We start from the raw sequence: 1,065,115 nt of genomic DNA, 5'->3' as shown, positions 1-1,065,115 counted from the left end.
GTGAACAGCCTCTCTAGCCCTGCAGTCTCGCCTGCTCTCGGCACCGCGCAGCCTCCAGGATGGAAAGTCAGGAGTACTAGTGTGACCGCATCTTGCTCTTATCTTCGCTTTCCAGTTTTATTATCCCGGGGAAAAGAATGTTCTATTACAAGTTACATTGCCTAACTTGAAAACCACCCTACAATTTTCTTCCATAAATTCGTAAGTATTCTACAGGCGTCACACTAAACCCTCTTTGCCCCGTATCACTGGGTTTGTGCCATAGATAACGCCAAACTAGAGGTTTCATTTTTAAACGTGGTAAATAAACACTGTATCATAGTTTCTCAAGTTAATTGAAATCATTATCTTTGGCAAGTACACAATTGCCTTTATTTCTATCCATTCTCTCAGTCTTGAAAGCTTACCTATTTCTACAATTAACACATATGTGGAAAGCATTTAACAACACATTTTATTTCAGTACCATTATTGAAAAACCCTAACATTCAGTGACTACTATTGTTGCTTAAGTCAAATTGCCCTTCATGCTCTGTAAATGTTATGGCTATCTTAATTTTCTTTGGTGATTTTGAGACAAGTTCTCTAATATAATTGGCATTGACATTAATTCCACAAATAGAACTATCATGTAAAGCAGATGAAATCCTAACATAATTTTGAGACCATTTTATTAGATCCTGTAAAACAAGCATATGGTTCTACAGAAAGCAGTAGGTTGGATTTCAGCAAAAATTTAGAGTAAATATGACATTTCCTGATGGATGTATTTTAAAATTTAAGTTATAGAAGTTATAATGTGTCCTTTTATAGGAATGTTTAAAACTTTCCTTTTCTTTAGTATATAGTTGTGGGCGCACCCAAGTGACATCCTTCAAAGTCCAACGACCCCCATTTCTGGGCTGTCAGATGTCTGTCTGTGATCCCGCAACACATAAAGTACATTCTTTACTGGATGTGTTTCCCCTAACAAACTAATAGCCGTAGGTAATGCCTAATCTCACAATAGCTCAGGCTGGTTTGTTTCAGCTCACCTTATGAGAGTCTTAAACCCCACTGCCCTTCACAGACCCTAAATTTCTTACCGTACATACAACCAATCAGAGACTTGTGCACAAGCCGATCAGGCACCTTGTGACCCGACCTTATGAAATATCCCAACAACTGGCCCTCAGGGCTTACACAGGCACCTCTTGTCCGTGTGGCCCACAGTTGTCTATGGCAGCATACTCTAATAAGACCCTTTTTTATTGTCATACTTTATCACTGGTAAATACTTTTACCAACCCAAGTGTTGCTGGCTCACCGACCAGCCACCCGGTTGTGTTCCCCAACAACAGTCGTCTACATAGAGTGAACTGTGGACAGTATTTACAGAAATGTACCCCCAAAGCAGGCTAGCCCTCAGCCAATGCATGATCCCACCACTATTTGTACTTAGAGTAAACATATTTTGGTCTTTTTCCTCAGTTCCTAACACAGACTTTCTAAAGTCCTTAGAATTTCCTGAGTGATGGAGTAAAGGGAACATCTTTTGTGATTCATAACAAGCCCCTTTCAACTATACCTTAGTGTATGGTAATGAAGTGACTCTTGGGAGGTGGTGGTTGGGGCTAGATAGCTTCTGGATGGGGGGTGGTTGCCAGAGGAACCAATCATGTGACTAGAGGATTGGAATTTACAGCCCTACCCTCAGATCTCTGGGAAAGGGGCTGGAGATTGGGTTTAATCACCAATAGCCAATGGTTTAATCAATCATTGCTATGTAATGGAAGCACTGTAAAAACTCCTAAATGATAGCATTCAGAGAACCACCAAGTCAGTGAACACATCTAGAGATTGGGAAGGTGTTGTGTCTAGAAACAGCACGGAAGCTTTAACTTCCTTAGGGGAAGTCCCTCCTCCCCATGGGAATCTTCCCCTATAACTTGCCCAATGCATCTCTACCATTTGGCTGTGAAACCAAGTCTCCCTAAAACCGAGTTCCCCTGATGAGTTTATGATTAACCTTTCTATCCAAAATTTTATTCCCTTTTTTGTCCCACCTCTGTTTCCCTCAGGATTAAGGAATATCAAAGAAAGGGGAGATTGAAACCAAGCAGGACACTGCAGGGCCCTCCCACTTACAAAAGCCCCTCCATATCCCCTGTTTCTGTTGGTAGAAAAAGGCTTCAGTCTTCTAGGCCTTCCCTGAGCTCCAAAGAGCAGACTCAAGAAGTCATTAATTAGGGAAGCGAGGGAAAACTGAAACAAAAGAAAAGCAGTCAAGCAAGAAAAGCTTAAACAATGGCTCAGTGACAAAACAGAGTCCTAGTTCCTCCTCAAGGGATATACATAATAATCCGACGGTATCTGTGAGTTGTTCTGTAGAACCTAAGACCCCCATCCAGGTGGAGGATGGTGACTCCATGCTAGACCACAAGCATGTAGACTTCAGACTGGTTTGAACCAGAAGGTTGATGATTAAGATCCCCAAAACATTACCCTGTTACCTCACCATCAACCAATCAGAAAAAAGTCCACAAGCTGCACCCCTCACCCCAAATGTTGTCTTTTAAAAGCCTTCCCTGAAAGCCACCAGGCAGTTCCACTCTTCTGAGCATGAACTGTTAGTTCTCCTTGTGTAGCACCCTGAAATAAACATTATCTTTCCTTCACTACAATAGGGTGTCAGGAGATTGACTGCTGCAGATGGGAGAGTGGACCAGAGTTTGGTTTGGTAACAGCTGTTTCTGAGTTGTATCCTTTATAATTAACCAGTAATAGAAAGTAAACTGTTTTCCTGAGTTCTGTGAGCCATTCTAGCAAATTATTGAATTCAGGGAAGGGGGTGTGGGTGTGGGTGTGGAAACCCTGATTAGCATCTAAGTTGGACAAAGTGTGGGTAACCTGGGGACCCAATAGTTGTGACTGGCATCTAAAGTGAGGATATTCTTGTGGTCTGAGGATTTAGTATCAGAATTGATTTGAATTGTAGCACATAATCAGTGTCCAGAGAATCCAAGAATTGTTCATTGGTGTTGGAAAATACCATAGAACACTATAAACATATTTTGAAGACATATATCATGTAAAGGGGTTGAAGTATCATTATAGGCATTGTAGTCTAGGCCAACCTGGTCTAGGCCACCATCACCTCACCTCTCAACACAGCTTTCTCAACCGTCTCTTCTCCTCAGAGCAGCAAACATGATCATTTAAAATAATAAATCATCTACTCAAAATCCTCTTCCCATGATACTAAGAATACAATGAACGCCTTACCATGACATAAAAGATCGGATATTCCCTACCTCTTTAAGTGCTTTTCTTTAACACCTTTCCTCTTTCCTCCTCTTGGACTCTTGTTTTTCCCCGACAAATTCCTCTTCAGGGTCTTCATATTTATTGTTCCTTCAGCCAGATTGACTCCCTCATCATGTCCTTCAGGACTTTACTCAAATATCACATCAGAGAGCCCCTTCCTGATCACTGCTGTGAAAACAATACCCCTCCACCAATATAACTCCTCTTCTTATTTCTCTTCATAATGAAGATACAAGGTACAAGACAATCTCTACCTCGCCTCCAACAAGGACACAAGCTCTATGCTTGCAGGCACTTTGTTTGGTCCCCGACCATACCTCCAGCTCCTAGACAGAACCCATTAACACACCTGAGTGAGTGAATAAATTCGGCAATGATATTAGGCAACAGTAAAGATAGACTGTTTCATTGCTCCTTTTTCATACATTCAGACCTACCAGAGGTTACAGGTATAAAGACAATGTATTACAAAACATAAGTCAGCGTTTCTCACTGGGGAGCAACTATGCAGCACCTGCATTTGTTACTGTTAAGATCAAACTCTAGGCTCTACTCCAGGCAGAATAAACAGAACTTCTGAAAATGAGACCTGAGAAACTTCATTTTAACAAACTTCATAAAAACTGAATAAACAGAAACATCAATTAAATAGAGCTGGGAGGTCAGCAGGGGTTCTCTCACACCCTGCAAAGATTGGAGAGCCCAACAGAAAGAGAGACCCCTCTTCTTTGCTGGCAATGACTCAGCCAATGAAAAGCCATGAACTCTGTTGCCTGTAGCTCTCCCAACTCCCTAGTCCTCTCTATAAAAGTGCTCTCCTTTCCTTGCCTGCAGGGACTTGCAGGTGGCTGGCCACAGTTGCACATTCCAAACTGCAATTCTCTGCTGGTCCCAAATAAATCTATCTTTTCTGGAGAAATATCTGGCAGTCGATCTGTTTCAGGTCAACACTTCCTTAGAGATTACTTGAAACTGTTGCATTGGAGAATGAGTTTTAAAAGTAAGGCTTTTCAAGGCTCACCATGACCTAATCTGAAGTCCCATCTCCACTGTCTTCACTCAGGGCATACTCTTTGCGAAGTTGCTACAAAACCAACTCCGTGATTTTTCCTGAACAAATCCTACCACACACTCTTCACTTAGCTCTTTCGTTCCTTTCAGAATTTATTCCTTAAAAATTTTTCAGACCCCATAAATGCCTACTAAAATTCAGTTCATCTTTAGAAAGCCAGATCAAACAGCCTCTTCTCCACACCAGGGTGGGGGGGATTCTTCAGTGCTCTCATAACACTTCTGCGGTCAGTATTGTATAAAAGTTATTTATGTAAAGATCCAGCTCCTTGATGTCTCTAGAGAGTAGGGACAGCTTCATTAACTGATTCATCATTTTGTTTTTATTGCTTTTTTAACAATAAATTCTGCACAGTAAAGATTCATTCAATAAATACTTGCTGAGTTAAAATGTATCTAGGCTATTCTTTTAGGTTTCTTAAGATTTTTACTAGCATAATCCTGATATGAGCTAATATGAAACAAATATGGGAAAATGTGATGTTGCGAGTCAGGTGATCTAGACTATAAATTCCTTTCTATGCCTGAGTAGATATCCTTCCTTTGGCAAGTCATTTAAGTTTTCTGTGCCATAGCTTAATCATTTAGAGATAGTAGTTCCTGACCATTTCATAGTAATCTTCTTAGGATAAAATTAAAGAAGTATGTATAAGTGCTTCAAAAATACCTTTAGAGGGCTGTACAAATGAAAGTTATTACTACTCTGGTTAACTTCACCTGCATTTAAAATAATAATAATCCCTGATGATGGAAGGTAATAGGCTCCTTGATTGCAAATATCTGAAATCCACTCTAATTAAACAGAAAACCAATTTACCAAAAGGATAGTAGATAGTTCACAGAAACACTGGAAAGATGTAAAGGAGGAGAAGAAATAAAGGAAACCAGAGTGCAGCCAAGATAGCACATAGGAGCAGTATGGATGGATACCATCATCTCTGACACTCATCCATCTAGCAGTGGACTCTGTTGCACTTGAAAACCCACTAGGACAACTCCATGAGTGAACTCAACTCCCTTTGTCTTTGAATGAGTCCCTTAATATTGAATGTTCCATTTGTAATGTCCACTTAGCCAGGCTCTGATACTTGCCTACACTTTAGCTTCCAGGAAGTCAAAGAATTATCTACCCCTTTCACTTCTGTAGTGAGAGGCAGGGCCCACTTACCACTACTGTTAGGGTTATCCCATCATAAGAAAGATGGTTGGATCCTTGGATATTGAGCAGCCAAAAACAACATATGCTTACCATAAGACTCATTTTGCCTATAGGAATATTTAAAATCTTGTTAAATGTTCTGTTTTCCTTGAAATAATTAGAACTCATTGTTGAACTTTACTAAGTACCTATCAGGTACCCAAAAAATTTACTTGAATGAAAATAATGGAAACATGTTTCAAAATAAAAGAGTAAATAAATCTAAAAGATCTGATTACAATAGTATGACAGACAAAGTTATTACACAGATTAATAGCCAGGACTATGTAGAGAAGTGATTTTAAATAACATAAAATCTGGAAATGTATAATGAATAACCCCCAACTGTATCAGAAATCAAATTTAAAACTTTTTTTTTTCCTCACAATTTGAAGCTTGGTTTAAATCTCTGTACCAATCTGGGTATTTTATGTATCTTAAATGTAAGAGGGAGAAAATTAAAGAAGAAATTAGCAATATTAAAAGACTATATCAGCATAAAATTATTTATGTCTTCTTGCAAATTTATGTATTACCTATGCTATAGAGCAAGACATTCAATTTTCTGTATTTTTGTATGAGAACCCAAATGATTTAAATGGCTTTATATGGATCTGGAAAAAATGCTTTATTAACTATGGGCACAGCCTAGATTTTTTTCCCAGAGTCTTAGAAACTATGGAAAAGTGTAAGTTGTCATGTCTTCATTGAGGTACTGAGGCACAGTTTCAGCATTTGTAAATACAAGAATAGGAAAGATGCCATATGACCCAACACTGGGCTACCAAGTAAGCTCAGACACACAGATACCCAAGAATTTGCATCTTCTTCAAAATAATTTCTCCCTTTTTAAGTTCTCCCTGTGAAAAGTGAAACTTTTTTCCAGTTCAGATGACTCAGGTTTGCTTGCCTTCAAATGAGCAAAAAGTGAAACTATTCAGTCTTTGAAAAAAAATTCTGCTAACTCAAACCATTGGAAAGTTTAATAAGTATTATCACTCTCACTTTTCCCTGAAGAGATTCAACACAATTATTGCTAGAATTTGCCCTAGATTTTTAGTCAGCTGCAGCAGGAGAATAATAATACTGCCAAAGGAGTTCATTAAAGCTTGTGTTAATAAACTACAACAAAATGAAACAAAAAATGGCCAACAGTTTTCAACTATTTCTCATTGGCAGTAATTACATTTATTTTTAAACATACGTCACCCCAAGTGACATTGTCCATAATTTTCACATTGGGTTCTCTTTCCAAGACAGTTAACTGACTTCCTGATGTTTCACAGTATGTCAATCCAGACAGCCTATGAAGGTGAGCTTTCTATGTTAGGGCTTAATAATGCCTCACTGTTCTGGAGGCCCCATGTTCAAGATCAAGGCATCATCAGGGTTGGTTTCTGGTGAGTCTTGGCTTGCAGACAGACAACTTCTCACTGTGTCCTCACACAGCCTGTCTCCTTTGTGCAAGAGGAGACAGAGAGTGAGCGCTGGTGTCACTTCTTCTTCTTCTAAGGGCACTGAACCCTATCAGATTAGGGTCCCATCCTTATAACCTCATTTAGCCTTAATCACCTCCTCAAAGGCCCTGTCTCCAAATACAGTCACATTCAGGGTTAGGGCTTCATTCAACATAAGAACTTTGAAGGGACACAAATCAATCCCTCACACTTACTTATTAGGTTTAGTTGAAACTCTACAAATAAGTTTTCCACATATTAAGAACTTCAAACAAGTTATATCTCAGCTTAAAAGTATTCCTCTTATGAACCTTAAGAGTCTTCAGCAGAAACCCAATAAAAGCACGCAATTGTAATGTTATTTATCATAAATCAGAATATGAGAATTTTAAGTTAAAAAGTTACTTCCCAATTCTTGAGGCCATTTATAAGATCATCATTTCAGTACACTGAGTTCTCTGCATTCAGAGTTCGCTTTCCCTAATATTGGAAAAGAGAACAACTTTAATATTAGGCAGCTCCTAATATTCATAGTAGAAAGACAAGAAAATAATATTTAATACGTTCCCCAGGTATCTACAAAATTATAGTCAAATCACTGAGCCCAAATTCAAGACCACAATTTTTATGTGTGCAGCCTCACCTCCCACCCAAGGAGTCGGGGTCAGACTTTCCAGGTTCAAATTCCAAGCCCATTTATTTTTAGCAGAACGACCTTGTACTAATTACCTGACTTCCAAGTCTTCTTGCTCCCAGCTGGTATTTCTCCTACCTCAGCCTCTCTCATTTCCAGTCATGCCAGCACACACCTAATTCCTCACCTCTGCTCCTGTCCCTTCCGTACCCAGAGAGCTTCCTCCTCCTTCCCTGCTTGACCAGACTGTCATTCTCAAAGCACCAGCTAGAGCTACTCCACAGTCCTTGATTACCCCCAATTTTCTTCAATCTCTAAGTATTCATTACATATTTGCCATAAATCCAGCTCTCTGATGTCCTCTCATCAGATTCTACTCACTTATTTTGGTTCCTACCAGTCTGTGTTTCATGTGTGTGAATGCACCATCCCCCCACCCCCATTCGTTCACAGACTCCACTTATTTTGTTTTTTTAATCACCCAGAGCACCTAGCAGAGTATATATTACAAGGTAGATACTCAGTAAATATTTCATTGTTCTGTATTGTGTTCAGCTTATGAATCCAAGTTATTTATGAATATTTTGACTAGCCTCGCCTCCCAGCTCTCAGCTTTCAGAAAACATGAATATGCTATTTTTGGATTATCTAGCATAGTGCCTTGGAAATAGCAAACACTCAAGAAAAAATGTGGAATGAAGATTTGTTCTCATTGTCAGAACTTTAAGTGGCCGGCTGAGGCGACCAGGGAAAATAAGAAAAGCGGATCAGGGAGTGGTGCCTTGTCCACATTAACATGTGTACTGATTATGGCTCAGTACAGAAAGTAGCATTTCCTATGTTTAGAAGACAGAAAAGAAAGTTAACTGTTCAGTTGCAAAAAAAAAAATCTGAGAACAGAATTGAAAATCATCCATTTAAATGATACTTTGTGAATAAAGACTTTCTCATCAATAGGACCAAGCCTATTGTATTTTATGTTACAATTTTAAAATACATTTTTTATTCTTATGTTACGTGTCTCAAATGTATTAACTGATTTCTGGAACTTTCCATTATGTCCACGTGGCTCTAAGAGGTCTAAAAGAATCATGATTCCCCACCTTTAAGTATAATTAGTCAATTGCCAAGTCAGCTGAAATGTGAATGTTCTAGGCATTGTATGTACCACTGTCCCATGAATGGCAAATTCAAGCACTTAGAAGGATCTCCTCAAGCATAATTTCTTTTTAGTGTGCCCAAGTTCTATGTAGGGGAAAAATGACCACAGTCATCCCAGTCTAGCACCAAGTTAGCAACTACTCCCAGCTATCTATGAGGCACAAATATTTAAATAATAGCCATAGCTATAGTGACAAAGTTGATAGCCAGCTTTAAGTGTAAGCAGTGTGAAAAGGCCAGAGTACACACATATAAAATGGTCTTCACAGCTGGCTTGTAAGTTCTCCAGCCTCTCAGCCCATTCCTCTCCATTCCCACCAATTTTATGATACGTTTTCCTTCTTCCATCTGGTGTCCTCTAGTTCTCTTTACTTTTCTTTGATCCATCCAAAACTGCTCTTGGGAAAAGATTATTTTTATACCTTAGTAGGAACTTGAATCAAAATGTCCCCTGCCCCAGAGACATTTCTATTTAATTCTCTTTTCTCAATATAGAAGAAAAAGTTTTCCCATATGAATTTAATTTCTGCACCGGGGATGAGGTGGCAGTGTTTTCTTCATATTAAGTAAGTAAATATGTATGTTAAGGCTTCAGAAGAAAATGAACATCCTTTCAAACACCATCTGCTATGAAAATATATATCTCCAGCCTCTTCCTCAGTGAAATCCTTCTAGAGAGCTTCAGTCTGCCAAGGTCTCTTGGTGCACAAATATTTAGGGGGGACTCTGAAAGGACAGAGTACTTTTAATAAAAATGGAAAGTGTAATCCCTGGGTCTGGTCTCCATTTCTCTGGGTCAGTGAACCTCCCGAGAATCAGGGGCTTTGCTGAAACACTAACACCAGCAGGAAAAGTTAAGAAACCTTCTCAGATCACTAAAACTTTAAGGAGGCCTGGAGGCATTTTTGATCTCATCTCTGAGACTACAGTAAAGTCTCGTTTCTTAAATACAGACTTCAAAATGCAAAGAAAACGTGGCATATATAAAATTCCCTTTGCAGTGTATCACTGGACTGTTAGGTGTCACAGACTGACTGGCTGTCTCATTTTTCAGTATGATGATCATTGCATAGAAAACACACAATTAGGTTTCATAACCTCTTAGATAGAGGATATAAAGGAGACTGACCAAAAAAAAAGAAAAATTTGTTTTCCCTTAGTTTATTTTGGTATATTTTTCAGTCAATATCAAGATCAAACTATACCCTGGAAAGAAAAAAAAAAAGAGGCATATTAAATGTTTACCTAGTCCTCAAGGATAAGAAATTTATGACTAAGCTTGGTTTAGAACCTAAAGAGTTAAGTGTTGTGTGTTGGGCCCACTGACGTCCTTCAAAGTCCAGCGACCCCCATTCCTGGGCTCTCAGATAAAGTACATTCTTTACTGGAAGTGTTTCCCCTAACAAACTAACAGCCCCAGGTAATGCCTACCTTACCAGAGGCAAACCCCACGGCCCTTCACAGACCCCAAACGTATTACCTCACCTACAGACAGAGATTTGTGCACAAGCTGATCAGGTACCTTGCGACCTGACCTTATAAAAGACCCCAATAACCAGCCCTCAGCGCTCACACAGGTGCCCCTCCCCTGTGTGGCCTGCTGTTGTCTATGACAGTGGTCCCCTACTAAACTCCTTTCTATTCTTATACTTGTCAACTGAAATAAATGCGCAGCCTAAAAGTTGAGAGTTATGTTTTGTTTGGCGGGAGGACTTGAGCCAGGATGACACCCCCTCAGATGGCTCTGAGGGACTGCTCTGAAGAGGTAGGGGAGGAGCTAGGATATACAGGAGCTTTGCAACAAAGACCAGGTAGTTGGAACAATAAAAGATTATTTGTTATCTAAAGAAAACCAGGCATCTCAAGTTAAAGAATTTAGTGCTTTTCTATGTATGGGAGGAAGCAAACGTGGGCTCATTGAATTCATTCCTTTGACAAGCATCTAGCTATCTAGGGCCAGTATCCTGTCCTTTCTTATTCTGAGTCCCCTTCATAGTGCACCATTGTGAGTGTCTGCAGAGGCTGGGCTGCAGGCCTGTCCTCACTGGGGGGTGGCGGCAGCCGCTGATGACTTGGTTTCAGCATTCTTTGTTTACTGATATGGTTGCAGTATTTTCGTTCACATACTTAACCTCTGGTAAATTCTTTTACCAACCCGCGTGTCACTGGCTCACTGACCGGCCACCCCATTGTGTCACACAACATTGTGAACATCAGTTTAAACCATTGCATTTTTATCATTTCTTCACTTTGTACAAGGATTCCTCATGCCTCTCCAGCCTCAATCACAAGTTCAACTGTGAAAAGAAAAACACAAATCCAGAAGCTGATGACTAATAAGGTAAGACAGCACTTAACGTTAACATTTCTGTAGCAACATGCAAACATCTGCATCTTCTTGAATGTACACGCTGGTGCTTGCAAACACACACAAAAATGTTTATAAACAGTGCTATGTAAAGTCATAATAATAAGACTTTCATAAACAAAAAGACACATGGAAAAATGCATTCTTCGTCTCTCTAAGTACCTGAAGAGCATATAAGACATTAAACAAACCTGGCTTTCCTCCTTGCACATTTTACAAATGTAGTTGTTGTTTTGGTGTGTAAACGAAAAATACTGCGAGCCATATCAGTAAACAAGGAATGCTGAAGCCATCAAGTCATCAATGGCTGCCACCACCCACCAGTGAAGACAAGCCTGCCACCCAGCCTCTGTAACCACTTGCAATGATGCACCCTGAGGGGACTCAGAATAAGAAAGGACAGGATACTGGCACTAGATAGCTAGATGCTTGTCAAAGGAATGAATTCAATGAACTCAAATGTTTGCTTCCCCCCATACACAGAAAAGCACTAAATTCTGTAACTTGAGATGCCTGGTTTTCTTTAGTTAACAAGTAATCTTTTAATGTTCCAACTACCTAGTCTTTGTTGTAAAACTCCTATATATCCTGGCTCCTCCCCAACCTCTTCGGTGGAGCAGTCCCTCAGAGCGATCTGAGAGGCTGTCATCCCGGGCTCGAAGGGGTTTGAGTCCTCAGAAATGCCGCCAAATAAAACATAACTCTCAACTTTTAGGCTGTGCATTTCAGTCGACACGGTGCTAAACATTTAAAAAGTCAGTTCAGAGTAAGGATCTCTGTATCCTGAAGATAAGAATATAAATCATCTCTTAGAAAACAGTACAGTCCACTCAAATCTGTCAAGCTTATAGCACATAAAGTTGTGCAAATGTGATTACCCTCCAGTTTCTCCACCTGAGAAATGCCTAGAGGTGTACTGGCTTATAATTTCAGACTCGTGAATGGTGTCATCTACTTCTAACATAGGAATATAGTTTCTGTAAGAATATAGTCACTATACAGAAGAAAAAGACTGTCAACACTTGGAGTCTGATGGGGTTTTTTTGTTTTTTTCCAGGTAGTTTCACAGTAACTTAAATTCCAAAGCATAAATGATGTTTAAAGTGAAATGTTACATAACATAAATAATATTATTTAAAAAATATATATATATAACTTTATGTTTATGAAAACATTTTTCCAAAGACACTTTGGGTTTAAAAAAACTCTATAAATTCTAAATTCTAAACCACATTTCTCTCATGAAATAAAGTTTCTTATTCTTACCATCTAACTTAAGTCACTATTTAAATGTATAGTTCTGTTAGAGCAGGCAGATAGCTAGAGAAAGGGGAACACAGACCAAATGGCAGGAATTGGGCAGAAAGGGGGGGCACAGGCCAAATGCAGGAAACCATACATCATGTAAGCAGCAGGGATCCTTGGGTAGAGAAAGAAAAGCAGGAACCTTGGGGCTGATAAGGGATTATGCCTTTTGGGATGACAAGTGGCCTGGAGAAGAACAAAGAAAGGTGAGAAAGGCAGGAATTTCTAGTGTCTGAATGTAACCTTTTGCTCATTATGCCCTCATTTCAATAAAATTAGCCTTACAGATCAGACGTACCCATCATGCACCGAAGGCATGACACTTCCGATCCAGACTAAATAAGGACAAAAATCCCTCCTCCCTTTGGGAAGGTGGAGTTGGGATGATAATCAGGGAATATGACCCCAAACCCTTCCCTCCCCAATGAATATTCCGCCCGTTCATTTTTACAGCCTACGTAACTAACTTGCCAAAGAAACTCAGGGCAGCCGCTCACCTGAGCCTGCCCGCTCTCCCCTGAGAGTGTACTATCCATCCTTTAATAAATCTTCACTTTACCTTTTTTTAACCTCTAATTCTTGTCTCTGAATTCTTTCTGGGACGAGACAAGAACCTGGAACACCGGTTGCATCTATCGGTAACAGTTCCCTACAGCCATTTCATATCACTGCTATAGACTAACTGAGAGGAATGTGGTTTAGAATTTAGAATTTATGGAGTTTTTTTTTTAACCCAAAGTTGTCTTTGGAAAAATGCATACCAAGAATGAACTCAGATTTAAAAGTAAATTTATTTACAACATAGAAGTCATATAAGCTATGTGCAAACAGTCATCCTCATAATCAGAGTAGACTATTTTGTAATAGTACCCATTTGAGTGGTAGCAGATTGTCTTCTCCAGCAAAAATATGTCCCCTATGTCTCATATATTCATTCACTTGTATTCATTCAACTTAACATTTAATTTATCTCAATAATTATGCTAGGTTTCTACTAGAGGAAAAGCGACATAATAACCAAATATAATTTGATGAATTTGAAAAGATAATGGCAAAATGTGTGAGATGTTTTGGAGAAAAGAGAGAATGATTTAACCTGTCCAGGTTGGGAATAGAGGGAACAGAGAAAAAACTTTAGGGAGGCTTTTAAGATGGATTATGAAAGATTAGTAAGCATTACCCTATTAGAAAAGTAAAAGAAAGCATTATAGGTATAGACAACAGCATATGCAAAGACCAAAAGCACAGGAAACTGGAAAGAGCAATATTGTGAATGTGAATACACTGATTACAAAGGCAAGAGATAAGGTTGGAAAGATAGTATCAGACTGGGAAGCTCTTTGCATATCATGCTAAGGAGGGGACCTGTCAGGAGCTTGCTTATAGATGAATAGTGATAAGACCTTTATTTAAATGTCACAGCCTGGACAGCAATGATATTGCAGTCAGAAGGACCAGGTCATTGTGATTACCTGACTGAATAGCACCAGAACCATAAACAAAGCAGAAGAGATTACTGAGTGGGATAAAATACTGCCTACAATTTGTAACCTATAGTATTTATGGTATTCCTGAAAGGACTTTGAGGCATTTGGATAAACCAGTCCACAGGAAGGGGTCACAAATTTAACAGATTTACTTATTTTCTCGCAGGCAAGCTGAGCTAATGGGGAGCCCTGGCTGATGGAGAGTCAATGGGTGAGGAAGGATATCGAATCCTCAATGAATGTTACCAACAGGGAAGGTGAAAGCCCTAAAGACGTAATTAACCATCACTGCAATTCTTGCACACACACAAAAACTTTACATGAATTTTTATACTGCCTGTATTCATAATAAGATAAAACTGGAAACTATCCAAATGTCCTTGGAGTGATGAATGAACGAATAAACTGTAATACAACTAACTGTTGCAGAAAGATCGGCCCCGGTACCTGACAAGCCAAATAACCCAGAGACAAGGTCTTAGAGCTTAGAAGAAAAGAGGCAATTTTATTGCTTTGCTAGTCAAAGGGGACTCACAGCACGCTAGTACCTTCAAAACTGTGAATCCACCTTGGATATGGGGTGGGGTGGTTATATAGCCATAGCTCAAACAATAAAGCATTCATAAGAAGCAACAGAATCATTTTCTCATCAGAAGACTTAGAATGGCAACATGATGTCTCCAGGAGACCAATTCTTCTGAGGCCAGCGGTTAGATCTCTTTATCTCGTAAGCACTCAAGGTGTCATCTTCTTGGTAATTCAGGCTATTTTGTAAGGTTACAGTCCTGTGACTCCTTGGAGAAGGACTCAGAGACCAAGCTTGATTATTAATTTCAATTACTGGAATAAAGTAGAATCAATAAGATCAATAGCTTTAGTTTTAACAATAGGCCTGGAACTGTGAGAGCAACCAGTCAGTCAGGTCAGTTGACCCTTTTAAGGGCAAGCATAAGAATAAGCAGTCTGTTAGCCTAAGTGCAGCTTTTTATTAATCCTCCTTCACAACCATACAATGAATACTATTCAGCAATAAAATGGAACGAGATCCTGATATAAGCAACAATATGGATGATTCTCAAATACTTTGTGTGAAGTGAAACAAGCCAAATTCAAAGGGCTAAATGTTATATGGTTCCACTTAAATGAGATACTGGAAAAGTCAAAACTATAGAGGTAGAAGTGGTTGCCAGAAGGGGATTTGGGAAAAAGAGTTGACTAGCAACGGTCAGCACAAGGGAATTTTTGGCAGTGATCAAGCTGTTCTTCGACTATGGTTGTTACATAACTATGCATTTGTAAATTATATCTCCATAAAAATGTGGAAAATAAAGTTTTAGATTTAAAAAAATTGTCATACCTTTACTCAAAAGGATCTATTGTCAGTATGTTGGAAAATTTTGTTTCATAGAAAAAGGGTTTCCCTATGTTATTAAAAAAATTATTAACGTAATTTTGAAGGACTCTTTGATGACTATAATATAAATCATTTAATGATATCTGCAGACTTCCATTTCTTTCATATTAAGAGTACCTTAAATTTTTAAATGAATGTTTACTGAGTAACAGCACTTCCTGAAGATATGCTCTCTTCTTCAAATTGTGTCCATGAACATTACAAGAAAATGCTCCATACAAATGTGACAAGCATGTGGCAAGCGTAAAAATGTTTTCTAAAGACTATGGAGGGTGATTACCATTTTAAAGGTTCAGAAATCAAACTCATTTTTAAAATTTTAATTTGTAAGTACTTTTAAAAATAAAAAGTTACAAAAATAACAAAAAATGTGTGTGTGTGTGTGTGTGTGTGTGTGCGCGTGAATGACTGCATTTGCTCAAATATTTACATCATTCAGGGCCAGAGTACAATAATAATAACCAAGGAAATTATATTAGTAAAATACTATTACCAAATCTGAAGACCTCTTTCTAATTTTGCCAATTAATAACTAATATGCTTTTCCTCTTCCAAAATGATTCAGGAAGATATGTATTTGTCATATCTTGTTAGTCTACTTTAATCTGAACTAATTCTTCATTCTTTCTTTGTCTTTCATGACCTTGATACATTTAAGGAGTACTGACCAATTATTTTGCAGAATGTCCCTCAATTTGGGTTTGTCTACTATTTTCTCATTATTGAACTTAGTTTACACATATTTTGTACAAGTATCAGGAAAGTGATGTGTGTCCTTCTCAGTGAATCATATTAGGAGACACATGATGTCAATTTATTTATCACTGGTAGTGTCCTCCATCGTTCTCCACTGTAAAGTAACAACTTTCCCACTGTATCTTATGGGAAGATACTTCGAGATTGTAAATATTCTCTCTCATTACTAATTTTAGCATTAATTGATGATTCTTGCCTGAAAACATCCTATAGTGGTTTTCTATTTCTATCATTCCTTCTATGCTTATTTGGATTAAATAATAATGAAGATCTTTATCTTCCATTTATTTATCCATCTATTTATTCAATTATTTATGTATAATAATAAGTGTCATCAATTCTTATTTTATTGTATGGATTACAATTCAGCCACTGAGAGTCACTTCAAGTTGGCTCCGGTGTCTTCTTGATACAACTCAATCATTTTCTGAGCATTTCCTTACTTTCTGGCCCCACACTATGTTCCAGTCTCATCACACAATCTCTCTGTTCCAGCCACAGAATCAGTCATTTTTCCAAGGATCTCATTTCTTTTGTTGGAGATCAATATTTAGAAACCAAGATGTGGTTGAGAGGTGTGCTCATTTGTGCTTTTGTGCCATTGCTTCTAGACCCTTTCAGGGACAGAGCTAAGAAATATATACTGGGGCATATAAATCATGAGTTCATCTGATTCCTCCAATTCTGATCTACTGATAATTGCCCAGCACTCAGAGCTAGGCCACGTTACTCTCCTGTTGAACATAAGCCATCTCACAGAATACCAGTATTGGAAAAGGTTACTCTGAGACCATGACAAAGTGAAACAAAACAAGACCACTTCATAATATTTTTCCTAACAGAGACAAAAACAAGGTCCCTGTGCCGCCCACCAAATACCAAATCTCTCCTAGCTGACAGAAGCGGCTGCTACTTCTTTTCCAATCACAGATTTATCCTCACTGTAGTCTGCCTTCCCTATAAATACAATTAATAAGGTACCCAAAGATGGAAAGGGAGGAAAGCCTCCCTTTCTGACAGCATCCAATCTAGAGTGAACCCCCACTTCCTCTGACGTTCACTCAGTTCATCTCCAACAAATGCCCAAATCCTATGATAGTTCTTTCCAATATTCTCTGAGACACCCTATGGTTCCCTAAAGCATGTTCTCCCTCACTGCAAGGAAAAAGAAACCAAACTAGTCAATTATAGAAATGTTCCTGGTGGTCTTTGGCTGAAGGGCTCTGAGAGCAACAAGATTTATTCCAGCTCCTTCCTCCTCTCCTTAACTCTAACTTCTTTCTTGGATAGTGAGAAATCTGGCTTTTATTATGCACAATGTATTTATTTATTTGCTTAACTCTAGAATACACACAAAAGAGCTTCAGAATTGCTTACCTATACACTTATGAAAAACAATTCTACGAACTGGAGTTCAATATTTGTATACAGTTCTTTTTATCTTTAGCCGTAAGAGTATATTCGTCAAAATGCTATTGTTCGAAGTCACTTGGGTTAATTCTTCTCTTTCTCTCCCTCACTGTGGTGATGCTATTTACTGCAATATATATAGTTCCATTTGGTTCTGGGTTTTTTCCCTTGTTGAGTTCCTTGTATCCAAGTTAATTTTAATCTTTTTTTTTTTTGAGTGTATGATAAACTGATAGGTTTCAAAAGGTCAGAAGTGAAGCAAAAGGTATGTTCAGAGAAGTGTTGGCGTCATCCCTCTACACTGTTTTAATTGTCCCTTTCTTTCCTTGTCACTTTCACCTACCTTCTATAAGATCTACATCATTAGTGTTTGTTTTATGTCTTCAGTGTTTCTTCTTGCTCAAGTGAATAAATACATGTATATATATGTATATTTTCTTATTTTCCTTTCTTACATGAATGATAGCCTACTAATTTGTATAGATACCAATTTTAACTTAATAATGTATCTTGGAAGGGATATTTGTTCTGTTTTTTTTTTTAATTTGATAATATATCCTACAAATTGCTACATAGCAGTTTTAGAGAGCTGTCTCATTTTTTTCTTTTTACAGGTACATTACACTCCATTGTGCCAATGTATCATGGTTCATTTAACCAATTTCTAATGTTTTCAAAGTTTGCAATTCCAAACAATACTGAATAACTTTGTGCATGGTTATCTTTATATTATTGGAGGTGTATCTTCAAGGAAAAGTCTTATAAGTGAAATTAATTGAGTCCAAAGGTAGATGAATATATAGTTTTGTTAGATGTTGCCAAATTCCCATCCTGTAGAGTTATATTCATCTGCATTCCCACCAGCAATATATGAGAGTGCTGGCTGACTCACAGCCTTGCCAACAGAATCTGGTCATATTTTTTAATTTTCACCAATTGGAAAAGGTGATCATTGGTATCACAGTGTAATTTTAAGTTTTCTAATTATGCCTGAAGCTGAATGTCTTTTATGTTTTTGTTTGTTTTGTTCTGCTTTATTGTTTTTCAAACAAGTTTACTGAGGTATAACTGAGGTACAAAAAACTGTTTAGATTTAATGTATACAATTTGATGAGTTTAGACATTTGCATACACCCATGAAACCATCACCACAATTAAAGTAATAGTCATATCCATCATCTCCAAAAATTTCTCTGTGTCCCTTTGGGTTTTTTGGTTCTGTTTTGTTCTGTGTTTTATGCTAAGAACACTTAAAAACTTGTTAAGAGAGTAGATCTTTTATTAAGCGCACATTACAGTATTGTTGACCACAGGTACTATGCTGAATAGCAGATCTCTAGAACTAATTCATATTACATAAGTGAAAATTCATACTCTTTGAACAACTGCCCATTTCTCTCTCCCTCAGCCCCTGGTAACCGTTTTATTCTCTGCTTCTATGAATTTGACTATTTTAGGTTCCTCATATAAGTAAATTATGCAGTATTTTTCCTACTGTGACTGATTTATTTCACTTGTCATAATCTCCTCCAGGCTCATTGCTACAACTCAATAGTAATACTGATGATAATAATAACAATAATAATTTTAAAATAAACAAAGAACTTGAATAGACATTTCTCCAAAAAAGACATATAAATGAATATATGTATGTGAAAAGATACTCAATGTTATTAATCATTAGGGAAATGCAAATCGAAACCACAATGATATCATCTCACAGCAGTTAACATGGCTATTATCAAAACAATAAAAGGTAAATGTTGGCAAAGATGTGGAGAAATTGGAAACTTTTTATGTTTAAAAGCTATTTTTATTGTGAATTATTTGTTATACTTTCTTCCTAATTTCTACAAGGTTTTCTTCCCCTTCTAATTTCACAAGTTTTATCATGTATTGGGGATATTAACCCTTTATATGTGATATATCTTGAAAATATTTTCTCCAAATTTATCAAATGTCTTGGATTTTGCTTATGATTTTTTCATGCATTTGAAAAACTTTTGTATAGTCAAATTTATCAAATTTTTTTTCTAATTGCCTCTGATTTTACAATTGTTGGACCCCTAGTAGCTACTCTCTTGGACAGAAGTCCGGGTACTTGACAGTTTGACCAAAATTCTGAGATAGAGAAGGAGCAGATACCCAAATGGAAATATATTGGGCAGACAACAGCAGCAAATATCGATTCAGAAACATCCCAGACTGAAGAGCTCCAGTTCTTCTCCTCCTTTCCTAACCCACACCCACTCTGTCCCCTGTGCTGATTCCATTCTTCACAAGTGAAGATTTCTAAGACCAAGCTCCCATTTGTGCCAAATGGCCACACAGTACTCACACAGCTATGCAAAGAGATCCATCAGTCCCTAGAGCAAAACTTCAGTGGGGAACAAAACCAACCCAGAATTTATGTTGATGCTTTTATTACCTGCAGTGTTACAAAAACAGCCAGTGAAATCAGCACTTTGATTCTTTCTCACTGCCCATGAACTGAAAATGCTCTCAATTCTGAATTAACCAGGCCCCATTTTCATGTCCTTTGCATACTTTCATGATCTTAAAAATTGCCTTCAGAAGAGAAAATAGCACATCAATCTGATATCTGAAAGTCAAAAGAGATACCGAACAGTGAAATAGTGTATGTGTGTGAATACCCTGACCTTTCAACATTTAGACTTATTGGCATTTATCTTCTCTTTTCATCTCTAGATAATAAGGCCATAAACAAACAAACAAACAAAAGATGAAGGATGAGTGTGTAATAAAGCAAGGCAGATAAGGAGATATTTAATAGAAAATTCAAAGTTTATAATCAACAATATTCCCATTATAGTAAACGGAAAGTAGAAGTAGATTGGTTATATTCTTGCATCTTTTTAAACCTCATAAAAAGAAAAAATAGGTTGCAGCATGAATTTTTTAGTACAAAATTTGGATAGGATGATATTTTTCCTTTGTTCATATAGTTTTTTCATTTTGCCATAACTTAAATTCAAAATTATTCATGAAAGCTCAATATTCTTTATTTAATCTAATGGAATTTTACATCACTTTTATCCTTTTTTTTTTTTTTTTTTTTTTTTACTGTTAATGCCAACCAGCATGTCTCCACTTCACATTCAAAAAGGAAAAAATGAGTTCAGGAATAAAAATGAATTAAATGAATACAACTTTTCAAAAGAAAGGACAACCAGCAATTATTAAGTACCTGGTCCATGCCTGACATGTGTGTGTATGTTTAGGTTTGTGCATGTTGTATAACTCTTCCAATAATCCCATCAGGTAAATAAGTTTATCTCTATTGTACAGATTACAATACTGATGTATGTGCAAGAATAATAACTAGCTTCCTCAAAGTCCAACAGCAAATAAGCAGTAAAACTAAGACTATAACTCAATTTCTCTGATTCCAAAGTGATGTGTCTAATTTGAAAGCCTGGAAAGTTTCTTTTCAACTTATATTTATAATTGTTTTGTCTTACAGATAAATAAATGATAGTGTGAGCCAGTATATTTACATACAGCAAGTACTATTTTAAGGGAAGATAATGTAATCCCATATTCATTACTAACTACCAACAGCCAAATTACACCAGTTCCCAGCTGTATTACACACTAATAGGTCCTTCACGCCCCTCCCACCCCCCTGATTTCTACATGGCTTTAGTGGACAGTTTCATGCACAGTGCCTGAGTCCTACCTCAAACACAAACTGCAGCATCTCAAATTTTCCTGGTTCAGGGAGAAACTGAGAACACAGCTTAAACTGTGCATAAGCATAGCACAGAATTATGGGAAGTTAATTTTCCCAAGGTCAACTCTCAACTAAGGTTAGTGGGAGTCAAGGAAATCAGACTGACTCTAGATAGAGGAAACCCCTTTGCCCATGGAGGTAACTAACCGTTTTTAGCTTTTCTCCCTTTTCTGCTTCATTGTCCTCACCCTCTCATTTCTGCTTCCCACGATCTTCTCCCAAGCCACTTGCATCCAAGTCCTTATTTCAGGATGTGCTTTAAAAGAAACTCAAACTAAGACATAAATGATGCTATTGTTCTATAATAAAAAATACCAAATCGGACAACACAGTAAGTCCTTTATGTAGCAATCTTAAAACTTTGTGAGTCAATAAGATGTAAGCCTCTTTTCCTCATGTGACAAACCTAGGGAAGGTGGGCCATGCAAAAGCAAACCTGGACACTTTACATTGTCTGGGTAATAATATTTTTGATTTGACACCAAAAGCAAAGGTAACAAAAGCAAAAAATAAACTAGGGTGACTACATCAAACTAAAAAGCATCTGCATAGCCAAGGACACTATGAACAAAATGAAAAGGAAACCTACTGAATGGGAGCAAATACCTGCTGGTAAGGTGTTAATATCCAAAATATATAAAGAACTCATACAACTCAATAGCAAAAGGCAAACAATCTGATTTAAAAATGAGCAGAGGAGCTGAATAGACATTTTTCCAAAGAAGACATACAGATGGCCAACAGGTACATGAAAAGAGGCTCAACATCACTAATCATCAAGGAAATGCAAATAAAAACAATGAGCTATCACCTCACATCTTTTAGAATGGCTATTATCAAAAGACAAGAGATAACAAGTGTTGGTGAAGACATGCAGAGGAAAGGGAAACTTTGTGCACTACTGGTGGGAATGTAAATTGGTACAGCCACTGTGGAAAACAGTATAGTCGTTCCTCAAAAAATTTAAAATAGAGAACTACCATATGATCCAGCAATTCAACTTCTGGATATATACCCAAGGGAAATAAAATCACTATCTTGAAAAAGTATTCCCCACCATGTTCATTGAAGCATTGCTCACAACAGCCAAGACATGGAAACAACTGAAGTGTCCATCAATGGATGAATGGATAAAGAAAATGTGATATATACATATATACAATGGAGTATTTTTCAGACACAAAAGAGAAGGAAATTCTGCCATTTGTGACAATATTAATGGGCCTTATGCATAAAGGAAGGCATTATGGTAAGCGAAATAAGTCAAACAGAAAAAGACAAATACTCATCTAGTCTAATTACTTGAAATACCATCTCACTTACTGTAAAATCTAAAAAAAAAAAAACAACTCACAGAGGTAGGTGGTGGGAGGTGAACAATATGGGTGAAGGTGCTTAAAAGGTACCATCTAGTTATGAGAGAATAATAAGTTCCAGGGGTATAATGTACAGCATGATGACTATAATTAACAATATTATACTGTACATTTGGAAGTTGCTACAAGAGTAGATCTTAAAAGTACTCATCTCGAGAAGAAAAATTTGTGACCACGTGAGATGATGGATGTGAACTGAACTTATTGTGGTAATCACTTTGCAATATATACATTCACCAAACGGTTGTATTACACACCTAAAACTAATACAGTATTATATAGCAATTATATCTCAATAAAACTGAAGGGAAAAAAAGTAAACACTCTCTCTCAATAAGCATGACAACAAGTTGGGGTGGAATTGAACCTGGTCATAATTGGAGGCAGTTGTTGTCAATAGAGTCTACATGTTTAGATGGATCCTTGAGACCTGAATCAATGTCTGGAATGCACCAGAATAGACATCTTTGATGAGAAAACACCAGCTGGAAATAACCATCATCATATATACAGCCAGCTAGATCCCACCGAAAGGAGGATTTCCACACTTTCCGGCCTCAAATCCCAACTCTTCCAAAACTAGTTGTATGACAGAAAACATGCACTTTCATTCTCTGAGCCTCAGTTTTCTCATCTAAATAATACTGAAAACAGTTAATGCCTCCTAATTTTTTCATGAGAATGAAACGACACACTTTCATCAGACCATTTTGATTTACCTTATACTCTGTTGTTCACTCCTTTTCAAATCTGTAGTGCTTCCAACTCCAGTCTAATCCCTCAGTATTTGATTGCCCCATGGTTGTATTTTCTATTCTTCTCTTATTACTCCTTTGACAATTTCATCCAGCCTAATTACTTGAAATACCATCTAGATCATCTCTGTACATTATAACGTTCTTCTCTAGTGGAAATATTCTATGTGTGCACTATCTAACATAATAACTATTAACCACATGAGTCTGTGGAGCACTTTAAATGTACTAGTGCATGTGGGGAATGGCTATGGTATTGGACAATACCGATCTACACAATGACTCCCAATTTATTACTCCAGATCATAGATCTGCCTACATGTGATTTCCAATTGGAGATATCAATTACACATTTCAAATTCTGCATGTCCAAAACCAAACTGATCTCCCCTGACTCCATCTGAGGTGATACAAGCCCACATTACCAACAGTCCAAGACACAAACCTTGAAGTCATCTCTTACTCTTCCTGATCTCTCATACCCCAAATTGTACCTAGGCTCTGACCAATTTGCACCACCTTCTCTGATATCACCAGGGTTAGAGTCACCATCATTTTTCCAAGAAAACTACTATGATCATCCCCAACTGGGTCTCCTCCCTTCAATCCCTCACCCCGCCTGAAGCTATTCTTAACTAGGTATCCAAGCTATCCTGTTAAAATACGTCAAATCGTGTCACTCCTTCATTCAACACTATGCCGTGACTCCCAGTATCAGAGTAAAAGCCAAATTATTTACAATGACTTTCAATTCCTGCATGGTCTCTGATCTTCTACTATTACAAGCCAACGCACTCACTATGCTCCAGTCCCGCTGTCTTCTGTTGCTTCTTCAACATAATAGGATACACCAGCACCTTCTTAGCACCTTTCTTATAGTTGCTCCATCAGCATGAAATGATCCTAAGCCAGATATTCATTTGAATAATGCTTTCAACTCTTACCCTTCTAGGTTTTGTTTAAAATTCACATTTTTAATGAAACCCAAATAACCATCCTATTTAATACAGCAAATTATCCTCTCCCTTTTGACAATCCTTACCATGCTCTATTTTTTTTTTCTCTCTTTTAACCTGGTACTTATCACTTAACACCAGTCAAAGCTGATAGAAAACAAATGGTATGCTCAAATGGGGGGAAGGGAGTGAAGGGGCTGTTGGGCAAATAAAAGGGAAGTTAACTATGAATGTTGAAATACATCAAGCTAGAAATAACAAGACTCTAGTGCCACTCTTGGCTAAAACGGTGAGGAAGGAAGAGGTAGTTTGTTGGAACCTTGAGAAACCTGTAGGAGAGAGCATCTTACAGGAGCTGAGCCTGTTGCTAGATAAGCCCAGCCGTTATCAACATTTAGACCAGTGGGCCAAAAGAACAGCTCTCATTCTCCTCTCAGGCTCTGATTTCCTTTTGTTGCCTCTCCTTGGTTGAACTTCATTGGAGGTCTGAAGGCAAAAGAGCCCATTGATTCATCTGTAAAACTCAGAGTTCCAGAGCTCTGAGCAGGAAGAGGAAAAGATGTAATAAACCTAGAGAAGAAAACTGAGAATATCAATCACATGGACTTCTAATGTACTATATACCTATGTACCACTGTTATTTTTTTTTTTTTTTGCCTGTTTATCATCTGTATTTGTCTCTAAAATGTAAAATACACAAGGGCATGAATCTTTGCTTTGTCCACTAATAGATCCCAAGCCCATAGAACAGTGTTGGGCTCACAGCAGGTGCTCAAGAAAATTTTTTGAATGATTGAACCTATGAAAATATCTAGAAATTTCCTGAAATATGGTAAAAGCTTAAAATGTGAGTTTTCTTCCTTCCCTCATTATCTAAAACCTCAGCCTCCAAACAGCCCTGCCTAATATTGACAGTTATGAAAACATATAAATTTTACCTCTGTAGTAACTCTTACATCCATCTCCTCTTTTCTATTCCCACGGCTCCTCCCATTATTCCAGACCCTCAAGACGTCATCCTTGTATCATAATAGCTTCCTAGCCGGACTCCCTACCTTGAGCCTTTCAATCCCTCTTAATTAACCTGTCTAGACTTCAATGCAAAAGAAAAAAAATAAAAAAGGAAAAACATCACCATTCAACTGTTTTAAAATTGTTGAATTCATGATATAATTGAAAATTTTAAAATACAAAAAGGTACTAGGAAGAATGAATGACCATTGACTTAAAAATCTTTAGTTCTTTCCCGAGTCTGCAAACACATAAAACTCGATGTGCCCAAAGCTCCTTTCACTTCCTATCTGAAGTATCAACATTAATATAGGTTTCTCTACCTCCAACAATTTGTCATTCTCAAATATCTCCTCCTTAAGGCTGACAAAAAGATCTTTCTAACATAGAAATCATGTTATATCTCTTCTCTACTTACAGCCATCACTGTGAGGAACACCATCACTGCCTGCATGACAGTATCCAGTTCCTAAGCTGGGCACACAAGGCTCTCCATCCTCCCTGTCCCACCTTAACCCTGGAGCTAAGCCTTGTTCCTAACAACTGAAGTTTCCAGAACTTACTAGACTTCCATGCCCTTACACAAATACTCTTCCTTGTGTCTGGAATTCCCTCTGCTTTCATACACCTAGCTAAAATCAACACATTTTCAAGACTTGGTAACAGCATCACTTCCTTTATACATTGAGAAAAAAACATTCTGACCCAACAGGAATACCCCATTGTCATTCTCTCATTGTTTGAAGCTGCTATAGCAACTGTTACCCAACTTGTTTTATTTCAAGTCAATCACCACTAAAATGTAAATCTTTTTAGGCAAGAGAGCATCTCTATGTTGTGCTGCTTTTAAAAGAAGGAAAAAATTACCTGTGTTAAATTATTCATTTCAGTGATTTTAATCATAGAAGAACTTGGAAACTCTCGAAATAAGTATCAAACAATAGAGAAAGTCTTAAAATATAACATATCTACTGAAAGAATATAACCACTAATATGATGACTTATGAAAATCATTTAACATGGAAAGTATACATAATATTGAACAAAATGAAAGACATAATTCTGTCTACAGCTTGATTAATACTATGTAGTATTTGTATAAACACAGAATCTATAAAGAAAAACTGAAAAATTAAGACATTTTCTATAATTGAGTGGTAATATTTCCTTCTTTGTTTTTTATGTCTGGTTTGTTATTTTGTGCTATTTGCATGATAAAATAAAAAGAAGAAAAAAGGATGAGAAAAGCACAACAAAAACACTTCATGGGGATGGAGCAGGGAGTGGGGGAATTGCAAAATGTCCTTCTGTCTGTAAAGATACAATCTTCTTTATATGGCAGTTCTGAAAATATTTGTCAGATCCCTAAAAGTCAGTGAGCCCAGGAAAATTACTTACTGCTCTCCAAAGTCACACACTCAATGATAGATTGACTTGTCAATATCCAAAAAAAAAAAAAAAAATCCGTAATGTCTTGAAATCACCTCCCCACAATTATCCAAGAACAGGAAAACAAGATAAATCAGTTTTGAAACTTCTGGTGTAAACTAGGTCCAGTCTAGAGCACACTTGGGCATCTATTTCATACTAATAAGTCACTCTTTTAAAAATATCCTTCCTTCCTTCATGACTGTGCAAAGACATTAACACAGGAAATATTTCTGAGGTGTGAGCAAGAAGATATTGACTGAGTCAGGCTGGCCCCAGGTCTATGTCTCACGTTTCTGCTGCCACAGCCATCCCAGCTTCTGCCCAGGCTACCAGGACAAACAGAGCAGGGAAAATTGTATCTTTGGCAGCCATCCCATGGGGTGAAATCCAATACACTGTCTAGAGAGTAGAGGAAGCCAAAATTTACTCCATGCCACTGACTTGTCATTGCTTCTCACCAACTCATTGAGAGAAATAAAGCTCTCTACTGTACCAAAGAACAGCCTCTGTTCAGCAAATATTTGTCAAGAACCCACTGTGTGCAGGGCCTTATGTTAAGCACTGATTATTCAATTTAGTTGAAATAAAAGGGCATGAGTCAATGATGTTGAGTATCACGTACGTTGCCAAACTACTTCTTAATATGCAGGCAGAGAGCCCTTCCTAGAACATCAGCGCTGAAGCACTCTCATGAAGCCATTCTCTGCCGTAAGGTAAATTTATTCTGGCCAAATTATGATCTGCCTCAGTGCTTCTCACTCAGGCTGTGCTCTGCACAACTCAGGGATCCCACAAGCTAGTTGGATTCTAAGTCCAGCCCCAATTTCACCTGACTTATATAATGGGCTTTCTTCCTTGCATTTGAACAGAAGGTGTACAACACACACACACACAGAGGCACACATACACAAGTGAATATCTAGGGTTTTTTTTAATATCTCTCAAAAATATAGATTCATCTTTTTCCCCAGAAATATTTTCCTACATTTAACATCAGGGAATTTTTTATATCTCACCCAAATCTTCATGGTACAACTAAAACATGTTTGTTCTTTTGATGTCTTCAATCAGTAGTGTCGGTCATCACAATTCTTGCTGTAAATGCTGTTTATACCCTTAAATGCAGCTAGCTATGAAGTCTCCCATATTTTTGTCTACATCAAACACTTACAAATTCCAGAGTGGGTCTAATTCTCAGTCTTTTAGTTCTCTCTGGACTCATTCTGCTTTAGGTTCTTCCCATACCCAACAAGGTAGAGTAAAACACATCAGACTGAGAGTCCAGAAAAGCCAGGTTCTGATATGAGTTTTGATACACATTTAATGTGAGGCATTTGGCAATTCAAAACGTCTGTGGCCTCAGCTTTTCCAGCAAATGGAACAGAGCAAGACTCCTAAGATTCCATTCACTCAAGCTTCTGATTAGCTGATTATTCATCAGTGAGGCTATGCACCCACCCTTAAACAGTAGATTCTAAGACCAATAATTTAGCCATCTCCTAATTAACACCAAATTCTCTTAGTAAAATCCAGTACCTTTACACTCATGTAAGACTTCAGAGTTATTATCCCTGGAAGAGAAAGAGGTAAAATTGGCTTCAATTCACATTTGAGAATATATGGTTTATTGCAACTCCTTCCCTAAAAGCATCTGAGAAAGCAACTAGACCATTGGAGGACTAGGATAGTACTGAGTACATTACAGATACTCAAAAAATATCTGCTCTATGAATAGTGAACCCAAAAGAGGGACAGAGACAGGGAGTGATGGCAAAAAGTGAAAAAAAGTTTATGAGGAAGCTGACACAACAAAAATCTCTGTTCACTGATGTATCTCAATGACTAGAAGGGGCCCTACTGAATGAATAAGAAAAGAAATATAAAGCTAAAGGATTTAAATAGGAAGTTCTAGAACTTTCCAATTTTGTTAAGGGTAGACCCTGCTCCTACTAATCCTTTTCATGCCCCAGAACTAGAGCCACAAAAGTTCCAAATAAATAGATTTCTATAAAAAAAAACTAATTACCTGATCTACACAACTTACAGTAACAAATACATACTGCCTAGATGAGGGCCCCACTTTAGACTGCCAGATAACTAAATAAAAATAGATCTTCAGAAGCTTGAAAGATAAGACATCAAATTATCTCCTCAAAATAGTACAATACAAAACAATACCACTAATACGGAGAGGGGTAAGAAATCATCACAGAGCAATGTGTTTGTATAAAAGATCTTGCTTTAATTGAGTACAAGGTAAACCAAACTTTTCAGTCCCCATAATAAAAAGAGACCCATTTCTAGCTTTTAAACATGAAGCAAGGTTTGCAAATTCTTTGAAGGAAGTTTAATCCCTGGTTGAGGTTGTCAAAAATAATTTATACAAAACTCCCCAGGAATGAAGGTCTACTGACATAAGAAGTCGTAGGTATTTTCACTTCTTGGCTTCAATTGGAATAGTGAAAAATCCTAGTGCTGTTTAAAGGGTTAAAAGTGTGTCTTTCTTTGAAACAATCATATCATATTTGTCTTTGTAAATATCAAACCAGGATCATTTGGGGATGCTTTATATTTTTCTGGTTTCTTACAATCCTATGGTCAGGTAAAAACAAGTGCACAGCAGGACAAGCCTTTACTAACTGGTAATTACAGAATTGCTCCAGGGCTCAGACAGGATCCCATGATGAAGTTAGACAGCTTAATTTTTATATGAGAGAGGTCCACTACATGTTGAAAATGTTATGGCAAGGACAATACAAACAGCTGTGTAAGCCTAGAAATTGGAAACAGAACTTTTCTTTAGTATCCTGGTTTGACCAGTATGCAAGGCACTATGAACAGAATTTCTTAAAAACGTCATTCCTTTCCACCACCTAGAATACTTTCGATTTACTTTTTCCAATGACATTAAAGTAAGTCTGTCTCAATGACTGTGAGGCATGGAGCTCTTACACACTGTTCTCCATGCACGGAATCACTGAACCATCATCGTTGGGCCGTGCTTTGATAGGCATGAACAGTCTCATGTCCATAGGTCTGGTCCATGGCTCCATTATGGCCAGTACCCCCAGCATGCTGGCCTGCTTTAGTTATCCTGGTGGCTACACAGGACCTATGGATTCTTTTCACGCCCTTGCTCCAGTTTAGTATATCTGCACGACAATGTGTTAGGGAAAAGCACAAGAATAGAAGAGGAATATAATGGAAAAGACAAGAAAATAGGTTATAAGTCTATATAGAAATGCAATTACCACTGAGACTTATGTGACCTTGTCAAAACAAAAGGCAGACTTCAGGTACTTACCAAAGGGGCTAACTGCCCCTTGGGTGTGATCACATTGGTCACATTTCAGTGGAGATGGGAAAGGAGAACTTCGAAGACCAACATCAATCCCTCAAAAGCACAATATTCTGTAATTAGGATTACAAAAACAAGATATCCAGAGGCCACAGAGCTTCTCTTTGTTTTCCTTTCAGTTTTTTTCCAAGATGACCATGGAGTTTAGAAGAGCTCTGTAGAAATATGTAGAAACCCTCTGACACTCCCTTCCTTCTACACACTTTGGCTGAAACACATCATGGTACCACATGTACTCCCCACCTGCCCATACATCCTCTTACCTGTCTGCTATGCCAGTTTCTACTTAGTTAAACAGAAATTCATATCCATTTAGATGTAAAACTTGCAACCAAGCTCTAACAAAGCCATACTCAGTATCAGGGCCCTAGAGCCAGAATGCCAGGGTTTGAATCCTAGCTCTATCACTTACTCAGCTATGTAAACTTGAGTAAATTATTCAAATGTCTTTAAGCTTCAGGTTTCCTATTCTATACAGCCCTCCCTCTGTACAGGGTTCAGTAGAGTATTCAGGATGCAGTAGACTCCTAAGTGTTAACTATCGCTGTTACTAATGAAAGGTTCTCATGTACGCAGATCTTATTTTTCCAAGACTTTGAAAAGCAATTAAATCAAAGCCGAGAAGGATTCAGATATAATCGGCTTCACTTACATTGTGAAAATGAGACTAAATATAATTTAGTATTTTTAAACTTGTATCTATGTAGAGCTAGGATTAAAAAAGAGAGAGAGAAAGAGAAACTAGAGAACTTCAGAGGCAGGTAAATAGTGACTAACAGTGACTCTCCTGCACTAAGGGGAAAAATGTGAAGCCAGAAGCCAAGTTCATGTCACTCAGTGATAACCACACTTTCAGACTGTCTTCAGCAAATCATTTGAATTATCTAGAACACTGAAGCCATTTGAAAGCAAAAATATCTCCATATTCACCTTAAAGAGATGTTATGAGAACAAAATGAAGTATATGACATTTATCAGAACGAACAGTGTTTTAAAAAGTCATGGTAGAAATATTATGAAAGTCATTCACTGATGATTAAACAAATGAAAAAAAAACAAACAAACTAAAGCAAGTGATTTCAGAAGGGAAGATGCATAAATTTGCTGGTCACCTAAGAGACCCTGCTGGTTTTCTGTAGCTTGTCATTTGCAAGTCATTTTGGATTATAATACCTTCTATTCTGTTGAGCCACACGGAAGCATCACTTTGGCATTAACACTATGCAAATACCATCTCAGCAAGGTGTGCCACACTAATTGCCACAGTTGTAGGCTTTTGGTGTCTTGGACAAAATGATTATTGCTTTGCTTGCTTCCGTAATTATATGTTTTCCATATTGTAATTTCAGAGTTTATTGAGTAAAACTGTAATAAAAACAAACCTAGTGCATTCATCATTCAAGAAAAACAGAACGAGTGAGAACAACAAAGGGCTCAGAAGATTTCAATGTACCCCCTCAGGTGGTAACAAGAGAATCCAAAGCAAAACAGTTTTGCCTTTTAGTAAATGACTAACCTGGCACAGTGATTCTGACTCTGGTGTCCTGGAAACTGAATGAAGCTTTGCAGGTTTCTCATCTACTCTCAGTGCTTACTTGTGAATATACACTGGCCGTGGTGCTCTCCGGTTGGAGGGACAGTGGAAGATGAGAGGAATAACAATGCCAGGAAATAAGTCAGAAGGAATCAATAAACAATCTGGGAATAGCTTTAGGTTATTTGAGACTATCAAATCATTTGATTATAATACTTCAACCTCCTAGTCGAGACTCATAATATTAGGATTCTAGTTCATCTTAAAAAATGAAAAAAAATGTATAATAGAAAATGAAATTCTATGCTGAGCCAAATCAATGAGCCATCCTGCTATATATGCTAACTAGTGTACATGTTTAGCTACATTAATTATAATATTTTGTTAGGGGGCTGAGTATTCATCACAGACAGTCAGTAAACTCAGTGACCCCATTATATACTCTTTTTATTAAATATTTTCTGCAAGCACATTATTCCCCTTTAATAAGTGATTACGGTATTGCAATATTTCTTGGATCACTGTCATTTTTTTATTCTTCTCATAAAAACTTCTGGACGCTAATACAGTGGGTAAATTTTTTTTATTTCCTACCCACTAGATAAAAAAGCTATGTTAGTGCAATTTGAGGCAGGCAGGATTTATAGGTTGTTTGCCGGCTGTTAAGGTTGCCTACCGCTGGCTCTGGCAGATGTTTGGGCTTCCCTGGCTCAGTTAGTACCACCCAAAACCCAAATCCTCACTGCCTCAGTGTGAATTCCAAGAGGTGACACAGAATCTGTACCAGCCAAGTGTGCAGTCATTACCACAGCCAGGGCTTCTGTTCTAAAGCCTCACCTGCTCCCTACCCATCAAGGCTGAACAGTCTAGAATTCAAAGGGCCCTGAGACAGTCAAGCAGCCTTCTTGCTTCCTTCCATCCCACCCTCACCCCTACTCCCAAGGCCCAGGTTAGCCTTCAATTAAGCCCTGTCTGGCAAAAGACACACTCAGACTTTTAATGACCACTGCTACCAAAAGAGAGGTCAAAAAAGTCCAAGCAAGCAGTCTTTTCTCATCTTCTCCCAAAGACTCTGCCCTCTACAATGGTGGCCCCTAGCATGTGTCCTTCCTGGAACTCTTTCTGCTGATGTAATTTGCAGGTGACTCAGTCCCTCTGCTCTATGGCACTGACTTTAATCTCACAGATAGTGCAGGCATTCAGGTTTGAGTCTATGAAGATTCCACGCTTATCCTTCTTGCTTCCTTCCCACAGAGGTCTCACCTTTGGGCTTTGCTGCTTTACAGTCTCTGTTGTAATGATTCATCTCTGTCTCCGCAGCACAAAAGCAGCCATGGACAATACATACTCAAAGAGATTCATAGAGCTGTGTGGCAATAAAACTTTATTTAAAAAAAAAAAAAAGAATGGGCAGGATTTGGCCTGCAGACCATAGTATGTCAACTTCTAGTCTCGAAGGAAGACACACACAATTACAAAACAAAGTTATGGCTACAATGCAGGTGTGCACAGGTCTCAATGAGCGTTAAGGGAAAGGATACCTCATTTAGCTTCTGTCATTAGTTATTTGTGCCACTGGTTTGTGCTTCCTACAAGGCAGCAGAAAGAATGAGAAGTTTGCAAAAAATCTAAAATTAATGGATAGATAGATTCAATGACTGTGTCAATTTTTTGAGCCTCTTTTGCCTTATAGCACCCTTGGTTCCAAATAGTTAAGCTGAAACAAAATCTTTATCATCATGTCATTTCATTCACCTAGAAATGTATAACCTGCAAAAAACCGAAGACAAATATCATGAAAGATTCTATTTGCCATGATTCCCAAAATCTAGTCTGTTCCTGGTGGATCAAGACAACAAGCTCTCAAGAACTAACTATAATAGAGCATTTTGACACTGAAGACCTGAGTTTTGGCTATAGTAGAATCTAACTTTGGAATCAAAATATGTTCAGGAAGAAATATGGTAATGCTACTAGATAGTATAAAAACATTTTTGAAGTTGCTTACATGCAAAACCTTGTCTTTTTTTAAGTGAGCATCTTTGGCTCATTAAAATGAGTATCTCAGAGAGAATAAGATTTGGAACACAATTCACAATGGTATATACAACTGCTGACTGTTTGGCTTTGTATAATTATACTGGAAAAATAGTTTGTCCCAGCAGCTGTCAGAATTGTCTGAAGTGTGGGCATACGAGACTTTCGCATAATGCTGTGTACACGCGAGCCAGATGCTTCTTCCTACTCCCAAGCTGCATGTACCCCCAGCCCTCCAGTCCTGAGCCTAAGCAGCACAGTAACAACAATCAAGACCGTCTCAACTGCAATAAAAACAATATGTGGTATTTATCCCTTATTATGTATTTTCCCCTGCTCTCCAGATAAAACTTCAGCTTCTCCCAGAAAGACAGAACCAATGCCTATCACCTAGAGGAGGTCTGACCAGTCTCAGGAAGAAACTAGCCATTTGCTTTTCTTCTTTCTCCTTCCATCCCTCAGCCAGAGGCCTGGTCAATTCATTGCTAGTTAATGCCCGTTACTTAAGTGGAGACAAGGGAAATGAAATAAAATTAAGCCAGAATCGGTCTCATTTCAGCAACTTGCTTAGCCCTCTAATAAATGTTGCTAATAGATAAGACAGAAATGACTGCCTAAATGAACATGCTTAATGCTCCCGGACTTCACTGCCTATGTTAGCTTAGTATGTGAGTAATATAATCATAAATTGGACATAAATCTTGAACACTGCAGAACTCTCAGGAGCCGGATGGAAGCTTAGAGGATCACTCGATGCTTCTTGGTAAACAGATACCTTAAGGTTTTTGAGAGTCTATGCGTGTAATACCATGCTACCTAGCAGGACTCAAAAATACCCATTGCTGAGGGGTAAGAATTCATTAAAACCTTCTCAAATGAAGGTTAAGCAAAACAAACAAACAAATACACACACGTGCAAAAACTTCATTTTTTTTATGTTTCAACACCTCAGAAAGAGGTTAGCATGGCTTTAAAAAAAAAAAGTAAGGATTTAAATAAGCCATTTCCTAGATGTAAAATGGTGTCTCTTATTTTGTCTTCTGCTGCCAATTTCCTTCAGACCCATCATAACTCTAGGAAGAATTATGAGAATCAGTTATAAAGCTGGTAAAAATTGTAGCCATTGTGCTAACTCTGCTTCTTTAAGGATTAAAGTGATTTTCAAGGCGTACCATAGAGAAGGTAGAGCAAAAACACGATTGGTTAGGGACGTAGGAATACTTTCGCAGGAAGATAAACTAGAAAACCTATCAAGTTTACCCAATTCTTTCTCCTGGGATTGTTTCCTTTCCTAAATACGATGTCATATTTTCTGCTTCCTTCTGCTTTGCTTCCACCATCAAATCTAACAGATAATAACATCCTTCTTGCTAGCAGGAGAAAAAAAAAATTTAAGTTAGGAACCAAAGAAATATCAAATCTGTTGATAGAAATTCTCCTGCTAAATAATGATGCCAATAACTACTCATTGAATCTAAGCCCAGAGAACTCCTAGGAGTGAATTTTTTTTCTATGCTAATGCTGCAGAGTATCTTGACAGATATTTAATTCCTTGTGCTAAAACAATCGCTCATTCACACCTCTATAGCACCAACACTGAGAATGAAATACCAGTTCCCAGCTCACTGCAGCTGTCCCCATATGCATCTTTACGGCTTTACTCCCACAGCTGGGAGACCTCCTGGCAAGACCCTAGCTGGAAATCAGATCCTGCCATCCATCTGAAGACAACCATCAGCCAACGGAGCACAGGGGGAAAAAAAGCACTCCCTAAGCAGGAGGTGCTTTGCTTATTCATAGGAAACCAGGAATTCAATTTCAGGTTTGTTGCTATTGGGAAGATTCAATAGACAAAACACAACATAAAACAGAATCTAAACAAATACCCATATGAGATTCTAATTCACATTTTCATCTATCTACTTGTGGAAAGAAGGAGAACTGAAGATGAGAAAGAACACTTAAAGCCAAAGAATGAGACTGTAATGACTCCAACCAGGGTCTGCATTGGGACAGAGGGAACAGCATGTGCAAAGGACTAGAGACACCAGAGAACTAGAGGACACAGAGCTTGAAAGAATGCAGGGTAGCTGGGGCTGGGAGAAAGAAGAAGGGTGTGGCAAGTGACAAAGTATGAAAAGAAGTAGACAGCTGTTCTATTTTAAGAGGTTAATGGTTACCCTAATGGCAATGGGATGCCATGGAAGTGTGAAGCAGGGAAGTGATATGATTGAACCTACCTTTCAGAAGACTTGTGCTGACTACAAAGGGAAGAGAATACTGAACAGGGGAAAAACAGGAGGCAAGCAGAACCATGAACAGAATACTGAAGTCACACCACCTTCCCTCATCCTCTGAATACGAGACAGGAAGATTTGGATAGTATAGGAATACGGAAAAGTTATGCCAGGAGAAGCACTCAATGCTGATGAAAGAAAAGTGTATTTGTCTAGTTTATGGTCTGAAGCACCTGAAATACCTGAAAATTTCTCCATCCATGACACAGTAAGGATCTACAGTCAATCGTAATAGGGGAGAACATATCTGACTCCATATTGGATCTGTTTCTTTTACTTTAACCTTTGTATTCTATTGCTTCTGCTACAAGTTAATCATTAAAGGAATGTTGCCTATAAGCTTAAATTATACATAATGGCCCATCCCGGGAACTGTGCCTACGAGGTAATCAGTGTTTAGCTAAAATACCTTTGTTTAGCTCACAGGAAACATCCTGACCAGGCCCATCTGTGAATGACTGCAGGAAGGAGGAAATTAATACATCCATCCCCTCTGGAGGCTGATGGGAAACAGGAAATGTTTGACTTTACTCCCTCCCCTTTTAGTATAAAAGAAGCTGGAATTCTTACTCAGGCAAGATGGTTCTCTGGGAAACTGGTCCACCATCTTCTTGGTCTGTTGATTTTCCAAATAAAGTCACTGTTCCTTGCCCCAACAACACATCCCTCGATTTATTGGCCTTTCATGTGGTAAGCAGTACAAGCTTGCACTTGGTAACAACTCAGAATAGAAACAGGTGCCATTATCAGAACCTCAAGAAATTTAAGGCACTTGAGTTGAAGGTGCTGGAGAAGAGCCAAAGAGATGGCTGGAAAAGTAAAGAAGAGAAGAGGAAATCACAGATGGAAGAGATTCTCAAATTTCCATCTGAAGCCAACTCTATGGGAAAGGTGATCATAAGAGAAACATGAAGAAATGCTGTGGCTCATTCTGTGGGGACTTGCTTATTCCAGTTTGGCTAACATTGAGACTTTCTTCCTAAAAATGACTGTATCTGTCCTCTCTTCCAAATTTTGCATGCTTAAGTGAGGAGCTAATCTAGGGATAAATGTTGAGACTCAGATTAGGGTATTAGCAGAGGAAAGGAGAGATGTGAATATGTTTTAAAATGTTTCCTAGTTCAATTTCATAAAACTTGGTGATTAGTCAAACGTATGGATTTTGAGAGAAAGAAGAGTTAACTGTGCCCTCCTGTTTCCAGTTTATGATATGAATTGGATTTTAATGCCATTCCGTAAAAAATGCAAAACAGGTGAGAGTCAAATTTGTGAGAGAAGATGATGAATTTTTCCTTGGTTACACTGTAAGAGAAGTACCTAGGAGACAACCAAGTCAAACTATTCAAGGGGGAATTTGATATGTGGAATAGTGTCCAGATGTGAGATTCTGATGAAAGCATGAATTTAAGAACAATCAGATGTATAAGGAGCTGTATTGTAGATATGGGATTAGGGATTGCAGAGCCATTGGAATGGCTCTGATTACTCAGGGAGGTTGAATAGGATGAGGAGAGAGAGGAGGGGAGGGAGGAAAAAGGAGAGGAGGAAGCCTAGAGAAGAATCCTGAAAAATACCAACATTTTAGGGATTGGCAGAGAAAGGAAAAACATGCTAAGGATCAAAACAGAGGCACCAGAGAAAGGTAGTAGAAAAGCCAGGTAGCATGGTATGTTAGAAGCCAGGGAAGAGGCTTTTCAAGAAGGTAAGGAATGCTGCTGAGAGGTCAAATATGGTAAGGACTGACTGTCTACTGAATTTATCAACAAAGAGGTCATCACTGACCTTGCCAAGAAAAATTTCAACCAACTTGTAGGAGCAGAAGTCATATTGCAGGACGTTGAGGACTGAATGAGAGAGAAGGAGACAGCCAAGTACCAGGAACTACTTCTTGAGGCTCTTGGTAGGTTCTTGGGTGCCTAATACATATACAAGCACACGCTGAATGATCAATAAATACTCAACCTAAAGTTATATTGTGCTTCAAGTTATTACATGTGTGTCTAATAATTTATATTTATAGCAAATATAGCTCAGATGAAAGACCTCAAAAGAAAAGACAGATTGCCTGTCCAACAACTGGTTAATCATAACCCTGGATAAATTAATTTTTTAAATAAGCAATCACATTTCCAAAGTTCCCAGAAGTCTACAGAAGTAGAAGAGGAGAGGAAGAAAAAGGAGGGACTGAGAAGGCTTACGTGTTCCTCCCTTTAGACAAATATTAGGGTTTTGTTCCCCTCACTGCATTGGGATATAAATGAGCCCAAATCCCCCAAGCATCCCATCCTGCTCTGGAAGCTGGATGCACTGATTAAAGCCTCAAGTCAGTTTTCTTACTCATTGGTGTCACATTCTGAGGGGTTTCCAGTCTTGTCATTCTCATGCTATGAAAAAAAGCAAGGATCTATGAAAAGAAGCAAGGATCTATGGGTTCCTCCTTTAGTAATTGCGGTGATTTACATGCCTTCTGGAGAGACCACAGTTTGAAAAAGCATACGATGAAATAAGTACAGACGCACCAACTTGGCAAGGTTCATGGAATACTCTATTTTAAAAGGCTCCCCTCTGATTATCTGCAACAGAATGGAAGACTGTTTATCCTGTCATCATTTATATCCCTACTGTCTTTATGGCTGCCCTGCTGGTATAATAGGCTGCCTAAGACTCACATTTATTATGAGAGTACAGAGAGAGACATTTACATTCAAACATACAGGACTGGAATTATGTATAATTCTGTTCTCCTGTCTATATGGATTTTTTTTTTTCTCTCTCCATCATCAACTTGCAATTTTGTCCACACAAGGCCAGGCGTCTCGGTGATGAATGGGAGAGTCAGTCAACCACTCAGCGGCTTTGTTTACACTGAGTATCAGCAAGCATCTGGACCATCAGCTGAAATCTGCCCTTCTCCATCTTTTGCTGGTTGCTATGCAGGCACAGCCCCTGTTTGTTTTGAAACAAAACTAACGAGTTGCATTTTCCTTATTTTTCTGTAAAATGTGTATGATCATGACAATAAGCAGATTGGGACACAGTTTGAAAGAGGGGGAAAAAGGGTTTTTGTTTTGTTCTTTTCTCTAGTTCTCCCCATTGTTCTCTTATCCCTAGACACGGTATCTCTATAAAACTATCCCTTCCATATTAGTAGAGTGTCTGTGTGTTTCACAATAACTGTATGAAGGAGCAGGGCAGAGATCATGCACTGACTAATATAAAACCTTAAGGTCAAAAAAAAACCAAAAAGTGACTAGCCTAGAACATTACAGAGCTGTAAGTGGCAGAATTAAAATAAGAACACAAGAAAAGTCGAAAATACCCAGCTGAAATTTCTTTTCCCCAAAACAAACCCCAGGATTTCAAAAAAGGAACACTGAAAGGTTCTCTCCAGTAAAGATTTGGCTAGTTGATCAGATTGGATTTTCTTCACACTGGAAGGAGCAGTAACTCAACTTGAGTGGAATCAGCATACTTTGCAAGTGTGGGTTTGCCTTTCCTGACTACAGGACCTATCTCTCCTCACTCCACCAAGAGCTTACGCAGTGTTTGATCCACTGACACAGGATCCCACGTACTTTGTAACGATCAGGTGACCAGGCAATCCACCGGTGCTATCACTTACTGGGCCATCTGGAAGATGCTGACCTCGTAGAGCAATGGAATGGCCCAGCTCAAGCACAGCTCAAGCACCAGCTTGTACATATCACCCCAGGAAAATGGGGGCTCTTCCTCCAGAATGTTATATAATACCCAAAATCAATGCCCTATTAATGGGGCTGTCTTTCCCATAGGTAGAAACATGGATCCAGGAAACAAAGGGTGGAAACAGGAGGGGCCCAGCTTACTCTCACTCTCAGTGACCCACCCACCTGAGGAATATGTGCTTCCCTTCCCCTCAATGCAGTGCTCTGCAGGTTTAAAACTTCTGATTCCCAGATAGGAATGCTTCCACCATGGGACACAGCAAGACTGCCATTGAACATTAAGCTAGGGATGCTGCCCATTCACTTCATGTTTCTTGTATTAACAGACCATTTGGCAAAGAAAGGAGTTATATCCTGGCAGGGGTAACTGGCTTAATCATTAGGAAGAAGTACGACTGCTGTCATAGAACGAAGGTATGGAAGAACGTGCCGGCACGCAGATGAACTTAATCAGTGTCTATCTGGCACCGTTTTGATTGTAAATGGGCAAATTCACAGCCACATACTGTGAAGAACATACTATCCGAGGCCCAGAACCCACAGAGATTAGAGTCTGAGTCATCCCCGCAAGTAAGCCATTTGGATGAAGAGGTGCTAGCCAAACCTAAGTGGAATCTAGAATGATTCGTAGAAAAGAGAAACGGTAAATTGTAGCCTTGAGACCAGCTGAAGCAGCTAGAGCTATAGCTCATCCCACTAATCTTCTCTTGTCATTTTTCTAGGAAAAGCCCAGGAGAATACAGGGGGAGCTTTCCCAGAGCACGTTATATGAAAGTTACAGCAACACGAACGGTGCGCTATTGTGGGTGCTGTGCTGTCCTGTCTAGATCAACCTCAGGACTCAACTGACCACCCATTCCCCACCTCCTGCAAGTGTTGGCAGCTGATGGCTTTCAGCTGAGTTTATCTTTGAGCCTCACCGTGGGCCGAAGAGGGCTATCTAAGCTAAAGAGAGCCTCTATCCTAAGTCACACCTCCACCCTCCAGTATCTGGAGGAAACTCACATCCAAACATGTGAGTATACAGGCCTAGCTCTCCTGTTTCTAATTTTTCCCTCAGAGAATTCCCGTCATCCTCTCACAGGTCTGGTTCCCTAGAACACTCTCAATAAACTCCCAAAGTAATCTCATTCTGAATATTTTCCCAGGGAATCCAACCTGACACATGGAATATTAGATTAGAAAGATATAAATTAAAAAAATTAAAAATATGCTGCTATATCTATTTGTCCTCTCTATGCAAAATATCCTCACCCAGGATATTTCAAGCCCCAAGGCCACTTCAGCGTAGCATATTGAGAAGAGAGCTTGGGCAAGGTAAGCTGGTTTAAGATGAATGAACGTCTTCTGAATCAGATGCAAAAAGCCAAGAGAATCAATCACCTCAAGATTTGAAAGCAGTGAAGATCAAATCAAAGAAAAATGAAGATAATCTATGAAATATGCATGACAGTGTGTTTAATTAAAGAATTACTTTGTTCACGCTGAGTAGAACTTTATTGGACAATAACCTCTTGGCTTCATAAGGCTCTGTGAAGCTAAGAACGAGCAGGGAGGGGACACATGAGAATAAGCTCACCAGTGGAGGGTGGGTAGGCAGGTAGCTGAGTAAGCAGGGACTGACATAGGCAGATGTATTCTCTTTGAATTCCTGCCTTCTATTTCTTCAAAACAACTTGCATTTTGTAGACTTTCAACTTTTTACATCCTTAATACTTTTTAAATTTTTTTTTTCAGATTGCAAATAAATTACAGTAGTTTCATGTGTTAACAAGCTAATGCTGATCTTTACTGAAGTGTGATTGTTTTGCACATTTTAATTTGATTTGTGGCACTAAATCTTTATAACAAGCACTGATGGTTTAGAGTATTCTAAGGGAAACATTTTCTTTTTATTTGAGGTGGGGTAAATCCGTACAAAGATGCACCGAGGGCAGTGTGAGGTGCTGGGAAAGCACGGGGCTGGGGCTCAAAGATTTGTGTTCCTGTCTAGTTCTGATGCCCTCAAGAAGGCACTTCACCTCTCTAGACCTCGGCCTCTTCATCTTTGAACCAAATGAATAGGACTGGATGATTTCAAAGGTTCCTTCCCCTAAGGTACTATGAGTCTGATGTTATAAAGTCACTAAAATGTCCTGCTAGAAAACTTACAACCCTAGTTTGTGTATATCCAGCCCTAAATGATTTTCTTTTGAGGAGAAACGATCATTGCAAATAAAATGAATTAACATGACACATGGGATGTGGAACATTTAAACTGAAAATGAGGGAGCTAAAATTCTGATGCCATCCATAGACACCTGCAAGTTCAAAAGGCTCAAGCTTGGGAAAGAACAGCATGGGTTTCCGCCGACCTCCTCTCAGAAAGACCTGGTGGTAAGTAGCACACCAGTGTTCTTGATAAAGGCTGAATGGCGGCAGGCACCATGGGGTTGGAGCACAAGAATCCCAGCCCCCTCCAAAAAAATAAGCCTCACAGATTCAAAGTCCTCAGTTTCCACCACTTCCAGCCTCCTTCTCTCAGCCTACCTCCCCTAGAACACACAGCCCTGAAATTCAGTGACGAGGGGCAGAGACTTTAAGTGGGAAGCCAAGGGAAGAGCCTCTGGATGAGAGAAAAGATCTCAGCTTCAAAGAATCCAAAACCCAAGCCCCTCAGACAACTCAGGAAAACTGGGTTCAGACTTTCAGCCCAGCTTCCAGTAAAAATAAGCCCAAGATCCAAGAGCGGTGCTTAGCAGTGTATTAGCCAGTGTATTTCTCATACCCTATCCCCAAATTTAAAGTGTTCCTGACTAAAAAGTGACAACGTAGGAGCCATCTGCTCTTCAGTGTACCCACATTAGCAGTATTGGCCATGTTTTCCTTTTCAGGAGACTTAAGTGAGATATGCAGAGCTGGCACTTAACAAAGTGGAACTGTTTGGGTCTGGTGTCCCCAGCCCCTCTCTTCCATAGCCTCCTCACTGTTCCTGACATTAGGTGTCCCCAGTCCTCCTGCAGTCTCTTCCGTTTCTTCCCCTACTCAATCTTCCTCTTAAATCAATTTGCTTGAAATCCTTAAATGTATATGTTTGCATATCTATCCTGTGCACGTTTTAACATTGATCAAACGGCTTAGAACAAACAGATGAAACCCCATTACATAGAACAGACTGTTTACAGACTTTTTTTAGTGTTGTGAGATCCCTGAAATTCCATCACATAGACAGTCACCGACTAAACTTACAGACTTGCTTTAGATCGTTTATATCCCTTCTGTTTATTTGAATCATAATGGGAATTCTGTTCCTCTTCATATCAAAGATGTTTTTAGAATCTAGGAAATGTTACAAATAGGAACCAACCTCCCATTTGCTGTATATAAGACACAGCTAAGAGTGAAGTTTTCTGGAGACATATATTGAAAGTGGTAGATCATAGAAATTGAGATGACAACACGGTGGAATTATCTTTTGAGTAAAATAATAAAATACTGGTAGAGAATCTATCATTTAGACATTAAATTTAACAGATATGTATAAAAAGCAGAAAACTAAGCTGCCAAATGACAGAATAACCCAACTGCCTGAGAGTCTTCACAATGTTAAGCTGACTTTAAATATGTGGGAGGAAAAAAATAGAAAAGATTTAAAAAAAATTTCTCTCAAATAAGCATTAAATAAATGGGCTATTTAAGGAAAACCTCAGGCCCGAAGAACAGTGACAGTTTAAACTCCCTAACAATACCAGGAGCAGTGACAAAGGAGCTTAGGGCTTCAAATTTATTACAGGTATCATCGTACTTGTAGAGAGCCTTCTGAGAGTGAATAGCACGTAGTATTCACATATGAAAATGCCTAAATCTCTCTCTCTCTTTTTTTCCATCTGCTCACTGCATAGCCAAAATAATCACTGCCTGTGGGTGGGCAGATTGCATGACTTCTAGAGCCAGCGGTCACATCCAGACTGCCTCCATAGCTGAAATTTTGGACAGAGCCTACAGACCATAACAAGGCTCAGCCATTGTGCTCAGCACTTTTAATGATTAGCAAAGCTCTCATCAAAGAAATGCAGAACAGCAACTTGGCCAACAGAGTCCTTGACAGAAGCACCTCCAAGCTGTAATGATTCTATCAGTTAGTTGTGAAGCCTCTAACTAAAATCATAAAATACGTTATTCTTATTCCAATAAAAGGTGATAATGTAGATTAACTTTCTAAAGTATAAATTTATTTTACAGGAGATTTTGCTGTAAGTCAAATTATTAAGGTAGTTCTTTTTTTTTTTAATGATGGAAGGTATGCTCATCAGTATTACCCAAATTTGTTCTACTGAACAGATGTTCCACAGAGGAAAACATAGTTCCCATGGTCAAATAAGTCTGGGATATATTTTCATCTGGGACATTCACCATACTAATTAGAATATAAATTAGCTATAGGAAAGATTTTTAGTAAAAAAAAACAAAGCATAACTGTTCAATTTTTTTTTTAACTCTGATATTGGCAAACTAATTTCTCCCACCAAGTTGTTTCACATAGCCTTTGAACATCTGGAGACACTTGTTTACAGATGCATGTTCTTTGGAAAACTTGGCAATAGAGAATCAGTCACAGCTTTCAAAAAAAGATTTTTTTTCTCAAGTAACTACATTCACTTTATTTCATTAAAATTTTTTATTCAATTTCCAAGATTTCTGTAATTGAAATAAAGAATTGTGATAGATTTAAGTTGGAGGCATCTGTGCTAATCTGAAACCAGAGAGAAAACTGGGAGAACTGAAGGGATCCCAGCATCCACCCTGCTGAACTGATTCACCTGCACTGATTCACCTCAGAGTGGTAACTTCTGAACTGGGTTCCCATTTCTTTAGGTAGAAAATGGAAGGATAGCGCCATCCTACCTAGCTATAATAAGCCGATTCCAAAAAACTTGTAGAAAAACAGAAGCCACTTAAAATGGTTGAAACTGCCTAAGGCTTTGCTGTTAGTAACAGAATCAGAATAATAATTTCTTTTGTGAAACTACTTGCTTATTAAACTATGGCTATATAAAACTGATCTGAGAAAAAAAAAGGTGGGGGAAGGATAAAAAGCTTGGTGCTGAATTAATTTTCAAGGTCTTAGTAAACTATTGTTAATTCAATGGTATTATTAATTCAGTGGTTGAATACATTTTATTTCTCTGGTTTATGTTTGATTTGTATTTGAAGGCAGAGTATTTTTAAAAAATATTTCTACAAAGAAGGAAGGAGTGAGAATTATTTATATCTTTTTAAAATTTTGAAAACAAAGATGGATAGTGGCAAGGTATCAAAAGAAAAAGTTTTTTTCTCTAGAGACCTTCAGAAATTAAAATTTCAGAAATTCAAAAAGTATACTATATATTTTTCTTCTTATAATGAAATAGGTGCAACTATGGAGTGATTTAAGATAACTATTCTTTTATTCTACAAGAAGAACAGCTATAGAAAATTTATCATGAAGCTAAAAAAAACACAGTAAGTTGAAAAGGTCACTGTTTTTAAATTAAAGATGTTTCTTTATACTTAGAATATGGCATTGGAATCCAATGGAATAGTAAACTGAATAATTTAGCTTTTACAGGTTTTATATGAGTCTATTAGAAAGTTACACAATGAATTCCATTATTTCAAAACACCTGTCTTCAAAACAAAATGTTAAATTCACATAATACTCTTAAAAACTAACACAAAATCAGTTTTATAGGAAATCAATGTAATGTATTTAATTATGTACACTGCAGTCTTTATAGCCCCCTTTCTTTTCTCTTTAAATTCTATTTAATTTGATGACTTTTGAAATAATCAACTATTATAGAATAGACCCATTACACTTTGCATTAAGTGAGCATTACTGCAAATGGTGCTAATAGAGTTATCCTGCTAGAAATTCCCTGCTTTTTCCCAAGTAAAATAAATTTGTGCATACTTGTGAATAGGTCCCTTATTCACATGACAATGTAGTTTGGATATCTGTCCATATTTGTTAAAAAATCTACCTCACTTTTTGATACAAATGAATTTATTTACAAAACAGACTCACATAGAAAACAAACTTATGGTTACCAAAGGGGAAAGGTGAGGTGGCAGGGAGAATAAATTAGGAGTTTGGAATTAATAGATACACACTGCTATGTGTAAAATAGATAAATAACAAGGATCCATTGTATAGCACAAGGAACTATGTTCAATGCCTTGTAACAACAACCTATAATGGAAAAGAAGCCGAAAAAGAAACTCTCTCTACATATTCATATACATATCTGAGTCACTTTGCTGTATACCTGAAACTAACACATTTTAAATCAAATATACTTCAACAAAAAAGAAAAACACCTATCTCATTTTTAAATAAAATTTTTGCAATATTGCTCTATTATTTGTGTGAATCATAACTGATAGATATTTAGATTATTGCCAGATTTCTTGTGCATGTATTTGTTACAAATGTGTTGTGATGGTCATCCTAGTAAATTACCTCTTTATGTTTTTGTTCATATTTCTATAGGGCTGAGCTACCTTTTCTTATTAATTTATGAATATTTTACTAAAAATAAAATTAGTCCTTTCTCATATGCTTTCCCAATTACTTTTTTCCATGGTTGTCATTCATGCTTTGACTTCAGTACTTTGTTTTACTGAAGGATTTAATCTTTATGTCCTTAAATTTATCAGTCTCCCTTCATGACCTCCAAATTTTGTATCATGCTTAGAAGCCCTTTACTTTACTACAGCAATATTCGAATGTTTTACTCCATTGCTTTCATGGTTTTATTTTTTATGTCATGTTTGATTTATCTGAAACTCATTTTAGTTTAAGAAGTGAGTAGTGATCTTACTTTAGGTCTCCAAATGTTATGTCAATTTACTGAACATCATTTATTAAATAATCAATTCCCCCCTCCATTTATTTGAATCCTACCTTTATCATATATTAACTCTATTTCATATAGTTTTTACTTTTACTTCCATACTCTTCAGTCCTTTCTTAAATCAGTAATAAACTCTTACAAGTTCTCTAGATTTATACTTTATGTTAATATCCAGTAGGGCTTATTTTTCCACATTACTCTTCTCATTTACAATCCTTCATTTTAACCTTACTCTTTATCATTCCAGATGAAATCTAGTACCATTTTGCAAATTTTCTTGAAAGCAATCTTGCTGGCATGCTGAAAGATTTGTGAAAATATACATTTTAAACATATATTGTTCTTATCCAAAGTATTTCTCTTAATTTAATTCTTCTTTACTATCTTTAAAAAAGATTGTTTTTCTCACGTAAGTTCTACAAATTGGTAATTATTTGCAGACGCTGTATATTAAATATCTTATTCCATTATGTTTTTATTTTTTAATTTCAATATTTTATTCAACCCAATATGTCTAAATATCATTTCATATGTATTTAACATAAAACATGATTAATGAGAGTTAAAAAATTTTTTACAGTAAGTCTTCAAAATCCAGCATGTATTTTTCACTCACAGCATGGCTCAGTTTGAACTAGCCACATTTCCAGAGCTCAACAGCCATTTATAGTTAGTGGCTATCATACTGGACAGCACAATGCAGACAATTCTCATTTATAGTTCAGCGTGGAATGTTGCTCTACAGAAGTCTGAGGTCTGTCTGAATTTTTTCTCTTTTGGAAGTGATTAGCTTTTTCTGGTGCCTGAACAATTATGTCTTCATTCCTGAAACTCATTAACTTAACAGGGACATATATCCATGTAAGGAATTCTATACCAAATTTTCATGTCCATTCCCCACATAGATGTAGTTCTTCATTTCAGGAATCTCTTCTCGTGAGATTTCTTTGTAGTACTGCTTTTCTTATTCCACTTGTTATAGAGAACATATAGAAACTGTGTGTTTCTAAAATGATAGTTTTGTATATAGAAAACTTTTTGGTTATTTATCTTCACTCTGTTACTTCTAGAACAGCTTTTAGTTGATTATTTTAGGGCTTTCAGGTTCATACTGCTATCATTTGCAAAATTAAAATTAGCCCATACTTCCCAATATTTATACATCTAAATTTAATTTTTGTCTGATGAATCTAGTAGCTGTACTTCCAGAGAAATAATAAATGATAACAAAGTAAAAGAGTATCTTTGTATTTCTCCTGAATGTAACAGGAATATCTTAGTGCTTTCAATATTAAGCCTGATGCTTGCTTTTGAATTAACACATGTATTTATCACATGCTAATGAAGATTCCATTTCCATATTAAAGAGTTTTAAAAGTTTTAATTTGAAATACATATTGCTTTAAAAAAATTGCATTTTTATCATCTATTAAATTGATCGTATTTTTTACTCCATCTTTTAATTTGGTAAATGTTATCACTAGTTTTCCAAATATTAAGGCATTCTCCATATAACTCTAATCTATTTGCCAATAATTTGTTTTGCATTTTTGTGTCCATGGGTTAATAAAGTTGTTCATTTTTGTTTTTCCCTTTCTGTTATCATTAGTCAAATTTTGTATCAATTTAAACTTTTTTATATGAGAGAAAATATTTAACAGTATTAGAATTATTTCCTTCTAAACTCTATAAAGTATTTGGAAGAGTTTATCTGTAATGTCTTCTGAGAATGATGTTTCTGGAGAATAAAAAATAATTTTCTCAATTATCACTTTGGATTTTGGGACTGTTTAGTTTCCCTACATCTTTTTAAGTTAATTTTAGTATTTATGAGGTTTTTTAATTGGAAAAAAATATCATTTTGTCTAGGTTTTCAAATAGAATTAGAGAAAATATGTAGGATACTCATAACAAATTTAGTTTTTTTCTCTATGTGCATCTTTTTCAACAACTTGATTTGAATAATTAATTCACTTTGTTAATCTTTCTTATTTAGGAGTTTAAGATTATGGGAACTGTGCTATACAGAACTGTAAGTATATCCCATTGGTTCTGAAACTTATTGTTTTTATTTTCATTATTTTATAAACATTGCACAATCAAGGTTTTGATTTTCTTTTTGATCAGTGAGTTATTAAATGTAAAGATTTCATGAATTGTTATCAAAGACATTTGTTATATTTTGTTGGTTTGATTTTATATTTCAAGTTGGTTGTGCTGGAGTTCAATTTCAGTATCTCAAATATTCAAATCAAACTTTTGTTGAACCAATACTGAATTTCAGATAGCCATTCACAAAGCCTGGAAGTGTAAGATTTCTATTCTACAAAATGAAAATAATAATACTTATCTCATTGGTATTCTCTGTAGACCTTATTTAAAACTAAAGCCCCACGGATAGCATTCCATATTCACTTACTGTGCCTAATTTTTCTGGACAACACTCCTCACTACCTAAAAATTATACATGTATTTTACTTATACATCTGCTTACATTTGTGTCTCTCCCAACTATAATATCAGCTCTACTGGATTTGAGAACAAAGTCACATATTTAAGCTTTCTGCTTAAATTTAATATCATTTTGTCAGGTGTCTCAAAATGTTGCTATTTTATGAGGACTGCATTAATTATATAGCTTAATTTAGGATTTGCAATCTTGGAAATCTGGATTACACATAGCAAATACTCAGTATATATTTATGTCTATGTTTGTGTTTCTATAATAAATAAACTTGGATTATATGAGAAATCACAGAGAAACCTATTGTGAAAGCATAGCATGGTGCTCACTTACTCTCACATATAGAAGGCCTATCGGCACACAATTTGGTCCTATCTGTTCATCTCACATACCATTTGGCGAAGAGCAGTTGCTCAGTATATGTTGGTTTCCTTTCTATCAAAGGAACAGAATTGGCCTCAAGAGGCACCTATCTCTTAAACAGAGTTTTATGTCTCTATGCTCATTATAAGACTCAAGCGGGGATAAACAATTTTTTCAAAAAGATAGTTCATCTAACTAGTCAAATTTTATTTTGACCTTGAGCAAGTCTCTTATAGAGCCTCAAATGTACATACAAAAATTAACCACCAAACCAATCAAATCAACCAGATCAAGTTTTATTACCTGGTCATTTCACTTAAGAAAATGGAAAGTCAATGAGATTACTAAATCTTACAATGAATGAAGTAAAGGTATCCATATCTATTTATTGGAAATTTGCTTCCAATTATTATTAATGCCATTATGTATCTGAACTCAAGCTAAATTTCTTTGGATTCATTTGATTTGAAATGAATAGTACCGTACAAGGCTCCTGTAAAATTAGTGTGTTTATAAACACTCTGAACTAGAATACATAAGAGATCTGAAAGATGCCCATTGGCTACTCAGACATGTCTTTAAGCTGAGATTTCTTGATCCAGCTCTCAATTTTATCAGTCTCTCAGAAGGTGGTCAGATTCTGTGGAGTAAACTCACATTAACCAAACTCAGAAACCAACTCTGATAACAGAGGAAAATATATTCACTTTGGATAAAACTTAACTATCTGAAAACCATGATGGCTGCAAACCAAAAACATTCACGCTCTTCGGTATTATCTTCTTGGTTCAAGCAACTGGTTCTTTAAACATCCATATGCATGTTTTACACTTATTGTTCATATACTGTTGATTAGATTGAGAAACATCATGCTTTCTCATTGGATTTAGGAGACATCTCTGCAGTACACAGTGACAAAATATTTCTTAAAGTGATCCACTCCATATTTACTCATTCATTCATTTATTTTTCACTTGTTCATTCTCTTATTAAATATTAAATATCTGCTACATGACAGAACTTAATCCAGGCACTGATGAAATAGCAGTAAAACACAATCCCTGATTTAAGAAGGTCACAGTCTGGAGTGGAAGACAGACATATTAAAAGATAAGTTACAATATGGTGTGACAAATGCTTTGACAGGGTGCTACAAAGCATACTGTAGCTGTCTCATCTAATTAGGTTTTTGTTAATTGCGCTTGTTTCAATTTCAGAGGCTTTTGGGGGGAAGGATGAGGAGTAAGGGTCAAACTATTTAAATACTAACTCTACCCTGAACTATAAAATGTACTTTTGGGGCAAGGAGAACTGTTACTCACACACACTTTACATTCAGCAACAGTAATCATTCTTCATCTTGGCAAAAAAATAACCCAAAGGTAAAAGTAGACTTTATAGCAAACAAGCTCATATTCAATGGGCCATATCTCCAGGTCCCTGTAACCCAGCTGGAGGTCACCACCATCTCTAATAGCTCTTACTTGGAACCAAGATTCACACCTTAATGATGAAAGCAACATTACCTTGTGGAATTAGAACCATGAATTGTCCAGCCCAGCTATCTTTAACAGCAATCCACTAAGACCTCAATGCCAAAGACTGAAGAGCTACCCCAGTTCTCCATGATTTTTCTTATATACTATACGGCAACTAGAAAGATGTAAGAATAAGAGAATAAAGAAGTGGTGATTAAAAGGCCAACACTTGTGCATCACACTTGGAAGCTGATTTTAACCAACCATGAGGCCAATGTTATAACTCGTCCAGGCAAAGCAAGCATCCAAATAGTAGAGTAAGGACTCCAAAGGCAAGGTACACTAAAATAGCACAACACATTTTACATCTGAGAATGTACCTGGGCTGAAAACTAAACTCCTGTATATCTTTTTGACCTAGACATAAATGAACAGGCTCACTTGAAAAGGTGTTGTTCTACCAAGTTTCATACCAGGGTCAGCATTTTGAAATTGCCCTCCAAAGAGAGCAAGAGTGATATATTGTAGAACACAAACATTTTAAAATTCCTATTGGATGTAACCTTTTTTTCCTTCAGTGTAGTTGGGAATTATGTTCCATTATTGTTCAGCAACTACTAAAAAGAACAGAGCAGCAATAATTCTTTTGAATTTCAGAGCTTCAAAGTAAAATTTCTTGCTATTATCATTAGAGATACGCACTTACTCATCAGCAGACTGTGTCCTCATTCTAAAATATCGCCTTTGTAAGCACAAGAGGTCCCAAAGGAGAGAATCAATGGTTATTGACTTCAAACCACTGACGCAGCAAATGACATTCATCTGTTAGGAAGGAAAGGTTGAGAGACTGACACAAGGTCAGTTTCTCTCCAAAACTCACGTGTGCACCCTTTCCTGTCAATTCACTTCCATTTATCCCAAGAGATTGACTAGCAGTCTTTCTCATAAGATCTCAGTAATAATTGGGAAACTAAATTATTTCCCAATTTGTATCATTTTAAGACTTCTTGATGATGTTGAATTTCAAGAAATGAACATGACTTTTATGCAAAAGATAGAAAAGTATTGTTCCTAGTTATTTAAACTTAGCTGTACCACTCAAGTTTAAATAAACCTTACTATTCTTTGAAGGATGGAAATGCTAAATAAACGTGAAAATGCTAATTATAAAATGTTGCATTAAGTGGAAATTATTTATCTTCAAAAGGCTAATTTTAAAATTATTTTAATGAATTCTAGGAAGATTAAAGCATAGTTTTCTCTGCAGCTGCATTAACTCTTCCTAGACACTTGATCTCATCAAAGTTATTCATCTGAATAGCTATCTATGCCTGAAATCTAGATATTTTGAACCAAAAAAAAAGAAATAATGATTATTGCATATACTTTTTAAAAATTCCTCATTTATTAAAAAGATACCTTTTTTCTTTTCAAAATAGCCATCTCTTTGATAAGCTAGATTCATGAACATTCTCCAAAATGAAATGTTTAAAAGGAAACAATGATCTGAAAATTCTAGAATCCAACACTATTAGTTCCTTGAGGGCAGGAATCTTATCTTAGTTGCCTTGTAGTCCTTAATCTAGCACAGTTCCTGGAAAACAGCTGGACTCATAATAAATGTTAAGTCAGTCAGTCAAAAGAATGTTCTTTTTGTCCATTGTTTTTGGCATAGTTAATAATAACAGCCAATGGTTATTAAGTGCTTTTATTTACCAGGCACTGTGACCACTTGATATATATTAACTGTTTTAATTTTCACAGCAATCCTATGACATCTGAACTACTACTATCCCCATTTTACAGATGGGGAAACTGAAGTACCGAGAGGTTAGGTAACTTGCCCAAGATACCCATGTACTATATAGTAGAACCAGGATTCAAATCTGGTAAGCTACCCCAAGTCCTCTTACATAGTCATGACACTACACTCTCCTACCTTTCTGAATTATAAGATATCAAAAATTGAAGCAGCTTCCAAATATTTTCCATAGGGGCTAGTTACCTATTTAAAAGATTTCATGGGGGTCTAGATTGTTCTAGCAATCTTAATTTTAAAATAAGATATTGTATATCCTTGGAGCTGGTTTAAAATAAATAAAATACTAAATCAGTCAAAAATAGTTATTCTAAGATTAAAACATTTGAATAGTTTTTAAAAATTTATTTACCATATTTGTTCCTTTTATTTCAAAAATAATTAAGTTATTCTGCTTAACTAAATTATTTTTAAATACCATTTTCTGAAGGCAAAAAAAACAAAAAACAAAAACCCAGAACCCACTGAGGATTAACAAAACAAAATAAACTGAAGTATTTATACAAGTGCAAAGAGGTTTTAACTTGAATTACATGAATTCAGTACACTAACTCAATATACATGGACAACTAAAACTAAGATAAGTTATGGGTAGAAAATATAATGGAGAAAAGGGTTCCTTCCAATGTGCAGAGTTCATGACAGACACGAGGGGGAGGTCACTGAAGTTGTCACAGGCTGGACCGGATCTCAGTGCTGACCCTAATCTCCACTCAGGCTTCAGGTCCTACTGACTGATTTTCATGAAGTGAAGAAAGCCTGCCAAAAGGTAAATTTTGATGCCCAAGAGTCTGGAGGAGAGATGAGCAATAGAAGAGACCTTGACCCCAACCAGCTCCAAGGATAGCACTGGAGCCAAATGTGAGCAGGAGTTTTCTCTCCATTTCTGTGATGAATACACAATGGCACTGATTCTTCTGACGGCCTCTGGATTTGCAGATTTCAAGAATCATGTATTTAGTACTCAGGGCAAGAACCTTAAAACAGAGAAGCAGCAGCAGAAGCTACTGTGGGTAACAGAAGGGATTAATGTTTATGGAGCACTTAACACATGCCAGATGCTCTCCAGCCACTCCAAATGCATCACCTCAATCTTAAAACAATCTCCACTTCCCAGATAACAAACTGAAGTTCAGAGAAGGTGAGCAACTTGCCTAAGAACACACAGCTAAATGGTTGCACCAGTATTCAAACTCAGATAGTTTCGGCTTCAGATGTCTATCTCTTAAAACTGAGAAATCTGGTAGAAGAATGGATTTTGGGGGGACATAACTTTATTAACCTGCAGGAGAATATTCCCTAGGGATTCCCAAGAATGCTTTTACAGGGGGTATAGTGGTAGTAGTAAGGGGATTTTCTGAGATGCTGAGTTCCTGCTTGAGCAGGTAGGACAGTGTCTAAATAGAAATTCTAACATGAACTCATTATTTTCACAGACTGGTGAGCCCTAAGGCTATTTGGACATTTTGCATATTTTATATTTGGGGAGGGAAAGTATGTGGGCATTAGCAGAAATTAGTCAATACTGTTGTATATGTATTAAATTCCAATACTGAAGTAATGAGCTAGCTAAAAAACTGAACAGTAAGATTCATCTAGACTAAGGATTGGGCTTGAAAAAAGGGGATCAAATGCTTATTCAATAAAGCATTTGCACAAACATAATAAGAAAATCTAACAGAATTCCCAGTGAAATTCAGCTAGCCATTGACATGAAAAAGAATTTAAGGCTGTTTCCTGTGAGTCTAACCAGATTGTGCTAAAAAATTCCACCTGCAAATCATTCTTCACTTGGGACGGAGGTCCCTTTGAGAAAATATCAAAAATGGTGATTGGACATTGGGCAGCCCATCTACAGAAATCTATTTAACTTACAAAATACCTGAAATACTGTTTCAGGAGCACTTTGAAGCTCACTGCCATGTACAACAATCTTTCTTTTCCACCTTAAATTATTTTGGGAACAAGACAGAACTTAAGTAAGTGCAAACAAGGAAAAGATTTCTGTGAGAAAATGCATTTGGAAATCCAACTCATCATGTCCCAAACACACTTCCTCCCCATCTTTTAAGCAGCGAGTGTGGAGATTTTCCTGCTCACAGGGGAGGGTAGATGAGCTTGTAGGGCAGTGACTGAGGGAAAAGTGAATTATTTTCCCTCTGTGTGTTCAATAGGAGAAAGCACCCTGCTTAGTCAAATTTTAAGACTATTGTAATAAGACTATAGAGATATCTGAAATGACAGAATATGAGCACTTGGATCAAACTGGCCTGAAGCCATATACTCCTGGACCTTTAGTTCTGTGACAGTAAATTAAATACCCAGCACTATTTATCAGTTTGCTTTAAGGTGTTTTTAATTTGCAAATTTAACGGTTCCCAACTAATTAATACAGCAGGCTCTCAGAGTGTTAAGAAACTGGGTGGGAGCTTATGATGGGGTGAAGAACAGGAATGGTTCAGGGAGGGAGAGCCATATAATGGGTGATAATCCAGCCTTCAGATGGCATATAGAGGCAAGTAAGAGGAGGAACAGGAGCTCAGAAAAGTTATGCCTAGTGGCACATGGACAGTATCTCCCTGTCATACAGTCTTCACTTTCCCCTTTTCTACCAATGCAGTTTTCTGGGAAAAATCGGCACTGGAAGTGAGGGAGAACAGGAGTAGTTCAAGAGTCAGGATGCTGCAGGGAGGACTAATAGGGTTTCTCCAAACACTGAGCCAAAGTTTGTAGCTGCAGCAGTGAAGTGGATGAGGGGCTAGTAAGAAAAGTTCCCTTTGCAGCTATATTCTTTGCAGATATTTGTATTACAGGGATGGACAGATATTGATTATTTGAAAGGTAAAAATGGAGCTTTTTGGCCAAGATGACTTAAATATCTAAAGAAGACAATTGGATCTCGAGATCTGATTTGCAAGATTTTCGGAATTTTAACTAGATAACCACATTGTGTGTCACTGACACAGCCCCAGAGTCCTCAGAAAGCATTTGAACTTCACAGAGGAGAGCCCTTAACTTTCCAAAACTCAAGAAAGAAAATTAAAATGTAGTTATAAATTTATTACAATCCAGCACAAAGTCATTAACTATAAGCATGGAAGAAAGTATGTCAACAGCAGAGATTAATTAAATTTATAGCAGTAGGAACAGCCCTACATCAGTCATTTGGGAAGCATTTTCCAGCTACAACAAAGCAGCCTGGGGATGGGCAGGGAAGATACTGTGTAATGTAGACTTAAACATATCTAGCAAAGAGCAGACACTTAAGGAAGAATGGAAAATCCTCAAGGACTTCTATAATGACAGCTCAAGTTAAAATAGTACTTAGAGGCAAGTGACAAAGGAGTAATCTAATCAGAGGAGCCTTCATGTTATAGTAACTTCTGAAGGAATTTTCCAAAACCAGAGAAAGAGTTAAATACCCAAAAGGAGAACCTATAAACATTTTTTTTAATGCATACAGAAGAAGAGGGGAGAAAGCAAACAAAAAAGGGTAGTTACATGGATTGAATTTAATAGACTTACCAAATTTACTGAATTTACTAATAGGGTTTTACTTTTCTAGTAAGAATGGGAATCTCCTGCATTTACAAATTAAATCTCCTCAGTATGGGACACTGCAGCTTTTTTTCCCCCAGCATTTTTTAAAGGAGACTTGTGATATATCTAAAGATGAGAAGTTCATGTGCCTCTATGTTTAAGTGCTAATTTGATTTGGGAAACTTATGCACTTAATAATTGCCCCCTTTCTCCTTGTTAATTGGTTCCCTACCTCCACCAGCACCTCCCAGCAGAGGAGTAAAATGAATTTCTTTAGCACTATGTTTAGAATTGTTAACACCTCCTATGAAATTCTACTGTCCTTCACAATAGGAGCAGCGGGAGGAAGACATAACTCTGGCACTCTTTGGGTGATGAAGAAGACTCCCTGGCTTAAAAGGCAAATATCACTCTATTAAATTTCAGGCATGGTTTTGGATTACATCAAATTTAACTGCTAAACTTAATAAACAAATAACTAAAATATCAGGAAGAGGGTAAAATCCATGTTACCTGAAAAGAAAGTAAGAAACCTGAACACAGGGTCCAAGACCATATTTTCACCACCTTAGAGACTGATAATCAAAATATTTAAAAACTGGTATAGATGATGTCAGCAAGATGGCAGAAGAGTTTTATATTTTCATCTCCCCAGAGTGCACCAATTTTGACAACCATCCCCAAATGAGAGCATATTTGTAGGAGTCCAGAAGCACAGCAGAGAAGTTTCAGCACATCACTAGAGCAAAAAAAAACATCAAAGAACAGACTCACTGAAGAAGGTAAAAAGAAGTTTTACTTTGCCTGTGTCACTCCTCCCCCAAGGTGGCATGGCTCAGTGCCAAGAGAGACCCCCTCAGCCCTCAACCAGCCCCACTGAGGGAATGTGAGAGCACAGTGACTGAATGCCCAGTTTCCCCAGTTGTGTGGGACACTTCCGAAGTGACCCACCTCCTTTTCACCCCACCCAGCATGCTGAGAGCAGGCAGGACTTACAGCAACCAGTGCTTGGAACCACAAAGGGCCATGTGTCCTATTAACTGCATTGCAGACTCCATCAAGAAACCAGCCCATGAGCCACTGGGGATGACTCACTTGTGGACCTGTAAACTGTCCCACTGGTACCTCTAATGCTCTGTGCCATATCTCACCTCCCACCCTCTCCCACTTCCCATAGCCAGCCCCCTGAGTGTTCTGCAGATAGCAAGTATGAGCCTTTGCAGATGGCTACTGAGCATGTGCAGAAAGCCAGCCTGACTGCAGGACTGGGAGGAGACACACAGACGTGAGCATTTCAGAGCACTGCTCCAGGAAAAACAAATACGAGGCTCTAAGCACTCAGCCTGGGATTGCAGGATCAAGAGAAGGCATATGATCTTAAAAATCCTCCCCATCCCCAGCAGAAAGAACAAGAGGGGTGTAGCAAGGACTGTTGTGATTACACTGAACTCACTCAGATAAGCCAGGATAACTTCCCACCCTCAAGATCCTCAACTCTGGCTATGTAAAGTAACATATTCATAGGTTCCAGGGATTTGGACATGGATATCACTTGGCGTCATTATTTTACTTACCACAAATAACAAATTATTAAAGGAACTGAAATGTTACACTAGAAAATATTCACTTAATACAAAAGAAGACAGTAAAGGAGGAACAGAGGTAATAAAAAGATGAAGTATATAGAAAGCACAAGCTTAAATAATAATGGGTTAAAGAAGTCACAGGGAAATTAGAAAAAAAATAAATGAATTAAAATGAAACGCAACATATCAAACTTATGAGATGCAACTCAAGCAATCCTCAGAAGGAAATTTATAGTTGTAAACACCTGTATTACAAAAAGAAGAAAGATTTCAATCAATAAACTAAATATCCATCTGAAGAACTAGGGAAAAAAAGCAAAATAAACCTAAACAAATGAGAAGGAAATAACAAAGATTAGAGCACAAATAAAACACAAATAAGATGAAATAGAAAAACAATTTAGAAAATCAATGACACAAAAAGTTGGATTTTTAAGAAGATCCATAAAAACTGATGAACGTTTACCTAAGCTGATCAGGGGAAAAAAAGAGAGAGAGAGAAGACCCACATTACTAGTCAGGAATGAAACAGAAACACCATTATTGATCTTGCAGAAATAATCTTTGATTTTTAGAAAGGAATAATTTACTGGTCTTTAGAAAGGAATAATGCAAAGAATTATATACCAACAAATTTGATGACTTATATGAAATGGAAAAATTCCTTGAAAGCCCAAAACCACCAAACTATCTCAAAATGAAATAAAAAACCTGAATGGACCTATAACAAATAAAGAGATTAAATGTGTAATTTAAGAATTTACTACAAAGAAATACCCAGATCCAAAAGTCTTCACTAGTGAATTCTAGCAAATATGTAAAGAAGAATTAATGCTACTACTTCACAAACTCTTCCAAAAAATAGAAAAGGAGGAAACACTTTCCAATGCATTATAAAAGGACAGAATTCAAAAACACAGAATTAAAAAAAAAAAAGACTAATAACTCATGAAAATAGATGCAAAAATCTTCAACAAACTACTAGTAAACTGAATCTAGCAACATATAAAAAGGATTATACACCATAACCAAATGAGTTTTATCCCAGGAATGTGAAGTTGATTCAACATACAAAAATCAATTAGTGTAATACAATATATTAATAGAACAAAAGACAAAACCACATACTCATATCGATAGATGCAGAAAAAAATTTGACAAAAATCCAGCATCTTTTTATTTAAAAAACAAAAATAGAAACTTCTTCAACCTAATAAAGGATGTCTACAAAATAACCACAGTTAACATCATCCTTCATGGTGAAAGATTAAGAGCTTTTCCCTTAAAATCAGGAACAAGATGTCCACTCTTGCTACTTCCATATAACATTGTACTAGAGTTTCTAAAAAGGGCAATTAGGCAGGGAAAAGAAATAAAAGTAATCACTATTGGAAAGGAAGAAATAAAACTATCTCTATTTGCAGATGACACGATCTCATATATAAAAAATTACAAGACATGCACATAAATATTATAACTAATAAAATAGTTCAGCAAATACCAGAATACAAAAATCAGTGTGCAAATACAACTGTATTTCTATACACTAGCAATGAACAATCTGACAATACTATTAAGAAATTGATTTCATTTATAGTAACATCAAAAAGAATAAAATTTTTAGGAATAAATTTAACAAAAGAAATATAAGATATATACTGAAAAGTATAAAATATCATGCAAAGAAACTACGGAAGACTGAATTACATGGAAAGACATCCAATGTTCATGGATTGTATGACTTAGTATTAAGTTGAAAATACTTCCCAAATTGATCTGTAAATTCAATGCAATCTGTCAAAATCTTGCTTTTTTTTAAGAACTGACAAACTGATCCTAATATTTATGTGAAATTTCAAGAGACCTAGAATAGTCTAAATAATATTAAAAATGAAAAAAAGTTGGAGAATTCATACTTCCTGATTTCAAAACTTACTACAAAGCTGTTATAATCAAGACTATGTGGCACTGGCTGAGCATAGACATATAAATCAATGAAATACAACTGGGAGCCCAGAAATAAACCCTTACATTTATGTTCAATTGATTTCCTACAAAGATGCCAAGAAAATTCAAATAGGCATGATGAATCTTTTCAATAAAGTTAATAAAAGTATTCTAAAATTTTGAGGATGTTTGAAAAACTGTAACATTACTAAAAATCACTGAATTGCACACATAAAGTAGGTGAATATTTTGGTATGCAAATTGTTACTCAATAAAGATGTTTAAAATCCACTGATTGACTTCAAATATAAAAATATTCCTTTTAGATTAAAAAGACAACACATAAAATAACGTGATTTTTAAGACTGGAGAAAAGAGGGATGATTAGGCATTTCAAACTTTTGATAGTTAAAATCCTATATTTAAATGTGTGTCTCATTTTGCAGGTTGAGAAATTGAGGAAGTTTCTGGATGAATTCCTTGTGCACCAACAAGTTCAAGTGAGATTTTGGTTAGTGCCAGCATTACATGACAGAGAAAGCCAAGAAAGAATCACTCAAGTCGATGTCAGAAGGAAAAGGCAAAGATTAGAAGCAGGCATTCTAGGTTTGTTTCAGATCAGCACACATTTGGATGCTTTTAATACTGAACATTTATTAAATGCAAGCAGCTCACTGGGCCAGAGAGAACCTTGAGCTATTTGTGGCCTCCAGCTCCCTGGTCTGAAAAATTGGAGTGGATATCTGTTCATTCTACTTGAGGTTTGAGAACTTCTCTGAATTTATGAAATTGGAAACAGATATTTGAGTCACTTGGAACCATTCTTCATTCATAGCACGGTCATAAGTGTTTTCAGTATATTCTCCCTTGGAGTTGAGCAATATAAAAGTAAATCCCGGGCATATTCTAGAGAGATTCACCCTTTTTTGAATGAAATATGTTTTGAGAGTTTGTTTCGGCTACCTTATCTCTGGATCCCATGAACTCTGAGCTTTGTGTAAGAGTAGCAGCATCATGTTACCAGATCCTGAAATCACGCTTTTCTGGGATGTTCTGATGGCAGAGAGTACAAAGAAACGACTTCTCTGGAATCGTTCCAAGACAGCATGCTGCCAAGGCAATCTGAGGATAATATGCACAGTCCAGTGAAGGCTGCATAATTGCCCATGTGCTATTTTTAACTTACTCTCAGGAGTTACATCACTGGCACTGATAAGCTATTACAATGTGCTCAGATACACATTCAAAATGATTAACTAAGTGTCATGGACTTAGTGACATAATACCGTATATTAAATTTTGAAGGTTGAGCCCTGCTTCCAGGGCTTTTGCCTACAGTGCTGTTTGTTCCTTCTCATATCACCCCATTATTTGGAGAGATGACAGAAGAAGGAATGCAGAGGGGAACTGAGTCACTTAGACCACTGCTAGATGCTGAGGTCAGTGCAAGGCAACTGACTGCTAAGGGTTCTCTAGACTCACTCTGATAAAAATGAAAGTGCCTACTCTAATCAGTTCGCTGATCGATGCTTCTCTTGCACTTACAATAGGCATGGTAATATTTATTTTCTTCAAAGGCTTTCCTCCTATGACTACTAAAGCAGGGCTCACTTCAAAATCAATATAAGTTCATTATCCGAACGATAAATTGTCAATGCATGAAATCATGAACAAGCAAAACTGTTAATACGTTACACTCCTGTTCTCGCAGCCTCTCTAATGTCCTCATTCTGACTTTCCCTCAACCCGAGAACCTCTTCCCCTCCTATCCTCATCTTCTCCCTTCAAGCTAGAGGAATTTCAGATATGAGCCAAGTAGATGAGCCTTTTATTTTAAGCACATGTGTATTTTCAGCTTCCCTGAAACAATTCATGCCTCTGGATAGAAGGAGATGGGTAATAAAACGCTCAAATGATGTTAGAAGGAAAAAAGTAAGTGTCGTGGACAGGCCTGAAGATTTCTGTCATGACCTAGAGTCTACTTTCTAGCTTCTTAGCAGGTCTTCAAATCCAGGACTGACTTGAGTGGTCAACGCCAGCGTAGACTTTTACACTGACCCATGCTTCTCTTCATCAAGCTTTCACCAGGCTTTATAAGACTCTTTAAAGTACCATTTTTAAACTGCTTAGAAGAATTAAACCATCTGAAGTTGTGAAAATTAGGATATCCCTGCAACATTGTGATTCTGGGCTAAAATGAGCCTCTTTAAGATACGTGCTCTTCTAGGATAGGTTAATTTCAAGGCCTAATTGGTCTTGAGTCCAACTCCAGCCTAACATGTGGAGTTTCCCATGTGCTCTGAAGGCATCTTCTTTGACTCAAATGTATGGAGCTCTGAATGGGGAGCCAGGACACCTCTTGGTGCTGGCCTCGTGCCCACAGGTCTGCACCGAGGACCCAGCATGATTAGCTCAGTCCACATGGCATTAGTCAGCTAGGTATAAATACTTTGACCTGGAGTAAAAGGAAGTCAACTCAGATATTTGGATTTCTAAGAAAGAAAACTCCACAATATTTGCAAAGGCAGTAAAAGACGACTACCAACCCTGAGATCGTGCTCCCAGATTCAGTCCTAGCTCCCTGACTTTGTGACCCTGAGAAGATGTCTAACATTTCAACACCTCAGTCTGTGCTATAAAACTGTAAATAATAATACTCTTCTTCATAGAGTTATTTTGATAATTAAAGGAGATTGTGCATGTAAAATGCATATCCCAGAGTCTGGCACATAATAATTTCTCAGCAAATTCTTGTATGTATTAGTGTCAGTGTGAATATTTGTGTCATTTATGTTATTTGGTGATGGTTTAAAGCATGAGATTCAAAAAAATACATTAACAGTTTTTCAGAAGAGTCTATATGGCCTGCATCTAAAACAAAGCCTGTCTACACCACTGGGAAATAAATTCTGTTGTCATGCAGCCTGGGGCTGGACTGTCCTCTGAGAACAGCTTCTGACCTGCAGCTCTCACTAGCCAGTCCCCTGCAGCCCTTCAGGGAGAAGTCTTGAGATGCATTTGTTCACCTAGAATATTCCAAATTGAGTAAAACAGCACAAAAGTGGTATTTCTTAGCCACAACATGGAAATAACCTGTGTCCATTGATGGATGAATGGATAAAGAAGATGTGGCATACATACATATACATATATATATATGGAATTATTTAGAATATTATTTAGTAATAAGGAAATCAGTCATTTGTGACAACAGGGATAAAATCTGAAGGCATTTTGATAAGTAAAATAAGTCAGACAGAGAAAGACAAATACTGTTATGATCTCATATGTGGAATCTAAAAAAACTGAATTCATAGAAACTGAGAGTAGAGTGGTGATTGACAGGGGCAAGGGGTAGGAGTGGGTGGGGAAAATAGTTGAAAGTGGTCAAAGGGTCCAGTTATAAGATGAATAAGTTCTGGGGATCTAATGTGCAGTATGGTGACTACAGTTAATACTGTATTGTATATTTGAAATATAAGAGTGTAAATTTTAAAAGTCCTCATAAAACATAGAAAAATTTGTAACTATGTGAGCTGATGGATGTGTTAACTAACTTGTGATAATCGTTTTGCAATATGTACATGTATCAAACCATTACATTGTACACCTTTTTTATTGGGATATAATTGATACATAACATTGTGTAAGTTTAAGGTATACAACATGTTGATTTGGTACATGAATATATTACAGTATGATTACCACTGGAGCATTAACTAACACCTCCATCATGTCACATAATTATCATTTCTCTTTTTGTGGTGAGAACATTTAAGATCTAGTCTCTTAGCAACTCTGAAGTATATAACACTAAGAATTGTTAACTGTAATCACAATGCTGTGCATTCGATCTCCAAAACATATTCATCTTCTAACTGCAGTATGTAACTTTTGATCAACATCTCCCCAAATGCCCCCATCCCCCATACTCTGGTAACCACCAATCCACTCCGTGTTTCTATGAGTTCAGCTTTTTTAGATTACACATATGAGTGATACAGTACAGTATTTGTCTTTCTCTGTTTGACTCATCTCACTTAGCATAATGCCCTAGAGTTTCATCCATATTGTCGCAAATGACTGGATTTCCTTCCTTCTCGTGGTTGAATAATATTCCATTCTGTGTACGCATACCACTTCTTCTTTATCTATTAATCCATTGAATGGAATCAGTTAAGGTTGGCTCTTGTGAATAATGCTGCAATTAACATGAGAGTACAGGTATGTTTTCATTTCCTTCGAATATACACCACAAGTGGGAATGCTTGGTCATATGGTAATTCTATTTTTAATTTTTTGAGGACCCTCCATACTGTTTTCCATAGTGGCTGTACCAATTTACATTCCCACCAATAGTGCACAAGGATTCTCTTTTCTCCACATCCTCATCAACACATGCTGTCTCTTGTCTTTTTGATGATAGCCATTCTAACAAGTTTGAGTTTATATCTCATTGTGGCTTTGATTTGTAGTTCCCTGATGATTAGTTATATTAAGTACCTTTTTATGTACCTGTTGGTCATTTGTATGTATTCCTTGGAAAAATATCTATTCAGTTCCTCTGCCTTGTTTTTAATTGAATTGTTTGAAGGGTTTTGTTGTTGTTGCTATTGTCATTGAGTTGTGTATATTCTTGATATATTTTGGATACTAACCTCTTATTAGATACATGGTTCGAAAATATTTTCCTCCCATTCAGTAGGTTGTCTTTTAATTTTGTTCACTGTTTCTTTTGCTGTGCAGAAACTTTTTAATATGATATGGTACCAATTGTTGATTTTTGCTTTTGTTTCTTATGCTTTTGGTATTCTATTAAAAAAAATCATTTCCAAGACCAATGTCTTTCCTTATATTTTCTACTAGGAGTTTTATGGTTTCAGATCTTACATTTAGGTCCTTAACTCATTTGAGTTAATTTTTGTGAGTGGTGTAAGATAGGGATAAAATTTTACTCTTTTGCGTGTGAATATCCAGTTTTCCTAATATCATTTATTGAAGAGACTATCCTTTTCTCATTGAGTATTATAGGCATCATTGTCAAATATTAGTTGACTATATATACAGGGGGTTATTTCTGGGCATCTATTCTGCTCCATTGTTCTATGTATCTATTTTTATGCTAATGTCATACTGTTTTGATTACTACATCTTCATAGTGTAGTCTGAAATCAATAAATGCGATTCCTTCAGCTATGTTCTTCTTTCTTATGGTTTGTTTTTGTTTTTTGTGTTTGGCTATTTGGGGTCTTTTGTTGTTCCAAATGAATTTTGGGATTATTTTTTCTATTTCTGTGAAAAATGCCATTGGAATTTTGATAGGAATTGTATTGAATCTACAGACGGCTTTGGGTAGTATAGACATTTTAACAATATTAATTCTTCTGATGTATGAACACAAGATATCTTTCCACTTGTTTATGTCTTCTTCAATTTATTTCATCAAAATTTTATAGTTTTCATTGTACAGATCTTTCACTTCTTTGGTTAAATTTATTCTTAAATGTTTATTGTTTTTAATGCTTTATGAATCAGATTGTTTTCTTTATTTCTTATTCACATAGTCCATTGTTAGTATATAGAGATGCAGCTGATTTCTGTGTGTTTATTTTACAAACAGGAATTTTTAAAATATATTTTCTATATACAAGATCCTATCTTTTCCAAATAAAGATAATTTTATTTCTTCCATATCAGGATAATGCTGCCCTAGTAAAATGAGTTTGGGAGTATGCCCTCCTCTTCAATTTTTTCTGAAGAGTGTGAGAAGGATTAACATTAATGCTTCTTTAAATATTTGATAGAATTCACCAGTCCTGGCCAGTATCAGGGTTTTAAAACCTCCCTAGGCGTTGCAAATATGCAGCCAGGATGGAGAGGACCACTGTCTGAGAGACTTCATATCTCTACCCAGAACGTGACAGTGGTGCCCCTCCACTTCCTCCTTTACCCAACTGCTAGAATAATCTTTCTAAAATATTAATCTGTTTGTGACATTCTTTTAATTTTACTATGTCCCTGGGGCTCTCCATCACTGACATCCCAAACATGAACATCCTTCATTATCTGTCTCTGCAGCTCTACGTTTGCCACCTCCCCATCAAGCTCCCATTCTTGGTAGCCATACTGACCTTAGTAGGAGTTTTTGAGATAAGCCATTCTCCCTCACACTTCCATGCCCAATATATCTCATTTCCGTAGCCTATAATACTTGCTTCCACTGGTGTATTTGATTAACTCTAACTTGTCCTTCCAGACTCAGTTTCCTCTACATAGAGAAAAGATCGAGAATGAGAAGGGGGAACTGGTCTGTAATTGTATCTGATGGGTTCTGTTTCATTTATATTTTAATGAAATCTTAACAAAGATCCAACTTAGTCACTATGTCTATTGGCCCCCTCTTTTGTAGAACCTAAGCACAGTGTAAATAATTCTATCAGTAAATGAATCATGCTGCTTGGTAATAGTTTATCTATCCTAACCTTGTGAGGTTAGGATCAGTATCTAGTTAATATTTTAATCTCTAACATTTATCAGAATCTAAGGTATACAGTGGCAATGGAAAAGTATAACTTTGAATATCAAATGAATGAATGAAACCAGCACAGAAATATTAAAGCAAACCTCCAAAGGAGTCATTTCTCTCCTTGCAAAATCTTTTCCCATCCAGGGTTTGCTTCTGTGGTATGACACTATACCCAGCTTTAGACCAGGAGTTTGAATGCATTTTGGGTATCAGAATCGCTGTGGGGAGAGGAATAGGGTCCTCAAATCTAGAGGTCTCAATCTGTCTATGATAGTTAAGGGCAAAGTAAGCCAAGGGTCCAGGTGTCTTCACAAAAGCCTTACCTAGTAGGTCTGGGTAGGACTGTAAACCCACCTTGGAAGGAAATACAGAGATATGTTTAAAGTTCCTCACTTTCCTCTTGGAATTATACACTTGCCACGTGGTATTTCATGCCATTTTCTGCCTGCCTTTTTATAATCAGCTTGAACTTAGAGAGATTATTGCACTCCAATCAGACAGTAAAGCCCATATCCAGATAGTGTGATCACAGCCAGTCCCCTCAGGAGTAATATGTACATGATAGGAAATTAATCAGACCAGTGGCCATATTCAGACCACATCTGTATTTTTTCTCTCCTGAGTGAATAGCTCCTCTGGGAGTTTGAAGCACAGTTAGAAGTTACCCATGTTAGGCAGAGAAGTTTCTTTTAAAATGAAAATGTAAAAAAAAGCATGACCAGTTTCCTTCTCAGTGAATAAGAATGTTCAACAAATATTTCATCCTAAACACTAAGAGTCAAAGCCTGAAACACACCAGCCCTTAAGAGAAAAGCAACAGACAAATCACTGGACAAAGTCTGATATTTTAACGATGATAATTTCACATTATAAATTTTGTTCCTTTCTTCTTTAACCCCACATTCCAAAACATCTTTGTTTTCAGTCCATTGTTTCCAATCAAGTTAAAGTCAAATGTCTCAGCCTCAACCTCAAATTCTTTGAATTGAACAGAACCTTTCTTCAAAGGACGTTTCTGGTCCATGATTTGTTAAACTCTAATCTATGCCCCAAATTCTCTTACCCTCGCATGAATCCTTCCCCCAAGAAAATCAACAGACACTAAAATCTCAAGACCACAGGGCCAAAGAGCTTAGTCTTCAAAACACCTTATACTGTTAGAAAGGTGAGAGACGGAGGCGGGGAGCCATGTGACCAGGCTCAAAGCTCCAGGCTGAGCCTCTGCCTCTGGAGCTCCGTATCTTCCCTGGATTAGAAACCACAGTTAATGATGTCATCTCTTATCTTCACGTCATCCACGTCTAAAAGCAAGGACCCTCCGGGAATTAGTGTTCTGCATAAAGACACAGTCCAGCAAAGTTAGAATGTGTGGAAGCGACATGAGGAGACTCCCATCAAGAGAGAAAACAGAGCAGTGGCTCACTGCCGGGTTCAGGTTCCCAGGGCTACTCTTGACGCTTTCGGGACAATTCGGCCCACGAACAACAGCTCAACCTGCCAGAGCTGCTCAAGGGCGAGAAAAGGACCTACAGCCACCACCTGCTGACCTGAATGCATAAAAAAGTGACATCCAACTTGATTCAGTCCAGTGCCGAGCAGGAGACAGAGCATGGACTTTGGAGCACACGGTCCTAGGTCCAAACCCTAGTTTTGCTTTCTATTGCCTTTAATTTTCGGTACATTTATTAATCTTTCTAGGTCTACTTTACCACTTTGTAAAATTAGTTCTAAATGAAGTAGTATACATAGATGGTCAAGGATATATCATGGGCACACATCACTGTAAGCACCCTCACTCCACACTCAAGACTCTCTCCCACTCCTAGCACAAGCACAGCACAACTCTGTATCCATCTGTAAACACGAGTATTTTCACACATACCCAAATATATCAACCTCAGATTTTCCTCTTAAGCTCTACAGATCACAAATCGTAAGAACAAGCCCACGAGATGTGGAACAGCGAAGTTTACATTCTCTTTATACACAAACACAACCACAGTTCATAAAAATACCAGGCCCGGAAGGACTAGAGACCAGTGACACATGCTTTACTTGTAGGCCATTGATGGAGCTCTTAAAACACATAGTATTCTCTTATTAAACATTAAAAGACAAGAACAAAACTTCAGGCTGAGTTCAGCCCATTCCCTGAATCACCCCTCTGGGTTCTTCATCATCTGAGATCCTGGTCAAGTGGCGTTTCACGCGGGAAAGCCCTGTGCTGCAGGGTCACAGGGGAAGCTTGGCTGTTCCAGCTACAAAGAGATGCCAGTGGCAATGGCAAAGGCCCACCTGGACAGAGCCCCCGGGTCGCTGGCCAAATACTATTCATATCCGTGAATGGTGCGCCTGCCCAGATCCTTGAATGGGAACTGTTATGGACTGTGTTTGTGTGTTCGTAGTCTGCTCGTATGTGTGGACTTAGGTTGTTTGGCTGTCAGTAGCCTCACTAGAATCTTTCTCAAACACCCAAATCATATACCAAATAAACATATGACTCATAGAGGCTAAAGAGCACAGTTCCAGACACGTACCAGCAGACTTTCATAAGGTTTCGGCTGGGGTGCAGAGGGGTGGTAAAGATTACCACACCACGCGACATCTGAACAGGCTGTGTTTACTACTGGTACGTTTCTTACTGTTTTTGCATATTCCTTAAAAGGAATTGTGGTCGGCAGGCGTTTCTTCACTCTCCCATGAAATAAGGCAGTGGAGAAGGCCAGACATCTCCCACCCCAGGAGCTTGTGTCAGAAGACAGCTCTGCCTTTGTCTCAGGTGCGTCTTCCTGAGTAGAGCTGACACCACTCAAGATGCTGGTGCTTGTTCTGGCCTCTTCCCTGGAGCTCTGTGATTGGTTGAGCTGACCTCACCCCTGAGGAGGCTATGCTTCCATCCTCAGTCTGATGCTATTCCAGAATTCTGCCTCGTGTTTCTCTGTAACAGATTATGATTCTGGTTGTTTGACCCTAGCCTGAACCGAGGATGGTTTAAGTCTCCTAGAAATAGATGATGCAAACCAACATGTCCCAACACTTGATCCCGGGGGTGTTATATATATATATTTTTTTTATCATAGAAAGAAGGCTTTCTGTGAACAGCATTTGAGGAAATATTAGGTTAAATTGTTTTCTTTAGTGCAGGACTTCTGACAGGCTCCAGCACGTTATGAATCTATGGAAAGGAGAACCAGTATTGAGTGCTTCTCAAGAACGTTGGACCAAAATGCTTCTCATGTGCCCTAAGGAATATACTTTGGGGAACTCTCATGTAGTCTGACAGGAAAAATGAGATAATAGCCCCTATCAACAGTAGACCTCTCATCCTTCAGCATCAAATTACTTTCCAATAAAGAAGACTGACACAGACTTTACCTCCATTCACTGTCTCCCTTGAGGCACTGTCTGAGTGCCCCTACTCTTCAAAACCTTCTCCCATCCCCTCTCTACTGAAATAACTGTCACAAAGACAAATTTATAATAGAGGTTTTAATTTCATATTTGAAATCAGACTTAGAATGAAAATCCTCAGGGGGAGAGATGAATTAAGAGTTTTGGATTAGCGGATACAAACTACTGGACATAAACTAGAAAAACAACAAGGTCTTAATGTATAACACAGGGAACTACATTCAATAACTTGTAATAATAGAGAGAGATATGTTCTGAGGAAGAAGATGAAGACTAGTGCTCGTGCAGTAGTTGGTGATTGTGCAGCTTTGCTGAGACCAGACGTTGGGCATGCTGGCATTTCCTGGGCAAGTGGGAGGGTTGTTGGGAGATCTAGTTAGAAACCACCTCATGAGTTCCTTTCAGACTCAAGAGAGCCGTTAGCAATGATCCCTAATCCCAGTTTCCAGATGGGACATAATATCAGAATCTCTTTAAATGCTTTGAGGGATTTATCTCTCTGTGCTCTTTTCATGCATAAATGGAGAAAAGGTGCCTGGGAGATTGGCAGCTCAAGTAGCCCAAAACCTGTCTGCAAATGGATCAAAGACAATAGATATAGGAAGGCCAGTTCTTCCCCAAAAGTAAGACACTAAGCCTGGGCAGCTGAGCAGACAGAGGGGTAGCCTGGCATGCAGGGCATCCATCACAAAGGAAGGCAGGAGGAGGGAGTTTTCAATCCTGCAACCGGGATCCCTGCTGCAAAAAGCCGGAGCAGCTTTGTTTTTGCTTTTGTCTTTAACTGTAAAAGCGGGCCAAGTGGGAGATGCTAGCCAGGATCAAAATGAAGAATCAGTTTGCCTTGGCAAAGTTTTCCCCCAGTACTCAATAGCCCTTCCTAAAAAGTGAGTGCAGAGGTATCTAAGATAGGGAGGGAGGAAGGGGAAAAAAAGGAAAGCTAAAAGAGAAAAGGAAGAAGATGAGGAGTTGGGTGAAGCTTCTTCATTAGGAAGTGCTGTTTAAAGTGTCACTTACCTACTAGTCATGATGGAAGAAAACAGCCTTCTATTTAAGCTTCTATTTAATCTCACTTCTAGTTTCTTTTCATTCTAACAGTATGTTGTCACTTTCGAGAAAGAATTCTCATTTCTGTTTATGAAAATGCATTGCTGGGTACAAGTTCAACACAGAAATCCTAACCTAAGCTTTGAGAACTGAGGTTGCATGGGGTCCCAGCATGGGTTCCTTTATGAGGTCTGGGAGGGCCATTTTTACAGCCATCTATGTCATATTAATGCCTCTGTCTTACATGAATCCCCTGAGAAGCAAAAAAGCTGAGAAAGGAATAAAATCTGGTGGTTGTTGACTTAATGGGCAGCCAGGGAACTTGGCTCTCGATCCATTTTCACGAGCTTTAGTACAGTTGTAACAAAGAAGTGGGAAGAAAACAGGAGAGCTCATTGTGCCTCTCAGAGTAGGCATCACTAGGTCCGCAAACAACAAACGTGGTATCAATCTCATATCTACGTGGAACTTTACAGTGCACAAAGAGCATCACATGTGTGTGTATGTACATGTATATATCCTTACGTGCGTATCCATGTGTGTATACATATATCTTTGTGTGTATGTGTGGGTGTGTGTGTATATATATTTACACATATGTATATGTGTGTGTGTGTGTCCTGCATTTAATCCTCATAAAAACAATAAAAACTGTGGAATGTAGTGCTCCTTATTCCTTTACATACAGATAAGAAAGGTGGGGCTCAAAGAGATAAGGTGATTTGTCCAACACCAGGGAGATAGTAAGGGGTAAAGCTGAGATAGGAGCACGGATCCTATGACTTCAAGTCTGATGCGCTTTGCATGGGCATTATACAGGGAAACTGAGGCATGGAAAGAGATTTGGTGATTTATCCAGGAACACCTGGCTGGTTGGAAGCAGAACCCAAACTAAACAGACAACTCAGCGGTGATGGAACCATCGTAGGGAGGGAGAAGGGGACTGATTGGCAAGGTTTGGTGGAATTCCCCCTATGACCCCACGACATGGTCATTCTTTTGGAAGTTGAAAGGAACACAGAAGAGGCCTTAGAAGAGGAGAAAAAGAGAAAAGGCAATTGCTCACTCATCCTCTCCCCACAGTTTCTTCAAAAGACCTTGAGGAATGCTCTTCCCAGGATTTTTAACATCTCATAGGTAAGGTGCATAAACACAGTCAGGAGGTTCAGGGTGAAACTGAGCTTCCCCCCAGGACAGTCTCGAAGCCTGTTCTTCCTCACCAGCACTGGCAAGGGGGTGGGAGGCCTCAGCCACCACAGACAGGGAGGGTCCCAGGACGCCCACAGCCTCACCCCATGCAGGTGTAGCCGCTGTAACACACACGCTCCCAATTCAGCTACTAGATTTAAACTGTGTATGTGTGTGTGTGTGCGTGTGTGTGTGTAGGGGGTGGGGCTGGAAGGCTTCCATTTAATTTATGAGCTTTCGTGGAGAGCCACACTCATAACTAAGGTGCTATTTCCGGGACTGGACAAATTTAATTTTGTGCTTGCCAAGTTTCCTTCATTTTTAGGAAAAGTAGTTACAGCCCTATTTGGAGTTTCCAAATTTAAACCTGAGTCCAAGTTTTTACTCTATCCTTATGCTATAAATGGACTCTTAATCATTTTGAGGGCCAAGGGGAAAGTATGTAAGCACAAGTCTCATCTTTTTAATACATTTTTATTTCCCCTCTATAAAATAGGAGCAGTGGTACCCACTGTAACGACCTGGGGGAAGGTGGGGGGTGGGTCTGAATGTCACTAAATCTTGGCCTGAGATCAGCCGCCGGAAAAGAATCCCAGACCCCTGGCCTGGAAGCTGGAAGACTTCCATGAGACAAATGGCCTAGTGGTACAAACCCCTGTGCGGGCTTTTCTCTTTCAGTTTCTCTGCCTGGATAACTGGAGTGATAGTATCTTCCTCATAGAATTCTTGAGAAGATTACTTTAAATTATTTATGTTAATTCCAGAGGTCCTTAAACATGGTAAGTGTCCAATAAAGTTTAGCTATTGTTAATGTTATTAATATCACTATTATGTGGCTCCAGTGAGGAGGAGACAAGAAGACTTTACATTCATAAGAAAAATTGATTGTGATGTTCTGATACATGAAAAATAGAAGCAACTGCTCATCTAGAGGATATGTGAGGGGACTGCCATAATTTGATTGTAGTAAACTGAAAATATATATTTTCTATAATTCAGCTCCTTCTCAGCAAAGTCAGACAACCAGTAGGTTGTGAGGTCAGGAGTCCATGGCAAGTACTCTGATTATAGAACCTGTTGAGTCAACTGCTACTTGGATTTTTGAGATATAGCTTGTGGTTTTGTCTTTTTCAAATAGAAAAATATGAGGAAAGTAAAGTTCTAGTGTCATCTTACAGAAGAAAGGGGGAAATGAGCAATTATCCTGCTGTGAATCTGGGGTGCCCTCATGATGAAGGAGTTGGCAGAATAACTAGACAATGACTTGTAGGACCCCTGAGGGATGCTTCTCTCAGTAGGCTGTGGAAGAATCCCATCAGAAGGAGGCTGGGAATGTGGTGTCATTATGAAGTTTGGTCTCTTCAGCTCAAAGAGCTTCCTGAGGACAGATGGCTATATTGGGAGTTTTATAGTATTAAGCTGTAAGCAAAAGCTTGAACTAATCCCAGAGTGTGGAGTTAGACCGCTGTGCCCAGCACTGTGTGGTCTCCCAATAGTGACCACATGGCTGACTAACAAAGAAAGTCTATTGTTATTCACATCATTTGCTATAACATCACTTCATCAAAGTGAAGGGAACTTTGTTTCCCTAAAAAAATTACTCATGAGAAACACACTATCTTGGTTGCTTATTTCTGGTGGGAAGTTATCCTAGAATTATTACACTTTCCCTGCAAGTTCCATTCTTCCTCCCCCCGGAGGCAAAAGAGTAGCTTTTTCAACACAAAGTAGCCATGGAAAAATTTTCAGTGATTTCCTGTCTTACTTTCTGATGCAGAAGAGCAAAAGAATGTATAAGACAGTATTGATCAAAATCAAGCAAGAAGGTATACAGCAAAACTTTAATCACCATTTTCAAAACTGTCAAAATCAAAGCCTCTTGGTAAATGTATTTAATTGAGTTCAGAAAACCTCGACATTCCCTCCCACTAAAGTAACTGAAACGCGTATTCTCCATCCCCTATGCCAGGGAGGGCACGTGTCTGACAAGGATAAAATGAATCACCTTGCACTTTCTCCCTCTGAGAATAGGAAAGAGAGGTATCAGGCACAGCACAGTGGGAGCTGGGTGGCTGTGACATCCCTCTCTGCCCCAGGGCTGCATCCATGGACCAGGCCACAGTCTAGAGGTTCTCCAAATTACGGAGCATCAGTCAGTGCAGGTGGGTAAATGTGCTCCGCATTTCCAGAGCCCTTGGAGGGATTCCATGCCATCCTTTGATGGGTTTATGTACAAGGACAGCGTTACATCCCTCTAGAGACTTACATTTCAGGGCATGGCCTTCCCATGCCACAAATACCTGTGCAGTATTTACCCACTGGATGGGGAACTTCTGAGGGTCTCAGAATGCTGGCCTCTTAGCCCTGACATCTCCTAACCTAAAGAATACCCTTGGTTACATTAGATTTCTCTTTGCTCTCTGCCATATGCCAAGCATAAGTAGCTGCTTCTGGTTTTTCCTGACAAGTCTGCACCCATAAACAGAGCCTCATCATCCCCCCCTAAAATTCCATCTCCTCAGGAACAAAGCAATTCCTCTTTATAAATATTAGTGCTGCTTCCTGAAATATAGATTGTTTCACTGTGAAAGGGAGTCTCACATCACATCCCATAGACTCTTGGGTTCTCCTGGAATCTCAAGAGCATTTTATGAACGAACAGATTCTAGTTTGTGTTGCAGTATTTCATTCAGCACTTAAATCTGCCTCTTGCCTTCACAGCCATGTACTGCTTTACAATCTAATTTCACACTTTCGTACTTTCATAGCCCTTCATCTCCAGTCACTCAGTTATTTATTTAACCCTGAAACAACCCTCACGAGTCGGGCTAGCACTGTGCTCCTTTTCAAGGCAGGAAAATGGAGTGGTGAGGATGCATCTGTCCAAGAACCAGGGACTAGTATATAAATAATTAAGACTAATTATCAATGTAGAGGTGGAGCAAGAGAGAAATACCATCATAAACAAAGATAGCTTTAGTGACATCATCTGTGTCAGTGAGGATCCCAGAAGGAAACAAAATCAAATTCAGACAACACAAGAACTTTAATAAAAGGAATATTCATAGACATACAGGCACCACTAAAAAAAGGGGGGTGTTGAGGCACCCAGAGCCCATCAATAGCTGGAAGCCATTACCAACCCAGGCCTGAAGAAGTAAAAGGATAAAACAGTGCTACAGAAGCTCAGTGGAATTAGTCCCTTCCTGATAGGATAGGAGCTGTACTGATGAAGTGATATAACTACTTCTAGAAACTCAGCACAAAGCAATCACTCAAACCCAACCTCTCTTTCCTCTTGCCTGTCTACTTGCATCAGGTGAACTCAACAAATCAACAAGGGAGCCTAGGTGATGCAGACTTGGAAAATCAGCCTCCTGGTGACAGAGAACTGAGGTATGGGAGATGAGGGGTCAAATGCAGAGTCACCAGAACATCATCTAAAATATCAAATCATCAGCGATGAATGGAGAACAAAACTGACTCCAACTGGGTCAAGAACTGATTAAAGAAAGAAAAAGCAAAGGCTGGAGAGAGTTCTCAAGGAACCAGGTGCATCAGTGGGGAGAAGTGGTTGGGCAGGACTGGCATTTGACCTCTGACCAGACCAGATATTATTAACCATCACTGACATGAACACAGAGTCTGCACTCCAGCCTGACTGACTTTCCTTCTCAAATTCTCTTCTCATAATTCTCAAAGGGGGCCTTTTACATGATATCCCCTCTGCCTGCATATATGGCAACCCTGTCACTCTTCTTTCAAACTCAATTAACTACCTCAGGGAAATCTTGACCTTCCTGATGAGATCATCTTCACCCTAACCCATGCTCTTATAAAACCATATACTTTCCCTTCACCACACTTTCCACATTTGCAATTTTATATTTAGTTGTGCGGTTATTTAATTATTTTTTCCCTCATACAATAAATCCTGTGAGAACAGGAAACATGTCTATCTTTGCTCACTATTGCAGGTACAGTGCTTAGTAATGGTAGGAACCCGGTAGATATTTTTTGAGCAAGTAATTTCTTTAATCAGAAATAAATATCCCTAACTCATAGCAGTTGGGTGGCTTAGCCAAGGGCCGTTTCCGTAAGTTAACAAATAATATCTGAGGTGTGCCTTTTTTATATTATGCAAAAGGAAATGTGACATTCCAGGTGCACCATGTGAAAAGAAAAATTCCATCTGACGCTTGTTTAAAAAGACAAGACAGGTTTTATTCGAGCTACTTCAATAGGAGAGAGATATTTCAGTACAGAATCCAGCTAAACTTGAAGTTAAAGGAAGGCAAGGAACACTTTTTATTCAAGAATATTGCTGTTGTGGTAAGGATCATTTCAACGGGGAAAAGAGATTCACTCAACTCTGTTAAAACAAAAAAGCTTTTAAGTAGTGGTGTTAGCTAGAGGGAAAGTACTGCAGGGTGTTGAGGGGAGAATGGTCAACAAGATTGGCCCTCAGTGTTTGCTAACTGTCACTAATCAAAGTTAGACTCACCCTCCCTCAGAAACTGGGAGATAGGGCCATTGTCTTTCTTGATTGTGTTTCAAAGGAATGACTCCCAGATCCTCGAGGAAGGTATTCCAGGGCTGCAGAAGATTTACATCTCTAAGAGGCAGAGAAAGAACTTCCAATTTCAAGTTTTTAAAAGTAAATACTCCAAGAAAAGTGAGGTCAGAGGCCTACAGTCAGGAAGACACCTGTCTAAAATTTAGCCGAGCTGAAGGGAATGTTGGTGCCATCGTGGTTAACCATGTTTCCCTCCTTTTGCAGTTTTTAAGCAATATAACCTATAGGCAGAAAGAATCTTAGCACTTGTTCTTATTCAGCATGGGAAGTACACGGTTACGAGTAGGGGGGAGCAAAAGATTCTGTGATGATAGCAAAATGCCTCTTAAAGAAAGAGAAAATAATCTGCCTCTGTGGTTTCCAATTACACCCTCTCAGCTATTGCACTGAAAATAGAATCATGCTTGGTAATTATGGAAGAGATATCTTGGAAGCAGGAGGTATTTACACTAAATGCCAACTCAGCAAGCAATAGCACAGGAAAATTATTCCACCCCCTTGTGCTGACTTCTGCCCCAGAGTCTGACATGCTGACTGCACACCTTCCTGCTCCCCAGCCTGGGAATCCCAAGGACTGCAGGAGGTCAGCAGCAAGCCTGCAATTCACTGCAGAACAGAACAAGAAAACATCAAATCAGGGGAAGCTTTCAAGGAACCAAGTGCGACTGACAATGTAGGTCATCCATCAGCTGCTCAGACGCTGGTGCAACAATGGCTGCAGTTAGTTTCCTCTAAAAACTAACCGATGGGATAAATAAAGTAGCCTATCTGGGACTGGCACGGAGATGCAAAACTGGTGTGGGTGATGTGCATTGAGTCTGCACTACTGCACCAGTCATCTAGAAAGTTCACTCAGGTACGTGGCCCCCAAGTTTCCCGTGTCCCTCAGGTGCACCACCACGCCTCCCGAGCCAGGCAACCGCATCTCCTCAGCTCTTCTGCAGCTGTTTCCAAGATTCCTGCTTTCCACTTGGAGGGAGCAAGTCTGTTCATTAGTCCCGGTGCTCTGAGCTTCTGCTTACTGAGACTAATTAGCTCCCTGCCTCTGGTGAGAAAAGGCCGTAAGGACCAAGCTCACTCCTCTCATCTTCTCACTCCTTTTTTTTTTCCTTTGGAAAATGAACATCTAAATTTCTTTTCTTTTCTTCCCCTTTATATTTCACAGACTTGCAGAGATTGATATGGCTGACAATTCAGCAATTTTGATGTCCTGGAAAATGTAATGAAGGAGAGAGGAGACAATAACCAGTCATTAAGGTGACTTCAGCCTCTGTAAAATTGAGGGTCTGTGATGCAGGGTTGGTTTCATTGCTTAAATAGCCAGCCAGCCCCAGAGCAGAGGTGGTGTTCTTGAGTGTCTCTGTCTCCCTCACCTCTCCGTGTGGCTTTGCCTCCCACCTCCTCTTCCTATAACAGACAGCGAGTTTTTCCCCATCTCCCTGTTAGCCCTCCATTCTTCCAGCTCTGGAGGAAGCCCATTAACTCCTCTGACTCCTAGGTAGGCCATTCAGCAAGTTAATGATTAAGGGAACCCTGGTTGCCTCAAACCTCACCTCCACTGACAGCGAGGTGTTGGGGGGGCAGGCCTTAGCACACGATTAATCCTCCGTTCCAAAATGGACAGTTCATCTTTATGCTTTAGAACTTTCAAAGATTTTAAAGAGACTGCATCAGCATCTCCTAAAATCCCCTTTGTTTCACTGACAGCTTTAAAAGATCGTCTTCCCTGGCTGCAAAATTGCAGACGTCATTTTTAATGATCGATGTTATTTGTCATCCCAGAGGATGATCTAGGGTGAGAATTACAAAAATGCCTTTATGAGACAGGGCCAGAAGCCCAGGGTAAATCAGCGGATGGTTTTATGGCGATCCAAGTGACAGAGCTGAAGTAATCGCGTGGAAAGTGACACCAGACTCTAAATAACACTCCCTTTCACATCACCTCTGACCTACGGCTCATTTGTTCGCGTTGCCTCTAACCCTACATGCCTTCTGTCCAGAGCATGGGAGAACGCTCAGTGAATCACTGCCTGATGGACAATGGCCTTCAGCCTCTGCTGTATCGGTAACCAGTGGTATGACTTACTCCGCATCACTTAACTTCTCTGAGCCTCAGTTTCCACAACTGTGAAGTGACCTCTGCTCCAGCTGCAAAGGTTCTGTGATGCTGTGCTTTGTCCTTGACGAGAAACATCTTATGGTCCACTAACTACATCCTTCATTACCACAATTGAAAGCTGGCTGAACACCACAGATGCTAAAAATCTTCAATGTCAGAAACTATACAGTAACACCCTCTGGAAAACATTATCCTGGGATCAGTTTAAGCAACAATGCCCTGCCTAGTTAAGGAAGCCTGACAAACACTAATTATCCCCATTAAGTTAATTTGGTTTCCCAGACCATCACTGACATCCAGAAATCAAAGGCTAACACCCTAGGCTGGAGTCTTTTTGGAGGAAACCCACAAATAAAGTTTCTGGAGCCTAATTAAACATAGCTACCAAAAGAATGGTTTTTGACTTTCCTTTTATATGATGAGAATGTACAGTTGGATATCAGGAAGTGGGTCAGACCCATCATAACCCTGTGCCAGCCTGCCCAGGTCACCTGTGGAGCCTGGAACAGAGTATAAATGAAGGTCCACCGACCATTATTAATAGTGTTTGTGCTCGTCAGGGACCTTTAAAGCTTGGGGCTCATAGCTGGGGCTTCTAAAAGGGGCCCTCTGTCACCCCTCTTTGGAGAAGACATGGGTTCCAAATCACAGTCTACCCCCCTACCCACTGTGATGTATCATCTGTGCCTTTGTGAAAATAAAAACCCTCCAATGGGTATTGTACGAGGTTTCTATTATTGCCAAAACAACTTACCACAAACTTACAAACTTAAAACAACCCCCACTTAATATCTCCCAGTTTCTGTGGTTGCCTGCATTGGTCTCACAAGGCCAGCATCAAGGTGTCAGACAAGCTGCACTCTAAACTAGAGGCCACAGGAAGAACCCACTTCCAGCCTTGTTTAGATCATTGGCTGAATGTAGTTCCTTGCCATTGTAAAGTTGAGGTCCCTACTCCCTTGCTAGCCATCAGTCGAGAATTGCTTTTAGCTCCTAAAAGCCACTTGCATTCCTTAGCACATGGTCCCCCATCTTCAAAGCCAGAATTGTGCATCAAATCTCCCTCATACTTCAAACCTCTGACTTCCCCTTCTACTGCCAGTCAGAGAAAACCCTCTACTTTTAAAGGGTTTATGTAATGAGATTAGACCCAACCCGATAATCCAGAATAATAACCCTAAAGTCAGTTAATCAGTATTTTGATTATATCTTCAAAGTCTCTTGACAGATAACAACATTTTCATGGGTGTGATATATTCACAGTCACAGGGTTGAGGGCAGAAAATCTTGGGTGGGGTGCATTTTTAGAATTATACCTACAAAAATAGGTATCTAGAGCTAAACATCCTCCAAACTATCTTCCTGTGATAAAAACCTTACAAATATAACTCTTAAAAAAGAGGAGAGAACATTAGGCACTTGGAGGTTTATCCACATGCCTGTCAAGGTGATGGATAGGGGCTGCTCCAGGAAGCAGATGCCCCAAAGAGGATGGGAATCCCCATCAACTCCATCATTCCGTGGGACAGATCTGGGGGCGTCAATAAAACCACTCCACAAGTCACTCTGCTAAGCAGAGGAAAATGCGGGAGAAAGGATGTGGGATTACACTTTCAAGACTGCAACTTCAGGGGAATGTAAAGGAGCCAGTCAGTTTTAACAAATAAGGAAAAATTGTGACAATTCAGTAATATGGAAAACAGTGCAGTGCCAGCATATCTCTACAGCACTGACAGACAGCACACAGACACAAAAGAAAGACGCCAAAGATGGAGCAGATTCAAATGCAAACTACTTATATACAAATGAAAGGCAATCCACTGTCATAAAGTAAATTTATGGATTTAAGAGCTAAATAGTAGGGGGAAATATATCTAATAAAATAACATAAAATATAAGTGATGTATATCTTCTCTCAAGCTGACAAAAGGCTTTTTAAGATTAAAAGCAGAGCAGGAAATCGAAGAAGAAGTATGATATTTTTACTACATACATTTTAAAACTTATGTACAGCTAAAAACAACCATAAAGAAAAGAAAAATGTAATGAGAATTTAGGAGAAATAAAATATATGTATTTTATTATGAGAGATGAAACAAACAGGGGCTAGTAAGTTTAACATATAAAAGCTCATAGAGGTTAATAATTAAGTTAATGAAACAATAGGAAAGTGATCAGAGGAACCAGACTAGGAATATATAAAAGAAGAAATACAAATGACTGATAATCATATGAAAAAAATCTAACTTACCAGTAACCAAAGTAAATATAAAAATAGTATAAGCAGTAAAATTCCATTTACTGCCTATTAAACTGATAATTAAAATAATACATATACTCATACATAGTAAAATATATATAACATATAGTAAAATAGTATGTACTGAATAATGAATATATATGATAATAAATACACATAAGTTACATATATATATATAAACACTGGTACCATGTGCATGTTAATAAGGGTGTGGAAGGGTAACAAAGTGTGTGAAGAAGCAAATGCTCTTATCTTATGCTATAGGGAATGTACATTGGATTCAATCTTCCTATAAAACACTTCTGAAATAAAACCTCAAATGTGTATGTATCCTTTCTTCCAAAACATTTACTTACAGAAATATTTTATAAGGAAATAATCAAGGATGTGCACAAATATCTATCTGTAAAAATCTTCATCCAAGCATTAGTCATTATAGTGCTTCCTTGTCTATCTTTGACCCTGGAAGCCCCGTGCCAGCCTCTGGAATGAAACAAAGTCTCATCGGGCATTCGTCCTCAGGGTATCTGGCCTCCGTGGTCTCACCTGATAATGTCAGGGAGAACCAGGTATCCCGACGTGGGCTCCCTCTTAAGTCTTTCTCTTCTTCCTTTCATCTCTCTGGGGATGTCTGGGTTCCTCAGAGCTACTGGAAGGCAAAGCTCTGGCCCTGCAGCTGCCCCTGCCGCCCATGCCTCCACCAGACCCACAATTTCTTGGTGTTCCTCAGGTTGAAAACCTTCCATGTGGTAAACCACGCTGCCTTCCCTTCAAACCTTATCAGGCTGAATCATGTTGTGTTTTGCATAAACATGGAAGAAAATGTTCTCTTGTTAGGGTTCAGAAGTGGATTTCAGCTAGGACCTTTCTCACTATTTCTTTAGAGATTAAGGTATACCATTACGTAGATTAAAAAAAACATCTGGAGGGAAGGTCTGCAGTTCAAGTGTCAAATTCTTGCCAACAATGAAAAGTAAAGACCAAAAGAGTCTTAGTTTACTTCACCAGCGCCACCTGATTTCACTGTGGGCATTTTTCATTTTAGTAGCCATCTCACTTCTTATTTCACTCACTTTCATTGACATTTATTTTATATTCAAAGGTGTTATTAGAAAGGTAAAGACTCTGTGGGAAGGGCATTATATAAATGTGAATTCATCTATCTGACTCTTTTAAGCAGTAGGTGGCACTGAAAATGGTACTATAATTGAATTTTAATCATTAAAATATTTCCCCCTAATGCTCTGTCCCCTTTTACAACTGAAGAGCAAATGTAATTTGTGCTCAAGAGATATCAAGTGTCTTTAATTCTGAATCCACTCAATTGGTGAGTTAGGGATTTCAAAACACATCCCGGAGCATTTGAAATTCTAAGAAAAACTAAGAAAATCAAAACCATCCTGGAATCTCCAGAATATTGATCTAGCTCAGGGGTAAGAAATGATGACCTACAGGCCAAATTGGGTCCACTGCCTATTTTTGTATAACCCACAAGCTAAGAGTAATTTTTACATTTTTAAATAGGGGGAAAAAAGAAGATTGTTATAAGACACATGAAAATTTATAAAAATTCAAATTCTGGTGTCAATAAAGTTTTACTGGAACATGGAAAGGATCATTCATTTGTATATTATCTGTGAAAGTTTTCACATTAGAGCAGCAGAATTGAATAGCTGTTACAGAGACATATGGTCCACAAAGCAGTGAAATATTTACTATCTGGCTCTTTACAGAAAAATTTGCCAATCCCTGATTTGTTTAATTATTTCTGACATTTGTAATTTGACATAAAGAAACAGAAAATAAAAACATGTGGATAAAATACCCTCAAAATATCTCAGCTTGGAAAAGAAGTGAAAAGAGTCTATATATAAATATATTTAGTATACCACTTACACGGATAACCATTAAGTTCTAAATTTTTAGAAAACTTTGGCAGATAGAAACAAGTAAAAATATATAGTAATATTGGAAAGAGTGTCAAGTTTAGATGATGACAAAAACTGGGATAAAATCTAGCTTTAGTGCTTACCAGCTGTGCAACCTTAAATGCATTGCTTAGCTTCTCTGAGTCTGATTTCTTAACTGTGAAAAGGAAATGAAAAAACTCAGCTCATTAAAGTCAGAGTGAGGATTATAAATAAGTAAAATACCCTGGTTTCATGACTGAAATCTACCCACCTTTTAGTGAATGATATCAATAGTGTGGTGGTTTTGGTCAGTCTCAAGAATGGAAGTCTCAAGAATGACTCCATGTGTGAGGGAGTGGGCTCCCCTGCCATTTTCTGAAATGTGGAAGACGGTTTTGAGGGCGAAATTAAAGAGTGCTGTTCTGGACATGTTCCTAAAGTTCACCAACAGGTTGAGGTTGGGTGGAGGAAGATCTCATCCTCACCAGCAAAAGTGGCTGACATAGAAGGAAATTCCAGTTAAGTGTGAAACTAAGAAGTCAAAAAATGAAGAGGAGAAGACTTTAAGAAGAAGATAGTGGTAAGTTGTATTAAAAAAAAAAAAAAACCCTGCCATTATCATTATTCTTACCATGAAAAAACATTTCTATGGGGGCTCACGTGTCCCCTCCTCTAAGTGGTCATCTCTGACTATCACAATTTGCCACCGTCGATTGGTCTCTAAGACATCACTATAGTCATTTTATTCAAAGAACTTACCACAGTTGCTAACTTCCTTATTTAATTGTTTACAGTATGGATCTCATATTTAGAAAGTTTCACAAAATCAGGGACCCTGTCTCTTTCAGTCCTCACTGTATGCTCAGTGACTAGAGGAGTTCTTAGCATATAATAAATGTTCAATTAATACCTGCCAAGTGAATGAATGAGTGACTGAATGTCTGGTAGCTTTCTATTCTTTCCATCCATCAGGAACTCCTCCTTTCCTCTCTCATCTCTTTTCTTTCCTTGATGGTGTCTTTTAAAGTCTCTTGTCAAGCTCATTTAATAATACATTATACTCAAATGGATAGTTTAAAACATTTATATAATTTGACCTCCCTTCACCTTTGGAGAATGGTAAGAGAAACATCCCATCTCTGTTTTATAGAAACAGCAACAAAAGAAAACTGGACCTGGACCCAGGAATCCTGACTTCACATACAGGTTTATACTCTTATTATCTCTGTCATTCTAAGCAACTTTCTAAGTTTTTCTAAACCTCAATTTTCTCATCTGCAAAATAGGGATAATACTACGACTTCAACTTCAAAAGTTTACTCTAAGGATAAACAGCACAGTGCAGGCATGTGCCCAATAGCAGTAGTAATAGCAGTAGTAAGTGTATTATTTAAATACAATTTAAAGCAAATTCACATTCAGGTGAAAGAAAAATCTGAGCCTTGAAGCTGGTATATTGGCCAAATCCTTCAGCAACAAACACTATTAAAAATGAAAATCCCCATAAAATGAAAATCTCCTCAAGCCTCAATCAGCCACTTGCTTATTATCTGAATTTTGCTTATCACAATAGAGCTATAGTACTACAAGAGGCTTTGAATACTACCTGGAAATCTACTTGACTCAACTCCATGAATTACAGAGTCACAGGATCTGTCATTTTATTAGGAAATCGAGCCATATTTGGAGTAGACAATGTTTTTATTGAACTATCATGAGGATCAAAATATGTTACCGCACAATTTAATTAAAAATGTTTTCTTTCAAAGAAGAACTTGCTACAGCACTCAAAATTCTTAGAGCAAGCTCATGAAGGAAGTTTCCAGATCTTGAGGCCCGACTTACACTAGAGAGAGCAGCACTCACTTCATGGAATTTCTAGGCTCAAGAGACCTGAGCCACGGTTCTGAAATTATGCCCATGGGCACCACCTGGTTGCAAGAATATTATCAAGTGCATGCTAAATTTAATAATGTGACATGCTCTAACGTTTCCTTCTTTTAGGGCACTTCTCTGCCTCCGTCCCTATAAAGGAAGAGTAAATCTTTACTCACCTTGCACATGCTCCCTTGGTTTGGTCACACCTAACAATCTGGCCCTTGAACACTGTATCAGGGAAGTACTTTGGCTTCCTATGGTCTTCTGAGAGGTCATGGTGGGGGTTATTTTGTTCTGCAAACCTGAATCTGGCTTCTGCATCTAGAGGATTCTAAGCTTCTTGAGGTCAGGAACTCTAGATCAGTTTGCTCTCACTGCATAATAAACCACATAAGAACTCAGTAGCTTAAAAATCACAGCCTGTTACTCTAGAAGCCACTGGACAATTCTTCTGATCCCTGCTGATCCCTTAGGGATCTGCAGTCAGCAGCTCTGCTCTGGAAGTTCACTGGCTACGGGCCGGGATCCCTTGTTTCTCTCCATGTGCTCTCTCATCCCCCAGCACAAAACGCCCAGGCAGGATTACAAGAGAACAAGGGGTGGGTGCAGGACTCCTTGAAGCCTAGGTTTGAGAGTAACTACACATCGTCACTTTTGCTGCATTTTGTTGGCCTAAGCCCATCCCAAGGCCAAGTTAGATTCAAGGGGTGGAAAAATATTCTTGAGTTCAGGAAGAGGGCAGCTGCAAGATCCCATTGCAAAAGGTGTGGATACAGGGAGGAGTGGAAATGGAATCAATTTAGCAATTAGTCTACCACAAGCTACTATGTGTTTGTGACTCAAGCTCCAGTGCCAAACCTACCCTGCTTCTGGCCCACAGGATGTGCTCAATAAATAATTACTGAAGGAGCGATGGAATGTTGTCCTTGGCCTTGAGCCCTGGGCCTTCTCTTATTTCTCACTACCATCCCTGATCAAATCACAGATTTAAGCCGCTTTGATCTTCTCTTCCTTTCTTCCCATAGATGTACTCTGGTCTTAGCCTAGTCTGGATGGCAGCCAGAAAACTGCCAACATCACCAGGACAATACTGAGTCATCATTATCATTACCAAAGAAAAAACCTAATGAAAATATTTTCATTCTGGGCAGATTTGAACACTTAAACTGCTTCCTTACTTTGCATTTGAAAATGGGTGAGAGAATTAAACTTCCCACAAACTGATGTTTTACAAGAATGGGGAAAAAAATACTGTGTCACACACACATACCAAACCCATCTCTAGGTTCTTTAAGCATCTTTTTGTTATTATTATTTTGTTTAAGCATCACAATATTACCCCACTGGAAAGATTTAGAGGGGCAAAATAACATCCCCCCAAACACCCAGACAGTAAGTGACAGAATTGACTCCAGGTCACACATTTTCTTCTACAGCATGTGTCCTCTCGGGGCTATGAAAAGTCAAGCCATAAGTTCGAATCTTCAAGCAGCCTAAATCAGGGAAGGTCATGAAACCTAGAATGAGGGTGCTAGGGTTATTAATTAGTATCCTCGAGGCAAGCCAACCTCAGATCCCTTTAGTGGTCAGAGCCCCTAAGAGTTCTGCAGCAAAAGGCAGAGGAAGACAGCTTTACCTCTGCATCCTCTGTATCTGGGACAAGAGAAGGGCTGATGAAAGACAGGCCCCGCGAGCTCCAACTGGCTGGCAAAAAGTTAAGGTGTGGCCTGAACAGATGCCGGAATCCCAGGGAGAGGCCAGTCATACAGCCTTTACGGATGAAAAACACTTGTCTCTGGCCACAGAGTAACTGTTTTGTTCAGGAAATTGATGAAATTTTCTTTGCATTAAATCTAGCCCCAAATAACAATTTAAAAATTCTCTGTTCTAGACCTTCTATTATAACAACCTCCAAAGGCCCATTCAAATTCCTTGATGAACCAGAATGTTTTTTTCATCAAATCTTCTTGAAGTAAAGCAGAAATTGTATGACAACATGACATGAATACTGAACTGGGAGGTCAGGAGGCCTGGTTCTAATACCAAATCTTGCATAACTTTGAGCAAAATCCTTCATATCTCTGGGTACCATTCTCTTCATAGAGCAAATCAAAACTCACAAAACTGTCATTATTCCAGACCTATACCCCGAGTACCCACCAACTCAAAACATTTCTTCAGACAGATTAGCTCGTTCATTTTCATATACAGATTTCCATGCTTTAGATCATAAGACCACAGCTTTTTGCACCAAGACCAACCCCTGACCCAAAAAGCAGCCATCTATAGGCTGGCTGGTGACCTCTGCCCAACAAGAAGAGGCTATCCTACATGGTGTCCTTGGCCATATGCCTTCTCTGCTAACTTGAAACCAACTGAAGTCACTCCTACACCACATTGTGAATATCAACTATTCTTTTTTAAATAAATTTCTCCAAAATACATGCAACAACTCAACGACAAAAATGCAAACCAATTACAAAATAGGCAAAGGACTTGTACAGACATTTCTCCAAACAAAGATACACAAATGACCAACAAGCACGTGAAATGATGCTCAACATTATCTGTCATTAGAGAAGTGCAAATCAAAACCACACTGAGCTGCCACTTTATCCCCACTAGGATGGCTAAAATCAAAAAGATACACCAAAAAAGTGTCAGGAATGTGGAGAAATTAGAACCTTCCTAGATTGCTGGTGGGAATGTAAGAAGGTGCAGCTGCTTCGGAAATTGGTTTTCAGTTGCATGGAAGGTTAAATATAGTTACCATATGACCCACTAATTCCACTCCTAGTTAGAATTCCGAAAGAATAGAAAACATATGTTCACACAAAAATTTGTACACAAATGCTTACAGCAGCATTATTCATAATAGCCCAAAACTGAAAATAATACAAATGTCCTTCAACTGATGACTATATAAACAAAATGTGGTACATCCATTCTGTGGATTTTTATTCAGCTTTAAAAAAGGAATGAATTACTGATAACGTTCTATAATATCAATGAACCTTGAAAATATTATACTAAGTGAAAGAAGCCAGACACCAAAGGCCACATACTGTATGATTATGGTCACATGAAATGTCCAAAACAGGGAAATCTATAGAGACATAAAGTAGATTAGTTGTTTCCAGGGAAGGGGACCCATTAGCCCCTGAAAATGGGTACAGGGTTTCCTTTGGTGTGATGAAAATGTACTTGAATTAGCTAGTGGTGATACTTTTCAGTATACTAAAAACAAATGAATTGTACATTTTAGAAAGGTAAATTAATGGCATGTGACTTATCTCAATTTTTTAAAGTTTAAAGAAAATCCTTGCGACATAAATATTAGTATTATCTTTTTGTATACTTATGAATAAACTAAGATTATAAAGTTTAAATGATTTACTCTAGGTCTCATAGTACATGCACAGGTGGTTACTCAGATTTTATGCCTCCAAAGTATGTACACAAAATAATATATATGCATGCACGTATGTAAATATCCTTATATTTATATATAAAAATGCATGTATGTTTTGCAGAAGGAGTGACATATCATTCCATTCATTTCCTTTCAATTAACAGCAACGTATCCAGTTTAGTCTGTGCTAGGCACCAAAGATATAGGAAGAAAGAAAAAGTGGCCCTTGCCCGCAATTACTTTACTGAATGACTCTAGTGAATTACTTTAGCTCGTTAACTGTGCATGAAACAATGAAAGTCTACTCCAGACCTTTAAATAAACTCAACCTCCCCACATAAGACCAATCCAACACAGACAACTCACTGCTATCATGAGACCTCTGTGTTCCTGACCTGCACTCCCTTAACACTTTCTTCCTTTAACTACAAACTCTCTCTTGGTCCTGACATTGATCCTATCTCTGACTCTCTGTAAAGGGAATCTCTCTGTCCTTGAGCTCCCCACATCTCCCAGGTGTCACCAATAGCTTCAGCTCAGTTTCTCTACTGCAGCATAATTAACATTTAGGACCAGGTCATTTGGGGGACTGTCCCGTGAATTATAGGATGCTTAGTTCATCTCTGGCCTCTACCTACTGATGGCAGTAGCAACCTCCTCCCTGGCTGTGACAAACAAAATCTGTTTAGACATGGCATATGCCCAGTAGGTTAAGCACCACTTCTTAGCCTGACATTTACTCTAAGGCTTTTCTGGGACAGAACTTGGAAAACTCCCCCTTCTAAACCATGCCTCTCTAAATCAATCCCCAGGAGCCGTGCACAACCACTGTAGCACCAGGAAGCTGGTGAAGTGGTGGGTTAAATTCCTTTAAAACCTGTTTTCAGTGCTCTTCCTCATTAGCTCTTTCTATCTCTGTCCAACCACAATATCTATAGTATGTCTCCTTCTGAAGAGCTCTCTCTACCCCCAGAGAAATGCCCCTGTTGGATTATTTAAGTTCCTGGATCCAGCATCAGCACTGGGTTCCCCTGAAGAGGACGTAAAACAGGCTGGGAAGGCGCCTGCTCACTAGATGCACTGACTGGTCCATTCCTGATCTGCTCTCCTGCACCTTCCATACAAGCACCAGCTACAGGGCAGCATTTCAGTGAGGGAGCTGCCGCAGCTAAGAATGAGTGGGTAGGAAAAGGTCTCTGTCAGGCCCTGAGGTGAGGTGTTCTGGGTCTAAATCCGGAATGCAACGAGGAGCTTTCAATCCACCAGACGCAGGACAAATGTGAAGAGTAGGCCACAGAAAACTGCCCACAAAGCAAATAGTTCTAGATGAACCATCTGCTCCTGGACTTTTCTGTTAGGAAAGGCAGCCTATTCAAGATAATTCTGAGGAAAAAATTCTATTGTTAACTGCCCTGTGGAGGGCCAGTTCTTGTCAAAATTGTGAAATGGACTGTTCTGAAACTTTCTGTGATGGAAACTCTATTCATCTAACTTGGCCTAAAAAGGGAAGTGACGGCTCACGTTGCTGGGAAGAAGCGGTGGGCCAGGTTTAGAACCACAGGAATTCTCAGGGCTCTCCCTCCCTCTCTCATCTCTTTACTCCCATGTCTGTTTCCTTGTAAGGCATACTCTCTCCTTGTGGTGACACAGAGTCATCGTCGGCATCTGGTTGTGATTGTTTGTATCAATTGCCAAAATGACTCTGATAGGCTCTCCCTGAGTCACATCTGGACCTCCAGACCTATCACTGGATCAACAGTCAGGCATGGGGACAGGCCCACTAACACTATTTGATTTGGATGTCAGAAGAGGGGAAGGGCTGCTGGGAAGATAAGAACGAGAGAGCCACTCATCAGCTGTGAAGCGGCTTTATGGTTTCCCCCTAGTCCTGCTCCATCCTGTCCCCACAAGGCAATTACCGTCTTCTCACTGCCCACACACTATCCAACACTCACCTCGCTCTCCTTGTGCCCATAAATACCCTATGTCCCTCCACTCTGTACTGTGCAGCCTTCAAATCCCACCCCTCAATGAGGATTCAGTGCATAAACTCGGAGCCTGCGACAGGAATGTTTAGAGCCTCCTGTAGAAATAGCAGAAGGTCAGAGCCCATCCAAGTACATCACGTACACAGCTATCTTACCTGAGTGAGCCAAAACGTTATCACTTCATTTATCAGAACTCACGTCAGAGTTTCAGGATCCTCTCCAAGGTGAGCTCTTGAAAAGAATGGCTGCCAAGTCTTAGTTTCTAGAGAAGTCTGGCATTTGTCTTATCCATTCAGACAAACTGTGGCTTAAAACTGTTACGATCACAGCAGTGGAGGTCTGAGCCTGGAAACAGAGCTTTCCCCAAGGTAATGGCTGCCAAAGTGGCCCCTCACGGCCCTCACTGGAGGGAAAGTCCCCAAGAATCAAGCCAACATTGCTGGGCCTGTTCTGTGCTCCGAGTTGGACCAGAGGACCAATAAACAGTGAAAAACCATACTAGACCACCAAGAGGCCCCAACCCATCATCCCTCACACTCAGGAAAATGTCACCTTCCTTATATAACTCACAGCTTTGCTAGATTATTTTTTGTTGTGCTGTGTTTTTTAATAGTAACTGGACCAGAAGGATCATTAAAAAATCCTCTCAAAACCAGAGATCATAAAACTCAGAACAGTATGTTGGCCTCTACAGGCTAAAATAGACTCTCCAACATGTATTCTTTTCTTGCTACTGCATAATAGGTTTTTAGGGGTTTCTTGCTTGTTTGTTTTGAGTTTGATGTGGGCCATTCTTTCAACATGGAAGTGCTGACAGTGTCTGGGAAAGCCCAGATCCCTGCCTGTGCCCAAGGAGCTCCTGGTCTAGCAGGGCAGGCAGACCCACAAACAAACGCAGGGTGTCCTCTGTAGTCAGTATCGTCATCTGAGCATCTCCATCCACTGGCTTCTGGTCACCACAATCCCTGGTGGGACTAACGTCCCAGCGCATGACCCAGATGGGCTCTTTGGGCTTTTCGGCGGTGTAAGGCGAACGGATGGTCCCGGTTTTCACCTCGTCGAGGGCCTCCTTGATGTCCTTAATGGCCAGCAAGATGGCATCCCTCTTCTCCTTGCTGTACTGACTGCGCCGCCTCACCCGCCGCAGTGCCCGCCACCCGCTGCTGCCTCACCAGCGCCTGAAGCCCGGAACTGTCCGACCAGGGTGGGGGCGTGCTCTAGGTTACGCTTGGCCTCCGGCATGTCCTTGGCCACCTTGTCAAGCCCTGTGAGCACATAACTCTCCTTGACCTCGGCGACGATCTGGTCGATGTCCTCCTCCTGCTCTTAGCCATCCAAGCGCGGATTTGGCGCGAACTCGGCCTCCTCAGGGTTGTCGGATTCGCAGTCGGAGCTCTGGTCACAGTGGTGCAGCCGCGCGCCCAGAGTCCCCTGACGGTCCAAGACCTCGTCGCATTCCTCCTCGAGCACCCACAGACCTTTAACCGTCCAGCTTGGGCACATCCCGACCCTCCTCTTACAGCGCTCCTGGAGACCCCCCAGCCGCCCGCATAAGCCTCTGCGCATTCACGGCTCCTCCTGCTCCAGCGAGTGGAGGTGATTGGTCAGTGCTCGGCGGGGCGTGGCCTCTGCGTGCTCGGCCTCCGCGTGCTCCTCTGGCGCCTGCTCCATGCACTTCTCAGCGTCAGGGCCGTACGTGAGAGACATGATTCGTCCGCGGGGTCCCGTGCGCGCTTTGCGTCGTAGCCGTCACGGGCCGCGGCAGTCACGTTTCCGTGTGGTTGTGGAAGCCGGTCTCTGTGCTGGCCAAGCACGCCAAGCATTCCCGGCTCTGCTCCTCCTCCTGCTGCTGCTCTCCGGGCTGGGCGCGGAGGTCCTCAACGGTGCTGCCCGCACGGGGCCGGCCCACACGGAGTGCTGCTGCTTCTCCTCCTCCACCTCTGGATTCTCCAGGTAGGCCTCAGCCGACTTGTTCGCTTCCTCACCGGCCGCCTTGACAGTCACCTCCGCCCACCGCGGCCCCCTCCAAGTGGTTCATGGTGGGTGTTGGGGACGGCTGGGCGAGAATCTGGGCCGGCTCATTGTGCTCTCACCTTGCTCCACTCGGCTAAACAAGAAGGCGGAGGGGTTGGGGGATGTTTGGGGAGGCGGGGTGGCGGCTGGTGGTTCAGGCTCTGGGGCTCCAGCCAGGGGTGTAGACTAACACTGTAGTGATTACCAAAGGTCTCTCTCCTGCGTGTTTGGGGAAGTCATCAGCTGTACTGACCGTGTCTTAGTAGTCATATGTACATGAGAAGCCAAAAGAATCGTCTCCTCTCTGATTTCTCTATTCCTCTGGTAAATACCAGAGGCTCTCAACCATTACCACACACATAGAATCACCTGGGAAGCTTTCAGACTAGACCTCGGCCCTGACTCCATCCTGAGAAGTACTGACTTAATTAGTCTCAGGTGGAGCACAGACATTGCCGTGTAATAAAAACTTCCCAGGTGATTCTACTGCACAGCAAGTTTTGAGAATCTCTGGTGTATACAAACGTGTTTTATTTATTGAGATCTTGCTAGGTGCTGAGCATTGCTCTAAGTTACTTCCAAGCATAATCTCATTCAAGTTTCAAAACAACTCTACTTGATAGTTACTACTATTATACCCATTTTATAGATGAAGCAATTAAACTTAGAGTGGTTCGTCATTTAAATAGCCATTAAGTTTCAGAAACAGGAATCTCTATCTGGTCTTTATGGCCAGAGTCCACATGTTTAGCAATTATGTTATGCTGTTTCCCACTATATTCTGCTACCTTCTGAATACATAAGATTGTGATAACCACATCCAAACAGGAACAAAATACTATGTATGTTATCAAGTGGGAATAGGGAAATAAAAGATCAAATAGGTAAGGAGGATTTGCTAAATGTAAAACAAATAGATTTTGTTGCCCTGTCAGCTGTGAGGTCACTTTCTTGACCTCTTAAGCACCATACAGTTTCTTTTGGGGGGAAGAAAATGATGATGACAAGAATGACATGGCAATAATGTAAGAATATTAGGGTGCTCACTCTTTCTTTTAGATAGAAAAATTCATAAAGGTACACTCACATACATATGACAGAATTTAAAAGAATCTTAAAATAGTCGACACCAATCTTTGAACTTTACGTATGAGGAAACCAGGACTCAGAAAAGTGAAGTGACTTTTTCAACGTCACGCATATTTGAAGAACCTGAGAGTAAGTCTCCTGACTCCTACTTCGGGTCACTTTTCCATATCCAGCGATGAAGAGCTCCTCAGGAAGTTGAATCAGTACCAGAAAATACACAACATGCTATAATTGCATTCCTCCAGCCTACTGCCATGATATTCCCAATTGAGCCACACTCTTGTGCTTATTCTGAGAGTCAGAAGATAGTTTGCAGGGAAATAGCCTTCTTGGGATAGCCCTAGAGCTATGTCCTCCATTATCTATACCTGAAAAAAAAAAAAAAAAAAGTATCTTTTCCAGAATGAGTGCCTAAACCATGTGAAATGAGACCAGCGAAGCCATAAGCATTTACGCTTTGCTTTCTCAGTGTTTTCCAAACCGATTCTAGACTGTCAGGTCAGAATTACTCAGGGTACTTATACCAAAATAGAGATTTGTGGGCCACAAACCAGAGCTGCCAGATCAGAATTTCTGGAGGTGAAGCCCATTTTGAAAAACTACTCAGGTGATTCTTCTGCACGTGAACATTAAAGAATCCCTAATTTTCGGCAGCAACCTTTCCTGCTGCAAGTGGGTTCCCAGAAGAACCAGAATAAAATCAGCAACATCACAACCAAAAAAAGCTTTCTGCTTTTTCAGTTCTGATCCTTAACTCAAGCTGAGAACCATGATATTCCACTAGGAAATCCTCAAGGCTAGATATACCGTAAGCCAGGCTGGAAGGCCTAGATAAACATTCTCTGACTCCCCTGCCTTTTGATCTTAGGTGTTGGAAGCAACAGAGAATGGCGACTTGTGTGCTCTGGGTCTCCACTCTTGATGCCTTATCTGCTGCCAAGAGGACAATCTGAAGAGGTAGGTGGCAGACACGGTGGCTCAGCTCCTGCCCTGCTCTGCATTACTTCCCTCAACCAGTGGCTTTCCAGAGAGTGACACTCTCACACCCCTGCAGTCACTTGCCATGGTTATACTTATTGTCTCTGGGGTATTCAGCCTTTCGATCTAGGCTAGCATTGGAAGTACGAGTGGAGCTCTCTGATGAACATAAAAAGGTCTTACATCTTCTCATAATATTTAACCAAAAAAGCAAAACTGTAAGAACATCAGGCACTTGCTCTTTGAAAGGAAGGCAACCCTCCAGAGAAAAAGCATGTTTCTTTTTATTCGAAGACTGATTTCTCAAGGCATAGGTGTGCCTTCTGTGACTTTATAGCCTCTTAGTACCAGGCCTGTCTGATCAGGAATGTGACACATCCTGACAATTTGATGTCATGTATCTGTGATGCAGGTAGAGGCCAGAGAACAAGGAAGGACCAATGGGAGTTGTTTCTAACCATCTCTATTGAAAGTCCCCATCCAGCTATTTGAATTAAACTGAACCATGTGGTATTATCATGGACCATTATATGTTACCTATCAAAATCTTTAGTGAATCTCTTCAAACAGAATCAAACCCATATATAATAGGTAAATTTACTAAAATAGAAGAAAACTGGAAAATCCTTGTTTTCCAATCTCCTGAATAAACAAAATCTGAAACTTAATCTGATTTATATCTCTAGTCCAAATCCAGTCCAGTGTGCTCAGAATTTCTACACCATAGTATCAAAATATATTACAGGGAAACCTATTTTGGACAAACTGTTAAACCAAAATCCAATCATCAGTTAGGGCATTCAGTTCTAGAGGGAGATGTGGTAACAAAAGTGGGAAGTCTAAGCAAAAATGTGACCCTGTGGAACAGGTCCTAAGGCATGCCCCTGTATAATGAAACTCTGGACCTGACTACTGCAGAGACACATGACTGGAGTGGTTATGGCTGGGCCCAAGTAGGATAGGACATTGAGTTTTACTTTTCTTTTTTTTTTTTTTTTGTGCAACCAAGCACATTGTCTTGTATTAAGATTTAAATACCAAGTTCTGATGCTGTGGGAGGGACATAAAGTATTAAAATATTAATAAGTGTATTTCCTTCCTCAGTTAGGAACTGGGATTGAGCTCATCTGTGGGTTTGTCTGTAGAGACAGCTGTGAGGATCTGGGAGTGACTAATGTATAGACTAAGAAGTTGATGGTAACAAAGGAGGCAACTTAGAGGTTGCAATCATATATAGCATGCTGGTGGAAACAGTCCGGTGGAAGAAAGTCTCCCAGTTCATTCCAACTGGAAAATAGTTTTCTTCCTTAATCACAGGGTTGTCATTTTACTCTGAGCCAACTCTCTGCAGTCAGCGTTTCTCAGAATGGAGGGTGCAGTGGAATTCTGTGGCTAGGGTGAGACACCTGCCACTGGCACCAGCACAAGGATGTTTAATGCTTGGCCTGAAGTGTGCCCATTAAACAGTTGAATATGGAAACCAGGACCATCCAGCTGGAAAGCTTCATCTCCTTCCATGTCTCTTAAACACAGAGACACCTGGGCTCCCCAATAATGCTGACATTTAAAGGAGATCTATCTTTAAAAGGCAGTGACTTAACTACCAACATGATCTCATTCACTTTTGTTCTAGAAATATTTTGACACTTATTAATATTTAATACATGTCCCTCCCACAGCATCAGAACTTGGTATTATTTAAATCTTAATATAAGACAATGTGCTTGCTTGATTGCTTGCAAAAAAAAAAAAGAGTAAAACTCAATGTTTGCTCTAAATGTGTTTACAATCTACTATTAATAATATTTTATGCATACAAAATGGTAAAGTAACCAGGAACCTAATCTAGGAGAATCTGAGTTTGTTAAAGGCAGGTAGAGCCTGAATATGTCTTTCTAAATACCTTTTTCCTCATTTTTCAGAGTTTTTTTTTTTTTTTTCTGCTTAATGTCAGAGGTTTGGAAAGTTTTGTAGGTACAAGGGGACATTTTCTATCTGGATTCAGTTTTCAGCTGTTACTTCCTGCCTTTTGAGTATTATTGAGGATGTGTAAGAGGCAGGGAAGAGATATAAGGGCTGATTCAGTCAATCAGTCCATCAATATATTTTTAGGTACTTATTTTTAATCTGAAGCATGAACTTTAACATCTATTCTAAGTGTGTATTTTTCCATGTGTTTCCAACATTCTTCACAACCACCCTATGAGATACGTATACTTCTTAGATCCATTTTATAACTTAGACTTCGATATGCTATGTAACTTGCCCAAGGCTAGTCAGTTAGAAAGTGGTAGAGTTGGGAGTTAAGTCCAGTTCTGCCTATCCTCAAAGCAATACTCCTAAAACATCATCAGATATCATCTCCTGCTGTAACTAGCTGCCTGCCAAATAATTTGGACATGGTGTTAGCGGTGGAGGTAGAAGTGGAGAATCATTTCAGTTTAGACCAAAATTTGTAGAATTCAGAGAATTCCCAGCATGTCAGCAAAACTGATGGGATGGACAAACTAGCCATATTTTCTTGAGGTGACAGAAAGCTAATTTGTTATGATTATTGACCTTTGAGGGATTTTGAAATACCCCAAGATAAGTTCATATACCCACAAAATGTTTGTACGAATTCACAAGGCTGGTATAACCACTTGCAGTCCATTCAGAACTAGTCAGGGCCCATGGACTCAGGTGAAGGGCATCATTTCTAAGGGAAGAAGGAAAGCTTGACACATGAACCAGGTCTTAAGCGTAGTGTAGTGTCTCCTCTCCTTTGCCTGCTGCCTCAGCTGCCGTCCACTCTAATCCTATGGTTATGACAGTTGAGGGGGGAGAGTAGAGGAAAGATCAAATTCTTAGGAGGAATTGAACTTCAATGCAAGCTGCTTTTGTGTAACAGAGAGGCCAAAAACAAGAGAGAGTGCCAAATTCTACCTCACGTTTGTGATTTAGTCCTTAACGGTACATTGGGTGACAGGCTTGAGAAGTATCAGTGGGATCTGTCATCATGGAGTAATTGATGTGTTCTGCTAGGGACCTCCAGAACAACACACACACACACACACACACACACACACACACACACACCCCAGAAATAATAACAATAATTAGGATTGAAAAGTGATCAGAAGGCTTGACCTACCAGTGAAAACAGAAATGGTTCACTCCCAGCGAGAAGACTGGAATGTAACGAAATGGAGTCCCCAGTGTGATCCACCAGCAAAAGCATCACTGTAAAATGAAGTGGCTTTTATATCTTCTAATAACCCCCTTTATTTCTAAGTAGTGGCCCCACTGAATTCTACTGAAGCTATACAAAATGCATTTCTCAACTGATAAGTTCTCCAAAACCATAAACGTAGTGTGTCAAGAGCCTCCTATTACTTATTATTATTCAAATAACTGTCAAAATAAAATGTTAGTTGCTTCTCCAGTCAGAAGAGTCCCTTTAGACCATGAAAGAAATGGTAATTAGAGAGAATCCCTACTGGATGCCATTGATCTTTCACTCAGGATTGAAGTCTTTCTGCAGGAAATCAGAACTGACATAATAAGTTAATACGTGCATATAAAGTGTCAGTATGCCTTGGGTATTTAATTTCAGATGCTGATTGGAAGATACTAGACTGCTATGTATTTTTTAAAGCATTAGTACTTAATAATTTCTACTTACTTTGCTATAAATTGCTTGATTTTAAAAATGAGAATAATTTATAGCTTCATAGGCTCTGCTTTCTTATTTGTACTCATATCAATTATATGCATGTTATAATGTTTTGTTTATTTCTTATGTTTTTCCATGGCTCGGTGGGGAAGGTGTTTCTGGTGTTTTTATGGGTTCATGTCTTAAGCTAGAAATTGGACATACTGCCATGAAACTCACTTTCTGTAGAAGAGTTTACAACAATAGTTGTGATAAAACAGACCGTGGCAGCATGGGGTGGATTCTTGTTGTCCTTTGTTCTTGACATTTATTGGTTTTATGAGATTTTGTTTTTGTTGTTGTTTATCGGTTTAGTTTCTTTGCTTTTGGATGATGGAGAGGTTTTATCTAATTTCAGTCCCAATGACCCTTTTTTTTAGGCATAGCTTGCTTCTCCGTCTGCCATGTTAAAGAACTTGAACTGTTATGTTGCAGTTGAGATTTTCAAAAGGCACTTGAGATCAGTTGCAATTATGTAGGTGAGGGTAGCACAGACCAGAAAAGTAGCTGTGGAGATGATAAGTAGTGGGTTAATAGAAATATTTGAAAGGTAATACCATGGGATTTGCTGATGGAGGGAGGGAGAGAGAAAGGGTTTGACATAAGCAACTAGAAGGCTGGACATGTCCCTGCTCAGAAAACCTGTAGCCAGAAATTAGACTTAAATAGATCAAACTCTGATTAAAAAGTGGGGTTTGGACTTCTGCTTTCTTGTCTGGCATGTAAGAAGCTTAGAAGTCATTGCTCCACTCCAACAAGTAAAAAGCTGAACAGACTAAAAAGTCAACAACTCATCTTAGATCCACCAGAGAACTGAGATCACAGGGCAAACTACTGCCCTCCCAAATTGGGGAGACAGACAGGCAAATATACAGAATCACAACTTACTAGAGAAGAAACCTACGAGCAGTAACCTCCATGCGAGCCAGCGCAGGGTAGGAGCACCTGACCTGTAATTGATGAATTGCTGGAGGCTCAGCGTGGCCAAATGTGAGAATTTAAAAGCCCACGGGGGCCCAGTCATGGGGGTGCCCAACACTTTTGTAGGTTTTACCTCCAGGAGCTCTACAGGTCCTCACAGTGAATGTCAGAGAAAAATCTCTTCATGCTTCCCACAGGAGAGGGCAAAAGAAAGCCAGAGAATTCTGGTATTCTTAACAAGGCCTGCCCTCAGGTGAAACTATTTTACCAGAGTCCAGCCTATCTGCGGGAAGGGAAATACACAATTGCAATCCCCTCCAGCCATCCTGTCTCATGCAAGGGAAGAAAAAAAATGAAAAGCACTGGTAAAATTCACAGTCTAGGGGTGCAGGCTCATTATAAGACTTACACCTAATTATAGGACTCATAAGCATCATAGAATGCTTCCCCTCCCCCCACACCTTACCACTACATTACTAAAGGCCTTTTATCCAGTGCATCATGTCCACCTTTCAAAAAAAAAATTTACAAGACATACCAATAGGAAAACACAAACCCACAGAGTTCAAAGAGACTGAACAAACATTTGGGCCAGAGTCAAAAATGTCAGCTATGATAGGGTGGGGTATACTTAATGTTAGATGCAAATGATCAGAGCAAGACAAGGGTGCAACACTGATGGAAAGTGTTCATGTTATGCCCAGATCCTCCTTCGACCCCTTCATTTTTTCTATCTGCCCTGCTCCCAGCATTTATGCAATTTTGCCTCCCATGGGCTACACCTGTCATTCTACTGTGACCTACTGTCCTCAGGCTACCAGAGCCACTTTCTACCAGTACAGAAAGCTGGAAGTATCTGTAATTTACATTCTTACCAACACCACGCCCACACCCTTCCTCTGCATCCAGTCCTTTACAGGTGACAGGCGGTGTGTCAGGATGACAGCTCAGCTTTCTTGCCTTGACTCAGGACGTTTACATTCCATAGTTCCCTTGCAGCATCAGGCTAAGTTACCCTCCATAAATTGGCCCTTGCTTGGCTTATCCGCCCTTCTTTTTACTCTCCCCCCATTTCTTTCCTGGTTTCTCCAGAGAGCATTTTCCAAACACAAGAATCTTTGTCCCAGAGTCTTCTTGTGGGAAACTCAACCTAAAACATTTTATTGTAAACTTTCACAGCACCTTGTACTTTCTACTCAATTCATGGACAATTACTGTTCAAAATCTATTTTCCCCAGTAGTGTATCAACTGCCTAAGTGGAAGGACTGGATTGCCCACACCGCTGCATCCCTAGTGTCTAACCTAATTAGTGACTCATAGATTCAAATACATGTTGGATTTTAAATGAATGAATGAACAAACCAAGAGGGTCAAGATTAATTAGTGAATTAGTGACATGTTTTTAATTTTTTAAAAGGGCACAGTGTTTTATTGACTTTAAGTAGATTTAGTGAATTAACCTAAGATAGACAAGCAAGCCTTACTGCTGAAAAACAGAAGCCCTTAGGAATGTGCTTGTCAATTTTCAGCCTTCTGGGCCTTTATATTTTCAACTCTGACCATTTTCCTTAAAAGAAAAGATAGAATAAAGAAAGGCACTACGTAGGTACCACTTGCACTGGGTACATGGTTATCCTAGTCATTCTTGCCCTTAAGTTCCATCCTCATAATTATGATGAATTGAACAATGTTCAAAGTATCAGATTCTTTGCATGTCATCAGCAAGATACAGCACCTGGTTCAAGGCCCAGTCACCCCGTTGCTGCTCGTGTCTGCTAAGCAAGGCCTCAGCAAATGGTTCAGGTCACTAGAGCAGTCAGTCCAGGAGAGAAAATGTGTGCACTAATCCACATCTTCATCAAAACAAAAAGAAACTGACTGATTCTCTCACTGAGAGCTGTCAGTCACTTGAGACACCAAGTTGCAGCAAGTAGATTTCCTGAATAATTTTAAGGCAAAGAATATGGAGGAAAAGGACACAGGAAAAAATCAAGAGTCAGTTCTCTCTGCTATTCTGCCTAGAATTTTAACTACCAAGCCAAACTAATTTGAATTCTTTGTTTTTTTAATCTTTTTTCAAGTTGTCTTTTTCCTCTGCAATCTGAATACACTACATTCAATATAAATGTCAATTTTGAGTTGTAACATGAAAAAAGATGTGTTCATTATCATGAGACCTTGGCCCCAACTTGCACCATCTTCCCTTGGGGAGCTAAGGAAATTGCTCAAGATGAAAGAAATGAGGGTTCTGCTGTGAGTTGGAGACAGCCCTGGGGAGGAAAAAGTCAATGTACATTGTCTGCAAAGATATCTTTTTTATAAAAGCCTCATGCTAACATTTTAGAAATAGTCATGCCATCTGAGAAAAGAATGAGAACTATGTTTGACTTGACTCACTAAAGGAAGAGGTAATTCAGGTGATTTTGAACTCAGTCACTTCTCTGTTCTGCCATAAATGCAAATTAACTGAATTAAAATATGTATAATTATTCCAATTTTTAGATGAAAGATACATTCACATAGTAAATTAAAAGTAAAGGTAAAAGAGAGATAAGATTCCTTAGTTCATGGCAGGGTTATTCTATTTTTGATTTGTTTTTATTGTAGTTGATTTAGAATTTCCTTAATGCTGTTCCTGTGGCCTGATAGACATTTGATAAAGCCTGATGGTTACATTTTTAAGTTCCTGGATTTATACTACTGTTCTTTCAAAAATAGGCAATAAGCTTACAAAAAGAAGACACTAGAATGGTTAATGGAGATGAATAAATCAGAAACGGAAAATAAGGACTGAGAAAACAGTAGGAATTTAAAGATGCAAGTTGTGGTTAGTGCTGTTTATATGACTGAATTTCTAAATGTGGCTCTGGACTTCGTGACAGCCAGCCAAAAGGCCAAACCTGGTAAGTCTAAACACACCAAAGAAGAGATGGAAAAGACCTCATTACTTCATTATATGAGACAAATATTTCCCAGTTATAAATTTTAGACTTAATTTTTTACTTAGGATTGTCTATGAGAGATCCTGTTTGTTCAATGGACATTATACCTGGTAATATTTTTACAGTAAACATATGATCATTTCGTGAAATGGTACTTCGTTAAATGTTTAATACAATTGAGTGAAGATGATTCTGTGAGCCAAGCTTATGTGGCAAACTCTGGTGATCTGATTCTTTTTAATGACAATTTTAAATTACCAAAAATAGAGAGTACTTTACTTTTCCTAAATGGAACTTTTCTCAGGCTTTTATTAAGAGCTAGATGGTAGAAAAATTAGATGACACTCTCCAGCCAGGATATGAGAAGCAAATTTCTGTGTGTTGAAGAAAGCTCCACATACTTTGGAAGCCGAATAGGCAGGTAAATAGACTGATCTATTCTCATGACGGTGAACGATCTACCACTTTCCTTTGACTTAAATGATGATCCATCTATGCCTACAGGTGAGCATTTGTTAGAAAGCCATGAGTGTTTTTAGGGAAAGATTTCAAATGTGATCCAGCACTTAAATAAGCCATAGAATTTATACCCTTACGTGGCAAAAAACAGTTTTGGCTTAGCAGCACTTTTTCTTTTGGAAAAAAATGCAAGGATGCCAGTGATCCCAGGTTCCACTTCTACGCAATACTTCAGCTGCTTTTGTCGTAACAATGACAAAAATAATAGTAATGATAATAGTATTATTTATTGCAAGCTTATTTATGTGTAAAGCACTGTTTCCAGTGACTTACACATAATAACATGTAATCATCACAAAAATATGTAAATTAGATATTATCTCCATTATACAGATGAGAATACTGAAATATGAAGCTCATTAAGATTACATGTCACACAGCTACAATGAGTCAGAGCCCAGGCAGTCTAATTTCAAAGACTGAGCTCTTAATCACTATGCTAAAAGTGAACAACTATAAGAATTATAATTGGAGAAACAAACTTATCACTAGATAATCACATAATTGTCTACATTGGAGATTCAACAGGATATACAAATTAACCATTCTCAGGTTTACTTGATAAAACATCAACAAAAGAAAATAAGAAGTTCTCATACCTCTGTAATAAACCAAATAGGAAAAAAAAGTAATAGGAAAAAAGACCCCATTCACAAAATCAACAAAAACTATAGAGCATCTAGGAATAAATGTAACAGAAGATATGTAAGACCTCCATGAATGAAACTGCAAAGCATTATAAAAGGATATGAATAAATTAAAGATTAATGGATAGAAAAACTCAATATTCTAGATGGATGGATAGATAGACCCAGTTCACTTCCCATCAAACTTTGAAGCAGGACTTTTATGAAAATTCATAAATTAATCTCTAAAACCAATATGGACGATAAAGATAGTCAAGACTAAAGAAGAACAAGATATCAAGACACAAAAGACATAGTAATTAGGTAATTAAAACAGCGATGGAGGAGGACGTGGGGAGGGTGTGACCATTAATCCAGGAGCTGGACTCAGGCAATCAGAAGCAGCCCCGCCCCTCCTTCCCTCCCCTATCCTTGGAATATACCTTTGGCCCACAATTCCCACAGCTGAAACCATTTTCAAGGACACAGTCTTGAGAGAGTAATGTGTTATTGAAATCATCTGGGCCTCATACATGATTGAACCTCAGTTAAGTCCTTTAAATAAACTCAAGATGCTGGTGGTGGGTATAGAGATCTACTCGTCTTCCGGCCACCCAGGGCAAGCTTCATAAGTAAGTTCCCTTGCTTTTTAAACCTGCCACCTACCAGGCTGGCGTGGTCTGCCTCTTTCTCCCTTCTCTCCATGCCCTCTGTGTACAGGAGCCAGTTTGTGAGCTAACAGTTGTCAGGTCAGCCAGGAGATGGGAGAATTAGGTCTTGGGAAAGAGGCATCCATAGAGGAAATCCTGAGTTGGCCTTTGACCTCTGTGTGGGAAGGGGTGGCCTGTATTTAAATGCCTGTGGACTGCTTTGTGAGTCCAGGGACTTCCTGAAAACACCAGCTGGTCTAACACGCTTGTTTGAGGAAATTCACAGAGCGCACTGCGGCAAAGAGGGGCGACACGTGGCTGCAGAGAGGGCTGGGCTCTGCTGTGGGCAGTTCTGTGGTCACTGGTGCTCAGCTAGAGGCTGGAGTTGGAGGTGGAAGAAGAGCTGTGGTTAGAGAAGGACGTGGGGTTGTCCACTATTCTGGAGGTCGAGGCTGACAGACACTGTAGGAGAGCAAGATAAGTTGGAGACATTCGTGTGCCCTCTTTAAAAGCTAGGTTGGCACAAGCTGCAGCAGATTAAGGTCTGAATGCTTGTGACAAAACCTGATAGGGATGCCAGGAGGTGAAATTTCTGGGAAAGTGAGCAGAGCCAAGAGGAGGGTGTTGTGTTTGACAAAAATGGTGAAATGCCCTGTGCTAGTGGACCGCTAGTAGAAAGGAGAGCCAAAGCACAGAACAGCCACCCCAGCCAGCAGGGCTGCCCCCAAAGCCGGAAACGTTCGTGATGAGAGAATATACTCCCAGTGAGCTTACTGATGTAACTGCCAAGGCCCAGCAAAAAGCCAGGGAAAGTATCTGGGCATGGTTAATGCAGCTGTGGGATGCCCAGTAGGAGACAGAGAAAATGGGCAACATCACCAATTACCCTGCCCCCAGCAGGGGTTGGTGGTGGGGTGGGGCAGTTCAAGATATTCACCCCTTCATAGACTGGATTATTCCAGCCTGCAGGGCGGCTTGACCCAGTGAGGGGATCTCCTTGGGCATGTGGGACCTTGGAAATCTATTAAGGAGGTACAACGAATTCTTAGGAGTTGAGAATGACACAGCAGCACAGATGGCCCTGTCTTTGAAAGCCCTGATCCGACTGGGCCACATTCACTGCAGGAATGACAGCCTAGCATGGAAAACCCATATCCATGCTGAGCTCAGTCATGGGCAGGACACTGATGACTTTAGGCAATCTATTGCTTATCTGGGGGAAACTGACAAATCCTGTGAACGAGTACAGACTGTGGGGAAGACCCAAGACAGGGAGCTCAAAAGCCAAAAGACTATCCCATCTGCTGTAGGGGACTCTAAAAGTAACTTGGAAGCAAATGTGGTTTGACCTCATTGCTGCAGGACCTCACCTGAAAAGGTAAACTGGCAACCCAACGCTGTGTTGGTCAGCCTATGGAAAGCCTTAAAACCTGAACAACAATTCAGACCTGCCCCACCTGACCCTGCTATCCCTGATGCCTCACCTGCTCCAGCCCAGGCTTCAGAAACCCATCCTATTCAGAGTGGGTGCCTCCCACATCCCACTATGGATATAGGATGCAAGCCAAGATTGCCCCAAGGTGAGGGCCATTGGAGGCAATTGAAAACCTCATGTTGAGCTTAAATGGTAGAGCGCATGCTTAGTGAGCATGCATAAGGTTCTGGGTTCAATCCCCAGTACCTCTACTTAAAAAAAAAAAAACCCTAATTACCCCCCCCCCCAAAAAAAGCTTGTATAGTAACTCAGAATATTTCTAGTCCCATCATTGCCATTTACGCTTACAGAGGGCAAAAGGTTATTGTCAGGAAGGTCCCTTTGACACTGCAAATTGGGTGTTCTCCCCCATGAGTATACAACTTTTTATCTCTCCAATACCAGAGGACATACTGGGCATTAAAACCCCACAAGGTCAAACTCTGCAAACCTCTACAGGTGCATTTCTTGTGTGGGGTAGAATATTTAAACCAATACTGAGGGAAAATTCTAACAGGGAACCGGTAAATTCTACTGACCTCATGAAAAATCTGAACTGTCAAACAATAAACATTGTCTGAGGGACATAAGGAAATAGGAGAAACTACCCAAGAACTGCACCAAGTAGGCAGGTATTGCACACCCTATCCAGAGTGCTTTCAGCAACCTGGTATGGCTGGCCAAGAAGTCAGATGGCTCATGACAGGTGACCTTGGACGACCTAGAACTGAACAAGGTAGTGCTCCCGTACACGGAGCTGTGCCTAACATTGCCACCGTCTTAGATATGTTGGCCATGATACTAGGAGTGTACCATGCTGTATTGAACTTAGCAAAAGCTTATTTCAGTCTGTCCCTGGTGGCTGTGTCACAAGATCAATTTGCCTTCATAAGGGACAGGCAACAATGGACCTTTCTGGTGCTTCCCCAAGGCTGCCTGCACAGCCCCACAACATGCCTTGGATGGCAGCCCAAAATTTGTCCTTGTTCTCCTTCCCCATGTCAGTAAAATGGCCCATTACATTGATACAAGGTTAACATGTGAAGGCTTGCCTCTGCTACAGGCTGCTCTGCATACTTTGCTGGAACAGCTGTAAGGGAGAGAGTGGATGGTGAACCCATGGAAAATTCAAGGCACAGTCAGCACCATCAAGTTTTGGGTTGAATCATTGAGTTGGATAAGATGTACATTATCTCAGAAGTTGTGATTGATAATGTGCAAGCCTATCCAAATCCTAAGAATTAAAAGAGGATAAGCCTCTGTAGCAATTTGGAGGTTTTGGAGGACTTTTATTCGCTACTGGCACAGTGCCTTAATCCCTTGTACCTCCTGGTAAAAAAAAAAGGGGGGGGCATGTGTAGGACTAGGGGATAGAACAGCAAATTGCCTTTGATAAGGCAGAAATTCTAAACAGACAGATTAACGCTCTGGGCCTCTCCCAAGCAGGACTACCCTTTGAGTTAGAAGTATCTGTGACTCCAGAAGGTATGGATTGGCAGAGACAAGAGAAGGAGAGCATCCCTTAGCATTTTGGTCCCAGTTCTGGAAGAGGGCAGAAACTGATACACCCTATAGAGCAATAAGTCCTAGCCATGTACACAGCACTCCTGCCAGTAGAGCCTCTCAGGAAGGAAAAGCATATCATGGTAAGAACTTCCCTTCTAAAGGTGTAGGTTGAGAATGTGTTCCATTGACCCACCTCTGCCATGGCGAAACTTCCACGCTGACGAAGTGGCATTCCCGTTTTATAGCAGAGGAGCACTCTACACCAGCCCACCATCTCTAGAAATGGTGCTACTAGTCCCTGCAGAGTAGAGCCCCCAAATGTCCCTGCCCCTATTCCTGTGGCAGCCCCTGCAGCCCATTGAAAGGGAGTAGGGGAAATTTCCACTGATGCCCCATATACAGATGGGTCTAGGTGAGGCAAACTGCCCACCTGGACTGCAGTCGCTATACTGCCCATTGCTGACCCTACCTGGATTGAAACAGGAATGAACCACAGCAGCCAATAGGCTGAACTCAGAGCAGTTTGGCTGATGATCACTCAGGAGCACAGGCCATTAATGCATTGTACTGACAGTGGACTTTGAGTTTTTATTTATTTATTTATTTAAGAGTATAGTCAGTTTATAATGTGTCAATTTCTGGTGTACAACATAATGTTTCAGTCATACATGAGCATGCATAGATTTGTTTTCATATTCTTCTTAACCATAAGTCACTACTAGATACTGAATATAATTCCCTGTGCTATACAGTATGAACTTGTTGTTTATCTATTTTATATATATTAGTATCTGCAAATCTTGAACTCCCAGTTTATCCCATCCCACCCCCTTCCCCTCCTGCTAACCATAAGTTTGTTTTTGATGTCTGAGTCTGTTTCTGTTTTGTAAATAAGTTCGTCTTTTTTTGTTGTTTTTTTTTAGATTCCACATATAAGTGATATCATACGGTATTTTTCTCTCTTTCTGGCTTACTTCACTTAGAATGACAAACTCCAGGTCCATCCATGGTGCTGCAAATGGCATTATTTTATTCTCCTTTAGGGTTGAGTAGTATTTCATTGTACAAATATACCATTACTTCCTTATCTAGTCATCTGTTGTTTGTTTCCATGTCTTAGCTATTGTAAATAGTGCTGCTGTGAACATTGGGGTGCATGTATCTTTTTGAATTAAGATTCTCTCTGGATATATGCCCAAGAGTGGGATTGCTGGATCATACAGTAAGTCTATTTTCAGTCTTTTGAGGAACCTCCATACTGTTTTCCATAATGGCTGCAGCAAACTACATTCCCACAAGCAGGTAGGAGGGTTTTCTCCACATCCTCTCCAGCATTTATCATTTGTAGATTTCTGAATGATGGCCATTCTGACTGGTGTAAGGTGATACCTTATTGTAGTTCTGATTTGCATTTCTCTGATAATTAGTGATGTTGGGCATTTTTTTCATCTGCCTATTAGCCATTTGTATATATTCATTAGAGAATTGTTTGTTTAGGTCTTCTGCCTTTTTTTGGATTGGGTTGTTTTTTTCTTGTTAAGTTGTATGCACTGTTTATATATTCTGAAAATTAAGCCCTTGTCAATCTCCTCTTTTGTAAATATTTTCTCCCATTCTTTAGATTGTCTTTTTGTTTTGTTAATGGTTTCCTTTGCTGTACAGAAGCTTATAAGTTTAATTAGGTCCTATTTGGTTTTTTTTTGTTTTTATTTCAATTGCCTGGGTAGATTGCCCTAGGAGAACATTGCTAAGATTTATGTCAGAGAATGTTTTGCCTGTGTTTTCTTCTAAGAAGTTTACAGTGTCTTGTCTTATGTTTACGTCTTTAAGTCATTTTGAGTTTATTTTTGTGCATGCAGTGAGGGAATGTTTCTAACTTGATTGACTTACATGCTGTTGTCCAATTTTCCCAACACCATTTGCTGAAGAGACTGTCTTTGCTCTGTTGTATTTCTTGCCTCCTTTGTCAAAGATTAGTTGACCAAAAGTCTGTGGGTTTATTTCTGGGCTTTTTATTCTGTTCCATTGATCCATGTGTCTGTTTTTGTGCCAAAACCATGCTGTTTTGATTACTGTAGCTCTGTAATATTGTCTGAAGTCTGGGAGGGTAATTCCTCCAGCTTTGTTCTTTTTCTTCAGTATTGCCTTGGGAATTCTGGGTCTTTTGTGATTCCATATAAATTTTAAGATTATTTGTTCTAGTTCTATGAAGAATGTCCTGGGTAATTTGTTAGGGATCACATTAAATCTGTAGGTTGCTTTGGGTAATGTGGCCATTTTAACAATATTAATTCTTCCAATCCAAGAGCATGGAATATCTTTCCATTTCTCTAAGTCATCTTTAATTTCCTTAGTCAATATTTTGTAGTTCTCCAAGTATAAGTCTTTCACTTCCTTGGTCAGATTTACTCCTAAGTGTTTTTTTGTTTTTTGTTTTTTGGTTTTTTTGGCTATGATTTTAAAAGGGACTGTTTCTTTACTTTCCTTTTCTGATATTTCATTGTTAGTGTAAAGAAATGCAACTGATTTCTGTATGTTAATCTTTACCCTGCTACCTCACAAAATTCTTTTATCAGCTAAGGTAGTTTTTGTGTGGAGTCTTTAGGATTTTCTATATATAGTATCATGTCATCAGCATATAATGACAATTTTACCTCTTTATCTTCCAATTTGGATCTCTTTTATTTCTTTTTCCATCTAATTGCTATGGCTAGGACTTCTAATACTATATTAAATAGAAGTGGTGAGTGTAGGCATCCTTGTCTTGTTCCACATTTTAGTGGAAAGGCTTTCAACTTTTCAACATTGAGTATTATACTGGCTATAGGTTTGTCATAAATAGCTTTTATTATGTTGAGATGTGTTCCCTCTATACTCACTTTGATTAGAGTTCTTATCATAAATGGGTGTTGAATTTTATCAAATGCTTTTCCTGTATCTATTGAGAAGTGATTTTTCTCTTGTTGATGTGGTGTTGATTGATTTGCATATGTTGAACCATCCTTGTGTCCCTGGGATGAATCCAAATTGATCATGGTGTATGACCTTTTTTATATGTTGTAGGATTCTGTTTGCTAATGTTTTGTTGAGGATTTTTGCCTCTATTTTCATCAATAATATTGACCTATAGCTTTCTTTTTTGGCAGTGTCTTTGGCTTTGTTGTCAGGGTGATGGTGGTTTCACAGAATGAGTTTGGGAGTATTCCCTCCTTTTTAATCTTTAGGAAGAGTTTGAGAAGGATTGGTATGAGCTCTTTGTATGATCCCCAGTGAAGTCATCTGGTCCTGGACTTTTGTTTTTGGGGAGGTTTTTAATTGCTGATTCTGCTTCATTTCTAGTAATTGGTATGTTCAAATGATCTATTTCTTCTTGATTCAATTTTAATAGGACTCTATGTTTCTAGAAACTTGTCCGTTTCTTGTACATTTTCCAATTTATTGCCATTTAGTTGTTCATAGTATTCTCTCATGACTTTTTAATATTTCTGTAGTATTGGTTGTAATTTCTCCATTTTCATTTCTTATTTTGTTTGTGTCCTCTCTTTATTCTTCTTGGTGAGCCTGACCAGAAGCTTGTCAATTTTGTTTACTCTTCCAAAAAACCAGCTCTTGGTTTGATTGATTTTTTTCTATTTTTTTTTAATCTCTATTTTATTTGTTTCCTCCTTGGTCTTTATTATTTCTTTCCTTATGCTAATTTTAGGTTTTGTTTGTTCTTCTTTTCCTAATTCTTGTTAGGGTGTTTATTTGAAATTGTTCTTGTTTTTTTTTTTGAGGAAGGACTGCATCTTTATGAACTTCCCTCGTAGGATTGCTTTTGCTGCATCCCATTGATTTTGTGTGGTTGTGTTTTCATTGTTGTTGTCTCAAGGTATTTTTTAATTTCTTCTTTGATTTCATCATTGACTCATTGATTTTTTAGTAGCATGTTGTTTAATCTCTATGCTGTCATTTTTTTCTCAATTGTTTCTCTGTGGTTGATTTCTAGTTTCATGCTATTGTGGTCAGAGAAGATGCTTGAAATTATTTCTGTCCCCTTAAATTTGTTAAGGCTTCTTTTGTGCCCAAGTATGTGGTCTATCCTCGAGAATGTTCCCATGAGCACTTGAAAAGAATGTACATTCTATTTTGGGGGATGTAAAGTCCTAAAAATATCAACCAAGTCCAACTATTCTATTGTTTCATTTGTATCTCAGTTGCCTTACTGACTTTTTGTCTGGAAGATTGTCCAATGATGTTACTGGGATGTTAAAATCTCCTACTATTATTTTATTCCCATTAATTTCTCCCTTTATGTCTGTTAATACTTGTTTTATAGATTTAGGTGCTCCTATATTGAGTGCATATGTGTTAACAAGTATAATATTCTCATGTATTGCTCCTTTGATCATTATATAGTGTCCTACTTTATCTTTCTTTATGCCTTTGTTTTCAAGTCTATTTCATCTGATATGAGTATTGCTACTCCCACTTTCTTGTTTCCATTTGCATGAAATATCTTTTTCAGTCCTCACTTTAAATCTCTGTGTGTCCTTCACTCTTGTAGGCAGCATATTGTAGGCTTTTGTTTTATTATCCAACCTGCCACTCTTTGTCTTTTGATTGGAACATTTAGTCCATTAATATTTATAGTAATTATTGATAGATGTGTGTTTGTTGCCATTTTGAACTTTGTTTTCCAGATGATTTGATATTTCTTCTTTGTTCCTTTCTTCTCCTTTTAGTTTTTCTTTTTGTGGTTTGATAATTTTCTTTTGTGTTAGCTTTGTTTCTTTTGGGTTTTTGGACTATTTTATGCTTTTGATTTGTGGTTACCCTGTTTTTTTTAAGTATGTTAGCCCATTATTATTATCTGTTTGCTTTAGACTGGTAGTCATGTATGCTCAAACACATCCTAAAAAGAATGAAGGAAATAAAAAGAAGAAAGAGAAAAAATATATTTTCTTGCTCCTCTCTCCCACTTTTTATGATTTTCATGTCTTTTTTTTTTTTTTTTTTTTTTTTAACATCCCATGTTTATTCTCTTGCAACTCATTGTAGTTACCACATTTCCAGTTATGGTCTTCTCATTTCTATAGCTTCCTGCTTCTTTTCTATTTAGAGTAGACCTTTCAGTATTTCTCTTAGGATAGATTTAGTATTGCTGAATTTGTTTAATTTTTGCGTGTCTGTGAAGTTCTTTATCTCTCCCTCTATTCTAAAGGATAATCTTGCTGGGTAGAATATACTAGGTTGCAGCTTTTTCTCATTCAGGACTTTGAATATATTTTGCTACTCCCTTCTGGCCAACAGTGTTTGTGTAGAGAAATCAGCTGAAAGCCTTATGAGGGTTCCCTTGTAACTGACTCTTTCTTTTTCTCTTGCAACCTTTGGAATCATTTCTTTATCTTTACCTTTGGCCATCTTAATTGTAATATGTCTTGATGTAGGTCTTTTTTGGTTCTTGTTTGAGACCCTCTTTGCTTCCTGTACTTGGATATCTGTTTCCTTTTTTAGGTTTGGAAAGTCTTCAGTCATGATTTTTTCAAATACCTTTTCAATCCCCTTTTCTCTTTCTTCTCCTTCTAGGACCCTTATTATGCATAGGTTGGCAAGGTTTATATTATCCCATAGGTCCCTTATATTGGTTTAACTGATTTCTACTTATTTTTCTGTCTGTTGTTCTGATTGGATGACTTCTGTTATCCTGTTTTCTAAGTCACTTACTCATTCCTCTGCTCTATCTAGTCTGCTTTTGACTGCCTTTAGCTCAGCTCTTATCTCAGCCATTGAGCTTTTTGTTTTTAATTGACTCCTTTTTATACTTTTTATTTCCTTTTCATAGTATTCTGTCTCTATTCATAATCTCTCTTATTTCCTTCAGTGCTTTTATCACCCCTTTTTTTGAAGTCAGAATCTAGCAGACTGTTGAGGTCTATCTCATTGTTCACTCTTTCAGGGGACTTCTCTTGTTCTTTTAATTGGGAGTGGTTCCTCTGCTTCTTCATTTTACTTATATTTCTCTGGCTCTATGGATTTAGGAGTACCAGTTATCTACTATGGCCTTGTAGGGCTGTTTTATTTTTTGTTTTTTTTAATTTAGTGTGAGATTTCCTGTGTAGATTGTGTGCATCTAATAGTTTTGTTGCAAGCGCTGTGCTTAGTATAGATGGTTGCCACATCTTTCTGTGTTGGCTGTTATCCCTTTGATTGGGGGTGTGGTTGGTGCTGTGGTGATCAGAGTCTGCTCTGATTGTTGTTGTTGAGCGGGGCCTCCTTTTTGTTTTATGGTTGTCACAGCCTTGACAGGGGCCAAGTCTGCTCCCCTGTTGCTGGAATAGAGGCTTCTAGACCCATTTCTGAGCTATGGTGTGTGGTAGGCAGGATTGGAGTGCTTCAGCTGGGAAGAAGAGTTGCCGAATATACGTCCACAGAAGATGTCCACTGGGAAGTGCCCTCTGTGGTGTTGTCTGTCATTTGTTATGCAAGCTTACAAAGTGCTGCCTTTGTCCCCACCTTAGCTGTGGGAATGTCAGCCACTCACTCTTGTGTCCCCCAGGTTCTGGGTTCCCAGAACCTCAGTGCAGATCTGACAGTGTCAGACTAGGACCTGCCATAGCAAGTGTGTAGTCACACACCTGAATCTGTGGTGCACCACAAGGTCAGTGCAGACCCCAATCCTGCATCTGCATACAGTATGGTAAGGTGGCCTGTTGTAAATATGCATACTGGCCTCCACAGTGTGCCAGAACTCTGTTCACTGCCTTTTTGTCCCAGTGGCACCAGCAGAGCAAATCCACCCTCTCTGCTTGGGGCTATAAACAAATCTCAGTCCCTGTGAATTTGCAGGGCCCTAGGTATGGATTCAGCTTTCAGCCCTGCCTCCCTGCAGCAGCAATGGCTATGACAAAGCTTCACCTCTCTTCTTGGGAGAACGCACCAACAGTGGAGCCAAGTGGAGACAGGGGCTGTGGTGTGGCTGCGTTGTGCCCCCCCTCCCCACATCAGCAGTAGTGCTTTTTCATGAGGGTTCCAGGCTGTTCTGTTCTGTGCACACCCCCAACCAGAGCTCACACCACCCTCCAGTCCCCTGAAGCTGCCTCTGTGCAGTGGGCCCCAGTCCGTCTCCCCAGGCTCACTGCCAATTTCCAGCAGCCAGTCCCGGCTCATCCCTGCTGGCTCACACCTAGGGCTGGGGATCGCAGGGACCCTCTGTGGCAGTTTCTATTAGTTCTGTCTGTCCAGTGGCTGCTACCTTCTCCTCCTAGCCTCAGAAGCTCCTCTTCTGTCCCCGCTAACCTCCAAGCTGGAGAGGATGCATCCCAGTGTGAGGGTGCTTTTCTTCCTTTGCCGCTCCCTCCCCACAGGACGGGTCCCACACCAATTTTCTTTTTTTTTTCTTACTGGATTTTGTGAGAATCCTCCTGTATATCAAAGAAGAGACATTCTGCCAGAGTTCAGTAGGTGTTCTGTGCAATTCAGTGGGTTTGTTGATGTAATTCTCAGTGTATTTGTGGTAGACGGTGGGCTGTGGTAGACTCTTCCATCTTGTCACCTCTTGATATTGGACTATTTTAAAGGGTTTGTACAATGGGAAGCTTAGGGGTGAATAATCATAAATAAGTCCTTGTGGGTTCAAGACATTGGTGGAAAGACATTTGGTCAAGAGCCTGAGGCAGTCCTGAGTGTCTTACACATCCCAGCTCAGAAGGCACTGACACTCCCTGGCAATCAAGAAACATGCCCTAGGCTGGATATGAGCTCTAGCATCTGACCCTTCAGTAGATATAACAGACTTGGTGAATAGAAGGAACATCTGTCATAGCACCTGGGTGAGTGGCATTTTGCCAAGAATACCAGATTGCCCTTGAAATACAGTGGTTTGGTTAATGCAGTAATAGTATATTCTGTGTGTTCTAAACAACCGCCAAGGCAACTAGTAAGGAGTCTGGTGCCATCCACCAGAGTTCCCAACAGTGGAGGGATTGGCAGGTTATACTGGCCCTCTCCCTCTGAGTGAAGGTTCTAAATGTGCCTTGGTTTGCGTGGAGACTGCATCTGGCCGAACCCAGGCTGCCACCACTGGGGATTAGAGGAGCTGAGTACCATGTATGAATACCCTCATCAAATAGACATTGATTGGCGATCACATTTCAAAGGCCATAAAGCCAAAAAAAAAAAAAAAAAAAGACATTGAATGGGATCGGGGGTTCTATCTCCTCTATAACCTACAAGTGGCAGAGTTGGCAGAAAAGAATGAAATATTAAAGCAGTAGATAAAATTACTAACAGGTAAAACTACCTTCGTGCAGTGGACTAAAGTACTATCCCAGGTTTTAATACATTTGAATGATCAACCAGTAGAGCCTGTTGCCCCAAATGCCAGACTGGAAACCCCTGTCTGTACTGGGTCACTACACTCTACACTCAGTGCTGTAAAGGTATGGAAGTCATGGGAAACAACCCCAACTCTCACCGTGGATCAACATGGAATGTTGCTGAGAATGCCAGGTCCTATCATGTCTAGGAAGGGCATTATCTACTGGAATTTGCAATGGGACCTCCCATCAGGATGGGTGAATTACTTCTCACCCCTGGGTGAGGGGAAACTACTCAGTCTCCACTGGGGTCGCATGGTCCTGCTGCAAGCCAGAGCTGTTGAAATGCACTATACCTGAGATGGAACATGCACCTTTGGAAGAAGGGAGAAGTTGAGGTCCCAGTCTGGCCTATCCCACCCTGAGTCTATCCCCTCACACCTGATGGTGTTGCCTCCCCCTGCCAACATGTGTGATACACACTACTAGGTCAACTTCCTGAAGCCACAAACCTTCCTCTCAAGGTCAGGTGGACTGGACACATTCTGTTTTACACTGGTATGATCACTTGAACGCTGTTTTTCTTCCCTCCATTGGCCTGGAGGACATCATTGCATATGTACATAGAAAGCCTTGCATATTCACCTAGCAAGCCTTAAACAATAACCAACAAAGCCTGACCTTACTGAACACTGACATGTTCAGAGAAAAGTTGTCCTCCAGAATAGGATGGCCTTAGACATTATTACTGCCCTGCAAGGAGTCACCTGTGCCATTATCCAAATAGATTCATATCTGATGAGTCTGTTAATGGGTCATCTTTATTAAATTATATAAGCAAATGCCCTGAGTGATCCAACCTTCAGTTTAAGGGATTTTATAGATTAGTGGTTTGGATCATGAGGCTCTTGGTGGAAACAAATTGTTACTTGTTACTTCTTTTAGGTTACAGTATTTTAATCTATGTTTCTCTTGCATTTGCCTCTATTACTATTGTGGTGTCTGCCTCCAGTGCCAGATAGCTTCCAAATGAGCCACTTTCATGCTAGTGGAACTCCTTGCTAGCCTCTCAGGGCACATTGAGGAAGAGGGGCCTGTGTAAGATTGTAAGAGCCAGTCATGAGGAGTAGTGTTAGAGGTCATCCAGAAGACATGACCACTGGTTGACCCACAAGCTGGACACAGGCAATTGGAGGTTCTGTACCCATGAAAATTCTATCCACCATTCCCATAGTGGAAGCTATTTTCAGAACCACAGCCATGAGAGAGCAGTGTGTCATTGAGACCATCTGGACAATATACGTGACTGAACCCCATTAAGGCTTCTATATCAACTTTGAAGATTTTAAGAGATTATTTGTCTTGCAGCTGCCCAAGACAAGCCTCCTAAGTAAGTTCCCGTTGCTGTTAATACCACCACCTACCAGTCTGTAGTGACTGCCTCTTTCTTCAGTCTTTCCTAGCCCTCCTTGTAGAGGGTGCAGTATTCAAAGCAACAGTGAAATGTTGGCACAAACAAATCAATGAACCAGAATAAAGATCTAAAAACCAGAAGCACATGCACTCACATACACTTGTATAAATATATAAACTTGATAAATAGCAGGTAGAACTACAAATAACTGCAGAAAGATAGGCTGTTCAGTAAATGATTCTGGTATAATATGGAAAATAAAATTTGATTCCTACCTTATATTTTATATAACCTACCTTATATTTACACAAAAATACATTAGAGCTGGTTAGATACACACATAAATAGCACAATTCAAAAATGTTTAGAATACATAGGAGAGCTTTATATTTTCAGGGTAAGAAGACTTTTTTGAGGTATAGTTGATATGTAATATTAAATAAGTTCCAGGTATACAACATAGTGATTCACAGTATTTAAAGGTTATTTCAATTTATAATTATTATAAAATCTTTGGCTATATTCCCTATAGTGTGCAATATATCCTTGTAGCTTATTTTATACATAGTAGTTTGTACCTCGGTCCTCTACCCCCATCTTACCCCACCTGCCTTTTCTTTCCCTACTAATAACCACTAGTTTGTTTGTTGGGTCTGTTCATTTTGTTATCATTAGTTTATTTTTTAGATTCCACATATAAATATCATACAATGGTCTTCTATGACTTATTTCATTTGATATAGTACCTTCCAAGTCCTTCCATGTTGATGGAAATGGCAAATTTTTCATTCTTTTTCTATGGCTGAGTAGCATTCCATTGCATATATATACCACATTTTCTTTGTCCGTTTATCTGTTGAGGGACACTTAGGTTGCTTCCATGTTGGCAATTGTAAATAACACTTCTGTGAACATAGGGGTGCAATTATCTTTTCAGATTTGTGGGTTTTTCAAATACATACCCAGGAGTGGAATTGCTGGATGGATGTTAGTTCTATTTTTACTTTTTTGAGAAACCTCCATACTGTTTTCCACAGTGGCTGCACTAATATACATTCCCAACAACAGTGTACAAGGGTTCCCTTTTCTCCACAATCTCACCAACATTTGTTATTTGTGTTCTTTTTGATAGCCATTCTGACTGGTGTGAGGTGATGTCTCACTGTAGTTTTAATTTACATTTCTCTGATTAATGATTTGAGCATCTTTTCATGTGCCTGTTGGCCATCTTTATGTCTTTCAAAAAATGTCTATTCAGGTCTTTGCCCACTTTTTAAAAAAATAGACTTTATTTTTTTAGAGCAGTTTCAGATTCACAACAGAATTTAGCAGAAAATACAGAGACTTCACACATAGCCTTCCCCATCCACACATATATACTCCCCTACCCTCAACATCCCTTATCAGTGTGGCATATTTGGTACAATCAATGAACCAACATGGACGCATTATTATCAACCAAAGTCCTTAGTTTACATTAGGGTTCACTCTTGATGTTGTACATTCTGTGGGTTTTGACAAATGCATAATGACATGTATCCACCACTATAGTATCATACAGAATAATTTCATTGCCCTAAAAATCCCTTGTACTCCATCTATTCATTCCTCCCTCTCTCTCCCTAAACCCCTGGAAACCATGATGTTTCTATTGTTTCTGTAGCTGTACCTTTTCCAGAATGTCATTTGGTTGGAATTGTACAGTTTGCAGCCTTTTCAGACTGGCTTCTTTCATTTAGTAATATGTCTTCTAAGTTTCTTCCATGTATTTCATGGCTTGATAGCCCATTTCTCTCTCTTTTTTTTTTTACTGCACATATATTTTTAACACTTACATATATATACTGTTCATTGGTTCTAAGAATGTTTAGAGCTTTAGCTTTTTAAACTTACATAGTTGTCAAAGGAATAAAGCCAACCACAAAATAAGAATTAATTCAAAAAGATACATACACCCTGCTGTTAACAGCAACATTATTTATAATTGCCAAGACATGGAAGCATCCTAAGTGCACATCAACAGCTGAATAGACAATGAAGATGCGGCACATATATGTAATGGAACACAACTCACCCATAGAAAAGAGGGAGGAGAAAAAGTTTGAAGCAATAATGGCCAAGATGTTCAGAGAACTCAAGAGGAGTATAGGAGCACAGAGTGAAGTTTTTAGCAAGAGTTGGGAAATATAAAGAACCCAAACAGAGTTGAAGAATAAAATCACTGAAATGAACAATACACTAGAAGGCACCAAGAGTAGACTAAATGAGGCAGAAGAACGGATCAGTGAGCTAGAAGACAGATTAGTGGAAATCACTACTTCAGAACAGAAAAAAGAATGAAAAGAAATGAGGATAGTTTAAGAGAACTCTGGGACAACATGAAGCACACTAATATTCACATTACAGGGGTCCCAGAAAGAGAAGAGAGACAGAAAGGACCTGAGAAAATTTTTGGAGAGAGAATCACTGAATACTTTCCCATCTTGGGAAAGGAAACAATCACCCAAGTCCAGGAAGCACAGAGAGTACCACACACAATCAACCCAAAGAGGAACACACCAAGGCACATAGTCATCAAATTGACAGCAATTAAGAATAAGGAGAAAATACTAAAATTAGCAAGAGAAAAGCAACAGGTAACATACAAGGGAACTCCCATAAGGTTATCAGCTGATTTTTCAGCAGAAACTCTGCAGGCCAGAAGGGAGTGGCACGATATATTTCAAGTGATGAAAAGGGGGAAACTTACAACCAAGAATACTCTATCCAGCAAGGCTCTCATTCAGACTTGATGGAGAAATCAAAAGCTTCACAGATAAACGAAAGCTAAAAGATTTCAGCACCGGCCAAACCAGATTTACAGCAAATGTTAGGACCTTCTCTAGTCATCAAACCATAAGAAAAGAGAACAAAAGGAAGAAAGAGGGGGGAAAATGAGAGAGAGAGACCTACAAAAGATTGCTTTAGCTGTTCGGGGTCTTTTGTGTTTCCTTATAAATTTTGGAATTGTTTGTTCTAGTTCTGTGAGGAATGTCCCAGGTATTTTGATGGGGGTTGTGTTGAATTTGTGGATTGCTTTAGGTGGTGTGGCCATTTTGATAGTGTAGACTGTTCCAGTCCAAGAGCACAAGAAATCTTTCCATTTCTTTGTGTCATTTCGGTTTTCAGAGTATAGGTAACCTCCTTGGTTAAGTTTATTTTTAGGTATTTTTTGTTGTTTTTGATGTAATGAAAATGTCTCTGCCAGTTATAAAATTCTGGTTTCTGAAGTGAAAAAAAAAAAGCGGATGAAGGGCTGCAAATGGCAAAATATTCTGCCTACTTTTTATTGTTTTTTTTTTTTTTTTGATACTGTGTTTTATGAGCTGTTTATATAGTTTGGATATTAATCTCTTATGAGTCAATATCACTTGCAATTTTTTTCTCCCATTCAGTAGATTATCTTTTTCTGTGTGTGTGTAATGGTTTCCTTTGCTGTGCAGAGCTGTTAAGTTTAATTAGGTCACATTTGTTTATTTTTGCCTGTTTTCCTTTGTCTTAGAAGACAGATCCAAAAAAATACTGCTATGATTTATGTCAGAGTGTTCTACCTATGTTTTATTCTAGGAGTTTTATGGTTTCCAGTCTTACATTTTGGTCTTTAATCCATTTTGAGTTTATTTTCATATACAGTGTTACAGAATACTTCATTCTTCAACCTGTAACTGTCCGGTTTTCCCAGCACCACTTATTGAAGAGACTTATCATCTCTCCATTGTATATTTTTACCTCCTTTGTCATAGGTTAAATGACTGTAAGTGTGTAAGCTTATTTCTGGGCTTTCTAGTCTGTTCCATTGACCTACGTGTCTATTTTTATGCAAGTATACTGTTTTGATTACTGTTGCTTTATAATACAATATAGTCTCAATTCAGGGAGCGTAATTCCTCCAGCTCTGTTCTTCTTTCTCAAGATTCTTTTGGCTATCTGAGGTCTTTTGTGTTTTCATACAAATTTTAAAAGTATTTGCTCTAATTCTGTGAAAAATGCCTCTGGTATTTTTATAGGGATTACATTAAATCTGTCGATTGCCTTGGGTAGTGTGGTCAATATTGACAATATTAATTCTTCCAGTCCATGAACACAATGTATTTTTCCATTGTTAGTGTCATTCTCAATTTCTTTCATCAGTGTCTTACAGTTTTCCAAGTACAGGTCTTTTATCTCCTTAGATATGTTTATTCCAAGATATTCTTAATGCAGTTATAAATGGAACTGTTTCCTTAGTTTATCTTTCTGATAAATTTCTGATAGTTCATTGTTAGTGTATAGAAATAGAACAGATATTAATTTTGTGTCATGCAACTTTATTTAATTTATTGATGAGCTTAGTAGTTTGTTGTTGCCATCTTTAGGATTTTCTATGTATAGCATATCTTCTGCAAACAATGACAGGTTTATTTCCTCTTTTCTAATTTGGATTCCTTCCCTTCCATCCTTCCTTCCTTCCTTCCTTCCTTTCTTCCTTTTTTCTTGACTCATTACTGTAACTAGAACTGCCAATACTATGTTGATTTCAAGTGGCGAGAGTGGGCATCCTTGTCTTGTTCTTTTTTTTTTTCCTTGTCTTGTTCTTGATCTTAGAGGAAACACTTCCAACTTTTCGCCATTGAGTATGATGTTAGCTGTGGGCTTGTCATATATGACCTTTATTATGTTGAGGTATGTTTCCTGTGTCCACTTTCTGGAGAATTTTTATCGTAAATGGGTATTAAGTTTTGTCAAAAGCTTTTTCTGCATCTATTAAGATGAGCATATGGGTTTTATTCTTCAATTTGTTAATGTGGTATATCACATTGATTTTGTGGATGTTGAAAAAATCCTTGCATCCCTGGGATAAAACCCACTTAATCATGGTGTATGATCCTTTTAATGTAGTGTTGGATTTGATTTGCCAATATTTTTTGAGGATTTTTGCATCTGTATTCATCAGTGATATTGGCCAGTAATTTTCTTTTTCTGTGATATCTTTGTCTGGTTTTGGTGTCAGGGTGATGGTGGCCTCATAGAATGAGTTTGGAAATCTTTCTGCCTCTGCAAGTTTGTGGAATAGTTTGAGAAGGATAAATGTTATCTGTCCTCTAAGTGTTTGGTAGAATTCACTTGTGAAGCCATCTGGTCCCGAATTTTTGTATATTCGGAGTGTTTTAAGTTACTGGTTCAATTTCATTACTAGTAATTAGTCTATTCTTACTATTTATTTCTTCCTGGTTCAGTTTTGGGAGACTTTACATTTCTAGGAATTTGTCCATTTCTTCTAGATTTTGCATTTTATTGACATATAATTGTTTGTAGTAGTCTCATAGAAATACAGTCCTCTGTGTTTCTGTGGTATCAGTTTTAATTCTAGTTTTTCATTTCTGGTCTTATTGATTTGGGCTGTCTCATTTTTTCTTGATGACTTGACTTTCTAGTCAAAAGTTTATCAATTTTGTGTCCCTTTTCAAAGAACCAGCTCTTAGTTTCATTGATCTTTTCTCTTGTTTTTTAGTTTCTATTTTATTATCTTTATGATTTCTTTCCTTCTACTTGAGTTTTGTTTGTTCTTCTTTTATGGCTCCTTTAGGTGTAAAGCTATGTTTATTAGAAATTTTCCTTGTTTCCTGAGGTAAACCAGTATAACTTTAAACTTCCCTCTTAAAACTACTTTTGCAGCATCTCATAGATTTGGGGTTGTTGTTTTCTTTTTCATTTGTCTCTAGGTGTGCTTTTTATTTTTCTCCTTGATTTCTTCAGTGACCCATTGGTTGTCTAAGAGCATATTGTTTAGCTTCCAAATGTTTTTGTTTTGTTTTGTTTTGCAGTTTTTTTCTTACAGTTGATTTCTAGTCTCACAGTGTTGTGGTCAGAAAGATGCTTGATATGATTCCGATTTTCTTAAGTTTACCAAGGCTTCTTTTATGACCTAGCGTATGATCTGTCCTAGAGAATATTCCATGTGCATTTGAAAAGAATGTATATATTCTGTGGGTTTGGGATGGAATGATCTATCATTGTATATCTATTAAGTTCATCTAATGTGTCATTAAATGCTAGTGTTTCCTTATTGATTTTCTGTCTGGATGATCTGTCCATTGACATAAATGGGGTGTTAAATTCCCCTGTTGTTATTGTGTTACTATCAGTTTCTTCCTTTGTGTCTGTGAATATTTGCTTTACATATTTGGGAGCTCTTATGTTGGGTGTATATATATTTATATTTATTATATCTTCTTGGATTGATCCCTTGATCATTATGTAATGTCCTTCTTTGTTTCTTGTAACAGTCTTTATTTTAAAGTTTATTTTGTTTAATATAAATATTGCTACTCTGGTTTTCTTTTGATTTCCATTTGCCTGGAATACCTTTTCCCATCGTCTCACTTTCAGTCTCTGTGTGTCCTTAGATCTGAAATGAGTCTCTTGTAGGCAGCATGTATGGGTCATGTTTTGTATCCATTCAGGCACTCTGCCTTTTGATTGGAAGTCCTTTTGGTCCTCTAGTCTATTTACATTTAAGTAATTATTGGTATGTGTGTTCTTATTGCCATTTTGTTAATTGTTTTGGGGTTGTTATTACAGGTCTTTTTTAGTAGGTTCCTTCTTTTGTTTTCTTGTGATTTGATGGCTGTCTTTAGTGTTATGTTTGGATCCCTTTTAGGTTTTTGTGTATCTAGTAACAGATTTTTGGTTTGTGGTTACCGTGAGGTTTATATATAGCAGTGTGTGTGTGTGTGTGTGTGTATTCATCTCTCTCTATATATATGTGATTAAGTTGCTGAACTCTTAATTTCAAATGCATTTTAGCAATCCTGCATTTGTTCTGTCCTCCCCTCACAATTACTGTTTTTGATAACATATTTTACATTTGTTTTCTGTATCCTTCAACTGCTTTCTGTGGATACAGACAATTTTACTACTTGTAACTTTTAACCTTCCTACCAGCTTTGTGCTTTGATTTCCTACCTTTACCAATGAGCCTTTTCTTTTCATAAATTTTATGTTTCTCATTGTGCCCTTTTCTTTTTCACTTGGAGAAGTTCCTTTAACATTTCTTGTAAAGCTAGTTGGGTGGTGGTGAATTCTCTTAGATTTTGCTTGTTTTGATCTCTCAATCAAATATGAATGAGGTCCTTGCTAGGTAGAATGTTCTTGGTTTTAGGTTTTCCTTTTTTTCATGTTACATACATTGTGCCACTGCTTTCTAGCTTGCGGTTTCTGCTGAAAAGTCAGCTGATAGACATGGAAATTCCCTTGTACATAATGTGTTGCTTTTCCCTTGCTGCTTTTAATATTCTCTTTATCTTTAATTTTTGTTATTTTAATTACGTTTCAATGTGTTCCTCTTTGGGCTAATCCTTTATGGGACTCTCTGTGCTTCCTGGACAAGGATGTCTGTTTCCTTTCCAGGTTAGGGAAGTTTTCTTCCATTATGTCTTCAATTATATTTTCAGTCTCTTTCTTTCACTTTTCCTTCTGTAATATGAATATTAATGTGTTTGATGTTGTCCCAGAAGTCTCAAACTGTCCTCATTTCTTATTCTTTTATCTTTCTTTTGTTCAGTACAGTGATTTCCACTACTCTGTCTTCCAGCTTGCTGACCATCCCACTGTATAGTTTAGTCTACTGTTGTTCCTTCTAGTGTGTTTTTCATTTCAGTTATATTCTTCCTCTCTGTTTGGTGGTTTTTTATATTTTCTAATTCTGTTAAAAACTTCTAAGTTCTATCTCTGTGCATCTATTCTTAAGAGTTCTTTGATCATCTTTACAATTACTACCCTGAACTTTTTCTCAGGTAGATAGCCTATCTCCACTTCACTTAGTCCTTCTTTTGGGATTTTATATTGTTCCTTCATTTGGAACATGCTCCTCTGTCACCTCATTTTGCCTAAATTTTTGTTTTCATTTTTATGTGTCTGGTACATTGGTTACATTTTGCAACCTTGGGAAGTGGTCTTTTGTAGGAGACATCCTGTGCATACCAGCAGTGCACTCCCTTCTTGTCACCAGAGCTATATGCTCTAAGGATTTCCCCTATGAGGGCTGTGTAGGTCTTTCTGTTGTGGCAGACGGACTATGTGGACTGACCATGGTAGGCTTGGTTGGCTCCTGGTTGGTTGGTTGCCAGGTTCTGCATTCTGTGGAGGCTACTGGCTGCTTGTTGGTGGGACCAGGTCAGGAGGTAGCTGACTAGAACCCCAGGATCCCTGGGGCTATTGCTGAGTTACTTGGGGGGCAAAGTCAGGGTCCCAGAGACCCCAGGGCTTTTGTTCACCCACCGGTGGGTGAATCTAGGTTCTGGAGCTAGTGCCAGCCTACTGGCAGGCAGAACCAGGTCCTGGGGTCTGGTTGCATGGCCCAGGGGCCCAGGGCTGGTGTCAGATCACTAGTGTGTTGGGCTGTTTCCTGAAACAGTTGGCTGCAGTGTCCCAGGTGTCTTGAAGCTTGTATTGGCCTGACGGTGAATGAAACCTGAGCTCAGCCGGTACCAGGGCAGGGTCTGGCCTGCTGGCGGATGAGCCGTGTCCACAGACTGCAGGGCTTTGGTTTTCTTGCAGCTAGTGTCTGCACACTGTTGGAGAAGGCTGGTCCTGAGGCTGGAGCAGGCTATCTGAAGGACAGGGCCAGAATCAAGGTGTCGCCAGGGTTGGTGCCTGCCCACTGGTGGGTAGAGCTGGGACCCAGAGTGTCTGGCTGGAGGGCTGTGACATTTTATGTTCTAGTGCTTGCTCACTGGTGTGTGTAGCCATGTCTTGGGCCCTTTTTTGGGCAGGAATGTTTCCAGGGATGGCTTTAGGCTCAGGGGGACTTAAGGCAGCCTGTCTGCTGGTAGGTGGGGCTGTGTTCATGCCCAGTTGTTTGGTCTGAGGTGTCCCAGCACTGGTGCCTACAGGCTGTTGGGCCAGGGCAGAGCTGGGTTCTGGGGCTACTAACTAGAGGGAGGATTCCAGAATGATTCTTGTTAGCACCTGTGTCCGCATGGTGAGCTCCTAAGCTCCCCAAAATAGCTACCACCAGCATATGTGTCCCCAGGGTGAACTGCAGTTTCCTCCTGACTCCAAGATAAGCAGGTAGGTCTGACCCAGGTTCCTATCAAATTACTACATCTTCCCTGGGTCTCAGAGGGTGTGAGATTCTGTCTGTCTTTTAAGAGCAATCGTCTCTATTTCCTCCAGCCCTCTAGGAATCCTGAAAGCTCCACTGGCCTTCAAAGCTAAATGCTCTGGGGTCTCCTCTTTGTGTTGCATGACCCTTGGTCTAGGGAGCCTGAAACGGGGCTCAGGCTTCTTACTCCTTTGGGAGAACCTCTGCAGTTGTAGATATTCTCCCATTTTGTGGTTGCCCACCCAGGGAATTTGGGACTTGATTATATCATGATTCCACCCCTTCTGCTTGTCTCATTGTGGTTCCTTCTTTGTATCTTTAGTTACAGAAGATCTTTTCTATAGATTCTAGTCTTTTTCACTGGTGGTGGTTCTGCAAATAGTTGTGACTTTAGTGTGCCTGTGAGAGGAGGTGAGCTCAGAGTTTTTCTACTCCACCATCTTGGCCTATCTCCTTAAGAAGAGTTTCTTAAAGTGCAAAAAAGCAAAAGTCATAAGAGAATACAAAAAAAAATTAGTACATAAATACTAAAGGCTTCTTTATAAGAATTTTAATACCGTGAAAAAAATTGGAGAAGATATCTGTAATGCATATAACCCTCAAAGACATAATAAATAGAGTATATAAAGCTCTAAAGAAAATAAAAACCTAGTAGACAAACGGTTAAAGTACAGGGATTTCAAGAGGAAAACTGATAGGCTGATAAACATGATGATGATTAATACCACTCACGGATTAGAGGTAAAGCAGACTAAAAATTTTGTATCTATCAGATCAGCACAAACTGTAAAAGGTCATATGTGCCAAACGTTAAGTACATGGGGAAATAGATCCCTTGATTCCTCTACTGGTAAGTAGGCACAACCACTCCAGAGGACAGTCAGGCAATATCTTATAGTTGGAGATATTTACACCCTGTGAACAAGCCATTTCACTTCTATGTGTATACTCTAGAAACTCTGGCACAGGTGAACAGAGAGAAATACACACTAGTTTTCATTGAGCATTACTTATAATAGCAAAATAATCTTAATAGCAAAATAATCTAACTAACCTAACCGATACTTTGGGTAATAATAAATCAGCAGTATATTCTTACAATGAAAAATTAGGCAGCAATTTCAAAATATGAATTAGATCTTCATGAATTAACATGTACCTATCTCAAATGTTGAATGAAAAAGTTATGGGGGGATGACATTTCTGTAAATGTACAAAATACATGAACAATTTTCTATATGTATGCACATATTTATGTTATGAAACTATGAATGGAAAGGACACATACAAACTCTGGAACAGATATTGCCTCTAGATGAATAAGAAAGGAAGTTCAAAAGAGGTATATAAAAATGTTTTCTGGTAAGAGTGAATCAAATGTTAGCAAAATGTTAGCATTTGTTAAAACATCCTCTGTTTTCACTAAATCTTTGAAATATTTTATAATTTGGAAAAACTGGCAAACTCAAAGTCCAGAGTTCTATTAACATCTCTGGTCTACTTTTATTCTTGGAAAATCTAAAATTGCTAGGATTCTCTTAACGTCTCAGTGGCCCTCTCTCATCCACATCAGTCCTGGGCATACCGTCCTGGTCCCTCCATCTCCTCCTCCCCTCTCTCCTTAACCCCTAGCATAGCTGGGTCTGAAACACTGCCTCTCATTCTCCCTACTGCATTGCTGCAAGCAGTTGTCTTTTACTGTTGAGATTCTGCCTCAGCATTGTTTTATTTCTTCTCCCAGATGAATTGGAGTATGGAAAGGTCAGGAGATAAGATGGTGAGGAGGGTGGGGAAGCAAAAGGAATGAGGAATACCATGAAGCTCTACTTGTAATTTTTTTTATCAAAGTATAATTGACTTAAATACTGTACTGGTTTTAGGTGTACAGCTTAGTGATTCAATATTTTTGCAGATTATACTCCATTATAGGTTATTATAAGATAATGGCTATACTTCCTTGTGCTGTACAGTAAGTGCTTGTTATCAATTTTACACATAGTAGTTTGTGTCTGTTAATCTCATACCCCTATATAGCCACTCCCCTCTTCCTCTCCTGTTTAGTAACTACAAGTTTGTCTTGTATATCTGTGAGGCTGTTTCTCTTTAGCATATAAGTTCATTTGTATTTTTGAGATTCCATGTATAAATGATATCATACAGAATTTTTCATTATCTGATTTCACTAAGCATAGTAGTCTCTAGGTCCATCCATGTTGCTGCAAATGACAATATTTTATCCTTTTTATGGCTGAATAGTACTCCATTGTGTGTGTGTGTGTGTGTGTGTGTGTGTGTGTGTACACATACACATATACATATACATATATAATATATATACACACACACACACACAACTTCTTAATCCAGTTGTCTGTTGATGGGCACTTGGGTTTCTTCCATGTTTTGGCTATTGTAAACAGTGCAGCTATGAACAGTGGGGTAAAAGATATTTTCAAATTAATGTTTTCATATTTTCTGGATATATACCCAGGAGTGGAATTGTTGGATCACATGGTAGTTCAATTTTTAGTTTCTTGAGAAACCTCCATACTGCTTTCAATAGTGGCTGCACCAATTTACATTCCCACCAATAGTGGACAGGTGTTCTCATTTCTCCATATCCTCACTGACATTTGTTATTTGTAGACTTCTTGGTGATAGCCATTCTGACAGGTGTGAAGTGATAGCTCATTGTTGTCTTGATTTGCCTTTCTGTAATAATTAGTGACACTGAGCATCTTTTCATGGGCATGGTAGTCATTTGTATGTATTCTTTGAAATAATGCTTATTCAGGTCCTCTGCCCATTTTATGACTGGGTTATTATTTATTTATTTAATTATAGTTGATTTATGATATTGTGTTAGTTTCAGGTGTACAGCATAGTGATTCCATTTTTCTTTTTTGCAGAGTATATTCCATCATAGGTTGTTACCAGATACTGAATAGATATTCCTGTCTATTATTACTATTACAGTAGTAAATTCTTCTTATCTGTTGTATATATAGTAGCTTGTATTTGTTGATCCCATACTCCTAATTTGTCCCTCTTCCCCCTCCCCTTTAGTAACTGTAAGTTTGTTTTCTGTGTCAGTGAGTCTTTTTGTATATAGATCCATTTGTATTATTTTTTTTTATAATTCCACTTGTCAGTGCTATCATATAGTATTTGTCTTGCTCTTCCTATTTAGTTAAGCATAATATTTTCTAGGTCCAGCCATGTTGTTGAAAACAGAAATATTTAATTCTTTTCTATGGCTGAGTAATATTCCATTTTGTATTTGTATACCAATTCTTCTTAAGCCAGTCATATGCATTGCTATAAACATTGAGGTGAATGAATGTATTTTCTCAAATTAGAGTTTTCATTTTTCCAAATCTGTACACAGAAGTGGGATCACTGGAATATGGTAGGTCTATTTTTAGTTTTTTAAGGAAGCTCCATACTGTTCTGCATAGTGACTGGACCAAGTTACATTCTTATCAACAATGTAGGAGGGTTCCCTTTTCTCCACACCTTCTCTAGCATTTATTATTTGTGGACTTTTTGATACTAGCCATTCTGACTGGTGTGAGGTGGTATCTCATTGTAGTTTTTATTTGCATTTCTCAAATAATCAGTGATGCTGAGCATCTTTTCATGTGCCTGTTGGCCATCTGTATGTCTTCTTTGAGAAAAATGACTACTTAGGTCTTCTGTCAACTTCTTGATTGGGTTGTTTGGTTTTTAGATACTGAGTTGTATGAGTTGTTTTTTTATTTTGGATACTAATCCCTTGTTGTTTACATCATTTGTAAATATTTTCTCCCATTGCGTAAGTTGTCTTTTAGTTTTGTTGATGGTTTCTTTTGCTGTGCAAAAGCTTTTAAATTTTATTAGGCCCCATTTGTTTATTTTTGCTTTTATTTCTTTCACCTCTGGAGACTAAGAAAATATTGTTGTGATTTATGTCAGAGAATGTTTTGCCTGTGTTCTCTTCTAGGAATTTAATGATGTTGTGTCTTGTATTTAGGTTTTTAAACCATTTAGACTAAGTTTACTTTTGTATATGGTATGAGAGAGTGTTCTAATTTCATTGATTTACATCAGGGTGCCCAGCTTTCCCAACACCACTTGTTGAAGAGACTGTATTTTCTTCATTGTATATTCTTGCCTCTTTGTCATAGATTAATTGACTGTAGGTGCATGAGTATTTCTGGGCTCTGTTCTCTTCTATTGATTTATATGTTTTTGTGCCAGTATGATACTGTGTTGGTCACTGTAGCTTCTGTAGTATAATCTGAACTCTAGAAGCAAGATACATCCAGCTTTGTTCTTTTATCTTGAGATTGCTTTGCCAATTCGCAGCCTTTGTGATTCCATATAAATTTTGGGATTATTCTAGTTCTGTGTAAAATGCCATGGGTATTTTCATAGGGATCGCATTAAATCTGTAGATTGCTTAGATTAAATCTGTAGATTGGGTAGTATGGACATTTTAACAATATTAATTCTTCCAATCCAAGAGCATGGGGTATCTTTCCATTTCTTTGAATCATTTTCAGTTTACTTTGTTTTACAGTTTTCAGCGTATAATCTTTCACCTCCTTTGTTAACTTTGTTCCTAGGTATTTTTTTAACACAATTTTAAATGGAATTTTTTTTTTTTTACTTTCTGATATTTCATTATTAGTATAAAGAAATAATATATTTCTGTATATTAATTTTGTATCCTGCTACTTTGCTGAATTTATTTATTCTAATAGTTTTGGGGGTGGTGACTTTAGGATTCTTTCTATAGAGTATTGTGTCTTCTGCAAATAGTGACAGTTTTACCTCTTCCTTTTCAATTTGGATACTTTTTATTTATTATTTGATTGCTGTGGCTAAGACTTCCAATACCATATTAAATGCAGTAGTGAGAGTAGGCGTCTTTGTCTTGTTCCTCAGTTTACTGGGAATGCTTTCAGGTTTTTCACTCTTGAGCACGACTGGGTGTGGGTTTTGTTTCAAATGGCCTTTATTATGTTGAGATTTGTTCCCATTGTACCCATCCTGGTGAGAGTTTTTATTGTGAATAGATGCTGAATTTTGTCAAATGCTTTTTCTGTATTTATTGAGATAATCAAGTTTTTTTTGGTCTTTCCCTTTATTAAGGTGGTACATCACATCGACTGATTTGCATATGTTGAACCATTTTTGTGACCCTGAAATGAATCCAACTTCATCATCATGTATGATCCTTTTTTAAAAATCTTTTTTTATTAATTGAAGTATAGTCAGTTACAATGTGTGATTTTCTGGTGTATAGCATAATGTCCCAGTCGTGTGTGTGTATGTATATATATGTGTATATATATATATATATATATATATATATATATATATATATATATATACACATACACACACACACATGTATTCGTTTTCATATTCTTTTTCATTAAAGGTTATTACAAGGTGTTGAATATAGTCCCCCATGCTATATAGAAGAAATCTGGTTTTTATCTATTTTTATATATAATGGTTATTATTTGCAAATCTCAAACTACCAAATTAATCCCTTCCCATGCTCTATCTCCTGGTAACTATAAGTTTGTTTACTATGTCTGTGAGTCTGTTTCTGTTTTGTAGAGGAGTTCATTAATGTCCTTTTTTCTTTCTTTTTTTTAGATTCCACATATGAGTGATATATGGTATTTTTCTTTCTCTTTCTGACTTACTTCGCTTAGAATGAAGATCTCCAGGACCATCTATGTGGCCATAAATGGCATTATATTATTCTTTTTTTTAATCACTGAGTAGTATTCCATTGTATAAATATACTACAGTTTCTTTATCCAGTCATCTGTCAGTAGACTTTTAGGTTGCTTCCATGTCTTGGCTATTGTGATAGCTCATTGTAGTTTCGATTTGCATTCTTTGATAATTAGCTGTATTGAGCATTTTTTTCATGTGCCTATTGGCCATTGATATATCTTCCTTGGAAAACTGCTTGTTATAGGTCTTCTGTCCATTTTTGGATTGGGTTTATTTTTTTACTTATTAAATTGTATGAATTTATATATTGTGGAAATTAAACCTTTGTCAGCCACATCATTTGCAAATATTTTCTCCCATTTCATAGGTTATTATTTTGTTTTACTTATGGTTTCCTTTGCTGTGCAAAAGCTTACAGGTTTAATTAGGTCTTATCTGTTCATTTTTCCTTTTATTTCCATTGCCTGGGTAGGCTGCCCTAAGAGGACATTGCTAAGATTTATGTCAGAGAATGTTTTGTCTATGCTTTCTTCTAGGAAGTTTAGAGTGTCATGTGCTTATATTTAAATCTTTAAGCCATTTTGAGTTTATTTTTGTGTATAGAGTGAGGGAGTGTTCTAACTTTATTGATTTGCATGTTGCTGTCCAGTTTTCTCAACACCACTTGCTTAAGAGACTGTCTTTATTCCATTGTATATTCTCGCCTCCTTTGTTGAAGATTAATTGACCAAAAGTCTCTGAGTTTATTTCTGGGCTCTATTCTGTTCCATTGATCCATATGTCCGTTTTTTGTGCCAATACCATGCTGTTTTGATTACTGTAGCTCTGTAGTAGTGTCTGAAGTCTGGGAGGATTATTCCTCTAGCTTTGTTCTTTTTCTTCAGTATTTCTCTGGCAACTCTGGGTCTTTTGTGATTCCATATAAATTTTAGGATTATTTGTTACAGTTCTGTGAAGAATGTCCTGGGTAATTTGATAGGGATCACATTAAATCTGTAGATTGCTTTGGGCAGTATGGCCATTTTAACAATATTGACTCTTCCTAATCCAAGAGCATGGGCTATCTTCCCATTTCTTTAAGTCGTCTTTAATTTCCTTAATCAATGTTTTGTAGTTCTCCATGTACAATTCTTTCACCTCCTTGATCAGATTTATTCCTAAGTATTTTACTGTTTTGGATGCAATTTTAAAAGGGATTGTTTCTTTATTTTCTTTTCCTGCTAATTCATTGTTAGTGTAAAGAAATGCAACTGATTGCTATATGTTAATCTTGTATCCTGCTACCTTGCTGAATTCTTTTATTAGCTCTAGTAGTTTTCTTTTTTAAAATTTTTTTTATTTTTTAGGGGGGAGGTAATTAGGTTTACCTATTTATTTTTAGAGGAAGTCCTGGGGGTTGAACCCAGGACCTTATGGATGCTAAGCATGCGCTCTACCACTTGAGCTATACCCTCCCCCAAGCTCTAGTAGTTTTTGTGTGGAGATTTTAGGGTTGTTTATTCATTATATATATACACACACACACACACACACACACACACACACACACACACACACAAAACACATATATATATAGAGTCAGTTTATAATGTTGTGTCAATTTCTGGTATACAACATAATGCTTCATTCATACTTGAACATACATATATTTGTTTTCACCATAAGTTACTACAAGATATTGAATATAGTTCCCTGTGCTATACAGTATGAATTTGTTATCTATTTTATATATATTAGTATCTGCAAATCTCAAACTCCTAATTTATCCCTTCCCACCCCCTTCCCTACCAGTAACCATAAGTTTGTTTTCTATTTCTGTTTTGTAAATAAGTCTGTTTGTCTCTTTTTTTTTAAGATTCCACATAAAAGTGATATTATATGGTATTTTTCTTTCTCTTTCTGACCTGCTTCACTTAAAATGACAATCTCTAGGTCCGTCCATGTTGCTGCAAATGGCATTATTTTATTATTTTTTATGGCTGAGTAGTACTCCATTGTATAACTATACCACGACTTCTTTATCCAGTCATCTATCAGTGGACATTTAGGTTGCTTCCGTGTCTTGGCTATTGTAAGTAGTGCTGCTGTGAACATTGCAGTACATGTATCTGTCTAAATTAAGGTTCCCTCTGTATATATGCCCAGGAATGGGACTGCTGTATCATATGTAAGTCTAATTTTAGTATTTTGAGGAATCTCATAGTTTTCAATAATGGCCTGCACCAAACTACATTCTGTATAGTACCATGTCATCCACATGTAGTGAAATTTTACCTCTTCTCATCCAATTTGGATCCCTTTTATTTCTTTATCTTGCCTGATTGCTGTGGCTAGGACTTCCAAAACTGTGTTGAATAGAAGTGGTGAGAGTGGGCATCCTTGTCTTGTTCCCAGATTTTAGTGGGAAGGCTTTCAGCTTTTCACCATTGAGTATTATGCTGGCTGTGGGTTTGTCATAAGTAGCATTTATTATGTTGAGATATGTCCCCCCATACCCACTTTGGTAAGAGTTTTTTTTAAATCATAAATAGGTATTGAATTTTATCAAATACTTTTTCTGCATCTGTTGAGATGATCGTATGATTTTTGTCCTTTCTCTTGTTAATGTGTTGTATCACACTGATTGATCGTGCTATGTTGTACCATCCTTATGTCCCTGGGATGAATCCAACTTGATCATGGTATATGATCTTTTTTATGTGTAGTTGATGTTGTTGGATTCTGTTTGCTGATATTTTGCTGAGGATTTTTGCTTCTATGTTCATCAATGATATTGGCCTATAATTTTCTTTTTTGGTATTGTCTTTGTCTGGTTTTGGTATCAGGGTGATGGTGGCTTCATAGAATGAGTTTGGGAGTATTCCCTCCTTTTCAATCTTTTAGAAGAGTTTGAGAAACATCAGTATGAGTTCTTCTTTGTATGTTTGGTAGAATTCCCCAGTGACGCCATCTAGATGGTCCTGGACTTTTGTTTCATGTGAGGCTTTTCATTGCTGATTCTATTTCATTTTTAGTGATTAGGCTGTTCAGTTGATCTATTTCTTCCTGATTCAGTCTTGGTGGACTGTATATTTCCAGAAACTTGTCTATTTCTTCTAAATTGTCCAGTTTGTTTCCATATAGTTGTTCATAGTATTGTCTTATGGTTTTTTGTATTTCTGTAGTATTGGTTGTAATGCGTATGATCCTTTTCATGTATTGTTGGATTCATTTCGCTAATATTTTGTTGAGGAATTTTACACCCATATTTATCAAAGATATTGGCCTGTAAATTTTTTTCAGTAGTGTCTTTGTCTAGTTTTATTATCAGTGTGCTCATGGCCTCATAGAATGATTTGGGATTGTTCCTTCCTCTTCAATTTTTGGAAGAGTTTGAGAAGTATAGATACTAGTTCTTTAGATGTCTGTCAGAATTTCTCTGTAAAGTTGTCTGTTTCCTGGGACTTTTTTTAAAATTATTATAAATTCAACTTCACTTCTAGTGATTGATCTGTTAAAATCATCTGTTTCTTCTTGACTCAGTCTTGGAAGGTTGTATGTTTGTAGAAATTTGTCCATTTCTTCTACGTTTTTTAATTTGTAGGCATAAAATGTTGATAGTATTGTCTTAGGATTTTTTTGTATTTCTGTGGCATTGTTTGTTACGTCTCCTCTTTCATTTCTTATTTTGTTTATTTGAGTCCTCTCTCTTTCTTTGTGGTCAGCCTGGCTAAATGGTTTTCAGTTTTGCTTATCAAAAACCCAACTCTTTGTTTCTTCTTTTCTGTTGTTTGTATTTCATTTATTTCCTTTCTGATCTTTATTATTTCCTTCCTTCTGCTTATTTTCTCTTTCTTTGTTCTTGTTTTTCTAATTCTTTTAGGTGGTAGTTTAGGTGGTTTGTTTGAGATTTTCCTTGTTTCTTAAGGAAGGCCTGTTATCTCTATGAACCTCCCTCTTAAAACTGCTTTTGCTGCATCCCATAGATTTTGTAGTGTTTCCATTTTCTTCATCTCAAGGTATTTTCTGAAATGTGTTTGACTTCATCATTGACCCATTGGTTTTTTAGTAGCATGTAAGGTCCTCATGTTTGTTCTTTTCCCATTTTCTTTCTGGTGTTGATTTCTAATTTCATTTTTATCCTTCTAAACTTATTGAGGCTTGTTTTGTGCCGTAGTATGTTATCTATCCTGGAGAATGTTCCATGTTCACCTGAAAAGAGTGTATATTCTGCTGTTTTTGGAATTAACACCCTGTAGCTCTCACTTAAGTCCAGCTGGTCTGTAGTGTCATTTAATACTACTGTTGTCTTATTGATTTTTCCATCTGGATGAGCTGTCCATTGATGTCAGTGTGGTGTTTAAAGTCCCCTACTATGATTGTATTGTCAGTTTCTCCCTTTATATGTGTTAGTATTTGCTTTGTATATTTACATGCACCTGTGTTCTGCACATATAAGTTAATGAGTGTGATAGCCTCTTACTGTATTAATCCATTTATCAGTATATAATGTCCTTCTTTGTCTTTTATTATAGTTTTTGTTTTAAAGTCTATTTTGTTTGATGTAAGTATTGCTATCCCCACTTTCTTATCATTTCATTTTGCTTGATATCTTTTTTCCTTCTCCTCACTTTGAGTCTGTGTGTCTTTCACCCCAAAGTGAGTTTTTTGTAGGTGGCATATTTCAGGTTCGTGGTTTTTTTTTTTTAACCCAATCTGCCGCTCTGTCTTTACATTTGAGCATTTAGTCCATTGAAATCTAAAGTAATTATTGACAGGTATGTACATACTGCCATTTTAATCTTTATTTTCCAGGTTTTTTGTTTTTTGTTTTTTGTTTTTTACAGTGCAGGTCTTTTATTTTCTTTACACCTTTCATGCCATGAATTCATAAGGAATGGGTTCCAACAGTTCAGGCTCCTTTCCATTGGTTCTCACAAAGTGGGCTTCTCTGGGTGGAGCAGGCTGGTGCTTCAGCTGAACCCATGTACCTTTCTCTTTGGCTTCCTTCTTTTTGTAATCATTTTCCCTCACTCGTTTAGTATGCTCAACACGCACATTAATTCTCTTGGCAAGAATCTTGCCCTTAACTTGTTTACAATAATGCCAACAGCATGCTGGGTAACATTGTAGACTCTTCCAGTTTTGCCATGGTAACATTTGTGGGGCATTCCTTTTTGAACAGTACCAGTTCCCTTGATGTCTACAATATCACCTTTCTTATAGATTCGCATGTATGTGGCCAAAGGAACAACTCCATGTTTCCTAAAAGGCCTCGAGAACATGTAGCAGGGTGCCCCTCCTCTTTCCCTTTGTGTTCATCATTTTGATGAATTACTGCAAGATGGTGGTTCCGGCTGAAAGGAATTTTCCAGTTGTTTTTGAACTGATAGTCATGTAAGTTCAAATGCATTCTAAAAGAGCTACATTTTTACTCCCCTCCCCCAATTTTTCTTTTTGATGTCACATTTTACATCTTAAGCATATGTCTTAACTGTTTATTGTCATTATTGTTGCTTTTACAGATTTTTGTCTTTTAATCTGTGTGTTGGTTTAAGTGATACTCAATCCTTACTATATATTTGCCTTTTGGGATTTTCCCTTTCCTATGTATTCTTGCTTCTTTTCTATTTATAGAAGACCCTTCAGTATTTCTTTTAAGGTAGATTTAGTACCTACTTTATAGTTTTTGCTTGTCTAAGAAATTATTTCTCTCTCCTTCTATTCTAAATAATAATCTTCCTGGGTAAAATATCCTGAGTTGCAGGTTTTTCCCTTTCAAGACTTTGAATATATCATGCCACTCGCTTCTGACCTGCAAAAAATCAGCTGATAGCTTTATGGGGTTCCCGTTGTATATGACTCTTTCTCTTGTTGCTTTTAGAATTCTCTTTTTATATTTAACTTTGGCGATTTTAATTATGATATGACTTGTGGGTCTGTTGAGGTTCATCTTGTTTGGGACCTTTTGTGCTTCCCTGTACCCAGATGTCTATTTCCTTCTAGTTTGGGAAATTTTCAGCCATAAATCATCAAATAGCTTTTTAGAAGTCTTACCTCCCTTGTTTCTTTCTGGAACCTCTGTAATACAAATGTTGGCATGTTTGATGTTATCTCAAAGATCTCATATGTTGCACTCATGTTTTTTCATTTGTCTGTGTGCTGTTCTGATGGGTGATTTCTATTACTCTGTCTTCCAGATCACTTATACATTCTTCTGTGTCATTTAGTCTATATTCATTGCTTCTAGCAGGCTTTTTATCTCAGATACTGAATAAATCTCTTTCTGATTGTGTCCTCTTTATAATTTCTAGTTCCATGTTAAAATGATTTGTGTTTGGATCAGTCTTCTTCCCTAATTCAGTCAGCATTATTATTACCAATATTTTGAATTATCTGTTTGGTAAATTGCTTATTTCTATTTCATTATTTTTTCAAAGGTTTTCTCTTGCTTTTTCAGTTGAGAGTAGTCCCTCTCCTTTTTCATGTTTAACTTTCTTTGTCTCTATGAATTGAGGTGAAACAGTTATCTATTTTGGTCTTGAAGGGGTGTTCTTATGTGGGAGTATACCTATGGAAACTGTGTGCCCAGGGCCTTTGCGGCAGGGCTGAATTCGATGTGGATGCCAGTCACGTCTTTCCTCAGGGAGTGCTGGCAGCTCTCACCTTGGTTGGGGGTGTGGCTGGTGATAGAGGAGCTAGAGCCCAGGAAGGGTGTGAGGCTGAGACTTCTTCTCTACTCAGTGGCTGTAACTGACTTATCAGGAGTGGAGTCTACTGCCAAGTTGCTGAAATAGAAGACCTGAGGTTTGGGCTCAATTAGCTCTGTTCCCTTTAAGTGTGTGTTTTCCCTTCTCCCCACATTAGGGCCTGTGCCCCAAAGGAGGGAGGTTCTGAAGCAAGTGGAGCTCATGCATTTACAGAGGTCCAGTGTTCTGCCTGTATAGGCATCTGGGGCTTTGCTCAGACTTTGCCCCTGGTAGCATCTTTTCCCCTGTTGTGGCCACCCCAGATCTAGTGATAGACTACGGCATGGAGTGGACAGGGTGGGAGCGTTCACTTGGCTTGAGCTGGGACCTCTCTCTGCCATGCCTGGGGGGGCAAGCCAGCATGTATGTGCTCCTCAGAACTGGAATCTAGGTCTTCTCCAGTCTTTCTGTCTGTCCCAGTGCTTTTCTGGCAGCCAAATGGGCTTGTCTCCTACAGCTAGGACTCCAGGACTGGGATACCCAGTCTGTGGTTTGACTTGCTCACTCCCCAGGGCAAGTGTTTGCCTGTGTAGTCTTCCTTTTCCTCTTGGTCCTCTGCCAGGGGCACAGGTCCTGACCCAATGCTTTCCTTCTCATCCTACCCAATTATGTGTGTATCTTTCATACAGTATTGGTTGTATAGGAATCCTTCTGACAGTTTCCAGTTAGTTTTCCATGAGGATTGTTCCATGTGTAGATGTATTTTTGATGTGTTTGTTGGAGGAGGTAAGCTCCACATCCTCTTACTCCACCATCTTGCCAATTTCTTTTTACTCTGTTACATAAAGATAACATAGACCCTCTCTTTTGTGATAGTAGTTAAAGGGATCAGTTATTTAATTATCTTGCAGTTTTCTACATCAGCAGACCAAATATTCAATTCATAACATTTGAAGTATGTAGTATTATTAAGTAGGATTTTGGGTAGTCAGTAACAGAATCCCAAATCAAAACCAATAGGGCAAATTTGGATCTCTCTGAGAGTCTGGAAGCTGGGTTGGATTCCAGACAAGGTATAGTCAGTGTTTCAGCTCCCTTTCTCCGCATTCTCTTGGCCCTACCCTTTGACGTGTGTATGCTTTCTCCTCAGGACGAATTCTCAATGACAGTCTACATGGCTGCATGCAGCAAACAGCTCTTCCTTAGCACACCTAACAAGAGAAAAAACATAAATAACCTCTCCCCTTCCCATGAAGTAAAATTTCTTCCCCAGGAACTTAGATGAGACTTGCTAAGTCATGTTGCCACAGTTGGGACTTAGCAATACATGGTAATGTGCTGATTGGGTGAAGATTGGCTTCCTGAACCGATTATTAGCAAGTAAAATAAGATTACCAAGATGGACTTTGAGTCTAGGCTATACAATCATCAGGATTCAGCTCTGGAGTTCGAAACAGCTTCTCCCACTTCTCTTGGACTGTGTGAAAGAGCAGTGTCTTTCTAAAGCAAAGGAAAACCGTCTTGGAAAAAAAGAGAAAAATGAATCTTGGGTGGCCAGTCAGTGTATTCACTGCTGAGTAGTGGAGCTAGGCTGAGCCTGGGGAATGGTGATGGTTTAAAGAAAAAATACCCTGGAGACTGTTACTCGGCCTGTCAGAAACCCGTTCCTGCCTAACCCAGATTTTTGCAAAGGGAAAACAGATTTGAGTAAGACCTTTCTGAAATGCGATATTAAGCTCACGCAGGCTAGTCCATACCCAGCAATGGCCCCTAGAATCAGAGGCTAATTCCAGGGTTCTTTGTGTTTCTATAAAACTGCACTCCTCATTAGCATATGAATCTGTTGTTGCCATGGCAATTATGATGTATATTGTATGCTATCACTTTAGAACAGGATCTAGAAAACTGAAGGTTCTGGTTTAGGAAACAAAAACCTTCTTGGTAATAAGACCAAATGGAATTTTAACTTGGGCATCAAAACTGTGAGAAACATTACTGCAAAATGAGAGGATCTTGGGTTTTAAAGGGACATTCTTAAATCTCGATGAAGTGAGACTATACTGATTTATCTTTATTTCCAAATGGTTTTGAGGGAGCTTTAACATTTAAACTGGTATAAAATAGGGCAATTAAAAAACTAAGAAAGAGAAGGAGGGAAGGATGAAGGAAATGAAAGAAAGTGAAGCGAGAGAGAAATGTTGGATGAGGTTCGGTTGTATACCCATCTTGGTATTGAAATTTCCTTATTAGTCTGCTGTGTTTATTCTACAACTTGGTTGAAGAAGCAGGTCAGGATGCTGGTTTGGGGAGCTACTTCATCCTCTGTAAATTAAGTAAGTTAAGTGCAGAGGAGATGGTGGGATAAACTTCTAGACAGGCTGTGTCAATAGCTAAGGATCTGGGTGTTACCAATCCAAAGACTTCGCACCGTGTCTCTGATCCAGATATGCTTCCTCTCTATTCCAGCCTGGAAGTGATTATCTCTCCTCCTCTGCCTGACCCAAGGAGGGAGAAGTTACGTGCAGGAGTCAAAATGTCTGGCTATTGTCAGTTATCCCAGGGTCCCACACAACACATGTGTTAAACTCATCCTTGTCTGGCACACCCTTGCCACCATGCCACCTTTGTAAATAATGCCCTCCAGCATATACTTTGAATTATGGATCCATTTTTCAACAAGATACTGTTCATCTCCTTCTTTAAAGAATTCATCATAACTGCCAGTCCATTAAGTCTACTATTTTTAATGTTCTACTGGGATTATGAATTCATTAACTATCTCCTCAGTCATTTTTAGGGTTCAAGGCAAGAGGGGGAAGCTGTAGCAGATACTCATTCTGCTATTTTGAAGTGAAACTATTCTCAGATGTGTCTATAGTGACATGAAAAACAAATATAGGGTTAAATAGTTGTGGGAATTGTTTTTCAAACATACTGTTCCTGTGTGCAATTCAGACAAATGTCCTTTTTCTCCACTCCCATAATCATGATCTGTGACTGGTCACGACAAGGCCTGTGGAAGGCTGAATGTTATGTAAAGAACAGACCTTGAAAGTATGTACGTGCAGTTAGAATCTCTTTATGTGGTAGGTTAAGTGTTGATGCAGTCCCTTCTCCCAGCCTAATGGTGTAAATTGCCACAGCTCATGGGTCCAGGCTCCTTTGCCCTAAAGGACTTGCCATTGTTCCCTGTGGACTGTCGAGGTCATTGAATTTGGAAACTAGGGAGGCAATTAGGACCCTTTCAATAACTTGGCAAGATGTTATCTCCATTCAGCATGTCAGGACACTGAGGCTCGTGGAGGTTCAGCTGTTCAAATGCCTGGAGCTAATTATAGAGTCAGATGCTGAACTTGCCCGCCCAAAGTCGGCTCACTAAGCCAAAGGCCTCTATTCAGTGCTGCACATACTTGACATTGCCGCAGCCCAACATGACAACACCAACTTCTTTTGTAATTATTCCTACCAAAAATCTTAACCATATGAAATTGGTGCTTTTATAATCCAAAGATGGTCAGATATTGATAATTTCATATAGTTCTACCTCATATACTGTCCTTTAATTGTGTAATGAGATGGAGAAATTTTTCTTTTTGAAGTCAGTATATGAGTTTCCTCCTAAAGGCTTCATGAGCTCATTGAGCATTTACTTTGATATGCCAGACTGAAGTAGGCAGATCCTTTCCAAGAACAGGTGACAAGATTTCTAGTGGAGGATTGGTTTGCACTTGAGGTGAAGGGGGATGAGGCAACAGCAAGTTTACCACAGAGTGAAAACTCTGGAAATCAGTAGAAGCCATTAGGAGGCTTACCACTTCCTCAAGATCATGGACATGGATGTTTGAAGCAAACTTATCTCGATCTCAAGGATAAAGGTAGTTTCCACTGGCATCCAAGATACTAGTGTTCCATGTATTTCTTGAGAACAGTCAGCATGATGAGTCAGGAACCAAAGCTGTGTTTACTCATATGGTAGTGGCAAGCATTCATTAAAAGTTCATTGACCTAAGCATTTTGCTGGATGTCACAGATCTAAATTTTCCAAGTGCCTTGAACATGCACTAGAAACTTAAGGCATTCATTTTAAAAGCTTAGATTCTGATTGTCAGTCTGTCAGCTTTAAGGCAGGTAAAGTTATTCTGCCAAGGTATGTAAATTAACTTTTCTAGGGAAAATGAGGTCATAAACTAACAAACTGGTATATAAGAGAAGGGTGCCATTCGCTTTTATTGATAAACATATTGGGCATTAGCAAGATTCAGGTCCTGGGCTGTCCATCTACTATGTCATTTAAAGTATGGGCTAATGCTAAGTACAGGAAGCCTTATTCCAGTCTTCTTAGTGATTTCCAGGAAGTATGTGTGTGCTTTGCCTGAGCACATGTGTGTATATGCGTATTTTCCAATCTATGTCTTGACATATGTGTATATTATCTTCCCCCAACAATGTGTAAGCTTAAATACAGAGGCTGAGTTTTCCACTTCTTTAGTATTTCCCCTCTAGTATATTCCTTTTTGATTACTAAGTAATTGAAGTTTAATCTATATGAAAGGTTTAATAACTTACTTTTAAATATTCTTAAGTATCATTTTAAATGTTTAGCTCCATTATAACAGAAGATAGTGTGACTTGAGGAATCTCTGAATGTTAAATCCCTCATTAGGAGCGTATTTCAACATGCTTTGTTTATATTGGAGACAGTGGGTCTTCTGTATATTGTCATCACACAGGAGCACTATGATATTTAGTGACTATTAGAAATCTACTCAATTTAGGAAAAACATTTTGAAGAAAACACTGAGATTAAATAATTTATTACCATTGCTAAGATGAACACATATACTTGATACTCAATTTTATGCAGAACTTTAAAAAAATAGTTTTAATACAGTATCAAAATTTACACAAGTATTTTTGTCAAAAGACCAGTGTTCCTTGTATTAGCTTCTGCAGGCTCTACTGCAGGCACAAAAACTTGTTTTAAATGTCTTCAGAGTATAGGAATACAACAATTTAAGGATGAAAGCTTTTCAAGAGAAGGTGTAAATATAGCAAGTAATTTTCTTTTATACAGTAATAATATTCTCAAAATATAGAACATTTAAAAGAGCTTAAATCGTAACCCAATTATGATAATTAGAGAGATAATTCTATAGCAAATTAGTTAATAAATATTTTCTGAAAACAGAGGGCTGCTTTTTCATCACAATAACATTCAGAAAAGTATAACGAAATTCCTTTACACTCCTTCACCAGTGACAATTAATACATGTGTAATAAGCCCATTTAAAAATAAGAGCAATAACAGAATACCTGCTGTGAATCAAATCAGAGTAAATTAGAAGAAATCTGAAAATGGGAATTGTTGCATTCCTACTTTTATAATCTTAAACTACAGTAAAAACTTAGCATTCTGTCACAGGCCTCTTGCACATTCATACAAGAAACTATCATTGCATTTGGATAAACACAAAATACCTATCATAGCATTTCCAATACACACAGTCTATTTTTTTTTATATATATATATATATATATATATATATATACCAAAAATAAGAAACTAAGCAAAGCTAGCACACCTCCTCTTCAAACCTCAAGCAATCTGAACAAGAGCTTTTAGTTTCAATAATGAAGGACATGCGTCAGTTTCATAAAACGTTAGATAGCTGCTGTAGGCAAAGAAAGCTTTTTTCATAAATGCAGTGCAATATTTTAAAGTTTACAGAAAGTTTATTAAATATAACAGCATGTCTAGAAACTGTAGAAATTGACATCTCACAACTGGAAACACTTGGAAAAATTATGTGATTGTTCTTTAATTGAAATTGGTAATATTAACAGTAATGAATACACTGAATAAAGATGGAGGTTGATATGTCCCCAAGATGTCTTCATGAACGGTACATCAGGTTTAAAAGAAAAGGTATATTTATTTTGATCAGTTGAAATAAATGGTACTCTCTGATAAGCACTCTACACAGTCTTGCTACCCTTCTAGCTGGTAAGAAAAATTTATGTGGTATTTTTAGCACCTCAAAAATCAAAACAAAACCTCAGAAACCTAATTTATCTTGCATCCAAATTAATTATGCATCAGGGAACTAGTTTTATGTTGACTAAAATATAAGAAATAGGTGCTCAACTCTTCAACTTGGGAAGCTGGAAACCACGTTTTCTTATCTTGAATACAAGATGGTAGAACACTCCCACCATTATATGATGCAATGATTCAGTTCTATCAAAACTAGAGGCTCTACTGGACTCCTCCAATCATGCAGGTTTCCCAGTTACAATCTTAGACCTGAAGAGTCAAAGACTTTTTAGTTCTAATGAAAATATTGGTACCAAAATGGTTATTTTTTTCAAAGCTACCTTATTCGAGATTGACTGTTGTGAACATCAAAGTGAGAGACATAAAATACTTCAGTTATACTGAAGATTTTAGAGGGAAAATATGTGCAATGTACAATCACTCCATGTTATTCTTTGAGTCCAGGTTTGTGGAAAACCACTCTCTTCTTCTCTCTTATCTCTCTGGCAGTGGTGATGTGTCATGTTTGAAAGAGAGTGCTTCTCACATTGGTCCTTTGTACTGGTTTCCAGACAAATGTTGCCTAATTCCAGGACACGAACCTGCAGCATCTCCAAGTTTCCTCCATACAACCTTAAAAAAAGAAAAGTAAGTACCTTAATTGTCCTCTTCCGCAAAGAGATTTGTGGGTTGTTTTTTTTTAATGGGAGAATCTACCAGAGGAGCAAAGAGGGATATGAAGACAAGAGACAGGATACCCACATGATGAGCTCAAGCACAGAATGAAATGTGATGCAAGTTTCTAAATCACAAGAACTGCTCAGCAGGTGGGACTGCTATGCTTTGTTAGCAACCAGGGTCAAAATTCAAGAATGATGGTGCCGGCTTCCTTAGTTACAAGAGTGGTCCTCAACTCTGGCTGCACACTGCCTACATGGAGTTACTCTCAAACAGGAATGGTCACCTGTATGTTTTAAAGTTTCCAATGTGATTCTAATATGTAGCCAGAATTCAGAACACAGGAGCAAATTCCTCCTGGTTCCTATATTATATATTTATAATGAGGGATACCAAAATGTTTAATCCACTAAGGACCATGAAGGAGTTTTTGTTCTTAGCTGTTTAAGTGCTAAGCTGGTAGCCTTAGGGTCACTAGTACATGTCCCTAGTTTTCCCTGCAGAGTGGGGGCCTCAGTTATCATAAGTCTTGGCTACCAAACAGTATGGTATCTCAGATTACCACAATAGAAAGCACCCAAATGCAGAGAAAAGATAAGAATAAACTGAAGAATCACTAAAATAGATACAATCTGTCAAAATAAGACCACTGAAACCAACAATGATACACCAATACATTAACGTGAATTAGGAAACATGCAGTAGCAGTCATAACCCTTCTAGAGTATTTCATTGTAAGGATCAGGATCAGATTAGTTCCGTGAAAACTTTATACTGCTTTAACATGAACACAAAACCAGTCAGCTCATAATTATTCATAATTTTTTTTTCTCTTTTTAAAAAGAGCAGATACTCCAGGGAAAAACCAAGTACCATTCATGGTAACACACAAAATATAGGGTTCTGTCTACTTTCATTTATAAGCCAAATGGAACTGTTAGTGTCTGTGGTTTAGCAGACACTACAGTGTGGTGGAGATGTCCGGTCATATTTGAAGGGAGCTGTAGTTATGGTCCTTAAATATTTGGAAAGGAATGATGACAGCAGTGGAGGGCTCTAGCTGCATACAAGGGAGTTAGGAAAGTGTCATTTCTTAATAAACTGACTGAAGAGGTACTAATTCTGAATCGGGAAGCCAAAGGGTGCTATGGACTTTCCCTTTCTAGCCCTTAAATGATATATACAATTATATCTACCCAGAATGCTTCACGGATAAACTCAAATGATCGTGGATATAAGGCGGTAGAGGATTATAACTCAAAAGTACAACCCCTCTTCAAGTATTCAAATGTAGAATGCAGTGGGCCTTACCCCTGAAATTACCATGTAGTGAAAGGAAACTCAGAGAAGGCAGAACTCAAATAAGTCAAGGACATTAGTTAACTAAGAGAGCAGAACAGGTGGGTATATGAACTGAGATGGTTGCTGAGATGACCACTCAAGCACTTCAGCTGTTCTCAGGGAATTTACAAGAACCAAACACAAAAACCTAAGATGAAAAAACCATTACTACAAAAAGGTAATTTCTTAGAGCGTGGTGTATTTTTGTGGTACAGTTTAGGAAGAGAATAAAAGCACTTCATGCTTACTAAGCAACATGATAGTACTATGAATAATAGTCTTTTCATTGTACAGATTTCAACAGCTTCTCTTCAGGAGGAATATCAGAGGCTGAGATGAAAACTTCTGTTATCTTTAGGTTCTACCTGAGTCTCTTACCTGATCTCATGCTATGAGAAAGCTTTACATTTCTGTGACATAACCGTAAAAGCACATAGTTCCTCTCATAGGTTTAATAGGTTTCAGAATCTTAGCTAGTTCCTAAGAAACCACTTACCTATGAAACTCACAATCTGTATTTTTCTTTATTCTCCAGTATTTGCTATGTGTTTTCGATGCTGATACAACTTACAGTGGTGACACAAATATTTTAAATCAGTGATTTTTCCTCTTGGCTTTTAAATAGTTTCCAAATATAGACGTGCTAATCAAATTTGAACTAGCTTGCTTTTCTCAAATTTTGGTGATCAAAGACAGAAAAGACACTCCAGAGAACTTCTGAAGGTAAACGAAGGAGGACAAGCTTTCGGCTTTCTGAAGTCAACGACAGTGCCACTGCCTGTGGCCTTTTGAAGGATTTTTGGAAATATAGGCAAACAAAGATTAGTGCAAAACTAATCAAGATCAAATTCATTAGTGGGTGTCTTTTATGACTAAGAAATAAATTTTCTAATGTCTAGAAATCTTTCATCAAAAAACAGTCATTTACAAAAATTCTGGCATTCAGCACAGGGAGATGATCTCCTCTGTAAGATACATTGCTTTTCATTCTTGAGGAAAGAGAATTGAAGTGTCCAGGTTAATCACACTTGGGAAAGTGGGGAGAGCTGGTCCTCAAGGAAAATCTAGGTATACTCCTGACTTCACTCTTCATTAGGGAACAATTTGAGCAGGTAACTTAGGTTCAGGATCTTTCAAATTTAAAATGCAAGTGTGGGGTTCTTACCCAGGGGTTCCTATCCAAATTGCTCGTGATCTGGGTGAAACCCAGACTTCAGAATTAGGAAAGAGCCTTATATTTCTCTTTGAGAACCACTTGGGAATGACCTCTCTGGTTCCTTCTAGTTCTACATCAGTCTCTGAATTTTCTCATTATATAGTCAACAGATGAGATGCAACAGGCATCCCTGGGTGTGTGGCTCAAATGTTAAGGTAAATATTCAAACTGAAAACCTTAAGGACAGGTTGAAAAGCTACAGAGGGCGACGAACAGTGATGCATTTAGAAAATTATGACATCTAGAACTCATGACCTTTTGAAAGCAGACAAAAACATATGCAGGAAAGGAAAGCAAATTTGTGGAAAGGGTTGCAAAAGAAAACCAGCCACAACACGAGCAAGCAGGAGGAGACTGACACTCTTGCCCCAGCACATACAAATGCCGATGGGACTTGCTATTTAACATTTACTGGATTCCAGGAACACCTTAGGGAGGGAGATAAATGAGATATCTGGTCCTAATAGCCTAAAGCTTAAGGGTATTTCTAAGCTATTTTGATATCCTAATGGACACAGAATATAAGGATAAAATATCAAGGTAAAAATATAAAGCCAATTCAAACCAGTGCTTAATCGGCCATGAATTTTTGCTTTTAACAAATGTCTTCCCCTACAATATTCTATTTAGCTTTTTAATAAGCTTCACCAATTATATTCTTGCTTAAATGATACATCTAAGCTTATTACTCAAAAATTTAAACAGATAAAACAATTCAAATCACATTAATCATTACATAGATTATGCAATCATGAAATATCATGTCAGTTTTCTGCTCCTCCACGACTTCATGTATAGATTTCTGTGTCTATCTCTTTTAAGTTCTTATTTATCTCCTCTTACTATTTTTTGAGCTTAAATCAACCAGTGAAAGGTGAAGATACTACTTTGCATGATGTGAAGCATGCATATATGAAGAACTAGGGAAATACTAACAATTAAGACAGTGACTTGAAGAAGACTGTTTTTCTTTGTTTATCAAAGGTTTTTAAAACACTGATTTTAAGGAACTTTTAAGAAACAGTATGAAATGGAAACTGATGCTATCAACTAGTAATATTTTAGAAAATTTACTCAAACTTTCACAGTTCATTCAGGAATACAGAATTGGCTGATGATCGCTTACCTGAATATATTATAACATTACTGTGTTAATAAAACTGCAAGTAAATTTACTAAAGATAAAAATCAAGGGGAATTTGGTTTGATTTTCATATAAAAATATAAAGGCAATTGGGCAGCATTTTAAAAAGTAGGTATTCATGAAGCAATAACTAAGCTGTGATGAGGCTTTCAACACAGAATACACAATAAAGCACATTAAACTTACATTGCACATTTCTCTGACTATAGCTTTTTCTGTCTCACTAAGGTCATGTTCATACTCTTTACCCTGTTGACGATCTATAGTTTCCTGAACATCCAAGACCTGGATTTGTTGAAAAGAGAAGCAAATTTCACACGGAAAAGAAAAAATTTGTTAGTTATGGATAAAAACCATCGAGGAGCTCCACTTTGTAAAACCTTTAGTTTTTCCATGTCTGCATATCAGGGTGGATTAGGATATGGCAAAATCTTTTAAAATAGCTGACTGTTCTGAAACCTATCTGGAGTCAGTTCTGCTTGATTTTCACGTGGCCATTAAGAGCAATATCACTAATAGTCAATTGAATTCATTAATGTCTAAAATAATTAGATGCATTTAGTTAATTTGGTCATTACCATAACCTGACTGTGTCAACCATTTGGACACAGTCAGTTAACTCTTGCTCCATTGTAAAGATAAGCAATATCCATTAATTACATGCCAAATAGTCCAAATGATATGTAGACACGGCCTGTAGAAAAAAATGACTAAAAAAGATGATAGTGACAGGTGACACTGGTCAGAACCCAGGAATATGTAACATAAGAACTTTTGTTAACATTAACACTACTGACCTGACAGTTCTCGCCTGGACATGTGCCCGGGGCCTCAGAAAGGACTATGGAGACAGCTCTTTGACCATAGCAAAGAGAAGCAGTGGCTCCCTAACAGTGAACATATTCGAGCAACACTATTTTTCATTAGAGCAAAGTGGGGATGAGATGCTTTTAAACAGTTTTAGAAACCTATGATTCAACTTCTCTAAATTATCACTAAATGGATTGAGAATAAAAGTCTTTGTAAAACATCTGTAAGGTTTTCATGTGGGGACAAAACTTTGGCTTCGAGTGCTATTTATTTTTCCCCACATCAGCTTATAAATCAAAGTGTTGATGATTAAAAAAAAAAAAAAAGAATGCCTTTCCTAAAAGCTCCTGTAGAATCCACACTGAACTGTAACACAGCTAAACTCCTTGGTTTTGCTGTCATCATAGTCAGTGCTGATGGCCACACCTAAAGGTGTCACCTGAGAATCTGCCCCAGTGAACAGCTGAACCAAAATAATTTAAGCCTAAAGTTGGACCTTCATGTCAGCTCATAGCTACTGAGACTACAGAGATATTTACAAGAGTTCAAATCTGTAATAATCTAATTCACAAACTACTTGCTTATTAACCGAAAACTTCTAACCATTATTACTGTGTAGATGCTACTTCTTAAAGTAGGCTGTGACAGTGGTAAAAAAAAAAAGAAAAAGAGCCTCACCCGAGTACTCAACTCTTATTGGAGTCAGTTCACAGTCTTTGTATACTTAGAGGAAATCACTGACTGTGCTCAGTGAACATTCATAGAAAACTGAAGAACTTCTGGAATAAGCTCATTTGCCTACAAATTCAATTTATAATGCACCTCAGAGAATGTTCTTCAAATCAGTTAATTTCTCCTAAATGAAGTGAAGCTCCAATTAATAGTTGTCATGAATTTTAAAGCAAGAAAAAGGTGGTGTTACTACTTTTGTGCTAATTCCTCATACTGATTTACAACACTTCCCCCCAACCATGACCATAGAGTTTATTATGGTCTGGAGTTTCTAGAGGTGTTTTTTTGTTTGTTTTTTTTTAATTTATCAGAAGATGAGAAAGTGAGCCATTGTCCTAAGTATTCCTTTCTGGATAGAAAAATCGTATGATATAAATCAGCTCTAGATTGGGAGCTTTTAAAGACATGTCTAGTGGCTACACTTCTTTTTTTTACATTGAGATATTCTAAAGATGCGTTTCCCAGAGGCGATGTTTGCACATATTTCTGTTTCACGACACAGTTAGCTCATGGAAGCAAATGCATGTTCTATATTCAAGAGCCTCCAGGCACCCGATCGAGATGCTTCAGTTGCTCAGTGTTACCCATTGGCCATGTGAGGACACTTATGTGTCCTGATTATAACATAATATCTTCCTTTCGAGATAATAAAATTTCATATGAAAATCAGAGCATGAATTCAGAGAAAACTGAAGAGCTCCTCCTTTCCTTCCCCTTCCTTCTAGGCCACACTCACACAGCTGCATTGAGGAATTTGGGGAAGATTGCAACGCTGATCTGATTTAATAAGGCAGTGGGCGAGACAGCTTTCAGACGGTTTGGAAAGTAGGGCAGCGTGCTGAATTTGGAGTAAGTATTTGCAGACGCTAATACTACACGATGGAGGCCACTCCTTCGCTTTCCCATTTCTAAAATGCTTTTCTGATTGCTAGAGCCTGATCTGTGCTAAAGTAACAGTATGTTTAGCATGCTGCTCCCACTAAACAGTATCCGATGCTGTCAGAGAGCAGGACATTCATTAGTCAGTAAACCAGCGCCCACCAGACGCAGGGCAGTGCTCGTCTTTCTGTTGCGCCTTCCTGCGAATTCCCCTCAGCTGCTCTGAGTTTTCCCAGCTGAGACAGGAAAAGCCGAATGCACCACCACTGGCCATCAGCCTGGTTCTGCCACCTCCCTTGTCAGCAGTCAGCATGTGTTTGGGAGAAGCCAGTGCATTTTGTCTAAGTTATAGCAAAGTACGGGGGGTTAAATCTACTGCTAAAACATAATCGTCCTCAAGTCAGGCAAGTATTGGGAAGTTCTCATCTACTTCCTTACTTTACGCATGCCAAGGACAGCGTGGCCCACTCCAAAAGAGTGCATTGTCAGGCTGTTGATAAATCATTCTGAAACCAAAACCGTTTTAGAAAAGTTGTGAAACCCATGTGGCAGAAGCAGGACTGAAGCATTCTCCCTAGTTTATGGCCCAGAAAGGTTTGGTCAAGGCTATGTGGTAGGAATTATAGGTAATTTGAAAACCAGTGTTTCAGACTTTGAAAATGATAAAACTTCAAGGAACTGTCTCAGTTTTTAAGATGATTTTGATTGCCTGCAGTTTCTTCTCATAGATAGGTAAATATTTCCATTGCTTATTATTAACTTTACTTACTGGAAATCTCATTATTGGTAAAGAAAAATAAATGATAATTTTCAGCCAACTCTTTTGTTAAGTCATTGCAGAATCTGAAGTAAAAGCCTAAAAATTTAACAGCTTCATGATTAAGACTATATATCTATTTTCTAATACTCTATAAAGAAGCATTAAAGCATTAACTAGTTTGAAGACTTAATTTCTATTTAGTGGTGAACAAAGTAGGTCTCTATTTCAAAACTTTTTTTAGTAAATTGCACAGTGTACTTCAATTGCATAAAGAAAGAAAAATACGGTATCCTTCCTTATTTTGGCCAACTGTTAACTCCCTGTATTTGAAGACACCCATGTTACAAACACTGCACAGAAAATACCTAAAACAGTATTTTACAGACATAGATATACATGCACAGACTTTAGCTTCAATGCAGATAGATATGAATCACATTTCTCAAAACAAAATGATAAAACTAGAGATTCAACCATAAGTACTCAAACCCATTGTTTAAAAAAATTAAAATCATACTTCAAAAATTAAGATAAAACATTACACTATAAGGGGTCAAAAAATAAAGTAGCTATGGTTAAAACAAGAGACCGTGAGGATTACCAGACTAGTAAACGAGCCACACACAACTGAAGTACTAGATAAACGGTTGTACACAGTTGGTTACCTTAAGAGAATGTACTACGGGTTCAGGCTGCTGAGGTGTGGTATGTCCACTGAAGCTAGCTGGAGAGTTGGGTGAACTGTTACTCCCATCAGCCCCTGATGACAACCTAAAAGAACCCTTAGTAGAAAATCAACAACTTTGTTATTAAAACAAAGGTCGTTTATAACTGCAGAGATGTCATTCAATATTCAATCGCACTGCCAAACGAGAATTAGCCATTTTGTTCATTTTTTTTTCTAGCCTGTCCTAAGATGCTGTCAGCCTGTTCATTGGAAGACACTTGCTGCTTAACCAGCAAAAAAGCCTTAAACAAGAGCCATCTCTACGCATGTCCAGATGTCACTTCTGATTTACCAAAGAGAGCAATACCCCCTAAGGAATGCCCATTAAGAGCATTTCAAGAATGATTTTTGAAACTTAAAAGATACTGAAGAGTAGGGAATTGGTGAGTTACTCCACAGCCGAGTTAAACATGCTCACTCAGCAAGACAAATGCCATCTTCCATATGTCTCAGAAAATGCAGACACGTCATATTCCTGCATTAAAGAAACAGTGTCTGAAGGAAAGACCTAAAGTGGAACATTTCCCAAAGAGATTTAACCAAATTAAATGTTTTCTTTAATAATTCTCTTATGAACTTTTAAAAATTGGAAGACAAAATAGATCACAAATGACATATTTCTAAGTTCAGTGACTTCCACTGAATGGCTGAAAAATCAGAACCTGGGCATTATTGATATGACCTGTGAGAGTCAGAGTCACCCATACAGGAACTGGGAAAAAGTAAAAATGTCACTTTTTCTCGGGGTTTCTTGGGAACAAGACTAAAGGATCAGGAAAGAAAAAGAACAGCAGTTATCTACCCTCTTAGCAAAAACAATCTAATGGGAATTCCATTAGATTGTTTCTGCTAAGAGGGTAGATAACTGCTGTTCTTTTTGAGGGCCTGAGAAGTTTTAATTTTTGTCCATCAACAAATCTGTACATTTTTTCATACCTAATAGATTAATAACTTCCATTTAATCTGATCCTAGGGACCTAACCCCCTGAGAAGGCGCCACTGAAGAAGCATCATGTGTGGTTGCATCAAGGGAAGAAACAAGAATGGTCTGGGACGTTAGTTCTCCAGCATCTACAGCAGAGCTTCGGTGTGCATTTTAGGGAGAAGCTGAGCACAGCAATAGAGGTATGGGTTTTATACAAACCATACTATTTGTAGAGAATTAACTCTTGAGTTTTACAAAGATTATTTATGCAATTTGGAATATCTTCTCCCTTCCCTTGTCACTGTCATTTCTTCCTATGTCTTTGAAGGCTACCTCTGCCACCTCACAAGCCAGCTGAGGCCATGTTCCTTTCCTTATGCAACCAGATCAGGTCCTGCCCCCACTCTCACTAGCCAACAGGGAGCGGAAGTCATGGAATATGACCTTTCGGTGACTTCTCCAGCTTCTGTCCTCCACTGTGACTAATGATTAAATTAATAGCAGGCGATGACACAGGACATGCAATTATAATAGCCTCAAACCTGTCTGGGAATAAATATTTGTAAGATTTGTCTTCCTGTATTTGTAATTCGGATCAAATCAGACATAATGGTACCCAACACAAATAACAGAAGGGGAACTATTTGAAGTTTCAAGATGATTAATAGGCACACCCTCCCCACCACCAAATTTTGGACATCTTCCTCTGCAGAGATCAAATATTTCCAAAATGAAGGGAGTTATAAAGGAAGCTCTTCCCTCAATAGCTCTGGTACTCTACTGTTCTCTTTCCCTACTGGTACCACCCTTATGACTCTTGAAAAGGCTTCTGAGATTACACAGAGTTCATGTCAACCCTCTCATGTGGGATCCACCACTGCAGTGCTGTGCTTCCTCTGACGGGTCAGCTAACTCGGCAGGGAGTGAGCCTTCCCCCTCTAGGCTGCACTCCCTTCCAGTTCATCCTTTCAGATCCTTTTATGCTTAGTAATTTTTTTTGGGGGGGGGGGTTATTTATTTGTTAGACTTAGTTAGTTATTTTAATGGAAGTTCTAGGGATTAAACTCAGGACCTCATGCATGGTTGGCATGCACTCTGACACTGAGCTATATACCTTTCCTCCTCAAATGCTTTTCCTGCCCAGACCTTCTGTTTCAAAGGTTCCTTTCCAGACCTGGCAGAATGGTAGGCATGTCAATTCTAGCTTGCTTGTCCTTGGGCACGGGGCCTCTATCTTTCAGGGTATTTTGGTTTAGGAGAATATCTGAAATAGATGATAAGTAACTTCCCTAAAGCCCGTAGGCAATTTAGCACTGTTTAAACTTAAGGGTAGACCAAGACTATCCTTATCTATTCAGAAAAACACCTTTATTAAAGAAGTATTAATAATAATAGCTATGATGGAAACTACATAATGGGAAAAAACTCTGAGGGTTAAAGTTTTACTTCAAATTTGCTTTGTGAGCCATGGACTAGTAATCACTAGAAAGGTCAAAGTTCATATTTTATGTGGTTTCTTTGAGGCCACAAAGGTAACCAAATGCTTGGTAGAGTCGTACACTAACAGGTGCTAAGTAGTTTTCTAGATTATAGCAGAAACAAGCAGCTCATTCTATCACATCTCATTTAGTTACTATAAAATCAAAGGTTAGGTTTCTGTGTTCTTATTAGTAGAGTCAGACTAATATCTGGAGAATTCTCTGGGCTCTGTCAATACATACTCTCAGTGGACTAAAGCATTTTCACTGAAGTGTTATTTGAAACATGCTGAGTGAAATACTAGCACAACAATGATTTTAAACAGTCCCTTGGAGTTTATTTCAATAAGATTTTAGCCTGTTATTTAAATTGTATCTTGGCTGGCTCAGGAGACAGGAAATTTAAAAAGAGAAATATCCTAATAAAATTGGAAATGTGACTCCCAGCTTCGGGGATGCTTGTTTTAAAGCTACCTGTGATCACATAGTACACACCCCACCAGTTTGAAAGGGGCAAGAGATAATTTTCTAGGCTGGCTGTTAAGACATCTTTTGGTGTCTAACAATGCATTTACATGGCCACTGACCTTTAAATTCCTTTTCATGAAAGGTGCAGGTACATTCCTTCTCCAGTGCTTGAGGGTTACTCAACTTTCTCTCCCAGACTTAGGGAAAAAACACTGAAGGCAACTGTTGAGGAGGTGACAGTCTATACTCCAGCCTTCCCTCCCCTGATGTGGATACACAGTGACTTTCTTTCATGTGGACTGATTTATTCTCCCCCCTCAGTGTAACTTTTCCTCTAGCAACAGAAGTGATCTGGTCAAGCACAAGAAAGTCAGCAGCTGACTCATCTTCACTCACCGGGAGAGTGGGCAGGCATCGTCCTATTCCTCGGCACCCTTGCCACCACTGCAAGACCCGCCGGGCTCTGGGCCCCCAGCCTTTCTCCATATTTGAGCTGTTTCTAGTTGGAGGTTGCCTTCTATTCTGGGTGGCCTTATATTTGGAACAATACAGTACAATCACTCAGAAAAATACTGTTTCCCAAGTCTCAAGAAAGCAGATAGAACAAGAAGCTTAATGAAATGAACCACAATGACCACGATGGCAAGCTTGTAACATGCACCTCTAATGAGGGAAAAAATTAAAACAAACTCACTGAATTCCGATACCTGAGAGCCAATACTGAACTGTTTTTAAAGTTTTGGGCAAAGGTATAATTAATTTTCAAGCTATCAAAAAGAGATGGATGACAATGCCAAAATTCCAGGAAAAATTTGAAGCTATTTATACAACTTAAGTTTGTTGGTTTTACTTGTGAGACAGAGAATTAACATAAATCTTAGAAATTATTTAAATGCAATTGGGAACACACTGACCTTTTGTTAAGAAACACAGATTGGGTAGGTATATTCAATAATGCTCAGAAAAACTGACATTGCATCAAATTCTCAGCAAAATTTCTGCACATTGTAAGTATATAATAAACTAAGAGACCACCACTGCATTAAAATTACTATTTTATGTGAGACAGATAACTAATTAATAGAAATTTTGATAATCATGCAATTCCCAAATGTCTGTACTGGTTGGAACTAGAGATATCACATAACTGACATAAAAAGAAAATACAAAAAATTTTTTCCCTAAATTTCAGTTTTTTCCCATACCCAAACTGTACTTTGTTTGGGGGTGGTAATTAAGGTTTATTTATTTTAATGGAGGTACTAGGATCAAACCTAGGACCTCATGCATGCCTAGTACACACTATACCACTTCCTGACCTTTACCCACCCCTCCCCCATGACCAAACTGTAATTTTATTAAAATGATCAGAAGCAAAATGCACTCATTTGACCATAATTTCCTGGCCCTGCCAACTTTCACTAAGACCTGTATCTAAGAATGCTGTCCTAAGGAATAAGAAAAAAAAATTTTTTTAATACAGAAAATTTGCAAATATAGTCCAAAATATAGTTTCCAGTGTCCAAACGTTTAAGTTAATTTTAGAAGACTGAGAATGAATACATAATGTTTAGTTCTCATAAATCTATTATCCTAGAAGTATGTGGGTAGCCCTGGTCTCATTTTTATTTTACTCTTAATTTTTGGAGGCTGAACAATAAAGAACAATAAAGAAAATACCATGGTCTTAAGTAAAAAAGGGGACTAGTGATGGCCAGCAGTTGGTACTCACATTTTTCTGAATCTACAAAATCAGTACCAGTTACCTATTTAAGAAGTCACACATATTCCCCACATGTAACAAACAGAAAGTTACATATTTGTACCTGGACCATAATGACCATTTCATCAAAGCAACACTGATTTAAACTTTGCTTTTTTAGTAATCATTTCACGTGCCAGTGTGTTATTTATTTCCATCATCAAAAAAGAGGTATATCCAATAATTTATAACATGGCTGATGGCTTAAAATTCACTTCCCACCCCAATCTGCATGGTTCTATTTCTGAGATGATCATTAATGCAGATTTTTGACAAATGAGGTCTCTCTTCCAATTTTGGTTCTCTTCAGGGCTGATGCATCGCTCAGATCTTAACGATTTTTGGATTCAACAACCAAGTGAAACATAAAAATTCCTTTCACTCTTCTTTACTGTATAGTGAGAATAAACCCCAGTGCCTCTCCACTGTAACAAAGCTTATAATCATAACCCTGACATCTAAGGTAACATCTCTAACCATTTAGATGCCTGCTGGAAAGAGCACTTTCAAAAAGTAGATACAACATGCGACAGCTGTGACTTTCAGTATCTTGTAAAAGGTTCTTTTAAAACATATTAACTATAGCTTGTATAGCATTATTAACCTCATAAGAGGGGACAATATACAGGCCAGATTTTTATGGAAGAATAAAGTACCTGAAGATAGCACCATTTTAAAGGAAAAGGTACTCTTAGAATCAGGATTATTGACTTTCTACTGATGTTAGCAATGTTTTATTTTAATCCAGGCCATGGAAAAAATGTGTTCTGGACCAGCCATCATTTTTGACCTTCAAGTAAAATATATCTGAATAGTATTTATAAACTAATGAAGGGTTAGCTCTTTGCTAGCTCTGCAGTTGACAATCTTGCTCTTTTCTGAAGACAGCTGTAGAAAACATAAGCCTTCAGTAAAGTAACTCAGTGGTTGAACTTGTTTCTAGCAACTTCAGAGCCTGAAGCGGGAAAACCCCAGATTCTGACCATCCACTGGGAGGACAATTCCAAGTAACCTTAAGAAAGTCACTCCCTATTTTCTGAGGAATTCTATTTTGCTTTGTTTTCTGCAGTTTTCCAAAAATCCAAATGTATTTTAAAAAGGTCATGCACGAATGACTCTACTATTCCAACAGAAATCTGTGTACTCAGCAGCCACTTTATATATAGTTACATAGAGTAACCTGCAAATTATTTTAGGTGTAGTGATGGTCCAGCCTAAATGCTAATAGCAAAGTGATGCTCTGCATCAAGACTGTGTGGGAGGTAAGTGACAGATAATTTGCTACGTGGCAAGTACTCCTTATAGAAATCACAGATTCTAATATTGTAAGCAAACATCCTAGATAGGGAAACAAAAGCACACCTCAGCATAACGCAGAACATGTATGACAAGCCCACAGCTAACATCATTCTCAGTGGTGAAAAGTTGAAAGCATTTCCTCTAGGATGAGAAACAAGACAAGTATGTCCTCTCTTGCCAGTTATTCAACATGGTGTTGGAAGTCCTAGTCATAGAAATCAGACAAGAAAAAGAAATAAAAGAAATACAGATTGGAAAGAAATAAGTAAAAGTGTCACTGTTTGCAGATGATACTATATGGAGAAAATCCTACACACACCACCAAAAAACTAATAAAGCTCATCAATGAATTTAGCAAAGCTGCAGGATACAAGATTAATACATATAATCTGTTGCTTTTCTATACACTAATAATGAACTACCAAAGAGAAAGTAAGGAAACAATGACACTTAAAATTGCATCAAAAGCATGAAATACACAGGAATAAATTTAACCAAGGAGGCAAAAGACCTATAGTCTGAAAAGAATAAAATACTAATGAAGGAAATTGAGGATGATACAAATAAATGGAAGGATATCTCATATTCATGGGTTGGAAGAAATAATATTCTTAAAATGTCCATACGACCCCAAAGCAACCTACGTATTTAATGCAATCCTATCAAAATACCCATTACATTTTCACAGTACTAGAACAAATAACCCTGAAACTTAAATGGCATCACAAAAGACCCCAAATACCAAATCAATCTTGACAAAAAAAACAAAAACAAAAAACCAAAGCTGGAGGTATCACACCCTGAGTTCAGAGTATTACAGAGCTACAGCAATCAAAACAGTATGGTACTGGCACAAAGACAGACAACATAGATCAATGGAACAGAATAGAGAGCCCAGAAATTAACCCACACATTTATGGTCAATTAATCTATGACGAAAGAGTTAAGAATATATACTGGGGAAAAGACAGTCTCTTCAATAAATAGTGCTGGGAAAACTGAACAGCTACATGTGAAAGAATGAAATTAGAACATTCTCTCATACCATATACAAAAATAAACTCAAAATGGGTTAAAAACCTAAATGTAAGGCCAGAAACTATAAAACAAAGTGAAAAATAGGCAGAACACTCTGACATAAATTGTAGCAATTTTTTGGGGGGAGAGAATCTGTCTCCTGAGGAAAACAAAAGCAAACATAAGCAAATGGGACCTAATGAAACTGCACAGCAAAGGAAACCATCAACAAAGTGAAAAGACAACTTATTTAATGGGAAAAATATTTTCAAATGATACGACCAATAAGGGATTAGTATTCAAAATATATAAGCAGCTCATAAAATTCAGTATCAAAAAACAACCTGATTAAAAAATAGACAGAAGACCTGAATAGACATTTTTCCAAAGAAGACACAGAGATGTCCAGCAGGCACACGAAAAGATGCTCAACATCATTAATCATCAGAGAAATGCAAATCAAAACCAAAATGAGATACCACCTAGAATGGTTATCATCAAAAAGACCACAAATAACAAATGTTGGTGAGGATGTGGAGAAAAGGGAATCTTTGTACACTATTGGTGGGAATGTAAATTGGTGCAGACACTATGGAAAACAGTAAGGAGATTCCTCAAAAAATTAAAAACAGAACTACCATATGGTCCAGCAATTCCACTCCTAGGTATTTATCCAAAGAAAATGAAAACAGTAATTAGAAAAGATAAATGCACCTCTATATTCACTGCAGCATTATTTACAATAGCTAAGATATGGAAGCAACCTAAGTGCTCATCAATAGATAAATGGATAAAGATCATGTGAGATATATGTATATAAATGAAATATTACTCAGCCATAAAAAGAATGAAATTTTGCCATTTCCAACAACATGGATAGACCTGGAAAGTGTTACGCCTAGTGGAATAAAGTAGGGAAAGAAAAACACTGATGTTATCATTTATATGTGGAATCTTAAAAAAAAAAAAAGGATGAATATAACTAAATAGAAACAGACTCATAGATCTAGAGAAAAAAACTAGTGGATGCCAGTGGGGCAAGGAAAGGGGAAGGGCAAGGTAGGGGTAGAGGGTTAGGAGGTACAAACTGCTAGGTATTGAAATAAATAAGCTACAAGAATGTATTGTGCAGTATAAGGAATATAGCCAATAATTTATAATAACTTTAAATGGAGTATAATCTATAAAAATTTTTAATAACCATGTTGTACACCTTGAATTAATATTGTAAATAAACTATAACTTCACCTGGAACTAATACTGTAAATCAACTATACCTTCAATTTAAAAATTAATAAAAAACATTTAAAAAATTATATATGAGAATTATTATATGAAAATAAAATAAGTCATGAATTCTGATACTGTAAGCAAACACCCTAGATCAGGAAACAAAAGCATCCCTTCAAATCACTGAATAAGACAAAACACACGGTACCACTTCCTCATTTCATCACATGGTATCTGGGAGCTCTCCTTCCATGAAAATTGAGATTTAGGATACTTTTTAGTATTGTCCTTAAAATAACTGACTTCTTCAGAATTAAGGGGAAAAAGTGAAGCCATTCAAAATTTTAAAAGATCATCAAAACAAAAAGAAAGCACTCATATTACTTACGGTCTCTGAGTAAAATTATTCTAATTCATAATGTGAGTTTTAAGAGAACTAGCAAGATGAAGCTATTGTGATTAAGTTATCATCTTGCTATTTTGTGATTACATTTTATTTATTACTGTTTTAGTAAAATTACTTTAATCAACACTCTGGAAGTTTCCATTCTGTTGCCTTGTAGAAGTACATTTTAAAAAGTTTAACAGGAATAAAAGAATATTATGTTTTTATATTTTATCATATAGAACATAGGCTTCCCACTTAGATATAAATCAGATATAATGCATTTGTAACAAACATTAGAGTCCAGCCCTCTTACCTATTATAGGAAGCTGACTATGAAAGCCTAAAGATTGATCGGCTAAAATGGTTTCCTGTTAGTTAAAGGTGTTTAATTTTTTATAAGTCCTGAAGTGAGGTCAAACTATCAAATAGTGCATCAGACCTCATGAGCATGCATAGCTAGTTCAGGAGGCAGGATGAATTCTCTTTCCTTACTGTGTAGCAGGAGAAGTTGCTTTGCTTAATCTCATCAGGAAAATAATACTTTGTTCAGACTGACCAGTCTTCATTCTGACATACTGCAATACTACACCAGTAAACAAATAAAAGCTCAGAGTAGAAGACATTTTTAAAGGTCACCTTGACAAATCTTCTCCAAAAGATTCCTGTGAATGGGCTTAGAAATATTCAGAGACTCTCTGCTTTGCTCTAATAGGTAATATTTAGTTGACTGTATTCAGAGAAAAGTACATTTTTAATTTAAATAAACTAAATGATCTATTCAATACTGATTTAAAATATTAGCCAGTTTCCTGGATTTACAGAACTTCAGTCATTTATTCACTCAACAAATATTTACTGAGTACCTACCAGAGATAATAGCCCATACTATGCCAGTTGGTATCTGTAACAGTAAATTTTTGAAAGAGAAGCACAGTTAAGTTTGGACTGTAGGGTCACAATGCCTAGGTTCAGATTCTTGATCTGACACTGAGCAGGTTCAGGACCTCTCTGCACCTCAGTTTCTTCATCTGTAAAATGTGTGCAGTAATGGTGCAAGTGGTACCTCAGTCTACGTGTTCGGTTACTCACATGAAAAGAGCTTTTACAGCGGTGCCTGGCCCACGTTACGTGCTCTCTAAATAGTTGCTGTCATTATCATGAATGTTTTTGCTTGGCTTGACAACACATTTTATAACTTGTTTGTCAGTCTACTTTCACATGTTTATTATTTAGAGCAGTTCTGAACCTGAGGTGATTTGGCCCTCCAGCGGGGGACATTTGGCAAAGATGTCTGTGGACATTTTTAGTTGTCAAAACTGGGCAGTATCTGTGGGCGTCTAGTGGGTGGCAGCCAAGGACGCTGCTGACTGTCTGACAACGCACAGGACAGCCCCCTACAACGAAGAGCTACCCAGCCCCCAAATGTCAATAGTGCTCAATTTGAGAAACCCTGATTTAGAGAAAGAAGTATGTTGGAAAACTGCCAAGCCAAATTTCTGGTGATAGCTCTGTAGCAGATTTTGCATATGAAGACAAGTCACCCACGTGATTTGGAGTTTATGATGATTTTAAAGGAAATGCAGCCTTAGCCCTCAAGGACTCAAAGTATAAAGGCATCCTTATTTCTACCCCCAAACAGGAAAGTGCCCTTTCTAACAAAAGGAACAGAATTAAAAATACCTGATACATCCTTCTGTAACAACATGAGCAGAAACAAAATTCTGACTGGACAGGCACAGGGCAGGAGTCCAAAGAACAAAGAGCTCTCAGCGTGGAGAGAAACAGCACGCTGCAGCGCCATGAAAATTGAGACACCAATCCCACAGAGAATAAAGTTGGCAGAACGGGCTTTGTGGACATTATGGAAGAAAATGGAACTTCCTCAGCCATACAATAGGTAGTCTATTTAAGTAGTCACACTAGGAAAGAATAAAATTGCCAGCAAATAGAAATCAGGGCCCTGACACTTGAAACAACATCTCAGTGCAGACGAGAGCATCCTGTGACAGGCAGGCAGAGGGGACTCAGAGGGAGAGAACTCCGGACCCAAACAGGGCCCTTTCTCTCCTTCACATGCAGCTAAGGGCTGTGGTCTGTTGACATGTTTGTCCCCTCAGTAGGTAGAAGACTCCTTGTGGACACGTCTTGGTCATCACAGCTCTCAATTACTAAGACCCTACTACACGTTAGGACTCCCCTAAGTGTTGTCAGTTAAAAGATTATTAAGACTAGCTAATACAAGCTCCTACTACAGCTTAAAGTCTATTAAGACACAAACTGTGATGATTTTTTCTTTTGGTTTGGGGCCCTGAAAGTCTTCCATTTTTTGTACTCATCATTTTGCTCCTGGGAGAGCCTGCAGATCTGAGGAGGATCAGGGTGGTTTGGAATGGCCCACGGGCTCTGAGGGCTCAGAACAGAAGTGTGTGAATATTAATAACGCCTACAGAGGAACCGGTGCAACCCAGCCGAACATCAGCCTCGGGCCCCATTTGACTTTCTCCACTGCGGGTCCAGAACTGCGGCCACAAGTTACATGAAGTCTGCATCTCTAATAACCCAAGGATTTTGAGACTTGAGATTTTACAACATCATCGAAAGAATTTGTTGAGAGTTGCTAACAATTCACTTTGGAATACTGCATGAGTCATGACATAAACAAAAAGCAGTAGGGTTCTAGCTAAATACAGTTATTAAGAGAAGAGTTTATTTCCGGTTCTGACTTCCTTCTCTTTGGGTATGGAGTCCCAGTGATGCTTCTCTGGATCCCATGCTTTCCATGTCCCACACTAGTGTGACCCAGGATGTCACTCTCTTGATTTTGTTTCCTTATTCCCTCATACGCTTTCTCTTGTTCTGGAATAGGTTTTGGAAAAAGCTTGCTTCAGTCCTGGCTCTGCTGATGAACAAGTCATGATCACATGAACTCTGCTTTCATGGCTTCACAAATGGGTGTAATGACCCTGACCACTCACTGTAAGGTGAGCCGATACAGACTCTTGTTCATAGCCCTGTCACATTTTACAGTAATGTTTAATGTATCTCAAAGCAACTTGAGGTGACTGCACTGGATGTTTATTATTTCTGTAATCATAATGAATGACATGCTATCTACACAGGTAGTTGCTCAATAAACTTAATGTATCAAAGGATGATCAAAATCTATGTATGAGACTGGCTTTTCCTCTGTCATCTCAGAAATCTCTGTGTAAATGCTTTACTTGTGTGCCTGTGTACATGGTAACTAGTAGGTGCTCAACTATTTGTCAGGTAACTAAAGCACACTTCTAGAGTGCTGAATGGCCTGAAATGGACATTTCTGTGATGGCCCATATTTTGGGCATACACAATTTAAGTCTACACAATTTAAACACAGACTAAATTCCCACTATTTTTTATCTCTCATTAATCAGTTATTATTTGAGCAAAATAAATTTATCCTGAAAATCTTGAGTCAGTCCCGTCTATTTCTAAAGCTACAGTGAAGCTCAAGTTTGTTAAACAAACAAACAAACAAAAACCCCACAGTAACTGAAGAGATTATCAGGAATGGCTAGCAGACCAAAAGTGGAAATAAGACATTATTACTGAGGCATCCAAAGCATGTGCTGATTTCCATCAAAATCATTATGTAATGCCAAACATCAAGTAGTGAATATAAAAAAATTATCATCAAAAGTGTCATTAGCTAATTCATAGGCTAATCTGTAAGTATCCAGGTATTCCCAGCTAAGGAAGCCAAAACATAATATTTATTCACTCACTCCTCATTTATTATGTCAAATAATGGCTAAGGTTGAGGCCTATTGAATCACAGCTGAGGTGGTAAGGAGCTTCAGTCTACAGAACCTGAAACTTTAAACAGTTGTCCTGTTCAGGAGGATGTTCACCCAGAATGCAAGGGACGGAGCAGCAAGGACTGAGGCTGCCACGAAGGGCAGGAATCAGCTCATGGAGAACGTTCTGTACCATACGAAGGATCTGAAACTTACTCTGTGCTGAGGCATGAGCTGTGTGATGAGGTCTGATTTGGTTTTATGGATTGCTCTAGTAATAATGTGGAGAATGATTTGGGTGGGACAAGACTAGCTGGGATGAAGTCCAAGTAGAAGATGAACAAAGAGGTTCAAATGAAAAATGATTGTCCGTCACTTACCCAGGACAATAGCAGAAGGAATAAAAAGGATGATATTGATGGATTAAAGGGCAGGACCTTTTGAGCCTTAATATTTATTTGAATGCAGACAGGCTGAAAGAGGAATCCAGGATGGCTCCCAGTTTTCTGGCTGGGTACCAGCTAAATAAATGGTCATGCCATTAACCAGGTAGGAAATGCCAGGGGAAGTTATATATCAAACTCTTTTAGATTTTAAAATCGAGATCAAAGAGGTCATTAACAATATAAAACGCAAAAGCATCTTTCTCACAAATACCTCCCAAAAATGGTTTTCTTATGATATGTAAAATAAGCATTTGCAAAATATTTAAAATGTAAATGATTTTAAGTCCATGCCATGATGAAAACATGTTCTTGGAAGGAAAAGAAAGTAATTCTGAAATATCTATGACTCCAGGTGAAACTTGCAGAAACTTAAATACAGTTTCCAGAAAAAAAAAACAATAAATGAAAGTAATTACGGGAGTTAGCAGGATGCCTTTTGACAAGAATTAGAGAGGGCAAACCCCAGGAAGAAAAGAATTACTATCTTGAAAGGGCGCAAACAGTAAACACCCTGTATCTCTGTAGCCAGAGCAACAACAGAGAACAATGATGAAGGACTGGTTAAAAAAAATAGCTGTTAAACAATAGGTAGGAAATGTGGACAATTAGACTTACGTACATTCTGCTTCTAGGTAAAGGAGTTTATGTGCTTAATTCTTGTCTTTTATTAACTATACACCTCCCAGTGAGAAACACTGACATTTCTAGAAAAAAAAAGAAAAATGATACAGATCTAAATGGCTTTCCAATCAGGCTGACGTTAAAAAGTAAAAGTTTACGGCACTGTTGCTGAGACAAACATACCTGAATATTTCTAAGTCTCAGGCTTATAAAAAAGGAAGGTGGGGGAGCATGAGTAGGACTGAGAATCAGGGCATGGAACTGAAATGCCAGTGTAGATGCAAAAGCAAGAAGGTAATGCTAACTAACACTGCACTTGGCTTGCAGAGCAGAGCCGACTGTGTTAAATACTTCAGACTCTTCAGAGCCCAGTGGAAGACATGAAGCTAGAGCCCCAGGGACTAAACAGATATTGAAGACAAATACTCATTGAGCTGACTAAGAACTATTACACTGTGAGGTGGTGGTTACTGCCCTGGCTTTGGCCTAAGGAAGGGTCTACAGTTTCTTCAAGCAGCCTCCAGTCCACAAAGCTCCCGCACAAGATGGGAAGGTCAAGATAGGAAGGAGAGAGGTCAACAGAGAGGTGGAGAGAGTCAGCTTCATCCAAGGGTGGCGGCCGCCCCAGGTTACGCAGGCATAACACAAATCAGTACAGCTGCCTGTCAGACCGCAGCTCCACCCAGGCCATTTGCTGGAAGCTGAGTCTCGGAGCGTTTGCAATGATCTGACTCTTAAAGGTTTACAGAAACGAGAGTGGCCCAAACGAATCCAGGCCGTGCAGCCTCTAGTACACGTGGTTGTACCAGAACCACCAGCAGGGAGACAGGAGGTCTCCCATTACTGAGAAGGCCATTAGAACCCAAAAGGAAACATCACAAACACACGAGCTCAGTTTTCACAAACAGCTCTTACTCTAGGGAAGGACGACAGTAAGTGATTTAAAAATATGTCTACTTGTGCACTACTTCCTAACATAAATAATTCTCCTTCCCTACCTTTAAATCTTGGAGGGTCCTGGGGCACAGTCCACACACCACTTCTCTTTTTTCTCAACACTCATTCACAGAAATTTCTAATTCAGTCCCATGGCCATGGATTCTTTCAAATTCTTATATCTAGCCCTTTCCCATGAGTTCCATATATGCACATATGTATGACATCTCCTTGTTGATGTCCAACATCTCAACATTACCACGCCCAAAATAGAACTTGATTCCCCTGCACCCCCTAATCTGTTCCTCCCAGTCTTCCCATCTCAGTAAAAAGCACCAACAATCATACAGTTGCTTAGATCAAAATCCAGGGACCATCCTTGATTCTTCCCAGGACAGCAACACTCTACCACCCCTGGGCTGCCATTCACCACAAGGTCTATGTAAACAGCTCCTCCTGGGGCCTGTGAAGCCATGTGTGGTCTCTTTCCTTTATATTTCACATCCAATCTGTCAAAAAGCACTCTCAGCTCTACTTCAAAACATAGCACTGTGAATCCCACACCTCCTCACCATTTCCACCCCTGGTTCAAGCTATCATCAGCCCGCTTAGTCTACCAAAGTAGCTCCCTGATGAGTGCACCTGTGTCCCCTCTCCCTGTCTACTTTCTTCAGTCTGGTCTCAACCCAACATTCACAGAGACCTTTGGAAAATGTAAACAGATGATATCACACCCTTGCCTGATTCCTCCAGTGGTTTTCCATCAACTCAGACCTAAATCCACACACATGACCTTGGTCAAACAGCGCACCGGGTCTGTTCCCTGCCTGTCTCTCTGACTTCATCTTTTCTTTCTCTTCATCTCACTCATTCTGTTCCAGTCACTCCAGCCTTCCAGCTCTGAGTCCTCAAACATGCCTATCTCATTCCTACCTGAGGCTCTTTTGTCCTTGCTGGTCTCACTTACTGCAAGACTTTTGCAGCCATAATCCTTTCCTTCCTTGGGCTCACCTCTTCAGAGAGGCTTCTTCTAACTCCAAGTAAAATACCTTTTATTTCAGTCACTCTCCAATTCTGTATCCTGCTTTTATTTTCTTTACAGTGATGGTCACTACAGACAATACGTGTTGATGGTTTTCAAATAATAGTCCACCTACTAAAATGCAGTCCACATGAATTTCTTATTCAGGGCAGTATCACCATTGTCTAAAATAGTATCTGTATATAAGAGATGCTTAAAAAATATTTGAGGGATAAAATATTGAAGGAATGGCCAAAACAAGTCATCAGCTTTCCCCGACCTCCAGAAATCCCATTCCCTGCATGGCGAGTGGTTTTGGTTACACTACGAAAAGCAGAGAAAGCCCACTAATCACTCATCATTGAATAACTGCCCCTGAACCAATCTAATGGTAAATATCAACATTTCTCATTCCAAATAGCAAAGTCACTGCTTTTGTCCAGCCTTTATGAAATTCTGAGAATTAAAGAATAACTGAAATAGGAAACAGTCTCACCTCATCCGTCCGTACAAGCTCTGACCATAGCTAGTGCCTCAAACCAAATCTTCCTTGTTAAAACATTGTATTTTTTCCTAGTCTTTGGATAAAGAACTTAAGAGGAATAAAAGGGCCAGAATTCTAAGAGCACTACCCAAGTGAAGGATGTGGCTAAACTTTAAAATACATAGCGAACATTTTCTGAAGAGCTCTGAAAAGTTACATTGTAAAGCTTTAAGAAAGGCAAACTTTTAAAAAGAATTTTTAAAAGTTAGAATTTTGGCATTGGTATCAGCCTGGAAAACAATCAGGTTAACCAGTAATAATAGGTTTTCTAGGGCTGGCTAGAGCTGTCTTCAAAAAAAAAAGGGGGGAGGGCGAGGGATAGCATTTTGCTACCTGAAAAGAGAAGTGACCCAGGGACTAATGAACTCCGTAAGCTGCTCACTGTGTGACCCTCAGCCAGTCACCCATCCTCAGTGCTAAGATGGAGGGGCCTGTCAGCCAGCCTCATGTGGAGGCTGTGAAGGGTGACCAAGAAACCTGACTACAAGGCACTCCGAAAACACCAAGGGCTAGAGAGAGGCCTGCTAACTGCTAGGCTGCCATCAGTCACCATTTAGCATTGCACATACATGTGGCTCTGTAAGCTCCCTTCCACCCCTTGGATCCTCTGATGTCAACCACTCCTGGCTTCTCACCTGCCTAGTCCGCTCGCTCCTCACTTCCCGATCCACAGGAAACGCGGGAGACTGAACTAGCCTTTGCGTCCCTCTGCTGTTTCCAAAGTAATTTGCACCTCCCCAGTGAGGGAAGGGACACTGCGTAAACGGCCAACCGAAGGCCTTTCCCCTCCTCTTTTCCTTTCCAAGCACACACCAACTATAATTAAAACCACATATTTGACAAAGATCATGGGAGAGGGGAATAGTCATATGAAAGACCTGAAAAATAAAGAATTCACTTAATCCTTATCAGTCATCTCCCGATTTCTCATTCTTTCATGAAATGCCCTCACTTAAGGGAAAAGGGAATTTGATTTTTGAACTCCCCACAAGCCAGAAATGGTTTTCCTCATTCTTTGATAAATACGGATTTAGCGTTTCTCTTGTCCAGGAAGGACTATACAGTAATTCATGTTTTTTCCAGGCCACCAGCCATCTGGTACCTATTTTAAAGATAAGCCTGCCCCATGTTATCTCCCCACAATCTCTTGAAGACATGCAGGAACAGCCAGGACACAAAAGCAGTATAATCAGCCATTCACTGAAGTACAGATTCGGTCACCATACACACGCGTTTCAGAATTTTCAGAAATTTACCAACTGTTAGCACCACAACACTGTCTTCCTGTATGAGAGGACTTGCCTTTTCAAGTCAAATGCAAGCATCCTGATCTTCAACAAAAATCATTCCAAAGCTACGTGGTCTGTTAGGAAAAAATGCCTTTGCCTCTTGCTCAGCTGCTCCCCACAGCACTTTTCAAATCCCAGATACTGATAACTCAGCACAGGTCTGGGATGATGAGACAAAGGAACATAAACCAGTGAAAAAAAAAATCATACTTATTGAGAAAACTATCTGTATATAATAAATTCTGTCTGCACAAGTGGAAATGTATGCAACAACAGGAGAGACCGATTAAAAAAATAACGTTAAGAGATAACCCAAGCAACTGACAAATAAATGATTTTAGTGGAGGACAGGAGTCAGCAAACTACTGCCAGAGTTAAATCCAGCCTCTTTTACCTGTTTTAAAAACAAAGTCTCATTAGAAGACAGCCAAACGCATTTATTTAGATACTCTGCAGCTGGTTTCCTCTGTTCTGGTGCTATGATGACGGACAACCTGTAGTTGCATCACACTACATGTTTTGAAATTTGAAAATGTTTACTATCTGACCCTTTACTAAAAAAGCAGCAACCCCTGTTATAGAAGATAAAAAGGTCACTGCAGACAGGAAGTTTCTGGAGGAGGAGGAGGCAGGCAGCTTAAAGAGAAACTACAACTGAACCAGAAGATAAGTGAGAAGCAGACAAATATTCTTTCCTGCATAATCGTTTATCTGGGGCCTAGAAATGTCCTTAAGATTGATAAAAGGATGAGATCTTCCCATGCTGAGAAAATCGTTACTAGAGCGATGAAAATGCTCAGTGAATAGCAAAACAGATGGACGAGAAAATAAACTGGGTTTCTCAGCTAATTTCCAGTTCACACCCCAAAGACACCACCCCAGAGGTTTGTGTTGGGTGCTGAGGGCGGTGGTCATGGTGTTTTCATAGCTGTCTTGCTTCAAGAGAAAGATACTTCCCACGTGACAAGTTTCAGCAAAATGGGAAGAATGCTAGACTAGTGGTAACAGGAAATCTGGACACAAACCTGGCCTCCACCCATTAGTGAACATACTCTCACCGGCAAAAGAGAGGGAATCATAGGGGCCAAGCTCAGAATGGGGATCAGTATCAAGACGGACTTGATGTTGGTCCAACATCCAGGACCTCAGCTGATACTCAGGTTCTGGTTACTGCTTATGACAAAAACCAACCTCCAGGGTGGGATGGAGATTCAGTCATCACATCCTGTGTGCTGTCTGCACCCTGGGGCACATCCAGCTGCAAGGCTCACAGACTCTCCTACATCATCCATCCTGCTGTGCTCCAAGCTGTTTCTCACAGAAAGAAAGGCCCATTTTTAGGCTATAACCTCATCATTTAAAAGAAGAAAGAACCTATACAAATAAAAAAAATTGGGTACTATCCTTTTGATGACCGACAGTCTCTCTCCTTGGGCCCTAAAGACTTAAAACCAGTAGGACTGATGCCTTCAAACAGAATTATCATGAAAGATACATATAAAATAAAAACCATAATTTAATACAGCAATAAAGTATTAAAAATCAATGTGATAACAAAATCGAACATTTTCTACTGGTTTCAAGACCATTTAAAGTCCTGTTGATTCACAAATTACTATGGCATCATATAGCCCTGAGAAACCACCCAGAACTGAGAGACTTATCTTGAATGTCTCATCACAGCCCGATGAGTGAGGCTCAAGAACGTTGTCAGCATCATGATCCCAAGTGGGTACTTACTTAAATGAAAAACACTGGAAGGCCAGCTGCCCTCACCTGCTCTCATGACCACCTGAGGATCTTGTTCTCCAGTGGGAAAGGCTCAGTGTCACTGGTTTGCCTAACCTTTAATAAAATGAATGCTGTGAGCCAAGCTGAGCCACCTTCTTTACAAGTGACCACTTAGTACAGGTCCAATCTTAAATCGACCTCTCCAGAGTCCTTTTCCATTGGCAAAGAACAAGCACTACTGTCACTGTCTTAACCACCTGTGGAACTTAGGGACAAAAGCACGTGAATTTGGCTGGTTAAGGAATTGCACATTAAAACAGGAGTGGGATGAGGACAGGGGCTGACGAGTGGATGGCACTAGTCCCAAACAATACAACAAATTTCAAAATGCCAAGTTGCTGAAGCCCTCTTTGTCTAAAACTCTGTCAGAAAGATAGCATCCAAATTCTAACTGTAGCTTCTGTTAACGTTTGGCACTCAGCACACGCTTGGCACCCAAAAGGATAGAGGCCCATCATACCCACACAATTTATTTGTAATCAAAGTACTGGAGTGGTGATTTATTTCTGAGTGTTTATTACATTTTTCTTTTATGATATTTCTCTAGTTATAGATATTAAATTTTTTGCCATATGAAAATGTTTAAATGAAAAATTCTCTTTTTGACATTAAGACACACCTGCCTTGGACGTCCAAAAAAACAGCTGAAATATTCTATTAAAAAGCTTCATTTCTTAGCACCAGCTTTTATATAAGTCCAGGATGACTCCCATCTGGTCCTGGGTTTATTAGTTATTTGTTATCTGTCACACATTAGAACTTGTGCCTCACATGCTGTCCTGTTGCAAATGAGAGACATTTTAGATCAAGAAAAGACAGTCCCATAGTCCTTTATTTGCTATACTACATTGAAATCAGGTTGACATTTCTTCCATGATCCTTCCATTTCCAATCTTCTCCCTAATAAACTGCTAAGAGCAATAGCTAGCTGAGTAAAACTACCAAAATAATAATTAGTTCAAGAGTTTTAAGTAAGGTTAGCTGTCTCCTTGTGTTTTACTGTTCTTTTTTTAAAAAAAAAAAAAAGTTGCTCCTACTCCACTAAACTATATTATGGAAGTTAGTTACAAAAATCTCGAAGCGAATAAACAATTCTCAAAGAGGGCTTGATGATTTGTGTGCCTCGACTATGCACTCCTGAAATCACAAGTATCTGGGGTAAGTTGATGTCTGAGGTTATCAAGAGATTCTCCCAAAGGAAAGAATTAGACCAGGGAGAGATGCTTGAATCAAGGATAATGAAGCACTTTCAAAAGGGAGGAACGACCCTTGCATAGACAGTCCCTTCATTCTACCTCCCATTTCTGGGCTCAACACTAGGACCCTGTGGTAAGAAGTACTTCTATAGGCTTTGGGATCGCAAGCAGGAGTTGGGGAACTCTCTCAGCCCAGAGAATGTTGGAAACCCTGATCCTAGGAGGTGCGGGGAATGGCCAGGACATCACGGCAGCAGCCAGTCTACAGCCCAAGTCAGGACCAGATGAGGGAGAACGGGGGACACGTGTGCACTTGCGGAGGGAGCTGCTCCCACAGGCAGGCTCACAGGGGCTGGGAGCACGGATCCCATCCATCTACCCAATCTGCGCCAGCGTGGCCTGAGCAGACACAGCATGCCATCGCTTTCAGAAACGCCACGTGGATAAATGTGGGTGGCTTGTTTTTCAAAGTACTCCACTGCTTATCAGTGTGGAAACTACTCTGTGGAATTTCTAGATTAAACTCCAAAATAAACCCTAAATCTCCTATTAAGAATTATTTACCCAGCTACTAAAGGCGCTTGAGTCATAAAACAGTTAAGGGGAAGGCTGTAATTTATTTCCTACACTTTCCTTCTTCATCCTGCTTCTCCACACATGCTCTGATCAGCTTCATATGACACCCTGCTGCCAGGTTGTACATGCTCCCCGGCACGCAGTCTAGGAGGTGACACGAGTTCCACGTGAATCTTTAACAGCGGCACTGAGCACGGTCTCGCAGGGTACCTCCTACAACGTTTCCTTCATTCTCTGTGTCAACCACAAAAATCTAAACAAAGGCCTGGTCCACTGCTTGCTGGCTGTTACTCCAGGTGCTTTAGTCTACAGTCTACAGCAGTCTGCAATAAATCAGAGTTCCCTTGAAAAGACATTTTTTCCTCTGGATGCTGTTCCATCACAAGTCTAGCTGCTTTTGATTCATATGCAGGTCCCCTCGTGATGTTCTCAGTCTAGTCACACTGCACAACACCGACGTGTGATACCTCATGCCTTTGTCATCTCTTTTTCAGTCATTTCGGCTTCTCTCAGAACTGAATTCCCGAAAAGTATGTTACATTTTAAAATAAAGAATATACATTGTTTTGATATAAATTAGTGGTAAATGAAAGTTAATTTTCTAACATTTCCTATATTGGTATTGTCTTTCATCATAATTTTTTAAACTCTGAAATGTCACGCTTCATTTATTATGTGAAATCCTTTGAAATATTTTTAAATATGATTTTTAAAAAAATGTTTACATTAGTTTATGTGCTCAGGAGACTGTCTGCAGTTCTGGTGATCTTTATCATTGGTATGAACTTTGAAAAGGCATTTCCTTCCCAAACGATAATACCTAATAAGTAACACTGCATTTCCTAAAAGTAATAGGACTGCCCATCGTTTTGGGCTCCCTGTGAAATGTGTTCACAAACTGGATGTGGAGCCCAGCTCAGTGATGCCTGTAGGTACCACGGAGACCACGGCAGAGCGAAGAGCGCTGTGCTCACTGGGGGATGAGTGATGTCATACTTCCTGTGGGCTCCTCGCCATCACTGGGTGGAACCAACTCCATCTTCACCGCATTTCTCTACCCATCCTTGACTACAGACCCCTTCATTCTGGGACTTGGTAACTTTTCATGTGTATAAGAAACAGACACATGCTTTTTTATTCTTGGGCACGGAATGTTCAGGGCTGAAAGGAACCACATCTACCAATGAAGAGACAGAGGCCTTTGTATCTGTAAGCGTTTATCAACTCATCTTGCTTATTTTTAAATATGTATATTGTTAGGGAAAACTAGTGCCTTTATGGTCACTGCACGTAATTTTATATAAATAAAAATAAACATTAAGGGGATGGCACATTATCTCTCAGAGTACATATGAGCTAACACCACTCAGACTGGCATGTGAGCCCCACTACACACATATTTATAAATGGTAGAACACAATGAGGTAGAATAACCCACAGGGACATAAATATGCACCTGAAAATAAAAGGTCCAATATGGTGGAAAGTTATAGTTTTAAGGAGCTTTATATCAGAATTAAAAGGGGCACACCTCTCTGTCTATATGTCACACACAGACTCAAACTTCCTGTGGAGAGAGAGTCATGTGTGTGCAGAGCTGAGCAGAACCTTCCGCAGCACCTTTGACAGCCCTCTTTTTCAGTCCGGGTATTTAAGGTTCACAGAGGTTAGGGTATCATCCTGGTCCAACAGCTAAATAAGCAAGTCCTAGTTCTTGTAATCCCTGTTCAGTGTTTGTTCCAGCACATTCGCAGGGACTCCTTTAACTGCTTGATTATCAACAGCGTCTACAGTCATGGCTGACTATGTCTCAGTTTTCTAAAAATGACTTAGTTATGGTTTGCTTATTTTTCACACAATGGTAGCTTTTTAAGTATAATTTAGGAAAGTGTCAAATCACCGAGAACTTTACTTACTTAAACTGCCTTATTCTGTCAAAGAATATAATGATTTGCCTACACTACATTTATTATCTATATTCCATTTATATTTAGGCAGTGTAGACATTACCTACACTGCATTTGTAATTTGCCAACTTTACATTTTGAGGATATAGGTAACTACCAATTATTAAGAGGAGCCAATTATCATTTTTATGGTGTTATAAGCACAATCATTTTCCTCAGGCTGCAGCAAGGAGAAATTAGACATTCAGACTTTTAAATGAAAAATGCCTAAACCACACGGTAGGGCAGGTCTGAACCAGAAAGAAGAGGACAACATGGTTCAGATCTGTTTCCTCTTTTACATCCACCAAGAGGGGCAGCGACCTCCAGCGGGAAATGTTGGGCAGAGTGGGACTGGAGTCTCCTCATCTTCACTGTGTCACCTAAGCCAAGTTTTCATAATTTACATGTTTTGATATCCATATTTCAATAGTATTTACATTTAATTAATTTAATTCTCAAGTCAAACTTTATACAATATTTCCCACCAGTTTCTTCATAGAGGGCAAGGGAAGACTATTTCATCTTTACCTTTAAAAATTTTTTTGACTACTTTGGATTAAAAAACACCTAAAGAAGAGCAGAGAGCCGTGTCCCTAAGGCACATTAATTTCCCTTATAGCTCCGTCTCAAATTGTCCCCAAATATTCCTCCATATTGCTTCTCATGCAAATACCTCTGGCTCTAGTTGTATTACTACACAGCAAAACTTTTTGCTGAGAGAGTCCCATTGTTTCTGGTGACAAGTCTGCCAAGGACAGGTAACAAAAATGCTGCTATATTTATGGCAACTACAAATCCAAAAAAATTTTTTAAATATGCCTTAGTGATGGAATGGTTAACATGCCAGTATAGCTATAAAAAGGCAACACTGTTAAGTATGAATTACTGATACCATAGTCCCTAGTAACAATACTTTTTAAATTCAATGATTCTATTAATAAGTTTAACATGTGGCATAGCTATATTTCCTGTTACATTTCTGTTTCACCTATTTTCTCTCATTAGAAATAAAACTTCTCATCATGGATCAGAGATTCTCAAATAAGAACTCTCAAGCAGGAGGGGGTCACAGAAGAAGGTTGTAAATCCCCTTCCTTTGAGAGACTCCATGTTGCCTGAGACACTTTTCCTATGAGCTTGACTGTCTCTGATATTTCCTCTGATAGATTTTAGCTTTTTCCTTAATCCAGGCTCCATTTATCTGCGTTCTCCAGCACGACTTTTCCCCATCAATTTACTTTCCATAGCTATTTGTGTCTTTTTTTTCCAGTGCACCCACACCACTTGTGTAGCACCAGTCTGTCCTATGAAAACTCTATTGAACTATACACAAAAGCTTGTTTCCTTTTCTTTAATTATATAAATCATGATTGAGAGAAAATAGTAATCCACAAGCACTGTTTCTCTGATGGAGTCCATTTTTCTGCAAATATGACTCCAGCAGCAACCAACCCTTAATGGATTTAACTTATGTCTTTTATCAGTAGCATCCAGATTCTACTCAGGTTATGCAACATAATTAGACCAGCTATCCATGGGGGAAAAAAAAAGTTTTTTGTACAAGTGACTCCTCAGGAATGCCACAATGGTAATTTCCATGCAAATAACAACTGAAGAATACCACCACTCACTTGGAAAGCACTACTCTGTGTCTGGTTTTTGCACAATTGTTACTAAATTTTTTTCTTCCAGAACAATTCCCACCCTAGAAGAGCTGTTTACTTCTGACCCAGTAAGACAAAAATGACTTGAGAAACATAAAGTCAGAAAATTTGGAAAGGGGAGGGGGCGACCTGGTAAGTAAATACCTCCACAGCAAAAGAGGAAAAGCACATGAGGGAAATCTACCTGTCCCAGGGCATCCGCCCATCTCTGCCCAGCCAGCAATCTGCATGAGCACCCAAGTGAGGGAGCTTTTCCGAGATGTGATGCTGGACCTGGGGTGTGTTGCCATGGAAGTGAGGGGCTTGACTTTGTCAGTTCCTGTGTCCCCTCCTCAGCACTTCTGGCAATGGTGACGGCTTCTTTCCTTTGTTCAGAAACTGCTGTGTAAAGGGCCCTGCCGCCTTCCCAATGCACTGAAAGACTGCATTGTTGAGGCCACACTGTAACCAAATTACACAAGAGGGAGATTTTTCATTTCCATTCCTAAAATTAGACTCATGTGTGCGCTAGCGCAACAGAAATAGAAACACTTGCTGAAAGGGGCCCACTCAATAGTGATCTGAGTTGCCAGTGCCTTTCAAACACTGTTGCTAAATCCACGGCCCACGGCAGGCATAGGACACTAGGCAGGTCAGGGCACCAACGCTGATTCTGGAAACTTGCTCTAAAATGTCGGTCTCAGGAAGTGGGTGGTTTGTTCTGGAGAGGGTCTCTGGGCACAGAGAACACACAGTGCTTTCCCAAGCAGATGTTGGTGCCAGAGCATTAGATGAACAGATTTTCCGAGGGGATTAGTAACAAATGTACTTAATGACTTTGGAATTGCAGCAAACTGCTTGTTTCTTGTCTGTAGCCCTCTTCGTTGCAAAATCTACTCAACACAAGGTAGGTGAAAACAGCGTTTAAAAAAATAATAGCTTTTACCTCATGGTTGTGTCTGAAAAGTAACTGATGTCTTCAAAGGACATTGTAATAAAATCCTCAGATTGGTATTCTACATCATGCATGTTAAGATGTCTTCTCATCGAACAGACTGCCTTGCAGACATAGCACATACACATATTGGCTAGGTCTGGATTAAAAGTCTCTGTGACCATCAAGAATAGGACAGTGGAATGGATAGAGCGATCCAAGCAAGGTTTTTCAATTTAGGCTAAAACAGCAAATGTCATGGGAATATGCTTTGAAAACCACTCCTGTAACTTATGTTTCCCTACCCACCTACCTCCGAAACATCTGAACAAAGACCCTCTGACCACACTCTGTTAAGTATGGATTTTCATGCAGATAAGGGTCTGTGTGCTTCTACAATAAAACTTTATGATTCTGAAGGATTTGGGCAATGTGTCAGGGAGGAGAAGATTCTGTAAAATGCATTTTTCTTTCATTTCAGATGGATACTGTGGCTTTTTACTATTAATTAACAATTTGTTATTTATTATTAATATTTTCCCTTAAGCAGGAATAGGATAAGTGTCTAACAAATCTTAGATGGCTAAGCAGGTTCAATGTGAATTTTTAAGATAAGTGTTAAAAAAAAAGATTTTGACAATAAGATAAAAATAGATTTAGCAGCTTAATTACACTGAGGTAAGTTAATGGTATGAAATGATTAAATGATTTGTGTGTCCACTAGAAAGAACACTGAATAGGCCAACATTTTGGCCTGAGTCTGTCGTAATTAGCTATCTGACCAGGACCATACTCCTAAACTCTGTGAATCTTATATGCCTTTTCTAAAGGAGGAGGTTGTCCAGTGTGATAGGTAAGGTTCTAGCCAGCTTTGAAAATGTATGACTCTATATCTAGAGCCAAGCTTGTGTGAATTTGTAAATGTAACCATGAAATAGGTATGTTCCTTATAAGTTTGATATCAAATTCCTTACAACTACAACTTTATACCACATTGGGTCTTTTATTTATAAGTGCCTGCTTATGACACCATGGGTAACTCTACCTCATTGGATTTACAAGGTAACAAAATTTCATAGACAGCATCTACATTTACTTAAGTAACACACAGTCTTCACTGAGGGTTCACAGCATATTAAAAACGTACATAGTGGAGCTGACAGACCAGTCTGAGCAGTTTCAGCATTATGTGCATTACAAGAGGGCAGATGCAATCCTTTGAAATATTTTTCAATATAATTTGTAAAACATGTTCATATGAGTGTATGTGTTCAAGGAAGAATATCCAAGGTCCAGGTGACCTTTAATTGCCATTTATACCGGCTTTCAAAAAAGTGTTTTCAGGGTTTATTCATGTTGTCACAAATGCCAGCATCCCCTCCTTTTATAAAGCTGAGTAACGACTCACTGTATGTGTGCACCACATTTTCATTATCTGTTCACCTGCTGGTGGGCTTCCATATCTTGGCTACTGTTAATAGTTCTGCAGTAGACACAGAGTGTTAATATCTCTTTGAGACCCTGATTTTAATTCTTCTGGGTGAATATATGCAAGTGGGATTGCTAGATCAAATGGCAAGAGAAGTAAGCCTGTCACAGAAAGACAAATACTACATGATTCCACTTGTATGAGGTATGGAGCACAGTCAAACTCACAGAAGTAAAGAACAGAATGGTGGTTGCCAGGAGCTGGAATTGGGGAGGGAAAGAGGGGGTGATGGGGAGTTGCTAATCAACATGTATAAAATGTCATTTATGCAAGATGAATAAGTTCTGGAGATCTAAAGTACATCATACCTAGAGATAAGAATACCGTAGCATATATACTTAAAAATCTGTTAAGAAGGTAGGGCTCATTCTGTCTTCCTTGCAAAATAAAAAAAAATGAAATAAATAGAAAAGCATTTTCTTTTCAAATAATATCTAGCAAATAATACTGCATTTTCTGAAATTAATGAGATTGTTCTTACTTTAGGATACCTTTGAAATATTGTTTACAAACTAGGCTTAAGGTACAGCTCAATGATCCTTGGAGGATGTCGTAAAGATCATGGCAGAGCAGAGAGCTCTGTGCTTACTGAGTGATGACCTGCCGTGGCATCTGTCCTGATATTTCATCGATGCCTCCTGTGAGCGCCTCTTCACCACCAGATAGATCCATACTCAGTCTTCACTGCATTTTACTATCTGCTCTTGAATAAAAATCCCTTCATTCTGTAACTTGGTAACTTTGCACGGGTGTAAGATTGGAACCAAGCTTTAATTACACTTAGGCCTACAAAATATAAGAGCTGGGAGGAACCTTATCATTTACAAATCAAGAAATGGAAACCTTTGCACCTAACCAGAGAGAAATTCACAAGCATTTATTACACTCAAGCCTGCTTGTTTTTAAATATGCACTGCTAGGGCAAAGTTGTGACTCTGTTCAGTATACGCAATTTTCTATGAGGAATAAAAGTAAGCATTAAAGAGATTTCTTCATCCAGAAAAATGCTTTACTTAATTAGTCTAAATACTAAACAGCAAAGAACCTTGCTACAGCCACAAAAGACATCTGCTATACTTGCCAACTAAATTCTTATTCCTGTTTAATCCAACTATATTCTTACTCCTGTTTATCCAAAGACAAGTGGATATAAATTTATAAATTTGAGAGTAAAATATTATACCTTCTAATCAAGGCACAGTAAGCAAGCTCTTATCATTGAAAATCAAGCACTCAGATATTGAGACTAATTTATGCAGGGATGTCAGCTGGTGGCATTGAATTGACCTTGCAAATGAGCTAACATCATGCCGTCAGAAATAGTTTCTGCAGGGAGATCTCATGATTGTTTGTTTTAGGACCAATAAACATCTAGGAGTAATATGCATATGCCTTTGTGTCATTCAGCCCAAGTCTCGGACCTCCATGAGGTTTCACCTTACATGCTTTCCACAGCTGAGATCCCTTTACCATCTTCCATCCTCAGATCTCATCTACTGTCCGTGTTCATTTCAGTTGTGTTTATACAGGTAGTTGTAAATGGTGGTTCTAGCATTGTCTATCTTAGCTATAAATGAAGGCCACCCTCTCAAATACAGAAATTTAACAGATACGTTTTTGAACTGAGATGGATCTAACATATTCTTTGCATATGTCCAATAATGCATTTCAAACAATCGATTTTCTTTGCATTAAAATACTTTGGACATGTAAAAAGTTGTTTAATTCTAAGACATTGTTTTCCCAATTTAACATCATTGAAATCAGCAAGAATCTGACACAGTATAACTGACAACATCCTTCTTCTTAATAGTACATAAGATAATAGTGCATCTCACATCAGTGACATTTTAGATTCAATAAAACAATCTTTCTTAGCCATTTCTTATGAAGAAAACAGTAACAATCTTCTGTGATAAAAACAGCAATGCATTTAAAATCAAATGAATTTGGAAAAAAAAATACTTTAATTTTTAAAGTTGTCTAATCTCTTCTACTCTTAACTGTGCAAGTGCTCTGTATTTAAATATGCACACATACATCAAGTATAGCTGAGGACCCTTCTGGTGCCCCTTCAAGAACTCTAGCACTCACTTTCACAGATTTTAAAAAATCAATCTTGTAATTATTTTCCCATTTGTGTGCCTCTTTTTCAATAAGACAGCACACATGCAGGCATTCGATATGCGCTGTGAGTCTCAATTCCCACTCAGAGGAAAACTAAGAAACATATTTCTTTTTTTTCTCCCCCCTCTTTCTTGTCACTTACATTCCCTCAGAGATGGTATAACCATATATAACATAAATGAATTATATTTTTTAGGTATCGTGGAACAGAGAATTTAGATGTTTTCAGTCAAGGGTGTTAGTACAGTCACACTGTGAATCCAACAGAAAAGGAAAAATGGCAAAGGAATTTTAAAAATGAAAAGTACAGAACAGCATAGAAAAAAAAAACTACCAGTGTTTTATTTCATGATGCAAATAATCCTTTCTGGCATCATGAGTACTGACATATGTATAGTTTGAGAAGGGTGAGAAAGATTCATTTCATTTCATGATTTCTAGCCGGGTGGTTGGCCAATGGAAGGAGAGAGGCATTCTCACCTGCAGTACTGACCACACAAATCATCATCAATGAGCAAAAGTAGTTTAAAAACAAAAGATTAAAAAGACCTAAAATGTCTTTCCAAAGCCTTTCTATTAGTTAAGTCTTTGTATTAGTGTTTATGTATCTGCTCCAGAATTATAAACAGTCTCTGTCTTTACATTTAAACTACTGTTGACTAGCTGTTTGAGGTTTAATTTACTCTTCCTCACTTATGAAATAGAAATAATCATCAGAATGTGGAAAGAACACTAGTGACTAAATGTTTAGAGCACTCCGTTTTATAGAACATTAAAATACATTACTGTTCACCTGTCTGTAAAGGAAACCAACCTAGAATCAGATTTGTTCAACTCCTCAACAAAATTCTTCCCAAGAACCACTACCTCAACCAGCATCATTTTCACCAAGACATCAGCCCACGGAAAAAGGTTTTCAAGTAAAATATATGGTAAGGCATTAAACCCCAGAAAAAGTGCCACTTTACGTTCATCACAGAAAAGAAATTAAGCCCCAAAGTAAAAACTGTCAATTACGGTCATTGCTTTGTTGCACTGAAAGAGTTCAATTATGTCACAAAGAATCTTAGAAAGTACTAATTTAATTAAAATATGAAATCTGCAAACTACCTGCAGCTTTCCCTAGCTCATAAATTAGCAGATTTTCCATTTAAATAAGAGTCTCTTCTCTATATTCCCCAACAACACGCATGATGGATGTGAGCAGCACCATCGAAGCACTTTCTACTGCTCTTCATTTTCTCTCTTTTTCCTTCTAAAATGATTTTACGTTCCCATTTTAGACATCTGTACCCTTTAGTATCATGCACAAGAATCTGGATAATACGATGGTCATTATGGAAAGTAATCACTCCACATTGATGAATGGCTACTGACAAAATGACTTGTATCATTTAAGAGAAAGTGCAATTGAGACTTTAAATTCCAAATAAAATGCTGCAACTCAAATGACACTGACTAGCTCTGAGCTTCTGGAAGTCACCCACCTGGGGCAGCATGCGATTTTCTTCCTCCAGCTGTCTTACTCTTGCCTCCAGCTGCCTAACATAGGACAAGGTTGATTCTAAAATTAAAAAGAAAGAACTCACATTATACACACAGGTCTTGTTTGGTACACTATCAGGACATTTCTGGTTCAATTCATTCAAATCAGGTACTGACTACTTAGACTGTTATTTAGAAAATAAAATTTCTCCCCAGAAAAACAGCAAAAGCCATTAAAACTATAAGCAGTTTGAACAATTGCACAATGTTAAGGAAAAGCAGAGAAATATATAGGTATTGAAATAGCAGCCGTCTGCCCACCATGCAGCCTTCAGAACATGAGACACCTTGCAGACAGTTATTCCTCTTTACTTCTTATTTTGTGCATTTTGAGCTTTCCCACACATAAGACTTTTTGTAATATTCATTGTAACCAAGATAAATTAACAGGGCATATTAAAAATTATAAAATAAGAAACTATTTCAAATATCCAGCTCCCTTCATTTTCCCAATAGATGTTTCAAGTCTTAAGAGCAACATTTTGTTCTTCTCACACACAAATCTATCGATACTGTGGACTATCACCTAGAAGCCAGCTACAAAGAGGCTGAATAAGGAGAGGCTGAAGTTTGCCTTTGATTTTGGCTGAGCACGACAGAGACCCAAGTTCTTCCCAAACAGGTAGCTAAACCAGGGGCAGACTTGAAATCCATTGTTTTCATTTCTTCGCAAGCACAGGTATGTACTGAAAGCTCGGAATCCGCATCATGCTTAGCGTCTGTTCTGTTCTGTAAATTTTCTAGCTTTACGTTATGAAAGGGTTCACGTGCAGACCAAAATGGAGTTTCATTTTTGAGGAGCCATGTGACAGGAACTCTTCATAAAATGGAAAATATTCAAGTGCACAGCATCATATTGCAATATAGTCACAATTCATTACCCAAGAACAAACTTATTTCAGGGCTAGTGAAAGGTACACGACCAAAGAATCCCTCCAGAGTGTAATTCCACAGTTAATGTTAAAGCAGCAGAGCCTCCTCAGTGCACACTTTTCAGCCTCAAAGACACAAAAGAGCAAGAGACAAGGCCAGGACGGTAGTGCACTTGAGGGGTAGGTGTTTAGAGCCACTAATAACCTGAAGTCAGGATGGACATGTCTGTGAATTAATATGAAATTCGCCATGGACAGACAGTACTTTATCATTTTACATGGGAATTGGTTATACGAACCCAATTCCATTTTGTGACCTTCAAAGCAATATGACAACATTTTATTTTCTTAACGTACATAAGAATTTCAGTCCTTAATTCACAAATACAGCAAGCTCATCCCTGACCACTTTATAGCACGCCTATTTTCACAAATGTTGGCAGAAAGTCCCATCATTAACATTATATAACCGTCCACTGATCTCACACCAGTGGAAATGGCTTGCCTTGAGCATTCCTCAACAAGATAGAAACACAAGGTAAAGGAAACTGAAGACATTTGCAAGAAATATGCTCTCATTTTTTTTAGCTCGATGAAATGTTAAGTATTTGCTTTATAGACTCTTCAAAACGGAAAAAAACAAGTATCGGCATAAATGAATAACAAATTTATTGATTTCATGAGTCTGCTTTACTTGAGCAAATGAATAAGTGATTTGCTGATCATCAAAATGCAAATGTAGATTGCCTGATTTACAGTTTTGCAAGCCTCCCCCCCCCCCACTCTAAAAACACAACCACTTGATAAGGGCCATTCAAGTAAAAAGTTGCTCAGAAATATCCTATGTAAACCATAAATACAATTCTTTTCTCCTTTGTTCACAATTTACACCTTTCTTATTGTCCCTTTACTGCACTATCCCTAAGGCTGTCATACTTAAAGCAGCTGAAATGACTCTAGACAGAGTGATTCAGGTGACACTTGAAAAATGCCACTGAATGGATTTTAATTCAGTAACTATCTTCAGTCACTTTAATCTATTTCCCTTCTTTAAATCTTTGCAGTTTACATATTCGATGGTTTCATTAAGTTTCTGCTTAGATTATGAAAGTCACATCATGCCAGTTCAAAAAAAGGGGCTAAATTCCTGAATTTGGAAAACATTCCTTAACTCCAATTTTTATAGTCAAGTTACAACAGATGAAGTCCAAATCTTTGTTCCAAAGCATCTGCTGCAAATATGGGCAGGGACAGGACATGATAGGGAATATCTTTAGGCAGGTAAAGTAATAAAACATGTTATCTCTACAGTAAAGGCAAAGCTAAGGAGAGTTCTGAGTTCACTCATCCCACATCCCACATCCCACAAATATTTATTGTGTCACTGACCTGTGTCAGGCACTATGCTAGGTTTGGGGTGAAGAGAAGGCCAGTTGTTGCACGTCAAATTCCTCAGCATACAAATTCCTTTTTAGGATTACATGCCCAAGTGCTATGTTCCAGAAGGTCCTGGTGTTCCAGGCTCAGCCTCTGTTGCAATTATTACTTAACAATGAACGGATACGATGAGTGAAAAAACTCCTTTGTGTGTGGGGAGAGGGGGACGGGAGTGAGGGGACAGGAAGAATAGCTAATCTACATGAATAAATAAGAAAATTCATGCTGTTAGTTGTTTTATTCATCAAGAAACTGATAATATGCTCCTTTTATATGGGAGTGGAGCAGGTAAACTTTTTTCTGGAATATACTACAAGATCATCACTGGGTCCCCAAGTCCTTATTAGGACGAGCCACTGAGGACACTATCCAATCCTTTGATTTTGACATGAGAGAAAAATAAATACTTGTTTTGTTAAGCCCTTAGGATTTCAAGGTTTATTTGTTATTTCATCATAGGCTAGGCAAGCCTGACTACTAGTATATGACCAATAATGGGACAGAAAATATGTAAATATTTAAAAATAAAATGTAACAGAGTAAAATGCAGGGAACTCCATCCTTTAAAAAATACATCACGATGCACATCCCAGTCGTAGCTGATCATGAGAAAAAATGATAAAATCTTGTGTGTGAGAAAAGGAGACTCTTGTGTGCTGGAATATATTTGACCACATCTGCTACAGTCCCTTGCCCAAGCTGCTTCTTCCTTTCCTTCCTTACTCAAGGAACTTCCAGAGTGGCGTCAACTGTAAGATAAGCTGGTCTTCCATTACACCCCGGGAATGTGGAGTACAGCTGCACTCCCAAGGGAAGCGTGGAACAAAAATTGGCATTTTCACTGTAAAGTGATACATCCATGCATGCACACACAGACACACATACACACACAACTGCATTAGGATGTGCTAAGATTTGACTTGATCATTACTTTTATACCAGTGGCTGACAGCTGTTAAAGCAGATTTCAGGATGTCATCTTGGCTTCCAGAACTCTGAGAATGAGGCTCCGAAAGAGCATCAAGGCTTTCCCTACCCCGAAAAACAGCCAAATACTATGCTATACTCTACACAGAGATACAATATATTAAAGAAGGATCCTGTCTCCAAGAAGTATGTAGCCAGTTGAGGGGAGATAAGAAGGAAAAAATAAAGCAAGCAATAAGGTAATATGAAATTCAGGGCTACATCATGTGAAACAGGAAGACAGAAAGATCAATATTAACTGGAGTTCTTCTGAAGGAGAAACATGACTTAATGGATCAACAGAAGCTTAACAGATCAGAGAGATGCCAGTGGAGCCACGGATGGACAAGGGCCAGAAGCCAAGAATGATCCTGTTGTAAACAGGGAAGAGAGAATGAATTCATACGAAGGAAGAGAAGGGGACATACTAGGGGGCAGAAGGAGGGAAGGCCAAGTTGCGTCCCACAGTTACAATCTGAAAAGCCAATGTCAAATCAGCAAAGTGATTTGCTTTTAACTTCCTCCCAAGGGTATTTTATTTCTCTTTCCACCCTGGGAAACTTATGGACTTCAACACATTAGAAAAGCCACGTTAAGCAAACAGTACCAATGTGAAAATCCAACGACATTCTCAAGATATTCTTTGGGCAAATCTCGGGTATATTTTCAAAGCAGAAATCATTTCTCTCTCTCACTTTTCTTTGAACTGACATGTAAAAGTTCACAGTACTTCTTGCAATAAAACAAGTATAAGAAACAGTCTAAAGAATTCCACTAACACACATCTTCTAATTGATTCCAATTTTAGAACTGGCACGTACCTTAAAGATTCCCTAATTCAATGTGTCACTGATCCTGACTCACTTGGCAGATGAGAGAATAAAGCCCAGAAAGTAGTGACCTTGGCCTCCAACACGGGATTAGTTACCTACATTCAAAAGATTTTGTTTCATTGCTGGGGCCTCACCGTCATTCCCATCTTAGATCTTCTCATAACTGAGATGGCAAGCTTCTTCCATAGATAGTTAAATTCTAAGTTCTTCCTGATTTTAGATATTCTGGGTGGACTTTTACCTTTAACGTAACTTGATACTCTCCTTGGACAATATCCTGGACTTGATTTCACTTCAGTTTGCCTCAAATGCATTCAATCACAGAAAGTAGCTCGAGTTTTTTCTCTGCCAGTTTGAAAATACTCTGGTCAAAATATTAAACCCCCTAATTTCCCCTTGGTTTCTAAAGCAGTGTTTCTCTCCCTAGGGAAACACCCATCTTTGAAACCAGCCATGAATTACTCTGATTAACGTACATAAGAGGTTTACTGTTGGTATCTGCGACTGTCTCAGGTTTGTCAAGTTTCTGAGTGGTTTTGATTAGATGAAGTGCCGTCTGGCCTTCAAAATTTCAGGGTGGAAAAGAAAGTCTGGTAATGGTCCCTTCGAAGACAAATTACAGCATCTGGGACGGTATTCAGGAGGAAAATCATCTGGAAGACTACTGCTGCTGTGGGTTTAGAGATGTTAGCTTTTCTGTGGCTGAGTTAGTCTCCCTCTGCCAGAGCCAGTCCAATTGCCATGTGATTTCCGGTCTGGAGGCTGTATCTTCAATAAACCCCCAACTCTAAAGACACTGCTTGGATTAGTTCCAAATTAATCCCACTATCCACAGGCTTTTCACATTCCTAAGGAAATGACTTCAGAACTATATATTTTACAAATTATTACTGTTCTAAAAGTGTTTCTCTCTCTTCCTCAGGCAAGCAAAGTTCAGTCTCCTACTCAGAATTCTATTAGCTCCAGAAGTATAAGTGATTATATTTCTCACTATAATTTGATTTTTTTCTTATTAAAAAAAAAACTTCTTGGAATCAGCATTTTCAGATTTGCCTGGATATTTAACTCAGACTGCTTTACTGGCAGAGAGATAGGATTTTTTATTTTTAATAGGAGCTTTAATTGTCCTCAATAGGTAAAAAAAAGACATCAAGTCTCGCTCTCGTCCATCATCTATGAAGCTAATTCTACTCTGGTCAGACCCTTCTCTCTGTGGCAACCTGCAAGAAATATGAGCTAGTTACTTCTATCCCCATTCCTCCCATGTAGAAACCTATTACAGTTACTCACTGGCCCCAACTTCTCTTAGCTCTGGGTCTCTGCCCACACCTTCCCCTGCCAAATAATCATTCTACACTGCCTGTCCTTCCTCCTTCCTCCTCTATGCAGGCTGTGAAAAAGAGCTTTCTCATAATGAGAATATCCAGAGATTGGAATATACTGCTTCATATGATAATGTGATTCAAGTTACTGGAAATGTTTCGAGAAAGCTCAAGGAGATGCTATAAAGATTTCTACCTGTGTGTGCTGTGGGGCTGGTCCCTTTAACTCTCAAGTTCAGTAATTCCACAACTTTGAATTCTTCTCACTCCATGAATCCCTTTCAGTTTTCCTTCTTTTCAACTAACTCATTAGCCAAAAACTCGTATGTTGAGTGCCTTGCGGTTTTTCTTTACCTGCTTTCTGAAATGTTATTTATTTTCCTGTTTTCATTTTTCGCCCAAATATGCTACATGAAAATATTCCCTGAAGCCATACACAGTGACGGTTGGTGTTCCCTGCAGGGGTTTAGTACATACTTGTGAATTTTCTGTCCTATCAAGACATCTTCGCCCAGCAGTGATAATCTGCCGCGTGCCAGGCGCTGTTCAGATACCAGCAGAACTGCGGCAAGCGAGAGCGATAAGGTCTGCGCGTTTGCGGAGCTCACATTCCAGTGGGGAAGACTGACGACGAAAAGCAAATGCAATCTTTGGTGAAGGTGACACAGGCAATAAACGCAACAAAACTGAGTGCTCGCAGCAAGAGATGAGCAGAAGTACAGCTACATGGGAGAGCCTGGCCTAGGAAGGGCTCTCTCAGGACTACGACCTGCAGAGAAGCCAACTGCGCAGAGAGCGTGGATAAAGGGGGGTGCGCGGGCCCTGGCTGGGAAGTGGGAGGGGAGACAGCAGCTTGAAACAGGGATCTGTTCATCTTGTCACCTTCCTCCACTGCTTACATTTTTAAAAACCGTGTTCTCTCTTTGGCTGTTTCACTTAGACCTGGACTCCAACCCTCTGACTTTTAGGTTTTCCTTGGGACAGAAACCTTAGCATTACATTTGGCTCCTCTCTCTCACACACCCCGCTTCCCCACCGCTGGGAAATTCTGTTGACCTTGCCTCCAAAATGTCCTGAAAATCCAACTTCCCGCTAGTCTCCTACAGGTGTCCCCACTTCCATCCTTGCCTCCTCTCCCAGGTCTACTATCATTCAAAGTCTATTTGCGTTTCTTTCTAAAACGCCGTCATCTCCAAAACCTGCAGCTCACCATTTTGCTCCATAAAAAAAATCAAAGCCCTTCAAAAGTCCAGCAGGGCCCCACATGATCTGGGCACCTGGCCCTCTCTGCCCTCATGACATCACACCCCGGCTCCAGCCATAAGGCCTCCCTTTCTGTTCCTGGACACCCTGGCATTCACTTGCTTTAGTTGTCCACACTTTCTGGACTGTTCTTCCTCCAGGGAGCTGCTTGGCTAATTTCTTCACCTCCTATAAGTTTCTATTCAGATCTCAGTCTCTCAAGGAAACTTACCAAGCCAACTTCATTTAATCCTGCAGACTGTCCCCACCTCCATCCCACATTCTCCTGATCTCCTGTAGGTGGCTGTACTTTATTTTTCTCCAAAATACTTTATCACCTTCTATCATATAAATTAGCTTGTTCATATGTTTATCATATAAGACCTGCCTCTCCCCATCATGTCAACTCCACAGGCAGGGATCTTTGTCTGCTGTGTTGAATGATGGACTCCAAGTACCTAGAATAGTGTCTGGCACAACAGAAATTTATTGAATGAGTCGATCAACCAGTTATGCAGATAGTGCCCTGAAAGGAAATTGTTTCATCGCACAGGTGGACACTCTTCAGTCACTTCGGGTGAGACTGTATTTGAATGAAGCCTAACATCAATTCTGTTGTGCCATTTCAAAAACATTATATAGAACATTAAACTTTGGATAGAAACATCGGGGAGGTTCTCACATTATGTCAGATCTAATCATTGGTGGGTAATTTCCATAAGAAAATCTGAAATGTGCTTTCACCAGGCTCAAAAAAATGTGTGTGTGTGTATGTGTATGTGTCGGGGGGAATGGGGAGGACGGGTGGGGGAGAGGAGAAAGGAAGGAGAGGAAGAGAGTAGAAGAACAGATTAAAAAAAAAAGGGAGAGAGAGAGACCTAACAGTTATGGGAAATGTACAAAATAGGAGTCATTTCTGCTACTGATACCTTAGAACACAATATAAATGCCTTCAGCTGGGAATCTGCTTAAAATAATAAGGGTCCCCTTTTTGTTTAGAAATAACCACTGGGCAGAATTTAAACTTCACCTGTGAGGGAGGGGTGTGCTGAGGGTGAGGGCACAGGAGCAAGCTTAGTTGTGGGGCACTGGGCAGGTGTCAGCTAGGCCCCGAGTGAGGGGCTTTGAGCTGTCAGAGAGCAGCCTGAGGAGGGCAGAGAGCAGCCGTCCGTGTCCAGACAGGGTATGTTTCTTTGTGAAGAGAGAAACCTGTCAGTGCAAAGGAAGAGAACACAGAGCAATGTGCTGTCCTGTTTATTTTAATTAGAACGAAGGCTGCAAATACTGCATTGTCTTCCAAGAATGCTGTGACAGAAAAAAACCACGAGGGCCATCCTGCCGGTGCCATGCAAGTGTTATGTTTTTGGAAATAGTCCAGATTTTGTTTCGCTATTTTATTCACTATTGTTGTTATTATTTACCCACTTGTTTTTCTATAAAAGGGTAAATAGTTAAATGGATATTGAAATCCAATGATTTGCATATAAACCAATTTAGAAAACATAAAAAAAAAATCAGAGTCTATGTCCTAACTTTGTTTCAGAAAATAATTACCAAAAATTTGTTCAAGTTTCTGCTCTTCCCAGATGAGAGTGTTTTTACAACGGGAGAGAACGGCATTTTGTTGCATGTTTGCTACCATCCACCTGCACCTATTCCTTGGGAACTGGTGCCTGCTTGTTTCAGCTTCCACTTCTCCCTGCGAGCTAGAGGCTCCACGCAGCAAGGCCTCGCCGAATAGTTATTTTCCGGGCTGTGCTGTGACTAGTACAGCGCTCTGCGCTAGGAGGTGTTTGATAACTTTGTGTTGAAGGAATGAAGCGATGTCCTTCTCCTTCCGTTCCCAACTGCTTTGGTGGCTACTCCAAATTTGGTGCTCTCAGAACAGTCTGAAGCAGTTAACTTAAAATGCATTCAGATGTCCATCCAAAAAAATCTTACAATAACAAGCAATCTAAACTGAAGTCTGGCTTAGACGAAGTTTTTGTGCCATAAAATTGCCTTCACTTTGACTATCTCCTGGGGAAGTATCAGCCCTACAAAGGAGACAAGGGTCAGCAGCACTGAACTGGGCTAAAGGACTGGGGACTCTACGGAAAATATTGCAAATGCTCAAGAGCTGTTTAGCATGGGTACTATTATAACAGCTATTCAGGGTTAAAACGTGTCTTACTTTCCACAGTTGTGTTGCTGCTGCTGCTGCTGTCCCGGAGAAAATCACTGCCTTCCCCCAAAGCCAGAGGATAAAAATCGATGTCATTCTAAGGAACGCGACAATCTCCCTCAGTGTACGCGGCCCCCTTGTAAGAGGGTCTTGTCAGTATTGTCAATGAATGCACAAGGAAGTAAATCTGCCAAAAACAAATTTTCAAAAGACAGTAAGCCTATGCAAATGTTATTTTCTCTAAGGATAATTATTCTGACTTTTAATGTATATTGAGATGCTTTTAAAAGCCTGTATACAATTGCTTTTTCACTGTCATACTTTTCGGCAAAATGATTTATCACATTAGACAGCAAAGCATCACTCATTTGGATTCCATCAAATGGGAATTCATAAAAATTTTGTTTAATTCAGCCTATATACACTCTCTGCACTGGCTACAAAATAAGCACTGGCAAAACAAAGTCATAGTATAACAATTAAGGAATAGTTGCCTTACATAAGAAAAGCAAAGTTTTCACAATGTTTTAGCGTTACTTATCCACACACAAAGTGATCTGAATCGATGATGGATGAATCAAGGTAGATAATGGATAGATATAGTTAGCTTAGATAAAATTGGAAAGACCACATACTGTGGAAATTTTTTTTTTTGGTCAGCTATTTTGGTATGTATTAACAAGCACTTTGTAATCAGTCAGTTAACATCCATTCATTGAGCATTTACTGGACGCTAGACACTCTTTCAGGTGCTATAGACACTCCACTGAAAACAAACAAAAAGGGCTCCTGCATTCAAGGAACACTCTAGTACAGAAGACGGACAGACAGACAGACATGCAGACACAGACACCTAAATAAGTACACTGCTCCCCTGTCCACCCTCTCCTACTTTAGGTTAGATCTAGGTCATCAGAGAAAAGCTGGGGCATCCAAGTTGAAACCTGAAGGTAAAGATGCTGGGAATGAACTTTCCAATTGGCAAGAATACAACCTATAAAGTTCCCAAGATGGGAAGGAGCCAGAGGCACTCAAAGAAAAGAAAGAGGGTGCAGTGCCCAAGCGGAAGTGAGGAAGGTGAGGGGAGATCAAGTTGAGGCAGCAGAGAGACAAGACCCGCAGAGTCAGTGAGCCAGTGTCAGGAGCTGGGACTTCGTACTGTTTGGAGCAGGCAGCCACTGGGGAAGGCGGGATTGGGACATTACAGAGGTGTCAACTGATTTATACTTCAGAATGATCATCCTGGCTGCTCTGTGGAAGACAGAGAAAAACAGAGTGAGAGTGAAGTTGGGGGATCACTGAGCCTCTTCAGGAGATGCACTGATCACTGTGGGTTATAAATGAGTGGCCGCATTGAACAAGCCTCCAGGCGAACAGACTACAAAGCACAGGTATAGAACAAATGTGAGGTCTTATGAAAAAAATGGAATCAAAGATAATGGCTCCATTTCTGGCATGGGCAACGAGGGGCTGGTGAGACGGCTTGGAGATGGAGCAGGAGTAGGGTTTGAAATCAAGAATTCTACTTTCTTCAAGTTAGGCTTAATACTTCTACTGAACATCTAAGGTAAGATCCAGAGTGGGCAGTTAAAGATACGAGTCTGCAGCTCAGACAAGAGATTTGGGGTTTCAGCTTAAATGTGAAAGTCAATAGCAAAGACCTGTTGGAGAAGGGTCTGAACAGAGAAGCCTGGTAGAGCGGGAAGAGCCACATGGCAGACACCCAGCCAAACCCCCTTCTCCGCAGCCCTGAGCCTCAGGAAGCAGAGCGAGCACCCGGCCTCCCGCTTAGACACAGGCACAGAGCGCATGTATCTTCCTCTTGCGTACACTTTAAAGAGATATCTTTCCCCCCCTTTATTCTCACCTGTGTTTCATTCCAAAATCCAAGCCTCCTGCTTTGTTTCTCTCCTGCTGCCCCCTTACAGCATGCCTCTTTCTTCTTCTCTTGGGACCCCTTGCCCTCCCAGTCATTTTGGAAGAAGTGAGTAGAGCACAGTGGCTAAGAGCTGGCTCTGTGGGTTTTGGTTTTCACTGAACATAAATACGGAAGTAGATGCTCTTGAAGACTCTTTAAGACCCACAGTTCCTGGGTTACAATCATCATGCATTTGACTATAACCCATGTTAGTGGTTTAATCGTTAAAGTCAGCTAAGATTTCTAATGGTATATGTATGTTATGCTGCTATTCTTTCATTTATTCATTAAACAAACATTTATAGAGTATCAACCATGCTCAAGGCCTTGGGGAAGCAGAGAGTATCTAAGACAATGTTGTAATGTTCTGAGAAAGGAGATAAAGCACCCTCATGTGATAGATGCATCCCAGTTCTGAAGATGGCAGTGAAACGGGTTTAAGTGAGGCTTATTTACATTTAAAAACCCTATTCTTTAAGAACACCTGCCCTTACAGGTTTCTCTCCTCAACCATGTTCTTAAAAACTCCTTCCACTCAGAAAGTTACCAGGTTAGGAAGAAAAAAAAAAAAAAACTTTTATGTCAGTATAAAGGAATATTAGTTGCTGTCATTGTTGAGAACAAGTTACTGGATGTTTGCCAAAACAAGGAGCCAAAAAACTATAAAAGCACTACTTAATCTAAGCATTTTATTTGACAATGGTATTCTAACTAAACTTAAGATATCAAGGGTTTTTTTTTTTTTCCTGCCATTGGTAAAACTTTAATGGGAAATAAATCCCAAAAGTCCTATTAAATACAGCCAACACAGGGCACTTGAGATGTGATTATTGCTTTTCATGCCCTTTGATTTTAGAGACATTTTACAATAGTGCAGTCAGGAGGGCAAGTTCTGGCTAGGAAAAGTCCTGCTGACCGCCAGGTCCTTTTGGGCTCTTCTGCATTCCTAAGGATTCGATCATTTTGCCTTCCCTCAACAGTTACTAGGCAACAACAGATGAATCAATTTGGTCAGGCAAGTGTACCGGATGACACACTTAACAGCTAATAACCTTAACTTGATTTATCATGTATCAAGAATTTTGCTAAAAAGGCATTTTTCACATGCATTAATGCATTTAATCCTCACTGTGAAACTAAAAAGTGGGTATAATTATTCCCATCTTAGAAATAAAAGATTGAGGCTTAGAGATGTTGAGAAACTCCTCAAAGTCACGAAGCTAGACGAGTGCAATTCTGGACCTCAAAGCCCACCCCACATTGCTGGAGAACACAGACCTTGTGGAGAAACAGAGTGAAGGCCAAATTAAGCAACTGTCAAAGAATCTGATCAGCACCGATGAAGTCTGATTGATCTTGTCTCTTCCTCATCATTACACTTGAACACTCTACCCTCACTCAATGGATGCATCTGTTGAAAGAATGAAAACTGTGTTTTCCTTAAGATACAAAAAAGCACATCATCCCTTTAGTTCACACAGTGGTGCTTTCAAGTAAGCAAGAGTCAGCCAAAGTGAAGACGGCAGGTTTCACACTCCACAGCTACCAAACTATCCTAAGCCAAGTGCCTGGATCTGCTAAGTCATTGGTGGGCTTAATAAATACTGATGCCATTCACAATGCAATCTTTGGGAAATTTCACAAACTTCTTACAACTCAAGTCTCAGAAACCTACAGGCTTAGAAGAAAATGTTGGACAAAGGCAAAGAGCAGTTTCTTCTGACTTGTTGATGTCTAATCTTAATTGTTTTCAAAGCAGCTGCTTTCCTGGATTCTCTTCTGAACAGCTGGGGAACTCCATGAAATGACCACTCTGCTTAATTTAATGTCACAGCAATCTATGCTGTTAAGATTCTTCCTGGTGATGACAAAAGAGAACTTGATGTATATCACCTAATGGAAGTAATCACAGGCATTTGGACAGAAGCTGATTATTCCTCCAAAGCAAGTATCTCGATGCACTATTTTTAAAGTAATCATCCCTGGCCACAAAATTGTATACACACTGAAGGAATATTTCAATACTTAATGATACATGAGAGTAAGACGTAGGTACAGTGAACTTCTACACCTAAAATAACTGTAATTTTCAAACAGTGGTCTTTTAAGCTCCATACAGCCTGAAATTACACACACAACAATAAAAACGGTATTTTGTATTCACTTAGGCCATACAATGAATCTATTAAATTCTGTTTACTCTAATTTTCACATTGATTATGTATTACCCTAGAAATGTTATGTGCTGGATTATAAAATGGCATTCTTAAATCAATGATTGTTATTCACCCTCACAAAATGCAGGAGTGCTCCTTTAACTTTCAAAGCAGATGGAATTGAAAATCTTTGAGTTTTCACTTGTGTTACCTCCTGTCAGTGCAGTCCCTATTTAGGGAAAACCTTAAATTATACATTAAAAAAATTTATAAATCAAAAAGTAAAAGAAGGAATAAAACGGACAGTGAAATCCTAAAATAAACTGTAAACTCCACATTCCTTAGGGAAGGGACTATGCTTTTATTCATCTTTATAACCCAAGTCTGGCATTGATATTTAACCCCAAATACTTGCTGAAATAAGGTGCATGCCTCTTCAACATAAAAAATGACCTTTGAGTATTTTAAGAATTAAAAATGTCTCTATAAAGTCTAAGTCTATGAGAGCTGAAGGAGAATGCAAGCCGTTGACTTTAAGGAAGAAATATCAGTGACTAAAAGAAGTAGATGTGCAAATAAGATCACAATAAAAAATTCCCCTTTGGAACACACTGAGATAAATAAAAAGTCTACCTGGTCTCACATGGCTTGAGTGAGGCATTTTAATTAAAAATAATAATAATTAAATGATGTTTTTACACCCTTGGGAAAATTTAATTCTAAAAAGATATCTCAGAGCATGCTGGGTGGAGGCAGGCTGGTCAAAGAGTTATCCCTTGCCTGCATATTCCTTCAGTTAATAATTAACATTCTATTCCTGCTCCTCTAGGAGAACACAGTTATGGGGGGAGTAGCAGGGGGGACCATCATTGTATAAAGAGAATTATGAGTCTATTTTCTCCCTGAGAATAAATAAAGCTATGCAAGGATTTAAAATAATGCAAGAAAGGGGAGGGTCTGCTAACACAACTGCTTATAAACACATCCTTCTCCCCTCTGGGGACAATTCAGCTTTCTGCCCTTGGCACCAACAGCCCAACTGGGGCTCCTGTTTGAGGCTACTGGCTTCGCAGATTTACTGAGAAAGGGTTTCTTAAATTATCACATTAGATCTAGCAGTGGGACAAGATGAATTGTTTTGAATTGGCAGTCTGTCCTTAAGATGTACGCGGGAACATTAAGGTGGAATAAAACAATAGGCCCATAATGGGCCCATGTAAATTCAAATCCATAGAAAATGCTGGACGCCTCTTACATTTACAAATGTATATACCCTTCCATAATGACCACTTCAATGAGCTGGTTTATGAAGAGATTAATCTTCTGAGTCTAAAGAGAAACTCACTTGAAATTTATTTTCTTATTGCTGTCTATGCAGGGGTGCCTGAGAAGTCAATCTACCATCAAGAGACCCTGACTTCCCTCAGCCTATCCGTGCTCTCAAGCTAAGAAGCTAGCTCCTAATATACGTGAAGAAAAATGAATTACTTGGAAGGAGTGCACATACTTCCAAAGATAGCGTTCAATTCTGTGTAAATAAGATTTAATCAGCTTTTTTAAAAAACATAGAGGCCTAGAAAAATACTTGCTTTGTGATCACCACCATCACTACATACTTGATACACATGCAGGAAGAAAAAAGTTTTTAGAAGCTTAGCCAAGTCTTCCACATCAGAACAGACAAGATTCTACCCTAGGATGGGAGCACCACATGGAACTTTCTCATACCCACAGAATCAGGAACTGCCTCTTACTGTCTTCTGCTCATTCTGACCTCAAGAGCAAGCAGATGGTACAGCAGTTCCAAAGTTAACTTCAAAGCAGCATCTCCCAGGAGCTCTAACCCAGACTCCTCGACAGTGGGAGGACTCGACCTCTGTTTCTTAAACTTTGAGAAGCTAAGTTCTGTCTTCCGTTCTGTCACTCAGTACCTGGGGTCTACACTCACTGTCCAGTCGCTTTATGTGTTGGGTCCAGTGACGTTCCTAACCAATTTCCAGGACATTTCACAAGGTCCTGGTCTTTGGCACTTAAGTCTTCTGCACGTTTATTGTTTCTTAATTTTTTATGCTGTCTTTTCCAAATATTTTATTCCACTTGCATCAGCACCTGAAAATATGCAATCTTTGCTTATTTCAAAAATATTTATGAAGAGTTTAATGTGGTCTTTTAAAAATTTGTCTGGCTCTTAAAAGTTACTCTTAAAGATTTTTAACTTTAAGCTTTTAATTTATGCTACTGTATTATATATTTTTAGGCATTATTTTTACAGTAAATGGAGCATGTTGGATCCAAGGTCTTAAGACATTCCTTCTTGGACAAAGGATTGTGGTCTTGGGGCTACAAGAGTTCGCCTGACTCTGCCCAACCTGCAGGGCTCTTGCAAAGCTGCACACTTTGGATGCTTTTAATCTGCTCTGACAATCAAGATTCTAGTCTCAGCTCCTGGGCCCAGACTTAGGCTCCAAATCCAATGTCAGACTGGGGAGTGGAACACTGCCTCTTTAAGGAAAACAAAGACCAGGTGGGAAGGCAGGTACTAGACCTTTCAAGGACACACCTTAGGAAAAAAGCTCAGGCCCAGAGATGTCTGGGACTGCCCTGTGCCTGACTTCCTGGCCCAGGCATCTCTCCTACTCATTGGCTTCTAGTAACTTTAACTGGAAATCTTCTAGACAGTTCTAACCTTTATCTGGCCCCACTGTCTGTGCAACAGTTCGTTTAGGCCACTGTAAGCACCAGCCTCCTGAAAACATTCGTCTGGGATCTGGCGGAGACCAGCAGTAAAGAGCATGGAGCCAGACTGCCCGAGTTTGAATACTGACCCTACCACTTCCTCTGTGGCTTTGAGCAAGATATCAAACTCCTGTGTCTCAAGTTTCCTCATTTGCAAAGTGGATTAATAACCATCTCCTACCATGAGGTAGGTACACAGTAAGTTACTATGTGTGAGGCACCTCAGACAGTGCCCGGCACACAGCAAGCTCTAGCTGTTATTATTGCCTGCCTCCCCCCTTCTAGTGCTAAGTGTGGTTTTGAGACCACCACCACCAGCCTGTGTTTCTGGTGTTCTGCAGGGGAGGAGACTGCGTGCTCTGCCCTCCTTCTTTGGTGCTGTGATAGTGGACAGGGCTGTGCTCCATCTGTGCAGTTTTCCGTGGTCATGTGCACATGCAGTGCCCATGGTCTTCAGCCTAGCTTGATGGGCTGCTCTGTCTCCATCACCCATAGTGACTCTGGTAAGTCACAACTTTCCTTGAGTGCAGCCTGACTACTGCACTGAACCCTGAACAATAGCAAAGAGAGTAAGAAATGAGAGTAAAAACCAGATGAACACAAATGGGGAAGAAGATTCAAAGAAAAAGGGATGCTTGTGTTTGGAAGTAGCACTGACTCAATGACTAAACATGCACACGATTTTTTTGACTGGTCTTAGTGAGCAGTGACCCTCTGGCTGTTAATAAACACCGAATTTAGGCCAAAATGAAGGTCATACATAAAGAACATATTTATTTATTCAACAATTACTTGAATTTTTCAGACACTGATTAATGGAGAACAAGCAATAGATATGAAATAAGAAAATAAATAAAGTCATTTCAAAATATGTTAAGGGTGATAAAGGAATGATTGGATGGTTAGAAAAAGCCTCTCGGAAGAATGGGCATTGAAATTAATAATGAATGAGAGCCAGTCATGGCTAGAGGATGAGCATTCTAGCCAAAAGGGGCAGCATATGCAAAGGCCCTGTGGTAGAGATGAGCAAAGTCATTTTTTAAAAATAGAGAGTACAATTAGAAAGAAGAGTGTTAGGCATCAAGTCTGTATCTGACTCAAACCAGCTTGTGATAAGGTTCATACGATCCCTGCCAGCTCTAGAACTCCATAAATCTCTCTAGGAAGTGATGTATTAATAGGCACAGATAAGGCAGATTCTACTGGCTTTAGCACTTTGGACTGACTATACAAAAATGCCAGAAGAAGGCATCTCAGTAGATGACACGTATAAGCAGTCACCCATTTCCATCACAAGAATAAAGAGGATGAACTGGATTTTAGAAACTCGGTTGTGATCTGGTTAGTCAAAGAAAGAAAAGTGGTCATGAACAATCCCCTATCCTCACCATCCTAAAAGACCACAGGACTGGAGGATGGAGGTGATGTGAATAGACATAGTGGGAATTGGAGATTACACAACAGACCAGCAGATCCATGAATGACCTGGAGTATAAAGAGTTATTTTAAAAAATTTAAACTGCAAAGGTTGTTCAAGAGTATCCGTCAAACTACTCTGTGGGGGCTTTGAAACAAAAACCCTTTTCAAGTCCCTTCTGAAAAACTCATTCCCAATTATGAAGACAACACCAATATTTCAGGTAAAATTTCCTCTTAATGAGGAAGAGGGGACAGATGAACTGAGTTGCCTGGTTAAGTATTTAATTTCCCACTTAGCTTGGCAAGTCAAGATAGACAGCCTCAGTTCACACATTAATATTTATGAAAAATGGCATAATGTTTCATTTGGAAAGAAGATTTGGGGGGAAATACTACATCCAGCAATGCCAGCTCAGACTTTCTGGATGGCTACATGCTGGTGTAGGTGGGCTCCTTAATACAGAAGCTAAACCTCCAATTAATGTGGAATATTTGTTGTGAAAATATCTGTACAGACAAATTGCTCAAATGGATGCCTCGGAAACCATAGCAACTATACATTTTAATTAAAGTTTGCTGCTTGAAAGGAAAATCTTAAATAATTGGTGCCTCCAAGTCTTTGCTGAATTGGCTGAGCTATGGGAAACACAGGCTTTTAATAACAGGAAAAGAAAAATCTTCCACTTTACCATCTTCCATTTACTGTGTGCATCTCTTATAATGTGAGATAGCCTGAGTTAATTCTCCAATACAGGAAGCTAAAATTTGCTCTGTGAACGGAAAGTCCACTTGAACACAAAATAGAAGAAAAATGATAACTTTGGCTTAGGAATGTTTTTCCAGCCACAGATAAGACACACACAAAAGACATTTTAAAAACCTTTTGACAACTACCATTAATACTTTCAATTTATTGAATGCCAGTGACGTCTGTTTATCACAGAAAAGTGACATTTTGCTATTTTGTGAAGAACTGCCTGAAACAGAAGTGGAAATCTTTTAACTATGCACTTATTCAACAAACATTTGTGGGCAGTCAACTGTGTGTCTGTACTGAAAACAAATATGGAATATATTTAACAGGATATTCCCATATACTATGAGCTTTCTGGACACTTTGTTTTATCCTCACAATAGTATCGTTACTATTCAATAATACTAAGATTGTGTTGACCACTGCAAACCAGTTCAAGGCTTCAATAGAAGTAATCAGTCACTTCATCAATTTCTGTCAATAACAACAAAGCCAAAATAAATCTCAGGTAAATCACTGGAGTAATTTATCTATGCAATGAACAGGCGCAAAGGTCCTTTGTATGGGTCCTCGGACCCAATCAAAAGCAGAAATAAAATCCTGAGACTATAAATATATGAAAGAAAAAAATTTAAGCTGGGATCAGATTGGTTTTGCCCCTAATATCCAAGAACAGGTTATAGGAGGGCCATATAATCATTTAAGTGTTCTGGCAAAGATTAATAGTTAAAAGCTATCCAAATCAAATCTGGCGCTGGGGCAGTTCTTCGGATGACTCCAAATGGGAATAGTCAACATTTTATTCCAAATGTATTATCTCCTTAGCTGTCAGCTAATCCAAATCTCTGTCTAAATTCTTTTAAGAAATATGTCTCAGGAACATATTATTATTATTATTATTATTATTATTATTATTATTATTATTATTATTATTATTATTATTATTATTATTATTATTAAAATCCCCTGTCACCACTCTGGCCCCAGGTCTCCCAATACCAAGTCCACCACTGAGCTGACGCCTTCTAGCCGGTCTGAGTTCCCTCCAAGCTGGGGAAGTTCCAACTGCCAACGAAGCTGAGAAGCTGGGATTTGTGATTCTTTCAAGGTGAGGTGGCTGTATTTACACACATTCATTCTCCCATGTCCTACATGCCTACTTGCCACCTCAAAGAGGAAGTTCTCATTATCATCCCCTGGTACAAAACACACTGCCTGGCACACAGCACGGTTTCAAAAGCTTTTTCTTTGAGGAGGTTTGATTTACTTAGGCTTTGCCCATCTAAACACTGTCCCTTTTCTTTGTAAAAATCTACCAATCCCACCGATCTTATAAGAGCTGGCCCCCAAGCCCATCCATTGTCAGCAGAGCCTCCCTTGGCTAAGTTAGCCTGCCACAGTCACTTCCATTTCTGAATTTATACTGTACTTCGCCTTAACTCAGTGAAGTGCTATATAGATGAACACGGGATTCCGCTCTAACGTATCCGGGTGGTGCTTTTACCTCCCCAGTCGTGCAAGCTCCTTGAGGGCAGGCGCTTGGTTGATATCCCACAGTGTCTGGCACAATGTCGGAAGTGTGGTACCGGCTGCATAAATACTTGCTATGTGGGTAAATATTTTCAGTCTTAAAGTCGTTACCATAACTAGATTCAATTGCTTAAAAAATAGTCACTTTTACTTCTACCAGGTTTATTTTATGAAATTCCACATTCCCAAATGGATGCTGGGGAAAAAAAAAGTTATGCAAAATGCAGTCTGATAAAACAATTAGTATTTTTTCCTCCTCTTCATTACAAAATGTTTAAACAGATTGTATTTAAGAAATTACCTCAGCCAGCCCCATGGGAGGTGCGGCAGGTGGGCAGAACTCCAAAAGTTTATTTGTAAATCAGTTGCTGGGAAAGAGGACAGCACGTTCTCAGTGACAGAAAGAATGCCCTAAGTGGAGGGGCGGGGTGTAGTTAGTTTTCCAGAAGTCTGCAGCAGATGAAGCAAACGGGGGCTCTGAGGAAGAGAAGCAGCTCCAGGGAGGCTGACTTGACGCTCAACACCAAGGCTCTGGGAAAGGAAGGAGGAATAATCACAGGCTCCCTCCACACCCCTTCCTCTGTGTGGTGACTGGGAATCAGGGACCAGTGCTCCAGTGCTGGGGGACAGGAAATTCCAAAGAGCACTGAGTAGTGAGTCTTCACTATAACTTTCAAGAGGGAAGAGACAAGGAATACCATGTTAAAGTTCAAGGGAAAGGACCACTTGTGACTACCCAACTGGACAGGCTGTTTGTGCATCAAAGGCCTCATAAACGAAAAGGAGATGTACTTGAGGGTATCCTCAACTGGCAGGCAGCTGGGACACCACTGAGCCCAGTCCTTCTCACACTGTGTGCTTCCAAACTCTAGATTCCCTCACTAAGTTGACAGCTGCTCTGGGGAAAAGACACATCATGGTCAATCAGTTTGAGGACCATGAGGCAAAATAAAAATCAATCACAGGTCACCACTGGCTACTTTAAGAAAATTATGAATATTGTAAATCCTGGCAGTGTTGAAGGAAGATGGACCACATGACACTTCCCAAACTATTTTAACACAGAATGCTTTTCACCATGGACAATACTCTGCAGGTTGTAGGTTGGAAGATGCACGTCAACCCATCCTCTGCATTTTATAGGTGGGGAAACTGAGGCCTAGATAAGCAAAATAGTTTCTGGTGACAGCAGGGTTCATATGTGGAAGAACAGGGACGAGACTGAGAATTTTCATCCTCTGGGTCAGTACTCTTTCTTCCAAGCATCTGCCAGCTTCTCACTCCGGCTCTGACCACTGTTCCATTTTGTTGGGCAGCTGTGCCTCCCCATCCCAAGGCTCTGCCTTCCCCCTCCCTCCGTAGCTAAGTGCCACGCTCATTCACGACTGCCCTTAACTCCTGTCCCTCATCCATTCTACTTAATATCAGATCCAATCTCAACCGCCAGCTCACTTGGATCTCTGCAGATGACATGCTGCCAGAATCCCCACTGCCATGTGGCCGATCACTGGCCAAAACACCCCTTGCTGCCCTTACTGGACCCTTTTAATACTAATTACTGCTTGTGGCCACACCTATTCCTGATACCACCCCCTTGCTCCTCCACAGGCCCAGCCCTGACTACCCAACTAGAACGCCCCCCCATAGCTTCGCTGGGTCCGACCAAAGTCCCTGCCCTCCCTGTGAACACCTAGCACTCACATCCCATCCCTGTTCCTCTGCCAACCAGCTAGCTATTTGTTGCTACAGGCAACATCATGTACCAGAGCCTGTAGGACAACCTTCTGCCACAGCAAGTATCCATGGCAACCAGATGGGGCCAGCAAATAGAATTAAAGTCCATAGATAATTCCCCAAAGTTAGCTTAGCTGATAGATGATTTATCAGAGCAGTGAACATTTGGCAAAACTGAGTATCCTGGGCTCCAAGTCCTCTTTGTTGTATCATGGTCTGCTGGGCAAAGACATGACTTAAAGTGAGAGCCTGGAAAAGAGACGGCTGCTCCAGCCTTGAGTGACCTACAGGGAGAACACTGCCTAGGAGATGAAACAAGTGAGGGCAGGATGCAAATCAGGATATGAGGCCTCCTCATTCCCACTGCAGATTCAACCAAATTTATCGAGGGCCTGTGATGCACCAGGTAATATAAGGAACGTAAAGAAATGTAACACATGAGATTTGCACAGGCTTGTCAGGGAAGTAAAACTGAAATGTTTAAAAATACAAATATGATTTAAATGGCTATTAAGATAAAAATAGAAGACAAAGAATGATCACAAAAGGAGCATGATTAGCTGCCAACCAGACAGTACAAACAGTAATAGCCATGAATGGCCAGGCAATAAGATGACAATTGCTCATCTCTGATCATAATGAAAGACTTTCAGGACACGAAAGGCAGTATCACCATCTGACTCATCCACCCTTCCATCAGATGAGCATGTTAATCCCTAACCCATGTAAGGATTAAGTAAGACGGTGTATATGAAGCATTTTGGGAGCATAAAGCACTCTACAAAATTCATTATCACACTCTTGCATTTTAGGACCAAAATCTAGACTAGCAAATCTATCCTCTTTATAGGACAGCCTGGAAATATTACATCAAATTAGTTTTAGGACTTGTGACTACTGTCAGGTTTTTCACAATTAGAGATGAATGCAATCAGCACATCGTAGGCACTTAAATATCAAACAGATGAATGTTAAAATGAAAGTGCTGCACAGATAGTATTTCCTTTTCACCAAAATCCTTAAAATCCCTTTATAAAATAGACTCTCATAAAGCAAATCATGTTTTCCCACTGAGACTATATAGTAATTGGGTGTTTGTTTCTGACCATGGATTTGGTAGTACAGCTGTCACAAATATGATCTACAATGTCATGAAAGCAAAGATAAAATAATCACACATCTTTATAATTATGTAAAACACTAAAGTTATTCTTCAAACCTTATAACATGGGCATCATGCATGGTACACACTGATCATACAAAGGGCCCAAGCATAATAAACTGTCTCGACATCAAACTACAACCCCATCATATTATAAATTCAAATCCAAGTTACTGTGTTAACTATAATAAATATGTAATTAAAAATGATTTTCTTGCTTTTTTAGCACTATCTTCAGGTATTCAAACATCATCCAAGAAATTCTGATTTAGGCTCCCATTTTCTCATAAGAAATGTCTCATCACAAACAGAGGCCTTCTAAATCATTTCGTCAACTCAGAGCTGCTGGTAAAGAGAAAGGTTTTTAGATTTTACCATTCATAATGACAGCAATGGTGGTGTTTCTACACCTCAAAAATTACTCAGTAGGTCCCCATTAACACAATGCTTCTCCCCATCATTTTCTCCTACCTCCTGCTTCAGTCACAGTCAGAAAAGCGGATGCCCAACATCACACCTAAACAGTGCTGCTGGAAAGCAAGTGTCTCCGACCCTCTGCCTGCTGCCGACTCCGGTGTATCTGCACTTCTGAGTCTGGCAGTGCTTCTCAAACATTAGCATGCATTCAAGTCATCTACTTATCTCCCTAAAGTATAGGTTTTTGGCTCAATATTACTGGGCTGATGATGACACTCTTGTTGCTAGTCCGGGGAATTAGAACAGTTTCTCACACCATATACAAAAATAAACTCAAAATAGATTAAAGACCTAAATGTAAGACCAGATATTCTAAAACTCCTATAGGGAAACACAGGCGGAAAGCTCTTTGACATAAATTTCAGCAATTTTTTTTTTGGATCCAAGTCCTAGAGTAATAGAAATAAAAACAGAAATAAACAAATGGGACCCAATTAAATTTTAAAGCTTTTGCACAGCAAAGGAAATCATAAACGAAGCGAAAAGACAACCTATGGAATGGGAGAAAATATTTGCAAACCATGCAACTAACAATAGATTAATTTCCAAAACATACAAAGAGCTCATACAGCTCAATATCAAAAAAAAACAAACAGCCTAATCAAAAAATGGGCAGAAGAGCTAAAGAGGCATTCCTCCAAAGATGTACAGATGGCCAACAGGCACATGAAAAGTTGCTCAACATCACTAATTATTAGAGAAATGCAAATCAAAACTACAATGAAATATCACCTCACACCAGTTAGAATGGTCATCATCAAAAGTCTACAAATAATAAATGCTGGAGAGGGTGTAGAGAAAAAGGAACCCTCCTAAATTGTTAGTGGGAATATGAATTGGTGCAGCCTCTACAGAAAACAGCAAGGAGATTCCTTGAAAAACTAAAAATAGAGTTGCCATATGATCCTGCAATCTCACTCTTCAGTATATATCCAGAGAAAACTACAATTTGAAAAGATAAATGCACCCCAAAGTTCATAGCAGCACAATTTACAATTTCCATGTGCCAAGACATGGAAGCAACCTAAATGTCCATCAACAGATGAATGGATAATGAAGATATATATATACACACACACACATATATACATAATTGTATATTATATAGCCATAAAAAAGAATAATGCCATTTGCAGCAACATGGATGGACCTAGAGGTTATCATGTTAAGTGAAGTTAGACAGAGAAAGACAAATATATTATATTACTTATATATGGATTATAAAAAAATACTACAAATGAACTTATTTACAAAACAGAAAGAGACACACAGACATAGAAAATAAACTTATGGCTACCAAAGGGGGAAGTAGGGGAGAGAGGGCTAAATCAGGAGTTTGGGTTTAACAGAAATACACACTAGTATATATAAAATAAATAAGAACCTAATATATAGCACAGAGAACTACATTCACTATTTTATAATAATCTATAATGAAAAAGAACCTGAAAAAGGATATATATACACACACATCACTAAATCACTTTGCATACACCTGAAACTAACACTGTAAATCAACTATGCTTGAATAAAAATAAAAATCACTTTTATTATTAACCAAATGTTACAGTCTTGTCACCTCCCACATCAGCATCACCGTTACTTTCTGAGCAATATGTCACACTGTGCCATTAGACAAGTTATCACTTTGCCATAAAACATTTGAGAAACAGCCTGTAGTAGCAACTAGGGTCTGTGAAGCTTTTATGATCATTAAGCTGGCAGCCTCAGTTAATGTGTTGCAAGCTGAAGCTCATAAAACATATTTAAAAAACTGCTATGATTAGCGTAGCTGCCTATCAGATTTAAGAGCTGGTTCTGATGTCAAGAAAGAAATTTAATTTTAACCATTACAAGGACTCATGACATAAGCCACTTATTTTCCTTCTTCTGAAGTCTCTGAACAAGAAATAAAATCTAAAATTTTACTCTGTAATTACCTTCTTATGAAAAAGTTTTGGTACGGAAGTTCACATATTACGTTTAAAATTCTTTTTTCCCACAGAAGGACTGCCTAGGTTCCCCTCTAATGAAAATAAATATTAACTCTCAACACAATAGAATTACCATAATAATAATAATATTTTCCCATTATTTCTATAGGAAGTAGTCTCACAGTCTGGTCTGGAGTCTGGAACTTTGGAAGCTGGGGAACCCACTTCTTTCCACCTTCAAAAGGGAATTCTGGTTTCTAAAGGAGAAGACTCCCCTCACTTTCCCAAGGCTGCAGCCTTCTCTCTCCCCAGGCAATAGCCTCTAAGTTGCAAGCCTAGGATTCGATCGACTCCGAAGAAACTTGCTTTGGACTGTACAGTGCACAATGCAGATTCAAGGAGACAATACACGCTGTAGATCTGCCAAAGGACTGAGCTCAGTGGACATTTAATAAAGACAAGTTCCCTCTCCTGCCCCTCCCAAATAGATGCCACTCTGGCTGAAGCCCTCTTTTTGCTTTCAGTGAATGGTAGTGTCAACAGAGATAGAACCTTACAGAAAATATCTGTGATAGGTGTTTTTAGGTTCCATTTTCCAGCTGATGGAAAATTAAGCTCAGGGAAATTAAGTCTCCCCAGCCTCACTAATGTTCAGACAGCTAGAAGGCAGCCGTCAAGATTTGAACCCAAGTCTTTCTGAGTCCAGAAAGAGTGAGTCCAGTCTTGTTAGCTCCCATCTTAAGTGGATCCTCACGGTTCCACACGGCCCTAATAAATCCCAGTCCCTAAAACCCTTGCACATATCCATTGCTAAGAGCTCCCTCAGCTCTGGCCTTCATTTTAGTCCAAAATAGTTTGGGTGGGGGCAAGGGGGAGTTCTTTCTACAGAGGTGCAGACAGCTCTAAGAGTGAGCTTCAGAACAGGAATGTTTTAATGAACATCAGTTAAACCCCTCTCTTGTGGAAGAGGCTGAGACGTCCTTTAGCAGAATGGATAAACTGTGGCATATCCAGACAACGAAATATTACTCAGAGCTAAAAAGAAATGAGCTATCAAACCATGACAAGACAGGGAGGAATCTTGAATGTGTATTATTAACTGAAAGAAGTCAATCTGAAGAGGCTTCATACTGTATGATTTCAAGTCTATGACATTCTGGAAAAGGCAAAACAGGGGAGACAGTAAAAAGATCAGTGGTTGTCAGGAGGGGGCGAGACGATGATTAGGCAGAACACTGAGGATTTTTAGGGCAGTGAAAGAAATCTGTATGACATTAAAATGATGGTTATCTGCCATTGTACTTTTACCCAAACCACAGAAGGTACAACGCCAAGAATCACCCCAAGGTAAACCATGGACTTTGGAAGATTATGATATATCAGTAGGTTCATCAGTTGTAACCACTGTCCCAGTCTGATGAGAGATGTTGATAATGGGGGAGGCTATACAGGTGTGGGGCAGGGGACACAAGGGAAAACTCCGTGCCTTCCTCTCAATTTTATTCTAAATCTAAAACTTCTCCAAGAAATAAAGTCTTGGGGGGAAAAAGTCTCATTTGAAAGTGTCTGAAAATGGTGAACTCTACTGGCTTCTCATGACTAGTTTGAGGCAATGTCAAGATTCGCCCAAGATGGTCTGGGCTGCTGTCAAAAAATGAGGTCACCTCCTTAAATGTCTAGTCATGCTATGAGAGTAAAAACAGGATGATCTTGGAGTGAATGAGCTTCAGAATGGGAGTGACTCATGTAATGTACTTCCTAAAGACTCTTAAGTGTTTGCTGTTGACAACGATGTCATGAAGGCGGTGTTCAGAAAGGCCTTTCCTCCCTGCCTTCTTACTCACAGTCACACTTGCCTTAACTGTCAATAGCCACTGCTCAAAGCAATCAAAAAGTCAATCCTATATATGAATCATGTCCAGTTGTCTGTACATAACATACGTATTTGGGAGAGATTTTTCTGTGGCTGTACATCAAAGTTTTTATGTCAGGTCATTTTATTTCCGGTTTGCTTTCGTCAAAGGTGTTACATCTTCCGCAGCAAAGCCGGAAGCAGGCAGGAACATCTTGACATTAGGAGTAGAACTACGTAACCATCGTTACAGACTATGGTATCAACTTTGCTTCACTGCAGGCCAGTGCTGGGAGGCCCTTTAGCTGTGTGTGTTCTGCCCTTTCAACTGAAGTCATCTCTCGACCCACCATCTTGCCCTGCTAAGTAAAACAGCACCACATGTGGACAAGGTGCATGCCGTTAAGCCATCTAGACATTCGTCCCAGTCATGGTGCTGCCAATTAGGTATACTACCGTTAGCCTCCCTGAGCCTTAGTTTCTTCACCTACAAGATGAAGATAACAGTACTTTGTAAAGTTGATGTAAGGATAAGAAATAAATAATGGTATGTAATAAACATTCAATCAATGATAGGCTATTTTTTTTAACATGCATACATCAATAAAGAAAAAAACTCAATCTCCAGGCATCAGTGTCACTCAATATAAGAAAAAAGGCCATTTATTCAACAGGTATTAGTTCATTAAGTTTCTAGGCTACCTCTTACCATTGTGTGAAGTACCAGGATTACTCCTGTGAATGAGTGAGGCCTGCATGGAGCTTGAGTCCAGTGGAAAAGCTGATGTGACTGCACCAGATTTGAACCCAGTTTTTATTAAAGCATAGATGATCATTTCTGTGTTATAGAATTAATATATTTTGTCATGGTAAATTTCGTTATTTACTATTTTTCCTGTTTTGCATACTTAAAAGCAGGTGATCCCTTCAACTGGTAAGACTATAGCATGCAAGAAAATGAAGAAAAATGAGTTTTAAAACATTTAGAATAAACCACTTACAAAGACCAATTTCATCTATTCAAGGCACAGGAAATAAATTATAAAGATAACCTCCCCAGATGTCTTTGGTTTGGGCAGAAGTTCTAGAAACTTTAAAAATGTTTAACCTTATCTCCAGCTTAAAAATCTAAATTATTAAAAGAGTCACATAAATTTTGAATCTAGCAAAACTACTCATACTGAATTTTCAATCAATCAACCTGAATTAGGCCAAATGTCTTTCTAAGATAACAACAGCTGGGAAAGAGAAAAACGTAACCCACTTGGAAGGATAATCATACTGAGTCTGGGAGTACCCTACTAGATCATCTTGTCCAGAAGGACAGGTGCTCCATCTTGCTCACTGCTATAACTCAGCACCCAGCCTGGGCCTGATACATAGTAGGTGTTCAATAAATATCTATGGCCTAACCAAGTGTCAAACACGCTTACTTGAAATGTTATTACATCTGGCAGATCTCCAACCAGAAACAGTATGGGTCATGCTATGGGCTGAATGCTGGAGTCCCTTCAAATCCCTAAGGAAAAGCCCTCTTTGGAGGTGAAGCTTTCGAAAGGTAATTAGGTCATGAAGGTGGAGCCCCCATGCATGGGATTAGTGCCCTTATAGGAAAAAACACAAGAGATGATCTCACTTGCCTCTCCACCGTGTAAGGATACAACAACCAGAAGGAGGGCTCTCACCAGAACCCGATCATGCTGGCACTCCAACCTTAGACTTCCAGTCTCTAGAACTATGAGAAATAAAGTTCTACTGTTATGCTACCTAGTCTCTGATAGTTTTGCTATAGCAGCCTCAGCTAAGAAATGCCATGGCATGGGGTTACTGTATGCAATAACCACAGTAAATAAAGCATTTCTAATTCATTATTTTCACCAACTTAAACTTATACACTCACACCTTCTCTGAACAACTTAAACTCGAATGTATTCTGTGTAAGTGGTTATGTAGTAAGTTAAAATTTGAGTATTTCTATAAAACATTTTCAATCCAACTCAAACATTGTTTAGAAAGATACCAGTTCTTCTTCATGCTCAAGTCTCACAGAATATATGGTACAGAAGGAGAGGCCACGACCCTCCTGCTCATGTTCATCCATGTAGCCATATCTTTTAGCACAGTCTGGCACCTAAGGATGTAACACAATTTTTGTGAAGAACAGTGAAAGAAGGAGAGAGAACATGAGAAAGGAGGAAATCTTTTCCTGAAACAAGTTTATAGTTCGATTGAAAAGAAATGTGTCAATCTTCAAATTGTCATTTTGGTACCTAATGTCATTATCTGGGAAGCAGGAGTACTTGATTATTAAATCAGCAATGCTGATTACAAAATCAGACGCACTCAACACAGAATTCAATTCAGCAATTAATCAAAGCCAATGTGCCCACTTGTAAATATCAATATTCAATTTTAAGCATATAAGCCAGCCAATCAATTAAAACTGAGACCATGACTTTAATCAGTGAATGCTGAGATACAATTTGCTGAATTCTGAATGTAATGAAACCTAAGTCATTGTTAAAACCTATTAGAAGGTAAACTAAGGCACATTAATTTTTTTTTTTAAAGTATGAGCAAACAGGTATTGGCTTTGGACAGTACCAAACCAGAAGTGGTTAGAAGCACTCCACCAAGAGGAGCTAGGGGCAAGGTTTTTATAGTGAAAATGTGAAAGCAAAGAAATTATAGCCTTCCCTTGGTATCCACAAGGGATTGGTATCCCTGCAGCTACCAAAATAATGGACGCTCGAGTCCCTTATCCTAATACAATGTAATGCAATGTGAAAATTCAAGCTTTGTTTTTTGGAACTTTCTGATATTTTTTTTCTGATTACTTTCGATCACAGTTGGTTGAAACTGGGGATGTGGAATCCACAGATAGGAAGGAACAACAGTGTTTGCTTATAGCGTAAGTGGTTGTCTTATTTGGAAAAGTCTAGTTGACCGTTTCTTAAGTTTTACTTTCTTGGATTTAAGTGTATTGACTGGCGCCTAGGTTCTGGTTTGCTCACCTAGGTGACCAAGGCATCAGAGTCACCTGAGTCTAATGGCCTCCATATTTAAATACTTTAAGAAGCCTGACCTTACTGTCCTTTGAGGCAGATACACAGATTACAGAATTTCTCAGTGTTATCTACTAGTTGTGCCCTCGCCTCCTGAATAAATCTGGGAGTAGAGGTTGTATACTACAAAGAGTACTCCCCCAACTGCCAACACAGAGCAGTATGTTTTAGTGTTTAAAAGCACAGGAACGAGAGACTGTCCAAGTTTAAATCCTGACTTGGACTTACCAGCTGTGTGACCTAAAGCAGGTTACTTGACTTTCCTGTGCGTCCATAAAATGGGAATAATAATACCTACCTCACATACTTGTTGGAAGATCAAGTGCATTAACATCTGTGAAACACATAAAACAGTATCTGCAAAACTGTGACTGTCCAGTAAATGTTAGCCGTTACTAATGTATGTATGTATTTACCCCCATTCATTAAAGTGACAATGTGTCAATATCATTATGTCCTAAATATATTCATGACAATCATTATTACTTTTTAAAAATTTTCCTAATAATCCTGAGGGTACTCTTCTATGGATTATTAAAACATTAAAAAAATTTTAAACATTTAAAAATAAATACTTTTAGGGAAGTTTACTAAAGTCTGACATTTTCTTTAAAAGATTTGAGACATGTTTCTATCTCCCAGATTCTCCTATGGATGAAATTGAGAGTGAGCATCAGATGAATCTTATTTTTTGCACATTTGCTACTTCAACATTTCTGACTTTTACTTTCATCACAAAATTATTGTGGGTGGCCGAACAGTTCTCCCCATAATTTGAATTTCCTATTCTGCCCACCAGCACAGATGCTAATAAAATCACGGAGTGTTATTTCACCTCATAATTAAGTCTACTTGGCCCAGTGAACTCTTTGTATAAATGCTCCAGTCCTAGAGGAAATTATCAATGCCACTGCACAGAAGTCAAACTGGCATGCATATCATATCCCACAGATTTCAAATTCTACTCAGAACCTATCTTCTGTGCCACACTGTTCAGTGTGAGCATGAGAGTGTTTCAAAAACATTATTTGAAATGTCAGTTCTGTGAATTCCCCTTAAGTTGAGAAAGCCCAAGAAATAGGTGCTATAGTAAATAAGAACCACAAAATCTAAGGAGAACTTGATTGTCAGTGGCCCTGGTCATGAAATGGGGTGGGATTCTAGATAACATGTCGTATTTCGCAATGAGAATGCACTGACAACAGCCCAGTTCATAGCAACGTGAGGAACCATCACAATTGCTACCTAATTGAAATAACTTATGTCACTGCTGCTCTCATTTGATGAAAATCAGTAGGACAGAGAGACCTAACATCCACTTTTTCCTTTTTGTTCTGATCTTATCTCTTTCACAGCTCCTCCTGGCTTTACTTGATATGATGAACTTCCTGATTCTTGGAATCAGATCCCCAAAACGTCCTTGCAGATTGTTAGCTTCCAAGCAACCTTCGTTAGGAGGGGAAACATCAACCAACATATTACTTGACCATTAATGGTGCCAGAACGTAACTGTCTGACCCATACTTTATACTTATCAAATAATTGTTCCTTGCAGCCACCAAAGGCAGCTCAAAACTTTTATGGATATAGTAATTTTCTTCCTGCAATCAATCAAAAAAAAAGAGGACCTGGTAGTTTCTCATCTGCACTGTAAACATAACAACCACTCAAAGAGGAAAAATGATGACCCTGTTCTCATAACAGCAAACTCCTCTTTCTCTCAAGTCCTTTGCTCATAGCAATTACCAACTTCAGAATGTCTTTACTGCCTGGTGCCCTTCAAGTAAAGCCTCCTTTATTCTTCCAGATTCAGGGTTCAAATCAAGGTCTTTCCTCCTCATGACAGTCTTTGCTGATCTTTGTCCATTTCTTCAAGCCACAAACACTGATTAAGTATGTACTCTGTGCCAGGTCTCCAGCCAAGAACTGAGGGTATGATGAGGAAAATAACAGTAGATGCCCTCTGGGTTCCTAGAGTCCAGTATTATGTCTTTTGAACTATTTTAGTTTGAACCACAAAAGCATGCACAGTCTTTCATTTAAACATTACATGATGACTACTTCCTATGTGCGTGGCATGGGGGCCACCAAGGATAGAGAGGACATAACCCTAGGCCTTAAGCAGCTCAGTCTGAGTCCAGCACAGGGGACAGACAGGCAAAGAACTGCAGTGCAACGAGATAGGTCTGTAAAAGATTGGTATCAGGTGATATGAAAACAGAGAGGAGGATTCTTTCTGGTTTGAGGAGGTGGCTGGAGATGTCCTCACAGTGCTACCACCGAGACAAAAGGCGAGGATATTGTATCCTAATGGGAGAACAATGCCACAGAGGCACCAGGGGGCAAAAGCAGTGCCAGGGCCGTGGCAGAGAGGCCAGGAAGGTGGGCACAGGGCAGGGGACGAAGAACCTCTGCCTAGCTTTACATGCCCTTTGATCAAGGTGACGGAGAGATACTGAAAAGTCATAAATGGGAGAAAAACAGATCAGATTTGAATGACAGGAAGATAGGGATCTAACAAGTTAAGAAACTAGTACAACAGTTAAGAGGACAGCATACCTCTATAAAGAGCTAACGGGGAGGAAGAGAAAAGTAAAGAAATATTCAGAAAACTGATGGAAGTGAGGACAGAGTCCATATGAAGGGTGAAGGAGGAAGGTGATAGATGCGAGAGATATCCTATTCCCATCTATTCTTTATGTTTCTTGGTGGTGGGTGTGATGTTCAAATTTCTCTCGTATTGAAGGGCTGACCCACTGCAGCATACAGTACATAGGAGAGGACTTCAATAAAATTTAGCCAGCTGATCAAGAAAACAAACCAGCAAAACATTTATTTTAATAGGTGTAAGTCCAGATGAAAACAAAAGAACCAAATATGGTGAAACAAAAATAATGAGGAGAAGAGACTTGTTTACCAATAAGATACTAAATGGTAACATAAGTTCTAAATGGTTGAAATTTTACTTTAAATAGGAAAGGAATTATTCCCTGGAAAGTTTAAACCTCATTCTTTATCTTCAGCCCCAAGACATATACATTCAAAAATGTTATGGTAAACTTCTGGGGACCAGTGTTTTACAATCCGATACAAGCCCCAAATGCCTTGTATGTGGAAGTTACTAAATTAAAAAGTGAAAGACTTCTATGAAACTGCAATCATCAGAAGTATATTTAATCAGAAATCTCTAAACCAACTAAAGATCATCCAATTTGCAATTGTCAGCATGTTAAGTTAGATGCTACAACCAGCATGTCAGAAGACAGACAGTACACTGCAGAGTCACATGAGAGGAAAGAAGTCTTACTGAGTGCTCACATTAGCTGCATTTTATTCCAGCCTACATAAACCCATAGAAACTTTGTTTTCCTTTCCTTTCTTTCCCACCCACCGTGTAATCTTAATCACATTACTTACCAATTCTGGGCCTCTGTTTACCTCTACAATAGCAATAGAAATAGTTCTTGCTTCATAGAGTTCATATAGATTAAATAAGTCAATATGTATCAAGTGTTTAGAAAAACAATGTAAATGTCCAATATTTCCTATCTTTTTTTTCTTTTTAGATGATAAACCTAATCCTATGACAAAAATCCAAAGAATGTTAAGGCTCTGAATTTTGTAAGAAATCTGACTGAAAAACAAATCACCACTATTCTCAGTGGTCTACAGGCTTCTCACTTGTGTCAAGAAGAGAGCATCCCGGAGAAATCAGTAGGTCCATTCAAAGGAGGCCTGGCACACGGAGAGGACATGCACTGGCCTGGCTCCTTCCTCACGTAGCACCACATGACACAGAGCACAAGTCCTAGCTGCTCCCCGACTCAGGTTCTCAACTTACATGCGCTAACAAACCCTGTCAATTTCATATGCCTCATGGGGTTCGTATGAGAATCAGACGAAGGGAAAAGATGGGCACGCAATTGAGTAACACCCTACTGTCAATTCTTATACTAGGCTGGCTACAGGGAATGGGACTAAAGGTTTAGAAAAGCCAACCTAATGTACACGAATAAACATTATGCACACGCACACAGTGAATCTGACGGAGATATTTGTAAACATGAGCTTTATGTTGAAATTATGATGTTAGTCCAAGGTTAGATTCATGCCAGAAAAGAGTGGAAATAAAGATACCTTATTGTATTAGGAAGATGGTATTTGAACACATTAATCTCTGTCTAAATCTTTGTCCTAAGTAAAAAGTAAAAAAACCAAATACATTTCTCCCAAATAGTTCTTCTCCTAAAATCATGTGGTTAGTTTCTCTGGTTCAAAATTCTGGGGGCCATGCCTATTTCACTTTCTGACAGGTGGGATACAGGAAGGAAACTGACGTGGGCCAAAGAATCACGTTACTCTCAGTGGTTTTACAACCCAGTCTCATTCCTGCCTCTCATTTTTTCTCAGAAGCCCCTCGTTACATCTTGCCTGCTCTTACCTATCCAGATGTCTTCTCTTACAGCCAGAGGGGAAAGAAGGCCTTCACTTTAATGGAGCAGATATATTTACCTTCTTTTAGACTCTACCTTTTATTTAAGCCATTCTTAAATAAAATGTCTTTTATTTAAGTACCTAAAAAAAAATTCAGAATCCACACTGTCTACAAAGTTTATCAACACCGCAAACACCATCTCCAATGACCTTTTTCTTTCTTACTTCCTATTCACTTGGTTTTAATCACACACTGTCCACAAAACCACTCAGCCTGATATTCCCTGTGTATCAGAGTCACGGGGGGTGGGCTGCACTTGTGTAGAGATGCCCAGACTCCAGCCTCAGGAAATTCTGACGGGGAAGATACGGCCGAAGAAGCTGTATTTGAACAGCACCCTAGGTGATTCTGTCCCTGGTGGTAGGGAAGTCATACTCTGAGAGTGTCCTGCCAGAGACTCATCCCACGACAGAACTCTGCACACTCATGGGTGTACACCCACTCACACACAAATACACACATTTAACAACTACTGGGTAATTTTATTTGCCTCATAAATACTTTGTGACAACATTTTATTGCATCAGTAAAAGCAGCATCCAACGTCTAGAGGTTAACTTCTTTCACAAAATTTCTGGTACAAAAACTTATTTTACTTGCATCTTGGACAGATTAAAAAAAAGAGGAAGTTGAATATTATTTTTTCCATTCATTGCTGCTTATAAAATAAAACCAGGTTTTCAAAACCTTTATTACTTAGATGATAGTCTAAACTTTACAGTTTGTGTTTATACAAAAAATTAATGTGATTAAATGTGACTCAGAATACAGACTGATAATCCAAGAGTCACTGACCTTCCAGGGCAAACGTCACAATTGCAATCGTATTCGGAAAAAACACCATCCTCAGATGGGATAGGGCAAGACTGGGCCAGCCCCTGCACACTGACTGGAACACCCAATACTGTCATCTGTTTTTATCACTTCAGGTTATATGTATGTACTCTGAAACACTTCCTTAAATCCTCTGGGGAAAAAAAAAGAAAGTATAAATCCATTGAGTTCATAAACTAGAAGGCAGTCAGTCCATCCTTGAAAATCCGGCAGTGGTGTGCTACAGTAACCTGTGTTTTCTGCCTTTGTTTCTCTTCCACTCAACTAGGACACCCTGATCAGACTCTTTATAACTTGTCCAGCAGTCAGTTCTTTTAGGCCTAGGACACATGGAGTCCCTTCTCTGAATCTCGGTCACCTTGGAGGGGCTTGGTCCTCCTGGATCTGCATGTATTATCTGTCTCTGAATGCTGGTCACTTTCTGGGCCACCACTAGGATCTGCCTTTATGTCACCCAGGTGCCACCATTCTCTGCAGACACTATACTCCTTTCTTCCCAGGAACAGGGCCTACTGAATGTGTCAAAGGTCAAGAGTCTTATCCAGCTGCTCATCTCTTCCAGTCTTCCCCAACCTGGTCAAGTTTACTCTTCTAGTCCCAGTTATGTCCTCTAAGTCCTTGCAGCTGTGACCTCTAAGAAATGTGTCTCCCTTGTACTCATATTTGAAATGAATCACTGTAGGTCTTCTGTTAGTAAAAACCCACTCCCCAGGCCCACATCAGACATATTAATTCAGCCATTGAAAGCAACGGGGATGGGGGAGGGAAGCATCCACTGATTTCATGAGGATAATGGCCAGGAATCACAGCAAACATTACTTCTAGGATTTAATTTAGTCTTTTTTAAAATCTCATAATGACCTATGCCTTACCCTAACCAATTTCTAGATTCAGGACAAGCATTCACCGGCCACTGTCCTTTCTAATCTCCCCAGCAGCTAGAATCTCCTCTTCTGAGTTGGACAGACTGTCACTGACCAGCCTCCATCCTCAGCATTTTCCTTCTCACGTTCGTGCTGCTCATCCGATGATCCGCCAACTTGCCAGGACATTTGTTTCCAGTGGCAAAGCTAGGAAACAAAAGACGCCTGGGCTCCAGAACAGAGTACAGCCTCAGGATCCCGAGCAGAGATTATGAATTTTAATTCTCTCCTACAGCACAGCCGCACCTCTGCAAGAACATTAGAAAAGACTAATCAAGGAAGAAATCAGCAGGGGACATCTGTGCAGTGGCTCACTGACAGCCCTCTAAACCTAGCACAGCCGACGCTAATAGCCTTCTTAGGTCCTCTCCTCGCATTAAAGATGCCCTGAAAACAACCTACCCGAGAATATTGCTGCAGTTATCACAGTTACCAAATTGGCAGGCCATCTTCGCTAAGTGCACTAGGCCAAGCGCTGAGGATTTCCTGTGCACCTTTTACTCTTCCAGACAGAGTGCAGTTACAAGAGAAGGAAGAGCAGAGGTATGAGTGATAAATAATGCATGGGAACTACAGGTGCGGAAAGCTTTATTCAGACCTGCCATGCTAATGCATGCCTAAGCCTGGCATTTGCTGCATTGTGACTCGATTTGCTACCCTGTGTGTCAGAAATGGTAATGAGAATGGCAGAGTTGAGGGAGAAACTGTACCTTTGATCCAGTCCTTAGCCTCTTTCCAGCCAGGCTGTCCACTCTGCATTGCAGTCCTCTCCCAGGTCTCTCCCCTCCAGACCCTTGAAATTTGGCCATCTAATAGAATCACAGCACTTCAAAGGCCACAAAGGTAAACAGAACTGATGTGTGTGGTTAAATACTCTTTATTAGTAAGACTCTGAGTTTCTAACCTTGCAAAGCTTTATTTGCAATTAAGTAATTGCTGCTGCTTCTAATTTCTAATTGTTCTCTACCCTTTAGATTAGTGATGTCACCACAAACTATTCAAGTGATTTCTTGGACTCTAGTTGTCCTAGAAAGTGTTGAAGAAAATCTGAAACTGGAAAAGGCATAGTAGTTTTAAAAGATTCCCTAAACTCATCAGGTCTTTAGGGAAGGCATGATACCACACATATTAGAAAGATTTTCCTTCAACATTTCTGAATTGGAAAATTCAGCTGGGCAGAAACAGAAGTCAGGATCTAAACACCTACTGAAAGCATTGAGATGTGCCTTTAACCAACTGCGGAACAAGATGACCTTTTTCTCCATAATGCAGCCAGCCTACTATCATGTGGTTGAAACGAGGGCTCTCCTGCGTTTAGGCTGCTTTCAGATCTGAAATTCCACAATGCTTCCTGAGCAATGCAGGCATCTGTCTGGAACTTTTTCACACATCAGAACCCTAATTGCTGCAATGACCTCGTATCAAACTCTGAGCATTAGGTATCATTTCAATCTTGCATTTTCTCTCTCCTGCTGCCATTTCTCAACCAGGACTATTCAGTCAGCTTCAAATTATCTGAAAATACCTCCCTGACACCCAGTGCCTTTCAGTGAGTGCATCCACAAACAAGGAACCATCATTTCTGAACATAACATCAACCCCAGGAAGGTTCCATAGCTATGCAAGATGGCCCCAGTGCCTGGAGCATGACCTTGTAAATCTCTTCTGCAGCCTGTATGAAATAGTACAGCCAGGGAATCACAGCTAAAACCTTTCCCAGAGATGAATATGTACTTGATAGCAGGTCATAGTGTTTCAAATATAGAACAGGCTGAAAGGTATTACCATTTCACCGCCTTCCTTTTTTTAAACAGCCCTAAACACCACCAATGGTTGATGCCAAGCTTCCTCTGCCAAGTGCCACTCAGTTTGGCCAAATGGCTGAGGGAGAATGAAGCTCTGGACTCAATTCCACCCACCAACATTCAAGGCCCCCAAATCATGTCAACTAGCAACTCTGACACTCATTTGAATTTAGTGAACAATTATTTTCCCCACTGCCTATGCTACTGGAATTGAGAGAACAGAGCATACGTACCCTTGTCCTTGGGGATCTCACAGTTTTAACACAGAAAACCTACCTATGAGGAGCCACATTTCTTGGCCTTGCACTGTGATTCCATTTGAAATAGATCATCATTCAGTCAATTAACTCTGGCTTATTAAGTAGCTACATCACAAATGCCCAAACTCTTGGCCCTAAAACTTGAACCACCACATATGGGTGCTCTGGAAATAGAAAAATACACATATATCACACAGAGGTCACACAATGGAAAACACAGACTAGTACAAAGACCGGTGTCCAAAAACCCTAAGAGAAGGATGTGGTTTTCTAAACACAGAGCTAGAATAAGTCACGAATAAGTTTCTCCAGCTCATCCATTCTCCACTTAACATACTGATAAGAATCAATTTCAATGAAGCAATGTCGCCCGGCTTGTGTCTCATTTCCCCTGATCATTTTAGTGCCACTGTGGGAAGCATATGTAATGTGCTTACAGACACATGCCCCACCTCTCAGCAAATAAGCATTTCCTCAGAAAATCCCACTGAGAATGCACTCCAGAAAAGCGGTGCTTGCAAAATAGCTCATGTTCATTTTTCAGAATTCAGAATGAAGTAAGTAACCCCTGATATACAATAAAAATGATTAAATGCAAACACCACTGAGCCTCTATAATAAATATTTTATATATTAATAGGTCTTCAAAAGTCTTATTTCATTTTTACAGCTTTTCCAAGTGGCATTATTCTATTTTAGCACATGCAATGAAATAATCTTCCATGAAAAAAGCAGGCTTTTCTGGCCCATTTTAAATAAGCAAATGGATAACTATTGTGCTATTAATTTGCTATGCAAATTGTTTGAGTTGCTAACTCTTTCCTCTTTCCATTATTAGAGATGGTTCAATCCTTCCCAAGGGAAAAAGGAAAACTCCTTTCCAAGGTAACCTGTTTGTTCTCTCATGTCTAAGATACACAACCAATCCAGGGGCTGTCTCTCCTATGATTCTTTGACAAAACAAGCCATAAATTCGATGAAAAATACTTCAATGTAATACCTGCTTAATGCTCATTCAATGTCAAAATCCACCAGAATTCCCTTCCCTACTCTAGAAGCTACCACTTGCTTTAGGAGAAAACAGTGAAACAAAACAAAACAAAACATGAGTTGGGGACCACCTGATGCCTGCACAGAGTATTGACAGGTGCCCAGAGATGCTGCCTTCCCTTCTGACAGGCTCAGGTTGATCCAATGGTCTCCTTTCCTCATTTTCATTTGCTGTTTACAGAAAAGGGAAAGAACACATTTAAGGGGCTTCTCAGTCGGTACATTACAGTTTTTATAACACCCTGGCACAGTTCAGCAAAAAAATCCTCTTCAAAACTACAAATGACTCTATGGGACAAACCTTTCGCGCAGGTGCTGCTACGGCAGCTTAGGAGGCACACAGTAGCCATCAGACACGTATTTAGAAGCTTCTACTAAGTGGGGGACATTAAGGAGGAGAATAAAAAGAGGCCATGAAAGCTATACCCATGAGATCCAGCTGGTGTGTGAAGGTTCCCGGCGTTATTTTCACATAGAGGAAAGGAAAATTGCTGCCTGTAGAATTCACATTATAAAATTCGACTTCTTTTTCATTTTCAGGGCTGCCTGCCTCCCCTCTCCTCATCACACAGGTAAGAAAGATGTCAACACGTTACAGACTTAATTGGAAAGTATAGAAAAGCATGTCAGCTAGATTTGCAGAATCCTGACCCAGAAATTGTCAGGCTCACAGCACCTGGGCAGTGACACTGGCAGCTGGGCACCTCCCCCACTCACCAGGTCTTTGCCTGAAGCCAAAAGCTAGTACGGTGTGGGCGGGAGAAGGAGTCCTCCAGGCACAGGCTTCTCCTTCTATTCCCCCCGAGTTTCCTGACATTAGATAATGATGCTAAAGCTCGTGGGAAGAAGTCACCACACAGACACCACCTTCTTAATTTGGCCAGAAAGGATCTGGAACAGGAGCGAGTGGCGGCAGAATCCCACTCTCTCGGAAGGAGGGGTCATTTCTCTTCCCTGGAACTGGGCACTTGCCACCCACACCTACTGCCAGCCCTCTGAGGGCCCTCAGGGTGGAGGCCAGCAGCATCCTTTTAAAAAGAGGTCAACCTCCTTTCCATTAACCATGGGTAGGCTGAGTTTCTGCATCACAAAGAAAGAAAAGCTATCAGTATGCAATTAATCACAGTTCCACTTACATCATGGCCCATGTGCAAAAGTTGACCCTTTGTGAAAAAACCCAAGCCATCCAGGAAGATCACAGATTATTAAACACAAAAGAAACCTTGATTTAGGAGTCATTACACAAAAGGGGAAAAAAAATGAGGACAAAATTCAGAAATCATGATCTAATGATCTTAAAAACAAGTGTGGGGAAAAAAATTAATATGCTTGTCAAATTGACTTCTTTCTTTGAAGCTGTAAGACAATATCTTTAGGGGGTGACATTTAGGGAGGTGTTTGATTTATTTCAAAAAGAAAGAAAAACAACTGGTCAATTAAAAAAATACAGGCAGAAAAAAAATGTAATATCTGGCCTATTCCTTCAGCAATCTGAAGATTATAAATACAATGTTTTGAATCCTATATTCATATCAGGTAATACACACAATTCAATGATTCAAGTTTCTACTATTACATGTTTAGTCCTCATGACTTCCAAAATCATTGCTGTAATTGTTAATACTATTAACACCACCAATCCATCCTGGGTATTTCAAGTATTTAGCAATTGGGGACCTCCACGAACCTCCTCACAGCTAAAGCTCTCTTCAAAGCGGCAAGTCTTACATTAGACTTAGGATCTTAAATGTTAGATTTTCCAGAAGTTCTCCCCTCTGGCCCAGCAACCTGAAAACACTATCACGTTTTCATACATAAACCCCCAAGTTCTGATGCTGCTTAAATAAGTGTTTTATCTGTCATCGCCAGTCAGTCCCTATATGATCATAGACCAAGTGAGTGAAAAAGATGTGAATCCTCAGTTCTGAACAGAGTTAGCTGTCTTGTTGGCATGAACAAGAAAATAAACTAATTCCAAGAGGCCACTCCCAAAATAAGAATGTCACTGACAAGATAACACTGGCTGTTTTTAAGTATTCCTACAGGAAGGAAAAACACACATTGTGACCTGGAAAACTGACTGGTAATTCCCATGTCTGGTATGCCTTCATTCAGTCCTCCTGTCTAGAACATTCCAACTAGTACATCTGGTGGGCAGCAAATAGGTCACTAATAGGCCACAGACACTGATCCTCTCCCCCACTGGAGCAGCCATTCAGTGCCCAGGGGACCTGAGCCCTGACTCTGGTCTTCCCCAGCCTGATCCACTTACCCCCACTGTGCTGTACAAGTGCTATCAATTTCTATGTGTGCTATGACATGAAAAGGCTGTAGTGTTTTATTCCTCCATCTGAGTTTCACAGGATTATCTACTTTATTTAAAATATCTGGAAAAAGTTATACCTGTATAGGTTTACACACTACCTCATTTTCAGCCTCTTTTTATAGATGATCTCATCAGTGCTAGCCATGACGGGACAGGATGGGATGGTGTTAAGCCTGGGACCAAAATCCACAATGTCTTTGTGGCCCCTTTGAAAGATACAGGTCTAAATGGCATGTGCAAGGGAATTGTGCAGCCATGGATACCGCTGGTAACCCAGATTAGATCACATGAAGTATTTTTTCATTTTTTTAAATCTAGGTTTGAAGTAGGTACCAGTGACCTACAACACTAAAAGCAGGCAAGACTAATTTCTTGTCCTTTGCCCCACTTTAAATCCAACTGTTTATTTCCATCACCCTCCTCTTCCCAGGGCACTGAGAGCTGGGGAAGGCAGAGGGGTCCAGAGCTCCCTCTGAAGGCCAAAATGGAATGGGTTGGACCAGAAGGAAAAAAGAGAAAACGTGTAGCCTTTTTCAAGTTTAGAATTACGCTGCAACTCAAAATGTGCCTTTGCTGCAATAATAAATGTCTATACTGAGGCACTTTTTTTTCTAAAGTGTGTGTCTCAAATTTTCCCAATCTTCTCCATCTCCATAAATATCATCCTAGGCCAAGCCAGCCTTTGCCATCTCTCCCATGGGCCGGCACCAGCCTCCAACTGGCCTGTATACTTGCACTCTTCCTTCTACAGTGCTGTCTATTCAAAAGTCAGCATGAGCTTCTCAAAAAAGTCAATCAGGTTATGTCATCTCCTCCTTAAAACTCTACTTCTCATTTGTCTTTGAATAAAAGTTGAACTCATACATGTCTATGTCTGAATGTGTCTTCTTGGCCTGACATATTCCATCTACATTTCCATCCTCATTTGATGCTATGTACCCATTGTCCTGCAAAGCTCCAACCACATTGGGCTCTGATGGCCCCTCAAATGTTCTTTTCTGCTTCAGGGCCTTTGTACTTACTGGTCCCTCTGATATTCTCCCAGATTTTCAATGGAACAGCATCTTTTCATCCCTTAAGTCTCGCTGAAACCACCTACTCACAGAGGCCTTCTCCGAGCACCCTGTCTGGGCAGCCCCTACCCTCTTATTCTCTCTCGCAGCCACTGTCACTTACTTCACAGTTCTTACCACCTGCTGTTTTCATCACCTGTTGATGTGTTCAGGTCTTTAAACCTTTATCTTACTCTTTAATGCTGTTTGTTCACTACCATGTCCCAGTGCCCGGCACAGTGCCTGTCTCATAGTGGACTCATAGACTAATAAATGAATAAATGAGACACAAATACAGCTGGATGCATCTATGCATATTTGGTTACTGTTGAGCCTCTACTCAAAGACATCAAGCTTTTCTTAATTCTCTCACTCTTCTATTTGTACTCTTCGGTATTTGTCTCTAAAATACATTTAAGCTTTCCAAGATCAGGATTTCCCAATTTACATTAGTTGTGCTAATAATGATTACCATACAAGGCACACAACATTGGTTCTGAAAATCATCCCCCACCCCCACCATCCCAGAAAAAGTTACATGGTCAAGTGAATCGGGGAAACACTCTACATTTCTTTTTGCACCTTGGAAATTCACAATGCCCGCTAGCATATTAAAGGCTCCAAAAAATTACAGTAAAGAAGCCTGATTATCTTTGCTGAACACACGATTTTCCATGCTTATTTGACAACAGAACCAATTTTCCTACCTGTACCAACTAACATCCCTAAGAACTACACTTTGGAAACAATTTTCTAGATAAATATACAGAAGAAGATGCTAAATATAGTTTTCTTAAGAAACATTTGCTGAGTTCAAGGGACATATGCTGGAGATACAAATTTGAAATACTAAAATGATAGTTAAAAGTCAATGATCTACAGACCAGAGGTTAATTATATGATTTCAGAATTATCTACACTTTTTCCTTCTTCTGTTTGTCTTCTGGATAGTTAAACAGTCACCATTAGTGACTTAACTATGAGTTCAACCCAAAGCTGAGTAAGTCTAGAAGAGTTAAAGAGCAAAAATTCACCACAGACACAAAAATAATTTGTTGCCCTCATTTGTCATAGCTGAGAGGCAGAGTCAGGCATATTGAATCGTAAACACAGGAAATGGCAAGAAGCTATTCTCTTCCCCCTCCCCTGACCACAAATGACGTATCTTCCTAGGACCCCCTCCCAGCAAAACCAGGAAAAGAGCACACCAAAATAAATAAATAAGAGACATCATGCTAGTATTGGCAAAAAGTTACACCTTAAGCATTTACATAGATTATATAGTTAATAATTAAGAACCAAAAATAGCTAGACTGACAGACAGATAATGGATTAAATCTAAGACTGATCTTTGAGTGATTATAGACAAGAGAGATTGAGAACTCACTACAACTGAAGTGTCAGCACTGATGCAAGAATAAGAGAAGGGAATTGTTGAAGGATGCAGCCCACAGTGCAGAGCAGAGAACCAGGTAACAGCAGGGAAAAGGTCTGGGTCAGAACCGGGACAGTCACTCCCCCAGCCCCTCTGAGATAAGGTCTGACTGGGAGCCTAGTACCAGAATAAGCTCTTCAACTTGATCTCTAGTTGAAATATAAAATATTAAAATATAACCTTTGACAAAGAGTGTATTTTTCGCTACCAAGATATTCTTAAATGACTAGAATGTCCCAGTGGGTTTTGAGAGGTGGGTACCTTTCAAAAATAATAAAAACATAAAATTAAGCTTCACTAATTGAGAACTCATGAAAATTCAGACAACAGAGCTGAAGTTTACTTTGCAACAGAGCTGGTAAACAGAAGAAGGACGGAAAGAAGATGGTGGAGGTGACAACTGAGAGGGCTCTAAGGTCTGGTGTCTGTCTGCCTGCCTCTCCAGCTCCATCTCTCACTGTCCCCTACTGTCACCTCTAACTTAACTGTTTTCAATTCTGTATTCTAAGCATACTAAACTATGTAGCTTCCCGACCGAGCGTGTCGTATTCTCTCAGGCTGCTCCTTCTGCTTAGAATGCCTTTCCACCACCCACATCACCCCTTCTTTGCCTGGTTAAATCCTATTTATCTTTCAAGACTTGGCTCAGATGCCTTCCATGAGCTCCCCTCCGTTTCAGTCTGAGTTAATTACATCTCCCAATGCTCCCACAACTATATCAGAATATTTATACTTATCTGGTATGGTCTACTTACTTGACAATTTATGTCTCATGCCTATATCCCTAGTGTCTGTCACACTGAATAGTAAACAGTGATAAATATAGGTGGAATGAATAAATACATGGAAAAATCCGTCCGGAAAGAGAGACAAAGGAGTGACAATGTGAAACTGCATCCAGCCAATAATCAGAAATCCTGGGTCCTGGTGCCTACTGACTTATGCACCTAAATACTTACATTTGACATGCTAATTGTAGCTTAGGCAGCTCGGCCTATAACCAGGAACCTTGGTCTGCCTCCCAGGTCCCAGTCCCCTCCCAAGGCTACTCTTATGTCACCTCTGCTTATGCTACTGAGCCACACACTGCCATGTTAGTGGAACCCTCAGCCACTAAAAGGGTCACTACATACGGGCACAAGGTTCTCTGCACACAGACCTTTAGAAATAATTATCACTTTCCCAAATGCGATAGCCCCCCACAAGTCATTCACTGAACCATCAATGCAGACATTCAACTACAAATCTGCAAGGTTCATTGACTAGGAATATGGTGTTAATTGTGATGCTCCAGTCTTAGGATCTACGGTTTAGTCACAACCAATTTTTTTTTTAATATTGATTTGACTTTAGTGATGGTAGGAAGAAGCAGAAACAGGGCCCTGGGAGATGAAATGTATTTCTCTAGCGGTGTGTTCTAAAATACACCACTGAATTAGTTCTAGAAATGTCATTTTCATGCCAAATTAAAGGTAAACATAATTATATGTAATACATCAAAAGTGCCTAATTAAAACACTCTTTGAGGCTAAAATATGCAGACAGACATAACGAATTCTAACTTATTTCATAATAATTTCATTATTTATTGAAAAATGTCAGTCAGAAACATGAAACTAGTTTGTGTTTATAAGAAGAGCTTAAAAACTGGCAGCAATTTTCATTGTAATTCATGCCTGGTTCTCTGCTTTGGGAAATCTATAAGCTTCTGATTATTTTGACGCTAAAGGGAAAAAAATAAAGAACAAAAAGAAATTTTAAGTATGGAGAGGTGGTGAGTGAAGATAAAGCCTGCTGAGTCACGTTGAGCTTGCTTCAAATAAAAATGCTGGGATTGTGACCAGATATAAAACTATACATCACACTAATATAAAGACCTCTGTCTCCCTCAGTCCCCTCCATCCCTCCACAGTGAGTAATGACCATGGCATTAGCGTTCCCTCTCAACAGTGGGGAGGGAATTGTCAATCAGTCCCAAAGCACTGTATTCAGAGGGGAGGCTGACACCAGGCTCTGCAAAGGAGAGACAGGTCCCAAAGCTTCCCCAGAGAGCTTCTTCTGTGATTCACAGCAGCTCTCTGGGGAAGAGGGAAAACCTGAAGGTAACAGGAGAGGAACTTAAGAGGCCTAAAGCCCTGCTCCAAATTTCCGGGAAGAAAATGTCACACTCCCAAAAGCAGTTCACATTTATACGCACAGAACATTGTGGGCCGGGTGCTACAAAGTCCTGTTTCTTAAAATCGGACAAACAGTGAAAAGGAGAAGAATTCAAAAAGGGTAAAGGTGAGAAAATAAAGGAGAAATAGCAGTCTTGGAGCCAAGAAAGAAGAGCCACCTAAATATTGGGTCTGAAAGGCATAGATCTGGTAGAAAAAGAATTGAAGAGCGCAGAGAATCAGTCATTTAACTTTAACAAACATTCGACGGAGAGCATTACTTCAACTTCTAGTCGTGACAGAATAATTGGAACTGGACTTGCCCTCCTGGCATGAATAACTAAAAAGGTGGGTGGAATACTGACAACTACTTTCAGACACTAGACAACAGGCAATGGAAAATCTTTGAGAGAAGGGAAGTTTGGAGATCCTTGGAGGTCCTTGACTGAGGGCTGGGTTGTACAAGTGCAGAGTGAGGTTCTGTCAGGCCCAGCAGAGATTAGCTGTTGCAAGGCTGAGAGGTGAACAAAGATTCCAGATGTTGCACTAATGCTAAGAAACACTGGAGCTCAGCTGCAGCCACTGTGGACAGACCTCACCACACACCTTAGCCTTCAGTTAAGACCACAGAATGGCTACATTTTTGGGGAAGACACCACTCCCTAAGTAAGGGGCATATCCTAGCACTACAAACAAAACCTAAAATGGAGCAATCCTAACAGAATAAAACCAAGTCTGACAGGATCTAGAGGAGCCATCAATAATTTAGCTACCGGCCAGAAGAATCCAGTCTCCTTCAAAGATGACAACATAATCCTAATTCCTTACAAGGAGTACCCTAGATGTTCAACACATCAGACAAAAATTACAAGTCATAAAAAGCAGGAAGATATGACTCATAGTAAAGAAAAATAAGCATTCAATATAAAGACACCAAGAAATGACCCAGATGTAGGAATGAGTGGACAGGATTTTAAAGTAGTTTTTATAAATATGTTCAAGGGTTTAGAAGAAAAAACAGACATGTGACTAAACAGATGGAGAAATCTCAGCAGAGACAAAAAGTATAAAGAGAACCAATTCTAGTACTATAAAGTAATACATTTAAAATTAACAACAACTCACTACACGGGCTTAATAGTCGACTGCAGACTAAGGAATAGAGGAGCTGTAAACCTGAAGTCAGATCAATAGAAATGATCTAATTTGAAGAACATAGATAAAAGTATCTTAAAAAATAAAAGAACCTCAGTGAAGACAGTCTTAATACCAATGGTCTAATGTGCAACTGTTGGAAGAAGAAGAAAAAAAAAAAAAGATTGGGACTGAGAAATATTTAAATAAATAATGCCTCAATATTTTCCAATTTGATGAAAAACATCTATCTACAAATCCAAGAAGTTTAGAAACCACAAACAGATAAATACAAAGAAAATCACAACTAGCCACACGATGTCAGATTGCTAAAAACCCAAGATACAGAGAAAATTGTAAAAGCAGAGAGAAACAAAGACATTACCTACAGAGGAACAATGATTCAAATTACAGCTGACTTCTCATCAGAAACAAAAACCACCAACCAACAATAAACCAACATGTTTATACTGCTGGGTGGTGGGAGAAACCTGCCAAGTCATAATCTTACACCCAGTGAATACATCCTTCAAAGTTGACAGTGAAAACAAAGACATCTGCAACGAAAGAAAACCTAAGATTCATCTCCAGCAGACCTGGAATAAAAAAGATATGTCTGCAGGATGAATGAAAAACACCAACCAGCTCAACACTCATAATGAAGGAAAGGAAGAAGAGTACTACAAATGGTAAGTGGGTGAGTGGGTAAATTTAAAAGATGATTTTTTTCCCTGAACTTTGTTCAAAGAAAACTTACTATTTAAATGCAAAGTAGTAACATTTCCTTGTAGGGTTTATAATGGATATGTAAGTAAAATATATGATACAAAACATAAGAACAAGAGGAGTAACTATAATTATATAATCAAAAATTTCTTACATTGTACATCAAGTTTGCAGTGTAAATTCTAAAAAGATTGTGATAAATTCAGTATGCATAGCATAATTCTCATAGCAATGATTTAAAAATGTAAAGGATTACAGCTAAAAATTTGATTAATCTAACAGCAAATTAATCTAAATAATATATTAAATAAAATTGAAGCAAAGAAAGGGGGGAAAAAACAGAAAAGATGACAGGATGGGATAAATAGAAAACAAACTGCAAAAAGTTAGACCTCAACTCAACCAGATCAAAAAAGTGCATTAAATGGAAATGGACTAAACACTCTAACTGAAAAGCAGAGACCACTAGACTGGATGAAAAAGCAAAATCCAACTATATACTGCCTAAAAAGTAAGAGAACAGAAAAATATATACCATGCAAATGATATGCATATGAAAACCAGTGTGACTATATTAAACCAAAAAAGACTTCAAGACAAGCAGTTATACTACAGGTAAAGGATAATACCTAATGATAAAAAGGTAGATTTTCTGGGAAGATATAAACAGCTATATAGATACTTATGTGCGTAGTAACAGGACTTCAAAATGAAGGAAGAAAAAGCTGATAGAACTAAAGGAAGAAAGACCCAGAATCATAGGTGAACATTCTCATACCTCTGTCAGTAACAGAACAGTAAACGAAAAATTAGTAAGGATTTAGGAGATCTGAACAACACTATCAACTAATGGACATTTAGAAACTGCTATATCCAGAAATGTCAGAATTCACATTCTTTTCAATTCCAAACAGGTTACTCAAAAAAGCACAATAAAAATCATAATAAATTTCAAAATGAAATATAGAGTATGGAATCAAAACAGAAATAAGAATACTATCTAGAAATACCCAAGTATTTAAAAGTTAAAACATTTGTAAATAACTTATTTACCTAAGGAAAAAAATCACAAGGGAACCTGAAATTGATGAGTAACAACAACAAAAAAATCCCAATATATCAAAATGTACAGGATGCAGATAAAGCAGTGCTTAGAGGGAAATGTAGAGTTTTAAATGCTTAGAGAAGATAAAAAGGCTTAAAACCAGTTATCTAAGTTTCTTTTTGAAGCAGTTAGATAAAAGTGAAAAAACATTAGACCCAAAATAATTAGAAGGAAATGATAAAGATAAAAACTAATAAAGTAGGTGACACAAACAGTAAAAAATTAACAAAGCTAAAAGTTACTCATTTAAAAAATTAGTTCAATTGATAAACCCCTAGTAATATGGATTTTTAAAAAAAGGAAAAACAGACAATTTGCAAATATCAGAAAGATGTTCTATCACTATAGATCCTACAGATACAGCAATCACATAACAAGAACTTCAAAAATTTAGATGAAATACTCATTCCTTGAAAAATGCGAATTACCAATATTTATTCAATAACTAGCATAACTCTGATACCAAAACCAAAGAATGATTTTTAAATTACATGTCAAAATTCTTCATAGAGACTGAAAAAATTGATCTTAAAAAAAATCCAAACCCAACAATGCACAAAGAGTGTGTATTATGACCAAGTAGAGTTTGTTCCAAACACCAGTTTGGTTTAACAGTTGGAAAAAATCAACATAATTCACTTTCACAGAATAAAGAAAAACTATATCACAAAAGACACAGAATACACATTTGACAAAACATCCATATGTGATAAAAACTGGGGAACCCTGAATAGAGGGGTCAGCATTATAAAGGACATCTACAAGAGGCAACAGGGGTACTGGAGCAGCTGGACATGCAGATGCAAAGAAAGAAAATGAGTCTAGACCTTGCACACTTCACAGAAATTAACTCAAAATGGTGCACATGGAAGAAAAACTCAATCACTTAAAAAAAAGTGAGCATTAACATTGTGAAATACTGAATGCTTTCCAAGATCAAAAAGGACTCTTATCACTTCTATCCAACATATTGAGTTCCTAGCCTGTATATTAAGGCAAAAAAAAATAAACAATATAAATTGAAAAGTGAGAATCAAAATGTTTTCAATTGTAGATGATTTTTTTTTTACACAGACAAACTTAAATATTTTACTAATATTCTACAAGAGAATCTGATACTGTCACAGGATACAAAGTTAATTATACAAATACTAACTGAATTTCTATATACGAGCAGGAAAAAAATGGAAAATATTTTAATACCTTTAACAATTCAATAAAAAGTAAAGTCTTTAGGAATAAATTTAACAAAAGATATGCAAGGCCACTATTCTGAAAAATCCCACCACCAAAAGAAATGAAAAGAAGCCTGAAAAAGTGGAAAATAAATTGAAAGACTCAGTATTAAGATATATAGATTCAAAACAACCCAAATCAAAATCCCATTGGCTTTTTTTGGCAGAAACTAAAAATCTGATTCTGAGATACATCTGCTATCTAATGATCAAAACAATCTTAAGAACAACAAACTTTGGAGGACTTATACTACCTGATTTCCAGACTGTTATAAAGCCACAGTTATCAAGCCAATGTTGTATTAATATAAGGACAGACAAATAGAATAGCGTCCACAAAAAGATCTACACGTGTATGGTCAGTTGATCTTTAACAAAGGCACCAAGGTAAGGTACTCAATGGAAGAAGAATACACTTTTCAACAAACTGTGCTGGAACAAGAATATTTATATGGGGTGGAGTTGGGGTAGGAAGACTCTTGAGCTCCTCACATGACCAAAAAAAAAAAAAAAGATAATTACTTGAAATGGATAATAGATCAAAAAGGTAAAACCTAAAATGATAGAAGTTCTAGTTAAAAACAGAGAATAACATTTACTATCTTGGAGTAGGCAAAGATTTCTTAGAAAGGATACAGTAAGTACAAACCCATCAAATTTTTAATTGATACACTGAACACCATCAAAATTAAGGACTCTTGTTCATCTAAAAAATAAGTCAGGCTAAAGACTGACAAACAACTATTCACTATACATATGTGTTAAATACATACATCTGACAAAAGACTTGATTGCAGAATACAGAAAGAATTCCAACAGCTCAATAAACAGATGAACAATCCAATTTAAAAGGCCCAAAATACTTCATTAAAAAGAAATACAAATGGCCTACAAACACAGCAGAAAGTCCTCACCATCATTATTCATCAGAAGAAAGCAAATGAAAACCACAAGGTACCATTATACACCCACCAGAATGGCTAAAGTTAAAAAGCCCCAAAATACTAAATGTTTGAGTATGTGGAGCAGTTGGAACTCTCATACACTGGTGATGTGAGTGTAAAATGGTACAACCACTTTCGGAAATTATCTGGCAGGTTTTTTTTATAAAGTTCAACATACACCTACCCTATGACTTGCAATCCCACTTCTACCCAGAACAAATGAAAAGGTTATGTGTATACACACACACACACACACAAAACACACACTCATACATGGCTTTATTTAAAACAGCCCCAAGCAGGAAACAATCTAAACACCCAGCAACACAATCATGTATAAACAAGTTGTGCTATATTTTTATAACTGAATAGAACACATTTTTCAGAAAATAATCAACTGGTGCCACACGCAACATGGCTTAATTTCAAAAACCTCATGTTCAGTGAAAGCATCCAGACCCAAGAGCAATACCATGCGATTCTAGTTATTTGAAGCTCAAGAACAGGCAAAACTAATCTACAGTAGTTGCTGAAGTGGTTTAAGTGTTGACTGGGAAGGGGTACAAGGTTACTTTCTGGGATGACGGAAACATCCTACATCTTCACTGAAGTATTGATTACAGGGACACGTTTGTCAAAATTCATTAAACTGTACACTCAAGACACATGCATTTCACTCTATTTAAAAGTTTACACCTTGAAAGCATTGATCTTTACCAGCAATGTCAGCAGTTTTAAAAAAAAAAAGAAAAAAATGGTTTTGCCCCTTTTCCCCTATGCCTCCTGGTCGTCCCTAACTCACATGCTAGAGGAGAAAGGAGCCTGGAAGAGGCGAGAACAAGAAAGTAGACCCTGTCCCTCCCACGCCAAGCCCCTTAGGAGGAAGGGCTGAGTCCCAAGTCAGGTATCAGCTTGCGGTATTTTCAGCTGGACCAGACAGGACTAGACTTTCTTCTGCACCTAGAGGTGACCAGAAAGCTCTGGGATATACACACATCATTAAAAGACAACAAAGAGCATTTACACAGCATGGTTGAAGCCTGTGACTAGAGAAAAATGAAATCATTTTATTTATGTATCCAGTCCTGTTTAGACTCAAAACACCGGACTATGAGGAAATTATTTTCTTGATTTTCTTCCCAAAAAGGGAGAAGAAAGGAGAATAAATACCGAAGCCAATACAGAGGATCTAGAAACTCCAGTATGGTGGAAAGATTCTAAAGACACACAGGTTCTAATGACACTTCTACACTGACGATCGCCTACCTGTGCCTCTAGCCAGGACGGACTGTCTTCAGTTCCCAATCCACATACCTCACCGCCCACTGGACATCTCATTCAGGTGTTTAAGTTCCCCACACTCCACAAGTTCAGGATTGAAAGCATAACCATCTACCCTCACCTCGCTTTCTCCTCCTACATTCTCAGTTGATCCAACCGTGCAGCTCCGGTGCCCTCAGTGACCTTCATCAGCTCTTGCTTGGACTGCTGCTTACAGTACCTATACCACCCCACCCCCTTGCTGCTCTCCTAGAATCATTCTCCATGCCTCCTTCTTCAGTATCCAAAATCCCTGATTATGGGTCCTGCCTACCTCCCCAGCCGCACCTCTCATGTCTTCACGTGCTTACGTAATACCACCCACGCCAAGCTATTGGAACCCCACAATCTCTCCTGAGTTACTTTCTCTGCATGCCACTCTGTCAGACATGTCCCTTCCTAGTATCTTTGTATGAGCTACTCCAACTCATCTTCCTAAACTCAGTCACTGCCTCTTAGAAACCCAGCAGAGGTAAGTGCTACTCTCACTACATTATGGTGTTTCCTAAGAAGAAAATACTAAGGGGCATCTCCTTAGGAGACTCTGAGCTGACAGCCTAGAGCCTTGTCTTACTCCTGTTTGAATTCCCTGTGCTGAGCAGAGTGTCTTGTACACAGAAAGTGCTAAAAATTTTTATCAGAGAGAACAAATGAGACAACCAATGAAGATATGAATTCTGTCAAGGTTTTCTTCCAGAATATTCTGAAACATAATATATGAAGCAATCATCATACAGCAGGTCAAACTTTGAGTACTACCTTCTGACTTTACATAAGTCATGTGAATTTTTTTATGGTTCCATGTCTCCGGTGTCAAATGGTGAGACTGGTTATATAATTTCTAAAGAATTCTTCTCAGCTCTTATAGTCTACAAAGCTATGATTCTGTGTTAATGCAGAATCAAGAAGGAAACGGGCTTAATTTGAAGTAGGAGAGACTCTAATGGGTCATAAGAAAGAACCCTTACCAAGAACCCTTACCAAGAAAATGAGGGACATTTTGGGTTTTCTGTTCCCACACTTTTTAGGGGAAAACCACCCACTTGCTTTAAATGGTGAGTCATGCCCTGAAAATGAGGGGTCATAATTAGTTTTTAATTTTACCTCCTTTCCCACTTCTTAATTATTAGAATACAGACATCAAAGGCACAGGTAGAAATTCCCCTTTGGGAAAGATCAGGGGAAAGTTTATCAAAGAACTGCCAACTTGGTCCCAGGATCCAGCTTCCTTGTTTCAGCTGCTGAGCTACTGGGAAAGAATCGAAGTCACTGAAGGCACCGTCTGTAACCCAGGGAAAGAGCTCTCACCAGATACCTGACCCTGCTGGTATTTTGATCAGGGTCTCCAGAAATGTGAGAAATTGATTCCAGGGGTTGAAGCCACTCAGTCTCTGGTATTTTGTTATGGTAGCCCAAACAGACTAAGATACAGGTTATGCTTAACAGATCAAAATCTGTTAACGTCAAAATCTGTTAACACCAAAATGGTTAACTTCATGTATCAACTTGGCTAGGCTATGGTACCCGATGTTTGGTCAAACACTGGTCTAGATGTTTCTGTGAAGGTATTTGTGACTGGGATTAATATTTACAATCAGTGGACTTTAAGTGAAGCAGATTACCCTCCATTATGTGGATCCAATCAGCTGAAGGCCCCAAGAACACTGACTGTGGTTTCCCTAAGTCTGCTTCAAGACTGCAACACAGAAAGTCTGAGTTTCTAAACTGCTGGATTGCCCTACAGATCTGGGACTCAAACCTGCAGCAACAATCCTTTACTAAATTTCTAGCCTACTGGCCAGCCCTACAAACTTCAGACTTGCCACCTCTCCTCAATTGTTCCTTAAATTAATCTCTATTTCTCTCTCTTTCCTCTCTCTCTCTCCTCTCTCTCTCTCTCTCTCTCTGTGTGTGTGACAAGCATGTGCTATTTGGTTTTGTATCTCTCTAAAACTAAAATTTATGTCTAATATATAAATTAAGCAAAATGTGTAACACAAACATGGAATATACCAAATAATATACTAAAATCATGACTGAGAGAGAGGGGGACAAGAAGAAAGAAAACAGCACATCTTTCCCACTCTATTTACAAAGGTTGAGGGGTAATTGACAGAGGTACAGAATAGCTATTTTAGACTTAACTGATTTGGTTGATAAGTCTAAGCAAATATCATTAAATTAAAACTTTTAGTATTGTCTACTATGATTATGTTTAAGCACTTGTTTTCCTTAGAGATAATAATGAACTTAGAGATTAAAAAATAAAATTTTCTCACTTGCATAGTTTTTCATTCATTCATCTCTCATATCTGCCTTCATATATGCCATATGCCTGACAAAAGATTTTTTTCCCCCCACAGTGAACAAACATCAGATGTCCTGTCAACTCTTTTTTTTCTGGCATCCTCTCTTACCATTACCTCCAAGTCATCTTACTCCCCAAACCCAGCTCTGCCACACAGCTGTCACCCTAGGACTTCCCTCTTCCTTTCTCTATTACTGCATGGTCTTTTTTCTGAAACCCATGTCCTCCTCTTTCTTGGATTACTTACTCATTTTATTGGAGCACATCTTCCAGTAACTTTCCAAGAAAGGTTAGACGGAAGGTACATTTTAAAAACACTTTTATCCCTTAAAAATATCATTATTTTACTTCACAGTTGATTGATCATTTGCTTGGGTATGAAATATTAAGATGAAGGTAACTCGCCCTCAATTTCAAAGACATTGTTTCTTTGTTTTCTAGAATTCAATGTTGTTACTGTTAAGTCTGACCCCAATTCTTTTTTTTCTTTCCCCCCACACTGCAGAATTCTACAGTGGTTTTCTTTGATCTAGGTTTTACCCCATGGACTAAGGCATCAATGTACCTTTCAGAAACATGTCTTTTTGAATTTTGATTTGTTAAAAAATACACGTCTTTTGGGTTTTCTGTATTATTTCTATGTTAATTTCCTATCCTTTTTATGTTGGTTTTTCTAGAACTCATATTGGATTTGAACCTCACTGATTGATCTACCTATCTTTTACCTCCTGTTTTCCATGTGTGCTTTATATTTACTTTCTAGAAGATACCTACCAAATCTTTCTTTGAATTTATTTTGGCTAAGTATGTTTTTATTTACAAGACTTTTCATCTATTCCTTAATTGTTCCTTTATCACAGTGTCCTGTTCTTAATTCATAAATAAAATATCCCAAATCTAAGAATATTAAATATGGTTATTTTAACATTTCCTTGTCTGCATTTTCTATACTCTTTCCCCCAATTTGTTCATATCAGTATTTCTTTCACATTGAAATCTTTCTTCTAATGCTTGTGATCTTTGCCTGTGTATTCATATTTACAAGTTGAGGCACTAAAAAATCTCAGTGGAAGCTTGCAATGTATGGGCTGGGCATGTTGCCTTGAGGCTTCACCAATGAAGGCCTCACTGAAGAGGAAATCAATCATAGAGAAGTTTTTTTTTTTTTTTTTGGAGACACTCTCAAATATAAGGATCTGAAAAGCTTTTCATCCAGGAGTCATTCTGTTTCTCAAGACACTCACTGTCCACTCTCCTGCCTCAGGAATACCTACTGTGTAGATTTACTGAAATCTCCTCATTTTCAGCCCTGTGATTTTTCTTTGCCCTCTGTAACACACATGATATCCCTGACTGCAGAGCTTCCCAGTTAATTTCTCCAAAGAAGAAACTCAGTTCTATGAAAAAGAGTTGGGAGGCTGGTGAGGAGAGCACTGCATGACCATGTCATGTAGAAAGGGGGCCAAAGATCCAAAAACTCTGTTCCTTATGAACCTTTTCAGATTTTTAAAAATCAATTTCTACATATAGCAACAAACATCTCAATAAAATTAAATTTAAAAAATTAAATTAAAAAAATTTAAATCAAACCATTTGCAATAGCATCAAACAAAATCAAGTATCTAGGGGCACACCTAACAAAATATGCACAAGACTTCTATATGAAAAACACAAAAAGAAAAAAAAATACTGAGCAAAATGAAGAGCTAAGTAGAGTGATATATACCTTTATTCATGGATTGGAAAACTCAATATTGTAAATATATCACTTTCTCCCAAACTGATATACAATTTCAGTGCAATTCCCCAAGAAAGAGAAAAGCAGCTCCCAACATCTGGGTGTTTGCCAATCCTATCAGCTGGACAGTGTGCTGTTACAGGCTGGCCTAGTCCTCACATATAGGCTGGTGTTCTCCTGTTAAACGTTAACAGTTCCACTGAACATCAGACAAGAACACCCAGTGCCCATGGTGGATCAAAACAAGACCGCCGTGTAATCAAGCCTGGAAAGAGACAGGACACGAGTACTGTCCATGCCACAAACTACCAAACAGTCCCCTATCCTGGCAAAGATGAAACTGTTGCTTCTTTACCAATTACAGCTTTAGCACAGTCTAGTCTTGCCTCTTAGGTAAGCTTTTATTAAGATACCTAATAAAAGAAATTACCCCCCTGTTTCCTGATTCAGAGCAAACACTTCCTTAAACTTTCCATAAAATTATGTAATACAACCCTAAACTCTACAATACATCTTTAATACCCTCTAGCTGAGATGTGCATGGTTCCCCACGATGTACACTCTCTCTCACTGGAATAAGTAATAAATGCAACTTATACAACTACAAGTATATTCCTGGTTTTCTTTGCCTGGAGGATATTATACTTGATAAGCTTATTCTAAATGTTGAAATATTATTCTCTTATGTCAAATTTATTTGAGTTTTTTCTAGTTATATCTTTCTTTGAATTTTTACTGTAATTTTTTTTATTGGAGAATATACTGTTAAAATCACAAAATTCAAATGAGTAAATGTGAAAGATACTATGGGCCTTATTCAATGATTCATGAAATGGGCAGCATCCCATCTAGCAGACAGAAAGGAGCTCCGAGTTGCTATACAAAATCAAAGACGTTTACAGGCAGAAGGGAGCAGGACAACGAAGTTATACCAGCCAAAATGGGATTGGCTGTGGCCAGGCCACTTTCCTTTAGGGGACGGCAGGGGTCTACCAGGCAGACAACTCACTAGTACTGAGCAGACAGCTCCTGACTGAATTGGCACAAAACTCCACTTCTGGGAGAGACCAGAAGTGTGATTAAGGTAACTCTCAGTTTGGTAACGGGGGAGTAACGTAAGTGCCCCGACTTTGGGCCTGTTGTCTTATTTTTGACAGGCATTTTGGGGCCTGTTGATTTCAGTGGCTTGAAATGTATTGAGAAATCTGTTCTCATTATGGTAAATGTTCCATGTTCACTTGGAACAAATGTATATAATATTGTATATGAAGGTATAGAATAAAGAATGCATATTCTTTAACTGTTCATTTTAATATTCTATCTATATCAATAGGTTAAGTTCATTAGTCATTTTGTTTAAATTTTTCATATTTCAACTGAACTCTTCTGTTTGTTCTAAAAGCTTCCAAGAGACATTAATGCCTTGCACTCTGTGTGTGTTTGTTTTACTTGGCCTTTTAGTTCCACCTTGTGAACCTTTTAAACGAAGGTGTTGTGTCATTTTCAGACCTACTGCACTGCCACCACCTGTAGTACCTACTTCTAAGACCATTAGGATTCTGTAAGATGAATCAAATTGCTTCTGGTCAGTATACCCCTCTGCAAGATACAAGGTGGTAGCTTCCTCCTCTTTCCTAAGTTGGTTACCACTCCTCTTTATGCTTTTTATCTTGCTAAACTTTATTAAAGTCTATTATCCACTGATGCCTCCAACCCATTTTCTTTAGCCTTGGGGCTATTAATATCATTTAATAACTTTACTAGTGTTTGGTAGCAGTTTGGTTGAAAAAGAGAGGCGAAGAAAAAAAAAAAAGTGGTCACCTTGTCACATTAAATTGTGTCCAAAGCCCAGGACCATCTTATTAGTCTCACACACACAGTCCAGCTAACATATTTAGAAATGAACCCCCCATCCATCCTCACCCCTCTTAGCTTTCAACCAAGTTTCTTGGTCTAGGCAGAAACTGGAAGACTGGAAGGAAGCTCACAAATCCAAATGGTGCAGAACTTAAGCCTTTCCCTCCATGTCATCAATGCCATCATTTGTCAAAGACAGCAGGGACCTGGCCAGGGATGGCCCGCCACTGATAGGAATAGCCAAGATCTGATATATTTATGCCCCTGAGCACAGTGTCTTTATGCTGTACCTGAAACAACCCAGCCTTTGACCTAGCTTCCTGATCTGAGGCTTCTCTCCTCCCCAGACAGGGGAAATGCCTGCCCTTGCCTCTGTGCCTCACCTCCCATCAGACACAGAGAGTTGTTCAGCCACTGACCTACTAATTGGTCCAAACCTTTGGGACAGGATGATGGATCAGGAGAAGCTTGACACGAAGGGGAAAAAAGCTGAAGGACTTAATGTCACTTGCTTGTCTCTTTATAAGGCAACTGCCAGCATCTCTGCCCTGAAACTCACCTGCATCACTCTGACACCTGCTGTGTAGTGTCTGTGGACCCAAAGCAAACAGACTGCATAAAACAGGGTAGGAAACAGCTCTGGCTCACATACAATGCCCCGCACTTCCAGTCTGTGCTCTTGCCTTCTTGGCATCTTGGCCAGCCTAGCCAATGACACCTGCCTGCTCCTCTCCACTGCAGCTTTGCTGTCTGGTCCAATCCTGTGCTTGCCTGAGCACACTCAGAACCTACCAGTCCTCCCACTGAGCTCGGTCCAGTGGTAATTCATTACTCAAGTTATTCTTATCTTTACTGAAGACCAGTTCCTGATCAAAATCTATAGCTCTTCAAAACTGAGCCACATCTGACCCAAATCTGACTCTAGCCTCAAAATTCCATCTTAGTAAATCCTACAGAAGTGATGATGTAGTGGATCAGTAACAGTTTAGACACTGGAGCCAGACAGACCTGGGTTCAATTCCAGCCCTGCTGGAACTTATTAGCTGTGGGATCTTGGGTGAGTTGCTCCATCTCCTTAAGCCTATTTCCTCATCTGGAAAATGAAGATAATAATAAATCCTAATTCAAAGAGTTGTGAGGATTCAAAGAAATAATACATCAATTATCAATTAGCAGAATACCTACAACAGAACAAGCCCCTGTTAAGTACTAATCCATTCCATCAAAGATGACTTGAACCAGTAATAAATTCAATGGTTTCCCCATAGACTATCTGGGAAGCATCACATGGACACTGCCTACCTTGGATTCCTAAATTAATCATCTTTATCTTTAGTGCTAATTTCTGGATGCTTCTAAATCCCTCAGCCTTCAAACACACCATCAAGGCCAATCTTTCAGATCTATTACAATATCCAATGCACATTAAAATAGCAAAAAAAATTTTAAATGAAATGTTATTAAAATTAATTTGAACTTGTAAAAATAACTACAAAAATAACTCCTCTAGGTTTAACAGTTCTTGATTTAAATGGAAAAGCCAACTATGCTCAGGGGTACACAGTAATTGACATAATATTGCAGATATCCACAAAGTATAGATTACTTTTCACCCCAGGTGTTTAAATGGAAATAACAGGATACCACTGCATTCAAAGCTTGTCTTGCCCTTTGATATTTTATGATCACATTTTCTTTGGACATCTGAGTGGTCAGCAACATTGTACTTAATTACCCAGAACTCTTGAAGATCAGCCTCCAAAGATATCTACTGAATTAACAGGAGAATAAACTATTTTAAGGTATTGCTCTTTACTATCAAATTAATTATATGAATAATACTTAAGAAAATGATGCTAATTCTTCTACAACTTCTAAAATTTTGTCAACTTCAAATCACTAAGAAATCAAACTTTCCTGGATCCTACCACTAATGAATGTAATGGAAAGGGGCAAATCAGCCAATCCCGACTGACATAAACACATGTATACATTCACTGGCAAGATCTTAATTCCTGCCGTGGGATGAAAACAGGTGGGAACCTAGCACTCACTTAGCCTGACAATGCCATTACTGTGAGAAGTCATTTAGCAGACAAGACTCTTAACAGCAGCCCAACTGACAGATATGCTTACCCCATTTTGAGTTTAAAATAAAAATCACCAGCAAAGTTAATGTGGAAGGAAAACCTAATAGTGCTGTTTCTGGTAATGGATCATCTGAGATAACCCAAGGGAATGAATGGGGGTTAACTCCATCTTGTGCCCAGAGTGAGCTTAACTTAGAAGGCTAACTTTATCCTCACTTAAATTTTCTGTATATATACATGTACATATATATACACATTATATATGTATATAATTATATATCATCACTTAAAAACCAAACAAACAAAAACAACGGCTTTCTTTCCCAGTACTTTTTCAGTGAAGGGGATGGGGGAGCTAATGGGATGAGTGAGACAACATCAAGTACCTAGAAGGAGATTTCCCATCACATGCTTAAATTATGAGGGCTGAATGTGACTCTGGGGGTTAGCGTTGCTGGTGGGAAAGTGCCATACTCTTCCTCTGGGGAGCACACCTTGTGATGGATTTGATGAATCATCAATACATATTAGCAAAGGCAGATTTACTGTGACTATAATGAACTTAGGCATTAAGACTCTCACTCACATGGGCCTCTTCCGAGGACTTGGGAGGAGCCCTAGCAATGTGTTCATAGCAGACTTAGGTTTTGTAAATTCTGCAAAAGTGAGATCTTTTACCACAACCACTGAGAAAGCTTCCCCCTACTCCAACTTTTCCTCCATCACACACCTTGTCAAACACAACACCCTGCAGGTGGTGTAGTAAGATCAATGGGATCAAACCAGAGAAGTTGAGTTGGGAGTATACAGTTAGTTGGGATTTAGGAGGATACATTTATGTGCTTCTGTGTGAGGTAAGTTATTACTAGGGGTCCTGGTGGAAAAAAAAAGGCTTCCAGGAATGCTCCTGCCATACATGGTCCTAATTCCACCCATGTCATGATCCAAAGATGCAGGGCAAGAGACTGCAAGATAATGTGGCCCAGCACCGAAAAGAAATGGGGTGGAAGGAGAAAACAAGGCTTGAAATAAATGTCAAGAGCCAGAAATCAGTCTATGGAAAAAGTGTCCCAAGTCTTACAGAAAGATATTTTCACTGAAAGAAATTTGAGTTTCCCAAATTTGACAGCAGTGCCAAAAAATATATGTGACACTACTAATAAAATCTAAAACTTTTCTAAACTAGCAATAAAAAACAAAGTCCAGTCAACCTGGATAAAGGGAAAACAATTACCTAAGTTCTTGATAGAAAATATTACAAAAATCATCATTGTACAAAGTGATCAGAGATCATGCAGCCAAAAACTGTTTTCAAAAATCAGACAATGAAGGCAATTAAAAAACTACATAACTTTTCTGAGGGGACCCTCCTACACTGCTGGTGGGAATGCAGTTTGGTGCAGCTACTGTGGAAAACAGCATGGAGATTCCTCAAAAGACTAAAAATATACTTACCATAGGACCCAGGAATCCCGCTCCTGGGCATATATCCAGAAGGAACCCTACTTCAAAAAGACACCTGTACCTCAATGTTCATAGCAGCACTATTTGCAATAGCCAAGACATGGAAACAGCCTAAATGTCCATCAACAGATGACTGGATAAAGAAGATGTGGTATATTTATACAATGGAATACTATTCAGCCATAAAAACTGACAACAATGCCATTTGCAGCAACATGGATGTTCCTGGAGAATGTCATTCTAAGTGAAGTAAGCTAGAAAGAGAAAGAAAAATACCATATGAGATCGCTCATATGTGGAATCTAAAAAAAAAAAAAAAAATGAACATAAATACAAAACAGAAACAGACTCACAGACATAGAATACAAACTTGTGGTTGCCAAGGGGGCAGGGGGTGGGAAGGGACAGACTGGGATTTCAAAATGTAGAACAGATAAACAAGATTATACTGTATAGCACAGGGAAATATATACAAGATCTTGTGGTAGCTCACAGAGAAAATAAATGTGACAATGAACATATGTATGTTCATGTATAACTGAAAAATTGTGCTCTACACTGGAATTTGATACAACATTGTAAAATGACTATAACTCAATAAAAATGTTTTAAAAAAAAAAGACTACATAACTTTTCTGGATGTTATGTGATAACGGTGGTATTTATCAGTCTTTTTAAAAGAGTTATTATTTGTTGTGATTTCTTTTCTCATGCTAAATATTCTATTTGTACTCAATCTGTTGTTTTCCTTTAAGAGGTCCTCCAAAATTTTGTTTCAGGGCCCTGAAACCTGAATCTGCCTCTGCATATTAGATCCTTGTCTTCAACATTCCATAGGAAAGCTGAATATCATTCCTGACATATATGTGAAAGCCCCAGAAACTTAGAAATTTGGCGTAATGTTGACCTGTATAGCTGAAGTAAAGCTTCCAAAAAATAATGAATACATTAGCCTAGGAGTATGAAAAGCATCATTTGATCTAACATTTTCTTTAATTTGTATACAATATTTCAAGGGCATCATTTAACCATCAAACAGAAAAATCAACATAGGAAAGTCTATGAGATTTAGCCTTGAAATTTATTTTTAGGAGAAACCGTTGACATAAGCTTTCTGAGCCTACCAAACCTCATGCCCAACATCACCAGCTCTAATACCCATTTAGCCTGTTGCTCTAAATTATATTCAAGGAGAAATTCCAGGTATTTCAAAATCCTGGTAGTTAGATTTTTTGGCTAATTAAGTTTGTTGTAGGGGGGAGTTCAAAAGAGTCCTGAATTACACTGACTCCCACTCACTAGTGTTTCTAGTGAAATATGGGTCTATTTGGTTGTCTTCTGGGGTTAACCCTGTAAAACACAGCCAGTTTTATGTTCCATGAGGGCTGTGAGCACTCAATAAACCTGCTCAAAAGCCCCCCGGGCTCACCCTGGATGCCAACATGTTGGTCGTGTCACACTCATCCCATCTGGTCCCAGTTAGAATGAGCGTGTGGTTCTGTGCACTATGATGAAACATGCCAATTATCTTTTTTGAGGAAGAATCAAAAACCGTATGGATCAAAACATCGTTCAGATGAGTTAGGTGTGCACCATATGTAAAAAGGCCATGAGCACTTGAAACGCTATCATCCCCAACAGGCTTAATCAATCTTTTCACAGATCTGCATACTTGTTTGAAAAAAAATCAGAAATAGCAGTACTGGTTGTTAAAGAGATCTGCCCAGGGAGCTGGCAGGAGTCCTGTTCTGTAGCCTTGGCTGGGGATGGTGCAAACTGGCAGGAAAATGGGTCTGGGGGGGTGGAGGAGGAGTTCATCTCTATTTTTAGGGCCGGCAAAAACTGTTCCATTTTAGAACAGCTTCTACTTCTCAGTTGGAAATACCACAAACCAAGCCCATGAACATATTTCATTGTCCATAATTACCCATTATACTCTCTCTACATTGTATATTTTAAAAAAAGGACAAGGCTGTCTTCAAGTGTGCAAGCACATGGAGAGTCACAAAAAGGAAAATCTTCAAAGATCTGTTCTCAGATACTTTTTATTTACAGAAAACCATACTCCACCCACCCGCCCCTTACTGTTAAGGTCTTTCTCCTATTCTTCATAGAAAAACAGTAGAGGAGCCTTAATTAGCTGCTTACATATCTTAAACATCCTCATCTGTACAACGTGCTAATAGTCCTTCTTAATGAAGAGGACAGAACTAAGGGTCAGGACCATAAGCCGGGGGCAACAGCAGCCACAGTGACACAAAGGGACAGAGAAACCTGAACAGCAGGAATCAGGGAGCTGCTGAACCCAGGTAAGACCCTCAGTGAAAATTCAAAGTCATGAACCCTAAATTATACATTTGAAGGCCTTCCTCAATTCATTTCATATAAATCATGGTTAACCTTCTCTGGTAGCTGTGTTAGCAGAACTGTTCTCCAAGTAAGAGATTACTCTAGTCAGTTGATTCAAGTAAAGGCAGTGTTGACACTGCAGACAAAGTGGCATCAAACGGACAACTTTTCTCTCTATAGTTTTACCTGTGCTTTTGATGCCTCTTCCTTTCCCCTTTCTCTCTCGCTACTACTTGAGTATCCAGTAGCATCTGTAAGCAATGCCTGCCGACCCCCATCAGTGGCATTCTGGTGCTTAAGCTCACACACATAACACTAAGAGATATATACTATGGAGAAAAATAAAGCAAGATAGAAAGGGCCTAGGTAATGCCAGGAAGAGGCTACTTTGTTATTTTATATACGTCCAGGAAGGCCTCCTTAAAGAGGTGATATTTTACCAGAGACTTAAATAAGAGCCTAAGCCATACAAAGCACCTAAAGGTAAAAGGCAGCAGGAATGGTACATGCAAAGGTCCTGAGGCAAAAGCACACTGGGTATGACTGAAGAGCAAGAATGCAAGGACGGCCTGGAGGGGAGTAAGTGAGGGGAAGTGTGTTGGGAGGTGAGATCAGAGAGAAAGTGGGGCTGATCACAGAGCGCCCGATTTTTCAATCCTGTAAGGACTTCTGCTTTCAGACTGTTAGAGGGAAGCAATTAGGAGGGCTGTGAATAGAAGAGTGATGTACTGACAGGATCACTCTGTTGTGTGAAGAACAGACAGTGGGGAGTAAGGGTGCATGTGCATGTGCAGGGAGACCAGGTAGGAAGCCACTGCAATAATGAGGAGAGGAATAACGGTGGCTCAGACCAGGGAGCTAGTAGGGTAGGTAGGGGATTGTGGATATGTTTTGAAATCGGAGCCAAGAGGACTTGCTGGTAGTTTGGATGTGAAATTTCAGAGAAAGACAGGTGACTCCTAGGTTCCTGGTCTGGGAAACACAAAAGATGGCGTTATCTCTAAGAAGACTGGTCAGGCAGCCCAAGGAGTGGGTTTCAGTCAGGGATGAAGATATTAGAAGTTTGGTTTTAGACAAGTTTAAAAACCTACTGGATAATCAAGAAAAAACATCCAATAGGCAGTTAGATACAAGAATATGGAATTCTGGAGGAGAGAGTCAGGCTGTAGATAAAATTTGAAAGTTGAGAGCACAGAAGTGATATAAAGACTGTATGATACCATGAAACCGGATAGAATTATCCATGGAATAAGTGGAAAGAGAAAAGGGAAGAGGGTCAAGGGTTGAAACCTAGAGCAGTCCAATGTTTTAGTTTGTAAACTGGGGGAGAGAAAAAGAAATCAGGAAAAGGGGCTGAGGAGGAGTCCCTCATAAACGACGCTATTTGCCCCCCATAAAAGGAGAATGAACCAGTTCTCCGTTCCCAAGAGCCTTGCTTCTACTGTAGGAAGGCTGCAAAAATGTCTACACCGTCCCACTTGTCTCTCGCCAACACACATTCCTCCTATACACACAGATACTCTCTCACACTCACAAGAACACACATTCACACACGCCTTCACAGCCAGGCTGCTCACCCACAGGACCAGACCAATATTCAGCTAGAGTGCAAATTAGGAACACATTTGGGATTCTCCCAGCCAGGGCTCCACGGAGCCAGAACTACCTCAGAGCATCACTCCACTCCCCTGAGAAGGCAGGGGTGGGGGGAGGGAACAGGAACTCTGTGAACTTCAAGCTTGTCACCTGATTCAATTACACGGAATATATTCCCAAAGGGAACAAAATCCCCAAAGTAAATGACTGTGCTTCTGTCCAAACATTCATTCAAGTTTTAAAGAAGAATTTATTTCTTACTAAAACTTACAGAAACTAACACTTTCTAGCTGCTCTCTTTAAAAGTGCACAAGGCAGTCCGAGACAAAGAGCTCCTGGGCCATCAACTCTCCTTAGGCGTAAGGACTTAGCAATCCGGAGGGTGCTGGGCCCTCTGGAAACTCTGTGCCTCTGTATTATGCTGCATTTCTACAAGATGCCACAGTGCCCAGGAAAGGCCAAGTTTTACACACTCTAATTAAGTACTTTCACTTGCTTTGTGCCGCTTGCAGTATTTCTAGTGCTATTCTGAACTAAGTATTCATTTGGTCCCTGCTGGTCTCTTTGTTAATCAATGTTTTAAGTGGTCTTGAAAAAAAAAACGTTCTCTGAGGCACCTCTTATTTTCCAAGCAATATAATGGAAGCTGTAGTTATACTTTGCCAAAGTAATGGACTGATCCAGTCAGGGGAGAAGTAGGAAAACCAAATGCCCTATTCAGAGACATGTGGCTGAGTACTTAAATTTCCTAATTTGTAAGCTGTTGTGCTGGCATCATATGAACAGTCTCTGCACAATGACATTTTCCTGTGATGACTCTACTGGAAAGCGTAATACTGAGAAGCAAGGGACAGCAATGCTCTGTCTTCACCTCACTTTGAACGCGAGGTCTGACCTGGCTGCAGTCTCTTGCAAACAACCCGCCACCAAGTACCAATACCACAGAGAATGTAAATGAACCTTAGCAATGTGTGCATTGTTTATTGATGGACACCATTAGGGATGAGCATCTCCCAGTGAGATGAAGACAACCCTTGATGACCTCCTTCAGCTAAAGGAGTTTATTCAGGAGCACCTAACTGCCCAATCCTAGTCTTCTCAGGCAGAAAAACCCTTAGAAACTAAGGAGAATTGTGTAGAAGCCAACTTTGTATTACACTGAGAGGGACATTTCTAGCAATTAGCTACAGAAAAAAAGTGAAACAAGTCTTTATGAGCAAAGCCTATTATTCTATTTGAAATAAATCCTCAGAATACTTGATGCATTCCTGTTTATGCCAAAAAAACAAACAAACAAACAAAAAAAACAAAAAAACCCAAACCAATATTAAGTTAGCTCGGAAAAACCCACCCTTCAGTTATCCAAACCTCAATGAAGACTTCAGTAAAAAAAGAATGAAATCTTGCCCATTTGCAACAACATGGATGGACCTTGAGGGTATTATGCTACGTGACATAAGCCAGACAGAGAAAAATAAATACTGTATGATACCTCACTTATATGTGGCATCTTCAAACAAACAAAAGCCCAAGCTTCTATATACAGAAAACTTGTGGATGGTTGCAGAGATGGGAGTGGGGGCCTGGCTGAAATAGGTGAAGGGGTCAAAAGGGACAAACTTCTAGCCATAAAATGTCACAGGGATGTAATGTACAGCATGGCTACTACACTTTATAATACTGTATTCCATCTTCAAAAAGTTGAAAGTTGTTAAGTTCCATATTTGAAAGTTGCAAGTTGCTAAGTAGATCTAAATTTCTCATCATAAGAAAGAAAATTCTGTAACTATGATGACACTAGACTTACTGTGGTGATCATTTAGCAATATGTACAAATACCAACTCATTTTATTGTACACCTGAAACTCATTCATGTTTTATATTAATTACATATCAATAAAAATTAAAAATTGAAAAAAGTTTTTTAAAAAGTGGCAAAAATATTAAATGTAAAGTTATGCTGACTTTCAGCATATGTCATAGCTCACTAAATCAGCAACAAATCAGTGAAATACAGTAACAACAATGAAAGACTAAGTAAAACAATCAGTTTCACAGGTAAGAGGGGTAACTGCACAGCTGTAGGAGACCAGCCCACACCCTCACCGATCCTCTCAAATTTCCTCTACAATCCTATTCCTGACATGGACATTTCACCATTAGAGTAAAACTGGATTCATGCAGTCTTTTCTTAGCTTCAAATTACTCCAAAATCCTATAACACATTATTTGGCAGATGTTCACTGAGTACATATTGAAGAGAGGTTAATTGATTTCATTAGCTCTTTCCCAGTAGCCAGGCAAGTAGATGCCAGAGTAGCTTGGACAGTAGATGCTAGGAAGGGGTGAAGGGTGAAGGGTGAAGGGCCAGCACGTGGCTTGGGCTGATTCTCTGGGCAACTGACAGCTATAGTACATGAGTCAAGGGCATCAGAAAAAGGTATATGAAGGGTGCTCCAAAAATTCATTTCACCTACAACACAAATTTGCCTTAAGTCACCAGCACTGTTTCTACTTTTCAAATAGCAAATTTACAGCTAGCTCATTCTCATCTCACAAGATGGGAAGTTCTTGAGAACAGGGGCCATGTCATATGCCATACCTTACATATACTTGATGCTCAGTCAGTAAACGTTGGATAAATTAAACTAAGCAAAATGAGTCATAGATCATATGAATACAATCAAAGTGATCCCACTGGGCTGTAAGGCATGTAGAATTTCAGACTGGCTTAAATGCAATAAATCTACCACAAGAATTTGGTTAGCTGACGCATGATTGTTCAGAATGGCAGCAAGACTGCACCTGAGTCACTCTGGATGCAGCAGGGTGTGCATACAGCATCGTAAAGGACAGAAAGAGGATGGAACATGTGAGCTTATAAACTATCAATCCTGCTGCCCTATTTCCCTCTGCAAGGCTCAGGGTTTCAATTCTAGCCCAAGAATAGCACAGTATGTTTATATAGATAGTCCTGTGGTTTGCAAAGTGCTACCACAGGTTTCTCCACAATCTTCCTGATGAAGGAGGTTTCATTTTCTCCAAGTAAGAGATGAGAAAACTGCATTTCCAAGAGGCTTTGCAAATTTCCCTAGATCACTCAAGGACAAGACTGATTGATGTAAGATGCAAGCTCAGGGTCCTGATTCAGGATTATTCAGGGCTGTGTCAACTTTATCACTAAAGCAGATCTTTTTTAAACAGATGAAAACAAAAAACCTAATTTGTACGTGATGGTTTTGTAACACCAAGGTACATTTTTAACAATTTCGTTAGTTTTTGCACAGATCTATGACAAATAGATATCTAATAATCAAAGGTTAAATGCCCTGGAACCATGCAGAGACTATTCAGGCTGAATAAGATATTTAGCCAACGAGTGGAATCACAAGGAATGCTTTTTATTTTTTTATTTTAAACTTATTTTTATTGAGTTGTATAGTCATTTTACAAGGAATGTTTTTTAAATGACACTGTTTTATATGTCCAATCGACCTTTTCCTTATGCTAAAATAACTGCCTGCCAGGTATGGTAAATATACTTCCAGAGCCAGTGGACTTTATGCCAACTCCAGGCAACTCACCCCCAAAAGATGCCTCCTGGCAGTGGCACCCAGTGAAGCAATTACTGGAGCATGCATGCGACATGGTTACTAACGCAGCTCTGTCCTGCTCATTAGGCTAAACTACAGAGCCACGGCACCTTGCTACTCCTGCTGGCAGACAAGTTACCATGACATTAGAGCAGCTCAAGAAAAATTGGACAAATGTATCACATTCATGTAAGTCCAGGTTTGAACAAATAGGTTCCACTAAAGTTCTATTTCAAGCATGACTTCTTCCATTATGGGCAGTAGCCAATATCCTCTTCAAAGAGCACTGATTAAAGGAAAGATTCTTGTGATTCTTTGTCAGAATCTACCTTTATCTTTTAACCACTGCCCCTAGCCTGATTCAAGCCGAAATCCCCAGAAAAGCCACGCTCCAGAATCTCTCTTCTCCAACAGGAGGCCAAATGGTGTTTTGGGAAGAGCTTGTGTTACTGACCATCTTTTGTCTATTGTCCTGTCCATTATAGCCGGTTTTGTTTGTTTTTGGTTCCGTACTATCTTTCCAGACTTCAAGATGTAGGCTGATTTTCACGCTGGTATTTCTCTGCTCCCCATCAGTCTTCCTGTCCTCTGACCTTCTGTTTCCCTTCACGTCCTACTTGTCTTAAATGCTAGTTTGGTTGCTAACCCACTGCCTTAAATGCTCCAACTCAATATCAACATGTGAGCAGGTCTGGCCAAGAGAGTGCTAAGGTCCCCACAGCACAGATTCATCAGGAAGTGGGTCTGCCTGGGTTTGATGGAGATGATCGAGCTATCAGACTGTCCCTCAAGACGACTAATGAGAGTTCAGCATTCAGTGTCAAAGAGACAAGGAGAAATCAGAACTGAACTGGGCCATCATCAGTATATCTGAAGAGGCCCAATACGGCTAAAAGGACAAAGGAGCTTAGTGGTTTTAAGGGTAGGACTTTAGCCAACAGTGAGGTTTCTAATCTCTGCAGAATAGGCTCTAGGAAGGCCTAGCAAGGTGACAGAGGGCCAGCCATGTAGGTGGTGTTCCAGGCGATCCCAAACTCAAGGAGGAGCACTAGACAGAAATTGAAACAGATGCCCAGACCGCAAGTGCCAAAGGGCTCGAGTCAAGGCTACACCTCTATGGACACCCAAGGGCCAGGATTCACCACGTTGATATCAGACATAGGAGTACAGAGCAGAACCAATTCCACCTCCACCCACTCACACCTGGAAGCCCCCAAAGTGCATATTCCTGTCCTGCTCAAGGTGGTCAGGGATTGGACAGGCCTGAGCTGGGAAAAGGAGGCCTAGGAAGTAAGGGCTGAGGAATTGGTGCTGGGGACACTGGGGCCCACTGGCTCTGTGGCCACAGCTTTCTCTCATGTCTCTTCTGTTCTCTACCACCTCATGATATTAATTCTGATAGGTCAGCCTCTAGGAGATGGAGGGAAAAAGCAATCAGTGCATACGATTCCATCCAGAAAAAATGAGCCACACCCAGAAACAGTATCAGTAACGTACCCCTACCACTCCAGGCTCCCAGGTCCCTACTTGTCAACTTTCCTGCTCTGTCCATCCTCAGTACTGGATAACCTCACTGGGCAGCCCAGCATAGCCCCTCAGTTGCAGGGAAAAGCCATAATCTAGGTCGCTAACCCCTACCCCTTGCTTCTGCCAGCTACATACATCTTACCTTTTCCCACCTGTTTCCTTCCCAGGGCCCCTGCCCTTCATTGTACCTTTCACCCCACTTTCCTATCTTCCTCCTTCACTAACCCACCATAATTTGGTTTCACTTTATAATTAGAGTTCACTTTAAATACTACCTCCTTCATAAAAACTTTCCTGATCCTCTGATTGAAAACCATACCTTCTTTTTTTGAACTCCTATTGTTCTTTGGGTCTCATCTGTGTCGCCCATTGCATTCTGGGTTGGATTATGATTATTTATGCTCTGCCAGAACCTCCCTAACACACACACACACACGTATGATAAAATGATACTCTAAAGCTCTCTGAAGCCAAGGATTGAGTCTTATTTACATTTATGCTTCCAGATGTACATACCACAACACCTTGCTCATGGAAGGTGCTCATTAAATGTTTTACAAACCAAACAAAGGTAAACTGAGGTCTATAATATGGCAACTTCTAAGGCCATGGGTCATTTGAGTTATTTCACATTCATGGCATTGGAAGGGTGGTGCTATGTGGACTTCAGGTCAACACTCCCTCATGAGTGAACTCTCTTCTTCCCTTTCAAATATTGTGATAAGCTGTATTTGTCTCAAGTTACTACCAGTTATTTTTTAAACTCTCAAGAAAAAAAGAAAAAAATCAGTGGCATTCATTCAGCTACACTTTACAACTGGTGCCTGTTTTTTGGGGTTTTGTTTTTAATATCTTCTCAGATGAGTCTGCAGGACTGTTCACTCTCCACAATTTCTGAAGTCACAGGGAGCTTACCAAATGTACGAGGCAGTCATTCCCACAGCTTAGGTCTTGGGCCAGGAAGTCCATATTTATCTGGCCAGGCAAGAGCGTCTATCCAGACAATACCTGAGTCATCTATGTGGCTCTTAGATTAGGATAAAAATGGCTTGCCCTACTTTGAATTTTTTAAGTGAACACCAAAGACCCAATCCGCTAAAAAATATCTGACTTACTACTGCAAATGAACTCTGATGGGTATAATTCATTCCCTCCTTATGCATGAGTTATTTTAGTCAACCACTTTATAATTGAATTTTCTTTAGGCAATTCACAGTCAGGGTGACTGGCAGGTTTTAAAGTGTTAACACTGATCAATAGGCCACCAAGGACACATTGTACCCACTTAATAAACTAATAATAAGGTGCCTGACATCTGGAAGAGAGTCTCATTAATTAATTCTCATACACATTCCTACAAGGTACCTTGACTCTGCTTGAAAAGATCTGTAGTCCATAACACCCAGAGTGTTGGTTCTATGTTCCCATAAAAAAAAAGCACAATAATAAATGCACAATTATTCAAAATGCAGCATTTACTATTGTTTTTAATTTCCCAATAACAGCCCTTTCATAGGGTCCTCAGTATTTTGTTCTGTAATCAAGATACACTGGAAATTTGATCTTTGTGGGCTAACTTGGATATTTGGTCCTACCATGCAAAGTTTTATGTATTTCAGAATTATGAAGAGGAAGCCTCTAAGGATCTTGAATTCCAGAGGCCATGTACCTCTTGTCATCTCTCCTATCAACCCTTTCATCACCTCAAATGTTTCTCTGTATTTTCAAACTCTCCTCTCATCTACTGCTCTCATCTCTAAGGAGGAAATGCTCCTCCTTGTTACCAAGGCTAACTCTGTACTGTCTGCTCCAGTCTCCTCTAAACCCGATTCTTTCCGTGTTTTCATTGTCTCTTTCTCCACATGACCCCTAGTCTATGCCTATCATCATGTCCAGAATTTTCTCCCTCCCCACAATAAACCCTGACCTGTGACTTTAATAACGGCCCATGGTTCCATCATTTCTCTCTCCTTCTTAGAACATCATCAACGACCTTCTCCATTCCCTGGACCCAATGACCTGGTCTCATCTTCCACGTTCTTTAATGTCTACAGCATTTGACAGTGTTGGCTGCCCCTTCCTCTGACAGGTCCCTTACCTGAGCTACCATAAGTCCGTGTGCTCTTCTCCTGGTGCCAGCTGCATGGAAGTGCTCACCAAGGTACAGTTCCTACCACTGTCTCTCTCTCTCCTTTAGTTTCATCTATTATTCACTCCCTATTTGTACTTCTCTCAAAATGCCATCTCCAGTCCTCCCTTCTCCTGCAAGCTCTAGCCCTGCCTTTCCAACCGCTTGTGGCATCTTCCCTCAACTAATATCAGACTAAACAGGGCCTCGGCCAGACTTACTCCCTTCCCACCAAAAGCCTCTATCACTCCCCTAACCTTACAAATTGTACCTTAACTCCGCATTCACCCAGATGCTAAAGGTAACCTCCTTCACCTTGATTCCTTTCCCTCCTTCACCACCCACACTTTATCAGCCACCAAATCATTCTGAGACATCATTTTCATGGTCATTGACACTCTTTACTCCTTTGACATAACCATAATCATTACTTCAGTAAATGTTATTATTGCCGCACACAGAAAACTCTCTCTCTCAGTCCGTAGCAGTTAGGTGGGGTCATGCGATCTGGCTAATGGCTATGAACAGAAGAAGGTTACTTCTGGGTGGGAATAGAGAAAAGAAAGGCATGGGAACTCCATGTATTCTCTTCTCATTCCTCAGCAACCAGCAACAGTCCAGAAGGGGAAGCCTCCATTAGCCAGGGGCCCCCAGTACTTAGGAAGAACAGAATCTCCTCACCAAGCAACGTCATTCATGTAAGGAGAGGAAGAAACAAGCCTCTATAATGTAAAGCCCTAGAGTCTGGGAGTTAATGTGTTCCTCATTTGTAACCTAGCCTGCTTTCTCTCTCGCCTCTTCAAAATGCCCTCTTAGATAGAATGCTTTTCTCATCATCCTCTCCTATCCAAATGATACTATTCTTCTTGCAAACAACTTCCCCAGGGAAGCCTTTGCTGATGTCCCTGTCCAGAGCCACTCCCTAATTATATGGTCTCATAACACTACATTTCTCCCTTACGGTCTACGCCACTAGCCTATAAGCGCCATGAGAGCAGGGACGCCATGCTTGTTTTAGGCCACCAGGAAACCCAATGTCAAGCACAGCAGAAAGAAACTAAAAAGCACCTGTGAATTGAGTCAATATTGCTCATCTTTCTATCTACTGGTGTCTAACAGTATTTGGTACCATACTTGAATTTTAATATGAATTAATTAAATCAATTTGGTGCTATCGCACACAATAGACATTGAGTAAATGACTTGATCACCTCCATTCAATTGTTTCAGGGCTGGGCCCACATTTTTATCCTTGACCTCACTACCAGCACCACAACCACAATTACAGGGAGACAGCATCACCACAGGGACTCCTGCGTCTCTGTCAGTTTGCTGAGAGTGCCTTATGAGCGGCAAACACGAGGCAGATATTAATCGTTTCATATTCATCAAATTCAACAGACCTCGTCGTTTCTTCAAATACCTACTCCAGCTAACTCCTGCCTGCTAAAAGAGAAAATATAAGCTACACATGGACATACATACATGCATCTACACATACACATTCATTTGTGTGTATGCACATATATATATATATATATATATATATATAGGTGTGTATATGTATGCGTGTTCGTGTAACTCTTCCTTAAGAGTAGAGAGGAGTAAATCAGGAGATAAATGAGGAAATGTGACACATTCTTTTAATTACCCAAATGTAACAGTCTATGACTGAGAACCAAAAACTGCTTGGATGTGCACAAAACTAATCACACCTGTCCCTGGTTTTGTCAACTCTGTCCCAAATCTGCATGCTGCAGAGCCATTTTAGTTGAGCTGGCAGGTGACCTCAGTGACTGCCATCACCATTCTTCCACTTTTCCAAGACCGAAACCTAGACTTGACACCTTCCTCTTCTAGCCTCTGTAGCTGATCCACCAAGTCGTGTCCATCTTTACTCTGAAACATCTCTCAGACCCACCCCCTTCTCCACATTACTACCACCACTCTAGACCAAGCTACCTGCTCCTCTCCAGCTTAGACTATTGAAATTAGCTCCTAACTGGTCTCCCCTTATTCACTCTGACTCACCTCCAATCCATTCTCCACCCTGTATCCAGAGAGATCTCTTTGTAAAAAGAAAGCTGATACCCAACTCTTTCCAACTTCACCGCTTTTAGGATGAGACAAACCCCCACATGATGGTCCACAAGACCCAGCCTGGTACAGCCTTACTTTCCTCTCCAGCCTCATTCTGTACCAGGAACCCTCTCTTCCCATCCCATGCTGTTCATCTTTCAGTTCCTCAAATGCTTCCTGCTCCTCCTGCCACAGGCCCCCGACCTGGAAACTCCTCCCTCAGTCTTGACATGAACTCCTGTCCTACTCACCCTTCAGCTCTCAGATCAAGCAACGCTTCCTCAAGGAGGAATCCGTATTTGATCCATTCTCCCAGCCAACCCACAGAATTAGAAGCTGCAGTCAGAGCTTTATCTTTCCACAGGGAGTAGGAACTTGAAGAGGACCTGAGGGGGTCTTCCGGGTGCTGGTAAAGTTCTGTTTCTTGATCTGGTGCTGACTACACTGGAGTGCTGAGTTTGTGAGAAATCATAAGTACTCAAGAAATATTAGAACATGTGCCCTCTACTTTATGTATATTATACTCTAATAAAAAGCTTTTTAAAATACCCAGAGCACCCTGATCATAATGTATTTCTTCATTTACATATCATGCCTCTGCACGGCACCAATTCTGCATCATTAGATTAATGTCTAATGTTCTCCCATTAGACTGTCAGCTCCATGGAAGCAGGCTGGGTTTGCGCACCAGTCAGCCTGCAAGGCCTGGCCTAGCTAAGTACTCAAGAGACTTAGATGTGGGCGGTGAGACTCTGGTGAAATGAGTCTCATAAAGGAATTAAAAATAGGTCAAATCGAATGGCACAGACTACACGGCAGAAATAATGGTCACTTTCTCCCCTGCTGTGGACATTCTGCTCTCTCAGGGTCCCTCCAACACCCTGGTGCTCATCTGGCGTGACGAAGCCCAAGTATCTCGAGCTAGGAAGACCAAAACCCGTGTTCTTTAGGAAGGTGGAATGAAGAATCCACAAAGGCACCAAAGCCGGGAGGGAAGTCAAGGTGCCCTCTCCCAAGGACAGGAACAGGACGACAAGGCCAGACAGGGAGCTGGGGCAGAGCCAGCCACCAGTGAAGGAGCCACTGCGGCAACACAGCCCGCAGGAGGCCAAGCAGAGAGGAAGGTGTCACTTGAGATAAACAATGTGAAGAACAGAGAAGGAAAGAGAAACAGCAGCATCCACTGAATATAAGGAACTGTGAAAGAAGCAGAGCCCAAGGCAAAACAGCAGCCCAACGGCAAAGTCACCAGATAGAGGCAAATCCAAAGGACATCCGCCAACAGTCTCCCCAAGAGAATACAGCCACTGGTTCCAACACTCACTAAGCACCTAGTACGCACCAGGCAACAGGCAGACCTGGGCTCACAAAGCACTTGCTACCCATGAAGAGGAAGCGGAGCCATCTCAAGGCAGAACTGCCTCAGGGAAGGTCTGAGGCACCCAAGCCCTTCATTTCCCCAAAGTCTGTGGACACATCACAGCCTAACATGCAGGTTCCAGGGGATGCACTTGGGGGAGGAACCAATGAGACACACAGCACAGATAGCATTAGGTAAGGAAGAGTGTGGGACCAAAGTCATCCAAACAGAAAAACAAAACAAGACAACAACCCACACGCACACACACAAAAGGGAGAGAATTCTAAAGCAGAAAGAGAATTAACAGGAATCAGAGTGAAAAATAAAACAGGGGAGAAGGGAGGTCAGGCAGGCGTACTGGAAATCTGGCAAAAAAGAAAAGAGAAAAGATGACATATAGGGGACCTTTGCACCTAGAAATCCTTCAAATGCACTCCTAACATTCCTCTAATACTCTGGTTCAACAAACTGTCTCCAGAAACAACAAATGGTCACTCAATGAACAGAGAACTGATTGCCAAAATTAACCAAACACCTCAATTTTTCCAGATGTTTTGATTTTTTGAAAAAAGCACACATGGGCAATTTGAATCACATTATAATCCCTCCTCTAATCTAGTTCCTTCTCAAAACCCAGAAAAGAAACCCCTCCTCACTGTTTCTCAGGAGACCTGAATTCTCAGTCCTCAGCCTGAACATCCTGGCCCTGGCCCTTGACCCCCTCTCCCTCCCTTCTGGTTTCTCCCCTCGTTCAGCTGGCTGTCCTGTCAGCCAGATGCCCTCCCAGAAGCTAAAGGAGAGCTTTTCCTGACTTTTCTCCCTGGCCAGATCTGAGTATTACTCTGAATAAAGAGTGCAACAGCCTTCTCGACGATGTTCCCAACAGAAAGGGTGCCTGTTTTCTAACTTCAAACTAAGAATACTTTCCAAAGTAGTCATGCACAAGCCCGGGTGCACGGAAATAATTGTAAAAACCCGCTGCAGTCTCTACTCCAATTTCGGAAGAGGATCCGGGGGACATTTCTATCGCTAATGCTTAGAGAAGCATTCTAACTTAAAAATCGTACTATACTTTGAGGAGGCTTCCCCAAAATGAAACAAGTACAAAGCCCTTAAATGAATTAACACTTGCTTCCAGATGCTTTCTGCTGTCCCACAAGGCCCTACCCTCCGCTGTGTGCTCACAATAACCCCCGCAGTCTGAGCCTGCGTGTTGTAGGGAAGAGAAACCTGCTAACACACAGATCTCATCGACAAGGCCCCGCCTGCCCTTCATGGCTGCTGCCCAAAGGCATTTACTGCCTCAAGATTCTCCAAAGCAAAGGCAATGCAAAGAAAGAAGCAATGAAGCCATTTAAGTAGAACTATGGCTGGGCCTGGCAGTGTTACAGCAAATTAAATTTTAATGAGACACGGAAAACGCTGAACCTTCGGAAAGTTTATCAGAGAAAGGGGCATCTGAAGGACACAAATGCCCCAGGGTCCAGGCGTAGACACAGAGGGATAACTACATGCCAACACCACTCAAGGTCAAGAATTTGCAAACTACACAGACATCCAGATGGGGGGAGACCAGCCCTCTGCAAATATGCTGGCTTTTACTCAGAAGGCAAAGCAAACCGATGCGAGCTTCCTTTTAAAGACTCAGAGAAAACTGATATGTAACAAGGTCAAGTGAAAGATGCTGTGTATACAAGTGGTGACTAACCTAAATACAGCTGCTGACAATGACCCAGTGACCTCGAAGCTGCACAATGTGTCTTCTGACGTTGCTCTTCAGGGACAGACTCACGTGTGGGCTGTGAGCAGAGACTTTTTTTTTCTATTTGCCCCTCTGAATTTGCTATCCCCTCCTCCACCCAGCTCTGTGCCCCGGAAAGCTGCCTCACCCCAGCTTCCCTGTCTTTTTAGCATTGGGCTCAGCCAGTAAGATTCCCTGGCAAGAGACAGGAGTGAAAAAGAGAAAAACAGGGTTCCCATCCAGCCAGGCTGTGGTTTCTGCAGTGGGTACATCCCTTGACTCAAGGCAGTGTTCGTGTCTGGTGGCTCCTCTCCCATGGTGACAGTCCCTTGTCCCTTCAGATCTGGTCTACCTGAATTGCAGGCCCTGGTATCCTGACAACTCCCTCCAGGGGCACCATGGGCTGTGGCATCTAACTCTTGACTGAAGGTTATAGCCCCTGCCCTTACCTTTACCAAGGAGTTCCAACTGTTCTTACCAGAGCCCTGATACAGGTACCCACCTGATACGATCTTCAGGGTAACATCGAAGAGTTAAGAGTATGGGTTTGAGGGTCTTACTCCCCAGTATGAATTCTGATTTTTGCCAGTCATCATCTATGTGACCTTGGACCAGTGACCCAACCTCTCCAAGCCTCCTCACCATGGAGATCCTAATGGAACCCAGATCGGAGTGCTGACATGACAATTAAGTCATGCATGTGACAGTGAGCTTACCCCAACTATGTAAAAGTGCTTGATAAAAGTTAGTCATTATTATCATTATGATTTACCGTGTTTACTTCCCTCTCTGGCTGCTACCTGCCTGAAATTCCCACTTTTGTGATGAGACTCTGCATTGCTATTTTGCTAAAATAGAAAACACTTGAGCATATATGGGAAATCTCTGTATCTTCTGCTCAGTTTTGCTGTAAACCTAAAATGGCTCCAAAAAAACAAAGATTATTAAATAAAAGGGAAAAAAAAAGGCAGAAACACCCCGGGGAGACACGACACATTCAGCAGCTATGACCACCTATCACTTTAAGCAGGAATCCACCCAGAAGGGAGCAGCGTGTTACACAGGACTGAGCTGATTGCCACAAGAGCCCTGGGCTGCCAGGGCCTTTGAGCAGAAACTGAAGCCTCAAGAGAAAGGCCAGCCACAAGGCAGAGAAGCTGACACTGGAAGGGCAATGGACAGGCACCAAGGGCCTATGTCTTCTGTCCTCTGTTTCCCAAGGGCAAGCCATACTGGACCAAGCAGCATGGGTGTCTCCTGAGGGGACTGCTTCATCCTAGCACTTGATCAGGGGACCAGGGCTGTCCCCAAACCAGAGGTCACCAACCCTGGAGACTGGAGCAAGGGAGCCCCTTCCAGAGCCAGCCATGCCCAGAACACACCCTTCACCTTAAATCATCCTTCCTGCCAGCTGGCAGGACATTCTCCCTCCAGAGCCAACGTTTCTGTGGAATATTTAGAGAGCAAAAAGCATTTATCACAGTGATATATTCTGATTTCCAGAAATGGAGACGTCTAGAAACAGCCATCTCAGTAATATCACTTACATCCCCTGTCACTTTCTGAAATGATCCAGCGAGAGTGAAAGATAAAGTTGCTGTAACTTTCCGCTGAGCAGGTGAAGCATGAGTACACCTGACAGGTCACCCTGCTCCCCAGCAAATGAGGAGAGCATTTCGGAAGCACTCTTTTTCCTCTCTAAATGGCTCGTACCACTAAATAACTTCTGCTACCAGCAAAATGCTGGTCCCAATTCCAATGCCTCCAGATTTCCCATTTGTTTATTGAATCAATGCATTCCTTCCTTTCTCCTGAGATCCAAAGGAGAGTACTGAACAGGACTGTATTATACAAAGCAATATTAGAAGGGAAAATACATCTCCTATCTTCCGTGTCCTTCACATCCTCTATGATGTCTTATTTGTTTATATTTTTAACGGTCTCGTCTTTTCTATTTCACATTTTTATCAAAGTATAAAAGAAGACACTTATCAGTTCTCATCAAAACAAGACAGTTTGGAAATACCCAAACAAAACACTTCAAATTTAAACAAGGTGGCTTCAAGGACCTTATTTCTCCCAGTGGGCTCCCACTGCATTAAAAGTCTAAATACTCACAATGAGAAAAAGCAAGACAACACTCCAACTACTTTAAGATTGTAGAGGAACACACAAGGCATGTGATCAAGGCAAGGCGGAATTGCACAAGAAAAATGTATCTTCCAAGTTTATTTCCTCTTCCCCCAAGAAACAAAAAAATGCACCTGTCACATTCTGTGTCTGTAATTCCCAGCTAAGTATTAAAACAAAGTTTAAATTCCTCATTGCTCATTGTCACCAGATATCAGGGTTACTGTTACTGTCAAGTAACATATTTTCATTGCAACCTAATGTCAGCCTCACATCAGCGTCAACCCATATAAGGGATCGTGACACAGATAGGAAAGATCTAGAAATCCACTATGTTCTAGTCACCTCCAAATTACCCTGTTTGGCAGTCACACACCCTGGTCAATCGTGGCTCCTAGGCAGAACCTGTACCATTGCACAATCACGTTTTGAGAGGACCTCACTTAGCATGTAGCATATCTGAATCCTCATAATAAAAATATAGAGAGGAGCTTCACTGAATTTTTGCAGGAAGAAATAGTTGAAGATTATTATAAATCACAACTCTTTCAAGTCCTTCATGCATACCTGAGTTGCAAGGATGACTGCAACGAATTGTTCTTTCTCAAAATAAATATATTTTCAAACCATAAAGTCAGACGTGAAAGGTCCTAAACCATCAACCTTCAAAAACAGGGCAGAAACAAATACAACAAGGAAACTTTTAGCTTAAAAAAAAAATCAATGAAAGAAATCTGACTGTGCATTAAAAACGGCAATGTTTGAATCTAAGCTAATCATCCTATCATGTTCTGAATCCCCCCTTCCTCTTGTGTGTTCTCCCTCATTACTTCACACTGACTCTTCTCTTTAAGAAGTTGTTTTTAAAAAGTTGTCCTTCTTTCTCCAAAGGTCACAGTTTAAGATGTCGAAGGTGGCTGCAGATTAGAAGAGAAAAACACACAGACACACTAGGAAAATGTTTCTTGGCAATATCTCAGTTTCTGTATCCTCAGAATAGTCTGGCTTTCCAGGGACTCATCTTCAATTTCTAAAACCAAATGAAGCAAAGATCCTCCAATGGCTACCCAATGTTGATGCCATGATTTGCCTTCAAATGCCAATTCTGATCACAGTCTTCTGTTATCTCCCCTCATGGCATAAATTTCACCAGATTATATTAAAAACTACAGAAGGCATTCCAACATAAAATCTTTTCCTCTCAAGACAGTAGCCTGAACATCAAGTTGCATTTAAACTATATGCCAAGACCAAGGGAGATTTACCTCAGGAATGCGAGGTTGGTTCAACATACAAAAACTAATGTCATACACCATATTAATAAAGAATAGAAAACATCTGATAAAATCCAATATCTTTTTCGTAACAAAAACACTCAACAAACTAGGAAGAAAAAGAAATTTTCTCAACTTGATAGAGGGCATCTATGAGACACCCACATCTATCATCATACTTAATAAAGACTAAAATTTTCCTTCTAAAATCAGGAAAAAAATAAGGATGTCGCCTCTCACTACTTCTATTCAACATTGTACTGAAGGTTTTAGCTATGGAAATTGGACAAGGAAGTGAAATAAAAAACAGCCAGATTGGATAAAAAGTAAAACACTATCTCTGCAGATGATGTGATCTTGTATATAGAATCCACAAATAAACTATTTGAGCTAATTAATGAGTTGAGAAAGTTTGCAGGATACAAAAATCAATTGTATTTCTATACAGTAGCAATGAACAATCCAAAAATGAAATTAAGGAAACAATTTACAAAGGCATCAAAAGAATACAACACTTGGGAATAAATTTAACAAAAGAAGTGCAAAGTATATACACTGAAAACTAATTGCTCAAAGAAATTAAAGACCTAAATAAATGGAAAGATATCCCAGTTCACTGACCTGAACAATTAATACTGTTAACAAGTTCAGATCATCCCCAAACACAAATACTTCCCAAACACAATCCCTATCAAAATCCCAGTTAGCTTCTTTGCAGAAATTGCCAAATTCATATGAAAATACATATGGAAATTTAAGGGACCCAGACCAACCAATATAATCTTGAAAAACAAAGTTGGAAAACTCACACTTCCCAACCTCAAGACTTACTACAAAGCTGCAGTAATTAAGACAGTGTGGTACTGGCATAAGAATATCAGTGGAATAAGACAGTTCAGAAATAAACTCCCACATTTATAGTCAACTGATTTTCAATAAGGGTGCCAAGACAATTCAATGTAGAATAGTCTTTTCAACAAACTGTCCTGGGACAACTGTAGATCCATACTCAAAAGGATGAAGTTAGGACTCTACCTGATAACATATACAAAAACTAACTCAACACGAATCTTACCTAAAATAAGAGGCAAAACTACAAATCTCTTAGAAGAAAGCATACGTGTAAGTCTTCATGACTATGGACTAGACAGTAGTTTCTTAGCTAAGACACCAGAAGCACAAGCAATCAAAGAATAGGTAATCTGACTTCAACAAAATTAAAATTTTGTTGTGCTTCAAAGAATACTATCAAAAAAAGTGAAAAACTGCCCCTGGAATAAGAAATAGTATTTGCAAATTATATCTGATAAGCAACTTGTATCTAGCTGTTATCCACAAAAAAAGTCATAGCCCTAACAATAAAAGACAACCCAATAAAAAATGGACAAAGAATTTAAATATCCATTTATCCAAACAATCTATGCAAAAGTAAGACTTGAAAAGATGTTTACTAGTCATTAGGGAAATGCAAATCAAAACTTTAAGAGTTTTCATTTACACCTACTAAAAGTAGCAAAGCTCCAAAGGACAGACAATAACAAGTGTTGGCAAGGATGTGGAAGAAATTGGAACACTCATATATTGCCAGTGGGAATGTAAGATAGTACAGCCACTTCAGAGAACAGTTTGGCAGTTGTTCAAAAAGTTAAACAGAGTCACCATCTGGTGCAGCCATTCCACTCCAAAGAGAATGCAATAAATATGTCCACACAAATACTTGTGCACAGCATTATTCACAATAGTCAAAAAATGAAACAATTCAAATGCCTATCAATCGACTCAGTAAATAAAATATGGTACATCCACACAGTGGACTATTACTCAGCCTTCAAAGGGGCTAACGTACTGATACATGTTATTATACTATGAACGAACTCTGAAAACATTTAACTAAGTCAAAGACGCAGACACAAAAGATCACATATCGTATGACTCCATTTATATGAAGTGTCCAGAAAAGACAAATCCACAGAGACAAAGGATGTAAGTGGCTGCTAGAGACTGAAGGAGGAGCGGATGTGGAGCAACAGCTAACAGGTATGATGCTTCTTTTTGGAGTGATGAGAGGATTAGACCTGGGATTAGACCGTGGTTGCACAATTCTGTGAATTTGCTTCAAACCACTGAATTGTACACTTGAAAAGGGTGAATTTTATGGTATATGAATTATAGCTCCAAATTTTGAACTTCAGTGGCATACAGATTTTTTAAAGAGTATATAAATCTTGGTTTAAAAAAAAATCAAGCAAATCCATTAAAAACTTACCATGGAACAGACATAAATATATAAAATGACACACTAATAAAAAGATCTCATGTTATGACAGTCCTTAAAAATATGATTCCAGAGGCCTTCCAAGGGAATTCTCCAACAAGTTATCACATCATATGGCCAACAGCAATCCCAAAGGGTCAGGACAATGTGCTCGCTGAATGAGACCAGACCACACACTTTCCAAAATCCAAAACCTAGATACAGTCTTTGACTTCATCTGAAGAATCAAACTCAGTAACTGAAGAAAATCCTTAGCAAAGCAAAATTCACCCCCAAAATATTTTAAATGAACCTGTACCATAAAAGTGAATACTGCCAATTTATTTCTCAAAGAAGTAATGGGCCTCAGTGTATTTCAGGGCTGTTTTGCAAGGCTCTAGACTCTAACCTAGTTAGTGGTTCCGACTGAAACGTACTTGGCTACCTCCCAGTGACATGTAGCTTCCTACAAAGTTATTTTGAAGAGAGAACAGAGACACATCAGATAAAACCTACAGAGGGTAATTTGTCAGCCAATACAAGGCATTAGTCAGCCTGGCTTCACAAGCCTATCACTTCATGCCATTTTTCTCTTTTGGGCTTCATCACCCAGAGGTTTCTCTCTTCAGTCCACTTTTAAACAAATAGAATGGCATGTACCTTGAGTACGAGGACATTTAATTAGCCCTTTTTCTGACCCACACAGACTGACTGTACATACTCCCTAGTCTTACAGTGACCTAGACAACTGGCTCAATAAAATGACAGTGAAATGTCTACTCAGGGAACCTCAAAGTCACACTCTTCTCTCTTCAAGATTTTAAATTTCAGCACACTCGAGAGAGGAAACCTGTCTCTCTTCACAAGTCTCTTTGCACTTTTTCTTTCAGCTGCCCAGGGAATTAATTCTTAAGTATAAGGATCCAATTTTGCTCTTAGACAAGTATCAAGAATGATGCTCCATCTCCCGGGGAAAACACTACATAAAAAGATATAAAGTCATCAAATAATCTTTAGCAAACACCTATTTCATGTTTACCTGTGTACATGATGCTTATCAAATAACTCAGTTCTCTGTGAAAAGGATTGGTTTTGTGCAGACTGAACCCATGATCCAAAATAGTACTAGTTAATTACCCTTGCACAGCACTTTTGTGTTAAGAAAATGATCAGTTCTTTAAAAGGAAAACAAATCTCTGATTATGTGAACAAATTGCACAATTTGGCCACTCAATTAACCAAGTATTCCCATAAAAACAAAACCTGCAAACAATTTTCAAAGACTTTTCATTTTCTCAACGTATTTGTACAATGTTCAGCAAACAAAAATATGGGCTCCCCAGACTGCACCAGAAATGAGTCATAAATAACAAGCCCTATTTTTAACAAAAGGATATATTACATGTTTTTAAAAGAACAAGTTGAATGCTGAGTGCTGTTTTTACATGGACCTTCTACATTGTGACAGCATGGCACAGCGGAGAAAGCAGAGACAAACGGGACACTCAGGCAGATCCAGGTTCAAAGCCCAGCTTTGCCACGAATTGGCTGTGGGTGAACTTGAGGAACTCACTTGACCTCTTTGAACCTCAGCTTTTAGCTCTGTAAAATGGAGCTAATAACATCTACCTCATGTTGCCATAAGGATGCAACAGTTAAGCATCTCACAAAATACAGCATGTGGCTGTTAGACCACCGATAGTAGGCACCTACTCTTTTCTTCATTAACAAAAAGAAATAACACTTTAGTAAGCATTCTACACAGCAAACTTTTTTATTATTCTTGAGTGGTTAGAGGTAGTACAGCATCACAGCTAGGAGTTCCAGCAAACCAACGATGAGACTCACGTTTGAGTCTTAGCTCCTCTGCATACTGGTACGCAGATGTGTGCCAAATTTCTTAACCTCTCCAATGCTGTCTCTTTGTCTTTAAAACAGGAACAATACATTCACATAAACTACTAAACAAAGTACTTGACACACATTAGGGATTATTACTTACCAAGAACCTTATGTGAATTTTTTTTTCTGTTGATTTGCTTTAGGTGTAAATCTGCTGAGTGTCCATCACAGCAGTAAAAGCAACATCACAACACAAACACCTGCAGACACCTGCCTTCTGCCTCCTGCACCCAACCTTCCTGGCCAAATGAGCTAGGTCTACCTGTCACTTGAATTATAACTATAACAAAAATAAGCTTGAAGAACTAGTTGTAGATTATGGGTGCTAAAGTCACAAATTCACACCAGGAATCTAGAGAGGACATCCGGCTTCAGCAAAGTGCACAAGCCATACCCAAGCGAGCGACTCTCCAGACTGGGCAAGGTCTGGGTGAGCCCTCTTAGTGAGGCTACAGATTTCAGGTCTATCCCCAGTGAGAATCCTGATACAGCAGAAATGCCGAAAGAAGCACCATTTAGAAATGTCCCTTGGCATCAAAGCAGTGTTTTGCATGGATTAGAAACCAGCTAAAATACATTTTGATGAGCCACCTAAATAAGTTCTAGGAAAGCTGGACAAGACAGAATATGATCGAATCAATATCCTTGCAGGGGAGGAGCCCTGCTTTGTTATTTTCCTTGAAGACTTCGCATCATTCACGCATTTGGGCATGAGAGTAAGAGGATGATGGGGACATAGGAAGCCTGACAAATTAGCACAAATGTGAGGCCAAAATGCTGACGTGGCCAAGTGCAGAGAGAAAAGGGCATACTCAGGAGAGCTCAGTTCTCTTCCCTCCTCGGTTAGGTAGACAGGATGCTTATTTTATCTCATCAGCCCTAAGTCATCACCCCTTGTCCTGACACTACGCAGAATATATTTAGTCTGAAATGGAATGTGTAAAATGTGGAAGGAGAGTTAAAAGAAATAAAAATGAATTTCTCACAAAAGGTCAAGAAGGGTGAGGTCTCACACCTCTCTTATCCTTTCTTTAACTGCTCTTCCTCTTCCCTCCGCAGAGAATCTTCCCCCACACGGACTCTCTTATCACCATCGGCACCTGACTCCAACTCAGGAGAGAGGCCAAGTCCGGAAATGGATTGCAGAAGTCCAGGCCCAGCACAGGTCACACCTTGCTCTTTCTCCTGGTCTCCCAGCCACCTTGAGTCTCTCCCTACTACCTTCCATCAGGCACTCAACTGTGTCACTTTGCTGCTCAAACACAGGCGGCAGCTTCTGACTGCCCTCCTAATGCCAGTCAGAGTAACTCTAAGAGAGCGCACAGTAGGTACTGGTATGGTACCAGGACTTTTCCTTCATTATGACCCTGGAAGGAAGTTATTATTCTGTTATTATCCCCAACGTTATTCCAACTCCGTATCTGGTCACATCTGGACTTTCAGCATCATTCCTTGAACCCCCAACAAACTAAACTTCTCACTGTTTCTTATTCAAGCCTTTGGTTCTTTCCCTTTGGTCCTCAATCATGGCTCTCTCTCAGAACAGAAATGTCCATCTATTTACCACACACCTCTTTTCAAAGGAGATCCCCAGCACACCTCCTCCACAAGGACTTCGCAAACCTCTTAGCCTAAAATAATGTTTTCTCTTAATTATTACAGTTGTTTTTTGTACCACCTTCACGGAACTTCCATTTTGACTTTGTGCATCTCTCTTCGACTGGACTGTCCCTCTTTCAAGAGACTGAACATCATGACATCGATTCCTGTGTTCAGCACTAGGTGCACAGCACACACTCACTCAAGGAACGTCTTAAGGAAAAATACTAACTTAGAGAAGAAAACCTAATCTATTTCTAGTGTCCTATACAGTCTGCTTCTCTCATTGACTACTTTTGTCTTTTCCCTAATTTACCTTTCTCATTTATGTGTAAAAACCAGTATCAAGATAAGCCTCCTAGAGTATTATATTATTTTTCAAAGTACATCAAATAATAATTAATCAAGGCTCTGGTTGGTTCTACAGTAAGTGGACCTGAAGAAATCAAGAGAGGAAGCAACGCAGAAAACTTCCCGGGCCTACCCTATGAATTATTCCAGGTGATGAGAGTAGCCACGTTTTCACTTGGACAAGCTTGCAGATCGGGAGCACTAAGTTGATATGAGGCTTCACGCTTCCATCTCACCACACACCATGGAGGACAGCAGTTCAAGCAACTCACTGAAGGTATCTTGAGCTTGTTTATAGGTCACCATGGAAGTTTAGTGGAAGCTAATGACCCCAAAACCTTACGACTGTTTTGATTTGTTTCTGATTTTAGTAAACTGTTTTTTAAAAACCTGAGATCAACTTATTTATGCCCAGTCTTACAGGTTTACGAGAACATCTACTAAGCTATTTCTATCAGCAGAGATAATAGAACTGTTCAACCTTTCATAATGTGGTCATTATAATTCAACCAGTAATTAACACATAACACACCCTAAATTAGCAAACATGCAGGACAAGAAAAGAATGTGTCAACACTATAGGTGAAGGAAGATGAATACATAATCAAGGGGTTAGAAAGATTAGATCAATTCTGAATATCTTTAAGAAAAGTCTAAGCTGGCTCTGGGAGAAATTGCATATTTGAAAGGGAAATGAAATCTAGAGAGGAGAAAAAGGTAGATGGTAAATCACAAGTGGCTGAAATAAAACAGACAATTTTGAGAAAAAGATAGAGGAGTTACAAAATGAAACAGGGTGGGAATAAGCATGAAACACACGGGAAAACAAAAATCCACAGAGGTTTAATTTTTTACAAATCAGAGAAATAATTGTAGCCAAGACATTTTGAAGTGATAAGAGCTGTAGCCAGAAATGAAAGCTTAAGTAAGCTCAGAGAGGGGCAGTTCAACTCAATAGCTGTTTACTGAGGTCCTACCAATGATAAGATGACATACTAAGAGTTACTGAGCCCACAAAGCCAAAAAAAAAAAGAAAGACCCTGCCCTCCAGAAGCCCAGTGAGATGACAGAAACAAAGCTAGCATTATACCTAAAACCCACGACAGATGGAAGATCGAGATGACTACCAGGAGAGAAGCACCAGAAATGAGGAGAAAAAGGAGTGAGCTGCCCAGGGAAGGGAGCAACCCAGCATCACCAACACCCATGCCCACGAGTGCTGGTCTCACTCCCGGAGACGTGAGAGTTCAATAAACACGCCCAAAAGCCTTGTATGAAGAGGCAAGAAGTAAAAAAAAGAGGACACTAATAATGAAGTTATTTACAAAACAGAAACAGACTCGCAGACATAGTAAACAATCTTACGGTTACTGGGGGAAAGAGGGTGGTAAGGAATAAATGTGAAAGTTTGAGATTTGCAAAGGTTAACCATCATATACAAAAATACATAAAAACTTCTTCTGTATAGCACAGGGAACTATATTCAATATCTTGTAATAACCTTTAATGAAGAAGAATATGAAAACGAGTATATGCGTGTGTGTGCATGACTGGGACATTGGGCTGTACACCAGAAACTGACACATTGTAACGGATAGTACTTCAATTTAAAAAAAATAGAAAAGAAAAGAGCAAGAAGTAGACTTTCTCACTTTATTGGAGCCAGGAAGAAAGAATTCGGAAATGAAAAGAGGACCAGGACAGGCACTATTTGTCGATATAATGTTAACACTGTATAAACAGCCTCCGCTCTACATGCTGCTTAGTAGTATCAGCAAATGAAGGATGTTCTAGCCAGCCTCTCAGGGGACAGAGAATTTTTCAGGTGCTACGGCCACTGAACGTTTAGAGTAAATTTTATCCTTCAAGATCTTAGCTAAGAAGTTTGAAAATCATACTTGAAAAACAGCTCGGCTCTTGGTGTGTTTCCAATTTGATTATGCCATCACCAGACTTTTCCTCCCTTTTTTGACTTAAAATGGAGGGAGGATCTTTTTTCCATGCAGACTGCAAAACAGGACTCAGCAAAATGGGGTCAACTCAAGCAAGCAGCAGTAAAGAGAAAAACATCACGAGGGCCTTCCCTCCAGGAGCTCAGAGGAGCTGCAATTCTGTTGCAGGGTTAGTTTAAAGGCCACTCTCAGACTCACAAACATGGCATCTGAGAACTCTGGTAACATCCCTTAGAGCAGAGATCAGTAAACCCAGCCCACTGCCTGTTTCTGCATGGCCCACAAGCTATGAATGCGTTTTACATTTTTAGATGGTTTAAAAAAAAACTTTTTAAACATAGTTTATGACATGTGAGAATCACACAAAATTCAAATTTCAGTGTCCATAAATAAAGTTTTATTGGAACACAGCCACATCCATTTGTTTACAGATTGCCTATGGTTTCTCTGGCACTGTAATAGCAGTTGAGTAGTTTTGACAGAGACCTTATAGCCCAGAAACCTAGCCTAAATATTTACTATTTCGTTTACCAAAAAGTTGGCTGACTTCTGCTTTAGAACGTGCCAGGACTCCTCAACACAAATGTTTAGCATGAATTCCCTATGCTATTTTTCAAAGGATGAGACAAGAAAGCTGTGTAGTCTTGTTACAGAACAGGCTCTGCAATCACAATGACAGGGTTCCAGTCCTGTTTCCCTTAGTCACCAGCTCTGTAACCTGCCAAGTGATTTAACTTGGTGGAGCAGTTTCTGCCTCTGTCCAGAAAAGCACTGACAAGCCAACACCAACCAACCAGCAGCCTAGGTTTACCGGGAGCTGGACAGGCTGGCAAGTCCTTGGCCTTGCCTTCCCAGCTTTCATGCAAGCCTTTCTTCTTTCACGTGCACATTCCTGAGGTATTTATACAGACATCACACAAAGGCATTGGTCATACAATGGCACAAAAGACAAATCCTGAACAGCAAACCAATTGTTTTGCTATCAGTCATTTTCAATGCCTTCTCAAATTACAGATCCCTTTGAGTATAATCATACATTCATTCTTTCATTCATAATAATTGAGCACCGTGACAGACAACTGACATTCTGTGGGGAAAACAGACAACAAACACAAATATGCACTCTTCTATACACACATATATATATTTAGTACCTATACACATATATACAATGTTATATATACTCTATATATACAACCTTATTACATACAGATATATGAAGGCAGAGTCAAGAGACTGGATATGGAGGGTGAGGAAATGCAAGAAATCCAATGCAAGATTTTTGGCTTAAGCAACTGGTGCCGTTTTCTAGGATCAGCAATTCCACGGGAAAAGCAGCTCTGGGGGGGAAATTCAGAGTCTGGTTCTGGGCAAGATTCAGATACCAGTTAGAAATCCTAGTGATAATGTTGAACAGGGATTTATACACCAGACTCTGAAGTCCTCCAGAGAAGTCATGGCTATAGGTACAGATTTGGGAGTCAACTGTATTAAGCTGGTATTTAAAGCCATGGGACCAAATGAAATGGCATAAGCATGCAGGTAGAAAAGGGAGGCACACAGGAGAGCACCCTGGGGTCCTCCAACACTGAGAGGTCAAGCAGAGGAATGAGAAAGGTCTAAGAGAAAGAACACGCAGAGCAGTGGGCCAGGGGAACACGATGTCACGAAAACCAAGAGATAAAGTCCTACAAGAAGAAGACAGCCCTCCTTGCCCAATGCTGCTGCGTGGCCAGCAGCACAGTGCCCTCTGGGATCACAGTGGAGGTGACTGGTGACTCTGAGAGAGACATCTTGGTGAAGTGGTGGGAAGTGCAATGGAATGGAATAATAAAGGAATATGAAGTCACAAACGAAAAAAGGAACTAAACATCTCTGATGAAGCCAAGTGCTTTTTTCCCAGACCAAACAAACAAACAAACAAAAACAAACAAAAAAACACACTATGAAGCATCAAATATCGGGGGAATACATGACACATCTCTTTAAAGCCACGAACCCCTAAGGTTCTATATATCCCATTTAAAAAACCTTGGTCTACAGTGTAAACACACAGTCAAGGCTAACTTCCTTCCCCCAGATGAAACCTAGAATCATGAACCCATGGACAGTTCCAGGTACTGGGAGGTCTCCTATATTTCCCATGAAGCTCTTTCCTTTTAGAATGTGTCTCTTTTTCACAAAATGGAGTTACTGGGCTTCAGAAGGAACCCATAGGCTTACCTATGGCAAGTGAAGTCAGAGTTACTCCAGCTCTTCCAGTGACTTGTCTAAGAGACAGATTGATGGGTCATGTAGCTGCCAAGGCCCTGAAGGGACTGTCCATTTCAGAGCTCGGATACCTTATCCTGTTACCTAACTTGCTTTCCTTCCCATCTCAGGTTGGGGAGACTATGACTAACATAAGGCATTTTACCAAGAAGGCAGCTGAAATATTCTTATTTTTTCAGAAAAGACTCTAGTGCTGTGTTAACTGAAGGAGTAGCTAGAACACCACACCCTCAGACCCCACAGAGTCAGAATTTTTAAAAGATAAAGCAGCATTCACGGAACTAATTTTTTACACCTTTCGTTTGCTCCTCAATCTCAACTTTGGCTGGCATGTTGCCCTTTCACAGAAGCGAAAGATACCAGACTGTGAATGACGAGCTATGGACATTCGTACAGCTACGCTGTGATGTAAGAAACAGAGAAGCAGGGCTTGTCTGGATCACACTTTGCAACTCACTTATGCACCAAAGCAGATTTTCAGTAGCAAAAGAATATAACACAAACAGAATCTGACCTGGAAACTGTTCATTCTTGTTCTTTTATTTCCTGCAGCACTCCTCTACCAAACACTTCCTATGGCCTTTCAGAAGGCCAGTACCAGGGTTGGGACCAAGAACCAAGTGATGGGTGACAGCCAAGGTCCCCCTCATGGAGCTCACATTTTAGTGCTGAAAGACTGACGATGACAACCACAACAACAACAACACACACACACACACACACACGAGAAGTTTTCCAACATGGATCATTGCTTTGAAAAAAATAAGAGTCAGAACAGGTTGGCCAGGGGAGGAGGACTCTTTCAGAAGAGGTCACACATGAGCTGACAACCTGAAGGACACAGAGGTACCAGCCATGGGAAGAGCCACATAAGAGTGTTCCTTTGCTGCTTTTAAAACCTCATTTCCAGCATCAAAGTTGGATCACTGGAAACTGATCTAGGCTTTGCCGTTTAGCAGCAGTATTTCTAACGGCAAGAACATAAATACGAACTCTTAAGATTGCCTATAAAAAGGAGTGAGTCATTACTTCTTTTATGATGTTTTCAATGACTAATTAAGAGAGCAGGGAGGACAGAAAAATTACAACTGCTTGGATTTTTACTGTCTGTGTCCAGGAATTACATCATCTGCCCTGGGGGTCTATCCCAAGAGTAAGTCTATGTTCCTAACTTATCAGCCATGAGTTACTAACACTGTGAGCAGGGAAAGGTCTAGTTCAATTAGTCTAAGTCATCGTACCAGTTTTATCCAGCCTCAAGAAAAGGTTTGAAACACAGGAAGATGGAACATGAGATGCAGAAAGTAGAATGTCAAATGTGCTGCACTCCATGTTGCCCAATACCTTGATCAATTTCACTGGCTGATTCTGATAACGACACCGTCCAGTATTTTAAAAATACATTTTTGGCCCAGCAATACTGACCCAAGCTTAATTTTACTGACAACATCAATATCTGTATCAACCTCACCAAAATTCTGACAATAAAGAAAGAAATTCTCCTAGTATAATATCAGAGTTAAGATTCAGATGCGTCTTGCTGCTAAAGCAAAGTTAGCTCAAGGTGAAAGTCATATTGATTCTCTGGTGAAAACCCATTTGTTGGGACTGATTCATCTTTGCCTCTGATAAAAACACAAAGACAGTGTCGGCTCTTTAAGCCTAATTTGTACCATACATTGTTTTGAAAAATTGATCACCCTTCACGTTTCATTTAAGGGAAAAGATCTCGACTTACATTCTTGGCCGTTTGTAACTGTGCTTCAACATGGTTCTCCTACCTTTAAAAACAAACAAGTTAATGGTCACCTAGAGCAAAAATCCAAGGCCTATATGATACCAGCTCCTCCTTCCTGTTTCTCCTACTCTTGTCTCCTCTTCCTCTCTCTTCTTTTTTCTCTTCTCTTTCCCATACTCCACGCTTGCCATCAAAACCTAAGTCTTACCAAATTTCGCAGAACTAAGATCTAAAATAACAGGCAATCACTCATAGCTTTTGCCATGATTGTTAGCTAGTGTTAACAATCTAATTTAAAGAATGCTTCATTAAGATCCTCTGCTAAAAACCAGAGAAAATATTACACACATGTCCAAAATAGTCAGCCAATCAAAAGGAGGAAATAAAATGGATGAGAAATGGTAGAGATATTCAGAGACAGACATCTTGACTATGTAGAATTAAGCTCCTTATAAGCTAATACTGAGAAGGGTGGAAAAAAAACACTGGATCTGAAATGACAAGTGAAGCTTTAGACACATTCATCCAAAGAAAACAAAATTTCCAAACAGAGGGGACAGGTCTTAATTCTCTTGGTAAAAGTAACCATGTCACCACAATCCTGAACTATGGTAGGAAAATCCTGTCATTGGCTTGGTCTTGCATAAAAAAAGGCTCCTACATAGGAAGAAGTTCAGGGTCTTCAGAACCATCAGTGGCATCCAGGTCTCTTTTTATTTCAGCTGTGCAATGGGAAAGCCTTAATGTGAAAGCTTATTATTTAAACATATTATGGCCCAATGAATACAAAATTTAGAAGGTAGATAAAAATCTGTCTTCTCTCAATTTGATTCTGAATCTTAATATGGTCACATAGAGTAGAATTAAAGAAACAGAAGGCAGGGAAAGACAATGTGTAAACTTCTATGTTACTGCTTTTAGACACTTATATCAAATGATAAAAGCAAACATATACTGTACACTTAGTATGTGGCCAGGCAGTGTGTTGTCTCATTTACTTCTGAGAAGCACTTTATTAAAAGATGGGTACTATTATCCTTGGTTTATGGATAAGGAAACTAGGGCACAGGTACCGTATCACAGAGCTTGTAAACAGCAGAGCCAGAAAGTTAGCACAGGGCTGACTGGCTTCCCAAAGGAAGTTCTTAGTTCCATCATTACCCCTTAGTGCTCGCGAGGGGAAACCTGAGATCTCAGCTCTGCTCTGCACCATGTCCTTCAAAAAAAAAGCATCTCTTCATCTCTCAGCAACCCAGTCATTTCTGTGATTCTGAAATGGAACAGATCTACCTTATCAGTCACAGTGAGAGCTCGCAGACTGATAAGTTGTGTGGGAAGAGCGCCGGTGTCCAAATTACTGAGGCTTCACAATTCTGACAATCTAGGTAAGGGCACTCAGACCACCAACAAACTTCGCAACAAGCCTACAGAAGGTTCTGGAAAAGGCCTTCAGGGACTCTGACCTCTGACAGGGGAGGGAGGTTAAACCAATACATAGTCATCATAAACACACAACCATTAAAATACACCAAGAAGATGGGGCAGGTCCCAGTGTGTCAGACAATGGGTAGTAGGGTTAGTTCCAGGAAGGCTTCCTGAAGAAAGAAGGCCTGTGAGCTGTAATTTTTTGGAAGTAAACAATGAAAAGAAAAAACAAAAACAAAAACAAAAAAGAACATCCCTCCACACATAAAGGGTAGGCAGGGCAAATCTTTAGACCATGAGCCTGAGTTCCAGCCAAAGCGTCTACATAGCTCAGATGGACAAACATCAATTCCTTCTTAAAAGACAAATACAAGGAAGATATCATTGCCATGCTATGTTTTCTTCCCCTTCCAGGCTATTTTCCCCCAAATAATGAAATCATTTTAATAAAAAAATGAGTAATAAAACTCTGAACTATTTTTAAAATCTGAAAACATTGTATCTCTCCTTCTGTTGCCAAGCAACACACTTTGGCTATGATACAATCTGAGACCTTGATTAACATGCTCAGTTGTATAGAAGGATATAGAAACAGGAGATCTTGATTGCAGAATGAAGTTTTTTAAAAAATAAATAAATGAAAGAAAAGAAAGGAAGTAGGACTCGTATCAAATCATTGCATTTTTACACTGGAATGAGCAAGCCATGAATTCCTCAATTTCAGAAAACTCAGTGTACAGAACTAATAGTAAAGGAGGATTCTATACAGTAACTCAAACTGCTGCAGCCATGTAAAAACAGTCATGTCACTGTTACCACATTAGCTATAATCTTGTGTTTTCAGTTACTGGGTGACCTTTTGTTAGCTTTTACACCTTTCAGTGCTAGAATTTCCCTACCTGATGGTAACTGAACTGGGTAACTGACGGTAATCAAAGCAAAATGAGTACAGTTCCCGCCCTCATGAAACCCAGCCTAGAGGAGCTTCCCGGGCTTATCATCCTTGTTTTATGGAGGAGGAAATTAAGTAACTTCCCCACAGAGCTAGTCAGTGGTAGGCCTGGAACTGTAACTCAAATCCTGTTTGACTCCAAAGCCTAGTCTTAACTTCAGTTCACTGCATGTGCCCAGACTTGAGAGGTGATAATTCCATCGTACCCTGCAATGATATCACACCTGGAAAAAGGTATTCAGTTCTGTATTACTCATTTTAGGAGGAGCCTTGAGTTCCTCTAGATACATTCTAGTGGCAAATCAGGATAATGGAATATCTGGAAACTATATCAGGAATATTCTCCAGGTTGTTTAACCAGGAAAGAAGATTTAGTTGGAAATGTGATAAGCATCTACAGAAAGATGTTTTTTACACAGAAAAAGTGAGATTTACTTCTATAAAGCCTTGAGACAACACTAGAACCAAAGAGACAAAATAATGGGGGAAGGATAGCAAGAGGAAGATTTCAGTTCAACAAAAAGAGCTTTTTTGACACAAAATAGGTCAGAAATTGATTACAGGTGGGTTTAATACAAAGTAAGTTCCCAGAAACTAAAATTCCCCAAGTCAAGAATGGCCAATAAACCATGGATGGTGATATGAATGGTATATATGAACTGAAGGTTGGACCAAATAGTTTCTAAGAATCCATCCACTTTATCATTCTAGAAAAAAAGGCATATCCTTTACTTTCTGACACATACATACACACAAAATTCAAGCAGCTAGACAGATTTCTATGCATAAAAGAAAAAAGCTCTACTTTTACTATTATTGTTAATTTTCTTTTTAAATTATGTTGACAACATCAAGGAGAAAAACTCAATTAGGTGCCTATTTATCTTTTAACAACTTCCTTTAACGCTTGCTGAAAAAAACCAAAACAACAGTAACAGCCCAATAATAGCAGGAGCAGGCTGAAGCCAACCCAAGACCTAGGAATCTAAGATGAATTCTCTACTGGCAAATCTAAAACGCTTCAAGTTCTGACAAAACACGCAATCCTATCACAGGACCAGCTGAGCATAATTGTACGTTTTATAGTCCGTGTGAATCGCACGTCCTGGAGTTGTTCAACGCATGATTTGCCAGGCCATATGCCCCAACCCTGCATATCCTTCATAAACCAAAAGAACATGACTTGACCCTCTTCGAATTAGAGATGTACTGCGTTCCATTTCCTCCAATTCCACTGGTGCCCACGGACTCGTAAGCTAAATTTACCTTTTCACCAGCCCCTGATGGTAGAAGATGGTACACATTTATAAGAACGGCTAACACAGTGATCAAATTAATGAATCCTGATCTTGCTGGCCCACTGCTCCAAGTCAATAACCTAAGCAAGCATCTTGTCTGGCTATAACCAAAAACAAAAAACGAAAACAGCTCACCACTAATAAAAACAATAATAATTTCTTTTAAAAAGCTCTCATTACTATTCTGACCTTGGAAACTTTTTTATAAACCAGCTATAGAAGACAGAATTTTTCTTTTTTAATAATTTTTCTTTTTCAGCCATTCCTTGACTTGCAGTTATTGCCTGGTAATACAAAATTGCTTGATGTTTCTCACATACACAGTATTATTTAACTCTCTGCCTTCTTGTCATCTTAGATCTGCTGCTGAGAGCAGAGGGTACAGCTGCTGCGAAGGAGACACCTACGGTGTTGAAGGTCTGAAACCATTACAGAGGGGAGCAAAAAAAGATGTTAACTGAGTCCAGTAGATTTTTTTAAATGCCTGATTTGCAGGTGATATGATCTTACATATAGAAAATTCTAAGGAATCCATTAAACTATCAAAACTGATACATGAATTCAGCAATACTGCAGGATACAGAAATCAAATTCTATTTCTATACACTAGCAATAAACAATCAAAAATGAAATTAAGAAAAAACAATTCTATTTCCAAGGGCATCAAAAAGAATAAAGCACATGTAAATAAATTTAATAGCAGAAGTGTAAGACCCATACACTGAAAACTCCAAAACATCATTGAAAGACATTAAAGATCTAAGTAAATGGAAAGACATCCCATGTTAATGAACCAGAAGACCTGATAACTGTTAAACTGACAATATTCCCCAAATTGATCTACTGAGTCAATGCAATCCCTATCATAGTCTAAGATGCCTTTTTTGAAGAAATTAACAAACTGACACTAAAACACATATGGAAATTCAAGGGATCTAGAACCAAATAATCTTAGGGGGAAAAAAGTTGTATGATTCATATTTCTGATTTCAAAACTTAGTACACAGCTGTAGTAATCAAGACAATGTGGTACTGTTATAAGGAGAGAGATCAATGAAAGAGAACTGGGAGACAAAATAAACCCTCAGATTTATGGTCAATGATTTCTGACACAGGTCCCAAATCCATTCAATGGGAAATAATCTTTTCAACAAATGGTGCTGAAACAACTGAATATCCACATGCAAAGCAATGAATCTGGACCCCCTACTCACCCCATGTACAAAGATAAACACAAAATGGATCATATACCTAAATATAAGAGCAGAAACTGTAAGACTCCTAGGAAAAAAAAAAAAAAAGGTGTAAATCTTCACAAGCTTGGGTTAAGCAGTGGTTTCTTAGACATGACACCAGAAGTACAAGCAACAGAAGAATAAATTGGACTTCATCAAAATTAACAACTTTTGTGCTTCAAAGGACACTGTCAAGGAAAAGAAAACCTACAGAATGGGGGGAAATATTCATGAATCTGATGATTATATATATACCAGATAAAGGACTTGTATCTAAAATATATAAAGAGCATTTACAACTCAATAAAAATATGCATAAAAAAGAATGTTTACAACTAAATAATAAAAAGACAAACCAACTTTAAAATGGGCAAAAGATTTGAATAGACATTTCACCAAAGACTACATACAAATGGTCAATAAGCACATGAAAAGATGCTCAACATTATTAGTTATCCAGGAAATAAATATCAAAACTGAGATACTACTTCATATCTACTAGGATAATTATAATAAAAAAGATGTAATACCAAGCTTTGGCAAACTTGTGGAGAATTGGAACCTTCATACATTGCTAGTGTCCATCAACTGATGAACAGATCAAAAAACATGGAATATGCATACAATGATGCATTATTCAGCAATAAAAAGGAATAATATACTGATACATGCTAATAGATAAATCTTTAAATCATTATGTTAAATGAATGAAGGCAGTCACAAAAAATATTGTATGATTCCATTCATAAAATCCATTAAAGCAAATCTACAGCAACAAAGTGCATTATGATTTCTGTGGGACTGTAGGGGGAAGATGGGCATGGACTACTACGCTCGTGGGGTTAAACACAAATTCTTTCGGGGAAATTAAAATGTTCTAAAGTTGTCTGCAGGGATGGTTGTACAACTGAATATACTAAAAGCCATTGAACTGTACACTTTAAACAGGTGAATTTTGTGATATAGTTCAAATCTCTTAAAGACATGAAGAGGAAAAGAAGAGGTAAGGGGGATAGGGAGGGAGAAGGGGGAAGTTGGGGAGGAATGGAGAAGGAAGGGAGGAGAGAGAAACAAAAGGCACCACTAGACAGCTGAAGCAGATTCCAGAATATTATTTAGGGAAATGGAAAATGACCCATCTCATCACATCTTTGGCAAATCCCAGATATAGCCATTCCAGATACTTGTGTGGCTAGACTTTGGGGCAGCAACAGTGACAGAATAATGCAGTCGTAAGCACTTCTAGCTGACGAGATACAGAAGTAAATTCCCCTTTGGACTTCTGCTGAGGCTACTGGCTAAGAATATCAGATTTTAATTTGTGGTCCACTTTTTTTCATCTTTGATATAAGTAGCTGTCTTTTAAAATGGTAATTATCGCATCAAAGATGGAAGCAGTGATTTCAACTTGTATTTTCAGTGAATGAGACTGAGACAGAACTATTGAGGGGCATTCATTTTTCACGACTGTTAGAGCAATGGTTGACAAACTATGGCCCGGAGGCTAAATTCAATCTGCTACTTGCGTTTGTAAATAAAGTTTTAATGAAACGGAGCTATGCCCGTTCATTTACATATTGTCCATGACTACCTTTGTACAGAGCTGAGTAGTTGTAACAGAGACCTGAGCGACCTGCAAAGTCTAAACTATTTACTCTCTGGCCGTTTGTAGAAAGTCTGCTGATTCCTGCTCAAGAGCAATACAACTAATTAGACTTTTTAACAAATAATTTATACATCCAAATTAACAGTCTCCTCTTCAAAACACTGACCTCATTAAATGGTTTATATTTATTTCAGTGATGCCACCACTGCTGTAAGATTTTTTGAAACTCCCCTTTTGAGTTGCCTTTTAAGACCTGAAAATACACTCTTTTTAATATCCTAGCAATGGAAAACCAAGGTAAGAAGCTATTTGGAATCAAGATGGAGATAGCAAATCAACATAGGTAAAACTATCATTGGTTTAAAATCTGGTATGACTATTAAAGTAATTCAGCTGGCATTGCCATGAAGCACATAAATTGTCTTCAAAGGCAATTTCAGATGAGTTCCAAAGATGATTTGAGTAAAGATGGCTTCTTTTGAGTAATTGGTGAACCTCCCACTGTCATTGTTTTGAAAATGAAAGTTCATTTGGATATATAAATTCTGGTACATTGGTTAAATCTGTCTCTTTACCCGCCAGTCACATCTCTTACCGGGGGCTTAGGATACATTTATTATCAGTGGGTGGGAAAACGTGTCTGATATGCCCCTGAATAGTATGTGCCAAGAAAACAGATTTACAAAGACAGTAACTCTCTATGGTTCAATTATCCTTGATGAGCTCTTTGATGGCTTGCACATCTCCTTCCTTGCTTAGGTCCAGAAATTCATCCTTCTATAAAAGAGAAGCATTCCAGGCCAGTGGTTCCAACAGAGACTACTCCTCTTTGCATGACTGCAGATAAAAAGGGGGTCCTCGCATTTCAAAACCTTCCCAAGTCTCTTGCCTAAGATATGGCCTAACAGGGGTTCTCCCATTAATTTCATAAGCTGAGAATCATTTCTCAAAGGATAAGTATAGGCAAAGACCGTTTCTCAGACTCTGTACTGTAACACTCACAAAAGCCAATGCAAAATACATCACCTAGATTTTCTAGTTTTGCTTTCTTCTTTCAAGTGTAGTGAGAACTTTATACTTTAACATTTAAAAATGGAGTGAGAAATCTGTTATCCAGCAAAATCTTTCTAAATTTTTATGATTGTTTCCAAATATTTTACCATTTTCTTGCCCAGTCTCTAGCGTGACAGTTTTCGTTAAATGACTTACTCTTTACCAAATCTTTCCATAGCATTTGATTTACCTTTCATAGAAAAATAACTCTCATTTTACAGCTATAGTTCATCAATCTATGTAATATTTTAATCAAATTTCAAGACCGCAACAACAAATGCAACCAACAATAAACAGGTTTGGGAATACATACAACTAACTCCTGGTAAGCAAACAGTTCAACTCGTGGGAGAAGCGCCCACGTGTACTAGAGAGTACCCTTCTACTGCAAATTCTGTGGACACCAGTCAGTACAGAAAACAATGGAAATAATCAGTGTGTTAAGTAGTAGAAGTGGAAGTTAGTTAAGCGCAAATCTCCTACATTGTAAGTGTGCGTGCGTTGCACAACTTCATGAAGCTGATAGTTTGAAAGGCCTTGAACATAGGCTGATTCTGAGTAGCCATCTATGAACCCAAACCTACTTAAGACTTTTCTATGAAACAATCTGTGGTTCATCTCTTATTCATAAGCCAGTGCTTGTTATTTGTGTACCAGGAAATATCAAGAAAAATTTTTGGAACCAGAAAAGCAGAGAACCACAGAAAACATCAAGAGAATCAGGACCTTAAATATGGATGTTTTCACAAAATGGAAATCTGTTCAAAAAAAAAAAAAAAAGAGGAAGATGTAGTCCAATCCAGTGGGGAGGACGTCAAAGGTAGGGAAGGCAGGGGTGGCGAAGGCTTTGGCGGGGATGGAGAAGCCGTATTAGAGCCAATCACAAGACCCTACATCCTTGCCCACCCATATATTTCTTTCCTTCTAAATCCATGGAAAATTTTATTACATGCTATTTTTGGCAGCCAGCAGACAAAAGAGAAGAGGTTATCAATGGAGACCAGCTTTTATTGCTATTCTGTTAGGTAAAGCCAGTGTAACAGCTTTTAGACAATCCATTTGTGGTCTGTCCTGTCATTAAGCACACTGACATTTCTGAAGAGTGATCTTCTGGAATGCCACTTAGCTACCGAGAAGAAACGAGCAAGTATAAGCTGCCTTCTCAGAAATGTCTGACCTGCTAAACCACCTGCAATGAAAAGAATATTAAATGATAGAGTTTCTGGAAAACAAAGCACCACTCCCTCTATGTGGTTTTTTTGGTCCTAGTTTATTCCTTGAAATTATATGTGTCTTTCTTCAGAATCATTATTATAAAGGTAAGCAGTTTTCAAAAGCTTAGTGATAGCTTACTGACTTGCTATAAATAATCACATCCTATTCTCTGATACGTCAATAGTTTAGTATTTTGTCTTCCTATTCTACGAGCTTGGTTTCATAAAAACAAAATCCCTAAAATACGTATTCAGCATGGGGAAGGTATCTGATTTAGTAGCCTTTTAAGGGAAAAATACAATGGTGGCGCGATGGGGTTTTTGGTTAAATAGAAAACGAAATCAAAAGGGACTACAGAGGGAATATTTGTTCCTATACTGACAAGAAAGGCTCTTCCGAGAACACTAACACCTCAGAATTCCCCGAGTATGTCCTGACTTCAGAACATTATGCTTTTCTACATACTGTTCCCTGTACTCCACTGGCCTTCATCTTCTCTATCCAACAAATCTCAGAATCTTTAACCTTTAGAATTAACCTCAGTGAAGTTCTCCCTCTTCCCCACATGGCTGATACTCCCTCAGGGCACCACACTTATGTCTGTCCCGTTTAACAGACTATTGGGGTAGTTCAGTCCCATGAAAAAAGGGACAAAGTCTAACCCTCAGTTTTACCTACTCCATGGTCTAGCATGAAGCCTGATACATAACAAACATTAAAAACATATTTATAAAATGGATGAAACAGAAAAAGGGAAATGTTTGCTAATAGAGGGCAAAACAAAGATACTGTTCTAAAGGAATGGAAGAATATTAAGCAGACACTTTCTCTGGTAAATGGTGTTACACACAAGAACCTCAGAGCAGAGCAGGTGAACAGCCAGGCGTGAGGCTGAGGTTGGGGAGTGAAACTTGGGAAGCAAGTGGGGTGGAGGGCATTCCAGAAAAAGGAAAGCAGCAAAGGCACAAAAATACTGAAGAGTTGGAAGGGCAAGAAGAAGGTGGAATCTGTGGAAGAGTTTATGAGTAGTTTGTTATTGCAGCATGTGAAGCAGGGGGTGGTCAAAAAAGAAGCTAGACAATTTAAATGGGTACATTTTATTGTATGTAAATGACACCTCAAAAGATGATTTTAAAATGCAAGATCCTGGAGTATTTTTAATGCCATCCTTATTGTTCCAAGGGTATACTCTAACACTGCATTTAGTTATTTCTCCATATATCTGGTAGAGCTTTTCTCCACAATTATTCTACAGGGATCCCTGAGGGAAGAGACTATGTCATTCAACATAATGTCATTAACCTTCATTTCCTTAACATCTAACACAAGGCATGGCACTTGCTACTCTATTGTATTGCTGTTGGCGGGGGACCTAAGGGCCCAGAAAAATGTGTGTGTGTGTGAGAGAGAGTGTGAAAGTGTGTGAGAGTAAGTGTGCGTATGTGTGTGAGTGTGTGTACAGGAACATACACATAAAGTCAGTGTGAAAGCAAATGACAGTCTAAACAAAATTCAAAGGCACCCCCGCATTACTACCCACCTCTTCAGCATAACGACGCTCATGACTGCCCTAGTTAATACAGTACGAAATGGAGAATTCAGAGCTTCACAGTTTGAGAGACAACATCTCATAAATTAAACATGTAAACAGTACGTAATTAGAACACCTTTGCAGATAAAAGCATTTTTCAGTTCAGTGATATATTTATGTCTCCCTTCCCTCCCCTCCTACCGATGGTCCTCCCTAAACCTCCTGAGAAGTAAATTTTTAATGATTCAAGAGGTTAAATGCTGTCTCCAAAAAAATGTAATATTAAAATTCTATGAAAAATAAAAAAATTTTTTAAAGAAATCTTTGAGAACAAGATAGCTTCCCCAGTTTCTTCTTGCTCAGTCTCTTCAGCAAGTCAGCATCACAGAAAAAAAGGGCTGTGCTAGATGCAAGAAACATAAGGGACATGGTAATTAGATGCAAAGAGTGAACTGGGATAGAATCCAGGCTGGACCAAAAATTTTAAAGGATATTTTGGGGACTGCTAAATTTTGAACATGGACTACGTAATATATAATATGTAAATTTACTGACAGGAAAAGCTGGTGATCACTAACAGGAAAAAAAGCAGATTACAAAATAGCATGTAGAGTACAATCTTCTGGGGTTAAAAAAAAATGCACACAGAAATGGATACGAAAAAATGTACAGAGTATTAACAATGTAATCTCTAGTGGTGAGAAGATGGTATTTATTTTCTTCTATTTTCTATTTTTATATAATATACATCTATTGCTATTATAATAAGTTATTTTTAATTTTAAAAAGTAGGTAACTTAGCTTCTTTAACAAGCATAGTTTTGCTTTAAAATATCTTGGATTACTATATTAAGACAACAGGTTCCATTTTTGTTTGTTTTTAAACTCTTCTTTTTCACCAAGATATTTAGCACTGTATCCACAGTCACAATGTATAATATATTGCTGAAATTACTTACAGAACATTTTGACTAAGGAAAATTTTACACTGAAGTTCATTCTTTTTTGCTGCTTTTGTTTTGGTTTCTGAGCAAGATTTTTCACACAAGATGTTGTATCAGACAAGATGCCATATGTCTTCAAAACTCAGCAGGAACAACTCAAGAGTCTGTAAAACAGACTTAATGATGCTTTTCCATAAATTGACTTCCCTATGATCCTTAAAATAGGCACATATTTTAAGAAACCAATAATCAGGCAAACCTAATTAAGAAAGATAATTATGACTAACCAAAAAGGTTGGCAAATCACATTCAGAGATGTATATTCAGATGTTTGCTATGATTTTCATATTCAATAAATATAATCCTTGGATAATTAAGATACATTACATTAAGCTTTTAGAAAGAACATCATTATTTTAAGCATTTTGCTTTTATTCCATATAGAATTTTTTTTCCCTTCCATTCTAGATGCTTATGTCTTTGGGAAGAAAACACCTTACAAATGCTGGCTCTCTACCTGGCATTAACACATCAGGATAAAAAAGTGAAAATTAATTACCCACCTATTTTATCTGACACCAAACATTCATGTATTTTAAAGCACCAAAAAGATATGTCACGACATCCAGTTTAAAAAAAAAAAAAAAAGGCTAAGTAAAGGAATGCTCCTCCTTCAAAACCAACCCAAAAATTAAACATAGAAGAAACTTCTTTAGAACAAGGACACAGTGACAACTCCACAATGGAAACTATGAAGCACACCTCGACAACAGAGGTCACTACCCACACCTCCCCCACATCAGTGGAAACAGGTTTCCCAAAAGCCCGAGTCAGACTAGACCTCCAGGGGGAGGAAGCCTGTCCAGTGACGTGGGCAACTAGGTGGAGAGGTTTGTGTCTGAGGATGGAGGGGCTGGGAACTGGGAGGGGTATAGGGAATATACCTACAGGCAAATAAGATGCAGAACAAGCCACAGAATGTCATGAGAGATCCAGTCAGAACAGAAATCCCCCTCTAAAAAAATTAATTATATTTTTATTTTATTTATTTTTTGAAGGAGGGAGGTAATTATGTTTATTTATTTACTTATTTTTTAATAGAGGTAATGGGGATTGAACCCAGGACCTCATGCATGTTAAGCATGCACTCTACCACTGAGCTATACCCTCCCCTCAGAAACCCCTTTTTTCACATGTGTTTGTTACCTCTGATCTAACCTTAGAGGAAGATTATCAGTGGAAACATAGCCAGCCCAGGAGACCACACAGCCTCTTACTTTCGTGGCATATTTCCCCATGTCTGCAGAGAAATTTTAGATTCAAAAGCTCATAAAAAATAAATAATTTCAAAAAATAAGATGGCAAAGTCCAAATAAAAAAATGAAAGAGAAATTAAAATATTACTGATATTTGGTGTTTTGGAAGAAGAGAAAAGAACTAATGCAGAAATATATGCCCAAATATAAAGGCCTCATTGGTGTTCAGAAAGGAACAAAAGAACACCTAAGTGAAATACTAGATTTCATTGATAAATTTGAAGTCATACAACACACACAAACAGCAATTACTGGTGAGCTTATAGAGCAATTAGGAGTTTCATCCACTGCTGGTGAGAATCTAACTAGAAATATCCACTCTGGAACAAATGGCATTATGTGGTAAAGCTAAAGACAGACACACTTCATCACTCAGCACTGCCACTCCAAAGTATATACCCAATAATGAGACACACGCTTACGCGCACCAGTATACACATATAAAGATTCACGGCGGCTTTTCTCATAACTGCCAAAAACCAGTAAAGTCCTTAAGCCCATTAATAGAAGAATGAATGCACATTTTGTGGAATATTCATGCAGTGGACTATTACACAGCAGGGCTCAGCAAACCTCTCCTGTGAAGTGCTAACAGTAAACATTTTCCACTTTGAGAACCTACGGTCTCTATTGCAACTACTCAACTCTGCCATGGAAGCACAAAAGCAGCCCATAGACACTATAAATGGACTGCCAGGTTCCAACCAAACTTTATTTATGGACAATAGAATCTTCATGTCATAATTGTCACATCACAAAACACTTTTATTTAGATCTTTTTAAATCACTAAAAAATTTTTAAACCATTCTCAGCTTGCAAGTAATAAACACAGGCAGCTGGCTAGACACAGCCTGCAGGTCAGGGTTTAGCAACCCCGGCTATACAGCACTAAAAATGTACAAAGCACAACCACTTGCACTTTGAGGTTGAAAGTCCAGACTCTAGGCTCTACCTGCCTGAGTTTGAATTCAGGTCTACCTTTGGCCAGTAAATTAAGTTCAACTGTTAACCATGATTAACACAAGCTTTCATTCCCATTTTTCTTCCCTTAATTGTACTATTTTCAGCTCATCTTGGATATCAGCATTTATTCAGGAAAAGAATATAGGAATTTGGCTTGCAGGAGAAAAGAAAATTCACCCACTGGACAATTAGCTTCTAGTCAAAGGCATTCACCTAAGTTACCACTGACTCTCACCTACAGTCTCCAAGTAGTATGGTAATCAATGGAAAATCCTAACTCATCTTAAGACATTTATGCTGCTCTTAGTAAGTGCAGGTATCAATTGAAATGCTTTATATATATTGACTCTCTTACTGTTCACAACATCCCCATAAGGTAGAAATTTTTACCATTCTCTTCCTGTGAATGAGAAAACTAAGCCCAAAGAGGCTACATAATTTGTCAAAGGTCATACAAGTAGCAAGTGGAGAAGCCAAGACTCAAAATCCCATCCGGCCTCAGAGTCCAGACATATATAACATATTATATCCACACTAATGTCAACTTTTCCCCTAGGAAACTGTGTTTATCTGTAGTCTTGTCTCAGGAGAACGTTCAACACCACCACATACTATCAGTCAAGCCCAGTCCCCAGTGCCTGCCCAGCCTTACTGAACACATCTGGTACCACATTCCCCCCACCCACCCACTTGCCACATCCTGTTGCTGACAGTGCACCCTCCTCCCAAAATTCCAATTCACTACTAAGGGCCGCCCTACCCAAACCAGGTCACATAAATATGATCAGGTCACATTTATGAGAAGAGACTATTTTTGGTTGTTCTATTTCCAGTTATTAGACTTTGCTCCTTCTATGCCTGAGTTGAGACAAGGGAGAAAAGAAAATCACTTCAACAGCAACTTTTTTACACTTGAAATAAATACTCTTTAATATCCAGTCATTAAAAGTGCATTAGTCTCTTGCCAAGGGGGTTCCTAGAGTAGCATAATAATAAAAATTTGAGAGCCAGCTCAATCCCTGTTTGGCCTAGATCCTAGAGTCTGGGTATTCAGTCAAAAGTCATCTATTTCCCCTCTTCCCCCAAACTCCTAGAAAAAGGCAGTTCCTAGAAGAAGTCCTTTTGTTTGAAACCTAGGTAATTTTAGCCTCGGCTCTTAGCAACACAAAGAACCCGCTGCCAATTACAGCCACATTTAAATTCTTCGTAAAACAAGATCATGGATCTCAATTGCTCCTGAACGATCTTGCCATCCAAGCCATTCTGAGCTTCTATCTACAAGAGGTGGGAATGAAATACAGGCAAATGTAAAATACTGACCAAATGCTCTAGGAGCAGGCAACAGAGGCCCAGGACTCAGCAGTGAGCTTGAAACTGTGAAATTCTGGACACATTCAGAGCACATCCAAGTGCTTCTTTCTTCTTTTATAAAACAACAGTGGCCACACTGAATCATTTTAGAGCTGTCAGCTGACATAAAAGCAAAGAGCCCTAAACAGTTCTGTAGGGTCAGGAGAGAGCTCTTCACCTTTCATTCCCTTGATTCTGTGATGTTATATCCTCTCCACACATCGTTAGTGACAATAAGCTGGCAGTGTGCGGTTTACTCACTTCTAAGTTGCTGAGACTAAACTGACAAAAGAAGGAGCTAAGAGGTGAAGAAAATGGCTCTTTAACTGTCAAACAAATATCAAATCAGGTGTACTATTATTTCCCCTCTGGAGGAAGGAAGGGACCTAACATTTATCAACTGCCACTATGACCTGCTGCCTACATTTTACAAATAAGATGAGGCTCTAAGAAATGAAGCAAGCTGTCCCCTAGGACATATAGTTTAGGAAGAACTAGAACCAGAATTTACACAGAGCACACCTGGCTCCAAGCTCATGCCCTGTCCACAGTACCAGGATGCTTCTCATAGGACCTTTGGGAAAATTCGAGCTGCTCACTGAGGGAACTAATACATAGGTCACAAGTGCAGGTACACACGACGGAAAGTTCTTCTTGACATTTACCAGGGAGGACTAGATTTAATACTTCCTTTTGTATACAAGTATATTATCAGAAAACTTAAATTTTAGAAAAAGACCTTTCATCATTCTCCTTCCAAATATACATTTACATATGTTCCTTTTCAGCGTGAAGAGCAGAGAATGACGCCTTCCCCCTGCCAAACATGAAACTGGAATAGAATCTTCTCTCCCATTTTAAGTACTCTCTTCTGCGGGAGTAATTTTGGAATGGAATCACTGGTGGGCCTCAACCAATCAGCCATTCCATAAACATTTACCAAAAGCCCTACTCACGCCAGGCACTGATATACAGAGACAGAAGGTGGTTTCTGCCTTCAGGAAATCTGAATTAGAATTGGGAAAACAGGTGGCAAGCAAATTACTCTGGATAAGTGCTCTGGGATGTTACAGAAACCCAAAGATGAGGCATTTGGCACAGAATGGGAAAGACAGAACACCAGCAAAGGCTTCCAGTGTAGAACACAGCCAGGCATACTTGGCAAGTACTTGGAAGCAAGTGGCCAGTTATGACCAGAGAAACTTAGGGTGTGATGTTCTGGAGTGGGTAGGAGCAATTTGACATGTGGTCTAAGAGCTAATCTGGGTCCAGACCCTGTTAGGATCTCCAGTGCCATTTACAAAAGGAGACTGAGTTTTATCCAGAAGCATAGAGATGCCATTGTCAGCTTGTTAGGAGAGAATTAACATGATCTGACGGAGATTTTAGGATGATCACTCTTAAACAGAGGACAGTGTGGAATGGGAGATATCAGAGATGAAAAGAACATCTAGGTGGGTGCCCTTCTGCCAGAAGTTCCAGTTACAAGGGCCTGAGCTAAGGGAATGACAGTGGGGACAGGGAACAGAGAGGAGGAATATTTAGAGGAAGAATAAATGAATTTGACAGTTTAGAATGATAGGCAAAGAAGAGACTGGATAACACCCCAGTATTCCAACCAGGACAACTGTGATGCCCTCACTGCAAGAAAAGAGGTTGGTGACAATGAAAAGGAAGATTATATTTGTTTTAGAAACTTTTCCTTAATTTTTTTAAAAACTGGGGTTGCTTTATTTCTAACATCCCTAGTTATGTAGCACCAATAAATAAGATTTCATTATTCACCATGATAGTGATCACACCCACAGGATATTTTAAAACTAAAAAACAAATAGCTTGGCCCATATTCCCCACAATAAGGAAATGCAGGAGGCAATGCATATAGCCAAGAACAGGAAAGAAGGAAATGAATACATGAGGAAGATAACACATTTCTCCAAGTGCAAAAACAGGGCAGGGCCAACACAAGCATAAATACCTCAGTGGGTCAATCTCCCCCAGCCAAAAATCATACACAGCTTCCCAAAAGGAGTCTGCAGTCCGAGTCCACACTGCGTTCCACTTCCCCACAGGGTACACTTAGATTTATCATTATGAATATTGACAAAAGAAGCTCTAACTAGAATTTAGGGTTCGTCTAAATTTGGAAGTACCAAGGAAGAGCAGTAAACCCTAGTTCAAATGCCCTCAGAGGCAGCTGGATGACAGAAATGGGTCAAGAGCCTGGAGGTAATGTAGTAGGGAGTGGTGAGGACCACAACAAATGGAACCGTGTTTGGCTCCTGGGGTGGTTTTAAAACACAGCTGCAGATTCCTTGCCACTCAGCCCAGAGAGAGGTGGGATCTATGACCCTTTACCTCTTGGTAGGCTTAAGACTCAACCAATAGAGTATAAGAAAAGGGACACACGACATCCAAGGACAGGTCCTAAAAGGCCAGGTGACCTTTGCCTTTTTCTGCTCTAACACTTGCTCTTGGATCACTGAGCTGCCGAGACTATCCTGAGGTGCCAAGTCACAGGAGACACATAGAAAGACCACATGGAAAGACCAGAAGCTTCATACAGATCAGGGGGCTGCCCAAGCCATCCCAGCCCCAGCACACGGTATGTGAACAATGACACCTCCAGATGATTCCACTCCCCAGAAGGTAAGTCTCCCCAGCTGAGGCCCCACAAACCATGGAACAAAAACAAACCCTCCCCACCCTGTCTTGTCCAAATTTCTGACCCACAGACTCCATAAGCATGATCAAAGTGTCGCTGTTTTAACACACTAGGTGCTGAGAGGGTTTGTTACCCAGCAGTAGACAACAAGAACACCTCCACTAAAGAGGCAGCTGCTACTCTGTCCTGCTGACTGTTGTCGTGTGGGGGTGCAGGACCAGTGTCAGAAGACCCCCCCATTTATCAAGAGAAGATGGAAACTTAGGTTCATATGCAACTTTGCCAATTGCTGGAACACTGTGTGAGCCAAATAAAACCAACTGTGACTGGATTTGGCCCTCAGACCACTAGTCTACAACTGCTCAAGTAGTGTACAGATCCTACGGAAGCAAAGGATGTGCGCTTGGGGCCGGCCACTTGTGAAGAGCACACAGTCAGTGGTTCAGATCACCCTGCCATCACCACACTGCACCACCCCAGCTTTTGTTGCTGCTCTTCCTTAGACAACATTAGTCAGCTCTAGATAAGGCTGAAAACTCCCCCAAAATATTCCTAAAAGCACTAGAATTTGCTTAAGTTTTAAATCTCCAACAAATTTTAAGGTCCTCTTTCTAACAACCAAAGCCACCATGATGGCATTAAAAGTCAAGGGCCAGTTAGTTTGGAAGTCACAAATATGAATTCCTGCAGCAGGCCTGGGATCCACCATCTATAAAGCAGAGCAAAAGCTCAGCTGGGGAATAAAAGGTGAGCACAGAGCCTAGTACCTAATAGCAGCTCAACAAAAGATAAATGAATAGAGGGATAAGTAACCATTTCAACAGATGATTTGTCTAATCTTCCTTTACACTGTATTTTGGCATCTCCACAAAGACAAAACCACAACCTAATCTAAATTCACTTAAGTCTTGAACTAATGTAAGTTGTTAAGTCTCTAAAACAGAAATGACAAATTCTCTCACATTTCTACATCTGATGGAGTCTGACCAGCACAGCTAGCTCATTATTGTCCACTACAGAATAAAACCATTGCCAAAAATGCAAGCAGTAAACAACCAACAGAAAAAAATCAAAAAAGTCATTTCAACTACTAAGTAGGAAGTTTTGTACACAAGTCAATATTTACGTCTGGGAAAAGAAGAACAGACTGCTATTTGCATCTCTTCATTTTTACCCAGGCCTAAATTAATGTTCTTGTAAGTGACTAGGGTTTTGTTTGTCTGTTTGTTTTAATTTTCTTTATAAGGAGAAGAGAAAGGAAGGCATGCGAGACTCCATAAGAATGTTATTTCCAAATAGGTTGCATTCAACAAATTAGTATTCTGTTTATTTTCTGTGAAATCACTGTACCACAGCCATCTGTAGAAGAAAACTACAATATAAACTGTCATATCAAGACTGAATATTAAAGATGACCAGAATACGAACTCTGACAGCAAATTCAAATCTGCCACCATTCTGCGATCAACTTGCTCAGAGAAGGACGGATTAGAATGGCAAGGCACTGACACCATGGCCAAAAGACTCCTTCCTTCCCTTTCTACCTGAGTTAGACCCTAGGCCTGCATGTGCAAGGAAGTCCTTGAGACAGGTGAAGAGTGCCTGCTGCCTTCTGTCTGCATCATAACTGGGGGATTTCGGAGATTCGATATGGGGAAGAGAAGGAAATTCTGGTTTCTTTGACATTAATGAGAGGATGCTGAAGACTATGACATGCCAAGGGTTTACAAGTAGAAAGGAAACATCCTGGCTGCCAGCTCTCCTGACAATGTTCCCGTCTCCACTCCCCTCCCTTTTATCACGTGTACTGGGTGAGCCTGGAGGAGGAGGATGAGGTGGAAGCTTGAAAAGATTATCTTGATACTTATAAAGTCACTGTGAAAGCGTCTCTCCAAGTGAAGATGGGCTCAAGACATTGCTTGAGTGGTTCACCATGGCCCACTAAATTCTAAGCTTCCATTCATCAAACCAGCCTCTTCCTGAGTGACATTAACCCAGGATTCCAGAAGCCATGACTGCAGGGATGTAAAGGATCCTATGTAGCTGTAGCAGGTACCACTGCCTCACATGCTCTGCTGCAGTGAAGCTGTATCTTTAGGGAGTCAACAAAGTTGGTGTCAGTAAAAGATTAGGCATATGTTTGTGAGAGTGTGTGGATAAGAGACAGAACAAAACTTCATTTTATAGATAAAATTAGCTCTTAGCTTTTTCCAGAGCTAATAAAATTTAGTATCCTGAACACTATTAAAAACTAGCTCTGAAATAAATAAATCATCCAATCAGATCTCAGAATTGAGGCAGACAGGCAATTACAGGACCCTAAAACTCAAATTCCACCTTTTCAAATGGCGATTCACTGATGTCACAATATAGATCACATTTATCTAGTTAAGCTAGTAAAGCATCAAATTCTGCCCAAATAGTTCCACAGGCAGAAAGGAAAAGGGCAGTAATGATAGGAAAAAGCTGTGTTGGCGGATTCAGGAATTAACATTAAGTTAAATTTCTCTGGAAAAGTTTGTTACTTCTATGAAAATCATTAAAAAAATGATCAGCACCTCAGCAGCTATAGGTAGAGGTTAACAAAAGCTTGGTTTCCTTTAAAGAATTTGTTTTGTTTCCCTTCAGCCCCAGAGGGCATCACAAAATAAAGAACAGATGGTGGAGACCGAAGGAGGAGACCCTGAAGGTGAAAGTTTTCAAAGACACAAATTTCAACGTCAACCTCTGAAAAAGATAATCCCCATGCCTGTGAATTAACCCGACTGTATGTTTTCTTAACATGCCTATCATCACAGCTGAGACCAAGTGCACACACTCGGCGACAAGAAGAATCAGGAAATGGTGTTTTCTGGAACCATCTATTCACTGGTCTAGAAATCCAGCTCTGTGTATCCAAATGTTTGCTTCTTTGGGCGTCTCTGGGTTAGACACTCCCCCCTTATTCGGTTTTCAAGGTTTGTAAGAAGTCACCTTTGTTCCAGTAGAAGCTTAAGCAGAAGTGTGAACAAACAAACCAGTTAAATGTGGAGCTGCCCCAGTGCAAGGGTACCTGTGACTGGGTGAAGCGGGTGGTAGAGCCTGGCTCCTCCCCTGCACCTGTCCTCCTCCAGGGCTCAAAGGAGCAGTTAGAAAACCATCTGAGACTTAATACACATCACTGTGGGCTAGATGAGGTCAAAACACTAAAGTGGAAAACCATTAAAATGAATGACATGTAAAGGCTAAATTAGGTTAATTTTACTACATTACACCCATCAAAAGGTCAACGGGTTCCAAGATTATTTTTCTCCCTTTATTGTTTAAACAGAATGAAATTTCTTGATTTCTGTTTGGCACTGTTATTTCTGCCTTCTAGGCAACTAGGCTATATTTTTCCCCAAAGCTTATAACATCTTTATTACTGACTCAGAAGGCATTAGTCAGAAGATGGGTTTTCTTAACTGATGACCCCCATTGTAAAACTCCTCCACTAAAGAAGAACAGTAATTCAGCATAGCCTTTGCTAAAAAAATTAAATAATGGGAAAGGATTAAATAACAGTATAAATCTGGGCACATAAAGCCCTCAAGCACTGGTCATTGTAAAACTTCTTAGTCCAGAGACCCTTAAGAAAAGGATTAGTGGGAAGGGTATAGCTAAGTGGCAGAGTGCATGCTTAGCACGTAACGAGCTCTTGGGTTCAATTCCCCACTACCTCAATTTTTTTTTAAAAAAAGGAATAAACAAACTATTAAAATTAAACTGAGTTATAAAAGATTTTTTTTCATGCTAAGGAACTTGCTTTCCTGGTCCACTTAGTTTAATAACAAGGTCTAAACACTGGAAAATATTTTACCTTCCTCCCCATTATGAAGAATTAAGGTCACTATTAGGAAACACTCTCCGATAGCACCGAATACCGTATGTAATTTGGCCTCTACCCGCTTTGCAAAATCATCTACCACAGCCTAAGACAGACCTCAGCACAGACCTACCCACATCCTCATGGTTCCTTAATACCATGTGCTCATCTCTGCTTCACACCATCTCTCCCAGACAGCCTCATCCCTCCCTCCCACCAGCCTATCCAAACCCAACCCCCACCCCCAGACTCAGCCTCACAAAAGGGCTCCTTTGAGCAGCCAGCAGCCATTCCTGCCTGACGGGACAGTCCGTGGGCCATCTCCTAAGCCCAGCAAGGCCCTCAGCAGCAACAGCTCCTTCTGTCCATTTGGCTCTTACTCATACACCCTCTCTGGTACTTACCACCCCCCTTGGGCAGACCATGAACTCCTAGGATGAAGGGCCTGTGGCTTACTTAGCTCATGCTTCTCCCTACTGTCATTTATGTTTGTTTTACTAGGTTGTTTATCTCAGGGCACACTGATTAGCCTTTAATTTGTTGTCATAAATCTGTATTATCCCTGATGTTGTTTAGAATGCGTGGCTGCCTGGTGAGTCAAGGCAAGGATTTACGATGAAATCACTATAGATTTTGCCATTCCCTTCAGTTAATGGTACCCTCCCAGTTTCATTGAAGAGCCTCACTCCAAAGGAGTTCAAGCTCCAGCTGTAAAGTTACAGGATAAAAGTGCCAAAGAAAGGAGAGGCTGTCTCTTCTGCCCAAAGGTTCCTAGAAAAGGCGATCAAAATCTGGTTGGGTGGGATATAATAAAAGCACAGAAGAGTCTGGTGACAGTGCTTTATCACTGGCTTCCTCTCTTCCAAACTTTAGTTGATAAGCCATACTTTCCCACCTGGTACAGAGGTAGCAGAGACTTGAGAAAAATCTAGTCTATGGTGGAATAGAAAGCGAAATCCTTCACTCTGGATTTCCAGAGCACTGTTCCACTAAGCAGCACAGGAAATAAGAATCTTGACAAAGAATGCACATTTCACACCTAGTCAGCACATCTATAGTCTGCCATCTGAGACCTGCTCAAATGGAAGAAATCTAACCTCAGACTTCAGAACTCTACAATCCCAAGTCATCGCCACTATAGCCTCTTTAGCTCCCTGTTCACTGATGAGGTTTTCAATCATTGCTGTGGCTACGTCAAAGGGGACTGGGCCTATTCAGACATTGCAAGATGAATTGCTGCAATCCTGGTAAGTTTCCAACAAGGCACAGCGGTGCAGAGGGGATTTAGCTCCATAGTTCTCAGGTCACACCATGCACAGTCAACTTTCCACTTGAGCACAGAATCGCTCTCAGATAACATCCTCACTGTTCTGTCAGGGGTCCAGGCCCAGCTGCATACACTCTGGAGGAAGGCAGTGGGTGGGTGGCAAGCAGGGAGAAGAGCCCCCGGGCCAAGTTGGTCAGATCTCCAGGTTAATGAGTCCCCTTTCTCCCTGTCCTCGTGAGAAGAGGGGCAAGAAGCTGGAAGTGGTACATGGTCTGTGGTTCCCAGTTTCCATCAGTTCGTCTCAACTCTAAGTGAAATTAACACTGCGGGTTCAACACTCCAAGCTGTGTGAAACTAGATTTTCTACGACGGCTGGGATAAAAATAAAGTATCAAAATATGCTCGACAGTAGAAATGCACTTTGCATTGCATTGTGGAATCTGAACCCTGGGTTATATGTTGTTATTGTTCCAAAAAAACTTTATTAGAGACAGACAGATCAGTACAATGTTCAGGAGAAAAACTGCCCTTTAGTAAATACATATTTTTGTTTGTAAACGCTCAAATAATCTTTTATGAAATGATAGTGTTAATAGATGATGATTATTTTACAGTCCACACCTAACAAGAGTAAAAAGTTGGAAATTCCAGACTTATTCTTAGGTTTTATATATCTGTGAAATCCAAATTCTGAGACTACTGACTTCAAAAAACTCTATTCCAAGCCCCTTACTTGAGGGATAAATTATTTTGACCACAGAAGCTGGTGGCATGCTAAAAATCACACAGTAAAGTGTGACCTTGAAAGTGGCAAAGCCAATTCTATATCCAAGTCTCCAGCTGGGCAAGTGTGCTCCAAGGCCCTTCATGAAGTTAGTGTTTCACACTTTAATTCCATGAAAAAAATGTAATTACTTTTAACTATTTTAAAATACGTTTTAAATAAATACTTTTATTCACAATTAAAACAATTTGGCTAAAGGAGTTTATAAAGTTGTTTCATTGTTTTAAAGATATAAATAAATCTTAAGATGCCATATGCCAATTTAAGGATGGTCACCTACATACTACTTTAACATAAGGGTGAAATTTCAGATACCTACATGCATAAAAATAACTTGTGAATATGCCTTGTGAATAGGCATAATAGCACCAGCCTAGCTCTCTTTTTTTAAATGAATACCTATTGTATACATAGCTGTATAGAGTCGAGCAAGAACAATGTTTCCATCAAAAGCAGATTTATGTGCTAGGCCAATAAAACCCAAAGTGGGCAATTGCAACAGGAAAAAAGCCAAAGAAATTAAGGGTGAAAATCAAATGGCATATAGTTTTAGAATAAGAAGGACTAAAGCATTGGTCTCCATTTACGTGCTAAAGGGATCCTGTGAACATAAGCAATTTTCAAGCCTGTTCTTCCACAGATTTTGAAAAGCTTGATTCCTAATGGTTTCTCATGAAAGTCACTATACTGGGGGAGCTATTCACGGCCAACCACCTGGATAATGTTCATTTCTAGACCTCTAATTAATCATAATAGTCTCTTCCAAAGTACCCTCATACGTACACTTAATTCAGTCAGTTCCTTCCGTGGCACCACAGCCAGGGCGATTCTGGTCATGTCCTGTCACAATGAAGCAGCCTGCCTGGCCAATCAACATGAGAGGTGCCCATCACCAACAAGGAGCACCGCCAGAGACAAATCCTTCAGAGTTCTTCATGGCATCCCCCTCACACAGCCTCTGTCTGCTCTTTTCACTCTCTCTCCTCTCCTTCCTGTAAGCTGACTCTCCCCTCACTTTCCTGTGAGTCACGTGGAAGCCATCATCTGCAGAAATGACTAATGACCTGTCTTTCCGGGTCCTCTTATTCTGCTTAGGTGAATGGGTGAATTGGCACTTGCTGTCTAAGGAAACAGAAGAGATGCTGAATTAGTGAGCATGGTTAATTCGAATTCTCAAGAGGGGTTCAACAGACCAGGCTGCTCAGAACAGAAATTTGCAACTCAGATATTCTGACCTTTTAAATGCCATCAAACGTGTAATATAAGTGTACTGTACTTCTGCCTATGGTAGCATAAATCAGAATAACTGGCTTCATTAGTTATTGTTTGCAGTCAGCTGAGTTATTAAAAAACACAACTCCTTGAGAGCAGTTGGTGTTGCCATCTGGCCCATCCCCTTGCTCCCAGTCTCTTTCCCTCTGTTTCTTGCCGTCCAGAAGCCGACACCTCTCCAGACACAGAGCATTCTGGCTGTGAAGACAAGTGGATGTGTGAGGACAGGACGAATGTCAGCCCATCTTCACACGACTGTTTATCTGGAAGGCATGTGGCCTTGGGGTGGGGAGAGTCTTTGTGGGAGGAAGAAGGGTAGTAGGGCCGCTGCTCTCAGGCTAGAAGCAGGAATATTCCTTCTGCTAAGGATGTATTTCAGTAGTTGTTCATCCAGCTGTGAATTGTGCACCATCTATCCCAATCAGAGGTTCCCAGACAACAGATCTGAGCTCCCCTCCTGGATCTCCAGGTCTTCTCCACTACCTCTCTAAGCTGGAGTCTACTGATGTCCACTTTGTCTCATTCACCACTGCAGGTCTCTGGTTTTCTGGACTTTCCAACAGGAATGGGAGAAAACTGGTTCCCTATTTCATTTAGGGTCTTTACTGTTAACAGCACCCCTGCATCAGGCACCTTTCAAGTCTAGAAGATTACGTGTCTTCTTTATTAGAATGATGCCGAGCCCTGGCAGTAAGCTGGATTCTAGTCCTCTACTAACTGGCAATTGCCTTGGGCAATTCACTGAGCATCTCTGGAAGTCAATTTTCTCAGTCAGAAAATGGGATGGTTGAAGTGAATAAAACGGAGAGTACTTTACAGCTCAGAGTTTTATGATTCCATGACTTCCTGAACTAAATACAATGATAGTGTCCTAATCTCTATTTTTTAGCATTAAAATAAACATTCTCAATTAACTGAATAAAAAAATACAATACATACACATGCATCTATGCCCCCAAACGCAATTGCTGTTTCTTACCATTTTTAAGTCAACTAGCAATTATGGACACTTGGTAAGCTGTAGCTGCACACAATCCAGGTCAGGGAGGTCCCCTAAAAGCTAAAGACCCCTCAGTAACTGGAAGAAAGATGAGATGACCTTGCAGTTTCCTTTAGAATCAAGACTAGAAGACAAAATTTTGAGTTTAACAATGAGAACACCTGACTAGAAAAGCCAACTCACTCAGGAAGCATCAGAGACCATCGAATTTCTGGTCATCAAAAGGTAACCAAAACATTCTACCTCTCACCCATAGCAGCAGGCAAAAGTGGTGCTATAAATATATTTTGTTTGCAAGATTTTTAAATGTAAGGATTTACTTTCCTTTATGTAGCTGAAAATAAAAGTGAAGAGGGGATGAAAAAGGCATTCAGTATCTTCAAAGTCAATATATTTAATGTGTAACTAAGTATGTGTGCAAGAACACTGAATACAGGGTGCCTGTGAGAAAGAGCAGATAATTGAAGCACAGACCCAACCTTTCTCCTTAGCATATCCTGTCTCATAGAAAAGCCTACAGAAGGCCTAAAAAACTAAGGCTCTGGAGAAGACGAACACTAAATTATTCCTGAAGTTTTCATTTATCTATAATCGAATGTGTGCCTAATTTCAATCCCAGTCCAAGACCAAGTCCCAAGACTTTTTGTGCCCTTCCACAGTGACCAAGTACAGAAGCTCTATAATACATTTAAGTCTTTGTTACATGAAAACTGTAAATGGCCCAACTGTGTGTGAATAACCCAGTTATTATCTTATCTTAAGGAGGACAAACCAGAACTGCTTTTATAAGGACAATTAAGCAACCTGCTACCTTCTGCCATTTTCTCTTTTCTAAACACCTCTTCTGCCTCTGTGGCCACAGGATCCCCAGCCTCAGAAAGAGCAGCCACTCTTTCTACTGGAAACCCTCAAGTGGCTCTAAAGAGGAAGCAATTGATGTCAGGAGCAGCAGTAACCTGAACCTCACTCTTGTGCAGATTAGAGACTCTTATAAATGAGAGTCGAGATTTCATGTCTATTCTCAAACGTCCCACGGTCTACTCCTGATAATGAATCTCAAATTTCCTAGAACTCTTGAAAATCAGCTGATTTTGGAAAATGAAACTACTCTCTAATACTTCTCAGAATCAAATTTAAAATAAGTATTTGTCTTCCAATGTGCACAATTCTTGCCATAAATATTAAGCATTAAATTAGTAGTAAGGGCAACCTGGTTGTTCCAAAGTACCCAAGAAGCAAATATTGCTGAGTTTTTACCCAAAAGCAGAGCATTGGTATGCAACCTTTTGTGAGCCGAAATGGTGTAAAGTGAAGCAGCAGTCACCTTAGGACCCATCTTGCTAACAGATGCACAAAGTAAATCGAGATAAAGCACAGGTGTTCACAGTTTACAGCCATGGCAGCTCGATGCTGAGATGCTGAGTGTGCTTCTCAGGGAAGGAGCCAGGCGGGGCCCCTCTGGCTGCCGCACCGGGTGCGAGCTGCCTGTACAATGGTTCACTGCGAAACAAACGCTAAACGCTATTATTTGCTTTTAGGTTTTTTTTTTTTTAAGTAAAATTGAAAATCCTCTTTAGATTTATTTTGATTAGCGAAAACAGGTTACTAAGGTAGGTTTTTGGTAAAAAAAAAAAAACAAAAACAAAAACAAAAACCAAGTAGCGTAAAGCAAACTTTTGAAAAGCGGGGAATAACTGAAGTATCTCTGTGATACAGGTACCTGAAATATAGTCAAGACCCAGAAAATAAGCAAAAACAAAGTTTTTCAGCCCAAATACTGACAGATGCTTGACACATGGACCATGTACTAAAAGCTCATGCACCTTACACGTAGAAGGATACTTCAAGGCCACTTACTCTTATTTTAAACCTAGTTCTAATCAGTGTGGTTATCCATTTTTCACAAGGTATGGTCAGCCATTAGAAACAGCAGGACAGAATTTAGAAATAATGAGAAAATGAGATAAAATCAAGCCAGCTGAAGGCAGTAAGGAATACTGCTGACAGCTTACTAGTACTAGATGTGACTGAAAAATCTCTTAAAAGTAGATATTGAGAGAAAAAAAAAAAAGAATAGCCATCTGGGGCCATTTAATGTAGGGACTTCCAGCTCCACCTAGATTCGGAGTCTCTAAGGCCACTCAACATCAGAAGTAGCCAAAATTTGAGAAATATTAGAGCCTAGAGTCATACATTTCAGCATACACTGGCCCACTGGTGCTACACAAATAAAGCTATTTTTAAGTTTTTGCAAAATTTTGCTTCACACTCCTTTCTGAGCAGTGGAGCCTGACCAACATGATCCCTAGGCTGATGCCTCCAGAATAATCTATCATTACTCTGAGTATATGTAGAGCATTACGGCAAATCACTGTGTCTGTTCTTATTTGACACTTGTGAAAATTTGCTACCTGATGAAATGGAATACTCACCATAGCTTTCATTTTAAGTTAGGCTTTTTCTAAATTATTTCAGTTAGAAAAGATAAAGGCATCCCTGGTTCAATGGTATTTTTTCTACTATGTATATCTTCTGAAAAGTTGTAATAGGTCCCAAAATACACACATTTAATTGATTTCAATTGAGTCCAAAGGGCACAACCATAATCCACTGAAAGGGACACCTCTTTGACTTCAAAGCAGCAACTGGCTTATGTGACTGAACACGAATGCATCTGAACATTTGTTTGCTGAACAGAATCAACCAACTCAGTATCTGGCATCGTTCAGGTGCAATATTAAAGTTATTAAGATATATACACACATACAATATACAGATGATATAATCTCTTAAAAAAAAATTAAAATGGTCCCCTAGATAAAAAGAATGTTGACAGCTTTGTGCTGTTATTGCCAGGGCAGTTGAAAACCTTACATTCTCCTAGAAATTACCTAAGCCATCAAAGTTTTCCAGTAATAGTTCGCCTCCCAGATACTTCACAATACCTTAAACTGTATTTCCAATAGTAAGCATTCTATGTATTAAATCAAAATATATTCTTAAGATAAATGCAGAATGCTTTGCACAAACAGGTCTAGTACAATCGATTGTATTTTTCAAAACTTCTTAGAATTGATGTCCTATCAAAGTGTATATAAGGCTACTGAATTACCATATTTAAGCCTGAGGATCAAAAACTATTATCTAGTTCTTTAACCATCTACGTGTCAGTTCACACAAGAGAAAACACACTCAGAGGATCTCACTTAAAATCAGTTCTATAGTATTCTATAACTGTAACTGCTGAAATTTTTCTCCCAAGAGACATTCAATTTCTACCGTCCAAATTCATTAAGTGATGGTCTGACTTTTTCTAAGCAAAATAAAAGATTTATGAGAGCAATCACTCATGCTATAGTGCACCACTACTTAATTTACAGACAACCTTCAGAAAAAGACCCTGCTAGGGTTCTTCCACACACAGGTTATTTTACCCCTAGCAGACAATGGGCCGTTTTTGTGTTAACAGTGTCTTTCATTTACTCATTAGTAACCTCAACAGAGAATAAGGAGCAGTATTAAAACTCAGGGAAAAACCTATAACCTGGGAGACTTGAAATGCAGTGTTCTTTCGTGGGAAATACTCATTCACTATTGCAGGTGCTGCATGATCTACATGCACCATCAGCATCCACTGTGCACAGGTTAGAAACCCCTTTGCTTCCTTGTCCATCTGGATATGAAGGCTTTAAAAAGTAGTTTTGAACTACTCATATGTCAGAGTTTCCCCCAAATTAACCTAAAAATCCCGCCCATCAAAAACTCAGATTTTTAACCCATACTTCTAAAGAAGTACATGATCAGATAGCCTTAGTCTGGGGTGAGAGAAGTGAAGTTTTACAGTACCTGCTGGGTCACTCCTTCTCAGTCCTGGAGTTCAGCAAAGGAAAGAAGTTCACTTTCTTCTTCCCAGGAAGCTTGAGCGCTTAAGAGCGTCACTCACACCAACCTATCTTACCCAACAGCCACGCCCCTAGGCCAATGGTTTCCACCTGGTCTGCTCATTGGAATCACCTGAGGGGCTCTTTTCACAGCGTGCCCAAGCCCAGCGCCAGACCAATTCAACATGTGTCTGAGTGTGGGATCCAGGCACCAGTGTTTTTTCAAACTCAGCCTGGTGATTTTAATCTGCAGCCAAATTGAAAAACACTGCTCTATAGTAGTGATTTTTTTTAAAACCAGGGGCAATTTTGCCCACTCTCTCCCCCAGGAACATTTGGCAGCAGCACCTGGAGACATTTTTAATTATTACCACTGGGCGTTGTGTATGGGTAGAACCCGGGATGCTGCTGTTTCCCCTCTACAATGCACAAACAACCCCTCACAAGGAATGACCCAGTCCCAAGTGCCAACAGTGGCACTGTGGAGAAATCCTGTTCAAGAGAAAAAGGTGGAGGGAGAAATAATAGCCTGTTCCTTCTATCTCTACACATACTCTCAAAAAAGAAGAAAAGCAGCAAGAAGTAGCTTTCAGGAGGAAGACTTACAACCCTGACACTCTATCCAGCAAAGCCAAGTGTAGTTCAACATGGACCTTGTCTAACAGGTGAATGACTTTCTCACGTGTGCTCTCATTGGCCAGGGTGATGCTGAAGGAGGGCATGAAGCATGTTCACTGGAATACACACTAAGATGGCAGAGTAAATTAGACCCAACAGGATAATTAGTAAATTATTTTTTTTAGAAGAAAGAAGATAATAAGGAGCAATGTCTCTTCTATTTAGTCTTTCTCAGTTGCTGGTAACGAGCTATATGTGCCTCTAGAAATAAAACTTATTACTTTATCTGGATTCAAACTGTCCAGTGGGTAAAGTACCTATAAGGGCCTCTGATCATCAGAATCATCTTTGGCTAGAAGTTCAACAACAGAGCTACTGCTAGAAGAACTCGAGTCTTTCATGACATTCTGATGAGAGCTAAAAAGTTATCTGTTAAAAAGCAAAGATCTGCCAGCTAGTATCTGGAAGAAAACCCCTGAATTGCATTGCAGAAGGGTATACTTCCACCTAAAAAATTTAGCCCAATCTTGGATGTCAATGGAATCAAGACAGTAAATTGATTCTCAATTTACCCCATTCTCAAACAGTTAAGGCTATCAGTCTGTGTACAATTATACCAAGGGGCTATTCAATAACTTAATTTACAAATCTGGAATACAGCAAGTAACTGGAATGAACAGACAAATGCCTTAATGTCTAGATGTGATACTAGACATTGGATCCACTTCCTCTTTGCAAATGGAACTCTCTACACGTTGAAAATATTTAAATAATTTATTTTAAAAAGTAAATACATGCATGAGCATTTTGTTCAATTCACAGTTTTTTTCTGTTTTGTCTTTGCTTTTTTTTTTTTAATCAGCTACTAATTTAAAAATGGCTATATAGGTGTGGGTATTTTTAAGAGAGAAAAAATACCTAAAATTCTTCTTTGGATCCAGTTGGAAATTAAGCCAAATGTCTCAAGCAAAGGAAGCCCCTGGACATCAAGTTTATCAACTACTTCGTCCAGAGAGTTATACTAAAAGTGCAAGAAGATTTAAAAGATGCTCAAGGCACAGTCAAGACAATAATCAACATCACTGATGTTCCCCCAGTGTGTATCTGTGTCTTTTTGGAGGTAATTAGGAAGACAATATCCTACCAATATATATCATCTCTATTTCATTCTGCCATAACATAGATATTCTTCCAAACTTTCACCTGCTTCTTGTTCATGCAGAAACATTCAGGTGCTCATCCAAAACACTCATCTTTCACACCAACCCCCAACAGTATGACTCTGTAAGTGACTCAGCAAATCTGCAATTTGGGATTTACCAGGCTGCTGGTTCCTTTCTGCTTATAAGCCAATAATTTAACCAAAGTGTGTGGGGATTTAAAGACATGAAGGAACCATGTCTTACCATCCATATCAAAAATTAATTTGTAACAGCAGGATAAACACAAGCTACCAGTACCCAAGTTCATAGGCTGATGATCCATAAATATTTCATCGTGCCTCTTCATTTTCCAATTAATAAAAGCACAATGCAAAAGCATTACACACACACTTTGGTGAGCGTATCAACTATCAGAAGATTTGTCACTTAAGAATGAGAAAACTGGAAGAAAACAAGAATTAAACTACAGTGTCATTCTAAATGACACATCCATGCTACATCAAATTTTTGACTAAACAGAACCATTGAATTTAAAAAAACATTTGCCTGACTGAAATTTATCTGAACCCAGGCAATAAGATTCCACAATGTAATGTCATTCTTATCTAGGGATGGACCTTACTTTATGACAGCACTGCTTAAATACTGACCCTGAAATCCTTTCTCCCAAGTTAAATCATACATTGATTAAATTTAGAGAAGGTATTTCAATGAGCCCTTTTGTAAAGGAAAGGACCGTTTTGTAAGTGAACCTATTCCTAAATAATTTTTTTTTGGTTCAAGATACAAACTTTCCTTAAAATAGTGCAAGCATTTACTTCTCTTGCTCATTAAGTAATCAAGAAATGGAAAAGTCTTTAATTTTACCTCCTGTTAACCCATTACCCCCTGAAGACAAGCTTCATGGCTGATGACACACTATGTGATAGTAACACAACCAATATATCTTTGTAAATGACTTTCATCTCTTGGAGAACTGCACAGCCAAGGTGGCTCACAGCAATCAGGGCAGCATCTCTGCCTCTCCTGGAAAGAGTGAGGGAGGGTGCACTTAACAAAGTAAAAGCCCTGGCCAGCCTGCCAGGAGGCCTCAACACAACAGGTGAATTGACTTCTCCCAGTTTCCACCTCCCAACATGCACAACGGAGAAAGCAGCAGTGTCCTGTCTTTCCCACTCTTCCTAGCTCCATCTGTGCTTAAAAGAACATTGGATGCATTAGAAGCCAAGCTTCAGGAGTCAATTTTCAGCACTATGAGTAAAGGATTAGGATGAAATGGAATCCAACAGGTAAATCCCCAAGTACAATATTGAAAATTTACCCCTTCGTGTCACTGCTAAAATTGGCGGCCTCCACCACTGCTCAGAGCTGACTGCACATAGAGTCTGGGTCAGCTTTCAAATAAAGTGAAAAACCTCAGATATTCTGGATGCAGAAAACCCACTTTGTAAAACCAATCATTTTCATTCTAACTCAGCCACAGATGACATGGAATTGTGAGGGTTCCTTTTTTTTTTTTTTAAGAAATGAATTTTTTTCTGAGTTCAAAGTGGTTTCAGAATTAAGATACAGAAAAGGAAACCTCTTCCAAAGGTTTAGAGTCAAGTTTAGAGCTGCCTCAGCAAATGCAGTAGATGTTACGCTTTGGAAACAAAAGGAGCATCCAAACACATCTGTCCATTTTAAAGAGAAACATTTAAACAAGCGGAAAGATATCTTGCAGTGTAAAAGAGCAGGCTATTCAGAATATGTTTAAGGGAGTTTGGTAAGAGGGTTGGGTGGGTTTTGAGTGAGCAGGGAAGGAAACCATTTGATGCAAAGGGAAGTCACAGATTCCTGCTAAGGCCTCCAAAACAATGGAAAACATCCTCAAGATAAAGGCAGGCATATTTGCAGGCATTCAGCAACCCAACATCCAGTCTGTTTAAGGACACCCTAGTTCTTTTTAAAGTTATTGATTTTCATAATAAATACCCATTTCTTCTTGCACAGAAGCTGTTAATTGGATTCTAAAACCTCTGGTAACCTGTTCCAAGAGAGCCCTGCATGAAACCGCACACAACCACAAAAATGCTCCAGATAGAGGAATTCTTAGATTCGTTCTGTTTTTATCCTCAATGCCCACAGATGTCACCCTGACTAATCAGGGTCTCATGGAATTACTGTTCCTCTCCTTCCCCTGCCCCCTCCACCCCAATCTTCCCCAGGCTAACTGACCGATAACTGTATAAACTAGAACAAATGGAGGGGGAGAAACACAAATCTTGATCTGGGGGCAAATGTGTGCTCCTCTCCCCAATCCACGTCCAAGCCAGCGCCTGCACTTTCTAATGTGGCCGGAAAAGCCTTCGTCATTCATAACTCTCTACCGAGCTGCCCCAACCAAAGCCGTTCCCCAGCACGTACTGACCCACCGTTCATGCCACTGTAGACATTCCGGTGATGCGGTGACATATCGTCTTGCGCCTGCCTTCGGAGGGTGCCCTCTCTGCTGCCGCCCCCGCCGCCGCCGCCGCCGCCGCCTCCTCCGCCCGCGTGTTTGTGATCAGGACTTCCCCCAAAATGCTGTTTGAGGTGCTCAGGGCTGGTGCCCCTGGCCCTGGGTAGATGCTCCAGGCTTCCACCGAGGGCGTGTTTCTGAAGATGCTCGGGGCTCCCTCCACTGTGCCTGGCGTGCTCGGGGCTGCCCCCAGGCCTGTGCTTTTGGAAGTGCTCAGGGCTCCCGCTCAGCACGTGCTTGGGTAGCGTTTCAGGGCTGCTTCCCGCATGCGGGTGCCTTTGCTGTTCAGGGCTGCCCTTGCACAAGGGTTTGTGGTGCTCGGGGCTGGGTCCTTTGAGTGCTTTGGGGTGATCCGGGGTCCCGGAGGCCCTGGGTTTCTGCAGATGCTCAGGGCTGGTGCTCCTGTGCTTAGAGTGCTCCGGGCTGCCCTCACGCCGGGGCTTCTGCAGGTGCTCGGGGCTGCCACCGCTCGCGTGGTGCTTGTGGTGGTCAGGGCTGTCGGTACTGCCCGTGCTGGAGGTGCTGCTGCCGTCGCCCACGTCCCGCACGTAGGGCGCCGTGGTGGCGGTGAGCTGACACAGGCTGGCCTGGCTGTCGATGGAGCAGCGGCTGCCCGCGCAGCCCGGGCCCTTCTCCTCGTCCAGCAGCACGCAGAGCTCCTTGAGCTCCATGTTCTCCTTCACCACCTCCTCCTGCTTCACCTCCAGGTCCTTCAGCTTCTGCAGGTATAAGGCCACTTCCTTGTGCATCACCCCAGCCGTGTAGCGGCCGAGTCTCTGCCACTCCCGGGACACCCTCTTGCCCTTCTGCCGGTCATCATCCAGGAAACAACAGAGATCCCTCAGTTCTTGGTTGTCCTCCTGGAGTTTCTGGTTAATATCCTGAAACGAAAGATAGAACCATTCCAGGGAGGTACACATAGGGGGTGGCAAAAGGCTCACACTTCCTGGGAGCCAGAGAGCCCCGGATGGGTGAGTTCTCTGTGATGTGAGGGGAGGAAGTGAGAAGGTGAGAGGCAGCGAAAGATATGTAGGTCTCCGCCAAAATAAAAAGAATAGGTATTGATTATGCTCCCTGCCCGTTACTTTACACTTTACTTGCATTATCTCATCTACTTCTCACCAAAGCACTTAGGGGATAGTGATTATTATGGTTCTTTTACAGAAGAGGAAACTGGGCCCCACAAAGCTTCACTTGTTCAAGGTCATCCAGTCAGTCTTTAGGGACCAGCCAGTTAACAGGAAATCAGTTAAAAAAAAAAAAAAAAAAAAAAAAAGCTCCCTCCCTTTATGGCCCTTCCCCGTAGAAGCCATACTGACCACTAATCTAAAGGAGGCCCCCTTCTACGCTCAACCAGGACCCCTTCGACTGCCCCTCTGTTGCACTTACTACAACTTCTAATCACATACGGCTGAGTGTGACTAGTAGTCAGGTCTCCATCCTCACCAGACCAGACTCCATTCATGAGAATGGAGAGCCCATCTTTCCTGTTTACCTCTCGTATCCAGAACACAGCACCCCCACTACAGATACCCGAAACCAAGGAATTCAAAATTAACTGTGGAATCCCCACTTAGTCTCCATTCATACCTATGGTAAAGTGGTAACTGTTTCTTAAAGCACCAGAGATTGGTGGGGGTGTAAAGGGTCAGTGAGGGGGCAGCTGCCTAAGCTTTCCCCTGTTCCACAAAGCCTGAAAGCCTCTGGTCTTGTGACTGTCACCCAGCCCAGAACCAGAGGTACTCTGAACCTAACCCTAACCCACCCTGCAGGGAGAGGCCTGTCAGCCCCCACCCCTTACCCTTCACCAGGCAAAATGAATCAACCCTCTGTCCAGGTCTGAAAGGCCTTCTTCTGCCTTCCTACCTTGAGCTCCCTCTGTGCCAGCTAATTGTGAACCCTGATTAGGTCTACCTTTCCAACTGGAAGATACTACCTTCTCCCATGTATGAACTTACTTCAGAGGAGAGAGTCCTCTGATAAGACTCCACCAGCCCTAGGACAGCTCCTGGTGTGCAGCAGCGCCAGGCCTGAGAGTGAATGAAGTAACATTCCCACTCCCTGCTCAGTGCCTGTAAGACACCCTGGCTAGAGCACTCACTGGGCATCAGTGCTTTTCTTTTCTTATGTAGATACCTTAGCTTCTGGAGCATAGAGTCCATTCCAATGTCTTCCTTTGCATACTTGACGCACCTGACTCAGTGCCTTGTAGACAGTGAATACATAGTATGTGTTTGTGGACTGACCAACCCCTTAAGCCCTAGGCCTGTGGCCAAAACAGGATACAGCTCTAGCTGCTAAGAAGAGATTTCTTATGGTTGTTTTCAGCAAGCCCCTGCTATGTTGGCGTCTACAGTGATAAGAAATTATCCCTCGAAAGTGGGAAATCGGAAGCTGCGTATCTTCTGTGAAAATAATACTAAACAAAATTAATCTTTTTCAGTTTCAAAAATGATTCCACATTTAGCTTAATCCTGGCATTTCATAGAAAGTTCAAGTCGTGCTCTTCTTCATCTAACTGAATTTCCATCTGAAAATATTTTCCTTTGACTATCCTACAACTAGCCCTGATTTCTCCAGAACTGGGAAGTAAACAGGCCTTGAGCCACCAGGAGCTTCAAGGGGTTAATTCCCTTTCCAAATGGAGTGAAATATACACAGTTGACTCCTGAACAAGCCGAGTTAGGGGTGCCAACCCTTGGTGAAGTTGAAAAGCCATATAACTTATGGTCAGCTCTCCACATACCAGATCCACAATCACGATTCAACAAACAGTGGATAGTGTAGCACTATAATATTTCCTGTTGAAAATATCCCTATGTAAGTGGACCCGCACAGTTCAAACTGTCTTCTCATCTGCTAAATGGTAATATTAATTCCACAGGAGGTTTGATGAAGATTATATAATATAGATGAAAAGGACAGATTCCTGAGAACCATGTTCGTGCACTGCTGAGCACATACCAACACTCAGAACACTCTGGCCTGGAATTTTGGGGGATCTGGGGCAATGAAATCTCTATAAATTTATTATCTGCAGCACATTAATTTCCCTCCTTCCTCCCCCACACACCAAGTCCCCACTCTGCAATGATGGAAAAATAACTAAACAATTCTTTAACCACAGATACACTACTTGAGAGCCTTATGTATGAAATTTGGGATGATATGAATTTCAAGTGATTATGGATTTAATCTTCTGAAAGCCCACTTTAGACAGATGGATAACATCTAGTGGCCTGTGGCAATGTTAAAAGGACACTTATTGTTTTGAAAAAGAAAGTCCAAGTCTTAAAGTGACACATTTCAAGAAGCTGGCTCACAAGGTTATTATCAAGCTGGTTGGTTAGCTGTTCATTAGAAGGCAAAGGAAATAGCTTAAAATTGGATAGTAAATAATATTTGCAAGAATAATAATAGGAAGAAGGAGCTGTAATAAAACTGAATGGGCCAATACCCGCCCCCTTCTACCATATCTAGAATTCTGAGAAGTACAGCTGACACTTGAACAACATGGTTTGTCAAACTCCAAAACCTTTATTTCCCTACTGCCCCACCCTGCACTACCTCCTAAATGTTTAAACACAAACAAGTCAGCCAGTGCTTGGACAGAGTCACAGCCTCTCAAAGGAACAGAACTAATGCTCCCATCCCCCCATGTCTACAGCCACAGTAGCACCTAGTAGACTTGAAAATACTTAGATGCAGTTTCAAAGGCAGCTCCCAGAAAGAAGCATAAGAAAAGCGTTATGTCTTTAATCACCCTAAATTTACAGTCTTCACCTTAGAGTCTCAAACCATCAGAGGTCAAAATAAAAATTCTCTTCCTTCCAGTTAAACCAAAATGAATAAAAAATATACTGTCATCTATTCAATCACACTTATGCATCACTCTGGTGTCCAGGGAAGCTGTGAGCCAAGCTGATGAAAATAAGGGAGAAGGGCCCTTAACAGGGCTTTAGCACAGCCCCCAAAGGGTGGGCCAGATGCCTTGCAGGGGCCACCCCTGTCACTGCCTCAGGATGATGGGATGAGGAGCAGAGGCTGCACTGGAATGTCACCAGCCCCCATCCATTTCCAAACTTGGTAAGGAGATGGACTGGAAAGTCTTTTCATTCCAGGTCATGCATCTAGACCACAAGAAGACTCTCCTACTTGTGGTATAACCACTTTTAACTGCTAACAGGTATTTCTCTAAACGAGGTTACTGGAATGAAGACCAGGTCCTCCCCGACCCTGCCCCTGCCCCTCAACCGCCCACCACTCTCACATAGACCCACCAGCATAGTCAATCCACACAACCTATAAGAATTTTCAAGTATTTCTAAGCTCTTGTGTCAATGCTCCATACTACAAAAAAAATCTCTAGGAAATTAATTACAAACTCTTTCAAGTCACATTATAGTTCAAACCATGGAAGAAGGTTAAACTGGAGGGTTATGAATTATACTTGTGTCCAGCTTTGCCTAAGAAATCTGGGAGATGCACAGCTATACACACACTTCTGTGTGGTTTCCTGATAACAATAACTACCATTTTTTGTAGTCAAGTCCAGAATTCAACTGTCCCATACATTATCATAATTTATTGTCACAACACCCTAGGAGATGGTTATCCATTTTCATTTTACTGATTAGTAAAATGAGGCTCTGAGAAATTAATTACCTAAGCTCACCCTCCTGGCAAATGAGGATTCTAGATGCCAACCTACCTCTGAGATGATCTTCCCACTACACTGGCCTGCCTCTAATCCCCCAAGAGTCTGGTACTTAATAAATACTCCATTAGTAATGAATTAAACCAAAAGAGAGAGTAAGCCTTGGGACTTTTCTGCCTGTGAGTTCTCCCTAACTGAACCCACACTTGGGACTTTATGACAGTCAGTCGGGCCCTTGGGAGGGCCATTTCCACTTGGGCTGGGCCCAGCACCCAGGTGAGTATCTGGTGGTGTTCTGCCCTTCCTGCTCCTCTTTGCCCCAGAATCCCAGAGCTGGAGCGCTGAAGCAATTAAGAAGGCGTCCACTGCCTGAGAAGTGGGGTGGGAGTGCAAAAGCTACAAGAACAGCATGTGCCTGCGGGAATTTGCTCCCTGAGGTCCCTGCAGTGATTTCGTTTGTGTCTGGCTTCCTATAAACAAAAGAAGAACAATGAGAGGAAGGAATACCAGGAGGCACCAGCACAAGCGGTGAGGAGAGGAAGTTTGTGGTACACTCGGGCAGGGCGGTTCCCCGCCACCCATGTGCTGCAGCCCAGCCGGCCCAGCAAACCGCTGGCTCATTCAGAACACTCCAAGGAGAAAAGAAAGTTGGTGGGGGCTTCGCGCTTTTTCTTTTTTTTTTTTTTTTTTACTTTGCTTTGCTTTTCTTTTGTTCTTTTCTTCCCCTTACAGCAGAGAAGGGAGGGCTGGCTCAATAGGAAAGCATCACTGGCTGACACTTGGGGTACCCTTTCAAAACCCTGTGCTTCCCACACTGAGTTCCTTTGCCCCTCCCCCCAAGCTAGATGAAATTATAATCAAATTGAGGGTAAATGGGGGCGGTCCGACAATCCCAGATGCCCCCAGCAGAACTCAAGGAGAAGGAAAGCTTCGGGGGAGGTGGAAAGCTTTGGGGGAGGTAGAAAACTGAAGGCAGAAGTAAGCTCCTCTGCGCTGTGTGAAATAGCCTAGCTCTGAGGGTGGCGCCGCGACTACTCCCCGGGCGCCCCGCCAGCCCCTCACTTCAGCATTGGCGCCCTTTCCTCACCCTCTGCCCCATAGAGAAGCCGCGGCGCCAGAGCAGCCATATCGTATCTCCCATCCCCAACGGCAAAGACGCCCTGGGCTCGCTCCTTCGCTTGCTTTTTCCCCTGCCTGGCTGTAACCCGTCTCCCCAAAACACTTTTTTTTCCCGGCTTCCTGGGAAATTAAAGGTTCCGCGTGCTCATCGCCCCCGACCCAGCCTTTCAGCATCCTTGGCGCCCGCTCATTCCGCCACCGAACTCGACGTTGGTGCGCCCCATATGGGGAAGAGGAGGGAACCAAACGCCTCCAAAGTTTGGAAAAGTTTCCAAAGGGCTGGGGAAGGGAGGCAGGGGATGCTAACAGGGAGAATGGGGAGGATCACCTGTTGATAGAGAGAGGTAAAGTTTGCCTTGCCCCATCTCCCCCAGGCGCCCGGCTCCCCGCCCCACCGAGCCCGGCGCTCACCTTGAGCCCGCGGATCTCGCCGAGGTGCAGCTGCAGGCGGCGGTTCACCTCGCGGATGAGGTTGCTGTGGTCCAACATCGCGCTCACCTTCTCGGCCTCCGCGCGCCGCAGGCAGCGGATCAGCTCCTCCTTGCTCCACTGCAGCAGCTCCTCGTCCGACACTTTGGACAGGTCCTCCACGGCGGCGGCCGCAGGCTGGCCCGCAGAGGTTGGGGGACAACTTTCCGCCGCCGCCGCCGCCGCCGCCGCCCGAGCCTCCAGCCGCCTTCGACATGGTATCCGCGCGGTGGCAGGTGCGAGTGGGTGGAAGAAGCGAAGCGACTCCCGAAGACGCGGGTGCGGCGGGGCCGCCTCCGCCCACACCCTTGTGGGCTCCGGAGAGTCAGCTGCACCGCCCGGGGGCCGCTGGGCTGGGGCGGCTGGGGTCGCGCTGGACCGCCATCCTACCTCGCCATCCCCGCGCGCGCGCCCGCGCACCCCCAGGGCCTGGCAGCCACCCGCGCGCTGCGGCCGAGGCGCACCCCAACTCCACTCAAGTCCATGGTGAGGGACACTGAGGAGCGACGCCGCCGCGGGAGACCCTCAGGAGCCGCACCTCGGTTCCCCTGCTCTCTCTGTCGCCCCCCACACTCACACACACGCAGCCACACACGCTCACTCTCCTCCCTCTTGCCCAGCTGCAGCCCTCGCTTCTCTCCCAGCCCGGCTGGAGCACGCCGGGCTTCGCGGCACCTCCCGGGCTAATGTAGCGCCGCCGCCGCCGCTACCCGTGGGATCCGCGTGCCGGCCGGCTGCGCTCTTCCTGACTCCTTCGCTGCGCACGCCGCCGCTCCCAGGCTGCTGGGAGAAGCCTAGGATTTGCAGCGCGGAGCCTAGGAGGGGTGGAGGATGGGGGTTGGGGGGTAAAGGCTAGATCAGCAGGAGGAGGAGCCTGGAGCCGGGCTGCCTGCTGCCAGCCGCACCTCCCACGCCGGCCGGACGCCGCTGCGGCTCGCCCGCCTGCGGGGCTCCCGAGGCGCGTTCCCCGCTGTCCCGCCGGGTAAGGCCGGGGGCGCGGCTCCTTCAGCGCCGCGGCGCGGGTTGGGCGGAAAGGGAGAAGTGTGAGCAGCTGTGAAGCTTCGGCTTTGAGGCTCGCGCGCGCCACCGTGTGGCGGGAGTAGCTCTCTCCGCCCCCTGCACGTCAGACTCGTCACCAGTCAGGAGAAACACCAGCTGAGCAAAATGAGAAATGCCTGGTATTTGGAGAAATTGGGGTTTAGGAGAGATAGGTAAGAAGACCTGAAGGGTAACCGTCTGTATTTTGGAGAATGGAAGAAGAGGTTCGGTGGCAAAAACAAGGGGAAGGGCGTTGGGATAGGAACGTTTAAGAAAATCCTAGTACTCTGCAAGGGTGGGGGAAAGAAGCTTCTGGGGAATACTCCTTAGGGACCACCCGCCTCCATCCCCACCCTCAGTCCTTTGTTTTTTCTAAAATCCACTGCTTTGTGAAGTTTAAGGGGAAGTTCTGGATCTTTTATATTTTTGTTTGGAAACATTAAAGCCTTAAGGGAAAAATAAAAACCTTCATCTCTTACTTCCTGAGGCCTGGATTTCAAGGTCGCAGAGTCACCTCCCCTCTGAGCAAAGCATGGCCCCTTAGGCAAACTGAAATGCCAACCAAGGAGACCCCTTTTTTCCTCTGTCCCAAGGCAGCTCTGCATTGCTGGCTGGGTTTTTTATAATGGTAATTTCTGGAAGAGGTACTGTGTGTCCCTGGGTTCTGTCTTTGGGCTACAAGAGTCCTTTGCCCCATCCCCAGTTCCACTCTCTTGTGAGGTCTCATGGAATCATCTCTGAGCAGAAAACATGTTTTTTGCCTGAAGAAGTGGATACATTTGGTCCTGGGCATGTTATTTCGGTGACTACTCTCCTTTCCAGGGTGGAGACAAGTTAGAAAACTGCAGGGATTTACCCCCACAGGGTGCAGATGCATTCATCTCCATCCAGTGGGATGAGGATTTAAATCAGTCCCTCCACCAGCTGGTCTGTGTGTGTCCTCTGATAAAGCTGCCACTTGTTAAGAGATAATCAGTTTGAGACTTCTAAGACCTGACTTCCTGGAGAGTCTGAAAGGTGGTGTCACCCTCTGACCTAAATGGCCTTGTTCCCCTCGGCTTGACTAATCAGGCAGGTTTTCTTCCTGACCAAAGATCCCTGACCTCCCTTTTCTTAGAGCATTTATTTTAGAAAACTTTCCATTGTAAACTCTTTCTCTGCTCCCTTGAGTTGTAAATCATCTCCCAACTTCTCACCAGTTTTACCATCTAGGAATTCATTCTCAAGAACCTGGGATCCATCTCTTTGAAATGTGATCAAGGAAGAGAACACCGCATCCTCCTAATCTGAGGTAGAAGCCTAACTTTAATAAGTACCAATTAGCAAACATTTTCTTTATGTTGTCATTAAAGACAGGTTCCTTCTCTTTGCTCAGCCATCCTTAGCATGGATGCCTCTTGGCCACGAGATGGCTGCTGGAGCTCCAGCTGCCATCCATCTACATATAAGGCAGGAAGAAGACAGAAGCAAATGGCAAAAGGGCACATGCTCCTTTAAAAAGTTCTCCTGGTAATGTGACAATGAATATATATATGTTCATGTATAATTGAAAAATTGTGCTCTACACTGGAATTTGACACAACATTGTAAAATGATTATAAATCAATAAAAAAGTTAATTAATTAATTAATTAATTAATTTAAAAAAAAATTTCTCCTGGTAATACCCAATGAATCTCATTTATCTCCTAATAGCCAGGGCTTGTCATATGACTACTTCTCAGCTTCAAGGGAAGCTAGGTAATTTTTTCAAGTTAAGCACATTAATGCCACAATTAAATCAAGTTTGTTTTAATAAGAAATAAGAAAACAAATATTGGTTAGGCAACTAACGGTTTCATATGCAAACCTTAGCATGGACTCTATACAGTAAAAGGAAGTATCTAAAAACCAACCATAAATGACTCTAAGACATTAGTTCCTGATGGTTTTACCTCATTTTGAACTGTTTCATCATGACTCACTATTGCCCCACCCAGATTCTCACAAGGTCTCACCTGACCGTCCTCACTGGTCTTTCTGACTCCAACATCACCTGCCTCAAATCTACTTTTCACACAACTGCCCAAGTAAACAATCTAAAAAAGTCAAGTCCAGCTGCTTCACCCCTAAGGTAGATCGAATCATTGCTCATAATTCTTCACAACCTCCCTGTATAATTCATACCGTCTCTGCCATGTGACTTTGCGGTAGCTCCCACTGAGAGGTGGAAGGTCCATCTCCCCTCTCGATAATACTGTGCTTGCTCAGATCTGCGTGCAGCAGGAATGCGCTAGACAGCAGATAAAGCTCCCCTGCCTAAATTCCTTCAGTGGCACCTCGGTATCTCTCCACAGAGCAAAGACGCATTCCTTAGCAGAGCACGGAGGATGGGCACAGTCTGGCCCTTGCCTACTTTGCCAGCCTTGCCTCATATTTCATACTTTTCATATTTTATGAACTGCCCGTAGCTCCTTGTGGGTGCTCTCCATACTTCTGTGCTCCACGGATGCTATCCTCTCATGCACAGAGTGCCTTCCCTGCCTTTTTCTCCTGGACAACTCGCTCTGGATCCTTCCACGGGCACCATCGCCTCCAGGTCCCCAGCATCAGCCCATACGTCTCCAGTGGAGGCAGGGGTATCCTTCTCCACTCCCATAATCTCCAGTGCTTACCCCTCACTTAGCACTTAAAATAGAATTTTGAACTACAGAAAATTATAGGTAGAGGCTCAGACTAACTCAGCTAAATTCTAACAGAAAGTTTCGCTCCAGCTAGCGAAACTCTTTCCTGTTTTCTCCAAGCCCTTCAGACTCCCATCACGCCCTACAGAACTCCTTGATACAATGAGAGGTGCTATTGAGGACAGCACTGAGTATAGCCCACAATGCCTCATCATGACGCTGCACCCCACCCCTTGCTGTTTCATGGCAACTCATTAGTTTTAATCTTACAAAGACTGTGAGTTATGCAATTGGTGTGTATTTCTTTTTGCACTGGTTGCTGGGAAGTCAGATTTAAACTTGTGGCTCACATTCAGCTACTTAGACAAGACTTAAGGAATATAATTTGTTGATTAATTCTGACTTCCATCATTATTTTACTTTCAAATTTCCTTCTCCAAATTTCCAAATTTCTTTTTTGCTTTGCTCAGTATGGGTCTTTGTAAGTTACCAGATACATACATGTACATACACATGTATGTGTGAGTGTATGTACACATACACTCAGCAGTAAAGAGAAGAAAGAAGAAAGAGACGAAAAGGAGGTCTTGTCTTCAGTCATAGAACCTCCATGTTTTCTCTCTCATTGACGTCTTCTCCCGCTTTTAGTCCCTAAACTCCATAAATACAAGGCCCACTTCCTGCCTAGAGTCAGCACTCAATAAAGAAAAGAGGGAAGGAGGGAGGGAATAGGCTTGCTAGAGGCTTTTGTTCAGATTTTTTTATACCTCTGGTTTAGAATGCCTCTTCCTTTTGAAAATATTAATTACTGTTTGGTATATGCTATTTTGGAATTCAAAGGAGTGCTTTGCAGTTTAGAAAACTTTTCAAAAATTTTCAGAATTGTTTACATGCAGGATAATATGGTGCTTTAATGAGTTAGTCTCAAATTGCTGCAAAATATACTCAGGTGACAGGTTATTCACTGATGATGCCAGAGTAAGTACTTGCACTGCATGAACAAGGCTGAGGTTTATCTGTGTGTTGTGTCAAGTAACACAAGCAGCTACTGAAACCTCCTATCTTACTCCACCAAGAACCAGTTTCCTGCCAAGACTTCAATACTCAATGGAAGTGCATTGATTTTAGCTTTGTTGTCTAATTCTGAGTCCAGATCCAGGGAACACAGTCACTGAGTGGAGCTGAGAAGTGGCTGGGAATTCCGGCCCTGGTGAGGAACCTCTGGTGGTGGTGGATGTCACTGATGGATGCCTCCAAAACACACCTCCCCTGGGAAGCACCGTGGAAGTGCTTTGCCTTGATCCAGCCCCACAAACAGAACATTTAAGCGTTTATTGGATTTTACTCTGCCAGCTACTATGGCAGAAACTGCCAGAAGCACCCAAGGAAGAGAGGTCCAGCCATCTGACCCTCAGTGTTGAGATCCCTGGTGTCTTCTGGCTCATGGGAAGTGCTGCTCTGCCCCTCTCCTCCCACAAACACCCACAGACTCACAGATGCGCTCCCTGGGTTGGGGAAGGCAAGCATCTCAGGGGAAAAAGGGAAAGCAGGAGCCCATGTTTTCTGTTGTTTGTAAGAAAATGGGCATACCCGGTTGTGACAATCCCTGGACCTTTAACACTGTTTCCTCTCTTAACCCTCCTCCAGGTCTCTGCACCACAGATTCTCAGCCTTGGCTGCATATTGGAATGACCTGGGGCGATTAAAACATGCTGATGCCTGGCCTCTCCCTAGAGATTTCTGACTTAATAAGTCTGGGATGCAGCATGCACATTGGGGTTTTTAAAAATTCCCCACGTGATTCTGCTGTGAGTCTGAGAATTACTATTGTAGATAATGCAGAACACTGTCCAATAGCAACATAGTACAGACCGTAAATGCAATTTTAAATTTTCTAGCAGTTGCTTTTAAAAGTAAAAAGAAACAGGTAATACTAATTTTAATAGAGTTCATTTAACTTAATATAGCCAAAATGTTATTTCAACATGTAGTCAACATAAAAATTAATAAGATACTTTGCAGTTTTGTAGTAAGTTTTCAAAATCTAGCACAAATTTTATACTCAGCACATCTCAATTTGGACAAGCCACATTTCAAGTGTTCAGTAGCCATGTGTGTCTAGTGGCATCCAAATTGGACAGCACAGCTGGAGAACATTTGGCTGGGGGAGGCTGTGGAAGAATGAGGGTGGTACCTGCAGTGGGCTGAATAATGGTGCCTCGAAAGATAGCCTCGTGCTGTGGAACCTGTGGCTGTTACCTTAGATGGCAGTAAAGGACTTGCAGGCTCTTGAGCTAGGGCCATCACCCTAGCTTATCCCAAAGGGCCCCACATGCCATCACATGCATGCTTGTAGGAAGGAGGCAGAGGGAGATTTCACAGACAGAAGAGGAGAGGGCAGTGTAACCACAGTGGCCGGGATAGGGATGAAGAGGCCACCAGTAAATCAGTGCTGGCAGCCACTAGAAACTGGGAGAGTCAAGGAACAGATTTCTCCCTAGAGCCTCTAGAGGAAACACAGCCTTCCCAACACTATGATTTCAGCCCTGCAAGACTCATTTCAGATTCCTGGACTCCTGCGAGAAAATAAATTTCTGTTTTTTTAAGCCATTAAGTTTGTGGCCACAATAGGAAACTAATACAGCACCATTTAAAACAAAGCACTTCCTTTTTCTCTATATTGTTGTAGTTATCACTGTCTGTCTTCTTTTGTGGCTAGCTGGATACTTATTGATTTTTTTTCTTTTTGAGGCAGGGACATGTCTCTTCATCGATGAACCCTCCACCACACCTGGCAAGTCAAGTATTCATTGTAGGAGCATCAGCAAAGGTTGTTCAGATGCATCTGAAGCTCCATCTCCAGGGTGCCCACATTGTGGTGTGCCCTCAGGAAAAGCAAGAAAGGAAGGCCACCTCCAGAAGAGATCTTTATCTGGGGTTATCTGGGGAAGTGACAGATCACAAACATCTGGACATCCATTGTTAACACCTGCCTCCCTGGTCCCTTAAAGTGTCTTTGAGAGCAATAACCCCAGGAGCAGAGAAAAGGAGGAAAGTGCTAAACACTGAAAATGCCTAACAGGTCTGACCTGTGAGGCAAACTCCAGCAGAGCTGGCCCACCCCTGCCTGTCCCAGGGCAGCCCCACCCCTACACAATCCAGAAGTTGTCAGTCCCTTTGCTCAGCTGCCTGAAATAGATGTAGTTAAGAGTCTCACAAGTAAAAATGCCTCTTCACACATTTGCTCAGTAAGATTGCTTTTCTCCTAATGTAGAATTCGGCTGCCCTGAGGGAGTGCAGGTTTGATTAGGAAGTCTGATCTTAGGCAGACGGACAGTCTCCTGGCAGCATCAATATTACCAGGGATGTTGGCTCATAATGCCCCCATGTAATTAAAAATGATAAATGACAGAGCAGAAGCTGAGCTACACTCACTGCCTTTCGGAAGAGAACTTTCTAAAGGGTCGTGTCACACTGTCCTGGAGGAGAACTATCATGGATGAGGCGCACAATCTTATTGAATCAACTATGGGACAGGTGTTTTTATCCCATTTTACAGATGAGGAGTCTGAGGCTCAGGCCAGACTCGACAGTTAGCATAGAGTGCTCACCAGAAGAAACAGGAGGAGGGTGAGGACTCTGCAGGTGAGCCTCAGGCCCCCAACCTTCCATGTGGCCTTCAAGGAGGGGCAGAGGGGTCTTCAGTGATGTATTCAGTGAGACCTGGGTTTTTGGAGATAGACGTAGAGCAAGCAAAGAATGAGAACCGGCTCTGAAGGTGACAGAAAGGTAAGTCAGGTAAAAATGATTCTGAAGAGACTGAGATCTGTTTCTACCATTTTCTCTTAAACATTCTTGATGGAGAATTTTAGCCAACCATCCTAGGATGACGTGTGAATAGGAAGAGCAGGAAACTTTAGATCATGGTTTAGGAATCTGTTATTAACGCTCCTAAATAGACTGTGCCATTCCTCAGAGGGGGTCCTTCCAGAGCTGAAAGTGTGGCTGACTGTGTTGCTCTAATCTACATGGAATGCCCCAGAGGGAAGGTTATAGAAAAGTGCAAGAAATCATGAAACCAATGTAGGTAGCAGCTGAAAATAAAACAAAAACAAAAACAAAACATTGGTTCTCTGGTTCATTGACTTTCATCTTCTCCCTGGGGCACAAAATCTCTCAACTGCATCATCATATCTCTGCCAGTCTTTCGCCTCCTGCTGTGGATGTGCACAACAGTATTTCTTATTCTGAGGGCAGTATGTCAGGTACTGTAGACATGACCTCACGTCTCCTCTCTCTTGCAGCGATCTGTGTGACGCCACAGGGCCCTGAGTATGTGCTGTTCGAGGGCTTTTTTAGAAAATTGCTGAACAGAACAGTCCTGAGATGTGTGTGTGCATGTGCACAAGCATTTGTGTATGTGTGGATCGTGCCTTTACAGCAATTAGAAGAGGATTTGGACAGTAAGAGTAGAAAACTAGATTAAAATATATCAATACAGACCAAATAAACGTGGCCATTTTCTCAAAAAAAAAAACCCTTAAAATCTGCAACAGCCAGCATCTCCTGTTTGTTCTTTAAGGAAACTATGCTCCTAATTATCGTATTCTACTTTTTCTAAGAAATGAAGTGCTTAGAAAGAGCACACTAATTTCTGAGTGTTCTGTCCAGCCTGTGAAGAGGCTGGAAAGAGCCTAGGAGACCAGACAGCAACTCAACTAGAGAAAAAGCCTGACCCCTAACCACCACCTCACCACGGGGACATCCAAGTGGCCCTTGCAGCTCTGTTACTGCACCTTTAAAATGAGAATGATAATTAGCATCGGTCATACTTCTCTGTATTAAAGCAGTGAAAGGAACACATTTTGAAAGGTTCACACTGCCACACTAAAATGCAGCTTGAATATTTTGTACGGATATCGCTCATCCCTCTGCTGCTGTGTCTCCCACCAGCAGAGGTGTTCCCAGGGTGCATCACTAATGCAGCAGGGGAAGCACAGCCCTTAATTGTTTCTATCCCTCTGGAGTTGTAAGAATCATCCAGATTATAAACTCAGGCTGAGATCAGGGGCTTTAAACCACAGCCAAACTCTAAGCTGCGTGGCAGTGGAGAGGGACATAACTTTTCAAATTGTACCTCTTCCTACCTCTCCACACCCACTACCAGAACCTCAGTTAGTCCATATGGAAACTTTGTATGAATTAGGAAAAGGCACCCCCTCCTGGAGTTGTGTCTGAAGTACTAAAGCATTATTAGCATCTCTCTCTTGCTCTCTCCCTCTCTCCTCCCTCTCTCTCTCTCTCTCTCTCTCTCTCTCTCTCTCTCTCTCTCTATATATATATATATATATATATATGTATCTGTGTGTGTGTGTATGTGTAAAATAAGGAAGTTATAGATAGAGACAGAGAAGTCCCAAGATCTGCAGTCAGCAAACTGGAGACTGAGAAGAGCTGATGGTATAATTCCAGTCTAAGTCAAGTGCAAAGGCAGAAGACCAATGTCCTGGCTAAAAAGCAGAGAGCAAATTCTCCCTTACCCCACCTTTTTGTTCTATTCAGCCTTCAGTGGATTGGATGAGGGCCACCCACACGGGGAGAGCAATCTGCGTTACTCAGGCTACCTATTCAAATGCTAATCTCATCCAGAGGCACCCTCACAGACACAGGTAGAATCATGTGTGGCCAAATATCTGGGCACACTGTGGCCCAGTCAGGTTGACACATAAAATTCACCATCACCAGTAAGGTGCATGGTGGACCACAGGCTACACCCCAGCCCCCATCTGCCCATCAGCGGGGCACACGGTGTAGAACACAATCTACACACGCACATGAAGTGACCCTGCACACCATGTTAAGTACTACCTTTAGAAATGGCCCCCTCTTCTCCAAATCCAGAGACCTTGTAGCCCTGCCTTTGTGGCTATCTCAATCCCACCGTGCTTTCTAGGCTGATCATGGTTTGGACTCCATATAATACCCAGCAAAAGGTATTTCATCTTAGGAGTTGTTCCAGTGAAGCCTCCTTATAATTTTCACCTGGAGCCACCCAGACAAGCATCTGAGTTCTGTAACTTACGTAGGTCAAGGCTACAATGTTGAATCCTTCCTTTCAGTAACAGAAGCACAACCTTCCCCTCCACTGGCAGCTCTGTGCGACATATTCAATTTCCCCCCAAGCAAGGAATCAGAGAATAGAGAAAATCATAAAAGAAAACAACAGGAAGAGGACAAAAAACCAAAATGAGTTCACAGATTAAGGGATCACATAAATGAACAGGGAGATAAACAGAAATAACAACTGGCAAAGCATTCAGTGAGTACTGAGTCCCAGAAATGTCACTTGTGCAGAACTGCAGCGCACGAAATGAAACAGTGTTTACCCGCCACAGACAGGGTGCTGTCAAGTTCAGCATGTGTGCAACAGTTAGGAGAGGAGAGTGGGACGCCTGAAGAACGGTAGTGTTGGGCTGGCATGGGAAAACATCCAAAGCCTACCTTCGTCATGTCTCTAAAAAGTGGGAGGGTGGTGTGTAACATTTCACCATATAAGGTTCACACAGGCAATATCTGTTTCATGAAGCAAAGGGTTGAAATGAATGGCAGTTCCAAGTGAGTGGGGAAAAAAAAGGTTTAGATGTTGTTGGCAAAGAAATATAAACAATGCAACCAGGGAAAATGGGAATATAGTTCTTGCAGTGGTAACAGGCTTAGAAACCAAACCTGACTCTGGTGCGGAAATGTACTTTTTTTATGCTGGAAGAATAAGCATACACTGGTTTGCCTGAAGGTATAGTATACTCTCAGTATTCATCCCTAAGGTCTACAAACCTGGAAAGGAATCTCAGACCCAAGAAGGCAGAAGCTTTGCAAAAGGGGACCTCAGGTGATTTTTCACATGCACAGTATGAAATTCTGGCCTTTTGCCTGCCAAATGGATGGCTCTCATGTGGAGATGTATTTGCTGCTAGATCAACAGCTAGTCTTGTAAAAATTCAACCATAATCATAGTGACTGGGAAATGTAGTTCCAGGCCAGCCTGCCCACCAGAAATCAAGGACTGGGCTCCCAAATGCCCTTCATAACTGAGTCTCCATTTAGACAACCTGGACCTCAACCTCCTAGGGAAGAAATACCATTACCCTTGACGTTCTCCCCCGTCCATCTCCCTGCCAGCTCAGCCTGGGGTACTCTCCCTCCATGGACACATGCACATCCAGTGGGTATCTCAGTCTAACCCATCCAGACCTGAACTCCTGATAGTCTCCCAAACTTGCTCTCCCTGCAGCCTTCCCCATCTCAGCAAATGATAACTCTATTCTCCCAGTTATGCAGACCAAAACCAGGGAGTCATCCTTGACTTTCTCTCTCGTGCCCTCATCTAATCATCTGTAATTCTCTTGCCTCTGCTTTCAAACAATATCCAGAATTTGACTGCTTCACACTACTTCTGCTGTTACCAGCCTAGTCCAAGCCACCACCATGCCTTGCCTGGATTATGCTGTAGCCTCCTAATTGCACACCCTGCCTCTCCCTTTGTTACCCTTGGTCTGTCTGTTCTCAGCATAGGTTAATGTAAGTCAGATCATGTCACTGCAATATGCAAAGCTCTCCAATGCCCCTCCATGAAACCCAAAGTCCTTAAAATGACCTAGAAAGCCTTGCACATCTGTTCTCCCCTTACATAACTAACCATGATCTCCTTTATTCGAGAAGTAACACATAAATGTTCATTTGATCATGCCAGAATGATAAATTGAGCACAAATACTTTCCTCCTTTTTTGGACCTCAGCTGTACACCATAGAATTTTTTGTAGCAATTAGAAGCAAAAATCCAAACATACTTACAGCAAGTATAGAGTCTAATTTGTTTTAATGTACTGTTTAGTAGTGGAAAATGTAAGATATGCAAGATTTAGGAATATAATGTATGTAAATTAAAAATGCATATATGCAAAACCACAAAACACTATATATTCTTGAGGGAAACATGTATATCCTATATATATATATATATATATATATATATATATATATATATATATATATATATATATGCTAAGCACACTGGAATGGCTGCTTATGGAAGAGAGGGGAAAGAAAGCGGGGATCAGGATGAAAGGAGGAGAAATAATAAAGCAAGAGAGCTTCCTGGCATCTATATGGTGATAATGTGCCATCAACTGGGAAATAATACTAATTTGCCAAATATACAATTTTACATTCTAAATTCTTTTTCTTTTTTGAAGAGGCACTCAGAAACATTTATTGAATGGGTTAATGAAAAGGCATTGATCTAAAATTAGTATTTAGAGCAATAGGACAGACTGAGATGCTTCCTTTTGTGCTTCTATATTCTGATCTAAACTCAGATTTGTCTGTCAAATTGGCAAGCATTAAAAAATTGTAACAAATTTTGTTAGCCAAGTTATGGAGAAAGGGGCACTTTCAAATTACTGATAGGAGTGTAAAATGGTACATTTTTCTTAAAATCAGTATTTATTGAGATCCATAAAAATAGTTATAGCCTTTAACCCAACTTCTACTTTTATGAATTTATCATAAAAATAATTTACATCATATTTATATAAGATGATTTTGAGCCACTATTACTTGAAATAGCAGAAAATTGCAAATAATGTAAGTCAATTATATTGGTTAGATAAATTATGATATATCTATATGATAGAATTAAATTTAATTAATATGTAATATATAAGAAAATGTTTATGATATATTACTAAGCAGATGTAGCATTCTAAAATATGCCATGTAATACCAACTTTGAAAACAGGAAGATTATATATTAAAATGTTGATGTAGATCTCTGCCTTAATATATTAATCCAATGAATATTTTGTGGTGGAATTGTGTACGATTTCTATATTCTTTGTCCCTATCTATAGCACATACATATTTTACAGAAAAATATTAGAACAACAAACATCGTGAATACATCAATTATAATTCCACCTATCATACTATTATATCTCAAAGGCATGAAAAGATGGTTATTTCCATGCTAAATTCTTAAAATGACATGCTTCCATCTTTGCAGAATTCTCAGATCTTTGTCACGTGTACATTTCAATCATTACTCAGTCATACTTTGCTGGGTCACCTTGAGCCACTGCATCATTCCATGTTAATAATTAAATAGAAAGTCATTTTGAGATAAGAATAAAGATAAACAACATATTCCCTGTAATTTTCTAGACTTTAATCAAGAATCCATTAAACATTTTGTGGAGGTTTGTGACTAAAATCAAGGGTATCCATTTCATCATCAACGTGGGTGTTCTACAGTTCAGTCATGTCAGGACAAAAGAGAAATGACAAAGCATTATGACGCACTTGAAGCTAAGAGCACTATTAAAACCCAGGTTGCCTTTTACTTTAATAATAAAGAATAAATGTTATTTAATTTTTTTACTCTGAAACATAAAATCCTGGAGGGGTGGAGAGATAAGCAAGGCTGGGTGGCATCAGAATTCAAACACTGATAAATTTTCTATTCTTCTATGAGTAATAGCTAGTTTTAGTATCTCATCACTTTAATAAATAAATCTTCTTGGGGGAAAACTAAAAAACCTCACACATAAAAACTAGCCTGAATCCAAATTTAACTTTCACTGAGAGCAAATGTTACCTTAAATCACATATTTTAATTTCAATCTAATGGGTATAGTCATAAAAACAAATGTGATATTTTCAGTCTATTAAACACACACCAATACAAAAATGAGGCTTGTTGGTAGTCAGAGGAAGGGTAGCATATTCCAAGGCAAAAAGTTTGCGGTTAACATCATCTGAAGGGTAGTATTTTTTAATGATTATTTACTATTCTAAGATGTTGCTAAGATTTTGAAAAGTAATGAGTTTTTGTTAAGTGCACATTTACAAACCAGTCTACCACCTGTTACTTTTAACTACTGGCTTCTTTGATGTAATTTTTTAAATTGCATTATGCAGATGACTTGAGTTATGAACAACCCATAAGATCAGATATATTTAAAACTTATAAATGCAGTTAATGTGAAAAACATTAAGAAATTGATTTTGATGTCTTTCTTTTTAAAAAATGACAACGCTATCTAGACCTGTAACTCTTATGATATCTCCTTCTTCACATAGGAGGCATAAGCCTGTCCTTTATATCACATATTGTTAAGGACTGAATGTATTTTCCCAAAGTCCATACACTGAAGCCCCAAACCCCACGCCTCGCCCAGTGTGGCTGTATTTGGAGAAGGGGCCTCTAAGGAAGTAATTAAGGTTAAATGAGGTTATAAAGCCGGGGCCCTGATCCCACAGGGCCTTATCATTCTCTTTCCTAGAGAACACATAAAAGAGGTCACGTGTGTACAAAAGGCAGCCATCCATAAGTCAGAAAAAGAGCCCTCACAGGAACTAAACTGGCCAGAACCTTGATCTTGCACTTCTAGCCTCCAGAACTGGGAGTAAATAAATTTCTGTTGTTTAAGCCACCCTGTCTATGCTATTTTGTTGTGGCAGCCCAAGTAGACTAACAGATACTTATTTCTTGTAGTTTATATATTTGTTTGGTACTTATTTTGCATCAAAACAAATTTAGGTTATTGATTGATTGGCATCTACTAAATACAAGCTTCTTCTACTATCTAGACTTCGAATCCATTCTGCAAATTGGGGATTGTGAGCACATGGCGCCCGTGCTACCATTCTCCATCCCTAAATAAGTAGTAGACATTACTAATTGATCACAGCATTCTTTCCTACTGAATCTAGCCCAGACTTTATAATCTTTGTCAGCAATCCAAGCAGCCATCATCAATTGATGATGAGGTAGACTTTTAAGTTGAAACCTATGTATCTTTTGGGTATCAGACTATTAGCTCATTGAGTGCTTGGATATTATCTTATTTCTTTTTTATAGCCTATAACCCTTCACACGACAGAAGATCAGTAAGTAATCAGTAAATTAAATAAACTATATCCTGAGTATAAGCCTTCTATAAAGAAAGTTCCCTATACAAGAGCTTTGGGCTTTGAGTCAAGATAAACTTGTCTTGACTCTGCACAAACTGCATGAGAAAAAAAGCATCATGTGTACTTTTAACTTTTACAGAATTTTCATTAAGTATGAATAATGAAGTCATAATAAGGATCATAAGAATAATTCATAACTATAATGCATAATTCATAATAATAAATGGTGTATTATGCATCATTATATATGAAGTTCAAAGCTGGAAAATACAAGGACACAAAAGAGTGGAAAGCCCAGCCCCTTGCCTTGAAGAACTCCCCATCCAGTTGACACATTAGACTCTTTCACATGAACATTTCACTCACAAATGTGACAAGTGCAACTTCCAAGTGAACGGTTTTGATAATAGGAGCATAAGTGTTCAGAGGAAGGAGGGGAAGATTTTTCTTTCAGGCTAAAAGGACATTCTATAGATGAACCAATTCTTGAAAGGTTCAGTTTTCTTCCTCTATTTTGTATAACAGGCTCTCCTGTGGTCTTCTGTTGATTATCAGATTAGCTATTCAGGATCATTGCCTGTTCCCCAAACAGGTGCATACTCTCTACACTGCTCTGCCCCATCATATGCGAAGCAGATGGAGGGGAATGATTTTCTTAATCCTTGAGCAGCCTGGAAGATGCAGTGCGTCCTCCCTGGGGAGTGCGTCCTCCCTTGGGTGACTCGGTCTCCTGTGGTCAAAGTCTTGCCATCCTGATTTAAGACATTCTCATCTTCATTAGCAATTCACAGCAACAGTAAAGATGTGAGGCTCCTGAAACTACTTTGGGGGTCAAAATCTAAAAACTAACAAACTGGTTGGGTTTTTTACCCTCAGACAGATACTTCTTAGGGCTACACTTAACTTTACTCAGTTAAGTCAGGAGAGCAGCACTTACATTTTTAACTAAAAAAGAATTTGGCCTTGCTGGACTAATGGTAATGAGTCACCATTATCCTTAAAATTACCAAGAAAATAGCCTCTCACCCATCACATGGTAAGTAATTAGCAAATTAGCAGTGTATATTTATCAGCATTTGATTACAAAGAGACTCTAAATCATTCTGTGAGTCTGATCATTTTCTTTTTAAGTGGAAACTAGATGAAGAAGAAAAAGTATCAAACTTCCCATGTATGAAGACTCAAAATACCCTTTAAGACCCTGAAACTCATATCAAGAGGCAGCCAGAGTTTTTAGACAAGTTCACTATAGTAGAGACTAAGAATCATGCCTTAGAGTACTTTTGCCCTGGCAGTCGTCCAGTTTATTTATAGAATGGGATAAAAGAAAAGAAATATCCCCAGGCTCCATGGTGGGTGCCATAAAGAGGCATTGCCTGTTTTCCTCTACATTAAACACACACACACACACACACACACACACACACATATACACAAATAATGTCCTGTTATCAAGGTGTAGAACCACATACCCTCCACCTTCAACTTTTTACCTTCAACCCCACTGCTGTAGGACACCTGGATCTCAGGATAAGAGGAACCCAGAATCTGGCTGATGGAGCTACATATTTTTAAGAATGAGGCTTAAAATGACTTCCTATTTGAGAAAACCTGGAAATTGATATCGCTTTCCCTGCTTAAAAAGGTGAAAAATTTTTATTACCAAGTGAATCACTTTCTCCAGCTGTAAACAAACAACTGAAACAGCACAAAGGACAGAAATACTGCAAAAAGGGAGAAGGAAGGGGTGAAGGCCACCATTCTTAATCTCATTTTTGAAGAGGTAAATAGGCACAGGACTCTTTCTGGTCCCACTTCTTCCACACCTGGACACAGGGGCAGAAGCAGGGCTGGCAAGAGCATGCACCCAGCCCCCCACACCACCTGCTCTCCCTCCCACCACCTGCTCAGCTGGAGAAATCATTGTTTAAGTGGTTTTCTGGCTCTTCTCAAAAGAGAAATCCCCAAAGGAATCCCCAGCAAGTGATGAGATATTTGGCAGGAGTCCCAGGGATGAGAGGGAAGAAGGAAAATAAAAGAAGAGGAAGAAAGTCAACATTTCTGAGTTCCTAGTTAATGCCAGACATGTTTAATCTATTTAATTCTAGTCTTCAGATATGAGACATTGGATTCAGGTGAGACCTAGATTTGACCCCCCAAATTTGCCACTTACTAGCTCTTTCTGAAAGTCAGTGATCTCGTCTGTAAAGTGGGGTTGCTAATAATCTTCTAGGATTATGGAGAAGATTATGTGAGGTTATGCATGTATCCTTAATGTAATAAGTGGTAGCAACATTTATCAAAAATTAGCTCCATTTTATGCATGAAATATGACTCGAAAGGGTGGGTAACTCTCCCACCAAGTGATACCCAGAAGACGGTACATTTCCTCCTGAGATGATGCTTGTGCAAAGCATCCCACAAGCATGCATGTCTTTAAAAGGCACAGACATTCTATACATTCAGGAGTCACTTATCAAACTCCCTTCATAATAACGTGAAAAAATGATCTTTGAAAGCAACCTTGAGATCCTGCATGTCAGCCCCTGCCCCACGCCATCCTAGAGGTCAGAATGAGAACACAGGGTGCTGAGGGCTCCATGAAGCTCCTTCCTAACAGACAAGGCTCTCTTGTTGCTTTCCTCCACCTCTCTTGTGGATGTGTTCCCTTGCATTTTCTTCCCCAGACTTCAGCCGTAGCACTCCTGCCCCACTCCTTCTGATGGGATTCTTACCCATGGATCTTGTGGTAGAAACAGAATTCTCACCAAATATTATACTTTCTCTCCTACATTTCCTGACTCCCATAAAATTACAGGGCCATCTGACTAGTTCTTGCCAGTAAAATGTAACCAGAAGTGACATGTATCACCTTTGCAGCAAGGCAGTGAAAAGCCCATGCAAGATTCTCCAGTCTTATTTCTCCTGCTATGGAGCATAAAGTCTACATGTCCTAGATGATGCAGATACTAAAATAGCAGAGACTTGGTTAGCTCGGGTCCCTGAGTGACTGAGTGGAGCAGATCATCACACCAAACTGCACTGGATACCTGGAATAAGAAGTAAACTTACATTTTGTTAAAACAATTATTTGGGGCTGTGTGTTATTACAGCACAATCTAGCATACTCTAATTTATGCAAAATTCAATCCCTGCCTATAAGTTACAAGTGCGTCTCTTGTTCGTGGCCACCTCTCCATGACTCCCATGTTAGTTCTCATTTTGCCTTTTTGATCCTAGCATGCTTTTTAGCAAGTGCAGAACCTGAAGTTCTAGTCACCTCCCACGAGTTAATGATCTGAGTCACTCCTCTTTTCTCTCCCAAATCCTACCTCAGCCCCGAGTTGGTCAGGAGCTGACCCAGCTGGAGAATAGCTAAGTCAACAGAACAGAGAACATAGCAGGGAGTTCTCAGCTGAAACAGAGAGGGTCACTAGAGCACAGGTAGCAAAAGAAGAGAGAAATGACGTAGCAGAGGTTGGGGGTAAATGGGCTACATCAGATGGAGTCATGCAGAAGTAGGAGTTAAAGTTGGAATCTTGAATCCAAGTGCTTCAGGATGGGAAGATGAGGCAAAAGGGAAAGTGAGTCATGATCAAAGATTGGATGGTCCTGGGCAACTCCCTCCAACCCTGGTTGGTATACATGGCTCACCTCTACCGGGTCAGCAGGTGAGATTGCAGAGGTAGTTCTGCTGGCTTCAAGGATCAGCTATCTACTGGCTCAGAAGCACCAATTAATCTGCAGTGCTAGGTGATCTGTTAAAGCCTATCACACAAGTTAATGCACTAGGAAACATGGTTTATTTCGTGCTCTTTGGTGCGTGGTTCCTCTTTTCCCTCAAATCCAGCAATTCATACATCTTTTACCAGTGGGTTCCAACCTAACATGCTTAATAACTTGCTTCAGAATCTAAAAGCTTACAATCTTATTCACTTGTGTAATGCAGTTTCCCCAGAATAAGCACAGAGCTAATTGAGGAACTTAATGACTAATTTCTCAAGCCAAACAAGATGTTCACATTAACTTTTAACATTCAAGTTTGTGACCAGATTATCTGATTTGGTTATGAAAGCAATAATCACACCTTACACCCCAAATAACATTAAAAATCAATGTGCAGTGGAAAAGTTAATTAAGATTATGAAATATTAATTATCCTTTTTGATCTTTTCATTTAAAAAATCCATTCTTCCTTCATTTGCACTATATTCAAAGTTGAACTGTGAATGATGTATCTCTGAATTTACAAGGCTATAACCAGTGATATTTACAAGATAAATCTTCATATCACACACTGAATATTCAATGAGAAGAAGCACACTGCCCAGTAGCTCCTCTATTATTGATAATCTGCATAGCTGGAGAAACTGTAAATCTTTGCATATAGACCAAATTAAGTTTGCGATTGAATGAAAAGTCAAAAAATCCATCTATTTCAGGCCTCCGGATGTGGTGGGAGAAGATGTTGCCATCAGTGAGCTTTCTAAAATGATCATTTTAAACCAAGCCAAATGCTCTTACCTTGCAGGAACACAGAGTTCACTTCTAGAGGGACTTCCACATCACTAACCTCCACCTGACTATATTTAAGAACAGAGTCCATTATTCAATTCTTTTACCTTTCAAAAATTGTTTTTTTACTTTTTGCAGTGTGAGACCTCATATATCCTATTCACCTTCTGCCAATGTAATAATCCCCATTACTGCTGAAACTGAGGAAAGCAGGAGTTTGTGAAAGTGTAAGTATTTAAAATCTGAAATGTTAAGATATTTTCATATTCTAAGCCCCTTCCTTTTTACAAAGCTAGTGCTACTGTTAGTACCTGGGGAGGTGGTATCAATTTAATTTTTGTTGTGTTTTTCAGGCCACATAAATGTTTTATTTGATGTTCTTGGCATGTTGGATGGTTAGTGTATTACAAAACAGACAAACTAAGTTGAAATGGGGTAGCTTACAAGAGAGACATCCCCAACTCCTTATTTTACAATTGTAGTAGATTCTACTTTTCTTGTGAGAAACTTCCGGGGCTTCTGTCCCTAGATGGGGAGGTGTAGAGCACCCCAGAACCAGTTAAGGCTGCCAAAATTATAAAAGGAAATATGACTACTCCATTGTCTGGGACTCTGGAGCAGGAATTGTTGCTCCCTGCTCACCTCTACACTCTAGAGACTGCCTAAGGGCTTTCCTCTGGCAGTGAAAGTGTACTTGGCCACTCTTAGAGCAAGCAAGAGTGATGAAGGGTTAAAGTATCCAGGAGAAGCCCTCAACCAGTGACTGATGGGAGCTTGGTGTATAGATGCCATGTTATTTGCCTCTCAGCTGGGATCATTCTGAAGCAAGTTCTACACTACTTCCTAGAGTTTCCCAGAGGGTTGAGCTTCAGTCACCCATTGGTAACTGTTGGATACATTATCTTTTACCAGCTTCCTTCACTTCTCTATCTTATTTCTTAACTGCCTTACGGATATTTCTTAGGATCACCTCCTAAATAAACTATTTACACTTGAATCCTTGCCTAAAGGTCTGTTTTTAGAGGAATGCAAAGTCAAATTCCCTGTGTTTTTGAAGATTCAAAAGAAAAAGCCATGTGACACCTAATGATGGATAACTAGACAGAGACGGGTGATTCTGGGTCCACAGAATGATGAACAGAATTGGGTCTGATCCTGACTTTTGATTACTGTAGTAGTTCTGGATGGAAACATGAATAAGAAAACTTCCAGCCTTGGAGTCCAAGCATAAGCAGCTTGGCCAAGGTTAGCCTAAGGGAGTGGGATCATATCCCCCAAGAGTTGCAGAGGAAGATCACCCCCTCTTCACAGCAAGGGAACAGCAACTGTGAGCAGGCAGTGCTGCACCAAACTTCTATAAGCAACATTACTTAGTGATGGAACCTACTGTGGTTACTGAACCCAGCGATACTTTGTGCACAAAGTTCAGAGGTAATCTTTTTTGACTGTGAAAACTCCTAGAGCTGTGCTATCCAATATGGTAGTCACTACCCACATGGGGCTATTTAAATTTTAATCTGAATTAATTTAAATTAAATTAGAAGTTCAGCTCTTAATTTGCAATAGCTCATTTCAAGTGTTCAATAATCACATGTGGGTAGCATCATGGCAGGAAGTTCTATTGGTAGATGCCTCCCTAGAGGTACTAAGCAGTTCAGGAAGAAGGGAAATCTCAAGGAAGAAAGACATACTAAACTCTTGACAATAGGGATCTAATGTATAGCATGGTGGTTATAAACAACAAAGGACTATATACTGAAGTTTGCTGAAAGAGTAAATCTTAAATTTTCTCAGCACAGAAAAGAAATGGTAATTATGTGAGGTGATGGAGATTTAATTAACACTACAGTGGTAATCTTTTTGCAGTGTATAAGTGTATCAAAGAATTTTTTTTTTGTACACCTTAAATCTATGTAATATTATATGTCAATTATATATCAATAAAACTGGGGGGAAAAAACCCAGGATAAGAGGCATTAAGGTAGTCATTCTAAAAGTAAAAAAGATATGCCTTTATATGCACCTTAAATTTGTGAACAGTTCATATTAGTTACAGAATTATAGAAGTTACAAAATTATAGAATTACTGAAAGAGAGTTTAGAAATTATATAGGTCAAACTCCTGACCTAATATTTACAAGCTAGCATGAAAATAAGATGAGGTACCTGTGACTCCTGGAAGAAGTAATACATAAATGCTAAGGGAGCTATAAAATCTTTATTACAATTAAAGAGATGGAGATTAATTTTATCTGGGGCCAATAAAGGCAGTCTTCATGGAGAGGGTGGCATCTTCAATAAGCCTTGAAGTGTATGTAAGATTTCAGTAGATGGAAAAGCGAGGATAAGAGGTGGGGCACTCAGTTTGAAGACAGAGGCAAGAAAGCAGAAGCCAAGTTCAGGGAAGGTTTATGAGTCAGATTGTCTCTGTAGTGAACAATAAAGATAAACCAATGGATGGAACCACTTGAAGAAGAACCAAGTAAGTCAAATGAAGTCTCCCTCCTAGCACAAAGCTAGACGTAAAGACAAACATCAGATCTTTTTCTCTCATGTATCCCTCCTCAGCTATGTATTGTTAAGGCAAAAAAAGTGGTTTCTCATCATAAGGCCACCCAAAGTGTTCTAATGATCTACACCCTCATGGTCAGCCCCTTTCTAAAATGCTGCAGGTCTTGAGGCTAACTTTGAAACTACACGAAGGTGGTGCTTTCATTCAGAGCAAACAGAACAGACTGCTGTTTCTATGGTGTGATTTCATAAGAAGACGCTGTTATGATGCTCTGTCTCAGTCCCCACTCTAAAACCTTATATAATGACAAATGAAAGAACCCTGACTCTAAATAGCTTAAGCAAATAGAGGTTTTGTTGGTAGGACTCCAGGGTGGCTCAGAGAATCAGAAAGTGCTTCTCTCTCAAGCTCTTAGCAGGACAGGGAGGGCAGCACTAAAGCTCTCAGAGGAAAACAGAGACTTGCACATCACCTGGTCTGTCCCTGCCCTGCTTGCATGCTGTTCCCCCGGGTTGCTCCTCATCCTCCCTATCTGCAGACATGCTCTGTCACCCAGCTGTGGACATGGCATCACAGAGGCAAACCTGCACCCTCATGGTTCTGTCACCAGAGAGGGCAGCTCCCATTTCTGAACTCCCAAGGAAGAACTCATAGGGCATCTCTGGACTCATCGCTAGGGCCAGGGAATTAGCGACATATAAAATGATGTCAGTCCTCATTTAGACCACATGACCAGGGTTGGGAGGAGAGGAGTAGTCTCCCTCAAAAGAAGAGGGCAAGAAGGGGAAGACAGAATCTGGCTCAGACATGAGCTCTGGGGAGATCATTGTGGTCAGCTACCACAGTATGAATATCAGGTACAGGGAGCACTAAGAACAGAGTTCTGAGAAAAAGGGCAAGAGTTTGCAAATGGATCCCCTGTGCCAAGTCCCTCTGTGCCAGTCTACCATCCCAAGACGTACAGGAGGCCTGACGTTTGTCAAACCAGGGCCTTCTCCTACTCAACTCCAGTCCTGTAACCCTGGGGCCACAGAAGAGCCCAGGACAACTGCCCCTAGTTTGCAAAATACACCCATAAGAACCCACAGCAGGAACTTTTCTGTAAGAACCAGGCTGTCATCCAAAGCAAAGCTAAGCCCTGATTCCTATCCTCTCCTCTGTTAGCTTCAGGATATTGTTTAGGCATACTTTACATCTTTCATTAAACAGGGACATTTTTAGGATTTGAGTAATAAATAAATGCAAAATGTATCAGTGTGATGGATGACAATATATTTTAAGATACAAATAAGTTAAAACTAAGTGCGATCCCCAAATGGGAAATCTACTTGAGGAGATGGTTTTCTTGGCTGGAGACAGGCATCCAAATCTGGCGCTGCTGTTTACCACACAGAGCCCGAGGCATTACTGACTTTGCTGTGGACTCTGCAGTGGTTTACCACATTCACTCAAACAAATACATCTCTTCAGAGAGAATAAAACTTTCAAAGTCCTTTGGAGAAAAGAGCCTTTTTCAGCTTGATCTGCAGCTTCCAGAGGTTGCTCATTAAAGGGGAAGGGGGCTACAGTCTTGTCCTGACCTTGGGCCGGATCTGATACATCACCCCAACCTTCAAACAGAGACAAAGGATCCCAAACACAGATTGCTCATAGTCTACATGAGCCTTGAACATCATTGCCAACTACCAGTCTTCTGGATGTTTCCACACTGACCAAATACCATTCTCTCCCTATCCCAGGCTTGGTACCCCACCTCCCGATGCCTTCTTTCTCGGTCCCTGCACGTGGTCACGAAGCAGAGAATGCCTCAGTGTTCTATTGCCTATTGCTTTAGGGTCTACACCCAGGTTATTAGAAGAGATAGCTAAATATCCCCCCAAAAAGTAAAAAAGAAGTGAGACCACAAGACATTTCTGCGTATGTATCTGTCCCCTCCCTTGTTTCACACATAAAGAATGGTTGCTATTGCTTCTGAATTGTTTATTCATATTGAATTTATTTTTGACAAGAGCCCAGAGAATTTTTTTTATGTTGCTGCTAATCCACATCTTTCTGTTACTTATGCCATTGTTATCTGAGGACCCAAGTACAGAAACATATACACACAAATACATGCATACCCAAATTTTGTTCTCCCTCTTAGTTTCTTTATGTCAAGTGCAAATTTCACAGATAGAGACTCCATGGCTCTATTCAAGCCATTTATGACTCTGTGGAACCCCCAAACGGCCAAGGCAGCTTCAGCATGCCTCTTCCAGTTGATATTCAATCAGTTACCCTAATTATTAATCAGTACCCTATTGAATACCTCAATAAGCTCTTTGCCCTAGCATCCAGTCCTCTGATATGAAAACATTAAACAAACAATACTGAGCTTCTACTATATACTAGGTATCTTGCTGGGTTCTAAAGATTCAGCAAGTTTTTTGAAGAAAGACCATTTTTGACTTAATGAAACTTAGAGGTAGGCCATAAGGATATCTAACAAGAATTAACATTTCCTGAATGTATAAACAAAACAGAAACAGACTCACAGACATAGAAAACAAAATTATGGTTGTTACGGAAGGGGAAAGGGAATGGGGTGGGACAAATCATGGGTATGGTATTAACAGACACAAACTACTATACATACAATAGATAAGCAATAAGAATTTACTGTACAGTATAGGGAATTTTACCCAATATCTTATAATAATCTATAATGGAATATAATCTGCAAAAACAAAACAAAACAAAACCCAAATCACTGTGCTGTACACCTAGAACTAACACAGTAATATTATACTTCTATATACAACTATACTTCAATTTTTTAAAAAGTATTTTAAAAAGAAGTAGCATTTATTGAATTCGGCATGATTTTAAGCACTTTATGTGTATTGTATTATTTAATCTTGAAAAACAAACAAAAAATCCTGAGGAAGGTGACACTATTTATACAGAAGGAAACTGAAGTTTGAGGAGATTAAGTAATTTGCCCAAAGGCACTCTTTCAGAAGTGGTAGAGGTAGGATTCAAACCCAAATGATCTACTCCAAAGCTGGCACATTTAACTCTCCTGCTATTTAAGATACCATATTTGGCCACGTAGGTTGTGTACCACACAAGTCAGAGGAGCACATTCTGGACTCCTCTGTACAATGGACCACAACCTGTACAAGGATTCGGAAGAGCAGTTCTGTCAATGTTCTAAGAGAAATTCTGTCTAAGACAGAATTCTATACTTAGAAAAAATATTAATCAAGTGTGAGGGTAGAATGTAGACCAAGAAAGAGGAGGTCATGTAATCCAAAAAATCAGGACTCAGTACAGTGGAGAAGCAAGCACAATTTCCAAACTTATGGTGAAAGGGAGCCCCTGGGTGACAGCTGGACTGCAGGCCTGGAGAACAGCCAGAGCAGAGGGGAACAGAGGGCAGATTCCCAAAGGCTTGTCTCCAAGGTGAGGGAGGTTGGGGGTGGGGACAGCAAGAGATTACATAAGTGATGACCTTCACAGAAACAAGTGTTCAGCCTTCAGGAGTTTAGAGGTGAGCTAAGCAAAGAAAAACAAAAAACAAAACAGAGTGAGTTAATAGTTCTAGAGAAAACAAAGGGTGCTATAAGACAAAAAGGGTAAATTTAGAGGTACATAATTATAATTGTTGGGTCCTTCCAAGAGACCAAGGAAATCAGTTTCCTCCTCTCCACCCAAGTTTTGAACAATTTGATAAATAAAACTAAGAAATTCAGATGAAAGATAAAATTATCACTTTATTTCCTTTGTGATAAAGGGTGATTTGCTAATGTAGTTTAGTTGGGAGAGCCAAATGGGCTTTGAACACCAGATTTGGGCATCTTTTCCCGCCCAGTCAGGGCAGTCCTTGCTCTAGGAAAAGTTTGCTCCTTGATAACAAACAGCTTGCACTGGGGCAGAAGGAAAAAGGGCTGGTCCAAACTTACTAATCAAATTAAGCCACGCCTCCTCCCCTAGAGAGACGGGAATAAATAAATGAGCGAAGAGGCAGAGAGAAAACATAGAAATGGGTAGAGGAAATCCCACCTCATGGAAAAAAACATCGGGAGTGGGGAACACGCTTCCCTCCTGACATTAACACAGCCTGATGTGAAAAGCAATTTCACCAGAAACTGTAACAGAGCAATGTCAACGTAAGAAGGGTCAGGGAATGTGGGTATTTATGACAGTGGTGGCATAAGAGAGCTATATCCATCCTGAAAACAAAAAATGCGATAGTGTGAAAATGGAAAGTCAAGAAATGACAGTAAAATATATTACAAGGCAGTAAGTGGCCACACAAACAGCTAAAAACAACTCTAAGAGCTGACAATGGCAGCTCTGGGGAGCAAAGGCTGGGAGGGAGATGGAGCACAGAGAACTACCCCCCTTTCCACATTGACTTGTTTGTATTGCTGCTCAAGTTTGAAGACTTTGGGTTAGGCTGGATCATATGAAATTGCCAATATTCAACAATTTATGTCCTAAAAAAAATGGTAATCCCATATGTTTATATAGCTCAGCCTAAAATTTTAATACAAATTCATTTAAAAAACTTTCAATGAAAGGAAAAGGAATGTGATCCCTGCAGGGACCCTCTCTGGCCCTTTCTCTCTAGTGCAGTTGGTGTGCCTCCCTGGGGGCCCCCTCACACCTGTGCAAATGTACTTGTATTGACCTGGTGGTTGCACAGCATTGCAGCCATCTGGTCTGTCTTCCCGGCACTGGTTGTGACCACTTTGAGGGAAGGGCTCTGCTTATAAGGGAGCCCATCCAGCATCCAGCACAAAGGAGCCACAGTATTTTCTAAAGGACATAACCTGTATTAACAACCTTTGCTGGGTGCTTGGACCCGAAGCCTCCTTTCCTGGGTGTTAATAATAACCCTACAGTAGTCTATCACAGGATGTTACCCAGAATTACATCAAGCTCACTGCTTTGCAGTTTATAGAATCTACTACAGAATCTTTTTTTTTTTAGGAAAAAAATATATTTAAAACAGAAACCTATTTTCCCATCCGGCTGCTCACCACGGTCCACATTACATATTTGGAAGTTCTCTCAGCCCCTGGAGTACTGTGTGTCTGTCTGCACCAGGAGCTCTGAAGGCCAAATAATTGAGCAGCTTAGCTCTGACACCGGAGCAGATGGCCACGGTATAAATTGTGCCCCTTTCCTTCCCTTAATTACATGAAACAAATAGTTTCACCTCCCTAAGTCTATGGCTCCTAATATTTAAATAAGATAATGTCTAAAACCATAGGGTTATTGTTCAAATTCAATGAGATAATGCAGGAAGCATTCAAATGTCACTGTCACTATCCGACATGGGTTTCCTGCACTCTGGACTTCTTTTTCCCTTTCGTCAGTGTGTGCTCTATGCTTTTCAATCTAAAGGTCATTCCTGTAGTTTGATGCAGCCATTATGGAAAACAGTATGGAGATTCCTTTAAAAAACTAAAAATAGACTTACCATATGATCCAGCAATCCCACTCCTGGGCATATATCTAGGGGAAACTCTAATTTAAAAATATACATGTACCCCAATATTCGTAACAGCCTTATAAATAGCCAAGACATGGCTAGCAACCTAACCATCAACAGATGACTGGATATACAGTGGAGTATTACTCAGCCATAAAAAGAATAAAATAATGTCACTTGCAGCAACATGGATGGACCTGGAGATTGTCATACTAAGTGAAGTAAGCCAGAAAGCGGGAAGAAAAATACCATATGATATCACTTATGTGTGTACTCTAAAGGAAGTGACACAAATGAACTTATTTACAAAGCAGAAACAGACTCATAGACATAGAAAACAAACTTATGGTTACCAGGGGGGAAAGGGAAGTGGAGGGATTATTGGGAATTTGAAATTTGCAGATACTGCTATTACATATAAAATAAATTAACAACAAGGTCCTACTTATAGCACAGGGAACTATATTCAATACCTTGTAATAGCCTATAAGGAAAAGGAATATGAAAAGGAATGTGTATATATATATATGTATACGTGTATATATATATATACACGTATACATATATATATAACTGAATCACTATGCTGTACATCAGAAACTAATACAACATTCTAAACCAACTATGCATCAATTAAATAAATAAATAAATAAATAAATAAATAAATAAATAAATAAATAAATAAATATTTTTTTAAAAACATCATTCTTTGTTGCCAAAAATGAAGGTGAAAAAAGGTAGAGGAGCTCTGATTGGTTTTTTTTTTTTTGGTATTATTGGTTGGCATACAAATAACAGGCTGGCTCCCCACATCTGCCTTGAGGGGCTTACTCTGAACATAGTATTATTATGGATTTTGTTGCCCTGAGCATTTCTTATAAGATCATGGGAATTAAAGCCGCCGTAATACCGTTCCCACAGGTTTTGCCTCTTGTCTCTGGATCCAAGGGCTCACTTCTATCTTTTGCAAGTGTTCTTTTGAAATCAGGACAGTTTTTCTAAGCACCCATGCTTACCCTTCACTGGATATTTGCATTCGTACAGACAGAGCACCATGGTTTTAAGAGCCCTTCGTCCCTCCAAGTGCCTGCTTTTCTCTGAATTCTAGGACCCAGGGTCTCGGCCTTACCAGCCTCGGCTTTCCTCCCAGGTTCTCACTGTCTCTGAATCTCACCAGATTCTTTTCACTCCCCCTCACCCTCTCTTGGTTAGAATTCGATCTCAAGCAGCAGTTCTGCTAGTTACTTTCTGAATAAGCTGAGGAATAACAGCTAATCAGAAAAACCCTACTTGTGTGAAGGTGTCTGTGGAAACTTACAGTCCAAATGAGTAAGCATCAGTTTCTACTCAAAGAAATAATTCTGAGACTTTCTAACAGTTTGTCTAGCCAGCTAGAGATAGAATGTTTTGGGCTCTGGATAACTTCTTGCCATCCCTTAAATCACAATGTTTATCCAAATGACTGCTTCATCTAAATGAGAACTATCTTGGTGACACGAAGATACAAGTCCTCTGCCATTACTTAGCTGGAGATCATGGATGAATCCCTTCCCTCTGAACCCATTTCTCATCTGAAACATGAGGGTGTTGAACTGGGTGATCTCGAAGGCCTCATCTGTATAAAAGTTTTGGAATTTTAAGTATAGACTGAGGGGTTTCCCTGTTATCTAATGTTTGACCTAATGTTAAACAAAATATTATATAAAAGAAGCATACTAGAGTTCAAATAAAAATTTTCCAGTATTAGGCAAAACATGAACAGCCCATCTCTTTCCATATTTTCATTTACTTTAAACTATTCATCAAGTTCTCTTTTTCTAAGCATTTATTTCTTTGCAGTGAGGCCCCCACCAAGTCTGTTTTTAATCTATTGTTCTATTTCCCCAGTAGATGGCACCCGGTCACAACTTACAATTACCTTCTGCCTATAAATTCGGGGCACAGTCCAGAAAGTAAACGCAGAGTGAGCAGAATGTGGGGAGCATTTGTTTATCAAACACAGACAAATAAAATGAACTTTATATTAATCATGCACCAGAAATATTTATTTATTTTTCTAAAATTTAAACAATAAATTAGTTTCTACACATAAGGTGTCATAAATTAGAGTGTTTTAGTACAGACATGTCAGACTGCTGTATGTTAAGAGTTGAATGTCACCCTTCAAAATGATGAAATCATGAGACTACAGTTGATTCAAATGATGAGGCCATATTGCTATTTTTAAAACACTTGGAAAGCCATTTTCTGGAAGATACTCCTGGGATCAATTTCTAGCCCACATGAGAAAAACAGTCTCAATGTCTCCTTTTTGACAATCTCTCCCTACCAGCATCATGTTCCTTCATAATCCTCACATTCAAGAGTTGTTTCTTCTCCCCTTGGAAAAGCTATTCCCAAATATTCCACAGTCAATGAAATTTGACCATCCACTTTTAATTATTTTGGCAAGAAATAGAACTCAGCAACTTACTACCACATTTTCAGCCCACATGCTCTGTCTCCCAGCTGGCTGCTTTTGCCATGGTGGGCAGAGCACGGCCCATACTGTAGGAGGATTTATTCTGGGGCACTGGCAAGCAAAGAAGCCAGTAATAAATGAGACGGGGAAGGCCTCAAGGATTGGGAAACATGAACCCTTACAAATCTGAATTTACCTTCTGAGAAAAGTAAGAAGGTGAGCAAACATCTCACCAGCCTCAGGCCATGAAGAACCAGCCCCTGTGTTAAGCCAGGCAGTAGATTAGGAACCCCAGTCCTACCAGTATGGGTCTCCCCACTCTCCGGATTGGTCTCGCTGCCCTTAGCCTACATGCAGAGCGCCTGGGACAGGCCTGCTACCTGATCCCCTTGGAGCTAGAACCATCCACATTCCTTACCTGAATGCATTCCCCTTCCCTGATTGGAAGAGAAGCTCTGCCCTGAACTGTTTCTCTGGGGAATCCATTGCTGGTTCTTTAAACATGGCCAGACTGCCCCTTCGATGCACAGCAGGAATGCACAAACACTTAATGCCCAGCCTTACCAGCAGCCCCCACCTCACATCTGACTGACCTGTCCTCTTCTCCTCTTATCTCCTCAGGTACTGGGTTCCATGAACTCTATACTCCAGTTCCTGAAATCCTCCTCAAGTTCTGCTTATTATGGTGACCTTCTTTCCCCACTGCTGTGAGATTCTGTACACTTCTGGGTGTGGGTACTCTGGCTTCTCCAGGCCTGAGGTGGGCTCCCATAGCCTCCATCCTTACCCTATTAACTGCTTGCTGTCTGTCAGGAGAAAGCAGCAGTATCTGACTGTGACTCCCTCGTTTCTCACAGCCAAGATCTTGAAGGATATGGAACGTCAATCCAGCAATGGACTATACTCCAAAACCACTGGGCTGAGTTAACCTTAAATATTGGTTGCATGATCTTCTAGACTTCTAGTTACATGAGCTATAAGTTTCCTAGTTGCTCAATCCAGTTTGAGTTGGATTTGCCGTGATTTGCTCCTTCAGCTCCCTCTGGTGGTTGAAGTCTCACACACCACCACAAAAGTTCAGGGCTCCAAACCTCTGTTTGTTTATAGGGACAGTTTAGCGGCTTAGGATATAAGGGTACTTGGCCATTTGACTCCCAGGTTAGGGTTCCTTGAGCAAACCCTCACCGACTTTGAATTGCTTTCATTTTAACCTTCAGTATGTTTTCTCCACAGCCTGAAAATCCTCTGCCATAGGACTTGCAAACTAGGATGACAATGACAATTCTGTCAATAGCCTGTATCTCTATAGTAATAGTTAAGCTTGCTAATATTTACTTATTCACTATGTGCTGGTCCCTGTTCTAAGGACTTTTCATGTATTATTTAATCCTGAAAACAACCCTAGGGGTTGGTGTGATTACTATCCCTATTTTTAAGAAGAAAAGACTGTCATACATTGTCTCAAATGTCACAGCCAGGGTGGAAAACAAATATTCATCTCTCAGATTCATCCACATAAGTTTGTGAATCAAGTGAGCTGTTGAGTCCATAAAGAGGCATCAGGATTATGACAGTGGCCCAGGCAGGTCTTTTTGCAGGAGCTACGGAGCCCAAGGAGAGGTGTTTGGCCCATGGGGGGACACTAGCACCAAACTTCTCTTTAGAAAGACAAACTTTAGAAAGACACTGTCTAAAACGGATTCCCAACCTTGATTTGTATTTATGTCCCCAGCCTAGCACCAGTCAGTTAGTACAGAAATTCAAACCTGGACCTTTAGGAGCAACACATGGGAAAAGGCCAGCTTCCAAACAGACTTAGGAACACAGAAGAAAAAGGATCTAGATAGAGAAGGGCCAATGTTGTGGCTTTCCAGTAGAAGGACCAACTATCCCAGTTTACCTGGGACTGAGGGGTTTTCCAGCACATGGAAATTTTAGTGCAGACACCAGGAAGATTCCTAGAAAATCAGAATGAATCACTCTTCTTCCAAAGAAACTCAGTTCTATTTTGAAATACCAGACACTCCAGGGACCTCCTGTCTCCCCTCAAAGTTCAAAAGACTCCTTATTTCATTGGCTTCCATCTCCCTCCAACACTCAAACAGAAGTGAGGTCTACATATCAAGCTCTGTGTCATCTTCTGAGGGCCTTCCTTGTCAGTTTTAGTACAAAGGAAGAGAAGCTCTTGCTTCATGCAAATAGTAATAAACTTATAGAATTCATCCCCTAAATAGCACTGATATAAAATATGTTTTTTAAAGTTTGGGTGTCCAGAACATGCTACCCCCAAAAGATGGCACTTCGGCATATTATTTGAGTAAATATATGATGGCATATTTGAGTAAAAGGGTTTTGAAAAACAATAGAGCAAGAAAGGCACACTGATCTTCTTTTTTCTTCCTGAAAGCAGGAAATAAAATTCCCATATGAAAGTTGCCCTCCCTGTACAAGAAGGAAGTCAGACCAGGATAAGCCTGTACAGACAGATTTTGTTAAAACAACTCTTATCTTCCTTTAGTCATTCCAGATATTTTATTATATAAGAACTTAGGCCTAGTCACTGCTTTGGAGTTCCACGTACACGTAAATAAAATATGTCTGCTTTTCTCCTGTTAATCTGTCTTATGCTCATCCCAGCTGGAGACCCTAAAAGGGTAGAGGAAAATTTTACCTTCCCTACAGATGGACTAATGAAATTCAGATCTCTAAAGGACTGGGAACATGACAATGGGTGTAAGGAAGGAAGTGATGTCACCCTATGAATGTCCCAGAGGCCTCTGTTAGCCAATAAAATGGTAGCTCAGATGGACCACCGGTCTGAGTTAGTAAAGCAATTCTTACATACAGCAATTATAATGAATATTTTGGAGAGAAATAATCCGAAAATAAATTCATGATGGAAAGAATTCAAAATAAGAAAACCGATTAGATATGGCCAAGTGATTTTTTTTATCCTTTTGTCCATTTTGCCAAATTTAAAACACAAGAACCAAGAAGAAAGATAATTCCAGTATCTGATTTTCTTTTCTTCTTCTTGTACCTTGACTTAGACTTCAAATGGCAAGTTTTCTTGAGTTTAGGTAGGCACATAAAATTCTGTAGGATGCAGGACTCACCAAGGATTTGTCTCCTGGAGAGTTAGCCCTGGTCCTTTAGTGAAGCCCTACCACCCAAGTCCCACCCAGCTGCAGTTTCTGCAGTAATTGTGCTGGACAAGCACCTCCAACTTGCCATACTAGACTCCATCTTCCAGCTGTTGACTTTTGGCTCTGAACTCTACTTTCAGTCCCTGTCTTTAGCCACTATAGACATGATGTTTAAACGTCTTCCATTAACAAGATTTTAGCTACAGGATTTTGTTTGTCTTGTCCTTTGGGTTTCTGGGGTCCTCCATGGACTTTGACAGGAAATCAAGCCTTAGCCTTGACCCCTCAAAACCTAATCCACTCCCCAATTACTGAACTGGGCAGTATTAATCTCTCTTATGGGGAGTCAGGCCTGATATTCAGGCAGTCAAGAATCTGGTACTAATTCTTCAATCCCATGGGCCTCCATATTTCTAGATTAAAGTAAGTGTAATCCCTGCCCTTGCCGACCCTTGCCTTAGGGCACTTGGACCCCTCAGAACAACTTCATAAACCCATGAGGAAGACTGTTATGATCCTAAGAACATCATTCCACCCAACGCTGCCCTTGATTGTGTTTAAAAATAGGCCCCACAATTTCCAGCTTTAAAAAAATAAAAGCAGCAGACAATATTTACCCAGACAAGCAAAGCAATTAGAAAGATTTAGGTAAATACTTTGAACAGTTAAAAAGAAAGACACTGTCTAAAACGGATTCCCAACCTTGATTTGTATTTATGTCCCCAGCCTAGCACCAGTCAGTTAGTACAACATTAGGAAACCACCAGTAAACTCTATTTGGTATAATACAATGGTGATCATCATTTTTATTCCCAGAGAGAAGACACAGGTAGTAGAGACATCACTGCCTAGAAAATTGCTAAACAGGATTAATAGAAATGATTCAGGCAATTTCAGTTTTCTAATATCAATGAAATCATGTCTCTCACTCAGCACTTTCTCCAACAGTGTCTTGAGTCAGCTTTTGGTACCTGAGAGGTCTGGTTTTGTAGTATCACTCAGATTCCTGGTTCAGAAATATGCTTCCTGGTGGGAAGGGTCCTCATCCAAACAATGAGACAAGCTTTCTAATGAAATACCCTTTGCATCCTCTTTCATTTGCTCTGCTTCCCTTATCTCTCTCTGGGATAAAATTCATTCCATCTTTTAAATAAAACACATCAGCTTAATCTTACCCAAAAGAAACTTCCACTGTCCTATTGATTTCAATAGCCATGTGATCTACTAATGAAAATCGAACAGCAGAGATTAAACGGGAAACCTCTCCCCAGTTGTGCTTCATCTATTAAACACGTGTGAATCTGTGATGATCTCGGCTCTCCTTGTGCCCGATGACTAATTCAGTCTGAGACGGTGGCTGTCAAATGCTGGGAAAGGAATGATTTATGCCAAGGATATTTTTGGTCTCTGATACACCCAGCTTCAAAGGAAATAAAAGAAGTCATTACTATATCAGGATTGTGACAAGAGGCAGTTTCTAATAATGGGATTACCCTCCTACAATGAGCCAGTCTATTAACCAAAAGCACCAAGTTTCCATTTTTGTTTCCCCTCTGCTCCTGTGCAGGTGATCCTGCAGATTTTTATTTGCATTTATTTCAGCTGCAACAGTTATTCAATTCCCAGTTATCCTTCCCTGAGATCTTATTGAAGCTGGGAGCCATGGAAATAAGTGATAGCCTCAGAAAAGAACCAGCCCACTGTTCAAATGATGTATGATGTACCAGCTTGGCCCCTCTCTCAGAAACAGCAACTCAAGGATGTTCTGGGTACCCATGGAGGAAACCCATTCCATGCCTATAACGTGATACCACTGCACTCACTTGGGACTATAAAATGGCAGAATGTGAATAGAAATTTCAGGCTGATGTGTACAAACTGAGTTTATAATACTGCCCTCTTGGGAAAAAATGAGTCGGGGGAAGGCTTAAGTGGAAGACGGACTGGTTCTTAATTGTTTTAAAGGGTACATAGGTCAGAATCAAAACTATGTCAAGCCATAAGCTTTAGAAATCCCAATAACATGCTGAATGTTGGCGACTATATATCTGCTTGTTTTAGCACAGGGATAATTTAATTAAGTAGCCAGATCTTAAATACTGGCATGGGTCACACTGTGAAGAGACTTCTGACTTTTTATAACCTTGCTACATTGGATTTTCTGCTGCTCCTGGGGAGTTGTCTCTCATGGGTCCAGGAACAGTGTCGCCAGTTTCCCATTTGCAATCTCCTCCAGGCTCCATTGCTCTTATGTCATCAATTCTGCCCCAGGTAACACTGACAGAGCACTCTCTAGCCAGTCCACTCTCCAGTTCCCTGAGGACACACTTCTCTTCATTTCCCACCCTAGCTGTCGCTCATAGCCCAAAACACTGACTCCTACAAGGTTTTTCAGATAACATGTTAGATGGTTTTTCAGTGACATGCCTAGAAATGGAGGCAAAAGTCCTCCAAGGGTTGAGATCCCCAGGAGTGAGGAATTCAAAGGATGGGTATTCACATCTCAGTGTAACAGATGGAAATCATTTTCATCTTATCTCCCTCTTTTCTCAGGTTCTGCTCCTCCTGTTCCTCCATCAGGTACCCAGTGCCTTCAAGCTGCCTCCACAGCTCTGCAGCCTCTCTCAGTATTGTTTGCTACCCTAAGAAAAGCCCTACTCTTTTCTCTTATACCAACAACCCTACTCAGAACATCCATCAGCAAGAATCACACAGTGATTGGGCTGTGATATAAACCATCTTGTATTGGCTTATTCCTAAGCCTAAGAGGTAAGTCCTCTTACCTCTCTCCCATTGTAAACTCAAGCACGTAAGATAGAATTAATTGAGGAAAGCTGGACATAAAGTTGGATGTGTCTAATATGAGCCTCCATATTTAAAAACATAAACACATGAATAAAAGATTGAAAGGGAATATAATAAAGCATTAGTAGATCATCCATCTGGGTTTCTGAGATTATAATAATTATACTAATAACAGCTAAAATGTAAGTGCTCGCTACATGCCAGGCACTTTTCTAGGGGCATTATATCATTGTCTCATGAAATCCTCAATAACAACCACTTGGGGCAGTTATGATTATTTTTCTCATTTTGCAGAAGAGGAAATAGTAAGTGACTTGCCTAAAGTCACACCGCTTGTGAGTTCTGTGTTCAAATTCAGTCTCCAAAGATTTTGCTCATAACAATCTGCTCGTGCCTTTCACTAATAATGGATATATACTTATTTCTTAATCAAACAAAAAAACTAGAGATTAAAATTAAATTAGATCTGGAACCAAATTCTCTTCAATGCATGGTTACTCAGCAGGACATGGGAGCTTCCTGGGCTTGATCCATTCTTCACCACAAAGGTTAATCTGGGCAACTGGACCTTTCAGCCTTACCCTGGGCAAATGCCTACAGGACCTGCAACCTACAGTCACTTTCTCCAGCCAACAAAACACCCTCCATGGTGGGTCAGCTCATGCCCTCTCTGGGAACACCTGCTGGGTGATCTGCTTCAGAACCAGGGTTAATGACAGGGATCTAATAACTGTTGGTATGACCTGCGCTGTTTTTTCAGACTGTGACTCCAGCCTCACTTCCACCCTTCTTTTGCTACCAAGTCTCTGGTTCACCTACAGGTAGAACCTACATGGCTCACTTGTAGGCAGCCTTAGAAGGATGGGCTGCAAGTTCCACAAATCACAGGCACATCTTCAAAAATGGTCAGAAAAGAAAGCAAAGTTGCCAGCATCATTTCCGCTTGACCAACTAGTCAGCTCCTGCCAGCTCCTGAAGTAGGGGCTACACCCTGACTGATGCCCCAGCACCGCTTGGCTCTGTGGATTTCCCTGGCAATGTGTCTGCTCCAACAGCAGGTAGCTGGTCAGTCCTCTGCATACCGCCCCTCCCTGGCTGGATCCTTCACCACTGCAGTCCTCGTGTCTTCAACTCAACACCGAGCTGCTGTTGCCTCCCTGACACACTCAGTGCTGTCCTTCGGGCCAAGCAATTCTGAGAGCTGAACTTCTGCATCCAACGGTGGGTGGGGCTGACACTCATTCTGCAGTCACTCTGTCAGCCAGTTTACAACTGTTCCTGACCTGTCACACCTGGGCTCCAGGTGTGACAGTTCAGGTGTCAGAGGTGGCTAGTCCAGAGCAAGTCTGTGTGAATTCAAACCTTCTGAGGATTCTGATCTTTACTGACTTTGGGCTCTCTCTGGCCTTTCTCAGGGCAACACAGAGTATTAAAGCAATTCTCAAAGAGTTTCCTTACAATAATAGTGTCCTTTGAGATGCCGGTGATATGTTACAAGGTGGAGGTGGCGTGGGGGGCAGGAGTGTCTGTTATTAAATGAGTTTGGAAAACTCTGCCTCCATAGCCTTTGTTGGAGGTTCACAATTTGCATTAGAATATCCAAGGGTCTGTGAAATCCTGTCATAAAGAAACCTGCTTAGATAGGCTGTATCCAGTGTTTCCCAAAATTATTTATAAGGTCACAGCTCACCCCTTTGTCCCCCAGAACACCTCTAGACCTCACATTGGACTCTGATGTTCTAATGAACACAGTTTGGAAAATCTCAGTGGCCTGAGAATGAGAAGACCAGGGTAATTGTCCAGTTATTCCTCTAGCCAGCTTTATACAAGTCTCTCACCTCTCTAGGCCTCAATTTCTTCATCTGTAAAATGGGGGTTAGATTAAGCCTGTTCTCAAACTAATCCTGAGAGAAATTTAAAGTGTCTATGGACCTAACTTAGGAGCTTCCTCAAGGGATGCAGTGAAGAGAGGTCTACTGGAGCCCTCCAGACCCCCTCCCCTCAACTGGCACAGCTTTGTTGATAGCTGTTTTATGCGTAATAAAGTGTCCTTGTCAGTGAACACCTAGAAGTTCCTTTTGGAAGAGAGGGCAGTGGGAAAGGGATAGCAGAGGGGGGAAGAGTGTGAGGATGGAGACTACTGTCCAGCTCCCCTGGCTCCTGTACTACTGCCTCAACCCCCAGTTTGGACATTGGTTTAGTGCCCAACCCCCAACGCCTCTGCCATCCAAAGGCTGGATATGACACGGTCTGACACCCCCATTACCACCAGCAAACCTCTATTTATCAAAGTGAAGCATATGGAATACACTGGTGCTTATTAAAATGCAGATTCCTGGGCTCCACTTAAGACCTATTGAATCAGAACTGGGGGAGAACAGGACCTGAGAATCTGCATTTTAACAAAGGCCCCAGCTGATTCTTAGGAACTCTTAAGTTTCAGATGCACTGCCTGGATCTCAGGAGCCAGGAAGTTTTCACCACACAAGCATTTGACCCCCTCCCTCCACTGAAGAGGGTTGTTCCTCTGGTAGGTGCTAGAACTCTGCAACACTCCACTATGGATGTGCTGCATGGGCCCGAGGCACATTCATCCCATAAGAGTGCCCAGAGGACGCTAAAGGTAGGGCCTGGGAATGAAGGTCTAAAATCAGTTGTGAGAAAAAGCATGGAATGCACGTAGGAAGCTATTGGGCTGTCAAAAATGGGGTTGGAGTTGTAGAAGTAAAAAGCAAGCTAGAGAAGGTCTGCATGGCCAAAAAGATGAGAGAACGTCTGGCTGAATTCCAGAGATATGGGTCAACACCTGGCTGGGATTTGTTCTCTTTGGTTTGTTTTTTTAACTTGTTCTGACTATGCATTTGTGTATTATTAGCTCATGTTTGCAGGAGTAGAACAAATCTGTTAGAGAGATGGCAGGAAAGCAGCAGACACAAGTGGAATCAGAAAGAATCCCTTCCCTCCTTCCCTCCTCCCCAAAGTGCATGTTGCAGCATAGGTCTCTGGGAAAGTACAAGTAGCCTTTTGGGATAGTTCCTCCCTCATCCCCAAGCTGCACTGCAGTAGGCTCTTGTGGTGGACAGCACCCAGGGCACCCCACAAGGACACTGGGACTTGCCTTCTGCTTGTGACCGAACTGAGGGCAAATCATGATAAAATCAGAGGAGAGTCTCTAAATCCCAGTATCCTGTTTCTCTCTAGAAACTCTGAGCTGGGGGGTTCTGGCTTCTCCATCTGAGTGATGTCTCAGATTTCCATCATGCCTTCCTCCTCTGTCATATAAAGCATGTGGCTAAGAGAGTGAGCTTTGATGTCAGACAGACCTGGGGTTGCACCCTGGCCCTGCTGCTCACACACTCCACATTCGGTCACTTTCAAAGCTAAGGGTCTGTAAACTTTGGTGAAGATTTGGTAAGTGTCCGCATTTGCACTGGGGACAATATTGCCAGTGCCTGCCACACTAAAAACCTTACAAAGATTCAATGAAGAAATGACCCCCAGGCAGGCTTTAGCACTTGGCTCCATACACATTTAAGTTTTTACTATATGCTGCAGGCATCCAATGAGGCCTTTTCAAATTCATTCCGCAGATAAAGTTCAAACCCTTCCTAGACATCAGAAGTTATTGAACTGAATTCTGCAAGAGGTGAAAAGCAGGAACTCATGTTTGTGGTGTAAACTGAGGAGAGCTTGGGTTTGAAAGAGACCTGGGTACCTTTCACACTAATTCATATACAATTCAGACAGAGGAGGGGTTTCCTATTTGTTCTATTGGAACTTGTAACACAAAGAAAAAAAACCCAATAGCACAAATCAACCAGGTTTCTTCATAAGCAGGAAAGCACATGCACAGAATTCCAGGATGAATACTTGAAGATATATGTAGGGATCAAAGTTCTGAAAAGGCACTCACCGTTCCTTAATGGGGACATGCTTCTTCACTTGCTCTCCTCACTCCTGACTTCTTGTTCTGCCAATGTGCCTTTGCCTTCTGGATGGTGGTTCTGAAAGTTTGATGTGCCTCAGAATCCCCTGGAGGGCTTATCAAAACAAAGATTTCTGGGCTCACCCACAGAGTTTCTGATTCAGGAAGTTACGGGTGGCGCCTGAGAATTTGCATTTTCACTAATTCCCAGTGATGCCACTGCTACTGGCTGGAGTCCTCATTTCATACAGCCCCTAATTCCATCCCTTATGAGCTGCTTAACCTCTTTATGCCTCAGGTGCTGCATCTATAAATTGGGGATAAGAACATTTACCTCATTGGGTTCTTGTATAAGGATTGAATTATTTACTCCTCAAAAAGTACTTAGGACACTTTAAGTAATTTGTTAAGCTCTCAATAAATGCTGGCCATAATCCCAGAGAGGGCTGCAGTAAGGAAGCAGTCTGCTAATAAAATCTTCCACGCTTGCATTATAGAACTCAAGCAGTCCCTCAAAATGAGTCCCTTTCTCCTTGCGCTCATCACATCTTTTCAAGCTGTATTAAAAATAACAACACCTAAAATGTATTGAGTACTCACTGTGCTAAGAATACTAAGCAATTTACAGGCATTCTTCCTGTCAACTTCACAACAATCCTGTGAGATGGGACTATAATCCCACTTTTGCAAATGAGGAGAATGAGGCTGCAAGAGTACCTAAATATCTTAGGTATCTTGCTCTATGTCCCACAACCTTTAAGTGGTCAAACTGAGATTTGAATCCCCTAAAGCCATGACTGCAAAGCCAATGCCCTTACCCATCTCAGAGGTAGCAAGCAGGTTTAGTGGTCCAGTCATCCCATCTGCTAACAGTTGCCTGGGGCACAGGATTCTGAGGCATAAATATCCTGGCTTAAGGGGAAGGATTGCTGGAATTGATTAGAAATGCCTAGCTGCTGAGTAAGCTGGGGGTGAGGGGTGGGGGGTACTGTCAAAACGTAGACCAGAAATTTGCTGCCCCTGTACTTTGCTATGACAACACAGATGGTGGTAAAGGTTTCCTAATTTTATTGAAGATTATATTTAAATACACACAAATCAGGTGAATGCTCTCAGGAGTCACTAATGATTTCAGATCTGTAGTCCAGCTCCCCTGCCCACTGTAATTTAATTCATGTGGTATTTCAGTGCACACTGACGAAGGCAAATAGTTGTGTGACTAAGCCTCATCTGCAGATGATCCAAAATCATTTTCCTTTGGTTTTAGAGTTCCAGCAGGTGCTTTAAAATTGTCAATAGACTATCTGACATGATTGATAAATATTCTAGCAAGTTTCTGGATAGTATGCAAGGATTTAAATGGGAAAAAGATATTCCATCTTCAGGTAAAACTTGAAAAAAACCAAGCTTTAACTGCCTGGGAGATTCTAATCCAGACTGTCAGGGCTGGAGCTGGGCAGTCGCACTTTAAACAGGTACCACAAGGTCTCACAATAGTGTGTGGATAATAGATATTTGAGAAAGAATAGCAACTCTGTGTAAGAGAGTGTTTAATTCACCTCTATGCAATGTCCGGTGCACATATAGATTTTTAAATCTTTTGCAGATAACTCTGCAAACCTTTCCTCCACCCCTCTCCCAACCCTGCCTGCCTAAAGAGGACCACAGGCCAAGGTGGGAAACCACTGGCTGCAGTTTTGATTCCTGCCCATTCTAGCACAGTTGTCTCTTGGCATGTAGATGGGCCATCACTCACCTGAGAAGGAGAGAAGAAAAGTCACACTCACTGAGCACTTATGTGACAGGAGTGGATCCGTATTAGCTGCTTCTCATTTAAAAGCAGGAGTCCAATTCCTTCTTCTATCATCTGCACCAACACAATTGAAACACAAATTTGATTAATAAATTCTCATTTTACTGTAAAATCAGATATCTCCATCTCTTATGTCTCCATTCCAGTTTTTATGCTTTATATGGCTAAAACTCACATTTTTAAATAATATTGAATATGAAAAATGTGTTGGGCATCTACTTGAGCAAAGCCCTATGCAGAGGTCAATAAAGACGTCACTAAAAATCAGCTTGCACTAAATACTGGGGATTCTTATCATTAAAGTATTCATCTGGATATTTTTGAGTGGTTCCTATTCTGTTTGCCAAATTCAAAACTTCTGAACTTTAGAAATGGAGAAATAGGAAGACAGGGTTGTCTTTCCTTAATAAACAGTTATTAGGTTCTAACAGATGTGGCTTAAATAAGATTATGATCCCAATTGCCTTTTGCTTAACCTCACATTCAAATTAGCTTGGGTTCCCTGAGTGGACGGTGCTGGTCTAGAATTCGAAATTCACAGAGAAAATATAAAGCACATGAGGACAATAAGAAACAATGAATGTATGTAAAAGACAAAGAAAAAGACACCACAATTATCCATAACAGGAAGCTGTTTGCCCAACGTCTCTGTCACGCCTGGCACTGAAGGACTGACTGGACATTACTACACGCTGGTTTGATGTTGTCGTAAATGGTAACAATGAGGCCTTGGACTACAGTAAAGACCGAACTTAAAAACACAAGGACAAAAGCACCCAGAAAACTGTCTTAATCGACTCAGTTCTGATCGTTTCTTGCTAGGCTATGCTCAGATTTAAAACCATCAGGCTCATAGATGATTGAGCTGTAGTTCATTAAGAAATGCTTGAGGGGTGATGAGAAAGGAGAAAATGAGAACTGCTTCATTGGGAGAATTTTTTTTAGTGCTATTTGTCTTCATGACGCCAAGGAGAAGCACAAGGAGATTCAGCAGCTGCATTTAGTTTGTGATGACCTTTCACCTCTGTTGATCTCTGACCTGGCTGTTTCAATCACACAGACATGGCAGCTCGACAAGGAGAGGTTTAAGGAGACAGTTCTCCTTTGTAGTGCAGTGGGAGGGAAAGAAGTTGAGAAGAAAATCTCTCCAGCAAAACAAATTGCCTCTGTGCTTTAGCTGACAAAGGGTTAATAGACCATCAGGTCCAGTTTCTGCTCAGCAGTTTAATTGCTGCAGGCCAGAGAAACAGTGGAGAGAGAGTGGCCGTTACTAGGGATCTCATTTTTCAAAGACCTGTCAGAAAGCTAGGCCACTGAAAGGGTCTGATACAGAAACCAGGAATTGGGTCTCTTTCTCAAATTTGAACCACTCAGATCCTCCACTTGTCCCTCAGCAGGAATTCTCTAATTGTTGGCTACCAGGGTCTTTTTATCTGTTAATAGATTTTTTTCCCAAAAGAGGCATACCATATAGAGATTGTGAGGGTGTCTGTGTATGTGTGTGTGTGTGTGTATGTGATTTTAAAGCAGGGGTCTCAAAGCTGACCATGCATCAGAACCACCTGGCAGGCTTGTTAAAATAGGTAGTAATAGGCCCACATCATTAGACTTATTTTAGTAGATCTGGGTGGGGCCCAGAAATGTGCATTTTTGTCAATTCTGTAGGTGCTGCTGCAGCTGCTGCTGGTCTTAGGACCACTTTGTGAGAACCACTGTTGTAAAATACGCTTTCCACTGTCTTCTTTCTGCCTTAATAATTATACTTACATAAACACACACACACACCAGCATAATAAATGTTACATATTATAAGTTATAAAAATATTATTATTTATTAATAGCTACTTTGAGTACCCACTGTGTGCCAGTGCTATTAATTCTCCAAGGCAAGTATTATTTTGCCCATTTTACGAATTAAGGCCTGACCCAGCCCACATCCGACTCCTAAGCTCATGCTCTTAACTACTTTAATATTTTCTTAACAGATAACAAAACGAGTCAAAATTAACCAACATGCAAGTATTTTAATCAATGTATTTTCTATATTCTAATAACATACATACCTGAACTAAATCTAGGTGGAAGAGTATAAACTTTCTTTTTCTATATATCACTTAGAGCTAAAAAAGGAAGATCTAAGGAATATTGCTAAATCAACCAGTCAAGAAATGTGTACTGAGTTCTTCCTGGTATTTGAGGACCACAGGACAGGGCAGCTTCCTGACCCAATGCACCTTAAGCAATCAGGGAATAGTTTAAGATTAGTGTAAATGTCGAACCTGAGTGCCAGGCCACGAGATTTTTTTTCCTTGACAAATAGTAGTAAGTGCAAAAGATAACGTGGCATCCAAACAATGTCTTGGAGCAGTGGTTCTCAAGCTTTACCCAGCATCAGAATCACGGGGAGGGCTTGTTGGAACACACACAGCTGCCTCCCAGTTTCGGATTTAGCAGCACTGATGGGAAGCCCAAGAATTTGCATTTCTAACGATTTCTCCAGTGATGCTGAAGCTGCTGGTCCAGGGACCACCCTTTAAGAACCATTGTTTTAGAACAAGCCTTTCTGGATTCTCATCCATCTTTTAGGCATTGATTGAGCAGACACTGCTGGAGTGCCTACCACAGATAAAGCTTCTTTCTAGCTCTGAGGATAAAGCTGTAAGCCAAACAGACAAAATCTCTGCCTTCACAGAGCTCACTATCTAGGAAGGACAACTGATGGAAATAATAAATACATAATGTGACAAGTGATTCAAAGAAAGACAAAAGAGTAAAAGTGGGCAGATGTAAGACACTATCTTAGTGCATTCACCTCTCTGAGGAGATGATATCCATCAGAACAAAGCAGGGTGGACACCTCGGGGAAGAGAATTCCAAAGAGGAAGTACAAAGGCCCTGAGACAGAATTGTGTTCAGTGTGTTCAAAGAAAAGCAAGGAGCCTAGTGGCAGAAGGGGTGTGTGCAAGAGGAGAGTGGTAGAGGAGGAGATTCAGATTTAATAGGAATCTGCATTTTTAAAAGCTCCCCAGGAGATTCTAATACACGTCCAGGTTTGGAAGTGACTTCTAAGATGCACTTAAGCTCATCCAACTTTTCCTATTTCTCATCCACACTGTTTTGGTGTGGGATCTGAGAGCAGACACATTCCCTGGAGTACACCCTCAGAGGGGAAGGATTATTGGGCATGCATAGGGACTGGGCTTTGCATGATTTCTGTTCAAAATCATTTCTCTCCCCTAAGCAAGTGCCTGCACCCAGCTTACATATTGAATGTGGAAACGGAGGAAAGGGCTGAATCCAAAGAGAAAGGGGCAGCTCTTGGGGACAGACAAGATAAGGAGGGCAAAGGAGGGTAAGAATGGATATGCATGGCTATGAATGGGGATTTACAGAAGAAATGGAATTTACACGGGGACGATGAGTCTGGTTTTATACCTAAGTCTATGTGAGTCAAATGGAAGTGCGGGGGCGGGGAGGGGGGAGTAGGGGAGATAATAAGACCTGGGGAAAAGGTTTTGGCTGTATGCAAACAGGTGACAAGTGAAGCCCACAAATTAAATAAGTTCCCTGAAGAAGGGAGTGTGGACGGTGGAGAACAGGTCACGACTCAGCCCTGGTAGGGAGAGATGACCAGGGGAGAAAGAAGAGACGAAGAATCAACAGCAGAGTACAAGAAACGTGCAACAGCCCACCCACCTACTTATTACCCTAAAGGACTGTTTCTGACAGAGCTGCAGCAAACACAGAATGGGCAAATGTCGGTTCTTCTGTCCTTCAAGCACATGGGTATGTGACCAGCTGGCTTTGTAAAAGGGATCTCTCATCATGGAGAACACTTTATCTCATAAATAAGTCAGACTCAATTCTTTTATATCAAAACAATATCTTAGCTTTTAATGAGCACAACTGCCAATACCCAGAGTCACGCATTATGAATCACTATTTGCTCCTTCCTACACTTTCTAATTTCCTGCTAAGGAGACAGGGCTGAATGGGGTCATTAATCTGAATTAGAAATACTGTGACCTGCTCTGCACTTTGCTTGCTAACACTGTGGCAGGAGCTGGATCTGTTGGGGGGTTTACTTTCCACTCAGTTTCCAGGACGAGGTGGGGTAGGGATGGGGGGAGATGTTGAGCTAGTTTTAACTTTTAAGCCCTTTTTAATTCCAGGTGCCATTTGGGCATCTCACCCTGGGCTTTGAAATCATTGCTATTATTTCAGTGATTTTACTGGAAATGTCATCAAATGACAAGCTTTGCTCAGCCTCTGTCTGGAACTCTAGAAGGCTCACCGAAGCAGCCTAAAATAATGTGCCGGCTTTATTAGAAAAGGGGAAACTTGTGTATTTTTCTGGCTAAATTGATGAGACTCAGTGAAAGTTTCACTGCTGATGCTGTGGAGGGAGGGATCTGAATGGAGCAGGGGCACCTGTAAGGTGGTTGGTTCAATAAGTCTCTCTCACCACTGCCTGCTGACTTCAGAGGGAATACAATGAATGGCCCTTGGAAAAACATAACTGCAAAGCCATCATTTACAGCTTTCAGATATTTATTTCACTTGCACTAACTACTTACTGTGTGGGCTGGGAAAATACACAGAGAGGAAATTCAGGTTTATTAATTTACCTTCTTGTTCAGAACCCTGGTAAGAATTTTGATGGAATTACCGGGGCTGATGGGAGTTGGGAATTCTCTTTAGAGCTACACCAGCCTTGCTCTCCAGAGACACCCAGCACAGAGTCACAGACTATAGCAGACCCCTAATGCAGTAACCTTTAGCCAAAAAATACCCTCCCTGATTTGCCCGCCCAGCTCTGCCCCTAAGAGCAGGCAGGTCTGTTAGGGTATTAGGGTGTGTCCGCAGGAGCAGCCCCAACCTTTTGAGGTGAACAGGAATGGCCGCATTCCCTCAAGTTGCCTCTGGATGTCTCTCCCAGACTCAGAATGCAGGGCTGAAGGAACTGTGGGTTTGAGCTAAAAGCATTCATCAGCCACCGGGCCCCACTGCCCTACTCCAGAGTCCTTGGAAGCTGGGAGGATGGTAGCCTCACATTTCCTTTATGGCGTGTGCATGAAAACTGTTCCCCCTGCCCCCCACACGGCCATCCATGGTCCTGGGTGGTCAGGTCCCTGAAACAGCCCCACCAGCAGCTTCGCCCTGAAACTCTTGAGCTGGCCAGCATCCCACTGCCCACTCCAGGCACCCCACCTCCTCCTGAGAGACCCAGACGTGCCTGTAGCCAACTCGCTTTGAGGCCTCGGGCTTTGGGGGCTTTGTTGCTGCTCTAGGGCTATGGAAAACTCGAGTAATTTTCTGTGGCCATAACCCCAGGGTCCTGAGTCAGTGTAATTATAAGTCAATCACTTCCTTTCCAATTCTGGCTTCTCTTCCCTTTAGGCAGGTAAAATCATTACCACAGCTCCCTTCTCCCCTCAGGTGGACATTTGTACAGGCCATTTACCTCACATCTCATGAATCTTCTCAACTGAATGTTATTTGGGGGGTTGTACTTATTTATTGAACTCAGAACAGCCTGTCATCCATCTTCACAGCCTAGGGCCACCTTCTGTTTTCCTAAGTGCGAGAGCCCAGCAGATGATCCCCAGGAAGCAACCTTCCCAACGCACAGCCCTGGAGGACCCCCCACAACCTGCAGCCCTCAACCCACCACAGCCTGGCTTGGAGAGGCCCTCAGGGTGTAATGAGGTCAGAGGAAGCAACTCTGTCCATGAGGGAGGTACTGAGAGCAGGATGGGGAAGAGAAGGCTTTATGTGTATTGAGAAATGAGGGAGAACCCCTTCCAAACATGTCCAAGCCTTCCTCATGACACTAACTAGAAAAAAAGAGAGAGAAAAAGAAAAGAAAATGCCTTCTTCAGTCAGGCAAAGCAGTTCCAACTACAGAATGGTTATTTATGAGTTAATTGTGTTGATTATCGAGGGGGCTGTTTAAATGCTCCCCAGGACACCTCCTAATCGCCCTTCCCCTCCTTGCTCTGTCAGCCATTCCACCAAACAATCCCACAGAAAGCATTGAGGCTTTTCATGATGTAGAAGGCGCTCCTGCCTCAGCCGAAACCCAGCCCACAGAGCTCAGACCTGGGGAAGCTGTATCCTGAATTGCGCCGCCATCTCTGAAACTTTACAACTCTCTGACTGACGTGCATTCCCAAGGTTCCAGATTTGCAGTTTCCCTTTTCTGAAGGTATGGATTTTGCAGTCGATCCTGGAGCCAGATTCACCGTCCATTCCTGCCCCAATGACACATACTTCAGAGGCTCTGTTGCATTTTTAATTACGTAGTTTAGCTGCCATCAGCATCTCCGCAATCATTTCTCATGCTCCTTCCTCCAGCATTTTTCAACATAGCTGCAATTCCCTAAAGAATATGTCAATATAGCAGCATAAAGCAGTAGGAGAGTGTGGTCAGAGAGTCTGGGGGTCCTGAGTTCAGCACCTTAGTATTTGCAAGACCTTGGGCAAGTTATTCAACTTCCTTAAATTCCACTGTCTTCATAAATAAAATGGGGGTGATAATAGAATAGTTGTGAGGCTTAAATAAGATTATGAACAGAAATACTTATCCTGTGTATACTGCAGCACTGTCCAGCAGATATCTATTGTAAGTTGTGAATATAATTTTAAATTTTCTAGTAGTTTCATTTTTTAAAAAAGGAAAAGAAACAGCTGAACTCTGATATGTTACAAAATATTATCATTATAAAACAACATCAATATAAAATATATTAATGAGATATCTTTAAATTCTTTTTTGTCATAATAAACATTTGAAATCTTAAATGCATTTTATATATCTCAATGCAGGCTAGCCACATGCCAAGCACTTTTGAGTAGTGGCTACAGTGTGGGGCAGCACAAGTCTAAAACATGGTAAAGGAAAGTTCCTTTCTCTAATATCTGTCTTTCCATGCCTTGGAGTTTGGAGATACTTGGAAATGAATTCTGAAATCACCATCAGCCCCAGTGCTGGAAGGCTGTTTTTGAGTTTCAGTGTTGGTCTTTTCCTGCCGGAGGATAGGCAAGGAAGGAGTTGGTGCCCAGCTAGAGTTCTGTGGATTCTCTATAATTTTATCCTGCCGAACAGGCAGATGCTTCTACTGTCCTGATTTCCTGGAACCCAACACCTCAGATTTGCAGGAGCCCTTAATGAACTAGCCCAATCTCTTGTCAGATTCCTGAACACCTTATACAATGTCCATGCTAATCCCTCAGCCTCTTCTTGAATGCCCCCAGTGATGGGCAGCTCACCATGCACCAGAATGCTGCTCCACTTTCAAGGTGTTGGTGTTGAGGAAACTCCTTTAGAAACATGTCCTTCTCTCCACTTCTACTCAATGGTCCTAATACCAACCTCTGGGAAGAGAACAAGTCAAAACTGTCCTCTGTGTGACAATTCTACCAGTAACTGAAGATAGCTCCCAGGTACTATCTAGGTCTCTTTTTGTTGAGGATAATCAGCCCCAGTTATTTCCACTGAGCTCATATGACCAAGTGTGAAACCCCCTCTCCATACTATGTGCATGTAGTAGTTGTTATGTGTGCTTTACGAAGTACAGCCCCCAGAACTAAACATAAACTGTGCAATGTGGGCTTTGAAGACAAATGTTCCTGATTATGGGCAACCTCACCACCACTATCTTTGCCACAGCCATACAGCACCCTCCACGCCTGGCAGCAGGCAGCTCTCAGCCCACGTGGGTCCACACATGCCCAGCTCCACCCCAGATGTCAGACACTCTCCATCTGCCAGCTGGAGTATCACCCTGATGCTGGCTTCTCTCCCTTCCTGCCTTTATGCCAGGAGGGCCAGGAGCACAGTGCCACCTCTCCTTCCACGTGCCAGGGCCTGTGAGGCATTCCCAGCTCCTTCGGCTTTATGCACAGAGGCAGGGAGCCTGGGGCTGCCTGGGCCTCTCCTTTCTCTGTGCCCCTGTGCCCCTTTAGCAGTGGGAAAGCCTTTGGCCCACTCTCCTCCTATGTGATACAGAGATCTCTGCCTTGCCATGAGCCCAACACCGGGGCTACATATTCAGCTCCTCCTCTTCAGGGTCTCTAGATGTTTCTCTGCCACCTATTAACTTCACACCAGACTCCCATTAAGTCCTCGTTCAAAAGAGTGGGGTGAGCAACTCATGGGGATGTTGGGCGGGGCCAAGCACACTTCTCCAGAGATGTGGAAGGAAAGGAGCAGCTGCAAGGGAAGATTAAGCTCAGCTGTGCTCCCATCGATCAATAAATCAGTCAATCTTTATCGAGCTCCTCTGCCTGCACATGCTCATTAGCCAGCATGGACCCAAGAGTTGCAGCTCTGAGTCTGGGATTTGAGGAGGAGGAGAAGGCCCCTGGTCAAAATATTTTCGCCTCATAAAGTTCAGTGCTTTCCCTCTACTGTTTAGCTAATTTCTGCTAAGGTGTTAATGACTTATCAACTTTCATTGTTTCTAAAGGGACTGTATCCAGGGATGGGCCTGGGTAGGGACCACCTAAAAGGGTAAAGGATGGAGAAATAAATGCTAAAGGCAAATGTCTCTATCTTGCCATTTTCCCCAGGGCTTGGGATGTGAATATTAATTAGGGTCAGGACAGAAGGTGGGAGCAAGGCTCTGGTGACAGGATTGCTTCCCCCCCTTGCTTTTCCTCTCGCTGAATGTGACCGGCAGCCAGTTAATTAGCATCTCAAGCCTCTGCTCCCTCACCAGTAAAACAGTAGTGTCCACCAAACAGAGTTGGAAGGATAAAGCACTTAGTACAGCTCTCAGTTTAAAACAAAACCAAACGAAACCATAGTGGTTACTTCCATTCGTATTGAATTAAACTCAGACAGACAAGAGCTCTGTATGACCTTCGAAAAAGGGAATGGGTAGTGCATCTTCCCTGACCTTCACCTATAACAGTTCCTGTCATCTAGGCCTCACTTAGTGGCCTTTTATGACACTGTCATGTGCAAAATTGTCCAAAGCTTTTTGATATTCATCCCCATTCATTTATATATCCTCCTTAGAGTGCCTCTTAATTACTGAGTCTCACAAGTTTATTGTCCTAAAATTCATCTCCCTGAAATGTCAAAGACAGCCTCCCTAGCCCAGTGTTTTGGGACTTGGTGAACAAGTGGCATTTTCCTTTTCCTTTTGGTTCATAATTGTATAGCATCTGCCTGTGTCTTATCTCAAGTTTTTCCCTCTGCAGAACTTGCAGCCTGTCTTTATGCCACAGTCTTGCCTGCTTCACATTATTCATTCACTCAACAAACATTTACTGAGTTCCCTCTAAGTGAAGGGCAGGGCCACAAAGATGGTAATAGGTGAGGAAGAACAAGAAATAAATAAACAAGCAAATGAATAAAATAATTTCAGTATAATGAAGTGTAAGTAAGTGTAATGAAGAAGACAAACAAGAGGCTGAGATGGAGACTACTAGAGAGAAGGCGTCCACATGAAGAGGTCTTCAGATGGGGAAAAGCTCAGAATGAGACTCTGAGACACTGAACTAGAACTAGGGTGGCCACAGCCTCGTGAGCTTGGGGGAGTCAAGCAAATAGTGGGGGTGAAGGGATAAGGTGGAGACAGGTCATGAAGAACTTTGTGGACCATCATAAGGAGCTTGAACTTTATTTTAAACTTGTTGAGAGGTTGTTTAAAGGTTTCAATCACGGCAGTAACATAATCTGATGTACGTTTGGAAAGATTAGCTTTGCCATCAAGTGGAACATGGGTTAAGTTTGAGAAGAAAAGAGATGGTAAATTTGGAAACTCTTCTCTTATTCTAAATGAGAGATGACGGTGGTCAAGACCAGTGGGAAAAAGTAGACTCCAGGCACATATACATATTAGAGGAGCATTAACATGACTTGCTGATGGATTGTATGTGTAGAGTAGGGGGAGGGGAAGAATTATCAAGGATGATTCCTAAGTTTCTCTGTGGAGTAACTGGGTCAAGATAGGAAGGTATCATTAATGAGACAGGGAAGATGCAAAGCAGAGGGTAGAGAATTAAGTGCCCTGTTTCAGACACACATTAATTTTGTGATGTCTGCAAGGTGTGATGTGACATATAAAGGTAGATGGATATGTGAGCCTGGAGCTTATAAACATGACCAGAAGTGAATTTGGATGTCATAGCATAGAGATGCCCTGTAATCCTCGAGGGTCAATCTGCTCACCTCCCTCCTGCCGAGCTTCCCATCTCCTCTCCTAGAGACACAATCCAGTGCTATTATATTTGTTGAGCAGCTACCAAGGCTGGGCCCACAGATTTCCAGGTCTGACCAGGAAGTCCCAGAAGACAGAAATCCAGAGACCCAGTAGCCACTGCTGTCTCCTGTGGAATCACACACTCTCACTCAATTCTAAGGAGCACTGCTCATTGCCCTGTATTGTTCTGGAAGGATCTGCATTTCTCCCAAGGCTCACTGTAAGTGTTGCTATATGTACCACTTGGCAAAATGGCCATCTCAGGAGGTATTCATGCAAATACTTGGTGTGGTTTTGAAAGAGAATATAAATGACCAGTCCTCTTTGTAAAATTCTTTTACTCTGATTGACACACGTCGTTTGGGTGGCTAAATATACCTTCCACTATTCCTGGCTTTTTGAGGCAAATAAATATATTTTAGGCATTACATACGCTTATGGTTATGACATCAAATAAAGGGAAATACAAACTTTGATAAACATAAGAAAGGGCAAGAAAAGAGACTGGGGAATCTTTTATCCTGTGGTTACATCCCCAGAGGGCCCAGATTTCCACAGTGATTCTTCTTACTGGGAAGTTTGATGAATCTTGAGCTATCAGAGAAGAAAAACATTGCTTATGATATCTAGTTTTTTCTCTTTTTCATTTCTCCCATTTTAACAACTAAAAGAATGTTGGATGGTCTCTCCTTCTTATGTGTAGAGAATTGATTCCTAGGCAAGGTGTAACAAAATTTAAATTTTGAGTTTTTAAAATATTTCCAGAGGGTAGTAATTTTTAAAGGAGATTCTGGTGAACACATACTTTGAGAAAAAATCACTATACCATTAAACATTTTGCATACTATTGTAATGTTTCCCATATAAAATCACAGAAATTTGCTAACTCTTTACCTGTTCTCAGCCTAAGGAGAATCAAAGCCATCAGCATATGCCACACCAGCAACTTTTTTTTTCTGTTTTAACAACTGCACTAGGGAGCTTGAATTTGCATGCTAAAGTAGATGAAACAATTTGATTATATTTGCTGAAACAACCCATGACTATATCATTTCAAAACACCACAAAATTTAGCACATGTAATCAAAATGGATTGCCTCCTTCTAACTGTGAGAGTATTGAGGAGAAACTATAAAAATACTGAGTGTTGTGATGCATTGAGTTCTCAAAACAAGGTTAATTTTCTTACCAATTATCTTGCTATTACTTGAATAGTTTAAATATCACGTAAGCCTTAAGTCTTTGCATCTTCCCTATGAATATGTTGATGTATCCCTTAGAAAGATTTAACTCTGCATTTATGTCTTTACATGTAACCTTAGCCAGTTAGATATTTTTTAGCTTCTGATGCCAAAAGAAGTAGTGTTGGATGTGGTAAGTTGCTTACTCTATAGGGAAGACTCCAAGCATGTGACAGTTTAAATTTTAACTTAGAAATTTCTAATGTATTCATTTTCTAATTAACATACAAAGATGTGAGTTACAGGAAAGTTTCCTAATCTATCTCTATGGAAGTACTTGTGCTTAAGCAAGTCAGTAAGCTAAAATTAGAAATGTTCTCTGACTCCACAAAGAAGCACATAAAGTCTACAAGAGGCCTGGGAATCGAACAGGTTGGGAATAGAAAACAAGTCATGATAAGGAAACACTTGAACTGGTGTGAACTTTCTGTGTAGATGCTTGTGTTCATCTTTGCTTTCCTGGTTTCTAGCTGAGATTTTGGCTAGGAAATCATATTTCAAATTGCAGATGTTTCAGCATAATTCTGGGCTTTTGTTTCAGTTCAGTTGGGAGAAGATTTTTTCGCCCTCTGAGAAGAAGGAAGCATACCATCTACAGAACAAAAACAAAAACAAACAAACAAAAAAAACATCGAAGAAACATGGCTCAAGGAATTTTACACACAAATGCTTCTTGACACAGAACACCTAAACGAGAATATCAATTCACTATTGGGCCAAAGATAAAATGATAAAACAAGAATGTTATGCAAAAGAAAACTGAAGACCTATGGAAACAAATTGGAAAACCAAAACAGTATCACTAAAGAAATAAAATTAGAAAGCAAAGAGCAGTAAGTGCCACTGATAATTAAGTCATTGGCAGAGAACAAAGGCTTGAGATAATTAGGTGCATATATATATATAAAAAGACAAATTAAAGCAGTGGGAAAAAAAGACAATTGATATAAAAGACATACGACAACTGATATTTCAAAAAACCCTAATATATGGAATAGTTAAGTATTCAAAAATTATACCACAAGAAAGTTTATCGTAATTGAAGGAAAAATTTTTAAATTATCTATAGTTGGAAAGAATATGTGTTCCAAGAAAATTTAGTAGAGGACTCTACACCAAGTCAAATTCTAGTTAAGCACCTGAATTTCACGAATAAAACAATTTCAGGTATCTGGACAGAAAAAGCAAATAACCTGCGAGGCATTAAAATCAGCCTGCCTTAGATCAGTCAATCCTGTAAGACAATGAAACCATTGTTCTGAGGTGAAAATAGCTCGACTCCATCATGTTACACCCAAAATGGTAACCAGGTATAAAAGCATTATGAACCATGAAAGGACTAAGGGAGCAGGCTACCCATGAGGCTGTCTGAGAAAAACTAGACAATGAAAACCTACCAATTTATTTTTAACCAAAATTAAAAACTCAGAAATCGAGAATTAGAGTCTTTCTTTAAAAGACTAATGATGAGCAGACAACTCACTTAGATATTGACTATTAAACATATGTAAATTGAAGTTACAGAGTAAAATGCAATGTTATAAACCCAAACAATGTAAAAATAATAATAAAACATACAAAAACTGAGAGCAAAGAGAGAAGACGTGAAAATGTGTGATAGTACTGTGGCCTTATTCTTTCATAGCAGGGAGTAAATTTAAAATGTTGAAAATTAAAATATGTAACTTTAAAAATATTGATCCAAAATCAATGTTTTTCATGTTTTCTTAACTTCAGACAGCTTTTTTAGGAAATATGAGATGAGGAAATAGGTACTTGAAGTTGAATAGCTCCTCTAGTGTTACTTCTGTACATTCAACTAACATTATATTTAATACTTTTTATTTCAAAGAAGCACTTACAATTTTAAGTGATAATAATAATAATGATAAGCTACTTTTATTTTTAAAAAGACTGAAAACAGATATGTTAGGATGTTAACAATGGTTCATTTTAAGTGATGCAAACAGAGACTGTTATAATTTCATTTTGGCTGTTTTCTGTAATTCTTTAAATTAAAAAAAAAAAAAAAAAAAGAAGAAGAAGCAAGAGTTGAGCTGGGCCAGGGGTATCTGATAAGAATTTTTCTCAGATTTTCCTGATTTTAGGTAGGTCTTTAAGAATTTTTATCTTAAGCAGCTGGAAGATTTATGTAGCTATTTGAATACTACATATGCACATATTATAGTATATATGTATGTTTGCATTAATGTTTTTACTACTGGAAAAGGAAATCAGTAGCCACTTCCTTTTTTTTTCCCATTTCCTGTCTACTCCTCTAACTTTCCCCCCTTCAGGCCCTGGCTCTCTCCTGTTCTGCCCTTGTTCAGTGGATTGAAGGAAGCACAGCCTGGTGTAATGGAAATGTCTGCTTGCTACTTCCTCACTTAGCCTCAGAGGAGGAAGTTCTCTTTCCGGGCTTACTGTTTCATCTAGAACACATATCTCTTGCCTGATGATAAGACTTCAGTAAATTACTCTGAGGAGACACTTGGGTTGGAACTGGGGAGCACAGAAGAGGATTGGGCCCTGAACAACCACAGTGGCTTTCCCAATGGGGCTACATTTCCAACTGGCCTTCAGGTGGACTGTGTGCAGAGTAAGGGTAGCTGGTTTGTGTCTGGACCAAGATGCTCAACCTTGGCAGATGAAGGCCAACAGCATAAATATACTGGTTAGTTTTTTTAACCCTTAAATTTTCCTATTGTTTTTCACAGACTTAGGAGGGGGAAGATTGGGAGGAAATAGGACAAAGAATAAGATAACATATCCCCTAAGTTTATTAGTATACAAAGAAAAGAGAATTCAGGGAGGGACAAAGGTACAAAGCAGCTGTATGACAGCCGTTTCAGTAAAATATTTGTGTAACTTGGGACTTCACACCCGTATCTTCCTTGACCCTCATGACAATAGAGTTAAAAAGTGGCATAACTACGGTCCCTGCTTTACAGACCACAGTCAGGGATTGCCCCAAGGTCACTAGATTAGTGAGTAGGAGAGTAAGGATTTCAAGCCAGATCTGCTCCCTCTAAAGAGGATTTTCTAGTACCACAGTCTTTCAAAAATATAAAGCCATCAGCTCTAAGTTCATTTATCAAACAAAGCAGAGAACCTGAAGAAACACAAAAAAGAATCAAAAAAGAAGCTCTCTAAATTTCCCAGCCCTGTGAAGTGAAACCTCTTACTTCTGACTTGCCCTGGACCTTCTTCTCTGAGGACAGTATTCCATCCAAATGCCTCAGAGTTCAAAAGAGAGGACAATAATTAGGCAAAATTTTGAACAAAATGCATGTTTTACTAATGGCATAAGGACATTCAAATATGGACTGTTCATCTTCCTGACCCCTTGTTGAGTACAAGTGTCCTTAGTTTTGCAGGGTCCAAGTCATTAGTGGTTACCTCTTGATGATATCCTGTGGACTTAAGAGCACAGGTAGCCTGAGAGCAAATAGACTCAACTTTCCCTAGAAAAGGAATGTCAAGGAGACACAGTGTACCTGATATTCAAAAGGAACTAATTTCCAAAATATACATATAGCTCATACAGCTTAATATAAAAAAAAAAAAGCAACCCAGTCAAAAAAATGGGCAGAAGACCTAAATAGACATTTCTCCAAAGAATACATCCAGATGGCCAACAGGCAAATGAAAAGATGCTCAAAAGATGCTAATAATTGCTAATTATTAGAGAAATACAAATTGAAACTACAATGAGGTGTCACCTCATACCAGTCAGAATGGCCATCACTAAAAAAGTCTATGGATAATAAATGCTGGGGGGTGTGGTGTGGAGAAAAGGGAATCCTCCCTACACTGTTGGTAGGAGTGTAAATTGGTGTAGCCACTATGGAGGACAGTATGGAGGTTATGTAAAAAACTAAGCATAGACTTAGCAATTCCATTCCTGGGCATGTATCTGGAGAAAACTGTAATTCAAAAAGACACATGCATCCCACTTTTCAAAGCAGCACTCTTTACAATAGCCAAGACATTGAAAAGACTTAAATGTCCATTGATAGATGACTGGATAAAGAAGATGTGGTATAGATATACAATGGAATATTACCCAGCCATAAAAAAGAATGAAATGCCATTTGCAGCAACATGGATGGACCTAGAGATTATCATATTAAGTGAAATAAGTCAGACAGAGAAAGACAAATATACTATGATGTCACTTATATGAGGAATATAAAAAGAAAGATATAAATTTTATTTAAAAACCAAAAATAGACTCATGGACATAGAAAACAAACTGTGGTTACCCAGTGGGGAAAGGGGAAGGGGAGAGATGGGTTAGGAGTTTGGGATTAACAGATATACATTACTATACATAAAATAGATAAACAACAAGGACCTACTGTATAGCACAGGGAACTATATTCAATTTTATGTAATGAGCCATAATGGAAAAAAAACTGAAAAAATACATATGTATGTATGTATATGTATAACTGAACCACTTTGCTGTACACCTGAAACTAACATTGTATATTGATTACACTTCAATAAAAAATAAAAATTAAAAATGGGAACCATCTGTATCTTAAGACAAAGCACTAAAAAATAGAAAAATAGGGACATTTTATTGGTATTAAAGTGCTGGCATGAAAAACCTATCGACCTTGCTCCTGTGTTGTTAAAGACAGCCCCACTCCTCCTCTTTCTCTTTTTCAAATCCTCCTACATTTCAGAGCAATTCTCAATGACTTCCCTGGCCAGCAGCTCAGTTTCTCCTGGGAACTTGTTAGAAATGCAAATTCCTGGGTCTCATCTCAGACCCACTGAACCAGAAATTCTTGGATATGGCCCCTGTGATACGTATTTTAAGGAGCCATCCGAGTGGATCTGAGGCTCACTAAAGTTTGAGAGCACTGCTTTAGAGCATTTTTTCAAGCATCTGCCTTTTTCTCCTCAAGCTTAGTTGACACCACCAGTTAAGAGTCCTCTTTCCCATCCCAGACTATGTACGTCTACTCCCTGGGGGACGCTGGAACCTACAAGTGAGAAATACTCAGGGCACAGGGCACGGGGAACAGGTTTTTATTTCCCCATTACAGGTTTTCTTATATACAAAAGAATAGGCCACAAAACTATAATATCAAGTCTCACATCACAGCTTTTGAAGATTTAAAAAAAACAACTTAGATTAGGTTAGAATGACTATGATATAAATTCTTTTAAGAAAGTAAATACCCATTATTTAACTTCTAGTCGGATCCCAGGTGAATGAATACCTTGATTTTAGCACCTCTATCACCATGACACAATTAATTTAAATCACACAATTTAAGAAGCTCGCTTATTCTTCCAAACATTGAGTATTTAAGAATCTGATCAGTTTTACTTACTGTCATTTTCTTCCCTCTACCTTTCCCTACCTTGTTTCTAACTGGTGACTGAATCTTTTGGCTAGCACACTGTCTCATGCCCACAAACACCCGTAAACTTTGAGACTCTGCTTTGGTGCCCAAAAGATGATAAAAACAGAACTCAGAGAAGATGGGGTAAATTCAAATTCTGGAAGGTGAGGAATGATAAGACAAAGTTCAAAGAAAGCCATGAGCCTTCAGCAAGGAAATTTGGGTCCAAATGTAGCCCTTAAGCTCAACGTACTGAGTTAGCATCACCAGTAAATTGAGCTGAAGATAAGCCTAGCTGCTAAAAACTCCCTTCCAATGTAACTTTTTTCCTTCTCCAGATAATCATGAGTTGGTTGAGACTGCTAGGAGTGAAATAGGTTTCTTTTCCTCTATTTCTCAATTTCTAGGTAACTGTTACCTTTTTCCAATATGTTTTGAGAATTGCTTTGGTCATTTTCAGACTTATTAAGAGCAGAGAAAATCTACATGAAAACCATTTATTCATCACCATCCATGTGAGGTGTTAAGGCTTCAACAGTGAAGAAGCCAGAATGCCTGCTCTCAAGAAGCATGCAGACAAATAATTTTAGTAGAAAGTGATCATTGGTGTCACGAGAGTTTTTCAAATTGTGGAGGAAGGCACAAAGCACAAGGAGTTCCTGTTGAGGAAAAGAGGGTGAGAGTGTCAGGAAGCCCCCCAGGTGAGGAGAACCTTGAGGGGAGAAGTAGGATCACTTTCATCTGTAAGCTCCCTAGTAGTGCAAGAGCTATTGGGGTGGTGGCTTTTGATGAATTCTTTAAAAGAAAAATGGCTGGTCTAAAAGGAAGAGTTCGGATTGATCTGGAGAATTTGGACACATAATTGTGATGTTTGGGTCAGGCTGATATCTGAAGAGATCATTTTCTCTGACACAACAAATGGGACTTTTCTACCTTTACTGGATGTGACTTTCAAATGCCAATTATACATTAAGTGCCTAAAGACTAGGGCTGATGAACTCTGTTCTCCTGTGATCAAAAAGTAGAGTGCTCCTGCTGGTGGGAATGCAGTTTGGTGTAGCCATTGTGGAAAACAGTATGGAGATTCCTCAGAAGACTAGGAATAGACTTACAGTATGACCCAGTAATCTCATTCCTGGGCATATATCCAGAAGGAACCCTACTTCAAGAAACACCTGCACCCCGATGTTCATAGCAGCAATATTTACAATAGTCAGGACATGGAAACAGCTTAAATGTCCATCGACAGATGACTGGATAAAGAAGTTGTGGTATATTTATACAATGGAATATTATTCAGCCATAAAAATGACAATATAATGCCATTTGCAGCAACATGGATGTCCCTGGAGAATGTCATTCTAAGTGAAGCAAGCCAGAAAGAGAAAGAAAAATACCATATGAGATCATTCATATGTGGAATCTAAAAAAAAAAAGGAAAGAAAAAGAAGACAAATGAACTTAAATATAAAACAGAAACAGACTCATAGACATAGAATACAAAATTGTGGTTGCCAGGGGGGAGAGGGGTGGGAAGGGGCAGACTGGAGTTTGAAATTTGTAGATACTGACAGGTATATATAGAATAGATAAACAAGTTTATACTGTATAGTACAGAGAAATATATACAAGATCTTGTGGTAGCTCATGGTGAAAAAGAATGTGACAATGAATATATATGTATGTTCATGTATGACTGAAAAATTGTGCTCTCCATTGGAAATTGACACAACATTGTAAACTGACTATAACTCAATAAAATAAAATTTTAAAGAAGTAGAATGTTCATAATAAAAACTGAAGTTTTCAAATGTCATATTCTGAGAATACTATATCTTTATAATAAAAGAGTATGAAATGAACAGTGTTTCAGAGCTCTTTATTTCTTTTTTCTTCCTTTCCTAATCTCCCAAATATAATTTAAAAAAAAATTTCCTATTTGTTTTTTGCCTCCTTATAGTGCTGAAATGATTCAAATGTACCTGGTTCATACTCCACCCACTGACACACACACAGAATAAATATTGAGAGGAGGTTCTATTAACTTTAATCCATTTGGAATGTTAACTTTTGGTGTTCTGTGCTGCAGTATTGAACAGGTGATCTTAAATATGTGTATCTGATACATGAGAAAAATGGTGGAGATAAATCACTAGAAGAGTACCCAGTGTAAATACAAAGACAAACAAATCTCTCATTTCCTCTTTTACTTAACAAGAAAACATTTTACAAAGACAAAAGTTATTGTTCCCTTGGATGGCGTTGGCAAGCTATGTATTCAGGGAAGGATGCATTTGTTTAAAATGTGGTTAGAAGTTAATCAATATTTCATTCCTATTTTATGGCAACCAAATGCTCACATAGGTTATTTGGTTGTTCTCTGGCATTTTATTAGTTATACTAAATTATTTTAGTCCACAAATATTTTTTAAGTGCCTATAATAGTGCCTATTACATAATGAGTATTTAGTAACTATTTACTGATGCAGAAAGTATTTCTTGAGAACTTGCTATATGCAGACTTAGCAGTGAGTTCCCTGGCTGATATGATTCATGAGCTGGTTTAGGAATTTTTTTGCTCTCAAAGCCCTGAGTCTATGAATGTGAAATCATTTGCATATCAAGTGACTCTGGCCTCTTCCTTCCTCTACCCCTAGCCATTCCCGCCACTGCTAATGAGACAAGTAATCTAAGAGCTTGAGCAATTTGCCCGTAAATCCATCTCTAAGGCTCTGCTCAACAGTCTGCTCTCCCCTGGGCCCACTGCAGGAAAATATGCACCATCTGAAACTTGAACCATCTGCTATCATAGGAAAGCACATGAGCCAAATGTCAACAGCAAAGTCTGATGCTCACTGGCTCATCCTTTGTAGTAACTCCAATCACTGGGGTCATGTTGGTTTGCCAGAAAGAGTAGACTCATCAAAAGCTACTACCCAAATAGCTCTTGCACTACTGGGAAGCTTACAGATGAAAGTGATCCTACTTCTCCCCTCAAGGTTATCCTCACCTGGGGGCCTTCCTGACACTCTCACCCCTTTCCCACAGCAGGAACCCCTTTGCTCTTCGTGCCTTCCTCCACACTGAAAAACTCTCATGATACCAATGATCACTTTCTACTAAAATTATTTGTCTGCATGCTTCTTGAGAGCAGGCATTCTGGCTTCTTCACCTTTGAAGACTTAATACCTCACATGGATGGATGGTGGCAAATAAATGATTTTCAGGTAGATTTTCTTTGCTCTTAATAAGTCAATTAAAAAAAAAAAAACATTTAAACAGATCCTGCAAGCCATATAAGCATTAGAAGTATCTATTCAATCTGTCTGCCTGATTAACAGTCCTAAAAGGTCCTTGCCTTTTTTCATTATTATAGGCAAAATCTGGCAATTATTTTGCTCAATTAATTTTTTAAAATAAAACCACATAAGTTTTGAACATTTATGACCTTGAAGATCTAGTACAATTGCCTTACTTTCATGGTGAGGAATCTAAAGTTCTAAGAAGTTAAATCAAAGTCATACAGCTACTGAATGTCAGAGGGAAAATAGAATCCAAGTCTCCCTGCTTCCTGCCCAGTACTTGGTTTAACAATCCATGATCTGGATTCTGCTTGTTAAAGTTTCATTTCTTGAAAGGCTCGTGAAGAGGTTTGGGGCAGGCTCTGGCAGTTGAGTTGCATTCAGAAAGAGGGAGCTAACCTCCACCAACTGCTCTGCTACTTTTTCCTTCCCAAATGCATGAAAACCAAAAAGCTGTCTTAGTACAAGGAATAAGAAAAAGAAGAAATGATGGAAATCCACATGATATGCAGCTAAGGAGATATAAGGAGGCCCTTTAGGACAGTTTCAGATTTATAACTTAGGGTCAAGATGGGCTGTTCCCAGGTCAGATCTTCTGCTGTAACTGAACTCCAGAATAGAACTTTGGGCCTGCCCTGATCAGAATTGTCCCTGAGGTGGACCTAGAATTGGGAATAGCTGATGACCTTACCAAAAAGGGGAGGAAACCAACACTTCCTAAAGCTTTCACCAGGTGATGCTTCACCCACTATCCCACCAAACTTTCACTGAGCATGTACTAAATGCCAGGCAAGGAGCTGAGTACTGTGGCTGCAAAGATGAATGAAAGAGAATTCCTCCTTGCTCTCAGGATGCTCATTGTCTGTGATATCTCCCTGTAAGAACTCTTTAGAGGGTCTAGTATATCACATACACACACGCACACACACTCATCTACTAAATGTATCAGAAACATATGAAGACCTCTGTCACAACTCAGGATTTGACATTCAGTACTGGCACCCAGAACCCTAAACCTTCTGTCTCATGACTAACATCCTTTAGGCTTCTCCATATGTCTTGTCCTATGTCCTCAAAACAAAAAGCAACTGTGACTGAATGCTGTGAAGGTTTATAGATTGTACTAACTGCAAAGGTCAAAGTGGACACTGCTTCAGAGCAGTGGAGGATTGGAGAAGCAAAAGCACTTAGGCAAGAGAAAGGGCAAATTAATTCCCTTATCAAACCTTCCCTCTCAGAATGAATGGGGTATGTTTTCATATAACTGAGTTCTTGCTTCCTCTCGGGTACCAATTTGTGACTCTAGAGGTACTCACAATTAGCACTATATTTGCAATATTTGCAGATAGAGGTTGAATATTTTACAATGTTAAGTAATTCATACTACTCTTAAATTTATCTTTTTATAGATCTAGATATAATATGTGTTAAGAATAATAAAAATTCTCTATGTTGGCAATCAGATGAACTGTCTAAATTGGAAATGTGAATAGTTTTACATTCATAAAAATAGTCAAATTTTAAAAATAAATTTAAAACGCCAGCTTTATTTTAAAATTGTTAGATTCATTAATTACAATTTGTATTTTACCCCTTACTTTTGATAAATCTTGAATATTTTAGAATAAATGTAACTTTTAAAACATGATAATTTTAGTTTTTTGCTTTTTATATTTACTCTAAAATATAATCAAATTGTATACCATTTATTGTACATGTACAAGTGCACTTTATTTTTAATCCTTTAGCTCATTTCTATAAACAGCACTTAAACTATAAAAATATTAAGTATAACAACACAATTAGGGATTTTGTTAAAGAGAAAATATATCTTACAGAATATATACATATATATAATAATTGATAAAATATGCGTGTATTTAAATACTCATTCAAACATCACTGATCCATCAACAGAATACTAAGTTATGCACAATAATAATTAAATGTAGTCATCTTTAACATTTTGCCAGCATTCTATTTTATTAAAAAAAAGCCCTCACTCATATTGTTTTTTGTCATTATGGAGGTATAGTTGTCAAAGTAGAAAAAAAGAACATATTTCAGTTAGCAGCTTATTAGCTTGATTTAGAAATTTGATGTGTGTAGACATATGTTTTGTGGGCTTCTGTTTATCCTCTCATCAGAGGCACGGAAACGTTAGAGGTGGCCAGTGTATGAGTCACCAAAATTTAACATAAAATGATTGAAGCCCCAAAGTCAACAAGGTAAGTAGGAAAATCAGCTTCTTCCCCTTTTCTGAAGTGAGACTCTTTTTTTTCTTGAACGCTCTTAGTCTCAGGTGGAATCATACAGGCATATAAGGCCATGGAGACTCCCGGTGTTCTTGGGCATGGAGCCAGTATCAGATAAAGACTGATTTGGCTTTGCCAAATGTTCCTAGGAAGACTGCTCTGTTTGGATGGACGTAGTTTGTGTGTGTTTAAGGGCCCCACAATGTACACAGAATGCAAAAGTAACAAAGAAACTTATCACGTTTGGAGACCATGCCAGTGGCTACCATGTCCTGATTGGACTGGAACTGGAAGATGATCAGCCCTGCCAATTCCCTGCTTGGCCATAATGCAATGGCCTCTGTGGGTCTGGTTCATTGCAGTATGTTCACGATGGTCTAAGCAAGGCTATGGTGAAACACAATTATTCTATTTTTTGTTTTCATTTCAGAGCTCTTGGAGAGACGTGCATTGATCTTTCATTCATACATTAATGTCTTTACCCTTTCTTTACCTTTTGTGAATTTTTTGGTATATTTTTTTACTTCTCCAGTTAATGTCTCAAAACAAACTTACTCTTGGATTTTTACCTTATTCCTCATAAAAAGACATTAATAAAGTCTTGTAAATTTTCTTTCTGGGAATTTTTACACAGTTACTTTGAAGATGGCTAAAATTTCTCTCATTTCATATGGGGCTGCCTGTGTCTTCACACCTTAATCAACTTTCACAATTAAACAATAGGATCTTATATTTCAAGCATCCACTGACCTTAAGAAAATTTAGATAAACAGATAAAAGATGAAGAGAATGACAGTATGAGCAAGAAGGGAATCCTATTTAAATAATGCAGGGAACCCCCCCTACCCCAGCCCTATCCCCAACTTGATCCTACACAAAGAGAACATCCTTAAGTGAGCATGAGCTAGGAGCCTTGAGTCTACCATGTCCTGTGCACTGACTAGGATTCCAGTATTTAAACACATATCTTTTTCAGACATGATCTCCAAATGCAAGCCAGCTGCATGTGAGACTCAACTGCAGAAGTAGTATTCTGTCTGTCCTAAAGATGGAGGAAAATGGCCTATGCTGGGTGTTTTGAAGATAGCGTGTTGGTCTCCAAAGTTTTGACCTCCTTAGGGATTTGACTTGTTACCATTTTCACATTATAAACCAACTTTAGAAGTAAACTTTCATGTAAGCTATGAATTTCAGTTTTATGTGCAGCCCCATCTGCCTGTAGGTTCTTAGTGAATAGCACCTATGTTTGATTCATCCTCCGTATCCTCTGAAGCCCCAACACAATGCCTTGAACCAAGAGGTGTTGCAGAAACTGTCTTGAATGAATGAACAAAAAAATAAGTATCCGAGTATTGAAAACTGTGTGTCTCTGATAGCCTCTGTAATCCATGTGATGAAGTCGTCACCAAGTGGCTGATACCATATTGATACTAGCTGTTTTTAAGATACTATTAAAAACATTGTTTTTCATAGGGTAGTCACCAGATCATCTGCTTCAGAATTAGTCAGATGCATTTAAATGTAAATGCGTGGGTCCCATCACATCTCCTGAGTCAGCATCTCTGGAGGGAAGTCCCAGAGCCTACATTTCCCCATGATTTCCGAGGCGATCCTGCTGGACTCCAAAATCAGAGCACCAATGTACTGGTGGTTCTCAATAGTGTCTGTGCATTAGAACCACTTGAGAAGATTTTGTTAACTAATATATAATCTAGCCCACCTCAGACTAATAAATCAGAATCTCTGGGATGGGCTTGGCCATCAATGTGTTGTCCAGTCTCTTCAGGTGATTCTAATGTGCAGTGAGGACTGAGAACTGCAGCTTCAGATGCCTCTTTCTCCTACTTTAGCCCACTTAAAATCTGCTGTATCAGCTACCCTCAGCAAACAATGGGGCATGAGGAAAGAACAAAGGAAAACAAAAAAGACAAAGGTCAGGGTCTGTGGGAAAGCTGAGCTCTGGGCAAACTGCCTCACAGCATGGGCTTCCAAGGCAGTAGGCACCACAGTCAAAATGGCTGGCTCTAACCAGGCCAGTGAGAGAGCAACAATGGATGGAGGCATCACAGAGAGGCTCTTTGCTACTTTTGGTGTTACCTATTAATAATTAAACGGAATCCATGTCACTATTCCTAGGACTGGCCCAAGGTACACCTCACTGGAATTAGAGGAAGAGAAATTAATCCCTTGTTTCAAAGAATAAAATATATGACTATGCTCTGAAAGAAATAATGCCTGTTTTGCATAAACTGTTTATAAAAAACTGTACCTATTGTCTCTTATGAGCCTCCCAAAAACTAGGTGCTATAAGCAGGAAAAGTATTATTGTCCCCACTTTAGAGACAGCAAAACCTGGGTGAAAAAGGTTAGGTAGCCTGTCCAAGGCCATATACTTAGCAAGTGTAAGAACCAGGACATAACCCAAGTCTTCTGACTCAAATCCAATTTTTTTTCTCACTTCCATTCAAATTCATCAACACTATCTTCCCCTTCAAAAAAAAAAAGAAAAAGGATTCAGGTTATATGGGAAATTATTACCTGCCTGCATCTCTCTTATGATATCGCTTTCTGCTTTATATTTTATAATTATTTACAGAGCTAGATCTCTTATTATTCTACTTAAAGAGGAATGCTATGTGTTTGATTCATCTCTATATTGTCCACAATGCCTTGTTCTAAAAAATGATTGTAAGTAGTCAATAAATGTTTCTTGGATAATTAGATGAAAATAATATATGTTTAAAATTTTAAATTGTAAAACTGTCAACCAGAGAGCAAATATAATTCTGCTCATCATCATCCTGAAGATGAATGGTATGTGAAATTACACTAATGGATAAAACAGAGAAGAGACAAAGGCACTACTCAGAGTAGAAGAGAAGGCACAAGAGAAGCTACAATAAAGATGGGAGCTGTTACTCTGTGGAAAGACCCCTGGCATTGGAGACCCAGAGGGGAGCAGACACTGCTGCAGCTAACTGAAGAATCTGTGGCCTGGCTTTTGAGTGGTGCATAATGAAGAAGGCTTATGTTTCTGATGTCAACAAGAAAAAGTAATGGAAAGTACTTTTTCCTTTACTTTTCCAAGAAAAATAAAATGCTGTACAAAAATTCATGGTAAAAATATAAAGCATGATTATAAGAAATTTATGGAGTTTAAGAAAAGAGAATCTTGAGCTTGGAACTTGAAGTATTTTACTTCAAGCAGACTTGGTTTAAGAGCATAAATTTTATCTTGACTATAGTCACACTCTGATTCTTCAATGAATAATGTTGAGTAATATCATAATATTGTAAATGATTTTTACTTCTATTTGTTTCTCAGAATTAATATATAGACAAAGCATGGAAGACTTAATGTATCATTCAGAATAAAAATGCTTTAAATCTTGACAATGTAAAAATAATGGTAGAACTGGCCAGCCGTAGGTGTTGGAGGTGGGGAGGAGAGATAAGAGAAAGTGTAAGGGGTGGTCAACTCCACCACATCTTACACCATGGGTAGTTACCGAATATATCTAAAGTTGACAGAACAAGAAATAAAATCCAAACATATTATTCACTATTATAACAAATAGAGGGACAAAAAAAAAATGGGGGAAGGTACAGGGAAAAAGGAAGAGGGCTGACAGATGTGAACTGAAATAGTCATTTTTCAAAGTAAGGAGGTAAAAGAGTTGCTTGAACTTATAAGCCAAGAAATAGATATTTAAATCTATACAATAGATATTTAGAGTTATAGTGATAACCATTGGAAGGACTTTAAAACCAGAAAGTATCATGGGTGGTAGTCTTTGAGGAGTAAGGCTATGAATAATCTAAAGAGATACACTTTTCATTTGGTATCCTTACCTTTTATTGAATTTTTATTTCTATGAGCATGTACTTTGAAGATTCTCATTAGTATGCTGAAATATATCCCAAGTTTTCTGCCTTCTCAATGTTCTGATCCCCAACCAATGAGGCAATGATTCTATACAATGATCAAAACTTGACAGCAGGTTAAATTTCCATGGTCTTTAACACTAAGGTCAGTAGCCACCTCAGTGAGACTCTCCAAACCTGAAATATATTACCTTCTGGACAGTAGAAGCGTGTAGTTCTGAACTACCTCCAATTGTCTGCTTGTTTTTCATGCCAGAATCACCAGTTTTCTATGAATGTCATCTTATCTTACAACCAAGTATCATAAATTTCTCAGTAGGTCTCTCTGGTAAGGTGTGCTGGGTAAGCCCAGGGATGCCTCACTTTTGAACGACCAGAAAAGAAAAGGCTGCCAGGACTGAAAGCCTGACAATAAGACATTCCAACTTTGAGCTCTAGCAGAGGGTATTGATTACACTTCTGGAGCCCTTGCAATCTTAGAAACTTCTGGATCCTAATGACAAGGATTGAAACAACGGTTATTAAATACTAGAAATATTTCCTCTGCCTACTTTAAATGCCAAAGCCAAATGCTAAATAACCAGAGGATAAAATTTAACCCTGTTCAATCTAATTTGGGAGATGCAAGGTTGCCATATGACCTTTTAGTTTAACATATCCCTAGCATCACTTCCCTTTGCTCAGTTGAGCAATTCTTAGCATCACTTCATCTTATTTGATTGAACAAAGGATATAATACTGACAGAAGAACAAAATGGAAATTGTAGCTGCAAAGACAAAATTCTTAAAAGATGAGACATTCAAGTTTGTCATGGTTTAAAAAAACATATATTTTTGAGTAATACAAACCTATTGTAGGGTTTCAAACTAAAAAGTTGAAGTAAGTTGGCCCAGAATTGGTTGTTTTTTTTTTTTTTTTTTAGCTAAATAATGATTAGGTATAAGAAGAAGTAATCCTTGAACCTGTAAATCTATAACAAACTTAATTAATATTGCCTGACCTGAAAACTGATGATGGTACAAACTTACCCCTACATATTGGCAAATTTCTACTGTGGTTTATTCTAAACCTTGAGTAGGTACTTAAGTTCAGGGAAATAAAAATTTGGGTTTTTCACTTCAGATAAACCACAAAGAGGTTGGGACAAAACTGTTCCATCTGATTATACCAGTCTCTGAGAATATTAAACACTAGAGTGTTTAATTTCTGAATAAGGATTTCTAAAAATGCTAACCTATTTTCATTCCAATATTGCAGAATTAGCATAAAGTATCTTTTTTCTAAAATACATCAGTCTTTTTGTCCAAATGTCATCCTTTTTATACAGTTAAATGTGAAATGTAAAATGTCTTAATTATTATTGACTGTAGTTAAAATTTTTTAAGAATGCTGTCCTAGCTCTACACCAGCCATTTCCATAATATAGCTCCTCTATTTTGCCTTTAATCTAGGCATTTATATTGTTTTCTAGAATTAATCCAAAATAGATTACATTTTACCAGCCAATACCGATTGGTAAACGTTGCTTAAAGCACTGTGTTAAGGATTCTGAGGTTGTATCCAAGTTCAGTGACAAGGCAGACTCTAATTAATTAACATGTTCACCATGGAAGCAAAAAGAGAAAAATGACAGTACGTTCTTGTCACCTCTAACAGGTGCTAAAATCTAGCACATTGTAAAACTCTGGATATTTCTGTGTTTTCTAAAATAAAACACAACTTCATAAGTTGAAATTCTGTAATATAAAACCTATACTGAGTCTTCAGAAATTACCAAAATTGTCAGGGTTAACCAAGTTGCCCCAGAAAGAAGACAGAAGTACTCCAATAAACATCAACTTGTCACTCAGAGTCTCAGACTGTAAAGTCATAGGAATCAAATGACTTTGTAACCTAAGTCCTCTAACTTAACACCACCCTTCTCTAAATCCAGTTGATTCCTCTAGGGATCATTACTGTCCATAGACTAGAATATTTTTTTTTAATAAATAGAATAGATAGCCTAGTACCAGACCTAAGTGAAATATGCATAAACTTAACATATGATCAAGAGGATATCACAAATCAGTGGGAAAGAGGAGGATGATTCTGGGATAACTAATTAACTATTTGCATTTTAAAAAAAAGTTTCAATTATACCCTTATCTCACACACACACCAAAATAAATTCTATATGAATTAGATTTAAATGTGAAGAGTTTTATCATTTTTTTCAAACCTAAAAAATAAAAAGTAAATTTTACCTGATTTCTAATTAGGGAAAGACTATTTAAGTGTAAATGCAATGGAAGTAATTACAAAGGAAAAGATCAAAGATATAACTATCAAAAAATTTAAAACATTTATATATTTTAAAACACAGAAAGCAAAAATTGTTTTTAAAAAAAGGAAAACTTTAGGGTTTAAAAAAATTAAATAAATTGCTGTAGTTAGGAAAGTTTTGCTTGAAAGGATTGGGTATCCATTCAAATGACTTCCTGTGAAAAACTTACAGGCAATCTAACTGAAATGAATTACAGGGAGTACAGCTGGACCTCATAGGAATGGAAAAATGATTAAGCAGCTCTTCTCTCTAGTTCCAGCTCTCTCTATCCATGTGGTCTTTCTCTGGCCCTCCACAGGCCTCCTCTACTCTCTTTTCTGAAGGGAACTATGCCCACTTCTCCTCTATTACTTAGTCTTCATGTGGCCTTAACTGGCTTTGATGCCAAATCTGCCTTCAGAACCCAGCACCAATGTACTGACTCAGTCTTTCAGCACCTTTGTCCCAAACTTCTGGGAAGAAGATATAATAGGCCGAATTTGGTCAGGTATCTATACATAGTTCAGCCAGTTATGGGCAAAAGGATGTCCCCCTGACATGGAACTGGTGAGGGCTACCTGTTTCTCAGCAGGTCTAGGTACAAGGTAACTCCAAAGACAGGGACATGGGATAGGCAGGCACCAAACACACATCTACTACACAGTTGATGAGACTGTGATGTTAACATGGAGCTTCATAATAAGTTAAGCAAGAAAAGCCTACTACAAATTTTTATAGTCAAAATTCTCTCCAGTATGTGAATTAAAAAAAAAAAAAGCATGGTTATTCCAGTAGTACTAGGCAGGGGTGACTTTCTGTTTTTCTGATTTATTATACTAGTTTGTACTTTCCAAACTTTCCATTACAAACATGCATAATTCTAACAATCAGGAAAGAAATAAAGTAAAAGACCAAAAGAAGAAAAGCCAAAAGTATTGGCAACTAAGTACCAAGTATTCAATTTAGGTTGAATTCTCAGGTCATTTTTGTTGACATGCCCCAAATTTCAATCCCACTACTGCCCTACGCACTCACTGCTACCCTCCAGCCTCAGTAAGTGACAGACACTTCCCTGAAGACCCCACCCACACTCACCTACTGTGCCATTCTTGTGGTCATGTTGACTAGAATATCCTTTCAGGCTTTATCTGCCTAGTGGATGCTCCTCATCCCTCGAGGCATGGACGAAACAGTGAGCCTTCCTCAACTGCCATGTCCCAACAAGATTCTTTCTCCCCCCGTGTCTTTTAGCCCCGGGTCTGTAGCCCTGCTATAATCCTCATCCCACCTGTGTTTTCATTGGCTGTATACGTCTCCAACCTCCCAGCTACACTTGCAATTTCTCTTAGAGAAGTGTTCTAGCCTATGAATGCTGTTTCATCAACAGCTAGCTCAGGACATAAGCAAGAATAGGTTCTTAATGAATGTTTTGCTGAATAAATGTGGAAAGTTCAAGGAATTATTTGTTTTAGGTCAGCGACTTCAGATTAATTCTTATTCCAAAAATTTATTTTACTAAGAAAAAATATAAGATGTTAACAATATACTGGAAAAAAAAATATCGATTTCAGAGCCCAGCAGACAAGTTTTGAATCCCCAGTCTGTTACTCACTAGTTGGGTAAATTGTTAATCTTTTCTCAGCTTTAGTTTTCTCATCTTTAAAACTGGGTTGACAACATCTTTCATGCAGAATTGATTCAAGGATTAAAGGTGAAATACGTAAAATGGCTGGCAACAGTACGGGTTTAATAAATGGCAGCTATTATTTATATTGGATTTATTAACTTGATGAAATAGGTAGGAAATACTTATAGAGTTGTGTACTCATGGAAAACACATGATATTTGAATTACATCTCAAAACATTAAGAGATTTCATCTCCAAAAATAACCAGTATATTTATGAACATATAGAAAAGTGGGTACCTCTGGAATGTACAGGGCTGGAAAAATTTAGTGAAATTCTAATGACATTGGGATTTACATGGGCTGTCTGATCAAATTTTAGCACTCCACCCACCATTTCAGTCGATCTTTTTCAGCAGAAAGGTCATTAATACATTAAAGCACATTATTTTAAACAAACCTCAAAATTCTATTATTGTACTGTTCTGCTAAGTGGGGTCAGAGTTTTTCTTTTTTCTTAGCTGTGACCAATGCAAAACACAATAGACATCTAATCCATAAGAACATCTAAGAGGAAGGCAGAGAAATTCATCTCCTGGCCTGGTGTACGATGTGCGGAGGAGAGACACAAACTATAAAAAACATTCTGGTTCTGGGTGAAATGGAATCCTCCCAAAGGCATGGTTGTGAGGGGCTGTCACTTGCTGCGGGCACACTGGAGTGGGAATCTGTGAGTGGTGTATGGGTTTAGCTTGGTTGTGTGCTTAAATACTTTGTGCTTTATTATATTTATGTACTTTAAAAATACATATGTATTGAGCACCCATTGTGCACCCAGAAGGATACAGAGGTAAAGACAGGGTCCATGCACCTAGGGAGTTTCCACTCTACCCAGGAAGGCACGACAAACCCACAAACAACTCCAACATCAGATCATGCAGGACACATGTCACAACACATGTATCTTAAGTACTCTGTGAACATTATACAGCTTCAAAGGACTCTTGGTGTCTCCAGGATTATCATATAAGAGAAGGGTTCAGAATGCTTACTGAAAAGTTATTCAGTAACATACACAGCAGTCAGGAGTGAATTAACAAGATTTTTATAGCAAATGCCTCCTGAAAAGTTATGCACACAGTAAATATTTTCCTTCTATAAAGTAGATGCATTTAGGGGCTCTGCAATTACTCCAAAAATGCTATTCTTTAAGTTGTCTATATTAATGATTTTTAAATTATACTAGTTACATAACTCCCCCTCCTTAGGGTCTTTGCTCTCACCATTCCATCCCCTTAAAGATCTCCCTGAGATTTCACATATCCTGCTCCCTCATCCATTCAGCTCTTTGCTCAAATGCTTTCTCCCTGGAGACCCTTATTCTCCCATCCCCTCACTTTCTCCTCTCTGCTATATTTATTTTTTCCATAGAATATAGTATTACTTGATATTTTATTATTTATCTGCTTATTTTTTGTCTCCTCTTACTGAAAGTCCAGAGCACTTCTGTCTAGTTCATTGCTATAACCTAACACCTAGAATATAACCTGCTATAAAATGGCACCTTTTAAACATTTGTTCAGTGAATAAAAGAATGAATGAATGAACATTCCTTTGAATATATTCCGAAGTGGCAAATCTTCATCTAGTGGATGTGAATTTGAAATTCTGTAGCCAGGTTCTCTTAGAGCTTTCTGGGTAAAATGGATGGATGAAGCTGCAGTCATTCACTCATTCATTCAACAAATGCGGACTGAGGGCGATTATGTGCCAGATACTGTTCTAGGTGCTAGCTTATCCAGTTGGTCCCAAATGCAATGTGACTATCGAATAAGATGATGGGCTTTATTATGTGATTGTAGACTAATTCTGAAGATTCCAAAGACGTCTCTCACAATAGCATCACAACTGAAACAGAAGCAAAGCTTTTTAAAAATGACCACTTATGACCTGGACGTGGAGGTTCTTCTGTGCTTTTTTTAAAAGATGAGTTTTAACCATTTCATGATTTTATTTCCTAAAAATAGGTTCTCTCAAGTGCCCACAGTGGGTCTTGTGGAGATGGGAGGGGGAGGGGTTGTAGTGAGGTCTTCTCTAAATTATTCAAGATATTCCAATGTGTAACAGATTGACCTTCCACACCTGTTTGTGAATGGAAAATAGACATTTGGCAGGGGTGGGGTCACAGAGATAGGGGAAAGTATTTTCAGATGTTAGTAAAAACTCCTAAAGACATGCATTCGAATAAGGTATGCAAACAAATATATCTTGAGCTTTTTTTTCCAGAGCAGAAATACTTGGTAAGTAATCCAGGTTTGTAATAGGTTTCTTTAGAACTAGGATATCTAAATCCAATTATCCTGGTATTAAAATGGTGCTAATCACTTGTCCACATCTAACAGTGCTGGAAGGTTCTAATCTATTGTGTATGTGTTATACCCTGTAGCCAGGCCAACTCAGCATTTATCAACAAGAAATTGTGAAGCACCAGATTTTATATTGCCTTTCTCCAAAAAACTATCTTTGCGGGGCCTTCATTCCCAGCAAACTTGGCACTTTGTGTTTAAGAAATGTTTTCCCCAAAAGCTCTACAGGGTAGCCTTCTGGTAGAAACAGTTTCTGGTGTCTCCTCTGTTTCAACAACCCTTCGAGCACAGCAGATCCTGAAGAGCTGGGTGTCTAAATTAAAATAGTTAAATCCATGTGGCTGCAGGATCTATACAGCTGTGGCTTCTGTCAGCTCTTCAATAAAATATTAGATGTGTGTTTATTGTTTGGGAGCTGTCCACAGTTCCTTGTTCAGCTGGCAGGGGTTAAAGGGTATGTAGATTACTTGGCCAGCTGTTGGTAATTGTCACAGCCATACAACATGTTACTTGGTAACCCATAGAACAGCATTCTCCCGAGGTAGAGTCTTTGTTGCTAAGCAATAAATTCAGGTAAAATAACATTTGGCTGGTTCTTATCGGTCCAGTTTTAAAACATAGGCTCTACGTTGGGTTGTCTCCCCCACAGGCTGCCCACACCTCTTTTGTTTTTCCACCCAGGCCATGAAACAAGTGCTGATAACTTGGACAGCCCTTGTTCGCTGGGACTTGCCTACTGCTCATTCAGGCTGGGGACCAAGCAAATGGCCAGGGAGCAGGGTTTATTGAGTGTGCTCTCAGGTTTCCACTGTCATAATGTACCTTCTGGATCTCTGTTTTGGGATTGGCCAATGTATCAGTCAGATGGGCACAAAGAAGACCAAAAGCAATGGCAGAGATTTAAGGGAAAGGAAGGCAAATGTATGCCTGATGTTTTGTCTACATTAGTATTAACTAGACAATTATTATTAATATTATTATTTGGTACATCTTGAAATACCTCCTTGCCCTCAATACTTGCATACATGCTTTTGAAGTAAATCACTCTGTGTTGCAGAGACCAAGGGTGCTGAGAAGGAGGGGACTCAGGCAGGAAAGTCTCAGTTCATTCCCTGCATGACAGGTTTAAACCAGCTGCGTCCTTTAAAGGGCTAGCTGCAAACAAGCTAATCAACCCACTTCACAACTACAGTTCTTCCTACATCAAAATTTTTGAAAAGATCAGGAAATTATGTTATAGGTGAATATCCACTCACTATTTTTATAATCTTACTTAGCAGTGTTGGATTAGAATTAAGAAAGAGTCACGTTTTGGTTCTCTTCAGAAAGTCTGTAAATAACAATTGCTGGCAAGGATGTGGAGAAAAGGGCACCCTTGTACCCTGTTGGTAGGAATGTAAATTGGTGCAGCCTCTGTGGAAAACATGGAGGTTTTCCACCATTGAGGTTCCTCAAAAAACTAAAAATAAAACTACCGTACTATCCAGCAATTCCCCTCCTAGGTATATATCCAAAGAAAACAAAAACACTCGTTCAAAAAGATACATGCACCCCAGTGTTCATAGTATCATTCTTTATAATAGCCAAGATACGGAAGCAACCTAAGTGTCCATCAACACATAAATGGGTAAAGAAGATGTGAGATTTTATACAAACACACACACACAATGGGATACTACTCAGCCATAAAAAAAGAAAGAAATTTTGCCATTTGCAGCAGCATGGATAGACCTAGAGGGTATTATGCCTAATGAAATAAGTCAGACAGAGGAAGACAAATGCTATATGATGTCACTTGTATGTGGAAATCTAAAAAATACAACATATTAGTGAATAAAACAAGAAACAGACTCACAGATATAGAGAACAAACTAGTGGTTACCAGTGGGAAGAGAGAAGTGGGGAGGGGTAAAATAGGGGTAGGGATTAAGAGGTACAAACTACTATGTGTAAAATAAATAAGCTAAAGGGTATATTGTACAACACAGGGAATATACCCAATATTTTATAATAATTTAAAATGAAGTATAACCTATAAAAATATTGAATCACTATGCTGTATACCTGAAACTAGCATAATATTGTAAGACAACTACACTTTAATAAAAAAGGAAACGACAAAATAAATTAAAAAAAATAATAACAATACACTTTTTAAAAAGAAAGCCCATAAATTCAACTGAGCATACCTGCCACTTGCCACGGAGAGTCACTGTTTCTTGGAGACAGTGTTCGAATTCTGCCTGGGATTCCCATTTGCTGGGGCCTGCCACCGTCACTTCCATGGGTGAGCCTCACCTTAGGTAAACCCCATCCATGAATGTCCAGACCTGTCCTAACAGACAATTTAATGGTAAACATTTACTTTCCCGAAAGTTATGTTCATATTCAAAAGGGTTCACACACACACACAAATTCCTTCTAGTAATAATCTCCACTAGTAGATTTAAAATATGTTTTCTTTTTTTTTCACAGTGAATCAAAGTATACCCATAGGGTACAAAAATTATGGAATGCAACACGCTTTGAGGCCAGCAAAGAAGCCATTTCCTGATCATGCCCTCTCTCAAAAGACTCCCACCTAAAATTTAACGGTCTCTGCTGTCACTTTTCCTCTACACTGAGCTGTGATTAAGAGCAGCAGAAGACTGAAACCCAATTCCTCCACTTACTATCTGGGCAGCCTTGGAAAATTCACTTGACCTCTCTCTACCTTAACTTCCTCATCTTTAAAATGGGCAGAAAAATAAGGTAATTTAGAAACAGAGTTGTTGTGAAAATTACATGACAATGCATGTAACTCCCTCACCGTATAATAATTGTTAGCTTTGATTATAATTACCTCTCCTTTTGGGAGAGTGTCTGAAATTAACATAATAAATTCCTGTTGAGTGTGTGCTATGGGTAAGGCTCTGTACTGGTCACTTAAATTTTGTTAGAGTTAATGAAGATAAAACACCAAAACAAAGGCCTCTTTGGGTATTAATTACTTAACATAATTATATGACTTTTCTAGAGAAACAGCCTATAGAGAGTGCAAAGGAGGGACACAGTAGAAGGCTGCCCACATGAGTGTCACACCTCTGCTGGGGCAGCAGCCTGAACACCAAGTGTTCGCTCAGCAAGTTCCCGGCACTGGGAGAGAGCATGGGCATTTAGCTTGGCAGCCTCCCCTCAGGCCGGTAAATCCCTGGTCCACAGTAAGTGGTCAATAAACATTTGCTTCAGTTGTTGGATCAGGAAAGGATGAGACAAAGAAAAGGAGAAGGTCAGGTTCAAAGGGTTTCCTAGAGCTTTTGTTGTTGTTTTCTTGTCTGTTTCCCTTTTAAATCTAAAATGCTCAAAGTCCTTTATTGAATCCTTCACCACCTAGGCAGGTAGTGAGGCATCCCACTATCCCTGGTCCATGGATATGAGCTTGCTGAGAGAACCTGAATCTGGACTGGAGCCCAAAACGATAACAGCCGCACAAACAAAACAAAACAATAAAACATTCATTTGGACAAAATTCGATGCAGGCCTTCTTCCACATCTTCATTCAAGAGGTTCCCTTGAAATGGCAATTTCGATAAACCAGTACTTTTATGCAAAAAGAGATGATCAGAGTCCTTCAATAAAAGGAACTTAACAATGAGAAGAAAGAGACGTATTATTCTATGCACCGAAGGGCCACACACCCAGATGGGCTGGCCTCAACTCCCTTGCAGTTCTGCTCCACAGAATCTTCTATTGGGCAGACCCTATCATAAACACGAATCAAGCACCAAGGACCACAAAGTAAACTGACAAACAAGAAGAACAAAAACAATCCCCCAGCACAGCTTTTGTGAGGCAAAAGAAGGGAAATCCTAGTCTGACTTCAGAGGTTAGTGACAGTTTAACTTAATAGACTATTGTGCAGAGTAAATGTTTTGAGTTAGGAGGAATTCTTTTAAAGATGTTCTGCTTAACCATAAAGTTGGTTAAAGAAGTCTTTACACTTCTCATCTGCAATTTGTGCATGGTAAACTTGTTAATTGATGGCTCTAAGTAGAACACAAAATAAAATATCCTGTCACTTGTATAACATGCTGAATTGTGTTTGTTTCTAAACGTCACCCTTTGTTAGATTGGTAATCAATTGTCACATAGGTTTACAAAATTAAAATTGGGCTTTTTATAGTCTTTTCACACTTTATATGTGTTGTATAACCTTCTTATAACGATTTCCTCACTATAACAATCTCTTTGTATATTGGAATGATCCTTTGGATACGATTACCTCACAAAGAAGTCATTTTGATATTTCAGAATTAAAACCTCTTTGGAGTGAGTCCAAGGGCAACTTTCACTTTAGAACAAATTGGTCTTTGTGACAAGTCATATATTAAGACTCCTATGTGTTTTAACTTAAGTTCTAAAAAACACACTATCTCTGATATCTAAATATCAGAATCCTAAACTAAGACCTATTCACCTTTTTGGCTATATCTTGTCTCTGAGTATTAAAAGACACAATATTTTGACAGCTGAGGCACATTCCATATTTACACTTCACACAAACAAGGCACTCTTGCTCATTTTATTGCCACACAAGCCTAGGGATAAACATCTCTTTCTTCCTGTCCCCTACATGTCATTTGGCCATGAGGCATTATTTTTGACTCCTAATTCTTGTTTTTAGAGCAAGTTGTGTTTTAACTTAACTTTCTTTTTATTTCCTGGTTTAACAGTGATCAATTAGATGTTTTCTTGCCCTGCACAGTGAGAGAGAGTCTCCCTCTCTGTATGCCATTCCAACTTCCTGAACCCAGAGCTCTTCACAACTGGGAACAATTCTTTTTTATTTTGAGAAACAGAGTAGACCAGAAGAACGTGCAAACAGATAGTAAAGGGCCTCCCCAAAGTATGCTCTTTTTGGAACATGCTTATCATTAGGATGGTACAAATCTGCCTGATTATTTTTTTATCTAGACTGAACTCCGGTGAGGATTTTTTTTTTATTTGGTTTGGTCTTTTTTTTTTTTTTTTTTTCCTCCTTTTTCTGTCTCACAAAAACCAAGTGTTCTCCAGCAATGAGGCAACGGAAAAAATCAATACTTGCCATGTACCATGTAACCAATAGAATAAGGGGAATGATTTATGTATGGATGGATGCAGCCTGAATCAGCTGGGGCCTCGCACAGAGAGCGAGAAAGAGAGAGCAAGGGAGAGACAGAGAGAGAGAGAGAGAGAGAAAACAGGAGGAGGTGGGGGGCAAGCTGAACTGCAGTGATTATTTCTACAGTGTGGCCAGATTTTTTTTTTTCCTGCAGCAATAATCCCCTTCTCCAGCACTGCAGGACAGAGGGAAAGCCTGCAATTTGTGGAATATATGATGGCTCAGCTCCCCCTCCTTTCCTCAGAGTCATGATGCCACGTTCATACTGAGGTACACTGAGAAGTGGAGCTGATGTATGGCCTGCAGCCCTTCAACCTTCCAGTCATCTCCACCATAAGAAAGGCTAGTGATGGGTCGACAAGCACTAGTTGACAGAGTCAAATTATCAACAGGATTTTAAAGAAAACGTTCCAGCACCGCTTCCTAAGAAGACCAGCAGGAAGGGCTACAGACGAGAACTACTCAAGAGTTTTTGCTGGAAATATAGTTTGGTTAACTGGAAATCCGGGGCGCTGCAGCATTTAAAGGTATTTAATCTTGAAGGTAACTTTTAGGGTAGCTGATACTCTTGCTCAAAGCTTAGCTATTAGCTGTACTTATAAGTGCTGGTGGTGTGAAGGTGCAAATAGCACCAAATCCAGCTACTTCACAGCTGGATACATGATATTATTGTATATGGAATTCTGGTGTTTGGGGCTTTAAACTGGGTTAATCATTGGCTTTAGAATGACATAATATATATTTTAAAATGACATGTTTTATAAAATTCCTACTCCCTGGTTCAAACTTAGGATGAACCATGTAAGACTTTTGTGAAAGGCAAATGTGACCATTCCTTTGGAATATCTTTGTTTTCTGAGATTTATTTAAATAGATTTCAATTTATTTTTGTAAGTTACCTTCTTTCTACAGTGTGCTTGAAACTATAGGAAGCTTGACAGTATTATGTTTCTATCAGCCTGTTGAAAATGACTGAATGATATCTTTTTATAGGGAACATTGATGCTATGTAATTTTTAATAATGTTTTTGCATCCTTTAACCCAAATACAGTGTTAATACCACATTTAGATATTTCCCGTGAAATATCCTATATTCTATATATGATCCATTACATTGCACATAATACTTGGAAAGATATTTTAAATGCTGAATGTGGCAGAATAATGCCATGCCATTAATGTATGTTTAATTTGGAGCTGGTAGTGTTAACACCCATAAGCTATTAAAATAGCTCTGTTTCCCCTTCAGTTGAAAGTATCCATTCAACTCAACATTATTGTAAACTCTGTTGACAAAATGTCATGTTTTTCTTTTAAATATATACATAAACTCTACAAAAATTATCTTAAACTCTTTTAACAAAATTCCGTGTTGTTTTTTAAATATGTATATTCAAAGTGTCCTGAATGGCGATTTTTAGCATTTTCCACATATGTATTTATTACCTAATTTTTTCTTTCATTTATCACATAATTACTTTTTTGTTTCTAGGATATTGTATTTAGTTCCTTATTTACATTGCATAGTTTGTACTTTTATTTAGTAGTTGAATGAATACTTAGGATTAAGGATTAGAAGCAAAGAGTAGACAACTAGAAAAATATACAGAACTACTCTCGGTAGTCCTCATCTTTTAAATAATTCTTCATACTTTAATATCATTTTTTATGGGTATTACTTAACAGCAGTTAAGTTGAAACACTATTAGTTATAAATCAGTAAATATTCTCATGTCTTCATTTAAATACCTAGTCATTGAGAGATTTGATCTACCCAGTTCCTTGCAAAACTCTTTTGGGAAGATTTCTATGTAAATTAAACAAATACATATAATGTCTTTCCTCTAAACAAAATTAGAACAATAAAAATGCACACCATAAATAAACTATATGTAGTGAAATATCTTTCAGTAATTTTAATACACACCTGATTACCCAAACCAGCAGAAACTCTGCATAATCATTTTGAATGGGGAAGACCAAGAAAATATTTGCTGTCTCCACGTGAGGACAGATGAGCCTTGGTTTTTACATTTTGATCTGGATCATCATTCTCTCTCTCTCACTCTTCTATTGGCCCAAACAGGTAAAACAACAGAAACCTCTTACCGTCTTCACTTTTGGTTCTGCTGCCTCAGTCAAGCTGTCCAACTGAGGGTTAATAAACACAGAAAACCTGGAGATAGTCCAAATATAGTGAGAGCCTTGAAGTCCAAGCTCAGTGCTGCAAGTACCTCAGCCAGAAGGAATGTTCTTTGAGCCCTACAAGCAGGTATGGGCTTCCGCCTCCAAAAAAACTAAAGCACATGGGAATGAAGAAGCATGATCACAAGCAAGGTGCAGCTGAACTATAAGGTAAGCACAAGCAGAACCTTGTTGCAGGTTTATTTTTAGAGATGTGTTGTTGCTACTTAAGAAAAACTGTTATCTATAGCAGAGAAAAAGATTAAAAGCCTGCCAAAGGCCACAGAGATTGCTTAACAAGTCTAGCCATGTCCACTATATTATTTGAGATGGGCCTTAAGCCCACAGGTACCTGGAGTGTCAGCAAACAGAGAATCCTGACCCTAACAATAGGAGAATTACAGACTGAGTGATAAACTAACTGCAGGCAGAAGGGTAAACAGGAAACGCAAGAATTGAATTTCATTGTGACTTAACAGAGTGCCAACAGCATCTTTTTGTTTTAAAAGTTTTTATGTATTAAATGTAACTTTCCAAGTGCTAATGAAAGCTGAATAATCCTTCCCCTCAATATGAGTTTAATTTCCTATAAATATCTGGAGTTAAAATGCATAAATGACGCTCATGTTGTCATCTTATGCAGCGACAAAAAAAAAAAAAAAAAGCAGTTCTTTTCATTGTGAATGAGGTCTTCAGTAAAGACCTGCTATGGTTTATTCTTCATCGGAGGTTACAATTTCACTGATGAACTATCCATTAAAGAGAAAATCAATATCTGAGCTTAACTGCCTGCTTTGTTTTAGTACCTCAAATTATTTTAAAAACTGATTAACATAAATAAGTCACTGTTAAGGAAATACAACAAATGAGTGTTTTACATTGCTATTCTAGCATCCACCAAAAAAAAAAAAAAAAAAAAAGAAAAGAAAAGAAAAGAAAAGAAAAGAAAAGAAAAGAAAAGAAAAGAAAAAAAAAAAAAGTTCCGGTTCTCATTTATTTAACAATTCATTAGCCCACTTAATAAAAATAAATGAAAGAACTAATAAAAACATCCACATTTTTACTTTCTAAAGTTTAATTTCATGCTTGCATTAAAATAAACTAAAAATGAAAATAAAATAAATGAAAGCATTCTACTGTGAAAAATCAACAGTATCACTTCTAAATAGATCTGCTTATTCCTGAGAGATAACTTGTGGGCCCTCCATAAAAGAACTGTCTTTTATGCACTTGGTTTCTTTTTTCTACAATTAGTCTATGGCAGCCAGAGCATCTTGGGTTAGTCTAGTTTAATCTGAACATAATTGGATGGCAAGTTTTTATTTTCTAATCTAAATGAGCTCACCTGAAAAACACATAGAACCTAGATTCTATTTAACACAGAGGTTAAATAAGGACAACAAAATGTGACATTACATTTCTATTCGCTGATAGACAGTTGAATATGATTACCTGTTCTCTCCAGACCTTGCCAAGGCATAGAAACACAGCCAACATGCACTGAAAATATTAAAAGACAGACGCCCAAACCTGCACCTCAACCTATTTGCCGGGTAGCATGAGGTTCCTAGGCCCTTGACTTGGCTGTTTGCATCTGCATCTGTATAGATTATGTGAAGATATAGATCCTTTCGTTTCTCAGAAAGCTGTTTAGTTCTAGCCATAACTTAATGGTTTTACTGTATGGGCTGCTTCTTTTATTCAAGCAGAATTTTTCTCCTAGAAGATCTAAATGAGAGCACACCCTTCCCCCTCCCCAGGGAATAATCCAAAAGCTGGGAGGTTCTTAATAAAACAATTAATTGTGATAAATTTCTGATTTTTGCTCCTTCATCCTGGGCTATTTCCATGGCAACATCCTCTCATCCTATTGTTGGGTTGTTCTTCATTCACACAGCAGGTTAAGCCCAGGGCAGTGAGGGCAGGCTGATGGTCAGCCTTTATTTTCTCTGGTCCTTCAACAAAGGTTAGTTGAGGTCACCAGAAGCCAAAGGGTAATTACTTTTCCTCCACAGGGTTAAAGGTACACAGATTGCTATTGGGACGACTGTATGGATGACCTTCAGCTTTTAATGTTCAATCTTCTTTTCTTTCATCAGAGTGAATAAGTAGGATATAACAGTGGTGATGCACCCCCATGCCTGAAATTCAGAATAGAAACCCAAATGTCTTTTTATTTTGTAAAACTACTATCTATTAGCATAATATGCTCTTGGAATCAATTGGCAAACCCAACGCATAAAACGTTTCCTACTCCTTAAATAGAAAACAAAACAAAACAAACTACAAAAACAACAACAAAAAACCCTCATGGCAGAAAATTGCAGCTGTCCACTGGTTTTCTGATTTAGTTAATTTGATATTCATAATTTCCCGGGCTTCATCATTTTCCTGAGGGTGTGTTCTCTAACGCTGAGAAGAAAATGGAAGCTCTCCTGTCTCCATGAAGCATCTGGGGATCTATTTTTGCCCCTTCAAACACCATTTGTAGTCTTGTCCCTCTGAACTAAGAATAAATCAGATTAACATGAGTTTCCTCTCTATGGCTCTATTCTCAAAGACAGACAGCTTCTAAATTAATTTGTAGGGGTTGTGGGGGGGATCATTTGAAAATGAGTAGTTAAAACACTTTGCCCACTGATTTGAAGAGCCATTTTGAGATTTCAGCTCTTTATATCAATCTGGAATTTTTTTAAAATGATTGTTATCATCCACCCCCACCCCCTAACAAATGGAGCCAGCCACCAGCCTGATGGATGCATTTGCCATTGTTCTACCACCAGGCAAAGAGACTTTTGGCTCCCTGAGCATGATGGCTTTTGCTAATGGTTCACCTTAACAGATACACAGAAGGGAGCCTGAGCCCCTTCATGGGGGAGAGGCTCAGATCATCTGAAAGAGCCACTTGACCCATTCTGCAGCCTTAGCCAGAGGGAACCATCATCTTTGTCTCATCATCTTTGAGTCTCATCATCTTTGTCCCAGAAGTTACCTTGATGAGAGAAGTATTAAGGGGAACTGAGAGGAGACTCCCCGTATTCCCACTACAAGAGCAAGGTGGAGACATTGTTTCTGTCCATTTCTCAGATTCACTTTTGTATGATCTGAGAGCAACCAGCCACTTTATTTCCCTGCAGTCCTCTGTCTCCCCCTTCAGGACTGGACTAGTGGCCTCTCCAAGCCCTTCCTTCACACTCCCCATATTGAGTCATCTGCTCATGAGCTTCCCGGGAACCTCCAGATCCAATTCCCAAGGCTATCACTCTGGTTGCTTCATCAGCTGGTCCCTCCATTTGGCTTGAACTTTATGTTCCAGCCCTCCCCCATTGGCTGTTCTGCCTTAGTCAAGCAACTGATAGCCTCCTGTGTGTAACTTCACCCTTCCTGGGCGCTTATGCTATCCTCTCTAAATGCCAGTCCTCTCTTCTAATTCCTGCCTCTTTGAAATGTTGGTTCAAAATTTAGTTCTTTCAGGAATTCCTCCATATTTTATCCCTTGCTGTATCTAAATAAATTGAATAAATACATTTAATAAAATATTATATATTATATATTTATTATATATGTGACATATTATACATATAATTATACAATAAAGCTATAGAAAATGCATCTAAATATAAAACCTTCTTAAATAACAACTTTTTAAAAACCCAAAGCTTTAAATTGTCCCCATTTACAAATACTTTGGCTTCTTACAACTACTGCTTTCTGTGAGACAATTTATTACATAGTTGCTATCAGTAATTATCTTGGCAAGTTCTATTTTTTTTTCACTTTTAAAAATTTTCTGTTGTCCTCTCTACATCTCTACAAAGTCCTCATGGCTGTCGTTCTTGAGAGTAAAATTTTGGTATCATATCACAATCTCCCAAAATAATCTCCTTGATCTCAATGACCATCAACTAAAATTTGTTATTATTAATTGATAATTAAGGAGATAGCAGAAAATAAAACAAAGTATAATCACATCTAGGGATATTTAATTTAGAAAAGATTCCTGAAGTCTTCAAGACCCATAGAGCATGGTTCTGGATGTGGAATGGTCAGTGATAGAGATAATATTTGGAAAAGGAGATAAGAAACCTATGGAGGCATGCACCAAGGTCTGGCATGTGACCTGGATGCATATAACTAAATGAGTGAAGGGAGGGGAATATCTAGTGGGCTGACAGCAATGCCCCTCACTGGTAAAGAAATTGCCTTTTCCTCAGTTATAGACCAAAGCCAAAGGACCAATTGTATTCTCAGGTCAGGGCTCCCTGACCAGGGGCATTCAATGAAGGCAGGACTGTGAACTCCTAAAGCTGGCTCTAGGACTGGTTAGCTGGGGCTCAAAGAATTATTAGGGAGAGTGATGGGTTCACATGAGGTAAACCTTAGGAAAATTATTCTTTCCCTTTCTGCATAAAAATTCTCTTCTTTCTCATTCCCTCCCAATCATCCCCAGGTGCACCAGCTCCCCAGAATCCTATTTACATGAAGGTTTTAACATCAATAGACCATATTTTGCCCAGATCTGTTAAGAAAGATACCTGTATGAAACATGTAGCCATAAACAAGGTATCTCCAATGGTGGCATTTCAGGTACTGTGGATTTTGATGAGGGAGATATTTAGAAGCATCACCTTCCTAGATCCTGACAGGTCACCCTTTGAGTGCTCTCTGGGCCAGTGAAAAATTAAAAGTAAAGCACCTGTGATATATTAGATCAAATCTTCCTGCAACACAAGAGGTCACTCACTTTCGTTCATTTCAAAATGGACATGAGCATTCTTCCTTTTTAGGCAATAAATTCAAGCACTTGACATTAGCTTCTTACTACTTCTAAAAACTTATTTTTCTCTTGAAATACAGAGACACTGGGTTCTCTGTCCTATAGTAGGCTTCTCTGTCTCCCATCGTGTAGAGAAAATGTTACTAAAACATAGAGGAATTTTCACAGTCACAATGAGTTCTTCCTCATGTGCCAGAAAAAGATATGATTTGTCAACTCTTCTAAATGCTATCTTCCTATGTGGGATATAAGGCTGTCTCTTACAGAACCTGCTGCAGAAACTTCTCAAGCAGTTGTTGAGTGGTTACAGAGAGTGATAGGGAAGTGCCGAGGTCTGGACCATCAGGGGTCCAGCATTGGCCGCCTGGCATCTCGGGGTGCTATGGTGTCCTAAAGCTTGGAGCACTACCAGGGCTGGCATGAGATGGCACCTGAGAAGAAGACTGTAACACAGCACTACTCAAATTTTAGTATACATAAGAAGCACAGATTTCTGGATCTCACTCCCTGATGAGCTGATTCAGTAGGCCCCCAAATCTGCATTTCTAACAAGCTGTCAAGTGATGAGCATGCTCCCCAGCTGTGGCCCCACTTGGAGGAGTACTGTGATAGATTTCGCTTCTCTGGATTTCACTCCTTGTACTTGCAAAACATACCACCATCTTTCCACTGGGCAGAGGGTTTCTCACCTGTTCAGAAATGCTTGTGACTTCTGGACACCACTCTTTTACCTGCCTACCTCTCTGCTCTGGTTCTCACTTTGTTTTGACATAGCCCTTTAGTTTGTATGGATTATATGGGCCCTGAAGAATAGCACTCATCCTATTTTATTCAACAAGGCAACTCCAGTTTCCTGCTATTAAGGCAGGAAAAATCTTGTCCTTCACCGTCCTCTGTACCCAGAGAAGCCCTTTCCACAAATTCCAATTCCTTACCTCTCTACAAATGTTTTGGTGATCCTTTCTCTTCTCTGATCTTAAATGAGCTAAGAGACTGCCAAGACATACAAGAAGATATAACCCCTTTCCCAGGAAGCTTACACTGTTGAGTGACAACTTAGTATGGTGGTGAAGTGCAGATTGCTTCAGGCCCCAACTATGCCTTTTATTAGCTATGACCTCAGACAAACAATTTAGCCTTTCTTAGACTCAATTTACTTTTCTGCAAAGTGGGAATACATACATACCTCATAGGGTTCTAATAATATTTGCATATAAAAGAGCTTAGGCATGATGCCTGGAGCACAGTAAGATCTACATAAATAGTAGCTATTATTTGTATATAGCCCTCATTATGAAAGCCCAAAAGGCTTTAAAATTCCAGCTCAGCAGCTTCCTTGTTAGGTAACTTTGGGCAAACTAATATATCTTTGAACCTCAGTTTCCTCATCATTAAATGCTGATAGGTCACCCGTTGCCAGGATTGTTATAAATCTTAAAAAAATATATAAACTTCCTAGCACTGTTCTAGAAGATACTCAACCAATGATTCTTATAAATAGTGTTATTATTTAACATATTTTCCTGCCTGGTCAGAACATAAGACCTGCCTTTGACTTTGAACTCCAGCCTCTGAACAGCTCCTTGAAGCCTCCCACAGCTTTCAGACTCCAATAGAAGTAACACTACTACTTAATTTCTGGGTTCATGGAAGCCTAGATAAGTCATTTCAACAGGTGATTTTGGGATTTCATACACCAGTAGAAGATAGATAGATAGAGATAAATAGATAGACAGATAGATGGATATAGATATTATCATGGGGTTCAAATTTTGAATTTAGCCCTATTTTGAATAGGGCACCAACTTTTTTTTTTTGAGTAAAGAGGTTTTGTTTTTTGTTTTTAACTACCATCCATCAACACTGTCATTTCATGAAGAAAAAATTTTTATCATTAAGAAGTAGAAACACAGATTAGAAGGGGAAAAAAAGTCTGCCTTGTGGGTGTGTGCACTCATGCACACAAACACACACTTTGCTGTCTTCTCATTTTACCATTAACGTGGAAATGTTTCCATGGAATGCCAAGTGGTCCACAAGTTGAATGGGACCCTGACTTACATTATCCTGGAGCTGGCCTCACCTGCACACTAGAGTGCTTCCATACTGTTCCTTGGCACAGGTAAGCAGGACAGGGATATGCCTCTTCTAGGTCCTGGAACCCTTGGCCACCTGTCTTTCCTGAGCCTCTGAGGAAGAGAAGTGTGGAAGCTCCCACTGAGCCCCTCTCGCTCTGGAGCTGTGCAGTGTTCTCACATCCCCTCTGAGGCTGACTCCCTTGTCCAACCAGGCTCCCGGGTGCAGGCTGCTAGGTGGCGCTTCCCTGCTGTTTTACTACTTCCCAACATCTCCCATGCCTCCTAATGTCTCTCCCCTCAGCTGGTTAAGCCTTTTGCAGATAGATGCTTATTTATCTGTAAAATGTTGTTCAGATTATTATTCCCCTTTCATGGATTCATGGATACATAAACTAAGGTCCTGAGAGGTCCAGAGGCTCCCCTGAAGGACCCAAGAACGAGCCCCTCAGGACGTCCTGTTTGGGTCCCAGGACAGGGTAAGAAACAATAGGAAATTAATGTCTCTAGTAGGCAACAATGTGGCTGCACAAGCAGAACTTTCCTCCAATGTCCAAAGCAGGACATTAATTTATTCTATGTTAATTCACTGGACGTTTACTGAGTCTCTGTGCTAGGCACCTAGAATACAAGCATGAAGAAATGTAAACTCTCCTCTCAAGGCAGCAGTCTACAATTTATTTCTTCTTATAGCCCAAGGAGAACCTTGTGTAATTTTCTCTCACTACACCAACCCAGACCACCAAGTGTGATGCAAGTGCCTCAGAAAGGTGGGAAAAGGCAACCACAGGGATATTCATTGTGAACAGCTCTCGGAGAATTTACACAGTGTTAATCTACACGTAAGGACACATTTTCCACAGTTCTTTCTAAGGGGCTCCTCCTTCTCCCTGAGGATGCCTGACTTTTTCCACCCTTGAAGATACGTAAAGAATTTTGGCAGATTTTTCTTCATGTTAAAATATTCAACAAATGCAAAACCTACTGCCTGAACAAACAGAGGACAGTAAACATGTTCTAGTCCTGTCCCAGCCACCAAGCAAATGAATGCCTGGAGCAAGTCACTTCACCTCTCTAGACCTCCTAGTCTCCTCATCTACAAAACGAGTCCATTAAACTAGCCATACCAGTGCATGTAGCACCGACTATGTGCAGATTCTCAGGGCTCTGCACATATTAATTCACTTCACCCTCACAACTCTATGAGATAGCGTTTTTTTCATCCGCACTTTACAGATGAGGAAACTGAGGCACAGAGAGGTTTCAAATAGTCTTGCTCAAAGTCATGTAACTCATAAGTAGCAGAGATGGGATTTGGACATGTTCAGTCTATTTCTAGCATCTACACTCTTGGCCACTATAATGGACTGCCTTTCAGCAGATGAGGATAACTAGATGGTTCTCAAGTCCCTTTAATGTTTACATTCAATTGATCTATGAGTTTAAAATGACCCCTAAAGGGGTCAGATTCTATATTTTAGGCCAATGGAGCAAAGAGCTTATCAAAAATTATTTATAATTTATCAAGCAAAACTACCAGGTTATACTACTTTAGAAAATAGAACTTTTCAAAGTGCTTTCATATATACAATCACTTTAGGTCCTAACTGGATCTTGACATAGAGAAGGTAATAGCACCATCCATGAGACCAGGAAAAGGAAGCCCAGGGAGGTCAGGGCTTGATCATGGCACCCAATAAAACCAGGGGAGGAGTCCCACTACTCTAGCAAGACCAGGGGCCTCCAGGCTGTGGCCTGGGGCCCGTGCAACCTGAGAAGAAATTCGTCTTGGACTTGGAGAGTAAACTCAGTGAATTCTGAGTAATGACAGAGAAAGGAGCCTTTCCCCCTGAAACTCTCCTCCGTGCCCCTCCAGTGCTGGGGCCCTCAAATGGACACCAAGGTGTCTGGCTCTGCAGTCAAGGAAATCAGCTCATACAATCCTGCAAAACGGAGATGCACGTGGGGGTTGTTGCAGAATGAGCCGCTCTGACCTTGAACTCCATGTCAGGCCTTCTAAAGAGCTGTCTAAGCTTGCAGCCTCTGCTAGTTCTGCTTCTTTTTCATCCACATTTTCAAGGTAGCTTCTGCCCTCTACTAGAGGAAATTGTGCTCAAACATCACCTGTAACTTCCTAGTCCAAGAAGCAGCTGCTTGTTCCCTTAATACACCTGGTGCTTTCCCAGGGACCAGCATCTGCTCATATCCTCCCTTCCCCTGGAACATGCGCCCCTCCATCCTGCCTTCAAATCCTACCCTTGTTTGCAGGCCTACTGCATATGTCACTTCTTCAGGAAGCCTCTCTGAGCCCTTCCAATCAGATGTAATCTATTTTTCTTTGATCATCTACACTATGTTTCTTGTCTCTTTCTCATGACACACCCAACTTCTGCTTTTTTTTTTTAAATTATTGCAGTTGGGTTTATACTTTCTTATCTCTCTCACACTCTGAGTGCTTTTTACTTCCTGGCGATGTTGGGGGCAGTGCCTGGCACTGATAAATATCTGCTTGACCTTAAATTAATCTCTCCCATTCTGTAGAATGGCTCACCCTGAGAAATTATATGGCAAAGAAGGGAGACAAATAGACTCTAACGTCATCCCCAAATTTCACCAACTGCTTTTTTTTTTTTTCCAATCAATTCCTGACTGAGTCAGCCCCAGAGGCGAGAACATCCTTTTGGTAACTGCCACGTACATAGCCTATCTCCAAAGAGGTTTCTAGGTGTGAACATGTCAGCCTGAGACTCTGCTAATTGGACTTTCAGCTGCTCAAGGTCCGAACTGCACAGCTTCTGCTTTAGCCCAGAAACTGAGAGCTGGGGATGATGTCAACAAAGGAGTTAGATCAGGAAAATGTCCTCACTCTTCCAGAGCACTCAGTTTTCACTGAAATTCATTATCCTTACAGGGCGAGAAGGAGGGACCAAGGAAAGGCTAGCTATGCATTTTGTTCAGCATTTTCCCCTCCTATAGTAACATATTAGAGAAGGGGGACTGTTATTTAGAATTTTGACATTTACAAAGAGTTTAACTTTAAATTGTTCTGGTGGAAAAGAAAAACCTAATCCTTTCCTCTAAAGACAGTAAAACTGGGCAGCATAAAAATGCCCTCAAGATTTTCAAAGTCTTTTAGAGTTTCTCCTCACAAATAACTGTGTATGCCATCCTACATGGCAGCACAAAACACTGCAACCAGCACTTGACTAGTTTTTCAGCCTCCAGCTCGTGGATCCCGAGAACCAGAACCAGAGGATAACGTGTAAGGAGCAGTGCTCTGGGGCCTAGGCTTGGTGGACAAGAGAGTCACCCAGGCCTCTCCCGCTGCCTGCATCGAAGCAAAGTTGGAGCACCTCTGGGACTTAGACACCATCCACCAGCAGATGGGTGTCCAGTGTCTGCTTGATCAAACCAGGTACTTAGGAAAGGTTGAGACAAAAGGCAAAGGGACCCTCTTTCTTCCCCACAGAGCAGTGTTTCTTAACCTTTTTTTCATTATTACTCCTCTAATGAGTCTTTTTAGACTCTTTTCCTAATTGCTCCTCCTTAACATTTTAATGCCACAGATAGACTGTATATCTGTGTGCTGTGACCATTTGGAGGCCACAAGCCATTGTAATGCCTCAGATTTTTGTGTCCCTCAAACACTGATCCCTCATCCTTCCTCTTAAGAAGGCACATCACAGACTTGCCCCTGTGAGTAGAGAAGCAACAGGACACCCCCCAGGCACCACCCCCTGGCTTTCTTTTTCACCTTTTCTCTCTCTCTTCTTCAGACTCAGTATGAGCCTTGCAGGCACAGAGCTAGAAGGTGACCCAAGGTGACTGGGTAACTGCTCTTTGGAATGTCATGGCAACCCGAGAGCATCAGGGCAGAGAGATGGACAACAAGTCCAGAGAAATGGTGTGTTTCGCTCAGTGCAATCTTAGGATCCACAGTAGCAAGTGTTGTCCTAATAATTATAAGACATAGATTAATGGGTAAAACTCCCTGCAATAAACTTATCCAAAGAATAGTATTACAGAGTTCAGAAATTGGTTATTACATTGCCCCTTTTACCAGCAAAAGGGTATGAAATTGGATTTTTCCTTCCAGCTAATTCACTTTTCCAATATTATAATTAACTAGAAAAATAGACCTCAACTTCTGCACCTTCCCTTTTGCTTGCACACTTTACAGGCACAACATAATGATTCTAGCACTTTAGGCTGAAATAAGAAGGCTAACAATACATTAACATTTCCATTATCAATCAGAAAATTGCAGGTCAGCTCCTTGAACCATATGTTGCTCAGCATATTGAATCCTTGAACTCAGCAAAAATGTATAAATACTTTTACTCCTGAAATTATGGTTTAAGAGAGACATGTGGCAGGGTAAATGGGAGATGAGGAGGATAATCAATTTAGATTGGTCTAAATGGAAGAACAATGGATTGCTATTTTTCCTTTATCTAATATAGAAATTGAGTGCCTATGGTACCCATTTTGAGATTCATCTGATACCCATTTTAGTATCAAATAAGTGGCAATGAGTAACTTTTCAAAAATAAACTTCTCAGCCTTTGGCTTTGTGCTTGTACTTAACCATCTGGTTTATACACATCATCTCAATAGTGCTTCTAGGTGAATCTCCTTCATAACAGTAACTTTCTCCACAAAATAAAGCAAAAAAGTTTTTTATTTTGTGTTTCTGATTAACATTCCTTTAATACTGTCTATAACAGGGGTTAGCAAACTAATGCCTGTGGGCTAAATCCAGTCACACTCATTCATTTCCATATGCTCTATGGCTGATTCCCCTACAAGAGCAGTGCTAAATTAGTTGAAGCAGAAACTGACTGGCTTGCAAAGCCAAAAATTATTACTGTCCAGCCCTTTTAAAGAAGTTTGCTGAATTCTACTTTGTGACATGGATTTTTTTTAATACAAATTTAAAAAATTTAAAGCTTTTATTTTCATAGTTTTAGAATTCAGAGTTTAGGATTATTTTAGAGCAGAATAATATATAGTTGTTATTCTACTTCTGGGAATGAAATTTGGAAATATAAACCCATAAATGTAGTAAAAGCATTATTGATACTGATATGGGTTGTATATTGGCCATCTGCTACTTTTGCTGAAAAGCAATATTAAGTTTTCTCTTTGAACAATAACCGTGGGTGCCCATTATAGAACAGACGCATTTTCCCAAAGCACAGATGTTCTCATCTTAAGCAAGGAAGCATCTTTGAGAAATGGACATATAGTAGAACTTTTTACACATGTATATACATTTAACATTAATATCCCAAATGATCTCTTTAAGAATACCAAGGCAAAGAATATAAAGCAATTAATGCTGCATTGTTGCTGAATGTGGTATTAAGGAAGAATCAGAGATCTCACAAAATGAATATATAGCAATCAGTGATTGCTCTCACCTGTGCATTAGTAGGTTTGCATCTAAATTTTTTGATGGTATCAATCTCATTAAATATGCTCATCTTTATTAAATACCTACTATTAAATATATTAAGTATATTAAATACCTACTAAATATAGTTCTAAGACACAAAGCTGTAAAAGACACGGCCCCTGCTCTCAGAGAACTTAAAATCTGGTAGAGATGGTAAGATGTACAGATTCCCCAAATTCTATTTTACTTCCAAAAATTTCAGCATTTTGAAAACACAGAGGTAAGGAAAGCTTCATACTTGAGTTAAGTGATGACTTGATCAGCATAACTCGAACAATATGGAAAAAGCCAACTGGATGCACCTCTAAAAAAATTTTCTTTCCTTCCCAGGTGCCATAGTAACTAAAATTCTACTATATTTAAAAAATTCACTCCTTTAGGTTAATTTCCTTCCAGTACCAGTGGGTTACTATTTAGATCTTCCTAGGCATATTTAATTACTGGCATTTTAGATGTAAAAAATTGCTTAAATGAATTACCACAATAGATTATTTTTATTTTTTCTGGTAATCTCACTTAAGATGAAAATGCCCATAGATGATTTAACATGCTGTCATGTTATTTACTTATCAGATCACTTTCCACTATAAGAAATAGGACCCTCCCCCACCACCAAAAAATTAAAAGAAATAGGACCCCAGCCCTATGAAGGCACTGGGAATTTTGTGCAACTAAAAGAGAGATAATATACACAAAGAAAGGGGATCCCACAAAGTAAGCCTAATCTCCTCACAATTTATCAAGACTGGTTGTGTATAAGGAGTTAATGTTTCCAAGAAAATCAAGAGTCAGAAACTAAGAGAAAGGTGGTCTTCTCAGTTACCCTCACACTCCTGAAAATCAATCAGAGTCAATAGCCATATCGAAGTGGGATGACGGTGATAAAAGGAAAGAGAAAAAAATTATTTCCCATAAATTCAGCATTATTGGTGACTGACCACACAGAGGTTAATGTCCACAACAGGAATGAGCATTTATAAACTCATGCATTAAAACTCTGTCCTTTTCTAATGCAAAAAATAATCCTTTGTTAACTTAAGATTTTTAATGCCTTGATTATAGGAAGAGTCACAGGAAATTATTGACTAAGCCCGAAGCAAAATGCAAGGTACTGAAATCATAACACAGTTGTAGGGAATTGAAATGCTTTATTATTCATTGATAGGCACTAAAAACCATAACAAAGCAAAAGACGTCAGTGAACCTATTTCAACTGACATTGTATGTAAATATGACTTGATTAAATGTCTAATAATTTGCCCATCCAGCTACAGCTAATCAGTCTATTACAAATCTTAGCAATACATATTTCATTTGCTTTCTTTATTTGTTGTATTTATGCGTATTTAAATTAACACATATTATAATTATCTTGCTAGGACTGTTTTTCTTGTTTTCTTTCTTTGTGTGTATGTGTGTGTGTGTGTATGTGTGTTTAGTTCTATGAAATTTTGTCACATGTACAGATTTGTGTAACTACCACCACAATCAAGATACAAAACTGATCTATCATCACAAAGTATCCCGTCTACCCCTTTATGGTCACCCTGTCCCTAATACCTGGCAACCACTGATCTTGTCTCTGTCTCTATAGCATTGCCATTTTGAAAGAGTTATATGAATGGAATCATACAGGATGTATCTTTTTTTGAAGATTCATCTTGTTTTAAAAGTACATATATGACTCATACATATGTATGTGTATATACATACATATATACAATTGCATACATACATTTACTTGGTATAATCTTGCTTCAAATTTTGTAAAACTGTTTTTTAAATTCAAGATGATTCACAATCTACAACAAGACTTTAGAGATAGCCCTGGGGATAAATTGCCAGAGCATGAACTGAAGGCTGAATCATCCCCTGAAAAACAGCAGAGCCCTGTGCTTTTAAAATGGCTCGGTAGCTCTGAGAGCTGGATTCTATGATGAAGCTCAAAAGTACATATAAGAGTATTTGAAGCAAATCTCCAGAGCCTAGAGCACTGTCGCTGGGAGGTATCACTGGAGAGAATGCACTCCAGGAAGAAAGGCAGCTTTGTTTCCCAAGTGCGTGTCCATCCTGCCTTCGCTTGCATTTCTAGCAACAGAGAAGACCCATGAGTGATTTTGCTGAACAAGGTGAAGATAAAGAGTTAATGACTTCTAACCAGGCCATAAATTAACCCCCCCCCTTTTTTTTTTTTACAAATCTGAAGGAAGAGGTGCTCAGAAGGACTAATGAACACATACCTCTAAAAATAACTTCCCATTTAATTAATAGCACACTACACAGTCACTCCAATTAAAATGCTGGCCACGCTGAAGACCATCAGCTTTACGTCTTTCCATGTTTCTCACCTTAAGTTCCCTGAAACACTGAAGTCATTTGAACTTTATAGGGAAATAGCAGGTAGGTGGCTGAGGAGAATGATGCCAGAGGGAGAAATTAATTTCATTTTAAGCAAGGAAGAGTCAGTAGTTTAAAAGGCAAGCTGTGTAGGTCAGGGTGAGAAAGGACAGACCAAAGATGGAAACCGAGTGGCAAAAAGGCATAGTGGCAAAATTCTCCAGTTCTAAGCAATTTCCTCAGATGGTCTGTGAAGCAGGGAGGAGGCCACCGAACACAGGAAGTAGCCCCCTCTGCCTTTGGAAGGCCAAGAGCAGCTCTGCCTAGAGGAAGAGTAGGCAACCGTTCAAAATGAAAGGATTTCAAAGATCCTACCCTAAATAACAACAGCCAACATTTGTTGAGTGATTATTGTAAGCCAGGAGTTGCACTAACTGTGCTAACACATATTACCTCGTGTAGTACTCGCAACAAACCATTTTACAGATGATAACACTAAGGCTTAGAAGAGTTATGTTGCTTGCCCAGGTCCAGAGCAAGTCAGTGGAGAAGCCGGGAAACAGAGCTAGGCAGATTGAGACAATAGGTACTACCTTACTAAGCAAGGACAATTCCTACCTGCAGGACTTCTGTGACAATTCAAGAGGGCCTGGCACTTACTAGGTGTATAAATGCCCCCCCTAAATCTCCCCCAATGGCCTATGTCAGATCCTAAAGAAATCTACCAATGAAATTTGTTTCCTTTGGGTAAGACTTTGCAACCATAACTCTGAAAAACAAACAAATTCATGTAGTATATATTATATGCATACCATGCTCCAGAAAACTTCTACAAGATTTGAAAAAGGAAAAGTAGAATAGACTTATATGCTCTACGAAGCAAATCCATTAAAATATTAAAAAATACACCTCTTCTTGTACACTTGGTCTTTAATGATATCTTTTCTACATTTGAGACATGCTGTCTTTAAGTTTCCATCTAAAATACCAATGAGTGGCTGAACAAGCCTAGCAAGTATTACACTGAGTGATTTCAAACTTTGTAACATCAGTATTAGCACTTTGATTGTCTCCATTTTTTAAATAACATTTTAAATAGAAAAAGTAAAAGTTAGACAAAGATTTATGTATCACCTAAACATTGATATAGAAAAAGATAGTAATACTCCCAAGTCTAAACTGACAGCCCATCAGCTTGAAATGTTTGTTCGTCATCGTAATTCAGCATGAGAAATGCAGTTCATGTACATTGATGTTTAATATTGGGGGAACATAGGAAAGTCATGTATTTCATCAAGCCATTTTTACCAACTGCTACTTTTGGGATTTAAATTTGTTTGGTTACAAAAACAAATGACTATAGGGTCCAGGCAGAAATGCAAATAATAAGGCAAACCCAGTATAAGAGTATAAGTCTTTAGGATGAGTGGAGATTGAGGTAAATTCAGGTAGCACCTACCTGTCTGAATTCTTATGAAAGGGGATGCCCACACACTCCTTGTGACTGATTTCACATAACTGAAGGATGTGTTCATTTTTTTCTAAAAGTCCTTTTAAGGCGCAGATCCTCCCACTGAGCAGCCAGCCTCCTATGTATCTGAGTTACAGATCTGTGCATTTCCACCTGAAGGATGATCTGAATGCAGAACAAACTCCTGTTCAAAACCAATCTTATTATTTTTCCAACCAAACCTATTTCCTTATTCCTTATATTAGTATTGCAAGCCCTATCCATTCAGAAGCCCAGTATATAAACCTAATAATTATTTTCAATTTCCCTCTCTTCCTCCTCCTTACATCCACTTGTCATGTCCAGCCAATTCTAGATCAGAAAAGGTCCATCAACTATGAACTGGCCTATATTCTGAGAGTAGCAGAACTAAAGAAGAGAACAAAGGGTCTGCTGGTCACCTGATCACATCCAAACAGCCCAATGCAGTGCAGCCAGCTGTAAGGACAGGTAACCACAGGGAAGAGCAGTAGTGATGAGAACCTGCCACTTTGAGTGAGGATATTGCTAACCTCTCACAGGATCCTGATACTGTAAGAGCAGGTTTGCCATAACCCTGCTCCCCATCCATCAGGGAGCTCAAAGCATATGATGAAGTTGGGAATCACTCAGAGAGAAAGAAAATCTATGCCAAAATAGGACCAAACCATAACCTGCAGACTACAAATAGAAGAATGAGGAATGCTAGGTTGTACTAATGAGAAAAGGAGATATTAACAAAAAATAAAATAGCAAGGACAATAATAGTCAGAACTTAATTGCTGCCTACAAACAGCATCTGAATCTATGTGACAGTGCTACCTGTGGTTCATCTCCACAAGTCAAACTTGGAACCAAATGAGCAAAAGAAAACAAAAATGGCATTTGACAGGAAAGATGCTTGCAACACATTTAATTTTGCATAAGGAATGTAAGTTTCCCAATGATTTGACCCAGAACATTAAACCAGCTCATATATTGTTCTAACCAATTAGGCCTTCCTGTATCCACGCTTTTGCACTGCCAGCAACTAAAGCCAGCATGTTCTCTAATCAGGAAAAAATATTCATACAGATTGGTTTATTTCCACTTGTTTATAAAATTATATTTCTAGAAAAAAATAGCGAATAACTTCTGAAACAGATTTGAGGATCTCTGAAAGTGAAAAGGATGAGTTGTCATTAAATTATACCCATTTGAAAGGGAGACATGCCTAAATGCTACTTAATGTTTGTCTTGGGGCTTTTCAACATTTTGAGATTTCAAAATGTGGACTTCCATATATGAGAGTTGTCATTGAGAATTATCCAAGTCCAAAAACAGAGACCTCAACACTGTTCTGGTACTTACTACCTTAGATTTATCAAGATTACAAAAGTGTCTATTTTATAGCTAGGATGAACGTAGAGAAAATCTGTTCTATCCTTTTCAACCTCCCTTTGGAAATGTAGCAACCCCTGTGGTGGGATTTTTAATAATACTGATAATAATATTAATCAAGTTCTTGTTGAACCTTTACTATGTGCCAGGTGGTATGCAAAGCTACTTTTATACTTTATCCCATTCAATCCTCACCAAATTCTATGAGACTGTCACAATCACTAACCCCACTTCATAGATGACAAGACTGAAGCTACTAATTACTGAACATTCTATGGACTCCTGTAGATATGAGAGTATAAGAGCAATGAATAAATGCTCCAACACAAAATCTTCAGATTTTGTCCTATACCTCAATGGAATAACAACTGTCACCTCTTATGCCCTCAGAAAAATATCTTCATAAGGAACAGAACTTCATATCCAAGCATTTTCCTACAAAAGTTCAAGTATATCACCCTGAGATTGATTCAGTATCTTCTTTAGCATTTAGTTCATTTCATTGCTCTTAGACTTTCCAGAATATAAAGATATAAATTAGGGTAATGTTTTAAGGGTCTCCTGTGTGCTGTGAGAAACTATGAGAAAGTATCTTTCATATTCTGCAGATATAAACCCAGAGCAAATATACAAATAGCTGATAAGGGTGTGACTGGGATTTAGATCTAGGTCTTCTAATTCCAAAAGGAGGGTATGAGATTGGACTCAGTTAATTGGCTTGCAACTGTGGGAAAAAAATATTTCACAACAAAACTATATTGAAACAAAGAGCCAAAGGGTAGATAGTTTATTGAAGGGTTTTTGTTATTTATTCAATTCCTGGATCTGGATGGCAACACATAGAATGTTGTCCTGGTCCCAAGCTTCTTGTGACAATTCCAACATGGGTTTCAAATGAGATGTGAATTCTAAAAGTTGGCAGCCCCATAATCTTGCTTTCTGCAACATGCAGTGTCTTCCCCTCATATTTCTATCCAAATCAGCATCAGGAGACATAAAAAAGAGGCCTCAAATTTAAGCAAAGAAAAAGGGGGAATGGGAAATCACACTAACAGGAACAATCTTGATTCTATTGACTGTTTTTTAATCTGTGGCTGTGCCCAATACTATTATCATGAACTTATAATTCAACCAATGAAGTCAATAATGCTAAATGACCTACGTTGTTGACATTTTGCAGCAACTGAATTCAGAATTCTGCTGTTCTAACAGTAGCAGCAGCAAATACTCAGAAATGTATAGCATGAGTGTATTCACTAATGTCTTTTCATTCTGAATCCCCTGAATTGATCTCCCAGTTTCAAAAAGTATTCCTGGACCCCAAATACCAGGTGAACCATACAATGTAGATCAATAGATTTTTCGAGTGCAATAATTGTTTCTCTCTGGGAGACTCCCATTAGTCCCAGAAGGAAGAACACTTTGATTGACCTCGAGGAACACAGCAGATGTGGATAAGCTGTGTGTTCTGCTGACCTTATCAGAAGAAAGCCAGGCCTTGAAAATCACAGGGGAACACCCTGGGCATGTGCATGTTGGCTGTGGGAAACCAAACAGCTGGTCAAGTGTGTACTCCCTTTAAAAACCAACCAAGCCAAAAAAGGCAGACTATGAGAGGGGAAAAAAGAAAAAGAAATATGTGCATTAATAATATCTCTTTATGTTTAAACACATTCCCAGGAAATAATAATATGGATGGAAATAAGAGGAGGTATGCTTTAAGCATCTGGGATTCCTTAAGGCCTTAGTTAGTAAAAAGATTTTCTACGTAAAATCCTGGTGGCCTAGTTGCTTAAGCTCCTTAGGACAGAGGAGAAGTTTACTCTGTTACTTTGAATGCCACATTTTCTGCTCTGTTTAGGGGCTCTACAGCCAAATAAGATGGCAAGAAGAGGCAGGGAGAATCAGCAAAACTTGATTTCTCATAGATAGTTCTAACCCAAAGGAACAGGTTAAAATTAAGAGAGAGGGGAAGGGAGGGAGGGACAGTGGGAAGAAGAAAGGAAGGAAGGAAGGAAGGAAGGAAGGAAGGAAGGAAGGAAGGACAGAAGCAGAATCTAGGAGACATTTAGGAAAGCTTTGACTTTGGAATGAGAGTTTTTAGCTCCAGTAAAATCACTACCCAAAACCAATGAGGCCATATAAGGCACAGGCAATCCCTTGTCCCCTGCCATGAACTGGAACAAGAAATCGAGCACATTGCTAGTACAGAAGTATTACAAGCAGCTGCACCCTGACATCTCTGAGAAAGCAGCATGTGATCCTGGGCAAAGCACAATGATGAGAATTCATGAAACAAGTTTTTACAATCTCAGGTTAAAATTATTACAACTGTGCAGCAAAACCCATGCACCACTCAACAAGTAGAACAGATGCAGAGACATGAAAATAAGCCCTGCTCCATGTGCCAGGAGAGGACCTAAAAGGAACCCAGAGATGCCTTTTAAGGATCCATAGAAGATGTGGCCTAAGGGGAAATTTAAAATTTCAACATCCCTCTTATAAACTCTCAGAAATTGGTTAAAGCCCTGGAATAGTTTTCATTCATTCATTCATGCATTCAGCTAGTATTTAAGGCAGGTCTACTATGTGCCAAGCACTATATTAGGTGCTAGAGTTACAGGGACAAAATAAGACAAGGACCCTTACCTTCAGGGAGCTCACAGCTCAGCAGAGGAGAAAACCGTGGCATTAATGCACTACAATACAATGTAATGGGTGGACAGTGATTAAGAAAAAGATCATGGTGTTGGAAATGAAGAGGGGGCAGATAGAAAAGCAAAGGCCAGGAGATGGGAGGGGTGATCCTGACACATTGAGGAAGCTTCAAAGTTTTGAAGTCTATTAAACTTTGATTTTGAATACCTTTAAGTAAATCATGCACATTTCCTCAGCAAGCACAGAATGTACCACTCCCTGTTGCCTTATACTGGGCCAGATTAACGTAAATGTGTTATCTGGCTGGCCTCTGGCACTCCTGGCATTTGTGTGTGATTCCTGAGCTAGGTCAAGGCCATAGACATACTACCTAGTCCTACAGGTCGACTGCAAACGTGTGAGGGGTTTTTGGTTGTCACATAACTGGCAGGTGCTACTGGAAGTTGTGACCCAGGACTGGAAGATGTGCTCCACATCTTGCAATGACTGGAGGAGTTGCTTACAAGGAAACTTTGCCTATCCCAGATGCCCACAGCACCTCCTTTGAGAGACTCTAGGCCAGATCATGTCATGCTGTAACATTTGCACTTTAACCCTAATACTTGTTGTCTGGCTCTACTTGAATTATTAACTTTTTAAAATAACTAAAAACAAGAGAACACACACACAAAGAAAAGAATTCTACAGAGAGTCTTTACATTGATGCTGAGAAAGAGACATGTTTGGCTACATTTGAAAGAAAGGCAGTATTTTCTTCCCTGAAATAGTAGCAGTATCTGGCTTCATAATAAAGAGTCTTTGTAAAACCAAGATGTTCTTTCCCCCTGTGATTTCCTATCATCTCCTCATTGGAGAAACCAGAAGGAAAGCTATCCAAAACCACTTTAAAGGATTTAGCTTTTACATGTGAAGTTTCTAGCATCACCCTCATTTTGATGGTAGTAAGTGTTGTAGTGGGGACGAGGGTTACCTATTGGACACATCAGGAAATAGAACAGTGTAATGGAAACATTTCTGGTTGGCCATGTGGGGCACAGACCATAATGGGGGTGGCTCAGAGCCACTAAAGTTGACACTCACTATTTCTATAGTCTCTCTGCCAGTGTAAAATCCAGGAAAGGAAATTATAATTGTAATACTCTAGGCAGCTTCAAAGAGTGTGTAGAAAAGGACAAATGATGTGTATCCTGGGATTCGAAGGCAAGTCGCAGGTACTTTATATAGACTTCCTGACCCCACAGAAAGTGATGAGGAAAAGTCTGCTCCCCCAGGGATGATCCTGGGAAGGGACTGCTGAGGAGCACAGCCTTGGTAAAATGCATAAAGATGGACAAGAATTCTGTGATTGAACCATTATTTCATTTTTTCAGCAGGCCAAATAGGTAAGAAAAAGAGACAGAAATGCATCTTCACATAACTGTGATCATTAAAGAGCTGTAAGGGGGCATTCTTAAGTTCGAAGGGTGGAAGTTTCCTATTAGGTTTTCTGACCAAAGCACAAAACCAGGATTTCTATGTATCATCCCCTGCTTCCCTTACTGCCAACCTTCCTGAAAACTAGCCCCTTCTTAATGCCCCACTTTCTTACTCCCACTCTCGTCAGGCTGCTTCTGCAGCTGGGAGGATTCTCATACCACATTCACTAGGGAATCCACTTGCAGCGCAATAGACTCTTTCATTCTCACTGTCCCACTGCCTTTTGTCAAATGCCCTCATTCATGCAGGATTTATTGAGATGCCACTAGATGCAGGCATTATTCTAGACCTGGGTGAAAACAGCAATAGATAAGAGAGGCAAGAGCCTAACTCTTGTGGAACTTAGAGTCTAATGGAGTCGGGGGTGGGGGGATAAAGAACAGGATCTAACCAACTAGCAAAAACATCTATAAAGATAGTCAAACAGGGTACTAGGTGGGTACTAGGGTCAGACCACCTGGCTCTGCCTCTAATTAGCCAGATGGCCTTAGAGGAGCTGTGTCATCTCCTTGTGCCTCAATTTCCTTGACTGTGAAGTGGAAATAATAATACGACATGCCTCACATGTTTTCTTGAGGGTTAACGAATTAATAAGTGCTCTTTCTAAGTGTGTAGAACAGTGCCTGGCATTAATTGAGAGCTCAGTAAGTGTTAGCTGCTGATTCATCACTTATATTACTATTCTCATTATTACTTTCAGTGGGTGGTGAAGAAAGGCCTGCCTGAGGAGGTGGCATTTGAGGTGAAACTTAAGTGATGAATAGAAACCAGCTGAGGAAAGATATGAGGGAAGACCATTCCAGGCCAAAGGAAAAGCAAGATGGGAAAGAGGTTGCGAGGTTCCCAGGAAAAGTAGAAAGGGCAGTGTGATGGGGGCATGGTGGATGATGGGGAGAATGCAGAGAAATGAAGTCAAACTAGTAAGCGGGGCCAGATCAAGTGGGGCCTTGTAAGATATAGAATGCCTCTCTGTTTTGTCAGTAACTGGAAAGTTTACCAATCCACATGGACTGTAGCAGACTGTTGTCCCCACAAAGGTAACCTATGCCATAACATAATCACTAGCATTCAAATAGAGCTTTGCGTCTTACTGACAATCCCAAAACACTAGATGGGTAGCCAAAGGCCTTTGATGTGGTCCTTACTGGCTAAGTAACAGAAGACCAGTGACTTAACTTCTCTATATTTGTTTCACAATCTGCAAAGTAAAATGGATTGAATTAGATGATCTCTAAGGTCCTTTCTAATCTGTGATTTTATATCTCCATTCTTGAATTCCCACTACATATGAAAACAGATCTAGGTCAGTAGAGCTACTACATACTTATAGAAAGCTTTATCCTCTTTTTATATATCCTATGAATGAGACTGTTAATTAGAAAATAGTAATCTTCTCAAGTTATACTGCACATCAAAGTGAAAACAACAGCCAAAATTTGCCTGCTCTAAAACTCTGATTTTACAAGAAAATCTTATCTTCTGGTAAACAAGCGATCCAAACCAACCCGGAGCCTTCTCACTCCTTTCTGTGTGGGATTAATAGCAAACACCTTATCATAAACATTTTGGAAAGGTCACAGATGGCAACAATTTTGCTAAAGAGATAAACAGTCAAATACAACACTGCTTTGGTAATTTCAGGGCTTCAAAAAACTGCATTAGTCTGATCAATAATGAGGCACACAAAAGGGATTGTGGGATAAAGGGCGGGTCCAATTTGAGGTATTAAAAACTTGCCTAAGTCATTTTTTCCCCCCAACGCATCTTGTGTTGCAGCTAATACTAGAAACTTAATGGTCGATTCATACTTACAATGTTAGAAAAATAAGATTCTGACTATGAAGCAAACACTGTTTTAGGTTGAAGAAGTAAATAATAGTAAGAATAAGGAGTTTTGCAAAAGCCAAGGTAAGAATATTTTTCCTCTGTAATAAATCAACTATTGAGCTTAAATTTTGAATGTTATTTTAAACTGTATTTGTTATTATTTACTTTTACCCTTATCCCTGCACAAACTACAAGAGTTCAAAGGCAGCTAATTTATTCCTAAAATGTATGTGTTTATATTTTAACTGTGCCTTAAAAATAGCATGTTTTATTCCTATGTTCCTATCTATTGCTGTTGTCTTAAGAGTAAATTTAATTTTTTTGCCCATTGAAGAGATAGATTTCTTTTCTAAAATTTTAATTGTAAATTTTAATTTTTTAATGAAGGCATTTCCAGTGCTTATGGCAGATTTTATATTCCTGGCAAAAGTATTTTATCACTCAAACTGCATTTTACATTATCTACCATCTGCTCATATTAAGAAAGCTCTATTGTCTGTTAATGTCTACCAAACAATTAAGAAAATCTAAGTGAAACCAGGATAAACTCAAATAAATAAGTGGGTCAAAAAAATTGAGACCATGTCCACTTTAGAAGGGCCGCTTTGTGAGAACTCGTTTCTACCTAAAAGATTTAATTTATCTTTTTTAATGCCTTCAAAGTTAATAATGGATGCCATGTCTTACAGCTTCAGTGATGCAGCAATGTGTCAATAACAGAGAGTTTAGAAATCAATTCATAATTTTTAATTGGACATTGGATGTTTAATTTTAAGTCATTAGACTCTCCAATAACAAAACCCTAGAAAGAGAGAGTTAATCCATACAGAAATGGGTAACTGTCCCTTATCTCTTTAATGAACAACTCAGAGTTTCTGTTCTACCTCAAAAACAGGTGGCACTTTTCACTTTGAGGCTTTTTTGGGCGAGGTGGGGATAAGGTATGCGGAGTGGAAGAAAGTACAGTGAAAAAAAAAAGAAGAGGCCCTATGTACAACATATACAATTACTTATATAGTTAGATACATAAGTATATAAACTTATATATGTATATTTATGAAATATTTATATATAATGTATTTATATATTTAACTTATGTTTTTATATTATATATATTTTGTTACACATATGTGTACTTGACAAATACCTTTCTCCCAGCACCCAAATGATTCCAATATATTCTGGGCAAACAGGAAGGAATGCAGCTTTCCCTTCTTTCCTTATTCAGAAGGGAGGTAGAGTGGCTAAAGGATTTCTCTATGTCTCAGTTTTGCACTTACTGGTAAGGCTGCACCACTGCTCACATATTTGCATATTGATATTCCATTATCCATTGGATGTCCACACTTGAAGGGATCTTAGTGATTATCTAGTGCACCTTATTCACTTCACAGTTGGGGAACCAGAGGCTCAGGGACACTACAAGACCTGTCCAAGGTCACACAGCCAGTTAGAGACAGTCAGTCATCCTCCTGACTCTCATACCAGCAATCAGTCCACTCCACCAAGCTCCTCTGGTCTCCTCTGCCCAAGAACACATCTTCTGACACTCAAAATGGAGAAATTAATGAGTCTGCAAGTTAAAGATTCATTTTAAACAAATTGGTTCATTATTATTTAATTGAGGAGGCTTCAGAGCAATAAAAGGCTTACTTACCAAAACTAGATGAGCAGCTCATGAAACATTGAGCTCAAGAAATGCAAAAACTGTCACAAGTCAATAGGGGCTGCTTTTCTCTTTGATAAATGTCACCCAATAGCTTCAGAAGTATCAGAAACTAATGGTGTCCCGGCACTCTGTAGGCATACATTAATGGGATCAGGAGCATAAAATATAAACTACAATGTACATATTGATTGTTCCGGACATTTGAGGCCCAACAAACATTTGAAAGGTCAGTCATTTTACTTGCATCAAATTACAGATAAGTCATTTGCTTGAAGCTGGAAACTTGGCTCTCCATGTAAATTTAGCTCATGACCTATAAACTTACTTATGCCATACCTCTTTTAGCTTCCTTAGGTTGTCTAGCATGAAAAATATTTCATAAGTGCCTAACCCCACAAAGCATATACAAATAAATGACAATATACATATTTCCAGGAAGGATAATGTGTCAGAGAAATCTATTCTGTAGGCTGAATAAATGTTATGAAGCAGCATTTTACTCTGACAGAACATATTCAAAGGTTTCAGTAAGCTCAATTATATGAGCTTACAAATGAATATGTATGTTTTCAGGATGTTTCGAGAATATACAAATTTAGGAAGTACAATGTCATAATTACTTTTACTTTTACCTAAAAATTAAAATTTGGTTTGATCAGTTCATACTAGAGTTTAGGTAGGCTTTTTTAAAATAAAGGACTTATTCCAAAACAGAATTTAAAAATTAGAAGGTTGTGTGGATGTCCATGTAGAAGCCATGTCCCTTTACTGGCAATTTCACACCCTCCAGAGTTGAGCTTTTACCTGCAGTTTCTCTGGTGCTCCTATGTCTGGATAAACGGGATAGTAGAAAAAGACAGTTCACAATCCCACAGCCCCAGTTCCTCCCCTGAAGTAATAGGTCCCTCTTTGGAATCAGTATCCCACTACTGACTTAAAAAGGGGAAGGACTCTGAAAGGCTGAAAAAATTTGAAATTTATGCCCCTTTATGAGCATCAGCAAGACTTGGAAGTTTTCCACCTTCCCTTTAACAAAGGTTCCAATTATCCTAAGCTTGGAGAATACCTTCATTCTCTGTTAAGGAAGGTTGTCAGGGTAAGAACCAAGCTTTCAGCGATGTTTGCCACCAACTAAAGGAGTGAGGGGGGCCAGAAGCCAGACATTGTCCTCTGTAAGAGGCCTTGCAAAAATTACTAGAATTTCCTCTGGCAGAATACATTCCTCTATCTGGAGAAGAATGAAAATATACCTGCCTTTAGGCTGACAGTTTAACCCTAAGTATTTTCATGTATTTCCTTTGAGTAAGGTGACCAGATTTCCTTTTTCAGAATTTTGCATTATATGGATCTTTTACACTGGTTTGTCCATAATTCTACAACAGCTAAAACCAGCCATTTTGAAAATCAGATTTCCTTACTCATGAATCATACCAGTTTTAAAAACACTTTTTAAACTCAAATGACGTTCATTAGCAATTGATAACCACTGTAAAATCATATTTTTAATTTACATTAAAAGACCATAATTCTAGTAATACGGCAGAATTAAAAAATCTAAAGGAAAATAATGATGATTTACTTGGTAGCCAAATGACCTAATTTTAATGTTAAATGCCTCATTTTACAGTTTCCTAATAAAATAATTATTTACAGAAGAGATTATTTTACTTTAAAATATGTATAAAACTTTAAATGAACAAAAGGAATTAATAAATATCAGTTAAACCAAAACCCAATTATTTATTTGGTCAAAAAGGAAAGAACATTTCAAAGACAGACCTTTGGCTTCATGCTTTAAGCAGATTCACTATGAATATAGTTCATAAATGTAAATCGTATTCCATTAAATAAAATAAATAAGCTTGCATTATTGTTTTCCTGCTATTTAGATTTTAAAAGTTTCCAAAAATCTAAGTAGCTCTAACATCTTTTGTCACAATCAAAACTCAATTAAGTCGATCATATTAATATTTTGAGTGAAGAAAATTCATGGCCCTTAATAGTGAATACATTTTTGATAAATAAGTTATATTCTAAAATCTAGGCTGTAACTTCATTTTGTTCTGAAGCCATTAGAAGGAGGATGTTTATGCAAAAGAAAACAGCGTTTAAGTGTAAACACTATCTTTTAGCATACCAAAAGTGTATTATTTTTACCAAGTTAACTTTTAATTACATGAGATCTGCTGGTTAAGCATCCTCTGGAAAGTACTTCTCTGTATTCCAAAAATGATTTTCTGCACTTTAAATTTTAAACTGAGACTTTGATGATCAGTGAATGAGAAGAAAAACTTTTGAGACAAAAGAACCCTGCTTTCCCACTACTTACAATAAGATACATACAAAGAAAAAAGTTGAAAGTCTTGTCTTTACTGTATCAAAAACTGTTCACACATTCTAAAATGCAGGCTTATAATGGCACTTAAGGACAGAGCCACTTGCACTATCAAGTTAAAGTTAGTGCATAAGGAGGTCTTCAGAGCAAAATAAAAAGTAAAAGTACATTTGTCATATTCTCTCTTGAAATGTTTCCTTGAAAGACATACTAATCTTTCAAAGTTCAGGTCGAATGCACAGACTACTTTTCCTCTCTTCTCAATCTAGAAATCTTTCTTCTTGAAAACGTAGCATGCAACTCTCTGGGCAGTGACCCCACAGGGCCCGATGGCTGTGTACTTCCAAGTACTACTCATGACATTTCAGTTTCAGAAAAACGAAACTGGGCTATCCATATCACCTGAGTTTCAAAGGACCGTTCCCTGCCACAGTACTCACTAAACTTAAAGATTTCCTTTTGACATGAGGCTCATAGTGATGTGAGAAGGGAAATGAGAGTCCCTACTGGGACTGTGAACATCCTCACATTTGTGAGACCAACTGCCACACTCCGGGCTTTTCTTGTTCCCTGACAAGGCTTGTCCCAGCCCTCTCCTGGGATGCTTTTGACAGTGACTGCAAACAACAGAAGCCAGCAGGAGTGTGTAAGAACAGGTGCTGGAGCCTCCCGGGGCAGCCTGCAGGCAGAGAAAGGGCCTCCTCAGAGTGCTGCCGGGACATCTCACTTCGGAGATGCCCTCTTGCCCTCAGTCATTGCAGGATCTTGCTTCTTTTCATGCAGCAGATGTTTGGAAGGATTTGTAACAGTGCATTATGGCTTCTAAGTTGCTGCTGGCAGATTTTCTTGGTTAGCTTTTAAGGGGACCTTGGTGGAATCTCTGACAATATAAAACAAGGATGGAAAAGGTCATTCTTGCGTTTATGGTCAGATAAAGGAAATGATAAGAATGAAAGGTTAGGACTTTCCCTATTAATTATTCCATTATTCCAAGTCACTGCCTCCTACTTCCTCCTACATGTCAGGAAAAGGGACATTTCTAGGCTTAGGGCATCTGCAGCATTCAAGAAGAAAGAGAGCAGATAACACATCCTCCACAAATAGGTGGGGAATATTCACACACTGCAGTATATTGGTCCTCACTTCAGGAGCATCTGGCTAACTATGATTAATCCTTATCCTTTTCACTTATTAAAACTGCTCCATAGGCAGGGTGCCCTGCACAGTGGGGATAGTCACTCCTCAAAGTGTAGGCCCTCTGGTCCATGGCCCAAGCAGCAGAAGCAGAATTTGGCATCACCTGTGAGCTTGTAAGAAATGTAAAACCCCAGGCCTAGCCCAGACCTATTAAAACAGAATTTAACTGCCTTCCCAGATGATTCACACACAGACTCAAGTCTGAGACGCACTATACTACAGCTTCTTAGAGCAGATTAGTGCTCAGGATTCACAAAGAATGATGCTACCCTAGACCAGGGACGTCATTTAACGCTGCTCCAAAAGCACACTCCAAAAGAACTGTGCATTATTTAAGCCTCAAATTCCCCAGGAAACATAAGCAAGAACCAATAGATCTATGCTATAGTTGAGAAGACCAAAGTCAAACTAGATGATTGATGGTAGCAGAACTCTGAAATCCTAGACTTCTGCTCTTTGTGCTACCTCAGCTGGTCCCTAAGGAATAACCGGCTCTTTCAGATTGGGCCTTGAGAATTTTTTCCCATTGGCATCATTAGCATAGTAGAAAGGAGACTTCAAATCTTGGTTCTGCCATTACTCACCCAGATGCCCTTGACCAAATAACTTCTTTTAAAAAGTAGATTGGAAACTCAATAAAACAAAGGGTATTTCTAAAATAATGTTAATAAAATGAAATTTTTAAAGTGGGGCCATGATTTAGCAACAAGTAGCAAATATTACAAAAATATTCAACTTCTAATTTCTGAAAATGTATCCTAAGAAAATACTCCCAAAGAATAAAATGTTATATGTACCAAAATGGTCATTAGAGTATTATGATAGAGAAAAAATAAAAGCAACCAAAATACACTCTGATCAGGATATGGCTAATTAAATTATGGGACATTTATTCATTTAAAATGATATTCACCAAGACTTGGCAGCAATAGGAAAAATTCTGGTATAATGTCAAGAGGGAAAGCAGGTTATAAAATTGTGGTACACTATGATTTCAACTATATACAGATAAGTACACATCTAGAAAAAAAAGATAATATGAGACTTGTCATATTCTGTTCAGATATACAGTATATAGGTGATAATTTTCCAAACTTTTAGTAGCTATTAAATTGCTTTTATTATTTCTTTAAAAGAAAATAAGGATCATGAAAAGGAAATGAAAACAAATATAGTAACTATGAGTTCTCATATAGTTACTATAAATTATCATTAAATCCGACTCTGAATTCCATGGATAATAATAATGACAAAAATGAACAATTACGGAGCACTCACTCTGTGCCTGACCCTGTGCTAAAAGCCTCATCCATATCGCTTATGAAATCCTCTGAGGTCAATAACATTATCACCCCCCATTTCACAGATGAGGAAAACCAGAATACACAGCACTCAGCCTCTTTGAACCGCAGCTTCTTTTTCTGTGAAATAGAGAGAATAATGATAATATTCACCTTGCAACTTTCTTCTAAGGATTAAGCAAAATATTGGCTTTCTAACCTGTATGGTCTATATAAAGGTCATCAAGAGAAATAGAAACTGAACTAGGGGAGAAACTCTCCACTCTTCTGTCAAGATGGGGACAGAAACAGCTCCCTGATTGTGCTGGCCCTTCCAGACTGCCACCATACAAGGCTGCCTGCCTTGTAGAAGGACACAGACTCAGACAGGCATCCTCAGACACCCCTGAAGCAATATTATTTTCAGTGCACACACACGAAGTAACAGATATCTGTGCTACATTTGCAGGTGGGATAGTTCCACCAGCAGCAATACCTGGCCTAGGAATCAGGAGACAAGGAATCTGAGCCCAGTTACATTATTTCTCAGGCATCAGCTGACCTGTCTGTACCACGGGGGTAGGTGTTGGTATTTCTCACCCAAGAGGCACATCATTTCCTCCCAGCCAAGGCTTCACTCCTTCTCAGCCAATCCTTTCCCCACGTTGCTGCCAAAGTGGTCATTTCAAAACCAAATCTATTCATGTCACCACACTACTGTGCTGCTTTAAACAATCCATTTGCTTCCAGTTGCTCTAAGGTTAAAGCCCAACTATCCTAAGCACAGCCCTCATGGCCGTGCGAGGTCTAGCCCTCCCTATCACCTTCCACCACACATCCCACACTGCCCTCACACCAGCTTTCCTTCAGGTCTTCACACTGGCTTATGCGCCCTCTGCCTCTGTATACACTGCTCTCCAGTGCCTGGGTATCTCTCCTCTCTGCCCGTCCCCAGAGCACTTCTGCTCAGTCACAACTTCCTAGGGGAGCCTTGCACACCTGTCTGACAGGAAAAGCTCACCCTGTGGTCTTCACTCAGAGCTTCATCTCTCCCTCCCTCACGCTACTTAGAGCAGTTGTAATTTTATAATATTTGCACGATTCTGTAATTAATGTCTCTGTTTGTCCTGTTGCATCTCACCTGCTAAAATGCAACTTCCATGAATGCAGGCGCTTTTTAAAGTCTCCCCAATTCTTAGCACATAGCAGGTCCTTGATAAATCTTTGTTGAATGATTGATTGAATATTATCCTTCCTGCCTACCAGATTACCAGACCTGTGTAACTAGTAGATGCTCAATTAACCCAGTAGGTTTGAATTGACTACAGACATAACAATAAACATGACATTTAGACTCCTCTCCCCCACCAAAAAAAAAAAAGAAAGAAAAAAGGAAAAGGAAAAAAAAGAAAAGCTATTATGCCAAATCAACTAAGAAAACAAGTCAATACAAAAAAAGCATTTTGCAAACTAAATTACAGGGTAAACATAAATTCTTACTTGCTTCCTTTTTAGAAATAGCTACAGTATAAATATATATATCTAATACAGGGTATAATTGTTACTAACAGACTATAGAGAAAGTTATTAAGTTAAAGTCTCTGAAAGGATTTAAAGAGTCAAATCCCATTGAAACATGCTTTTTTTTTTTAACCCAAAGTTTGGATAAACCACAGGGTAGACTTGTTGAAGTCTCAGTTTCTTCATCTTTATGATGAAGGGTTGCGCTAAATGATCCTTAACACCACTTGAACTCTAAGATTCTGACATTATGACAATTAACACACAACAATAAGAATCAAGAAAGTCTACCCATGCACAACGCAAAGTCCACTTCATGGACACTACTTTGTGGACACTGACAAGCCCTCCTTAGGTGAAGCCCAAGCTTGCCTCCGCTCCTTACACATCTTCTCCATCTGGAGGTGCCTCCCCTCCTTGCCTCTGCTTCTCTTTGCTCTTAGAATAACTATCAGCAAGATTGACTTAAAACCACGTGCTCTCTTTCCCTCAGGGCCTTTGCCTTTGAATCTTCTCTCTCAGTGTGGTGAAAGTTGTCTCCTGCCCCCAGGAGAAGGGATTTCGGGCATTAAGCCACTGGCAGGAGAGGTGTTTACCAAACAGGACCCTGTCTGCCAGCAAAGACAGCTTCCTTCCTCAGTCTCTGAATGAGAGCACCTCCTCCTAGGATGCAGGACAGGTGAGGGAAACTCAGAGAAGGGGCAAAGCCCCAACCCAAATATTACCTATTCAGACTTCATTCAAATGCATTTGTGTATATGTTCACAAAAATATATGCAGCTGAATTGTCTTGCAAAACTGATGCACAAAAATTCAATCTTGTAATATTAGAAACTATTCATTATTAATTAACTAGTTTTGACATTGCAAGATAAATCATTTCTTGGTCACTTGAAATAACAAAATCACCTTCTGGGTGTGCAATTTATTGAAAATATTTTACATAAAGCATTTCAAGCCTTAATATGTAGGGGCTGTCAAATCTCTGCAAAATATACATATGACACATTGAGCAAAATTTAAAATGTAAAAGAACACACTTGTGTAAATATAATCATCAATTAATTTAAATGCTTCTTCACAATGTCTTACTGACAATGTAATTATCCATTAAACAATGAGTAATCACTTGCAATAATACAGTTTATCTAGTACACAGAGTATATAAAGTATTATTATCATGATATATAGTATTTTAACTATTTTTTAGCATTTGGAAGAAAGATTAGGTAAAACAGAGTAAGTCAGAATAAAGCACAAAATTTAACTAAAAATTAAAAATTTAAGTTAATATTAAAAATTTGACAGATGGAGTAATTCTGCTAAAGACTTCAGTTTCAACTTTTAAATTCTAAACTTTTAGTATGATTATGTTTATGGAAACTTTAAAAAAATTTCTGAGTGAACTGTGTGTGCTAGAAACAGCATTCTAAATTTGAAGATTTTAAATAGATACCTAAAATACTCATGAAATATACAAATTTTTAAATGCAATGCAAAATAAATCTGTACTTCAAAAATATGTAGCACATTGGTAAGCACTTAATCAAAAACTATACCATTTCTAGCTCCTTTATGTTATCAATAGGTATACTGTCTTCTGTACAAGTGCAGCATGAGCTATATAACACACTTGATTTAACCGATTTTATTATGATTAGGCTTGTTAATTTTTTTAGAATTGATTATGCGAGAGAAGAGGGAAAGAGAGAGTATGTGTTCTGGATGAGATTTTTTTTAATGAAGAATTTAACTCAGTAAAATCTCTATTTTTTGGAAAGAAGCAAATTTATTGTTTTTATAAGTGTTTAATTAAACTACATTAAGAAATAAAAAAAATCCTGAAGCTTGAGAACTTTCCAAATCATTCCTCATTTGAGCTACAGAGTTGACAAAACCATACCAAATGATGTTCAGTTTCCTTATTTTGTAGCCATTAGTTGTTTGGAGTTTAATTATGGAGTTCCTCAAAGCATACTTCCTTCTGTTGATAATCATTAAGAAAGGACATAGCATACCTAATTCAGTTCACTCAAATTTGGCAGATTGCAGAGTGAATTTCTTACCCCAACATTAGTGTTACAGTGCGCACAAGTTTAACTGTAGTTAGCAACTGTCATTCACCGCTTTTTAGCATCTTATAGTAAAGGCGTGGATAAGAAGGAGGGGGAAATAAAGCTTTGACAGATGGTACTCAGCGTTTGACTCCTGCTGAGCTCAGCAGGACCTGTGGTTTCCAAGGTTAGGGCTGTCAAAATGGCTCTGTCTATCAAGTGAATAACAAAGTGTAGACTGCCTGTTCGTTTCCTATACAAAACTTAGATTTCATGTGCCATTATTGTCGGTCTTTCTGCTGATTTAATAACTCCCAAAGAGAAGAACTGAGGATTCTGATGCAGCCTCACTGTGTGAGAAGCTACTTGGAAAGGGAATGCTCAAGAGCTGAAAGAGGTAGGCCAAGATCTGATCTCTTTCTCTTTAGTTTCTCTGCAAGGTTTCACGGCTTGAAAAGGATTCAAAAGCCACCAAAGTTTCCTTTTTGGCTAAAAGCTAAATGTGAATCTTTCAAAATGAACTGATGATGTGTCTCTCTGCAAAGGGTAAAATATTTTTATTAAGAATCCTTGGGGTGGTAGGTACTTGTTCAGCTGGAAATATTGAGAATGAAAAGGAAAGTGTTTCTGTTAAGAAATACGTCGCTGTGTTTAGGTGTATTTCAGGGCCCATTTCTCACCTTTCATAGCTCTTAATATTAAAACCACCCCCTTTTTCCCCCCACCTATGTCTAGAGCCTTCAGATGGTCAGAGAAAGTAGCTAATGCTGAAAGACAGAGAGCTGAATAATGTCATCAAAATCTGCCTTTTGTCTCGTGCTGCTACAGCTATTTTTCCCGGTAAGTCATGTTTTTCTTTATGTGTATTTTGTGATCCAAAGATTGTTATTGACCTCCTGAGATTCTAATTAAAGGCCTGTTGGTGGATTCACAAACCCAGACTTCTTATTAAGATGATGCTGAAATGAGGATTGTGGTAGTACCTCTGCATATGCTAATAATTGTTTTTCAATGTTTAATTTGTAATACGATATTTAAAGCAAAACTTCAGATTGTTATTTCAAAAGGACAAAGTAAAATTAAAATGTGACCTTTTGAAAGTGACAGAGTTGGACACACTTTAATCCTCTCCTGTTACTAAGAATTTTCATTGCTATTTTTGACAAGCTGGCAAAAGAAGTACATTATCTTGTCTCTTTTTTGACACTGGCTTAAGCAGACACATTCACCCGTGTGGTGACTGTTCCCTACTAGTGTGTCTAAAAGAAGAGTTTCTTGCTACAATATAGTTGAAGAATTTTCATTAGCAAATATTTAGTTTATATAAATCCCACGATCAAAATGAAAATGTTATTTGAAAGGATGACTATTTATTATTATTTTTAGTATATTTACTTTGAACACTTAATTAAAATGTTTTATAGTGGCTATCTTCTTTTAAAACTTTTTTTTTTGACTCCAACCCAGCAGTCCCCTCTCTGAGACACTACATAGCAGATCTTCAACAAATGTTACTGAACTGAATTTAAAAGGATATTAAATATTGAATAAAAGGAATTCTTGAATTGAAATAAAAGAGATACAACTTTTGCTTCCAATTGTTATAAGAGATTATCAAATGCCCATTTAGCATAAACCCCTTTCCAGTTGTGCTTGCTTTTTTATCTTGGAAATGTATAATGCTTTTAATCATCTCTGTAGACAATAATGATAAACAAAAATTTGGAAAAAAAATTCTAAACCAAGATGAAATTTTCTTCTCTCTTTTCCTCTCTCTACCTCTTTGCTTACCTTGTTCAATAAGGCAGTTTCTAAGCTTCTCTCTAACAACCTATACCATCCCCCAAAGGAGTTTTTCTTAATGGTAAACTTGCTGAATCAAATTTGCTTTTCATGTGTTTGCAGTTTTTGAAGAGGCTCTGTGGGGTTTCTTCATGTGTCTGTGGGGAAAGTGTGCTTCTGTAATTTCATCTGTGTCCATAAACTATAAGTCCCTGGAAATTAAGTCCTTCCGTGGCAGGAAGCCAGCAATCCTACAGGAAGGAAATGGAACTAAAACAGATATGATATTCAAGAACTGCTATCATGTACTTAGCCACACCAAAACCTTTTTGGTTCTAATCCACAGCACTGGCCCAGAACTCTGGGACCAAGAAGTCAAAATGTCCAGGTTAACTAATATAACTAATATGCTCTAACTGCACCACACCCTTCAGTTTTATTTAATCTTTAAAAGCTTTAAATTGTGGTAAAATATACATAACAAAATCTACCATCTTAACCACTTTAAAATATGCAGTTAATAGTGTTGTGTATTCACATCATTGTGCAACCAACCTCCACAACTCTTTTCATCTTGCAAAACTGAAACTCTGTATCCATTAGAAAATTCCCCATTATTCTAGCCCCACCAATCACCATTCTACTCTCTGTCTCCGTGAATTTGACTACTCTAGTTAATTCATCTGAGTGGAATCATACAGTATTTGTCTTTTTGTAACTGGTTTATTCCACTTAAAATAATGTCCTCAAGGTTTATCCATGTTGTAGCATGTGTCAGAATTTCCTCCCTTTTTAAAGCTGAATAGTATTCCAGTGTGTTTATATATCATAATTTATTTATCCATTCATCCATAAATAGACATTTGGGTTGCTTCCACCTTTTGACTATCATTAATAATGCTGCTATGAACATGGGGATACAAGCTTCAGTTGTTTTAGAATGTGATTACTGCAAGCTATAGAGTAAATAAAGACCACAGCGCACATGGTATGAAGAATGGCAGAGAATTACAACAATAAAACCATAGCCAATGTTTATTAAGTGCTTACTATGTGCCAGGCACTGCGCCATGCATATTACTGGTATTAACTCTATGAGAGATCTGATTCTCATTCTACTATATTCAAATTGTTCCTTGTAACCCTCTAACAAAACTAAAAAGTAAGAATATGATGACACAGTACTAACAGGAATGTGTGAGGTAAAATGAGCTTTCTCTTTCAGAGGATCCCTAAATGTGCTTACCCAACAAAAGTAAAGCGGAGAATTGTGAACAGTGATCATTTAATATATATTCACATAATTAGGGTCATATAATCCCCAAGACCCTACTACTGAGGGGAATGTGAGGAGTGAGTCTAAATGAATCTACATTTTCCTCTTCATAGTCAAAACTTACCACTTCATGGTGTCTCTAGAAACAAAGACTGTACATAAGTACCCTTATCATTATAAATAGTTTTATTAGCTCTTCTGGTTCTATGGTTATGAGTTTAGGTTATAGATCTTTCTGTGTTCATTCCCAAAGCATAACCCTAACTCTTGTAGTGATTAAACTGTTTCCAAGGAAACAAAGAAAAAATTTTTTCAGTTTTTAAAAAATTCTAAGGTCCTGGAGACAAGCATTTGAATATCACTGACCTAACGTATAAGTAGGTGCATGTTTGACAGCCCATAAAGACACCCTACCAGAAAAGGCTTTGCAAATCGGGCTCAAGAGAAGCCTTGAGGTGCAGTATTGTTTGAATTCTATGCAAATCAAGTGACAAGTGCTTATTTGACCAAAATCTAGGTATTTCAAATAGAGTTCAGATAAGCGATTGATCAGGTCTGCATTTTTTTTCAGTGATAGCTGAAAAAGTTCAATATTAACTTGAAAGAATTTTTTCACTTACTTTCATCCAGCATTTTCAGCAGATGAAATTTTTACAAGTTTTATTTTGTTTTAAGCCAAATTATTACAATGGAAGCATCCTCTATATCCCAATTCAAGAATTTGCTATCCTACTGATAGTAACTATATTCAACCTTCAGCCAGGTTTAGGGAATTCTGTGGTATATCTTTCATCTGTGGTTTCAGAAGATGTGAATTCTGCAAACCAGACAGAAGAGGGAGCTATCCATCTGGAAATTAACCGATCCTTTCAAAAATATGTCAAATAAATATAGAAGGAAATTCTAATATGATCAAGTCTTATCTTATTTGGTCTTGTATTTTATAGCAACACTATAAATTTTCTGGTGCATTAAAAACAAGAAAGAAAACTACTAGTAAAGGCAAAAACAATGAGCTAAATTAATGAAAAGGCAAAACATACAAACCATTAAAAGGTCAATTAAAAATACATTCACATTTTATGGTTTGATCTCATAAATTTCATAGTAAAACACAGAACTAGAACGTACCGCCAAAAGGCCAAAGTAATATTCCACTTCCATATACATCACTAATATTACTTTCCTATAGATCCTGATCATAAAATGGAACTCTGACTTTAAAACTGGTAACATCTGGAAATAATGGCAAAATAGAAAAGCTGTTGGGCTGCATCTGTCTTGAAAATGCTATGTAATAAGATTTACTTAATATATTTGAAAGAGAAAAAAATGTTTTGTTCCCCAATTTGTTGCAACATCTGAAAGTTCATGAGGTTATGACCCCTCTTTAAGAAAGCATCTCCCACCACCTGCAAAAACCCCAGGAAAAGCAGTTGGAAACAATAAAACACGTGCTAGTTAACTGTTACCAGGGAAACGGTTCTGGTTCACCAATCCGAGCGCCTGCGCTTCCCAGTGGCTTTGTTTGAGGGAGACATGCGCCAGCTGTTAGTGAATAACCATTGTTGTAGATCATCAGGAAATCACAGTCAGCAGGCAACCCAGCCCCACTGGAAGTTTATTTCTCATATTTGTTCATCACCAGGGCAATCCTCCACCTTTAAAACATCCTCTTAGGCTAAGTTAACTAAATAACGCCCTGCACCAACAGGATCGCTTAAAGGAGGCAAGTTGCAGAATGCTCTTTTTGCGCAGCAAACAGATTTCTAACTTTGATTGCATCGCCCTGCTGCCCTCTTCACTTTTCAGCAGCAGTTACAGGGCAAGTATCTAAAGTCAGTGCCCCTTTGGGTGCTGTCCTTCCTTGCCTTGATTGGCCAGTCAGAAACACACAACACACACCCCCACCACCACCACTAAGAGTTTTCAGAAATCACTGCCTTACCCCAGCCTGGAGAGAGCAGTATGACTGGCAAATAAGAGATTCTGCAGGGGAAGTTTGGGGCTTCTATCAGGGGAGGTTCTGAGAGGATAAAGCTCTGGGTCCCTTTCTCCCCAACACACACACACTTAAAATCAGAATAGCCCCCGCTTTACCAATTTTATATTTTTTAATAAACTTATAAATCCATAGATTTTCTTTGAAACAGGATGGCATTGCTTTTTCCAAAGTTTAAAAGCCAATGAGCTCCAAACCCATACAATCATCATACTTATCCAGAAAAGTGGAGATTTCCAGACTTCTGATTTCCCACTTGGCTTATAAGTAACTGCACAGTAGTCACCACTCCATCCTAACGATAAGTCAAAATTTTGAATAAACTGAAAAATCCAGAATTTTTCTTAGATTCCTTAGAGAAGTGAGTTCATAGGACAACCCACTGCCCCAAAATTGGAGAGGCAAGTGAATACAGAGAATCACAACTTACTGGAGCAGAAACCCCACAGGAACCAGTGCCTGTTTGGGAAAACCTAACCTGTAATTGATGAATTGCTGAAGGCTCAGTGTGGACAAGTCTGAGAGTTAAAATCTCCAGGAGAACTCAGTCATAGAAGGGCCCTCACACTTTTGTGAGTTTCACCTCCAGGAGCTTGAACTAACAGGTCTTAACAGTGTATACTGGAGAAAATCTCCTTGTGATTCCACCAGGACCAGAGAAAAAGAAACCATTTTGAAATATACCAGAGCATCCCATTCTTCTCAAGCAGGCCTGCTCTCAGGTAAAACTATTTTACCAGAGTCCAACTGACCCGAGGGTTTTGTCAGAGTCCAACTGACCTGGGGGAAGGGAATTGCCCAACTCTAGCTCCCTCCAGCCATCCCATCCTACCTAAGGTGGGGGTATGAGGAGACTGAGAAGCACTGGTGAAATTCACAGTCCAGGGGCACAGGCTCACCAAAGACTGAGACCAAATCATAGAACTGTAGAACACGTCCCTTCACCCCCCACCCCACAACCTTACCACCATATTACTAAAGGCCTATTTACCACTGGGTAAAATGAACTTTTACCCAGTACATCATGCCTACCTTTAAACAAAAAACCAAAACAAAACAAAAGACAAAGCAAAGTTAAAGGCAAAAAACACAATTTGGGATTATCAGACCATACATTAAAAAAAACCCAAAACTATGATAAGGTCTGCACTGGAAAAAGCAGACAACATGCAGGAACAGATGTTTAATGTAGGCAGAGAGATGGACATTTTAAGTAAGATCAATAAGTAATTCTAGAGTTCAAAAAACACTAAAACAGAAATGAAGAATGCCTTTGATAGGTTAGTTAGCAGACTGGACACAGAAGAGGAAAGAATCTCTGAGGTTGAGACTATGACAACAGAAACTTCCAAAGCTGAAAAACAAAGAGAAAAATGACTGAAAAAAAAAAAAAAGAACAGAATATACAAGAATATGAGATAACCGCAAAGGGTATAGCACATGTGTAATGGGAATACAAAATGTAGAAGAAAGAGAGGAACAGAAGCAATATTTGAAGCAACAATGATGGAGAATTTCCCCCAATTAATGTCAGACATCAAACCACAGTTCCAGGAAGCTCAGAGAACACTAAGCAGGATAAATGCAAAAAACAAAACAAACAAACAAAATACCACAAAACAAAATTACCTAGGCATAGCATATTCAAAAATCAGAAAATCAATGATTAAAAAAAGTCAGAAAAAGTCAGAAGAAAAGAAGTACCTTATCTATAAAGAAGCAAGGATAATAATATTAGCCTTATCCCAGAAACCATGTAAGCAAGAAGAGAGTGGAATGAAATGTTTCAAGTGTTGAGAGAAAAAACCCACCAACCTGGAATTCTATACCTTGTGAAATTATCTTTCACATGTTAAGAAGAAATAAGACTTTCTCAGACAGATAAAAACTGAGGAAATTTGTTGCCAGCAGATCTGCCTTAAATGTTAAAAGTTGTTCAGAAAGAAGAAAATTGATATGAGCCAGAAACTCTGATCTAAATAAATAAAAAGAGAGCACCCAAAGATGGATAAATAAGGTAAAATAAAAACTTTTATTTTTCTTATTCTTAATTGATTTAACAGATACTAGTTCTTCAAAATAATAATAGCATCTCCCAGACTTCAGACAATACTATAGAGCTACAGTCATCAAGACAGCATGGTATTGGTACAAAAACAGACATATAGACTAATGGAACAGAATAGAGAGCCCAGAAATGAACCCACAAACTTTTGGTCAACTAGTCTTTGACAAAGGAGGCAAGAACATACAATGGAATCAAGATAGTCTCTTCAGCAAATGGTGTTGGGAAAACTAGACAGCAGCATGTAAATCAGTGAAGCTAGAACACTCCCTTACACCATACACAAAAATAAACTCAAAATGGATCAAAGACTTAAACATAAGACAAGATACAATAAACCTCCTTGAAGAAAATATAGGCAAAACATTATCTGACATACATCTCAAAAATGTTCTCCGAGAACAGTCTACTCAAAAGCAATAGAAATAAAAGGAAGAATAAACAAATGGGACCTAATGAAACTTACAAGCTTCTGCACAGCAGAGGAAACCATAAGTAAAAACAGTGACAATCTACAGAATGGGAGAAAATTTTTGCAAATGAAACCGACAAAGGCTTGATCTCCAGAATATATAAGCAGCTCATACAACCTAATAAGAAACAACCAAACAACCCAATCCAAAAATGGGCAGAAGACGTAAACAAGCAATTCTCCAAGGAAGAAATACAAATGATCAATAGGCACATGAAAAAATGCTCAATATCACTAATTATCAGAGAAATGCTAATCAAAACTACCATGAGGTATCACCTCATACCAGTCAGAATGGCCATCATTCAAAAATCCACAAATGACAAATGCTGGAGAGGCTGTGGAGAAAGGGGAACCCTCCTACATTGCTGGTGGGAATGCAGTTTGGTGCAGCTACTGTGGAAAACAGTATGGAGATTCCTCAAAAGACTAGGAATAGACTTACCATATGACCCAGGAATCTTGCTCCTGGGCATATATCCAGAAGGAACGCTACTTCAGGATGACACCTGCACCCCAATGTTCATAGCAGCACTATTTACAATAGCCAAGACATGGAGACAGCCTAAATGTCCATCAACGGATGACTGGATAAAGAAGCTGGAGTATATTTATACGATGGAATACTACTCAGCCATAAAAACCGACAACATAACACCATTTGCAGCAACATGGATGCTCCTGGAGAATGTCATTCTAAGTGAAGTAAGCCAGAAAGAGAAAGAAAAATACCATATGAGATCACTCATGTGTGGAATCTAGAAAAACAAACAAACAAAGCATAAATACAGAACAGAAATAGACTCATAGACATAGAATACAAACTTGTGGTTGCCAAGGGTGCGGAGGGTGGGAAGGGATAGACAAGATTTCAGAATTGTAGAATAAATAAACAAGTGTATAGCACAGGGAAATATACACAAGATCTTATGGTAGCTCACAGAGAAAAAAATGTGACAAAGAATATATATATGTTCATGTATAACTGAAAAATTGTGCTCTACACTGGAATTTGACACAACATTGTAAAATGATTATAAATCAATAAAAAATGTTATATTGTTCAAAAAAATAAAAAAAATAGCAATAATGTATTAAATTATATATGTGTATGTGCTTTATATATATATATATAGGTAGATATAGATATAGCTTATGTATAAGTTAATGCATTGCAGCAGTGATACAAGGGATGGTATGGAGGAATTGGGAACATTTTGTTATTATAAAGTACTTATACTACCTGTGAAATGGTATAGTGTTATTTAAAAGTGGACTTGGATTAGTTGTAAGTATATATTGCAAACTGTATGGAAACTAGGAAGAAAGTTTTTAAAAGTATAATCAATATGCTAAAAAAGGAGAGAAAATCAAATTATATAAAATGCTCAATTAATACTATGAAATGCAGAAAAAATGCAGAAGATAAGAATAGGAACACAGAGCAAGGGCAACAAATAAAAACAATAGCAAATATGGTAGATATTAATCCAAATTCATCAATAATCACTTTAAATGTCAATGACCTAAATACACCAATTAAAAGAGAGTGTCAGAGTGTATTAAAAAAGGACCCAACTATATATTGTCTACAAGAAACACACTTTAAACATAAAGATACATATAGATTAAAAATAAAGGGATGGAGAAAAATATATCACGCTAGCACTAATCAAAAGAAAGTAGGAATAGCTATATTAATTTCAGGCAGGGCTAACTTCAGAGCAAGGAAAGTTATCAGTGTTAAAGAGGGATATTACATGAGGATAAAGGGGTTAATTCTCCAAAAAGACGTAATAATCTTTAGTGTGGGTGCACCTAAGAACAGAGTATTAATATACATGATGCAAAAACTGACAGAACTGCAAGGAACAGTAGATGAATCCACTACTTTAGTTGGAAATGTTAACACCTCTCTCTCAGAAATGAACAGATACAGCAGCCAGAAAATCAGTTAGGACATAGTCAAACACAATAGCACAATCAATAAACTGGAAATAATTGCCATCTATAGACTACTTCATCCAACAGCAGCAAGCTACACATTCTTCTCAAGCTCACATGGAACATTCATCAAGATAAACCATATTGTGAGCCATAAAATATACCTTAATAAATTTAAAATTATAGAAATATGCTCTCAGACCACAATGGAATTAAACTAGAAATCAGTAACAGAAAGAGAACTGGAATGTCACAAAATACATGAAGAGTAGACAACATGCTTCTTGATAATACATAAGTCAAAGAAGAAATCTGAAGAGAATTTTTAAAATATTTTGAGCTAAATGAGAATGAAACATAACTTATCAAAATTGGTGGGATACAGTGAAAGCAGTATGTAGAGGAAAATGTATAGCATTGAATGAATATATTAGAGAAGAAGGAAGCTCTAAAATCAATTCCAAGCTTTCACCATAGAAAATTAGATCAAGAAAAACAAATTAAATCCAAAGTAAGCAGAAGAAAAAAATTAGTAAAAATTAGGGCAGAAATTAATGAAATTGAAAACAAGACATCAATAGAGAAAATCAACAAAACCAAAAGCTTGTTCTTTGAAAAGATCAATGAAATCAAGCCTCTAGCTAGGCTAATAAAGAAGAAGAAAAGGGGGAGGAGAAGACACAAATTACTATTATCAGAAATTAAATGAAAGAGGGGACATCATTACAGATCTCATGAACATTAAAAGGATTCTAGAAGATTACTATGAACAACTGTGCCAAAAAATTTGATAACCCAGATGAAATGGACCAATTCTTTAAAGATATAATTTTCCAAAACTCACACAAGATGAAACAGAAAATCTGAATGGCCTAATCTATTAAAAAAGGTTGAAGGGATACAAGGTTCACATGCAAAGTCACTTTCCTATACACCAGCAAGAACAAATGGAATTTGAAATTAAAAACACATTGCCATTTATATTATCACCCCAAAAAGTGAAATACATAATATAAATCAACAAAAGATGTACAAGATCTGTACGAGGAAAACTACAAAACTCTTTTGAAAGATTTCAAGGAAGAGTAAATAAAGGGAGAGATATTACATGTTCATGGATAGAAAGACTCAATATAGTTAAGATGTTAGGCCTTCCCAATTTGCTCTATAAGTTCAACACAATTCCACTCAAAATCCCAGCAAATTATTTTGTGGATATTGACAAACAGATTCAAAAGTTTATATGGAGAGGCAAAAGACCCAGAATAATCAAGTCAATACTGAAGGAGAACAATGTCAGAGGAGTAACACTACCTAACTTTAAAACTCACTATAAAGCTACAATAATTAAGACAGTGTGGTATTGGTGAAAGGAAAGACAAATAGAAAAATGGAACAGAACATAGAGCCCAGAAATAGACCCATATAGATATAGTCAACTGATCTTTGGCAAAGGAGCAAAGGCAAAACATTGGAGCAAAGACAGTCTTATCCACAAATGGTGCTGAAACAACTGGATATCTACATGCAAAAAAAAAAAAAAAAAAACCAAAAAACAAAAAACCAAACCCCACAAAAATACTAATACAGACACAGCCTTATACTTTTCACAAAAGTCAACTCAAAATGGATCACAGACCTAAATGTAAAATGTGTAACGATAAAAGTAAGGTAATACAAGAGAAAATTTAGGTGACCTAGGGTATGGCAATAACTTTTAAGACACAACATCAAAGTCATAATCCATGAAAGAAATAATAAATTGGGCTTCATTAAAATCAAGAACATCTGCTCTGCAACAATGTTGCAATGGGAACAAGACAAGCCACAGACTGAAAGAAAGTATTTGCAAAAGATACATCTGATAAAAGACTGTTAATTCAAAATATGCACAGAACTCTTAAAACTCAACAAAAGAAAACAGATTTTAAAAACTGGTAAAAGATCTGAACAGACATCTCACCAAAGAAGACATATAGATGGCAAGTAAGCATATGAAAAATTTTTTACCATCATATGTCATTAGGGAATTGCAAATTAAAACAAAAACGAGAGAACATTACACATCTATTAGAATGGCCAGAATCCAAAACATTGACAACCCTAAATACTGATGAGGTTATGTAACAACAGGAACTCATTCGTTGCTAATGGGAATGCAAAATGGTGCATCTACTTTGGAGGACAATTTGGTAGTTTCTTAGAAATTGAAATATACTCTTAACCATACAATCCAGCAATCATGCTCGTTGGTATTTTCCAAAATAAACTGAAAACTTTTATTCACACAAAAACCTGCACATGGTTTATAGCAACTTTATTCATAATTGTCAAAACTTGGAAGTAACCATGAAGTCCTTCAGTGGATGAATGGATAAACTGTTGTACATCCAAACAGTGGGATATTATTCAGTGCCAAAAAAGAAATGAGCTATCAAGCCATGAAAAGGTATGGAGGAAATGTAAACGCATGTTAGTAAGTGAAAGAAGCCAATTGGAAAGATTACATACAGTTTCCAACCTTACCACTTTCTGGAAAATACAAAACTATGAAGACAGAAAAAAGATTAGAGGCTGGTGAGAGGGAGAGATGAATACACAGGGCACAGAGAATTTTAGGGCAATAAAACTATTCCATATAAGACATTAATGGTGGATACATGTCATCAAATATTTGTCAAAACCCATAGAACACTAAGAATAACCCTAATGTAAACCATAAGTTTTGAGTGATGGTGATGTGTCAATGTAGTTTCACTGATTGTAACAAATGTATCACTGTGGTGCATGATGTCCATAATAGGGGAGATTGTGGGCATGTGAGAATAGGGGGTATCTGGGAACCCTACGTACTTTTCACTCAACTTTGTGGTGAACCTAAAACATCTCTAAAAAATAAAATTTATTAACTTTTTTAAACACAGAAACTTCTCAAATCCACATCTTGGAAGTTCAGGTCCAGGAGGTCTTGGATGGGGTATAAGAATCTGTTTCATAAATTCCAAGATGATTCTGATATATAGTCAGGGTTGAGAACCACTGGGTAGATCTTGGCTTCCTGATCTTTCAAAATGTTAGATTTTTTTCAGAACTTTAATCTCTGGTAGGCATAATCTTATAAATTCATCTGTATGAATATGTATACCAGACAGTGCTTGTATGTCAAATCTTTGCATTTATAAAAGGTTCTCTCTCTATGGAAGTGCTTAAATTAACAGGAGCCCAGTATTATAGACTGGCTATCTCTAAAGAGCCTACTCATGGAGCTAAAATGATGATGCTTTTCCAAAGCTCTGTTCCATCCATGCCTTTCCATGGAGCAAAGAAACAAACAAGATATCAACAATCAGGGACATGGCAACTATGAGTCCATCATTCACAAGTTCAAATTCCTTCAAAAGAACAAGTGATACAGTTAACCAGGCCCTGCAAGCACATATAAAACGAACAGCATGATTGGAAAACAGAAAATGAAAAATGACAGAAGAAACTTTATCTTTCTCCCATAACCAAGTATACTAGTCCCACCTTTTGGAGCTGAGATGAACAGAATAAGGACCATGGGGTTCCTAATGCTAGACCTTTCTTTCTACACAACCCAGAATGATGTAGCCCTCTATTTAAAAAGCAGTAAAAAAAGGATGCAAATGTTCTCCCTTGAAACCCAGATGTTTTCTATCTTTTTAAGCTCCAATTATTTCAACACATTATTTAGCTCCACTCACATCAGATCAGGGCCACCTGTTACATCCTCTACACACTTATGAGAGATTTAATGTTGTCTGTATTTATGGTTTATCTAGAAAAGTCAGAATGCAATTGAGAGGATGCTTTTAAAGTCATCTTGAGGTCAAAGGATGTGTATATGACAGATTAACAGATAAGTAAGTCACTGTTGTGTAGTGTAAACAAAATCAAACCTCATTTCATGATTCATTATTATGTAAATTTGGATATAATCCAGGACTAAAAAGCTCATCATCTGAAATAAAACTGCATGTCAGAAAGGCATAATATAACATTGTTAGGCTATAAGGAAATTAATTTTTTAAATTCCATTATAAAGTATTTTCTTATAGGAATATTCCTTATTACCAAGATAGATAGGTTTTCCATATTTAAATGTTCTATTTTTGTCCTGTCTGAAATTAAATATGTTCACTCTGATATCAATACAATATATGACTTGATGTGTATATTATTGTTTTTATAATGATTAATAAGTATTTGCATATGTACCCAAAATCCTAAATAATGTCCATTCAGTAAATAAATGTTTATTGAATACCTATTATGTGCTAGGTATCTTTTCTCTGGCTGGGATACTGCAGGGAACAAAATATAAAAAGACCCTACTGTAGTCAAATCTTGAAATAAATTTCCAGCTAACACTGGGGGGAAAAACGTATGTTCTCACAAATGAACAAACCAACATTATAGAGTTAATGATATCACGATATTTACAATATTCTTGTGCTTCTGAAGTAAATGTTGCTTATTATGTATCATTCCAGCACATTAAAAGTTAGCAGCAGGTGATGTTATTTATCATAAGACAGCTACTAAATAGAAGAGAAATGCGGAAAATAAAAGTGAGAAACCACCTCCTAATTCTACTCATTTCTCTTGTGATTAGACAGAAGTGTCAATTAAGAAAGGCACTGAGAAACCCAAGTGCAAAGTCTAATTATTAGATAAAATTGCTTGAAACTCAAGGATATTTACTTGGATTGACTATAAGGCTTTCAGTGTGGCTAAAACACTGTTATAAATTATATTTGTTGTGGTTTGGGGAAGCTTCACTTTTCCCGTTTTCCTTCATTCTCCATGGAGATGTGTGGCAGAATCAGAGAGTATCCATTCTCATTTACTCTCTTATCTGAACCCCAACTGTAACTCCTTTTCCCATTCAGTTTTAACCTTGGATAAATATAGTTTTAAAATCTAGCAGTCCTGGAAACACCACTGTAGAAAGAAGACAACTTTTTTCTGCCCTAAATACAACTTCAAAGTGGCAGACTGGAAAATCTCTGCAGGCAAATGTGATGTCACTAAAGAAATCACACACTTACCAGTAGAGATTCTACAGTCTGACATCTTCAAGCATCGAACCATTTCATCAACCATGCTTTTCTATATATAGTTATTTGACTTGAAATAAATCTGGATTGGCCAAATAATCAAACTATAGCTAACTTACTAAATTTTGGCTTCTTCCAAACCAACATGCCGCACAATGGTTGAATCCCACCAAATTAAATTATAAGATAAGAAGTTTAAAATGGCTTAAAGCTGTTATTCAAGTGTGAGTCCCCTGACTTGCAGCATCATTTTCACCTGGGAACCTATGAAAAATGTAATTTCTCATGCCCATCCCAGGCCTGAGAATGTACCCCAGTGATGTGTGTTTTAACAAGTCTTTCAGGTGATTCTGATTCACACCACTCAGAACTACTGGCTTAAAGAAAACAAAGATTATTACTGGAACACTAAACTCAGAAGATCTTTTGATGTTATATAATATGTGAAAGAAACCAGACAAAATAAGATGTGTTCATAAAAATATTGTCTAGGATATGTTTCTTTTCTAAACTGCTTATCTTAATAATAAGCAGAAGCATTAATAATGGAATGAAACATCTTCCTTTAACTCTTACATTGCCAATAAAAATGTAGAGCACTGCTTATTAGAAATAAAGAGTTAAGAAATCTTATTTAGGAGGAGAAAACGTTTTCATGTTTGGGAGGATTAAAAGGGTACTGACATCATTCAAGTCATGAGCCATAATTCTTATTAGATTTTATTGCCACATTCTTCACACAGCTTTGGAAAGTTATCCCTAAGAGCACAAAATATGCACTTAGACTGCACACAGAGAAAGAAAATGCTCTCACAGTGAAATTATTTTAGCCTGACCCAATAATATTTGAAAAACTCAAGACTTGTTCTCTATGTAACATATCTTTTCAAAATAAGAGATGGGTTATATAAATTTGTCTTTTTCAATATCCTTTATAATTTTCTCTCTCAACAGTTAAATTTGGCTATAAGAGATCTAATTCTGTATACTTAAAAAAATTAGTTTCCTTTCCTCTCTGATATTACAAAAATTGCATAGCTGAAGGGTAAAAAAAAAAAAAGCCCAACAAAAAACAGAAAGTATTAAAAATTATAACAACTTGGCCTTTAGGGACAATGAATAAAATACACAATTTAGTTCTTGTATATGAGAATGTAGTATCTGAAATTTTGGTATGCTTGTTAATCAGTAACTTCTGGTAGCATGTTAAAAATTTATCTTCAGTTTCATTCATAATGAATTCATTTTTATTATTTCTGGACCACACCAATTTCCCATGATATGATGGAAAAAATTGTCACATTCAAAAATTGAATTAGATCACACACAAAACATCAACTCACTCAGACTATAATAATAAGGTTTGGCTTACTCATTGAAAAGTGAGAGCCTAACTATGTCTAGAATTTGCAAAGACAGTACTGGAGATTAGCAAGATGTTTTAGACACTTCAAACAACCTGAAGGAAGTCCATTTCCTTAGATGAAGATGAAAAGATTCTATAAATATCAGGTTGCTTTGCTTTTATTGGAATTAAATTAATTCAGTATTGATGCCAGTTACTGATCAGGAGCTCCAAGGCCACTGATAATAATTTAAAAATTAACCAGTACATGCAATTTGTTATACAAAATCTTTCCAAACATGGGGCTCATCGCAGGGTACAATAAAAAGTGGTGCTGGGAATTCAGCATCCTCCCAAGCAGTAGGAGAGATACTGATGGCAACAACTAATAGCTACTACTGCATGAATCACTCTATACATATTATCTAACTTAGTTCTCACACAAACCTGGTAAAGAAAGTATTATTAGCAGTACCATTTTCTGAATGAAGAAACTGAAACTCAGAAAGGCATAAATGAAAAGGAAAGAAATTATCTGAATCTACACAACTATACATCTGGGACAAAGTAGTATGGAAGTACAAGCATGGAACTATGGGTCTGGAAACCTAAATTGTGAATATTTGATTCCCCCACTTATGGTCTCTCTGGGTACCAATTTCCTCATCTTTAAAACAAGCAAATTATTCTCTTTCCTATTTACTTCCCATGGCTGGGAAACCACTTGCCAACAATAAAGAACTGGGAAAATGTCAGATGTTGTTATCATGCTTGGGGTGACCTAGGCAAGCTTTGGGGATGGCCTAATCTCTTGCTATTTCCCCCTATCATTGCTGTGGAAACTGCAAGAGAAAAAATGCTGATGTAAGTACTGATTTGCCCCATCATTATTCCCTCCAAGGACGCTGGCCTTCTGTCTTTGACCATCCTCCTTGACAGGCCCAGCCATGTTTCTTTGTCCCACTCTGGTGATCCTAAGGCCACTCATCTTTCAGGCAAGCAAACAGCTTCTCTTGAAAAAATATACAAGAAAAATTCACATAGTCTTTTTTCTTCTGACAGGGTAGCAGATTTCTTCCTCTTTCCTTTCAAAAGATGTCAAGGTTTTCAATAAATGTGTAACTAAAATACACCAATGCCCAAAGGCCTAGACAGAAATAAAGCTTGGCTAATAGTGTACCACCCATTAGGAACCTAAAATTCCTAACTAGATATAATCCTGATAGATACTTCAGAACCTCTATCGTTCAAAGAAACTTAACATTTCAGATCTGGAAATGAAAATAGTGATTTATTGAACATTGACTGCATGCTAGGCATTTTACATGTACTGTCCCATTTAATCCTTCTAACAACCTTGTATGAAGTTGGACCATTAATGGTCCAATTCTGCAGATGAGAAAATTAAGCCCCTAGAGTTTTAATAAGAGCTTTGAACCAGTTCTGTTGGACCCCAAAGCCCATCATCTTAACGACTACTGCATTCTAAGGCTCAGAAGTCAAGTGGCCCCAGGTCATACAACTGATAAGTGGTAAACCTGAAACAAGACCACAGTTTTCTTTGTATGATATGATACTTATTCCTATTTAAATGGTCTATATTCGTGTAAAGGTGCCTTAAAGAATTATTCAGTTTGTCATGTAAGCCAAATGGCTGACTCAAAATCAAAGCCACCAAGTTATAACCCACTGGCTAGAGTGGGCACCAAGGAAGAAAGGTTCAGATGAATTCTGCATCCCATTTATATTTTAACTCTAATGAGTAAATGCTAAAATTGTGACTTTCAATTGCTAAAGACATCAAATTCACCCATCATCATTTAAGAGATGTTTTGTCCTTTCCTAATTTCTGCTGGCAACCTAAAAATCAACACAAAACAAATCAAAGCAACTCACAGATTTAATGCCATCCCTATCAAATTACCTATGACATTTTTCACAGAACTAGAACAAACAATCCTAAAACTTATATGGAATCATAAAAGATCCAGAATTGCCAAAGCAATCCCGAGGAAAAAGAACAAAGCTGATGGTATAACCCTCCCAGACTTCAGACAATACTACAAATTTGTTGTAATCAAAACAGTGGGGCATTGACATAAAAAACAGACATATGGATCAGTAGAACAGAATACAGAGCTCAGAAATAAACCTACACACCTATGGTCAATTAATCTTCAACAAAGGAGGCAAGAATATACAATGGAAAAAAGACAGTGGTGTTGGGAAAGCTATATAGTCGCATGTAAATCAGTGAAGTTGGAACACTCCCTCAAACCATACACAAAAAACTCAAAATGGCTTAAAGACTTAAATATAAGACAGGACACCATAAATCTCCTAAAAGAGAACAGAGGCAAAACATTCTCTGACATAAATCATAGAAATGTTTTCTTAGATCAGTCTCCCAAAGCAACAGAAATAAAAGCAAAAATAAACAAATGGGACCTAATTAAACTTAAAAGTTTTTGCACAGCAAAGGAAACCATCAATAAAACAAAAAGACAACCTATGGAATGGGAGAAAATATTTGCAAATGATGTGACTGACAAGGGCTTAATTTCCAGAATATACAAACAGTTCATATAACTCAAAAACAACAACAACAAAAACAATCAAAAAATGGGTAGAAGACCTAAATAGACATTTCTCCAAAGAAGACATACAGATGGCACTTAAAAAGGTGCTCAATATTGCTAATTATCAGAGAAATGCAAATCAAAACTACAGTGAGGTATCACCTCACACTGGCCATCATTAAAAAGCCCACAAACAATAAATGCTAGAGAAGATGTGAAGAAAAGGGAACCCTACTACACTGCTGGTGGGAATGTGATTTGGTGCAGCCAACATGGAAAATAATATGGAGATTCCTTAGAAAACTAAAAATAGAGTTACCATATGATCCAGCAATTCCACTCCTGGGCATATATCCAGAGAAAACTGTAATTTGAAAAGATACATGCATTCCAGTGGTCATAGAAGCCAAGACATAAAAGCAACCTAAATGTCCGCCAACAGATGACTGGATATAGAAGATGTGGCATACACACACACACACACACACACACACACACACACACACACACACACACACACACAATGGAATACTACCCAGCCATAAAAAAGGAATGAAATAATGCCATTTGCAGCAACATGGATGGACCTAGATATCATCATCCTAAGTGAAATAAGTTAGGCAAAGACAAATATCATATGATACCACTTACATATGGAATCTAAAAAATGATAACAAACGAACTTACTTACAAAACAGAAACAGATTCATGGACATAGAAAACAAATTTATGGTTACCAAAGGGGAAAGGTGGGAACAGGGATAAATTAGGAGTTAGAGATTAGCAGATACAAACTACTATATAAAATAGGTAAACAAATAAGTCAATATCTTATAATAACCTATAATGAAAACAAATATGAAAATGAATATATGTGTATAACTGAATCATTATGCTGTACATCAGAAGCTAACATAACATTATAAATAAACTATATTTCAACTTTTAAAAAATCATTAATATATTTGTAGCAAAGCAGGGGTCATTTTGGGGTTTTGTAAGATTAGGCTTGAATTAGCACTCATAACCAGATAAATGTGACTAAATTGTTACTCCTTGTCAAACATTCACATTGCTCGTCAACTCTGTCTTCTGTGAAGTTTCAACTGAAGGACTCACTAAGGATATCACGATGTGTAAAAAATAGATAACCTTTCCATTTGACAAATGGCTTTTAATTTTCTGTCCTAGTGGTCACCCATGATGGTGGCTGCTATGGAGAACTACTTTCAGTTCATAAATGATCACCCACCAAAATAAAAATATGTGCTCTAATCAAATGTGCTATTAATTGCTATGCTAAGTTGTAACATTACATCCTTAAAACAAAAGAGAGTACAGAGACATTTCCTGAGTAGTTTTAACTCAGCATTAGTTTTCCCCTTCTATACCTCTGTTCCTGATCACCTCACCTCTTATTTTCTTTCCCTCCTTCTCTCCTCTCCCTCATCTCTGCAAAACTCAGAGCTGTGTTTGGTTGTGGGGAGGGGGCAGGTAAAGAGCAAAATCATTTCAATTGGTGTGTAAAACAACATCACCACTAATTTACGTAGATTATTCTTTCCCCTGAGGCTCCAAACAGGAGATTCAGAAGAACTAAAAGTAACATTTCTTTGCACAAGTTATTGCTTTTAGGGAAACAAGGGATCACCATGTGTTATATGAAAAAGGTAACTTATCACCATTATCATTATTGACAAATTTGCTGAGTACACCATGTGCTTGGAACAGTGCTGAATGCTACATATTCTTGAAGATTTTAGGCAAGGAAGACCAGGCATTCCTTTTCTTAGTGGGAATTCCCTGGTGAACCGTAATTTTCAATGCCTTAATGAGTTTGGGAAGTACACAGAATTATCCCTTATTTCAGGATTTGATTATGATTTTAAAATCAGGAATCTATTCAGATTTTAATACCTCACTTTTAGGAAATTTTATGGATTTTAAGTATTTTCCTCAACTTGTTTTTAGAACAAGCCCTCTTTTCTCACTTGATATATAAAACACCCTAACTGACCACACTTGGCTTTAAATATCTATGTTTGAAAGATACAAATTCATTCAAGACTCTAAGCATATAAAAGCCATGAGTAGTAAATATTTATAAAGATGCTAATATTCTCTTTCTTGACCTGGGTGGTGGTTACATGGGTGTGTTCACTTTGTGATAATTTATCAAGCTGTACACTTATGATGTGTACAGTTTTCTATAAGTGTATTTACCTCAATCAAATAACTTACACTTACATATTTATGAAGAGTCCTGACAGCCCCTCCCCAAACACCTGCAAGCCCACAATCAGAATAACTGATTTCACAAGGACGTACTTATTCTCCCTCTTCTAGGGTCCTCAGTTCTTGCCTTAGGGACTTTAATTCTTCAACTTCAATCTTAAGAGATTGTTTTTAGGGCCTCCCTCTCATCAGATATTCTCCCTTTAGGCTTCTTTTTTCATGGGCTTTCTTCTGTAGACTGGGCCCCTATCTTCTCTAAGAGGTCCTGATCTTTTCTTAACATCTCAAAAACAGTGCAAAAAATGTTTCCTTCGTTATTTCCTCCCAGTACTATCTCTAGCCACCCTTGCTGCTGCCCACAAAGCTCCAGATGGCCTTTCACAAATGCCAGCTCGGTGGCTTTCTCAGGGTCCTCTTTAAGAAGTGTTCATATGATTAGAAAATGGCTATGCCTTATCTTTCTCTTTCTTTCTCTCACTGTATCTCTGGAACTTGTATTTCCAGAAAATCAGTCTCACTTTTCTTTGTAGTTCGATGGAAAAGTACTGCTACTGGATATGGTCTCATTTTCATTTTGAGTTCTATAGGCACCTTCCTGATAGGGTCGTTGTCAAAATCAAACGAAATAATCAACCTAAAATATGTAGTGTAAGGCTAGGCCTTGTAATCAATCAGTAAATAGCAGCTTTTGTTGTTGCTATTAATAGTAGTATGATTAGCTAAGGTTGTTTTTTGTTTGACATGACAATGAGGTCAACTCAAATTCTTCTTCCAGTTTTACTGAGTTATAATTGACACACAACACTGTGTAAGTTTAAGATTATAGCATAATGATTTGACTCAACTATTACATACATCATGAAATGATTACCACAAGTCTTGTGAACATTTCTCATCTCATATAGATACAAAATTTCTTAACCTGTGCATTGTATTGTATTGCTGAGGGAATAAAAAAACAGCAGCTACTATTTATTAAGTGTTCTATATCAGGCATTGTTAGGTATGTTACATAAATAGTCTTATTTAAGTCCCTAGCAATCCTATAAAATAGATATTGGGATCTCATTTCAAAATGAAAAAACTAAGTTTTTGTAGGGTCACCATTTTGCTGGGTTAATAGCCAATTAAATTGGCCATGGGGAAGCATCTGCTTCTGAAATAACCACCTTCTTGCAGGATGTGCATCCTGCCAGATTGTGGCATGGCACTCAAACCCTCAATAAGAAGCCATTGGTCTCCAGTCAGGCACTGTGAGAAGAAATCTCAAACCAGGCCCCAGTCTCTAAGGAGCAAACAGTGGGTAAGTCAATCCTGTTGCAACCTTGCCAACCATTTTGTCATTGAGACCTAAAGCTTTCCAAGCTTCCAGTACCTAATCATCTTCCACTCTTTTTTGTTTGTTGCCTTTAGCATCTCCTCCATCATTCCAAACCAAGTATCATCTTAGAAAACTATTGCAAACTTAGAAATTTAGAAACTTTTTTCTCTGTTGAAAGAATATTCAGAGGTCTGGGATTCTAGACACTGTGTCCTAAAAATTTCTGAAATAAACTTCCTTCCTTCTTTTACTGCAGGTGTACTCTAAAAATAGAAGGTAGGTTTAAGCTGATTCAATCACTATGACTACAGCCCCGTTGAGACATGATCAATGCCTCGTGTCACTGAAGCTAGGTATTGCTGTTTCTCTGGTCTCCAGAAAGAGAACCTTCAAAATATCCCCTTTTTTTAGAGAAAGGGGAGGTGGCATACATCAGGTCCTAAGAGTTACAATCCAGTTATACATAGGCAATCTGTAATGACTGTTCTAATAGCAATTATTTCATTTATTTCTCTCCAATTGCTCATATCACTATCCAACCTGCTTGCTAACAGCTTTCTTTGAAAAGGCTACTTATTTATCTGCTTGGCTCATTATAAAAGATGCATTGTGTCCTCTGAAATATAGCTGGCTTCTTTTTAAGCCTTTGTAGAAGCTTGAACTAGAGAAGGATTAAGCCATTTTTATGGGAGCCATCCTTTATATCAATTACACTTCATCTCTGACGTTAATTGTGACTACCTATTCAAGAATGTCTCCACCATTCAGAATGTGGAAAACATGCCAATGGGAAGCTCAGCTCAATGGCAGTTCTGGCTTCAGCCTTGGGCTGGACACCCACTTATGCACAGTATGATTCAGACTCCCTTCTCGTAACGCCTTATCTCTAGACACCATTCTCCATGAATCCCTTTCTCTATTCGTAATCACTTCTAATCCTTGTGCTCCTCTGTCTGACCTTCTCTTCCCACAAAAATCCAGAAAGTATGCACTTGATAAATAAACAAATCCATTGACAAAGATAGATGTATTCAGGGTAGCTTTACCAAAATTCAGCTTCAAACTGGTATTTAACAAAATTCCAGCCAAAATGCTCATTTGTAACTCCAGCCAACTATTTTATTGAAGCCAATTCAAAGCCAAACATTTTCCGAATGCCTACAAGGTTACAAAAATAATAAACAATGTTTGGCTATCTTTCAAACATTGGGGGATTCAGAGTCCCAATCCCAGAAAGAATAAGAAGAAAAGATACAAGGAAGCAGACATGAAAAAGGTTATTGCTTGAAGAGTGACTCCCATCCAGAAATCAAAGATGGGAAGTTCATTTGGGGAACCTTCAGGTGGTCACCACAACTGCCAGGAAACTGAGACACAGAAGAGAATCATATTGAATGGGTTCTTATAGGTCCTCTCACACACCAGCACCTTTTCAGTTGTTTTTAAATAGATTTTCTGCCTTGTTTTGAGTTAATTTCCAGAGGGATTGCAAAAGATACTCAAATGTGACAAAATTAGTACTGCTCTAGTTCCAGTGTGAGTTGGAGTACCCAAAGACCAGAGATGTTTTTAATACTTAGACTTAAATGCTGAAGAAGGACTAGATTTCTAAGCAACATGCCTCAAATGATGGTGTGCTCATATCCACGAAGAAGAGAAAACTGAATTATAAATAAATCTTATATCAACTCTAGATACCATGGGGTCCTAAGAAACCATAAACATTATGTAAACTCAGAATCCCCTCAATGTAGAAATACAAACACTTCTTGACCTATATACCGTAGTATACTCTGGTACATCAGTAATAAATCAGTAACTTGAGCAAGGTGCAGAAGTAGATATGAAAAGCACCTAGCAAGAAGGAAAATAACAAAGCTGACAGAAGCATAAAAAACAAAGAGTGGAATTTTGGTACATTTTCTAAAATCTAGAGGTTAGAAATTAATTTTAAAAATAGAAAAAGTAATTAAGTTAACCAAAGCACATGGTAAGAAAATTAAAACAAAATAAAACTAGAGTTTATTGAGTATCTGTGTATCAGATTCAGCAGTAGGTAGACATTTCCTGCAAATATTATCACATTTAGCTCTTAAAAATCTCATGCAAAAGTATTAACAATGTGAAAATTGAGGATCCAAGACATAAAATAATTTACCCACAGCTAGTAAGTGGTAGAACAAGGAATCACACCCAGGTCTACCTCACTCCAAAACTCATATGCTTCCCAGCACCTTATGCTACTTTCTGTGGTCAAGCATGCAGTAAGAAGACTAATCTAGCTTTTCAGGAAGTATCCAAACAATTTCAGCTTTGATTAAGTAACACTGGTCTTCAGTGAAATATTAAAATTGCCGCCATTTGAACAGATCCAATGACCTGGCAGGAATTCCTTTTTACATCCAAAGAAAATCTCTGCTAGAACTAAGATCACACATGCATACATTGCAATGCTCCCAAAGATACCTGTAGAAACATCCTATGGTGAATTCAGAAGCTCCCTTCCTTTGGGAATATCCCTAAAATTTCTGAACAGGATGCATAGATAGTGTTAAAAATAGCTTATTCCTTGATACTTTATCTGCTACTATTTTTTCAGTTTATCTGGCTTATGGACCATCTAGCTGTATTAACATACCTTTGTTACCAAAACCACTTTCTATCACTTTCCTTCTTTTTATTTTTAAATGCCCATTTCAGCAAGCCAGTAAGCTGGGCTAAGCAGCAAAGTATGTATCTGTGCTGTTCTTTTAGAATCCACCCCTCTGCAGCTGTGGGCATGACATATTCTGTCTTGGGTTCACCTGCAGCTATCTTATCTTCCTCATCAATGTACAATATTTCCATGTATGATCTTTTGCTGATGGTTTCCAATAGAGGGAAGAACTACATCTTTATTCTTGCTGTCTCTTTACAGTCACTTGTCAGTGCTTTAATCTTCTAGGGAGAAAGGAAAATCAAATCTAAGGTTAAGAGAAAAGAAAAAAAGTGAACCATCATGTATGTTGCTTTGAAGTTGGGTTTGACTCATCCTAATCCCCTGAGAGAAAAGACATAAGAAATGACAGGCCCTTGTTTTCTGATTGGGATAAAATCTTCTATTTATTTTTGATCCTGAGCAATTGACTCCAAAAGGTAAACTTAGAACTATATTTTAAATGTTAAATTCCAATAAGCAGACATTTTTATTTTTCAAAAAGTAGACTTTTACTTAGGAGTTATATGAAGAACAAGATTGTATTCATTTGTTCTTGCTCAGTTGTTTTGTAACTTTATATCTACCTAACTTTTCCCCCAGAAAAGTAGCTTTTCTAACTCAGCAAATTATCACTATCCTAATTTTCTCAAGTCTCAGTTAAGTACGGACATAAGCTGGAATTCATAACTCTTTGCTTCAACGAACATTTATTTAGTTCAGTTCTGTTTTGTTGCATATTTATTAAGTACCAGGTGCTTTACAGAGAATTGTATGGCTGAGAATACAAAGAGGAATAAGCATGGTCCTACATTTAGAAGTTCATAGTCTAATAGGGAGACAACATGTGAGTAAAAAAAACACCATTGTGTATAACAGGTGCCCAAACAGACTCAGTACAAGTCAAAAGGGATCGCAGAGAAGGGAGACTAAAGAGAGAAACCAGGGTCTCATGTTGGTCTTAGATTCAGCATCTGTGTGTCAGTCACACAAGATGTGTATATGTGTATTTGTATGTTCAAGAAAGGAGAGAAGAAGAGGAAACCATTCTGAGTATAAGCAAAGGCATACTACAGCTCCCTGGATTCTTGGAACTTCAAGCAGGTTGTTATAGCTGGAGTCTACAATGCAGGGGAAGAAATGGTCTAGTCTGAAAAGAAGCTAGAGAGAAAGTGGGGGAAATCCTGCCAAAATGCAAATCCCAGCCCCCAAACCAGAACTACAGAATTCAAATCTGGATGTGGGTCTTGGGGATCTTCATTTGTTTACAAGCTCCCCTGGTGCTTCTTATGTCACTGAAGCTGAGAATCCCCAGAGCAGATGGTGGAGAGCCTCTGCAGGCATCTCCTCTTCCCTCCTTTCTTGGTCATTATTCCTACCATTGATTAGCCCCACCCAGTGGACTGAAGGGGCTGAGGTTCATGGTCCAATTTAGCCATAATAAAGCAACATTAGCAAAAAGGAAGGACATAGAAACTATCATCTAAAAAAGGTAAGACCTGGACCCCCATTGTCACATCTGCCCCTTTGGTGAGTATATGGTCCTTACTTTTTTCACTTCAGTAACTGCTGTTTTTTTTTTTTGTTTGTTTGTTTGTTTTTTTGTTTTGCCTGGGGAACTATTTTAAGGTGCTTGGCTTTGGTATTCCCAAAATCTTTGTAAAGATTGTTTATAAGTAGTTTTTGAGTGGTTGGTTTTACATCCACCTCTACTCTTACTTGATTATGTTTCTTATTATGGAAGGATTAAGTAGAACAAGTCCTTTCTAAATGCAAGGATTATATTTTTATGACATTACATTCAATGCTGCATATGCCAGAAACATGTGAAAATAAGGTTTCAACTCAGCAAGAAGAGAAGCTTGATAATATCTCATCAAGAAAAAATCCAGGATACATGAGACTTCAAAGTAGTCCTCAGCTGGTATGCTAAGTGAACAAAGCCGTGCTTCTACCCAAGGAACCTGCTTGATTTTCTTCTTGTAGGTCTAACCTGGATGGCTGTGAGTTGGCTTAATCTCAGCTGGCAACTGTGAGATGTTCAAACAGTCCCCCACAGTGGTCTCTGGGATTATGCTAAACAGAGCAATTTCCTTGACCTCATGGATCAAGAGACTTGCATGGCAACCAGAATTAGAGTACCAGATTTCTATTTCGTGACCCAAAAAGCTGCTATGGTTATCGTTTTGTGCTCAATCTCTTTTCATCTTACGAAAATCTTTTTCTGAAGTTGTGTTATACTGGAAAGGCAACTGGAAAGGCCTTGATTGAATTCGTGGGCTATTTATAGCACTTCTTCAATGTTACCTGTTGGGTTTTTTGGGGTTTTTTAATTGCAGCCAAGGGACTTTGTGTGTTAGAAGCCAAACCTAAAATGTTTTCCTTCTGAAAGCTCCTCCCATTCATTTTGTAGGTGCTACTCTGTCAAATTCCAAGCTGCCCAAAAGGAGATGATCTCCTGCCAGGTCCTCCTCACACTTCAACTGCCCAGATTATCACACTGAATGGCCCTTCCTCATACCTTCTGTAAATGTTTTGCATTCAACTGTCCTAATTGATACTGAAATTTAGAATCAACTATGGCTCAGGCTAAGGTTGCCACCAGACTTCTGAGCTTCACCTAACTCCAATTCTTGGTGACCCCTGGAAACAGGGGCAGAAAACCATAGTCGTGCAAAAAGATTGAGAACAAATATACGTCCTTAAGGTGAAAAATAAAGACTGGTTCTCTTCCTCATTCACCCAGAAACACAATGTAAATTAGATGGAGCAAATTTATAATTAAATGTAAGATTAATTTTAACAACAAAAATTATTAAAGATGATTTTTCGAGGTCTTGACTGGCACATAGCTCCTTGTGTATCTTCAGGAAGAGCAGAAGACTGTGTATCTGCCTGATTAAATTACATTTCTGCTATTGAGGCAGATTTGTATGACCTCTTAGGTTTTATGGCCAGAAATTGATGTTGGGAGTAGGAAGTCGGTTTGAGGACTAGTTATTCCCAGGCTAACAGGACAAATAGTGAACTATAAGCTAGAAAATAACTTACTTCTTGTAAGAAGAGGGCTTCATAAGACCCTTTGAAGCTATGAAACTCTCCAAATGTTATCTACATCTTCCTGTTAGTTGAAATAAACTTTCTTCCCCCAAACACTAAAAAAAAATTTCCCAATTTCAATCTTGGTGACAGTTTTTCAAAAAGGATAGAAAATTCTTTTTTTTTTTCAAAAGGAAAGAAAGTGAATGTACTTCAACAAGGTAGGAAATAAGGTTGAAATAGTTGAGCACACACTATGTATCTGGCAATGTTTGTTGCCATGCTTGCACATTCAGTAATTGTTTGTTGCTGTCTGCAGATGTTTACACTACTGGCTACTCATACAGGTACCAGGGGAGCTTTTAGAAATGCCAGTGGCAAGGACTCCACCGCAGATGAATTAAATCAGAATGACCAGGGACCTGGGCATCACAATTTGAGAGCTACCCAGAGGATTCTGATGTACAGCAAGAGGTGAGAAACACTGTTTTTGAGCCCAACAAGAAGGCTGTGGATGGAGTGGAGTGAGAGAAAAACTGTTAGGAAATGGGGTGGGAGTGATAACAGGGTGAGCCATGCTAAGGATTTGGGGTTTTAATGTGAATGACATGAGAAGCAAATGGAGAGTTTTACTTAGAGAAATGACATATGAATTGTTCATAGGTAACAGATCAAACAGAATTTTTCAGAACAGAATTATTTATAAACTCGTTCTAAAGAAAAATATTTGGTGTAGATTCCAAATAACTTCCTGTAATTAAACTTTAGGCATATAGACCAAAGGGTAAGCAGTTCCCACCAAGAGGAGAGCTAGGATAAAAGAACAAGGAAACTGACTGAGGAATCAGGAGCCCCAGTTCCTTTTGGCAACTAATTACCCGTGTTACTGTTTTAAGGGGGAAAAAAATCACTTATCTTTTCAGCCATATAAAATCTGACCTTCTTTTTTTAACTTAAAAAAATCTAGAATTGCATGCTGGTAGTAATTAGTATCAAAATAAAGGGAGGATTTGGCGCCTCTACCAGTGAGACATTCAAAATATTGTTCAATGGGGTTAGTTTATGCCAGTCCTAACAGAAGATGGAGTAAAACAGGAGCAACTATCGAGACTTTGTTAGGGCTTCTGGGAACTAGGTCCTCACCTCAACTGCTAGCACTGACACCATGGCACATGTTACTACACCATGAAGACTACGTAAATCAAAGTGGAAGCAACCATCCTCTCTCCGAGAGCAAGCAGGCAGATCCTACTACGAGTCTGCAGGCTTGCCCCTTAGACGTGTGCCGAATCTGTGATCCTGAGCTGTTGCCATAAACCTGAATTCTATTTCTGCTCAACACAGGTGGCCATGTTTTGTTCATCCTCCTGCCTGTGTGTTTCTGTCTGACCATACATGCCTACACACTGAGGCTCTGAGCATGGCTTATGTCAGTCCTCACCTTTAGACCTGGACTGAGCTTTGCCTTTAGTTTGCCCTGCAGGGACCAGGTGCCTCCCATAGCCAATAGCTATTTGGGGTCCCATGCAAAAGGCATCTCAATACAACTTCTTCAGATGCTGCCTGATTCTGCCCTAACCAGACATCTAGTCATGTACTGCACATCAACCTGTGGTACCCAAATCTTGTACTGAATTTTCTAAGCATCCCTGGCTTCCTCCCTAGGTATAGATTTCTAGTCCCTACATGTTCCACTACCACCCAGCCCCAGTGCCTACCACAGTGGCTGGAGTCCAGGGGTCAAATGATTTCTCCACTGATTTCCTGACCACCTGACTGTTCCCCAACTGAGAAAAGGTCTCCTGAGTTCATTCCTCCCTGGACAGTTCTTAACCGTGCCTCCTTAAATGCTAGAAATCAACATTTCAGTCCTAGCCCCAGAAATCAAAATTTCCATTAGGAACCCATTTCTATTAGACACCTAGCACTAGGGGCTCTGCTGGCCGAAGAGGCTACACTCGTCCTTCAGTTGCTGCAGGGAGCCTTATGATGTGAGGAAGTCCCAACTTGAGGGCAGATTTCCCTCTGTTATTGAGAACAAGCTAGCTAGATGGCCACCCTTATGCCATCATAGGACTTTATTACCCTCTGCACCCAAATGGATGTGTTAAAGAATGTGGGCAGGCTCAAATCAGGCCAGAAAATGTTCCATCCACCAAAAAGGCCTATGAAGTCACTGATAGTCAAGCAGCCAGAGACGTCCTACCAGCAACCCCATAAAAGCTGCAAAGTAGCCCCAGCTTCATAATGTCTGTCTTCTGTGGACACCCAGATTAGAACTTTCTGTGGCCCTCCCCCAGGCTATACTACTGGAAGATGAACAGTTGTTGAATACCCAGAAAGTGCCACCTTTGTTTTCCTTTGGCTCCAACCTCCCTCCAAACAATATGTATATATCCAGATCAAAATAACAACAACACAAAATAAAATTAAAATGGCTGTTTTCAGTGATCATTGCAAGGTCTCTGTGAACTCTAAAGGTGCCCTTTGTATCAGATCCAGAGCTGTCTTCCATTACTGTAGAGCAGGATAAAGAAACCCTTCCTGGTTACAGACTCAGTTATCTATCAGCTAGAGTGCGTCAAGATTGATAATCCTACTAGGTATATAATTTGGGCCTATCTAGCCCATTCTTCTGAGTAATCTTCAAAGCTGGAACTTCTAAATAACCCCTCTGGGGGTTATGGCATTATTTAACTCATATTCTCAAAACTTGCTGTACTTGTACCCCACCCTCCACTAGCAATGAACGTGATGGTCTGGAGAGGATAAAGATAGGGAGGTGCTAAGCTCAGCCAACATCATGTTTTGACCAAGAAGAAACTGTAGCTTCAAGTTCTGCTCCACATAAAATATAGCTACTTTTCATTTTCCATTCTACAAGTTCTTAATGCCAGTGAGGTACTAGGCTCTGTATTGGGAATGCAGCCATGAACAAACTGTCTCTGCCCTCAGTCTAGTGGAGGAGTTGGTTGTTAAGCCGGTCATGTAAATATCTCCATTGTAATGATAGATAGTTAACTGCTATGAGCAAAGGATGAGGAGGCCTCATCTAGACTGAAACGAGGTAGACATTTGAAGAATGAGTAGGAATTGTGTGAACAGCATGGTGAAAACCTTAGAAGAAGGAAGGAGGTTGGTCAGCTCTAGGAACAGATAAGGCTCCCTGCTGCTATCTGGCAGGCTTGGCAGCTGCCATGGCCACGCCAAGAGGATCTCTCTGGAAAATCTCTTGGTGATAACTGGAAAGGGCGACCCTCTGCTTTTTAATTCTATTATAGACACCTAAATTACTGGAAGATACCCTTAGCCTATACAGTGCTCCAAAGATTGCTCAAAACTATGACCTAGATTTTAGGAGTCCCCTGTTTTATGATGGCCTATCTCTGAGTTGTCTTCCATTAACTATCATTTTGCACAGTCCACAGGCATACTAGATATATTTCCAAACTCAAGTAATCTGAGAATGCAGAGTTTGTAATCTATGATTTTTCTGCGATGATAGGAAATGAAAACAGGAAGTTTCAAATGTACCCCCTTAGAAGATCTGTATTAATATAATAATGTCTAACAAACAACATTCCTGAATCCAATAATTATTAAAACATGAACTTCTGTAGGTGCTTGATCCTGGCCTTTTTCCTTCTAAATCATCATGCTCACTTATCACAGTCCTGTTTAAGATCACCTGTTTCCAATAACCCACATCATCTCAGACCAGGCTAAGTGCAATGGTTCTCAAATTACAGTCCCTAGACCACATCACCAGGGAACTTTTTAAAATGCCAATTCTTGGGCCCCATCTCAGATCTTCTAAATCAGAAACTCTCATCATGTGTCCCAGAACACAGTATCTTAACAAGCCCTCTGGATGATTCTGCTGCATGCTCAAGTTTGATAACCACTGGCCTATATAAGACCTTCACCCATCTCACGAATCCCTCTTTCCCCACGCAATTTCCTGTAGCAGTCTGTAATGAAAGATGATATTCCCATATCTAACCATCCCAGCCACCATATCTCAGACCTCAGGGCTTTCAAAACTTGGATTCTTAGTCTAGGCACTTCAAATAGTTAATAACATCATAGAATCATGACATGTGGGCAGTTGTACTTCTATCCAGTTACTTGTGGTAAATGACACTACTTAGAGGAGATCACACAGAACATATTTGCAACAATCAAATCTTGCAGGATCCTATTCTTCATCTACTTTTATTTCCTTATCACATTCCTCCTAACTTACAAAATGACACAATACTAGTTTTCAAGTTACTGCTAGACTTGTTAACTCAGTTCCCTAATCTGTCAAACCTAGTTGCAAAAAACAAAACTATATCTACAGAGAGACCATGAGAGTTATAGGGGAATATCACAATGGACTGATTTCTGGGTTCTTCTCCTGGAGTTCCTTCTCCAAAGGAGGTCTTTAGGGTGCCCAATACCATTCTGCTTACAAGTCCTTTGGCTTTACAAAAATACTCCCTATGAAAAGTATATCAACCTTAAGGAAATGTCTGTTAAACAACTGAGATAACATACTTAATCAAAGGTCAGAACGCTAGAAAAAAGATACAATAGGCTGGAAATTATATCCCTGGAGTATTTTAATGTATTCTAAAATTTCACCATCTGTAAAATAAAAATACAGTGAAAACTTAATTCTCAAGCCTACTTGGGATCTGGATAAATGAAGACAGACAGGTAGCAATCCCAGAATGGACTCTTCAGTCTCCATTCTGTGATTTCCACCTCTCAGCTCCACCATTATTCTACTCCCAAATCCCCTACCCAACTATTTCCTACTCTTTATGTCCAGAATAGCCCATGCAAAGCAGAAACTCCATTGGACAGAAGGATAGATTTGCTAAGTAATACTTGAACCCTTCATTTCTTCTATACTTGGGGAAATTCTGGAGGACTAATTAGAATTTTCCAGTGAGATCACAAATAGCAAAATTATCAATAAGAAACCAGTAACATTCTTAGGGATGTATGTTTGGCCACAACATTCTTCTTGGTGTCATGTGCTTCCCATATTAACTAACTCTAATAACTGTATCATTTCAGTGAGCTAGAATTCTAGAATGGTTAAAAAGACATAATAAACGTACCTTGAAAATATACATGTAGGTTATCCTAATCAATGAATCTAAAATTAAGTGATCATTAGATTGTCTCATTCAAATCTACCTTAATTTTTAATACTTAAAAATAATCATTAAAAATAAAAATGAATGGCTTAATGATATTTTTTAAATATCCTCTCTAAAAAAATACTTATCCACACTAGATTGTCATGAAATAAGTGATTGTGCTAAGTGAGTCTTACACACATTACATTTACAGTCTCTCTTGATAACCTGGGGAAATTATTCATTAGTCTGACTTCCAATTCATTTATCATGTGACATGTTTTTAAAAAGTTACTTAATTGAAAATTTCACATGTAGGAACAAAAGGGGACAAAGTTGCTACATTCGGAATAAATGATACTCAACATAATTATTATAGAGTTTTTGATGTCGCAGATACTGCATCAGGAACTGATTGGATAAGAATCGGTCACCATCAGTTCCTAATGCATTGCCTTCAGCATCTAAACGATCATCAGTAAACACCTGAAGTTAGATTTTCTGAGATGTATTTATGGTTATACAATAAAATAAGCACTCTTAATTTAACCCTAAAGAGAAATATTTCTGAGGGGTTGTCCCAAGATGCTAAAACACCTATCACTAGCTACCACTCATAGATTTATTAATGGAACCAGAGAAGTTAATCTAGTTCCATGTTTATGCCTATAATACAGTTGTACCTTCCTTATTAAATATATTAGTATGAAATAAAACAATCTAAAACTTGCTGATCGTTTTTATAACTTGCGAGAAAAATGAGTACATATATTTGATTTGCTAACTTTGCTTATCTTTTTTAAAGCATTTATGGAGTTTAAATAGGTATTGCAATTTAAACAGATATTATTTCCCATTATTACCACTAAAGTAAATATTATAGAAAAAAATGCTACAAAGCAGTTACTATAAAAGATAACATGTTATGACTAATTATACTTTCAACTAGCCTAAATTCATTTGTATTTCCAGCATTTTCTAACTCAAATGGTCAAGGTGGTTTGAGAAGCAAGCTTATTTTGCTTCACTTATTAACTCATTTATCAGACATTTATTTAACACCTATTATGTGCCAGGTACTACTCTAGGCACTTGTGATACAGCAGTCTGCAAAGTTACTACATTAATGGAGCTTACATACTTACGAAGGGAACAGACTGAAAACCAATTTATAATGGTTTGTGTAAAATCAAGAGTTTTTAGAGGAGTAAGAGCCCTGAAATGGATATGTTTTAATATGGATAGAATATTATTTTATAGAAGCAATGATACAACTTTTGTGGGTAATTTTAAAATAAATTTGATAAGCAATTTAATAAGTTACTTACTATATACTGTATACTGTACGTGTACTATATATGGTTTTTCATAGGTTCAGTGGAATATGTTTCCCAAAGACAGAAAAGGCTACTATGTATGATCTATTAATAGTCATTCCTGCTGGTAATGTGAGACATAAATTTGATGTTTATTAAATTTAAATAACCCAAGTATGCACCATAAAGTCCAGTTCCAGTGGAATGTTACATTAAAAGAAACACAGGCCAATGACAATAAGTAATTATAAAAATAATCCCACTTCTTGTCATATCTGACAAAGAACATTAAAGGAAAAACAATTCATAACTTTCAGCAATACATCTAGGAACCTCCTCTCGTGTTCTTAATTCCCCCACAATTACTCCAGAGCCTCTCAATCTCAATTCTCTAAACTTTGCCAATAAAATCCAAGCCCACCTGCGATATCTACCTCCTTTTCCATCTCCTTTCCTCCTGCCTAACCAATTCATTCGTATAATTCATATTCATTTTTTCATTCATTCTGTCCACCTACCCCTTTCTCTCCCTCTGCTTCTTGCTCCCTCCCTTCCTTCCCCTCTCTGGACCTCTTCACTCTCCTTGCTCCTTCCTCTCCCTCTAAAGACCCCACAGAATCAGACCCCTCGCCTCTCTTTCAGTCAGTTCCTTCCATTCCTCTTTGCCTGCCATACCTAACTCTGCTCCATTCTCCAGATGTTCGAATAGCTAGCTCTCCCACTTCAAGTCTCTGCTTTTCAGAAACACCTTCCCCAACTATTCCATTTAACATAGCCTCCCTAGTCTATCATTATCTACTCCTTTACCTGACTTTGTTTCTTCATAGTACCCATCGCTACTTGACACTGGTTCTATACTTGTTTAGCTTTTTAATTGTGTTCTTCACCAGAATACAGGTAGCTTGAGGGCTGGGACTATGTAGTATACACCGTGGTATCCCTAGCACTTAGAAGATTTCCTGGCACATGTGGACTCTTGGTAATTGAAAAAAAAATTAGTTGTTTGTACTGGAAATCATCATTTTAACTATTCTTTCCAGAGCAGTAGTGCATACCTGAATATGAAAGTTTAGAAATCTTCCTAATTAGGTCTTCAGGCCTTTTCTCTATATACAGTCTCTCCTGAGGGAGGATGGGGGTTTTGGTATTGAGTTCTATATCTTTGAACACTATATATAAGCTAATGAATCACAAACTCATATCTCTAGCCCTGACTGTTCTCTGAGCTCTAGTCCAATATATCCAACTCTTGGATTGGATTGATTGGAATAAGATCCTGAAAGTTGGAATGGGGACCTGTGGGAAGACCCTGATGAAACTGGAGACATTGAGCCCCTATATTCTGAGGAGTCTTCTTTGCCAATGGAAGTGGCCTCTCCATCCCCCCTCAGCACCCCATTTAAGAGGATTAACCCTGTATTGCCTGAGGAAACCATAAGAGCCTTCACTGAGGCAGTTTGCTTGCAAGACAATGCAGAGTCTCCTCAGGACCTACCCTTACCACCCCTCTTTGCTTCTAGACCCATAACTAGACACAAGTTCCAGCAGACCCCTCAAGGTGAGGTACAAAGTGTGATCCATAAGGAGCTGTACTATACTGCAAAAGAACTACTTGTGTTTTCTAACCTATAGAGTCAGAAATCCAGGGAATATTTGGGGGAGTGTACAATAAGAGCAAGGGATAACGGTAGAAGAAACATAAAGTTGAATCAGGCTGAATCTATTGATATGGGTTGACTAAGTAGAGATTCTGTGTTTATTGCAGCTCAGGGAGTTAGAAAGGGCTTCAACACTCTGTTTGGTTAGTTGGTTGCCTGAAACATGGACCAAAAAGTGGTCCACAGTGAGCAAGTTAAAATGCCAGATTCACTTTGGTTTAATGTAGAGGAAGGGATTCAAAGACATGAGGAGATTGGAATGTTAGAGTGGATCTGTCATTTAAGACCTACTCACTCACCCTGGGAGGGTCCAGAGACATACCCTTCACCATGACTGTGAAAAATAAATTCATGAGGGAACGCTGGATCCTTGAAGAGCTCTGTGAACACTCTTCTCTGTAGGCAAGACCTAATAGTGGGAACTGTAGTCGCTGAATTAGGAAACCAAAATGTGATGAGTGATTGGATCCCCATATGGCAGGGGCCAAGTGGCAGTGCTCAATCACTAAGTGCAGGGTGAGTGTGGTCACCATAATGCACAGCAGTCAGAGTGGCTTATAGCCTTTTACCAGGGTAACTGGGTATTGGAGAAAGGTAATAATTAGACATTTTTGGGGACTGCTGGAAACTGGCTCTGAACTAACATTAATTCCAGGAGAACCAAAATATCATGCTGGTCCACCAATCAGAGCAGGGGCTTATGGAAGTCAGGTGATCAATGGAGTTTTAGCTTAGGTCTGTTTCACAGTGGGCCCAGTGGGTATCTGGACCTAACCTGTGATTTCCCCAGTTCTAGAATGCATAATTGGAATAAATGTACTCAGCCACTGGCAGAATTATCACATTGGTTCCCAGACCATAATTGGCTATTGTGGTGGGAAAGGCTGAATGGAAGCCACTAGAACTTTCTCTACCTAAAAAAAAAAAATAATGAGCCAAAAGCAATGTCTCATTCCTGGAGGAAAGGCAGAGATTAGTGCCTTCATGAAGGAATTAAAAGAAGCAAGAGGGGGATTCCCACCACAAGCCAATTCACCTTACTTATTTGGTCTTTGCACAAGACAGATGGATATTGAAGAATGACAGTGGATTATCATAAGCTTAAGCAGGTGGTGACTCCAATTATAGCTGTTGTATCAGATATGGTTTCACTGTTTGACACAAATTAACACATCCCCTGGTACCTGGCATGCAGCTTTTGATCTGGCAAATGCTTTCTTTATTCATATCTGCCAAAAGGGACCACCAGAAACAATTTGCTTTCAGCTGGTAAGGCCAGTTTGCTTTCACTGTCCTACCTCAGAGATATATCAATTCCCTAGCCCTACGTCATAATTTAGTTCATGGAGCTTTGATCACCTTTCTCTTCCACAATGTATCACACTTGTCTATCACATTGATGACTTTATGCTGATTGAACCTAGTGAGCAAGAAGCAGCAATTACTCTAGACTTTTTGGTAAAAATTCAGGGACCTTCTGCCTCAATGAAATTTCTAGGGGTCCAGTGGTATGGGGCATGTCAAGAAAGCTCTTCTATGATGAAGGATAAGTTGTTGCACCTGGTCCCTCCTACAACCAATAAAGAGGCACAATACCTAGTGGGCTTCTTTGAATTTTGGTGGCAACATACTCTTCATTTGGGTATATTACCCTGGCCTATTTACCACATGACCTAAACAGCTGCTAGTTTTGAGTGGGGACTAGAACAAGAGGAGGCTCTGCAACAGGACCAGGCCAACATGCAACCTGCTCTGCCACTTGGGTCACATGATCCAGCAGATCCAATGGTGCTTGAAGTGGCTGTGGCACACAGGGATGCTGTTTGGAGCCTCTGGCAGGCCCCCATAGGTGAATCACAGTACAGACTCTTAGGATTTTGGAGAAAAGCCCTGCCATCCTCCCATCAAAAACAGATCTTGGCCTGTTACTGAGCCTTAGTAGGGACTAAACGTTTAACCATGGGTCCTCAAGTTACCATACGACCTAAGCTGCCCATCAAAATTGAGTGTTATCTGATCCATCAAGTCATGAAGTTGGGCATGCACAGCAGCACTCCATCATCAAATGGAAATGTTATATATGTGATCTGGCCTGAGCAGGCCCTGAAGTCACAAGTAAGTTATATGAAGAAGTGGCCCAAAAGTCCATGGTTCCCCCTCCTGCTACACTGCCTTCTCCCTCCCAGCCTGCACCTATGGCCCCATGGAGAGTTCCCTACGATTAGTTGAAAGAGGAAAAGACTCAAGCCTGATTTATAGATGGTTCTGCATGATATGTAGGCACCACCCAAAAAGTAGATAGCTGTAGCACTACTGCACCTTTCTGGGATATCTTGAAGGACAGTGGTGAAGGGAAAGCCTCCCAGTGGACAGAACATCAAGCACTGAACCTTGTTGTTCACTTTGGTTTTAAGCAGAAGTGACCAGACGTGCAGGGATATACTTAATCATGGGCTATGGCCAATGATTTGTCTGGATGGTCAGGAATTTAGAAGGAACATGATTGGAAAACTGGTGACAAGGAAATTTAGGGAAGAGGTCAGTTAATAGACCTCTCTGAATAGGCAAGAAAATATGAAGATATTTGTGTTCCATGCAAATGTTCACCAAAGGGTGGCCTCGACAGGGAAGGATTTTAATAACAAAGTGGATAAGATGACTTGTTTTGTGGCTAACAGTCAGCCTCTTTCCCCAGCCACTTTTGTTATTGCCCAATGGCCATATAAACAAAGTAGTCATGGTGGCAAGGATGGAGGGTTTTCATGGCCTCAGCAACATGGATTTCCACTTACCAAGCTTAACCTGGCTACTGTCACTGCTGAATGCCCAATGTGCCAGCAGCAGAAATCAATAGAATCCCTGATATGGTACCATTCCCTATGGTGATCAGCCAGAATAGATAGGTTAATTCCATTGGACTCCTTCTATCATGGAAAGCACAGTGTTTATTCTTAACTGGAATAGATATTTACTCTGGACATGGATTGCCTTCTCAGCATGCAATGCTTCTGCCAAAACTACCATCTGTGGACTTACAGTGTGTCTCAGCCACCATCATGGTATCCCATGTAGCATTTCTTTTGATCAAGGAATTCACTTCACAGCAAACTCTTGGAGACACAACAATGATTTCACTGAACTCGAAGTTAAGGCTGTTGCCCAGCCAGTTAGGACTCCTCATGTCTCTGAATCAACAGACAAAGGAGAGTTACTGGGCAGGCTAGGGTGATTGATCCCGACTATGAAGGGAAACTTGGACTGCTACTCCACAGAGGTGGTAAGGAAGAGTATGTCTGGAATGCAGGATATCCCTTAGGGTGTCTCTTAGTATTACCATGCCCTGTGATAAAGGTCAGTGGAAAACTACAACCTAATGCTGGTAGGATTACTAACGACCCAGATCCTTTGGAATAAATCTTGAGTCACTCAGGTGAAGAACCATGACCAGCTAGTACTTTCTGAAGGCAAAGAGCATACAGAATGGATAGTGGAAGAACGTAGTAATAAACATCAGTTATGACCAGTTACAGAAATGAATGCTATAATTGTCATGAATATTTTCTCCTTATTTTCTTATGAATATGTTTATGTATGTGTCTGTGTATATATATATACATATATATATATATATCTTTGTTTTCTTTCCTCTCATTCTCTTATCATGTAACATAAGATGCATTGACTTTATATCATATTATCTAAATATTACTCATTTACATCATAGTATTTAAGTTATGGGATATGAAGGAGAAGAGTAAACATCATTCAAGGACCTACTTCTTCTGGGGAAGGGGTTAATGCATTTTTCATTGTATGCAGACTAGCAGTATTATGTTAGGTGGAATTATGACCTTGTTATTGTGTTTTGGGGGGGGTTTAAGTATGTATTAAGGTTATATGGTTTGTTGGTCAAGTTGATGGGTGATCTTGTGATAGTTAATTTTATGTGTCAACTTGACTGAGCCAAAAAGTGCCCATAAGTTTGGTCAAACATTCTTCTGGGTGTGTCTGTGGTGGTGTTTCTGGATGAGATTAACATTTGAATCAATAGACTGAATAAAGCAGATTGCCTTCCCTAATGTGGGTGGTCCTCATCCAAACAGGTGAAGACCTGAAAAGAACAAAAAGGCTGACCCTCTTCACATGCAAGGGAGACGTTCTCCTGTCTGACTACCTTGAGCTGGGACATTAGTTTTCCTGCCCTCAGCCTGGAACTTATACCATTGGTCCTCTGGGTTTCCAGGTTGCCAACTGCAGATCTTGGGACTTGTCAGACTTAATAATCATGTGAACCAAGACCTTATAATAAATAAGTCTCTTTATTTACATACACACACATTTATGTAAATACATATATATATATAAATATATCTATATATTGATTCTATTGGCTCTGTATCTCTGGAGAACCTTGCCAGACTAATACAATTGGCATCTCCATATGGATGGACAACCTAATGTGTCCAGAACATAACTTTTTTTGAACTCCCCAAACTTGCCACTTTGCCAGTCTTTACCATCTCAGTTAAAGGCACTGACATCTGTCCAGTTGTTCAACTTATGATTCTAGGAGTCACCTTTGATTCCTCTCTAACTCACTCCCTCAAGACTCACCTCAAATATAGTCTGTATCCAAAAATCTTCACTATCACCACTGCTTCCATCATAATCCAGATTCTCCTCTCTCTATACTTTTGTGGAAATTTCCTCCAGGTCTCTCCTTGCACACCCAGGGAGACACTGCTTAATGGTTGAGAATGAAGACTCTAAAATCAGAATGCCCCACTACTTATCGTGTGTTTTGGGGCAAGTGGCTTGACTTCTGTGCCTTCACTTTCCCATCTCCAAAATGGAAATAAAAATCACATGGGGAGGTTATGAAGATTAGAGTGTATATAGTTAAGTGCTAAAAACAGTGGCTGGGATAAAATAAGCACTCACATGTTAGCCATTAGCACAATAATTATTTAATTTATTATTTTATTACCATTGTTCTGTGTGTGTGTGTTGCCTCTCAAATCCATTCTCTCCCCAGACAGCCAGAATAATCTTAAAAAGGAGGGAGAGGAGGAGGCATGACTTAGACTTATTGTGGTGATCATTTTGGAATATATACAAATATGGAAGCACATTGTTCACTTGAAACTAATATAGTGTTAAACATCAATTATACCTCAATTTTTAAATGCAGAATATAATTTGAATACATGTAATGATGTCATTGCTCTTGGCTACCTAGAGATGAGGCTTCACCACAACTGAGACAGCCTCCATATACATAAGAACAATAAATATCCTTTAAAATGAAGGGGGGCATAACATTCCCCTTCTGAAAATCCTCAACTTCTCATTAAATATGCAATACAAAAAAAGCTGCTACTACATAGTAGAACCCAGAGGATTCACTGGAACACAGCTTAGTACTCCCAAGCCCAGAAACACTGGTCAGTGGAAATAATGTAGAGCCAATAAAGACAAGACCACTAAGGTCTTGAGTCCTATAGGCATAAACACTTGGTTCACCTACCAGGTAAAAATTCCTACCCACCCAAGGTTTTGGCAGAGGGCGAGAAACATGGAATAGGTGGAACAAAGAATTGATGGCACGATTAACATAGGCCTTGACCAGCTTCAGAAGCAGCAACCTCCAATTTCACTGAATCATGACTTATGTTCCCTCATGGTAGTGGTCCTTTCTTGGACACGAGAACCTCTAAACCCACACAGCCTAAGGTTTTAGAAGAAATAATTCATTCAGTTGATTGTGCATTAAAATGGGAGAGAGGCAGTTTCCAACTCCATCTCTCAAACATGAAGAGTGTAGTGCCTGATAGATAAACAGCCTGCTCTAGAATTTTCTTTCCTCAATCTTTACATGGCTGGCTTATTTATGACTCAGCTCAAATGTGACCTTCTCAAAGAGGTCTTTGAGGTCCTCAAGAGGTCTCTATAACAACCTATTGTCTAAAATCATGCATTCTCTCCACTCCTACACTCACTCTCTCTTATTCATGTTTTATTTCCTTCTTAGCATTTCACATGTTCTAAAATCATTTTTTAACATTCTTTATTGAGTTATAGTGATTTTACAATGTTGTGTCAAATTCCAGTGTAGAACACAATTTTTCAGTTATACATGAACATACATATATTCATTGTCACATTTTTTCCTCTGTGAGCTACCATAAGATCTTGTGTATATTTCCCTGTGCTATACAGTATAATCTTGTTTATCTATTCTACAATTTTGAAATCCCAGTCTATCTCTTCCCACCCTCCGCCCCCTTGGCAACCACAAGTTTGTATTCTATGTCTATGAGTCTATTTCTGTTCTGTATTTATGCTTTGTTTGTTTGTTTGTTTGTTTTTTAGATTCCACATATGAGTGATCTCATATGGTATTTTACTTTCTCTTTCTGGCTTACTTCACTTAGAATGACATTCTCCAGGAGCATCCATGTTGCTGCAAATAGCGTTATGTTGTCAGTTTTTATGGCTGAGTGGTATTCCATTGTATAAATATACCACATCTTCTTTATCCAGTCATCTGTTGATGGATATTTAGTCTGTTTCCATGTCTTGGCTATTGTAAATAGTGCTGCTATGAACATTGGGGTGCAGGTGTCTTTTTGAAGTAGGGTTCCTTCTGGATATATGCCCAGGAGCAGGATTCCTGGGTCATATGGTAAGTCTATTCCTAGTCTTTTGAGGAATCTCCATACTGTTTTCCACAGTAGCTGCACCAAACTGCATTCCCACCAGCAGTGCAGGAGGTTCCCCTTTTTCCCACAGCCTCTCCAGCATTTGTCATTTGTAGACTTTTGAATGATGGCCATTCTGACTGGTATGAGGTGATACCTCATTTTAGTTTTGATTTGCATTTCTCTGATAATTAGTGATATTGAGCATTTTTTCATGTGCCTATTGATCATTTGTATTTCTTCCTTGGAGAATTGCTTGTTTAGGTCTTCTGCCCATTTTTGGATTGGGTTGTTTGCTTTTTTCTTATTAAGTCATATGAGCTGTTAATATATTCTGGAGATCAAGCCTTTGTCAGTTTCATCATTTGCAAAAATTTTCTCCCATTCCGTAGGTTGTCATTGTGTTTTACTTATGGTTTCCTCTGCTGTGCAGAAGCTTGTAAGTTTCATTAGGTCCCATTTGTTTATTCTTGCTTTTATTTCTATTGCTTGGGTAGACTGCCCTAGGAGAACATTTTTGAGATGTATTAAAATCATTTTTATTTCCTTTTTATTCTCTTTCTTCCCCAATTCCATGAAGCCTGTGATTTTGTCTTATTTCTTCAGTAACTAGAACAGTGCCTGATATATAGAAAATGCTCCAAAAATACTTTTGAATAACGTAAGAATTGATGGCCTCCAAGTAAATAAGGCAAGAAGGAACCATGTGCCAAAGTTCAAGTGTAAGCTAGAAGATTCCTGGAGAAGGAGTCCTTTTGCAATAAGGAGAAACTCAAACGTGTATTTCTAGAACTGACAAGAGCATTCTAAGATATTCTGTAATGATTTGTACTCTTTGTCTTAAAATGCTATTGATAGTGTACGAATTCAGAAGGGAAATCTTTAAGCCTAGTACTCAGATTTAATTACAGGGACAAAATGAAAATATTTATTTTTGAGAGAAAGAGCACTAGAAGTGACCCATATGGACTCTGGAATAGCCCTTCTTTAAAAGAGACAAAATGTAGTTTGGAATGTGTAGTTTGAGAAGAATTTGCTTGCACTGTGAGGACTGTGAGGGAATTTGTGAGATCTCTAAGAAGGGCCATGCCTTATTCTTACCATGCCACCATCTGGCCAAGCTCCTGGCAATAAGGATGGGAAGTGGAAGGGTTTGAGGAGCTTTGTGAAATGTTATAGCAACCACAACACAGAATTGAAGTCAGGCCATATCCCCAAACAAACTGCCACCATGGAAAATGCACCATCTGAGGTGTCTTGCATTTCCTAGGAGGAAAGTGACAAACTACTATGCTGTAACTTCTCATCCATTTGACCAAACACTCCCATTCCTGTTGTGTTTACTTGAACCAGAGGCGTAGAGTGGGCATGTTTGTTCCCCATTACTAACTCACTGATCTTGACTTAAGAACAATTTGGGAACGGGGGCCATGGCATCAGTCACAGATAACAAACCACACACAAGTACCCTAGTTTATAAATAATAGGCCCTCCAAGAAACCACATGACATCTCGAGTGCTGGATGGTACTTCTGAAAGCTCTGAGAGAGCTGGAAATCGCATACAGGCAAGCAAGTCCCTGCTGAATACACATCTAAGGAGCTGTGCATGCATTGTTTATTCCAGCAACTTTATGGAATAAATTACACACAACAAATTAGTTTCAGATGGTAGGATATGAAAGCCGATGGGCCGTATAAAGTGAATTCCCACTTTTGACCCAACTACTTCCCATCTCAAGCATCTCAGACTCAGAATCCAGATGCAATTCATTTTTGAAAATGCAACAGAGATCAGAAAGTTGATAAGTGATGAGGATTAGAGACTTCAAAAAGCAACTTATGAGTATTGTTAACTCATTATATTCTCCTATGATTTTTAGTTGTTGATGTATATGGAAACCATGGGTAAAATTGAACCCATCTATCCTCCTTCCTGTCATTATGCAGACAGACAAAAATAAATATTTTCCTGATATTTCCTACCTGTATGGAAATTCTGTAATAGATTCTGCTCAACACACATTTTAAAATTTCACTGCATAATACACTGAAACAATCATTTATGTTCCTGAAGGAGATGTAATGTCTTTTTTCATCCCCATTAATCCTTTTTTTTAAACTAACACAGTGAGATTGACTTCTTTTGGTGCACAGTTCTATGACTTTTTACTACATGGATAGTCATGAAACCTTCACTGCAATCAAGGTTACAGAACAGTTCTCACACCCCTCCCAAATTCTCTGGTGCTACTTCTTTATAATCCCCACCTACCTTTAACCATTGGCAAACCACTGGCCTGTTCTCTACCACTATGGTTTTATCTTTTCCAGAATGTGAAGAATACAACCTTTGTCATGTAACTTTTCACTCAGCAAAATGCCTTTGTGATTCATCCAAACTGTTGCCTGTCTTAATAGTTCATTTTCATTGCTGAGTAGTATTCCATAATATGAATGTATCAGTTTGTTTGTTCACTCACCCACTGAAGGATACTTGAGTTATTTCCAGTTTGTGGCAATTATGAATAAAGCTGCTATAAACATTTGTGTACAAGTTTTGTTGTGAACATAAATTTTCATTTCTCTTGGGTAAATATCTAGGAATGGATCACATGGTACATCTGTGTTTAACTTTATAAGAAACTGCCAAACTTTTCCCAGAATGGCTGTATATCATTTTTTCATAAGTAAAATAATAAAAACCATTAAAAGTGGACCCTGATAGCTTGTTCACTTATGTTTAGGTGATTCCAATAATACTATTCACCATGATAAAATACTGTCTTTAAAATAATCAGAAGCATTTGACTTTTTTTTTTCACTTTTAAAGCTTAATCGAGTCCTTAACATGACTTTTAAAACAAAATCAGATGCTTGACAACTGTAGAAATGTAAAGCCTAAGGAATATACTTATAAATGAGAAAATTTTAATGAGAGAAAAAGAACCAGGGAAAGTTTTTATCACAGCTAAGTTTGAGCAACTTAACCCAGTGTCACATGCATCAAGTCCAATTTTCAATTCATAAATAAGCTTCCCCCTCCCTCCAAAAACTTCCACCCAAAGGCTAATTACAGAAGAAAAGGGAACATGAGCACCAGCCAGAAAAGATTCACAGTTGCCACTCTTCAGTTGCTACTTTAATGGGAAACACATGTGCAAGATACCACCCAGGAGAAAACTGACCAGTGTGTTCTAAAAAAAAAGAACGTCACCAGAAAATGAGCCACACAAGATGGCTTACTCTCTTGGACAGGCTGAGCCCAGAAAGAGGGTTGATAGCAATTTTGTTCTTATATAAATACGTGCTAGTCCAAAGATGAGATACTGGGACAAAAATTAATCTGTAGCAATAAAGTTGAAGGCAATGATGTGAATTAGCCCTCACTACTTATTGTCTCATCTACATGCCCTGCAGTCAGCTTACCATCAGATATGGGGGTGGGAGGTTCTTAGCAAGGTTAAAGTAAGAAATCCTACAATGGAATTGGAAGAAAGGGCACAGTGATGACTGTATCATTAAATAATAATGCTAAAACTCATTAGCTGCCTCCTACTACAGGTAGCCAGCAGTATTCCAAGTGCTGTACACACAACATATCATATCCCTAATTTATAAGGTAGGGATTGACTCCATTGTGTTAGCTCAGGTTGTCATAACAAAATATGTAGGGTGGGTGGCTTAAACAACAGGAATTTATTTCTCACAGCTCTTGCAAAGAATGAGATCAAGGGGCCAGCCAATTAGATTCTTGGTGAGGGCTCTCTTCCTGGCTTTCAGGGGCCAGCTTCTAGCTGTGTATGACATGGTGGAGAAGGAGAGCAGAAGCAAGCTCTCTGGTCTCTTCTAGTAAGGAGACTAATCCCATCGTGAAGCCTCCACCCTCATGACCTCATCAAAACCTAATTGCCTCCCAAAGCCTCATCTCCAAATACCATGCATTGGGTGTGGTGGGGTGGGGGGTAGGTAGGTAGGGCTTCAATATGTGAATTTGGGGGACCACAGTTCAGACAAGAGCATCCACTTTACAAATAAATGATGTTTTGAGAGGTTATGGAGTTTACAACGAATCATTCAGTCAGCAATCACCAGAGCTTGAACTGGAATCCAGGGTTTTGACGCTAGGGAATAATATCTACTTTTAAAAAAAAAACCTATTTTTTGACTGCCCAGTAAGGGCTAGGTGCATGTATACAATATCTCTAATCTTCACAGAAAACTTTCCAAGTCAATATTCTTCCCACTTTACAGATGTGGAAACTCTGGCCCAAATCTGGTACCAGCTTGAACCTAGTTTACTGCATCTAATGTATCCTAGTTGTTATAAAGGAAGGTCCTCAGATTAGCAGTATCACTATCTTTACTTAGAAACTTGTTAGCAATGCAAATTCTTGGGCCAAGCAGCAGACCCACCTAATTAGAAACTCTGGGGGTGGTGTCCACAATCCATGTTTAAACTGCCTTTAGATGATTCTGATCCATGCTAAAGTTTAAGAACTATTTGTTTGTTTCATGAATTTATTGGAATAGTTAATACATTCAAAATTCAATAATAAACGGTACATCCAAGATTCAAACATTGTGGCAAAGCCTGTGGCCTTTTGCTGAACCGTATTGCCCCATCCCAATTTTACCAAGGGAAGGTGTTGGGGATGGAATATACTTTAAATGAAGTGTGATTATAGAGCATGATTCTGAATTCTGCTTGGCCATTATACATTGATCAGTTCTCCTACCTACAATAATGTCATACAGAGAAATGTCCAAAGGACAGGCCCTGGGAATTGACAATGGTACTTTTCACTGATCAGAAAACACCTGTGGTATGACCTAGAAAACCAAGCTTTGTGAAATTGTTATTTAGACCTGACAATTTTGTATCTCATTTAGTGAAAATGAGAAATAATCTAGTATGGAACGAAGCAGTTCTCATAAAAAGCGAATTCCATTCCTCTTTGATTTATTTTTTAAAATTATGTTTAGTTTGTCTAATCAATCACTGCTTTATCTACATATAGTTGCTATATAGTTGCATCATTTTTCCCTTCAAGGAACAAGACCATATCACATCCCATTTTGGAAGTATGGACAATTTACAGAAAGGGATAGAAGTCTGCCCATAATAGAAATGGCTAATTTAGAGAGGTGAATGAAGGTGCTTGATCTCACACCAAGGACTTTTTAGATCATTTGCAAAGTCAAAGAATTTCAAAAAAAAAAAAAAAAGGTATTTCCAATGCATATATCATCACCTGCTCTTGCAATCAATATCACCCCTAAAACCATTTATTAATATTAATAATATTGATAAACATGTGCTAGACACTGCTCTAAGCATTTCACATGTGGTAAAACTCATTTAATCATCACAAACATGTGAGGTAAGTTCTAGGATTATTCCCATTTCACGAATGAGGAAATTCAGACTCAGAAAGGTTAAGTAACTTGCCAGAGCTCCTTCAGTCAGGAAGTACTGAACTCTGGATTAAGCCTCTTAAAAAGTACTTACTGGACATTGCTTCAGACATGAACCTTTGGCTCTGGATGGATGGGTTCAGTGTTGCTCTGCATCGGACTAATTCCAAAGGTCAATCTGTGAGCCCGCCTGACCTTGGCCTTGGCACTCCATCTGGATAGAATAAAGGAGAGAGGCAAAGTGATGATGTGCTGGACCGACAATACTTCCATCTAGTGGGAGATAGGGATCAAAGTGACAAAGGGACAGAGTGGGAAGTGTACTTCTATTTGCCTGTTGGTTTTCCACTTGACTCTTGAAAACAGACCTATTAGTCATTCAGTTCATGGTTTTGATAATTTCACTGATTCCTAACACATTTGAGTCAATAAGGCAGGGATAGCAAGATCTGTGGACATTCAAACTTCTCATATAGAAGAGGCATTAAAATCTGCAAAAAAACATATCACCAGCCAGCAAAAAGATTTTCACAATTTTCTGTTTCAGGGTTGTTGATGTACTGTCTTTAGCCCTAACTGGGAAAGACTTCGTGTGATTTATAATAGCAGATATTCTTTTAAGTAAACTTCTTACACTGTTCTATTCCACCTATCAAAAAAAAAAGCTTTTTTCAGCAGAAAACAGCATGTTGAGGTAGAAAAGGCTTTCCAAAGAAATTGTTGTATGTAATTTTTGATTCTGTCCTAATTTGGGAAGTTCATCTGAGCTAAAATCATTTTGTGCAGCTGACAGGACGTTTACTCAATGAATTTGCCTTTCTTACCTCCTGCTCTCTTTACCTCTACAGACAGACTTCCCACTCATTCTTTTTTCCCCTTCCTTCTTCCTTCCTTTGACACACACCTCCATTCCTCCCATCCAATATGGTTGTATTCATTCACACCCTAAAGAACACTATTAGGAAAGGAGGCAAAGGTTTAATAATATTTTGGGACTTTTAGTGCAGTAATTGAGGGCCTATACTGGCCTAGCTAGATCTGTCACATGTCATGTCTGACTCCCGAACACTGTGTAGATTGACAGCCTCCTATTTTGAGTCCCTCTTTCATTCCTTTATAAGCATTTGAAATCATTGAATAGCTGGGAGCTTTAGATGGAACAGAGACCCAGTCCCTACCTTCAAGGAGCTCATGCTTGCCTTGGGGGGCGAAGCAGGGGGTGGGTAGTAGGTTTATGGGTAACAAAACTCTCACTAGTAATTGGACCCAAGTTAATTCATTTAGGAGGCAATTCCCTTAAATTCCTTTATGAAAGAGATTCTGTCAGGCATCAAATTCACAATAAATCTCCTGAGTTGAGGATGAAAAACTTTCTGGTAGAACAATGGATTTTGGAATCAGATCCTCTTAAGTCCAAATCCTAACTCTGCCTTGGACAAGTTACTGAATTTCATAGGGTATCAGTTCTCTCTACTGTAAAATGGGAATAAAACCTGTTCAAGAGTCTACCTGAGGATTAAATGAGAAATGTCAAACAAGGCATCCGCTATAATTCCTGGTACACTGAAGTGCTCAATAAAGGTTTGCTTCTGTTTTCCCTCCTCTCTTCCCAGGCCTCATAAGGAAAAGGGGTGAAAGGACACAAAAGAGGCTCTAATAATATTAAACACTTCAGTAGCACCTACTACGTCCCAAACACTATTAAAAGCACTTTATATATTTTAACTCTTTTGATTCTTTTCCCAAACCCTATGAGATAAGTACTATTATTATCACCATTTCATAGATGAGGAAACTAAGCCACAGAGATGCCAAGTAATTTGCCAAGATCACACAGCTAGTATGTGGTGATGCTGTGATTTGTCCCCAGGTTATCTAGCTCTTGTTCATTATTCTATTAAGAGGTAAATCAAGAAAGAGGCACTAACCTCAGCTGTAATCAGAGTATTCAAACTGGCAGTCCTCAGATAATGAGCTCTGTTTGGTTTGTATGGTGTTTTAAAAATCAGGAGTGTTCATACGAAAGCCTGTATTTCTGACTTCTCTCAAAAAAACTGCTCGAAGATCTGGCAGTATATAGCCCACACCTGTATGGAAGCAAGCTGCTGCCTAGCGGCTACTCTCTGGGCTAAGCAAATGGTCTCCAATTCACCACAGCCACCAGTGCTCACAGTTGCATTAGGTGGGCCCTGCTTCACTTCTGCCCTGCACATGCATTTGCATTTGTGATCCAGAACTAGGAAATGCTCTAAACATAGTCTTGTCCATAAAGACAAAAGAGCTATATTCAGTAATGTACACCCAATCGTTGGAATATTTGAATGACATGAAAGAACAAATGCATGTAGTAAAGAGGTCTGAGTTAAAAGCAATCAACAACTAGGTTCAAATCACAACCACGTGCTTATGTTTAGATAAGCCATTGAGCCATATATGCAGGAATTGTAAACCCCGCTCTTCTTCTCCATATCCCCACACCTAAACAAAAAACCAAAAATGCATATTTCCTTATAGGTCATGGGGCTAAGACCCACTTGCCTTTAATATTAAATACAACCTTCTTTGTTTGGCATAGCTAGAAGAGGTAGTTTAAATTTTCATGCACTGCTTAACCCAAATAATACCATCTAAACCATTTTTTTTTCTTCTTTTAGCTCTTTAGGCCTTGCTGATTGGCATATTCTTGGAGAACAGAGAAATATATAGCAAAACTCTTCCAGAAACTTGGAATATGTAGGGAGGGGAAAGCATGGAGGCTTCTCTGGATAAGCCTGTTCGAGAAGAGGAATTAACTCAATTTACGAGTAAAGAAACTGAGGCTAAACTGTTATTCAAGACCACACAGCCAACTGACCCACACACTCTGAACCCAGTCTGTGTTCTAAGACTTCACACTACCTTACTCAGAGCTTATCTACCTGAAAATAATGTTCAAAGCAGTAATCTAAGGTATCACTATTTGTACCAAAATGATATCACACAACCTGTATCTAAAAGTCTTCACAACAGATATATCTTTGGTAAGGAGGGGGACCTAATACTACTTATCAATGACCCTGCCTTTGTAACATGCAAATTTTGTTTGTTTGTTTTACCTTTTCAGTTTTATTAAACTGAGATCAGAAAAATCCTCATCTTTTTAATAGTTTATGGTCATTTAATTTTATCATGAACCTGCAGTAATGCTTACTATATTTACAAATCACTAAGTGAAATTTTTAAAACCATTTTCCTCCTCTAATCTCTCCCATCCTGCCTTCTTAGAAGTACACAAAGCATTTCAACCACTCCCAAATTCCCTCTTGTAATACCCTTAACGATTCTGAAATATTTTGTTATTCCCCAAACACCGCCCTAAAGACAAATCATTGGACTCCAGACTCTTTGCACTGCCAAGTTGAATAGAGTTCAAATGTTCTATCTAACCAAACTCTAACTTACAACAAAGACACATATAGTAGATGATGTGTAAGGTATTCCGAAAATACCAGGGCAACAGAAAAAAAAAAATCTGTCATCAAGAGGTCCTCCCAGAACTTCTTATAATCTGGAATAATCATTTTTATCAATATCCTTTAACCTGATCATTACACACATTTGTATATCCATATAACTAACAAGTCAAGTTTCATTTTAGTAATGTATAGCTAAGATTTCTCACAACCAAAACAATTAATACTTCAAAATTTATGATTTTTTTTCTCCACTTTAGATGTCAGAGCATGAATAAGGACTTGAGGGAAAAACAAAACAAGGAAAACAATCTTAGCCTGATAAAATAAAAAATTTAAATAAAATTATAAATCATTTAAAATATAGTCTTTCTTTTTGAACTAACCATACTAAAACATGATATGAAACAGAGCACAAATAAGGTAGTATCCAAAAAGATATAGGATCTGTTAGGATTTCCTTTTATGTTAAAAAAAAAAAAGGCCCATGGAAGGACAGTTTTCACGATGACCCAAGCAAAGCCAGGCACCTCTTCTACTAGAATCCTCACCAAAATGCACACTCCCTTGACCCTGAAGTTTTGATTTCAGACCCATTTCTTGCCCAAGTTTACTAGGAGTTTTCTTCAGCTTCAAGCCCATCCCACCTAGAAGACCTCTGGAGACATTCAATATTTGAAGTAAGTTCCGCCTTCAGATTATTTTCAGAATCATAAGAACATCAAAGCAAACTGTGTAAAGCCACATAAGAATGGTTGAATTTAAATTTTTTCAAATTATAAGCACCGTGAAGACAAGGATCTCCTTTTCCCTATTACTATTGCATTACTTATACCTGGAATAATGCACAGCACATAGCAGACACTTAATAAATTCAGTACTTGTATGAATGAGGCAGTTCTACAAATCTCCCTATCGCCCTGTAATTTCCAAAAGTTTCATCACACAATTCCCCTAATGGCTCTTTAGTTCACTAATCATAAAGCCACATAACCAGAAAGGAAAGAAATCCCAGAGACCAAAAAGCAGTTTGCCTGTCCATCAACTTACTTATTTATAGTTTTAGAGCTAAAAGGGATACTGCTTTTGAACTCTCTGATTTTACATACGAAGAAACAGAAACTTCAGCTCTCAGGTTAAGTGGTTTAGCTTGATTATCCAGCTGAGAGGTACCAAAGCCCTACCTGTTATTTCCTATATCAACCTCTGCTGTTAATTCCCACCACTTCCCCGAACCCCTCAAAAAAGCATTTGTAGAGTTGAAGATAGCATCTTTAAAATTCTCTTAGAAATCTCATGTGGCTTCCCTTGGGGTGTGATGGAAGGGGCCACAATTTTAATACAATCTTCCAATTGCTTAGAGTTTTGCTGAACTAAAAAGTATGTATTGACTGACCTGCAGGGTCCTGCTGTATGGGTGTGGGTGTGGGTAGGTGGCGGGGCAGGGCGGGCGTCTTTTGAGCCCCGTCTGAAAACTTGAAATGTTTTATTACTTTTACATTATTCATGTATAGCTGGCAGGGGGAGGGGGTGTTCTGGGAACGTGGGGTGGAATAATTTTGTTTCCTGCAAGTACTGAGACAGAGAGGCAAAGCCTCCAATTTGGCCACAAGAGGGCAGCTACAACATTTCCTTCTTGATTTTTGCAGCTCTAAACCGTGACAAACTGGGCATTTTAGTGCTAAGCTTGCCATAGAATCACTGATAGCACCTTTCAACTGAATTCTCAACATGTCACAAAACTTTCTCTCACGGTGTTTCTTGGGATGTTCTTGTTTTGTTTTTAAACAAATTATTTTCCAACTCCTTTCCAGATCTAGAGAGTCCTCTTGTAGAACTCCACGCCAAGATTACCATCTAGAAGGATCTTTGGAGACCAATAAATTGTTAGGCTAATTTGGAAATCCATAGAAAATGTTTTATTTTAATTATGTTTGACTCCAGATAAAAATAAAAAACAGTAATGATCATCTGATTCCACCACACTTAATAAAGCTTGTTCTAAGTGCTTTACAGGATTTGCCAAATATTTGCCTCATCTCATAGCCTTCATTCGTCATTCCCATTTTCATGATATCCTGAAATCTTTCAAGTCAAAATTTATTGTGGAATTTTATCACTGAGCTAAACAGTGGGAGGTCTGCAAACAAAAAAGCAGGAATTAGTGATAGCTAAATTCCATATGCTTCCACAAAAACATAAAATCAGATTTATTTCATTGTCTATGTGAATAAAGTTGAGAATTAACTTTAAAAGTAAATGCTGGGTTGTGTGTTTGTGTGTGTGTGTGTGTGTGTGTGTGTACTCACCAATAATTATTGATAGCTAGTTTGGATGTTTACTAATTTTTTATTTTGTAGATTTTGAAGAAGTACATAGAGATGTATTCCCTTTGAGCTTTTCTTGAGGCCTTCCTAACCATCCTATTTTAAATTGGAACCCCTCCCCACCCCCATATATCCTGTCCCCAGACCCTGCTGCATTTTTCCTCTGTAGCTTTCATCAACATCCGACATACTTTACATTTTACTTGGTTTCGGTTAGTCTCCTCCACAGACAACCCCTCCCCAACTAGAACAAAAGCCCTATGACAAAGGAATTTTGTCTGTTCTGTTGATCGCCATTTTCTCAAAGCTTGGGATAGTGCTTAGCACATCGTGGGAACTCAATAATTCAGCAACACAGAGAAATTATAAAATTTGGAACATTTTTACTAGAAATTGATATTTTTTACATCTCTAGTATTGCTAATTTACTGTAGTACATTTAAGGAGAACTCCTTAAAACAGATAATAACTCACTTAATTCAAATTGAAGCATATTTCTTTTTTTTTTTTCCAAATGCTAGAATAACTTTTTATTAGATTTCACAGGTAATGAGGAGACAGTGGCTGGCTGCATCAACAGAAAAGGAACAACAAAGAAACCAAATAAATGCTAAACAGGATCATAGGAACCAAAGTGGGGTACTTATATTTCAAATATCACAGGGGAAAAGGAATATAACTATGAATTCCAATTATCAAAGCAAACCCTGATATGTAATTATTAAATAATGGGCAAATAACTTATATATAAATAACACACTATATTTCTTTAAACCCCTAGATTTTCTAACAGTTAACTCTAAAGAAATTCCACAGTAATCTTGCCAAAATTGCAAAGGTAAAATCTTTTTGACTAATGCAACAGTCCAGTATCTACATGTACACTGCAGTAAATATTCTTCTTTCACTGCAATGAGGCTTATTTACTACTGCAACCTGTCCTTTGCCCTAAGGCCCTGCAATTCCCCCTATTCTGCTTTCTTTTTTCTCCATAGTACTTAAAACCTTCTGATATATAATTTATTTAATTATTTTATTTGTTTACTTTATATATCCCCTGACTACAAAGTGAGTTCCACAAAGGCAGGAGTCTTTGTATGTTTCCTGACACATTTGAAGCATATTTCTTAAATGAAGTATCTTAACTAATATTTGGATTCATGATTATTGTTAAGATTATCCTCTTGAATGCTTAGACCCAGTTAGGTCATGTTTTCCAGAAGTCAATCAAACCTGGACTGAATTCTCAGTGAACATTGTCCTCCAAGAGTTGTCACAGCATCATATGAGCAGAGCAGTGGCATAAGGGAAAGAGCAGTGATTTAGCGATAAGGAGCTGATAGTTTTAGTTCTGTCTCTGCCACTAGCTAACCAGGAGTGAGATGATCCATTTAAACTGTTAATGCCTTAATGTACTCAACTAAAAAATGGGCATACCACACTGGCCTATATCAGAGAATTCTGGGGTCCCATGAAACAATGAAATGTGAAAATGGGAGTATTTTTCATGTGTAAGATGTTATTAAAATCAGTGTTTCTTGTTCTCTGCTATGCCAAGCTACCATCTGATATAGCCAATCAACTATATTTCATGGTTTAATGGAGAGTTGTAGGCTGGATGCAATGCTATTAGTCAAGAGGTGTTTGTCAGGCCCTTCTTGGTACCCAGTCCCCAGACCTTCTTTTTGCCATAGCTGAGTTTATTTGACCCTGGGAGCTCTACCCTATCCCATCTCTAGAAAGCCTGACTGGAAACAGTAGGCATTTAAGGGTGCTCCAGCCTCATAACAAGGAATTCACATCATGTCCCAGTATTTTGTCCAGCTCTGGTCATGTGCCCCAATGCTGGTAACGACACCCTTCCTTCTTTTCCTACAGATAATCAGATCAAGAATTCACCTCCTCTAGGGAGAATTTTCACACAAGTATTTGTCTTACTCCATTCAGGCTGCTATAACAAAATACTTTAGGTGGCTCATAAACAACAGAAATTTATTACTTATAGTTCTGCAGGCTGGGAAGTCCAAGACTGAAGTGCTGGCAGATTTAGTGTCTGGTAAGGACCTGCTTCCTGGCTCATATAGACGGCTGTCTTTTCACTATGTCCTCATATGGAGTCTCTTTTATAAGGACACTAATCCCATTCATGAGGGTGGAAACCTCCCAAAAGCTCCACCTCCAAATACTGCCACTTTGGGGATTAGGTTTCAATATATTAATTTGGGGTGCACAATTCAGTCTATAGCAATATTCAATAAATATTTGTAGAACAAATGAATGATAAAAGGCCAGTGTCCCCCTAGTTTTGAAGCTCTGCTGGGCTCTTGCCAGTATTTCCTTTACATATACCCCTCTTATCTGCTCACAGATTCCCTGACGCTGGCTGACCAATCAGCAGTCAACACTACTGAGGAAGACCTCTTCCTCAATTCCCACCACTACACTGGCCCTCAATATGGGAATGTTAGGGGCACTGACCCTCTACACAATCCAAAATCTGCGTATAACTTTATTGTTACCCCCCTGACCCCGGCACCAATATCTCCTGTACTGAATCCGCATATTCAACCAACCAGATTATGTAGTATCACAGTACTATTTGGTATTGAAAAAAAATCTGCAAACAAATGGACCCACACAGTTCAAACCCAGTTGTTCAAGGGTTGGCTGCATGTTCAGCCACTTGGGGGCTTCTCATTTATTCCATTAGACTTTGTAATGCCAACTGCTTGGCTGATCTGTTCCTGGTTGCCATACCCAGTGGATGCCATGTCCCACTTGCCACTCTGTTTTCCTTCGGGACTTCTAAGAAGGTCCGTATTTTCAGAGGGTGCCCCACTTTATTCCCATTCCGGTTCATAGCTTATCTGAATTGCACTCCCCTTACTATAGTTAACCGAAAGGATGCTGTGTAGTCATGCCTATCACAAGCACAGGCCCGATAGCATGTAAAACAGTGCAAGCAATCCCCAACTTCAAAAAATGTTATGTTCCAAAAGTTTGTTTGTAAATACGTTCTTGAGCATTTGGGAATGCACTTCCCAAGTCATCACAAACAACTCATCTATTTTAATAGGCATTCTTTCAAAAATATTGAGTATCTCCCCGCTTTGCACAAGTCACTTTTCTTGGCACAAGGGAAACAAAGAGAAATGAGACTCAGTCCCGTTCCTCCAGAAGTTCATGGAATAACAAAGGAGACAGTGGCAGAAGCAAGTAAGATATATGGAATGCAGCATGTATAAAAATAGAAGACTGTCCACAGTACAGTAAGGACAAGAAAGAAGAGGTGATCACTTTGCCTGGATAGATCAGGAAGGTCTACAAAGAGACATTCCTGCCGAGGCCTGAAGAATGAGGAAGTGTGTACCAGGCAGATGAGTGAAGGGTGTTCCTGGTATGTGACTGTCAGGCTGCCAGACCAATGCCCAGGTGTCAATTTAACCCCTAATGTGGCTCTGCCAATGCTGCAGCCCTGTCAGAGACAAAGAGGTAATAGGTTTTTGCAGGCTGGCCTGGGAAAACTTGTTTCTGTTGGGTAATTAGTTTCAAAACCATCAATAAGACAGAACTGGCCCTGGGCTAATGCCAATGCACACACACACCCACACACACCCACCACGCCACCACCACCACCACCACTCATCATCTGGGGCGAAGAAGAAAAGCAATTCGGTAATAGGAGAAGCAATTCTTGCACTTTCGCTTTCTTGCAAAACACTAACTGATCCTGTGAATGCAAGGTTATGAGTAAGTCTTGTTAGGGACTGCACATACTAGACAAGTCCACACCCTGAGAAGCTTAACAACTAGCTGTATAGGCAAGACTCATGCATATAAAGTAACTAAAAGCCCAAGGCAGTAGCTGCCAAAAGAATGACGCATGCTATAAGCACTATACTTCTAGTCGTTGCTGCTTTCTTCAGAGAATAATTTAGTTTAGTTCAACAAGTGTTTTATATTAAATGCCCACTACAGGTCTGTTGATGATGTAAGTCTGCATTCTGAACTTCACAGGACAACAGCCACCAAGTTCTGTAAATGCAAATAAGTTTTCCTCCCAAAGGTATTAAGTCAACTCTGGAAAGACTCTGGGGGGCCTAATTAATAGGAATTCTGTTTTATTTAGTACAGGAAATACATCAACACTGAATAGGTATGAGAAAGAATTTCCCACCAGTCGGAACTGTCTGAATTAGAATGAAACGCCTTGGGAGGTAATAAGTTTCCCGTCAGGCTAGATAATTACTTGGCAGTGATTTTGCAAGGGTGACTCAAGCATTCAATGACCAGTAGGCTCCCTTCCAATCCTGTGATTGTGTGAATTTCTGCAAGCTCCCTCTTGATAGCACAATAGACAAATCTGGGAACCCACACTGCAGAACTGTGACAATGTTGCTGATTAGCCAGGAGTCAGTCTCATTCAGGTACCAGAGGCGGTGTCGGAACCAGTGGTGAGGAAACAGAGAATGGGGATATATAACTCCTACCAAAAGCCTGACCAAACTCCTGGGGTCAGAGTGTGTGGGAGAGACTCAGAATGCCAAAATTCACTAGCTTTCAAAGGGGATCAGGGCTATTAGACAAGGAGCACCCCAAGACAAAGACTAACTAAAGAACTAAAAATGTAGCCCCTTGAAGAAGAGATACGTAGGATTCTATTCTGAAAAGCTCATCTGATGGGGTCTCTACTGGTCCCCACATTGAGGGGCCCTCCTGCAACATAAAGACATTAAAATTCTTGGGAACCTCCAAGCAAAGGTGTTGTCAAAGATTTGTCTAAGAAGAGTGTCCTCAAAGTGAAATAAGCAGGGAGTGGACACAGAAAAGTTATAAAGGCCTCCTGAGTAAATATGTAGTTGAAGGATGGTGATTGTAAAAGGCAACAGCATGAGGGTCCTGGACAACCAAGTAGCAAGCTGTTTAAAATTCCGGTGTCATGTAGCAGATCAGAACAACCCACAAAGAGTGTAATCAGTTGAGCTCCAGGTTCCCTGTATCTAAAATAAGGCAACTGCGTTGATGCAGGCATGTTGGCTAATGCTCTACTAAGTAAGAGAAAGAAGCACATTTAGATCCCTGTTGAACCAATTTCAGGCTCTGAAACTGAGACAGTAAAACTCCTATGAGCTTCAGAAAGTAGGGGATGGAATTAGAAAATTTTCACAAAGTCCCTTTCAACTCTGAGGTCTACAATCCCAGTGTACAAAGGAGAACATCTTATGACAGAAGAAGATAGTTATCAAACAGGTCATCACAAAACATGCTGGAAGAAACAGAATAAAGCAAAAACCTTGATTCCTGAATTTTCATCTGTGACTTCTGTCTTTTTTTTTTTCTTTTTGGACTAAATTGTGGTTTAAATGGTTAAACCAAATGAATGGAAGCAAAACCAATACACTATACACCAGCAGCATTCTTATTTTTGTGGGGAAAGAAAGCAAATATGTGCTATCTGATCATGTAGGAAAGCTCAACCTACAAAGCCTCTACAAAGTCCCATTAAATCAACAGAGGTTCTGCCCAGTGCCCAGGGAAACCCATCAAGAGGAGCCAAAATATTTCTTTTTTCAAAAAGCTATCAACTTAACATTACAAATCATTTGCTATTCTCAAGAGAATTGCCTAGTATTGCAAAACTTGATAATTACTGATTCATGACTGATTTAGGAAAAACATCGGCTTAAGTAATCAGGCCAGAGTACTGCTGCTGACCGCAATGCTGGCAGGAAACCTATCCTTTCTTTCATCATTCCTTTCATGAATGTTTAACATTCTACAAAATTAAGCTTTTAGCATATTAATAGTGGTTGGATTTGTCCAAAAGTTGAGAATACAGAACATACTACTTACGTGCTATCAAGCACCTATATTCTTTTCTGAATTTTATTCCTGTCATTAACCAGGAACCAGGAAGCTATGAGAAAATGACTCCAGAAATCAGAGTTTGTAAGACATGGATTGTTTTCTGTAACATATCAGATCCCAGATTTTTTGAAAGGACTCTCCATACACATAACATTTCTTCCATAAACTGGTACACTCTGTATAAACCAGCAGGAAGAATTTAATTAATGTTTTGAGCTGACCCTACACACCACAAACAGCACATACCTACATTAGGGTAACACATGTTTGTCTCATATAATCTTTGCTAAACAAAGCTTGAGGTAAATCATTTGGCAAGCAGATAAGAAACACATCAGAATATGTTCATCTGTACATGCCTCTGGAAAGATGTTTTCTATAAGGAAAAGTGAATCTCATATCTGCAGAGAGAAAGTTACTCCCTCTCTGCTGGAATTGTTTTTCTGCTTAAAATTAAGAAATTAAGAATATTTTCTTTTCTGCAGAGGAATTACAGAAAAATTCCAGCCAAATACTGTCCCATAGATTCAAAGAGACTGCTTCTAAAACCATATCAAATTTTCTTTTCAGATCTTTCCCCTTCTGAGATTCTCATTTTCCAAGTAAACATGAAAGGCAAACCCTTGTCATCCACTTAGTTTCTACTATCAGTCCCTAAATGCATGTATCACTAAAATATCTGAATTCTAAGTGTATTCACTAAGACACACCATCAGTGTTCTTGGGAGGAAAAAAGTTAAGTATTTAAAGAGCAGAAAATTTAAGTAAACATTTTAGCAGGGCTGTGGTAAATTAATACTCTTATAGATTGCTGATATACAAGTTGGTAGTACTCTGTTACAAGCAACTTGACAATAAAAACTAAGGTTTTAAATGTTTATATCCTGCTTCCAAAAAGTCCATTTGGGGAAATATATCATTAAAAAAAAAATCTAGACTAACATAAAGCTCTGTGCACAAAGATATTTACTATTATTTGTAATAGGAAGACATAGAAACAACTTATATGTTGAACATAGGAAAATGGTTAAGGACAAATTAATATAACCTCTCAACAGAATATTATGCAAGCCATGATGAATATTTACGAGGACTGGTAATAACATGAAAATGCTTATGCTATGATATTAAATTAAAATACAGAAGACAAACATATATCATAGATACACAGATTTACATAAAACATTTGCTTTTAACTATGCTTATAAAAATAAACAATGAATCCCTACATGTAAAAAAAAAAAGGTGAAAGGAAATATTGGGTAAGTTTTTCTCCCTTCTCCTTTTATATATTTTTCAAATTTTCTTCAATGAGCTCCTTAAGGAAATACTTTAAATAAAATAAGAGAAATTCTAACCAGACACAGATTAAAATTGATGCTCAATATTCCTGACCAAAATTAGATTAGGTCGGAAGGAGATCAGATGTAAAGAATGAATTTTGCTGGCATTAATATGTTTTGAATTAATTCAAATTAATTTATTCAATGAATAGTTATATAAATTGACTGTGGGAGGAAGGAAGAAAATGATAGAAGTCATACTTAACCCAAGAGAATCATCTAGTCCACACTGTGCAGCAGCAGGAAGAATGAACCCTGGGGAGACCGAGATATAACTCAAGAAGCGGAATAATAGACCAGCAGAGAATTCATAGGAAGAAAACTTTCAACAAGGCAGAGAAGATCAGAAATGTTGATGCTGCAGAGATGCAGTGAGGTCAAGGAAAACGAGGAGAGGGAAAGAGGCTGTGGATTTAACAAGTTAAAGACTAATTGAGAAACGAAGGAGAGAAATCAAATCCCAGAGGATGAGTGGTGAGGAAATGGAGGCAGTGACATAAAGGGAGGTGAGAAGGGGCAGCAGATTAGATCAAGGGCCATTTGTTTTGTCCTTTACACAATAGGGGAGATCAGTGTGAGTTTGGAGGCAACGTTGGGGAAGGCTGAACATGAGACAGAAGATTCAAAGCATGGAAATAGCCCAGATTCATCCTGCCCTGTCTGCCCTCAATGGCCAGAGGCTGCCCACAAACCTGCATCTGGTACAGAAGTGCGCCTCAAACTGGTTCTAAGTCCCTTTGGGAACCCTATCTCTAAACCATCCCTTGACACAAATTGTCTCTTCCAGTTAAACCACACCTATGCTCACATGGCTCTTCCCGCCCTTGGGACTATCCCTTCTCTGCCTCTTTCATGGGTCCTCCTCCTCTGCTGCTCTTAAATGTCAGATTCTAGGGTCCATCTATGGTCCTTGTATTAGTCTCCCAGGACTGCCATAACAAAGTGCTACAAACTAGGTGGATTAAAACAGCATACGTATATTTCTTCACAATTCTGGAGATGAAAAGTCCAAAATCAAAATGTCATCAGGACATTGCTAGCTCTGAAGGCTCTACGGGAAGTCCTTTCTTATGTCTTTCTAGCTTCTGGTAGTTGCTGGTAATCCTTGGAATTCCTTGGTTTATATAAGCATGACCCCAATCTCTGCCTTTGTCTTCATATGACCTTTTCCACTGTTAATCTGCATTTCTGTTTTCTTAGAAGGATACCAGTCATTGGATTAGGGCCCATTCTAACCCAGCATGACTTCATCTTAACTAATTATACCTACAAAGACCCTATTTCCAAAAATAGTTACATTCTGAGGTTCTGGGTTGATGTGAATTTGCCGGGGAGCCACAAGAGGTGGAAGGGACACTGCTCAACCCAGAACAACCCTCATCCATTCCTCAGAGGATGGCCATTCCTGTGTGGTCTCATCTATCTCCAACCCAACTACTCTCTGCTCAAGACTCTAAAATCAATATCCTCAACCTCAAATCTCACCCTCAATTCTCCAGGCCTGTATTTCCCAGTTGCTCACTGGATGTAGTTGAACAAGAAATCCTCTCTAAAAGAGAGCCCATGGTGGTTTCTGTTTTAATTCATGAGAAATCCATCTGATCTCCCAAGAGAAAAGCCCTGGCATTATCTTCAGCTTTCTCTTCTTCCTAATCACCTCCCACTACATCTGATCAGACAATAAGCCCTATGGATTTAATCTCACAACCTCACTCAAATTTGACTACTTCTATCCATCTCCACTGTTTAAGGCCTTAGTTTGGACACTCAACCTTTCCTTAGGCTTTTCAGGTAACAAAAAGGTTCAGCTCAGTAAAAGATTATAGAGCACCTACCACGTGATAGTGTTGAGCATACCAAGAGGGATTAAACACAACCTCACCCTTGTGTAGCTTTCAATTTCAGCTGGTCTCCCTGTCACCAGGCTTCATGCATTTTCTTGTAAGAAACCAAATCTGATAATGTCATGCTGTGGCTTACAACTCTCTTTTGCCTCCTCTTTTCCTACAAGTTGAAATGCAAGGCCTTCCCTAGTCTTAAAAGACATTTCATAATCTGCTTCCCCATGTGCCACACTCCTCTTCCCAAGTCCTTTGTCATGACCCTGGAGGCTTAAGCTTGCTCTCTCCAGATCCATGTCTAGAAGAAATGCTTTCTTTGATCTAATGTGCCCTGCATCCCCTATCTACTGTTAAAGTACAGTTCAAATGACACCTGCTGTCTTACATCAGGATCCAACAGTCCCTGTGCCCCCAGAGGACTTTATTCCAATCCCTATATTTACCACATTGTGTTGAAATTTATTTTTTCACCTATTTGTCTCCATCACTAGACCATGAGCTCATAGAGGACCAGTACCAGGTAGTACTCATTTATTTCGATCTGAATAAATGTAATTATAAATGCATCCTGCCATTTGCTTATCGTAATCCTACCCAAGATTCTGGGCTTGACTCAATCCCAGCCTCTACCTCAGACTTTTTCAGGCCATTCACTCCAGTCTGGGAATGTCTCTCCTTTGAACAGCCACATCATTTACCTTCTATATCACCAGCTTGGCATTTACAGTATGGTTCTTTGAGCTAATGAATGTCCCTGTTTTCCTTTCTGATGTACTTCAAAGTTTCTTTTCCAAAGCTTAGCTCAATACTTTGCAACATAGTAGGTACTCCTTAATATTTTCTGATTGGTAAGTCTTTTAGTAGATGGAATTTTAGAGGAAATGAAAAGGAATAAGATTCAAAACAGGGGGTGATTTTAGCTTATAGAAAGAGTATCTTTCCTCCCATGAAACTAAAAGGTTAAAAAAGAAAATATAGAAAAATGATAGTGGAGAATACAAAAGTCCTGAATAAGAGACTTGATCTTATAAACACAATCATGAGAAAATAATATACTAAGCCAAGTATGCACAAAATTGAAATGCAACCAAGTGAAAACAATTCAGAATTTACCACCTACAGGTAAAGAGACAATAAGGCTATGAATAACTTACATACAGTGGAACATATCATATACACATTTAAGTTATGTAAAGTTGCCTGTACAGGTTTAATAGAAAGGAGAGGGTTTGAGAAAAAGAAGTGTAAACTGTGGACAATTCTGCCTGCTATTCCATTAAAGGAGCAAGGGATGCCGAGTCAGTCAGGCCCACTTCCCACGTACCTCCCACAGAACAGGCAGCTCATGATGCCGAGACTGATTGTGGGGTCTGAAGATAAACTCGAGACAGTTTCTTCAGGGATCTGTTTGTATAATAAAGGAACTTGCTAAGAAAGAGAGCAAGCATGTCAGTATCCAGTGCAGCATGTGTTTGTGACTGGTATATACTGAAATCTATAGGAGATTTCACATACTTTTTATATTGTGTATTGACTTTGACACCTAATGCCCAAGTGCAATGTGACTCCTCTGGTTAACTCAAACGTTCTCTACTGATATGTGACCCCATTAGGAGCTCTTATTGTACTTGCTGTTTACACTGCTTATTTTGCTATTTAGTCAGTGCTATCTTATGCCACCGTTTAACTGCCGAATGATTGGATGTAAATATGATCACTTCATCCAGACTAAACTGATGACAATAACTACATCTTAAAGCTTTTACACCCTACAATGTATGTGGCACAGTATTAAGGACAAAAGTGCTTAATTATTAAAGAGCCATTTAATTAATGTCACTTTGTCTATAATCAAACTCAGAATCTAAAAGGAATAACTCAACTAAATTGTGAGTTTCATATTCTCTCTTGTGCTTTCTAGGGTACACTTACAGCTGTTAAACGACTGCCAGGAGGAAAAAGGCCTTTGTTTGCCCCAAAATTATTCATTAAATTGTTTGACTGTTATCATATTCAATTGAGAAGGCTTGGAGAGACCAGTATAAAGGGTAATAAAGAAAAATATTGTCATCAGCATTTTTCTGGAAAGATAATAGAAAAGTCATTTTGGGAAAGAGGCCTGCCTTTATTAGTGGTCTGGGAGGGAACATCAAATCAAGCTAAGACCCACCCTCTCCTTTAGAGAAAACAGAAAACAAAAAACAACAGAGCAAAATCTCCCACATTAACCAACAAAATATAGATATGTGAAGAGACCAGCAAGATTTTTTCAGGTTTAACTAAATTGTTATGTATCATCTCTAATTTAAAAACATTTTTAAAGTAAAATGAGCCTTTGCTGCTGATTCCTGACATACTATTTTCTTAAATCCTTTCATTTTATTATGTAGCTCTATCCACAAGGCAGCAGGGATCCAATGAAGATTGAGCAATTACTGAGTGTCATGGGATTACAAAGATAAGCTATTTGGGTAATTTAAACTAAAAAACAACTCTCCTTTATCTCCAGTGTGGGTTTTGGGGCCTGGGTTATTCAGATAATTTGGCTGATCCACACTTCATATTACCAGAGTGGACATTCTAAATGTGCTTCCTGACACTACGAAAGTATTTCAAACTGTTTTCAACTTCTCCTGTGATGAAGAGAGGTAAGGTTAAATATCATCCCAGTTAAAAGTAAATTTGCTGCTATTTTTACTATATTGGTCAGCTAGCTCCTTTTAACTCTTGGGTCAAAGTTTTTGGACATTAAAACAAATGAATTCATTCTGTTTTTTCAAGCATAAATGATACACTATAAGCCTCAGAGAACAAAGGTTACTCATTCTGGTTATGTTTTACTTTCTTGCAGACGCATATTCATACTCAATTAAACTGCCTCCAAGTGATTTTTAAGTATTAAAGGTGAACACAGCCCTCCTTTTTCAAGGATATTTTGGGCAACTGTTGTGAAACAAAATGCAAATCATTAAAAAAAAAAAAAACAAACCAAAAACCTAATGTTAAATTAAAAAGCACTAGTCAAGAAATCACCCAAAGTCTAAGCTCACATAAAAACAAACTAAAATTAATGATAGGTAAGCACTTCATAACGTTGAACAGGAAAAACATTCAGAACTCTTGACAACCGATTCAAATTTTCTGACCTGCTGGACAACCTTCCCTTTCCACACCTTTCCTAGATTCCATCAGGTCCTGTTTTTCTCCCTACAAGGAACTGTCATTTATCTAGAATGCAATGAACCATAAAGTTAAAATAAACAAGGTAATGTTTTCCTATGCTCCCTTTTCAGTTAATTTACAGGTGTTTATTGCACGCCTACAATGTTCCTAACACTGTTTCATTTGCTGTGGGCTCATGAAATACGTCAAAAATGTGGCTTAGAATTGTGTAACATCTCTTTTATGAGGGAAAAATAACAAGTAAACAAGTCTTCAGGTATATAGTCCATAAAGCAACTTCCAGCACATCAAAAATGTAACTCTAATTCCATCTGTAACTGCCTTATTCATCCCAAACCATGGAGTAATAACAGTACGTGCTCCGACAGCAAGAGTAAAACACTATAAAATCTGAAATCTCCAGAGAGTCGTCTCCTCCACATACTTTAAGTTTCAAATGTATTTCTATTATTTGATTTTTTTAAATGTGACTAATAATTCATATGTTCTATTAATAAAAATAACCAGTTCTCTCACATTATGAATAAATGAAAACTGAAGTCTCTTCTTATCCTAATCAAGACCCAGCATGGGATTTCAAAAAGTCAACAAATGATTGCTGAATGATTGAGATTGTGTCCATAATGCAAATCTGTGTAATTTCCACACATATCTGTAGACATGTGAGTTATAGGTTGCAATTGGAAGTTTAATTTTATTTCTCAGACAGTGAATTTCTAGTTTGCAAGGAAATTATTCTACGGATACAGGGAAGTCTGACTAGAACGCATGATCTAATCTATGAAGAAGAGCCCAATACTCTTCCATAGAAGTTATCCATGCACCACTTTCTCCACCCTCCTAGTCCACATCCTTGGGGAATAAGAGAGTTCCATTTTTCCCTCCCAAATTAATGTGTCTGTTTCTAATTCTCTTTTAGATCCCCAATAATTGTATCACAATTGGGAATTAAATATATGCAAGATTCTGACTTCAGAAAAACAGAAATAATATGTACATGGGGACAGCAAAAATGTTTAGCTCCCAGGGTTTCCTGTTATAATGCCCTGTTACAGAGTATCCTGGGAATTTTTCTGAGGAAAAAAGATATCTTCCACAGTAGGCACTGAAAAATAAAACCAAAGAATTAAAAGCCTTTCCTCTTTCCAAGAATACAAAGGAAATTAAAATAATTTTAAAAACACAAAACCATTCATTTTCATAATTGGTTTTCCACATTATGCAGCTAATAAATATAATTATAATTTGTATTCAAATACAATTTCTATTTATTGGTGATAATAACTTCAGCCTTTACTATTTAGTATTTCTATTTTTTGACAAATTACCTAAATTTTAGGACAAGTTAACTATCTGAGAAAAAAATAAAATTAATCTTTAAAATTTTATTTATTTTGAAGGGGGAGGTAATTAGGTTTACCTACTTATTTTTTTAGAGAAAGTATAGGGGATTGAACTCAGGACCTCATACATGCTAAGCATGAGCAAAATTAATTTCTACTTCTCATATTTCAAGATAAATTCTAAATGAATTATATACTTAAATATTGAAGACATAAAATTACAAAATTAAAATGAATGTGAATATTTGAATATTCTTGAATTGGTGCAGAACTTCTTATGTTTAACACAAAAAACAAAATCCATACAAGGGAATGTTGATACATTTGACTACATCAAAATTTTAAATTTGTAGATTTATAATTCCAGAAATATGGTGTACAGGTAATGTTTTTGTACAGGATACCTATAAATTTTGAATAAAACATTAAAAAAATCTTTAAAAAGCACAGCTTAAATGATAAGAAAATAACGGAATTCTTCAGAGGCAAAAATCACTTAAAAGTTAGAATCCAAAAAGGTAATCAAGCATTAACATGCACAGTTGCCTGGTGGCATTTACCAATAATTGCTGATTTCTGGTAGTTCGGAGATTTTGAGTTTAATGAGGAACAGGAGACAAGGTCAATTTAGGCAGAAATTAAGATTAAGACACTTCCACAATACTGAAATCATTAAAGGAGACATTCTCAGCGAAAAGGGTAAACTGAAAAAACAAACATCAAAACAAAAATGTTTCCCCTTGCCCCACAGAGGGAGAGACCTGGACTCTGGATTCTGGATAAAGGTAAAAAAGAAAACTCACAACCTCAAGTCAACTTTCATTCACTTTGGTAACAGAATTTACATTATCTATGCAGCCTGGAAAAAATTAATAAAGATTAAAGTAGACTAAAGTAGCTCTTGATTTTGTAGTGCTGCAACTGGCTTACAGAAGCAAATGACAATTCTATCTATTGAAGGTATCTTTAATCCAGGCCTCACAGACTTCACACAGAGAGAGTTTCAGCGATGTGAGCTTAAAAATAAAAATCACAAAACACATAAGGAACCAACCTACCATGAACAGGAGTCAGGGGAATAACCAAGTAATTCAATCAGTCTACAGAAATTGCTGATACTGGAATTATCAGGTATTGAATTTTTTAAAATATGAGATTAATGTGCTTAAAGAAAAAACATATTGAAAATTATGAATAAATAAGAGATTATTAAAAATGGACAGGGCTTTACAAAATGAAATGTTACGTCTAGGACTGAAAACTATAATAAGATTAGAAATTCAATTGTCAGTTCATCAGATTAGACAGAGCTGAAGGGAGAAGACATAAACCAGAAGATAAATTTGAATACTCATATGCAGCAAAGAGAATCAAAGACTGACATATAAAAGAAAGGTCAAGAGACTTGGAAGGGAGAGAGAAGTGTTTAATAGGATAGCCAAAGTAATAAAGAGTATGAAGAGATGCAAGAGAATTGCTAAAATTGTGGAAAGGCATAAATCCTCAGATTCAGGAGTCACAACAATGCCAAGAACAAGTGAAAATAAATCCTTACCTATACACATCATGAGAAACTGTAGCATATCTGAATTAAAGAGCTCTTAAAAGAAGTCAGAGAGAAAAGAGAGATTATCTATGAATAAATAATTTAAATGACTGCTGACATCTTGAGAGTAACCATGGAAGCCAGAAAATTATGGAATAATACCTTCATTATACCAAATGACAATAACTCTCAGCCAGGAATTATAAACCTGGCAAAAGTACCTTTTAAGATAAGCAGGATGAAGACGTCAGGAAAACAAAAATGGAGAGAGTTTACCACCAAGAGATGCTTACTAAAGGAACTTCTAAAGGAAGCACTCTAGGACAAAGCTCCAAAGAAAAATATGAAATGCAAGGGGAAATACTGAGAATATACAACAAACATGTTAGCAAATTCCATAAACATTGACAGCAGTGATAACAAAGTGTAATTTGTAATGTGTAATGTGGCATTTTAAAAAGATAGAACAAACAAAAGTAATTGTACAGAATATGGGTATCAAATTTAAAGTGTTCTAAGGTCCTTATACTGTTCAAGAGGGTGAAGAGGTAATTACTTTTAAAGACTGTTAAGTTAAATATGCATGCTAGAAATTTTAAGGTAACCATAAAATTGATAGAAATAGTATGTGCAATTAAAAACTAGAAGGAAAAATAGAATGAAAAAAATTCAGGCTAATAACAGGCCAATTCCAAAAGAAAGCAAAAAGGGAGGGGGAAGGGTATAGCTCAGTGGTAGAGTACATGCCTAGCATGCATAAGGTCCTGGATTCAATCCCCAGTACCTCAATTAAATAAATAAATAAACTTAATTGCCCACCCCCCAAAAAGGCAAAAAGGGAGCATAGAACATAGAAAAAGTAAGGCAAAGGGAAATGAAAGTTCAGATGGTAGAAATAAATTCAAAAGCAATAATAATCACTATAATTGAAAAATTGCTATCACAAAGAAAATCAATAGACTAGAGGCATTACTGTACAATGATAAGAGAGATGATTAGTTTTCATACAGAAAAAAAAATTAAGTTGGATCAACACCTGTATCAGTTAACTATTGTCACAAAACAAACCACCTCAAACTCAGTGCCTTAAAAGCACCCATGGTTTATTATCACTGACATGTTAATAGTCAACGCGGATTTGTTTAAAATCAACGGGGCTCAGCTCATGCTTGCTTAACTAAGGTAGCTCTCCTTCTCTTGGGGCTACTGGACCAGTTCAGACATGTTCTTCTCATAGCACTGGAAGAAGCAGAAACACAGAAAGCCTCTTAAGGTCTAGGCTTAGAACTGATGTCTCTTCTTCACATTCTGTTGGCGGAAACAAACCTCATGATTGATCTCAAGTCAAGAGCTGGAGAAATACTATCTAACTTTGTGCAAGGAACTTGAAGCCACAAACCAAAGGGGATAAAGGAAGGGTAAAGAAATGGGACCAGTAATGCAACCTACCACAGCCTGTGATGGCATTCACAAAAATCAATTTCAGATGTTACCATAAAAGGAAGTGAGGGGAAAAAAGTCACCGATGGAGAGAAGGCATTTTCACACATAAAACTATCTTAAGACCAATATCCAGAATAAAGAACCCACTTGGAATGAAAAAAGAAAGGTAGAAATAAAGAAGGAGGGAGGGAGGGAGGGAGGGAAGGAGAAAGAAAGGAAGGTAGGAAAGGAAAGGAAAGGAAATGAAAGGAAGAGCAGAATAAAAAGATAGACAACCCAATAGAAAAATGGTCAAAAGACATGAAAAGGTATTTCTCAGAGGAACATCCACAAATGACTGTTAAATTTATGAAAAAGATGCTCACCTCATCAGTAATCAGGGAAATGCAAAATAAAACCTCAATGAGATACCATTTTACAGCCACCAGTAAATTTAAAGTCTGATAATTGAAATGTTAACAATAATCTGGAACAATAGAAACTCTGAAACACTGCTGGTGGGATTATAAAATGCTACAAATCCTCTGGAAAAAAAAATTTGGCTTTTTTAGAGCAGTAAATATGCCTACCCTACAACCCAACAATTCTAATACTAAGAATACATTTCTTACATGTAAGCACCAGGAGATACATACAAGGACTGTGGTGACTTTTTTTTTTGTAATTATCATAAACTAGAAACAACAGAAGAGTAAATAAATAAATACTATATATGCATTAAAAAGAAAGCATCAACATTGATGATTCTTAGTGAATAATGTTTAGTTTTAACAAAAAGGAAGCCACAAAAGAATTCATAAAGTATGATTCTAGTTCTAAATCATTCAACCAAACACAAAATTAAGTAATACATTGTTTAAGAATTGTACAAATGTGATAAAAATATAAAGAAAATAACAAAATCAAGGAAATCAGTTACCTGCAGAGAGAAGGGGAATATGATGTGATAGGAACTTACACAAACTTTAAAAGTTTTGGAAATGTACTATTCCTAAACTGAGATGTGAGTACAGGATTGTTTTATTTTTATTACTCTTCAAACAGTGTATGTATGGTATCTACATGTTCATTTGTACAAATGATATATTTAATTTTAAAAATAAAAATTAAAGGTTTAAACTGTATATCAAAAAATTACAAACGTTAAAAGCAAATGGCAATGTAAAAACATCTTGTGTCTAGTAGACTAGAGTTATTACAGCTTTTAAATCCTACAAATAAATTTAATACAAAAATAGACTAACACTGAAAAAAATCCACTAAAAATTATAGACGTACATGTAAATATGTTTTAAAAAGGCATTCAACGTCACCAGTAATTAATGAAATAGAAATCAGAGCAACCATGTGATGCCATTTTCAACTGTGAGAATGTCAAAGATTAAAAAGACAAGGATAGTGAAGAATAAAAGATCATTCATATGCAACGGGAGGGACTATACATTGATGTACTATTTCTGGAGAACAATTTGGCAACAGATAGCAAAAGCCTTAATGTGTGCTTATCCTTTAACCCAGGAATTCTGTTTCCAGAAATTTATCCCAATAAAATAAACAATCAAATGCACAAGATTTTTGTATAAGGATTTATAATCAGTAAACTCTTCAATAATATAATAATATAAACTTGGAAACAATTTAAATGTCCAATAATTAGGGATTGGCTAAATACATTATAGCAATCTACACAGCATCACATTAAGCAATCATTAGATGATACATAGATACTTAATTGTGAACAAGAAAATGTGTTGACCACAATATTAAATGGAGAAAAAACAGTTGCAATGTAAGTAGGCATAGTATGACCCTATCTTACATATATGCATTATATACATACAAAATATTTATAAAATATATGTGTGTGTATGTATGTATAAATTGAGAGGTACTATCTTTCAAAATGAAAATGTTAACACTTGTTATCTCTAGGTGGTAGGATCTGAGGTAATTTTATGTCTTTTTGCTTGTCATTAGTTTCTGCAATAATCATATATAATGAATAATTTTAAAAGAATATTTAAATGTATTACTTTAAAAAATTATATTGTGTGTAAATAACACCAGAAATAATGTCATTACAACTTTTTTAAACTACACATTTTTCCTTATGGTGAATTGGCATTTTTCAAAGGGAAGATGCTGAGGCTCAAGAAGTATTGTCGATTCCAACCGAGACTATTCAACTACAGAACACAATAGAAGCCACTAGTGAAATGATTTTTAAATTCCCTATTGTAATGTGGCCACGGTTTAATACAACAGAGTAAGGAAGTTGTAAAAATTAAAATCAAATATCAGGGGGGAAATTAGGAAATCTGCAGAAATTTGACAAATTAATAAAAAAGTTATCTAGAGTACAGTGATGGTATACATTAAATATGAGAACCCTACATATAGAATGAGAAATTTTCAAGGTTATAAATTGTTTACATATTGTGCTTCCATTATGGGTGTTTGATGGATCTCCTGACATTATATAGTTAACAATATAATGAGAAGAAAAACAAAAGGAACCTAAGAGACCATGGGGATTAGTAATAGGACCTAGGGACTTTCACCTCTAGTTCATTGTTTGGAATTTAGCCTACATCAACAAATGACTAAGAATTATAACCTACACTTCATTCCCAGTGATTATATGGTCCCCTTTGCCTGGAGAAAAAGTATTCAATTCAAAGAGCAACCTACAGAGGTGGCACTTCTTCTAGAATTCTGCAAACACTGTAGAAATTAAAGATCAATCCTAATTTTTACTAATTCTCTACATACACATGTACAAAAACAGGAAATGAGGAAGTAAAAACTTCAGGATACAAATGGCTTAAATTCCAAATAAAATTATCCAGTCTAACTTTCACACAAGGGCTGGTTAGTTTTCATTAACACTAAACCATACTGTGATTAGAAGACAAACTTGACCAATCCAAAACTATTTTGAATTTCACTTCAAATTTGATGCCTTAGCATCAAAAGTTCAAGGTTTTTGTTACATTTAACACATGGTATAAACCTTCCTATGAGTGCCTCCTAGTAAGTACCCCAAACTCATATATTTTATATTTTCATAGCAAAACATTTTCCCAGTAGACTTGAGTTTTCTATCAGAAAATGAACAATTATGCCACAACTTGCTAACAAATGTTCTTTACAGATTTTTGCAGTGAAGACCCAATTAGTTGTGTCTGTTTGACTCATGCTGGCTTTCATTCAGAGACTGAATTTATGTGGTAAGACCTGTTCTTTTCTAGAGATATGACTAGTGATTGAATAATGCTAAGTATACATGGCTAAGATCCCAAAATCTGACAAATTAGATTACTGCTTGTAGATTTAAATTCCAGTTGAGAGCATCTCACAGTTCCCAAGGGCCATCACAAACTGTAATCATAAATGTTATTTATTCATGACTAAATAAGAAAAAATTAGTAGGTAGAGTGTTAGAAGGGCAGAGGTGGGAGGTTACTGGAAGGATAAATCTGTCAGCTATTTAGGTTAAATATAACATTCAGAAGCAGCTCTTTCAGGTATAAAATGATTTAGCAAATTTCTAACAGGAAATTTTGGGGTGGGGGGTAATTCTTACCAAATACAGAGATCCTAAAAATGATTTGATAGTAATATTAGAGAGTGATAGCCCTCAAAAATTCACGTGTTTTAACCCCCTTTTTAACCCAACTTCTGAAGAAAATTTTACAATCAAAAAAGAATAGGAAAAGAGATAAAACCAGCTAAAGTACTTAAAAGAAATACAGTACTGAAACTGAGTAGATTCTGCCTGATCCCAGCTGTTGACTTCTTACTTTTTCTAAAAATCACATTTCAGATTTGAAACATGAAAATAATATGTTCCAAGTACCAGGTACTCTTTAAAAATAAAATATTGCTGGAGTAGGGGGAAAGTAAGAGAGGCCTTAAGAGTCTGAGAAAAGCCTGTAATACACAGCTAAACCCTTTCCAGGCTTCTAGAAATTCTGAAGACCAGCAACCAGACTGAAAACACAATTACCACAAGAGGATTCAATTAAACATACTCTGGATTCTATGAAATAACATGACTTCATTGGGGGTAATATAAATGCTTTGACAGCTGAGTTAAAAAAAAGTGGCGGGGTGGGGGATGATCTGTTCTTCAGCTACTCATGGATGACTTTTGAGTAGATGCGATTCCTGACTCTGGTTATGTCTACTACAAACCCCATGCATGCTGAGTATTTTAGTGGCAAAATAAATCTTAAGATGTTTGTATGACAACAGGTACCTGGGTCATATAAGAAATGATTTAAGGGGATTTTTGTTGAATGTTTTTATTGAACATTTCTTTTTCCCCATGACCATAGTTAATTTAGACCCATCTCTTTCATTTTATTTTGTCAGAAGACTGTAGCTTTACCCTCCCTTTCTTAAAAAGTCAATTTTCTGATAGCTATTCAAATGTTCCAACAAGATTCTGATGATAAACAGCCAGTGGATTTTTGAGTGAATTTATGCTCTCCTGAGGTGGAAAAGTAATAAAATATCTTAGGTAGAATGGCTATCTAAAAATATGCCAAGGTAATAGGGCATTATTTGTACATGCTAATAATGGCACAGACAGACTCGCTCTTGAAGAGACAGGCGCTTGGAGTCCCTTTTCCTGTGTGGTCATGGATATGATTTGAGCCCGCCATGGCCCCTAATAGTTCCCTTATGACCAAGATCATTTGTCTTTATATATATTTCTCTGTGAAGAGTTAAATTTGTTCAGGTATCAAACAGATAACCCTGATCACTTAAACAGTGTGTATTGACCATTTGAACAATACACAACAAAGCTAAACGTATCCCTAGCAGGCAGGGCCAGATTAGACAGGTCTCTAAGCCTCAGCTTTCTTATCCTTATATTGCAGACAGCAATAGGTCCTACCTCATAGCGCTGCTGTGAAGATTAAGTCTAGCACACAGTGAGCCTCTGAAATCATGTCCTCTTACTAGATCACAAAGCCACACAAACACAAAATTACTTAGTTGAAGGAATGTTTTGTTTTGTTCATTTTTGAGAACATTCTGACTCATTAACACCCATTTAAAATTTAAGTATGTGTATTTCTCCCTTCAGTACTCTACTTCTCCAGTTTTCTTGATCAAGCTCAAAATAGAAACATTAAATACTTACATTAAGATTCTTTATCTAGAAATTATCTCTTATGGAGAAATCAGGGCAGACTCAGATTTTTTTCTTTTTTTTGGCTTGAAACATACACAGTTTGGGGGTCCTCTTTAAGAAAAAGAATATGAAATTTTGAATACAGAACTAGGTACAGGGTGTTAGAAATTTGAAATACAAAATTATATATAAGGCTGTACTAGTGAGGGGGCTCTGAAGTTTCATTAACTTCAGGATAAATCCACCTCTGACAGCAGTGTTAACATTAGAAGCATCATGTATTAGTTTCATGCTTACAGCCTAAAAAAATTAATTTGTGCTAAAATGTGAGCAATATGGTACTTACAGTATAGATGGGCTGCTTTGGATATAATTATGAAAGCAGAATTCTTGTTACTCAAATAAGTTTACATTTTGAATAAAAGGGCCAAAGAAATCCTATAGTCATATCTTTTATAATGCCAAGAATTCTTGTATGAAGTGAATGAGCTATTTTCAAAACTTAGATTCTTGTGACCTGCTTGTTTATAGCAGTAACTGTAACTACTTTTCAGTTCTCTCAATTCGTCATGAGACAGAACTTTGTAGGAACTTATCAGATCTCAGATATAACATAATTCTTAAGAAGAAGACATTACCTTGATCATAAAAAGACTTATTTTTAGAGGAAACAGTTCTATCACCTAACATTTTCTTCACAATACTCTTGGAAAATAAAATTAGCATACATCAAGAGAGGTATATAATAGTAAACTTATCATCTGTTATTGTAGCCAACCAGTAATTCCAGACTAATCCTTTACATTTAGTGACATACAAACTTCAAATGTTTCATAAATCGAAATAACTTCTTGACTTGACAGCAGCCACTGTCTCTACTTCATTATGTTTTATTCACTCTTCAACCTGCTGCAGTCTGGTTTCCATTCCTACACCTCCCACTAAACTGCTCTATTCACGGTCAAATATGATCTCTGTTTCCAAATCCAGTTGACACTTTTCAACTTGAAACAAATATACTTGAAACCCACTTATGTAGCATCATGTGGCCCTGATTGCCTAGTTTGGCAAACAAGGACCTCAAGACCCAAATCCTAGTTTATCTCTCCAGTCTCAACTCCCTTTCTTCCCTCTCCTTGATCCCTACTCCATCATACTGCAGTGTTCACAGCTTCCCAGGAGACTCTCTAAACCTTTGTGAAGGGCCATTTCCTCCCTTGCCAGTGACTGACGTGACTTATCCTCCAATGTCCCTTCTCCTGGGAAGCAAACGTTCCTTGACCTCCCATGGTGAGATGAATTGCCCCTTTCTTGTGCTCTCTGTACTGCCACATCATATTGCATTATAAATGCCTGTTTAGATGTTTGACACCTCTCCAGACTATAATATCCAATGCTTAGTACACAGTGTCTGTTCTACAAATATTTGTAGAAAAACTGAGGCACTAGTAAAATTTTTAAAAACAACTTATAAAATAAATAAATAACACGCAATCACACACAAGAACCATCCAGATGATTTTACATAGATATTTGGCTAAGTTTTACTTTGTTCATAAGATTCAATTGTAACAACCAAATGGATTTAATAATTTCAAATAAAGTGCAATACCAGTTAATCAACATATAATCACCCAATTAAATCTAACCACAAAATTAAACACTGTTATCTCTGTATTGCAGTCTACATTACTGCCCATAAATGATTTGGCTGTTAGGTTTATGTTTCACAGAATTTACTGATTTAGCAGGCTACTTGAAGAGCATACAGTCGCTGAATTTATAGTGATTTTATAGTTATAAACAGTCTATTAATTAGTTTCAAATATATAACTAAGAGCTTTCTCATATAAACGTTATTTCTACAAATTGAAAGCTAGTCAGATTTAATGCATGACCACTTACAAATAATGGAAATACATGTTCCCTTTCATTTTCAAAGGAATTGAGTTTGGATGTATCTTAAACATTCTATGTGTTTTAAAATCTCACTGTTGTCCAAATGAAATAGTGAATCAAAAGAATAAGACATAACCCTCACTTTTACAAATTTGCACTTTAAGAAACCTAGTTAGAAAGACTAAAATATACACAGATTAACTCTACTGTATTTCCCAGATCCATTAAGAAGCAGTCTCTTCTGGTTTTTCAATATTCCAAAGAAAATGGCAGCAAAACAGAGTCACAAAAAGAAGCAGATAAGCATTTTTTGAAGCTAATTACTCTTGACCAGAGGATGGGAGGAAGAGAGCCATTTTCTTGATAATATTCTCGGGTGTTCTCTAAGATTCTTCAACTAAACCGGTGCTTCCAAGAAAAAACTAACTACTCATTCAATAATTCATCCAACATATTTTTGCTGAGAGCTTACTCCATGCCAAGCACTGACACAGAGGTGGACAGGCAGAAAACAGCCCCTGCCCTTGTCGAGCTTAGACCCAGATGTTATGAATGTTTGACAGCAGCTTATTACTGGAGGAAAAAAAAAATCTGAATCTCTTAACTCTTACCCCAATAACATGCCTTTATAATTTTACTCTGTTATTATAAACCACTTCCCAGACCTGGATAATTATGTTACAAGTGTGTAGTGTGTGTCTCAAAAAATACCTTTGGTCCCCCAGAAAGGATTAAGCATTATCTATCTCCCTTTCCAAATTAGAAGGGGCCAGAGGTTGGGCTTTCTTCTTTGCATCCCCAACACTCAGCCCAGGGCCTGGAACACAGCAGGCACTCAAAAAGAAATGAAGGGATTAATATTATACAGGGTAAGAACCAAGAAAATTGGATTCCAGACCCACCTTTGCTATTAAATGTGTGCATCTGTCTGTTTTCAGGTAAATTTCTTCATCTATATAATAGACAAGTGGTATTAAACTTGTGTAGCTCTGAAATATAATTGTAAGAAGAATATGAATGGCAAAGAAGGTCAAAGAATAAAAGATCTAGTGCTGATTTAATGACCTTTGATAAATATGAGAATATGAGAATAAGAAGGGTCTGAAAAATGATCCTCAGGCTGAAATATAGAAAATAGGAAACAAGTTCCTTTTACATGACTCTGAAATGTTTTATTTCATTTAAACTAATTCTTAACTTGTTCAATACCAGTTTCAAGGCTATTTATAGAAAAAAGAGTAAGAATTAAAGGGCAAAGGGTATTGTCTGTGACCTTATTGCCTGTGACCTAATTGTTACCTATTCCATGTAAATGCACTGATGTTGCTTTAAGAAATCTGGTTTTCCTCAGCAGCTGGTAGAAAAATAATTGAGGGGCTAAAAGATGGTAGGGAGGAAAGAACCACAGCAGATGCTGTGGGGAAGAGGAGAAATGTAGCAGTAATTAGGCACACCAACAAGAGCCAGCATGTAGCAAGATTAGCAAAACTTTTTGAGGAAAATCCAAAAGGAAGTCTAGAATTAGCAAATGTTCAAAGGTTCTTCACTCTGTGGTGGAAATTCAAAACCCTTTCTATCTTTATTACCAACCAACAGATCACCCTTGTAGACTAAAGTATAACTTGATGTAGAGATACACATGCCATGTTCTCCACTGAAATTTGGACATTTCAGTTTGTCTGGTGAAGTGGTAGTGTGGGCCGGCTGGAAGGTGACCTGCATTGGGAGACTGAAGAGCCTTCTGTGGAAAACCCAAGCTTGATTCAATAGCTAGGAAACAATTGTTGGGGAGGAGAAAAGGAGGGTATCAGCATGTCCTGTGAATAGTATGGCCACTCAGGTTTGTCCCCATGGCCAAAGCCTTGGGCATTGATTCTTAAGAAAAGGTGCTGATGAGAGAATAGACTCAAGAAACTGTTTTTGTTATTGATTATGTAGATATTGATGTCCAGTGCAATGCCACTTTGGTGCCCATGTGACAAAATGTAGGTCGAGAGGGGACAAGAGACATTTTCCTTGCTTCTGCATTGGTCCAGGGCAGTTTCAGAGCATCGGAGCCTCCAGAAAACAGTTCACTTTGAAACCTCAAGGGCTCCAGCCGAACTGTGGGAGCCACAGTACCCAACAGACTGTCCCCAGGAGAGCTATGCCATTTTGCAGGCTCAGCAGCTCTCAACTGTCAGCAGAAGTGAGAAGGATGCATCATGAACCCATTTAAGACCCCCTCAAGCCTGCCCTGCCTAGGAGGAGAGACTCTGGACTGAAGGTCCTGTAGTAACACAAGATACGAAGGCTGAAAGATTATTATTCTCAATGTGAGGCTGCTGTGGCCTGAAGTAACTTCAGAGGCCTAGATTAATTCTGCTCTCTGGGACCATTTCATGTCCCTGGGCCTCCATTAATTCATTCCTTTTTAATAAACATATTTGGCACACAAACTAGAGGCACTCTGCTGAGGGCTGAGGATATCAAGACTAATATCACCTGGCCCTTCAAAGAGATTTTGGCCCTGTAGGGGAGACAGACACAGACACATGGACATCATAAACTGTAGGTCAATGTAATGAAAAGGGAAAACATGTGGTGCTGTGGTAGTGTACACAAGTATCTTCCCAATCTGTGTCGTAAAATGAGGGGGATAATTTTCCATCAAAGCCAGATTTTCTCTTTGTTTTGTTTTAAGTCATACATTGTCTCTAAGCGCTAATTTCCTTAACTGAAAAATGAGAACACATCTACAGCTGTTATAAGAAACTGAGATAATTTACTTTTAAAAATGCTTAATACATTGTCTGGAACTTAGCATACATGTAGAATTTGTCAGTTACTCTTATTTTACATCTACATACAGGTCTCTTCAAGGTCTTTCTGATCCATCAGCTTTTTAAAAAAATAAGATATCTCAAAATAGTCTGCATAAGATACTAACTTAATTTGGGCTTTTTTAAAAAGCCAGATTTTCAATCAACCAAGTGGAGCATGATTATTATCTAGGAAATTATGGTAGTCTAAATCTGTAATGACCCAGAACCAAGGGCTAGAAATTATCCATAGAGAAAATCAAAGATAAGCTTTACAAAATATTATACAATATGAAGAACTGTTTAAAACATAAATATCAAAAAAGAATAAAAAAAGGTACAAAATTTTATACATATATAATATACATGTTCCAAAAGACAGTATTTACTGTCTACATTTGTATATATACTTAGAATAAATATGTGGGAAAGAGAGAAGTCAAGAGAGAGCCAGTGAGCATATAGAAAAGTCTGGAAAGAAATACAAGCAAAATATTAACAGTGGTTGTCTCTTAGAGTGATAATAGCTAAGTCATTTTCATTATGGATGATTTTAATTTACATTTTTATATTATCCTATTTTTATAAATTGTCTTCATTGAGCATATATTACTTTTTAAATCAGAAAAAAAATACTACTGTTTAAAAAAGTCGTTAGGAAGAAGGAGGCTACAGGATGTTTAGAAACAAATTCATTTTTAAATGTTAGCAAACTACTGAAAATAAGCTTCTAATCAAGATTGTCATTTTAAAACCTATTGTTATACTCCTTCAAAAGAAAAATAAGCACTATTTTGTCTAAAATATAGCTGATTCATGAATTATTTTTAAATTGCTAGCTATTAGTTAGCTCTAGCACAGAATTTCTGAAAGTGTTTGAAAGGAGACTAAGTGATAGAAATTCAGGTTGTGTATTCAGCACAACCCTATTTTCTTCACTGATTACATAGTTCCTTGGAGGGAAGAAACAATAACTCCCTAATATAGCATAAACTTATATACAAAGTAAGTGTCCATAATATACAGAGAAGGAAAAAAAAAAACCAACCAGTTATTCATAGAACTTGCCTGGTATTTAAACCAGCTATCAGGAAATTCAAGACTAAGAGTTTTATTTTTTATATATCTGAATGTGATCAATTGATCCATGAGCCATTTTGCATCACACATAGTGCCTGACACCTTCTCTCCAAGCCAAACATTCAATAAAAAATGAGGATGACAACAAAGATGACACTATGTAGTATCTTTATTGTTCATTCCACAAACATCTGATAAGTATCTCCCAAGTTCAAGGCTAACTTCTTGCCCTCAGCAAAAGACCATCAAGTTCAACTCCCAGATGGGCGGGAGCTGAGCTTTAGCATGGGCTGGGGGTAGTATCCTGGGAGCTTGCAGCGGGGGCAGATATGAGGGTCACTTGACCAAGGTCTACACACCATAGTGTTAAGCAGAAATAACACAAAAGGTTATCTCTAGGGGAAACATCAAAATCAAAGTCAGGCTGACCAAGTGATTTGTCGATCCAAAGTGGGGGCGGGGGTGGGATATAGGCTGAGAGGACTTCTCCTAGGAGGCAATCAGTAGAAATCCAAAACAGACAAGAGGATTCATGAGATAAGGACAGGTGGAAAAATTTCCTCAGGCAAAGTGCGCTCTGCATAAAGCTTCCCAGAGCACTTCTGCAGTGTAGCCTGGAAGGGAGGTATACAAACACAGCTCCTGTCTTCAAGATCAGTCTGGCAGAAGAGAAATAAGATCCACTTCATTCTGCACACTTACATGTCAGCTTCACCCAAAAGCTCCCTAAGCCTCGAAACATGCTTCAGTCAAATGCTCAATTTGTGTTGTATGATTCAGTGGATGATGATAGTGAAGATTATGTTGAAGAGGAAAAGGAGGCTGTAGGCAAAAGAGATAGGGCAGGGAAGTGGAATGCTCCAAGGAAAAGGGGTCCAGACACTTGATTCTAGTCCTTGGCTCTACTACTAACAATAGTTAACTTGGACAAGTCATCTAAGCTCCAAGTTTCATGAGGGAATTGGAGCAGATGGTCGCTAAGATCCCTTTTTCCTTCCCTTTCCTTTTCTCCATAAAATGAATTCATCTTTCTTAAATCAGATTGGAAAGACCTTTCTGATCCTGCCATTTCTCCAACTGAATTGAACAAATTTAAGTGTTTTATACCTCTTGGCCCTTTTGAAAATTAACTGCAATTGAAGCATCTGCTTGAACAGACTTATTTAAAACATACACACACATACACACTTATCTAAGCAATATCCTTGTAATACCTCCCTTGTGGAAATGTAAACTTTTAACCTCTTACCTTGAATACAGTTTCCACATTTGCCCTATTTAATCAATGATAAAAGTCAGATATGTCATTCTTTATATTTTTTCCGTTAGCAGCATACTGTAAATTCCAAGTAGAAACATTTTTTCCCTCTCCACATTCTACAGTGAGAAAGAAGTTAATGCTAGTTTATCAAAATAATTTATGCCTTAAAATTCCTCAAAGAGCAGAGAGAAAATAATAATGTCCATTCCATTTTAGGCTTAGGTCTCAGCAGGTCCATTGGTATAGGATATGACATACTAAGGAAAAAAGATCATAAATCAGTTTTAGTAATGCTATTACAAATTTTTTAATTCTAAATTTCAACATATATAATGTTTTTGATTTTGTTTGAACCACTGTTCTCTAAAAAATTAATTTAAATATTTTTAAAAAGATTTTAAAACCTGTTTTGTTACCTGTAAGCAGTATCAAGATACAAGATCAAGCATTCACAAAAGGACAAATGAGGAGGATTCTCTGTTTTAATAAAATCCACAAAGTGAAGGAAAAGATAATTCAAGCAAGGTAAAACAAAATTGGAAAGCAGAATATTCTAAAAGTCAACAAAATATTATGGAAAGACTCCAAACTGGCAAAAGTGGGGGAGTAATGATCCATTTCATTAAATTATATATGGAAATAAAATTACTAATTTTCAAGGGATATTATTTCTAATTTCATACTCCAAAATGCAATCATCTTGAAACCACATTAGCCTTGATTAGCCAAATGAAGATTCCGGAAAAGCTAATTTTGAAAAAAAGAGAGGAAGGAACTTGTTGCTCAAAACCAAATAAAGTTCCACATCTGTGTCCGCATCTGAAGTTGCTCTGTAAGATCTGACAACTTGTTAGAAAGCAAATTTTTTTTGCAAGGCAGTGGATTTACATCATACATTTTATCTCTCCAAGGAAATTCTAATTACTGGTTCCAATCATTTCTGATTGATTTGCTTTTTATTCATCCAAGGTATTCTCTGCTCTGTGATGAAATCAAGCCTTCAATAAAATTCCAAAAATTTCAGAACAATTTACAAGCTCCAGATGACTGAAAGTTTTCTCATGTCCATTTGGCATTCAAGAGAGAGTTTCACCAAATATATTCTGAAGAATAAATCTGGCACTCACTAAAACAAAGAACTCACCAGTGACATACTTGAGGCAAATTAATATCACATAAATGCAAATTTGCCAATATTCTTTGAAGCCAAAGCTGCAATCCAACCTCCATGTATTTCCATGAGTCCTTTTCTAAAGCACAAACCACCAATCACATGGGTTAATGTTTGGGGGGTATTTTAGCGATCAATTTAATAAAAACACATTATCTTCTGTGTAGAAATTTATAATGGTGTGTGTGTGTGTGTGTGTGTGTGTATTAGAAAAAACTTAGCATGTGCTGAAAGCCCACTTAAATTCATCTCTTGGCCTGATGCTGACACCAATTCAGTGACAAAAGATAAGATAAAAATCAAAGAATTTTAGGACTAAAAAAAAATATTAGGAGCAATCTCTTCCAAGGACTTGTTTCAGTAGTGGAAAGTATATCAGAAACCCACCTGTGTATTCACCACAAGGACATTTTCCATATAATGGTAAACTTAGCTATTCAAAAATATTGAATTTTTAAGTATCAATATGCAAGCAGCCCAAGAAAATAAATAATTTAATCAACAGTATTCTTGCAAGACTATGTAACAGGGCTATCAGTAGTCAGTGATCAAATTTTATCACATCACTAAAAAATCTAATATTTAACAAATGAACTCTCTCTATGAAAGGCAAAGACTTATACAGCCAAATCTGGCCCCAGCAGTGGCTTCATTTCAACAGCTTCATAACAGCATGGTACTTTCAAAAACCAACTGGACCTAAATATTGCCCAGTTTGGCTACATGGCCAGAAATTAGAGGCTAATTCTGGAATTCATAGTCTCTAGAACACCAGGGATACCCATGGTGAGTCCTCGTTGGGCACAGTTCACCTACACCTTAATCAGATACTCTTAGAACTAAGCCACACTGATGGGACATCTTTGATTCATATGCACACTCAAAAGCAGACAAAGACTTAAAATCACAATGAGTGGTCACCGACATATGTAAATCTCTTCTGAAATTGTGATCCCCTTCCCCAACCAAACAGATCTTCAAATATTTAAAATCTCAGATTCCCCTGGGCTCATAACAATTTAGCAAGGTGAATTTATCACAATCTCCAATTGCTATCTTCTCAATCTATGCATCCAGTTTGAATCTCTGTAGTTGTACCACATTGCAGAAATCATCCATGTCTCTGTTCTATCCCTGAAATCCTAAATTCAGTCAGTGGTGGGGAAGGAGTAACACAGGAGAGAATTTACAGCAGGGGTTCTAGTACCAGACAACCCCCTCTTTGCTGCTAACTACCTGTATGACCAGGGCAAGTTACTAAACTGCTCTGTGACTCAATTTCCTTTTCAGAAAAATAGGTGTAATAAAAGTGCTTGCTTCAGTTCTTGCATGGTGTAAGTAGCACATAAGTGTTAGCTATTCCTATTTATTATCAATAAGGAAGTATAATTTTATAAGCCACTTGAAATGCAAAAAAAAAAAAAAAGGTATCTCAGAGACATTTATTCCAAAATTGCCATCATCTTAGGATATTGCTCAGTGTGGGGCCACAGATTTCCAGGACCTAGTCATTGAACTTTCAGTGACTAAGTGTCCAGACCCTGATTCTTCTAAATATCCTATAAATTAGAGAGAATTACACACAAAAATATGGAGATTTTTTTTTTAGCCTTAATAGCCTCTTTTACGCTAACATGCAATTAACCTGATTATCTGATTTACAAAGCTCTTGGCATAAACCAATGAGTGATGAGTCACTGTGACCAATAACAACAGCAGCAAAGCTATGTGCAAAGAACTGTACTAAGAGCTTTATATGCATTTTGTTATTTAATATTCATAAAAACTCTATGAGAGAGAAATTACCATTATTTCTCATTTAACATGTGAGAAAACATATTAAGTCCCCCAAAAGTTAAGTAACTCTCACAAAGTCAGTGAGTGGCACAGAAGGATTTGAACCCAGGCTCTCTGGATCCAAGCCCTATGCGACACCACCCCTTTTAGGGTGTGTCCATCATTTCTGAACTAATCACTGTGTCTATAGATTTGATGTTGATTGGGGGAGCCTGGGCCACATGCACACCCAAAAAGTGAGAGGAAAAATAAGCTCCCGACAAATCATATGGACTGGAAATGTTCAAGGCCCACATGGTGTCTGGATTCAAAGATAGTAAAAATAAGTAGACAAAGGATAGAGCACTCCCTAATTATCCATGGTTTCACTTCCTGCAGTTTCAGTCACCCAAGGTTGACCATGAGCTGAAAATATTATATGGAAAATTCTAGAAACAAACTAATTTAAGTTTTACATCATGCACCATTCTGAGTACTGAGATGAAATCTTGAGCCATCCTACTCTGTCCCACCAGAGACCCCCGACCATTGATGTCTGCCTACAACCAGTCACAGACATCATCATGGTTCAATGATCCAGGATCACCAGAAGCAGATGATCCTCCTTCTGACTTATTGTCCAAACATTAATAGTAGCCTAACACTAAGTCACGATGCTTAGTCATTCACCTCACTTCATCCCATCACATGGGCATTTTATCATTTCACATCATCACAAGAAGGGTAAGTACAGTATAGTAAGACACTTTGAAAGAGAGAGACACCACATTCACATAACTTTCATTATACAATGTTGTTATAATTATTCTATTTTATTATTATTGTTAATGTCTTACTGTGCCTAATTTATAAATTAAACTTTATCAAAGGTATGTATGTATAGGAAAAAGTATATATACAGTTCAGAATTATCTATGGTTTCAGCATCCACTGGGGCCTTGGAACATATACCCCTAGATAGAGGGGACTACTGTATAAATGAAATAAAGGCTCAGGGTGGATGCCCCAGCTCCTGGCCTGTCTTGTAGCTCATGGAGCCAAACCTAAACTTAGACATTTTAACAGCCCATATAGATTGGGTTGACTTCCAGTCAGAGGAACCTGAAATTGTGGGCCTGGTGCTCTTATTTTTCAGGCTCATTAGCACACAGAAACAACTTAAACCACTACAGAAGACAATAATTCTGCCACATCACTGGACCTAATAGCCAGGTTCTGAGCTTTGACATTCTTGTTGCACTGGCATTGGGTCATTTCTCCTTATTTTTTTTGGACCTGTGAGATTTTTCTTTGCGTACACTTAGATGCCTTCTATGGGCAAGACTGGTCATGGCCTACCACTGTAAGGGAATAGATGACAAACAGGCAAAGGAAATGTGATAAATACAAGTAAGTACAATATAGTAACCACAAATAAATGTTTTTAGCCAGGTCAATGTTTGTGCAGAACTGACTCAAAGAAGTTGAGCAAATGCCATGGTTACCCAGCTAGGGCTTGGCAAGAGTCCAGGCAAGAACTTCTGGGTCCTGTCCTATTTTCTTTCTTCTACATCTTTTCTTTACACCTTTAAGTTTGCCTAGGACTGACGGCTCCCTTATAAAAGTTGGTCACTGGTTATTTTTCAAATCACATGAAGAGAAGCCAGAGTTGCCTTCCTGAGGCAGTGATGATTAAAGGGAGAATTCAAGTCTTAAATCTTTGAAAAATCAGACACACACACAAAAGTGAGGGGATGGAGGAGAACTCAGAAGCTGATCCAAGCAGAAGTGGTTGGAACATTCAGCTTGCCTAAGGTCAGAAAGCCTGGGAATCTCTCTCAACAGCTTCTCTCAGGAAATAGCCAAGGCCCACCACTCTGGAGTGCAGGACACAGGTACAACACATCACAAGAGCCAGAGCTCCCAGAGTAGGATCCTTCCTCATGATAGAAGTGAGACACTTGCTACTTCAAGTAACTGAACACCTGACTCAAATTGGCTTGGTCATAAGGAAATATATTACCTTACAAAACTTGAGTGTAGAAGCAGAACAGAGTTCACATGTGGCTGATTTGGAAGCTCAACAATCAGGGCCACATTGTGACTTTCATGATCCCTAGCCACTTTTGCCTTCATGGGCCCCTTCCTCTATTAAAAAAATTATGTTTTGCAACTGCAATGGTATAAAGACAAATATAATCCAGGCTGAATGATATTTATTTTTTTCCTTCTGACTTCAACAATTTGTGGAGAACTCCTAGAAGTATAATGAGTTCTAGGGTCAGTCAGCCCTCTGAACAATTCAAGATTCAGGTTCTCTCTCTCTGTGGTTGGCCACTCACAGCATGCATCACCTTTATGCTGGGGCTGGTTTACCTGCAGGCTGTAATTTAGCTGCCAGTGACAACAGACGAAAGGGCTCCACTGTTCTCTGCTATTGTGAACTTGGAAAGCCTTTCCTCTAGGGAAAGAAATCCTTCCTTTCAGTTCTGATTGGTCAAAGTAGGACAATGCCTTACCCTGAAGCAACAGTCAGAGAATGCCATTGCTGATTTCATTAGCTTAGATTAGTCAGGAGATACTCAATTGTATGGAATAACTAAATAATCCTGGGTTATTTTAGGATGGAGGAATGGTCTACTATAGCCCCTCACACTGTATGTTCTAATATCTAAGAACAATCATTCACATGTATTTGATATTTACCATGAGTTTCTACTCAATTATCACAACCATAAGAAGTAGAGTAAGTTACCCTCGCCATTTTACAGAAGCAGGATCTGAGGTTTACAGAAGCAGGATCTGAGGTTTACAGAGCTTAAAAGATTTGAATTTTAAGCAAAAAGGTAAGGTAAGATTTTGTAAACAGTACACAATAAACAATCCAATAAACTGTAAACAGTCCAACACAAAAAGGACTAAACACTAAACAAAAAATTAACGTTAGACTTCACCAAAATTAAAAATGTTTGCTTTCAAAAGACAGTATTAAAAAAATGAAATGGCAAAGCAAAAACTGGGAGAAATATTCAAAAATATATATCTGACAAAGAACTCGTAGGAAGATTATATTTAAAAAAAAAATCTCACCACTAAGACAGAAAACAAAAATAAAGAAATAGATTAAAGATTTGAATGGGCTCTTCAAAAGAGAAGATATAGTGATGGATAATAAGCATATTAAAATGGTCAATATCATTAGATATCAGAGAAATGTAAAATAAAACCACAATCAGATGCCACTTACACACCCTCTGTAATGGCTAACATTATAAATTACTGACAACATCAAGTAGAATTTCACATATTGCTGATACGAATGTAAAATGGTTCAGTCACTTTGGGAAATATTTTGGCTTTCTTTATAACAAAGTATAGCTTTCTTATAAAGGTAAACATACCCCTACTATATGACCCAGGGGTTCCACTCCTAAGTATTTACCTAAAAGAAAGGAAAATATGTCCACAAAGATTTCTACATGAATGTCCATGACAGCTTTATTCATAAAAATCCAAATATCCGTCAACAGGTGAACAGATAAACAGGGTATATCCACACAATGGAATACTACTCAGCAATAAAAAGAAATAAACTTCTGATATACCTAACAACAAGGCTGCACCTCTAAAGCATGCGGAGGGAAAGAAACCAGACACAAAAAAAGTACATACCCTACAATTCCATTTATACGAACTTCAGCTGAGGAATGGCTGTAAAGGACTGAAGGTGTAAGTAAGGAGGTCAGTTAGGAGGCTGTTGTAATAATCCATATGGAAGGTGGTGGTGACTCAGACAAGAGTGGTCACAAAAGAAATAATAAGAAGTGGTCCAATTCTGGACATAGTTTGAAGATGGGACAAACAGAGTTTTCTGAAGAACCGAATGCATGGTGTGTGAGAAAAAGAGAAATCAAGTGTGACTCCATGATCTTGGACCTGAGCAAATGGAAAGATGAGACTGCTATTAATTAAGATGGTGAAGCATATGGGTAGAGCAGGTTGGAAGAGAGGGTGAGAATTAGCAGACCTGTCCAGTTTGAAATATCCATTAGGTGTACAGATGAAGATAACAAGTCAGTAGTTGGATATACAGGAAGAGTTCCAGGCTGGAGATAGAAATTTGGGAGTTTTAACTTATTTTTTCTGGGGGAAAGGATTGAAGATAGGTAGAATTCAAAAAGAAGTAGAAGAAAATATCTAGCCAGATCTTTTTAACTATACAAAAGCAAAGATCCAATTTTTTTTTTTTAAGTTTGGAGGTTATTAATGACTGGAAAAACAAACATTTGCATTTTGGTACCAAAATCTTCAGTACTATTAGCAAAACCCCACATACTCAAGTAAGGTTCAGAGTTGCGAAACTCCTCTGATCTTGTCCAATATTGTGTAGTCTGCAACCATACTGGCAAGGTCTGGGCACTCCACTGCATACCTGAAAGACAAGGAAAGGCTTCCACCTAACAGCCTTTCTCTCTTGCCCTCTCTACCATTTTCCCCTCTGTGGTCAGTCAGCAGGGAAGGGAAAGGAGCTGTTCCTCTCCCTCCCACCTTCTATTTCCTTCTGAGGTCAGAGTCAATACCTTCTGCCTGCATATTGTCTCATTCAGGCAACTATATTTGCTTCAGAAGGCATGTTGCCTTGGAGGCACACTATTAATCTGACTTTAGAGTTGGAGCTTTCAGAGATAACTGCAATCTGTGTGGTATGATTTGAAGAAGCCAGAAAAAATATTTTTTTTTCTCTCCAGATTCCTGAAATTCCACCATTTGTATGAAAGGTGAGAGTGAAATGCTCAACTTTGAATGACCAGTACTGGGGACTCCCACAAGTGAACAAGAAGAAAGAAGAAAACAAGTAGAAGAGAAAAGGAGCCCATGAAAAAGGACGTTTTGAGAGACCAAAGAGAACCCAACCTCACAATTCTGTTAGTGTGAGTTCTACTTGGCCCACTCCCAATACATGGAACTCAGTAAGTCACAAATATTTGTTGAATGAATAGATTCTCATTTTTCTACATTTGAGGAACCGGACCCTCCTTCACTCAAAAAAGAAAAGAAAAAAAGCAATCTTAAACAAAAGACTAAAGAACCAGTTCTATGAATGGGGTTAATTTTCTCTCCTAGGATTCACTTATTTGGAAAAATATCTGTATGCAATTTCTCAGGACCTCACAATATCTCTGGCATTCTCTGACTTGTTTCAGGGTACGGCATTGTCCCACTTTGACCAATCAGAACTGAAAGGATTTCTTTCCCTGGAGGAAAGGCTTTCCAAGCTCACAGGAGAGATGTTTTCCCCTCCGCAGGGCACAAAAAATTGCCCAGGAGGCTGGAGCATCACCAAGGCTAATTCAAACTCCAGACATCACATGCCAAACGTGCCATCTTCGGCCTGGAGTTCCGGAGCGTCTGGGAGCTAAAGGTGAGTGGCTGGCAGAGAATGGCAGGCGGGTGGTGGAGAGGACCCTTGGAGGAGGGGGCGCGGATCTCGCTGCGCAGCGCGCTCTCCCGTCCGGTTTGCAGCGCTCAGCACTTGCACCTCCCTCTGCTCTCTCCTCCACCCCCCTTGCCCTCCCCCTTTCCCTCCCTTTCTCCTCCTCCTCCTGCAGCTGAGGCCGCTGAAAGACCTCGCCAGTTCAGACCCACGGGGCTGCCCTCCCCTGCGCTCTCCCCTTGCTTCTCGGGCCTGGAGCGCAGCGCGGCCGCGCAGGTAGGAGCCCCGAAGCGGGGGTCACACCAGCGCGCACAGTGCCCGTAGGGACGCGCGTTGGGGAGTAAGTGGGTTGACTTGAGGGGTGCAATGGACTTGAGCACTGCCCCACACTGTGCAGAATCTCTCAGGCAGAGGGAGGTGGAGGTGTGTGGTCTCGGAATGTGATCTGTCAGCATGTGCGAGTACCTGGGTGACATCTGTTTGGATGGGCCTGTGTGTGCGCGCTGACAATCAGCGACAAGAATTTGCGCATAAAGGTTTTGAAAGTTTCAGGGGCCCAAAGTGCAAGATTTAAGCCACACCTGGATTCCATGGGAGCTGGTTAGAAGCTGGAGCGCTGAGCAGCTGTCCGGGAACTGCCGCCTGTTTAACATACTGTTAAGAAAGGGGACCTAGCCTCCCTGGGGGCGCCAGGCCGGTGCCCTGAAACTGGTTTCTCCGGCCGTGGTGTGGTTCTCCGGTTGCGGCCCTAGGCAGCCCCGATCCTGAAGTTAGCATTTCGGGTACAGAGGGACTGATAAGGCACTAGTGAATGAGACGCTTTGGATTGCTCCTCTACAGTACCTGGGGCTTTTAAACAAAGCTGCGCACAGAGAACGCGTGGAAATGCCACTCTGAGAGTTTGTGCTGGGAAATGGGAGAAGACTCTCTGAAGGGCAGGTATTCTACTAGTGGAGGAGATTGCTCCCGCGTTTTATTCTGCTGTTTTGTTTAAAAAAAAAAAAAAAGTTTGAAGCCAAGGTGACTCATTGGTTTACAGGTATTTCTGCTGAGCTGTGCAAGGAACTTCTCTAGCTGAAGGTCGGAGTACAGGGAAAGCCTTAACGTTTAAGGGAGTATGAGATTTGCTGCCCCACCTCCACCCTTGTAAAAAAAATGTGCGGTCTCCTTTGAAATTAATTACCCTTATTCTTTCTCTTTCACCCCCTTTCTGGAGCCTGTTGTGTAGATGCAGTATAAAATGTACGCCGTATATCCTTTGTATATATTCAGAGCAGCCGGAAGGAGTAAAGCGAAATGTAATTCCGCAGCAGTTTTACCGTCTTCGGTGCCTCTTTTGGCCAAGGGAAGGTTGAGGAGGGGGAGGGGAGATGAGAAAGTAGATTGAAAGTTGGGTATGATGGAGCCTCAGCCTCCTCCGCCTTCCCTCCCTCGCTTGTTACTTCACAGCTGAAGTGTTATTTCCTCCGCAGCAGATACTAAGCATCGGTTTGTCCTGTGTTTTCTTTGAGATTCACGATGTTGAGAGCCCTTTTCCTAACTATGCTGACGCTGGCGTTGGTCAAGTCACAGGACACCGAAGAAACCATCACGTACACGGTAAGGGGTGATGGAATTTGAGATAAGTGCGGTTCCGCGGGATTCTATGGCACAAGAGAGACTTTATCCACTCCTGCCAGCCTATGTGAGCTGTTCTCTGTGGAGGGTAATAAATTAAAGAAACTTTAGCATAGTTCACGTTTAAGATTCGTTGTAAATTGTCCGTCCTTTCAAAAGTGCATTTAGATCACCATTTGAGATAGGGACCAAAATGTAAGGATTTATGCAGGGCCAAAAAGAGGAACTCCTTTAAAATAAAAACCAAAGTAAACTACATGTTTCCAACACATTCAACAAATTAATGGGTATAAGTAATTGGAAAACCTGGATTCCCATATACATGCAGATGAAACCAAAACTCAAGGACTAAGGCTTAAGTCAAATAAGAATGTTAAACATCACAAAAGCACATCACCTCATTTGTGCATGTGACTTATGTTCTCTTGTAAGTGGACTTTCTTGACTTTATAAAGACTATTACTCATTTACTATATAACACATAACTCATCTAAATGCTGGTCAGATAGACTTTGTGTTACCAGGTTGTGGTATTTGGTAAAATGGTTTTAAAAATTCATTGTTTGAAATTTGGTTTTGCATTTTTCTAATTATCATATCTGATATTTTCAAGTAATTTTTGATTAATTAGTTAATTGTATGGATATAACCAATGTTTAATAAAATATTGAAAATATCACCTTACCCTCTCCCACTGCCAGGGATGGATATGGTGAGAACAGAGGGCAGTACTTAACCTCACTTGTGGTGAGTTTGTTGCACCTCTGTTTTGTGTTTTCTAGTCTTTAATCAGTGTTGTGAGGCAAATGACATTTGTCCTGGATTAGAATATGAAAAACATATTTTTCTACTTGTTCCCAATTTAAAATTAAGTAATCTTACTCAAAAGAATTTGAAAAATTTCTGGAAATAGAACTCTTAAAAGTGAGCTAATCTCAATTACTGATAATAAACATTATCTCACTTTTTTGGTACCATATTATCCCTAGAATGTTAGTATTCATCTGGCAAATGTTCCTTGTTCAGATCAACTATAAATCAAATGGGGTTTAATATAAATATTTTGTTAACTTAATGGTAAATGTAGTTGCTTCCTTTGCTGAAGATAAATAAAGCAAGAGAAATGAATACATGTGTTTTTTATCTTCAAGTGAAATTGTTTTGTTATTCAAGCTAAACTTACTACCTTCTTGGGGAGCTAAAATTAAATTAGCTACTCATTTTTATATTCATCTAATAAAATATTTTATTGATTTTATAATTGCTTATTGTATATCCCTTTCCCTTTGCTAATCCCCTAAATCTTACTCATCTTTAGCAGAGAAACTTCCCTGTTGAATAAACACTATAACAGATTTCCCAGATATGACATCCTTTTTGTGTTAAGATTAGATCCATTCTCTTTTGCATTGTGTATGCCTATTAGTTCATGGTTGAAGGACAAGATGTAACTTTTTTAGTAACTCCACTGTGTAGACTATCTCCTCTTCTCCTCACAGCACAGTATGAGGTAAATGGCATCCATTTCCTTCTGCTGATAGTAGAACTAAAGATTAGAGGGGTACCTAACTTAAGCCAGTAAAGTGGTGAAACTAAATTCAGCCCTGGCTTGTTTAATAGTAGATCCATGCCGAATGCACTAGAGCTGAAGACCTAAAACAAACTGCAAGACTTCTCTATTTAGCATACAGATTTATTCAAGTGAACTGTCATTTTGCCTGGCTTGGAAGATACTTTTCAGATGGATGGGCTCATATCCACAGGATAGCCTCATATTCTCCTTTCATATTAAAGACAGGGTCCATTCAGTTATTTACTCATCAAGTATCTACTGTATGCATAAGGAATTCTCATCACTATCAAAAGAATTTATTTGTTTACAAAAAAAAAAACAAAACAGACCTTAACCTCAGGGAATTTATCCTGGGAAAATACTGTTGAAAAGTACAAAGTTTACAAGCAAGTACAAATCATATTATTAGACAGATTATACACATTGCTAAAGAAATACAAAAGCAAGGTGATAATTAATGTTCATATTGACATATTGAAGGAGGTAGAACTCTGTGCTGGTTTTTGAAGGAAGTAATAACTTTGGATAATTCTAGAAGGTGGAAGAGGCACTTGAATCAGAGAAAGTGGCATAATCAAAGGCTAGAAATGAAAACAACCAAATCAAGTCCAGAAGGTGACAAGGAGTTGGGTAGTGGGGAGAACCTAGAGATGGTCAAAATGGGAGACGAGAGGTCTACAGCCACTGTGAGCTCTTAGATGGAGGAGCAACATAACCAACAGAGTGAAGAAAGATTATCGTGGAGGCTTGTGTGCAGCATGTAGAGCTGTGGAGACCAGCTAAGGAGACCTGCCTACTCATGAAATCAGGAAGGCCTACACCAATGCGGTAGACACAGAAATGAACACAAAGTTAGCAGAGCCTGAAGGAAGATAATTGGAAAAGTTGATGTTAAAGTTGTAATCCTGGGTCCTGAGAAAGGTGGTAGTGCCTTGGACAGTGTTGGGGCAACTGGAAAGAAGTAGTTTGGGAGATAAAGTGAATTTAGTTTTCACTCTGTTAAGTCTCAGAGATCAGTAATACCTCTAAACTCATCTCTCTGTCTCCATTCAGCTACTTACTTGCCAAGCATCTGTTGTGTGCCAAGCAACTCTTGGCTCTTATAAAAGAATTTAAGTTTATTTGTTTGTTTACTCTACTTTTGCTCAATCCTTCCTGAAGCCTCTCCCTCAAATCTGCATCTGATCAGATGTTTTCTTGAGCTAAAAAGTCCTTCAGAGGACTCATCACTTATACCACTGTTTCTCAAGAAGTAGCCCATAGATGACTTGTTTAAGCATCACCTAAGATGCTTCTTAGGAATTCAGATTCCAAGCCCCTTACCAGACCTACAGTCAGAACATTTGGTTGTGCCCAGGAATCTGCATTTTAAAAAGTACAAGAATGATTGTTAAACATGATAAAGCTTGAGATTCACTAACTTTCAAGGTAGAATTCAGTTCCCAGGTTTGGCCCTGCCTACTTCTCTAACCTCACTCCAGTCACCCAGGACTACTTGCAGCTCCTTCCTTCTTTAATAATTTTGCACCTTTGCTTACATGGCCCCTCATCCTAGAATCCCCATATCTCCCTGGAAAAAATCCTGTAAGGCCCAATTCACTTGTAGCTTTGTCCGTAAAGCCTTCCCTTTCACTCTGCCATGTCCACACACAGATTTGGGTAGAGTCCATCACTCTTTTCCACAGGCAACTTGTGTCATGACACCTGACATCTTGCTCCAGCTTATCTAGTGGTCTGTTCTCTTCTGACCTGTTAGCTGCTTGAGAACAGGAATTGTCTTTGCATCCCCAGGGACTAGGATAGTGCCTGGTATGAGAAGGTACTTGACAGATGGTTGAATCAGTGAGTGAACTAGAGAGGACCTGCAGGAACTGAAGCTAGGAGGCAGGCCAGGGTGTGAGAGGGAGGCTCAGGACTCAGCTGAACAGGAATGATAAGGAAAGCCAGGTGCTGGAATGCTCTAAGAAGATTTGGAGAGACAGGGAATAGTCAAGGGCTGAAAAAAAGCACTCAGTTGATTTTTTTTTTTTTTTTTTTTTGTTAAGTTTACAAAGTAGAGGAAGGGACAAATAAAGCAAAAAAGCAGTCAGAGAGATTGTGGAATATTAGTATCAAGACAGAGAGGAAGAATTCCAAGAAGATGGTTCTGGGCAACTTGGCCCAATCTAAATGCAACAGAAGAGTTGAGACAGCTGGTGATTGAGACAGGATCCCTGAAGCAGTCCAATGCACAGATGTGTCTTAAAAAAAAAAAAAAAAAGCTACAGAATGTTAAAATACCCATCACAACATCTATCTAGGACCCTAATACAAAGATTATTGCCGTAAGTAGGAAGCTTTTAGAGTGACTTCTTAGAGAATGGACACTCAATTAACTGTCTCCTGCCCCATCTTGTTTTTTTCACAGCAATGCACAGATGGATATGAGTGGGATCCTGTAAGACAGCAGTGCAAAGGTGAGCCAACTTCAAAGACTTCCCATCTGAACACAGCTTTCTGTCTCCATCTCCTTTGTCATTCATGTCCTGTTTGTATTATACCAAAAAGGCATAAGCATGCATTTACATGTTCAGTTTTCCCTCTAAGAAGATTCCTGACTTATTTTATTACTGATCACAGATATTGATGAATGCGACATTGTCCCAGATGCTTGCAAAGGGGGAATGAAATGCGTTAACCACTATGGAGGATACCTCTGCCTTCCTAAAACAGCCCAGATTATTGTCAACAATGAACAACCTCAGCAAGAAACACCAGCAGCTGAAGGTGTGGGTGCAGCTGCAAATGCAGCTGCGACCTCAAGTACAGGCACTGGGGGTATGGCAGCCAGTGGCATGGCAGCCAGTGGAGTGGTGCCTGGGGGTGGTTTTGTTGCCAGTGCTGCTGCTGAAGTGCAGACTAGCCGAAATAACTTTGTCATCCGGCGGAATCCAGCTGACCCTCAGCGCATTCCCCCCAACCCTTCTCACCGGATCCAGTGTGCAACAGGCTATGAGCAGAGTGAGCATAACGTGTGCCAAGGTAAGCATGACTTACTATGCTAATGAGAAAGTTCTTGCCCAAGTGCACCTCGTGGTGAGGGTGATAATAGCTCACATTTACTGAGAGCTTCCCACTTGCCAGGCTTTGTGCTCAGTGTTTTGCCTGCATTATCATATTAAACCATTGCAATAATCCTAAAAAGTAGTTGTTGCTGGCATCATCATCATTTTACAAATGAGTAAACTGCATCTCAGAGAGGTCATCAATGGTTCTCAACCTTAGCTGCACGTATTTAGAGTCATTGGGAGCCTTCAAAACTTCTCTATGTCCAAGCCACACCCTAGCCCAAGTAAATAACCATCTCTGGGGGTGGGTTTCCAGGCATCAGTATTTTTTTAAGCTCCCCATGTTTCCAGTGTGCAGCCAAGTTTGAGAACCAAGGGTCACACAGGTGGTGAGTGCAGAGCCAGCCTTCAAACCCAGGCAGTTGTGGCCAGAGTCACAGCTGTCAAATGGAGCAGCCAGGTTATTCATTTAGAATTTGAAATTGTGCTGTCAAGCTACTCCACAAATATCCTTTAAGTTCTCAAGCTTTCTTTTCATTGAACTTGCCACTGACTTATTTTCCTCACTGAGGAATAAAGAAATGGGATTTCTGCTTCTCATTACGTTTGAGGGAGTCCCCCCCCCTCACATTTATATCTATTTTTAAGCTCTCATTTGAGCACATTTCACTTATATCACTTACACCATGGCACCATCTGCCTGGGTTTTTCTGTTTATTTTCACAAAGAGTACACATCACTGTGTATTCTAGAAACAGCTGTAGACTCATGCTAGCAAAGTGATAAGAATCTTGGGCTTTGAAGATGTGAAGGATATTAACTAACTGGACTGTGCTGGGGGATTTTGTTCCTCTTTGCCTACTTAGCAAACCCTTTCAGATCTGCCTGGAGTGACCACAGGAGCTCCAGGCTCCTTTTCCACTGCTAGGGGCTGACTGGGTAGACCCCATAATACTCCAGAAGTGCCTGATACACACGGGCCCAGGAGTTCTTACCTTCTACCTGCATGAGTGAGGAAGAGAGCACCTTCCTCCCTCAACATTGAAGGGTTCAACTGGGGGCACCTAGCTGCTGCATTAAGTGAAAGAAGCATCTTCTGGTCCTTTGGGGCGCTGCCCCTTATCCACTAGTGTTGTTTTATCTTCTGTATAAAATAGAGTAGATTTTAAATGGTTTATACATGAGGTAAAGAAACCTATCAAGCCCTGATTTTTATTATTTTACATTTTGTGTTCAAATTTTAAGTACCCCACATCAAGAGCTAACGCATGCTGTGATGGTGTCACTTTTCAGAGAGCCTATCATATTAGCATCTGTTTTGTGTTACTGTCATGAGTCAGAATTCCAATATTGATGATGAATGCTTCGGCATCTGCTTGATATTCAGATATTTAATTTAAGGATTATGTCTAAGAAATAACCTTATGAGGTTATTTCTATATATAAATAAATATATTTATACATATAGTGTATGTATTTGAGTGAATATAGGTTTTAAAATACCTTGAATTTATTTAAGATATCAACTTTTAATTGTGCTATTTAAATACATACTTATTTTGCAAGGTTTGGTTGTATTTTTCCTGAAAGTGAAGTTTTGCTGAAATTTTTGAAGTATTGACTTTCATATACTGAGTTACTTTTTACACTTCAGAAGTGTGCTTTAATGGTACTTAGGAGGAAAAACCCAGATAGATTAATGGATCACCTATCAGAAACTATCAAAATAATTTATCATCCATCACTGACAATTGTGATTGAAAAGAAGAACAATGCCTAGAACCAAATGAAGAAGTTCTAGAATAAAACATATTCAGGATTTACAACATGCATTGATTACAGTAGAAACTGTATCATTAAATGTGACTAATAAAAATGAAATCCCATTTAATTTTTCTTAAAAAGATTTAGGCTACCTTATAAAGTAAGTTACTTTTCACACATTAAAATATTTATAATCCTTACTTCTTTGGGAATTTCTTTTTAGTTATAAGTTAAACTATTAAATGCCTTTCTTATGGTAGGTGCTAAATACATATTCATTGATTGTGTGCACACAAGAGTATTTCCAACTCAAACTGTTCTGCATAATACAACCAATTTCTAAAACTTGGGATTGGGGGGTCTGTATCATTAAAAGCAGGGTTAAAAGTTTTTTTGGATGACTTAAGGCTTAAGTTGGATTTCTTCCCACCTCACAATTTTGCAAAGTGCCCATAAATGTGGATTTACTTAATTGTTGATAAAAGGGGGTTATTTCATATGATAACAACAGGATAATCTGTCTAGGGAATCTGACTAACATTAGTCGAGTCACACTTGTGCCCGTTTATTATTGAGCTAATCAAACATGCAGTCCAGCTTCTTCTAATTGCCTGCAGATGTATGACATTCTTATTCCAGGCCAGCAGCACAAAATAATGTTTTATAACCAGTGTGAAAGTGTGGGGACCTCCGCTTAAAACAGTAATGTGCTCCAAGGACCTATATTACTGACATCATTGTGGAGTTTGAAGAGCCTTCTGTTTTAATAAAGATCTCCACTCCCTTTTAAATGTTGCATGCTTATGACCAGTAATCCAAACACATTTACCATGGTCGCGCTGGATTGAAATAAATGAATGCCTTCAGATGAGTCATATTTGTATTAAAATTATTTCTTTTTTCCACATATATTTTTCAACAGGTACAGTTTATCATTACATAACCTAAAAGCTGAGGCCATTTTTTATGGAATGGCTGAAATCTGGATTGTGTTTCAGTGTTAAAGTCAATTGTGCCTTTGAATGGACTATTACCAGCCAATCACAGGCAGCACCTAATAGTTTAAATACCACTAGATATTTTAAAATGTATTCTATTTTATAAATATATTTTTAACCAGCTTTCTATGTTTTAACATTTAGTGAAAACACGATCCCTTTACTCTTTTTCACTTATTTGTCCAGTTTTTCAATTTTGTGTAAAACCAAGAGGTTTAAAATATAACATAATTATCCAAATATCAATTCACAGTAAGCAGGTTTTTTCAGGTAATTGTTGCCAACTGAGCATGATACTGGGGTGCCATTCCCACTGAGAACTTCAAATGATGGATGCCATCTTAGGCAGCTATCAAATTACATGAAGATAATTTCAGTGTAACATACCTGGAGTCATGTAAAAACAAAGTTTTAGAAATTAATAATTTCTCCATATCATATACCTCAGAGACAACAGATATTCATCTGCTCCACAAGGAATTTGGATGAATGGGGAATATACTGTAACCCATTGATAGTTCACTTTATTTTTCTACATCTTTAGTGCATAGTCACTATGTAATCTTCTCCAAAGGAGATGGAGTTAGAAGTCACTAGTTTGAGTTGAGAAAGGATTTTTTTTTTTTTGTCCCATGTAGTTTTCTAAGATCCCTATTCTTATAGGAAAAAAATCATTTGGGAACTGGCAAATAAGAGAACGCATCAATTGCCTAAGTGAAAGGAATTTGTTCACTTAATTGAACTTTCAAAAAATTAGATGTAAGTATTTTGTATAGCTGGTAATTAAGCCATTACTAAACTCAGTCAGGATTTATAAGTATTATTACTAACTTCCAAAAAAAAAATGGCATCAAAAAGTGAACTCGATACAAATGTCTAATCAAGCTAACTGTGGAGCCAAATCCAGAGTGCAATACCTGACTTGTATTATGTAAGGTGTAACTAAGAGACGTGAAAACATACCCTAAGGTTTCCAACAATTCCTGCCTACCCAAGACTGTCCTGTTTGAAAACTAAAAGTCCCATATCTCTGGAGATGCCTCAGTTCTGGGCAAATGACATTGTTGATCACCCTAGCAAAACCCCAGTAACCAAATGTCCTGCGTGTAACAGACAACAGTGTGAAAATCCCAATGTTAGAGCCACATTTTCAGGTTAAGGCATTGTTTGTCCAGTGAGACTGTTTTTTGTTTCCAATTTGTTTTGAACTGTCAAAAACCATATTCCATTGATTTTCATGTACCTGGACAGAGCCTTTTTTTTTTGCAGTTGTCAGGATCCTACCAGTTTGTCAATGAGCTGGTTTCCTCGTTGTTCTACATTGCATATGTCGCATACCTAGACATTAGCACCTACGTACTTAGATACATGTCATAGCATAGGTAGCTCATCTTTCCTCTTTTCCGCTGGGAAAAATTTTACCACACAGCCAAGTTAAACACCACACTTCAACTATAAAGTTTTGTTTCCCAAATTTTTTTTTTTAATTTCAATGATTTTATTTGATTTTTATCATTATTATCTATGACGCAGGAGCAACTAAAAAGCTAAAAAGAAAAAAAGAGTTGCCTTTTATAAAGCCTAAAGTAACAAAAGAATTATACTCAAGGTTAAAAAGCTCTACACTCTTGGGGATCATCTGTTATCCTCTGCACATTTCTTTATAAACATAAGGATAACCAAAATACTATTTTGAAAAGGAAAGAAGTTATTATCTATACATCTACTTTAAAAAAGAAAAACTTGAACTAACATGTACAAATTCTCAGATGCTAGGGCCATCTTTCTTTGACTTCATTCATTTGAAACTTAAATGATCTTATATCCAAAAGAGGATTTATAAATTATAGTGTAATCAAGTAGCTTAGCATTCTTAGAATTGTCACTACCAAACAGCTTTCAGATAACTACCTTTTTGTTGATCCTCACTAATGTCATTAGGGCCTCTAGTTGCTTCAGTTAGTTTTGTGAGGAAATGCCTAATAATTACACAGTTCAGTGAAGAGCTTTGATCTCAGAAAATAGATACTTTGTAAAAAGAAGACTATAATTGAGTGAATTATGATATTAACAGAAAAGAAATATTTAAAGCAGAAAGTAAAATGGGTACTTAGTCGGCTTACAGTTCATTGTTTTTAGCTTTTAATTACCTTTGAGCATCTGAAAATTCTCTAAGGCCACATAAATGGATTGGAGTTGAGTCTACAGAGAAAACTTAATTACTTTTTAAATGAGTTGATACTGTGTAATAGAAGTGATTGATTTCCTCCTGAAAAAACTAGCATTATTTCATAATTTACTTTTCCAAATACTGTAGTTATCGAATTTCAGTTAATTTAAGACTCATTTTTAATATACATTTGTAAATAATATGTACATATATATGATTCATGCATAGTCAGAAAATTCCTTCATAAAAATTGAATGACAAGTATTTAAGGTGGAAGAATGGAAGGGTCAATATGGTCACTCTTCTGCAACAAAAGACTAAGTTATATAAATATCTAACTCAGTGATTTCTAAAGTGTGGTCCCCAGACCAGAAACATTAGCATCATCCAGTAACTACTAGAAATGCAAAATCTTGGGCCCCACTAGACCTACTGAATCAGAAACTCTGGGGATGAGGCTTGGCAATCTGTGTTTTAACAATTCTATGATTTCGATCCCTGCTCAAGTATAAGAACCAGTGCCCTAACTTAATCTTAACTTTAGGAAGCTTCATTCAGTTATAAAAAGGACAGAGAACAGGGTCAGAATACTTTACATGGGACATGAGAAGTAATGAAGAGAAAACATCAAAAACATACATTCTGCTTATAGGACAGAATAATATTTCTATTTCACTTCTCTCACTTCCTTATTGTTATCACTAGTGCTCTAATCCCCATACTTGATTGGTCACGAGTCCTGGTTAGGACTATATCCCTGAACCAAGGACATAATATGTGTGATCTAGAGGAAAAGGGGGCATCTTGCATATCTCTATAAAACCCGCAAGTGTAAAATACTATAACTGCCCTTAAGTTGTCAGTTGGTGAAACTCTCAGTTATGTTGTGGCTGTGATAACAGCTGGTGCTGTGATACCGGTACCTTCTGTAGGCATCCCCCTTACACTGATTGTATAAACTTGTGAGTTGAGGCATGGTTCTTTGGAGGTTCAGTTCATGCAGAGTCACAAAAGAGGAGGAGGTTGACTAATTTGGGCCTTAAAGTGTGTTTCAGTTACCAGAGTGGTAGGAGATCTTTTCAATATCAGGTGCATAGCTGACATCTCAGATTCTGTGACTATCATGAGATATTAAAAGAGTATCCACATAAGTATCTTCTATTTAATTTAAACTTGATCAAAGATTTCCTTTCCGTCAAAAACAAGAAGATTCTTATTAAAACTAGCTAACACAACCTGTGGAATGAATTTTCCTCTCCCCATAGAAACAAAAAGAAGCAGATTAGAGTAGAATTGCAAGCCTGGGTAACTTCAGGAATGTGCACTGATACTGGTTCATTATTTCTTTCTCCAGCAGAAAGTTTCAAACTATAGTCTCTGAAATCAACAAGTTGCCCCATTTGTAAGGATTGCCTTTGCACTTATTGAATTATTGGCACAATTTTATTCTTCGAAACCAAAGAATAAACAAAATTTGTCCCAAATGTGTTTGATTTTGCATGAATGTACAAATAAGTAATTCACACCACATCTGAAATTCATTAGCTTCTTTTTCCAAGAGGTAACTGCAAATTGCACACTCAAAAACAGAACTGATCAAGAAAACTGCATTCAGATATTGGCAGAAGAAAACAGTTGTCTTTGCAAGCATTTAGCCACAACTGCAGGCTTGAAGCTTGAACCTAAATGATTTGTAAACATTTAATAAAGATGAAGTGAAGAAATGACATAAAAGGAAGGCTAAATGCCAGGATACTGGCAGCAGTATGGATAGCTTAATGCTGTAAATTTCATATGACCACAGATTAAAAAGAGGGACAGAGAGTCAATCAATGTTAGGTAAGTGTGTATTAAATAGACTTAAAAATAGATTTTGGCTAACTCAAATTCTAAATCTTGAACTACCTCTGAATTAATTGTACTTCCATACTAGTCAAGTGTAACCAGGCAATATCACAAGTGAAATTGATCAAACACAACACCATTCAGTTAACTCAATAAATTCAAATTTGTGAACCACTTTCTGTTGTTCTTTGATAGAATCAAAACAGAAGGATGGAGTGGCCATTTTCCTTAGGGAACTTGCCATCCTTGACCCATGAATTATCAAATAACAATAAAAGAAACAAAATATTGCTCAGTAAAATAACACATGGGACATCACAAGAAGCACAAAATGAATCACCCAAAGTAGTAGCAATGTGTGATACAGATATCCTTACAATTTACTAAAATCCATATTTGGACAGAAAAAGAGAACAGATTCCCAGGAATGTGGTCAAGAACAAAAGTTTGGTTTCTCCCAGACTTAGAACATTTAGAAGAGATGGAACATTTAGATGAGAATGATGATGAGATGTTGAGAGGTCTGATGAGGAAATTAAGATCCAAACAGCAGGGGAAGTAAATATCTTGTAGCCATTCAGGACAAGTGAAAAAGCTCCTTTGTGTCCATGTTCTTTCTACTGGAGAATGGTTTCCCAGGAAAGTCCCCCAGAAGCAGTGTGCTACTGATAGGAATGCTAACGAAGTAAGGGGTAGGAGTATGTGGAGGAAAACAAAATTAGAAAGTACACATGATGCTGAAGCACTACAGAGCAAACATCTTTGACTAGTTCCATCCTCAGTAACTCTCCCCAGCAAAATACTAATCTGTTCCTCCAGCTCTGTCTCAGTATCTTCCCAAACTGTGTCCTGTTTTACCTATGATTGAAAAGGCACCAAGCAAACGTCTTGTTTGTGTGTGTGTGTATGTTTGAATAAATGAATGTTTTTTAATCATCAGAGAATTTAGGCTTAAAACTTACCCTGAATTTTGAAACCATCCTTGAAAGTGAGCTATTATGTACCATATGTGTATAAGGTATAGTTCTCAACCATATATGTATCAAACTTCTATTAATAATGAAGGTCTTAGATATCTTGTTCCCATTTCAAGTTTAAGCCACTTGAAAGTAAGAGCTATAAAGTCTATTCTTTATATTATGGATTGTGAGGTTTTTAATAAATGTTGGTGAATAAATAGGTTGCTGTTATTCCTAGAGCAAGACTAGTAATTAGAAATACTATAATTCTTTTAACTTTCTGACAAGCCATTTAACCAGTGAGTGCATCTCTGTATCAAATATATTCCTCCTCAGAAATCTAATGGTGAATAATGAAAATACAGTTGAGTTGGGGAAATGTTACTATTTATGATATTTGAAGTGAAAGTATCATAACGCTGGAAAATATATATGTGAGTCCTCTCTAATATTGTGAAGAAACTCAAGGCATTGAGGGAAGCTTTATAAAGTAAGAGTAAGAAATGAAGAAGAGATCACAGCAATCCATCTTGGTCCTTTCCTTTGACTGCAAGCCAGAAACTTTTTTTTTGGTTATGTAATTTTTAAAAAATTGAATTATAGTTGATTTACAATATTGTGTTAGTTTCAGGTCTATAGCAAAGTGATTCAGTTATGTATATATTTTTTCAGATTATTTTCCATTATAGGTTATTATAAGATATTGAATATAATTCTCTGTGCTATACAGTAAATCCTTGTTGCTTGTCTATTTTATGTATAGTAGTTTGTATCTATCAATCTCATACTCCTAATTTATCTTCCCCCTACCTTTCCCCTTAGGTAACCATAAGTTTATTTTCTATGTCTGTGAGTCTGTTTCTGTTTTGTATATAGATTCAGTTGTATTATTTTTTAGATTCCACATATAAGTGATATCAGATAATATTTGTCTTTCTCTGTCTGACTTACTTTAACTTACTATGACATTCTCTAGGCCCATCCATGTTGCTGCAAATGGCAATCTTTCATTCTTTTTAATGGCTCAGTAATATTCCATTTTATATATATATAATACATATATGTATATGTATTATCTCACATCTTCTTAAACCAATAATCTGTTGATGGGCATTTGGGTTGTTCCTGTGTCTTAGTTATTGTAAATAGTGCTGCTATGAACATTGGGGTGCATGTATCTTTTTGAATTAGAACTTTTCCAAATGTACACCCAGAATTAGGATTGCTGGATCATACGGTAGCTTTATTTTTAGTTTTTTTAAGGAACATACATACTGTTTTCCATAGAGGCTGCACCAATTTACATTCCCACCAATGGTGTAGGAGGGTTCAGTTTTCTCCACACCCTCTCCAGAATTTATTATTTGTAGACTTTTTGATGATAGCCATTCTGACTGGTATGAGGTGATACTTCATTGTGGTTTTGATTTGCATTTCTCTAATAATTAGTGATACTGAGCAACTTTTCATGTGTCTGTGGGCCATTTGTATGTCTTCTTTGGAGAAATGTCTATTTAGATCTTCTGTCCATTTTTGATCAGGTTTTTTTCATATTGAGTTGTATGAGCTGTTTATATATTTTGGATATTAACCCCTTGTCAGTTGCATCATTTGCAAATATTTTCTCCCAATTCGTAGGTTGTCTTTTAATTCTGTTGTTGGTTTTCTTTGCTGTGCAAAAACTTTTAAGTTTGATTAGGTCCCATTTGTTTATTTTTGCTTTTATTTCTTTAGCCCTGGGAGACTGATCTAAGGAAATATTGCTATGATTTATGTCAGAGGATGTTTTGCCTATGTTTTCTTCTAGGAGATTTACTGTGTTTTGTCTTATATTTAAGTCTTTAAGCCATTTTTAGTTTATTTTTGTGTATGAAGTGAGGGAGTGTTCTAACTTCATTGATTTACATGCTGCTATCCAGTTTTCCCAACACCACTTGCTGAAGAGACTATCTTTTCTCCATTGTATATGCTTGCCTCTGTTGTCAGTGGTTAATTGACCATAGGTCTGTGGATTTATTTCTGGGTTCTCTATTCTGTTCCATTGAGCCATATGTCTGTTTTTATGCCAGTACAATGCTGTTTTGATTACTGTAGCTCTGTGATGTCTGAAGTCTGGGAGGGTTATTCCTCCAGCTTTGTACTTTTTCTTCAATATTGCTTTGGCAATTCTGGGTCTTTTGTGATTCCACATAAATATTAGGATAGTTTGTTCCAGTTCTGTGAAAAATGTCCTGGGTAATTTGATAGGGATCACATTAAATCTGAAGATTGCCTTGGGCAGTGTGGCCATTTTAACAATACTGATTCTTCCATGATTTCTGTATATTAATCTTGTGTCCTGCTACCTTGCTGAATTCATTTATTAGTTCTAAAAGTTTTTGTGTGGTGTCTTTAGGGTTCTCTATATAGAGTATCGTGTCTTCTGCAAATTGTTAGTTTTACCTCTTCTCTACCAGTTGGATACCTTTTATTTCTTTTCCTTGTCTGATTGCTGTGTATTGAAACTACCCTTTTAAAATCTATTTGGTTCAAATATTAAAAGGTAGAATCCAGGAAAGTCACTTAGTTGGCTGTAGGTAACTGAAAGAAGCACAGTTCTGATCTGGTCCCAAGGTAGGAAGAGCTGAATTTCTAGATAAGTGAGAAGGAAATCCATGGACCCGAGAGGCCCAAGAAGAAAGAACCCAGCTTGCTGAGGTCCCCTTGAGAAGTAATAACTGGCTTGTACTTAACTTTAGGTGAAATAAGAGTGTGACGTAGGCAATGGAACTAGAAACAACCATAAAAACTGTGTTTATAGCTTCATGTGTGCCCATCTGAAGTGAAAATCATGACAGAAATTGTAACTGCCTTTGTACATATAGTTAAACCTCAAAAAGCTCCAGGGGCTGTAGTGGAATAAGTTTTGCACTGTAAACAGCTGTGTGTGCTGCAAAGCATCTAATCCTACTCCCTTGAGTGGAAGTGTGGAACACAATCCAAAACAGGAAACAACTCAGGGGTTCCCACTCAGTGTCCACCCTGGAGACCAGGTTTATCACAACCTGGATTAAGGAAGAATTTTTGCTCAGTGGTGATCAGTTATGTTTCACTTGTGAAATATTTTGCAGCAAAGCCTGCCTCTCACACATACATTCACAAAATGAGTATGCCATTAAATTGTCACCCAATTTTACTATTTTACTACTCACTAAAAAACTTAAATATCTCAATATTTTAATATACCAAAATTACTAATAGCAGTGTAAGTCTGTTTTTCAGAATCTTATGTTGAATCCTTTGAATTTTTTGTTCTTTTAAAGAAGCTTCTTAGAAAATTAGTTCAACTTTAATCCTTCTCCTAAAATATGTGAGCAATTTAGGTATCTGGCATCATTCAAAACCTCCCAGTGAATTTTTTCCCTAATCACTGCTTTTCATCATTTAGGATCTAAAGAGATACTATTGTGTAAGATAGTTTTCTCTTCTTATCCGTGTTCTGTTCTGAACAGTTTGTGATATCAGAAGATACCTCATCTAAAAAAGGAAAGGACACCCCAAAAGAATTTGTTAAAAGACACCTTAAGGAAACCTGCCTACACAAAGAAAGGCTAAATGCTCCCTTTCTTGCCTAGATTTAGTTTATTCCAACTATTTACACTCACACATGTGCATACATACACATTCCCGTTCAAGTTCATGATCATCTACATGCATGTGCACAAACATGTAATGCACCATTATTTTTGATAGGAAAGTAACATGTACCAAATTAAACTGATCAAAGATGATAATGCTTCTAAAATGATTCAGAACACAGTTCCCCTATCATTAATCTTATAAAATCCACACTGGGAACTGCTTTGTTAATTCATGTGTTTACCTATCATAAGAGAATAGGTCACCTTAGACAGCTACTACACAATGTAACCAACAAAGAACTTTGTTGCATGGAGTACAGAAAGAGTCAACAAAATAGAAATGAAAGTGTTAAGGCGTAACCCCTAAGACTGTTGTCTTACACCTCTGTAGCATCCTGGCCGAGTCTTGACTAATCTTTCTTGGAGATTTACCTGGATTCCATCCTTACCTATCTTTATATTCTCTAATGAGCAACTGAATTTTTAACAAAATAAACTTTTTAGATAGACCATCACAGAGTGAATTAGAAAATAACTTACCTGGGACTGACATTGAATCCCCACACTCTTTTATTCTTTGGTAAATTATATAGTCAACATATAGTCTGGAATAAAACTCCACTCAACAAGCAAGGCAGAAAATTCCAGTCATTCGTGACTAATTAAACTTCCCAGTAAAAGCTGTGGTCCCTTTTTGTAAAAATAGCTCATGACCTGGCATATCAGAAGAACCCTAATCCAGGGAGGGAAATAGCCAGAGGAAAAAGTCCTTCCACAGAAACTGGTAAAGATGCTAGGCTTTATTCTGAACTTCAATTGCATGACCTCCCTTTCTTAATAATCGGGGTTGGGGGGAAGCTAATAATAAAAAGAAACTAAATGAAAGAAGGAAATTTAATCGTGGTGCAATTTATACAGCTAATGATAGTTATGAAAAACCAGGGAAGATTATTTGGTAAATAGTTCATTTTTAAAAAATGTTAAAGAGCAAAACCATTGTAAAATAAAGTTCAACTCTAAGTAAACTAAAAAATCTTCTCATTGATTTTTCAATTTAAGCAGAAATGGATTTTGTAAGCATGCCAGAGCAATAGTTTCCAATAAACCAAGCTATCACAGATGGTTAATACCTCAAATAGACTATCAAAATATCACTCTAGAAAAGAGCTTGGGCTACTTATTTGTCATTGTAAAAACCTGGCCACAAATATTATTAGGGTTCTAACAGAGTTTGAAAGAATTTTTGGAAAAGTTGGTTATAATACCAAAGTCAGGAGGTAGGCAGAATTACACATCCCCAAAAGTATTATGAATCCATAACACAATGGTTATAACTGTGTCTCATATTAACAGGGAACAGTTTATAGTGACGAGAGAATAAGGAAGACCTCAATAAGGAAGTCTGCAGAATTATTTGATTAAATATGAATAATGTTTTGAATCTTCTCAAAAGCTTAAAAAATCAAGTAGAGGTCCTGAGAAGTGGGTAAAACTAACTGCAAGCAAATGTCCTGCCTATTCCTCTATGTAGATCTTGAATTAGGAAAAGAAGAATTACTACAGATTCAAAGTCAGACTAAGCCTTTGCAACTGATTTAGAGAGCTCCATTTTAAAATTATTCTAGTAGATGACACATCCCTGTTATGTCAGCTCTATTACTCAGCAGAAAACACCACTTTCACTTTTTAAAGGAGAAGAAATAATTTCTCTGTTACAGTTAGGTGAACCTCTTAACTACAAAGATCATAACTGGGTAACTGCAGTAACTGAAAATTCATGACTTAAGTGTTGCTTGTCCATTGATCAATTTTAAATATAGTAGTCCCCACTTATCTGCAAAGATCCCAATGGATGCGCAAAACCATGGATAGTACAAAACTCTATATATACTGTTTTTTCCTATATTTACATACTTATGATAAAGTTTAATTTATAAATTAGGCACAGTAAGAAATTAACAATAATAATAATGAAATAGAATGATTATAATAATATACTGTAAAAGATGCATTTTATAAATAGTTATGAGGTATCTCTCTCTCTCAAGATATCTTACTGTACAGATTTAATGCCTTTTCCATCTTACCTTAGCACTTATCACACACTGGCCATAATTTTTAGTTTGAGGTTTAACAGCAAAACTAGCACAAATTTCTTTTTCCTTCTCAATTTCACATTTAGAAGATTCATTCTTACTGTGAATCTTAGCAACCTCAGCATACAACTATTTTCTTTCCTTATTAAGTCAAGAACTTTCACCTTTTCACCTAAAGAAAGCACTTTACAGGCTTCTCTGTGGCATACCTGAATTGCCAGCATCACTGCTCTTGAGCTTTGGGGCCATTATTAAGGAAAATAAGAGTTACTTGAATACAAGCACTGTGATACCTGAAATAGTGGATCTGATAACTAAGATGCTACTAATCGACTGAAGGGCAGGATATGCTGGACAAAGGGATGATTCACATCCCGGGCAGAATGGAGTAGGATGGAGAGAAATTTCATCATACTATTCAGAAGGGTAGGCACTTTAATACTTATACATTATTTCTGTAATTTTTACATTTAATATTTTTGGACAATGGTTGACGGTATGGGTAGTTGAAACCTCAAAAAGCGAAACTGCAGATAAGGGAGGCTACTGTATACATACCACGTTATTATTAGGATGAAACTGTGAAGCCAGTTATGGGACTTCCCTGGCTTCTCTGCTGAGTGACTCAAGTAACAGTGACACTCTCCCCTCAGCACCACCTACTATCACCACACACCACTCAGTTATGAAAATCAGTTATCCAAGGAAAAAGCAAAAATGCACTAAACACTTGTCAGGGTAGAGGCCAGGATTGTAGTCACATTCGTGGGGGGAAAGGCAAAATAGAGCAAACAGCTGAGCCATGACCTTCTCTTCGAGGAACCTCCTCTTACTCTGGGAGACAAGAGCAGCTGTAAGAGGAATGAGAGGCAGAAAAACAGAAGTGGAATGAAGCCAGAAGAGAGATAAAAAGAGAGCAAGATAGGAGAGTAGAGGACAATGAGCAAGCATAAGACTATCCTAATCAAAAACAGGTTCTACTGAAGTATGTCCTAAAATAGTGTTACAATTACCACTTCCCACCTATGTGTATATGTATAAATCCATATTTTCCTCAAAAGACTGATGAAGAATAAAAGAAAAGGTGGCACCTGAATAAATCAGTTTTGCTGTTTTTATAAAATTTGCTGAGGGATTCTTTAAATTTGGGCTTCAATTGTCTAAGACATTTTTGAGAATCTTCTATATGCTATGTGTGATAGACCAGTGATTCTCATACTTTAATGAACATACGAATTACTTGGGGATCCTATTAAAATGAAAATTCTGATTCAGTAGGTCTGGGGTGAGACCCAAGACTCACATTTCTAACAAGCTTCCAGATTTTGTTGCTATATATAGAGCCTGTCTTCCAGTAGCTGACAATTTGTGCTTCCCACCAAGAAGCTGATATGTCTAGGCATCCTTCATTCTCTATTTTCTGCAGTTAGTAAAATGTGGTATAATTTGGATAGAATTAGATCTGCATGTGATGGGGATTTTTTTCTGAAACGATATTCTTCTCCTCTTGTTAGTTACTCAGTTTCTCCAATATAAATTCCATTGTAACAGGTACAGCTGTAATATATAGCTATTTCCCTTGCTTACTAATTAATAGAATTTTCTCCCGTAGTGGAATGTTTTTATACTTGAATGCTCAGGAGGATCCCACAAAGTAGTCCTTGGCAGCAAAGAGTGGCTGAAACTCCATGAAATTCAGCAAGAGACAAAGGTTCCCATTTGAATCTTCCCCTACATAACTCTGACTGTATTAAACCAGTTAACCTCTCTAGGCCTCAGCTTTCTCAGCTGTTAAAATTAGGAGTTGTCCTTTCCAACTCTCATTCAAAATAATTTTAAAAGAATGAGAAAAAGAAAAAGAGAGGTAAAGAGAGTGCACTTTGTCTAGGTTATAAGCCTTGGAAGTGTGGTGGCGGCGGTTATAAGGTTCTTGATTGGTACATGCTTGGCATTTAAACTATTTATATTGATAGGAGCTCTTCTTTGCCTTTAGGTTGGCATTTCTGTCAGGAAAACATACCAGAGCAAGTTAAAATCTGCCCTGAAAAGAATGCAGGTGCATTCTGTGATTATAATAGCATTAATGACTCAGAAACAAAAAACCAGACAGTTCTAATGACTTGAAGCTTTATTGACAAAACAGTTCACACCTAGTACTGGTTGTTTGCTAAAAGTCTGGACCAAATCACTGAAGCTTTAAAAGCTAGATCACTGCAGTCTTTCCCTCAGGCACTGACATGGGTAATTATCATGGTTCATGCCACAGCCAAGAACTCCATTTCAATCCTAGCTCAGAAAGGAGTTATTTTTATTTTGATGCACAGTAAATACACTTTTGCATGTATCAATATAAACTCATTTAAAATGTAAATGTGCCAACACTAACTGTTACAGGCTTTTTATTATTTTCTTGATTTTGAATTAAGATTTTCTACCTTCATGGGGGGACATGAATACCTTTCAGCAAAAAACAACCTGTTTAAAGTCTACAAGTTTGTTCATTTCACATTTCAGGATTTTTTTCAGCCTCAGACTCAAACCAGGATTACAACCTCAGGGTCTTTCCTGAGCTCGCATTATTATCTATTACACGGGAACCATATTGAAGTTCATGCACTAGTTAGGTGTTGCCACATTGCAAGTTACCCTACAATGTAGAAGCTTACAGCAACAAACATTTATCTCACAACATTTATCTCTGGGGCAAGAATCAAAGTACAGCTTAGCTGGGTCCTCAGGCTTTGGGTCTTTCACAAGCTGCAGTCATCTCAAGGCTTGACTGGGAAGAATCCACTTCCTAGCTCACTCACTAGTGGTTGTTGGCAGGATTCACTTCCTGCTTCCATTCCTCGCAAGTTCTTCCTCCATCAGTTCCTTGCCACATAGACCTCTCCCTAGAGCATATCTTTTTTCTTTTTTTTTTTTAATTTTCTTTTTTGTTATTGTCCTAGAGCACCTCACAACACAGCAGCCCTCCTCATCAGAGTAAGCAAGTGAAAGGACAGGAGAAGTTGCCAGCAAGAGAGAGAGTGTTAATAAGACTGAAGTCACAGTCTTTAGTAACTCAATCACTGAAGTGACAACCCATCACTTTTGCCATATTTTGTTCATTAGAAACAAGTCACTAGATCCAGCCCGCAGTCAAAGGTCTGACTGCCAGGAGTTTGGGGTCATTGGGAGCCGTGTCAGAAGCTGCCTACTACAATCTGTAATTAAAATTCCCCCTGAAATGATTCCATCCAAACCTTTAGAGTTAATTTTAGAATTTTAAATGGTTCCACAAAGCAAAAAACAAGTTAAGAAGCAAAATGCACCCACCTTCCCAGCAGTGCAGGAGACTGGATGACTCATTCAGATATGCATCTTAATGGGTGTGGTTGAAACAGGCAAAGTACTGTCCAAAAGAAGAACCCCACAGCTCCTTTTGAAGGAGCTGTTAGAATAGAATACCCTTCTCTTCTTCATGGACAGAGGACTTCTAAAATGCTATCAATCCTGTCCAAAACCACTCCTAAATAATGACGAATATATCCTTTGATTTTTAAACTTTTAAAAATTAAAATCCTCCTTTACTCCACTCTACAAATAAACAATATCCATGAAACAAAAATGTTATGAACAAACACAAAAAATTCCTTTATTTTTGCAGATTAGCATGTACCCACATGTCTATTATATAAAAGAAATTTAATAAACATTGTTCTTGCTTCAGTGTGAACTTTTGTCCTAGACATCTGTGATATTTGTGTGTTTGTTAGGGAATCATGGAAAATGTTCTCCATCTCTCTCAGAAATCTCTGTTCTGTTTTGGTCACATTTTTCTTCCTACAGCCTATTCAAAAGCCTGTGCCTAGAATCGTCATTTTTGTATTTAAATATGTTTACATCTTCTCTTTTGCCTCAAAATTTTACTAGGAGACTGAATATGTACTGAATATGACCTAAGGTTACAATAAGTAAGTTGTTTAAGACTTAAAAATTCAGAAGCCATAAAATCCAACATGATGAAATTTTTTGAGACTCTAAGGAGTAGGTATCTTGATAAGAGACAGAATAGCTGTTTTTTTTAAACAAGAAGGTGCTAATGAAGTAGAATAGCAATCAAAGGAAAAGAGAAAAGATATATGAGCAAAAACAGAAAAATCAATGACAGCGGAAACCAAGCAATTGAACAATGTGTAGGAGGATCTATAAAATCAGATGGTGACGTGTAGGAAAGGCTACCAACCACATCTAGTCTCCTCAAAAGAATATTCTGGTAGCCAGATTGTAACGTAACCAGAGGGAAGGAATAGAGAAAAGGCTAATGCAGCTATTAAAAAGGAGTAACCAAAATCCAAAGGAAAGTTTTTTTTCCCTTAAAGAAAATGGAAATGGACCAAATGTTCTTAAATCGCTTTTTAAAGTACATAATACAGCTCTGTATGGAGAGCAAGTACATTTTCTCCTTGGTTCACTCTCCCCCAGAATTAAGTGTCCAGGTTTTCTCAGGTGTCTTTGATGCAAATAATAAAAACCTCTGTGGGCTGTTGAGTGGGTAGTAGGATAACTTGGTGCCTTAGCAGCCAGGTAGAAGCCGGCCTCTGGCCTCAGGCCTGGAGCAATCCCAGGAGGCTGGTCTGGTCCATGAAGCAGGCACTGAGAGCTGGGGCAGCCCTCCGAGGGGCTTCCCATCAGATCTGGTTCACTTTACCATGAAGTCCAGAGGGGAAAAAAAGCACTATGCTCATAAGATTTCCTCATATTCAGCCATCCATTTGCTAATACATTCTCTTGACATAAGTAGCCCCACTAAATTCCTCTTTCCTCATCACTAACTCTAAAATGACAGCTTAAGGATTATCCTTTCTGCCACTTACCGTGAAACACAGCTCCAAACCAGTTTGTTGTAGGTTTCTGAGCTTAACCACATAGCTCACAACTGAGTGGATAATCAATCATTCTATGACTAAATCCATCTGGAACAAATTTGAAGAAGTGGCCATGTAGGTTTCTTTTGAAAAAAAAAAAAATTAAACTGAAACCAGAGTTGATCTTTTCAAAGGTTCAGAAGAAAAAATACATATATAACTCAGCAATGACTTTTCCCCCAGAACTCGTGCATGCTCTTTTGGTAAGATTGGTCCTGTCCTGGACCCATTTTGCAGTTCATTTAATCTTTCAGAAAAGCTGTCCTCAAATGCTTCGGGAGAGAGTTCATTTCCCAGAGAATGAGGTCATGATCCCCACTTGTATAGAAGGAAAGGGGGACTTTGTATGGCCAGGTTGTCATCATAACTTCATGCTGATCTTAAATTCCTAAACACACAGGGCTCAACAGAGTGATTATGGAACCAAAAGAGCCCGTTTCTGGCCGTTCTAGCTGGACCCATGATTTTTTTGCCCTGTAGACATTAAAGGATAATTTAAATATCAAGAGCTTTGGCTTTTAAGAACTCCACCTTTCTTTTCCTCAATAGACCCCTAATTGTTATTGTAAATTTAAGGACATATTTTTCCACTTATACCCTGAAATCTGCACCTTTTATACATTCATTTGTTCAATTTTTGGTCACTTATTCATCAATTTATGCAGCAGTGCATTCAGTTAATACGTGTTCACACTGTACTGGATGCCTAGCCACATCACCTTTCTTGCAAGGACCCTTCAGTCTATCTGAAGAGGTAAGATATGGTCATATTTTTTAAAATTAAAGGATACACAGATAGAACAGGTTGGTGGTTGCCAGAGGTGGGCAGTGGGTAAAATAGGTGAAGGGAATTAAAACGTACAAACTTTCAGTTATAAAATAATGTCACGAGGATGTAACGTACAGCATGGGAACTACAGTTAATAATACTGTAATGTGTATTTGAAAGTTGCTATAAAAGAGTAGATCTTAAAAGTTCTCATCACAAGAAAAAAAAATTCTGTAATGATGTATGGTGATGCACATTAACTAGATTTATTGTGGTGGTCATTTCACAGTATCTGCAAATATCAGATTGTTATGTTATACACCCGAAATTAATATAATGCATGTCAATTATACGTCAATAAAAAGAAAAGAAAAGAAAATTAACCATTACAAGTAATTCAGCTCAACAATTCAAGTCAACAAAGCCCAAGGTGAGGGCCTCGGTCCCTGTGTAGTCAATGGTAAATGGTGATTACCAAGAAGTACTGGAGGGGTCCAGAGGAGGGATTGGTTGCTGCACCCAAGGGTGAGTTAGGGCTTTATGGAGAGAGCAGATGTGATCTGCATCATGAAGGATGAGCTAGGTGTTAATAATCCTGAGAAGAGAAAGGGCAAGCTTTGCTGGGTGGATGCCCCATATACAGAATAATGGTGACAGTATTGTATTACAGTTTGGGGTGAGGGAAAGAGGGGCTACTATAGGGGAAGCAGGAAACAAGATAGGAAAAGTCATTGGAGGACATTTATGTAGAACCCTGTATTCTTGACTAAGCCATTTAAATTTTACACTGTCATAACTAGTGAAAGAGTTTAATAAGGAGTGACATAATAAAAACGCTACCTACAGATAGTTGTAGGATGAGGAGGAAAAATAAGTACACACATACAGTTAAATGTGTTAAATCACCCTAATAGGACTGGGGTAGGGAGTCAGGGCAGAGAGGGCATATGTCAGTCTGATGTACTGAAAAATGAGTGAGCTTCTCAAGAAAGAATTGCATTAACTTTCAAGTACTGCACATATAGTAACAATGCTAATAAGAGGTATAAAAAGAGAGTTTTATGCATAAGGACTATTTTTAGACTCATAATAATAACTTAATAATTTGTTTAAAATGATTTCTAACAGACATATTCATTATTTTTGCATGCAAGTGCTTCTCCTGAGTCAATGATGATTCTAAACAAGTTCCACTCCAAGTAGGGTAAACAGTTTATAATATTGTTTATCAATACATTTATTCATAGGTATTATAAAAGTAAATATCAAATTTGTAAATCTGTAACATTTTGGTATAATTTCAGCTCCTGCAACCCTATGAAATAACCAATTAGGAGCAAAGTAAGCCCTTAAATGATCTTCTGAACAATGAGCCTTTCTGCTTCCACATCCATTAAACTGTACAATGTTCATTAGTCATAATGTATGGCTGAAGGAATATGGAGCAAATCTCTAACCATAAACTATATCTAAACATAGACCTTTAACAGCAGTTTCTTTTATTTTAACATGTTTAAGGCTGTGACATTGCAAAATGCAATGAATACAACCTAAGGAGAGTCATGCCCTAGTTATAACAAGGGTTTTGCAATTATAGAAAATTATGGCAAGAGGCAATTATCCATAAGCCCACTCTCCCCAGTGAGTCTCCTACCTTTCATTTTGCAAATAAGCATGAACTAAGGGAGTAATCTGGTTTTAAAGAGAGGAGAGCAACATGTTCTCCTGATATGTCTAGAGGAAATGCATTTCCATCTAAAATTTATCTTTGTTTAAAAATAAGAATTTAAATGGAATACAAAAAGGTGAACAGCAGCTTTGGAGCGGGGATGAGGCTAGATTGCTAAGCTAATAAAGTAAAAATTTAAGAACATAAGAATATATAGTTTAGCCTATGGAATAATCAAAAGGAATTTTAACTGGATTTAGAGCTTACTAAGTCTTGATACTGTTTAGTTTGGGGTAGGGGTTGTTTTGTTTTTGTTTTGGTTTTTGTTTTGGTTTTTGTTTTTGTTTTTGTTTTTGTTTTTTGAAGACCTACCCACAGCTAGAATTTTGCAAAAGGCAAAGTACCTGGTTTGTCCATTTATTGATCTATTTAAGTGTCCATTCTGGAAAACTTCATAAACAATAGTCATGTCTATACTTTTCTTCTCAAGAATGGGGTCTGCTGGAGATGATCTTAGTTGTCTAGATCTGCTTTTTAATTTTATATTGGATTTGGGAATAATAAGATGGGGGGAAACTATTTTAGTATTTGCCTTGTTACTTACAGTTTGGGAGATGGCATAAGACCACAGAGGAATCCTGTAGCTGGATCCTTAAATGTAATTTCAAAGTGTGAGATTATTCAATAAGCCTGAGTTGAGTAACTACTGTGAGAAAAGCGCAGTAAGTGCCGAGAATACAAGGATAAAAACTTATGGTGCCTGCCCTCAAAGAGTTCACAGTCTGAGTAAGCAGATAGTAAAAGAAATGTGGCATTCTGAGTCCCATTTCAGAGACTTCCAGGCCTCAGTCTTAGGAATTTGTGGGAATTAGCCTTTAATGAACTGAGGAGAGGAAAGGAGGGAAAGAGAAAGAATGTTCCATGCAGGGGAACAGCATTTGCTAAAGTCATTAAGTAAAAGGCAGAAGAAAAACAAGTGTTCTGTATAATTCAGAGAGGAGTATGTGATAGAAGTTAAGGTCAAATCATGAAGGGCCTTGAATGTCATGTTAAAAAGTTTGGATTTCATCCTGAAGACTGTGGGAAGTGACATAATCAGTGTTGCTTACAAAGGAGGTAAACACATCATTTGTTTTTAAAACTTATTTCTGAATTCTGAATTTGTTAACCCAGTAAGATAATTTTATTGTAGTTTAAATAGGATTGGTTGTATTCTTCATTTATACCAGTGCTACAAAGGCAAATTAAGTATGAATTTCATTATAAAAATAAGTTATATTTGTAAGTTTAAATCTTTATCAAATATAACCCAGTGGGGAAGTATCTTAGCTCAAGGAAAAGCTTAAAAAGTCAAATCTAGCTTTAAAATTCCACTCAGCATTTAGTCATTGTTCCAGGCCATTATGATTTTTATCCACACAGAATACAACTATAAACTCTTAAAGGATTTTTTACTGCCTGAGGTTTGTTCCATCCTAAAATTTGTACTAAAACTTACTGGAAAACTAGTTCGAAAATGAAATTGTAACAGCCTTTGCAGAAGCCACAACAGGTTCTACACATTCACCTTATTTGGCATAGCATCCCCTAGCCTTGTTTAAAAAAATTGTTGTAGTGACAGTGTAATTGTATAAATACTATGCAAGCATTGAATGTTATTTACCTTAAGTATTGCCACTTTGTAATATAATAGTTCGAGAATTTACACATCAAATCTAATGGAGAGCTCAATTGGCACCTTCAGCAATTAAAGCTATAAAATTACACAGGCCAATGATGTGTGTCTAGGGTTATTCAGCTGCTAGTTTCCTAATGGAGAATACTAGAATTCAGTAGTCAGAAAAAGACTCGTTTAGTACCCTGAGCCATATCAAATGCCAGAGGTACCCCTTCATACTCAATCATTAGTGTGAGTCTAGTTAAGGAGAAGGACAGGGGGCAGCTGTCCAAGATCTCTCCAAGGCAGTGAATTTTCTAGAAATAGCAAGTTTGCTGCTATTCCTCTTTCTTAACAAGGATAATTTGTGGATACAGCTGTCCCAGAGGTCAGTTGGACAAGCTGCTTGCTATAGTGATCTTACAGTGGATCTTACAGTGGAAAGAAACCTGGGAAAAGAAGCTTAAAAAGGGTGGGCATGAGCTGGACCTTGAAAAGGAATCTATCCTGTTAAGGTAGAGGTGGTGGAGAGAGGCTCACAGGCAAAGGCAGACAAGTGGCAACATGTGTTTGCAGGTATTGGAGTTGTAGGGGCCTGGACAGCAGCCCACCTCACTAACGAGATGAAAATGGCAAGGGCAGCTGAGCTCCCGAGGGGTGTACTGGAGAGCCACAACCCTGAGCCGGGGAAACAGCACTCTCAAACCATTGCTGAAGCAGCAGTGCCCAAGGCCTGCAGACCAGTAGGAGATGGTCCTCACACTACCTTGGATGTGGCAGAGTCTGAGTTCTCAAGTTAAAAGAATGGTCTGTGTGATTGAGGTGAAATTGAGAAAGGGCAAATGCAAAATCAAATACTAAAATAGGAAAAAGTCAGAGATGCAGGAGGGGAAAAGGTGGGAAAAGCAGACAACAAAGAAGGAAGTGAGCCTTGTCACCTGCTTTTTTGTCACCCTGCGACCATGAGTTAAGTGTTTTCCCTCAAGCTTTAAATTCTGTCATTTTTCCTATTAATTTTTTCTGTTATACCCTTAATATGGGAACAACATTCTATCATATACACATATATAATTTACCTATGACTATAATGAAAGCATTTGGAGGTCATTTGATGTTCAAAGAAGCCAAAATTAATTTTTCAAAGAATATTTTTCTAATATGCCATGGTTTTTTACTATATTACTAGCATAGCATTTAACAAACAAAAATTGGCTCCAAATAAAATTCTCCTGTGTGATATGATTGAATGGATGCTTCACTGACTACAAATAATATAGATCAACATTATGTTTTGTAGAGACCCCTCAGACCTGCTCATTTGATAAGTCAGGCATTCTATGTTCTCATTTTAGAGTCTAATGCTGAGCCTTGTCCTTATAATAAACACCGAGAAATACTTGTCCTGACTTTACATGCAGTTTTTCTCATTGGAAAATATTCCCCATCTGTTCTCCAGTTCTGATTTATAATTTCATTACTACCTTGAAAGATGATGACCTTAATGTCCCTTGACACAATCAATATAATAAATAAAAATTGCTGCTGAAATTTACATTTTCACAGCTTTTTGTGTGATCTTGCTCACACAAAATTCTCTCTCAGAGTTACATATAGGTTCTGATTAGAGCTCTAGTTAAAGCTCTGTTTGCTAAGTAGTCTTCATAAACATTAACACTTCATTTCTGTGGATGGGTCCACCAACTGTCCTTTCAAATCACAAAATATTATGAAATGCAGATGCTAGGTTATTTTTGTTTTGCCAGATCACTTTTGTTTGAATGTTTGCAATTTCACTAATGAGAAATAACTTTTAGGAAAGAAAGGCTGATTTTGCCTGTTCTTGCATCCATTCCTCTGGAATATGCCAAAGGAAGGGAAATCATTCAATGCTATTGTTGTTCCTCCTGATTGGATTTCAGTCATATGACCACATTCAAAACATGACATTGAGCAAGGAAACAAAGACAGGATGTGTAATTATATGCAAGTACATAGAAAATTATATTAAAATCACAGACTTTCTGCAGTTTTCTTGCTTCCATCTGTCTATAACAGAAGTACTGACCTGATATACAACGTATAGCAACTTCACAGTGTTAAACACGATTTATCGAGCCTTTAGTGTGCCTAAGGTGCCATTAGGGACATGTATTATTTCAGTTAGTCCTCACAAGAACATTTTGAAATGGGTATTATCCCTACTTGACAGATGTGGCAGTGAGACTTGGAAAGGTTAAAATAACTTTCTCCAGACACATACTGAAAACATGGTGTTGGTTGGATTTGAATTGAGACTTATCTGACTCTAAAACCCGTGATCTTACCCACTCTTCTGTCTCAATCATATTTCATATCTTTCTGTCAGTGAGTTGCATAAGGAAAAAATTTATTCTGTGGTTCTCAGACTTTCTAAAAAGATCAAGTCATCCCATAAACTCTAATTCTTGGTATAATAAATTCTTTGTATAATAAGGCTAGAAAAAAGCTAACCCAGCAACTAAAGAAAGAAACAATCGCAAATAAAATAATTTAGAACTTAAAAATACTATGTGAGAAAATAGTATGGTGATTCTCATTCTGAAAGCCACAGAAAGAGATCTGTAGTTGAAGATTACTGACAGGGGACCTCCTTACACCTATCTGGCAGCCTCACTGGCAGTCATTCCCATTAACCACGTGTGTGCCTGAAGCCAAAGGTTTTTATTTAAAGGTTTCCATAAACAAATTATTACATTTCTAGGGAGAAATAACTCTAGGCTAATTTTAAAATTAACAATATGAACTGCTCAATGTTTCCAGTTTCTTCTAAAATGAAAACTTGGAATATGATAGACTCCACGGATGTGATCCATGCAGTAATCATTTCAAGTATATATAACAGATCTAAGAACATAGACCTTTTTTTCATCTACGTTTATTCATGCCAAGAAATTCTCCTGAAGACTGACTTAGTTTGGCATCTACGTTTTAACACATCAACTACATACTGGCACAGGTCCATCTCCCTTTGTACTTTACAGACAGAAACCAAGTATGCGGCATGTTTCCCTGCAAGATTTTTTTTCAGAGTTTATGCTGCCAAACAAGCATTAAGCTCCTCTAAATTCCAGGCAAGTATGTAACTTTACAGGTACACAGTAGTGCACGAAAATATTGAAGAGAACTTTCTATTCATCCCACTCTGCTAACAGAGCCATTTAATCCTGTCCAGAAATGTGACCATGTTAAACCCTCCTTTGATTCTACGGATTAGGAGGGAGAGGTTACTGCTGAAAAATAAGAAAGAAGGGAAGAAGAAAAGATCATGGCCCCCAAGAAGCAAGAACATGTTATTCAGGTTTCCCAGGGCCCAGCATTTTATGCTGGAGAGGGTAGAAGAGAGAAGAGCTGGAAAGTGAATCCTTTTTACAACAGTGTTCAGGAATTCAGCAAAGTGAGCTTTAATTTCAGACTTTTAAAACTGAAAGAGATCTCAGAGTGTGTGTGTGTGTGTGTGTGTGTGTGTGTGTATTTTTCACTTCTAATGGAAATGAAAGTAAAATGCCCCAAATTCATTTAAAAGTCCAAAGACTATTTTACATGCTAGCTTGATAAGTCTTTAACATCAAAACACTCACCAGGTCATAGTTTTATGAAGCAGTATTTTCTTTTTTCCCTTATTGCCTTTAGGTACTCCTTGAACTAATAATACTCAGGAGTTATTTGAATGCTATTGCTTCACATCACTAAAAGTGTTTTTTAACACAGAGGGGGGAAACCCCACAGACTACATTGTGTCAAACACAATTTATCAGCAAATTAAATTCAAGTATGCATGATAATTCATGAATAACTTGAGGGAAATGGTAACTATGGGATCAATTTGGGACAAAACCAAAAAGTCAGATCTCACCTGGTTTAGTGAAAGATTTGGAAACAAGCTGATAGTTGCTCACATTTAATATTTTGAACATTGAATAGTTTTATGCCATAATATGATGAAGCCTGCAGAGTCTTCCTTCCTGAAAAATCCTTAAATACAGAACAAGGAATTAATAAGTCTAGCATTTCCTAACTACTTCCTTGCTCAAAGAAGAGAGAGAGAGAATAAATAACCACTTAAGATGAGAACTTTCCTTGCTCTACTTTGTCATACAGCAAGTTTTTCAGATGTTAGAGGAAAAATTATAAAGCATAAAGTAAACATCACAATATATATGGTGCATATACAAAGATATATTTATGTGTACCATATGTCAAAGAGAGAAAGTATAGATATTTAATCTTGTTGAAGCCTTACAACTTTCTATATTGGGGTAGATGTAGCATCTATTTTTCAATATTTTTTAATCAACATTTTCAAACTTAAAGTTGAATATATCTATAATGAACATTGGACACCCACCATCCAGATTCAAAACCTGTTAATATTCTGCCATATTTGCATGGGGTATCTTAACACATCTTTAAACTCCATTTTAAACACCAGTCCCTACCCACTAGTGGGATTCACATTGCACCATTTGCATATTTCCAGAGATAGAAACCTTATTATTTCTTAATACATTAAAATGTCCAATGACCACATTTTTTTTTCTTTCACTGGACCAAAATCTGCTTTTCTTGGCTTTCTACCCATTTATTCTAGCCCTGCCCTTTGGAAAGACAAGATCTTTTCCTTCTTCTCTAAGCACCCATTCAAAATCCTCAAGTCTACTCTCACACCACATTAACTCAGATACAAATCTCATCTGTATTTTCTTGTAAATTGAGTACAGTGGGGGGAAAGGATAAGGATAATGTAAAGAGAGGAGGGGCAATAGGCCTTCTTAAGGGCTGTCATTTTTTCCCCATAGGTTTTGATACATAACATTTTCATTTTCATTCAGTTTGAAATAGTCTAAAATTTCAATTTTGTTATCTTCTTTAAACTGTGAGTTGTTTTGAAGTATATGTCTTCTTTTCCAAAGGAAGGGGATCTTTCTAGTTTTGTTTTCATTGTTGCTGTTTCTATCTTATTTGCATTGTAGTTACAGTATAAAATCTGTATATTGCAATTTTTGAAACTTATTTACATTTGTCTTAAGACCAGCATATAGTCATTTTCTTTTAATGTATCCTCAGTACTTGGAAGATCATATATTCTGTACAGTGTTCTAAATATGTCAGTTAGTTCAAAGTTTTTAATCATGTTATTCATATTTTCTATTCATTTCTGAAAATGTACATTTATTCTTTTAATTATTGGGAGAGGTATGTTATACTCTTTTACTGTGTTTATTCATTTTACCCTTGAGTTTTACCCATTTTTGCTTTATCTGTATTGAGGCTATGTGATTAAATGCAGTTAAATTTAGAATTTCTACATTTTCCTGGTGAACTAAACTTTTATCATTACACAGTATTACTTTTTATTCTTTGTAATCTTTTTTTCCTTAAAGTCAACTTTGACTGATATTAATATTGCAAAGCCAACTTTCTTTTGGTTAGTGTTTGCATAGTATATTTTCTTTAATCTATCTATGTCCTTATGTTTAAATTATTTCTCTTGAAACAGCATATTTGGGTGTTGTTTCTGTAATAAACCTGAAAATAAGAGCATTTAATTCACTTACTTTTAATGTAACTATTGATATGTTTAAGTTTAAACTACCATTTTACTATTTGCCTTTTTTTGTTCTGTACATTTCTTGCTTTCTGTCTAAAATGATGGACTATTTTGTATTATTCCATTCTCCCCTGAATCAGACTTGTAGTTTTATACTAGTCCTCTAATGTTTTCCCTAGGGAATACTTTAATTTATCCTTGACTTTTCAAAGTCTAAAATAAATTAGTAGTTTTACCTCTTCTCAGATTATACAAGGACCTTAAAATACTTAAATTCCATTTACCTTACTGCCAACCTATGTGCTATTATTTTCATGTGTTATAATTCTAAATATTTAATAAATCACAAAAGACCTTACTATTGCTGTTTTATAAAGTAAGTATTCATTAAGATTTACCCATATTTATGCTTTCATTGCTTTTCATTGTGTTGGAATTTTGAATTAAAAATAGAAAAGAAAAAGGAATTTAGTATGAATTTGGTGAGTCACACCCCTCATACCTCTCCATTTGGAATTCAGAAAAATATAAGGATCCTGAGGCATATGGGGAAACATTGCACAGAAACATCATAAATATGATTTAATGAAATGGACAGGAAAATACACATAAGAACGTAATATGCTGTGAAGGCAAGAGGCACAAAGACACACTTTATTTTAAAAGTCTTAGGCAGTTAATAATTTGGAGAAGTATTGCCAAGTTGCACTCAGCAAATTTAGTAGTATGCCTCAGTTTAGTGGGCACAAAGGCTGTTTATTGTTGAATGAACAAATATAATGTAATCAGTCTCATACAATTAGGAGGTCACCAAGCCATGCTTGTTATAATTGGCATTGCCATAGCCAGGGGCTTATGTGACCTCAAGTGATGACTGGCCTGAAGGGTAAGCCAGGAATATGTATCCTCTGGTCTACAGAGACTCACTAATCTAGCTGTAAGGCCTCAGGAGGTGTAAGGAGGTGTGCCAGGAATCAAATCACAGTGCTCAGGGAGGGCATGGTGGACTCAGTTGAATGTACTCAGTCTCCATTCAGTTCATCACTCTTCAGGGGTTTGAATCTGGAGCTGAGGATAACAGGAGGGTGGGAGGGGGCAAGGTGAAGAAGTAGGGCACTAGGAATGCATAACTAAAATGTCAGTGAAAAGGCATCCCCTAAGATGGGCATAATTCCTCTGGATGCCAGGTTGAAGTAAGTCCCCAGCTTGTCTTGGATGGGCTTGAACTTTCATGTAGAGTCTTTAGTTACTGGTACTGAGCTACCCTAGACCAAAGACTGATGGTGCTGCTTGTTTCAAATACGGTTTTACCTCCACAGAGTTTAGACTGATGATTGGTTGTAATACGCCAAATACCAGGGTCATCTTTTCCCAGACATTTTTTAATGGCTAATTAAGTTTAAGAAGAAACTTATTCATTGGTATGCCAGAGAACACCCCTGACAACAATCATTTATCAGTAGAAAATGTTTTTTCCTTAAGATTCTAAAAGGAATAAGCTTCACTTTGCCGGTGTGTAAAAAGAGCTAAAGAATGAGAATTAAGGTCTTTGTTTCCTTGCTTGTTCTCTTGTTTTAGCCTATTACCAGTTGGTTGGTTTGGTTTGTGTGTAGTACAGGTGAGTTACAAGTTGATCATTCATGTTCACCAGTTGGTTTTCTCCCTCCCCCACATTTATGAATATTAGATATGAGTTCATGAGGTTAGGTAGACATGAACAACTGTATGTCTAACCTCATCCAATTATCTTGCAAATGAACACCACTAGCCACAAGGCAGACTAGATGGGGGGGGGGGTCGATTTGCAGTGCAAATCTATCATCACTGCTGGTAAAGCAATTCCAAGCACATGTAACATGATTTTTCCATATGGGAGCAACATATTTCAAGGTTCTGTTAGAACCCAGTGCAATGCCAAAGGCTTCCAGGACACTTGATTCACCACTCTCTAAAACAAAGAAATGAACTATCAGGGAGGCTGACATTTGTTGATTTTGGTGATACTTTTGTTTATCATTTAAAGCACACCAAATTTTTAACAATCTGTTTTGCCAGAACAGATAAGAATCTAGAACTATAAATCTACTGCTGGCCATCGATGAAGACAGTCCTCTTTTTTACTTAATATCAGTATTTATTTTCTCCACTAGAACTGCTTAGCTTGGGTGAATTCTAGCTGATAATTTCAGAGGGGTGAAAAGCTAACTAGAACTGGGCATTTGGCCCAGATAAATCTGATTCCAGTACTATGAAAGAAGCAGCAAGGGAAATAGAAAGTCTTTGACAAAAATTGTTGATAATTGGCTAAGGACTGGGGAGGAAAACAGAAGACTTGGAGAGCTATTAATGTTATTCTAATGTAGAAGAAAGACACAAGGGAGGAATCAACACTATACAGATTAACAACTCTCTTTAATTCTAAGAAAAATTATATATTTATATAATATACATGTAAGAAAATTTTATGTATATATGAAATTTACATGTATACAAGAAATTTATATATATGTTGACTACAATAAAACTTCTGTTATCCAGAACTCTTAGCAAATAAGCCTTTCTGGAGACCTAAATTGCAGAGGCAAAATGGAAATCTAAAGTTTGAATTTTTGCTCTATGTGAACTTGGGCAGGTCACACATCAATCTACATTTTGGTGGCATCCTCCTGCCTCATCCAAAAATTGTAGGTAATGTGACCACTTATCCCACAGGGCTGTTATTAGGATTGAAACAGAGGCTTGTAAATCTGATTTCCTAGTCAAATAATAGACGTTTAAATACTGCTAAACATTTACCTATTTTTATACCAGTTAATTTTAGAATTTTAACAAATTTGTATATGAAGTTATATAAAATATTACATACCTTATCCTTAATCATATTTCAATCAACATAATGTCTTGATTACTCAGGTTATCATTGTTAATAGCCATTAATGGGTGAGGCAGCAGTAAAACAGCAATGCCTCAGCACTTGTTGAAATTGTTCCTACCTTCTAGGATTATGTAGAAAAATAAGGTGAATATCCAAATAACTATAAGATCTTCACCAATGAGTATTCAAAAAGTTTCATAGATAAAGTAGAAAGAGTACTTTGCTGGGAACTAATTTACTGTCCTGTTACTAGAAAAGATTAGGACTGATCAGTCTGAGCAGAAGAGTGTCTATCTCAGTCGCTAAGAAGGTGAAGAAAGGAAGGAAGGAAAGAAGGAAGGGAAGGAAGGAAGGAAGGAAGAGAAGCAGCCAGGAGTAAAGTAACACCCCCTTATGGGAAACATGAATCTTGGCTTTTGTTTCTACTTTACTCCATTTATGAAACTAAATTAACATGGTTCGGGAAGATATAATAAGGTTTTAGATCCACACAGATCAAGAAATAGCAGCAACCTGAATTTAACCACTATCTTTTCTTCAACTATCAAATAGTATTTACAAGGCATGCACAGTGTTCCACTCAGAACTGGTAAAGATATGGTTATTTTACTCTAAGGGTTTACAGCCTGGAAACAAAAAGATATATTTTGAAATTTCTGAACTTTTAAAAAAAATCTGTGGCATTATCATTAAGGATAGACGGTCTATTATACAGATGGAGAAACAGAGAAAAAAAGAATTGATGCCAGGGCCCTAGATCACAGAGGTAGTAACAGAATAAAAATAATTTCAGTCCCCTTCCTCTTATTTCAGTGCATTCTCATCAAATACACCATTTGGTCAATGGTGTCTTATTCTAAAGTAGTTCTGAATTATTCCCTAAATATAAAACGGCACAAATTAGAAAAGTTTAAGCAGTCATCCAAAGCATTTAAGGTACATAAAATCTTTGCCCATGAAAACACTGAAGTGACTCCATGTCGTGGTAAGTTATCAAATTATGGAAAGAACACTGCAGAGATTAAAATGTTGCATAAGAGAGAGAAAGCAGCATGAGTCAGGGGTTTGGGAAATATGAGTCAGACTAAAGGGAAGGAGCCAAAAACATAGAGAATGAGGGCCTAAGCAGGGACTTAATGGACACCAAAGAGATGTGGACACAGTTGCCTCCGATCGCTTTGAGAGAAAACCAAATATGCAGTTCCATAGATTGACAGTCTATGATAAAGTGTGATAGAGAGGCTAGGAGTAAGAACGGAGTAAAGATCAGCTGCATTATGTAAAGCAATCATGGTGCCAAAGTCAGCAAGAGAGAGAGACCTACAATAGTATAAATCACTAGAAGGGAGAGTGTGGGCACATTTTTGAAAAATGAGGGAATCACCAAATATTGCCATTAGCTATTCTTATTGCATTAGGATGATGAAATGTGAGTTGATTTATGTGTTGTGATATTTTAGGAAGCACATTCTATTATTCTGTACTTTGATAATGTTTACATTAGGCTGTGTCTACATAGTTCAGAGCTGCTTCCTGTGGTGTTTAATCCAAACTCTAATTCATCTTTAAGGCCTTGAATTTTGCTCATGATTTGAGCTACCATTTTATGAGCACATTAACCAGACTCTGCACCAGACTCCTCATACACAGCACCTCCAGCTGTGATGACTCCAGCTGTCTGCCATTCTTCTCATGTAAACTGCTTTTCTCTTTGCTTTCTAACGTGATCTGCCTTCTGCTTAGAAATAGCCTCCTATTTCTGCCAATCCATGTCCCTTATCTTCTTCAAAATGCAGCTGAAAACTCACCTCCTCAGGCCAGCCCTCCATGACCACCCATCTCTGATGCTGCCTTCTTCTCCTAACTTCTGCACTTCTCCACTCCGTTGTTTTACAGCTATTTCCATTTGCCAACATCTTGCTGATTTTGCTGTGTTTCCTACATCTTGCCTGTTACTCTGCCTTGTAAATGTTTAGTTCCATGAGATAAAACACTGATCCTACTTTCTTTAAACTCTAGGTATCAGTTCTTAGCAAACAATCATGATTCATTCATCCATCTATTGAACAAATATGTTTTGAAAACCCACCATGTTCCATGCACTCTGCAAGGTACTAGGAACACAGGAAAAAGTAATACTTTAGATCCTGTCCTCAAAGAGCTTGGGTTCAGGGCCCAGGGAATGTGTTAACTGACTGTCTGCCTAAAAAACGTAGTGAGTTTAACTGTCAAGGATAACTTACAGATACTTTAAAAAACAGAACAAAAACTCCACTCCCCAGACTACTATTTCCTAGATTTATCAGGAAAATCATGGCTGACCTGAGTAGTTTCCCTTATGAATAAAGCATTGCTTTTACCAGTACAGGTATTGCCACTACAGAGGACTTTCATAAACATACGTGGGAGAGCCAGGGCTTCTGGTGCATCTGCATAGAGATGGATATTCTTGCTTTGAGTTTCTAACATAGTAGTATATTTCAGTGATTCTTATCACGTTGAACTTTCTGGTATTTAAGACAAATAGCAATGCATACAAGTAGAAAAGACAAGCATAAAAGAGTTTCACAATGTAAGCTGATTCTTAAATGACTTCATATAGATGTGCAAATAGAAAAATAACAGGATCTCAAAGTACAACTTTCAAAATAATAAAATCGTGTTATTTATATAAACCGATACATTGATGGTATATTTGAAGCTAGTTCAAAGAAATCCAGTCTATCTCCAACACTAGATAACCTGCTAAGAGCAAAGAGGATAAATATTCTAAACTTAAGTCAGAGAATCCATAAATGAAAATGTAGTCAGTTCATTTACTAGCAGATCCAGCTCAAAGTGTATGATAAAGCATGCACTCAACTCCTTTGGAATAATTTCTTGAAGGGGGTTTCATGCAACTGTGTTTTATTGAATTTCAGGGAGGTTTCCCATCTGAAAGCACTAAAACTAAAAGTGAGTCCAGGTAAGTAGAAAGTGTGTTAAAAATATCGCCAGTCAATTCTAGGTGAGATGAATCCTGTTGCAGTTTTGTTTTTGATAGAGAAAGGAGAATATAGTGGCAGTAAAGATAGTAGTATTTTATTTGGTTTTTTGTTTGTTTTTATTAAATTACTTTAACTCACCTAATATTTTTGTTAAGTAATTCTCAGAAGGTAAACAACCTGGTTCTTAAAAAAGGAATAGGTCCAGGGAGCACAACTTTTATGTTTAAAATCTATTTAATGATATATTAATTCCACTGCAATGTTAGCTTATTTATCAAAGAGGCTTAGAATTGAACGACATAAAAAGTAGGAAGGAAATCACATCAGGAATGTAATGGGGTGGAGGCCATTGGCAGAGGGATGTCTCAGAAAGAAAAGCCACAGTCGCTGGTGAGGCCTGCTTTAGAAAATGTAGCAGCCAGCCCGGGCCCTTGATCTTCTGCCAGCCTGTACTGAGGAAACTTGCCACATCTGAATCTCACACCGCTGTATCTTTCAGAGCTGTTATCACTGCAAATGTTGGCAAATGTTCTTGACATAAAACAATAGGAATTCTGCTGTCATTTCTGCATTAGCGAGTCATAAAGCTCTGAAGAAACCCCAGTAGAAATGTTTTCATCAAGTACATATGAGAAAATAATAAAAGACACAAAAAAAGCAGATAATTTCAAAGCAAGATTGCTGTATGTTTGCATAGTCCATAAAAAGGACAGTCATAATCACTGATTTGAAAATAATAAGAATAAAAAATTTCAAAACAAAAAATAAACAGTAACAAAAAAATTTGCTGAAACTTTAAAACCAGATTCTAAGAATTAGTTAAGTAGATGCTTTTATAGGTTATTATCCAATAAACAGCCATACATCCCTCGAGTATTCTTCATCACCCCTCCCTCTTTCTTTTGGAAAGAATTTCTCTTATCATTTCCACACCCATCTAACCAAAGCCGGTATTCGAGGACAACTCTCTTATAACCTGAACTTCCTACATTATTACACTGGGTAGTGTAAGCACAGCAATTATTTTTGGAAATAAAGAAAGATGAAAGGCAACACACCAAGGGCTAGTCTCTCAGCTTCTTAAAGGGAAGGTAGGATTTAAGGAATAAATTCTAATTACTGATGGCTCATTTTGGTACTGAATTTTGACCCACTCTTTCTTCCTAAGCAAAGTCTACCACAGTGATGATCCAAGCACCCCTAAGCCTGTTTCAGTTGTTAGGCAAAATTTGTCATCTAGGAATTATAAATTTTAGATATTTTTTAGTGAAGCTTAGAGTCTTCAGGTTGTTGGAGAATGCCAAAATTTTATACTTCTTTCACCTGCTATTTGACCTCATAATATGAGAGATTAGAATGAATGCAAAGGTGATGTAGGTAAGGCAAAATTAAATTTCACTTATAAATTATTGTAATATGAATGTACACACACATTTACAGCACAGTTTGATTTCAAAGAAATTTGTTATAACAGGTTTGTATTATGACTGAGCATTCTGTACTTTTCTAGAATGATATTCTACCTACTCCTTAAGGTACATTTAGTAAATTATTCCCAGAAGTGAAATGCTTTGGGAAAATACGTATTTTAAACTACACCAGTCTCTCTCTCCTAGAGGAATACGATCAAATTGAATCCTTTTTATTTTGAAATTTGCAATGAAACGTTTATACATTCACGTTAAAGTTTACAAAAAAACAAATCAAAAAACCCCCACCAACAAGGAATGTGTAATATTAAAGTTTGATTTATACCCAGTTATTGGGCAGATTTTTAGAGACTTGTCACTAGAAATTATTTCGAATGCAATATTTTGGGTGGAAAAGCAAGTATCATATAATTCACTTACACTTTAAAACACAGAAAACAATACTGGATATTCTAATGGGCACATACCTGTATAATAAAAAGTATAAAGAACATCTCAGGGAAGGATTCACACCTACCAGGATGGTAGTAGGTGAGTGAGTACAGGTATGAGAATGGAAGAAAGCTTTAGTTATATCTCAAATGTTCCATTTCTTAACAAAACAAAGTGAGGTGAGGCACACATGGCAAAATGTTAGCATTTGTTAAATCTAAGTGGTACACACTGGCATCTATGAAATTATTTCCAAACATTTGAAATAATTTATTATTTTAAATATTTACAATATAAAAGTATTACAGAGTAAGATTTTAAAATAGAGTGAAAACTTGGTTTCTTTAAGAAAAATATGATGGCAAAATGGAGGAAATATCAACATCTTCGTAACTGACTCAAACTCTTTCTGTGCTGCATGTCTTTAACAGACATAGATGAGTGCACCGCAGGGACGCACAACTGTAGAGCTGACCAAGTGTGCATCAATCTTCGCGGTTCCTTCACCTGTCAGTGCCCTCCTGGGTATCAGAAGCGAGGAGAGCAGTGTGTAGGTAAGTACAACAGTGCACTAAACCAAGTCCTGTCTGGAGCATCTTTAACTGTTTAAACCTCAAGCATTCAGAACAAAGCACTCATCTTTGTTTGGAGAATGATAGTGCTGATTCTTTCATTGACTACCGATCCATTTTCCACATTAACAAGAACTAACCTTAAAGGTAGAGCATATTCTGGATATCAAAGTGTTATTTAAATGTTAAACTAAGCAAAAGCAGAAGTTTGAGGTATGAATGAGATCACAAAAGCAACCTGGAAAATCATTTTAAATTAGTTATTTGGTGCCCTAGCACTAAGACACTGATGGTTTCATTCACTGGTTTTAGCATAGCATAGCTTAGAGGGAAAATGGTGAGGTTCAAATTAGCTCCACCCCTTACTCACTTTGAGATCTTGGGCAAATACTCTATTTCGCTTTTTCCTTTTGTGCTATGGAGATCATACCAGCCTCTGTCTTAGGAGCTCACGTGTAAGAGTACTTAGAACAGAACCGGGTCCTGGGTTGAATAGCTGTGTGCTATCATTAAGTAATGAGTTAACAGACTTGTACTAAACATTTTCTATGTTGCAAAGGGGTGCAGTGCTAGGAATTCAACACACGTGCCCTACTTGAGAGCTCTACTTGAGCTCCCTGAGGGCAGGGGCCAGACCTGGTTTGTGTCACTGCTGTCTCTCCAGTCCCTGAAGAGTGCCCGCCAAGAAGATGGGCTATGCATGTTTTTTGAATGACTGGAAGAACACGGTATGCGGAGGCTGACTGGCAAATAACAAGTAAACTAAAAGTGTTCTGGGCTTAAGCTGGAGGCCCAGCACCAGGATGAAACTCTATAATTGACTCCCTCTGTCCATTGATTTAAATACCACGTCTTACCATAATGTCAGTGAAAAGTCTTTATTTTCCTTTAGGAACAGAGAATATGGGGACAGGCAACCCAGCATCGATTTTCTCCTGAGAATGTGAGCTATTGTCAGGGTATCAATACTGAGCTCCTGGTGGACCCTGGACCTGTTCTGCCTGCCATAGTGCTGTGCCTAGGTGCTGGGGCTAGTGTCCAGCCTCTGAGGAAGGACCAAGGTTTATAGTGGCTGAAGCTGTGACTGAGGAGAAAATTGTGTGGAAAACTCCACAGGCACCAAAGTTTTGCCCACTTTAGTAGTCAGGAAAATAAACGACTGAGGGTATAAAAAGTATAGAAAAAGAACTAACCCAGCCTACTATAGGAAGAATCAAAGTGAATAGAACATATGGTTAGAGCCCTTTATGATGTGGTAGGAGGAGATGTTCTTAAATTCAGATCCAATATCGTGGCTTCCCTGCTATTCCCCTACCCACAGAACCAATACTACATTCCCCAACAGAGCATATAAGGTCTTCCTCAATCTAATCCTTGCCCAGCTCTGTTGTACCAATATCCCTCTCCTGTCAAAAAAACCCTACACTCCAGCTTTGTCCTACTAATTATATTTCCCCAGTACACCACAGTGTCACACTTCAGTGCCTCTACATAAGCTCTTTCAGTACCAGAAACAGGCATTCCTACAAACTCCTATTCAACTCTCAAATCCCAGGTCACTTTCTCTGGGAAGTCTTCCATGATCTACAGAAATATAATTTATCACTCCCTCCTCTATGCCAGTAATTCTCAATCTTTTCTATAAATTTCCAATCTGTTACAGATCAATACTTCTGTAAAGTACAGTTAAAATGTTGCAGTAACACCAAATTGCTATTCCTAAATACAGGCTCTCAATTTCTGTACTTATTCATTGCATACTGATCCAAATACTCTGTGGACCAGTAGTGGTCAGCAGGTCACCCCTTGAGTAGAATGGTGCTCCCTCTATCCCTTGTACACTTCTCTATTGTTGATCTTATCATTTCATGCAGTAATTTGTTTCCATTCAAGACAGGTGGAACATACATATGTCTTATCATCATTATAAACTTACATTGACAAACAACAATGCTAGCAAATAATAATGAATGTTTACTGGTTGAGAAGAGATGCATTGTTTATTCATCAGATATTTATTGAGGGCTGACTTTGTGCCAGGTTCTAAGTGCTGGGCCATTGTGGTAAACAGACTTACAAGATCATGGCCTTCATAGAGCTATTAGAAAGTACCATTTATATAAATTAGCTATTGATATTGGCACTTGGCTATAATATTAGGTACTAGGAAGAACTGTGTTAAAATTGCTGTTAATTAGTATGAAGTTTCCATTCATTCAGCTAATATTTATTGAGCACCTACTAGGCCAGGCCCTGTGATAGGTCTCTTAATAAATCATACAGCAGTGAACAGACAAAAAATACTCTACTTCCACCTCAAAAGGATGAGACATGTCTTATTTGCCAAGCATTAGTGAGGGAGACACACAAGAAACAAAAAAATACATAACACAATGTTAAGGAGTGTCAATGGTTACAAAGAAATATAAAGCAGGATAATGGGATAGATGGGGCAGAAGAAAATATTTTATATGGATGGACAGAGATGGCCTCCCTGAGGTGACATTTGATCAGACACCTAATAAATTAGGAAGGAAGTCATGTGAATATCATTATTGTTTATTTCAAAATTCAAGTTAAATCAAATATATTTTGCAGCTTATTTTTAATAGCTCCCATTTATTTTCACCTGTTCTATGCAAGAAATTTTGCCTACATTATCTCATGTAATCCTCTCAACAATTCTACCACATTGTTGTATTATTACTAACAGAAGAGGAAGCTCTGAGAGGTTAAGACCAAGCTAGTAATGCCAGAACAAAGATTTAAACTCAGGTTACCTTGAGGTCACTTGAGCACACTGCCTCTCACACTTTTAGTTATTAAAATACCAGAAGAGTTCAGCATAAAGTTTTGTTTTCATTTTTTACCAGAAGATAGTGTTACTACATAGTATTATATTGATCTGCATAATTGTTATTTTAAATTACATATGCCATATTGGAGTTGTCACAAAGTGTAGAGTCATGAATTAATGAAATTTTATTATGCTTCTAAGATATTAATCCTACTCTGCAAGTTCTCAGTTGAGCATTTTATAGTTGGAAATATTTATACGAGAAGGACATGGGCTGGAACACTTCATCAAGTGTGTCAAGAGGTAACTTGTTTAGCATCCCATTCCTTCCACAGTGTTCTTTCATATGATTCTCACAAAAACTTCCTAAGATACACATAGCAAGCACTACTATACACGTTTTACAGAAGAAAAAAAACTAGATACCAAACATTAAAGTGACTTCACTAAGGTCACCAGCTGAGCAACAGCGCATACCTCCTTTTCTTAGTTTTATGCTACATACTCAATTCTTCCATAGTTCTTTTTTACTTCTGTCGTTATAAATAAGCTTTTAGATTCCCAACCTGACATTCTCATTTATATGTGAAATAATCTTAATTACTTTTCTCTCTTTAAAATCTCAACCCATCCAACTAGGTGTATGAATCCAGGTATATGAAGTCTTTGTTATTAACATCTGATTTAACTGCAGAATACAGACCAAAGTATATTTAAAGCACAGATACTCTACTTTAAAAAGAAAAGAAAAGAAAAAAAAATAATTACTTTTAAAATGAGGTCTCTAGATAGGTTTCCTAAATAATGCTCTGCTGAGAATTTGAGATTAAACAGCTTAATCATAGTCAATAATTTGGATAGTCAGTAAGTTGGTTCTCTTTGTATGTGTGCTTGATAACCTAGATATAGATGAATGCACCATCCCTCCATATTGCCACCAACGATGCGTGAACACGCCAGGATCATTTTACTGCCAGTGCAATCCTGGGTTTCAGTTGGCGGCAAACAACTATACCTGTGTAGGTAAGTCTTCTGGGAACAGTCATCCTGAGTGATTTCTGTTTTCCCAACCCACATTGTAGTATTTCTAATTTTCTATGTTCTTGAGTGAACTGGTTTCTATCAACTTCCCTGCATAAAGCTGAAAAGACAAAAACCAATCTGCTTCTTAAAACACATCAAGATGTGCATGGAAACATTTTAAGCCTAGGCTTTAATTCTCCTCTGTGAATGTATCAAAAAAATAAAAATAAAAAACTACAGATCAACTGATATACACACACCAATTAGTCAACAGTACACAATATAAATGCTGAAGGTACCACGGGGGTTACTGCAAGTTCAAATACATAAGCTTTCTGCTGAAAGTGCATCTGATTTTTACATGCTTCTTCTACCCTTTCAGAATGCAATGTCATGGCACACAGTTTTAAGACTGGCATGACATGGAAAGAATCTAGTGCAGGAAAAATGCCTTTTCACAATATTTTCAGTGCCTCAGAGCATTGCAAAACTCTGTATGGGTCTCAAAGGCTTATGTTATAATTGTAATGGAATTTAACAGAACCCATTTAAAAAGTGATAAATAGCACAGATAAATCTTCACTACAGCATGCTGAGAGACCGTATCAGTATGTGTCTTATATCAATTATTTATAGACTTGGCATTTTGCATCTGAACAACAATAAAAGAAAATAGATACTGGAATGTATATTTATTAGAATCATTAAATTCTTTTGGAAAGATTCATCAAACACAGAACTGTCATTCCCAGAAAAAAAAATATTCTAGTATTTCTAAAAGAAGTGTATGACAGATGTTTGAAGTTGTTCCAACAAATATGAAACCTGAGTGGATGTTCTCCAACGAGCTTCTGCAGCTCAAAGAATTCAGCTAGGGAATTACTCACTTATCATCAGATGACATAGGTACAAAAGAGCAAGGCTGTGTTTAAAGACACAGATACATAAATGCATATAATCTTGCCTTTCAGACATAAATGAATGTGATGCCAGCAATCAGTGTGCTCAGCAATGCTACAACATTCTTGGTTCATTCATCTGTCAGTGTAATCAAGGATACGAGCTAAGCAGTGACAGGCTCAACTGTGAAGGTAAACTGTTTTCCAAGTAACTTGTAGTAATAGTCCAATCCCTGTGATTGCTGTTGCTTTAGCTGAGTATGTTCCTGTTTATAGAAATAAAATTTTTTTGATGGAAATTCTGTTCTAAAATCCAGTTAATTTAGTTCAATTGTAACATTGGCTTTTTAGTATGTTATCAAGAAAAAGGAGAAGAAACACAATAACTGAAATATTAGATATAGGCTGGGTCTAGTAATTAGAAAGAGTGCTCAATGTCTTGCTTCTCAGCTGTGATGCAACAGCCAGCAGCACTGGCACCTCCTGGGAGCCTGTGAGAACTACAGAATCTCAGGCCCTAGTCCTGACCTACTGAATCAGATTCTGCACCTAATGAGAATTCCAAGTGACTGCCTTGCATATTTAAGTTCAAAAATAGCTGATGCGTGTCAGGAACATTAGAATAGAAAGCAAGAGACCTGGTCCCTAGTCATTCCTGCCACTGTGTACTTAAGGTGCCTTGGTTTCACTTTCTACATGAGCAAAAAGAGGACCATTTAACTGGAGGGATGACCTTGAGAGTCCATTGCACGTGCACACTCCACCATGTAATTCAAAAGGCGTAAGACATCCTGAAGGGTATGCCCTTAACACTTGATACTCCTGACTTCCTTGCAAACCCTCCCAGCTTTACTTGGGGCCAGAAAGATCATGTTCCACATAGAAAGGGCTCACATCATGCCACTGTGCTTAAAATGAAAAGGGACTGGCTCTGGACAGCTGCTTCTGGACTTCTGAGCAAACTATAGGGACAGTACCATTGAGAAATGCAAAGCATTCTTTCCCTGAAGGCCAGATGCTGCCAGGACATCACCTCTAGAAGCAAGCACAGGAATAGGACTTGGAGTTCAAAACTCAGATGAACTTGGAAGCAGAGCCACCCGATTTCTGAGAAGGCAAATATGAATCTGCATCATGGGTGGGTCTGCCAAGCCCAACATGAAGAGCATCAACCACGAGCCAATTCATTCAGTCTGCTCAGCTAGTATGGTTAGGTTCCAGGATTCACCAAACTGTCAGCAATATTTCAGTGAGACTGATGGTAAGAAAAATTCTTTGTACTATGAAGTTCTAGGGGAAATGAGCTGATATTGTTAGAATTTGCACTTGAGCTTCTTATAAAGTATTATATTTCTGTTTCAGAGTTTTCAGTGTTAAAAAGAAAATAACAAAACAGTGACATGTAAGTTTTCAGCTCTGTCATTGCTCTTTTCTTGTTCAACAGACATTGATGAATGCAGAACCTCAAGCTACCTGTGTCAATATCAATGTGTCAATGAACCTGGGAAATTCTCGTGTATGTGCCCCCAGGGATACCAAGTGGTGAGAAGTAGAACATGCCAGGGTAAGTTTGTTGCTTTCATATCTGTTAAGTATTAACCAGGAAAAGCAGGGAAGAAGTTACAGGATTCTCTACACAGACTTTCACTACTTGTACTTTGAATATAGCCTTTCTTTCCTTGTTCATCATGAGATATGCACGTCTCATAAAGAGGATATACAGTATTAAGAGTGACTTTCTTCAAAATTTAAAGTAATCACTTTCTTTTTAAAATTTAAATAATCTTAATAAAATATTGATATGCCTTCTATATAGCCTACATAATCTTTAATATATATTCTTCAATTATTCACCAGAAAAGACTCAATTATTAAAATATTTCCCCATGAGTTTGAGTGTAGAGCATAGGCTTATTGTGTGCTTAGCCACACCTCAAACTAACCTCAGTTCTCTAAAACACCAAGATTATAAATTGGGTAGAAGTTTAAGCACTGAGAAAATCAGCCTCATGTGTACTAAAATGTGCTTGAATTCTTTAGTGAAAAACTACTGATCCAAAAATAGCTAATGTCCTTGGGTCCAGTTTTTAAATAAACATTCAGGTGATCTTCACAGCTTCATGTAGGCAGAAGCAGCAGCTCTCTACAGAGGACAATTTTAGGGTTTCTTTGAAAGACTTGACAATAAGAACCCTCTTCTCCCTACTTCCAATGCTGCATGTAACTTAAAATTTCTTTAATAGTGAAAAGACTGCTCAAATAAAACTAAAACTGTACATAATCCTGGAAAAACTAGTACAAATACATATTTATATAAAGCAGTGAGAGTGTTAAAAGAATGATTGAACTTGAAGACACAAAATCTGTTTGAGTCCCAGCCCTACAACATTCTTTCTATACAATTTGAACAACAAATTATCAAATTTCTCTGAGCCTCAGCTTCCTCATTTGGAAAAGGGAGTTGAGGGAATGAAATGGAATAATAAAAAGAAAAATTATTTGTAAACTACAAAACCTGTACAATTCAAGATTTTTATGAAGTTTTCAGAGCAATATAAATGCCTAGTAGCAAATCTCCAAGGGAAGGAGACAATCAGGATTCTCAGTTTATATCATGATTTTACAGGAAAATATGAATTCACAGGAATATCCATGACCTGAGATTTTATAGTATGCATGTGGTCATTCAAGTGGAATCCAACCACTAAGTATGAGCATAATCAGAATGTAGTTCATTGCACAATGAACATCTTTATACCCCTTTCCAGGTTACTAGAGACTCTGTAATGCTAATTGTGGAAAAACATTGCATTCCAATGGTTTTACTTTCTGAATCCTAATTGAGACTTTTAATTGAGAATATTACATGCAGGAAAATGTTAGCCAGTGGGATATCTTAACCAATTCCCCTGGAGTCCTTCAAACAAAAGACTATGTGTTTCTGATCATAAATGGATTTGATACTCAGCAAAGGCAGAAACAAATTAACGTTCAGTGGAATTTTCTCTGCTTATGCTATTTGCATGGAAACACTTATGTCTGTTATAATTAAAGGTGGAAATGGAATTGCAAATAGGGGATTCATCAGTGTTATATCTTGAAGATATGCAGCTTAGAATGTTTGGTTAAACCAAAATATTTTTTGTGAAAGAGACGTACCATTCTTTCCCCCAATGAAACCATGCCTTCCCAACTCTGTCCACAGACTAAAGTAAAACCAAAAGAGTCTGGATTCTTACCTTCCCCCAAAAGGTTTACTTTAGGTATAAAATAACTATTCTCATTTCCACAGTCTTGGGAAAATGAAAACTGTTTGGCAAGGGGTGGGGAGAGGGACAGCAGGGAGGGAAAGAAACAGAGGGAAGGGGAGAGAGAATACACAGACACACACTTATCAAATATTTTAATACTATTAATAATTTCTGAAAAACCTTCCAAATGATTAAGGAGTTGATTATGCTAGGCTCTAAATTACTGGAAGTAATAAATAAAATTATGACATAGTTTCCTTTGCTACTATTGAATTCCATATACAAAAAACAGTCTTTGTTTTCTCTGTAGCTAAACAGCATCTTTATTTTTCAAAAAAAAAAGTGAAAAATATTGAAAAGACAAGTCACTTGTGATTTCTTCTGAGGAATCTAAGTTCTTTCTTTAGCCATAGCCAGTCCAAAAGAAGATACTTCTTATAACTGACTCTTGGAAACTGCTTAGCTTTTCCAGTCTCCTCTTGGGTTCCAGATAGCTTTAGCCAGTTTGGAAACTAAAAGAAAATATTTTTTCTCCAAAGTCAAGAAATGGAATTATTCTCATTTAGAAGATGCAGTACCTTGCAGTGGAAAGATGCCTGTCACTAACTGTATGAATTTGGGTTCAGCCACTTAACCCTTATTTGTTTTTCCTTCCTGCCAAATAGAGATAATATTTTTCTCATCATCTCCACATGGTTTGTGTGAAGAGCAACTTAGTTCAATTTAATATTTCTTAGAAGCCAGGTTACTCCAGTACATTAATGCTAGGTGATAATGGAATAAAAAGATGTGCATGATAACCCTTAACCTCCAGGAGTTTACAAGCTAACAGAAGGATTGAGACAAACAAGCAGATTTCAATAATGCAAAGCAGAAAGCAATAAAGGCCCCAAAAGAGGAACATGAAGTATGAGAATTCAGAGAGAAGAAAGAGATCATATTGCAGCAACAAGACCATGCCTGGCTTGTAGCAAGGATTCAGTAAATTATTTATGGAATAAGTAAATTAGTGAATGAAAATATCTAATTGTGGGGAAGGAATGATTCAGAAAAGGCTTGTATTTGATAAACTCTAAATCACTATTCAAATGTAAAGGGAGACAGACACATATAGGGATGTGGATATTAATATAATTTTCATTGTTGTTGTAAATGTAGTGGTTCTCTAGTGAAACTGTTTTCTCAGATGTCACCAGGGAGCTCCTAATTCCCAAATCTAAAACCAGTCTTTGTCCAGCCTGGCCTTTCCACAACCCTCCTTCCTGGGACTCTCTCCCCTTTTCACTTCCTTGCACTGCATTTTCCTAGGTTGACTCTCACTGCTGACACCTGGTCTTTAAATAGCTATGCTCTATATGGTGGAACACTTCATAGCTTCACTTCTTGTGCTGTGAACATCTTCCTCTGGATGGTGTAATCCACTCCCAAAGCATCTCTATCCAGGAGCATGCTACTGCTTACTACAGCCACAGCTCTAGCCTGTCCCTCTCTCCCAAGTTCCTGAGCCTGATGATAAACTTCCATCTCCATAGTTTTTGTTTGCTGCTTTCTCAGCCTGAAAGGCCCTCCCCACTCCAATCAGGAAAATTCCATCTAACCATCACCCTTTTCAATGTCACACTGAGATGGCTCCTTCTTCCTTCAGCCTTCCCTACTCCCTCAGAGGGAAAGAAGTGCTGTTTTTCACTTTTATATAAGCAGAGTCAATGGTTAGCATTTGGCTTTGAATTCAGCAGATGAACAATAGGTGCTTGATAAAATACCATGAAATGACACATATTAATCTGTCAAGAATGTCTCCACTACATCTGTCCTGAATTAAATGCAATGAACTCAGGTCCCACCCAGTCTTGTGCCTAAAAGCAAATTAAACAAAGTCCAGATTCTCCCTCACTTCCTTCCTTGCAAACTGGAATCTGCCACTTATACAAGTTACTTAGATCAGTAAACTCTTCAACTCTACGTCCCTACAGATATAAATGAGTGTGAGACCACAAATGAATGTCGGGAAGACGAAATGTGCTGGAATTATCATGGTGGCTTCCGTTGTTACCCACGAAATCCTTGTCAAGATCCCTATGTTCTAACATCAGAGAAGTAAGAAAAATCAGAATTTTTGCTTTTGAAACTGAGAATCTTCTGGTTTTACCAAGCCTAACTGGTGAATCCTTTTGTCTCTGCAGCCGATGTGTTTGCCCAGTCTCAAATGCAATGTGCCGAGAACTTCCCCAATCCATAGTCTACAAATATATGAGCATTCGATCTGATAGGTCTGTGCCATCAGACATCTTTCAGATACAGGCCACAACCATTTATGCCAACACTATCAATACTTTTCGGATTAAATCTGGAAATGAAAATGGAGAGTTCTACCTAAGAGTAAGTATCCTAAGGGCAACCTTAGTTGTTGAGAAAGGATCAAGTTTGTTGTTGTTTGGAAATAATTCACATAGAAAGAAAGCTAGCGTTTAAAGAGTTTATGTGCAGGCATCATGTAAGGCCTTCCTGTGTCTCATTTAATTCTTCCGGTAATACTTGGTCAGATAGATATTAATATTTATTTCCTTATTTTACAGAAGAGAAAAGTGAGATTCAAGGAGATTAAGTAGCTTCTCTAAAGTCACTCAGATAAAGGTGACAGACTAATGGAGTTGTATGTGACCACTAACACACAAGCCTACACACACACACACACACACACACAATCCCCCCTACAAACAGATATACACAAATCAGTAATATATAATTGTATGTCGATACAATAATTCCTGGACAGCTTTTCAAAAACCTTGAATTCCTTATCGTGACATTTGCAAGACTATTTATATTTGCACCAAAGCTAAGACCTATAAATATCTGAGAAGTGACCCCAACCCCCTGTACCACAAGCTATTCTTACAAATTTCCAGGCAGGCAATGTGAGGCCACCTTTATATTTTGCCTTTCTTTCATTGCCTATGATGAAGTCTTTCTCTGAATTCTGCCTTTTCTCTCTTCACAGTGTCTCCTGGGTTATCTTTGCTTCCTTATGCCCTGACTCTTTTCCTTTAAATTGACTCAGCACCTCTCTAAATCCTCCAAGGGCTTCCTTCCCAGCATATCTGCCTGACTCCAGTGCCTCAGACATCCAGTCCTCCCTGCAGAATCTTAGCAAGTTCATTTTAGGTTAAAATTCTGACATATTTAAAATACCGCTCACCACTTCATGTGAAAATGATGGCATCCCACCAAGCAGTTTGCAGGGTTACGGTAACTGTTTCATGCTAAGGATGTTATTCATCCAGTTACAATTTTTTCAAAACTCCTTTGGGCACTCTTCATTTTTTAATCAGATTTTAAGGTCAATATTTCATTTTGAGAATATGAAAAGTAAATTGAGAAATTCATCCTTGTGGTAAAGTTTACAGATTTTTACTGTTTACACGTTTATCCTGTTCTTTGATATATTAAGTTCCCTTCCAGCTCCAGAATTATGGGATTCTGTTTCTTTGCCAGTAAATTAGAAATGATTAATTTCTCATGACCAACTTCTAAAGAGAAAAACTCAACCCAAAATATAATCCATTACTACTCTTTTTTCTAAAAACTAAAAATAAACTTCTTCAACATTTGATGCTTTGAATTTGAGATACACTACATACTTGTAAGACTCTTTAAATGAATTTCACACAGTTCAGATAATAACAAGTTAATCATTTTAGCACAAAAAAAAACCCATTATTTGTAACCCATGGCAATAAAATAGGTTCATCTCAAAATCTTCTTTAAAAATAATTTTCCATTTTGAACTCTTAGCCATAATTTAAGAAAATAAAATTTCCCAGCATAATCAACAAATAGTTAAGCAAAGTTGCTATGTGGGTTTTTTTTTTGCAATCAACATGGCACTTTAAAAGTTTTATGATTCATATCAGTGTATAGACTTGATGTTTTCAAATATAAACAGTGTTTTTCTCAAGTAAAATCCTTTTTTACGAATGGTATAAAATGTTGCCCATTTTTTGTTGGTTTTTTGTTTTTGTTTTTGTTTTTGTTTGTGGGGAGAGGTAATTAGGTTTATTTATTTACATATTTATTTTAATGGAGGTACTGGGGATTGAACCCAGGACCTCATGCCTGCTTAGCATGCACACTATCACTGAGCTATTACCTCCTCTGAATGTTGCCAATTTTGATAACCCCAGTGTTAAATACTATTTGAAACAAAAAAGTATTTAAAATAAAAAGACATTTCAAGACTATTTCTTATCACATAATTTAGAAAGTAATTGGATCAAATCCTACAAAACCTCTTCACTGAAATTCCACTTGTGCAGAGGGCATTTAATCATAAGACTCAATCAGCAGGCCTTAATTAAGCATCCATTATATGCTCAGCTCCATGCTAGGTGCATGTAATACACAGTTCCTTACTTCATAGAGCTTTAAATATTACTTTGTGGCATAGTTAACATCTATGAATAAAGGAGACAAGGTTGTGTTTAATTCCATGGTCCAAGACATCAAAGAATTAATGTGGGCTGGAATAGTCAAAGAATGTTTCTTGAATGTTCATGAGACTGAAACTTGGGATATAGGATTTTATTTACATTCCTTTTGAGAGAATACTGAGAAAATCTTCTTCCCTAGAAAAGGGGACATATTGTAAAGAAGTAGTACATGAAATTGAAGGTAGAATACCATCTTCCATCCATACTGACCAATATTTATCCTCCCTTACTGAGCCTTATTTTTTTTCATCATCCTTATCACCACCTTGCATAGTTTTCATTTGTCCGTGTTGCCTACTAGAGTGTGAGTGCAATGAGAGCAGAGATATTACCTGTCTGTTCACTCTCATATGCACAGCACATAGAATGAATGGTGCCTGGCACATTACAGTTACTCAAAAAATATTTTTAAATGAATGAATTAATTCAGTCAACATCTTCAAGGTATCAGTGTTACCTATAAGAGGCAAGCACCATGCTAGGTCCTAGAGACACAGCAGCGAATAAAACCAAGCCAATTCCGGCCCCAATGGAGCTTATAGTCAAGACATTGAACAAGTGTTCACAAGTATGCTGAATGTTACAACCGAGCATTGCAAATTGCTCACGAGCACACAACAACCCCTAACCAAGACAGCAATAGTCTGGGAGCTTCCTGGAGGAAGTAGATCTAAACTGAAGACTAGCAATTAGGGACTAGCAAATGGAATGAATAAAAAGCCGACCAGTTGATCTGGAACTCCAGTGCTATAGGCAGAGTGGCTGGAGAGGAGCCTGTAGAGATGAGCAGGGCCTAGATCACACAGTGCCTGACAGACAATATTAAAGGTTTCAAGTAGAGGAGTTGCTAGCAGATTTCCATGTTAAAAAGACACCTGGCTACACTGTAGAGTCTGGGTTGGAGTGGAGCAAGAATGGAAATGGAGAGACTAGTAAGTAGTTCAAGAGATGGAGGACTAAGGTGGTAGCAGTGAGTCCAAAAGAAGTGGACAGATTTATGAAGATACAGGAAGAACTACATGACTTAGTAACCCATTTGCTGTGGGGAGGTGGAGGAAAAGGAAGCACCAAACATAACTTCCAAGTTTCTGTCTTGAGCAACAGTAAATGGTAATGCCATTTCTGAGATAAGGAAGAAGGAGCCAGTGTAAAGAGGAAGGTGAGGAGTTCAGTTTGGACATGTGGAGTCCTGGTCACCATGAGCCATCCAAGTAAAGGTGAATAGAGAACTGAATATGTGGGCTTTGAAGTCACTGGCAAATACGTGATAATCGAAGCTATGGTTATGAATGAAATCACTCAAAGAGAGTGTGTAGGGAGTGCGTGAGATCACTTAGAAGAGAAGAGGACATGGGATAGGGAAGGTTTAGATTTTGAAAAGTTTTCCTCTCTGCAACCTGATCTGGGCACTATCATAGTCATCCAGTATCTTAGCCTACAATTCCCTGGCCATCTCATCCCCCATGACCTTCAGCTTTATGTCACTCTGCTGCCAACCACACGACCACATGCTGGACTTTGTTATCATGCAGCAGAGTTCCACATCAGAATCTTAGTCTCCCATGACCCCCTCAGTGACTGATTCTCTTTCCTCTCTCTCATGCCCTCACTCCCATTCTATCTGTTCTTCACCCTCAAAGTGATGCTAGTCCCCTGACCCTTCACCTCCCACTTTCTTCCAGTTTGTCAACTTCTTGGTGGAGCCTTAAACTATCCTGTTACAAACACCTCATCTCCCTGTCCAGCAACCCTAGATCAATCACATAATCCATATCTACTTTCATACCCAGCTTGTCAGCATGGATTGGTAATACTATAAGTCTCCAACTTCAGATGTGTCCTCAGTATGCTACGCAATCCTATTACTTTCTTTTATTTCTTCTCTTCAGCCCCTGATTGCAAATGTCCCCATACTCTTTAAGTCCTTATACCCTTCATTTTCAGGGGGTGACCTCACCTCCAACTCTTCTGAAACCACTGAAACCAACATGTATGAATTACCTGAATTTCCCATCCCATCCCTCACAAACTTGAGTCCATGTGTCCCTCTTCTAACCTCCTCCCTTGAGTTTTCCAAAGACGAGGTTTCATGTCTATCAATCAAGACCAACCCACCACCTGTATTCTTCATTCTGTTTCCTCTGGAAACTTGTTCTTTCAAACACTCATTTACCTCCTACATATTCAACTTGTTTCTCCCTCTGGATGTTGCCTCCTCTCTCTCTCTCCCCTCCCTTCTTAGTCATGGGTTCTTAAAGCACAGTCTGCAATCACACTCTCTACTTTCTCACTTCCAAGTCACTCTTCTAGCTCCTGTTCCCACTACCCTACCGAAGTTGTTCTAGAAAAAAGCCACCAACAACATGCATACTGCTAAATCCAGAGGCATTTTTCAGTTCTAGTCACCCTCATCCTCCCCTGCTCTATTGGACTCTGCTTGCCATTCATCTGTTTCTCACTTAATTATGTATTTCTTCTCAGCTTCCTTCAGTGGCCTTCTCTTCTGCCCACTCCTTAAATGTCGGCCTCTCCTAGACCAAATCTTATGACATATATATCTCTCCCTTCTCCTAATCCACTGTTTCTATCCTTTCCCTCCTCTTGGCATTCAGATACACATCTACTTGCCTGCCTGCCCAAAATCATCTCCCTGCAGTCTCCAGCACCCATCACATTGTTCATCAAAATGAAACTGCACCCAGTTCTTCTGAAGGCACTTCTTTACAAAACTTCCATTTATCCCGAGAGACTCTCCTCAGGCATTCAGAAGCCTTCCATCAATGCTTCAAAATCCTTCCTCTTTTTCCCTGTGTGTACACCTCTATGTGTCTTCATATATACCCTTCATATCCCCATATATCTCAATATTTGCCACATTCTATTGAAATTAACTACTTAATTGTCTCTTCACCTATTCGAATGTTAACAGATCCACAATGTTGAGATGTGAAAGATGACAATTTTGTTTATCAGTTCAAAAATTCTCAGATTCTGATGTGAACTCCAGTCTCCATTAAGACTAGGACTACTTGATAAAAATGAAGAGAAACATTAACAGAGAGGGATGAAGAGAAAACAAAGAACTATCATAAAAGCAGGTCTCTGTAACTAGAACTAATGACTATGTGTGGACAAGGGGTAAGATCCAAGAAGGATTGAAGCCAAGAAGGAACTAAGTAGTGACTTCTATCCTACCCTCAAAATTCTTCCCCTAATTCTTATAGGAAGTGTATTCTCAAATAATAGAAATTTCAATACAGGAAAAATTACTCTCTTCATCCCTCTTTTTTCTTTTATTTTAGCAAACAAGTCCTGTAAGTGCAATGCTTGTGCTGGTGAAGTCGCTATCAGGACCAAGAGAATATATAGTGGACCTGGAGATGCTGACAGTCAACAGTATAGGAACTTTCCGCACCAGCTCAGTGTTAAGATTGACAATAATAGTGGGGCCATTTTCATTTTAGTCCTTTAAAAGAGTCCGCTATAGGCATTTAAATCAGCCAAAGAATATTGTTATCTTAAAGCACTATTTTATTTATAGACATATCTAGTACATCTACATCTATATACTGTACACTCAACAATAATTCAAACAATTACACCATGGTATAAAGTGGGCATTTAATCTGTAAAGATTCAAAGTTTGTCTTTATTACTGTATGTAAATTAGACATTAATCCACTAAACTGGTCTTCTTCAAGAGAGCTAAGCATACTCTATCTGGTGAAACTTGGATTCTTTTCTGTAAAAGTGGGACCAAGCAATGATTATCTTCTGTGATGACAGTCTCATAAGGAGGCAGTCATCATAACATTGAACAGCATGCAAGTTCAAGAATGAGTTTTTTAACTGCTTTGTAAGAAAATGGAAAAAGTCAATAAAGATATATTTCTTTAGAAAATGAGGATCTATCATACTTGTGTTGGCTTTTGTTTTCATGATAAGTCTAAATGTGGTTGTTTATTACATAGTAATAAATCATTATTGCATAATATACTGGTTTCTATAAGATATTTAAAATTTTGTCAAAAAATTTTTGTTATGAATATAAAAAAATACTAAGCGAAATTCCCAAAATGAATAAAAATTACTATATTGAGAAAAGTATTATATTGAGAATTCTATGGGGAAGAGATGAGAAAACAAAATTTTCTAAACCACTTTAGCGTTGACCTGAAGAGGCAAACTCAGTGTACTAGTCAGTTTGAGTTGCTATAACAAAATATTATATACTGGGTGGCTTATAAACAACAGAAATATATTTCTCACAGTCTGGGGGCTGGAAGTCCAAGATCAGGGTGCCAGCATGGTCAGGTTCTGATGACAGCCCTCTTCTAGGTTGTAGACTCATATCCTTACACACAGAAAGAGAGCAAGAGAGGTTTCTGGGGTTCCTTTTATAAAAGCTCTAATCCCATTCATGAGGGCTCCACCCTCATGACCTAGTTACTTCCCCAAGGCCTCAGCTTCTAATAGCATCACACTGGAAGTTAGGATTTCAACATATGAATTTTGGGAGAACACATTCAGTCCATGATACTCAATAAATGTAATAGGATTCCTGAATTCAGGATTTCCACAGAATACAGAGCAAAATGAAGAAATTATTTTTCTGAGGAACTTTTAATTTTTTAATAAAATTAAAACCCTAAAACTTCAGTAACTTATAACTAAAATTTATCATCTTTATATGTGATACTCACAGAGAAAGGAAATGGTGATGATTCTTATTCTTGGCATCCAGAGTGATAATGAACTAAAGCAAATTATCCTCCCTCCTCATTCTATGAAAAGGTTTTATGTCTTATTTGTTTAAAATGTTACTGCTTCCCTTTGATGTATTATATTTTTAAACTGAAATAAATATTCTTTTAGAGGATCACCCAATCTTTGGATTTTTTTTAGTGTAGCCAATAACAGCCAATATAATTTTTGTGTCTGGGAAAAAAATTAGTTATAGCTGCCAGAGCAAGAACAACTATTTGCTTTTTTAAAAAAAATAAATAACCTAGGAGTTGAGGAAACAAACAAAAAACTGTTAAAATCACTCCACAAAAATTTGTGCAGTCAATTTTCCCTTACATCCAATTTCAAAGCAGATATGAAGAACCTCTGTCACCAGATAACCTTGCCACTGAAATAAATGTTCCTCAGAGAGTTGACAAAATATGCAGTAATTGTCAAAAAGAAAGTGCACCAAGAGACCAAGGAATAATACACAAACTTCTTGCGTGAGTAGGCAGGGGTGTTTTTAAAGGGTATAGGGGGGTAGAAACAATGATGAGAGAACAAGTGTAACCAAGGGCCAGACAAAGAAGCAGAGTGAACAACCAGCCACAACACAGCAGGACTGTTGAGTATGTTCTTGTCACCCCGTCCACAGGATTACTTACAGTCCAGATAAATCAAGTTCAATCCAAACTTTTCCATTCTTAATCAATATAGTGATTTTTCTACAAATTGACACAATTCTCAAGTCAGAGCTGGGCACGGTAAGAGTGAAAACAAACAAAAAAATTGCCTAAGACCTTCTTCCAACAGATTTTTCACTCTTAAACAAAGAGGCAGGGTCTTATCTACACATCCAAAGAGGACAGCAGAAGAAACGGGAATCTCTCTGAAATAGTTATGCATAAGTTCTGACCCTCCACCCCAACCTCTAAACACCTATATATTATTATAGACCTATAATAACATATATATTATAGAATTATATATAAAAATACATGGATTATATATAATTCTATAATAATATATCCTATAGATTAATTATGTAATATATGTGATAATTTATAATTATATAATTTATGATAATAATATAGTAATATATTACATATATTTTTTGGACTTACAGAAGCCATTAGCTGCAAACAAGATTATTTCCTTTCATTCCAAAGCCTGGTCCTATTCACAAATCATAGACACATGGAGAGGGCTAATATATTAAAGTGTCACTGATGCAATTCCTTTTCTTTTTTAATTACAAAATACACATAAAATTCACCATTTTAAAGTGTACAATTCAGTGGATTCAATATATTACAATGTTATGCAAATATCACCAGTATCTAGTCCCATAACAATTTCATCACTCAAAAATAAACCTCATACCCATTAGCAGTTATTCCTCATCATCCCCTCCCACAAACTCTGGTGAGAGTTACCACTAACCTACTTTCTGTCTCTATGAATTTGCCTATTCTGGACATTTCATACAATTAGAATCACATATAATAGGTGGCCTTTTGTGTCTGGCTTCTTTCACTTAGCATAATGTCCCCAAATTCAGCCATGTTGTAACATATATCAGTACTTCATTCCTTTTTATGACTGAACAATATTCCATTGTATAGATATACCACATTTGCTTATCCATTCATCAGTTGATGGACAATAGTTGATAGGTTGTTTCCAACTGCAATTTCTTTTTATCTGGAGTATCAAAAAGGAAACTGATTCCTAGACTATTCATCCACTAATTTTATAGCATAAATCATCCACTTTCAGTTTCATGCTTAATTAAGAAGAACTGCAAGTGAAAATCATATTTCATTCATAGAAGAAAAATCCTGGAAAGAACTTTGAAAAGCTAACACATGCATTCCCTTTACAAGGACAACCATCCTCAATAAACATAAATATCTCATGCTCTCTTTAAGTGTAATTTGAAATTCAAAATAAAGTAAATACCACCACTAAAAACAAACCAAAGCAGTAAGACAAAGCCCTGCTTTATTTTCAAATTATACATGACTCCCTCCTTCCCTTCTCCATGAGAATCACTGATTTAAACCAGCTCCCACTGATGGGAATTATGAAAATAATTCATCATCAGTCATTATCATTCAGCAGCAAACATTTATTGAGCAACTTCTATGGTAATCTCTTCCAACATCTAACAGTGTGGTGGAGCAGAGAAGAATCAGAGTTCTAGTATCAGTTCTAACATTAACTAGTTCTGAGACTTCTTGGGAACTTGGTTTCTTTACCCATAAAACTGAGTTACTGAAGCAAGGTGTTTTTCCAGCTTTAAAAGCTATAACTATTCCCTCACAAGAGCTGCAATGAAAGAAAAAGTGGCTCTATCTGCCCAATTTTTTTTAAACATTTGAGTATTCTTTGGATACAGTGGCTGTTGGGAAGCACTGGACATTGGTGAAAAAGAAAACTAACAGTTCCCACCAAAAAACAGATCTTCATAGTGAAGGTTCATTGTTGGAGCCAACGACATGAGAAATAACCCAATTTAGCTATTTATTATTTAAAATTATATATTTAAAATTATAATTAAAAATAATTTTTTAGTATTCACTATTAAATTATGCATGTTTTGCTCCTTTCCATTGATTCCAACTGAAATATGATTATTCATGTTAAACTGAAAGTCATTTTACCATGTTTCACCAGTGAAAAAAGTCCAGCCATGTGTTCCCACACTTCCAAACATGCTTCTAGGGAAATTCATATGTCCTTACTCAGTAAGCGTCAATAATGAGGACTGAACTAGTCATTTCCATGGCTTCACCATTCCAATGCGTGTAGCTGGGTTCTGAGATTTCTGTGCTCTCTGACTGGACAGTTATTTTCTGACAGTGGTTAGGAAAGACCTCTTGGTTGTTAAGACTTCTCGAAATGAGATTAACTCCCTTTAGCTGCCAAATTTCCCTCTTATATAGTTTTTTTTTTGACAACTTTCAATTTCCATCCCCTCTAAACATAAAATCTCCCATTTCATATACCTCTTTTCAATAGTAATAGGATTCTAAACTTAGATGCCACCTGGTCAAACCATGTTACTAAGACTTGCTCAAGATCATGGTTTGTTGAGCAAGAGCACTGTGCCTAGAATGCGAGTCTCATGACTTAGACTGGGGCTCTTTTCATTGGCTATACTCCAAATTTCAACACCAACTAGCAATCCCTTTCCTTCCAAGCTTCTTCCTGCAAAGCCCACCCCAATTTGTAGACCAGCCTTGCTAGTTTGTCACTAGCATGACCGGTTGTCACTTCTGCTGTTACATGCAGTCAGGTTGAAACAGCATAGATAACAATCTGATTCTGATTTATTCTGTTAAACTCTAGCTCATTTGTTCCTCTTAAGAAATTCCAGAGAGGCAAAAGTAATTGTGTTACTCAAAATACTCCTGAACTCTAGAAACTAAAATTCAAGGACCAATCATGTAGACCTTACTATATTTGAGAGGATAGCAATTTCCAAAAGAATGGAAAAAAAAAAAAAAAAGGCCTATTACTAAGGATACAAACAGAGCTCTCTGCATGGGGAGCTTTGAGAGGGATAGTAAAATGGAATGGGATTAACATTCTCCTCATTCAGAAGCTAGACCAAAAGGCTTAAAGAGTCCTTCCTTCCTTCCACAGAATTAGTGGAAGGTAAGGCATTAATGAAAGATTACTGCCATTCCTGACATTGGTTAATTTCATTAGGTGATTATTGAAGGAGCAAAAAATGAACATCATCATCTAAGGGATTATTGCTTTAGAAGCCTGAAATAAGATAAGATTCCACATTTTATAATCAACTTAGCCCTCAATGGTTCTTTTGGTTCTTTCCCAACTTTTAACTAAAAATGACCCCCAAAAAGTACGGGTTTTTTTATTGTCATTTTAAAAATCTATAAATATTAGAGGGTAGAAATCATCTAGAAACCAATCCCCATTTTTATCTAAAAAATGTAGTCATCTCTATCACTCTGTTTCTACAAAGTAGATATTTTAGCGAATCCAAATAATGGAAGGAGAAAGATAGTTCAGTACCTTAAGACCACCTGAGCACAACCCAGTGGGATTATTATTTGGGGGGAAGCTTCACAAATACAAGTTTATTACTGAATCTTGTTTTCGTGACTGCAAGAGGTTGCTTGTGTTTTAAATAGTCTTGTATGGTTCTCAATTTCTCTTCTTTTAAAATATAGTGCAGCTGCTGGTCTGCTCTTATGTTTTGCATAAGAAGCCCACAAGGGACAAAACCCTCTATTAATATCTTGAATTATTTTTAACACATTTATATTTCTATCCTGAATCATCATTTCAGAAAGATGGCAAATTTCCATCTTCCCAGCTGAGGGGAGCACCTGCAAAATACAAGCCCAAACTGTGACACATCTGGTACCAAAAACCCAATCTTGTTTCATCTGGCCAGCAGACTGAAATATCAAGATCGCTGAACAAAAACAAGTCAAAATGTTAACTGACATTTATATGTAGTCAACACAGATGTCTAGTTAAGCTGTTTATATTGTAAGCACATATGTATGTTAACGGAGCACAGACCCCTTTAATAAGCTAGAGTTGGAATATAAATGCAAGGGAATTTTAAAGACCTGAATGCAGTAATTTAGCTCTTTTTCAAATCTTCCCATAGAAACTAAATTAGTTTCATCAGAATCTCAGCATTCTTTTTAAAAAGATGCATATAACAAATAAAGAATTTTGTGGAGTTGAGTGTCTCCAAATTGTTTATTTATTTCCTTTAAAACCTGTTTTCCATGTTTTTGTATCTTATTTAGATTATGTTTCTTTAAGTGGTAAATTACTTGCACATGACTTAAACCAGGTGTCTTGGTTTGTGTTGCCCCAAAAGAAGACCCTGTCACAGAACTAAGTGTGGGTAGTTCCAGAGGTTAACTTAGGAAGTACAGGTGAGAAACTAGGCAAAGTGAGTCAGGGAAGGGAAAGATGCCAATAAATGAGTGAGTTAATGAGCAGGTCACTTCTGTGGGCAAACTAACACTTAGTTTCTCTGGGGATCCTCTGAGAAATAGTCTTAAACTTGCCTCAAAAGCATCCCACCAGAAGCCACCTAGACTGGACCATTTATCTACCCGCTCCCATCCCTGTGACCAGGGTTACCCGGCTCCCTGACCCCCAGTAAGCTCATGTTGCTGAGGGGATGTGAGGCAGACACTAACATCCAAACTGCTTGGAGTCTAACAACAGATGCACATGTAACTGGCCCGATGGCTTTATACCACATGAGCCTTTCCTTAACCTTTTACTGTTGGTTCTCCATCTTTTTTTCTCTCTTCCTTCCTTCCTTTAGAGAAAACTCTGGTTTTCTTCTCCTCTGTGTATCGCTCACTTAGCAAATCAGGCACCAACAATGTTCATTCGATGCAAAGACACATAAGGTATTATGTAAAGTGGTATTGTATAATAAACACCATGAATCTACCTGACTCCAGAGCAAGTCACAAGTCCAGCTACAGAGTACTGTATAAAACTGGTTGCCCTTTAAAGATAAATTTTCAAGGAAGCTAGTGAAGTTAAAACTTCAAGGCCCTTCCCTTGCATCAATCCTTTCTAAGGCCCTAAAGAGGCCTTGTTCACATTGTCATACTATTTTTGTAAAATTTGCAAAAGTAATGCATTTTAACTGAATAGGTTACAATTGACCTTTCCTCTTAGGTTCCCCTCTTCATATCTCTCCTCATGTTGGGTAGCACTGGGATGGTTACAAGCATTTTTGGGAATCCAGCCCAGGGAAGTTGAGTTAGAAGGGTTTATTTAACTTGGACTTTGTGGGTTATATCTATATAGTTCACAGTCACTTCAATGTATATTTAATTCCAGTTCATGTCTGGGTAGGAATAGCTTCTAAAAGTATTCCTACTACCCTCTGTGTTGACTTTACCTGACAGTATGCACAAAGTTTCAAGTCAGGGGTCCTAGCATAGTTTAATCTGCCCTGCAGTGTCCAGCACCAGAGGAGGTAGTAGAGGAACAACAGATTTTAAAATATGCAGAGCCAGAAGCTAATCTATAGAAAATTCTCCCAATCACCAAAAGTATAAAATGAAGAGCAGAGGATTTGGTTTTTATTCAGTGCCTATTCAAGAATATATTTAATTATGTAGCATAGGCAATTATAAATGCACCATACCATGAAAACATTTTTCATCTATTTCTATAAGAATACACTAGATATTATTCTGACAATCAGAAGTGAATTATAACCCCCAAAATATTTCAGACAATACCAGAAACTGTAATTCATCAAGAGGAAGAAACAAATTTCAAGTAGAAGTAATAAATGGGACTCTTGGGTTGATCAAATTAATGAAAAAAAGTGAATCATGTGAACATACTGGGAAAGAATTTAAATGTCCTGCTACTTCAAAATGAACACTAACATCAGTAAAGAAAACATTAAATGGATAATTTTACCACCACAACAAGGTCATTGACAACTCGCTAGTTAGTGAGTGTGGCCATTTCAAAAGGTATTTAACATTAATCCTTGGACAAGAAAACTTGGAGTGATTTATAGTTCTACATATCTTATATGATAGAAACTTGATAGAGGATTCCCAAATTTGACAACAATCCTTAAAATTTCCATGACATTGCCAAAATGGCTTGTGAAATCAAAATAATCTTTTTGCAAAATACTAAGAATTTTTTCTCAACAATTCTAGAAGAAAGGTTGAGTTATCTTTCTATTATCTCTTTAAGAAATGATATTATAAAATTGGTGCCATAGGCAATCAAAGAGTATACAGCCAAAAAATGTAGGGGAAAAAAATATTACAAAGGAATGCCTGGCATTCCCCAGGCTTTGTGATATTTGCTGTCAGCTCTTAAAATTTGTAATTTATTGTGATTTCTTTTGTCAGTCTAAATAAGAATAGCTTTTGTGTCTAATTTTGCATTTATAATTTTGTATTCTTTCCCTTAATGTGAGCTTCTAAATATGTATAAGCTTTGCTCAAAACCTGGATATGTTCCTGGTTGCACAAAGTAGTGGTAATGCCTAGCATATATGGGGCTTTTGTGCAAAGAGAAAAGGACATTTACCCTAGGCCTTGGAATATTTGAATAGGCAGAGAAAAAAGGTACAGGACATGACCCTTTATTTCAAACTTATCACCACAACCTACAGGCATCATTTAATCTTATTAATAGCAATTGTGTATTTAAGAGTTGCTAATTTCTAATTCAAGCCCAAAAGTTGAAAACTATATTTCAACCTCTGGCCTCTATTAGATGTGCTCTTGTAGTGATTAAATATTCTATTCCCCCTATTAGTCTCTAAGCAGTGATTATCTGCCTTTATTTCCTCCAAGGATCTGTTGATTAGCCATTAATAAGAAGGTAAAGACCTCAATAAGGTCAATCTGAAGCCATCTAATCCTTGATTACATCTCAGCTCCAGGATCCTCTCTTATAACTCTACTGTAACTTGCTTCAAAAAACAAACACTGGGCACCTGGCACTGTGCTAAGAGAACAAAGATAAATATGATACAGTCTCTGGCCTCAAAGAACTTACAATATGGTTAAAGAATTAAACCCAATAATTTGGGTTCAGTTTTTTAAAAATAATCACTATTTGTTGAGCACCTATATTTATGAGGAGCTTTTAGGCTATTATCTCCTCACTTTCATCCAATGAAGAAGGGATTTTCAGCTCCATTTTACTGATGAAGAAGCAGATTTAATGATTTGTTTAGGGTTAAATTTCAAGCAGGGGCAAACCAAGATTGGAAGCAAGATCCATTTTTTTCTAGAGCCTTAATATGTTCCAAGGGGAGGACTGCTGAGAGCAGTTAACCCTGACTAGAGGAAGTCAGAGTAGGCACTCCTGGGCTGATCCTAAAGTGGAACAGGGTTTGTTCCAGTAAAGAAAGGGTATTTCAGCAGAGGGGAATTTACACACAAAGGCAAGGAAATAAAACACAAAAAGGAACATGTCAAGAAACTTCATAAACCTCATAGTTCCTAACACTTAACCAAGATCCTGACTCCTAGTACTCAACCATGTGGTGACAAATCTCACTCCATCTATCAGTTTTTTCATTTCCTCAACCATTTTTCTCTCTTTCTTTACTTAACTCCTTATTTCATTCTTTCCACAAGCATGGATATGATGGTTGTTTAAACACCCTTCCTGCTTCTAACAAACTTAGTTTATTGAGGGAAACAAATTAATCAAACAATCCCACAAACAAATGTAAAACTGCAACTATGACAGATGCTACCAAAAAAGGCAGATGGAGCTACAAGCACCTATAATAGGGGGAAATCAAATGACCTATTCAGGCATCCCTTGAAAAATATCCCTAGAGCTGAGCTCTTGAAGATGAAGAGGGTACCATTGAAGAATGTGTGTCTTTATTCTTAGATCCATGGAAAGCTATTTGAATATTTTAAACAGGTAAGTAATGCCATTGTATTTGCACTTTGGAAAAACTCCCTTTGACCTAGAGCTAGACTGGAAGGGGATCAGAACGCATGCAGGTTAGAAGACTATGCCAGCAGCCCAGGAAAAGATGATAAACTAACTTGGACAAAAGTGTTGGTGGAGAGCATGAAGAGAAATGAATAGATTCTGTATAGAGAAAGGACAAAATAAAGGACTTAATGACAAATTGGATGTAGTTAGTGAGGGAGAAGGACAGGTCAGGAATGAGCCTAGGTTTCTGGTAACCCAATAGGCAGCCAATTGTTTCCAAGCAGAGATGCAGGAACCAAGCTTCTTCCATTTGCAGAACTCAACTCTCTGCAACTGATGACTTCCAAGGTCACTATCCTCATCTACATCAAGAGGTGGATCAATGGCATTTTGAATGTGAGAATTTTTTGCCAGGCAGGCCTGGAAATGGCTTATATCACTCTGCTGTCTTCCTTTGGTCACACTTGCGAATAAGGCTGGGAAACAGAGTCTAGCTGTTTGTCCAGAAAGAAGAACAAAGGGCTTTGGTCACTAGCTAGCAGTCCCTGCCTCAATGAGAAGCTAGAAAATGAGTACAGTTGACCATTGAACAATGAAGGGGTTAGGGGTGCCTACCCTCTGCCAAGTAAAAATTCTGGCCTTCATTTTACCCGGTTCCTCCATATACGAGGTTCCACATCCATGGATTCAAGCAACTGTGTATCGTGTAGTACTGTAGCATTCACTCCTGAAAAAATTTGCATATAAATAAACCCATGTTGTTCAAGCCCGTGTTGTTCAAAAGTCAACTGTATATTCTTTAGTATGGTAATGGGAGCGTTCCACTGAAGTAGAGAACAGTTTTCTAACTTCCAGATTAAATTTCAGTTTCACTTTTTTCTCTATATCCCTTCTCTTTAACATACTTCTTATGTTCAAAGATAAGTAATCCATCGTATAAATATTCCACAACTTCTTTATCCAGTCATCTGTCAATGGACATTTAGGTTGCTTCCATGTCTTGGCTATTGTATATAGTGCTCCATGAACACTGAGGTGCATGTATCTTTTCGAATTAGATTTCCCTCTGGATATATGACCAGGAGTGGAATTGCTGGATCATATGGTAAGTCTATTTTTAGCTTTTTGAGGAATCTCCATACTGTTTTCCAAAATAGCTCCACCAAACTGCATTCCCATCAGCAGTATAGGAAGGTTCCCTTTTCTCCACATCCTCTCCAGTATTTATCGTTCATGGACTTTTGAATGATGGCCATTCCAACTGGTGTGAGGTGATACCTCACAGTAGTTTTGATTTTCATTTCTCCAATAATTAGCAATACTGAGCATTTTTTTCATATGTCTATTGGCCATTTGTATGACTTCATTGGAGAAATGCTTGTTTAGGTCTTCTTAGCCCAATCCATTTTTGGATTGGGCTGTTTTTCCATTATTAAGCTGTAAGAGCTGTCTATATATTCTGGAAATTAAGCCTTTGTCAGTCACATCATTTGCAAATATTTTCTCCCATTCCATAGGTTGTTGTTTTGTTTTGCTTATGGTTTTCTTTACTGTGCAAAAGCTTATCAGTTTAATTAGGTCTCATTTGTTAATTATTGCTTTTATTTCTATTGCCTGGGTAGACTGCCCTAGGAAAACATTGCTAAGATTTATGTCAGAGAACATTTTGCCCATGTTTTCTTCTAGGAGATTTATCGTGTCTTGTCTTATATTTAAGTCTTTAAGCCATTTTGAGTTTATTTTTGTGTATTGTGTGAGGGAGTGTTCTAAGAAGTTGTGATATATTTATACAGTGGAATACTACTCAGCCATAAAAAAGAATAAAATAATGCCATTTGAAGCAACATGGATGGATGTAGAGATCATCATTCTAAGTGAAGTGTTCCATAAAGAGAAAGAAAAAACCACATATCACTCATATGTGGAATCTAAAAAAAAAAAAAAAAAAAAAAAAAAAGGATACTAATGAGCTCATCTACAAAACAGAAACAGACCCACAGACATAGTAAACAATCTAATGGTTACCAGGGAAAGAGGGTGGGAAGGGATAAATTTAGGAGTTTGAGGTTTAAAAATGTTAGCCATTATATATAAAAATAGGTTCAAAAAAACAAGTTTCTTCTGTAAAGCACAGGGCACTATATTCAATATCTTGTAATAACCTTTAATGAAATAGAATATGAAAACAAATATATGTATGTATACACATGACTGGGACATTGTGCTGTATACCAGAAACTGACACACTGTAACAGACTGTACTTCAATTAAAAAAAAAAAAAAAGGTAAGTAAAACCCTTACTTGGTTCCATGTATTCTTTTTTAATGAGGGCAAATCACCTTTTCAATATCTATTTATTCATATAATGGATATTTAAGTGTCTATAGTTGTGGCCTAGCTGTTTAATCCTTGTCCAAGAATGGCAGAAAGAAAGAAAACTGTTTTTTTACTCTTAAAAAAAGGGGGTATTAGTACTGAGTTTTAAGAACGTTTATGCACAAATATGATTACTTTAGTGTTATTTCTAATAACCAAACAAATGTAAACAGCTTAAATATGCAATAATGGGGGAATAGCTAAGTTAAAACCATGGCACATCTATATAGTAGAATATTATGCAGTGATTAAAATATGTATAAAGAGATTTTTATGAAGTGGGGAATGTTTATGATACATTAAGTGGAAAATGCAGGAAGTACTATCTCAATTACATAAATACATGCACAGAAAGAAGAAATTACACCAAATGTTAACTGTAGATATTTTCGAAATAGGATTAAAAGAATATTGTATTCTCCTCTCTGTACTTTCCTATATCTCTCTCTGCAATTAATTATTTTTTTACAACAATTTTCATATCAGATTAAGATTTTTTTTTTTTAATTCAAAGCAAACTCAAGGAAGCCATAGGATACCAGAAAATACAATAGGTAATCACCACCAGGCTATTTTAAAGCTTCCTAAGCATAATGGACACTAAATTAAAGCCGAAGGCTTAGTCCAAAATTTAGGATTGGGTTATGAGAATCTTCCATATGTGTGCTTATTCAGTAGTAGTAAGAGCCCACCAGTCCCATTAACCGAGCACTTTAACATCTTAGTAACCTACATGCAGCCCATGGGACAGGTCCATCAGTGCTGACCTGCTGAGCACAAAAAAACAGAACTCAGGCCAGAGAAACAGACCTGAGGAGATGAGGTGGCGTAACAAAGCCAAACCTAAAAAAAAAAAGGATCAGGAGGAGGGGAAGAGTATAGCTTAGTGGTAGAGTGTGTGCTTAGCATGCAGGAGGTCCTGGACCTCCATTAAACTAAATAAATAAACAAACCTAATTACCACCCACCCAAAAAAGTAAAGTTAAAAAAAGAAAGAATCAGGAGGAAAGGCCAGACTTTGGCTACACAACAGCAAAGGACAGAGGTCCAGACATCAAACAAGTAGACGCAAAAGGCAAAAGCTGCAGGAGCACTTTGGATTCAGAAGTGTTAAGTGAGGTTCAAGAGCAAGGATCCAGGCGCCAGGAATTCACATTAATCTCCTAGCATGGAATTTAGGCCAGTGCCTCAGATGAAAAGCTAAGGCATGCCTTCAGACACCTTGAAGCTTAGTGTTATCAAATCTGTGTTACCCTTTTCCAAGAAAAGCATTTTTTAATGCCTAGATATTTAAATAGTAATAATGGTAACATTTACTGAATGCCTATTATATGCCATAGACAGTGGCCTCACACTGTGCTAAATACTTTGTATGCATTACAGATATTATCTTGTTTATAACAGGGACATTTCTGTCCCATTTGAAAGACAAAGAGGCTGAGTGTTGGAGAAGAAACTGTCCAAGTCACACGAGTAGAAAGTGGTGGAGCCAGGTCTATAATCCAAGTCAGTCTGACACCAAAGCTCATGGTCCTAACCACATCATTACTGGTCAGTGATTAAGTCTATGTGGCCATGGATATTTTCTGTGGTTCTTTTTAAAAACATGTCAGTAAACCTAAAACCCTGTCTACCTGGAATAAGGCTAATAGGTACCATGGGTAAGTAAGTTGCATTAAGATCTTTGGTGCCTGTTGAAGGAATATTACTAATAAAAAAAAAAACTACTTATGAGTTAATTTGGAAAATAAGGAAATCTTCTCAGCATTCCTAACATCACAACTAAAGATTTGAAAAAGACTCTTCTTTATCTCTAGCTGAGGTAAATAGGGAGGAAATGAAAAGTTTATATTAGAGATGGCTAAGGCAGCCATGAAAATTAGCCTGAATTCAGGGAGGAACTAAATGGAGTAAGTAAGGCATTAAGCAATTGAGATTTATAATTAAAATTGAAAACACAACACACAACCCTTGTGTGATTCTTCTTTGGATCACTGAAATGTACCCTCTTTAGACTTAACATCTGAAGGTCAGTTAAATGTAAAATATAAGTATAAAAAAACCTTTATAAGCAGTAAGCATTTCTATGCACTGAAGCATAAAAGCAATTGTGCAAAGTTGAACAATGAATAAAAGAGTAAATACTCCTTGTTTGCTTCTTAGAGATTTAGGTAGAGCTGTTGAATATCAGTTGCAACTTAATAACATGCTCAGGTTTTTTTTTTTCCAATTTATCAAGATTTAACATGTTTTCTTCTGTTGAATGAAAGCTCATGCAGCTTAACTGTGCAGAAAGCTACAGACACGCTTGGGCCACTTTACCTTAACAGAAGTAACTGTTTGCACATCAAGTGCATACTCACCAACACGGGTCCTAAGTAGCACACCATTCCAAAAGTAACCATGGGGGCTTCAGTACATATCATTCACTTCCTCCTGTTCAAAAAAAAAAAAAAAGTTTAGACCCTTCAGCAGAAATTCTCATCCTTTTCCCAAGAGATGTTTTAAACACTCTGTGATAAAATTGTGCAAAAACGAAAGAAAAGAAAAGAAGCGATGCTGTGAATGTCACAAAATGGCAGTGGGGAAGTCTCATAGCAGCCCATGATTACCTTGGAGGAGGGTTAAAATCAAACATCTGCTAAAAGACACCAAAGAAATTTTTTTTTAATAGTCTGTGGGCCAATCTGAAGATTCCATTTTGAAGTCACTGCATTGATAGCAAGATACACTTTATGTTATATGAGTGTGCTTAAAGAAGGGTGGGGTAAATTTTGATGTCAAATAAATTGAAGTTGAGGATAAATAAAAAACAAGAAATAAAAAATTATGTAACATAAAGCTGTCTAGCTCTACCAGATGCTTCTGTAGCAAAAAAGGGATCTTAGCAAGTTAAATGCATGCCCTGTTATCTTCTTAATAGCTTCAATAACGAGCTATTTGGTGTGGAAGCAAGCTTGAGCTGTAGTTCTTGACAATTTTATAGCCCTTGGTCAAAGTTTTCAACAGTGTTTGGGCAGGCGTGACTAGGCAGCTAGATTACACGTACTGACTTTTCCACTTGCAGATACACAATATTTACTTTACAGGGTGAGCCAGTAAACCAGCTGACCAGTTAGGCCATAGATTCTTCATGCCTCATGAAAGCTAAGCAAAGACTGAATATAAAAATCTCAGAAACACGTGCAGACTGGACTTTCCTTTAATGTGTCTTCATATAATCACCACAAAAAAGAATGTCAACAATCAACAGACTTCACATCAGAGCCACTTGTAAAAAGCAGAGAGTCTTTCGAGTGGAGAGTTCTAGTTCTTTGGGTTAATGGGGGCCCACATTCAGGTGGCAGGTAGGATCAAACTTCAGAAAAAGAGGCAGTTTTATAAGATATCTCCTGAACTCCTCTAACCCTTCAGTTATTTGTCCTGTCATTCAAGTCCCTCCACAATCAATTTTCCAACTATTTAAATCAATATTTCCTTCAATGAATTCTCTCTTCTAGCCAAATTGATCTTCTCCTGGTCCGCTGAACATGTGATGTGTATACCTACATCACTGCCTCTTCTAAAACAATTGTCCCCCCACTTGGAATGTCAACATTGCTCCCTCCCTACCTCTCCTTCCCCATCACAGATCCCATACCTCCATCTAGACCCCACTCCATGAAGACTTCTTGGCCACCATTTCTCCCTTCTCTGAACTCCCTTAGCACTAACTCTTTATATATTTAATACTTATACTGCTGCATGACCATTCTCATACCATTATATAACTCTATTTATGAGATTTTATCCTCCCCCAAAATTGCCCAGACACCTGTAGGCCACTTCTACTGGAGTGGCTGCCATACTGCAAATTCAACAAATCTGCCACCAAGACTATATTCTTTATATATGTAAGTTTAGGACTACATTCTTCTAATATTTCCATTACCAGCACCATCATTCTTACATCTCAGCCAGGTTCAAAACCTCAGAATCAACTTTGAGGCCCCCTCTTCATATATATATATATATATATATATATATATATATATATATATATATATATATATATATAATTTAATCAGCCACCAGAGCCTGTCATATCTCTTGCAACTAACTATCTGCCTTTTCCATTTCCACTGCCACCACCCTTACTCAGGCCTTTATTTCCTCATCTAGACTGTTTAAAAAGTTTCCCACTGCCCTCTTTGTCTCCAATTTCTCCACCTTTTATCCAATCTAACCCTTAGTCTGGGATGAACTAGGCCTAGTGTCATGGATGCTATAGTGTGCCACCCAGATCCCCCTTTAGTACCAAGGCTTATTCCCCCTGATTCCATCAGTGTTGGCTTCTGACAGGTCATAGTTTAATTCCTCTCCAGAAATTGCTCTTGGCCAAAAGGACCTGTTTGGTCCAAGTTTTTCCCTCTCTCAGAGGCAGCCCACATCCAATGACTGCTACTAGAACACAAAGGTCCAGCTCCCATGTTTTAATTCAGGACAACTTTGTAGGATTATGCTAGCTTCTATGTGCCACATGGGATTTGCTGAGGACTCTGTTTAAACTTCATTTCAGTTCAAATTCTCCCACTGCCATAACTTTCCTCCCTAATTCCCTCACAAGAGTTGACCCCAAGAACATTCCCCGGTAAACTTCCTTCACTGGAATCTTTATCTCAGAATTTGTGTTCAAGGAACCCAACGTAAAACACTCAAACATTCCTCATATATTTCACTCCTGTCCTTCATATATCTTACATTCCAGTCAAGCTCAGTGATCTGATGCCCTTACAGACACCTCATGCATTACCACTAACTCATACATTTGCAAAGTATCTACTCAATATCTAAAATGTTCCAGACTCTATAAGAGGTCTTGACCAACATAAAAGGACATAGACAAGTAAACAGGCCATTAAAATACAGTATGAACAGTGATTTCCCAGCTGAGATCAGAGGGAGAGCGTGCTAGATAGGGAACAGTGTGCACAAAGTCCTGGAGATGAGAAAACTCACCTGGTAAATCTATAAACTGCAAGAGTACTTCAAAAAGGCTGAAGGGTGAGTAGCCTAACTTAGGGATCTGGGGAGCTATTAGAAGGTTTTAAGGTAAGAAGAAACATGATCACATTTGTGCTTTAGAAAGATTCCTCTGGCTACAATGTAGAGAATTAGCTGAAGAAAAGGCTGAAGGCAGATGGCTACTGTAGTCATCCAAGCAAAAGGTGATGGAGAGCTGACACAAGGAGGTGACAATGGAGACAGAGAGACCTGGACAGATTCAGGAGATATTAAGGAGCTCTAATATAAAGGGCATGATGGTTTATCATATGGAGGGTGTTAAGGAGAGAGGAGTCAAAGATTATACCATGTTTCTGACTTAAATAACTAGATATACATTATTTACTGTAGTAGAAAACACTGAGGAAGATGCAGAACTGGGGAGAGAGATAAGGAGTTCAGTTTCAGACATGCTAGACTCAAGGTATTTAAGTACGCATTGGTGTGAACAGAAGGCAGATATATAGGTCTGACCTTCAAGAGGGCAGTCTGGCTAGAGGCACAGGTGAGGCATCCTCAGCATACATATGGTCATAGAAACTTGGGGGCGAGACTGAAAAAGGCTGTCAGAAAAGCAGGGAGAAACCCAGTGGGATGTGATGTCATGAAGCTAAGAGAACTCTTCAAGAGGAAGCAAAGGATCAACAGTGTCAAATATTGTTTCGGCTAAACAAAATAAGGACCAAAAAGATTGTCCACTGATTATGAACACCTCTGTAACTTTGCTCAAACTATTCCATAACCAGAAACCGTAGAAGAGTTTTCCATCTTTCTTTCAAGGACTGTCTCAAATTGCCTCACATTTGCATGGTGATTTACTGAACATCATCACATGTTACCTCATTTGCTGACTGTAAGACTGTGAGAGTTAAAACCATCTCTTATGTAGCTTGGCATCCATCTCTGCTCATTAAAATGTGGGTGATGTAGGTTCAGAAAAGGACCCAAATCTGCAGTGAAAACTTTTTGAAAGAAGAGAATCTATGAATGAGAAGAGCTGGTCCATAGGCCAGAGCTATTGCTTATCCCTGTCAGCAAGATGGCACAACTAAGACAAGTCTGTGTCCACGTGGGAAGAGTCATGAAGAATCGTTCTTGATTGTTTAGAAAGGAACACCAGACAGTCAATCTTTATCCTTATATGCAAACTTCCTGAATGAAATGACAGTGACAAGGCTATCCTATCTTCTCACCATGGCAATGGCCTCATGGGCCAGTTTAGTGCTAGATCTAGAGCAGAATGCCCACATCCCCTGACCCTGACTGACCTCACTCACCCCAAAAGGAAGGCCATGAGCAGCCACCTGTAATGAGGCATTCATCTTCTGACTGTTCTTTTTTCTGGAGCGCAAACATCTAAAAAGGAAAACCTATCTGAATAGGTGCAACTGCCAACTTCACTTACTCCTTCAGAGTTAATGAGCCAATTTTGTTTTATAGGTGCTTCAAAAGAGCTGACAGAGGAGACAGCTCTGAATAGGAAACACGAAGCAACTTGCTGAGCCCTCATTGTGAGGTAGATGGCTTGCCTTGTCGTGCCCTCGCAGAACTACATTTCAATGATTTCCTTTTCAAACACAGATCAAAACCTGAAGGAGAAAAGAATTCTTGCTCTCCTCCAAAGTGTCAACATGGAAGAATATTTCAAGGCAGCTTGAGTAAGATGTAGCCGCCAACACATAACAGTTAAAGCAGTAGTGATGTGGTATATATTTTTTTAAAGATATTCAGCCTAAACCTCCAAAACTTGCTGCACAGCTTCAGGGCCAGGAATTATTCTGCCCGCCCTCCTCCCTGCCTATGCAACATTCCTCTTAAGTTCTCAAGAGGCCCTGGCATTTAGAACATTGGCAAATATTTACTCGATGCACAGAAGAGTACCTTGAAAATGGTGGGTCCTTGATGGTGGTGACATTCAACACTGGTAACAAATAGCCCTTTAAGCAGTAGCTTTTTATAAATGGAGAGAGGACAGAGTAGTGAAGAGGAAGGCTAAGGGTAAAAATTCCCAGCAGCTTCTGTCTGGAATTTGTTGCCTAAGAAACTTCAGCTCAGTAAGATGGTAAAAAATGCCTTATTAATGTTAAGCACGCAGGAGTTTGGGTGGCCCCCTCTTTTCATCAAGGCAGTTTGTCATTCAGCACTGCCTCCATATTACTATTACACATAATATTGCAAATTCACTTCACTTCTGGATGCCTTTACTCCTTATACTTTGGCTTCCACTGACAACCCTGAGTGGGTTAAAAACAGAGATCCACTTTACACTGGTCCATCCTACAGGTATCCAAAGATACATGACATCATTAAAGTGGGACCAGCTATGTAAGAGAGCGTTTCAGGCGGAAGAAAGAGTATTATAAATCTGAAGCCCAGGAAGGAAATTAGAGATTTAATCCAATGCCAGCATTTTATATGACTTAAATTTTAAGCAAGCCAAGATGTGAGAGAAAGTACTTTACTAAGGTCATATAGTTACAAGTATCTTCTCAGAATTAGTTTTATCCTCTTGTGTTCCCACTGTTTTAATATCTACAATATTAGATTCCTATCACAATATAATAGTATGCTACATTTTATCTATAATCTTAATAACCACACAGAGCACACAGCTGACTAGGAGGGCTTCAGGAAGAACATAGATATAGAGATTAAGAACAATTTAGGTAGAAAAGAATATTCTCCAAACACCAAACATATATGAAATTGAGAAGGCTATTTGTAATAGGCCAGAAATTTTTCTCCTGTAACTAATAAAATAATAATAATAAAAATAAAAGTAACAACAGGTATAACTTTTTAGATGCATTAACAATCTAATCCTGACAACAATCCTATGAAGTAGGACTATGATTATCCCCATTTTAGAAGTGAGGAAACCATACTGGAAGAAATTAATTTTTCCAGTTGTTCACAAGTTCTATAGCTAATAAATGAGAAAGCAAGGATTTATACCTAAGCTGTCAGGCTCCAAAGGCTGTGCTCTTAACCACAATACTGTGCTGACTAGGCTTAATATACACAACCATAAACAACATGCATGAGGTTAATTTGATTTGCAAACAGATTTCCAAGAGCTTAAAATAAAGAATTTCATTCTATATACAGAATTTAGATTTTTCTTCTTTTACAGTAGGTATTGAAACTATTGATCTAAAAGAGTAGAATAATTCAACATCTAAAAATTTCAAGCTGTCCTTTCCAATGATGCATTGAATTTCATTTCACTAGCTAGTTTTTAAAGCTAATTAATGTAAGATTGCATCCAGTTTAAGAACCACAGGTATGCTCTTATTTTAATATTTTTCAAGAACTTGGATTTTTTTCTCTGGAAGGTTGCTTTTTTAAGCTAACGACTCAGCATCTGTACTTTGGTCATCATTCATAACTTGTTCCATTTCTCATATTTATTAGTGGAAATTAGGCTTGGTTATTGAATAATCCATTGCACATTGTAAATGGGGTTACTTTCCACTAAGTATAAATAAAAGATTCCAATAGTTACTACATATTTTACCAATGGGAAATTAACTATAACTTCAAGTGAGCCCTTTTTGAAACAGAATCTGAAATATTTTTAATAGTCAAAAATACGAGATGACATCTTTGTCAAATACTTACCTCATACTTTTAAGTTGATCAGAATTCTCCGAAGTGTCAAATTACAAATCATTGTCAAACATAACAAATTAAATTCACTATCAATTTACAAAACAATTTAATTGAATAATTATAACCCAACAGAATTTGTTAGGTGACTATAATGTGACTAGCCAGTAGCAATAATAAACAAGTATTCACATTATTTACAGGCAGAAATAAAAGGGTTATTTCTTGATTAAATGTGAAAGATCAACCTCTTTTTACCTTCTTTTCCAAGTAGCATCTTTTCACTCATTTTCTAAATAAGATAAAGTAAAAATTTGATTTGAATTTAAAAATTAAGCATACCAAGTACAGTATCTTAATTTAGTAAGGTACCTGTGGTGAATAGGACCTCAAAATGGATGCTGATAAGATATATCTAAAAATTCAAAAACAAGTCTAAAACAATTTTATAGTACTAGTTTGACCACATTTTTATGGAGAAAGATATGCTGAAGTAAATTTCACTAAATTATTATAATTCTTTGATAAAGTTTCTATATACACTTATAGTATTTTGAATTTTTCTACTTTATTTTTACTAAACTATTTTCATCAGTATCAATTCATTTGGGGGTATATTTTACAATGAAGATTTTGTCATTTATGAGGTTTTCATCTATATCAAATGTTACTGATTATATCTTCAGCCATTTTGAATTTTCTTTTTGTGACCATCTTTTCATACCAAGTAAAATTCTGCAGTCTAAATTTTGTCAATAATACTTTATTTTTCTGTTAAGTTTGGAAAAATGACACATTTTATCATGTGAAATTTTAATAATTGTCGTTGTTATTTCTTATTCTCTATCTGTAATATTCATTATGATCTTAATTAAAGATAATTGTTGGTTTACGATAATATTATGAGTAATTTCTTTCAGATAATCCAGGATTGCCCTATCATTAAGGATTGGCCAGTTGTATGGTTTGTATACTTCCAATCACTTTTGTATTCCATAAACCAACTATCCACATCATTGACTGAACTACCTAGATCAAGTTGCTTCACCTGACTACCTGTCTCTGTTTTCTAATTTATAAAATCAGAATTATAATAGTGCATACCTTATCAAATTGCTATATTATAAGAGAAAATACATGTAAAGCACCTAGAAAAGAGCCCAGCACCTAAAAATCACTCCATAAATATAGCTATCACACTTTTCACTAAGTGGCAGATTAAAGAGTAGATTGAAGGGCCAAAATGTCCTTGATGTCAATACAATGGAGTCAAAATGGCAAGATCAAAACAGCAAAATCAAAAGGTGAGATCAAAATATTTTGTTTTATTTACACATAGTACCTAAATTATTTGCAAGTCCACCCTGAATAGGAGAAAGAAGAAACTTTCATTATTACATTCTCTATCATCACTTAGCAACCATTTTACTGTTTTGGGAATAACTCTATACTAAATCCATTTAAGTAAAAATATAATACAACACTATGTAATTCATAGCAAAGACTGCTACCTCCTTATGACTTTTTTCTGTAATGACTACTCACAGTTCTTAAAAATTACAGTATTTATGTTAACTTTCTTAGCAATCTGCATTCTCAATGTGTTTTCACAGCCATTACTTCAACTGAGCCTCACAACCACCCCAGAAAGTATGATTAGGACATTATACAGATGTAATAGGTGGGCCACAGAGAAAACGAAAGATCTGTCCAAGGTACACAGCCACCCAGGTGGTGAGGCAAAACTTAAATTAACCCTTTGACGATATCGCTCAAGCATTACCAGATACCAAAACCAGACAAAGACACAAGAAAAGAAAATTACAGGCTGATATCCCTGATGAATATAAGATGCAAAAATCCTCAGAGAAATTCTAGCAAATCGAATCCAACAGCATATTAAAAGGTTGATACAACATGACCAAGTGGGATTTATCCCTGGGATAAAAGAATGGTTCAATATATGAAAATCAATTAATGTGATACACCATATCAATAGAATAAAGAATAAAAATCTCATGACTGTCTCAACAGATGCTGAAAAAGTATTTCACAACATTCAACATTCTTACATAATAAAAACTCTCAACAAACTAGGAATAGAAGGAAAATACCTAACGTAATAAAGACCATATATGAAAAGCCCATAGCTAACATCATACTCAATGGTGAAAAACTGAAAATTTTTTTCCTCTAAAATCAAGAATAAGGTAAGGACGCCCACTCTCACCACTTCTATTTCAACATGGTACTAGAAGTCCAAGAGCAATTAGACAAGAAAAAGATATAAAAGACATCCAAATTGGGAAGGAAGAAGCAAAATTATCCCTGTTTGCAGATAACATGATCTTACATACAGAAAACCCCAGATCCCATTTTTAAAAAGCTGTTACAACTAATAAAATAGTTCAGTAAAAATGCAGGATACAAAAATCAACATATGAAATCGGTTTTATTTTTATACACTAAAAATGAACTAGCTGGAAAGGAAATTAGGAAAACAATCAAATTTATAATAGCACCAAAACAAATAAAATACTTAGGAGTAAACTTAACTAAGGAGATCAACGATTTATATACTGAAAACTACAACCCATTGAGGAAGAAAATTAAACAAGACAAAACAGTGGAAAGACATCTTGTGTTCATGGACTGGAAGCCTTAATATTGTTAAAATGTCTGTACCCAAAGTGATCTACAGATTCAGTGCAATCCCTGTCAAAATTCCAAAGATTTTTTTTACAGAAATAGAAAAAACAAATATTTGCAAATCAAATATTTGATAAAGAGTTAATCTCCAAAATACATAAGCAACTCCTACAATTCAATAACCAAAACCAAAACCAAAACAAAAACTAATAACCTGATTTCCAAAATGGGCTAAAGATTTGAATAGACATTTCTTCAAAGATACACAAATGGCCAACAGGTATATGGAAAAAATGCTCATCATCACTGATCATTAGGGAAATGCAAATCAAAATCACAATGAGATATCATCTCATACCTGACAGAATGACTATTAAGAAAAAAACAAAAGACAATAAGCATTGGCAAGGATATAGGGAAACTGGAACACTTGAACACTACTGGTGGGAATGCAAAATGGTGCAGCTGCTATGGAAAATATTATGAAAGTTCCTCAAAAAATTAAAAATAGAACTACCATGTGATTCAGCAATCCGGCTTCTTGGTATATGTCCAAAAGAATTTAGGATCTCAAAGAGGTATTAGAACTCATATTCATTGCAACACTATTCACAATAACAAAGAAGCAGAAGTAACTTAAATGTCCATTGACAAAAGACTGCATTTTTAAAATGTGGTGTATACATACAATGGAATACTATTCAGCCTTTAAAAAAAAAGAAAAGAAAATTCTGCAATATTTGACAACATGATGGACCTTGAAGACATTATGCTAAATGAAAAAGCCACACATAGAAAGACAAACACTGCGTGACTCATATGACATATATAAAATAGTCAAATTCATAAAATCAAAGAGTAGAATGGTGGTTACCAGGGGCTGAGGAAAGGAGGAAATGGGAAGTTATTAATCAACATTCATGAAGTTTTAGTTAAGTAAGTAAGATGAATAAGTTCTAGAGATCTGCTGTACAATATTTGTGTCTCTAGTCAACAACAGTGTATTGTAAACTTAAAATTTGTTAAAAGGATAGATCTCATGTTAAGTGTTCTTACATTATATAATTTTAAAAATCTCAGTTTCAAATGTTTAAATTCCCCTTAGTTCACAGGATGCTTATTATATACCAAACTAAGTATTTTTGACATGTAAGTCTGATTACCTCTCCCACCAAAGTATTTTGATGACTTCCCATTGTTCTTAGGATTAAAGATGAAAATCATACATAACACGGCCTTTGAGGGTCTGCTGCCCATCTTCCTATTGCTCCCTCCTGCTGCCTCATCCTCACTCACAGCTTCACTGACCCTCTCACTCCTTGTCCTTCCTGTCACAGATCTTTGGGGCTTGGCCACTATCTCTAGGGAACTGTTCACCTCACTCTTCAACCAAGTAACTTCTCTTTTTCCTTCAACTCTCCTCCCATGTCACAACTATGTCAAACCTACCTATTTTATGCTCTAATAGCTCCATGTACTTCCCTTTTTAAACTCTTATTACTGATACCATTTTAAATGTATTTGTGTGATTATGTCATTACTGTCTGTCTTCCCCACTGGACTCTAAACTCTATGAGGGTGGGTGCTCCCATGCCTGGATTTTCTCACCATTGTTCATCATTGTTTAACAATGTGCCTAGAACAGAGCAGGTGCACTATGAAACAAATGAACAAATGAAAGGCCTCAACAAAATAAGATTTGAATCTACACTTCTCACTTGTGACATACAACTCCATGGTCTCCCTTTTCAATGGCTCCCATATTGGGCACCATTCCATAGAGGAAGCAGCTTTCTCACCCTGAATAAAGCCCTCACCACAGGAATTCCAGGGGAGGGCATGGAGTACTTTAGATATCTATGACTTCTAGTTCCCCTGGAAGAGTTTAAAGTTACCATATAGTTGGGGAAAGCCAAGGTGTGCCCGAAAAAGACCTGTTAACTGAACTAGGTGTTAATCTCTCCACAGTTACTCTCTCTTCTGAGAATTAATCTCTTCTCAGATATTATAAGGATTTCTGACTATCTGATAATACTGATTTTTTTGCCACTCTGAAAAGAGCTAAATTTTTTATGGCTTAGAAATTATTTTGTTTGTCTGTTTTCCAGCTTACCGTAACTTAATTTCAAACTATTTGATGGAGAATCTAAATACCCAAAAATAGTTTACCTGATCCAAAAATCCCAAGAGTATCTCTTCATGAAATTGTAGCATCTTAAGGGTGGAATGGACCTAAGAGAGATCATAACCCATCACCTTAGACATCTGCAACTCCAAGTCCATCCAGGCTTCTCACTCGAGTGTTCCCTTGAGTTAAGGCAATCTGTCTCGTATAGTTTAAGGGGGCTTGGAGCAGAACTTCATAAAAGTTCTGTGAAAAAAAGAGCAAAGAAGGTTGTATCTCTTTACAACAATACAGAGAAACAGGAAGAGATGGTGCAGAAAAGGGAGGATATGTGGAAATAGAAATTGGGGAATGAATAATAGCAAAAAGAACTAGGGAAAATACTGAAAATGAAAAAAAAAATTGGAAACATGCACAAATAAAGATAGCCCAGGATATGAGTCAGAAGAGACTTGGTTAAAAAAAGACAACCAAAGAAAAATAAGGAAAATGAAGATTCCTTTGCTGTGTTTGTTGTTGTTCTCTTACAAACATAAGTTTACAGTTTCAAAACAAGGCAAAAATCAGAGTTGTTATAATGTACTGTATGTGTAGGGAGCTAAATTTTTGAGGTAAAATATGATTATCCAATAATAATACAAATCAGATGAAAAAATTCAAGATGTAAAATAAAGTATACCTTACATTTTTTAAAAGAAATTACATTGAACAGCTAAGATCCCTTCCAAAATGTTTAATTTTCCTTCACCAGCTTCGTCACAGTGTGTTCACCCACACATCCCAATGTTAGTGGCCTGTAAATCAAACCATTCATAAAAATCAGAAATAAAATATATATGAGCACAGGAGTTTCCTGATATTGGCAAGACTCCAATCCACATGTATTCCTGGGCTTGATCCACTAACATTAAGAAGCCAGTCTGTTCTTAGTTCAGTAATGGGGAAGGTTCTACCAATCTTAATTTACATGGACTAGTTTACTCTTTGTAAGGAGAAAAATGTCTCTAACAAATTACTTCAAAACTGTCATATGAGATATTGCTACAAGGTGTATAAACTCATCCTGACTACCAATTTGCAACAAGGCAAAGAACGAAGTACCAGAAAATTTTGAAAATCTGTCCCAATGTACTTTTGACTCACAGCAGTGTAACAGCTTAAGAAAGGATGTACCATTCATGGGTGTGACATCTGTAGCAGGGAAACCATCTTAGACACTTGCATGCAATACAGGACACTGCACCTAGGGAAGATGTAGTGCCCAACAACAACAAAGCAAATAAGGGTTCTGACAAAACAAACAAACAAAAAGTCTTTGAAAGGAATAAGCTGCAGATCATATAGAATAATCTTAGCTGAAAAAATGTCAAAAAGAAGGCATAGTAACTGCCTTTCTGCCAAAGTCTGACTCCCTGGGAGGGGCTCTCAGAGCAGTCTTCAAGTCTGTTGACTTGTTTTTTCAAGCTGTTAATGTAACTCGCAGCTACATTGGTTTGTTTTGTTGTTGTGACATGGTCTCCATAGATGTGCATTGAAATTGTGCCCAGCTGCACTGAAGCCAAGAACCATGCAATCTGGAGGTTATGCAAGCGAGATTACAAGGCTCCAAGGTATCCAGTGCCTGCACTGCTCATCTCTTCCATTTACCTCGAAGTTTGACTTGTCCAGCTTGGGCAATGGAATGTTGCATTGGGACCAGATCCAAATGCTTTAGCAAAGTGGCTACATTTGCAGGGAAGGAAGAGAGCTTTATCCTCACGTCAGGACTTTATCTGCATGCCTAGGGAATGGTCAGTGATAAACAGGACCAATTTAGTGCCTGTTTGTCTTTAGTTGTCCCTCTTCCTTTTTGTGTGGAGCCCTACTTGCTCATCTTTATTCCTCTCAGGAGTCCATTACCCTCATGTTTGCTTCATCCCTGTCCATCTCAGGAAATGTATTCACAAGAAATAACTTGATCAGCTCATTCACACCAGACTTAGCAAAGAAAAATACAGGACATTCAGTTAAATTTGAATTTCAGATAAACAATGAACATTTTTTTTCATGCGACATTTGAGACATACTTATACTAAAATTATTCACTGTTTATTTGAAATTCAGATTTAACTGGGGTTGTCCTATATTTTATATGGCAACCCTACACCAAAGAATAAATGACTTGTGATATTTTTACCTCTCCCAAGGAGAGGCCTGAATTTTAACTTGGGTCAAAGTCCCTATAGCTTAAACTAAATTTATAGTTAGGAAATTTTAGCAACAAACCAGAAGAAAAACACATTATATCAGGTAAGCAATCACTTATTACGCCCAGCCATAAGAAGTCATTTTTTTTTTTTAATTGCAAAAGAGACAGAAAGTATCACTTGATTTTCACCCACTTGGACTTAAGGCTACTTATCAATATTTACTTCAAATCAATGTGATTGTTCATATTAATTGGTGCTTTATTCTTCTAGATGGAGAAAATGCAATTCAAAAATACAAGCCTCTGCCCTCAAAATATCTATTCCAACAGTGTCTTCAGTGAAATGGAGATACATATGGTATTAGTTGAAATCCTAGGCCTCAGCTCACATATCATTAACAAAGACTTTTCACATGCCATGTCTACTGACAAAGCCAAGTATGAAATATATACATTTCAAGTTCTCAGAAAATCTATAGTTTAGGGTCAGAGAAAGGGAAGAGATATGAAACGAATGGTAATCAAATAGAAAATAGGAAGGGGAATGGAGTAAAAGAAAGAAGAAAATTAACGCAATATAGAAAGTGCAAATAGGGAGTCAAGAAAACACTTGGGCCAACCTCAATTACAACCTCCATTACCTAGATAGATGGTAAACTTCTGGTGTGAGTTAAGGATCTCTGGGAAGAACCCTGAGGAAGACACTAGAGATGAGCTCATTCAACATCTATTCCAACCTCCTTCAGCAATGACTTCCTGTGTATTATATAGGCTGGTAAACTAAAAACTGCCTTTTTCCACACTGGGTTCTGGGTATGATGTAGGCTCCGCTATTAGATTCATTTCCAGAACATGAATTCACACTTAGTAAAGCAAGGAGAGGGACTGGACACGAGGTATCGTTCTGCTGCTGCAGATGAAGTGTTGACTCCCCAGTTTAGCAAAAGTGGCTTCCTGACCACAGCTTCTTCATTTGACAGGCAGCGTCCAGATTGAGGCAAATACAGAAGTTTCTTCGATGAGTCAGTTGTGGTGTGGCTTTGGGATTTGTTTCTGGAAGCTCACCAGCCTGATTCTGTTTCTTCTACCCACAGACCAATTCTATAGACCATTGAATACCCTGTCATTAATACATTTCAGCTTAAGCCAGCTAGAGTAGGGCCTGTTCTCTGCAACTGAACACTAACTGATACAAGCTGCTGCTCCCAAAATGTCTACTTCATTAGCCTGATGGATCTCAACTTGGCAATGTCTGGAAGACATTTCTGGTTGTCACAACTGGAAGACAGAGTGCTATTGGCTACAGGTTAGCAGAGGCCAGAGATGCCGCTAAACATTCTACAATGCACAGGACAGCCCCCACAACAAAGTACTGTCCAGTCCAAAATGTCAATATTGCAATGATTAAGAAGCCTAGAATCTAATTTGAAGGTTTATCATTAAAAATACAACATTTGTAATACATTGTTTTAATGAGCACACTCTTTCACAATGCAAATAGCCCTCAAAAAATTATAGGTAAAGTTTTGGTCTCAGTCAATGTAGTATTAAGAACCATATTCTCTTTTTTCTAAGATTTATATGATTTTCATATTTTAATATTTCTGTAACCAAATCATGATCTCAAATTAAGGTGTGCTTTTAATGTAGTGATTTTTTTCTTGTTATTTTTTAATCAAAAAGCCGTTACTAAACATATAATATATCTTAGCACTGGTGGCTTCTTAAAGCAAGGAACAAGGGTAAGCTTGCCAAATGGCATGTAGAGGAGAATTGCTAATGGTGGGCAAAGGGCACTGTGGTCTCAATCCCAGCTCCTCAACAGAATCACTGCAGCACTTCTCAATGGTTTAAGCATGAGGCCCAGATGTGTATTTTTTCAATTATCTTTGCAACCATGGTCAAGAACCATTAATTCAGGGCATTTTGAAGAATTTGGACCCCTGAAGATAAAGAAAGAGGAATGAAAGGGGTGCCACTACTAGGAAAGATAAGCAAAAAGTGATGGCAGATAACCAGACAGACTTCTGAACCTCACTCTTCCACCCAGAACCAGACCTTGTTACTCTCACCAGGAAATTTGCTAACATTCCAGCTCTTGAGTAAATTTCACAAGCTCTCTGCGGCCCAAAGAAAATCGCAGGTGGAGAACTTAACTAATAATGGATCTTGACAAAAAGAAATGCTCTCATCTCTCACCTACGCTCTCTCTCATCTACTTCAAAGTCGGTACATATTCAGAAGTAAGATGTGTCTTACAAATACATTTTCTATAATTTATAAACATCTCATTCCTCTGTAAAGTCTAGCTCCTGCCTTGATTGAAGAAGTGCTCTGTAAACATTGAATTAAATTCATTCCCTAAATTGAATTAAATACATTCCCTAAAAGTGCTATTGACTTAAAATGTATGCAGAAGAGATATAAGTCCCCTTTAATGGGGAGAGCAAAAATTCAAGAGAAAATAGTACCAGGAGACATAGAAACTAGCCCATTTCAACTACCTCTCCAGCAGTGGGAAGAGATCTACACTGGTCCAAATAATTGTTGCCTCAGAAATTTGCTACTACTGCCAACCCAATATCCCCACTAGTTCTTTGTTAATATTTTTTAAGTCAAAGTTGACACAATAAATTCTACAGTGTCCCCAACTGCCTCAAGACCAACAGTGTAGACATCTAAAGCCAGACCTCAGATAAGATTCTGAAACCACGCTCTGTTATACCCAAAGTTGTGTTTAGGTAACAGGCCTAAACTGTTGCGGAGGATCACTTCAAGCAGTAAATAGTCTGAAGCCTTAATCTTTTAGAAACAATCACTCTCATCATTCCAACAGAGTCAGTTTTCCTTTGTTTTACATGTATTTATTCCGAGACTTCTAAATATATGCTGGTCTGTTGAAACAGCCTCTGGGCCCAAGTACAATGAAAACATTAATTAAAACACATGATTAGAAACACCCAGCAGCAAGTCTGGAATAGTATCAGATGAGCTCTGCCACTTCGGCGTCAGTAATGGAAGACAAATCCACCTGCGAGTGACCTGTATCATGTCCCTTGCATCCCCCACGCCACACTCACACCCCCATGGATTCCCAACCAGCTGATGCAGAGGTGGGAGCTCTGCCTGTGGATGGCCACACTCAATTATTCTAGTTCCCTCCTGACTCTTGATTTGGCACAGTATTTACCTGCCTCTCCTTTCATTCTGCAATAAGCTAAAGAGAAATTCACAGAATGCCCAAATTTGGCAGAGATCTGGGCATGGAAAACTTATGTAATAGTTGGGCTTTGGCAGGGCAGGACTAAAGAGCTGGGTGCCCTTGGCTGAAATGTGCCCCGCACTTTGTGGGCAGCATGACTCTCCCTGGGGTGGTCTACCCTTGGTTCTGGTTGCAAAGACTTCTGAATGCAGAAGCAGCAGCTGAATTAACATGGAATGCACAATGTAAGAATCAAAGGGAACACAATAGGCAATAGCATGGATTTCAGATCGTGTAGACACTTCAGATTTGAGGGGGATCCCATCTACAAAATACACCCACTTACAAAATAAGCAATAAAATTTCACTCCCTTGTGACATAGAAAATTCCCTAAATTCCAAATGTGTTTACACAGCTAATTAGATGTGAAAATCTAAATCTAGCACAGGCCTGTTAAGAAGATCTTGTTATATGCAGACATGTTCTGTCAAGGGTGTGTACAAGTGAGGGATGGGTAATATGACTTTGTTGTAAGTTCTCTTCTTAAAGGTTCACAAGTAAAACAAAAGCAAAAGATCTTGGCTTCCTGCTTTTATGTATGATTTTCCCACAAATCTCCCATCTTAGAAAAACAAGAAAAGAGATTTGAAAGAAAACAATAGCAGATCAATGCTAGGTAGGAATAGTATTTCAGAAGTGGTCGGAACATGTTATTTTATGTTCTACTGGATTCTATATTATTCATTCCTCTTTTCTTTTTTTAATGACAAATATGCCCACACCAAAGAAGATAAAAACGCCTTTTATCATGCATCTGGCCCACATTATATCTCTGGAACCCCTTTTCAATCAGCCATGGTGTTTTTCACAATTTTGCAATTTCATCAAATTGCCTGAATCTCATGTGCTGCGTGCTACTATATTCTGTAGTGCCAGCTGGTACCTAAGAGAAAAAATAACATTTTCCTTCACTCTTAACCCACATTCTGACTTTTCATGCTGAATTCAATCCCCAGCTAATTAGTTCAAGAGTAAGCAAATTTAACCAAGATTTGGTATTACTTTCCTGTTTCTGAGAGCTGGGCTTTCCCCAAATGTAGCTCTCTTGTTACCCTTTGCATTTTAAATAAGTCATTTTGGAGCATGGCTCTTGCTTTTTCTTTAATATATGCGTCCCTTGGGGCTGTTCTGAAGCTTGTGATGGCTCTGTGCCGGCAGTCAGGGCAACAGAATGTCTACAAGATCTGGCTTTGTCCTACAGTTGACATCCAGTGTGCAGCCACAGCTAAATAGGGAGACTGCAAGTCAATTTTCTCAGAAATTCGGGTCCCTAATACTCCAACCTAGAGCCTGAATCTCACTTAGCTTCCTCCTTCTTGTTTGTTTTAAATGTGAAGTAACATTTCCCTTACTGATAGTTTCAAGAATAAAGTATTCTATATAAGTCAGATTTTGAGATAACTGAAGACTTGCTAATGTAAGAGTTTGATAGAAACTCTTTCTAAAATGTTAAATGGTTCTGGTGTGTCCCAAACAAGATATGCTAAATGTATTTGACTATTTCTTGATGATTTAGGGTCATCTTTAAACTATCACTATTACACTGGGATATAAAACAATAACTGATACATAAAATTATCTGTCCCTACATTCAATAGGCCAGTATGTTTTCTCTTGGTTACTTTGGCAATTTTTTATATTTTTATTTCTGTCCCCTTTCATATTATCAAACTATCTCAGACTGTCATTGTTCACTTTGCACTGATGTTCATATATCTGTCCCTAGAGGCAACTTTGGGTTCATTGCTTCTAGCTTGCAGATGAGAGGAAATCTAAATAAATTTGTCGTAACATTTATGTTAAAAGAAAATCAGTTCTGGGGTTGAGGGGGTGGATAAATTGGGAGTTTGGGATTAGCGGCTACAAACTACGATATACAGAATAGATTTTAAAAAAACAAAAAACAAGGTCCTACTGTATAGCACAGGGAACTATATTCAGTAACTCGTAATAACCTATAATGAAAAAGAATACATATACACTATATGTATGTATAACTGAATCACTATGCTGTATACCAGAAACTAAAACAACATTGTAAATCAACCGAACTTCAATTTTAAAAAAACTAATCAGTTCTAGATTGTATTCTGAAGCTCAGCCTTCTGATCTAAATGCATAAGCATCAGTGTATGAATGTGCAGCATCTATTCTAGTTGCCCAAAGCCACTCGAGCTCTTCATCAAATTATACTTTAGTCTGCAAGGGTGATCTGTTGGTTGGTAATGAAGATAGAAAGGATTTTGAATTTCCACCACAGAGTGAAGAACCTTTGAACATTTGCTAATTCTAGACTTCCTTTTGGATTTTCCTCAAAAAGTTTTGCTAATCTTGCTACATGCTGGCTCTTGTTGGTGTGCCTAATTACTGCTACATTTCTCCTCTTCCCCACAGCATCTGCTGTGGTTCTTTCCTCCCTACCATCTTTTAGCCCCTCATTTATTTTTCTACCAGCTGCTGAGGAAAACCAGATTTCTTAAAGCAACATCAGTGCATTTACATGGGATAGGTAACAACTGGGTCACAGAAAATCAGGGTACGCTTAGCCCTTTCATTCTTACTCCTTTTTCTATAAACAGCCTTGAAATTCGTATTGAACAAGTTAAGAGTTAGTTTAAATGAAATAAAACATTTCAGAGTCATGTAAAAGGAACTGGTTATCTATTTTCTATATTTCAGCCTGAGGATCATTTTTCAGACCCTTCTTCTCATATTCTCATATTAATAAAAGGTCATTAAATCAGCACTAGATCTTTTATTCTTTGAACTTCTTTGCCATTCATGTTCTTAAAATCAAGACAGGCTGCAGGAGAGAGGAACAGGCAAGTCACAGAGGTCAGTAATGCAGAAAAGGTGTGGTTGGAGTCAGTCATCAAGCCAAGAAGGCCTAGCCACAAACACAAAACCCCAGTGTTTATGTAGATATCCAAGAGCCAGGATGTGCTGCGCTGAGTACACTAGAAGCAAGGGGGTCGTTCCAAGCAAATCCCTTGGAGACCAGACTTTGCGCCATAGCTAGTACAAGGAAGGGCTGGCCACATGAGAAGGGAAAGGGAACTGCAGTAGCAAGAAATGTCTGTCCTGCCCTTTCCACAGCTAGCAAGTTCTAACTTGGAAGGCTGCTAATACATTAATGTATGCACCCCTTCAATGCAAAGACAACATCATAATTCTCTGTATTCCTCACATCTAGCACAATATATAGTCAATAAACATTTGATTTATACAGTATAAAATGTGTTCCCATGTTCTAAAGGCCATCTGTGTAGGAAACCATGAGAAGCATACAGCAACTCCCTTTCTTTTCAGGAAGTCTGGAAGACATCTGCCTGGTTGGGGTTTAAGATGCACTAATCAGCAAGTACAGAGTGAACACAAATTCTCCTTTTCCTCTTTTTAAAACTAGAGCAAATCATCAACTTCCCTACTTCCTTTTGTATATTAGTTCAAACCCTAAGCACAAGAAAAAATAATAACAAAACAAACTACCTTTCACCAAGGCTGCAGAACAAGGCTCAGATACAAAATACCCTCATGTTTTCATGCTATATTGTGTTTATTAGTACTTGAATTTCAACCAAAGGGAATGAAAAAATGATTCAGTTAGTTTCTCAACTTCAGAGTTTTCAGCACACATGCTAAATCACTTCTTCAGCAAATGTCATGGTGTGTTCATGCTGAGAATCCCTTTAAAATCTTAAAAAAACAAAAGACCAAACAAACAAATGAAAAAAACTTTGCTAAGACTATATTTTTTATTCAATAACATTTAGGGAAAAAAGAGATCCAATTTAAAACAAAGGCCTATTATGTTAGCTTTATAAATGCAATTACTTTTCTTTATTCACTGATTTATGAAGTTCCTTGAGTAAAGAGGGGGAAAGAGTGATAGTTAAGATTTACAAATAATGTGTTATTGGAAATACCTCAAGTGAGAGTCTTGCTTTAAGCGCCAAAGTAAACACCTGCAACTATAAAAGGGGGCTACTGTATTATGTTTTCCATCAAAAAAAAAAAAGTGTCAGGTATAATTTTGTAGTCTCAGAAGAAATAAAAAAAGGAGGGCTTCAAAATGAATCTCTGATAAGAACCTGCAAGGTATGTGTATCCTAGGAGTATTATTCACCTAAAGAAAGTGACTACCCTAAACTTCATAAGTCATCTGAACAGGATTTCTCAATACCATTGTTAATAGTCAAGCATTATTGACATTTTGGACCAAATAATTCTCTGCTGTGGGGGGGCTGTCCTGGGAGTGGTAGGATATAGCAGTACCTCTGGCCTCTACTTGCCAGATGCCAGTAGAGACCCCTAGACCCCATCAGCTGTGAAAAACAAAAATGTCTCCAGAAATTGCCAAATGTTCCCTTGAAGGTAAAAATGCCCCCAGTTGAACACCACTGATTAAACTAGAGAAACTTTTTAAAAAGTGAAAGATCTTAAAACAATAGACTTGGAAGCACACAGCAAAATATCAGTGATGTCAAGGGAACACTGCACTAACAAGATAATCAGCTTAAACAAGTGATAGGAACAATGCACAGGACTAAACATACCTGAAAAATAGAAACATAAATCTAAACAGCAAGAACAATGACATACCAAAGAAAATCAGAAGCGTCGGCATCAGTTGAAAAATATGTTTCCTAAATTTTTATCTGAAAAAAAAATCAGTCTGGATAAAGAAAGTTAATCAGTTTCACTCAGAAATAGCCTGCAAAGAATGACAGCTCCCCTCCCACCACAAAAAACCAAACGTGTCCTTGTCAAGTATTGATATTTTTGTATCCGTGAAGGTGAAGATTAGTGTAGAACTCTCTATATCCCCCACACTTAGCAGTATAGGTACTCAATAAATATTTAACTTAAATGATAATAAAAATGTGCCTTCATGTTCTAAAATGTTCTAAAGAAGACATTTCAAAGTGTGGTGGGATGAATGATTTTGAACATCTCACCTGGAAATAGAGCTAAGGGAAAAACTGAGGCAAAGCTCAGCAGAAATACTGGAGTAGGAAAAGCGAAGGTCAGAGAGTTGAAAAGACCTGAGTTAAATCTCAGCTGCATTGGTCCTAGATATGTGACTTTGGTTCCATTTATTCTATTGTACTCTATAGAATGAGCACAATAACCCTACCTTACAGGACAGTTAGGATAATCACATTAGACAACATATACGTAATAAGAATAAAAAACTCCAGCTCTCTTGAACACCCTCTTCAAAATTAATGGAATTCTAACCACAAGTGCAGTATCTACCCAAGTTAACTTTTCTCTTTGAAGTCAGAAAGAGAAAAATCTCAAATCATTGTGGACCAATAACAAAATGTCAATAAAGTTCTACACCAACAATGATAATGCAAAAAACCATTAAGGAGTACAAAGAAGGATGACAGAACTTGAGAGTAAGTGGACACAATATTAATAGAACACTATCAATACAAAGTGAATTAGTAAATTTGGTAATCTTTTATGGAAACACTAAGGTATGAAGGGAAAATTACAGCTTAAAAAAACATGTCTTTTCTCTTCTATAAAGTATTTAAAAGTTTACTTAATAATAGAAATTATTAATTTTTAAAAAGTTTTATATGTGTGTTAATGCTTTTGTAAAAAAGAGAATTAAGCTGAATATGATTAGAATTATCTTTCAATTCCAGTTCAAAAAGATAGATGCACCCCAACGTTCACAGCAACACTATTTACAATAGCCAAGACATGGAAGCCACCTAAATGTCCATCGACAGATGACTGAATAAAGAAGTTGTGGTATATGTATACACACACACACACACACACACACACACACACACACACACACAGGAATACTACTCAGCCATGACAAAGAATGAAATAATGTCATTTGCAGCAACATGGATGGACCTAGAGATTATTACACTAAGTGAACTAAGTCAGACAGAGAAAGACAAATATCATAAAATATTACTTACATGTGGAATCTAAAAATAATGACACAAGTGAACTTATTTACAAAACAGAAACAGATTCACAGACATAGAAAACAAGCTTATGGTTACCAAAGAGGGAAGGGGAGGAGGGATAAATTAAGAGTTTAGGATTAGCAGATACAAACCACCATATACAGAACAGATAAACAACAAGTCTTACTCTATAGCATTGGGAACTATATTCAATAGCTTGTAATAATCTATAATGAAAAAGAATATATATAACACACATATATATATAGAACTGAATCACTATGTTGTGCACCAGAAACTAACACAACATTGTAAATCAACTATACTGCAGTTAAGACAAATTATCTTTCAATTTTGTTTCTGAAATCTTTTAAACTGAAGATTCTTTCTGGGGTCATGGAAATATTCTAAATTTCGTAAATGGGGTATTGTTTTCAAAGGTGTTCCATTTGTCATAACTCTTCAGTTGTTCATTTAAGACTTGAATTTCACTGTATGTAAAAAATGTTATATAAATATGTAGATATACACATAGATATATGTCTATATGTGTGTACATATACATTTGTGTATATATTTGTATATATGTATTTGTGCATATAAATTTGCATGTATATATATAAAACTTTTTAATTTTTTAAAAATACAGCTGCAAAATGTATGTGATCCAGATCTTTTTCCTCTCCCTTAAACTGGTCTATTTTATAAACCAACTTTAATTATCAAAATAATCAAATAAATTTTAAAAGAAAGAAATAACATTAGTTCACAGAAACCATATAAATAAAAAGAAAAGTTAAAAAATGATCTCAAAAACTTTAACTCCAAAGACCACCAGATGTGTTAAAAGATAAGATTTCTCTGTTGTTGTTTTTTATTGTTGTTGCTGTTTTATTTTTAATTATTGTCTGCAAGAGAAACTCTTACATCCAAGTTATACTACTAGTGATTCTTACATCTTAGGGAGTTAGATTAGGGACCCTTTGAATCAGGGTAGGAAGTACATATAGGGATACTCAAAACAATTTGGAATACAACTCCAGATACCTTACAGGCCGGGTTAGAAACCTTTCAAGTAAAAGTTACCAAATGGTCAGAGGCCTATCATAGCTGTATTACTACAAGATAAACATAAGTTATTATCCTGGTGGTCTTTGAGGGTGATTTCTTAGCACAATTATTAATAGGAATACAGATAAATATCCTTACCATACAGTGAAAATATAGATTAACAATGAACCTAGTAATACTGAATGTATGTATCTGAAACCACATAGCAGGAGCATACATAAAAGAAAATTTGACAAAAATGCAAGAAGAAATTGAAATGAAATTATATTGACCAGACAAATAGTCAAATTATTTTTTAAAAAATAAAATTAAGGAATAAATGATCAAGGGAATGATAGTGAATGCAGAGGTATCAATCATGTTTAAAAATTAAACATTAGCTGAAGTTGGTGTACTTTTTTCCCAACAGATTTAGAAAAGAAACAAACATACAAATTTTCAACTGGAAATATTAAAATCTCAAAGACAAAAATAAACAAAATTCAGAAAGAACAGAATTGAAAAGACCAATAACTGACTGCTTGAAAACAGCCTTTCGTGATGCTTCTCCAGTCATTTCAGCAGCCTCATAGCCTCCTGCCTCAAACAAACCAAATTGAGGCCTCCTGCCTCAATAGAAACACTGAGCTCTTTTTAATGCCTCACTCTTAATGATGAATGAATAGCCAAGGATTGCGAGATATTTGAAGAAAAGTTCTAACAATAACAAAAAGGCCCAGACAAATTGTGAGGAAAAATAATTTTCAACATCAAACTATGTGAGGGTAAAATAACGTCATTTTCAGATATCGATAGTCTCACGCATACTCCTAGGGACCCTTTTTCCAAAAGCTACTAAGGAATGTGTTCCACTAAAATGAAACTAAGAAAAGGGAAGATTCAGCAAGCAGAGAAAGAATTCTCAAAATGGTGTCAAAATGAACACTTCATAACCAGATGTGTAACAGGTTTAAAAGTAACCAATCCTGACTGAAAAAGAAAGATAAAAGGTGACAGGATGGATTTCTCTAGGAAAGAAAGTGGAAATTGTATATTATTTTATAGATCTCATCATGTAGAAAACTACTTTATAGAAAAGAATCAGCCATAGATTCAAAAACTTCAAAAACTAAGCAAATGAAAATATAAAACAAATTATTAACTCCAAGATAACTTAGAAATTGTATAAGAAATGCAATTTTAGTATTAACCATAGAGGTATATACATACATACATATATATACACATATACTATGTTTTAGTGTATTTAAACTTTACATAGTTTATATAGTATATGTAATTTAGTTTATAGTGTAATCTATATATCATATAAACTATATATGTATTTCACTAAATAATATAGAATATATAGTATAAACTAATATATAGTATAACTATATATACACAGTACAAATTGTATCTAATAGATGCACATATAATATGTAAATATATAACTATACAACAGTTATAATAAATCACTGAATATGAATTCAATAAAAAAAATTATGGCTATTTTGGAAGGACTGGAATGGGGAAAAGAACTATAAGAAGACCAAAATAAATAATGTCTAAAAATGTTGAGTGAAACAACAGCTTATGCATAGTGTTTTGATATGAGAGGTAAATACTGTAATAAACAGTTGAAGATTTTGAAAACAGTTACCTGAGGGAGGCAGGGGCAGCCAGAAGGATAAGGGGCAATGTAGAGGCAATGTAGAGGAATTAAGAGAACATTGGGTTTTGCCCAATTCAAAAATGGGCAGAAGACCTAAATAAGCAATTTTCTCATAAAGACATACAAATGGCCAATAGGCACATGAAAAAATACTCAATATTGCTAATTATCAGAGAAATGAAAATCAAAACTACAATGAGGTATCACCTCACACCAGTCAGAATGGCCATCATTAAAAAGGCCACAAACAATAAATACTGGAGAGGCTGTGGAGAAAAGGAAACCCTCCTACACTGTTGGTGGGAATAAAGTTTGGTTCAGCCATTATGGAAAACAGTATGGAGAGTTCTCAAAAAACTAAAAATAGACTTATATGATCCAGCAATCCCTCTCCTGGGCGTATATCCAGAGGGAACTCTAATTCAAAAAGATACATCCCCAATATTCAGAGCAGCACTGTATACAATAGGCAAGACATGTAAACAACCTAAATGTCCATCAAAACAGATGACTGGATTAAAAAAGTTGTGATATATATGCACAATGGAATACTACTCTGCCATAAAAAGGAATAAAATAATGCCATTTGCTACAACATGGATGGACCTGGAGATCGTCATTCTAAGTGAAGTAAGCCAGAAAGAGAAAGAAAAATATCATATCACCCATACGTGGAATCTTAAAAAAAGTCACAGATGAACTTATTTGCAAAACAGAAACCGACTCACATAGAAAACAAACTTATGGTTACCAAAGGATGAAGGGGGTGGGAAGAGATAAATTGGGAGTTCGAGATTTGCAGATACTAACTACTATATATAAAACAGATAAAAAACAAGTTTATACTATATAGCACAAGGAACTATATTCAATATCTTATAGTACTTATAATGAAAATGAATATATGTATGTATATGTATGACTGAAACATGCTGTACACAGAAATTGACACATTGTAAACTGACTATACTTCAATAAAAAAATAATTAAAAACAAAACTTCCATAACTTCTAAAGGGAAAAAAGAGAGAGAGAATATTGGGTTTTGCCTAAGCCTGTTAGCATTATTTGACCTTAAAACTGTGTGCTTTTATTAATTTAATGAAAAAAAGAAAATATCCATTTTTTTATAAAAGGAAAGAAAGGGAGGGAGAAAAGAATGAAGTTATTCCCCTTAAAATAGATTTATGTACATGCTCTAGTATTATAGAAATATTTACACAATCATAGTTTTAGGGACTGGAACTCCAGAAGAAAGCAAATGCTCCCAGGTTTTCAGCTTGTAAAAAAGCTCACCCTTAGAACTGAGGTATTCAAGCTCGAATTCTAAGCCATATTAAGTCCAAAAACAATGGTTGCTATTTAGTCGGAAGGAATCCCGGCCTGGTAGGCTTTGGTTACTATTACCTCCTCAAACCCAGCCCATGTGCTTCATGAGGGCTTGGATCACTGCTCCCAGAAGGATTGAGTACCTAGAATACAGCTCTTTCTCCTTTGGCATTTCTCACATTGCAGTAAACAATACATAGCAAAAAATTCAAAACTTTAATTATAGGTACAGGAGGGTCCAAGCAAAATTATTTAACTGATGGGGATAGGAAGATGGAAATTAGTATCTTACTCATAGTGATACAAGAAGAAAATCTATCATTCATAAAATAACATGATTGTAAGCATTCCCAAGAATAAGTTTGCGTGCTCACTACCAAGTAGTTCAGGAGCAAAACAAACCCTCTGTTACATAACTATTATTTTATCTTTCTTAATCTTTGAGTAATTAAGATTGAAAAAGTTGTTTTCTGGGCCACTCCATGGACAAATAGTTTTCCAGAAGAGACAAGCAAATAGGCCTAAGCGTGTGATGGACTTGGAAAACAATGAATCTTAATAACTTTGCAGTTGAATTATTGAACTGTTAAGACTGCAGAGTTAACAAAAAAGATTTGGATGGATAAATGAGATTTTGTTACCTTTGTATCTTTGCTAATTTTGCTTGTTGCATCTGCTTGTTGCCATGAGCACCAAAAATTGACACTACGATTCACACTGAATATTTTTATTTGGAAGATAAGGATTCACTTACATGGCTGAGGTTCATCAACCACGTGAGAGTGGGAGGTTTACATACACCATAGATTTATTTGCTAAACTACTGATTTTGTTTATTTTTAGATGAACTACAAAACAATGCTTCTTCAGTTTAGAGAATCTTTTCACTGATTCATTCCACAATTATTTGTTGAGTATCTACTATGCGCTATGTGCTACTATGTACTATGTGCTCCAGGCTCTGTGCTAGGTGCCAAAAGTACAGCAGTGGAAAATAGAGAATTTACAATCTTTTGGACTAGTTAGATAATTAAACAATTAGTCAAGTATGATAGGATGATTTAATGCTTGGAACACACATAATAGAAGCAGGCAACATATCCTAGGGTTCAAGGGTAGGGAGGGCTTAGTCAGGGAAGTTTCCTAAAGAAAGTGACATTGAGTGGAACTTGAGAAATGACTGGAAGTTATCCATGCCAGGTAGGATGAAGATGCGGCAAAGAGGCTGAGGAAGGCCAGAGGCCAAAGAGAGCAATGAGGACACTATTTCAATAATGGAGGGAGTGGTGACAGTGGCATAGACTTGGTGATAGCAGTATTAAAGAAAAAGAGATGGATCTGAGAGCAGAGGCAGAATTGGTAGGATTTCACGACTTATTAAACATAAGAGACGAGGAAGAACAAAGAATGAAACCCAGATGGTTTCTGGCTTGGACCACTGGGTGCATGGTGGGTGTCATTCACTGAGTTGAGGGCATATAGGAAAAGCAGACTGAGAAGGGAAATAATGGATTCAATTCTGAAAATGTTCATTTGAAGAACATGGCAGACATTTAGCAGGAGATTTCTAGCAGATAGCTGGAATATAGGGTCTGGGCTACAGATAGAGATTTGGAAGTCATTATCTCAGAGCAGACAGTTGAAGCCATGGGTTTAGATTAGATCATCCAGATAACATTTATAGAGTGAAAAAATTAGGGGCCAAAGAACAGGCCCCTGATGCCTATTGACCTTTAGGGAGCTAGCCAAGGAAGGAAAACAAGAAAGAAGTCAAAGAAAGAACAGAAAGGAGAGAATGATAAAGTATCAGATGCCACAGAGAGGTCAGTTCAATTCAACAAATACTTACTGAGCACACACTATGTGCCAGGGATGTGCTACTGGGCAATAAGAATAGAGAGTGAAAAGTACAGATCCAGTCATTGTCATCAAAAGGAGAAAAAGTGGCCATAGGATTTGGGATTGTAGAGAACTCTGTGGCTTTTGCAATAGCAGTTTTAGTGGAGAAAGAGGCTGAGTTACAGTGGATTGAGGAAAGACTGAGCTGTGAGGAAGTGTAACTGGCAAATGGAGATGATGCTGAAAAAACTCTAGGCCTCTAGAGGATGGCTGTGTCCCAGGTCTTGGTTGAGTCCCTGGGACATGCCCTGCCAAGTGAGGGTCCTTGGCTTCACACAGGAAAGAATTTAAGAGTTGAGTAAAATAGTTGAGTAAAAGTAGATTTATGCTGAGAGATACATACTCCATAGACAGAGTGCAGGCTGTCTCAGAAGGCCAGAGAGGACACAAGACGTTGGGGTGGGTCTTTAAAGCAAAAGTAGATAAATGTACCCTAGACAGAATGTGGGCCTTCTCAAAAGCAAGAGAAAGGCCATGAGGTGTGGGGTTGTTAGTTTTTACGGGCTTGGAAATTTCACATGCTAACAAGTGGGAGGATTATTACAACTACTTAGGAGAAGGGGCTAGGATTCCCAGGAACTGGGCCATCACCCATTTTTTGACCTTTTATGGTTAGCCTTGAAACTGTCATGGTGTCTGTGCAAGAGCCATTTAGCACTCTGTTGAATTACAATGAGCACATATTGAAGTTCAAGGCCTACTGGGAGTTGAATCCTCTGCCATCTTGGTGCTAATTGCTTTGTCATTCTTTTAATGTTTGTGCCTCGCTCCCTTCCCTCCTGTCTCAGAGACAGCCCTTTCAAGAAGGGTGACCATGAAGAGAAGCAAGAATGAAGAATAGTAATCAAAGGGGACAGGGAGCTAAGGATGAGGGGTTATTTTGTTAGTTTTGGTCTTTGGTTTTTAATTATATGAGAGACTTGAACATGCTTATATGCCAAAAAAAAAAAAAAAAAAAAAAAAGCACCCTGGAAAAAAAGAAGTTAATAGTACAAAAAAAAAAAAGGGCGGGGGAGAGTGTTTGATGAAAATGGTCCCTGGAGGGAAAACAGGAAATGGGATAAGGACTCTAGCTCATCTTGCAAGTCTTACCTATATCATCCCCTGTTGTGTCCTAGCAATATGCCAGCTCTGAAAGGAACATCCAGCTATGTAAAGACTGCCCCACTTCACTCTTAGAATCCTGACCAAGAGCCTTAAATACCTAACCCAGTAAAATTTGGAAATGCCTGGTGTATATCTCATGCCTTAGAGCCTTCCATGGTGCTACCTGTAGCAGATCTTCTTTCCCACCCTCACCAATCCCTAAATTATAAGGTGACGAGACTACCTTTCTGTCTGCTTCAGCCTAGCCTCTTTTGGGGCAGGAGAGGTTCCTCTGTTTTTCCCATATCCCCAGGGCCCTGGTACAAAGAGTGGGTCAGGCAGGTAAGGAGAGAATCCTGCCGTATATTCCAGGTACCCAATCAGGTACACACACAGACACTCATATACATATACATTCACATATGCAGGTAAACCTGTGCCTTGAGTCTGGAACCTATCCTAATCTCCACCTTACTTTTGAGACAGGCTTTCTAGCATAACTCTGCTTTGGCTGGTTCCTTCGCCATTACTATTCTGTAATTTAAAATCATCCCCTATTCCAGTTCCCCCCAAAGAAACTCCCTTTGGACCTCCAGTGCCAGCTTAGAACTAGACTAAATTTACCTCACTCCTATTTGACTTTCATTCATTTTCCTACAACTTCACCATCCCCAGTTCTTGGGTTCCCAACATGTCTTAAGGTCAGGGTTGTGTCACACCTTAAGTGGGATTCCATGGTTAATAAAGAAGATTGTAGGCCTTGACTCTGAAGTCAAAACATAGAATAAGGCTCAAGTAAAATCACCTTATTTTGTTAACCTAAAATCTGGATTACTACATGCTGTCTGTGCTGGTAGTGACTTGAGACTTGGCTAATTCTTAACTGGTATAAAAGAACTCTGAGTAAACCACAGTTCAAGTTTCCACTTGCTGTTTATTAATTTTGTGAGTTTTTGCAAATTGCTCAAGTTCTCTGAATCTTATTTTTCTTATCTGCAAAATGGGGATGATTAAAGCCAGCAATTGTATGTTTATGACATTCTAAACAGTTTAAGAATGACCTCATGTAATCCTTACAACCACCTTGTAAGGCAGGTTCTATTATTAATCATTAATACTTGACAAGCAAAGTTCAAACCAGATAGTCTTATTTCAGAGATTGCTCCGTTAACCACTGTGCTCTAATAATGCCTTCCCTTCCACTTGCAGGGCTGTGGAGAAGAGGCTGAAATATGAAATAATGTGTGACAAAGCACTTGGTAGATTGTTGTTCAATGGGCACACAGTTTCAATGTTACAAGATGAGAAGAGTTACAGAGCTGGATGGTGGTGATGGTTGCACAACAATGTGAATGTACTTTAACTGAGCTATACACCTGAAAATGATTAAGATGGTAAGTTTTATGTTATTGTATTTACCACATTTAATTTTTAAAAAAGAAAACACTGGTGGATTACAAAGTGCCACACATAAGAAAACTATTACTGAAGTTTTTAATTTCTTTAATTTATAAATCAGCAGGTTCCACTGAAGAGGATTTTATATGACTCACTTTTAATCCTCTCCTAATCTCCAAATAAATGATGGACAGAGGGGAAGCCTAGTATAAAATGGCAGCATCTGAACTTTAGTAAACCTAATGGTAGAAAAGAAATGAGAAAAAGTGGGTCCAGATTAGTTTTTATACAACAATCTCAAGGTTCCAAGCTTGACTGCATATACATTCTCTGGCTACCTTCTGTATTGCCCAGTGGAGACTAGAATATTCTTTCAAGAGTTAGACCCATCTTCCAAAGGGATAGGTATCAAGAGATCACATCAGTTAAGGCCTGAGTTTCAAATCTGCTCTTTCATGTCCATTCCTCTTCAGGATGTGGCTGAGAGCTCTGCCAAAGATTTTCAGTGTAACGTGTGGGCGATTCCCAACAGAGTGCACATTCCCTACTCTCATCTCTGCCACGATGGGTCCTTATGTCACTTATTATACTTATGCCATTAGAATCTCTTTCTTTTCCTCTACAATACCTTTTTTTCTTTATAAAAAGGACATATTCATTATAGAAAATTCAGAAAATATAAAAGTGTTCTTGATCAAGTAAGAAATTGACCCAGAAACTCCAAAAAATTGTTTTCTAATTCTCTCCAGAGAAGAAAAAGTGAAGTTCAATCTTATTTTGTAGGTGAATTAAGCTCTGAAAATTTCCTTGAAGGTAATTATCTGGCATTCTGGTTGCATTCCTTCTTTAAAACGATATCATGAAAGGCTATTAAGTTTTCAGAAAAGCCCAGAAAATCTTACTTAATGTATAATGGAGCTGAACTATAGCATGGGTAAAGTTATGACACCAAGTTACCAGACCCGAGGCTCCTTCCAGAAGGCAGGGACTTTGCCAGACATTTCTGAATCTCTAGCCACTGGCACATATTGGGCATGAAGCAATAGTGATTTCTAGCTTTGATTTTATAAAGAAAGGGAAACTGGCTTTGTGGGCATCTCCTCCCAAGAGCAGTATTATGAGCACCCATAATTTCCATAGTTGGAAGGAAAATGAAGCCATGAGGTTAAAGAAGGAGACTTTTGTGTGTAAAGATCACTGGCAGATTGAATGCTCACAAATTGGGGACCTACTTACTAGAATGTGTTGAAGAATGATCTCAGCATCTTCTGCTTTGTTGGTGACACATACAGTCAACAGCCAGTCATACTTATTCGATGGCTCTCTTCTATTTGTTAACTAACATATTGGTTCTTGGAAAAAACACTGAAGTATTTCTGAAGGCAACAAATTGCCTGACTCCACTAAATTTTCCCCTTTCTGGGCCTATAACAGTAGGCACAAAAGAACTGGAGAATAATAAATGTTCAAAACAATACAATATAAGAATAAATTAAGTAACTCCTTCTTTGCAATGGGTTGATTTCTTAAAAATTTGGATCTTACTCATTAGTGCATTTCCTCTTTTTTTAAATTTATTCAATAAATATTTGCCTATAGTTTCTATGTGCCAAGTTCTGGACCAGGTTCTAGGTATACAACTATAATCCCAGCCCCTCACAAAATTTCCAACTGGTAAAGTCAGGAGAAGACTAACAGGGAGCAAGCATCAAACAAATAAATATATATTTCCCATCTGTAATAGATGCTATGATAGGGAAAAACAGGAGGTATCTACTGAAGGAGAGTAGGAGTGAAAAGCATTGCAGGTAAAGGAATCTACCTGTATGGGTACTCAGTGAACTGAGAGGAAAACGATGTGGCTGAACAAGTGAGCAAAGGAGCAAGTGGCATGAAACAAGGTTACAGGAACTTGCAGGAGTCTGGATTCCATTCTAAGTCCAAGATAAGCCACTGAAGGCTAAAGCCAAGGGGGAGGTGACCTGGTTTATGTTTTAGAAATGTCACTTTGACTGTTGGATGAAGGATAGATTTGAAGAGGTTCAAAAAGTGGAAGGCAGGAAATCAAATGGAAGCTTTGTCTTCAGAGGAACCAAAATTCTTTAAAAAAAAGAAAAAAGGTAAATGATGGACACATCCTGTCAAAATATGTCTGGGCACTGGGAAAAAGAGTCTTTGATATTATATGTTTAATAATTTATATAATTTCTATATCTGTTCAGTGTCTATATCTCCCATTAGAAAGTAAGCTTGGTGAAGGTAGGAAGGTTCCCTTTGTTCACTCCTGTATCTCCAGTTCATATAACATTGCTTGCCACATACAGTATCAATAAATATTCCCTGAATATTGAAGGAACCATGTATTTAATTCTTTGTGAAGCAAAGAACCCTTCTATAAAGCAAATCATCATCCTGTGTCTTATCCATTTTGAAAGTCTAGATATTCATACATCAACTAAGAGGAACTTGAAGGAAAAGTAAACCAAGTCAAATAAAGTTTATTGTACTGAATGGAATGACCTCATAAAATGTAAATCCCAGGAAGACAGAAACCTTGATTGTGCCTATTAAGTATTTTAATGAATAAATTAATGAAGCCAGAGTTCAAAGCACTTATTTGTGGTTTCCAGAATTGTGTCCTTTTAACAGATAATAAACAATTTTGCATTTTAAGATGGTATTTTAGCTATCCATTGAAGCATTTAAAGTCACCTGATTTGACAGCTATTATATCAAGCTGATTGGCATGAGTTGCAGAATAAAAGGCTTCCACCTATTTCGGAAGGAAAGAATACCAGTATTGTGGCATGGCATGCAATAAACTGGCAGAATGATCCATCCAGTCATCCATGTCAAAGATCTCTGCTATCTTGGCCCCAGAAACCCAGAAGTCAGGAGTGAATTGTCATCATTGGACATCAACAGACTTCAGAGGGTCAGCACTGGATACTAAGGTCAGCAAGTTAGTGGGTTTTTAGACCCCTTCAACTGGAAATTGTCTCTTGAGGTAAGCTCTACAAAGCTGTATTCGTTTTCTGTTGCTGCTGTAGCAAATTACCACAAACTTAGTGGCTTAAAACAGCAGAAATTTATTCTCTCAAAGTTCTAGATGTCAGAGGCCCAAAATCAAGGTGTCAGCAAGATTTGGTTCCTTCTGGAGGTTGTGAGGGAGAAACCATTCCTTATCTCTCTCCTAGCTTCTGATGGCTACTGATAATCCTTGGCTTGTAGACATATTCTCCCAATCTTTGCCTCCTTCTTTATATTGCTTTCTTATCTATGTCTTCTCCTCTATGAGTCATCTCCTCTCTTCTCCTCTAAGAACACTTGTTATTGGATTTAGGACTCATCCTAATCCAAAACTGTCTCATCCTAAGATCCTTAACTTAATTGTACCTGCAAGGACTCTTTTTTTCAAATAAGGTCATATTCACAGGCTTTAGATGGACATATATTTTGGGAAGCTACCATTCAATCCACTACAAGGACCAAAAGCAAGGTTAAAGCTTTAAAAAATTGTGCAGTTCCAATGAGGTAGCTATCTAAATCAATATGACAGAATAGATGTTTTCAGGGAAAGAGGGGAAAGATATTTTGTTTTAACATGAGGTTCCCAAATTGTTTTTTGTTTCTTTCTTTCTTTTTTTATGAATAGAAAAAATAAAGAGGAAAAGTAGGTGCCTAATTATTTAATTAATTCATGTGAATCAATATCAGAGTCCCTTGAGGGGGTACCCAAGTTAAGGAGAGGGGCCTAATCATGAAAGTAGGTAGATGGTGGAGGAGGCCTTACTAGGCATTCTAGGCAGTTCTTTGGGCTTGTCAGGAGCATCAGTTCTGTTCTACATTGCTTCCCCTGCCCTCATCTCTCCAAACTCATTTTGAAAAGCCTTTTCCAAATATTAAGCTTTCTCTAGATCCTGAGATACTAAACTAGCAACTCAGATCTGACTCTGGATGCTGACCTCTTGTCTAACCACTTAATTTTCAGTGCTTGATGTTGAACTGTACTTCTACAGGGATGAACCCACTAGAGCAGCTCAAGGTGAAAGACCTGATCCCTTTCTCTGACCATCAACCCCCAAACCCCATCCTTTCTCTCTGATGTGCAGATGCAATAGATCGTCCCAAATTCAATAGATGCTTGTGCATTGTCCAGAACCCCTTCCTTTACACCCTCCCTGGCGATCTGGTGTGGAAGAAACAGCCAGCCTTGGCTGACAGCTTGGGCGACATTACAAGGCACATGAGGCAGGAAGAAGCACTGCCAAGATTTCGTTGCTGTTTTTGCTGGTCTCTGCTGTGGTTTCCAATGAAAAGAACAGTTTTAAGAAGGTAAGTTGGCAGGGCCACATTGTGTCAATGGGCTACTTTCAGCTTTGAAGAGCACAGCTTTTTTTCTTTTTCTTGGGGTACAGTCCTCTGGAAGGTTGGAATTCATTTCTGGCATGGTACTTCACTAGAATCAATTGTGCATGTTTAAAATTGTACTTTTAATGTTATTTTAAGTACCTATTTTATAATTTCAATAAACTACTCTCAAGCATGATGTAATACTGATTAATGACACATCTCTGGTACACCAAGAGCTCTCAGTTCTACCTTGTGCCTCAGTGTTCACCTGAAGCATCCCATTAATCATTGTTATGCTACAGTCTGTCCTATCATATTGCTTAATTACCTTTTCTGTTACTCATTCATCTACTCTATTAATCCCCACAGAACAAATTCATCAAACCCTGAAGTCCTGAAGCAATGGTGTTCCTGGTCTTGACAGAACCTAGCCCTAGAAGCAGCTTATCCATAAAAGATGGAAGGATCCTAAGACTCTTGATACTCAAGAAAAACAACCTTAACACACATTGTCTACACAAGGGAATTTTGTCTCTCTTTCTTCTTTGCAGACCCAAATCTTACCCACCTTTCAAGGCTCAGCTAAATCTTTGCAACCTCCATGAATTCCTCCTCAGTAAAGTCTTTTATTGCCAATATCACAACCTACATCACTTAACTTTGTTATTTCATTCATTCTTTGTGATTTTGTATATGAATATTAATTCAGCTGAACTTTGAATTTCCTTACATCAGGCTTAATGTTTAATACTCTTTAATATAAAGAGTAAGAATTGTAAATAATAATAATAATAACATCTATTGACTATTTATTATATACCAGGTACTGGGGCCAGTGGTTTACATAGGTTATCTAATTAATTATATCAACAATCTTTGATTGTTGTACTTTTATTATCATCTTCACTACGTAGAGGCGAAAGTGCCCATGTTGCCACACTTAGTAAAACAGATATATAAACCCAGGAAGCCTCAGTCCAAAATCCAGGGGTTAGATCACTAAGTAGCACTGCCTCTCAGAAACTTCAGTGCCTGGCAGTATAGTAGGCACACCATTATTTAGCTTAAATGTTTAATTAATTAATTGATTAATTGTTTAGCTTGGATGAAAATTCCTATTCTTCAGAATGGAAAGAAGAAAAAAAATGTGGGTTCAGATTAGGATAAGGACAAGAGATAGGAAATATCTAAACCTGAAAGAAAAAAAAAACTGTGAAGTATGTGGAGTGGGAGAAAATACTCAAAAGATCAGGTGTACATAATTTTACATTCTATGGGACATATTTCCACATAAAAATTTAAATAGAGTTTTGAAATTTAATAGGGGTATGGTGAAGCCATAACGTAGTTTCATGATATCAAACTTTATTCTAGAAGACATAATAGTGACTGAACCAATAGACTCGAGTCAGATGTTTCTAGTCACATTTTCACTGTTTCTTACCAACATTTCCTAACCCTTGTCTCTCAAGCAGTCAATGGGAACCATACTTGCAATCTCTCTTAATGGGGAACTAAGGGCAAAAACGCAGGCATCTGTTCTCTCCTACCAAAAACTGTGCAGTAAGACGTACCGAAATAGGAATGGACTTTCTAACCATAAATTATTTTCTAATATAAAAATCATCAGCAATAACCCGTTGTATTTCAGAATATTTAGAAGACAGATATATCATTAAACCACAGAAGATAACCGGATACATTGTATTTTAAGTTACTGAACCTATTATGGAAGGTGCCTTAATAGTAGGAAAGCAAAGTACATAGTTGCTGGAATAGGCTAACTGTTGGAGGGCTTCAGTTTCACCACAACACCTCATACTGCATTTTTGTGCATATGTATGCATATATATACATGGATAGGGAAGAGTTTTCAGTAAAGTGTTTGCAGTGTTTATCTTTGGGGGATAGAAATTGGGATGTACTTACCTATACCATTTGAATTTTTATAATGACTGTGTGTACATTTTCACAGAAATAGTACATCTACTTAACTTTGTATATTTGGTTTAAGAGGTTATTGAGATGAGTTAAAACGGAAACTTGGTGGATATCAGAAACAATTGAGGCCAGTATCAGTCACATAAGCCTTATTGTGAAGGTTGAAAGAGTGGATTTTGTTAGGAATTAAGGGAAGAGAATAAGAAGACTTCAGCTGCTGGGAGTGAAGTGAGGTTAGGGATACCACCCAAAATGAGAAATGACCTACCATGCTAAGTCCAAAAATACCAGCAGTTACCTTTGCTTGCTTCATATTATTTCATAAACCTGGAAACTGACATTGACAGGAAAAATGAAGTTAACATATTCAAACTCTAATTCGGATTCCAGGACTCTTTACAAAATCACAGAATTTTGAAAATTAGACAGGGTGAAGCCAAAGAGCATACCCAATGTAAACACTAGAGGAACATGTTACCATCTCCTTCCACAGTTCAACACATTTTGTCTATTTGGTTTATATAATGGTTGTTTGCACATGCTCACAGCAGAAAAACTAATTATTCACATAATGCTGTGTTTTGGTTTTATATTACCTCTTCTGGTTTTTTTTTTTTCCTTAACCAAATATTGTTTTCAAAACTGAATATCTTAAGAGAGCAGGTTTTCCTAGGATACCTCACATTGGCTACAAGAGTGCTAGTCAACATAAGAGGCGCTAGGTAAAAAGTTCTTTTCCTTGACATCTTAGGAAAGGAGTTTATAACTCCTCCAGGGATGAGAATGAGAATAAAATCAAGTGGGAAGATTCATTTCCACAAATAATAGCTGTATCTCTAATGTGTGCAAAAGCATTGTGCTGCAGCACCAGCCTACAGTAGTACATAAAATACCAGATTTCTAGACATCAGTACATAGGTCTTCAGAACACCCTGGTAAAGTAAATAATCATCAAATGCCATGAGGATCTGCAATACGTAACATAACTCTAATAGAAAAACTTGTCCTGAGTATTTGAGAACTCATGGAAAACTGAAACCTCCTACCTCCCAGATTTATATTCTATCTACTTCAGAAAGCCTTCTCCAATTCCAATTCTTATCTCAAAATCTTTCCAAAGACTTATTTATTCCTAATGACTCCTAACATCGGCAGAATCAGAGAACTTCTAGAAAAACTTTCAAACATTTGCCTCTTGTACATAAAGACTGATTCAGAAGACTGATTCTAAATGCAGGGAGACTTTGCTGATAATACATCTACTTTTTTTTAAATTATTATTCAATGCTTTCATTTTCCATAAACTTTCTTTGAAAATTCTATAATTATTGCAGCTACAAATCAGCCTTCGATTAGCTAACTTGTGCCATCTAAAGGCTATATTGAGAACCTCTTTGACATAGAAAAATAAAGATAAATAATAAATAACAAATAAAATAAAATAATTAAAAATATTTGTATCAGGCTCTCTGCTAAAGAATTCAAAAAAATTGCTTTGTGAGGCTAAAAAGTAAAATAGGTAATAAGGGCTCAGGAAGATACTATTGATATTACTTCAAATTAAAATTAAAGAGAAAATCAAGAAACCTCTGAGCTCTAATCTTAGTGCTGTCACCTATAAGCTGTGGGATCTTAGGCAAGTTATTTAATCTCTCTGGACTTCATATTTCTCATCTATAAAATAAAAGCGTTAAACATGATTTCAAAAGAAACTTGACAGTATAATCTTTTAATTTTATGAAATAAAAAACTTAAAGTTATAAATATTTACATGAAATTCAAGAAAATGGATAGGTTTAAAGAAGGGTTACTGAATTAAGAGAGAAGTGGAATAAGTCAGAGGCTTTCATAGTCCTTCCCCCCTTTTCAACTATTTCCTCTTTTTCCTGGGCATACAGTGGTGTATATTTTCCAGTCTCCCTCATAGTTTGATTTTGACCATGGACCTAAGTTCTAGTCAAGGAATGTTAGAAGAATGACAGGTGCCACTTCCATGTCTAGCCCATAAGAGCGCCACATGTGTGACACCCTCCATGCTCTTCCTGCCTTCTGCCAGCTTGATGTGGACATGTGCAACCACCTTGAGAGGAACTGAACATCTGTATTAACACTTGGAAGAGACCCACCTATTTATCAGAAGTACCCATTTGGGATTTCACACAAGCAAGAAACAAGCTTATTTCCTGTCTTAGCCATTACATATCATTGAGTTTGTTACATCAGGCAGCTATACTCGAACTGGTACAACAAATTTTTTTCATTCAAATTGACCAAGGACAGATTGTGTTTCTTCTTTCTGGAATCCCTTAAAAAATAGCAAATCAAAAATCATGTGGTATATATGACTTTCTAATTTTGTTTGCGCTGTGGACTCAAATAAGAATGTGCAAATTTTGGTTGCTACCTCAAGAAAACAAAAACAAAAGAAAGCACCATGAGCCATAATAAATAGGATGACATAATCAGAGCTAAAAGGAGGGTAGAAACAGCTTGCAAAGGTAACCGTGAAATGGCAATGGGCCTAATATAATGCACAAAACTGATGCTCAATTACTTGAACAAAACAATGAGTAAATGAATGAATGGACCACAAATCTAATCACTTCTAAAGTGGAGTAGGAAAAAAAAAGATTTATTGCCCATGCCATAGAAAGTCTAGATTTATTTCATTCACATTATCAGCAATGTTGTCAGCGCAAGAGAAAAACTCTAATCATAATGTGTGCTCTACTGATTTGTCAGTTCACCAATATGTGGGATATTTGGAATTCATTCAGACTCAGTCTAGGCTTCTACCATAAACCTGGCTCTGTTTTCTACCCCCAAGAGGCACATGACCCCGGGACCTGAAGATTTTCCATGTAACCTCAGTAGGCTCCCAGCCTCCTCTGTCTTCTTCAGTATTTTCACCCTCCCTCGTGGAGTAGGACTAGCACAGAGATGAAGAGCACAGTATCTAGAGTAAGCATGCCTGGGTGAGAACCTGCCTCTGAAATTTTTAGTCTTGGGAGTTTGGGAAAGTTCCTCAAGCTTTCCTCCTCTCTAAACGGGACTACTAACAATACCCACTATTGCAGTTGTTACAAGGAATCACTGAGAAACTCCAAAGTTAGGACACTGCTTGACACACACTAAGTTAATTCTCCATCAATTTTAGATATTATCTTTTCTCTTCACTAAGGACATATGGTCTTAAGATGGCAGGCACCAGTGGGAAAAACATCAGGCAGCATGTCAAAATTCCCAGATTGTAGTTTCAGGTCTGTTATTAAACAGATATTTTAATGTAAGCATGTCACTTAACATCTCTGAGTCTCAATTTTCTTATCTTTCAAATAAGAGAGATGGCTAGATGATTTGTATTTTCCCTTCCCACTCTATAATTCTACATCTTATGTCTTATTCAGGCCTCTGTAATCTACTGCTCAATAATTTGTTCAGCACATAAAGTGCACACAGACGATTTCATAACCTCTTTCTGACACCTACTCCAATTATTTTAAGACATGAGAGTTCACTCATGGCATCTTTGCCATATGGTAAAGTGTGTAATAGGAAAGGCAGGTGGAGTCAAGCAGGACTCAGATGTCCTATCAAACACCCTGAGGGCAGATGTTACGGCCGAGTGTGGGATCCATGGGAACGTCTGCAGAGAGCATCAGTAACTCACAGAAGCTGCCACATTTACCTCCTAGCATAGCACCTCAGGGATAAATAGCAGAATTTGAAGCACAGAAGGCACTCAAGAAATATGTTGCTTTGTGTATTTATGCAGAACACTCATTTCTTGATCCTAAAGAAATGAATGTGAAGAGACAAAAAAGAGTATATTTCTTGCTTCAGGTAAGGAATTACATATTTTGATTCCCTAGGGTCAACAAATAGGAGATTCTCAATATATGTATGTTTGATGAATAAGTCAATCTGTATTTTCTAGTCCTGTGTTAATGAATGCAGGCTGATAGACTCTTGTAAATTTAAGCTTTATAATTTCTCCTAATGAAGCATGTGGTATATCATTATAATAATGGTCCCCAAGTACTCACTTCTCCCTCTGCCTGTGCCCTTCAATGTTATGTTGTTGCTTCTCCAATAAAGAGGTGGGGGCTTTCTTCACCTGCTGCCCTGGGGACTTGCTTTGACTTTTAGAATGTAACAGAAGTGATATTGTGAAAATTGCAGAGCTTAGATCTAAATATTCCTTGTAGCTTCCACCTGTGTGCTCTTAATGGCTCAGCCACCACGGAAAAAAAGCTTGGGTTCAAATACTGATGAGAGACCATAGAGAAAGCTGTCCCAGTTTGTCAACCATCCCTGCCAAGGTCCCAAATGTGAGGGTGAAACCATTCAGACTCTCCAACTCTAGCAGACCCACTAGATGAATGCCACAACATGAGGGAGTCTACGTAAGACTAACAGAAGCACTTCCCCGCCAAGCCACAGAACCGTGAGAAACAGAAATTGTCATTGCATTACAACACTGAGTTTTGTGGTGGGTTTATTACACAGCAAAATATCACTGATGCAAAACTATTTCTGGGCCAGAATCAGGAATAGTCACACCGTAAGGTGTTTCACAAAAATTAGATTATATCGGCAGTTCTGTCAGAGGGGAAAAGGGAAAAAATTTTAATTATTATATATGATAAAGGATAAAATCTCAGATTTTGTCAATATGCAAATTGTGCAGGAAATGCAATACAGGGATCAAATGTCACATTAAATCTATTCATTGGTTTGGGTTCCTGCAGAAAACAGTTTCCAAATAGTAGATGATTTTTTAGAATGAATGAATTATTCATTAATTATCACTCATTGCATTAGTTACCTATTTTTGCATAACAAATCACCCAAAAGCTTAGTGTTTAAAAGAACAACAGTCATTTCTTACTCTCACAGTGTCTGTGGATCATGTATACAGGAGAAGCTTGGTTGAACATTTGTGACTCAGAGTCTCTCATAAGGTTGCAGATGAGGTGTTGGCTGGGGCTGCAGCCATCTAAAGGCTGGACTGGGGCTGGAGAATCTAAGGTGTCTCACTTACATGGCTGGCAAGTTTGTCCCTCTCCACTTAGGCTTCTTCTTGTAGCTACTTGCGTGTCCTCACGCCATGGTGGCTGGCTTCCCACCAAAGATCCAAGAAACCGAGGCAAAAGCTGAAATGTCTCATGGCTTAGCCTCAGAAGTCACACAACAGCACTTGTTGCCCATATTCTACATGCGCACATAGAGTAGCTCTGAGATAATACAGGAGGAGACTACACTAGGGCAAAGATTATTGCGAGTCCTCTTGGAGACTTGGCTTCCACAACCTCATTGCCAAAAAAAAAAAAAAAAATTGAGAGCTTATACTAAAAATACATATGTAACAGGATTATTAAAAATAATGTTAGAAAGTGAAACCAGAAACCATAAAGAGGCAAGAAGGAAGCTAATTCTGTCTGGTCGTTTGGGTAAGATATTTATTGTAAGTCCATAATCCTTTAATGGAAACCCCTGAGGCCAGATACATTTCAGAATTCAGATTTTTTTTTGATTTTTAGGAAGGTAAGGAGGCAAGGAGGTACATGTATGCTCTAGATATTATACTATACCTACCAGTATTGTGTGAGAAACAACTTAAAATCTACTGCATTGTTATTTATGCAGAAAAATGTGTGAATTTTCAAACAAAGTGAGATAAAGCCTTTAAATAGTTATATACATCCATTAGGTCAGATTTTGACAACAAAATTTTTTAAAGTCCATGTCTTCAAGGTTAGAGTTTTTGGGTTTTCAGCATTGCAGGTAAAATATTGTGAACCTATAGAAGTTGCAAGTTCACAGGATGAGAACCTATGGCTATAGATTCCCCTAGATTGTACACATCCATCCCCATTTCCAGGTCTTGCCTCCCTAATAACTCCCCAGTACTGCTGATCAAATTTGTCCCACAAACTCAGATACTCAGAGACATCCCACTTACATTTGAGGTCTCCTAATGACCTATTTTTCTGTCTTGTATTTTGATTCATGGGCTTGGTTTTCATATTTGCTCAGCTGTACCCCACCTCTGTTTTCAGGTTTACAACTACCATTTTTATCACTGACAGCTCACAGTAACTATTGCATACTCTACGAAGTAGGACAGTTACCACACTTGAACCATAGATTTAGCTGTTTCCTGACAATCAAAGTGAAAAAGCATAGAAATTGTTTGAGAGAAACCATTATGTTCTTTGTGTTAAATTCTGATAGAAATTTAGTCACATGGACTATTTAAAAGCACATACCTCTAACCTCAGAGTAGAGGCATCCAAAATAAGACACAACACCTCCCAGAAGTCACAAAATAAAAAAAAATTTAGTTTTCTAAAATAAAAACAGGAAATTTCTAAACAGACTTAAAAAGCAAGTGACAGACTGGTTGAAAACTTTGCAACATATAAAACAGAGATGAGATTAATGAGAGCTCCTACAAATTAATAATAAAAGGACACAAAAGCACAACAATAGGAAATTTACAGAAAATGTATCTAAATATCTAAAAATATATGAAAAGATTCTTGACATCACTAGGAATGAGGAAAACATAATTTTAAAAGTGAGACTATTTTTTACCCATTAGATGGGCAAAATTTTATAGTTTGATAATATTAAGTATTCTCAAGTTACAGGGAATAGTATCGTCATATACTATTAATGGAAGTGTAAATGGTACAGACTTTGCAGAGGTTAGTTTGGCAATATCTGTCTCAATGTTCGATGCAGATACACTTTAATGTTTGATTTCACTTCTAGGATTCTATTGTCACACATGAACAGAGATATGAGTAGAAGGATTTTTAACTGCAGCATCGTTTCAGATAGTGAAAAATGCAAAAAAAAAAAAAAAAAACCTGTCTATCAGTAGAGGACTGTTTAAAAAAAAAAAAAAAAAACTACGGTATAGCCCAAGAGTTTGCTACCCATGTGCCCCTGGGCCTCGGGCTGTTTTTGTACTACCTGAAAGGCAAGAATTGTTTTTACGATTTTAGAGAGTTAAGGAGGACAAAGAAGAAAAGGAGGAGAAGGAAAGGAAGAATTTGCAACAGAGACCTTATATGACCCAGAAAGCCAAAAATATTTCTATCTGGCCCTTTGTAGGAAAAATTTGATATAACCAAATTGTAGAACACTTATCAGACCATGAAGATGATAAGAAAACAAGGGCGGCAATGGTTGGAGTCAAGCAGTGAAACTGACACATTTACCTATTCCTATTTCATGAGGCATTTTTAAAATGAGCCCCATTTAAAAAACAAATGAACAAACAAACACTAATTTCAAGTGGCTGTCTACATTGTGGTTCTCTACTTCTCTCAACTGACAAATGTAATACATCACACATCATAGCCTCACAGGATTGAGAGAGTCCAAAAATTCATCTAAGTCTTAATCTGATACATGCATCCTCTCCACAACTTCCCCAACAAGTGGCTGTCAAGAATTTGCAGTCAGGAGGACCATGCCAGCACAGAACAACATTAAGTATTGGAGTGGTGCATGGAGATACATATACAGGGTAAAATCAGAGACTTGCAATTTTTTCACATTTTATTTTATTGATCAATTAGTAAGATATCAGGCTTTAAACATTTGAAGTGAAAATAGTAACTGCTAAAGGAAGTTTTGTTGAAAAGCAAACGATAAACAACCTAGTACTGAAACCAGAGGATTTATCCAAGTGGTGTATATGGGGCCTGCCGATGCAATGCAGATGTTTTAGCATCTGTTGGAGGGAACTATTATATCAGATCTTCTTAATTCTGAGGGTCTTAGTTATTATTTTAGATTGAACACAGTGGTTGAATTAGGAAGTGAAGGGGAGATCACTCCCTGGTTGTGGACTGCAAAACTAAGGGCTTCCATAGAAAAGAAACATCTCCAAAACCAAGACTTGCTTTGGTGTTTGCAGTAGAAAGATCTTGGTACTCAAAGGTGGTTCTAGTCTCTTCCCCATCTATGAGACCCCTCTGCAACCTCGGACAAGTCACATAACCTCTCAGCCTCTGTTGTTTTACCTGTAAAATAGGAACAAAACCTTGCCTGCCCTAAAGTAGGAGCCATATCATTTCATAACACCCTGCTTAGCAACAAGATCTATGATTTGGACAGAATCAAAAGTTACCACATTTTTTGCTTTTTTGCCACAAGACAGGATCCATTTATATTCTTTCTTTGTTCTACTGCTTCCATGGCACCCTGAGTGAGGCAGCAGAGAAACCATGCTGAGTAACCATGGCTTCTTCATTCATGCAATTGTGAATTTTAATAGTAGCCACTTTGGACCAAGAGTTGGGGATTAAGTAAAGTAACTGGTAGTGGGAAAACCCTAATTTGTGGCATTTTGTCCCACAAGAAAAACAGGGCTGACATTTTCTTATTCAGTAATAGCTCCTTGACTGTAAATGATACTTTACAACTGACAAAGTCCAGGCAAAGTCAGTAGCTATATTTCTGCTTTCACCAGTTCTACAACCTAGATCTCCTGAAAGCTAGGAGACTTCTGTCTCCATTATTCTCACCTCCAGACTTCAACTACATGATACTGGACTGCTGTGAATAAGAATATAAAGACTTTCAGGGCAAGGAAACCTAAAAAACCATTTTAGCTACCATTGGTCTGAAAAGAACATAAATTTTGGAGAAAGACAGATCTAGTCTTCCCCACTCATAGTTATCTTAAATACTTCTAATTCTCTAAGTCATCATTTTATCTATAAAATGAGGAGTATTACCTCCCTTATGCGGTAGTTGGAAGAATTAAATAAGATGATAATATGTAAAGTATAGATACACAGTGGATTTTTAATCAATGCTAAATCCTTCAACAATTTCAGCATTCAATACATTCTGCCTTATTTTAAGCTCAAATCTTCCCTGCTACATCTTATCTTTCATTTCTTTTCACAATGTGGAAATATATATATATACACACACACACACATATATATACATACACACACACACATACATATATATATGTATATATAATATTATAAAACAGACTTTGCTAGATGGTTAGATGATTTTGCCCAACTGTAGGCTAACATAAGTGTTCTGAGCATGTTTAAGGTAGGCTAGGCCTAAGCTATGATATTCCATAGGTTAGTGTACTAAATGCACTTCAACTTAAGATATATTCAATTTATAATGGGTTTATCAGGACATAACCTTAACTCTTACAGAAGAATGTCTCAAACACCACAATTATGGGAGACTTGTTGCATCACATCAGTTGTCCCATCCGATTATCTTGAGTACACAGGGAGAGAATGCCATTTCTGTAGCTGGGAAAAGAGATTACACTCTGAATAACCAAGACACAAAGAGAAGAGATGTGAATCATTTGGTTAAACAGAAAAATAATGTCTTAGTTATTTATTTTTATATTTGTAGCAGAAAAAAATGGTTGAAGGATTCGCTCACAGGCAAAATGCTATCCATTTGCATTATGTATAGCCTTGCTTTAACTCTGAAACAGGGGGAATTGATCATCTGCCCAGATTTCCCACGATAGTGGCAATTAAAAAGAAAAAAAAAAACTGGACTGATTCTCACAAAATATTTTTCTTAAAACCCTTGCAAAAGATCCTAAGGATTTTCAAAGGCCAGACCTGACTTCTTCAAAGCAAAATGATTCTGCAAAGGCCAAGTCTGACTTTGTTAAAACTACCATAGCCAAATGAAAAACACCACTAATCTTTCAGGAGTTCAAGTAGCAGCATAGCAGCACACCAAGCAAATGGCAAGGCTATGGTAAATCTACTTACATTGGGACAGTTCAGATTTGAACGAGTTCAGAGTCAAGATTTATCCCCAAACAGAGACTCATTAAGCACATAGTGTACTAACCACAGTGTACCCTACAGGGATAAATTCAGAACTCTTGGCATATGAGATGTTAGGGCTGGAGCAACTCTGAATTTCTTTTACAAAGGCATGAAAAACATGAGAAGCATGTCTCTGAACCTGAGCCAACTCATAAGGCTGCCATGCCCTCCTGTTTTGGCAAGTAACTGAAAAATGCTTAACCTTCAAGTGGTTATCTGTCCTCATCATATTATTCTAATCTGTAATATTCTGAAGTTAGAAAATTAAAGATAAAACTTGAGAAAACAGGGTAAGTCACTATGGTGAGGAAGACCCTATATCTAAATCCAGCTTCACATTATCAATCATTTATTAATTTTCTTTTACCTCACCGAGCAATAGATTCAAGCAGGTACTATAGATTTATTTGTCAAACAATTGGTTGCATAGAGTGCTCTAAGGGAAATACTGTGTTTAAGGAACAGATGATACAAGGCAACAATACTTGCTGGAAAAAACAGTGAAAAGAAAAAGTAAGAAGGCAAACCAAGGAAATTGAAAAACTAGCATAAAGTGAGTGATGAAATCATTTAATGATAAAACCCATAAAGGAGATTTAGGACATGCATAAAAGGAAAAAACAAAAACAGCAGAAGAAAAGAGAAAGCAAGATGTAGATATAAGAAAAGAAAAAGAATGATGAAGAAAGGAGAAAGAAAAGAAAAGGGCATAAGAAAATAGTGAGGAAGTGAGGATGAGTACTCACAGGGCAAGCACACACTTGTGACCATCTCTAAGAGTCCCTGAATACTGGCATAAAGTGATTTTGGAAAATGTCTGCCTCTGTGATGTTTCATATTTGCATTATTTGGTCCTGTTATTAATTGCAGAGGGTAAGGTACTTTTAACTGTTTTTCCACTGAGCAGTGTAAGTCAGAGCTATCAATGTATAATTTATGCCTCAGAACATTTCCCCCAATGAGTATATGAGAAAATAGACAAAGTCAATATAAAGGTACTATGATGGGAAAATATGACAATTGTTAAGATGGCCTGTGAGGGTAAATGTGCATGAAGGGACACAAATACCTAAGATCTCCCTTAGAGAAATATAAGTAATTTCAAATGGAAGAGAGCATAGTCTAAGTGTTAAGCAAGCTTAACATCTTCACTTTATGCATGATAGGATCAAAACTAGACTCATACTTGAGTAATTCTTTACAATATAATTCTTTCAATCATATTGTTATCTAAAGCTATCTTAGCCACAGTAGTATAAACAGATAAACTCAGAAACTGCAGCCTGAAATGTGAACAGATAAGAACATACTACAATTTCTCATGATGTCTTCCAAATGCAAATTGTTAAGCCAATAATTCTTTTCTCATTTAACTTCTAAAACATTAGTAGGCAGAAATTTTGGCCTCCATGGTCTATGCCCCCTGGTATCGCTCCTGTGGTTATGTTATATTGCATGGCTAAAAGAATATTGCAAATGTAATTAAGGTTACTCATCATTGGACCTTAAAACAGGGAGATTATTCTGGATTATCCAAGGGAACCCAATTTAATCACATGAGCTCTGAAAAGCAGAAGAGGAAGTCAAAGAGATTCAAAACATAAGAAAGACTTGATATGACATTGCTGGCTTGAAGACAGAGGGGCCACATGGAAGACATGAAAAGGAACTGGACTCTGCCAATGATCTGAATAAGCTTGTTTTAAAATGTAGGCATTATTATTATTTGGGTATGGTAAGGCCAACAGATCAGGAGACCTTGGCCATAGAAAAGGTAATTTGTTACTCACAGTTGTCAAGAGGAGGGGTATGCCACACTACACAAGGCTGCAGAGGGCACCAGGGTCAGTCAAGAGGCAGAGAGGGTAGGGAAAAGGTGGGTAATTGACTTACTGTGTTTAGATGGGAAGGAATGGGCAAGGCAGGGTAAACAGGCTTGGGATTGGCTAGTTTGAATAATTTCAGCAGGCTTTGGGGCATAAGGACTGTCCCTAGTGCCTAATACCTGGCCCTAGGGTGATTAGAGCAGGGGAATACTGCCCTGAGTGTGACAGCCCAATATAGGGGGTAGTGGGACTACAGGCTCTGGATTAGTTCATTTGCATATGAAAGTCATCCTTATAGGTAAGTCACCTACTATCTTTAGGAATTGGCTAGCACTAGGGCAGGCAGTCTCTCCAGGGTCAGCAAGGTCCAAAATGTCAAAGCATGAGAAATACAAAAAATAAGAAGGCATAATTAATGTAGGTTGAATATTAGTTCTTCCCAATAGCTTCCAGAAAGGAATAAAGTCCTACCAGCCCCTTGAGTTTGGCTTTGTGAGACCCTGAGCAGAGAATTCAACTATGCCATGCCAGACTCCTATTCTACAGATCTTGAGATAACAAATGGATATTGTTTTAAGCGGCTACATTTGTGGCAATTCGTTACAGCAGCAATAGAAAACTAATACATATGCCAAATTCTACTTGGTGGCATGTTTCTAATTAATTCCTGGGCTTGTTATATTTTGCATAATCTTCTACCACTTTCACAATTACAGTCATACAGAAAAAGGCTAATTAGAAAAGCTATCTTTAATGACTTTTTTTGTCAGGTTTCCATCAAGCTAGAGATGATGTGAAATTTTTAATGTTATCTACCAGTATAGCATGGAGGAAAATTAAATCAATATGTGCTTAGGAAATTAGTTTGAGTTTGTGGAACTCAAATTCCTAAAACTTTAAAACATTTGGCTGTGTGAGATATAATAAGTACTAATAACTACAGCACACACTATCCATCCCTATTAGGCAAATGACTAACAGTATTAACATATATATTTGGCTACAACTTCAGATCAAGAATTGTAAATTCATGCTTTGAGCCACTCTCCACCCCAAATAAGATCATAGTAGCAATGAAAGATAAATTGTGAAAGGTGAAGATCTTTAAACATGTAACCAAGCTGACAAAGAGACAAACATCTCTGTGGATTGGTAACCAAACATTCATTCATTCTCTCACTCATAACAAGCTTTTATTCAGTACCTACTACGTGATAGACATTGTTTTAGACACAGGATATTGTCCTGAACAAAACAAAGTCCCTGCCCTTAAGGCACGATTACACTCCAAAAGAAGAAAATTTTGCAGAAACACAAGGCAATAAATGAGGTGGATGCAACAGGCAAAGGCAGTCAGGAGTTTATACCCCTAGTTGGGTGATGGAGACTAAAAGTGCCCTACCTGAGGCAGAAGACTAGAGCCAATTTTACTGCTTGAAATAACAGATGGGGATGGAAAGGAGGCTGGAAAGAGCTATAGCTATCTGTTACAGGGTCTATAACTTACATAAAAGTATGTACCCATCTACACAAGACAAAGCAGTCAGGACTTGGGCTGAGCTGCCATTGGCTAAGTGATTGGATCTGTGCTATCTCTAATCACCAGTGATAAGTGCCCTGAGCTGTCCCTATACAACCTGATTCTGGACAGGGGACAATAGAGGCTTTGTACATACAACTGCAACAAACTAGAGAAGGAGGAGTGAGCAAAGACAAAGGGAAAAAATACTTGCCCTCGAGATGAATCTACAAATCAAAATTTTATAACAGATGAGAAAAACTAAGAAACAACAAAATGAATATAAAAAAGGAATCTTGACATGATTTGATGATGCTCAAAGAGATATAGAAAGGAATAACACTTCTATAGGGAAAAAAATCAAGAAATCATGAAATAAAATAAGCAGAAATGAAATGAAAATGGGCATTTTGAAAAAAAAAAGTTAGAAATCCTGGAAATAAAAACTAGATTTTAATTTTTTAAAACTTTAATAGGTGAGATAATCATGAGGGAATTAATAAAATGGAAGAGTACTGAGGAATTTACCCAAAACCTATTACAGTGAGATAAAGAGCAAAAGCATGATTATGAAAAAGCAGTTTAAAAATATGGAGGATCAATTGAGAGTCTCTAACACATATCTAATGAAAGAGCCACTAGAAGAGCATTGAGGAAATGGCATAAACCTTTCCAAAATAGAAGAAATACAGGAATCCTCAGGTTAAAAGTGCCCACCAAGTGCTACACAGGATAAGTGGATATATTTGGTCTGGAATTGAGCTATTGCAATAAAGATGCTAAAGTAAAAAATCCACCCTTAGAAGGCACTATTCATGAAAAAGTCTTTAGAAGTCTAAACATAAGAATTTATATACTAACTAAAATATTCCTTAGCAGCTCTGAAATTCAATGGAAGTAAATTTGGGGTTTGTAGTTAAAACTGTTATAAGAATTATATCTAATAATATTAATTTATTATCTCTCCCTAAATTGCCTTCTCTGTTTCTGTGGAGCAACTGAGGTGAAATCATCCAAAAAGTCAAAATGAAGGAAAAAATAAAGAATAGGAGAAATGAAATCCTAAATTGCTTGTATTATCTGAATGAAGGATAAAGTTTTTATTCACTTTAGATTTTGATTAGTAAATTATGCATGTTGTAATGTATAGGTTAAAAAATGAATAAAACTAAAGTATATAACTACTAAGCTAACAAAGAAAAAAATAGTTTTTAAAAATATACTCAGTCAATCTGAAAAAAAAAAAGCAACGAAGAGGGAGATAAATGTACAGCAGGTTGTCAAACAGAAAAAATGAATAACTAAAATGATAGAATTAAATAAAATATGTCAGTGGTTACATTCAATGTAAATAGACAAAATGTTCCAATTTAAGAAACAAAAATTTTCAAACTGGATTTTAAAAGGACATTGAAAAGTTGAAACTAAAAGGGTGGAAAATCATATACTATGCAAATAACAGCCAAAATAAAATAGGTATTATATATGTATATTAATATCATTCAAAAGCAACTTTAAGGAAAAATTAGAAGTAAATAGGCTTCATTATTGACAAAAATTTCAATTCATCAGAAAGACATAATTTTAGAATTGTATGCACCTGATAACATGACTTCAAAATATGGAAAGCAAAAACTGAACTACAGGATCAAATAAACAAATTCATAATTATGCTGAGAGATTTAACATATTCCTCCCATTAAGTGAAAAAACACTCCAAAAAACCTCAATATTTGAACAACACAATCTAATTGAATTAGATTCAATTAGAACATTGAGGTTAGAAAAAGAGAAGCAAAATAAAATTTTTAAAAGTAGAAGGAAAGAAAGGAAGGAAGGAAGGAAGGAAGGAAGGAAGGAAGGAAGGAAGAACAAACGAGCAAAGATATAGGATAACTAATGCAGGAGCAAGAAAGCTAAAAGTCCCTTCTTTGAAAATACTAACAAAATTGACAAAACTTTGGTGAAACTAATTAGAAAAAAAAGAGAAAAGGAATGAATAACAGATATCAAAAATAAAAAAGAGACAACCACTACTGATGCTGCACACATAAACAGATTATAATAACATATTATTGACAAGTTTTGCCAACAAATTTAAAAACTTAGATGAGACAGAAAAAAAAATCCTATAAAAATATAAAATATCAAACTGGCATCAAAAGAAACACAAGACCCTAAAGCCTTATGACCATTAAAAAGAAATTATAACAGTAATTTGAAAGCCTACCCAGAAAGAAAACTCCAGGCCCAGGTAACTTTACTCTTAAGTTCTAGCAAACATGTAAAGAATAAATAATTCCCATTTTTCAAAAACTCTTCCAGAGAATAGAAAAATAGAAAATACTATCCAATTCATTTAATATGGCTAGTATAATTTTGATACCAAAATCTGACAATGATAATATAAGAAAAGAATATTATAGAACATACTCGCTTATATGAGTGTAGATGCAAAAAATCCTAAACAGAGTATTAGCAAACCTAATCTAGCAACCTATATGAATAATAATAGATCATGATTGAGTTGTACTTATACCAGAAATTCATGGTTGGCTTAATATTCAAAAATTAAGTAATGTAATTCATCACATTAACAAATTAAAGGAGAAAAATATTACAATCATCTCAATAGATGCAGATAAAAGCACTTAATAAAATTTAACATCCATTATGATTTAACCAAATAAAACTTTTAGCAACCTAGGAATGGAAGGAAATTTCTTTAATCTGATAAAAATTATTTCCAAAAATATACAGCAAATATCATACTTATTTTAAATACTGAAAGCTTTCCACTGGAGATCAAGGACAAGACAAAGAAGTCTGCTATTAATATTTCTAGTAAACTATGCAGTGGAGGGCCCACCCACAAGAAAATAAAAAGAAATCAAAGGTAAGAAACCAAAGTAGAAGAAAAAACAAAACTATCATTATTTAAAGATGATAATTGTTTTATATAAAACCCAAAAGAATTTACAAGTAAACTGTTAGAATTTAGAATAAGAAAATTTAGCAAAGTCATAAGATATTAAATCAAAGTGCAGAAATCTATTTTATTTCTCTATATCAGCAATAGTTAAAATTTTTAATTTTACAAAGGATATTTTACAATAGCCTCAAAATTACCAATTACTTTAAATTAAATCTAACAAAAAATTTTCTAAGACCTTTGTAGAAAAATCATAAAACTTTGTTGAGAGACATTAAAGATAATCTAAATAATGGAAAAGAATATCATGTTCAAGAATTGGAACACTCAACATAAAAAATATATAACTTCTCCCCAAACTTATTTATAGATTCATGCAATTTTATCAAAATCACAAGTGTGTATGGAACTTGACAATCTAATTCTAAAATTCATACAGATGTGCAAAAAGCCAAAGCAGCCAATCACTTATATTAGTTTCCTAGGGCTGCTGTAACACAGTACAACAAACTGGATGGCTTAAAACAACAAATTTATCATCTCATAGTTCTAGAAGCTAAATATTCCAAAATCAAGATGTTACCAGGTTGATGCTCCTTTGAAACCCATACAGAGAATCTTTTCTTGCCTCTTCCTGGCTTCCAGTGGTTTTCTGACAATCTTTGGCTTTCTTTGCCCTGCAGCTGCATAACTTCAATCTCTGCCTTCATTGTCACATAGCATTCTCCCTATGTTTCTGTCTTTACATGGCCATCACCTTATAAGGACACCAATCATATTGGGGTAGGGTCCTCCTCATCTTAACTAATTGCCACTGCAATGATCCTGTTTCCAAATAAGATTGCATTCTGAGGTACTTCAACATATCTTTTTGAAGAGGGGATGCAATTCAGCCCATACCAACACTCTTGAAGAAAAAGAACAAAGAGGAAAATTTGTTCTACTAGGCATCAAGATATATTACAAGGTTATAGTAGTCAAGACAGTGTGGTGTTGGCACAGGGGCAGAAAAATATATGACTAGAACATGAGAGTTCAGAAACATCATAGAAACCAACTTGTGTGGCACTTGATTCATGACAGAGATGGCACTGCAGAGCAGTGAGAATGGAATGGATTTTCCAAAAGAAGGTACTAGGACAATGAAAAACATTAGATTGGGCCCCTCTTTCATAGCATACACAAAAATCAAATCCAGTGAATTTTAGAAAATACAGGATGATTTTTTCTTGACCTTCGACTAGGGAAGGATTTCCTAAATAAACACAAAAAGTACTCATAATAGAGAAAATGACTAATAAACTAAATTTAAATTATAAGACAACATAGAAAGAGTGGAAAGTCAATGCCTCAGAATAGGAAGAGATATCTGCAATACATACAACTGATAAAGAACTAGTACCAGAATATAAACACCTGCAAAACAAGGGAAATGTACCCAGAAGTAAAAATGGTGAAAAGATTTAATAAACACTTCACAAAAGAGGTAATACCAGTGACCAATACCATATTTTAAAAGTTCAGTGTCACTATTTCTCAGGGAAATGCATTTTAAAACCATGATGAAATACTGCTACTCATCTATCAGATGAGAAATAATCTAAAAGTGTGAAAATATTAAAAGTTAACCAAAATACGGAGCATTAGGAACTTTCGTAATATGAAAGGTATATATTGGCACAAAGTCTTTGAAAACCTGTTGCATTGTCTAATCAAGTTGAAGACATTCATACCTACGACTCTGCAATTCTCTCCAATCTTTGCCCTAGAGATCCATACTTACATGGACCACAATACATAAACAACAAAGTTCGTAGAAGCATTGTTTATAATTACCAAAAAGGGTAAAAAATTCAAATGTCCATCAGCAATAAAGTGAATAAATAAATTATGGTCTCAATTAGCAGTGAGAAATAACAATCTACAGCTACAAACAGCAGTATGAATAATTTTTAAAATAACGTCAAGGCAAAAAAGGTAAGTCACACAAAGAATATACACAATAATTATTTCATCTATGTAAAGGTCAAGAACTGAGAAACACAAACTATGCTTTTCAGGGGTGTATATCCAAGTGATAAGATTACAAAGAAAAGTAAGGAAATATTTCTATAAAAGTCAGGATAGTAATTATCTCTGAAGGAAGGAAGGGAGCTTAGAATTGTGAAGACAATACTTAGGCAGACATATACAAGAGGCTTTCTGTGTATCAGTAATGTTTTATTTCTTAACCTGGATGATGGTTACAGGGGTGTTCATTTACAAATACTTGTTAAACTACACATACATGTTAAAGTCCACATGGTCTGGAGGAGAATAAATTACCTAATTACATAGCCAAGGCCCTTAGAATGTAAGAGTTAAGTGAGAAGAGAGTGGTTTTTGAAACAAGATCCTTCTAGGAGTCATAAATGGATACAACACTGAAGATTTTTTGAACAGGGAAATAATAGTGTCAGAGGTAGGCTTCTGAAAGTTTAAGCTGGCAGCAGCATGGAAAACAGTTGAAGGCAAGCGAACTATAGGGAGACATGACGGCTCAAAACTGGACTGTTGGAAATAAATGGAAACAGTGGTATGAAAACCAACTATGCACAACCGAGCAACTGGTCAACAAAGCAAAGAATAAGGCAGAGAGAAAAGTCAAATATGGTTCCAAGGTCTCGATCCTGGGCAACTTTTATGGATGGTTCTATTATTAATGCAAAAGGTAGATAGTTGAGGCAGGGCAGATTTGAGCATATAAGTGACACGTTCTATTTTGTAGATGATGACACTAAGGTACTAGAAAATATCCCAGCTAGATATTTAGCTGACCATTGCAATTGGACCTATTAGATATTCCATAACTATGTGTTATGGGCTGAACGTTTGTTTCTCCCCAAAATTTATATGTTAAGTGCTAACTCCCAGGTATAATGATATTTAGAAGTAGAGCCTTTGGATGATGACTGGGTTTAGATGAGGCCATGAGGGTAGGGCCTCATGATGGGATTAGTGTCATTATAAGATGAGGAAGAGAGACCACAGCTTTCCCTCTCCACTATATGAGGACACAGCCAGAAGGCAGCTGTTTACAAGCCAGGAAGAGATCTCCTGCAAGGGAACCAAACTGGCTGGCACCTTGATCTTGGACTTCCCAGCCTCCAAAACTGTGAATAATAAAATCCTGTTGTTTAAACCACCCAGTCTATGGTATTTTGTTATTACAGCCTGAGGTGATTAATACAATATGGGAGGAAATGAGAGAAGGAGAGTCATTTAGTAGAGAAGGTAGAGCTGTAGATATACATTTGGAAGTCAACCACATACAGCTAACAGTGGATCCCAAGAAACTGGATTAGTCTAAAATTGGATTAAATAAGAAGAAAAAAATGCTAAGATCAGATCCTTGAGGAACAACTAAAGTTATAGAAGAAGAATGATGAAACAGAAAAAGAGCTGGCAGAGAGGTGGGAAAATCAGGAGAATATAATGTAAAGCCAAAAAATGAAAGAGTTTCAGGATTTGGCCAACACTGGGTTAGAGGATTGACAGAAAGTGATTTGTACTTAGTGATCTACCAAATTTTAGCTACCTTCAAGAGATTGATTTCAGCAGATTGTCAGAAGGGCAGAAGTCAGGCTACAATAAACAATGGAATATGTGGATCACCCTAAAGGAGGGGAAGCACACATGATTCAAGACTTTTGGTAGTGAAAAGGTGAACTAAAGGAAAGCAATATGAGAGTAATAAAGTCAAAAGTAAGGACTACTATGGTTTTAGCAGATAGGAAGGCCACAGTGAAGAAATATTAATGATGCAAGATGGTGGTTAGAATAGATAAATGAAGGAACAATGTTCTGATAGCCATGAGAGCACAAGTGTAGGAGCTAGTCTTTGAAAGGAGGGAGAACACACAATGTCTGAGGCAGAAGAGTCTTCATTATAAAATCTGCAGTGTGAAAGGAAAACTCGGAGATAAAAGCATTAAGAAAAGAAAACAGAACCCCTGTGCACTGTGGTGGGAATGTAAACTGGTGCAGCCACTATGGAAAACAATATGGAGGTTCCTCAAGAAATTAAAAATAGAACTACTATATGATCCAGCAATTCCGCTCTGGGGTATTTATCCAAAAAAATGAAAACACTAACTCAAAAACATATATGCACTTCCATGTACACTGCATCATTATTTATAATATCCAAGATATGGAAACAACCTATGTGTCCACTGACAGATGAATGGATAAAGGAAATGTGATGTATATAATGAATAATATAAATATTATTCAGCATTAAAAAGAATGAAATTTTGCCATTTGTGACAACATGGAAATATGGATGTACCTTGAAGGCATTACACTAAGTGAAATAAGTCAGACAAAGAAAAACAAATACCTCATGATCTCACTTACACGTGGGACAAGCTCATAGATACAGAAAATAGATAGGCAGTTGCCAGATATTAGGGGACAGGGGAGTGGGGAAAGAGGAGGGGGAGGGTACAAAATGGGTGAAGGGAGTTAAAGGGTACAAACTTCAGGTTATGAAACAAATAAATCATGGGGAGGATGTAATGCACAGCATGGTGACTACAGTTAATAATACTGCATTGCAAAACTGAAAGTTGCTAAGAGAATAGATCTTTTAAAAAAGAAGGGAAAAAAACATATTTTTATTTCTAGTGCCTTGCAATGGAGCCTAGTCATTAAAAGAATTTACTCCAAATAATGAATACAGCAGGTATTTAAGGGGAAAAAATGCAAGGTTACCGAGGTAACAGTAAGTAAATCTGTCTATGATGGGCAAAAGCAGCCATTTCCTTATATGGTTACCTTATGGGCAAGGATCATCATCTACCTGCAGATGGCAGAAGTCGGGGGTAAATTTCTTTTCATCAGGAACTTCCCAGAAAGGACTTCATTATTTAGGGGCTCATGTTAGACAGTGTTCCTGCATTTTGTTTGTTCACTGTGATTAATGATGTGCTGTTCGTGTTGCTCTCAGATTTACAATCAATCTGCAGTCAGTGAGTGTCCCTTGCTAAAGTGTGAATCTTGAGGAAAATGGAAAATGCTTGAGATGGACACTGTATGAAACATGAGGAGTCAGTTGTATGTAATGTGTGCATGGGAATAGAATCCTAGCATGAGGTAAAATAAGCAGTTCCCATACTTTCAGATGCATGGTAAGTATCTTTGATTTTCTTTATTCTGGTTTTTGCCAGGCTCTGCTCTAAGAAGGGGGGGGGGGGGAAGCACGCAATATGTCTTTTTTTTTAATTCTTAAAATAATTTAGAAGTACTATAGGAATAAATTTAGAATATAAAGTTATCCAATAGTAGAGAACTTTATATTTAAGTGTTTTTTAAAAAATATTTCCAATAGCTTCCTAATTCCTAAATTTAATCAGGAGCTCATTTAGAGTGAGATAAATTAATCTGGGGAACTGTTAAAATGAATATACTTATGTAACCGCAAAAGTTATTAAAATGTTGAAAATTTCCAAACCTCTTGCTAATATCAAATCACATTATTAAGCTGTTATAGAAATGAAAAGAAATTTAAGTATAGCTTGAAGACAAGAATAAAAGGATAGAGAAACACTTCATTAGCCTTCTACCACATTTTAATCATTCCAAAGAATAGTAAAATGTTAATATGTATAAACTAGCCAAACAAAGCTAATCAATTTATATAAAAATAAGAAAACCACGAAAAATATCTTTTTATAAAACTGTGGTACTAGTTTAAAAATGATTAGTTTCTGGTTTTAATTATCTTCTCTTTGCAGAATAGCAATCTGAATATATACTATATGAAAAATCATAATTAGACAAGGCTCATTTTCTTAAAGTTATCCATTTTAAATTTGAATGTGAAGAGTTGTCAAAAATAATCTGAAGGCAGTTGTTTCCAATTATACTTATTTTGACAACTGAAAATGAGTAAACAAACCAAAAATAGTTTAATATTTTGATCAATGTAGCTCCTTAATACTAAACAAAATAATTGTGATTTATATTGGTATAAAATTTAAGAAGCACATTTTAATGTTTAAATAGGAAGAAATTATTTTCTTAAGTTCTACAGAAGTTAACTGTTATGCAAATTCAGGCATATAGTATATAAGGTATATTTTCATAAACACAAAATTGAAAAATTTCAAAGTCATGTCTAGAGTCTGTAAGTCAGATACTTGAGTCTACTCAACACATTCATTCATTCATAAGAAGTTTCCACCATATTTAATATTTGAAGAATGAGTCATGTACAATGTCAGTGCCAACAATTGTATAAATATGACTAGGATCTCCCAAATATTTTCCATTCTGCCAATGGTAGATTCCTACATTCATTCTTAAAAACAAACAAACAACAACAATGAAAAAAAAAAACTTTAATAGGAATTTCAACTATTTGGAAGGAATTTTTTTATATGGAAACAAAAGGATACGTAATACAGATGAGGCAGAAAGAGGAAAAAAAGGAAACATGAGCAAGAGTTGTCAAGCATACGAAAGTCTTAGAACAACAGCAAAAACAATACAGGAATCTGCGTTTTTCTCATCCAGACTACTGTGACATATTGGGGACACCACTTAATCTTTGCATTTTTTTGTTTAAAACACCTAAAATAAGGAACCATCCTACCTTCATTACAAATCTGCATTTTTTTGAAGCTTTCATTCAGACCTTTCAATGGCAGTAATAGGGATTTTTCTCAATAGAAAACAAGTGAAAATTCAAAGGCAGCTTTGACTTTATGCATAAGTTCCTATACGACACTAGAGCCTGCTTGCTCTTAGATACCTGTTCAATTAGCCTGACAGCACTGAAATTTCCATTAATTTGCTATGTTAGCAGAGTTTCTTTGGGGATAAGGGATTAATTCTGAATGATTTCTATTGTTAAAGTACAAAACGTTATACTAATGCTAATATTTTTCCAGCCAGCTAGCTAGCTATACATGGCAGGGAGCAGATATGTATAATGGGAAAAGGGACACTAAATTATTTCAGGTCAGTGGATATCCAACCTTACTGTGGATGGTAAGGGTGAAGAAAAGATCTAGAGCATAGGATATTACCTAAAGGCAAATTTGTGGGGGTTCTAAGGGTGAGCTCCTTAAACAAAGCCATGTGGAAACAGCCATGTTGTACCAGACACTTGGAGATAGTAGGAGAACCAAAGAATCACATTTTCTTAAATCACCATTTGATCTCCTAAACAGTTTCCATTGCCAGAGGTAGATTCATTCACAGTATAATTGCATGTTGAACATACCAGGAGAAAGCAACATGTTATAATACTGTAAGGTATATGCCTTTCCACATTTGGTAAGAGCAGCTGTTTCCTCATCTCTATCTGTGCTCTGCTTCCTGCCTTCAGATATTAACTGTGGTTATTTCTAATTCATTACCTGCCTAGTCCTGCAGCAGGCCAGGCATAAAATACAGGACCAATTAGGACCACTTCACCTTAACATTAAACAATTCAGGCTAAGGGCAGGAGGGAATAGGAAGTCACTGTTCCTGTGTATTTTTAGAATGAAATGCCATGACTTCCCTTACTGGAAGTGTCAAGCCATCCCATGGAGTAACATTAGGATGAAAACCAGATGATTATTCTTTTTTAAGATTACCCTGTTTTTCCTAGTTAGTTTAAAAACCAAAATCTAATTATTTATCTTGGGGGAAAAAAAAGCTCTTTAAAGTAAAAATTTTCCCCAAAGAAAACCATCATAATTTACTAGGGTAGAGGGGAAGAGAGGGATAGAAAAGGAAAAAAGAATAAATTGAGATTTGTGTGGGGCATAAGTAATTTGAACTCTGGACATGGACATGGATCTTTACCATTAGTAATTGTTCTGCTATTCTGGGGGAGAGCAAGGATGAAGCTAGGGCTGAAAACAATTCAGGATTGACCAGAGATGAAAGCACTAATTCCAATGCGGGTGGAGGACAGGATTCAGAAATACTGGAAAGCTTTGTTTTCCTCACCCTGTGTCTTGGAACCGCCAGATCAGAAGTTGGCAACTCTAGGTTAAACATCATAACAGCTGGGATGAGGAAACTCTTCACAGAAGGGCCACCCCAAAAGTCAGGAATGAAAAAATGCTAGAGGAATAAACACAACAAAATCCCTCAGGAAAACATATCTGGCCACTGGGTGGGTATCAGCCTTGTGTCATACTTGGTTTTTTTCTTCCTTTAAAATAAAGACTTCTTTTTTCTTTCAGAAGGTTGTCTGGTTTTTAGGTATTCACCCATCTTTCACAGAAAACTTCAATTCTAAGTATATATTGCTCAAAATATTTTACTTTTAGGGGAAACATTAACCCAATCCCTTGATTTAGGGTTTAAAAATATTACCTATGAGTCACTAGATAGGAAGAAAGAAAAGAAATGTTAAATAATTTCTCCCCTTGGGAGAAGCAGGTTGGTTTTCTACAACATTACTTACCCTGAAGTGTATACAAAGACTAATGTCAAGTCCTGGGATGTCTCATGATAGAAGCACAATAGTTACTTTACCTTCATTCTGGATCACTTTTCTATGTCTCAGTCTATTTAAACTCCTTCCCCTGATGTCTTAGCATCCAAAGTTCTGTCATCTTTCCTCCAAAATGATAACCTTTTTTTTTAACCACAGAAAAGCTATTTCTACACAAGAGAAGTTGTACACTAAATTTCATCCTAAATGTTATACCTTTGCCTTCACATTATTTATTGACCCTCTTTCTACCCTCTCATGACCTCCTATGTCCATCATGTGGTGTGAAAACTGAGAGCATTTAAAAACTACAAGGTGGGAACATAATCCATGAGCAGGCAGTCAAAAGGTCCTGGAAAATAATGTTGAAACAAGAAAGTCAAAGTCAAGGACAGAAAGAGTACCCAGATAGACAATAAAAAAGTCCGTTCCTTAACTGAGCTTTTTAATACTAAAGAGAAATACAGAAAAACAAAGCTTTCATATACAATTTGTGTTTTTCCCCCCACTGAACAACAAATTCTCTAAATAAATGTGAGAAAATACTGGAATGTATTGACTTTGGGTTGCCACATGGGTAGATGCATTTTCTTCTCTATACTACAGGAAAAATAGAGTTCAAGTTCAACAGATGAAATTTGTGTTAGACTTTTATTTTTTTCTGACTTACTTTAGAGGAACAAGTCACTGGAATGTGGCACCAAAAGACCTCCTCTGGAAACTTTGAGGAATCTAAGCTAGTTATTGGACAGGGCTTCCTGGAAAAACTAGGTGAGAGCTCCTTTAAGCCAGAGACAGGCTATATAGGGTAATATATTTGAACACTAGCTTGGCAGTCAAGCATATTCTGGGTGTGAATTCTGCTTCTACCAGTCACCATATTGGTGATGTCAGGCAAGTTACTTAGCCTCCATAAGCCATGATTTCTTGGCTATAAAAATGAAGGTAGTACCAATCTCCTCAACAGAGTTGTTACGAGAATTAAATGATGTAAGTAAGTTATGACACATGAGAAGATAATAATAATAATAATAATAATAATAATAATAATAATAATAATAATAATAATAATAGCTAAACTGTATTTAGTGATTGCCAAGTGCCAGGCACTATTTACATATATTACTTAATTTAATCCTCACAGAAATCCTATGAATTATATGCTATTTGTAGCTACATTTCACAGATGAGGAAACTGAGGTTAAGTAATTTGCCTGTGGTCTATCAGTTAGCAAGTAGTAGAAACAGGAGTCAAATCCAAGTACTCTTACCCACTATGCAACTTATTGCTACTATACTACTATTATTACTGCTACTACCATTCATTAGTCATCAATAATCCCCCAGTACCTAGCATGATACCTAGCATAGTAGGCCCGCAATAAATACTTATTGAATTGAATTGAACTTCTCAGCATTACTTAGACTCAGACAGGAAAGAAGTGAATAATCCAGTCAACCAAAAAAATTATATTCATATTCACAGTATCTATAAAAAAGCATGACTATCATTTTTCATTGAATTAACTTGTTTTTATCAAGGGAAATGATATGGGAACTGAATGGGAATTTGGGTAGAGTACACTCTAATATTCATGAATGTCACCAGAAGATAAAACTATAGACCACTATCACTTATAAATATAGCTGTAAATATCCTCAGCAAATACTAGCCAACCAAATCCAGCAACGTATAAAAAGAATTATACACTGTGGTCAAGTGGGATTTATCCCAGGAGTGCAAAGTTACTTAATTGCTGAAAATCAACGTGATAATAATTATAAGTGGCCTTGAAAACATGACATATAGGATTTTTTCATTTTACTAAGAAGCAAATTTGGAACACACGCAATGCAAGATCAGTATGTGACCAGTCATGAAGATGTGCTTGGTGTGTGTACCAAAAATAGGGCCCACTGAGATTTCTAGGCACATTGGCCCTTTTCTAGATTATTATCTTTGTAGGAACTCCTATAAAGTTGTGAAGGAAAAGGTGTCTGTGGAAAAGTGGTCTCAAAAAGTCAGCCAACAAACAAAGCTATTGTAGTATTCACAAATTTGGGAATTCTAAAAGGACTTGGGACAAATCCCAAGGATATTAATAGAAATCAAGGATATATCATATAGAATATGATAACTGTGAAAACTAAAATCAGATCAAAGCTGGCCAGTTGGAAGATCAAATAAATAATCTGAAATCCAGCAAAAAATTCTGGTGCAAATTTCCAAAATCCAGTTTTATCTTATCATTTTTCTAAGCTGTGATATGCTCATGATTTCCTGTTTAATTATCTTCAGAAACTTAAAAAAAAAACTTACAACATTCTCACGTTTTCCAAAATAGTGCAATCAAATGTCAAGCCTAACATAATAAAATGATTTAAAATGTACATGCAGAAAATATGAAATTATTTTGCATTTTAACATTAGCTTAACCATATCACAAAGTAAATATTACGTTCTTTTAACATCATAAGAGTAAACTAATGGCTCAGAAACAACATGTGTGATTTGACTAAATTAGTGTTACTATGGAAACTTGATATTTTCGATTTCCTGACTCTTAAAGTTGATTTCAACACTGCAAAATGCTGTTTTCCATTTTGCTGCTATAGTTCAGTACAATAGAGAAGCATGCTGCAAATCAGTTATTAAAGACTCTAAACTAAAATTGGGAAATAAAAGTAGGAAAACTATATTCTTCTCTTAAAAACTTCAGTCATATGTCATCTATGGTTCATTCCATAACCCAAGTCCTCATCTGGCTTGTCTTTATTTTTCCCAACAGTTTGCTGGCAGATTCACAAACTCAAAATAAATAGAATTTTTCCACTATCTAATTCTGAATTTGGCAGAGAACTCAATGATGAATCCATTCCTACCTCAAAAAATGTTTTCTTTTATACATTTCACTCACCCATACTCACTCAAGTCTGTAGGCTAGAGAAATAACAACTTTATTATGGGGGTTATTTCTATCACATTTCTCAGGTATAAGTCAAATACAAACTCAGTTCTACTATCTGAAATTTCAAATAGGAATAATTACTTTTTCTACCACTTTCCACCTTGGGTTCCTTCCAGGCCATCTGAGGAGAAATCCCATAGGCTTTCTGTCTATGAAGAGGATAGTCCTTCATACCCTGAACTAGTAAAGGCCCCTCACAATAGCAGGTGGTGCTGCAGATTCACAGCTGCTCTTACCCCTCAACTTGATTCTTTTTGAAAATACAAAGGCTTCACAACCTACACCAACTTTTCAGCAGCTAACTTATATAGGACTTAACAGTAGTAAAGTAATTTAAATAGTAATTTCTCTTATTTCCTTCACCATGCACAGGTAAGTGAAGGGTTATTGTTATCTGAAAATGCTCTCTCTGCTAATTTTTTTCTTACTTTTTCAAGTTGAACTTACTCCCAGTCTCTCTCTACCTACCAAGTCAACCTCTATTAACAAACCTTTTCAAAAGAGTCTTAAAAGCTCATTCATTCTAGTTCGGAGTTAATGCCAGGGAAGTGACACAACGTGAACCACCCTGTTTGTTTCATGTAGGTGCCTAGAAACAACTTATAATTTCTACTTGGAAAGAGACAAACCTGGGTTATACATGGACTTTTACTGTGGAATCTGTTACTATTTCTTTTTCAAGTATCACTCTCAGTTTATGTGAGGAAACTTGTCCCCGGGGCATTATTTTAAAGGGATTTGTGAATTTATACTGCATAGTACCTCCAAATTAATTTACCAAAGCAATTTTGATCATGTCACTACCTTACTCAAAACTCCTCAATGATCCTCTTTCTTTCTCCGTTGCCTACAGGCTAATGTTCTAAAAGGCCCTCAACAACCTGGCAGCAATTAGTGCCAGGGATCTCACTTCCTTCCCTCTCTACCCAAACTCTCTCTTCCAACCAGGGCAAGGTGAACTTAAAATTTCTATCCAATGGGATATGATGTGTGCTGTGAACGAGGGAAAACCATGTATTGTATTCTAACCTCTATTTTTTTCAATGGGAATTTTATTGAAATTTATCCTGTACTTTCCTCACAATTCCATTTTGGTTGTGTTGGAAGAGGATCCCTTAGATCATTAGATTGTAAAGAACTGTATCCACACATGACCCAGAGAACCTGGACTTGGAGCTTGAATTAGACTTGGACTGTCTCCTTTGGAGAGAGTTTATAAATGTACATAACAGTGCATAGGTAAGAAAAAGGATACATGCAGATGCTGAGGCAGAAACAGACTGTAGAGGACTCTGTGGGTGCCTCCCCAAAATAGTGTCCACTCCTTTTGTAGAAAAACCATGCTGTTTGAGTCTCATTATCAATTGTAGGTGTTTAACCATGACTTTTAAGTCTTTTGTCATTATAGATAGTTGAACTGCTGTTACAAACGTGCTTCATCTTTAAGATTCATCAGAAGTCTATGGAAACAGTGGGTTACAACAGTCCCACATCAGATGATGGCTAACCGAGGATTCAAGTCCATACCACTCTCTGATGCAACAACAAAAGGCTGTCCTGCCCCTGGGGTCCCTAGATTAGGCATTCAGAGATTTTTACTCCCTGAGAGGCAGAGTCAATGCCCCTACTCAGCCCGGAAGCAGTTTCAGAAGATGGACCGTCACCCCTCTGCAACCCCATAAGATTATGGGAGTAAAATCTCTGAAGGGCAAATGAGACAGGAGGGAAAGGGACAGGGCACAGCCATTCAAGGAAATGACACATTTATTAACACCAAAATGTATACCCTTTGATAGCTCAGTGGGTAGAGCAGGGTACAACAGAGGTAATTTATTAACACCAAAATGGTAGAAAATTGAACTCCCAGTAGGCATTGAGGCTCAAGATGGCAGGAGATTTGACTTCCAATTGACCTTGAGCTTCATATACACTTATTGTAATATATTAGCATGATAAATAACATGCCCACAGGCACCATGACAGTTCCAAGGCTAAAGATAAAAGGTCAAAGAGTAGGTGGTGGCCCAATTCCTGGGAATCCCAGCCTCTTCCCCAGGGTAGTTGGAATGGTCCTCCCACTTGTTGGCATGTGAAGCTACCAAGCCCATAAAAACTGGTGACACCATACCTCGGGGCCTCTCTTGCTCCCTAGTCTTTGGGGATGGCCCACACTCTGTCTATGGAGTGTGTATCTACTGTACTTTTAACCTGAGCACCTAACCCCCACACCTCATGGTCTTTCCCTTGCCTTCTGTAACAGCCTACAGTCTATGTAGTACGTATGTACCTCTCTAAATAAATCTATCTTTATTTAAAAAATTAAGAAAAAAAAATAGAAAAACCATGCTGTTTGAGTGGCAGCAAACCACATCCCCAGCTCTAGGTGGACACTGTCTAAGCCAATCATCCTATCCCCCTGAAACAAATATTGACTCAGTAACCCAGACCTATATCATTCAGTAGCTATTATTCTACCAGCCACTATGATTGGTTTAAGGTTGGTACAATCAGAGAAAATCTGACAAATTTGTTTAATAGCTAAAAGATGTAACTCCTTTTTTGCATATGAACAAGGAATCACATAGGCCAGATGTGGCAGCCAGACTCCAAGATGGCCCCCAATAATTCCAGACTCCTGATATCCACATCTTCATGTAATCTCCCTCTTATAATTTACCAGGATTGGTGTGTATGACCAACTGGGCAGAAGTGATGGTATGTTACTTCTGAGATTACATTCCAACAGACTAGGTTCTGTCTCCTTCCTCCCACTTTCTCTCTGTTTCTCCCTCATTACTTGCTCTGGAGGAAATCAACTGTCATGTCATGAGAAACCCAAATAGAGGCCCACATGACAAGGAACTGAAGCCTCCAGCCAATAGCCATACAAATGTATTGGAAGTGGATTATCTAGTCCCAGTGAAGCCTCAGATGACCAAATCCCAGCTGACATTTTGATTACTGTCTTGTGAGAGACTTTTGAGACAGAGTTACTCTGTTAAGCCATGCCTAGATTCCTGTCACACAGAAATTGTGAGACACTAAATGTTTATTCCTTAATTCACTAAAGTTTTGGGGTAATTTGTTGTGCAGCAGTAGGTAACTCATACGTCTGAGGAATCATTCTTGCAACTGAGAAGAATAATAGGCTGAAGGTAAAGAAAGGGCTATGTGGGTCACAGAGAAATGGAGCTACAGCCCTACTTAATGCACTCCTGAAGCCCACTTTATCTCTAGTTCTCTTCAGTTACGTGAGCCAATAAATAAACGCCTTTCATTTTTTAAACTAGTTTGAGTTAAATTTTCCAGTGCTTCCAAAGAAAAGTAGGCCGATGCAGAATTTGTTTGGGGAGACTCAGTGCCTCTAAATATGACTCCCAAACTACCCTGGTCTCTGCCCATTTGCTCATGTAGTAGCTCTTTAGTCTCTGTCCATTTATTCTTACCCATCCTTCATGGCACTGATCAAGTCTTCACCTTTCTGATCTGATGACCACTCAAGAGCATATCTAGCATATTCATACATACTTTAGCTGTCACTTCTATTTATTTGGCACTTGTTGTATATTGTCCTATCTTTGATGAGTATTTATTTATCTAGACTGTAACCACTTTTATATATTTCTAATCCCTATGGTATATATCATGGAAGGCACTCATTAACTATTGACTGTTTGATTAAACCTAACAGTTGGGATTTCTTAATGCAAAAGTGGTCTATGTAGCTTGGAATCACACATCTTCATTCTGGCAGGTCATATGCCAAGATATCTGCTGTAGCAAAAAGAAAAATCAAAAGAAATAAATGGGTTACCTTTTTTGCTGACCCATTTTTTCTCAATATCATCCCTTGGACATACAATAATGAAAGATTTTAAAGATGCTACTTGGTTTCCTGACAACATCATCTCATAAAACTTTCTGTATATTTGAAAAGGATGCAGAGCTGTCCAGGTAAGGTATGGTTATTACATACATTTTTAAAGCATATGTAGTATCTATTCTAAACAGCCTGAACTCTGTAGAGTACAAACATAAAATGTCTTTTTTTTTTTTCCAATTACTACCTTAATCCTGTCTGCTGAATCTTCCTTTCTCATCCCTTAACAACATTCTGGGCAGCTCCTACAGCTTTGAAATTATGACATTATTAAGAAGTTCAGCCCAACTTAAAACTTCCTTTTGGCTTCTCCCTTACTGCAGCTCAGGCATTTGTGGCCAGAGCCTGAGAAATGGGGAAGGGGATTGGTCTCCTCCTTCACTCCTCCTCCTTTCCCTCTTGAGTAGGGGGCTTGGGTGTTAGGGCTTGTAGTAGAAGCAGAGATGGAAGGGACAACTGTCCACCTCAGTGCTGTATTCTGGCCTTCTCTTGGCTGATGCTGCTTATTGGCCTCTGTGTGGCAGACATATGTGAGGGTTCTTTAGGCGTTTGTGAGGGGACCTCCCCAGGGCCTAGGCTCCTCCTAGCTCTTTTAATACCCTCTCAGTTGCTAGCCCTGGCATTACCCCCAAAGCCTCCTGCATAGGGTATGGACAAGTCAGCTCAAGTCCAGCTACTTTCCATGGAGGGTTCTCAACCCCTGAGAAACCCATAAATCACTGCAATGCCATGAGGAGGGGATAGGCTGCTCCATGGCCTCACTTCTCTCTGTCCCATTATTTCACTTTGATTCTCTCTTCCCTTACTTGCCCAGGCAATAGAGACAGATAAGCTGGTTTGATGACTAAGAAATAAGATATCATTTTTCTCTTTTAAGTGCCTATCTCTATAGGTGGTCCTCAGAGAACCCCCTGTGGTTCCAAAGGGGGAGACAGTACTTTTCACCAGACCAAAGACTCACGACTCCAACAGCATATCCACCTCCCCTCATCTAGTCAAAAGTTTTAAGTGGATTGGGCATGATATTCGGTCTCAGAGGATGATGAGTGAGGGGCAGTAGGTGGGTGGGGTGGAGGGGGATGTAGAGTCAGTTTGTCTGACTCTTATTAAATCCCACAGATGATACCTGGTCTCCAGTACTCAGAATAGAGGGTACTTGGTACCTCTTTTTCCTTAGCTTTGGCTCCTACTTGCCAATTGCCCACTCAACACTTTGATACACATGGCAGAGAAAAGGAACCTGGTGTGTTAGGAAGAACTGGACTCTTGCCTCTGCTTGCCAGTGTTAGCGAGTACAACACTATGATGATAGTCTTAATTCTTCCTATTTTCTTATCTGTAAAATGAAAATACTATTTACTTAACCAATAGGCTTCATACATTTATAGGCTAAAAACACAAAATCACATTAATTTTATTCAATGTTTAGGTTGTATTTATAGAAGAGCATGCAATGAAAAAATAAATCAGTAATACTAGTTTCTTAACACTGATTTAGAATCCTAGTTTGTCACTTATTATATATAAGATAATAGGACTACTGTGAGAATTAAATTGATTGTCCATGAGGAGGGCTTGGCATTGAGTAAGTGCTCAATTAATATTATCCATCATTATTATTATCTCTGTGACCTTAGACAAGTCATTTAAGCTCTCTGAGTCTCCATTTCTTCATTTTTAGTTGAGGATAATAAGAGTTCTCAAGATTCTATGAAATCGTGTTATCTAGCAGCAATTGTAAGTTTCTTTGTAAATGTTTCATCTTATCTATGAAACAAGGACATTGGACCTTTATTTTTCTTCTTCTAAAGCTGCCCTCTTAGCACAGCTGGCAGCGCATGAGTCTCATAAAGTACTCCCTCTTCGAAAATGCAGTGCATTTACTATTCGGTATTATGAAAAAAGAAAAGAAAAATGTTCACTTTTCAACAGACTGTGCTGGAGATATTAATAAATAAAATCAGCAAACACTGCCTCATTCTATCCATGAACTCACAATTTTCACAGTGTGTAAAAGACTGCTCTTCCCTTCTATCATACTTTCAATTTTCATCTGTTCCCCAAAATGTTTTACCCTCTTAAGAACCTTCACATAACTTAACATAAAAAGGAAATGACTTAAGATACAATGGAAAACTACCAATGAATCAGCCAATAAAATTTAGTCATAGGGGTTACCTATTCCAATTTCTTACAACAAAGATACTGTCGGGAAATTCTTCTTCCATCCTGCCTTCAAATATGAACACTAATTTTATCATGGAGATACTAACTTTATTTTGAAAACTCTGGATCTTACCATTTCCTTGCCTGTTGAATGATATAAAAATATATTCAAAAACAAAGGATCTTTTTAAAAACTAATCTATTAATTTACATTCATTGACCAGTCTGTCAAAAAACATCTTGACTGTATTAGCCAATTGAAATTTGAATGAAACATAGAAATCTAAGGTTCTGTTGTCACAACATACCATAATTATTTATTATCATCTTTAAGTACAAAATTAAAACAATCTCTACTATATCTGTCTCTAAGGAATAAAATATTCATTTTGGCTACTTATGACATTCAGGCTTACAATTATTCTAATCATTAAGTTTTGAAAAATGAGATTCTCTTGGGAATAGAATCAATTTCAAGTTTGAAAGTTGGAGATGGTGCAAATTTGCAAGTGGCTCATATATCAATCAAGCAAAATATCTTTTAAAAGGTCAATCACATACTAATATGGTCCTTTACAATTTGAGAAGCATTTTCACATACATTGTTTTATTTGATGTATGAGATTCCTTGGGGGAAAAACAGAGGAGATAAGGAAAATGAGGCTCAGTGAAGGTCAGTAACTTGCTCAAGAGCACAGGAACTGCCAGAGCAGAAAGGAAAACATTGAGTCTCTTGATTCCTAGCCCAGGATCCTCCTGCCATAACAGGCCGCTTCAGAAATCCAGAGTTCTCTGAAATCCTGAGAACATCTCATCTATCACCCTGCCATTAACCAGTTAAAATCATTCAAAATCATGTCCAGTATGGAAAAAATGCTTATGACATATTTCATTTACTCATTCACTCATTCAAAAACTATTTGTTGAGAGCGTACTATGTGCCTGGCATTGTGCTGGCATTTGGGGTACAGTCAGGAGTAAACCAGACATGGTTCCTACTCTTCTGGCGCTTATAGTTAAGTCATGGAGATAGATGCTACCCACAAAATCAAACAAGTAAATTTATCACTACAAACTGGAAGTAACACTAACCAGAGTGAGTACAACACACTTTGAATGTGTCTAATAGAGAGACCTAGCTTCATCGGAAACACCAGTGATTGTAAAGATAGGGGGAAGGAATGGGGAAATAAGGAGCATCCCAGGTCATGAAAGGACATGCCAGGCCAAGAGAACCACATTTATAGAACCTCTATGGCAGGAAGGAAAACTGAACATACTTTGATAGCAGTTTTATTTAAGCAAATGGGGGGAGTCCAGCAGCAAATACACTAAAACATTAATGATGTTTTCTTTTGGAGAATAATTGGTGATGTTCATTTTCTCATTTATGCTTTACTGAATGTTCCACGTTTTCTATAATAAAAAATAGAGGCTTTTTGATCTGTGAGGGAAGTCAGCCTAAAGAAGTAGTTAAGAGCTAACTAGAAAATCTGGCCCAAAATGTCTGTGTGAGGAGGAGGAGAAACAGAACTTCTAGTCACTCCAGACTAGAAATCCAGAAGCCAGAATGGGAAGCTGGAAGTTAGTGGTACAAGAACATAATTAGCTTTGGTGATTTAAAAGTATTTAAAATGTATAAAGCTGTGAATGAAAAGGAACAAATGTGTATTGAGCCCTCTTATGTGCCAAGCACTATTCTACACTCTTCATAGCATTTCCTGCAACAGTAGTATACGGATGTGATTTATTTCCACATTTACCCTCTGATTGTGTTCCTTTCCCTATACTAACCTCACAAAATGGATATTATAATAGCTACTTTACAAATGAAAAAGAAACTGAGATTTAAAGAGAGGTCAAGTAATTCACTTAAAGCAGACATCTATTAGGTGGAAGAGGTGGGATTAAAAGGAAGGACCTGTCTGACTCCAAAGAAGCTCTTAGGACGCCTGTCATCATCATAGATATGACAGATTGTTTATATTAAGATTTACCCATAAGAATTGGGGAAATGTATGGACTATGCTTGTTTTGTCGCTGGCCAAAGATAGGATTATGCTGGCAGGATGGTTGGTGACCTGTGCCAAGTACAGTCTTTTTAAACATTACATAGTACCGAGGCTGTTCTGAGTGAATTAGAAATCTTGTCTAATTTAATCCTCGTAACAATCCTGTAGGTACTGTTATTATCCTCAGTTTGCAGATGGAAACTGAGAGGTTTATAGAGAAGTAAAATAACTTGCCCAATATCACACAGGGCTGTTATGTGAAGCAGGCAAGGTGAATTCAGAATCTGTAGGCCTCACCACCAGGCTATACTTCATTCCTGAACTTTTAACTGACTCGTTTGGTCCCCTCTACACATGAGAGATCTAATTCCAAAATTTCCTTCTATGGGCTGGTGCCCCTGCTTAGACAAATGAAAGAACAAAACTCCTTTAGAAGCTTGAAGCAGGCAGAAAACCACTTCGACAGTGACTACCATTTGCCTAAGAGTCTGGGACCTAGGCTGGAAGGAAGTCTGCTCCCAATTCTCAGCGGGAGGATGCAGCTTGCCTTGTGAAAACAAAGTGTTAGCCTAGTGATTCTCAAACTGTAATATACATCAGAATCACCTAAGGAACTTGTTAAAACACAGATTACTGCCCCCCCCCCTTTCTGATTCAGTAGGTCTGGGGTGGGGGCCCAAGGATTTACATTCTAACAAGTTCTCAAGAGATGCTGATGTTGCTGGTGGGGGAGAATTTGAGAACCATTGGCTAGGACACAGGACTCACAAGAGTGTCAGCACGTTGTACCAGAAGCCCTGAGACTGAGAGTTCCTTCATCTTGGCCATATTCCACCTTCAGTAACCTGGTTCCAGAATAGTGGCTGAGATGGAGAAGGAACTATGGTTCTCAAATCTGAACTGAACAAGGGCTGGAAGTGTTTGCTGAGAAACAAAAACAATGGATTTTCAAGTGGTGGAAATATGACTTATTTTTCCTTTTTGAGGGGTGGGGGTGCAGGTAAAGGGCTCTGATTACTGTGGTTTGATTATTTAAATCTGACAGGGAAAACAAGATATAGTCAAGCTTTAAAACACTGGAGTTATATTAGTCCCAAAATCCCAAATTAAGTTCACCTACAAATACATATAAAAAAAAAATTCCATTTTACATTTTGAGATACAAAGGCGGTCCAGAAATCGTAAAATGACTTAAGTAACACTCGGGCGCCCTCTGGTGGGAGCTGAATTCTCCATTGTCCAAGTGGAAGTGTTTCCCATGCTAAACAACAATAAATGAAATTTCCATTATTTTTCCAACCCTTTGAAGTGGGTGGATGTTTTATGTATTGTGAACAAATATAAAGAAAAAGATTAACGGAGGAGAGAGACTTTGGAGAGCACTGCTATGAAAATAGCTACATTTTTCAATTAGATATGTTGATCTAAATCAAATCTGTCCCTCCTCAAAATTTTACTTACTAGTCTTAGCTCCGTTGATGATCCTTTCTGAACTAACTATTATGATGACGATGGAAAAATACTTTTATTTACATTACAGACTCCAAAGTACTTGAACAATAGTTAATACACAAAACCAGGATTCTAGTAAACTCTTGAAATTATCTCATTATAAATATTCTTCTGGTCTCAATTCAAAACGCCTGCATCTTGTTTGTCAAGTTTGTTTCTTTTTACTTGACATTTTGTAAAGCTATCTTTTGTGTTTTGTAAAATGTCCTGACCCACTGCATAGATCTCTCCAGATTCACAGCACATACCTACAGGTTCAGAATCAGGCCTAAGGGATTCAGCTCAGGACATCTTTAAACTATTAATTAAGCCTAAGAGATAATCTCTAGCACTTGCAATGGTTGCTAGTAACTGGAATATGATAACATGATATTGATATCTTCTTACCAATCTTTCAATCCATCAGAAGAACTGATGGAAATTTTGAATGAACTATATTTTTAACATAGTAACTGAACTAGACTTACAGTAATTTTGAAGTATTTCCTTCCTTTTAGGGTTCTAATAATAGCACTTAGCATTTAATGAATGCTGTATACTATTCACAACAATCATATGTGATGAACACACTTGCTATTTCCATATTACAGATCAGGAAACTCAGGTTGACAGTTGTTAAATGTTTACCCAAGTACACACAGCTAGTTAAAAGCAGAGCAGAGATTTAAATGTAAGAAGTCTTAACTACACTCTTAACCAGTATGGTACACTACCTACCTCCCTTTTTATTGTTTTTTAATCTCTTTCTATAACAAAGGAAAAGACAAGTGCGGACACAGGTAAGTCTCACATTATCTCTATAAACCTGTTTCTCTATTAGATGCCTTTATTTCTATAGAGGCAGTGCCATCCTTTCAATCTCTTATGATTCAACCAACTATAATCTTTGAACTGAGCCCCATTCTCAAATGCAGTCTTTTTCATCACTGGACACCTCCTCTCTATTCCTGTTTATGGCATCCTGGTATAGCATCCTGACTCTTCTCCCTGCCTTCAATCTCTCTACCTCTATTTGTCTCATATAATACTTGATAATATTCTTCCCAAAGCATGATTCTGTTCAGATCATTATCCAATGCAAAGCCCCAATGCCCATTACACATAGAACCCCAAGGTCTTCTATGACATGGCTCCATCCCACCACACAAAACTTTTTAGCAAACTCTTTACTCTAATCACAAATAGGAAGTCTCAGCTGTTCCCAAACAATATCGTAAGGGTGTCCATGCCTTCACTTGGACATTTCTCTTCCATCACATTCCTGCATACAGGTCTTACTAGTCCTTCAAGGCCCAAATCAAATACTACCTTCTGCAAACTAGAAATTATTCCTGTTCCTCTGAGTTTTTTTTTTCTACTTCCTCTGTGCCATTTATTATTTTTCATCTTGTGTTTCAAGACAAATCCACGTGGGTGGTTGACAAGCACGTTAAACTTTGCATGACCAAAACGGACCTCATCTTTCCCATACTCCAAAACTTTCAGGAACCAGGGAGTCTCCCTAGAGTCCTCCTCCCTCACCCTCATCCCTTACTTTGAATCAGGGGCCAAATTTTATTCTCCTTGAACATCTCTAGCATTCACTCCCTCTCACTCCTTTGTAACATCCTAGTTTATGTCTTCATCTTTGCTCACGCAATTGTAGCAAATTGTCTCTTAAGTCTTTTCTTGTTCTCTAATCTTACACCCTCAAATTCATCCTCCATACCACTACACAAGACATCTCTTAGAAATTTAAGTCTCCAAATCACTCTTCTGCTCAAACGCATTAAAGTTCTCCACTGCCTAAAGAGTACAGTCCAAGATCCATAGCATAGAATCATCTATTATCTAGTTTTCTGTCCTGTCACTTTCCACCTTCATTTTGCAAACCAGTAACAGCAAACTGATTCTAGTTCCCCGAACACAATCTGTTAATTTACACCTCTCTGCCTTTGTTCTGCCTGGATTAATCTTCCCCTTGGTTCTCCCTCTTGCAGGGCTTCTGTATTGCATTATGATGGGGCGGAGGGGTTGGTATCATTCACACAGGATACAAAATCAGTTGTGCTAGCAGTAGCCCCTGGCACCCTCAGCCCCAGTTCTGTACCTGATGAACTCAGACTTATTATTCTGGCTCAGTTTGAAATTCATCTCTCCCAGGAAGCATCCCTGGAATTCTTCAGTAGTCTGTGTACATGGCTTCTATTATAGCATATTGCCATATTTTTTTAAAAAAACATCTGTGTTTACCTCTCCCATTACCAGACTTGAAGGCCATGACTTACTCATCTTTGTAGCTCCAGCTCTTAGCCCAGTGTCTCATATTCAATAACTGAAATGTTATGTTCACACCATTTCTCTGTCAGGACTGTGATTTGCTAGAGAGGAGGAATTCCAGGTTACAGCATATATCTTTACATTCTCAATAGTCATCATACACAAAGCTGACTGAATATCAGAATCTCCCAGAGAGTTTTTGTTTAAATACAGTTTCTGGGAATTGAGCATATTACAAAGGTGACATTTCATATCATTGAGAGGAAGGGATAGCAACCATTTCTCCAATAGTGCTAATTTTTACAATATATATAAGATATAATGTGATCAATAGTTTAATACTTTGATTGTGATAGGGAGCTAATGTTGAGAAAGTAGAAAAAATGTGTACAAAGCATAGGACACAGAGCCACTTGCTGGAAAGGCTAGCTACTCTATTGGCATGTCTGATATTTATTTACCTGGGTATAACATTTGCTCTTATGTTTACCTTTGGTGTTTGTGAGATGTGCTGCAAGAAATATTGTCAGGTCAAGGCCTAAGGTTAAAGAGGAAAATAAGGCTCTGGAGTGAGTGTAATGTAAAGAAAATGAAGACGTTGTTAAAGATTATTTATTATTTTTAGTGTTTAATAACTAAATACACTTATATTCAAAATTCTTTTATTATTGAAATCCCTGAAGCAAAAATAACTCGGTTATTGCCAATATAAAACTCTCTAATCTCTAATTTCCTTTTTCTACTGAAACAATTGTTTTGATAACATACTTACATAGTGAGAAGTATCTCAGGAATGATACAATTGAGTTATAGCACAATAGATTATATTAAAAAATGGTATTAGGACAACTGGCTGACCAAATGAAGCTTACAGACTGGAGGAAAAACCACCAACATGACAAAAGCCGAACCCATCTTTTTTTCCCCGAATCTAGCCGTCTTCACACTTCTCTGAGACACGGTTGCTCACACCTCTCTAAGACAGGCACACTGTGTCATGTTTGATCCTTTTCATGCCGTCTCCCCAACATCCAATGTACTACCTAGTCTTACCAATTCTACCTCCTAAGCATCTTGTAAATTTGTCCATTCCAGTGAGCTTCCTGCATCCCAGTTTAAACCTCTGTCATCTCATATCTGGATTTCTGCAATAGCCTCATAATGAGTATCCCCTTCCTTTTTGCTTGTGGTTTTCCAATCCATTCTTACAAACCACACCCAGAGTGGTCTTTCTAAAACAAATCCAATCAGTTCATTCCCCTGTTTATAACCTTCAAACGCTCCCCACTTATAGTAGAATAGAGAGCACACTCCTAAATGCAACTAAAAGAACACTGCATTATCAGGCCCCTTCTTTAGCCTCATCTCTTGCCACTTTCTCCCTCAAACATCCTTATCCAGACACAGTGAATTTACTTCACTCCTCTCTCACTTCCTGGCTTCTACCTATATATGCTGCATTTGCACTAACCACTTTTTCTATCCCTTGGCCACTTTCCTATTTATCAAGCAGCTTATCTGATACCCTTCCCTACCAGTTTGTGTTGGATTCTGATCTCTCTGTTCCCTGTGTCATCCTGTACTATGCCCATCATAGGTGCAACCACACCAAATTGTGTTTAGCTATTTTTCTTTTCCCATCGGACTATAAATTCACTGAATGTAGAGATTTTGCCTATCATGTTCACTCCCAAACCTCTGGGCTTAATACAATACCTGGTACATGGTAGGCATTCAGTAGTTAATTGGTCAAATGGATGGATAGATAGATAAATGAATTAATGAATAGATTGTATGATAAGTGCTATACTGAAAAATTATCAAAAGGTATCAAGACCACCCTCAGGTTCTATGATTCACTAGAAGAACTCAAAGGACAGATTGACCCAATGTTGAAACTGAACCATAATGCTTTAAGTACTTTTTCCAAATTTACCTCTTCATCAAAAGGGATAATAATTTGAATGTACAGAAATAATGGCTTCAATGGAGTATACCTTCTTAACAGTCAAAGCAACCAAATGTTATGACAGCTAAAAACTAAAATTAAAATCTTCCATAAGAAAATATTGGGGGGATGGGAGGAGTTAAACTTTGATGGGGACAGTGAAGCAAACTAGCCATGAAAATTAAACTAAGCTATTTATCTAAGGCCAAAACGAAATTAAAGAGGGCCTAATGAGAACTAGGCAGCAGCCTGAAAGAAATCTCATATGCCCTCTTCACCCTGGTATTGCCTTGTTGGGGGTCCCAAAGAGTCCATATTTAAGGAACAAAATGTACAGGCATTTGCTGCAGAAATTGCTCTGTTTTCTCACACAATAGTATGGCCTCCATAAATGTTTAGTGGAAATGAGAATGATGCATATTGGAGGCAGAAAAAAAGACAAAGAGATTGTTTAAAGGAAGAGAAAATGAAAATATGGATGCCCAAATGGAATTCTTGTGAACTTACTAATTTTTGAAAGCTATATGAAAGACTGGAAAAGACAACAAAACATTAAGGCTAATATTATTGCTCAACTGCAAAGCTGCTTCTCTCATAAGACTGATGCATGTGTACAAGCACAAGAGAAGTTTTATTTTAAACATAAACATTTCAAGGAATAGTGCATGACCTTGAACATCATCTCTTTAAAAGAGAAAAAGCTGTGAGAAGCTAACGGCTTATGATTTTAATGAAGGTTAACAGTAACAATGTAAAGCTATTTCACATACAATAGTCCATTTATTAGTAATAGCTCATGCCAGTCTGCAGAACCATGTGTTTCATATTTGGATTAACATTATCATCTTACCCAATAAGCCAAAACTCAAATGTATGGATTTCCTCTCTCCTGATTAGACTTTTGTGTGAACTGTCGTAGGGAGAAGGAGAAAATCAGGTGAGGGATGGCTTTACATTGTTCCTGACCAAAACTTAAGGACAGCATATTCCAAAATCAGATCAAAGGCATAATTGTTCTGTTAAGAAAACACAGAACAAATTTAAGGAGCAAGAGAAAATGTTAATATGATCTGAAATTGCCACTAGCATATTCAACAAAAAACAACTCCAAAACTTTCCTCCAAATTTTAATCCACATTAATTACAAATGACAAACACAGTTAGTTTAAGCCATAATGGTCTGAGCTAATTTGACTGAGCATGCAATGTAGTGTTGGGAAAGTCAGGCTTTTGTGCTCAATTACTTTTCCTTCATGCTGACTTTAAAGAAACTGTTTTGTGAAAAGGAGTAACAATCCCGCTACCCAAAGAACAACTAACATAAAAATGTAAATAACAATCCAAAGGGGGTTGCGTTTAGTTAAAATCCTAAAGACACACAAATGCATGCAAAAATCTATTTATAAACTGATTCTATTTATCACAATTCTGTAAAACATTTTCCTAGCCAGTTTGTGACAATGAATGAAGTCTTTGGGAGTATGGTCAGTACAGGAAAATCCATCCAACTAGGAAAAATGACAATGACTAGTTTTGGTAGAAGCAACCAATAAACATAATGGTGATTGGAGGTATCATGACACAGAGGAACACCCATGAGACTGAAGGTCTGGATACAGAATCTAGCTGTTTGAAGGTATGGAAAAATAGGGGTGATCCCCTCATTGGGGCAGACCTCCTTCTGATTCTTTTTATTGTGATGAAGAGAAATTTCAGTACACCAAGACAAAGAGAGGCTGAAGGGAGTTTTACTATCCTTTATTCTCCCCCCCAAAAGTAGCAGCAAGTATTATCCCTGCAGCATCTGACTTGCTCCTACCCCCTGCCCTAAGGTGGGAGGCTTTAGTTATCTAAATGATCCAAAGCCCCCAAACTGCTCAGTTCACTTGGTTTCTGGGGAAGATACCAAAGAGATATCTGCCACCTGTACCAGCAAGGCTGGGTGGCCATTCCAAAAGAGAGAAATGTTCTAACCCCTGTCACTATCTTCTTCATAGCAGAAAATATGGGGCAGTGGTGATAATGGACACAGATTTCTTAACAAATCCATGACAATGAGAAACAGGTGTTTCTTAAACTTTACCCTCTCATTGAAGGAGAATTAATAAAATGACCACACTTAGGCTAACAGATTGCTTATTGTTATGCTCGCTCTTAAACTAGCCAACTAACCTGACTGACCGGTTGCTGTTCACAGCTCCAGGCCCATTGTTAAAATGAAGCTATCTTTATCCAGTCCCTGTTTTATTCCAGTAATCGAAAGCAATAATCATACTTGGTTTCTGAGTTGTTCTCCAGGGAGAAGGTCACAGGACTGTAACCTTACAATAGCCTGAGTTACCAAGACCATGCCGTGGGTGCTTACGAGATAAAGAGATCGAAAGAGTGACAACCACTAGCCTCTATAGAATTGGTCACTTGGAGACACCATGATGCCACTGTGAGCCTTATGAGAAGAAAATAATTCTATTGATTGTTATCAATGCTTTATTGTTTAATCTATGGCTATATAATCACCCTGCCCCATCCCCAAGATTCACAGCTTTGAAGGCACTAGACTGCTATGAGTCCCCTTTGCCTGGCAAAGTAATAAAGCTTTCTCTTTTCTTCTATTCTCTAAGACTTTGTCTCTTAGCTTCAATTCAGCTCATCAGGGACAGGGCCGATCTTTCGGCAACATTATGTTAAGTACCTGAGGCCTGTGAATTAAACTGACAAAAGACAGATTGACAAAAGACAGTTTAACAAAAGAAAATGCATACAAATTTTACTGATGTCAGTATTTCTACATGCACAGAAACTTCATAGAAAAGAAGTGAAAATCCAAAGAGGTTAGGTTCAGGGGCTGGACCATTTTAACAATGGGTGATAAACTGTAGAAAAGTAACTAGACAGAGGAAGGGAGACTGGAGCATCTAGTAGTGATACATTGAGGGAAACCAATGGAAGATAAAAGTTATTCTAGGAAGGTTTGTTTACGCAGATTCATCTCAGTGCCAGCCCTCTATTTCTAGTGATAAGAATCATTCTCCTCATCCTGGCATAGAAGAAGGCGTGGGGGGACTTATGCCTCCTTCACAAAGGGAAATTTGTATGCCCTATTTTTAGGCAGATAAGGAGAGTGCAGAGAACTTTTCCTATATTTGTTGACTCTCAATTTCCTTCAGCTTAAAATAATCCTTACGCCAAAGTGGCCTATTTTGGGGTGGCATATTCTAGATTATTTCTTCTGCAAACATTCCCAACTCCTTTGCTCCTATATCCCTCTGTCATCCATGCATAGTGTCTTAGTCAGCTTAGGCTGCCTTAACAAAATATCACAGACTGAGTGCCTTAAACAATAGGTATACATGTTCTCTCAGATCTATAGTCTAGAAGTCTCAGATCAAGGTCCAGCATTGTTGGCTCCTGATGAGAGCTCTCTTTCTGGCTTGTAGATGGCCACCTTCTCACTAAGTTCTCACAGGGCAGAGAAAGAGCTCTCTGGTGTTTCTTCTTATAGGGACACTAATACTATCAGAGCCTCATCCCTATGACCTAGTTTAACCTTAATTACTTCCTCACTCCAAACACAATCGCATTGGGGGCTAGGGATTCAACATATGGATTTTGAGTAAACATATTTCAGTCCATAGCCCCTCAAAAACCCCATTTCTAGAAGAATCCTACCACTCACTTTCTTCATTCCTGCACCAAACAGGTAAACGTTGCTAAAAAAAAAAATCAGCCATGATTTCCCTTGAAATTCATGATTACAAATCTGGTTTAAGAGCACATAGCCATGCACCAATGTCTGACAGTCTCATCATGTTTCCTGAGTAGATTCACTTTTCTAGCCCCCAAAATAACTTCTTTCCTAAACTTCATATACCTTCTCTTCCCCCTGATCCCCAACGCTCGGCTATTGGCCTTGCTGCAAACTTCATTAAAGGTACTAAAGTCAAACAAATTTCCTTGATCCTCCCTTAGGCAAGTCTTCAGATTCACCTACCTATGCTCCTATCCTCACCTTCTCTCCCATTCCAGTGAGTGAAACTTCCCTCCCATTATGTGTGAAATGAGGAATTTCCCTCATTTGAGTTAAGGCTCCAAAAATGAAAATAATCAGTGAAAATTACCCCAACATTCTTTAAGATATAAGATAGCAGAACCAGTCCATAAGTATCAACTCCCATCACCCATTCCAGCCAAAACAGAGGATACTAGTAATTTGCAACTGGAATTAAAGAGTCATGCTAGTAGAGAGTTGCCACCCTAGTTAGGAATGATGTGGCATTTTCCTCCCCTGTCTGTGGAGGAAGACAGAGCCTTCCCCACCCATCCCACCCTCAACCAAACTAAGCCATGGGAGCTCTAGGGAACCACTGAAAGAGAATGAGAAAAATATTGTCATTTCCTTCCCCAACTAAACATGTGTTAAGCTATAGAATAGTCCTGTGATGCCATGAAATAGGAACAAACACACAAAGAGAATTATTAGGAAGGCTTGACATATGTAGCCTAGAGTTGGAGGATTGGAATAAAGAATTAGAATCCATTTTTTGATGTTTGATTGCTGATCATTTTTAACCCTGATCATCACTCTTCCCCTTGTGCCTTACATCTGGGAACACTGATAAGAAAGCTCAAGCGTGCCCTCCTTTGGCACCAGTGGGAAATTCAAACCACACAAGCTTCTGCCCACTCACATATAGGGACCCTCACCCCAGCCCCACCTCATAACCACAATGAAAACTCCAAGCCAGTCTCCTTTCCCTGCTCTCAAACCATTTTCAGATCAGCTTGTGAAGTCTGTCTAATGTAATACACCTTTTCATACTCACATGGTAAGTGGGTGCGGGTGGGGTAGGAGTGTCACATCATCTTGACATCCAAACCAAATTTTGGGTAAGAGTCAATCCTGCTACTACAAAGTGGTCATACAGGGACATTTAAGAATATAGACTCTAATACCTGCTTCCCACAAATAAGAGATTTTGGAAGCCAGAGGCTGACTAGAGCCACTTGCAATGGGAGGGCAAGAAAAGAGGTCAGTGGTTGAAATAATCTATAATGCTAATGGGGGGACGTGGGCAAGGATATGTGAGTTTGTGGGCCAAGAGAACCCAAGGAAGTCATTTCGATAGTACTTTACCCAAGAGAGCTAAGAGCCAAGACAAGAGGATCTCAGCAGTAAGAAGCTGTGCAACAGAACACTAGGTGCAGAAGCTACTAGGAAGGTCACAAAAGGTCACCCAGGGAATATCCACAATTGGAAACTATGCAGTTTGGCAGTCCCCGTAGAGGTCACTAGACAAACACAAACACCTCTCATCATAGCCAGCATTTGAATGTCTGCAGTAATGGTGGACATGAAAACTAGCCAGTGTCAGTCAAATAAGAACTCCACTGGCTCCAGAAATTGAACACTTTTGCCTCTCTTCTGCTCTCTCCTCCTCTGTCCCAGTCCTGGAAGAGTCATATAAAATTATGGAGGCAGGAGGAGGCTAAAAAAATAATAAAGAACAAATTCTACCTTTTCTTCACCCTTCTGGACTAGTGAAGAGGAGAGGCCTTTTTTTAAACAATTTTTTAAAATTGAAGTATAGTCAGTTCACAATGTTGTGTCAATTTCTGGTGTACAGAATAATGCTTCAGTCACACATATACACATATTCCCTTTCATATTCTTTTTCACCATAGGCTACCACAAGATATTGAGTATATTTTCCTGCGCTATGCAGTATAAACTTGTTGAAATGTCTTGAATTACATACGAGACCCCTAGCTTCTCTTTAGGATGCAGAAATCTGGAAAGAGCATCCCACCCTTAAAACAATAAAAACAGTAACCATAGTAACAACAAAGCCTGGCAATCTGGAAATTCACAACTCTTCTAGGACCCATTAGAGAGCCAAAATAACAGAGTGACTAACTAACCAGAAATAAGGAAAGATAAAAGCCTCCAGTAAGAGATGGGACATGAACTCTTGTTTACCTGGTACAGACACCAGTAGACATTGGCAAGAATTCAACTGAGATTTTTAACCAATTGCTAAAGATCAAGTGTGAGCTATCAAGAGAGTATAGAACTCCTGCAGGCTGCAAATACAAGAGGAGTTCACAACCACTTACAAGCTCTTCTCTGTGGACCTCACTGGGCACTCACAAAAAAAGCCTAGGATAAGAGCCAGAGTCCTGAGAAAGTGTCCCTTGTGATGCAGGCCTGGGGAAGGACAGTAGCCGCTGTGAGAAAGGCAGAAGCCCCACTGGATCCTTCTCCCCTATCTCCCCATAGGAATAAAAGCCTTACCCACTGTGGGAAGGTAAATACTATCACCCTAAGGCACTGTGAAACTATTGCAAGTGGGAGAAGAAACAGAACATAACCCTTTACCCCTGGGGAAGAGGCAGAATACATGCTGGGCCCAGAATTACAGCTGGAAGAGGGGGACATGAGCACTGGGAATGCTACTTCCACCCAAGATCCAGGAACCTTCCTAAGACTGAGAGTTAAGAAGAATACCCTCAGCTCCCACCTCCAGGGTAAACGTTTCTAGTAACAAGTAACAGTGTTCTACTGCTGAGAGGCAAGAGTGGAGAGAGCCTCTCTCTGAGGAGCACTGCAAAGGGAAGCAAGAAACAGAGGGCATACTCAGATGAATTCTGAAGAGAATTTAATAAAAGGACTACTTACAGAGGGGAAGGCAGCTTCTGGAGCTAACAGTGAGGAATGCCGAGGCACTGAGAGGCAGGCAACAATAGAAAACTGTTAAGGTTTGAAGCAGCAAGGAGAAGAAACAGTGTAATTGGAGTGATAGCTAAAGTCAAGCAAGCAGGGCCACCTGAAATGTGCTGCAGTCACAGGTGGATCCGTGTCCTCACAGGAGCCAACAAGGAATTATGGTTCTGTTTTTAATTTCTTTCTCCTCCGGCCCTCTGGTGTCTCCCATTGGCTGACCCAACCAAAAGTTAGAGAGCCAGGGAGTTTGGGTGTTACAATCCATAAATCAGTCCCTTGGGGCACACGGTAGAGCTGAGAAGGGTAGAAAATGGATGGAGCAGGTGCATATGGAAAATATCTAGCATAATAGCTCCTAGCTTTCCCCCTGCAACAAGGTTGGCTCCATCTCCATGGCCTTGGCAGCCTCTCCCTCCTTAGGGCTCAGACACAGGAACTCTCTTTTCTCTCAAACCTCTCTCTAGGTGATATTATGAATTTCCATGGCTTGTGATATCATTGCTATACTGACTACTCTTATATTTACCTAGTTTATTCCCTTCTTAGCATTAATCACACTTTAATTTTTCTGTTTATTTGTTTGGTTATGTTTTTGTCGGTCTCTCATACTAGACTGCAAGCTTCATAAAGCAAAGATTATTATGCCTTATGATGATCTCAACATCCTTATATCCCCTGAGCCTAGCATAGTACCTGGCATAAAGCAAGTATTCAGTAAATATTACACACCTTACAACACTTTCCACATGCCATGGACTATGCTTAGTTCCATAAAAATAAGACTACATTTAAATCTGCATAACAATCCTAAGAGGTAGATATTATTTTCATTCTATTTTTGAAATGAGGAAACTGAGGTATAGAAAGAATAAGCAACTTACCAAGAGTCACATATTTAAGAGGTGACAAAGATGAGGCTCAAACCTAGACAATCTGATGCCAGAGACAGCACTTTAATCACTCTGCAATATCTACTCCCACATTCATTTCCATGGGTGAAATAATGACTACATGAATTAATTAATAAAGTGGAAAGACAGACATAGATTATATCCATAAGTCAATCTGGGGAAGTCAAAGAGGATATGTAACAGAAAAGAACAAACCCAACTCCATATTGGATCTATTCCTTTAGATCTATGCTAACCTTTGTGCTGTTGCCTGTGCTTAGTCATGCTGGTTCTGCACCTTTGTAAAAGAATGTTGCCTATAGCCCAAAATATACATGATAGCCCATTTTCAAGGCTCTGATCTTTAAAGGTATAACACTTTTCCATTCATATAGAGATAAAAAGTTGCAGAACAGAAGATAACATTTATCTTGGAGGTTTAAAGGAACACTGTGACCAGACCCAAGTGGACCAGCTGCAACAATAGAAGATTCCTGCACCAAGAAGTTTGCAACAACCAGCCACACTCCCTCCCCTTTTAGTATAAAAGAAGTCTGAATTCTTATTTGGGTAAGATGGATCTTTGGGACACTAGTCCACCATCTTCTCAGTCTGCTGGTTTCTGAATAAAGTTGCTATTCCTTGCCCCAACACCACATCTCTCAATTTATTGGCCTGCTGGGTGGCCAGGTTGTACTCAGTAACAGACAGTATTGAAGCTGAGACCAGAAGACTAAGTTTGCAAGATTGACTCATGAGGGGGAATGTGTGCTAAGCACAGAGACTCACACATGCAAAGACACAGAAGCATAAGAAAGGGTGGTATGTCAGAGAGGAAGAAGTAGTTCAGTTTACTGAGAATATAAAATGAGGAGAGGGAGAGAAGGAAGTAGGGTAGTAAGTCAAAATGGATGAGGCTAAATAAGAAAGGTTCAAAGTCCACACAAAGCACCTGAGATTTTATTCTGTAGATTAAAGATTTAGGAAGACATTAAAGAAGTTTAAGCATGATAAAGGCACATTTAGGTTTGTGATTTACAAAGATCCCCTGGGAATGGTATTGAGCAGACTTTCTTAAAGTTGAGTAGCCTACATTCTTTCAAGAAAAAAATTTTCATGGATCCCCTCAGTTTCCAAAGATACTTTTCATTCTGCTGCTTAAATGTGCACAAAATATATAACAAGACATAAGTCCCTTATTCTTGTAGCTCTTAATCTTAAAATTAAAATAAATATACATACAGTCTAAACCAAATTGCAAACCAAATTAAATTTTATTAAAATAATTTTATGCAATGGTGTTTCACTTAAATGAAATTGCTACCCAGAGCATGCAGTGGTATTAACCATTTTGATGCAGGTTCATTGGAGTTTGAAGAAAAGAGAAAAGGAGAGCTGAGAAATATTGCTGGTGGATTAAAATTGGATCACTTTTAATGTCCACCAAGGTAATTCACTTTCAATTATATTTTGGCTGTTGAACTATACTTGGCAGAACTATACTTCTAGAATGTGACATTTCAGATTGAACCTCATGGATCATAGCTTTGGTAGTTATAACCACAAGAATATATGTTTTACATACATATATGTTTGTTTCTATGTTAATCTTTAAATGCTTAGTATAAACATAGTCTGGATCATCTATATGGTTACTTCAAAACAAAGCTCTGCCACAAGATTTCAGTGTCCACATTTACCTTTGAGTTTATGATCCAGTTACCACCATTTCAATTATTTTGGATTGATGTGAGGAAACAGTTGGGCTTAATATGTAAATTCTGCTCTCCAGCATTTCCAACTGGATGAAAGCTAACTGATCCATGGGGTTCTGAAGGAAAGAAGGTTGTTCAGTATTTCAAACAGAGAAAACTAGAGGGAAAATGTACAAAAGGCTAGATCAAAGCTGAATCTACCATTTATTGAGTTGCTGACAAGTTGTGTCAGGTGAGATAAACCTCTCACATCTTCTGTTGCATTTAATCTTTACAAAAATCCTATGAGATTTATATTGTTATCAGTTTCTATAGATGAAGAAACTGAGGCTCAGCGAGATAGGGTCAGACAACCAGCAAATGGCAGAGCCAAGACTGGGACCACTCAGGACTAAGTTTGTTACTGATTCCCAATAGGTAGGTAGCCCCTCAATGGGTCTTCTGCCCTGAGTCAAAAATGCCAATCAAATGAAACTGGGCTCAGTACAGCACAGCAGGAACATTATTCATTGATCAAGGAAAGGAGAAGGGAGATATTTCATCACCCATTATCAGCCGCTGAGAGCTAGTAGATCCTTCCTTTGATTTACCTCTTTGTTTCAAAATCACCTGATACTTGCCAGAGAAGTTCTACAGCTGGGCTTTAAGAGATATGCAGTGATTAAATACCCTGAACCAGCTCTGACTTGACCGCATAAACACGCCTATGCAGAGGAAATCTGGAGGTGTCTGAAAGTTAGCTTCGCTTCATTACCATGCTAAGATCTCCGCCCAAGGAGGGGGGCGGCAGTGGAATTTGTACTCTGTCAAAGTACTCTGTACATTACCAAAAGGTGATTTAGTATTCATATTTTATAAATCTAGAGTCATTGAATTGTGGCGAGTAGATTCTGATAGATTTGTCCTTCTGACAGGTTTCAATGGTTTGGTCTTGAAAATACTGGCAACACAAGGCCAAGTCAAAGGTAGAGGAAGAGGAAAAAACTACTTTTAACACTAAACATACGTAAATAGAGTTAGTGGTAATCTCTTCTATTGGCATGGAAATTCCAAGTCGGTGATAATAGCTCTTGTGGCAGGGTATCAGGGAGCTGCTTTGCCACCAAATCATTTGTCTGTTTGGAGTTCAACAGTTTTTGTTTTTAAAACTGCGTTTGAGTGTGCATTGGGTTTGTTGTTTGGATTTCTTTGTGGGGAAAGGGGTAATAACCTTAAAAGAGAAATATGACCCTCATAATAGAAAAATGATCATTGGGCTCATTCCAGGAACTATATAAAGATTTTCCAACAGACTGGATTAAGAGGGGGTGGGAGAAATTAATCCACCCCCTAAAATTTTTATCAGATTCAAATTCCAAACACTTTTTCATTCTTGTAAAACTTAAGAAGGAGAAGGAGAAGAAGTAGGAAGCATTTTGCATTTAAAAATTGGCTTAGAAAGTATTAACTTGACCAAAATGAGCAGAGAAATGAATTGCTAAATACTAATAATGGAAATGAAGATGATCCGAAATGCAGGTTAAGATATCTAAAATGATATAGGACAAGAAATGACACTAATTACTAGAAATAAACTACTACAAACTTTGTAGTAGTTTATTTCTTGTTTGAAACTTATAAAATAAAAACTAGGGCAGAGGAGGGGAGAGAGAGTTCCCTTTCCATGGCCCACTACACAAATTCTCGTAATTCTAAACTCACAGAAGCCAATTAATAATAACGTGTTGTCTGATTACTTCTATTATTACTATATTTGCTCTACTTATTAAATACTTACATTATTCTAGGACTCTCTTTTAGACTACGATAGCAAAACAAAAACAAAACCAAAAACCCAAACAGTTGATTTTTCTAATTGCTGTTCCTTGGCTGATAGAGAGAGGACAGGTTAAGCCACAATCGCGTTCACATAGTTTTGACCCTCTCTAGTCTTCGTAGAAAGGAGTCAGGTATCCGCTTCCTCGGCTTTCCCGGGAAGCACCACGGAAACGAAACTGAATCAGGCTCCTCCCACTATCTGCAGAGTGACCCAATCAAGGCCCAGCCCGGGCTGATCGCGTGCCCGGTATCATGGCGGCCTGCAGGCATTGCTGCTGCTCGTGCCTCCGGCTCCGGCCGCTTAGCGGTGGTCCGCTCCGTCTGCCAGGGCGGAATCGCACACTCACCCAATTGCAGGTGCGAGCACTATGGGGTGGCTCGGGGTCCCGAACCGTGGCTGTGGACTTAGACAGCAGGTAAGGCACGATGTGCGTTCTCTGTCCTTTCACAAGGCGTCCTGTCCGACCAGCCCGAGTACATTCATCTCTCAGAGTAGTAATCCGGCAACCCAGGTCTCTTTCCCCCTCTTTACCCCAAACCTAAATTCCAAATTTCCCTTTCCGGGTTTGGGTCTGTCTTATGGCACTCTTCTTCTAGCTCCGTCTCAGCCTCGTGCCCTTTGCTTCTTGGTCCTCCCTCCTGCCCAGTTAAGGCTTCCTTTCCCAAGCTGAGCTGTTCACCTGATTTCCAGTCTCTTTACGTTTGATGACTCCTGGGCTATGAAATGGGAAACATTCCATCTTGGGATAATGAGTTGACAATGGATGCTTACGTTATCCAGTCCAGTTTATTGCCTAAAAGCGTGACCAAGTATGACCCTGGGTAGGAAGGGAAGTGCAACGTCAGTTTATTCAATGCTAGTTATACGATACCCTCTGTTTAAGCCTCTCGTAAAGACACTATTACTCCTGTTATATAGTTAAAATAACAGAGGCTCAAAGAAAGTTGGTAACTTTCTCAGAGTCAACCAAAGCTAGTACTATGAGATTTTGAACTAGGTGGATTTTAAGCTGTTTTTCAAGCCCATACTTTTTCTAGGGGTCTGTTTGCCAGAATTCACGTCTAAAATCATTTTTTAAAAGTTCCTACTGGAATCATTTTTAGAATAAATGAAACTGCTAATGCTTTATACATTTACATTTTTCACGTGTACTTTTTAAAAACTTTGACCCTAGTTGATACAAAAAGCCAGAAAATCTGGTTTTGAATCCAAGACTTCCTTACTTACTGAATGATCTTTGAACAAGTTACTTCACCACTCCTCCCCCGACTCCCCCAAATGAAGGAGACTTAACTAGATCAAGAGTCTGCATACTTTTTCTGTAAGGGGCCAGATAGTAAATATTTTAGGCTTTGTGGGCTGCATACTGTCACATATTCGTGTGTGTTTACAAACCCTTTAAAAATGTAAAAAATGTTCTTAGCTGAAAGGCTGTACAGAAACAGGCTATAGGTTGTTGATCCATAGACTAGATGATCTCTAAGGGCCTTTCCACCTCTGGCATTCTGTGATTCTGATTTTTTTTTCCTTTAAGCAGCTCTTAAATTCTTTGTATTTTTAATGATTGTGAACTTTATCCCTTTTTTGTTTGCTTTTTGTGAGTAAGGGCCTATGGGGCTTGGTAGCTTTTATTTCTTCCATTAAAATCTTTGATTATTTTTAGACCAAGCTGGGAATTGTACTGATGACCTCTAAGTCTTTTTGTATTGAATTTTTATTTTAAACAGAAAATTAGAAATATCCTCTGGAAAACTGGCCAGATTTGCAGATGGCTCTGCTGTAGTACAGGTAAAAAGTCTGAGTTCTTTTAATTTTCATCTTTAAAATAGTGTGGAGACTGGTACTGAATATCTTTACAACATAATGTAACTTCTTAGAATTGTGGTACTGGAAATTAGTTCAGACCATTTCTACTGTCAGAACATTCCATGCAACCAGGTAATCAAAGGGCTAGGTATATTAAATAACCTTTAAGACCTCTTCCAAACTTGGGTTCTGTTTTATTCTGTTAATAAATTGTGTAATGCTTTTCTAGAGAAAGTGATTTTAGGGTTTCTTCAGTAGTAATACTAGGGAAGTTTTTCCTTATTTATAGCCTAAATTTCCTAATAAGTAGAAAGTGTGATTGGATGTGACCAAGTTATCAGTGAGCCTTCTCCTGTTTAGTTCTATTGCTTTTGATATAATAATTCTATAATTCTAATATAGATCATGATTATGCAGAAGGGATTAAGTTGGACTACTTGTGAATAATTATTTTGTCATTGCACCATTGAATAACAATTCTCTTTCCTTGGGTTTAACTGAGGGAGGATTTATTCAGTCACTACTTACATGTTATTATCTGATTTTAAAGGAATTTACCAGTGTTGTTTTGAGGGAGGAGTCCTTCAGTCACTACTTATATGTTAATATCTGATTTTAAAGGAATTTACCAGTGTTGTTATTTATGTTTATCTAAGTCAGGTGACACTGCAGTGATGGTCACAGCGGTCAGTAAAACAAAACCTTCACCTTCCCAGTTCATGCCCTTAGTGGTAAGTATTTGCTGATTTATCTAAACTGTATTATAGCATAAATGTAGAATTTGTAATACACTTGTTCAGTGCCTGGTGAGTGCAAAATGAAAACTTTGCACAATAAACAATTTTCCTTAATTGCTTGATACTGAGTCATTAAAAGAATTTAAACTGCTTTATAACCAGGTCTCATACTAGTGGTATGCATACTTCAGAATGTCCAGGTTCATAAGTTGACAAGAATAGCGGAAATGCATAAGTATTTTGATGTTGAATAAGCAATGAATTCATTGCTTTCATAGATTTCCAACTAGTATGAGCCTGCAAATACATGTTTGGTGAAGAGTTTATTAGGATTTTATGGCTTCTTTCTATTACGAAAAGGGGAATGCAGTTATTATCTAAGAGAGTTGATACAAAAAGGCAGTGTTTGACTTGACCAAGATAAGCTACTATGGGAAGCAGTAAGATTACATAGTTAAAATCAATTTACTGAAACATTCAGCTCTCTTTTCTATAAGAGATACAAAACATTGAAAGTAAAATATTCTCCGCTCTTAGTCTGGAATACGTTGTTGGACCCTTAGGAGAATTAGTATCTATATAGTAGTTCTTGGGGAAGAGTTTGTTATTACAAAAAACAGTCAAATGAACTTCATTTTTTGCATTGCTACTTTAGGTTGACTATAGACAGAAGGCTGCTGCAGCAGGTAGAATTCCCACAAACTATCTTAGAAGAGAGATTGGATCTTCTGATAAAGAAATTCTCACAAGTCGAGTAATAGGTAAGATAGAGGCATTAACCTTCTCTGATATGCCTGTCTTAGCATCTCTTCTCTTCCATCTGTGTTCTACAATCTCAAATTTTCTTTCACTACATTAACACCATCTGAGACTATTTACTTTCTGTATCCCCTCACTCAAATGTGGACTCCATGAGAGAAACAACTTTTTTTGTTTATTCACTACAGAATCTTCTGTACCTGGTATACTGCCTGGCACAAAATAGGCATTCAGTAAATATTTGTTGACTAAATGAATGCATCTCTATTGAACATATAAATTCTGTGGCCCACGCCTCTACTCTTTGAACCTGTCCTGAGTAGTTTTCATTTTTATGTTCAGCATAGTAATTCCTGAAAGCATTATATTCACCAACTCCGAACATGTCTGTAATCTTTCAAATCTTTGACATCCTTAAATATTGTGGGATCATTTGTAGTTTATAGCTCTTCTACCTAAAATTCCTACTTTGTGTATGTTTATATGCATTTATCAGACACAGAATACCAAGGAAAGATTTTCTTTTGGTCTGCTGTTGGTCTAAGTCCCTTTCTTCTGTTTATATAAATAAATAACAAGTAAACAATGAATTCGGATGCCTGTGGAACCAGAATGAAAAGTTGCTCCTCAATTTTACACTTGGGTGCTCCTGCCCTGCTAGTTTTCTGTCTTTAGAGCATGGTGTATATTAACATTTTTCTGTGTCCCTCTCAGTAAATCAGTCCAAGGGTTTCATTTTTGTTACTGTTCTTTGGTTATATTGAATGGCTAGTTCTATTAATTTTAAGCTTGGTGTTTAATAGAGAAAACGTTTTGAACTGTAAAGCAACTTCTATCAGTACTATTTAATGTCTTTTTTTCCTTTTGGCAGATCGTTCAATTAGACCTCTCTTTCCAGCTGGTTACTTTTATGATACACAGGTAGGTTCTGCCTTAGGTTTATTCCTTTCCAGGTCAATTAAAAATGACTTAATGACTCTCTAATACTTCTTAGGCTAAACATTATAAAGAATACAAAATAAGAATTTTTGGTGATGCTGATGCTTTTTTACATTAAGTCTTTTTTTTTTAAACAATAATTTTAAAAAAGCTAACATTTATTCGGTGTCAATATGAGCTGATACCTAAATTATGAGTAGGAGTTAGTTACCAAGTGTAGGAGTGTGAAGGAAGCATTCTAGGCAGATGGAATAGGAAACATGAAAGTCCTGAGGCAGGAAAGAAATGGGTGAATTTGAAAAAAAGGTTAGCGTGGTTGAGATGGGTGGGGACAGTTCAGGCTGAGCCTTGTAGGTCATATTAGTAAACAGACAAGGACAGTTGATATAACCTATCTATATTATTTATTTTTATTACTGGGCCCTCTAAACCTCTGCTTTATCATTTTACTACCTTCTGTGCATTACTTTCTTTTAGAATAAGGATCCATATACTTTAATTAAGTAGCTTTTATTTATTTGATAAAAATAAATATGCCTTGCAAATATTCCTTTGCAAGGATGTCACTGCTCAAGAAATTATTTTCCTAAGTGTATGACATAGGGATATTATTACAGTGTAAAGTAATTTATTTGTGTGTGCTTAACAAACAGAAGACAACAATATAGCTAGCATAGCTAACACTTACTAAATAGTTTCAACATGTCCAGTATTATAAATGCTTTACACACAATATTTCCTGTAATTTTCCTAAGGACTTTTTAGGAAGATGCTATTGTTTTAAGTACTTTGAATTTTTTTCCTTGTCCAGATCCTTTGTAATCTGTTAGCAGTAGATGGTGTTAATGAGCCTGATGTCCTAGCAATTAATGGTGGTAAGTATAAAAATTAAAATTATTGTTGATTTTTTAAAAGCAATGAAATATTTTTATTTTAGCTCTTTTTTTTTTTTTTTTTTTTTAAGCTTCTGTAGCCCTCTCGTTATCAGATATTCCTTGGAATGGACCTGTTGGTAAGTTAGGATTTGAAAATAAGAAACATTATTTATATTTTTTTCAGGAAATAACTAGTGAGCATGCTATGGCAAGGACATAGATTTATTAGCTCTGATTTATTATTTCTAAGAATGTCATCATATTCAACTCTGTAAAACTCTTTTCAGCTTTGAGACATTTTTATCCTTGTCTTGGGTTTTGTTTCTGATAGCAATATGTTATGGTGTTAGAGATAATTTTATATTCCTAGATACTCTGACTTCTTAATTGCCTCTTCTGTTTGAGGACATTTTTAACTGGGAAGTTATCAGAGTGTATATTCTTTCTACTCTTTCAAGGTAAAACAAACAAGTTTGTAACTTACAGCTCTTAAAAGTTGTAATCATACAATGTACAAATGGAGTTCATCAAGTAATAATTATTGAGTGTCCTAATGACAAATAAACTGAGTTAATAAGCACTGAAGAAACTAAAACAGACTAGGCATCTGCAGTACAAAGATGAATGAGACAGTTCTTGCTTTCAGTGTAAGTAAAACAGACAAATAATTTATAAACAGTATTATAAAGGTGTAGTCAAAGTGCTAAGAAAATGATAGAGAAGGGTGGGTTTAGTCTTGTGAGGTCAGGTTATCAAGGAGGGCTTCTCAGAGTAATCAACAGTTAAGATAAACCGCAATAAGATCATATGGTAAGCACTTGCCTTAAATAAAGTACAGTCTAAACCAGGAGAAAAGCATGAGCATATGAGCATAATCACAGAGATGTAGAAAACCAGGAGAAAAGCATGAGCATATGACCATAATCACAGAGATGTAGAAGGAATGGTGTATTTGAGCAACTGAGTGGTCCTGTGAGGCCAGAAGGTAGGGTGAGATAGGATGATCTGTGGGCCTTAAATACCTTGGTATTAATAAGAATTTTATTGTGGTCACAAGTGAGGATAGGGACTGAAGTTGTCACTGGAATAATGTCTTGAAAACTGAGTTTTTATTAAACAACTACCAATATTTTAATGTATTTTAGGGGCAGTACGAATAGGAATGATTGATGGAGAATGTATTGTTAACCCAACACGAAAAGAAATGTCTTCTAGTACTTTAAATTTAATAGTTGCTGGAGCACCTAAAAGTCAGATTGGTAAGTAGTTTAAGTGGTAGATTTGTTCTGGGTTTTACTTACAAGTCTGGCTTCTTAAAAATGCATTTAAACTCTTTTTTGTGTGTTTTGTCAGTTAGTCATAAAGATTTTTTGTTTTGTTTTACTTTTGCCCTGTTTTAGTAGTGCTCTTACTTCATATCAAACAATACCTAAAATAATAGAATGTTCTATTCACGTGTAATTGAAACGTACAGAAATCTTTGATAATTCTAGTATTTATTTTTAGACTGATAAACTCGTCTAAAATTTGAAGTTCTAAATCTGGTAACAAATTGTCTTCTTAGTTTAAATATATTAATTCATTTAATGTAGTAATTCTAAGCCTAGTTACTGTCCTTTAAGAAAGAAGTATCATATTTCCAGTAGGTGGAAAACTAGTAAAAAAGTAGAAGAAATGGATTAACCATGGATCACCTTCACTCCTTGTAACAAAAATGTCATAATTGCATGAATGAAAATCAGGGCCTGTTGAAGGAGAATGGGCTTTAACAGTCAGAATGACTTGGGTTTGAAATACAGCATATGCCATAGTTAGGCATGTGACCTTGGACAATTAATTATAAAGTCTCTTATCAGTTAATTCTACTATGTGACATTTGATGTCTGTAACTTTTTGACATGAGATCTTCTGATGTGAGAACATTTTGATGAAATGTAAACTATTAAACTTTTCATGCTTTTTTGTACAATTAATATGTGAAACACCTCATTTCCAGTTTCTTCTTTTGGAAAGTTAGTTGGTAATGAGTTAGAATTAGGTACTATATGATAGACAAAACACATGTAACAGGAGTTGTGTATTATCTACATATTAGTTAGAGACTGTGTTGTTAAACTAAATAACAAGGCTTAAACAAGATGGGAACTTATTTTCTCTCAGGTAAAAAAGATTCAGAGGTAGTAAGTCCAGGACAGTTACAGCAGATCCATAATGCCTTAAGAAATCTGGATTCCTTCTAGCTTTCTACTCTGCAGTCCTTAGAGTGTGGCCGTCATCTTTGTGCTTATGAACTTCCCACCTGAGCTCTGGCCAATTTATCTGACTTATAGACAGGAAGAAGAAAAAAGAAAAAGGAGGGAAATAGTAAAAAAGTGTGTGCCACCTGAGTGAGTCACTGTCCCTTTTAAGGAGCTCTCCCAGAGGTCTCCACATAGCAATTTCCGCTTACATCTTATTGGGCAGAACTGTGACACATCTGCATCCTTAACTATAAGGGAGGCAAGGAAATGGTTTCTGGATTCTACCTCCAGGTGGTGAGGAACTATTGCAATATAGAGAAAGTATTCCAAAGATTTGGGGAAGGCATGAATAACAGATAACACCTACATCATATGTGAGCATCTCAGAAAGGGCCTTGAGCAAATATTGGTTTACTGTTAAAAGTTCATATCTGAGATTTATTTTTCCTTCAAGTTACAGTGTTCATTTACTTTCAATTAGTAAATTGATTTGTCTACTTTACAGAGTTGTTGAAGATTAGAATCAAGGTTTGTTAAGTGCCCAGCATAATACCTAGTACCTAGTAAGCATACAGTTAATACCTGCTATTACCATTAAGACACAAAAATAAACTTGCTTCTAAATGGTCATATAACCTCTGTCTGCCTTCAAGTTTGAACCCCTCTAATTTTAAGTAGACACTGAGGAATGAACTAAGGATCATTACTGCATCTGTGTCATGCCATAGCAACCCCATAGGCAGCCTTTCAGCTAGCTGTTCTCAGCTATTGCCTTCTAGATGGAAGAATGGGACTAGACACTGCTTAAACCATCACAAGATAGTCTTGAGTAATTTATAAAGAGGCTGAAAGTGATTCAGAACCAACCTGTAAGGATACTGGTTTCAGAAATTATAAGCCTCCATTTTATGACTTTTGAATCACTATTTTCATGAAAATATTCAGCCAGCTCTCTGTGCTTTTGTCAGGGTTCACCATTTGACCACATGTTCATGTGTTAAAGTTAATATTGGGTACAAGTCAAGTACCTATCATCATGGAACTTCTGGGATACAAAAATATGAAAAAGTAATTGCTACTACTTCATTATTAAAATTTTTAGTAATTTGAATCTTTAAAGTATAGCCTTATAGGGTGAATAATTTCTGTGTGCTGTCAGCTTCTAGATTACTTCAGCAGCCATTTAGATGCTTGTTTTCAACTGGTAAAATCACTAAGCTTTCTGTGTATACTAGGATATAATTCAGGAAAAAGTATACCAATAATAATAATTTTTCAGAAGAAAATTGTATCTAAAATTCATAGCTTCAGTATATCTCAAAAATCTTTTAATCTTCAACTACTGAAGGTGGTTAAGTTTAGAACAACCATTTTGACAAGTTTTTTCTTTAAAATTTTAGCCTCTATGGCAGTGCTGTCCAGTTGAACTCTGCAATGAAGGAAATGTTTTATATCTGAACATGTGACTGCTGAGTACTTGAATGTAGCTTGTAACTAAGGAACTGAATTTTTAATTTTATATAATTTTAACTTATTTAAATGCAAATAGCCATATGGGACTAGTAGTTATATTCAACAGCATAGTTCTACAGACTCAAAAACTGTAAAAGTTTTCTTATAAAGCACTTTATAAATGAAAACTTACAAAAACAAAGTTTATGTGAGTAATATTCATTTTCTTTACCATATTCTCATATTATCTTTTTAAAATCAATTCACAGGTATAATTTACATTAAATGCATGTTTTAAAATCTCCCATTTTATTCTGTGAAAGTGAGAGATGATGTCTTGGGAATACAGATAAGAAAAAGGATGTAACTATCTCAATATCATGGTATAAGATGAAGCTTCTTCATGCCTCAAGTGAAGAATTAAAACCTTACCTCCCTTTACTGTCCCCGGTTTAATATATTTATTTAATGTTTCTCTACTTTTAGAAACACAACAGGGAAGTGTTAAGATTTTTGCTTTGCTTCAGCCATCAAACAATTTAGAAAATTCAAGATAAGGGAAGTGTATTGTATTTCTGTTTAACATGGTCTTACCATGGTTTGCTTAACATGGTTTCTTCCTTTATTGTGTCCTTTCTATTTAGAGACCTTCCTTTAGCCATTCTTTTAGAGTGACACATTTTCTTAGTTCTTCATCTAAGGGTCTTCATTTCTCCTTCATTCCTAAATATTTTCACAGGTATAGGATTCTGGGTTGACAGTTCTTTTCTTTCAGCACCTGAAAAATATGCCTCTTCTCTCTGGCATGGTTTCTGATAATAAATCTGCTATTGTTTGAATTGCTTTTCCCATGTGGGTAAGGTGTCATTTTTCTCTGCTGGTTTCAAGATTTTTTCCTTTGTCTTTGGTTTTCAGAAGTTTGATTATGATGTGTCTTTCTTTGGGTTATGCTATGTAAGGTTTACTCAGCTTCTTGAATCTGTAGGTTTGTGTCTGCCAAATTTGGGAAGTTTCCAGCTATTTTTCACCCCATTACTTTTTAGTCCTGCCCTCTCTCTTGTCTCTTTCCAGGACTCCAGTGACACAAATGTTAGACCTTTTGTTTCACAGTTCTGCTTCAAATGATTAATGGAATTTCAATATATAAAGCACATAAGTAGATTTTTTTTCATTGTAGATTATACCTTTAAGTGACTTTTTAGATAATAATAAATCTTAATGACAATATGATGTGGTTAAACATATTAGATATGATGATAACTATGATGGTTAACTGTTACATGATCTTTGACTTTGGACAAGTTGAGAAATGTCAGAAATGACACGCAAGTTGGCAGGAGTCTATTCAGCCCTGTAGAAACCAAAGCAAAAGCTGAATATTAGAGTTTAGCTAGATACCATGCTAGAACCCTTACTTTGGAGCTTTCCTGCTTTATACAGGAATTTTACTGTTACAGAACCATAAAAACAACCTTTTTATGGTAGTAACTAGGGTCCTGTAGTTGGCTTACTTGAAACAATATCACTGCAAAGATTTCCCCACCTGTGTGAGAATTAGACAATGTGACAATGTCAGAATTAAGTGGGATGTCACATCAAATAATTGTAAAACAGGAAACAGTTATTGGACACCTGCTATGCTGATATTTTAAAATTTCATTTTAAAATACATTTTAAAAATAAATGCAATTGTATACACTAAATGGTAGATTTTATGGTATTTGAATTACGTCTATAAAGCTGTCATAAAAAAGAAGTATGCATAATTTATTTTCTTTTCTGTTTCATTTTTTATGATTAAGCCCTCATTAAATTTATAAAGAATATAAACCTAATTTCAAATATCGAAGGTTTCTTTATTCATTTAGTGCTGTTTATATTTTGGAATTATGTTGATTCTGAATAAAGAAATCAAAAAAGTGGATTAATAAAACTGATCTGTAGTATTAATGTTATGTCATGGTATTTAAAAATGCTATATTGGTAAAGGTTCAATGGCCGTCTTTTTTTTTTCCCCCTTTAGTCATGTTGGAAGCCTCTGCAGAGAATATTTTGCAGCAGGACTTTTGCCATGCTATCAAAGTGGGAGTAAAATATACACAACAAATAATTCAGGGCATCCAGCAGTTGGTGAAAGAAATTGGTGTTACCAAGAGGACACCTCAGAAGTTGTTTATCCCTTCACCAGACATTGTGAAACACGCTCATAAGTAAGAACATCTGTACAAAAGAAAATATGAAATTGTCACCAAATTTAATTTCATCTCAGAAAAAAACCTTTTCATGGAAGCACTGTCCATCCATTACTTCTTATAGCATTCTTCTATTTTAAGAATCATTTCTATAAATACCATTTGATGTTTTAAGAAGGATAAACTCACATCCTTCTTCAAGAGCCCAAGTTTGAATCTCAAAGGAAAGGGAGAGTGAGTTTGTTGGTCAAGATTCAGATAATCTTCATATCTCTGTGTCAAGGAAAAAGTATAAAGCATAAGATATTTGAATATCTAAGGAAACTGTTGAGGTTCTCAAGAAGAAATATAACCACCCACTATACACCCAGTGCTAATAATATGCCTGCACATAAGCACTCAGTAAATTTCTGAATGAATGACCAGAAAATTATTTCATTTTATTTGAAATAAATGAAAAAGTTAATATTTCCCTTAGTATGAGTCTCCCATCTATCACTCAGAGATTAAAGAGTTATATACACTGTCCCCAACAAAAGGGGTGCCTGCGATAACAGCCAAAATGTATAGAACAGAAAAAAAGGAACAGGTCAGAAAAGAAACAGTATGGGTAGAGAGGAAGAAAAAGTGATTCCCCTAAGAGGTAAGAAGAAAGAAATTCGTGTTCTGTATCATGTTATAAATAGTAAAGATAAGCAGTATTACAGAGCAATAATATATGTTTTTACTTCTTTATGAAATGTTTGTTAAATATTTTAGCTTATTATTAATATTTTAGTTTTGTTTGTAATAGACACTGCCTAGTGTTTCCAGATATTATGCTGATGTTTATTTTGTGCTTAAAATAGATTCGCCATGGAAAAACTCTATGCAGTTTTTACAGATCATGAACATGATAAAGTAGGTATACCTGAATTTTGTCTTATATGATTGTTCTGGGAATTCTTTTTTGTTATAACTTAATTTTGTTTATGAATATTAGTCCTTTTTTATGAAAAATCTCTAAACAGAAAGCTAAATAAAAACCTAGCTGTTTGCATCTCTAGTCTCTTTTTGTTGATTATATACAAGTTTTAGGGAAGTGTGTAAATATTTTTGAATGAATTAAATAGGTAATTTTTCTTACAAATCAGTAACCAGTTGCAGTCTTTTAAAGAATACTATCATTAGAGAAATCCGATTACTATTACAATATGTAATTGTATAATAATTAAAAATATTTTAAAATAGAAATGTTAAATGTTGCCATGTATATATAATAACTGAAACTCAACTTTCTTTTAGATTTCCAGAGATGAAGCTATTAACAAGATAAGATTAGATACAGAGGAACAACTAAAAGGTAAATTTTATTATTTAAAAAAAATTTAAAGAAAATAATAATTTTAAAATTATAGTCCTAAAATATAGACCTTGAAGAAATCAGTTATTTTCATTACTCCTTAGTTTTATCTTTAGTAAACTTGTGATAATGATACATCCCAAGGTTACTGTTAAATTTCTATGAACGGGGTAATAAGCACTGCATCTGATATAGAGTGGGCTCCAGTAAATATTGAATGTCAGATATTCCTGATCTTTTTTGGATCAAACCCTTATAACTCCAATATGGGTATCCTTGAATCCTGTCATTTGAAAACATAAAAGATATTCTTTAAAATTCTTGAGTTCTCCTGTGTTTTCTACTAACTTATTTAATGACACAAGTGTTAACCATAATTTGCTGACTCACTTATTCTCATCCCTGTGAATTTTTGTGATAAATACACTTGTACTACTGAGAAGTATTTTGACACTTCATATATGCAAGTGGAGAACTGATACTGTCAGTTTCAAAATGTTTTTTTGTATTTCAAGTTTCTGGCTTAAATGTGGTACAGATTTTGAAATTTGTTAAGAATACGATTTGGTTTAAAAAAAAAAAAACAAACCAAAAACTTGCTCTGGTTTTGTGGGCTTGTATACTTTTAAAATAAAATCAAGAAAGCAGTAAAAAAAAAAATAAAAATAAAATTCTTGAGTTCTTAATTTGTGAAATTGCAATACTAATAATATGGTTTATGGAGATTAAATGAATAAATCATTTACATATGTGCTTGGCACATAGCAAGTGTTCAGTAAGTGTTGACTGATGCTGTTATTGTTAAGATGTGGAGTTATAAAATTTAGATTTTAGAGAATCTAGCCCTCTAAAAATTATTAAACAAAGGATTTTATTGTTTAATATCTATCATACAAACTGAGTGTGCACTGAGCATGACATAAAGTTCTTATTAATTTTTCTGCTGATAGACAAATATCCTCTCACCTTAATAAGTACCTTATTTTAAGATAAAAATTCTGCTCCTAGCATTGGTATTAAGGCCATTATCTATAATTCCCATTGAAAAACTTTGGTCTCTTCTCACTATATTCCATCATTAAGAATGAGAAGTTATATAACACCTGTTGCCTTATTTAAAAAGAAAAGTGATTTTGTGTTTGTATTAATACTTAGTAGAATACCTTCATCACTCTCTGAGTTCATAGGATATTTCAAATGCTTTGTTACTAATTATTTTCCTAAGTACAACCCAGTTAAAGCATAAAAGTTCATTTTAAAGTATAATATTTAAAATTATTCTTGCCTTACAAAGACATTAATACTTAATATTTATCTCCCTTTCTGTAGCCATTTCTTATGTTCTGGTTACTTTAAAGTTATATTCAATAAACCAAATGCTTAAGAGAACAGTGCCTAAAACTTGGCATAAATCAGTTGGTAGGGTAAAGTAGCTTAATATTTATAAGCTGAGGCAGACAGATCTGTATTCAAGTAACTGCTGTCAGTTACTACCTGTGTGATCTCAGGCAGTTTGCTCCTCTTTAGGCCTGTTTTTTCTTCTGTAATATGGGCTTAATAATAATAGAATTTACCTCATAAATTGCTATAAAGATTTAAAGGCATTAAGAAAAAAACATATGAAGTACCTGGGTCATGAAAGAACTTGATAAAACAGTCAGTAGGGATTTGTAATATATAAAGAAAGTTATTCCTGTATTTGTGGACTAAAATTAGAGTTCCTAAGGCAAGAAGGAGGCTACTTTTAAAAATGTCAGTTAAACCTTCTCCTGATATGGTTGGCTGAATTTGTCAGGTAACAACTCAACAGAGCTGATTTCAAAGCATTATTCTGGTAAACAGCAAACTAAGTTCCCAGTAACAATGCATTTAAGGTATAATACTTGTGTCTCTCCTACTTGAGAACATTTAATTTACCTACTTTGAGGTCTAAATGTTCAGTCAACTCCCTTGGTAATTGATTTGATACTGTGAACTTAAGAGAGATATCTTCTAGAAAGAGAAAATCGTTGTTTTGGTTTGTCTGTCTTCTATAGAAAAATTTCCAGAAGTAGATTCATATGAAATAATTGAATCCTTCAATGTTGCTGCAAAGGAGGTTTTTAGAAGTATTATTTTGAATGAATACAAAAGGTAAACATATCCTTTTTTGGTGGAATTGAAGCATGTGCTCTCTGCAAGTTGCCTTTAAAGTGTCAAGTGGCTCAAAGCAAGGAACTAGTGTTTTTCAAGTGAACAGCAAAGAATTATATAATTTTTTTTTATAAATGGATACCTGTTGAAAGTGTGTGGATTGTGTAGATGTGTTTGACTGCCTCTCTGTGGGCCTCATATGTAGAGCATTGCTTCACAGCTGTGATTACATATCAGAGTTGCCTGCAGGGCTTTTTAACATAAAAGTGTGTGAGTCACAGTCCTTGAAATTCTGATTCAGTGGGACTCAGGATGGGGCTCAGGTATCTATATTATTTTTTAAAGTCCTACAGGTGATTATGATGTGCAGTTTGAGTTGAGAACTTTCCTAGTAGGGATCAAGAGATAATGTGTGATTTTTCTGATTTCCACCACTGTCTTAACATACTTATTTCCTTTATTATTATAGATGTGATGGTCGAGATTTGACTTCACTTAGGAATATAAATTGTGAGGTAGATATGTTTAAAATTCTTCACGGATCAGCATTATTTCAAAGGGGACAAACACAGGTAATATATATTAAAAAAACTATGATTATTTGCTGATTCAGGATTGCTTAATTAGTTCTAATAGAAGTATATTACATAGATGCTGCAGGTTTTTATCATATGGAATATATTATCTATTCAGATTAATATCTGATTTTTTAAAAAATATGTTTAACAGCTTTTTTGAGGTATAATTCCATACAAGAAACTGCACATATTTAAAATGAATGTTGAATAAATTTTCACATGTATACAGCTGGGAAACCAGAGTCAAGATGATGAATGTATCAATCACCCCCAAAAGTTTCCTCATGCCTCTCTACCCTAGTCCCTCTCCTAGTCCCTCTCCCTTTCTGTCCTAGTCCCTCTCTGTTCTAGTCCCTCTCCCTCTCTGTCCTAGTCCCTCTCTACCCTAGTCCCTCTCTACCCTAGTCCCTCTCTGTCCTAGTCCCTCTCTGTCCTAGTCCCTCTCTACCCTAGTCCCTCTCTGTTCTAGTCCCTCTCCCTCCCTGTCCTAGTCCCTGTCCTAGCTGTCCTAGTCCCTCTCTGTCTAGTCCCTCTCTGTCCTAGTCCCTCTCTATCTAGTCCCTCTCTGTCTATTCCCTCTCTACCCATCCCTCTGTCTATTCCCTCTACCCTAGTCCCTCTCTGTCTAGTCCCTCTCTACCCATCCCTCTGTCTAGTCCCTCTCTACCCGTCCCTCTGTCTAGTCCCTCTCTACCCTAGTCCCTCTCTATCTAGTCCCTCTCTGTCTAGTCCCTCTCTACCCTAGTCCCTCTCTATCTAGTCCCTCTCTGTCCTAGTCCCTCTCTATCCTAGTCCCTACTTCCTGCTCCGCTCCCTTTCCTCAGGCAACTACTGATCTGCTTTTGGCACTGTAAATTAGTTTGCACTTTCTATAATTATCTGGTATTTTTATTATATTTTTCTTTTAATCTTAGGGACACAAAATTAAGTCATTCATACTCCTCAGTTTATGACATACTGTCACTGTTGTTCTATTCAAGGTCCTCATTCGTTTTCTCCATTTAGCCTGAATCTCAGTGCTATTCTTTTCCTTTACATAGACACTTGTTCTCTTATATTTAAGATATATGTGTATGCATTGTTTTGTGTATGGTATTATGCTTAATTTTAATTATATTAATTACTAATTTTGCCCATCTAATGGGTACCAAGTGGTATGTCATTGCTTTCGTTTGTGTTTCCTTGATTATGAGTGAGGGTGAACATCTCTTTATATGACAGCCAATCAACATAATTGTATAAACCATACCGTGGGGGGCTGCACACCTCTAGGGCACTCTTTTCACAAAGATAGCGTCCCTAGACTTGAGAATAGTGGTAGCCCTAGTTCAGGTTTGCTCTTTTGTGAATTATCTGCTTAGATCCTTTGGCCGGTTTTTTCTTCTTTTTTTTTTTTAATATGGTTTACTGTCTTTTTCATGCTATTTCTCAGTGAGTTCTTATGTGTTTTAAATATTAGTCCTTTTCAGTAACCAGAGTTTATTTGTATCATCTCCCTGTTTACCGTATGCCTTTTAATTTTGCTTGTGGTAACCCACTACAGGCATACCTTGGAGATTCTGCAAGTTCAGTTGCAAACCACCACAATAAAGCAAATATCACAATAAAGCAAGTCACACAAATTTTTTTGTTTCCCAGTGCATATAAAGCTTATTTTACATTATACTGTAGTCTATTAAGTATATGATATGTCTAAAAAAAGAAAGTACATACCTTAACTTAAAAAATACTTACTGCTAAAAAGTACTAACCATCATCTGAGCCTTCAGCAAGTCATAACCTTTTTGCTAGTGGAGGTTTTGAAAATTTTGAGAATTACCATAGTGTGACACTGATAGACATGTTTGATGCAGGGTTGCCACAAACCTTCAATTTGTAAAAAACACAATATCTGAGAAAGCTAAAGTTAAACACAATAGTGAAGTGCAATAAAATGAGGTATGCCTGTATATGTCTACAGTGAACCTGAAATCTTTAGTTCTGGTCTTATTTAAGAACTCCTACCTTACCCCGAAGTCACAAAATTATGCACCTGCTTTTCTTATTAACTTTCTAGTTTTAGCTATTAAAGTTAGACCATTAATCTGTCCTGGAGTTTATCCCTATACATGGTGTAAGGTGGAAAGCTCCAGAGTAAGCCAGTTTTGCAATGCTGTTTACTAAAAATTTATTTTTTTCTCATTGATCTGTAATCTTACCTTATCATATTCAAAGTTTATAAAAACATTTTTGAACTATATTCTCTTCCATTGTTCTATGAGTTACCTGGGCTGGTGTCAAACTGTTTTTAATTATTATAGTTTTAATATCTGAAAGGCAAATCTTCCCTTTTTATTCTTCCTCCACTCCCCACAAAATTGTCTTAGCTATTCTGGTACATTTGTTCCTTTAAGTTTTAGTATTATATCAAGTTCTAAAAAAAAATCTTTCTAGGATTTAGATTTGTATTGGACTGAATTTATGGAATGAGTGAGAAATGATATTTTTACAACTTAAATCACAGTCTTTACAATAAATATGGTCTGTCACCTTTGATTCAGGCTTTCTTTTATGCCTTTTAATAAGTTTTAAAAATGATTAAGGTATTTTTATTTGCATATTTTATTTGCATATTTTTGTTAGCCATCCTGACAATCTCTACATTTCAACTGTAGCATTTATTTAGTCCTTTAATGTTTAATGATTGATTGAATTTAGTATGTAATTGTATTATTTGTTTTTGTTTAGCTCCTCTTTTTTTCTGTTCTTAGTTTCTACCTTCTTTTTGGATTAATTGAGTATTCTTTTTAGAACTCCATTTTAATTTGTCCATTTGCTTTTTTTAAATTGAAGTTTGATTGATTTACTTCAATGTTGTGTTAGTCTCTGGTGTACAGCATAATGATTCAGTTATGTGTATATGTGTGTGTATATGTATACACACATACTCTTTTTCACTATAGGTCATTAAAGGATATTGGATATAGTTCCTTGTGCTATACAGTAGGACCTTGTTATTTATCTATTATATATATATAGTAGTTTGTATCTGCTAATTCTAAACTCCTGATTTATCCCTCCTCCTCTTCTTTGATAACCATGTTTGTTTTCTGTGTGTGAGTCTGTTTCTGTTTAGTAAATAAGTTCATTTGTCTCACTTTTTTAGATTCCACATATGAGTGTTATGTGATAATTGTCTTTCTCTGATTTCATTTAGTGTGATAATCTCTAGGTCTATCCATGTTGCTGCAAATGGCATTACTTCATTCTTTATGTCTGAGTAGTATTCCATTGTGTGTGTGTGTGTGTGTGTGTGTGTGTGTGTATACGTGTATATACATATACATACACACCTCTTTATCCATTCATCTGTCAGTGTACATTTAGGTTGCTTCCATGTCTTAGCTATTTAAAATTGTCTATTTGCTTTTTCACTATACCTCTGTTATTTTTCACTGGTTACTATAGAGAATACATCCATAACTTTTCAGTGTTTTTATTGTTAATTTTTTCCACTTCACAAAAAATTAGTGATATTTGCAACCATTTAGATCCATTTGCCCCTCCTTTATGCTGTAGTTGTCTTATGAGTTACACCTACGTTTTAAAAACTCACAAGGCAACATTACAACTTTAAAGAGGAAAAAGATAGTCTTTTATATTAACCCAGATATTTACTATTTCTGATGCTTTTTATTTCTTCCTGAAGATCCAAGTTTCCAATTAATATTATTGCCCTTCACTCTGATAAGACTTCTTTAGTATTGTCCTGTGGGTCTTCTGACAACAAATTCTTATTTTTCATTTTTCTGAAAATGCTTTTATTTTGCCTTTTTTTTTTACCAAGAATCTTTTTACCAGGATACAGATTCTGAGTGGATGCTTTTTTCCCTTTGCCACTTTAAGAAATGTTCTACTGTTTTTCGTTTTCCTTTTTTTCTGAAAAGTCAGGGCTCATTCAAATCATTGTTCCATGTATGTTACTTACTTTCTTCTGGGTCCTTTCAAGATTGTCTTTGGTTTTCAGCAGTATGACTATGAAAAGCATGGTTTTCTTATTCATCCTACTAAGGATTTCTTGAGCTTAAACCTGTAAATTTTTATCTTTCATCAAACTTGAAAACTTGCAGCTGTGATTTCTTCAAATGTTTTTTCATCCTTTTTTCTCTCATTCTGGGATTGCGAGTGCTTGTTAGTCTTTTCAATATTGTTCCCCTTGCCCTCTGTTCTTTAGATTGGGCAATTTGTACTAATCCATCTTCATGTTCACTGACTTTTGCCATCTCCTTTCCATTATGATTTATTTTTCAGTTCTATTATGTCTATTGGTTCTTTTTTATGTCATTCAGTATAATTATAATAGCTCTTGAAAAATCCTTGACTCTTAATCCAACATCTGAATCAGCTCAGGGTCAGTCTCTATTCATTGTCTTTTCTCTTGAGAATAGGCCCTATTTCCTTTTTTTTTTTTTTTCTTTTTTGGTAGGTTGTATCTGGGATGTTGTGAGTGTTACATTGTAGTCTCTGAATTATGTCCCTCCAGTCTTCTTTGATTGACTTTTTTTTTTTTTTAAGCAGGCAGTATTATTTGGCTGAACTTTTATTGAGGATTCGTTTATGGTCAGGTTTTTGAAATATTCCTCTTCCTGTCCTCCCCCATCACTCCTAGTACAGTGCTTTATATATGTAGTCTGTGTGATACTGGACCTTTGGATTATTGAGATTTACACATAATATTTATAATGTATAAATATATAATTTCTAATATTTATAGAATGAATAAATGTTTACTGTGTTAATTAAGTACCTTTGCAAGCTTTGGATAGAATATACTTATCTCATTTCCTTAAGAGCTAAGTGGGTTTTTCAAATGTTTCTAGTTTTCACCTCTGTTGTTAGTAAATTAAAGCCTGAGGAATTTTTTTTCTTCTTTTTTAGGTGCTTTGTACTGTTACATTTGATTCATTAGAATCCAGCATTAAGTCAGACCGAATTATAACAGCTATAAAGTAAGTTATGTTTTTTGGTTATGATATTACAGTATATAAGTCACATGGTATATTATTATTCACTATTACTTTTTAAAACCTGTATCTCTGTACTTCATTTTTCTATTTATGTAATAGTGATCTCAAAGGGTTTTTTTTTTTAGTGTGCTGTATTGTCTCTTAACTCATTTGTTAGAACAGATTTTGGTAAAGCTTTTAATTCTTTTTTAGTGGATACATTTAGTTTCTTCTCTGTCTCTAGAACCATTCTCCTGGACAGATTTCCTTGGTAATCTTGAGTGGATAGGTTTTTCTATTATTATAAAAAACAGAACAAATAAATAAGCAAGAGTCCCAGTGCCTAAAAAGAATCTGGAGGTTGCTAAATGAAAAAAACTTTATCTAATCTCAAGGCATATTTCAATTTGTGTTAAAAAATACTTGGTTATCCTCCTCTTTTCCTAAAGAGTCAGCAGCAAAATCAGGTTGATAATTTTTGATGATGAGAATCTACACTTCAGTCCCCACCAGCATTACTGCATTACTGGGACTCACAGCCATAGATCTTCCTCAGTGCCTTACAGGGCTTCTTCCCTTTCCTTTATTAAGGGTCTCAGAAGACTGCCTCCCTCTTCTCCCTCCTTCTATTTCCCAACTGATGAGGATAATCCCCAGTATCTTCAGGATAGCATCACTAGTTGCTTTTCATGTACCTAATAAAAAATAACAATACAGCTATATAAATAAGAGTTTAATATTCATCATAATCATAATTCTGTGGCGGAGGGGCTCTTCTCTTATACTTTGCATTTTAAATTCCCATCTAGGCCAAAACTTGGTTGCCCTACTCTTCCTCATTTTGACTCCTTTCTTCTAGGAGGCAACACAGCTTCTTAAGAAAGTTCCTGGACTTGGCAAGGTTACCTCTCTGTTCTAGTCCTAGGTCTATAACCTCTGTAAATGAGGGGGTACACATCACTCAATCATGATGGCTTTTGGTTTCTTCATCTTTTAAAGTGCCAAGTACTAGACCAATGATCCCTACCTAGCCTGCTCTCTAGCCCCCCACATCTGTGATTCCTTTTGTCTTCTGGTGTCTGGTTGTCAGAATTCTTTTCCCAAGGCTGTAACTTATGGTTGTACAGATTCATCCCTAGCCCAGGAATTTCTAAATCCTGTACACAGAGGTGTCTTTTGTAATCCCACACAAAGGGGATACTATTTGTGGGAAGAATCTGTATGTGCTTTTCTTTTCCTTGTTAAAGATAAATCTGGTTTCAAACCCTGAGAAAATCTTTCCCTGTCAGATCTCCTCAATGCTCTCAGCTATATCATTTCAGTTACTGATCTTCATTTCACATGTTTGACTAGGAGAAAGATCATAACTCTGAGATTTAACTAATGTGTTTATAACATTTAGGATTCTCTCACCAGTTATTAATGCTTAAAAATGTTTACTGTCTTAGTATTAAAATCTGGATATTTAAATGCTTGTATGTGAAGCAAAATTATTTTCTTAAATCTGTGTAGAATTCACTCATAAACCCCAGAAAAAAATACTGTCTCTGACATTCATCCTTTTAATTCTTCTAGCATTCAGTTTCAGACCAACTCTCTTTAATACCTAGTTGTTTTTAAAATTCCATTACAGCTTTTTTAGTTGTTTACTGAATATATCTGTATCTGGATGATGCCTTTTTAATATTATGCTTTTTGTTTGTAGTGGGATAAAAGATAAAAATTTCATGCTGCATTATGAGGTAAGGTGAATTTTTCCCCAGTAGTTTATTATGAAAAATGTCCAGCATATAGCAAAGTTGAAAGAATCTTACAGTGGATACCTGGATATCCACTACCTAGGTTCTACCATTAACATTTTACTATGCTAGTCTTATCAATATCTGTTAATGTGGATTCGGGCACTGTTATTTTAAATTCGTATAGAAGGGATTTAGAGAGATACAACTTCCTATTCTGAGTCATATGTAAAAGTTAAAGTATAGTAGAGAATATTGTTTTAGTCAAGAAAGAATTTTACCCATTCACATGTGTGTCAGACAAATTGGGGCCTTTCAAATGCCTTAACTAACAATCACCATCTCCCTTTTAGTTCCTTTAAATGTTCATATTTTTATTTTCACTTGATTAATAGTAAAAGAACTGAAGTATTTAATATTAAATTACTTTATATGAAATATTATATATAATTGAGCTTGTGATTGTGTTTATTCACAACTGACCCTAAGGGACCAGACACACCACCACCATATAGAACTTTAATTTTAGTATTTGAAGCATACACACTGGGAGGCTATTGTAAAGTAGCAAGTTTTCTGAGTGACCGTTGTTGGCTGCCCAAAACTCCCACATCTCAATTTTGTTGATTTTGCTATAATTAATAGAGAACATTTAATGTAGAAAATATATTAGAGAACATCCATAAACATGGAGATTTTGACAGGTTTTGAGTCTGTTATAAATATCCTGTTCTATAAATAATATAATATATAAATAAAAATATAGAATATTTTACTATATAATATATATAATGCTATATATATAAAATATAATACTATAAATATAAATAAATATATCAAGATGCTACAGAAGCCAGAAAGGAACTGTAATTGATAAGGCACAGATCCTTTGTCAAGAGCTGAAGAGCACACAGCAGTCTTTAAAAAAGGCACATGCAAAAAATGCAGCACGTGCCCTTTTTACTGGGAAAAGATATGAGGGAGGGGGCAGAAGAAGGAAATGGGCTGTTATTGCTGTATTATCCCATTTTAAAAAATCTTTTAATCATAAAGTAAAATACAGATCCTGAAAACCATATAAAACAAAGGTGACTTAGTGAATTTTATAAGGCATTCACCCTTCTAACTACCACCCAACTCAGAGAATAGAATGTTGCCAGTTACCCCAGAAGCCCCTCCATGCTTTCTTTCCCAGTCTCAATACCCTGCTTCCCCTAAAAGTGACTACTCTAGTTAAGTTTTATAGTAGTCACTTCCTTGCATTTCTGTTGCACATCCCTATATACTATAGTGTAGTCTTGTCCATTTCCCCTCCATTACATTCTTTTCTTTACAGTTTATCGGTTGAAGCCCTAGAACCTGACCTGCAGTGTTCCCCACAGTCTGGGTACTGCTGTTTGCACACTCATGATGCAGTTCAGCACGTCACTGGGTCTGTCTGTCTCCTGTTAAATGACAGCTAAAACAAGGGGCTTGATCAGATTCATGTTCTATCTTCCTTTTTAAAAATATTTTTGTTAAAGATACTGGAATTCCAGGTTTTAATCGGAAATTTCCCAATTTTTTGATTTACTGCAACTGACACTCTTTTAAGATAACATATTGGTCAAATAAAACAGCTTGCAACCTCTGGGTAAAGTAAAATCCTTATTGGAAAAGATCTGTTTCCTCAATGTGCATTTCTTTTTTTTTGGGGGGGGTAATTAGGTTCATTTATTTATTTATTTTTGGAGGAGATACTGGGGATTGAACCCAGGACCTTATGCATATGCACTCTACCACTCGAGCTATATCCTCCCCCACAATTTCTTTATAAATGTGTATATTTTCTGTATTATAAAAATATAATATATAAACATCACAGAAATTTATGGTGTAAATCCCCATAACCATCCATTTTACAACCCAGGTCACATACACACTAGAAACAGCTTTTTTTAGCAATCTGGTATATGTTTTAGGTGTCCAGACATTTTCTGTGTATATATGAGTGTACTTTTTTTTTTAATAAAAATGAGATTGTATTGTTCTGTAACTTATTTTATTATTTTGGTACTACATATGGGATATGTCTTTCCATGTCGGTTTTTTACATATGTGGTTGTTTTTGTTTTTTTTTAAGTTTCCTCCTTATGCAACTAATGAAATTGGCAAAGTCACTGGTGTAAACAGAAGGGAACTTGGTCATGGTAAGTACAAATCTGTAAACTTATGTGTATTCTTACAGAGACTTTGCACATTCTTTTGCTTATATATTTTGTATTCTGATTTAGGTGCTCTTGCTGAGAAAGCTTTGTATCCCGTTATTCCTAAAGATTTTCCTTTCACCATAAGAGTCACATCTGAAGTACTAGAGTCAAATGGTATGGTTTTGAAATACATTTTTCCTAGTCAGAAAGAACAGACTCCCTATTATACTTTTCAGCTCCCTGTTATAGTCTTAGCTTTTCATAAATAATGTTACATTGTATTTATTACTGCAGTGCCCAAACCCACTGAAAGAGAAAAATGTTTTTAATCATGTATTTGTCTGAGTCTCTTAGCTAATGAGGTATTTTGAAAGCAAAATAAAATGAATATTTCTCTTTATGTATCTTTTACAATAGATCCAGTTTAGGGTATCTGTTTCTTTATTTTTACAAACAAACCATACAGCAAAGCCAGCTTGGGGAGAGGAAGAGGAAAAAAAATACAGTGATCCATTAATCAGGGGACACCTATCATGTATTATCATGTATTTCAGATAGAAGTAGATATCACAAAGAGATGCTGGACTAAAAAAAAGTCAAATTTAAATTAAAAATCAGTCTGCAGGTCAAGGCAAGAATGGTACAAGGGAGAAAGGTCACATGGTTCTCAAACGTAGCAGACATGGATCAGATGGTCATAGAAATTAAACAACAAAAAACAAAACACACCAAAGTTCAGACTTTAAACTAGAGACTTTCTGTCCTCTACTGGGTGTGACTAGGCTATGGCTTATGGCCCAGTGAGAGAGCTAGCTCCCTGTATCTTTAACTGCCTTCTGATTAAGCAACAAAAGAGGCATGCTGGTTCTTCTAGGAGGTTTCTTAGAATCTCTAGCTCTGCTGTCCAATAGAACTTTTTCTGTGATGATGTAAGTTCTCTGTAATGTCCAATTGAGGGACTGAATTTCTTCAGATAATTTAAATTTCATGGCCACATGTTGCTAATGGCTATCATGTTGGACTGTGCACCTCTGTAGTTTGTGGTTTAGGAAAACTTACCTTAAGTGCTTTTAAAAAGAAAGAAGGAAAGAATATTGACTATTTACATTAGAAATGAGTATTTGTAAGAAAATAACCAATAGTAACAATTTTCTACATTTAAAAAAATCAGTATTAAAGCAAGTATTTTTCTTTCTTAGGATCATCTTCTATGGCATCTGCATGTGGCGGAAGTTTAGCATTAATGGATGCAGGTAAAAGAATTATGTCTCAAAACTACCAAAGCTTATTTATATATACTTGATTAGTATAAAATAAAAATTTTCTTTAAAATTGGATTTTAATAAGACTTGGAGAAGTCAGATTACAGATTACTGAATCAGGCCAGAAGCAAGCTAGTTACAAAGCACAGACAGCTTCTACTATACCGATATCTGCAGGAATTCTTATTCTTGGCTAAAAGCAATACACTGAAATTATTTACTTGGTGACTCAATAAGCTTTCGCCTTTCTAGAAGGTAGAGAATTCTGCAATTGATTCCATTCACTAAAGAAGTTTGGATAACAAGCAGAAGTATTAGGATTCATAAAGGAAGGTAACTGTATAATCTTCCAGTCAATTTATACAAGCAATGGGAAGGACAATGCCACTCATAGACGGGTACATAGAACTTTAGGAAGGAAAACTGCAGAACTGTGGGTCTGAAACACTAAAAGGGAAAGAGGCAGCATGTTAAGAGACTGAAAACAGTATCTGCCAGTCACCAGTGATGCTATTCAAGAAGAAAGAGAAAAGGGAACCTAAAGACACTCAAGAGGCCACACAAGGAGTTCCCCACAAGTTCACATATTTACAGTACAGAAAAACAAAGACAGAAGATAACCAAGGGTGAAATAAAAGAATGATTTAAATGTATTAAATTTAAATTATCTAGAACGATTAAAACTTAAGCCAAAGCAAAAAAAGCTAAAGGCAGTTAAAAGCACTTTTCTAGTTGTGTTCAGTAGAAAGAAAATATAATCTGATATTTAAGGTAGCTGGTAAAATACCATTTCTATTTTCACCTACATGCATTCATTCAACAAATCTTTACTGTATGCCACCTCTGTGCCAAGCACTGATCTAAGCTCTTGGGATATAGTGTTGAGCAAAACGAAGTCCCTGTTCTCATGGAGCTTGGATTCATCACTCTTCTAATCTCATATTGGAAAACACAGAACAAATCCTGAAAGAGGTAAACTGAAAGATAAAATAAAAGTCTTTAACTGCTTAAAATGAATTCATATCTTTAGACCGAGACAAAAACCCATCCTAAATAATGATGAGAACTTCAGAATGAGATAACTGAACCATGTTGGCAGTATTGGACAAATCACGAGATTAGTATACCAAAACACAAAAAGTTCTTACTTTTGAAAGATAAGAAATGTATTCTCTGTGAAGTATATAACCCAGTGAACTTGACAGTGATTCTTGGCAAGATTCTTAAATAGTAAAAGAATAGTATATAAGTATTTTAGAAAGGAATAGGGGTGTGAAGAGGAGAAACCAGAAGGGACTCACTTAAAATAAGTCATGCCATCATAAACTCACTTTGTTTTTGAAAATATTACTAGGTTTGAAGTAGGGAGGGAGGGTGCTCCATGTACAGTGTATCATAGGCTTGGCAGTTTATCACCTTGTGTAAATGATGTAGAAATTGAGACTGGATGATAAGTGCACCATTCACAACTGGTTGAAGGGTGAGGAGCCAAGGCTAATCTGATCCGTAGGTTAGGGAGGGATCTCAAGTGGAATACTTGAAGATGCTCTATCCTAAACCCTGTCCCTTTAGGTGTTTTTTTGTTATTGAATTGACTAAGACCATTGGCTGACCAATAAAAAGGATACTGATAAAAAGGAGTGTGTGACTGGTATGCTAAGTGACAGTTTTGATCTCTAAAAAAATGTTAACAGGATTAAAAAAAATGGAATTAAATAGAAAAAAATTTGATAAGAGTAAATGTCAAATCCTATGGGAAGAGCCAACAAATTGTATTCAATTTAAATACGCGAGTGTTTGCCATGCCCTGTGTCAGACACCGTCCTGTGTCCCAGGGATACAACTGGTACCCAGTTTTTAAAAAGCTTACAGGGACAAAAACAAACAAAGATACTAATATATCAAAAATATAATACAAATATGTACAAGGCACAAATATGTACAACATAGAAGAAGAACTAGGTTGAATACAATTGGCTTCATAGAGACAGCTATATTTCATCCAGTTTTAAAGGTTGAGTGTTTGTTGACCAGGTATATTAGCAGCAAGGCCTGTATTTCATGTGAAAGGAACAGCATATGCAAAGTTATGAAACAGTATAGTGTGTTTCTAGAATATATTTGAAAGAAGCGATGATGTAATAAACTGGGGCCAGATTTTAAAAGTCATTATTATACTAATGAGTTTGAACTTAAAGCTAATATTTCCCAACTCAGTATTCTATGAAGCAGAGTTCCAAAGGATATTGATTATTGTATACATGAAAAAAAATTATTTCTGTTCTAAAGTATTTAAGCAAGTTTATTTAATAAGGGTTAAGTAAACTTAAATATGCTAATACAAATATTGAATCTCTAAGTATAGGGTATGTACTATTTCCCAAACTATTTTTGACTGCAGAACATACATAAAAAATTCCTGAAAGCAGGTAATGGAGAACGTGAAGGGTTTATGGAGAAGAGTGGTATGATGTGAATCTGCTTTTTTTTTTTTTTTTTTTTTAATTTTGCGGGTAGTTTTTCCTAGCTTACATGATAGCCCAGGGGGATGAAGCCCTAGGAGCTTAGGGTGGAGGACTAAAGTCTGAAAAACCAGACATGGAGACTGTTGCCAGGCTAAGAAATAATGTAGACTTGGACTAAAAGAGTGGCAATAGATGTTTCAGTATTTAGAGGGAAGGGTGATTTTCTAAAAAAATTTATAGAAGATAACTGTCAAATCTTTGGGACTTGGGAATATAGGAAGTGAGGAAAGAAGCGTTGATTTTGGCATGAGTGTCTTAGTCACTTTCAACCAAGCCAGGGAATGCAGGAGAAACGGGATTTGCTAGGGTGATTAAATTTTGAATACACACACACACATACATATATAGTGCTTTAGGGACATTTAGCTGGAGATGTCCAATAGGCAGATTGGCTATACAGATCGCATTTAGCAAAGAGAACTAGGCAGGAGGGATAAATTTTGAAAGTCATCAACATTATATGTGATAGTTAAAACCATGGGCATAAGTGAGATTGCTGAGAGAATATGAAATGAGGTCCCTACCACACTCCATACCAAGTAAGTTCCAAGTGATCAAAACTTAAACTTTAAAAAAAAATTAAATAAGGAAAATTTTATCAAATTCTTGGACAGGAAGATCCTTTCTAAGAAAAATCTAGGAACCATGATTGCATATAAAATTCTACACAGAAAAAAATCACAATAAACAAAGTCAACAGACTAGAAAATAATATTTTATATTTTGTATTTATAATCATTTACTATAATAGTCTGTTTATATTTAACAAAGATCTACTGTCCATATTGAAAGACCTCTTACAAATAAATAAGAAAAAAGACTGACGACCATGTAGTAAAATGATTGAGTATTATAGACAGAAAAAGAAATATAAATGGTTTGAAAACATGAAAAAAATGTTCAACCTCACTCATAAAAACAGAAATCAAATGAAAAACAATAAACTGCCATTTTTACCCTTCAGATGAACACAGGTCAAAAGATCTGACAAAAATTAACAAGAATGTAGAATAGTAGGCACCCTGATATACTGCTGGTAAAGGTATAAAATGCTACACTCTGCAAGGCAGTTTGACACTAACAAATGTAAATCCACACATCCTTTGACTCAGAAATCCTATTTCTATTTTATAGCTAATAAACACCTACAGTGAGTACTCTGCAACCATTCAAAAGAATAAGATAAAGAAAATAAAAGGTTACATTTATATTTATACTCCCTGGGTATAATTTTCTAGAAGGACACACAAAAAACCTAATGGTGGCTGTCATGGGGAGGTTGACTCAGGGTCTCAGGCTGGAAAGATTTACCAAATACATGGTTACTTTTCCAAAAAAAGAAAAAGAAGGCACCAAAAACAAAAGGCAAAGAAATGGACTGCTTTAAGAGTTAAGTTTGCTATTATTAGACAGGTTTTTGCTGAAGACAGTGGGTTGCCTTTTAGAATTGTATTAAGGGGCTTTTATTAAATTTTTAAGAAGAAATGAGGTAGTCAGATGATTTATGGAGACCTTTCCTCCAACTTAGTTTTGGTTGTCAACTTAGAACACTATCCACTTACCTTAAAATAATCAACAGAATGATAAATAGTATGTGGTTAGGCTGATGTACACATTACACACAAATTCTTTTTCTCAATTATAGGGGTTCCAATTTCATCTGCTGTCGCAGGTGTGGCAATAGGATTGGTTACCAAAAACAATGCTGACAAGGGTGAAATAGAAGATTATCGTTTGCTGACAGATATTCTGGCAAGTATATTCACATTTTCAAATATTTAATGGTGAAGATTATACATACTTTACAAGCATATTGTGCTTAGAAGAATGCTAGCGCTTAAGAAATAGAAGTCCTTGCTCTTACTTTCCTCTTCTGCATATTTGCCTTGGATTTTATGGGATGTGAATTTAAAATATAATTCAGTGTAAGTATCCATAATGGCTTTAGGATGATTGTAAATTAATCCTTATGTATTTATGGGGGGAAACATGATCTAAAAATAAAGTCATTTTCTGATGAAATATCTAACTTAAAAAGTCACAAATTGGAATTGGTAGTTAATGTACAAGTCTTTTTGTGTGTATATTCCTAGAGGACAGAGTTTACTTCTAAAGCTATTTTTAAAAATTCCTTTACAATGACTATTGGTGAATTTCATTTTTGGATAAAACTATATCATAATTTTTTAAATTCCTTAAGGGAATTGAAGATTACCATGGTGATATGGATTTCAAAATAGCCGGCACTAGTAAGGGAATAACTGCATTACAGGTATTTTAAAACCCATTTTGTTTCATTTTGTTTAATATTTGAGTAATAGTGAATCATGAATCAGTATAACCATTTTTTGACTTTTCCATATTAGGCTGATATTAAATTACCTGGAATACCAGTAAAAATTGTAATGGAGGCCATTCAGCAAGCCTCAGGTAAGTCAAGCCAGCGTGCCTAAATCTCCTTTCATCATTGTTTGTTAATGGGAACTATAATTCCCATTAGGCTTATTATAGGCTTGTTATAAAATACTGCCTTTAGAAAATGAAATTTAATGTAATAACCTGTATCATGAAGTATTAGGTTATTGGGTATATGACTAATCAGCAAAGTGGGAGACCAGAGAAAATTCAATTTTTACAAATCGAGTCCTCAAGATAGGATTTAAGGAGAAGGGAATATAAATAGAATTGTTAAGATAAATGGGATGTGAAGAGCTTTGATTATTAACCTAAAGAATTTGGATTTTACTCCATAAAACTAAGAATACTGCTATATCTATCACATTTATTTTATATAGTTATATTTTTTTTATTATGTTTTTATCTCTTCTAGTGGCAAAGAAGGAGATATTACAGATTATGAACAAAGCTATTTCAAAACCTCGAGCATCTAGAAAAGAAAATGGACCTGTTGTAGGTAATACATTAAAATTACTGATTTCATGATAAGGTAAACATTATTATATGAAAGTACATTACTAACTAAAAATTTTTTAAAACAAAAATTTTTTAAATACTTTTATAGTTAAAATACTTTACATATGGCAGGATATTTTAGACATTGAAACTTTCAGTAATTTTAGTCAAAGAGAAAACTGTTTTTCTATTTCATACTGAAATATTTTTACTTGTGTCAGTCCAAAAAAAAGTCTTGTGTGACAAGGACATGTTTTAGGTTCATATATATATGCCTGAATTATTTATATTTTTGTCTGTACTACATTTTAGAAACTGTTCAGGTTCCATTATCAAAACGAGCAAAATTTGTTGGACCAGGTGGATATCATTTAAAAAAACTTCAAGCTGAAACAGGTAAGAGTTGTATGTAGTCTGGGGTTTTTTATTTACTGGTAGGCCATGTAAGTTTGCAATTTCATCTCTATTGTGTTTCTCCGAAAATATGTTTGAGACATAAGAGATAAATCAAGAGAAAAGGATGTAACATTCAATGTCTTTACTGTAAGTTTTCTGTGTATGCCTCTTAATAAATCAGCAAACAATCATCCTTAACTATATTCAAGAAGGATGACTTAGAATTCATCGGTTTTTCTTCAACAGTTTAAAATCAAACATTTAGGAAAATGTTTAGTTTTTCACTGTAGAGGAGTTTTGCTTTAATTTTCTCTTACTATGACTTCTGCTGTTTTTCATTTATTCTTCTTTACTCTTTTATTTAAAGAGCATGTGCAGAAGTAGTATACTTTGTTTTTTTCTGGAAGCAATCTTTGGGTTACCTAGTACTTACCAGCTTTGAGGTTCTGAGGAAGAGTGAGAAGCAGAGTCACCTTAGCTAGTTCTTAAGACTGAGAAACTGACATGATTTCACCCCTGGTCCATCTGTTCACCATTCTAAAGAGGAAAGAAGAAAGGGTGAGGAAAGGGTTCTAGTATAGTTTCTTCTCATAATTAAGAGCACAAAACCAAACTCTCTAAAATTAGAACTTAACATGCTTTCTCCTACCAGAATGTGCACTCCAAGAAAGCAGGGACACTGGTTCACTGTTGTATCCACAGGGCTTAGCACAACATTAGATACATAGCAAATGTATAATGTGTATTTGCTGATGAATGAATCCCTTCATTCCTAAAGGAGTGATTAAACATAGCACAACCCTGCCCAGCTACTTCCAGGTCCTCCCCTTCTCACATCTACTGTTAAGGCAAGTCTCCACTGTAATGAACAAGTAAACTTTACTATATAAAACTATTTTTTTTAAAAGGAGTCACTATTAGTCAGGTGGACGAAGAAACATTTTCTGTATTTGCTCCAACACCCAGTGCTATGCATGAAGCAAGAGACTTCATTACTGAAATCTGCAAAGATGATGTAAGTAGAGATCTTATACTAGTTACCTTTTTCTACTTTTTGTTGCTGTTTTCTTTATGATTCTTACAGCATATTTTACACTTACAGCAAGAGCAGCAATTAGAATTCGGAGCAGTGTATACCGCCACAATAACTGAAATCAGGTAATATTAAGTAAAATGCTTTGCTGGTTTTTAAAATACTTATATTACAAGCTCATGTTAACTTCATGTTTACATTATTTACTTTGAAGTTGTAAAGTGTTTAGGTTATATGCCAATTGCCATATAATCATTATTTTTAAGATATAATTTATTCTTTACCAGCTGATAGATTTTCATTAACATGGTTCTGTGATTACAATTATATTAATATTCTTCTAACTGAATTATTTTTTAACCAAATTTCCCACCATTTTAATCTTCCCAGTAAACAATAAACACGCCCAAAATGGATTTAGCAATATTTCTTTTTTCCTTTCTTTTTTTATTTTTGATAGTTTCTTGTTGATTTGTTTTAAAGATAGTACTACTTAATGCCTGAGTAGTGCATTTTTTAAAATGCCAGTTTCAACTGCAGATCATTTTTTACCAGCTAAAAAGATGGAATTTTCAGAATCATAAAATCCCCTTTTTAGGAAAAAAAGAAATTATCAGATGTAGCATGAATGTTCAAAGCTATTTAAAATGAACAATAAAAGGCAGTGGGATCATTTGTTCAACACTGTAGGTGAAAAATAAGAAATGGGATGGCTTACATTAGTAGATTAGAGGAGAAAAGGAAGAGAATTTTTTTAATGAAGAAAGTTGTCCCATTTTATCTAACCCCTTTCCTTAAATCACTACTTAATAGGTTGATGATAATTCTATACTATCTTAAAATATTTAATGTCATTTCAAAAATTTTTGGAAAATACTATGAAGAGAAATATAAAAGAGGAATATATGTTCCAAAAGCTTTTCACTGCTGTTTTTCCTTTATATTTTCTCTGTCCTTTGATTCACAAGTATTTAAATGTAAGGTGCATTTTCAATTAAAAAAATAAGTATCCTTTTTAGATAATCATACTTTTTATAGTTACAAAAACAGGTACCGGGGGGGTTTTTTAATTTCTTTTTTTACTTCGTTGTCTTACGAAAACATAATCACGGTTTAATTATCAGTAGGCATACAGCTACTTACTGTTCTAACCAGGCTTATTTCCTTTTCTTAGAGACAGTGGAGTTATGGTTAAACTATATCCAAATATGACTGCTGTACTGCTTCACAACACACAGCTTGATCAACGAAAGGTAAAAACAAGAAAGGCAGACTTGATTATTTTTAAAACTGCCTTAAAATAACCACAATGAAATTACCTAGGTTGATGAGGACTTTACACTTTGCCTACTACTGGCCTAAATACAAAAAAGAAAGACAGAAATACTGCTGACAAAAGGTTTTACATTATTTACCACAAATATTTGTGTTTCTCCTTCCAACATGGCATAGAAACATTGAGTGTTTTGAGGTATAATAGCATCCAGAGTTAACACACAGCAATTACTAAAAATATCTAGTGATAGCCCTATTTTCCCAATTTTCCTGACCAACCAATCATGGAAATATAATTCTTAGGATGTTTTTAATCTTTGTTGTAGTTTATACAATTGGAAGACTAAGAATATGAAACCATTCAAGAAAACTATGGGGGGCAGAGAAAAATTAGGAATGTCTGTTTTATCATATATCAAAATATGTTGTAAAGCTATAGAGGATAAAACAATGAATTACTGGCCCAGAAATAGACAACAGAGAATAGACACCAGAAATAAAATACGTGAGAATATAATACATACTAAAAGTTGCATTTTTAGTCAGTGGGGAAACAAAGATTATTCAATAAATTATATTGGAACAGCTGGTTATCATAAAGCAGGATCTCTTCTCTTTTTATACCAAAATCCCATCTAGATCACAGAGCAAAATGGAAAAAAAAATAAATTTTAAGGCAGTGAGGGGAAGAAAAAGAAAATCTTGGTATGGGGAGGGGTGGGGGTACAGGGAAGACACTAAAAGAAAATATGGATGTTTTAATAATCTTGGGACTGAAGAAATCTTTCTCAGCATGATATTAAAGCCAGAAATATACATAGTGATAAAATTTGACCTCATAATTTTTTAAAATTGTGGCAAAATTAAAGTAAATTTGAAAGACAAGAAGCAACTTACAGGAAAAATGCTTATAACATATGACAAGAGGGTTCATATACAAAACACTTACATAGTTCAGTAAGAAAGATGAATATCAATAGGAAAATGAGCAAAGAATTCATAGATAAATTGTTTTTTTTTTTTTAAAGCCAACCAAGTTACTCAGTAATTTTCTAAAATGCAAATAAAACCAAGTTACCATTTTTCAACTTCTCAGGTAGTTGAAAATCCCCAGTGTGCATAAAAGTATAGAGAAAAAAATGGACATTCTTATACACTGTTGATAGAAATAAACTGGGGCAAACTTTTTGGAGAGATTTTGGTAAATGTATGAGAACCTCTGGATGTTGAAATTCTACCATTGTGGACTTTGTTCTGAGAGAATAGAATATGTGAATATGTAATCGTTGCAACACTGCAATTTATTTTTCTTCAACTTTTTATTTTGAAAAATCTTAAGCCTAAAAGTTGAAAAAAATAACACACTGTACATCCATATACCTTTCACCTAGATTCACTGATTATTAATGTTTGTAACACTGGAATTTAAAACAAATTAAACAGCCATCTTTAGGGGATTTGTTAAACAAATAATAGAGTTTGAATATTCAACTGTAAGGCTTTGTTTATTGATATGAAAAGATCTCAACATACTGTATAAAAAAATCACATTATGAAACAAACTCAATAAGGTCCTTTTTTACAAATGCAGTCCACACAGTGAAACATTTGAAGGGATACTCATTGAAGTGTTACCATTAGTTATCTTATGAGCACAGGGGTTTTGGATGATCATATGCATACTTCCATATTATTTTAAATCTTTGTAATTAGCAGACTTTGTAATCAGAAAAACCAGTAAAGCTGTTTTCCACTTGGAAAAAAAATGTGTACTACCGATGGATAATAGATAATTAGTCATGACAATGAATAGATTAACATGTTCTCTTTCAGATTAAACATCCCACTGCTTTAGGATTAGAAGTTGGCCAAGAAATTCAGGTACTTGTATTCAATCTTTTGGCCTTAAAGTTGTACTTTATACTTGGAATTTTCCATTATTTGTTTCAACAAATAAGCTGAAAGAATCAAATTAACATCTGTGATTAAATGCTGTGCTTCTATTTTAACTTTAGAGTTGCTTGAAACAGACTCATTGTGCTTCTATTTTAACTTTAGAGTTGCTTGAAACAGACTCATTAAGGATTTAGATACATTTCTTTCCCTCAAGGAGCTTATAGTTTAGTTAGGACAATATTCCACTTTAGAGCTTTTAAAAATACATGAGTAGGTCAGTGATGGCTATGCAGAGTCAGTGATCTGGAGACAGGACGCGAGAAACTTGATAAGGTAATTTTGTTGAAGGCCTTTGATTGTCATATTTGAGGAGTTGAGACTTTAATTGCTTCTATACTGCTGGGAGGCTAAAAATTTTTGAGTTTGATGAAAGCCATGTTGTTCAGTTCTAGAAGTCTGATAACAAAATCGACCTTTTTAATAGTGCTTTATGATTAGATGAGTAGATGAAAGAAGTGGTTGCTAGTGTGTGTGTGTGTGTGTGTGTGTGTGTGTGTGTGTGTGTGTGTGTATACACATACTTTTTTATTTTTGGCTGCACCACATTCTGTTCCTGTTATACCTATGATCTGAGTAACTAAGATTTCTAGTTTATTCCCAATCTGTAGTCCCATTGTTCAAGTAGCCTCTAGGGAAAGATGAGAACTAAGACATAATCTCTCTGTATAAGATTGTTATTTTACATCAGAAGGGACTTTAAAATTACCACATTTTCCCCTGACTTTCAGTGTCTAAGTTGAAACCAAATAACCTCCAGTGTGATAGATAGTCCTTTGAGTGGTTGTCAGAGTGACCTAAGCGTAATCCTATATAGTTCGTAGCACAGTTAGGCTCAGGAAGCTTTTATCTAGAATCATTCACTATGGCTTTCACTGTTCTTGCAACATAGGGACCTGGCCTGGACAGAATAAGAAGGCACAGATTGAGTCTAACAGAAGACTATAATTGGGCAACTAAATGCCCTTGACTCTTCTTTTTTTATAATTACTACTTAACCAAATTATATTTATTAGCATATACCTCCACTTAGCACTGAGCTATGCTTTTAGTGAACAAGTAAAAACATTAATCATTGCCTTATTTGGACCACGTAAAATTAAATATCTTTTAATTTGGATATCAATCAATGTGTTATAACTTTTTAAGTATATTTGTTTCTTTAACACAGGTGAAATACTTTGGACGTGATCCAGCTGATGGAAGAATGAGGCTTTCTCGTAAAGTGCTCCAGTCTCCAGCTACAACTGTTGTCAAAACTTTAAATGAAAGAAGCAGTATCGTAATGGGAGAACCTGTTTCACAGTCATCATCTAATTCTTCCCGGTGATTTTTTTTTTTTTTAAGAATACTAGAGTGATAGTCTGTAGAGCAAAATTTCAGTAGTATCTCCTAATGTGAGATTTATACGTAATATAAATATATTCTGATGATTTGTATTAAAATTTCTCACTTTATGTGTTCTATTTTTTAATTTCGAGTTACCTATATTCTCTTATTTACATTATAAATTAATATTTATTAAAAGTAAACTATTTATACATCTTAGAAAAGATTACCAATTCCTATAATTTTGAAGCATCTGAAAAATTTAGAAATAGATCACATTTGCTACTGTAATGGATCTCTTCCTACTTATCTTATTTTTCTTCTTTCTATATGTAGTGGCGGTTTAGTTAGTCATCTTATGGCTCTCCTCTTTGCACAACAGCTTTACTTGCCCACACTGTTTGACAAACTAGAACTTGTCATAATCAAAACCAGTGACAACTTCTTTAGTAGTTACCAGATATATAATAAGGAGCTGAGAGAGCTCTTTGGTCTGATTTTAATGATATACCGTCTTTCAAATTGGTCACAAAACCATTAACATTGTGGAGTAAATATTATAAATCAGATTCCTAACTAGAATGAGGTAATATGTTTTTCAATTTAGAAAATATAGAAAAATAATTTACTCATCAAATAGAACTACGTCACTTTTTTGTGTATATGTTGCTAATGTATGGATGTTCTTGGTAATAGAGATGGAGGAATTAATGATTTTCAGTTAATAAATAAATGTTTGAAACAGCCATGTATAGAGGCTGTTGATATAATTATAAATAGTAGCTGTAAGATGATGTTCATTCCCATTATTTAGTGTATCATGTTATAATTCCACAAAAAAATGAAATGGTTCACGGAAGTCATAATTTAGAATATTCAGTCCTTTTATAAATCTGTTGAAATATTTCTAAATTCACGACTCAGGGCTAACTATTCATAAAATACTAAAAATTTAGCTAGCCAAAGATTTTTTAAATGTGCGTATTTAAGTCAATAAATGCTGATTATATATATCTATAGTGTGTAAAACAGCACGATAGGCAATGTTGATATACTTTCTGAAATACTGAAGAGCAACTGAAAAGGAAAGAAAATGAAAATTTAAACTATATGCTTTGTATTTTTTATTGTTCTATTTTATAATGACAAAAAAATTTTTCAGTTTGACTTGTCTAAGATATAATCCACGAGAGAATTTCAAAATTATAATTTGTTTTTCTTGAGTCTTCTATTTTCATTTTCAAAGAGACTCCCCACTGTTAATAATACAGAAAAATAAAGCTAGTTCTTAAACTCTAGAGACCAGTAGTGCCACTAAGTGACAATATAAGTTAGTAATCACAAACCACCAAAAGGATCCCATTTTCACTAAACCAAGAACCTACACTTTATGTCTGAACTTTTCTTGTTTTAGTCTTCATTCAAATCTTGGTAGTTTTCCCTGCTTTCCAATAAGGTTTTTCTATGGGGGCAATTATATGCTAAAATCTCTCATTTATAATGACTCAATTCAAATTGACTGTCCATCTTTGGTAGTTAGTGCAATATAGATACTTATAAGGCTTTTTCCTTCATGTTTCTTTGTTATTGACACCTCCTGCCAATAAATTACAGTTTTTATATGATCATTTTTTTCTTCTCTTCTAGAATATCTTGAATTTCTGGATCTAAGATAGTAGTATGATTATCAGTATCTTATTAGTTCAGTTCAGCCAAGCATAGCATTCATTTATTCAACACTTACTATGTGCTAGGCAATATAATGTGTGACATCTCTGATTAGATAACATTTGAGCAGAGACCTGATGAAGTGGAGGAAGATGTGCAGCTATTTGGGAAAGAGAATTCCAGATAAAGAGACTAACAACTTTATTGGTATTGTATGTTTAGAATATACAGCAGCCTTTCCATTTTATAAACCAATTTCACATAGTCTTTTACTCCTTAATCTTATGCCCGTTCTTCACCAGAATTAGAAAGCAAATTTTAAAGAATATAAGACAAGGGGAGATAGCCAATGCAAAGTGGTATTTTCAGAGCATTTAATCAGGCAAGAATATGCTTGGTTACTTGCAGGAAGGAAGACACTGAGATGCTATAAAAGTTTAAAAGACTTCTACAAAATTCCAGGCTCAAGAAACTAAGATAGTAGGAGCAAAAATGGAAAAAAGAGTGTGTCTTGGTATCAAGGGACAGAAACCAACCTAAGTTAAGCTAAAGCAAAGAAGGAAATTTACCATAGGGCCATGAATTTATTTCATGGAAGCCAAGTCACACTCCCTGTGGTGGACTGGAACCAGGACTGTCAAGTTATCAGGAACTATGGTAGTTCTTACTGCCTGTGGAGTCTTACGGCCTCTAATTTGTGCTTCGTTCCACATAACAGCTTTATTCTTCTATGCAAATGGATTTTCAGAGCATGGGGCAAAGATGGCGATTCCACAGGAAGTTACTTGTCTCCGAGTTCAGATTCTCCTGGAGGAGAAAATGATAGGCTCAGCTTGAGAAAGGTGTCAAACCTGAGTAGGATTGCCAGATAAAATTAACAGAATGCCAACTGAAATTGGAATTTCAGGTAAATGAATGTTCAGTGTAAGTATGGCCCATGCAATATTTGGGATATACTTATATTAAAATTTTTCTTTGTTTATTTGAATTCAAATTTAACTAGGTGTGCTATATTTTTGTTTGCTCAATCTGGTAACCCTAAGTTAACTAGGTGTGCTATATTTTTGTTTGCTCAATCTGGTAACCCTAAGTACAAGCAACTAGTCAAGAGAATTCTCAGGTGCCCACTCCTGAGAAGGGAGAATGTTCAAAAAGAGTAGGCTGAGCCGATACCAAGATACTGCAGAACAACAAATATAAAAAGGAAATGGATGGACTTATATTACTCAGAATGGGATGTAGGTAGAATGTGAAGGGAACAGAAAGAAGGAGGTATAGCCGAGGATTTCAGCCTGAAGGTTGTGAAGACAGTAGGATCTGTGACATGAATAGTAAACCTAGAGGGTCAAAGCAGTTATTCAAGAGAAAGGTGTCAGACTAAATATAAGTGTGAAGTCACCAACCAACATATCGGCTGGATATTCATCTGAATATCCTAGAAAGCAGTTGGGACATAAGTAACTTATGCAGAGATAATATTTTTAAAACAATCCCAGTTTTACCATCTCAGGCATATCTCAAATCACTGTAACAGTTTCAAAATACTCTGAAACTTACAAAATTAATTTAAAGGTAATTAAAACTCCCTATTATGAGCACAGTACTAAGCTATCAGATAGTTTGTTTACTACCGATACATACACATAGTCTAATATATAGAGTTAACCAATTTATGAAAGGCAGGCTCATGAGCACTCTAGTTGAGGTTTTAAAAAGTCATAAAAAATGGGGAAAGAATAGGTTAATTCTACCTGGAAGAAAAAGTGGCAGTTGCTAAGACATGGACTTTGAAAAGGATTTCAATATGGAGAGGTGATATTTGAGCTGCACTTTAAAGGATGATTATAAAGGGAAAGTCTGCTGATGGAGTGGAAACAGTTTTATCAGTAGATAAAGAAGACAGTAAATAGAGGTCAGACTGTAGAGGGGTTTAGAATATTAGGCTTAGGACTCTGAACTTTATTCTGCATGTGTTGGTAAACACTGAAGAATACCCAACATTTCATGGAAACCAAAACTGTTTATTTGGCTATAGTTTTGATATAGTTTTATGGCTATACATTTTAATGCAATTGCCAAGGACTCATAGATTAGAAGAGGTGATATTTTTTAAAAAGCGTAAAAATATTACCATTATCATTTATGAAAGCAGACAAATTATCTTAATAAAATTTTGGAAATAGCTATCAGGACCAAGTAGATCTGTGGGAATGCAAAGATGGGTAGGCATATAATCTCTATAATGAATTAATAGAGAAAAATCATATGATAACAAGATGCAAAAGAGGCAATTTATAGACTTCAATGTGCATTTCCAATGTGAATTTTGAATATTAGGAAATGTCCTTAACTTGGTAAATGGTATCTATCAGAAATTAAGAATATGTGTACAACACTGGAGATGTTGCCATTGAAGTCAGGAAGAAAATAGTCATCACTATAACTCTCATTAGTGTTCTGAGGTCCTAAACAACATGATTAAGATTAAAAAGAGGTGGAGGAGAACAAAAACATCTGCAGATAACCATCTGAAAAACACTAAGTTGCTATAAAACTATGTGTTAGAACTAGTAAGTGAGCAGTGGCCACATAGGTTTGCCAAAATAAACTGCTGTTTTCTCCAGCAGTCAAACATTGCCGTGGTATGAGCTCATTTCCACTTCTCACACTTTTTTTCAGGTTTTGAAGAGCTATGTCAGCAGTGAGTTTGCCCCATCCCCTGGGGTCCTGGCCAGGGTTAAATCTTATGTCCCAAAACGTATCTCAAGTCAATGAAATTTTTATTAGCCAGACTTAACCTCCAACCTCCTTGATCAAGCACCCTCAAAATCCAATCCCAAGTGTACTTCTCTGGCTCCTGCTAGTACATGCTAGCTTATTTCAGTTACTTCAGTGTGTAGTCTTCTTCCTACCTTATCAGGCCCAGCAGTCCCCAGCAGAGTATGCTGAGGTTTAACCCTAGTTACCACAGCCTCTCAGCTAAGAGAAGAAACGGGAGCAACTATGGAAGAGGTCTTTCTGCAAAGGGGTGGGCAGTGTTACCTCTTGCTAGGCATTATGAGCCATTTCTGCAAGCCCTGATGACCCAGGGGTGTCTACAGAGCCAAAATCCTCAGGGACACCATCCCTAGTTTCAAAGCTTCATACTTTTCCCAACTAGGGCCCTAGATGCATAGCAGACCTCCCTAGGCTGAACATCAAACACCTTTAGAGCTCTGTAACTATCAAATCTCATGTCTGTTCTTCCACTGCAGGAAATAAGGGCCTCTTATGAAGCCTAAAGTGTCACCCTGGCTCCCAAACTTAGTTCTTAACTGTATTAAGTGCCTCATTTCATTTTCCTTCTGCAAGGCAATAGTACAACTTAATCTATCCTTGTAAGCATTGTTTCCCCCATACCTTTCAAATCCTGAATCACTGAATAGGCAACAGCATTCTTCCTCCTTCTAGAATGTTTTCCTAGGTCACTACTGGTGTAGTCAGTAGTCACTTTGTGCCAGAGGCTGAGTAAACCATTCCCCAAACCCCATCTTACTGCCTGATTTCTGGCACCCCTCCCCATATTACCAATGTCAGTTCTGTCCTCAGGCATATGCCAATAAAGGATTACTCATACAAGATACTGACTGGGGGAAGTGTCTGTGAAGGATAAAGTAAGTGGGCTCAGGAATTGACAAGGAGAGCCCACATACCACAGTGCAAGTCTGACCTCTGTAAAAGGAGGGAGGGAAGGAAATACTGGATAGAAAGAACTTCAGACTATTGTAATTCCAAGAAAGTCTCATCCAGGCTGGTAAGTTCCTCAAGCCAAAGATGCCCATTAGAGGAGTTCTGCTTTGGACAGAAAGGACAAATTTTGTACCCCTGCTATGCTCAATCACCAGCTGGGAGCAGCTGGAGCTATCTGTGGCTTCAGCACAAACATAATGGTGTATCCAAAAGGGTGGCAGCTGGCTGTCAACTATGTTCCCCAAAGCAAGTTCTCTTTAAGGAGATCTGAGTGGTGTACTTATGGCCACCACACCAAATATCAAAACAAATTACAGCAATTAAAACTCATACTAGAGTTGATCAAATAAAATAATGGAAAAATAATGAATTCAGACTCAAATCCAGATATATGTATATAATTGTGTGTGTCTGTGAATTTAATAAAGAGTATGATCTAAGTAGCATTTCCAACAAGAGAATGAATCATCTCCACAAAAAATCAAAGGATCAGGGGTGAGAATTTGAGGGCAGGGTAAGTCTACACAGAGGGGCTATAGGCCTGGGTCCACTTCCCTATCCCTATTACCAAAAGACTCCCCTCCACACACATATACACATTCATACCCATACATGCCCATGTAACACTGCCACTGCCACCTTAGAAGAATGATTTATTTTCTGAAACTGGAGAAACTTTTGACTTGGGGACACTTGTCACAGGAGATAGTGGGAGATTGTGAAACAGGGTTAAAAGTGGGAATTAAGTGAAAGCCTGAATACCAAATAGTTGGATCTCTAGTCTTCCTCTGTCTTTACTCAGGCAGGATATAGGGGAATACCTGGAGAAACTTACATTCCCCCAAAGAAAAGACTTCTAAAAACATCTGGTAAGAGTTAGGGGAGGGGCTGTGATGGGAAAAGGAAATCACCCAAGGGAAGACCAATAGTCTGTAACCTTGCTCTTGAGAGTAGAGAGGCAGGGTTTGGTAGGTGTCAATTGGTGAAGAGCTTTATATGCCATCCTACAGAACTTTATCCTATTAGAAATCAGAAACTATGGAAGATGTTAAAATAATATGAATTTGTTTCACGTATCACTCAGTGGTGTATCAAGAATTGACTGCTTGGAGATAGAAATTAGAGACAACAATCTGGAGCTTTCAAATATTAACTGAATCTCAGTTGCGCTAATAGGGTAGTTTTTAAATTACCTGCTACAGGGAATGTCAAAATAAGTAGTTAACTTCTAGAGGAAACTTCATTCTTTCAATAGTTATTCATGCACCTGATGTATTCCATGCCCTATGCTAGGCACTGGAGACACAATGGTGTGAAAAAAAAAAAAAGTTCCCTGGATTCATGAAAATTTTTCATCTAGATATGGAAACAGTTATTAATCAAAAATTTTACATAAAGCTCCAAGTATGACAAATGCTACAATGGAGGGGTACATGGTGCTATAACAATGTGTAATAAATAGGAAGATAAAATTAATACTCTTGTCTTCCTAGCATCTATTTTACCCATATCACATAGTGTAACATCCATGGGATTTGGGTGGGATTAACCCCACTCCCAACTACAAGCATGGGGTCTGATTAGCCTCAGCCAGTCAATACTCGGCATTCCCTAGACCACAAAACTCTAGGTTCAAGGATGGGCACGTGACCTAAGTCAATATAATCACAATGCAACAAGGGATAAGTGAAAAAACTCTTTTGACATGGATGAACTATGTAGCCTTGGGAGCTCTTGGCTACCAGCTTAGGATACAAAAGGAGTCATCCTTAAAATGAATTTGACAGAGCAGAAAGTAGAATTGAGAAGCAGAAAGAAATCAGTTTCTCGACGGTACTGATGAGTCACTCAATCAAATCAACCCTGAAGTTCCTCTTACCTCCAGACTTTTTATTCACATAAGCCAATAAATTCTCTTAGCACTTAAACCAACGTGAATTGGGTTTTTTGGTACATTCCAAGGGGATTTGAACTAGTCAGGAGAGTCAGAGAAGGCTCTTCTATGTAAGTGATAATTGCGGTGATAACTTAAGTATAAAAACAGGAGTCATCATGAGATGACTAGAAGGAAGAAAGTTAAGACAAAAAAGTGTCAATTTTAACTCAGATCAAGTAAAATGGGTTGAAAATTTTCAACTGGCATTATCAACATAGATGTCTTTAGTGAGTTTATTAAGAGCTTTCTGGTGAGTGCTAGGGGTGATGGAAACCAGAAAAGATAGGTTCAATGGAGGAGTGTGGGAGGTGAGGAAATGAAGGGAGGATAAACAAGTTCAACCTTTGAACAGTTTGGCTAAAAAGGGGGAAAGAAATAGGAATGTAGCTGAAGAGGAGGTTATCAGTTTTGATGGCTTATTTAAATGGGGACGGCCTTAAGGATTAATCACCTTAAGGGAAAAAATGAGTGAATATAGCAAAAAACTTTCATAAAAGTTTTTTCATAAAAACATCTTACAGAATAAGGAAGGGTGAAAACAAAAAGCCTCACATTTCAAAGATGTAAGACATGACCCAGTTTACCCTGTAGAGATTAACAATATACATTTTTTAATCCTCAAGAATTACAAAGTGTAATGTGCCCTCAAAAGACATTTGGCTATTATGGAAGATAATTTTGATTATCACAACAGGAGAAGGGGGTGCAATACTGCAGCATCTAGTGGGTAGAAGAAAGGGATACTGCTAAACATCCTGTAATGCACAGGACAACCTCTTACAATTAAGAATTACCCAGCCCAAAATGTCCATGGTGCCAAGGTTGAAAACCCCTGCTCTAGGAATTTAACTTACAAATAACGGTACACATGAAATAACTTCTGTGTAATCATTTACTGTTTGAAACTGCAAACTATTGGAAATGATACATATACATAAATAGAAGATAGTTTAAATAAACTAGGGTAGGTTAATACAACAGTATGTGTGGTATTCCATTATGTGTGTTTAAAAAAAGGGTGGTAGATGTAAATGTTGCAACCCTTGGAATGGAACTCTAATGACTGCCTGAAGAAAATCTCTGCTGGGGAAAACACATTGTTGCAGTGCACTACCGACTTCCACCTTCCAACTTCCACCTTCGTGTGTTTTAGAGAAAACTGCTCTGGCCTTCTGTCAGTGCTCCTCTCCATGAGGTGAGAAGTCCATGAAACCAAGGGATGTATCCACCTGGAACCCACTCTTCCCGTTCTAGACCATGCTCTGGGCACCCTCAAATTGCCTGTCCCAAAGGCCAAGCCTGCTCCCAGGGTCTGCACAGTCCTTTTCCCAAACTGTCCTCCTGAGGAGTGGCCAAGGGATGACTACCTTCAGGAATGTACAGACAGGGCTTGGACAGAAGGCTTGGGGTATCCTAGGTATGCACATGAGGGCTATCAAAGTGCAGGACAGAGCTGAGGTGTGAGAAGAGAAGAAAGGCAGACTAAGGACTTCAGGGGCCAGAGGGAGATTCTGGAACTCTGAGGAATTTAAGAATTCTAGATTTGAATCTGGTTTCCAGGTCATTATGACAATTTATTTGTTAAGGTATACCATAGGTAGGAAAAGAAAATATACTTTATTTAACAACTTGACTTAAAACTTTTAAATTTTTAGACTTTTAATTTTTAAATCTTTAAGTATATGGTCTTCCATTTGTATGCTTGTCCTGCACCTTACAAATGTTAGAGGTGGGCCTGTTGCAGTAGAAGAAAGAGGGAATCCCTATGACCTAGGGCAAGAAAAAAATCAAGAACGTGTGCCTGAGAATCCAGCAAGGGGCAAGAGATAAGTCCTAAGAGTTTAAATTTGTTCCCTTATTTCTTTGTTCCCTTATCCCAGATCTTAGGGAGTATAGAAGAAAAGAGATACTTAATGGGAAGATAGCAGGGATGCTTTGAAACATTTTTCAGATCATTTCACTCCTTAGTTCAAACTCTCCAATGTATCTGCAACTCATTCAAAGTAAAATCTAAGGCCCTTCAACAGCTTTTCTCCCACTCCCAACCTTATGTCCCACAATTTTCCCCCTTTCTCACTCCACTCCAGTCACACTGCTTTCTTTGCTATCCTTCTCGCTCACTCAGCATTCTACAGCCTCAAGGCCTTTGTACTTTCCTTTTTCCTTGCTCTCACTTCCCCTAGGCAAATGCATGGCTGACTGCCTCTCCTCAGAGGCCTTCTTCAGTAAACACCATTACCTTTCCCAAATTCACTCTTTAATCTTTTGCTACTGTATTTTTTGGTCATAACATTTACCAGTCCCTGGCACATATCTGTTTTATTGTCTTCCTACACTAGAATGTAAGCTCTATGAGAACAGGGACTTTTTCTATTTATTTAGTCTAGAACAGTGTCTAGCACATAGTAAATACTCAACAAATATTTCCTGAATAACTGACTAAAGACAGGAAATGACTCCTATTACTTCAATTTTTTCCAGAGTTCTGTCTTATTTGTGGGATATCAAAGTCTTAACAGGTATAGTGTCAAAGTGACTTCTGTATAGTCCTCACTCCTTTAACTTAATACATAACATACATAATTCTTTTAGGCCAGTAACACATTATGACTTGGTTCACCTGATCCCCTCAGTCCTGAACACCTTTCAAACCAAACTCCCACTCAGGGGTCCTCTAACATCAGGTTCAAAAGTTATGTGTGAAGCTTTCTCTGACCTAAGACAGAAATGTTATTTTCTCTGGGCTCAAAATGCATTTTGTCCACATGAGTCACAGCAATTAACCTGGCTCTATTGCTACGTAATATTATAACTACTTAATTCAAGTATTTTTTTTAGGTTCTGTTTAGATTACAAAGAAATCGTGTGTCCAGATTTTGAAATTAAATTTTTTTTAATCCGGCGCATGCTCTGTGTAAGACGTCTCACGTTTTAGTGTACCGCGGGAGGGGTGTACACACAAGATCTTGTCAAAACCTAAGCGCGTTTTGACAATACCACTGGTAAGGAATGACTACAACTCCCAAGATGCACTTCAGGGTAAACGTGTGCGTCTCGACAGGTTTACACCTTTCAGACTAACGGGTTGTAAAGAGCTGGTGGGAGAACAGGCTAAAACTGTCTTTAAAAATGAATAAAAGGATTCTACTAAGACCGAACGGGAATTTAAATAAACGACTGCCCAGCACATGACTTGTATCCACTGCGCAGTATTTAACAACTAATGTGATGTTTGACAATTAACGTGAGTGCCAAGAGAATTCCTCCGCTTATTCAGTGCAGATGACCTCCCGAAAGATAACGCAAGAAAAGCCAGCAAGAGAAACAAAAATATCAAAACAATGCTCCTAGACGTGTTAAGAAGGTAGCTCCCCGCCACTTTCCGAAACTTATCTGAAGACTTATTTTCCGAGATTACAAACAGGCGAAGGGCACTGTATTTTCATGAAGCTGAAAGTATGCTTTTCAACGGCTAGGCACCAAAAGCCTAACGGTAAAATACTTTGGCGGGAAATAGGAAACTGTCAACACAATTTTGTACGATGTTATAACCGCCTGGGGATACCCATTACTTTTCCTGAGGAGATGCTTAACTGTAACGGACTCCAAAATGGGTTTTAGTGGGTGTTTCATGTTAAGTGAATTTCACCTCAGTTTTACAGGGTGCCCTTAAAGGGCTCAAAGTTCCTAACGTCCTCACAGAAACGTTTAAGCTATCTTTTTCCCTCAGGCTTAAAAGGTGAGCTTCCATTAAAGAGTGCGAGCACATTTTTCCTCCCTTTCGCTCAGGGTGAGTCCCGTCCAGGGATGCGTACCTCCCAGGTTCGCTTTGTTTTTTCCACAGAAATCCCACGGCTCGTCACACGCCGACAGCCAGCAACCGCGCGAAGCCGGATCCACGACTTCGCTCTCGCCGCCTGCCCAAAGAGGAATCTCGCGGTACCAGCGGAGACCGGGAAATCGCGAGAACCGCCCACCAAGCCGAGATCCCGCGCCAGCAGGCGGGGCCGAGAGAGAGGAAGTCGCACTTAGGCCCTCCCACCTCAGTCCATACCCCGCCTCGCGAGAACGTCTAGCTGGGTCGGGTAGGGAAGCGCGTGCAGAAACGGAGGCGTTGCCTGTTGGACTCGTCGGCCGCCGTAGCCCCTGCTAGGACAGCCCGTGCGAGCCTGCTGGAGGAGGAAGAGAAAGGCAGAGAGAATCGGGTTACAAGATGGCGGATCTGTAGTAGTTACCGCGGCGGCGGCGGCGGCAGTGGGAGAGCGAGCGAGCTCTGGGGGGCAAAGGGCGGGGAGGGTGGGTGTGTGCGGGGGTGCACTGAGGGGTAACCGGGACTTCGGGCTGAAAGGTCTCAGTGGCTCTTGTTGCCTCTTCCCGCGGCTGAACCTTGGGAGCCATGGTGAACTCAGGCCTCTCCGGAGCCGCCGCTGCTTTCGCCACCGCCGCTACCGTCTCTCAAGAGTGAGGGGCGCGGACGAGGTGAGCGAGGAGGCGGCGGCTGCAGCAGTGGGCACAGCAGCCACCATGTCGGATACGCGGCGGAGAGTGAAGGTCTACACCCTGAACGAAGATCGGCAATGGGACGACCGAGGCACCGGGCACGTCTCCTCCACTTATGTGGAGGAGCTCAAGGGGATGTCGCTGCTGGTTCGGGCAGAGTCCGACGGTAAGGTTATTGGAACCGTAGGATAGTGGCCAGTACCTCCGGTTTGGGCACTGCCTTTGGGTTTAGGCCCTGGGCCGGGTACGTTACTATCACCTCTTGGGACAGCGCATTGGTTCTGTGCCTACACTTCCGTACGGTAAAAACAACTTTGCTCGGATTTACCCTCAGTCAGACGCCGATTCGTTTTCCCCCGCCTCCTATCCTTATTAAACACTTGACCCCTTCGTCTCCAGTCTCGCCTCTTAAAGAGGGAAGAGTGTGAGAGAGAAGGAGAGAAGTAATGCGAGACAAGGTAGTGATCTCGTTCTAGGGTACTGAAGGCCTTCCCCACTTTATTTTCTTATCCATTATATTCCTGCTACAAAAGGTTTAGTGAAACTTTATTTTCTGAGTTGTTGTTGTTGTTGTTGTTGTTGTTTTTAACCCATTTTACCAACGAGCTCCAGTTGCCACTGTCGACAGGTGCTGGGGAAAACCAGAAAGCACCTTTTCCTGGGGTTATTGCAGACTGTTGCCACGGTACATGCACGCACAGGCACAGACATCTTCGGTCTGAGATCCCTCCAGGCTACCTTTGTAGAGGGTGTTATGGAAAAGTGGATACTTTACAACCTCAACAAGTTTGGACACCAGAGCAGATTGTAAATTTGTATTCGTTGATGTATTGTACGAGTCATATGTAAAGTATTTTTAAATTATGAAATGTAGAGCCTTAGTTTTAACACACCTTATTGTAATCTGAACACCTCGGTTTGAGTAACTGATACATGCAGATAAAAGAAAACTAGCAATCTTAGATTTATTCTTGACATATTTTGTACTCTTGCACTTTCTCTTTTATTTTAAATAGTCATGGGCATTTATTTTTACACGATCTGTCCTTCCTTTTGTTCTTCTGAAGAAAAGGATAAATGCAGTTCTGTAATTTGTATACTAAGTACTTAGACCCCTGTTGTGGTCCTTTGTAATTGTTTTGTTAAACTGGAAATGCAATAAAGTAACTTTGTTAAAAAGAATTTGGCTTCAGGTGGTCATTTAGACCTTAAAATTTTTACTTCAATAAAACTATAATAAGTCATCTAGTCTCTGTATATTCTTGATCTGAATGTTGGTCTTTGATTTCTTTCCTTTAAAAGGTATATAGGATGATGTGTTCTAAGTTAATTACGAAGCTGTGATCTTGAGAGAAAAATGTAAATTGGAATACATTTGATTACTTCAGATGTCTTGCTGGGGGAAGAAAAAATTAAAAGTTTTTTTTTTTAATGTGTATTCTGATGTTTTATTCAGGGTTTTATAAATTGAAACTTATAAATATTATTTTCTTTATCTTTCAGGATCACTACTCTTGGAATCAAAGATAAATCCAAACACTGCATATCAGAAGCAACAGGCAAGTAGTTATTTATCTTTAATTTGAAAGACTTCATCTGTGATCAAAGAAGTGTTAATCTGACAAAGATGGGAAAGCTTTCCTGACAAGAAAAAACATGTTTGGTAAACAAAGATACAGCCCATACGTATTTCCCTTGCAGGTTAAAAGTTTCAAACTAAAAAGTGAAAGTTTGTACTGGCAGTCATTTTTTATTTTTGAATTGAGCCACTGTTAGTTTGTATTAAGATACAGTGCATTCACTAGCCGTATTTAACTGCAGTTAGGTATCTTCTGTGCTGTGTTCACTAAGCCTTTATTCTCAATAACTTTTAAAGGAAATGGCTTAAAAGAAAATTCAAAGGGGTCCTTTTTAAAGCAAGGAAAACCTGTTTGTGGTGTGAAATTAGATCCTTTGACTCATTCAGAGGTAAAGATTTTGAAGTAGAAGCATTTAAATTCTGTTCTTTGTGTATTTTTTAATATAATAATTAATGGATGATGAAAGTGTACACTGCCGATGATGTAATGTTTTCTGTTAATATTTATTGTCTTATTTGGGAAAGAAAACCTGTGTTGTGTTTTAGTGTGCCTAATTACCTAATCTGGAAATGGCAGCAGTGATTCAACCTTTATTCTGTGAATGTTTTCATTTTTATTATGGAAGATTTCAAAATTGAAAAGTACAGAGAATAATACAGTGAGTCTCTGTGTAACACCACCAAATTTAACAATGTTAACATTATGCCATATTTGTTTCAAATCTTTTTGTAACGTGGAACATTGTGGATAGAGTTATAACCCCCTTTGTACCTGTCTTGTTCTATCCATTCTCCATCCTCCCTGTAGGTAACCACTATTCTGAAGTTGATGTGTATTATTTCTGTACATGCTTTTATACCTTTTCTGCACATGTATGTATTCATAAATAATATGTAGTCTTATGTGTTTTTAAACTTTACACGATTGATCTCGTATTCTTACATGTATTCTGCAACTTTCATTTTTCACTCAACGTTATTTTGAAGATTTGCTCATGTTAACAATGTAGATCTAGTTGGGTTTTTTTTGAACTGTATAGTATTCTGATGTACGATATACACCTATTGTTAGACATTTGGATTACTTCCAGGTTTTTTGTGTGTGTGTAAAGTAAATACGGCAGAGATTTTTGAAGGAAAAGAAATTATTTGGGAATTATATTTACATCAATGCCTACTTTTTTCAAAGTCAGTGAAAATTGGGATGCCCAGAAACAAATACTTCACAGTTGGAGGAATGAAATTACGTCTATTGCACAATGCATTATTAGTAAAAGTCTTACTGTTAAGCAGTTTTTGTGTGTGTGTATACAATACATTCTTGATCAGTCTTTGAAATATTTTTAAATTTTTCAATATTCAATTAAGTTTTTTTCTCTGCTTAGAAAATAATGTCTTTTTTGATGGATAATCAAATTAAACATTGTCCTGATTTGAATACCTGAAGACATTTTCTGTAACTTAGATGTTTTAAGGTAGATATTTAAGTACATTTAATTTCTAAGTAAGCCAGGCAGGTGGTTACTCTCTTTGTACTGACTTTTACCAGATAGCCATTTTTCATTTGTTTTTTATTTGCTTGTTTCTTGGGGGAAGAAATGTTAATATTCTGTAATCATTTTTTTCCTACCTGCATGAGTATAAAATTCTTAGGAACTGTGTTAAGTGTGACACCCCACAAATTAGTTATGTTACAGATTCTTCTCAAATTGTATACAAAATCCTTTAGTTGTTCTTACAGTTGGAAAGATCACATTATGGCAGAGTTTTGTGTATAAAATGGTCCCCCAACATTAGTCCAGAATTACACAATGGTTCTGTGAATATTTTTAGAAACTTTGGAACATAATTTTACTCTGCTTAAAAATTTAAATATTGGAGGAAAGAAAACTTTTCTTAAAAAATGTATGCCATTGGGAAAATGTTTTGTGTAATTAGTCACATTTAAATAATATACTACTAGGGCTTTAAAATTTTTTTTTCTAATTGAAGTACTTTTACTAAATAACATTAAAGTATAAGAAGAATATGGCAATGAGACTATTATGAAAAACTGTATATAAGAATGAAAAACCTGTGTAAATGGGGTCACTTGTTTTATTTTCTTTATTTTTAAGTTGAGTGCACTTTTCTAATAGAAATCAAAGAGCTATATAGGGGTTATGTTAAACTTAGTTTCTTTGTAATAGATAATAGTTTCTGTATTTTCACCAAAATCTTGTTATTTGCACTTTTTACCAGGTTACACAAATTGGGATTTGCAAACACTTTTTTCTGTGTTCATTAGAATTACCTTTTTTTTCAGTAGTCTAGAAAATTACTTATTTCCAAAATTTATATGAATTGAATTGATCATTATTGAGTTTTCAATTGAAAAAAAAACTTGAATGAGTTAATGAGATGTTCAGTTTATAAGATATTTTGCTACATTAAAGTGCATTGAATAAAATCTGAGAGGAATGTTTAACATTCTTCTTTTAATATTACAGTTCTAATATAAGCTAAGTACTGAAATATGGGCTCAAAATACATTGTTTTGTTTTCCAAAAGCAAAGTACTGAATTGCAGGCTCAAAATAAATTAAAATGAATTGAGTTGGATGTTATTGACGCAGTATCAATAGGTAATCACTGATTTACATCACTTTCCTGTTTACTGGGGGCAATATTGAAGTAGTTAGTGGGAAGAAGATATATTTACCTTAAAGGAACAAATAAACTTGCAAAGTATTTAAATAAACACGTTGGGGAGAGAAGAGAATGATTATACAGTGGAACATAAAGTGACTGATACATGTGTCAAAATTTTTTAAGTTATTTAGAATCAATCCCACTGATCTGGACTAAATCAAAAGCAGTAACATAGGGTGTATACCTTTTATATTTAACAATTGTGTGTTAATTGGCTTTAGGAGAGATGTATAAGGAAATCCTCATTCTGGGTTTTATTGGGAGGCAAGACATAACAAGTGAAACAATTACAGAATAGTAATAAAATAGCTAATAAAGTGTTTTAACCCAGTCCTCATCAAAAGCCCACGAAAGCATTTCATGGATAAGGCAACTAAGGCATAGAAAGGTTGTTTCTTAACTGAGATTATACAGCAGGTATGCACCAACACAAAATACTGTGAAAAGCAACTTTATTCCACAGACGTGGTCAGTAGAAAATTAGAGAAAGCAGAGATTTATTTGAGCCAAAATCACTGAGAAAACTTCACTCTTTTTGGTGGTGTCTGCTGAAGGTACTGTGATATGGAAGGAAATAGTACACCTGACACAAAAGATATTAAGCCTATATGCAGCAGAGTTTTCTTATTTGAAAGCTTGGTTTGCTAAACAAAAGGGAGCCATTATGGCTTCTTCAGTAGGAGCCTACGTGAAACTGATACTGTTTAGGAAGCTGGTGTGGCAATGTCATGAATAATGAGTTGAGAGTAGGGAGGGAAACAGAAGATCTTTAGGTAGCAAGACCTTTTGCAATAATTCAGATACAAGAAAATGAAAGTCTGTTCCAGCATAGTAAATTGAATTGAAAAGAAGGGAAAGAACTCCAGTATATTTTTAAGAAAGTGTTGGATGATTTGTTGAATGATTAAATATGAAAGAGAAGGAATCAAAGGTCACTAGTAGTGTTTTTGAGTCTAGAGGCCAGGAAAATGATGGTTCTCTCCAGAAATCAGGAAGTTGAGAAGAAAGCAGGTTTATATTAATCATTTGGTTAGAGGCTTGTTTATTTTAAAAAATCAACAAATAAAAATTTAAAAAGCTCTGTATTTCAAATAGGCAGTACATTCACATAATTAAAAATTCAGAAGGAATTTGTGAAGTCTCTGTCCCATCCTGGACTCTGTCCATGCAGTTTCACTTGCTAGAGGTCACCAGGGTTACCAGTTTTGTATATATTTTGCTAGAGTTTAATGCACATGTAAACAAACACGCATGCAATTATATATATATATAATATATATATATATTATATATATATATATACACGCACACACATATATATACACACACACACATATATTGTCCCTTTTATTGACATAAATAGTAGTGTACTATGTATTGTTCTGTGCCTTTTTTTCATTTAGGCTTTGAAGTGAGTGAAATAAATGGGAAAGTCTTAAAACTGAGTGCCTGGGACTAGTGATAGAATGAGAGTTTGGTGCAGGAGATTATAATTTGAGAATCATTAAATGCTACTTTAAGCTGCAAGAGATCTCCTTTGAGAGAGTAGCTATAAATTGAGAAAAGAACAGAGTTTAAGATTGAGTCCACATTTATTCATTCAGCCAGCAATACTTGGTTGAGTGCTGCTTGTGGATTGGTCACTATCATTAGTTTGGATTTTCAAAGTTCAGTTGAAAGCTTTTGAAGAGTTTTCAGCATAGAAATGACATAATTCAATATAGTAACACCAGTTTGTAGACTTGAAGAGAGGCAGTGACTGGGAGACTGGTTGAGAGATGCAGCATAGTCCAAGCTAGAGATAATGTTGAATTGGGTTAAGGTGATGGCAGTAGAAATGGATAGATTTGAGGTATATATTGAAGCTAGAATTGATGGGGCATGCTGCTGGACTAGTGTTTGGTAATCAGGAAGAAAGACCCAGTGAAGAAGAAGAATAAATAATGACCAAGAGTAGAGAATCAGGAAAGTGTGTTGTCTGCAGACTAAGGGAGAACATAATTTTGGTAAAGAAAGAAGGCCCAGTCAGTCAGCAAATGCTGTTTAATATCCTGCCAAGAGAAAGATTGAAAATATTCTAAGCTTTGTTCGGAGAAATGTCCACTGAGATGAAGGTAGAGATGAAAATGATCTGATCTTATTGTATCTATCTCTTAATTGGCAAAATCATCCAGTAAAATTGAGGATGTTGGGATTTAACATTTAACCTGAGAGCCATTGTGGGGAATGGACTTATGAATATGAGAGGAAAAGAGATTTATACAATTTTGAATGCTACATTAAATAACAGCATGAATTTGTAATAAGTAGAGTCCACTCTGCACTTTGAACTATAGGTCTGGTGTACAAGTAGAGGACATGAATCATTAGGTTGGAAACATGGGAAAGAGTGACTGATAGAGATGTGTTCTGAGTAGTGGTCTAGAATGGAGCCAAGGAGGGATCTTTGGGAATCAGATGGAGAGAGGTGTTTCTTATTTAGGATCCTTCTTATTTCTTACAATGCCACAGAGGAGACGCTTGGGAAGCAAGTTGTTAAGAACATTGCTGTCCTTTAGAATTTGTTCACATTTCTTATGGGGCATACTAACAGGAACATGGGCTTAGTGTTGGATTGGGTATGCTTTAGTTTTTAAATTCCATTATTTCTAGTTATGTGATTTTGAGCAAATTTTCTCTGAACCTCATTTTTTAAATGGAGATACTATCTACCTCATATAATAGTTGTGAATTAATGTATGAAAAATGCTTTAGCACAGTACCTGATACATAAGCTCAATAAGATAACTGTATTCATAGTAATCTTATAATGATCCTCATGTGGGGAATATTTTCCTCTTTTCCATTGTGGAAGGAAAAAGGTTAAATACTTTACTGAAAGTAAGTGAAATAGTGGACAGTGAAACTTTCATTGGTGCTCCCAGTTTCTAATTCAAATATATCACAGACTTTGGTATCCTGCTGTTGGTAAGTAGTATCACCATATTTGTCTTGAACTGTATGTTATGTACCACACTGTATTTTAAAAATCTACCTCAGAAAAAGTTTAGGTCATCTGCTATTAGGAACTACTAGAGAGATGCTGTATTATTTGTCTGGTTAATCTTACTCATTTTCAGACTTTTAAATTGGTTTTTGAACCTGTGCATTGAATTCTATAAATCTGATATTTCTATTTCCTTTTTTAAAAAATAAGTATTCCTTTTGAAAAACTTCAGCTTTTCTGTATTAAATTTTGTCAGAGTCATTAGGCATTAAGTCATAGGCTTAGTCTAGCAAGCAGTAAGATCTCAAATACTTCATGATTAGATTTTATTTATGTTAATGAAGTGGATCAGTACCAAGGAGGAAAAATGAAACACATAATCGGCTTGTTAGATCCTTTAAAATGTGTCACAGATTCCTTTGTGAATGTATTAAAATTAGAGACTTCTTCCCCAAGGAAGATATTATGCACCAAGTTTTAGATAAAAAGTTTAAGATGTGTTTAGACCCTGGATTAAGAACCTCTGACCTAAATGGTATTCTACTCAAGACTGTTTTTAATATATGAGATTGCAGATAATCATTTCTCGTACAAAACTACATTGTGCAAACCAGATTCAGCTAAATTGTCAAGTTTCTCCAGTTCATGTCTTACTTCCATTCTAGGCTTGTACATAATCACCTTTTCTTTTCTTTTTTTTTTTAAAGGACCAGACCAAATATAACTGATTTTTTCTATTCTCCCCACAAGTTCATTTTAAATCTGATTTCCATAGGGACGTAGTGGTGATTAAGTGTTTTAGTTAGTAGAGGAGAACTCTAAGCTTCCCTTGGTTTAAACAGAGACATTAACAACACCCCAGAGATGTATGTGCCACACACAAATGAGGAAAAAATATAATACCACAAAGCACAGTGGTTGAAAACAGACTTTACCATGAAAAATTGAGCTTGACTGTATCTAAGCTTTTTGGATATGTAGGAAATCCTGCCATTTGACGCTTCTCATTCTGTTTTAAATATTCTTGTGCAAGCTCTGTACTCTGTCACCTAGGAACTTAACTCTGACCCTTGGAATAAGCAGTTCTAAGGAGTTCGTATGGGTATTTTTTTTTACTGAGACAGTGGGGTGTGGGGTGGGGGAGAAGGAAGGATGGGATTTGTCATTTGGGGTAGGTACATAGAGGTGGAAGGTGCCTACTCTGATGGCACTTCCCTATCCTTGGTTACCCAATTAGAGATAACACTTCTCAAATTTGACTTGTCCGAAGAATTAGCTGGAACCCTTGTTAAAATAAGGATTCTTGGGTTTCATTCCAGACCTGTACCCAGGGGAGAGACATGGGGATCTATATTTTTAACTATCTCCCAAGGTCAGTCCTCTCTGCATTAAAAAGGGGTTCTGAATATAAATCCTATTTAGTTTTAGTTTTATTGCCTACTTCTGTTGCTTTCCCTCAGAAGGTAGATTGGAATGAAAATGGAAAGGGCTTTGGATGCCTGGATAAAGAGCTTTAGATTTCATTCATTAAAAAGGGTTGAAAATAATAACATAAGCATAAGTTTACAAGATAATCGTCAAACTGACATTTCCACTCCTAGTGTAATCTGTCTGTTGGCCAAGTGACAAAGCAGAAATAGTGATAAAATACATCTTACAAGAAGTTGCCCTTCCCAAAAAATTCAGAATTGTTAAAAAGATGACATTAAATACAGATTTGTATCTACTGTCATTTATGGGTTGTACTGTGCCCTAAGTGTATGTTGGATCTTAAAATTCTATTAATAGTATAGAGTCATTACAGTTTAAACATGTCAAAATATTGCTTATTTAATTCTTTATATTAGCCTTTTTATTTGTGTGGTTTATAAAGTATGGCTATACTAATACTACTGTAAAAAAAAAATCTTGGAGATCCCTGTTCATGAAGCTGTTTTGAGGGCAGCTCTAAGAAGACAACTCAAACTGAGGAAAGAACACAGAACCTAAGTGCCCTAGTGCTTTAACCAGAATAGCTTTGTTTTTATCTTTTTTTTTTTTTTTTTTTTTTAGCATATTGATTCTTTGTAAAATTTTGTGTGTAAAAAGAGTTCTGCTAGTTTTTCAAAAAGGTTTCAAAACCTCTTCTGTAGATGGTGGGAGCCATTGAAGGTTTTTAAATGGAAGAGTAATTTAGACTAGTTGGTGGCAAATCTCCCAAGAAGCATGGCCAGCCAGAAGCTAGAACACAGATTTTCAGTGTTCTTACCTGATCACACAGCAAATAGGTATTAATCTGAGGCCTGGATTAAATAAAGGATATTTTTCACTTACTGGTTAGAGCTACTAAAGTTTTGAAATGTCTTCCTTTTGAAGACTTTGTCTTTATTAATCTGGGGCTCACTTTTAGTTTTATATTTTTTAATATAAGGTCATAATATTTGTAAGTACTAGTCAGCTGAACCTTATATTAAATATAAGGTTTTATAGATTATATTTTTGATAATTAGGATATAAACTCAAATGAGCATTTTTTAAAAATCAAAGTTTTAGCCATATTAAACTTTCATTATTATATATCCTTAAAAAGTAGTCCATTTCATTTGAGTGTTGTATAGTGATCTTAGTGTTTAAACGTGTGTATTTTAAACTGAAACCAAACCTTAATTTTTAATAAGGGAATTGACAGCTTCCCCCTAAAAGCATAACTAACCTTTCGGGAGGGATATAACGAAGGACATCCTAGACAAGTACTTACCTGAACCTGGGGTTCTTAATATTTCTGCCATCTTATTGGTAACACAGATAGAGCAAGTATTTTCATGTCATTTTTGCATTCTTAATATCCTGAAGGCTTTCCCAGATTTAAAAAAGAAAAAAGCAAAAATAGAAAGGGGTAAACCTTAATATTTTCAGCTGTTAGTTAGCCTACTTGTAACCAGTTGACAACCAGCTTAAACAAAAAAAATAAACTGATAGGTGGTAGGTAGGTAGTGAGTGGAACAGCTGACTCTGGAAACAGTAGGAAGTAGATGATTAGAATGTCTACATGATATTTTGGCCAAAAATCCCAGACTTCCAATTAAACATTATCTTGGTAACATAAGCTAGAGCCTGCTAACATATTTTAATTTTTTGTTGTTGTTGCAGAAAATTAGTGTCATTTTTAGTACCAAAGCTATGATTTCATTGCCAGTATATTAACTAAAGTTTCAAAGGATAACAAAATACAGCTATATGATATCATCTGAGTGTATCTTAATTGCGCTTATCAGAGGGCATTGTTATGCTGTTTCCTGTCCTACTGATTTTTATTTATACTTTTTTAAGCCCTCCTCCCCTGTATTTATTTATTTTTTAAAAAAAATTTTAATGGAGGTACTAAGGATTGAATACAGAACCTTGTGCATTCTAAGCACACGGTCTGCCATTGAGCTATTGCCCTCCCCCTTTATTTATACTTTGTAGTTATTTCTTTTCTAGTGTGATGATACAGAAATCTTTATTTTTAAACAGGATACATTAATTGTTTGGTCAGAAGCTGAAAACTATGATCTGGCACTAAGTTTTCAGGAAAAAGCTGGTTGTGATGAGATCTGGGAAAAAATTTGTCAGGTAAGGTTATTTTAAAAATACTTAAGTTTGTATGCATTCTTGATTTTTTTCATTTTACCTAAAAGATGTGTAATTAAAATGTGGAGAGATACTATCTTCATGTGAGAGTTTGATAACCTAACCTGGAAATGTCCTTTATGTTCTACATCAAAATTTTTTACTTAAAATTTTTTTAGTTATAATTTTGTCATACCATTTTAGGTTTTGACAGCATGTATTCATAATTAATGCCCTGCAAAATATCAAGATCTTTTAAAAACCAAAAGAAGATTAAATAATTATATTCTAAGGCTTTTAGATTTTTCTTTAATATTTGGTCACCTGTTTGCTTAATGTTTATGAATATAACTATGTGGCAGACACTAAATCAAAAGTGCTCATGACTTCAACTCATAAGGAAGTTATAATATAGCAGGATAGGTGATAACTCTTGGGGTAACGAATTTTTTTTAATGAATTTTTTAGAAGTTTTAGATTTATGGAAAATATGAGTAGAAAATGCCGAGTTTATATACACACCTCTCACAGTTTCCCCTATTATTAGCATCTTATACTAGTATGATACATTGGTCATAATTAATGAACTAATATTCATACATTATTATGTATTATTATTTATGCATTATTATTAGCTAAATTTATTCAGATTTCCTCTGCTTAAAACCAGTGTCCTTTTTCTGTTTCAGAATCCCATTCAGGGTACCACATCACATTTAGTACTTGTGTTTCCTTGAGCAAATCAAGGCTGTGTCAGTTGGTAGCTGGAATTTTAAATTAATCACAACATTCATTTTTAATTACCAATTTCTATAGATGGAGATCACCATGTTTCAGTGGTTGCTTAGTGTAATCTATTATAGCTGGGTTTTTTTTTACTATTGTCATTTTCACTTAAATCAGCTTTCCCTCTAGGAATTCTTATCACTAAAGGTTCTTGAGTTAGTTTTATGCATCTGACAACAGTCATTTTTTTCCCCTCTGTCCTCCCAGTAACAGTGCCACACAGACTAATAGAGTAGCCCACAAAAGTGTAGTATGAACCTTATCATTTCCAATAAAGCTTATTTGACATATGGCTCTAGATCACTAAATTTTTCTTAACTAGAAATAGATGATTTGTTTCTTTCCTACTTCCTATGTTCCTATGTATGTATCATGTATTGCTAGAGCATTATTAGTATAAATTATTATATAGAATAAGAATATAATAAGAATATAATCCAGATTATTTTATTAATATTTCACCTTTGTGTTTTGTCCTTTTTTAAACCTGTGGGTAGTGATGTCAAGAAGATTCTCTTTTTTTCTCATGTGCTCTCCAAGGATTGAGATTAAATTTTGTGTTTGCAAAGTCTCTGTAAAGTGAGATGTAAGATCTAAAAAAATGACCTCTATTTCAGACTTATACATATGCAGTCCATAAATATTTGCTGTTCTGTTCTTTATTCAATAAACTTGAATCATGCGTTCATCCATGAAATAGGGCGAAAATGGTCTATGGTAACAATGAAAACATACTGAAATATGCAATACTTTCAAAATAAAAGATATACCATAATATTTATAAGGCTGTTCAGACTATTAATAGTATTATATAAAAACTAACCTTTTTATGATAAATTTCTGAAGCATGTTTTGTTTTCTCCCTCCAATATCAGCATGGCAACTGGAACACATTCCGTATGTACTCAGTGTATATTTGAAGAATGAATAAATAAAATAGAAGACAAACATCTTATTTAGAACTAGGGTGTTGAATTATGTGTCTTCTAGAACGTAAATTTATATGGTAGATAATATTTTCCAGTGATTAGCACATTCAGTTATACCTTGCCCCAATTTTCCTCTGCCCACAGCTCAGCACCTACTGTTTAATATATGTTCTTGGATATATATTTTTTTTAAAGACTTTGTGCATTTGTCCTAGAACTTTTTGCTGAAATTTGTTTTTCCTCTTTCCACTCATGGAGTTCAGAAAGTCCCCAAGACCACTCTCAGTTTCCCTAATTCACTAGAAAGACTCACAAAACTACACAAAGCTGTTATTTTCATGGTTCCATTTTATTACAGCGAACTGACCATTGGGAAAAGGCACATAAGGCAGAGTCTGGAAGAGTTTCACGCATCCATACCTAGTTTTTTCTATCAGGATAGTCATGCTAATATCACTTAGTTCTCCTAGCAGTGATGGGTGGCAACATGTACAGAGCATTGCTGACCAGGGACGCTTACACAAACCTTTGTGCCCAGCATTTTCACTGGGGGTTAGTCATAAAAGCAGGCTGACTGCCCATGTGGTTGACGTTAGTTTCCAACACTCCCAGAGGTTGAGCTGGTATTGTGTGGCCTAAGACCTCCACCATAAACCATAGAGTTATCCACATGTGTATGTGGCATAGCCTAAGACCCCCCAGATAAAAACACTTTTCCCAGACAGGATATTCAAAGTGCTTAGAGGTTACCTCTTAGGAGCTAGGCAAGGTCCAAACCTTTCTTGGGGCAATAATAATCCTTTACTGAAAAGGCCAGCCCTTACAGCAAAATGATCATATTTGTCTAAGCATCTGAATTTAGTGTAGCATTTATATGATATATAATAGTATCAATATGAATACATCTAACATTTGGAGGAGCCAGTCTGAACTACGGGTAGATTTAAAGAAACAGTCTGTTGTATAAAGCCATGATTTACTTTTTATATTTTTGCACTGTTTTCATTACCCATTTCCCTCCTTGACCTACTATAATTTGTACCTTTTGGTGAACTTGTGTGGAACTCTTTAGTATAGAAGTTAGCTGATGGTGTTCTAACAGAGTCCACTTCTTCCTCATGCTGGTCATTTTCTATCATTATTACATGCGGAGGAGGCTTTAATTCAGTCTCCTAATACATTTGATCATCAGTATCGGTATCAGCATAAGAAGGCTTATGTACATAAGGTAACTGGATTAATAGTGGCAGCGTTATACCATATCGTGGTATGGTAGTGGAGGTAACCTAAAAAGTAAGAGTCAATAGATACTGGCATGTTACTAGAATCCCATTCAGTCATTAGCAGTTTGTCCAATTCATGTTGTATGACAAAATGTCCCCCGGGGTGGTGTCAGTTATCAGGTTGATTTACAGGCTTCCATTCAACCTTGTTGAGTCCCCAGAGCAGTGGTGGACTTGGCAAACATGGCTTTGGTATAATTGAACTAAGAGAATATCATCTCTTGCTCTGAGCCTTTCATAAGACGCCATGTTAATACTGGATGTCCCTCATTACATTAACAATTTATTTCTTTGCCCTCTGTTACCATTTCTCCTTTCCATTTGTCATTGATTTTTACCCAAACTTTTCCACCTTTGAAAGGGACATTAGATTTGGCCACTCCGCTGGTCTACCAGGTTAATTTTTTACTACCCAATCAGTACTATACTAGAATAGACTTTATTTATTAGAGCAGTTTCAGGCTCATAGCAAAAGCAAATATTTTTCCAAAAGTGAATTTCAAAAGTATTTTGAGGAAATCTTACTTTCTTTTGTGTATATATATTTTTTATTGAAGTCTAATCCGTTTACAGTGTCGTATCAATTTCCAGTGTACAGCATAATGCTTCAGTCATCCATGAACATACATATATTTGTTTTTATATTCTTTTTTACCATGTTACTGCAAGATACTGAATACTCTTGAATGTACAAGGAGTTGGGCTTTAACTTGGTTTGAATTTAGTAGTATCCTTGTTAAGCCAGTATGATGGTGCAGTTAAGTCATACATAATGATTTTGGGGACGAACAGAAGTTACTTGCTGCAAAATTCAGAATTACTAGGTATATTGAAGTTATTAAACAGCTACATGTGATTATTACATAATTTAACATCAAACCTACTTAACATTAGCTGAAATATTCAGATTATTAGGGATCACAGTTAACCTCAAGTTATAAATTGGGAAATTTAGGGGTGAAACCATTTGCAATCAGTAACTCAAGACTCAAATAATTGACTCTAAACTAGGTGTATTTTCCCCCTCTGGACTTCACTTTTGATTAGCAACTACTGTACTAGTATTGATTCCTTGAAAGATATTTTTACTTAAATTCAATGGTCAGTGATTTGATTTCCAAAATTTTGAATTCTTTTGTATTTTAAGATAACCAGCTGTACTTGGGTATTTTTAGGTTCAAGGTAAGGATCCATCTGTGGAAGTCACACAGGATCTCATTGATGAATCAGAAGAAGAAAGATTTGAAGAAATGCCTGAAACAAGTCATCTGATTGACCTGCCCACATGTGAACTCAATAAACTTGAAGAGATTGCTGACTTAGTTACCTCAGTTCTCTCCTCACCTATCCGTAGGGAAAAGCTGGCTCTGGCCTTGGAAAATGAAGGCTATATTAAAAAACTACTGCAGCTGTTCCAAGCTTGTGAGAACCTAGAAAACACTGAAGGCTTACACCATTTATATGAAATTATTAGAGGAATCTTATTCCTAAATAAGGCAACTCTGTTTGAGGTAATGTTTTCTGATGAGTGTATCATGGATGTCGTGGGATGCCTTGAATATGACCCTGCTTTGGCTCAGCCAAAAAGGCACAGAGAATTCTTGACCAAAACTGCAAAGTTTAAGGAAGTTATTCCAATAACAGATTCTGAACTAAGGCAAAAAATACATCAGACTTACAGGGTACAGTACATTCAGGACATCATTTTGCCTACGCCATCAGTTTTTGAAGAGAATTTTCTTTCTACTCTTACATCTTTTATTTTCTTCAACAAAGTTGAGATAGTCAGCATGTTGCAGGTAAGAAAACTAAGGTGTTCTTCACAACTCTGTTTTCAGATACCTAGTTCCATTAATAGTTAAAGCTGGTGTTCATTCCTTCTTTTTGAAAGATTTCTTTTGTTTACTTTTAACATACTATCAACCATAGAAAATAGGGCTTTATCTCATGGTTTTCTGCAGAAGAATCATTTCTTAATGTTAGCTTTTATATTTTTAAATGTCTTATGCAGCTGGGTTTTTTTTTAACTTTTCAGTTTTTTTGCATTTAAAAAATTGTGGTAGAATATACATGACATAAAATTCACCATTTTAACAGTTTTTAAGAGTGCAATTCATAGCATCAAGTACACTCACACTGTTAATGCAGCCATCACCACTATCCATTTCCAGAACTTTTTCATCATCCCGAACGGAATTAGCTATTTTTGAAAGTATCTTTTATTACATTTTCTGAGACCTAGGAATTATTGGGGGTATGTGTGAGTGTGTGTGCTTGAAGCTCCCACATATTTCAGATGTGCAGCCAGGATTGAGAAACACTCATTCATTTTCAGGAAATGATAATTAATCAGATTATTTACTATTTGAAGTTGATTTTATTCTATCTCCTTGAGTTGTAAAAAATGGGAGTTTTATACCATGTTTATCATGTTAATCCTATATACCCTACCAGTGTAATGAGCATGATTTTGAAGATTTTACTTCACTTTTGATAGTATACTATGCTTATAGGTTCCCACGTAGCTGCCTTTGTCATTTCCATGTCAATCACTAAGTTTACCGGGCAGCTACTATATAGTATTTAGTGTAGTTAGTGGTTCTCAAGTCTGATCTGTGGACCTTAGGAGTTCCTGAAGCCATTTCAGAGAAGTCTGTGATATTTTTCCCTCTTCCAACTTCATGTCACTGTGAAGCTGCATTAGTCTTTATATACTTCAGCCAAAACGACACATTGCAACAGACTGAATGCTGAAGAAGACATGAGGATCTAGATGTCTTCTGTTAAGCTAAACATTAAAGAGATTTGCAAAAATGTAAAACAAAGACAACCGTCTTTCTAAATTTTTTAAATTTGGGGTCCTATAGTTGCTTATAAAAAATTTTACACAAACATATAATAGTTTATGTTTTAATGAATTAATGTTTTTGAATGTCTCAGTTTTAATATGATAAACATTGATAAACATAACCCCCTTAATAAAAACCTTCTGGGGTCCTCAAATAAGTGTGAGGCAAGTTGGGCTTACATATTAGATTCCACTTAAAATATATGGCACCCGCTTTTTAAATCTATACTATATAATTCAGGGTGCCATTTCACTTGCTGACAGAAACACAGCTGTAGTCTCAGGGGATTGGAAATAGACCTATAGTCAACATAGTTGATATGGAGGACCCAGTGACAGAAGCTCAAGTGTAGCTTTTAAATGACCACTTCAGAAGGGTTGCCAAATCCATAATAAGAAATCATAAATGCTTTTTTATGCTTTAAAAAATAAATTTTGCAAACTAATCTATAAATATAACATTTTGTATGTCATTTTATATATTTTATCATAGGTTTGTTTATGTAGGCTATACTTACATAAAACAACTCTTACTCATTTCTAGCCCATGGGATGCATTTTATGAAATAGTCTGATACTATAAACTACCTGTTGTTTATCTAGGGTTTACCACTTAGTTATCTCTTATGTGTCAGCAGTGATGCTGAATTCTCTTTTCAACAGTATGTGAGAAGAAAGCAAGATTATGGCCATTGGCCTTTGAAGGCTCATTTCCTAAAGCCTATCTCTGAGATATCCAGGTAGACATTAGATGTGTGTTCACCAGTTCCTAATATATACTCTAATACATGTTTAGATTCTCTTAAGCATGATACGGGCATAAGATTTTAGTTAACCTAAATTTTCTGCCTAATTACAGATCAAAATCCCTTGTGCCCAGAACTGAGAAATATACTTAAAAATGTTTTATAAGTTAAATTCCCAAAAGCTAATAAAGTGAGGTTATTTCCAGACAGCTACAGATTACAATCCTTTCGGAACAAGAAGTTTTAACTTCTCCCTACACTAGAAATGATTAAGGATAAGTATCTCAAATGTTGATGTGAAATTTAAAATTGGACTAGGCAATCTCTAGGTAATCTCTTAAAGCCTGCTCTAATTCTGAATTCCAGTGTCTACATAATTCTAAAAATGGTGAATGGGTCCTGGGTTTTGGATTTTGGTTGTATATATGTGCCTATTTTTATATTATTGCAAAGAAAAAAGGTTGATTTCAGACTTTTTAGAAGCAGCTCCTCTTTTCCCCGTAAGGGTTTGTTATTCAAAATAGCAGACACACAATTTGACTTAAAATAATTATGTTCTATTAAAAGCTGTTAAATGGAAAAGAAAAACTAAAGTGATCTAAAGAGACTAGTTTAATTACTTGGAAAACCAGGGATTTAGGGGGAAATTTTCCAACTATATTTATGATAGGCTTTAAGCTGTCAGACAATTGCTTTCTTAATATGTACATTGGAACAGAGTGTGTCAAATGTTATCAAAAATAATGTTAGAAATCAAAACAACAAATACTAGGAATCAGAAAACATTCACCAGGCAGACTGTAATACTTGAAATTGCCTCTGTAATACTTTATGCTGTTCTAGCTGTCAGTACATAAATAATGAATCACGTAAGAAGCAATTAAATGGGAAATTGCATTTATCAAAGAATTGGAACTATTTTTCCATGAAAATATTCTGGAAAAGTTAAAGATCTTTAGACATCTCTCTGGGAGAGATGCAGGATGATAAAAATTTATAAACGCTTTAAGTGGAGGTAAACATGGACTTATTCACCAAAACCTAAAATACTGGATGAAAAGTATTTGGAAAAGGTGATTTGAGGGATAAGTAAAAGATTATATATGCAGTTGAACTCTCTCAGAAGATGCATAGTTCAGGCCTCCATATGTAAGGTCCAGAAGGAATCAGTGAAATAAATGACTAAAAGAAACACCATTCTGAGTCAAACAATGGAGAAGGTTTTATGCTAATGCTGTGTCTTTGAATGGCACCAAAAGATATTTAGTGGGAGAGAATACTATATTCTCCACAATCATACCTAGTGCTTTTCATTCTTTCCTCTTTCGGATATACCTCTACTTTATTTCAGAAAGGCTTTATGGGATTGATACCACTTCATGGATGATTCACAGTAAGGAAAAGAGCAGGTATTTGAGCTATAGCCTTTTATATGTCATGGTTTGAATTAATTATCAACCATGCAGGCATCACTATTACAGATATTTTTAGAACATGCTACTTTAATTAATTAAAATTAATTCAGATTTTATTTCATAAAAGTGAATTTTGAAGATTACCGAAACTAAAAAGCATAACTTTCTTGTAGCAGGTCTTGATAGAAGTCTCTAAAGTGAATTTCAAAGTTCATGTCAGTTTTTCCTTTGTAATTCAATAGTCCACACTTACAGAAAATTGGAAAATATAGATTAACAAAAAAGAAAATCACTCATAATCCATCACCAAAAGATAAACACAATAAACATTTTAATGTTTATCCCTTTTAGACTTTAGACACATTTATATTAAAAATAAGATCATACAAAAAAACCCCATACAATACATACTTTATTTTTCTGTTAGTTTTTAAACAGTGCTTAGACATATCTATCTTTTAATACCTTAAAGTTAAAGAGTATGAAAAGCAGTTATTGTAGTATTTTGTCATTTAGTTATATCCTTGAGGACCATACAAACATGTAAGATTCTACTCCAGTTGACCCTAGATTATTGTATTTCATGAGTTATTGTGTTTTAAAAAGCTCTGTAATCTTATTACTGCCAGAATCCGTCTTCCTTACTGCCATTCCTGTGCCATATTTGTAATTCTCATTTTTTTAATCTGCTACAGACTGACAATGGGATCTTCAAACTTGTTTGATTTATGTTTAAGAGTAAATAAATAGATTCTGAAAGGGAGCTAGAGAGGCTCTCAGTTAAGGTAAATAGAATTTTCATGCATGACCTCTAAGACATCTGTTTTTTGTTTTTCAAAGAGTTCTTTATAGTTGAGGTTTCTGGTTAAATGAGGTATTAATATTTGTATAACCAGTATTGAATGTGTAGTGAAGTTTTGGAAATTATCACATTGAGTATACCTGGAATTTTAGGTTCCGTATTGAAACTGCTATTAGGTTTTCAGCTACTTTCATTATAATTTATGAAATCATATAAATGAGTATAACTTTTTATTTCTGTTAATATTTCATAGTAATTACTTCTTTCCATGTAGGAAGATGAGAAGTTTTTGTCTGAAGTTTTTGCACAATTAACAGATGAGGCCACAGATGATGATAAACGACGAGAATTGGTAAATTATTTATTCTTGAAATTTCAACCTTAAAGAGCACTTACTCTTTTGGCATATACAGCCTTTAATATTGAACTTGTTAATTTAAGGAAAAAATTTTATAGTTAGTATGAAAGATGTATGGAGATGACCCTCGAGAAACATGAATTTGAACTGCATGAGTCCACTTATACACGGACTTTTTTAAATAGTAAATACTGTAGTACTACACAGTCCAAGCTCAGATGTGATAGGACAGATACAGAGTGCCTATTATAAGTTACATGCAGGTTTTTGACTTAGCGCAGGGTGGGCACTCAACCCCTGTATTATTCAAGGGTCAGCTGTATTTAAATTATACCATTAAATGATTATTCTCTGAATTTCTAAAACTTGTTATTTTGTATATCTTAGAAATTTTGAGATATTTTGATGTGGTTTTCCCCCCAGTGAGGGAATTTGTACATTATAAATACAAAATCAGACATGTGGTTTATGTTAGGCCAGAGCTACAGACGCACGTTTTCATGGTTTTAGAAACTCACATTATTGAGATGTTTTTCTTTTTAAACAAGAGGTAAGGAGAGTCCTTGAATAAATGAATGGTAAATAATTTGATTCTTGAAAATGTTTTTATTCTTTCAAATGTGTTCATATCACTTTTTTGATTCTGCTTCAGGGAAAGAGAATAGTGACTGCTGTTTACCAGCAGTTTGCCATTTTTTCAAACATTAGAATCAGGTACTTGGGTTTTAAGAAGTAATGAAGGAATGCTAAGTTAAAATCAACCAAGTAATCTTTGGTGTAGTTATTTATTAATGGCCTACTCAGTTTTCTCATTTATAAAATTAGTCCTTTATACTAGGAAATCTCTAATGTTCTGTACAATTTTTAAAGATTGAATTTTGCTTTATAAGGACTTCCTAGGAACCCAGCCACCATTTATTGTCACATGATTTCTGTGTTCATTAATGTAGGTTTTGAGGAGCTGGGATACCCTGAAAAAATCTGTTCTTGAGAAGAGAGAATTCTGCACTGTGGTAGATCACATTACTGTTTGCCCCAAGTTTACTTTTAATGTGTGTCAGCTTCTCACTATACTTTCTAACATTACAGGTTAATTTTTTCAAGGAATTTTGTGCATTTTCTCAGACATTGCAACCTCAAAACAGGGATGCATTTTTCAAGACTTTGGCGAAGTTGGGGATTCTTCCTGCTCTTGAAATTGTAATGGTAATTACATAGCTTCTTTTCATGTTTTTGAAATTGTGAATTTGTAATAGATTTATATTATGGATGGGAAATTATTCATTGTAGTAATGCATATTGAATTTTATAATTTAGGTTATGATTCACTTGATAGTGAATTACTGCAAGAGTTGTTTGTCAGTCTTCAGATTTAGTAACTTAAATTTGTAGTGTTAATAGGTAATTGCTTGCATATGATACAACTTCATATGAATAAAAATCCCATGTTTTTACAAAACTATTCTCTCTTCTATAATAATATTAAGTATGTTTCATAGAAACTAATAAAATAGCTTTCCTTTTTAGACCAGTGAGTGGAATGAGAACAGACTGGACCAAGGGGACTCATGCTACAATGTGGGGTTGAAGCAGTGATTCTCATACTTTTGTTTATATGAACTTTATCCATTGGCATTTATTGTATAAAAAATTAAAACTGAGAAAAATTTTAAGTATTTATTAACTCATTTAAAAATGATAATAATTAACCCATTACATGTTAACATAATGTAACTTTTATAAAAAAATAATTTTTCCAAAACAAAAAGAAAATTGGTGAGAAGATTGGCACTGTTTCATATTTTTTCTCAATCTCTTTAATGTCTGGCTTAATAAAAGGTAGCTAGATTCTCATAGCAGCTTCTTCATTTAATCTGTTGTGATATCACATGTCTTACAGCCTCTGGAAAATCCGACTATACTTGTAGACTGAGAGTGAAAAAGGCCGATAATGCCTTAGTGTTATTTATTATTATGAAAATAGTTTGTCTCATCCACTTCTGAAAAGGGTTTTAGACCTTTTTTTTTTCAGGGTGTTAGACCCCCTCCCCGGGATTCCCTGGACCACACTTTGAGAACTACCAAGTTAGGGAATGTTTTCATAATCACCTGGAGATTTTTAACTTATGAATCATGTGTCCTGTATTGAAAGGGGAAAAGCACAGGATCACTACCTTAGAAAACTAAGTTGTGGGAAAAAGTGAAAATAATTCAGATTGTTTCAAAAGCATTTTCTGTTAGGAGAGTCATAAAAGAGAGAATCAGTTATTAAGGATTTACTGGCAAATCCAAGACTAAAGACAGATTCTGGAAGGTTTTGAACCCTTAACTAGGAGATATCATTCACATTTTTGCAAGTATATAAATCAAGAATCCTCTCCCCAACCCCCCAATTTTTTTTGCAACATTTGTAGAGCAGTGCTTTATAATCCTGTGCTGATTCTTAAAATATCTGATTATTTGTCTTTATGGTGGTAAAAACTGGCAGAAACTAACCATTGAGCTCCCTAAAGTTTTTAATATTTGTAAAAGAAACGGGAGAAAAGGATAGGAGATGTTATGTATTTCGATTCTAGTACAGTGTCTAAATCCAAAAATTTGTTTGACATAGACTTGGGAGAGTAAAGGGGGATGCAAGCATAAGTTTTGTTAACATTCTCTAAATAACCAAATTTTCCTTTTGTCAGGGTATGGATGATTTGCAAGTCAGATCAGCTGCTACGGATATATTTTCTTACCTAGTAGAGTTTAGTCCATCCATGGTCCGAGAATTTGTAATGCAAGAAGCCCAGCAGAGTGATGATGTAAGTGACAATGCTCTGGTTCTGTGTAACTTACCTATAAAGTAGTGTTTGCAAACTATTGAGAGAAAAGACAGAACCATAATTTTAATCTTTTATGAAGCATAATAATAGATGTCTGATCAATTGTGACTTTGGCAAGCCCAGAATATGACAATTGATTCGTTTATTGTAAGAAAAAAATGCACTCAAACTAGTATTGAGATAAATAGATAATAACAGAATCAAATTCTCAGATATTGGTCTTAAAAAAAGTTTCAAGTGCTAATGAAATGTAATTCATAGCCCTTACTTAGGCCAGGCACTTATCTAGTATAACTAAGACATTGCTTTAACTTGTTCTAATGTGTCTTTTTTAGTGGGAATGAACATTTAATAATGAGACCAATGTTCTGTTTTCCCACTACAAAAATATTTAAACTTACCCCTTACTATTTTAAGGACAAAATGGACATATAGCTGTAATTGAAAGTACTCTTTCTTCTATTAACTATATTTTAGTGTTAAGTAGAAAAGAGAGTACAGTTATGTCTCTTAAAGTTTTATATTCCTAATGTTAATTTGATCTTTGTGTATTTGAGTTACTGTTGAATTAAACTGTAGTAGTATATATGTTTTGTGTCTAATTTCTTAATGTCTGCTTAGAGTTTTACGTTCTATCTTTGTTAGTAATTCTCAGTGTTTTCAAAACAGTTTTAGTTTAGAATCAGTTTGAGCTATTGCTATTGTTAGGCAGTAGAAAAGAAGTTATTTTGTGTTAAGTATAAAGTTTTTTAAAAACCCAAATTGTATGAAGTCTGACTTTAAAGAAATAAATACGTAGTTTATTAATCAGTTCATAATCTCACTGTTGATACTCTTATTTTAGTGCCATGCTTTACAGAAGATAACTTTGAAATTAACACTTCTATTTCTTCACCCTCAGTGATGTGTGGGATTCATCATAAAATCTCCCAAACTATGAGAATAATAAGATACTAACTTAGAATTCTTAACTTTTAAAGCTTTTATTTCTATTTTCATTAGAAATATTTCCTTGTTTACATTTGATTGATGCATGAGATGTAGAGAAGCAGCTGCTGATTTTTAACAATGAAAAGGCCCTTTTTAATTTCTTTTTTAAATTCAATTTTTTCTTGTAGTCACAGTCTTCAGGTCTTTCATTTCCCTGAGTTTCCTGAGGTCTAACAGTTTTACTATTTAAAAACGTTGTTGCATCAAAAGAATTCAGTTAGCCCACAAAAGAGGATAAATTACTTTTTTTTTAATTTCCAAAATTAAGGATTCCACATGCTGAATTCTAATAGATTGCTTTGGTGGTTACTTTTTAAAGGAAAGAAAAAATAATTTACCTGTATTTATTGGGCAGTGGATATTTTGATGCTCTTTTAAAATAAATGCACAGCATTCAAACTTTTCTTTCTGGTATTATGGAACAGATTTGGTTTGAGAAACATGGATTACAGTATTAAAATACATGGTGAGACACAAAGATGTATTAAGATTTTTTGCTGTAGTTATAATTTCTATCCAAGCTGGAAGGATAGATTTAGCAACAATCACTGTTTTTTTGGTACGCTACAGATTTCACATATTTTTATGCTAATTGCCTTTGAAACAGTCACTAAAACTTGTTTTAGAATCTGACTGGATAAGTAATACAACTACTATTGAATTACTTATTTTGGCAGGTATTTTCAGGGTACTTCTCACTTAGGAATATATTCATGTGTTAATTTTTTAGATATGATAATAGCCTTGGGGTTATTTTATTTCTAAAGTCCTTATTTTTTGAAGTCTTACATTAAATTATTTATAGAATTACATATGGAATTTGCTTCAGAATAATTCTGGAGAATGAAATTTACCATAATAAGTTAAAAAAATATGTAAGCTAATCTCTATGGGTTGACTTCAGTATTTTGTATTGAACATACCACATTTTATTTCTTAAAATTGTGTCTGTTTTTAACTTTTTATTTTGAAAGGTGAATATCATATTTTTACTGTCCAGTTTGTGTTTTATGATCTGACTTGTTTATTTTTTACATACTTGATGATACTTTTATGTATCAAGGAGAGTCCATGGATACAAAGTAAAATGTATACCTTAAAATACAGAACTTCAGTAATTACATTAATAAAAGTAAGAAAGTAGCTACATGCAATTGAAAATAAAATAAAATAAATTAAATAAAATAATGCTTTCTTGGGGATTCCATTTAGCAATTTCTGGTTGTATTTCTTTGGCCAGAAGTGACTTACCCATAGCAGCAAAGGAAGCTGGGAAATAAAATCTTTAAGCTGAATACGTTGCTTCTCCGACAAAATTTGGGCTCTGCCAGCAGGACAAAGAATAGAGACTAGATTAGCATCTAGTAGTGTCAGCCAGAGCCCATCCCTGTAACTACCTAACATCCATATACACTTTTCTTTCCTCACCCACTCTCTCCTCAAGGGAGAGGTACTGTATCCAGTACCACATCTAGAATATCTGGGTGTTGTGCACCCCTTTTCAGGTCCAAATAAGGCTCCTAATCACAAACAACTTCTGTTTGGGAAAAGGGAGAACACACGTACAGCAGTCATTCATTTACAGCTGTGCTGCATTGGTTTGTTAAAACATTTATTGAATATCAGTACCTTAGACTCCTTGTCCCTGTAGGTTCTTGATTAAACAAACCAGCTGTTCCTGGTTCTTTTCTCTAAAGAATCTCCCTTGCCCGTTTTCTTCCAAAGCCTAGGTTCCTTCCCTTGGGATGTTATCAGCTGTGGCTACTCAGAGATAGGTGAAGGGAAATGCCTTTCCTCTAGGTCTCTATTTTGTTTTGTAGTCTATTTTCTGTTGGTGTGAGTTTTCTCACCCAGTGGTGGTCTTAGAGATTAAACAATCACGGATTGTCATTTATTCTAAAACTTTCTTGACAGTTAATCTTCCTCTGCTATTTAGTAGGCTTCCAAGTTACTTGCTTCTTGTGTTTTATAAAGATCTTATCTAAGTATAGTTTTTAAACTCAAAGATTTCTTTTACTTACTGTCTTTTCTCAAGCTTGGGTACCTTAAAAAGTTCTAAACAGCATTCAGTGGAGCATGTACCTTTGTCAGGAAAGTCTTAACAGAAGTCTTTGAGAAAGGCAGTTCTTACCTACTGAAAAGGCTGTAGTTCTCCCTAGCAGTCTGTTATACTGTGAAATATATATATCAGCTTTTTTCACTTCCACAAGTCACCAGTTGATGGGACTGCTGGTCAGCACAGGTCAGTCTCCTTTTATCTCTGCTTGTAGACCAGCAGAATATGGCATTGGTATTTATGAAAGCAGGATTTGTGAGACACTGCATTTGAGAGAAGGGTGAAAAGCTTTAAAAGTATATATATTGAAATAATCATTTCAGTGTATGAACTATACCTTAAGAAGTCTTTCTTGCCACTGTATTTTCATTTAGAAATAACCTAAATTCTCGTTTTTTCAATAAATTCTCATTTATTAAAAATTATACTTTTAAATGAATAAACTTATGTAAGATGAGTACACTTAGTTGAGCAAATTATCTGAGACCCTAATTAATTGGTACAACTCGAGTTGTACACATTGACATAAATTTAAAGTAAGTAAGTGCCATGTCACTGAAGAAAGTTCACTGGCTGACACCTTTATGTAATATCTTAACATTTTATGTGTGGTACACTTTGCTGAATATACCAGAATACAGAACAGCACCAGATTAAGGTAGAATCTACTCTTTCTCCTCTAACTGAAATAGGGTTTGAGTCTAGATATATTAATGTAACTGTGTGAATTATATTTCGTAATACCTCTTTGAAGAAATACCATTATGTTTCTGATGCCATGACAGAATTATTCATTGGTGTTCAAATTTTGAAATGTGGTAGAGGTTAGGGTTCTAATTTTAAGCAGTTAAGTTGCTATGGCATGGTTTATGTTGTTTCTTCATTTCATTTAATATAATTTCATGAGGAAATAGTATTTTTGGATAACACTGAATGTTAAGTTTAGGAAGAGCTAGAAAAACAAAATAATTACAAAAAGTACTTTATACTGAAACTTTCTTTTTATTATTTTACAAAAGTCTCCCAATTTTAAGAAATTTATCTTCATTCCATGCAGTTCCCTTATTTAATCTCTTTCAGTTACTTCCTTTTTCCCCCAATAATAAGCGTGTTCTCAAATCCACTGAGTTGATGTCCCAGCTTTTTCCTTTGACATGAACCATTACTTTGTATGCTACTTTAATACTTAAAATGTTTACTTTTAAAATATAGGCAGAAAGCAAATAAATTTTGTATTTGCAAAGCTGCTTTGTATTTCTTTATATTAAGACCCAAGAGCATGTTACTAATGCAGCAGTAAATCTATTTGGCATTAGGTCATTATGTAACACAATGTGTACCACTTACCTCTGGTGCAGAGTGGTGTACTGGAGTATTTTTTCTTATACTTTTGCTAGAAAGGATCTTCTGGTTTGAAAGCTGAGATAATCTGTGTTTTGGGGTCACATGATGTCTGTGATCTTACGGTTAGTCAACTTCTGAATTCATGCCTGAGGCTGAAACCTAGACTAAGAATCTGTTAGAACCTCCAGTAAACAAGAATTGTTAATAAATGATTCTGTTTTCCACTTGCCCGTATTGATGATACTGTAAGCTGTCCTGTGCTCTGATTTTTGTTTTTTTGTTTTCTTTTGGAGTAGATGTTTGTTTTTACTCTAGGGTGTTTGTAGAACTTTGAAAACATAAGGAACAAAAAGTTTAAATAATAAAAGTTTAAAAGTTTAAATAATCCATTCTTTGTTTTCTTCTTAAATGATTCTGATTTTGTTGCTTCAGCTGGTATGTTTGTGTTATATCCAAACCAGGTCTAATGGAAACACATTTCCTTTCAGGATATCCTTCTTATTAATGTAGTAATTGAACAAATGATCTGTGATACTGATCCTGAGCTAGGAGGTGCTGTTCAGTTAATGGGACTTCTTCGTACTCTAATTGATCCAGAGAACATGCTGGCTACAACTAATGTAAGAAGTTATTCTGAGATAAAAATGTTTTGGTTTAGTCAGTTTTAGAAGATTTTATGTATGAGAAATTATGTATAAATATGTAAATTATGTATAAATACTTAATTTTTGAAATTTTGTACAATTTTGAAAAACAATAAATAAGTAAGCATTTGTACACTTAGTATTCAAGTAGCAATGATATTCCTCTTGCAGTTATTTGCAGCAAAATACAAGATTGTAATCTGCTAATATCTTTGTAAAATATTAGCACTTCTATTTATGGCCCTTGGCCTCTGTATGTTAACATCTTAAAAATTAAAACACAACAATGTGAATATAATTAACGCTACTGAACTGTAAACTTAAAAATGGTTAAGATGGTAAATTTTATGTGACTTTTTTATCACAATAAAAAAAATTGTTTACCAAATAATCTTAACTGCATAGTAAAAGAAATTTTAAAAAAGATTTAAGAAAGTAGTCAAATATTAATAGTGGTTGTCTCAAAATCCTGGGATATTTCTCCTTCATAAAATTTAGAGAATATGTGTATTATTTTTAAATCATTACAAGGTGATAGGACCAGTTGTATAAAAAAATAGTGCCCAAAAAATCAAAAGGCATTGTTTTCCAATTTCCAAATAACAAATTTTTAAAATTTAAAAGATAAATCTGGTGGGGAGGGTATAGCTCAGTGGTAGATTGCACACTTAGCATGTATGAGGTACTGGGTTCAATCCCCAGTACCTCCTCAAAAATGAATAAATATATAAATTCTCCAATGAAAAACAAAATAAACAAAAATAAGTAAAAGGTCTAAAATCTGTCTATATTGTTCCTAGTAGCTTGACAAATTAACTTGGTGTTTTTTCAAATTTGGACATGTAATGAAATCTGGGGTTTCACATTTTAAGCAGTTAAGTTGCTCTCACATTGATACATTCTTCAGTAAACTTCAGATCACAATATTTTTTTAAATTATTTTGAATAAGAAAAAAAGAAATTAAAATAAATAAATAAATAATTTTGAATAATTTTCCCTGGACAACTTTTTATAACACTGTCTCATCTTTTTCTTACTTTAATTTTTATTTAATATGTAATATGAAATAGATTTGATTTTTCAGTTCTGCAAAAGTATGGTTATGATGACTATGAGAAATTTTTTTGGTTCTTTCACAGAATCTTAAGGTATCTGTTATTTGTGTATGACCTGCACTGCTAATTCTTGAAAATGTTTTATTAATTATAAAGATAATCAAGTTTTTTTTTTTAATCCTGTGTGTTTCAGAAAACTGAAAAAAGTGAATTTTTAAATTTCTTCTACAACCATTGTATGCATGTCCTCACAGCACCACTTTTGACCAATACTTCAGAAGACAAATGTGGAAAGGGTAGGCTCTCTTATTTACCTGCTTATGACTTTTGTTTTAAAAGAGCAAGATAAGTATTATAACTAACAGGCTCTTCACTTGCTTGTTATGACAGGGAAATTACTACTGAAAAATTTAAACTGCAATATAAAAAATCATGATTTCTCTTATTTAAGAGTGTCTGTACTAGAGAATGATAGAGAAAATGTGGCAGGAAGTATTACACTTTGAGGAAGAAAGATGTAAGCACTTAGCAAAAGAAGGAGGTTGTTCCCAAAGTTGTAAGAGTTAATATTAGAGTAAGCACAGGCAGTATATTGCCTACATTAGAAAACCCAGGGGAACCATCATTTTGGAGACCAATTTGGCAATACAATGAAAGCTCTCTAATTTTACAACATAAGGATCAGAATCAAAAATGTTGATTAAAGCAGGGAATAATTTTGAAAAAAGAAACTATTTATAAAAACATTTTCTTTGAATGCTGACTCATTTACTGATATTCAGTAAAGATCGGGGCTCTTTTTTTGTATGTGTTTTTTATTATATTTTTATATTATCTTTCTTGCATAAACAACACCCGTAATTCTGATTTTAGATTATTACAATTTCCAATTTCAGATTATTAAAGTGGAATGAAAACCTAAAGATATTTTTGAAGCAATCTGAGTTTAGAATTCAGCTATGGTTTTAAGTACTTTTTGTTAAGTACTTAAGTATTCATAGTTTTGTATATCTGATTTGGCATCAGTTTTTGTTTTTTAGTTCAGTTCTGCTACATTCATTTTAGCCTTAAATATTGCAGTTCTGTGATATTTCACCAATCTGCAGTATTTAAATTATGTAGTCATGCTACCAAATATAACTAGTATAAAGAAATGACTGGCTCTCTGGTCATACAGCTCAGCTGGTGAAATGAGAAGCATGTGGGGGCATATTCTCAGAAAATGTCTATTCATCTGATAAATCAGTTAAGGGAATATTTACTAAACTAATCAAATTGTAGAGTGGGCACACACTGAATTATACTATCAATTCAATTTCTGAGTTTGTATCCTAGGGAATGCTTATGTATATGCATGACAGGTACAAGAATGCTGTTGCATTGTTCATTGTAGGAAGTGAATAAAATGTGGCATATTTGTATGATGGAGTATAGCAGTTAAAATAATTGAATTGTGATCTGTCAACTGATTGTTCCTCAAAAATACTAAGTCGGATGGGTAAAAAGAGCACATCACAGAATGTTTTCTTGCAGAATGGTTCTATGTATATAAATTAAAATGATTGCATTTTTAACTTTCATTTTAAAATAAAACATTTCCAACATCCAAAAACATTTAGATAATAATAGCATCACATATATATATACTTCCTGTTGGCTTTATCAAAACTATCTTGCCATATTTTTTTCAGTTTTTTTACAAAGAAAATAAATTATAGATTTTATATGTATAATCTATAGTTTACATATATATATATATTATGTTGGAGTTTCTTTCACATTCTCATTCCACCCCACCCCCATTCCTCAAGAAATGCTGAATATGGAGTTTATCATCCCTATGTTTGTTTATATTATTATCATATATATAATGCAGTATTATTTGTCATGGTTTCAAACTTGATATAAATTGTACACATTATGTTGCATTTTTCTTTTTACCCAGTGCTTTTTTTGAGATCTGTCCATATTGATATCTAGAGTTACTATTTATTTTTAATTCTTGTATGAGTATGCTGTAATTTAGCCATACTGCTTCTAATGTACATTTTAAGTTGTTTCTAGCTTTTTGCCGTTACAAACAATACTCTGATACACATTCTTGTGCTCTAAGATGTGGGCCTAGAAATTGGAACTACTAATAATGTTCTTATTTTTTAAAAAATTCAAAGCATGAGTGACTACTTATTAAAATCTGTGTTATTCTGGAGTTTAAGAAATTACTATATGCAGAGACATCCTAATTGTTGGAAAATGACCAAGAGAAGGTAAAAGAAGATGTATCAGTCTTTGTTGTGATCTCACTTCTTTATCAAAATATTTGTTATATTGTCTTTTAATAATTCTTCATCTGCACTCAGTTCTCTGAAAGATTGCCAATAGAGGTATAATATTTGACTAAAGCTACTAATTCTTAATGATTATTATGCAGGTAAAATGAGGTTATGATCAAAGATGTGCCTTGTATGTTATAAAGTTCAAGGGAAATGTGAGATATTATTACTGAAGTCACTGATTTTAATTTTTTTATTAGATAATATAGTTGGATCTAACAAAAACAGCACGATTTGTCCTGGTAAGTATAAATTCTTACTTTGAACTAATGCAAAGTATACTTTTTTTCCTATGCAGAGTATAATGCACCTATACAAGGCTAGGGAAGACATATTTTCAACCAAAAATCCAAAAATAGATTTACTTTTTTTAAATTATACAGAAAAAATTCCACTTTATCCAATATAAAAGATGGAAAACCCAGTTGAAATTCTGTCGGTTCTTTTCCCCCCTGTAAATTCAGAGCTTGTTTTCTGGCCTTTTTTTTAAAAAGACATCTAAATGTTGGGGATTTAGTTCTTATTTTTTAAATCTAGTAAGCTAAGGCCAGTCAGGAACTAATCTTTACAACAGTCTCACGCTTAGGTATTGTTCATGAATCTGAGTATAAACACTGTCACTTCTACTCGAAATGTGCATATCGGGTATGGACCTGATAGTGTGGAAAGTATGCTGTGTATACCTAGCATCCTATATTTTCTACCAGGCTGATCAAAGCTTTAGAAAAGCCACTTTCAAATAAAGAATCTTAGAAATTGGATTATTAAAGGTATAATGAGTAATTTCATGGCCTAATTTGGGAAAGTGAAAGCAAGAAATTAAATTAACACTACAGATCATTGTTAGAAAATCTTTTGTAAACAAAATCTAAGGGACTTTGTTTTTAATGGTGAGTAGCTAGTTGAAATAACTAGCTGTGGTCTGGGCTGTTACACAAATTGGTCAGGAGCAAGTAAAACTCTTTACTTACATTTAAAGTAGAAAAGATCTTTGGAAAACCAGAATTGTATTTTGTATACATAATGGTCATTCTGTTATTAAAAAGAATGCTCATTTACTCCTGACAGCATCATGTGATGTTCATTAAAATGTTTACGTCTGTAGTCCTCATGAAAACATAAAATAGTTGGACTAGATGTTGTCAGTTATTTTTTCTGTTCTGTAAGGCAGTGATTCCATAATTTCTTCACAGTTTAATATTTTCTTGCCTAAATTATTTCTAGTAAGTATGGGTAATTACCTGTATAAGCCCTTGACATACATTCAGTTTTGAAATTCAGAAGCAATTTAGAATCATTCCATGAATGTATAAACCAAAGCCTCTTGAGGAAAACAAAGCTGCTGTATTTCAGTAGGCCTTTCATGGTTATCTTGATTTAATGTTAAAAAGGTTTTTGTTAAAAAATCTTGATGTGATATTTTTCACTTGATAGTCAAATAGCCAAAAATATCCTTTCCTTAAAGTGTCTTTAAAGAAAGCGTATTAATTTTTCTTGGGAAATTTGCTTTGCACTATTTTAGGCAAAAAGTTTGAGGTATTTCCTCTTTACAGGTGGAGTGAACCCTTTTACAGAGCCATTAATATTACTAATGACGGTACATATTAAGGACACATTACCAAGAAGATCTCAATGCAGTAAAAATATAGGGTTTTGTCATATTCCTATATTTTTATTGAGACTTTTTTCCTTTTACATTATTAAATATTTTAGTAAGAGCCTTAGAAAGTATCTATTTAGTAGGTAAAACTGCTAATACTTCTGCCTAATGAAAAAGTGAAGATCTGTAGCTTCTTTGATACAAAAATGAGAAAATAAAATTTTACTTTTGCTCTAAAATATAGGATGTACACTTTATTCTGTTTGTTTAGATGTGTTGCAGTGTTTATTTCATGAGATGACTTTCTTTGTAGACAATTATCAAACAGCACAGCTGCTTGCCTTAATTTTAGAGCTACTCACATTTTGTGTGGAACATCACACGTATCACATAAAAAACTATATTATGAACAAGGACTTGCTAAGAAGAGTCTTGGTCTTGATGAATTCCAAGCACACTTTCCTGGCTTTGTGTAAGTAGCAATTTAAATGAACATTCTTGTAAAATGTTTTAAATGGAACAACATTTTTCATAGAGAGAAAAGCTTAAGTTACCCATGTGGATTTGTTTTTCTAGCAGTGTATATGCTTTTAAAGAGATGATTGTGAAAAGTACTAATCTTCTGTTTACTTTTATTTAAAGGACAAGAAGAATGGGTCATAGTGCTTCCACACCCACATATTGCTCACAATTAGATTCAGTTAGCTAAACTTGTGATATAATACCATGTGCAGTGACATTTCACTAATAGAAGCAGTCCTGCTGTCTTTTGCATTGGCTTCATCAAACTATAGTTTAGTAGTGACTTTATATTTTTGAGATATGGGCCTTGAAATGTTTTGTGTAACTCAAGTTATTTATTTGAACTTATAAAATAACTTATGGGTAGCCCTTCACTAGACCACTTGAACCAATAAAAATCAAACTTAAATGCTGATACTTGCTCCAGTGTTGATTTTTGGCAAACTATAAACTTTCCTTTCCTCTTCATAATTTCATCTGCAAATAGAAATGAAGAAACCTCCTTCTCCCTCCAAATTAAAAGAACTTTGTGGGATTTTTCTGAGCATAAATATAATAGTTAAGATGGGGAGTGGTAGAGTCCCTGCCTATTTAGCCTGGGTTCAATCCCCAGTACCTCCATTTATATATGTGTGTATATATATAAAAATCCTAATCACCGCCCCCTGGCTGCCCAAAAAAAACCACATACAGTACTGTATGTCAATTATATCTCAATAAAACTGGAAGGAAAAAATTTTTATTTAAGTCATAGTTAAAATTTAAACATTTAATTTAATGTATACAGAAAAGGTTAATCTCACTAATACCTCCTTTATTTTTAAGGCCTTAATGTAGCCATCATTAACTGACTGCACTATTTCCTTTCCATTTTTTCCATACCTATACAGATTTATGTAGATATATTCATACATCTTTAAGTTTTTATGTTTTATTTTTACAAAAACAGGATCATGCTAACACACATCTTGGTACCTTAATATTACTCTAGGTCATTGGATATGGTGTGAACTAATATTTTTTGTAAACAAAGCTGAGTAACATTTCATAGACTGGCTCTTCTGCAATTTATTCTACTGTTCTCCAATTCATGGATTACAAGGTTTTGATATTTTGCCATTTCAAACAGCACTGTACATAAATAGACTAGTACATAAACCTTTCATTGGTTTATTTCCATGAGATAGATTCCTAATAATAGGATTGCAAAATGTTTATGTATTTTTAATATATCCTTTTAAATTTTAGTTTAATATACAACCTCCAGATTACTTTCCCAAAAGATTGACACACTTGACATTCTTCCAGCATTCAAGGTTACTACTTTTTAAAATGATATCAACCTAGCATGGAAAATGTATTCCATTTGCTTTTTTAGCTTACATTTTCCTTGACAATGTCTTTTTACATTTTAGTGGTTTTACATTTTACCTGTTGTGAATTGCCTATTTTTCTTAGAGCTCTTATATGTTAGAGATATTAACAGTTTATCACATTTAGGGGGGAAAATGTCCTGGTCTCATTTGTCTTTTGTCTTTGCTTTTATTTTTTTCCATATAATTGTTTGAAAATTCTTTATGGTGGTATTATATGTCTTTCTTTCTTCTACAGCTTTTGGGTTTTCTGTCTTGTTTAGGAGAGACACTTATGTCCTAAGGTTATACAAATATTCTCCTCAATTTTCTTCTAATATTTTCATTATTTTATACATTTATATTTGTAATACATCTGAAATTTATTTTTGCATATGGTTTGAAGTGAGAATCAAGCTTTACTTTCTTCTGGATGGATAGCCAATTGTGCCAACATCTTATTAAATAAACTATATTTTCCTTACTGAATTAAAATAATCACTTTTGGTATGCAGTAAGTTACCATATATACTTGTGTCTTATTTCTGAACCATCTTTTCTTTATTTCACTAAATGAAATAAATAGGAATGTTTATTCTTATGCCATTATAGTATCTCTGTTGTAAAATTTAATATCTGCTCAATACCCACTCAGTTTTCTTTTTCATAATTTTCTTGGGTCATTGGATATTTGTTCTTCCACAGTCACTTAAAAATAATTTTATCCAGTTTATCCTGATTGGATTTACACTAAATTTTTATATCAATTTTGGAACAATTGAAGTTCTAGTACTAGGTTTTTCTATCTGACTTTCTGTAAAAAGTCCTTTTTGAAATGACTGCAGAGTAGTTCTAGTTATATGAATATATCATAATTGAACAGATCTCCAGTATTTAAATGTTTTTATTGCTTCAAGACTTCCATTATTATAAACAGTGCTGTTTTAACTGTAGCTTTGTGTGCATGTCACTTCATTCACCAGCAGTACATGAAAGTGCTTGTTTGCTCAGATCTTTGCCAATACTTCAGTCTTTTTAATCATAAGTAAACTATTTCTTGTCCTGCCCTAAAAAGAGGTGATGTTTTAGGTGTATCACTTCTGTCCACACCTGTTTAGTTTTACGTTATCATACATTTATACCTTATGTGGCCTATTTCTGTTTTATTTTCAGACAATATTTAGAACAGGCACAGCTTCTTTTAATGACTTCCATCCGTGAACAGAGGGTTGAAATGAGAAACTGACTTACAAAATCAGAAACCTTGGTTTTTAAAAGATGTGGCTAGTGGTGTCTGTAGAATAAAAATTAAAAGATCAACAAACATAAAAATAAGGGATTGAAATTACGGTATTTTTGTTCCATAAAAGTTTTCGTAGTAAAATTGCTAAATTTGTTTAGCTTTATTTAGCTAGGGAAAAGACTAGTTAAAGGGAAATTTCTTTCCGGTTTTCTAAAATGTGAAAAGCCAAATTATGCTGCTTATCTGTTACTCTGTCTTTCTTTTACAAGTACAGTCTGATCTGTCATAGTAGTACATGTTTATCAAAGGCAAAACAGCTCATAAGCAATTTGTAAACAAGGAAATGATGTTACTGTAATCTGGAGGTGGTTTTGGTCACAGATGATTTTCCCAAGGCAGAGAGAACTGGAATAGTGGGAGTGAAACTATATTCTTACCAGAAAAGTACAAAACCTTTAGCTCTCCTGTTATACTGGTAGCAGGAACCCCTGTGGCTGTATTTTCAGAAAACTTTAAAAATCTACCTCGGAAGTTCCCCCCACTCCCTTTCCCACCCCATCCCCCAGAGAGATAAGACAGTCTTGGCTCTTGGCAGGCTGCACCATCCCTGTGACCCCTTAATGACAGTCCCCTTCTGATTTTGAGCTGCCTTCACTGCATTGTCTCCACATCCATCAGCACTACTCTAAGTACTGCCAGCATTTGCATTGTATGGTTTTGTATATTTTTTAATCCCTCTGCCTTGGAGCTGTCTGCCTACCAATTACTGGGGCTTCTGTTAGCTCTCTGCTGCATAAGTTGTACAAGTTTGAGTGGTCTTTCCCTAACTCTGTTTTTCTCAGAGCCCAACTATTTTTAGTGCAGTTTTGCTTTTTACTTTAGAAGAACATATACATTGCTTTTTGTAAAAATACCTGTATAATAATTAATACTAGTAAGATTATTAACTTATTCCCTTTATTGTTTAATTAGGTGCTCTTCGTTTTATGAGGCGGATAATCGGCCTTAAAGATGAATTTTATAATCGTTACATCACCAAGGGAAATCTTTTTGAGCCAGTTATAAATGCTCTTCTGGATAATGGAACTCGGTACAATCTATTGAATTCAGCTGTTGTTGAGTTATTTGAATTTATAAGAGTGGTAAGTTTATATTAAAAGATTTTTAGTAAATTAAAATAATTATATGTTTAGTGATGTTTAAATATTTTAAACTGTAAATCAGCTATACTACAATTTTAAAAAATTTTAGTTGTGAAATTCAGTGTAGTGTTTTAAACCACATTTACTCTATATTTTTCTCATTTCCTTTTTTTTTGCCAAATGTTTCAGGATACTTAGCATATGTAGATATTTCAATCAAGCATGTGATCTCTGTGACCTATTGTAGAGTTAGTGATAAAAATGAATAGAAAGGTTTATATAATTCCCTTGGTAGACATTAATATATAAGATGCATGAAAGGTACGACATCATGGAATTTTAAGTGGAAGAGACCAGGAAGTTAGGTGGACTACTGCAATTGCCTTATTTTATAGACGAGGGTCTTAAGATACCCAGAGTGATTAACTGACCTGTTTAAGGATATACATTTGATTAGGAGCATAGTCAGGACTTGAAGATACATTGCAACTCTGTCTCGGGCAACAAAAGATTTGTCATAATGAAATCTGGAAAGAGCTCAATGTGAATAAAGGGGTAAGACAGATAATCAAAGAACCAGTACAATAAATTTACCCTCTCCCACATACTGAAAGATTCCACTGGGGGGGAAATGGCTACATGGTTAGAAGGAACTTGAAAAAAGAAAGTCAAAGCTAGAAATTCATTCTCTTGTTTTGTTTCTTACAAATCAGATTTGTACTGATGACACTGTTTTGATATAAAGATTATTTGGCCAATTAGATTGTTTTTCTTAGAGTAGTCACTTATCCAGAGTATGGTTTTCAAAATGGATGAAGAGGCTAGAGGTATTGTCTTTAGCCTTAAGAGAAAAATGAACAAACTTAACGCCCTTACCAGGTATCTGAACCCAGGTTTACAATGTACTGTTCTATGAATTAGAAATTAACTTAAAAATTTTTTCCTTTAAAATTTTTGGTGAGATACTGATATAATGAATTGTAGGGTTCACAACCCCATTCCTGTTCCTATGGTTGAATATATTTTTTGAAAATAATTTTGAGTGCTTGATAAATGTAATTGAATCCCAAAGCTTATCTTTTTGTTTCAGTATATAACACAGAACCATTTTACCTAGGTTTCTGATTTTTCTTTGCATATTTTTTGATAGACATGTCCAGGGGAACTAAAGACTTAAAAATCTTTAAGCAATTAGATTATGGTTTATCTTTTAAAGAAGTGGCTTGTATACTTATTACTAGTATTGAAGTCCTGAATCACACCTTAATTACTTTTAATAATGAGCCTGCTTTGCACCCATGCATTTGCAGTGATCACTTGGAATATAGAGGATATGACTATTGATTTATTTCACAAAAATTTATACAATTAGAGAACTGCTGAAATAGGAAGAATTCTAGTTGTTTTATCAGATATGTATGTGTGATATAGTCAGAGGAATCTATGATTATTTTTTAGGTAAGGCTTATCCCATTTTGATGGTTAAACACGGAGTCATTAAGTAATTAATACCTTTCACTGTTTGTTGAAAATATAATTTCAACATCTACTTTCTGACTAGTAATGTGCTCTTGATCAGACCATCAATCCTCTCTCATAGCCTCAATTTTCCTTTGTAAAACAGATATAATAAAACCTATGTCACAGAATTGTTATAAGAATCAAGTGAAATTGTATGTGAAAGTGCTTTTTAAATAGTAAAATGTTGGTGGGGAGGGTACGCTCAATGGTTGAGTGTGTGCTTAGCCTGCATGAGATCCCGGGTTCAATCCCCAGTATCTCCATTTTTTTTTTAAGTTTTTTAAATAAAATAAATAAATAAAATTTAAAAAAAAATTTTAAGAAAATAGTAAAGTGCTGTTATGTAAATGCAAAAATAAACAAGAGACATAAACTAAATCCATTTACTTTTCAAATGTTCTTTATAGTCTCCCAGAAGGGCTTCAGTGAATTGCTTCTCCTTTCTTCCAAGTTTGTTGTGAAGTCCTGGCTCATACATAAACTAAGACATTTATTTTTGGAAGATGATTTAGAAAAAACCTTTTTTTGATTAGCTTTGGAAATATTTTTTAAAGTTTTTTGTTTAAGTTTTTCTTCTAACAAGCATTGTATTGTATTTGAAATATAAATTTTGTGCTTATACAGGAAGATATCAAGTCTCTTACTGCACATATAGTTGAAAATTTTTATAAAGCACTTGAATCGATTGAATATGTTCAGACATTCAAAGGATTGAAGACTAAATATGAGCAAGAAAAAGACAGACAAAATCAGAAACTGAACAGGTATTGTTTTAAGTATGTTGTACTTATAGCCTATAAAGTTCTGTCTAAAATCTTGTATGGTTTGATCTTACATATGAAATTTACCCAGGAATTTTCTTTCCATCATTAGTTCAGGATTGTGAGGCGAGTAGGATATTCTCACTACCCTGAATCTTTTATATGAAAAATTACTGCTCTATATCATAACTCAATAAATTTTTAGTTTAGTACACAGACATCCTTGAAGTTTTCCCTGCTTACATTTTATATCACAACTGAGATGATTATGATATGTTATACTAAGTTAAAATTACTTCAGTTCCTCTTGGTTATACATATTTATTCTCAGATTTAATCTGGTCAGGAAGTTGAAATCATTACTCAATGTTTGTGATATATTTCTTACAGTGTACCATCTATATTACGTAGTAACAGATTTCGCAGAGATGCAAAAGCCTTGGAAGAGGATGAAGAAATGTGGTTTAATGAAGATGAAGAGGAGGAAGGAAAAACAGTTGTGGCGCCAGTGGAAAAATCTAAGCCAGAAGATGATTTTCCAGATAGTTATGAAAAATTCATGGAGACCAAAAAAGGTATTCAGTTTTTTAATTTTTGATTAGTTCTCTTATTTAGTACAGAAATTATTCATTTGCTTGTGAAGTTGTGATCATACTTTATATGAAAGACATGAATTTTCTGCTTATGCTGAATCAAAACCTTTTAAAATCATGAACTTTTTTTAAATCTGATTTTAAAAACATTTCATGTTTAAAATATTTTTCTTGAAACTTGCCACTTTGTGATAATTTTCATTTGCTGTTTAGAAATTGCATGTTCTATTTATACTTTGTCTTCAGTGAACAGTCTTGGTTTTATTTCTATACAAATCTCTAATAATAATAGAGATCATATAGATCCATAGAAACTTTAGAGCACTCATCATTTACAGCTGAAGAAACGTTTGTCTCAAAGTAAATTTGCTCTTTAAAATTTTTTTAAATTATTATAAAAGTTTCAGAAAGATAAAATCAAGAGAGGATAAGTAAAGATAAAATTCATGTCTTTCAAATATGTTTATCTTGTTTGTGGAACTAAGGTCTTACTGGTATTTTTCAAAAGAACTAATCACTTTAATTCTATGGCCTGAGAAATCACCATTATTGGAGTACTGTCCTGCATACATCATTTAAATGTCTCATAAAAACATCTCTTGAAAGGCAAAAGCATTTCCTAGACTTTATGTAAGTTTGTGATTTTGAATGTGAGGATTTTTAAAGGTATTTCTCATTAGATAGTGTTTCATTTATTTCTTGTTACATTATCCCTGAAACTGTTGTTCCCAGCCTCACTTATTTTCCACTCATTGATGTCATAAGTTCTATTTGCTTCAGCCTGAGGGAGCAACTTGCCTATTAAAATTTCCTAGGGAATAGGTACCTTTTGGTAGCCAAATTCTTCTACCTTTACTCATTACAGTAAAGAGGCAGTGAGGCCATACTTGAAGTACTGCATCCAGTTAAGAGTCATATACAAAAATAGGAGCAGCCAGATATTAAAGGATAGTAGACACCCATGTCATAAAGGAAATAATTAAAGGAACCTGGCATATTCAGAAAATAATGGCTGATAGACATGATCATAATCATTTTCTTTAGGCATTTGAAAGATTGACTTGTGGGAGAGATTATTAGGTTTTCACAAGGAGTATGGAAGTACCGAGTTAGTAAGTGGAAGCTGCAGAGAGACAATAAAAGGAAGAATTAGACAGCTGATGAGTCCTTGGAAGAGTCCTGGTGATAGCAGTGTGGAATCCTAGCATGGGAAGGCTACATCTGATATATGACTCTTAAGGTCCTTTCTAATCCTGAGATTTTTTAAGACTCCAGCTACTAAGGAGTTACCACTGTACACATCATGTTCTACCCTTTTAGCTCTTATGCAAAGGCAGTGTTTTATAAGTTTTTAAATTATTGTTCTTTTCAGATTTAGCAATATTTATTGATAAAGATTCAAATTTTTACATTTGCTTTAGCAAAAGAAAGTGAAGACAAGGAAAATCTTCCCAAAAGGACATCTTCTGGTGGCTTCAAATTTACTTTCTCCCACTCTGCCAGTGCTGCTAATGGAACAAACAGTGCAAACAGTAAATCTGTAGTGGCTCAGACACCACCAGCAAGTTCTAATGGATCCTCTTCCAAAACAACAAACTTGGCTACGTCAGTAACAGCCACCAAGGTATGTGAGACTACTCTACACACACACTTTGGTTTTTCCATCTGTAAAATTATTTCATGTTTCCTGAAGAAAATTTGGATAATAAAAATAATTGCAAAGAAGAAAAAAATTGCACACATTGTCATCAGAGAACATTACTGCTAACATTTGATTGATTTTTCTTCAGGTTTATGGATTTATCTGACACATAATTGAAGTCTTCTTATAAACAGTTTTATATCCTGCTTTTATTGTTCTGTGTTAATTAAAAGATTGTTGATGAATACAGAATTTCATTTTATTTAGCTGTATTATTTTCAATATTTGTAAGCATCCCCTCCCCCCACGAATATTTTAGAGCACATAAGTTGATTCTGATATTTCACTGACTACTAGTATTGTTGGATTTTAAATTATTTTCTTGGATAGATGAGTGGAAGAATGTTTTCACACATACTGTCAAATTCTTCTCCAGAAAGGCTACATCAGTTAATGTTACCATAAGCATTGTGTGAGTAGGCTTGGCTCAGTGCAACGTCGCCAATATTATAATTATTTTTAATCTTTAGCAGTTAGATAGAGGAGACAGCATGTATCTCATACAGTTCAGTTGTGTCCTTTGTTAGTAGTAGGGTTGAATAGTAGCCTTCTGAATGTGCTCTTGTAAATTTTATGTTCTTAGTCTTGCCTTTTTAAAATTGGTTTATGTTTTTTTAATATGAATGAGTCTTCAGTTAAGAATATTAACCTTTTGTCATTCACTTAGCAAATGTATTTTCCATTGGTTACTTTTTTTATATAACAAGTTTAAATTTTATATGAAACTTTTTCTTTCATTTACACTGTTATTGTATGTAATATATCCTTTTCTCCAAAAAGGAGTGGCTTAAAATAAAAAGGCATAAACATAGGACAACTGTTAGTTTAAGGGTAGAAGGACAAGAGGGGGAAAATGCCACGGTAGAAAACCTAATTGAAGTGATGCTTCTTGCTTTGAACACAAAATACAAGTCTGAGTTTATTTTTTTACAGAAATGCAGAATCTTTCTTCAGTATTCAAGCAGAGGGCTCTTGACTAAAGATCACAGAAGTAGCATTTTCAATGGGATTCTACTAATTGTGAAATGCAGTCTTAACTAGCAGTTTTAAATTTTCACCTTTTGATAGGACAATTTAGTAGACTATTGTGACACTTTATTAAGAATATTTGCTGCTGTGAAGTTATATTGTTTGGGTTTAAATCTTGACTTTGCCTCTTTCTAGCTCTTTGACCTTGAGTAAATTATTTAGTTAGTCTTTTCCTCATTTTAAACAGGGATAAAATAGCACCTACTCTATACGCTTGTTGTGAAGACTAAATTATTTAATAAATGTAAAGAGCTTAGAGCACTGTTTGGCACATTCTCAATATATACTAGCTTTCTTTTTTTTTAATCAAAGTAATTATGCACTTTTTTTTAATATGCATTTACTTTTAAAAGGCAAATAATATTGAAAGTTTAAAAAAAAATAAGTCCTCTTTTCTTCTTCACAGAGAAAGCTTGGAACTCTTCTAGCTGTTTCTATTTCTAAATAACATGCTAATGCTGCCATTATTATTTTACCATATTTAGATATAATTTCTTAAATTCTTGTTATGGTAGCTGAGAATTAAGCACACGTGAACACTCTTTACCACATCCTGAACCTTATCACTCTCTGTGTCACAATTTTTGGTTTAAACAGTATTTGATAACTTGATAGCTATAATGATAATATATTCTTACTTATTTTTTCCTGCTCTTGTTTTCTTTACTGTGTTTTTCTTTAAACTTTTCTCTTTTTCTAGAGGAAATAATTGCCATTCTTTTTTCATTTGTTATAACAGTTTTGTGCATCTCACTAATTCTTTCAGTACCTCTCAGGTTTATTTCCACATAGTCTCCCCCTTGGAGACTTGGAGATCTCTCTTGAAGTCTCCCATCCTGTTCCAACCTGGATTGGTTGCTCTCTAGACTTGCTGCACAGTTACTGTCTTAAAGCTGCCTCTGCAATCAACCTAATACTTCCTTTTGCCTCTCTCCTTTTCTTATGTTGTTTATTTCCTGGATCTCATGTCTTTGTTCTCTTTCTTGATTTTTCCCTCTCATTTTGGTGGAGCATATCCTTTGTTTCTTGAGCCAAGAGTTCCAGGAGAGAGAAATTTGAGACCTTGCATATATAGAGATGTCTTTATTCTGTTCTCATAGTTGATTGACAATTTAACTGAATCTGAAACCAAATTGGAAATAATTTTCTATCAGAAATTTGAAGTTATTGCTGCCAAGAAGTCCAGAGACATTCTTATTTCTGAGCCATTGTGTGTGATTTTATTTTATTCTTCTTGAAAGCATTTGGGTTTTTATCCCTGTATTCTGAAATTTTATGATGATATACTTTGGGCATTCTCAGCTTAACAGTTACGTCTTTCAGTTTGGGGACATTTTATGCTCTTTCATTACACCTTGTTTGGATGTTGGGCCTTGTGGATTATCTTATAATTTTCATAATTTTTCTCTTCTGTTACTAATTTTTTTATCCTCTTGTCCCATTTTCTGAGATGTTTCCCTGAGTATTTAACTTATTTCTTCCAGATAATTTTTTACTTATGAACAAGCAAAATCAAGTACAAGTACAAACACCTGTTTCACCTTTTTTGACACTAACAGCAGATTGCTATATACATTTGTTCTACATCTTTTGGGCAGTCAGGTAGAAAAACAGTAATTGTTCTTAGAAAACAGATTAACTGCTCAGTTGCTCAAGATTATCACAAAAATTTGAAATTAAGCAAAATAGTTCACAGAAGTACAACACTAGTTAAATTGGCTCCCAACCTTCTTTAACAAACTGACCATATTTCCAAGTGAAGGTTGTTCTTTATCACCAATGGCCCTTTAGCCATTTTTCACCATCATTGTTGATAGCTACAATCAAATTGATTGATTCTTAAAATTAAATAGATCAGGTGATAATTTATCTGCTTTCCTTCCTTTGGAAAGCATCCTAAAGCTCTAATATAGTTTTAAAAATTACATTCTTTGAAAATTTTATAGTTTTCAAGGCCAGCGAAACATTAGCTACTAATGAAATTAAAAGATATTTTTTAAAGATGTGAATGCTATAGAGACAGAATATTGCTTTAGCTGAATTGCCATAAAACATATGCATGTTTTCCTTGAGGAAAAACACTTACAAAATTAGAATGAGAAGCCATTAGGAGATGGTAAAATAAACACTTCTTTTGCTACAGGTTCACAGGAATAAAAAACACTGCATCCTGCTTTTTCATATAACAAGCCTATCTGGGTGAGCTTTCCTTATCAGGACATAAAAGAACTTCCTCCATAGAATTCCAAAGTATGAATGGCTATGTCACCTTTTAAATACAGCATTTCACATACATGTGTATTTCCATGTAGAATGTGCATTTACAGTTTTTATAAATGCTATCAAATAAATGCTCAGTAAAATAGAAATAAATGGATGTTTTCTTTAACATGATATATATAGCTGGTACCAAAAGCTAGCTTTATACTTAAGGAAGATACATAGAAGCATTCACACCAAAGTCAGGAACAAGACAGGATGCCGCTATCACTGCTGTTATTTAACCATTGTTCTGGGGAATTGGCCAATGCAATTAGGTGAGATAAAGAAAAGTCACAAAAATTAGAAGATATAAAAGCTATCACTTTTGCTGATGATTAAAAAACCTTTTAATCATGTTTAAAGAAGATTTATGTTTTCTTTATTTCATTGAGTAGAAGATAATTCTTGAACTCTTATCTCCTTAGATTTGTTAATATGATGAAATTATATTAAGTTTCATAACTTATAATTTGTTCATTTGGTTCAGGGAAAAAAAAGTCATTGTTTCTTCATAGGTTTTTTTAATTGGGATCATTTGTTTTGATCCCTTCTTTTATATTGGATATGTTCTCAAGTGTCTAGTGATGCTTGGATTTTCTTTCATATTAAAAAGTAAGGTAGATTTTCAGCAAGAATGCCAAGACAATTCACTGAGGTAAAGAGTAATCTTTTCAAAAAATGGTGTTAGGAAAATTGTGTATCTGCATTCAAAAGAATGAAGTTGGACCCTGCCTCTCACCTTGTTAGAGAACTTAGCTCAAAATAGATAGAAGATTTAAATATAAGAAATAAAACTATAAAACTCTTAAGAAAAAATACAGGCAGAAATATTCATGGCCTCAAATTAGACTGATTTCTTAGATATAACACAATCACAAGTGTTACAAAAGAAAACAATAGATAAATTAGACTTTATCAAAATTAAAAACTTGTGCTTCAAAGGACACTATCATAAAGTGAAAAGACAACCCACAGAATGGGAGAAAGTGTATCTGGTAAGAGACAACACAACCTGGTTTTAAAATGGGCATTTGAATAGATATTTCTCCAAAGAGGATATACAAATGGACCACATAAGCACGTGACACAATGGTCACAGCCATTAGTTAGGAAAATGCAAATCAGAACCACAGTGAGATTATATTTCACACCCACAGGATAGCTATAATAAAACACATGGACCAAAAAACAAGTGTTGGTGAGAAATTGCAACCCTCATATGTTGCTGGGAATGTAAAATGGTGCAGCAGCATTGGAATAGTCTGGCAGTTCCCCCCAAAAGTTAAATTCCAGTCCTGAGTATATACCCAAGAGAACTGAAAACACATATGTCCACACTAAAACGTGTACATGAATATTAATAGCATTATTCATAATAGCCAAAAACATGGGAACAACCCAAATGTCCATCAACTGATGAATTGATAAATAAAATGTGATAAATACGTAACAATATTATTTGACCGTAAAAAGGGAAAGGATTTAAGTACTGATAAATGCCAAAACATGCCTGAAAACATGCCAAGTGAAATAAGCCAAACACTAAAGGCCACATATTGTATGCTTCCATTCATAAGAACTGTCCGCATTAAGCAACTCATAGAAACAGAGTAGATTTGTGGTTACCAAGAACTGGGAGGAGGGAAGAATGAGGAGTGACTTAGTGAGTATGGAGAATTTTTTTGGTTGGAGGGGAGGAGTTTTTGATGAAAATATTCTGGAATTGGTGGTAGTCACACAACTTTGTGAATATACTAAAACCACACTGAATTGTACACTTTACAAGGGTGAACTTTATGGTATGTGAATTATGTCTCAATTTTTTAAGCCAGTTAAAAAACAAGCAGGGCCTGTTAGTGTGGACTTCCTATATAAAGGACTAGAACACATGCTCTGCTGTTTTCAGGGAGTGTTAGTAGTTTGGGTATGTTTTGTTGTTGTGTTTTTTGGTTTGTCTTTTTCTTGTGGAGCCACCTAGCTTTTACAGACGTAGCTAGTCAGCTACACCTGGCAAGTTCGAAGAGCCTGGATTGGAAAGAGAGCTTAGAGTGAGGGTGTTTCAGCTCAATATGCAGAATTTATTCTTCCCTTTTCAGCCCAGCGCCTACCTCTGCCCTTCACTGTGCCTGCAGTCCTGAAGTACAGACCCTTTTCGGTTTTTGTTTATGGTTGGTAGTGGTGGAGGAGCAGGGATCTCCTAGTGGAGGTGGGCGTGGGGTAGGGGAATGAATTGTAGAATTGAGGACACAGTTTCTGTTTCATTTACTTGACTGTCAACTGTCTTCCTTGCTTCCCCCCAGTATTTTGGTGCCCTAACTTCCTAGTCCTTCCCGGGGCTAAGACAAATCAGTTTGATTCTCATTTCATCCCCCTGCAAATACTTCATTCTTTATTCTCTTTTAAAAATGAATTATCTTGCCTCTGATATCTCTTCTTCCAAAAATGCCTTGACAGTTTTCATATCCTGTTTTCTCCTTTCCTGTTTTGTCTTTGTTGGTATATATTCAGAAACAAAAATTTTTAAAGAGAATACAATCCCTGGGAAAGCAATCTTAGCGTCCAACAAGGAATTTAACTCTTTGACGGTGTAGCCATACCATGGAATACTAGAGTTTAAAAGAATAAAATAGAATGTTGTATACTAACATTGAAAGCTGATATTTGTTTAAAAACAATACATTTGTACTTGTATATTAAAAGTCTGGAACCTGTCAAATTCTTCACAGTGTGCATCTCTGGATTTACAGTCCCTTTTACTTCCAGTATTTCACATTTTGTATTTTTAATCTTTATATGGTAAACATGATTTTTTAAATGTATAATATAAGTTTATGATTTTATATGTATAGTTAATAGAGGTAAAATTAAAGATTAAATTGTAGAGCTGAATGTTTCAGATAGAATATTTATTGACCCTAACCCTATGCAAAAAATTATTTTAAATCTTAACCATTTGGAACAGAAATATTTGTACATTATGATACATAATCCTAAACAGAATTAAAACTTTCCTCAATACCTTGCATTCATCTGTGTGAATATCAGACTGGCACCTTTTTATACTGTAATTATGGCTTCTACCTCCTCTCACCCAATTTGTTTGATTTAGAAACCAAATAACAAATAATAATGATATTAGTAATAGCAACTAATAGCAATCACTGAATAGTAACTACTTATCAAGCACTGTGCCATGTGCTTTACATGTTTTGTTTTTAATATTCAGAAAAGTCCAATCATGTCTAAATATTACTGTTATACCAACTTTACAGATAAGGAAACTGAGATATAGAGATGTTAAATCACTTGCCCAAGGTCATGCACCTAAAAAGTGGTGCCACTGGAATTTGAAGTTAGGCAGTCAGACTCTAGTCAATATATTCTTAATAATTTAGCCATACTGCCTCTTACTTATCAAACTTAATATTGTGTGTTATTAAGCTGAAAAGCAGCAGCAGGATTCTCATGTAAGTATTTAAGTTTTATTTGGTTCACAGACTTTCCGCTAACTTGTTTCTAGCTGCTCAGAGCACTTCATTGATTAATACTACAGTGTTTTGGTTATATTCTGGTAAAGTGTTAATGCCAGATGCTTGCATTCTTTAGGTATGAAGCTGCTACTCAGGTTTGAAATATGACTTATTTGGTTGTATTTGCTTATTCCCTAGATACAGTGTTTACAGTAGCTCTCTTAACCTGTAAGACATGTATATAAATTTCATGGGATTGACTCAAATCAGTGCAAACCTGAGGACTTACAGTTTTCTGGATAAAATGTCCAGAGCTTTAAGAGGATTTTCACAGGGGTGTATTACTAACAACACCTGAAATACCTCATCCTTTCTTTTCTTTTGGTTAGAGAGAGCTAGCCCTAAATTTTTTAGTCATTAGTTTTTAGGAACCATTTCATGTGTCTGTTACCGTCAGCCATTTTAAATTATTCCTCAAAAGCAGAATAAGAACAATGATGTGACTTAGTGATGAAATATATACACAGGGAATGGAGATAAAAGGAGACTTCTTGCCACTGACTGGCTGTCCTCTCTAGTTTAATGTTAGAGAAATGAACTAGTTCATCTCCAAGGTCCTTCCAGCTCCAGATTTCATGATTCCTTGTGTGTTCTACTGTTTGGAGATAGCTATTTGAACACAGTGAAATTTTGCTGAATTGAATTGTGAGGTATCATTAAAAATCCAAGAACCAAGTATAAAAACTCAGGGTAACTAAGAGTGCCACCGACTGAACGCACCAACTGTTCATAATTTCAAGCAGTTCCTTTATCAAATTCAAATATATCTGTTAAAGATGTGTGTGGTTAGTTTAGAAAATTGATTTCTAATATCTATAAAAGTGACTACATTTGTACTAATAAGCTTTTTTTTTTAAGTTACATATGTTAAAAAATTTTTTTATTCTTCAATAGGCAAGTTTGGTTGGTTTAGTGGATTATCCAGATGATGAGGAGGAAGAGGAAGAAGAAGAAACATCTCCCAGGAAAAGACCTCGTCTTGGCTCATAAAATATTTACTGGAGACCCTCAACATGTGGTCTTTCTAAAATGCTGCAACTGTTCAATGAGCTGAAAATCTGAATCAGAAAGCTTTCTCACTTGAACTTATAAATATACAAGGAGTAGCAAAAGACACTCAGTATATCAGCTAGGAGAATTTAGTTCTGTAAAGAAACAGGCTTCCCAGGAACTTGATCACTTGCTAGTAATTAAGGGGTTTGCCTTTTAGGCTGTCAAAAAAAAAAAAAAAGGGTTAGTAACCAGAACCTGGGAAATAGCTTCTTAGTAAGGAAACTCTCAGGTTTTGGGACGGTTTGAGGGAGGGACAAAGTTGGTAAAATACTATTAATGCAGGGTTGCTCCCGGGGGTTTTCCAATCTAGAAACAATTATAAAACTTAAGTTGCAAACCCAACAACATTACTTGTATAATGGTGCTGGCCATGTTGTTCTTTTAATCAGTTGCCTCTTTTTAAAAGAAATTTTTATGGAAAGCAAATTCAACTATCATAAAAAATGAAGTTAAGCTGTGGGACCATTTATTTGAAGATTTAACAAAAATTCAGCCTTATTGGCAGTTGGAGGAAAATACACCCTGTATTACAGCACATACTGAGTTTTCTACACTAGGAATTTTTAGTATGTATTTTGATGAAAACAAGCTGGATTAAAAATGGACAGTTTTGTTAATACAGCTTTAAAATCAGCACTTTTAGAGATAACAGATGCAAAGGATCAGTACAGTAGTATTCCAAAGTGATTCTAGAAATGGGAATGGACTGAACAGAATGTTTTAACTGCCAACCAGTACAATCTTTCATGGAAGGTACTTTGAAGTCACTTTCTGCTTTCTTTGTAAAGTTGTTTCTCCCACTGCAGAGCTGCAGGCAAGTTTTCAAATGTAATTTATAAAGAATAATATACAAAGAATAGTGCTGAATTAAGTGGCATTCAATATCTAGAGGCCATTTTGATCCAAGAAGTTACTTCTTTGTCAAAGTCAGTGTGCAGCACATGAAGCTTTTCCATAAATAAACAAGGGTGTAAGATGAAAGCTGCTTTTTTTTTAAAGAATAAAAGCACATTCCATGTACGTAAATGAATTTAAAGTAATAAATTGAGGCAAACAGTTAAGAGGTTTTATTTTTAGAACAGCAAGTTAACTGTAAATATTTTAATGTTAGTTTGCTCATCTATGATCTGAGATCATGCTGAAGGGAGAAGAACGTCCCCCAAACTACAATTTAATGCATTGGGAGAAAAAAAATACTAAAAATAGTAATTCCAGCTACAGTCTTCAGATCACCCTTGTAATGTGTTATGGGTCCATTTTTCCTGGAATAGCTTAAACTGAAGCAGTTTCCCCTGTTTTGGAGATTTTGTAGTTAATTTTAATTTTGGCTATTGTTTGGAAAAGATGGGCTGTCTGTGTAGATATGAAGTATAGTTTTTCCATAAAACAGATGTTTATTTTGTATTAAAAATACCACTGTACTTGTTTTACACCATTTGTATACATGTGGTGATATTAATGCTGAACTGTAAAATTCAGGAATTAAAATGTGACCCTGTAATTCTATGGTTGTTGCTTTTGTTTGGTTTGTTGTAAATTTAATTCCATTTTGAGATATGTCCATTTTATAAGTGTCTTTTAAAAGCCAGTACGTTATCCATAGATAATTATAAACCACTCTGTCATACACCAATCTGAATGAAAGCACTCTAAACAAACAAGGGTCAACTGCACTTTAAAAATCACTGACTCTACTTATAGAAGGTGTGCCTTAGGCAAATAAAACCCCCACCAAAGCATCACAGCTTGGGGCTATTATCACCTCTTTGATTAAAGTTACATACAATGAAAAAAGACTCTCCACCTCATAAAGGCAGGTGACTCAGGATAATTTAAACCAAGATCAGTAAAGTTACCATATGAATACATTTTCTTTCAAGGAAATTTTATCAAGCCCCCTTCACTCTTCTTAGCTATTATTAAATTTCCTCTTGTAATCTAAGAAGCCCCGACCTAAAGCATTTCCCTATTTACTCTTGACTCTTCCTCATTAAGTAATTTAAGTTTCAGTGGGAAGTGTTATTTTTATGTATCTTACTAAGTTCCTTTAATTTTTCCTTTCTCAAGAACTGCCACAAGTCTTAAACATTTAAATCATAATCATCATAGGAACCTTTTCTTATAGTAGAAATGTGAATGTTTTGTTGAATTATAGGATAACTTTTCATGGTACAGATGTTCACCCACAATGATATGAGAACAAGACATAAAATGTCCCTTGAAAGAATAACTCAACATTCCACATGTTAGCTACTGTCTTGAATGACTAACCTCAAGCAGATCAAGATTTTTTTATCTTTATCTTTCACTCAGTGAAGCAAGCCAGAGCCCACATTTGTATGCCTGAGGTTTTCTTAAAATTTTATCTGTAAACATGTATCCAATATAAAAATTATTTTTAATAAAAAGTTATCTGAAACAGATGTCTGTGTTTTAGTCACTAGTTTTTCCTCTTGTCCAGCTAAGTGATGAAAATATGACAAATAAAAGTAATACTGGGTTTTCTCTTCAGGTTGAAAGATGGAACTAAAGTAACTTTGTATAACTGTAAGTATAAGGAGATAATTATAACTTAAAACTCAGAAATGGTCCATAGCTAGAAAAGAGGGTGCTTATGGGATGACACAACAGGAAGTTTTCTTTCCAATTCTGGTTACCTTTTAGTAAATGGACTACAGAAAACCATCCAAAATCACCTTATATACAAAAGACCTACACCCATGGCAGTATTCCCCTCAATGGACTCAGGTGACTGTTCCTTATCTGTTTTAATGGTAGCATTTCTGGAAAGAGTAATGGAGTAATTTAACATCCCCCACATCTATTTTCAAAGTCCTGTTTGTTCCTCCCTCAAATGTAGGATGCTAAAATATATCTTACCAGTGCGCAAAATAACTGTTCTTTTCATTAGATTGATTTATACCTGTTCACCCACAACTACTCTAACTCACCCAGTAGTCTCCATACAGCAGCCACACATCTTTTTAAAATGAAAATTTTGATCATGTTAACTTCCCCGCTTTAAAGCTTTTCAGTGACTTCCTACTGCCATTAGAAAATTTTTAAAACTCTCACATTCCCTACAGGCCTTGCAAATCAGTACCACACGTATCTCCAATTCCACATGCTAACCCTCTCCCCTCATTCTGTATGTACATCAGCCATACTGATAGCTGTAAGACCCTGCCTATAACAAACACCTCACTGTTCCCTTCTAACACTTTGCTCTTCACTAGCCCAATGAAAGCAGGGACCCTGTCAATCTACTTGACTACTATATCCTTAGTACCTATCACAATGCTTAGCGCAAACAATGAATGAATGCACTATCAATTAGCTTTCTATAGCTTCTCCAAGAGAGAACATTATTCAGAAATTTGTACTGAACTGGTCAGCAAAAGTAACTGCCCTCCCCACCGCCAATTATCTATGTTTAATAAAATAGTAAAAACGAGCTTATATCTACACTTACAAACACAAGTATTTGAAACTAACAGGCTTGGTTTAAGGATTAAATAATTTATTTTTAAGAAATTTTGAACTTCGGTCTTGCTAAATTATTTTTAAAATTACTTATTAATAACCTCTTCTTTAAGTTTCTCTGCAAGCAATCTCCTCTTTAGTAATGTTTGCTTCTCCTCTGCTGTCATTTCTGGTTTCTCTGTCATTTCCTTAAAAAAAAAAAAAAAGAAAAAAAATTGGCTACAGTATAAAATGGGTTCATTCGTCTAAAATTCCCAACATACTGCCTTGAACAAATGTTAGAGCATTCAGTAAACTTTTCAAAAAGAAACCACACATGGACTATGATTCCTAGCTCTCTTCTTTGTAAAAATCTCTTCTTGGGAAGCCTCTTAGAGGTGGTGGCCAGGGTACTGATACTGCTCTATGATATAGTATTTCAAAAGACTCAGATAAAAGAGACTGCTGACACTTAAGTGCTCAGAGCAGAGCAAGTAAAGAATCAAAACTGCTATCATTTTGACCTCACAAAATCCTCATCACAACCATCGCACTGCCTAGAAAAAGACTTAGCAGGTGCCACACTAATAGGTTAGTATGAATGGAGCTACAAGAGCAACGTTCATGAGTGAGCGAGGCTTTCTTGCACATATTCTGATTTGGAGAATTCCACCTGTAGATTTGCAAATTTTGACATACTAGAGCTGGCCATACCTCTACCTCCTCAGCAGATTTTCCCTTCTGCTCCGAATTTTGAATCTGCTTAGTCCTTATATCCTTTCTCATGGACATCAACTTATCTCTCTTCTGCTTGAGATAGTGTTCTCGCTGCCGGAGCTCTTCTGTTCCAAGTGTTGATAAATTCTAGCTCAAAAAAGAGAAGAAACTATTTAAATTCAAGTCTGCATAACAAGTGGCACAGATATCCATTGATTCAATTAGAAGTTTGAGTTCAAGACTGTAACAAAGACAAGCGTGTGTGGCTGCTTAACATTGTTGAGTACTTTGTCATTTTGCTCATAGTTCCTGAGAAGTAACGTTTTTTACTTACTGCTATTGGTCCTTCAATGCTTGTGTGTTCGAAGCCAGGAATCTTTAGGCCTTTTTGTGGAAGAGAGGAAGTTTCAGGTAACATTTCCAGCTTTCTTGTCAAAGGTTGTACTGGTTCATTAGCAAAATGCACCTTAACTTCTGGCAGTAATTAGATAGAGACCAGTTAGAATATTATAAGAAATATTAAGTATTAACCTAGGTTCACCAAAATGAACTAGTGTTAATAATACTTGTTTTTCTCACATTCATTCACTCAACATGAATTGATTTGGTGCCTACATTGTGCCAGGCACTGGGTGAGAAATATGGTCTCTGTCCTCAGGGAGACTGAACTACAGTTACTTATGAATAATGACAAACACCAAGCTCCTGCTGTTTGGTACTATAGCTACAAAAAGATATAATTCTTGTCTAAAGATTAGAACTACATTATAATGTAATACAAGGTTGCCATATAAGCCAAATACACAGTACACCTTATTGATTCCTCCCAAATTAGGTCTTCATCAAGGGCTTCCATCATCACTTTGTATGAAGGGATTTCCTGAGATATCAGATACACTCTTTTTTTAACAGAATAGCTTTTAAAAATTAAAATCATTACTACTGAAATTATCTGCCATTGGTTCTCTGCCACTAATGTATATCTCATTTATATATGGTTTAAGATCAAATTTTCTATAGTTTCACTTAATAGTTAACATAAAGAACTAGACTAAGTAAATATATTCAAGTTATGTCCAAGACAAGATTTAAACAGCATACATACTTAGATCTACATAAAACAGAAAGTTAAATATGGATCAGAAAATGTAAAAAGGGCTCAGACAAATCTAAAGCAGGTGCTTTCACCTCAAATGAGGTTATTCTAGTCAATAATGCAGAATATTAAAAAAGAAAATGATTAGGTTTGCTAGGAAGAAAAAAGTAAAGTAATTTTATAAACCTGCTTCTGTCTCATATGCCCCATTGTCTTAAATTAAGAATACAGTTCTTAAAATAGTGGGTAAACATCAAACCCATCTATCTCAAGTGTTAAAGTTCTTCTGAAGTGTAGAACACATGATTTGGCATCAGAAGACCAAGGTAAGTCACAGTTTCACTATTGAAGAGAGATTTTGGGCAAGTCACTTAAGTTCCTTGAATTTGTTTTTAAAAAAATAAGATAAAAGAAAAAAAGGATCATTGTATCTACCTCACAGAGTTATGGGGGGTTTTTTAATTGAGAAAAAGACATTTATCTAAAAATCATAGACATCTATGATAAAAATGAACTAAATTCAAGATCATAATTCAAGTTCTGTTTCAGAATTACCTGTTTTCTTACAAAGGAAATCAGAGTGTGTACATTGAAAATGATTTGCCACATACTGAACAAGGTCATCCACCAACATTTCCTATGAAGATGCTCATCAATTTTGGTTTCAATAATAGTTTCTGACTAAACTTCTAGATAAATCGGTTATTTCTTATTTCCTAGTTGTGCTTTAATTCACTAGGAAAATAAGTTAATATTATCTTTCCATGTTCAGCTTCTAACTCACAAACACTATATAATTGTGGTCAAGGAAGAGAATACCAAATGTCATGTGAACATATCTTGGATGCTACAGCCATGGCTAAAGGCTGGTGGCTCCCTTAAGGGATCTTCTTCACTGCTCTGGGTTTCAGGCTTCAGTTAGAAATCTGGGGACTCGACCCTCTCTGTCAGCTAGGTATCAACTACAGGCAGCCTCTTTAGCTAAATTTACAAAGAACTTTATATACCAGTGGCCATTCAACACCCTATCACAGGGTTTTTGAGGGTTTATTATGTGTGAGAAAGTAACACATTCTTTACAGTGTTTATGTATTCATATTATTCAGAAAGTTCGGTATACTTCAACCTTACCTGAGGGTGGGTGTGCAAAATGTTCACCATCCCCCTGGGAATTATTCATTTTTGCAGTTTCATTGGCATGCACTGGGGGCTCTTCTGTTTTAGCCTCTGATGACTTCAGGAATCAATAATACAATTAAAAAATATTCTAGGTTATTTTTGAATAATTCACTACTTAAGGAATTCAAACACATTAGTTTAAAAAATTTACTACTATATTGATAATAAATCACAGATTCTATTTTTCCAAAGTTTTTAAGATGTTTCCAGCATTATTCATCTTCTATTTTTTGAGGTTGGTAAACATTCTCATTTTAAATCATGCAGTGCTATGAATAACTAGTTTGGTTAGAACTTTGAACTTAAGAAGTGGGTTCAAACCTAGGCTTCACTCTTACTACTCACGTGACCTTAACCAAGAAACCAACACCTACTCTAAGAGAAATAAAACCACTGGTGCTTTTTCACTGAAAATAATCTAAAAATAAAATCACAATAATATCACTACAAGATACGCCTGAAGCAGCCACAATTCAGTTTACTGGTATATCTCATTTTATTGTGCTTCATAGAAACTGCCTTTTTTTTTTTTTTTTTTTTTTTACAAATTCAAGGTTTGTGACAAACAGACATTGAGCAAGTCTACTGGCACCATTTTCCAACAGCATTTGCTCACTTTATGTCTCCGTATCACATTTTGGTAATTCTAGCAATATTTCAAACTTTCTCATTATTATATTTTTTATCATGATCAGTGATCTTTGATGTACTACTGTAAATGTTTTGGGGCACCACGAATCACACCCATATAAGACGGTAAACTTAATAATTAAAAGCTGTGTTTTAATGGCTCCACCAACTGGTAGTCAGTTGGCTGGTTGTCAGCACAAAAGTCTACTCCAGTGAACGCACAAATGACAAGAAAGTGAAGCAACCTTATTGCTGATATGAAGAAAGTTTTAGTGGTTTGGATAGAAAATCAAATCAGCAACAATGTTCTCTCAAACCAAAGCCTAATCCAGAGAAAGGCTCTAACTCTCTTCAATTATAAAAGCTGAGAGAGGTGAGGAAGCGACAGAAGAAAAGTTTAAAGAAAGCATAAGGTGGTTCATGAGGTTGAAGGAAAGATGTCATCTTCGTAACATAAAAGTACAGAGTGAGGCAGTAAGGGCTGATGTAGAAGCTGTGGCAAGTTATGCAGAAGATCTAGCTAAGATAATTAATGAATGTGGCAAAACTAAACAATAGATTTTCAATGTAGTTGAAACAGCCTTCTCTTGGAAGAAGATACCATCTAAGACTTTCATTAGCTACAAAGGATAAGCCAGTACCCAGGTTCAAAGCTCCAAAGAACAGTCTGACTCTCTTCTTAGGGGCTAACGCAGCTACTGACTTAAAGTTGAAGCCCATGCTCATTTACCATTCTGAAAATTATAATAGAGCCCTCAAGAATTATGCTAAATCTACTCTGCTTGTGCCTTACTAATGAAACAACAAAGCCTAGATGACCGAACATCTATTTACAACATGGTTTACTGATTATTTTAAGCCTATGTGTTGAGACTTACTCCTCAGAAAAAAAAAATTGCTTTCAAAATATTACTAGTCACTGATAATACACCTGTTCACCCAAGAGCTCTGATGGAGACATACAAGATTAATGTCATTTTTATGTCTGCTAATGCAAGATCCATTCTGCAGACCATGGATCAAGGAGTAATTTCAACTTTCAAGTTTTATTCTTTAAGAAATACATTCTGTAAGGCTATTGCTGCCACAGATAGTGATTCCTCTAACAGATCTGAACAAAGTCAATTGAAAACTTTCTGGAAAGGATTCACCATTTATATACAGTTAAGAACATTCATGATTCATGGGAAGAGTTCAAAATATCAGCATTAACAGGAGTTTGGAAGAAGTTACTCCAACCCTCATGGATGACTTGCAGAGGTCAAGACTTCAGTGCAGGAAGTAATTACAGATGTGGAGAAAATAGCAAGAAAACCAGAATTAGAAACAGAGCCTGAAGATGTGCTTGAATTGCTACACCCTAATGATAAAACTTGAACAGATGAGGAGCTGCTTATTATGGATGAGCAAAAAAGTGGTTTCTTGAGATGGAATCTACTCCTGGGGAAGATACTGCAAAGACTGCTGAAATGACAAAGGATTTAGAATATTACATAAATTTAGTTGATAAAGCAGCAGCCAGGTTTGAGAAAACTGACTCCAATTTTGAAAGAAGTTCTACTGTAAGTAAAATGCAATCAAACAGCACTGCATGCTACAGAGAAACTGTTCATCAAAGGAAGAGTCAAATAATGCAGCAAACTTCATTGTTGTCTTAATTTAAGAAACTGCCACAGCCACCCCAACCTTCAGCAAAAATCTGATCAGTCAGCAGCCATCAACATCAAGGGAAAACTGTTCACCAGCAAACAGATTACAAACACTGGGGGCTCAGATGATGGTTAGTATTTTTTTAGCAATAAAATCACTTTTAATAAAGGTATACACATTGTTTTTTTTAGACATAATGCTATTGCACAGACTACAGCACACTGTAAACATAACTTTATATGCGGTGGGAAATGAAATATTTGTATGACTTATTTCATTGCTATATTCACTTTACTGCAGTAGTCTAGAACTCACAACATCTCTAAGGTATGCCTGTATTTCCATTTCTAAAATGGGATATTATATTTAAACCAAAGAAATCACTTAAATTTCAGAAAGAACTAAGTAAACTGATAATTCGTTTTTCCTTAAAAACAGATGAAAATTCAATCACACATAACTTTTTAGGCAATTCTTGGATACCTAAATCAAAAGCCCCTATATGCTGAGTGATGGATACATGACAATTATTATTATTATCAGCTCTAATTTTGTGTGTTTGAAAATTTCCATAATACAAAGTCTAGAAAAATAAATGCCCCTAAAACATGTTATTATTCAAGAAGCCTAATATAGTTTACTTATAAATCAGAAAGTTAATACTACTGTCTTATGATAGCAGTTTTGAACTGGTTTCTTTTCTATACCTTTACATTTAAAAAATCTTTATTAATATCTAGGAATTTCATCACCATTTACTAAAAGGAGATTTACTCAAAGATACATAAATCCTCTCTAAATCCTAAAACATCTCTTCCGCTCTTCACTGGGTACCTTGGAGTAAAATAGGTTCTTTTCAAAGACAGTGAATGATACAAGAATGTATCATGGTGACTGAAGGGAAAAAAGGAAAATGACTTTCAAGTGATTGAGAATTAGTTTATATTAGGTTTCCCTCTCGCTTCAGGGAGATGTGGGAAAACATGGAAAAAGAGGCAGCTAGGAAAGAGGAGAGGAAAAAGTAAATATTAGCTTCCCTCACCTCAGCCAGATACACGTTTTAATTTATCCTGAGGAAAGATCAGGCACTTTATGGAAACAGTTCTTAATGAAAGAACAGCATGAATGCTTTTCACAGGAAATGTGAAACTGAATCATTCTGCTTCAAGCTGCCAATGTTAAAGTGTACAGGGGACCCTCGGCAGCAACTGCAACTGCTGTTTCAAAACAGTGAAGAAACCAAGGGGAGTGGGGAAATAAAATATTTTTTAATTTTCTTTTATTCAGAAAATGAAGGGGAATTTCTATAAGGAATTCCCCCAAATATGAATGGTACTACAGTTTTTTGGAGTTAATAATCTCATTCTTCACTGGGAATGTAAAAGGAGGTCATGGATGAACTATAAAGTGAATAAAGCTATAAAATTAAATATAAGTGCTCAGAATTGCTAAGAAAATATGAATACTCTAAGGAACTATGTAGTTCCACCTAAGCTTAAACTTTAAATAGCAAAACCTAGGTATAAACTAAAGGGATAAAGGAATGAAATACTTCTATTGTTAACATGTTTTGCAGGCACCTGCTTTTTCCTCTTCCTTTCTTCCTCCTGGTCATATTCTTCTTTTGATTTTCTGAAATATATAAAAATAAAGTAAAATGTCTCTTTTGGTCAAAGAATAAGTATTCAACAAGCAACATGTTAGTGTAAGCTTACAATGCGTACAAGGGATTTTGGAAACAAGGATGGAAATAAGCTTTGCTTAAAGCAGCTTACAATCAACTGAGAAACAAAGAGATAGGCATAAACAGCATAATATAGTCAGTCACATAAAATATGGGTTTACCTATTTCCTCTGACAATGTGAATGACCCCTAGCTGAACAAAGACCAACAGGTTTGAAATCCCAAACCCAATCTGAACGGCAAATCCCATTAATATACTGTGAGCTCTTTCTTTACACAGATCAGTAACACTTCTCCTGATAAGATCCACTTCTCCCCTCGTTCTAGTTTTTCCATGTCATCTGAGCTACCACAAGGCTCTCCTGATGCCATTATGCCAAAGCCCTGTCAGCTTTTGTAAAATCTAACAGTACAATGTTGATCAATTTTCAAACCACCAATCAACCAACAGAAGCAACCAGTGTAAGTCAAACTTTACCAGTCCTCTAAACCCACTACTGAATAGCCTTAACTCTTCAAACGTGTAAACTCAAAGCATTCTATGTTGTCTCAGGCTCCCATATGACCCTGCCGTGGAAAGGAGGATAACCCACATACTTGCCTCCCTCCCCACAACCACTCAAGTCCCCTGAAATTAAGCACTAAGTCCTAGAGCTCCTTCCATAGTTCCCCACTAGGCCCATTCTCCTAAACCACCATCTTGCCTGTCCTCCCTTTTGCTCCAGAACTGAGGACAAGGTGGGTAGATGGGAGGACCGCGGGTAGGTGGGAGGACCGCAGGATGCTGGAAGACGGTCATGCATGTGGTGACAGATGGAGAGGAAGGGCGCCCAAAGCCCAAGGCCCCACTCTGCATGGGACAGAGTAGCTGCAGGTATCCTTTAGTCCTAAACCTAAATGTATATTCCCACAGATTCAATCAGGTGCTGCAATTGCCCCTCCCTTCCAAAACTCCCATAGGGGTCAGGAGGCAACAGGCCCTAGAAAAAACAAATTCCCCTTTAATGAGCTGCACACCCCATGCCAGGAATTTGGCTGAGAATCATGCAACTGAGTCAGGAGAGGGACCAGCACAACAGTCATCTGGGATAGGCACCTCCCACTGTCCTCTTGCAGGTTACCTGCCACCCAGTCAGCTATTTGTTCTGTGGAGCTGGATGTCCAGCCTCCTACTGTGAGACACCTGGCATGAGCGTCCTCTAATACTGAGATCCAGAAGCCATAGAGTTTCCTGCTCAGCTCAGGCCACTCCACCCTTTTCCAGGCAGATGGCTGGGTCTACTGCGTCTTGTTCCCATTGATGGCTAGTTTCCTACCCCCATGATGGAAGTGGACGAAAACCCTCCCATCTGGGCTGATCTGGTATGAGTCATCTGAAAACAATTTTTTCTGTCTATTAAGAAATGTAATATATATAAAGTAATTAACAAGTAAAATGATAAATCATTTTCATAGTTTTTAGGAGAGAATTTAGATTATTTAATAGCTCACAGTATTTTGGGGGTAAAAAGCATATATACAGATCATATTACAATATTACTAATAATTCATTCAAGAAATAATTGAGAAAGATACCTAAGAACTTCCCTCAGGATTTTCATCTCTTCCTGTTCAAGGTCACTGACCACATCAGAACCACCCGTTAAGCAGTCAGGTAATACACCTGTTCAAAACCAAAGACCACACAGAATATCAACTCCAATTGAAAACATTTATTTCTCATTATTCTAGTTCATCAAGAAGTACAAATTAGTTAAATAAGATCTATCACTTAAAGAATGTTCTAAGCTATTATCTTTTTAACTATGGTCTTTTGATTTTTTTCTTATTTCAGGGACACAGTCCCACCCAAAAAACATAATGTTACCTAGAAGTGTCTCTTGGTAATTATTTGTATTGCCTATTTAAAATAACAGTAATATTATATGGCAATAAAAATTAATATAAGCTATTATCTTTCATAATCATATACTACACAGGATACACCACTGAAATCATTAAGCTCCTAATCATGAAATTATGCTCTCAAAAGTATCCCTTAAATGAGAAAAGTTTACAAAACAAAATATGAAATACTCTGTTAATTGAAACAGCATGTTAATATTCTTCAGTCACACTACAACAAATACTACTAAAAGCCCTGCTTACTACATGCAAAAAAGCATGATGCTAAGCACTTAAGGGGAATATAAAAATGAATAAAACAATCTCTGCTCTCAGAGCTTCTACTAAGATATTGGGCTAATAACTATAAACCAGGGCAATACCAACTTTGGCTCAAGACAAATAATTCAGGGCAAGTAATTTTAAGTATTGGTTTCATTTACTTTATTACCTATATCTTCCTTTGATAAGCAGGTAGACCGGTAATAAGTGTTCTGTTTTTATCTATAATTATTATACTCCCAAAACATTAACAGCATGTCTCTCAATTTTTACCTTCCACTTCTTTACTCACATATGACTACGGGATTTTGGGTCTTCTTTAAATTAAAGTAGCTTTATTATTCTAATTCCCTGGATGTTTAAATGCATTTTTAATTCAACTTTTTATTTTAAAATAATTGCAGATTCGCATGCAGTTGTAAGAAATAATACAGAGATGCTATACACTTTTCAGTTTCCCCCAATGGTTACATTTTACAAAACTATAGTACAGTATCACAACCACAAAACTGACATCTATACAACCCATTGATGTTAAGTGCATTTTTGCTCAGTAAAAACTATACAACTAGTATTCTATTAACCTAAGGAAAATTTTAAAAAGTAAGTAAAACTAACAGTACACAATACTTCAAAACCATCAAAATAATGTTCTGATTTGCATTTTCCCCAAAATCTTTGATAAGATACAACCAAGAATCCAAAGAACCTTTGAATTTTTCTCACAGAAAGACAATTTTCAAAAGGTCTGCAGTTTTGAGTACAGTCAACATTGCTTTAAGGTACTATTCCCTGCATTTACATTAAGCAAAAATCTTAAATACAAGTATTAAAAATTCCATGGCAGAAATCAAGTATTAGTTTATATTTAAATATAAGCAAACTGTCCCACCCTGTGGTTTGACAGCAGCCACATCATTCCCCTCGTCCTCCCCTGCAAATATAATCCATGTGTATGCAGTTATCAAGCAGCAAGTACTTAGGGGCCCTACCCCACCTTACAAAAGTGATTCACGCTTCAAGCCGATCATAACGGTCTTCATTCCCCTGCCAGAGGGCATGTGACCCCAATCGAATCAATAGGACCTGAAGGGAAAACTCCTGGGGGGCTTCCATGAAAGTGCTGTCTTGCTAGCAAAAAAAGATGTGTAGGAAGAAACAGCCCTTTTCATCATGAGACACTGTTGAGTCTACATTCAATGCAGAGAGTGATCATGACAGAAGATCCTGAGAATGGCAGAGTATAAAGATGGAAAGTGTCAGGGCCCTTGATAACATCACTGAACCATCAAATTAACCAGCCATGAACCTGTCTTTCTTCCTTTCCTTCCCCTGAACCTCTTGTTCTGTGAGATGACAATTTCTTATTGCTTAGGCCATTTTCTTTGAGGTATTCTGCCAATGGCAGCCTGAGGCACCCAGCTGATACTAGTTATATGTATCTGTTCCCTTTTTATTGAAATTTAAATGAGTTTACCAATTTATTCCAAACTGAAAACTAGACTGTCAATATCAAGTTCACTATTTCTTTTATCAAAACTGATCCCCCCAAAGCAATCTTAAATAACACAAAATAATTATTCAAATTCTCTATCTTATACATCAGAATAAAGCATAGTTTCAGGAAACGCAAGAGAAAAGGATTTTTATGAAGTAAACCACAGTAAAAGAACAAAGAGAGACTGTTTTCCAAGCTTATTTACACCAAAGCAATAGCACAGTGCCAGGCGTCATTCAGAGTTAGGGTGGTGTTATTTCCTACCCACAGACAGCAGCTCTCTAACCTGTTGTGAAAAGCATTTTAGGATTTTAGGGAATAGTTAGGATGGTGGTTGGCTCTAAGGGACAGAGTCTCTACTCATATCAGACAAATGAGAAGAGAATTCACAAGGGCCCTGCAGCATGTTAACGTTTGCCCTGTAACAACAGAAGCCCTATTGTCACATGTTCCAGACCCTTAAAAGCAAACAGTACAACTAAACTATAGCTCTCATTATCTTCAAGAAACAATCAAAGAAAAGGCCCTGCTGTCAAACCATTAGAGAGTACATAGGCGTTGTAAAGAACATTAGTGGCAATCTATTGAGCAAAGGAACACATAGGTATAAAGATTACCAGAGTCATAAAGGTGCAACCAAGAAAAGAATCTGGGTTGAAAACCAGACAGTACAGTAACAAAAAGTATGGTTAGGAACTCGGATGTTTTGAGTCAAGGTGTGAAATATAGTTCAAGTACACAAGAAGGGAACCAAAGCAGTAAGAGCTAGAAAGAAACTGAGTTTAGGCACAGAATAAGGGAAAAGACAAAGCCAAGATGGGTTATTAGAGCTTTGGCTGTTGTTTTCTCTTCCACCAGATGGTGGCGCTATCCTACCTGCCCGTTGCCCTAGAACAGCGGTTCTCACTCCGTCCCAGGACTAGCAGCTAGGGACTCATTAAAATGCAAAGGTTTAGACTACTGGATCAGAAACTGGGCGACAGCCATATGTGTTACAACAAGCCCTTCAACTGCTTCCAGTGCTCACTGAAGTTTGAGGGCCACTGTCTACTACAAAGGTCCTAAAAATAAGCCAGGAGAAAAATAACCACCTTCTCGCAACAGAAATTGTAACTGTGACCACTCAAAAATAATGAATTTCATAAACACAATGGCTAGGCAGGAAAATCAAGTTCTCCGAAATCTAAAACATTAAATCAAATTCTGGGCTGCTTTCTTTGAGACGTCAAACAACAATGATCAGGACATTTGCACTCTAATATCTCTTAAGTCATCCATAGACTTTCAAACTTAAAAATAAATTTATACAAGGCAGCTATGTTAAAGATCATACTAGAACCAGAATAGTCAAAACTGCCACCAAAAAAATGCATTTAGCACTTGGATTTCTAAACTCAGTATTTTACCATTTCTCTCTTGAATTATTCGAATGGCTTGCAGCTGCATTTCAATGTTTTTCTGGACCATCATTGCCTTAAAGATAGTAAAATCTTCTGCTGCCAACACAGGTTGCAAAATGGCCTGTGGAAAGAAGTCTGGAAGTTAAATGAAGATTCAAGTTTTAAATCTATTTCCCACATACTCAAATCATTTCCATTGCAAAAGATTCATTAATTCAAGAATGCTGCATTATTATTCATGACTAGATGACTCAAAAAGACAATTTTAAGATTTTATTCTAACAGTCTTTAAAGTAGGAAAAAATGATGGAAAGCTTCTTTTCCCTTAAATTCAAATATACTGTTCAAAACACCCAAGGCAGGGAATGACAAATAGACTTCACCTGTCTTTAACTGAAAGTTGCAGCCCAGAGTCCAGTACTGACAACGATTGTAGGCAGCCTCTGAAATAGAGTAGTTATGTCTGGTTTGGCAGGGCCCCTTTATGGGATTACACCACCACATAACTTCGTTCTGGGCCTTCTTAGATTTTGTATTAGTAAAATCAAGTGCTCTCCTCATCACTAATAAACACCTGAAGAGCACTGCTGTTGATGGCAGTGTGTCAACTAGAGCTATCAGCAAGTCAGTTATACTGTAGAGCTTCTCAGAGTGTGTTCTTGACCCATCAAAGAAATGCAGGAAAGAAATGCATATTCCTGAGCCCTGCCCTAGACATAATTAATCTAAATTTCTGGAGGATGGGTGCCCATATATCTCCCTAGATAATTCTTTTTTTTTTTTTTTTTAGTATTTTTATTGAAGTATAGTCAGTTTACAACGTAGTGTCAATTTCTCCCCAGATAATTCTTACAGCATTAAAGTTCAAAAACCATTGATATACTGTGGGGGGAAAAATTAGCCCTTAAAATCAAAGCCTACTTCCAGCTTAACCAAGCACCAGCTGTGTGATTATCACACGTATCACTTAGTCTTCTGGGCATCAGTTTCTTCACCTGCAAATTAGTAAAATAATAGTAATAGTAATACAGTATTTTGTTGATTCTAAAACTCCATAGATCAGCAAAATAAAACATTATTTCATGTACTGATAAGGAAAAAACCCTGCTAATTAAATTATAACATGTCATCAATGATAATATGCATTCCCATTTCAGAGATACGATGAAAACTTTCCACTTTAGAATACAGGAAATACAGTAGTAACTTTCTGGCTGGATGACGGAATTAAACAATGTGAGAAAGCACTTTTTAAATTGAAAAGTCCTATAAAAGTAACTGGCTTTTTTGAGGCTGGTTAAACATCAAACTGGTGTGCTAAACCTAAAACTTTACAGCAGTTGGTCTCTTCTGGTCCAAGGAAATGAACCCCCGCTTTCCTAGGAGTTTCCAATACGGGCAGTTAGAGGAACTAAATACAAGAGTTACTCCAAAAAGCTAGCAAGTGGTTTAAAAACAATAATCTTAAGTATCCTTTAAATTAATTGAAATGGAAAACTACTTTGAAAGAAGACTATGAGGTAACGCAAACATGTTATCTATGTTTGAGAAAAGCACATTAACAAAAACATGAGCATTGAGTCTTACAGAATCTGACTTAGATGAGTTTTAAAAACATCCACACATGTTCACACTTAGCCTAAAGTTATTATCTCTGCTTAGAGTTAATCACACCATAGTTTCGAAAAGTACAAGTGATTCCAAACTTTTACACTGCTCCATTAATAGACAGAACCAAAAGGAGAAATAGATGAGTTCACTATATAGTTAGAAGCTTCAGTAATGGAAAGATTCAGCGGGCAGAAAATCAGTAAGGACATAGTTCAACTGACTAGCACCTTCAATCACCCAGATCAAATTGACATTTCTCCAACAACAGAAAAATATACATTCTTCTCAAAGTACACATGGAACAGTCACCAAAATAAGACAACATTCTGGGCCATAAAACACACCTCAGTAAATTTAAAAGAACAGGAATCATACAAAGTATACTCTCAGACCCTAACAGAATTAAACTAGAAACAGTAACAGAAGATAACTAGAAAAACCTAAAATATTTAGAGATTAAGCAACACACTTTAAGGCAGCACATGGGTCAAAGAAGTAGCCTTAAAAGAATTATAAAATCAACTGAACACAACTGAACTAATAAATATATCAGTATTTATTATATTTATCTGAACTCTTTAGAAGGACATTCTAATTCACAAGCACATTTTGAGAAACCACACATATACTGTTCTTAAAACATGCTCTTAAAAAGTTCGTTGTTGCTTTTAAACTAAAGTTCTTCAACTGTTGCATTCCTTGCTACTCCTGCTGATTTTAATATACAAAAAGTATGCCAGAACCAGTGGGGTCTAGGGCTAATGATGACCAAACCAGGCGAAAAGAATTTTGCAAGTTGGCTTTAGCAGCATAATTCAATGAGAGGGGAACTGGTTGCTATTTTAAAAATTCAAAATCATGGGGGGAGCGTACAGCTCAGTGGTAGAGCGTGTGCTTAGCATGCACAAGGTCCTGGTTCAATCCTCAGTACCTCCATTAATACATTTTAAAAAATTTATAAACCTAATTACCTACCCCCTCCTCAGAAAATAAAAAAAAATCAAAATCAGACCAAAACAAAATAAAAACTACTTCCTAAGTTACCCTGGACAATTGGTTTCTTAAATTCATTCTTAGGTATCCCTATATCAGCATAATGGAATCAGCATTCTGATCTTCATTTATAAAGATTAGATTATTGCTGTAAAGCAGTAAATGACATGCTTTGGGCTGTTTTCTGGTAATAGTTATGGCCTTGCACTGATTTATTTTGCTATCAGTATCTGGGGCAAAGAGTGCTCCAGAAGAGAATAAAGCTAACTAGTCCACATGGGGATTGAATACATGACCCTGGCCTAATTAGCACCCTGCTAATCAACCACCAAAATAGCTACCATTATTTAAGAGGTGCTTCCATTTATAGACCACCTTATATGTGTCAGGTATTGTGCTAAATGCTTTATGAATATTTAGGAACATTATCACTTAAAAATCACAAAAATCTTTCAAAGTAAATACTATGCCTATTTTATAAATGTAGAAACTGAGAATCAGAATGGATAAGAAAGGAAAACTAAAACGACTTTGTCCATGGTAGATGAAAGATCTAGGACTCAAATCCAGATCTGTCTGCGCCAAAAGGCTTGCCCCCTTGTACGTAACAAGGTTGCACTCTCATCAACTCCAAATCAAAAGGTGTTGTATAATAGAACAAAAGAGAAAGATGTGTTACTCTCGATCTGAAAACAGTATTTTAAATTCTGAACATCTTCATTCACAAATAATTTAACATTATTCTGATAATGCAAACAAAAGATGAATGTGTCTACTGTTACTGTGAATATCTTTTTTCACAAAGAAATTCAGATTCATTCATAATGGCTTAATTAAGAGACTGATAAATATTAATCACAACAGAAAATATTCCTGAAAAACAAGGAAAATAAATATCAATGTCTTAAAAGACATTTAAGTACTAGTTAATGATTTTCAATAAATTCTTCCTATTCAACTGAAAATAAGAAAATAATGCCTATTATTATTCCTTAAACTAAAACTATGGTACACACAGAAGAATAAAAGCTATTGGTAAACTATAAAACAACTTTTGCTTTATAGAATTATTAACTAATAAAATCAGATGTTTGTTTACATTACTGTGGGCATACCAATAACATTTAAATTTTTTGTAAATGTCATGTTATATTAAAGATTTTCTATCTCTAGAATGACAGGTGACCATTAAATGAACAGAAGTTGTGCAAAGAACTGTAGAAAGAAGTGCTGAATTAAACAGTAGTCAAAGCAATCTCTTCTAGGCCACAATAAGATGATTTAAACTAACTTTCTGCTAGGAACTAAGTTCTCATCTCTGTGCTAGATGCTGGGAATGCAAAGATACTAAAAAGAACCCAAAGGACTTACTATCTATATCTACTAAAGCAAACAGATTGGTAAAAAAACTATAATACAAGGCAATCGAACTGAATTGAATATGTAAAAGTGCTCAGTGAGGTAGAATGAGTGCTAGTCTGACTAGAGGGATGAGGAAAGCTGCATTTCAGCAGGATTTCTCTGGGTAAGGAAAGGATGAAGGGTTAAGGAGGTAGAGGCTAAACCTTCCAGGTTAAGGGTATACCATGAGCAAAGGCAGGTGCACGGATGCTTACAGGAGCAAGTGACCTGGAATGACCACAGTACATAATGTATTGGAGAACTAAAGCAGGAGAAGACTGAACATATAATTTGGGGTCACATCATAGACAATCCTCACTATCATCTAATGAAGGAATTATAGTTTGGTAGAAGATGAAAAGCTAAAGCAACCTCCTGGGAAGCTAATTGGGTGGTAGTAACATATTCCTAAGCTCAACCTCTGAGCAAGGGCTGTCAGTTGGAGTGCTGGGCTGGTACTCCAGCTCTACTATCTACTTAGCTGTGGACTTTGCACTAGTTGCTTAATATATCTGTGCACTAGTTTCCTCATGTTAAATGGAAGTAAAATAGTACCAATTTCTTAAGGGCTGGTGGGAAGATTAAATGAGATAATACATGTCAAATGCCTAAAATAGCAACTAGCACGAGCCCTCAGTAAATATTAGTTAAAAATATGCATAATACCTTCAATCCAGCACTGAGGAACTAATGAAACAATAAAATTAGTACCAAGAGAAGGAAGCCCCAGGAACTGTGTACTGTGTACTGTGGATCTCCTAAGATTAAAAAAGGGGCAACTCCAAAAATGTCTGAGATCTATACAAATAAAACACTAGTTTGGATAAAGCCTGTGATCTACTATATTTATGAGTTCAGAAAGTTTCTTTGTTAATAGCATCAGTTCATTAATGCCTCAAATTATCATTTCTCAAGGTAATTATAAAAAAAGAACATGTGATAAATCGGCCTTCGCTCCTACAATATCTAGAATATTATACTTTGACAATCAAAAATAGCAAATTTGAGTGAAACCCTGGTCCATTTTTGTTAAAACTATGTATTAGGAGAATAACACAAAAGCAAAAACCTGTGATGTATGGGTCTTTGCAAGAGGAGAAGTGCATGCTTCTTGAAACTGATCTTCATTAATTCCAATTTCTTTAAGGTAACTTTCTAACAGCTTTTCAACCTAAAAAGAGAAAGTTTAACTTTTATAATGTACACAGAAAAATTCCAAATGAGTTTTTATATTGAGTTTATAAAAGTATAATCAATTGCTTGTTTGCAATTATTAATCTACATAAAATTAATTACCTGGCAGTGACAATGTCTTTCACAGAAAAAACAAACAACAAAAAATAAAAATTTTTGCAGAGAATCAAGGGAAAGTTTCTTTCCTCAACTAGAAATAACTGAAGTCAAAATTATAAAGTTTGATATAACTCTTTGGCTACCCAGAGGCATTTTTTAAAATCTCAAAACAACATGACTAAATTAATAATTAGCCCTTCACTGGATGCATTAACAGAAGAATAAGAGCAAGAATAAAATTTAAAGATCAGATGGAAGATCCCTTAAAATGGCCATCCTAAATCCATTCTAGAGTTATTAAGGACGAGATGCACAGAGAACCCTTGCAGCCTGATGCAATTGTTAGTACAATTAGGGTAGACTGGATTTTTTTAATTAAAGAATTTTAATGGAAAAATCAATTTTTTTAATTTAGAAAAGCTATAATTAATATTATTTGAATTGCCTTTTAAAATCAGCTTTAAAAATACTCACTAGTTCTTTGTATTCTTGATGAATCTCTGTATAGGTCAATTTGCTTTCTTCTTCATCATCAAAAACTAAATTTAAGAGAAAAATATTGCATAGTGTGAAAAACAAATCATTTCATTAATGCAAATATGAAAGTCCACCCCTTACATCTTACAAACAGAAGAGACAAAGAAGAATAGAAGAAACACTCTCATTCATATAAACCAGCTCTTTAGTTTCGAATTCTTGGGTTAAAAAAAAATTATATATATATATACACACACACACATATATATACATATATATGTATATATATACACACACACATATATATACATATATATATAGTGTTAGTTGTAAACAAGTTTTTTTCCTACCTAAGATCTATTTCATATAGAAGACAAACACTAATTTCCTACTTTTCAATCAATAATATAAGGCAATAATTTCTTTATAAACTTTAAATGGAATATTACTGTTAATAGTTTTTAAACATTAATTCCTTTTATAACAGGTTCCAGATCATTTTGCCGGTGAAAGTGACTAGGATTTTTTTGTTATATATAAGTCAATAATGAAATTAAAATAAATAAAACCAAAATGAATATTTACTAAATGACCATATGTGTGAAACAATGCAGATTGGAAAGATACATATTCCCTCAAGAAGCTACAATTTGATTAGTGAAACAGAACAAATTCATGAATTGTAAACAATTAACCCTCTTTTTAAAAAATTCCTCCTGAATGATCTTTCTAAAACACAAGACCAACTTATGTAATTTTCTATTTAAAGCTCTTCAATGAGAAGAGCTCTTTGCCTAAAGAATAAGTATAAAATCCTTAGAAGGCCAGACAAAACCCTGCAAGATTGGACCCCAAGTCTCATCTCTCACCACTCCAAAACCCAAATTTTGCACTCTTAACAATACACAGTTACTTGGAATACCACCAAATGTAACAGACAAGATGCTTTCAAGCCCCATGCCTTTGCTCAAGCTCTTCTTAGATCTTTTTGCCTTTACCAATCCCTCTTCTCCCAACCATTCTTCAAAACATTGCAAGTGGCACATGATCTACTACCCACACCCAACCCCTAGCCTGGCTAGTCTTCTTCCTCTGAACTCTTACAATATACAGCCTAACATTATTATAATGCCTGCCACTTTATATTTAAATTTCATTTACCTGCCTGTCTTTCCCACCAAATTAAAAACTCTCAAGCACAAGGATTTGTTTTATTCAACTTTCTATCCTCAGCTTCTGGCTCAAGGACACTTGATAAATGTTGAAATAAACGCTTATATTACAAAGTTGTACAAAACTAATGTTTAAATCATCTGAGGCAGAGAATAGCACATTGATAACCCAGTCAGTGAAGTATAAGCACTGTTATTTCAAGTATCACTGGGCTGTTACTTCCCTTTCTCCTGCTCTATGCAACACTGGGTATACATGCAATACAGCAGCTATTTAAGCTGCTTTCAGTTAATTTTAAAGCCAAATTACTACAGTAATGTTTATAAAGCTGAGGATTACTGTTTTCCTATAAAATTACACAAGCAAGTGTGTTATAACTGAGATGCAGCAACTTTGGCATTTGGGGATAAAAAGAACAAAGCTTTATTATTTTTTTTTTCCATTTCAGCAGTTAGTCTCTGTGGGATAAGAGGAATCAAAAGGTAACAAAATTTTTTTTTCTCCTCAAGGAGGTCAGAATACCACATGCTTCATCAGTCTCATAATAGCATTTTTAATTTTTAAAAAGAGCATAAATAAAAGTTATTTTGAATTTCTTAAAAATTATCTGTAAGAACGCTACTTAATAAATACTATATGAATTTTGCTTACGGCAATAAGAATGTAATGAGAAGATTCGGTGGTCAAAGTAAACTTCATCTTTACCAGATTCATAGAATCTTAGGGTTGAAAGGACTCTTAAAAGATCATCCAGGATAACCAGCCATTTGATAGTTGAATTCTCTTCTATTATAACTCCATTAAGTTCTTGTCAGATTCATTCAAACACTGCTAGGGCCTGGAGAACTTATTACTTTCTGAGGCAGGCTAATTCATCTGAGATACATTCAGTTACGAAGTACTTCCTTCACCGAAATTTGTTTCCCTGTAGCTTGCATCCACTGATCCTAGTTCTATCTCATTGAACCTTACAAACCAAGTCTAATCCCTCCAATGTAAGACATGTTTAAACGATTAATGGACATCACTACGCTTAAGTCTTGCCCGGCTAAACAACCACAATAACAGTTGGGAATTATTCATATGACATCGTTTCTGGTTCCTTTCCCGTGATGGGCTCCAATTTGTCTCCAAGAACTGAATGCCTAACTCTAAGCGTGATCAGAACCTGTAGGTGCTCTTCCCTCGCAGGGTATATAATGTCACGTTTACATACCTCATTTGTTAGATTACCCAACCCTTCCCATTTTTGGTATAGCTGAGAGTCAGCTCAAAAAAAGGAATAAAGGCCACCAGGATCACCGGCTCTGGGCCTGCTGGAGTAATCACATTCCCGCGTCCCCCGCCGCTCCATTTTTAGATCAACTGTTGGGATCAGAAGGAACTCAGAGGTAAACTGACGTCTCTCCTTCCAAGTCACTGGGGAAGTTGTTGAAGAAGCCCACCCAAACAGTGCCACCTGCCTAGGGCAGAAAGGTGCAGGAAAGGGTGAAAGACCCAACACAGGATTAAAGTCTAAAGTTTTTCGGATGGACCCAGAAGGAGGAGGGTCTCGGTCCCCATTTTCATCTCCGAAAAGGAAAAGACTGGCACTGTGACAGCAATACACCTTAAAAACCAGCTCTAAACTTGGCCGACAGGAGTGGAAACCAAGGAGATGAGAGGTAGTTTATGGTGACCACCTCTCTGCCGACAGCTGGGTGAGAGAGGTGAGAAAGGATTGACGGTTTGGGCTCTGGATTTTACCTTCACATTTCTGCTCCACAAAGTCCAAGATGGGGATGGTCCAGTCCGGGCCCCGCAGGAATCCGGCGATGCTCTCCACCACCCATTCCACCTCGTCCTCTTCTTCCGCAGACATGCCGCCCCCGCGAGGCGCCGCGGAACCCTAGAACAGACCCCGAAGCCTGGAAGGCCTTTAGGCCACTGGGAGCCGAGAGGAAATGGAAGAAGAACGAGTTGTTCCCGCAGCCACCGAAAGCTATAAACCAGTTAACGTAAAATGGTCGCTATGGCAACAGGCGTAGCCGCTCCGCGCGGCCGCCCGGAAGTGAAGCCAGCTTCCCGGGAGCCAGCGCATCTCAGAGAGTGGCATTTGAAGAACGTTTCCGATTGGCTGGAAAGGAATAGTAGCGGGTCGAAAGTTAGGCTTCCGGCTATTGGCCCGGAGTTGAGGGAGGCTGAGTAGCCATTGGCTGGAGGTCCTAAAAGGAATCTCAGCGTTCCCTCTTGAGAAGTGCGTGAGGCCAACGCGTAGAAATGGTGTAGTGAGGGCCTTCCTGAGACCCTGGCTCTGACTGAAAGAATTTCAAAGGCTTCAATTCACGGTTGTATCTTCACCCGTCAGTGCCAACCATTTTCAGACCCGCTGGCCCAGAAACGTTTGTAATTAAAGGCTTGTTTGAAAATACAAAGCCGAACAAAGTAGCTCTGTAAGACTTGCTGACTGGCTGTGTGGTCAGTTTGCATCGTGTAGCTGCAGGTAGGTCTTTAAACCTTCCTGCGTAATAGAAATAAATAGAATTAGGAGTTTTTCTAAGAGAAAAATTAAAGTCAGTGTTCCTTTAAATAAATGTCTGAGTAACCAAACCTTGTGTTAAATAGCACAAACTCTACTTCTAGGTTGGGATCCATTGTGTAAGGGGTCTTCAAAGGTCGTTGGCAGGGATCTTCGCATCCCAAAATACTTTCGAACAACCTTATATGTATTTAAATAAATGGGGCCATATTACATATACAGTTATGAGACGTTTTGTACTTAATATTTGGTCTTTTCATGTAAAAATATTAAACTGTCATCTATTTGCAGCTGCTTAGTTTTCTATAAACTACCGTTTCATTACTTTTATTTCGTGTATGTATACACAGTAGCTTACTTGGATGCATAAATGTGATTAGGGTGCAGATTTTTTTTTCCTCCCTCCAGGGTGTGGATGTACCATGCCATTTTATCCTTCTACAAACTGCTGAAGTGAACATCTTTGTGTCTCCAAGAACTGTTCATTTTATTGACTATTCCAAGGAATAAATTTTAGCAGAATTACTGAATGAAAGAGTATATATACTTTGATTTATGTGACCAGTCCTCAATTGCTAGATTAAATTACTCCAATTTGTTAAATTCATAAACAATTCTGTAATGAACATGCTTGTACATATGTTTTGGAACCCCTGACTTTTTATTTCCTTTGAATAAATTCCCAAAGGAAATATTAATGAACCTTTTTTAAAGTCTTTTTTAAAAAGTCTTTGCCAATCTACTAGGTTAAAAATTATACATAATTTTAATTTGCATTTTTTAACTTGAAATTGAACATTATTTCATATTGATAAGCCTTTGTGTTTCTTCCTGTGTTATCTTTTCATATCCTTTGACCATTTCTTATTGGGTTTTTTTTTTTTATAAAGAGCTTTTTATACATAGAAGAATTTCAGGTCTTTATCACATGCTGCAATGACATGTTTGTCATTTGTTTTTTAATTTAGTTCACTGTGTCTTTTGCCATATAGAAGTTTTATTTTTTTTTTATGTAGACTTTAAATGGTAGGCAATGAGTTAGTTATTTTTCTCTAGTGGATAGCCATGCTCCAAAGACCACTTGCTGGAAATGGGTGAGGTAAAGTGTGGTGGGTTTTGAATTACTGAGAAGAGGTAAAAGGAAAGAAGAACATCATCATCCTTGGGCTAAAATACTGTGACACGAGGTGGATTACTGTGGTTTATTGTTCTGCTTTTCTGCCTTCTAAACCAGCTTAAAAGAGAAATCCCACTTTTTTTCTGCCAGTTTCCTCCTTTCATAAAGAAGTTGCTTGTGTGGTTTCTAACGAGCCTGGAGGCCACAAAGTGCTACCCAGCTGCACTAGGCATTACTCAGCATTAAGGTCTGCCTTCTTTAGTCTCTTCCAAGTGCTTTCCAGTTTCACTAGAAGCCAATGATAACTGGAATGCACAAGCTCTCCTTTCATTTATTTTCTCAGCGTTGTTCCTGAATGTGGCCAATGTGAATTCCCTCAGGCCTGCGGGTTTTCTAATTTATTTCAAAACATTGTATTATTTCAGTTTTCTCCTCAAAACTTAAGGCTTTTCCTTTTATTCACTACTTGGGATTTTTATAAGCAGGATGTTTTTACAGGTTTAATATAATATATTCAATATGCTCATCATGAAATAAACGCAAACTCAAAAGAACAGTGCACACACTCTTAGGGCAACGCACGTGAGTGCTCTGGAGTAAGAGTAAGGAGGCAAGATGAGTGTGTGTTGTGCATTTTACCATACATCTCTGTTTAGCCAGGTAGTGGTCTTCCTGTTTCACAGTGGTGCAAACATAGTCCTCTCTTGAAAAATTACAACTTCTCATTTTGGCAGTTTTATTACCTTTTATCTACTACATATGAACAAATTTTCATATTGAAGATATGTGTTGTAACAGATAAGACTGAAATAGATAATATACACCCACATAAACATATATTTATACATCCCCCCCACAACAAACACACGTATACCTACAGTACTTTTACCATAGAGTTGGTAAGAAGTTTAGAGAACATGTAAAAAGTGTTTGGGGCCATGCTTGGTAGTAAGTGCTCTATACATATTAGCTGTTATTATTATATGTAATTTAGATTTTTTTAACAACTTGCAGCCTGAGCATAAGAAACCATTCCCTTTATTTCATCTCTCTCTTTTTACTGGCAAGTCATTTGTGTTCTTTACTGCAGTCCTATTGAAATCTCCTGCTTTTCCCCATCCCTGTATGGGAACTGAGCCTCTGCCTTACTACAGGGCTATAAAGTTCAATTTTAACCAGATGACTGCATTCCTCCAGGTTTTTCAGGGACCACATGAGTAATCACTACTCCCATTTGTATACTTCTTTATAGTTTACAAAGGGACTTATATCTGACTTAGGGCAACCTTGAGAACTGAGTAAAGATGGTATTAAGATTTTCCCCATCTTACAGATGGTGTGTATTAGTTTGCTAGGACTACTGTAGCAAAGTGCCACAGACTGGGTGGCTTTGTCAGAGGGTAAGAAATAGCCAAAGAAAAACTAATGAATCACCAAAGTAGTAATTAGTTAATGTTTATTGCACACACACAAGAAAGACAGTTCGCAAACCAGGAGTTCTCAAACCAAAACGTGGAATGAGGTATTTTGTTAGAAAGCAGCTTACACAGTGAGAAAACAGTGACTGTTTATTCTTTATCATGATTGATTACAGTATTAAAGTTTTTATAAGTGGTAGGGAATTTGTCAGTGATTACTTCCTATCAACCCTGGGAAACATTTCAAGTTTTGCTTATGATTTTCAGAGGCATGAACAAGAAATGATCCAGGTCAAGTTGGTCTCACACAACAAGCTAAATTAAGCCTTGTTTGTGTGACTAAACTGGTTTTATCTGCTGAGGGAATTTTCAAGTCTGCTCTCCCTTTGTTTGTGACTGTAACAGCTTAAACAGCAGAATTTTATTTTCTCATAGTTCTGGAGACTAGAAGTCTGACTTCGGTGTCAGCAGGGTTGGTTTCTTCTAAGGCCTCTCTCTTTGGCTTTTAGATGCTGCCTTCTCACTGTGTCCACATGGTCTTCCCTCTTTACCCATCTGTATCCAAATTTCCTCTTCTTACAAGGACATCAGTTGAAGGGCTCAGAATATGACACCCTAAAATATGCCACTTTGGCATATTGATTATTTTGAGCTGAATGCAAGTGAGAAACAGCAAATGCAAACATAGCTCTCTGCTCTCCTCCATCTGCATAAAACAAGGCATAAATTTCCCGAGAAATGTACTCTCCTTGTTCAAGGCAGAGGAGAGGAGGAGTCAATGCTGAGATGAATCTGCATAAACAGACTTTAAATAAACCTTGTCTTTCATTAGAAGATATCTTAAACACCCACTCCCCATATTTTTCCAAGTCACTTCCACACAATTTATCAACCCTAAAAGCCCAAATTCTCTTTCCTTTGTCTAGTCACTTCGCAGTTTATCACGCTTTGTTAAAATGGAATGTAAGCCCCAAGTCTGTCTGCCTTTTGACTTTTTCACTTTTTTGGGGGTGAACCCCCGTGCATATACAATTTTAAATATTAGTAAAGTTGTATGCCTTCTCTCCTGTTGATCTGTCTTTTGTCAGTTTAATTCACAGGCCTCAGCAACTAGACCTAAGAGGATAAAGTTTTCTCCTTCTCTACATATACATATTGCATTAGGGTCTACCCTAATGAGCTCATTTTAACTTAATTACCCCTTTAAAGTCCCTCTCTTCAAATGCAGTCAAAATTTTAGGTACTACAGGTTAGAATTTCAGCATATGACATGATTCAGCCCATAACAGATGGGAAACCTGAGACTGTATGAGGTCAAGTTTCTTGCCCATTTAGCACAAAGTCAGTCAGGGTTTGCACTTCCCTGTACTTGATACTTAAGCAACAAGGTTAACTTCCAATTTTCCTTTTATAATATCTCACAGAAGTCTTTCCATGTCGATGAAAACATTTCTGAATGATCCCTTTTAATGTTACCTAGTATATTAGTTTGGATTGCCATGGCAGAATACCATAGACTGGGTGGCTTATCAACAAAGGAATTTATTTTTTTACAGGCCTGGAGGCTGAGAATTCCAAGATCAAAGAGTCAGAAGATTTGGTGAGAGAGAACCACATCCTGGTTCATATACAGCTGTCTTCTTGCTGTGTCCTCACAGGTGGAAGGGGTAAGGGAGCTCACCAGAGTCTGTTTATAAGGGCACAAATCCCATTTATGAAGGCTCATGAATTAATCACCTACCAAAGGCTCCACCCTCTAATATCACATTAGGGGTTAGGATTTCAGCATATGAATTTTAGAGGCACACAAACAATTCAGTCTGTAGCACTTACTTTTCCACTGTGTGAGCATAACACGATTTATTTAAACAATTCTATATTGATCTAGGCAGTTTCTTGCACTATTTGAAAAAATAATTCTACAGAGAGCATCCTTGTAACTAAATCTTTGCACCTAATCTTTATCATTTTGTGAAGATTAATTCCTAAAAGTGGAATTGCTAAATCACAAGCATACAGTTTTGAAAGACATTTGTACCTATGGAATTTGGCTTTTTTAAAAAGAGGAAGTATTATGCATTCTGCAATAATCATGGTTTAATGCTAAGTAATTCTTATCTTTTTTTTATTATTGTTTTACATCCATGAGTCTACATATCCATACATACGCACAAGTATAGCTCAGATACTTTGGATAATGCTGATTTAATGAAGGAGGACTAGGGAAACGATCATGATTTCCAGAGGAAGTAGACTCTTCAATTTCACAAATGAATCTCCAACTCCAAAACAGTGGTTCACTCTAAGAGACCTACAATGAATATTTGACGAACATGTGAATGATGATTGGAGTATACAGTGCCTCTTATTTGCCTAGAAATAATGCATTTCTCTTTTCTGCCCCCGGGGGAGAGAGTAAAGGTGTGACTACTGGCAGAGCAGGAGTTTTTTTAACTTTAACAAAGCATGCTTGCATTCTAGATTAGCTGACTTAAAGTTATTATTAGCAATAGGCTTAAAAATACCGATGCAATAGAAGTGTCATTTTCATATGTAATTTATAGATATAAAACATCACTAATGAACTACCTAATTGCTACTCCAAATGATATGAATTCAGCTTTCAAGTAAAGAAAAGAAGAAAGGTCACTGCTCTAATCCTCTAAATTGCTTTTATTCTGGCTATAGAAAGACTTTAGAAGTTCTAAATTATAGGTTCTTTCCAAATATTCTTGCTTATTTGGTTTATATAACAGTAAAGGGATGGAGGAGGTTTCCATGGGTTGGCAAATAAATAATTACCTGCCATATCTTAAAATTCTCCAGTGAATCCTTAGATTTTTAGTGCATTTGCACATGTAGCATCACAGTTTCTATTCTTTAAGTGTCTTTTGTTTTCTGTTCCTCATAATCTATAAAATATTCAGCAGCTTGATTTAAATAGGGGCAAAGAAATAACAAAAATACAGTGTCTTCAACTTGTGGCTTAACTCATTTATTTGGATGGCATTACTTACAATCCTTTCTTTATACATTGAGTACATTCTGTGTGCCAAGCACTATGCTAGACACTGAGAGTAAAGAGCTCTGGATATGGTACATTCTAAATTCCAACTGTATAACAGTTTGCTTGTTTTCATTTCATCTCTAAATATTCAGGGTCTTTGTGTGAATTATTTCTTTTTATTTCGCCTCCCTTTCTTTAGTCATGTTTTTTTCATTGTTTTATTTGTGTATGTGTAATTTTCCTGTTTTACTTTCTTTTGCCTTCTATCTTCTATTACCTACTAAGCTGACTCTTGCATTTGTCTTCTATAGTGTTTTCTCACCTGTTTTCTTGGGGTTTTTTCCTCCCTTTTAACTACTATATTGGTGACTTTGGGGAGGATGACTGATTTATAGAACATATTTATACATGCTTTAGACCTGTTTTTAGTTCTCTTAAAAGTAGCCATATGCTTAATTAATGGCCTCTAAATTTTTGTGACCAGATGTTCCATCAGTAAAAAATTTTTTGAATACTCCTCTTAATATTTGAATATATATTTACTAATGACTTAACAGACATGTATATATACATATATGAATATAAATAATTGTATAATATATACTTTAAAAAATAAAAGTTGAAAATTGAAATGAACAAAGAGTGAGATAAGAATATGTAGGTTGAAATTCTAAAACTTCTTCCCTGCGTTCTAGTGGATCATCTTGGGTACCCACTGTAAAGGCTGATAGTTTGGACTTCATGAACTTAAGCTTCTGGCACAGTAAGGATGCCACTGAGTGTTTTATTTGCTGTAGTCCCTTTTAGAATATTCTAGGAGAGATAGTAAAGAAAATCTAAAGATTCACATTTGGAGCCCAGGACATTGAGATCAAGACTCTCAAACAAAAACAGGATGACAAAAGCCTCTTCCACCTTCAGAAGAGGTGGAACCATCCTCATTCCTGATGTGGGAGGCAGTAGGGAATTAGACATTAATGGAACATCTTTTAAGGTTGTCAAGGAAATACTCTTTTATTTATTGATTTTAAAATGTTATCCTTATTATTTTTTCTGTTGGGAAGGTAACACAGTCATCCTTCTGTTTCCACGGGTTCTACATCTTTGGATTCAACCAACTAGAAATCAAAAATATTAAAAAATTTTTTTTCATAGAGTTCCAAAGCAAAATTTGAATTAGCCATGCACTGACAACTATTTACATAGTATCTACATTGTATTTATGACTACTTACATGGCATTTACATTGTATTAGGTATCATAAGTAAACTAGAGATGATCTAAAGTAAATAAGAGGATGTATATAGGTTATATGCAAATACTACTACCATTTTTATAAGGGACTTGAGCATTCACAAATTTTGGTATATATGAGGGTCCTGGAACCAATCCTGCATGGATACCAAGGGATGACTGTATACATATATTGGAAAAAACTCAAACATAGAACTTCACAATGAAGAAAGTGAAAGTCTTCTATCTTTCCTACCACCTTAAAAAAATTTCTATAATTGTGTGGTTATTGGCCTCCACATTTTAATGTACATATTAACAATATATTATTATTTTCTTTAATCAAAATGAGGCTATTCTCATTTATTCAACTTATTTTTACTTCATTGTCCAAAGATCTTTTAATATTAATACAAAGAAATTGTTCTTTCAAATGAATGCATGGTATTCCATTATATAGATGTACCTTTTTTAAATGAATATCTTATTCATGCTCACTTACAATATTTTGCTCTTATAAGCAGTACTACAATAAACATCAGTGTACCCTTATTTTTACATTCTTGCTAAGTTATTTCATAAACAAGAAGTAGAATTCTGGGTATAAGGATATGAAACATTTCTGGAACAATAAAATTTTCCACCAGTATTATCAAATTGCCCTCCAGAAGGCAGTATCAGCAGGTACTCTCACCAAAAGATTACGTGTTTACGTTTCCATACCTTTTAAGCACCAGCAACTGTTAAGTATTTTAATGCTTTTCTTTTTCAAATCTGAAAGATTTTTTTGAAAGTTTACTTGTTTTAATTTGCTTATGTTTAACTGTTAATGAGATTGAGGATTTTTTCATATATAAATTGGCCATTTATATTTGTGAGAGCAACAATATTTGTTTTGTTTCTTTGAAACGTTTTTATACAAATTTGCAAACATACACAAAAGAAAACATTATGCTTCAACAATTATCAACATTTTTGCCAAACCCCAGACATCATGTCATTTTATATAGGAGTTCTTTTACATAAGATTGGAAGATGTTATTTCATGCCCTTTGACCCAGGCGTTTACCTCTAATTCTTTGGTTAACTAAAATAAGTGTAACCTAAAGAGCAACAACCAAACCTAGTTATCTTGCTGCAGTGGAAATGTAGTTATTGATTGAGGCCACCAGATGGCAGACCATGGGGGAAAAGAAAAGGAAGAAATTTACTCCTACCAAGACCCAGCTACAGGATGGCCTAGAGGTTTTAGGGAACTTTGTTTTCTATTAGTAGTGTGGGGAAGTGGAGATTAGTCAAAGGTGTTGTTTTAAACCATAGTAATGTATTTAATTATCTGATAGTAATGTCATTTATTATCTGATGTATTTTCTTATCAGATAAAATATCTTTCATGTTTCCTTTTTTGTTTTTTTCTATGAATTTTGTTATTATTCTTAAGGCCTCCAAAAATAATGTTTTAATTGGAATAGCATCAAAATTATAAGTTAAGTTGAAAAAATTAAAATCTTTGTACTCTTTATTTTTTCTAAGAAAGAACATGATGTTTTCCTCATTTATTCAAGTCTCCATCTTTATCTTTCAGTAAGAATTAAAGTTTTCCTTATAAAGACCATGCACATCAGTCATTAAATTTTTTTACCTAGAAACAGGTTTATTTTACATATAGTCTAACTAGATTTTGATGATTTCACAGAAGTATATTGACTTCTGCAGTGTTAATGTTTACTCTATTTTCTCTTATTAAGAGATAGCTATGAGTTAGTTCTTTTTAATTTTCTTGCTATGCAATTACATAATCTGAAAAATATCACAAAATTCTTATGTTTGCCTTTCCACTGTTTATTTCTCTTATTTCTGTTTCATACTTCATTACACTGGCTAAAAATGACATAAAAATATGAAATATTTAATAATGCAGTGTATCTTTGGCATGCATAATTGACTTTTACTTGGAATAGACACTCATCGTATTTAATTTTGCATAGTAATATACTCTTATTAAGAATATAAATGGGTGTTGAATTTCATCTGGTGGCCTTTCAGCATCTACTGAGAGGATTATGATTTTTCTTAATCAATTGATGTGGTTATTTTATTTTATTTTTTATCAAGGTATCGTTGATTTACAATGTTATGTTAAGTTTCTGGTATATAGCACAGTGATCCAGTTATATATATTCTTTTTCCTATTTTTTTTCATTATAGGTTATTACAAGTATTGAATATACTTCCTTGTGCTATACAATAGTACCCTGTTGTTTAATCTCTTTTATATGTAGTGGTTTGTATATGCTAATTCCAAACTTCTAATTTATTCCTCTCCCCTACTCCTCTTTGGTAACCATAAGTTTGTTTTCTGTGTCTGTGAGTCTGTTTCTGTTTTGTAAATAAGTTCATTTGTATCATTTTTTAGATTCTGCATATAAGTGATATCATGATATTTGCCTTTCTCTCTCTGACTTACTTCACTTAGAATGACATTCCCCAGGTCCATCCATATTGCTGCAAGTGGCATTATTTCATTCTTTTTATGACTGAATAGTATTCCATTGTGTATATATACCACAACTTCTTTATCCAGTCATCTATCAATAGACATTTAGGTTGCTCCCATGTTTTGACTATTGTAAATAGTGCTGCTGTGAACATTGGGGCTCATGAATCTTTTCAAATTAGCGTCTTCCTCTTTTCAAGATACGTCCCCAGGAGTGGGATTGCTGGATCATACGATAACTCTATTTTTAGTTTTTGAAGGAATCGCTATACTATTTTCCATTATGGCTGCACCAAATTACATTCCCACCAGCAGTGTAGGAGGGTTCCCTTTTCTTCACAGCCTCTCTAGCATTTATTGTTTGTGGACTTTTTAATGATGACCATTCTGACCAGTGTGAGGTGATACCTCATTGTAATTTTGATTTGCATTTCTCTGATAAGTAGCTTATTGGCCATCTGTATGTCTTTGGAGAAATACCTATTTAGGTCTTCTGCCTATATTTGATGGGGTTTTTGTTTTTTTGGTTATTGAATTGTACGAGCTGTTTGTATATTCTGGAAATTAAGCCCTTGTCAGTCGCATCGTTTGCAAATATTTCCTCCCAGTCCATAGGTTGTCTTTTCATTTTGTTTATGGTTTCCTTTGCTGTACAAAAGCTTGTAAGTTTGATTAGGTCTCATTTTTTATTTTTGCTTTTATTCCTACTGCTTTGGAAGACTGACCCAGGAAAACATTGCTATGATTTATGTCAGAGAATGTTTTGCCTATGTTCTCTTCTGGAGATTTATGGTATTCTGTCTTATGTTTAAGTCTTTAAGCCATTTTGAGTTTATTTGTGTGTGTGTGTGTGAGGAAGTGTTCTAAGTTCATTGATTTACATGCGCTGTCCAGCTTTCCCAGCACGATGTGGTTATTTTATTAATGTTTACTCATATTGTCAGTTCTCCAGTATAAGGTAAATTCTCCTTGATTTCAGTGGGTTAAGTTTTAATGCATTTTGAACTAGGTTTGCTACCATTTTATTTGTTTTGTGTCTAGTATTCTTAGGTTAGGTTTGCCTGTAAGTTTTTTTGGTGTGGCCCATCTTTTTTGGATTATAGTGTCAAAGCTATGTTTAGCTCATAAAATAATTGGGTAACACCCAATCATTTTCTGTGTTTTATGTTCCAGAATAAATATGTAATGATTTTTATCTATTTTATTATTGTGTTTCTAAGGCAGTTCAAAAAGAATGCTATTTTTAAAATTTAAATAAATAAAAATAAACAAATGCTTAGAGTAGATATGGTTTATAATGCAGAACCTAAAGAACTGTAATAAAGGTTATTTTCCCCACCCCAACATGCTAAAGAAGTGCCTGCCAAACCCATTATAAAAGATTATCTCTGTCTGGGTGTGCTGTCAGTTATACTACCACATAAAGCAGACAGAATCCTTTATTTCTCTCAGCTGTTCTGTTCAATCATAGAGAGAATAAAATTATGCCTACTGATTCAGTATCTGAAATGTTATATCAAATCAAAAGTTGATGTCTATATATTTTTCACAATAAGCTACTGCATTTCTTAGATGCTGGTAGATAATGATATTCCAAGGAAGTATTTCTTAGGGGGGAAAAAAGCAGTAAAGAATTTTACTCTTGTTTTATCTAGCTGTACATCTTGCCTCTAGAAGTAGCCCATGGCTTGGATAATAAAAAAAAAAAGTAGTTAGGATCAACTTCCAGATGAGTAATATTGACAAACTTCATTATAACTCTTCTGACAAATTACAGCATCGTTCAATAGAACTTTCTGCCATGATGGAAATGTTCTATTTCTGTGCGTCCAATGTGTCCCTGTGTTCACTGTGGCTCTGAGGACTTGAAATGTGGCCAGTGCAAATGAGGAACTAATTTTTTTTAATTTATTTTTAAGTAATTTAAATTTAAATAGTTACTATGTGGCTAGTGGCTACCTCACTGGACAGCGCAACTCCAAAGTATGAAATTTAATTAGTTTGGATAAATTTTTAAAACCCAGAATGTTTTCACTACTAAACGTTTCCTTATGCATAAATAAATTTCGCCTGACAGTATTTTGACAACGGAAAATTAGTATCAGTCTCTGCTTACTTCTCCAAAATTATTTGTACTTGCATTTTAAAAACTTGGTCTAACACTTACCTTCCATGTGAGCCACCTTCTTTTGCCATTCTGAGGAGTATCTGTTTTTCCTGTCACTGGCATTTTGCTGTTGTTGTTGTTCCTCTTTGTTTACATACTTCTAGCTCTACCACTAGGTGTCTTTGCAATTTTGTATTCAAACCTACTGAATTTTTGTTAGTTCCCTTTAAAAAAAAAAGTGATTTGGTTTAAAAATTGGACATAAACATTTTGCCATGTATAATGATGGATAATTATACCAGTAAAATGGTCATGGGTAAAAAATGATCAAAAAGAAGTTTGCAGAGTTTTAGTGAGAATTTATATGAATAGAACTGCCACTGTAGTAAGGAAATTGCAGCTATATCATTGAACTGCTTTTCAAAGATGAAGCCATTTTACTTAATGCATTACTGTAATTATACTTTAAACTTTTTAAAATATTCACTTCAGCATACACAGTTTTACATGTAGTCTCCACATCCAGCTCCTTCAGTTTAAGACTTAGTGGTTGTATTATTAGAACAGTACTGCATGTGTTGCTTGTATTTCTGTAGCAGCAATTTGAATGTATATCTAAAAAGTTTTATGATTTCAAATGACCTAATAAGATTCAGGAATTATTTCAGTGAATCATCTTTTGATTAACAGATTGCAGAGTACTATTTTTAGAGAGATTGGAACAACCACTCATCTGAAGCTAAAGCTTCATCATTTAATAAATTAATTCATCATTTAAATCATAAGCTGCAATAGTGGAGAATCATGATAGCTGCCTATTATAAAAAAAAGATAATTTTAAATGAACTTATCTGTGACTAGAATCCAGATATTGAAAACATTGAAATATTGGACTGGCTGGATACTTAAAAGAAGAACTCATGTTTCTATAGAGATGTTGAGTCTCACGGTGGAGTCTTAATAGGGGTGAGAGAAGTGACTCACAAACTTTTCAGAAAGAAGATGCTATACCTCATTCCTATCAGTAACTGAGATTAGATTAGCATCTTGATAAAATATAATCTTATTACCTTGGTCCCTACCAACTCACAATTTATGATATATAATTTGAGTTTGATATAAAATTTAAGTTTAAGTTTCTTAGGAAAACATTTTGCTAACATAATAACAATATGAACACAAGAAATAATAGAAAACATGAGACAGTCCTTTTTATTTATTTTTGTATGATTACCTCATTTAAAAATCAATGTAATGTAAGATCATTTTTATGATGACTAAGGATACTAGCTATTTTTACTAGTTCATTTTTTTAGATAAATTTCAGAATTATTTTATCAAGTTCTTTTGAAGTATTTTTAATTGGGATTTTGACGGATTGCTTTAAGTAAACTAATTTGTAGGAGAATGACATTATTAAAATATTAGTCTTAGAATATGGTACCACTTTTCTTGTACTTAGTATCTTTCAGGGAAATCTTCTAACTTGCTTCATATTGATGATATATTTTCCATTATTGGTCATTAACATATATTCATACCTGCTGCTGTTATAAATTATAAAGGATTCCCTTCTAATTATATATTTCAAATTGAGTGTTGTTAGTACATATGAATGTGATTTCAATTGTGTTTATTTACCTTATATCCAAGTATTTTGCTGACTCTTTAAAGTATTCTATATTCCTCTCCCCAAAATGGAAATTTCTTTTGTTGTCTATTTTCTTAACCAAAAATAATATATCTACTCATTTCATATATGTTATATTCATTAAAGTTTGAGGATCACTGGGGCTAAGAACACCAGGCTATCACATATAGACAAAGGGCTCATGCCAGCAGAGTTAGGATAACACAGGCAAATTACATTCCAAAATACCTGTATATGTATTTAGAAATAGCAGTTTCTACTTACACATTCAAGGATGCATAGGGAAGATTTTGTTAGGGGAAAAGTCACCTAAAAGAGTGTTCAAATTTGCTGCCATAAACTTTTGAAGCTTTTCAAGGCGTTATTGTTATGTTGGTGTGTTGACAATAAAAAAGACAATTAATATTAATTGAGTGAATGAAGCACTGAATGAATGAATATATGTAGCACTTTACTATGCTCTGAGGGTATAGTGATGAGAAAAGCAGACCTCAAGGGGAGATAGACATTAAGTAAAGACTCACTCAGATAAATGCATCATCCATTCCTGGAGTGGAGAATTTGAGGAGCCCAGAAATCATGTCAGCCACAGGAACCCTCTCCAGTGTGACCTTAAGCGCCCACAGGAAATCTAACCCTAATTAACACCATTCCCTTTGAGTTTCCCATCCCAAATCCCTGATCTGTGAAACAAAGACTAGAAATGGAAATAGACTTTAAGAGGGACATTTGTCAAACAGACGAAAAACTAGGTAGAACAGTCCTAAACGACCACTCCACCTTCAGTTAGGTACCCAAAACCGTCTATTGTCTGAACTGCTTCCTCCTCCACTTGCAAACTACTAAATATTCTCAATGAATTTTCAAGGAACTATCGGAGCCTGAGACCTTCAATGTGGGGCATCTCTGAACAGCAGATAAACCTAGCTATTTTTATTGCCTGTAGGTTAAGGACTTTCATTGTTCCCTATAGCAAATGTTCGGGATATCCAAGCCACACATGGGGTATCTCACTCGTACCCCTGAAACAGGACTCAGACTCCACAATCCATTGCATTTGGGTGGACCCTCATATGCTTATGACTGAGAACTGCATAAAACTTGCCTGGTAACAGTTTGTGGGGAACAATAGGTTGCAAGAGAAATGTTCCACTATTTTCACTTATAAACATTGTAATATCCCAAAGACTGATAGTTTAGAAACTGATTTGGTTTATCATCAGTTCAATCATTAGAGTCAGGAAAACAGAAACCACTGTGCATAGTTCAAACAGAAAGGGATTTAATTCTAGGAAATGGTTACAAAAGTGTTAGAAGGACTAGAGGGAAAAGGAAGAGAAAAGAAGGAAGGTTACCCAGAGATGAGAAAGCTGCTACCATCATGCTTAGGCTGCATTTGCTGCTGGAGGTCACTGAGTAGCCAGTGAAGGAACTCCACTTCCACAAAAGGGGCACCATGTGGCTCGTGCTGAATTGGCTGTTGAGACGCCTCTACCACTGGTACCAGACTAGATGGCTTCTTTTCTCCCAACTGTTACTTCCATTTGGCCAAACCTGACAGGAAGCCAGTTGGTAAAGGATTCTGGGGTCTAGAGTTACAGGCTTCCAGCTCCTGCAGTTACAGAACACAGAAAGGAGGTGGCATTGTAGCCAACAGAAAAATAACTGACAATAATGTTATCAATTAGGTAGATCTTAATTATTTTTAATCAGTTACATTAGATAGACAATCATTTATGAATGGATTGGATAAGTGTATAGCAATAATCACTTTCTTCCCCACCATTTCTTGGGAAATCTTGCTGATGAGGCTTATTAAGATAGTAGTAGCACAAGACAGAGATAGGAAGCAAAGGATGGCTGAAAAGGGGAAGAATGGACACAGCAGAACAGGTCCAGGGGCAGACCCATGGATAATTAACTTGAGGGCATGGATTTTGAAAGAGACTTCATCTTTCTAATTAGAAAACATTTTGGCTCTAACATTGAGGGTGGAGGTAGGGCAACAACAGTGAAAAAAAAAAACCTTTCTTTTTGTCTGAGTAGCAAGAGCCAATGAGTTTCATAAGGAAAAAAAAATCTAGTTTGATAATTATATACAAAGTCTCCTTTATACTGGAAGAAAAATGAGTCAACAAAAATACAAAAGCTACATAAATTAGCACCTTCAGTGTTTTTAGACGACTGAGTGAAACAGTGTAATAGAGTTATGTCCCCAAATTAGCTTCCTTTCATATTCTACCCAGGCATATCCACTAGCATTTGTGGATATTACCATCAGTTGATACCTGATGTGGAATTTGTTTAAGCTTTTTTATATCTCCTCCACTCTCACTCTGACTCACAAAATGCTTTGTCAGAGTTCACTGGGGCTTTGTGGCTTATATGACTCAAAAATGAGTTAATTCCTACTTTGTGAGTTGGCATGAAAACATTATGAGCAGTGCTGAGCAGGATGATTACTCTATGGATAAACATGTAGAGATCATTTCAAAGATTGTTTTGAAAATTCTACTCAATAGTAAGTTACGTTTAATTTTTAAAAGCTTGTGAACCTAAAACATTAGCTTTAAAATGATCTTTGCTTCTTGCTGGAGTGTATATATATGTGTATGTAGAGACAACTTAAGTGTATGACTATATTTTGTGGGGCAAACTGAAATGCTGTTCTAGAGACTTCTTTCAGAATTATAAAATTTTTGAGAACTATAAAAGTTGGAATGGCTTTCTAGAACTTTTTTTAAACTGCCATTTGCTGTCATCATGAAATGCATATTATATAGCCAATGAAAATTAATATATAAATAATAGTTCATAGATAAATTTAAATTTTTCACATGTGATAGAAAGAAGGGTATTTCTGTCAGGTACTTTTAAAAACTTATTATTTTTTAATCTTATTTTATTTTTTCTTTAGGTTTTTCTTGGGGGGAAGTTATTAGGTTTATTTATTTAACTTTTTTTTAAACAGGTACTGGGGATTGAACCCAGGACCTCATGCATGCTAAGCATGTGTTCTACCACTTGAGCTATTCCTTTCTTAAGTTTGTACACAATTCTCTCCCTGTTCTCCTGAGTCTGAAGTAGTCAACCCATTTCATAGTTAATCCTCCTAGGACAATACTGGAAAGGCGAAAGCAGTGGATTAGGTTATATTGGTTTGTGTAGCTTAAACTTTCTCCTCCCTCCTCTTGGAAGTAATAGAGTGAACATTCAAGACACAGTCACAGAGTACTGCATAGAGGCTCCCGAGTGATCCATGTCACAAACATCTGTATTTGGTTCCATTGAGGCAGTCTGCACAGGTGTGATTTTGCTGTTTCTTCAATTAACAAGACACTGCCATACCCATGGTGGTGGGCAGAATAACGGTTCCCAAGGATGTCCATTTCCTACATATCCAGAACCTGTGAAAGCATTATCTTGCATGGCAAAAAAGGATTTTACAGATGTGATTAAGGATCTTGAAATAAAGAGATTATTCAAGATTATCCAGTGGGCTCAATCTAATCACTTGGATGTTTAAAAGTGGACTTTTTCCCAGCTGTGATCAGAGGGAGATGTGACCATGCCAGAAGGGTGAGGGGAACATGTAATGTTGATGGCTTTGACGATAGAGGAAGGGGCCACAAGACAAGCAATGTAGGCAGCCTCTAGAAGTTAAAAAAGGCAAGGAAACATTCTTAGAGTCTCCAGAAAGAAATACAGGTGTGTCAGCACCTTAATTTCAAATCGTTGAGACCTGTGCCTGATTTCTCACCTATAGAACTGTAAGATAATAAATTTACGTTATTCTAAGCCTCTAGGTTTATGGCAGTTTGCTACTGCAAAAATAGTAAAACCACTATACCTCAAGCCCACTGCTGCCTCAGCCATCCTGACCCTCTTGGGAGTCTCAATCCAGTAACAAAACGGGTAACACCTGGCAAAGCAGAGTTCCCTGGAGCCCTGTTCCAACACAACAACCAGCTTTAGTTCTGACTGAGCTATGCCCAACATTACCAGTTGTGAAATATTTTGAATATTACTTTTTTCACTTTTTTTATTGACTTACAATCATTTTACAATGTTGTGTCAAATTCCAGTGTAGAGCACAATTTTTCAGTTATACATGAACATATATATATTCATTGTCACATTTTTTTCTCTGTGAGCTACCATAAGATCTTGTGTATATTTCCCTGTGCTATACAGTATAATCATGTTTATCTATTCTACAGTTTTGAAATCCCATCTATCCATTCCCACCCTCCATGAATATTACTTTTAATTTCAGGACAGACATACATTCCCACACACAAATTATATAACTGAAATGAATGTTTCATGAAACATTATTTAGCTTTACTATATGTGTTGCACTTTGATATTTTCAGTTCTATTCTCTTCTGGTTTTTTTAGGGTAAATGTCAACCCACTAAACTGATTTCATGATTCACTATCAGATTGCAACCTTCAGCTGAAAAACACTGACCTAGATCCTAACAACTCTATAATTAAGATGTAGAGTTTCTGATGGAGAATATGTTCTGTTCCATTTTTAAAGTTTGGGATTTAAATAGTTTCTATATGTAAGCTTAATTCATTATTACTAAATGTTATTTATTGATGTACTAAAATTTTATTAGTTTTCTCAAGGTGAACATCAAACCCATGAAAATTTGTAAATTAAGCGTGACAGTAAGCAAGAGGGGACCACAACAAGGAGAAGGTACATTTTAGAAACAATTCTTTAAAACTGAAGTATAGCTGATTTATAATGTTGTGTTAGTTTCAGGGGCTCAGCAGAGTGATTCAGTTATATGTGTGTGTATGTGTGTGTGTCTGTGTATATATATGTTCTTTTTCAGACTGCTTTCCATTATAGGTTATTACAAGATACTGAATTGAGTTCCCTGTGCTATACAGTAGGTCTTTGTTTAGAAACAATTTTTAAATGAATATTCATTGGGTACATGTATTTAGTGTTCTGCTTTTCTGTTGCTCAATTTGTTCATTTCTGCTTTTATTTTTAATATTTCCCTTTTTTGTGCTTGCCTTTAAGATATTACCCATTTCCTTCTCTAGATTTTTTAGGTTAAGTTATTGCCTTTCTCTCCTTTTTTCTTATTACTATTTACAGCTGCAGCAGCATTTCAAGCCCTTACACTTTGTTTCAGTATCCTCTTAATCTGAGGTCCTGGTGGAGTTTAAATGTGCATTTAAAATTATGTCTATTAATTCAATTAGCTTTTCTAGGTGTTGACAGCAAAAGGGTTTGAGGATTATGCTATGTATTAGTTAGCTTTCACTAGGTTATGTTGTGGAACAAGCCATCCCCCAAATCCTAGTGGCTTACAATAGCAATGATTTAGTATGCATTCACTGCACCTGTTGGCTACAGCTCTGTTCTGGAATCTTTATTCCAGAATGTAGACTGAAGGAGAAACCTCTGTGAAACACACTGGTTCATAGCTGAACCACAGGATGTCTCTTAAAGCTTCTGCTCAAATGTGGAGCATACATCACTTCTGCATACATTCCATAGCCCAATGAAAGTCATAGGACTAAACCTAATGGCATAATCCATTGATAGGCAGGACAACAAATAATAGGAAAGAATAGTAAAACCTATCCCCTTGTTATCCCCCATACTGCTGCAACCAGAAAGGTTTGTCCTTGCAGCTCTGTCAATTCAAAGCTCTAGCTTATTGTTGGATTATATCTGAGACTTACCGTTACAGCATTTTTGTTTCCATTTTTAAATGTATCTTTAATCATGTTAAAATACTGTTTGTCTCCCTTAATGCTTTTTGCTGTAAAATCAGCTATGCTGATCATGTTTTTACAGGCCACACCAGGCTGTGGCTACTGTAGCTTATAATAACATTAAGAAAACAGTATTTTTCTAGCTTAGCCCACATCCACAGCAAAGCAAGACCTCATCTCTGAAAATTCACCAGGTATTTGTGTGCTTCTGCAAGGGGTCCCGTGGTGCCCAGGAGGGTCTTTCTTGGTACCTAGCCAGCCTGGGTCTCTGGTCTGCTGAGAGAGAAGCAGTGTTTCCTGCCCTCTCCAGACATCTACGGAGCAGTGCTGCACTGCATGTCACACCTTCAGAGGCTCCAGGGATATCACTCTTTTCTAAATTAATAGCCATCTTTCCCTGGAGCTTTGGCTAAAGTTCCTAGTTGCTGGGACACAACTGTATAGAGAATATTATGATTAATACACTGTACCAAACTCAAAATTACTCTGACAGCCAAACCTTATATTTCAATAAGCTTATATCTCTTTCCCTCCCCCATCCCCCTTCCTCTCTACTCTCTACCCTCCCCGTCTCCAGCATGCCGTCTCTCCTCCCCCTCTACCAGAGGCTTGTCTGCTGTTCACGCTGATAGATCTGATAATAGCCAATCCCACCCTTGGAGCTCTATGAAACTGATATAATTTAAACACCAGGTTTTTATTCTGCTTGTATAGGCAATATGAATTGGAAGTCATTCTCCTTGCTTTTTAAAATTTTCCTTATTTTAAAACATTTAATCACAATAATCACACATGGAAAAGAAAACAATAATATAATAGGGCTTATAATGAAAACCATAGTCTACTGCCTCCCTCCTCTCCCACTCTAATTCAGTTTCCCAGAAGAAACCACTTTTGGGGGGTTACTTATGTTTTTAATGGAGATTCTGGGGATTGAACCCAGGACCTCATGCATTCTAATCATGTACTATACCACTGAGCTATACCTTCCCCACCAGGAACCACTATTAATTGTTTCTTTTTCAAGGCTTTTTGATGGTTACTTCTCTAATTCTAAACAATGAGCCGTCACTGCTGTTTCTTGATTTACTGGTGAATCACTGTACTAGGGGTGAGAAGATTAGTTCCCTGCTTCTTCCAGCTCTTCTCCTCCATCCTCCTCCTGCTTTCCGTACTTATATCTTTCCTTTCAGATTATAAAGATTACCATTTATATTTTCTCTAGTAACCATAATTAAGTTCTCCCTGTCCGGTTCATAGGCTGCTTCTAAAAATTGAAAACTACTAACCATCATTGACATAACTGTGTTAATGTTGTTGATACGAAAATTAGATGCTAGGATTTCATTTTCCTCTCCACAGGGGTTCTACAGATCATATACAGATCTACTGCAAATTTAAGATTATACCGTTTCACTTGGCAGGTTTGATTTTATATTTTCATCTCTTTTCACTTATACTGAAAATCTTGGCTCCAGGGACAATAACATAACAGTCAGTATTTAGAGGTCTATTTTACACTCTTTTACCCATAAAAGTTTTATTTTTAAAAAAAGTCAAACCTACAGAAAAAGTTGAAAGAATAGTACAGTAAATGCCTGTATATCTTTTATCTCGATTCACAAATGGTTAAAATTTTTTGCCACGTTTGCTTTATTTCTCTTTTTTGCTTTTGCTGAGTCATTTGGAAGCACATTATAGATAGCATGACTATTCACCGCTTGCATGTGGAACAAGGACATTTTCTTATAAAACCACAATCTCATTATCAGACCCAAGAATTTTAGTATTGATCCTATAATACCTATGGCATAATCCATATCCAAATTTCCCCAATTATCCCCCTAAATATCCTTTATAGCTTTTCTTCTATCCAGAATTCTGTCAAGGCTTACTCATTACACATAATGGAGATATCTCTTATGTACATCAGTGTTCAGAGCAGCACTATTTGCAGTAGCCAAGAGATGGAAGCAACCTAAATGTCCATCAACAGATGAATAGATAAAGAAGATATATAAAAATATATACATATGATTTATATGACATATATACACACATACACATATATACATATGTACATGTGCACAGTGGAATCTTACTCAGCCATAAAAAAGAATGAAATATTGCCATGTGCACTAACATGGATGGACCTAGAAATTACATACTAAGTGAAGTAAGTCAGACAGAGAAAGACAAATGTTACATGATAGCACTTATACGTGGAATCTAAAAATGCAATACAAATGAACCTATATACAAAACAGAAACAGATTTACAGACATAGAAAACAAACCAAAAAAAAGTGCTGAGTTTGACATGTTGTTTGAGATGTGTGTTGATAACTGGGTAGTGTTGATAACTGAGATGTTGAGTGTCTAGATGAACTAGTATCTAGATGTACCAGTATCTAATGTACCATTCTGGAGATCAGGGAAGTGGGCTAGGCTGGAGATAAATATCTCTGAGTCATCAGAGTATACATGATATTTAAAGTCATGAGTCTGGATGGGAACATTTAGGAAATGAAAATAAGATTTTTTTAAAAAGGAAAAACAGAGGTCTGAAAACTAAACCCTAAAGCATCCAAAATTCAGAGCCAGATATGAGAAGTCGTCAGAGGAGACTAGCAAGGAGAGGCCAGTGAGGAGAACAAGGATGGCAGCCTAGAGTCAAATCAACAAAGTGTCCCCACAACCCAGGGTTCCAAAAAAGGCAGTACAACTAAAGTGCTTAACAAGTGAGGATAACACAATAGTTTATCTCCCTACATCACCTGATAAAAAACGCCAGAACTTTTATGGTAAAGTGATATTCTTCAGGGATTTTTAAATAAAATAGTCATTATTATGCAATAATAGGTTAAATAATAACTGAAAGTCACTAGCAATCTCAACACTTAAGTCTGTTTTTTACCACCTTACATTGTAGTGAATACTATGTACTCCAACAAGAGTCCTGAAGAGCCAACACTCATCCCCGAGCTGCTGCACTATCAACTGCTGTTGGCTCACAGACACATCTCCTGCTGGGAACACCTCTTGGCTGCAGGGATCTGCTTCTGCCAAAGTTATACTCCCTACCAGGAGACAGCCCATATCAAATGAACACAAAGCTGGGCCCCTCTGCCTCAATTTGGAACAACTCTGAAGGGTCATCCCCCTCCTGAACTCCCCAGTGGATGACTGAGGCCTCAGCTGAAACCTCTCTGAGGTCAGTTTCTCCACTGTTCAATCCTACCTTCCTCACTTCCTCAGAGGTATCTCTCTAATAAACTTCATCATGCAACTCTCCAGCCCAGAATTTGTATGTAGGGAGCCCACCCTAAAACAACACATCCTACCAGGGGCACTACTATCCTCCAACATAATCGTGCCATTTACATTATATGGTAATTATAGAATTTATTATTTGTTGAAAAGGCCAGGTCTTTTGTTTTGTAGAATTTTCCATATTCAGGAATCAGCTGATTGTGTCCCTGTGTATATTCTTATTCTGATATTTTCTGTAAGCTGGTATTAATACTGGAGACTTAATTAGGTTCACTGCCACTCATTTACACCTGGTATTCTGAAACCTTTCTTTTACTTTCCTTTTCCTACTCTGTGAAATTTAAATATTGCTTATCTGATGCTAAGAAATGATGAAAATCAAAGGTCCCCAGGATCAGGAGAGATTATTAATAATTCTAACTCCCTCCCCTACTCCCATCCCCCCAACCCCCACCCCTGCCCCAGACTCGGTATATGCAACCTAAAGGCCTTCCAGATACGTACTCAAGACTGGGAACAAATGACTGGAGAATGTGCTTACCTCTGTTTACAGCCTTAAACACTAAATACCTTCCTCCCAAAGCAGAGTATGATGATCTCATTTTCATCTAGGAAGAGAACCAAAGACAGCAATACCATCTCTGATTTATTTGCATGAAGAATTCCACGTTGTTGCTAATTTTAAAAGCCATCCTGGCTTTCTTCTGTCACATGGTTTGATTGTGGATCGCATTCTTTCACCAACAGCTGGTATATTCTAAGTCAATTAATCAACATGCATTTATCAAGCACCTGCTGTGTGATCAACGTCATTCTTGGAGAATTCATGCTGATTAAATTCTCTGTAAAACAATTAGGAAGCTGTATCTTGTTTCTGCCACCCCCAGGTCCCACCCCCAATTCCCACCAATGCATTACAAAATCAAATAGATGCTCTTTTTGTATCAATTTACTGTTTTGAATTATCTACATCCTGCTCTATTCTGTTGAGAGTTGATAACATCCTGGACAATTATGATTTTTCTAAGGTAGACAAGGCAGTTTTGCATAAATGTATATTCCTCTCCATAATTATGTTCTTTTGTGTATCCCTTTTTGAAGAAATTTGCTATGAGTTTTTGTTCATTTTATTTTTTTATTAATGTCATTACAAGTAACAGAAACCAGATTGAGCTGGCTCAAGGGAAAATAAAAACTTATTGGAAACACATTAGGCTCTCTCACGGAATCCAAAGAAGAACTGAACCACCAACCAGGCCTCTGGAAGGGCAGAAGACAGGGAAGCTCTGGGGACCCTGACAACAGCTGCTCACGAACGCTCTTTTTGGAATTCTGCCACTAACAAGACTCAGAGCCAAACTTCTCCCATCTCTGTGTATCTCAGTTCAAAATTCAAATTCCTGGGAGGGAGAATCTGTTTGGCTGAGCTGTGGTCAGAAGGCTGCTGCTGTTCCAATCAAGTGCAGCCGGGAGGCAAGGTCACATGCTCTATATCCACACTGTCCAGTACAGAAGCCACAAGCCACGTGTGGCTATGGAGCACTGGAAATGTGGCTAGGACACTGAGGAACAGAATTTTTCATTTTATTTAATTGTTGTTAACTTAAAATTTAAAACTGAAACAATGTGAAATATTTTCCCATTACATACAACTTTATTTTTTTGGTAGAACTTCATTTCACTTGTTAAAATTTACCCTCTGAATTGAGATGTGCTTCCAGCATAAAATACTCATCGAATTTTGAAGACACTATGAAAAAATAAAAGATATTAAATATCTTATTAGTAATTGTATTTATATTGATTACATGTTGAAATGATGATATTTGGGATATCTCAGATTAAATAAAATATTTAAAAATTAGTTTTACATATTATTTTTTACTTTTTGAAAATATGGCTACCAGAAGATTTTAAACTCTATATGCCATTCACATTATATTTCTACTGGACAGTGCTCTTCTGAATAGCTACCAAGTTTCTGTTCCTGAGGATCAAGGCTCGTTCCACAATACTGGATGAAAGTTCTGAGCAGAAGAGACACCCCCAAAGGGGTCAACTACACAGTACAAATAACATATGCAGAGATTTCTGGGGCAACATAATGTACTCAATCGATAGCAGAATACATCTCTTCAGCATTATTGACTACTTCATTGCAGTATTTGTTATATCATTAAGAAATACTGAAAACTGTTATCTCAGACTTTAATGTTTGATGCTACTAATTTCCATTCAACTAACATTTATTGGCAAAGCCCCTGTTCTCACAGAGCTGAAATTCTGGTAGAGGGGAGAATCTGCAATAAGCAGATAAACAAAGATGTAAAGCCCAGGTATTAATAGATGCTCTGGGGGAAAAAAAAGTAAGGAGAGAGAGAATGACAGGCAATGCTCTTTAGCTGGATAATTAGGGTAGACCTTCCTGATCCTGTCACATTGAAGTAGAGATTGGAATGAAAGGGGTGTCGGGTGACTCTCAGGAAAAGCAATCTTCCTGACTTTTGAACAGGATTAGCTCAGCATGTGTCAGGATCCACAGGGACGCTTCTCAGGCTAGAGAACAGGAAGAATGGGGAACAAGTGAAATCAGAACAGGTAGTCTGGAGCCAGATCTTTTAGGGTCCTCAAGGCAAGATAAATGTGAGTGAAAGCCCTTGCAGTGTTGAGAACAGAGAATGAGACCATCGTGTTTACATTTTTTTCTTTGGTCCACAAATCACACAGGCCAGACATGAAATTTTATGACCAAGTTTTTTCTGTGGGTTTTTATCCACATGGTTTTATCAAAAACGTACCTACTCTGGACTGAGGCAAAATGGCAGGCTCGCAGTGAGCCACTGTGAACGGATGAAAAAAGGTATACCTAGAAGCAGATTTTAAAAGCAGTTTCTCCTCAAATCATCTTACTTCATGCCACCTGATAAGCATCTTGATTCACCATGGCATTAGCAGCAGTAAAATGGGGGATAGCATACAGAACTATCTTTAAACATCTACTTCCAATTCAAAACGGAGCCTTGTATTGTGTGTCATAAATCCACATCTTCTCTTCCAGATGACTATAATTGCAAAGTAGAGCTTGCTTTGACATCTGATGGCAAGACAATTGTATGCTATCACCCTTCTGTGGAAATTCCCTGTGAACACACAAAACCTATCCCTCGGCCAGATCCTGTGCATTATAATGAAGAAACACATGATCAAGTGCTAAAAACTAGATTGGAAGAAAAATGTGAACACTATGAGCAAGGACCTATGATAGAACAACTTAGCAAAATATCCTTTACTACTGAGCACTATTGGTATTTTCATGGACAGTATCATCAGACGTCATAAAAAATGATCCTCCCAAAGACAGATGATATTGAGGTTTTCAGAAATCAAAGAAAAATATTATCCTGTATCTCATTTGCCATTTGAGAAAATGCAATTGGGTATTTTAATTCATAGGTTATATAGTAAAATAAAATGTCTTTTCATATATTAAAAAGAATTATTCACTCTTACTTTATTTCCTTATTCTGTATTTGTCTTATGAAAAACTAAATGGATTATGAAATATTAATAAAGATTTATGAAAAAATAATTGAAAAATTAAATCTAGAGCTATTTATCTTTTCAGGACTCAAATTAATTCTTTATAGCTCTTATGTTATAATACCTACAATATTGTCCTCTTTTTTCTTTTTTTCTTTTTCAGTTTTATTAGGTAGAATTATTACAGTTTGACTGCACATATACATCATATTGCATGTAAATAGATATATACAATATACTGCACATTTTTTAGTTTACATATATGTACTGATCATTGTTTCTAAGAACAGATTAGAGCTTTAGCTTTTTAAACTTACATAGTTATCAAAGGAATAAAGCCAACCACAAAATAAGAATCAACAGAATACAGTAATCCAATCATAAAGGACAGTCAAATGTGCTTACACATATTCAAGAAATCAGTCATCTAATTATAATAATTATTATGAATAATAATTAGTTCATTTGTGTCCTTATTATTTACAATATTGTTCTCTTAAAATGAAAGATGTGTAAATTTTTTTAAATAGGTCTTGTGTCAAGACAGCATCCACAGGTCTGAAAATAGCTTTATTTAAAAATGCAAAGTAACTTTTGGTTTCCCCCAAATTACTCCAAATATTACTCCTAGAGAGAGCTTTCTTTTCTTAGAGATAACTTCTGGATTTTGTTGGCAAGTGTCCTCCCCCCTAGAGAATTTGATTGGATAAGAATCTGTTCCTCGTTGTCTTTTGTGGTTTCTGTAGCTTAAGACTGTGATGAGTGGATCAGACCTGTAAAGTTTTCATAAATTATACTCCTGCTACCTTTACAGCATGTCACTGGCACAAAATTCTAACTCTGCTAATTACATTAGGAAGAATGAAGTTGTTTTCCACTAAAAGTTAGAATGCTTTGAATTCTCTTGTACTTCTCTCAACTCTTACTGCTGGGAAAACACCATCCTGGAGAGAAAGTATGAAACTGTATATAGCTAAAATGTGCTGAACACATAATAGGGACTCCTCCCCAGAGGAGCTCATAATCACAGAACAAGTGACATCTTGTGTTGTTTTTGCTAATGAATAGTTTATCTTAAATATTAAAATGCCACATTCTTCACAATTGTCTTAGCTTAACTGGAAATGACTTGAAAAATAATTTGTTTTAAAATTTAGCAGATTAAATGCAATGTGCTCTCCTGGATTTGATCCTGGAATAGAAAAAGAACATTAGCGGAAAATTGGGGAAATCCATGTACAGTCTGCAGTTTAGTTAATAGTAATTTATTAATGTTAACTTCATAGTTTTGACAAATGTACCCTGGTTAGGTAAGATGGTAGTATTAAGGGACATTAGATGGAGGATATACAGGGACTCTATTCTTCTCTGCAACTCTTCTGTAAGTCTAAAATTACTCTGAAATTTGAAGTTGTTTTTAACTCAAAAAATTTAGCTGAACATTGAAGTTGTATTTTCCAGTCTTTGTCCATGAGCAAAGGGGCCAGGCTTGCAATTCCAGGGTTCTGGATTGGACTTGGGACTATAGGGGAAAATAAGACAGAGAACCAAGATGACAACCAAAAAGACTGGGACAAAGAGAACTTCTGGGCAAGGAAAGGGGACAAAGCTGGCAGAAAGCTAACTGGAGGGGAAATCTCTAGGCTGTGAATATAAGTAGCCACTAAATGCTAATATAAACCTAGAATTGAGATTTTAATCACAGATAATGTTACAAAAACAGAACATGTGTAGATGAGAATGATGGATAAAGCACAGGTTGATGCACCTTTTCATACTACTTTTGAAATTTAGACTCTACCTGTCAAAAATCTGGAAGCTGCCGGTTGACAAAAGCTAAGGAAGCTGCTGCATATTTACAGGATTGGCTCTTGCACTTCTGATGGTGTGAAGACAGGGTGACAAAGTCTTCTGTTGTTTTCCTTGTTCTCTAGTTCTGGCTCTTTCTCATTCTGTTTGAGATCACCTTGCAATTTTTAAGCATGAGGGTGTGACCCTAAGAAACTTCTCCTCATATATTTTCAGTTTTACATTTGATGATTTTTATGTAAAGCACTAAATTCTTTTAAAGAACTTTAAAGCTACAAGGTAGCTTGCAGTCTACCTAAGCATGGATTCCCACCCCTCTTCCTTTTCTCCAGGAAACTCCATCTGATTGGAGGTGGGCACATGACCCAGGCCCAATCAAACATGGTATCCCATTTCTCTGGACCTTCTGACAAACTGGGATGATGCAAGCATGGCGATATTAGGAAGAACTTGCTAAGCTAAGAATTCAAGGGCCAAGCCTGAGTTCAAACTTCCCTGAAAGCAGAAAGGCCACAGCACACTGGGAGGCCCCTCTGCCTCTAGCCAGTAATCAAGGACCACTGAGGGTCAAATAATAATTCTTGCTGATTTGAAAAAGCTGAACTCTATGCTCCAACTAAAATTAATACAGAGGAGGAATGCAGGAATCACACCAGAGACTTGGTAAAAATTAGGAAGCCTTGTTTCCCTTGCCCCTTTCTCTTAAACAACTGTGCTATTCCCCGCCAAATATAATTAGTACTCATGCCCCTGGAAAAACACTACCCACTGAGTTACAGCCAAGGGGCAGGTTAATCATTATGAGAGACAGTAAATTGAGAGCCTATAGGATGGGAAAAGCTGAGATCTGTTGCTAAGAGACAGAAACTGCAAGGGTTGGGGGAGGTAAGATTTCTGGTATTGGTGCCTAGTTTATGGAATCCCCAGATATAAAACTGGCAAAAAGCCAGCTGAGATCTGAAGAGAGTTGTACTGCCAGAGAAACCCAACTTGGAAACAAGCTGATAAATTTTCAAAGTCTATGGCAATACCCAGGCTCCATAATGAGGCCAACAAGAAGTTGATGGCTACAGTAGTGCCATCCTGGAACATGTTGGGTAAGGGAGACTTGCTTCTCATATGTGCAGATTCAGGGGCAGCAAGATTGAGTCACTAAAGAACTTCTCTGCAAGGCAAGCAATTTAGATGATATTTGCATTGCAGGACCAGGAGGAACCTGATCTCCACCTGAACAAGAAGAAAGCATATGGCCCAGAGATGCTAGACTTTAGGACAATGTGGGCTGTCTTGCTGAGGTATGAATTGTACATGAAGGTTTTGAATTAAAGTTGGTATGGTCATGTTTGGAATTGCACATTCAGAAAATCAAGAGTATTGGATGATAACAGTGAACTGTGATAGCAGATTGTGCTGCCTGATATCTTTCTTAATTTGGCTGGCCGCCCATGCTATTTCTTTTCCCTGTACCAGATCCTCTCTTCTAGTACAGATATGGGCACATGTCACCAGCCCACCCAATCTTCGTACCTTGTTCCCCTGACATCATGATTAGAAAAGGGGTGGGCACGTGGCGTAAGCAGGGCCTATAAGGGTCCTTCTCTGGAATTGATGTGTAGACATTAGGGGAGAGAGGTCTCTTTCCCCTGGGATTCCTAAATCAAATGATGTAAGCCTAGAGCTGTGGGCAACCTAATTCTCTGGCAGCCTGGAAGGTGGAAGAAAAGGAGGTCACTACACAAAGGAGGCTGAGCTGAGGTATTGGAGGGAGGGAGGAAGAAAGAGACTTAATGATACTTACGTGTGGGCCTGAAGCCAAGTCCTTCCATAAACTTCTCTTTCCTTCCTTCTTACTCCTCCTTCAACTCCTCTGCCTTTTTGGCTTAAATTAATTTGAATTGTGTTTTGGTCAATTTCAACTGAAATTGTTTTTATGTTTTTTTATTTTTCTAAATATAAAAGTAATACATGCTCACTGTAAAAAGAAACTTGGAAAATACAGGTAAGTAGAAAGAAAAAAAAATTTTTCTATTCTCTCATGTTTCAAGTACATCTAGGTTAGCATTTTAGATTTCTTACATTATTTTAAATGCTTGTTTGACATAGTTATGATCACAGTAAATATTCAGGCTTAATCTATTGCTTTTCTATTTAACATTTTAACATTTTCCCATGTTCTTAAATCACCTTGTAAACATAATTTTCTTAAATTTCCTCTATTACTAGATAATTTTGCAGTATTATAACCATTTGGATTATAGCCCTAGCATTTATTTTGAGAAATATAATTACTGGGACTAAATATTGGAACATTTTAAAGGCTCATTATATGTTTCAGATATGATTCCTTATTTAGATAATACAAATACATGCAAATGAGAGCTGTGTCCTTCATGGGCACTCAGGATTAAGTGAATCAAATATACAGGGTTAAACAAGAAAAAAAAAACAAATAGAATAACATTAGGCCTTGAATGAATAATTCTTTTCAGTGGCAAAAGCTATCTAGAATTAACCCAATTCAGAACTTAAGCCGCAACCAATTACAGGAATTAAAAGAAAGAAAAACACTGATATTCAACAATGGTACCTGAGATACTTCTCTCCCTAATTGACATAATCTTTTAAACATTTTCCACTATGAAAATAATATATAAAACATGGGATGCCACTGACACCTTTTTAAAATAATAATGTTTGTTGTCATTGAAGGTACAGGTACAATGCTGGGAAGGGTATGAATTAATATAACCCTTTGGGGACAACTTGGCAACTATTCTATTTTTTGTATGAATGAATAACCAGTCATTTAAATTGATTAATAACATTGTATTAAGTGCATATATTTACATAACCAGTACTCTATTTTGGACATTTAGATTGCTTCCAGTGTTTGACTATTACAGTACTACTGTATTGTGTTATTGTGCAGTAAGTCTGGGGAAAAGCTTTCCTCTCACCTCCCTGGTAGAATCAAGAGATGAGCAGATGACCTAAACTAGAACAATTGCACTCTCTGTCCTGGAACTTTTTAAAAAAGATTTAATAAACTTCTTGTCATGGAAAATTCAAGCATACACAAAATTAGAATAGTGTAATGAATCTCTGTGAACCCAAACTCATTCTCAACAATGATCAATTCATGGCCAATCTGACTTATGTATACATTTCTCCATTTCCACCAGTTCCCAGGGTTTTTTTTAAAGCAAATCTTAAGAGATATAATATCAAGGAATATTTTTCCAGTATTGCTAATATAAGCCATTAGATTAATTAACTTAGTTTGATGAAAATATTGCTTTGTGCTAGAAAGCATCATTTTTTTAGTACTCAGTACTGAAACTGACAACACCTGAAAAAAAAAGTATTTTCCTCATTGGAAGGAAGAAGAAATATCAAGATCTGGTCACCCTCTGCATTTCTCTGACTTTTGTCGACCTCTCTTGGTTACCACCAAAGTCAAACACAATTGTATCAATTTTATTTAAGTTGATCAAATTTATTTAATTCCACATGTTATCATGCATCCTTTAATCCTAGACCCTAGAAAGATTCAAAGTTCTATTTATGTTTCCTTGCTCTAAAATTGCCTTCCTGAAAATTTTCAGTATTTGGCTATATCGAGATCATTTTTAATTTTTTTATCGTGGGGCAAATATATATAGCATAAAATTTGCCATTTGAACCATTTTTAGCCGCACAATTCAGCTACATCAAGCATATTCACACTGTCGTGCAACCAGGGACATAGTATTTTGAGCAGTGTAATTTAGGAAAGAAGGAACAGATAGAGTCCACTCATTACAACATAAGCATCCAAGCAAGACCAACCAGGGATCCCTATTACTGAAACCCCAAGGAAATGCCTCATTCCAAGCTGGTTTTGCAGCCTCTCCTTCAATCCTATAGGCTCCTAAAACCCCCTTAAGATGATCAGAGTCAACTGTTTCTCCACCAAAGAACCCTAAGTGACACAGAACTGTGAAAGAGTTTAAGCGAAGAAGGGACATGTTCAGCTCATTTGATAAAGAAAAAAACCTTTGACAAAATCCAACACCTTTTCATGATAAAAACACTCAGTAAACTGAAAGTAGAAGGGGACTTCCTTGATACACTAAAGAGCATCTAAGGAAAACCCACAGTTAACCTCATACTCAGTGGTGAAAGACAGAAGCCTTTCTCCTTACCTCAGGGGAAAGACAAGGATGCCCACTCTTGCCACTTCTATTCAACATTATACCGACAGTTCTAGCCAAAGGAAGTCAGGACAGAAAAAAAAAAAAAAAAGAGAGAGAGAGAGAGAGAGAGAGATGGAAAAGGGAGAGAATCCAAACAAGACAAGAAGTAAAATTATCTCTATTTGCAACTTTGTGTTTTGGAAAGATCACTTGGACTGTAGGACAGAGGTTGTTATGGACTCAGTTGTGTCCCCCTCCAAATCCATATGTTGAAGTCTTAACCCTCAAGGTGACTGAATTTAGAGGTAAGGCCTTTAGGGAAGTAATTAAGATTGAATGAGGTCACAAAGTGGGGCTTTCATCCTTTAGGACTGTTGTCTTTATAAGAAGAGGAAGGGATGTCAGAACTCTCCTCTCTCCCTCTCTCTGCCTCTCTCCATGTACACAGTGAGAAGGTGGTCATCTACAAGCTAGGAAGAGAGGCATCACCAGAAACAAATCTGCCCACTCCGTGATCTGGGACTTTCAGCTTCTAGTACTGTGAGAAAATACCTTTCTGCTGTTTAAGCCACCCAGCCTGCGGTGTTTCGTATGGCAGCTCTCATAGACTGATTTAGAGGTTACTGCAAACACATAAAAATGACATTTCCCTCAACTGAAACAGTGACAATGGAAGTGGAGACAAGAGGATGAATTTGAGCCCAATTAAGAAATAGAAATAAGAGGGTTGGGTGATGACTTGGATGTGAGGATGAGTGTGCTGGATGAGTTACTAGATGAGTGTGAGGCCTGTGGTCCTTCTCCAGCTTCTCTCTATGGAAATCCTACTTATTGTTGTCAGGAATCTCAAAGCAAAGATCTGCTTTGATTCTGACTCTGCCCTTCTATCTGATAAAGTATTTCTTGAATTCTTGTAGCTACTGTTTAAAACTGTTCAGTCAGTAGGAGAGATAGAGCTAAAACACATGGTTGTCCCTTGGGTTAAACCATTACAGATCATGTGAACAAATGCTTCTCAACACAAATGGCACATATAGAAATGATAACACAGCATTTGTTATGCACACTGGGGAAAGAAGAAGAAACTGCTTGCAGCTGAAGACAGCCAGCCAGGGTCTTCAAGGACTGCCCCAAGGACTGAAGGCAGTCAGTATCACAGTTAGCTGGAACCACCCTTGCTGCTTAGAAATCTCTGATGGGGACAAAGTGCACATCTACTTCACGTAGATGCAGCCTTCATTTATACAGTATTTAGAGAAAATATCCTCAAGGAGTTGTTGTTGACTTAAATATCTTGTACAGGGCTTCATCTAGATGTGTTTAATCGTTCATTTACTCATGATAGGTGTGAATTTGCTCCATGATACAGTTGCACAGTAAATATTGTCACAATCTTGGAGCAATTCTGGAAATGAGAGGGGCAGCATTAGAAGGTCTAGAACATTTAGGGAAGGCTACTGAGGTTACACTTCAGGTGCTCTATAACCAGGAATGGCCCTTTGAAAGCAGGTGGCTCCACTCCCTCCATGCCCACAGGCTTGGGCAAATCTTCCAAGCCAGAGCGCCTAGGATCCAACTCCCTTCAGGGACCCCATGCGGACATCTCCCTATCCACACAACATGTATAAGTGGGACACAGGTGTCTGTCCAAATCAAACCCTTCTCCCCACCCCCTTGGGGGCAGCTCCAGTTTAATTACTTATTGGATCCATCTATTTTTTCTTTATGCCAATTAAAAAAACATTGGATATACTCTCTGATAGGTGAGAAGAGCCCAAATGTAGTTTTCCTGATGGGGGTGGAATAACCTTTTCAGTTTCCTAAAGCAAATGGCTAAGAACTGGGCAGAAGAGACTACCATGTCAGTAAATTAGCCTGCCTCTGAGGAAAAAGGATTCACTTGAAAACCATCATGACTGTATTCCAATGCCTCTCGGCTTCAAGAACATATTTATAGCTGAAGCTCAAGAAATTACATGGTGAAATAGTATTACAGTTAAAGACTTTTTGTCTATAAATAATACATGCGAGGGGATGTGGAAAAAAGGGAACCCTCCTACACTGTTGGTGAGAGTGTAGTTTGGTGCAGCCACTATGGAAAACAGTAGGGCAGTCCCTTAAAAATCTAAAAAATAGAGTTATCCTATGATCCAGAAATCCCACTCTTGGGCATATATCTGGAGGGTACTCTTAATTCAAAAAAATACATGCACCCCAATGTTCATAGCAGCACTCTACAATAGCTAAGATATGGAATCCACCTAAATGTCCATCGACAGATGATTGGATAAAGAAGATGTTGTGTGTGTGTGTGTGTGTGTGTGTGTGTGTGTGTGTGTGTGTGTGTATATATATAATGGAATATTAGTCATAAAAAAAGAATGAAATAATGCCATTTGCAGCAACATGGATAGACCTAGAGACTGTTATACTAAGTGAAGTAAGAGAGAGAAAGACAAATATCGTATGATAACACTTGTATGTGGAATCTAAAAAATAATACAAATGAACTTATTTACAAAACAGAAACAGACTCACAGTCATAGAAAACAAACTTATGATTATTAAAAGAAAAGGGGCAGAGAGGGATAAACTAGGAGTTTGAGATTAGCAGATACAAACAACTATGTATAAATTAGATAAACAACAAGGTTCTACTGTATAACACAGGGAACTGTATTCAATATCTTATAATAAACTAATGGAAAAGGAAACAAAAGATCAAAGACTTTTTTTAGTTAAATAAATTCTGCCTTTATGTGAAAGTGCAGGATATTCTAATTATGGACAGATTATTGCTAGTAATATGAATAGTGATAAAGGTTTTTCATACTCAAAATAGAAATGAACATTTTCTTTCAAAATGAAATCGGACTTGGGGTAGAAGTGGAGGGATGGATCTGTATGGTGTTTGAATGTGCGTATGAGCTGGCTCCAGCATGAAACAGAGGTGAGCTATAAACAAACATAAAAACTAATACCCAGAACTAAACTGAATTAGAGCAAGAAGAAGAGATCACCGAAGTGTGAATCTAGAACCGGGAGTCAAGAAACCAAACTGGAGTAAAACCCAGGGAGCATTTGAGGATCTGAGTCATAAGAGAGCATGTCCTGCTTCTCTCATCATTGAGATCTGACCTAACCCAATCTACTTGTTCAGTAGTTGTCATCTTCTTCTAGTAAAAGTAATAGTAGCTTCCAGAAATGAGAGGTGGGTAGGAGGCATGCTTCCTCTCCTTTGTACACCATTGTTAATATGATTATCACAGTGAAACAGTCTTAGACCTAAATTTTCCGCCGATACAAACATGTATTAACAAATAAGCCAAATAGGGTATTCATACAAATGGTTCCTCCAAAATTCCTGTTCCTAGCACTTTAACAAGCTGCCTTGCACAGAAGATTCACTTGGATTCCATCACAACTGTATTCCGATGGATTACATGCATGAACCAATCTTCCAATCAGCCTCTGTGAAAGAATTCTTTTTTAAGAAGAGCAACACAGAAGTTAACAAGTTAGAAGTAGAGACTTTGGGTGCTACTTCAAAGGCTGTTAGTCTTCTGGGCTGCTAGATTCTTACACTCCATATATAAAGTGGAAATTTCTGTGCAGTGTATTCTGAATAATGCTCACTTCACTATAAAAAAAATCTGCTATGGTACAGTTCCAACAGCAATATATAAAGTGCTGTACTAGCCTCCTTTGAGGGATGGGCTATTGACTAGGGTCCTTCAACCATTAAATAATAACCTCTGCCTGCAGTGTGGACTCCTTATCTGGCTACTAAAAATGTTAAATCATTGTTCCTGGGATGTAGATTAATTTACACACACACATATGCAACAAACTGGAGTGTTTCCAAGCAGAATTCCAGACAAAAATAACAGACAACTTTAACTAATAATATTTAAATCTTATTTTGTTTCCCACAGTTTTTTTTTCTTCTAGAGATCGAAGCGAGATTGATTTTTAAAGTAGTTGCCATGACTTAGGAATGGAGACAATGTAATACGCCTTACTATTAGTCAAGTGGCAGAAATCCTCCTCAAGTTCATGTAAGGAAAGAGCAGAATTTAGTGGATCATGGTCCTGGCAAGAATAGGGAAGGATCTGACCATGGCCACTCTGGACCTAGGAACTCAAAAGGATATTGAAAGCTCTTCTCATTCTTTTTTCTCTTTCTCTCTCTCTTCATCGGCTTTATGTTTCTTCCTCACAGGTCTCTTCCTCTGTGTTTTGGCTTCATTCTCCTCTATTTCTGATAAGACTTTTCACAGGGCAGGCAAACCCCTCTAGCTTCACTTCCATCTAGCTCTATGATCCTGCTAAAGAGGGGGCCCTACTGGAGAAAGATCTGGATCAAAATATAAATGAATCTAGTGGAGAAAGACTTAGATTTTCTCCATTGGTTTCACCTGCTCTGAATAATAATCCCTGGATAGCCCTCTGGCAAGAGGTTGGGGTACTCTAAATCTGGGGCAGTTGCCGTGTGTTTTGTGGGTGGGAGATGATTGTTAATAAAAGAAGGAGCCAAATTCACCCAGCCTACAATAGCCACACGTCCCCCCCCCCCCCGTTGTCCTCTCCCTGCTTTTCTTTGGCTTATATGTGTTAAAATGGATGTTATGAAAAACAAGAAAAATTAAAACTTTCCGTGCCTTAAGGTTTTGTAGCACATAAATATTGATCCGCCACCTACTTTCAGTAGAAGAGACCATGTAGAACAGCTGGCATAAGAACTTTCTGGGATTTTTTTCCCTCAAGTGATACCATTAAAATGGAAATCTGAAGGCTTTAATAAGCAGATGTGAGCTAACATTGATCTGAAGAAAAGTGCCGAGATGCCATAGCAGTGAATATTATAACCAAAATTAATTTCCTTAATCATTGAAGTGAATTGAATTTGGGACTAGGAAAAACAGCCTGTTTACACATTTAATCACCATCTATAGGTAAGAATCTCCCAGATTTTCCAGGTGAATGATGCTCCTGATGAAAATCTCTCTGTCTTGTGGACAATAAAATGATTCAACAAATGCCATATGTAGTGTTTAGCTTTCAAGGAGACCTACAGCCTAGTTGGAACACATCCTATTTGCTGTGCCTACTGGAGGGTAGAATGAACAGATTGCTGGTAATAGCTCACTCCACATACTGTCTGGCAGACATAAAGTGCCAGGTCAGAAAATGACCACACGCAATGTGGACACCACTATTTTTCCATTTCTCTCAGTTACTGAGAAGTTTCAAAGAGAACGAATGTCAAGAACACTCTTCAGACAACAATAGACTGCGATATGATATCTGACCATTTTATTATGATTGATTTATGGCAGTGTTGATTAAAAATGGACAAATGGTACCAGTTGGGACTTCAAGGGTTAACAGAAACGCTTTGATGTAATGATTAGCAACTTTCCGGCATGAAATTCTATTATTGAATATATTCTGAGGAAGAGTGCCATTGTAGCAAAAACTGTATTACTGTTCACATATGGAAGGTAATACCCTCATGTAGGTGAATAAGACCAAAATAAAGGTGGAAGGGTGAATCATAAAGTCTAAGTTCTGCTGTTTAAGACCTAGTGGGTTGCTGAGAATCGCACTGAGGATCCTGAAAATGTATACTATTGTGTCTGCATGACTGGTACCGTATAGTACCTTGATACTCAAAAGATGGCAGGAAGACCTGCAGAATCAGCATCACCTGGGAGCTCCTTTATAATGCAAATTATTTGGCCCTACCCTAGACTTAGCTGATGCAGAAATTCTGGGAGCTGTACCAGCAATCTGTGTTTTACAAGCCCTCCTCGTGCTTCTGGTGCACCCTACAATTTGAGAAGCAACTTTATAGTTAGTTAGGAGCGCTCTCCTGGGGGCGTGTGCAACTGCCCAGCGATAGGACTTGATGATATAGATGTATGTGATGCACAGGTCACTATCCTCCAGTGTCACTGCTTGCAGCAGTAAACCAACTTAGTAGACCTCCAATGTTGCGATGACTTCTTTCACTTAAACCTCAAACCCACACTTTAGGTAGGTTGAAGTTCTCATCTTCCTCATCAGTTTTTTTTAAGTCATCAACAGGAACTTCTCAGGTTACTTTTACTTCTAGGGTGCTATACTCTGTTATTGTTAATCAATGCCATATAATATACAGATGCTGTCTCTAATAGTTAATACAACTTAGCACTTCTTCTCTATAACATATATTCTTTAAAATTTTATTTTTCCTTTTAACTTTTTTTTCCTGCCAAACTGGAAGGCTTGAATCTTCTTATGTCGCTTATTTCTAGGAAAAACTCCTTTCAGGCACATGTACTAACCAAAGCTGCATAATTCACTCCTTACTATTCGTATATTAATTACAAATTAAATTGTAAAAAGGTACTTTTTTAACCGATGATCAATCAGCATCAACAAATACTTATTAAGTGTATATTACAACTAATGCTTTGTTCCAAGAACAGCTAAATATATATATATAGTTGGCCTAAGATACTATCATCATTTAACTTCTGGTTAAGAAGACAATATAAACTTGAAATTTTTAATGACAATATCAGATAATAATATAAGAGATATGCCTAGGCATTATATAATTAATTGTAAAATAAATGGAAAATTCAGTGGAAAGGAAGAGATCACTGGACTGAATAGGTCTGAGAAGGCTTCACTCAAGTTTCCTTCACTGAGCGCATGTTTAGGAAGTATCTACTCCAGGAAGGACCTTGGGCAGGTGCTGGAGAGAATGTAGAACTTGAGCTAGGCTTCTGGGAAAGTCAATTCAAATGAGAGAAACAGCACAAGCAAACGTATGGTGTGAGGAGTTAATACAGTAGGTCTGATAGCCCTCTCCTTGCATATCTCCAAGGAAGCCTGGACCATGACTGACCATTGCCAACCCCTGGGCATATGGTCCTTGGGAATTTATGTTAATTTTGATTATTTTGTTGAATGCACCTGGAGCAATGGACCATATTTTACCAGCCTGTCAGAATTGCTCTGCACAAACATCAAGACTGCTGATGTGCACTGGTTTCATTTTTGGGGCCCTGAGTTTCAGTTGCCATGAATGGTCATGTACTAGAATGTGCCTACATGACCAGACCTCCATAAAAACCTTGGACCCTGACACTTGAATCAGCTTCCTTGAGTGGAGACATTCTGCACACGTCCTCTGTTAGAGAGAAAGCACAGCTTATGAGGCCCTCAATGGAGAAAGACTTGAAGCCTGTATCTGATCTCTCTGGATTCTATCCAATGCAAATCTTTTTCCCTGCTGCTTTTTGCTCTGCACCCTTTGCTGTAATAAACCTTAGCCATGAATATAATCCAGTTTGAGTCTCATAAATCTTTCTAGTGAATCTCCAAACATGGGGCAGTCATGGGACCCCTGAAACACATGGCATGCGACAAGATTCAAAATGCACATAAATTTCTTTGGATAAAAACAATAAATATTTAGATCTGGTGGGAAAATTCAGTTCTTGATTGCTGAATATAGGTAAAGGGTATATGGGTGTTCATTGTACTATTCTTTAAAGTTTCCTATAAGTCAAAATATAAATTTGTAAAGAAATGAATAGTATTGGGCAAATATTAGTACTAAGAAATGTAATCCAGTAAAAAATCAGTTATTGTATATGTGTATGAGTTTATGTGCATATAGAGTCACAGAATTGTCTGTTGTCTTGAAGAATACAAATTTTACATTTCATTGTTTAGTCAAATCTGTCTTTTCTTGTTTGTTTGCATGTGTATTTTTCCATTGCTTTTTGACCAGACTCCTGTTTTAGACAGATGGGGGCCTGAGAGGCATGGGAGAGCTGGAAGTGGGCATGAGGCTGAGGCAAGTGAAGCCAAGAGGATAATTACCAGGTCAGTTTCCTATGGAGTCACCGGGTTAGTAGTGCCAAGACCAATAGTCTAGGATCAGGATGCCAAATTCAGACAGGACAATGAGAAGAGGAAGCTTTCATTCAAAGCTGATCCGTCTGACAGAGACAGCGGTGCAAAGAGAGTTCAAACAGGGAGGAAGGCAGACAAGCCAAGAATGATCTCTGAGGAAAAAATACACACAGCTACACAATCTTTTTTAACCTGGTTCCTGCCACAGCCAAAATAGGGGGGTCTATCCTGAAGTGGCTGATGCAGCTGGGGAGTAGACACTTGGAAGTTGACAGAGTTCTCTCTCATCCTGAGATTGAATAAATATTCACCTATGTTTTCTTTAATTTTTACTATTTGAGATTTTACATGTAATTTTTAAATCTCTCTGGTTAGACTATTACATCCATATACATATATGGGTGAGACTGGTTTATATTGTGCTAGCTTCTTCAGGTTTTATAAGTGGGATATACATAGAGGTTAAGAACATGAATTCTGGAGTCAAACTCCTTGGGTCCAGATCTTGGCTCTAACACCTAGTAAATAATTAGCAATATTACTTAATTTTTTGATATTATACTCTTGTCTTGTATAAAATTCAGTTAAAAATGTTACCTACCATAGGATTGTCCTGGAGGTGAAATGAGGTATGTATGTAAAGCATATAGCATAGTTCTGATAGAGAGTAGGCACTCAGTAAGTTTTTATTATTTTATTAGTGTATGCAGCATCAAAGAAGGAATTACAAATGAGGAAAGGAGGAAGGCTAGAATGACCTCTATGATGTTGGACTGAAAAAGTATCAAGAGAAAGATGGCAGAAAAGGAGTTTTCTACCATCATTTCACCACAGAACATCAATTTTGGCAATCACCCACAGATGAGAGTACCTTTGTAGGAGTCCAGGAGTCCAGTGGAGAAGTTCCATTGTAGTAAGAAAAAAATCTGAGAACATACACAAAGAGTGTGAGAAGAACAGTTTCCTTTTACTTGTATATGTACTGTGGAACTAATGTATGGCATAGTGACTATAATTAATAGTACTGTGTTGTATACTTGAAATATGCTAAGTGAGTAGATCTTAAGCATTCTCACTACACATATCAAAAAGAGAATTATATGAGGTAATGTATGCGTTAATTGACTCAATTGTGGTAATCATTTCACAATGTATACATATATCGAGTCATGATGTACACTTTAAATATACGCAATTTTATTTGTCAGTTATATCTCAGTAAAACTGGGGGAAAAAGTATCAGTATGAATTAATGGTTTTGGATAAATATAGAAATAGAGGTGTGTGTGTATGTATATGTACATATAGATAGATATAAACAGGTATTAATGTATGTATATATACATATATTCCTCAGCTCTGTCTGATGAAAGGACCTAGAAGCAATGACATCCCAGTAGCAGCAAACCCACCCAGTGCCCACATTTTGTTCTGTAAATATAATTTTCCAAAAAATAAAAAGCTCCTTAGTGAAATGGCTCACTCCAGGACTGGAACTGGGAGAGAAAAAGAGGAACCTGGAACATTTTGCGATGCCAGAAAGTAAGTGATCAAAAAATGATCAGGGTATATTGAAAGAACATAGGAACCAATATGAAGGGGGTCCCAGGGGCCAAATTTGGGACAATTTAAGCAACAAAATAAATGATAGTAATATAATCCATGGAATAAAATGAGTGTCCATGAAAAACTATATGATAAAAAATTAAATAAAAATAATTGGTGGAGTAGGGAAAGCTCTTTGTTACAGTAGAATTCCAAGTAATAAATGTTGAAGAAGTGATGGAAATAGAAAATCACCATTTGCCAAACATTTGCCAAACAACTAAGAGTTGTTTCAGGCAAGAATCATTAATGGATGTTAAAATTGGTGGGCCGAAGTATGGAGAAATGGGATTTTTCACATAATGTCAAATTATCTCCCAGAAGATACTTATTAATGGCAGAGAGAAAAAGTGTCAGGGTCACAAAAGACAAAGGAAGATTGAGACACTATCCCAGAGTAAAGAGACTAAGGAGATGTAATGCATTGTGTGATCCTGGATTGCTGCATCCTGCTCCAGGAAAAGTATGACATTAGTAGGACTGTTGGGAAAACTTGAATATGGCCTGTAGATTAGTTAGTGGTATTTATTGACATTGTTTTCTTGGTTTTGAACATTTTAATGTGGTTATGTAACATTTAACATTTGGGGAAGTTGAGTTAAGGGTATACAGGAATTCTTTGTACTATTTTTGCAACTCTTTTATAAGTCTGAAGTTATTTCATAATGAAAGTTTAAAAATTAAAAAGTATTTTTCTCGCTCACTAAAGCCTTTCTAGACTCTTGTAATACATGTATTAATGATAAACATGTATTTTGTAGATGGATAGTTTGGTTCTCTTTTACAGAAATATTATACATGGTTCTTCCTTGTTTCCACTCAACGATTGTGTTCAATTCTTTTTGAGTGTTGGCTCTAATCACACCCATCTGACTTAGCTTAACTTTCTTCTCCATGAGATGGGCCCCAGACAACTATATCTCTATATAACTTCATTCCTTTGTGATAGATGATGATACCATGGGTAGAGATCTGATTTAAACTGTGATCATCAGATTCTTCCTACCAGGAATTTGAAATTGGGACCATAATATTCTTATTCAGACTGAGCTACTGTTTTGAGTGAAAGAAATTTAAAAACTTCAAAGCTGGAGTACAGCTATAACCAGATGGATGAACTGAGTAGCAGAGACAGTTGCTAGGCAAAGCAATGAGAATTAAACAGGAAAGCAGGATGGATATTTCCTGGCATTTCCTGGGTTCATGGTTACTAACCATTTTATTATCCCGTGCTCTCTCTGAGGTACTACTGCCTTCAGATTCCACAAAACACAATGAATCCTTCTAATACATTCTCCTTTTAGGCAGCTGCCAAGAAGCAGAAACCACACCAGTAAAGAATTGCTCATTAGATACTGATGAACTGAAAAGGCAAAGAGAAAACACTAAGTTATCCCAGAGGTAGCACTTGCAGGAAGCAGATACTACCATTAGGGCTGGATGAAACAAAAGGACAGAGTTGGGACTATGACAACTTAAAAGTGTGGAGGAGGAACCAAGAAGAAATGCTTGGAGGGTCCCAGCCTCAGCATCACAAACCACACTAGTGAAGGGGTGGGTTTGCAGTGGAGAGGCAGTCACATAATAACTGACACACCAGCTCTGGTCATTTTTTGTTACATGCAAGCAAAGAGTTCTAAATTTCAAAACAATAATTTATGAAAATTTGGCATGACATTGTATACTCTCCACAATGATTTTTCAGTTGGTTGCATAGTACTTAATTGTATGCATGAACTGCAATAATTCACAGGTCTCAGCTTTTAAATCTTTAGGTTGTTTTTAGTGATTCACTGTTATGTACAATATTGCTGTGAAGATTCTTCTACATTCTTCATTGTACATTTATCTTTGTACATATCTCTTATTCTCCTAGAGTTTGTGGGTCAAAAAGATGTACATCAAAAAACAAAACTTTGTGTATTGAAACATTTCAAATCTATAGAAAAATTACATGAATAGTACAAAAGAACACCTGTTAACCTTTTAACTAGATTCACCAATTAACTTTCGCCACATTTGCTTTCTCTCTCTGTCTGTCTCTCTTTGAATCATGTAATTTGTAGATAATAAAGGATATATGTTTTAAAGGCTTTTAATTCATGTGACCAAAATACACTCCAGAAAAACTGTAACAATTTACACCTATTAGCAGCATATGAAATTGTTTCTTTATCCCCCGTTCTTCCATTTGGGGCCAAATAAGTGGTCTTAATTACTATAGCTTTAAAATAGAAAACATTTTTATTATCTGGAGGGTCAAATACCCTTATTTTCTTATTTAAAAAATTTTATTGATTAATCATTCAAATAAATTTAAACATCATTTTCTGAATATTTGGAAAGTTTCTATGAAATAAATCCTTATAATAAGGAAGTGTTTATGGATGCAATGACACATCTAAGTTAGCTTTAAAATACACCAGACCAAAACAGAAAAAAAGGTGGGGAAGGGTATAAATAAATAAAACAAGATCAGCAAAATAGTGATAATTATTGAAGCTAGGTCATAGGTTTATTATAGTTGGTTTGAAATGCCCAAAACTAAAAGATAAAAGAAAATGAAATTTCCTTAAAGATTTCATTAAAATATAGATTACATTGGAATCACTTGACATCATTACTATATAAAATCTGGCTCTTAGTATTCACAGGGTATTTACTTACTTGCTTAATCCCATAATAGACACAAAACAGTTTCAGAATTGCTAACTCATTCCCTTCTGAAAAACAAATTTATTAACTAAGGTATAATATTCATGCATAGTTCTTTTTCTTTTCTTTTACTTTTTAACCTAGAACAGGAGTCGGCAGACCTTTTCTATAAAGGGCCAGGTAGCAACTATTTTCAGCTTTGGGTGTTTATATGGTCCCTGTTGCAACAAGTTAACTGCTACTGTAGTGCAAAAGCAGCCATAGACAATATGTAAACGAATAAACATGAATGTGTCTAATAAAACTCAATTTACAAAAATAGGTGATTGGCTGGATTTGGCCCATAAAACTTAATTTGTCAAACACTGCCTTAGAATATACAGTTGACCATTGAACAATGCAGGGGGTGTGGGTGTGGATTTGGTTAGGAGTGCCAACTCTCGCCTTTCCCCCACCCCCTGCTCAGTCAAAAATTGTCATATAATTTTTGACTCCCCCAGAACTTAACTACTAATTGCCTACTGTTGACTGGAAACCTTACTAATAATGTAAATTGTCAGTTAACACATATTTTGTATGTTGTGTGTATATCTACATTTATTTTATGCATTCTTGACATACCTGATTTTTTTGATATCTCTAAGCTCTACGGTTTGTCTGTGAGTTTTTTCAAATTGTGGCAAATCTCCAAAAAATTTCCAATGCCTTTATTGAAAAAATCAGTATACTAGTAGACCCATGCAGTTCAAATCCATATTGTTCAAGGACTAACTGTATAGTTAGAGTCAAAATACTGTTGCCCAGAGTTACAGGTGTTAGTTTTCGTCTTTCCTAACTCCTTCAGTGTGATTATATTATTCACTTGTAATATAGTAGTTAGATTCATTTGTTACCATTTGGGTGGTAGAATTAAATTATTTATTTTTTGAGTATGTGAAACATTAACATGGTTCTAAAAGTCAAAACTATACAAAAAATTTACTCCTGGAAGTATGAGTACCCTCTCAGTCCTTCTACCCTGATCCCACACCTCCATTCTTTCCACTTTCCTCCCACCCACCCCCTGTAGGTGACAGAACTCATTCATTTCTGGTTTCTTCTTCCTCACCTTTCCTCACCTCCCTTCCTCTTCCTTTTTTTTTTCCTGTCCCTTCTCCTCCTTCTTCTTCCACAAATAAGCAGATATAGACATTTTATTTTCCCGTTTTTCTTACATAAAGGTACATACTCTGTTGCACTTTGCTTTTTACACTAAAAAAAATGTATCCTGAAATCAGTCCATAGTGGTTCATGGAGATTTTCGTCATTCTTTTTTTTACAACTGTATAACGTGCTTTTGTGCTGCTGTACAATAATTTATTCAGTTATTCTCACAGGAGTCACTTTTGATCATAAAAATATTTTTAAAAACCTTTTATAGAAATATACACAGCACATATCAACGTGTCAGCTCAATGAATTTTCACAAACTGAGCACACAAGAGTAACCAGTACCCAGCTCAAGAAACAGAACAGTTCTCAGAACAAGTTCTTTTTCTTCCTATTGTCCATCTCTACCCCATCCTCCCTGGTAACTAACCACTATCCTACTTCTAAGAGTAAACATTAGTTTCACCTATTTTTCTTCTTACTATTAATGGAATTATACAACATGCACTCAGCTGTGACTGCTTCTATTCATTCAACATTATATTGTGAGAATCATTTATATTCTGTGTAGATCATGCTTATTGATGCATAGGATTTTATTTATTTATTCATTTTACTGTTGAAGGGCATTTGGGTAGTTCCCAGTTTGGGACTATTACATATAGTGCTATGTGAACATTCCAGCGCATGTCTTTGTTACACATAGACATACATTTCTGCTGGATATTTACCTAGGAGTTGAATTACTGCATTATAGGATATACACACTTGGTTTTAGTATATGCTACCAAACAGTATTCCAGAATATCACTTTACATTCCCACCAGCAATATGAGAGCTCTGTTTGTTCCACATCCTCACCAACACTTGGTAATTTCATTTTAGCCTTTCAGGTGGGTGTGTAGTGGTATACCACTGTGATTTCATTTTGCATTTCCCTGATGACTAATGAAGTGGATTACCTTTTCATATGTTTATTGATCATTAGTGTATACTTTTTAATGAAATATCTGCTCAAGTCTTTTGCCCTTTTTCCTATTAGATAGCCTACATTTTCTTATTTTTGAAGGATTTTTAAAAAATATTCTGGATACAAATTGTTTCTTGATGTCTTAGGTTGCATTCTCCAAAAGGAAACCCTGAGATAAGGATTCTAGTACACATGATTTATTGGGAAAGTGCTTCCTGGAGAAAATAATATGAGAGTGTGAGCATCAGGATAAGGAAGGGAAAGAAGCCAAGCAAAGGTATGACTTTAGATGAAGTCCTGCTGAGGGTAGCTTCAGCTTAATGCCTCAGGGGATCTCTTATACCTTAGAGTTTGCCCCAGATTGAGAAAAGGGAGCTGAAATTTTCATACTCCTGAACTGAATTTCATAATTCTGATACATGCTATAACATGGGTGAACTCTGAAGAGTTCTTATGCTAAATGAAATAAGTCAGAACAAAAGAACAAATGTATGATTCCATTTATATGAGGTACCTAGATTAGTCAACTTTGTAGAGGCAGAAAGTAGAATAGTGGTTCCCTGTGGCTGGTGGGAAGGAGGGAGTAGAGTTATTACATAATGGGTACAGAGTTTCAGTTTGGGATGATGAAGAAGTTCCGGAGATGAGTGATGGTAATGGTTATTCAACAATGTGAATGTACTTACTGCCACTGAAATGTACACTTAAAATGGTTAAAATGATAAGTTTTATGTTATTTATATTTTACCACAATAAAAAATAAAAGAATCATATACACTAGTATTAACTGAGATGCAAGGATTGTTTAGCATATGCAAATCAATAAGCATGATTCGCCACATTAATAGAATAAAAGATTTTAAAATTCATATTATCACCTCAGAAAATGTATTTCACAAAATTCAACATCTTTTAGTGATAAAACTCTTGGCAAATTAGGTGTAGAAGGAACACCCTCAATATAATGAAGGCCATGTATGACAAGACCACAGCTAATATCATACTCAATGGTGAAAGTTTGAAAGCCTTTTCAGGAACAAGACAAGGGTACCCACTCTCATCGCTTTTATTCAACAGAGAACTAGAAGTCGTAGCCAGAACAATTAGGCAAGAAAAACAAATAAAAGGCATCCAAATTAGAAAGGAAGAAAGAAAATTGTCTCTGTTTGGAAACCCTAAAGACTCCACCAAAAACCTTTGAGAAGTAATAAATTCAGTAAAGTTATAGGATACAAAAGAAACGTATAAAATTTAGTTGTTTTTAAAAACTAGCAAAGACCATCTGAAACAGAAATTAAGAAAACAATCCCATTTGCAATAGCATCAAAAATAATAAAATATTTATGAATAAATTTAATCACTCAGCTGAATGACTGGTATACTGAAAACTATGACATCAATGAAAGAAACTGAAGAGGACACAAATAAATGGAAAGACATCCTGTGTTCATGGATTAGAAGAAGCAATATTGTTAAAATGTCCATACAACCCGAAATGATCTACAGATTCAATGCAATCCTATAAAAATTCCATGGACATTTTTCATAGAAATAAAAAAAAAAATCTGAAAATTCATACAGAACCACAAAAGACCCAAAATATCCAAAGCAATGTCAAGAAAAAAAGAACAAAGCTAGATGTATTACAATACCTAATTTCAAACTTAGTTACAAAGCTATAGTAATCAAAACAGTGTGCCACTGGCATTAAAAACAGACACATAGACCAATGGAACACAATGGAAAGCCCAGAAATAAACTCACACATACACAGGCCAACTAATATTTGAGAAAAGAGCCAAGGATACTCAATTGGGAAAGGATAGTCTCTTCAATAAAGATGTTGGTGTTGGGAAAACTGGATATTCAGATGAAACAAAATGAAATAAGACCTCCGTCTTAGACCGCTCACAAAACTTAACTTGAAATTGATCAAAGTCTTAAATATAAGACCCAAAACTGTAACACTACAAGAAGAAAACACAGGGGAAAAGCTCCTTGATATTGGTTTTGGCAATTATTTTTGGATATGACACTAAAAGCACAAGCAACATAAGTGAAAAATAACAAGTGGGGCTACATTAAACTAAAAAGCTTCTACACAGCAAAAGAAACTATCAGCAAAATGAAAAGGCAACCTCTGGAATGAGAGAAAACATTTTAAACCATATATCTAAGGCGTTAATATATAAAACATGTAAAGAACTCATACAACTCAAGAGCGAAAAAACAATCTGATTAAAATACTGGCAGAAGACTGAATAGGAATTTTTCCAAAGACATAAATGATGCATGAAAAAAAAGTACTCAACATCACTAATTATCAGAGAAATGCAAATCAAAACCACAATGATAGATCACATCCAGCCTGTTAGGATGGCTATTATTAGAAAGACAAGATATAACAAGTGTTAGTGGGGCGGTGGAGAAAAGGGCCCTTGTGGCCTTTTGGTGGAAATGTAAGTTGGTACAGACATTATGGAAAATAACATGGAGGTTCCTCAAAAAGTTAAAAATAAAACTACCATATGATATAGCAATCTCACCTCTCGGAATATATCCAGAGGAAATGGAATCACAATCTTAAAAAGAGATACCTGCACTCCCATGTTCATTGCAGCATTATTCACAATAGTTAAGACATGTAAACAACCTCAGTGTCCATCAACAACAGATGAATAAATAAAGAAAAATGTGGTAACACAATTATTGAAATATTATTAAGTTATAAAAAAGACAGAAATCTTGTCTTTTATGACAACATGAATGGACCTTGGAGAATTATGCTAAGTGAAAAAAGTCAAACAGAAAAAGACAGATACTGTATGTTCTCACTTACATGTGGAATTTTAAAATCTTTGGAAATAGAGAATAGAATTAGTGGTTTCCAGGAGCTGGTGGGTGGAGGAAATGAAGAGATGTTGATCAAAAGGTACAAATATTTTCAACTACAAGATAAATAAGTTCTAGGGATCTCATTTACAGCATGGTGAGGGGACAGAGGTGTTAGCTAACCTTATTGTAATCATTTTGTTATATACATGTGTATCAAATCATCACATTGTACACATTATAAACTTACACATGTTATGTGTCAATAATATCTGAATAAAACTGGAAATTTTTAAAATTGGCTTTCATCTAATTCAAATTATATTCTAAAAACTTTTTTTATTGACTTGTAAATATAGTCCTGGTATATTTTTAAGTGGGGAAAAGAGAGTACAATACAGTGTATATGATATGATCCCATGTGTGTGATTTTGTGTGTGTGTGTGTGTATGACAATTTGGAAGCAATTTGGGATTGTGGGTAAAATTTTTTTCCAATTTTTTTCTTTTATTTTTCTTTTCTCTTTTTTTTTTATTTATCTGTAATATCTGATTTTCCTACAGGGAAGATATACTCTTACAAGTCAATTTATATAAATGTAAGTTATAGCTTTTTGTTAATATGATTAATACTGAGAATACATTAAGATATAAAATAAATATTCAAGACAGATGTGAATTACCTATATTTACTATAGAACATTTTGCTTAACACTATTTAATCTTATTTATGCATTGAGATTACCACAGTAATGATATTTTACTTTTATTTTATTATCATATTATGGACTTCTTAAGATACTTTTTGTATCTTCTACTCTTAGCAGTTACTGGCACACATAGTTGCAATGAAATTTATGAATAACTTGAATTTTAAGGAAAGAGAGATCTTTGTAGTTGTGTTTGATAATGAGGGGAAGATGATTCAAAACCTCAGTGGTGGTATACATATATATTTGTAGTGTAATGCTGGCATTTTTTATTGAGGTATACTTGATTTACAATATTATATAAATTTCAGGTATTCAACAGTGATTCACAATTTTTAAAGATTATACTCCATTTATAGCTATTATAAAATATTGGTTATATTCCCTGTGTTGTACAATATATCCTTGTAGCTTATTTATTTTATGTATAGTAGTCTTAACCTCCTATCCCTATCTGGCTCCTCCCAACTTCCCTCTCCTCAGCAGTAACCACTGGTTTGTTCATTATATCTGTAAATCTGTTTCTTTTTGTTATATTCACTAGTTTGTTTTATTTTTTAGATTCCACACGTAAATTATAATATATAGTATTTGTCTTCCTCTGACTTATTTCACTAAGCATAACACCCTCCAGGTCTACCCGTGTTGTTGTAAATGGCAAAATTTCATTCTTTTTTTAAGGCTGAGTAGTATTCCAAAGTGTGTGTGTGTGTGTGTGTGTGTATCACATCTTCTTTATCCATTCATCTGTTAATGGACACTTAGGTTGCTTCCACATCTTGGCTATCACAAATAATGCTATGCTGGTATGAACATTGGGATGAGTGCATCTTTTCAAATTATTTTCATTTTCCTCAGATATATAGCCAGGAGTGACATGTCTTTTTATATCATAAAATATAATAAACCTTATTTCCGGGAAATTGAAGTACAATCAGCAAATGAATATGAAATGACACCCTAGACAGTAATTTCTTTTCCTTTCCACCAATAGGGAGCAACACAAACAAGCTGCTGGGTGGGTAGCAGTGTTCATAACCTCTTGTCTGTCCACAAAGTTCAAGAAAGTCCATGTTAAACTTGCAACAAACAAAAGCAGTGAACATTGAATCTATAAAACTTTAGTAGGAGAAACTCCTGTCTGGTTTCTCTGCCTGCCCTCTCACCTCTTTCCAATCCCCTCACTACAGTGCTGCTAGAAATTTTCTTTTTGAAAGAGAAATCTGATACCATTCCTTTGTTTTGTTTTTTAAAGCTTCAGTTGAGCCCTATTGCCGACAAGATAAAGGCCAGTTCTTTAGTACGATATTTCGGTTTCTTTATAGTTTGACCTCAACTTTCATTTCCCACTGTTCTCGACCCCTGGGAAACTGTGTATTTTAGCCACGTAAAGCTATTCATGACTTCCAAACATACCACGGACTTCTGCACTTTGACGTGTTGCTTCTGTTGTTCTTCCACCTGAAATTCCCTGGAATTTCCCTCCCCACTGAACATCTGCTTTTCATTCAGGCCTGACTGAAAAGACACCTCTCTGTGAAGCCTTTCTTGACTTTCCATTGAAACTGAACTTTAGACGGGGGTGGTATAGCTAAGCATGCACAAGGTCCTTGGTTCAATCCCTAGTACCTCCATTACAAAAAAAGAAGAAAACTAATCACCTCCCCCCAAAATAAAAACAAAAAATAAAATTGAGAAAAGAACTGAACCTTGTTTCTTCCTCCAAGAGCACCTATCACATGTTGCTTTGTTTTAGATTAATCAGCTTGTTTGTATTTCCTAACTGACTGTAAGGTCCCTGAGGGTTCATGTGTCATAAGGAAACATCTTATTCATCTTTGTATCCTGAGTGCCTGGTTTGTAATAATTACTCAAAATGCATATTCACTGAATGAACAAAAGAAAAGGAACTAAACAGGAAGTTCTCAGATTGGACAATTTTCAGACTGACATTATAGCAAAGGCACGTGGACAGTGCTTTTCACAAATTCAGGTAGGATCAAATGTTACTAAAAAATTATTTTTGAAATATATTGGAATCTTCCAGTGAATTTTAATTTCTTTACCACTTCCTAGTGGCCAGTTTTTTGTTTTGTTTTGTTTTGTTTGTAGTATTTGTCAAGATGGGGGTTCTTTAGTGCACAAGTACAAGGATATTATGTTCATTACAGTTTGGAGAAATCCTGGTTGTTCCAGGTCACTTGATTTCTAGGCCAGGTGGAATTCCACTTTCCTGCTTCTCTGGAGACAAGGGTGATCTACAGTCTGTGTGTACTCAGCACACTCAGTAACTGATTCCAGTCTCATTTACGTCTTTATGCTGAGATCAGCATTCAGGAGTGCAATGAGGGGAGATGAAGCATCCTTTCATGATCATACCTCAGACTTGAGCAATACAGTATGTTTGAAAACACATGATATATATATCAGTAAGTAGACATGTGGATGTCTTATAGAGGTGATCATTGCTATACCATCTGCCAGGTTCTGCATTTGGTTAAAAAAAAAGAAAGGAAAGAAATTAGTTTGACAGGATTGCTCCTCACACAATCATGTTGATTTTTGCCAATTCTATGTAATTTGACCTGCTCTTGCAAAATGAGTAAGAGAAAAGTGCTTTCACATTGAGCTACAGGAAAAATATGGCCATTGTTCTCATGACCTTTGTTAAAAAAAATTCAAACATGAGTAAGATAGGCCCACGGTAAATAAAAAATAAAGGAGATGGAGACAGCTGGGTAACTAATTCAGAACTACAAAAACTCAAAACTTGTTTGTAGCTGTAATATAATTGATATATTAGTGTCTCACACTAAAAAGAAGGGGAATGAAATCTAAAGCTTTCTGGGATCAAAATATGCTCAATTCAGGACTCAGAAACTTGTTCTTTTTAGACTTATGCTAGTAAATTTCCACAGAACGTGTATACATATGAATTTGTGAAAGGTATCAACTTCACTTAAACAATTTCTTCCCAATTTAGAGTCAGAGTCTTCACATGACTAGTGTATTATGAAATATAGGAGATCTAGTTGGTATTGCCTGCTAACTTTATTTCAGTCAGTACCATGGCTGTCCATCATGTTGATTTCACAATGATTTTGGAAGAGGCTACCTGAACTTTGTCAAATATAAGTAAAGGGCATAACTCCAATCTCTTATCCATTTTGCTTTTATTAAACAAAATGATGACTAAATGATTTCAAATAAGGATTCATTCTAAATGCTGAATGAATGTGTTTCAGTGAAAGTGGGTTTGTGTGTAGTGCTTCCAGTTTTTGCCGTGAGTGAGGAGCACAGATAAGAGAATTGCCAGTGCCCCATATTTTCTTTTAAAATAATGTATTTTAGTAAATTATACTTTTTATTATTTAAATATCAAGTTCTTTCAATGAAAGTTATGAAAAATTAATTTAACAAATTTATTTATTCAACTAAGAGAGCACATATTATGTGCAAGCTACTGTTGGACACGGATATCATATATTTGCCAGTTAAAAAAAAAGAGATTTAGTTTCTACCCTGCATTAACAGATTTTATATATCAAACTATATGCCACAAATTTTAGAGTATTTTATTCTTAACATATTTATCCACTCCCTCTGTTTCATCATGGCATTTCACCAAAGATTTAAACTTCCATAAATTTGATAAGAATTGCCATTTTGTGTTGCTATCAAATAATCTGTAGACATGGTTCTAGGTGTTATCTACACTTGTCACATGCAGCTCTGTGCCAGACAGTTGCATCATCTGGGTTCTCTTGCTATCAGCTTCTCATAGGGTTCGGCAGTGGAGAGCACTGGCCGGCAAATGAGTGAGAAAGAGAGATTGGGGTTATCTTTCTCAGTTTTTTCTTCTGCAGCATGATGATGGCAGAAGTTCCAATCTCTGTGGAGACAGCTCCTAAATGGTTCCTCTTCCAAGACTATGGTCTTTCAGGGTTCTAGTAACACAGTTTCCTCCTCTTGTCCCTTCAGGACTAGGGATGGAAATGCTCCTTGGTGTTATTGCTTGTCCCTGGTTGCTTCACCACGCTCTGTTGGTTCACTTACCTCCCCACACCTCTCTAAGTCACCCCTTCATTGAATTCTTTTTGGTTAAACACTTCAAGGGTGCCCCCTCTTTCCTCACCAGTTTTATATCCAGGAGAGACGTTTTCAGTGGTAAAGTAATGAGAGGTTAAAAGCAGTTTGAAACTATATCTGATACACTAGGATAATGGAATTCAGTTTCCAAGCAACTTGTGAACAAACTCTTCTGCACTTCCAGAATATAATTATACACTATAGTTGGTTATTTATAAAGTTAATTAATTGACTGGAAAAGAATTCAATCCTCTGTTTTTGTTTTGCTTGCATCCAGTCTCAATATGGTGACTGCTAGTTCGAGGTGACTAATGATGGCCTCACAAACCAAACTTGGCCCACTGTCTCCTTTTGCAAATAAAGTTTAACAACACAGCAACACCAGATATTTGAAAGGAAGATGGCAGAGTAGAAGCTCCGCTCTCCCTCTCCCACAAATACACCAAAACTCACATCTACGGACCTACTCAGCCAACCAGAGAACCTGCTGAACTCCGACAGAACATTGTCTTCTTCGAAAGACAAAGACACCAAAAATCTGGTAGGAGAAAACGAAAAAAGGAACAAAAAAAAGCAAAACAGTGCAAGACTGATCCCACGGGGAGGGAGCGGCAAAGGAGGACTGGCACTCATTTGCTGGGTCTCTCCTCGCCAATGGAGAGGCCAGCGGGATGGAGGGGGAGCCTCTGAGGCTCAGATCTGCCCCGAGCACCCCTTGACCGACAGGACTGAGTTAAACGGGCACAAAGGGTCCCCGTGACACCCAGCCCAAGACACGAGCCGGCAGCTGGGGCCGGGACAGGCCACCTGAGCCGGGCGGAGGACTGGGGCAGCTGCACTGAGGCAATCCTGGGGGACTGCAGGGGGCTGCGTGCTGTGGCTGGGAGGGGATATGGAGCAGAACAACCTGGGCCCCCATAAATTGCGAAAAAAGCAAAGCAATACGGCTGGTGTGCTGTAGCCTTTGTCTCCTCAGACCTGTGCCACCAGCACTGGCGCTTCTCGTGAGAAGAGAGGCGGGGCGGGGGGGGGGGGCAGCCACAGCCGCCATCTCCTCCTGTGCGCAGCGCCTGGGCGGGGGCGGGGCCGAGACCTAAATCCACACCCAGGGGCTCCACAACCTCCTAGGCAGGACTGAGACTTGTTTATAGCCTTAGGCAGATAGGATCTTTCTGCCCTGGCACCTCAGAGAACTCGCGCCACCAAGACAAACAAGGAGCTGAGATTTGGCACGGAGCAGGGGTGGGGCCGTTCCATGGTCTTCCCCGAGCCCACCTTCGGAGCACCGACCCGAGGCGGAGCAGGCAGCTGCACAGAGCAGCAGAGTGACCCGCACCAGGAGAGGGCAGGCGGCTATCCGCCTTCCTGGCAGGAACGCAGCACCTGACCACGGTGCTGGGAGGGGGTGCGATCTGCCCACCTGCCTCACCCGAGCGCAGCATCTGACTGCGGCATCAGGAGGGGGAGTGACCCGCTCCCCCACCGGGTAAGAGCTCAGCACCTGATCCAGTGTTGGGAGGGGGCACGATCTGCTAGCCGACAGCCACTGGGAGCAGCACAGATGAGGGCACCAACAGAGGGCCTCTGGAAACAGCAAGCTGAGTTCACGAAACAGGGCGAAGACACAAAGACCTCTCAATAAAATCATTAAGAGCACACCTGTCTCCAGGACAACTAGATAACTGATACTCCTTAAGCCACAGTGCCAGAGAGATATGAGCAATATGAAGAAGCAGAGGAACCACTCCCAATTAAAAGATCAAGAGAAACCCCTGAAAGCACGATCAAGGAAACAGAAATCAATGGCCTACTAGATCAAGATTTCAAAAAATGAGTGATCAAAGTACTGAAGGAACCAAAAGAAATAGTGTTTAGAGATATAAAATATGTCAAAAATGAAATAGAAGCTATAAAGAAGAAACCAGTAATTAGTAAACTCATTTGCTGAGATGAGATCTGACCTAAAGGCTGTGCAAAGCAGACTAGGTATTACAGAGGAACGAATAAGTGACCTAAAAGACAGGACAACAGAAAGCACCCAATCAGAATAGCTGAGAGAAAAACAAATAAAAAACAATGAAAACAATATAAGGGACCTATGGGATAATAATTAAGCGTGCCCATCTACACATAACAGGGATTCCAGAAGGGGATGAAAGAACAAAGGGGATTGAAAAGGTATTTGAAGAAATCATGACTGAAAACTTCCCAAACCTAAAGAAGGAATCAGATAGCCAAGTACAGGAGGCTCAGAGGGTCCCAAACAGGAAGAACCCAAACAGACCCACACCAAGACATATCATAATCAAGATGGCCAGAGTCAAGGATAAAGAAATGATCCTAAAGGCAGCAAGAGAAAAACAAAGAGTGAGTTACAAGGGAACCCCCATAAGGCTCTCAGCTGATTTCTCTACACAAACACTACAGGCCAGAAGGGAGTGGCAAGATATATTCGAAGTCCTGAGTGAAGAAGAGATGCAGCCTAGGATACTCTATCCAGCAAACTATCCTTTAGAACAGAAGGAGTGATAAAGAACTTCACAGACAAGCAAAAACTAAGAGTTTAGCAACACTAAACCCATGCTAAAAGAAGTATTGACAGGTCTACTCTAAATAGAAAAGAAGCAGGATGCTACAAAAATGAGAAACTTATAACTGGAAAGGTGATAACTACCATGAATTACAAATAGAATAAACACAAAATTGTAAAAGAAGACATCTAAGTCATTAAGAGTGGGAGAGAGAAGCAAGGAAAGCCACTATGGAAAACAGTATGGAGATTCCTCAAAAGACTAGGAATGGACTTACCATGTGACCCAGGAATCCCACTCCTGGGCATATATCCAGAAGGAACCGTACTTCATAGTGACACCTGCACCCCATTGTTCATGGCAGCAGTATTTGCAATGGCCAAAACATGGAAACAGCCTAGATGTCCATCAACAGATGACTGAATGAAGAAGCTGTGGTATTTATACAATGGAATACTATTCAGCCACAAAAACTGACAACATAATGCCATTTGCAGCAATATGGATGTTCATGGAGAATGTCACTGTAAGTGAAGTAAGCCAGAAAGAGAAAAAAAAATACCATATGAGATCACTCATATGTGGAATCTAAATAAATAAATAAATAGAAAACAGAAACAGACTCATAGATATAGAATACAAACTTGTGGTTGCCAAGGGGGCGGGGGGTGGGAAGGGACAGACTGGGATTTTAAAATGCAGAATAGATAAAGAAGATTATACTGTATAGCACAGGGAAATATACACAAGATCTTGTGGTAGCTCATAGTGAAAAAAAATGTGACAATGAATATATGTATGTTCATGTATAACTGAAAAATTGTGCTCTACACTAGAATTTGATGCAACATTGTAAAATGACTATTACTCAATAAAAAATGTAAAAAACCACCACTACAAAAAAACAACACAGCAATACCTATTTCTTTGTGCATAGTGTATGGCTGCCTTATGCTACCATGGCAGAGGTGAATACTTGCACAGAGACCTTATGGCCCACAAAGGCTAAAATATTTACTATTACTTTTACAGGAAAACTTTGCTCACCTTTGAACTAATTGATTGAATGATATATTTGGCATTTTATTTATTTTGGCCTCATTTGGATATAATCTTGTCTGCCTCTTGTCTACTCCATATGTTACCTTACACATATGGTAGCTCAATGAATGCTGATTAATGAAGAAAGCAAGAATGCACTGACATATATAGAACTAATAACCTCAGTTTTGCTTTAAACCCAGAGAATGCGTCTTTATTCCTTTGCAAGATTTCTTAGTCAAGTTTCAGATATGGTTATGGAAGTTTGGGGTTTGGTGTTTTACAAACTGGTAACCTAGCAGTTCTACACACTTAACACATGATAAATATTCTTATTAAAAGTTCATTTGAATTCCACTTATTGAGTAATTTAAACTGAGATGCATGTTCAAACTTTGATCATTGTTATATTTTCTAGTGGTGTTTTGAGAATGATACAGTTTTTAAAAATAATATGAAATATGTGCAGCAATATATTAACTTCTGAGTGGTAGAATTATAGGCTTGATTTTTTTTTTGTTTCTTTTTGGGTTGTTGATTTTTTCAAATATGACAATGAAACATGTTATTTTTATAATGAGAAAATAAAATAAGTTTTAAAATATGCAATATGTTTAGCTTTATGTAACTGAATATTTTATATTGATATCTTAGTTTGAGGAGCAAAAGACAGATCTTTAGATTACAAAATTCATAGAATAAAATTAAGTCTGAGAACTGTTCTCAAGTTAACATTTTAAGAAAATACTCAACTGGCATACAGTGATTGAAGATTAGGAAGTAAAAACATTTACACTAAAAATTTTTTAAAATTTCACATGAATTTTAACTTTAGACAGCAGAACACCAAATACATAAGTCTCATATCAGTATACACATTTTTTTTAGACATCTTCCTTCTGTCATTCAACAGAAGGAAATAAAATATCTTCATATTCCCTCACTTGTAATTTGTATTTTTTGATATGGAAGCAGATCTACATTCTTCCTATGATTAGAAGCACTTGTTTTAGCCTTCATTTATTTTTAGTAGCCTAAATGCACCAGTGTGCCTTATGTGGGTACTTGCTTGCTCATTTACCTTAAAGGGAATGCTGTGTGGCAAATTCAAATGATGCCCTAAAAATGGTATTATTATACCCAAGAATAGCCAGTTCATGTTTCTTTTATTAGAAGGTCTTAAGCTGTTGTCATGGTATGTAATTTATAAATTATATTTCTATGATATTTCTTCACTGTGAGGGTAATGCCAGCCGCGGGGAATTTTTGTCTGTTACTGCTCCATCATTTGTTCTGACACAGGCCGAGTTCTGTTTTAACTAGGTATTGCTAACTTATGCCTCTAGGATGTAAATGAGTACATTGTAGAGGCTTACAATTAGAAAAGCAGAGTGATTTTTTTCATCTTTTAAAAGTCCATTTTATAATATTTGGCCTTCCCTAGACACGTTTTTATTTTCTCCTCTAGGAGGTTTCCATTTGCTTAGTATCTTTCCACAAGCAGCATTTTAAGTAGAAATGAGTCACCACCTATTACACAGATTTAGGGAATTAAAAGAAGGGGAGGAACCATACAAATACAAGGAACTGAACACGTGGTGAGACAGTTATGCCCTGGAAATACCTAACTGACCATTAACTTACAAAATTATTTCATGTCACACCACAGCTGAAACATTACACCAAGAGATGCTTTTAGGCATATCACAAATTCATGGGCTGTACTCATAGGAGAGCCTATCAGGTCCTCACTCAAAAATTATTCATTCTTTCATATATATATGTGTATACATATATATGTGTGTGTATATATATATATTTTTACATATATACATATATACACACACACGTCTGAGTCACTTTGCTGTATACCAGAAACTAACACAGCATTGTAAATCAACTATACTTCAATAAAAAATTAATTACTTAATTAAAAAAAAGAAGTCTTGGGTCCTGGATTCCCAATACCTGCAGCCAGTATGCAGTTTTGTCTTTTTCTCCCCAAAAGGTGGTGATGGTTATCTTTGCTCTTCACGGAGTGTTATATTCCATCCTTGCAAGCTCTATGTAGAGATGTGACAAAAAATTTATTCTTTCAGACTGTTTTAACAATCTGTGAACTCCCTGCACATAGAAAATTAGAAGCAGCAAATTTGAATGGAGACTCTCGATAGAGCTCTCGATAGAGATATTTTCACCACCAAAAAAAAAAAGTCAGGAGAAAAGATAGGAAAACTACTGAAAGTAAAATAAAAACTCAAAACACAGTTGTCTGAGACCTGTGAGTGTAGGCCAAACACCCTCGCACCTCTTGAGAGCCTCTGAATACATCGTTATGTTAAAAGCACAACACAATAATTTGGATCAATTGTATTGACATGTCTCTTAAATAAATGATCAGTTTCTTTTCAGAATATGCTGTCCAATAAAGCTCAGACAATTACAATACCTTTCTACAAGATTTCCATCAAAATGATAACAAATGAAAAACAGTTTGGATGTTGAAGAGGATAAATATCATTATATGCTGTCTGAGAAGTAAAAGATTACATGATGTTTCTGTATTCTTCAGTGCTTTTCTCTGAGAAAAAAAAATCATACAGACTTGGGGGAAAAAGAGCTGTCTTGAAAGCCATGTATTTTATGGTCTCAATGTCTTTTTAGTTCTTCAAACTCATTGGCAAGCAGTAATCAGCTAATGCTTCCTCTAGGTCATTAGTTAGCTAGAATAGTCCTTGTGGGACGCTGCTCAGCTGGGAGCTCTTGCCAGTTGTTAGGAACTTAAACTGGTCACCATGGTTGAAGAAAGCCTCTGACATATTGACTGAGAGTGCCCATAACAGCAAGGTACTGTCCTAAAGGCCGGAGATACAAAAAAAACCAAGGTCACTTTACAGGATTTCCCCATCTTCCCAAAAGGGCATGTCAGCAAACACATGCCATTCAGAGTAAATTACAGGAATAAAGGGAGATTAGATCACCTGCAGGCACAAAAGAGGGAGTAGTCAGCGTAACCGAGGAAGAGGAGTGCTTCAGAAGGAGTGACACTTGAATCCTGAAGGCTGGGGGTTCACCTTGTTAGAAAGCAGAAAAGGGCATTTCAGGGGGTGGTGGCATGGAATGTAATGGTGAATTTGGGATGGTTCACTTTGTTTGGAACACAGCATTAGGGTGTTTAAGAGGAGCCATTGAAGACTGGGCTGAGAAGAGGACCCCATTCTCTGCCCTGCCATCTCCAACTTCACTTTCATCAGCCCAGTTGAGATACAGGACAAAACTACAAGCCCACTGTCTAAGCAAAGGTCAAGTAGTGAATGAAACCACTATCCTCATTTTACCGTGGAGGAAATAGCTGCTCAAAGAAGTTAAGTAACAGACCTAATTTCTCTCTCTCTCTCTGTGTCATTGTATGCTTCTCTTAAAATTATGTTGGATAATTAAAATATATGCCTTCTATATTCTTAGGTGAGTTTGAAATCTTATTCTTTAGAACAAGAAGACTTAGAGACCCTTCTGAAAACTCTATGAGAGATTAAATTTCTTGATGGTATGATTATTTTTTAAAAACATTCATGAAGCAATAGCACCATTCTTTTTTTCTAAAACAGATTTTTTTGAGAAATAATTGCCAATTTAGCCACTAAAATTATCCAATTCAATGATTTTTAGTATATTCTCAGAATTGTGCATCCGTCACCACAATCAAATTTAGAATTTTTTTTTTCTCAGAAAGAAACCCATACCCCTGAAACATGAATCCCATTTCCTCCCAGCTTCTCCAGATCCAGACAAATACTAATCTACTTTCTGTCTCTATAAATTTGTTTCTTCTGGACATTTCATGTAAATGAAATTATACAATATGCAGTACTTGTGACTGGCTTTTTTAACTTAGCATAATGTTTTCAAGGTTCACCCATGTTGTAGCATGTGTCAGTACTTCACTCTTTTTATTGCCAAATTATATTCCATTGTGTGGATATACCACATTTAATTTATTCAATTATCAATTGATGGACATTTGGGTTGTTTCCATTGTTCGGTTATTATAAACAACAGTGTCATTCTGCTACTGTATTTACATTATTTTTATCATACTAACTTATGAATGTGATTAGTTTTGCAAATATGTGTCACCAAGGAGCCCGGTTTGGGGTAAGTCTATCACTTCCTGTAGTGTAAATCAAGATGGAGGTAAACATGGGTGATTTTGGTACATGAGTAGTGTTATGTATGTGTAACCTACAGGGGAAGCCTCAATTATAATGCACAGGGGAGAATCTTTCTCCAGAGATTCCTGAACGGGATCATGGTCCATTTCAACCATTTAACTTCCGATTAGAAGAAAGTAGCGCTAATAACTTAGACCTTAACCAGATGGGTATGATTTTTCCAAAGTCCTTTCCTGTTGGATTTAACATTCTAAGAAAGGATGAATTGAGGACAAATGACGACAAAGCACAAAAGTACCTTGAAGAAATCTTGAGAAATCTCCGTAAGTGAAATGAGAATAGGAGGAAGCTTTTTGGATTTAGTCTCACAGGATGTTGCAATTCAAAAACCATTAAATTGTGTATAATGTACAATCCCTCTTTTGCCGGAGAAGTTTCCTCATTGTACTCTTGAGATATTTTAAAGCGTTTCTAAGGCTGCTGTTAAACTAGAGAATTGTGAATTGGTAGGTTTTCAAATAAGTTACTCCAGACCTCAGTCTGGTCTAAATCTTCCTGTTTTTACAATTAACTCCTCATGTTTCTTTGTTGAGTGTGTGCATATGTGTGTGTGTGTGTGTGTAAAACCTAAAGATAGACCAGGAAGCATCTGGGGCCATCTGGTTCTAAAGGAGAATACAGATTTCTGTGAGGGTTAGCTACTGAATGTAAAGAGGATAAACAATGCTATCTTAACACACGACTCCTGTGCTAAACTCTAGTCATCACTGTCCAAAATGCCCTTCACTTGTACTTTGTGTTAAACTTTATGGGTTTTTCATCTATGAATGAAGAAGTTTGGTTTGTTTTAAGAGAAACCATAGCATAGGCACGAACACTTCCATGCTGTTTAATCAAGTTTCTGAAGGATTAAAAGAAAAGTGGGTATGTCAGGCACTGGGTGCTCTTGAACGCTTTGCTTCCTTCTTGGTGCGTGCTCACTCTTGGTCTGTTTCCAAATAAAGCATTGTGATTAAGAAAGAGTCATCAAGGGCAGAAGGAAAAGATTGCTAGCAACTAAGACTACCCAAGGCTTGTGTACTGGCCAGGGCAATGCAGGATTCTACTCTGTATACCACCTAGCAAAGTGCCACATGAATGCATCCTGATTTTAATTAAGATGATTTGGGAGGGGCACTTTCCTGCTCTCCAAAGCAAGACTCTTTACCCTGCAACTGAAGTAAAAGAACTTACATTTCAAATTTTCCCCCTCAAGATTCTTAATTCAAAGGGAATAATGATGAAAACAACAGCAATAATATTTACAGAGCACTTACTGTAGGTTGCCGTTTGGTTTAACACTATTATTACCTCTGCTTTACAAGTTAAGAAAGTGAAGTGCAGAGAGGTTCAGAGACTTGCCTAGACTCACACAGCTGGTAAGTGTTGGAGACTGGATCTGAACCAGTCAGGAAGACTCTAGAGCCCAGGCTCTTAACCTAACTAAGAAAGTGGGCTGTTTCTTAATTCAGTATTATGGCAAAAACATGTTCAGTGCTAATTTAAAATATATAAGTACTCAAAGTAGATATTTATGTAAATGTAAACAGCACACATTGCAAAACCATAATACTATATTTATTTTCTCAAAAAAAAATTGTTTTGCATGCCATTTTGTCCCAGGGAAAAAAAGTCTTTATTTTCCTTCAGAATGAGAAGGAGTAACATTTGATTTTGCTGGGGAACTGTTAAAATTACTTTGATGGTTCCAGTCGTGCACAGCATTGAGATTTATGACAAATATGTAATCTGTTTATTTGTCACCCAGCTTGGATGATTTCCAAATGTTTCCTCTTAGTAGCTCTTGATTTTGTTTGGCTTTTCTTCAATCGCCAAATAGTCCAACAACAATGTCTGAATCGCGTTTGCTCCGTCAGGGAATACCAACGTGTTGAAAGACAGCTTTGATTATTTAAAATCCTACTACATTCACTTGCAACTTTGAAGAGCATGCATGCTTTCGTGGACTGGATTTTTTTGAAGAAGAAGAGAAAGAAAAAAAGGAGGAAAAAAAAAACCCCACAAGTTTGAGGCCGAAGTGCCTCCTTTGCTATTTACTGCAGTGAGTTTTCCGTTTTGCTGGCGAAAGCACGCTTAACAGATCAAATCAAACCGTTCGGAAAAGGTTGTCTGCACCCCTTATGTTTAAAAGAGAGGGATTTCGTTCTCTTTCCTTCACACATCAAAGAAGGCATTCGGGGAGGAAATAAACCATAATTAGGCAAGAGCGAGAGAGCAACAGACCCCTTCCTCGGCCTTTCCCATCCCCGCCCCCCCAAGGCCCTGGCAACCGTCCTGCTCGCGAGCGAGGTGCCGGCCACCGCAGCAGCTGCAGCGAGTGCGTGTTCACGACGCGCCCGCCGCCGGGATCTGGGCGGCGGCGGGGCCGGCCTGGGGGCGCGCGCGCTCGGGAGCGCGCTCATGCAGCGGTTTTCTTCTCCTACAACCGAGAGGCTGCGGCGCCGGAGGGGCGGGGAGTCGGCGGAAGGATATGGGCGCGGAGGGAGAAGCGCGCTCCCTTTGACGGCGGGTTGGGCGGCGGGGAGCGGGGTGTGATGCGGCACTGCGGTTCTGAGGCCGTTACTCCGGCTCCTCCAGAGAGGGCGGAGGAGGAGGCTGGAGCGCGGCGGTGATTTTGTGCCAGGGCTTCCCAGAGTCGCACTGAAAAGGCTTGGCAGGGCTCAGGAAATTGGTGGCTTAGGGACAGGATTCAAGCCCCCACCCCCTGGGAGGGGAAGGGGACAGGCAGCGAGGCTCGAGGGCGGCGGAGGGATGGTGGCTGCTCGGGGGGAAGGGGCGAGCCCTGCCTGTCGTTGGTGAGGGGCTACTGGCAGGCGAGGCTCCGCGGGTCAAAGCGGCTCCATGCCCACTGGTGGGTGGAACGTGTTGAGCCGAACGCGGAGGTCGCCTGGGGCTCGGAACCCTTAACATAGTCTCAATCGTGGGATTTCAATTAGCCCACTTTGGGATTAATTCATTGGGGGCAGCCTTGCTGGTCTGGCTCCTCCAGGAGCTGGGCAACCTTGACGGGCTTTTTGTCTTGCTGCTCCAGCCCTTTTTCCCTTCTTCCTCCTCCAGATGCCTTTTCTCTGCCCCTCCTCGCCCGGTACAGACATTTCCAGAGCAGCCTGCCGCTCGTGGCTGCTGTCGAAGCCACTTCTCGGGATTTCGGCTCGTTTTCCTCTGGGGTGTTTTTTGAGGAGGGAGAGTTTTTCTCCCCTCCACAATGGGATTTTTTTCCCGTGCCAAAATGGACTTTCATTGATTTCTACTTAATTCTTCACCGTTTAGTGACCAATTTCCTAGGCTGATTTTTGTGGTAGTTCCTTTTTTCAAATACATTTTCTGTAAAATGGAGAACGAGATTTTTACTCCCCTTCTGGAGCAGTTCATGACCAGCCCCTTGGTCACTTGGGTAAGTAGGGTGTTATTTATTGCATATTTTGCGGCATTATTTGTGGCTGCAGAGATGGAGGTGGGCGTTCTGTCGTGATGATCATCATTCTGTTCTTAGGTTAAAACGTTTGGACCTCTGGCTGCAGGAAATGGGACCAACCTGGATGAATATGTGGCTTTGGTGGATGGGGTTTTCTTGAACCAGGTCATGCTCCAAATGTAAGTATTCTTTTCTTTCTTCTTAGGCAACTTTTTTTTTTTCCCTGAAAAAATGCATACTGTGAACTTACTTTATGTTTTAAGATCCGAATTTAATTCTTTGGCCAGAAAAATTTAGGTAGTTTAAGAATTGGACCTTGAAAGGAATGATAATTTTAACATGCCCAGCCCATTTATCACAAACTAGGAATTATACCTGTTAAAATTGTGAAACTTTTATTTTTTATTTTGTAAATCAAGTATTGTGACTTACTGTATTCAGTGCTGAAATTCAAACCACATTGTGTCCTCCTTGATAATTTGGTAAGATGAGAGGGAGAATTAGAATAGTTTCCTAAGGGGGGAAAGGCCTTTACTGTAAAGTTATGTGCATTTGGTGCAGAAATGTTTCTTATTAACCTTTGTGTCTAAAAATAAATGGCTCAAAATTTGAAACTGGTGAAGTAATAACAGATTTCAGAGGAGAGAATTTCAAAGAGCAATTCTAATTGGTGAGGACTGTTGTAGCAAGTAATTAAAATGCATATAATAACTAAAGTCTAGGTGATTTATTTGTGAATTATTAGGTTAATATTTGGGGGATCATTTTACAGTATTAGAGCTAGTTTTGAAATGCAGAAGATTGAAATCTTGATGTCAATTAGATAATGATTTACTAGGTAAATCTTTGTCTTATGTTTATGATATTTGGTTTATATTAAGTAGGAAAGTGTTTGTGAAGTGGCAATTGAATATCGAAATCATATTGGTAGCTGAGTCAGTGAAATAAAAACTACATTTTTATCCATTATATGTATTGTGGCATGCATACATTCTCAGCACATCAGTGTAGTGAATATTACAGGTGTGCTCAAAATGTGTATTTAGCCTTCTTTCTCTTGAATACAACCTCATTACAAGAGTAGTTTGGAACTTTCAAATTCAGGGCTTTCTTTTTATATATGTGGGAATTTAGTGCATTATTAATAAATAATTGTTAGCAGAGAATAAGTCTGCTGTTAATAGACTAATAACATATAAATGGTCAGTTTTATGTTTTTTGATATTAGGGTTTTTTTCAGATTTTTTTACCTAAAAGAAGGTATAAGTCAAATCCTTAAATTACTGTTTTCTGGTAACTTCTCAGTCTGTGTACTCAGATACTTGTGGTCTGTATGCTTGGAGAGATTTGTATGCTGTTCTTCATGTATGTGTTAATTGATCCTACAGGGAAATACTGTATTATACTACTACATATTTTCCAAAAGTGTTTATTTGTATAGGCACCCAAAGAAATATATGTTATCTAAATGTGGTATATATTTTAAAGAAAGTAAAAGGGAATTTGGATATTAATTATTTCTAGGGATAATTAATATATTTTTGGCAGCTCTCCTATGGAACTATTTTTAATCTTTGAAATATCCCACTATTTCCTAACCAAAATGGTAGAATAATTAAACTGACTTCTATTTTAGGGAACACAGATGACAGGAAGGGTAGCCATTACAGTAGATACTCAGAACTTGTTCCCCTATATCTCTCTTCTTGTTTGTTTTTAGACAGAAAATTTTGAATTTGTATGCTGAACCCTAAAAAAAAGGTATGTTCACAAAAATAGGAAAATACTTTAGTTTTTCCCTTTAATGGTTTTAATTTGAATAATTCTTTTTCCAAAAAAAAAAAAAAGATTTTTTTTTTAAATTCTGAAGAGTTGTCTGTGGTGCTAAAAACAGGCACTTTTGCTTGTTTCCACTTTGGGTACAGTTTTATACTTAAAATAATATATATGTATATTTTGAAGTAATGGTGTCCCAAAATAGTGGTTACCAGGTTGTTTTTTGGGGAGGACCAGCTCTATTCCAAACCTCAAATCTGCTTCTGTTTTCAGTTCCACCTCTCAGTTTCTTTAAAAGTTTTTTCAGTGTCCTATTTCTGTTGTGGATGACCTATATAAATTAAAGGAAAAGGAAATTTTTTAAAAAGTATGTTTTAATATTAAAAAAAATTTACTAAAATAAGATCAACACAAATATATTTTAGTTTATTACCTAATTATTTGCCTAATAGGGTAACAGTATAATTTTAAAAGCTATATTTTGCTAATTTTGAAATCAAGATTTCTGTTAAGCACTTTACTCAAATTAATGTTTGATGTAAAGTACTCTATCAAATTGTCAGCTGAAACTGTACCCAATAGGTTAACCTTAAAGTTAACCTCAGTGTAAGTAATTTCTGGATTACATTTGGTTATAGAATTTGCAGGTGAGAACTCTTTGTAAATGCAACTTTATGTGTTTTTCTTCATATTTCTTGTGTTTGGAGTTTATTGAGCCTCTTGGATCTGTGGGTTTGTAGTTCAAATTTGGAAAAAAATTTTGGCCAATTTCTTTAAACATATATATTTCTTTTCATCCTTTCTTTTGGAAGTCCAGTTACTTGTATTTCAGACTGCTTGATGTTCACTGATGTTCAGTTTTTTCAGTCTTTTTTCAGTTTCATTTTGGATAATCTTGCTAAATTCATTAATCTTTTTTTTCTGCAATATTTAACCTGCTATTAATCCCAACCAGTGTATTTTTTATTTCAGATGTTGTAGTTCCATCTCTAGAAATTCAGTCTTTTTTTATATCCTTCATGTCTATAGCTTTCATGCTGTTTTCTTCTCTAGATTCTTGAACATACAGACTACAATTATAACTGGCTTAATGTTCCTGTCTACTAATACCAGCTGTGTGATTTGATTGATTTTTCTCCTCATTATGAATTGTGTTTTCTTGCTTTTGCATGCATGGTAATTTTTTACCAGATGCCAGACATGTGAAATTTTAGCTTGTTGGGTGCTGGATGTTTTTGTATTCCATTAAAAATATTCTTGAGCTTTGTTCTGGAATGCAGTTAAATTACTTGGAAACAATTTGATCTTTTCAGATCTTGCTTTTAAGTTGTGCTAGGCAGTACCACTTCGTCTTTGTTGCACTGTTGAGGCAAAACCCTTCTGAGTACTCTGGTGAGAACAGGAACTGGGTGGTGTTCCCTCTAATCCTTTTTGGTGGTTCTTTCACTGTCCATGGGTAGTATACACTGATAAGTACTCAGCTGAAGACTTGGGGTGTACCCTCTGCACGTCTCTGGAACTTTCTGTGTAGCTCTGTCTCAGGCACTCTGCCTTGTATATGACAGTCTTGCTGTCTCCAGACTAAGTTCTGTTTCAACTCAGGGAGACCACTGTGCTCTGCCTAGGTTCCCTATTCCTGTTCTGTGGCCTAGAAACTCTTTCAAGGCAATAAAGTGGGGCAGTTGTAGGACTCATCTTGTATGTTTCCCATCTATTAGGGATCTATTGTCCTTTGTTGCTGATGTCCATTGTTTTGAAAAATGCTTCATATGTTTTGTCTTTTTTCCCCCCAGTTGTTTCAAGCAGGAGGGTAAATTTGGTTCCTGTTATTCCGTCTTGGCCAGAAATGGAAATCTGTTTATATGCTTATAATTATATTTTTGCCCTGCCAGTCTTGTATTTCTGCTTTCAGATGTGACATAGAATTTTGTTACAGGATTCTTACGGTAGAATTATTATTTTTTTCACCTAAAGTGTTTATTAAGGGTAAGAATATTGATTAATTTAGTGACGGCCTAGAATCTGAAAGTAAAGAACTGACTTCTTTATGCCATTTTACTGACTGCTGTATAATTTCAGAGTCTGTTCACTGATTTGGGATTCACTGTATGCAGGGATCAGTCCTGGGTTTCACTGAGTAGCTCCTTGAATCAAAGAACCTCTGTAAGAGCTTGTGACATGACATCCGTCCTCTTTAACTAATGGGAAGGGGAAGCTATTTTAAAGATCTGGAATGATGGGCCAGCTCTTCTGCATGCTGCAGGGCATTTTCCTACTTCAACCAAATGAAGTCCTTTTTCCTCAGTGCTAGTTATCAGACATAGGGCTTGGTGACAGTGAAGTGGAAATAATCATTTTCCTGTTTGAGATTTTATGCAGTCCTGCAGCCAATTTAGAATATTACTTGCTGTGAATTTTTAAGGAATTTGTGACATTGTAGTTGATTTCGTAATCCTGTTCATACTACCAAAGCAGTTGAAAACATAGTATGTTAGGGTTTTAAGTACCAAAAAAAATTTTTAATAGTATCAAAATAGTATTTGGAATTACTCTCTGTGATTCAGCCCCATTAGATAGCTATAGAGATCTGTACTTGAAATACCTAGTAATTGTGAAATACTTGTTATGGTATTTCTTCTTTTAGAGTCTTGAATTTGAAGGGACTTTAGAAGTCATCTACTCTGAAAATCATTTTTATATGACACATGGTCATCCAGCTTCTGCTAAAGTATTTCCTGAGAAGCAGCTTCATAAAGTGTACCTAAAGAAACCATTTAATAGAGGAAGTTGATAAATGTTCCTTAGTTTTGTCAGTGCTTAAGATTCAAAAGTAGATTGTGCTAACTTCATGACTATAATAGCTGTAAAGTGATTACAAAATACATAAGCTGTCTTACCAAGTATGGCATTGACTCTGAATTTTGGTATGGTCTTTGTTGCTTCTTTAAAAACACATTCATAATGTAGTCAGAGTTGCTGTCTACTAGTTTTGTGATTTACCTCCCAAACATTTCTCACATGTGTCTCTGAGTCTGGGATTAATGCAGTTGCCCCTGACTGGTCTTCTTATGTTTGGCTTGCCCCTCTTCAAGTTGTCTTCTCATCTGTGATCATATGAAACTCTCTAAAACAGATTTTATCGTGCTACTCTTACCTTTAAAATGGTTCAATAAATTTCTTCTGCCTTCAGAGTAAGCACATTACTTAAGTGTCTAGACTCCTTTGAGGTCTGGCTGCTGCCTGATTCTCTGTTTTCATCTTTGCATAGTACCAATCCTCAGAGCATAGCCAGAGATTGAGCAGATTTACAGTTCCCTAAGACAAGCAGTGTTCTCATATGTCTCTGTGCCTTTCTACACACTCTTCCTTTCCTTAGAACGCTCTTCCACTTCCTCTCTATTGCTTTCTTTAACTTCTGTGCCATTCCCTGGCTGATGCTGGGCTTAGTACTCCTCCTTGTGCTTCTCTAGGACCCTATATATAGAGAGTAAACCTTGATAATAGCAGTTCCTGGTGTGATTGACCCTGCTGACTAACCTGTGAATTCCTTGATGCCAAGGACTATATCTTTTATCTCTCTCTTCCTAACGTAGTGCTTGATATACAGTAGGTTTTTAATACACTTCTGTTGAGTGAATAATAGAGAGGCTGTGGGTAAAGTGTAATGAATTTGGGCTTTGAATGAGACAGACTTGATGTCACTTCTCACACACACAGTGTGTGACCTTAAACAATTTACTTAGCATCTTCACATCTCAGTTTCTACATCTCTAAAATGGGAGATAATGTTTCCTTCCTGGAGTAGACATAATCTCTGCTAAGGCAGGGATAGTATCTATTTTCTGTTTTGTTGACCACTGTATCCCCAGTGCTGGTTTTTGTCATTGTTATTATCCTGTGCTATACCATACCAGCTTTTTATGTTGCCTCAAAGAAATCATGATCATTCATAGCTTGGTTTTGAATGATCTCTGTTGGTCTCACCTCACTTTACTTCTCAATTTCCTCATTTATAAACAGGATAAAAAGAGGATGACACGGTTATTATGAGAATCAAATAAGATGATTTATGCACAATGCTTAGGATATATAGCAAGTGCTCAATGAATGTTAGCGGTTGATATCTTTTATTTCTGTTGTAATAATAATAATTTTCCCCTAGGCTTTCCTTCCCCTTTTTTTGCTTAGCAAATTCCTACTCATCCTTTAACACCCTGTGAATTCCCTTGGCAGAGTTAATTAATCTCTCCCCTATGATCCCTTATCTACTTTACCAAATTGGTAAAGTGCTGTGACTACTAGAGAGTTAGCATTTAGAGGCTAGAGATTTTGTGTTATGTTATCACCAGTGCCTAGCATAGATTTTGTACATCATAAGTTTTCAGTAAATGTCAAAGGAATGAATGAAGATGTTATATACTTTTATTATATAAAAATTTTGAGGACATTCTCTAGTTTAATATTGTACAATTTAGTTTGTTTTACATTTTAATTTTTCTTGTATTTTCTCTCCGTCTCCTTATTTATTTTAATTACCTTTATTGGATCTTTCCCCCACCTCTGTTATATCTTGCTCAGGTGAGGTGGTAAGATGAACAAGTCATAGTCCATGGTTTTATGTGGTTTTATATGAGACTGACATGCTGCCCACTGCGCTAAGAAGACGTTTATGTGGTTTTAGAATACACGTCATACCTTTAGTTTGGTTTCCAGTAACTTTCCTGATGATGTTCAACATATTGAGATTTTTGTTCATAGCCTTACAATTAAAATTCAAGTTAAGAATTTGTGGAATTTAGAATTCATAAGCTCAAAGTTCTGTATCAGAAGTGGTGGGACCCAACCTCCAGTCCCCATCCCTAACTCTGACACCACAAAGAGGTCTTCTGTGCATTCCTATGGACATCTTGCATGCATGCCTGAGTCCAAGCTCTTGTACTCCCTCCTCCAAACTGCTGCTCCTTGACCCAAGGTTGTACATGTCTGTAGCAAGTTCCACCCTCAGGAGAGATCTGGGAAAGAGGCCGGTGCAGGTCCTGAAATTGGATTAGAGATATTTGAACAAGAAATTCCAGAGTTCCAGATGAATGGAGTGTCATCAAGGAAAAGGAGCATATGGGTACATCCTCTTATTTCTGTGGACTTCTTGTCCAGAGGTGAGGGGCATGTCCTGAAGAGGGCCACAATGGGACTCGGGGCAGAGATCACTTTTGCCAAGATCTAAATACAGTACTTAGTGAGAAGGATGAAGGGATGGTGCATTCAAAAGATAAGTTCATTTATTTAATCGTTTCTGAGTGCTTATTCTGTGACAAAGTCTATTATGACAAACTATCTGGTAGGTGCTGTGGATGTGATGCTAAATAAGGTATGGTCTTTGTCCATTACTAAGAGGGACAAGCATGTAAACAAATTGCAGTGTGACATATGTGCTGAATAGTGGATTATGTTCTTGGTACAGTGTTGGCACAGAGAGAGGTTATTATTTATAAGGAGGAAAGGTTTCTTGAAGAGGGAATGCTTGAATTGGGACATAAAAGTTGAGTAGGAGCAACTGGGTGAATAGGAGTCATAAATAGTGGGAGTAGGAGGAAGGACATTTTAAAGAGAGAAAATATCATGAAAAGAAGTTTGAAAATGTGAATTAAAATGGTGGAATCAGGTAACAGTATGTTATTTTGTATGGCCAAAACAGAGATTGTATGCTTCTTGTACATGGTAAATGAATTTGAAGAGTTGGAGAGTGGGAAGCTGTCCTTAAGACAGCATGTTAAGAAGATTTTTTTTCCTGTAAAGAGGTGTATTATTTCAGGTTCTCTCCAGAGAACGGAACCAACAGGGTGTGAGTGTGTGTGTGTGTATGTGTATGTATTTAGAGAGAGGGAGGGAGGCAGGTGTATATTTATTTTTAAGATTTGGCTCAGATTGTGGAGGCTTGGTTAGTCCAAAATCTGATGGGGTAGGCCTACATGAACTGAGGGAAGAACTGCATTGTGTTCAAGGCAATTTTCTAGCAGAAAGTCAGTCTTTGTTTCATTAAGGCCTTCAGATGATTGAATGAGGCCCATCCACATTATGGAGGGCAATCTGCTTTATTCAAAGTCTGTTGATTTAAATGTTAATCTTGTCCAGAAAACAACTTCATAGAACATCCAGAATAATAATTGACCAAATATCTGGGCACCGTGGTCTAGCCAAGTAAACACATAAAATTAACCATTACAATTAGTGTTTCTTAAACTGGGTCCACAGGTATTCTTGGGGGTCTTTAGGACTTCTAATTTTTGTGTTTTCATTTCAGTAATCTAAATTATTTTTCAAGAGATAATAATAACAATTCTTTTGCAGTGAAAATTCACAATTGAAAGATTTTTTTTCATAGACTAAAACTAATTTATTAAGCCAGTTTTTCAAGTAGGGGCCTTGGACTCTTATGATGTCTATGGACAGATACTCACAGATTCTGGATAATTTTGTTTCTTTAAAAGATTTCACTCACTACTTTACCCCAGCTTGAAAAACAGTACTATAGGCTACAGAATATTGAAGGAATTGAAACAGATAGCATTTGCGTTTTAGAAGGACTGATGTTGGTGCTTATGAAAGCCAGAACAGAGAGAAAAACTGCACTGATGTAGAAATAATAAGGAAGAGAGAGAATGCTGAAGTTATTGGACTTGGTTACCAGTTTGGTATGGAGAATGAGCGTGGGATGTGTCTAGGATGATTATCAAGTTTTTTACTTGAGTGAAGAATGGTTGTAGTGCCTTTGTAAGTAAAGCATTACAGGAGGATGAAAAGTTGAGGGGAGGGGAAGTGTAGAAAGTGATTTTGAGTTTATTTTGGAATGTCTGGTTAACAGTGAGAAATATCTTGTGGGCAGGTGATATGCATAGGTCTGGTGCTCAGGAGAAAGGTCTAGAATAGAGATATAGAGATGTAGAGATATGAGAATTAGCTTTTAAGTTTGTAATAGAAACTAAGGACTATGGGTGTCAGAAAAAAAATATATAAGAGAGCCAATGACATATCCTAGGGAACAGGAACATTAAAAGGCTGGAGGTTTGAGGAAAGTGGAAAATTTCACAAGGCTGCTGGGAGGAAATCACAAAGAGACTCAGTTAAAGATGAATACAAGTATTGTCATGCAGGGTTGATGGCTTACTTGAGATTTGGAAACCACACATTTGTAGTGAAGCCAATCAGCATGGTAGAGCAACTTACACAGTAATGCTTAGCGCTCAGAAATTGACAAAAGACCAGTGGAGTTTATGCATAACTGAGGATTGACAGGTAGACGTGGGCGAGAATATTTTCAGGTGAGTAGTTAAAATGAATAGAGTGTGAGCATTAAAGTGAGGAGTGTCATCAGCTGCAGGCCGATAGAGTTAGACTTTGCAATAAGGATGAAGGAAGGTGGGTTTAGAAGGAGTGAAACAGAGTGGTGTAGGATGTTGATGTCAGAGGGGACTTTCAGAATTTGAGATTTTGTAGGTTGTGTCTCTGAATGGTGATCTAGGGCCAAAGTTAGACCATGGTACTGGGTGGATAAAATGGACTAGAGTGAATAAAGTTGAGAAGGAACTTATTTCCTTATTATTTTTGAAGCTATGGTCTCTTGATTACTACTAGAGATAGGCATTAGTATTTTGAATTAAAATAGAAAACTGGATAATAAAGACTGGTAATTGAAACTTTGATTACAATAATCCTTGTATTAAAAATTAAACTTTGTGGAACATCTCAGTAGTTTTTCTGGGAAATTTTTAAATGGTGTATTCTTTCTTCTTTTTTTTTTTTTAGAGTTTAAAAAAATTTTTTTATTTAGTGGGGGAAGGTAATTAGGTTTATTTATTTACTTTTTTTTTTTTTAATGGAAGTACTGGGGATTGAACCCAGGACCTTGAGCATGCTAAGCATGCACTCTACCACTGAGCTATACCCCACCCACCCCCCAATTGGTGTATTCTTAATGCGACTTACTTTCCTAGTGAAGGCTAGAAAAATTTTTTTTTGAACTTCACATTATCATTGACAACATGACTATACCTTTTCCCTTGAGTGGTGAAGGACCAAGGATGATGATTTAGTTTTAGGTGCTGGGTCCTAGTTGATTAAGACCTGGATTTTTACCAGGTTGTGGAGGATGAGAAGTTGTGGAGAAAAACCAATGGAGGCAGTACTCCGAACTATTTTTCCCAAGACTGGTTTAAAAAAGGGTGAACCATAGTAAAATCCTAGTTAATTTGAATATTCAGGGAAAGTGGAGTGTTGACTTTACTCATAATTGAAGGTTAACCTAATTTTCTCCATTTCTTTGTTTAAAATTTTTGCAAATGAATTAAACTGTATTTCTATCTTTGTAAATAGAATATACATGTGATGATTCAGAATCTTGTAGTATCTCATTTTAAACTTAAGTTTTTGTGTTAAGTATTGAATGTATATAACTGACTAAGATGAATCTATTAGTGAATAATGAATCATCCCAGGCATGTATTTGTATTTGAAAACAAATCTCTGGTTACTAGCTTCTTCCTTCCTTTCCTTCTTTCCTTCCTTCTCTCCCTCCTTCCTTCCTTCCTTCCTTCTGAATTTTATATGTGTCTTTTCAGTGTGTGTTGGTGGGTGTACGTTACAGAACCCTACTGTTCAGAAGTTATAAGTTTAGAAGTTAGTTAGAAGTTTGGTTTGGCCTCTTGAATGATGGATAGTTAGGGAAACCTAAATAGGGAGGAAACTATATTTGATTATACCTTGAATTACTGAACTTCGGTAGCCATTGATGAGGGGAGGAGGGTGTTTTAAGCTAGGGAAGCAGCTTGAGGAAAAAGTATATTATGTATGTGTATTATCTGGAAGATGGTGAGGGCACTAGTCTTAGTAGAGGATCCAAGCTGGGGAGTAGTCGAATATAAAATTGCATAGCTAGAGTAGGCCAGATTATGGAAAACCTAAAAATTAACTAGTATAATTTAGGCTGCATATGGCAGGCACTGGAGAGCCATTTAAAATTCCTTATTGGCAGATTAAATGTATTATTTCAGGAACATTAGTTTGCAGAATAGAAATTCATTTGTTCATTCAGTATTTATTGAGCATATACTGCTTATAGTATTGTAAGTACTGAGAATACATCATTGGATCAATGGAATTTAACACTGTATTAGTGCTTGAGGAACAGGTAAAGAAGATAGATGGGTAGTGATGGATGTCATTTATGTTTTTGGTGGTAAGGTCCTAGGTCAATGTGGGCTGTATGATTGAAGAGGGAGCAAGTTCAAGAACTATTGCAAAAGAATTGATGGAATTCTAAATACAGTGTGTGAAAAGGAAGAATGAAAGATGATGCCAACGTTAAAGCTGAACAAACTGTATTTAAAATTATGTATTTATAAGACAAATGATATGAAGTTTGGATACTTAGTTTTGCAAGAGGAGATAAGGATATTTAGTTTCTTTTTATTTTTCCTAATTTCCAGCTAAAAACATTTAAATGTATAAGATAGCCATGTATTTTTGACAGTGATGCCTAATTTTGTATTAGAAACATTTAAATTCCTATATATTTGTGTTGTTTAAATTCTTGTTACTATTAGTACATATTTCAGTTTTGAATTTATGTAGTAAAATAGTTTTAGGATGTGTTATTACAGTTCTTTTGGGCTGCTGGAATGCTTAAAGTCTACATTTACAGGATATAGCTTACCTGGGAGATTTAACAATTACCTGAAAATTAGGTTGCATTTTAACTATTTGTTAGAATTTAGCCATCTTTATAGCAGATTTCTTTTTTTTTTTTTTAATGGCATACTTCTGTTCATTGTAAGAATTTAGAGTTTTGTCTATGCTAATAGAGGTCAAAGTAGTGTTTCAGAGTTTATGTATAGCTGTGCTCAAATTTTTCTGAATATTCATGTAATTACTCTTGTATTACATATTATTCTGAAGATATAGGTTGTTACTGAGTTATTTATTCTGGTCATCTTTGCACAGTTCTCCAGAGGTTTTTTTGTTTTTAATTCTATTTAAAAAATTAAATTCTAAATTCCTAAATTTCTGGAGAAATTAAGTTCATTATTTATTGAGTATTGTACATTTTTTTGAACATCACATTATTCATCTTTGTTGTTCCCACCCACTTTTAAAATATTCTAAAATCTTACTCATTTGTTCCTGTCTTTTAAAAACTAGTGACCCACTTTATTAAATTGGCGATCCCCAAAACAGTTTATTCCCCTTGGGCCATTTGTAGGCCATATTGCAAACTTCTTTAACTTGTCTATTAATAATTCTTTACCTCCCTGTTTGTGTGCCTTTCCTCTAACTTGGTTTTCAGTTTATCACATCTTTTTCAATAGTACACTTGTTCTGTGTGTGGCTGTTTTTTCTCTTCTGTTTTACTTTTTATTGTATTTCTTTCATTTCTGCGAGTCCTTTGCAGTGCATTTTAAATAGGCATCTATTATTTTGCCTTTAATTGGTGGGCTTACAATGAAGTTAGCTTATGGTCCTTTTGGAGCACTTTTATGGTATATAGTCAAATGGACAAATTAAACCAGCATTTTGATAATCTTATTCTGCTTTTAATAGAATTCATATTCTTAGAGTTATCCTTAGAGTTATGGGGACTATTTTTTAATATTAGAGAAACTGATGATGAAAAAGTATTTTCTTATCAAATTTTAAAACGTCTTACTTGAGGTAAGTTTCTGTGGCTGTGTATTTTAGTTAATTAATTAGAAGAGATTATACTTTGGAAAATACTTTTTCAAGTTTTTCCTCATTTTAGGGGGCTTTATTTCTTCTTGAAAATGACAGTGATACCAGTCACTGATAATTAATCTGAACTATTTAAATTACTCTAGGAGGGTTTATGGACTTCATGTTAAGGATCTTTCTTTACTCTAGTGAACTGATAGTGTGGGAGTGAAAGCTATAATAGTTAAGTCTGTTCCTTGATCAAGGAAAATATCTAATTACACATCAGGTCAGTTTGAGATTTCTTGAGTCTTTAGGACTAACTGGATCTGGAGCAAATACTACACTAGAATACTGATTAAAACAAATCCCTGAGACCCTGTCTTAAGGCTTATGGACAGTGGGTGAAGGGTTCCATCACAGATCAGCAATGACCATTGGTGCTGTAAATAAGTTTTGTTTTGGTTGCTAGCTATGTGGTTGACCCCTGAATAAATGAAGATTCTGTTACTTCATGAAGGCACTGATTAGCATATTACTAAGTCCTCAGATTTCCATATAAAGAACAGGAATTGATTGGCCTAATGCTATTGTTTTCAAAATGAAATCAACATACACCTGGGGGTCTAGTTGTCTGTCCAGTCAAAATTATTTTCATATTAATATTAAGATGCCATTTGCCTTTTTACCTGCGTTGCAAAAGCACTAATGGTACAGAAGCAAAAGTAAGTAAAACTGCCAACACTCTAGCATGAATCAAGAAGTAGTACCAAATTGTACTGGTGGTAGTTGTGTTATTCAAGCTGTGTGCTTGCAGGTTAAAGAGAAATCCAGCTTCACTTAAAAATGTCCTTGATAAAGCAGTAAAAGTTGTTTTACTGAGTCTTGACCTTTTGAGTACACGTCTTTTTTAACATTCTGTAGGACAAAATGGGACATATGCATTAAACACTCCTGTTGCATAATGAGGTATGATGATTATCTCAAGGAAAAGTACTCATGATTTTTTGGGTTGCAAGCCAACCAAGTCTTCATTTTGTGGAACACTATTTTTGCTTGAAAGAACAACTTATAGACAAACTATAGTTATTCAGGCTTGAGTATTAGGCAGACACTTTCTAAAAAATGAGCAAAGTGAGCCTGTCATTTCAAGGAAAATAGTTGATACCATGTGTTGTCAGTGATAAAACTGAGTTATAGAAACCATGAACTTGGTAGCTTCTCAATATTTAAAGACTTCTTTGATGAAATTAGAGGTGATATTAATCACGATTTTTCTATATTGAATAATAAAATGTGCAGTATTTGGAAAATTCATATAACTCAATGAACCAGAAGTTTCAAAGTGACCAGTGCATGATAAGAAATCATGCGTCTGTAAAAGATCCGTTCAACATGTCAGGTAAACCAGTGGATTTTAATGTATAACAGTAAGAACAGTTCATTGATAAGGCTTCAGATTCCACGTTTCATCCTATGCTTTAAAAAATACCACCTTATTGAATTTTTGTAGTATCAAAAAAGATTATCAATAAGTATCTGAAAAGTTTATTAAAGTATTCTTTTTCTAATTGCTTATTTGTGTGAGGTTGCTTTTTTTCATGTACTTAGAGCAAAATAATGTATCACAGCACATTGTAGAAGCAGATTTCAGAATTTAGGTATCTTCTATTAAGCCAAACGTTAAAGAGATTTGAGATTTACAAAGTTGTAAAAGAATGTCACTCCCCACTAAAATTTTTCTGTTTTTGGCATCATAAAAATGCTCTTTGTTAACATACAATGAGTTTGTTATTTTTAGATTAATAAATTATTTTTAATTCTCAATTTTAATTGCTAATATAGTAAATATAAATAGATAAACTCACATAAATAAAAGCTCTTTAGAGTTCACAATAATTTTTAAGAGTAAAAAGAGATCTTCAGACCATAAAGTTAGAAAACTGCTAGACTAATATTATAAAGGCTCCTGTTGTCACATTTTAAGAAGTAATGGGTAGATCTTTAGTGATTTTACCCAATTCAGATAAAACCAAAGTTAATTGTATTGGACTTTTATTCTTTTTGTGTCCATTTGCAATATTTAAATCAAAGCATTAGTTCTTTCTGTTTGTTAAATCAGTGTATATCATTGCTGTACTGCTAGCTCAATCTTGGGCTATCTAGAAAATGTCACAGATATTTCTTTAACTTTTGAAGAGGTAACTTAATGTATCTTAAATTATGAGAAAGTACATGAAGGGGTCTGTGTCTATAATCTCTGTCATAATTATATATCACATACCTCTCCAAGAGTAACTATTCAGTCATTGTGAAGATCAAATTAATTAACATATGTGAAAATATTCTGTACATATATAAGAGATTATATTAATATTAGGTTTTATCGTTGGCCATCATGCACAGTGATTGAGTTTGTGCAAAGAGGGAGATACTAAAGTAAAGGAACACTTAAAAAAAAAAAAACACATATTTCCCTGATACCTTATTACTTGGGTATTAGTAAGATATCAGGACGAAGGTATCCTACCTGGATATCTATCAGTCCTGATACCTATCAGGACTACTTGGATAATCCTAAATGGTAATATTTACCCAATTAATAATTTTTCATAAAGCTGTTGTTCTGGTATATGCACAATTGGAGTTTAGATATGCAAGTAACTTAGTTATTTCAGATTGTTTTGTTGTGATATGCAAATACTACGTGGTTGTATGTTATGATATAAAATATATCAAAATTTTTTTAAAAAGTCTATACAACTAGATTTAAATTAAAGTTGCATGATCTAAAACATAAGCAGCGATACTAAACAGATGGTCCAAGAGGATACATAACAGGTTTGCAGTCTGGGTAGAAGAGCATAAAGCCATTAAAACTATCAGATTTCTGTTTCTCATAGATATTAGTCAATGAATAAGTAAAGACATAATCCTCGGTTATATAAGGACCAAATCTTAGAATATTAACGCTGCATAATTGCTAATTTTTCCTTCATTTTTTTACTTTAATGTAAATATTACTATATATAGTGGTAGATAATACTATTGCTTATTTATTGAGATTAATTCAACTTGTCATAAGTAGGTTATTTATAAATGTGAAACTGCTTGAGGCTGTCTTTTACTGCCATGTTGCATTTAACTTCTGGCTGGACAGGTTTGAGCTATATTGGTAGACTGTCTGCCTCTAAAACATTTTTCAGTTTTCATCTTTTAAGAGGAAATGGTTGATTTGAGATTATGTTGACTTGGAAATAGCTATGTGTGATTAGAAAGGTACTTGCTCACATACCACATGGGAATTGTTCAATAGCTCATCTTTTATTTTAGAAAAAGGCCTTTCCAAAGATAAAGTCTTTTTTTTTTTAACGTATGCTTTCAAAAAGAACTTAATCAAAACTTCATTAATTATAACCATCTATTCTGGGTTAATATTTGTTTAGCATTTTAAATATTAAACATGAAAGGAAGACAATATTTGGAATACTGAATAGATTATAATTTCTTTTTAGAGAATTCTGGACTCATATTATCAAGTTTGTTTAAAGCTGTACTGTGACTTTGATTGTATGAAGAAATAAACCTTAAAACACATGCAGAAATGGAGTGCTTTCTGTCTTTACATAGAATGCATACTTTTTACAGAAGAAATGTTTTATATTGTTTTATTTTCTTATGTTTATGCATTGTCTCATACATCTTATGACTCTGAATCTCTAGCATTGAATTCTACATATATAACCTCATATTTTTCCCTAGAAGTAAATAAAATAGAAGTCTTCTTGAAATAGAACTTTTTTGTCAGTGTTTTTTCCCTCTTTAAAGAATGTTTTACATGGCTAAAAGAATTAGTTAAGACCAAAAAGGTTCATGATGAAAAACAGTAGTCCCCGCCCTAATTTAACTCACATCTCAGTTCTGTCCCCCAAAGTAAAAACTTTTAACTTTTTTTTAAAGCAGTTTCTTCTGTCATTTAACCCCCAATATAGTGGTAGTATGTCTACCCTAGATTTCTTGACTTATCTCTTTCAGACATTATCTATTGATTTCCTGATAATGGTAGGTAGGTGAGATTTTTAGGTTTTTTAATACCATATCTTTGTATCTTCTTACCCTGTATTTCTAATTTATTTACTTATTACAAATTTAGTTAAATCAGCAGTCAGTATTCACATATAATGTTTCTTTCAGAGCCAGGTAGTCATAATGTAATCACTACATTTTTCTTTTTAAAAAAATGCTATTTTCCTCAAGTAACTGGTTTTCTTGATTTGTGTAATTTTCTGTAAATCCGCCTTTAAATATTCAACAGTTTTTCACGGGAGTAGAGATTAGGACTTATCAGTCAGTTTCACTTGAGGGAAGCCCTTCTCATATAAAGAGATCACCTTCTTGGGGTCAAAGGGCCTATTTTCATGACCCTAACAGATGTCAGTATGACTCTAACTCAGATTAATTATGAATCAAATGGGAAATCCAAGCCTTGTAATTGAAAGTTTATTGCTCTCTAGGTCTATGTCTTGAGTACTTAGCAGTTATCCTGGTCTCCAATTCCAGAACTTTATGGATAAACTGTGATGTAGTATCTGATAATTCTAAAGAAGTAGGAACTTTCCAGTTCTGATTGATTACTAAAATAACTCCCAATAGGTTCAGTGTAGATTGGAAACTGAAAGAGGCTTTTAGTACCAGGGTATCAGCCTGTCCTGTCAAAGAACTCTCACTATTCTGTTGGATTTGCTAATGAGTCTACTAGATCTACTAAATCTAGTATCTAGAAGAGTCTACTAGTCAACTAGAAATCCCCTCAAATCCCATGTAATTGTAGCAAAGATTTGTAAACATAAAGGACCACAATTATATAAAAGGATGCAGAATATTTTCATTCCCCTATCTTTAGGATCTCTGTTGACAGGGAGGTTAATTTCAGGTATTGAAGTACTTTTCTGTAAATTTTCCAAAATACTTTCTCTAGCATACCTAAATTGCATATTTCCCTTTTCCCCAGATTCCTAAAATAATTTCATCTGATACTTTTGGTGTATAAAAATTGAACAGCTCCCTTTTTTATATTCAGAGGCTGAAAAAACTTAATTTGAAACTTAATAAATTTTTTTTTGGCAAAAAAGTTATTAAAAGATTTTGGGCAAACCACAATTCTAAATTTTTTAAATTTGCTATTTCTTAGAGGAGCTTCATGCAAAGGAGACTATAGACCTTTCTGGCAACTGAATAAATTTTGAAATATCATATGAGGAATGTTGGACATAAAATTTCAAAAGAAACTTTAAAACTTTATTTAAAGTCACTTTAAAGAACAAAGAGAAACTTGGTAACAACTCTGTCAGGGACAAAGATAATATTTACATTGTAAAACTTGTTAAAGTGGCACTGAAATCACAAGTGCTCATTAAATACTGTGATTATACATGCATCCCAAAGTATAATCCAAGTTATATATTATCATGTAACAATTGGCTTGCACTATAAATTTGTACCTTTTTAAAGTTTACATACATTTTCAGTAGTAATATTGAGATCTTTCTTAAATAATTGTCATCAGATTAAAATCCAAGGTTTTTAATAAAATATTACTGTAATGAACTGAGGAGGGGAGAAAATGAATCTTCTTTAGTTTGAGTACTTGCTGTGAAAACAGAATCAGGAATATACTCAGACAATACAATAAAAACAATGATTTATTATACACATGGGTTTTATAGATAACATTCCTGAAACATTTTTCTATTGGTCTTTTCTTTGTTTTCCTGAATAATCCTGTAAGAGACAGGCTGAAAGAGAGTAATTACTTTGGACTTAGTTTTCTGATTTATTTCTGAAACTAGATAATCTCTATAAAGTGTTTTTTAGGTCTAAATGTTATTTAGGAGATAGTCATGAGTTAGAGGTATTTAAGGGGTGCAAATATAGAGTAAGGAAAATAGAGATAAAAAGATAGAAGAAGACTAGAGAGAAAAGGTATTTACTGAATGTCTGTGATTGCAAATGAAATTTACACAACTGTAGTATACCTAACATTTTTGTTACCAAGGTTGTTCTGCTCTCTTTTCCCAGTTTCAGATATACTTTTCTCCACAATGATAGCTTGGCTAAACTAAAGAATTATGTATTAAATAATGTAGCCACAGTATGTACTCAGTATTTAACTTACTGACAAAAAGAGTTGATTACATAAAACAGGATTTTCCCTTCAGCTCTCTGAATTTTTAACCATGACTTCCTGACCATGCTGCTGTTTGTCTTTTGACTGCCATGACATGTGATCTGACTTCTGCAATATAGTCTCCTCATTTTTTGTAAGTAACTAGTTCTGGTTGGTACCTTTCCCTGAGAGACCCACTTTTCTGCTTATAACTCCCATTTGCTTTGGGCTATTCATTATTTCCCATACATTAAGTGTAAGTCATCACAGGTTGGATTTAGCTTACTTTATTCAAACAACATTTGTGTTAGGTTATATGCTGATTTTTAGAGAATAAGATAAGGTCCGTGCTGTCGAACTTATAGTCTAGTAAGAAAGTGAGAGGCATAAAGACATTTAGTATAAGATTTACGATATAATTATGTATCAAAAAAGAGGAATAATTGTTATACCATGGGTTGGGGCTGATGGAGTAAATAGTCTAGGACTGTGAGGATGATACAGTATTAGAAGATGTAACAGTGTAATTCATTACATTAACATATTAAATAATAAGAATCAGGAGTAGATTTGGGAAAAATTCAGCACCCATTCAGATACTGAATAGGAGTAGGAGGGAACTTAACTTGAAGGAGGGTATCCATCAGAAATTTTCAGCAAACATTGTTCATTAATGGCAAAACATTAAAAGCAGTCCCATTAAGTTTGATAGCAAGATAAGGACAGATACTATCTCTGTTATTACTTGTTAATAAAATAAGTAAAGAAATGAGATGTAACATTGGAAAGGAGAAGATAAACTATCACTTGCTGACAGTATGATTTTTTTTACCTAGAAAACCCAACGAAATGAACTGAGTAAACTAAATTTTCAAGGTAGTTAATCAGAAGTGCAATATACAAAAACTACAGTTTTCCTATTATACAGTAGCAAGGACCAAGTAGACAGTGTGATAGAAAAGAAATCCATTTCACAAACAAAAACCCAAGTAAGAAAAAAAGATCTTAATTAAATGTATAAGATCTTTGTGGGGAAATTTTAAAATTTTACTGATGCAAGTCTTTTATCAAATTCTTTTTATTAATAAAGTCCTAATAAATCTCAACAAGGTTTTTCATAGAACCTTATATATATCCTAAAATTCATAGAAAAGAGCAGCATGTGTGACTAAGCAGGACCATTTAGAAAACAAAAGAGAGGGACTTGCTCTAATAGAATCAAGGTAACAATGAAGCTGTAGTAATATTTAGAAGGTTTTGGTGACACAGGAGTAGACAAATGGTGTAATGGAACAGGATAGAGTCCAAAAGGAGATCCACACTTATGTGGAAATCTAGTATAATCATTGAGGCCATTGGGAAACAGTAAGCTCTTTAGTAATTGATGTTGGAATAATTGATTATCAGTATAGAAAAGCTACAAATTATATTCAAGAGAACCTTTAAAAGCACCAACAAACAACCTGTTAGAGTTTAGCAAGGTTTGTAAAGATAAGAGCAATACACAAAAACTGATAGCATTTATATATCAGTAGTAACCTACTAGCAAATATATTTTTAAATATTACACTTACTCTAATAGCAAAAACTAGAAAGTAGTTAAGAATATAGCTAATAAAGGGACTTCCTAGAGAAGATTATAAAGTGGTTTTGAAAAAGAGTTCAATGATGTATATGACTCAAAAGCACAGGCAACAGAAACAAAAATAGACAAATAGGACTGCATTAAACTAAAAAGTGTTATCCTGTGTCATCACTTTGCTCTTTAACTTCTTCGGGGCATTGCCTGCTCAAATATAGTCCCCATTATCAAGTGAGGAGATACGTTTATTGGGTATTAGCCCATATTTTACATTCTTGATTTAAATAGATTTGGGGGGCTGGAAAGATATATATTCACACATATAAACATACATGTATATATACATATATTCATATATATATACTATATTCATATATATATACATACAATTATTCAATTCAATATATATATAAATATATATATAAAGGAAATAAAAGGTTATTCATTCCAGGAAGATGGAGAGACAAAGTGAGAATGAAAGGCAACATCTGACTACAGACTTACTGTAGAAATTTATTTTACCACTTATTTGAAATATCAGATGCATTGCTATGAATAAAAAGCACAGAATACATGTCAAAGTAGTCATAGGTTCTTTTGGATCATCTGTTAATGCAGATGAATACACAGTTTGTTTCAAGAAAAAATGTATTATATGATTATTTTTACTCGTCTGTAAGTTGATAGGTATATTTCAATATAATTTTAGTTTAAAGTATTTCTTTTTATTTCTTACAGTAATCCTAAATCAGAGAGTCAGAGGGTAAATAAAAAAGTCAACAATGATGCCTCACTTAGAATTCATAATCTGTCCATTTTGGTGAGACAGATAAAATTATATTACCAGGTAAGTGGTCCTTTTTTTTAATCTAGTATTTTAGTAACTGCTTGGGTAGTCAGTTTTCTGTTGTTTAGTATGTCACCTTATATATACTAAATGCTTGTTATGTGCCAAGTACTGGCCTATTTGCTGGAGGTAGAGTAGTAATAACATAGTTTATTTCTTATACAGTATTAAAGGTACGAGCCTGTACTTCATAATTATCCCATTTTTCAAATAATTATTGTATTTTATGAACTTTAGAAATTATTTCAGTTTTCTGAGAACTTGCATACTGCAACACTTTGTTAGTCTACTCGAATTTTGCCTTCAAAAACTGTCTTTTTATTCCTTTTTTTAACTTACATTGGAAGCATATTTCACAACTTAAATATGAGCATTCTTAAGGCTATTAACATGCCTCTAAGAATTGCTGTTGCTACATCACACAAATTTTGGTGTGTTGTATTTTTTTGTTTATTTTTATGCATTTTCTATGATTATTTAGAAGTATGCTTATAGATTTCTAAATATATGATATTTTTCAAGCAGTCTTTTTGGTTTTGATTGTTGGTCAAAAAATATGGTTTATATGATACTGGTTCTTTGACGTTTCTTAATGTTAACTTGGCTCGATATTGTCCATTTTCATTAATGTTTTATGTGTGCTTGAAAAAGATGTATATTCTCCATTTGTTTGGGTGCAGAGTCAGAGCAAGCTTGTTTGTTAATTGTAATGTTCAAACTTTTGCAGCTTGATTAATTTTATCTCTTGATCTGTCAGTTATTGAGAAAGATGAGTTGAAATCTCCTATTATCGTGATAGATTTGTCAAGTTTTCGTTAATACACCTTAAAGCTATGTCATTAGGTGCAGACGAGTCTTAAATTGTTATATTATTCTGGGGAAATCATACCGTTTGTCGTTGTTTCTACATGTTTTTCTTTCTACTGGTTTAAAAGTTTTTCACCCTACTTTTATTTTTTTGGAGGATCTCTTGAAGTCGTACCCTTTGTACTTTTCATAGCAAAGGCCAAAATTAATCAATAGCATTACTCTTTTATAGAGCAGTACTGTGACCTTAGAATACTTTAATTCCTGTCCCCCCTTACAATTTTTAAGCAATTCTTATCTTGTATTTTAGTTCTTTTTTAAAAAAAATCCAGTAAAGTAAATACTGAAGGTACTTAAATCAGTGTTCCTTTAGATCAAGCTATATGTTTTGTTTTTTTTCCTTCTCATGGTTTTTCTTTGTATCTCAGACTTGCTTTTGGTATTATTTTCTTACTGAAGTCAGCCTTTAAATGTTTAAATGTTTGTTTAGAGAAGGCTTGTTCATAGTAATGTTTATCAATGTTTGCCTGAAGATGCCTTTATTTCACCCTTGTTCTTGAAGGATAGTTTTGTTGGGTGTGTAGTTCTAGGTTAACAATTACTTTTCTCTCAGTGTGTGGCAGATTTTTTTCCTTCTATCTCTCTTTTGTTCTGGAGAAGTCAGCTGTTAGTCAAATATCTTTTCTTAGGTCAAACTGTCTTATTTCTCTGCTGGCTGATAGTATTAGTATTACCTCTCTTAATATTGCCTCTTTCCTGGTAATCTAATATACCTCAGATATTTTTATTACATGTGTATTAGACTTTGTTTTACATTATCAATCTTGTGCTGCATTCTGAGTTGTTTTTTTTTTTCAGGACTATCTCTCCAGTTTGTTAATTTGCCCCTTATAGCTTCTGTTTAGCCCACTGATTAAGTTTTGCCTCTCAGTAATTATATCTTTCATTTGTAGAAATTCTGTTTGATTCTTTTTACATCTTTGTTAATTAATCATTCTTTTAATTTCTTCCTTTGTTTCTTAAGAAATTTAAAAAATACCTATTTTTGATTTTATGTCTGATAATTACAAAATGTGAAATCAGATTTGTGGGGATCTGAATCTGCTCTTTGTTTTCTGCTTGCTGTGTTTCACAGGGGTGGTGGCAGCAGTACCAGTATGTGTGTGGGTGTGTATGTGTGTGAGTATTTTAATTGTGAGCTCGTTTTCGGGGGTGGAATTTATCCTTGGGAATACTTCTGTGTCTAGGCCAAGGATACATTGCTTCAGAGACGATTTGTTTCCTTTTGTGCAGCTAATCCAGAAGTATTTTTCACTTAATTTATTTTAAGCAACTTTATATTATTTTAAAAACAATATTTGCATACTATGGAAAACTAAAGAAAAATGAGAAAACACAAACATCGTTCCAGGGCCTGGAGATTACCATTCTTAGCACCTGAATATATGTACTTCTGAATCTCTTTTTCTCATTTGTGTGTTTGTAAATTATGTATTTATGTATTTACATACATGTTTCTTAGCTGGGACTACATTATTGTAGATTCTTGGGGAAACAGCTCTCCTCAATCTTAACCAAAGGCCAGGAAAAACAGCTTCTTCTTTGTCTTCTTTTGCAGGGTTCAGTTTTTTTTCTGTTTTACTTTTTGATGGTTACCTTTTAATTTTCTTTTGAGATCAGTCAATACATTGTAAAAGATTCTTTAAAAATTATCTAGCACTTTTGGAGTCCTTTACTTTCTTTCTGATACTTGGTACTGCTTGTTGCCAGAAATAAAAGTCTGTTTTAGATTTTTTATAAACTTATAAAATTTTTTTTAATATTCCAACTCTCATTTTCCTCCATTTAGATTTAGTGAATTAGGTTCTATGTTTTATCTGTTTTGCCTTTTACTGTTATTTTATGTCAGTATTTTTAGACATTTTAAACAAAAGACTAGATGTGGTGACTCATTTGGACAATCTTCATCAGGTTTGTCCTTATATGATGATGTTAAATTTTTGGTTTCATACCATCTTTAGAGAGATGGGAGTTTTCTCTGGAAAATTTTAATGAAATTCCTTGGGGAAAAAGATGTAAATAAAAGGCAAGGGGATTTCTTCATCAGAGTCTTAAATCAGTTGTCAGTGCAACCTAATCCTGGGTATATACTGCTGTATTTTTTTTAGCATCTTTATTCAGATATAATTCACATACCATAAAATTAACCCATTTAAAATGTCCAATTCAGTGGTTTTTAGTATATTTACAGAGTTATACAAGCACCAACACAACCAATTTTAGAACATTTTTATCACCCCCCAAAGAAACCCTGTATCTGTTAGCAGTCACTTCCCATTTCCCACAATCCTACATACACAAATATCACCACCATCACCACCACCCCAGCATTAGGCATCTGCTAATCTATTTTCTGTCTCTGTAAATTTGCTTATTATGGATATTTCCTAAAAGTGGACTTGTACAGTATTTGGTCTTTTATTACTGTCTTCTTTCATTTAGCATAATGATTTTAGTAATCAGTGTTCTTAGCCTCTGATTTCTTTTGTCTTACACACTTTTTAATGTTACTTGTAAGACAAGAATAGGGAAATAAGTTTTACAAAAATGTAGCTAGAATCCTCTGAAGAAGCCATAGAACCAAATAGACGTTTTAGAATAATTTGAGTTTTTAAAATTTGTGTAATTTATATAATTTTTAGATGCCTTATCTAGTATTAGTACTTTCAGACATAACAAAATTAATACTTGGAAATAAAGTAAAAGGTAGATTTTTTTCCCCCATTACCTCTAATATTTAATAATCTTCATATTTTCATAAACTTTATACTTTAAAAAATTTGCATTCTTTGTTCATAATGTATAGTCAGTTTACAATAAAAACTTAATATTTTTGTTTCACTTCTTACCCTTTCCAACAAAAGTCACACGTAAAGTAAGTCATGGAGCTGAAATTTAAGCCTAGGCTTTCTAGCTCCGCTCTACCTGAGTATACTAGGCCTTCAGATTTCACTATACTAGAGTTCATTTTTAGATACATGGGGGCACATTTGAGTTTAGCAGTTTGCTATAGCAATTTGCTTCATCCAAATGTAGTCAAACTTCATAGGGTAAAGGTCAAACTGTATTGACACATGAGGTCATTGATGATACCATGTGACGAAAGAATATGTGAGGTTGCTTTTTATCTTTGTGGAGAGACTGAGTTAGCATTAGAGAATGGGGTAACAGAATAGGCAGGAAGTGGGCAGCCCCTTGAGGAAAAGGATGTAAGAAAGAGGTAGTGAACCATATTGAGGATTACTATCCACTTGGACAGTTTCCTTTGTAACAGTGTACCTACGTAGAATGTTACATGGTAAATCAATAAAGTAAATTGCCTTGGAAATATAAGTTGATGTTTTCTAGTTGATTCATCAATTTTGTCTTATGTTACCCAAAGTAAATCGTATAAATGAGAATTCTCTTTTTCTTGAAGTTGAGATAAAGCTTTTTTCCAATCATTCAGGATCTGTTGAAATTTAAAGCCTCTCTATTAGAGTGAATTTGAATCTTCTTTGTTCTGACGTAGATTATCTCCACTAAAAAAGGTATAGACAAAACAGTGACTGCTTTTTTTAATGCAGTTCTCTTATTTATGATTTCTTTTAAATATGTTCAAAGATACTCCTCATAATTTTGCTTTAAGTCAGGGAAACAAAAAATTAGAATGAATTAGAAATTTATTCCTTTAAGTTCAGTTAGCTGTTTCATACTTGACTTTTGCATATTTTATCTTGAGAACCCTTGCTTTTAAGCAAAAATTCATTAAAGAAAATTCATTTATTAAATACCCAAACTCAGTATTGATCCTTGGAATAAATGATTTTAGCAGTTTTTGACACTTATTCTTAATATTTTTAACTGTTTTTACTAACATGATCACATACTAAGTATATACCTTTTAAAAAAAAGTGCATATTTTTGGTGATAGTTTTTTTTAAAGAATACAAATGCTGAAGAAAAATTCTTAAAATTTTCTAATACGTACCTATAATGAATCATAGATAAAAAGACTAATTTTAATTAGCCTCTGGTGTTTCGCCACACTGGCTATGGGAAAACACTTGTGGATCTAAGATTACATATCTTTAGAAAGCAATACGTTAACGTTTCATGGTTGTTTCCTCATCATAGTGTTAATCAAAGAATGATTCAGAAAGAATTGAATACTTACAAAAAAATTATTCCTAAGCAGCTGGTTATGTCTGAATATGTAGTGAAGGCCACATTGTAAATACAGTCAGAGTTATTTCTGTAATCTTCCAAAGATTTAGTAACACCCAGCAATCCTGTAGTCTAATTCATCCAGACCCTTTGTAGCGAGTCATTGTTAGTAGTTATAATGATAGACACAGTGTGTTCCTTCATTTCCTCAAAGAAGTAGTAGTATAAACAGAAGATGTATACTTGATGTACTAAAATGAGTAATTTTAAAGCATTCAGTTCTTTCTGTTTCATTCTGTACCATCAGAATTTGTATATATTCTTGTCACAAAAAGCTTGACAGAAGTCAAAGAAAGTAAAACATCTATTGTAGATAGAAGAGAAATAATGATTCAGTGAGAAAGAGCTTACTCTTATGAAATGATCATAAGATAGGATTTTTGATGAAGTTAACTAGCTTTCTTAATTTTACTATCAGTTGATACTCTTAGTTCTCTCAGATAAAAGTAACAAAAAAAACCCAAAAAGAGTATACATGCCTGGTCTTTAACTGAGGAATGTTGTTTAATTATCTAACACCTAAAATTCAGATTTCTAAATAATAGGTATTAGACTACTTCAACTAGGACATTTTTATTTTGTGGACATTTGATGTGTTATTAACTTAAATATATCTGATAATATAATTTTAGTTATTTAATTCATTAACTTATAGTTACAAAAGATTTAAAACTTTAGATTTATACTGTATAGCACAGGGAAATATATTCAATGTCTTGTAATAGCTCACAATGAAAAAGAATATGAAAATGAATATGTGTATTCATGTATGACTGAAAAATTGTGCTGTACACCAGAAATTGACACAATATTGTAAACTGACTATAACTCAATGAAAAAATTTTAAAAAACCTTTAGATACCTTTGTTCACGTTTTTTAAGCTCTCTCTCTGTTTTGGCACAGACACAGGCTTTATTATAATTTTTAGCAAGCATCAGCCCACTGTGTTACCATGGAAGAAAGGGTTCTCTTTTTCATTGCAGTATAGCTTGCCTACAGAGAGGTGCACAAATCATAAGTAGCTTGTTGAGTAATTACCTAGTATAACAACCTTTGGGTATCTTTCCACAGGAGACTTTGCAGCAATTGATCATGATGTCACTGCCAAATGTCTTAACCATTGGCAAAAATCCCTTTTCTGGTAAGTATTAACACACTAGGTTTTTCGTGGCTCTGTAAGGAAAGTTGGAGATGATATTCCATTTTATATGGAGAAAATAAACAGAATGTTTTTAAGTTGTGGATGGGATCAGACATACATTTTACAGTTAAGTCCAGTGTTTTTTTCAACTACCAAATTGATACTTTTTTGTGATGAGTTTTAGTGTTTCATAAGCAAGTGTAGAAGATAAGATCAGTAATTATAAGCTTAAAAGAATATAACCTTAGAAAAGAAGTGATTTTGAAATAATTTCTAGGTTTCTATTCACATATTTATCATCTCCATTGCCAAAGTTGCTTGAATCTAAGGTTTTACTAATTGATATGTTGTCATTTATATTAAACTACTTCTGAATGGAAAAAAAGATGAGAAGCGGTTTGTTAAATCATTTAAAATAATTTAAATTATTTTCTTCAAAGTTTTTGCCCTTTTCCAGATTTTTAATATGACATGTTCAGGTTTTAATTTTTGAACACTTGGGGAAATTAGCAGCTACCTAATAGTTTCAACAAAGGACTTACTCTTACAGACTACATGTAACACAAATCAGGTATATCTTCTCCAAATTCCACTCCCAACCTCAGTCAAAACAAACAAACATAAAACCAAAATAAAAACTAAAACCAAGCAGCTGGTTTTGTTAAGCAAACTACCAATTAGTTAAGGTGAATTAGAAGTTTAGATAATCTTTTGAGATAATCTGGGATATTTGATTATACAAATGAAAATTAATTTTGTATGTAGAATGGAATTTTCAGTTTCACATGCATTTAGCAATTACTTACCAAGTTATAGGGACCAGGAATATAAAGAAAATAGGTTATGCTCTAGAGGACCTTGTGTCTTGGTGAGAGATACACAGATGACTGAGAATCATATAATAATTAGTACAAAATAAAGGTGTAAAAATGTTAAAGCTTATAAAATGTGGAGCCATTGATTATTCTTAAAGTTGGCAGATTAGTGAGGGTTGGAGACCATTGGTGGTTGGGTCAGAGAAGACTCCACAGAGGTGTTAGAGCTGTGCCTAGGATTGTGCTTAGTAGCTGGTTCTCTAGAGGGATGGAGGAGCGGGGAGGGAAGAAAGATAGGCAAAGGAGTAAAGACAGAGGCGTGTGGATGTATATATAAATTTGGGGAAGGCTGATTAGTGTGGCTAAGAAAGTAGGTTGTTTCATGGAGAGTAGGACGAAATGTTTGAAAACGAAGTTTGGACTTAATCTTAGACAGTTTGGCTTGATGGTGAAATTCTAGCCAAAGAAGTAACTTTTTTTTTTTTTTTGTCAGCTGAATGTTCTAAGGAAATCTGAATTGAGTGCTGTTGGACAGTGAATGTACTTTCCAGTACTGTTACAGACCATTATCTTTATCCAACTAGTTATATACATTTATTTTACCAGCCTCACCATAACTGACATTTAAGGTTTTGATTCTCATCTGCTCAGTGGAAAACCTTTTAAATTTTATAGGTAGATGAATCCTATAAGATGTGTGTTTTAGAAAGAAAACACCAATAGACCTAAAAGAAGCCAGACCGATTAGGAACCATTTTGGCTGACTGTAGCATGTCTCTGTATCAGCAGTTCTTAATTTGGTTTGCTGATTTAGTATCACTTATGGAAAAACAGTGGATTTATAGTTAGCATCCTTCATTGCACAGAGCTTTGAAGGCTATTTTATCTATACTGCAACCTTTCATAATTGTGATCCTTGCCCATTTCTTCTGCTTTTACTACATTGTGCACACACAGAGCTGCCTTTTTTTTTTTTTTTTTTTTTTTTAGTTCTCCACTGTACTTACAAACTTAATCGCTTGGTCGCGTTGTTGTGAATATTACCTTTAAAAGTAATTCTGCCCATATAAGAGAGTTGGACTAAAGTAAAATGTACTTGGTATTTGCTTTTATTACAGAACAAGGCACAGAAGAAGTTAAAAAGTTACTTTTACTTTTACTGGGTTGTGCAGTTCAGGTAAGTTAAAATATTTCTTCATTTTTTCATTTTAATAACTTCTGTAAATGTTTTTTTCAGGCTGTGGTTTCTAAGAGACTTAAGGATGGGGCAATGGTGTTCAAAGTCTATCTTAGAAATTTTTAAATAACTGTATATCCTCCTAAGGAGATTTTGAAGAAAAACACTTACTCTGTTATTTTATTTCAAACTTCAGTTGTATTATCAGATGGTAATATCATTTAAAACATCTATTTTTTTATTCTGAGACTTTTAAAGACCTCAAGCTTTTCATGTTTCCCTAGAGGTTGCCTTAAAAACCTCTTCCAAAACATCTTTATGATTTATGCATGCATGTAGTGTATTATAGAAGAAAAGGGGGATTGATAATTAAAAGGAGGCAGATACTATGAAATCATAGTAATCTGCTGGTTTAGGAATCAATTACTGTAATAGAATTAGAAGTAACTTTAGTGCCCATAACACTTTAAGAACTTTGTGTAAAGATAAAAGAGAGTTTAGTTTTAAATGGAAAAATTTTGCTGACGATTATTTAGTCTTCACAACAGTCTTCATAGTTGGAAGTGAAATTGTTTATAATTCTATTTTTAACACTAGACTTTTTTATGTTCTAGAGCTGGGTTATCAGAATTGCCACTGGCCACATGTTGCTACTTAAATTTAAGTTAATTCCAATTAAATAAAAGTAAAATTTCAATTTCTCAGTTGCACTAGCTACATTTCAATACTCAGTAGCCACATATAGCTAGTGATTACTGTATTGGACAGTGCTGATATAAAACATTTGGTCTGATTATTCAGCTTCAAAGTTTGAACTTCTGTCTCTTTTCCATGTTGGTAGTCTTTCTCTTTTCCAGCCTTCAAGAACCTGTCAGCTTCATTCTGTATTCTTTATGAAGGTCTAACCTATTTGCAAAATATTTTCAGAATTCTAAATTCTTAAAACTTCTGGAGTTTGAGATGAGATTTAGTAGAAATTGTGGGTATTTTAAGGGTAAAGAAAGAATTGTCATTGATTTGTGTTGAGACTGTTAAAGGGTGAGCTTTTAAAGATAGTATGAATAAAGAAACAGTGGCCATAGGACTTAGAAAAGGGAAATGTATTTCTTTAAACTGGTGGCAAGCAAAGGTCTGGCAGTTGAATTGAGGGAACCCTTCAGTTTGTCATAGTTATTATAATCCTGCCATTTTGTATATGCTCATTGTCTTAAACTATGAATGGGTTAACACTTTTGGAAGCATGTAACTTAAAAATTGAGGTTACCATACCTAAAAAGTTGATTATTTTATATATTGCTACAAATGTACTACCCAGAAGTCATTCTTAATTGTTCTCACTAGGCCTGTCAAGTATTATTTCTAGACAGAAAAGTTCTTGTTTTTAAACTCAGTAGTTTTTATCAGATCCCCACCCCCCCCCCAAAAAATTCTGACTTCCCAGTCACATCTAGAAACTACATTTTGGTAATTTTAAATATTTATATGTCATCCTAATAATTTTGTTTTTACAGAACGAGGAACTTTCTGCACTGACAGAATTGTATTTAGTTGAGTTAAATTGTATGGCAATAGAAATAGAATGTTACGATATTAGTAAACGTGTAGAGTATAAATCAGAACCTGGCTAAGTTTCTTAATGATCACAGAGCCAGTTTTTCTTTTTTGAGTATATTGTCTTCATTAGTAGTTCAGTAATTGGCCCAAGAGATGTAACTAAGCTAGACAAGGCAGTGCTGTCTGTTTTGTATGCACTTCTCATTTGGTAGCTGTAAGAATACAGTTATACTAGCAGTTGGATTTCAGCATAAGAGATGGTAGAAGGGAGTCAGTAAGATGCATGTTAAACTGTTTCTCAGTACTGAATGGAAAGAAAAAGATTAGGTTTGCATTGTAATATTTTAAATTTATATAAAGTTTTTAAGAAGGTACACAATAAAAGAATTGCTGCTTTTATTCTACTTGATACATATATACTTGTATATACATTCTTAAATTTTGCCCCTGGTAACTTTGTTAGAAACAAATCAAATATTTATTGTAGTATCTTATACATGTTGAACGAAGCCAAAAAAATAGGTTTCTTTTACTAAGATTGATAGGATGAAGATGTGAGAATGAATTGTAAGCCTGAAGTAAAAATTGCTTAAAATTTTTTTTCCAAGAAGAAAGGCTGTGTTGTTTGATGATAGCCAAAGACTGACTGAGCATTTTGGCAGTATTCCGAATTCTGCTACTGACTCACTGTGTTTTTTGGCAAGTAATTTATACTCCCTGAAACAAGTTCTTGATTCTTCTCTGTTTGTAAAGTTAGTATAATAATATTGTACTGACCTCAGATGGGTTGTGTAATGGTTTTCCACTTCAGAACTTTTCGGTGTAGAAATAGTATGGATTTCAGTACCTTGCTTTTTAAATAAATATTTCTAAATTGTTATCTTTTTATTAGGTAAGTATATTGGAGAGATCATTTAAATGCAAAACAAAACAAAACCTTCATTAAGCTATTCAAAATGTAGCCAAGCTTTTTAGCCTGATGAGTTTTTAGTTATTTATAACATATTAAGAACTATACTCTATAAAATATGAATGATTGTTTTATTCATTTCTTTTAGTGTCAGAAAAAAGAAGAATTTATTGAAAGAATTCAAGGTTTAGATTTTGATACAAAAGCAGCAGTTGCTGCACATATTCAAGAGGTAATAACCTGTATACAATTTTTATGTACTTTTAATAATGCTTGTGGTATTTTTATTTGTATATCTCCCAAAATACTTAAAGTCATAGATTAAGCAAGAACAAATCAAAATCAGATATAGAAGAATTGTTTTAGACAAGTTGTCTTCTTCTCTTTAAAGACTTTTCTTAAATGAATCATCTTACACATGGCACAGTGCTGACTAGAGATATACTATTGCCTTTATCCATAGGGATATAGGCAGAAAGTGCTGTTTGAGGAATGAAGTATATTTCTTTGTTAGACAGCACAGCATGAATAAATAGTATAGTAAATGGAAGCAGCAGAAAGTGGATCACTGTCTGTAATTCAAAACTGAGGTGAGGTAAAATGATAACCTTAGTATCATAACATTCTAGTGATTTTTTTTGAATGAATGAGCATAGCATAGTTTTTATTGAAGATGTTACTTGAATTTTAAACACATCAGTGGCTTGTAACATCCATATAAAAACCTAAATGTAGGATATATTGTGCAATGTCAAATAATTGAAGTTAAAATTTACTTGTTAAAATTGTTTTTAAAAGCTGCTACTTCTGCATCTGTCTAGTCTTGGGCTTTTAATCTTGTTTTACTTATTAGACTTTTTAGAACTGCAGTTTGTTAACTTGTACATGTTGATTAGAAAGAGAATTAAGGAAAGGGAAAGGAGAGAATTTTAAAATAGTGAAAATTGGTAGTGTTTAAAATATTCTCTACTTAAATGACTTTGTGTTCCATATATCATCTTTTCTTAGTTACCATTCATAGAGCCCAGCTTTCTTGTCAGTAATATTGTCAGCAGTAAGCATGTTAGTACTCTACAAGATATAGTTATATTGGTAGTTGCCCTTTATGTATTATGTTTGTTTATTTATGCTTGTATTGCTATTTCTATTTTATTTTGAATAAATGCTAAGTGTTGCAAGTTGCTGAATTTGCCACCATTTCTTAAAAGTGTTATTTTTGCTCTTTATTGTGAACATTAAAGCAAAATGATGGAACATACAGTGAGAAGTGGAAAGCAAGAAATAAGTACTTTACTTATATAATTTCCATTCTTTAAATATCTTTATATTGGGAATCCTTTTCTCCTAAGGTTCTATGACAGTATCATCTTCAGAATCTATAAAGACTTAACTTTTCCAGCATAAAAGCAGTAACATATACCCTACAGGATTAAAAAAACTTTTACTTTTGAATTCAAGTACAATAAATTTAGTCTTATCTAAGGAAAAGATCAATTGATTTTGTTAAAGTAGTTGTCAGGCATATTAATATTACCTTCCCTTAGAAATGCCTAGAATTACATATCTTTTTTTTAATTGTAAAATAAGTATAAATTCATTTAAAGATTATGTTTAGTTAAGATTGTTTTTATTGGAAGCCTTTTCATTGTTCATTAATTTCACATGTCCTTTTAGACATATTTACTTTTCATATTTTTATTATGTGGGATATATAATTTTAAATATTAAATATATAATATTTAAGTTAATGTACTAAAATGAAATTGATTTTTAAATATTACCCATTTTTAAAAATTATTTATTTTGGTTACTTTTCTAAAGGTAACTCATAATCAGGAAAATGTGTTTGATCTACAATGGATGGAAGTGACTGATATGTCTCAGGAGGAAGTAGAACCACTCTTGAAAAACATGGTATTGCATCTAAAAAGACTTATAGATGAGAGAGACGAACATTCAGAGGTTTGTAAATTCTTTCAGTATATTTGCTTTCTAAGAAAGAAGCTTCAGAGATTTTCCAGAATTGATACTCTGTTTATTAGGGACAGGTAATAAAGGCAACACAGGAAACAGAAAGAATGCCTAAGAGCCCCACATTGCTAGTAAACAGGTTGCAATTAGGTTTCTTTTCTCATTCCTTTTAAATTATTCTGATTTTGTTCTTCTGTATTTTTAAACTCATCTCCATAGTTCTGGCAACAGAACAGAAGTACAAAACTAAAAATATCTTTGATGTAAGTGAAAAAATCACTGCCTTGGAGTATAAGGATTTGCTTAAGGCTAATTTTGTAGTTTTATTGCGCATTTTGAGATTGGAGAAATAAGTGTTAATAAAAGGAGAATAACAGGTGTTCTGAATAAAATGTCCCACGAAGGTCTCAAATTTTTCTAGTCAGTGTAATGAGGTGTGATTTTAAAAAAGAGAATTATTATAAGCTCCTTTAAGAGAGTACTTTGCTTTTTAAAAAGAGTGAAATTGCACCAGATTTTTTTGCCTGTACTCTCTGAAAGCAGCTTGTAATTTTTAGAGGAGTCTAGACATTAGTGCATTTGGTGGTGAGTAATATTTTCTTAATAGCAGACCAAGTACTCCATCATTCAGGAGAATGTAAGCTTTGATTTGTTAATCGTTTACATGAGAGAGTCAGATTTGAGCTATTTATAGAGAATTTGATTACTCTTGGGACTATTAAAAGACTACTTAGAAGAAATTTCTAAAGTTTTTTTTTTTTTTGGAACAAAAAACTTTCGTGTCACTAGAAACTATTCATTTCTGATGGGAATTTTCAGTTTTTATTCAGGCATTAAAAGAGAAGAAAATATAGGAAATAAAGTGTTTTAGAGCAATAACTAAATTTTTAAAAAATCTAAGAACAAAGGAAGAGCTCAGTGAATTTCTAGTATATATCCAACATATCCCAATATTTCAGTCACTTCACTTTCAATCTGAGTTTTGAACTGTATGCTGTATCTTTTTACATTAGTGTCTTTTTATTGTTATATCTATTTCCTATAACATTTCTCTGTTTACATTTCAAGATATTAAAGGTATTTTGATAAAGTGTCCTCCAGCTTCTGAGGAATTGCTTCTAAAAATCTATGCTTTGGTTTCATTTGACTGATGGTTATGCATAAATTTTTTATCTCACTTACCTGAAGTGATTAATATGGAGTGAAGGAGGACATTATTTTGGAGAAATATGAACAAAATACTTGTCGCTACATGATCTGTGTCAAAACTAAAAAGGAATATGAAATACTGTATAGAGTGGTTGTTTGAAAAACCTTTTAAAATCTATTATCCTACCTGATTAAGCATTTTACTTGAATTTGTTTTTCTAACAAGGGGAAAAAAGTGGTCACACTCTCCTGTCCCAGGTATTTGGAAAACAAGTTTCTAGCTGGTTTAAACCACTTCTCTGGGGGAAAAACTTTCAGTTTGGGTCACCAGTGGACTAATTAGAAAAGATAATTTTTAATGATTGTGAAAAATGTAAATATAATAATTCTGTATCATTCAGTTGGATTGAAACAAGTTCTTAAGATTTTCCTTTTGTATTTTTTCTGCTTTTATCCTCCAAAATATTTTATTAATTACAATTTTTATGTAAAAAGTAAAACAGAAGAAAGTTATACATCACAGTAAATAGCAATGTTTATGGTTGTGGTTTCTAATTTCTCTACAGAATTAACCTGCCATGATGGTGTAAAGAGAATTAGGAGTAAATACCACATTCATATTTTTTGGAATGCTCCAAAGTACAAAAAGCATGGTGCTAATTTTTAAGTGCAGAGAAAGCTTATAATAAAATAGACTTTAAAAGTTATAAGTAAAAATCTGTATATTAAAGGTATTTTTATGGCATAGCACTGTGTAGAAAGAAAAGTGGAGAGAGGAACCATCACATCAGGTGTTACAGGTTGGGCCCATTTCAACTTGCAGGACCTTATCTGCTTTTCTCAAGGGGAGAGTTTCAGTCAAGTTGAAGAAGGCCACAGGTGTCACAGGAGACATAGTGCTCCTTGTCCGTGTTGTGTTTATCCACTAGCACCATGCTGAAGGAATAATACGGGATTTGCAGCAATAGCCTGGGCTGCAGAGCTAGTGCTGGAGGCATAATTTTTGTTCCTGTCCTGCCAGTGAGGGTCCAGAACATGCCTCCCAGTCCCCCATGATGATGTGTTGAAGATCCAGGCCGTGCTGTGCTTGCTATAGCATTCCCAGCTGCAACCAGTAGAGGAAGTTTCTGGCTGTGGATGTGGACCCAATGAGGAGTTTCCTTTTCTCATAAAACTGATCTGGAAGTCGTAGAACTGCTGTTCTGATGCCCTCATTGACATTCATGGATGCACAGGTGGGCTCCTGGCCAGACCAAGCCAGACTGGATCGACAGATTCAGGGAGGGATACCCTGTAGCTTGTGGCCACCGATGCAGGAGGTGGCTCTGTAACTGTTGCTGCTGGGACTGCTCATGGACCTGTTCTCTCGGGCAGTGAGTTTTGTCACAGCATCTGACTCTTTCTTTAACTTGAAATGTACAAATTCCCTTGTTCTCAGCTCTGTCACAGACTGTGTACTATATCTTGTGGTCTCCTTCAGGGAAATTCAAGTCTTAGGGGGAGGCCTTTTAGAATAACATCAGTTAGAATGTTGTTTCCTGTGTCTCTTCATTCAGGCATCTCCCAGGACACTGAGGACTGTCAGCTTATGGGGTTTAGAAATGTATTCTTACTCGGGCACTTGATTCTAGAAAGTTCCAATTAACACAGGCTGGTTGGCTGCTCCGGGCCTTCTTGTCTCTCCCATTTCAGTGTGTATCCAGGCGAGCAATCATACTCTCACTGGAGTTAAAGGAGGCAACTGAAGCACTTAAACCCTCCATTTGCTGGCATGGCAAGGGCAGGACATTGCTTTTCAGTCAGAAATGGGCAGCCACACACTGCCCACAGGGGATGCTCCCCCTTGTTAGAACAGAGAGCCCTTTCTTCTGTTTTGATTGATCTTTTGTCATAATTGTTTCATGTCGATCTGAAAAGTATAATTTGGTAACCCTGTTTTTAATTACTCTTCATTTATTTGTAATGCTGTGGAGCTCAAGAATCTCTTCAGTCCTCTCATTTTACTAAAAACCAAATATTTAGTGTCACTCTTTATGCCAAGCTTTGTGTTGTAAGTTCAACATATACTGTCTTAGTAAGTCTGCGCGATAAGCCTATTGTATAGATGAAGATTCTCAAGCTCAGAAAAGTTAGTAACTTGCCCAGTCTAACTCCAACACTTATGTTCCTAATCATTATAATACCTTTGCCTAAATCTATGATTGTGCTGAGTACATCTCTGATTATTTTCCTTAAAGATGGCTTATGTAAGTGGAATCATTAAGTCACCAGAAGTTTTTTTTAGCATTATATCTTTTTTTTAAACATTTTTTTATTGAGTTATTGTCATTTTACAATGTTGTGTCAAATTCCAGTGTAGAGCACAATTTTTCAGTTATACATGAACATACATATTTTCATTGTCACATTTTTTCCCCTGTGAGCTATCACAAGATCTTGTATATATTTCCCTGTTCTATACAGTACAATCTTGTTTATCTATTCTACATATGCCTGTCAGTATCTACAGATTTTGAACTCCCAGTCTATCCCTTCCCACTCCCCTCCCACTCGGCAATCACAAGTTTGTATGCTGTGTCTATGAGTCTGTTTCTGTTTTTTTTTTTTTTTAATTAATTTATTTATTTATTTATATTCCACATATGAGCGATCTCATGTGGCATTTTTCTTTCTCTTTCTGGCTTACTTCTCTTAGAATGACATTCTCCAGGGACATCCATGTTGCTGCAAATGGCGTTATGTTGTCGTTTTTATGGCTGAATAGTATTCCATTGTATAAATATACCACATCTTCTTTATCCAGTATTATCATATCTTTATGTGTTTATTCTTCAATGTATGTTAATAAATGCATGCTTTTAGCAAGATCTTTTGCTAGAGTGCTTGAGAGCAAAAAACTGACAGACTTTCGGAAAAGAACCAAAGATTGTTATAATCTAATAGGGTTAAAATAACTTCATTTTAATAAACTAACCATAATAAAATTTTTAAAGTGACAAGTACCAAAAGAGAGACATATATCTAAATACTATAGGAATTTAAAGAAGGAAGATATTACTTACAATTGTTAGTGGAATGTCTAGGATTGGAAGGATCAGAGAAGGCTTAAGAAATTAAAGTTATGCTTAATACCATTTCCTGTCAGATTTTTTTGAAAATGTTTGGAGTTCTTGAGCTGAAGTAACTACCACTATTAAAGTCAAAATGTCTACATAATCTTTAGTGTACCACTGGATACTCTTTAATTCTTAATTCCAGGTTTCTTTCCTTCCTTTCTTTAAAGAATATTTTGCAGCCTTTAGTTCTTTTGTGCTCTATTTTGGGCATCTTGAAGCTCTTGATATTTTAATTTCTACATCAGATAAATCCAAATATAAGATGTATCTTTAGTACTTCTCTTCAGTTTTCCTTTTTGTGAATCATTCAGTTAAATATTTTGAGTAGCTCTTTTTGTGTTCACTACTATGGTGGATAAGTTCAGGGATACAAAAGAGGCATGAAAAGATTGTGTTTGTTTTTTTTAAGAAAACACATTGTAAGTGAAAAACATAAGGTAGCATATAATTAAGTTCTAGTTTGTGCATGAAACAAATATTTAGTAAATTCTGTCTGCAGGTACTATTGTTAAAGTCAGGAGATGTTGGAAAGCAAGTTTAAAGATAATTGAGACAGTAAGAAAATAAACAAGTAAAAGTTGACTCCATGAAGTTTGGACTTGGACTACTATGGAGATTAGTAACACTATTCACAGAGACAGGGAAGTTAGGCTGGACATACTGGGAAGGTGGATAAGACGAAGTAATATCAGTGAGCAAAGTACCCTTCAAAAAGTAGCACTGGAAGAGAAATAGAAGGGTAGTAAGAGGAAAATGTGATTTTTTCCCCCCCTACATACAAGAAACTTGTATGTCTCTGAAGAACAAGGAGAAAAAGCCAATAGGAAGAGAGAAACTGAAAATGTTGTAGAAGTAAGGAATGTGTGTTGGAAACAAGAAATGCATAAAAATGGAAGGGTTTATTGCAGGTGGTTTTGTTTCTTTGACAAGTTGTAGGAGAAGTCATTTGTTGGAAGTGATAGCAATTTGAATTTGAGGGCTTATCTAGAGAGAAGGGAATATATTTACAACAGCCATTGTGGGAAAATTTTGCCAGGAAATCATCAAGATTTTCAATAAAAGGACTGATGGGCATTGCAAAGAGCATAACTGAAAATGGATGGCAAGATCCGTAGTAGGGCTGTGTTTTGTTTTGTTTTGTTTTTTAGAGTTCTTTATCACCTTGGAGCAGGAATTTAAAAAACTGATGGTAGGTAAGGAAAATGACATAATGTTTGAGTCAAACTTGATTTTGAATTCTTATTATACCTACCATTAAATGTGTGACTTTGGTTAAGCTATTTAATCTATATGCAACTGAAGTTTCCTTATGTCTAAAATAGATGTAATGCCTCTATTGCCAGTTAAGTATTGGATGAGGTCTTGGAAAATCTTCTAGCCAGGAGTTCTATAAACATTAGTTCCCTTTTCTTTTTTTTTTTTTTTTTTCCTTAAGAGTGAGCCATAGTCAAAGAATGGCATGGTAGTGTTAAATTAGAAAGTAAGGATGACATTTAATGGCCTAATTGTAGTTCCAGACTGAGTAGGAATTCTAGAATAGCCAAGAAAAAAAGGGGAGTTGAGTGATTAAAGGTTCAGGAATAGGAATGGTGACATGAACATAATGCTGCAGTAAAGGAGGCATGCCACAAGAGAGGAATGGTTCCTTCACTGGAGAAACCTGTCTGTATTGAGTAGGGAGTGGATGTGGGGTTAGAGAGAGAAAAGGAACTGGGAAGTCATGTTCTGTGGTTTATCAGGAGGCATACTGGAATCTGTGAAAGCAGTAGTTGAACAGACCTTGATTCAGGTACTGAAATGTATTCTAAGAAATGAATTCTGATGGATGGTTTAAAAAAAAAAAAGAAGAGGAAAATTAATGATTCATTGAGGTGGTTATAAGACTTAGTGATGAGAAACAAAGTGAGCATGATGATTTCATGGTCTCAAGGTGGTAAGTAACCCCACCCATTCTTTCTGGAGTAGAAGCACAGACAAAATTGCTACCAAGGAGAATTTCTGATTGCCTGGAAAGTTTGAAAGAAAGGCTGAGAGACTGGTTCAGAATAAGAGAATTTTCCAATAAAAGGAATATTAGGGGAATAGAGGAATATTATTAAGTGAGTTACATGTAGATTAAATAGCCCTTAAAGTTCAGATTTAGGATAAGTAGAAGATTTGTATCCCAAGGAGTGTCTCTAGAGTAACGAATAAAGGAAGCGTTGATGGGAAGCAGATTAGAACTAGATTTGTAAGAAAGAGCATAGGATGTGGAGTCAAGAGACTGGTCTGTAACCTTGGTGTTGCTACAAGCTAGTTGTGAGATCATAGACAAATCAGTCTCTGTGCCTCAGTTACCTTACCTATAGAATTAAGAGACTGAACTAAACCTCTGATGTTCTTTTAGGTCCCTCTGAGGTTTCTATTTACAATTCTAGAGAATTGTCCAGTTCTGCGTCAATGGCAAGACTGTATTTCTCCACCATCGAGTACAGTAACCAGTGGCTACGTGTGACTGTTGTGCTGTTGAAATGTGGCTTATGTGACTAAGGAACTGTATTTTTAACTTTAAAAATTTTTAATTAGCCACTTATGCTACTGGCTACTATGTTGAATAGCACAATTATAGACATATCACTCTTGAGTTAGTTTCTCTACTCGGTCAACAAGTCTTTGGTACTTTTCCATCAGTTGCTATCTCTTCTACTTATTTTACCACAATTTGCTTCTTTTGTTAAAAAACTAAGAAGAAGGAAAGGTATTAAGTCTTTTTCTCATATTGTCTACTGAATAGATTATCCATGTACTGGAACTTTAAGAAATAACAGCTAAATATGACAGATATTTTAATCAGTGAATTATTTTTGATATTGTAGTACAATACTGAGACTTAGTGACTAGTGTTGATGTGTTTAGTTCTCTGATATGTAAAATACTAAAAGTGATTCTGTGTTTCTTTATTTCCTTAGACTATTATAGAACTCTCTGAAGAACGGGATGGTCTTCATTTCCTACCCCATGCCTCTTCATCTGCGCAGTCACCTTGTGGTTCTCCAGGCATGAAGCGAACAGAAAGTCGACAGCATCTGTCAGTGGAACTGGCAGATGCTAAGGCGAAGATAAGAAGGCTGAGACAGGAATTGTAAGTTGCTGATTTTCAAGGCTTACTGAATTTATGTGGTTGCAGAGGTGACCTAAACAATGTTCTTAGGTTTGTACACTGTAGATCAGTGGTTCCCAATTGCTCAGCTGTATCGAAGTTTTCACTAGTATTTGTCAAAATGAGAAAAATAAGGAGACTAGCATAAGGTTTTCCTAATGCTAAGTCTTATCAATTTAAAGGGTGCCCTTTATTCTGTATTTATGTGCTTCCTATTTTTCTAGTGTTAAAATGGCCTTTTATTCCTTGGCAAATAAAAATCTCATTAATTTTTTAATTTTCACATTCCTTGAAATCTAAAATACTGGCAACTGCTGATACAGATCAATACATTAAGCTCTTTTAAAATTAATGTTAGAAAAACCTGAATTGTTGACATAGATTATTACAAAAAAATAATTTTGTGTATCTTCTGCATTGAGTAATTGAAATGCCTGAGTCATGTGCTTAGAAATGGTAAATATTCAGATTGGTTAGTGCTGATGAAATTATATTTATTTAAGTTTGAAAGATCATTATTAGAAAGTCAGTATAAATCTCACATAGGCATTTCCTGGTAAATCACACATAAAGAAATGACCAGTCTCTGCTGGAGATTTTTTTATTTTGCACTTTTAAAAGAACAAAGAAGTTGTGTTTTAGGCTTTTTTCTTTTCCTTTTTTTTTTTTTTTTTTTGGTTTGTTTTCCTGGGAATTTGGGTTTCAGAATGTAGATTTTAAACTTAAAGCCACAATACAGCAATTAAGTTTATTTACTGATTATTTAAAGCAGTTACTTTAAGGAAGGGGTTGAATGTGCAAGGTAGAAAAAAATGTACAGTCTATAGGAAAATCTGAAAACAAAAAAACAGCTTTCATTGTGGATGTCTGCATTATTATGTATCTATTGGTGGGAACACGCCCAGGATATTCTATAAACAGCTGCACCACGAAAATTAGGGGAGAGATTGCTGTTATTAGTTTGACTGGCAGTTAATGGATAGCCTAAACAGTGAACACTAGTTCGTTCCATGTAATTTAGCATAATCTTCCCCAGTCTTTAGATAAAGCATGTAATTAGAACTGTAGTGATGGCTGTGAATTCATTTAACATTTTGCACTATATTAGAATTTGATTTTTAAGTAAAATTACGTGGCCATAGAGTGTTATTAAAATTCTAAACAATTTAGAGAGATTGGTAAAATTTGGTCTCATGTGCTGATTGGAAAATGTAAATGAATATTTTTAATGAATAAAGTAATTATGCCAGATATAGCAAGTATTCCCAGTAACTAGCATTTCATCAGATGCTCTGTAATATCTTTGCTGTCCTTTGAAAATATGTTCCTTCATGCATTTTTTCTATTAACATTTGTTTTAAGTGTTTTTGTTGGGACAAATATTTACTAAAGTGATTAAGTATGGACTCACGGTGGATAAAAATAGTTCAGGTTGTCTTATACCTAATGGAAATAAATAATTTTCATAAGAACATGCAAATTACCTAATAGCATACTTACTTGTGGGTAGTGCATTATAATATAATTGCTTTTGATTTTTTTTTCTGTCTTTTTTTTAACATTTTTTATTGATTTATAATCATTTTACAATGTTGTGTCAAATTCCAGTGTTCAGCTAATTGCTTTTGATTTATTAACTTACAGGGTAAAAGTATAATTTACAATTTGGGTGGAAGATGTAATTCCTTATAAATTTTACTTTTATGCAGTAATTAACGCTATTGAAGACTTCCTTTAATAATTCTTTCTCCATGGATGCCATGTTTTCAAAGAATTTTTCCTCTCATACAAATTATTCTTTTAGAAAAACAGCTTTATTGAGATATAATTCATATATTGGAAAATTCATTCTTTTAAAGTATATAATTCAGTGATTCTTAGTATATTCCTAGAGTTTTGCAACTATCCCATGCTCTCTAATTCGAAGACATTTTCACCACCTCAGAAGGAAACTCCATGTCCATTAACAGTCAGTCTTATCCTCCTTTGCCCTTTGCTTCCTGAAACCACTAATACACTTTCTGTTTCCATGGATTTGACTATTTTGAACATTTCATATAAAGGAATCATACATTACGTAGCCTTTTGTGACTGGCTTCTTTCACTTAGTATATTGTTGTCAAGGTTCATCCACATTGTAGCATATGTCATTACTTTATTTTTATGGTTCAATAATGTTCTTTTATGGATATACCACAATTTGGTTGTCCATTTATGAGTTGATGGACATTTGGATTGTGTCTACTTCTTGGCTATTATGAATAATGCTCTTACAAACATTTATGTGTACATTTTTGTGAGGACGTATGTTTTCATTTCTCTTGAGTATATACAGAGGAGTGGAAATGCTGGGTCATGTGGTAGTTTTATGTTTATCCTTTTGAAGAACTGTCAAATTATTTGACTGCACCATTTTACATTCCCACCAGCAATGTATGAGGGCTCCAGTTTCTCTGTATCCTCACCAATATCTGTTATTATATACCTTTTTGATTATAGCCAACATAGCAGGTGTGAAGTGTTATTTCATTGTGATTTTGACTTGCATTTCCCTAATGACTATTAATGTTGAGCATCTTTGCACTGCTATTGGCCATTTGTATATCTTCTTTGGAGAAATGTTTATTCAGATCCTTTGCCCATTTTTAAATTGAGTTGTGAGATAAACTTTTAAATAAATGAGTGAAAGAACATGAAACTAGAGGTATATTAGAAGTCTATATAGCCTCAAATGAGTTTAGGTCATTTTTAACTTGGGAGAGAAAAGGGAGTGGTGTTAGGAAGATTTCATAGCGATAGTAACATTTTACCTGATGTTAGGCATTAACTAGGTTGAAAGGCTCAAATGGGTATTATAAGCAGAAGAAACTGCAACAATAAGATATAAAGAGGGACATGGCACGAAATGAAGTTGAAAATGATGGAGTTGATAAGTAGAATGTAATGTATGCAGTACTCAGGTTTGGACAGTAAACAGTGGGGACCAATTAAGATTTTTTGCATAAGAGAGTATAGCACAATCAGATTTATGTTTTAATAAAGAGATACTAGCCTTGTAGCTGACTCACAGTGAATATTCAAATTGGAAGAATAAATTCTGGTGATAGTATGAAGGTAGATTAAAGGACAGTCCAGTCAAGAAGTGATGTGGGCCTGATCTAAGGTTTTAACAATGAGGTTGGAGAGGAGTTAAGGGAGAAGGCAGGGTCTTGGATATAATTCCTAGTTTCCTATAAGCAGTGTCCGTTTTTTTAAAATTTTCTCTTTGTTTGGTTTCTTTTGGAGGGGGGGGGGTAATTATGTTCACTTATTTATTTTTTAGAGGAGGTACCAGGGATTGAACCCAGAACCTTGTTCATGCTAAGGATGCGCTCTACCACTTGAGCTATACCCTCCTCCCAAAAACTGAATTATAAGCATTCTTTTTTTTAAATTACTTTGTATATTTATTTATTTTATTCTTTTTTTCTGGCAGGGAGGTTATTAGGTTTATTTATTTTATTGGATGTACTGGTGATTGAACCCAGGACCTTGTGCATCCTAGGCACAAATTCTAGCACTGAGCTATACCCTCCACCTAGCAGTGTCCATTTGGATGGTGATGCCATTCATTGAGACAGGGAACATGAGAGAGGAATAATATTAAGGTAAAAGACAAGTTTAGTTTTTGACATATTTTAGTTTGAGGTGCCATTATCTCTATGGAGATAATCAGTTAGATGATTGGCTGTCTGGTCCACAATGCAGAATAGAGATTTAGGATCATTAGCATACTCACTCAGAATAATATGCAGATGTAAATAGTAGTGGAAACCTTTGGAGTGGCTGAGACTGCCTAGGAAGAACATGAAGAATGAGAAAGATGTAATTTGAACACAAACATTAAAGAATGTGTTTTAGTGGTTAAGGGAAGACTTCACCATTTATTACCCATGTTACTCAGTTTCTTCATACAAAAAATGAGACTTCTAGTAATATGTACTCTAGAGAGATACGGCATATGATCCAGTGCATGAACTTTAGAGGCATTCTGCCTGTGAATCCTGGCTCAACACTTCCTAACTGACTGTGGCCAAGTTACTTAAGCTCTCTAAGGCTGCTTAGCTTCTAGCCTAAGTAAGAATAATAATTGTGTCAACTGTAGGGTTGTTATATGAGGTAAATATGTAAGTAAATAGTGTGTAGTACATAAACGCTCAATAAATGTAAGCTGCTGTCACTGGCTACTACTTCTTGAGATAGCTCTCGTGAGGATGTTTGGCAAAGTGTGAAGTGCTTAGCAAAAGTGCCTGGCACAGGTAATGAGAACTTGATCATTGTTAGCTGAAAGACAGAGACAAAACATGAAGTCAGCAGAAGAGTCAGAGAAGTACTATATAGAGAAGTAGAAAAACCTAAGTGTGTGGAGTCATATAAGCCGAAGAAGAGAGAATGTTAAGAAGAAGAATGGCATGAACTGTGTTAAATTCCTCAAAGATCTGAAAATAACCCAGCAGTATGAAGGCAATTGACTCTGAAAAACAGTGTCAGTGGAGACGTATGAATGGAAGCCTCATTGCTGTAGATAGAATGGTCAAATGGGTGCAAAAAGGAATTATTTTATTAGTAGGTCTTGAACTCCTGGATAACTCTTTTAGAAATTCCAGTGTTTAAATTCATGCTTTGCATACTTCAAAGTGAATTTCAGATGGACTAAAGAGCTAAATGTAAAAAACAAAATAATGATGAAAGAACCCAAAAGAAATATAGATGAGTCTTCCCTAGTTGGGGAGGAGCTTTGCACAGAAATGATTGCTCTCCTTATATAAAAAATGTTAAATATGTAGACATCCAGAAAAAAAATAAAATTAGAAGTATTAGAATATTTCTCATAAAGTTGAACATAGAATTTATATGACCTAACAGTTCCACTCATAGGTATATCCCACCAAAATTGAACACAAGAACTCAAACAGATACTGGTATGCCAGTGTTCATTGCAGCATTATTCCTAGTAGCCAAAAGATGGAAACAACTCAAATGTTCATGAACAGATGGACAACTAAACAAAATGTGCTGTAGGCAAACAATGGAATATTATTCAGCCATAAAAAGATGAAATTCTCATACCTGCTTCAACGTGGATGAGCCATGGAAACAATTTGCCAAGTGACATAAGCCAGATATGAAGGACAAATATTGTATGATTCTACTTAAATGAAATATCTTTAATAGGCAAATTCAGAAATTGAAAGTAGATTGGAGAGTTCTTGCTTAATGAGTGCAGAATTTCTGTTTGAGGTGATGAAAAAATTTTGGGAGTAGGTAGTAGTGATAGTTTAACAACACTTTAAATGCAATTAATGTCACTGAACTGTACACTTAAAGTGGTTAAAATTGCAATTTTATGTTGTGTATATTACCACAATAAAAATAGGGGTTTTTTTTGCTATTTTTAGAATTTATTTTATTATTGGATGTTTAGCATCCAAATTCCAGAAACTAACTTTTTTGTTAAAGTTTAAAAAATTTTTTTTGGAACTACAGTCAGTTACAGTCTATAAAGAAATAATTGTACAAATATCTTAAAATCACAAAAAGTAATAGCTTTTCTTTTTTCTTTTAAAATTTTTTATTGAAGTATAGTTGCTATACAGTATTATAAGTTATAGGTGTACAGTATAGTGATTCACAATTTTTAAAGGTTATATTCCATTTATAGTTATTATGAAATATTGGCTTTATTCCCCATGTTTTATAATATATCCTTCTGGCTTATTTTATACTTAATAGTGTGTACCTCTTACTCTCTTCCTTCTATATTGCCCCTCCCCCATTCCCTCTTCCTGCTGGTAACCACTAGTTTGTGAGTCTGCTTTTTTCTTTTTTGTTACATTCACTAGTTTGTTGTATTTTTTTTAATTGAAGTATAGTCAGTTTACAATGTGGTGTCAATTTTTGGTGTACAGCATAATGCTTCAGTCATACATATACATACATATATTCGTTTTCATATTCTTTATCATTATAGGTTACTGTAGGATATTGAATATAGTTCCCTGTGCTTGTTTATACTATATATGTATGTGTGTGTGTGTGTGTGTGTATATATACATATATATGTATGTGTGTGTGTGTATATATATACACACCATATCTTTATCTATTATCTGTTGATGGACGCTTAGGTTGCTTCCATATCTTGGCCATTGTAAATTATGGTGTTGTGAACTTTGGGGTGTGTGTATCTTTTTGAATTAGTATTTTTGTATTTTTCAGATGTATACCCGGAAATGGAATTGTTAGGTCATATAGTAGTTCTATTTTTAGTTTTTTGAGGAACCTCCATACTGTTTGCCACGGTGGCTGCACCAATTTACATTCCCTCCAACAGCATACATCTCTTTAATTCACATCCTTGCCAACATTTGTTACTTGTGTTCTTTTTGATGATAGTCATTCTGATAGGTGTGAGGTAATATCTCATTGTGGTTTTAATTTGCATTTCCTTGATGATTAGTGATGTTGAACATCCTTTAGGTTCACATCTAGTGATGATGTAAGCGGGTATGAGATGTTACAAACAGATTGCTTTAAACAATGAACATTTATCTTTTATTATTAAAGAATGGAAGATGGAAAAGTAGATAGTGAGTGGAGACTTGCTTTGAGGAGTTTGGCTCTGAAAAGGAGATAGAAAGTGGGAGTTAGTAGTAAAATAGTATAAAAAGAAAAAAGTGTGTATAGGAGAAATACAAAGATGTCTAGACTACAGGGACAAAACCAATAGAGAGATAAAGATTTTAGATATCTGTGTGGCAATTTATCATTTCCTTTAGGTCCTTGTAAATGTTGAAAATAGTTTGGAGACCATTATAAGTCTCAGACCCAGACAGTATTATTGCCTTGCATAAAAACCCTTCCAGCAATAGTCTTTGACTATGCAGAAAGGTAGAAAGGGAGAGAGAGAGAGAGAAGAGAGTGGGAATTGGGGGATGGCAGGAAAGATGAAGAGAAACTGCCTTATGACTAGGAGGATGTTAGTCATTGAAGGTTATTAGCCTTTAGAGAACTTTAGAGTCTGTTGACATTCAGTCATATAAATTCCTAATACCAGTTTCTTTGTCTATTTCCCTCAGTTGGGGTTATGGCTAACACTGTGTTAAACTAGGTATTTAGTCATGATAATACATTTGTATTAATGCAGATGATGATCATAGTTTTTGAAAGCACTCAGTTTATTATTTAATAAATATTTTTTGCTTTTAAGGGAGGAAAAGACTGAACAGTTGTTGGACTGTAAACAAGAACTTGAGCAAATGGAAATAGAATTAAAAAGGCTGCAACAAGAGGTTTGTACCTGGAACTTTCATTATAAAGGATCACTAAGTAATTTGAAATTGATTTTTTCTCTTTATAACATTTACTTTCCTGCTTTATAAGTTTACTGAGTCTTAATGAGATCCAATGACTTTTTCAGTATTCCTGTCTTCAAAAATGCCAGAGCCAAAACTGGACAATTAGGATCTTTATAGAGTTTTCCTTTTTCTCTGTGAGTGCTACTCAGACTTTGCTAAGATCCCAAGGAGCCTCTTAGGACTGGGGCAGTTCCAAGTTTCTCTTTTTTATGTATTGGTTTTTGTGGGTTTGGAAGCTGGAATACCTCTGTTGCTGAACTGTGCTGTTTATGTGTATCTTTCTGGGTCTTTACTCTCTGATGGTGCTTTATGCTAATTTATATATTTATGTTAATTTATATTAATTTTTCACTCATTAAATATGATAAACAAATTTTACTTTTTAAAACATTTTTATTTTACTACAGCTTAGTGTTTTTTCATCTTGAACCAAGATTGTTTAAGAATTCACTTCTTTTAATTTTACTCTCTAATATTTCATTTTCAATTGGAGGTATTACAAGAGGTCTTCTTAACCCATAAATGGTAAGGACTGGGGCAAGGCTGGACAATTATTCTTTCTCCTTACTTCCTCTAACCTGCCATTTTAAATTCAGGTAACACTTCACTTGTGGGATCATAAACTGGGACCTTTCTAGATACATGAGACTGGGAATCATAATTTTTAGTTCTAGATATGCTGTGACTGCTATCCCGCTTCTTGGTAGCAGAGTTTTTTGTATGTGTGTTTTATCTAAAATAGTGATTCTCAGTCTTTTTGGTCTCAAGACCCTTTTCTGCTCTTAAAAATTAATGAGAATTGTTGAATGTGGATTCTCTTTACTGGAATTTACTATATTTGAAATAAAGACTAAGAATTTTAAAAATACTAATTCATTTAAAATACTTAACCCATTACATGTTAACATAAAAGTTATATAGAAACTAAATAACCATTATTTTCCGAAGCAAAAAAAATTAGAAGGGTAGTCTTTTACTTTTTTGCAAATCTCTTTATTTAATGCCTAGCTTAATTGAAGACTACCAGATTTTCATATCTGCTTCTGCATTCAGTCTATTAAGATATCACATGCCATGTATGTAGCCTCTGGAAAACTCCACTACTCCCTCAGGAGAGAATGGGAGTGAAAAAAGCAAGTAGTGTCCTACTATTATTATGAAAATAGTTTTGACCTCATCAATTCCCTGGAAGGGTTTCAGGGACCCACAGATGTCCCTGGATCGTACTTTGATAACTGCTGTTTTAAAGGATTACAAGTGGGCTTTTTAAAGACTGAATTTTAGTATTTATCTCAAATGGCATTAAGATATGCACTAATCATATGCAACTAATCATTCACTTGGAAGTATTTAAAAACCTCAGCTAGATTTTGGTAACATATCTGGATAGAAACATTATTTCTCTAAAGTAACTAATGATCAACTTTTGTAATAGTTTGCCTCTTCAGTGTTTTTACTATCTTGTACCTGTATTATTATCCTGTATTACAGTTAAGTTTTCACCTTAAAATAATTGCAAATGGTTATGTTAAGGAGGGATTACTTATTTTAAATATCCTGAATATTTTTATATTCCTAATAGAGAACATTATATAAAATTTTGTGTATAAGTTTGTATATTTGTATAGAAACATGTATTTTGAAAATACTTCTTATTCTTGGTTTAAAAAAGCTTTATATCCCCATTTTTAAAAAACAACTTAAGGTGTGATTTATATACCATGAAATTCACACTTTTAAAGTACACAAGTCATTGATTTTTTTTAGTAAATTCGTCATATTGTACAACCCAAGGATTATCCATTTGAATTTAGAAAATAATATTTAAAATTCCAATGTGTATTTATATTTAGAACATGAATTTGCTTTCGGATGCTCGTTCTGCAAGAATGTACCGAGATGAATTAGATGCACTTCGGGAAAAGGCAATCAGAGTTGATAAGCTTGAAAGTGAAGTCAGCAGATATAAAGAGAGGCTACATGATATTGAATTTTATAAGGCAAGAGTTGAGGTATGTTGCATAATTTATACTATTCATAGTTTTTTCTTTAATAGTGTTACGAGTTTTCAAAGTGTATTAAAAATTCACTTAATAAATATAAAGAACTCTTGAAATGTTGAGCAAACTGTAAATACCATCAAGTGTTTATTTTATGCTAGATCAGCATATTGTTTAGACCTGTTAATAGGAATTTTTGGACATAATTAATTTTGTTGAATTCTTTGGAATTCTTCTTTCATTCCTTTATTTAGCATTGCAGATAGGGAAGACTTTTGAAGTCCTTCCCCTATTGTCCAAATAAACTATATCTCTAATAATGTCAAACTTGTTCTTAGAAATAACTGCAAAACATATTTCTGATTGCTGCTCAAGTCCGAATACTAAATTAGGATCAATGAAGGCAAAATCTTTCTTTCTTTGTATACATATGAACAAATTAGAAAAAAAGCAATTTTTCATACTTAATGGTTGCAGTTCAGTGTTATATGAAGTTGAGTTTGACAGCAAAAATTAGAAAATCTTTGCTTCTTCCATTTTTTTTTTCATTCTCAGTTAATTTCTTCATTGTCTGTAGACAGAAAAGATTTTGGTCAGTTTCAATATGGGGATAAGAAGGAAGGAGTATGCAAAATCAAGAAGTGAATATATTACAAGAGAAAGTTAGAACTTAGCCTGAATGTTTCCAGAAAACAGGCCCAATAGAGTACAAATGTATATTAATTTTTTGTTAATTATTTAAATAAGCATATGCATGACACTATTAATGGATTCTCATGGATGCCACTGTTCTAATATGCTTTCTCTTGACTTTATAAACTGCAGCCATATAACTTAGAAATGTAGATTTGTGAACATATTTTCAAAACATATGTTAAGGATTTTAAAATACTGATATAAAATATTTGCTGCTAAAGCATTGGTTTATGATTTATGTGAGTCTTAGTTCAAGTCTTGGTATTTTACTCAAAAACCCCAAACCCTTCACTTTCAAGTAGAAAGAAACCTTTGAATCTATTTCAGTAAATAAATTAAGCCCTGATTCTATGGAGATTGGTGTCTTAAATGTCTGGAAGACTACTTAGTTCCTTCGATCTTTGTGACTAAGGAATTTAAGTGTACCCTGACAACTTCATGTGAAATTATGGCAGTAAGTACTGAGCATTTTGTATGCATAATAACTTAAATTTGGGGGAATAAAATGAAACCAACTGTATTTCTATTACTCAGTACTTTTACTCTTGCATAGAACTGTTGATAAAGACAGCTTATTGTTTTATTTCACAATAAAGAATTTTTATGCTTCAGAGGATTAAAAAACTTAACATATTCATGATAATTAAAGCCTACTTGAAATGTTTATAGGAATTAAAAGAAGATAATCAAGTTTTACTAGAAACAAAAACCATGTTGGAAGACCAATTAGAAGGAACTCGAGCTCGTTCTGATAAATTACATGAATTAGAAAAAGAGAATTTACAGCTGAAGGCTAAACTGCATGATATGGAAATGGTAAGTATTGTAAGGTAGATCATATATATAGCCTCTAAGAAAAAATGCAAGGTGTTATCTGATTTCCCTTTAGTGACAAGAATGGCTAGTATCCTTAAGGCTTTAACAGAGAAGAGATAGCTAAATAAATTAGATTCCTCCCATTTTATATAAATTCAGGAGAAGTAAAAATTTCTGCTTTTGTTACGGAGCGGTATTTATTAATTTTGACTTCAACTTTTCAGAAAACCTAATAAACTATTGTGTAAACATTTCTTTTAAAATACAGAAATACAGCTATTTGCTAAAATTTAGCATTAGGTCAGATCATTTGTTACATCACTAAAACAATATAATAACTATGAGGAGCAGTTTTCAGTGTCCCCAAAGATCATTTTAAAAGGATGTCTGACACCGAATCAGTTTAGTGACCAGTAGTAATAATTATAACTGATTATTAACTTTAAACTGTGAAAATTTTAAGGAACTCACAATTTATCATCTTATTACTCAGTTTCTGCTAAATGAAAGTTACAAGTAATAAAATATTACTTGAGATTGTACTGTTTCTTGGCTTTCTTTTCTCTCCCTACTCCCTGGCAATAAAAAAGGAACGTGATATGGATAGAAAAAAGATTGAAGAATTAATGGAAGAAAATATGACTTTGGAAATGGCACAGAAACAAAGTATGGACGAATCATTACATCTTGGCTGGGAGCTGGAACAAATATCCAGAACTAGTGAACTTTCTGAAGGTATTATTAATAGTTTTATTTAAATGGATGAATGAATAAATGAAGTTGTATTTATGCTTACATTTCTGGATATTTTATTGCTGTTCTTTATTTTCCCTGGCTGGAGATGTCTCAGAAGGCCAAACATCTCCCTAGATAGGATTTCACAGAGTAATATGTTAATTTCCACATTCCTGGGTCTGGTCCTTTGCATGTCTTACAAATCAACTTTATGAATGTAGTAACAGATTTAATCAGCTGTTTAGGCACTATTTTATGTTACTATCACAAGAAACTGGGATACCAGTTTATTAGTTTATTTTGAAAAATATAGTCGTCTACTAAACAGAACAAGAAAGTTGTATGATCAGGTCAGCTTGTTATGTTCTTTCTGTATAGGCAAACCTAAATAGAAAGTCAATGTATTAGGAATATTCTTCAGTGAATATGTAGCCCGAAAAAAGTGAGTTAAGGATCTTCACGACTACTTTTATCAATATATGTAATCTCCATTAGGATTATACTTACCAACAACTCCAGCTCAGTTGTACCCTGGAGGTAATGAAAGACCCCAGATCAGTTTTTTACTTTTGGCTCTTTTTCCCTAGTCTCTACATTAGCTTGTCCACTGTATTACAGCTGGGCACATACATACAATGTGTTTTTTTGGGTTGAAGCTTTGAGTTTGCTAGTACTGATATACTTTATTGAAATTATACCCAGGTCACATTTATTTGAATTAGAATGGTTCTCTAATTCCTCAGTTACCCGGTACTAAGATTATTCTACCTATTTTTCTTCCTTCAGAAGATATAAGCACCTACCATGTGTAAAATATTATACCAGGCCCTGAGGATATGGTGGTCAAGTAAACATAAGGTCTGAAAGAGCTTATAGTCTGGTGTTTATGGAATAATTACTTCTTCAGATGACTCATCGTATTTATTACTGTTAGTCTTTTCCTAATTTTACACTTGAGAACCTAACTCCAAATTCTGGGACCCCATGTAAATTGACTACATAACAAATAAAGATATTCAGTCACTGAACTTGCTGAGCTGTGTTAAAATATTTGTGGGACCTTTTTAATTGTATTCCACATGAGTTGTGTTACAAAGGAAACAATTCAAACTTGAATGTTTTCTACTATTAAAGTAGTTAAAATTACAGTATTAAGAGTTTTCTCATCTGTTAAGTGGAGACAAGGATATTAAGTACTACCTTGTAGGTTGGTTGTGTGGATTGGATTTGTTAATACTTATGAAGCTCCTTAGAATAGTGCCTGGTAAATGGTAAACATTTGAGTGGTTTTTACTATTCTTACCATCATCATCATCATCATCATCATGTCACAGTTGTTTTGCAGTAGATCTCAGCTGGGATCATAGACCAGAATATTCATTTCGGTGTGGTGTATTTTGAGGGTTTTTTTTTTTTTTTAACTATACAAGGGATTTTCTTTCTAGAAAATTTAAAAAATGTAGAAAAATATAAAGAAGAAATAAAAGTGACTAATAATTTTTGACTCATTTTTACATTTCACAAAATTTGCTTCTAAAATTTTTCTACACATACACAGATATTTTAGGTATCGTCAGATAAATATGTATATACAATTATGTTTCCTTTTTTCAGTTAAGATTATAACTAGACATTTCCCATGTTAAAAATGTGTTGTAAGCATTCTTTTTAATTCTTTGTAATTTGACCTGAAGCTTCTTTATAGCACATAGTATTGAAAATTTTCCTAAGGTATATCATGTCTTGTAGCCTAATCTTATTTGACTGAAATGCTTGACCTCAAATCATGAAATAGAGTTTTACTATAAAAGACTTGGACAGCTAATGGAATTTAAAAAGTCAATGACTATCTAGTATACCAGCTTTTAATAAAAGAGTAGCAATGTACTGACTAGAACAAAAGCATGGAATAAGAATTGAGGCTTTCTTTACTTAAAGTCTAGGGAATATTTTACTCTACCTAATGTTTCAAAGAATGCACGCTTGTGGGGATGTATGTTGTGTGTGTGTGTATGTGTGTCTTTGCTTTTTATGATGGAGAATTTCAAACATACACAAAAGTAGACAGACCTAGAAACACCCTCCTGTACTTCTGTTTACTTCCCTTCCTTTTGTTCAAGTAACCTAAGATTCATTGAGATTAAAGTGGCTTGGGCATTGTCAAGTAGTTAACTTCTCATAACTGAACTGAAATTCTAGTCGCTTCTGTCTAAATTTTGTACATTTTTTTCAATAGAATGCTTATAGATACATTACAAATTTAAGATTTACCTATATTTTATCTCTCCATTATTTTTTTCATAGTGCCTACCTTGTATAACTTCATAATTTTTTTATAAGGTTAAGGATCAGGTGATGTATTTACACTAAATATTTTAAATAATGAAGAGTAAACATAGGTTTACCAATGATGTATTTTTCTCTGTTATAGCACCACAAAAATCCTTGGGCCATGAGGTGAATGAATTGACATCAAGTAGGTTATTGAAGTTGGAGATGGAAAATCAGAGTTTGACAAAAACTGTAGAGGAGCTTCGGAGTACTATGGATTCTACAGAGGGCAGCACTTCCAAAATCCTGAAAATTGAAAAAGAAAATCAAAGACTAAGTAAAAGGGTAAATAAAAATTAATGTTTAATGTAATGTTAAAAATATATGTAAGAGTATAAAAGAATAGCACTGAGGTAGAACACTTACTTGCTAGTTTTTAATATTATTTTAACTTATGGAAAATTTCAAACATATATAAATGTAAAGTGAATAAACACTTACACTTATTCAACTTCAACAATTATTGACTTATAGTCAGCCTTATTTCTACCTCTGCCTACTCTCCCCACAAACACTAGATGATTTTGAAGTAAACCGTAGACATGGTACTACAGAATATCTCAGTAAATATCTCAGTATAAATCTTTAAAAAGTAAGGAATTGAAAAAAAAAGAACAGTGATATTATCACACTTAAAAAATTAATAGTTTTTGGTCAGCATTTCAATTTCTCCAAATCTGTTACGATTTTTTTTTCACATTTTGTTCGATTTTGAATCCAAATAAGAGCAACACATTCGATCAGTTGGTGTGTTGAAGAAAACAGTTTGTTTGTCTAATAGTTTTCCCACAATCTGGATTTTGCTTAATGAGTCCTTAGCAATTCCTTTGTCCTCTGTATGACTTGTTTTATCTGTAGGCTTAATCAGGTTCAAGTTGAGTTTTTAGTAAGAATACTCGTAAGCAGTATATTTCAATCAGGAGGCACATGTCTGGTTGTCTCTCTTTCTGTGATGTTAGTTGTCATGGAAATTCATTTGCTTAGATCCTTTCTTTAATCAGAGTTTAAAAAATCCTGCTATTATATCATCCCTTCTTAATTTGATAGCTGGAGTATTTCTATAGGAAAAACTTTGTTTTAAAAACTATTGGTTTAAAAAAAACAATCACCTTAGTTACTCTGAGAAACAACTCTTAGGGGTAAAGTAGGAGGAATGTTTGATTCTTTACCTTTACTTACCAGTTTCCTAGTAGTGAATTGGTTCTCTCAAATCCTCCTGAGACAATTAATGAGTGAGTTTGTTTGTTTTAGTATCACTATGAACTCATGGGTTTAAAAATATTTGAAGCATTTCAATGCACTGTATTTATTTCTTACTGTCCCAACTCTTTAAGTTGCTTCCTGAATCCTTTTAACATGACCTTAGAACTCCTGGAGAGCTTCTTTGCTTTCTGCCATGACAAAGTGTTCTAGGTTCCTCTTAAACATTTTCTGCCTCAAACCTGGAAACAGCCATTTCTTTAAAATGCCCTTGTTCCTTTTAGTAAGAAATTGTATTTAGAGACCACAACTTAGACATTATGAAATCTGAATTTTAATTAGACCTTGATTGAACATAAATATAAGCATTTTTTATTTTATTTCATTTCACTTTATTGCACTTCACAGATATTGCATTTTTTACAACTTGAAGGTTTGTGGGAACCCTGCTTCAAACAAGTCCATCAGCACCATTTTTCTAACAATATTTGCTTTACTTCGTGTCTCTGTGTCACATTTTGGTAATTCTCACAGTATTTCAAGCTCTTACATTGTTACTTGTTATGGTGATCTGTGGTCAATGATCTTTGATGTTATTATTATAAATTTTTTGGGGTGCCACAGACTACACCCATATAAGACAGTTAACTTAATTGATAAATGGTGTGTGTGTTTTGATGACTCCACCAATTGATGATTCTCCTGTCTCTCTCCTTCTCCTTGAACCTCCCTATTCCCTCAGACACAGCAATATTGACATTAGGCCAGTGAATCACCCTACAATGGCCTCTGTGTGTTCAAGTGAAAAGAAGGGTCACATGTCTCACTTTAAATCAAAACCTAGAAATGATCAAGCTTAGTGAGGAAGGCATGTTGAAAGCTGAGATAAGCTGAAAGCTAGGCCTCTTGTAACCAAATAGTGAGCCAAGATATGAATGCAAAGGAAAAGTTCTTGAAGAGAATTAAAAGTGCTACTCCATTAAATGCATGAGTGATAAGAAAGTGAAACAGCATTATTGCTGATATGGAGAAAGTTTTAGTGGTCTGCATAGAAGACTTCTCAGCCACAATATTTCCTTAAACCAAAGTCTAGTCCAGAGCAAGATGAGGCAGCAAGTGCTAATGTTGAAGCTGTGGCAAGTTATCCAGAAGATCTAGCTACGATAATTAATGAATGGTGCAAAACTAAACAATAGATTTTCAATGTAGATGAAACAGCCTTCTCTTGGAAGAAGATACCATGTAGGACTTTCATAGCTACAGAGGATAAATCTGTACCTAGGTTTGAAGCTCCAAAGAACAGAGTGACTCTCTTCTTAGGAGCTAACACAGCTGGTGACTTGAAGTCGAAACCCATGCTCATTTACCATGCTGAAAATCATAGAGCCCTCAAGAATTATGCTAAATCTACTCTTCTTGTGCCTTACTAATGAAACAACAAAGTCTGGATGACCAAACTAATGAAACAACAAAGCCCGGATGACTGAACATCTGTTTACAGCATGGTTAACTGAATATTTTAAGCCCATTGTTGTGACCTATTCCTCAGGAAAAAAAAGATTCCTTTCAAAAATATTTCCACTCATTGACAGTACACCTGGTCACCCAAGAACTCTGGTGGAGATGTATGGTGAGATTAATGTTTTCATGTCCGCTAACACAAGATCCATTCTGCACACCATGGATCAAGGAGTAATTTCAACTTTCAAATCTTGTTCTTTAGGAAATACATTTTTGTAAGGCTTCTAGCTACCATAGATAGTGATTCCTCTGAGGGATCTGGGCAAAGTCAATTGAAAATCTTCTAGAAAGAATTCACCATTTAGATGCAATTAGGAACATTCGTGATTCATGGGAACATGTCAAAATACCAACGTTAACAGGAGTTTGGAAGATGTTGATTCCAACCCTCAGAGGCGACTTGGAGGGGTTCAAGATTCCAGTGGAGTAAAGTAACTGCAGATTTGATGGAAGCAGCCAGAGAATCAGAATTAGAAGTGGAGCCTGAAGATGTGACTGAATTGCTGCAATCTCATGATAAAAAATTAATGAATGAGGAATTTTTTCTTATGGATGAGTGAAAAAGAGGATTTTTGAAATGCACTTTACTCCTGGGGAAGATGATGTGAGGATTGTTGAAATGACTACGAAGGATTTAGAGTATTATATAAATTTAGTTTGTAAAGCAGCAATCAGGTTTGAGAAGATTGACTATAGTTTTGAAAGAAGTTCTGCTGTAGGTAAAATGCCGTTAAGCAGCATTCCATGCTACATAGAGATTGTTCATGAAAAGAAGAGTCAATTGATGCAGCAAACCTTATTGTTTTATTTTAAGAAATTGCCATAGCCAGCCCAGCCTTCAGCAACCACCACCCTGGTCAGCAAACATCAACACTGAGACAGGACCCTCCACCAGCAAAAAGATTGAGCTGTTGAAAGCTCAGATGAGAGCATTTTTTAGCAATAAAGTATTTTTAATTAGGTGTGCAATTGATGTTTTTAAGTGTAGTGCCATTATTGCGTACTTAATAGACTATAGTGTAATGTAAACATAGCTTTTACATGCACTGGGAAACCCAAAAATTCTTGTGACTTGTTTGATTGTGATACTCACTTTATTGCGGTGGTCTGGACCCAGACTTGCATAATATCTCTGAGGTATTCTGTATTCCAATTGTGGGGCAGTTAGTCCAGGTAATTTATTTTTGCATATCTTTCTGCATACATACACATACACACACACACATAAATAGAAATCATATAGAAACATACATGATGTATTTATCATGAACACTTCCCATCACATATACTCCCCCAAATGTGCTTTCACTTTTGTTTCCAGTTCTTGGTCACTGTAAACAATACTGTAAAAAATATTTTTGTACATATGTCCTTATGAATTAGTTTTTATTTATATATATAGTCAGCCATGTCTAGTTTTTCTTTTGATAGATTCTGTGTTTCTAGACTCGGTTGTAAAATCTCCCTAATTTTTAGACCAGTAGTTTTGAACAGGTATTGCATCAGAATCACCTTCAAGACTTGCTAAAATACATATTGCTGAGCCCCATGCCCAGAGTTTCTAATTTAGTAGGTCTGGGCGGGGGGGCTAAGAAATCTCATTTCTGAAAGTTCCTAGGTGATACTTAACCTGCTGTTTTAGAGCCGTGCCTTGAGAACCACTGCCTTAATGTGAATAGACTCCTTGATTTTCTTGCAAGATTTTTACTCTTTTAAAACCTTCTTGCATCATTTTTAATCCATTAACCAAATAAACTTACTAAGCATTTCATAATAAATATAATGTTAAAATAGGAATGGCCATTTAGAACTTGGAACAGTTTTATTTTGGTTTTCGGTGTAATTGGATCTGGCAATTATAATTTGATTTTTAAATTAGCTTTTAAGTCTAATTAGTAAATTCTTAGAGATTCTAGCGAGTTTTCACCAATTCATCATATGCCTTTTATAAACTGAATGTTTCACTTGAATTTCATTGAGTAAAACAGCAAACGATTTAATTAAATAATCTGCTATCCATATATTTCAGTCAGTAATGAGACAACCAATTTAGTTGTTAATAGCTTAAAGGTTCCTGGTCATGTAAGTTAATGTTGATTGAATTATTAGATAAGGTTTATGACTTGATGCTTTTGAGATATTACTGAAAGATTGATTTCCATGTGTGGTTATCTTCCACTGATGTTAAAATAGAAAAATTCAACTTGCTTTATGAAAGACTATTAACATTCTTAGACTTCCTTACTATTGATATAAGGATTTAAGTAATATTTAAACTTGAAGTGGAATATTTTATATGCCTAAGTCTTCTTTTTTTTTTTTATTACCTGGTTTAATAATGTTTTATAATAATGGGGAAATCAATAGTTTGGCATATTTCGAAGTTGAATTTGCTTTTTCATACTTAATAATAGCTTACTTTATTGTATCTTTGAAATGTATAATTCACAATAAATTTAAATCTAGAATATAAATATTTGCTCAAGTTTTGTTCAGACCTTTTTTCTCTAGTAGTTTTCTTTTTCTCTCTTCTTTTTAATCCAGGTCTCTTCTTGTTTCCTCATTAAACTTTTCACCACCATTTCTCATTTTTTCCTTTTTGTGCAATGAAATTCCTTGATGATAATTAAAATTTTACTTTACAAATCTATTTAAGCCAAGAGAGTTTTCAATAAGATTTGTACATTCTTCATATGGCATGTGTGTATGTATTCAGTTAGATTTGTGTTTGTGATTAGAAGTAGAATTTGCCCTCAAAGATGCAGAGGATAAGAAAGATAGTCACGTCTGTGTGTTTTATATAGCTGCTAAAATTAGCTTGGAATATGACTTGATATTTTCATTGAAATTCTTAAATATCACCATTTGGGTGTTAAAACTGTATTTTTTCCTTTATTCAATGATTAGCTTTTGTTTTTACATGTTCCCACTGTTGGGCAATATTTAAATGATACATTGTTTTTGTGATTTCATTTCCTCCAGGTTGAAATTCTTGAAAATGAGATTATTCAAGAAAAGCAAAGTCTTCAGAATTGTCAGAATTTAAGCAAGGATCTAATGAAGGAGAAAGCTCAGCTTGAGAAAACAATTGAAACACTTAGAGAAAATTCAGAGAGACAGGTTCATAACTTTCCTATTATAAGCAACATATTTTTAAAATTTATTAACAAAAGTTATTCTGTAGTTAAGATAACAAAATGTTCATAATAACATTAAGTGGAAATATTTTAGAATTTTTTAGATTTTAAAGTAAAATGGTGTTTCCTCATTTTCTATCCTATGTAAAATAGGTTAGAAACAAAAAGTTGAAGGGAAAACCTATAAGTTTCTAAGTTGCCTGTGTCCTTAATAATTATCTGGTATAAAATTTTGTGGTACCTGTGTTTAAATTGCTCTCAAGTGTCTGTGGATTCGAGCTGCAGATTTTAAAGTCCCTGAATGAAGTTGGGGTGAAATACAGCTACACTCTGACCTCACTAAAGAGGGACAGGTGGTGGCAGCAACCATCTTGGGCATTTTCCTACTTGCTTTCAGGTGTTTATTGGTCATTCTCATTTTATGCTTGAGGAAACTGAGAACTAAATAGATTAAGTGGCTGGCTGTTTTAAAATTTCTACTTTTTTAGAAGTAAAGTGATTTGTTTTATACTATCTAGGTATAGTTCTCAGGCCACCTATAAAAATGCAGATTTCCGTGGATCTACAGAACAAAAATTCTAGAGCTAAGCATGGTTCTCAGGGGATTGTTTAACACACTAAATTTTTCGAGAACCATTACAGTAGGCCATGCTATAAATTGGATGTATTAGTTTTAAAATGTACTGGGGATTTTGTTACTTTGATATTGTTAAATCAGAATTCTTTTGTGGAATGTATTCACACAAATACACAGCAATGTATATACTCTTATAACACAGCAAATATTTACTGAGTATTCACTGTGTATATACATTGCAAAATTTTTTGAATAAAAGTAAAAGCTTTATATCTTCAAGAAGAGGGGCGGTGGGTACAGCTCAGTGGTAGAGCACATGCTTAGCATGCAGGAGGTCTTGGGTTCAATTCCCAGCACCTCCATTTAAACACACACACACACACACACACACACACACACACACACAAACATAGAAGATAATGTGTCTATTATGTTTCACCTGTACTCATCTTTGAATTTGAAACATGTAACCGTAAATAGCCTGAAGATCATTTTGATTAGTATTAAATATATCTCTCTTAATCATCTTATCATTCCTTTACATTATGAACTCCCTAAAGATAGGAACTTTAATGACCTGGCAGTACATGTACAGAGTGATCTCACAGTACACATTTGTGAAAATTAAAATTAAGATAGACAATTTGACTACCTTTTTATGCTTTGATTTTCCTGTTAGCTTTTGGAAGGGAGAAACTATGTAATTTTAAATATTTACTTATGCTCAGTCAAGTTTTAAAGTTTCTCCTTTCTTTTTTTTAGATTAAAATATTGGAACAGGAAAATGAACATCTGAATCAAACTGTGTCCTCCTTAAGGCAGCGCTCCCAGATAAGTGCTGAAGCAAGGGTGAAAGACATTGAAAAAGAAAATAAAATTCTCCATGAGTCTATCAAAGAAACAAGTAGTAAGCTAAGCAAGACTGAATTTGAAAAAAGACAAATTAGAAAAGAATTAGAACATTACAAAGAAAAAGGAGAACGAGCAGAAGAACTTGAAAATGAGTTGCATCATCTTGAAAAAGAAAATGAATTGTTACAGAAAAAGATAACCAATTTAAAAATTACTTGTGAAAAAATTGAAGCCTTAGAACAAGAAAATTCAGAGCTAGAAAGAGAAAATAGGAAGTTTAAAAAAACATTGGATAGCTTTAAAAACCTTACTTTTCAGTTAGAATCCCTAGAAAAAGAGAATTCCCAGCTTGATGAGGAAAACTTAGAACTACGAAGGAATGTGGAATCTTTGAAGTGTGCAAGCATGAAAATGGCGCAGCTACAATTAGAAAATAAAGAATTGGAAAGTGAAAAAGAACAACTTAAGAAAGGGTTAGAGCTCATGAAAGCATCTTTCAAGAAAACAGAGCGCTTAGAAGTTAGCTACCAGGGTTTGGATACAGAAAATCAGAGACTACAGAAAGCTCTAGAAAACAGCAATAAAAAAATTCAGCAATTGGAAAGTGAACTACAAGACTTAGAGATGGAAAACCAAACGTTGCAAAAAAATCTGGAAGAGTTAAAAATATCTAGCAAAAGACTAGAACAGCTAGAAAAAGAAAATAAATCATTAGAGCAAGAGACTTCTCAACTAGAAAAGGATAAGAAACAACTGGAGAAGGAAAATAAAAGACTCCGACAACAAGCAGAAATAAAAGATACCACATTAGAAGAAAATAATGTGAAAATTGGAAATTTGGAAAAAGAAAACAAAACCCTTTCCAAAGAGATTGGTATTTATAAAGAATCCTGCATTCGTCTGAAAGAATTAGAGAAAGAAAATAAGGAGCTTGTGAAAAGAGCAACTATTGATATAAAAACTTTGGTTACTTTAAGAGAGGTAAATATAGTTAAATTTCAAACAAATATTTTTTACGTTTTTAACTCAAGGCTTCTTTAAATTTTATTGCAGTAATTTGCATTATCTATTTATGGGTCAAAGTAGAAAATTGAAACTAGAAACAGTTTCCTAGTTCCCTACTTTTGTTAAAATAAGGAGTAAATGTAAATTGAATTTTTTAAGAAATTGTAGTAATAAGGTTTCCATGTGGTATCTGACTTGTTACATTGTAACTTTATACTTTTATTTCAAAATAGTATTAAAATATTTCATCAAAACTTACTGAATGTAAGTATAATAAGCATGATAGCAACTAGTTACTCAGTACTAACTATGTGCCAAGTACTGTGCCAAGGGCTTCATAAGTGGTATTTATGTATATTTATATAATTTTTATAACCAATCCTTTATGATCATCATCTCCATTAGATTAGAAAACTGAGTTTCAGAGACATTAAGTAGCTTACTCAGGATCACAATGGTAGATTTGGATTCCTGGATTCAAATCCTGATCTTTCAGACTTCAGAGCCTCATGAATTTTGACTGCTAAGCTAGGAATGCAAATCCGGTTGAATTTAAAGGTCAACATCGAATAATTGGTATTTGGTTGGATCTGTGCGTCAAGAAGAATTCTTAAATTCACTGGAGTAGATTGACACTAGGTCTTGTGAAACATGACTGGTGTAGCTCAGAAGATCACATGCTTGGCTCTTTTTTGCTATTCCTATGCTATACTATATATAATAACTTTTAGTTCAATTTAAAAGTAGCTTATCATTCTGACAGAAACTCACTTTGGGAAAATCTGCCTTTCCACTAAAGAGGCATTGAGAGGGGACCATTATTATCTTTTCACTTTTTTTTCTTTCTCTTCTATAGTCTTAACAGACATGAGCAATTGGTTCCTTGTTCCTGAACCTCTAAGAATTCCCCCTAGTTATTCAGGTCAATGTCTTAGGCCTCTTCCACTGGGAGAGGAGTGCTTGTGGTGGGAGAAGGGTGTTGTATCCAAAATATATTCATAAAAGGAATATGCACTAAGGTTCTAGTTCATTATTAAAAAGTTAATGAATGCGTGTTTTACCCACAGTTTTCAGACCTAAGGTGTGTGTATTCAAAAGCATGAGTTTCTCCTTTCAGTTTTTAACACTAAAAAGTTAAAAAGAAGCTTTAGCAAGATAAAGGAAGGAAAACAATACTTTTTGAGCTAGGTTATAATTTTGTTGTTTAACTGTTCTTTTTTATCAGTGAAGGAAAAGCTCAGCAACAGCATTTCTATCTTTCCTGTTTTGAATGTGTGTTTCTGGATGATGGTGGTAGTTGGAATTTTGGTTGAATTCCTTAAATGTTTATGTTCAGAACACTTATGTGAGTTTTGTATTACTTTTAAAATAAGGATTTGGTGAGTGAAAAGTTGAAGACTCAACAAATGAATAATGATCTTGAAAAATTAACTCATGAGCTTGAGAAGATAGGGTTAAATAAAGAGCGACTCTTACACGATGAGCAGAGTACCGACGACAGGTGAGTATTATGTCTATTTGATACTGCTTCTTGGCCTTTTGGCTAAGATGAGGTGTGAGTCTATTTGAGAATAAACAGTTGAAATTATTGTTGTTATTTTGCTGAAACATTGATTCTTTCCTATTCTAACTACAGGATACGTTTATGTATTTCACCCCGTTTCTGGTTCTTTTCTAACCTTAGAGAAAGTTCTATAAGAAAAAAAATTAAAAATCAAATACAAACTATCTAACATTGATATAAGGGGAAAAAACCAAAATGGTTTTATATAAATACCATTACATAATAGGAAAACAGGATGTCTCCCAGGTAACAGAAGATCAGAGGCTGTCATTGCCTGTGAAAGTAGAATGAGACATTACCAACAAAGTCCTGTGTCATGAAATACACAGTCAATTTAAGCAAATTATTCTTTATTTGAATGATGTGTTTACATGCCTCAATTCTCCATTTATTTTGTGTGCCAAAATGTGAACTTAAAGAGAAATGGAGGAAATGTTTGAAACAAAGGAAAATACACTGAGAAGCCATTAAGATATAAAAATAATGTGAAAAACTAGGCTTGACAAACAGTAAAAAATTAACTTATACACACTTGAATTTGAGAGTGTTCAGTACATACTTAAAGAGGATTTTTGTTCTCTATAGTCTATCAAACAGTTAATTGGATTTTCATGTAGTTAGCTTAGCATCTAGCTGGCCACTAGTTACAGCTAGAATAGAAGTGTGTATTGTTAATATTGTTTTATATAGATTAGACTTTAATTCAGTGGAATTTTTGTAGTTATATAATTTATATTTTGTCATCTACCCATATTAATGTTCTAGCAAGTGTCTTATTCTGTATAAAATAAATGAATATAGGAAAATTGATGCTGATTATATGGGATTTATTTTTGTAATTTTGAAAATATTCAAAGTTAATAGAATACATTGATACCTTTAAAGGTTAGTTGTATAATAACAAATAGAAGTAATTTGAGGCATTTTTTTCTAGCAGTCAATTCAAATAATCTTAACTGAATTACTATACAGATATTTCACGAGAAAATATTTTTTGAGTTAGACATACAGTTAAGGGCCAATTTAGTTGACTATCTTTTGATATAGATACTAAATATATACCACTGCTTTATTCAGAGTTTTTGCCTGCCATGTGTAAGACATTTAAAAAGTAGAGCAAAAAAAAGTAAACCATGTAGCTGCCTTAACTGTCCCTGTTTTAAATTTATTAGCCCATCTCTAGAGGGGCCCTTCACATTGTGGCACCGCTTCCCAAGCCTTACTTCATGCAGTTAGTCAGTGTCAATTAAGCTTTCATTATCTGCTGATCATCAGCATCAAATAAATGATAATGTTTCAACTGAACCTTGAAGAATGACAGAAATTTGCAAGGTAGAAATGGGGAAGGGCATTCTATGCAAATAAAGCACAAACGTGTGTTGAGCAATTCTGAGTAATATTAAATATATATTAGAAAAGGGCAAATTTGGAGGCATGGAGATGAGTTAGGAAGTTATTGTAATAGTCTGGACAAGATATAAGTGCGTTCATTAGTTGGCGCATTTTCATTTTATAATGAAAGCATTAGACATAGAGATAAGGGTGTGTATATTGAACTAAAACTTTCAGGAAAAGGAATTGAAAATAGTTAATAACTATGATCGAATCTGGGGATCAGGAAAAGAAGTGTCTTAAGACACTAAACCTGCTTCTTTCTCAGCCAGTAAGTTAGCCTTAGCGTCACAAAGAAAGTAAGTTCATAGACATAAATTTCTTTAACATTCCATCCCCTCCATCTTGGAATTATGTATATCTGCATCTGTCTTTACCTCTAATCTCAGATGGTATCCCTAATTCCTTTGTTAGTCTGACCTCTTCATCTTTCCAGTTGATTTTATTCCCTCTAACCCCCTTTGAAAATATTATATTATTAAGATATTTATTCTTGCCATCAAGGACTATATAGTCTAGTTATGGAATTGAATGTGTTAATAAAATCAAAAAAGTAAATTTAGTGGTGGAGTTGCAAACAGTACTATGTGATCACTCTTGTTTTTCTCTTTTAACAGCTCTTTTCCTGTGTCTTCTCTGTCAATATAGTTTCCTAGGGTTATGTTCTTAGGCTTCTTATCCACTTATTCTGAATGCTTATCATTCCCATCCATCACCTCACCTGATGTCCATATTATTCTCTGCTTACTGGACATCTGTATTTGGACAGTCCAGAACTCAAGCATCACAAATTTAATATATCCAAAGTCACACTCATTAAATGCTTTAAAATTGCTTGTTGACTCAAGCTGTTACCAGAATGAGTGAGATTTGTTCTCTGTTCTCAATGAACTTAAAATCTGGTTGAACAAAAAAATAGATACATGGAGTATGTGTATGCACATTTGACTGTCCTTTATGATTGGATTATTGCATTCTGTTGATTCTTATTTTGTAGTTGGCTTTATTCCTTTGATAACTATTCAAGTTTAAAAAGCTAAAGCTCTAATCTGTTCTTAGAAACAATAATCAGTACATATATATAAACTGAAAAAAAGTGCAGTATACTGTATATATGTATTTACATGAAATACAATGTGTATGTGCAGTTGAACTGTAATAATTCTACCTAATAAAACTGAAAAAGAAAAAATAGATACATATAAGTTAATTACAGTAAAAGGCAGAATATGATAAAATTTCTCATATATATACTTTAGGTTTTTATTTGGTTTAGTCATCGGGGTTCTCAGGTATAAGAAATAGATTAATCCATAAGTCCTAGTTTATGATTCATCCTCAAAAACTGTGTTCATGAACTATCTTTTTTGTTAAAAAAAAAATTAAGACTAATATAAATATTCATGAGCCTACCCTTCAAAAAGATGACAAATACTGACACTCAAATCTGCCTTCCTCTTCCCGTTGTGTATATTTGTGTCTTTAGTATATCATTCTCTTTTTTAATATTCTGCAAGTACTCTGTACCCTGAAAACAAAGTTTTCAGTGAATTTTAAGTCTTAACTATTCATATATGTTTGTGTAAAAATGTTACACATTAATATCATAGACAAATACTTAATAATATGATAAATCTATCCACTTCCTCTTTCTGTAGATTCTTATTATACAACTAAGAGGAATATTTTGAGACTCAGATCTTCTAGATGCCTTTTTTGAATATTAATTTTTGCTTTTGACAACCTAGACTATAATCTGGAGCTCTCTTTTACTCAGTGAGTTTTTTGCTCATTACCAGGAATAGTTTAAAAGGGGAAGTGGGCAGTAAGAGAAGGATAATTTAATTTGAAAGACTATCTTATAAGATCTATTTATACTACCAGAGTCTGTGGTCATAAACTATCCTTAAAAAGAATTTTATGACCTTCAGTAATGAACTAATTATTTTAATACTTGGATAGTAGGTACAAACTTTTGGAATCAAAGTTAGAATCCACTCTAAAAAAGTCCCTTGAAATAAAAGAAGAAAAGATTGCTGCATTAGAAGCTCGACTGGAAGAATCAACAAACTATAACCAGCAATTGCGCCAGGAGCTTAAAACAGTAAGTAACTTCCTTGGAAAGCATTTCAGTTGTTAACTGTTTGGACAGAAAAGTGTAAAGTAGAAAATAAAAAGGCAATATGTGGGGAAGGGTATAGCTCAGTGGTAGAGTGCGTGCTTAGCATGCATGAGGTCCTGGGTTCAATCCCCAGTACCTCCATTAAATCAATCAATCAGTCAATCAAAGTACCCCCCCAAAAGGCAATGTAATTTTATTAATAATTTGTCTATTTCTTCCTGTTTCTTAAATTTGAGAGTATTAAACAGATTTTTGTCAGAGAGTCTATAACAAACTATTTTGTCTATGCACTATAATTTATTCTATCCTATTTCATGTGTGATTGTCCCCCATGCAGTTAGGGACATAACAGAATTGTGAGCATGGGATGGGAAAGAGGCAGGCATATTTCATTGGGAAAAGCTGTCAGTGTGGTACTTACACTTCACTGACACTCTTTTCCTATTGAGAATCCAGGCAAAAGTTTGATAGGCAAAGATACGGATGTGAGGATACAAGTCAAGGGAAATAGTATGTGTGGTGTAAGAAAGCACTCAGTCTCATAAATTTGAGGTCTTTTCTAGGTCTGTTTTCTTGTGATATTTGGAATTATTCAATGAAGTATGTGAAGTAGGGGCAGCTGTCTTTTTCCCCCACATGAATAAATTAAAATTGAAGGGGATTGCCCATTCCATAGGGTTAGTGTTTAGTAGATTGGTAGAATCGTGTTATGATTTATTCTTCCTTTTAGCATCTCTGTAGTTACACCCAGAGTGATTTTATAGTCAAACATTCAGACTAACAGATTTCCTAAGGGCCACGTTTAGAACCATTTGATTAGGAACACTATAGAAAATATAAGTTGATATTTATGTAATATAGTAGGTCACTATCAGGTGTTCCTCTTCACATAATTGTCTGAGAGTCATCCTCTCACCAGATGACAGTTCAGGTGCAAGAAGACAAAATTCACATTGAGTATGCTGGGGAGCTGCCCTGGCTTTGAGGCTTCATGTTCCACAACAGTCATCATCTCTTGCAACCACTCCAAAGGCATGGATTTAAGATCTTCACAATCTTAAGATCTTAAGATTTAAGAGGGGGGAGGGTATAGCTCAGTGATAGAGCACATGCTTAGCATGCACAAAGTCCTAGGTTCAATCCCCAGTACCTCCATTATTTGTTTGTTTGTTTAATATAAATAATTTATTTAAAATAAATAAATACTTCCCCCACCAAAAAAAAAAAAAAAGAAAAAGATTAAAGAGTTGCTGTACTCAGAGAAGTTCAAAGATAGAACTTCCTACTAGATATTTATAGTTCTCCCAGTACAACTGTAATTTACCAATCAAGGGTCTTTTTTCCCATAAGCAATCTTGCCTGGCAACATAGAACATTCCAGTTTTATTGGGTTTCCAGAGAAACAGCTACCCCAAGATGTAGTTTTCATGCAGAAAGGGGAAAAGGTTTTGTTTTCCATTTGCCCATACCATCACTGCTGCTGTTTGTCTCAGACATAAACATGGAACATACTTTGTTAGAGAAGAAATTCTAGAACTTTGCTTAGTTAACATAAAGAATTGTCCAAAAAATAAAGTAAAAATGTTTGCCCTATTAAGCAGTATCACTATGGTGCAAATAAAGTCAACTTCATGAAGCTACTAAGCCAGAAAGTCAATGGGTTTTGAGTATGGGTTGATAATATGTGTATTTCAAGTCTAAAAGATTCTGATTAATGATACATAAGGTAAAGGAACCATTTTTGAAACTTAGTTGTGAGAACAATGGGCTAACATGAGAAGTTTTGAGTTTTAGTCTCAGCTCCCCTTCTTAATAGTGACATATGTTTATAATCTTTATAAGCCTAGAAAAAAGATCCTGTGGGAAATTAATATAAAATAGGAGACTGGAAATAACGTCACTTGTCTGTTTTATTAGGGTGTTGAAAATTAAAAATGGAAAATCAGAATCCCAGAACAGCTATTAGATCACTTGCCAAGCTTTAAATTACATTCTGTCGTGGCATCTTTTTTCTTTAGTCTCACATCATTATTTTCTAATTCAGTAGTAGCAAAGGTTGAGCCATAAGCTTTGTTGAGGTTGCATTAGACACTGAATTATTTTGAGCATTTTTTTCCTGCCTTAATAGAAAGTTTGGAGTTAATTTAGAAATTTATGATAATTGTTTCCTAGGATAAACTAGCAATTTGAGGTAAGTATAATAATAATCCATTTAAATTGAAGAGAGCAGTTAAGTTAATCAGTAAAATCTGCTAATGTAGGATGATGACCAAGTTGTTAGTTTTGAGTTGACTCACTTAAAGTAGGATTTGGTTGTAATCACACCAGAAACCCTGGCTAAGATACATCTTTGGATCACTGTTCATAAAATGAATTAAAGTAATTATATATGGATCAAGATTTGAAAAAAGAAGTCATTTATTTATTAACATAGATCATTCTGGGCAACATATCCTTCCTAGAAGACAAGACATATATAGATACTTCCTCAACTTTAGGTGTCTTTTTAAGAGGAATTATTACATGTGTCAAGTCTTTATTTGTTCTTTACATGGGAATCTTTGAAAATTCTGTATCAGCTATAGATAGCTCTAAAAACAGTTGCTAGTATTTAGCAACTTGTCTATGTCCAGTTAATCTAGTCTTCAGTGGCATTTTCATCATAAACAATAGGATCTGTAATTACAAAATATATTGTAGGAATATGGCACATAAGGGGAGCATATTTAATGTTTCTAAAGGAGAAGATTTGCATTTTATAAAGCATAAAGTGTGATCATGATAGCAATGATAATTGTACATATTGTTTATCACATTTTAAAATAAAGTGTCTCTCACATTCATCAGACCATTGTAGAGTCTAATTAATTGTGATAAATATAACCTTGGAGGTAATTTTTCTCCCCATTAAAATATTTTAAATAAAATTTTAGGTGAAAAAAAATTATGAAGCTCTTAAACAGAGACAAGATGAGGAAAGGATGGTACAGAGTTCTCCTCCAACTTCTGGTGAAGATAACAAATGGGAGCGAGAAAGTCAAGAAACTACTAGAGAGCTTCTTAAAGTTAAAGACAGATTAATTGAAGTAGAAAGAAATGTAAGTATTTTAGTAGGAATAAGGCTTTTTAGAAGTAAAGGATCATTGAGTTTATAAAACTCAGAAAATGTATCTGATCTGGTTTTATAGCTTTGATCATTTCATACTTTAACTGATTTATTTTATAATATGTAAAAAGACAAAAAACTAATAATTTAATATGCGTTTCTTTATCACCCTTGTGTAAGTCCAACAGCAAGCTTTGTCAGCCCTATCTTGTAAATATAACCCACACTCGTCTACTTCTCCCCATTTCTGCTGCTGCCACTCTTAAGTTACCATCGTCTTTCATCTGGACTATTTAGAGTATCCTCCTAACTGGTCTGCCCCCTTTCACTCCTGACCCAATCTGACCCATTCTCAATGCAGTAACCTAGAGTAAATTTTTAAAACATAACTCAATTCACATTACTTTCCTACTTAAAAACTTCAGTGGCTCCCCATTTCATTTAGAATAAAATCCAGACTCTTTACTGTATCCATGAGATCCTTCTTGACATTTCCCTGTCTCTATCTCTGACCTTATGCCATATTACTCTTCTACACATCATGTTTATTAATCTGGGGATATTATTATCTGTTAATATTGGGAAAACATGGAACAGAGCCTGGCATATAATAAGTAAATTAATTCTGGTCATAGTGGTCTTTTGTGTTTGCCCCTATCTCAGGGCCTTTCTGTTTGCTTCCCCTACCTGGAACACGTGGCTGGCCTCCCTTAGCATTCAAATCTCATGTTACATAACTCCTGCAAGAGGTCTTTCCTGACCTCTTCTCTCGGTAAAGTAGCTGTCCCCAAACTAAACCATTCACCATCACACCACTGCCTTGTTTAGTTTCTTCATAGCTTCTTTCACTGGAAAAATTATTTATTCATTTATTTATTGTCTACTGAAAACAAGCTCCTTGGAAGCAAGTAGCTTGTCTTTTGTTTACAGCACTATGCCTTCAGTATGTAGAACAATGCTTGGTAGATAGCAGGTACTTAATAAATGTTTGCTGAATGAGTTTAGTAAATATTTGACAGTAGACGATTTTCAAATGAATTCAGCAACCATTTATCCTTCAAAGATGAATGAGCTTAAGGAACTTACGTGGTAACAAGTAAAATAGTTGTGATTGTTATTATTGTATTTTAAGTTAATATTAATTGAAAACTTTAAGCCATGAAGCCAGAAATTAATCTCCTACACTACGGATTCCTGCTTTCTTAGCCAAAAATAATCACTGTAAACAGTTTATTTTTCCAGAAAATGTTTGTGATTTATCTGTGTGTAGAAATGTATTTCTTTTACAGATTCACACTTGTGGGATCTTAATTACATTTTTCAATTATATTATCTTAGAGATCTATTTTAGCAGATACAGATCTATGTAGTTTTGTTTGATGACCACATATTATTCCATAGTGTGCATGTTAACCATGATTTATTTAAATAAATCTTAAATCAGTGGAAATTTATGTTCAGATTTTGCTGCAGTGAAAATCCATATATAACGTGTCCATAAGGTAGTAAATTGCTGACAGTAGAACTGATAGGCCAAAGGGTTTCCATATATACATATTTCTGTGTGTGTGTTTAATTTTAGTTGATATCATTATATTAGCCTTTCAAAGAAACATCAATCTTCAGTCCCACTAATTAGAGTACCTATTTTTGCTGATTAACATTGGGTATGACCAGCCTTTTAATTTTTATTAAAATGATAGGAGAAAGTGTTTTAATTTGTATATTTTAAATTGTTAGCTGTTTTTCATCTTTTTATATATTTATCAGCTATATATGAATACCTGTGTTTAGTTATTCGCAATATATATTTATATATATACACACATACACATACATACATATATACACACACACACACGTATATATGTATATAAACACACATATGTGTATATTTCAATCCTTTGGATTAATAATTACATTTCAGAAGAATTGGCATATAAAGTTGTTTAAGATAAATCTCTTTTCTCATTAATTTCTGTATGAAGTTCTATGGGGGAGAAAAAATTACTTGGTTCTCATATTTTAGCTATTTTAGATAATGGGTTTATAAAGATGGCTACCCTACATTAGGCTGGTAATTTTTGTGCATTTGTCAGTAAATATATTTGCTAACCTCATATTTTTCAATTGTAAACTATTTCCTGCTCTGAGATACCCTTTCTACTCTCAGTTGTCTCTTCTATTCATTATAGACTATAGGAACTTATCTTATTCCTGAAGATACCCAGACTCATCATTAGAGTTTGTACATTCTGTTTACTAAAGAGCTGAACTATAATAGTGCTTAACATATGTAAGTGAAAAATGGTTCACCTCTTTGGTGTGTCAAGATGGTATATAAATACCTCAGTAGTCCATAATTATTTTTGCATGTAATTTCTTTAATCCTTTGTATTTGATCAAATGATCAAAAGGCAAGTAATACACTATCAGTACTTATTTTAAAGCGTTTTTCTTCCTCAGCTTTGATTTTATGGTATAAAATATAGGTTGAATCATGACTTGCCTTTTATACAGTGACATGTAGTATATATAACTTAAAAGCCTATAAAGTGAATGTTGTCTTTGTCCCATAATGTAGATATGATAAAAGTGATCTGTTGTGGTTCAGTTGTAACTTTTTTTGCATATTGCAACTATATATAAATTCTGGCCTTATTGTATATTGAAGTTTTATTTTGGTTTTCTAGGGGGTTCTTCCTTTATACTTTTTGATGCTAAATTTTTTATGAAATGTTATTTAGAAATAATCCTGAAAATGTAATATCCATAACAAACATTTTAATATCTGTCACATTAAATGTAATGATCTATAATTTGCATAGTAATTCAACTGTTTAACTATAAAATTGAAATGTGGCCATGTATACTGGAAAAATTGAAAATAATGTGTTTTTTTTGGATTTTCTCCAGAAGTCCTATAGATGGAATAAAGTTTTAGTCAGTGTTTTATACCATGAAAAAAATCACTAAAGAAAATATGTAACATCTGTTATGTCTATTATGGACTGAATTTTTTAAACAGATGGTTAGATTGTTCCTGCTTCTCTTCCAAATATTTGTGTCTATAAAATACTTAATATTTAAGTTTTGCTGCTACTCCTGGGACCACCACACATATAATATGTATATATACACCTACATCACATGTACATACCTACATGTATGTATATTGCCTTTGGGCAGTTAGAAAATGTACACTGCATTGGCTAGACACATAGCCCCATGCCCTCTGGACACTTGAACAGCATAAAAACCATACAGTTGACAATCCCATTCTAGTTTTTTGTGTCAAATACATTTAGAATGGATATGTTATTTTTCAGACATTATAGAGCAGACAGGACAGAGGCACGTTAGTAAATTAAGGTTTTAGTAATATTACTTTCTTTTCCTTAGGTTAAATATCTTTTTACAATTTGGGATGGGGGAGAAATGTTTTGTCTTTTCTCTTTTAAGATTGTTGGTATATTTTTGGATTATAATGGTAATATATGGTAATAAATACTTGTACAACATTCTGGTATCTGTTAAACAGAAATATATTTGATACTGCTTTTGTTTTTAATATGTGTTTTATTTATTAAGAATGCTACACTGCAAGCAGAGAAGCAAGCATTGAAAACTCAGCTGAAGCAACTTGAGACCCAGAACAATAATTTGCAGGCTCAAATTCTTGCACTTCAGAGGCAGACAGTGTCGTTACAAGAGCAGAATACTACTCTTCAAACACAGAATGCCAAGCTTCAGGTAGAAATGTAATATTATGAGGTTATGCAACCAAACTCTTGAATTATGCTGTTATGCTATCAAAATAAGGATGACTAGACATGGTAACATTGTTGCTTAGTGAGTGAATTTAACAATTAGTTTAAGAAGCTGCTATGCCAAATTTTCAGATATCAGTGTTTTTTAAAAGTCAGAGCCTCTAAATTAATAAATTCCTTCAACAAATGAAAAAATAAAGATAATTTTAGTTATATTTACTTTATTGCCAGTTCAACAAGTTGATTATAATTAATCAGTTAGAAACTCTTGTTTTAAGACCATGATTGCAAGATACCCATCAGTTATTGGAAAACAGCGCAGCGTGAGAGTTTTGTCTTTAGACTTGTCCTTAGTTCAAAGGAGCCATCTTACACTTAACACTGCCAGTGTCTTTTCAGATAGAATAGTCAGGTAGGAGAAAGTGCAACTCTGAAACCTCTTTAAAAAGCTGGGAAAAGAAGTTGCCTCTCTGATGCTAAAAGTTCTCTCTATAGTTCTTTTCCAAACAATAAAGCAAATACTAATTTAATTTAGACTCGAGAAAATTTCCAATTGAATTTCACAAGTAATTTTTTAGTTCTATCAACTCTAAACTTCTAGGAAATTATAAACTGGCATTTTCAGTTCTGTACCTTTTATGGAGTTGTTGCTAATCATCTTCATTTAAAATAATTCAACCCAAAACATATATATGATATATATCTTACACTGTGTATGTCTCATAATATATGTATTATGAGGTGTATATAACACCTACCAAAAATAAAAAATTAATGGTAGCCTTATTCTTTAGGATGCTAAAAATTCAGATATTCTTTGTATAATATGAATATATCTGCTGTGATTTATTTAGCACTTGCTAAAGTTAACATCTTTTATTTTAAAAGAAAGAACAATATAAGCTATTTTTCTTATGTCTAATACAATATACATTCTTACAGGTTGAAAATTCCACCCTTAATTCCCAGAGTACCTCACTTATGAACCAGAATGCACAACTCCTAATCCAGCAGTCTTCCTTAGAAAATGAAAATGAATCTGTAATCAAAGAGCGAGAAGACCTGAAATCTCTCTATGACTCTCTGATCAAAGATCATGAAAAGCTAGAACTTTTACATGAACGGCAGGCTTCAGAGTATGAGTCTCTCATTGCTAAACATGGAACTCTAAAGTCTGCTCACAAAAATCTTGAAGTGGAACATAAAGACCTTGAGGACCGGTAATTTATTATCTTTTCTTATGTTATTAATTTAAAACCAGTTTTATTTGGGTAATATAATAAATTTTATGTATGAACAGATCTGAGATAGTTTATGTAGGAAGTTTATATGAATTAACATGTTTTATGTGATTACTTAATAAATGACTCCCATTTCCTTTATTTCTAAAATTTTTTTTTCTAAGGAAATATAAACCAAATACATAACTTTTTTTTTTTCCAGTTACAATCAGTTACTAAAACAGAAAGGACAATTGGAAGATTTGGAAAAAACGCTGAAAGTAGAACAGGAAAAAATGCTGCTTAAAAACAAAAACCATGAGACTGTGGCTGCCGAATACAAGAAACTTTGTGGTGAAAATGATAGGTAATAAATATTTATATATTTTAGTTTTATATTATTCATTATATCCAAAGTGTATATTGCCCCTTTGTGGTACCATTCATAACTTAGAATTTTTTTGAAAAGACCCCAGACCTGTAAGTAAATTACCCAGCAAAATCATGTAGCTAGTTATAGAATCACTCAGACAAAAACCTGAATGTCCTGTTTTCTCTTGTTGTTTCTCTCTTGATTTATTCAACTAATTAAGTTTTTAAGTCACTTTATATAACAAAATTTGTGTACGTTGTTAGTCTTTTGAAGTTGCTACAAGTGAACAGTCTCATGATTTCCTAGCTGATTGATTTATACTTTTATTTTTGACTTAGGTATTAATGGTCTCATATTGCTATAGGGTAACTTTTTAAAATTTGAAGCCTTGGAAAGATCAAAACTTACTAACTGGTAATCAGCCTACTTCATGAGGATATATTTTCAAAAAATTTTTAGAAACCTTTGAAAAATGTAAACAGCCTAAAAACATTTGTATTGCATTTACATTGCCATAGCTGAAGTGCTGAAAGACAGCACACAAAATTTAAATGGGGATCATTCATTGAGTATTTGTCCTATTATGAATATGATACGTTCCGTTTTTAGAATTAAACATCTATTTCTTTTCCTTCCCCCAAAAACCTCCCTAAGCTTCTAGAGCCATTTTCATTTGTATGCTCAATAGTTTTTAATACAGTAATTGTTACAACTAGAAATTCTGTGCTGAGCGATTTGAACTTTAACAGTCTCAACAGCAGGCTAGGATCAAAGAGGTTGTATTTGTGCAGTATAAATAATAGAAGACCAAATTGTGACAAGTTATAGGATAGTTACAGGACAGGGTTTTTATTACATACATAACATTGCCAGATGCATTTACTGTGGAATTCCCATCTTGAACCTAACCTTTTTCCGCTGCTGGGATTCAAACCAAATTTGGACATTGGGAACTTGAGTAGATCTTCCAGAAATTTAATTGTATACATTACTGAGGAGTCTTCAGAGAAAAAACTTGGCCCAAATGTTAAGAAGAAATTGAACATGGTGAACTTGAACCAGAAGATTATGTAGACTTGGAAGGGAAGAATGGTCCTGAGTAGAGTATTTTCTGTCTCTCTAAGGTGTTCTTGCCCAGCTTTTATGCATTCGTGCCAGTGTTCTAAGGGAAGTAAAGACTTTTAAGTAAAATCTGAAAGAGCTCTTTCACAAATAAAAGCTATTTATGAAAACTTGTCAAACAAGCAATATCCACTCCTCTAGATAGCCTAAGTTTTAATCTTAGATAATGCCAAACCAAGAAAGTTTCTTACATGAGCAAGGTTGTCTTGCCTCTTTAGAGTTATGTTCACTGAATTGTGTGTTGGTGTTAATGTTCTCAGCTTTGAGGGACGGTGTAAAAAACTCTCCTAAAGAGCTGATTTTAGTATTTGCCGTTGAGATGCTATTGAGAACATTATTTATTATATCTCTATATCCCACACCCCATGAAGCATCAGTAGGAAAATCTTTGATCTCCATCGGTATTGATATACTATGTTGCTGTCTGTATGTGTCAGTGAGGTTTGACCAACTGTTAAATTCAGGCATGTATTCATTCCTAGATTCAACCTATTTATGGAGCATTTACTGTTTGTTTTGATCTTGCCATTTTATTGTTTTTCACCAAGTCTTGATTTTTAGAATGTTTATTTTATTACTTATAATTCTTGTAAATTGATTCAAATTCTTTGTCAAGTGAGTTGAAGTAAATTATTGGATGTTCTGAGAAAATCCCGTACTGGGCAAAAGTTTGCTTTGTTTGGCTGCCTCCTCCTTTTCTGGGTTCCTGATCTTAATGCCATTAGGTGAAGGTTGGTAAACTACAGACAGCTCAGCAGGCCAGATCCAGCCTGCAGCCTGTTTTGGTACAGCTCCGAAACAAAGAACAACTTTTACATTTTGAAAGGTGGTTTAGGAAAAACGAAAAGAAGAATGTGCTCTAGATTGCATGCAACCTACAAAGCCTGAAGTATCTATTCTGGTCCTTTACAGAAAGAATTTACTGATCTCCCTTTTAAAGGTCAGTGGACCTTGTTCTAAAGGTATAATAGTAGAAAGAAACAAAAGGCTATCATTTGGGTTTTTTAAAAAAATCAAAAACTTATCATTAATAACTGAAGACTACATAACTATGAATAATTTACCACAACTGCAGAAATCTCAATAACTAAAATTTTCATCTAAGCGTGTATCTCTCAGTTATCTGACAATAGATTGATAGATTACTATGTCTCATACTAGATTGATTAATTCACTTGATCTGATTTTTCTTTAGTTTTCCTGTTAAATTTTAGAATCTTTGAATTCTCTAGGTTAATCAAAACTGGATTGGTAATTTCCTGTTTTGTTTTTTAAACATTTTCTATTAAAAACTTGTCATCTAGTTTTTACAGACTAGAAACTGATTCTTGGTAAGTTTAGTCACTGGCAAAAGAATCTTACATTTTCTAAGTATGTCTGAATGTGATTTACAGCGTTTTCACATTGTATAAATCACAGTGAAAGCTATTAAGAGAATCTAATGTGATTTCTAATTATAGGTTGAATCATACATATAATCAGCTTTTAAAAGAGACTGAAGTTTTACAAACTGACCATAAAAACTTGAAAAGTCTTCTAAATAATTCCAAACTGGAACAAACAAGATTAGAAGCTGAATTTTCAAAGTTAAAGGAGCAATACCAGCAGCTGGACATCACATCCACTAAGCTAAATAACCAGTGTGAGGTAAGCTTTAACAAGGTTAGTCGCTGTTCGCTGCCTTTAGGCATCATTGCCTAAAAAGTAAATAATCAGATTATAATGACAATAGCAGTGTATGTTTAGTATTTCTAAGAGAATTGGTCAGGGATAATTGAAATTCACAAGTAATTCAGAAAAACTTTCTTTATGATTAATTTCAACTTTTACTATCAGTTTAAACTTATATGTTCAGATACTTTGAAAATTTTTATCCTTGTTTAATGAAAAAAATGTTTACTGACCACCTGGCATGCATTGGTAAACCATAAAGGTAAAAACTTCATCCCCTGTGGAGCTTATATTCTGGTGGAAAGAAATAGACAATAAACATAACAAGTAAGTTTCAGTGTTTTGTTACATATGGCTGTATAGCAGTTTACCCCAAACATAGTGGTATAAAACAACCACTTATGCTCACAGATTTTGTGGTTCACAATTTGAACAGGGACAGTGGGGCCAGTTTATTTCTGTTCCGCTTCCCGATTGGCCCTCAGCTGGAAGACTGAAAGGCTGAGTGCATGTTTGGTGGCTGATGCTGGCTGTCAGCTGTAGGCCATCAGTTTTCTCTTCACGTAGTCTCTCCCCATAGACTGATTTGGGTTTTCTCACAATATGGTGAGAACCAAACAGAAGCCATCTCTACTCTAATGATCAAGCCTCAGAAGTCATACAGCATCATTTCCCCTGCATTCTACTCGTTGAGCAAGTCAAAGTCCCATCCAGGTTCAAGGAAGAGAGAAATAGATTCAGTCTCTTGATGGAGAATGGCATGATTCTGGAAGGCTACATGGACTGCAAATACTGTTGTAACCATTTTGAAAATTAGTCTGCAGCATATGGTATGTTAAAAGATAAGTTATATACAAGTAAAAATGGAGTAGGGTAAAGGGGAATAAGGACTGCTAGGGTGGGTGAGAGAATGTAGATTGAAACTGTAACTAGACATGATTGAAAAAAGATTTGAAGGAGATTAGTGTATTATTATGTGGATATCTGGGGAAAGAATATTCCAGGCCACCAGCTGATGCAGTGACCATAAGGCCAGGGGAACCCTGGTGTGTTTGAGGAACACTCAAGGAAGCTAGTGTGCCTGGAGTGGAATGAGACAGGGGGAGTAGCAGGAGATGCGCTCAGAGATAAGCCTGTGCCAGATGTGTTGCCTTATAGGCCATTGTAAAGCACTTTTCTGAATAAAACATGGGAGCCATTAGAGGGTTTTGAACAGAAATGACATCTGCCTTATGTGTGCAGTTTTATTCTTAACATCATTCCATGCCTTTCTCCATGATTATTTGATGCAGTGGTAAAAGTTTTGAAGTATAAAAAGGATCCTGAAAGCCTTAAATAATCCTTAAATTTTGTGATTAGTCCCTAAATCATTAAAGTTTGAATATAGCTTAACATTTCTTGGAACTTTTAGGAAACCAGCACTTAAGCAAACCCTTAAGTAGAATTAGGAATAGACTGTCAGAAAAGTAATATTTAAAGGCTTTTTGTCTGAAATTATAAACCAACAGAAAGGAAAATTAGTTTGAAATCATATATATTTAATTACCCAACAAAGTTCAGAAAGTATAGAACATTCATTCTGCCTGTGATTTATAATAAGTCTAAATAAAATATAATTGAGTTAATGGATTACAAAATGGTACGTTGAGGAACATGACCGATCAACTCCAGAAATAATAAGATTGGACAAAACTATCAAAAATAACAATTTTAGGACTCTGGAATTCAAGCAAAGACATACAACAAATTGAGAAGCATTTATTAAAGAAAAACTACTCAACTTTGGATAGGACTGTGGTTGTCTGAGACATTTTATCATGTGACTTCTCCCATTCTTAGTCCCTCCCCTTTTTCCAATACCTGGTAGTTCAGGTGAGGGGCAAGCCATGAAAACCAGCAACTCTGCTACTGGGGGGGACTGGCTTGATTGCAGCAAAGAACAGAAGAGTCTCACACCCAGGAAGGTTGTCAAAGGCCAACTCTCAGATACCTGAATATTGGATGGGGCAAGTAATTATACCAGCAAACTAGTCAGAAATTTAACTGGGAGATCCGAAGAATGAGACAGCCAGCCATAATGAATCTTGATAAGGCCCTTCATGTTGCTGGTAGTCTAAAGGCTACTCAGGAGAGATCAGAAAGGGCCCTAGCTACCTACTTATCCGGGGCTAATTCTCCTAACTTGAGTCAAATGCTAACTTTTGGCTAAGGGCGAAGTCATTATGATTTGAAGGGAGTGTAAAAATGAATCCACAGTGTAGGAGGTTGAAATAGTAGTTAATCTTTGTAGGGATGGGTGGTAGTTGGAAGAGAGCATGACAAGTGTTTCTGGAATACAAATGTGCTGTTTCTTGATCTGGATGCTGGTTTCACACATGTTCACTTTGTGATAATTGAGCTGTATATACACTTAAAATTTGTTTCCTGTGTATATGTTTTATCAGTTGTCTGTTGACACAGTAATGCTATGTAACAGTGTCAACAATCATAGAACCTCAGTGGTAAGGGACAGTAAACATATATTTTTGCTCATGAGTCTATGAGTTGGCTGAGCAGATGTGCTGACCTGCATTGATGTGTAGGCCAAGATTAGTTGATCTTAGTAGGGCTTGCTCCTGTATCTGCAACTAGCCAGTACATACCCTGAGAGCTGACTGGACTAGGGTGACCCCAACTGGTATAATTTCTCTGTGCCATGTGGTCTCTCATTCTCCAGTAGGATTCCAAGAGACTGAGTGGCACCACATAAGCCTCTTGAGGCCTAGACTTGGAACTGTCACACCATCACTTCCACCTCCTTCTCTTGGCCAAAGGTGTACCAAATTCAAGAGGGGAAGTAGATTCCACTTCTTGATAGGAAAAGTGAGAAGTCACAGCACAAGAGAATATAGGGAGGAAAACTGTATTCAGTTTTTTTTGCAGTGGATCTACCACATATGTTATATTTCAATTTAACAATATATAGATAAAACAAATATAGCACAGTATTAACAGTTGTTAGATCTAGATGGCTGTTTATGGATATTAATACCTGCGTTTTTCTACCTTCTGAGAATTTTTGAAATTTGGGGGGGGGGATGGAGGAGGGGAGAAGGGGTTGTTACTGGCATTTTTTTAAAATACAGATCTCTGGGCTCTACTTCAGACCTGCTGAATTCAAATGCTAGAACCCAGACATCTACATTTTAAAAATGTATTCTACAAGTGATGCTAAATTTTGAGAATTAAAACTTTGGGCTTTCTGAGTTCTACTGGAATCTCTGGTCTAACTAAGGCATCCTTCTAAGTTCTGCTGACTGCAGAGAAGAAGCAGCTCAATGATGCTAGCAGCCCAGCTACCAGTAATAATCAGTAGTAATACCACCCATTGATAAGATTACTTGACTCCCTTGGATCAAGCCATAAAAATTATACACAAACTTTTAAGGTTCCTTGAAAACAGTGGTTGGGGGAAGAATGAGGTCTATGAAGTACCTACTGTGTGCCATAGGTAAGACACCAGGTACTTTACATATATTATTTAATCCTTGCAACAGTCTTGGCGGGGGTGGGAGTTGTTATCCTCAATTTGTAGATGGGGCCATTAAAGCTCAAAGAATTACTAACTTGTTTAGCATTTCATAGCTTGCTTAAACAGAAGTCCAGAGATACAAATCTAGCTTTGGGCTCTAAGTTAAAGTTTTGAAGAAAGAAGTGTTTTTGGAACTAGATAATTTATTATGTGTTAAACCCAACGTCTGTGAGAATTAAGAAAATATGTATGTCCAGCACATAATCCAGTATTTTAGCTGTCATTATTACTAAATAATCACTCATGTTCTAATCAAAGTAAAACTATCTAATTGTTCAAATAGCAGAAGACTTAAGTCTTTGTGAAGTTAAGTTGCTAAGTCTTTGTGAAAATGTTAAACGTAAATGTTGATATTTTAAAAAATAAATGTTTGTGTTTAAACAGTTGCTAAGCCAACTTAAAGGAAATTTAGAAGAAGAAAATCGACATCTACTAGATCAAATTCAGACACTAATGCTACAGAACAGAACACTATTGGAGCAGAATATGGAAAGCAAGGATCTTTTTCATGTTGAACAAAGACAGTACATGTAGGTACCAAATAATTTTGCACTCCAAAATATCAGTCATGATTTTATCATTGCTATATCTGGTGGCAGAGTAAACAATGCTAATTTTTCTTAATTTTTGGCATTATTATTTCAAATTACATTTTTTGAATGCTTATGTTCTGGGCATAATAACCAGAAATACTAACATGAAAACACATGAGTCCTGCTCTTAATAAACTATTAATATAAGCAAGAAATACAAGTGTTTGCTATAATGGAGGTATGTATAGGAAGCCATAGAAATACAGCAAATAGAAGGGAAGGAGTATCTTAGGTAGACTTCCTGAAGATGGAAGCTTGAGCTGAGAGTTAAAGGTTCAGTAGGAGTTCACCTGAGGAGTCACACGAAGCCAAGAGAGGAGCAAATGCAAAAATATGGGCATATGATGAAAGTGTATTATTATTATAATATAAGGTCTAAAAATTAATTCTTCTTGCTAGAGCAAAATTGAGGAAGAAGGAGTAGCAGAGAAGTGGCTAAACACTCAGGGGTCACTTTACAAAGGTTTTTCTATGCCATACAAGGATTGCTGAAAAATTTGAGCAGGGAGAAATGTGATCAGATTTGTTGTTGGTTGTTTTTTTTTTTTTTTTTTTTTTTTTTTTTAAACACTGATGACATTAGAGTATGCATTGGAGATTCTGAGACTAGAGACAAGGAGTAAGTTTTAAGAAGGTTGTTGCAATACTCTAGTGAAACTAATTCACAAGCAGTGGTAGCTGAGATCAAATACAAGAGAAATGTGAGAGAGAGAATTGACAGGGCTTAATTGTTAGTAAATTGTATCTTTGTTGAGAGTGGAGGAATCTGGTAAAATAAGAGGTTTTGGCCTGGGAAGCTCAGTGGATGACCTTTTATTACACTATGATTCACCTTTACTAAATTCTTCTCTTCCTCTTGTTCCCTAAATGAGAAGCTCTGTCGTATAATAGAAACATGTTGAAATCAGACAGCTCTTAATTTAAATCCCAATTCTTCCAATCACTAGTTATATGACTGTAGGTGAGTTACCTCATTTCTTTGATCTTTGGTTTCTTTTTCTCTAAAACAGAGATACAACACCTACTTCCAGGACTATCCTAAGGAAATGAAATAATGAATAAATGAAATAATATGTGACTTTCAGACATGTACATAATGGTGAACCCCATGGCACATACGAAACCAGGATACACCATACATTTTTTTGAAGTATCAATTTTATTATAAAACCTGGGGCAGGGAACATTATTTTTATATTAATACACAGGAATATCATGATATACCTGTGCAGAAGGTAAAGTTTGCATGAACTTTTAAGGTAAATGTAAAGCTTCAGAGAAGTTTCACATTTGTGGCTGGCCAGTTTGGATCTTCAGTCCTTTCCACGACTACTTGTATGCCTTTACTCTCTGCCATAAGAGGTATTTTAGCTTAAGAAGCAGTGAGTGTTTCTAAAGCTCTTGGCATTTGAGTTTCCTGCTCTTTAAGCAGAGGCATTATCTAGCACTTTATCATGTTAATATTCTGACCCTTGATGAATAATCCATTTCCAAGGTTTCCTTGATTGTATCTATACCATTGGCTTATAAATATTAGTATCTATTCTGACTTTTTGTATTTAAATTTAGAATACCGATTTTATGTGTCAGACTCATTTCTAGCTGAATGCCTCTGTCACATGGTCCTAGCAGGAGTGACAGTGAATGGGTGGTACTGAGAATTTGGTGGTCCCTGATGATATTTAGAGGCCATGTGCTATTTGCACTGTGATACAACTAATGGCAACCTCTATTCACAAAGCATCTTCTTCCATAGAAACTCTCAAATCAGTTCCTCCTGTTTCCCGGCACCCCAATTTCTCTCTCCCATGAATTATACTACCCCATTAGCCTCCTGAATGTTTTCTTTGCCTCCATCCTTTCTGATATATCCTATTCCATTATTGAGTTAAGGTAGTTAAACATAGATTTCATGTCACTTTGTAATGAAACCTTCAGTATTTCTGCTGTTCAGCAAAATCTAAACCTGAAACTTCACTACTTACTCTCAGCTAAACTGTTTAATTTAGCATTCTTATTTTTTCTTTTCAGTGTATCTAATATGGCCTTTTTCTTCATGAGACTTTCTTTGGTCATCCAAGATAGAAATATTTATCCTTTTATAAGTTCCTATGATACTTCCACAGTACTTTTATTTTGGCATCCCTACTATCTTGGATTATAATAGTCATTTATGTATATATCTTCTCTCTCCTACCGTGCTCTTAACAGCTGGGCTACTTCTTACTCATCTTTATATACACCTCATGCACTCCTCATTGTAAATGATCACTAAATGTTTAATAAATAGTATTCTTTAGGATCACAGTTTAGATTCTTTAGATCATTTTACTTTTGTCTGTGATCTTTGATGTTTCCCTATGTAATACATAAAAATGAAACTAACATGTAGTCAAGCTTAGTACATTCATGCATTGCTGGAGACAGGAAATTCTCTACAAATAAATTAAGCCTACATAATTCTACCATAAAGGAAAAAAATCTGTTTGCAGGAAGGTGTGGTTGCAAGATTATTTATTGTTTCTGTAATTATAAACAAACTATCCAGCAATTTAATATCTTGCCTATATAAATTATAATAAATCACTATTCCAAAAAATGACTTGAGATACCAAAGATCCAAGAATAGGGGACTTATCAGTGTTGAATATAATGTTTAATAGCTGAAAAGGATGTTGAGGGAATTCTTTTGTCATGATGAGATTGTAATATGGAAAATTTTCTTCAAACAAATAAATCCTGTTGGAGAATTGAAACTTAGATCACAGTCCCCAAATAATTTAATATCATTCATAACTGTATAAAATATGTTGCATGTCCTAAAATGTAATTTTTATTTTATAGTGATAAGTTAAATGAATTAAGACGACAAAAGGAGAAATTAGAAGAGAAAATTATGGATCAATACAAATTTTATGACCCATCTCCTCCTAGAAGGTACTATTTAACTTTTTTTGTTTGTTTTTATTTTGAAAAAAAATGAAAAACTTCTGATTTTGAGAGGGACTTATATGTTGAATTTTAGACTGATAAGAATTTTTAATTATTTTATTAGGAGAGGCAACTGGATTACTCTAAAAATGAGAAAATTGATAAAATCTAAGAAAGATATTAATCGGGAACGTCAGAAATCTCTAACACTAACACCAACCCGCTCAGACTCCAGTGAAGGATTTCTTCAGCTTCCCCATCAAGATAGTCAAGATAGTTCTTCAGTAGGTTCAAACTCTTTAGAAGATGGCCAGACTCTGGGGACCAAGAAAAGCAGCAGTGAGTGCTTAAACTCTTTAAACATTTGTGATCTCTAGTATTGATTTAGAATCCTTTCTAAAGGTTTCTTTTAAATAACTTCAACAGTTCTTTGGGATAATAGTCTGATGAATGCATTTCTTTTTGACTATATATGACTTTAAAATTCACTGCATACTGCAGTACTGCAAAACTACATGATTTTCTCTATTTTGTGTTTAGATAAATACCATACACAGAAGCACCATCATTTGGCCAGGGAGGTAAAATAGTATAGAAAGAACAGTGAAATGAGAGCCAGAATACCTCTGCCACTTGCTAGTTCTGTTAATATGGGCAACCTTTTACCTTTGCATCATACTTCATAAGGCGATTCTGAGGAGCAACTGAGAAATATTTATAAGAGCTCATTTTCATAGTTATTTATAACTATGAAACTATATAACTATTATAAAAAGGTTTTTATTTTTTATAACAAGGTTTTTATAATAAGGTTTTATTCATACTTTGGTGTCAAATTGGAGCAAAGTTACATTGTAGGAAGCAAAGAAAAATAGGTATGAATTTGAAGAGAATGTTATTCAATTATTTAGAAATAATTGAAGGTTATAAGAGTTATTGAGAGATTGCTTATAAAAGGTTCATTTAAAGTAAAGTAGATGTGGAGATATAAGTCTATGTATAAACTTGTGATTTAATTTTTAAATTACAAATGTAGAAGTATCACGTCATAACGTGCCCTGTACAATTCATACTCTCTTCATTTCATTACTAGTGTGCTTAGCCAAATAGCAAGAGCAAAGTAAAAGCCTAAAGAAATGTATTTTAAGAGAAGGAAAAGAACCCAGTGGTAGGCCTTTTGAAGATATCTGAAAAGTTGACTGATAGCAATGTTCTTATAAAATATGTAAAGAGGATACTTTGAATCCACTCACACTATCACCAGAGTTACTAAATTTAAAAATTACATGTATATATTTATATATGGATATAAATGTATAACTATATTATATATACATATATTTCATTACTATTCTTTTGAAGTAAATAGGCAGAAACAGCTACTACCCAGGGTAGATTCTCCATATGGAAGCTATCAAAACACTTTTTTGTCTTCAGGGGAATTATCTCTGAAAAGACAGTATTTTAGGATATAAGAGATTAGACCTTCATTATAGGCTTTATTTCAGACTGCAACCACAGCACCCTAGAAACTAGAATCCATAAGTAAGCAACCAAAAACATAATACACATAAATGAGTACGTATTCATACATACCTCCATACATATGTGTCTGTGTATTAGTCTCAAGAGAGTGGTTTAATCTTATATATCCACATAAGATTAGTCTTGTCAGCCAAATCTACATGAAACCTCTGAGTATTATAGAGAGATCATCAAGTTTAAAAAGGTGCCAGATGATTCAATTTTATCTGCTACCTTTAGATATAAAATACCTGACACCTTATTAAATGAGAAATGGTAATGGGTATACTTAGTTTTTTTAATTAAAGATATTTCAATTCAGATGTGAGAACATACGTAAGAAAGGCATGACAGTCTTTTCTGAGGTCATCGTGTTTGTTTTAAATACAAATCTGTCATACCTTCATACTCTATGCTAAACATCCAGAGTAAGAATCAGAAAAAAATGAATAGTCTCCTTTCTAGCAGTTGTTCAGTCTTAGAATTTTTAAAATAAACACAAAAGCCAGCAATTCTAACAATCCCTTAATTTCAGTATGGTTTGGGAAGAGAACATTGTATATCTACAAACTAATTGTCATGAGGATCACATTTCACCACTGACAAATGTGAAACTCAAAAATTCTATCCGTTTTGGAAGAGTGTCTGTCTGTCAGTAAAGCAGTCTATGGAAAACAGCTGAAAACAGAAGTATCTAAACAAGACAACATGTGCATGCTGCAACCACTCAGCTTTGTTTTAGCTAAGTGTCCATTTTTACATTGCTTTCAGTTCATTTCTTTTTAATCATTGAAAACAGCCATGTTTACCAAGCTAGATAAGAAATAAAAGCTTAAATGAATCATGACTATTCTTATTAGCAATCAGATAAATAAGTTAAAAAGCTGTATGTCCATTGCATTCTCCTTAATGAATGATACTTGTCAGTTTGTCAAAAGAGCTTTGATTATTTACAAGATGACAGCAAACTCTGAGAAAGAGCATAGTTATTAAGGCTGTATACGATATGCTCTTAAGTCTTTATGCAAGTTATTTCCCTAGATCCTAAAATGTAGGCCAAAAACATGTAACAATTTTTTGTATTAAAATTTTATTAAAATGTAGCTTGAGAATGTTACTGACTCTTGTGAACACCGAATTTTTATGTTTATGACTCCTACTGTAGTTTTAACCCTAATTTTCATTTATAAAATTTTCATGCATAGTGCTACCTTTTATTTTTTTAATAAAGTGACCCACAAAGCCCTTCAAAATATCTAAAAATGTTATAAATACATATTTTTCTGTCTTTTTTTTTTTTTTTTTTTTTGCTTGCTTGCTTGCTTTAGGATACCTCCTTATCTTTTAGGCTTATCAGAGCTTAGTGCTAGCACTTATTACTACTATCAAAATACTCTTTTTTTCCTCTTTCTCGCAGTCAACCTTTTGCAAAATGATATTATCATGATTGCTTATGTCATCTCTTGAAAGACTTCCCTCAGAAGAGTATGTATTTCCATGGTGCTGCTAAATAATGCACGAGAATTCAGTTTAAACCAAGAAGTAATTCCCTGTTTTCTTTATTAAAGTTTAAGAAAATAATGAGAGTTTTTAATGAAGATCATAAAAGTTTTTTTTAGATTGATTTAAATATCCCCTTGGGCACCCTAGTTTTTTGTTGAGGCATTTTACCCTCTTATAGGATGTATATTTTTCTAAATCACTTTTTTCCAAAATAAAGCCTTATAATTTTAAAAAGTTAAAGAAAACAGAGGATTGAAAAGCCGCCTACATTTTCATCATGTATACTCTGTGGTCCACCAAGAGTGGCCCTAATTTTAAAGGTATATCATTACAACTTAATTAGGAAAATTGTTCCTTCTGTAAGTAGTTCTAATCAGTTCTTGTATTTATAGGACTGTCATCAAGCTTTTAAAGTATATGTTCCTCATCATTGTCTTCAGTGCTTTTCCAAGTATTTTAAAGTATCAAAGTACATATTTCATATTTCATTATCACTCAGCAGCACAAGAATTATAGCTTTAGTATAGCATACATAGCTGAAACTCAGACATTCATTTCTGTCCTTAATTTCAACATTTAACTCCCATCTGTTCTTCTCCCTTTTTTCTTTCATTTTTCTGTTTCTGTTTTTCCTCATGCTCTGACATTAAAGTGGTTGCACTGAAAAGACTGCCCTTTTTGAGGAACAGACCGAAGGATAAAGACAAAATGAAGGCCTGCTACCGTCGTTCCATGTGTAAGACTTTATGACAGTTCAGCTTCTTTCAAATGACTACACTGGCTTCCATTACTAATTTTTCACTAACCATTCTCTGGACTGCGCCAATTTTCTTATTTTGCAAAGTGCAGTCTTCCTCTAATACAAGGAGCTGGAAGAATTCTTTTTTTCAAAACTGGCACTGAATTTGCATGATATGTATGTTCACTTATACATATACATGCAGATATTTACTCATACATGTAATATATTTGTAAATTTCTAGTGCTTTCTAAAAGTTGCCAGAAAAAAAAAACTTTAATTTTATATGTCAGAGATTTTTTCCCAAAGAAATTTACTTAAAGAAAATATAACAGAACCTTTAGTATTAGAAATTTATTTCCTCAATGAACTAGGATTAAATAAATAAATAAGTAAATAAATAAATAAAATGGCCTATAACCCTTGAAAATGTTTGTCATTTTTTATATAATAATACTTTTTTTTCTTTTTTAAGTGGAATGGGTAATTACATAATCACATTAAATGTCTGTCACTTTGGATATCCTCTCTTTCAGGTTTTTATTGAATGGTATACTTATTTGATTCATAAAATGAATAATTCCTTCAGTAACCTGCTCTGACCAAGGACTCTTTATCATTTTCAATAGTGATGCTGTAAAGAACTGCTCTCCATCTTACCTTTATTCATTCCATTTTTGTCACCACCAAACCACATTATGAAGGCTTCTAATTATATTGCACATCACTGCTCAAAAGCATGGCAGTGGTACAGAGTAAAATTCCTTTTCCTATCTTTAAAGGGGGTGGAGGTGGGATAAAAGTATTCACCAAAGTTTATCAGCCTTTGGCCTACTCATTTCATTCAGCTGAATGCATGTCATAATTCAAATGACCTTATGGTTATAGTTTTTAATGTTCACTTGCATTAATCCATAAACAAAAATCAGATCATTTATAATTCAAAATGGAAATAAGAGCAGATACATTAACCATGCTGATTCATTTGCTTTCATTTGCATCCCAGCCATGAATGACCTGGTGCAGTCCATGGTCCTAGCAGGAGGACAGTGGACAGGTAGTACTGAGAATTTGGAGGTTCCTGATGATATTTCAACGGGTAAAAGGAGAAAAGAATTGGGAGCTATGGCCTTCTCTACTACAGCCATCAACTTTTCAACTGTCAACTCTTCTACAGGCTTCAGATCCAAGCAGTTGGTTAATAATAAAGGTATAGGCCGTCTGCTATTTGCACTGTGGTGTAACAGGAATTTTAATTTGACTTTCCCATGTGTACTTTTTTGACAGCAACAACCTGAAATAATTATTAAGACAATCTGGATTTGATCTGAGGGAATTTTCAAATCATTTCAGAAATTTAAAACATCATACAAATAACGAAAATCTTTCCTAGATCTTTCATAATAAACAGTTAATGAATGAACACGGCATGGAAAAGTAAACCAAGAAAAGGAGAAAAGGAGAGAGTGATAGAAGCTTTAAAAAAAAAAAAAAACTAAAAACCCTACAACATCAAACAGAGAGAACAATGTAGAACCACCCAGGCTCTTGCTTTGCTCTGCAGGGTCACAGGGAAATTGTTTCAGTGCTTCTGATATTTTCCCTGAGTGAGTCAACTTTCATAAGAGCTACTGTGTTTCTTACTCCTACTTTCAGTTTCTGGTTGAGTCTATCAAATATGTTAAATCAAGATGTATTATACATGATTGAAAAAGAATTTCCATATTCTGCATAAATAAAATTTTATGATTTTTCTTTGTTAAAAAATATTTTTATATCCATTTTGCTATTTTATGTAGATACTACATCCTTTGAAGATGTAAGTCCACAAGGTATTAGTGATGATTCTAGTACGGGATCAAGAGTTCATGGTAAGATATGAACTTTATTTAGAGAGTACATATTACATGCAGAATGAGAATGCTAAGATTCTTGCATTGAACTGGTGAATGTGGCATTGCCAGCAAGCATGTTTTCTCTAACCTGCATCTCATAGCTACCTCTGCCATTTCTTCAAACCTAATACTTCCTTTTGCCTTTTCTAAGGTTATTGCTTCATCTAAATAGTCTCTGTTCTAGTCAGGGTCATTTATAAAGTATGCCTGCACAATGCTTAAAGGTAATTTTGTTGCCATTTTGGTGTCAAGTTAAAGTTATAAGAGAGAAATTTACCATTGATTTAAAAAATATTTACTTTGGTAAATAAAGGATGAACTCTAAGAAACCACATTTTCTGCAGTGTTCAGCATTTCAGATTTTTTAGTTTCTATCTGGAAATCACATCTTACCAAACTAAATTATTAACAAAAAATGGATAACATGTTAAAGGAATTTCATATGTAAGCAAGACTTTAAGAAGTAGGATAGGGCCATCTTAACTGTGCCATTGTTTCCCTTGTATGGATAGGAATACAGGATAGTAACTGTGCAGATGCTCGTATTCCTGCTGTTTGTGGCATCTCTGCAGTGTGCAGGGTTCCTTGTCTGATCTGTTGTAAGTGACCCAATCATTAGCTTTTTATTTTTTCCCTTTTCTTTTTTTGGGGCATGTCATTCTGTTCAACTAAAACAGCCTTGGTATCCATCTAGAAATCCATTTCTAAGTCTAATTATGCACTTTGCCTTCTTTTCTTTGACTCTCAGTTATTGTCTCAGACGTGTCCTGTTCTCAACTTTTTAAATGCCTTTGGTCTCTAATCTATAAGATTCAAATCTTTGTGGGCATGCTCAGTCTGTGAAAGTGCATGATTGCCTCCTCAGAGCATTCTGTGATCAGAATGTAAAGTTGAGTGTCTTCAGCTGGAAGTTTTATCACTGTCTCCTGATTTTTTCATTTAGCTTCAAGACCAGCCAGCCTTGATAGTGGCAGAACATCCACTAGCAATAGCAATAATAATGCTTCACTCCATGAAGTCAAAGGTATGCTGTAGGTGAATTTGTTAATATTTAGCTCCATCCATTTCCAGATTTAAAAGTGGGAGATTGATGGAGTTTCTGGGTTAAAGTATGAAATCCAAATCAACTATGCTTTGGGACATAGTTCCTTGGAATACTTTATACTTTTCACATTGTAATACAAATGTACTTCAATGTATACAGATGTAAAAACAGGAGCAGTCATTTTGGTTTCCATTTTTCATCTTCATAGAAAAAATATTTTTATTGTGGTATTTATATTTCAAGAATATCTGTAGGTCCTTATTTTACTCATGTTTTGTCTTTATCACAAAAATGGTTGTCCTTAATTTTCTCATGATGCATGTACATTGAACTCAAGTGTTTTAGAAATACTTTTAGCTTAATTTATTCACAAAATGAGGGGGAATTTTTTTTTAATTTGAGAAGACAGTTGTTTGTGGGTAAGTATGTGTAACAAGAGCCAAATGGACACCTATAGCTCATATAAAGAATTAGTTCAAGGTAGTTTTTCCCTTAATTTTTTAATATGCATTTCAAGGTGAAGTTTTTCTGTATATATCAGGAAGCATTGACTAATACTTTTTTCCTTAAAGGTATACTGCCTACTCAGATTCTGAAATTGTTAAATAGATTATAAAAGTTTGTTAAAGTAGTTATTCTCTACAGTCCAGAATTGTTAATGAGTGCATTTATTCTCTAGCTTTTAGTGTTATAAAATCATTTTGTGTCAGTTGTAATTTTATTTTATAACTAAAGCTATGACTTTGTTGCAGTGATCTGAAAAATCTGATTTCAAGGAGGGATTATTTTCTCATTTTTATAATCATGTTCTTTTATCCTATGGAAAAATACAGTCTGAAAATAATAAGTCTTTTCTGATTTGAAAATTAAAAATTTTTTTTTATAAAATGTGCTATAGCTCATGCCAAAATCTTTCATGACCCGCTTTATTCTCTGTGATCAGGGAACCATGGAAAGTTGCATTTTCTTTCTTCATGCTGTACCTATACCATTTGCTCTTGATCAAAATAAATAAATTGCACTCTTAAGGAAGTATAAACTTTAGGGGGCTTTTTTCCAAAGGTAATCATTTGTATTCTGTACAGTTGCTCAACCTCAACTGAGTCTTTTAAGGCTGTATAGCCACCATACCAACCGTGGAAAGCAGGGAGAATCAGATGATTCAGACATTAAATAAATAATAAAATGCTACATATCTGATTTTTTATTTTTACTGGAATTTTCTAAGTAATTAAATTATGTCTCCATTTGACTTTCCTTAGATGCCTGCTCTTTAAACAAAAATATGTATTTCTTTAGAGTTGTTCATTTAGGATGAACAGAGAAGCCTTTAAGTAGGAATAAAGACCTCATAGGAAGTCAAAGAATTAGAATTTTTGGCACTCAGAAGAGTTTTTGGTTTAAGATTCTTAATTTAAAATTTATATCATGCTTTGTTCTAAACTGTAAAGTGTTTTACAGTTATTTGAACCTGAATTTTTTAAATATATTATTCACTTATTTATTTATTTACTCATCAAATACATTGTGTGCTTGCTTTGTATGTTTAGGCTGTGGCTATGGTGGTGAAAGCATATCTTTGCCGTCATGGAGCTTATTATATTTGTCAATTTGACAAATAAGGAAGCAGGCTATGGTAGACAGTTGTTAGACTGATGAAAGATTAACATGGGTTACTAAGCGTTTCTAAATAAAGTTTTGAAAGTCAGTTTGGCTATTCATAAAAATCCAGTCAACAAATATCAATACTTACACAATTTTAATTTTATTTCTATTATTGAACTCTTAACACATCATTTACTCCAAAAGCAGGTGCAGTTAATATCCAAAGCAGGCCACAAAGCCACAGCAGTGGAGAATTTAGCCTGCTTCATGAGCATGAGGCTTGGTCCAGCAGTGGTAGCAGTCCAATCCAGTACTTGAAAAGACAAGCCAGATCAAGTCCATTGCTCCAGCACAAGACAGTAGAGAGTCGTGCACATCACAAGATCAAAACTGGCTCCCCTGGAAGTGAAGTTGTTACTCTACAACAGTTTTTGGAAGAAAGCAACAAGCTTACCTCAATACAGGTTAGTTTCATACATGGTGACCTTAATTGAGACTGACACTACAAGTTAAATTTCTATGGTTGAACTTCAGAGAGCTTTTTTTTTTTTTGAGTTAAGGAGTGTTTAGAGACACTAGCAATTTTTTATTGTACCATCTTATATATCAGGAAAATAAAAGCACAGCTGTATTTGTTAATCTGCTGCTTTTTTTTTTTTTTTAAACAGATAAAGCCCTCAAGTCAAGAGAATCTTTTAGATGAAGTAATGAAAAGCTTGTCTGTCTCTTCTGACTTTTTGGGAAAAAACAAACCAGTTAGCTGTGGTCTGGCCAGGTCAGTAAGTGGAAAAACCCCAGGAGACTTCTATGATAGACGGACAACTAAGCCTGAACAATTTGTGAGACCTGGTCCTCAAAAGACTGAAGATACCTTTTTCATTAGTTCTTCAGGAAAATCTACACTAGGCACTCAAGGAAAGATAAAATTAGTAAAAGAAACTTCTCTTTCACGACAATCAAAAGATAGTAATCCTTATGCCACTTTACCTCGTGCAAGCAGTGTGATCTCTACTGCTGAAGGAACTACTCGAAGGACAAGCATCCATGATTTTTTGAGCAAGGACAGCAGACTACCTATGTCAGCTGATCCACCACCAGCTACTGCTGATAGCAACATCACTGCAGCATCTAGTGAGTACCGTTTACACCAGTGGTCCTCTCCTGCACTTCACAGTCCAACATATGCTGTGGGTTCTCAAGCACAAAATGATTCAGACAAGCCCGAGTCTCTGTATGTGCAGGCTAGAAACTCAAAAACAGGAAAGTCACATTTTCTAAACCAAACTTTTGCCACTATTAAGATTTCTAAGGATATATTTGGAGTATCTGCTAAAGATAGCATAGAGTCCTTTACTATGGCTCATCCATCTCAGCCATTTTTATCCCTGAATACAGAATTAGTTAGTAACATAAGTGGGTTACCTCCCAGGCCAGTCACCAGAGTAACTGACCAGGCTTCAGCCTCTTTGAATAAAGTTGCACAGAAAGATAATGAACAGTTTTTTGGTAATCAGAATCATAGTAACAGTAACTCACAGTCTTCTGTAGATAGCAGTAATCTTACCACTCCTGCATGCCTCTATCCAGATGACACAGAAGCTGCATTGTTGGTTTCTGAGGATAATCAAACTGTTTGGTATGAATATGGTTGTGTGTGATCAAAACTGCACAGTGATGATGTCATTTGATATGCATTATGCTTCTCTAATCTGATTCGAAAAGCTGCTGTTGAAAACTTATCATTTAGCTAGGTTTATATTTTTATTTTTAAACTGTGGCATAATGTTCAAGTGTACATTATGGCATGTATATAAATGTGATTGTGTAACCACAACAAAGTTTGCATGAAATATTAATTGCATTGTACATTTTCTGCATGACTTTAAAAACCTTAACAATAATGCTTCTCTTTGACACTTCTTGTCATCTAGTAAGAGAACATTACTTTGATATCTAGAAGCATGTTAAAATGGTTGCATGCTATAATCACCAAGGAGACATTTCCATGACATATTTACTTTGTTACTTCCAAAAAACAATGCTCATTTTCTCCCTCCCTCTCTTTTGCTCCCCTTTCCTGCTCTCCCTCCCTCTCCTCCTCTCCTTTCTTTTTTTCCCAGAATGTGCACTTCATATTGCACATGTACAGTGATAGTAAGGAAAATATTTTTAAAAGATGTCATTTTCTTTTGCCATTTAATTATACCTTCTGCCCTGTTTTCTTTTCAAAGAAATAGTTAATAATTCAACACTTTATGTAGCAAATATTAACTACTGCCCATATTTATAAAATTGTTGAGATTTAAAGCTTTGTTAATATTCATATATTTAGTGTAATTCTTTTTTATAAAAAGAAACATCAAATTTAAATGTGACTGACACAGTGACTAGGAGCATTTGTATTCTATTTCTTCTCTGCACTTTTCTTCATCTGATAAATATAAGAGCTCAAGTACTATCTTTTCTTCAAGATTACTTTTTTACTTGGAATCAGTTAATAGTTTTTTCAGTTCTTCTTTTATATAGAGCCAAAGAGAAATAAAGCAAATCATACTCAATGTGTTGGAAATTTGCATTTTTACTTCTGTTCAAAAAGGGTAGAAAGTTTACAAAGTGGTGAAGACGGTTACTTACATAATTCTGTAATTCATTTATTATTATTATTATTATACATGTCTGTCCTTAAAACAATTTTCTGAAATGAGTACACTGAGCTAAAATAAAATGTAAAATTAGTATTTGTAACCATTTAAACAAACAAGTATGTTTTTAGTAGAACAGATTTTAGAACTAAGAATAAATGTAAACTCTTAGCTAGAAAATAATTATAAAAGATAGAGAAAATATTTGCTAACTCTGACTCATGTCATAAACTTTAAAATTATCTTGCTGTGGTCACAGAATCAGTTAACTTTGAATCTCTAACTCCCAGAATAAAACAAACAAAAAAAACAAACCCATAACCCTAATTCACTTTCTTCCAGAGAAGTATAGCTTAGCTCTGTCTCTGGAATGTTTTTACCATCTTTTTTTTTCATTGCATCTATTTTTTTCTTTTTCTTTTTTTTTTTTCTTAGTTTAAGTATAGTCAATTATAATGTGCCAATCTCCAGTTTTTGCCATCTTGATTCAGCCTAAATGTTACTGACAGTAACTCAGACTGGCATCTAGAAGAAATGATTTGAAATGTTAACTTTACACACTGGGGAGGAAATTGTTATTTTATACATGTTGTTATGCTAAATTATTATTGTTATTAATTGGGCTAAAGAAAACAAAATGTACAGAGAAATCTTTGCTCAATGCAATTTATAGCCATAGTAAATTAAGCTATCCTCTTGTACTTATACAAGAGGGCTAGGCCTGTTCCATTTATTTCTTTGACCCTACTTTTTTTTCTCATAGCCAGCTCTTACTAAAAATGGTTCTAGTGCAGGTAATCAAATGAACACAATCAGAAATTTTTCATATTTTTTAGTACCACCTTAATACATCTTATACATGAATATATGAATACATCAGTCTATTTTATTGTTAGTTGTTTTCGTTAGTCCTAACATTTCAAATGTTTTTGGGAAGCCTTTTCTTTTTTCAAAACTTAATGGTAAATATAGGTGGGATTGGATGGGGCCATATGTGATACAGATGTAATAATTTTTTTCCACATTGAGTCAAGGATTATTTCACAACCATTTCAACCTTTTAGATGTTATAAATCTAGCCTTAAGCTTTAAATTTAAAATATTAACTTTATGCAAAATGTGTTGAGAAATCATATGCTATTATAGCAAAAACTGTGATTATTTTACAAATAGACCTATAGGAAAGAAGTATTTTTAACTCAAGTGGCTATAGTTATACATACAGCATGTTTGCAAAAAGAACTTAATACTGTGCATGTAAGACAGATAGATACATACCATGTCCACGTGTCTTAAAGACTGGCTGAGAAGACTTAGACTTCCTCCATAAACTGTCACTAGCTGTGGAGTCATAACATTTACCCAAACACTAGTTTCTTTCCTATGTTTCTTGATAGAACTTGGGATCCATTAGCAGTAGGAAGAATCTTATAAGTCATATAGCACCAGCATTTCCCAAACTGTAAAAAAATCAACGTAATATTTTCTATAAATGAAATCTTACAAAGATGCCCTGATTTTAAAAAAAAATTTTTTTTTTTTGAGATAAAAGTGAAGCAACTCTGACTCAGTTGAGCAGCTGCACTTTTTTCCTCTAAGATATCTCCATAAATATCCCACGGCTTTGTATCGTATTACAGGCATACCTCGTTTATTGCATCTTGCTTTATTGTACTTCGCTTAAAGTTTGTGGCAACCCTGTATCAAGCAAGTCTGTCTGTCAGTGCAATTTTCCCAGCAGCATTTGCTCACTTCGTGTTTGTCACATTTTGGTAATTCTCAAAATGTTTCAGACATTCTCATTATATTTGTTATGGTGATTAGTGATCTTTGATGTTAGTATTGCAAAAAGATTGACTCACTGAAGGGCTCAGATGATGGTTAGTACTTCTTAGCATTAAGTATTTTTACTTAAGATATGTACTTGTTTTTAGACATAATGCTATTGCACACTTAATAGACTGTAGTGGGAACATAATTTTTATATGCACTGGGATACTTCAAATTCATGTGACTCACTTTATTGCAATATTCACTTTATTGCAGTGCTCTAAAACCAAACCTGCAGTATCTCCGAGGTATGCCTGTATTAGTACCCTAATTTTAGATGAAATTGAATAGCTTTCATATTCCTGGTTTAGGTTTCTAGAAATTATACCCTTATTATTTGTGATATTGTAAATTACTTTTGTTCTGCATCGAGTCCCCTTTGATCAAAGCAGTTTTTGCTATTACAGTTTAAGTAGGTATCTTACTTGGCTATAAAATCTCCAGCCCTGGTTTTCTTAGTAACTAATACAAATATTTCATTGTGGGTGTTTCTGCAGGCGCATGCAAGGTTATTTTTTACTTTAAAACTAGATGTGACCAATTAGTAAATAAACATAGTAAGTAAACCTATCTGACACTGAAAGGGCATAAATATATTATTTATAGCTTTTAAAATATAAGAATCAGTCTTTAAGTAATGAGATTCTGTCAGATTAGTAACATTTCAAGAGTTAGATTCCTTCTCTTTGCCCTACTGAGTAAGAGCTCTTTGGTTTCTTATCTTCATGAATTGTGTTATGTTTAACCTTTGATTAAATAACATGAAATGCTTTTCTCCTGCAGATGTGGACAAAGTACAAGAAAGCAGAAATTCAAAAAGCAGGTCTAGGGAGCAACAAAGCTCCTAATTCTATTACCCACTACATGACAAGTGGGCCAAGTGGTGAGTTTCTTGCTTAAAATGTAAATGAGATTAGTCTCATTTATACAAACTAACTGCATTAAGTATAAGAACAAGTGCACATTGCATTAACAGATGTAAATATTGCTTGCTTAATTCATGACTTTGTCTTACTTACTAGTCAAGATTAGTTGATTCCCAAAAGTTTTTGCCTGTCAGTGCAGGAAACCAACCTTTAAAAATTATTTTTTTCCCCTCAAGTTCAATTTTATTTTACTAATGAATGTTGTAGAAATTGCTTTTTCAGTTTGAAGTCTGTTTTTGTGGTAGGAATACAACTTCTGCAGTGTTCTTGATAATTAAGAATAAACTAAATGCCTTTTCTGTGAAGAGCCACTTAAAAATTGTCTCTGACTTTCTGTCACTTTCTTATTCCTATAGAAATATCTGGTGCATGCTGTTCTTTTAGTGGCTGCTCTGTATTTTATATCTGTCTTATCTTCATGCTTTTCTTATATTTTCTTTCTTCTTTCTACCTTCCAACTAAATACAGAGAGAAAAGTATCCTTCAGTTTCTCAGTATGAAGCCTTTATTTCTGAAGTAACAAGACACCCAACTATAGGAATCATTTTTTAAAAATCTATAAGGAGACTTTAAACAATCCTTCGTGACTAGAGCAGGCAACAAATACAAACCTTCATTCCTTCCTTGAATCAAGGAGCACTACTGGAGTCAACTGCCAAAATTTTTAGAAGGTTTTGTGACTTACTATACATTTTACTGTTAAGCTCCACTGAATAAAGGATGTTCTCTCGCTAAGGACCAAGTGTTTTAAAGTTTCAAGAAGTACTCCAAGAACAGTCTACTTCTTTACTTATTTGTTTATGAATTCATCCATGTTTGCTTAATGCTTCTGCTAAGTATTAGCCAAAATCTAGCCATTTATATTTAGTTGTGTAAATTTAAATTAAATGCTGTAGTATGTTGTGGAATGTACTATATGTCAAGATACGGAGAACATTGTTTTGGCATGTCAGAGCCTTATTTGGTTAGTAGACTGCATGTGTTGATATTCTTTTTTTTTTAAGCCAATTATTTTGATGTATTGCAAAAGAAATTTACTTTATGAGATAACTGAAAAATCCATAGTGAGATAGGAGTTATAAAAAATTTACAGTAATATTAATCTTTCCATATTCCCCATTAAGCAACACTAAGCAATTCACACTGGATCCAAGGTAATTAAAGTGTTTTTCTGAAACATTTTTTAGTAAGGTGGTTTTCTAGCAAATGGCATTCCCAAGATAAAGCTGTTGGGTTTTAACTCATTTCCCTTCTTTAGTATTGGGTTATGTATGTGTGTTTGTTTTTTTAACTTGAGAGCTGACTGTTGCTTAAGAAGTTTTCTTATGGCAAAAATACTGTAAATAATTTAGTATGATCTGCATTTTGCCAGGAACTCATTTATTAGTAAGGTTATCACTTATTAATAAGAACTTTTCTGTTTTTGTCCTTTATAATATTACATTAAAGTTGGTAACTGTTACTAGTACTTTTCAAATATTTGTATGCATTTGTTACCTTAAACATTTGAAAGAAGCACAAAAAAGTAAATTTAGTTAACCCAGGGAAACATCCCATTTTTTTGTAGTTCCAATTTTGTATCACAGTTTTATTTTCTTATGAAATCAAAAAAATGCATTGATACTATAATATTTAATGCAAGTTCATTATCTGACATAAATATCAGAATAATCTTAAAGGTCTGAAATGAGAAAGATACTGACTTTTTTATTTTAATTAACAGTATACTTCTTAGGCTCTCATTACCAGCTCTAAAAACCTTTTTGGAATAATCCCATAGTGTGTCATTTCTGAACTGTGTGTTTCATCACTAACTTAGTAGCCACGAGAAATGTCTCCCTTTCTCTTCCCACACCTTTCTGTCTTTCTCTTTTTGGTAGTCCATTAACAGTGTTATATTCATAGTCTACTTCCACAAAGACCATTAATGAAAAGAAATACAGCATGTATAATTGAAAAGAAACTGAAGTGAAAGTTAGAGAACCGGGACTTAATTAATGCCACCATTAACTTAGGTTTTGCCACCTAATAATGTTGTAAAGTTAAATCACTTTTAAACCCTTGGATGAAAGGTGCTATATAAATGTAAATACAAAGGATTCTTACAAAATACAAATATTGCACAACAGACATATTTAAAACCTATTCTCTAGACTTTGAAACATCTTTCTCCATCATGACTCCCTAGATTCAAGTATCAGATTGATAATGGGCATTGTGGCAGTCTAGAGACACTTGCATGTAAAAAATGTAAATTCATTTCTAGGTGAATAAATTGAAAGTAAATATAGAAATTATGTTTTAGGCAAATACAGTAAGTGGGTAACTTAGAGTTTTATTAACTAGCATCTAATTTGCACAACTAGGACACATCCCAGGACATTTACTGTAAGTTAAAATTTAATGCGCAGAAGGTGGCCCATTGAGGGGAATGATATCACAGCTTGACCTCTCCAGGACAGTAATATCCTATAATAGAGAAACTGCTGACTGAAGCAGCACATTATTGCTTCAAGCAGAAAATGCTTAAGGGCAGCCTATAAAGTACTGAATCTGAGTAGGCTGTCCCTGAGAAAATACAGCAAGACAACCATGGAAACATTTGAGATGGCAAAAGTAGGAATATTCTTAATTATATTCATTGCCTTTTTCATACCATTTCAAGAAAGGACTAGATAACCACATGAATATTTGACTTTCTCCAAAAGATACTGTCAGAAGCAAAATTTGTACGAAGTCACACATTTCCCTTATATAAACGACTTCTGCCAAACATAGTATATACCCAACTAGAAAATAACTGGGGCCACTTTCCTGACTGGGGCCTGACATGCTTTTAATTAAATGGCTCTATTCTAAATCAATACCTAAACCCCTAGGAAATTGAAGAATTTAAATACAGGGTAATAGCGTCAACCCAGACCTCCAATAAAGTGCTTCGGATCTGGCAATGTGGAAATGTATGGTCTAAGCTTTTGAACTGGTGGTTACCAAAGAGTTCACAAACAGGTTTGTATGTAGCACCTTTCATGCGAGGCATGGTAAGAGCCTTTTTAAAAATCACTGTGCATATTACAGAATTGCAGCCACCTCACAAATGAAGTATTACAGGCTGCACTGTCTTAACAGTTTTATGTCAGGAAGTGAAAAAGGATACTGTACCAAATCTGGAGTTACAATGAGGAGTAATAATGTATGCTAAATGACTTGTATTTTAAGTTACTTTTGAGAAAATTGGTGAATTTTTGTGTTTTCTTTTCTGCTACACTTAGTCCTGAGATGTATTTTTTCTTTAAGCCTTGAATGAATAATACAAAAGGACCCATTTTATAATATAAACCTTGATGTACATGTTGAGACATTTGGACAACAATGAAAATGCCTTAAAAGGAATGTGTATGGATAAAGCTGCACTTATAACACCCTTTAACAAAATCTGGTTTTAAATTGTCTTTTTCTTTTCTACTAAGGGTTCTCTCTTTCAATATTTGCCATTGTACTTAAAGCTGTTATTAAATACCAAATCAAATAATATAAAAGCTGTAACATTTCCTTTAAAAGTAATGCTACTGAGAGATTTGGAGTTGATGGCAAAATGTTTATTACTTGGCTATACGTAATATAAGCAACATTTCATAACAGAAAAATCCAGTTCATAACAAAATAGACACCATTGGTTGATTTGTCTTTTTTAAAACATTCATTATTTTCATTTTAGTTTTTAACTTTATTTCTCCTAAAAAAATTAAGCTGGTTTAATATTCACTTGTCAAACTGATATAAAAAGAAAGAAAACAAAGAGGGGGTATTTATAGCAAGTGGCTAGCAATCACAACATATATTTTAGTCAAGTATTATTCTCTTTCCCGTTGTCCTAGAAAACCTATTTTCAGAAATAACTCATAATCTTATTTAGATGATTCTGTTCTAATCATTTTAGGATGAGTATTGGAGGTTTTGGAAAGAAAAAGAGTCGGGGAACCTATCAGTTTTCTCAATCCCAAAATATGTTTAAATACAGTAATAGATTGTACAGATCAGTCTCTCATTTTGATTTGTAGACTTTGGGAGGCAGACTGTTAAGAGATGGCATCCAGCCTCGTGTCCTTGGGCAGGTTGGACCTTCTGGGCCTATTTTCACCATAATATGAGGAAGGTAGTTAGACCAGTTATCTGAGGTCCTCAGTGTCTTTGATTCTATTCATTAAGCCTTCATTTTATGTGCAAAGCAACCTAAAATTTCATCTTAGAGATACAGTACTGAGTAGGTAAAAACTAACATGGCACCTCAGAACAAGGTTATCATTTATGGAGAATATTTCTAACTCATCTCTTAAAACCACTCTATATTTTATGAAAATTCTGCCATGAGCAGACTTGCAGTTTTTAATCATATATATCCAAAAATGACAAGTTTTTACTTTTATTTTGCCTTTCAGTAACACAAATTGGTACAAATTAAGTACAGTATCTCTACCGGATGCAAATTATTTTTTGAGTGTTCAACTTTAGGAAAATAATGGTTATTTCACAGATAATCCCATTTGATTGTACTGGAGGAAATGAGAATTTTCTTGAAAACTCAGCTATTTTTTGTAGCTTAGTCTAGTCAGACCCTCAACTAGGGTTTTGTTTAAGTGAGGTGAAAAAATATGTCAATTTTCCTCATTCTGTTTTTGAACTACCTTCTATATGGCAATGACAATACATAATCCCGGGTTTTTATACTGTTTAAGACTCCATAGTTGAAAGGGGATGAGAAAAATTTAATATAGCCTAGAGGACAGAAGAAACTTTTTCAAGTGTGTTTACATGTCTACCCTCTAAACAAAAAAGACTAAGGAAATCCTTCTTAATAGCCTATGCATATTCTGCTGAGTTTTAAATTGTAACTTCATCAGTATAATGATTATGACATAACATTTTCCATCTCTATTTGAATGTTTTTCTAGATTAAAATTTTCTAAAAATATAATTTAATAAAAGCCAATTAGCTTATTTTTCACTGAAAAAAAAAATCACTGGTTTAAAAACAAACAGTAATAGGAAGGATTTACCCTTGCCCTCATGTTTGTTTTCATTATCTTGCTGGGGAGTTTTTACTCCTTAATCCTCATTCCCCAAAGATAATCACTATCAACAACTTAATATATTCCCATATTCCTCTAGATTTTTTGCCCTGTATGTACACTATCATATGTATAATTTTATATATGCTGTTTTTGCAACTTGTTTTTTTAAGTATTATAAACACCTTACATAAGATGTAAGATAGATAGTTAACCAATCTTAGTTTTGATGTTAATTTATTCTTAATTGTTGAAGGCATTCCTGTAATGAGTAATTATCATGGGGGTTGGTAGGGTGGAATCTCAGTTGACTAAAGCTATTACCTTAATGCATCTTTCTAAAAACAGCTCCTTTAAGATGCAATATTCTTCCTAAAATCATTTTAGGTAGTTACCAAACCAAGGTGTTACATGTATCTTACCACTTTTTTTGCTTTTTATAAATTACAAGTAAGAAAAACAACTTTCAGAAATAAATGTATTCTAAACATCAGTTAGTTTTAATCAAAATTTAGTATTATGGGATCATGTCCTGTCTTCTTCACAAATGTGAGAAAGTCTTCAGGGCTCAATCCCATGGTCGCAGCATTAGTCATTGGATGAAAGTACACCTTTTCATGTCCACCGTCCAAAAAAGCAGAATCCAAAACAAATTTCACATCTCCATCATCACAGAAGAGTGCCAGCGGTGTGGCACAACCTTGGCCAACTTTTAGTTTTTCTAGCATGGCTGTTTCATCAGCAAACCGCAGATTTCCACTCCCAACACCTAACTGCTTGGCAAGATCATTCAAATTAATTTGTCTATCATGAAGAACTGTCACCAGCCAATAGCCTTTTTTCTTTTTGTCTTTAAGAAATAAGTTCTTACTGTGTGCTCCTTTCAAATGTTGGATATGAGGCATCATTTCTTCAACTGTAAACACCTGTAAAATATGAGAAAATTTGAAATAATACCCATGTACATACACACTGCACGCACACACACATGTATTTTGCTTGCTGTGTGAAAACAGCATGGTAGTACTCAGTGCCCCAAATTTTAGTGGTAGAGACCATTCCCAACCCACTGCTACAACCCTATCTCATCTCAGAACCTCAAGTAGTTTCTCTTAGGCCAGTTCTCTATTCCAATGTGCTGGCCAAGCCCTCACATTCCTAAAATGCTTTGTTTTTCCTTGAAACTTTTGGTAAGGTTCATAGCAGCCCAGACTCCTTTTCCTTGGCATTACACATTACATCCAGACCATGTGACAACCTCCACTCTATAAACAGATAACCAGTAGGATGAGAGGGCAGGGGATGAGACCCTGGACTACTGTATAAAAAACATCAGAAAAGGTGCCATATGCACAGTAGAAAAGGAGTGTGGACTGGGGGTAAGTGGGGGAGACAGGAAATGATAGTTTTTATGTATTTCTCTACCCTCTTAAGGTCACCTCTATATTTAGCTAATAATCATTAGCTAATACCCAAGCCTTGGGCAAAAAATTTTGTCCCTGAACCACTCAGGTTACAACATATTGGCCACATGAGACATTGCAGAAAATCTTCCCGTCAATGCACCAAACCAAGTTAAAATAATACCAAACTTTCTAATCTTGCTGTCCCGTATGCACGACGCCTGATAACATCGTAGCCACTGCAGACACGGCTTACTGCTTGGCAACTTTACAAATAAAGTGGATACACTGACCGACATCCCACACCAGCTTAAGATGCACAAGTTCTCGATATGTTGCACCAGGTCTTAACATAAAATATCCAAGTCACTCCAAAAGTAAAACGAGTTTTTTTCACTATTACATCAGAGTCCCAAGTGGAGAGGCCTTTCGTGCTGCGTTCAGGGCCCTTTCGTACTCTGGATCCCGGGAATTGCCTTAGAACAACGTTTCTGCGGTACATTACCCCTGAGACATCTGTCTTGGCGGCTTCGCCCGACAGACGCTGCAGCAGAGCCCAACCCTTCCCGGGGCTGTCCCAGGGGAAGCGCCTCACCTCCGGGTGCTCCACGACCTCCGTGCGGATGGCCAGGGCGCTGAGCCGCTGCTCCAGCGCCGCCCGCAACTCGCCGCCCGCCATGCTGCCGTCGTGGCTGTGCCGAGAGACCGGGCAGAGGAACTGGGCGTGGCCTCCCGCCGCCTGGGCGTCGGCCGGCCGAGACGGAAGTGCCTGCAGGAACTAGGGGCGGTGCCGGAAGACCCCGACTGGAGACTTCCGGGGACGGGGCCGCGCCGGCTTTGCTAACCTCGGTGGATCGTTTGTGGAAGTCGCCTGTGTCCGCAGGGACGGCCTTGTCAGACCTGCAGGGTTCCTTCCCCGGCGGCCCATAAGAGGGAGGTGCCTGCAGTCTCACAGTCCTTTCTAGCCCAGCTTCAGGTTTCCTAGATACAGCAAATCTTCCAGGTAAATAGATTCAGAGCCACCTGATAACTCAGCTTAAGGAGTGTTGGGGGAGTAATCGATTGTATGTCATCATGGGTTGCCCCGGGAGGTGGACCAAGGCAGTCAGAGGCTCCTCACTCCTTCTGTCCTTAGAATGTACTTTCCGCCTGCTGTTCCTGTGCTGGGAGCTACTTGAAGGATGCAGCCTAGAGAGAGTAATGTGTTATTGAAACCACCTGGACGTTTAGGTGACTGAAACCAGTCCACCCCCTCCGCACCACCCTCCACCCCCGCCCAGATAGACTCTTAAGATTCTAATAGATGAACACCCTAGACAAACCACGTGTGTAAGTTCCCTTGCTTATTGAACCTGCCACCTACCAATCTGGAATGGTTTGCCTCTTCCGTCTTACCATGCCCTCCGTGTGTGGGTGTGTTGGGGGTGGGGAAGGGGGGTTCACCTGGGGAACTCCCTGAGGTTGTGAACCAACGGGGAGAGTGGAGGGGGTCCAAATCCCTATCCTTTTAAATAGCTGTGGCACCCACAACTCACCTTTTTGAGAGGCACTTTGCCTACCCCTTGGTGGGATGTTTTCCTCATTTCCTACAAAACCCTCCCCACCCTTGAATGAGGCCTGAAATTCCACATTAGAGTTTCACTTACGAATTTAGCAACTTGCTCAGGTCACATCTTTAGCGGTTGGTGAGATGGTCCCTTAAAATGATACCAATTGAAATGCTTCAGTAGTTTTCAAGTTTGTGTGTTAGACTCATTAAAAAGATTTCCAGGACAGAGGTTTCCTTTCAGTCATTCAGCAACACTGATTACACGTTTGTGGTAGGCCTTGGGGAGACAAACAAAAAAGGGAAGGGGGCATGAATCAGGAGGCCAGACTATGGGAGGGAGATAACTGGACCTAAATTCAAGTCTGTTTGATTCCAAGGCCATCTCTTAACCGCCGCCATAATTGAAGAAGTTGAATTAAAGATCATTAGGGTCCCAACCAGCTTTGAGATTTTGCCTTTTTTAACATAATGAATATAATCATTTTTAACTTAAATTTGGTATTAATCTATACTACATGATATATGGTAAATATCTGTGTTTCTTTTAGTATTGCAGCTGCTACCAAAACAATTCTCCATGTGGGAAACCGTAAGAGTAATAATCTTGTATATTTCTAGTGGGAAACATAGCATTAATCTCCAGTAACCTCTATACCAATAAAGAAATTTGCATTGAATTTTCATCAGCAATGATAAAACTGGTTCTATCTATGTAGGTATGGCACTTTTAGACAACAGAAACTTTCAAAGTCATTAAAAAGAATAAGGGGGTGGGGTGGGTATAGCTCAGTGGAAAAGCGTATGCGCAAGGTCCTAGTTTCAATTCCCAGTACCTCCACCAAAACAAGAAAAAAAGAATGATATGGATCTATGTTCATCAGCATGGAAGATGTCCATTATGTATTGTAGCAATAACAAGCAGCTTTTATAGCATTAATCTCATTTATATAAAATTATACGTATTTATACAGAGATAAATGAAATGATGTTCACCAAAAAAATAAAAGGTGTTTACCTTCAGAGAGGTGGGACCTAGGATTTGAATCACTGTATTTTTTTAATAAAGTTTTAATTTTGAAATACATTTAGATCACAGAAATGTTGCAAAGATAGTGGAGAATTCCCAAATGTCCTTCACTTAGTTTCCTCTGATGTTAACATGTTAGATTCTTATGTTTGTGAAAATTAAGAAACTAACACTGGGGTATTACGGTTAACTAAACTACAAACTTTATTCAGATTTCACCAGTTTTTCGACTAATGTGCTTTTCTGTTCCAGGATTCTATACAGGATCCTATGTTGCATTCCATCATCACATTTCCTTCTATCTTCTGATCTGTGATAGTTTCTCTGTCTTTTCTTTTCTTTTTTTTTTTTATATCCTTGACACTTTTGAAGAGTTCTTTTTTTTTAACTTTTTTTTATCGAGTTACAGTCATTTTACAATGTTGTGTCAAATTCCAGTGTAGAGCACAATTTTTCAGTTATACATGAACATACATATATTTATTGTCACATTTTTTTTCGCTGTGAGCTACCACAAGAGTTTTGAAGAGTTCTGCTCAGATGTTTTGAATAATGTTCTTTAACTTGGGTTTGTCTGATGTTTTCGCCATGATTAGAGTAGGGTTTTGGGTTTGGGGGATGAATATTATAGGGATGAAATGCCCTCATCACATCATTTCAGGGGATACATGATATCAACATGACATTGCTGGTGACATTCAGCTTGATCAGTTGGTTAAGGTGGTATCTGCCAGGTTTCTCCACTGTGAAGTTACTATTTTTCCCTTTCCATATTCTGTTCTTTGGAAGCAAGTCACTAAGTTCCAGCCCACACTCAAGGGAAGGGAAATTAAGCTTTACCCCCTACTAGAGGTTATACACATATATCTATGGAATTCTTCTGTAAGGAGAATTTGTTCCTTCTCGCTATTTAAGTACAGACACATGTATACTTATTTGGTATTTTGGGTTATAACTAATACTATGTTGTTTTGTTGCTCTACTGTTTCCAGCTTTGGCTTTTCCTGGTGGGTGCCTGTTCCTTTAACTGCCCTCAGCTTTTTTTTTTTTTTTAAGCTACTTTATATATTTTGGGGTATTACTTAAATTTTCTACATTAGCATCTATTATCTTCATGAATAGAAAAGCATTGGTTATTTTCACTTTAATATTCGGGGGGAGAGAGATGCCCACTTCTTTTATGTTCTTCCAACCAGTTTCTGCTTGTTTCCTTCTCAACTGCTTGGCAAGGCAAAGAGAGCAAAGAATAATTTCTTGCAGAAATTGCACTTAAGTGAGTGTAAGTAAAATGATAGCAATTGAAATGCTTCAGTAGTTTTCAAGTTTGTGTGTTAAATTGATTAAAAAGATTTCCAGGACAGAGGTTTCCTTTCAGTCATTCAGCAACACTGATTACACATGTTTGTGGTAGGCCCTGGGGAGACAAACATTAAAAAAGGGAAGGGGGCATGAGTCGGGAGGCCAGACTATGGGAGGGAGATAACTGTACGTATATTCCTGAGTAACTTTTCTGTATGTACCACATCATTAGCCTAGGATAGTGTTAGACCTTGAGGACAGAGATAAAACAATACTTAGACTCATGAGAATAGTTGTGGTCAAAAGAACGGGCCAAAAGACAATGTCCAATCAAGATGTGGAAATGCTAATTTCTGGGAGGAGGTTAATAAGCATAACAGCAAACACTTACGATCAACCATCTGCTTTATGAACTTTACCGCTACTGCTATTCTAAGTACTACTATATTACCATATTGCAGAATAGAGGCATAGATAATTTATACAACGTCCCCAAGTCTACACAGCTGGGAACAAGCTGGGACTGGAGGCCACTGCGGCTTTACTACTTCAATCCTACCCTCTTGAGGCGACTTTTGAAAGACAAATTGCTCCCCGCTCTATACTAAGTGGGTCTATCGCACGTTTCCTTGCATTTTTCCCTTCTTGTTACTATGTCTTTTAAAGACATCTCATTTCTCCCACATTTCCCCGTTCAACTTTACTTTGAAAGGGAAAGGTGGGCACCGAGGTCACTCACAGACACAGAGTATCAGCAATTTACTTCTTAGAAAACGAAGGGATTTGCAGAAACGATTATCCGACGCGAGGCTGACCCCTTAACTCCCAGACGGCTCCGAGAGCCCCACCCACAACAGCTACTGTTCGCAAGTCCCACTTCTGAACTCCGAGTAGAACCGCTTCCGGCGACACCGGAAGCCTGACGGGGACCGTTTCGGGGACGGACTGGCTAACAGACAGTTTTCCCGGGTCCGGAAGGTGATCTCCGCCCGGCTTTAGAGTCTGGATGCCCTGGCCCTATGTAGGAGTTAAGTGAGTGGGGGTCCCTTAGCTGGGTCGTCCCGGGTGGTATATATTGTTCGGCCTAATGTGTTAGGGGTACAAATCATAAACACCATGCATTCGGGAGCCCTTCCATGATGCATTTAATTCCTGAGTGACCCTACTTAAAGCGTAACGAAAGCGTTGTTCAACCAGAAGCGGTAGGCTGCATCCGCTCCCCGCGCCCTGCGTCAGGTGTTCCCCACGCCCCGGCCTCCCCTCTACCCAGGGCTTTCTGGGCTCGGGTTCGAGGTGAAGCCAACCCAGATCCGTAATTTTTCTACAGTGACTTCTTTTTACCTTTCAGATAGCTTCCGAGGCTTCCAACTCCTTTATTCAGACTTTTCCACCAACGCAACTTCATTATTTCCAACATCCTTTTCCACATTCCATGACAAGAATATCCTAGCTGCGGAGGAACACAGAATTGGGAATCAGAAAGCCTGTATTCTAGTCCTATCATTAACTTGCGGTATGACCTTGGAGAAGGCTTTTTGACCTCTCTCACTTCATTTTCCTTTTCTGTAAAATGAGAGTTTTGGAATAAGTACCAAATAAGGCTCCTTACAGTTTTGGTATTTGGTTTATTGCTCCCCAATGTATTTTTCGAATTCCTGCCTCGATATGTATGTGCTTTAGTTAATCTCCTTGTCGGGCCTTATCTCGCATTCCGTTTTTCTGTGTCTCTGTGAAATCTGGTTTCAGACTCCATTAAAAATTTTTTTTCTCAAGGAATTTTGCGCTTCCTGAGCATTCTTTATGTCTTAATCCAGGGAAATGTACCTAAATAAGATTTTTTTAAATGTGCCATTCTTGAGGTATTTAAGCATTATTATATCGGAACATTTTAAAGACTGAATTCTGAAGGAAGGTACTCCGGCTTGTTAAACTTTCAGTCAACAACCTCAAATACAGTGCCTGGAAGATGGTACTCGGGAAATGTTTGCTGAGGAGAAAACACACTTCTTACAGTATTTAGTTGCTCTTTCCCTTAAACACTGAAAAGCAAAGCTGTAGAAATGTAGTCTTGAGGTCAGATGGAATAGAAGACTCAAGGAGAAAAAAACTATACTTCTTAGTTTTGAGCTATAGTGTTGAGTTCTTTGTGGTTTTCTCTCGATAAACTCTTCTTTCATCCCAAGGGTAGTATTCAAAAGGCATTATTCAATAGGTATTGGCATTTTTCAATAGATATTTATTGGGTGCCTTCTTCCCACTCTGACTCATCTTTTTTGTTGAGGGGTTGGGAGGAGGGGAAAATGTTAAGGTTGAAAGACAATTCCAAGTAAAGGGAGCATATACAAAGGCTCAAAGATTAGGTGAGAAACCGCTGAAGATTACAGGTGGGACAGAATAACAAAAATTTGGGAGGGAGGAGTGAAAGGACTCAAAGAGTGTAAGAGATGAAGTGAGAGATTAGCAGAGGGAGATAATGAGTTCTTATACAGCATGTTTGAAGTTGTGCATTAAACTGGGGATAATGTGCTCCCTCCCCCACCCATCCAAGGGTATTTAGCGAAGAGGTGAAAAAGAGGTTGATGACTTTTAAAAAGCCTCTGTACTTGTGGTTTGGTTAGTTGATGTTTCAAGCATGAAAAAAGTGCCCTTTATAAGTTTGTTATTGTATTTCAGTGTTGTTATGGTAGGAACATTAACAATAATAATAGTTAATATCAGGAGATAGTATGGAATCCCATCTCTCTGACTAGACTGAGCTCTTTTCAGGGCAGGAACCCAGTTTTACTCATTTACTCTAGCACAGTGCTTTGCATGTAGTAGATACCTAATTAATATTTGCTAACTTGATTTCAATATTAACCAAAATATTATTTTAAAACTTTCTTCCTAGGAGAAATATGAACCAGAAGTTACTGAAGTTGGAGAACTTGTTACGATTTCACATTGTTTGTAGGCAGCTGCATAGCCTGTGTCAAAGAAGAACATTAGCACAGTGGAGGCATATGTTTTCGTCTGCTTACCCGGTGTGGACCGCTCAGCTGTATGCCCGGCCCTGGCAAACAGATGCACTCATCAGGGCTGCTTTATCTCAACATAGGCTTCTGGTAACAAAGAAGGTAGTAATATATTTCTGTCAGTTTCTCTTTTATTTGATCTGAGGTGATAGTGCCTAGAGCCATGAGTAGAAATCCATTTTGAGTATTTTGTCATTTATGAAGTATTTACGTTGTAATGCTACACTCCAGGCAGTAGACCATTATGATAAATCTTTGTGAGGAAGGGAAGTTCTGGTTAGTTGTTCAGTAATGCTGATGAATTTGATTACTTGCAAATCAGTGTGTAACAGTAAATTAAAAATGCAGGGTTTTAAATTTTACTCCAACGTTTAACTACTTATGGGAGTGTTGGTAGAACTAGGAGCCAAGACTGTGGTAGATATTCCAGAATAAATCTCAGTTGTCATTCAAAGTTTTATCTTCTTTATACATTCTGAATATTTAATAGGAAGAAAGGTCACAGAAATCTCAGTTATCTTCAAGAAAATCTAAAAAGGAGGTGGAGGTATGGATTGGAATGACTGTTGAGGAGCTGGCCAGAGCAATGGAAAAAGACATAGGTAAGCCAGATAATTTTATGAGGAAAAATATGGAATTGTGGAATACCTGGTATTTCATTTGCAATGAAATTAAGACATTCAAGGATGCAAATTAGACTGGAGGTTTAAAAAGATGTTAAGTGATTCTAGTATTTATCACTTTCATTCACAAACCCTAATTAGTTTCTTGGCTCTTTGCCAAATATAGTTCACCAAGATTTTGCTTTTAATAAAAGTGGGAAAGAGTTTTTAATATGAACTAAGCGTTATTTCTCAGAAATTTGGGGGGCCTTCAGAATGAGTTCGAAGAATGGTTTTAGACTGAGGGACCATATTTATACTCTTTTGTTTTTCTATAATTCCCTAATTTCCTTTTTTGCACTCATTTTGACAATATCTGTAGTGTAATGCCAGCAGAAAAATATTCGTAGTAATAACTACAACTTTTAATAATACTATTTTTATTATAAATGTACAGCTTATTTGTTATTTATAATTCCTTAATTGCACCACTGATGTTGGTACTCTGTATCCATGGGTTCTGCATCTGTGGATTCAACAGACCACAAATAAAAAAAAAAAAAAAATTCCAGGAAGTTCCAGAAAGCAAAACTTGAATTTGCCGCACATCAGAGACTATATAGCATTATGTTGTATTAGGTATTATAAGTAATGTAAAGATTATTTCAAGTGCATGGGAGGATATGTGTAGGTTATATGCAAATACTATGCCGTTTTATGTAAGAGACTTATATATAAAGTCCGTGTACTTTGGTATGGAGGGTAGGGTGGAGGGAATGTCCTGGAACCAATCCCCTGTGGATAACAATAGACTGCTGTATTTATTACCAATTTAGGATTATTGGAAAAAAATTTGAGTTTTCATTATAAACTGACATTAAAATTTAGTAAAAAAGAAATAGCCTATTATTGTAGCAAAATAAAGTAACAAGTGAAGCAAACTCTTGGGAAAAAGAAAGAACTAGTAATAATAACTCAGTTATTGAGCTGTTACTATATACTAGTACTTTATATGTATTAACTTATGTAATTCTCAGAATGTACTAGAAGCAGGTATGATTACTGTCCCCATTTATAGACTGAGAAACCTAGGCTTAGAGAGGATAAATAATTGCCCAGGATGTCACAGCTGGTATGTCGTAGAGCCAGAATTTGAACCTAGAGAGTATGGCTCCAGAGCCAGTGCTCTTTCTTATTCACAGACCAAATTATGACTCAGCAATTGTTATTTTGTAAATCACAGCAGATCTAGAGTTTTAATGTGTTTCCTGCCTAAAAGTGTTACCACTATTTTGAATGTATATCCTCACAAAGAGTGGAAAATTAGGACTGTCTTGTGTTTTTTAACTTTGCAGTTGAATTATGTAATCATTTTGTGACTTGAAAAGTTAAAGAGAACAAATGGATATGGCCATATCATTCAGAATTTTCCCGGGGAAAACTGTAGCGATATGATTTTGTAAATGGTATTAGTAACAGATTTGATTTTTTAGAACGTTTTATTGGCATTTTTCATATGTATGTGTGTGTGTGTGTATATGTGTGTGTGTGTGTGTGTATATATATATATATATATATATATATATATATGAAAGCAGAAAGAATGAAATAATATAAACATAATGTATGCCTAAGCCAGTGACAATTATTAATATATAATTTAATCCATGAATACTTCTGTATCACTGAAAGGTGAGGATTCTCTCTTTTTTAAACATTAACACACACACATACCCAATAACCATAATTCCTTTGTATCACCAAGTAAATACAATAATTAAAATATACGGATCAGTACTCTAAAACAAAAACTGTTTTGCTATGGTTTAAGTAAAAGTTATCTATTTGAAGCTTATTTAATATTATATTCATACCTCTTTTGAATTTAAGATAGTTTTCATGTGTGAATATTTTTAACTACTATATATATAAGCAATGTGCATGTATTTCCCCTGAGAGCAATGATTCAGTATTTGCTAATTAACTGTTCCCAGTGAGTTTATTGAATGTAACTACCTTGAATAACAAGAATCAACATGCAATTTAATGTTTTATTGATGGCTCACATGGTTCCTAAGGCACATAGTAAATATTCAAATATTTATGAATGTGCAGAAATATCAGTTAATATAAATGTATCATATTTTAAAGTTTATTTTCTTTTCAGCTTTTTTTGTGATTTGTTAACATTAGAGAAACAGCTTAGATAGTTATTCTTCTCATCGAGTGTATCATTTATATAGACATTTATTAACAGAGGTCACTTTCTTGAACATTCAATTCATGATGCTAAAAGGTTTTATCTTATTTCACCTAGATTATATATATGAATCTTTAATGAACACTGCTGTTGACATAGATTCACTAGAAGCAGACTCACATTTAGATGAAGTCTGGATCAAAGAAGTGATAAAGATGGCAGGAATGAAGTTAAAATGGAGCAAATTAAAACAAGAAAAAGTCAGAGAAAATAAAGATGCAGTAAAAAGGTAAAACTTAACTGTATATATTGGGGGGAGGAGACCAAGGATTGTTTTACTCACACTTTTTAATGGAAAGATTTCTCTTAAAATTTCTTCTGCAATTAAAATGATGTATGAATACAGGTTAAACTTTTCTTCAAAATGCTTAAAGCATCAGAATGTATATTTGGGTTATTATAAAACTTTTAAGAGTTATTTTTCTTGGTTTGCCAAGTGTGTATATTGATTCTGAATTCTAAAACTTTATGCAGTTCTGCTCGTTGTTATGAAGATGCCAAAAGTAGGTGGGCAGTCATTATATATTTTGTCATAAGTCATTGTATGTGTAGAAGAGGAAAATAGGTGTATCTAATCAAAGCTGAATGTTGGGTTTTATTGTTAATGGCAGTTCACAGAAGTAACTGCAAACCAACTCACTGGCTATAAAGTATTTCTGATACTTAAGACATGAAACTCCTTTGCTGTTAATTGTAGGCCCCAGGCAGATCCAGCTTTATTAACCCCAAAGTTCCCAGTTGTTACTATAATGGGCCATGTTGATCATGGGAAAACGACGTTACTTGACAAACTGCGAAAAACTCAAGTGGCAGCAATGGAAGCTGGAGGCATCACTCAGCACATTGGTGCCTTTCTTGGTATGAACACAAATTACCTTACAATGTGCTTGGGAACCCTACGTATTACTTTCTTAAGCCAAGTGTTGTAGTATGAAATACACAAATTCAAAGTAAAAGGAAGGCTAAAGCTTAAAGTATTGGTTTGATGAAATGTAGAGCAGATGGTTAATAAAGTTTCCATAAGTAGATTATACCTTTTTTATTGTAGCCCATTCTTAGTTTGGTTTAATGAGCCTGAAATTCTTCAATACTGTGTTGTGATAATGTTACTACCAATAATTAAATAATAGCTACCATTTACTGAACACCTAACATGTGCCTAGCACCATGCTGAACACCTTATGTGCTTTATCTTTTATCTTCACAACAGCATCATAAGGTAGGTATTACGATTCCTACTTACAGATAAGGAGGCTGAGGCTTGTTTAGGTTAAGTTACTTGCTCAAGGTACACAACTAGTAAGTGCCAGGGTTAACCAAGGCTGTTGGACTCAGATCCTGAGCTTCTAACTGTGTACTAAATTGCCCTTGTTGCAGAAGGAAGTTGTGCAGCTGGTGTTTGCTAATGTAGGAGTGGCTGCCTATACAACTATCAATCTGTTCTTTCTCCAGAATAGATACCAGTCGGTCCTCATTTGTGAAATTCTAGAAATAGGAAGAGTTTTAGTTTGAAATTGTTACTTGAAAACCCTAAAAGTCTCCTTGGTATGTTACCGGAAAGAATAAAATTATTTGGAAGAATTATTGATTGTGTTGATAATGTTACATATATTCCTTTATATTAAGGAAGTACATATTTGAGTCCTTAGTGTTCTTGGATTTATGTTTCTACAGTCTCTCTGCCTTCTGGGGAAAAGATAACCTTTCTTGATACTCCAGGACACGCTGCTTTCTCAGCAATGAGAGCCAGAGGTGCTCAGGTCACTGACATTGTCATATTGGTTGTAGCTGCAGATGATGGAGTGATGAAACAAACTGTAGAATCCATTCAGCATGCCAAGGATGCTCAAGGTACCGTGTGGCTGACTTACATGTATCAGGAAGGAAGTTACTTGTTTTTTTTTTTAAAGAATCTCCTACATAGAGTCGCTGTTTGGGGGCCATTTAACATCTTGCCCATTTAATCTTCCTGGCAATCCCAGGATTATCATACCTGTTTTACAAATAAGGCTGAAAGACAGTTGAATTGTTTTCGTGCAGACATTGACTACTAGGAAGAATGTAGCAGGATTTAACTTGAGACTTGTGACCATAAGTACAGTCCTTCTACTGTTCACTTACTTGGGATGGTGTGACAGTCTTTCTAAAAAACTTTTTATCATGGAAATTTTAAACAGATATAAAAGTAAGACTAGAATAATGAACCCCTATGTACCCATCACCTAAATTCATTAGGAGTTACAAAGTGCTTATACTCTTACTCCTTGTTCATTTATTATCTGGAATTCCCTAGAAAGAGACTTTTCCCTCATCTGCTTTAAACAAGTGTTTATTTGGTCAAAGGTATAAAACTGAAACTTTTGGGAAGTCATTTGGCTATCTTCTCCCTTATTTCTCCATTTAAAATTTGTAATAATGAACACCACACAAACATACTTCGTATATTTATTCTTTATTCTGATGTGACCCTATACCCACTGAGAAAAAACTGTTGTCTTGAGAAGGTACATCTGATGGAGTGTATCATATGGCAAGCAAAAAAAAAAAAAAAAAGATTGAGAATCATTGCTCTAGTCTAGTTTTTTTGTCTTTGTTTTGACTTTTTTTCATCTCACAACATGAAAACCAAGACCCAGAGGGTGGCAGAAACTCTCCCCCTCCTCCAAATTACAGTTAATTTGTGACATGTCTGCATTTGGATTCTGGTCTTTAGCTTCAGTGTTCCTCTCTTTACATTTTAATTCCTAAAATCTGCCTTTGTGGCATGGACTATGTTCTCAAGGTTTCTAGGAAACATAACAAAAATATTAGTAATAAATATGTCAGGGTCCCCGTAAAAAAGCAGTTGGTTGAGAGAAGATAAATTCCTTAACATTGTGCTTTCTATACCTGTTCTCTTAGTCCCTTAAGTTCCAGCTCATTGATATAGAATATACTTTTTCATAATAGTTGGTTGTGGATTGCATAGCTTTTTTGTGTCTCTTTTCAATTTCTGTTCCTTTGATACCTGAGAAAATTGCAGAGTTGGTGGAACCCAGCCAGAGAATTATCTCTGAATTTTGTGAGTTCTCTAGTGAGAGGGTATGTTTAGTAATGACAAGTAGATTATAAGATTATTTGGTTCATTCATTAATAAACATTTATTGAGAATATACTGTGTCAGTCACTGAGCTAAGTGTGTGAAGAAAGAGTTGCTATAAATCCTAAAAGAATGTTTACAATAATGATACTTAGTTTCACCCCAGGGGGAGATGTTGGGTTTTACCAATGAGTTCATAGCTCCTGGAAAAAAAGAGACAAATGACCTAGTGGGATTAGAATTGAATTAGAATGTTCTCTTGATTTTTTTCTGGAGATTATCTCTAGTATAGTTGCTGATCTTGCCTTCAGGTTTAAGGGTAGGCCTTTCTCTACCGCAAATACTGTAGTTTTTTTTTTTTTTTTTAATCATCATAAATGTCTATTCTTAGTTCAGATCTGCTTATAATCGTAGTTTTGACATCCCTCATCTGGAATTCTTCTTTATGTGTAGAAAGTAGAGTAGGGTTGGTCTCAAGTGGGTCCTTTTAGGTCTTTGTTAGATACATATGTCCAGTGAGTTAAGAGAAAGCCAGAGAAAGTTGGTGTCTTTCACAATGAATACCTGGAATTGAAGTGTCATCCTCTGCACTCTTCTTAACTCTGTCTCTGTCAGTTCCTATTGTCCTTGCCATTAACAAATGTGACAAACCTGAGGCTGATCCTGAAAAAGTGAAAAAAGAACTGCTAGCTTACGACGTGGTGTGTGAGGATTATGGAGGCGACGTTCAAGCAGTGCATGTCTCTGCACTCACGGTAAGTGCAGGCGCCTCTGAGACAGTGTGTTCACGAAGTGCATTACAACTAAGGAACATTTGACGTACATCATTTCCCTTGTTTAAAAATTCTCTGAGTGCTAGGCAAAGCTGGTATTACTATCCTCATTTGGCAGATTAGAAATTAGGCTCTGAAAGGTCAGCTGCCAATCCAGGGAAATAGGGTCTAAATCTAATGCTTTTCTTACTATGAGATACTTAGAATGAGGAGAATAAATGGTGAATGATGTGGGGATAGTATAATAATAGGCTAGAGACTTTTAATCAGAAATGAAATCCAGTTGGTAATAAAAAGTGCTTGTTTTTATAGTGAAAAAACTATAGAATATGTCTTAAGGCATTCAAGAGAGATTTAAACAAGTAAAAAGTTAATTAATACAACGATAAAACACTTGGTTGGGTTCAGTTTGTTATTGATTGACACAATGTTTCTATGAATTAAATAGATGCAAGTTTTATAATGTTATTTATGATGAATTCTGTTTCCTTTTAAATTACCAATTACTCTTTTCTTGTCAAAAAATTTGAAGAAAGCTTAGTACCTGCTTTGTGACAGCATTTTCCAATTCTGTTGTCCTATACAGGTTGCTGCTAAGTAACAGTTTACTTTTTTGGTCTGTTCTTATCATATTCCATGTTTTATTCATAATGTAGACTTTTTTGGGGTTTTTTGTTTTCTTTTTTGTTGTTGGGGGAAAGGTAATTAGGTTTGTTTGTTTGTTTGTTTAATGGAGGTACTAGGGATTGAACCCAGGACCTCGTGCATGCTAAGCATGAGCTCTACCACTGAGCTGTACCCTCCTACCCATAATGTAGACTGTTTTTCTTCTGATCATTCACTGAAGGGTTAATAGTATATGTGGCCACCTTCCTCCAATTAAGTCTTATTTTACCTTTACTTTTTCTAAATTTGTTACCTCCAAGATGCTAAGCCTCCATTAAGAGTAAAAATTATGCCTCCATTAATAGTAAAACTATGGCCAGGGGGAAGGTATAGCTCAGTGGTAGAGTGTCTGCTTAGCATGCATAAGATCCTGGGTTCAATCCCCAGTACCTCCATTAAAAAATAAACAAATAAATAAATAAACCTAGTTACCTCCTCCCAAAAAGGGGGGGGGTGTAAAACTATGCCTCTTTTTCTCTGAAACTCATAAAACGCCATCTTTGTTATCACCTTGTTATTTTTCTACTGTACCTTGATTGCTATTGTGCTCTGAAAGTCAGGTGGCAAGATTAGAACTTTTGAAGACATGAGCACCTTTTCTGCCCAGATACCATCAGATCAGTGGATAGATAGATATAGAACTGCTCAGGAAAATTTGGAGGCATGGCAGAGGTGGGGGAATGGAGGGAGTTGGGAGAGAGTGGTGGAGAAGTAAGATGAGGCCTTCTTTTCCAAGATAGATACAGAGGACTATCTCATGGAAAGACACAACCCCAGCTCTGCTTTTCAGAGCAGCATTTTGTAAATCGGAACAAATACTAGGAATAAGTGGATGAGTAAGCAAAATGTTTATAGTCAGCTTTTTTAAATTGAAGTATAGTTGATTTACAATACTATTTTAGTTTCAGGTATATAGCAAAATGATTCAATTATACATAGATATGTATTTTTTCTGATTCTTTTCTATTATAGGTTATTACAAGATATTGAATATAGTTGTATACAGTAAATTCTTGTTGCTGATCTATTTTATATATAGTGATGCATATCTGTTAATCTCATACTCATAATTTATCCCTCTCTGCCTTCCCCCTTTGGTAACCATAAGTTTGTTTTCTATGTCTGCGAGTCTGCTTCCGTTTTGTAGATAGGTTCATTTGTATTATTTTTTAGGTTCCACATGTAAGTAATATTATATATTTTTTGTCTTTCTCTGTCTGACTTCACTCAGTGTGATAATCTCTAGGTCCATCCATGTTGCTGCAAATGGCAATATTTCATTCTTTTTTTAAGGCTGTGTTATATATATATATATATACATACACACACACACATACACATATACACTACATCTTTATCTACTCATCTGTTGATGGACACCTAGGTTGCTTCCATGTCTTGGTTATTGTACATAGTACTGCTAGGAATACTGAGGTACGTGTATCTTTTTGAATTAGAGTTTTCATTTTTTCTGGATATATGCCCAGGAGTGGGATTGCTGGATGTTATGGTAACTCTATTTTTAGTTTTTTAAAGAACCTCCATACTGTTTTCCACAGTGGCTGCACCAGTTTACATCCCCACCAACAGTGTAGGACGGTTTCCTTTTCTCCACACTCTCTCCAGTATTCATTATTTGTGGACTTTTTGATGATGGTCATTCTGACTGGTGTGAGGTGATAACTCATTGTAGTTTTGATTTGCATTTCTGTAATAATTAGCAATGTTGAGCATCTTTTCATATGAATGTTGGCCATCTATATGTCTTCTTTGGAGAAATGTCTATTTAGGTCTTCTGCCCATTTTTGATTGAGTTGTTTGGGGTTTTTTTGATACTAAGCTGTTTGTATATTTTGGAAATTAACCCCTTGTTAGTTGCATCATTTGCAAATATTTTCTCCCCATCTGTAGGTTGTCTTTTTGTTTTGTTTATGGTTTCCTTTGCTATGCAGAAGCTATTAAGTTTGATTAGTTCCCATTTATTTTTGCTTTTATTTCTTTTTTGGGAGGGGACTGATCTAGGAAAATATTGCTTTGATTAATGTCAGAGAATGTTTTGCCTATGTTCTCTTCTAAGAGTTTTATGGTATCATGTCTTATATGTGAGTCTTTAAGCTTTTTTGAGTCTATTTTTGTATATGGTGTGAGAGAGAAAAGTGTTCAGTCGATTTTGTTTACAGTTGTCTCTGTTTTATACTCTATAACAACTGTGAGCAATCTCTTAGCTAACATGGAGAATGGACAAGTCTCTTGTCCATCAGCTCCAGTTCCACCAGCAGTTAAGTAGCTGCATGATCTTGGAGCCCTAGAAAGCATAGTAAACACGGATTATTAAAGGGAAAGAATTATCTAGCTCCTTTGTTTTATAACTGAGGAAAGATGATCCAGGGAGGTGAAGTGATTTTCCATGGTTGCACAGCTGGGTAGTTACAGAGGATAGCTTAGAGCCTGGGTCTAGTCAGTGCTTTTCTCCTTATTTATTTACTAAGAGTAAGTAGTGTTTGATTTACTTATTTTACAGGATTCTTGAGTGGATCAAATAAAATCAGTGAAAGTTTGTTCAAGTGGATAGAACTTCAAATGTAAAATAGCACTGTAAAGAAAGTGAGAAATAAACACAATTATAGAGCCAAATGGAGGAGAGGAAGAAGCATGTTTATGAAAGGGTATTAACAAGCACTAGTGGCCATCCTTTAAAAAAAAAATAGCCACTGTTCCTTGCGATACCTGTCTCTGGGTCAGTTTTTTTTGCTCCTCCCTCCCTCCTTCCCTTCCTTCCTTCTAATAATTCATGTTTTAATTCATGTTTTTAATGTTTAAGGAAGGATAACTGTCAAGGATTATTTAGCTTTCTGACCTAGGTATTTATGTTTACAGATAATATTTATTAATATATTAACACTTTTTTTTCTCGTTAAAGGGAGATAATATGATGGCTTTGGCAGAGGCAACAGTCGCTCTTGCAGAAATGTTGGAATTGAAAGCAGACCCTACTGGTCCAGTTGAAGGAACAGTAATAGAATCTTTCACAGATAAAGGAAGAGGGTAGGACTGTTAAAATTCTTGTGTTTTAATCATTTTATTCCATTGTTTTTGTGACCTGATTATATGCCAATATATTATTTTTATTGCATGTTATTGTTAGTCCATGAATAGTATTTTTGAAGCATTTGTTTTGAAAAATATTTTATTGTACTAGCACACGGAACACAAAAATGCAGTTATCAGCAAGCCTTAGCAACTATATGTATACATTTAGTAGTCATATTAGATGACTTAAGTAGATCAATTTGTTTGATTTTTTTTCCCCACTGACTTAACTGAATTGGTAAAGCCTTATAGACTAACATAAATTGGAATAAAATACCAATTGTTGCATTTCAGTGTTTCTAAATTCTTTGTGTCCTTACCTATTAGTATAAATATAGTAAGATTGTTGGAATAGTGTTCTCTTCTTTAATTTCCCTCCCTGTCAACAAGAGGTCTTCTCACTGCTTAACAAATTAGTTATACAAAGGGGATTAGGATTCTGTCAGAACACTTAGCTGTCTGCACCCTTCACTATCCTAACCTTACAAGAAATGTTTTTTTTCTAATTGTGCTAAAAGGTGCATAACATATTTAGTATCTTAACTGTTTTTAAACTTACAGCTTAGTAGTATTAAATATATTTATACAGTTGTGCATCAGATCTCTAGAACTTTTTCATCTTACAAAACAAACTCTTTGCTCTTGAAGCACTGATTTCTCTTCCCTCTTCCTCCCAGCCTTTGGAAACTACCGTTTAGTAGTTGTTTCTATTATAATTTTGACTACTTTAGATACTTCATATGAGTGGAATCATACAGCATTGTCCTTTTTGACTGGCTTATTTCACTTAGCATAATGTTCATCCAGAAGATTCAGCCATGTTGTGGCACGTGACAGGATTTTCTTCTTTAAGGTTGTATAATACTCCATTGTATGACCTTTTTTTTTTAACTGCATTTTCTTTATCCATTCTCCCATTGGTGGACATTTAGGTTGCTGTTCTGAAGCAGTGTTTTTATAGTATTAAAAACTGCTTGAGAAGTTGAGAAGTGGTGGAATTAACTCCCTGTGTACTTATTATACATATATTTTTTAATCTCTTAAAACTATCTTTGCTCTACTTGAGAAAGTGCTGTGACATCTTGATTATGGCATTAAGAATATATACTTTTATTTTCATATTAGTCCTGTTACTACAGCTATAATTCAAAGAGGAACTTTGAGAAAAGGCTCCATTCTGGTTGCTGGAAAGAGTTGGGCAAAAGTACGCTTAATGTTTGATGAAAATGGAAAAACAATCAATGAGGCCTATCCCAGCATGCCAGTGGGAATTGTAGGTTGGAGAGACCTCCCTTCTGCAGGAGATGAAATACTTGAAGTAGAATCTGAGGTATCTCAAGCTTAATTCCTATATATTAGATATGATATAATGATTTAAAATATCAATCTATAATGTTATGCCAAATAAGAATATTGTTAATAAATAATTCAGTACTATAAGGGCTATTAGGAAGCCAGTGATGTCATTTTAGTTTGGCTATAGAATTTTTAATAATTTGAGAAAAGATTTTTAAATAATTTCAAATTTACACAAAGCCTCAATATTAAAGTTTTAGAAGTTTCTTGAAACTTTAAAATTAGTGGTTTTGTGTTTAACTTAAGCTAATTTCATAGTGGAGGAAAAATGCAAAGCTTTTAACCCAGTAGTTACTGGTTTTTATTTAGTTAAATAATTGTCTTTTTTTTTTTTTCCACTAAAAAGCCAAGGGCACGTCAAGTTGTTGACTGGAGGAAGTATGAGCAAGAACAAGAGAAAAATAAAGAGTCTCTGAAATTAATAGAAGAAAAGCGAAAGGAACACCAGGAAGCACATCGGAAAGCCCGTGAGAAGTATGGCACTTTGCACTGGAAGGAGAGATCACTTATAAAATACAAAGAGAAAAAACAGCAGCAACCCTTAAAGCTAAAAGAGAGAGTAGAAAGAGAGTCAAATGTACTTCCTATAATTATTAAAGGTGAGTCTTAAAAGATTTTACTTTATAACTCATTTTAGGAATATATGTATTTTGTTATTGTCACAATTAATTTGGTCCATTAAATTTAAGCCAAAAAATTTTAAATTGAGATGTAAGATTACATTAGTTTTAGGTGTATAACATACTAATTTTGATATTTGCTTGTGTGGTGAAATGATCACCACAGTAAGTCTAGTTAATGTCTGTCACCATACATAAAGGTTTTTTTCTTATGATGAGCACTTTTAAGATTTACTTTCTTAGCAACTTTCAAATATGCAATACAGTTTTATTAACTGTAGTCACCATGCTATGTACTATATCCCCGTGACATACTCATTTTATAACTGGAATTTTGTACCTTTTGACGCCCTTTACCCCTTTTTGCCTATTTCCCATGGGGGGAGATTTTCTTAGTAAACATGTTTCTTGCTGATTTTTTGGTAAGTGTACATTTGGTTCATTATACTTTATTCAGTTAAGTAAATATTTACAATAATAAACCTAAATAAAAGTGGATTTCATGGTAAATGCCATTCTTATTATTGCTTTCAATAGATTATTGTCATTTTTGTCTGTTAATGCCTAACTCTTAACATCAATAATTTTAAATTTTTGCTGCATTTAGGTGATGTTGATGGTTCCGTTGAGGCCCTTTTGGACATTATGGATACCTATGATGCTTCACATGAGTGTGAACTAGAATTAGTACATTTTGGTGTGGGTGATATTAGTGAAAATGATGTTAACCTTGCTGAAACATTTCATGGTAAGAAGTCTATTTCTTGTTTGTTTAACTGAGTTCCCTAGAACCATTTGCTTCTGGTTTTTGTTGTTTGGATAGTCACACCTGACATTTACCCCCCTTAGCATCCTCCTTCTTGATACAGAACAGTCTCAGCTAGCAATGGAGGGCAAAAGGGATGTGCAGTACTAAAGCCACAGCTCCACTTGTCATCGTTGTACTGAAACCTTGCACAACTATTTCAAGCCCCAGTAGTGTTTCTTGATTGTTTTTTTCGATGTACTATTACTGCCCTTCCTCAGTTCTCCCAGTTCCCCACCAAACCCATGGTTGTCTTTTGTTTAGACTTGAATGCTCCTAAGCCTGCAGTCAGCCTATTCAGTACTTTACTTCATCTTCTACTTTTGGCTGCCTATTTTTGTTTACTTATAATTTTTTAAGTCATATCTTTCTTAGACCAAAAGCTCCTTTTTGCTTTAAATGCCTAAAGGCAGGGGCTGTTTATTAATCGAACTTATGATACACAGAAAGGAAATTCATGACTGCAGGACTATCATTTTAACTAGGTTTAACATCTAGGCAAAGCACCATCATTTTTGAGTGATTAATGAATCACTTAGGAGGAGGTACTTCATGACCTAACTTGATTAGAGTTGGATGTTACCTCTACTACTGAAAAGGTGTTTTCAGTAATGCTGGTTATCTCAAAGTATTTTATGGGCACTGACTATACTATGTAATGTAGGTAGTATCGTGTATGGAATGATTTCATAATGACAAGACTTTCAAGATGGTGTGTTTTTCTCCTGATTAAGCTGTTTGCATAGATTTTTTTCACTTATTTAAGGCAAGAGTGTTTTGCTTTTGTTTCCCCTACCCTCAAGGTGTTTGTAGTTAAATACATTATTTATTCTTTGGTAAAATGGTCAGCTCCAAGGAACTTCTTTAATTTCTTAAATAACTCTTGGACTTTACCAATTAAGTAACTATAGTTGACCCTTGAACAACATGGGTTTGAAATGTGGGTCCACTTATAGATGGATTTTTTCCAGTAGTAAATGCTACAGTACTATACAATCCGAGATTGATTGAATTCATGGATATGGAGGAACCCTGGTTATATGGAGGGCCAAATATAAATTATACTCGGATTTTCAACTACACAGAGAATCAGCGCCCTTAACACCCATGTTGCTAAGGGATCAGCTGTATCTTTGAACATCTTTTGGCCAGCTGAATACCTAAGAGTAAACCACAAAAGCTATAGACTTTAAGATTATAATTAATTACAGAATTGTTATTAAAATAATGTAATAATATTTCAGCCCTAGTCATTTTTTGTTTTATTTCTCAGGTGTAAAAATAAAAGTTTCAGTTAGCATGTTATGGTGCACATTATGGGCACTTAATGTTTCTTAAATGATTGGATTTTAAAATCATTAGGAAATTTTCCTTGTTTAACAGCCGTAATAGAATTCATAAAACCTTTTCATTAATTTGAAAATTAACTAGTTTTGTGAGAAAAAAAGATAGTTTCTCATCTTTCCTACCTGCTTTTAATTTATGTAAAAGGAAATAATTTCAATTTGAGTTTCTGCTTGAAAGACAGTTTTATGCAATGTTTGTGCTATTTTATTGACTGTATTTCTGCTTGCCAGGTGTTATATATGGTTTCAATGTGAATGCAGCCAATGTTATACAGCAGTCAGCTGCAAAAAAAGGAGTAAAAATTAAACTTCACAAAATCATCTACCGTCTTATTGAAGATTTGCAGGAGGAACTGAGCAGCAGATTGCCCTGCAATGTGGAAGAGCACGTAATAGGTGAGTGTTCACTGAATGTTACTTTTAAACATTCATATTTTACCTCCTGTAAATAACATTTGAAAGCAAAGTTTAAGGGAAATGTATTTCACTGTTCCAACACATGTCCCGTTTTCTACAAAAAATGACTACCATAGAGTTCACTGGAACTTCATATGAATTATAAACACCTGCCCTCCGTAAGGTGTCGTGCTTTGGCTGTGAGGATACAAAGGCAAATAAGGCAGTAAGAACTTGCCCTCAAGTTTGAACATAAATAACTAATTGTAATACAGAGTAGACTGGGGTGGAAGGCATAAAGATTATTACCAATGTTGTGGAATGAGCCATTGATTTTGTCATGTAGCTGGCAGAGAAATCCACCATGAGAAGAAAATTTACTTTAAATATCAAACATTTAAAAATATTTTTTCTAACATATCCCTTGACTGTATTAAACGCTTTTTTTTTTTTTTTTTTAGATAGACTGAATCATTTTTTGTTTTTTCCTCCCCACATACAGTTTTGGTTAACTTTTAATTTTGATGATAGTTTTAAATTTCCAGAAAAATTACTAGAAAAGTATAAGGAACTCCTTCTCAGCTCACCAGTTGTTTGCATTTTGCCGTTTGTTTTAGTCCTCCCTCTCCCTCCACACATACACATGATTTTTCCTGGACCATTTGATAATAAATTTGAGATACTGTGTTCATTTGCTCTTACATACATTTCCTAAAAACAAGGATGTTTGTTTATAAAGCTACAGAACAAATATAAAACTCAGGAAATTTAACATTAATAATCTTATCTAAGCCACAATCCATATTCACATTTTGTCCATTGTCTAAATAATGTACTTTATATGTATTTGTCCCTCAGTGCAGGATCACAGATTACATTTAGTTCTTGAGTCTTTTTGGATGTTTTTGAAGTGTATAGACCAGTGACTTTGTTGAACGTACTTTAATTTGGATTAGTCTGATGTTTCTTCATGATGAGATTCAGTATTTCCATTTTTGGTCCACAATATAAACTTACTTTAGGATTTTCTGACCTACTAAATATGATCAGAGATTTGCATATTCTTGTGCTAAGAGCAATTTAGAAAACTGAGTCATATGAGGGTTTCTAGGAGTAAGCACTAAAATAACACTAACCCTACAAAAAAATTGGTACATTATAGTGTCTAACAGTGTCATTATTGGAATTTAATTTTCCGTCACTAAAAAAATTAAGATGAGTCATAGAATTAGTTACTATTAAGTGGATATAAATTACCAGTGGTGAGATTAAAAATAAATCAAGGGGGGAGGGTATAGCTCAGGATGCATGCCTAGCATGCATGAGGTCCTGGGTTCAATCCCCAGTATCTCCATTAAAAAATAAATAAACCTGATTATCTCCCCCCACCAGGAAAAAAATAAAAATAAATCAGGTAATTCAACTTAAAAAAAGTACAAATGTAAAAATAGATTTCTATAAAAAAATAAATAAATCAGGTAACAACAGATCATCCATTCTAGAAAATATATTGAGGAACTGAAAACTAGTTTTTCATGGAGCAGACAGGAATTACACTTATCAACTGTTATCTTCTGTTGCATTTTATTTAAACAAAAAAGTAAAAGTTCCACTTTTCTTTTGTTCATTATTTTGGTAACCACATATATTTTTGATTTTCTTTTTCAAGAAAACCCAAAGATTTTTTTTTTTATTTCTAATAGTGTTCAGGAAAATAATGGAGTCAGAGAAAATCAGGACTTCTATGTATGAGTTACCTTTAATTCTTGCCCTGTAGAATGTCAGAAATTATGTATTTCTCAGAATTTTTTTTTTCTGTAAACTTCATGTTCTCTTCTTCCTAAAGGTGAGGCTTCTATACTAGCTACCTTCTCTATAACAGAAGGGAAGAAAAAAGTTCCTGTAGCTGGCTGCAGAGTCCAAAAGGGACAGTTAGAAAAACAAAAAAAATTTAAATTAATCCGTAACGGACATGTTCTTTGGAAAGGTAAGCAACATAAAAATCTGTTGTATCTTGTCGAGTCACGAAAACCTGATGACCCTGGGTAACTATCTGAAATCTTTCACTCCCATAATCCTGGTTCAGGCCATTCTTTGCTAACTCTTACCTGGAGGTCTCCAGTTGAACATCCAGGAGTCCCGATGACTCCTCCAGGATCTAATCCAACTGATTTTCTAATGTTCTAAAAATTTGCCCCAAACTACCTTCCCAGATGAGCGGGAATCATCCTAGTGCATAGGGAAGGGAGGCTGCTTCGGGTAGACAAGAGGAGAAAGTGGGCAGGAGGAGCCTTTGGGGTCCAAGGTGTGGAGCCGTGATAGGCACCAGGGACCGGGCTCAGGTTGTGGGCCTCAGAAACTGTGTGGAGCAGGGTCTCCTACACTTGATCCACGTATTTTTTTCTATCCTTTCTTAATGACCCTTTGCCTGCAACGTCTTTATCCCAGTTTATCTCATTGAGTCCTGAATACAATCCCGTCCTCTGCAAGGGGGCATCCCATCTTGTTTACTGCTAACTTCATTTTTTTGGTTTCCTTGGTACTTAGTCCCATCATTTAACAAGACAGGACTGTAAAATCTCTAAGAATTTTAGTGTAATTTTCAACACCAGACTGACTACAATAGCACTTAGTGGGTACTCATTATTTGTTGAGTATATGAACTTTTTTTTTTTCTTTAAAGGCTCATTAATCTCACTGAAACACCATAAAGATGATATTTCAGTCAGCAAAACTGGAATGGACTGTGGTCTCAGTTTGGATGAAGAAAAGATAGAATTTAAAGTGGGGGATGATATTGTTTGTTATGAAGAAAAAGAAGTTGTAGCCAAGACGTCTTGGGATCCAGGATTTTAAAGTTACATTAAAAATGTAAATATTTTGCTTTATAGAGCAACTAGTTTTGTTTTACTGAAGGTAGTAATTCACCACTACTAGTCAAAAAGTACCAGGCAGTTCTACCAAGTGTTAACATATGCAATTGTCAAAACGCTTCAGAAATACGAAACCTTACTTAACGATGTCTACAACTAGTAATCCTGAAATAAGTAAAAGAATGTGGTTAAAGGAACTTGTTAATTATCAGTGTACCATTAAATCTAATACTTAGAGACTGTAATAAACTTCAAGTGCTTGCTTTAGTTCAGTGATATGAAGAGAAGCAACCCCCTCTGAACTCTGCTCCATAGGCAAAATATGGTACCAATCAAGTATTATGAAACCTTATTTCTCAGTGTCAGCAGTACCAAAGAGCAAACATTAGAATTTAAATTCCTGAGTTCACGCTCAACACTGAATAATAGTGTTCTGTTGCACTGCAGACTGTAAATATCCAGCCAAACCACCCCAGAAATTCAGGCAATTTAGAGTTCAGCCTTTACACTTCCTCTGTATGAGGCAAGTTAAGTTGTAGCAGCTTTTCAGGCAAGGTTATAACGCTAATTCACACAAATTAGGTTTTCTCAATCTCGGAGGGAGGGTAGTCCCCCACCCCATACCCCCAAAGGTCATTTAGATATTTCTGGTTGTGGGGAGGGGCGGTGTGCTACTGACATTAAGTGGGTAAGAAGCCAGAGATGCTGTTCTATCATCCTATGATGCAAGAGATAGCCTCCACAAAAAGAAATTACCGGCCCAAAGTGCTGAGGTCAAAAAACTAATAAACTGGCTTATATTCAGACAGCTACTATTAAATACAACGTAATTCGGGCCAAGTGTAGTTTTATCAAAAAAATACTGTGATCAATTTGATGCCTAAAATCCATTCTTCAAATCATTAGAATAAAATTCCAGTTAAATGTTAGTTCATGTCTTTTTATTAACCAATACACAATTACTTGTCTTCTGGTTTGTTGAAACAATAGGTCAGACAACATTTGCCACAATAATGTCTGTCAAAGTGGCTAGCCATAAAAACTCCAGCACCACATTCATCTGAAGGGCACTCCCGACGAAGGCGACTGATTTTGCCATTCTCATCCACCTAAAAAAGCATAAACTTGCTGTGAAGATAATTTTGCAACATATTCCAAAATCTAGTTTAAGTGACTCAAAATATTTAACCTTTTAATCACAGTAGTAGTTTTTAGTACTTACAAATGGAACGAAGCACCCCAAATCCTCACCAGTAGTACAACAAAAAACTTCAGCTTTGGTGCTCTCTTGCCTTCTGAGATGGCCTGCACCGTCTATGGTGTATCTAATTTTAAATACCCAAGCTCAAACCTCTTGGGCTTTCTCTTGGCTTTCTGAGACAGCCTGCATTCTGTCTATGGAGTGTCCATCTTTCTAAATAAATCTTTTACTCAAAAAATTTGTTTTTTAAACCAGACTTGTATGCAGTAGAGTTAAACCCTGAACCCAGATCTGAATTCAAAATCAGAACCTCAGTTTGGAAAAAAGCAGCTAAAGGTGAATCCCATTATATAATTTTATACACATATATAACTTTTATATTAAGAATGTGAAAACAGACGCAAACAAAATTCATTACCTATAGGTTAAAAACTAATTGGCTCACCTTATAGTATTTCAGGACAGCCAGCTTTACCTTCTTTCTCTTATGCTTGTTCTTCTTGGGAGTTGTGTAAGACTTCTTCTTCCTTTTCTTAGCACCACCACGAAGTCTCAACACAAGATGGAGAGTGGACTCCTGTTAATTGAACAGAGGACAAAACAGGATTTAACGCTGGTTACATTAACGCTACTGATGTATTCCATATATGGCTGACAGTTAAATTTAACTTTTCCTTATATAATACCACTGTGCCATAGGTTTAATGGTCATACCCATGCAAAATGTGTGTGTGATGTGTTTTAGTGCTCCACTGAGGCTGGATACCCAGCATCATGAATCTTCTAACCAGATGTGATAGAAAGTACAAAATACCACAGATGAGGGAGTCTTACAGAAAAAAGAGGTATCTGATTTCTATATAAACCATGAGTTTATAGATTAAAGAACACATTAAATTACACCACAGGATGCAATCTGCAAAATCCAGAATGTGAGAAACCTATAGCAACACTCTTAAATGCTGGTGTAGGCATCACCTGCGAACCTATTGCTAATCTAATGCTATTCTCCCCGCTTTTGTGCATTTGTCAAAATTTCCCAGATAAGATTCATTTATACTTAAAGGGCTGCTCTTTCCTCCAAACAAACCTTTTGAATATTGTAATCAGACAAAGTACGTCCATCTTCCAGTTGCTTGCCAGCAAAGATCAGTCTTTGCTGGTCAGGAGGAATTCCTAAGGGAGGAGGGTGAACAAAAAACAAATTAGTGACATCAGAACAAGTGTACCTGCCCAAGATTTACAATCCTGAGTCAAAGAAATGGTACTAATAGCTATCGATAAGTTCTTACTACAGCCAAGGTATAATTTTAAGTATGTACACATTTTACCATATTTAACCTTAACTTAGTATGTTTATGAGACCGTTTTACAAATGAGGAAACTAGTGTAAATTAAATTGCTCGTCCAAACTCATGTGAACTCAACCTCAGCGTGACTACACGCTGATTAACGTTTATCTATTGTGCTATTTCAAAAGCATTTGACAATCTGACCTCTTTCCACCCCACCACGAGCAGTTATGTCCAGCCCCTGAGCCTCTATAGTTGAGTGTTTGAATTACAAAATATTAACTTGCCTTCCTTATCCTGGATCTTGGCCTTTACATTTTCTATTGTATCCGAGGGTTCAACCTATGAGTTTTAAAATGCAAACATATTGGTAACGTAAAAAACTAGAAAAAAACCGCTCGGAATTCAACTTGAAGGTTTTCCAGGACCCGAGTCGGTGCGGGCTGAAGCTGGCAGAAGGAAGCCTCCCGGGGCTGTACCCGGCGCAGGCTTCCTCCCCAGCACCGCCAGCTGCGGCCCGACCCCACGTGCTCGCGCCCACCTGCCGGGAGCGCCTCCCTCCCAGCGCGCGACCGCCGCGTTGGCTACCGGACTAAAATCACTAGAGACGACAGGCTCGGACTTCAGGCGTCAAAAACCTGCCCTCAACCCCTGCTCAGTGGATAAACCTCACTTTAAGGCCAAGTTTCAGAACCCAGGCTCGGAAACGTATTCTAGGGCTCCCGAAATCCCCCTCAGGCCCTTCCTCGTTCAGGCCTTGGCTTCTCCCGCCGCCTAGCCTGTACCTCGAGTGTGATGGTCTTCCCCGTCAGGGTCTTCACGAAAATCTGCATCTTGGCGGCAGTCCCACCTGAAGATGAGGAAAAGGAGGAACCAGGTGAGACCTGGGGACCCAGGAGGGGCGCTAGCAGGCCACGGGTGGGAGAGCGGACCCACAGCACACACTCACCACAGATGGCGGATCCAAAAGGAAGGACGCCGCGCCGGCCCTCGGGCTTTCCCGGCACTCCCTGGAGGCCCCGCCTCCTAGGCGGCTACACCAAATGCCTGAGTGCTGTCTCAGCGGCTGTCCAGCCACATGCCAGACCAGGTCTGACCTCACTTTTCCTCGCTCTAGCCTGGTCTTAGTTCTCATTTTAACCTTCAGAACGCTCTCGAAATAATAGATTTAAACAACTTAAAAATGTCTTTAAAAGGCTTTTCCCATGCAGTTGACGTGGCTAAGAGGGTCTTTCAGAGGGGGTGGGGTTGAAGGGGCCTCATTGAGGAACCGGGAGGAAACAGAAGTGTCTTCTGGGAACTGTAGTTTTCCGCTGCTTTCTTCTCGCTCGGACTACTTGTCCCAAGATGCAGTTCCACACCCCCGGGCTCCCTAGTTACCGTCGCCTAGCTCTGGAGTCGGGGTTTGGAGGAAGATTAAAGGTGAGGAGTGAGCAAGGGTGAAGCGCCGTGATGGTTTCGGGAAGACGGAATTGGGTGGCAAATGAGTAGGAAGGAAAGTTAAGAAGCTGGAGAAGGCTGGGGGAACGAAAGTGTCTTTCACCCACGTAGAGGCGTTGAGGGAAGGAGGGTCAACCATCTACCACCACACGCTCCGTGGGCCTTCAAAAGAAGGGCTTTCCTGTGGCCAGCTCCAGGTCAGCTGAGAAGTAGGTCTTCAAAACCTTACGTCCATCCTTTTCTCGCACTGTGGCTCCTCCCCGCCTTCAACCCCCAGGGCTCTCCTAGTCTAAGGAGAGTTCTGTCTGGTGTGTCACTACGTGGTGTGGAACGGTTTAATGTGCTGAAAGTCTCAGTAGTTTTCAAATTGTCAAATGAAGCCGTATGGGAAAGAAACCCGAAGAATGGTTATTTAGTGTAGAATTTCCAAGTTTGGACGTTGGAGTGGGGGTGAAGGTCTTAAGGGAAGTTTTAGGAGTCTGTGTAGGGCGCTCTCCCAGAAGGCGGGCCAGTCAGCGAGTTGCACCCTTCCTCTGGCCTTTCTCCACTGCTCAAATCCTTATGTGTGCCTTCCTAATATATTTTCTATCTCTCTGTGCCCTCCCCTAGGCATCCCCATTCCCAAATTCAGGCCCCCCTTAAATTTCTCTGTCCCCAGTTGTCTTTCCTAACCCACCTCCAAAATATTATAGAAAATAAAAACTATTATGTCATTATTCTACTTCACCTTTCAAATAACATCCAAATTCTTTGGTATGGTATTCAGCCTCTGCCTCTCTTAACAGCCTAATCTGCTAAATCCGTTACTATCTTTACACTTTGATAACGTTGAGCTAATTGAAGTTCCTTTCATGCTTTGGCATTTCTTCTCCCTGGAACACTCTTTGTCCCATAGTCTGCTAACTACTCTCCACCTTTACAACGAAACTCCTTGAAAGAGTTGTCTTTTCTCGTTGTCTCCATTTGTTATCCTTCCATTGACTTAACCCACTCACATCAAGCTTTTGCCCTCATCATCACAGTGGAACAGCTCTTGCAGTTACTTAATCACCTCCATGTAGCTGAGTTCAGTGGTCATTTAATCTTATTTGATCTGTTAGCAGTTTTTGACACAGGTGATCTTTCCTTCCTTCTTTGAAACTTTCTTCACCTAAGTTCCATTTCCCTTCTTCTGTCTCCCTGGACATTCTTTTCCAGGCTCTGTTGTTGCTTTCTCCTTATCTACCAGACCCCTAAACTTTGGAATGCCCCCAAGGCCGAGTCCTTGGACCTCTGCTTTATTTACATTTCCCAGGTCGTTTTCCATTCTGTGTCGTAACTTTTAAATATCATTTATATGCTTACCCCTCACTGAGACTTACCCCTCACTGAGACTACTCACCTGAACTCCAGCTTCACATATCTGGCTATCTACACAGCATCTCTAGTAGGCAGCCCCAAACTCCTTATCTTATGAAATTGCTCTTCCCACCTCATAAATGGCAATTCTCATCTTTTCACTCGCTGAGGCTAAAAACTTCATGGTCATCCTTGACTGTTCTCTTATACCCACATCTAATTCCTCAGCAAATCTTCTTGGTTTTATTTTCGGCATATATGTAGAACACTTCCCACCATCTCTGCTGTTACCTGTCTGATTCAAGCCACCATTATCTTTTGCCTGGACTATTGTGATAGTTCTTTCAACTTTGACCCTTGTCTGCACAGAACAGCAAGAGCAATTCTTTGAAAATGTAAGTCAGTTGTCATTCTTCTGCCCACCGCCCTCCAATGGCTTCTCATCTCACTCAAGAGTCAAGCCCAAGTTCCTATAAGCAAGGCCTGTCAGTCCCACACTGGAATGACTGGAAGCCCCAATCCAGCTCCTTGCTTCTCTTGCTCAGTCTGCCTAGAGAAGGAGGTCTTGCTCAGTCTGCCCAGAGAAAGAGGCACCCTTTTCTAAACTGCACAAAGGTGTCCCATGGGCTGGTAATGGTCCTGCCTTCAAGGCACTATATTCTACATGACCTGGCGGCTACTTCTCTGACCTCATCTTTCTTCTCTCCTTTTCTCATTCTGTTCTAGTAACCTTCTTGCTGTTCTCCAGATGTGCCTTCCTGCCTTGAGGCCTTTGGACTTGCAGCTCTGCCTACCTCAGCCGCTCTTCTCCCAGGGATCTACATTACCTGCGTTTTTCAGATTTCTGAAATGTCACCTTATCAGTGAGGGCTTTCCTCTTTTCTGACTTAATGCATTATATAAAATGGCACCCTCCCACCTTCCTTACTCTCTATCCCCCTTTCCTTGTTTTATTTTTCTGTGTACAACTTACCCCCATCTGTTATACTATATTTTTATTTGTGTGTCTTCTGTCTCATTACTTGAATGTAACCTCTGGGAGGTTAGGGACTTTGTTTTGTTCAGTGCTATATCTCTAGTGCCTGGAGTAGTGGCAAACACACAGTAGTTCTCCACCTTCCTCCCCCCAAACATTTATTGAATAAACAAATGCAGCACAACTTAAGCATTGTCCTGGATGTTATTCCATTAGGTATTTTCCTTGATGTTCCCCTGCCCTCTCCTACAGACTGGAGTCTCCGCTGGGCTTTTGTAGCCCATTGTGCCCACCTGTCACACTGCTTTCTCTGCTTTGTAGCAGTGGTTCATTCAGCTAGACCCAGTACTTGACTGGGAACCCTTTTGACGTGTTTTCTCTGTGTCCCTCAGTGTCTGATATGAATGAGTAAGTGAAAGGTCATATGAGTTGGTTTTGTAACTCAGTGGCATTCTATAGATGCTGAAGAACAATCACTTTAGCTATGTTCTGGTTTGAGGACACAAGTCATGTCTTTGAGCAGGCCAGGTTATTGCTCAGAGACTATTGATTATTAAGCTTTTTTTTTTTCCCGAGTATGTAGTCTGCTAGATACTGTATTATGCACTGGAATGCATATGGGTGGGGAAGGATAACGGGGAATGAGAACAATTTGGTTCTGATCTTATCAAACTTACCACCGTCTGGGAGAGACAAAGTATATAAATAGAATTTTGAGTGATAGTACCGTGATAGAGAAGGTGCACAGTGCATGGGAGAACATGGCAGTGGTACTTGATCAAGTTTAAGGGAATCCAGGGCAGCTTTTCCTGGAGCTGATAGGCCGAGATATGAAAAATGAGTAAAAGCCAAGTGAATGAAAGTGGTAGCACCATGTGTATCTTGTGGTGGAGGAGAGTGGTGAAGTTGCAGGAAGGAAATGCTGGGATGTGGAGAGAATTATGCAAGACCCTCAGGCAAAAGAGCAAGTTCATGGGAGTGGATGGGGGTTAGGAGGAGGACAGGGTCATGAAAAGACTAGATTTGGTCAGAGAGAATAAGAATCCCTGGTTCCTATAGGGCAACCATAGAGTAAGTAAAGGAACTTGGATTTTATCCTAAGGGTAGGAGGAAGACACTGGTGTTCATATGTGACCACTCACTCCCCAGTGATCACATCCATTCCTTCCTCCTTTGATTTTTATCTTTTACTATCTGATATTACAGTGTTTATTTATAGTCTGTCTCCCCTACTAGACTGTAAGCTCCAAGGACCCAGGACTTTATCTTATTTATTGCTGAATCTCTAACTATAAAACAATGCCTGGCACTTAGTGGACACTCATTAAATATTGGTTGAATGAATGAATAAAGGAACTGATTTCTTATTTGGGAAAGCTGTTGATCCATCTACGGATTATTACCTGGTTAGAACTACTTTATGTTTATTCATAAACTGATCTTTCATTACCCAGTTCATCAACATAAAGATAAATAAGGTCTTTTAAACTTTGAAATTATTTTGATGTCTCCCTCCTCCTATATATAGCCTATGGGTAATATTTATAGGTCATATATGTTATTTCAGATAACCAGATATCAATCATATTGCCAAAACATGGTAAAATTGATTTAGACCTTTATTCATCACAGTGTTACTTTTAATAGTGAAAATGTCCAACTTTGGTGAATGGTTAAATTATGGTCTATTATACTATGAAATACTGTGCAATCATTAGAAGTCATGTTTTTGAAAACTATTTAACAACATGGAAAAGTGCTTTTAATAGTAAGTGGGAAAAATTAAGATGCAAAACTGAGTATAGAGTGTGATGCTAATTTTTATAATTATAAAAATTGGAAGGAAATACACCAAAATATTAAAGTCATTGTCTTTGGGTGGTAGGATTCTAGATTATCTTTCATTGATTTTCTTTGGTTTATATTTTCTAAATTTTATACCATGTGAGGAGAGTGGGGAGAGTTAAACCGTCTTGCCTTACCAGGCATTTTTAAGCAAATCATGGGTTCTGTTTGATGCTAATGTGAATAGATCTCAGGATCCGACTTCTGTATCCAACTCTAATTGGACTGTGATTCTTTACTAAAAGAGCAGTGAAAGGTAGCTGTTTGAAAACCACACTCAGAAGGTACTGCTTGTTATCTTTGACATCATCGATGGATAGATTTTAACAGAAATCCTGACTTCTTACTTTTTTTTTTAGTACATTCTTATTAAAGGTAAGAATTATAATGAAGTTTATCATAAAAACAATGAATTATTTATAACTATTGTGTGTTAGATAACTGTGACTGGACCAGGAGGTACATGGATGGAGAAATATTTGACCTTGTTTATGACATCAGGAGGCTTCCAAACTAGTTTTCCCACATGAAATATACAAAATGGTAATAAACTTCTGTTAGAAAGTGTTGAAAAGTATAAGAAACCATTAGATCATGTGATACATCTGCTTGTTTAGCAAGAAAAGAACTCTTTATGGACTCGTATTTGGTATTTCTCTCCCAGAGGTGTAGCACATGGCAGTAGAAGAGATCAGACCTTATATTTCGCAGGCTGAAATATTTATCTCAGAGATCCATGAGACACTTTTGTTTTCCTGAAACAAATACACATTTTTATATCAATAGTTGACTCAATTTATTTTAAGCTTCAGATTAATTGTGGCCTTTTTTTCTTTTAGGCTTATCAAAATCTTAGGCATTGTTGCAGAAGCAAGTCAAGACCTAACTTTTCTCTGGTGAACAACTGTGCAGATTGTGACATATGTCGGTCCAAGAAATAAATAGACATGCAGTTCTTCCGCCTATCATGAGAAGAAGTGACAAGGATTTTTTGGAAAGGATGCAAAAATACATAATTACCGAAACCGAAAGAGTGGGCTGTAATGAGGAAGGACCTGCTGATGAATATTACATCATATACCGAAACGTTTTTGATAAGGTATCATAATACTCCTAAGACAATGGAGTTTTCATATTGTAGAAGTGGTCTGTCTTGATAACTGTGATTCCTGCTTGAGTAACACCACAGCTTGTTTGACTACATTCCATTTGTTAATTTTGAGAAGTTCATCCAATTTGTTAGACAGCGATAAACGGGGGGAATGCAATGCTGGATTTCTATTACTAGACAGTTAATAAGTGTTTCAGTTGTTTTTTAGCTTAAGTGCAGGCTATCAGTTTTTGAGCAACAACCTCTAACATCATTTTGACATTCCATCTCAAAATATTGTCTGGTTTGTCAGGAATGGGACTGTGAGCAGGAACCTGGTAGCTCCTAGTTATTTTGGAGTTGTTTGTGGTATCATTAATGTCTTGGTTTAGATTTGATCTAGTATATTAAATTGAGAAACAGAATCTTTTAAGTAATCTAGAAAATCTATCTTTTCAAACTGATATGTTGGCAGGTTAGATTCATTTTATAAGTTGTTATGAGTTATGATATGGCTTTGGTCTTTTAGTTATTAAGGAATGTATTAGATGAAGGTTTAAAGGCATTGTTTGTAGTGGGTTTTATAAGTATCAAGAATCATGCTGAGACTCTACTTGTGTGAAATCAGCAAAGGAAAGTATTATCACTGTTAACATGTTTATCTTTGCACGCCCAAATGCTGACACCTGTCAAAAGTTTTCTTACATGAAGAACTATCTGCTTTAAGTCAGTATAGTTAGTGGAAGAGGGTATATAGCTCCAGTGGTAGAGCGCAAGTTTAGTATGTGTGAGGTCCTGGGTTCAGTCCCCGGTACCTCCTCTAAGAATAAATAAATAAACCTACTTACCTCCTCCCACACATTATTTATTTAAAGAAATAAATTAACATAGTTATAATGAAGTAATTTTGGAGGAGGTATTGGTAAATTTAATTCTTAGAGAAAAGACATGGGATTAAATACAAGGTAATATCTATATCCATAATCCTTTTCTCTCTACCCTGCGAAATTTCTATTTGGACTATTTGTACATTGTACAGTTATAAATTGTACATTTGTACATTGCAAAGAGTTCTGTTCTTCAGGACTGAGAGGGGATCTGAAATAGAAATCATTTAGTGCTTAGAGAAACTTTTCTTCTAGCTTCTCAGAAGATAATCTGCCTTTCCGTTTTCATGTTATTCCAATACATTTGATTGTTAGCACACTATTAAAGACTGCCTTCTCTAATCTTCCTTCCCCCTTGGAAGGATCTAGTTGGGCAGAAGATGAAAGTATTAACTTGTATCTCTGAGTACTTAGAACCAGAGAACAAATACCAAATTTTGTTTAAAATCAAAGACAGAGGATTTGACCTGGAGAATAATGCCTGAATCAGAGTAAGGAGACCTGAGACTCATATAACGAGAGTTGAGGGTTGCAGAGAAAGCCGAGGACTTAGTAAGCACAGAAGACCAAAGCTAGGAAAAATGAGCTTCTATAGAAATGAATTATGTGAATTATGGAGGCAGCTGGGCTCTGGAATGTGGCTGGCCTTTTGTGTTCCTGGCAGTGTGTTGTACAAATAGTGTAGATCCATATATAGGAATGGGGGTATTTAATGGAAGCCTTAATACAAGATTCTGAAATTTGAATGCTGGCAGAAGCCAGGAAGGTCACAGAAAAGAGTTAAGTGGACTGGCTTAAGGAATAAGGAATCATGGAGACTGTGGTAAAATGAAGAACCAATCCAGTCTAAACCTCCAGCTGATTATTGTCATTAAGGAATAGGGGTTTCACGTTGGTAGATTTTTCACAGTCTTCAAGAAAAGCTGAAAATGGGGTTTGGGGTAAAATTTCCTGTTTTAAAATAACTTGTGGGTCAAGCAAAACTATTCTACCTCTGGCATACCAGTTTGCCTCCTTTACTTTAATGCATTTTCTATGCATTTTTTAAAGTTCCCATGGGTGTTCTTCTGAAATCTATTTCTTCTAGCAAACCCCTATGGGAGCTGATCATGGTGTCACTAAAAGTCTATTTTCTGTCTGTTAACATATCTGGGAGTTGTCTTGGATTGTTGCAGCATTTCATAGAGGCTTGTGGAATGGAGGATGGTTGGGAGCAGTGAGGTGTTTAATTTGGAAGACCACAGATTAATAGTCTCTATTTTATTGAAAGTTCTTGGATAGCAGTCCTGATTTGGGTAGATAGGTAGTATGGTCAACAAGACAACCACTATCTCCTGCTCAAGTATCCTCTCCTGGTACTTGCTATTGATCAGTTATCTCATACCATTTCTTGATACACCAGATGTCCTCTTGGATAACTTTTTTCTAGGTATTGTTTAGCTAACACAAAACCAGTGGGGGATACCAGAGACTGGACGTGTGGCAGGGGTAGAGAGCATAACTGTATCTTTCAGAGAAAATTGAGGATTGATCATATCTATTCCCTATAAGCATCAATCCCTTCTGAAATTCTCATGAGCAGAATTTGGAAACTATAAATTATTTATGACTTTTTTGTTTTTTAACTTCTTTAAAATATTTCTTAATTATTTTTTCTATGGGTAATGCATATACAAGATTAACAACAACAACAAAAAAGAAAGAAACGAAAGAAAAAAAGGAAAAAAAAACAATAAAGAAGAGTTTATAGTGGAAAGTTAAATCTTTCTCATTTTGGACCCTACTTAACCTTTCCTTCTCTGCAGGTTTCTGTTTTCTCCCATTATCCTTCCAGAGTTATTATGTACTTAATTACCATTGTAAACCATGCATGTTTAGTGTGAGAGGTTTTCAACAATTGTACTTGACGTCTTGGGAATGGAGATGCAGTTTGGTGTTTGAGAGTATTGATCAGCCAGTAGGAGCAGATAGATTAGAAAAACAGGGAGGAGGTGAAGAGAGTCTAGGATTTTAAGGTCTGAGTGAAGTCAGAGACTAGTAATTATGTTTGATATGTAATTATATTTAAGAGACCAAGAATCAGATAGTTAGACCTGGTATTGGTTTTAACTGACATCATATATGTGTTCATACTAAGTAGAGCAAAGATATGTTTTTTTCTGTCTCATATTTAAGCTCACAGAATTATGATTCACAAAGAGCACTTTTTCAGTAATGATTGTCTTTAACATGCAGTCATTTTGCATATAAGTGCAAGATCGAATTTGTAAAATTTTTGATTTCTAATTGCCTATCATGTTTCATTTAAAAATAATCTATAATGCTTTTGATCCATAGTCTTCTAGAAAAAAATTCAGTACCAAAGGCAGATAAATCATATTTCAGGTAATAGAGTATGTTACTGCATACAAATCCATTCTTACTTCAATCAAAAAAGAATACGATACCTTTATTGAGACAATAAAGAAAGGCCAAAGAGCTGCATTTCATCTTCATGGAAAACTTAAAGCTTTGGCAGGAGAGCCCACAACACTGGTATACTACAGGAAAAGAATAATCCAACTTCAAGCAAAGTAAGTATATTAGTAAGTAGTGCCAAAGACGATGTTGTTATTTGGCTATATTAACTAGCCATTATAACTATAACCAGTCGTTCTCAGTCTTTCTGAATTTCAATTTTCTTTTAAAGCCATGTTTTTATGTTACCCTTCCTACCAACTTGAAATTACTATATTTTTTACTTATTAAAAGTAAAAAATATTAATTCTGTTTGAGAATTTTATAATCTCTCAGGATAATTAGAGGCACATTGTGGTATCATAAAATGAGGGGTGCAGATAATTGGTCCAGGTAATTTCTTGTATGGAAGCTTTAATAGTACAATTTCATGATTACTACCTGAATTAGAGCACTTAACCCTGTGATGCACAAAGGTAAGTAACCTACTGGGAGAGGATAAAATCTTCATTTTTGTCAAGTAGTCTCAGATTTTCAGTGTTCCATTTGGGCAATGATGGGTAGCTTATTCTTATAGATAATTTCAAGTCAACTTGGAAAATTACATGAAGTTTGTCCTTCATTTCTGGTAATATGGCTGGCTAGATATTGGGATAGATCTTCCTATTGGGCAAAATGCTGCGTAAAGTATTTTTAAACATTTTTTTCAAAAGCAACAGGAAGCTGTCAAGATAGTAAGAGATTATCAGGGCAAAATCATAACAGAAGACAAAAGGTAAGAGGAGCACTAAGGCTTCTTAGGCCCTGAGAGCATTTATTAATAATGATGACCACAAGCTTTAGTTTTTACTGTGGCACAGGGGAACAAAAGACAGAGCCCAGGGCCTGTCTGCCCAAGCGGTACAGTCTACTGGGAAATCCTTCCCATATAAAGCTGGGATGATAAAGGGCTACATCCTTGAAGAGTGAACCAGTGGTAAACTGCTCCACCCGTGGGAACTGCATAGAATATTGCCGTCTGCTCAGCAGACTGCTAACTGGTATGGGGCTTACTTTGGGGGTGATGAAATGTTTTGAAACTAGAAATGATAGTGGTGGCACAACTCTTCGAATGCACTAAAATTCACTGAATTACATACTTTACAAGAGTGAATTTTAAGGCATAAAAAAAGATAGAGGATAGAGTGAGAAGGTTATGTTATGTCCAGTCACAACTCAAAGAGAAGAGAATATGGGACAAAGACAATATTTGAAGAGAAAATGGCTGAGAATTTTCTAGAACTGGTGAATGTTATCAATTCACAGATTCGAGAAGACCAAGACTCCCATTGTAAATAATAAGACATACTCAACTAGATTTATTGCATTGAAATTTCAAAGATAAAAGATCATAAAGGTAGTTATAGAGAAGAGGAACAATTAGATACCTTCTCATTTGTGTTGCAACATGTATTAGAGCTTAATTCCTTTTTATGGCTGAATAATAGTCCATTAATATGCCAAAAGCCCTATAATATTAATGTATCTAACCCTCCCTGAGCCAACATATTGGTGATAAACTAGGAAGCAAATTTCAAATAATACTTAAAAGAAGTTTATATCTAACTTCTTGACCTTTAAGATCCCCATTTCTGGATGAACTCAGTTTTATCTCAAAGAACTACTACCATTCCTCTAGCTCTAGGATCAAAATTACTATAGTAGGCTGAATACTATAGTAGGCCACCAAAAATACCAAGTTTTAATCCTGGAAACCTAGAAATGTTACTTTATGTGGAAAAAAATCTTTGCAGATGTGATTTTATTAAGAATCTTGAGTTAGGGAGGTTATCCTAGACTATCCATGTGGGCCCTAAATACCATCACAAGGTAGAGGGGGCACTGATGCAGGCAAAAAGGATGAAGGCATTGTGACCTCGGAGGCAGAAATTGAAGTGATGCAGCCACAGAAGACCAGCAGCCCCCAGAAGCTGAAAGAGGCAAGGAACAGATTCTCCCCTAGAGCTTCTAGAGGAAGCATGGCCCTGAAAATACAAATTTTGACCCAGGATACTAATTTTGGGCTTCTGCCCTCCAGAACTGTGAAAGAACAAATTTCTTCAAAAATAAAATTTTTTAAGCCACCAAGTTTGTGGTAATTTGTTATTGCAGCCGCAGAAAACTAATACAATTACTTATGAAATAATTTTTAAATTGCAAAGGTGATTTTCAACTAAAGGGAATAGACATTGTACTTTATGGCCAGATTATTATGTTTAGCACTTATAAGTTTCTAATAAGGTTACAAATCATAGCATAAGTTTTTTTTTGATGCTTTGAAAGAAAATTGTTCCTCACTTGTGAAGTTTGTTAACTTTTTCTGGGCATTGTTTTGTAAATTTCCACCTAAGTCCATAATCGTACAAATGATAATTAGCCAAAATAAAGAGATAATTTAACCTATTTTATGTTAAATCATTTGATTAAGTAATCAAATTAGTTGAAAGAAACATTAAAAAGCCTTTCTGTTTTTCAGGCTGAAGCTTATTGAAAATAATTCCTCAAAGATTCAATTGCAAATAGACAAAATGAAACAACATAGGGTGGAGTATGACATGAAAGAAGTACAATATTGTACTTTCTCAAAAAATCCTTCACAACCTATTCCAGGTACAGTATTTTGTTTAAAGTATTTGAGAGAAATTCCAACTGCTTCCAGTTACTACCTATTACACAAATTAATATATACATGCTACCATGTTTATATCTTACAGATGTACCAGGACTTTAGCCAGACTTTACAAACAACATTAGCACGGCCTCTTAGATACATACAAGGAATGAGAAAACTTAAACATCCCTAAAAGATTAAAAGAGTTTTACTCTGGCTGGATTGTATAAAGTATAATACATAGCTTTTAAAGTATATGGTTCCTACATCAACCTCAGCATTACCTGAGAACCTGTTAAAAATGCAAATTTTTTGGTCCCACTGCAGATTTACAATGTCAGAAACTCCACGGATGGGAGTTGGGGTTGGGTGGTGTGGAGCCCAACAGTCAGTGTTTTAACAGGTTCTCCAGGTTATTCTGATGTACTTTAAAGTTTGAGAACCCATAGCATTATATGTGAAAAAATTGTGGTATATTAAGTTCTAGTGAATATTGTTGGTTCACATTGATGTCAGCGTTCACTGGTTCCTCAACTTCAGCTAAGCCATATGTTAAGAAATTGGGATATGTCCTGGAATTCATCCAGGATATTGCATAATTTGTATGATGAACGGATGGAGGAATTTCATATATGCATCCTGAAGAAAAGAAAGATTTTGACAATAGATAACTGCACTTAGAACTTTTAAGGATTCCAACTAGTATTTATCCAAATGCAGAATCAATAGGTGGAAATTTTAGGAAGTCAGATTTGATTTCAATGGAAGAAACTATGTCTTGAGATAATAAGCTACTCCTTACTAGAGGATTTTAACAGAGGTTAGATGATCATCCTTTGTTTGGTGGAAGCAGGGACTTGATTCACTTCAAATACAAAATTATGACTAGCAAACTACAAGATACATATGAGTAAGTACAGAATAACTGACAAATTGATTACATGCTAAGAGGATTCAGGGTAAGGGAATGATTAAAATTGAGTAGGATTAATCCTGGGGGTTTCTGGGAGAGAATTTTGAGGTATGCTTTTAAAGGCAACAACTAGCCTGAGTGAGAAGAGAAGTAATTTGAAGTGTGTGTGTATGTGTGTGTTGTTATGAATAAAGAATAGAGGGGACAGTGAAAGAGGGAGAGGACTGAAGATTTGGCAGGCATTTATAAACTTTGCATAGGAGAGAATAAACAGATTACCCTGGGGTTAGCTGTAGTAGATTAGTGGAAGACTGGATTAGTGAAAAATCATTGGACAGAAATCCTGAATTGTCAGGCAGAAGTTCTTGATGTTATTGAGAAACAGCAATATTTAGAGGTTTGCAAGGTGAGGTGATTAGGTCATTAAATTTTTTTTTTCTTAAGATTCTAAGTTTTAGACAATCAGTCTTCATGAAGTTTTCATTGATGATTTGTTTAAAACTACCAGCCATTTAGAAATGTATGCTATACAACTTAATAACAAAAAAACAAACAACCCAATCGAAAAATGAGCAGAGGGCCTAAACAAGCAATTCTCCAATGAAGACATACAAATGGCCAATAGCACATGAAAAAATGCTCAATATCACTATCAGAGAAATGCAAATCAAAACCTCACACCAGTCAGAATGGCCATCATTCAAAAGTACACAAATGATAAATGCTGGAGAGGCTGTGGAGAAAAGGGAACCCTCCTACATTGTAGTTTGGTGTGGCCATTATGGAAAAACAGTATGGAAATTCCTCAAAAAACTGAAAATAGACTTGCTATATAATCCAGCAATCCCACTTCTGAGTATATATCCAGATGGAACTCTAATTCAAAAAGATACATGCACTCCACTGTTCATAGCAGCACTATATACAATAACCAAGACATGGAAGCAACCTAAATGTCCATTGACATGACTGGATAAAGAAGTTGTGGTATATTTCTACAGTGGAATACCACTCGGCCATAAAAAGAATAAAATAATGCCATTTGCAGCAATGTGGATGGACCTGGAGATCGTCATTCTAAGTGAACTAAGCCAGAAAGTGAAAGAAAAAATTACCGTATGATATCACTCATATATGAAATCTAAGGAAAAAAAGGACACTATGAACTCATCTACAAAACAGAAACAGACTCACAAACAGTAAACAATCTTATGGTTACCGGGGAAAAGAGTTGGGAAGGGATAAATTTGAGAGTTTGAGATTTACAAATGTTATCTACTATATATTAAAAATAGATTTAAAGAACAAATTTCTTCTGTTTAGCACAGGGAACTATATTTAGTATCTTGTAATAACCTTTAATGAAAATGAATATATGTATGTAGATGCATGACTGGGACATTGTGCTGTACACCAGAAATTGATGTATTGTAATTGACTGTACATCAATTTAAATAATTAAAAAAGGAAAAAAAGAAATGTATGCTAATTCTGTTTATGTCCCATAATCTACAAGTTCACGCTCCTATTTCTTAACATGGTGAACCATCTGACCTATTTGGCTAAGACTTACTGTTTGAGCGCAAGACTCCCATACATGGCTTGGCTTGTTTAATTTATTCTCTTTTCCAATAGGCATGACTCTCGAAGAATCTGTCAATTTAGCTGCTCTCACTAAACACTTGAAACTTCTGGAAGACAAATATGCAGAAATTAAACACATTATGTCAGAAAAATATGTACCAGCTCAAAGGAAGGCAGATTTAGATGAGGAAATGATTGCGGTATTAAAACGGCGAGATCTAGCAGAAAATCTGAACAAAGAATTACAGTTTCGGTATAAAAGTTGAATATATATTTTTAAAGTTTGAAGCTTTTATTTGTTTATTCAAATAGTCCACTACTTGATCTTAGGTTTAGTATATTAATTTTTTTATCTTTATAGTCATCACAAACTGCAGATTATTTCACATGCACTTACTTCATGGTTAAAATCTGATATGAGCAGATCATTTCAAGACTTCGTGGAGGAAATTCAGAAAACTAAAGTTTTACATGGTAATTGATCTCTCTCTATTTTTTTTAGTTTATTTTTTGTTGTTTGTTTTGGGGGGTGGTAATTAGGTTTGTTTATTTTTTTAATGGAGGTACTAGGGCTTGAAACTGGACCTCTTGCATGCTAGGCATGCACTCTACCACTGAGCTGTATTTTTTAATTAATGCAGATAATGGAAAACTTTTTTTTTTACCCAGAAAGCTAAAAAGTGGGGACTTTTCCTAGGCTGAGTTTAAATAAAGGAAAAATGTATTTGCTTCTGTTAGGTCTCTGTTACCCTATGGGCTTCTTCCCTCAACAGCTGACAAACAATTGGTAAAGAGTAGACTTGCTGAACCAAAGAGAGAATAAGGAAGAAAGGGACAGGGAGGCCACTCAGGCCACTTAGGAAGAAGTTGGTGTTGTTAGAAACCATAGAATTTAGTTGTTGGTATTAAATATTTATATGTTTATTATTTTCTATTGATTGATAACCTTAAATATCATCTGGTGGTACTTTCAATATTTACAGGTGACCACAGCATTGTTGAGGAACTACTTGAGATTGACCCGGGCAAGGCCAAAGAAACTGAAATTTTGCTTTCCTGTACTGAAAGGTGAATATTTAAAAAGCTTTAATTTTCCTTGTTAAGATGTTATAAGATTTATTTAATATTTATTTAAATACTTATTAAGTGGTTAGCATTTATTTAGCATCTTTTTGAGCTGTAGTCTCTAGCTTTTTGTCTTTAAAATTCTACTTTAGTAGACCAATTAGAAAATAAAATAAAAATTAAAAAAAAATAGATCTTTGTTAAAAAAAATCAGATTGGTAGTCTATTGGTAGTCTCTCTAATTGGAGATTTTTCGTATGATATACGTAGATTGTAACATTTATTTAAGTTTTATTTATATTTTCCCTGTATTCTCTAACCATCAACCTGATGTTATAAAATGTTTTTGAGAATGTCTTCTTGAGTCAGATTATTCTAGCCAACTTAGTCCTTTTTTCCCCTCATTATTTCCATCCTGTGACATGTTAAGAAGGCATATTTCTCCCTGAAACTTATTAAGTAATGTCTAGTGTATAGTAGAGGCTTAAAGAGATCTAAGATGCTCTTCTTTAAGAGGTTAATTCTCATAGGCTGTCAGCCAATATGTGATGAACATATGTAATATGTTTGGGGGGCACTCTAAAGCCTGTTATTTCCTTATGCTGTTTGCTTCTCTAAGTGCTAGCTTTAGACATGAGAGAAAAACCCTGGCTGAGGTTAAAAGTTTTATGTATTTTGCTTAATATTACTTAGGTATTTTTCTCCTCTGGGGTTCTATACTTACTTGCAACACTTTATAAATCCTGTTTGCTATAGTTTTATTAATTTTGAGATAAGGGCTGATTTGAAGACATTTTACCCTGAGAAGATAAGTCAAGGCTTAAGTTAAATATCATCTTTTCTTCTTGAGTTAGTCTCACAATCAGTTGGGAGTCTGATGCCTGGCAGAGCAACATAGGCTTCTGAGTACCGGGGAAACCTCTTGGTCTCCAACTTGGCAGCCTTTGTGTTTAGTTAATATTTCCTCTAGGCTGAGCCTCTATGCCCTTCTTTCCCATGATGCCCCTTTCCTTCTGGAGACTGTATAAGAGGGAAAAATCTGAGCTCGTTATACATTCACTTGAAGTTGTTTCTTCCCATTTTCTATGGTTTGCTCTAAGTACTGTAGGAATAAAGTGCAGGATCAGGTTCAAAGTCATTGCAGGCCAAAGTTTCATTCTGAGGCTACAAGAACAACAATATTAGGGAAGGAAGTGAAAGAATATCATACAGAGTGAATGACTCTAGTTACAGTTTATTAGAATTGCTTTTCTGTATTACTATGTTACTATGTTTAATCTGTATTAGACATTTCTAATCAATTTTCTTTCCTTTTTTATGTACTGTTATAATGTGTAATGAAATACAATGGCTGTAGGTTCGATGAATTAATCTCACTTGGTGAATATGAAAAGGCAGTTTATTTTGCAGCAAACAGCCCTAAAGGAATTCTTCAAAACACTGGGACAATGAATAAGCTTAAGGGTAAGCATTTCTCTCTGAACCTTATATATGTTTGCAAATTAAACTTTTTTTCCCTGATAGAATGGAACTAGGTCCCAGCCTTATCTCTACCATTTACAGTTTCTTCACCTGTGACATTAAGGGGTTTGATTAGGTTTTCAAGTATACGGGAAAGTATGGAGAAACATATATACATGCATAAATAACAGCATGTGCTCACTATCAAGATTTAATAAATATTAATATTTTGTCACATTTGCTCCACTTCATTTCAAAAACAGTTTTGTTGTAGTACATTGACATACCTATAACAAATTGTACATATTTAAGGTACACAGTTTGTTAAATTTTGACACATACATCCTCCAGAAACTCCCTTATTCTCCTCAGTGATCCCGCTTTCCCACTCTTCCCCATCCCCTCTCACCTGTCTCCCATAGCTTCCCTCCAGTCCCCAGGCAACCACTAATCTGCTTTGTCACCATAGATTAGTCTGCATTTTCTAGAATTTTATATGAATGGAATCATGTAGTAGGTATTCTTTTTTGAATGACTTCTTGCACTTAGCATAATTATTTTTAAATTCATCCATGTTATTGCATCAATAGTTCATTCTTTTTTATTGCTGAGTAGTATTCTATTCTATGAATACAGATCCTTTATCAGATACAGGATTTACAAATACTTTCTCCCACTTTGTGGCTTATCTTTTTCATTCTCTTAACAGTATCTTTCTAAGAGTAGAAGTCTTTAATTTTGCTGAAATCTAATTTATGAATTCTTTTTCTTTTTTGGATTGAGATTTTAGTGTTGTACCTAAGAAATCTGTGCCTAATCTGATTTTTTCTAAATCTGTGCCTAAAAGATTTTTTCTCCTTTTTTTCCCCTAAGAATATTATAGTTTTAGTTTACATTTAAATCTATGACCCAGTTTGAGTTAATTTTTATATATGGTACAAGGTATGGGTCAAAGTTTATTTTTTTGCCTGTAGCTACCCAATTGTTCTAAGATTATTTATTTTTTTTAACTTTTTTTTATTGAGTTATAGTCATTTTACAATTTTGTGTCAAATTCCAGTGTAGAGTACAATTTTTTAGTTAATACGTGAACATACATATATTCATTGTCACATTTTTTTTCACTGTGAGCTACCACAAGATCTTGTGTATATTTCCCTGTGCTATACAATATAATCTTGTTTATCTATTCTGTGTATGCTTGTCAGTATCTACAAATTTTAAAATCCTAGTCTGTCTAAGTAATTTATTTAAAAAGACTTTCTCCACTGAATTGCCTTTGTACCTTTGTTGAAAATAAACAGTTGTTCATATATTGTAGGTCTACTCTGTTTTGATCTATAATATTCCATTGTATTATACTGTATTTTGTTTATCTACTCATCAGTTGATGGTCATTTGGGTTGTTTCCACTTTTTGGCTATTATGACATTTTCCATGACTTTTATTTTTTGAGGCTATCTTTAGCACAAGCCATGCTTTTAGCCATGAGCACTTGTGTACAAGTTTTTGTGTGGACATGTTTTTATTTCCCCTAGTAGATACCTGGGAGTAGAATTTTTGGGTTAAATAGTAAGTCAGGGTTAATACTTTGAGGAACTGCTAAACTATTTGCACCATTTTCCATTTCTACCACCAGTGTATAGGGCTCCAATTTCTCCACATCCTTACCAACACTTGTTAATGTCTATCTTTTTGAAAGTAGCTATTCTAATCTGTGTGAAGTGGTGTCTCATTATGGTTTTCATTTATGTGTCTCTAATGACTAACAATGTTGAGCATCTTTTCATGTGCCTATTGGTCATTTGTATATCTTTTTTGGAGAAATGTCTATTCTTTGCCCATTTGATAATTATATTATTTGTGTTTTAATTATTGAGTTGCAAGTGTTTTTTTTTTTTTTTTTTAATTCCAGATAAAATCAGGTAGATGATGTGTAAATATTTTCTTCCAGTCTGTGGTTTGTCTTTTCATTTTCTTGTTGGTGTTTTTTGAGACACAGAAGTTTTTAATTTTGATGAAGTCCCATTTACAAATCTTTTCTTTTATGATAGTGCTTTTATGGCACTTTTATGGCAGTATCTAAGAAATCTTTGTCTAATTTAAGATCCTATGTTTTCTTCTAGGAGTTTTATACATTTAGGTTTATGATCTACTTTGAGTTAATTTTTGTGTATGGTGTGAGGTAGGGGTCCAAATTCATTCTTTTGCATATGGATATCCAGTTTTCCCAGCACCATTTGTTGAAAAGACTTTTCTTTACCCATTAAATTGTTTTGGTCCCTTTTTAAGAAATCAGTTGACCTTAACTGTTTGAGGTTTATTTCTAGACTCTTAATTCTATTCTTTTGCTCTAGATGTCCGTTCTGTGCCATAATACTATCTTGATTACTATATCTTTGTAGTAAGTTTTTAAATTGGAAGTGTGATTCCATCTTTCTTTTGGTTAGTATTAGCATGCTATGTCTTTTTCTGTACTTTTACTTTAATCTATTTAATTTGTGTTTTTGTATGTAAAGTCAATGTCTGCTAGGCAACATATACTTGGATCTTACTGTTCTATACAGTTTGACAATCTTTGCCTTTACCTGGGGTACTTAGATCACTTACACTTAATGTGATTGTTGACTTTTATTTGTTTTCTATTTTTCTTATCTCTTCTTTGTTACTTTTTTTCTCTTTTTCTGCCTTCTTTTGGATTAGTTGAATTCTTTTTTTGAAAAAACTATATAATATATTTGAATGTTTGCCCAGAAAGCACTTGAACTATAAATAACTACATAAATGTCATAATTACCCTGCTCAATACTTAAAGGATTCATGAAAAAAATATCAATTCATAGCACATGGCACCCTGAACCATGAGAGGCAAGTTGAAGGATGTGGGATGAAAGACTTCATAGTTGAGTTTTTTTATTATTCCATTTTTCTCCTTTGTTGATTTATGAGCTATAATTCTTTGTTGTCTTATTTTGGTTGTTGCTTTAGGGTTTGTAGGTTATATCTTCAACTTATCACATTCTACCCTCAGGTGATATTATACTACTTAATGCATTGTATCAAAACAATATACAATTTAAACCTTCAACAACGTGGATTTGAAGTGTATGAAATGTTTTTCAATAAATACATAGTGTAGTACTACATGATTCATGGTTGGTTGAATCCACAGATGTGGAGCTGTGGATATGGAGGGCCAACATGGATACATGTATACATGTATTTTTGACTGTTCTGGGGTCAGTACCCTCAACCCCTGCATTGTTCAGGGATCAACTGTACTTCTAAATGCTTATATTCATAGCATTTACCATTTCTGATCTTCATTCCTTTGTGTAGATTATATTTCTATCTAGTGTCATTTTTCTTCTGTTTGAGGGGCTACCTTTAACCTTTCTTATAGTGCAAGTCTTCTGGTAGCATTTTCTTTGAGTTTTTTTAAGTTCCTTCTGGAGGCACTGATGGAGATTCCATTCCATGCTTCTCCTAGCCTCTAGGTGGCTATCAGCAGTCTTTGGCCTTCCTTGACGTTTAGATCCATCACCCCAATCTCTGCCTTGGTTTTCACATAGCATATGATATTTAGTCATTATCCAAAATACAGTTTAAGCCATAAGCATTAGTTAAAAGTTATAAATGTGTAATTTTAGATTAAAATTTTTAGAAAATGCAACAAGATGAAAATAATAACGTGAAGTAAGAAAAAGCAAACTAGTACTTGACAGTATTTGACTCAAAAACTTTTCTTCCCTTTGTAGCTGTTGGAAAAACTAAAGGAAAGCCTTTTCCATTACTCTTATTTTTTGAGACTATCTTTAGCACAAGCCAGGCTTTTAGACATCCTATAGATGCAAAACTAACTCTGGAAGGAATCAAATGTGGACTATCTGAAAAACGTTTAGATTTAGTTGTCAATTGGGTCACCCAGGAAAGGTAAGCAAAGTTAAGCTTTTAACTTAATTTTGAAATTTAGTTAATAAGGTTGTTTGTTCTTCTCAAAATTGTAATAGTTTTCATATCAGTATGTTATTTGAGCATTTATTTCAGGTCTTTATTGCAATTAATTGGTCAGAAAGTATTTACTAAGCATTCAAGGATGGAGTAATGGGACCTAGTCACAATGAACCCAGAACAGAAGTTGACTTACATGAGATGATTCATGACCACTTAATGGTGGATGGAAGTTGATCACTAAGGATAGAAAAGGAATTTTCAGTATCATTCTGCTCAGAGGGGTAAAGCAGGAACCTGGTTTTGGACAGGCTGTGAATACATGTAAAGAATAAACCTAGGAGGAAATTTATAAGCAGGAGGGACATGGACCAATGTAGCATTTAGAAAAACATACAAACCAGCTAGGACAGGCAGGAGGTGACTTCTTGGAGTTGAGTCTCAGTACAAATTGGTAGATTTGTACCAGGGTTCCCTTAGGTTGGGTTCCCTGGAACCAAAACCGGACACAGTAATTTGAGTGCACATGGTTAATAGAAGGACAGCTTTTCAAGAAGCACCTGTAAAGGAATGAGTGAAGCAGGAAGGGGAAAGAGCTAACCAAGGATGTGACCTCAGACAAGTTCTAGTGTTGGCCTTATTTATGCTCTGAAGCATAAAACACATCACAGAGCTGTTCCTGCTTGAGGCAAGGGGACTACCTTCTGTGCTTCTTTAACAGTCAGTCAAGGGTTTTACACTACCTGGATGGAGTGGGAGTCCATATCTTCCTGGGCATGGTGGCTCCTCCTAGCCCAGGGCAATTCTCTGTGGAAGGGAAGGACCTATGAGCCATTGGCATCCAACACCTGGAGCAGCTGGGGAAGAGTGTGCTGGCCCAGGAAGGAAGATTTGGGCAGGACAGCAAACAGCATCTACCTTAGTCAGCCATGTACGCAACACAGATCTGTTTGCTTCTCATGTTTAAGTTCACTACGTGCAGGCACAGCTTCTTCAGGATGCTGTGGTCCTAATTCTGGGGGAATCTTATAAGAAGAGGGTTAGTGGAATGAACTATAGCCCTTGATGTTAGGTTCTAGGGCTGTAATTTGGGTTTTTACAACTTTATTGAGATACAGTTTATATACAATAACCTATACATATTAGATGTATACAATTTGATGAATCTTTAAAAAATATCATTATGGAGATATAATTGATACTCAGTAAACTGCACGTATTTAAGGTGTGCAATTTGACAAGTTTTGACATATGTATACACACATGAAATTATCACCAACGAGAGAGTAAACATATCCATGACCTTCTAATGTTTCCTTATGTCCCTTTATAGGGCCTCCTCCTTCCTTCTACCACCTCATTCTACCTACCTCCCCATCTCTAGATAACCACTAGTCTACTTTCTGTTACTCTACATTAGTTTTCATTTTCTAGAATTTTATTTATATGGAATCACACATTTGTGTATTCTTTTTTCTTTTTGGTCTGGCTTCTTTCACTTATAATTATTTTGAGATTCATCCATATCAATTAGTACCTCATTATCTTTCTCCTCTGTTGCCCATTTTACATTCTTAGACTTCTTTTGGTCTCAATGGCTTGTCTGGTAGGATGACGGTGGTTATCATGCCTTTATCAAACCATGGTTATTGATTTACCCACTAACAATTTTCAGTTAGCATGGGGCTACCCAGAGATATCCCAGTAGATCATCTACCACCCATAACAGACAACTGTATACCATTTGAAAAACAACTGTTGGGTCCTGCAGAAGTTGCAGTGTTTATCTATGGAACATCAATGACTGTGCAACTAGAAATACTTATCATTCAACTGTATTCTGACAGACTCACCAAGTCATAAGGTCAGGTGAATCATAAGAGTCCATCCAAAATCAGATATAACTAAGATCATGCTCAAGCAGGTCCGGAGCATGCGAGTAAGCTTCATGAACAGGTGGCCCAGACCCCATGTCAACTACCACTGCCTGATGAATACTGCTTCCATGGCTCACACCTATAGGCTTATGCAAGGGTGTGGTTACCTAGGACCAGCAGGCAGAGGAAGAAAAGAACCCAAACTTGGTTCGTGGAAATTTCAGATGGTATCCAGGTGATGCCAGCTTGTCACTCCATCTTTTGAAGATGGAGTAACATCCTTCAGGATGAAGTGTACTCCTTAAACAATGATAATTATATGGTACTGTATCCCCAGCAGGTAGAATTCTTGGATCTAGGAAATAAAGAGTGGCCCTGCTCGACTGTCACTCCCAAGAGTCTGCTTAGAGAGTGTATTAGTCAGGGTTCTGTAGAGAAACAAAAAATATATATAAAATAAGAAATTGGCTCATATGATTATGGAGGCTGAGAAGTCCCAAGATCTGCAATCAGCAAGACCCAAGAGAACAAATGGTGTAAATTCCAATCTGAAAGCCAGCAGCCTCGAGACCCAAAGGCAGGAAAAGACTGAGGTCTTAGCTAAGTATTTAGGCAGGAGGAATTCTTTTTACTCAGCCTGCCAATTAAAATTTACTGTCTTCAAATACATTCTCCAACACCCCCAAAATAATATTTGACCAAATATCTGGGCCCAGTCAAGTTGACACATAAAATTAACCATCATAGGGAGTTTGTGTTTCCCATGCCTGCAACTTAGGCTGTGTGAATGTGGAAGTCCCGATTGACTTTATCATGATAATGTAGTACTGTTACTAGGCGGCAGGGCAGAGGGAAGTGTTTGGCACTCAGGTTCCCTATTCCCTTGAAGAGAACATGATACCTGCATTTGGGTGCATGTCATTTACTACTCCTTGGGAAATTTTGTAAGGAAGGAGTGAGATAGGAAAGGGAAGGGGAAAGAGCCAAGCAAGGATGTGAATTCGGGTAAAGTCTAGTATTAGGCAGTATTACAGGGAGAGAGCAATAGAGCATAAACCAGAGTTGTTTCCCCTTGATTATGTGACTGGCTTTTTGTATCCCTTACTTGTCAGTCATCAGCTCTAGACTACTGAGGGGTTGAAAGATAGGCATAATTTTCTCGGGGAGGTGGCCCTAGTCAACTGAGGACAGTTATTTGGAGAAGTGGGCAGCTGTGAGCTGTCAGTAGTCAGCTGGAGAAGGGGCACTGGTCCAGTAAAGGGGACCTGGGTGAGGCACCAAAACAGTGCCTACCAGCTTATGAAGTTCAATCTGAGGATAAATACCAGCTGCTTTTGCTGGGTCTATGTGGACATGGGTTGAGCTGTGAGAACTGGAAGGCTGAGTGAGGAAAGGCCTCCCTGTCATCTCTAGTAGCTATAGCCTGCTTACTTTGCAGCCTAAGGGCTGTGTCTACTTGGCTCTAAATGCTTAGGGACATAGACTACATATTAGAGAGTAGTTATCATTTTCATCTTTAAGAAGCGTATCATAAGGGAGATAGATGGACAAATGTAAACATTCCCTAAATAACAAATCTATGACTTAGAAATGTCCCAAACATAAAAATGGCAAGTTTGCATACTGTTGCCTATTGCCACGCACCCCAAATTCACCATTTCCCTGAACAGCTCTGGATAGTCATAAGCTGTCCTGAATTGATGGCACTAGGGTTTACCACTGCAAAGGATCTTTCTCTCGCTCCCTCTTGTTATGCCTTCATTTACTGTTCACATAACAGTTCATTCTTTTTTAGGAAACTTCTTCATACGTGCACCCTTCTTTTCAGTCTTTGCCTCCTTCTTTCTTCCTCTGCTTGGTCACACTTCTACAATCCACATAGAAGTACTTGTCAGGGAGCACTAGAAATGGTTCAGACGTGAGGACATCGTCAGAAAGTTCATGTTCATCACTAACACTTGCTGTCTTGTGCAAAGACACGTGAAGCAAGATTAATTTCCTTATTTATACCGATGGTTATAGGCCCATTCTGCCTCTTAGTTGTAAGAATTAAAACTTTTGTGCAGTTCCCTGAGTGCATAAATCGGGTAAAGTGCCACTACTTTTAAGGATCCAGAGGTGATATAACAGAATACTCAAGGAAATTCACTTTTTTTATTCTTAGCTTCTGTCCTCTGATCTCTGACTGATGACCTGGCCTCTACCACATAGCTATGTGAAAAGTTCTTCAGTTCTTTTCCTGAAGCTCAGCACAAAGCCAGCCCTAAAGCAGCCTGGTTTATAGACTAAACTTGGCTCTCTTAGTCATTCTTACCTGGGAAAAGTCTAATCACTTGACCCACAAAGCCTAAATTTAAAAAATGATGCTTTACTGCTATTAATGTCTCCAAATTGCAGATATTTCTCCTAGAAAGGAAAAATATCCTCTGAAATATTAACTTTACAGACCCAATCCTATAAAATAACACTAAATGAATACCATGCATAGCTTTAGTGATTATATATAAGGGCATACTCTTATTTTGACTGTTAAAGATTTACAGTCTGGTTTGTAATCAAATATGCCTTCATTTACTAGTGGAGTGAAACTTATTTTATTAGTCATTTGTATTCTCCAGAGACAATCTGATCTCAGATCCACTTTGTGAAGTCTCTGAAAGTCAGGGTGGGGAGAGCCAAGAAAGGGGCTTTGGGAGAACAGAAACAGAGTATGATGAGGTGATTAAGGGGAGAAAAGGGGAGGGAGGTTCCTAGGTTCATTTCCCAGCTTGATCCACAGTACTTGACTACCTCTCTTACCCCCAGGAGTAGAATCCTTTTTTTCTTTCCCCTTTTTTGCCTTCAGGGCCAATTCCGTTCTTTTGGGGCTTGATCCTCCACCTCCCTTTGTATATTTTTCTTTTTAATCATACTCTTTGTTTCTGATTAGCCTTTTGGAAAGTGACTAGCCAAGACAGAGCGACCTTAGCCTCACCTTCTCTTAGGTGGAGCAGCATCGTGAGGCTGACCACTTAAAATCATGAAATAATGGTATTAATAAGAGAAATAAATACTAAAATACTATTATTTTCGTGTTGCTCCAGTATTGCAGTCACTACACCAACTGAAATGGCTTGTTCAGCCTCAGGAAATGTGGCTGTAGATACCAGAACTTATATTTTGGTATTAAAATATGGAATTACTAAAAAATTGATTTGTACTCGGAAGCTGCCTTGTGATTTTAGAACTTCCTCTCTGCTGCCCACCTCAGCACACACAGAGGGATCTTCATCTCCTGAGTTTTCAGTAAAGAGACATTTTGTAGGAGTTTCAAAATTTCATTTTAATGTTATTGGCATTTTGTTGCATGTATACAGGCAACAATATTATGTGAAATTTTTCTGTAGCTATTAATTAAAAATATAACTAAAGGGTAATTTCAGTACAGCCAGTAATTAGAAGTGATACCTTTAATCATACCCAAGTGTTCTTGGCTTACGCTGATAGTTTCTAGGTGGTTACTGTCTAGTACAGATGGTTCCTTTTAATTGTGTATGAAGATAGTACACTAAAATTGATGAAAAATGAAGTGTTTTCAGTTGAGCCATCTCAAAACAACTACTTCTTCAGTCTCTCCTAATAAACAGTTATGTCCTTCCCTTCACCACCCATTGTTTCTTACAAGTCTATAACAACAACAACAACAACAACAACAACAAAAGCAAACCACTGCTGTCACACGTTCTGTGTTTTTCTTTTAGTACAAATGCTTGCAAGATCTCCTGCTAATTTTGAGCTAAAATTTTTATCACTATCTTTAGCCAACATTTAATAATTTCTTACATCCTACAGGGTTTTAGAATCTAGATCATTGCAGAGAACATTGAGAGCCTCAATTATAAGATAATTTTTGTTTACCTTTAAATTTTAAATCCCACCAGTCCTCTCAGCAGAGTTTTAACCTTGTTTGTAAATTTTTTAAAAAGTTGAGTTCAGTTTCACCAAACTGACTTCCCCCAAAAGAATATCTGCTGATTGTTGTTGTTCTTATTGTTAAATCTTAGCTATGTTTAATTGCATCAATTGCCTACTTGGATTTCTTACAGACCATAGAAAAATCCAGTCTACTGTGCTGAATTTTTAAATATTTCATTTCTATCTACTCAACAAGAACTCACTAATGTGTGCCCTGTTGATCTGCTTGCTCTAGGCTGACATTTTCTGAGGAGGCTGGGGATGTGATTTTTGATTATGGGGAGCAGGATACTTACAACAAGTCCAAGTGCCTGGCTTTAGCTCAGATTATCTATAGTGAATGTGGTCTGCACAAGAAAGTTCTTCTTTGCCTGTGTAAACAGGGTCAAATTCATGGGGCCATGGAATACATACAACAATTCAAGTTTACTTCTGGTAAGTAGAAAAGCCTACTTATTTGTCACACATTCGAATTTTGGACTTGAATTGTAGGATCACCCATGATAGTAGGCAATATTTTGGGTTTACATTATGAAATTTGTTTTGCATATACTGATAAGTAGATTTCTTTTGTAATTTTCAGTGAAAACAGATAAGCTGGAGCTGATTGACTTTAATGCTAACCATTCAAATACATTATATATTTCCTCAATACATAAACTTTTGATAAACTTGCAGATATTTGGACCATGCTACTTAAAGAGTTTAAAAAAAATAACTTATTCGTAATATATAATGTTCTGATCTATGATAAGCATTAGAAATAAAGGATTAGTGAAATAATGTTTATTTAAAAATTTTGAAACACCTAGGTTGCAACTGGGTTGTGATCTGAGAAAATTGTGGGCCTTATGATGACCCTAGTTGAATGAGCTGATCTCTTACTATGAATCTAGTTAATGTACAGGCAGTCCTGACATATCCCCATATCCCAGACCTGTGTCAATCCTGATTTTGCAAGCTGTTTACTCCAGTTCTAAGAAGTTGCAAAATGGAACAAAACAGCACTTTTAGGTCACATTTTTCCAGGAAAAGGGATCCTTTAGGATTACTGAATCTGATCACTTTCAAAGAGTAAATTGACTTTTATTTAGAATTTATTTTTTAGGTTATTAATTTCTTCATTCATTATGTAACAGCATGCCTGCTACCATTAGTGTAATAATAGCTAGTAGTTCCGCTTTTTATATGCATTAGCTCACTTAATCCTCATGTTAGCTCTATGAAGTAGGTTTTGTTATTATCCCTGTTTTATAAATGAAAAAAAACTGTGTCCACTGAGAGGCTAAGGCGCAGAGATAGAAACAAATTGCCTGTATACACACAGCAATGGAATAGAATATGTCAGTTACTATACAATATGTATGTTGAATAAATTATATATTTTATTATTATTATCTAAGTTATACAGATTCAGTTTTTGTATTCAGTATTATTTTTCCATAGAATTATTTTAGAGTTTAGACATGGAACGTTTTAATTGCCTTTAGAATTTTTTATTGAACGAAGTGTGAAGATTTTTTTTTTTACTTGCAAAATTTGCCTTATGTGAGTACACAGAAACAAGATTGACTCGGGGGTGAGGAGAGATGGGTTCAGCTCAGTGGTAGAGCGCGTGCTTAGCATGCACGATATTCTGTATTCAATCCCCAGTACCTCCATTAAAAATAAACTAAATATAAATAAACAAATAATTGTTTAAAAGATTGACTCATTATTGTATTATTCTGTAGTGCATTTCACTATAAAATAATTAAATATACAGTCAGCCCTCCGTATCCACGGGTTCTGCATCTGTGGATTCAATCAATTTCAGATTGAAAATATTCAAGGAGAAAAAAATTCCAGAAAGTCCTCAATAGCAAAATTTGTATTTGCTATGTGGTAGCAATTATTAACATAACATTTGCATTGTATTTACAACATTTATTAGTATTTACATTGTATTAAGTAATCTGGAGATGATTTAAAGTGTATGGGAGAATGTGTGTAGATTATATGCAAACACTATGCCATTTTGTATAAGAGATTTTTTATATAAGAGACTTGAGCATCCTCAGATTTTGGTATCTTCAGGGAGTCCTGGAACCATCTCCCTGGACACCAAGGGACAACTGTATATTATAATAATTTAAGAAATAATAACACTACTATATAATTAGAACCTTGATATTTATCCGCAGGATTTATTTAACATAACATCATAAAGTGAAAATAATTTTAAACACAACACCATAAAGTAAAAATAACCTGAGAAAAATTAAACTTAAAAGGTAGAAACAATGTTGGGAAAATTACTTTGTTTATTTTACTTTTAAATGAGAAACAACCACAGCTTTCCGAAGTATCATCTTTGGCCTCGGGACAGATTCAGTTTGTGAATACCTTCTGGTTTCAGAAGAAAATGTTCTCTTTCAGTTTTAGACTATCAGCTTTACATTTACAATTCGAAGAAATAAAACAAAAACAGTAAAGTCCTAAAAAAGTCTTCTGTTCCAAAAGCATAGATCTGACTAACAGAACATGTGTTTTAGAAGTAAAGATTCTTTTTGTTTTTCCTCCTACGAGTAATTTCTAGAATACAGCCTGAAATGATTTGTTTGTTCACCTTCCTCGATATCATAAAACAAGTGAATGTACCCTTCTGGGCACAGCCTAGAGCTGGAATTCTAGAATTGGAAGCTAAGAAATACTCTAGAAACTGAGTTATTCTAGATCAGAGGCTCTCAAACCTTCTGGTCTCAGGTCTCCTGTATATCTTTAAAAAAGCATTTAAGATCCCAAAGAGCTTTTATTTATGTGGGTTCTATCAGTTGATATTTATCCTATTAGAAATTAAACCCGAAAAGGTTTTTAAAGTACAGTTCATGTACAATATTATGTAAACTACAGGTGTGCAATATAGTGATTCACAACTTTTAAAGCTTATACTCCATTTGTAGATATTATAAAATATGGGCTGTATTCCCCATGTTGTGCAGTATATCCTTGTAGATTATTTCATACCTCATAGTTTGTACCTCTACCCCTATATTGCTCCTCCCTGCTTTTCTCTCCCCACTGCTAACAACTAGTTTGTTCTCTATATCTGTCAGTCTGCTTCTGTTTTATTATATTCACTGTTTGTTGTATTTTTTAGATTTCACATATAAGTGATATCATACAGTATTTGCTTTTCTTTGACTTATTTCATTTAGTATAATGCCCTTCAAGTCTATCCATGTTGCGGCAAATGGCAGAATTTCCTTTTTTATTTATTCATTTAAAATAACAATAAACCCATTATGTGTTATAATAGATAAAATATTTATATGAAAAATAACTTTTCCAAAACGAAACAATTTCAGGAAAAGAGTGACGTAGCTTTACATTTTTGCAAATATCTGTCATGTCAGGCTTAATAGAAGATAGCTAGCTTCCCATATGTGACCCTATATTCAGTCTGTTGTAGTATGTCATGTAGCTTCTGGAAAACACCACTGTATATTTGTGAGAGAATGAGTATGAAAAAGGCAAATCTTAGTATTTGTATGAAAATAGTTTTTACTTTATGGACCCTTTTTTGAGAACTACTGTTCCAGGTGTTTTGAGTTAAACAATACCGGCATTGGTATATAGACCCTTATGACCTTATTAAAACAGAACATACGTGAGATAAATGATGATTATAACATGTTAAACCAAGGAGTAAGGGAATAGATTCTGAAGTGTTGCAAGCAGAGGGGGAAGGTCATAGGATTTGAACTTGTGTCCTTTCTGATTAGTCAGAGACCATATCTTGCATATAAGTGAGTAAATGTAGGTTAATCAATTCATGGAGAAGGGTATTTGAATACCTGATTGAATGAAATAGATGAGTGAGTTATGAAATGCTGCTGTATAAATAGCTTTACCTTAGTGGAGGCCAGACTGAATGACCATAAATCGTAAATTTCTACCTCTTCTCTAGGGAAAATTTTGAAAATATTTGACTTCATTGATATTGAATTATATCTGCTGTTCCTTGCTTCATCTTTTATCATTTCTCTTTGTCTCTTTATGTATGTATGCATGTATGTATATACACACACATACTGTTCACACACACATACATATTTATTATTTTGAAGGAGCAGTACCATTGATTGAAAGGTCCTGGACTTTGGGGATCAGATGAACTGTTCTGCTTTAGACTATGTGTATAATTCTGAGAAAATTAACTTCTCTAAGCCTGTTTCCTCACTTGTAATGTGAGAATAATAACTGACTTATACTGAAAATTAAATGTAGTGATCTAATATATGTAAGTTCCCAGTACAATGAATATGTGTTTAATAAATACTAGATTACCTTATATTACCTTTCAGAGTGTAATTATGTTAATAGTAGATCTTGAAAGGCTCTCAAAAATTAGTCTGAAAATTACTTCTGTGTGGCCCAAGAATATTTTTACTTTAAAAAATTTAGGAAGTTAACACAAAGTTTATAAATTTAAGAATATGTAAATCATGATTGTAGCTTTAGATTACATCAGTGGTTAGCTAGTAGATTAAACCATATGAAACTGCTTTTGTTTGGAGTCAAAAATGGTCAAATTTAGGCAACTTCATATGGCTCAACCTCTAGCTACTTGAACTAGCTAATGACTTCTTAAAATCTTCATTTTTGAGTTTCTAAATACTCATATTTTTAGGGAAAAATTATTGAACTCCTTTTCTGTGCAAGGCACAGAAAGAAAAATATTATATTCACTAGCAGTTGGCCCCCAAATGAGCAACAAGATGTAGACAAACATAATGTAGCATTATATAGGAGCCTAGAAATTGGAGGCACCAATTCTAGCAGTTTAAGATGCAAAAACAGATCCAAAAGATTAAGTGACTGATGGAACTATGATCAGAATTCAGGTTTCCCGATTGTCAGTCTGGCCCTTTTTTATTACACCACATCTCTTTTCATGACAGTTCTTTGATAAATTTTTCTTCCTGGTACTCTTTGGTAGGTAGTTTTCCTTTGTGTTTTGCTATGCTGAGCATGATTTTTTTTTTTTTTTTGATTGCAGATAGTAATGTTGAAATCATTGAGGGTTTTAGAAGGATTGGAAAAAGAAGTGTTGATTGGCAAGAATAGATATTAGCTAGTTGATGTATCGTATTAGGATGTTGAGACATAGTTTTTCATTTCTGTTTTCAGATGACCTGATGCAGCTAATAAAGTTATGTCCCCACACTGAGTTAATTCAGTGTCTCACTAAAGAATGGAATGGGAAACCACCATCTTTATCTTTCAGTCTTGTTATACTTCATCTGTTCTCCGTAGATATGAAAAAAGTTGGCGTTAAGCTACTTCAAGAAATAAATAAAGGTGAGAAAGGTAAGTAGAGTAAGATGAAGAAATAGTAGTGGGTTATTTAGGGAAAGGATCAAGATTATTATGTTTAACTCTGTCTTCCTAAGAGTTCCTTCTTGGCAAGAGTTAACTTGAGTCTATAAATGTAAAAACTAACATGTCAATAATACTCTTTTGGCAAAGTATATATTTCTTGAGAGGATTAGGATAAAGAGAGACTCTTTATGAAGCTTCAAGGGAACATCATAATAATTATAATAATTAAGACTACTCTAAAAACTTTATGTATATTAACATATGTGTATATATAGTAATTTTTTTGTATGTTTTAGATGGTATTTAGACAAACTTTATATTTTTCACTCCTAAACCAAGTATTTACTCTGAATCTAACTCTGCAGTGGGATCAAGAATAAGTAATTGGATCTCACTTTTTCCTTTCCTTTCTCTAATTTAATATAGAAACTTGAGCAGACAACTTGATTTTAAATTAAGAATGAATAGTAAATAACATGAAATATTTGGGAAGATAAATTAGAAATTGTCATTACAGATATCAGATAAAACATTGTATTTGATAGAAAAATAATAATCATAGTAGAAATAAAATAATAATAATTACAATATCCTAAATAGAGATCCTCTTTCATCAAGTATCGTAAGTAATGCAGGTAATAGATAAATGAGTTTCATAAATAGTCCCAAAGAGGGTCACCATACTTGATTTTCAAAAGTAAATAATATCATTAGTTTTCTTTAATAAACAAAATCCTTCTTTTATTTTCTTTAGAAAAATATTTGTTATGGAAGCCCCATCATTAAGAGGTCTCTATCTAGAGATAGGATGGAGGTTTTGCCAAAGAATCTTTAAACGCTGAGGTTACACTAATAGGGTATTTATAAAAGTGTTTAAAGGATCATGAAAACTTGACCTATAAGCCCTCATATATTTGACAGTTTCTACTGGTATCTTATAGACTCTAAATAAGGCTGAGTCCACATTCTTAACTTTCTGAGCTCCCTTCTAGCCTTCAGTATCTGCTAAACTTACCAAGAAGATGACTGGAGGAGTAGAGAATGTGAGAAATGGTAGAGGGTTGAACTGAGGCATGAAATAGTTAATGGAAAAGGAGGAGGAGAAAGAATTAACACTTGAGTACTTGCCGTGAGCTCCACTAAGCACTCCACCTTAAAACTATAGGAATCAGGTTCAATAGTAAGTGAGTTGAAATGATCTATTTTTAAAGAATAGCTAAGTATGGATTATCAAATAAGGGCTATACTATAATAATGTATTTTATTTCCTCAGATGCAGTTAAACATTTTATGATAAAGGATCCATTTTGCTCCCTAGAAAAATGGCAAGAAGTGGCAAATATATGTTTACAGAATGGTTTTGACAAATTATCTAATGACATCATGTCCATTCTACGATCTCAGGCTGGAGTTACAGAAATTTCTGAAGAGGATGATGTAGTCAACTTAATGCAACATGTTTTTTGGTAATTCTACATCTTAACCAGTTGAGGGAGCCTGTACAACATTTTGTGTATATTGGTTGGGCAAACTGACTTTGTCATAACTAACATAAATAAATCTAGAGTATGAAGGTCTCAGAAGCAAATCATGCTTCTTTTGTTATGATGACTTTTAGATTTGTTTTTTTTTTCCTTAGTAATATTTTCTCTTCTTTATTGTAAGAATACAGTATATGGTACATAAAACATACAGAATATGTGTTAATTGACTTTATGTTATCAGTAAGGCTTCTGGTCAACAGTAGGCTATTAGTAGTTAAGTTTGGAGTGGTTAAGGTTATGTATGGATTTTTGACTTCTTGGGGGTTGATGCCCCTAATCCCCATGTTATTCAATGGTCAAATGTGTTTTTGAACCAAAAGCATTAAGATCATTTGGGAACTTGTTGGAAATGCCAATATTTAGATCCCATTAAAAACAGATGGGATGGGGCCCAGCAATCTGTTTAAAGTCTTCAAGGTGATTCTGGTGCACTCTGAAGTTTGAGGAGCATCCCCAAACTAGCTTCATTAGCTTCCCTAATGAAGCTAGTCAGACCTTCACAGTGACACTGCTCTGGGTCCTTTATAGAAGGCGTCCATTTGAATTTTTCACATTTTTATTTCTTCCTTATTTTTAAAGTTATTCATATCCCGAAAGATAAGTTTGCAGTCAGGAGATAGTGCATTGTGTAGCGAAAGATTTAAAAAGATTTATTTAAAAAGAAATGAAAAGTAAAAAAAAAAGAAAAAAAAAGGAAAAGTACATGCCCAAGAATGGGAGGTGGGCTGATCCAAGGAAAGAAAAAGCCTACATTTGTTCTTGAAATATTTATACCATTGCTTCCTTTTTTTCCATATGGTCATTTTGTATATTGAATGTTGATAAAATCCAAGAATATATTTTTGTATAAATCTCAGTTTAAGCATTTCTATCTAAGGGCGTAAGTTAATGTCTAGATATATTCCCTTCTGGTGATCTAATTTGATAGCAAGAACTGAAGCAGGTGTGAGTGATATTCTATCTGTTGACTGATTTCCCAAATATCAAATGCTATTAGCCTGACTTTTAACAAGAAAGGCAGGATGTCATTTCAAGGTTAGACTCACTGGCAAAAACCTATAGTACAGTGATTTTGTGCTACTGATTCAAAGATGTGTGCTATGCTTTGGTATATAGAAATAGCAAATGTTAGGCTTCTACTATAAAACTTGGGGATTTCAGCATGTCCTTATCTAGAGAGAGAACCAGCCAAATTTTGCAAAGAAATAGACCTGAGATACCCGTAGGCATGGAAAATGTGATAAGAAATGGTTTGGGATGATTTCAAGAGTCTGAATAAGTTTTTGATTGAAGACCCAGAGTTCTGTGTCATGGACAGGTGTGATATTCAAAATATTTAATGATCAGAATGGCTTGGGCACTAATCAGACAGAACCCAACTAATCAAAACACTTTTCAGCCCTTATGCCTCACCAGAGCATACCAGCTGCCTTTCAGCCTTGATCATGGAATGTGGTAATAATGACCTACTATTAAAATAAAAGAGCCTAAGTTTTTCCCTCCTAAATTTAAATTGAATATAAATTAAAATTTATATTTTATGGTGGAAAGAATGTGAACTTGTAATCAGACAGTTTCACTATTGAAATTCTATCTGTTATTCTTTGTAAAATATGGACAGTTAATACCTCCCCTAAAGATTTATTGTAAGGATTAGTTTTTTATATATATATGTGTGTGTGTGTGTAGTTTAAGTATATACTATAATGGAAGAACTTAGTAGAAGATAACTCTTTGATGTAATGGGTCCCAGAAACACATATTCTCTACTTGGTTTGTACTTACTGAGTTCCACATATCTATCCATTTGTACTTGTATAATTATCCCTCTTTGGAGTATTTGGTATAACTTACCTCATTGCCTGTATTAAGCTGTCTTGTTTACACTAATACTAGGAATGCTAGGCTTACTCTTCAAATTCAGAAGAGTTCTCAATTTTTCCATGTATTGCTAAACACAGTACTGGATAATTATAATTCAGTTTTCTAAAACGTAGTATTTTTTTAAAAATTGGGGGAGGGGAGATAATTAGGTTTATTTATTTATTTACTTTAATGGAAGTACTGGCAATTGAACCCAGGACTTCATGCATGCTAAGCACGCGGTCTGCCACTGAGCTATACTCTCCCCTCTAGCATGTAATGTTTTTTAAAGTAATACTTGGGCACAATTTAAAAAGCAATAAAAGTTCAGAATATTTTTATATCCTGTCTTCACATTAGCTGTAATTTTTGGAGAGAAAAGATGAAGGATGCGAAAAAGAAAGGGAAGGAGAGAGGTTATTTCAGTAGCATTGATTTTTTTTTTTTTGGAGGGCCACTGCACTTTTATTATTTTTTAATTTTAATTAAAAAATTTTGTAGAGCTTTTAAACATTATTTTCCATTTACAGTTATTATAAAATATTTTCTATATTTCCTGTGTTGTACAATACGTCCTTGAGCCTCTCTTACAATACCTTCCACTTCCCCATCCTGTATTGCCCCGCCCTATATATCCCCTACACTGATAAACTCTAGTTTATCTGTGTCTGCTTCTTTTATGTTATATTCACTACTTTTATTTTTTAAATTCCACATATAAGTGATAACATACAGTATTTGTCTCTCTTTGTCTAATTTATTTCACTTAGCATAATGCCCTCCAAGTCCATCCATGTTGCGGCAAATGGCAAAATTCTTTTTATGGCTGAGTAGAATTCCATTTTATGTATATATATATACATGCACATATATATACCACATCTTCTTTATCCATTCGTTTGTTGATGGACTCTTAGGTTGCTTCCATATCTTGACAGTGGTAAATAATGCTGCTATGAACACTGGGGTGCATGTATCTCTTTGAGTTAGTGTTTTTGTTTTTTTTCAGATATATATCCAGAAGTAGAATTGCTAAATCATATGTTAATTTTATTTTTAGTGTTTTTGAGAAACCTCCATGCTGTTTTTCACAGTGGCCTCAATAGCATTGATTCTTAATGTATCAGCAACTTAACACCTTTTTTTCTGTGATATTTGTATGATTGATAAAAAGCTACTATGTTTCCCTTAACAGAATTTGGAAAAAAATGAGTTCATGAAAGCCAGGAGGATGAAGTAGGTATATAAATCTGGTAAAAGCTTGAAACAGCAGCTGTTGTTGTTTGCTTTTGGTTTTGCTAATTTTGCTTTGATTTTAAAATGATTTTCCTGCACTCACTATTTTTTTTTTTTTTTTTTTTTTTTTTACTCACTATTATTTTTTGTTAGCATTCCCTTTGGCAGTTTTCCCAAGGAAAATGAAATTTGTCAAGTGAATATAAATTAAAATGCCTGGAGATGGAGTTGGGAAAGGAAGAGCAAGAATATAGTCAGGTGGGGTATAAAATCAATAAACAACAAGATCCTACTGTGTAGTACAGGAAACTGTATTCAATATCTTGTAATAACCTATAATGGAAAAGAATATATATATATATATCTGAATTACTTTACACCAGAAACTAACACAACATTGTAAATCAACTATTCATTAATAAAAATAAGTAAATAAAGTCAAGTGGGGGAAGAAGTTTAGTTGGGAGCTATACAGGGCTTGGAAGTGGATAAGAACCTCCCTATAAGCTGCACTGAAGGAGATCTAACATGAGCCTCGTGGCAGCTCTACCACAATCTAGCTTTGTGTCCTTTTCCTCATGAACTTATTTTGTCAGGATAATTCCTCTGGTCATTTATAACTCAAAAACTTAATAATTTCGCAGAGATACAAATGATTTCCCAGTGCTTTGTGACCTGCCTAAATTTTAAATACCAAGACTCAATCTCAGTGTCAACAGCACATTCTGAATACCTGTTTCATGTTTGGTCTCTGCTATCAAGATTACAACTTCATTGGGAAGATACAGCATATTTAAAAAAATAGCTAACAGTAATTCCTTATCGTATCATTTAATATCCAGTCTGTATTCAAATTTTACCAATTGCTGAAGAATGCCTTTTTACAGTTGAGTTCCAGTTAGGCTCTAACCAAGGTTCATGTGTTCTGTTTGGTGGTTGTGTCTCTGCATCTAGGGTATTCCTCCTGCCCTCTCTGTTTTTCTCTCTTCACATGGGCTGGTTGGACTGCTTGTTGTTACTGGGAGTGTTCCACATTTTAGGTTTGTCTGATTGCTTCCTTATGGTATTTTTTAACTTGTTTTTCTATTTGCCATATTTTCTGTAAATGGAAGTTAGCTCTAAGGACTTGACTAAATTTAGGTTCAAGTATTTTGGCAAGGGTACTTCATAGATGATGTGAAGTATTTCATATTTCATCATATTATTATGCACTAAATGGTTGTCTCAGGTCATTGCTTTTTGAGATAAAGTCTAAAGTCCTTAATATGGACTAAAAAACTCTGCATAATCAGAATTCCAGCTGCCTCTCCAGCCTCATCTACCACTATTACTCATTACTTTGAGCCAGACACTTGCCTTTTTCTGTTCCTCTTGTAAGGGGCTTGAAAATAAGCTATTTCTTTTACCTGGAAGGCTCATCCCTTTTTTTCACCTAGTTAATAATTTCTCTTACTTCAGGTCTTAGCTTAGTTAAAAATTCCTCAGGGAAGCCTTTTATGACTTCCTTGATTATGCGACTTTCCTCTTTTCTAGGCTGTTTATTGCCATTATCATGGTTGTAGTCAGGGACAATAGTTTTTATTGATCCTAGGACAACACTTTTTTAAGGTGTGGGAAGTGGGGGAGGAATACTGTGTTAGTTTTCTAGGGCTGCTGTAACAAAGTACCACAGACTGAGTGGCTTAACCACAGAAATTTATCGTGTCACAGTTCTGGACGCCAGAAGTCTGAGATCAAGTGTCAGCAGGGTTGTTTCCTATGGAGGACTGTACAGGAATAATCGGTTCCAGGCCTCTGCCTCTCTTCTTGGCTTAAAGGTGGCAATCTTCTCTATATCTCTTAATGCCATCTTCCCTCTGTACGTGTCTGTGTCCAAATTTCCTCTTCTTACGTGTACACAAGTCACATTAGATTAGGACCCACCCTAATGACTTCATTTTAACTTTGTAAAGACCCTGTTTCCAAATAAGGTCACATTTTAAGGTACTGGGGATTAGGGCTGCAACATGTGAATTTTGGGAGGACACACAATTCAACCCATAACAGTTACCATTATATCAGCAAAATCATACACAGTACTGGGTACAAAGTAAATTTCAATACTTAATACCAGGCTGGACCCAGTGTCTTTCAGATTTAATGCTGATCTAGTGAATTAGTTGTACTATATTTTTTTTTGGTAAATTTTATTAGTATATAAATATACATCCACACATTAATATATTCTGAAAAATGCGTAAGTTATAACTGTAGAGCTCAATAATATTTTACGACATCAACACATTTGGGTAACCAACTCCCAGATGAAGAAAGAGAACATGCTTGGAATCCTAGAAGCCCCTTTCAGTCACTATTATCCCCCTTCCAAAGAGAGCCACGATCCAGACTTCTCATACCTTAGATGACTTTTGCCTGAATTTGAATTTTGGATAACTGAAACTGTAGTGCATTTGTTTCTGTGTGTTTGGTTCTTTAGTTCTTTATTGTTTCTGTGATAGTTATCCATGTCACTTGCAGTTGTAGGTATTCTTTCTCATTGCTAGTTAGTATTCCACTGTGTAAGTAGACCACAGTCCCAAACAAGAGTCTGCTCTCCAGTATCTATAGAGCCTTGGTCCTACTGTGTGAGATGAGTGAGATGTTTCACAATCAGACATAGGGAGATCTAGGGACTTTTTCAAAGGAGCAATTGTGGTAGGCTCCAGGCAATTTTGTCATGCAGGATTATGGACTCAAAATTACCATATCAGAAGCTGGAAGAGTAGATTTGATGAGAGCAGTCTTGATTTTCAGAGGACCATGTAAGCCAAATAGAACACATCTACAGACCAAACTTGACCTACAGGCCACCAATTTAACACCTCTTTCCTAAACTCAGGAGGCCAGATTGAATTTCTTGTTTCCATTTACTTTGAAGCCTTTGGGGTGGATAAAGGAAGTAAAGCTCTACCATGTTTTCTCATTCAGGAAAAGCTGCTGCAGAATGCCTAATTTACTATTGGCAACAGAAGGCAGGATTCTTTAACCTACAAGGTAGAGCTATTGCGTGTATCACAGATCCAGAATGGAGGCCATTTTGATTTCTAACACAGAGGAATTTGGAAACCAGCATTGATGTAATTTGTGTGTAGAAAGAGGAAATGTTACGTGCTTAAGTAAATTTGACACCTTTTTCTCTCATGATAAAGAATTAATCCATCAGTATCCTTCTTTGACTGTATTGCCATAAGAATGATAAAGAGACAGTAATGCCATTTTGAAAGAAAAGCTACTAAGATAAATTTTGAAGATTTTCCTAAATGGACCCTTGTTTCTATTCAATTAACTCTTCTGTGGAAATTTCACTGTGGCTGTGGGGGGCTGCTGTTATCATGTTGTATTAGCAAACTGCCTTCAGGAATAATCACCACCATGCATTTTCAGTCCTCCATTGAGTGCAAACTCAACCTTCGAGCTCCCACGTATATTACTGCGTTAAGGCCACTAAGGAGGACCCACCTTTTTCATCCAGGTAACAGTTGTGGGAGTTAAATTCTGTTATCTTGTCTTCTTGGGTCAGATCATACAGTGCCGTTATAAATAGGGCCAGCTTTAGTTGGATTTGTACTTAACATGAAGTGCATATCACCCTTGAGCTCTTTGGTTATATACAGATCGAGATGTCTATACATTTTGGAAGCAGCCCTCTCTAATGGGCTGAATTATCAAAGATCTTTGCTTAAAGATCTAGGCATTTATGAGTTAACAGTCATGGGGTTTGAATTGCAGGCGTTGACTAGAGAGCAAACAGTTCTGCATGTAAAGTTTGCAGGCTGTTTTTGCACAGCTTCTCTGGGGTGAACACTTTTATTGATCGGTTCTTGAACATAACATCCAGAAACAGGTTTGCACTGACACGAGGATCAATAATGAGAGTGGAAAAACATTAACAGAGAGATTCCAGTGGCAGTAAATGAAAGCATATGAAGTACAAAGACTTTTCTTTGGGTAGGATTTACTAGAATATAATACAAATTATATCAGTAGATGGCGATAGAGATGCCGTTAAGACTTTCACTTCTGCTTCAGTGAATTGAATTGTTTTTATGGGGAAGAAGTGAGGCTAGGCTGGTCCTGTTGTTGCATGTCACATTTTTAAAATATAGCATTCTGTTGGCAAACTTGAGTAATTCAAAAACCACTCTGTTTTTTCCTAATTTTTTTCATTGTGGTAAAATCCACATAACAGAACTTATCATCTTAACCATTTTAAAGTATCCAGTTTAATGGTATTAAATACATTTGTAATGTGCTACCATTACCACCATCCATCTCCGTAACTCTTTTCCTATTGTAAAACTGAAACTCTATACATATTAAACAATAACTCCCCATTCTTCCCTCCCCTAGCCCCTGGCAACCATTATACTTTCCGTCTCTATGATTTTTGACTAAGTACCTCATATAAATGGAATCAGACAGTATTTGTCTTTTTGTGACTGGCTTATTTCACTTCGAATAAAAATTTAAAATAAAATTACCATATAATCCAGCAATTCCACTTTTGGGTATATGCCCAAAAGACTTGAAAGCATGGTCTTGAAGAGATACTTGTACATCCATGATCTGGAAATAGCACAGGTATCCATCGGCCAATAAATGGATGAGCAAAGTGTGGTATATATGTACAAAATAATATTCAGCCTTATAAAGGAAGAAAATTCTGACATAGGCTACAACATGAATGAAACTTGAAGACACTATACTAAGTTAAATAAGCCAGTCACAAAAAGATACTATATGATTCCATTTATATGAAGTACTCAGTAGTCAAAATCATACATATGGAAAGTAAAATGGTGGTTGCTAGGTGCTAGAGAGATGGCAGAAAGAGGAGTTATTGTTTAATGGGTATAGAGTTCCAGTTTTACAAGATGAAACAGTTATAGTGATAGGTGGTAGGCATGGTAGCACATTATGAATGTATTACTAAACTGGACACTTAAAATGGTCACAATGGTAAGTTTTGTTATGTGTATTTTACTACAATTTAAAAAAAACAACAACAACCCTACTCCTTTAACAGCTCTGTCCCCACCCTTTTTGGTTATTGATGTCGTAAAATTACGTCTTTAAACACTGGGTTTCCAAAACCATAAACTAATAATTCTTTTAAATGCATTAGTCTCTTACATGATGTCAAAAACAATTTAAAATTACAAATCAGAGTTACAATAATACTAGCATTTAGACTAATAACTTTAAAAAATGCATTAGTCCCTTAAATCATGTAGATGACAAAAAGGGTAGTTACAAATCATTGTTAAAATAATACTAGTTTTTATAATTGCATATGTATTTACCTTTATTAAAGTCTTTATTTCTTCACATGGCTTTGAGTTACTGTCTAATGTCCTGTCATTTCACCCTGCAGGACTCCTTGTGCATTTCTTTCAGGGAAGGTCTAGTGGTAACAGACTCCCTCAGCTTTTGTTTATCTGGTAATGTCTTATTTTCTCTCTCACTCTTTTACTGTTATTATTATTTGATTTTATTTTTATTGAAATAGAATTGATTTACAATGTGTTAATTTCAGGTATATAGCAAAGTGATTCAGATATATATATATATATTCTTTTTCAGATTCTGTACCATTATAGGTTATTATGAGATATTGGATATAGTTCCCTGTGCTATACAGTAGGTCCTTGTTTTTTTAATCTATTTTATATATAGTAGTGTGTTCTCTCAATCTTGAAAGACAGGTTTGCTGAATCTAGGATTCCTGGTTGACTTTTTGTGTTTTTTTATTTTTCTTTTAGCACTTTGAATAGCACTGCCTTCTGGCCTCCAGAGTTTGTTTCTAATGAAAAATCTGCTGATAATCTTATTGAAGTTCCCTTCCATATGATGAATCACTTCTCTCTTGCTGCTTTCAAGATTCTCTCTTTGTTTTTAATCTTTCAGAAGTTGAATTATAGTACATCTCAGTGTGGGTCTCTTTGAGATCTTATTTGGAGTTCATTGAGCTTCTTGGATGTTTATTTTGTGTCTTTCATCAAATTTGGGAAGTTTTCTGCCATTATTTCTTCAGATATCCTCTCTGCTCCTTTCTCTATCTCTTCTTTTTCTGAGACTCCCACAGTGTATATGTTGGTCCCCTTGATGGTGTCCCATAGGACCCTTATGCTCTGTTTTTTCTTCAGTTCTCTTTCTTCAGATTTTTTTTTTCTGTTTCTCAGACTCAGTAATTTCCATTGTCTTATCTTCATGTTTGCTGATTCTTTCTTCTGCTGCTGAAATATACCACAGAATCCCTCTAGAGAATTTTTCATTTCAGTTATTGTACTTTTCAGCTACAGAATTTCTTTTTGGTTTATTCTAGGTTTTCTATCTCTTTATTGATATTTCTGTTTTGTTCAACCATCATTTTCTTGACTTTCTCCACATCTCCCTTTAGTTCTTTGTGCACCTTTAAGACAGTTGTTTTAAAGTCTTTGTCCAGTAGATCTATCAGTTCTTTTTCAGGATAGTTTTTGTTGATTTGTTCTTTTCATTTGAATGGGTCATACTTTTCTACTTCTCTGTATGCCTTGTGATTATGGTTGAAAACTGAACATTTGAATGAATAATTTGGTAACTCTGGAAATCAGATTCTCTCTCTTTCACTGGGTATGCTGGTCTTTGTTTTTGTGTATTGTTTTTGTTTTTAAATTGTTGTAGGCTGTGTCTGTGCCAGGGATCTGGTTGAAGTGTAAACTTAAAGTCCTCTCAGGTCTTTTCTGAGCCTATGCCTTTCCCTGAGGTATGTATGTTGACATTCTGATTTCCCCTATATATGGAGTTCTTTTGAATGACCTAGTCTTTCATGTCTGCCCCCCAAAAAAGGAAAAGGGGAAAAATGAAGGGAGGAAAAGACCCATTACTGGCCCTTTAAATCCCCTGGAAGTCACTTCAGCTGGAGGAGGGAGGGACTTGCAACAATGTAGGGAGGTGCAGAAACAGTGGCCAATGACCTCTTTGTTGGCATCTCTTTGTTGAGATCAGAAGCAGCAATCCGTGATCAGAGCACAGACCCCTTATATTTGAAAGACAGGGTTCTTGCCCATCCTGGCTCCTGCAAGTGGTGTACAGGCTTCTCCAGGTACAGGTGCACAGCTGCCTGCCATGGGGCTGGAGGTGTGGGATGGGTAGCTGCTCTGGTACTAGGAGCTAAAATTGACTATAATTAACTGCACTTTCCTGTCCAAGCCTTCTCTGGGAAGTTGCAAGCTTTCAGTAGACCCAGAGTCTCAAAACAGTTACATCAGACAGGTTCTACCAGTGTAATTGTTGTCTAGGTTGGGGGACAGATTCCTGGTGCTCCCTACTCTTCATCTTCCCAGAATCCTTGAGAACTATTCTTGGGGGATTTGTAGTATTAGGAAGATGGCCCTTTAAGGAAAAACAGTTACTCTACATTACAATGTTTTAAGCTCTAGCATTTTTTCTCTTTTTGAGCTTTTCAGTTAAAGCAGGGGTGAGGGTGGTGTGAGTGGGTGAGTTCGGGCCTAGGGTTGAGGGCTTGTTTTCTAGACATAAGATTGCTTTTCAGGACATTTCAAAGACCGTATTGTGGTGGGATCCTGCCCTCTATGCAGCAATCCCACTCTGTTATATGCTTGACTGGGCTCTCATGGCCTGGCTGACTTTTCTGGTTCTGGTACTCTAGGTTGAAGCACAGGCTGGCTGCAGAGTTGTTGCTAATACCGTAATTCTAGCTTCGAAAAATTTTGGCATGCTCAGTCTATTCTTCAGCAAAGTAGGAAATATATACACAAAAATAGCCCAGGCTGGTCAACTTCCAGATTGTAGATAGTCTGTTTTCTCAAAACCACTGATAAGATTTCACAACCAGTGGAGGAAGAGTATTTGGTTATTCTGCTTGATAATCCTTGATTCCAAGTGGGGATGTGAGATTACTACAGAGTTGAAAGCAAGAGGCATCTCTTTGTGTCTCTGAACAAGACCCTGACCGAGGAAGTAATTCCTTGTTATTTTTCTGACTCAGTCTGTCTGCTCACAAATCCCCAGATGACATGTGACTGTTGAAGGGAGCCCATGAGCCAAGGTCAAGCTTACTTTCACTTCACAGTTGGGGTTTCACTTGTTGTCTTTGTTCCTCAGCTCTGCCTCCATGAAAAATAAGACAGTGCACTGGTCAGTCAGGCAGCCTGTAATTTCTCTGGGCAGTTGGGTGTTGAGAGGAGGAGAAACAACAATGCCTGAAGCTTCCTGAGGAGATGAATGATTTAGAAGGATACAGAATTCTCTGGAAGGCAGAGTTTCTCCATCTCAGCACTATTAACATTTTAGACAGATAATTCTTTGTTGTGTGGGGCTGTCCTGGCACTGTAGAATGTTTAGCGGCATTCTGGCCTCTATCCACGAGATGCTGGGCGTGCTCCCTGCTTCCCCCTAACCAGTCAGGAGGAGCAGAAATGTCTCTAGGCCTTGCTAAACGGTTAAAAACCACTGGTGTAAGTTTTCCTAATGAGAATAAAAACTCTACCAATCCACAGTTAAACATCATAATTACTCAGTGGATCAAAGACAGGAAATAAGTGAATGTACCTCCTTTATTTCTTTCTCCTATGTAAATCGTTATTGACCATGCAGAGCCAGAAAGCACCCTGAGATAAGTGCAGGGAAACAAGCAAATAAAATAGGGCTTATTTCACTTTCAGTTCATAACTCAAAAATCTAAATATCTCAAGGATTTTTGGCAAGAAAGAACTAACAATGTGCTCAGGTTTGTCCCATTAGCAGAAGCACACAACCCCCAAATGTGAGCTGCCTGTCTCTGGCCAAGTTCTGCAGAATCTGTCCCCGCCTTTATCTGGGGGGCACAGTGGCTTCTCTGTCCCTAGGATCATGTGGCCTCAGGTTCACCCCTTCCTCCCACCTCTTGATCCCTTCCCACCTCTTCAGTTAGAAGCATGTTAGATTCTTCAGCTGTGAGGATGCAGGATTTGAAGAGTAGAAACCAAGGAGAGTGCCCTTTCTGGCTTCTAGATGATGCTTTGTTATTCTGCTGGAGTGCCTTTGCCACGCAAGATGAGAAAGCTGACTAATGGATGAGAAATTGATGTAGCCATTTAACTGACCAAGATTTGAAAAAGATTCCTTTGTGGCCTTTACAGAAAGCCACAGACATGATGATAGAATCAAAAGTATAACCTTGTGCAAAACAAACAAACAAACAAAACAGCTGTAGAAATGGGATCATTCACCTTGAAGACTGAAGATGAATCACAAAGGGTGAATCATAAACAAAGGAGTTAAAGTTTTCTACCTCTGCCTAAGATAGAAAAAAGAAATCAATACGTCCAGGGTGTGAGGAATTTGAATTTCTTGTAGGGGAACATTTCTGAAAGTTAATTAGGGCTTATCAACTTTACAAGGGGTGCTAGTACCAACGGTGTTTTGGAATCTCCTTTAAAGGTCTTTAAGAATTGTCTGACCTTCACTCTGGCTGGTCAACTCAGGTAGGGTGTGGTCCTGCAAGAGAAGGAATGGCCTTTTAGGTCTCACTGCTCTCTCTTTGTGTCATTTAGGTTTTCAGGGTATAGATAACCTCCTTGGTTAAGTTTATTTCTAGGTATTTTGTTATTTTTTTTGATGTAATGGAAATGTCTCTGCCAGTTATAAAATTCTGGGTTTTGAGTTTAAAAAAAAAAAAAAGTGAATGAAGGGCCACAAATGGCAAAATGTCCTTCTTTTTTATGGGTGAGTTGTATTCCATTACATATATATGTATACCGCATCTTCATTATCTATTCAACTATTGATGTGCACTTAGAATGCTTCCATGTCTTGGCAATTATAAATAATGTTGCTGTTGATAGCAGGGTGTATGTATCTTTTTGAATTAATTCTTATTTTGTGGTTGGCTTTATTCCTTTGATAACTATGTAAGTTTAAAAAGCTAAAGCTCTAAACGTTCTTAGAAACAATGAACAGTACATATATGTAAATTTAAAAATATATGTACAGTAAAAAAAAAAAAGATCTATCAAGCCATGAAAGACATGGAAGAAACTTAAAAGACATATTACTAAATGAAAGAAGCCAGTCTGAAAAGGCTACAAACTGTACGATTCCAACCAAATGACATTCTGGAAAAGGCACAGCTACAGAAACAATAAAAAGATCATGGTTTCCAGGGGTTTGGGGAGAGGGAGGGAGGGAGGGAGGAATGAACAGGTGGAGCACAAGGGATTTTTAGGCAATGAAATTATTCTGTATACTATAGTGGTGGCTACATGTCATTATGCATTTGTCAAAATCCATAATGTACAACATCAAGAGTGAACCCTAATGTAAACTATGGACTTTGGTTGATAATAATGTGTCCATGTTGGTTCATCGATTGTACCAAATATGCCACACTGATGAGGGATGTTGAGGGTAGGGGAGTATATATGTGTGGGTGGGGAGGGCTATGTGCAAACTCTCTGTATTTTCTGCTCAATTCTGTTGTGAACCTAAAACTGCTCTAAAAGAATAAAGTCTATAAAAAAAAAACTTTACAAGGGGTGCTAGTACCAACAGTGTTTTAGAATCTCCTTTAAAGGTCTTTAAGAATTGTCTGATCTCAACTCTGGCTGGTTGGCTCAGGTAGGGTGTGTTCCTGCAAGGGAAAGAATGGCCTTTTAGGTCTCACTGCTCTGGCACTTGGATGGCAGTGAGGTGACAACCTGTTACCTAGACGGAGCCTTAACTTGATTCTCTAAATCAGGACTCAGGCAACAGTCTTTCACAGCTTTGAGTTACTTGACCAGATTAAACAGATGGATGTTTTCTCTTTGCCTTCAGTGGGCTTCGTGTGTTTACTTAGACAAGCGGTGTTGCAGTTGGGTTTCCCCACAGCTGACTCTGCAATTAAGATTTATGTGCAGGCTGCTCACTAGGAAGCGCTCTTGGTATCAACACCATGACAGACGGAGAAAACAGGACTGGGCATCGGGAGCAGGTAAGCTCTAAACGATCCCAACAAAGAACTCAGATGACCACATAGAAAGTTCTGAGGCTGGGCTGGCCTCTCTCGGGTGTCCTCAGTTGGGACAAGACTTGTCCACGCCTTTATACGCCTGGATATGGGTCACTGGATGAGGGCTGCCACCGGAGAAGGCATGACCTTGGGCAGAGCAGCTTCCCTTAGCCCAGGCACTCCCCACAGCGGGCTGACCACTGGACGTCTCCTTCCAGCAGCATTCCTGCTGCGTGGGGAATAAACTGTGCCCCACTCAGGAAAGGGGAGGTCTGTGGGCGCGTCACTGTGTTCCCTACAAGCGGCTTTCCCTACCTTCTTCTTGCGTCTGAGGCTTGCCTTTACCCTTTACTTATTTCTACAGGAAGCATTTTCCCTCCTGCAGGAACATATTTCTCTTACCCTAGTTCCCTTCCAAGCCTTACCACCCCAGTACACAGAGTAAATGCAGAGTCACAGATTCTGTTGGTTCTGAAATGTCTTCTTTACTCTCTCTGTCCTTCCCCCCCTTCCTCTTTTACCTCCCTCAACGCTCATCAGGCAGTTTCACCTGCTTCCAATTTGAGCCTCGTGACAGGCAGCCTAAATTACAAGCTTGATGTCAGCTGATTTCTCCCTCTTTGGAGTTTTTCCATTATTCCCTTCATGGCCACGTACTCCCCCTCTGCCCTCTGCCAATACCTTGTGCGTGAATTCCCCGGGGCAGTGGTGCAGCTGGCCCAGAGCCTGGGTTAGCTCAGCCACGAGCTGGTGGGACTTTGATCACGGCCCATTCTCTCGATTAGCTGTCTAAAACGAGGCCAGGGCACTAAGTGATCCCCCAACATCTCTTTTAACTCCAACATTCAATGACTTTTTGATTTGAAGTATTTTCACAAAGGAAAATGGGAACAAAAAGGGATGCCAGATTCCCTACTCAGTCTTCACTTCCTGTCTCACCCACTGAGAAGACTGGATCCTCCTTTCCCAGCTAAACGCAAGATGTGGGACCAGTTATGGCAGTCTAAGTGTCTGGAGAGTCAAGGTTTAGAGTCCCCAGAACATTGTGGAAACCAGTCAGAAGTGAGCTCAGAAACTTCTTAGCAGCCCGTCCTGCAGCTGCACTTAGCCTCTGTGAGTCTCTCCTGTGAGGGCTTGTGTTGAGCTGTCTTTGAAATGCTCAGTGAGTCCACCGCAGTGAGAGAGGTTTCCGGCTGGTTTCATTCTGCTGGCCTCTCTCCCCTCATCTTAATCTAAATGGATTTCACTGTCACTATTGCTGTTTTCTGTAGCATTTGTCTTTTGTTTGTTTTTCGCATGAGACTGGGCCAGGGTAAACAGTGGCCCTTGACAGGAACTCAGGCTCAGGGGGACCAGGTTAAGACCCTTCAAATTGTCCTTTCTTTTCCAGGCTGGCCTTTTCACGCAGTAAGTAATGACAGACCATGATAAATGAACTGCATAGAGTAAATATAGCACAGAGGATGGAAGCTGGAGAGAAAAGCCTACTGGAAAAGTGAACCTGGTGGTTCAAGAGCAGAGCTGAGCTTATTTGCATGTAACTCAGGTGCGGTTACTTATTTATGAAGCACATTTCCTCTGAGGTGTGGAAAATAGGCTAGCTGTGAACCTGATCCGGGCCGTAGAAGGCTCACGGTCAGGAAGCAGAGCCTGGGGCAGAGGTGGGGGAACCACCGCCCACCCCCCTGCCCAGTGCACCCCACCCCCCATCCCAGTGCTCCTGTTAATTCCCTGAGCTTTTTCTTGTCTTCCCTTCTTGCTGGACTGTGAGGAGGGCAGGGTCAGTGTTTGGTCACCATTGTTTCCCTGCGCCCAGTGTCTCACCTGGCACATGGCAGGCCTTCAATAAATACATGTGTTATGAATGGCACTTGGCAGTGAAGCTTGCACCTACCTGGAAGTTGGAGGGAGGTAAATACAAAAGAGGGGGAGAGCCCTTGGCCCTTCCAAACTAGACCCACCCTGAAGCCAGAGGAGGAAGTAATGTTAGAAAGAGAGGGAAGGAGAAGCACATTTGAAGAAGGGGTCAGCTGTGGACCTGCTGCAGGAGAAAATCCCAAACAAACATGACCTTCCAAGTGTGTGGTTTGACTCCCAGAACAAGGAAAAAAACAAAACAGAACAACCCACACAGTTCCCCCCAATAAAAAACGCCTACCCCAAACAGCAATTGCTCCAGACTCTTGGTGATATCCTAGTTACACAGCAGAAAGAACAAAGAAGTGATTTAAGCATCTTGAAATTGGAATAGCTGTTGCCAAACGCCAGAGGATCAGCAGAATCGTTAGATTCCAGAAAATGCAGAACCTTTGAGGCTTCTGTATTCTTCCATCCTGATGTCAGACTGCTGGCAGCCCACGCTGAGCTGCTTTGTAAGAATGTGCAGCTAGGCCACTGCCTCTAGAAAGGGGGAGGAAGGAAGGGCCAGCTCGCCTTGCTGGGAATTTGGAAGCTCTGCACCAGACACTGTCATTTCTCCGCTCCCAGTGATGAATGAGGCTGAGGCCGGCCCTTTCAGCTGACTAGACACAGATGTGAATTTATCAGTTAGGAGCCTGGCTGGGCAGGGTTGAGGTAGCAAATATGGAATGTTGAGGAACCTAGAGACTCGCATCAGTGCGAGCCGTTACCTCCCTAAGGTCGAAGGACAAAGGGAAGAAGGAAGTCTTGATGCCTGAACCAGGGGGCACTGGAGCTGTAGAGGAGGGGCCTCCAGAGACAGGCAGCAAAGCAAGGGGGACGTGGGGAAGAAACCCTGTCCGTGTTGCCTGCCGGGTGCCTCCCACTGGCCAGAACGGGAGCTGGCCAGCCAGGGTGCCCAGGATGGTGCCTTCCTCAGGGGTCAGCCTACTGGGGCTGAGAAGCCTCCTGGGGTGAGTCAAAGGAAGGAAAATCAGTACACTGACAACTAGCCTGATTACGGCAGAGCTACATGTCATAGAGCATTTTATAAATTACCTCATTTAATCCTCAAAGTTACTTTAAAGCAGGCTGAGCTCGAGGCGAATTCCAGAACTTGTGGGCACAGTGCCTGCTCATGCCTTACGGCCTATGAGGACTGATGAACTGAAAGAGGGAAGTGTGTTGACACCCACCGTCAGGAGCTTGAGGCCAAAGGGACTCTAAACACCAACTAGAGCTGGGACGGTGACTGGGGGCAGTTTGCCTGCTCCCAGCCTTTGTGATTTCTCCCACGTTTGTGCTTTTTATCCTGTTTACCAGCAGTAAGAAGGTTGTCTTATGCCCAACTGGCAGGCCTGTGGGGAGAGAGTCCTGCGGGACGCTGTGGGCAGGGACTGATCTGCAGGAAGAGGAACAGTCTGGTTCCATCTGAGGGAGGAAAGGGAAGCAGAAAGGCCAGGAGCCAGTTGGTCCTGAGGAGGGGGTGGGCTGGGGACCAGGGGCACAGGGCCTGCCTCCTCCTGGTGCTTCTGCCTCCCTGCCTGGGGGATGGGGAGGGGTGGGGAGCTGTTCTCTGTGGCTCAGGTGCACAGACCTGAGTGACCCTCCAGCAGCTCGAGGCAGCAGGCAGCAGACTGACATTGGGTCTCCTTCATTGTAAGGTAATCCAGGCAAGAGTGGCCATTTGATCTGAAGGGCAAGGTCTTATCACCAAATAAATATTTCATCACTTGAGGCCCCAGTGAGTTGAGGCCTGGATGGGACTTCAGGGGACATGAGTCCCCTGCCCCGTCTCAGATGTCCCAACAGTTCCTGCCCAGGGAAGGGGGAGGAGGAAGGCCGGTGGCTGAGCCATTAGAGAGGGTGGGAGAGGGTGTTCCCTCCCATGACCTCCACCAAAGTGCTGAGTCACTCAGCTCGGTCACCTCTCTGCACCTTAGTTTTCTCAGCTGCAAAATGGAAATGATTTCCCAGCCCAGCTCTAGTGCCCTTTTTGGTTGCAAAGGTCAAATGTGGTAAGAAAGGAAAGCATTTTGGAAGGCAGAAAATGACTTACCAAATGTGTTCATTATTAATACCGACCCTGTCTTTTCAGAAAATGTCCCTCCAAAGGCCTAAACCGTAGTCGAGTTGCTTTCATTTATTCACCAAACAGATATTTATTGCATACTTGCCATGTTCAGGGCTGATTCCCTGCCTTTCTGATCTGTATACTCTTCTCGCTTCACGTGTCCTGCCCTTTAGAGGTTTTATTTTAACCTCTGCTCTCTAGGGTTGACAGGGAGTATACAAGGAAGTCGAAAGCTTGTTGGGGTTGAAGAGGAATACATTGGCTGAAATGAGATTCCAGTGCCTCTGCTCATTGCCTCCAGCCTTACTGACGTTCTGCCTTTTCGCCTGAGGAGCTGCAGGCTGGGTGCGAGGAGGGAGCGGAGTGGCCCTGAAGGGTGCCATGGCAACCACGCAAGACTGCCACCAGGGACTTTGATGTCATGTTGCACCTTGAAGCTCATTAGCTGTGGGCTCAGCAGAAAAGAAACCCTTTCCAATCCTGTGAGGAGAAGGAAAGGGGAGAGAAGCAGGTGTGATGGCTGCAGCTCAAAAAAGGCTGTATCAGCAGGGCTGCCTTCCATCAGGGGGAACTTTTCACTTTCAGTGGAACCTCTGCTGGCTGGGAACTTGGGAGGCCAGGCCCTAGCAGGGAGAAAGGCACTAGTGCTGCTGGGTTATTCAATCCTGGGATATCCTCTCAGGACATTAGCCTCAGAGCAAGAAGCATAGGAGTAGAGGGGTCCCACGTGGCTGGTGGGGAAGTTCAGAATCCCTGACTGCCCTGAAGGGGAACCCTCCTGAGTTAGTCCTGCCCCCTGTCCAGGACCCGTTGCCTCTGGGTGTGTACTATTTTATTGCTCCTTTGTGTGGTTAATAAATCCACTTTCTTACCGCCTTCATTTCCTAGTAGGAATGTTGGTAGGCACCCAGTAGATGCCTGGACTATCTGCTAAAACCAGCCCCAGTCCAGAGAAAAATTGTCTGCAGAGTATCGCTAAACAAGCACAAGATAGTGTCCTTGAAATAGAGAAAGAAATAAATGAGGGACAGGGTCTGGGGAACTTGGTGTCCCTTGGTGCTTTCAAAATATGCTCCAGTTCAAGGATCCTAGGAGGTGGGTGTTGGTAGGGGAGCAGACAGAGCCCAGCCCTTGCCATGGTCCACCTACCACAGCGTGCTTCTGGCAGAATCGGCCTGGTCTGGCAGGTAGGCCTCGTCTGCTAGGAATCTGTGCTTCTGTGTCTTCTCCTTTTCTGCTGCTTTCTTGTCATCCCTACACGGACCCCTCTAAACAAATCTAGCTTCCTCCTCTGCCTCATCCAACCCGCAGGCAGGCGCAGAGGCTGAGGAGGAGCTGTGTCCAGCCGTGAGGGGGGGCTGTTGTTGGATGATGGGGGTGAGGAGGACTACACGCAGCCGCCTCCTCCTCGTCACTGTCACTAGTGAATAGGGGTGGAATGAGGGTGACAGTTGACAGCACTTCAGGGGATTTATCTTATTTTAGCTTCTCTTTGCAAAGATGCTTTAGAACTTCATAAAAACCCTTTCCTGAGCTCTGGTGATTTGTCTTTCCTTGTTTCTCAGACCCAGGGTACCACCAAACCAAAGTTTAGAAAGTTTACTAGTTTGTGTGGCTGCAGGTGGTGGCTGCCAGACCCTGGGAGGAGAGGCCCCGATGGTTGTCTATTTTCATAGGTGCTGCTCTGGCTGCTGGTTCACTATTGATTTTTAGATTAGACCCTGTAATCACACTGCATTATGCTGCCCTGGCCGAGGCCCTGCGCAGAAATCTTTACTTGAAATGTCTTTCTTGCTCCGTTCTCTGAAAACTGCTGGCACGCTCTCCTCTGGCTGCGGCCCCCAATTCATCCTCTGAGCTGAGAGTCTGAGAGGAGAGGGCATCCACACTCCTTTGTCTGCTGGCCCAGCAGTTTGCTTCAGTCCTGGAATGTACGGTGGGAGGGGCTGAGCCAAGGGCCGTTCTTAAAAGAAGGATAACCCATTCATATCAGGAATCTACAGAAGACTTTGAAAACACCCTGTGAGAAGAAATATACCATATTTGGAAACAGAAATAAGGGTTCACCACCAAATTTTCCTTTGCAAAACCAGCACCTCCCGCCTGCTGCTGGGAGCATTGGGGGAGCCGTGATGATTAAGTGAAAGGGGCTGCATGTCCCCAATCTGCCCCAAACGCTGTGTGTCAGTCTTCCCTTTGTGCTCCACAGCTTAACCCCCAACCCCGGTGCAATTTGTGACCTTAGATTTGTTAAGGTCTTAGAAGAGTGCTGGGTATGTAGTAAATGTTATATATAAGTGCTTGGTAGATAAAATAGCCAGCAGAACTGGGGGCCAGAAATGGGACTGCCGTAGCCACACTAAGGAATACGCAGCCAGGGCAGAGGGAATGTGAATGGGGTTTAGGGAAAATTGTATTTGACGACACAGAAAAAGAAAATCTTTGAAGGGCGGAGGCTGTGGGATTCAGAATACCTGCTGGGAGGAAGGGACAGGTGCCATCTAGTTGAGGGGCCACTGCGTGTTGGCTGCTTCACTTACATATTCCCGTTAGTCACCGTGGTATTTGGTGAAGGAGGCGTTGCTGTCGTTATTCACAGATGAGGAAATTGCCCAGGGTCCCACAGCTGCAGCAGGGGTGGAGGACAGCTGTGGGCCCGTTTGCCTCTGGACACGTTGCGGGGAGGGAGGGGCGCACACTCAAACCCCGCCCCCCGCGGTGGGCTCAGCGTGAGGCTGCGCGGAGCGGCGGCTCGGCCCCGCTGAGGTGGAAGCGGGGCCAGGCCACAGCGGCCTTGCTGCAGCCCGAGCTCAGAGCGGCTGAGGTCACCCCTCCCTGAAGCCCTCGAGACTCTGCGGTGGGACGTGAGTTCTCCACAGCTGTCCCGGCTCCTCACTCTTCCTCCCTGCAGGGACTTGTTGGCTGCAGGCCCAGGCTCTGCTGATAGAGAACTGACAGACTTCCTAAAATAGGAAGCCCTGTCACCCACCCATTCTCTCCCTTCAGCGGAGCTGGGTGGGGCCTCCTTACTAGAGACCTCTCTCTCGAGATTTGTTTCACCAGAAGCAGCTCTGGCCTAAAAGAGTCCGCCGGACTCATGCCTTTGCTTGAGGGCCAGTCCACAGCCGTGGAAAGGCTATCGAGCCTGGGGGTTTACTGGGGTAACAGGGCAGGCTAGGGGTTGGACAGGAGTTTGTGCTCTCACTTCCTGTTTAAAAGTGATGAAAAAAGCTCCAGCCCACTGACTAACCAGCTGAGTCCTTTCCCTTCCCGGCAGAGGCCCAACGGCCCCTGAGCTTGAACTGGCAGTTCTAAGTTTGGTGTTAGAACTGCCAAATCCAAGTTCTGGTTACCTTTATTTTTCTATTAGAAGGACTGGAGCAAATCCCTCTGGGACTTGGTTTTCTTATCTGTGTAGTGGGTTTCACAGTCGCTGTGCGGCCTGGCCACACGGTCTGTATAACTTCAGCTGATAAGAGACAAGTTTTGTTTGCTCTGAGATAACACACAGGGCCTGGAATGGGAAAGGTGAGTCCAAGCCCACCTGTCTTCTCAGGGTGCTGCTTCCCTGTGGCTGTGACCAGGTCAGCCTCTCTCTCCCGCAGTCCTGACTCCTTCACGTTGATTATAAAAATAACCACGTGCCTCCTCCGTTTTGCTGTTTGGATTTTTCTTGGCTGCTTTAACTCATTCTTCTGTAACACTGGCTTTTTTTCTTCTGCACTTAGTTGATCTGAAATCAGATTTCACCTAGTGGAGCAGAATTTCACATTCTTTTGTTGATGAAGGGTATGGGTTTTGTTTTTTTGATCCTGTTCTATTTTAACTCCTCAGAATTCCCCTGATATACTTTAGTTTTCCAACTTTGCATGTGATTAGAGGGAGAGGCCATCGTGATACTAACATTCCCCTCCCCTCGATGTGATCCTGCCTCGAAAAATAGTAAAGAAGGATACAGGGCAGATCCAGTCTGAAGTCCAAGTCGTGCTCAGACCATGTCCATTCTTGGTGAACTTGGCAGTGGTGAGTTTGGCTGGACTTGGATGGGGCCATAAACATGGACCTGATTGTTAAGCCCCGTCTCTCTGCTGATGGCTGTGGGAAAAATCATGAGAACACAGTCCCTCATCCCCACCCCCATACAGGCAAAGGCCTAGGGAAGCCTTATTTGAGGGGGGACTCTGCTCCCCTCTTGCCACAGTTGTCTTTGTGTGTTTTGGGTGTGATGGAGAAAGAGATAACTGTGGGAAACTAGGCAAAGTCAGAATGGCTGAACAGACAGGGGTGTCCCAGCCGCCCTTGCTTAACTGGAAGCAGAATCTTGCCCAGAGCCCCTTGTGAGCAGAGAAACGAGACTCTCCAAGCTCATCCTGGAGGCTGGAACCAGCACTTGTTCTCAGCGGTAGATACAACAAAGGGCAGATAAAGTCCCCGTGCTTGAGGAACTCAAAACCTACCAGAGAGATTAGAGCATTCCCCAAAGCATGAAAGATGTGGCAGTTATTAAAGACAGCTGGGTGTGTGGGTGGGTGCATGGGTGGGTGTGAGGATGGCAGCACTTGGGCTGGCGCTGGCCTTCTGAACTGGCAGAGGGGAGCAGACGAGCAATCCTCTTGGCTCCCTGCTGCCCTCTTTGCTTCCCTCCTTCCTGCTATTTGTACAACACTGTGCCAGACCCCAGGTGAGGACAGAGGTGTTATAATAAGGGGTTCAGCAGTTTCCACTGGGAAGTATCCATGCCAGAGCTGGGGAGTACTACTTTAAGGGCCAAGTCATCCTGCCAGAAGGGGCAAGACCTGTACTTTCAATAGCAGTGTCAGGGCAAACGAATCTTGTCTGAGGGCGTCATTCTGGACTGACCACATCCTAACCTCAGCTTCTGCACCTGTTCTGTTCCTTCGCTTTTGCCTTTGAGTCTGAATCATTCACATGGATTCCACCTCCGTGTAGGCGTCTTTCATTTGTCTTTCCAATGTCTGATTTGGAAAGACCCCTGACATTACCCTTGAGGCAGTGCTCTGCCCCTGGACCCCCTTTCTCCTGGTTTTGGTTCTGGCAAGTTGCTTCAGCCCAGATGGAACTTACAGGACTTCAGATTAATTGAGGGGATAAGATGTAGACTCAAACTAATTTTTTTTTAATGCTATGTTAATTACCAAGAGAACAGTTCTCCGTGAGATCTAAGAGGGCTTGATTTTGGTCCTGAGGGACAGTCTGGACTTGCATAAATGGGAAGGAGCAGAGAGGCAAGGTTTCAGCAAGTGCTCAGAGATGGGAATGTGCTTCACTAGTTCGAGGGACAATTAACAGACCAGTCTGCTAAAAATATTTATCGAGTGCCTCCTGTGTGTGAGGCACACAGGAGTTACAGAGGAAGGGTAACGAATGATCTCTGTGCTCAAGGATTCTGCTGGGTTCTGATTCTGAAATGCCCCCCTCAGAGCAGAAAGGCCAGAGGGAAGTCTGGGGAATAAAACTGGAGGCAGGAATTGAAGGTGCAGCAAGGCGGCAGCTGTCTTAGCACAGATATGGATGAGGAAAAAAATGTGTGCTCCTGACATAATCTTGGGAAAGCTACAGGTTACGGTTAAAGCAAATATTTACAAAGAGGACTGGCACGAGGACTGTGCGGGCAGAGGGCGCATTTCCGTGTCGTGTCGCAGAGCTTCAGAACTGCTGCAGTGGATTTAGCCGGCAAACGTGGAAAGGGAAGACACCAGGGGCCGAGCCCCAAGGCGTTTTAACAGCAATCTCTCCAGCCAGCTGATGCCCCCGTTATTTGTTATGTTGCTGTTGTCTCGGTGACCGTGGCAGCAGAGTCATACGGGGAGACCTTTCTAGGTTGCTAGATTCTTTGGCTTTTTGAGCTTGTCGCAAGAAGCTGCTTTGCTTTCCTCACC

The 1,065,115-nt window shown here is 37.3% G+C and overlaps 10 protein-coding genes, 4 long non-coding RNA genes, 1 other non-coding gene and 3 pseudogenes across 44 annotated transcripts; 10 read left to right on the top strand and 8 right to left on the bottom strand.

Moving 5' to 3' along the window:
* Positions 1-135,967: 135,967 nt before the first annotated feature.
* Positions 135,968-136,455, bottom strand: LOC102523535 (annotated as a pseudogene).
* Positions 136,456-144,255: 7,800 nt separating this feature from the next.
* CCDC85A (coiled-coil domain containing 85A) lies at positions 144,256-316,747 on the bottom strand. Its single transcript, XM_006195912.3, is given in 7 exon segments — positions 144,256-144,486; positions 152,079-152,195; positions 155,408-155,542; positions 182,533-182,609; positions 310,062-311,028; positions 316,335-316,586; positions 316,588-316,747. Coding segments are annotated over 7 exon segments (1,659 nt in total). The 5' UTR covers positions 316,609-316,747; the 3' UTR covers positions 144,256-144,396.
* On the bottom strand, positions 288,622-288,693 carry TRNAV-AAC. Its single transcript has one exon. It is a non-coding gene; the product is annotated as a tRNA-Val (tRNA).
* LOC116668991 lies at positions 301,249-318,701 on the top strand. Its single transcript, XR_004326342.1, has 3 exons — positions 301,249-301,592; positions 311,774-311,779; positions 318,691-318,701. It is a non-coding gene; the product is annotated as an uncharacterized LOC116668991 (long non-coding RNA).
* Positions 318,702-340,821: 22,120 nt separating this feature from the next.
* LOC106730720 lies at positions 340,822-732,719 on the bottom strand. 4 transcript variants are annotated; one of them, XR_004326333.1, is made up of 8 exons: positions 732,568-732,719; positions 716,263-716,366; positions 595,081-595,153; positions 479,293-479,412; positions 392,467-392,612; positions 357,666-357,776; positions 355,898-356,024; positions 340,822-341,627 (listed from the first exon to the last, which is right to left on the bottom strand). It is a non-coding gene; the product is annotated as an uncharacterized LOC106730720 (long non-coding RNA). The 4 variants fall into 4 exon arrangements; XR_004326334.1 differs by lacking the exon at positions 340,822-341,627 and adding an exon at positions 344,357-350,599; XR_004326335.1 differs by lacking the exon at positions 340,822-341,627 and adding an exon at positions 344,357-350,546.
* LOC116668989 lies at positions 421,004-483,561 on the top strand. Of its 4 annotated transcripts, none has more exons than XR_004326337.1 (4): positions 421,004-421,160; positions 431,871-431,975; positions 459,291-459,445; positions 481,853-483,561. It is a non-coding gene; the product is annotated as an uncharacterized LOC116668989 (long non-coding RNA). The 4 variants fall into 4 exon arrangements; XR_004326339.1 differs by lacking the exons at positions 459,291-459,445; positions 481,853-483,561 and adding exons at positions 453,096-453,219; positions 458,346-459,276; XR_004326338.1 differs by lacking the exons at positions 459,291-459,445; positions 481,853-483,561 and adding an exon at positions 458,346-459,274.
* Positions 521,966-581,063, top strand: EFEMP1 (EGF containing fibulin extracellular matrix protein 1). Of its 4 annotated transcripts, none has more exons than XM_032497586.1 (11): positions 521,966-522,100; positions 523,624-523,711; positions 527,710-527,758; positions 527,922-528,323; positions 564,549-564,671; positions 568,390-568,509; positions 569,481-569,600; positions 570,853-570,972; positions 574,633-574,756; positions 574,843-575,038; positions 580,452-581,063. In XM_032497586.1, the coding sequence occupies exons 2-11, from the start codon at positions 523,631-523,633 to the stop codon at positions 580,611-580,613; spliced, it is 1,497 nt and encodes a 498-aa protein (XP_032353477.1). In that variant the 5' UTR covers positions 521,966-522,100; positions 523,624-523,630; the 3' UTR covers positions 580,614-581,063. The 4 variants fall into 4 exon arrangements, with proteins under 4 accessions (XP_032353477.1, XP_006174526.1, XP_032353478.1 ...); XM_006174464.3 differs by lacking the exon at positions 521,966-522,100 and adding an exon at positions 522,269-522,388; XM_032497587.1 differs by lacking the exons at positions 521,966-522,100; positions 568,390-568,509.
* Positions 684,985-727,262, top strand: PNPT1 (polyribonucleotide nucleotidyltransferase 1). Of its 2 annotated transcripts, none has more exons than XM_006174463.2 (30): positions 684,985-685,182; positions 686,495-686,555; positions 687,230-687,304; positions 687,966-688,071; positions 688,941-688,990; positions 689,820-689,883; positions 689,973-690,020; positions 691,029-691,142; positions 695,599-695,785; positions 696,616-696,667; positions 697,052-697,109; positions 699,146-699,242; positions 699,712-699,814; positions 704,738-704,808; positions 706,511-706,547; positions 708,667-708,733; positions 708,818-708,907; positions 709,933-709,986; positions 714,166-714,272; positions 714,721-714,792; positions 714,887-714,950; positions 715,351-715,434; positions 715,746-715,829; positions 716,738-716,844; positions 716,932-716,987; positions 718,037-718,115; positions 719,971-720,018; positions 721,262-721,416; positions 723,806-723,994; positions 725,767-727,262. In XM_006174463.2, exons 1-29 carry the CDS (start codon positions 685,019-685,021, stop codon positions 723,957-723,959), a joined length of 2,508 nt encoding a protein of 835 aa, XP_006174525.2. In that variant the 5' UTR covers positions 684,985-685,018; the 3' UTR covers positions 723,960-723,994; positions 725,767-727,262. The 2 variants fall into 2 exon arrangements, with proteins under 2 accessions (XP_006174525.2, XP_032353473.1); XM_032497582.1 differs by having other exon boundaries at positions 685,001-685,182; positions 687,234-687,304.
* A 341-nt stretch (positions 732,720-733,060) lies between the features above and the next one.
* PPP4R3B (protein phosphatase 4 regulatory subunit 3B) lies at positions 733,061-784,329 on the top strand. Of its 4 annotated transcripts, none has more exons than XM_006174461.3 (16): positions 733,063-733,418; positions 734,756-734,811; positions 744,003-744,101; positions 748,272-748,895; positions 753,182-753,259; positions 754,355-754,471; positions 755,953-756,069; positions 760,969-761,100; positions 762,374-762,476; positions 764,714-764,755; positions 766,427-766,585; positions 770,203-770,372; positions 772,518-772,657; positions 773,066-773,229; positions 774,669-774,871; positions 782,665-784,329. In XM_006174461.3, the coding sequence occupies exons 1-16, from the start codon at positions 733,277-733,279 to the stop codon at positions 782,758-782,760; spliced, it is 2,442 nt and encodes an 813-aa protein (XP_006174523.1). In that variant the 5' UTR covers positions 733,063-733,276; the 3' UTR covers positions 782,761-784,329. The 4 variants fall into 4 exon arrangements, with proteins under 4 accessions (XP_032353474.1, XP_006174523.1, XP_032353475.1 ...); XM_032497584.1 differs by having other exon boundaries at positions 733,065-733,418; positions 748,272-748,607; positions 773,045-773,229; XM_006174460.3 differs by having other exon boundaries at positions 733,065-733,418; positions 773,045-773,229.
* Positions 784,330-786,322: 1,993 nt separating this feature from the next.
* On the bottom strand, positions 786,323-807,272 carry CFAP36 (cilia and flagella associated protein 36). Its single transcript, XM_006174458.3, has 10 exons — positions 807,000-807,272; positions 804,078-804,142; positions 803,380-803,481; positions 798,312-798,426; positions 794,817-794,904; positions 793,138-793,189; positions 789,230-789,332; positions 787,337-787,476; positions 787,000-787,149; positions 786,323-786,494 (listed from the first exon to the last, which is right to left on the bottom strand). The coding sequence occupies exons 1-10, from the start codon at positions 807,112-807,114 to the stop codon at positions 786,393-786,395; spliced, it is 1,032 nt and encodes a 343-aa protein (XP_006174520.1). The 5' UTR covers positions 807,115-807,272; the 3' UTR covers positions 786,323-786,392.
* A 132-nt stretch (positions 807,273-807,404) lies between these two features.
* On the top strand, positions 807,405-831,515 carry LOC116668990. Its single transcript, XR_004326341.1, has 3 exons — positions 807,405-807,735; positions 811,863-811,973; positions 829,481-831,515. It is a non-coding gene; the product is annotated as an uncharacterized LOC116668990 (long non-coding RNA).
* Positions 831,516-832,147: 632 nt separating this feature from the next.
* LOC106730691 lies at positions 832,148-833,160 on the top strand (annotated as a pseudogene).
* A 38,422-nt stretch (positions 833,161-871,582) lies between these two features.
* On the top strand, positions 871,583-976,550 carry CCDC88A (coiled-coil domain containing 88A). 10 transcript variants are annotated; one of them, XM_006174455.3, is made up of 33 exons: positions 871,585-872,466; positions 872,566-872,666; positions 893,451-893,559; positions 899,705-899,774; positions 901,708-901,766; positions 904,379-904,462; positions 906,052-906,192; positions 913,415-913,587; positions 920,855-920,936; positions 922,856-923,014; positions 924,368-924,514; positions 925,105-925,249; positions 927,681-927,865; positions 933,284-933,421; positions 934,778-935,848; positions 937,246-937,373; positions 940,794-940,932; positions 943,884-944,048; positions 947,648-947,809; positions 948,769-949,046; positions 949,270-949,413; positions 952,002-952,188; positions 956,168-956,313; positions 959,221-959,313; positions 959,432-959,646; positions 962,987-963,070; positions 964,080-964,283; positions 964,873-964,944; positions 965,912-965,992; positions 967,823-968,082; positions 968,287-968,749; positions 972,874-972,973; positions 973,485-976,550. In XM_006174455.3, the coding sequence occupies exons 1-32, from the start codon at positions 872,404-872,406 to the stop codon at positions 972,936-972,938; spliced, it is 5,613 nt and encodes a 1,870-aa protein (XP_006174517.2). In that variant the 5' UTR covers positions 871,585-872,403; the 3' UTR covers positions 972,939-972,973; positions 973,485-976,550. The 10 variants fall into 10 exon arrangements, with proteins under 10 accessions (XP_032353458.1, XP_032353457.1, XP_032353460.1 ...); XM_032497572.1 differs by having other exon boundaries at positions 871,586-872,466; positions 940,791-940,932; XM_006174456.3 differs by lacking the exon at positions 962,987-963,070 and having other exon boundaries at positions 940,791-940,932.
* Positions 907,902-910,162, bottom strand: LOC102507200 (annotated as a pseudogene).
* A 466-nt stretch (positions 976,551-977,016) lies between the features above and the next one.
* Positions 977,017-980,237, bottom strand: LOC102521033 (prolyl-tRNA synthetase associated domain-containing protein 1). The gene is made up of 2 exons (XM_006174453.3): positions 980,084-980,237; positions 977,017-979,011 (listed from the first exon to the last, which is right to left on the bottom strand). Exons 1-2 carry the CDS (start codon positions 980,165-980,167, stop codon positions 978,586-978,588), a joined length of 510 nt encoding a protein of 169 aa, XP_006174515.1. The 5' UTR covers positions 980,168-980,237; the 3' UTR covers positions 977,017-978,585.
* An 86-nt stretch (positions 980,238-980,323) lies between these two features.
* Positions 980,324-1,005,172, top strand: MTIF2 (mitochondrial translational initiation factor 2). Of its 6 annotated transcripts, none has more exons than XM_032497576.1 (15): positions 980,324-980,491; positions 984,712-984,876; positions 986,254-986,479; positions 986,868-986,979; positions 989,297-989,468; positions 989,937-990,097; positions 990,914-991,090; positions 992,934-993,073; positions 996,678-996,802; positions 997,973-998,177; positions 998,550-998,802; positions 999,431-999,571; positions 1,001,206-1,001,370; positions 1,003,217-1,003,357; positions 1,004,054-1,005,172. In XM_032497576.1, exons 3-15 carry the CDS (start codon positions 986,261-986,263, stop codon positions 1,004,224-1,004,226), a joined length of 2,184 nt encoding a protein of 727 aa, XP_032353467.1. In that variant the 5' UTR covers positions 980,324-980,491; positions 984,712-984,876; positions 986,254-986,260; the 3' UTR covers positions 1,004,227-1,005,172. The 6 variants fall into 6 exon arrangements, with proteins under 6 accessions (XP_032353467.1, XP_032353468.1, XP_006174514.2 ...); XM_006174452.3 differs by lacking the exon at positions 980,324-980,491 and adding an exon at positions 984,267-984,395; XM_032497577.1 differs by lacking the exon at positions 984,712-984,876 and having other exon boundaries at positions 980,327-980,491.
* On the bottom strand, positions 1,005,163-1,007,731 carry RPS27A (ribosomal protein S27a). The gene is made up of 6 exons (XM_006174451.3): positions 1,007,686-1,007,731; positions 1,007,522-1,007,586; positions 1,007,024-1,007,078; positions 1,006,535-1,006,620; positions 1,005,890-1,006,021; positions 1,005,163-1,005,352 (listed from the first exon to the last, which is right to left on the bottom strand). Exons 2-6 carry the CDS (start codon positions 1,007,567-1,007,569, stop codon positions 1,005,203-1,005,205), a joined length of 471 nt encoding a protein of 156 aa, XP_006174513.1. The 5' UTR covers positions 1,007,570-1,007,586; positions 1,007,686-1,007,731; the 3' UTR covers positions 1,005,163-1,005,202.
* Positions 1,007,732-1,007,997: 266 nt separating this feature from the next.
* Positions 1,007,998-1,041,166, top strand: CLHC1 (clathrin heavy chain linker domain containing 1). 3 transcript variants are annotated; one of them, XM_032497580.1, is made up of 12 exons: positions 1,007,998-1,008,158; positions 1,013,175-1,013,434; positions 1,016,698-1,016,885; positions 1,019,285-1,019,418; positions 1,021,968-1,022,169; positions 1,022,278-1,022,390; positions 1,022,900-1,022,984; positions 1,024,339-1,024,445; positions 1,028,201-1,028,375; positions 1,034,460-1,034,659; positions 1,039,397-1,039,567; positions 1,040,862-1,041,165. In XM_032497580.1, exons 2-12 carry the CDS (start codon positions 1,013,258-1,013,260, stop codon positions 1,041,056-1,041,058), a joined length of 1,749 nt encoding a protein of 582 aa, XP_032353471.1. In that variant the 5' UTR covers positions 1,007,998-1,008,158; positions 1,013,175-1,013,257; the 3' UTR covers positions 1,041,059-1,041,165. The 3 variants fall into 3 exon arrangements, with proteins under 3 accessions (XP_032353471.1, XP_006174512.1, XP_032353470.1); XM_006174450.3 differs by having other exon boundaries at positions 1,008,004-1,008,158; positions 1,039,397-1,039,576; positions 1,040,862-1,041,166; XM_032497579.1 differs by lacking the exon at positions 1,007,998-1,008,158 and adding an exon at positions 1,008,300-1,008,385 and having other exon boundaries at positions 1,039,397-1,039,576; positions 1,040,862-1,041,166.
* The last annotated feature ends 23,949 nt before the right edge of the window (positions 1,041,167-1,065,115 follow it).

Source organism: Camelus ferus, chromosome 15 (assembly GCF_009834535.1).
Source record: "Camelus ferus isolate YT-003-E chromosome 15, BCGSAC_Cfer_1.0, whole genome shotgun sequence".
NCBI classification, from domain to species: Eukaryota; Metazoa; Chordata; class Mammalia; order Artiodactyla; family Camelidae; genus Camelus; species Camelus ferus.
Note: the sequence above shows the minus strand (reverse complement) of the source record. Positions and strands in the feature narration are given on the sequence as shown.

Excerpts from the sequence above, each read along its gene's own strand:
- EFEMP1 (XM_032497586.1), top strand. The coding sequence starts at position 523,631 with ATGTTGAGAGCCCTTTTCCTAACTATGCTGACGCTGGCGTTGGTCAAG. Across the intron at positions 568,510-569,480 it reads AAACAACTATACCTGTGTAG|ACATAAATGAATGTGATGCC; the intron begins GTAAGTCTTCTG and ends CTTGCCTTTCAG. Across the intron at positions 575,039-580,451 it reads ATGGAGAGTTCTACCTAAGA|CAAACAAGTCCTGTAAGTGC; the intron begins GTAAGTATCCTA and ends CTTTTATTTTAG.
- PNPT1 (XM_006174463.2), top strand. The coding sequence starts at position 685,019 with ATGGCGGCCTGCAGGCATTGCTGCTGCTCGTGCCTCCGGCTCCGGCCG. Across the intron at positions 715,435-715,745 it reads AGAAAATGGACCTGTTGTAG|AAACTGTTCAGGTTCCATTA; the intron begins GTAATACATTAA and ends ACTACATTTTAG. Across the intron at positions 716,988-718,036 it reads GCCACAATAACTGAAATCAG|AGACAGTGGAGTTATGGTTA; the intron begins GTAATATTAAGT and ends TCCTTTTCTTAG.
- PPP4R3B (XM_006174460.3), top strand. The coding sequence starts at position 733,277 with ATGTCGGATACGCGGCGGAGAGTGAAGGTCTACACCCTGAACGAAGAT. Across the intron at positions 734,812-744,002 it reads CTGCATATCAGAAGCAACAG|GATACATTAATTGTTTGGTC; the intron begins GCAAGTAGTTAT and ends ATTTTTAAACAG. Across the intron at positions 762,477-764,713 it reads AGAAGACAAATGTGGAAAGG|ATAATATAGTTGGATCTAAC; the intron begins GTAGGCTCTCTT and ends TTTTTTTATTAG.
- CFAP36 (XM_006174458.3), bottom strand. The coding sequence starts at position 807,114 with ATGTCTGCGGAAGAAGAGGACGAGGTGGAATGGGTGGTGGAGAGCATC. Across the intron at positions 789,333-793,137 it reads AAAGGAAGAGGAAAAAGCAG|TCATCAGAGGCTAAAACAGA; the intron begins GTGCCTGCAAAA and ends TGATTCCTGAAG. Across the intron at positions 786,495-786,999 it reads AATCTGCTGAGGAGGTAGAG|GAAATGACAGAGAAACCAGA; the intron begins GTATGGCCAGCT and ends TTTTTTTTTAAG.
- CCDC88A (XM_032497566.1), top strand. The coding sequence starts at position 872,404 with ATGGAGAACGAGATTTTTACTCCCCTTCTGGAGCAGTTCATGACCAGC. Across the intron at positions 920,937-922,855 it reads TAAAAAGGCTGCAACAAGAG|AACATGAATTTGCTTTCGGA; the intron begins GTTTGTACCTGG and ends ATTTATATTTAG. Across the intron at positions 935,849-937,245 it reads CTTTGGTTACTTTAAGAGAG|GATTTGGTGAGTGAAAAGTT; the intron begins GTAAATATAGTT and ends TTTTAAAATAAG.
- LOC102521033 (XM_006174453.3), bottom strand. The coding sequence starts at position 980,167 with ATGGCGGGCGGCGAGTTGCGGGCGGCGCTGGAGCAGCGGCTCAGCGCC. Across the intron at positions 979,012-980,083 it reads AGGTCGTGGAGCACCCGGAG|GTGTTTACAGTTGAAGAAAT; the intron begins GTGAGGCGCTTC and ends CATATTTTACAG.
- MTIF2 (XM_014566094.2), top strand. The coding sequence starts at position 984,370 with ATGCCCTGGCCCTATGTAGGAGTTAA. Across the intron at positions 990,098-990,913 it reads GCACATTGGTGCCTTTCTTG|TCTCTCTGCCTTCTGGGGAA; the intron begins GTATGAACACAA and ends ATGTTTCTACAG. Across the intron at positions 1,003,358-1,004,053 it reads CGGACATGTTCTTTGGAAAG|GCTCATTAATCTCACTGAAA; the intron begins GTAAGCAACATA and ends TTTTCTTTAAAG.
- RPS27A (XM_006174451.3), bottom strand. The coding sequence starts at position 1,007,569 with ATGCAGATTTTCGTGAAGACCCTGACGGGGAAGACCATCACACTCGAG. Across the intron at positions 1,006,621-1,007,023 it reads CAAGATCCAGGATAAGGAAG|GAATTCCTCCTGACCAGCAA; the intron begins GCAAGTTAATAT and ends CTCCTCCCTTAG. Across the intron at positions 1,006,022-1,006,534 it reads CTGATTACAATATTCAAAAG|GAGTCCACTCTCCATCTTGT; the intron begins GTTTGTTTGGAG and ends TTCAATTAACAG.
- CLHC1 (XM_006174450.3), top strand. The coding sequence starts at position 1,013,258 with ATGTCGGTCCAAGAAATAAATAGACATGCAGTTCTTCCGCCTATCATG. Across the intron at positions 1,024,446-1,028,200 it reads GACAATGAATAAGCTTAAGG|CTGTTGGAAAAACTAAAGGA; the intron begins GTAAGCATTTCT and ends TTCCCTTTGTAG. Across the intron at positions 1,039,577-1,040,861 it reads AATAAATAAAGGTGAGAAAG|ATGCAGTTAAACATTTTATG; the intron begins GTAAGTAGAGTA and ends TTATTTCCTCAG.